The sequence below is a fragment of the Megachile rotundata genome, chromosome 1, assembly GCF_050947335.1.
Source record: "Megachile rotundata isolate GNS110a chromosome 1, iyMegRotu1, whole genome shotgun sequence".
NCBI classification, from domain to species: Eukaryota; Metazoa; Arthropoda; class Insecta; order Hymenoptera; family Megachilidae; genus Megachile; species Megachile rotundata.
The window spans coordinates 21,753,609-22,885,120 of record NC_134983.1 but is presented as its reverse complement, the minus strand read 5'-3'; the positions used below and the strand labels follow the sequence as shown (position 1 = coordinate 22,885,120).

The 1,131,512-nt window shown below is 37.5% G+C and overlaps 32 protein-coding genes, 5 long non-coding RNA genes and 1 other non-coding gene across 93 annotated transcripts; 19 read left to right on the top strand and 19 right to left on the bottom strand.

Annotated features, from left to right (window-relative positions):
• The first annotated feature begins 31,839 nt into the window (after nt 1-31,839).
• Nucleotides 31,840-56,108, top strand: LOC100877608 (uncharacterized). Of its 2 annotated transcripts, none has more exons than XM_076536393.1 (2): nt 31,840-33,341; nt 54,140-56,108. In XM_076536393.1, exons 1-2 carry the CDS (start codon nt 32,417-32,419, stop codon nt 54,625-54,627), a joined length of 1,413 nt encoding a protein of 470 aa, XP_076392508.1. In that variant the 5' UTR covers nt 31,840-32,416; the 3' UTR covers nt 54,628-56,108. The 2 variants fall into 2 exon arrangements, with proteins under 2 accessions (XP_076392508.1, XP_012154280.1); XM_012298890.2 differs by having other exon boundaries at nt 31,841-33,341; nt 54,137-56,108.
• Nucleotides 56,109-56,229: 121 nt separating this feature from the next.
• LOC100877721 (uncharacterized) lies at nt 56,230-57,771 on the top strand. Its single transcript, XM_003700392.3, has 4 exons — nt 56,230-56,390; nt 56,456-56,633; nt 56,701-56,879; nt 57,069-57,771. Exons 2-3 carry the CDS (start codon nt 56,499-56,501, stop codon nt 56,872-56,874), a joined length of 309 nt encoding a protein of 102 aa, XP_003700440.1. The 5' UTR covers nt 56,230-56,390; nt 56,456-56,498; the 3' UTR covers nt 56,875-56,879; nt 57,069-57,771.
• LOC100877831 (mitochondrial import inner membrane translocase subunit Tim17-B) lies at nt 57,092-57,755 on the bottom strand. Its single transcript, XM_012298899.2, has one exon. The coding sequence runs from the start codon at nt 57,753-57,755 to the stop codon at nt 57,267-57,269; it is 489 nt and encodes a 162-aa protein (XP_012154289.1). The 3' UTR covers nt 57,092-57,266.
• Nucleotides 57,094-61,799, top strand: LOC100876119 (uncharacterized). Of its 2 annotated transcripts, XM_076536454.1 has the most exons (6): nt 57,094-57,232; nt 59,157-59,409; nt 60,680-60,892; nt 61,025-61,336; nt 61,411-61,428; nt 61,503-61,799. In XM_076536454.1, exons 2-6 carry the CDS (start codon nt 59,164-59,166, stop codon nt 61,728-61,730), a joined length of 1,017 nt encoding a protein of 338 aa, XP_076392569.1. In that variant the 5' UTR covers nt 57,094-57,232; nt 59,157-59,163; the 3' UTR covers nt 61,731-61,799. The 2 variants fall into 2 exon arrangements, with proteins under 2 accessions (XP_076392569.1, XP_076392578.1); XM_076536463.1 differs by lacking the exons at nt 57,094-57,232; nt 61,411-61,428 and having other exon boundaries at nt 59,164-59,409.
• A 384-nt stretch (nt 61,800-62,183) lies between these two features.
• TRNAV-AAC (transfer RNA valine (anticodon AAC)) lies at nt 62,184-62,256 on the top strand. The gene has a single exon. It is a non-coding gene; the product is annotated as a tRNA-Val (tRNA).
• A 1,507-nt stretch (nt 62,257-63,763) lies between these two features.
• On the top strand, nt 63,764-66,342 carry Apid1 (apidaecin 1). 11 transcript variants are annotated; one of them, XM_076536405.1, is made up of 14 exons: nt 63,765-63,907; nt 64,021-64,144; nt 64,319-64,405; nt 64,479-64,565; nt 64,640-64,726; nt 64,801-64,887; nt 64,962-65,048; nt 65,123-65,209; nt 65,283-65,369; nt 65,447-65,578; nt 65,661-65,762; nt 65,845-65,958; nt 66,032-66,105; nt 66,182-66,342. In XM_076536405.1, exons 2-13 carry the CDS (start codon nt 64,058-64,060, stop codon nt 66,071-66,073), a joined length of 1,086 nt encoding a protein of 361 aa, XP_076392520.1. In that variant the 5' UTR covers nt 63,765-63,907; nt 64,021-64,057; the 3' UTR covers nt 66,074-66,105; nt 66,182-66,342. The 11 variants fall into 11 exon arrangements, with proteins under 11 accessions (XP_076392529.1, XP_076392533.1, XP_076392541.1 ...); XM_076536414.1 differs by lacking the exon at nt 64,479-64,565 and having other exon boundaries at nt 63,764-63,907; XM_076536418.1 differs by lacking the exon at nt 64,962-65,048 and having other exon boundaries at nt 63,764-63,907.
• A 16-nt stretch (nt 66,343-66,358) lies between these two features.
• Nucleotides 66,359-68,328, bottom strand: LOC100877945 (protein AAR2 homolog). 2 transcript variants are annotated; one of them, XM_012298907.2, is made up of 6 exons: nt 68,166-68,328; nt 67,780-68,000; nt 67,594-67,709; nt 67,326-67,479; nt 66,968-67,243; nt 66,359-66,895 (listed from the first exon to the last, which is right to left on the bottom strand). In XM_012298907.2, exons 2-6 carry the CDS (start codon nt 67,965-67,967, stop codon nt 66,487-66,489), a joined length of 1,143 nt encoding a protein of 380 aa, XP_012154297.1. In that variant the 5' UTR covers nt 67,968-68,000; nt 68,166-68,328; the 3' UTR covers nt 66,359-66,486. The 2 variants fall into 2 exon arrangements, with proteins under 2 accessions (XP_012154297.1, XP_012154298.1); XM_012298908.2 differs by having other exon boundaries at nt 67,780-67,954.
• Nucleotides 68,329-68,388: 60 nt separating this feature from the next.
• Nucleotides 68,389-75,003, top strand: LOC100876461 (uncharacterized). Of its 2 annotated transcripts, XM_012298905.2 has the most exons (14): nt 68,389-68,564; nt 68,855-68,925; nt 68,999-69,137; nt 69,220-69,397; nt 69,463-69,564; nt 69,648-69,977; nt 70,052-72,706; nt 72,781-72,895; nt 72,973-73,171; nt 73,244-73,427; nt 73,505-73,663; nt 73,731-73,883; nt 73,943-74,029; nt 74,177-75,003. In XM_012298905.2, exons 1-14 carry the CDS (start codon nt 68,520-68,522, stop codon nt 74,404-74,406), a joined length of 4,647 nt encoding a protein of 1,548 aa, XP_012154295.2. In that variant the 5' UTR covers nt 68,389-68,519; the 3' UTR covers nt 74,407-75,003. The 2 variants fall into 2 exon arrangements, 1 of the variants encoding a protein (XP_012154295.2); XR_013039627.1 differs by lacking the exons at nt 73,943-74,029; nt 74,177-75,003 and having other exon boundaries at nt 73,244-73,312; nt 73,380-73,427; nt 73,731-73,871.
• A 758-nt stretch (nt 75,004-75,761) lies between these two features.
• Nucleotides 75,762-153,761, bottom strand: LOC100878057 (uncharacterized). 2 transcript variants are annotated; one of them, XM_076536379.1, is made up of 7 exons: nt 152,629-153,761; nt 91,428-92,180; nt 87,900-88,071; nt 82,102-82,163; nt 81,616-81,748; nt 81,138-81,246; nt 75,762-80,846 (listed from the first exon to the last, which is right to left on the bottom strand). In XM_076536379.1, exons 1-7 carry the CDS (start codon nt 152,720-152,722, stop codon nt 80,748-80,750), a joined length of 1,422 nt encoding a protein of 473 aa, XP_076392494.1. In that variant the 5' UTR covers nt 152,723-153,761; the 3' UTR covers nt 75,762-80,747. The 2 variants fall into 2 exon arrangements, with proteins under 2 accessions (XP_076392494.1, XP_076392501.1); XM_076536386.1 differs by having other exon boundaries at nt 152,659-153,761.
• LOC143265264 (uncharacterized) lies at nt 153,546-155,453 on the top strand. Its single transcript, XR_013039639.1, has 2 exons — nt 153,546-153,681; nt 153,758-155,453. It is a non-coding gene; the product is annotated as an uncharacterized LOC143265264 (long non-coding RNA).
• Nucleotides 155,454-160,902: 5,449 nt separating this feature from the next.
• Ir8a (Ionotropic receptor 8a) lies at nt 160,903-169,167 on the top strand. Of its 2 annotated transcripts, XM_003700396.3 has the most exons (16): nt 160,904-161,031; nt 162,376-162,528; nt 163,671-163,874; nt 163,951-164,117; nt 164,298-164,489; nt 164,565-164,732; nt 164,845-165,042; nt 165,336-165,557; nt 165,712-165,811; nt 165,874-166,051; nt 166,679-166,862; nt 167,165-167,286; nt 167,678-167,825; nt 167,996-168,165; nt 168,220-168,341; nt 168,775-169,167. In XM_003700396.3, exons 1-16 carry the CDS (start codon nt 160,950-160,952, stop codon nt 169,050-169,052), a joined length of 2,688 nt encoding a protein of 895 aa, XP_003700444.2. In that variant the 5' UTR covers nt 160,904-160,949; the 3' UTR covers nt 169,053-169,167. The 2 variants fall into 2 exon arrangements, with proteins under 2 accessions (XP_076385539.1, XP_003700444.2); XM_076529424.1 differs by having other exon boundaries at nt 160,903-161,031; nt 167,996-168,341.
• A 950-nt stretch (nt 169,168-170,117) lies between these two features.
• Nucleotides 170,118-173,329, top strand: LOC105664376 (uncharacterized). Its single transcript, XM_076529433.1, has 2 exons — nt 170,118-170,294; nt 170,995-173,329. The coding sequence occupies exons 1-2, from the start codon at nt 170,247-170,249 to the stop codon at nt 173,101-173,103; spliced, it is 2,157 nt and encodes a 718-aa protein (XP_076385548.1). The 5' UTR covers nt 170,118-170,246; the 3' UTR covers nt 173,104-173,329.
• Nucleotides 173,330-175,238: 1,909 nt separating this feature from the next.
• On the top strand, nt 175,239-203,097 carry LOC100876569 (uncharacterized). 3 transcript variants are annotated; one of them, XM_012298911.2, is made up of 12 exons: nt 175,239-175,491; nt 189,676-189,698; nt 191,068-191,150; nt 193,047-193,524; nt 194,599-195,065; nt 195,372-195,676; nt 195,930-196,111; nt 196,181-196,306; nt 196,667-196,723; nt 197,007-197,132; nt 198,891-201,456; nt 202,708-203,097. In XM_012298911.2, exons 1-11 carry the CDS (start codon nt 175,469-175,471, stop codon nt 201,314-201,316), a joined length of 4,296 nt encoding a protein of 1,431 aa, XP_012154301.1. In that variant the 5' UTR covers nt 175,239-175,468; the 3' UTR covers nt 201,317-201,456; nt 202,708-203,097. The 3 variants fall into 3 exon arrangements, with proteins under 3 accessions (XP_012154301.1, XP_076394048.1, XP_012154303.1); XM_076537933.1 differs by lacking the exon at nt 175,239-175,491 and adding an exon at nt 187,880-187,994; XM_012298913.2 differs by lacking the exons at nt 175,239-175,491; nt 189,676-189,698 and having other exon boundaries at nt 191,149-191,290.
• Nucleotides 176,119-178,287, bottom strand: LOC105664366 (uncharacterized). Its single transcript, XR_001097569.2, has 3 exons — nt 177,520-178,287; nt 176,545-176,924; nt 176,119-176,429 (listed from the first exon to the last, which is right to left on the bottom strand). It is a non-coding gene; the product is annotated as an uncharacterized LOC105664366 (long non-coding RNA).
• LOC143265484 (uncharacterized) lies at nt 179,034-183,846 on the bottom strand. Its single transcript, XR_013040090.1, has 3 exons — nt 182,742-183,846; nt 181,534-182,582; nt 179,034-180,432 (listed from the first exon to the last, which is right to left on the bottom strand). It is a non-coding gene; the product is annotated as an uncharacterized LOC143265484 (long non-coding RNA).
• A 182-nt stretch (nt 203,098-203,279) lies between the features above and the next one.
• LOC100878398 (heparan-alpha-glucosaminide N-acetyltransferase) lies at nt 203,280-209,757 on the bottom strand. 3 transcript variants are annotated; one of them, XM_076537939.1, is made up of 12 exons: nt 209,537-209,757; nt 208,542-208,773; nt 207,657-207,790; nt 207,467-207,582; nt 206,932-207,094; nt 206,213-206,417; nt 205,601-205,768; nt 205,417-205,538; nt 205,188-205,348; nt 204,038-204,212; nt 203,861-203,973; nt 203,280-203,759 (listed from the first exon to the last, which is right to left on the bottom strand). In XM_076537939.1, exons 2-12 carry the CDS (start codon nt 208,659-208,661, stop codon nt 203,578-203,580), a joined length of 1,659 nt encoding a protein of 552 aa, XP_076394054.1. In that variant the 5' UTR covers nt 208,662-208,773; nt 209,537-209,757; the 3' UTR covers nt 203,280-203,577. The 3 variants fall into 3 exon arrangements, with proteins under 3 accessions (XP_076394054.1, XP_076394059.1, XP_076394063.1); XM_076537944.1 differs by having other exon boundaries at nt 208,542-208,669; XM_076537948.1 differs by having other exon boundaries at nt 205,607-205,768; nt 208,542-209,757.
• Nucleotides 209,758-211,333: 1,576 nt separating this feature from the next.
• On the bottom strand, nt 211,334-219,921 carry LOC100876679 (uncharacterized). Of its 4 annotated transcripts, none has more exons than XM_076532199.1 (8): nt 219,507-219,921; nt 219,380-219,457; nt 216,412-216,598; nt 215,085-215,205; nt 214,871-215,025; nt 214,167-214,368; nt 213,746-213,831; nt 211,334-211,726 (listed from the first exon to the last, which is right to left on the bottom strand). In XM_076532199.1, the coding sequence occupies exons 1-8, from the start codon at nt 219,622-219,624 to the stop codon at nt 211,492-211,494; spliced, it is 1,182 nt and encodes a 393-aa protein (XP_076388314.1). In that variant the 5' UTR covers nt 219,625-219,921; the 3' UTR covers nt 211,334-211,491. The 4 variants fall into 4 exon arrangements, with proteins under 4 accessions (XP_076388314.1, XP_076388311.1, XP_076388323.1 ...); XM_076532196.1 differs by having other exon boundaries at nt 216,412-216,604; nt 219,507-219,920; XM_076532208.1 differs by having other exon boundaries at nt 219,380-219,439; nt 219,507-219,919.
• Nucleotides 219,922-224,218: 4,297 nt separating this feature from the next.
• CCAP-R (Crustacean cardioactive peptide receptor) lies at nt 224,219-285,423 on the bottom strand. Of its 4 annotated transcripts, none has more exons than XM_076529370.1 (8): nt 285,212-285,423; nt 280,479-280,847; nt 239,901-240,036; nt 235,744-235,941; nt 233,518-233,612; nt 232,720-232,933; nt 228,520-228,700; nt 224,219-227,933 (listed from the first exon to the last, which is right to left on the bottom strand). In XM_076529370.1, exons 2-8 carry the CDS (start codon nt 280,641-280,643, stop codon nt 227,738-227,740), a joined length of 1,185 nt encoding a protein of 394 aa, XP_076385485.1. In that variant the 5' UTR covers nt 280,644-280,847; nt 285,212-285,423; the 3' UTR covers nt 224,219-227,737. The 4 variants fall into 4 exon arrangements, with proteins under 4 accessions (XP_076385485.1, XP_003700512.1, XP_076385476.1 ...); XM_003700464.3 differs by having other exon boundaries at nt 232,720-232,975; nt 285,212-285,422; XM_076529361.1 differs by having other exon boundaries at nt 232,720-232,975; nt 285,383-285,399.
• Nucleotides 285,424-287,525: 2,102 nt separating this feature from the next.
• Nucleotides 287,526-289,886, bottom strand: LOC100876900 (arylalkylamine N-acetyltransferase-like 2). Of its 2 annotated transcripts, XM_076534439.1 has the most exons (5): nt 289,748-289,886; nt 289,500-289,661; nt 288,430-288,602; nt 287,938-288,098; nt 287,526-287,864 (listed from the first exon to the last, which is right to left on the bottom strand). In XM_076534439.1, the coding sequence occupies exons 2-5, from the start codon at nt 289,543-289,545 to the stop codon at nt 287,663-287,665; spliced, it is 582 nt and encodes a 193-aa protein (XP_076390554.1). In that variant the 5' UTR covers nt 289,546-289,661; nt 289,748-289,886; the 3' UTR covers nt 287,526-287,662. The 2 variants fall into 2 exon arrangements, with proteins under 2 accessions (XP_076390554.1, XP_003700513.2); XM_003700465.3 differs by lacking the exon at nt 289,748-289,886 and having other exon boundaries at nt 289,500-289,710.
• LOC100877011 (arylalkylamine N-acetyltransferase-like 2) lies at nt 289,771-293,381 on the bottom strand. 2 transcript variants are annotated; one of them, XM_012298917.2, is made up of 5 exons: nt 292,504-293,381; nt 290,880-291,052; nt 290,355-290,515; nt 290,071-290,279; nt 289,771-289,910 (listed from the first exon to the last, which is right to left on the bottom strand). In XM_012298917.2, the coding sequence occupies exons 1-4, from the start codon at nt 292,718-292,720 to the stop codon at nt 290,078-290,080; spliced, it is 753 nt and encodes a 250-aa protein (XP_012154307.2). In that variant the 5' UTR covers nt 292,721-293,381; the 3' UTR covers nt 289,771-289,910; nt 290,071-290,077. The 2 variants fall into 2 exon arrangements, with proteins under 2 accessions (XP_012154307.2, XP_012154305.2); XM_012298915.2 differs by lacking the exon at nt 289,771-289,910 and adding an exon at nt 289,944-289,981.
• Nucleotides 293,382-293,827: 446 nt separating this feature from the next.
• Ns1 (Nucleostemin 1) lies at nt 293,828-296,356 on the bottom strand. Its single transcript, XM_003700399.3, has 8 exons — nt 296,198-296,356; nt 295,999-296,103; nt 295,545-295,912; nt 295,097-295,484; nt 294,660-295,014; nt 294,375-294,597; nt 294,115-294,286; nt 293,828-294,051 (listed from the first exon to the last, which is right to left on the bottom strand). Exons 1-8 carry the CDS (start codon nt 296,214-296,216, stop codon nt 293,957-293,959), a joined length of 1,725 nt encoding a protein of 574 aa, XP_003700447.1. The 5' UTR covers nt 296,217-296,356; the 3' UTR covers nt 293,828-293,956.
• Nucleotides 296,357-296,456: 100 nt separating this feature from the next.
• On the top strand, nt 296,457-341,901 carry cdi (serine/threonine kinase). Of its 3 annotated transcripts, none has more exons than XM_076534366.1 (6): nt 296,457-296,562; nt 302,710-304,743; nt 330,963-331,084; nt 335,385-335,931; nt 336,492-337,025; nt 337,434-341,901. In XM_076534366.1, the coding sequence occupies exons 2-6, from the start codon at nt 303,172-303,174 to the stop codon at nt 337,944-337,946; spliced, it is 3,288 nt and encodes a 1,095-aa protein (XP_076390481.1). In that variant the 5' UTR covers nt 296,457-296,562; nt 302,710-303,171; the 3' UTR covers nt 337,947-341,901. The 3 variants fall into 3 exon arrangements, with proteins under 3 accessions (XP_076390481.1, XP_012154309.2, XP_012154308.2); XM_012298919.2 differs by lacking the exon at nt 296,457-296,562 and adding an exon at nt 298,207-298,389; XM_012298918.2 differs by lacking the exon at nt 296,457-296,562 and adding an exon at nt 298,207-298,952.
• A 4,234-nt stretch (nt 341,902-346,135) lies between these two features.
• On the bottom strand, nt 346,136-378,492 carry LOC100878731 (uncharacterized). The gene is made up of 7 exons (XM_003700401.3): nt 377,706-378,492; nt 356,474-356,720; nt 354,149-354,348; nt 352,313-352,516; nt 351,250-351,477; nt 349,407-349,867; nt 346,136-348,716 (listed from the first exon to the last, which is right to left on the bottom strand). Exons 1-7 carry the CDS (start codon nt 377,758-377,760, stop codon nt 347,118-347,120), a joined length of 2,994 nt encoding a protein of 997 aa, XP_003700449.3. The 5' UTR covers nt 377,761-378,492; the 3' UTR covers nt 346,136-347,117.
• Nucleotides 378,493-381,921: 3,429 nt separating this feature from the next.
• Nucleotides 381,922-399,389, bottom strand: Ctns (lysosomal cystine transporter cystinosin). Of its 6 annotated transcripts, none has more exons than XM_076534410.1 (10): nt 398,955-399,388; nt 397,492-397,618; nt 386,126-386,169; nt 385,954-386,044; nt 385,477-385,662; nt 384,615-384,855; nt 384,425-384,544; nt 384,056-384,344; nt 383,876-383,978; nt 381,922-382,071 (listed from the first exon to the last, which is right to left on the bottom strand). In XM_076534410.1, the coding sequence occupies exons 3-10, from the start codon at nt 386,163-386,165 to the stop codon at nt 381,990-381,992; spliced, it is 1,152 nt and encodes a 383-aa protein (XP_076390525.1). In that variant the 5' UTR covers nt 386,166-386,169; nt 397,492-397,618; nt 398,955-399,388; the 3' UTR covers nt 381,922-381,989. The 6 variants fall into 6 exon arrangements, with proteins under 6 accessions (XP_076390525.1, XP_076390531.1, XP_012154311.2 ...); XM_076534416.1 differs by lacking the exon at nt 381,922-382,071 and adding an exon at nt 382,373-383,412 and having other exon boundaries at nt 398,955-399,389; XM_012298921.2 differs by lacking the exon at nt 381,922-382,071 and adding an exon at nt 382,373-383,274 and having other exon boundaries at nt 398,955-399,389.
• LOC143264984 (uncharacterized) lies at nt 381,946-818,261 on the top strand. Of its 6 annotated transcripts, none has more exons than XR_013039027.1 (4): nt 381,946-382,045; nt 390,508-390,604; nt 660,064-660,266; nt 817,390-818,261. It is a non-coding gene; the product is annotated as an uncharacterized LOC143264984 (long non-coding RNA). The 6 variants fall into 6 exon arrangements; XR_013039021.1 differs by lacking the exon at nt 817,390-818,261 and adding an exon at nt 709,745-710,666; XR_013039030.1 differs by lacking the exons at nt 660,064-660,266; nt 817,390-818,261 and adding an exon at nt 648,944-649,556.
• On the bottom strand, nt 414,287-754,504 carry LOC100877240 (uncharacterized). Of its 4 annotated transcripts, none has more exons than XM_012298927.2 (12): nt 753,628-754,504; nt 670,940-671,019; nt 585,829-585,986; nt 509,245-509,383; nt 507,517-507,581; nt 498,690-498,941; nt 491,651-491,968; nt 486,774-487,071; nt 486,338-486,483; nt 435,247-436,071; nt 433,494-433,739; nt 414,287-433,098 (listed from the first exon to the last, which is right to left on the bottom strand). In XM_012298927.2, the coding sequence occupies exons 3-12, from the start codon at nt 585,914-585,916 to the stop codon at nt 433,007-433,009; spliced, it is 2,469 nt and encodes an 822-aa protein (XP_012154317.1). In that variant the 5' UTR covers nt 585,917-585,986; nt 670,940-671,019; nt 753,628-754,504; the 3' UTR covers nt 414,287-433,006. The 4 variants fall into 4 exon arrangements, with proteins under 4 accessions (XP_012154317.1, XP_012154320.1, XP_012154323.1 ...); XM_012298930.2 differs by having other exon boundaries at nt 670,940-671,014; XM_012298933.2 differs by lacking the exon at nt 670,940-671,019.
• Drep4 (DNA fragmentation factor-related protein 4) lies at nt 796,786-814,360 on the bottom strand. The gene is made up of 6 exons (XM_076534388.1): nt 813,919-814,360; nt 808,067-808,168; nt 804,899-805,028; nt 804,574-804,785; nt 801,194-801,783; nt 796,786-800,207 (listed from the first exon to the last, which is right to left on the bottom strand). The coding sequence occupies exons 1-6, from the start codon at nt 813,973-813,975 to the stop codon at nt 800,048-800,050; spliced, it is 1,251 nt and encodes a 416-aa protein (XP_076390503.1). The 5' UTR covers nt 813,976-814,360; the 3' UTR covers nt 796,786-800,047.
• Nucleotides 818,262-821,615: 3,354 nt separating the features above from the next.
• LOC100877466 (very long chain fatty acid elongase AAEL008004) lies at nt 821,616-843,515 on the top strand. The gene is made up of 4 exons (XM_003700470.3): nt 821,616-822,066; nt 838,307-838,381; nt 838,806-839,077; nt 840,783-843,515. Exons 2-4 carry the CDS (start codon nt 838,333-838,335, stop codon nt 841,287-841,289), a joined length of 828 nt encoding a protein of 275 aa, XP_003700518.1. The 5' UTR covers nt 821,616-822,066; nt 838,307-838,332; the 3' UTR covers nt 841,290-843,515.
• Nucleotides 843,516-849,932: 6,417 nt separating this feature from the next.
• LOC100877574 (very long chain fatty acid elongase 7) lies at nt 849,933-857,444 on the top strand. The gene is made up of 5 exons (XM_003700471.3): nt 849,933-850,304; nt 850,604-850,794; nt 850,860-850,940; nt 851,008-851,191; nt 852,744-857,444. The coding sequence occupies exons 1-5, from the start codon at nt 850,244-850,246 to the stop codon at nt 853,064-853,066; spliced, it is 840 nt and encodes a 279-aa protein (XP_003700519.2). The 5' UTR covers nt 849,933-850,243; the 3' UTR covers nt 853,067-857,444.
• A 706-nt stretch (nt 857,445-858,150) lies between these two features.
• On the top strand, nt 858,151-866,120 carry bond (elongation of very long chain fatty acid james bond protein). 2 transcript variants are annotated; one of them, XM_076529994.1, is made up of 7 exons: nt 858,151-858,312; nt 859,048-859,114; nt 859,378-859,568; nt 860,416-860,508; nt 860,587-860,643; nt 861,967-862,209; nt 862,283-866,120. In XM_076529994.1, exons 2-7 carry the CDS (start codon nt 859,054-859,056, stop codon nt 862,439-862,441), a joined length of 804 nt encoding a protein of 267 aa, XP_076386109.1. In that variant the 5' UTR covers nt 858,151-858,312; nt 859,048-859,053; the 3' UTR covers nt 862,442-866,120. The 2 variants fall into 2 exon arrangements, with proteins under 2 accessions (XP_076386109.1, XP_076386110.1); XM_076529995.1 differs by having other exon boundaries at nt 859,036-859,114.
• An 867-nt stretch (nt 866,121-866,987) lies between these two features.
• sit (stuck in traffic) lies at nt 866,988-955,312 on the bottom strand. Of its 3 annotated transcripts, none has more exons than XM_012298940.2 (6): nt 955,171-955,312; nt 873,043-873,150; nt 870,679-870,950; nt 870,426-870,609; nt 869,477-869,592; nt 866,988-868,966 (listed from the first exon to the last, which is right to left on the bottom strand). In XM_012298940.2, exons 2-6 carry the CDS (start codon nt 873,137-873,139, stop codon nt 868,727-868,729), a joined length of 909 nt encoding a protein of 302 aa, XP_012154330.1. In that variant the 5' UTR covers nt 873,140-873,150; nt 955,171-955,312; the 3' UTR covers nt 866,988-868,726. The 3 variants fall into 3 exon arrangements, with proteins under 3 accessions (XP_012154330.1, XP_076386102.1, XP_003700520.1); XM_076529987.1 differs by lacking the exon at nt 955,171-955,312 and adding an exon at nt 948,113-948,202; XM_003700472.3 differs by lacking the exon at nt 955,171-955,312 and adding an exon at nt 892,327-892,589.
• Nucleotides 915,732-957,756, top strand: LOC100877799 (very long chain fatty acid elongase AAEL008004). Its single transcript, XM_003700473.3, has 5 exons — nt 915,732-916,132; nt 941,861-942,208; nt 948,139-948,276; nt 950,256-950,498; nt 955,209-957,756. The coding sequence occupies exons 2-5, from the start codon at nt 941,870-941,872 to the stop codon at nt 955,386-955,388; spliced, it is 900 nt and encodes a 299-aa protein (XP_003700521.2). The 5' UTR covers nt 915,732-916,132; nt 941,861-941,869; the 3' UTR covers nt 955,389-957,756.
• A 313-nt stretch (nt 957,757-958,069) lies between these two features.
• Nucleotides 958,070-959,116, bottom strand: ND-B18 (NADH dehydrogenase (ubiquinone) B18 subunit). Its single transcript, XM_003700405.3, has 3 exons — nt 958,866-959,116; nt 958,353-958,521; nt 958,070-958,275 (listed from the first exon to the last, which is right to left on the bottom strand). The coding sequence occupies exons 1-3, from the start codon at nt 958,972-958,974 to the stop codon at nt 958,185-958,187; spliced, it is 369 nt and encodes a 122-aa protein (XP_003700453.1). The 5' UTR covers nt 958,975-959,116; the 3' UTR covers nt 958,070-958,184.
• Nucleotides 959,117-959,258: 142 nt separating this feature from the next.
• On the bottom strand, nt 959,259-960,714 carry U2A (small nuclear ribonucleoprotein polypeptide A'-like U2A). Of its 2 annotated transcripts, XR_013037672.1 has the most exons (5): nt 960,491-960,714; nt 960,378-960,418; nt 959,704-960,280; nt 959,512-959,609; nt 959,259-959,288 (listed from the first exon to the last, which is right to left on the bottom strand). XR_013037672.1 is itself a non-coding variant. In XM_003700407.3 (4 exons), exons 1-4 carry the CDS (start codon nt 960,570-960,572, stop codon nt 959,569-959,571), a joined length of 741 nt encoding a protein of 246 aa, XP_003700455.1. In that variant the 5' UTR covers nt 960,573-960,714; the 3' UTR covers nt 959,259-959,568. The 2 variants fall into 2 exon arrangements, 1 of the variants encoding a protein (XP_003700455.1); XM_003700407.3 differs by having other exon boundaries at nt 959,259-959,609.
• Nucleotides 960,715-961,747: 1,033 nt separating this feature from the next.
• Nucleotides 961,748-962,413, top strand: LOC143264165 (uncharacterized). The gene is made up of 2 exons (XR_013037696.1): nt 961,748-962,108; nt 962,179-962,413. It is a non-coding gene; the product is annotated as an uncharacterized LOC143264165 (long non-coding RNA).
• Nucleotides 962,414-986,934: 24,521 nt separating this feature from the next.
• On the top strand, nt 986,935-1,000,680 carry LOC100877913 (very long chain fatty acid elongase AAEL008004). The gene is made up of 4 exons (XM_003700474.3): nt 986,935-987,179; nt 997,246-997,497; nt 997,571-997,814; nt 998,327-1,000,680. The coding sequence occupies exons 2-4, from the start codon at nt 997,246-997,248 to the stop codon at nt 998,806-998,808; spliced, it is 978 nt and encodes a 325-aa protein (XP_003700522.2). The 5' UTR covers nt 986,935-987,179; the 3' UTR covers nt 998,809-1,000,680.
• A 9,206-nt stretch (nt 1,000,681-1,009,886) lies between these two features.
• LOC100879514 (very long chain fatty acid elongase 7) lies at nt 1,009,887-1,077,755 on the top strand. 2 transcript variants are annotated; one of them, XM_012298953.2, is made up of 7 exons: nt 1,009,887-1,010,109; nt 1,010,692-1,010,948; nt 1,043,660-1,043,732; nt 1,062,107-1,062,297; nt 1,072,512-1,072,649; nt 1,072,710-1,072,952; nt 1,073,559-1,077,755. In XM_012298953.2, exons 3-7 carry the CDS (start codon nt 1,043,672-1,043,674, stop codon nt 1,073,904-1,073,906), a joined length of 981 nt encoding a protein of 326 aa, XP_012154343.1. In that variant the 5' UTR covers nt 1,009,887-1,010,109; nt 1,010,692-1,010,948; nt 1,043,660-1,043,671; the 3' UTR covers nt 1,073,907-1,077,755. The 2 variants fall into 2 exon arrangements, with proteins under 2 accessions (XP_012154343.1, XP_012154339.1); XM_012298949.2 differs by having other exon boundaries at nt 1,009,887-1,010,948.
• Nucleotides 1,076,314-1,097,982, bottom strand: LOC105664368 (uncharacterized). 8 transcript variants are annotated; one of them, XR_013037676.1, is made up of 13 exons: nt 1,093,440-1,093,925; nt 1,091,267-1,091,376; nt 1,089,866-1,091,149; nt 1,089,056-1,089,115; nt 1,088,624-1,088,986; nt 1,088,259-1,088,472; nt 1,087,461-1,087,954; nt 1,086,862-1,087,075; nt 1,082,583-1,086,768; nt 1,081,531-1,082,504; nt 1,081,052-1,081,153; nt 1,080,670-1,080,918; nt 1,076,314-1,080,585 (listed from the first exon to the last, which is right to left on the bottom strand). XR_013037676.1 is itself a non-coding variant. In XM_076530013.1 (12 exons), the coding sequence occupies exons 5-7, from the start codon at nt 1,088,728-1,088,730 to the stop codon at nt 1,087,065-1,087,067; spliced, it is 288 nt and encodes a 95-aa protein (XP_076386128.1). In that variant the 5' UTR covers nt 1,088,731-1,088,986; nt 1,089,056-1,089,115; nt 1,089,866-1,091,149; nt 1,091,267-1,091,376; nt 1,093,440-1,093,926; the 3' UTR covers nt 1,076,314-1,080,585; nt 1,080,670-1,080,918; nt 1,080,997-1,081,153; nt 1,081,531-1,082,504; nt 1,082,583-1,086,768; nt 1,086,862-1,087,064. The 8 variants fall into 8 exon arrangements, 1 of the variants encoding a protein (XP_076386128.1); XR_013037677.1 differs by lacking the exons at nt 1,089,866-1,091,149; nt 1,091,267-1,091,376; nt 1,093,440-1,093,925 and adding exons at nt 1,097,421-1,097,545; nt 1,097,675-1,097,982 and having other exon boundaries at nt 1,080,997-1,081,153; XR_013037692.1 differs by lacking the exons at nt 1,089,866-1,091,149; nt 1,091,267-1,091,376; nt 1,093,440-1,093,925 and adding exons at nt 1,097,464-1,097,545; nt 1,097,675-1,097,982 and having other exon boundaries at nt 1,080,997-1,081,153.
• Between the last annotated feature and the right edge of the window lie 33,530 nt (nt 1,097,983-1,131,512).

Below are 1,131,512 nucleotides of genomic sequence, written 5' to 3'. Positions count from 1 at the left end.
AAAATTTCTGACAAAACCCTGTTTGTTTATTATAGGATTTACATTATTTATCCTTTAGGAGCAATCTTTATAAATTCCGGTAAGGTAACCGCGTTCGACAGTTGAGGTATCAGTGACGCGAAAATGGAAACGTTGTTATACAACATCGAGAAATACGTCTGAATTTCGTAATAGAGGGCTGCACTGAAAGGGTGAGGGAGAGGGATGAAGAGAGAAGAGACTGAAATGTATGTATTTGGATCGGCGTTTTCTACGAGGCCCTTGTCGGCAAAGGAAGCGACGATGATGGATGACTCGAAATATCAGAGCAATCGAACTGAAATATTATTTTTAGCGCGGCCCTCTCGCGCCGTGCTGGATCCATATTTTACCGTCGCGATGCGCCGCATTTATCACCCTATTAAAATTGATTTTCGCACGCAAATTGCACGCTGTCGTTGGAAATCGCATCCTTTCTTTGTCCGATATCGCTAGACAAATACTCAAAGTACGCTTATGAAGATGTCTAACAACCTTTGACTATCGCAAAATGACGATCATGATGTATCTTTTTGAAGGTCGAAGTTCAATGAAAATCTACAAGAAGCTAATAATAAAATCGCCACTTGATCTTGAATGCCAGAGCTCAATATTAACCTAACCTCTTACGTATGTTTCAACAACCTCAATTTTATAACTGAAGCTTTCGATATTATAACAGACAGTGTTTGTCGAAATGAACAAATGTATGGACACTAAAATCATTTAATTAAAAAATGAAAAGGTGTGACTAAATTTCGAGGGTGTCTTATACATTTGCTTGCTCTAAAAAATATTTTAACATCCTTCACTATGTAATAATTTTTTTAAAATTATTTCAATTGACTTGATTTTATTTTTAAGATCAGTTAGTTTGCTAGACAACGTTCTTCTGCTGCTTTGAAAAAATCGTACTTCATCAAAGTATGAAACCTTGTGAAATATCTTTTGTAGGTACAAGAAAATTATACGTATGCTTTACAATTAAGTACCATAACTTCTTTAAGAATTTCATGAATACTTGTAGCGATATAAACGACTAGAATTATTAATTTAATTACTCTTTCCAAAAACGAAGTAAATCTTGCTACATATCTTTGCCTTAATTTTTCATCCACAAGTTTATAGTAGACTTACCTTATAGTACCGGCAGTAGAAATAAGAGCGTCGAAAAGTGGGCCTAGGGGCGCCCGTGAAGTAATTTACCCCCGAAGTAATAGCAGAACGGTGATCCAGAGGAGCTCGAAACGCATTTACCCCGAGGCGAGTTAAAAGGCGAGAAAAAGGAATAGCGCGGTGTAAACGTGAAGTCTCGCAGGTTCAGTTTCGCGGGAAATCAGAGCCTGTAGGTGAAGCAAGAGAGAAAGAGGGTTCGTATCGAGAGAGTCCCGTATGCGCGTAGACCGGACGAACGGCTGTGTCAGTGAAGAGACTGACAATGATGGATGACTGCGTGCGATGCGTGTGAGTCAAGCCCATACGATGCCGTGGCACCGAACCGAGCTCATATGTGGCCTCCTGTCCGAACGAACCGGCCGAACTGTTGCTATCGTTGCATCTGTGCAGAACACCCCAACGAAACGAAACGCGACCCACCCCTGATCAACGATCCTCCCCCACACCACTATCCTCTCCCTACGAGTGAACCGCCACCCTGGCCCACGGCTAATTTCTCCACGCTATTAACTTTTTCTACGATGGAAACGCCGCCCTTCCGGCGCGGTGTGTTGCCCAGCCGGCGAAAAAACTGGAAAACCAGTCGCGCTTTCGACCAATCCTTAGATCTTGCTTTTTATCGACCTTACCGCTCTCTTTGCTTCTGCTGGACTTTTATTCGTTTCTTTTGCTCGGCTGATTGTTTCAGGGATGATCACTGATATTTCGGGGCTACGGATTTTGAGGTTTAGTAGGATTATTTTTAGGTACTGATTATTGGAGATGTGGAGGAACAAGGATATTTCTGGGTTTTGGGTTTTTAGGTTAGGTTGAGTAATTTTTAGAGCGATTCTGAAAATTAGGGATGTCGAGGAGCAAGGATATTTCTGAGTTTTACATTTTGTGGTTAAGAGAATTTTAGGGTAATTTTTATAGTGTGTTGGGCGACTGGGGATGTTGAGAATGAGGAATATTTTGAGGTTTCGTATTTTGAGGTTAAGTGGAATAATTTTTAGAGCGGTTCTGATTATTGGAGATGTGGAGGAACAAGATTTCTGGGTTTTGCATTTTTAGCTTAGGTAGAGTAATTTTTAAAACGGTACTAATGATAGGGGATGTCGAGGACCAAGATACTTGTAGGTTTTGGTTTTTTGGTTAAGTTAAATAATTTTTACAGTGGTTTTGATAATTGCTGATGTTGAAAATGAAAGATATTTCGAGGCTTCAGAGTTTGAGGTTAAGTTGGATAATTTTTAAAGAGGTTCTCATGATTGGGGATGTCGAGTAGCAAGATATGTAATTGTTACAGTGGTTTCAATAATTGGTGATCTTGAAAATGAGATATATTTCGAGCCTTCTAAATTTGAGGTTAAGTTGAATAATTTTTACAGTGGGTCTGACGATTGGGGATGTTAAAAATCAGAGATATTCTGAAACTTTGAGTTGTGAGAACATATTGAATAATTTTTACAGTAGTTTTGATCATTGGAAATGTTGAGGGTGGTATAAATATTCTTATACATACTTAAAAATTGAGATTCGAAATTGTTGAAATATAAAGTTTAAAAAATTCAGGAAAAAATTTGTGAATACGTGAATTTGTTAGAAGACGAATGTTTTCAATAGAATTTGGGAAATAGGGGCAAAGCGAGCGTTCTTTCGTCGAAATATCGAGATTACAGCGCGAACGATAGAATTCGTCACGAGGTTTTTACGCTGTTGTGCTTTTTCGCGCTGGAGCTCGCATTATGTCTTTTACAGTTGAACTTTCTACATTACATGAAATCCTCGTCGTTTCATCACCGCGCGACTGCGCCGCGAGATTTCACCTTTAAAATGAGTTTCTCGTTATTTACGTTTTTGCACGAGCCACAATTACGCGACGCTAAACGTCGAACGAATGCGTTTTCACCGAGAACGGACATTTGCTTTTCGTGAATTCCATCGACCTTTCGCGTTTTTATCTCGAATCTCGAAAACTTACCTTTTAAATAAATCTAGTTCAAAATTCTCATTGTTCATTATTTCCTAAACATTCTTCAATTTTATTTCATTCCATAAATTATATATAAATATTTTAGTTTGAATTACTATTTCAAAGTTACATATCTTTCATACTTTATTTCATAATAAATTATAATAATTTCACAATAAATAATTTAATCAGGAGGATAAAAATGATAAGTTCTTCAATTTCAAAAGAACACTACTTCTCGTAACTTAAAAATTGGGATATTTAGTAAAAAAATTTGTTTAAGAGATCGAAGAGGGTTGCCACTGATCGAGCAGAAAGTCAGTGGAATTCAGGAGTTTTCCGGTGTTCGGAAAGCAAAGTGGCGTGAATGAGTCGTCCCTTGACGATCGTAAGATTTATGGTCGCGACGGTGGGACAGGGAAGGCCAAACATTGCACGACTCGGGGCTAGTAACCCTTGACTTCCTATGGTCCACCCCTGACGACCCCATGCGGTCTTGATAGTGGTTGCACACGGGTCGTGATAAAAATATGACTACCTCGTAAAACAGCGACATTTTTTCTTTCTTCTCTTCTTCTCCCGTTTCCTACTACGTACATTTATCAAATTATCAAATTTATATATTCTCAAACTCAAATTCATAGATGTAATACAGGGTGCTCGAAGAAAATGTACAGACACTTTATCTATTATACTTGTATTTAATTTTGCTTAAGGTGTTTGTTGATGTAGTTACAAGTTTGATCGAATAAATTAGTAAAGCATAAGATATTAAGCACGAGTTAAATGCAAAGGATACGATGTTTCAGAAGTTGTTTTTGCTTGTTCACAAATGTGCAAATGAGTATAGGATGCATCCAAAGAGATGTACTCACTTGAACAAGATGTTTATGTACATACGTATACGTGTACATATATGTACATATACGTGTTCATATGTATATGTGTACATATGTGTATATGTGTACATATATGTACATATACGTGTACATATGTATATGTGTACGTATGTGTATATGTATCCATACATGTCCATATACGTATACATATGTGTATATGTGTACATATATACGTATGCATATACGAAAGAGCACACTATCATAGACATAATTTTAGAGCCCATCTACAATCTCCCGAAGCACCATTTTGCCTAATTGCCGAAGTTTCTAAGCTGTTCGAAATGAAAGTAGATCAAAAGGTGAAGGGGTAAGAATAAAAGATTTCCTAAGAACAAAAGACACCGAAAATGATTGTCGAAGTGAGTCAAAGGCTGTCCTCCGAGACGAAAGGAATCCCGAATCGAGAGGCGAGGAAACGAAGGGAGAAGAAGAGTAGCGAGGACGGTTCCGGTTTCTTCGATGCCCCGTGAACTGGCAGAGAAATGTCGTTAACGCTTAAATGTTAATAAATGTGGAGGGAGCAGAAGAGAACGGAGCGGATCCCACGTAGCGGACAGGTAGAGGCTCACCTGAGAGACTAAGCGTAGAGAAGGCAAGAAGTTGCTGCCACGCTGGCGGCTGCTTTTGAGCCTCGGTTTGTCATGGTTCGCATGATAGATGAAGGAAGCGGCAGCAGCCTCCGCCAACCTCCACACGCGCTCTCTACACCCTCTACAGGATCTTTCAAAAATAAACTGCTCTTCTTACTTTATGGATTTCATTGTTTATGTCACTTTCATAGGATGTGGGCTCGAAGTTAGATTCATGGGGTTTGGCTGTTTTGGGTTCTGCAATTTTGGTGTACTGGTGGGGTTCTGCAATTTTAGTGCACTGATGGGCTTCTGCAATTTTAATGCACTGTTGGACTTCCGCAATTTTAGTGCACTGTTGGGCTTCTGCAATTTTAGTACACTGTTGGGCTTCTGCAATTTTAGTACACCTCGTGCTGTTCTTCGTACTTATGTCTTTCACACTTTAGGACACTTTGCTAGCTGATGCGGGTTGATGTGTTCTACTGCTAGATTTGTGGGACTCCACAAATATTTTAGTACATCTCATCCTGCTCTTCGTACTTTGTGACTTTCACACTTTAAGTCACTTTGCTAGGAGGAGTTGATATGGGGACGAAGTGTTCTACTGCTAGATTTGTGGGGCTCCACAAATATTTTAGTACACCTCGTCCTGCTCTTCGTACTTTGGGACTTTCACACTTTAAGTCACTTTGCTAAGAAGAGCTAATGTGGGACGAAGTGTTCTACTGCTAGATTAGTGAAGTTCTGCAGTTATGGACTTCTGCAATTTTAGTAAACCTTGTCCTGCTCTTCATACTTTGAGACTTCCACACTTTATGTCACTCCACTAGGAGCTGATGTGGAAGTGTTCTACTTCTAAATTAGTGGAGCCACCTAAATACTTCACTATACCTCCTCCTGCTCTTCATACTTTGTGTCCTTCCCATTTTACATCACTTCTCTGAGAATTGATGTGGGACCCTCATGTATTCTACTGCTAGATTCAGATAGCTGTTCAAATGTTTTACGAGATGTCCTTGCAGGTAAAGTAAGTACTGGACTCCAAAGAAGACAGTAAGACTATAACTTCATCATGTTCTTCAAGGTGGGAGAACTTTATTGAACCCACGATGTTATTTATCGAATCACAACATGAATTTGCAAAGCAGAATATTATAAATCTATGATCTAGTACATAAGGCATCCTCGCCTAGATTGAAGAATTTATTTAAACATTCAGGGTGGGACTCTTCATTGTTGTTCATTATGATTGTAGGCTATGTTTGAACATTCAAGGTGGGTATCTTCATCGTTGTTCATTATGAGTGTAGACTATATTTGAACATTCAAGGTGGATATCTTCATCGTTGTTCATTATGATTACAGACTCTAATGTTTCATAAACCATGCTAGCAGAATTCATAGAAGTGACGTAGACAGAAAATTATCTGCATTGTGCTTGGTGCAAAAGATGTTTATGATTCAAGTACTTTTTCGAGGAACTTCATTATTGCAGTAACTTGGGTTTAACTTGAGAATTGAATCCTTGAATTTCATAGAAGAGGATTCATTACATAAATGTGATTCGTTAGCAGCGTTCTTTATTTTTTTTATTGAACATAATCTTCTTTATTCGTGGTGTGCACGTATTTTGAGACAGCTTGTATATACATCGCGTTAAGTTTTCACCGCGGGGACACCTTGCGACGAACCTCTCTCGTTCGTTAATTCCTTCGGTTACGGCGAATATAATAGAATCTCACTCGCCACGTGCGCCCGTGCAAATTATGGAACGCTACTCTTTTTTTTCCTCTCACGAAAACGTGTTACACGATCGAATCATCGTGATTTCTATTCAACCAGCGAAACCTTCTTACGCCACGACTCTGATCTTTTAACCCCTTTGGCATTTAACTGACGTGTGCAGCTATTTAACTTGATTCCTAAATGTAAGGATACACTGTAATTGATTCTCTTCACAATCGTTAAGATACGATGTCGAAACGAATCTTGATAAAATGAAGCACGAACGATTACCCTCGTTGATGATTATAATTATACCTGCGATTACTTTCAATTAAAAGATATTCACGTTTTCCTATAAGATTCATTGCTTTGTGGCTGATATGCGGATGCAACTTAATTCAATGAGACCATAATCACCGCTGAATATTTCGACATTGAAGTACATTATTGATAATGTACTAATTAAATCATTAAATATTCGCAATGTCGTTAAGGACACAAAATATGGTCATTTAATCATGTGTGAATATACGTGAAGTAGAGTAGTAATTTATGAAATTGTATCTGAATAAGTCACTGTATTTTGTTAATAACTTGTTTAGTGTCGATCTTAAAATTTGGAAGAAAATATGTTTCGTGATGATATCTTAAAAAAGTTGGATCAAATACTACATACATACATACATATATGTATACACACATCCATACATACATACATACATACTCACACACATACATATATGTATACATACATACATACATACATACATACATACACATATACACACATACATACATACATACATACATACATACATACATACATACATACATACATACATACATACATACATACATACATACATACATACATACATACATACTCACACACATACATATATGTATACATACATACATACATACACACATACATGCACACACACATACATACATGCATACATACATACATACACACACACATACATACATACATACACACATACATACATACATACTCACACACACATACATACACACATACACTTTGCAATAATCCACTTTTGAAAATTTACACATCATCACCACAACAAAAATGTTAATAAAACATGTAATCACCCACCACAGTAAATAAATCATGAAATACCAACAAAGTGAATAAGTATAAAGAAAAGTGAGTATAAAGAAAAGAAAAATTAAGAGAAACAGAGATTCGAATACGAGTGTCGGACTTAACTAAGAACTCAAGGGTTAGCTATTCGATTTGACACGTCCCATAAATCTTTATAGGGTAGGAGAGTACTCGAGCCGAGGATGCTGGCCTAGGGTCTACCAGGAGGGTGATAGATCCGAAAATCAAGCGGTAAGCGTGCAAAACCGTTCGACGTTTCTTCGTCGTAGAGGGACCACGATTCACCACGTGTATGTGCATATACAAGGGGGAGGATCGTTATAATGATTAGTTGGCCCGTGTCACGACAGAATTCGAATATTAGTCGAGCATCTTCCATGGCGGACACTCCCTCGATCACGATTTATTAATTTATTACGAGACATATGCTTTTAGCTATCGATGTACAAGGGTGGGTTATTGATTTTTATCGTATTTATACTGGTATGTCTTTCTGATGCGAATAATTGTTTCATATTGTTGGTGTTGTCATAAGTCAGATGAGAGACTACCTAATTATATGAAGGGTTATGTTGAATATTTTTATTCAAGAATACATGTCAGTATTGTTCATGTAAATTTAAAATGTTAGGATATCAAAAAGATGGAGCTTGAAGAGACAGCTTAAACAAAGCAAAGTCACTTCTCAAGATCAAGAAATATTAAAAATATACATGCTCAAAGTCTACTTTTAAAAGTATGCAATCTAAAGTCACACTATCACAGAACCACCTTAGCTAAACATATTAAAATAAACATATTAAACATATTAAACATATTAAACATATTAAACATATTAAAATTCTATATTAACACAAATGCAATTTAAACACAATGACATGTAATACACTGTCTATAAAAATGAACAAGAAATAAAATCACCAAAGCAACTGTACAATCATTCTGATCAACGTAATCACTTGAATGGAATAATAATCGTGTTCACTAACCAGTAAAGAGAGTGATACGTATATTTTGAAAGCAATGGAATCGAAGGAGGTAACTGCACGGTTTTTAATAATCAAAGAGATAGAGGAGGAGTGTTAGGTTATGTAAAGAGGGCACACTGTATAACGGCCCTATAAAATGACTAATGATGCAAGGTGGGTGTAAAGTGAAGCGGCTATTGATTCGTAGACGCGTAAATGACACGTCTATCGGCTACCGAGGCCACCAGTCATGCTGAGGTTTTAACTCTTAGCACGGTGAACCCCCGAACCTCGCTCGACGACCTATAGAGACGATGATAAACGGTCCATGCCACCAGGAGGCTGTGCTTTACAATTACTCGACAATATTTTTACAACGAACCGCATTAAAAATATCATTGGTTCCTTGATTTCATCGTTGTCAAACCCTTTGTTGGCTCCTCATTATTTTTGCCTTGACAAGCTTGGCTTCAACAATAATTAATAAGGATATTTATAATATTTAGTACTTGTTATATAGCTGAAGATTTTGCAAGTTTAACCTGTTAATGATGTTTAGAAAATTTCATTTAATCTTTGTTATATAGTTAAAGGTTTAGCAAGTTTAACTTGTTAATGATTAATAAAAATATTTTTTAAAATTTCATTCAATCCTTGTTACACAGCTAAAGGTTTAGCAAGTTTAACTCATTAATGATTAATAAAAATATTTTTTAAAATTTCATTTAATCCTTGTTATACAGCTAAAGGTTTAACAAGTTTAACTCATTAGTGATTAATAAAAATATTTTTTTAAATTTCATTTAATCCTTGTTATACAGGTAAAGATTTATTTTAATGATCTTTTCGATGCATTAATTGTTTTTCACTCTAATTGAATTTTTAGATCAAATTTGAGTTATGATCTACAGGATCAGTGGTCGTTAAATGAAAAATTTACCTGACAGTTTTCTTTATTTGTCTACTCATTGTGGTAGATATTAACCTCACCTGACGCAACTGCCAAGGAAATTATAGGTTAAGAAATAGGTTAGGAAACAATATCTACGTTGCGACACAAACATGTTAATGAAACGACAGAATATTTATCAGACTTTTTCAAGCTCTCCTAAAAAATTTATTATAAATGTCCTATTTAAAAAACCTATTAAAGTATCTTTACAATGTGTCATCAATTTTCAAATTCATTTTTAATTTAAAAAAAAGGCGATGAACGAACAAACATGTCAATGAAACTAACAGAATATTTATCATTTTTCTAGCTCTTCTAAAAAATTCACTGTAAATGTCCTTTTTAAAGTTTGTTAATTTCCGAAATCTGTCATCAATTCATTCATAATTTTAAAAAAGGATAATGTACAAAATATTTGATAAGGAGACGGTCAAAAAAGAGATCCTTGACCATTTCGATAAAACATGGAACACTCGGAAAGAACGGAAAAGGTGTTTACTCGTGGGCTGACGTGGAATCCAATCAACGTCTCCATTGCGACTTGACCTTACGAAAATTGGGTCGAGGATCCACGGGGATGATTAATGCTCGCGCTGATTAGTCTCGGGGTCTTCGAGACGAAACCGGGTCTTTCGACCATTAGCCGTTCTATGATCTTTGTCCATCGGGTCGGGTAACATTAGATTGTTCATAAGACAGCCATGAAATCATTTTAGCTGGTGCCTCTTCCCACCGACACCTTCGATTCCACGGAACTCTGATTGACATTTATTAATTATTCGTCGGCGAGACCGTTTTTTTTTCCTTTCCGATACCTCGAACCAGCACACTTCATAAATTAGCGGATATTTCTCGATTTGCGGATAAGTGGGAATTACCGAGTTTTCTTATGCTTTGTGAATTAATGACATCGAGAGTTTTATATTCATCACTGATGTAGAATCTAGGGAAAACCTATGCACTCCCTCCATACATGTGCACTTCCTTTATCAGAAATTATTGAAGTGTAGGAGTGGGTTTGATAGAATGAGAGACAGGGCTGCTAAATTTAAATGTTTAAATGTTTGAATTTAAATGTTTTTTAAACTTAAATTTAAGCATTTGAATGCTTGGAAAATTGGAATTTTTACGTCTTGGGAATTTGAGAATTTGAGAACCTGGGAACTTGAGGAGCAGAACTTGCGAATTTAAAAATTGAAGAACTTGAAAGCCTAAAAATTTGAGAACCTAAGAACTTGAGAATTTACAAATTTCAAAATTTAGAGGCCTATAAATTGGGATTTTGACATCTTAGAAATTTGAGAATTTGAGAACCTGAGAACTTGAGAAGCAAGAACTTGCGAATTTAAAAATTGAAGAACCTGAGAACCTAAAAGCTTGAAAATCTAAAAACTTGAGAGCCTAAGAACTTGAAAATTTCATACAATTTACAATTTACAGATTAAAAAATTTAAAGGCCCAACAATTAAAAATTTGTAAACTTGAAAACTTGAATCCTCAGTAATTTTAACATTCATAAATTTGAAAATCAGAAAACTAGAAAATTTGAAAATGTTTTACAGCGTAAAACAATGGACCAAGCCAATGAACAGACAGGTCTTGGAGTACGAGCGCTTGTTGCACCATAGCGTTCGCCGTTTATCAGTTAGGGCGAGCGAGGTTTGTTTATGTATGTTAACATGGCGTCCGCTTGTCTGCCCCCATGAGCTCGCTTGATTTATAGGCGGAGCATCTGACAGTAGATACCACCCCCAAAACTCGGGACAACAACTGTTTCGTTCCCTGGTAGAGTGGAAAAGTAACCTCGGTTGACTTCCATCTGTGATCAGTATTTCAAACTATTTTCTAGTAATTTTAACTCTGTGGTTACGTGCTCTTTACCTTTTATCATTCATAAAATTTATTGGGAAGAAAATTCTACTTTTACGGTGGAAGGTAAAGCAATTCCTATTTCATCGACGATGATAAATGACAGCTGTGGGTAAAGCAGGTTGCCTTTTTGACGGTAGTTAGTAAATGAATATCTGGTGTTGATAAAACAGTGGAATTGAAATAGTACCTTCATGTGATAAATAAATTTTTACCTGCAGTTAATAATTATTTGTGAAATTATCTGAGAAATTTGAAAGAACGTTTTTATTTACAGATGAAGTATAGAAGAGTGCAATGGCAAGATACAGTATAGTGTGTTAATTGTACTGAACACATAATCACAATTTTTCTACCTAGGAAATATATTGTAAATAATATAAAATCAATATAAATGAATATACAATAAACATATATAGCACATTAATCAATAAAATCAATTTTAATTGTATTAAAAAAAAATTGAACAAGTGGCGCCATCTCTCCGGCGAACAGGGTGAACTACACACTTTTGAAACTCTACTTTCATTAGTTCCCTCACTCTGCCACTAGATGGCGCCACCCATATCATTTTACTCTCTTTGCAATGAATATAATTAATTTTATTAATTTAATTCACTATAATATGAATCGAATTACATCGGACAGCAAGAATAATCAACGTCGAACTATTTTAACTTTACCAAACTATTATAAATTGTTAACCATTCGTAGGTATATCCCGATAAGTATCACGTACCGCCATCTAGTGGTAGAACGTGAGAACTAATTAACCTCCTGTTTCAAAAGTGTGTAGTTCACCCCGTTTGCTGAAGAGATGGCGCCACTAGTTCCATTATTTTTTTAACTCAATTAACATTGATTTTATTGATTAATATGCTATATATATTTATTATATACTTATTAATATTGATTTTGTACTATTTGCAATATATTTCTTGGGTCTGAACATGCGGATTATATGTTCAGAATAATTCGCGTACTAGAATGTATCTGGTCGATCATATAGGGAATGACATAAAAATGACAACAAATTTTATTATCTTCTTTTGCAAAATCAGTTCGATATCGGAGCTTGACGGCTTTCCAAATTGCAAACCGAATAAAATTAGAATAATATTAGAATGATAGTCAAACTCAAAGAGACTGTCTCCTTCATATGTGGACATATTGTTAGTGATGAATCAACATAAATTTCAACAAGGCTTACTAGCTCGTAAGATCAAAAACCTTCACTTAATACGATTACCACATTTTTGCGTTAAGTCAAACACATAGCTATTGTAATTACTGAATTTCTACGTGAAAATGAAAAGAAAGTACAAATTCTTCTCTGCAGACATGCAACTCTCTATTGCTCTCAATAGAAAAGTGTTACCATCGATATTAAATAGAATTTTCGTAATATTCTTTCCTTTCCTTAGATTAATACCCCAAAAAAATTAAAATGGAAACTTTCAAGAATACAAACTCCATCGAAACGCACATACGTCCCCAGTTTTCTTTGCATTTCAACTCAGAATTTCGAAAGAAGGAACCATTGTACCCTACCGACGACGTTCGCGTTTAAGGGACACGTTTTCATTAAATGGAATTTCTTAATAGAAACTTTAGCCGGGATTGGCAGCATCTGCAAGAGAGTGACGGCACAGCCGACCTTAGTGGGGTTGAACAGGGGAACCAACGATCCCGTGTGTTGACGCCCGAAATGCTGTCCGATCGATCTTCGTCAGACTTGATTTCGCAGCGGTACAATCATCCAACAAATAGAATTGTACGTTACCCTATAGCCATGCCCACGTTCCCCGAAAAACTTCACAACTGCCGTTCGTTGTCAACAGCCCCTTTTCTCAACTTACACCTAAATCCTTCGACTTCCATCCCTTACTCCGCCTCTTCAACTAACCTCTCTATTCGACTGTGCCAACTTTTTTAATTTCTGTATCTATGAAATTTATCACCACGTCGTTTCGTATCTATCTGCGAAATTAAGCATTCTGGTGAATTATATTTGTGATGAGAGATAAAGACGTGGTTTTTATCAATTTTACAAGGGTTCTGAGATAAGATTATTTTTGTATACAAGCTATTTCATTTATAAATAATGTAAACGTTTGATGTATTACGTCGTATCCTACTTAAAATCGTTTATCTCTGTTAACCTCTTAAGACTCTTGTATAATTAAACACGTTAAGTTCGTATGAGAAGCTAACTAAAAAGAATTGTGAAATTTCGTTTAAGTTGTATGTCTGCACCGCCATTTTTTCGTCCTGGATCTTGAAGAACAACTGACTTGCAGATTCTGTCTCAAACACTCAACCACAAAACTAAATGTTACCCAAATTTTCTCTGTCTATTTGACTGAAATTAACTTACATAAAATTTGACTAATTTATTTCTTTACAAAATAAATTTTATTTACGATACTTCCAAAATTTTATGATACTTCAAAAAAAAGTAGATGAAAATATAATTTGCTTATTTTATTAAATTTATCAAAGATTTCACAATTTATCCAGTCAGAAATTAGGTCCACCTTCGATCAACATACACGAGCTCATAGAAATATCAGACAAGGTTATAATTAATTCCTATCAGCTGCACCTTTCATATGAATGTATAACAAGACACTTTTCGAACACGTTCCTATTTTTACCACAAAGTGTAAATTATAAGATAAGTAATTAAATCCATACATTACAGTCTGACAAACAAATAAAATTCCGACGACACGTAACGAATAAGAGTTTCCATTGCAGGCGCAGGGCATTTGTTACGAGTCTCGGGTTTTATCGCCTGGTGATCAGCCGACACGCGTAAGTGGCATGATTGATTCTCATTATCAGACACCGGTCGTTAACATATTTACTAACGGCCGCGTATGTCTTAATTAAAACCTTACCGTTCCTTAACCCTAGGCTAGGTAACTAACATGCGATTTGCAACAAATCGTACACATTTTATCGTGTTCTTTTCTGTCGTTTATTAAATACTTTAATTGGACCTGGGTTAAATACAATTAGCACTGCATTCAAAGTCGTTGAAGCTTTCGAGTGAAATTAATGTAAATTGACGCAGAAACAAGATGGATGCTAACCTTTAGGTTATAAAGTATTGGAGCTTGCGATACTTTTAGTTTGAGGAGATTTAGTATTGGAAATTTGTATTTTGAAGGACGATGTGGAAGATTTGTAGATTGAAGTGTGAGAGTGTTGAAAATTTGTAGTTGGAAGCTGGTACTCAAAGTTTTGAGTTTGGAGAGCGTTATTGTGTGGAATTTTTATTTTGGAATGCGTCAATGTAGAAAATTTGCAGTTTGAAGTGTGAGAGTGTAGAAAATTTGTATTTGGAAGGCGTTGCTACTGAAAGTTTTGAGTTTGGGAGTATTATTGTATGGAATTTTTATTTTGGAACGCGTCAATGTAGAAAATTTGCAGTTTGAAGTGTGAGAGTGTTGAAAAATTCTATTTGGAAGGCGTTGCTACTGAAAGTTTTGAGTTTGGGAGTATTATTGTGTGGAATTTTTATTTTGGAACGCGTCAATGTAGAAAATTTGTAGTTTGAAGTATGAGAGTGTTGAAAATTTGTATTTGGAAGGCGTTGCTACTGAAAGTTTTGAGTTTGGGAGTATTATTGTATGGAATTTTTACTTTGGTACGCGTCAATGTAGAAAATTTGCAGTTTGAAGTGTGAGAGTGTTGAAAATTTGTATTTGGAAGGCGTTGCTCTGAAAGTTTTGAGTTTGGTATTATTACTGTATGGAATTTTTACTTTGGAACGCGTCAATGTAGAAAATTTGCAGTTTGAAGTGTGAGAGTGTTGAAAATTTGTATTTGGAAGGCGTTGCTCTGAAAGTTCTGAGTTTGGGAGTATTATTGTACGGAATTTGTACTTTGGAACACGTCAATATAGAAAATTTATATTTTCCAAGCTTGAGTATTCACCATTTTGTCTTTGGTGAACGCCTCGACACTAAAAATTTGATTTCGAGCAACACTTATATTTTGTGAGACCATTTATATTTTGTAAGCGCCAATATTCGAAACTCTAACTTCCTTCAACATCAAAGCTTCAACTTTTCATTCCAAAAAAAATGTACCAAAAAAATCCCCAACCCCCAAAACAACTCACATTTAGCCAATTTCCAAAACTCCTCTGAAGCAAATTAAACAAAACATTCAATTGTCCCGATAACAGTAAACAAGTAAAGAATGATTTTCTTTAATCAGAGGTATCCGAAGTTTCAAGTTCTTCTTATCCGTTCTTCCGTAAAGAGGAAAAGCTCCTAGGAAAGATATCGAAGGAAAAAGGAGAATAAGAAAAAGGAACGGATAGACGGACGTACAGAATGGTAAAGGCAAAAAGGAAGCAGTGGCAGCGCGAAGAATGTCATAGCTAGTTGTTTCTGGCCGAGGAGGGAGGCTGACACCTTCGTGATGGATGATCGCCGACCGTCCGCAAAAGCTGCCGTTGCTGCTGCCGTCCCTGCCGACTGCCGACGGAATGGCTGTTGCTGCTATTGCTTCTGTTGCTCGATCCACCAACCACATCGCCGCAGAAACGCTTTATTCTCGAATGCTACTCTATTTCGATTCTATTTCTCCTAACGTCTACTTGCTACTTCATAAGTACTTCGTAATTTGATTAAGTTGTCTCTTTGGACTTCGCATTAATCATTCGTGATTTTACCCCAAAATTTAACAGACCATCTTTTATAATATAATTTATTTAGTACCATACTGTATTCAGCAAATATTACATGTTAGTACAGTTAGTTCTATTTTCAAGTATTTAATGTCACATCTGCAATGTAATACCCATGTTTCAGAAAATGGATGATGCCACCTAAAAATGTCAAATGGATAGGCCACCTAAATGTGGATGATGCAGAGGTTAAAATATTGATTTTCGAAAAATTGAATTTAATTTTAGGTCAGTCTAGTAATATATCTATGAATTTAATGTCACATGCAGCATCATGTAAAGTTAGATATGTAACGTCGTAAAATTTCATAAAATGGATGACAGATTCTTCAGAAAAATACCGTATTATGTAGTACTATACATGCTACCAGTTTTTAATATCATGTGTAGATAGATGTATAGTATTATATTTACTTGTCCACAGTTTTATTACTAAAAATAAGGATAGGTAGCTTTCAATGTGCTATCTTATGTGACCAGTTTTCTCCATTCTTGCATTTTGAGGGTTCAACACAGGGAGCTGTGAATATTAGTTTAACTTTGAGGTTAGGTCTCTTACACTTCAAAGTTCCAACACTCATCTTTCGATTTTTGAGATGGAAATTTTTAGAGTTCCAAACTTCCAAGGTTACAACATCTCTGAATTAAAAAAATTGCAAAGTTTCAACTCTTAAGAATTCCAAAAACATAGAATTCCAAGATATTGAAGTTCCAAGGTCTCCAAATTTCGAGAGTCCAAGCTTTAAATATTTTAATCCTAAATAATCTTGAATTACAAATTCCAAGTTTCCAACCCCAAAGTTTTAAAGTCCTACACTTTCCAAAATTCCGAAACTCCCCTTTGAAGACCTCCAGATTTAAATATTCCAAATATACCTAAATCCAAAAGAGGTCCAAAGCTCCAAATCTCAAAGTCCCAGCATTACAAGATATTTAAAAACCCCCAAACAGTGCGTACCAAATCACATACAAACGGTATCTTTTTAAAAGATACCATCCTAACTAAAGCAGTAGAGAGACATTCGGTCTCCTGCGGGGAAGCAAATTTTTTCGCGGGCAAGTAGGTGCAAAGTACAGTAAGCCCGGGAGCATTCAGCGGATCCAGGGTGTGTACAGCCGATGCTGCGCCGTTGGGAGCGTGCTAATGGCTACTGACACACAGTTTTGATGGATCGGCTACCACTCTTCTCCTCCTATCCCGGTCCGCGTGGCGGCGAAATATGCGAGTCTAGCGATACGACGCTCGGGAGAGAGGAAATGCACGGACAAACAGGAAGACGGGGAAACGTTATTACGGTTCGGGAACGCCGACGAATAATCCGACTCCGTTGATCAATAACTGGGCCAACTACTTTTATTCTATTTTCCATCTTGTGATTGTAGGTGGTTTGTGACAAAAATACATTGTTAAGCAAGAAATAGTTGGTCTTGTAAAGCAAGAAATACGGTTTTCAATTTATACAATCGTAGCTGGTAGTTTATCGCCTTCTATGGTAACTGTTCACATATGGTGGCGGAGGGTAGCTCATATGAACATATATGGCCACATAAGCATTGTGTGCAAAATATAATAGCATGGAGTTGGTCTAACTTCTAGGATTTCAATGTGAATGTGAATGTAATGCAAGATAATTATACATTGTATGCATACAGTTAACTGCAATGCTGTATATGTTGCTTTGAAAATGCAATGTGGAGAACTCAGCCTAGAAACACTTTTTATGAATCTCATAGCAGTTGATACTAATTAAACCCTTTCATTTGTGGACCTAAACTTTTCAAGTTGACAAAGTACACTATCAGTTAGTCTACTATACATATGCTATCTTTCTTCAAGAATCATGGACATCTATATCCACTCTTCCATAAAATAGTACTCCAAGAATGATTATGTAATGATATTAGAAAAAAGGAACAGTGTATTGGATTGCAGTATTTGACTAGGTGATAGCAATTGATAGTAACTAATTGCTAATTCTAATATCAGAAATATTCTTGAAAATCATATTATTTGCGAGTTAACTACTCTTGATGGCTGACACTCATGACACTTTAACCTAGTTTCCAAATAATTCTCTGCTATGTACATCTCCCAAATGAATTCTTGCTCACAATCTACTACTTTCACATACTACTCCATGCAAGAAATTGAATTTGTAAAATCTTTTCAAATCGGCGAAACTTAACCTTCTACCTAACCGTCAAACTTAACTTACCATCAAGAGCGTACCATCACCCACCATCAGCCTAGTTTTTTTCTCCAGCAAAAGTGTCAAAAGATAACTTCTCCGAAGTAGTTCGAACATCGATTCCCGGTCGAAAATGAACCGCAGCAACCATTACATGTCCTCAGCGTGCGAACATATCGAGGCTTTCCTCGCTAGACGTTGTCGCTTCGGTGACATCGAGAGGAGCCGGTGGCGGTGAACACACGTCGTCGAGCGAGTGGAGGTGAACAGGTTGTCAATGGGAATTTCTGGACGGTGGACGTCTGGTTCTGTAGGCCTCGAAATCAGGGGTGTATCCTTGGGGACAGATGCGTCACCGCGAACAACGCGAGCGGATACCCGTGTCGCCCGAGCGTCTGCCAGCGTCCGCTTCGTTCCTCCTTCTCCTCGTCCCGTTTCTCGCCCCTTTGCCCAATTAGCATCTATCCGTTTCCTCGCGTATCTACGTATCGCGATTCGTGCCCGTTGCTCTTTTTGTGCATCGAATCGATACCCTCCTCCTCGTTCATGCATCGGTTGATCCTCTTTTGCCGCTGCTTTAGACGGCTCTTACAGCTTTGGAATACGGTTATACACCGATGTCAAGTATCGTTTGCTATACTTTTTATGTTGGGGACACGAGTTTTGGACCTCTGTCAGATATTCGGAGACAAATCAAATGGTAATGCTAATTGGAGTAGTTGTGATTTATTCTGATTTGTGTTGCAATGTGTAACTGCTACTGTTACTGTTACTGTCATTGTTATTATAATTATCAAACTTCAATATCCACAAGAGTTTCAAATTTCGAAGAGTTTCAAACTAGCATAATCTTACAATCCTCATACCCTGACGTCTCTATACATATATCTCTTATACCCTTATCTCTAACTTTATATTCTTGGATCTCCATATTTCTTGTTCATATAAATGACATCACCTACCATAAATTGGGGTAACAACCCTAACATTAACCTAACGCTAGAACATAATAATTTTGTACCTCACATCCCTTTGAATTACTAAATTACTTCAATAGTGCTTACAGACAACAAACTCTAAAGTGATACCTTCAGGTGATCTTTCACATGATCTACTTTCAGATAGTTAATGTTACCTGTAACGCAATGTTACCTATAACGTTACCCTTTAACTTAATGTTACCCCAACTTATTAGTCTTGAAGTAATATCTAAAGCATCCCAAAAAGAAAATACCAGTGCGTGCACCTCGAGTTCCATCCGTTCTTTTTCTGTTACCTAGAATGTTGTCGATCACAGACGTCTGTTGTAGCTTTGGTCCCCAGCCTCAAAGGACTGCGAGTCGGTTGCATGTTTCGAGGGATTAAACGCGTGACTAGGAATACGAATCCTTAGGGACATGACAAGAGGTCACACAAAGTGTAGGATCATGTAGGAACCTCCGCTCGGAGGAAGTCTCAAGAGAGTTCCCCTCTACCTGGCCTAACGTGCCCACGGAACTGAAGAATTTCGGACAAGACTACGGCATTAAGCATCCATATTTCAAACGCAGAAATAACTTTTATCTACCACCAACTAACCTCAGGAAAAACATTCGTCTTTCAGCTACTTCCACTGTGTGACATCTTAAATTAATCTAATATAATAGAACCATTGAATCAATTAAATTAATTTCATTTCATTTCACTCAGATTTAATGTTCGAACCTTTGACGGTGATTTCATGTTGTCTATTTAGTTTCATAATTTTTTTATTTTTTTTTTATTCATGAAGAGTCGAATTGTCAAATTTGTCCAGGTAAGGTTCTCAAACTTAGTTTTACAATTTGTGTAATTAGTTTAGAATTACAATTAGAATTCTTAAACTTCAAGTCTTCCACATATTCTCTAACTTGAAATCTTTCAAAACATACGATTCTCAAATTACCCTATTACCGAGTTTATGGCATTTTCCATTTATGGTATTTTCCTATTCTCCGCAGTCAGATACACGAAACACCTGGTCGATTAGATTGGAACGTACGCGATAACATTTCGCGTCATCGTTTTTCGAAATCAGGAACCCGAGCATGTAAATTGTTGCCACACCTTTTTCCCTTATTAAAGTAGCGCGTTATCACGGAGACACCGCATGCATTAATTAAGAAGATGACAAGAATATTTGGAGAGCAACGACAGACACAGTAATGATCAGTGCTACCGCATTAATCTAAAATAATGCATCGAAGTTGGACGTTGATAGCTTTCGAAGAACGTCAGGCAGCTAGAAAACGAGCATGTACACCGATCACGAGGATGACTCTCAAAAAATGACCAAGTTTGAGGTCTAAAACCGGATCATTATCTGTCCTTGTGGCATGTGCACCTTCTCCGTGTATCTTCAAGTAGGATTAATTAACATCCTAGATAATTATCTGGAAACGAAACCGAGGTCAGTTCGCTGATCGAGACGTCGTCGACTTCTCGAAATGTCCCTTTCTCTATTCATCCCTCTCTTCATTTCGGACTCCGTCTACAGCGCTCTTCAAACGCGACGAGCGCCTATAATTTCTACCGGTTGCAAAAACAAGCTTGTACACCAGATAAACCGATAGCGTATCGTTTTCGATAAACGTCGAAATATGTGCAGCTCGAACTTATATCGACAGTTTGTCAATGTTTACTACGCAACTGACGCACAAAGACGACCACTGATTACAGATCTTGTTTTCGTATCGCGGAGATTTCTATCGTGCTTAACACTGACCTAACTTTGTAGCAAAGTAAAAATCGCTGACAAATTGCCAGATGTACAGCGATTCGCGGACGTTTATCGATCGCGATGGGGGTTCTTCGGATTCTGATACGAACCTAACCTATACTCGAGATCTGCTTGATTCAAAAATATCGTCTAAATTTTTTTATCTAATCTTTAGTCTTCGTATCTTAATTCCAAAGACTTTCTGCAAAAATAAAGGAACATTTTTTTTATGTTAGTGTTTATAGTCGTTGACCACTGTTTGGGTTATTAACGACTTAATAATTCAGTTTATAGTTTGGTGTCTTTCAAACAATTTAGTAGGTTCTGTGTTGTTTTATCATCCTTCAGATTGTCGTTAGAGGAACATATACTATTTGTACAACAGAGAGATTAATGTCAAAATTCTTCTTACATGTACAATTATTCTTACTCTACAGTACAACAATGTTATTTTTGATCTTATAAGGGAGTACGTGTTATTTTTGATTTTATAAGGGAGTACGTGTTATTTTTGATTTTATAAGGGAGTACGTGTTATTTTTGATTTTATAAGGGAGTACGTGTTATTTTCGATGTTATAAGAGAATCTAAGAAAGAGTGCATAGAATTCTCCACAACTTTGAGCTCGTGTGAAAAGTGACTACACAGGCAATTTGAGGATCGCAAAAGCGTCTTCGCGAGTCGAAAATATGATTCCGCTCGATTGTCCGGTCGATAAGAAGGTTCCCAAGAAAGGACGAGTCGGGTCGATCGTCGGGGACGGGGGTGGGTAAAGTTAGATTTCCGCGTCATTACACAGGCGTGGCGTTGGTCCCCGACTTAATTGAATGCAGCGTGTGTTGACAGGTAGGCATATTGGCAGGCAGACACGAGAGCCAAGAGAAGAAGAAGGAGACACAGAGTCGGAGAGCTTCGGAGACGACGAGGCCGGCTGACCAAGGTTTGTGTCAGATGCGGTTGCGATATCGGCCCCACGTCCGTGCCTCTTCGAAGCCGTGTACCTGTCATTTTCGGTGACCGTGTCATTCAGCCCGTTCGTTCTTCCTTTCACGGATCCCTTTCTTCTAACTAGCCACATAGCCGGCCACGGGATCGCCGATACGGGACGGGACGCATCCGGTCGACCCGACATATCGGACTAGACTCGCGTTCGAGATAACGTTCGGATACCTGAACTCGATCTATGAACCATATTCCTTCTTTGCCATCGCTTATGAACAAGTCAAATTTTTGTGAAATAGTTAAGAAGGAACTATCACTAATTTCAATTTGGATATAGACTTCAATGTTGCAGGTTTGACAATGATTGCAGATCTGGGTACTTGGGAATGAGTCTAAAGTTTGAGACATGTAGGACATTTTGTGATATGAACATTTTTTGATCGAGCTGTTGTGGAAAGTATTAATTTGTGGATGTAGGACATTCTGGTTCTAACGTTTTTTTTTTATGTAGTAAATTTAAGGTCTACATATTTGAGGATCCAGGTATTTGATGATCTAGGTGTTTCAGAATATAAATATTTAAAGATCTACCTCTTAACCTACAATTTTCCAGGCGTTAATCACGGCTGGCTATTTATTGCAACAACATTAAGGCAACTAAAGAAAGTTAAAATGTTAAAATGTAAAAAGAAAGTTGATTACACAAATTATAATTAAAGTTGAACCCAAAATTAAATTGCAGTGAAAGTACAAATCTAGTACATCACATTCCAACTATTAGAGTGCGTCACGAGTGCGTCATGATATTATAGAGCAAGTATTTAAAGACTTAGCGTTATAAGAATGTAAAGATCCTACTCGTGTAGGAAGTTTGAGTATCATATCAACTCACATATTAAAATCTACAGATACAAAAATGAACCAATTCAAATGACGATCATTTTAAACCAGACCATAAATTTCAAAATCCGTTTAACCCAATTCCTCCGCCCATTAATTACAATTTTTAAATTAAATTTAATACCGCGAATAAAAAGAATACACAATGCAGATAGGAACAGCGAGTATGCAATCTAAGGAACACGAAATCAAGGGATCAGCGAAGATTACAGGAAGATAGCGTTATCTGCGAACACTGCGGGATCTCAGCATCTATTATCGATCGAGGGAATTAAGAAAGCTTACCTTGGTTAGATTAAATTAAAATCGGTCTTTATCGGGAGCACTGCGCACTTGCCCTTATCTTGGAGCTGACCGATAATACGATTACCTTTCTACAGGAAACCGCGAACCTTTCGAAATATCGATACTTTGGACGCTAAGATTATTCGAGTTTCTTTAATTAATTTTTCGCATCTGCTTGATCTGCTTGTTCACAGGAAATGAAAGTTTGGTGATTCATTTTTGAGAGATTCTTTGTTTATTATCTTGCTTTTTCGAGCGGTTGTTTAAATAACAAAATTACGTCGATATTTATCAGATATGATTGGGTGAAAATGATCTTTGACCCTGCACAGAAATTTTGAGAAAATCAGCAAAGAACTTCAGTATTTGTACAAGGAAGAAACGGATTAAAAAATTGCTTAAGTGAAGAACCTTGATAATTTTTACGAGGTTAAGAACAATATCAAAAACCAAAAGAACACATGTCACTAAATTATCAAAATTTTATAAATATAGAACATATGATTTGGCAAAAATGATCTTTAACTCAGCACAGAAATTTTTAGAAAATCAGCAAAGAACTCCAGTATTTGTACAAGGAAGAAACGGATTAAAAAATTGCTTAAGTAAAGAACCTTGATAATTTTTACGAGGTTAAGAACAATATCAAAAACCAAAAGAACACATGTCACTAAATTATCAAAATTTTATAAATATAGAACATATGATTTGGCAAAAATGATCTTTAACTCAGCACAGAAATTTTTAGAAAATCAGCAAAGAATTCCAGTATTTGTACAAGGAAGAAACGGATTAAAAAATTGCTTAAGAACCTCGATAACTTTTACGAACTTAAGAAAAATACCAAGAACCAAAGAACGTATCACTAAATTATCAAGAACGTTTCTCAATTTCCATTCTCGGTAAATGATTACTTTTGAATGACCGAAAAAAGGAGGAAGAGGAAATGAGCGAAAAAAAGAGGAAGACCTCGGATATTTGTATTTATTAAGAGATCGAGTATACCGGTGCTTGTTTACAGGCGAACTAAAATTACTCGCCGCTCCGGTACCAGCCACCCCTTGGTTCGACGCGTCCATTCATTAACACTTCATATCCCGTTGCGACGTGCTGGTAACGAGCCTGTCATAATTATATACCGCGCTAACTTTATTACTGCGGATACACGCTCTCCTTGGCCAGGCTATGATACTCGTGCGTCATAGGGCAAATCGAGCGCGCACCCCTCGTGCCATGGAAAACAACCCTCCGTCATTGAATTTTAAAATATCACTACTTCTTCCGCTAACTAAATTCCCTTTTGTTCTTACGCTTCTTGCAAATCAAATTAATTACGAAGTCCTATTTGGCCTTTAGCAAACTTCTAACGACTGTGGATGTTGAAAACTTACCCTTATTTGGGTTATGTAGTATAGTTGAAAACTAACGTCTGTAAATGATGTGTGGATGCTGCAATTTTTTTTCTAGCTGAGTTATAATATTTAGATTGTCTTTTTTATTATTTTACTGTTTTGTTATTGTAGTTTATTGTTATATTATTTTTACTGTAATGTTTCATTATAGCTCTATTGCTATTTCATTGTTCTAGTCCACTGTTATTCTGCTTTTATATTATACTATTAATTTATTTTATTATTTAGCTACACCATTGTACTGTTATTCTTTTGTCTCGTTATTGTGCTTCCATTTTACTTTTCCATTATATCCCATGTTAACAGTTTATTATTTTTTACTTCACTTTTCCAGTACACTTGACATTATCAACCTACTCTTCTATTTTATTGTTCCACTGTTATTCTGCTTTTATATTATACTATTAATTTATTTTATTATTTTGTTACATCACTGTACTGTTATTCTTCTATTTCATTATTGTACTTCCATTTTACTTTTCCATTATATTCCATGTTAACAGTTTATCACTTCTTACTTCACTTTTCCAGTACACTTGACAGTATCAACCTATTCTCCTATTTTATTGTTCCACTGTTATTCTGCTTTAATATTATACTATTAATTTATTTGATTATTTTGTTACATCACTGTACTGTTATTCTTCTATTTCATTATTGTACTTCCATTTTAATTTTTCATTATATTCTATGTTAACAGGTTATCACTTCTTACTTCACTTTTCCAGTAGGTACACTTGACAGTATCAACTATTCTTCTATTTTATTGTCACAAAAGTAAATATTGATCAAGGTAAATTTTTAATATAACATCAACTTATTATATTGATGTTTCACTACACTACTCTGCAGCTATTAGGGTAACATACATCCATTCCATTACTGCCATTCAACTATTTGATTCTTCCATTAAGCTCCATTATATCAACCTATCCTATTTTCCAACAAAAGCCCAGTATAAAAATTACAGAAAGATATGGCACTAAAGCACAGAAGTGTTCCAGTCAGAAATCACCTCGTCATGTCTCTCTAAAAGTGAAATAAAAAGAAAAGCCCCGTTAGCTCAAGGTGTTAAAACCTGATAACGCGTGAGTGCACGCGTTTCTTCAACGGCACGCGAAAGTAATTCGAGTTCTTTTCAAGCTTCGCTGGAAAAAGTTACTCGCCACTGTTTATCTGCGATCTCGAAAAAGGCAATTTGCTATCGAAAAGCCGGGCACGAACGAAGAAATTGTAATCGGATTGGAATCGTGCTAGTCGAACATTGGCTACCGTTTGCACGCACCCTTTCCACCGCCGATGGCTAATTACATTTATTCAATATTTACAACGATACGATCGACGCGTACAACGAGCCAACCGTGAGTCAGGTTGAATGAAATGGCATATCGAGCATTGCCGAGTCATTCTCCGATCGAAATGTATTTCGTTCTTTAATTTCTCTCCCTTTGCGACACCATTTTCTTACAAGAATTTCAATTATGTAATTTCGTGTCTTCAATTACAGGGACTCCCCCTGATATTTCTTATATACTGCCAATATTTCTGATTTATATTTGTCAGGTTCATTTTAAAATTTTCATAAGTGCAACGTTATGTAGTTTAGAGATTTTGTGCAACTGTAAGGGGTGCAAAATTATAGTCACAGTAAGAGGAATATCTTGGTCCGAATATGTGCTAGAGTGTTTCAAAAAATACTCACTGCAAATGACATAAGAAATAACACTCAGAATTAACAAACTAATAGCTGGATCTATCAGTATGACCAGATAGCTCCACATAACACAATCTTCAAATCAATTGTAGATATAGCATCAATAACCGATGCACTTCGATCAATAACATACTTTAGACACACTTCAATAAGCGGCCATCAACTTTGAAATGAGACTACATTACATTACTTCAAACAGTAAATGTTTTGCAAACCACATCAATTAAATTTCATTTCGATTTTCATAAAATGTTCCGAATAAAAATTTGACATCTCTTTCATCACAGAATGAAAGTATACAAGAAGGTATTCATTCCGAAAAAGAATTAACGTGCGAACCTAATTCAAGAGTTTTTCAATTCGCCGTACAAAAAGGGAACATAGGTCGAATTCGAGATCCAACGAAGTATCGGCAAATACGCTCGATTACGCTGGCGTTCCCGCTCACTGGCAAGAGTCCGCGCAGTTAGAACAGCAATCGAGCAACTCTCATACCGAATGATCGATGACTCTATTGTGCTGGCTTTCCCATGTCCCCGCTACGATTTCGTGCGAGCGGCATACAAAAAGGACGGCGCCATTTCGAAAATGGGCGGAATTATGGAAAATTCGGGACGGAAGATCGATCAACCGATGTGCCATTCGCGCTGAGATTTCCCTGCTTGCAATCTGATAGCACTCGAATTCTGATCCCTGTCGCGCCGGTGGAAAAACGTTTTGAGTTTTCGATGACAGAAGCGAAGATTTTGTTTCGTCATATTTCGTGCGTTGATATGTACACTAACTAAAATTGAATTTATATAGACTGCTCTTAAATGATTTTCTAATATGAAGTTTCATGTAATGCATGTTCAAATGCACAATTAAAAATGAAGTTTATACAGACTGCTCTTAAATGATTTTTTAATATGAAGTTTCATGTAATGCATGTTCAAATGCACAACTAAAAATTAAGTTTATACAGACTGCTCTTAAATGATTTTCTAATATGAAGTTTCATGTAATGCATGTTCAAATGCACAATTAAAAATGAAGTTTATACAGACTGCTCTTAAATGATTTTCTAACATGAAGTTTCATGTAATGCATGTTCAAATGAACAACTAAAAATGAAGTTTATACAGACTGCTCTTAAATGATTTTCTAATATGAAGTTTCATGTAATGCATGTTCAAATGCACAATTAAAAATGAAGTTTATACAGACTGCTCTTAAATGATTTTCTAATATGAAGTTCCATGTACTGCATGTTCAAATGAACAACTAAAAATGAAGTTTATAGAGACTGCTATTAAACGATTTTCTAACATGAAGTTTCATGTAATGCATGTTCAAATAAACAATTAAAAATGAAGTTTATATAGACTGCACTTAAATGAATTTCATGTAAAGCATGTTTAAATGAACTAATCAAAATTGAAGCCACATGTACTGCAACTGAATGACTTGTTCATATGAAACTTCATACAATTCATGTTCAAGTATAATAATCAAAATTGAATTTATATAGACTGCACTTAAATGATTTGCTCGTATGAAGTATCATGTACTGCATGCTCAAATGAACTAATCAAAATTGAAGCCACATGTACTGCAACTGAATGACTTGTTCATATGAAACTTCATACAATTCATGTTCAAGTATAATAATCAAAATGAAATTTATATAGACTGCACTTAAATGATTTGCTCGTATGAAGTATCATGTACTGCATGCTCAAATGAACTGATCAAAATAGAAGCCACATGTACTGCAACTGAATGACTTGTTCATATGAAACTTCATACAATTCATGTTCAAGTATAATAATCAAAATTGAATTTATATAGACTGCACTTAAATGACCTGCTAATATGAAATTTCATATAATAGTTATTTAAATAAACTAATCAAATTTGGAGCTGCACATACTGCAACTGTGTGATTTGTTCATATGAAACTTCATATAATTCATGTCCAAGTGAACTAATCAAAATAAAATTGACATATACTGTAAGTAAGTGAGTTATTAATATGAAGCTTCATGTAATTAATATTCAAGTGATATAATAAAAATTGAAGCAATCTCAGTCTGTAGCAATAATGATAAATGTAGGAAATTATCAAATAAAATTATGTTAGCAAGAACTAGTAAGTTCGTCAAACTACGAACATCAACTCAATTGCTACCTCCACCTACAAAATGTAGACAATAACAAAAGATGCTATTTAAAAAATAAATAGAAAGAAATATTTCGATTTGAAAGCGTGGAAAAAAGAAACTGCATAGCTCACATTAATGAACAATCTAAATTAATAGTCCAAACAGTCAAAATAATCCATATATGAATTTGAGTCGAATAATGCAACATTTAAGTCAGCACCAAAATACAAACGAATAAAATTCCTATTATCACTTTCCTAATGAAACCAAGTTGCATCGATTGAACGATTCCATTGGACCTAGTAAGACGTTTCGTACCAAGCCCCACAAGTAATAATTGCGACGGATCGTTGAAGCGTCACGTTTGAAGCGTCGCGTCGCCTTCGGCGTCGATCCTCTTGTCAGTCAAAAAGCTGCAGTCACAACAATCCGGCGGGTGGTTGCTCGATGGACAGACAGCTGTCCATTGAGAGAAGAACTAGCTTTTCGTGAGAGGTTTGTCTTCATAAAAGCGAGATATCGAGGCATTATTCAGAGTCTAGTCTCTCTATTCTGTGTCACTAGCAGTCAGAAGCCGTAACAAAGAGGAAAGGCTAACTCGATGGGCGGAATTTTTCACGAAAAACTCGCTGTTCCCTCGAGAAAGATCTTCCTTTGCCACGCCCGCAAATTTTCCCGTTATTTGGTTCATGTTTTGGTTCATCGAAAGTGTTGCAAGGATTTCAGAAAATTCAATCGGAAAAGTCAATCGGAGTTATCCAATATTTTACCAGAAGTATAGATACAGAAGCACTCGGTTGTAATTGTTGGATCATTGTGTTCATGTTTCCGATCAGCCGTTATCAATCATTTTAATTGCTCGATGATTAAAAGAGTATTTTATGCTCCTGTTGATGTTGTGGAACGTTTCATTAAACACTAGTTATTCTGGGTTCTTTACATGGATGAAGTTGATCGATTAATATAGAAATGCAACCCCTCTTTGCTTCAGAAATAAGATACAGGGCGACACGAAAGGGTTTGGGAAATTACTTCATCAAATACAACTTTCTCCTTATTTTCTCAGTGCTAAAGTACGAAACAATGGATCGAAATTACAAGTATTTCGATTCAATGTTAGATGACGCGACATTCAATGTAAAATTAACCCCTTGCCGTACAATTTATTTGTTCGATGCGTCAGTCAAAACTACTATTCTCAGCTATAATGTTAAAGCAAACAAAATTAAAATGTTGCGAATATTTTATATGTAGCGATCCTTAATACGACTCCTGCAAATTGTAGTTCGTCTTAAATTTTACCTGAAGAGTATTTAAAATTTCAGTAAGATTTGTCAAAGTAACTTCAGTAACATTAAGTTCTAAATGCGTCATGTGTAAGACTCGTCAAAGTACAAGGGGTTAAAAGTCCTTCACAAAAGATATTTTATTGTCTGAGCAGTGATCGAACAAATAAAGGAGTCATAACGATTTCAAATCCCGTGACTCCACGTCGTATCACTTCGAAACTCGGCAAAATTCTCACGAGGAAAAATTTTGACTCGTGTTCGAGAAGTCTGAGATGGTAGAAGAAGAAAGAAGACGGGACGTGTTGTTGGTCGCAGATAAAAGGGAACTGCAGCAAGGCGACTGCGGCTTAGCATGACAATGCAGGTGCCTCATCCCACGTCAAAACTCAGCGTGGCGCCACGACAAGATAGGTACCAGACCGATCGACTGGTTTGTAATTGTTTAAGAGGATTAGCCGTCGCGAAGTTTACGCGTGTCCACGGTAGAAGGATGGAAGAAAAGCCTGCCGCTGATATTTATCCGGACATTAGACTCGGCTAAACTCGAATTTACCGTCTGATCCGGGAAAATTCCATTAAAACTCGCTCCGACCTCCAAATCACACGCCTCATCGAACAACAATCGAACCAACAGACGTAAGCTTAAAGCTGACCACTTTACTTTAAGCCACAACCACTTCAAGTTTCGTGTCAATTCACTTGATTACTAATGTTACGAAATGTTAAGTACAATCTGTTTCGTATTTTAAATAGAAGAAGATGGGTACCTAACCTCAACACAACAATCTTAATCTAAACTTCTGAAAACGTACTACTTTGATTAAGAACCCTATCATTTTAGATATTAAGCTTCATACAGTGTCCCAATAAAATATACACTCTGAAGTGCCAAAGATGAAGCTAACAACAAAACTGTTATAATACTTAATTTGTTATATTTTGAAGTCCCAAAGATAAAGCTAAGAACAAAACTGTTGTAAGCAATACTCAACTCGCACCATTAAGAGTAAATGACATACATAAGGATATGTAGCAAGGAAAGAAGCGAAAGGACGTGTGTACGGGGGCGTTCAGGTGAAAAAAATCGGCCGACAGTGAGAATCAGAACTATGAGACGTCATGGAAGTTCGATCAAGATGAAGATTTCCTGATCTGATGGCTTGGACAGAACGGATGTCGCGGGTGGCCGCAGGTGGCGCCCTCGATATAAGCTCTCTTGACTGAACTGCTGATACGGGACCGCTCTCCTAAAACTTTCACGGCGGAATGTGTCATCCTGTCACTGAACCCACATGGGGTACCAGACGTCCCATGGGCCCGTCACGCGTCTTCCATGCCTCCTCCCTCTGTGACGGTTCTTATGGATCCGGCTCTCCAAGATAATCGTCCGCCATTACGTAATATCAAAAATTTTCTACCAGCTCAACTGTAACGGAAGCGATTCTTTTCTGGGAATCGTCATTCATCGGTTCACTTTGTCAAACTTTATCAGAGTTAACGAGAGATGGACCTAAGTATGCAGAATCCACATCTAGGAGTATAGGGATTTAGAGGTATAGAGACACAGAGATTGAGGAGTATAACAAATGAGGATACAGAAACGTACTTAACAGTACATCGATCGATACCAAAAATTTCATCGGTACCAATAGCAAAATTATCTCTGAACATACAGAGTTAGATGTCATCACTTTGTAACAAGACGCGGAATTGAAATTTGATGAAAATGGAAGCTAGATTTGGAGCGACAAATAACGGGCGCAGCATAGAGCTCGTGGTCCCGTAATTAACCCATCAGCCGTCAGGCGTTAATAAAAGCGCAGGATGTCGGGACGCAGTGTCCAGAGACAGGTGGGACACGCGTGTACACAGGAGAAGAGTGACCGGTTGTAGAGGAGCGACGGAGACGAGGAAGCAGCAGCGGTGCCGGAGGAGGCAGATGAAAGAAGGAGCTGAGAGGAAGACGGGGTCGAGGGGCTGGTCGGGTATCCTGGAAGGTGGGCACCGAGATATAATACTCGACTACCTCTACCCGCCACGATAAGTGTCAACTGCAGCGTGCCAGATAAAAAGGAAGGAACGAAAAATAAAATTTACCTCGGTGATCCATCATGAGGCTACGGGCGCCGGACGCGCAGGCTCGACCACGATTGGCTGGCTCCGCCCATTCGCGTTCACGTGGTCAGCGTCGAGGACACGCCCAGTTTGGAAGAAGGCAGCACCTTCTCGTCGGCTAAGCGTACGAACAGCCAGGCTTTCGACGAAGAGAAAGAGAGAGAAGGATAAACTGGACACACCAGACCCCTGTGGCTCGGGTCTCACCTGCGTGCAGCCTTCGACCGTGCCGCCTTCCAGTCCACTCTACCTAGCCAGTCCACTTCTGCGACCCTCGTCGACCGGATCGACGACTACGCGTCCGCTCTTCTCGTTATTTCCGCGAACAACGGCGCGTTCCCGCGCGTCCACTGCCGCGCCGCGGACGTGCCTCGGGATCGCTCGCATCCGCGTCTACCTTCCTCTCGATTCGTCTTCGAACGTCATGCTAATCTTCTTCGACGAGTGAAGCACCTTTATCGCATCCTAGACCCAGATTTGACCGTTATCGAAGCATGAAACGTTTCAAGTGTGTCGGTCTGTGATATATCTGTGCTCCTGTGCTGGAGAGGTTACCGGAAGCTCGTCGAGAAGTGGTGACGAGTGATCACGATGTAAACCGTTTGCTCGATCGATCCCGACCTCAGACTTTGCCCTCCCGATAAAAACAGAGTGCGTACAGTGAAGGACACGGTGGTCAGCAGCAGGTGGCCAATTGATGTATTCGCCTCCCCGTTACAAGGATGATGATGATGGACATGGGCATGTACGGAACTTACGGCAAGCCTGACTCATACCCCAACTACGTGTGCACGGGTCAAGGGAATCATCATCATCAGCCCGTGTCCGTCGGAGGACACGTGCCGGTACCACCCTCGCCAGAACTCGCTCCGGCTCATTATTTCCCTCAGACGGCCGTCTCCCCTTATTCCTCCTCGTCCTCGGAGAGCTTTCTTGCCGCGGAATCCGCTACCTCCTCCGGTACTCCTCCCCAAGGATTCTACTCCCCGACGGCGGGCGTTCTACACGAGGACGGAAGCACCACCGCGATCATCTCCTCGGAGAATGGGTTGAGCTACACCAACCTGGACTACGCGTCCTCCTCCTACGCGGGTGCGTCGCAGCACCAGCACCCGAACGGGTCCCACGGATCCGTGGATCCACACCAGAGTTACCACGTCCAGCAGGCGGCTTACAGGGACGAACACCATCACCACCACCCTGGCTCGGCCAATCTCCATCAGGCCTCTATGGTCTCTGGACACAGGACGGAACACGAGCAACAGCTGCATCATCAGTCTTCTAGTCATCACCACCACCATCACCATCACCATGAGCCCGACTATCAGCTACCAGTCGCTGGCACCACCAACTATCTCCATCAGCTGCCAACCGCGGAGGACACTCTCCACTATCATCCTCAGATCCGGCAGAACGATTACACCGCGCACACGACTGCACACTACAAGGAGGAGAACCCTGACCCAACGACCTACCATGTCCTCCAGCAATCCGGACATCCGCAGCATCCGCATCAACACGCGCACGGACACCATCACCAGCAACACCATGCGCATCATCCACCTCTGCAGCAGCAGCAGCAGCAACAACCGCATGTGCCCACGTACAAGTGGATGCAAGTGAAGAGGAACGTGCCCAAACCCGTAGGTATGTAGATCGTTTATTCCAACAGCCGACTGGCGTGAAATTAGTATGCCGTGAGAGCGATCCGGTAGCAGCTCGTTAGCTCCTGGTTATCAGGAGGACTATTTTAGACCGAATTGACGGAGGAGTGCCTGTCCGCTCCTCGATCCCTATCTTCCACTGAATTAATGGTCGATCAGAACCGGGACAGCGTAGACCCTTTAGGTGAATCGATTGGCTGCTTCGACGAGTCAATCTCTGTTGGTTTCTTCTGTGCTGATTGGAACTCGGTGTCAATACCTCTGTAATCTTTGATGTGTCCTCAGTTGGACGATCCATAATGGAGTTATAAAGGGATTGCATAATTTAGTGTTTAGTTTGATCTTTGTGCTAATTTTGTTTTATGGATGTTTGAGGATAAGGGTAGTTCAAATTACAGATGTGTGTAGATGTGCATTTTGATATGTACTTAGATCTGTGGATTCTGACGTTTAGAGGACTACGTTCTTTTCATGAGTTTCTTGTACAGCTAGAACTTACATTTCTAGATACTTAGGTTCCTAGGTTACGACTTTACTCTACTTCGCTTGATCTTTAAGGTCCTAGATCTTTATGACCTTGAATTCCTATATCTCTTGATCTTTAGGGTCCGAGATCCCTACGTCCACAGATCCTTACGACTCCAAACACCTATGTCAGACTCTAACATTTCTAGATCCCTACATGTCCAAATCCGTATATCTCTAAACATTCACATCCTTAGATCTCCACGTCCCGTATATGTGAATGTACTTACACCATATTCCAAGTTAGCGAATGATTTATGAAACGAATTCTTTTTTATGGAAATCCGTAGTCGATTGATGTCAGTCAATGGCGAGTTCTTGGAAGAACAATTCGTCGTATTTAAGCGTCGCGACACGACCCAATTGTGGCTCGTTGAGCATGCTTTACATAAGTTGGTACATTGAATGCGCCACGTCGAGCAAGCGGTCAATCGAAGCTCTCGGTTAGTTTTCACTTGGGTGGTGAATTCAATTAAGATTGACGGCCAAGTAAAATGTGACGTACTTGTTGGCCGACGACCTAGTGCCTTTGAAACGCAAACTACGCGTAACAAGATTAATAAAACGTGACACGTAATTCCGGTTCGACGGACATCGTTAATCTTCCACGTGCTTTCCTAGCGATCTAACCCCTTCACTGTTTTTGCCAGCAGTCGTTTTTCTTTTTCTTTGCTATTGCTCTTATCGGGAATGGACTTCAAAGATTTCTAGATTCAAAGTTTCCGCGAACGTGTATACAAAAGAACTCTTTTCGAATTTTCATGGAAATTCAGGTTTTATTCGTGGAGAGTCAGGACAGTGGTTCTCTGGCCATTTTGTGACATTTTCAGGTCTCGTGGGATTTATAAAATGAGCGATTATCAAAATGTTAATTGTGTAAATTTGATGAGGATGGGAAGATTTTAATGCTGCACAGTTTTGATAAAAATTGAAATTACTAAATCGAGCAGACTTGAAGAATACAGTTTCCGTCGAATAGTAGTTCTACTCAACTGTTTCACGAGATAAGAAAAATGAGAAAACTTTCTGATAATTTTACATTGGCAATCTGTTATCACAAAAGGACTATAAAATGAAATAGTGACCACTTGTGATAAGAATATAGTTTAAGGTCTCCGATTGCCCTAAATTTTCGATCAACATCCGTACACTCAGATACAATTCAAGAACAAGTATAAAAGAAAGATCTCATAAAACAATCTTACGTACACATACAAAGCAATCAAAGAAAATCTTCAAAGTCACGATCGGTCGATCGATCATTTGCAATAAATTAATCGAGCCGGACATCTGAGCTTTTGCTAGAATGGCTATTAAAGAGGTGTCAAATTCGAGTGTAAGGAAAAGCAGTAGCATAGACACGGACGCGCAGTACAAATAGAGCTACACAGTTCAAATAATGTTCGCACGGAAAGAAGAACAGCCACACAGTGTTCGTTAAGCCGTGTACAAATCAAGATTCGATAGACTGGCTGATAACGAACTTTTCTCGAGATACAACGAAAATTTATCGTTATTTATACTGTTCCACCCGTGAGTTATTTAGACGGCTATTTACGCTTATGCGACAGTCGTAAACGAGCCTGATAAGATTATGCACACGAAACCAGCGTAACAGAAGATACCCCGAGGTTTTACGAGAATATCGTTGCCCCGCGACCATAAATCAACCGCTCGCAAACCGCCCGACGACTATCTTTCGCCTACAAACCGCTCACGGATTATTTCCCACCGGATACAGATCTATCGAGCCTCCATCGACAGCGAATTTCTGTTCTGTATTCTATCGTCTAGATAACGATCCCTTTTTTCTTAATTGTATTAAGCAATATATAGTATATATGTATAGCATGTATAGTAACATACATATAACATTAACAATTTTTATTTGTTCCCTCTGAGGAGACATTTTAAATGGTAAAATAAAATTTCACATCAGTATCAATGCAGAAGATTAATAAAAAGATTCAAAAAGATTTGAAGGAAAAAAGGTTATGAAAGAATAAAATTAATATTTCACAAAGTTAAAGTACTAGTTAAGCTATTTAATGACGCACCGGGTGCGTCGTATACTATTTAATGACGCACCAGATGCGTCGCATAAAAGAATTTTTGTTTGTTCCCTCTGAGGACGCATTTTAAATAGTAAAATAAAATCTCACATCAGTATCAATGCAGAAGGTTAATAATCACGAGATACAAACATAAAATAATTTGAAGGAAAAAAGGTTATGAAAGAACAAAATTAATATTTCATAAAGTTAAAGTACTAGTTAAGCTGTTTAATGACGCACCGGGTGCGTCGTATACTATTTAATGACGCACCATAAAATCGTAAAATAAAGTCTCATCTCTTATGAAAAGAAATTAATATTTCACAAAGCTGGTGTGTCATTAAACAGCAGATGACGCACCTGGTGCGTCATTAACTAGCATAAGACGCACCTGGTGCGTCATCAAATAGTATACGACACACAAGTAAAAGAAAATTTTGTAAAATACCCCATGTTTTGAGTAAAGTAATTATAAGAAAGAAAGTACATAGTAATTATTAGAAAGTGAAGTAGTACAAACTTAATTTTCAGTGTTACCGAATTTTATATAAAAGCAGATCTGCAGAAAAGTGAAAGTAGAGTAACAAATCTAACATTGTTGTTTAGTTACAAAAGATACGAAGGATTTGGTTTGCTTATCAGCACGACACGTTGTTAAATACTTAATCGCTGTTGCATTAATTTCTGCGATTGTTTACAAATACCTGTAAAAATTGTCCGTTCGCGAATCACTTATCGTGTACATTGGTAGTCGGAAAGATATCGGAGAGCCTCGATAAGATTCTGGATTAAACACGAAATTCTTGCACTCGAGTTATCTGATTAGTTCGAGAGACAAACGATAATTTATGATACGCCTTTACGGTTTTAATTAAAAACATTTGAAACTCGTGTAATCGTAAAAAAACATACGAGGAAAACTTCGCGTTTAAAATAAATAAATGTGTGATTCTGTAGTAATTAACCAGGATGTAAAGATAACGTTTATGTACCACTCGTTATGTATTAAACATTACTAGTTATGCAGCAATTAAATAAGACATGAAAAATACCTTCCTGAAGCTTGCGATTATAAATCTCGTAATATCATTCAACAAAGTTGTTGAACATTGATTAATTTACGTAACTGTGTATAATTACTCGCGTGAATGGAAGAAAAAGTACGGTAAAGAAATTAAATAATGATTCAGAAGTGTACTCTGTTTCTCGGTTTGGAAATTTTATGAATAAGCAGAAGTTGCTTATCGCTCTGTGATTAATTGAATTTCATTGACGCATAGAACCAATTGCACAAACATAAAGGCATTTTGCATATAAACATCGATGGCTGGTAAACATTGCATAAGGTATGAGGTTTTGTAGACATAGATTATGCTACTGTTTTGACAGTTGCAATATTTTATGGATTAAATACAAATTTTAAATGAACTGTCAATTAATTGTTTGTTGTGAAGTATAACATATAGTGTAATACAGTATGAAGTCAAAAATAATGTACATATAATGTAACATAATGTTCAGTTACAGTATAACATGTAACATTATGAAGTTCAAGTATAATGTATAATGAAATAATTTATAAAGATGCAATATATATCATGTGTTACAATCTTAAAGTGTAACATATAGCATTATGAAGTTCAAGTATAATTCAAAATGTAACATTTTATAAAGTTAAGATTCAATATTGAATATAACATGTTACAAAGTTAAAGTGTAACATATAGCATTATGAAGTTAAAGTATAATTCATAATGAAACATTTTATAAAGTTAAGGTTCAATATTTAATATAACATGTTACAAAGTTAAAGTGTAACATATAGCATTATGAAGTTAAAGTATAATTCATAATGTAACATTTTATAAAGTTAAGGTTCCATATGTAATAAGACATGTTACAAAGTTAAAGTTTACTGAATAATATAACAAGTTACAAAATTCAAATACAACATATAAAATTATAATATAACTTGTACCTGCACAAAGTTATCTTTGTCAGAGGCAAATGTGAACATAACCTATAAAACATAACAGTTCAAATTTTAGACAAGTGTACTTCTCCACAGAAGTGTACTTCACTTTCAAAAATGTAGAAAGAATTACAAACTATTATATCTTTAAAGAAAAATTTAATATAAAATTTTAATATAATTAATAACTTTGTCAGGGGTAGATAGCCATAATAAGTTTCATTTTCACACGAAATTATTAAAAAGAGATTCAGCACTAAATGAAGAAATATCGAAATATCAAATTCATTAATACAAAAAAATCAATGAAACGAGGTGTTCAAAGAATGAAAAGAAAAAGGGTTGAGGGTGGTACAGTTCCGTTTGCATGTCCCGAAGTAATAAGCGTCACCCCAGTGACTTCTCGGCCGTCGTTATTAATTCGATTATAATGAGCTATTAAACGAAACGCTGGTAATCCTGACAAGCTTCATTCAACGACTAGGCTTTACAGTCGCTCTCGGAACCCGGCGATTGCCTCGAGCTGTTAGGCAAATTAGCATGGAGTTAGGGGAAACCTTTCCTCCCGCTTTTCATCGTGCTCAGATACTTGTTTCATTCACTCTTTGAAACCACTCGACATTCCTTAATAAAACCTCGCTAGTTTTTACAACTTGTTATAAAAAATTAAAATTAAAATAATTTTTATGATGTTCTCGTTTAATATTACTATGTTGAAAATCTACCCCTTTGAGGCTGAATATTGATTCGAAATAAAAGCTGAATGAAAAGTGAAATTATCCTTTGAGGCTGAACATTGATTCAAAATAAAAGCTGAATGAAAAGTGAAATTATCCTTTGAGGCTGAATATTGATTCAAAATAAAAGCTGAATGAAAAGTGAAATTATCCTTTGAGGCTGAACATTGATTCAAAATAAAAGCTGAATGAAAAATGAAATTATCCTTTGAGGTTAGACATAGGTTTCAAATAAAAGCTACATGAAAAATAAAATTGTCTTGTATTTACTAATATAAGCAGAATAGTAACAATGAAACTTAACCTCACTTTTTAAAAAGATTTTTATTTAAACGTTTCAGTGATGATTATAAGGTTAACAAAATTGTTAGACGTAATATTGTCTTCATTCTAAATCTGTTTTACACAAACAAGTCTTGAAAGAATTTATCATACACAAAAACAATAATACTATCCACGTATGTATCTCTTGGTTGATGTATTTGAAACCAAACTAAATGTTCACATATGTTTAAATATCCTTAAAAAGATTATTTCTATAACGACAAAGTGAATTAAAATCTTGACTCACCCCTCAAAATATGTATTCACAGTAACACTTCAGTTAAATCAACACCAAAAACAACGAACTAATAAATATAAATAAAATTTGTACTAAATAAACAAATTAGTGAAAGTATAAACCAAAAAATAGTTCCAGTAAAACTATCCTTCTAAATCAATTATATAAATTAACTATGGAGTACATAGATACTTCTCTAGATAGATAAAATGTTAAAGCAACATAACACATAGAATGTTAAAGCAACATAACGCGTCAGACGAGCAGTTGCTCATTTGTTCCGCCCTTTTTTCCTCTCACAGCTCCACCAATCCCGCTATTGATTAGAAGAGAGAAGAAATCGAGTTCGGTATGATAAATCGGGAGGGTTGACAGTGTCGTGAAGCTTTTTTCTCTCCTCTCCTTGTCCCTTCTTTTCTATCGTGAAGGGTGGTCCGCATCCCCATAGAGACCCTCTCCTATTCTGAACCCCGTGGACCACATTATGGAGGCACCGAGGGAAAAAGCAGACCTATTGTACGCCCCTGACCAACCAAAAAACTTAACCAACCAAAATCTACTGAAATCTCCCCACTTCTTTGCTCCGCCCATCTTGTTATTTCGATTGAATCTGCCTCCATCGAAGGGTTGCTTGCGCAGCTTCTCTGACAATAGAATCAGCTTATTGAATAGTACTGTGATAGTTATGGCAGTTATGACAGTTATTTTAGGAGGATGCAAATTCTGATTAAAGATGTTAGAGTGGGAGTATATTTCAAATGTAAGTATTAGTTAGAGGTACTTTAGTTGTGTGATAGGGGTGTGATATGTTGGGTAAGGCAAATTTGAGAAGGGGTGGAAATTTGGAAGTTTGAAGATTTGGGAGTTTGGGGATTTGGGGATTAGAAATTTGGGGATGTGGGAATTCGGGAATGTGGAATTTGGGGATGTGGGGATTGGGGGATATGGGGATTTGGAGATGTGGAGATTTGGGGATGTGAGGATTTGAAATTTTAGAAATTCGGGGATGTAGGGATTCGGGAATTTTAGGATTTGAGGATGTAGAGATTCTGAAATTTAGGGATTCGGGAATATGGGAATTCGAAAATGTAGAATTTGGAAATTTAGGAATTTAGGGGCGTAGGTATTCGGGAATTTAGGAATTTCGGGGCGTAGGTATTCGGGGCGTAGGGATTCGGGAATTTAGGAATTTGGGGATATAGAAATTCGGGGGTGTAGGGATTCGGAAATTTTAGGATTTGGGGATGTAGAAATTCTGAAATTTAGGGATTCGGGAATATAGGAATTCGAAAATGTAGAATTTGGAAATTTAGGAATTTGGGGGCGTAGGGATTCGGAAATTTAGGAATTTGGGGATATAGAAATTTGGGGATGTAGGGATTCGGGAATTTTAGGATTCGGGGATGTAGAGATTCTGAAATTTAGGGATTCGGGAATACAGGAATTCGAAAATGTAGAATTTGGAAATTTTGAAATTTGGGGGCGTAGATATTCGGGGCGTAGGGATTCAGAAATTTAGGAATTTGGGGATACAGAAATTCGGGGATGCAGGGATTTGGGATTGTAGAGATTCTAAAATTTGGAAATTCGCGAATATAGAAATTCGAAAATGTGGAAATTAAAAATTTAGAAATTCGAGGGTGCAGATTCATCCACATAGAACCTCAAAAAATCCTCCTTGCTAAAATTTCGTTTCTACCAAAACTAAATTCCCAACTTTAGAACACCCAAATAACAATCTATAACTACTGATTCTCCACAAGAAAGTACCTAACTCAAAGAAATAATAATTTTCATTCTCTTCCTCCATCTTACTCCTATTTATCTTGAAATTCCCTCCAGTCCCGTTTCAAAAATATTTGCTCATCGTTTAGAAATAATACGAATCTTCTTCCTGCTTTCATTCCGTTCCTTCTTCCTTTTAATCGTCTATCCTTTCTATTTTATCTTCCACCATTTTAATTCCACTTGTTGTGTTCGCGTTTCCTGTTTCTCGATCTCTTCCTGTACATTTCTAATCTCGAGTTTATTTAATGTCGCTTAGACTTTCGACGTTGTCTAGACTTGTTGCACGCGAGAAACTTGTCAGTCGATGCCGTATCTGCACTGTTTTTTTGCTTCTCTTACATTCTGTCTAGTTCTTTGCTTCCGTTCTTCTCAACCGAACATTGCTTACATTACTCCTGCTCTTACGTTGCGTTCCTATAGATCGTTACTCTCATTGTTTCTATCACACTAGCAAATAATTGCTTTCTTAGAATATTTTTATACTAAAAATGAAAGCCCGAGTGATACAAGCAATAGGTGACTGATTAGACAGCAAGGGTAGTGCTCAAATTGCAATTTTTGGAATTAATTAATTTGGAATTAAACTTGCAATTATTTGGAATTTTTGATGTTTAGGATTATGAAAGTGTGGAAGTCTGTAATCATTTTATTGGGACTTTGAGACTTCGTAATTTTGGAGAGGTTTTTGGAATTATGGGACTATGAGATTTTGAGACTTTGCCATTTTATCTTGAGTGGAGCTTTTGGACAGCATTTTGGAAGTTTGAAAAATAATATTCTGTTCTGAAGAAAATATTGGAGGGAATTTATAGTGATTTGTCTGATGAGTCTAAAGAACTTCTCCTAGTGTAGAAGAGTAGCGTACCTAAATTCTTAGGTCACTGAATCCTACATTCCCAAATTCCTATACTCCCAAATTACTACACTTCCAAATTACTAAATCCCCAAATTCCCACGCTCCCAAATTACTAATCCCCAAATTTCTATGCTCCCAAATTACTAAGTCTCCAAATTCTCACGCTCCCAAATTACTAAACCCCCAAATTCCTACACTTCCAAATTACTAAACCCCCAAATTCTCACGCTCCCAAATTACTAAATCCCCAAATTTCTACGCTCCCAAATTACTAAGTCTCCAAATTCTCACGCTCCCAAATTACTAAACCCCCAAATTCTCACGCTCCCAAATTACTAAACCCCCAAATTCTCACGCTCCCAAATTACTAAACCCCCAAATTCCTACACTTCCAAATTACTAAATCCCCAAATTCCCACGCTCCCAAATTACTAAACCCCCAAATTCCTACACTCCCAAATTCCTATACTTCCAAATTACTAAATCCCCAAATTCCCACATTCCAAAATCACTAAGTCCCCAAATTTCTACACTCCCAAATTCCTATACTCCCAAATTACTAAATCCCCAAATTCTCAAGCTCCCAAATTACTAAACCCCCAAATTCCTACACTCCCAAATTATTAAACCCCCAAATTCCTACACTCCCAAATTACCAAATCCCCAAATTCCTAAACCTTCAAATCTCTAGACCCCCGAATACCTGGATTCCCTAATCAGTAGATTCCCACATCCACAGATCACCAACCTAGACCCCCAAATACATAGACCCTCCAATCACTGGACCCCAAAATCGCTAAACCCCAAATTCACAGATCTCCAAATCTCGAAACTCCCGAACCCCTCAACCTCCAAATCCTTGATCCCCAAATTCCCACAGTTCCCAAATTTCCAAACCCCCAAATCCCCAGAATTCCGAATCACCCTAATTCCAAATCCATAAATACGCAAAAAGAAATCAATACCAAAATAAACCCTTCAGTATTAACGCAGTATAACTTTCATTATTAACCCGCTTATCATGCACGCAAGAAATCAAAACGGTTCCCCATAAACCGTCGAGCGAAGAAGAAGAAGCAGAATCGAGGTGAAAATGAGCAGATCGCAAGAGAAACGAAAAGAAAGCAAGAGATTGAAGGGTCTCGGAGAAAAGAACGAAAGAGGTAGGTCGGTCAGTCGTTTCGCGAGCGTAGGTTGAGCTTCAGCAACTGGCCAAGCAAGCGAAGCAAAAGCAAGCAAGCAAGCAAGGAAAGCAAAGCAAGCAGGCAAAGCAGTCAGGCAGGGCAGCGTGTTACGACGCGGCTAGGGCCGTCGGCGGACGCGTGAGTGAGTGGCCGATATCTCGCGAGGGGATCAGAGGATCGTTCGCGTGTTTCCACCCGGGCTGCCACCCGCCGAACCTGGCAACCCCGGATCCCGCAACAACCCGGCTGCCTAAGTAACTGACTCTCCCTCTTCGCTCCGTGGCCGCGGCCTCGCCCTGCACCGCTACCACCGACAACCCCCGTATGCCTCTGACAATCACCAACCCTGTCCACGTGTCTCACTCACGGTGATTTTCATTTCCGCGCCACTTCACCGACCGAGTATAACTGTACCCGATACTTTCACGAACGAAAAAACCTCACGATCGCTGGCGACCGATTTTGGGGTAATTGCGATATGTGTCGAATTTTGGGGTAGAGATTCTGGGTCGGATTTTGGGATAATTGAGATTCTTTGTGGAATTTTGGTTTTTTATGAATTTACAGGAATGGGGTTGCAATAGTTTAGGTATATTACTCTACGGTTATACTCTGGATTGTAGATCTTAGAGATCTTTATATTAGGAAGTTTGGAAATGGTTCTACGTGGAATTTTTTTGACTACCTCTTCTGTACTGAAAATTACTTGTGAATGGTTTGGTGGTGTATGCTGAGATCTGTATTTTTTCCATACGATCGTATGGTATCGATTTCGGAGCTATTGCTTTGTAAACTGAGTTGAATTTCAGAATTTTCCCCACTATCTCCACCTTCGTTATTGAAGCACACTCGCGTTAATACACCTCGGAGGTCTAAGCCCTGCATTCTTTGCTATCGAGCGACGTAGAAGCACTTGAACTATGTCAATTTTTGAAAATTTAGCAAATCGATACGATCCCCACTTAATTTCTGTACTCAGGAAACAAACTAATACACACCCAGTTACAAAGAAGTTACAAGGATAAATAAAATGGTCTTGAGTTGAGCTTACTCCCAGATTTAACGTCACTAATGCCTAATATTTAAAGCATTCCGAGTGTAACTTGTGAAAGTTGCAAAATATTTTTATTTCCTAAGCATTGCACTTGCCTTCAGAATGCACTGAGTACCCAAGAGTTATTTTTCTATTCAATATCCAGAGGCTACTTAGACTAATATTGATTAATAGAATAATATTGACTGTTAACTATAACAGTAGAGAAAGTAACATAATGCAATTTTAACTTTATTCTATTAACTCTTATCAGAGTCTGTATATCATTCCTTTCTCTGCCAGTCATACCTTCAAAACCACGTTCTCTCAGTGTACGTATATGTAGTTTGCTATAATCGTACTCTGTCACGTTCGTACTTTGCCATATTCATGCTTTGTCATATTTATACTTTGCCATATTGGCTATAATTATACTTATTCATACTTTGCTATAATTATACTTAGGTTCATTCATACTCTGCTGTAATTATACTTAGGTTCATTCATATTCTGCTGTAATTATACTTAGCTTCATTCATACTTTGGTATAATACTTATAGCTGCATTCATACTTTTCTATATTCATACTGCACCACATTCATACTTTACTAAATTTATATTTTTCCATATTCATACTTTGTCATGTACATATTTTGTCATGTACATACATTGCTATATACTCTCCTTCAATTGCTTATATTCACTCTTATATTCACTCTTTTATTCACTCTTCGTCACAAGATACTTATAGGATACTAAAAGAAAATTCATCTGCAATGATTTTATATGAAAAGCATATTTCTAAATGAGTAAATAATTAGTCACAACAGTCACATATACCTGTCAGCTTAGAAAACAAGAAAAAGTAGACTTGCTTTTATAAATTCTTAAAGTTCATCTCACAGCAGACATACAGTATTATGAAGTGTCATAAAAATCAAAACTATTCTTTCTAAGTTAAATTTATAAAACCTTAAAAAAACAAGAAGAAGACTTTGATGCCTATTAATTAAACTACATAAGTACAGTAAAACTTCCTTTGAATTAACCCGCCAGAATTTTGCTTTGAAAGATTTTAAAAATGTGAAAGCTACATCCCTCATATTTACTCTGTAATCAAACTTGAATCACACAATTTGACTTTTAAAGACTAAAATGTGAAAGCAGTATTCAAATGAAGCTAATTTAGTTAGTTATTGAACGTGTGACATTAAAATGTTATAATCATCTCAAGAACGATTCGTGCAAAATGAAAAGGACTACGCGGCAAGGCCAATAAAAATGTTGCTCTTAATACTCCAAATCGACTGACCTCGGGCCATAAATAAAGCTGACTGCACGCAATCGTTCGGCAACGGATCGCGTTAAGAAATTCACATTCTGACCTTATCGAAAAATGACTCCTATTGAGAAATAGAATTAAGTGTTCGGTTTTTGGCTAATTTTAACCAAGTGAATGACCAAAAACGAATAACCAAATGACCAAAAAGACAAGTGAACCTATAAAACCCATAAATGAATGTTGTATGATAGAAACAGAGAAAGTAATTTTTAACGATGTTGGTAATAATCAGTTGTACATATATAATCGCTTAAATGGCCTCTATCGGAAGTTCTTCCTGGTCTGCTGTTTACAGGAGACTGTGACTCAGAATTTTGCTTATCGCCTTAGAATCAGCGTCGCTAATGTAGCACCTGATGACAAGGGATCGAACGGAAGGAAAACTGTTCGTAAAATAGTTTTATCGAGCAGTAATACCCTTAACAAAATTTTTCTTCAAACTCGTAAAATGAAGAATCTACTACACACTCAACTTTTAGCACTCAACATCTGTTAGGCTCTTAATGCTCAATGTTTCTGTCTTTCGATGTTAGAGACAGAGGAACGTATGTAATACGTGATTACAAGATGGCGGTCAATTAACTCTTTCAAGCTTTATAAATTTTACAAGGTGTATGATATTTATTTTGTCTTAGATATAAAAATATATAATGAGGTTTTAAGAGTAGGTTTTTGTAGCATTATATGCAACTGCACTTGCATTATTAAGAAATAATATTTATGTACTGTAATAACTTTAGTCTGAAATTCAATGTTGTTAATCTGCTTGTCATAGGAGCCTGACATGTTCAACTGTGAGAAAAATGGAGTCTGAAAAGATTCTGATAAGTACAGAATATTAAAGACAAATAACAAAGAGTACTTGAATATAACCCATCTTGAGAAAAATTTTCTACTGAATTTATATAACACTGAAATATTAAAAAGATCCTCGACTAAACATTGTTAAATGTCATACAAAATTCCTTTGTACCTTTAAAATTGATTCCCAAGTATAATTACACATCATCCTATTTGATTACTACAATACTTGAAAAATCTCAAAAGAGTGACTTGAATAAACGTCCCACGAAAATTCATTCAATGCTTGAACACCTATTCTCCTCCAAAAGAGTGTAAATCATAAATGAATCGATTTTTATCAAGTTATGCTTAATCATTGACCAAGCATTGACCAAATCAACTCGAAACGAGGAAATTCAACATTCGATAACCCCTGACGAAGAAAAAACAGGAATTCCCTTATCACGATCGAGCAACGTCAGAAAATATTTGTACACGTAGATATAAAAGGTACCACGTGTTTGTTCGTAACGGAACAGGTTCGATTCGCGTTCGATTCGTTTCAGGTGTAGCAGAATTTAGTTGGCAGGTAACGTCAACGGGCACGAGAACTTTATTACGAAGAACGCGTGTAACAGTAAAACACGATAGCGTTATTGACGCTGTTCGAGCAACAATAACGGTTTTACGAGGCTCGTTAAGAGTTTCGATACTGATTGGTAGCATTCAACAGAGACTTATCGGTAGTCGAAGCGTTTTAACCCTTTGGGTGACTCACATTCACTTTGGTACAATAATTTCAAATTATTTTCAAGGAATTTGACTAAATCGGAAATATTACATATGTGACTTATAAACATATACAAATATAAGCAATAGTGGAAATTAATAGTAGAGAAGAACTTCAAGAATAATTATAATATCTTGTCAAGTAATTTTAGCACCAACAGCAAAAGTACAGAATTTGCACCCTGCACAGGTTTATTACAATATTGTTTTTATGCCATGAATTTTCTACTGTAAAACAATAAAGTTTTACTAACTTCTTAATTTGTTCTTCACCAGCAGTAAGATACTTCAGTGAGAAATGGTTAATGGTTTCATTAACCATGATCAGAAATAAGGACTTATAGGATTTGTGAACGAAAGTCTGTCTATGCATTTGTGCATCAAATATTTATCTAAAAGAAGCTAGATAGGTTGGCGTTGTACCGTGTAATCGGATGTGGAAATCAGATAGCTTCAAATACAGCTGGATCCTGACTAGTTTTTTTCTGGACATGCCCTCCATTTTCTAGTTCAGGTGTCAAGGTCAGAAACCATTGTCTCCAATAATTTTCCAATTTTGAGTAACATCAACATAACATTTCAATTGAGTAACATAACCGAGAATAATTTATTCTTAAAATGGAACTTTCGTCTTTATATTAAATTTATTTAACATTTTAACTTGAAGTTAGAAATTTATTCTTTCTATTAAAACATTTAGGAATAAGGATTATCTCAAAAGCATTTTTATTTGAAGTGAGACTTTATTTCAAACGAAACTTGATTTCAATTTACAAGACCTACTAACCTAACCTAGAATTCTTATTTACTGACTTAATTATTTTTCTCATAAAAAAGGTCCATAAATCTGAAAGAACTAGAACAGAAAATTCTCATTTATTTTAACTAAATAATAAATAATTTATATATGCAATAATAATAAATAATTTATACTATACACTTTGCTCCATAATTCAAAAATAATGCAATTTATCTTCGAACTCCAAGAATATTTAAAATTTTGAATTTCAAATGAAAGTGTGATTACCTAGAACCCATCGAGGTTCCAGTAGCCAGTTCCTAGTTTCTGTGCAACAGAGTCGTTGACGATTAGGAAAATCGAAAGAGGAAGGAAGCCACTAGTAGCCCTATCAGGGTCCATCTTTCCGGTAACGTAATACCTACAGTAGCTCCTAGCTGATTCGCACGCACACACTCCAACCCCCTGTTTCCTTACGTCATCTGCACCCTACCTACACCCTGCACCCTGGCTTTTAGCCTTTGAATAATATTTGAATTGCGTAATGCTCCTCTAAAATAGGGGATCCGTACACAGCCTATAGGCAGATGATCTAACAAGACTGGTTAGATCCGATTAGTTTATTGGTGCTTACGATTATTACAGACTTGAAGAAAATGCAAGAAGAATTAGAGAATAGTGCTCACACTCGATAGAATGTGTTGGTATATATTTGTTAATAGAAGTGAAATTTTGTGGGGTTGTGATGCGTCATTTAAATGTGGAAGCTAACCTCAAAATTAGATGAATATTTGTAGCTGGGGTTTAGGGTTTGGAAAGTTGGAAATTTAGAAATTTAGAAATTTAGGAATTTGGGAGTTTGGGAATTTGAGAGTGTGGAAATTTGGGAGTTTGGAAATTTGAGAGAGTGGGAATTGGGAGCTTGGGGACTTGAGAGTTTTGGAATTTGAGAGATTGGAAATTTGGAAGATTGGAAATTTGAGAGTGTGGGAATTTGGGAGTTTGGGGACTTGAGAGTTTTGGAATTTGAGAGATTGGAAATTTGGAAGATTGGAAATTTGAGAGTGTGGGAATTTGGGAGTTTGGGGACTTGAGAGTTTTGGAATTTGAGAGATTGGAAATTTGGAAGATTGGAAATTTGAGAGCTTGGAAATTTGGGAGTATGAAAATTTGAGAGCTTGGAAATTTGGAAGAGTGGGAATTGGGTGCTTGAGTGCTTGAAAGTTATGGAATTTGAGAGATTGGAAATTTGGAAGATTGGAAATTTGAGAGTGTGGGAATTTGGAAGTTTGGGGACTTGAGAGTTTTGGAATTTGAGAGATTGGAAATTTGGAAGATTGGAAATTTGAGAGCTTAAAAATTTGGGAGTATGGAAATTTGAAAGCTTGGAAATTTGAGAACTTGGAAATTTTAAAACGTAAAAATTTGAAAATTTGTCAATTTGAGAGCTTAAGAACTGAGAACTTCAAAACCTTAAAACTTCATAAATTTAAAATCCTCTAAATCCCCAAACCTTAATCCACCTTACAACCTTACAAAAGACATTTCACTCCCTTCCCCTACCAAAATAAAAAATATCCAAACCAGATTTCCCCACAAAACTTATTAATCTTTAACACGACACCATTAACCTTGGTTAATCATGAACCCTTCCCCAAGAACTACTAACAAGTCCCATACAAAGAGCGTATTTTATCAATGAAAAGAGCCGTGAAGAGAACGCTTGACACGTTGAATTGTAGTCACTTTTATCCAGGAACATTATCTCCAGCAAGCTCTTTCCCTCCCTTTCCAATTTCCTCGACAAGTCAGTGTTCACTAGTTTCAGTCGTTTTCACTCGCAGGCGCCACGTAAAATAATAATATTAAGCCAGGTGAGATTTAATCGGGGGCCTTTGAACGTAGCCGGACTGGCATGCATGCATCGAAACCACGGTGGCTAGATGTTACCTGTGTGTTCGTACACACACTCGCGCACGTAATAACACTTTATTCGTGTTCGTATGCGTGGAACAGTGTGGGAGAATTACATTCATGTTTAGCAGCGTGCTCAACGGTTGGTCGATTGACTTTCTGAACAGTCTTTCAAAAATATCGAATGGTTCGAATTAAAATAACTTGGGACAACTTAGAATTATTTTTAACACTTTCATTGATATTTGCTGTTTATTATATATTTCTACAACAATTTTATTCTTTGCTGTATGGCTCTTTTAACTTGGTAAATAATACAGTAAAGATAATATTAGAATGATTATTATATTATAAGTTTATTCAAAGAGAACTTGTATACCATTCCATTATATTAAATATAAAATAGAAATTGTGATTATGAGATGTAATAGTAATAGTCATGCATGATTTCCACAGTTCAAGATATAAAATCACCAATTTTCAGATTAGAATTAATGCAGTAACTATAAATAAACCAAGGAATGCTGCTGGAAGCAGTTGCATATCAAACCCAATACGTGACACCGACTGCCAAAGTAATTAACATTGCTGTCCCTCGCCCACACTTTCACATTATGACACTTGGAACGAGTTACATTTTTACAAACTTTTAAATAATTCATTTACGAAACGTGGTCTGGACATTTATATTTATGCCTGCAAACATCACTTCTGACAATGCAACAAATAGTAGAACGGTGCGAGGCGATTAGTAGTTATCGTAGTAGTTCAATGTATGGGAGTGCGGGATGTGACAATGTATAGTGATATAACAAATAGTAATGACGTGTATAATAGTACAATGCGAAGTAGTACTATGCGTGATGAATTATCACTATAGTAGTTTAGTGCGTGGTGATTCGACGCGTGGTAATTCGACGCGCGGTAATTCGGCGCGTGGTATTTCAGTGCGTGGTAGCTCAACGCGTGGTAATTCGAGGCGTGGTAATTCGGGGCGTGGTAATTCGGTGCGTGGTAATCCGACGCGTGGTAATTCGACGCGTGGTAACTCGATTCGTGGTATCTCAACGCGTGGTAATTCAGCACGTAGTAATTCGACGCGTGGTAATTCGGTGCGTGGCATCTCGACGCGTGGTAATTCGACGCATGGTAATTCGATGCGTAGTAATTCGACGCGTGGTATCTCGACGCGTGGTAATTCGACGCATGGAACTTCGACGCGTCGTAATTCGGGGCGTGGTAATTCGGTGCGTGGTAATTCAACGCGTAGTAATTCGACGCGTGGTAATTCAGCGCGTAGTAATTCGATGCGTGGTAACTCAACGCGTGGTAATTCGACGCATGGTAATTCGACGCGTGGTAATTCGGGGCGTGGTAATTCGGTGCGTGGTAATTCAACGCGTAGTAATTCGACGCGTGGTAATTCAGCGCGTAGTAATTCGATACGTGGTAACTCAACGCGTGGTAATTCGACGCATGGTAATTCGACGCGTGGTAATTCGGGGCGTGGTAATTCGGGGCGTGGTAATTCGGTGCGTGGTAATTCAGCGCGTAGTAATTCGATGCGTGGTAACTCAACGCGTGGTAATTCGATGCGTGGTAACTCGATCCGTGGTATCTCAACGCGTGGTAACTCAACGCGTGGTAATTCGACGCGTGGTAACTCAACGCGTAGTAATTCGATGCGTGGTAACTCAACGCGTGGTAATTCGACGCGTGGTAACTCGATCCGTGGTAATTCAACGCGTAATAATTCGAGGCGTGGTAATTCAATGCGCCATAATTCGACGCTTGGTAGTTCAGTACATGGTAATTCCATACATCACACTTCAATGCGAGTTAATTCATCGCACAGTAATTTAATACATGGTAGTTCGACACGTACCACTTCAGCGCATGCTATTTCAACGCGTGATAATTCAGCATACACTTCAATGCATAATAGCCCCTACAATTTCAATGTGTGCTAACACAGTACATGCCGATACAACGCTCAGTATGTAGATCTATGCATCGCAATACCAACGCATAATAAAAAACCTCCGAACTAAATAAAATCACCTCCCCCCATTTTCCTACGAATTTCCAAGAATACCCTTAAAGTCTCAAACCTTAACTTCCAACGTTGAAATGTTTCTGCTACCCGAGATCTGGCGTATAGAAAATGAACAACAGACTCTGTCCCCGAGTTAAGGTATTAAATTGATGAATGAGTCACGAAAACGGAAAACATTTCATCGTATCACGTTGGCCAGTGACTAATAGAACTTGTCCAACTCGATTATTCGGCTTGAAGATGCGTAAGCTTAATGGCCGTTGGCCAAGTTCGAGACACGTTGCTTAAGTGACTGATGTTTACGGATTATTCGAAAAATCCTGTGACCTAAGGTTCGTTTTCTGTTCGAGATAAATCAGCCAGGACACACAGCTCGTGTATTAATATGGAACGCGATGTAATGAAAAAAATTACGTAACGAAGACGAAAAACGATACAGGCAAACAAGGGTAGAGAAGAAGAAAAAAGTTGAAGATGTGGCTCTAAGGCGGTGGCTTGACAGTTTCGTCCACCCTTCGCCATTAAGTAAATTGACTTCCACATACCGGTAGACTAAATAACAATCTAATTTCCATAATGCGTAAACGACGTCTTTTTTCAAACGCCCTGCTTATCCTTATTTCGTTACGTTGTGACCTCGAGTGGACTGTGTTAATGGACACGCGTAAACAATTTGATGCTCGAACACTCGTGTAGTGTTTCATCGTTAATTTCGTGAAATATGTGTTATGTAATATAAAGAATTATATTAATCGCATTAGCAAAGTTACTGTTGTGGTGATTCGACGCTTGGTAATTCCACGCGTGGTAACTCAAGCTTGGTAATTCGGCGCGTGGTAATTCGACGCGTAGTAATTCCACGCGTGGTAATTCCACGCGTGGTAATTGAACGCGTGGTAATTCGACGCGTGGTAATTCAGTGCGTGGTAATTCGGCGCGTGGTAATTTGACGCGTGGTAATTCCACGCGTGGTAATTCCACGCGTGGTAACTCAACGCATGGTAATTCAGTGCGTGGTAATTCGGCGCGTGGTAATTTGACGCGTGGTAATTCCACGCGTGGTAATTCCACGCGTAGTAATTCCACGCGTGGTAATTCCACGCGTGGTAATTGAACGCGTGGTAATTCGGCGCGTGGTAATTCAGTGCGTGGTAATTCGGCGCGTGGTAATTTGACGCGTGGTAATTCCACGCGTGGTAATTCCACGCGTGGTAACTCAACGCGTGGTAATTCAGTGCGTGGTAATTCGGCGCGTGGTAATTTGACGCGTGGTAACTCCACGCGTGGTAATTTGACGCGTGGTAACTCCACGCGTGGTAATTCGACGCGTGATAATTCCATCCATGGTAATTCGGCGCTTGGTAATTTGACGCGTGGTAACTCAACGCGTGGTAATTCGATGCGTAGTAATTTGACACGTGGTAATTCCATCCGTGGTAATTCGACGCGTGGTAATTCGACGCGTGGTAATTCGACGCGTGGTAACTCGACGCGTGGTAATTCGACGCGTGGTAACTCGACGCATGGTAATTCAACGCGTGGTAATTCGACGCGTGGTAATTCGACGCGTTGTGCAAAAATGGCGGTAAATTTGAATTACTTAAAAGAGATAAAGGGGTGTAATCAAGGTGTTCACAGTCCGAAGATAAATATCCATGTTAAAATTATAATTCAGTTGTTACCTACTATAATCAAAATTATTACTCAATATTTGTAGCAATGATCTAAACATTGCAAAGTCCTAAAAGGATGAAATGAAGACCATAGCGGTCAGATAAATACGGGCAAAATAGAATGACGTAATGGCGTCGACACCCGGCAACAGCTGATGCAATTTGATCCAGATTCGGGGGTTAACCCTATCGGTCTAGTGTGTACACTGGACAGGTTGATTTCTTAGGACACTGACCAGCTGTGTTGGACAACAAACGATTGTCGGTCGATGGATTAAACTTGAGCTTAACTCTCGTATATTGGCTTTAACTCTTCCGTGGACACGTTGGACACGTACGTTGGACACTGACGTTTGTAATTAAGATCGAGAAGAATAGAAGTCAAGCAGATGTCCCTCAGAGTGACATAGTATGTTACATTCATTTTGGATGTTACATTCATTAATCTTACTTCTTTAATTCTGTCTCAGTATCTCTGTTACTATTTATGAGAATAGAGATATAATTCGACTGTGTATAGACATGCCCTATTTAAAATAATTAAATACTTAGTTTCACTAATTTGTGACAAAGAAAATCAATTTTGTCCTAACTCCTGTTAATTCAGTCCGCCATATTGGATTTGAAAATATTTAATTATAAATTTTATATCTGATAATCAAGAAATGATCAAGTAATTTTGTGCATTATAACATCATTTTCTAACATTGTATGAATCTAAGAATGAAGTCGATAATTTTATAATAAAATGGAAATAAAAATTTGTTACAGCAGCGAAGTCCAATCCAAGTGTCGGAGAATACGGTGGCAGCAGCGTCGGCGGCGGGACCGCATCTGCATATGCGAACACAGCGAACGGTCCAGTGAGCTGCCTTACCGGCGGACCATTAGTCGGTATAGCGGGTGGCTTCAACAACACCGGAAGAACCAACTTCACGAACAAACAGCTCACCGAACTAGAGAAGGAATTCCATTTCAATAAGTACCTGACTCGAGCGAGACGCATCGAGATCGCGTCGGCGTTACAGCTGAACGAAACGCAAGTGAAAATTTGGTTCCAGAACAGAAGGATGAAGCAGAAGAAAAGGATGAAGGAAGGGTTGATACCGAGCGAGAACACGACTGTGACGCCACTCGGCGGCGCTAGGAGTAGCAGCAATTCGCCTACCAATTCTTCGACTCACGAAACCAACAATCTTGGTTTATCTAATTTTACCAGCGACAATAGCCGGGAGTCACCGCCTTCTTCGGCGAAAGATTGACGCGTTCCCTGCTGCAGCAACGAACGATTATATGGTTTGCGACTTAATGATGATTGGTGAACCGAAAGAGGCAAATATTATTTTAACCTTTTGCACTCGAATTTGACAGTTTGCAAACAGCAACTTCAAAACTACTATTTAAAAAGTTAAACAAATTCTTTTGAAGTTATTATTTCTCTACTAATAATTTCCACTATTGCTACACTATGTTTATACATCACACGTGTCATATAAAATCAGTTAAAAAATGCTTATTTCAAGTTATTGTATTAAACAAAGTGACTTAGAGTCATCTCTCAAGTGCAAAGGGTTAATGCGGATGATAATTGAAATCTTGCTGCTGCAGCAAACTGATTCCTACTCTAAATGTAAAAATTGAAGCTGATCGAGAGAGAATTATTGTAACGATATATTATGCAACATAATCTTCAGATGAATTATCAAAATTAATAGAAACTAGAATAGAGAAATTCGACTACACATGTACCGACTTAAGTAAACTATTTATTTTTGTTTTTTAACTTTATGTAAGTCGCAAAGTCAATATTTGTAGAATTGGTCTGAGAGTTGGTGAAAATAATTCTGGAGGGTTACCGTATACCTCAGTTTGTGTAAATGGTATAACGATATTTATATATATAATTATAAATACCAATGATTAATCAACGTATATTATGTACAAAGATTGTGAAAATACTACTTTAGGATGCTTCTTATTTGCATCTAGAGATTAATCTTCTTTTTGGCGAGGACAATTATTGTTTAATGTTATCATCCTTGTTATTCCATAATTTCTGACATGATTTGCTTCTTGTTTTTCTTTGTACCAAATTCAAAATTTAAGGAGTAATTAAAAAATTCTTAACTATGAATCAATGTGAATTTTATATTTTTGAGCTAATTAGATCTTAAAATACTATTTCAACTATAGTGTAACAAGGAATTCTTATAAATATATCTTGATAATAATAAATTTAGGTATAATGTAATGATAGCATGATAACAGTAGTTGTGCTCCCAATCTGTATGTATATGTACATAAAATCTAATATAAATCTTGCACCAACCATAGTGTACATCATTATGCAGTAAAATATTAAAGAAACGAAAGACGTAATAAAATAGTAAATATTTATAAACTTGATCTCTCGTCATGTAAAACACAGAAATGAAAAAATAAACTGTATAATGAAATCATTTCAAAATGGTAGCAAGACTTGTATAGATTCTATTTAATTTAATTTGACCACTTGAAAACTAACAAACCAATGTAATCTTACAGTTCCATGGATTATATCGATCCGTTAAAAAATTCTGTACCTAAATGAATTTAAATATAATAAATTGTGATTATCCTGTAGTACTACGTAAAATCTTGTAGAAAGAATAAAGTATTAGTACTTACTCTGCAAGGAGAACTTGTGAATCCCATAAAATTCCAAAATGAAATAATTTGAAAAAATAAAATTCAAATAAACGTACACTTTGTCTGTCATCAATTTCCCACATTCCTTGATCAATTACAATTTCCCGGTATGTTTGAAATAAGATCGAATACAGGCTGAGCAACCTTCTATTACTTGTAAATTGGTAGCACTGCAATGTCATAACAACGAACATCGAAGTTCAGGTGATCCAGTTACATCGTATTGTAAATGAGTTTCATGAATTTTTATGAATTACTCAATTCAGTGTATTGACACTGCGTATAATTTATAATTATAAACTCCATAACCTCCATGCGTCTTACTCATAAAAGAAAGGTACTTAAAAATATTGTAATAAAAAGATTTAATGTATTTTACAAATAGTTTTCGTTTCGGTTCAGTCGGAAAACAGAAATGATTATAATGAACATAAAAGATTAAGAAATGGAAAATATAGAAAAATACAGTGCAAGAGTAAATACCAATGAATTACTTGCATACCAACGAGATTTAAAAAAAGAAAAAGAGCTTCTTCAAAACATGTTAACAAAGATTGATGACCAAATACACAGATTACAGGTAAATATATTTGTAATTTGTTAGTTCTTTTCTATGTACAACAATGTTGTTTGACAAAAATTTTAAGGTGGAGCAGCTTCATTTATTGGGATTAGCGAATAAATCTTTGAAAGGTTCTGAACAGTCAGATAAATTGATAAGCGATGATGAAGAAGATCCTATAAACAAATCCTTAGATTTATCTGTAGCCCCAGCTTTCAAACAATATGAAGAAGAAATAGAAGATGAAGATGACATTTAAACATAGTTAAGTGAATGTTATAATCTGAAGGGAACATAAATTATATACAATATATATAACTCTTGATATTTTGTTAAGTCCACTTTTTTATAAAAAGTAAAACTAAACTTCATAAATTGTCAATTTATTTTTATAAATATGTCTCTTATCAATATAATTGCTATCTTTACGCTAACTGTCTTATCTTTTAACAGTTCAATAAAGTACAGAAACAACATTAAATAAAAACCAAACTATTATTATTTCTTAAATCAAGGAGTTGAATTGTCTATACAGATTTGATGCACTGGCAATACGATAGCTTTCAACTACTGTTGTTTCAAGCAATATGAAACGTTTTGTACTTAATTAGTTGAAGGTAATTTGAAATGTCTCTAAGTATTTATAATGTTTTATGATGGATGACCCTGTGATGTTTGTCCCAGATGCGTTGGGTCTTCCGTGAAAGATGGAGGTTTAAATTGATCCGCGGATAAACGTGTGACAAATATTCCAACACCTTCTATTAAAGCCAACAACACTCCTCCGATAATTGCACTACCAGCCATAGCTGGTAAACCGTTTCTGGCCGCTAATATTCCACCAGTAGCTGCCCCGCTAATAATGGAGTTCCAAGGATCTTCTTTTTTCCTTAGATGTACCAATGTACAATCTATCGTAGAGAACATTCCACCCCATAGTGCAAAATTTCCAGCAATAATTGGGGATCTCTGTTTGACAGCCATTAGACTTCCCATAAACCTCTTGTTTAGTCCACTGGGTGCATTGCGGAAACCTTTAATACTTTGAAATACAGCACCACCGATCGCACCCATCGTGAATGCACCACCACAGTCATCTACTATACGCCAAGGGCATGGTTCTCTCGCGTACTCTTCCATTCCTCAATCAATACTCTATAAATAAAACGCTAAACTGAAACAATATAACATTTCTTTAAGGGTCTATGCTGTTTTATGACTTACATTTATGTAACACGATTCTCGTTTAATTTTAAGAAAACAGGGTAAAGTGTTAATTATTTCTTAACTTATGAAACTTATAGTTTAAATTAGTAATTTTATCATATTTCGGATATTAGTCGATATAATATATACCGAAAAGAGTATGAAAAAATAACCTTTAACACCAGCTCTTTCGAATTTTATACCGGCAGTAGTATTTGTTTAACTTTGTTTTTGTATACAATTTATTCGCCCGAACGTGTTACGTAAAAATAACATTCATGTACATCTTCATGGGTCATATAAAAAACAGATATGAAAAATAATATATAATCACAGATTGAGGTTATGTACATTATTCTCGTGTACGCTTCGTTAACACGTGCATAACAATTCAAGAAACTGTAAAGCATGCGACACGGCAATAATTCTCATTATAAAAATTGGAGGTTCTTTTCGTATTTACCATAAAATTCGTTTTAAATACTTCCTCTGCCGAGGGAAAAAGATGCCCCGTGCACGACACTGTAGTGACTGTAACTACGTTAATGAACCTTCTTACAAGTACAGTTTTTTATAATCGTATAAAAACGAAACAGTCAATGTTAACGAGATATAATAAACGATTATTTTTTCAAGATAGTTTAAATAATTTTTATTCGACGATTTATTAATTTATTTCCCTTTAAAAATATTCATGATCACGTTTGAATTCCTTCGTATATACATATAAAATGATGTCTTAATTCCGTCCCACATTGCATGATGCTTCAAAATAGAAAATTACATACAATTACTCGAGTTACGAATAGCGCAATTTGACATATATATGAATACATAATCGATCGAATTTTTACGTCTTAAACGAATGGTCGATCGAACATTTTTATGTTAACTAACTCGATTCAAATGTGCGATACAACCTGCAACCGGTTGGACTATAGACTGGCGCACGTTTACGATAGTTTAAAATAGAATCAGCGGAGAATGTCCAAAAATACATCATACTTTTGGTTAGTCGTGGATATCCAGTCGTTTTGGGTGAAAGTAGCATTCGTGTTTGACGGAAACATCATATCCCGAGAAGCGTGTCGTAGCTTCTGTTAGATTTCGGTAATCTCAAAATTCTCCTCATGATCGATTAAAGTTCCAAACTGAAACGTTATTTGATAACGAGCTAAGCATAGTGTACAATATTAATCACTTCCTTCCACAAATTTTCACGTACAATATCGTATGCCAAATATTCGATCGATCGCATAGCGATCGTAGGTGAAAATGAGAAACAAATTCGCTTTTCCTCTGTTCTACAACATGTAAAAGTGACACTTCTTGCAGATAAAAAATGTCAAACAACGAGATTCTTGGATCAGATCACGAACTGACGACGTCTGATCAAAACGACACGAAAAATGCACCGTCGACTGAGGATGCAGCCCCTGCACTGGAGAACCGAAATACAGAACCTACTTCCAGTAACACGAACGATCAAACGGTAGCTGATGAGAAAGAAAGTTGCAGCGAAAATTTGAAAACCGAAGCTTCCGAATCTGCGGGAGAGACAGTCGAGAAGACTTCAAAAGTTCCTGAGGTGCTGCGATTCGTTGTAAAATTAACTGTTTAGGTGCCAGCTGTAGAATGTTCGATGAGTAGCAGTGTCTATACAGTAGACTCTATATTACCACTAGTTATATAGACGAAAGTAGAGAATTTTTGAAATTGACTATAATTATGTTAGTGAAAGAATGTTTTCATTCGATAATATGACGAATTCTTTAAATTATATGATAGTATGAGGCGATCTGTAAGGTGTGACGTAAAGATGGCAATATAACGGTGATTCGACGAGTGGTAATTCGACGCGTGGTAATTTGACGCGTAGTAATTCCACGCATGGTAATTCGGTGCGTGGTAATTCGGCGCATGGTAGCTCAACGCGTGGTAATTCCACGCGTGGTAATTCGGCGCATGGTAGCTCCACGCGTGGTAATTCGGCGCGTGGTAATTCCATCCGTGGTAATTCGACGCGTGGTAATTCGGCGCGTGGTAATTCGACGCGTGATAATTCGGTGCGTGGTAATTCGGTGCGTGGTAATTCGACGCGTGGTAGCTCAACGTGTGGTAATTCCATCCGTGGTAATTCGACGCTTGGTAATTCCACGCGTGGTAATTTGACGCGTGGTAATTCGGCGCGTGGTAGCTCAACGTGTGGTAATTCGACGCATGGTAATTCGGTGTGTGGTAATTCCACGCGTGGTAATTCAGCGCGTGGTAATTCGGCGCATGGTAGCTCCACGCGTGGTAATTCGGCGCGTGGTAATTCCATCCGTGGTAATTCGACGCTTGGTAATTCGGCGCGTGGTAATTCGACGCGTGATAATTCGGTGCGTGGTAATTCGGTGCGTGGTAATTCGACGCGTGGTAGCTCAACGTGTGGTAATTCCATCCGTGGTAATTCGACGCTTGGTAATTCCACGCGTGGTAATTTGACGCGTGGTAATTCGGCGCGTGGTAGCTCAACGCGTGGTAATTCGACGCATGGTAATTCGGTGTGTGGTAATTCCACGCGTGGTAATTCGGCGCATGATAGCTCAACGCGTGGTAATTCAGTGCGTCGCTGCATTGATATTATTTATACTTGTACCACTGTTTTCCTCCAGTAGCGATTGTATGAAATATTATTTTATTAACATTGATAGCAAAATATTTCCATAGATTCAATAGTATTAACTATTGAAAAAGCTAGTTAGGCAAGGTTCAACAGCAGTACCGAGTTTACTGAATTAATGTGTCGGAATCTCTGGTCCCAAAACATGTAGATTCGTCGAAGTACAATCTCCTCTTTCTCATATTTTTTACAGCCAGTTCCTGAAGTTCTACAGCAAACCATAGGTGCAGGAGACACTTGTGCTGTTCCAAGACCCGACGAGAATGCCAACGTTCAGAAAGCACAGGAGGAAATTACAGCCCCGCTTGTAAACAAGCAGATATCGTTATCGGAGGAGAAGCCATTAACGGAGGAAAAGAAAGACGACAATGAACTCGAGATATTGAAATGGAAGGAGGAGGTGCAGGTAAAAGTCGGTGAAAAAGTTTCGAAAATTTCGAAGTCCTCAATTTTTTAAATCTTGAAATTTTAATGTGACTACCTATGTCAAATCATTTAGAAGCGTTTTCAATTAATTTTAGTTAACGGATATTTGTAGAAAGTCCATAAGGAACGAGATGCTCTCCAGAAAAAGTTGGAAAGCACCGAGAAAAAGTTGGCCTTGTTGCAAGGTTCGTACGATGCTTTGTTGAAAGGCGAGGGAGATGAAGTGATGCTTCGACGAATGGTGGATCAGTTGAAAGCTAAACTGATACAAACCTCGTTGCAATTGGAAGATCGTATTCGCGTGGGTCTTAATCAGGAGAAACAAATTAGCGCTTTGAACAGTCAGGTGGCTTCGCTAAAGGAAGTGGAGTCTCTTACCAGGAGCCTGTTACAGATACGCAACATGGAAGTTAAACACTTACAGGTAAACTTTGAACATTTACATTGAAAATTTTGAGAGCTGCATTGATATTTAATGGAAATATTAAATACGTATAGGAAGTTAAACACTTACAGGTAAATTTTGAATATTTACTTTGAGAATTTTTAGAGTTACGTTGATATTCAATGAAAATATTAAATGTGTATAGGCAGAGGTAGACGATATGGAAGTTCGAATTTCCGAGGAACGAGAACGGTACAACACTATGATAAATAAAATGGATGCTGCGGTGAAATTGAACGCTGATCTGAAGAAGGAATACGAGACACAGTTATGTCTTTTCCGAGATTTACGAGAGAAGTACGAAGAGAAGGTCACGTTGTTATCTGAGGAGAAACGGGCCCTCGAAAACAACGCACAATCAGTTCCTAAATAATATTGCGTTTTAAGTTCAACTACTTTGTAATTATTTTAATTTTTACAAAATAAAAGATTATGAACCTGGCGAGTTTCTTCATTAATCTCCTTGAAATATGTTGTCAATCTAAATAATCGAAATAGAATAATTTTGCATTTGGTATTGAATTTAAGAATTTGTTAAAATTCAGTGTGTCAGTGTATTGTTAAAAAAATTAGAATGATATTGACAAAATTAATGTGAATGAGTATTAACTTGCACTAAGACATTTTGCATTAATATCTTGCATATTAAGTATGTAACATGACATATAATTAAAATTAATTGTATTAATATTTAAATGGAAAAGTATATTTGATAGATGTTGTTTTTTGAAAAGCTATCTACTTATGTACTTTTAATACAAAAATTGTACATACTTATATTACCAGATTTATTATAACTACGAATTGTAAGAAGGTTCTACCATCGGTTTCCGTGGTGTAGTGGTTATCACATCCGCCTAACACGCGGAAGGTCCCCGGTTCGATCCCGGGCGGAAACATTTTTTTTTTTCACTCACAAACTCAAAATTAATTAACTCCATAAAGTATCGCACAATTAAAGTGTCATTTTAATAATACTTTAATACTATTAAAACGAAGTACTTTAGTACTAAAGTACTATTAAAATGAATACAATTGAAGTATTTACAATCTACGATCTACAACATACGATCTTCCTAAAGAACGACGTACAAATGAATAAAACTGAACGAATTCGCAACTAATGAATAATGTTTATAAAAGTATTAACGTATGATGAATCGAATGAGGAAAACCTCGTGTTTATCTATTTGCATGAAGCTATCGTCGCGGTGATTCCCGATCAACCGATTTGAATTGAATACGCTGTCTATCTGGGTCATGAATTAATAATCTTTAGTTTCTCTCAGTGTATTAAAAATTATAAGAAAGTTATCGCGAAAGATTACTTTGCACGGAAATGTTTATTTATATAAAATAATAAAATGACAGATAATTTAATTGTGCATGTATATTGATATTATTGAAAACATCTACAGCAAACTCTAGTTATATTGCCAAGGATATCACCATTATATCACGATAGATTGCCACGCGTTTTATCACCATATACTACGCACTATATTAGCATACAAATTATAGAACGCATTATTACATGTTTTTAAAATTACTCATGTTTAATATAAAATCAAATGATCATTATATATAATGATTGTCGCATTTGTGTCAACATCCTCATTGAGGCGATCTCACGTGGATGAAACATAATTCACACATCTGATTATTGATTTATTCGACCAAATATTCAACTTCAAAATTATTCATTGTTTGAAAGCAGATAAAAATTTTGTTCATTTTTTCCTGTTAGTAAGCAAATCAACAAGAACAAGAAAAAAATGTGATCCGATTATCTGATTGACGCAATAATATTGTGTCTTTTTTCCTTGTAGACAATATGAGTATTGTTAGATTAATTGTGTAATTCTATAAAACAAATGTATACCACAAGATAAGATTGTCTTAAAAAACAGAATTCATTAATAGTGAATAATATAGGTAAAAAACTATTACTTTTAAGCAATCGTCATAGACTATAAATGCGTATACTGCTCACAAGATGCGCTCAAAATAAAAAAAAGATCGATATTATTGGAAATAATTACAAGATTGTGCTTGCTGCACATGCGTTATATCACCATGCATTGTATTGCCACATGCTGTATTATCATGCAATTAAATTACCACGCACTTAAATTACACGCAATTGTATCACAATACGTTGTATATGACCTACACAATATTTAATACCTGAATATGTCAAAAATTAATTTTTATGAATTTCAGATTCAGTTCATTTTGAAAATTCTGTCGAAAGCACGTGTCGATCGTCTCGTGTTAACAGAGTGCTGATTGCATATTATTGATTAAGAAATCTCAAAAAATAAATAATAATTCACTCAACAAAGAACGGATAGGGGAACCCTGGAGAAAAAAGAGATGTTGGTTATCAAACATGAGAGACGCGCAGCCGGTGATTCCCGAATACGATGCTTGCATCCTTGAACTTTCTCGCGTACGTTCGCGCTTTGTGCATTTCATATAAATACGATGCAGTTAAGTGCAACAGGCATCAGTTTTCTCTAATCCACCAAACTGTCCACAGCTTGACTGGTAAGATATAATCACACATTAAATTCTGTGATCTGAAACATAACGATATCTCAAGTTATACAATTTAAGATTCATTTAATTCTTAATATTCTAAATAACTAATTGTTCTACAGGTACGAATATTTATTACCGGTGTGCAGGAGACACATCATGAAGACTATTTTGGTCTTGACCATTCTGGGTGTTGCTTTTGCAACAACAGTACTTGGCGAAGAAGCGCTGGAATTATCGCAACAGGTACAAAAAACTCAAAGTTCAATGTAGATACGTATTTAATATCTTCGTTGTTGTTGCATATCAAATACTTGATTTCGAAACGTTGGGCGAAATTTGATAATATGAATGTAATCGGAAAATTATGCTGCGCACTTTGAAACTATTTAACAATAGCAGTTTATAATAATTTTGCAGCGTGTTGCTCGTGAAGCCAAACCGGAACCGGAGCCTGAACCCGCGAGTAGACCAGTATATGTTCCTCCGCCACGTCCTCCACACCCTGTAAGTATTAAGTAAATATTAATGAAATTGATTAAAATTCATGGTAACTAAATTTTGTATGGATCTTCTTCAGCGTCTGAGACGTGAGGCTGATCCGGAACCCGAACCTGAACCCGCGAACAGACCAGTATACGTTCCTCCGCCACGTCCTCCACACCCTGTAAGTATTAATTAAATATCAGTGAAATAAATTAAAATTAATGTCAACTAAATATCTGTATCGATTTTCTTTAGCGTCTGAGACGTGAGGCTGATCCGGAGCCCGAACCTGAACCCGCGAACAGACCAGTATACGTTCCTCCACCACGTCCTCCACATCCTGTAAGTATTAATTAAATATCAGTGAAATAAATTAAAATTGATGTCAACTAAATATCTGTATCGATTTTCTTTAGCGTCTGAGACGTGAGGCTGATCCGGAGCCCGAACCTGAACCCGCAAATAGACCAGTATATGTTCCTCCGCCACGTCCTCCACATCCTGTAAGTATTAATTAAATATCAGTGAAATAAATTAAAATTGATGTCAACTAAATATCTGTATCGATTTTCTTTAGCGTCTGAGACGTGAGGCTGATCCGGAGCCCGAACCTGAACCCGCAAATAGACCAGTATATGTTCCTCCGCCACGTCCTCCACACCCTGTAAGTATTAATTAAATATCAGTGAAATAAATTAAAATTGATGTCAACTAAATATCTGTACCGATTTTCTTTAGCGTCTGAGACGTGAGGCTGATCCGGAACCCGAACCTGAACCCGCGAACAGACCAGTATACGTTCCTCCGCCACGTCCTCCACACCCTGTAAGTATTAATTAAATATCAGCGAAATAAATTTAAATTGATATTAACTAACTATTGTGTCAATCTCCTCTAGCGTCTGAGGCGTGAGGCTGATCCGGAACCCGAACCCGAACCCGCGAACAGACCAGTATACGTTCCTCCACCACGTCCACCACACCCTGTAAGTATTAATCAGATATCAATGAAATCGTTTAAGAAAATCCTGTATAAATATTTGTTTACATTTATTTCATACAGCGTCTGAGGCGTGAGGCAGAACCTGAAGCAGACCCAGGTCGTGGCTCAAGACCTCGTCCAGTGAACCCTCGTCCAGTGAAACCTCGTCCAGTGAAACCTCGTCCAGTGAACCCCAAACCAAGACCACACCCTGTAAGTATTAATTAGATGTCAATGAAATAGATTAATGTAGTGAAATTCTATATAAATATTTGTTGACATTTATTTCGTACAGCGTCTGAGGCGTGAGGCAGAACCTGAAGCAGACCCAGGTCGTGGCTCAAGACCTCGTCCAGTGAAACCTCGTCCAGCGAACCCCAAACCAAGACCACACCCTGTAAGTATTAATTAGATGTCAATGAATTTGATTAATGTAGTGGAATTCTATATAAATATTTATTGATATTAATTTCGCACAGCGTCTGAGGCGTGAGGCAGAAGCTGAGGCAGATCCAGGCCGTGGTTCATTTCCTCGTCCGGTACAACCTCCCAAACCCCGCCCAGTGAACCCCATGCCTCGACCACCACATCCAGTAATTATTCATTTAATATCTATTATCGTAATTAAAATGACTATTAACTAAATGTTGTATTAACTTTTTCTAGCGTTTGAGGCGCGAAGCAGAAATCGAAGAAGTTGAAGTTTGAATCCAACTATTAGTTCTACCCACCCTTACTCGGTAAATATAAATATCCTTCGTTTTTAACACTATGTTAAGTATGAACTATGTACAATCTTCATTTTATCTGTTTCAGTACAACCGATGAAGACGATCAATGTCTGAGAGAAGAATATTTAAAGCCCCAATTGAAATTATAAATTAATTTAATTGAATACTCTTTAATTGTAACTATTGCTCTGATAAAGTAATTATATTCACTGATGTAATTTCCGAATAAAATTGATATTCCTGTTATTTTAAGTGTAACAAGTTATCTTTTACCACTCCTCTTTATTCAATATTAAAGTTACATTTATTTACACAAAACACCTACATACTTAGCGTTATTTATATTGTAATCATATATTATATAAATTAAGTTAAAAATATACATAGTTCTTATTCTAAAGATACAACTACTGGTGCATCATCTTCAGCCTCATCTTGCAAATTAGAAAAATCCCAAGAAAATTTGGTCTGCAATCGTTCACGGAATCGGGACGCATAACATTTGAGTCGTCCGTCTAGTTCAGGATTGATCTCAATATTCGCAAAAAGTGTACGAAGATTCTGATAAATGAAATTATTGTTGGCTACAATATCACACAGTATATCTTCGGGAACATGCGTTAACTGAATCTCCAATGCTTTCATAAATTCGATGTAAATAGAACGGCGTTGTGATATCGCGCAATCGGCGCCACAAATAAGGGAAACGAGCTTTTTCCAATGTTCAAATGCATCCAGGCTTTGTCCGACCAAAAAGCAAACAAATGCTAACTGCATTTCACCCATAATTTCCATTGGACTGAAAAAATTATTGTACAGAATAGAGCATTGTAAAAATATGAAATAAATCTGTAATTAAATGATTACTTACGGTGTTAATTTATTGAGGACACTGTCCAATGCATAGCTGGCATCAAGAGAGTACTTTGTGATTTCAGTTGGAGATGCTCCATCAGGATAATGTTTGTCAGGTATTTCTGATAATCGAAGTTCTGTACCTGGTCTGGGTTTCATATCAGGAAGTAATTCCTTTTCTTTCTCTTCCACACTAAGTCCACCAGTTCTCCGTCTTTTTGGAGTTGGTGTTCCACCTCTTGGTCTCAAGGCATCGCTACAGTATTCTAACTCTAAAGCTGACCTCACAAAACTGAAACACCAGATACAACATGACAAGAAATGAGATAAATATAAATAATGAACACTAGAAATGTATCTGATTGTTTACATACCCACATACAGGTGAACAACGTTCCACAATAGCAGGAGTAATATGATTCGTTAACTCCTTCCACTGTTTCCAAACATCATAAGGATAACATACCATAAATCTATCCAAGTCTTTCAAATTATCCTTTAACCTTTGAACTGTTTCTTCTGGTACAGCTTCAAGTAACAAAATATTTATAAACATGAAAAATCATTGTACAAATTTAATTGTGAATAGTAGTAAAGAATAAACAACGTAATAAACATAAATCTATCTAATAAATCTCATACATTCTGAACTCAGATCCTCTTCTGCTGCATCCCATTGTTTAACCAAGAATTCAGATTTTTTAAATATATGAAAAAAGCCAATTTTTGGTGCTGCTTCTCCAAATTCATTTACAGCACTTCAACAAAAATATATAAATCCAAATACTACAGCACTAATAATGAAAGTACGAGATACAATTAACTTACCTGTAATGTACATAGTGAAATCCAGGTGGAATCATTTTAATTCCTTTAAAATTATCTGTTGTATTCCATGATTTTAAATCAACTCCAAACTCTGTGCCGCTTGGTACATTCAATACAACAACAGTAGCACCTTCAACTAACAGTCGTTGTGCTAATGTCTGATCCATTTCTACTCCTTCATTTGCCATAATTTGTTAGTAAAACTTATATTTAATAGCTATCTTTATTTGCATAAAAATTTAATTATAAAAATGACATATTTTAAAAAATACTACACCATATTACTTTATCTGTTTCAGCTTATTTATTGTATAAAAATAAAAAAAGGTTAATCAAAATATGGAAAGGAATGTTATGACAAATTTATTAGTACAATTGCACTTAACTATTTTAACTTTCTGATATGTAACATTTCAGTAATATTGTTAAACCATTTGCAGTTTGAATTTTAGTATTCTTTTAAAGATGTATACGTAATGAAACGTCAAAATAATAAATAGTTTTCACTATTGTGATACGGTGTCCAACAGTGGTGGGGCACTAACTCTGAAGTCAGCTGCGTTGCAAAAGTCGAGTAGGATGTTTTCTTGAACGAATAATAGAGTTTTCTAACCAAACCTTATGTACCCAACCGGAACTGTAAACATCGAAATGAATGCCGCATAAACGTGTTTTACGTTCGGCATTCGATAATACAAACAAGTCTAAAATAAGTAATAGTACTTGTCATTTGAATCAACATGGATAATAATCTTCCAGATTTAAAAGCAAATGAAACCGTGCAGGTGAGTATTTTGTACTTAAAGTTTTTTATATGACTCTAATTTTATAACTCCAAAGGTTTAGGTTAGTTTAAGGTTATGCTACTTTTAAATACCATGCTAGATTTTAAAGAAATAACAATTTTAATGACTTAAGTAAAATATTATTTCACTGATATGTGATCATGCTTTACTGAATAACTTTTATCATTTGCTATCTCATCGATTAATTATCAATTAATTTTCATATTATGAATATAGGTTTCAACTGTCTTTTTAGGTTTTTATTTATATAAATATTTATTTCATTTTAGGAGGATCTTTCTAGCTTGGACAAATTAACACAGTCTTATTTGTTGTTAAAGAAAAAAATTTGTGGAACTAAGTAAGTTTTTTAAAATACGGATCTTGCATTTCTTATATTGATTGACTGATTTTGATAAAACATTTTATTTCAGTGAATTAATTAAACAGTATAATGATAAACTGAAAGAATGCGAACGTTTAAAAACAGATTTAGATGCAACAAGTAAAGAGGCAAAGAAAGTAACTTGCAATTATAATTCTACATTAGCAAAAGTTATTAAATTAGAACTTGTAAGTAGTAAAATATGTTATTTGTGTTTATTCATCTGTAATATTATTTTTATATTACTTTGAGTTATCATTTTTCTCTTAGCAAAATACAGAATATAAAAAAAATATTCATTCTCTGACACAACAAGCAGAAGAGCATAAAGTAAAAACAGCAGCAGATCAGCAACACATACAACAATTAATATGTAAAATAAAAGATTTAGAAAAAAATGAAGACAGTAAAATTATGCAGTATGATTTAGAAAAGTCTTCACTTCAAGGTAAATCATATAATATATAAATTCTCATAGGCAATTAAATTCTTTAATTCAATTTTTTATTGCAGTAAAAATCAAGGAATTAGAACAAGAATTAAAAGCTGTAAAGAAATCATATGATACAAAAATTAAGAAGATAGAAAAGAAAGTCCCTGTAGAACATGATAACAGTAAGTCTATACAATTATAAGAGGAAAGAATAATGAAATTCAGGTAATAATAGTTATATTAAATAATGTCATGCTTTTTGTAGAACCAAAATTAAAAGAAGCTGGGACAAATACAGTACTCACTAGTGATGAAATACAACAAAAACCAAAATTAAAAGAAGCCGGGACGAATACAGTACTAACTAGTGATGAAATACAACAAAAACCAAAAGTAGCAGAAAAATGTGTTATGACCCATGAACAGTACAGTGTTAAAGATGATGTGTATCCTGTATTCTGTGGTAAATGTGAAGTGCTTTTAGAACCACCACCGCTCGAAAAAATATGTAAAATTATGACTAATTCATGTCCAAAACTTATTGAAAAAATTTCATCTCCAAAGAAAGTATTGCCCCATCCACCAGCGCCACCTGGTAAGATATTAAATTATTTCTACACACACATATTTGTGCATAAGAAAATAAAATTTAATATTGTTTGTTTTCAGAAGTCAACTGCTATGAACCTAAAAATTCCACATTGCCAAATACTTCCTCCCCTTTAAAGACTCAAAATAATCATCCAAACTTTATTCCTACAAATTTATTATCCCCGCAAGTTACAGCAACGCCGAGCCGTTCTGAGTATTGCAATAACTTTGTGCCAGTATCCAATAATTTAATGAATCCAGGTGCTTATTATATTGGGCCAATGCCAGTGAATGCTGTACCGTTGCCAAATTTAAATACAGTTAATCAGAATTCTGATAGTATGGCAACAGTGGCATCTTCATTGTCAATTATTTCTTCTTTACAAAAGAAGATTGATAGTCTAGAAACAAAGATTGAGAAATTAAATAAGGCAAAATCAAGACAATCTAGTGATTGCTGTCAACATCACCCAAACACTTGCATGTATGATATGAATAGTTCCATGCAGTTTAATTTCATGGAAATGTGGAAAAGAATGGCAGATTTCTATGAGAATAGGAACAAGGAAAGAGAACCCTCTGATACGCATAAACGTCATAGTAAGAAATTAAATAATTATAAAGTACCTCGGTTAAAATCTAAAAAAAGGTTACAGAATGCGCACACTGACCGGTGGAAGGTCGAATCATTCTCAAGAAAAGTTGAACGAAGTCCTTCTAGAAAAAGGCCTAAAAAACGCAAGAGTAGGTATTCATCTCTTTTCGATGATGCTGATCATACATTAAATAATAGCGAAGATCTAGAAAATTCAAATAGTGACTCAGACACAAATTCATACGCTGAGGTGTTCCTCGATAATACCAATAGTAAAACAGACACTAGCATGGGATCTAAAAATTCATCCTGTACAGAAATGTCTAAATCACCTTCAAAATCTAACACCTCAAAAACACCCACCTGTTCTAATCACTCTACAGACATAGACGAAGTGGAGACTGTAGAAACCATTAGAAATTCAGTCGAATCTAATAAATCAGTGGGAGGAGAAACTGACTCAGGAATATTATCAGACTCTGTCGAATCTAATAAATTAACGCAGCTCGATGCTGACATAGATACATGTCAAGTACGTAAAAATATAATAAAAGTTAAGTCTTCCATAGTAAATAGGTCATTTATTAGAAATGTTAAGTCAGTAGTAAAACCTAAGCTACCGGAAAGGCCTCAGATAAAAACAGCGTTACATTTAACGGAGTTTAATAAACCAAAAGAAGCAGACACTGGCCCAAAAACACCAACACAGTCAAATGAGTGTAATGAAAAAGATAAAAATGTAACCAAAGTATTACAAGATGATAAAACAGTTGAGAACGCCGCTAGTACTTCTACTGCAAGTACCACTGGAAGAAAAAGAAAAATAGATGAACTTCAAGAGCAGAGAAACTTTAATAAAAGAGTAAATTTATTGAAAAAGATAAGGAATATAAGGAAATGTAATAGAACTATAAATAGTGTGAGCCAAAACACTTCTTATCATCAGGATATACAAAATTGTGAAACTGAAAATTCTCGAACTATTCCAGAACAAAAAAATTTAGGCGATGACACGAATTTAGTTAAAGTAGAGGATTATACACCTAAAAAAAGACCTCGTATTGCACATGTACCTAAAAGTACAGTAACTGATCATACGTATTCATCAAATAATTCGTTGCAAGTCAGAAAATCTGTGGAAAAGAATGTAGAAGATACAGAGTCAGAGTTGCAAACTATTTCTGCTAATAGTGAAAGTAATCAAAACACTATTACAGATAAAACAAAACTGCAGGATAATGACATCAATTTGAATAAATTGAAGAAAACTAATAATGAACTTGCAGAAGAAAACAGTGACAAAACAGAACAGTTGAAAGCAATTTCATTAAACAGAGTTGAACCTGCTACAGAAAAATCTGCAGAAAATAATAGTGAGGAAACTACTCCTGATATTACAAATGTACCAAATGGGCTAGAAACTAACAGTTTGTCAAATGTAGACCTAAATAGCTGTAGTTATTCTAATAGTATTATTGAATCTGATATTAATGATTCTGTAAAAGAGATAGTGAAAACAGAGCCTGAATTAAACAGTTCTGATTGTCTGGAACCAGTAAATGACTCTGATGGTATCCTTGAATCTGAGATCAACAAGTCTGTACAAGAACTTGTGGAAACAGTGACAGAACTAGAAAATCAATGTAAATCTTTGGATCAGGTAAATGAAAGCACATCTGTACCTATTCTGGAAAGTAAAACCCCAGTTAAAAAGGAACGTGTAGAGTCGGAACCATCTCAAAAAGATCATAATGTTCACGAAAACTTTATTGAAGAGTCGCGTGGTGAATCAGATTTTAGTGATAATAAAAGTAACGATTCAATGAATGTTTCAAATACTTCTACTCCTAAAAATAATGTTGTTACGCGTAATGCAGATATTGTACAAATTACAGAACCATGTAGTTCTAATAATCCAGTATTAAATGAGAAAAATGAAGATTGTACTAAGAATCAAGTAAAAAAAGACATTACCGTAAATACTAAAAAGCCAAAGAAACCTATATGGCTAAATTCAAAAGGTTCCAGTAAGTCACCTTATGCACTTCAGAAGTTAAAACAATATATCAATGAAAATAAATCTCCAAGGACTTATCAAAGTCAATATAAACAAATTTTACCTATCCGTTTGTTAACTGGTAAGATGAGTAATTAATTAATTGTTTAATCGGGACTGTAAAAGTTAGTTATAAATTGAATGTTTTTGCTTCAGATAAATATATTAGGAGACAATTGCAGAGGCTTATGGATAACGAGTGGCAAACTTCAGTGCACTGGGATGTAATAGAAAAATTAAAATGTGCATGCAGTCCACGCATCATAGCAAAGTCAGTATTAAAATTATTTGTAATAATACTTAATGTTATTGAAATAAATGTATAAATAATATGTGATATAATTTCAGAGGAATTGTGGAGTTCCTGTCTACAGAAACAGGGGAACAATTAGATAAAAGTCATACACCACCAGCGCCATTAATGACAAAAACACAGCAAAGAATAGTAGCATTATTAGTTGACTTAGGAGAATCAGAACCGACAATTTTCCAGTTTGTACAAGCTGGTATCGAGTACAAATTATTTAGACTTAATCAAACCATAATGGTAAAAATTTTACTTTGTATTTTAATGCATCTTATAAAATATGATAATTTATATTAATTATTTTTGTTCTAGAAACAAACTATAGAATCGCTCGCTAGGATGTATACGATTCTAGCCCGAATAAAAAAAGATAGAGAAAAAGTAAGGATATTTTGTTGCGATGCCTTGTATTGTTTGGGACTAAATGCTATAATTGTTTTATATACAGTACTCACATGTTGGCCAGAAGTATTTCCAAATAACGAAACAAGTAGCAGTACGTACCTTTTTCTACAGTTTATTAATCTAGTAAGAAATTAATAAAAGAAACTAAAAACTTTTACTTCACTACAGAATTGTTACCAAGATGCATGGCGCATATTATCACATCGCATCAGGCTGTAGGCCATTCCAAGCTCAATGCTTTAAAGAACTTGATCTCAATATTCTATAAATATCCAACGGGAACATTATCAAATGATTTGTTGAACGAATTGTTAACAGCATTTCAAAGTATGTAAACATTCATTCAATTTACTACTTTAATTTGGAAAGTTATTTAAACAAATTTATATTTTAGCAAAGTCCCATACGGAAGTTGAGACTTCTCTTATACTTCTCGCAAAAAAGGAAGGTACAACATGGACATATAAGAATATTATTCGAGGCGCATTGTTACCAATGATAATTAACAACAAAGTTCCAAGCATATATAGAGCATTCTGGTTGCTTGGTAAGTTTGTTACATTGTTTATTAATCTAAGTATATTTCTACTATATTTGTGGTTACAGGTAATCTTATGAGAGTATTTCCAATAGAAGACAAAGATAACTCAGTCGGCCAAATTGTAGAACAACTGTGTGACTTAATCAACTCTGGTGAGTGTACTTCTATATTCTACTTTGTTAAGTAATGGTAAGGTCACAGTTTCTACCGTGTTAAAATTCGCATTACCATTCAAGGATTAATTTATTATCATATCTTACTGCTGGAACTATAGGTTAATTTTGTTTTGTTCTAATTAGGATCAGACGAACAAAACGAGGGCGTCATCTCTGCATTGCTAAGCTTATCTAGGCACAAATTCGATGAGGTAGTGCAGAACACGTTGAAATGGGACCCAGCTGTGCCGCTTCGTGACCGAACTAAAGAGCAGTTCAATGGTTTATTCAATCAGCGTAACACAGACTTCTGGAAGAATTACTTAAGAAGAAACAGACACCTGTTTGAAACGCGTCAGGAAAGCAAAACGTAGTATGTATTCTTTTTAAATATAGGCAATATATTTGTGATATTTATTAATTTATGTTAGTTAACGATTCGAATATTTTTTGTTAACTTTCTTTGTTGAATCAAATGTTCGCGTTCGCCATTTGATAAAGTACTGCTGATCACTTTTAATGTTTCAGAGTGTTTTGTTCGTTATTTTTACTTACATAATTTAAACATTCTTGTAAACAATTGTTTTACTCGTAGTAATCATTTTAACGTTTAGTTCCTTTATTTTTTTTACATTTCTATAGTGTACAATAACACTATATAAAAAGATAATCTTCTCCGAAGATTGAAGAAACATTGTATTACGTGTGTAAATATAGTAATTATCAAAGCATCTTAATGTTAATCAAGTTAGTAACACTTAAGGTGTCGTGTATAGAAAACGAACAAAATCGATAAACCAAAGAGTGTATTTCGTATATGAAACATGCTTTGTAATGAATTTTCACGGGAACTTGATTTGCATCTAAATCCTTATGTAAATGTTTTTACTTTCAATTTGTATAAAAGAAGAATCGTAAAATGAAAAAAAATCATTTTGTTATATAATAAAATAAAAAAAATTGATTTTCTATTCTTCTGTCTATTTAACTCGCCCATTCTAAATTTTTCAAGTTATAACAATTAAATGCTTCTATTGTAATTTTAGTTCTATGATATTTGAATGCAAATTTGCTTGGTAAAAGATGCAGTGAAACGTAACATTGGTAAGACCAAGTATTCATGAGTCCATTGACCTGGACAGAGGAAACACTCATTATCGCAATAAGGAACATTAAATAATAATTAGAGGTGTACGGACTTATACAGTACAGCAATTTGCAACGTACATCGATGCGATATTTCCTTCGATCTCTATGACGTAAATGGATTTCTAATCGATGACACGCGTTTGCAATTGTCGCCATTTTGCAGAGCAAACGCGTTGATTGAAATTGAGAAACGTCGAATTGGATTACATTGGATTGAATCGTGTCGAGTTATATTACATGGGACAGAATCGCGTGGTATTGTGTGGAATTAAGAAGCGTCGAATTAGGTCGAACCGAATCGATTAGCAAGCTTATCGTTAGAGCATTCGTTCGCGTTGAAGGAAGAACCGGTAAGCATTTGTTCGCTTACAGTCTAAACGCATCCTAACACTATCCGAACGTGCAAGGAACGTTTAAATATTACAATTTTTTAGCAAAAAGTGTTATATGTAGGTTGAAAACTACATCGCTTTTCTTTCCAATTACCGAAGGAAAGGGACACGGAGAGTAGGTGGCCGAGTTAAATGTTATCGTAGGGTGCAATAACCTACACGATATCGATATATATGCTATTTAAACATTTCGGGAAACAAGATTACAAGTTTTTATTCCTTTCAATATAATAATAATAATAATAATAAAAATAATAATAGATAATAATAATAATAATAATAATAATAGATAATAATAATAATAATAATAAAAATAGATAATAATAGCAATAATAATAATCAACATACCGTAAGCTTCCATACGCAGAGCACGCTAAGTTAATACATGTACATGGTTTCTTTACAAAAATAATAACAATGTTTCGATGCAACATTGCGGATCCATTAATCAATCTCGTCTAGCTAAATGACACTTTAGCAGCTTCCTTTGGATAGATAAACTTTCGTACAATCCCGCGTTTATCGTTCGCGTTCCCTTTTTTTAGGGAATGAACGGTTGATACGCGCGCATGCGTACGCAGGCACGCGCGCCTCATTCAAACTCTGATATTCTCGTCCTTCCACCTTTGTTAAATAAACTACTTATTTGTCAGTTAATCGACATTGTCTTTGGTACATTTACAACGAACAGCATACCGCGACAGAGAGAGGAGTACGGATTTGGTATGTCGAACGGGGTACCTACCATCCGCCGTCACATATAAAGCGCACGCAATTCACGAGAAAATTTCGTTTTTTTGGAGACCATTCGCGTGTCTCCGGGCGCGATGGTTTCCGTCCAGAAATTAAAACGAAACGAAACATCATAAGAAGAAACAGACACGGAAAAACAAAAAAGAAGCAAACAAGAGAAAACAAACGGAAAGAAGAGAAAGGGAAAGCGAAGCCGATCGGAACGATTCTGAATTCCATCGGCGATTCGGTGTATTCGAATCGTTCCGATCGACTATGGCCAACTTGCATGGCGAGATCTTTCTTCAAGGATAGATCTCGACGAGTCGACCAAAATGAAAACATTATTCCAATTTCTTTCGTCTTTGCTCTTCCCTCATCGATGGAGCAACAAAACACGTCCTTCTCGTGTCTGCCTTTTCCTTGTTCTTTCCCTCTCTTCGGTTCTCTTCTTCGTCTTGGTCTTCGCGCGATACACGACCACGGCGCTGTCTGATGTACTAAAATGCCACCACTGTCTACGTTTAAACGGTCGTTTAAATCGCGGTTTCGAGTCATTGCTCTCGACTATTACGTTTAACAAAAAAAAATTTTCATTCGCTCGAGAAATTTCAAAGTTCACACTGCCCAGAGCAATCACTCGATCGCGCGGCGATGTTAACGTTACAAGCTGACACACTCGCAGTCCTACCTATGAATTTACTTACAATTTTTTCGTACGAAACTTTTGTTAAGGCCCTTTTTGTTCCTCAATCGGTCGTTCGTTGTTCGAGTAACTGCTCTCTAGACATAATCTTCTTTTCGATATGTTTTTGACTCGACTTGACTGCAAGAAAGTTCTGCGACGAGCAGTTACTTGAACTGGCTAAATTGTTCGCTAACAAACATAGCGATGGACAACTGCAGCGTGCACAAAAGTAATGATAGCCGATTACTCAATTTGAAAATTTGGAAATTTTCAAGTTTCTAAACTTCAGATTTCCCCATATAAATTTTCAAATTTCTAAATCATTTTGAAGTTTCGTAAAAGCTTAAATGTCTCTGTCTCCAAATTTTCAAATACGACAATTTGAAATTTTCGTGTGTCTGTAAAGCACCGTGCACACCGCTCGAGGATTCGGTATACTGTCCATCACCGAGCAAATTGAAATTTCTTAGCCGGACGAAAGAGGACTATTCAACCGACTGAAGAACAACGGAGGTGCCAGAATATGATGGCTCTGCGCGTAAGACATTGCGTGCTTCCTTTTTTCTCGTAAATAATAAATTGTGTGTCCTTAAATCGATATCGTTAACCAAAATAACGCGATAGCATTAGGAATAAACGCATTAATCTGTGATCGATAATAATAATTAAAAAAAGAAAGAATAATTAAATGACCGTAACTAATGATCATAATTAGTAATTAATAATTATATCGTGTGATAATTAATAATCAATGGAAATAAGAATAAATTAGGAACCAAGTACAAAGCATGTGAGAAGTATGATTCGAGGGGTGGTTGGGAGGGAGGGTTTTTTTGTAGGAAATAATTAAATTAGAATTAACGTTCTCCGCGTTAATTAGGACTATTTATAAATTATATACACGGTCACGATACCAACTCGTCCCCGTGATACACTTTTAGGCCACCTAGAGTTCCCTTTCACGTCGGAACCTGTCTTGCGTGTGTCTCGTTTTCTATTTCTACTCTTTCGATCTCCTTTTATCTGTTTTTATTTTCCCTCGCTTCGATTTCGATCTCCTTCGGTAGGCAGTGCCCGACAGAAACGACTTCGAAACGAAAGGAGAAAAACGCAAGTTTCCGACACGGCAAAGAAACCACGAAGCGTCGTTGTCGCCGGGTCACGACACGTTCGAGAGAAAGTAATATTATAGACGATTCTTTTTTTTCAAGCGTTTGGAAGCTTTCTCACTACTCCACGGTATCTACAAAATGTACAAATCGCCATCGGAATACGGGACAGATATCTTATAGAACGTTCACATGGTACCATGTAACTGATCTTACCAGAATTAAGCTGACTCCGTATGCAAAAATAATATGAACACATAGCATGTAACTTTTTCATACATCTTTTTTGAGGAAACTGACTTTGAAGATTTGTCAAACATATGTTGCAAACTGCAGATGTTTATGTAGATTTTAAAAATACTGTCTCACTGTTTCTGTATATTTTTCTTCTTTAAAGACAAAAAAATTTCATACTATATTATCAAGTTACCATTGCATAGAGAATGACCTCTTTTCTGCCTGTATGATTAATTACATAATACCTTGCATATATTTATACATACTGTTGAGTCATCCCATAAAATAATGTCGTTTCCTTAGTCAATCAATGAGGGTGAATTAACACTTACTGTTACTTTACATTATTTGTATGTAGATCATTTTCTGAGAAAATTCTATTCATCACTTTTTAATAGACTGCTATTTCTTGAAATATTGAAATAGTAAACTTTTCTCCAGTTAAATAATTTTGTAATTATCAGAATAGAATTGAAGAACGAGATACTGTAGACAAAGAAAGTAGTGGCACACCCAGTTCTGAGTATAACAATATTAATGGACTGAAGAAATATAGTTATGGAATCCTGCGATGCTTTAATAAATGCTATAATATAACGTGTAATAAATGCAATCTGACATTTTCCAAGTAAATGCAAGAATACAAAGGAATTACAATACTTTCTACATCCACGGTATATGGCAGTTGAAATGTTATATATTGAAAATGAACTGTATTCAAAAGTAACGACATTACTTCAAGGACAAGCTCATATATCTTTCTGCAGCATCGAGGGGCGTCGCGACGCGATGATGGATTCAGTAGGACCTGAACGTAATTTTCTGGAGTCGCGATCGATAACTCGGGTGATTTTCGCCGCGCTAGCAATCGACCCTGCCATTCCTGGCCGACTCGGGTCCCGATAAATTTATTTGTCAAATGTCACTGCGAGTGGCAAACGCGGTGTCACGCGGCTTAATTAAGCGTCGTCATGATTGTAGTTTGTCCGCTACAATTGTCGTAATTACTCTTCAGATAAATTTAACGGATGAACACGAATCGGCCGGCCCTGTACACGGATTAATTTACTATTTACAAACGAGACAGAGGGAGAGAAGTTTTCGCAGCGCGACGAAGAGCCAGAAAATTCGAATAATCGCATCGAGTCATCGACGCCGCCTTCTTCTTTTTTTGACGAACAATTAACGAACCGACTCTCACCGAGGCCTAACGACACGTTCGAATAAATTAAACGACGGTGTATTGTGCGAACGAAAACACATATGCTTAAACGAAATAAATAATTACGTCTGTATATTAAATAAACTATGTACGCGTTTTACATACATTTACAACGAAACACTTGGAAGGGCAAGTTGTGTCCTGCGAATTAACGAAACACGCGATAGAGATAGAAATTTGTATAACTGGCACGAAAGAAAAGTAATCAACAGAAACTGCGAGGAAGAACGAACGGTTTCTCTCGTCGAACGTGGACGCTTTTCGTTTTTTGACGGACGTCGAAAAGAAGAAGTTATCGCGAACGCATTCAACGATTCGGATTATTTTCGATACGCAAAATCGTTCTGTTTTTCGTAGTCGAGTGACGTCGAGGAACTCGAAACTTCCACGAATCGATCGGGTCGAAGGAAGGTGAAACAAAGAAGAAACGGAAAGAAAGAGAAACAGACATTTAGGAAAGCTCATCACGAAGATATCGTCGAATAACTTAACTCGTAGATTTGTCTTAACTCACGCTAACATCTGTAATTATTTTTCTCTCTGGTTATTATTGTCTGCTCTAAACTAGTCACCGATAGGAACAATTACTAAATGGTATTTTCTTTTTCTTCTTCCTTAAATCTCCTGTTACTTTCGCGCTAATGCTCTCTCTATCGAGCCACCTATTCAGCTGGGTTTTATTTTTAAGCATTCCCTTCTTTATTCTACTTTCTCGTCCTTTGTTCTTCGGCAAAGTCCAGCTATTTAAAGTTGCGCTACGTACTTCCTTTTTAATCCTGTACGTCTGATTTCTCGCGGATTCCTCGCTCTTGGGGATCCCAATCCACAATATCGATTCTTCTTTCTGGCTCGATAGCTCGGACTCTTTTCGTTCGGACGTAAATCGGGGCATTGCTGGGAATCGAAGCTTCAGGAACGGGCGACGTGTCTTATGTACAGGCACGAAATAAATAGATGCCGAAGAGGAGGAGATGTTGTCACGATCATCGAATGCGTTCACGGAATTATTCGTACGCCAACAGGGAGAACGGTGTCCCATGGACGGAGACAGAAAACAGCAAGCACGGTGAAAGTGATTCCTCCTTCCGTCGACGAGTCGAGGCCCGTCGCGTCGTGTCTCGGTGATCTACGGTGGACGCCTCGGGTTTCGTGTCGTAGGAATTAGGCACGAGAGAGAGATTGGCTATTATTGATTCGAACGCTTGCCTTCGCTGATGGACGCCATTCTCATAGACTCCACTTCCGGGCAGTTCCATCCGGGCATTCTCGTTTGCTCTATCGCAGCCTGTGAACATAGAGCAATGACCCTTTTATTTCCTTTACCCCGCCTGACTTAACCCTTTACGTATCTAAGAACGTAAAGCACTTCATGCACGATTCTTTTATAGAGACAGAATGATTCGATTATAATTTCAAGCTACGATGACGACATTGATGCATTTACTTTGAAGAGTGAACTGTTACTTTGAAGATGAAGGATTGTAAAGCGAGAAATACTGAGACAGATATACAGGAGACTTTAACGTTAATTTACAAGTATCACTATTATATATAATAGTGTGTAACTATTGCTTACCGAGCTATTAGGATTCTTGGTCATGAAGATCATGAGGGAGCGGTTGCGGTTGCTAAACGGCCTCAGCTCCGGATCTCGGCCAGGACCATCCACCGTGTCGACGCAGTTACTGTTGGCATAGAAATAACGTCGAATGTGAAATTTATATGTATCAAACACCATAAGAAGTCTTCAGACTGCTTTCATATTCCTAAATACATCACGATCAATCTACGTCATACTCATATTTTTAGAAACTCCTCAAACATTAAATATGCAATGAACTTTGCATCGTCTTAAAAATACAGAGATAAAATTGACTAAAGTCTGTAGTTAACACTTGTGAAATCTGCAAGTTAATAGATGAAGATAATATAGACAGCTGAATGGTTAATGAAGTTGAAGATGCTAGTTTGATAGATCGTAACTCCGCATTTCGTAGAATAATCTACAAAGTTTCACCGATCATAAAGCCAACGATAAGGAGCAGAATACACACCTCGACCGCAATTCCTTTTGCTTTCGCTTACAGTGGATGTAAGCCGCTATGCAAATGATAACGACAAGGAATACTGCTATCGTGGCACCGCCGGCGATGCTAGCTGTCTCCAACATTACACGCTGCCGGGAAGCTGTAACATAACGTTTCATTTTTAACTACTGAAATTGTTCAACATTTCTACTATTTCATAATTTAAAGTCAAAAACATTCAATCAATAAAAAGGGGAGAAGTTTTTCTAGATTCTCTGGTTCTTCCAAATTTATTTCGAAACGTAAGAAAAAGCGTGACAGGTTTCTTTCGTCAAAATGGCGGCCCTGTCGCGTCAGAGCTAATCGCGTTTCTGTCGCAAGTTGCTCTCGATTTTAGAAGAACCAGGTTTATAAACTCCATTACGTTTTCTTTTAATTAAAAGAAGCTTAGACTGCATCCACAAATGTTTAAAGAACAAAACGTAAACTAGTTTAAAAATGAGAAGTACTTACGTAAATAGGAACCATCTAAATCCTTAAACTCGCATCTTTGCCCGATATAACCATTGGCGCATCTGTAACAGAAAAAAGCCTGCGATCAGAAGGTGTCCATGGATAACTACTGCAGCGCACGTCGACTTTATAGTTCCTCCGCGGCACTTCCGTAAAACACGGCAAGATATCCAGGAAGCCATAAAACGTATTCTTTAACCACGAACCGCTTTTAGTATCGGACATTAATCAGATAGGTACGCTATCGTTCAAGCCACCCAATTAGTATGCTTAATTATTAACGAAGGAGGAGGAAGATGACGACGAAGAAAAGGAACGAGAAATTGCAATGAATTACTTATAAACATATCGATTTGCAGGGCTAATTACATGACGATTAAAAGAATTCTCACGGTCGATTTCATCGAACGGTACTTTGGATTCGCCCTTCGAGCAGAATAATTAGTCGAATGCATATTGTTAACCATGTTCCATTAATTCTAAACGAAAATTTCCATGTAAAATTTGTACGGAACTTGGTTTTATTAAATTACTGTAATTCTTTTCTGTAACGATCGGTATCTGCAATATTATTTCTGTAATTAACCTCTTTAAGGTTATCTTAGTTTGTGGTCTTTAAATTCATCAAACTGTATGAACATTACTATTGATTTTGTATATCATAAATTCTACAAAGATTTGATCTAATTGTAAAGAGATAGAGTTGTAAAATTTGTAGTCTTTCAAGTATAAAAGTTCAAGTATAAATTTTCAGTGATTGCACGAGTTCCACTTATATGGCCGTTTCCATAATTTTGTTTCTACAGCATCGACCAGAGTCAATATAGCGAGACGAGATCACCCCGATAGAGTTTGGTCATGGTCAATTGTCTTTCCCCGAAGCAGGGGGTCGTTTTTCGTTTCAGCTCGTTCGCTTCTTTTCCACCGCGGAACCGAGCACTTGAGCAACGCTTCCGTTACTCCCACGCAACGAGACGCTAATATCGTTGATCCTAGAAGACGTAATCTCTTTTCGCAACGCTGGCAAAACTGTCCGGAAAGCATTTATCATCGATATCGTTGCCTGTCGATCGATATTCGTCGCAAACTTGAAGGCAATGCGATCAAGGACTCACACGCTCACGCTTTTCTATTAACCTGACGCAGAAACTATTTGTCGTATGCGTACTATGTCCTGTTGCCAATAAGGTCGAATGCGATCAAACTTGGAAACTTCAAACCTCAAAATTAAACAATTTTTACACTTTGAACCTTGAAATTAAAAAATTTCGAAATCTAAAAATTTGAAACCAAAGACTTGAAAGTTCAGAAATTTAAAAATATGAAAATTGAAGATACGAAAATTTCCCCGTCGATGAAACGGGTTTTCCAATGATTTACAAAGACTCTTTCCGCAAGGATCTTGTCACGGTTTCACCTTTTAACAGGGCTTGGCTTATCGTACCATTTAAAATTCTACGATAGAGAATCGTTCAGGTCTAATATAACGACGATCGGTTTTATTCTTGAAAAGAAAATTATCTCATACGGCGTGGATCGATTGCGACACCTCCGTATAATGCTTGGAATTTCAGCGGTGTCGGAGAAGACGCTTGGAATGTTATGTAATGAGGCACACCCTTTGTAAATACGAGGTAAGTCACTCCTATATCGGAGAAAAATATCACCGCACAGGTTGAAACACGGTGATCGTACAAGGAAATAAATCTAATTAAACCTTTCGCTGCCGTGTTTTCTCGCGCGATCGTAAATTTCAATTATTTGGTACAAACTTTTAACAAATTTTGAATGATGCCTTCATAATACTTCATGCATGTTTCACAGGATAAATTATTTTTAATTCAGTAATTTTTTATTTTAAAATTTGCTTGTTTATATGACTTCATAAAAAAAAGGTGAAAGATGAGTAAAAAAAAAAAATGTGGAATAAGGAGATTTGATCCTTGGACCATTGTGGTACAAATCGAGAATGTTGCTCTGATGCTATAAGCACTTAAGTAATACTAATTTGTGTTCAAAGCTAGAAGTTGAAAAGAAGTAAAAAGTTTTGGGTATCACGAGTGAAGAGAAGAGAGTGCATTTATGAAAGTTTCGAAATCGACGAGTCCTTTCCTCGTTAGCGAGAGGGTTAACGCGTCGTATAAAGAGTGGAAGAACTCGAGGAGCGGAGAGATAATTTAGGGCCGCAAACGAGTTGCCGCGGAATCGTCGTCCTCGTTTCGAAGGTGAAACCGTTGATAAATTCGTCCAGGTGAGCAGGCTTGACCAGACACGATTTACCGCGTCCCTTTGCACCTGTGCGGTCGGTAGACTGCTCGAAACGACCGAGACGAATTCTCAGAATCTCGAAATGTTCCCGACGAATGCCCGGCCGCGTGTACAAGTGAAAAGGATTTCGTGGACTGGTAGGCGAGAAGGTTAACACCGGGACCGAGCCGAGTTTTTTTTCTTGCTCACGCGCACCCTTCGTCACCCCTATTTGCCCCTTGGGGTTGAATCGCTGACACCGTGGCCTGGAACAATCGTCAACGATTCCGAGCCGAGACGAGGTCGAAAAAAAGGGACCGTCTACCGGTGTCCTCCTTTCGATCCCGCCGACGTTAATCCTCGCTTGCGTGCCGACCACACGTAACACCGAATTCCTACGGGAATCCCATGCTGGACCACCTTCGGATCACGATCTCTTTTCTTCGAGCTGTGATCATGGACCGACACGTTTCTGCGTTTTACGAGACCTTCGCAACCTTCGTCATTCAGAGCTGGGACATTCTTGTCCAGAACGAGATAACAAGCTGAAGACTCTAGTTCCAATTGGTAACACATTCGACAGGTCATCTCGACGATGGACAAATAAGATCTCGACAGTGGACAACTGAGATCTCGAAGGTCTTAGTCCACGAGTAGACGTTGATATGTTCTGAGTACGATCTACTTATGTTCTCGACTTGAAAGTTTCCTTCTCACAAGGAAATTTCCTCTCGCTAAATTACCGAAGTCCAAGTACCAAATGTACAAGATAAATGTCCAACCCAGATTCTATATAGTTATGTGATGACAGTCTGATTTAGTAACATGCGAACGCTCCTGTCAGGTTTACGATTGCTCGGGAAAATAGGACGAGTTCAGATAGCGTGTTTTTAATCGTTGTAAGAGAAAAAGATTATGTTGCTGCACGAAACGGGAAATGGATATATTTTCGTGAGAGTGGACGAAATTTATGGTCGAGTGATAGCTATCAAGGTAGCGTTTACTCGTTTACCTTCGACGATCTTCGGGTTGATTTGAAAGTGGGCGATTCGCGATTGTTAGATTAAGTCTTAAGTAAGTCGTTATTCAGATGTCCGAATTTTGTAGGTTAATATACTGAAGATAGGGCTTGAAATATCTTCTAAATCTACTTTGTTCCATAATATAGGGTGCCTCTTAAGTATCAATCTTAGGACGAGATATTTTTCAAAACGTGCATTGAATACGTTCGGAGTACATGTATAGTCTTGAATCATTAATCTCGTGTTACGAAAATTTTTTTATAACTGATAATATTCCGGAAATGGGAGTGGAGATATTTTTGTATCAATTTTCGAGAATATAAATTGAAATACCAGACGATTAGTAATTTGGTATGTCGATATTTCTGAATATACAGAAAACGTTTATCTAATTGATAAGCAATCGATTTTCGAAAAAGAAGACTTTATATCGTGACTCGATCGAGTCTGAGAATTCAAAATATTTCGCAACGTGTCAGATTTCGATATTGACACAACGAACATGAGTCTTTGGCACCTAAAAAAATAAGTTAATTGCACAAACAATATAATGAGAGTGCATATTCCTATCTGTTCAATCCACCTAATCTCTCGATCTGAATTTAACGCACCCTTTTGCCTGGTTTCGTTGCTCGACAGAATTTGCGATGCAAGTCACCGTTAACCTTCGCGACAGTAACCTTGAAAGAAATAAAAATTCGTCGTGTCGATCTTTATGCTCGTGAAAGGAATTCGAAGGCGCATATCGAAGAGGAGACCGATTCTACAGAAGAGGAGATCGCGTGTGCCACTTTTTCCTCGTTCGCGCTCCCATAACTTCCGCGGAACGAATAAGGAGGATTCCGTGAAACGGACGGAGAAAATTCCAGCGGTGGAAAGTGCTGGATAATAAAACGTTTCCACTTTCTTGCGAGGACGATGTTTGCTAACGAGATCACCGAGCCGTCTAGACGATTAACGATTCGCCGACGATTTTACCTGCCGCTTTTAACGATCGACAGCCGCGAAAAGCATAATTTTAGAGCAGTGTTCCGCGCCATTTGCATCGACTCCGCAGTGTCGAGCGAATGACGTCAAATGTGAGAAACATCGAGGAAAAAGTAGATTTACGGGATCCGGACGTACGCAAATCTCTATTAATCGTTGATACACCGGTTGTAATTAAGCGCAGACTGCTTGGGAAATCTACTGGAAGGCCGTTGATTAGATCGATAGGTGCCCTGAATCTGCATTCATGTAAATTGGAAATCGTTGCAACATTACGAGTAATTGTCTGCTTCTTTGATCTCCTGTTTTTCATATTTCCGTCCTCTTTAACGAGGAACATAGGTATTGGAGAATATAGATACTTCAGAACATAGGTACCTGAGAATATGGCGATCTGATATAGGGACTCGGAAACATGGGCACTTGACAATATAATTTAGGAACATAGATATTTGAGAATATAGATATTTAAGAACATAGGTATCTGAAAATATGGCAATCTGATACAGGTACTCAGGAACATGGGCACTTGACAATATAATTTAGGAATATAGTTATTTGAGAATATAGATATTCAAGAACATAGGTACCTGAGAATATGGCGATCTGATATAGGGACTCAGGAACATGGGTACTTGACAATATAATTTAGGAACATAATTATTTGAGAATATAGATATTTAAGAACTTAGGTACCTGAAAATATGGCCATCTGATACAGGGACTCGGGAACATGGGTACTTGACAATATAATTTAGGAGCATAATTATTTGAGAATATAGATATTTAAGAACATAGGTACCTGAGAATATGGCGATCTGATACAGGGACTCAGGAACATGGGTACTTGACAATATAATTTAAGAACATATCTATTTGAGAATATAGATATTAGAGAACATAAGTATCTGTGAATGTACGAATTTAAGAACGTACAAATTTGAGAAAGAAGACATGTGACAATGTATGAATTCGAGAACGTAGATTTGAACCAGCAGAAATTTGCAAAAATTTAAAAACTTGAGGATGTAGAGATTTCAGAATGCAGTCATTTGAGAACGTAGGGATCTGAGTACGTAGAAATCTGGAATTGTAAGTTGATGTAGGAATTTAGGGATATGAGCATTCCGGAATGCACGTATAAGCATCTAGGAATCTAAGTACACAATCTACGGATCTATGAATACACACAGAATTTCAGGCAAAGTGAAAGTACGACAAAGATCCTCGAAGTTCAAAGTCAGCAAGCAATGTCACTAACGACCAAATTAATACAAATGGACGATTTTACGTGGTCATAAATCAAGTTGTAAAGAAATTAGACTCAAAACAGATATAAACAGACCTGGACGATCGAAAGGTTAGAAAATTCGATGGTTATCAAAGGTACATCGAAATGTACTCTATTTAATTGTTTGGTAAGTGTTTAACAAGGTTACACAGGGATCTCTATCTCTTTGACAAGGTTATTGACAGTGTAGATAGCTTCTGGAGATATGACATTTTCTTTCGAAAAGTTTATAGAATCATAATGGTACTTACAAACAATTGTAAAGGAGGGAATCAACGATTTTGACCGTGAAACATGTGGCACCGTTCAGACAGTACCATTCCGCATAATCCGGTGGACACGTGTACATGTGGAATGTGATATTTGGTCGAGGCGTCGGCGTCGGTGGCCGTGGTTTCGGCGTCGACCGCGATGAACAGGCGTCTGAAAGAAAGATCAGTTATAATTAAACCTCCGTACAAAAAACTCATAACATTTCATAACTAGTGCCATCTTTGCATCCTTCTTACATAAAAATACCTATCTACTTCATACTTCTACTCCTCCTAATGTACTCCTAATGAGTGGTTCATACTTCATACTAAAAAGTATGATTATTGTCGTATTGTATATCATTATTGTCGTAGTAGTACTTCATTATTGTCACTTAAAAAGATTACTAAATCTTCTGAAAAACGAATTGAATATTCAAGTAACAAATGGGTCTACAATCTCACAACGTATCCAATATGCTTCGACAGAAATGAACATCTAACGAGTATAAAATGGAAGTCGAGTCACCCGCCATTTTCCAATAAATTTGATTCCCGATTTTTGACGAGTCATTTACGAATGTGACAGCAAATATTTGGACATAATTGGAGAAAAATCGAACGACGCATAGAAAGAGTCCTTTGTGCACGTGAAAGGATGATTGTCCTGTTTAAGGGTGGATCGATAAAAAGCACGGCGAGAAAGCGGTCGAATGGCAAATTTGCTCGATTAAGCTGTGTAACGACTAAAGGCCAAGCATCATTTATCCCATTAAAGGGCCACGAGGGAGAATGGGTGCTTTAGAAATTCCGACGGCTTCCAGGTTTACCAAACACAAAGGACGCCCGTATTTTAGGGCTGGCCCTAAGTGCTCGTGCTCGATCCTCCCTTCTGCTCTAAAAACTTAACTCCGGAACCATTCTTTTCCTACCCTTTTGTTCCTTCGTCATCGTCTTACGTACTTTCGTTTATTTACATAACATGATTAATTACTCGGGATACTTTTCAAGTATAATACATTTCTGTTCAAACTTTAACACGTAAACTTTAATCTCCCCGTTCTTTCGGCACGCCATTTTGTGCTTGATTGATGGCTCGAGATACTTTCGGACGTTTCCAAATTAATTGCTGCATGATTTCAAGAAAATTTGATACCGTATTTCTATATCGTATGACTAATTGTTTCTTTTATTTTGAGAATTCATTTCTGTAGGGGTATTTAACACTAAACCTACCGGCATATAATAAAATGAAGTTAAAAAATAAATAAACAAACGACGAAACATAAATTAGTACACACATTTATTCTTTATCTTGATGAAAATCACTTCCGATTTCAAGGAATGTATTTTAACAAAATGTGTACCTTATAATAAGAAACTTGTGGAGCGGTCATTTGACCGGTTTGGTAGTTTTAGTGTTAATAGAGCACTATTTTTAGATAAACTTTAAAAATGTTACACTAAATGTCTTTGCTGGACAATTGCCCTTACTGAAATATCTTTTCCCCGACGCTTTAATACCCAGTGCTACATATTCATAACGAGGCAATTTTCTCTCCAGGTCATTTCCATTCGTAACCCCAAATTAAAGACCTTTAATTTTCTAGCATATAGAAACCGCCAAATATACCGTTATCGACAATCTGTTAAAAAATAGATCTAAAATTAAAGGCAGCATCGATCCAGAAAGCACGCAGCCATCAAAGTGTTAGGCGAAAAAATCAGCAAATTATTCGTGCAGGATTTGCATATTCGATCGTGCGTTCGTTGGGCTCGCGTGCAACAGGACTTGGCGTGTACGTGGGGCAAAAAGGGTCGAAAGAATTCCTGGCACTCGAAATCCGTCGCTTAATCCGACATTCCATCGATCAATTCTAAAACTTTGAAATATTTGCACATGCCACGCGAACGTGGCTGGCAAGAAAGAAGAGAACGAAGGGAGGAGAAAAAAGAGAGAGAGCTTCTCGAATGTTGTTGCGCACGAGAAGACCGCTGCACGTTGCATCCGCCCGTGCAAGCCACGCTCTATCTGTCACCTGTTATAATTTTGCAATCTGCCGTACGGCTCGAGGATGCAGACCGAGGCCAGACAATATTGCGCCTGTCTTGCGATTAACATTTTGACTGCCATGTTTAATCAACCTGAACATTCTGCAGTATGTTTTGTCTCCCCACTTTCACTTCTTTCTTCTACCATCTTCTATTCTTTGTTGATCAAACGTATTTACACAAGAGTTCTTTGAATAAGGACATGTGTGAGCTCGACAATTTTTAAATGTACTATATTAAATAAAATTGTAAATGGGTAGCAAGTTCCAGTGACAATTTGTACGTTACCCAAAAGAGCAACATGGCAGCCACCACATTACTGAAATCGATTCACAATTGATTCTTGATAAAACTCCACAAATACAAAAGAGCAAATGTCATTGTCCGAATATGAACCCTCAGTTAAAATTTCGTATCCGAACAGAAAGTGAAGCATAAAAAAAATGGCGTATCGTGCTCAACAAAGCAAAAAGTAACCGTTAATAACACAAGTTCTGCATTGTACATCTGACAAAAGGATATCGTTTTTTGTGCGAGAAAGAGTCCCGTTTAAAGTCTCGTAAACGCTGTTGCAATTTGTACGTAATACCCGCCAAATTGCCACTTTTTTAACGCCCTCCGAACGTACGCACAGTGCCATGTGTTCGAATTCGAGTAATTTGCTCCGTACATATATAATTGTTGAAGAACATCGGGGCTGCAGAGCGTGGCACGTGTTGCAATCTGTCGTCGCCCCCGTTCAATTGAGATGGTGTTTTTGTGAATACGGACAATGGATTGCTTTGAACAGAGAACCGAACTCGTGCCAATTTACGTTCTTTAGACACGCGTGTTGCAACAAATTTGCCCAGTGTTTACTTTGCACGCGAAAGGGTAGCTAAATACATCATATGGTCAATGCCACATTTTGCAACAACCTTCTTTTTTCCTTTAGATTGATGTTCTTTTCAATTCACTTTGTAAAATTCGTTGACTTGTTAGGGAAGTTGTGTGATTTGCAAATTTGGTCACTATTAGACTGATTATTATTAATAATTTTTAATTTTGCACACATTTAGGCAAGGATCTCTTTCTATGCTGTGAGTAGGTTAATTCACTATAATCGTCGGTGTATATTACATAATCTAACGTTATCTAATGGCAATTTTTGTCTACGACCCGCAAACTTCTAGCACTGCTAACATTTATGGATGCAACATTTATAGTCGAAGATCCACCCTGTGATATCGCGTGATCGAACACTTAGCACCATCGTCCTGTCAGTATTACATGATCGAAAAATATTTACATTGGCCCTACATTGTAAATAACATATCTATTGCATGGCAATTTAAAATTTGGCAAAAGTTCTAGCCAGAAGAAGGAATTTTGTTGCACTCTGACAATCACCGGCACATTTAGCACTGATCGAGCACTCGATATCGCGCGATGGATCTCGAAGGTAAAAAGAGGGGTAAAAATGAAATTTGCACTAACCTGCTATACCGAAGAGTGTGTAGGAGAGGATGAGTAGAGTGGCGAGGTAGGGTGGGATCCTGCATCCTCTCGTCATGGCAGTGACGGTGGCAGGGTTCTCGGCTTGGTTGCTACCATCCGAGTGGTGGTCGTCGGTCCGGACGATACGGTCGACGCTTTTCTCGGTCGCGTCCTCGCGATCGCGATGCGTCCTGTCGTCCTGTAACCGTTGGTGGAGGTCTCGCAGATGAGGATGATGATGCAGGTGATGGAACTCGTGGATGTCTCGATGAGGAGGTTGGGCGGCAACGGAAGCAGCGGCGGCATCGGCGGCAGTTTGCTCTTGGCAGTTAACCTCATCGTCGGCTTCCTCGTCGACGACGAGCTCGTTGCTAGCGACACTGTCCCTCCGTTGGTGACATCGGTGACGCTGCTGACACTGGTGATGACGATGATGACTATGGCGACGGTGGACGTGATGGAGGTGATGACGACGGTGGTGGTAGTTGGTACTGCTGTCGCCGCAGCAGACCTCGCCATCCGCCACCGGTGAACTAACCTCCTCGATCGGACTCGCTGCTCCGACAGCTTCGCATCCTCCTACTCCCCTTGCTTCGCCTCGTCCCTCGACGACCGAGTCGTCTCCCACCCCCGCTACTGCTGCTGCTGCTGCTGCTGCCGCTGCCGCCGCTGCTGCTGCTGCTTCTACTGTTTCTTCAACGGCACGAGCTCCACCACCTGGCCCAGAACTCCGGCGCACGTGCCGCCGCCTCCCTGTAACCAAATATCCGACCGGTCGCCCGTTTACAGTGTGTTTTATCTCGGCCGGTCTCTACTTGATCTAGCCGGCTGATCCACGCACACACGACCGACGCACACGGGGGTAGTTAAACACACGCGCGACCGTACGCGACCGAATAATACATCCTCGATCGAGCGAGCATGCCTTAGGCACGCGTGAAAGGGTACGGGATAAGGTGGTCAAAACTACCCTCGAACCGATTTTACATTAAATCATACCATTCGATAATTTGTCGAATTATCGTAGACCGAGTTTGGTACCTGTATCTCAATCGGGAGGGTAATTACAGCTGCTTAGCGACATGTAAAAATTCCGAAGATATTCGACACTGTAGGCTCGGTGAAGTATGTCGAGAATTTTTTCGTACGTTTGTTGCGAGAAGACAGAATAAAACTGGGATAATGTGAAGTAATTTGTACGATATCTGTGAAATCTGTGAGCAGCAGATTTAATACAAAGCAGTAATTACATTTAAGAGGTATACAGCAAGATTTTGATGTTAAGCCGCTGTTATGTTCCCTATTCATGTAACTCCCTGCCCTATATCTAGCACAAAAATACCCTCGGATAACCCTTCGTGACACCGAACGACATTAATTCGATGCGGATCTTTTGCGCTGAATATGTATATCTTTTTTGATATACATAATAAGCTACATTTGTTAACGTTTCTCGTGCACGCGATTTTCACAAATTTCCTCGACCTCGATACCCGTTCTATTTCCAACCAAATATCGTTCGCCGTTGGATACTATAGGGGGTCATCCGTCATAGGAACTACACATTTAATCTATCTTAACAACTGAACTAAATAAACCAAACTTAAGAACATCCTAAGTACTGGTAGCATTTTTATGATGTTAGGTGACATGTCGAAAATTTTGCAGAATGCTATGGAGTTGTTATTTACAATATCAGTATGTTTTACTACAGACAGCCATCTCCACCACCTCCGCCACCTCAGCCACCTTCCGTTCAATTTAACAGCGATTGCAACAAAAGACCTGCGCGAAGACAAAGCGATTAACCGGCAGATAAATCTGGAAAAGTGTCTAACAACGGATTTACACATCTCGAAGGGAGAGACATCTAAATGTCGGGGGGTAAATATTGTTCGAGGGCCCAGCTTCGAGGCTCGTCGCCTTTCTGTGTATACAGTGGTGGGTGGTATGTAAACCAGAATACGGCCACGCGAACGCGATACTTTTGTGTGCAAAGGACCAACGTTTCCACAAAATGCAAGCTTTTCCTTGTTAGGCCCGCAAAAGCATTGTGCGTGTCCCGACGCGTCCAGAGAAGCCGTGGCATTGTGTCCCGTTCTGTTTGGAGGTAAAATATTTGCCACGAAAAGAAATTGTTTTCAGCCACGGGTCCTTTAAAACCATCTGCCTACCGGCGTCGATTATTCCTGCTGATTGGATCAGGTTCCAGCTTGCCTCTATCGAGTGCTCGTTTCCGCTTTTCGCGATATTTTCCAACCCGATTCGACTTTAGAAATGGTGGACAACTGGGGGACCCGTTGAAAAACGGCCACGTGTCGTGGTGCTATTAGGTCGTTGAGTATGGCAACTTCTGAACACAAAGTTTACTTCCCCTTTGAAACTTTGATAGTAGGGTAGATTATTTTTTAAGGCTTTCGTGCTTACGTTTATTATAATATCTGTGTAATAGTAGATTAATCCATTTCTGTGGAAGTACAGAGAAGCTTCGGTTATAATTTTTGAAGCATGTTTCAAGAAATTTTTATATAGAAATATATTCATAAAAAATAAGCAAGCAAATGTATTACATAGAAATATTAAGTTAAAAATGAAATAACAACAATTTCATTTACAACCCCCTCTGTTTTTATTCTTCAATTATAAAGCTATTGATCTCCGAATTATCCGCAACTACCCTTCAGAATATTCTGCAAAGTATTCCAAGAAAACGACTCGCAAAGCTCTCCTTCACTTAAAGAGGATACACAGGTGTACTCGCAAAGCTTATTCTGCTTTAAGCACAATTAATCCGTGCGATTATTATCGCGCAGCAGGTGCCCCAGCGAAAGGGTTAAAAGCAAGGAAATTAAACGCCTATTCGCGTTGAAAGTGCGACCAACAGCGCCGACAACCATAACACAGCGTGGATTGCTCATAAAACACTGGTCACATAAAGATAACGAGACATGGTAGCTTACAATAAAAGATACCATTTTATCCGTACAAGATTCCACAAATTGGTCCCTCGGAAATCAAACTTCGACAAAATCTCAACACGTTGATTTAAAAATTAATTCCGAAGGGTTTCTTCGATCGAGTAAGATACAATCTCAACCGGAATTGTTTTTCAGAAGACATTCCAGATTTCGCAACGACCTTGTCCCACTAATAGCCGTGTCGTAAGCCGTGCACGATATCGCCGACGACAAGGATCGGGTTAATTGGCGTTGATTTTGCTCTCACGCTTTTCAGGAAAACATATCACATCGGTGATGCAACTAACCCCTTTACAGACTTTTTGAAAGTACTTTCAGAACGATGCTGTTCTGTCACGGTGATCACTTGAAGATCTCCTGAAAAATTTGTAACACATATGTAACACATGTGTAACACATATGAGTGCAACTTATCTACTGAAAATTTTGATGTTTATAAAAAATCATGCTGTATCATTAATATAAAAAAATCTGAATGACCATTTTCTGAATAATTTGTGAATGTCAGTAAGAGTGAAAATTAAAAGTGCGAATGTCATTCGTGTGAAAGGGTCAAGTCTCCGTGTAAGAACCGTATCAAAGGCGTGATTCATGGAATCGACGCGTACACGTTCTAGCGGGAAATTAGCAGCGTTAAGTACAGTAATTTTCACGGAACTGGAGTGTCGGTGATCTCGTTCGATTAGCATATTAGACGCGGGGCACAAAACCTCGACGCCTGCGTCAAATATGACGTCAATCGTCGCTGGAACATTCACACCTGTCGTATCTGGAGGAACAGGGGGAATTAACGACTGGGTCCTTTGACCACCGTGTCTCAAAGAAATCGTGTACCTTCGATTTGCATAATAAGGACCGGCCAGACTTTGATTATTCCGGTTTATATACAATTCTAGGACACAGAATGCGTCCCTCTATGGATCTATTCATTGCACGGTGTCTTTGAATCTGGAACTTTGATTGTTCTCGTATAAAAGTCAAAGGAATAGAAAGTATCGGAGATAAAGGAAACGCCTTACTCTTTGTTTCTATTTTCAATGGGATGGGGAGACGTTGAAAGGACTTTTAAACAGTAGTGTAATTAACCTCTTAACACGATCACGAGGACAACGGTGACTGAATCCCAATATAAAATAATATAAAATAACGCAAAATAAAAAGAATGAAACTGAGAACAGTTCATGATGTACTCTTTCGAGCAAATATTTTATTCATATTCAAAAGAGAGAACCAGACTAATATTGTGAAATTAATTTAAACAATATGATGTGCATGAAAACATGAGATACGTTAATAGAAATAGCTGTTCGGTGAAATGAAAAATCATATGGCGTTTTATACGAAGTAAAAAATTATGCTGACGAGGGATCATGAGCGGAAGTTACTGTAAAGTGTGTGCAATTAGAAAATAACCTAAATTCAAGGCGGTTCGCGATTCGTGTTGAAAAGGAACTCAGAAGAGCGAGCTGAAGCATTTAACGACGCGTCGACGAGGGAAATGATCAATTATAAAGAGCAGACCACGTGGGCCGCACTTTAAGTCGCCGGCCGCTGCAACGCAGCTGTCTTTGTCACCTAGTTACAAATTAATCTCTTCTCAACATTATTTTTATTTCTTTAAACACCGTTAACCACGATAGCTGCATTTGTCTATTAACCATTAACAATTTGCTTATTATGCGGGCTCTTCGCGGTGTTGGTTGAAAAGAGTGAACAGAGAAGGAATGTAAGGCTTTTTTAGAAACTTTTTGCTTATAAAGGCCAATGTCATATGGATGATAGTGATACAATTGACCTGAGTTTTTTTTAGAAGAAATAGAATACATTTTATCGGTGAGCACTGATAAAATTGTTTCTTACAGAAATATACTTTGTTACATCTATAGTGGTGTACAAACATATAGACAATATAAGAAATAACAGTTTAAGAAGAATTTAACTTTTGGCAGCAAGTTTTAGCAGTAAGTTATTCAAGTTTTTTTTTAAACTTTTTTACAAGAAAGTTTTAGAGTCAACAGCAAAAATTCTTTAATTTCTTGTATGGTAAAAATAATTATTTTAAAAGTACAGACAGTCAGAAAGTGTAACAGAAATTTACTAATATATAATATTTCTAAGTTGCGTGTAAAAAAGTTGTGCAACAATGCACGAAAGGTTTGATATCCATTTACAATTACAGAGTAATAAGAATAAATAAAAGAATGGTCCAACAAAGTATCACAGTGTGAATTTCGTGAAGTAATAAAAATGTAAAAGTGAGGAACGGCAGAGTAAGTAGTACACGTCACTAGTCAGACTCGTTACGCAGTCTCAATGGGTTAGTGACTTCAACGCCCGCAAAGGACACAGACTGACAAGGAATGTTTCCATCAAGCGACATTCTTGAACCGTTTGCAAAGGAACGCGATCGTACTCACCGAGTGCAACGTTTGACATTTACAAGCGTATTTGGAGACGAAAACACAGCAGAAGGTGGACTGATTTTCCTACGTCTTGGAGTATCTCAATTTGCTCGTTTTAAGTGGATTTATAGATTCATAATCTTATCGCGGTAAATAGTGGTATCTGCCTTGTGGAATTTGAGCTATTATGTTATCGCCTTTGTTATGATAGAAAAGTTATCTTGTGAATGTAAGAATTTTTACCCAAAATTAATATACGTATTGATATTGTTATTGGGAGATGAATGCAATCCTGTAGTTCACTTTTCAGTTGGTAACATTGCAAGTAATGTTTCAATGCTACTTCAAAGCATTTCACAGTAATATTGTTTCAATACCTCTTCACACCATACTCCACCTAACCTAACCATACTCCACAGCATGGTAAAGTAATACAATTGAAATTTTTTGAATTAACATCGAATTGATTCGTCTCATATTTGTTCTAAGGGATGAGGTCCTCAAGATCTGCGTTTTCTAGAACGCTGTAATACGTGCATATGTAAGATCGAAAGCGGATACGCGTTTACGCAATGAATATATCCTTGCAAACAATGCTCCACGCTGATTTTCCTTCTTTTTTGTACGCCTATGAATATGTCTGTCTATCTGATTTACGAGTAGCTCGTCGTCGCGACGCCAGGCTTGTTTATAAAAAGAACCGTAATTACGCGGTTTACATAACGACCGTGAGACATGAATCGATATTCCCTCGATATTTGAATTAAGTTGCAAGTGTTTGTTTAACTCCATTTTCATATTTGCTGAAATTCCTATGGTTCTGCTGAGCTCTAATCGAAATTCAATAGACGTTTGTACATGTGCTAATGTGTGAGATGTACATATGTGGAGGTGTGAGGACATATGTGGAAGTTACAGGAATATTGGGATATGTGGACATGAGGATGTAGGTATTATAAGAATATAAGGATGTAAGAATACAGAGATACAATGACATAGAAATTCAGAATTTTAAACATCTAGAAACACAAAACCAAAGATCTAAAAATTTAGGAACATTTCGATGTAACAAGTCCATGTTCCAACGTCAACTACCTAATTTAGGAATCAAATTTCCAGATTTCTAAATCTTGTAAATTTTCAAATGATAAGTTTACAGTTTCCCAAGTTTGAAAAAATCTTCAGTAAAGCTGAGTAATCCGTAATTCATGAGAAAACGTTTCAGTTGCTTCCACAGAATTTTTCTCGCTGGAACTGATTGCGAGTGCACGCGCACTCGACGCTGTCCTCGAGTCATCGGAGAGTTTGTGGTATTAACGCATTGCAGGCCGCTGACGCCACGATTTGTCACATTTATTGACACTTCATAATCTAACGTGGCAGAGTTCGAAATTTGACAATTAACCCCAATTCTCAATAAGGAAAATCTCATGCAAAAATAATCTAGTTCTATGTAAAAAATTTTGTAACGTTCTCATAAATTATATACATACATGCTCTAGATTTTCCCCGTAACAAATAAAAATATAATAATATAGACTTTGCCTTAACTTTTGCCTCGCAGCTAGGAATATTTGATATCCCCTCTAAAAAAGAAGTTTGTCGACCCTCCAGAACACGTTACGAATAAGAAAAAAAAAGCAGCCCTTACTTTACGAGCGAACACGTCTGCGACGAGCCCCTAATTTGTTAAGCGATTCATAGATTCAGAGGCGCGGCCTTCTGAAAGGAGAATCCGATCTGGCCGATCCAAAAGAAGACCAACCCTCTTGCAGGCCGGACAAAATGTATCGAGACCTCGACAACGATTCTCGAATTATAACACGAAATTTTGGGCGTGTCTCTGGTCACGTGTCTCTTAAAAGCTGCAACTTCAGAGGGGAGAAAAAGAGAGAGAGAATTTTTCTGACGAGAGATGCCTGCTGCTGGTCCTTCCGGGACCGGTCTGGTATCAGCTGCGCCTCGTTTAAACACGGAAATTCATAAGTCCGAGTATGTTGCGGCACCGTTCGAAAAAAAACCTCCTGTCTATGGTGGAACAAGGGGGAGAGATCGTGTCTGGGCCAGTTTCGAATCCCTAGTCCCCGGTAATCTCCACCCCCGAACAGACTGGATCGAGAAAACCGCTAGAACCTTCGATCGTTTTCTTTTTTCTGCTTTATCTGATGGGATGAATATTGCTGTCGATTAACCCCCCAAGTCGGGGGAATTGGGGTTTCAACGGAACGTTCTGACGTCGGTTGTAGGGGGATGGGGTGGAGAAGCTGGATGCGATTTTTATTCGAGAGCTGACACTTGGAATTTTATTGGAATCTGTTTCTTTAATTTTAAGCTTCTCTTCATTGTTAAATTATTGAATTATAATTTTCTACTGAATTTTAATGAAGTTGGAAATTTTTTAAATTGGGAAATTTCGAAGTTTCAACAATTTTAAGTTAAACGATTTGATCAGTTCTAAATGAATTTTAGTACAAAGCACAAATTTGTGCAAAAAGAACATGGATACCCTTGATTTGAAGTTCTTGCACCCTAGTACAAGAATTTCACCCTAATTCATCATTACGAATTTCTCTATATGAGTGAATTTCTCTATATGACTGCTGATAATTAATAGTTTAGATACTCGGTATTAACCCCGATCTCCAGAAAGTCTATTTATGTAACACGAACGGTCAGAATCCATTTTTAACTGTTTAGGGCAGCTGGCTAGGTACGAGGGTGGCAGCCATCCTTGGGTGGCATCTTTGAGAGTTGCTCTCGATCGATTCTCCTATCGAAGTATAAAGCAATCGAAATTGGGATCTCATGGATAACTGCTCCCCTGGGTGTTCCATTGTGAACGAATGTTTACTTGCGAGAGTGATACTGCCACGTCATTTTCCATCGAGTGTGGTACTTGTGTATATTACTCGGATCATTGAGGTTCCGGAATGTATTCCTATGATTTGAAAGGAAAATATGATCTCATGAGATCAGTTCGATTAAATAATATTAAGTTTTTTTTGTATTTTGAGCAAACATTTTAGATGGAGCTTTATGTATCTTCTAAATAGATTTATTTTTAATTGCTACAATAATGTAATTCATATTAAATTCTTTTTATACTTTGAGCAAATATTTTAGATGGAGCTTTATGTATCTTCTAAATAGATTTATTTTTAATTGCTACAAGAATGTGATTCGTATTAAATTCTTTTTATACTTTGAACAAATATTTTAGACGGAGTTTTAGGTGTCTTCTAACTACATTCCTTGTTAATTGCTACAATAATGTAATTCATAATTTCAACCCCCTATTACTTGAATTTTCTTTGGACATCTCTAAAAATTTACTGTTCATTGTCACTTGTGTTCTTAGAATATAATCAAGGTTATTTTAAACTCTCAAACCTTCAAACTTCTATATTTTCAATTTTTTAATTCCCAAGTCCCATACGTTCTCAACGTTCTTAAAAATTATTACATTTTCAAATGTCCACCTCTGAGATGGACCTCCCCTCTCTTTCCAAACCTTCCAAAAAGCAAATATCAGTTGACACATTTTCCCTAGGGAAGGCTTTGCCGCGGACTGTACGGTACAATGCACACCCGCAGAATCGAAAGGAGCGGACGGCGAAAGAGGAAGAGTAGAAAAGACAGAGAGAGACGGCGAAAGAAATCGTGTATATTTTCATAATCTTTCGTAGGATTTGGCCGTGGTGGCTCGAGCCACCGGTTCATACACGCATATGCCCCCGTAGAAAAGCGTGGATCGCACATGCTTGGGGCACGTCCCATTCAGACGGGCGCAGCTGCCGAACTCGTGGGACACGTCGGCAGGCACGCGCCTCTTGCCTCCATAACCTGTTTTCAAAATTTCCCTCCCCTTTCGAACGAGCCCTCAAGGAGACCCATTTCTCCCTTCTTTGCTCCCGTTCCCTCTTTCTTCCTTTTCCTTACGTTCTCCTTTTCACTTAACTTTCCTCCCTTCCTAATCATTTTTCCTCTCGTTTCTTCTTTGCTTTCTTTTGTACTTTCTGTTACTTCTACCTTGCAAAGATGGAGCATCTCCTAAATTGTGGAGCATCTTAGTGTGTATTACATTTTGGCTATTTGGGAGAATTTTTAATTTTTATCTTATAGGAATTGTCAGTTTGAATGTTTAGATAATAGGTAATAGTCTTTAGGTAATAGCTTATGTCAGCTTTTATCAATTCTTCTTTATGTTGCTATAACTCACTTATTATCCCTGTATTCATTTCGTGTGGAATGAAGTTACTACACAGAGTAAATGTTACGTCTGTTTCAATTTTTTCAAAGAAGCTAATATAAAGATAACTCAGAACAAATTTGAGAACCAACAAAATTATAAAGTGTCAAATGTATGTACTTGTAAAATTGTCAAATATATAAGCTTGTAAAATTCTCAAATATATAAGCTTGCAAAATTCTCAAATACATAAGCTTCTAAAATTGTCAAATACATAAGCTTGTAAAATTATAAAATATATAAACTCATAAAATTGTCAAACATATAAACCTGTAAGATCATCAAACATAGACTCGCAAACACAAAATGTCGAAATAGAAAAAAAAAATTGAAAAATGTAGGAAACGTGAAGTACATAAAATTGAAGTCTGTAGTAAGAAAGTAAGAAACAGAAGGAAGAAAAGGTCGGAGGGTGTAGGAGATTTGGAAGCAAAGCGACAACGGAGCAGCTGCTTGTCTGCTCACCCCCGAGGACGACGGACGCATGCAAATCGGGCCGCGATTCCGTTCAACGTTTCTACTACTACTACTCGTCCTTGCCACGTCCGTAAAGATAATGCAGTCGGCAAACAGCGAAAGAACGGACGTGGAACACACAGAGACCGAGAGAGGATAATTAAAAAGCACCACTCGAGGGTATTTAAGCATCGACGACGTTCCTCCTGGTCGACAGCTGAGGGCATCCCGAGACAAGAGGTGCTTGTACGCCCTCTTCAAACGCTCTTCTTGTAGTGCCGCATCATCGGGCTCGCCAATTCTAATTGCACGATTTCACTTTTCTTTATGAAATAGTTCACATTTTCCAATTCGAAAAAATTTTATAATTAAATATTTTTATATTCGTTACATTTCGAGATTTCGGAATTCGTACATTCTTTAATCTGATAATTTTCAAGACTTCTAATTCTTAATTGTTTCATTTTCAAATTTTTTCATTGTCAGTGTATTTAATGTGAGTTCAAGAAAATCTTGTTCTAAATTTTTAAGTTCAACAATTTTCAAGTTCGGAATTTTCATTCAGAGAATTTCAGAATTTCTAAATGTTCAAAAACCTGTGTTTCTAAATTTCTTAAGTATTGACAATTCTCAAGTATCAACATCCTCAAGTTAACAAATTCTCAAGTTAATAAATTCTCAAGTTTATAAATTCTTAAACTCTCAAGTTCTTAAAATCTGTCAACATATTCCACAAATTCATAAACATCCTAAGATCCAAATTATAATATTTCACTATCTTCCGATCGAAATACAAAAAGGAATCCAAGATTGCAATTTGCAGCATACAAAAGAGCAGACGCAATTAAGCAATCGAAACCGGGCATGATCAACTGGATATAACGATTGTTAATATACGAAAACGAGAAGGGAACAGCCGGTTCAGACAGATGGCGGATGGATCCGAGACGCGACGATACCATCGACAAAAATCGATGGTTGCTTCATCAGTATCGCCGTTTATTATCCTAATTTTCACGCCGTGGCACGAGCTTTCGACGCTTCGCTCATAATTTCTGTGCCGCGATTACGATCGCTCGGATACCTTACCCAATTTTAAAATCGATTTTCAACCTTCCTCCTCTGAACTTTCTTCTTTTTACGCAATTATCAGATCTTGCGATTTTAAATGACTTTATATCGAGAAGTTTGGGATCAGGTCTGAATTAGCTATACTATGTAAATAATATCGTGTAAACGATACTGTCGTATAAATAATATACATAGTATAAATGTAAGAGGTAGTAGATGTACATAGTATAAGTGCGAGAGGTAGAATAAATGTAAATGGCTGTTGTAGTTCAATTTTACTAACAATGTACTTTCGTGCTGTTATGATACTAAATATCTATGGAGACTTTAATATTAAAGACTTCTGATGTTAGCTATTAGATCATAATTCTTTAAAAATATTAATTTATACTAAAATGTGCAAAGATTGTCCAAATATGAAAATACTAGATCTGATTCTGCATACAAGGGTTCGAGACTTGATGAACTTATGTTTAATCTTTAAACAACTATCTTTGATGCATAATACCCTAAGAGACCATGTTTGGATTACTATGAAAAATTAGTTATACTAGTTGCAACCCAAGTTATACTTGTACTTGCACCCCAAGTAGATTTCATTGAAGATTAATAAGAGAAAATAAGATCAACTTCGAACCGAGATCGTTGGTAGTTTAAAATTTCTATACCTGCACGAAATCTGATGTAGCAGCATCGAAACGATATCGAAGCTGAACGGATATTGAAAACGATACTGCTCGAGCAACGACCACCAACCAAGGTGTCCTTATTCTTAAGGACCAACGAGGTGGCCCACTCAAGGAGATGTATCAGGTGATCTTCAATGACGAGACAGAATAAGTACTTCTTAGCCACTTGTATGGGTTGATCAAATTTATGAAATAATATTATACATACTTGCTATGGGGTGACTCATTTAAATCTTCCCTCTCAAATATGTTGGAAATCATTCATACTACTAAGGAATGTTTTATACTTTCTTCCACGTCGAAGAACACTATTTTGAATATTTTAATACCTTCTTAAATATCTTTGAAATCATTCATACTACTAAGGAATGTTTTATATCTTCTTCCAAGTCGAAGAACACTATTTTGAATATCTGAATACCCTCTTAAATATCTTTGAAATCATTCATACTATAAATGAATTTTTTATATTTTCTTCCACAGCGAAGAACACTATCTTAAATATTTTAATACCCTCTTAAATATCTTTGAAATCATTCATACTACAAAGGAATGTTTTATATCTTCCTCCAAGTCGAAGAACACCATCTTAAATATCTTAATACGAACGCTATCTTCCCCAGATAATTTATCCTCTGAAATCATATGTAACTCTGAATGTAACTTTGAATGTAATTTTGAATGTAACTCTGAAATCGTGACTCTGAACTATTTCCTTGCATTCTCAGTATTTTCAAAAAAGAGTGAGTTAAATGGAACACCCCATAGAGTAATAAGTATAATATTATGGTCACCCAGTATATGAAACAAAGATGGAATTAATCCATTTAAGATTCAATTAATATCGAAGAGAGTCTGATGCGCGTACCACGGACGATGATAGGATAAGCCTGATACATCACGCAGATTATCCCTAAGAGGGGATGCTTTACACGCCTCTTCACCGTAGGAAGATCAACGAGGTGGCCCACTAGAGAGATATAAAGAAGAAAAAGGGACGCGTCGAGAGAGGGTTGAAGAAGGGTCCGTAGCACGCTGATGTAGAGAGAAGAAAAAAAAAGAAAACATCGTTTGCGGCCAACGAACCACAGACGACATTTATCGTCCCATTAAGAACCGTCTCTGTTTTCCTAGCACCCTCTAATCAAATTCCAATGAAACATCGAACCCGTCCCATAAAAAAGAAAGGGTTTCTGAACCTGTCAAATTAACCTTCGGATATAATGAGCTAATGAAATCATTCGGATATTATGGCCCAATGAAATCATAGGAAAATTATGAGCTAATGAAGACGTTGAAAATTGAGGTGTTGAAAAAAACTGATGAAAAATGAACTAATAAAATGAATGGGTACTTAGATAATGTACAATGTGATAAACTCAACATCTTATTTTTAAAGACTTTGCGTTTTGTTAGAGGCTCTTGAATTTCTTTTTGTACATGTATGAACACCTATGTTGATCAATTTTTGTTTTGTATATTTATCTGTTTCTTGATCTCTGCATTTGAAAAAGCAAGTCTTAAAAAGTTTTGATAGTACCAAGTGAGTCAAAGTTACAAACTCATGAAGTTTCAAATTCGAAGGGAAAACTTCATAACCAAACTTCATGAGATCCCAAATGTCCAAATCTCTGTAACTCTAAATGTAAAAAAGTCTCTGCAAAAGTCTCTGTACGTCAAGTTACAAATCTGTAAGTCTCCAGCTTCCAAAATTACAACATTGTACCTTCCTAAATTCTCAAAATTTCAGATCCCCAATTTTCCAACTACTAAATGTGGAAACTACAAACAAAACCGAACTCGAATTTCCCAAATTACTCGATCATTTTCTCTAGAATTGGAGGAGTGGGTCTGGCAATTCGGAGGGATCCTCGTAACGAGGCATAACAACCAAAAAAAAAGGTTAATCAACTAAATGAAAATATGCCTCGTTACAGTACACGCCGTTATCCAATTGCTCTCTCGATCTCAAACATCGAAATCAAACGAGAAACCCAACTGCATATTCGAAAGTTAGCACAAAAGAGCAGGAAACATTATACGGCTGTTGAGCATACGAAGATCCAGCAGCTAGGTGGCTCGCCAGAAGGGATGAAGGGCCGCAGTTGACCAGAGAAAGAGAGAAGCAGAAGAGAGAGAAAGAGAGAGAGGCGTGTGTGCCGTAGGTCGATCGATGAAGAGATAAAAAACGTGGAGCTCTCGATAGCATAATACTGCGCCGGATAGACGAGCAGGACGTATCTTTTCCACTTGATAGGGCTCGAGGAGCCCTATGGCCAAGCCTGGGCCCGTTCGTGTGTGCGGGCATGGGTCCAAAGAAGACGGGCTCGCACATGTTCTTCACCTCGTGCACAGGGTATTCATGCCGGTATTCATGGCGTGCAGCTGCCGAATGCACTTCAACGCCATTACCTGTTTTTCGCAACGCTCGCTCGTTTGCGCCTGGGCACGCGCCCGACGTCGCTCGACGCTCGTCGTCGCGCGACTACGATATATGGATGTACAGTCAACAGCAAATCTGGCTACCCTTCGAAACCGATTCCACTGGAACATATCTTCCTTCGTTTTTCAAGGCTTTGCGATCTTATTTGCATTTGGAGTTTTGGACTTGGTTAAGTATTTATGGTAGTTGGATCTGTGGATGTGGAGCTAGTGGGGATTTTGAACGTTTTGAAGTAGATTTATGTTTGAAAGTATCAATTTAAAGATCTCAAACTTTCTGAAGTCTTATATTACTGAAGTTAGGAATCTTTAATTTAGAAATTCTGAGGTTTCTACGTTTCCAAGCTTGCAAATTACTAAGTTCTCCAATTTCTCAATTCACAGAGTTAGTAGATTCCAACTTCTCACGTTCCCAAATTCTCAAATTTTGAAATTTCCAAGCTTTCAAACTTCCAAGTTCCCCAATTTCTCAGTTCTCAAAGTCCCAAGCTTCCAACTTCTCACGTTCCCAAATTCTCAGATTTGAAATTCTCAAGCTTTCAAACTTCCAAGTTCCCCAATTTCTCAGTTCTCAAAGTCCCAAGCTTCCAACTTCTCACGTTCCCAAATTCTCAGATTTGAAATTCTCAAGCTTTCAAACTTCCAAGTTCCCCAATTTCTCAGTTCTCAAAGTCCCAAGTTTCCAACTTCTCACGTTTCCAAATTCTCAGATTTGAAATTCTCAAGCTTTCAAACTTCCAAGTTCCCGAATTTCTAAATTCCCTAATTCCTTAATTCTCGAAGTCCCAAGCTCCCAACTTCTCACGTTCCCAAATTCTCAAGATTTGATATTTCCAAGCTTTCAAACTTCCAAGTTCCCGAATTTCTAAGTTCCCGAATTTCTCAGTTCTCAAAGTCCCAAGCTCCCAACTTCTCACGTTCCCAAATTCTCAAGATTTGATATTTCCAAGCTTTCAAACTTCCAAGTTCCCGAATTTCTCAGTTCTCAAAGTCCCAAGCTCCCAACTTCTCACGTTCCCAAATTCTCAAGATTTGATATTTCCAAGCTTTCAAACTTCCAAGTTTCCGAATTTCTAAGTTCCCCAATTTCTCAGTTCTCAAAGTCCCAAGCTCCCAACTTCTCACATTCCCAAATTCTCAAATTTTTATATTTCCAAGCTTTCAAACTTCCAAGTTCCCGAATTTCTAAATTCCCCAATTCCTTAATTCTCAAAGTCCCAAGCTCCCAACTTCTCACGTTCCCAAATTCTTAAGATTTGAAATTCTCAAGCGTTCAAACTCCCAAATCTCCGAATTCCTAAGTTCCCCAATTCCTCAGTTCACAAAGTTCCAAGATCCCCACTTCTCACCTTCTCAAATCTCCAAAATTCCAACTTCTCACTTTCCCTAATTCCTAAAATCCCATCTACCTTCTCTAGTCCTCAAAATCCCATCCTCTCACCTTTCCAAATGCCTAACCTAACCTAACCTAACCTAAACTTCCACATTCCCACTTTCCCAAGTTCCCAAAATCCCACCTTCTTCAGATCCCAAAAATCCCAAAAGATCCCTCTTACAATTCCCAATTGCAAATTCCCAAACTTCCAAGTTCCTATCCAAATACCCAAATTGTGAAATGTACAAACTCCTCAAAGTTTGCAAAATCCCACCCTCCCGATTTCTCAGCCTTTCAGATTTAGAATCTTCCAAGTTTCTAAACTGCAAAAATTTCCTAGGTAAGTGAGATTTGCTGTTGACTGTATGTACGTAGCCCGAATTCGAGGCGGGGAACTAATGCGTGCCTGGCCTCGGCCACTCCAACGGAATAATAAGGCTTCCGGGTGTCCGTGCCTGTGGCCACCTTTTGGACGAATTTAACCCCTGATTTCGATTCGCTCGTTCTCGCGATACGATCGATCGATCATCTGTCTTATGACGGATTAATTGCCACGTTCTCTACTAAACGTTTTATCGATCATCTCAACTATTTCTTTCGCGATGAGTTACAATTTTTTTTTTTTTAAATTTGCTACACATCCTGTTTTATTATATTAGTTAGTCTTCTGGATATGGGTTATCAATTTTCTTTTATTTTGATCAGTACACTTTTAAATAATTCTGTGTATCCTGACATGTATGAAAATTTAGTTTATGAAATAGTTATGAAAGTTTATGAAAATTTCTGGATGCTGAAATATCTTGAAGTGACCTAACAACTAGGTAATCCTTACTAATATTGAATACATATATTATTAAAGAAATAATTCAGAGTAATCTTAGAAATTGCTATTCAAAGAATGAGACACACATTCAAAAATTCCCGAATGTCTTAATTTTTAAATTTCACCATAAATTAAAATTCTAAGTATAAATTTTCTAAGTATTAAAATTAATAAGTTTGAAGTCTTCGTGAATGTCTGTGTTCCCCTATCACATTAATCAAACGACCATTCATTTCACGTTTCCCCATAATTTATTCAAGAATTAGGTACCAAGACTCCAGGATGATTACCATGATTAATAAAAAATATATTGCATCATCACACTTGCACCATTTGTAGAAGCAAGGCCTCGATTGCTTCAGGCACAATGAACGAGTCCTTTTACTCTCATTGGACGTATAGCTGCGATACTGTACGCCTGGAAGCCTTATTGTTTCCCTTCAACTCGAGAAGGGCCATACGCGCATTAGTCTCGCTTCTATTTCACGGAACACTGTCGTTCTCTATCATCTTTTCATTCCCATCTGCAACGTGTGCAAATTACGTTGTGGCATTTTAATTGTAATTTACGTCGACTAATATTCGATGCATTCGTTTTCAAACTGTAATGTTCACAGAATTGTACAAAATGGTGAATTGTACTCAATGGTGATTTTGTAATAAAAATAAAGTGAAGAGGGAGGAATAATATTTCTTCATATGAGAGTTTATTTTAGATTAGATTTTTTATTATAGATTAACTGTTTATTTTAGATTCACTGTCCTATTAACACATTGACTTCACAGTGAAAAAGGTACGTGAAGCACGTTATGATCTACTCACGATATTACATTTCTTAAATTAAGCTTTCTACCAGCTGTAAATAATTTAATTTATCTACATCCGCACACATCGCGTGCTTACACCGACTGGATTTAATAATAAAATGAGGGCATGCATAATATGTCGCGTTTAATTAATTTTTGCATAAAATCTATCTGTCTCTGATAAGTTTTTTTAATGAAACAGTAAGATGAAGTCGATTGAAACCCCAGAATTCAGAAATAAAATAGTCAGCCCTATACTTCAGAAATAAAATAGTCAGCCCTATACTTCAGAAATAAAATAGTCAGCCCTGTAATTCAGAAATAAAATAGTCAGCCCTATACTTCAGAAATAAAATAGTCAGCCCTAAATTTCAGAAATAAAATAGTCAGCCCTATAATTCAGAAATAAAATAGTCAGCCCTATACTTCAGAAATAAAATAGTCAGCCCTAAATTTCAGAAATAAAATAGTCAGCCCTATAATTCAGAAATAAAATAGTCAGCCCTATACTTCAGAAATAAAATAGTCAGCCCTATACTTCAGAAATAAAATAGTCAGCCCTGTAATTCAGAAATAAAATAGTCAGCCCTATACTTCAGAAATAAAATAGTCAGCCCTAAATTTCAGAAATAAAATAGTCAGCCCTATAATTCAGAAATAAAATAGTCAGCCCTATACTTCAGAAATAAAATAGTCAGCCCTAAATTTCAGAAATAAAATAGTCAGCCCTATAATTCAGAAATAAAATAGTCAGCCCTATACTTCAGAAATAAAATAGTCAACCCTATAATTCAGAAATAAAATAGTCAGCCTTATAATTCAGAAATAAAATAGTCAGCCCTATACATCAGAAATAAAATAGTCAGCCCTATACTTCAGAAATAAAATAGTCAGCCCTATACTTCAGAAATAAAATAGTCAGCCCTATACTTCAGAAATAAAATAGTCAACCCTATAATTCAGAAATAAAATAGTCAGCCTTATAATTCAGAAATAAAATAGTCAGCCCTATACATCAGAAATAAAATAGTCAGCCCTATACTTCAGAAATAAAATAGTCAGCCCTATACTTCAGAAATAAAATAGTCAGCCCTATACTTTAGAAATAAAATGGTCAGCCCTATAATTCAGAAATAAAATACTCAATCCTATACATCAGAAATAAAATAGTCAGCCCTATAATTCAGAAATAAAATAGTCAGCCCTATACTTCAGAAATAAAATAGTCAGCCCTATACTTCAGAAATAAAATAGTCAGCCCTATACTTCAGAAATAAAATAGTCAGCCCTATAATTCAGAAATAAAATAGTCAGCCTTATACTTCAGAAATAAAATAGTCAGCCCTACAATTCAGAAATAAAATACTGAACCCTATAATTCAGAAATAAAATACTCAGGCGTGTAACTCAGAAATAAAACAGTCGCATTAGTTTGAACCGCTTGAACAGCTCGAGCAAAGTCGATGACAAATCGGAAGGAGGTCCACTTTAACTAGAAATCAGGATGACAAAGAGTCATCGTATCACCGATGACGTAAGTAGATTCGATGACACGTTAACATCGTTTCCGTGGTCACACGTCAGCCTACAAAAATAGAGAACCGACGATTTCGGCTGTTCGATTACAAAACGATCCAGGAAAGTAGGGCGACAAAACACGTTTCGTATTGTTTCCAGGTTTCGTGGAGCCTCGATTAGTATAGTCGTTTGCGGAATCCTTCCATCAATGGGTCGAACGTGTCGATGGCACGAGAAAAAAGCTACGGTTATTGTCCGTGGAAACGGATTCTCTGTTTCACTGTGGGACAATGAGTTTCTGAAAAACCGAAAGAATTCGTTTGCGGCACACACGAGAAACAATGGCGATGGTTTGTTGTAGGCGCCTCTCTTTTACGGCGTATTAATTTCTCTGGCCTCTTTCGTATTGCGACATAATGAACGGCTACGGTAACCAACCATCCTTAGGACTCTTATCTGCAGCCTGAAAAGGACTCGCGTTTTCCAAAGATGATCGCTGAAACTTTCTAACGGGTGTCAATTTCGGTGTACGATCGGCGATGTTACGCAAAACGTTTTGTATCTGTTTATCTTCTGTGTTGAAACGGATCGTGAGACTCTTCGTTTGCTGTAATTGACACGTTGGTAATAGTGAGATTAGCGATCAAATTGTTTCACATTACTTTTGGTCAAAATTACGAACTTCTTTTTTAGTTATTGCTTTTTCAGTAATATTCAGTATCTTCAGAAAGGTAATTCTGTGAGATGAGATTTGTTGTACACAATTTTTAATTTATTTTTACGTGTACGATTATTACACTTTGCGAGAAGTAACGATTTGAACCCTCACTGAACTTACTTGTTCTTAGTGCCATCACTACCGATCTGTATGTTTCCACATCATCAGGTACCATTGGATTAAACACTATATTACAGTAATATAAAATGTAAAGTAACACATTGAGAACGTATGCACGACAATTAAATCACGATATTTTTAACCGAAGATTATAAATGTGTCTTAATGACGTCTGTTTTCACTACAGCGCTCACCCGAAGGAGATTCGACTGAACGTCTGATTAACACGACTGCTCATTGTCAGTGAAAACGATCATACAAGACATTCAGTAAGAAATACCATTCAGAACGTACACATGTTTCGTTCATTATTTAATTTGTTCTTACTAGCTCTATTAAGTAGTGATGTATTAAAACTAGTCTATCAAACTGACCAAACAAACGATCCTCGAACTTTTACTTTAAACTACAAGGTTTATCAAAACGTCTTCCTTGAAACGTACATTGATCTCCAACTAGATAAAAAATATATTATTAAAAGTTTTTCAATATATATTATTAAAACTTCATTTCATTTATGTTTAACTTCACCATTCTATATTTATGTAAATACAAATTGTGTGTATGTAAATGTTCTTATTTTAATGTTCATACTACTTGCAACTTCCTTTCAATCATTTCTAATATTCATAATTTTACTCCATTTATTTTTAACATTTTTTAATTTGCTCCAATAATTTGTACATTGAATTTTCATTCAATGAATTTGAATTTTCATCATTACACATTGAATTTACATGCATAGATAAATGATTAAAAAATAAGAATTAATACAAGAAGCGTCTAAAGAATTTTGACCAATAATGAAGTCATTTGCCTTATCTCCTAAATTTCCGATAAAGCCAGAGTTCGTAGAAAGAAAATACTTGGAATTCCTGCAGTTCCTAACTATCCCTAGTTCCTAACTTAACATCGAAACGATGATCGTAAAGGTAATCTCGTAAAAAAATCGGAGCTTATCGTAACGGAGGGACTGGTTCTCGTGTCGAGGTTCGACTTCAATCGACTCATAATTAAGAGTATCAGCATGGCGACCATGTTCTCGGCGTAAAATGTGTACACTCTGTCGCGACTGAACTGTCCGGCGACACGAAATTCCGAGCACGGTCACCGACTCGACAATATCGTGCTCCCCTGGATTCCTTAATTAATGAAAAGGATGCAAATGGGTTAATTAGTAAGGATAACACGCTGTGCGAGAGTGCAACGGTACCGGATCGAAAGAACTCGGTTTTCACCAGTGGCGTAACTAGGTAGGTCAGGGTGCTTTTACGTGAAACACACTTATTTCCAGTCTTTCGAATTACAAAATAACTATAAGAATTATATAAAAATTAACACCGTTAAATATTCGATATATTCGGTGATGTAATAGAACTTTTGAAGAAAGTTTAAAGGAGAAAAATTCAGACTACGCCAATGGTTTTCGCGCGTAGGAAACGGCAATTTCGAGCAAACGCCGGTATTGTCCGCTTCGAAGAGCCATTCCGGTTATCTTGTTTGCTGTTTCTAGGCTGTATCCGTTGTGTAAAATCTCTACGACAAGTTATCGGCTTATCTCGCACCTCAAGGATATAGGAAAGCGCCACGTAACGCACCTGTCCCGTACAATTTGCCGTTGTACGCACAGTTTACGAGAAGCTGATACAACGAGAACACTGTTCTTTTGTCGCAACGGTCTTTGCAAATTATTAAGTACATCGAAGCTTTACAACTGTTAAATCTAAAAGGACATGAATCCTTGAAATTATCGAAAGTTTGGCTCGTTCGAATGATTAAATGCTTGAGTATAAATTGCAGGAGTATGCTTACGAGAAAGTTACACGGTTGAATTACAGTGAGAGTAGAAATTTTTGCAAGATGTAATCACCCTGTCGATTATGAATTATCAGAGTATCTTCGAGGAGAAAATTTAATTATCGAATATTGAATCCATTAGAATTAATAACGGGTTGCGGAGTTAATTTATACACGTTAAAGATCAAGACCCGTTTAAGTATACTGAACATTTAATTATCCTCAGAATGTTGGAATGCTTCTATTAAATCAACCCGATTGAATCAGCTATGAAGTACACCTAACGAGTAAAGTTCAATCCTCCGGTTCGACTAACCATATTTCAAAACATTCGATCTCCTGCAATGCACCGAAATTAGGTAATCGAAAATTGCCGAAGTTAAGTTCGAGAAGCGTTCGCCGTTTAAGCAGTCGAACGGTCAGTGGCAAAAAACGAAATAGGATTATCGGCAATTTTTCGTCGCGGTTTCAAAGGCATCGAAAGAGCTGACCCTCCTGGCCAGACCCGAGCGCGCACTCGTAAACGCGTACGTATATACACGCTCGTGCACGTAGGTGTAAGTACGTGTTCCACGGTGTGTCGAACGTATACGAGAGCAGCTAGGTTACGGAGGAGCCCTCGCGTTGAAAGGGTATCGTTGGCAGGCGGCACATGGTCCGCATCATGATTTTCGAAGCCGCAGATGGTTCCTCCTGTGGCACACGATTATGGTTTTTTGTCAAGCATACCGGGAGCAGGCGGTAGGGCACGTTGTATTCCTCGATCAATTTTCGCCGCAAAATTGACGAGCGAACCTACTCGATCTTACCTACACACCTTAAACGTGTGCACCGTTGCTAACAATTGTTTACTGGGAAATGCAGTATCTTTATAACAATGACGTAGTGACTTTTACTTCTTAAGGATAACTATTCTGTATGCCTTCAACTTACTCCTTCGTCTGAAATTTTTAAAAATTGAACTTCACTGTTTATTGTCAAGAATCACTATTCTGTCATTTACTCTGACAGAGTGACTTTTACTTCTGTTCTTTAAGGATAATTATTCTCTATGTCCTTCAGGACTTCGCCTTCAACTTACTTCTTCCTTTAAAACTTTTAAAAATTGAACTTCACTGTTTATTGTCAAGAATCACTATTCTGTACATGTACACTGACAGAGTGACTTTTATTTCTATTTTTAAGGATAATTATTTTCTATGTCTTCCAGGACTTTGCCTTCAACTTACTTCTTCCTTTAAAACTTTTAAAAATTGAACTTCACTGTTTATTGTCAAGAATCACTATTCTGTACATGTACACTGACAGAGTGACTTTTATTTCTATTTTTAAGGATAATTATTTTCTATGTCCTCCAGGACTTTGCCTTCAACTTACTTCTTCCTCTAAAACTGTTAAAAATTGAACATCACTGTTTATTGTCAAGAATCACTATTCTGTACATGTACACTGACAGAGTGACTTTTATTTTTGTTTTTAAGGATAATTATTTTCTATGTCCTCCAGGACTTTGCCTTCAACTTACTTCTTCCTCTAAAATTTTTAAAAATTGAACTTCACTGTTTATTGTCAAGAATCACTATTCTGTACATGTACACTGACAGAGTGACTTTTATTTTTGTTTTTAAGGATAATTATTTTCTATGTCCTCCAGGACTTTGCCTTCAACTTACTTCTTCCTCTAAAATTTTTAAAAACTGAACTTCACTGTTTGTTATCAAGAATCACTATTCTGTACATGTACTTTGACAGAGTGACTTTTACTTCCGTTCTTTAAGGATAATTATTTTCTATGTCCTCCAGGACTTTGCCTTCAACTTACTCCTTCCTCTAAAACTCTTACAAATTGAACTTCACTGTTTATTATCAAGAATCATTATTCTGTACATGTACTTTAACAGCTGTTCTAATAATTGAAACACGATGATATTTTATTTATGAATCAAGTGTGTATACAATATGTATATGTGTGTATCAAGTGTGTAATTGAAAAACGATTTTATTTCATTCGTGAGTAACATTGAATATCCTGCATGCAATTTTCAAAACCTGTCTACCTAAGAGCGTTTACTGACAAAGTAGTTCGACAAAGACACATATGCACCTTCTCCAAGCATGATTTTCTTCTACGTTTAATATCAATGAAAGAATCCATGTTTCCGCCATGAATAACATATACACGTTTCTGTAAAAATGATTTTCGCTAAAGGCAATTAAGCACTCACCATCAAAGCAGTCTCCGCGCGCAGAATCGATATTCGTCAAATTAAGATCGACAGAGATCAACGGTTCCCCGACAAAGGAGAAATCACAGTGACGTAAACGCGACGCGACGCGACTCAACATTAGCGAACATCGGTACAAAAGCGTGTTGAATGAAGGCAAGTGGGTTAAGGGTCACGTTATCCCATTGGAAAGGTCGTTCAAAGCGTCGATAAATAATTGGTCCGGGACAAAATCGCGTCCAAGGGCGGCGTTGTTTGCTCGACTCGGAGGTACAGCTAATCGCGCAAGCAAAGACGAACGGACCTAGCAAACTGACAAACGACCGCATTATGCTTCGCCATCCCGTTCTACGGTGGTGGGCTCGCGACAATGCCATACCAGCAGGACACACAGCTCGAAGAAGAAAGGGAACCGAGAGGGGGCACAAGAGAGAAGAGCAAGTTGGAAAAAGAAAGAGGGAGAGAGAGGAAGAAAGGAAAGCAATCTTCCTTATTTCTTCCCATCTCATCTCGTTTAGGGGCTACCCTTGTCCCCACTGGGCCACCCCCTACAGTCTGACCAATCTTGTTCGGGATGACTACCGGCCAGCCAATCCTCTTATTCCGTTTCATTTGCCGATTGCGAGAGTCCGGCCAGTTTTGTACCTCGTGGCCGCTTTATTATTCCTCATTGTGCGAGTAACCCAATTCAATAGCCTTAATCTACTTTTCGTGCTTTTCTCTTGCTAATCGTGGGGACCGATGCACCGATCGACTCTCCTCCTTTCTTTCCCCATTCACTTGCTCTTGTCGTTGTAATGCATGCATGGGGAAAGCCAAAGAATCGGATCCTCTCTTTTTTTGTTGTTGCCGAAAGAAGCGAATTCCAACGACATACTTGCTAGAGACGCTATAGCCTCATCGTAAATTAACTGTTCGAATACTGAATTATACCTGGTACTCTGGCATAGTTCGATAAGTTTCTAATAGTTTTACGTTTGCACTATTTCATCATATAGGACATAGAAGTCTAGTTGAGGTTCGCTCCAGGTTTTCCTATGTGTTTGATGTGTTTGATGTTCTCTAAGTTCTTCGTAGACTTCTTCACGGTTTCCAAATAATTAAACAACATTTTCTACATTTTTCTTTCAAGACAAGTCTATCGAGTCTAATCAAGAGATTGCATCCAAATGTAATAATTAGTAACAGCAACGTCCCGAAAGGTGGTCCAGCGCTAAAACAATTCTGTCGGCAATACCGATCTGTACTCGGGAGTTTAACGAGCAGCTTCTTCGAAAAACAAGACGGCGCCTCGAAACAAGCGGTCGAGGAAAGTAGGTTTCCACGATTCTCGTTGAAATAATTGTACCATAATAACGTAATCTGGGCAGGGCTTGTACCGGGCCCTCCTGTTCGTTGGAATCCAATTAATTGAAAACGGCCGACAAGGGGCCCGTACCCCAGAAAGAGCGGATTTAAAAGGGAGAGTAGTCGCACGGCGTATACTTAAGAACATACATAGATCCATCTTGATTTAAGCGTGGAAAAAGAGGCATCGAGAGAGAAGTCGTTGAAACTTTCGATCGGTCGATGGATATTACCACGAGGGGTGGCGGCCATGCCGAGATAATTGGACGGCGGGAAAATTAAAGGGAACCACCGCGACTCTTGACTCTTTGGAACGAGTGGAACGAGGCGGAATAATCTGCCTTGTCTTTAAGAGATTAGGGTCCTTAAGAGGCTTGCTCCCTTTTCTCCTTCTCTCTCGATCCTACGTTTTTTCGAAACGCTTTTCGTACCTACCGCGATCCTTGACCAAAGTTTTTTGCTCCTCCATAACCAAACGCGAATCTTTTCTGAACGAGATCAGTGAAAATTGCCGTGGATCCACAAGTCTATGAGGTACGCTTCTTGGAAGTCCAATAAAAAGTGCAGTCAACGTGGGCTTCCAAGGGTAGCGGGAGGCTCTCACTGTTTACTTTAGGTCTTACCTTTTATGCACCAATTTTTCTTGGTACTAGTTTTACTAGATACATATTTTTCTGAAGATCATCGAATTTTAATCACTAAATTTTTTTAGATCTACATTTTCTGCGATAATTTTCCTACCAGTCTATTTGATGATATTTTCTGAATTTGATCATATTTTTCATATTTTCACTGCACAAATATTGAATGGAAAAATCACGGTCGTAAAGAAGTTATAACGAAGACCGAACAAGTTTCCGCGACCATATAATCAACGAAACGAGGGTTAAAAAAGTTGGGAACAGATTCGAATAATTTATGATAAATCGATGCAGACCGAGTTGCTTTCGACTACACTAGCGACAATCGAAAAGCGAAACCATAATTTCCTCGACTATGTTATTAACATTATCGTGGGGTCGGTCATTGCGAAGGAATTATAAGATACACATCGATAAGGATTCTCTTCGGCTTATATGTACTTTCTTGGGGTTAATATTCATGAGGCCCGTCCACCCTGTACTATCGAGCTTAATCTTCCCTCGATCGATGATAAACCGGTCGATTCTGTCCAGGAGACAGGGTCTCGTCGTTCTGGACACGAAGGATGCTTTGTATGCCTTGACTGACAATGAGTCACCGAGGACGAGCTTGTTAAAGCCTGCCTTCTCGTGTCCGCGCGTGTGCCACCGATTAGTGTATTAATCCATGAACCTCGAGATTAATTCCATCGATAGATAATCGGATTTTTTGATGCTTATTTTATATTTAGGAAATTCGTGTGGTTTTGTAATTAACTTTGAACCTGTTGGATAGCATGGGAGTTCCTGATGAATAGGATACCTATGACATCTTAGGGGATTAAGGTATAATCATGGTATAGCTAAGTGGTCTTCAGAGATAAGGTATTTGATCTTATTGGAAAAATTCAATTTGAAAATTTTGTAATGTATTTGTATGGAAAATTGTGCAAAACTTGATGTTCGAAGCAATGCAACTTAAGAGGGTAGAAATTGTTTCAATTAGTATATTTAGACGAAAACTCGCCGCATGAAGGATAAGGAGCGCTTGATGACAGACATTGCTGAAGACGCTTGAAGCTTCGCAAGAAAGACAGGAAAGAAAATAATTTTCGTTATACTATTTGCATTATTATACAATTTTTGTTAGATCCACATAGTTGAGCACAATTTGTACATAAGAATATATATATTTTGCACCTCAGAATACACAATTAGGATTAAAAGACATCATCCAACTTAGCCAAAAGAAAGATGTATTTTATGGTAGAAGTCTAGGTGGAATGGAAAACATCGCCCGGAAACGGTCGTTGCAACGGCAATTTACCTACCAGCGGCGTTAGCAGTCTGCGATGTTTGTTTTGGCGTCTGGCGGTAAAAATGCGAGGATTTCGAGCAGCATCGATCGTGTCGGTGCGCGCTGTAGCTTCCACGAGGGCAGACTGCTGTTGCTCCTTCATCTCGTTACATTTATAGACTTACGGAGAAGACTTTCTGGTAGCCGGGGACACGCGAGTCGAGACGCGTCTCGTGCACGTTGCGACGCGACTTTACATATTAGTCATCCATATTTCCGATTAACGAAACACCGCCACGTAGACGAGACGGTGGCCGACGGTCCAGAACCGAGACGGTGCTAAAAATAGCCAGGGAAACACGAAATGCGCTAAAACCACCGGCGTGTCCCGCGACAGGTATCCACACCTATTAACGCGAACTGGGTCAATGGCGTTTCTGCCGGTTTGATTTATGAGCCTGCGGCTCCTGATCGGACGGGATACGTTTCTGACCATCCAACCGTGCGTCGGGGTGCGAACCCTTTTCGATAAATACGTTTACTGTTTACTGTTCTGCTGAACCATAGTTCATCCTACATGGATTTGAGGGAGGTTACGACATGTACGATATGAATGCGAATTTCAGTGCCAGGTAAACTTGATTGGAGTAACAGAGGATCATCAACCCTTTGGATTATAATGCAGAAAGTACACTGCAGGTTGAATGTAACCATTCTTGCATCAGTGGATTACTGGTTCAAATGTGACAAATCTAAATTGTATTTGTGCAAGGTTTAACAAAGAAAGATCGCTAATTAAATATACCTAACATTTCAATTTTCTTAGTTTATCTTAACACATGAATCTTGTATCTTAATACAGGAATAACTACCTAGTGTCTGATGTAGCTATCGACACAATCATGAGGGGTTAAATGTAATCATTAAGAGATTAAACATTATACTGCAAAATTATGCAGAATTAACAGTACGTGAAATATAACGTTCTACGAAAAAATCTGCATACATGAACTACCATAAAACTTAAACTACCATCAAAATTTAACTACCATAAAACCTGAACTACCCTACGATACTTGAACTACCATTCACTCGTATCGCGAGTGAGCATAACTTGCTCGAAACCGCCAAAGAAATTTATTAGCTCGAGGAAATATTTAATTCGATAGAGATACGCAAAGGCAATCGTCGATCTAATCTAAGGGCCCATAAATCCGATGCATTTTCATAGCTTTAACGCAGAGTACTTTCCTTTGAAATTCGGAATTATCGATCGCCAAAATCTATGCTATTCTACCGCTTCGACGTTCACGCAACCACCGTAAAACTACCTCGTCCTGCGACGTGGCTCACTGTGCATAATAAAAAAAATGTCTACATTAGCCATAGACACGACAGATTTTTGTCCATAGATAAGGGAAATGTACGAACTGCCTGACGTTACACGCACATCGTGGCGGAAAAAGGAAAGGAAGGAGGCAGAGGAAAAATGTTCTGAAAGAACGGAGCTTTTCATTGATAGCCGGTTTGAATGACTGTGATTATTAATATAGGAATGTATTAGTGTATCAATGATTAGTAATCAATAATTTGTATGATATTTCTCTTTTGGTTTGTGTTTTGGTTCGTTTCGAACTTAGCTGTATGATATGGCTAACTTAAGTTCAGAACTTAAGGTGCAGACAGAGGAAGAATACATTGGAAAAATTGAATGGTTTATTGTATAAATATTTTTATATTGAACGCGTGGGGTTATATCGCCATGTGTTAAATTATTACGCAAAGGAATTTCAATGCGTTGCATAGTCTCGCGTTATATGGCCACGCGTTAAATTATGTCACGTAGAAATTTCAGTGCGTTGTATGGTCTCGCGTTATATCGCCACGCGTTAAATTATTACGCGAAGGAATTCCAATGCGTTGCATAGTCTCGCGTTATATGGCCACGCGTTAAATTATTACGCGAAGGAATTCCCATGCGTTACATAATCTCGCGTTATATCGCCACGCGTTAAATTATTTCGCGTAAGAATTTCAATGCGTTATATGGTCTCGCGTTATATCGCCACACGTTAAATCTTCATGCGTAGAATTTTCATGCGTTACATAGTTTCGCGTTATATCGCCATGCGTTATATCACCATGCGTAGAAATTTCCATGCGTTGATCGTCTCGCGTTATATCGCCACACGTTAAATCATCATGCATAGAATTTCCATGCGTTACACTGTCTCGCATTATATCGCCACGTTCTATGTATCAGGCATATTAGGAGAAACTGTCTCCCAGACGCCTTCTTCATTTTTGAAGAGAATAAAATACAATACCTATGTATCTATCTCTCACAACTAAATATAGACCTATATATAATACTTATCTGGATCTTGTCGAAAAATAAAAGTGAAAACCGAGTCCATGTCAACTAAACGACACTAAATCAACGAACTAATCCGAACAAAGTAACAGATTAGTTAAATGCGTCCAGAGTACTTAATGTACACAATGTACAATAGTTCCAGCTGACGCAAATCGTAGAAGTATAAACGGAGGATTACTCGAAATTGAAAAACGAGAAAAGTCGATTAGCAGATCCCCAAGCAACGAGGCGTAGATACATAGCCAGTAAATTAATCCCCGCGTTTTACGACCGCGTCGGATACGAAGAAACAAAATCCAACGTGCACGAGAACGAAGAAGAGCGTAACCACACGCGTACCTACACCCTGGCCGGGCCACGAAGGCCACACGCCAAATATCGATTCTCGCTAAACTCGAAATGGATATGGAAGCCTGAAGAATGTTGGAATTTTCTAGCGGCCTCTCCGAAGGAACCGGCATCGATAGCTCTACGGACCTCGCCCTTTTTATCACCCCGCGATTTTCTCGCGATGGTGGACGAACTTTTGAAATGCTATTTTTTCACTTTTCGTTTGGTCTGCATCTATGTATCAAATGATTGATTCCAGCTTTTCTATTTTTATTCAATTATTATATCTTTTCAATTATACTCTCATTCTGTTTAAATATTTATTGCATTTTGTTCATATGATTCTATATTTCAGCTGATGCTTGCTTACTTATTCGTCTTTTTACTGAAAGTTAATTGAATTGTAACTTGAATTTTTTTACTGATTTGTAGGTTAGAAGAATTTTAAGTTTGAAAGATTTCAAACAAATTCTAAGTTACAAATTTTTTAATAAATTGTAAGTTTCAAGGTTCGTAAGGTACACATTTCAAAGACATTAAAACAAGTACATGTTTCAAAATTTTAAAACCAATTACACGTGCCAGAGATATGAAACCAATTACATGTTTCAAAATTTTTTAATCCAGCACATATTACAGAATTTTTGAACTAATTTCAAGTTTCAAGCTTCAACTTTCATGTTCCTGAACGACTTATATGTTAGAGAATATACTATAACTGATTCATAAAACATCCCTTATTAATATAACATTAAGAGGGTGAGACTAAAACCGCAAAGCGGACTAACTTTTGAAACACGATAATACTGTTCTTGTTTCGGCAATAAATGACGTTAACATTACTCGTCCAAGAATGTGGAATATACCGCTACAAATCCGATGTCTACGATTCATGTCGGAATCTCTGGCGGCAAAAGGGTTAAAGCCGCCCAGCGATGCGTTCTCGCTTCGAGTATAAATATCAGCCGGCTATTCCGGTTAACGCAAACTGCAATTGTGGCAACGGTCATTTACGGCCGTCGAATTCTTCCGTCTGCGGTAGAGGATATCCGTCGCGTCGTCGAAACAAGACAAGGTTTTCGACTCTAAAGCGGCGTTTGCATTAGGCTACGTTTCGGGTGGAAATCTCTGATTGGTGACTATTTAACGTGGAGCAATATAACGTGGGGCGAACGTTTGATAGGAGTGACACTTTGATGCGGAGAAATTTAATTTGAAAATTTAATGGCGATCGTACAAGTCGAAGTTTGATGTATGAAAATTTATTGGGTGGAAGGGCAAAATGTGATAATTCAGCGTGTGGTAATTTGGGAGATGGACATTGAACGCGTGGTGAGTTGATGGGTGGCAATCTGACACTTGGAAGTTGAATGCGTGGTGATCTAACGCGTGGAAATCTAACGCGTGAAAATCTAACGCGTGGTGATCTAATGCGTGAAAATCTAACGCGTAGTGATCTAACGCGTGAAAATCTAACGCATGGTGATCTAACGCGTGGTGATCCAACGCGTGGTGATCCAACGCGTGGTGATCCAACGCGTGGTGATCCAACGCGTGGTGATTTAACGCGTGAAAATCTAATACGTGGTGATCTGACGCGTGGTGATCTGACGCGTGAAAATCTAACGCGTGGTGAATTAACGCGTGAAAATCTAACGCGTGGTGATCTAACGCGTGGTAATCCAACGCGTGGCGATCCAACGCGTGAAAATCTAACGCGTGGTGATCCAACGCGTGAAAATCTAACGCGTGGTGATCCAACGCGTGAAAATCTAACGCGTAGTGATCTAACGCGTGAAAATCTAACGCATGGTGATCTAACGCGTGGTGATCCAACGCGTGGTGATCCAACGCGTGGTGATCCAACGCGTGGTGATCCAACGCGTGGTGATTTAACGCGTGAAAATCTAATACGTGGTGATCTGACGCGTGGTGATCTGACGCGTGAAAATCTAACGCGTGGTGAATTAACGCGTGAAAATCTAACGCGTGGTGATCTAACGCGTGGTAATCCAACGCGTGGTGATCCAACGCGTGAAAATCTAACGCGTGGTGATCCAACGCGTGAAAATCTAACGCGTGGTGATCTGACGCGTGAAAATCTAACGCGTGGTGAATTAACGCGTGAAAATCTAACGCGTGGTGATCTAACGCGTGGTAATCCAACGCGTGGTGATCCAACGCGTGAAAATCTAACGCGTGGTGATCCAACGCGTGAAAATCTAACGCGTGGTGATCTGACGCGTGAAAATCTAACGCGTGGTGAATTAACGCGTGAAAATCTAACGCGTGGTGATCTAACGCGTGGTAATCCAACGCGTGGTGATCCAACGCGTGAAAATCTAACGCGTGGTAATCTAACGCGTGGTGATCTAACGCGTGGTGATCTAACGCGTGAAAATCTAACGCGTGGAATTTTAATACGTGATAGTCTAATGTGTAAAGATACATCAAACAGAAATCGAACACATGGAAATTGAATGCATAGTGATCTAACAAATGGTAATCTACCAGAAGGCAATTTAACGCGTGCCGATCGAACACAGAAATCTAACAAATAAAAATATGATACAACGCTCGCTACATCGAACTAAGATAACTCGCAATTCCCTCAGAATCCAGCAAAGCATATCAACCCAATTTTTCTCTCCACTATCTAGTCATAAATCAACGACGATAAAATGCAGCACAAGACAGCATCATAAATTTCGTTAAATGTAAAGATATATTAGTAAATCGACAGGCGCCATTAGCGCTCGAAATAATCGATTTTCTAAGCTAATGGAAAATTATGCGACAAAAACTGTGCAGAGATAGTCAAAAGTGGGACATCGAACAGGTTCTAAGCGATAAGAGAACACGATCCATTATCGAATGTACACACGATCAATCTACACGGCGGTCGAACGATTCTCGTTCAAGAATGTTTCGCGACTTCTCGTCCTCGAATTGGCCTCGCTCGACTACGGATTTAAAGACACTCGATACGAGATAACGTTTATCTACGCTTCTGTAAGCCGCAGGAAAGCCCGAAATACCTTGTTCCCGAAGGGGACGCTGCGTTTGATGGGAAAGGTGTTAACTCGAAGGCATATGAATGGCTTCTTCGCGCTTGTGCGATGCAATAAAAGCTTATCTTCCTTGTAAACGACCATCTAATTCAATTCAATTCAGTCTGTCTTAAAATTAACGAGCCGCATTCCTTTCGCGGAAAAAAACTAAACACACAAATATTCATTTACACTTTCGTTGCGAACATGCGCGACCACCGAGATCTTTCTGATATATCTGCAAAATAATGCATATTAATATTTACGTTACTGCATTTTGTTATAATACTATTAATATTATTGCTTATAATTTTAGAGATTCCTGCTGGATATCTCGCGCGTTCCGACGTATGCAAATTTAGCGTGGGGGTATTTCACGCGTGAATACTTGGTACAGGAATATTCGACGCGTGAGTATTCGGCGCTTTTGAGTACTTGGCGCGTGAGGATTCGATGCGTGAATATTCGACGCGTAAGTATTCGATGCATGAGTGTTCGGCGCTTGGGTATTCGACGCGTGGGAATTCGGTGCGTGGATATTCGACGTGTGAGTATTCGGGGCGTGAGTACTCGACAAGTGAGTATTCGGCGCGTGAGGATTCGATGCGTGAATATTCGGCGCGTAAGAATTCGATGCGTGAGTGTTCGGCGCTTGGGTATTCGACGCGTGGGAATTCGGTGCGTGGATATTCGACGCGTGAGTATTCGGGGCGTGAGAATTCGATGCGTGAGTATTCGACGCGTGAGTATTCAGCGCGTCCGTACTCGACGCGTGACTATTCAGCGCGTGAGTACTCGACACATGAGAAATCGGCGCATGCGTACTCTACGCGTGAGTATTCGGCGCATGCGTACTCCATGCATGAGTATTCGGCGCATGCGTACTTCACGCGTGAATATTCGGCGCATGCGTACTCCACGCGTGAGTATTCGCCGCATGCATACTCCACGCGTGGGTATTCGGCGCATGCGTACTCCACGCGCGAGTATTCAGTGCGTGAGAATTCAACGCGTGGTACTCGATGCATAAGTATTCGACACGTGAATATTCCACGCATGAGTATTCGGCGCTTCAGTACTCGACGCATGAATATTCAACGCTTGAGTACCCAACGCATAGTGATCTAACGCACAAGAATTCCACGCGTAGAAATTTAGAGCACGAGAATTCGATGCGTGGTGATTCGACGCATAAAAATCCAGCGCACAAGAATTCCACGCATACTAACTCCACACGTGAAAATCTATGGCGTTAGAACTCTACGCACAGAAATCTCTATCGCATTAAAATTCGCCGCGTGATCCAACGCGTGAACACGTGGCGATTCAACTCGCAACACATGGAAATACAACGCTCTCCTTTCAAAGGGGATATTCTCTTTCCCCCATATCTTAATCCACCCAAAAACTGTAAACCCAATTACACTAAGACTCGAATAACCAGTAATAATTAATCCCCGAATCGCGTTTAATCGTCGTCAGAGTCGAAGCTTGCTAATCGGCTTACGCGTGTAACCGTCGTGTGCTCGATAATTACATTAGACTCGAATGAGCTCGGAAAGGCATCGACGTCTGATAATTGCCGGTGGATCAAAAGACAGCGTATGTCGCATTTGAAGGCGTAAAGGAGGTGCAAATTGCTCGGTTAAACGAGGTCCGGACAATAACGGCGCCGAGGTGCAATAGGTCAGGCGCTTGCAATAAAACAGGATGATATCATCGTTGATCGGACGTGTGCCGCTAGGCATGCTAATTTCACCGGCAATTTAACCAGCGCCGTTTGGTGTCGCCCGATGCCACGAGCCTCGTGTCTCCGGCGATCGAGTTTCGGAGCAGCCGGAGAGGATTCGAGACGAGGATCAAAAGTTGGATCGACACGAGCACCGATCGATTTCCCGAATATCGAACATCCTTTCGATATCGTTTCTTTTTCATATCGATTGCCTTCCGGATCAAAATTATGCCTTTGAGGAGGATAGGGAGGATTTTCAAGTTTGCTGTATTTGCTGTTTTATTTCTGTGCTGTGACTGTTGGGAGAATTGTATTTTTATCTGTTGATGAAATTAGGTGACGAGTAGAAAATATTTAGAAAATTGATAATTTGAACATTGGAGAAGTTGCGATATTTGAAGAACAGATATTTGGGGTATTTGAAGAAGTCTGGAGATTTGAAGAATACAAGATATTTGGGATATTTGAAGAAGTTTGGAGAGTTAAAGAATAGAAGATATTTGGGATATTGGAAGAAGTTAGGAGATTTGAAGAATAGAAGATATTTGGGATATTTGAAGAAGTTTGTAGATTTGAAGAATAGAAGATATTTGTAATATTTGAAGAAGTTAGAAGATTTGAGATATCTGAAGACTTAGGTAACATGTGAATTTGAAGACTTCAAGTTACCAAATTTATAAATTGAATATCCTTACATCCTTACATCCCTATATCCGTACCTTCAACTCCTCTCAGCTCTCCTTTCCTATAATCCCCATGGCAGGGTACAAAACATCGAAGTTCGACTACGATCTCTATTAGCGTTAGGAAGGATCGAAGAGTCGAGAGAGGAAGCTGGTCGACAAACGAGCTCGGAGACGAGCAGCGACGCGAACGAAGTCGAGGTCGACAACGAGGACGAGAACGACCACATTGGCGTGTTTTACGCACGCACGCAGAAACGCAAACCGGTGGTGCACATGGGAGTCCGCCGGTATAATATTACAGGGCTCGAGGCACTAGGACTCTCTACTCCTGGGTGTTCGCTCCGTTTCCTATACCGGGTGGCTTCGATCGATCGCGCGCCAACGCCACACGGCCGAATATCGATTTCGTCTTTGTCGCTTGTAGCGTGCTTGTTCCACGCTTCGATCCTCGCTGATCAATAACGGGCTCGGACTACCACGCGGCACCGGTTACGGAAAGACTTAGATGCTCGTACTGATTCTTTCTACAAAACATTCTGATGCGAAAAACGACAGATTATTTTTGAATAATCGGTTACTTGTATTCAAAAAATGGAATTCATGTTCGATTCCACAAAAATGATACTTTGCAGAGTAACATTCCGTGTTACGTTATAACAGAATTCTTTAATTTTCTATCAACTTCAGACATAAAAAATGAAAATTATGTCGTGACAAGATTAAATTTCGTGTCACGCGGATGTCGCGAAGATCCTTTGAAATTTGTATGAATGCAACATTGTCGCGTGACATCAAACTACGATAGTTAATGCTACAAGGCTAATATCATGGGTTTTATCAGCGAGAAAACTATCGTGACACGGCATCTGTCATTTTAATATCACAAAACAGAGTTCATTTAATATTTAGATGATACTAATGGTACACTGCCACGTGACATTAAGTGCAACAGTTACTGCTGCAATACAAATGTCATGATTTCTATCGCGACTGATAACGTAACATTGGATTTATATTAAAATCACATTCTTTTAATATTTACACGACATTGATGGTACACTGACAATTGCAATATGATTTTTATCTCTTTGGAAATTTCCGAAACAATTTCGTATCGCCACACTTCCGTATTTTTTGAAACTAGTTTTTCACACCGGCAATAAATCGCGACCTTTCCGAATATCGTTGCAAATACCAGAAGTCGTGTCGTGACATTAGATCCATATCGCCACCCCTGTTTAATCCCGTGGGAACAGTTACAGTTACTTCAAAGGACACGCAACTGTGTAATTAAACGAAGACCCCTGATAAAGTGGGTATAACGATTCGTTTTAATGCGAAATTCAAGAGATACGGTCATAGACTCATAAAGAAGGTCACTTAGCCGAGTCCGTCTCTGAATCGCTTCAGAAATTCGGATAACTTCAAAGGACACGTAGATACAAATTGATAATTGGACTCGAAATGAACATTGCTAGAACGAAAACTATAACTGTGAGCTCGTAAAGAAGGTTATTTAGTAGACACCCGTTTTATTCGTAGCAGTTATGGTCGCCTCAAAGGATGCATCGGTGTGGGTATCTGAAGGAGGATTTCGGCAAAGTACATCTTACTAGTAAGATACATCTTGCTGTAACAACAGCGAGACCGTAGATTCGCGGGACCATTTAGCAAAGCTCTGTCATGTTTGCTGTAACAGTTATGGTCATCGGTGGATATGCGTTAGGTCATTTCGAAAGTTTCTGTTGTAATGTTTGTCCATCTCGACACTTTTCATTCTTCTCACTTTCTCGATTCTTTGGACTGTTTTATCTGTAGGCACTTTAGCAAGTATTGGCACATTGCACCAACTCATCTGTTCATTATGAAGTTAACCTCTTTTCGTACTTTGACGAGTCTCACTCGTGACGCACCTACAGCAACAATATGACAAAGGTTGCTTAAATTTTGAATACTCTTCAACTTGAAATTTAGATGCAACTTTAAGTTGTATTATCAAAGATCCCTGAATATAAAATAGTTACATTTTGATTTTCTTTGTTCATTTTAATATTATAGCCCTAAGTAGTTAGTCTTGACTGACTATTCAGTTAAGCTAGTTTTTGCTAAACCAAGAGTTTACGAAACACTAATCTGTAATGAAACGGATATTGTCCCTTCAAGACCAGCAGACCAAAAGCATCGTCAGAAGGGCGGTCTCGAATCGCGAAAAATTAGGCAACAAGGGTCCTTTCGTCCCGCCAGTGTGGTCCATTGGCCCCTCCACAAAGGACATTCGACGATATTCAAGCGAGAAACAGGAGTTTAAAGATTTCACGATCTTCTCGGAAGTTAACCATTGAGGAGGTTGTACCTTGACTTCCCATAGAGTCTAGGAAGGTTCTCTCCCTTTTGAGCAAACCCGAATAAAAACGCGACCACCGAGATCGAGCAGCCTCGAGACGGAACGACGAGCAAATAGACCATTCTGTTCTGTTTACCGAGCAGAAGGGCGCGATTCGCCACGCGACACCCGGTATAACGAGCAGCAGTCGAAACTAGAGAGCGAGAGAGGGATACAGGGTGGGAGGTCGAACCAAAGGGGACAACAGGGTGCGGGAGAGAGACTCCCGAAGTAGGAAGAAGAACGGAAGAAGGGAGAAAGGAGGGAGAAAGGGTGCGTAGAGGAAGCAGAAGCAAGAGGTGTACAGAGTGACCCATGCAACTGGGACAGGCTATATTTCTATAAAGTACATTATTATAAATGTACCTTATAAATGTACCTTACAAATGTACCTTACAAATGTACCTTATAAATGTACCTTATAAATGTACCTTACAAATGTACCTTACAAATGTACCTTACAAATGTACCTTATAAATGTACCTTACAAATGTACTTTATAAATGTACCTTATAAATGTACCTTATAAATGTACCTTATAAATGTACCTTATAAATGTACCTTATAAATGTACCTTATAAATGTATGTTTCAAAAGCAACTGAAATGAAGCATCTCGTGATGTCGATCATCAAAGTACAAATGTCTCCAACACTTCAAACGTAGTCGATAAAATAGTACAGTAATAAAACAATATGGTCGTGATAAACCACAACGTTTTTTAAAAAGAAATATAGGTAAACACTTCATCAAAGCAAAATAGAACATTCATCGAAATAGAACAGAACATTCATAGCAATTTTAAGAACGACAATATGTACAATTTATAAAAATAAAGAAGGAAGTTAGTGCCAGCTATTGAATGTCTACCCCATTATGGACATGACATAAAGTGGCTGTTGCTACAAATACTCCTATACGCAAGTGGATGTTTTTAACATTTTGTCCACCACTGTTATCTTCAGTAGACATTAACCTCTTCAAGAACAATTTTCAAAGGTTATCAAGGACACAAGAAAATAAGATGATGTTCACATATGTGACCATTGACATCAAATAGAATTAAATATATGTACACAAGCGTTTGAGTCTAAAGTTAAACCATAAACCGACTTGCAAGTAGTTTTATGTCATAAAATGGAAATAGAGAGGTTTCAATAAAAATGACCAGTGCAGATGGGGCGAGTAATATGGGTGAGCCTGTAGAAACGCGGTCTCTTGGCGCGGAGAGAACATAGGCAGGGGGTGGTTCCGTTCTATGGTACCCCACGAAACACCTGGCTCCTCCTCAGGCTGTCCCGTGTTCTCCGTCTGCCTCATGCTACCGATCTTCGTCATGTTATCCTAAACTGCATTGGCATCCCTTTAGTCGAGCGCTAAGGGCCATCTTTGCACGTCAAGCGGCTCGTTATGCGCCGGACAAAATATCTATATCCGAACAGAGACGGTACCCATTGACCCAGGTGCTGCTGGGCTGTTTGCCTGCTCGAACGACGGACGCTATCGCCCTTTGGAATCGAATCGGAGCACCACCGTGGTAAAAACTCGACAACGAGCAGCCTTTGAGCTCGATAATAGACCGCTCCTTCGATTTTGCAAGCAGATTTAAACGCGTCGAACCAGAGTAGATCGTTCCAGTTGCGGGACGTAGGTGTCCAACGAATGGATCGTGGCAGACTTTGAGCGGAACGTAAAGATCCCAATGGACGTAGGTGTCCAACGGGTAAACCGTTCTGCTGTTTGGTACAGGGATCCGAGGACGTGGGTGTCACGGGAGCAGCTCGTTTCGTTCCGAATCTAAAGACTCGAAGCTTTCGATTTTTTATGACAGAGGATGATAGGAGGTGGACAATTGCGATCGCGGGAAATTAATTGAAGATTTTTCACTTCTGTGTTTATAAATATCCAAATTCTCACAGCATCGAATATCCAAATTCTCAGAATTTCAAGCCCCCAAATTTCGTACGTGTCATCGATGCATGCACGGTGCACATCGCCAGCCGCGGGCACTCTGATGATCGGTGCGCTAGATCCACTAATTACACGGTCGGCGTTGGCTCGTTACGATGCTTCGAGGAGGAACGCGAGCGTAGGAGTTCGCAGCGAACGTCAACCTCGTGCTCTCGAAGCTATCGATTCAATACCGGAGCAACGACCAATCCACAATAATTTGGTCAGAGTATCTCCTAAGACACGAGGATTTTCGGACCTCGAGGTCCACGCGTCGTTCGGTAATGTTCCTAAAATAGCGACCGGCAGGATGATCGCGAGACGCCGTCGAGTTTCAGGCATTGTTCATCGGTAAGCTACGTGGGTGAACGCAGTCATCGACGTCGAAAGCTTCGAGATCCTCCGCGAACGGCCGACCGGTCATTTGCGATGCAAAATCTTTTCTTGGAAGCTACTTTGTTTCGACCAACTTGCTCCATGTTGATTATTCTAATGGAAAATGTATGAGATCGTTTAGGGAGTTGCTTTATATCGCCACGCGTTATATTGCCGTATACTATATTACTCTGCGTTTTATTTATACACGTGCAGCAACGCGTTGCATTACTACGTGTTATGTTACCATGCGTTATATCACTGCCTGCTGTATTGCCACGCATTATATGGCCGCGTGTTATATTGCCATATTCTATATCGCTCTGCGTTTTATTTATACACGTGCAGCAACGCGTTGCATTGCTACGTGTTATGTTACCATGCGTTATATCGCTACGCGTTGTATTGCCACGCATTGTATCACCACGCGTTATATTGCCACGTTCTATATCGCTCTGGGTTTTATTTATATCTATTGCATAATAACGCGTTGCATCACTACGCGTTATGTTACCATGCGTTATATCGCTACGCGTTGTATTGCCACGCATTGTATCACCACGCGTTATATTGCCACGTTCTATATCGCTCTGGGTTTTATTTATATCTATTGCATAATAACGCGTTGCATCACTACGCGTTATGTTACCATGCGTTATATCGCTACGCGTTGTATTGCCACGTATTATATCACCACGCGTTATATTGCCAAAAACAGTACTACTACATATTGAATTGCCACATACTGTATAGTTGCGCGTTTATGTAGCCATGCATTGTGTAGCAGCACGTTTTATTGCCACGCGTTAGAATACCACGAATTATATCACTATGCGTTATATTGCCGTCGATTGAATAACTCTGTGCTATATAGCGAAGCGTTGTATCACTACCTGTTATACAACCACGCGTTGTGTTATACGTCATATAACAATGTTTTAAAACGCGTTATATCGCCGCGCAATATATTGCAACATCACCTGCCTTATACCCCTCCGTGGCAATATAACGAGAATGATTACTGCAAATAATCTAAACGTACAAATGTTTGTTCGCAATGACCATTTCGCAATATCAATTGAAATGACTCGTAAACGATAATTTAACAATTAGGAAATAGATGCAAAGTAGGAGAAAATAAAGGACGAGCGACAAAGTCGTAGATCTATCGGTACTATTCGACACGTATAAAAGCGTTTAGCAGCGTGCACCGTTTGCCGTGTAGGCGATATTAGGATTGCGCAACCGTAAGGATTAGGATCTGTACGCGGCCGAGACAGGGAGAAAGGGGTAGGTGGGAGGCTTGATTTCCGCAAATTAATTCATAAGAACGTCGTCGGCTGACGTCACTTCCTGGATACGCGCCGGCAAGGCGGGATACGCTCGTAGACGCGAGACGCTCGTAAGAGTTATCCGTCTCCTTTCTCTCTCTAGCTTTCTTGCTTTCGTTCTTTCAAAGCTGTTGCCTGTGTCTGTCTGTCTGTCCGTCTTCTCGCCTTATCCTTCTGTTTCACGCGCTTCACCTATACAGGGACACACGTGGCAACTAAAAACTGCCCGGCTGGGCGCAAATAGAATGCTACTTAAAACCACGGAAAATAAGGGCACTGACACTCTTCTCATCGGGGCGGCTTCACGACTGTGGTCCTATCTTCCGAATTTTTGTCGGAAGCTATTCCTTTGGTAATCGATTGAAGCACGTGGGGGATTGGGGCTTTGCAACTTTGGAGTATTTGGATATTGCAGTTTTCGGATTTTAGGACCTTGGGAGGAAGGGTCTTTGGGACGTCACAAGGTTTAAATCTTGGGTCATTGGAATATTGAAATTTTGGGGTAAAAGGGTCTTGAGACCTTCAGATTTTGGTAGGTTGGATCATCAGAGTTTAGGGATGCGGATTTACCAATTTTTGCGTTTTTGGTGTTTTGAGATTTTAAGAGCTCCAGAGTCCTTGATCTCTATATTCCCAGATCTCTGGATGTGTAGATTCCTAAATTCTTAGATCATTAAATGTCTCCTCCCTACACTCCTAGATCCAAGGTACCTTCATGTTTACACCTTGAGATTTCCACATGTCTTGTATCTCCATATCCCTAATCCTTATATCCCTCGAGTCCTCTATCAGTAAACCTCGATATCCCTATATCACCGATATCGACCTAGCATTGATTTCAGAAGCTTCAAAGTTCTTTGGCGTCTCGAAGAAAGCCATTAGCTCGCAGAGCAACTCAATCAAGTTATCCATCGAAAGAATAGGCGGTAGAGCGAATACACGAGGCTCCCAATTTTAAAAGTCAACAAAAGAAACCGCCGACGTAATTATCCCAAGCAGGCGGTCGAGGCCAGCCCTTTTTCCCTCGACCCTGCGAAATCCTCGATCTCGATCCTTGCGACCTTTCGCGTTGTAATCTCATTAAGCGCCGTAATCTCGGCAGAAACGTATCGATACTGGCTTATTAATTTTGCGCACGAAACGAACGTTGGGGTCGTTAGTAACTCATTAAACGTTCTGCTACGAACCGTGCAGCGTTATTACGCGCTCGTTCTTATCATTTCGACAGATAATTGCCTCTTATCGGGATCTTACATGTGCACTTAAGGTTCGAACACACGTTTACAGACCGTTTCTCGATGTCTACGTAATTGTACGCGCAATTTCGATGTTCGAATTCAATTATTTTCTGAAACATTGTGGAGGATTCTGTTACTAAGAGTATAGGAAATGTTTGAACAATTACTTCTTTTCGTGTTAAGTAAACCATTAATTTATTATCAAAAATTTAATATTATTCGTGTTATTAAAAATGAAGCACAATAAAACAGTGCTGTTACAAGTATTTTAGTTATTATTTTAAACATTATTCTCTCATTAATTGTAGCTGTTATTAATTATAATTACTGGTTTTAACGAGTAGATATACAAACACCTCTCAATTTATCAGTTTAGTTAAACGCATTTAAGCTATATGATAATTTCTCCAAATTAACGAGAAACGTGGTAAAATTCTAATATGCCAAATTACAATTTAAAAAGAGGCTTTTAATGAACATTAGTCGTTACAGAGGGTAAAATGTTTATGGAAGTAATTGCTTAGTGAAAATCGCCTTGCATTGTTTGTAAACTCTTCGGAACGAAATTTCGGGCACATTGGCTATCAGGTAAAGAACCGTCTCATTAACCAGCATGATGCAATTAGACCTCCTGGCAACCGCTTAATTAGCATGGTTCTCTCGGCTGCGACGCAACCTACTCTTCTGTACCTCGAAATTCAGTACAAAAATTCGAAAGGTAATTTAAATTATCCACTTTGATTTTAAGTGAGGATTGCTTAAACATTTTTAATTTGATGCAGTGATAAAATTACGTGTCACATATTTAAGACGGAACAGAAATAAAAGGAACTTAAGTAGAGATTGTTTAACGGGAGACACTTTCTTTTCCAATTTGATGTAGAGATAAAATTACATATCACATATTTGAGTTAAAACAGAAATAAAATAAACAGGAACACAAAAGAAATCCACGTTCTAAATTTGATGAAATTGCATCAATTAATTGTAGGAAGAATTTGTTACTAATTGTATGAAATTGATAAAATAATTTGTTCTGTCAAATCACGTATTAAAAATATAAACGCAGAATCGAGAAATGAAGAGAAACATCAGCTAGATAGAACACGCTGGTAAATTCTCGACTTCTGAAGGCCGTGTCAGTCAATTTTTCACAGACTGCGCATCTAGGACCCCACGATTCGACTGGCGAAAGCGAATGTACAGTCCATGCAAATTCATTTTGCGAACATTCCATCAGCGCCTATCGTGAATAACGATCGATTTGTCGCTCTCGCTCTAGCTATTACGTACCACTGCAATTAATCCTTCGTATCGAATTATTTTCTATTTTTAGAATACTAGTTAACACTACAGTGCTAATATTTATTTATGAACTGTAATAGACTCCTGCACAAACTTATACTTCATGTACAATCTATTATGCATATGTTCAATGTTCAAATTTCCAAACCAAAATAAAAAAGTCTCTATTTATTTATGAATTATAATAGGCTCCTACACATATTCAGACTTCATGTACAATCTATTATACATATGTTCAATGTTCAGATTCCTAAACCAAAATAAAAGAGTCTATTTATTTATGAATTATAATAGACTTCTACACATATTCAGACTTCATATACAATCTATTATGCATATGTTCAATGTTCAGATTCCTAAACCAAAATAAAAGAGTCTATTTATTTATGAATTATAATAAACTCCTACACGTATTCAGACTTCATGTACAATCTATTATGCATATGTTCAATGTTCAGATTCCTAAACCAAAATAAAAGAGTCTATTTATTTATGAATTATAATAGACTCCTACACATATTCAGACTTCACGTACAACGAGATAATTACGAATATTCTCAAAGTTCAGACTTCTGAACCAAAATAAGAGAGTTTCCATTTTTTATTACATTCTTCACTTTCTGAAATGCGGAAGGCGTTGCAATAATTAATAATTGCAGAATGAAGTAATACTTTGTAAGTGTTATAACGTATTTAATATAGTGGTATAAATAATTTAAACGAAGAAGTTATTTCGCGTGGCTCACTTGCAATCGACTTCATTCCAGCCAAATAAAATTAATTTTCTATACTTCAAGTCATACTTCCCAATCTCCGTTCACAATAAAAAACTACCATAAGTTTTATCTATCATAGCCATAATGTTCGTTGAGCACCAAAGCAACCTTCTGCTCCTAACAGCGCCATATTTCAATTTCATATCCATATAAGGTAATGAAATATCGAATAGAAATGTATCGTTAAATATTAAACGCTCCCACAGAAAGTTATAGATCCACCCTAAATCTAACACAAGTTTGACGCCGATTCGCGTGACCAAACCCCCAATCCCTTTCTGAAAAAGGTCCCACGCAACCAAGTCCTAGACTCGTTGAAAAGATCGATAATTCTCGAGAGAAAGAAAGAGTACTGTCCAGCCTCCAGGGTAAATTACGCCAAATTTTCACGTGCTCAAAGGCATAATTTTCTGGACAATTTATCACCTCGGTAATAACGGCTGGCCCACCCCGAGTAAAAGAGATCGTACGTAGTCGAAGAACGCTCGATAATGGCGTTGTGCAGAGCGGCATGGCCGTTCGGACACAGCACAGAGGCTTTCGTGATCGCGAAAGGTAATTTAGCATTAGCGGAGCCGTTTCGGTAAGGGGGAGAGCAAAAAAAATGCCCCGTGCTTCGGTGGACTGCCACTCGAACGGATCGGTCCACTGACATCGAGAGACACACCGACACCTTGCACACAAAACCACACGCGAATTTGCATAACTTCGCGCTGCAGGTGTTCGTATGCACGAGGACGCATAGAAGCGCCGTTATATACACCGTGTTGCTAAATTCTAGGCTTCGAAGAAACGATCTTTTTGCGTCTCTTATGTAACGATGAGGTGACTCAGTTTTCTCTTATCTTTACTGTCTAGGAATCTTAACTGGACTTAGATTTCTTAGGACTTGTACTAGGAAAGTATCTTAACAGGAGAAACGATATGACAATTATAAGAAAGACTAATAACGAGAAAGGTGAGCTGTGGAGTATTAACTCTAAACGCTTGTCAACTCTGAAAAATGATATATTATTTAAAAAGAAATTGTTGCATACTTTAATTATATCGTTTACATATACGATCTATTGTTATAATAACTAACTGTTCTATTACTATAATAATGATTGTAATAACGAACTGTATTGCTATAATAACTAAGGTTTGAGATTGATAATTTAGCAACACCCTGTAGAATCAATGTATACACACGCGATAGGTGGAAGGGGAGTGACAGAAAGAACAGAAGATTTCCTACCGAGAGGAAGCGGTCTGGCTTAGAAAACGGCAGTTTTCGTGCCGTGCTGAAATCAGGCCGCGACGATATATCGCCACTCTTAACCTCACCGATGCACTGCTGCACGAAACTTTATTTCCACGAAAGCCGACGCTTCCGCAACCACCCGCCGCTTTTATAACCCTCGAGGCGTTGCTGCAGTGGTCGCAGTGCAGCGGCCTACTGCTCCTGATGCGGTCAACTGTGATAACCCGCAACCCTTCAGGCTACCACATATTGAAAATTCCTTATTCAATAAATTTCTACGTTATCCACTTCGCAACTTCTGCATTACATTTTTATATTAGACATTCCTGAACTATATCATCAAATTTTGGAATTTTTACATTTGTGCATTTGGGGGTTTCATAGTTGTATGTCTTCAAATTTCGGAATTTTTATGTTTTTAAATTTTGGGGGTCTATAATTTATGTCATCTAAGTTCGGAATTTTTATGTTTGTTAATTTTAGGGTTTCATAGTTGTATGTCATCAATTTTAGACTTTTTATGTTTTTAAATTTTGGGGGTCTATAATTTATGTCATCAAATTTCGGAATTTTTATGTTTGTGCATTTTGGGATTTTATAGTTGTGTCATTACATTTCGGAATTTTTATATTTTAAATTTTGGGGGTCTATAATTTATGTCATCAAATTTCGGAATTTTTATGTTTGTGCATTTTGGGATTTTATAGTTGTATGTCATTACATTTCGGAATTTTTATATTTTAAATTTTGGGGGTCTATAATTTATGTCATCAAATTTCGGAATTTTTTTTGTTTGTTAATTTTGGGGTTCTATAATTGTGTCATCAATTTTAGACTTTTCATGTTTTTAGATTTTGGGGTTCTATAATTTATGTCATCTAATTTCAGAATTTTTGTGTTTGTTAATTTGGGGGTTCTATAATTTATGTCATCAATTTTAGACTTTTTATGTTTGTGAATTTTAGGCTTCTATAATTGTATCAATAATTGTATAGTTGTATCTATAATTGCATTAAATTTAAATTTAGTAGTTTGTGCATATTATAACTAGTTTGTAAATATATACATTAACACATTTGCACATCTGCACATTTATACATTTGTACATTTATATAGTTACACACACTTATTTATACTTCTTATGCATTTGTATATTTGTACAACATACATTTGCTTTGAAATAAATATTAAAAGAAATGATTACTCCTCATATTCAGAACGAAATCCAAATTCTTTCAGCACATTTCTACAGCAATTTTTTGTTACTACATCTAGGATATGCACTAAAAAAATTCCGCAAAGTATTTTGTCGTAAGCAACCTTGAATTCCCTTGAAATTTTTGCACGCAATTAAATATAGAAAATAAAACTCGATAACACGAATTTTGCTAGTCACTTCAGTTGCGATTGGAGCTTGATATACGATGTTACTTTTTGATATCGGAGGTACATTACAAGGTAAAAGCGGTTCAAGGCCAGTATCGACTATCTTATCCTACAGCATTTCCGTGACTGCAGATAATACGTGAAGATAAAAGACGTAATCAAAGACATGTCTATAAATTATTAAGAAAAAGAAATTTCGATAAAGATTACGTTTGTAAAATTTTATTTAAGTAACGATGGTGATAAGATGGCTGTACGTTATCGATGTTTAATCGATAATCATTAGCAGCACCTCGTGACTAGAGTCGAGTGATCGATCGTCCTTTCACCTGCTGTTGGAGATCGAATAGCTACCTCTATATTTTAGTTGCGTTAAAGTGAGCGTTTATTTTATCATTTACCAGAAAACTAGTCTCTGTAATTGTCGCTGTTTTAAATGTTAATCCTTAATTATTAAATGATGACCTTTAGGGATCTATTTGAGCATATATAAATCTAATCGAGTGTTATGGAGAATGTTTATTTGAGAAAGTTGTCGAAATATTTGAAATTATTGCGAAAGAGATGATGCTGTTTAATATGAAGCTTCTGATCTTTCAAGTGGCTTTAGGCAATAAGGAATATTTGGGAATATTTAGGAATAGCTGAAAAGGTCTTGATCGAAATAAGTTAGAAAATTGTTTTACAAGTTTCTGATGTGCGAAAGTCTAATTCGATAAAATTATAATTTACAGAATTCTAATTATAATTTGAAGAATTCTAATTTTAGGGAATTGTGGTGGGAGAGAATTCTGAGTTTAGAAAATTGTAATGTGAAAGAATTCTAATGTTAGAAAATTACAATGTGGAGGAATTCTGATTTTAGAAAATTACAATGTGTCAGAATTCTAATTTTAGAAAATTACAATGTGTCAGAATTCTAATGTTAGAAAATTACAACGTGGAGGAATTCTAATGTTAGAAAATTACAATGTGAAGGTATTCTAATTTTAGAAAATTGCAATGTGCAGAAATTCTAATTTTAGAAAATTGCAACATGGAAGAATTCTAATGTTACAAAATTACAATGTAAAGATAATCTAATGTTAGAAAATTACAATGTGAAGGTATTCTAATTTTAGAAAATTACATTGTGCAGAAATTCTAATTTTAGAGAATTGCAACATGGAAGAATTCTAATGTTACAAAATTACAATGTAAAGATAATCTAATGTTAGAAAATTACAATGTGGAAGAATTCTAATGTCAGAAAATTACAATGTTGCTGAACTCTAATCTTAAAAAATTACAATGTTGCTGAATTCTAATCTTAAAAAATTAAAATGTGTAAGAATTCTAATCTTAAAAAATTACAAAGTGCCAGAATTCCAATTTTACAAAATACCACACAAATATTCTAATCATAAAAAATTACATCATAAATTCTAATTTTAGAGAATCGTAACGTGTAAGAACAGCAACATCAAGTATACCTAATTAAAAAAAAATTACAATTTCAAATTTGATGTTAAGCCTGTATATTGAATGCAAGATCGAATCAAGAAGCAAAGAGAAATCGTATACACGAAGTGATCCTAATGAGCGATAGAAAATTCATGGATGTCCAGAAAAGATAATCTAGAAAAGAAGGAGCATGGTTAAACACAGGTGGTAAATTGCCACACGATGCACCGAATAACATTTGTGTCGCGCGCCCGAATAATTGATCGTCCTTTCACGTGCCACACCGGACGTAAATCGAAGAGCTGCGGCAAAATCGTCGAAGAGGATACGTTAATATTCATGGAAGACTGTACACGAAGAATGTTCTCTTCCGATTTGAACAACTTGACAAAATGTACGAAGTTAAAACATCCTCTTTGACTGTATAATAGAAGCGGAACAAGCTTCTTATTATTCAAGTAAAGCAAGCATAAATCATTACATTTTCCTGCCCATTATAAATGTAACGATTGTACTAGTTTCAGCTATTAACTTGCACTATTTTGACAAGTCTGACTCGTGACGCACTCGTACTTCGGTTATGACCAATTTTACTCGAATTTTGAATACATTTCAGTTTGGAGTTCAAGTCCAACTATAATTTGCATAGTCAACGACTGCATGATACCAAATTCACATAACATTTCACGTTTCTGTGTCTGTTTTCATGCTATGGCTGAAATTAGTCAGTTCTGACTGACGCACTCGACGGAAACATCATAGTGCAAGGGGTTAAGTGATTAGGTGATTGTTTAAGTGCTACTTTGATTTCAGGTGGAGTATTCATCGCAACCCTGTTCGGACTCGCCCTAGCCATGATCACCTTAGCCGGAGAGGTGCTATACTACCGCAAACGCACCACGCAAAAGGACAAACAGAAAGACAAGAAGAAAGTGAACACCATCGACAACGACAAAATCATGATCCAAAAGATAGCGTCGAAACTTCAGATGAAACCTGTCCCTAACACTATGCTATTCGAGAAGCAGCCAGGAGCTCCCCGAGTGTCTCACATTTCTGTCTATCCTCGAAATTTCTCTTTCAAAGAGTGAAACCTTTTTGTCAATAATAATTTCACTTATAGTACTATTGCATACAGACGATTCGTGACCAACAATTTGTTCATAATTCAGTGTAACGAGAATGGAAATAAAATTTATAGCGATTATTATTGCCACTGTCTTTTTACTTTTTATTCATATTGCAAGGGGCTAATTATGCTAGTTACTTCACTGTCAAGGGTAGTTTTGCGAAATTTTGAAAAATGATTTTCCTACGTGCTCAGGTTTGTTTTCTAAAATCAAGAAAAACAGTTGGCGATTCGGCAACAATGATTCTCTCTTGGAAGTCGGTGCACAATACCGACGTAACGCCTATTTCTAAATAGACGAACCGGGCGTGGGACTGTCGATACAACAATGAGTACCGTTATTATTAGGTTCCCTGGACAAACAACGGCCACCAGTCGAATCCTACCCTGAACCTCTTTCGCGTTAAATCGCTCGATTCGTTTGTGTTTGCGACAGGCTTATTGCACGCCGAACCTTCGCTTCTTGTTTGTCAGAGTTTGGGATCCTTTGCATCCAACGTTTTCGAAACAGGTGCTCGCCAGACCCCGAGATCAAACGCTTTAGGTAGAAAGCTATTGTGCTTCCCATTCCGTGTTGTCATAATTAACATTTTTTGCTCGTTCCGAAGCAACAAAATGTATTTTACGGTATTTTTACTGCTACTTGCCTGTTGTGCAACTCTTCACGACTTTACTGCTATTTCACTATTTTTTATTGTTTGAATTCATTTTTATATGCAACTGTACTAGTAATGCTACTGGTAGTAGTTCTACATTTTATAATTTCAGTATTTTGTTACTCAATTATTAAACTAATTTTGCTATGGAATTGTATTATATTATTTTCAGTGTTGTTATAGTATTTTTAATCACTTCAATACTTTATATAAGTAATAACTCTAGTGTGCAACTGCACTATTATTTTATTAAAAAAAATTAATTCTGTTCCATGATATCTATCATTATTCTGCTATGCAACTGTACTACTCTTTGGACTACCACATTTCATCAAATCACTACACAACTGTTCCATTAAGTCTCTCAGAAAATTGTATCATCATTGTATTATACCAGCAGTTACATTACCAGTATTGCTACCAATATTGCTAACAATGCTATTGTAATATATAATGTTGCTAACTTATACTGGCACTGCAGCTACCTACTGTAAGCAATATTTTAGTTCCTCATAATTTCATTATACAGACAGTTGCATTACAAGAATTGCTACCAAATATAATATATAATACTGAAGCTAACTTATACTGTCAGTGCAGCTACCAACTGCAAGCAATATCTTAGTTTCTCATAACTGATGTTGTTACATTATTTTTAATTATTTTAATACTTCAAATAAATACTAACTCTACTATGCAACTGTACTACTGTTTTATTAAAAAATTTTAATACTGTTCTATGATATGTATCATTAATCTGTTATGCAACTGTACTACTCTTTTGACTATCACATTTCACCAAATCACTATAGAACTGTTTCACTAATTCTCTCAGAAAATTGTATCATCATTCTGTTTCACCAGCAGTTACATTAGCAGTATTGCTACTAATATTGCTAACAATGCTATTGTAATATATAATGTTGCTAACTTATACTGGCACTGCAGCTACCAACTGCAAGCAATATCTCAGTTCCTCATAATTTCATTATACAGGCAGTTGCATTACAAGAATTGCTACCAAATATAATATACAATATTGAAGCTAACTTATACTGTCAGTATAGCTACAAGCTATAAGCAATATCTTAGTTCCTCATAATTCTATTACACCAGCAGTTGCATTACCAGTATTGCTACCAATATTGCTAACAATGCTATCAAAATATATAATGTTTGTAACTTATTGTATCAGCGCAGCTACCAACTGTAAGCAATATCTTAGTTGCTCATAATTTCATTATAAAGACAGTTGCATTACAAGTATTGCTACCAAATATAATATACAATATTGAAGCTAACTTATACTGTCAGTGCAGCTACCAATTATAAGCAATATCTTAGTTCCTCATAATTCTATTACACCAGCAGTTACATTACCAGTATTGCTACCAATATTGCTAACAATGTTCTCATAATATATAATGTTTGTAACTTATGTCTTCTCTTACAGTCTCTCATAATTCATAGAAACGATAGTCCAAAAAAATCAGAAGAAGAAACGATAACGAAAGCGTGAAAAATCTCATACCACGATTTTCCCAACAATTGAGCGTTATAATAGTTAAATATACCCACGAGTTTAGTTAAAAAAAAAGTGGGTATAATTTCGCTCGGCATGGAACGTTTTAATTGTTACACGGTTTCCGATCGCCAGTTTTCTACTCGTTCCCCATTGTTCTGGTATTCACGAGGTGAAAGGGCGATGATTTTGGCGTCCGTTAACGAGGATACTACTTCTATGACTATGCTGTCCATGCGTCCGGGTATATCGTGTCCGATCTCGGATAGTGAAAATCGTCGGTAGACTGTGTCGCATACGCGACTCTCTACCTGCTTGCCAAACACCAGCTCGTTAAATCTTGCTGGAAACCGCATTCGCTCGGATGAATTTCGTCAAATATTTTCTTGTAGTACCGTTTCTTTTCCGACATTTTTCTTGGACATCTTTCTAGGTTCTTGCCCGAGGATCTATGCAGATTTCTTTGGGATTCCTGTTACTTGTAACGAGGAGAAATTCGATGTTTGAAACTTGTTCTTGATAGGAAGGTTCGATAGTTTTTTGTGAAACTATGCAAGTTCTTGATAAACATCGTAGGTGAAAGTATTTGTAATGTAATTCTGTTACGATACAATAGCACTAATTTGGAGGTAATTCAGTATGGGTATCTTTAACTTATTGCATTTATTGCATTATAGTGACGGAGTATGCTTTTGATGCACTCATAGTTCGATCATGATAAGTTTTTAATACACCTGGATTTCTAGTTTGGATCTAATTATAACTTGTATAATCAAGGATCATTTAATACAAAAGCAGCATGGTATTTTAGCTTTCTTTACTTCTCCTAATATTGTGGGAATCAATAGTTTATCACATCTGACGCACCATTCGAATAAATCGTACTGCAAGAGGTTCTAAATCCATAACATTGCAAGGTTTGCAAAATTTCTAAACCTTCTCAATCTCTAATGGAAAAGTGTTCATCCCAAATAATGAAAATAAAATAAAATTTGAAATTTCATACATTATTAAGTCAAGTTGAAATTTTGCAATGGAAACGATTACTGGCAATGAAATTGTCTAACAAGGAAATTATTCATCTTCGCTACAGGAGTCAATGGTTCCAAAACAATCAGCCTAGATTAATCTGATTGGAAATTTTGCAAGAGTATTGAATGGGCATCGCTAGCCGTTCAGTCAACGACTGAACGCAGCACACCGTTGCCGGATACCAGCGCACAGGATGACTTTTATTAAACGGTGAAATTCCAACGACATAGCTGCACGATTCCCATGGATTTTTGCACGGGTACGTGGCAACCTACATGTTTGACACTCCATTTCTTATTTAACTGTCTATAACATGAAGTGTGAGCTGATCATGTCGATCAACATCTTAAAATTCGTTTATCAGATTCAACTTTTTCTTCGATTGCTAAAATTGGTTTGTTAGATTGAAACTGTTCTTCAATTGTTAAAATTGATTTGGAAGATTGAAACTGTTCTTCAATTGTTAAAATTGATTTTGAAGATTGACACTGTTCTTCAATTGTTAAAATTGATTTTGAAGATTGAAACTGTTCTTCAATTGTTAAAATTGATTTTGAAGATTGACACTGTTCTTCAATTGTTAAAATTGATTTTGAAGATTGAAACTGTTCTTCAATTGTTAATATTGATTTTGAAGATTGAAACTGTTCTTCAATTGTTAAAATTGATTTTGAAGATTGAAACTGTTCTTCAATTGTTAAAATTGATTTTGAAGATTGAAACTGTTCTTCAATTGTTAAAATTGATTTTGAAGATTGACACTGTTCTTCAATTGTCAAAATTGATTTTGCTATATATGATTTATTAGATTAAAACCGTTCTTCAATTGTTAAAATTGATTTTGCTATATTAAAACTATTCGTCAATTGTTAAAATTGATTTTGAAAATTGAAACTGTTCTTCAATTGTTAAAATTGATTTTGAAGATTGACACTGTTCTTCAATTGTCAAAATTAATTTTGCTATATATGATTTATTAGATTAAAACCGTTCTTCAATTGTTAAAATTGATTTTGCTATATTAAAACTATTCGTCAATTGTTAAAATTGATTTTGAAAATTAGAACTGTTCTTCAATTGTCAAAATTGATTTTGCTATATATGATTTATTAGATTAAAACTGTCCTTCAATTGTCAAAATTGGTTTATCAGATTGAAACTGTTCTTCAATTGTCAAAATTGGTTTATCAGATTGAAACTGTTTTTCAATTGATAAAATTGATTTATCAGATTGAAACTGTTGTTCAATTGCTAAAATTAATTTATCAGATTGAAACTGTTCTTCAATTATTAAAATTGATTTTTCAGATTAAAACTGTTCTTCAATTGTCAAAATTGATTTATTATATTAAAACTCTTCTCAACTCATTGGTTATAATTACTATAGTTAGACTTAGGATGTTGTGTGATATGTTGAGGGCTTTATAACGAAAATTATATAATTCATGAGATCCTCAATCTATAAATTGCATAATTCACTACTTTGCAGACCTTGATCATCATGATCAAATTTATTACTTTTGTTACCTACTTACTGAAATATTATTTTTATATCATCTGAAGTGAAAAAATAATCGTAATGTCAATCTATAATTTTGTGAATGTTCCACAAAGAAATATCTATTGTGTATGATACACTCCAACCCCCTACTCAGCTACCCAACCCAAACTGCAACCCAACCTAACACCTACAACCCAAAATGTCCAAAATATCGCAGTCCACGAATATCAAAATGCCTCAAAATTCATCCAAAACCATAAAAACAAGAGAAATATAAAATTTCGTGACGATGAGCGTGCATTTTTAGCGCGTTCGACGCTCGCAAATATGTAGAAGAGATCCGATGCAAATTGCGGCAAAAAGTGAGAGTGGCAATGAGTCAACATCCGCGTTTGCTATTTCCTAGCCTTCGATAGTATCCGAATGGTACCTCAGTATGATTTTTATTCACCGTTCGATCCTGTTTCGGTTATTTTTATCGAAATTCGAAAGGAAAGAAGAAAGTCGAATCGAACAAGTATCACAGGAGAGGAGATGCATAGGGACAGACTGATTTTCTTGTTAAATCGCTTGCAGAAGACGCTTTATCTTTAGAAACCACGGAGACAGACAGTGTCCCACCGGTTTTTTTCTCCTTAACGGAAATAGCTATCATTCTATGCGCCTTAGAATGAACCGGCAATACTCCGCAAAATTTATTTTCGTGGAGGTTTACGTATCCGCCGTCTGGACGGAATATCGAGCGTAGGATCATCAAAGAGCGACGGTCATTTTACAAATTCGCTGAATTTTCATCTTTCACCTTTCGAAATTTTCTCTTGTTTTATTTTTATCGTTTGTGTTTTAGAAACTTTAGATACGCGTGTGATAGGCAACCTTTTCGTTGTTGTAATCGAAAGGTGTCGATTATTTCGGGTTTATGGAGGATTTTATTTGGGGGCGGATCGATTCTGATGGCGGGTTTATTTCGATTCTGATGGCGGGATTATTTCGATTCTGATGGCGGGTTTATTTCGATTCTGATGGCGGGTTTATTTCGATTCTGATGGCGGAATGTTGCAAAGGAGTCAAAGAAGTAGAGTCATTTAATTTTTAGAATGCAGGGAAAGTTAGAAATACACGCGTTAGATTACCACGCTTTATATTGCCACTAGTGGCGCTGAATTGTCGTATATGGAGATTCTCGGAAATTCCAAATTTTTATATCTGCAAACTTTCAAATTTACAGACTTACAAAGTTATGAATTTACAAGGTGGTGAATTGTCTTCAAGTTCACATATTTTTAAATTTAGAAATTTACAAATTGTCATATTGTCAAATTTACAAATTTATGAAGTTGCTAATTGGCAAATTGTCAGGACTTCAAGTTCATAAATTTTTTAATTTACAAATTGTCAAATTGTCATATTGTCATATTGTCATATCGTCAAAATGTCTAATTGTTATATTGCAAAATTGTCAAATAATCAAAATGTCAAGTCATATTGTAAAATTGTCAAATTATCAAAATGTTATATTGTCATATTTAAAATTGTCATATTGTCACATTGTAAAATTGTCAAATTGTCAAAATGTTATATTGTCACATTGTAAGATTGTCATCTATTCAAAATGCCAAATTGTCACATTGTAAAATTGTCATCTATTCAAAATGCCAAATTGTCACATTGTAAAATTGACATATTGTCACATTGTAAGATTGTCATCCATTCAAAATGCCAAATTGTCACATTGTAAAATTGTCATCTATTCAAAATGTCAAATTGTCACATTGTCAAAATGATATATTGTCACATTGTAAATTTGTCATATAATAAAATGATAAAATTGTTAGATTATTAGTTTGTTATATTGTCAAACTATCATCCTGTCACATTGTAAAATTGTCAAATTATCACATTGTTAAATTGTGACTTTGTAAAATCATCAAACTGCTACATTATCAATTTGTTATATTATCAAACTATTATTTTGTCACATTGTAAAATTGTCAACCTGTTACATTGCTAAATTGTGACTTTGTAAAATCATCAAACTGTTACATTATCAATTTGTTATATTATCAAACAAATATCTGGTCACATAATAAAATTGTCAAACTGCCACCTCGTCAAATTGTGACATAGTAAAATCATCAAACTGTTACATTATCAATTTGTTACATTATTAAACCAACATCTAATCACATAATAAAATTGTCAAACTACCACATCAAGTCTAACTCAAAACCCCTTGCAGTTCATAACTCGCGTATCTCGGTAGCCCGAATCGAGTGGACGTTGAATCGAGAGTCGATTAGCGTGAAATCGCGGAAATGCTCGCGTCTCGTCGATATGATTCATGGTTTCGGTCGAATGGTTACATGCAGGTGAGCTTTTATTAAAACGACTCATAGAACACCGGCTGAAATTTCGTATAGCATAGAGCGATCCAATGTATTTCTGTCCCCATTAGCAAATAGCACATGAATTATACATGGCAGTTGGTTAATTAGTGACAATGTGTTATGTGTCGGGTTTATCGAGTTGGAAAATTAAATGGTTCGATAGGTGCGCGACTCGGCATGGAATAATTGTATTGAATTCGAACTATGTCGTTTTTCGTACTTTATTGCGATAACTATCTCACGTGGAAAGTGATTTTCTTCAAAGGTACAGTCAACCATAAAAATCTTCATATCTTTGGCAAATTTTATTTAAAATATTTGATCAATTTTATAATATTTTTGTAAATGTACTTTGGTGTATTCAGTGCAGTACAAGTTTTAATTTATTATACGTAATTAAAACTTGCACTGCACTGAATATACAAAAGTACATTTACAAATATATTATAATATTTAATAGTTATAATTTATTATACATAATAATTATAATTTATTATATAATTAAAACTTGTACTGCACTGAATGTACAAATGTTCATTTACAAATATATTATAATACTTAATAGTTATAATTTATTATACATAATTAAAACTTGTATTGCATTGAATATACAAATGTATATTTACTAACATATTATAATATTTAATAATTATAATTTATTATATATAATTAAAACTTGTACTGCACTGAATATACAAATATACATTTCCTGACAACGAACAAACCCTAACGAACATTATTACGTACACTCAATATCATGTAATACACTTATGAATACATTAATATGTAACATACTTAGAACACCTTATTTTGTTACGACTTTCTAAACATCTCATGTGATACGTTTCTAAACATATTTCTAACCACCTCTATTACCGTATGTGATAATACTGAATTGCTATTCAAACATAACTGTGAATAAAATCGTGAAAGTTAATTAATAGCTCATCGCGACCCTCCATATTCTATGAATGCTACACATTCGCGAACCCCAGAACGCCGTTGGTAAATTCAGTTATCCACGCGTGTTTGTGTGTACGTTTGTACACCGTGGAGTTTACACGCCGCTCTCTCAGACACTTCTATTTATATTTTGATGTGTTCGCGTCCGATTTTTGCGTAGAGGTTACTCATTCATTGGCCGATCAATTAATGTGCGGAGAATGGAGGCTCTCGTTTGTCGAATCGTTATGAAATTTTTGTTCATTTTTTTTTACTATTAATTGGAGTTTCTGAACTTCTGAGAGGCTTCTCTTCTGAGAGGGAAATGTACAAATATTTGAAGCAATTGTACATTTGATTTGGTAAACAATTATCATGGTTATTAAATATTTGAGGGTTGTACTGAAAACGAGTACACTTTTGAAAAGAGAGTCGAATTATAGAAATGATCATGAAGATCGTGTTAAATGAGAACGATTAATCGAACGACTCGAGCTGCAGAAACGATTAATGTTATTATCACTGTTAAGCATTGAAGCTTGAAAACTCGATAAACAAGGAATTACTGATTCTTAATTAAATCCTTCGATGCAAAAGTAATATCCATCTACATCCTAAACGATAAGATATATAAAATAGTTCAGAGTAAAAATGTAAATAACGTTAAGAGTTAATTTCATAGAAACAAAGCGATTTGATTCTGCTCGGACGAAGCTCGTTTCGCAGCGTTTGTTGCGAAAGCAACGACAATAGCGATCATTTGGACGTTAATTAACACCGGTGTGAGAAGAATCAGTGTTGCTGTGTCGCCACGACGTGTCAAGAATATACTGATTATCGCTACGTCGTTACGAATTGCCGTCATTTCAAATAATTACCATCACCGTTGCCTCAACCACGAAATTTCTTTCTTACCAAAGTTTCATTTTACATCTAACACCTCAAAGTGCAATGGGATCAAGGTTGAATCAGCCATTGTGAAAATTGTCGGCAATTATTATACATTAATATATTAATGTTAATAATGTCACATGATATAGAATATAGAGCAGTAATACTACATACAGTATTATATAATTATAGAATATTGTATAATTAATATATAGTTAATGTTATGTAGTTAATATTGAGGTAATTTTTAGTTGTAATTTTGCAGGTTTGACATAAAAAATATTTTATGATTTTTAAAAATAATATTATAGTATTATATAATACTTTATAATTATAATTATTAGCTACTAGCTATAATTATAATTATAAGCTAACAACTACAATTATAGTTATAAAATAATTATAAAATATAATTATAATTATAAGCTACTAACTATAATTATAATTATAAGCTAACAACTACAATTATAGTTATAAAATAATTATAAAATATAATTATAATTATAAGCTACTGACTATAATCATAATTATAAGCTAATAACTACAATTATAATTATAAAATAATTATGAAATACAATTATAATTATAAGCTATTATATAACACTATAACGTCATTCCTAAAAGCCATAAAATTGTATTATCTCAGAACTGCAAGTGCAGCTGAAAACTACTTCAATATGAAGTACCTCAAGATTACCTAAGATAATAAACCAAATTTCCCTGTATAAATCGTGACTAATTTTCATCGCGGAATAATCCCATGCGTAATCGATAGAGTGACTAATCGCCACGATAATCAGGAAACGTTAATACTTCCTTCCTGTTTGCCAAGAAGTCGAGATAAGGTTAACAAGAAGCGTAGCTCTTGACGCTATCGATTGCCAATAGAAAAATGGATACACGAGAAACGTGCATCTGTGACGGAGAAAATAACCTAACCTATTTCACGATCGCTTTCACCGTGTTTCCACGATGTCCACGTTAAAAGATCCGTTAAATGGAAAATTGATCGTTCTTGGATTTGAATTTCTGACATAACCTATAGATGACACGTCTATTTTCCGTCATAAAAAATAATCTCTCCATCAACATACTTTGGGAAGATTACGCACTCTTGCGCAACACTTCAAAGTTCTTTGTAGATCATAATACAGTTAGGAGTTCAAGATTGTCGATAAAAGTGGAATAATTAATAAGATGAATTTGCTTAAAAATAGCTGAGTACAAAATTGTTAACTGGATGCAACGATCAAGTGATAATTGTAACGGGAAAATGTTGCGAAGAGCGGTACGAGGATGCAGGTTAGCCGATGACAACGATCGAAGACACGGATTACGAGGGGATGTTAATTTTACGCGACACGATAGAAATCCGAGTCGATACGTCAATCCGCTGCACACGGAATACACGCGAACTCGTATAATACCCGCGTTAGAGGCCGTCTCCCGTTTTTGTTCCTCTTATTCTGTCTACGTCGTCCGCTGTACGCTTCCATTTAACAGCTAGCAGTAGCGGTGCACTGACTCGAAAGTCTGGGAATCGAAACCGCACGGATTCCCCGCCGGCGGATCCGACGACGAGACTACCCACCGAGGTAATAGCGAGCAAATTTTACGAGGACAGAACGAGAGAAAAAAATAAAGGTCAACGTCGCGCGTCCTCGATACTGCAAAACCCAGAACAACGAAAATCGACGAAAAAACGCGCCAGAACAATCGAGATGCGTTCGTTCCATACGTCAAATTTTCAACGGTTACGATTACCGCTCTTGCAAACAATATCGCGACCCGAACGAAGACCTAATTGTTTGCACTTCGTTAAACGAGTTGCAAAATTATTTTCCTTCTAATTAATTACTGAATAAATCAGTTTTGAATAAGTTAACCCATAGTTTTGTAAGTCACGTGATACTGCGGAGAGAAAAATTGCCCATAACAGTGAGCTAGCTAGAAACGAAACCAACTTGTAATTTTGACCAACATGGTATTTTAGGAATTCTCTAAATCCCCAGACTACTACATGCATTACGTACATGACCTTAGGAAAAGGCACATGAAGTTAACATCATTTCTTAATTCCCTGCTTTATATGCTAATAAGTTAGCATGTTTTTTAATGAATATTATAAATGATAGTTTAAGGAAAAGAATGACAAAACTGACGTAAATGCATATTATACATAAACCTGAATAATTTATACCGATATTGATGTCTACTGCATTTGACAAAAATTGTAAAGAAGGTTGTAAGTGCCATTTGGTGCAGAAGGCAATGTCAATAAATATGAATGTTATAACAATTATTCATAGGAAGTTTATAGAAGCTTGTCTTAAAAAATGTTCTCAAGAGTCTAGTTTCGTCACTTACAGCCTCGTGTATTACATCCGTTCGTTATCGACGAACGTACGGTAACTACGGAATCACCCTATATAAAGCAACCTATATTCGTTTGCTCGAACGACTCTGTCCATGACAGAACGCGATGTCACGCCGCTCGTTTCCTATTTCCCCCCGAAAAAAAAAGTAAAATCTCAAGAACGCGTCCGCGTCTCGTGACTTTCGTCTTCGTAGAAGAGATGATTTAGATTGATCGTGCTAACCTGAAAGTCTAGCGAGGAATCGAAGCATACCAGCGGCGGAAGACAGGCAATGAGCCGCGGTTCCAGCGACCAGAATTCCACCGGCGATCGGCATTCGTGTTTTCCTCTTTCCCCAATTGTCCTGCGCTGGTGTGCGTGTCTCTGCCTTTCGTGTTTGCCTTCCTCTTCCAGCTAGACAAGGACAAGAGAGTGGCGGGAGGGGGTTGACGCGAGTCCTAGCCTAACCTAACCTCTCTTCCTCTCTTCTTCGTTTGAGAACGAACACACACGAACACAGCGCACCGGCGGTAACGAAAACCGTGTTTTCTCAGTCCACGGCACACACTGTTCCCATGCCCGTGATTTTTCCCTCGGATCTTTGACACTCCCGATTCCCGTGTAGCTGGACGCACCGCGCCGGTTTCGTTTACGCGTCGTACGTGCGCGCGTGCCGTGTCGCGCCAGTGAAAACTCTGCCAGCTCGCAGACGGAACGGTAGACTGCGACAGACGTACGGCCGACGGGACAGATAAATTGCCCTTCAGGCTGAGAGAGGGAGAAAGAAACGGTCCTCGAGCGACGAGAGAGGGGCGAGAGCAGCGGGAGAGAAGCGTGTAAAGTCCGTCCACGGATCGGAGAAAGACAGATTCTCTCTCCGTACACTCCGACACGATGTTGTCACGATTCACGCACTCATTCGTTTCTCGACGTTCGAGTAGTACGCGACTCTCGAGGAAGAAAGACTCTCTCGACACACTGTTTAACCTCCAACGGAACTCTCTTTTCTCCCATCGGCTGTTTTTGCCGCGATACCGACTAACGCCCTATAGTTACGCGTGTCTCCAAGATACTCGTAACGATCGTTCTCGGACTTCTTCGATATGTCATCGTGACCGTGTTGGGGATCGTGGGCCCTGACGGGCCCTCGCGATTCTATGACAACCGACACTGCACTGTCAGACGCGAACTACGATAGAACGGCCGAGCGACGACTGACTCCTCCGCTCGCGAGCCACCAGCAACGTTGCCACATCGCTGCCTCGATCGGGCAAGTCTTCGGCCACCGACGGACAGGTACGACGGTCACTGCGTTCTTGGTGCTGGCGCGCGACCGACTGTTCCATTCGATTTATTCTCCTCTTCTCTCCAGTTCGAACAACCGAGGACAACTGTACTCTTTTGCTGCTCGATGCTCCGCAACGATTTTTCTTCCGTCGTTTATGCTTGTCAACGCGATTCCAGGCTTATCGAGCTATCGATGATCGTTGCCGCTGTAGACCGCGAGTTCGTTCTGTCGAAATTCACGGGACTCTGTGATCCGAACGAGAACACGGCACCGAGCTAACTGGCCACATCTGCTGCCGATTTACTTGGGAGTTGTTAACTATACAGCGCGACCGGCCAGTCTGCCTGCCATCCAATAAGCTCCCTCGCTTTCTTAGGGTGCGTTTCGACTGGCCGAGAGAACGCTCTGTTTCCCCCACTTCGGCCAACTTCGAGCCTGAACGAGCGCCGAGCGCTCGGGATTCTTCGCCGCCTCGAATGCTCCGAAGATAAGAATGGGAACTTGTTGAATCGATTTAACCTGACGCGGTTCGATTTAATGCGATTTGTCTGCGGTACAATTCGATTCAACACGTTTTCGTTTCCAACTACGCCCGATTCGATACAATGTTATTCATCTTGACGCGATTCGATACGTCGCGATTCAATTCAACGGGATTCAATTCGACACAATTCGGTTCCGGGTAATTCAATTTGACGAGTTTCAATTCGATGCGTTTCAATTCAACGTGATTCGATCCAACGCGATTCGATTCGACACAATCCGGTTCTGGATAATTCAATTTGACGAGTTTCAATTCGACGCGATTTAATTTTATGCGTTCCACGATTTAACTACGACTCAATTTTCAATTTCAAGTCTCAACACATTCTAATATGTTTTGAATTTCAATTGAACGCAGGTCATCGTGTTTTAATTCCGTATACATAATTCAGTTTGATTCGATTCGTATCGATTGTAAGCATTCATAAAACCAAGAAAATTCTCACGCATTCATCTACTCGATGAACGATTTGCAAGATTGCGGAGCAAAACGATTGGCTCGACGATCGTTCATAGGTTAAACGAGCACGAACGAACGCTCTTGTGCCTCGCTCGTTTAGTGTAAATGCACCTTAACAGCCAGCCTTTTCGAATCGGCCTAGCCTACCTCTCGTGTATTCTCCTCTTTTCCTCCCTCCCGAGCCACGACGCTTTCCTTCTCCTTTCCTCTGAAACTTCTCTCATTCACTCGCTTACTGGCTCGCGAGCTTTCTCCATCCTTTTTCCACAGAACTCTCGTTTGCACCTACCACCTTCCTATCACGGTCCTCGTCTGACTGCAACCTCTCGCTTCAGCGAATGAATGGTTTAGTTCGGGAGGGCGGCCGTGCCCGGAAACAACCGATTGCGTACGGAAATCACCGAGCCTCTACTTCCCGCATTAGAGCGCTTCTTGAATAAAATTCCATTCTCTCTTCCTTTCTTCCTTCAACGTACGATTTATCTTATGACTTTTTTTTCGTACGTGCATTTTCCGGAATTCATGGGGTACCTCGATAAAATCCAGAGCCTGGGAAAATTCTTAAATACGTTTAAATAAATAAGCAAAATTAAAATATGTACCCCTGCGAAAACTGCTTGAAATTATTATTTCAAATTTTATACAGTTCTTTGATGTTTATATACATGCACATTTATTTATGATATATTTATGATTTTGTTTGAATATCATAAGTCATTTATGAACATAAGACTGTTCTTTATATTTTGAACATGAATAAACAATAACTGTAAACAATATTGATACTTTGGAACTATTAATGTTTCGATCTTTGAGATTGTGGGGCGTCCGACATTTTTAAATTTCAGGACTTTGAGACTTAAAAATTTTCGCATTGTGGAGTTCAGAGTTTTTGAAAATAATCGAGTGAGTTACGGAAAATTGATGTCGAAATTGGGCCTTGGCTCATTAAAATTTGGGAAGTGCTGTATTGATTCTTACAGCGCATTTTTATTACAAAGATAACGAATCAAAGAATATTCCAATGTTTATAGTGCAGTGCATCGCGGTAAAGAAAGTAGAGAAAAGAAAGCCCATAAGCGAAATACCAAAACAAGTGTATTTGAGTCTCTAGAGCAAATAATGAATTACATTGTTTTTAACCAAAATTTCCTATTTATTTGCAATTTTCTAATGAAACATAAATTGACATAAAATTAATGTAGTCGTGTCTTTAATAAAAATGTAAAGTCCTTACAGTAACGCCACTTAGCGATTCTAATTCTTTCATTAATTTGATGAATTTTTAAAAGAGTTCTTTGAAGAGTTCTACAGCCATATTCGACCGGCATAAAAATTAATACATTAAACGTAACCAGTCTGATAAATTAAGGAAAGTCTGTTTATTTTACCGACGACTGGTTTTGCGAAGAAAATTTGTCCACGATACGTCTCGTCCCTTCGCGTTCCTCGAACCTTTTCATGTAACTTTTCGTGCGTGAAATTGTAATACGTTTTGACGCGTGCATTTCGTTTCTAGTGCATGCGCTTCTGCGCACGTTTTCCTTCCTCTTTCTTCGTTCTCGTTTGCTTCATTCAACCGACCGCACCGTGTGTCCCGTAACGGTAGTTAAACGGTGTATCAACCGCGTTCGCGTAAACGCATTCCCATCGTTGCACTATTTATGCAAATACGATTTCCTATTGTAATGGAGCCAACTCTTTCGTGCATATTTTAACTCGCCTTGTCCCAATTTCTTTTCTTTCGCGTTAGTTATGCATCGCGGTTACCTCGAAAATTTCGCGCTGTACCGTAAAAAATAACGACCTTGGTCCGATCTTTTATTTTCTATCTTTCGCGGTAAATCTTCATCCGAGACGAGAAGAGCGCGTTGCATGTTCCGTGTTACACGAAACTGGAACAGTATTTTAGGCTAAGAATTGGCGTCGATTGAAAAGAACTGCAGCGTCTGGTGAACTAAATTATGCAAGAAAAATATACCGATATCCCTTCGATGCGTCGGCGGGACTGTTGCCGCCTTAACTGCCATTCTGCGCGTATTTTTCAAACATCTCTTTACGACCCGTTCCTGCTACAAATGTTGAAAGCGCTCGAATTTGTGACGATTCCGATCAAACATCTCAAGGCTGCCTTCCTGTTTATCGATTCTTTATCCTCTCCTGTTATTATAACATACTTTTTCAATTTCAACACGTAACGATCATCGTTAAATCCGCTCTTTTCATTGAATCAATTATAAATGCGATGTTGTCATTTTCTATTTTATCGACTACCATACTTCCGCAACTGCGGTAATTATTTATTTATATGATTGAAAGCTGAAATTAAATTATGCAAGAATGTGTGCGACGTAATGATAGGCTGATTCATAATATGAAATAAATCCTCAAACGGAAGAACTCGCTTCCAGTGCAGGGCGCGACATCTGGCGCTCGTTTAAAAATGTTTGCAGCTACATAGTTCAACGCTCAGATAAAATGTGGCGCTTTGGTATTATTCTTTACTTTCAATTTTTTTTATTATTTATTGTTACGAATAAACAAGTCCCATTAGATTTTACTATAAAGTAAGATCAGTAAGTTATTAGGTTTATAATTATATAATTTATTTATTATTTTGTGAAATGTAATTCTCAGCGAGCTCGTTTGAGTTCAAGGTTTTAATAAATACATGCATTTTGTATAATTTATTCTTACAAATAAATAATATTTCTGTGTAGTCTCATTAGATTTTACTATAAATTTTGTAAGTCTAAATCAGTAAGTTATTATGTTCATAATTATACAATTTATTTATTATATTGTAAAATGTAATTCGGCCAAGGAACTCGTTTAAGTTCAAGGCTTTAATAAATACATACGTTTTGTATAATTTATTCTTACAAATAAACAAGTCTCATTAGATTTTACTACAAATTTTGTACATTTAGATCAGTAAGTTATTATAATTATAATTATGAAATTTATTTATTATTTTGTAAAATGTAATTCGGCCAAGGAGCTCATTTGAGTTCAAGGTTTTAATAAATACATACGTTTTGTATAATTTATTCTTACAAATAAATAATATTTCTGTGTACTCTCATTAGATTTTACCATAAATTTTGTACATCTAGATCAGTAAGTTATTATGTTCATAATTATATAATTTATTTATCATTTTGTGAAATGTAATTCTCAATGAGCTCCTTTGAATTCAAGGTTTTAATAAATACATACATTGTATAATTTATAAAATTCATAAACGCATGAATTTATAAAATTCTTAGAAATAAAGGAATATTTTTTATATTTGTTGTATATAAACGATACTTGTGTGATACATGTTGAGTCTTTTTTTCTGAATTTTAAGATCCTGAATTCTTCTCTGCATCCTCCATTATTTCTACATTATAATACAATGTACAAATTTAATTATTTTATATATGTTCTTATTTTATAATTATTTTTATACATGTTCTCTATATTTGCATACAATTATTCACATCCTTAGAGTCATTAATTAGTTAGTTTTTTAAAAATGATTGAGGACCAACTCTTTATTAAAAATATACCGATTCTACATGCAACAGCTTCACTATCGAAGCTCAACAGAAAAGAAACGAAAATAAGATGAAATCCATCGATGACCAATGTTCCTCGAGATTGCGCACGTATAAAGGACACTCGACTATATTTAAAAATAGTGCGAGATTATTGAAGCATTTCGCTTCAGCTGCCTCTGGAGAGGAACATCTGCAAGGCAATCTCGATCCTTGCGTGGCGATCCTTTGTGACCGCGCATCGTCGATTCACAGGTTTTCTCAACCATGGAAATTAATCAACCTTAGACCATGATCAGGTTTGATAATGGGAAAACGTGATGCCCGCCACGGTCGTTCGTCCTGGCTGGATTTAACGATCGTGAAACTGATTCTATCGTCTTCTTTTTCGTTATTCGATGAAGCGATTTGTCTGGACGCGGTCAAAGGGAACTTTATCGTCCAGCGATCGTGGAAATAGCGATTGAATGATGGAAAACTGATGCGTTCTTGCAATATTGCTGATCGAGTTTGTGAGACCCTCAATATAAATCGATATTATTTAAGATATAGATTCATATCACATTTATAGCAGAGTTCTTAAGGACATTTATGATAGATTCCCTTTAACAAATTTTTATTCTTTCATGTGTAACTAAAAGTATATGAAAGTATATCCAATTCAAAGTATATGAAATAAGATTTCATTTTTGATAACTCGTGAAATTTTTGACAGAGAGTATCAAACTTGGAAAGTGAATTTAAAAGTCTAGCAATTTACTGATTAAATGTTTGAAAAATTAGAATGTTAGAAATTTAAGAATCTCGTGTGGCAATGAAATTTGAAATTATTCTAAATTAAATTGGCTATAAATTTCAGAATTGCGAAGTGTACATTCCTTATCGAAAGTAAGCCGACAGTATGGTCGATATTACACCTAACTAAATTACCGCATAATGGAATAATGCGTGACAACATTGCAACGATACGACATGTGGCAAATCGTGATGAAATGCGACTGTGAATTAGCACCGCTATTACACATGAAATTTAAGTTAATTTGAAAGTCCTCAAGTATGAAACTTATATTTGCTCTGTCTGGCCGGTAGTATCGGTGGTACTTGTGTCCATGGCCAGCTGGAACGTCGATACAATCAATGATCGATTAGAAAATTGGTGTTTTCAGCAAACGATTCGTGATTACCAGTTTTACTTCCACGGATGGTTCTCGTCGAAACTTTGCGTCACGTGCAGTTAATCAATAGCATGCGTATCGATCATTTATTGTCACGAGAGAACAGTTAATACGCTCGGAAATTGACCTGTTCTACTGATACAGAAATTTTAGATACGATTTTCATATCGTTTTATTCTGAATATTTCATTCCTTAATGTAATTGAAAGTTTATGGATTTCACAATAAAAATTCATTCCATTTCATTATTTTGACAAATTGTTTTTAATATAAATTTTCAACAAATGTTCCATACTACAACTACTTTATCTTGAGTTACTCATTTTTAGTTTAAATTTAATAATCACGGAGAAGAAATATTTTGCTGTCTTTATTATATGATATACAACGATAAGAGTATTGTAGTATTTTATTTTAAAATGAGAGACTTGTAATATGACCTTTTTACAAGTCTTTCATTTTAACTTACAAAATTTGTTGAAACAATTTTTTAGAAACTCTATTAATCTTCATGAAGATGAAGATTTAATGTGTATATTAATTTATGTTTTATCATTTGTTTATTTATTTTTCAACTTCATTTTTAATTTCAGAGTAAGTGTGCATTTATGTTTTTTTACTTGTCTATTTATTTTTCAACCTCATTTTTAATTTCAGAGTAAGTGTGCATTTATGTTTTAACATTTGTTTGTTTATTTTTCAGCCTCATTTTTAATTTCAGAGTAAGTGTTCATTTATGATTTTTTACTTGTCTATTTATTTTTCAGTCTCATTTTTAATTTCAGAGTAAGTGTGCATTTATGTTTTAACATTTGTTTGTTTATTTTTCAGCCTCATTTTTAATTTCAGAGTAAGTGTTCATTTATGTTTTTTTACTTGTCTATTTATTTTTCAACCTCATTCTTAATTTCAGAGTAAGTGTGCATTTATGTTTTGACATCTGTTTATTTATTTTTCAGCCTCATTTTTAATTTCAGAGTAAGTGTTCATTTATGTTTTGTTACTTGTCTATTTATTTTTCAGCCTCATTTTTAATTTCAGAATAAGTGTTTATATCTATAGGTTTAGTTTTAAAGACACGTAAAAAACTGTTTGTTAATATTGAAAGCTTTTATAGGTCCAATTTGTTTCACGCTTAATTTTGAGTACATGTTTCATATACAAAACATAGTTTCACGCTAGTATAATTATTCGAAAAAATGTAACACTACACTACCCTCCTCGTACTCGAACTTCCACCAGCCACGTACATTCAGGTTGATAATCCTTGACAGTTGATAGGTTTAACGATAAATCGATGCCCAGTAGATAGAAACGAAAGGTAACGTAAGTTGTCAGGATGTCATATCGTTGGTCCCTATGTCCACGTAGCAAACCGAGTTATCCGGGCAAAAGGATCATGATTTGATAGACGACGGTGCAATATTCATAAGCAAACGTCGTATCCATCGGCGCAGGCGTCGTTAGCCGACGACGTCGACGATGTCCTCCGGGTTCTTCGTCTACGAATGAACAATTGTTGTTCGTTCATCCGGCACCGGACTCGGTTCTCCGCTATGTCGTCCCTGTTACTCGCGAGTGTCTTCTTGTTCGTCTCCTTCTTCGGATCTTCTTTTTCTCAAACCTCCATGACCATGCGTAAGTTTAGATTATAATACATTTGCATAATTTTGGACCCTGTAGCTAACATTATTTCATTTAAAAGTTAAATCGCTGCCTTAATAATAACCTTTTGTTTAATCGTCTTTTGAAATAAATAAAGTGGTTATCTTTATGATGTTCGTATGACTTTTAATCTACAACTGTGATCTTTTTAATTTACAAGAAGTACTTAGGTCTCAGTGTTTCATTATATGTTTCATTATAAAATAGGTCTTTATTATGTTTATATACAGTCGCAATTTGTATTTACATTAATTTGTATAATTCTTAAAAAAAGATTATATCTGTTGTCGACATAGTATTATTTATTTTAATTTCATTTTCTTTGATGCAATTTTACAAATAGTCGGTCAGCAGTGTTAATAAAAATGTTTCCTTAAATGCAAAATATTTCTCCAATGTATTCATATTTTTATAAATGTTACTATTAAAAATTTTCAAGAAAAACACTTCGTTGAGTCCACTGCAAAATACGTGTTCATACTCATGTACTTACACCAGCGCGACCAATTTTCAAGAAAAACACCCCCGTTGTAATCGTGCGTCCATTACAAAATTGAAGCCGTAAATTACAGAACGTCGACCAACATTCACAATCCTCTTTACCGTAATTATTAGAGAAGTAATTTGAAAAATGTATTACTTACAAATGCGATTAAAAATTCTGATCAAAATTGAATCGATCGTTAAGCTGAAACATTGATTGTTCCGCATGAAACATTTATCCGCTCCCAATACCCTGATACGAAAACTTGCCGTACTATTATTGAATAATTTACTCGACGTCAGTCTAAAACCTTCTGCATTTTCAGTGTCGATTGAAATACCATTTTCGGTCCTTGACATACAAAACAAGGGCTTTTTGACAAAAATGATCGAAGAAGAAAAATATGAAACGTATCATATAGAAAGAAATAATAATTATGAAAGTACGTAAATGGAATAATTAAGGGGAGAAATAGTTAAGGGTTTTACGACACAATCGAGACTTACGATTCACGTACATCCTCCCTTGGGCATTAGAAACTCGCCACGTATAATCACTTACGATTAGATCTAACGTTACTGTAACGAGGTCGCGTGTTCCATGAAACTATTCCGATAAAACCTGATATATGTAACACAAATGTCGATAGTACTATTACAACATTGGTAATCATATACAAACACAATATTTAATAAAAGAAGATAGACGTTGGAAATCAAACTGTGTCAACAAAAATTTACAAATATAAGTATTTCTTCAGCAGGTCGACTCTTTCATATTTCCCATTTTATATTAAATTAAAATATTGGGTGATTCAAATTTTTACTGTCTAGTGATAGTGATAGAGCAAGCAGACACGTCGATTCTGAGCCTGTTGAACGACGCTGTGCCCCAAGCAGAGAAGAACTTCGGGGATGATATGATCACTGTACAGATTGCCACTGTTCAAGTTGACCGATCAAACCTGGACGCCAGTTTCGAGAGAGGTTAAGAAAATTTTACAAGTATAATGGTCTGTGCAGAAATGAGTTAGATAGTGGGACAAGAGAGATACCACCCTCGATAATTTCTCGCTTTTGGGGCTCTAAGGGTGGGTCTTCAAATTAGAAATTATGAACTATCGGTATATACCTAATAGACAGAACAAATTTGGGATCTAAAATCTCAGAATTTATAGCTTTGAGTGTATTGAGTTTTGAGTGCACTGAGCTTTGTGTGTATTGAGCTTTGAGTGTACTGAGCTCTGAGTGTACTGAGCTTTGAGTGTATTGGGCTTTGAGTGTACTGAGCTTTGAGTGTATTAAGCTTTGGGTGTACTGAGCTTTGAGTGTATTGAGCTTAGAGTGTGCTGAGCTTTGAGTGTACTGAGCTTTGAGTGTATTGAGCTTGGAGTGTACTGAGCTTTGAGTGTACTGAGCTTTGAGTGTATTGAGCTTGGAGTGTACTGAGCTTTGAATGTACTGAGCTTTGAGTGTACTGAGCATTGAGTGTACTGAGTTTTGAGTATATTGGGCTTTGAGTGTACTGAGCTTTGAGTGTATTAAGCTTTGGGTGTACTGAGCTTTGAGTGTACTGAGCTTAGAGTGTGCTGAGCTTTGAGTGTATTGAGCTTTGAGTGTATTGAGCTTTGAGTGTACTGAGCTTTGAGTGTATTGAGCTTTGAGTGTACTGAGCTTTGTGTATATTAAGCTTTAAGTGTATTGAGCTTTGAGTGTATTGAGCTTTGAGTGTATTGAGCTTTGGGTATATTGAGCTTTGAGTATATTGAGCTTCTGAGTATATTGAATACATAAAATTTGAGCTTTGAGTATATTAAGCTTCTGAGTATATTGAATACATAAAATTTGAGCTTCTGAGTATATTGAATACATAAAATTTGAGCTTCTGAGTACATCGAATACATAAAATTTGAGCTTCTGAGTACATCGAATACATAAAATTTGAGCTTCCGAGTACAAACTAGAAAATATGAGAATTTCTAAATTATCTCCTGTACATTCTCTAACTCTTCATCTCTGTGCAGTACCTAACAAGCAAATCAAACTCAGCAAATAACTAACAAGCATCTCCCGAGCCAGTTGTAATTATACCTCGTTCTTATTCTTGTCTCGTTAAAATCAACTTGCAGTATGTGCTGCCTTATTTAAGGGAATCAGTATCGTACTCGACATGACTTGGACCGGCTGGGAAAAGCTACGAAGCCTAGCCGACCAGAATGGAATAATATACAAACGAGGCGATTGCAGTATAAATCCGTATGTGCAGGCGATCGATGATCTTTTGATGTTGAAGAATGCCACGGACGTGGGCTTGATCTTCGAAGATGAAAGGGGTACCTTGACATTAATCGCCAATGAACTTCTGGCGGAACGTTTTCTGACGAAACCGTGGTGTTTGATTTATTGCAGAATTGAATCAGAGTCTGTATTATTTGATCGGGAATTCGATCATCAGACTGGTGGTGATCGACGAGTTCACGGAGAAGACGGTGTCCAAGATTAAAAACATGAGACCGTCGCCATCTTATTACACGATTTACGCGAGCACGTCCAAAATGGAGGACCTCTTTCGCACGGTGAGCGAATTTCTTACACATTATTCATAAATTATTCTATGAGGACATGGTTTTATTGATTCATTTGTTGTATTAAAAAGTTTAATTCTATTCTATTGTGTTGAAATTTTTAATAGTTTTAATAATTGTAATAATTCTATTGTATTTAATTTCACTCATTTTGTTGTATTTATATGGCAGGCTATTCAGGGGAGCCTCGTAAAACGAGGAGGGATTTGGAACTTGGTATTCACGGACAATAATTACAAAGACTTCAAATATATCAATGGAGACTCACAATTGAATGTATCGATCACCATCTTGTCGATGAAGAAAAGTGTCTGCTGTCGTTTGATGGGTGATTCTTCCTGCAATTGTCCCTCTGATGTCCCGGTATAACTCTTTTATAACCTTTCCAGCTCTTAAATATCACAGTAACATTGAATATTTCTCTTGAAATCCATGCAGATATTTTCGTACTACTTTAAACGACTGATAGGCCTAATAGTGAATCTAATGAGCGAGCTGCAGAAATCAGGAGTCAGCGTGGAGCCGAAAAGTGGACGATGTTCTTCTTCGAATATTAGTCAGCCTTCGAATCTTACTTCTGAGGCTTTTAACAAAAACATACTGGCTGTGAGTTATAATAATCTCGTCTATGAAATTATTAATCGCTATAAAATTTTGTGCTGATACAAGAAGGTTGAGGAAGAAAAGAAACATTGTTAAATTAAAATGTTTGTGATAGAGGTTAGGAGGCAACGACACGTTCGAGTACTGGTCAGACAGGGGAATAATCACGTACAAAGCGGAAATAGAAATTGAAACGCTCGAGAATGGAGTCTTGGAGCCTTTAGCCAGCTGGACGAGACATGGAAAAATTAAGGAAGCTGAAGGGAAGAAGATAGAACCCGCTAGAAGATTTTTTCGAATCGGAACTTCTCCTGTAATATATCGTTCTAACTTTGTTGAAAAGTAGATGGTTGAAATAGTGTTTTTGATAACAATGTTATTATCAACATTTCAATTGTGTTAAGATATTTGTATGAAGACAGTAATCCTCTGAACTTAAAGTCAATGTTAATATCAAATGTTAAAATGGTTAAATCAATGATTAATCAATGATATAATATAAACCAATGAATAACAATTAAAGTATACCATAATTTTTATGAATAATGAAGTAAAGTAAATAAGTAAATAATTTTGATGAATAATGAGGTACTAAAATTGCATTAGTTAGTACCTTGGACGGTGCCTAAACTGGATCCGGTGACCAACCAAGTGATGAAAGACGAGAATGGGAACGAAATGTGGGACGGTTACTGCATCGATTTCGTGAAGAAGCTTTCCGAGGAAATGGAGTTCGATTATGAGTTAGTTGTTCCTCAAGATAAGCAGTTTGGAAAAAAATTACCCAATGGACAATGGGACGGGGTAATCGGTGATCTTGCAAGAGGGGTAAGACAATTAAACAACACAACAAATACATAGCAATTCATTAAAATCCACAGAAGAATTCTAGAGTCAAAATTTGTAAATGTCGGTGAAAGTGACAATGATTCATCTTTTCACCTGATACCAAGGAATATGAGTCATTGTGTCATGCTTGCAGGAAACTGACATCGTAATTGCCGCGCTGACAATGACCTCGGAACGCGAGGAAGTAATCGATTTCGTAGCACCCTACTTCGAGCAATCTGGTATACTAATCGGTAAGGAATTCATTTTGTAATATATAAGAATTATTAACTAACGCTACGTGATTGCTGCAAAGTGATGCGAAAGCCAGTTCGTAAACCATCCCTGTTCAAATTCATGACGGTGCTGAAGGTGGAGGTCTGGCTGAGCATCGTGGGTGCGTTAACGTTGACTGGTATCATGATTTGGATACTTGACAAGTACTCTCCTTACAGTGCGAGAAATAACAAACGCTTGTATCCTTATCCTTGTAGGTAAGAAGCAATAACTTTACATTACTCGAATATGTCAATAAAAGAATATAAGCGATTCTTCAAACCTAATTTCTTCACCAATCATTTCATATTATTTTCACTAAGGTGAAATCCCTCGCATGGCTGTAGATTTTACTTATGTTATACTCTGACTATTTTCCCAATTTTTCCCCAATTTCCCAATTTCCCCAATTTCCCAATTTTCCCAAATTTTTCATTTTTCCCCAATTTCCCAATTTTTCCATTTTCCCCCAATTTCCCAATTTTTCCATTTTCCCCAATTTCCCAAGTTTCCCAATTTCCCAATTTTTCCATTTTCCCCCAATTTCCCAATTTTTCCATTTTTCCCCAATTTCCCAATTTTCCCAATTTTTCCATTTTTCCCTAATTTCCCAAGTTTCCCAATTTCCCAATTTTTCCATTTTCCCCCAATTTCCCAATTACCCCAATTTTTCCATTTTCCCCCAATTTCCCAATTTTTCCATTTTCCCCCAATTTCCCAATTTTTCCATTTTCCCCAATTTTCCCAATTTTCCCAATTTCCCAATTTTCCTAATTAATCTGTGTTATCACAGTCCTCCCAATTAATTAATTCGACTTCTAAAGTAACTACTATTTTCCGTACAGAGAATTTACGCTGAAGGAAAGCTTCTGGTTCGCATTGACATCCTTTACTCCTCAGGGTGGAGGCGAAGCACCCAAAGCACTATCAAGCAGAACACTAGTGGCAGCCTATTGGTTATTCGTGGTTCTAATGCTTGCCACGTTCACTGCAAATTTGGCAGCTTTTCTTACCGTGGAACGAATGCAGGTTCTTTTATCCTCTTTCATTCTTATCTCCTAGACAGTTCAAATATCGTTGATTTCTTAATTGTCCTACTAACGTTTTATGCACCTTGCGGTTTACTTCTTTTGGGCTAACCTGAATGCAATACATTTGGTCCCATTAAATATTTTGTTGCTTAGAGTAGTTGCTTTCTTTAGAGTAGCTATTGACCTTTGTTGAATCGGTATCAAAAACCGACATGTTAAAAAGATTTCTTCAAAAACCAACATGTTAAAAAGTATTTCTTCAAATCGAATGTATATTGACGGTTGATAATCTTGTTCAAGTCCCCTGTACAATCGTTGGAGCAATTGGCCAGACAGTCGCGAATCAACTACACCGTTCTGGCTAACTCTAGCACGCATCAGTACTTCATGAACATGAAAAATGCCGAAGACAAGCTGTACACGTGAGTCTTTGATATTATACTAAAATCTTTTAGTGCTTTATGTTAAGTAGTAGATTCGTTTGAATGTCCTTATTACTCATGTCGTAAATGAATGATCTGATTTCGTTTCGTGAAAGAATGTTCTACTCTTATATTGTGAAAGAATGATCAGATCTCATGTTGTAAAAGAATGATTAGATCCCATGCGAAAGGATGATCTGTCAGTATTTATAAAAGGTTTCAGTACTGTTCTAAAATTGTCAGGAGGTTATTATACTGCTGCTGATGTATGAAGTATCGAAGGCAAATGAACTTTGTAGTCCACAAAATTCATAGCTTAGCTATTACATGATTTACACCTCGCAGACTTAATATAAATTTCCACATTAATGTTCTGCTAATTTTATCGTAGAGTGTGGAAGGAGATCACGTTGAACAGTACGAGTGACCAGGTGGAATATCGAGTGTGGGACTATCCGATCAAAGAACAGTACGGGCATATATTGCAAGCAATCACGCAGGTGGGCCCTGTGAAGAGTTCCGAGGAAGGCTTCCGCAAGGTACGAGCTCTGAACTACAGTTACTCCTCATATTTCCGACTATCCTTACACTTCCACGTTTCTTATACTTGCGTGTGAATTCTCTCGAGTCTTCAGGAATTAGACTTGCAAATTTCATAGTAAAAGTAGAGAGCTCGAACCGATGACCGATGACAGTCTTTTTGTCGCAGGTGATAGAAAGCGAGAACGCGGAATTCGCTTTTATCCACGATTCGTCGGAGATCCGGTATGAAGTAACGAGGAACTGCAATTTGACAGAGGTTGGTGAAGTGTTCGCGGAACAACCTTACGCAATTGCTGTGCAGCAAGGAAGTCACCTACAAGAGGAAATAAGCAGAAGGTACTCTTCTCTTGTCACATCCAGAAAAATATTACATTTTATCTTCTGTTGCAGAATCCTAGATCTGCAGAAGGATAGGTACTTCGAGACGTTGGCTTCTAAGTACTGGAACCAATCGCTGAAGGCACAGTGCATGAATTCTGATGACAACGAGGGTATCACTTTGGAAAGTTTGGGCAAGTGATGTCAATTCATGAAATTATTTATTACAAAATACTATAATATCCATTATCTAATATTCAGTGTTAATAGCACCCTAGTGAAAGCTTACTAATACTGATTCATTAGATGATTAGGTGATTGTTTAAGTGACTAGGTGATTATTTAACCCCTTACACTATTTTGACGAGTCTGACTCGTGACGTATACTTCGGTTATGACCAATTTTACTCGAATTTTGAATACATTTCAATTCGGAGTTCAAGTCCAACTATAATTTGCATAGTCAACGACTGCATGATACCAAATTCACATAACATTTCACGTTTCTGTGTCTGTTTTCATGCTATGGCTGAAATTAGTCAGTTCTGACTGACACACTCGACGGAAACATCATAGTGCAAGGGGTTAAGTGATTAGGTGATTGTTCAAGTGCTACTTTGATTTCAGGTGGAGTATTCATCGCAACCCTGTTCGGACTCGCCCTAGCCATGATCACCTTAGCCGGAGAGGTGCTATACTACCGCAAACGCACCACGCAAAAGGACAAACAGAAAGACAAGAAGAAAGTGAACACCATCGACAACGACAAAATCATGATCCAAAAGATAGCGTCGAAACTTCAGATGAAACCTGCCCCTAACACTATGCTATTCGAGAAGCAGCCAGGAGCTCCTCGAGTGTCTCACATTTCTGTCTATCCTCGAAATTTCTCTTTCAAAGAGTGAAACCTTTTTGTCAATAATAATTTCACTTATAGTATTATTGCATACAGACGATTCGTGACCAACAATTTGTTCATAATTCAGTGTAACGAGAATGGAAATAAAATTTATAGCGATTATTTACAGTTGCCACTGTCTTTTTACTTTTTCCACGATTTTCATCGCACGATTTGCCAATGTTTCACGCTTCGTGCGGACGCTGAAAGGAATCGTTATTTCAATCGGATCGAAACGGTCTTTCTTACTTTATCAGTGAAATTACTCTATTATGCATTTCTCTGCCTTGCGATTAAGAAAGGATCTTAAAGATTTCGGATATTTATTTCAACTTGCAAAGAAATGATTTTGAAGCACATTTTTAAAGCACATTGTTAAAAATAGTAAACTTCGTGAACTTGAAAATTTGGAACTCTGGTAGTTGAGAAATTTAGAAATAAATGAATGAATTCTTCTGGTGATCTAATGTCTTGCATGAATTGGCAGAGTTTCTGTTTCAAATCGAATTTCGGAAACACACTCGGTCAGACTGCATAAAAGATCGCTCGTGTCCACAGGTTATTGTCCTGCGTTTTTTCCGCGGATCGCGGTAACGGAGTTGCATAAATGAAAGTGAGCAGTTAGCAATCGTTCGGCTGTATCGTTCCAATTCGATCGTTCGGTTTCGTCGCAGTGACGGATCCAGAGATCACCTTTCCAATTGTTCTCCAGCGGACCACGAAACCCGTCTTATACCCACCTACCAAACTGTCCTCCAATTACGCGTGTCGAATAAGCCAAAGAATACTTTCTTTTGGAAAAAACAGTTACACGTTTCAGTGAGCAGACAAAGTACTGCCAAAAAAAGAAGATGAACGAGGAGGCGTTAGAGGTAGAATCTCCGCAATTTGTCATCGATCAAAGAAATCATCTTTGGGTGATCGAAATTGATATTTTCCTTTTTTGTCGTTAACGAGGTAAAAATTGAGGTTTCTTCGCAATGGCCACGGGCGAACAAACAACGTCCGGCACTGTTTTACGCTGACCGATTCGAAGCTTTTCTGATCGACTTCAGTCTGCGCTCGCTGGTGACAAAGGTGGGGCGGGTGTTTTCGAATCGACAAGTCGATATAAAGGCTATCCGAGAGACCAACAGATCATTTCGTGGGAAAGTGATGTCGCTCGTCGAACCGGAACCGGAAACGGAATAAGTGATCCATCATGCCTTCTTACGAGCTCGACGGTACTCGGTGCACCAAGCTGTTTCTGGTAATTCCTTTTCCGATTGATTCTCTTCACGCGTTTCTCATTCTCACCATTATTTCTATTTATATAGATACTTTTTTAACGGTATGGCCAGTGAAATTAATTCTTTTACGGTTCAATGATATTAAGATAGTTGCAAGGCTAACACCTATGAAATTTACTTTTAGTTAAATTATAGTAGATGCAAATGAATTCGTTTTCTATTCATTCTTGTTCCATTTCGACACTTTATGTTGACTTCTGTGAGCTTACTGATACACATGAATTTTACCTAGCTATTATTTTACCTAACATTAGTTGTCGATCTTCCAGTAATCTTCATTAATTTTTGTTAATTTATACTGCTGTTTATCAGATGTTCTTAATTTCCATTAAACTATATGACATTCATTAACTGTCTGCAAATGTCAGCGATTAAATTTGTTCTACATATGAGTCTGAGTTAAATTTTGATGCATTCAAATGTTGTTCATTCCTGATGACTTGAAAAACCATTAGTCAATAACATTTACCTAAATGCCAGAAGCCTTTGTTTATTTTGTAGTTGTATCTACAAGTACTTCCAATATTTTGATAGTAAAAATTCACTACTATTGGACTGTCTTCATCAATCAACTATCATACTCAATTTTTCTTGAGCGCAGTCTATTTCTATATTTATGTGTTTCATAACAAACTGCAACAACCTCCTTCCTTTTTACAGATCTACATATCACTAGCGATCCTCAGCGTGTCCGCCAACACCAAATTCTACGAAGATCGTTTCAAGTCCCTAGGTCAGCAGGAATGGAGTGGCAATCCAGACGCAGCGCACGACTCTTCAGAGTACTCGCCATCTTACGCTCAGTACCCGAAGAGCCGAGAAATATTCGAATCCTCCGAATCCTTCGACAGACCCAACAAGGAATGGTTTTCGGCCTCGGCCAGCAAGCGAGTACCTCTCGAGGACAAGCACTTCAAGAAGATAATCTCTCCGTTTTACACCATCACCGAGAAGGACTCCCAGAAGTATAGGGACATCGTGATGAAGTCGGGCATCCCCTACTGCCAGGAGATCAAGACGAAGAAGCCTGGTAAAGATGGAAGCACGAAGGACAGTATGACTTGTTACAAATGCAAGAATCCTAAGAACGGAGCCACGTACGAGCAATGTTCGTACGCTTCTCAGCCGACGGCGGAGTCTAGTAATCAGGAAGAAACCGATCCCTCAGGGTTCAGAAACAGGAGATCTAATTCGGACGAGTCCTCCTATGGTTATGGGGACTCTGGCTACAGGAGACACGATAGTCCTTACAGATTCAACGAGAAGATCTTCACGGACGCTTCGGAAGGCGTGCCAGCCGAGTACAAGAACAAGAACGAGAAGTGCGAGAAGGTCTTCAAGGACTCCATGGTCTGCATGGTCTGCAAGAACACCAAGAGCAACGCCAAGTACGAGCAGTGCTCCTACGTCCGCCAGCCCAACGAGAAAAGCTACGCCTTCAGCAAATCCAGCTCCTTCAAGAACCCTGAACGCAAGGAAGACGACGAACACGACGAAGAATCAGAGAGCAAGCCGGTTAGGGACTCTGTGTTCAAGAAGGAGTCGCAAAAGTCGGAAGAGTCACCCAGTAACTGTAAGGAGGTGCAAAGAGACTCGAAGACCTGTACCGTCTGCAAGGACCCTGATACCGGAGGAAACTACGAGAAGTGTTCCTATAGTTACCAGCCGAACGACAAGGTCTACAAGTTCAGCAGCTCCAAGAGCTTCGGGAGTCCCAGAAAATCGTCGACCGAGGAGGAGCCCGAATACAAAGACGATAAACCCGTAGAAAAAGCAGCGAGCGAGTCCGACGAGGAGTACAAGAGAGACTACTCGGTTCCAGAGAATTATGAGTACAAACCACTGTACAGTTACCACGCGGCAGCGTCGGAGAACAAGAAATCCACCGCGGAGGACGATGATTCGCTGTCAGGATACGCGAGGTCCAAGTCCGAATCCGAAAGGATCGCCCAAAGCATCGAGCCAACGCACTGCAAGAAGGTCCAGAAGGGTTCGCTGAGCTGCAAGGTGTGCAAGGACCCGAAAACAGGCAGCAATTCTGAGCAATGCTCGTATGAACAGCAACCATCCGACAAGAACTATTCTTACAGCAAGTCCAAGTCGTTTGGAAGCCCCACGAAGACGGAGAACCACGAAGACAAGACCTACGAGGGTTCGGAGACCGAGGAGTCAGAACCTCGCAAGGACAGTTTCGGTTTCTATGGGGATTCCGGGAAGGACAGAGATACTAGGGAGTCTTCTACGAGCGATGCCGAGACGAAAACCGAAGAGAAGACAGATCCGAAGAAGGTTGATGACTTTTCTGAAGCGTTCAAGAAGAAGGCGGAGATCAAAAAGTTCCTGCAGGAGTTCCAGAAGGAAGACCGCTCGAATTGTAAAAAAATGATGCGTGGTAAGATGACGTGTTATCAATGCGTGGACGACAAAGGATTCAGGAAAGAGGAGTGTGCTTTCATCACCGACGGCGAGTTAGCAGAAGACAAGGTGGACGAAGTCGAGGAACCTAGCAAGAAGATACCCAGATCTGTGAACGAGAAGGTGGAAGATGTCCCTGTGGAACCAGAAGCCTCTGCCAGTGAAAATATCGAAGTGAGGAAGAAAGAGGAGGTAGATTCTGGAGCTGGGAAGGAAGCTGAACCTTACGAATATGTTGCTGAAACTAGACCCGTGTACGATAAGGTCCTTGGAATCACGCTGCCAGCTTATATGCTGACCACTTCCGAGCACGAGGAGGAGTTTGATAGAATCGTAGCTTCTGATGCTAACTAGTTGGGGTTTGCGGAAGTTGGACTTCGTTTAGTTGTTAATGTTTGTTAACTGAAATATATCTAGCTTCTTTCCTTTATTAAAAAGATATATTTACAATAAAATGTAGTATTTTATACTCTCTGTAAGAAGGAATGCCAGTTAATCTTCCAAGGATATTTAAGGTTAGGAAAAATGTAACGATTGTAATAAATAAATTCTAAAAGAATCCTTGATGAATTTAAAGAAACTGGGTAAGAGTTTAAGAGGCTTTCTTTGGTTATCCGATGTCTGAATCCCTATTTTTATAAGAGAGGTTTAAACAGTACCTTTCACTTTAATCGCTTCCGATTACAAAGGGTTAATGATGCTTAATTGCTTGTAGCGCTAGAAGCTTGTTAGAGTACTATACTCGCATCAGAATAAATTACGTATCTCAATTGTAAAAACAGCGATCGTTATTTAGTGTTTAAGCAACGTTCAATTGTTCAATGATTTTTAATTAAATTCCTCTTTGGTTGAATGAAATCTTTCAATTTATCTTTATTTGCATTACAACTTATCTTCACTTGTGTTAGAAAAATTTATTTTTGTATTAGATCTGTCAGAAAGTCCATTTCGAATTAAAAGCAAATAAAATAGTTCCACTTATTAAAATTTAACGAGGCAATTTACCAATTTACCTAACCATTTCAGTGGAATCTTTGCATGCGAAAAAGCAGTACATCGAAATTTTCTCAACAAAAATTTTTCAGATACAGGTGTTTCAAACGAAATTAAATATTAAGAGTAATATAATTTCTCTTCGAGAGAGAAAGGTACCTCGTGAGAAGAAAACGACCACGTCTCGTCGTTTATTTCTGAAGCTAACCCGACGTAGCTTTTCGTCATGGTTGACTAACATCGAGCAAAGAAACGACACGATCCCGACGAAATTGTTAGATCCAGATCAGGAAACATCAGTTTTTATCGTAGCTTTGTTTGTCGGCTAAGAAACCACCTGCTGCGTTAACCGATTACATTATTCCCTCTGGATCATCCTTCAACTGGAACCGATCTTGCCTTCTATAATCGCGCTCGAATCGTTCGCTTTCATGTTGAAATGTAACTCCATTTCTGTACTCTCTTCGCGTTTTGTATTGTTTCTTCTAGTCGGGGAGGAAAGCGATGCAAATCGGTTAAATGAACGCAAATTATGGTTATGGAGTGTTGGTCGATAAGGTAAATAAATAAATAGATAGGTAGATAGGTAAGTAGGTAGATAGAAAGATAGATAGATAGGTAAGTAGGTAGATAGATAGATAGATAGATAGGTAAGTAGGTAGATAGATAAGTAGATAGGTAAGTAGGTAGATAGATAGATAGATAGATAGGTAAGTAGATAGATAGATAGGTAGACAGGTAGGTAGATTGATAAGTAGGTAGATAGATAGATAGGTAAGTAGGTGGATAGATAGATAGATAGATAGGTAAGTAGATAAATAGATAGATAGGTAAGTAGATAGATAGATAGGTAAGTAGGTGGATAGATAGATAGATAGATAGATAGATAGATAGATAAATGGATAGAATTTTACATAGCACACTCTAAAAGAAATTAACGTACTATAAGTAATTGTTACAGAAGAAGAATGTGGTGCATTCATATTAAATATAGTAAAATTAGAGCATTAAGATATTTGAACATATGTCAGATTATGTTTGATCACATATCTAATCTGTCCACATAAGTGGTTGCAAAGTACAAGCACCAGTTGAGGTCAGAAAACCCTCATTATAATTATTTACACCGTCATCCAACTTCATCACCAAATTTTCAAATTAGAGAAATTAAAATTTAAGAATTTGACAATGTGACAAGTTAACAATTATTTCTCTACACCTCTTAAAATCCAAATCCCACTGAAAGCTTCTACCCAACAGCATCACTCCTGACATCCCCAAACATCCCAGAATCCCATCTCCATCTCCCCATTTCTCCCATAATACAACACAACATCAAAAACTAAAAATTCAGTTCTAATTGCGGTAAATAAATAGCGTTAATTTGCAAATAAAAATGAGTGTAGATGAGTAGGTTTCGTCCGTACGCGCCATCCGCAAGGAAGCAGCGACAAAGAGGAATGGCGGCGAAATAGCGTGACCCGCGAGTCGGCGGATGGTTTGGCCGCAGTAGCAGCGGGCGCGCGCTAGTGTCGGCATCGGTGCTGCTCGTCCCTTTCCATATCCGTCACCTTCCACCTCCTGGTACGATCAGGGACCTCCGAGGAACAGGCACGACCAGAGAGAACCGGTTCCTATCGGCTGGTGGAAAGCGGCACGAGGCGGCGCGAGCTTACCCGGGACACCGGATTTCGTTGCGTCCAGCGGATACCAAACGTTATCCGACATGAGCACCTCGACGTTCGTGGGGTAAGATTGGATTTTCCTCTACCTATCGTACCTTGCAACCGGATGCTGCTAAACATCCTTCCTACCTTGAACTTGCTCTTTCGCAGCATTTGCTACTGGTTTCGAACTTGATAGGGACTTAGGCTAGGACTTTAGGTTCTTTTTAACATCTAGCTGATAATTTATTCTAGGTTATCTAGTCAGTTTAGGTTATCTAGTCGTTCTAGGTTATTGAGTAATTTTAGGTATAGTTAGATCATGGAGTGTTAAATCAGTGTTTAATTTCCTTTTCTGAAGTTTAGGTCTTGCAAGTGATCTTTGCAAGATGATGTACTGTGAGACGTTTGGATCATAGAATGTAGGATTGTAAGATTGACTTGTAGTTATGTGAGTTTTTGTTCTATAAGGATTTTATTTGAAAGATTGAAGCTTTGGGAGGTTTAACCCAGAATCTCGGAGTTGTGGAGTCAGGCGGTTGGGAATGTTGAAAGTCTCAACTGATTGTTTTTAGAATTTTGTCTTGAGAGATTGATGTTCAGCTTTTCTGGAACTTGAAGGCAGATTGTTTGCAAGACCACCTCGGTGGCTTCTGTAAAATGTTACCCGGGCTCATAGACTGTTAGCGATTGTAAGAGAAACTTATGTGTATTCCAATCTGTAAGGATTTTTATTTGGGAGACCATGATTAGGTTCCACAAGTTTTAATTAATATTTGATTCTCGAAAACCGAAGATAAATCTTTGCTTCAAATTTAAGTTGCTTGGAATTTAAAACATTATTTTAGTGTGTACATAATGTGGTTCTGTCCCAAACTAACTTAAGAAGAATATTTTCTGGGGTCTTAAGTTGCCAGTTTAAAAAGAAGGAGGTAATAATTTTTATTCAAGGAGTGAAGTTTTATTTTCTTTTTTTTAATAGTTGTAACTTCATGTTATATAGTATCCATTCAGATTTTTGACCTAGAAAGAAGATTTCTTAATCATTTCAAAGATATAAAGATTTTAACCCTACTTTCACTCGAAAAATCAAAATCTAATTCTTCTTTTTTAAACTTGAAGACAGATGAAGACTTACATTAGCTTATAATATAGAATCGTCGAAAGCGATTACAATGTTTGGTAGACAAACACGTTTTAATTCGAGAGTGAGCAGTGTGAGGGATCTTGGTGACCGAGGCAATCTGGGCATTCGAATTCCTTGCTTCCAGGTTGCACGAAAATAGCGTCAGCTTTTTGGATCACGTTTAGGGATTGAGAAAGGTCGGGATTCGCGTTCATGGTGTCGTTGTAATTCAACCTTATTTTCCCTGCTTCGATATTTTCTAATCAAGCAATGTAATGAAGCTCCTTCGATTTTTAAATCTCCCGCTGCGCCATTTTTGTGTATGGCAGAATAGTCACGAATCAAATATTCATCTACATATATTCTGGTACATCGTCTCAAATTATGATTCACTATGGGCAATTTTATTATTTGTATATTTTCTGTTAGTTTCATTATTTGCATATTTATTTTTAATTTCATTATTAGCATAGGCACTGTTAATTTCATTATTAGCATATTCATTGTTGATTTCATTATTAGTGTATTTATTATTAATTTTGTTATTAGTATATTTATTTTTAATTTCATTATTTGTATATTTTCTGTTAATTTTGTTATTTGCATATTCATGGTTAATTTCATTATTAGCATATTTATTGTTAATTTTATTACCAGCATATTTATTATTAATTTCACTATTAGTATATTTATTGTTAATTCCATTATTTGCATATTCATTGTTAATTCCGTCATTAGTATATTCATTGTTAACTTCATTTTTAATATATTCATTGTTAATTTCATTATTAGCATATTCATTGTTAATTCCATCATTAGTATATTCATTGTTAACTTCATTTTTAGTATATTCATTGTTAATTTCATTATTTACATATTCATTGTTAATTCCATCATTAGTATATTCATTGTTAACTTCATTTTTAATATATTCATTGTTAATTTCATTATTAGCATATTCATTGTTGCTTCCATTATTATAGTTACCAGAATTTTTTCAAGAATTAGTTACAAAACTTGTCCGTTGTTACAATTGTAGATCACGAATTTAACCGTGGATATAATTACCCAAAACTGTGAAATTTCTCGAAAATTGTTACGTTCAAAGTTGCTTCGTAATACGTTCACAATGGATCGTTCAGCTTCGCACGTTTATTTAAAGCCATTTGAAATTACATAAATAGTGAATCAGTAAACACGACCGAGTGCCAAGGATGATTATTTCGAAGCAATAAGACCAAGATGTCGTGATCCAAGTCTTCCGAGGAATAATTCATCTTTGACCCGCTCGTAAGCTGACGTTGAAGACCGCGGAGTCGATCGAGAATGGTAAAACGCGTGGAACTCGTTCTTTGAAGATGGCAGTTTTAACGACGGGCCTTGCGACGATTCCAAGAAACGACTCGACCTATATTTTGTCGTCGAAAAGGAAAACATCGACGAGTATTCATCGAACTGGCCAACAGAATGATTCTTCGTTCACTATAGATCGTTGCTTTCTGTATCGATTAATTCGTGTCTTGTTTATATTATCAATCGATGGCTGCTGCAATTGCTATTCTATGATGTAAAATGTTAAATGAGGTTAGGTTACGTTACTGAAAAGGTTAGGTTACTGAAGAAGTTACTTAAGAGGTTAGGTTATTGAAGAGCTTACTAAATGTGTTACTACAACGATGTTCGATATGAAATTTCATTTGAGGCAGACATATGAAATTATATTTTGTCTTTGAGTATCATAGCAGTAGGAAGTATCATAGAAGTAGGATAAAACCATAGTGGGATAAAATTGTAAGGTAAAATTGTTTGAGGGAAGAGTTTGGAGATAAACATTTTCTAAAAGTTAAATATGAGTATGTTAGCTACAACTGAAATTATATAAGCTACTTATACTAGATATTATTTTTAAATAACACTCTAATAATATTGTTTTAAAATGCACTACATAATTCTACATTATTAGCAGTACATTTAAGAATATTATATTTTTAAAACTACATATTTAATTAGCTATAACATAAACAATATCGGGTACAACTTATAGCTTGAGTACATTACATTCAAACAGAAATTGTATATTATTAAAACTACATATTTAATTGTCTATAATATAAACAATATCAGCTACAATTAATAGCTTGAGTACATTACATTCAAACAGAAATTGTATATTGATAAAAGTACATATTTAATTAATTATAATATAAACAATATCAGTTACAACTTATAGCTTGAGTACATTACATTCAAACAGAAATACTATATTGTTAAAACTACATATTTAATTGTCTATAATATAAACAATATCAGCTACAATTAATAGCTTCAATATATTACATTCAAACAGAAATTGTATATTGTTAAAACAACATATTAAATTGTCTATAATATAAACAATATCTGCTACAATTTACAGCTTGAGTACATTACATTCAAACAGAAATTGTATATTGTTAAAACAACATATTAAATTGTCTATAATATAAACAATACCAGCTACATTTAACAGCTTCAATGCATTACATTCAAACAGAAATGATTAAAAAAGAAAAATGTCTACTTTGTTGCTCCTTTAAAAAAAAATATAGAAGCCACCTATAACTACAAGGAATTTTCCAAAACGTCGAAGCAAATATACAATAGAGCAAACAAGCTATTTCAGAAAGAAACAAGAAAGTAAGTCGACGCATCGAAGCAGGGGAAGTTCAGAAGCGTGTTTATAGTCACCACCCACGACGGGTTTCTATATCCACGCGGATGAGTAATCTCGCTTAGTCGTTCGATGAAATAATCGATGCATCGAAACGCCGTTCGATTACCGCCCTTATTATTCATCTGTACCTGCAACTTCCTTGGTGGTTCGAGCGTTGATCTTCGATCACTTAATTGTTGGATTTTTATTGCGAGTTTAAAAATATCGTCTATTACGTTTTCGCGCGAAAATACGATCTCACGTTGGCCACGTTCCTCTCGAAACACGCCCACGCTAGATCCAGTCTTGGACGTTACCCTTGGAACGACCAGCGAATTTTCGAGTTTGAAAAAACATTGTCTTGGACGGCGATCAGACGTGTTTATAATTTTTGGTAGCACGGTGCAATTATGTTGTTTGTTAGGTAGATTATTTTTGAATCATATGTCATATTTAGTCAAATTTTTATTTAGACAGACTCTTTATTAGACAAACTTTTAATTTTTCAAAGTTTCATATATATTTTTACATCATAGAATTTACTTTAATAAGTGGTTTAACACAGTCAAAACATGTTGAATATTTTTAGGGAAACTATTTTAACTCACCGAAGTTTTTACGTGCAAGTTCCTGTGGAAGTACAGTGGTGTTCGAATATATGGCTGCAAATTATAAGTTCACTTATATCACTGCAAACTATACCCATAAATTTTTGGAACTGCTTTCTCATTGTATATAACCCAGTAACTATTTGTAGTTTTGTATATTATCGAAACAGAAAGAACACAGTTTTAAAACATTGTTTTAACTTGTTTATCAATTAAGTTAAATGACATAAATGGTATAATGTATATTTTAAATTAAAATGTACATATAAATTTGCGTTTAAAGAATTTACTTCTAATAATAGTAACAGAAACAGGAAGAATAAAAAATATTTCCATGAATTCGTTTCCCGAAAATTCGCCACAGTAGATCACAAATATCCACGTATTCATCAACAATGTTGTCACTGGACGTTTCTATCGCAATAAAATTCCCACTTCAGACGATCGTATTCGTCGATGCTTTTTCGAACGACACCGTCGCGATAGAAATACACCGATGTGTTTCTAGGTCTACGCCTACGAATTATCCAATTTTGAACGTCTCCGACTGTTGCTCTGGCTCCGCCATTAAATAGAGATCGGCACTGTGTCTAACCTATACTGTAATATTTATTCCATAGCATTTATAACGTTTTATAAAGTAAATTATTCCTTTGTACGTGTTATGAAGCATTAATACTATCTATCGATTTTATATACTATTGTTAGGTGGATATAAAAATAGATGATAGTTCATGAATTTGATTAGTGGAGAGAGGAGTCTGTGATCTTGGGATGCTATGGCGGGAAAATTAGTATTGAGGTAGGGAGGTAGACTTTGAAGGTTTTTATAGTTCTATATTTCTCAGATTACCAATTCCTAGATTTCCAAATTCTTAAGTTTTCAGATTCCGAAATTTTTCAATTTCCAAATCTTTCAACTTCCAAATCTCCCAATTTCCAAATTTTCCAACTTCCAAATCTCCCAATTTCCAAATCTCCCAATTTCCAAATCTCCTAATTTCCAAATTTCCTAATTCCCAAGTTCCCCAATTTCCAAATCATCCAATTCCCAAATCCCCGAATTCCCACATCCCCCAAATCCCAAATCTCCCAATTCCCAAATCCCCGAATTCCCAAATCCCCCGAATTCCCACATCCCCCAATTCCCACATCTTCCGAATTCCCACATCCCCCAATTCCCACATCCCCCAATTTCCATATTCCCCAAATCCCACATCCCCCAAATCCCAAATCTCCCAATTTCCAAATCTTCCAAATTCCCAAATCCCCGAATTCCCAAATCCCCGAATTCCCAAATCCCCGAATTCCCAAATTCCCCGAATTCCCACATCCCCCGAATTCCCACATCCCCCAAATCCCACATCCCCCAAATCCCAAATCTCCCAATTTCCAAATCTCTCAAATTCCCAAATCCCCGAATTCCCAAATCTCCGAATTCCCAAATCCCCGAATTCCCAAATCCCCGAATTCCCAAATCCCCCAATTCCCAAATCCCCCAATTCCCACATTCCCCGAATCCCAAATCCCCCAATTCTCAAATCCTTAAATTTCCAAATCCTTCAATTCTCAAATCCCTTACTCCCCAAATCCCCCAATTCCCAAATTCCCATCCATTACCAGAAACCCTACAAAACTCGCCAATAAAAGAGATATCTCTCACACTAAAACGCAACTAAAAACTAAAATTCCATCTCGTACACCGTAAGAAGCGTGAACTTCCGCGCGTACTTGTAGATTCCATTGTGGTCTGGCGCGATCGCTAGGTGACTGTATGCACCTCCGTGCCTAGTCATCAGGCAAATTCGCAGGTGTGAACGACCCTTCGATCGAGAAGGTACAAGAAAATTGTTCATTGCCACGTGTCGTGTCGGACTGGCCATGCGGTGTATTTTTAACGCTGCGTCTATCGTTGCGCATCGCGTTTTCGACGTCCAGCTCGAACAAACGTTCACAGACCCTGTTCACTCTATTAGCCATCAGGCTGTGCTGCCCGAGATTCGCTCGCGAGCTCCACAACCGGTCCATTCACCATTCGCGAACACGAGTGGACCCTTTTTGCGCATACATTGCTTTCTCCTTCGACGAGACGACAATCGAGTTTCTTTTTGCCAAACCGTCTGCGCGGATTCGTTCTGCATCTGAACCATTTCCACTCGATACGATTGTCTTCGATATTTCTTCTTCTATTTCTGTTTATTCTGAATCGTATTTTTGTTGAATTCATGTATTTTTATTTTTATGTCTATACGTTAGATATTGTGTTAGTAAATGTAGCACAATTGTGGTTAAGAAAATAAGTAAGGTACAAGTATTTGACAATGGGTGTTGAAAGATTAATGGGTTTGTAAAGTAAATGATTGTTGAACATATATGTGGTCGTCCAAAAGCAATCTTCTTTATTAACATGTCAAGATTTTTGGATAAAATAGTCATTATTGGATGATGGTTCCTTTGACTTCTAAATAAATAAATTTTCAAGTAAATCAATTTTAAAAAATAATTCTAATATCCACACGCGTGGTCTTTGGCTGATACATATAAAAACGTATCCACATGTGTGTCTTCTCGTCCACGTCCAATAGTTGTATCTTAATTTTTATGCATTTTAATCGAGGTTGCATATTCGAGTCTTATGGTTCATTTTAGACACTCGTATCATTTACACAAAATTTCATCAACAACCACATTGTTCTCTCAATAATTATACCTTTTACGTAAATTGATACCAGACTCCATCGCTGAATGCCCTGCTTGAAATCCACATAAAGGAACTATACATAAATTTCGTTCGTCATGGTTTGCAATTTTAAATCAAAAACAATGATCATACATTACAGATTATACAAGATTGAAGAATTTCATGAAATCTCATTTTGTAACTAGAACATCCTAATTATTTTTCTTACCGATATTGTTGACAATGTAGATATGCAGACATGTTCTAATGTAGGTACAGCATGATGTCAGACTTATACATAACATCATAAAGATTAATAATTATATGCAACAATTTATAACAACCACCAGTACTGCTGATTATAAGCAATACAAATTATTGGAATTGTCATGGAGTTTCCAGGATACTCCAATCATTTTGCAAATTCGCTCGTTTTATTCGGACACCGTCAGGTGTCTTCGTGATGCGAAACCGCGTCGAAGCCCTAAAAATAAAATAATCGGAAGCATTTTGTGCGGCGCGGTAACGCGCAGGTCGGCCCGCTCTAAATTTAACTATACCTCGCGTATCTACCTAAATACACTTGTACGCACCACGGCCTGTTGTTGGCTGGGTTCCGAGCTTCGCGACATCGCGCCATCGATTCGCCATGACCGAGCTTTTCCGAGAAAGTTCGCCTTTTGCCGGGGATCGGTTCCGTCTGCAAGCGATTTCTATAGAACTGCTTCCTCTTGATTGTCCGATGCTATATTAGGACCTCTCTTGCGATTAAAATTAACGTTCCTTACCGCCGTCACGTATCAAGTGTGACATCATCGACTTTCCATGCGAAATTACAGGATGCTTCAAAAATCGTGCTACGGCCGACATGCAAGATTAATCTCCTATCTTACTGGTGAAATTTTATTGGTTATTGGTAGAATTTTTATGGGTTGCAACTTTCTTGATTTTTTTTATTTGCTGACGCAGGGAGTATGGGTGGTTTAATGTGGGCACGTAGCAATTTTAGTTCGGAGTAATATAGCGCGTGGTGATAGGGCACGTAGCAATACTCACGCGTGGTGATACGGCGCGTAGTAATACTCACGCGTGGTAATACGGCGCGTAGCAATATTGACAGCGTGGTAATATGGCGCGTAGCAATACTCACGCGTGGTGGTAGGACGCGTAGTAATACTCACGCGTGGTAATACGGCGCGTAGCAATACTCACGCGTGGTGGTACGGCGCATAGCAAAACTCACACGTGGTAATACGGCGCGTAGCAATTCTCACGCGTGGTAATTTGGCGCGTAGCAATACCCACGCGTGGTGATACGGCGCGTAGCAATACTCACGCGTGGTGGTACGACGCGTAGTAATACTCACGCGTGGTAATACGGCGCGTAGCAATATTGACAGCGTGGTAATATGACGCGTAGCAATACTCACGCGTGGTGGTAGGACGCGTAGTAATACTCATGCGTGGTAATACGGTGCGTAGCAATACTCACGCGTGGTAATTTGGCGCGTAGCAATACCCACGCGTGGTGATACGGAGCGTAGTAGTACTCACGCGTGGTAATACGGCGCGTAGGAGTACTCACGCGTGGTAATTTGGCGCGTAGCAATACCCACGCGTGGTGATACGGCGCGTAGCAATACTCACGCGTGGTGGTACGACGCGTAGTAATACTCACGCGTGGTAGTACGGTGCGTAGCAATACTCACGCGTGGTAATTTGGCGCGTAGCAATACCCACGCGTGGTGATACGGCGCGTAGCAATACTCACGCGTGGTGGTACGACGCGTAGTAATACTCACGCGTGGTAGTACGGTGCGTAGCAATACTCACGCGTGGTAATTTGGCGCGTAGCAATACCCACGCGTGGTGATACGGCGCGTAGCAATACTCACGCGTGGTGGTACGACGCGTAGTAATACTCACGCGTGGTAGTACGGTGCGTAGCAATACTCACGCGTGGTAATTTGGCGCGTAGCAATACCCACGCGTGGTGATACGGAGCGTAGTAGTACTCACGCGTGGTAATACGGCGCGTAGGAGTACTCACGCGTGGTAATTTGGCGCGTAGCAATACCCACGCGTGGTGATACGGCGCGTAGCAATACTCACGCGTGGTGGTACGACGCGTAGTAATACTCACGCGTGGTAGTACGGTGCGTAGCAATACTCACGCGTGGTAATTTGGCGCGTAGCAATACCCACGCGTGGTGATACGGCGCGTAGCAATACTCACGCGTGGTGGTACGACGCGTAGTAATACTCACGCGTGGTAGTACGGTGCGTAGCAATACTCACGCGTGGTAATTTGGCGCGTAGCAATACCCACGCGTGGTGATACGGCGCGTAGCAATACTCACGCGTGGTGGTACGACGCGTAGTAATACTCACGCGTGGTAGTACGGTGCGTAGCAATACTCACGCGTGGTAATTTGGCGCGTAGCAATACCCACGCGTGGTGATACGGCGCGTAGCAATACTCACGCATGGTGGTACGACGCGTAGTAATACTCACGCGTGGTAGTACGGTGCGTAGCAATACTCACGCGTGGTAATTTAGCGCGTAGCAATACCCACGCGTGGTGATATGGCGCGTAGTAATATTCACGCGTGGTAATAGGGCGCGTAGTAATACTCACGCGTGGTAATACGGCGCGTAGGAATATTCACGCATGGTGATGCGACGCGTAGCATAGTTAACACCTGGTAATACATCACATAGCAATACCAACGCGTCGTAAATGATATAACTCATAGTGCTATCGTCTAAATCTGAAATTTCTAAGTTCCTACATCCTTAAACCTCCAAATTCCCAAACTGATGCTAAGATACCTAAGATCCGACGACAATGAATCGAACTTCTATAGTCTCATATAATAATAGAATTTTGGAGAACGCCTCGAAACAACGGCGCTTTTATTTTGGCACCGCAGTCGCGGCACGTGCCGATTCGATTTATATATCGCAACACTGTGCGAGTTTATTCGAGGAAAATTTGCGAGTTTCCCAAGTAAATGTCCATATTTATGGTTGGTAGTATTTTTATGAAGAAATACGACTATATACGCAGACGTATAACATCATGTTTCGTCACTAATTTTAACGTCGAATCGAGTGACATCATTGTTACCGATAAAGCAACGTTAATTCATAATGAATACTCGATTTTCCTGGTGAACACATCGAACATTTTCGCGGCGTGATTTTTAGCTGAACGATGATCGAACGACGAGATACCCTGCTGGAAAAAAAATAAACGCGTGATCAAATTGGATGCTCGGATCTGGCTCACATTTTTACACGTGTCACTGTGATGGTGATTTGGGGTTACTTGATGGTCGAGGACAAGTCTTTTTTATAACACTGACTACGGGGAAAATGGACGTGCAGTACCGGCGTTAGCTCTGAACAAATGGGGCACTTCTGGACTCTACTTTTAAAGGAACTGATGTTGGAATAGTTTGAATACTCAAATTTTCTAATTTCTCAATTCTCAAATTTGTTATATTTCAAATTTTTAAATTGTGAATCTTTCAAATGTTAGGAACTGCAATTTCTCTAACCTACAGGACAATAAATTTGAAATTTCCAAAATTCAGAATGGAATTCTTTACAGACAACTCCATGTTTAAAAAATCCTAAGTTAACACGTGTAACTTAGACAACAGGTATCCAACAATACAGTAATTTGTATACGTCAAAGTACTTCAAAGACGTAAGAATTATACTCAGTATTTCTGGCAAATATTCAATCTGTTATTCTTTTCAAACTATTTCGCGATCTCGCAGTTAAGTCCGGAAGTGTGTGACTTGTCAGTTGTTTTTTCGGTTAAAAGAGATCAATCTTCGTTTACTTCCAGGTTTCATAAGGTTCAGTCACCTTGTGAAACAAGCAATATAGTAATCTACCAGGACAGATCACCGACAGTGCTAATAGTAAAAATAGAGGAGTATCGATATTAGACAGATAGCTGACCGCTCCTTGAAACCGTTGTAAAAATATCGCATCTTTAAATAGAGGATCATCATAACCGCGACTACACGCAATTTCATCAGCGAAATGATTGCCGGCCATTTTTCGCCTAGCAAGCATATCGCCAGTCAGAAACGAGTGACTGAACGATCGTGTTACAATTTGTCGTCGTTTGAAAGCAGTTATCGTTTAACCTCTATTCACGATTATTCTGAATTGTGATGGAATATAGGCTGCACTCGTGATTTCTTTATTCCATAACCTATTAGGTGAAGAATTAGACGAAGAAAAATTAAATCAATAATATCTTTGTATATTGAGAAGCTTTTTATTCAGAAGCTTGTCAAAGTTATGATAAAAGTTGCTTGTTTTAGGAAGAACAAGTTGATGAAATGTAATTTTTAATATCCGAGAATATTTGCACATGTGGACGTTCACATATGTGACACACATATGTTACATGAGTATGTAACTCATCAACTAAAAATCACATATGTACATATTATTTTTATCTCTATGTACACAATTATTATATAGTACATAATTGTGACACATGAGTATGTAACTCATATGTGGACATATGTGGACGTTCATATGTGTATGACACATGAGTATGTAACTCATCAACTAAAAATCATATACGTACATATTATGTTTGTTTCCATGTTTATAATTATTACATAGCATACATATAATTGTACCAAGAAGGAATATTTACACACATGTGGACTTCCATATGTGTATGACACATGAGTATGTTTTTATCAACTAGATATCACATACGCACATATCATTCTTACTTCTATGTATACAATTATTACTTAGTACATAATTGCATCAACAACGAATATTTACACATATGTGGACATTCATATGTATATCACACATGAGTATCTTTTTATCAACTAAATATCACATATGCACATATCATTCTTGCTTCTATGTATACAATTATTACATAGTACATAATTGCATCAAGAATGAATATTTACATATGTGGACATTCATATGTATATCACACATGAGTATCTTTTTATCAACTAGATATCACATATGCACATATCATTCTTGCTTCAATGTACACAATTATTACATAGTACATAATTGTACCTAAAAATTAAATAATTTTTCTATCCTCTGAAATGAACAATGAAGTATGTATGAGTACGTAAATAAATCTTCCAACAAATCTAGTAAGATAGATGAAATTATCAGAACTCATTAACAGCGAGCAATTGGTTGGTAAGGTAATTAAGCGAGGCCTTCCGAGCGAAGATTTCCTTAAAAGGATTAGGTAATGAAGCAAGCCGAGTCATGGAAAGATAACTCGCGGTCGTGACAATACGTGTGTATGTGGGTTACCATTCATCGTTCCTTGATAATTCCAAAAGCAGTTCGGTAGAGCCGATCCATACGACAACGTGTCTCGCGAAAGCAAATAAATCGCGTTACTTCGTTCCCGAGTAGATCGCTCGCACGTGGAATTCAGAAAATACACTTCGATTCAGGTATTTTGGGACTCGGTGCTCTTTGTTGTGTCAGCTGGTGCAGTGAGATTCTTCGCTAGGGGATTCATCGATAAAAGACGCGTTGCTTTCTACTTTATTTTTGTGGTTCGGAGCAAATGAAACTTTCACATTATTTCACTGTTTTTTATTTTTAAAAGTTCAAGCTAGTTCTTTCTATCTTCATAGAAAATTACTATCATCATTGATATTGTGAATATTATAAATTGTTAAAATTGTGATGTTGATCTTTTTAATTATAAGGAAATTGTAATACAATATTTGTATCATAATTTTGACATTCAACATAATTTTAAAATATGTTAGTTGGAAAATTGTAACATTCTTTATTATAATATAAAATGATAGTGATATTAATATATATCAAATTATATTTGACTACTGAAATAATTTATGATAGTGATTGATGTAACCAAAAGATTTTTGGATATTACAAATCTTCTAATTTTGTTTATCAAAAATTTATTCTATTGATCTATCTCAAATAATTGATACAATCACATAGTTACTAATAATATACATTTGTCTTTTGAAATTTTATTTTCTATCAACTCAAGTGTCACCATATTATTGATATATTTAAAATGATATTAAAAGCGAGCCACCAAGACAAAATTTATGTTTTTAACAATGCAACTGCATCCAATACAATAACATTACGTCCTAATTGAAACAGCTGAATCTTAAATTGACCGAAATATGACAGTGGTCAGTGCCTTCGAAATTTCGATCTGACATACGTAGGTGCACTAAAATACCGATACCTATATTGCAACGTGACTCAACGTCCGAGCAATTGCGTTCTACGCAGATAACACAGGAATGTCTTGAACCTCGTATGAATCTCATTAAAAATCTTTGCCTTAGATTTTCACGAGCATCGGTATACTTCAACAGTATAAGAGTTCTTGGGGATCCTTGACGAACTTCTAATTCAAACGTAAAGTTTGTAAACTTTGAAAATACTGGATGATTCAAGAATTCAAGGACTTTTTACAGAATTAGAAATTATTGCTTAAGAGTTGTATCTAAAATTTTAATTCTTTGCAGACGAAAATTATTTATTAAATATTTTGTTGAATAGTAAGATGATCAAGTAATAAGTTTGTAAACTTTGGAGATAGTAGATGATTTAAGAATTCAAGGACTCGTTACAGATTTATAAATTATTGCTTAAGAGTTGTGTCTAAAATTTAATTCTTTGCAGATGAAAATTATTTATTAGATATTTTGTTGAATAGTATGATGATTGACTAATAAGCTTGTAAACTTTGGAGATAGTAGATGATTTAAAAATTCAAGGACTCTTTACAGAATTATAATTTATTGCTTAAAAGTTGTACCTAAAATTTTAATTCTTTGCAGATGAAAATTATTTATTAGATATTTTGTTGAATAGTATGATGATTGACTAATAAGCTTGTAAACTTTGGAGATAGTAGATGATTTAAAAATTCAAGGACTCTTTACAGAATTATAATTTATTGCTTAAAAGTTGTACCTAAAATTTTAATTCTTTGCAGATGAAAATTATTTACTAAATATTTTGTTGAATACCGATAATTAACTGGTACGATTATCGTTTGAAATTAGTGTTAAACTGCAAAGGGTTAATGACACCGTAACAGTATTTCCGTAAATGACCGAGTGTTTCTCTTTTCAGGAATTCGGATGGTCTGGTGACAGGTACGTAGATCAGTGCCAAAGCAAACAATTATTTATGGACTACATTGCGAACACACGTGAAACGTGACGTATGCAAATAACACTTGCTTCGTAATAATACGTAAATAAATATTTACCTATAACACTACAAGTATTTACTTAACCTAAGGAGATTCAGAATTAACTCTCGAACTGTTCTTTATTTCTAATAATTTACACTATTTCTTTAATGCTTTCTTTACTGATATTTTTCATTACGAAATTGTACTTGCAGTTGTACTTCCAATAGTATAAATTTCTACTTCAGTTATGATTACTAAAAGAAAAGTACAAATTTGTGAACTTACTATTAAAACTGCTACATTAAAATTACTATTGGAAACTGCAAAATTGTGGACCTTGTGAAGCTCTCGAAACGTGGAAACTTATTTGATCTTTGAATATTCTGAAGGATTTGGGTATTGGATGATTTGGGAATTGGAGGATTTTGGATTTTGAAGATTTGGGAATTGGGGAATGTGGGAATTGGGGGATGTGGGAATTGGGGGATGTGGGAATTGGGGGATGTGGGAATTGGGTGATGTGGGAATTGGGGGATGTGGGAATTGGGGGATGTGGAAATTGGAGGATTTGGGAATTGGGGGATTTGGGAATTGGATGATTTGGGAATTGGAGGATTTTTGATTTTGAAAATTTGGGAATTGGGGAATGTGGGAATTGGGGCATGTGGGAATTGGGGAATATGGGAATTGGGGAATGTGGGAATTGGGGGATGTGGGAATTGGGGGATGTGGGAATTGGGGGATGTGGGAATTGGGGGATGTGGAAATTGGAGGATTTGGGAATTGGGGGATTTGGGAATTGGAGGATTTTGGATTTTGAAAATTTGGGAATTGGGGGATTTGAGAATTGGAAAATTTGAAAATTGGGAGATTTGGGAATTTGGGAATTATGGAATCGGTGAATTATGGAATTAGTGAATTATGAAATCAGTGAATTATAAAATCAGTGAATTATGGGTTCTGTTCAAACATGGCCGATAAACGGATCCTTATTATCAACCTAGTGGTTTTAGTGGATCCTTCAGATCGATACGAATATACCTTCAAACATAACCTAAAAAAATGTCAAACTTGATCACGTTTATCTCTTACCAACATAATCGACAATACCTCGACAAACGGTCGCCAAGAGATTCTTTATATCTTTTATCGAAAGATTCTTTCCATCTTTTATCTTTCGATAAAAGATTCAAGGACGACGGTAAGTCTTCGGCAAACACCGGTTTCCGGTGAGGCACGCGTGAAAGTCTGCACGAAAAGGATGTGCAGAGTTCGCATAGTTTGCTGGCCCTCTCGTTAGCATTCCACTAAATAGCTAATCGTTCCAGGACTTTGTCCCGCGCCTCCACCTCCACCACCACCGCCTCCAGTACCTGGTCAGGTGCCGGCCATGAGGATCAACACCGTCGAGGTAAGCCTTGCTTCGTCAGTTTGCCTTCATAACTCGTCGAGCGAGTGTCGTTGCCTTCGGCCAAATCAATGGAATCTACGCTTCGAATCAAACGTGTTGTGTCTTTTTTTGGATGATCCTTTCTTGTGTGCCTCAATATGGTGAGATCTTTTATTTTATCAAGTTTTACATTAAATGTAAGTCGTTGCACACTGTAGACATATTTTTACGTCACTGTAGAAATGATGTGGACTTTTGTGACACGAGATCCAAACTCGTGAAAGTTTTAGCAGTAGGTTTCTTCAAATTCATTTAATCAGAAGGAACTTGAAAATTGATCTATCGCTGCAGAAATTTTCTATGTACATTTTTAGTGTGACTGACATAAAATTTGAACTAGTGAAAGTTTTAGTATGTCATTTAAAATTCTATCAGAATGAAGTTGAAAATTAATGTATCACTCTAGAAATTAATTATCGACGTTCATATTTGATGCAACTGACGTCTATTTTGATCTCGTGAAAGTTTTAGTATGTCATTTAAAATTCTATCAGAATGAAGTTAAAAATTAATGCATCACATTAGAAATTAATTGTCGGTGTTAATATTAGGTGTAACTGAGATCTATTTTGAACTAGTGAAAGTTTTAGCATGTCATTTAAAATTCTATCAGAATGAAGTTGAAAATTAATGCATCACACTAGGAATTAATTATCGACGTTCATATTTGATGTAACTGACGTCTATTTTGAACTAGTGAAAGTTTTAACAGTATGTTACTTCAAATTCATTTAAACAGAATGAACTTAAAATTAATCTATCGCTGCAGAAGTTGTCAATGTACATTTTTAGTGTAATTCACATCTATTTTGAACTGGTGAAAGTTTTAGCAGTAAGTTTCTTCAAATTCATTAAATAAAAACGAACTTGAAAATTGTCGCTATACAAATGATCAATCATCATTGTGCATATATAATGAAAATTTTATATTCATAAAAGTTTTAATATAACATACTTCACTTCATAAATACATTTTTGAAAAATATGTCCTAAATCTCTTTGTGCTCCCACAGTAAATAGAAGTGTTCAAACAATACATTAAAACCTGAGTACTCTTGTACTCAGCTTTCAAAACCTAATCTAAGTTACTTCAAACCCAGTCACTGATCATACCTCACTCGTTAACCAAGATCAGTCATAATGTTTTAAAATAACCTAGACTACATTTTGAAAGATACGTGACTCAAGTTTTGGAAGACTATACAATAATTTGAAGGATGTATATTTTTCTTACACGGTTTCACACTGTTACTGACGTATCGAATAAAGAATGTCGAGTGTGCAAAATTTATAATACGGATTATATGAAACTCTCCCGCAAGAATGTGAGCAAACAAATTTCATAAAACTCCATGACCTTCGTTACTTTTCGAGTAAACTTGATAATCGATTTGTACTGAAACTCAAGATCATTCTGATAGTCGTTACTTTGTTAAATAAGATGTTTTAAAGAAGTTTGAAGTACTTGAATTTCTTGTGCGACCTTCCTCTGGCAGGTAATAAAATTGCGAGGTAGATCAAGGTTAACTTCGTTCACTGGTCAAGAATTTGTTTAATTTCGATGAGTGGATCTGTTTGCTTCACGTATGTAGATGTTCAAATAAAACATAACGGAAATGTTTTGATGTATAAATCAATTTTACAAAAATGAGGAGTTTACGATATAAAAATTGTACATTATTGAAGCGTATATTCCTAAATCTCTACTCGCGAATATACCAGGTCATAACTTCAACTTTCCTAAGCCCGGCTGTTTAAATGATCCCCTAAGCATTCGGTATTTTTCCACCGTAAAACTTTATGATCCGACGAAACGAATGTCGTCGATGTAAGTTTAACAGCCGCGTTTAATTATAGACACCAACGATAAAACGGCCACAGATAGCCAGCAACGACGCTTACGAGCCACCAGCGGCCATCCAAAACGCGATGCTGACGAAGGATAAGAAGCCGTTCACGTACACCCCGGGAATGGGTGGCAAGCTGGACCTATCCCAGATTCGAAGTCCACGAATGGCACGCAGAGTGGCGAAGAACGCGAACGACGAAGGTATCGAAGGTCCACCGAAGTCAACACTCGAACCGAAGCCGACACCAGCGCCAAATACCGGGGCGAATCTGTTCGTTCAGCCCCAAGTCGCGATCCCTGTGTTCCCGACCAATGTTCCGGTACAACCGCCGAACAGGACACCTGTAACACCTCCTGCCAATAGGACACCTCCGACACCTCCTGCGAACAGGGCACCCACTACGCCGCCTGGGAACAGGACTCCTCCGACGCCGCCGGCGAATAGGACGCCTCCGACGCCTCCTGCGAACAGATCTCCTCCAATTAGTAAGTGGAATTTGGGGGAAAGATGGGGAGTTTGTAATTCAATGATTCCATAATTTCCCAATTTTGTAATTTACCGATTCCATAATTCATTGATTCCATAATTCGCGGATTCCATAATTCACCGATTCCATAATTCACCGATTCCATAATTCACCGATTTCATAATTCACCGATTCCATGATTCACTGATTCCATAATTCCCCGATTCCGTAATTCACCGATTCCATAATTCACTGATTTCATAATTCACCGATTCCATGATTCACTGATTCCATAATTCCCCGATTCCATAATTCACCGATTCCATGATTCCCCGATTCCATAATTCCCCAATTCCATAATTCCCCAATTCCCAAATCCCCCAATTCCCACATTCCCCGATTCCATAATTCCCCAATTCCATAATCCCCCAATTCCCAAATACCTCAATTCCCAAATCCCCCAATTCCCACATCCCCCAATTCCCACATCCCCTAATTCTCACATTCCCCAATTCCCACATCCTCCAATTCCCACATCCCCCAATTCCCACATCCCCCAATTCCCACATCCCCCAATTCCCACATCCCCCAATTCCCAAATCCCCCAATTCCCAAACCCCCAATTCCCAAATCCCCCAATTCCCAAATCCCCCAATTCCCAAATCCCCCAATTCCCAAATCCCCCAATTCCCAAATCCCCCAATTCCCAAATCCCCCAATTCCCAAATCCCCCAATTCCCAAATCCCCCAATTCCCAAATCCCCCAATTCCCAAATCCCCCAATTCCCACATTCCCCAATTCCCAAATCCCCCAATTCCCACATTCCCCAATTCCCAAATCCCCCAATTCCCAAATCCCCCAATTCCCAAATCCCCCAATTCCCAAATCTCCCACTTCCCAATCTCCTAAATTCCCAACTCCCCAACTCTACTCTCCAAATCCCTAATTCCCAATTTTCCAATTTCCCAATTCCCCAATTCCCAAATCTCCTTCTCCCCAAATTCCCCTACCTTTAACCCCAACAATAACCCCCAAAATGCTCCCCATCCTCAGTTCACCTTAACAAAAATTAATTATACCTCAAATTTCCAGTTCCAGAAAAGCAACCAGAGCCGATGAAAATCGTGACCAAAGTAGAGCCGAAAGTGGTACCGATTGCTATAAACTCGGTTCAGCCGAGTTCCCCCGAGAGTCCCAGCACGCCAACCCAGGTGACGCTGACTAAAGCGCCGACGCCCTGGCTCCAGAACAAGAACAAACCGCAGGAAGAGCTGCCCGAGTGGGCGAAACGTTCGAGCGTGAATAAGCAAAGCTCGTCGCCGGAGAGTCCGACGTCACCGCCGGTTTACGCGACGGTTCAGCAAACACAGCCCCAGCAGCAGCCAGTGCAATGGCAACAAACTCAACAGAAACAGCAGCCTATTCAGCAGAGGCCTCAATCGCAGCAGCCTCAACAGTTTAACCAGCAACAGCAACAGAGACGTCCTTATTCTAGTCCTCCAGTTACGCCGCAGAACAATACGCAAGCTTTTCCGCAGGAACGAGTGATACCCATTCGCGTAAGTCTGTGGATTTATTTATAGTTTATAGTGTAGATATAGTATGGTTTATAGGTGGATTTAGTGGTAGCTTTTTTGAAATGTGACCGAGTAGAATAAATGAATCAGTGGATAAAGTACATGAATGAAGTAGATGAAGTGAGGAGATGAATTAGTGGACGGAGTTTGTCGAATGTGACAAGGGTTGTTCCTTGTCGTTCTTTTCTATGTGTAGTATCAGAAAATGTCATTTTTATGTATTTATTTAGGCAAGAAATTGTGTGTATTGATTAGGCAAATTTGTAATTGTATATTTATTTTATCTAGATCGAGGATAGACCATCCGTGTTCGACGTGAAGCAGGAAGCAGGTCATCATCAGTTCAAACAACCGAGTCCTCATCATCAACAACGATGGGGTCAACCACCTGCTCAAGTTATGAATCAAAATCAAGTTGTAAATCAAGTGCAGCCACAGTCGCCTCAGCATCAACCATCGGGTGGTACCTTCATCATACCTATTATGGTCGAAGGCAATGACAGGAAACCCGCAGGAGGACCTGCGTCCAATACTCCGTACTCGCAACCGGTCAGGAATAACGTATCGAATGTTGAAAATCAAAGTGCAAAGGTGTAAGTTTCTCTTCACTTAATGCTACCGACTAACTTAAAAATTATTTTTATTAATTTATTCAAAATAGATGTGTACAGAGAGGACCACTGACAAGTTGTTAATTTAATTTCAGTTTTATAATATTTGTTGTTTGAAAATATTGTCACATTTGTATCTTAGGTCTCGCAAGCACTTCGCAAGTTTTATTTATCGATGGTTTTATCAAATATGCATTCAGCGAAGATTGTGTAACGCCTTATTTATTATCAACAGGATACCACAACGCGTGCCAGTACAGATCCAGCAGTCAGAGTCCGGTCCAGTTCAGTCTCGATCGTTCCGCGTCCTCCAGAAGATCACCGACACAGACTCCAACGATGTGGACTCAGAACAGATACGGAAACTCCAGCTGTCCGACGATGATAGAGTTTTGATGAACAAATTTAAGGAACAAGGTACGATTGTGCCCCACAAAGTTAAATGTATAGTATCAAATATGTTTTATACATTTTCTTCTTTTTTAGTCGACAATGAATCTTCTCTTCATCACGAAGAGGATCCCAGATATCGCGGAGCAGCGATACCGTCTCGTGCTTTCCGCTTCTTGCAAACCATGACGGATTCCGGTGACACCCCCGTTATGAACACTGGTACAGTTCGTTCACGAAAACTTTTTATTTTTGGATGAAGAAGAAACTTATTTGATGATAATAATTTAATTTGAAGATAAAATTAAACTTGTTCTTTCAGCAGAAAATAATCGATTTTCCTTGAATTTATCTTTGTTTTAAATATAGGGGCTGTTTTTCCGATGTCACAAATTTTTACCAGCAAAAGAAATGCGTACTAAACATTATTTTGACCACTAGACAATATTCAAACGTCATAAAAATTGTATGAAGCATGGTGTGAAGCAAGAAGCTTCTACTGACCTTTTAGCTAATTTTGTAATATAGGTCAAGAGATGTTAGAATGAATTAAATTGCTCTTACACCTGATATCTGTTACAGCACCGCGAGCGCAATCCGCCATAAACAAGAAGCAGAACAGAAATTCAAAGACTTTCGGTAAGCCCTTTGCCATGATATATAGATCCTTAACCCTTTGACTACTGTTGGCGCCTATTGGCATCCGAAACATGTTCCCGGAACTGTTGGCGCCAATAGGCGTCCAATGCATGTCTAACGTAAAATTTCGCCGTACCCAGTGGACGTCGCGAGTGAATTCGTACCATACCGTATGAACAGTGCGTGCCAAAGTCTGCCGTAGTCAAAGGATTAATAGATGATTTTGCGATTTAAGTTGAAATATCGATGCTAATATGCTGATGATATATTGGTGCATGCGCAGAAGAAACGCAAGCGAACCTACCACCGAGCGAGCAACAGGTACCAGAGCCAAAGAAGTACATGGGCAGCGCGATACCCTCGAGATCCTTCAGGATATTGCAAGCCATGACGGCACCGGAAAGCGTCGGTGAGTATCGACGAGCGATAAATCGGCTCACCGTGGAACATCGAGATCTCGTACAATCTCTTCAGCGTATACACACGTCATCATTCATGCAGGAACACGCTACTCGTTCATAAGATTAATCGCAAGAAGCTTCTATTGACCTTTTGTACATTAATGTTCAGTGACAAGCGTCTTACATTCTAATGGATGATTATTAAACCGAAGTAATCACAATTTATTGCGTGCCGTCGCTGGATACATTCCCGAATCCTGTGTTCACAGGAATAACGAAAATTCCTCGATCTCGCGACAGTTTCCCGTTCAAAATCTCATTCGAGCTGGTATTAAAATTATGATACGGTAGTGGACGATTTTTATCGAGCTACAGTTTCATTGGCGGTGAAAATCCGATACGAAAGTGTTGAACAGTGCATGGTAGGTGAATCGTCGATTTACGGTGGACTCTCGTTATATTGCCGTCACTGTACTTATTCGCGGTTGGGCACCAAAATTTTTGGAATTTTAATTTTTGGGGGATACTTTGGGACTTAGGGATTTTTGGCAATAAAATTTTCATTCTTCACAAATTTTGGGACTTTGGGATTTTAGCAATTTAGGATTCTAAAGTTTCTGAACTTTTAAAAATCTTGCAAGTTTTGCAACTTTGTAAATTTTAGATTGCAGGGTTTCGATGTTTCTTAAAGTCCAAAGCTTTAGAACTCTGGCTTGAATATTTAGAACTCTAAATTATCAGCACATGTGTAGGTACTTCGATCATACAGTGTCAATAAACGAGATCATGCCAGTTTCAAGAATGAACCGCTTCACAGCCCCGTCCGCGGGAATATAACGAGAGTCTACTTTTCGATCGTTGAAATGGTAAACGTATTACTGTTCCCTTCTCTACTTACGGATATGCCTTGTATAGAGCAACATCGTTTATATAGATACTAGAAATTAATAAAGTATGGCGAGTTATGGACTGGGTACTTTAACGGGAATGTTGCATGTATTAATTGATTTCACGTGTTACTCGCTGGGATTTACTGTAATTACAAGTGGTCACTTGCATGTATCTGGACACGAATATTTTGGACTCTGATACTGGGGGCCGATCGTCGAGGCGAAGATTTCTATCTTGACGAGATACTAGATGTCCTTTCCCTGATCACGAGATATTTTCTCGAGATTAAATAAACGATTCCTCGACGCGAGAACTCCGTCCAGAATATTACTAGCATGTTTTCCTTCTCGAACGTAATCGTCGCTTTACACGAACGCCGTTTTCGAGCCGACTTGATCGACGAGCTGGTTTTGCGTTCACGAAATTTTCGATGATTTCCTTTGAACACAGGATCACACGTTTTCTTTCTCGTAGCCGACCGAACACGCGTCAGATGCTTATCCTTGCCCTCAGATGCTCCGATTTCGTGCCATCTCGCTTGTCCGTCGATTGTTTCGACAGTCAAAGGAAGATCGTTCTCAGACATTTGCGAAGCTCGAGTTACGCGATAAACGGCGAATACGTCATCGACAAGGCGTTATCGCGTACACATTCTCTAAAAACTACATTTATCTTATCCGGAGCTTATCGACTCGCTTTCGTAGCGAAAGTTTAGAACATCAAGGGAAGAAGCAAATGTCTATCGCGCGTTCTTCCACCGCGAGAGGAGAGGAGCCATAATTTGGGAGAAAAGAGGGAGAAACGCAAGACCACACCACACCCCACTAGGAACAGTTGAACTTCTTTGTCTGAATGCATTGTGCTGTTTGTTGTAGCCACGCAAGAAAATCGTCAAGCAGATTACACCTGCCAAACAGAGAATAACGTGCCGGGCAATCAGCAGGGGGGTGTCATCCTTCCCCCATGTCCGCCTCCATTTTGGTCCCCAGACAGTGGTTGGTGGAGTTACTATCCTCTCCCTTATCCCGGTGTCACCAACGAGTCGTTCCCCTATCATTCGGACAACACCGCCTACGTGTACTTCCCCGTTTACAATCAAAACTACCCGGGTTACTACGACCCCGGCAAGAACGGGTACCCCAGTGTTTACGCGTCCTACGTAGTCCCAGGCTCTGCACCTATCGATAACTACTCTCAAGTCGATAACGGTGTAACGATGCCTAAAGAGAATCACGAAGGCTCGAGAGATACCGAGGACCCGACTCCTCGGTGGGACAGAGGGAGCCACGTGTCTAGAACCCCTAGCAGCAACAGCAAGGACAGTGATTGCACCACAGCCATGAACATTACCGACGAGGAAGAGATTCCTGAAGCGATGGTTGTTTCAGAACCGAACGGAGACCAGCCGGAGAAGAAAACCAACGGTAGCTTGAACGTTAACGTGCCTAACTATACCTACATCGACACCAGCGACTCCAGCGACTCCAGCGAGTCGGACAACGAGTCCATCGCCGACTCCGCTAAGAGCAGCAGCGACAACAACGCGGATGACACGTCTTCCGACAGCGACGACTCCGATTCTTACCTGGCGTACTCGACAGGGCTGAATCCTCACGGTAGGTTCGAGGACAGCGACAAGACTAGTCCTGGAAACGAGTGTGACATCCAAGAGTCTAGGAATAATACGGACTCCGACGAGGATGAGCAACTGGAGGACCCTGAAGAGGTCGACACCAACGCGTTTCCTCATAAGTTGAGCGTGATCTACGAGGACGTAGAGCGGTCTGATTCCGTGAGTCCTCGGCCGCAGGAGAACGTGGACGTCGAGGAGAATGTGACGCCTTTCGAGGCCACGGATGACCCGCCCGACGAAGCTGACACTACGACGGTGAGTGTCAGTCTACCGTTGCGGTTTAGGTTCTCGGTTTCGGAGAACAACGAGGACGTGACCACGGTGATCGTTGGAGACAGCACGATCAAACCCGAGAGATCCTGCAAGGATGAGGGTCGGGGTTCAAAGAGTCAGGAGCAGAAGAAGACCGAGGAGGTTTCTGCGAATTTTTTGGTGAACAACGACACCAGCGTGGACTTCACCGTGAAGAGGGATAGTTCCGAGAGTAAACGTAGATCTAAGAACGAAAGAAAGGTAGAGAAGAACGAGGATCCCGTGGTGCCTCACGTGAACTTCACTTTGAGGAAGATACCGACGAGGTTCAATAGAATCAACTGCGAGGAGACGGTGGAGACGGAGTTCACGATCAAGTCGAAGAAGACCGTAAAGAAGGAAGACGACAGGAACAAGGACGTAGAAGAGCGAACGAACTGCACAAACACGGACCTTGAAGAACTTGGGAGAACGAACTGTGCAAACAAGGACCTTGATGCTTCGCACGAGGAAGTAATCCTCGAAGAAACAACTGTAGAGACTCACGACATTAACAGAAACATCTTGAAACCCGAGGTGATAGTCTCCGACTGCAACTGGAAAGAAGCTTCGGACTGTCAGAGTACAGATTTGCAGAATGAAGTTCCTCCACAGAACTCCACCGTTCAAGACAATCACAAGAACGAAGAGGACGTCGAAGAGAAGACCAAAGAAGGCAAACATTTACTGAGCGTGCAGAACTCCAGAGACGAAACCGACGACGAAGACAGTGGCGTCACGTCGGACATGAGTCGCATGATCTCCGAGGTGGACACCGACTCAGAATGCACCTCCTCCAGGAACATGAGGAAGTACCAGAGAACTCAAACTCACTCGAGACTGTTCCGACTGTTGAACGACGACTCGATCCTCCCAGAGGGCACCGAGACGAACGACACACCCAACAGAAGAAAGTACCTGAGTCTACCTCTGAGCAACAACGCGTTCAGCTACGACGAGAACTATTGCTCCAACTATTCCAGCGGCGTCACGTCGCCCGAGTATTCGCCCATGTGCGAGCAATCGTGGCGAAGACTGCACGAGAGCGAAAACGCCAGGGTACCCGATCAGAACGGAGACTCGTTCCGCCAGGGTCACCCCTTGACCCGGCAGGAACGCGTTTCCTGCAAGGAGGATCCTTACTATCAGGCCTGGAAGACGTGCAAATCACCCGTGACCAGTGACCACGACGTGGTGCCCTCGTTGGCCTTCAAGGTCCTAGAGAGTAGAAGGCCGTTATGGTCGTACAGGGTGAACGTGCTATGTCCAAGAATCAAAAGTACCAAGAGCGTACCTCAGGCGTTACGAACGAATAACACTAGCGACAGTCCCGTACCCTCGAACCCATCCGTGAACCTTAAATCCGACCATTGCTGATGGCCCGGGGCAGAATGAGGCCGCGTTTGGCCGCGAGCAACCGGTCCACGGACGAGCCTCGCGCAACTTTTCTCTAGATTCGCAAGACTGGGCTGACTATGCCCGGGGGGCTACAGGCTACGTGGTTTTTTTTTCTATCGGTACATATCGTTTCCATATACTCATCTGTTCGCACTTTATTTTCTTTTTATATATATTGACGAAAATATTTTTTTCTCGTTCGTTATTATTTCTTCACTTCTTTTTTGTTTACTTTTTTTCTATACTTCTGTATGTTCCTGGAAGGGGGTCACTTGAGAGTTTCTCGAGCTGTCGAGAGCATTTGCAAATGGATACTGTAGAAAGTTAGGTTCTGAACATTTCTTCTGAGTTTAATGGACCTTTGCATGTTCGTGGATTGCGATGTTAAGAGTTCCGTTAGATTTAAGAGTGGGTCAGTTTGAAAGCATTAGCTGATCGTTATATCGCTGTGCATCTGCTATTTGCCGTATTGCTATTATCTTACATAGCAACAGGTGGTATAAGATCAAATCTTTCCTATAAGAGTAAGTAACCAAGGAAGAATCAAAAGAAGAAGTCTTCCCACTTGTAAATTTTTAGGGATTTATGATCTGAAACATTTGAAATAACTTCCTCGACAATATCCATTTGTAAAGAATGCTCTCGTCAGTCCTCGCAGTTTCACTCTCAACCGATCCACCTCCACTTTCTCCGCGTCTAAACGGGCCACCGCGATTTTTTTTCTCACTTCAAAATCTATACCGCAAAGTGTCGATCCTGTGACTCGAAATTCTATATTTTCTTCTCTTTTTTTGTTTACTTTTTTGTGCCTTTGCTGAGGTTTGTTACTAACCAACGTCGAACCGACGAGACACGAGTTTTTCTTCCTCGATTAATCAACGCTTGATGTGTCTGTTTTCGATTCGAGAGTTTGGAGAGCTTGAAGGTTTTTACTTCAGGAGAAGTTCGAAGGATAAACCCAAGAAATTTGAGTTTGCAGTGTGGTTTTACGTTGCTACTCGTTTCCTAATCAGAGAATCATTATCGAACCGATTGGTCCGTGCATGCTTCGATTAATCGTATCGTTATTTCCAGCAACCGAGGACTGCATGTACGATGCATCTGTACTAACGTTTCATTTATGCCAGTTCAACGGTAAATCGTGGTTCACCGTTAAATCGATATACACGCGATTGTTAATTTAAATATAAGATCATTTTTCGTTGAAGAATGAGATTGCTCGTTAGAGAAGTAGCGTAGCAGGATTTAAGCGTCTTGTCTTGCTCGCCAGTATTTTATTGTAGGAGCACCATTTTTCTTTCTTTTTTTTCACGAGAATTTCACGATTGTTTTTAAAAAACGTTAATAAAATGGTTTGTTTCGATTTTCAGGTCCCGATGCGACGGATTACTGAATGAACGCGGGTACCCCTTGAAACATGGCGTTGCTAGTGTGTTTTCTTCTCTCCCCTTTTTCTTTTCGTTTATTTTTTATTTTGTTTACGAACATCCGTAGCAAATTCAACCGATCGTATTTGTTGCCCCGGTAGATTTCACCCTCCTGTCCCCTCTTTTTTTCCGTTATTCCATTCTGATCCACGGTGTGTGCACATTTGTTGAGGGATGAAAATTGTAAAAATTCGAAGGTTGAGTCGACTGTCTTCGTTCGAGAGGAATCGATGTTAGTCGGTTCGAAAAGTGTACTTTTATCGATACTGTCACGTTACCTCTGTCATTGTGCTATTTATGTAAGTTGTGTACAATAAATTATTTGTAAAGTTACTTGCTATTTTTATTCATTATGTGCTCCTTTCAAAGTAAACCTGCAATGTGCATATCAACTGAACTGATTACATTAATTACACTATGGTGAAATATGTAAAAATATATTCTCTAATTTTTTTCGTTTCAAAATTCGGTATAACGTGTATAATTTTTTGGACAAATAATTTAACACCTTGGAATATAAAAAAGGAGTAAGAAATTTAATTTTTCATTTATACAATTCATTAGGACCATTTATTTTGAAAGTGGTGGTCCATTTGCATGAACAGACATTTCATTACCTAAAACCATTATTATATCACTTAAAACAAATTTGTATAATCAAATTGCATATTGAGCAATCAGTAAAAAATTGCTGAATTGTAATAGTCTTGAACCTACACTTTTTCCTTGACACATATGCTAATTTTTTTTATCTCAGAATAAATGAAAATGGACTTCCACCTCTCTCAAAATAAACCACCCATCTATAAACTTTCAAAGGCTGATATAGGTGCGTTTCTTGTGCATAATATAAGCGATAATCGCCCACAAAGCTGCACCCCAAATCGCTTCGCACAATCGAAGACCCCGGCTGTCCATATCCCCAATACTCCAATGGAAAGGGAAATTTCTATAGCACACCGAGTGACCAACATACAGCAACAATGCGTTCATACCTACCGACAATAAAAGAAATAATAATTTTCAAAGACACATTTTCTTTCATACAACGTCGTAAATATTCTCGTTACACAATCTTTGTGAAAGTTTTGCATACCAGGGATTCGGAAAGGACCGCCGTTCCACACCTTAACGACGTCCACGAGCAAATAACAGGCGGAGAGAAACGCGAGGGAGAAGGACGTTGTTACGAACACGAACGACAGTGACCTATTAAATAAAAAGATATAAATTGTGGGTAAACGAGGTATTCAATGTTATTTCGGAGACGAACCATAATTTTTTGTTGACGGGAATCACGTTGGTGAAGTGGAGGGCACAGCCGATGCAGCTGAAGAACGCGGCCCACGCCAGCCATCTTATCACGCGCTCTTTCCAGTCTTTGTATGTCATCATTATTATGCCGGCGTGCAGGCCGAGGAACACGTGGAACGTCGATGTCAGGCAACCTGCAGAGATATTTTATTGTGGAAGGTTGAGAAATTGGGGACTTGAGAATTTGGGGATTTGGGGGTTTGGGAGTCGGGGAATTTGGGGAGCTGAGAGGTCAGTAGATTGGGAATTTAATAGTTTAGAAATGTGTGAAATTGGGAATTTGGGAGTTTGGGAATTAGGAGATTTGAGAGTTTGGAAATTTGGGAATTTGGGAGCGTTGGAATTGGGGAGATTGAGAATTTAGGAGTGTGGGAATTGGGGAGATTGAGAATTTGGGAGAGTGAGAACTTGGGAATTTGGAAATTTCGGTGCTTGGAAATTTGGAGGATATGGAAATTTGGGAATATGAGAATTAGGGAGAGTGGTAATTTGGGAATTTGGAAATTTGGGTGCTTGGAAATTTGGAAGCTTAGAAATTTGGAGGATATGGAAATTCGGGAGCGTGGGAATTTGGGTGCTTGGAAATTTGAGAGCTTGGAAATTTGGGAATATGAGAATTAGGGAGAGTGGTAATTTGGGAATTTGGAAATTTGGGTGCTTGGAAATTTGGAAGCTTAGAAATTTGGAGGATATGGAAATTCGGGAGCGTGGGAATTTGGGTGCTTGGAAATTTGAGAGCTTGGAAATTTGGGAATATGAGAATTAGGGAGAGTGGTAATTTGGGAATTTGGAAATTTGGGTGCTTGGAAATTTGGAAGCTTAGAAATTTGGAGGATATGGAAATTCGGGAGCGTGGGAATTTGGGTGCTTGGAAATTTGAGAGCTTGGAAATTTGGGAATATGAGAATTAGGGAGAGTGGTAATTTGGGAATTTGAAAATTTAGGTACTTGGAAATTTGAGTGCTTGGAAATTTGGAAGCTTGGAAATTTGGGAGCTTGGAAACTTGAAAATAAGAGAATTCGGGAGCTTAGAAACTCAATATTTCCAAACTAGAAATATCTAAAAATTCATCAGTATCAATCAACAACATCATCAGCAATCTCCATACCCAAAATCCCTTCAGGATCGAACGGCGCCGACTTATAAACCGTCATCGAATGATGCAGATGTTGTTCCTTGAGCACCACTTTATCGATATATCCAGCCGCTCCTCCAACGCAGTCAAAATATTTAGCATCATCGTGCAAGCCTCCAGGACCCAGATATCCACTAAAAAACACGTTCTTCAACAACCTTGCCATAAAATCGAGATCATTCATTGAATCATACGTACATACGTGGGACATCCAGGAACAGGTAAACAGAATGTGATGATGCAGTGAGCAGCCACGATCGCTAACATCACGGTCCATTGAGGTAGCAGTAGAAGGAAATCTTGCACATCTCGTAGCATCGGGGACTATGAATGAATAATACGTTTGGTATCGATTTATGGAAGGTTAGAAAGGTACGTAGACTTACCTGTACCTTCGTTGGCCTTTTGGATATCAAGAAGAGATATATCACGGCGACTATGAAGTAAGTTACACCGAAACGTTGGAGGACTCCGAATATTCGGATGCTTTCGAGCTGGGGACCGGTGCCCACCGTGTTTAGGGATACTCCGATTAGAAATAGGAGCACGCTTCTCTGTTGGAAATTGTGTTATAAATGTGGAGACTGTGGGGGAGTAATGAAATGAAGGATTGAGAGATGTAGAGATGAAGATGTTGATCTTTGCAGTACCACTACATACTGTGGCTGATTAATAAAATGAAGGATTGATGTGGGGATGAATAACTAGATATTGTGGGTCAATGATAGAATAAACAGTTGAGAGATGTGGAGATGAAGATGTTCATCTTCACAGTACCACTAAATACTGTGGCTGATTAATAAAATGAACGATTGAGAGATGTGGAGATGAATCGCTAAATACTGTGACTGATTAATAAAATGAACGATTGAGAGATGTGGACATGCACCACTAGATACTGTGGCTGATTAATAAAATTAACTATTGAGAGATGTGAAGATGAACCACTAGAGATGACTAGAGGTTGTCAACTAGTACATTTATGTGCAAATAGTTACCTTAAGTATACCGTATAATATCACGTGTTTGGGTACCATTCGCTTCAACTGACTACCCAAGGCAATGGGGATGCACACCCCCATGATCCAAATGAAACAAGGGAATAATAAGTCTCCTGGGAGTAAACCGTTCCAAGTGGCATGCCCCAAGGTTTTGTAACCACCTGATCCGTCATTGACGAATATCATTAACAGTGTACTGGCCCTGCAACATCAAATTTTATGATATAATGTAAGTGTCTAAAATTTTGTCTCGAGAAGAATTCAGAGATTTGGAAGTGCTAATGGTGGCAGAAGTTGAGGATTTGATAGTTTGGAGATTTGGAAGTTTGGGAACTTGGGAATTCACAGATTTGAGAGTTTAGAAACTTTAGTTTTTGAGGATTTCAGAATTTGGAAATTTGAGAACTTGGGGGTTTGTGAATTTGAAGACTGGAGAACTTGAGGATTTGGGGATTTAAAGATTTGGGAATTTGGCAACTTCAGAGTTTATAATGTTGGAAATTTGAGAATTCAGGCGATCTTTGACATTTGAGAATACGGGAATTTAGAGATTTGAAGACTGGAAAATGGAATTGGAATTTTAGAATTTGAGAATGCAGGGATTTCAAGATACCATGCATGAAATGTCATCCAAAGAAAATTTCACAGAATCGTTAAGTGCAAATGGTGACACTATACCGAGAGTCTACTGTAGTCCACATTTCCAGAGATCTTACCCTCGAACCGTATCGATTGCTTTCACTCGACGTTTTACAGGTTGCCTCGCTGTGTCGTCCACCTGACGTTTCATGCACTTCTTCTTGCAAGCGTGCCATAATAACTTCAAACCAGACAGTCCAAATAGAACGAGCACCAAAACTCCGATAATAACAAAAAGTTCTAAAAATCACAAACACATTATACAACACATACTTCTAAATCCATGGAAAAATCTCGTAAACGTATCTGAATTTAAATCAAAATCGACATATTTGTATCTTGATAAAATTAATTGAAAGCACTGATTGCTCTGATATTCTTATCTCTAGTTGGTCAAGTAAATATTACTGGTATTATTAACCCACTGTCAATGTTTAGAATAAATTGTATTTATCGTTCATAATGTATGTTCTGAACATAATATATGTTCTGAGTGATTGTTTTTTTATCGAAACATAATTTTATCTTGTTTTTAACCTTTAGAGTAACAGATACTGAACAGAATTTCACACTTGAACAAAATTTTACACTCAAACAAAATTGTACAGTTACCTGTATAAGGATAAGTTGGCTCGTTCAAAACCTTTATATCGCAACTTCGATTTTGGACCGTGAAGTCGTACACACCAAATTGTCCCAAGTTCGGAGTTAGCTCGCAGATCACGTTACTGCAACGTGGAAAAATGCGAATGGAATGCGATCGAATATCCAACTAGAAACCCCCCTTCATAAATTACAGTACCTCGTATTTTTTGCTGATACAAACTCATCGGGGTCTTCAGCCTCCAATACCCTAAAAGTTGTTGGCCTGACGGTGTCAACTATTATGCTGGTATTTGCATTCGCTATTATTTGCTTGGCCCTGGCAAATGGACACTGCAATAAGTTAGTCAATATTCCTCTGATACTTAATTCAATCACTGATAATTTTGATGTTGATTAATAAATCTTGATAAGTGAGTTATTTTAAGGCTGTCTGAGAAATCAAACATCGAAAGTCAGCATCGAAATTCTTTAGCTTGATGTATAATTTTAATGTCTCCTGTTATTGGTGAATAGTTAATTCAGCAATTTTTCATATGTTGATTTTAGAGGAATAAAATAGAAAATTTATTAGAAAAGAATTTCTTTCAAGAATTTTATTTTGCGTAGAATTATAGGTAACGTTGCTAACAAGTTTCCGAACGATGTCTACATATGAATGATGTACACATGTACATGTATTCTTATTTTGGAAGTAGGAATATTTTCTGTGAGTACATCTATGAACTCATACACATATGTAGAACAGTCTAATTGTACATGAATGTCCATCACACATGTACCTACTGTCACACATGTATTACGTACATAATTGTACCCATACTAAACCAGTATAATATTATAATTTGTAGATAACAGCATTTTCTTGTATCTTCGAATCCCCCAAAAATCCCCTTTGAATCACCCAAAACAAAAATCGATAATTTTTAAAAAACTTGCCCACAGTGCAATGTAGAATATTATTAAACGAGCAGTCCATATGCAGACCGCGAAATTACTGGAAAGTCAATCGAACCGTGCCACGGAAAGGTAAAAGTATGCGAAACACGTGACAAGGTGCAAAAAGAGTAGTAGCGTGACTCACCAGCGCGCAGTCCGTGGAGAGCAAATAGAGCCAAACGTCTGAATTTTCGTGGTTCGTCCGCAGATTGACGCAGGCTTCGTCGTACTTGAGGGTCTCGCGATCGCAGAACCACTCGTCCATCGTCTCAGCTGCAGGCAAAGTGAACGCGAGGAGCAAAAAACAAGAAGCGGTTAGGTGGCACGCTTCGAAAGTCGCGCGAGGAGGAACCGCTCCGTGCAGCGTCGCTGAGAAACTTAACGAGCATCCTTAATTTCAGAGAAATGTTTACGAACGATGTGCAACGAGCTGGGAGAAAGTAGAACGCTAAAAATTCAATATACTGCATTTCGCCTTGCGAGTAATGAAAATTCCCGTCCCCCATTTTTTCTGACGAGTTTTCGGTAAATTGGTAAAAATACAATTACGACGGCGGGGATCGCGGAGTTATTTCGAGAATCCGAGGTCAGCCTCGGAACACGTCCTTCACCTAATGTTGCATCGTGCATTATGATGAGGCGACGTATCAAGGTCTCTCAAGGTCAACACTTGAAATATTGTTCTAATCGATTACGAATCTACGATAGAGATAGGTTAGTAATAATTTAATAAAGATACAAATATAAGCTTGAAGCTATAGAGCTAAGTTATCAAGGTGTAACCTTGCCTTCAAGGAACAATTTTAGTTCAAACATCAGTTGAAAGAAATTCGACAACACGAAGAAACTCTCAGTAAATAAAATACAGTAAGTAAGTTACAGATTACAGGAAGTTACAAAACTTATAAAATTTCTTGTCAAAAACACAGAATTTATAAATCCATAAGATTGTGTATTGCAAACTTGTGACTCGTAAACTTTTAATACTTATAAATTAATATGACTTTCCTCATAAGTTCATCAAAGGGTCAAAATTGGTAATAAAAAGTATGATACAAAGAGAAGCATCCGAAGGAAGAGAGAAGTCGAACAACCGTCACGGTACAAGAAGCAAAGAACAATCGCGTTTTCCGGAGGTACCTGGTGTTTCGTTCCTCGAACCTCTGGACGACTTTTGACGACGCGAACGTTTGGACGACGATCACGATCTAACGGTACTAATCGGTGTTTGCTCGATCGCGCGCGATCAAATATTGTTCGGCATCGTTTAATCGCCGCGACTGACAGATACGAATGCGCCAAGTGGCACGAACAGCTTTTTATTATCCAGTATCCGAGAACAGCCGGCTAGCCAAGTCGCAGCGCTGCGGAATCACGTGGGTGCATCGACTGACATTTCACCTGGCATTCAACAGGAATTTTTTACCTGCTAAGCCCCCCTTTGGTACTAGTGATGGCATGGTACAGTAGACTCGCGTTAAATTGCCGGTTCTTATCGGTATATTGCCATGGAGAGTCATGTTACTGTTTTGTATCGTTAGGCTGACACTGGTTATAGAGATGTTATATTTCTAGTGCGAGTTTTTGGATTTGCAAATACTTTTCTAGTTTTGTATTGGAAAATTTGGAAATTTTTAAGTGTCTACATCTCATAATTTCTTGGGTTCAATGTCTTGAATATATATATTTTTTGATTTTCTAATTTACAAATTTATAAATTCCATGATTTAGTAGCCTTCATTTTCAAATCTACAAATTTCCTAATTCTCAACTTTATGTATTTCTAAGTATCCACATTTTTAAATTTCCTAATTTTCAGCCTTTTAAATTTCCAAATCTCCAAATGCTTATATTTGTTCAGTTTCATAATCTTTCACGATGGAAAGTGTTTTGGTACATATTTTTAATTACACAACTTTCTGCTCTTATTTTGTAGAATTCTACATATCCGACAGTTGATTATATGATTCCAATGGTAAGAAAGTTTATGAAAAGAAAGATGAAACTTTGGAAAATCGTCATATTCCGATATCAACCAAATTTGGCCAATAAGCTCTTCTTTGTTCAAAATTTGTTGTAATTCTTATGTCATTCCCTATATTATCGACGAGGTACACTATAGTGTGCAACTTGTTCTAATCACATAATTTACATCCTCAGACCCGTGTAATATATATTGCAAATAGCACAAAGTCAATATTAATGAATACATAATAAATACATAGCATATTAATGTATAAAATCAATGTTAATTGAATTTAAAAAAAAAAAAATGGAATAAGTGGCGCCATCTCTCCGGCGAACGGGGTGAACTACACACTTTTGAAACTGCAATTTCGTTAGTTCCCTCAAACCACCACTAGACGGCGCTACGTGTCCAGTTCGTTTCGGTATAGTGGATTTTATTAGCTTAATTGAATATAATATAAATTGAATTGCATTGGAGTACAAGACCAATTAACTTTGAACTGCATTAACGTTACTAAAATATTATTAATTTTTAACCAATCTTAGGTTGATTCTAATTACCCTATTTTTTTTTTGTCTAATGTGCTGCCACCTGGTGGTAGAAGATGTGAACTAATTAAAGTGCAGTTTCAAAAGTGTGTAGTTCACCCTGTTCGCCGGAGAGATGGCGCCACATGTTCTATTTTTTTTTTAAAATTCAATTAAAATTGATTTTATTAGCTTAATTCACTATAATATGCATCAAATTGCATCAGAGTGCAAGTCTAATTAAGTTTAGACTCACTTCGACGTTACCAAATTATTATCAAACTTACACTGAAATTATGACCTTTGATAAAAAGGAATTCCCAAACTACCATATCGATTGAAGCTACTTTCGCAACTCCTACAAGTTGCGAATTCAGTTATAGAAATAATATACAAATTGTTTCATTTCTACAATTAGAATAGAAATAAAAATACTAACACTTGTTACATAGAACAATAAAATTTTTTTAACGTATATTTTAACAGCCCAGGTCCAAATCGACCTGCCTCCTTCGACACTTAAAACTATGGCACCCGTCAATTTTACATAGCGTTCGATATAAAATTTCACTGCTGCAAATTTCTATTAAAAATTGATCTTATCGTTTGGAATCTCTGGACGAAGTCTGATCCCTCATTGTCCTTGCACTTTTATCGCGTGGACTGATTATTTGGTGAACACCCGAATGCATGGACCTCTCGAAGCAAGCGCTCTTTGATTTTGGTTTTTGCTTTGACTTCGCGTTGGTCATTCGGCGGACTAATTCTTCCACGAACTTTATATCCTTCTCGTTCATCTCGTTTGCTATTGTAGCTTTGAACACTTCTTTTTCTCTGGAAAAAAGGAGTAAGGAATGTATTGGTTTTTGACTTTTTTAACTATGGCGCACCTCAGCTAAAAGTCTGAAAAAAATGAGGGATTCTTAATTAGGGAATAATTAACCTAATAATTGGGGAATGCTAATATGTAACTACCACATTAATATAAAAGTAGTACTCCAATATCTTCACTAAAAAATCTCAATTTTTCGGTTTTTGATTTTTAGCAACTACAATTTGCGATCAAAAAATCTGAAAAAATTCTGTAATATAGGCTACAAGTACCTCAATATCTCAGAATTTTTGCAGAATTTTTTATCGCAAATTGTAGTTGTAAAAAATAAAAAACTGGAATTTCGTTTTTTTCCTACCCCCACGGATGAGATAGGGGGCTGAAACTTGGTGTGAGACGTTTTTGAATATGCTACCGACTGGCAAATTGGGTTTCTCATTTGATTCAAGGGCACATTTGACCACCTTATCCGGCTATACCCTTTAAAAAGTTCCTTTCCTGCGTATTTTGTCCAACAAATAACAGGACATAAATCGACTAAAAGATACCGAAAGGAAACATAGAGACGAAATTTCCGGTGCATTTAACGCGATCCTTTATGCATCGGAAGATAAAGATGCGAGGAGAAAATAAAGAGAGTGAAAAGGGGAATCCCAGGGTGTCTGGCATGGAGGAAGCTCGCATCTCGTTACGTGAAATTTGAAGCGGCATTCTCCGTGGTACATTACGGCGGACATTTCGCTAATGAAACGACTAAAATGCGAAGAGTGTAGCTCGGTTTAAGCGATAGAGGGTTACGATGCGAGACCCTGACAAAAAGCGAGAAACTACGCTGCGATCTGACAATTTTGCCTACGCTTTTCCTTTTCGTTTCGCTACCCACTGTCCACCACTCTCTAATGTATTACCCACTCCGACTAATCTCTTTTGTTCTCCTTTAATTGTTACGTGCTTACGTTTATTGCGCTTTGCCTTACGTTGATTAGAACAGCTGTTAACCCTCTATTTCTGTCGTATTTTGCCCTGTAAATATCTTTGGAAATACAAACGTCTTTGAACTTTTAAGGGTTGCAGAATTGTCTGACAAATTATCAGAAGTTAGATTTATTTTGCACGTATGTCAAATTCTTTTTTTTTTAATGAATATGTATCTTTTAACACTGCAACTACCAATCAGTTTGACTCAAAGTTTCGACTCAAGATTCAATTTCTATATAAAAAAATTTGATGCTGTGTTCTCTTGTCGTAATTTTTAAATACAGAATAATTGCACATGTTTCTCCAGAATTTACTTTACTATTATTTTCCAGCAAATGTTTGATGCTAGTTTCTCTGTTGATGCAGCTCATCTTTTGAGATATGACATATGTTATCAAAGACAACATTTTAAATAATTGTCTAGTATGTATACTTTATGAGTTTAGTTTCACAGATGTTCCTAAGTTCAGCTAAAGTTACACTGTGATTGGCAAATTCTATTACCACTCCATTGGTATTTTTCCAAAAATATTTGTAGTATAACATACCGAAGGAAACTACCAACGAATTGCCGAACTGAGTAATTCTCTCGAACCATCTAACAGACTAGATAGAATGCTTGTGCATTCCTTGGAGCGAACATCTTAAGAATGTATAGCCTACGTCTAGTCCAAACTTTGACTAAGTAAAATTATTATACAATATCTCCAAGTTTCGCTGAATTTTAGAACTATTGGTCTTCGATCTTAAATAATTTTGAACAAATCTTGATTGATTGATAATTTCAAACAAGTCTTAATTGGTTGATAATTTTGAACAGATCTTGATTGGTTGATAATTTTGAACAGATCTTGATTGGTTGATAATTTTAAACAAGTCTTGATTGATTAATAATTTTGAACAGATCTTGATTGGTTGATAATTTTGAGCAAATCTTGATTGGTTAATTTTAAACAAATCTCGATTTCAGTAAAATAAGTCTATTTTAATAAAACGTGTTCTAATTTTATTTTCATTTTTGATTTCAAAAATAGGTGTCTTACCTAAGACAGCAACTGTACAGCTTTGTTATCAATTTGTCCAGGTAAAGATTTTCTTTCTGAAGACACTTCAATTCCGACTCCTTCTCCTGAAGAATTCAAATGGATTTAATTAAACTTCATCAAAAGAAATGTGTCAAGGAAGGCCGATAAGAATTAAGAGAAAAAGTGAGCAAATTATTATAAGGGAAGAAGCAATCGATTTTCTGTAATTAAGAAGATATTAACATTTAGGTAGATAATTTTACGTTTCGATATTTAGACATTGATTTCTATATTTGAATATTATATGTCCAGAGAAATGCAATGTTAACTAAAGTGTTTATCCAACAATATTAAGTACTCCACTTAATATTAAGTATTTAATATTGTAATTTTTTAACAATAATTAGTCAAACAATTCTGACTAATAGTTTCACATTACCGACAATACGTTCGACATCGTTTTGACCTCCTCGTGGCGCGTTTCGGAAAGATGGCGAGCCGTGATCGTTTCTGTAGTTAATCGCGTCAGTTGTTGTCGATAGTTCTGTTCCCGTTCCATAGCCTTGTCCCATGCTTCCTCCCTAGCGATTATGGTGTCCCGTAAAGTTTGCATGTCCTTTTCTAATACTTCCAACTCAGATCTGAAACAGAATGTTTCAAGAAATACAAACTCAAGTCTTGTCTGCACGGAAACAATATAATGTTTCAAATATACGGTCCGTGTAAGAAAAATATTTGAAAAATCAGAGTTGATCTCTGTAACGTTTCTTTCAAATAAAATATCATTCCTTTCACGCATGTTTCAGTCTTTCAGCTTTAGGGAACGATGTGTTTGTAAGAATCCTGTACATAATCCGCCATTTTGTGTTAATACGGAAGGATCTTATAATGGCGGTCAAACTTTCTAATAAAACTAAAAGTAAATCCAATATTTATTGACAAGCTAAAAGTATTGCTATCATGTAAACGACAGTAATGTAATCGAGCTAACCTAATTAATTTTTAATAACCTGAGTTCGTAAAATATAAAAACTTTGCGCAAAATATAATGGTATTAGTCTAATTAATTAGCTTATTGAATCAGTGTAATAAAAAAATTGATGAAAGAGAACGTTAGGTAAAAGATGGATTAAAAAAGTTTACTTGGTAATAGTAACAGTGGGGGGTTGTTTCTCGCAACTTTCCAACTTCCTCTGGCATCCCATGCACACCGCCCAAATTTGTATCCCTCGATCGATCCTGGATACGATGTTCGTAGTCGAGGTTCCGCTGGCTTTCAGCATGGATGCGTTCTTTTTCTACAATCAAAGTAAAATTTCAGTTTCGAGCGCGTTAAGGCACGCGTAAATATTTGTACACTGGCTTGTTCCGCTTGCTCCTTTATTTGCTCCACTTTCAATTTTTCATTGTCGAGTTCTTCTCGTAACGATGCAATCATTTTTTCAAGCTTTTTTATCTCGGTCTGTTCCTCTTTCAATCTTGCAACAAAATTTTTATATGAACATCGGAGACATTTCTAATCAAAGAATATTATTTTACAACATTTATTGTTTTCGGTATTTTAATATTATTTTATTTGTAACAGACTTTGAGTGTGTTGTTTCTGATGGTGCTGTGAAAATGCAAATATTTTATAAATTTTATAGATGAGTATATATTTTGATTGACTTTGTGACTCTCTGTGATATACAATTATTAGAAAAGTACTGAAATGGCCATATAACGAGAACGTGTTGTATCATTGCTATAATTAAGTAAATTTAACAAATGATTTTACATAGTTATTAATTTATGAACAATTTATTGCTGCATTTCAAAAGAAAAATACTTAAATATTAACAAAGAAAATTGCAGTGTATAACCCAGTCATAATAATGTTAGAAATTAAGCTCCTGAAATGAAAGAAGAAGTGGTCAGATAAAAATATTCCAAGCGAGATGAGGTCATTATCTTCTATATGCAGAAAATGTTATTTAATCCGCTACATGTACAAAGCACGTGTGGGTGGAAAGTTCAGTTACCAACGAAAACACCCTCTCGTTTAATACATTTCTGTTTCATAATTATGTAATGTTAATTATGAATGTTCATGAAAATAAGGTTCTCATATTGCACTGTCAAACGATACTTTGCAATGAAATATTAAATTTACCGTGCAATGAATTTTTGATTATAAATTAGCTTCTCAATTCTACAATTCTGTTTACAGTTCTTGCAAAGAAAGAACAAATACGGTAATTTCGAAATTAAAAAATTTGTCATTTCAAAATGCATCTCCAAACTCTGCAATTTTTGCTCACTTTCATAAAAATAGGCTTCACTCACGAATTTTTTTCTCAGCAACCACTTAACCGATTTACCTAAATTCTTTTTTGTTTCATTCACAAAGAATTGTGCCATTTTAAAATATTTTTTTTAATTCCATAAATTTGTCATAAAATATTGAAAAATTTAAACAAAGTTGACGTCCTGGCGTGGAAAGGCTCATAAGTCAAGTATGAACACATAACACTTTCAAGCATATATGAACGTATCGACCGAAAAGTTTAGAAATACAAAAAAGTTTGAAGCACGTTGAAATTGCCGATGCAACGAAAAGCATCCTTTTTCGACTGACCTATACGAATGCAAGTTGAAGAGAATATCGATTAAGCAAGCCCATTGTTCAGGCATTCAATACTCACTGGGATGCAAGGGCTTTGTTTTCGGTGATAAGATTCTGATTACGAGTTTGCATTACAATATTGCTGTTCTCGAGGAATTTCATTTTCGTTTGCATTTTATCGATGGCGATCTGGTCCCCGTGCAGTAACGTTTCCTGTTTGTACGTGCTTCTTCCGGTTTGACTTCGGATGTCGGAGTACGTGTCGCCTTTTGCTTGCAAGAAAACTTTGATTAATTTATGTAATTGTAATAGGCATATTTAGTGAGAAACTTGTGATAGGAAGGTTGCAAGTTTTTTTGGTCAGTGTCATATTGAGTACTTTTTGTTTGTTAATTTGGTTAATTTTGTTTGTTATTTGTTTAACTTAAATTTATAATTACTTTTAGTTGAGCTAAATTTATAGTAGTTGTTATTGCTGACTTTACAGTAACATAAAAATTATTCTGATGTGTTTGAAATTATTATTAGCATGATTTTAAGGATTTTTCTATTTATACTTATAACCTAAAAATACCATATTTATATTATAACTTGTGGCTTCACTCCAGTTATTATACAATAACCAACACTAATTTTCTAAAAATATCCTCTGAACGCAAGATAATAAAATAAATCGACCACCCTAAAATTTACAGCGAAATAAATTATACTTGAAGCAATAAATTGCAAGAATTTCACGAACTGCAGATACGGTAGCGTCAGCTCTTTTTGATCGAACATTACATAGCGAAAGGATTAGCTCTGAATCTCCAATATTCGAACCTGCGTTATTCGCATACTCTATTAGTCGGGTAGCAATTATACGCTTAATTAAGCGAACATACAGAGTAATGAAATTTTCGCCTGTTAAGCTCCTAATTAGTCATTATCAAATTGCTGTTAATATTGCGGTACAACGGTTCCTTTCGAATCTTATAAAATCAGTTTTATAAAATCAATCTTATAAAATCAGTCTTATAAAATCAGTCTTATAAAATCAATTTTATAAAATCAAGCTTATAAAATCAATCTTATAAAATAAATCTTATAAAATCAATCTTATAAAATCAATCTTATAAAATCAATCTTATAAAATCAAGCTTATAAAATCAAGCTTATAAAATCAATCTTATAAAATCAATCTTATAAAATCAAGCTTATAAAATCAAGCTTATAAAATCAAGCTTATAAAACCAATCTTATAATATCAATTTTATAAAATCAATCTTATAAAATCAAGCTTATAAAATCAAGCTTATAAAATCAATCTTATAAAATCAATCTTATAAAATCAAGCTTATAAAATCAAGCTTATAAAATCAAGCTTATAAAACCAATCTTATAATATCAATTTTATAAAATCAATCTTATAAAATCAAGCTTATAAAATCAAGCTTATAAAATCAAGCTTATAAAACCAATCTTATAAAATCAATTTTATAAAATCAATCTTATAAAATCAATCTTATAAAATAAATCTTATAAAATCAAGCTTATAAAATCAAGCTTATAAAATCAAGTTTATAAAATCAAGCTTATAGAATCAATTTTATAAAATCAATCTTATAAAATCAATCTTATAAAATCAATCTTATAAAATCAATCTTATAAAATCAATCTTATAAAATCAATCTTATAAAATCAAGCTTATAAAATAAATCTTATAAAATCAAGCTTATAAAATCAAGCTTATAAAATCAAGCTTATAAAACCAATCTTATAATATCAATTTTATAAAATCAATCTTATAAAATCAAGCTTATAAAATCAAGCTTATAAAATCAAGCTTATAAAACCAATCTTATAAAATCAATTTTATAAAATCAATCTTATAAAATCAATCTTATAAAATAAATCTTATAAAATCAAGCTTATAAAATCAAGCTTATAAAATCAAGTTTATAAAATCAAGCTTATAGAATCAATTTTATAAAATCAATCTTATAAAATCAATCTTATAAAATCAATCTTATAAAATCAATCTTATAAAATCAATCTTATAAAATCAATCTTATAAAATCAAGCTTATAAAATCAAGCTTATAAAATCAAGCTTATAAAATCAAGCTTATAAAATCAATCTTATAAAATCAAGCTTATAAAATCAAGCTTATAAAATCAAGCTTATAAAACCAATCTTATAATATCAATTTTATAAAATCAATCTTATAAAATAAATCTTATAAAATCAATCTTATAAAATCAATCTTATAAAATCAATCTTATAAAATCAATCTTATAAAATAAATCTTATAAGTTGAACCTAATTGACACAACATTTTATCTTTGTCTGTTTCAATATTGTAGCTGTGATTAGTTTTAACTGACTTAATAAATCATAGTGCAAAGGGTTAAATTAATCTCATAAAATAAGTCTAACCAAATAGACATAAAATTTTAACTTTGTCTATTTTAATATTGTAGCTGTGATTAGTTTTAACTGACTTAATAAATCATAATGCAAAGGGTTAAATCAATCTCATAAAATAAGTCTAATCAAATAGACATAAAATTTTAACTTTGTCTACTTTAATATAGTAGCTATGATTAGTTTTAACTGACCTAACAAACCATAGTGCAAATTGCTAAATCAATCTCATAAAACAAAAACCAAATTGACTAAACATTTCAATTTTCTTCATCTATTAATATTGCAACTCTGATTATTTCTACTTGACCTAGCAAATAAACCACACTGCAAATTAAATCAATTTCACAAAATAAAAAATACAAAATACCAAATCACCAACATTTACAGCCTATATTTCCTAACCTAATTTGACCTTTGCACAAGCTAACGTCAAACGTATCAGAGGTGCGAAACATGGTATCAAAAAGCAAACCAGTAGGAAAATGCCTTCTTTCCAATGTCGGATCGCAAACCATTGAAACGTATGTACCTTCCTTTCATGTTTCGAGTATTCATACGTGTAGGTATATTCGCAGGCAGTAAATCGCACGCCTCAAAGGATCGCATTGAAGACTCTTCCTTTGAGAATTTCATTTTACCTGCAGTGGGTGTTTCAAAGTTCCCTTGATGCTCGGCCATTCTCCAACTGGAGTAATATCCTGCGATTCGAAGCACATCTAATGGTCGTGATCGATATATTTTGAGCGAAGCTTATGATAAAAGTACCTCGATAAGTGTCCGGGGTTTGAGTCCGTGGAGTATAGGAAGAGTAACTGTTGTACTGGCCATCGTAGTAGGGTCTCTCCCTCGATGGATCCATCGATTGATAGTGCAAGCAGGACATTTTGCGATTTTTAAATTCTTCTGACGAGTTTCTTAAATTAGTCTGAGTTTCTTAAATTGGTATCTTTGCTCTTATTACGAGTGAGTCGAGATTTTTTAGGACGAAGTTGGGATCAGGTTTGTGATTCCACGAGATTCCTTCGGACATTTGGATCTTGAAATGGTGATTTTCTTCTTGTGTTAAAAGGAAATTTGTGAGGATTTTATTTTAGTGTGGAAAGGTTCTGTAGGTGACAGATGTGCCTTTATCACTCTGAAATTTTCTATTATGATTTTGGAACATCGATGATCTTTTGTTCGAACTTGGCAAAATGAATCTATCTGTTGAGACCTACTTCAAACGCAAAGTTAAGTTCATTCTTTGTGATTTCATGCGTCATCGTGAAGAGACGTATGGATTCACTGATCCATTGACTCTCGTTAATTATAAATTAATAATTGATTATCTATATCCTTCAGTACGTAGTTACTTTCAAACTCGTTAACCAAAAGATTTTGACGAACTTCAATATTAACTCCGATGTCCTACATGTATCTACTGTTTCAAAGATTCCTTTCAATTTCCGATTTCAATAGGATACTCAAGGCATTACAGAACTTATCAGAGAACAGCTCGAATAGCATTTAAATTGATTAGAATTCGCTGCAGGGCAGCAGGTACATCGGTATCGAGATTAATCGTGGTAATTCGAAGCTGATCGAAATCCAATTGGTGGATTCATTAGACTTGAAGAGATTCCGGATGAATTACAGTTGTCGATACTCGAAAAGCCATTTGAAGAGAATGGAATTTCTCACAGCAAAATTTTTCGTCAAGTACTAGGTATTTTAATAGCTTTGCAATCGATATTGAAACCGATCGACGACCCATCAAAAACCGATCAAAAATGAAAATATCTTCTGTAATAGACCCATACATTCTGTTCATTGTTTTTAGTAAAAGCAACTACGTATGAAGTTAATGTAAAGTTTGCATACATGTACAGAACATGAAGTTCACATAAAACTGATATGCATATATGAAATGTGAAGTTAAAGTTTGTATAAAAGTACAAAATATGAAGTTCACATAAAATTGATATCCATATATAACATATGAAGTTAATGCTTGCATACATGTATAAAATATAAAACTCACACAAAATTGATATGCATATATGAAATACGAAGTTAATGCTTGCATACATGTATAAAATATGAAGTTTCCATAAAATTGATATGCACATATGAAATACGAAGTTGATATAAAATTAATGTACACATACTAAATATGAAGTTAATACAAAGTTGATATACACACCCAAAACATGACGTTGATACAAGTCGATAAAAGTGAATGAAGTCATGAGTTAAGTTGGTATAAGTCGATATACAAAATCTGAAGTATACATCTGTCATCGAATATAATAAAGTATATTATATACGCGTGGTATTTTTAACGTGCCAAATTTCCACGCGTCGAATCTCTACGCTCCGAATTTCCACGCGTCGAATTCTCAACGCACCAAATTTCCACGCATCGAATTTTCAACGCGCCGAACTCTCAGCATGCCATGTCTCCACGCGTGGAATTCTCAGCGCGCCAAGTCTCCACGCGTGGAATTCTCAACGCGCCGAATTTCCACGCGTCGAATTCTCAACGCACCAAATTTCCACGCATCGAATTTTCAACGCGCCGAATTTCCACGCGTCGAATTCTCAACGCACCAAATTTCCACGCATCGAATTTTCAACGCGCCGAACTCTCAGCGTGTCAAGTCTCCACGCGTGGAATTCTCAGCGCGCCAAGTCTCCACGCGTGGAATTCTCAACGCGCCGAATTTCCACGCGTCGAATTTCTACGCGTAGAGTTTCTACGCATCGAATCTCTAAGCTCCGAATTACTACGCGTCGAATTCTCAACGCGCCAAATTTCTAAAATAGAAATAAAGTAAAATACTAAAAAATACTAAAACACTGAAATACTGAAATACTGAAACACTGAAGTACTGAAGCACTGAAGTACTAAAATACTAAAATACTATAATACTAAAATACTAAAAAATTGAACCTCATCTGTAAAGTTACACGTTAAAAATAAAGTATAGCGCGAAGCATACGATCACAGTAAACGAATTGTGTACAGTTAGCTGGTAAAAGTAAAACTTATGAAAGAGGCTGTACAGGTCATCGAGACCCGTGAGAAATTATTTGAGACGTCATACACAAATCATCCTTGACCCGGTCGCATAACGACGTTTTAGTTACGAGTGAAAATGAGCCAGCATCCGTGTCAGTTCCAGAGCATCCGTCTTCGAAGGGTTAATTGTGAGCCGGTTTATCGCCGGAGATCGTTCCAGCGAGGATACGAGTAAATAAGTGACAATGAGAAAGGCGAAACCATCGTTCCAGTGGCATCTCCGACTTATCATGGCGCCGCCTGGCCGTTGCATTTTACAGCCGGTACACAACGTAGGCCGTAAAAGGAAATGGAGGAACGCGAAGAAATTTTATTCTTCGGTAGCGTGGCGTGTGCCATCTTTTTACTTGCGATTCCGAGACCGTGTGTGTGGTATGGTGTCGTAAAGAATTTACGAGCTCGAGCGATGACCAGCCGAATTATGTAAAGCGGAAGGGAAAGCGGGTGGATCGACAATTTACTTCGACGGATTAATTGCGCGAATAGATAATGCCAAAGGTGAGATACTTCGGTTATGGGAAAAAATCAGGAAGACTATAATTCATATATCGATGGTTATTTGTTGTAAAAATACCTTCTTCTTCTGAATAATGATATTTGATTATTTGTAAAATGTGAATAATGAAGACTAAAGCTGTTTATACTTGTACACTTTCATTTTGTCATTACAATACTTATTCTATATGAGTCGAAACAGTCTACTGATGCTGCGAGTTGTCTTAAAAACAAGGAAAGTTAATTTTGTTTACACGTCAGCCATTTTCTCTCTCAAGAACCTTTGTCATAGCTGCCAAAGTGACTGGTTAGGAATACGAAGGTCTTGTTCAATTTTCGACAGTCTCCATTTTTCACGAATTTCTGAATAATTTACGACGAGGACCCCAAGGCGTCCTCCCACAAGGATCCAATCGTATCAAGACATCTTCGTTTGCTTCTGATTTACCGAAGTCTCCACGCGTGGAATTCTCAGCGAGTCAAATTTTTACGCATGGAATTCTCAGCGCGCCAAATTTCTACGCGTGGAATTCTCAGCGCGCCAAGTCTCCATGCGTGGAATTCTCAGCGCGCTAAATTTCCACGCGTGGAATTCTCGGCGCGCTAAATTTCCACGCGTGGAATTCTCAGCGCGTTAAATTTCCATGCGTGGAATTCTCAGCGCGCCAAGTTTCCACGCGTCGAATTCTCAGCGCGCTAAATTTCCACGCGTGGAATTCTCAGCGTGCCAAATTTCCATGCGTGGAATTCTCAGCGCGCCAAGTCTCCACGCGTCGAATTCTCAGCGCGCCAAATTTCTACGCAAGGAATTCTCAGCGCACCAAATTTCCACGCGTGGAATTCTCAGCCTGCCAAATTTCCATGCGTGGAATTCTCAGCGCGCCAAGTCTCCACGCGTGGAATTCTCAGAGCGCCAAATTTCCACGCGTGGAATTCTCAGCGCGTTAAATTTCCACGCGTGGAATTCTCAGTGTTCCAAATTTCCACGCGTGGAATTCTCAGCGCGCCAAGTCTCCACGCGTCGAATTCTCAGCGCGCCAAGTCTCCACGCGTGGAATTCTCAGCGCGCTAAATTTCCACACGTGGTATTCTCAGCGCGCCAAATTTCCACGCGTGGAATTCTCAGCGCGCCAAGTCTCCACGCGTCGAATTCTCAGCGCGCCAAATTTCTACGCATGGAATTCTCAGCGTGCCAAATTTCCGTGCGTGGAATTCTCAGCGCGCCAAGTCTCCACGCGTGAAATTCTCAGTGCGCCAAATTTCCACGCGCGGAATTCTCAGCGCGCCAAGTCTCCACGCGTGGAATTCTCAGCGTACCAAATTTCCACGCATTGATATCATCAATTCGTTCACTCCACCATAAAACAAGATTAAAACTAATTTCCGTCATGCATTATTAAAACACAAGACAATAAATCCGAAAGTGTAGTTAGAGTGAACCTTTGCCATAGCTGCCAAACTGGTTAGGAATACGAAGGTCTTGTTCAATTTTCGACAGTCTCCATTTTTCACGAATTTCTGAATAATTTACGACGAGATCCCCCAAGACGTCCTCCCTCAAGAATTTCCAATCGTATCAAGACATCTCCATCTTCGTTTGCTTCTGATTTACTTCCCTCGGTTCGACTTCTAATATCAAAGATTAATTTCCAAGATGACGTATGAACCTTCAGACCTCACCGTCTAACCGTTCCCGTGAATGACAAGACCTTTTATTTCTAGATGCGCTTCAAACTTTCAAAGTTTCATCGAAGTTCGCTGAATCTGTCAGCGAGGGTGCCCCAAGTAATTCAGGCAACTGCGGTTACTCAGGGAACCAATCGCTTGGAAAATTAGTCGGCTTAATTCAAAGTCTGACGATTCACGAAGAATCATTTCGTTATATGGGACGTGGGAAAAACTGTTGGAATAAAAAATAACATTTCACGCATCGTAGATAAGTTTATTGGACAGTATGTACAAATTATATCTTTCGCCAATGAAAATATGAACGTGGTAACAAGACATAGAGACTTCCTCGTTGTTAATATACAATACAATAAATAATAGACGAGTTACAAATACAGTGCCATCTATCGTTGCCTAAACACTTAACTCTTCGTCAATTTATTCTTACACAATTACACACTCTGTTCCGAATTTCAAGCAATGTAAAAATTAAAATTCGAGCATATAATCCCAAATGCACACTCGAGGTTGTGGATGCAAAACGGTGACGATAACGGCGAAGTTCTTTGTAAAAAATTTACATGGTGCAAGGTGAATGCGGAGGTAGGGGAAAGTTGGACCACATTTTAAATCAGACAGCTACAAAGAATTTTTTATAAAATTAACTTCAATTGTGATTAATATTCTACATATTGGACCACATTTTAAATGAGACAGCTACAAAGAATTTTTTATAAAACTTCCTTCAATTGTAACTAATACTCTACATATTATTTATACTTATATGTTTATAAAAAATATAATTGAAAATGCTGGACATCGAGTTGTGACCTTTTCTTGCAGCAGTGGGTGCGACAGTTGAAAACATGTGTGTCATACATGAAAACGGTGACTCCTACGACAGAAACTCATATGACGTTTTTTATAGAGAATTTCCTGATCTACAAATTCTGTAATAACTATTTTTGTCGTAATACTGATAGGTAAAGAGATATTAGCGATCTTGTGAAGTGAAGATTCTTATGAGAATATAACTTGAGAATTTTTGCCACACTGTCAATAATTTTCCTAAACTATGTATCGTACAAAATAGTAAAATGTGAGAGACGTTACTGAGAATATCAAAGGTGGTCGAAATTCGTAAACCCTCCCCTAAGTCCATGTTCACCTCGAAGGGTGCCTTTTGTCGAGAACCGACGATCGTTGATTTCAAAGACGTAGCTGTACAAAGTGGTGGGTATCGAGGAATCGTAACACGGTTAATGTCGATCGAGCAAAATTACCCGAGGCGTTTTCACGACGAACGCAACCAATGGAATACATGAATATATTACACATTTATGGTTGCACACGTAATGTATATATACACGAAGCTGTCGTTCATTCGTTATGTATATATGTACATACTTTTGAGCGTATCATTTTCCAACGTAGGCTGATCGATTGCCAGACTAATGTTCCTTTCATCCTCCTGAATCTTTGTGAACGTCTAACGCTTCGTTAACGGCTCTGCATTATTTAACGGGATCGTTAAATCGAATTTCGGTTATGGCTTTTACGATCTCGCCCTGAAAGTCTCGGAGTGCTTGTTAGCACTTTGACTGCAGCGTCAACCTAGTTCGATCATAAATTTTTATGATCGGCTACATATGGAGATTATAGAAAGGAGTTTACGAAATATAAATATTACGATGGCGGAGATTGTGAAAAATATCGGGCGTCGAATTCTCAGCGCGTCAAATTTCCACGCGTCGAATTCTCAACGCGCCAAATTTCCTTGCGTCGAATTCTCAGCGCATCAAATTTCCACGCGTCGAATTTCCACGCATGGAATTTTCAGCGCGCTCAATTTCCTTGCGTCGAATTCTCAGCGCGTCAAATTTCCACGCGTCGAGTTCTCAGCGCGCCAAATTTCCACGCATCGAATTTTCAACGCGTGGAATTCTCAGCGCGCCAAATCTCCATGCGTGGAATTCTCAACGCACCGAATTTCCACGCGTGGAATTCTCAACGTGCCAAATTTCCACGCGTCGAATTTCTACGCATCGAATCTCTACGCCCCGAATTCTCAACGCGCCAAATTTCCACGCATCGAATTTTCAACGCGCCGAACCCTCAGCGCGCCAAGTCTCCACACGTGGAATTCTCAACGCGCCGAATTTCCACGCGTGGAATTCTCAACGTGCCAAATTTCCACGCGTCGAATTTCTACGCATCGAATCTCTACGCCCCGAATTCCTACGCGTCGAATTCTCAACGCGCCAAATTTCCACGCATCGAATTTTCAACGCGCCGAACCCTCAGCGCGCCAAGTCTCCACGCGTGGAATTCTCAACGCGCCGAATTTCCACGCGTGGAATTCTCAACGCGCCAAATTTCCACGCGTCGAATTTTAACACGTCAAATTTTCACGCGTGGAATTCTCAGGGCACCAAATTTCCACGCGTCGAATTCTCAACGCGCCAAATTTCCACGCGAAGAATTCTCAGCGCGCCAAATTTCCACGCGTCGAATTCTCAACGTGTCAAATTTCCGCACATCAAATACTCAACGCGTCGAATTTCTACGCTTAGAATTTCTATATCCCGAATTTCCACGCATTAAATCTTTACGCCCTGAATTTCTGCACATTGATACATCAATTCGTTCATTTCATCATGTATGAGAAAACTGCTAAAATTATATAATTTAAAATTTCGAGTTTAAGAAATTAACATATTCTCGATTATTAACCTTGATGGTTATGAAATCTTCCAAAACTGTTCACAAGTGTGTTTCAAACTTTCTGATACTCCATTATCACCTTAACTTCTGAGGTTACTTAAATTTTATTTACGTACAACTTAAAAGCGCTCTAAGACTTTCGAGCGGTAAATCGTTAAAACTCTGCGAATTTTGTATAAAAATTTCGTAGATTAAAATCACAGTGCGATGGAAGATGAAAGACATTGGACGACACGTCAGGCCTGAAATACTGATTACGTAAATAAAAAATCTATTTTACATGTACGTGGTGTGCAGGAAAAGTAATGACACTGATATCTTTTGTCATGTGTGCCACAGTTTTCATTTGTTAAAATAAATTTCATTTTTTTTCCTTTCATCGAAAGAATATTAATGGATCATTCTATGGATGAACACAACATTAAGTACAATAGAATTATTAAATAAAAAAAAAATGAACAGAAATAGATGTCACAGTATGCAGAACTTCTATGTTTAAAAAATTCAGTCTCATTATTTTCGCAACAGACCACGTACTTATGTTCAACGTCGTCTTCTAAATTATGTTTTCGATGTGTCATACAACTGCTTCATACAGCAACGAAATATACCAATGTTCAATTGGTTCATTACGATAGAGAAGTAGAAATTACATTTCAGAAAAAGCGTTTCCATCAGTGCAAATTGTGGACATAATTTTGAAGACGCTAAGGTGAGTATACACTTGTCGCACAAGACGAGGTTTGTACATCAAAATTCGATACAAAAGAAATGACAAAAAATGTCCACCTTAAATGACAACTAAAAAAAATGACAATTAAAAAAAGTAAAAAGTCAAGCAAGTTTCTCTGAATGTATTAAAGTCTCCCCGATAAGAGAAACAAAGAAGTCATTAACATATCAGGGACGTAATGACGATACGCAGGGTACATGTAACAAGTGGATACCCACCTCGATACTCGTTGTCTCGTGGAGCTTCAGAGAGGCTCTCATTAGGCAGGAGACTTGATGTTATTGGACAGGAAACAGACTCGCGTCGTTCGTTTTTTTATACTAAAGATACCATGACTCGTTTTCTGGTGGTGGAGTGTAGCATCGCGATGTGACCGCTTCTTCGCGAAGAATGCGCTGTCAGCGATGTTGTCACCGTGGTTCTGCTGCTACTGTTAGGACCACCGGTGCCGAAACAGTGATGGGGATTCGTCGCGCACCATCCCGAGACCCATGAGATCGCCTGCATATTTCTGTGGAAGAAGATTCGGGATCGTTGCGGACTCTTTTTGTAATGCAATTTCGCATCGTTAGTATTGCAGTTAACGATAATATATTTTTTTTAAATAATCGCAATATTTGTGAAAAGATGACAATAATTGCTGTTGGTACTGGAATCTATTTAGGCTACAAATAAGTTAGCAATATTGCAACGTGTATTCAATTTTTTTTCGTTGTGTTGTACGCCTTTATTTATATTATTGTTATGAATTTGATTAAGTAACGTCTTCTGTTTTAATAAACTATTTAACTATTAATATGTGTAATTCTGTCAATTGCAACTAGATGGCAATATTTATTTGATATAAGACGATAATATTCGTTTGAACAAAGAGAGTAACATTTAGAAAAAAATGACAATATTTAATTGCAACTAAAAGGCAATATTTGTTTGAACTAAGAAGGTAATATTCATACTTGAAAAACCAGAAAAATATTCATTTAGAAAACAAATGTTAATATTAAAACATTGATGTAATTCTTCTCAAAGCCTCCACTTCATTGAAAACGCAGTACAGCACAATTTAAAGTTTGACAATCTCGATATTTCCTACTCACCGTACAGTTTTACAAAATGACGTGCTGAAAAGGCAATATATGATGGGGTTGGCGGCCGAGTTTAATGGCGTTAAACTCTGAATGAACGTGGCTACTGCGATGTTGGTTTGAGTTTCTGGCACGTAGCCGTAGACTTGTAACAGATCGAACACTATGTATGGACTCCAACATAGGATGAATACTGAAACAGACAAAATGGTAGAACAATTTTATATTTAATGATCTGGAAAGGGGTTTGAAAAAATTGTATAATCTTTGACGTTATTTGTCTCTTTCAATCCATGACGCACCGTATGAGTCATATAAAACACTTAATCTCTTTAGTATCATCAATGTGTCATTCTCAAATATTTCATGTTATCTTCCTGTCTGAATACATTTCTTTTTTGACTGACTTCTTTACTCACTAAACTGAGATTACTTAAATTGGTACTACTCTTAATGCTAAACCTATAATATGTATTTAGTTTGAAATTGGAAATGAATTCAAAAAATAAATAAACAAACGAAACATAAATTAGTACATTTATTCTTTATCTGACGAAAATCAATACTGATTTCAAGAAATAAGGAAATACCTCATAATAAGAAACTTGAGCAGTTATTTGGATTGGTAGTTTTAGTGTCAAGATTCAAAGACAAAAATATTTAAAAGAGCTTCCCAAAAATCAAACATCTAAACTACCAAAATGAATAAACAGTCGAGAACTGATCTCCACTAAAAATAATAGAAGAGGAATTAGAAATTTCAGACTGAAATTGTTTTATAACAAGATGCGAGATGATGAAAAGTTTAGGTTATGTTGTCTCAGCAAACAGGAATAAAGCGACTGATTAAGAAAGACATCGGAGAATGGATTAAAAGCTTAAATTAGATGATCCAATAGCAGATGCCGACGAAGGAATAATCGGAAGCAATTGCGGATAACGAGAATCCAACTTTTCGCGCAGAAAGACGAAGAAATTGTCGGAGAATGCTTCGGAACCTTACACCTAGCTTAGAGATCTTCTCAAGAGTCTCGACTCTATTTCGACGTCTAACGAGCTCGAATTCTTCATCGCAATTTGATCTCCAATTCTTCTCTCAATGCATATCTCATTTCAATTATTATGACACGTTATTTCGAATACGTATTCGATCTCCATGAGATCCAGGCGAAAGATAATTTAAACCAGACGCAAATCGGGTTCTTTAACGATCACTTCCAACGGGGCTGCATCGCTAATGGCCGATCGAAACGAGGTAAAAGCAGGGAATGAATCGTTTCATTGTACTAAACCTTCTGTGTAAACGATGAACGCGTACTGTGGTTTCGAATCGTTGACCATTGTTCAAGGGTTTGTGGGCCAGTGCTCGTCGCACGTGTTTCCACAATAACCACTTAATTCTGTTTCGGTACGTCGGTAGAAATTAGAACGTTTAAACAGTGCAACAAAAGTAACACAAATGTTAGGTTTCGACTATATTTATTCGGTGACATAAAGAAGCATTTTCTTCAGAAATTGTTTCAATGTTCACTGTGAACTCGACGCGTGGAAATTTGGCACGTTGAGAATTTGACACATAGAAATTCGGCGCGTAGGGATTCAACATGTAGAAATTTGGCGCGTTCAGAATTCGATGCGTGGAAATTTGATGCGCTGAGAATTAGGGGCGTTGAGAATTCCACACATGGAAATTCGGCGCGTTGAGAATTCCACGCGTAGAAATTTGGCGCGCTGAGAATTCCACGCATGGAAATTCGGCGCGTTGAGAATTCCACGCGTGGAAATTTGGCGCGTTGAGAATACCACGCGTGGAAATTTGGCGCATTGAGAATTCGATGCGTGGAAATTCTGCGCGTTGAGAATACCACGCGTGGAAATTTGGCGCGTTGAGAATTCGATGCGTGGAAATTTGATGCGCTGAGAATTAGGGGCGTTGAGAATTCCACACATGGAAATTCGGCGCGTTGAGAACTCCACGCGTAGAAATTTGGCGCGCTGAGAATTCCACGCATGGAAATTCGGCGCGTTGAGAATTCCACGCGTGGAAATTTGGCGCGTTGAGAATACCACGCGTGGAAATTTGGCGCGTTGAGAATTCGATGCGTGGAAATTCTGCGCGTTGAGAATACCACGCGTGGAAATTTGGCGCGTTGAGAATTCGATGCGTGGAAATTTGATGCGCTGAGAATTAGGGGCATTGAGAATTCCACGCATGGAAATTCGGCGCGTTGAGAATTCCACGCGTAGAAATTTGGCGCGCTGAAAATTCCACGCATGGAAATTCGGCGCGTTGAGAATTCGACGCGTGAAAATTTGGTGCCCTGAGAATGCCACGCGTGAAAATTTAGCGCGTTGAGAATACCACGCGTGGAAATTTGGCGCGTTGAGAATTCGATGCGTGGAAATTTGATGCGCTGAGAATTAGGGGCATTGAGAATTCCACGCATGGAAATTCGGCGCGTTGAGAATTCCACGCGTAGAAATTTGGCGCGCTGAAAATTCCACGCATGGAAATTCGGCGCGTTGAGAATTCGACGCGTGAAAATTTGGTGCCCTGAGAATGCCACGCGTGAAAATTTAGCGCGATGAGAATACCACGCGTGGAAATTTGGCGCGTTGAGAATTCGACGCGTGGGAATTTGGTGTGCTGAGATTTCGATGCGTGGAAATTTGACGCGCTGAGAATTCGACGCGTGAAAATTTGGTGCCTTGAGAATGCCACGCGTGAAAATTTAGCGCGTTGAAAATTCGACGCATGAAACTGTGAAAGTTTCACTATGAGCATTTCCCTCTGAAAGAGCATTGCATATAATAAACGTATAAATCCACAAAGCTAGTTATCTGAAACGTTTGCAAAGAAGATCGGCAGATTCCATCGGAGAAGATTATACGCAAGAGGTATTCATTTTTATAGTTTCCTCGGTTCCGAAGCGCGCCAAGGGGAGTCGTTTGAAACGCGCCGGCCATCGTCGTTTGATCCGTTTCTCTCGAAACGATCTCCGAGAACTGAAAAAGAAGAAATTTTCTGTCCAAGAATCGTCGGCAAGCGAATCTGATTAGTCCAGGCAATCCGTGGCACACGTAAACCCGTTCCCTCGAGGAATAAAGCGAGGAGACGATGGCGCTTTGAGCGACAAGAAACTCGAAACTTGTACACGGTGCTTGACAAATACAACTCGGATTCGTCATCTCTTCCTCGATGTCCCGAGGTTACTTACCGCGAGCAAATAAATCCCTTCGATCTCCTACGTTATTTGCTGCTCGTAAAATTCGCGGAGCCATTTCCCGCCGTTCGGACGGAAAGAAATTACCAAATTTTAAATTGGAAAGGGGAAACTGAAGTTTATTGAAAATTGTTCTAGATTTTGGAGTAATATTTGTTTCTAAGGATTTTACTTGCTCTATGTATCATGAATATACTTTCATATAATATTTTTCATATCAAGAGTCAATTTTGTAGTTTTAAAATTTTACAATTTCATGAGCTGTGTTTCAGTAGCTTTAATTTTACGTGTCATGGAAATACGTAAATTTTCATATAATATTTTTTATATAATTTAGAGGCAACTTTGCTAGTCCTAGAATTTTACAAGTTCATTAGCTTTGTTCTACTTGCTTTAGTTCTGTTATGGAAACCTTTTATATCATTTACAGTGAATTTTGCAGTCTTAGAATTTTACAAGCTCATGAGCTTTGTTTCACTAGCTTTAGTTTTACATATCATGGAAATACGTAAACTTTCATACAATATTTTAAATATAATTTACAGTCAAATTTTCAGCCTCAGAATTTTACAAGTTTATGATCGTACATTTGTGAAGATCACAACAAAAATTTTTATTTTTATGAATATTTAGGATTAAGAAATGTAGCTGCGTTAAAATTGAGGAGTTCTACTTTGTAACAGTCTAACACGGGCTTTAATTAAACTCGCAGCTATAAGTAAGCGAAGTTAAACAGTATTAGACGACTTTCAATTGCTCGACACTTTACAAGTATCGCAAAGTGGTGACTTCTCTCTTTGTTTCCTTCTACAGTTCAATAACAGTTAATTGCAGTTTGGAAATTAATAAGTTCATATTATGATCCCTCAACGAACTTGAAAAGTGTATTAAACTAGTAAGAGATATTCCATAATAAATGTATGAAACGTTCTGAGGAAAAAGTGATGATATTTGGATGATATTCTGGAAAAATGTGAGTGACCCTTACCGAATACTATGACGAGAGTCATTTTGACGGTCTTGACCTTCGCCCGAGGGATGAGTCCCCTAGAGGACGCCCTTCTAGTGTCCCTGGTAGGTCCCTGACGTAATGCTCCTCCTTGCGACCATATAGTAGCTACGATCACAGCGTAACACCCTCCTATGATCAGAGCAGGTGCTATAAAGAGGGTAAAGCTGACCAGGCTCATGTAGATCCTCCACTGCAACGGAGAGCCCAGGTCAATCCAGCACTGAGTCTTCCCCTGGTAAACGATCCTGCCGATTATGCTCGTAGTACGACCAATTTACAAAGAAAGATACACGTGTGGCGGGTCATTTAAGAAACGCTTCTATAGTGGGTTTATAATGCAGGGAAAATTGAGGCAAAAGATTTAACTAGTTAAATTGAACTCACAGTTCAAATGTGACAAACCCTGTTGAAATTTGTAATACTTTTCAACTTCTTAGGTCCAACTATAATATATAACTATGTATATAGTTAGAGCTAAATACTTTTGTATTTTAATTTTCAAACAACATTTTAATTTTATTTATTTATTTTAATATTATAGATATGATTAGTTAGTTTTGACTGACGTATCTGACAAATTGTACAATAGATGCGGCTTGTAGGGGTTAATCGCTATAGCGGAACGTGCTATAACAACGTTTCACGAACATCGTGTCAGCGTCAGGGAGTAAACAGTAATAATCGACTTCATTGTGTCACGACAATGACTCTGTTCACGGATGATTAACTCTTTGGTCTCAATTATAGTTTGCTGATAAGTGTGACGTTTGTTACCTGTATGCGTCTCTCCTCGTACAGGAAAATTATTGGAACACTGAACAATGCTGACAAACTCCAGGCAGCGATGACCAGAGCCCTGGCTCTCCACCCTGTTAACCAAAATTGAAAATTTCTAGATGATATGGCTTGAAAATGTTCTAGGTTCAAATATTATTAGATACGCGGTTCAACCACACACAGTATACAGGGTGTCTCACAACTAGTGTTCCACTAGTGTCTCACAACTTAGCCACTAGGCTCGAAGCTGTCGCTCTTGCATCTGCGCATGCGTAATCCTTGCGCTCTGATTGGTCCGTGTTTTTCCTTAATAATTCAAAAACGAAGCTTCACAGAACATTTTTGCAAAGGAAAATCTTATTCAGAATCAGCTTCCCCTCATTTTAGGGACCTAGTTGTGAGACACTCTGTAGAAGTAGAATGTCAGGGCTGATTTTACGACCTAAAGAGAATGAACAGATGCACATAAGTTTGGTGGAAAGTTCCGCGTCCCCAAGTTTCCTCGTTTCCTCAGCCGCGAAACTTCAGCGACAGCTGGCTATAGAGGAAAACGAGAAAAAGGTGTGCAAGTACGCGTTCCATGTAATAAAGAAAGTTCCCGAAATCGTACGTCACTTTGATACAACTACAAGTTACCCTCGTTGCTAATACGTCAAAGCTGTCCCGTTTACGTGGAAATCGAGCTGTTACATGAATACGTAATACCACGACGTACGTACATACGTATGTACATATATGCATAATATTATATGCCGTATCGTGGGTGTTAATCAAACTGTACGAAATCGCTGCTTTTGCCGTAGCTTCGTAAGATTAAGTTTAAATTATGCGGCAGTTCGCTGGGATGAGCACCTTGGAGCAAATTTCGAGCTAAGCGGAAGATATTAACCCTTTTAACTGTAAATGCCTTGGTAATGTATACGGAATATTGCCTGATGTGAATTGCGCGGCTATTATTTGATTCAGTGGTATGTTAAATTGGAGATGAAAATTAGTTTTGTATCCGCTACTTTGTGCTATGAATTTCACGTCGAATTTCTGCGCAAAGAATTCTTGTGCTACAAATTTCTATGCTAAGAATTCTTAGTGCGGCAAGTCTCCACGCGTGGAATTCTCAACGCACCGAATTTCCACGCGTCGAATTTTCTACGCGTCAAATTTCCACGCGTGGAATTCTCAATGCGTTGAATTTCCACGCGTGGAATTCTCAGCGCACCAAATTTCCACGCACCGAATTTCCACGCGTCGAATTTTCTACGCGTCAAATTTCCACGCATGGAATTCTCAATGCGTTGAATTTCCACGCGTGGAATTCTCAGCGCACCAAATTTCCACGCACCGAATTTCCACGCGTCGAATTTTCTACGCGTCAAATTTCCACGCATGGAATTCTCAATGCGTTGAATTTCCACGCGTGGAATTCTCAGCGCACCAAATTTCCACGCACCGAATTTCCACGCGTCGAATTTTCTACGCGTCAAATTTCCACGCATGGAATTTTCAATGCGTTGAATTTCCACGCGTGGAATTCTCAGCGCACCAAATTTCCACGCGCCGAATTTCCACGCATAGAATTCTCAACGCACCGAATTTTCAACGCGCCAAATTTCCACGCGTGGAATTCTCAACGCGTAGAATTCTCAACGCGCCAAATTTCCACGCGTGGAATTCTCAGCGCGCCAAATTTCCACGCGTGGAATTCTTAATGCGTCGAATTCTCAGCGCGCCAAATTTCCACGCGTGGAATTCTCAACGCGTAGAATTCTCAACACGCCAAATTTCCACGCGTGGAATTCTCAATGCGTAGAATTCTCAGCCCACCAAATTTCCACGCGTGGAATTCTCAACGCGTAGAATTTTCAACGCGCCAAATTTCCACGCGTGGAATTCTCAACGCGTAGATTTCTCAACGCTCCAAATTTCTACGCGAGAAATTCTCAACGCATCAAATTTCCACGCGTCAAATTCTCAGCGCGCCAAATCTCTACACCCCGAATTTCCACGCACAAATATCATCAATTCATTCACTCCCCCATAAAACAAGATTACAACTAATTTCCGTCATGCATTATTAAAACATATGTAAGGCAATAAATCCGAAAGTGGAGTTAAAGCGAAGGTATCAGATGTTCCTGATTGACAAGGTGTTTACCCGTCGAAAAGGAGTGCAAGAGTTATTTATGCGATTTCAATTTGACAGAATCTAGGTCATAATGTACTTACACCTGCCAGTGAAATTCATCGGTCTGGTGATGGCATCGTATCTGTCGATCGACAACGCGACGAGAACGTAGGTAGAGCTGTAGGTCACAACAGCTTGCATGAATCTTATCAGCTTGCAGGCGACGTTACCGGCGTGCCAAGTCACCGTCGTTCTCCAAATTATATCCGTCAACACGGAGATCAGGCCGACCAATAAATCTGCAACAAGATATGCAACTGAGCAACGTGATTCATTGGCTATTAAAGCAGTTTCTATTATTGTAACAGCTTTCCGACCAACGACCACTTAATTCACGAATGAATGAATGGTCTGGAAAAAGCACGGTTCGTTAACCCTCTTTCGGTGTTCGCTAATGATACGATTTATTCGGTGGTTGAGTGTTCTCGATCTGGGTGAAATTTTTATTTTATTTGTTGTGATGGCGGTGTTTTGGAAGTGAGATGTTTTTACAAGATTTATTTATTTTATTGGAAGATGTATTTGTAAGATGTATTTATTTTATTGTAAGATGTATTTACAAGATGTATTTATTTTATTATAGGATGCATTTACAAGATGTATTTATGTTGTTATAAGATGAACTTACAAGATTTACTTACTTTATTGTAAGATGTATTTGCAAGATGTATTTATCTTATTATAAGATGTATTGTCAGAAGCTGTCCTCTTATTTATTATAATAATATCGTGTACTATCCCCTTATTTTATGTTGAGTATCGACGTCAAATATAACGTCTATATCACATCTCGTGCCTTGGTAATTAACCCTCACTAGGGGTGCGGTTTGTAAACCACATGCTAAAATTATGACCAAAGGCATGTGGTACATGAACAAGCTAATTTTTCCTAATAAGGCTGTGGTTTACATACCACTAAAAATAAAATAAATACAAGAACATAATTTTTTATAGTAACAAGATTATATGCAAATTACATTGAAGCTTATTTTCATTTTATAAAAAGTACACATTGTTAAAGAGTTTAATGCTAATTAATTTAAAAATAATATGAGAAATATTTCCTGAAAGATTTTTGAGCAGTGAGGATGAAGGCAATATTGTCCCTAAACTTATGTTGAATGGCGGGTAGTTTAATTGCAACAAATCGCGATAGTTACCCACTTTGTACGAACGACAGCACCGAAAGCACGCATTTTACGAGGCGCGTGATATTCCGTGTGGCGAGAAGGCTCATAAAGAAGCAGTTTAAAGGGATATCGTATCGAGTCTAGATGCGCCATTCGGTCAGTCGTAAAAAAAAACCCTTCGTGATGAGATTTCATCTTTTACGGGTTCCCTTGCGATTCGAACGCTACCCTGACGGTACATTTCTCTAGATATTGAAACTCGATTTAGACTTATCGTCACCGATGGGTTGGTAATCACTTTCGCTATCTATTTCTTTTATAAATTAAACAACTTTGAAGATTTGTAGGTTCCTGGATTTTTAGATTCTTCAGTTCTGGGATTACTAGTAACTCATCGTTGAAGCAGTCTTAGAAGTTGTATAAAGAAGTCAAAAAAGAATAGCTCTTTGTTCGTCTATGATTAGCTAGCAATGAATGGCTCCCCATAAAATTGTAGGTTATGGAATTAATAAAAATCTGAGTTCAAACAAGGATCGAATCGATCGACAAAAGCAATTTCTAAAATGAAAGGTGGCTCGTAAAAAGTATTGGGAAAAATTCGTAAAAATACGAGGAAGATTTAGGTTGTAAGCATCGAACGTTAAAGTTCGCTTGTTCGTTCGACAACGACCCGCAAGCTCGTAAACGCTATCGATACAATACACTCGCGTCTATCGGAAGGAGGAAATCGAACAACGAATTCTTAGTCCCTGTAGAAGAAACAAAGCAAAAACTAGGGTGAAATCGTTTGCTATCTTTTACCCTCTATTCTTCACGGAATCGCTTTATCGTGACCACTCTTCTGTGGAAGGGAACTGGGTCGAGAAAAGTGCTGCGGAAAAAATGAAGCGGAAAAAGAAACGATTGCGGTGAACAGAGACAAAAGATTTGTCTTATTAGGGGATTTGTAGCATTTTCGTACTCTTTGGATCGAAATATACACCTTGGGAGTAATTTTTATAAGAAAAAATTTCGCGCGCTGAGAATTCCACGCGTGGAAATTTGGCGCGCTGAGAATTCCACGCATGGAAATTTGGCGCGCTGAGAATCCCACGCGAGGAGATTTGGCGCGCTGAGAATTCCACGCGTAGAAATTTGGCGCGCTGAGAATTCCACGCGTGGAAATTTAGCGTACTGAGAATTCCACGCGTAGAAATTGGGCGCGCTGAGTATTCGGCGCGTGGAAATTTGGAGCGCTGAGAATTCGGCGCGTGGAAATTTGGCGCGCTGAGAATTCCACGCGTGGAAATTTAGCGTACTGAGAATTCCACGCGTAGAAATTGGGCGCGCTGAGTATTCGGCGCGTGGAAATTTGGAGCGCTGAGAATTCGGCGCGTGGAAATTTGGCGCGCTGAGAATTCCACGCGTGGAAATTTGGCGCGCTGAGAATTCCACGCGTAGAAATTGGGCGCGCTGAGTATTCGGCACGTGGAAATTTAGCGCGTTGAGAATTCCACGCGTGGAAATTTAGCGTGATGAGAATTCCACGCGTGGAGACTTGGCGCGCTGAAAATTCCACGCGTGGAAATTAATGATTCCTAAAATTACTACTCTACCTGTTTAACGTAAATGAATACTATTTCAAAATTATAATATGTAAATATATAAATAATTCAAAATTACAATATGTAAATATATAAATTATAGTAAATTATTTTTTAAATTTTTCAGAAAGACGTAATTTATTAAAATTACCTGAGAATTTCTTACCCGAAAAATGACTTTTCAAATCGAAATTTTTAAAGTAAAACAAATTAACCTGCAAATTAATTTTCGAATTACACCTGGCGGAATAAAATTGTACGTGTCAGTGTCTCTCGTAACGTCGACGAAATACAGCAATTCTGGTACCCAGAAAGAAATAAAAGTTCGACATCGGCCCGAAAATGAAGACGTTTAACATACCGAAAGGCAGAAATAAGCGATCATTATAAAGAGATGAATAAAAAGGGAAAATTAAAACAATATCAAGAAACGTGTTTCCGTGTGAAATGAAAGACATCGGAGACACGATATTGTCGGTAATGTCTGTGCTTAAAGCCGGATGGGTCGTTTATATGCGAATACGTGGAACGTGCAATTAAACGGTGGAAACCGGTGGCCGAAAGCTGTCGAAATTCGCGATCCTTTACGAGCGAATAACGACGAAATCCGATTTGTCGTAAATGAAAAGCGAACAATCTTGTGAACATGCTGTAAAATTCCAATTTGTAAGCGGTCCGTGTTTCTGCTCCGGGGAGATTATATAAAATATAAAAAGAAGTGGAGCTGATATCGCGTTTCGACGGCGAGGATTTAATGTACAAAATGGCGCGCGTAGCGACACGAAATCCATTTTCTGATCGATTCAATTTCCATGTTTCTAAAGTATACTGCGCAGAGATAAAAATATTGATAAGAATAGAAATCTGAAATGTTACATTCTGATAGTATTTTCAATTCTGAAATGTTAGATTGGAATTGTTAGATTTAGGGTGTAATGTATGTCCTGAAATGGTTTGGAGGTTAGGTTAATTTACTGTCACTAGTGATTGTTTAATTAAGTACATATTTTGTTCATCTTCAAAAATGTCGTCACAGATGGACAATGAACTGTCACTTTATTAACTACAAAATGGAAATCCATTACTAAACTAGTTCCTACAGCACCAAAGAAGCCAAGTGTTTCTGAGCACCGGTTTTTAAAACTTTTACGAATAAGAGAATCGTTAGATCCACAGCACCCAGGAATGTGAAATATAGTTCTCAAGGTTTAAATGCATAAAAATCAATATCCTTCGGTTCTCACATTCTCTAGAAGCATAAGAATCAGCTCGTTCGCGAGACGCGTAGTTGCAAAGTACTTGGAAGAAGTAGTAAATTTAATGGTCTGGTACTTGAGAAACAACGGGGACGGAAATTGAAGTTAAAAGTATCCTATTCGATGTGCGACAAGTTTTACGTTCCGTTATCACGATGAAAGTAGAAAGTTTGCAGTTATCGAATCGACTTCTCGTCAGAATTTCCCGAGTATCGGTAAAACGACTTACCCGCGAACGCCAGTTGCTTGATGAAAAAGTCCATCCTCGTCTTTCGACGTTTGCCCCAGAGGAGGCCAATTAACACCGCTATGTTGCCCACGACTATCATCGCGAACAGCAACCATAACACCGTGAATTGTTCCGTCTGTAATGAAAGAAAATTCCATGTGAGTATAGGGTTGAAGTCGCATAACCTCAAACTTAAATGTTAACCTCAGATGTGACTATAATCATCTAACCTCAAAAGTGACTATTATCATTGAATATCAACAATGATTATAATCATTGAACCTCAACAATGACTATAATCATTGAATCTCAACAATGACTATAATCGTTGAACCTCAACAATGACTAGAATCATTGAATCTCAACAATGACAATAATCGTTGAACCTCAACAATGACCATAATCATTAAATCTCAACAATGACTATAATCGTTGAACCTCAACAATGACTATAACCATTGAATTTCAACAATGAATATAATCATTGAACCTTGACAATGACTATAATCGTTGAACCTCAACAATAACTATAATCATTTAACAATCTGAAATGATTATAATCATTGAACCTTAACAATAACTATAATTATTTAAAAATCTGAAATGATTATAATCATTTAACAATCTGAAGTGACTATAATCATTGAATCTCAACAATGACTATAATCATTTAACCATCTGAAATGACTATAATCATTGAATCTCAACAATGACCGTAATCATTGAACATCAACAATAACTATGATCATTTAACCATCTGAAATGACTATAATCATTGAACCTCAACAGTGACTGTAATCATTTTACCTCAAAGGTGACGATAATATCTTAATCACCTGAAATGATTATAATCACTGAACCTCAACAGTGACTATAATCATTTAACCTCAACAGTGATTATAACTGTTTAACCATGTGAAATAACTATAGTCACTGAACCTCAGCAGTGACTATAATCCTTTAACCTCAAAAGTGACTATAATCCTTTAACCCCAATATGTACCACATACGACCACAACTTCAGCGTACATTAAAAGTGACTGCACCTTAAACGTGAAATTATGAAAAATTTAAAGCTACAGTAGGGTAAAATAGTATAATTATAGCTTTCAGTGTTTGTCATTCATCAGATCAGAAACACGATCTTGCCGATAATTGGTTTGTTTGCGTGGGCACGCGACAAAGGCAGTGCGCTAACGCAGACATTTTTTAACGTCGAAAACGCTGTCAGGGCTGTCCGAACGGGCTACCGTCGTAAATCAACGCCTATTCGTCGAACATGGTATTTATTAGCGGGATAATTACGAGTAAGAGGAACGTCACCGAAGGCGACGTCAAAGTTTCGCAATATACCCGAAGGATCCATGGATCGATGGTCGTTAACGCGTTTATTACCACGGTGCTCGTCGAATGTAAATTTATCAAATAATTTATAAAATAACAAATTGAAAGCTTCGTACCGGAGATTAAACAGCCATATTTTCCAATTATCGGTCCTTTCCCATTACTCCCTTGCCGACTCTCACAACAGTTAATATATTAACGTGGACTTTTATTCGATTTCATTAATTAGCCAGAGGGATTTAAGCAATGAAGACGAAAAGGAATTCAATGATAGAAAAGAACGTTTTCAAGTATTCCGAATCGTCACATTAGAGTAATTACAGTGCACTGCTAGAAACGCTTGTTTCCGCGCCAATCAACGTTGTAAAAGTTCCCCGTTCCCAGGTGGGTCACTCTAGAAATCGTAACGATATATCCTGAGAAAGTTTCACCGTGACAGGATTATTAAAGCCAGCAAACAAATAATCTGCAACCGATCGGCAAAGCGAAACAAAAAACACGGTGAAATGGTAATTCGGATTCAACGACTGCAGGCAGTTCAATTGGTCCGCGAAGTTTTGTGATCCTTCAAAGGATACATTCTATGTATGCGTGCACGGAGTGGTTCGTTAAAGACGAGACGTTTCATTAGTTGCTTTCGGACGATAAAATCGCTGGAGAAAAAACCAAGTTGAATTGCTTCGGAACGGGATGCACTGCTTAAATGTGATTCGAAATTACAAAGACACGATCTGGACACTGGTTACGACCGTACAGTGCAATGCTTTGTTCATAAATTATCGAGACGTTCGTAGATGAATATGGGAATACACAAATTTTAATATTACTGTAGCACTGAAACTATCAAAGTGGTTAAATGAATGCTTTACTGGTGAATACATGGTGTAGTCTGTGTAACTATAAGTTAGATTACTACATGCTGGATTGTTACGCGTTGGATAACTACGCGTTAGATTACCACGCATCAGATTCCTGCGCTTAGAATTACCACGCGTTGTATTACTACGCGTTGAATATCCACGCGCTAGAATACTACGCGTTGGACTACTACGAGTGGAATATGCATGCGTTGGCTCACTACGCGTTGGATATCCACACGCTGGATTACTATGCGTTGGTTAACTACGCATTAGATTACCACGCGTTAGATTCCTACGCTTAGAATTACCACGCGTTGTATTACTACGCGTTGAATATCCACGCGCTAGAATACTACGCGTTGGACTACTACGCGTTGAATATCCACGCGTTGGACTACTACGCGTTGGATATCCACACGCTGGATTACTACGCGTTGGTTAACTACGCATTAGATTACCACGCGTTAGATTCCTACGCTTAGAATTACCACGCGTTGTATTACTACGCGTTGAATATCCACGCGCTAGAATACTACGCGTTGGACTACTACGCGTGGAATATCCACGCGTTGGATCACTACGCGTTGGATATCCACACGCTGGATTACTACGCGTTGGTTAGCCACGCGTTAGATTACCACGCGTTAGATTCCTACGCTTAGAATTACCACACGTTGTATTACTACGTGTTGGACTACTACGCGTTGGACTACTACGCGTTGAATATCCACGCGCTGGAATACTATGCGTTGGATATCCACACGCTGGATTACTATGCGTTGGTCTACTACGCGTTGAATATCCACGCGCTGGATCACTACGCGTTTGATATCCCCACGCTGGATTACTACGCGTGGGATTACCACACGTTGCATTACTACGCGTCGAATTACCACGCGTTGCATTACTACGCGTTGGATTACCACGCGTTGGATAACTACGCGTTATCCGAAGCTGTCGCTCTTGCGTCTGTGTATGCGCAATCGTCGCGCTCTAATTGGTCCGCGTTTTTCCTTAATAATTCAGAAACGAAGCTTCACACCCCATTTTTGCAAAGGGAAATTTTATTCAGAATCAGCTACTCCAAGAACCTACACTAGTTGTGAGATACCCTGTACACAATTTATGTGTTAACATTTGCTTATTTTTCAATTTCAAAGTAATTATATGTCATTAAGCTTAATATAAATATATTAAAAATAATTTTTCACTGTCAAAGCATTTCTTTCAAAGTTTCTTAATACTGAAATGAACTAATTTTTCATAATTAACGTTCAACGTTACCTCGTTAAAATGTAAAGTCCGTTTAGCGAAACTTCACAAAGGAATAACGACATAGAAACCGAACTACAGAACAAGAATCGAGTCCATTCCGAGAAGAAAAACTTCCGGTTTTTATTAAAACTTCTGAAAGGTAGCATAAATCTCGAAGTATGTCAGCCACAAAACAGGGAAATTGGAGTGTCGGTATATTTCGCCGCGGTTCGATGACATCCGTCATTTATGGAAAATCGATGTCGTTCGATCTGTGTCCTATTCCGAGGGCCAGATTCAGCAGATTATTAGTTTCATTTCGAAACACGCCCATACTGGAGTCCCGTTGCAAAAGTGGGTGGATCGTTAAGACAGCAATTTATGGTTGCAGATTCTACAGGGAACCACCTGCATCGATCGAACACGCACTTGCGTTATCTTGTACGAGATACCTTCGATTAAACTGTGGGATACTGCAGTGATTATCCTTTGTCGAAATCGGGTAGTCCGCCTAATTGGAACTGAAATAGCAAGGGTCACTAAATGGATACTGTTACTGGTCGTGTAACAAGGCGTTTGCTTAAGTAATTTATTCCTTCTGACTCTTGTATTATTTCTTCAGTACTCGATTTTAGTAGGATCTGTCCATTTATTACATTAGTTATTTTGTTGTAAGTTTTGAGGAGTTTTTATTACTTTAGAAGACTTGATTGATAAAGAGTTTAGGGTGGGATGAAAGAGGACATTGTTTAATTTGGATGATTGAGATGGTTGAGATGGTAGAGATGTTTTACTAGATTACATTAATTATTTTGTCTTAAGTTCTGAGGAATTTTTATTACTTTAGGAGACTTGATTAATTTAAGAAGTTTATAATGTGATGAAAGAGAACATTGTTTAGTTTGGATGATTGAGATGGTTGAGATGCTGAGTTGCTTTACTAGATTACATTAGTTATTTTGTCTTAAGTTTTGAGGACTTTTTATTACGTTAAGAGACTTGATTGATTTAAGGAGTTTATAAAGTGATGAAAGAGAACATTGTTTAATTTGGATGATTGAGAAGGTTGAGATGCTGAGTTGCTTTACTATATTACATTAGTTACTTTGTCTTAAGTTTTGAGGACTTTTTATTACTTTAAAGTGTTTGATTGATTTAAGGAGTTTATAATGTGATGAAAGAGAACATTGTTTAGATTGGATGATTGAGATGGTTGAGATGCTGAGTTGCTTTACTATATTACATTAGTTACTTTGTCTTAAGTTTTGAGGACTTTTTATTACTTTAAAGTGTTTGATTGATTTAAGAAGTTTATAATGCGATGAAAGCGAACATTGTTTAGTTTGGATGATTGAGATGGTTGAGATAGTAAAAATGCTTTACTAGATGGTACATTATTCTTCTAAGATTTACCACTTAATAACAATTGATTTTAAATAACCATGCAACATGTAGAAAGATCTGTGAATACATTAACATGTCCGGATGTTTGAACACAAAAAAATACAACGATAGGGTTTAAAACAAGAGGGTTTGAATTATAGTGCCTGCAGCCACCAGGGCATTTCGTGCCGGACTTAACAAAACTGAGCAAATTCTTCTGACCACACGAACCGTAGCGGAAGTTTCTTTCTCGAGTAATGGTTTTGTAATTGGGTTAATTGTATCGCTATACAGAAGGCAATTAGCGAATTTAAACGGTGCCAGGTGACTATTTTTACCTGCAACCATGTGCAAATCAATTACCTGGTATTACAAACGGATTAAGTGATTTAATCAATCGAATCGCGTTGTTTCGCTGATCCTAATCCAGTTTGTTTCGGCTATGAATCGTAAATCAGTTTCAATTGGAATTCGAGACGCGTTTGTGGGACGTGTCGATACAATAGCGTTCAATCAACTAAGCAAACTTTCGTCTCTCTATTAATACTAGTATGTTCATAAATACTGTACCTATAAATATTTTCACTAATACAAGAGTAACACGTATGTGCATATGTATAATGAACGATGTGGACAAATCTGTTTATATCAAAAACTAAGTAGAGTACCAAGTAATTGGTCACCTAATTATTAGAATACATAAAATTAATTCATAAATGCTATACTTAAAAATATTTTCACAAATGTACAAGAACATCTTCACACATATGTGCATATGTATAATGAACGATGTGGACAAATCTGGTTACATGAAAAGCTAAGTAGAGTATCAAGTAATTGGTCACCTAATTATCAGAATACATAAAATTAGTTCATAAATGTTACACCTATAAATATTTTGATAAATGTACAAGAACATCTTCACACATATGTGCATATGTATAATGAACGATGTGGACAAATCTGTTTATATCAAAAACCAAGTAGAGTATCAAGTAATTGGTCACCTAATTATTAGAATACATAAAATTAGTTCATAAATGCTGTACCTATAAATATTTTCACAAATGTACAAGACCATCTTCACACATATGTACACATGTATAATGAATGATGTCAACAAATTTATTTATATCAAAAACCAAGTAGAGTACCAAGTAGCTGGTCACCTAATTATCAGAATACATAAAATTAATTGATAAATGCTATACTTAAAAATATTTTCACAAATGTACAAGAATATCTTCACACATATGTACACATGTATAATGAATGATGTCAACAAATTTATTTATATCAAAAACCAAGTAGAGTACCAAGTAACTGATCACCTAATTATTAGAATACATATAATTAGTTCATAAATATTGTACCTATAAATATTTTCACAAATGTACAAGAACATCTTCACATGTATGTACACATATGTTATGAATTATGTCAACAAATCTCTCTACATTAGAAAACAAGTAGAGTACCAAACTGGTCACTTAATTACTAGAGTACCTAATAACTGATTTGAACGTAGTAAAAGGTTCGAAAAGTCCAAAGCAGAAACTTCTCACGTATGTACAAATGTGTAATAATGTGAACAAATCTGCCTACATCAAAAACCAAGAGCATTCGTATAGCACCAAATAATTGATCCCCTAATTACTAGAGTACCTAATAATTGATCTGACCGTAGTAAAAGGTTCGAAAAGTCCAAAGCAGAAACTTCTCACATGTATACAAATCTATAATGATGTCAACAAATCTGTCTACATAAAAAGCCAAGAGCACTAATTCGTATAGCAGCAAATAATTGATCCCCCAATTACTAGAATACCTAATAATTGATCTGACCGTAGTAAAAGTCCCAAAAAACCCCAGGCAGAAAATTAAAATCGAAACAATCATAACACGAACACGATATTCTGAGTAGGTAATTGAAACGATCATAGTTCGTTACCTAACCTACCCAAAACGCACATATTGCACATGTATCCAATGTTCCGCGAAACGCGTTAATTAGGTTAATTTCAACGAAGCAGCAGATTCAGGTTTCCGAACAGCACACATTAAAGCCAAGTTTCTGGCATACGATAAAAAATTGAAACAATCGATTAAAATATGGAGGAAAAGGAATTTCAACGTTATTCGATAACGCACTTTTGCGCGATAGAATTTATACGTCCCAAATGCAATTTACGACACGACCAGGTAATGCATATAAATGACTAATATTTAGGTAGCTAGTTTGTACGTCTGAAACATAGATGAGTGTTGACTATCCGCGGAACTAATTTAACTTTTTGCCGTTGCATTTAATTTCTCTATGCGGTGCGTGATCGAAATTTCGAATTAACTTCTTTCGAACATTTTTTTCATTTTAATTCAATGATGCGATCAATTCTCTAAAATGTTGCGTGATTCGCTAACAAGTTTATTCGTATTGATAGCTTGTCTCATTATTCTCGAGAGAAAAGCTCAATTCATTATTTGAAGTAATATGTGATTTTCTATTCCATTCTAATTAATATACTGATCCGTCAATTTTGATTTGCAACGAGGTAACACGTTTAATATTTTTAAAGCAGCAGAAGATAATTTTGGATGAAGTTCTCCGAGGATGCAATGTTTGTGCAGCTGTAGAGATACATATATGACTGTTGTAAGTTTATTTTATAACCATTTTGAACTTTTAGGTTAGTTCAAGAATAACATATTCGGAGCACAATTGTTAAAAACAATTATTAAAGACAATTTTACTCCTATATTAAATTGTTACTCTTATATTATTCACAGCAAACGTTCACCTTGATTTAACATCATAGAGGATATTTCAGACAAACATGGAGAAGTTGTGTCAAATATTTAATGAGGCAATATGTCCTGAAATTGGAGAGTTCATATGCACTTCTACCGATATTAATCGGAAACTGTCCAAACGTGGCCAATGCTGTCGATAGCGTTCGGCTGGATAATAGGAAAGTTTCTTGTTCAGAATGGCGGTGTTGCATTGCGTGAGCCAATCGGTTAAGAAAAGTCACCGGTGCAACGTCCACGCCTTTCACAGGAGGGGGCTTATCTGACAGCTTTAATATCTTCGATGTAACGATTTAATGTCTTCGATGCAACTTTCCATAGAGAATTATTCGGACTTCTTCAATTAAAATATTCTAGTTTGCTCCTTCAATTAAAATCTTCTAGTTTCCTCCTTCAATTAATATCTTCTAGTTTCCTCTTTCAATTAAAATCTTCTAGTTTCCTCTTTCAATTAATATCTTCTAGTTTCCTTCTCCTATTAAAATCTTCTAGTTTCTTCCTTCCTCTAGAAATCTCGAGATATTTAGAGTTCACTTTGTCTGCTGTTTCATTTTCGTTTAAATATGTACTCTACCTGATTTAAATAGAAGTTTCCCTTTTTCCTATCAATGTTTCTCCGTTTCGATGCAACTTCGTTTGTTAATAAAGACCTCGGGCAATGTTATTTATAGACTAAAATGTTGCGACAGGTGGAGCACTACCTGTCGATACGCTGTCAATAAATATTGAAAACACTGAAATATCGACGGGGACTGTATTTTTTAAAAATTGCTCTTTGATAACTTTGAAATATGATATTGGTGGAGAACAATTATGGAGAAAGTTCAATTTTTTTTGCATTAAATACAATGTCACTGAGAAGATAGACCTTGACCTAGAGGTTAAAATTTAAAGGTAGATGAAGATTAAATTTTTGAACAGCGAGCTTCATTTGTGACAGTGACTTCTAAATGAGTTTCAACCCCTTAAGCTACAATTGTCTGAACAGTTATTCACAGCTAATTATTCCCACAAGATTAAGGCAACTGAGGGAAGTCAAAATGTTTGGTATTATTCAGTGATCCTTGATTATGTAAATTATGATAGAAATTGACCATAAAATTCAATTGCAGTGAAAATACGAGTGCAATTGATCATATTCGAACTTTAGTGTGCGTCACGAGTGTGTCACGTCATTAACCCCTTGCTGTATAATTTATTTATCAGACGCGTCAGCCAAAACTACTGTTTTTAGCTATAATGTTAAAACCAACAAAGAAAATTAAAATGCGAGTATTTTATATTCAGCGATCCTTAATTATGCAAATTATAGTCCGACCTAAATTGAAGTGTATTAAAAATTTGAGTGAGGTAACAATTACGTTCTAAGTGCATCACTAAGTGCTTCTAACAGACTCGTCAAAGTACAGCAAGGGTTGAGAAGTTAAGGGTGAACTTGATTTAATCTCCTCAAAATATACCAAAATTCTAAAGGTCCAAATAGCAACATGTTTTACAGAAATATTCATTACAACACCCCATGTATTTCACCGAAGAGTACAATATGCATTGTATGTTTAATTATGTTCTGGACGAAAACACAGTTGGAAGACTTCGTGCCGCATTTTCTCTGGAACGGCAAATTACGTTCGTTCCATTGGAAGGAAAATATCGCCGAATCGACGAAAACCGAGGCCCGTGTAACTACCACTTTCGCCTTCCTTTATTTCCCTTCACTCGCTACGGCAGACGTATGGCTTCTTTCATGACAAAGAACGATAGGACAGTCGATCGAATCTCTTGATTCGCGTACATTGCCGCTCAAAAGTTTCAGAATATTTAATTGGCTGGCGTGTTGGCTTATCTCGTTAATATGTAATTTATAATGAGACCTGGCCCTTCGTTAAATCTGACCTGAATGCGATTTAACGGCGTTCGAAAATAATTAGACATCTTGTTGCATGTTACGCAATTTTGCGTTTCTGTCAGGGAATTTTTCCTTTTCATGCTTTTTCAAGGACCAAATTCTCGACGACTCAAGTTTTCAAAGTCCCAAATTTCTCAAGGACTAAATTCTCAAAGTCCCAAATTCTTCTAGTCTCAAATTTCTCAAGGACCAAATTCGCAAAGTCCCAAATTCTCCAAGGACCAAATTCTCAAAGTCCCAACTCCTCCAAGTTCCAAATTTCCAAAATTCCAACTTTTCTAAGTCCTAAATTTCCCAAGGACCAAATTCTCAAAGTTCCAAATTCGCAAAGTCCCAAATTTCCCAAGGACCAAATTCTCAAAGTTCCAACTCCTCCAAGTACCAAATTTCCAAAGTTCCAACTTCTCTAAGTCCCAACTCCTCCAAGTTCCAAATTCTCAAAGTTCTAACTTCTCTAAGTCCCAAATTTCCCAAGGACCAAATTCTCAAAGTTCCAACTCCTCCAAGTTCCAAATTTCCAAAGTTCCAAATTCTCAAAGTCCCAACTCCTCCAAGTTCCAAATTCTCAAAGTTCTAACTTCTCTAAGTCCCAAATTTCCCAAGGACCAAATTCTCAAAGTTCCAACTCCTCCAAGTTCCAAATTTCCAAAGTTCCAAATTCTCAAAGTCCCAACTCCTCCAAGTTCCAAATTTCCAAAGTTCCAACTTTTCCAAGTCCCAAATTTCCCAAGGACCAATTTCTCAAAGTCCCAACTCCTCCAAGTTCCAACTTTTCCAAGTCCCAAATTTCTCAAGGACCAAATTCTCAAAGTTCCAACTTCTCCAAGTCCCTCCAATCTCACCTGAATGCGCTTTAACAGCGCTCGAAAATAGTTAACGTCTTGTTCCATGTTACGCAATTTTGCGTTTCAACCAGGGAATTTTTTCTTTTCATGCTTCCAATATCAAAATATTGTCGCTGGTTATATGAACTTTCATTCCGCTGTGTGCAGTAAAATAAGGGTGAGTTTCGAAATGAATATTACTATACTTCAAAGCTGCCGAGTTATTTTCTGTAGAATATTTACCTCGTGTTGTGATTGAATATTATTGACATTTCAATTTTCTATATATGTATCAATCAAATTTAATCAACGTCGAGATCAATTGTCAGCTGGCGCATAAGCTTCAAATTAAAAAATTAAAAGATTTAAATTAATTCGCACGGTGTTCACTTTTTTCGAACACCCTCGAGTGGTTTTGTATATGGGTCATACACGTCAAATCTATCAATTTTGAACATCACCATTTGCAATTTATTTTTAATCAAAATATGTTATAGTCCATGTCAAACTAGGGGTGGTTTAAGTCATCATTTTGCCGATTTCGAATTTGTTAAAAAATAACAAGCTTCCAAAGTTTGCAATTTTTGCCCTACAAAAATAGGCTTCACTTATGAATTTTTTTCTCAGAAACTGCTCAACCGATTTATCTAAATTCTTTTTCGTTTTATTCATGAAGAATTGAGCCATTTTAAAATATTTTTTTTAATTTCCTCAATTTGTTATGAAATATCGAAAAATTTAAACAAATTGATACACCACACAACTTTTATATATTGACACCATATTGACACACCACATAACTTTTATATATGGTACACAAAATTTCAACATGAAATATAACAAAATAACCCGATAAAATTAGAAAAGAAGTACTCTGAATAGCCTCAGTATGATTTATAAGAAGAGGGTTACAATGATGTTTACTTTAAACGAGACTCTTCCATTATCCAGCATTGTGGAGTGGATACGAATGCTTTACGACACAGTTATTCGTATTATCGTGTAATTTCGCGGCTCGTAAAAAAATAGCCGCTGATTTAGTATCCTGTTTCGCAGCTGTACGTGATAGGGGACACTTACCCGGCAGTGAAAGAAAGCCCGACTGTAGTTTAAGGGTGACATTAATATCCTTAATCCACCGCGAACAGACGCGATCTATAACCTCAAAAATTCGTATACGATATTGCGTATATCGTAATTTTTACAGTTAACACGTTCTTTGAGTCATTTCTTTCAGTGAGGCTCATTTAATTAATTTATTCTGGTAATGAGAACATTCTCAAGTATTTTATATTTTATTTTTGTAGGTTGTTAAATGTTTTTTTGAAGAGGTTTGCAAGTTTCTGTTTGTTTTAACCTTGCACTGTTAGTTAGTTTGCAGGAAATATTTTGTAATGAAAGAATAAATTATATTTGTATTTTTAGTATGTTATGGACACTGTTAGTTAAATATTTTGCAAGAAATTTTTGTAATGAAAGAACAAATTAAATTTGTATTCTGAAATATGTACTTGTTAACAATGGTAGTTAAATATTTTTCAAATATAAATATACAAATAATTTTCAATAAGGGAATAAATTATAGTTTGCATTCTTAGTATATTATGGACACTGTTAGTTAAATATTTTGCAAGAAATTTTTGTAATGAAAGAACAAATTAAATTTGTATTCTGAAATATGTACTTATTAACAATGGTAGTTAAATATTTTTCAAGAAATTTTTATAATATAAAAATAAATTATATTTGCATTCTCAGTATATTCTGAACACTGTTAGTTAAATATTTTGCAAGAAATTTTTATAAAAACAACAAATTAATTTTCTATTCTTCAGCATATATTTATTAACATTGTCAGTTACAAATTTCACAAGAAACTTTTACAAAAAAAAAATAAATTGCTTGTCGATCCAAAAGGCCATGATCTGTTCATTAAAATTTATTTATTGTACACATATAACACTGCAACCAAACAACAGAAAATTTTATTACGTCATCGACAGAAAATGACCCGTTAATGTACTTTAATGGCACATACAATGCAGACATTAAAAGAAGAGAAAAGATTTAATAACAAACTATTTGGATTTTACAGCTGACTTTATATCAAATTACACTGAAACGAGAAGAATTGTTAATTAAATTTGCGAAAGCTGGTTTGCAGTTTTTCTTGTTTTTAAAACACCCGCTGAATCACATCCGTTGGAGTATCGATTATTACGAAGGAAACGGTAAAAATCATCGGAGATATAAAAAGGAACGTGCTCGATACCGGAGCTACAATATTAAGCATCCGCTGTCACCGGAATGAAAAAGAAATTATGCGACGGTCGTTCGATGGAATGGAAAGCAGGTGCGCGAAACGACGCTGAAAATATCGTGAAACGCTATTAAACTACGATATTCATATATCGAGTCGTTCATGGTTTTATATTAAACAATCAAATTATACACGCATGTGTGTGCAGATATTTAAATGATACGAGAAACGTTTTATATTATTAGAAGTTTCATTTCTTGTGACATGGAAACAGTATTTGTATTATATTTAATTGGATATGTTGTTGTCAGAAGATATTATTTATTCAGTTTATATGTTCAAATTTTCTTTTCCTTTTAACGTGTGAATCTGTAGCTTACATTTTTGAATATCGTAGTAAAATATTGTGGTAAGCAGAGCGAAGCTTTTTATGTTATAAATAATTGAGAATAAAGAAGCAAGAGTGATATTGATCGGAATATGTGATTACATTAAATTTTTGTAAAGGAAAGAACTCTGTTTCAACTCGAGAAAGGCATGAAAATGAAAAAGAAGCTATGAAAATATGAAAATTTGAGAATTGGAATATTGGGAAAGCTGAAAGTTGGATTCTTGAAAGAATAGAAAATTGGAAGGTTGAAACATTTGAAAAATGGAAAATTTGAAGGTTGAATTTTAGAAAAATAGAAAATTGAGAAACTGAAAAATTAAACATTGGAACAGTGGAAAATTAAAAAATTGAAAATTAGAATAATTGAAAATTTGAGAAACTGAAAATTGGAAAAATTGAAAAATGGGAAAACTGGAAAATTGGAAAATTGAACATTGGAACAGTGGAAAATTGAAAAATTGAAAATTTGAGAAACTGATAATTGGAGAAATTGGGACATTGGAAAATTGGAAAATTGGAAAATTGAAAAAGTGGATGTTGAAAAAATTAAAAAATAGAAAAACTGAGAAACTTAAAAACTGAAAAACTGAAAATTGGAAAAACTCAAAAATTGGAAAATTGAACATTGGAACAGTGGAAAATTGAAAAATTGAAAATGTGAGAAACTGAAAATTGGAAAAATTGGGAAATTGGAAAATTGGAAAACTGGAAATTTGGAAAATTGGAAAATTGAAAAAGTGGAAGTTGAAAAAATTGAAAAATAGAAAAACTGAGAAACTTAAAAACTGAAAAACTGAAAATTGGAAAAACTAAAAAATTGAAAACTTGAAAAATAGAATATTTAAAAAATAGAAAATTTGTAACTTACAAAAATCAAACAGTTTGTAAACTTACAAATCGTACCATTTCATTAAACTCTACATCGCAGTGAATAAATTTAACATAAAAACCTCTCTGTACGTCTAGAGGTATGTTAACTACAATCCCATTGTTATTTCGTTCACACAGACGTCTTGCTTTACAGGATTAACCCAGAGCAAAGTAACTGTCACCACACGGTTCCAGTTTTATTTCTGTTTTCTGCAGGTATTCCGTGGACGACTCAAGATTTTATTACGATCTCGGCATAAGAGTAGAGATTTTACTTCTCTCGTAGCTGCGACACTATTCAGCACGAAATATCCTTCGACTTTCGTACATTTGTCGAGGATCCTCTTACTGTGCAGACAATTTATGTTACGAGGTCGAGGGTTGCCGTGAGATGGCAAACCTCCTTCGAATTTCCTATTGGAATATTGTATGTATATTTTCTTTTCCTTAAAAATTCCGTGGTCTTCAAGTAACGAAGGAGAAAAATGATTTGATCTTATTGAAACACAATATTCGATCATTTGAAGCTTCAGGAAATATTTCTTCTTATTAAGAAGAAGACTTCAAAGACGACTTCAAAGACGACTTCAAAGAAACGAGGTTCTTTTTAGCAATGTATTCAATGAATATTTTATGCCATTGAAGAAAGATAAGTTAATAAAATAGATTAAATTAACATAGGCATTGAATGCACAATATTATAGAAAATAGTACAAGTGAAAAACATTTAATATTTTCAGATTTCAATTTCACGATACGAATGAAAGATGAAAGCATTCACGGTCCGTCTTGAACAAACAAGCCTCTCTATTTTTATAATGAATGTTCGTGATGTCACTATGTCCCAAATTTCGAAAGTCGATATCGCACTGAAATTTTGAAGCTAAGATAAACACACAGTTTCATAAAAATATCGAGCACCAAATATTTGCTTAAATCGTATCAAAAAACCAATCAAAATTGAACAGCAGAGATATTATAAATTCGAAGACAAGGTTCTATTAACATCCTGTCTCGAAAATGGTAAAAGAACACGAAGAATCGCCTCGAAAAATCTGATGAAACGAGGATGGCCCTAGCACGCCCTCGTCGACAGAAATTGAGATGAAAAGTCAGTCGTTGACCCGTACTTATGTACGTAGGAGGAAACTGTCGTCCTCTGCTCCCTTCGGTGATTTTCTGTAGCAAGGACTCGAATTACTTCGTTACTACCACCATCTCGATAGACTTCCATGTTTCAATCTCACAGACTTTCAGTTACGTCTACCTACGCTCCGAATCGTTTAGCAAGGAACGTCATATTGTTACGGCAATCATTTTCCGATGTGTCTTTTATGCCGAGTTATACTTTGTCGGTGATGTTTAACGAATGGCAAGGTAAGTAGGATAACTATTCACTATTGTAAGTTAAATTTAGTTAGGCTTGTTTAGCGTAATCAAGATTATATGCATGTATTTTGATATCGAGGTTTGAATTGCGCGCGCAAAATGACGGAGAAGCAGAGACACGTTCTAATTAACCATTTACGCTTTCGTGTACTGACGATGTAAAATGGCGGTTGTACTATTCACTATTGTAAGTTAAATTTAGTTAGGCTTGTTTAGCGTAATCAATATTATATGTATTTGAATATTGCGGCTTGAATTGCGCGCGCAAAATGGCGGAGAAGCAGTGACACGTTCTAATTAACCATTTACGCTTTCGTGAACTGACGATGTAAAATGGCGGTTGTACTATTCACTATTGTACTTTAAATTCAATTAGTCTTCTTTAGCGTAATCAATATTATAGGCATTTGGATATCGTGGTTTGAATTGCGCGCGCAAAATGGCGGCGTAACAAAGACACATTCTACTTATGCCATCAGCTCTCATGTACTGACGATGTAAAATGAGGAACTCTATTACCAGAAGTTAAAATATTTGTATTTTCCAAGTAATATTTGTCTTATCCATGCAATATTACATTAACAATTACCCAAATTGGTATAAAGAACTCTAACAAGACTAATTACTGAAAGTTTGATAAATCGTATAACAGATGTCTCAGTATTATCCTCTTAGGTTTCTAGATTAATTCTTCCCTCGTCAATTATACATTCACTTTGAAAATCGACCATTTTTCATTCTGAAGCCACTTGTCATTCACACCTCAAGTTATCTAGCCATTAATCTTGTTTCTTCACGCATAACCTTGAGGAGTCTGATAATTATTAAGGAAGAAGGCATCAACCATTAACTATGAAAGAAACTATAACTGTAACAGTGTCTCCACTATAATAAAATAACTGTATCGTACGATAAAATAACTGAACTGTATAATAAAATAACTGTACTGTATAATAAAATAACAGTGCCGTATAATAAAATAACAGTACCGTATAATAAAATATTACAAAACCTCCCTAAAAGTCTCCTTTAAACGAAACATTTTAATCACTCAGATTCCAAGCTCGTTCGATATAAGTTTGAAGCTGTGCAGAATATTTCAAACGGAGTTAATTGAACTTGTTCCCTTAAGAATCCATTTAAACCGCAAAAGGATAAAGCATGAAATATTCAGCGAACATTTCGTTTCGCAAAGTGGCCCTCGACTACCATTATCCTAAGATTCATGCGCTTCTCTCCCGATAAAAGGAATTTTGTTTAACAAATTATTACATGAGAAGATAGAACTTTGTCATCAAAGAATAGCCACACAACGGTATAAAGTATGCTCGCGTTTTAAGGTGTAAAAAATTACCTTATCAAAAAGTCCTTTGTGCGCGACATTTCACGTCATGTCTGAAAATTCATCGAGTTACAGCATAAAATTCCCTTTGTACGAAAGGGAAATTTGATTAACATTCATCACCTTCTGATGTTATATTCGAGACTACTTCTCTGATGTATTTTAGTGATTAGTAAAATTTTCGATGCATCGAATTCTGATTTTTATTATTTTGTTGGAGGCAGAGTTTATTTATCGGTGAACATTTTTTGCACTGTTAAGTGCAGAGGAACTGTTTGCTTTTCAGTTAATTTTTAGGTTGAGAAAGTTAGGTTAGATTTTAAGTTTTAATATAATAAAGTTAGGTATTTAGTGGGTGGATACCTAAAGAGTTGGAAATGTAGAAAATCAGAAGTCATCAAATAAAGAAATCTGCACAGCTAAAATATATACACACAGTTGATAAATACAAATAAATTCTGAAATTAAAAAATTCTATAAGTTAGTCATTCAATCCTCGAACATCTCGAAGATCATTTGGGACTTTGAGAACTTGGTCCTTGGGAAATTTGGGACTTGGAGGAGTTGGGACTTTGAAAATTTGAGACATGGAGAAGTTGGGACTTTGAGAATTTGGTCCTTGAGAAATTTGGGACTTGGAAATGTTGGAACTTGGAGGAGATGGGACTTTGAGAATTTGGTCCTTGGGAAATTTGGGACTTAGAGAAGTTGGAACTTTGGAAATTTGGAACTTGGAGGAGATGGAACTTTGAGAATTTGGTCCTTGGGGAATTTGGGACTTGAGAAATTTGGAATTTTGAGAGTTGGGTCCTTGGGAAATTTGGGATTTTGAGAATTTGGTTCTTGAGAAATTTGGAATTTTGAGAATTGAGTCCTTGGGAAATTTGGGACTTTGAGAATTTGATCCTTGGGAAATTTGGGACTTAGAGAAGTTGGAACTTTGAGAATTTGGTCCTTGGGAAATTTGGGACTTAAGAAATTTGGAATTTTGCGAATTTGGTCCTTGGGAAATTTGGGACTCTGAAACTTTGGTCCTTGAGAAATCTGGGATTTCGAAAATTTAGTCCTTGAGAAATTTGTCCCAAAAATCAAAGCGCACCAATTATATCTTCCAAATCTTCCCAAAAATTTCAACTCGATTCACTCTGCAGAGTACAATGCCTTTGTGAGGTTAGTTCGCGACTCGAGACAGTATTCGTTGATTTCAAATTCCACTCCCAGTCAATTTCGACGAGATTCTCCTTTGTCATTTCCAGCCAAAGGATCCCCTTTAAATAGCTCCAGTTTCATTCTTCGGATTTAAAAGAAAAGACCAACTCAGCTGCGTGGCCTTTTTTGCTAAACCGAAGATTGAAAGGTGCTTCGCTTTACGTCTTATTTCTTCGAAGAAAATTCCGCGGACGATAACGAAGCAATTATCATATTCTAACGCTATGGCTGCACGTTACTTCTACGTTCTAGAACAGCCGGTTGAGAAAGGTTTCCAAGCACCTTGTTAGATGTTACTTAACGTTCCACTGACACCGGGGGAAAATGGCAGCGTGTGGTAAGACACTGAACGTTTCAACCATTGACACGTGAATTCCCTGAAGGATCCGTCTTTCATTTTACGGGAAAACGACCTGATTTATTAGACTTCGTGTAATCTTACTAACGAATGGCTGTAAATATGCTGGATACTTGTTAGAGTCATCAGAAGAAATTACCTGAGGAAGTTTTGAATAAATTGTACTGGTTGCTGTGGGCATTTCTGAATGGAAATATCTTTGAACGTTTGTCAAATATTCTATTTTACTGTTTGAATAGAATTAGGACAATTTTCTATGTCGAATTTTTATGATCGCTTGCTTTTTTTAAGTTGTACACAAATGCTTTAATTCCATGAAAAACGTCGTTCAAAGTCGGGGTAGGATTTTAAATTTCCAATATAAGCTTTCAAAGGAAATTCAGTTTAAAGGAAGTTTTCAATATTCCACATTTTCAGGTCCTTAAATTTCGAAAGATCAAATTGTAGATAAATAAATTTTACAACCATGAATTTTTGAAAGAGCAAATTGAGAATTTAAAATTTCCAGGTCCCTAAATTATAGGAGCACAAATTTTCCAAGGACCAAATTCTTAATGTCCCAAATTTTTCAAGTCCCAAATTTCCCAAGGACCAAATTCTCGAAGTCCCAACTCCTCCAAGTTCCAAATTTCTCAGTCCCAAATTTCGCATAGACCAAATTCTCAAAGTTCCAAATTTTCCAAGGACCAAATTCTCGAAGTCCCAAATTTTCCAAGGACCAAATTCTCGGAGTTCCAAATTTCCCAAGGACCAAATTCTCGAAGTCCCAAATTTCCCAAGGACCAAATTCTCGAAGTCCCAACTCCTCCAAGTTCCAAATTTCTCAGTTCCAAATTTCCCAAGGACCAAATTCTCGAAGTCCCAAATTTCCCAAGGACCCAATTCTCAAAGTTCCAAATTTCCCAAGGACCAAATTCTCAAAATTCCAAATTTCTCAAGAACCAAATCCTCAAAATCCCAAATTTCTCAAGAACCAAATCCTCAAAATCCCAAATTTCCTAAGGACCCAACTCTCAAAATCCCAAATTTCTCAAGTCCCAAATTTCCCAAGGACCCAACTCTCAAAATCCCAAATTTCTCAAGCCCCAAATTTCCCAAGTCCCAACTTCTCCAAGTCCCAACTTCTCTAAGTCCCAAATTCCCAAACTCCCAACTTCTCTAAGTCCCAAAATCCCAAATTCCCAACTTCCCAAATCCCTAATTTGCAAAATTCCTTTCAAACTTCTACAATAAAAAAAATATTAATAAAAACCTCCCTCAATAAAAGAGTAATTGCCCTCAATTTCCTACCACAATTTCCCAGTAAATTATTAATTCCAAGAGCCTCTTATTCTTCCACCTCCACAACTTAATTAATTATTCCTTGATCCCCTTACCAATTCATCTACTCCCTTATACTTTCTTACCCGACTGTACATAATTTCCAAATTCCAAGAAACAATAAATTCCCACAAAAAGAACAATTCATGGAAGCTTTCATCCTTTCCTCCATCCGTAAGTTCGGCCATTTTTTCGTGGATCGTAAACGGTAAATTGAAGGAGGCACTTTTTGTTCAGCGAAGAGCTCGCAGAATTGCTCTTTAAAAATCGCGCTTCTAATGATCGAGAAGGCTGTAAGAAGTTCTGGTGATCTCTTTTGGCTCTCGCTCTGCCTCGTAAAGATTTTAAGAAGTTTTTTCAATAGCGACCGAACTTATTGTCTGGTTGCGGTAAAACGAACTTTGGAAACAAACCCTCGTTATATTTAGCAGATATATCACGTTTATCTTTTTCGTTAACTTCTTCCATTTTTCATTTTTATTGTATCTTTTTACTGGCGCAGTGGAAATGGCGATATTTAGTCAGACGTTTTGAAGAAATTTACAGATAAGCAATTTTAATTCAAACAATTTTAATTTAAGCAATTGTAGTGATGTATAAATATTAGGGGACTTGAAAAAATAAATGTGATATTAAGTCAGACATTTTAAACACTTTTGCAGACAAACAATTCAAACAATTTTAATTTAAACAATTTTAGTGATGTATAAAAATTAGGTGACTTTAAAAAATAAATATGATATTAAGTCTGACATTTTGAACACTTTTACAACCAAACAATTTAAACAATTTTAGTGATGTATAAAAATTAGGTGACTTGAAAAAATAAATGCAATATTTAGTCACACGTTTCAAACAATTTTAATTCCAACAAATTTACTGACATATAAAAATTAGGGGACTTGAAAAAATAAATGTGAAGGTAAATAATTTTAATGATTAACAAAACATAATTTTGCAAAAGATTAACGTAGAAATAAAAGACTTAATTTCATTTTAAGTTAAGAAGAAAGTCTATTACATTACAATTTTGTAGGAACATTTTCAAAAGTATAAAAATGATAGAATTTTATACCAGCGCGCATAACTTCAGAGATGAATTTAACGAACAAAAGAAAAATCCGGTTCCTACAAAGTCCCCGCTTAAATTTCACCGCCTTTCACATGCGAATGGCTCGGATTTGTAATTTTAATTAGACTAATCCTCGCAGACGATTTTTTACCGCTTTAACACCTAGCCTGGAACTAACGCGGCACTATAGTGAAAATTTTTTATTATTTTTACTGGAGAGAAAAATCACCGGTGGAGTTACATCCACAAATGACCTGAACTTTCTCTCTGTGAAGTTACTTCAAGGAAAAGTAACTGTCCGGAAACTTTTGTGGGATATTCAGCCTTGTGAAATATAAGGAGAGGTTATGGGATCATTCGGAGAACAATCTTTTCATTTTTTTAAGATTCTTTTACGTGCTTTTTGAGATTATTTTACTTTTAAGGGATACTTAAATGATGAACACAAATGTAAATATAAAATAAAATATATAAATGATGGACAAAAATATAAATATAAAATAAAACATATAATTGATGGATAAAAATGTAAATATAAAATAAAACATATAAATGATGGACAAAAATATAAATATAAAATAAAACATATAATTGATGGACACAAATGTAAATATAAAATAAAACATATAAATGATGGACAAAAATGTAAATATAAAATAAAACATATAAATGATAGACAAAAATGTAAATATAAAATAAAACATATAAATGATGGACAAAAATGTAAATATAAAATAAAACATATAAATGATGAACAAAAATATAATTATAAAATAAAACAAATAATTGATGGACAAAAATGTAAATATAAAATAAAACATATAAATGATGGACAAAAATGTAAATATAAAATAAAACATATAAATGATGGAGTAAAATGTAAATATAAAATAAAACATATAAATGATGGACAAAAATGTAAATATAAAATAAAACATATAAATGATGGACAAAAATGTAAATATAAAATAAAACATATAATTGATGGACAAAAATGTAAATATAAAATAAAACATATAAATGATGAACAAAAATATAATTATAAAATAAAACAAATAATTGATGGATAAAAATGTAAATATAAAATAAAACATATAAATGATGGACAAAAATATAAATATAAAATAAAACATATAATTGATGGACAAAAATGTAAATATTAAAATAAAACATATAAATGATGGACAAAAATGTAAATATAAAATAAAACATATAAATGATGGACAAAAATATAAATATAAAATAAAACATATAAATGATAGACAAAAATATAAATATAAAATAAAACATATAATTGATGGACAAAAATATAAATATAAAATAAAACATATAAATGATGGACGAAAATATAAATATAAAATGAAACATATAAATGATGGACAAAAATATAATTGTATCAAAGAATTAAATTATTTCTAACCTCAAAATTATGAAGAGGTTAAGAAGAGGTTAAGTAGAAGTACACATGTTTTTAACTTAATAAATCATTTAATTTTTTAATCCTCAAAATTTGTCTCCAAAAAGAGCATAAAATTACATCCATAAATATTTTCAAATGCTACAAAACTACATCCATAAACATTTTCTAATATCACAAAATAAAAATAGAATTAAAATAAAAGTAAAATAATATTTTCGCCTCGAAGTTAAGACCTTTATACGCACAAAAGTGTTTCAATCAGAGCCGTATTCAATATTGTTGCATTCAATGGAACAATATTCGAAGAACAGTCAGTCAGAGTGCAAAATTTAAACAATACACACAATGCAGCGTCAAACGCGGTCGTCCTTTCACGAGAATCGAAGTGCGATGTATCGAGAAACGTTTTACAAGAAAACCCTTTCAAAACTGCGGGAATACTTGGAAGAAGTTTCGGAAGACAAATTCGCTTTTGATTAACCCATTTGCTACAGCGATCTCCAAATGGGGATTTAAGTATGTGTATATTTCTTTTTATCACTTGCAGGAGGGTTGTGTTAAATAAATTCTGTAAACATTTACATATTGGTTTCTTTTTTCAATGTTGCCTGATTGGTACAAGTATTTAATGTATACGTAAAATAAGTCTGTAAGTATGTAAGAGTAGTAAGACTTTTAGTTGAAAACATAATTAGAAAATAATACATTAATTTCTTTTTTATATTTTTTCTTTAGAACGTTAAGAAATAATTTTATTTTTATATATGTACAATAGAGTAAAATTATACATTCGTTTCTTTTTTACATTTTTTCCTTAGAACGTTGAGAAATAATTTTATTTTAATATGTAGTAGAATAAATTTTATTATTTAATTTCGTTTTTAAACCTACACCAGAAAAATAAAAAATAAACATTTGTGAGTTAATGAGTTAAACAAACATTGAATATCTTATTCATCCCTCTCGTACATTTATATCAATTAATTAGATGTTAGCTAGTAGAAAGACAAAATGAACCTCGTAGTATCACCAAACAAACGACACTCCACCGAAATGTCACTCACTTTAATTTTCTTCGAGGATACTTTGAGGAAATTTCTATTTAGATTGAAGGGTAGATAAACTCGCGAGTCACTGTTCAAGAAAAGCAGCGTTTACGAGAAAATGTATACTGATCCGGAATAACAACGGAGAACGACCTTATAAATATTCTGACGGTAATAACCTGGCTGACTTTGTCCAGTTCGGTAAACAACCACCTTAGTTCCTATTCCTTCATTGAAATTACGAAAACATTGAATAACTTATGGGACTTCCAAGTGATTTGAGCGAGAGCATTTTCATCATTTATTATTCCGGAAATTTCTTACTATGACAACCATTTAATATGACTTCAATTTCGATTAATGATGAATGAGTCTGATAAATGATTCATAGAAAAAAAGACATGTCATTGAGGGCTCTTGTCGAGTAATGTCCTGACAGGAGATTCTTGTTTGTTCAACTGAAAGACATTATTTTAAAGTTAGTTTTTATTCAAAATTAATATTTGCATAATTATTACAGATACATATACAGGTACATTATTACAGATTCTTAACTCTTCTCAATTTAGCTGAATTCAATAGGTTCTTGATTTTTCGAATTTGGTTAAAATATAATACATGCGTTAGAAATTCGGGATTTTGAGAGTTGGGTCCTTGGGAAATTTGGGACTTGAGAAATTTGGGATTTTGAGAGTTGGGTCCTTGGGAAATTTGGGGCTTGAGAAATTTGGGATTTTGAGAGTTGGGTCCTTGGGAAATTTGGGATTTTGAGGATTTGGTTCTTGAGAAATTTGGAATTTTGAGAATTGGGTCCTTGGGAAATTTGGGACTCTGAGAATTTGGTCCTTGGGAAATTTGGGGCTTGAGAAATTTGGGATTTTGAGAGTTGGGTCCTTGGGAAATTTGGGATTTTGAGAAATTTGGAATTTTGAGAATTTGGTTCTTGGGAAATTTGAAATTTTGAGAATTGGGTCCTTGGGAAATTTGGGACTCTGAGAATTTGGTCCTTGGGAAATTTGGGGCTTGAGAAATTTGGGATTTTGAGAGTTGGGTCCTTGGGAAATTTGGGATTTTGAGGATTTGGTTCTTGAGAAATTTGGAATTTTGAGAATTGGGTCTTTGGGAAATTTGGGACTTGAGAAATTTGGAATTTTGAGAGTTGGGTCCTTGGGAAATTTGGGATTTTGAGAAATTTGGAATTTTGAGAATTTGGTTCTTGGGAAATTTGAAATTTTGAGAATTGGGTCCTTGGGAAATTTGGGACTCTGAGAATTTGGTCCTTGGGAAATTTGGGACTTGAGAAATTTGGGATTTTGAGAGTTGGGTCCTTGGGAAATTTGGGATTTTGAGGATTTGGTTCTTGAGAAATTTGGAATTTTGAGAATTGGGTCCTTGGGAAATTTGCAATTTTGAGAATTTGGTTAAAATATAATACATTCGTTAGAGTCTTCTCAGACGACTCTTATTACACGAATAAGTCTACAGACTCCTTCAGTAACTTTTACGGAAGTAACGGAGCTAATGGAATATTAACCTCAACTTTATCTTTCCACTCGATCTGTTTACTAATACCCTATCGTACTCCCATCTAAAACTTCAACAAATTCATTGTCGACGACTCGAATTAATCTCCAGGTTAATTGATAGATGTCATACGAACAGTGACCCAGTAAAGCATCGAGGAAAAGTTTCCCGACACGTGGAGCCCTGTATATCTGTTTTGCCCGCAAATCGAGCGAAAGTGGGCGGACAAAAAGCTGGAAAAACGAGCGTGACGCAATATCGAGGGCGAGTAGGCACTTTTCTAACGAAAAGGGTTTCCTATAACTATACGGACGGAGAAATATGACTCGACTTAGCCTCTAGGGTCGATCCACTCCACCTTATCCCTTCGGTTTTTCTTTCGCACGTGTATTCTCACCCTCTCGTTTTTGCTGCGGATTTATTAATGCCTCGATCAACGATTTACGGAGATAAAATGGTACTGGGAATTTCAGAATATATTTCCAGATTTGTGATTGATCTACAATATGACAATACAGTTGGATGACACTGCACTTGGTTATTAAGCAGAATTTTTAGTGCAATTTTAGGTTCAATTCTAATAATCTATACAATCAAGGATTTCCTAAAGCAAAATGTGCTGAACACTTGAATATTTTAGTTCTTGTGTTTGTAGCAGTATTTAGATAATTGTGAATGCAACTGAGCAACCTAACCTAGAAAATTGTAGGTTAAGGTACTATTATAAGTATATCGAATTATTGTGTATTATTAAATTCAAATCATATTACAATCGTTGACAGCGTTTTATAGACTAAGAACTATGTCCTTTATTTTAATAAAGAAATATTATATATGAACATGAAATATTGTATATGAAGAAATATTAATTTATCAGCTCCTAAAATTTTCAACCTCCCTTAAGTTACGCCCGAAGCGTACGTAAACACACGAAGCTTCGGTAAGCATTGTACCATTAACCAGCACTTCGATCAGCAATCACCAACGTTTACCGTATCAGTATATTATCTGATCGCGATTTAACAACATCCTCGAGTTTGGACATGTTACGAGCGATTGTTAGCGGTACTCTTCAATTATCTCGTGAATAGAACAATGCTCGTCTGCTTTTGAATCCTTAGTACTCTCAAGTTGTCTCGCTTTGTTAAAACAGCACAAGCAAACGGGAAATGGAAACATCAAAAATGCATTTATATGTCGAATCAATTTTTTCCTCTGCATTATTTAGCGGATGTCGTTTACAATTACTCGAGTGGGAGCTCGGGGCAAAAATTGATATTGGAAAGATACATATTCCCTACATATTGCATGCAAATCTGAATAGCAGTAAAAATATATTATTAAGTGAAATAAAATGAAGTGACCGAGTTATGGATAACAAAGGAAAATTTATATAAAGAATTTAATAAGGGTATATAGATGTACAAGACATTATTAATTTATTCGTAGGATTAACATTTTGCTGCCTCCATCATCAAGTGAAAAATTGCAAAATATTTTTGATCATGAAGTGTTATGGAGAAAAGGAAAATTTATTTAAAGAATTCAATAAGGCTAAATAAATATACAAAAGACATTATTAATTTATTCGTAGGATTAACATTTTGCTGTCTCCATCATCAAGTGAAATAAAAATTGTATTATATTGCAAAATATTTTTGATCAGGAAGTGTTATGGAGAAAAGGAAAATTTATTTAAAGAATTCAATAAGGATAAATAGATGTGCAAAAGACATTATTAATTTATTCGTAGGATTAACATTTTGCTGTCTCTCGCATCAAGTGAAATAAAAAGTGTATTATATTGCAAAATATTTTGGATCATGAAGTGTTATGGAGAAAAGGAAAATTTATTTAAAGAATTTAATAAGGATAAATAGATGTGCAAAGGACAATATTAATTTATTTGTAGGATTAACATTTTGCTGTCTCCAGCATCAAGTGAAAAATTGCAAAATATTTTTGATCATGAAGTGTTACAGAGAAAAAGATAATTTATATAAAGAATTTAATAAGGCTAAATAAATATACAAAAGACATTATTAATTTATTCGTAGGATTAGCATTTAGCTGTCTCCCGCACGATTTCGGTCATCCAATTACACGTACATTGAATTCGTAGTGGCAGACATTACTCGCGGCATTGAACGTATTAATTACAGTAGCTGTCCATTATCCTGATTGATATCCATCAAGAAACACTAGATTCGCTTAAATCCTGTTTAATAATTTCGTCCCAGGAATAAAGAATTCGTGTAACCAAATCCTTTAATTTGGAATAAACTCATGATCGTTACCCAATCGTGTCCGACATTTCGTTCGATCGGCAGCCTAAGAAAGTTAGAACGTTTAGGAAGTTCATAGACAGCGCGAGCAACGAGCCGCGGCAAACGTCCTAATTCACTCGGAAGTTAGGAGAAATTTCCAGGCTTATTACGTTCCGTCCCACTTTGAGTCTCATTAGGAGCAAGAGGAGGATTGTACACCGAAAATTCCCTCGAATCCGATGGTCTTATTCGTTAAAGTACCGCGACGAACCGGGAATACGTAATACATGTTTCCCGCGCTATCGCGGTAATTTTCAAGCGAGCCGATCGATGCGCGCGCCGTGTAATCTGAACAACCGACTGATATATGGGACCACATTTCAGCGAGGACAGGCTGGAATTTTCAAGATTACAGCATTTCTTATTTCGCCGCGACCGCCGGTGTATCTCAATAAGAGAACGTTAACCGTGCCCGGGGGCTGCTGGATGCGCGACCAAGAAAGTGATAAGGACCGTTTAATCTACTTACTTAATTGCGGGTTTGTGTTTACCCTGCAATTTGAATAACGTGTTTAATTTCATTGCCTGATCAGTGATTGCGAGTTGACGCTTCATTGTTGGTTCATTAACCTTTGAGGTGAAAATTCTTTTACGATATAAACTTTCTTGAAGAACTTGTAACTACGTTTTAAAAGAGATACGGAAGTTATGAGCTTGCTGAGAGTACAGTCGAGAGCAAATCCGACTAACCTGCTGGAAATGTGACAGGGGGGAAATTTCTTGTCTATTTTACATTTTTATTGATTTTCGGGATTTGGAGATGGGGTGAGAATTTGAGGGCGTAATTTATGCTCTTGGGGTTTCAAGATCGACGAATATCGAAATCTAAGAACTAGAGGTTCTAGGAATGTAATTCTGGAACTTGATCTAAGAATACCAGACTTTTACCAGAATACCAGGTAGGAACTTCAAGATGGACTTAAACATCTAGAATTGTATTTACAATTAAGAAATGTGGAAAAATTTTTAAATTATTAAATTCACATAACGTCGTCAACTACTCCATATTTCACTCGAATGTACACTCACCACGAAAAGCAAGTTTACCTTAAAAAAAAATAACTCTTACCCTTAAACCAAAGGTTCCTTCATGAAACTAAATATTCTACTAATTTTGAAAAAACCGAAAACTTCATAAGACCCTACACTATAAACATCCCTGTCGCTGTAAATATACCACGACTCATAATTAAGGCTCAGAATGAGTTTGTCCACGATGTTCCAATAATGTTTCTTCATCGACCATTCGTGAACTCGTCTCCATGATTTTTCCCCCGGGGTGTTCGGCTCTAATAAAATTCTTTCGTGTTTTTCTTGCTCGAACGATCGCCAACTCTGAACATACACATGGTACAAGAAACCGTGAGGAATCCCGTTTGCAATTTATTGCTCCCGTAGGAATCGTACGGTAGTCGATTTACGTTACACCTGAACCTTTTTTGATGGCAGACCATTCTACCTCTGTGCAACACCTTCCAGATTGCAGTACAGGGGTACTGAATCGAATCGTGAACGACCATGTTACTGCTTCTTTCGTAACTTTTATTATTGTTACGGTAATCTCGAATTGAAATAATGAAGTGGTCGAATCTTGATCGGAGGTTCTTCTTGCTACCGCCAGGTGGCTGCAACTTTCACCTACTTTCTCGCTGGTACTCGATTACTGATCCGCTACTTGTCGTGACAATTTCAAATTGTTATAACTTATGTGACATAATGTATGTAACATGCAATGTTTAATGTAATGTACATATCTATGCTACATTAAAATAAATTACATATCTATGTAATGTAATTAGTGACTGATCGAAAAGGAGGAATGTAAGTTAGAAAAAGTCTAATGTATTGCATGTAATGTGTTGCATGTAATGTGTTGCATGTAATATTTAATGTTATGTACATATCTACATTACATTACAATAAATTGCATATGTATGTAATGTAACAAGTAGCGACTGATCGAAAAGGAGAAATGAAAAATTTGTTTAACACCGAATCTATTAACACCGAGTTAATGACTCGATCATAAAATCGTGGGAGGACAATTGACAGCTCCACGGTGAAATTAGTGGGCGAACGTTAAGTGAGTTAAGAAAGTTATACGCCCGCGATAATGTACACACTATATCGGGAACTTTCTTAATTAAATGCAACTCCAACACGGCTTGGTAAGTGCATTGTTTTCTCAGCTACATTGTTCGTGTACTAACAACACGCCGAAATTTCTAGGAAACATCCGTCCCGAATGTCCCGTTCCCGTTCAATAAATACCGTTCGATGTTGTAATAATGCAAACAGGTGTTCGATTTATCATCTCTATTATGGCAGTCTGATGATAATTTGAAGTTATTAAGACATTAATTAAACGTTTTCAATTTTATTGTTAGACTTCGATGCTAATGTTGGTCAAATAAGAAAACTTAACAAATAATTGATAAGTATAAATGATGAGTAATTAAAGGTAATGGAGGAACAATTAAATGTCGAATGAAGTATTATGTGATGAGTCAACTCCTGACGTTCCTACGATTTCAAGGCTCATTTTCAAATTCCAGAAATACTTTGAAACACGAGTGTAATAAAGACATCATCTGACGTCGTTTAAATTTGACTAATGCAATTCTTTTCTATTTTCTGTCCTCAAGCTACCACTCATGAAACCATATCCCGATAAAAGTTAACACTTTCTGTATTTAAACTTATCTTTCTGTATTTAAATCTTAATTTCAGGTATTTTAACATTAGGACATTTCAACAGGTATTTCAAGGCTTTGAGTTAATAAATGAAAGTCTTCGAATATGTTTCAATCAAACGTGCCATGTATAACTAAAGTAAACTCGACCAGATAGAAATTCTGAGATCTGAGATTGAAACGGTCTAATAGCAATATTATCGAGTTAAGGGAGACTCGGTCTGAAAAACCCGCGACTCTCACGATATCCATCGAAGAAGATTGCAAAAGTATCTAATAAAGCTTGTCCCGTGATGTATTAAAACTAGGGAAACGAAGGACTGGAGTGGTTTTTACGTCTTTAGATCGCGTTCCCCTGTATCCCGGTGATCCAGAAGATAAAGGGCCGCGATGGAGTTGTTTACGGTCGCTCGGACAGAATGAACTTCCAAGCTCCCTGGCTCGTTTGAGGCACAAGGGAGAAAAAAGAGAAAAGAGGACGCTGCGTCTGGAATCTGGGCTCTGTATCATACATCTTCCCCTGATATCTTCTTCCTTATCAACCCACTCGATTATTCGAAGGATGACCTCCTCGACATGATTCAGCTGACAATCATTTCTTTACCTTATCTTGCTCTTTGAATTTTACGGGGAAACTTACGATGATTATATACTTTCTATTTTATGTAATAATCGAGTTTACCGGAACCTGTTTAACGTTGCCTCAACATAACAAATATAACTATATTTAACTCCTAAGGGATGGGTTAATGAATTTTTAGATTGTTATATCTCTTTGAGGTTAGGTTTGTCTATGTCGAATTATGTCTCTCTTTGAGGTTAGAATTAAAAACTGTACCTTCTTTGATTAGCTTTTTATGTGTAGCAGAATATATTTTCCATCTTGAAAAATTAAAAATGATACAGTTTAATAAAACTGTACTACATTAATTTATTTAGTTCAGGTCACAAGACAACTTTGTATTATTTAAAGCAACTTGGGTTTTCCAATTTCTTTAAAGTCGTGTGTCTCACAGGTACTCGTTCAAAATTCTAAAAGCACCTCTTTGTCAAAAAATAAAAATTGCAAGTTTTTAAACGAATTAACTAGGGTTGATTTTGTTAAAACTGAATGTGTTATAACTAACAGCGTCACATACCGCAACACGTGCATCTATCATTCGCGAGCGCGTACTTTCTTGTCAGACTGTCCGCGAGTATATTCGCTTAACGTTCGCATTATTTTTAATGCCACGACTAGAAGTCTAATTTTATGTCCGTCGAGGCGTGCGCGTGCGTGTCGGGTTGCTCATTTCAAGGAAATTTAAAATACGGTGTAAATACCGCGTTATGTCGCCATTTCTGTTACCGTTTGATCTCCCGCTTTATTTAAGAGCGTTATCATTCCGTGTAATACAAAGTGACGTAAATTTTCAGCGCGAACTAAGAAATCACGGAGGTATCAAAAGCTTGATGAAAAACACGTTCCTTCTGCGGTGGCAAATTTGTTTTCCTTTTGTAACAATCGAAACAAGATAAACGAAGCTTACATTAATCTCTCTGCATACAGGCATTCTTTTTCTGAAAGTTTTACTGTTTATTTTGTTTTCTAGCGGAGAGACGAATATTCTGATTGGCAGCGGAAAAAATATTGGACTGATGAATATGGATATTCGATCCATAGCGTTTTGAGTTTTTAACAAAAATATACAAAGTAAAAAAATACATAAAATTTATGAAATGCCTAAGTCAGAGTTGTAGTTGTAGCTGTCAGATGTCTCGATAATTAACTTCAACTTTTATATAACCTAACCTAACCTAACCACGCTCTGTCAAGCATTGAAACATGCACGTAATTGAAACACAACAAATTTCCTGCCAGCCCAAATTTTTCAAAGCACAGTTTTAAAATTGAACAGTAATTTTATGAGTACTGAAATATTCAGAGTCTGAGTTATACTTAAAACATTGCTAAAACGTAGGTAACATGACATGAATGTTCAAAAGTAGATACGCGTAATGTAAACGTAGCATTAACATGACAATTTCTGGTCGCTCATATATCAGCGACGATCGTCGACGGTATCTCCCGCATTTGTCAAGCTGTTCAGAAGTTTGGCAAATGACGCTGGATATATATCGACAACAATCGATCCCTTCGTTTCACACGACCGATAATTACGTGATAGGTCGTTGGAATTCACTCGACAGCAATCTGATCATTTCAGGATCAATATACTTCACCGGTATTAAAACCTTCCATGAATTATGCAACTTTCAATGTAACATTCTATTTGCAGCTTTTAATTGCATCGATGCTGATTGCAATTTTTAAATGAATTCTTAATAAATGTGAATGTTAATTATTAATAAAAATACAATATAAAATAACATTGCAGTATTGCAGTATTGTATGTAAAATAAATTGGAGTATAAACTAAAATTGCACAGTTTTTAATATGCAATGTATGAGATACATATGTGTTTTTCATAAGTGAGGCATTAAGTACAAAAAAGTCTAACTCCAAAGATTTATAAACCAGGTTGAAAATATATTCATACGAACACATGAAAGTGAAATATGTTCCTTTCAAGATACGAATGTGATTTGATGGTCTTGTATTTTTCAGAGAAGAATATTTCCAACACAAAGAAAGAACAAAAGAATAATTTAAAACACTACTGTGACCTCGAAAAAATGCAAAGTTGCAAAAGAGAAGACATGTGTCCAACAAAGACGAAGTTTCTTCCGCCATTAAAAATTGCCACCTGTTCCACCGTATTCTATTTACAAACAATTGTTCTCAAGGACGCTTTGATGCACGTGCATGCCTTATGCATTTAAGGTAAAAGTAGATAATGGAACTTAAACAATGATTACAATAAAATTGCAGTATGGACAAGTGAAACAAATTCTTCGCTTGATAATTTCTTGCTATCAGAAATTCATAAGACTAGCTAACTTTCAAACGAAAGGATCCTCGTGTTATACTTGGCAAATTTACTCGAATGAAAATTACTGCTACTCGACGGAGCGTGTTTATGGAGGATGGCAGGTATAAAGGGTCGAGTATCACGAACAAGAGCGTCCACATTTAACGTTTCTTGATAAAACAGTCTTTGTAAAACTAACAGAAGGTTGATTGAGTTTTATCATCTCGCTTGGAATCGCAACTTTTCGAGGCTTCTTCGCTAAATTTGTACAGGGTGCTTCATAACATGTTAATCCTTTGCGCTCGAGAGGTGCCTCTCACGCATCATTCGATTTAATACAATAATTTTATATAAGCTGTTTGCAAACAATAAAATTATCTTCGAGTGCAAAGGGTTAATAGCTAATTTCACAGACATAAGTTGTGAGGCGCCATTCGATTTAATACAATAATTTTACATTAATTGATTCTATAATATTGCTCATGAGATGTGTAAACATAGTGAAATAGGTAGTAGTGGAAATTATTAGTAGAGAAATAATAACCTCGAATTCATTTAACATTTTAAAGTTACTGTTAGGAAACAATACAATTATCTTTGAGTGCAAAGGATTAATAGCTAATTTCACAGACATAAGTTGTGAGGCGTCATTCGATTTAATACAATAGTTTGATATTAATTGATTCTATAATATTGCTCATGAGATGTGTAAACATAGTGAAATAGGTAGTAGTGGAAATTATTAGTAGAGAAATAATAACCTCGAATTCATTTAACATTTTAAAGTTGCTGTTTGCAAACAATAAAATTTCAAGTGCAAAGGGTTAATAGCTAATTTCGCAGACATAAGTTGTGTCTTGTAGGGGAAGTATACTGTTTTTAAGGCGCTAGTTTTCCTTAAATTTAAATAGTTACTTTTTCGACATACTATGTATACTTGATAAACGAAACACGTCATTTAAAATTTATCTACAGAAGCAATTAGCACATTTCTCTCGACTTTCATACGCGTCATCGATTATAATTATCTCCCAATCACCCGACTACTCGGTAGTAGTTAAATTTATTAAACATTCCGAACATTCCTCTACAAAATATCAGCTATAGTTTCTTTCCGTTCTCGTCTCCCCGAATTTCCATCAGAGTTTGCATCCGAGATTCCCCGGAAACTTCTCGGCTTTCCGAACTGCGTCGCACGAAGATTGAACCCGGTTGCAAGATCGCAGTAAAAAGAAAAAGCATCAAGAATGGTTGTAGATCGCGTGGATGTTGATTAAAGTTAATTGAAGCTCGCGTTGAACCGACGATTGATTCCACGGATTGCACGGTTCGTTGCACCGAGGAAAATGAAGGAAGGAAAAACAGCCCGCTTCCCGTGAATGGAATCGTAATCGCGATTTACGAGGAGCGTCGAAGAAAGCGAGACTCCGCAACGATGAAAGAGCGTCGCCATTTCTCGATCCTTTCACGAGACGCCTTTCTCGCCAGGCCAATCAAATAATTCTCATGTAAATGTAACGTTTACTGTTTGGTCAGCGTTTTATGGAAGATTTCTCTTTTAATTATTACCGCTGTAATTGCTGTTCGGCGAGGTTCTAAATTGTTACAATGCGAGAAAGGAGTAATCGCTTCGTGAAACGTTCAATTAAATATACATGTACCTCAAGGGGTCATATACGAGTCAAAAAGTACTAATTGGTTAAATTAAACACACGTGATTTGCTGCAAAAATAATTTTTATTGCTGCAAGATAGCGCAGGTTATTCGAGGAGGATAATTATTTGAAAAGATTGGATTTCGATAATTTAAAACGAATAAATGTCAAAACTAGATAGAAGTCGGTTATAGAAGGATTCAATTGAGCTACGTTAATTGCGTTTTTATCTCGCTTTTCCGATAAATTAATTTAAACTTTTCTCGTTCGGACAGACACTGCCGAAACGATGATGAACACTAATGATTTTGTTCGACATTTATTTCGCGCTATAAAAGAATTCTTATTACTTATGAATACAAGGGGTATTTTCCTCGAATCGAAATTATAAATTTATTAAAGACCGTTCGCCAACGGACGGTATCGGAAACGCGATCGGAAACAAATAACCGAGCTGGAGTATTTTCGTTCGGGCGTAAAAAAGTTCCGCGTACCATCGATTTTTACCGCAATAAGTTTAACGATCGATCGACCGCGTAACCAGACTACATCGCGAGGGAACTCTCCCAGAAAGTTTCAATATCGTCCAGCGAGTCGACAGAAAATTCCGTTCTAAATCAAAACGAGAAGTATCGACCCCCACGACGAGACATCGCAATCGAAAACATCGAGCAAAAAGCTGGAGCTTTTCCCATTTCACGAACGAATCTTGCGAGCTTAATTTTATCATACTCCAACGTCACGTCAACGACCCCCTTCTTCGTTCCTCTATTTTTTCCTTCTCTCTGTCTCTCTTTCCTCGCGGACCCGCATTCCTAGTAAAAATAATCGAGTTCCCGGGCTTTCTGCAACGAAGGGTTAAGGGACTCGGTTTCACGAACACCGCGATACACCTCGCTTAGAAAGGGGACAAGAAACGGCCAGGTGACAGCGGATCGCTGACAGGAAGCCATCGTCGATCCACCAGAGGATCGAGACGTTTCACAGATCCTCGTTGATCTCGCGATAACAGATCTTGCCAAGGAATTCTTCCTTCTCCCTTTTTATCGACGATTCAGTTTTTCCACGGAGTCATGAAAAAGTTGCTACAGAGATACCGCTTTGCAAACTGCTTCGCTTATTTCGAACATTTTTATAGACCCGCAGATCTCTGCTGTAATTTCGTTTCCCTTTTTAGACGCGGGATGAAATTACAACAGTTACGGTGTGTTTTGCGTAATTAGTTCTTTTGTTGTACTTATGATAAAATCAGAAATAATAACGTAGAAAGTTAAACATTTAAATCATGAATATGCGGTGACGACTTTAAAAATGTTCAATAGTCTAAGTTAGGTAAAAAAATGATAGGGTAAAGATACATCAAGATGAATAATTATGAACTTAACCTCTAAATGCATGATGGCAACACTGCAATAGTACAACATACATATTAATTTCCAACATGTCTCAGTGAAAATATGTATTGAAATCAGGTCTTATTTTGTAGGAATTTATTGATTATTATTTGTGTGACCTCTAAATGCATAATGACAACATTGCAATACTGCAACATACATTTTAATCTCCGACATGTCTCAGTGAAAATATGTATTGAAATCAGGTCTTATTTTGTAGGAATTTATTGATTATTATTTGTGTGACCCGTTAATGATTATATAGTTATTCCTTGAAGTGTGAACGAAGTGAAAGAGGGTTGCAAGAGATGTCGTCGTGTGTTCGTTGAAAAACGCATCATTGCTGAATGTTCGTTTAACATTCCCTCAGTCTTATGTTATTCTTGAACTGTTAAAAACATGCTTCCTTTAAAAATTTAATTAAATGTTTAAATATTCTTCTGTTAATAAAAGTGCATTCAGTTAAAAGTTTCTGCAATTTTTCTCTCGTAAAAATGATTTAATAGTTAAAGAGAAAATTGTATTTAGAAAATTTGTATTATAGAGAATTCAACTTCGATTGAAGGTTTGAGTGGTAAAAGAGTGGATACTGTTCTCTCTGGCTTTTCAAAAATACTCAACCATCAAGCTCCGCCACGTCGCATATTCCAGACTGTTTATTTCGCGCAATAAACATTTAAATGAAATATCAGCGATAATATACCGGAAACACGGGTTCATCGAACCCGATAAATGTCCTCTATCCAGCAACAAACGTTCGACCGGTATTTTTGGTAGTGGTCGAAGCAATTCACGAGGAAATTTACGAAGGTGGCGAGTTCTGAACGAAGATAATTGTGAATCTGCCGTTTGTTAGCCGTATTTCTCGTCGCTCTATTCCCAGCAGAATTTCGAAAGCTATAGCAATCGAGAGACGTGTGGCGTAGATCGAATATTAAATTTCGGCACGTAGAGAAGAGGGTTGCCTAGCCAAAACACCAAGGCGAAAATGTCGACGTTCGAATTAAAACAGGCGCCTGTCTGGTGTCTATGGTAATTCGTCAGACAGTGGACGCCATCGTTGTCTTGTCACCTGTTCCTTTTCTACCCGTTTCCCTGACACGTGTCTACGCTGCCGAAATTCCAATTCGCGCCATTTAACCGCCGAATGACAACCGACCGTTCCATACTGGCGATAAAATGAACGATTTACGGTTTTCGATGAGCCGATCGTTTCGAGTCACTTTCGGTGTAAACATTCGAACAAAATCAAATTTTGCTCTCTTACGCTTTGATCTGATCACGTATTTGACACTCGTGTTTCAGTTTTTATGTCGATTTTCTATTATATAGGTGCTAAGTATATCTGACCCAATATTTAAGTAATCTCTTGATAGAGATTATCTTCATGACGCATTCGTGGTTTTATACTTTAGCTTTTGTTACGGTTTTAGGTTAGGTTGAGTTCAGAGATTTTTATATTTTAAAATTGAAGATACATTGACGGACAAAAGATAGTTTAATGTATTTTACCCTAGTGTACTCATTTGAGTATACTGCATTCACTTTCATAAACACTGCATGCAGTTTTATAAAACATGAAATGTCCACATGTGTTCTCAGTGCACTCACATGAGTACAGTACTAAAATTTGTAGTATGAAGAGACGTATTATTATTTTTATTATAGCAAAAGGTGTCAGTTATTCCATAAAGTTGTATTGAATCTCTGTACTAGCATCATTGCTTCTTTTTAAAAAAAAATGCTTGTGGGAACAAATAGGTTAAGCCACATGCCTATATGAATATTTGTAACTTCTACGTCAGATATTTTATATCTTGATCATATTCGAGGTACCTTCCGCAACTTATACATTAATAAGATCTTCAAAATATATTCTTTCATTGAATTTTACATGATAAAACATTTCATGCAACAGGTATAATGAACAAGTTTAAAATCTACTATGCAGTCAAATTATAAAACAATGCCCTTCGATCTTCACTGTAAGACATTCATCGTGGCTTTCATGTTTCTTCAACTTCATTTGACAGACATACAGAAAATTGCAGTCATGCTTTATAAAACTGTCGAATTATAAAACAATGCCCTTCGATCTTCACTGTAAGACTTTCATCTAGGCTTTCATGTTTCTTCAACTTCATTTGACAGACATACAGAAAATTGCAGTCATGTTTTATAAAACTGTCGAATTATAAAACAATGCCCTTCGATCTTCACTGTAAGACTTTCATCTTGACCTTCATGTTTTATCAACTTCATTTGACAGATATACAGAAAATTGCAGTCCTGCTTTATAAAACTGTCTCTTTACATAATATGACTTTTTTGTATAATTCATTTTGAACATTTCTGTAGCTGTACTTCATCGTTTCAATTACGATTCGCAAAACTTGACTCGCGATCGGTTATCATAGTCGCAGCTTTGTCACCATGGTGAAATATCGTTCCTTTATCTTCGCCGACGCGACGGAAGAGACCCGCAAGGAAATTTATGTCGTCGGAGATCGCGATGAAACGAAAGAACGCGTATCCGACGTTATCACAGTTTTCCATTATGTCCCTACGAGAAGTACCATAAACATGCCTTGAACGGGATACATTTGAAACTTTCCGTTGTCGCAGTTACTTTTCCGCGTTGCTGCCGCTGTCACGGAAATATTTTCATGAAATATTTTTGTCAGCGAGTAATAACCTTGTTTCTATCTGATAACGGGGAAAATATTAACGAGCTTTATCGTTGTAAACGAGTAATTAATCATCGTCATAAGTAATGGACGCCATGTAGGTTACGTACCGTGTCTTCCGGTATTTATACTTTTAATTTCAATTTTTCATATCGTATCTTTTTGAGGCTGTTCGGGTGGTGATTAGCTGCTAATTTGGGGTAGTAAAGAAAATAAAATTATATACTAGATAAGTAGCAGATATTTTTTCAAGGGGGTGATCTACACAAATTTTTGTTTGATAAGGGGATGATTTACAAAATTTTTTGTTCGGTAAGATTTCTTTGCTTTTTGTTGTAAAATCAGATTTGAGGATCCTTAGAGATTTTCCAACCCCAGAAAAGATTGATATTTTTGATACAAAGGATCAGTTAGATCAATGATAGCCAATTATGTTCTCGAGGGTGTATACGGACATGCAAGCGACGTGCACTCAGCCACTGTCCAGTACAATTCATCTTTGTTATATTGTCACAAGCAGGGCTGTTACACTTGCTAATATAAAAATATCTTTCACATAGTCCTTGATGTAACTTTGAAAATTTCCCCTTAATTTTATAAATTAAAAAATCCTCAATTTTCTAATTTAAAAATGTCCAAGTTGGTAAAGAAGAAAAGTGAGATGTAAAAGTGACATCCTCTAATCACAAATGTTTGTAAATGCTTTGTTTAACACGATGTGCCATTCGCTGATACAAAATGCAGTACCACGAAAGCTGAGGCAACATTATGTCCTTTGAAACCTTGCCTTCAACATTGTTAACACATAAATGAAACGCACGAGGTGCTTTAAAGATAACATTATGAAAACTAGTGCAGACTTGGAAGGTATCAAAGGAACGCTATAGTGAAGTTATCCATCTTTTTATGAAAGATTAAACCTTCGATAAACGCTTTTAGAGGTGCACATATTAAAATTAACTTTGGGAGAATTCTAAAGGAAGCTCCTTGCACGAAAGTAGAGAAGGTATCAATTTAGGTGGTGCATCGAGGAGAATGCAATCAAATATTATTTATAAGTTTATAGAAAAAAATATAATGTAGACTTGCAACTTGTGAATTATATATATTTTCTGTTTTTAATTATTGATGGTTAAATTTATTTTCTATGACGAATTAGTGAAATAAAACTTGTACTTTAATATTTATTTTGTACACAGCTGTAAATTACATATATTTTGTATTTTCAATTGCTGATCCATTAAATTTATTTTCTATGAAGAATCAATGAAATAAAACTTGTACTTTAATATTTATTTTTAACACAGCTGTAAATTACATATATTTTGTATTTTCAATTGCTGATTCATTAAATTTATTTTCTATAGAGAATCAATGAAATAAAACTTGTACTTTAATATTTATTTTGAACACAGAATAAATTACTTGTAAATTACACATATTTTGTATTTTCAATTGCTGATCCATTAAATTTATTTTCTATGAAGAATCAATGAAATAAAACTTGTACTTTAATATTTATTTTTAACACAGCTGTAAATTACATATATTTTGTATTTTCAATTGCTGATTCATTAAATTTATTTTCTATGAAGAATCAATTAAATAAAACTTGTACTTTAATATTTATTTTGAACACAGAATAAATTACTTGTAAATTACACATATTTTGTATTTTCAATTGCTGATTCATTAAATTTATTTTCTATAGAGAATCAATGAAATAAAACTTGTACTTTAATATTTATTTTTAACACAGCTGTAAATTACATATATTTTGTATTTTCAATTGCTGATTCATTAAATTTATTTTCTATAGAGAATCAATGAAATAAAACTTGTACCTTAATATTTATTTTGAACACAGCTGTAAATTACTTGTAAATTACATATATTTTGTATTTTCAATTGCTGATCCACTAAATTTATTTTTTATAACAAATTAGTGAAATAAAGCCTGTATCTTAATATTTATTCTGATCACAGTTTTAAATTACTTGTAAATTACATATATTTTCTATGTTCAATTACTAATCGATTGAATTTATTTTCTATTATGAATCAACAAAATAAAACTTCATGAATTATTATTTATTCTGACCAATATTCAGACAATCAATATTTATTTACACCTTCATGCCTGAATTTTTTCCCCCAATATAAAGTTCACAACTTCATTTGATTGTATCTAGTACGTCAAAGTCAGAGCCTCTTGAAAAATGCATGAAACAGTCCCCAAAGGGTTCTTCACCCTTGAGGTCAATAATTAGCCCGTGTGGACGGTGTCGAAAGTTCAGTATTAATAGTGTGTCTTGTTTTCTTAAACTCACCTCGTAAAAGTAGAAAGAGTCGATCTCATTCGTCGCGTTGACATCCGGCAAAGTGGTGTTGAAGAATTCCGGAAGGCAGCTCGAGCGGTTCTCCGTGAGGTTGCCATTTTCTATCTCGAACGTTTGATTCCGATCGATCCGTTCACCATTTCGTTCCGCGGACATGTCGTTCGCGTCCTATAACGACGTCTCTTCTGTTTCGCCGTTTCAAATTGTCACTGCCACGAAAAATTCATGGCTTCGAAAGCCGGCTAAGCGTCCGACGACTTCATCCTCTCCGCTCGGGCAATCTCTCGATTGATTCGCGAACAAACGATTCTCTGCGATGTTACACTTTCATTGATTGTGCCTCGGTCATTCTTCTCGAATCTGGACAAACAAGCACTTTTTGTTAACTTCGTAATTACTTAGAATCAAAAATATGAAACTTTTCAAAAAAACTATGGAAAGTATAAAACTTCTGAAGAAAAACTTTTGCGCGAATTTCAAGAACTGAAATTTAAAAAATTTGAAGCTTGTTCCAATATTATTTTTAAAGAAGAAAATTTGCAGAAAAATGTTCCTTCTATTATCGAAAGTTTGTCAGAAATGGACAAACGATGCGGTGGGTCGAATAAATTGAAAAACCTAGTCGATAACAGTCATGATAACAGAATTTCGACAATGGAACAACCCCGCGTTAAAGATACCCGTGTCAATTTTCTTTCCCAATTTCCAGTGACATTTCCATGGAATCGACAAAGCAACCGAGCAGCTTCAGTGTGCGGTGATCCAGGTTTCAATCAGTTAATTCACGAAAGTATGCTTACAAAAGAAATGTCTTCCCCATTCGATTCGATGGATTTGTGTGTGAAAACAATGGAACAGGGTTGGAACGAACCTATTGAAGTCATGTGGGCTTAAAGCGTCGTGGTATATCGTGAATTCGGTTGTCAGCGTAAATTCAGTTGACATAATATGAAGAAGAGTTGTATACAATAAATGTTGTTAATATAATAATTAAATATACTTCAGGTAAATTCTGAAGAGAGAGAATGATGGTGAAAGGTCTTTGTTAATCTTTAATTAAGTTCAGATGATTTTGAGTAATTTGGTTTCCAGATGCACATGTGTGGTCTATGTACACATATGAGTACACATATCAGTGTCATATTCACTTATTATCAGTTACTTTTATTATAACCTTTTTTTGTTATCATTGATCAGAACTTGTTTCATTGTATTTAAATTTACATGTTCATATCGTTCGTACACGTACACATATCGCTCAGCTTCAGTTCAGTATTACACTGTCGCTTTATTTGCAATCGATATTTGTGCTTTTCCAAATGTCACAGTAAGTTCATGGATCACATATGAAACAAATAATATTTCCAGATCGTACAAGCATCGTACATTAACGTAAAAAGCAGAGAAACATTTATGATCAATGTCATTGAAAAATCATGCAATCAAGCAGACAAATAATTACATACGACAAATGCATATGACATATGTCTGTATGTGACAATTAACTACACACGAATGATAGTAACGTAAAATCATGCAGCTGAGCGGATACTGATACAGATACGTGTAAATAGACCTTTGTTCCCATCAGATTGAACTGCAAAGATTTGTCCTCACTGAATCGTTACTGAGTCGACTTGCTACAGAATTGTAGATGAATTAAAGTTTAGCGAGCTCGATTAAGAAGATGGTAAATATACTGGTGTAGAAAGGGTCGCGACGTGACCGCTTGCAAATGCGATTCTGAAAAATCAGGACTCGAGGAAGAAGAACCTGTTCCGGCAGAAATAACGTTTTCGTGCTACGTGGGAGCATTTCGTTACACCGGTTACACGTACGCCGAGGATAATCTTTTTGCGGTACGCGTTGGACAGCAACGCTAGTGCTCGAAATCTGTTGAGCAAATAATAAAGAAAGCAACCTCTTCAGAGATACACCTACATACCTCTTTTTATATTCATCAACCATTTTTCTATTCACTCAAAATTTATGGGGACACCATTTTTAATATTGGCAATTCTTTTAGGATCTATTTATATAATTCTTTATACTACAAAAATTAAATCACTCTTTCTAACCTGAAGGGGTGAAATGGTACAAGTGCTAGCAATTTATAAATTAATTTCTTTATAAAAATCTCTGAAATTGTAAAACCAGTATGCAGATTAAGGAAGCACAATCTGAAATACTCAACGATATTATTACCTGAATACAAGCCTATACAAACACTTTCTATGATATCATACTGTGTCTATTTACCTCGTATATCTAAGAAGCATCAAGTTATGGCACAGCTTCAAAAACAAACCTCGCAAAGAAAGCATCGGAAGTTTGGTTTACATCAGAATCCTTTTACAGCTAATTACGTTAGCATATTGAATTCAGTTCGAAAGAACCAAGATCGGTAAAAGTTCTGACAAAGTTATCATTATCCCCGGTGTAAAAAGTTTCCGCAAAAGTTCCGACGACGGAAGAAATAATATTCAGACCCGGCATGTTTTAAATTCTTTCATCATTTTCTCTTCATCATCTGGAAAATCTTTTCGCCTACGAGAGTAAGAAATTGACGTACGTAAATATACGGAGCGTTCGACTCGACGAGAGGCTAAATATTCGCGGCCGTTTTTCGAAGGAAACCAACGAACGGACGGCAGAGTAATATTCGTCGAATTTTTGGTCGTGTTTTTTATTAACAAACACCGGGGTTTTGACAACGTTTCCGGAAGTTTTGCCTATATTCTTTTTTACCGTGTTCGATTTTATTCACTCGATTTAAATAAAGGCACAGGCTTTTTGAAACCAATGCCGAATATTTTGCTCTCCCGGAAAATTTTTTTTTGTTTGTGTTCGCTCTTTTTGTTGAGCTTCGTTTATCTGCTCTGTGATAAATTATTAACGGAAAAATGATTTTGTTGGTGCGAATACGGTTTTCGGATTGAGGGCTTACAAAGTAGATAATTCTGGAATTATGTGTCATTAATAGGCGTCCATCTGTAGCTGTCCACGGTATTTCACTGCATATTTCAGCACAATACAAAATTGTTTTATTTTATTTAAAACAATTCGACAAAATTCATTTAAGAAGATTATAATTTCCCTCGCTAATCTACGTCATTTTTTTATTGCGTACTTAATGTTTCTTTCATGAAGGTTTGTAATAGAGTGTGCCAGAATCCGGAAGAACAAACTGAACGGAAATGTCAAAGGTTGCAGTGCTACTTTGATCTGCGCCATTTCATCAACGTTTTAACAAAAATAATCTCGATGTTATCAGGAAGTGTACAGAGCGTATGGACAATCCTGCAAAGTAAACAGTGAAAGCTTGTGCACAACTGAGCAAAAAACTGCGATGGCAAGATTATTCTCAAAAAGATGCTCCACGTTTGTGCTTTGACGATTAACGGAAAATATCATTAAAGCTCCGAGATTTGCAGAAATAAACATTTTTGCAATGAACGTTTTAATTGCAATTATGAAGCTGAAATTATTACATGCTGAGATATTTCCTTTCTTTTGATTTAATTAATTCTTTCGGTGGAAAAGAAGCAATTAATTTATCGTGTTGCGCGGAAAAGGTCAAGATTGAGAAAGGGCGTTGAAAATTTCATTTTGCTTTGAAAGCTCAGTTGAAATAGTGTTTTTTAATTACAACTGAAATGATATTCACACAAATATGTATAAAAGAAAATGGTTGTCAAGAAGTAATGTGTTGCTATAACTCCAAAAAACGAAGGGAGAATTGAAGGATTATAAACTGTTTTTTAAAACTAAAATTATTTATTAGTCCGCTAAAAAAGTGTATTGTCAGAGAAATATATTCTACCTTTGTTTGATCGAAAAATTGTTTCCGCACTGCACGAAGTGGAACAAAGTAACCAAAATTTCATTTCTTTTCTAAAAACGTGCCTGAAAGGTATGTATTGGTTTTTGGCCGATAAATTCGTTGGAAATCACAAAACATTATTAACACGTAGCAAAAAAATCGCAATTGCAAGAATTTCGTACAAAGTTTAGAATTGAAAGCACGATAGAAATGATATTATGTCCACGTTTCCCCGATAAATACGTTGACTATCAGAAAAGAGTCGCGTGGAACGTAGCCAACAGAAATCAATTAAAGCTACAATATGTTTTTTTTTAAATTCAATACTGTTGCGATTAAAATTTTAATTATTATTTGGGAGCGAAATATTTTGTTTAAACTGTACTAAATAAATAAATAATATTGAATGAAATATTTTTCTGCTGGTTTGTTTCGTTGTATTTGATCTCGAGAGTAAATGATCCTTGTGATGTATCCTTGTTAATTTAAATTTGTAATGTGGTTAATATTTGAACCCTATTTTGTACTTGAGCTATTGTAACATTAACGATATTTTTATAACAACGTACTTGTATTAAAAATTACTTAATTGCAGATGTTCCTACTCGTGGATAAAAATCAACTCGTTTCCTCTTAATTCCCTAATCTCAAGTCCCGATTTAACCCCGGTTCTCTATCAGAACATAAAAAGAAGCGAACGACTGTACTTTAATTACGAAGCAAACAGTGGTAAAAAGCTATTTCCGCATCAACGGGTATTTTCAAAAGCCTTTAGTTCGACTTCCATTCAATTAATTGGACTTTTCATCTACTATTAATAATAAAAAGAAGCGACAGATAGAAGAAGAAATATCAACAATAATTTCATACGAATGAATAAATATACGCCGCGGTTTATCACCTTCGTATCCTTGGGCCGCTTTTTAAGATGGGTTCATTTTTGATTATCCTTGTTAAGTCGCGAATCGCTGTGTCGACGTACAAAAGTCGCGGGAAAAGGAACGAAGTGCGAAAACAGGACGAGAACCAATCGTAAAGGAATCAGGATGAGAACGAGCGAGAACACACTTACTCGTACGACGCGCCGAACGCGACTGACGCGTCCGACCAATTCGCGCTAACTCTATAGCAAAATTTACGAATATCGCGCGCATGCGCGCTGACGCTAGTGACGTAGGAGAGCGGCTGAGATCTGACAATGTTCCAAACTTATTCTACGCTAATTTCTACATCCATATACTTATAGACTAACACTTTACACTTATTTTTATGACATTAACTTAATCAACAAGTTTTGTTATTTCTGTTAGATCTAATCGAACATATGTAACTATAATCTTATTATATGTATAAAATATTAATTTCAATACACAAAGTGAACTATTATTGACCGAGAGCTTTATTTAATCATTTAATCACTAACTATTTGTAACAGTGTGTGCTCTTCTGGAATCTAAATTATTACGTACTGCAATGATTTTTTATACAAAAATTTGCAAATACATGCAATCGTCTATTACCTCATTGTATGCCATATATGTATATTCAAGTTTAAACAAAGTTCTTTTGAAAATTTGTAGATAAAGGCAGTGTATAAAGTCATAATACAAATTAGAAACTATGCTACATCATTATACTACGTTTTAAAAATTTTAAAATATATAAACTTGCCCTTTTCACAACAATCGAAAGCACAGCGTCGTGACATTAACAAAGTCATGATTTGTAACGTCGCCCGAAAACGCAGCTATCTCTAATAACGCTGTCAGTTTGAATTATAGACGACACGTACGGTACAGAGCATCCCTAAAGGTTGAAATTCCGCCAACGAAACTCGACGTTCAGAAAACCCGTGTTTTTCACTGCCGCGCCACGAAGGACCATCCGTCAAGATCGCCCGCCTCCAGCTCCCGTTTCGAGAAGATCGATTCGAAAGAAGAATCATGCCGATAATAGCTACGGAAATACCGGTGTCAGGAAATTGTTATCCGTCCGACGCGATTATCGGACGGTACGTGGTCGCATGACTCGTTAATGAGCGTGCATCGAATTACTCGCCCATTGCCCGCATTTCGCCGGCGATGAAACGCGAACGCGCCACCCTGAATTTCGTAACGCGTGTATCTCGAATGCATTCGAATGTCGGTGCTTATCGGAACGAGCGGAAGTGCGTTCACCCGTATTTCGGCGTGCACCATACAACAGTTACATCGGTGGACAATTGAAATTCTATGGGTAGCATGGGGCGTACGTGGTTCCTGCAACCACGTTTTATTACTAGCTTAACGATGTATACTTTGCTATATTTATTCATAGAACCGGTATGTTGGCTAATCTTTTCATTAAGAGAAATTAGGAATCAATCACTATAACAAAATATAGGTGCATGTAGGGTCATATGCACACATGTGTAATAAAACATATGTGAATCTCGTTTAAATTAATTCACTCGGCTTGTAACTTCTACCTAAAATTTGCATTGTCAATATTTTTAAAGTTACAAGCTTCCAGAGATAAATATTAAATATTTCAGAGAGATGTCTGATGAAGAATTTTCCTACATATGTGTCCACATCCACATGTCCACATCCACATGTCCACATCCACATATCCATATCCACGTGTCCACATCCACATGTCCTCGTATAAAATATATGAAGAGCCAATTCTCTTGTTAAATAAAGTTATACATTATTTAACGCACGTGTCCAATTCAATTAATTCTGAATACGATGATTTAGAGTGCAGTAGAAAAGAATAGGGAATCTGATTACACGTATGCAAATAGAAGTATGCGAGTATCCTGAGGTTGTTTCCTGTATCCTATACAATTTCTTCGATAGAAACAGCAACGTGAAACCAGGAAATTGTATTCGTTTCTAGGAAACGATGTTCAAGTGCCAAACGACAGACCACGAGGATAAGGCTTTTCGCCGACGAGGCAAATTGGGACTGTTTGTTCCATTGTCGGGTGATTTACTCATCCTCTTCTGTGGACGAAAGCATTCATTGCCTCGTTACATGTATCATGTGCACTTTCGAAAATATGCTTTTCCTGAAAAAGATGGATAACACTACTGTGTCGTATGAATATGTAGTTCGATCATGGAATGATTGATGACTTGACATCCACTCAGAGTTACAGTTTAATTTTAAGTCTTTGGCTGTTTGGGTCTGTGTTCAACTATGTCTTAAGGTAATATAATTAGTTTGGATACTTTGGCAGAATTTTGTATTATATCAGAAGATCGGAGAGCTTCATACAGCGTTAAAATATAAGTTAGATACTTTACATCAAATTTATACAATAATGTTAATGTTATTATTGTTATTAATCTTAATGTTATTAGTCTTAATATAGTCTTCTCGCCATAATCTTTGCCGATTCCGATTTGATACCACGAAACAGAGGATTTCCCTTCTCGTCCACCATGTCTTCGTACTTTTGCTCTACCAGTGTTTCGAAACCGCATCGCTCAGCCAATTTCTGCGCGATCGGTGATGAAAATATTGTAGACGTCACTGGAATCTTGTATTCTCGACCTATGTCCACTCTATAAATATATTTAAAATTATAAGAGAATTAAATGTAATTACATATTTATCGAGTTGGATACGTAGATCAACCTGGTACGAAGAAGATGGCCGCCTAGCGCAACCCCTCGATACTCAGGGTGCACGGAAAGTCCAAAAGCACCGATGTATCGATCTACTCCGTATTTCTCATACACTTGGGCTTTCTTGGTCAAGTCTATTGTTATGTCCCACATAAGTTTCGGTGATGGAGGCTGAAGAGTTACACGTGTTTGAGTTAAACGTTTAACCTAACTGTTTAACATTACTTATTTAACCTAACCATCTAATATTACTATCTAACATTAGTGAAGACGCTGACTACTTTCATAATACACTCTCGTTATATCGTATGCTATAGACTGTTACAAACATTCTTCATTCGTCAAAGAAGGAAGCTTTCTAAGACGTATTACTAACAAGATTTCCATCGATGTTTCCATCTATGACAACATAATGAGAGTTTACTATAAAAGGGATAAAAAGAGCTCTCAGTAGACAGAGGTCTATCTCAAAGAGCCACTATTGTACTACAGTAAAAATCACCATAGATTCCGTAAAGACCATGTCGTCGTCTATCTGACAAAATTTTAGTACGTTAACGGCTGCCATTACTGGTTTACCGCCATCAGGATTCTCTGTGAACGCTCCGATGGCCAAACCGTGTTGCAGGTACTCTTTCCACTGGTGTTGATAAGTATCTACAAGCTCTTTTCTATCTGGAAAGACATGTTCGGTTATGTTACATTTCATACATTTTTATAGATGCATTTCAATATACATGAATGTATACATAATAATTATTTGAGACATTTCCCAATATTAGGATGGGTAAAATCATAATTGTATAAAGTGCAAATTGTAAACTGTTACAATTGCTGAAAAGATATTACTGCAGCACGATCTTGAGAATATATAGTGTTACGAAACTATTGTTGACGTTTACCAGCCTTGTTGATAACGTCAATCAAACAGTTCGTTTCATCCATACTCTCTTGACAAGTAATCATGATCTGCTTCGATAGTTTGCTATATTCTCAAGTTTCACGTATTTAGGTGTCATTTCTTGCGACCTCTTCTCTATACTTATAGAGTAGATCCATGAAAAAATTACTTCTAAATTCGAAGAAGTCTGATATTACTTTTCAAACTCAGCAGCTGTCGATTTTTTATTCGCATCTTTTGCTAAGTCATTCTGCACAAACACCGGAAGCAGAGAAATATAAACTTAGGGTACTCTGTAATTCAGATTACTGAAGATTATAGATGACTAAATCTGTGTAGTAACCTTGACGTATCAAAGATGTTAAGCGATAAATATTTCAAACAATCTCATTAGAAAAATAATACGTGAAACTTGGAAAACAAAAATGAAATTTAATTTTACGTCAATAGATAAGTTCTATCGAATATCACAGTTCGAGTAAAATAAAAATAAAAACTTCAAGTATTTACACGGTGATAGAAATCTTATGTAAGTGTATAAATTATCTTTTACAGAAAGTTAAAAATATTTTTTTATTAGACTATCAAAAGTACTTGAAAAGTCGTGAAAATTGTTACGTGAACAATCTCATATTTTTATCATAGACCGAAATGAAAATAAAGTAACTTACTCAAGCATTTGCACATGGGTTCATCAGCAACGAAAAAGGTACACATGTGTTTAACCGCGTCGTCATACCTGTCCTCGGGTATATCTTGAATGGTAAACTTTATCGGTTTGTCTCCCTTGCCTTTGATGACAGCTTCCACGGTACTCCACACTTTTGGTGGTCCTGGAGGTTTTATTGGAAAGGAAATAGGTTTCGGCTTATCGGCACTCATTTCCGATTTGATGAAATACCAAGGAAATTAAACGAACACTAATTTTTGTTTTTGCTCTCCGCTATTTGTCGCTCTTGTCTCTCGTCTTCTGATTGAATGACTAGATGAATTGTGCAATGCAGTGGTTGTCTGACATAGCTTGCATAGTTTTCCTGCTGCAAGAACTGCTCCGCTTTCATAGCAGTGACAGTCAAACTCCGCTTGAGAAGATTAATAGATAAGACAAAACACCATTTTCTATTTACAACATTTATATCTAATTTACACATTCCTAAATGTATGACAAAATATTTTATTGTATTCAGTAAGGTCAGAAGGCTTCATTGTACAAAGTTGGAATATAAGTTACATCAAACTTACACAAATGTTAATATAGTCTTCGCGCCATTACCTTCACCGATTTCGATTCGATTCCGGGAAACAGGGGATTTCCTTTCTCGTCCACCATGTCTTCGTACTTTTTCTCTATCAGTGTTTCGAAACCGCATCGTTCGGCCAGTTTCTGCGAAATCGGTGATGTGAACGCTGTGGACGTTAGCGGAATCTTGTACTCGCGCCCTATGTTCTCTCTGTAATGTAAATTTAACGTTATAAGGGACCTAAATGTAATTAGAGGTTTATTGAGAAGACTTGAATACGTGTACCTGGCGCGAAGAAGATGGCCGCCCAGAGCAGCCCCTCGATACGAAGGGTGCACGGAGAGTCCAAAAGCACCGATGTATCGATCTACTCCGTATTTCTCAAACACTTCAGCTTTCTTACACAAATCTATTATTTCATCCAGTATGGATTTTGGCACTGGAGGCTGTAAATTATTTTTATGTATTTAATTGGGGGCCATTCTTTATCGTAGATACACTAATCGCTTCTACAATAGACTTTCTTTATGTCGCATCTTTGTCACTAATGTTAGTTCATTATTTATCAAAAAAGAGAGCTTTCTAACTAACTTCCAACCGTACTACTAAATTCTAGAACGTCTAACTTCTTTTTCATCGGTACAGCTCTATTGATGGTAACGTAACGAAAGTCTATTATGCTTCAACTATGAAAGGGACATTAGAAAATACATTTTGTCAATATTAGTAACATGTATTCCTTAGAAGGTAGGAATCTCCTTCGAATAGGTATATAAATATTGTGTGAGATATGAGTACAACAAAAATCACCATAGATTCCGCAAAGTCCGTCGAGTCGTCTACGTGACAAAATATTAGTACGTTAACGCCTGCCATTATTGGTTTCCCGCCATCGGGGTTCTCTGTAAACGCTCCGACAGCCAAACCATGATTCAGAACATCTTTCCATAGATGTTTAAAAGTGTCTGCAAGCTCTTGTGTATCTGGAAAGACGATACATTTTGTTGCATTTCATTTAATACTTCTACAGATGGATTTTAATATGTGTTACAGTAAAAACTGCATAACTGCAAGAAAATTGGGAACCAAGCTTTCGATGTATCGAAAGAGAGAGGTTTCAAGAAAGAAAATCAGCAAAAAGATATACGTTCGAACAATACTAATGGAACTTTCACCGATGTTATTGTGAGATTCTCCCAATTAAAATTTACTTATGTGTAAAGCGTTTCACATATACCAAACACATCACTCCAATAAACATCGCAAATTACGTCATGTTTGGTCTCATTTTAATCGGGAGAATCTCACAAGTATATTCGTGAAAGTAACATTGAACAAAATTAGAAAATAAAATAGTTTTATTATTGTATTAGTATTGTCTCGCTGATATGGTATTTCGGATCGCATTACATACGCTGCTCGTCAAGCGTCAAGGTTCGTCAAGAGGGAACCTCTCGACTGGCGGGGATCACCTTATAGCTATTCTGTCAATTCTTGCAGTTATATAGTTTGTACTGTATATATAATAATTTGAAATATTTCACTAGAATGAGTATGATCCTAAACACGACAATGACACTTAATGCATTAAGTGGTAGCGTGCTCGTGCATTAAAGCCATAATTATATAAAGTGTTACAATTGCGCACGTGACATTCATTACTGCATGGCCTTACAAATATGTAGTGTGGCTTACATCGATGACCATTATCAAGGTTGTTTATATAGTGAATCAGGTGAACAGTTATCATACTTTCTTGATAAATGAAATTGTCCGCTATGGCAGTTTTTTATATTTTCAATTTTATATAGGTGTGTTTGCAACCTTTCCTTATATATTTATATAAATTTTCTTCTTAGATCAAGTCTGTTATTTTTTTAGATAGACTAAGTATCGATTTTATTGTTCGCATCTTTGCTACGTCAACTTCTGTACAAACAACCGGAAACACGAGGGAAATATTGATACGTGGGGTACTCGGTTATACGTAGCTTAATAAAGAACAATTTATGCATTAAAATGTTCTCACCTACAGAACATACTTCTCTATTTCAATTTCAAATTGCGCGAGACACATTTTCATGCTTATAACTAAGTAGTGACCTCTAACTGAAAGAGAATAGTAACCTTGACCCAGCACTTCTCAGAAATGTGAAATCATGTGCGGGTTAAAATTAGACACTCATTTTAAACAATCTTTCGTTTACAAGAAAAATAATATTCAAAACTTGGAAAATGAAAATGAAATTAAATTTAAATATTGGTAGATAAATTCTATAAGTTCATGTCAGAAATCGAGTAGAATAAAAATGAAGTGACAAGAACTTTGAGTATTTACAACATGGTAGAAATTTTATATAAAAATAAGAGGAAGATACTAAACCTAATTAGCATTATATTCGTCATAAACCAAATAACAACAATAAAAACTTACTGTGACATTTGCACATGGGCTCATCAGGGATGAAATAAGTACACATGTGTTCAACCACCTCGTCGTACCTGTCCTCAGGTACTTCCTGAATAGTAAACTTTATCGGTTTGTCTCCTTTCCCTTTGATGACAGTTTCCACGGTGCTCCAAACCTTTGGCGGTCCTGGAGGTTTTATCGGAAACGAAACAGGCGGTTTCTTCTGCTTGTCAGCACTCATATTTCCGTTTTGATGACACTAGCAGTTGCAACGAAATGTCCAGAGTAATTAAACGGTCGAATGTGCAGCTTAATATATAATCTTGCTATTTCCCACTATTTGCCGCTGTTGCTCCTCTAAAGTCTTTTAACTGAATGACTGGATGAATTGTGTAATGCAGTGGTTGTCTGTTATCATTTATACTTGTTATCGTTATCCGCCACACGCACTATTCGCCGCTTCTCAATAGTGCAGAGCAGTGATAGTCAAACTTCCTCGTGATAGAAATGCACGAAATAATCTTGATACAATTACAAATTAACCTTCACTTGAGAAGATAAATAAAAAATACAAAACTACATTTTCTATCGATATACATTTGTACTATTAATTTATAAACAATCTAAAGAAATTTAGAAGAGCCACAATGAATATGCGTATATTCTTTTCTTTATTGCACAAAAATGCAAATTGCCCTTTCTTTTTAAATTACCACACTTCGCACTCTTGTTTGTTCGCTATTTTCAAGTTTTCCTTGTTATTATGCATAGTAAACAATTAGTAACAATAACTTTTGCATAACTAATTTACACCGAATGTTTGTCGTGTTAAGCAACTCGTAAAAGCAAAGAGACGAGCGTGCAGAAATTTCGTTTGAGGTATTTGTGTTGTCAGTCAATGTTAGTCACTATTTCATAGGAAACTGACTTCTATCCAGAAGAAACAGACAAGTTATCTTCGTCGTAGTTGCTTGTCACAACAGCGAACGAAAATCATTGTTTATATTTTACGATTTTCTGACTCGAAGCAGAATGTCAACGGAGTTAAAATTAATTCGTAAGGCGAAGAAAATATATCGAGTTGTCCTATTTAAATCGATCACCGGAAACGTAAACAATATTATAATATTCCTAATAGTTTTCGATGTTATGTTTCAAAGATATTGAATTACAGGAAGGAAGGTCATATCTTGTACTCCAAGGACATTTCTAGGAAATTGTCATGTCAAGGTCATTCTTCCAGATTGAACTGATAGCGACATCTATTTTAGATGAACTAACCTATTTTTTCTAAAAACAACAACTTCTATTCTTAAATTCTGTGTTAAAATATTAGAAAACAAAGTCGTTATTACAAAATGGATGTTTATTAATACATAATATTACGTATTATTTACATTGAACAAACATTTGTACAAATAAAAATTCACCTATTGTATAAATTTATTTCTAGAAAATAAACAATTTTACAGTATATTTATTTTTCCACAAAATCGGTACTGAAGTCGTAGTCATCAGGAGCACTGATGTTGAATCCTTCAAATTTGCCAGCCAAACTTACTGCTAGTTTTTCTATAAAATTTAAATAATTTTTTTTTACAATATACTTCAAAAGGTAATGTTGTGAATGCTTACCTCTTCTTGCTCTGTTCTTCTTCTCTTTTTTAAATTGCAATTTATTAAGTTTATTTAATTTTTGATTGCCTTCGATCTCAAAAATTGGGTCTACTTTCTTCTTCCTTGTTTCATTTCTGTTCTTTTTCATATTTTCTGTTTTCTTCTTTATCTTGTTCTGTATCTTGATTTGCTGTACAAGTGAAATAACACATGATTACTAAATTAAAAAAGCTAGGTATACATAAGTTTAGGATCCGTGATCTAAGAATCTAACTTACTGTTTCTTTCTGCGCGTCAATTTCCATTACAGAGGTAACTGGCCCGGAGCTTTCGATTAACAACGGATCGACAAGTGGTTTGTCTTTAGATTCTTGTTCCAAATTATCAAGTATCATTTTTTCCTGTGTAATGACACTGTCAATATCAAATTCTTTACTCATCTGGCTGACAATTTCTGCAGATACATGACAAACCGATTGTTCAGGAGGAACAGTGTAGTACCTAAAGGAATAACACGGATTTATAATTATCTGATAAACAATAAAATATGATATTCTAAATACCTGATTTTTCCAGAATTCCAATCTTCCAAAACACTACGAGCTGCCGCTAACTTATCAGGTATACCTCCTCTCCTATACTTTCCCATTCTAGCAGCTTTCAAAGCAAAGAATTCGTCAGGCGTTGAAAATTCTGGTATATTATAAAGTTCCATTAATTGTGGCTTTGAAATTCTTTTTAAAATAGTAGATGCTGGTGTGTATGGATCTCTCAAAGATTGTATCTTTACTGCATTTTTCAGAGCCACTGACGCTTCATCGCCGTTTTCACCATAGTCTTTAGCAAAGACTATTCCTGGTGAATCTAGTAAATGTATTTTGGAATCCAGCTGTACTGCTTGCATAGCCTTTGTTACTCCTGAATATCAGAAATCACGTGATATAAAATAGGGAAAATATACATATACATATAAGTGAGAAAATAGTGCAATATAAAATACCTGGTGTACTTCCTACACTACAGGCTTTACGACGTTTCATAGAATTAATTATACTAGATTTTCCAACATTTGGAAGTCCAACAACTCCCACTCTAATACTAGTTTTAACATTTCCAGCATTTCTGCAGTAGTTTCCAAGTAACTCCATAAGTAATTCAGCACCAAAACAGGTACCACTTTGTATCATATCTTCTGACTTTTTTGCTAATTTCCTTCTACCTAACCTTTTTGCTTGATCTTGAGTTGAAGCCTTAAATGGAACAGTTGGAAAACTAGCACGCAAATATTTTAACCACTGATCTAAATTTTCTCTGGGTACTAAATCTGCCTTATTTAAAACAATTACTAATCTCTTGTTTCCCTTTGCAGACTGTACTGCTTCTTCAACCTATAATTGAAATAAATTATTTTGTATTGGTATTAATAATTATGGCATATTTGATAATACCTCTTTACATCTGGTTCCTAAAGGATCTCTGGCATCAACAACTTCAAGAATAATGTCTGCAGTGTCTAATACTTTTTTGAATTCTTTGTAGTAAGCTTTTAATGAATTTTCTTTTTGTGCCACAGCCTCTTTTATTTTTTCATGTACATTATCTGTTTCCATTTCTGTGTGTTCAGCTTGTTTACGCTGTGCTGATGACACCAATCCTTCCAGACCTCCTTTAGCAAGCTCCTCTTTCTTCTTTTCACGAGCAGCTTCACGTAATTTTCGCTTTTCTTCCTCACGCTGTTTCCTCATATCCTCTACCTCTTTCAGTATATCCTCTTTGAAAGGGCATTGATTTGGAACTTCAATGACTTTTGGTTTATCTATAAAATTGAAAGAAACAGTTAATTTTCTTTTAGTATAAATACTATACAAGTGCCTTATATAAATATATAACTGCAGTATTTACTTTTTGGATGTTTTTTAGCTGCTTTTCTTAATTTTCGATTGTGTTCGCGAACTTTTTTTTCGATTTTATATCTTTTTCGAGCGGGCATACGCTTGCTCTGCTTTTCTACAATAAACATAACAATTAATAACAATTCAAAATGTAACCTTTTTTTTACATTATATAAATTAAATTAAAATGATATAATTTATAAACTTACTTAAACAGAACTTTGCCATTTTTCTTTGATTTTATTCACTAACTTAGACACTTAACTACACTAAAAATGATTATGCTATTGCAGTAGCAAGAAACGTTTGAAGAAATATCACGTGTACACAACTGTGCCGTGAGCAAAAGATAGGTTAGAATCAGTCTGGTGAATATAAGAAAAAAATGTACCGAAATATAGGAACAAATTATGTCCTGGAGCTAGTAACCTGAATAAGAGATCTCTAGTGGCGAAGCTGAGAAGCTCATCGTACAAGAAGGATAAGGATAACAGAGATTGTGTTCGAACAGTTTGTGGCAAAGAAGAAATATTTTCTTATGTGTTCTTTTTCAAATTATTTAAAAAATTATACGGTATAGTATATAAATTAATTTTGGAAGTTGACCAGAGAATATTTCGGAAACTTTGAAATGGCAATTGGAAATGTAACTGCCAATTTAACTTAGAATTTCTCAGTTTTGCCGCTTGAGGTCCCTAATCCACTCTAAAACTAATGCTACTGTTTGAAAAATTAGGAACGAAATAAAGGAAACAGAGTTCTAAATCTGAATATAATAATTATAACTAAGTAAAAAGTAATTTAATATAATTGTAGACGTAATGATGTGATAAAAGAATTGGAACTACAGAAATGTTGGCATTTCTACAACGGTATGTAGAAACTTAGGTACCTTTCTGAGAAACTGAAATTTGTTGAAAGATAGTGAAAGGTATCTATGCTTGTATGCATATGAGAATTCTCACACTTTCATTCCGCGTAGCAAAAAGCGGTTGTTTAGCGGCGTAGAGACGAGATCGTGGCAGTAAGGTCGGATTGGAAATTCTCATAAATTATTTTGTCCCGTGAAATCGCTGTTTCGTACATTTTCATTGAACAAGTGATACAATTTCACCATTCTTATTCTCACGGTGTTACTTTCATGGCAATAACATTGTTCTTGTTTGGTGAACTAAAGGTAGTACCATTCATGGTTTAAGCTGCCAGGCTTCTTAAGGAAATGTATAAATAGTTTTTCGAGTGAAACCGATCATTCATTCAACGAAGAAAAAAAAGATTTATTAATTTAGTGCCTTCCTTTTGAACACATTAATAGACAATTCAATATTGAAAGTGCATCAATGAATCTACCTTTAAGACGTGTTCCAAAATTATTTACATTATGTATTTATAAGAAAATACTTGAGTGCAAGGGCCTTTTAAGCACAGGGCACTGATCGATGACGGCACTGCATGTTATTCAATCCACGTGTTGCGTGTTCCATTCAAATTGAAATGTTCGCGGAAGGTAGTAATATTTAGCGTTTAATCGAAGAATCTTAAAGTATCGTAAAAATTACGATTCGAGAATAAATATTTTTAATCAATTTCAATTTGTCATTCTCAGTTATCATTCAAAGCATATCTTATAAAATATTTATCTCTGCATTTAAAATTTTTATTTGTATCAGACGTGTATATGAACTTATAGGTTATAATGATCATCTGAACTTAATCTATCAAAGTTCAAAAGTTTAGACATTTTAAAGTCTCAAAGTTCCGAAATAAAATTCTGATAAAATCATGACATCAATGCAGTGCCAAATTGAGGGTATTTGGCACTTCTAAGAGAATGAAGTTTCGGCGCCTCTATGTATACACATATATATGTATGTACATATGTATAGACACATGCGGGTTTTGATACTCAGTTGCAACTTTTTCAAAGCAACGTAAGCACGTTATCCAGCGAACTAACTGTTCAATCTTTTCAAATAAGAAAATCAAATGATTTTCAATTGTTTAGATTCGCCTTATGCTAAAATCAGCCCTGTGTGAATACAATTCCAAAAAAGCTACTGTTTTTTATGATAATTTTTCAATTATTCCGACGCTTTAATAACATAGGGTTGAAAGAGGCGCATTCGAGAGACGTGCCATCGCATTCGATTCATTAGCAAAGAAGCGCGGTGGTGGGGGTAAGTTCGGAGAGCCTCGGGTGCCGCCGACAGACGGCGTGCGGTGGAGCAGTTCATTTCTGTAATGGCCGCCGTCTGGCGTTGTCGGTGAATCGGTCTCATTCAGCATTCTCGCGAAACGAACTGCACAAAGTTATCGTTAACAAAACTTTGGTGCACGAGAATCCACGTGACGAGAAAGGTGTGGTGTTCGCTCGTGCATTGTGTACGGTGGTGAATCAGCGGTGAGTCCGCAACGGACGTTCCGTCGAGAAAATTCAAATCGGATGTGCACTGTGTCCTCACTGTTTACTCGACTCATCGACCGTACAGAGTGCGACAGATCGAAGAATCGTGTTCGTTAATAAAAGAAAATGCAATCGCGATCGCAGAATGCGATCGAATTTTGGAGATTGTTGTTGGAGAGTCGGGGATAGCTTCGTCCGCAGACAGTAAACAAAAGTGACAGCGTGTGTAGTGGACGGGACACACGGTCATGCCTCCCGTCTCGAACGAGCCTGACGACGGTATTTGACGTGTGTTGTTCTTCGCGAGCCCGAATTCTCACTCACGTGGTTCAAGGTCTTCTAAAATCATCCTAACGTCACGCTGCCAACGAGTCCCAGAGAGTTTCACGCCACTTTCGCGATCGAATATCCCTCGACTGTTGTCATTGACAGTAGTGCCACGCTTTTTCCCGGTTGATCGCCTGTGTTCTTTTATGTTCTGCAAGAACTTTGCTAGCGGGATTGGGGAGATAATAACCGAACACGGGCAAATATTGGATACGTCGTTTTCATTTGCGCAGGTACTTGTTTCGATTTTTTTAAAGAGATAAGGTGCATCGAACTTTCTATCGAGGGTTTCGGCTACTTCTTAAGCCTAATTGCGGGGATCCTCCAAATTTTATGGGCCGAGATCCATTAGCTCGTAATGTATTATTATACGGTTCATAAATTCCAATATTTTAATGGTTTAAAGTTCCTTTGAACGTATACTTTCGAAGGAAGGGGTTAAATGAAAAGCGTTGTTTTTCAAATGTCTCACGTGACTCATCTAAAAATCAGTTCGCGGTCTACCAGTGGGTTGACTCCCACACTTTGGGAATCTTTGCTCTAATGAGAGGACCATTGAACTATGCCACGACAAACAAGCACTTTACCTTCTAGTAGCAACTTCACGATTGTTTCGCTTGTAGTCTAGTGTCAAGGCTATAGCGTTGTTTTATGTAATCCAATCATGGGTATCTTACTTCGCGTTTCAAGCTCCGACAAAGGTTCAACGAACTATTGTTTTGAGACAACAGTATTACTGGAGAACCAGGAAAAGCCACGACTGTGGCGTCTCTGATTTTTATCAAACTTTTCCGGTGAATTTAGATCGAAAATAAAATAACTCAAATGCGAGTTTTTACCAGTATACACTCATTTCAAAAATATTTAACATTGAATTTTGTGATGTCTGAAAATTATAAATAAAACGTGTGAATGTCAGAAAAATAAAGGTTGACGATTTTTTCAAATAATGTGTACCGAAATAGCTGCTCGCATATGGTCCGGTTATTTCTGTTCTAGATTCATCAGAAATAGTTTGATGAAAATGAACAACCCTACAGCTGACTTCTTGGTAGTCGACTTTTTGCTACAGTGGCACTTTATCGACGTTGTAAACAGACGTTTGTGATATTCAGGCCACTCTTACAAAACTAGGCCACGTGATATTCAATCTCGAGGTTCGATAAAAAAAAGCATCACGTTATAATTTCACCCTGTAAAAAAGCACGCCAGGCTGGCGCATCGCGTCGCCAATTAGACACAGTGGGTCTCGTAATTGCGGGTATGCAGTTTATCGTAAATTGCATTTCTCGCGTGTGAAAACGGTCATCTGCCGCGACCAGTGGAAGAAGTAGCGCTGCTTTGTAAATCAAATCAAAACTTGTAATGTATCACCGCTCTGCTACGTTCAGCCAACGTGCACACATGTATCCGCGTTATTTAACAAATCCGTCCGCATTCCCGGGCCCGACAACTTGGCATACGAGCAATGCCCGATACACGCTGCACGCGTGCCGCCAAAATTCCAAATATTTCTGTTATTATTAACGTTTGCGGCATGACACCTGCTTCGGACTTTTGCTATTGTACCTCCGACACTCGTTGCATTTTCGTTGGTCAATTTCTTACAAACATTCAAAATTAGAAATTTTATAATTTAGGAATTTTGAACTTAATAAATTTTGGAAGGTGAAAGTTTAAAAATTCGAAGATTTTTAGATTTAAAAATTCAGGGATTTAAACATTTTTAGATTCAAAATTTTTCTTAGAAATTTAAGATACATATGGGGTGTCAATTGTTTACAGTAGTGTGACAAGCGCGGACGCAGGTGGTGCGTCGTGGGTTGAGTGTAGTAAGACACACATGTTGCGTCATCAGTTTTGTTCTAGAATAGTTAAGACGCATACGGTGTGTCATTTGATTACATCAGGTAAATCAGGTAGGACGCATACGGTGCGTCATATGTTTCAAAGCATAAAACACATTTGATATATTCCTTTCTATTAGAACAGTTAAGACGCACATGGTGTGTCATGTGATTGCGTTAGGTAAATAGGATATGACGCATATGGTGCGTCATAGATTTTTATCAAATCACAAAACACACATGATGCGTCCATTTTTATTAGAACAATTAAGACGCACATGGTGTGTCATGTGAGTGCATCAGGTAGATGAGATATGACGCATATGGTCCGTCATAAATTTTCATCGAATCACAACTCGTACATGATGCATTCATTTCTTTAAGTACAATTAAGACGCACATGGTGTGTCATGTGATGCATCAGATAGACAGAATAGGACGCACATGGTGCGTCATATATTGTCGTGAAAGTATAAAATGTACAAGGGGTATTAATTTCTGTACGAACAATTAAGACGCACATGGTGTGTCATGTGATTGCTAGGTAGGCGGTACAGGACGCACACGGCGCGTCATTCAGGTCAGAACTTTCTTACAGATTTCTACGCGTAAATCGTATTCAAAGATTCCAGATCGTATTAATGCAATGTTCTCCGTATTAAAGAAAGCTACGATTCGTTTGCATGGGTATAATAAGAAAAAGTGGTAATAAAAAAATATTTAAAAGGAGTAAAAAAAATTTCTTCCATGTTATTTATGTTGAAAAAGTCATTGATACAGTTAATTCGAGGTTCCGTGAAAGAAATTTGATTTACGGTTGTTTGTTCGAGACATCTGTAAATCACAGAGCGGTATTGTAACCTTTCTCTGTTAAAGAAGCCGTGATGCCAAATGAAATCGTTCATCCGTTGAAATGTGTTTTTGGAAAGTATCCAGAGATTGTTTTACTAATGGGTTGATTGCTTTAACACGTTGGCTGTCACGTTATTATCTGTCGAAGTTTTCAATTATAATTCTCTTTGTGACATATGCCGACTCTTTTCACGTGTAATACCAATATTTGATAAGATTTGATCAGATAAATTTGCAGAACAGAGATAACTTCTGTGACGATTATACAATTTTCTAGGTATAATCGTAGCGTCGTCAGTTTGTTCCGGTGATAAATTCTTTAAAAATTGATTTAAGGTTCATGCATCATACGGCGGAACTTCGATATTTTCCTGCGCCAGGGGCTTGAGGGCGGAGCAGCGAACTTTAAAAATCAAACATAGCTTTGGGATAATAGTCTACAGATAACAAAGTTCTTGCGATAATTTGATTATCACTTCCCGTACATCTTGCAGATAAAATAGATTACTATCGCTTTATAAGTTGACAGACACTGAAAGCACTAGTTTATGTTATCCAGATTCTGTTGATTGTAGCACGTATCGGTCTCATTATTTTAATCAACGATCAAAGTTTTTTAGGAACTTTGCAGTCGACAAAGTATTAAATTATCGCCGCTAATTTTATGCAGTACAAAATTGTTAATGTCCAGAGAAAATAATTTAGAGTATTCTATCGAATACCACTTTAGTTAAATGTGTGCAAGCTGTTTTATTAGAAATATCCTGTCCGCGGTAAAATTTTAACGTTCGCTTCCAGAGCAACAGGTGTAAGTCTCCCTTGTGTAATGTTACACAGTCAAGTCTAAACGTGTTAAAAACAAAAATAGCTTTACAAGCGATACAAACTCTTGCATACCAACAGAAAAGTTTTATAAAATTTCTATAACATTGTAACTATAAAAAAAATCACACTTTCGCAAGAATTTCTTAGTTACAAAATAACAGCTAAATAATTGATAAGAAAGAACTTTTATGCTAGCCACAAGATCAGCAGTAAGATATCGAAGTTTACCTTCCTTGTTTTTCAACCCGATTGATGCATGTGGCAGCTGTATCTAATCGATCGATAATATTAAAAATGCGTGTAATGCAAGAAATACACAGTTCGCGTCGACCAATCATAATCGCACTTGCAGTACCGTACCAAAGTTCATCTTATGGCGAGTTTAGATCGAAACCGGTTCGAAGTCTAGAAATAGATCTCCCTGTAAAAAATGAGCGTTGATTACTAACGAACTCCATGTGCACAGATTTGTTCCAGGAAAGGCAAAATCACCAGGGTGTTCGAGGGAGGATCGAGAGAAGAGAGGCGGAGAGAGATGTGCCAAGTTTCGTCGTTGCGGATGTTCCGTGTGCTTCCGAGGTTGATCGACGCCAGCCGTTTGCCGCACTGCGTCCCCTGCTAGGACCATGTCCTAATCCGTCGTGATCTCGAAACCGTGATACCACTGCCAACCATAAGTCTCTTGGAAACGCGACCTTGAGATGCCGAGCTACCGTGTCGAGGTCGTAGCTCGTCGCCTCGCGAGTCTTCCGGATCGAGCATCGACGATCTCGTTCGTTTGAACGAGAAACGGTCGAGTCACGTTACGTCGCGTCACGTTACGTCCAGCGATAAGACTGATCAATTCGCGTGTAATGCAGGACGAGGAGGCGACGACCCTCCGTCCCGGTTCAACCCGCTCAATCTCCCGTTCGCAATAACGGCGAAAATGTTCGGCAAGGTGCCGCCGTCGAACACGCCAGGGCCACCTTGTAGCTGCGACTCGTCCAGCAAGTCCTGCGTCAGATCAACTGGCGCCACCACGTGTTTGCCGTGTTTCTCGGTGGACGAAACGTCGGCCATGCTGACGGAGGAGAAATCGAAAGCTTGGAGATCGAAGGACACCTGCGTCCACGTGGTCTCCGAGGCACCCTCCACGGGCTTGGAGGAGAAGCAGAAGATGTGGAGGTCGAAGGAGAACGTGGTCTTCGAGGCGCCCTGCATCATCGAGGACAAGTCGAAGAGCAAGAGGACAAAGGATGCCCCGTGTCCTCTGAACGAACTTTCCACTTTTGCGGAAGATAAATCAAGGTCGTCCTGGAGACTGAAGGAGAGCAGCACGGACGCGTCTCCCGCGGTCGAAGACAAGTCCAAGGCGAAGAGATGCAAGGAAACGTGTTCCGCGACCGACTGCGTCGACGACAAGAAGTCCTGGAGGTCTAAAGAGAGCATCGTAGAGAGCTCCGTCGAAGACAAGTCTAAGCCTCGCAGAGTCTCCAAGGACTCCGGTATCGCGGAGTCCTGTTGCGGTTCGCAAACCGTTCAGACGAATCTGACCCAGTCGTCGACCGTCGAGATCAACGGCAGATGTTGCAGAGCGGAATCGAGCATCGGTGCTAAGAACTCTTGTTCGAAGTACTCGAAGGAGGCTACCCATGGACGAAACCACGCGGGTCCGACAACGAAGTCGAACTCGGTCGTTCACAAGTGCTCATCTAACCCCAATTGCCCCAGCTTCGCGAAATCCCCGGGCTGTTCCGGTGCCAGCAAATCGCAAAGAGTGCTTTGTTCCGCCAGTCTGAGCAGCCTGAACGTTGACCCTGGCTCCAGGGAGTCCTCGAAGATCACCAAGAAGCTCTCTGGCCAGAGAGACTCGTTGACGGGCAAGGAGCAACACGTAACAGGTGGGAAGTGCATTGCCAGGGAGACTCCTCGGCAGGCTGCTTGTTTGGCGGGAAAATCTTCCAGCAGGTCTTCCGACGCGGTGTTTTCCGCTTCGAACGGCAAGAACAGAGCCGTTTCGGAGTCGAGCGACGAACCCGACTCCTCGATGGACTTCTCTGTGATCTCCGTGATTCAATCGACTGCGAACGAGTCTTGTTCCAAGTCGTCCGTGAAGTCTTACGGCGATAAGGACACGGTGGACTCGGCCACCGGTGGTAGCTGCAGAGATTTTACCACGTCCACGCCGGCTAAGGACTGGATGAAGAACAGTGGCGACGCGTTGCAGCAGAATTGCGTTTCCTGTCTGCCGCAACATCTACCGACCGAGTTACAGTTGTCTTCGCCGAAGAGCTACAGGGAACGAGAAAAGTGCCGTGATCCGTGGAGACCCACCGAAATGGAAAGCAATATTTGCAACCTGAACCCGTGTCCCAGTGATACGTATCAGGATACCGGTACCAAAAGGAGGACAGGTGCTTCCTGCCAGGCGTTGAGGCATGCCGTTGCGTCGTTGAATCGATTGGATGACTTTTATATGGAGAAGATTGGTGCTGGATTCTTTTCGGAAGTCTTTAAGGTAGGACCCCCCCTTTTTTTCTTTACTTCTTGTCTATCGATAAAAATTGTTTTCTTTGTCTGACGATGAAGATTAAGGCTCGAAATGTAGACGTTCAAATAGAGGCTAGTATTCAGATATGTGCTGGCAATATTTGGATTATGACTGGAAGTATTTTATTTATTTTATTTATTTTAAATAGTACACACTTAGTAAAACACTTGGACAATGTAAAGATCTATTATCTCTGTTTATATTGCATATGTAGCACATTGTAATTTTTTTATTAAATCGTTTAAGACGTGGAACAACTTTTTAGCGATTGAGTAAGTGTTTGTTTACTTAACGAATATTTTTAAAAAATAAAATGAACAATGTTTTATTACCGCGGTTTATTTGGAACGGTATTTTAATCCGCTCACGTTCAGGAATTTAAAGCCAGGATACGCACCGTAGTTCAATATGGTAATTAGTAGAAATGTTTTCTTCCTGATATAATAGCTTTTCACGTTTTTCCTACAGGCATTTTTGCTGTTTTAATACATTATTTATCGCGAGTATTAACCACGCAATATCCAGGCATCTTATCTTTTTAGATTAACATCAGAGAAGATTAGATACGAGTGCGTGCAGCTCGCTTCGCGTTCTCATGAAATTAATTCCAGCTGTAATCGTGTGATTACTCGCTGGTAACGAGCTAGGGTTTTTCTTCGTTGATTCTTTGCCCCATGAGCAGATTTCGTTTCTAATCCTCGAGTTACGTCCGTAAACTATTCTCCACTCTTAAAATGTGTTGATCGCACATTTCCATCAATTTTGTAACAAACTTTCACTTACTCATTCTTAACATTCCATCTATTATCGATAAGGAAGATAAATGGGTTTTATTCTCCTTTAACTTAGTGATAAATCGAAATTAAAAACGGGATTCCTTGTATCGACTTCCTCTTCTTGCAACACATTTCAGTTTTTAATTCTTTTATCCGAAGTTTCTGAAGATAAGATAATATCAAACCAATGTGCGTAATTTTTATTGTTTATGTTTCTAATTGTGTATAGTATTTTTGTTCTTTAATAGCAGTAAAAATAATTAAAATGTTCGTCATAAGTGTGTATAAAGGAGGATAAGCTTTTACTCCTCATTTTTTCAGAAGCAAAGTTTGAAAGTCTTTCACATATTTTAAAGAATATAGAGATAACGATGATTCAATGCATAGGCCTCATAGCGATCCATAACATCAACCCAGCCAGATTTTTCTTTATGACTTATCGGCTCTTTGTTGATCTTTCATCGGTGTCATCGCAAAGTATCGATTCCCAGAATTTTGATAACACTACTATTTCTCATCTGTCAGGTGTGATATAAATAGGTCAACAGAAAATTGAGCGTACAGGTCATGGTGATTCGTGGCTCAAATGTGTCTAAAAATATATTCGCTATGATTGATAACGCTCTGAATGGCTTCGCGATGTGGATCGTAGGTCAGTTTTTTCTGAACCCTCCACACTGGTTTGTGCTCTACAATTAGGTATCAAGGCTGGAATACTCTAGACCTACATAAATTCCTAAATTTAAGTGTAAGATATGGAAATACTGGAAATGGGGGTATAGGATTGTTGAAGAATGAGGATATCGGGATCTGGAAATAGGAGGACCTAGATGTGGCACAATTTAGGAATATCGGGAAATAAGGACATGGGTATTTAGGGATATTCGAGGTTAAGAATATTGGGTTCTGAGGATATGGGAGAATAAAAATAGTGGGACGTAGAGGTGTCAGAAGTTAAGGATATGAAGACTTTGAGATATTGAATGATGTCTTAAAAATACTGCAAAGGATTAATGTTGCCATGTCAGTTTATCTACCAGCAGTGTATAAAGCAGTGAAGCAGTCTGAAACTAGAGATTAAATAGGGACTAGGGTATTTCTCAGGACCCCTTGAAAATGGTCGATAGAGGTCGCGTCCTATTGGATCTTAAAAATGCTGCCAAGGGTTAATGTTGCTATGTCACTTTATCTACCAACAGTGTATAAAACAGTGAAGCAGTGTGAAACTAGAAAGTCAATAAAGATTAGGGTATTTCTTAGGACCGCTTGAAAATGATGGACAGAGGTCGCGTCCTATTGGATCTTAAAAATACTGCAAAGGGTTAATGTTGCTATGTCACTTTATCTACCAACAGTGTATAAAGCAGTGAAGCAGTGTGAAACTAGAGAGTAAATAGAGACTAGGGTATTTCTCAGGACCGCTTGAAAATGATGGCTAGAGGTCGCGTCCTATTGGATCTTGAAAATACTGCAAAGGGTTAATGTTGCTATGTCAGTTTATCCACCAACAGTGTATAAAGCAGTAAAGCAGTGTGAAACTAGAGAGTAAATAGAGACTAGGGTATTTCTCAGGACCGCTTGAAATGATGGATAGAGGTCGCGTCCTTGGAAGATCGTTATGCGAGAATGGATGCGAGTTAATTTACGCGAAAGTTTCAGTCGAGTGAAAGTCACGAAAGTCGATCGAAGAAATCGCGAAAATTTCGAAGATGTTTAACACTTTATCGCATGGGTCGATGGATCCATTACGTTCACTTTTAATACCACTAATGAATGGTATATCCGTTTCTCTTTTTTATTCTTCGACTGCAGTTCTCGTTGTGTAACGACTGGTTTAATTGTATTTATCGTACTTTGATTTCGAGATGAATTCAATGATGTACGTAACGAGCGTTCAGCCATTATTTATGAATGATATTAACATCGTTGAAAAACTGTGAGTTTGATTTGTATCTTTCGATGGTAAATAAGGAACTCGGTTGCAAGATTTAATTAAGTTTGATGGAAAGTTTTGCGAGGAACAGTAATGAAATGAGTTGATAGAATTCGCTTCGCCAACTGCTAATTGACTATCAATTAGGATCCACGATAGGAAAGATATTCATTTCCGGAAGATTTGGATTCTTGGCAGCGACATGGAATCGTTCGTCTGGCTTACGTTTTGGTGTGGTACTTCCTTCGAAGAATCTATCATCCTGCTCGAGTATCGTGTGCATTGCCAAGCGTTAGAACAGTGTCTCTTTCAAATACTGTCGACCCATCGTTTGCAGAGTCAATTATGCGTACATTGTTGCACTCTACTAATAAGATGAATTTGATTTAGACACTTATTGATCGTCGTTGGCAGCCGAATGCTGATCTCGATGATAAGTTAATAGTAATTATCGTACATGTTTTAGAAGCTGCACATTTTAGAATATATATAACAGAAATCTGCGTTGTTATATATATATCGTTTAGGACATCAACTTACATCAAATTAGCGACGTGTCATAAAGAAATTTATCAAGAAGTTGTATCTAAAGATCAGATGTCATAAAGGAAGTTATATCTAAACGTATACGTGAATCATTAGATCTCTCTTTTAAGCCCTAGATATCGACATTGTATACAAAAAATACCATAATATAAATGCTCTGACATGAGTCAATTATGACAAAAGATAAAGATCGCTACACGTAATAATCAGTGTGATTAATGTTATTGTATATGAGTGTGCCTTGATCTATGATTTCTTCGGCAGGGGCGTCGGAGCTAAGCCTTGATGTAATATTAAAATAAGTTAGGAATTTGTTAATTATTTCATTTTATGTACATATTAGAATTCCCCAATTCCATAATTTGCAGTTTCCTAATTCCCCGATTCCGTAATATCCTAATTTCTGAATTTCCTAATTCCATAATTCCTTGATTTCACAATTCCCAATTTTCTAATTCCCGATTCCATAATTCACCAATTCCATAATTTTCTAGTTCCATAATTTCCCGATTCCCTAATTCTCCATTTCCGTGATTCCCCGGTTCCCTAATTCACCGATTTCATAATTCCCCGGTTCCCTCATTCCCCGATTCCATAATTCACCGATTCCATAATTCCCCGGTTCCCTCATTCCCCGATTCCATAATTCACCGATTCCATAATTCACCGATTCCATAATTTACCGATTCCATAATTCACCGATTCCATAATTCCCCGATTCCATAATTCACCGATTCCATAATTCCCCGGTTTCCTAATTCCTCGATTCCATAATTCCCCAGTTTCTTCATTCCCCGATTCCATAATTCACCGATTCCATAATTCCCCGGTTCCCTCATTCCCCGATTCCATAATTCACCGATTCCATAATTCCCCGGTTTCCTCATTCCCCGATTCCATAATTCCCCGGTTCCCTCATTCCCCGATTCCATAATTCCCCTATTCCATAATTCACCGATTCCATGATTCCCCGATTCCATAATTCCTCGATTCCATAATTCACCGATTCCATAATTTCTCGGTTTCCTCATTCTCCGGTTCCCTAATTCCCCAATTCCATAACTCCCCACTTCCAAAATCCCCCAATTCCCAAAGTCCCCAAAGTCTAAATCTGTACACACATATTAATTACTATAAATTCTTCAGCGACCCCTTCATTGTTCCACTGTACTCAAATACTCACTAATTCCAAAAATAAATGAAATACTCTACATGTTTGTCTCAGATAATTTTTATGGTTGCAATTGTAACAACCTTGACACTCGAATATCGGTTGTTTTACGAGGACATCACGTACAGAAAATACATCGGTCGATAAAGGCGAGGAAATAAAATACGCTTTACGAGGCATTCATGCAGTCGTTAAGATAATGAAAGTATCAAGTCGTTCCATAAGTTTATGCGTATTTTACTTCGTATTGTTACAATGTTGCAGTAATTTCAATTCCCAAGGACAATTTCCCACTTACGTCATACCACCACATTCAGGAAAATAAAATCATTCCACAGAATCCGAGTTGTTTACCGAGAATCAGATCAATTAGCATACGTGGCATTTAATAAAAGAAGAATACAGAGATTCACAACGGAATTATTTCGTAACAGCTCTTAATTACAAGTACAATTTTGCTAAATCATTAATGTTTGTTCAATCAAGGACTGTCAACTATGAGAGACAGGTTTCGCAAGCAGCGTTCGTGAACCACTTCCAAGGAATTCTGCGACACGGTTGTCAATCATTCTTCAAGTCGTTTATCTCGTTTGTTCAACAACGATCCAGCGGGAAAACTAATTATAATAATCTTCAGTTTAATTATAACTGACATTTCATTTGGTCGCGTTGGAATCAAAATTTCATAGGCTGACGAAACAGATCGAAGATGAACCGGTGACAAAAATAGACTCGCATCTTCTCATTTTCTTTCTGTATACATTCTTTTCCTTGTTCACGGATTCCTCTGTTTCCATCGTTCAATTTCTAGTTCGGGAAAATTGAAATCTGTGTAGAAATTTCAAGTAACCGTGTATGAACACGTTGCAACTGAAGTTTTAAATCAGAATTCACTTTCGAGAACTTGCTTCATTTGACTGCGACTTGTTGCATTATGTTTTGTCCGACAGATCAGACATAACTATTTACTGCTACAATGAATGAAGAAAGTTCATGCGTATTTTATATTCAATAATCATTATTCAAATATTTATGTGACCTCTGTTTAATATTTTCAAAAAAATCAGAAAATCCAAACTAATTTTCCTGATCGGTAGAAAAATCAGTACATACTCTTGAAGAGTACGAAAAAGAAAGAGTTACGTATGACACTTCGGCTAAGGGTCCGCAGCCAGACACCGTGACGTTGAACGAACAAGAAGACCAAGAACAAAACATAATTATGATTAACGAGTAGCTCGTTCGCCAAAGACAAGGGACGAGTTCCGTGTTACTGTTCCTCCTTTTACGTTTCGTCGCGTTACCTGAAATGCCTTTCCCTTGTACTTTGCGCCATTGAAAAATTTCACCTCTCTCGACCTGTCTCCGCGAACACTTCGAACCATTAGTTCTCTCGCGCTAACAAAGTTTCGAAAGACTCTCCCGGGTATTTAATCCCGAAGAGGATCATCCACTTTTGCAACTTCGACATCGCCACTTTAGTTTCATTGCACTCCGTGTTATATTATCCATTTCGTGAACGGAATTACTTGTTGAGGCACGAAATTAATTATTAATTATCGTTAATTATTATTAATTTAGGAATTGGGGAATTATGGAATTGGGAAATTTGGAAATCGGGGAGTTATGGAATCGGAGAATTTTGGAATTGGAGGATTATGGAATCGGGGAACTATGGAATTGGGAAATTAGGAAATCGGGGAGTTATGGAATCGGAGAATTATGGAATTGGGGAATTATGGAATCGGGGAATTATGGAATTGGGAAATTTGGAAATTGGGGAGTTATGGAATCGGAGAATTATGGAATTGGGGAATCATGGAATCGAGGAATTATGGAATTGGGGAATTATGGAATCGGGGAATTATGGAATTGGGAAATTTGGAAATTGGGGAGTTATGGAATCGGAGAATTATGGAATTGGGGAATCATAGAATCGAGGAATTATGGAATTGGGGAATTATGGAATCGGGGAACTATGGAATCGGGGAATTATGGAATTGGGAAATTTGGAAATCGGGGAGTTATGGAATCGGAGAATTATGGAATTGGGGAATCATGGAATCGAGGAATTATGAAATTGGGAAATTTGGGAATTAGGAAATTATGGAATAGGAAATTTGACAATTCTAGAGTTTGAAACTCAGGAAGTCCAGCACTCTACACAATTATAAATCTATAAATATCAAAATTTGAAATTTCCTAAATTTCGAAAGCTACAGCCCCAAACTGTAAAACCTACAAACATGCAAATTATAAAATTCAATACTTCCAAGCATCTCTGCCCGATTATCATAAACCAAGTCATAAAAGAGAAAATTTTCTATGCAGATGTTTTACCAGAACGTTTAAGTTTTAAACATTATAACTTGCCACCTTGCAACCTTAATAAAACTAACCTCAATCCACTCGACTATAATTGTGCCACGACAATTACACATGGCAACAGTTATCAAAGTAGCCGCGAAACTTTAGAGAAGATTTCATTTGACACGTCTCATATCTTCGTCGCGATTCGTCTCGGTGGTACAAGCTGGCAGGCGCGTTTTCGTAATTCGTTACAGCGAGAAAATTAATAAGGAACGTGGTCGATTTTCTTCTGTAGCTTAGCCGCTTTCCTTATTTCTAATTCCGTCGACGGGAATGGAATGAAATTGACCGAGACGAGCACCGCTCGCGAAACTTATTTGAATTTTACGTAACCCGATAATTATGTAGCCTATGTTCGCTGGAATTCTCGTTCACGAACACCTTTCTGATTTCCGAGACGTTATCGGACGTTTTTATCGACCGTTTTGAATAACTCCTCGATGAATTTTAATTAGCCTATTATTTTCCTTCGCGTTCCTGCCCAGTGAATTTGCTTAATTTATTTGTTAGACGAAAGAAATCTCTGTACATAGACAAAATACGTATTGATCTTTTTTTTTAATTTCTCTATTCCAGAAATACCGATCGCGAGATTTGTGTTGGCCTCCTTACGCGTTGTTCGAACGATTACTAATTATGTTAATGATATATTTGCTCTCTATGCATGTAAATTATACTTTAGAATCAGCTCATTTCAGGGACCACTAATTATGAGACACCCTGTATACCTCTGTATTTCATCTTCAATTGATAACAGCCATTAACAATAATTAATTTATTTCCCAATTCCATAATTTCCCGATTCCATAATCTTTCAATTCCATAATTCCTCGATTCCATAATTCTCCGATTCCATAACTTCCCGATTTCCAAATTTCCCAATTCCATAATTCCCCGATTCCATAACTCCCCGATTTCCAAATTTCCCAATTCCATAATTCACCGATTCCATAGTTCACCGATTCCATAATTCCCCAATTTCCAAATTTCCCGATTCCATAGTTCACCGATTCCATAATTCCCCAATTTCCAAATTTCCCAATTCCATAATTCCCCGATTCCATAACTCCCCGATTTCCAAATTTCCCAATTCCATAATTCACCGATTCCATAGTTCACCGATTCCATAATTCCCCAATTTCCAAATTTCCCGATTCCATAGTTCACCGATTCCATAATTCCCCAATTTCCAAATTTCCCAATTCCATAATTCCCCGATTCCATAACTCCCCGATTTCCAAATTTCCCAATTCCATAATTCACCGATTCCATAGTTCCCCGATTCCATAATTCCCCGATTCCATAATTCCCCAATTCCATAATTCTCCGATTCCATAACTCCCCAATTTCCAAATTTCCCAATTCCTAAATTCCCACTTCCTGAACTCCCCAATTCCCAAATTCCCAATTCCTAAAAACCCCCATTTCAGATACCTACACTAGTCGTAACACCCTCTATAGATTAGTGGTTTCTAACAGTGGTATGATTATTGCAGTAAGGGGATATCAATACGCTACAATCGATAGCCGCTAACCGGAGACACGATCAGCTCGTAATTTCGCGGATTCACCCTAATTTAACTGATTGTATATCTATCAAGATTTGTATCTGCGAGGGTTATATTGAATCGAACAAAGAGGTTTTATTATCGATATAAATCATGGTGTCCTTGGAAACGCATCGCTTCGAATGGAATGCAATTATTGTACTTGTGGTAATTCGTACGTGCATTTATGGCTCGCGGATATCGTCGCGGTGAAAATGCCGTAAATTATCTACAATGACAGGTAATGTTATTATATATGCAGGTATTGAAATAAGGTCGTTTCACCGAGTGTCCTTTCGGTCAGCCGATTTCCTCCGACGTTTTCTCTCCTCGTTCTTCTTTTCTATTAAACCATAAACAGCACGAAGCCACTCTTTATTCTACAGTATATGTAATAGTGTAACTAATTCTTTATTATTTCATTTGTGCCTGGAATCACAGGTTACGAAACAGCAAAGAATAGCAGGTTACAAAATCTGCGGGCCAATCATCGATTTGCCTCGATGCGTTCAAATCGATTACCCGTTGAATATGAACGAATAGTTCAGGAAGGAAAGGTTCGAAACTTAATAGTTGCAAATACGATGCTCGACTCTATCTGCGATTGTGTATCTCTTTCGTTCAACTCGAAAACGGCGACCCACTTAAAAATTTCACCCAAGAACACTGAATCCAATTATTCGCTGATGTACAGTTTCCCAGAGAATTTCATTCCGGCTTGGAATGCAGTCCAACCGAAACGCATGTGAAACGCAAGGATTTGCAGATGCCTCGGAGAAAGTTCACGTAGTTGCTGTTCATGTAGGCGCTTTGACATCGGCCGATGAGTTGCAAACGACTCTGGCTGCTAGCAAATTCAAGCCAACGTTATTCGAGCAGATTTCATTAGCTTGTTCTGAATGGAACAATGGTCACAAATCTATTTTATGTCTTAAAGTACTGTTCGTTGCTGTTATATTCGGGTCTCTACAAGTTTTTTCTATTTTATATTATTTCTTATTGAGTATTATTTATATGCACTTCTTTGTCTATATATGATTTGACGCACCATGTGCGTCTTTCATGGATACATTTATTTTATTAATAATTAAGTTGAAAATGTATGACGCACCTTGTGCGTCTGATACTATATAACCAAGTTATTCTATTGACGCACCATGTGCGTCTTCCTCAAATGATATTTGATACTACAAAATATATGACGCACCTTGTGCGTCCAATGCTATATATACGTAACTTCTCATTGACGCAGCATGTGCGTCTTCTTCAAATGATACTTGACACTACAAAATGTATGACGCACCTTGTGCGTTCAATGCTATATATACATAACTTCTCATTGACGCAGCATGTGCGTCTTCTTCAAATGATACTTGACACTACAAAATGTATGACGCACCTTGTGCGTTCAATGCTATATATACATAACTTCTCATTGACGCAGCATGTGCGTCTTCTTCAAATGATACTTGACACTACAAAATGTATGACGCACCTTGTGCGTCTGATACTATATAACCAAGACATTCCATTGACGCACCATGTGCGTCTCCTATGTATATTAATATTTGACTAATAATTTAAAGTCACAAAGCATATGACGCACCCTGTGCGTCCAGCACTATTGGAGTATATTTCATTGACGCACCTTGTGCGTCCAGTACTATTGGAACATACTTCATTGACGCACCGTGTGCGTTTCCTATGTATATTAATATTTGACTAATAATTTAAAATCACAAAGCATGTGACGCACCCTGTGCGTCCAGTACTACTGGAGTATATTTCATTGACGCACCGTGTGTGTCCTCTATGGATATTAATATTTGACTAATGATTTAAAATTAAAAAAGCATATGACGCACCTTATGCGTCCAATCGAATCACATCTGACTGACGCACCATGTGCGTCTCCCCTACAAACTGATACAAAAGGACCAAAAAATAGATAGTTGCATTACAAGGAAAATAGGAAGAACAATAATCGTAAGTGTTGGGTCATTCCAACAAGTAGTAATAGCAATGTCGTGTGTATCACGGAATTTGCTCGAACAACGTATTTTTAGAACAAACAACACGCTTCCCTTTGATCGCAACGTCGGTATCGGTCACTTTGATACACAGACTCGAAGTTTGCTCAATTGGCGCACGAGTTACGCGGCAATTATATCACACAGCATATTAATACCACGAGCCGCGTCATTAAGGATCGATTAGCGTAACGTAACGACGCGAGCGTTATTAATTATGACGAGCAAACCACGCTCTAAACTCGTGTCGAACAGAGACTTTACGATACAGTTTTACTGCCGGCTGTAAAACAATGGTTTCGGTCGCTGCGGTATTCGAGACGGTTTCAATGTTAACTGCGAGTCGATTAATAATTTTTGACGAGAGAATGTGATTGATTGTTTACTTCGTCAGAAACAGGGACTTGGATCGTTCATTGGGGCTGAGATCTTTATTCGAGTCAAAGCGAGATGTTCGACCTTCGTATGATAGGTCATTGAGGAGCCATTTATCTCATAAGATTGTGCTATAATAATTACGTGCTAGGAAACACTCTTCTATATGGAGCCAGAAGAGTACAACAGACTAAGATTGACCTTTTGACACACTTGATACATCTTCCTGTATCTTTACCTTGTAAATGTTACCAGTAGCCATACCGTTATTTACCTTAGTTTTCACGCATCTGTAAGTTCATCCTCAAAAGGTCAAACTATAGAGCGTTTAGAACACCTAATTTCACAGTGTTTGCACCACTTCAATCGTCGGACGTATGAACACGTGCCAAACCTTTAGAACACTCAAGGGAATGAAAGTAGTAGGCGAAGAGACAATCTCCACTGGTGTCATCCATTTGCCTATAATTTTTTGGAAAAATTATAAATGTAACATATTGGAAAAACTCGATAACTGCAATTTGATAACTACCCTCTTGAAATAATATACAGGGTTGAAACTTAGTATACTATGTATACGATGATGCACCTCATGCGTCCAATGCTTATTGACGCAGCGTGTGCGTCTTCTCCAAATGATACTTAACACTACAAACATGTATGACGCACCCTATGCGTCCAATGCTATATAACCTAAGTATTGTATTGACGCACCCTGTGCGTCTTTATGATATAGTATTTAACATTGTAAACTTGTATGACGCACCTTGTGCGACAATGCTATATAAACATATCATCCCATTGACGCACCCTGTGCGTCTTCCTAATATAATATTTAACATTGTAAACATGTATGATGCACCTTGTGCGTCCAGTGCTATACGAACATAACATCTGATTGACGCAGCGTGTGCGTCTTCTTAATATAGTATTTAACATTGTAAACATATATGACGCACCTTGTGCGTCCAATGCTATGAACGTAATATCTCATTGACGCAGCGTGTGCGTCTTCCTCAAATGATATTTGACATTATAAAATGTATGACGCATCTTGTGCGTCCAATAATCAAAACATTGCATTGACGCAGCGTGTGCGTCTTCCCCAAATGATATTCCACTCTACAAAATATATGACACACCTGGTGCGTCAAATTCTTCATTCAAGAATATAAAAGTTCTCAAGTCGTGTTTAAACATTTGCAGTCCAATTATAGAACGCGAAGTATCCTCATGCACGTCACCATGAATCAGTGTCAACTCGAAACAACAAAAACTGAAGAATTAAAGTAACAGTACAGAAGTAAAGAAAATGGTAAAGAAATACAGTAAATAACGTTATTGGAAAGTCGGCCAGGTGTGGTTTACATGGTGGTAGTAAATAGAGACGAGCGAGTGATCGATCGCCGGGGGTCAAGAGGTCAAAAGTGGTTAGCGTCGCGACGCGACTCGGTGCTCGCGCGGAAGACCTTCGTAAGGCCGTATAGCTGGTGAACGATCTGTCGGAAGTGTACGTATACCGTCGGCCTCGTAGGATACAGAAAACAACGACCTTGGCTCGGCTACGAGGCGAAGAAGCACACCATGCGAGCATTTCCTTCCTGCGGCGAACTAAGAATGCTTGAAGCGGTCGAGAAAGCCGGTCACGCAGCGTTGGCCATGGAGTACGAACAACACTCTCTAATGAGCCTCTGTTACGGCTTCTCGTTCCTCGCTCAATTTCGTCCTACGATCGATTCATTAGCCGATACCACCTATAGGCTGTTTCATAATATCCTCATACTTAATCCGTTTTGGCGCAAACTGCGACCTTCGTTTTAGAATCGGTTAGAATACATTCTTTACTTTTACTCAACCGTCATTTACTTTTTACTGCATTATTTAAGGGGTAATTAACCCTTTTACAACACTTGGTATTCACTTGCTACCTCTCTATCTTTACGTTTATTTTGCAGTATGTTCCTTTTTGGATTTTGTAAATATTCTTATTTATTCTTAGACTAACAATTCTAAGACTATTCTTGTCTTGAACTTTACCTTCAGATTCGATAGCTAAATGCAATTTTTTCAGCTAAGAGGGTTAAACTTCACTTCCAAGGTACATTACGTCTTCATAGAAATTTTGTAGACGCTTCATTTTTCTTTTCAAAGAGCCAATGAGGTGTTCATGTCCTAGATTGCAATCCAACTGTTTTCTGAGGGGTATGTTTCTTAAGTAATTTTATAAGCTTCACATCCTTCTTTTCAAAGCCCCCAATCAAGTCAGGTATTCACTTCCTAAATGAACTATACTTTAATCAATCCATTAATTCATTATATTTTATAGAACCTACCCTTGTTCTTCGAGGTGCATTTTATTTTCGAACAATTTTTGTAGATGTTAAACTACTGAGGATTTTTTGTCCTAAAAAATCTGATGAAGTTGATATGTTCTTAAATTACAATGAAACTTAGCTTGTACCTTAAAGGTAAACTTTACCTTGTACTTTTTAAAAAATTATATAGATGTTATGATAAAGTAAAATTGCAATTCATAAGTTTATTTAATGAATAATTGAGAATGGAAGTTCTCAAAAGCTCCTAATCCTAGTTTCGAAGGAACCATATGTTATAAACAGCCTGTACATACAGGTTGCATAGTCGTAACCGTCTTCGTTACGCGGTTCGCTCATTCCCGATCCCGCGTTCCAAGAATCCTCTCTCTTTCCGCGGAAATCGGCGGAAATTCACGCGAAACATCGTGTTTCGAAAGTGATGGAGTTTCTTCACGTTCTCCGTCATACACGATCGCCAATTACGGGGAAGTAAGCGTTGCCAAAAGCGATTTGGAAACGCTTCCTTCTTCATTCTGAATTTCGATCGGGCATAATCGACTGTTACGGCTAATTATAACGTGCATTCGTTCTAATTATACATAGTTTCCCCGATTAGTGCTAGTACATTCGTTATACATTTCGAAACGTTTTATTATAATTTTACTGCTTTATGGTACAATAGAATTTTGTACGGACGTGAGGATATTAGAATGCAAGTATTTAGGCAATCAACCCTTCGTTGTATCATAAGCTACATAAATAAAAATAAAATAAAATAATATGAAATAATATGAATTTGTACTCTCAACATAAACAGCAAATTTCATCTTCGTTGTATCATAAGCTACATAAATAAAAAATAAAATAAATTAATATCAAATAATATGAAATTGTACTTTGTACATAAACAGCAAATTTCATCTTCGTTGTATCGCAAGCTACATAAATAAAAAATAAAATAAATTAATATGAAATAATATGAAATTGTACTTTCAACATAAACAGCAAATTTCATCTTCTTTGTATCATAAGCTACATAAATAAAAAATAAAATAAAATAATATGAAATAATATGAAATTGTACTTTCAACACAAGTAGCAAATTTCATCTTCGTTGTATCATAAGCTACATAAATAAAAAATAAAATAAATTAATATGAAATAATATGAAATTGTACTTTCAACGTAAACAGCAAATTTCATAATCAATGGAACTATCGAATATATTTTTTATTTTTGTAATTACAATTTTTAATCCCTCTTTAAAATGTTGTGAGTTTGTGCTGTATGAATTTTTTGAATTCTTGAAAGATCTTGTTTATTATCTTGTTTTCTCTGTCTCGTTAAAAGAAAAATGATGCAGCAAGCATTTAACATAAACGCTCACTTAAGTTTGTACTTTTATGTACCAAATATGTGGTAAAATGGAACAATTAGTGATCAAGTTTCTACCGCATTTAAATGTGTTCGTAGAGAAGTCCGTTGAAGAACATCTGTCGATCGATCAGTCAGAGAAATCTAGGATCTGGAGTGTCATTTCGATTCCTAGCATTTTCTCGAACACGCTTTCGTATCTAAGTTAATTACGGAGAGAATTTCCATATTCCGTAGGCGGTGAACTTTTCTTCGATCAACTTTTACTCGTCGAGTGTAAAAGCGAAACCAGAATTCGATCGATACGAAAAAAGAACGCCGACCTGATTAACTGACGCGTTATATTTTTCATTTTGTCGCCAGATAAGCCTGTTTCCATTTAGGTGAAAAGCGAAACGCCATTTTATTGCGATAACGAGACTAAAACGTGATATAAGTAGCTGGTAGTGCCAGTAGAAAGAGGGATGAGAAAATAAGTCCGAAATCTTTTCGAACTTTCTTCTTGTGGACTTTCTCATCTACTTTGCTAATCCTTATGTCTACAAGGTCTTTTTTATGGTTTGAGATTCAGATTTAGGAGATATCTTCAGATTTCTACATCTTCTAATGTAGTTATACTTTCAAATATTAGGTTACTATATTACTGAATCATTTGAAGTTTTACATATGTATATGAAGATTCTGATGTTCACATATGTGTGTATTACTTGTACACATATGTTCAAGTTCATGTGTCTTCAGATTCCTATATGTCCAAATTCTTGTATCTTCAAACTTCTATATTACTCTTTGTATTTCTATATTACTCAATCCTCAAGTATCTCAAGTTTTACATATCTTAAAAATCTGATATTCCAGATGTATATCATGTATACACATATGTTCATGTTCATGTGTCTTGAGATTCCTATATGTCCAAATTCTTGTATCTTCAAACTTCTATATTACTCTTTGTATTTCTATATTACTCAATCCTCAAGTATCTCAAGTTTTACATATCTTAAAAATCTGATATTCCAGATGTATATCACCAATCCACATATGTTCAAGTGCACGTATCTTCAGATTTCTATCAGTACAAATTCCTGTATATCCAAACTTCTGTATCAGTCAATCTTTATATTTCTAGAATCCTATGTCCTAAGATCCCAATATTCCTATATCTTTAAGTCCCTCAAGTTTGACATATCTCAAAATTTTGATGTTCCCACACGTGTATCACTAATCCACGTATGTCCAAGTGCATGTATCTTCAGATTCCTATATGTCCACATTCTTATATCTCCAAACTTCTATATTACTCAATCTTTATATTTCTAGAGTCCTTTATCCTAAGATCCCAATATTCCCATATACTCAAATCCTTCAAGTTTTACATGTCTCAAAATTCTTATGTTCCCACATGTGTATTCCTAATCCACATATGCTCAAGTCCATGTATCTTCAGATTGCAATAAGTACAAATTCCTGTGTATCCAAATTCCTGTACCTTAAAACTTCTATATCACTCAATCTTTATATTTCTAGAGTCCTATATCACAAGATCCCAATATTCCCATATGTCTGTATCCTCAAGTGTCCACACACCTAGACTCCAGTACCTCAAAGTTTCTTTACTTCCTGCATCCCAAGTCTCTATATCTAGATTCCTATACTCTTAAAGCCCTATATACCTAAATCTCTATATCTCGAGATCTATATCTTCAAATCCCTACAACCTTCCAATCCTTAGACTTCAGCACCCCCAAATATATCTCCAGACATACACCCCGAATCTCTATGTCTCTAAATCCTTGTAAGTTTAAATCTGTGTCTCGACATTTCTAATTCCGCAGACCCATAAATACCTATATCCACGTATCAGATCCCGCACAGATCCCGTACAATCACGTGTTTATGAATGATGAAAGGTCACAGTATCACGATGCAGAGGGTGTAAGAAACCTTACAGAGTAAACAACAGTCAGCTAATTCTGAAAGTTCCAAGCAAAACGAAGCGACAAATTGCATTAGAGCTTAACGATTAAAAGAGAAGATCCAAGAGAAACTTTTTGTTGAAAAAGCGATCGAAAAAATATTAATATAGAAACTCTTGCAGAGAAAGCGTGTGTAGAATGGCAGGCGAGAAAGAAATTTATCGTAGTGTCTCGCGATCGATCGTCAGTGAAATCCTCTTTGCTCTCGCGTCTCGTGAAAATATATGACGGTGTTCTTTTCTTCGATTTTTCCACGGAGCCAGTTGTGTTCTTGATAACTCATCGACGGTGTTGATTAATCACCGTTTCGGACCGTCTCCGAGGATGAAGAAGAAAAAACCTGTGAACTTGTAAAGCCTTTCAAGGCACGGCCTTCGAGGAACGCTCTTAATTGGTAAATCGCTCTTAATAGAACCGTGGCTTTCTTCGAACCGAGTTAAAACGAATCGCTCTGTTGGTTTTATACGAATTATGCTGTCTGCCGTGTGAAATTTAAGCTCCAGGGAAACATTTGAAACTGGGTCGAAAAATCATGTTACATTTTATATTCACGTAGTAAATGGGGATGTGTAGAACCGGAAAATTCTTGCAATTGGCAATATACGCTTGGCCAAATAACGAGATGACATACATTTTATTTTTAAACATTAATCTCCGGTGAACTTTGAGCTTTCGTTGTTCAAAAGTGTGGGTAGTATACAAAAATAATTCCAGTGTAAATTATGTAGCAAAGTACAAAAGTAGCCTCTCCAGGAAAAATATGCAAAGAGCTAACCCTAATACCCTCTCAACCCTGTTAACCCTCTGCGTTTTAAAATAAATTTACATTTGAACATTCGGCAATTTGAAAGTACAAAAATTTGCATACTGAAAAGGTTGCGAATACAAAAATTCAGAGGTGTCCAAGTTCACTTCTCGCACGAAGGAAGCCGTTGCACCCGCGGCTACGTGGACGAACCCCCTCGCAATTGACTTTTGCTGAAACCTCGTCTCGCGCATCGCTGACGTAAACTTTGAACTTTCAAAAGCCCACACTCGACTCCTCGTTTTAATTGGTGCGTGGATTTTAATTATCCCTGCGTTTCCTTCAAACGAACTCGAGCATTCGTCATTTTCTTCGGTAGCTATACCGTTTGCTGTTCGCGGAGCGTGAATGTTGACAAATCGTTATCTGCTGTTACAGAATGAAATTCTTGTAAAGAGTACGTTGAATTCGTGGCAATTCTTGATGGCAGGGAGAATATTTCACTCTGCATTTTAATTGTGAAATATTATGTGTAATAGTAGGACACATAATTTTGATAGCAAGACTATTAAATAGTAAGACTATTAAATAAGTAAAAATATACCAAGTAAAAGTTGTAATAGTAAGACACAATTTTGGAAGAATTAAATTATTAAATTGCGTTAATGTTAAAAATTAGTTGAAATTATTTCAACTACAATTTGTTGCATTTTCGTTAATAATTGTATGCGTAGAATAACTATAAGAGTTGTGAATCGTCGGTCTAATAAAGATTTACAATGCTTCCCGTTACAGTATCCAACTAATTAAGAAAGCTCGATCGCACGAAAGTGCACGAATTACTTGTAATTCATTCTTGATAATTGGAGCGATTAAGAGGTTGCAAAAATAACACCGCGTTTCGCGTAACCGCGAATAATTTGGTCCAGTTACAAATAGACGTTGACCTTTGCCGGTCTCTCGCGTTACAAGTCCGAATAAAACAAGCCTCGTAAAACGCTCGCCCTTTAATTACCGTGACGGCCTTAATTGCTCCGTAAACTCACGATCGGGTTATCTTATCAACGAGCGATTTCATCGAGACTTATTAAATCGCAATTAGGACGTTGAGCAGCGAATTCGACGACTGTTTTCACCCTGGCGTTAACCGCGCCGAACAAGAGGGTGTATCTCTCTGAAATCGTTCTCTTCTTTGACAAAGGCGTTAATGGAGCTCTGTGTCGCTTTATAGAGACTTTACAGAGAACTGCTTTTTTCCCTCGACAACGTTTGAATCGTCGAAATCTTAGCCACCCTATTCTAGCCTTTAATCTCTAGACTTCCTATTCTTTTTTCCTTGAAAAGCGAGGTTCACTGAACTCGCTTTTCTGTATTTCTCTTCTGTTCGATGTGCGACGGGGGACTATTCATTATTTTAAACACGATTCAATTTCTCGCCAGTTAGCTGTGATTCGTTTAGAGGATTGAATTGAAGCTGAGCAATTCGATCGACGTCACTTTGAATGAAGTCTAGGTGCAATTTCTTAACTGTGTGGAATTCAAGTGATAGGTAAATGTTTATTGAGTAAAACAAATAGCTAAATCAGGACAGAATAAAATCAGCTAATTTTAATAAAAAAATGAAAGCAGACTTACACAATCCACACCTAACACATATGAACATATATGAGCACACATATGAATATACATATGAACACACATATTAACATTCATATGAACACATATGAACACATGTGAACATACATATGAATACACATATAAATACATATATGAACATACGTATGAATACACATATGAACATACGTATGAATACACATATGAACATACATATGAACATACATATGAATACACATATAAATACACATATGAACATACATATGAACATACGTATGAATACACATATGAACATACATATGAATACACATATAAATACACATATGAACATACATATGAACATACATATGAATACACATATGAACATACATATGAATACACATATAAATACACATATGAACACACATATGAACACACATATGAACATACATATGAACACACATATGAACATACATATTAACATACATATGAACACACATATCAACATACATATGAACATGCATATGAATAATATTCCCAAGATTTCATCTCTTTATAAATTTCCACGTTGGAGATGTTCCATCAGTCCATTTAGAAACTCGCTTAAAATTGAATAGCATCAAAACAATTTGAAAATGCCTCGTTATACATTCATGGGAAAATTGTCCAGAAACTGCAGCTGGAAGGTAATAATCAAAAACCGAGTGGCACGTAAGAGACCGGTAAGAGGCCGTAAAATGGGTCAGTAGGAAAGCGATCGATCGATCGTCCCGGTTCCATCTCAGCATGCAAAAAATCGAAAGGTGAACGGAAGAGAGCAGGAATCGCGTTCAAAGGTTCACGGTGTTCGAGCGCGTGGAAAGGCCCGTTGCGATGCATTAATCACTCGATACAATATAATCATCGCGTGCTTTCTCCGTTAACAATGTGCTCGCATGCGTGCAGTACGCAATTCCACCTGCAGACAGTGAGAATTATTTAAATGAATCCGCGAGGCTAATTATTTTGGCCGACGACTTTCGCGGCTCCAGAGACAAGAGTTTCAGCAAAGAGATACAAAAGACTGTCTGGCATCCTTTTTGCATAACGGAATGCTTCGAGAATTGAATGTCGTGCCAAACTACGGAGCGGTTTAAATCATGCGGTAACGATTCGATTCGGTTTACTTCTAACTTTGTTGTTTTCTGGTCTAACGGGTGACTTTGTTCAAAGTGTTGAAGATGTAGGGAGGTTGTACTTGAGGTTGGGCATGTTTGAGAGCCAGATGTGGATGTAGTTATGTGGATGTAGAAATGTGGACATCTAGAGTACATGACATGGAGGACATGGAGATGTATGCAGTTTATGAATTTCAAGATATACATCTCAATGAAGGACACACCTTTTTGTAATAGATTTTAACTTCATGTCTAAGTGGATAGGTGAAGAGTTACCCTAAGTGAGTTTCATCAAGTACTATATATTCTCTGTTTTCCTTAAATGAGTTTCATCAAATAGTATGTATTTTATGTACTTCCTAAGTGAGTTTCATCAAGTACTGTATATTCTCTGTTTTCATTAAATGAGTTTCATCAAATAGTATGTATTCTATGTATTTCCTAAGTGAGTTTCATCAAATAGTATGTATTCTATGTACTTCCTAAGTGAGTTTCATCAAGTACTATGTATTCTCTGTTTTCTTTAAACGAGTTTCATCAAATAGCATATATTTTATGTATTTCCTAAGTGAGTTTCATCAAATAGTATGTATTCTATGTACTTCCTAAGTGAGTTTCATCAAATAGTATGTATTTCATGTATTTTCTAAGTGAGTTTCATCAAATAGTATGTACTCTATGTATTTCCTAAGTGAGTTTCATCAAGTACTATGTATTCTCTGTTTTCTTTAAACGAGTTTCATCAAATAGCATGTTTTTTTTTGTATTTCTTAAGTGAGTTTCATCAAGTACTATGTATTCTCTGTTTTCTTTAAACGAGTTTCATCAAATAGCATGTATTTTATGTATTTCCTAAGTGAGTTTCATTAAATAGTATGTATTCTATGTATTTCCTAAGTGAGTCTCATCAAACACTACGTTTCATAAAATACAATGTACTCTCTGACAAAATAACGTCAAGCTTTAAATGTTTAAAAGTCAAACTAAGAAGCGGATGTTTGTAATTAAAAGAAAGCAGTAACTCGCGTTCCAGTTTCAATTTTGTTTCTGGAGCATATAAAAAGACTTTACCGTATTTTTTCAGCACGTTGTACGACTCTTTTAGCACAGATCGTAACGTCCGATTCATTTAAATTTTCGGTTCTGCTACTTAAAATAGATTTAACAAGGCTTGACGTGTACGAAAAAGCTGGCGTAGACCACGTAAACCGGCGCTTGGTTTATCTGACATTAAAATATATTCGCGAATTAAAGCGGTAATCGGTAGACTGTGACACCGGTGAAGGGAACGAGGAGAAACATAAAAGTTGCTCTAAAATCGAGAACCGCGAATATTAATTAGTTTCCGCAACGAACATAACCGCTTCCTTTTCGACTATTTTTTAATCACAAGTTACATTTCGTATTCGTGTGCGCCAACTACCCGTGAATCATGCAATGTGTACGGAGAGAAAAGGAACTATTAATTTCGTAACGTGATTTGATACTTTAAATGTCGGGTATTAATTCGATACGAGTTTTAACAAAGTACTTTTTGCAAAACTGAATTAATTCGTTAATTAATGTGGAATTTCAAGTTCGAAGAAATTTTAACTTTCTACCTGTTTTGAAAACGATTTCATTTCGGTTTTTATTCATTCAGAATTTCATTTCTAATTACGTCTCGTAGACTTGTTACATAATTTGATGGTAATAGATGGTCATACTTTTTGGACGTAGCTCGTACATTTTCAAGTATAAATGTATTCAATGTAATAAAGAGTTCATGATTATAATAAAGTGGACATAGGAAGTCTGGACGTTAGTGAACATAAGAAAGTATACATGCTAAAAGATTTCGTGTATAAATATATTTAAATATAATAAAGCATACATCATAAAGTATAAGGAAGTACACATGCATACAGCTTTTGCCTATAAATATACTTAAATAAAATAAAATAAGAAAGTAAGTAAATATAATAACACAGTATTATAAATAAATGTAATAATAAGTAAATAAAATATACTAAGTACCAGTAAATATAAGAAAGTATATAAGAAAAATGTAAATATGTATACAACAGCAAATGCAAGAGGGTGAACCGCGTTAAAGTAAGAGGAGAAGGGTTGATCTCGGGGTCGAACGAGTGTAAAGTGCAACAGTCTCATTTTTTCCCGACGTAAACGTTACACGAGGGCTACTGATCGACTTAGCATCACTTTCTCCTTTCCTTCTTCCCCTTCTGTTATTTTTTTTTACGAAACGCTCGATTTGCAAGCGTTCTGTTTACCCGTCGACTCCGACGCGTATTCGTCATCGTTTGGCCGCGATCCAACTAAGCCAGCCACTGCCAAGGAATCCTGGCCAAATTCCTTTTGGATATTCTCGACTTTTTAACCCGTGGAATTTCCACCTCGCCACATCGTCGTATTCCTTTTCCCTTGATCGAATTTCTCCACGATTTTCGTCGATTATTTCTTTCGTTTTACCTCTGGGTTGGAAAACAAACTTGTCATTACTAGATTAGTTAAATAAAATGGTAGGATTCGATCGTTGTATTGGTTTTTTAGTTAAGGAGACTTTGGTAGTTTTTTGGAATTTTCAATGGAGATGATAACACATTAAATATTCATATTAAATTATATTAGATATATGATAAATGAAATGTTCGTCGTGATGATTTAAGATTTGATTTGTTTGAGCTCACACGCGGATTAAATCATCGCTACATGTCATATTACGTAGCAGTACGATATTGTTACTGGCAAACATTTTCCTTCACTGTTAAAGCACTGACAGAATTTACTAGTCTATTTGCTAATACATTCAGCACTCACTGACTGTAGTAAAATATTAACAGTATTTATTGGCTAACTTTCTACATACACTATTTTCTTCATCCAATATTTATTGCAAGCATTCAAAATATTGACTCTTTAAAGGTCACTGTAAAATTTGACCACATAGTTATCACCAAAAATGACTGAATATTTATCAGTTTACTTATGTTCAACATACACGAACAAAGCTAATACGAAGTCGCTTATACATTTATTCATTTATTCGTTTATTCACGGATACGAACCGTTCGATTCACACGAAGCGGATGGGAGTAAAGGATAATCAAGAAGTGAAAGAACATGAAAGTAAAAGTTTCTACAATGAAATTTCAAATATCAGTCGTCGGACTAAATGGCTTTACGTATCTGATCTTCTAATTATTACCTTGTTGCACATCTGATGAATTTTAAGATGCTTTGATAAAGCTACTAAATGATGCTTGTAGCATATCAGTTTGAAACTGCAAGTTTGACCAAAATGACTATGCAGATGGTCTCACTAATTTATATACTGTGTGATTATTTAATAATCAATTTTATATTAAGGACTTTAACAAAGTACTTCTATTTTCCTAATTATACTGGTATGTCATAAGTGTTATTGTGTGACATTTTTATGTCGTCAAAACATATCAGACATTTTGTGTTTCAACCTCGACCCTCTGTAATTCAGCCATTTTGTATCAGGAATATTAGTAAAGGATTTGTGCAGCAATTTTTATTAAACTTGAAATGTGAAAATAACATAAGTACAATTTTGCAAAACTTTCATGACATCAAATTACGATTTTATACTTTCAAAATTTTCTACTTGAGGTGTAATAACCTAATACATATTATTTTTGGTACACAAGGGAGAAACAGTTACATGATGTATACATTGCTACTTAACAATAAAAAATTCCATATCAAGAATATTAACGAGGTTCTGTAGTCTTTCTAATGAAACTTGTACATCACAAAAGCAACCTTCATGTCATCAAACCGTACCAGCCTTTTACAACCTAACCTACCCTCCGTAACTCCGCCATTTTGTATCAAGAGTCCACTAAAGCCTCGCTATTTACTTCAGTAGAGTCCATATAATCATTTTCGTCAAACTTGAAGTATAAAACCCATATTCTTTGCACCACGTGCATCCCACCAAATTATATTACCAAAATTATCCACTCAGTAACCCAATATGCATATTTAACGCAGAAAAAACAGTTAATTAAAACCGTAACGCTCAGCCCCGAGGTTATCCGCAACGCGACGCCGCATTCCGGTGTCATTGGACACGGCCTAAGAAACGTGGAAGCCCCAAATCCTCGAATCGGTTCGAACACGGGCGAATTCTCCGGTGGTTTCCATTTTTAATTTGGTCTGAGTCGCTCGCGTAACGGGACGGCCCATCGCATCGTCTCGCACTTTTACGAATTCTCGCGCGGCCGTGCTTCCGTAACGCGTAGAACACGCTCGTTGCATCTGCAACGGCGTGAAGCGGGTACCGTTACCAAAAGATTTAGGATTCTCGCGAGAACCCGATCGAGAACATAACCACGGCACCACGACGTTGCCCTGTAATTACAATTAGACCTACTCACCTCCTAACCACATCATCTTTATTCCTTCTACTTATTGCCAAGTCCTATATGTACAAATTCATCAATTAAAAGTTGTACAATTTAGAAGTGCATTTTTGAAGTTGAGGAAGTTTGTGAATTTTATAAATGTTTGAAATTTTAAACTTTTAAAATTTTGTGGTATTTTTAACTTTTCAGTGAAATTGTTTGTCGATATGTCTTTGAAAATTGATTGATATAATTGGCAGCTCAAGTTGATTTTCCTCTAACACTTTAACCACGACGTTGCCCTATAATTACAATTAGACTTACTCATCTCCTAACCACATCATCTTTATTCCTTCTACTTATGATCAAGTCTCATATGTGAAAATTCCTCAACTTAAAAGTTATATGATTTAGAAGTGCATTTTTGAAGTTGAGGAAGTTTATGAACTTCATAGATGTTTGAAATTTTAAGCTTTTAAAATTTTGTGATATTTTTAACTTTTAAGTGAAATTATTTGTCGATATGTCTTTGAAAATTGATTGATATAACTGGCAGCTCAAGTTGATTTTCCTCTAACACTTTAACCACGACGTTGCCCTATAATTACAATTAGACCTACTCACCTCCTAACCACATCATCTTTATTCCTTCTACTTATGATCAAGTCTCATATGTGAAAATTCATCGACTTAAAAATTATATGATTTAGAAGTGCATTTTTGAAGTTGAGGAAGTTTATGAACTTCACAGATGTTTGAAATTTAAATTTTTAGAATTTTGTGGTATTTTTAACCCTTCAGTGAAATTGATTGTCGATATGTCTTTGAAGCTGATGTCTTTGAAAATTGATTCATATAACAGGCAACACAAATTGATTTTTCTCCAACAAATTAACCACCGCGTCTCTCACACATGTGTGACATATGTACATCAAAATTATGAACACGAGTTTTTAATTTAATACATGAAGTTTAAATTCTAAATTAAATTTTCATACAGATCTGTTACCTATATGAAGAAGTTCCCTTATACAATTAAACACGTTCCCCTTAATTACATGCAGTCATATGTGAAGTTATATATAATATTATATACTTGAACTAATAATATACAACGAGTAATAACATATTACGAAAACATTTGGCGATTAGTTAAAAGGGAAAATGCGTGATAAAATTTGTACCTGAAGGCACGAGGGTTGGTAAGAATACGCAATAGCGATTCTAAAAGGACGTGTCGCGAATTAATACGTTCCTGTTTCGTGAGAATGGAGGCTTGTTCTCTCACGCGTCTTTCGAGCTGTGAAAACGCGAGTTCAGATATCGTTGTACGATCGAAACAACGAACAGGATGATGTCTCGCGTCGTCATTCAGGAGAACGCTTAATTACACAGTAATTTACATTGAGATAAGCTTCTCGATGTAGAAACGCCTGGCGGAGATTGTAACGCGAGAAAGTACGCTCAAAGAGCTCGAGCTTACTTGAAGCTTCATAAATTATGGCACCGCTTTGGGAAAACTGTTAATTAGTTCAATTATGCGTGACGAAAACGATGATCTTCGTAGAGTCTGATTGATTTCTTTTTACTGGGACTTTCTAAACTGATTTTTACGCAACGAGTCGTTTGACGTCTTCTTAATTCTATTTATCATTCGTCTCTGTAATTTTATTACTGGTAATTGATTTATATTAATTTGTGCTCCATTTAGAAAGCCAGAACATAAATCTGTTCTACTAATTTGAAGTCTGATAAAGACTAAATGGTTCATTACGATTTTTATACAGTCGCTATGAACTTCGATGTTCGAGAAACCGTGAGAGTAGAATGTGTAGCGATTTGTGAACAGCGTAGAAAATTTAAGAAATTGACGTTCTAACATCTGCTGTTTCTGTTTTCTAGGTTACTCACAAAGTGACGAGTCAGGTAATGGTTCTGAAGATGAACCAGCTGCCTGCGAATAGGCCGAACATGCTGAAAGAAGTTCAGTTGATGAATAAGCTCAGCCATCCAAACATTCTGAGGTAAGTGGATGCGGTGTTAGTCTTCCTGAAACCTAACTTCCACTTCGGTTTCAAAGTTGCAACCCGAAGTCAAAATAAAAGCCGTTCAAAGTATGTGAGTCTAATTATAAACTTGTGGAGACTGAAGCTGAAAGTCAACTTCAAGTTTGAGTCTAAACTCAAATAAAATCTAAGTCAAAATTAGATAAATTCAAATAAAATCTAAGTCTAACTCCAAATTGAAATGGAAGACCAAAGTGAAATCTAAATCTGAACCCATCTCGAAAACTCAATCTTTCCACTTCAAAGTTGAAACTATGATTGAACTATCGAAATGGAAGTTCAATGTACATTCTCAAGAAATTGAAAGATTCAATCACTTTCGTATCGCGATTTCCAACCTCGAATCTCCCAACGTAATTCCGATTAAATCGACCCTCGAAACGGTCTATCGAACGTGTTTTTCGTCACGTGTGTGTTCTCGTGTCGTCGACTTTTAATTTAAAAGCAGAACACCCGTTGTCACAGGCATCCCGATGAAAATAGAAACTGGCTCAATAATACATCGGGAGATGGAGGCAACCAGTACGTTTGCGTGTGGAAGCAATCTAGGGCTGGAACTTTTTTTATTGTCTCTTGACGGCCAGTTCGAATTCATTCGCGAATAAATGCATGTAGGCAGATATTCTCGAGTATCGACTTTCGAGGAGGACAAACGTATCAATAGTCCGGACAGTCGATTGGTTTAATAAACGAATGGCTTTCGATGCCCTACGAAATGTCGATTATTTAATTAATTCTATTTCTGACGTTGCTATCGTTGATCGACTTACCGGAGTCGACTAACAGATTGTTCATTATTTGCTACAAGCATTTTTATTAAAAATTCAGAAGTGTAGAATTTTTTGTAGGGGGCCATATAGCGAGACTAATGAACACTAAATAATTTCATGCTGTTCAATCTTGCAGACGTTGAAGATCGATATACCAGAATCGATTATCAGATCGTTTATTATTTAGTACAAGCATTTTTATTAAAAATTCAGAAGTGTAGAATTTTCTGTAGAGGACCATAAAACGAGACTAGTAAGTACGAAACGATTCAATCTTGCTGTCGCTGACGATTGACCTATCAGAGTCGATTAATAGATTGTTCATTGTTTACTATAAGCATTTTCATTAAAAATTCAAGAGCGTAGAATTTTCCGTAGAGGGTCATATAACGAGACTAGTGAGTGCTAACCGATTTCATGCTGTTCAATCTTGCAGTCGTTGAAGATCGACATACCAGAATCGATTACCAGATCGTTTATTATTTAGTACAAGCATTTTTATTAAAAATTCAGAAGTGTAGAATTTTCTGTAGAGAGCCATATAGCAAGACTAGTAAACACGAAATGATTTCATGCTGTTCAATCTTGCAGTCGTTGAAGATCGACATACCAGACTCGATTAACAGATCGTCCATTATTTAGTACAAGCATTTTTATTAAAAATTCAGAAATGTAGAATTTTCTGTAGAGGATCATATAATGAGATTATTGCGTGCGAAACGATTTCATGTTATTCAATCTTGCAATCATTGAAGATCGACATACCAGAATCGATTAACAGATCGTCCATTATTTAGTACAAGAATTTTTATTAAAAATTCAGTAGTGTAGAATTTTCCGTAGAGAGCCATATAGCGAGACTAGTAAGTGCGAAACGATTTCATTCATCAAGTACCCGGCATGGTCTATTGTTCCAACAGTTACGAAATTGGTCGTTCAGAATTGGCGTTACTCCACACCGATAACAGACGATATCCTGTTTCTTTCTCTCGAACTGACTCATTCGAAAAGAGTCGCGTCCTGTCCGCGGTTTTCGCAGCCTTCAACGAGAGAAATGCCAGAAATAAGATCCGCTGGCCACGCGGGATAAACACACACAGCCGAATCTGGGCCAAGCCGTTTATATCGTTGGAATGCGTTGTCGCCGCGGATGCAGCAGCGTCGCGGCGCACCGCGAACCGTCTACCCGCCGAGCATCGTCGCGACGCTGCGCGTGGTCATTATGTCATAACTCGTAACGTTGCGAACCGCGAAACGACTTTTGGCATTAACTCGACGACCAACTGGTTGCGACAGCCGAGAATACCCTAAGTTTCGAGGGAGATGCGTCTCTTCGAGAAAGTTACGATGCTGAGTATTCGCTCATTTATTATTGTACTCCCACATTTTCGTGAACGCTGTTCGCGCGTCACTGAAGACGATCGATTATCAAAGGCGTATTTCTAGCTGCGTACGCATTTTACACGGAATTATCAGTCATTGACACATGTTGCCACATGACGTTTGTGGATTATTAATAACAAGGATACTCATTCTTTTCATTTTTATCATTGTTTTGATATTAAGAACTCTCGAAAATTTCTTTCGTTTACTTTTTTTGCAAATAATTGACTTGGCTGAATTTGCTGCGCCGGTCACATATGTCACATGTGACGCAAGGACCATCATGAAGTCACATATGACGTAAGGACCTTCATGAAGTATATGAAGAGACTGATAAAATATTGAGAACCTCGTTAAAATCATAGAACCTCAAATTTTAGTTAAGGCTGAATTTTACAGCATTCGATTATTAAAAATTTCTATTATAATTATTAAATAAATGTGTCTTTTATAAATGAACTCATATTTCTTACAGTATATTGTTATTGTCCCTACTATTAACTTTACTGTCATACTACTTAAACTATAAGTATAGTGTTTTTCTGCTCTCAAATTATACCACAAAGAAGAAAGATAATAGTATTATTAATTCAAAGGCAAGCTAATTATAATTTTTATCAGCAGTCGAGAAAAAAGAAACGTCATTGTAAGAACCATTAAAAGTAATAGCAGCGATTAAATATAATCATTCGTTATTTACAAAACATTAAAATAATGCAAGGTTTATTGTCGGCGATTATTCGAATCTTTTCGGGGCGTTTATCTGCATGAACGAATCGCGATAACACCATAAGGCACTGTAAGGCGATCGTGCGAATCGAACCGTGTCGATGATCGCACGATGCTGTAAACGTTGTTGTAAAATTCTGATCCTCGAATCGAGGGTATTACGATAACGAGTGATAAGGGTAAATTGTCCGACAATTCATCGCTAAGACATTGAGGTCTCGGAATTGCTCGTTTCCGGAGGTTGTTACGACGAATTCAATACAGCTCATAACATTCTGGGAATTTTTCCTACGTAACAGAGTCTGGAAGTTTCCTTTTAACGTGTGAAATCGAACTTTTGTGGTAGATTATTTGCTGGATTGAAAAAGTCTTATAATAGACGCCTATGAGAAAATGATCATAATTAAATTAGAAACTAATACGTGACCTTTCTCATGTGCAATCTTTACAAATTTTACCGATGAAGTATATAAAAATTGCTACAAATTATTCTGGGGAACTTTGATACGTAATAAAAATCTGAAAGTAAATAAATTTCATACATGTCATTTATTATTCAGTTTCGTGTTCCTCTAATTTGATAATACTATAATTTTTATTTTGTTTGAAGTAGTTATTTGGTTTATATTAAAGTCCATGGCAACATAACTTACACTGAAAATCTACCATACTTAAATTAATTCGAGTAACGGCTATAACCGAGTCCGCCATTACTAGCCTTTTGAAAGCAGGGGTATTGAACGGCCATCACTAGTTACAACCTTTATAAGAAAAGATGAGTAACGACAGAAACAACTCATTGGTTCGTGCGTCGATTGATAAATGGAACCGAGTCCGCGACTTGCTTGGCAATTAAACCACGCTGTCCGTCAAACAGAAAACCTTCTCTCATCTTTGGTTTCCTCGGCAAGGACGTAAAGGTGGCACTCTAAAATCTGTTCTTCGAAAATCGAGAAGCGTGCCTTTAAAGGGGAACTTTAGCTCTTTCCTCAATTATTCAGCTGCAATTTGTTCCGCAGAAAGGTCTTGGGAACGTCTCTCGCAATCAGAATAACGTTAACGGTTGCTACACAGTTTCTGTTTGTTGGCTGAGACGTCAGAAATTATGTTTGACGAGATATGAATTTATGAAAATAGTCTCCTTTAACCTACAATGCCAAGTAAAGTCTCATGATCCTAAAGTTACATGATTCTGATAGGAACAGAAAAAGGCGATATGAATGAAGCTTTAAAGTTTCTAAAAATGTCTAAGTTCTCGTAGCTTCATTACAGCCTTTTGAAACTTCTCAACACGATGAGTCATGCGCGTATCTTAACTTCCTTTTTCCAAGCACAATTTCCTGCGAAACATTTCAGCAAGGTTCAATCGTTTGCAGGTTCATGGGCGTATGCGTGCACGAGGGTCAGCTGCACGCGTTAACAGAATACATAAACGGCGGTAGTCTGGAACAGCTGATCATGTCGAGGCATACGCCGCTTCCACATCTAATTAGGATGAACCTAGCCAGGGATGTGTCACGAGGGATGACGTATCTTCACAGTCGAGGTCTGTTTCATCGCGATCTCACCTCGAAGAACGTACTGATCAAGAAGGACGAGAACACTTCCGAGTTGACTGCGGTGGTGGGCGATTTTGGATTAGCAGCTAAGATTCCGGATCCCAGTTCGGGATACAGGCTGAGCACGGTAGGCAGTCCCTATTGGATGTCACCGGAATGCCTGAAGGGTCAATGGTACGATCACAGGTCGGACGTTTTCTCGTTCGGCATCGTGGTTTGCGAGCTGATCGGCCGCGTGCCGGCCGATCCGGACGTTCTGCCACGGTCAGATAACTTTGGCCTCGATTACCTGGCCGTGGCAGAGATCTGCGCGGCAGCTGATCCACCACCAGCCTTCCTGCAGCTTGCCTTCAATTGTTGCACGGTGAGTAAGGATTTATCGGAATCTTCATCGATTATTCTCAACTTCTTTCAATCACAAACTAAGAATTAGGAACTGAACTGTCCATCATTCGAACAACTTGTCCATTCGTCCATGTAATTTGCCTGAATCTTCTGTTACTGGAGGAAGAAAACAACTGTTACATTATAATACTAATATTTGATATGTTACTACCCATACATGTTAATCACTGTGGACAGTATGATATAAAATAAATTAGCAGTCCGTGAGACGCTGATACTTGCAAGAATCAGGTGTATACCTAGAACGGATACACTGTACACGTCATCCAATTCCACAAGTACAGTCGACAATTTAGGCTTTCCGCTTAGTTAACGCGTAACCATGATTACCAGCAATCATACTGAAAAAGAAAGAAAATTTCTACCGCGTTTAATATCAAGCTTATTGTTCGTTTCCCTCAAGGTCGCGTCTGATATTGCATAATAATAAAAATGAGTTCTTTAAACGATCACGTACTGTCTGTCGAACGAAATGACCGATAAACAGATGAACTAAAAATAAAAACCTTTTGGTTTCAGTACGAGCCAAAGTCGAGGCCAACCTTCCCGGAGATCACCGCGAACCTGGACAGCATGATCAGCAATTACGAGGAGGAATCGAAGACGAGTATCTGTAAACGTCAGTCCGTGGACCCGAGCCTGATGTCCAGCATGGACGAGATCACCCGGGAGGGACGTTCCATGAAACGTAAGACCGCTCGTCTCAGGAGTCAATCGGCGGACGCGAGAGGTTGCGATAACGCGACGCCGTCGGACAAGGCGAGATGTCATTCAGCGAGGAGGGTAGCGGAACTAGCGAGCAGAAGAGACCCGCATTACAGGCCAATGACGGCGAATCCGTTCCACGCGTTGGGTGGCGTGAAGAAGATCCTCGGTGACTTGTTCTCCAGCTGCTTGGAGCTACCGTCGCTGGAAGACGTCAGACCAAGTGTCACCGATGCTATCGCCAAGTTCAAACCTGCCCAGAACGACAGTATCGCCAAGATCTTGGACAGGAAGAAACCGAGCTCCGAGCCGAGCAGTCCAACTGCCAGGAAGAAGTGGGAGAGAAAGGTGCGACAGTTTTTACGAGACTCTGCGGGGAAAAAAGAGCGATCGGTATCGCGAGGTTTTGGGCTGTTTATTTCAACCGGACTAATTTATAATGATTCCCAAATTTGTACGCTGTGACACTTGTTTCAATCACGCTCTATATAAATTTAATCGCTCGTGAGTACCGGTAGACTCAAATGTATACTACCAGCAAAATTCAGCAGAGATTTGTAAACTTGTAAGATTTGTAAATTTGTCAATTAGAATATTTTATAGTTAATAAATTTAGAAGTTTGAATATATGGAAATTAATATGTCCAGATAACAGCGCAGTTCGGTCATGGAATTAATTAATCGCAGAGTTTATCTATCCTTAATTATAAATAGGACAAAGTACCAGAAGTTACAGCTGCTCTGTTACATTTTCAGGTGGCTACGAAGGTAGGCGCAGCCAGCTTGTTTACTCATCCGCTGTTCCGCGACGGTTGGGAGCCCAGAAGGCGCGGAAGCTGCGAGTCAGGGTTCTTCAGTTGCCTCGGCGAGGATCTCAGTCCAGAGCCTCCGAATCGCCGACACACGTCGACCCTGAGTAGTTCGGCAGCCAGTAGCCTGTTCCTGTTGGACGATCACAGGACCAGCTCCATATACACCGACTCGTCCGAGGATATAGCCAGTTTAGGTGGCGGCGACTCCTGCTGGGAGGACAGGTTAAGCGGCATAGGGTCTTCCAGTAAAACCATCTCAAAGATCGTCGAATACTTCGAGAGGAAGCAAGCTGGCAGCTTGCGATTCGCTGATCACGATGCCGGTTCCACTAGGTTAACGTTGTTGAAAGCGAGCTTAGAGGGGCCTGTTCCTCTGTGTAGCATCTCGGCCGCGCAGAGGTTAGTCGTTTGCGAGGGTGCCGTCAGGAGCAAATTACCCCTGTTCGACAAAAAGTGATATACGGTCACTTGGGCGTCGTAGAATTCGTTCCTCTAGAATTTCTTTGATTTTGTTGATCGCGTACAGGGTGTTTCAAAGTTTCAGCTTACCTCAACAAGAATTTCGTTACGACATATCATTCAACTATTATTTATCGATTAATGTGATTTTGTTTAATTAAACCCGCAGTGGTCATTTTATAGACAGAACACAGGATGTTTAAGTTAAAAGACTTTGAAAAAGAGTGGAGCGGGTTATATTTATTTTTAAATTTAAATTGCATTTAAAAGGAGTTAAAAATTGTCGAGGTTCGATAGAGTCAAATTGCTATTGCAAATTTGATTAACTTTGGAACACCTTGTGTGTATGGTTCGCGTGGAGGCGCCTACAGGAAGAACCGCTTCAAGTCGTTCCATGGGAAAACAAAGCTAATACGGATACTGTACTAGAATCCTACAGTCGAAAATCTTTATTCAGCTGCGTCGAACGATTCCGTCGCGTGCGGAAGAACTAAAAGTATCGAATAGTGACAATACTTTCATCGGACTTGAGAATCGGAAGAAAGCAGCTTCAGTGTTCGGTGAAAGTATAGCCAAGTACGAATTCAGCGGACGCTTCTCTAAAATCTAGTAACCCGACTGTGATGTTTTTTGATAATCTACATACATTATTGATCCAATAGGACTACGCTCGTCGAAGCTGTCAGCGTGACAGGAGTTCTTTTGCGCGCGACGATCGTTCGTTTTTTTAACGCTACGTTACTGCACCGTATTTAAAAACCATGTACCCGATGCGACGGGAAGCCCAATAAATTGTACAAGATCCTTTCTTTATAGATATTTCAGATACGTTAATAGTATTTCGCGAACAGGATGGAAAGTTTCTTGGATTAGTTCAGGATACTTGTCAAATTTTCCTACGCCGATGTATTTTTCTCTGATTTAACCCTTTCGATGCAGAAAGCGTAGTAGACACGATCAATACGCTGTTCAATAATTTGGCTATTATAGTAATCATTCAAAAGTCCGAATCAGTACGATGTACAAAAGATGTAGTAACCATTCGTAAAGATTATTACCTTGTACGAAAGGTTGCTGTACTTCATGAAAATTATTGCTTCGCATGGAAGACTATAGTAATCATCCGTCCAGGTGATTACTATTGTTCCGAGTTAAAGGCTACGAAGACAGTGCAGGAAGTTACTGTGGTAATCGTTCGTGAAGACTGTTGCTGCGTATGAACGATTACTATAGTAATTATTATTGAAGAATGTCAGCGTATGAAAGTACAGTAAGTCTATAGTAACCATCCATCGCGATTATCACTCGATGAATCGTGCTTGAAGATCACTTGTTAAATGCTATATATAGTTATAGTCTTACACTATGCATGGAAGGCTACTATAGTATTCACGCGTATAGAGCATCCGTACAAATTACCATTATAGTAACATTTGATATTACCGCTCAAGAAAGATTTTTAGACTATCGCTATGTACTAAAGAATACTACAGTAGAGTGCTTGGAGGCCATCGTTGCATATGAGAAGTACAATGAGGCTATCGCCAGACATGGATGGCTACTGTAATAAGCAAGACTTGCAGGGACTCAAAAACTATCGTTAACCAACCTTATTCTAGAACTAATTCGTTGAAATTTCATAACCGTTTAATCAAACTTTTGATGCCATTCTCAAGAAATGACTTCGCTGCAGCGAAAGGGTTAAAAGAGAAGAACATTAGAAAGAGATAGACAGAAGCAATAAAACACGTTTAATTTCGTGAGACTGCGGCAAACGAATGCCAGTAGAAAACGCTGCTCGTGTTCTTACCTTTTTGCAGTGCCTCGCAGTTCCTAGTTAGCCACCTCCGTCCTTATCCACGTCAACCGACATTTTACCGATCATTGTGACGACGATAGACATCGAGACACGATTTCGGTCACGTTGCGAAACGGTTTTTAGTACGTTGCATCCCTGAATCCGTCTTCTTTTATTCGGTTCGTCCTTAGACGCGTTCATTTGCGCGCTGATATCGGAGACGCGTTGCTCTTTGAGACGAGTACGTGGAAATACAAGTACGAGAGAAAACGGCACCTCTTTCGTTCAATTTTGCGACCAAAAGGATAATTTATTCATACGTTTTCTGCCCTGTTTTGATCGTTAACACATAGACTGCCATAACGTTTCGAGTTAGAGGAATTTTACCTTTCAAGATTGTCCCTCGACGAGAGCGAAGAACTTTCAAATATTAAGTTCTTCGAACGTAATTTAGCGAAATTGAAACTTTCAAATATTATTCTATAATTGCACTGTTAATTCGAGATACCAATTTGACAAGTTAGAAATTCATTTTTAAAATTCTTCAACTATATACAATGTATCGTATTAGACATTTCTGCTACGTTAAAAACAGTTGCTTTATGTAGTACATAATGCTACACGTTTTTGAAATAATGATCATTTTTGCAATCTTATGAATATTGTAAGGTATATATAACAAGCAAAAATTATTACTAATAACGTGATGTGTATTGAAATTCGGTCGGCAGGGAACGTGTTGAAGTTTTTCACGGTTTTAAGAATATGTTTTAAAATCATATCGTTGGAAAGACTGGATCGTTAGGCTCTCGATGTAATCTGTACCTTATAATTGTACGATTATGCTCGAGCGATATTGCCGTCTTCTTTTGTATAACATCGTGTACGTTCGCGAAATATGTACAGGGGCGTCAAAATTTGTGGCTCAAGCGAAACCTCGTGCGGACGTAACGTCCTTAAATTGTGAGCTGATGTTAGGAGATGTGACAGAGTGTACAGGTTAGGTTATTTTTGGGGTTCCTGAGAATTTTTTACATTTCTAAATTACTATTCTTAGATTTCCAGATTCTTAAGTTCCTAACTTTCTAAATTTTTAGATTGTTAAGTTCTTAGGTTATCAATTTTCAGATCTCCTAGTTTTCAGACCTTTGAATTCACAATTCTCAGAAGTTTCAGATTACTAAGTTCAAGGCTCTCAAATGTACTGACCCCTAAATTCCTACATCCCCAAATTCCAAGACAACCCATCTCAGACCCCCAAATTACTACCCCTAAGTACTTTCTAGATTCTCATACTGCGCTGCGAATTCACCTTGTAATTATAAATAATGTACTCAGGTTCCCTGAGAAGCCTAACGTTGCACTCGAGTGCATCCCTTAATCGAAATTGTTCCTCTAAAAAATTCCTAAATGAACGAACCGTTGTTAGTACTTGCGTTCTCGTACGAGATTTTCTTTGACCCACAAATTTCGTGTCCCGCGTAAACAGAGAATTCATCAGGGCCTATGCTGTGCTTATACGAGGTTTTTAATTACACTTCCGATCGAAGGATACTTCCCCAGCGTGTAACGTGGTCACGCGTGTCGTAGATTAGTGCTCAGGATACGAAAGGAGACACATAGTATATTTTGTTGACCAGAGAGATAACCGTGTCCTGAATATTTTTGTTGATATAGAAACACAGGGACGATGGTCTCGGATTTTTCGAAGAGAGAATGAGAGAAAGGAAGAGAGAGAGAGTAAATGAAACTGATCTAGTCAGTGTATTATCGTGGCGGCCTTATCTTTTGTATGTCGTAGCGCTAATAACTTAAGTGTTCCAAGGAAAGTGAACAAAGCGTGAGAAACGTGAAGATAGACATGGTCGTTGGAGAATACAAAACGATTGCGAACCTGAGCGAAACAAATGTTTCACGGACGCGTTTGTAATGTTCGTTAAAAGAAACGGAACTCAAAATGTACATGATTATCTATAGAATGAGCGAATGTTCGTATGAGTGTGTACCGAGGCGTGCTGAGAGAAAAGTAGCGTATGTTCTTTGACTGCTTCCTCGAGTTTGTTTCTCAAGGGTGCAAAACACGATACAAATGGGCACAGGGTGATTTTTCCTTAAGAAATAAATCGAAGTTGTACAATAAATTTTATACCATGTATCATTTTCTGTTAAAATGATTTTTAAGTTTTTATACGTACAGTGATGTGTGATTATATGGGGCTCATATGCGCGCGCAGCTTTATGCTCAAATTTCTGATTTTCAGAAGCTCAAATTAGTACATCTAGTTTTATGATTTTTCATATTTGCGGAGGCACAAATTTTTCATTCTTCGGGAACCTAAATTTGACAGGTTTTGAGTTCACGTTCTGGAAACTCTCAGATTCACAGATTCTTAAATTCCTAAATTCTTGCATCCCCAAATTGCCAATCTTCCGAATTCTCAAGCTTCCAAATTCTCAATCTTCCAAATTCTCAAACCCTCAAGTTCTCAAACCCCCAAGTTCTCAACCCCCCCAAATTCTCACATCCCCAAATTTCCAATCTTCCGAATTCTCAAGCTTCCAAATTCTCAATCACCCAAATTCCCAATCTCTCAAATTCTCAAGCTTCCAAATTCTCACATCCCCAAATTTCCAATCTTCCGAATTCTCAAGCTTCCAAATTCTCAATCTTCCAAATTCTCAAACCCTCAAGTTCTCAAACCCCCAAGTTCTCAAACCCCCAAGTTCTCAACCCCCCAAATTCTCACATCCCCAAATTTCCAATCTTCCGAATTCTCAAGCTTCCAAATTCTCACATCCCCAAATTTCCAATCTTCCGAATTCTCAAGCTTCCAAATTCTCAATCTCCCAAATTCCGAAACCCCCAAATTCTCAACCCTCCAAATTCTCACATCCCCAAATTTCCAATCTCCCAAATTCTCAATCTCCCAAATTCCCAATCTCCCAAATTCTCAAGCTTCCAAATTCCCAATTTCCCAAATTCTCAAACCCCCAAATTCTCACACCCCCAAATTCTCAATCTCTCAAATTCCTAATCTCCCAAATTTTCAAACCTCCAAATTCCCAATCTCCCAAATCCCTAATTTCCTAATTTTCCAACCCCCCAAATTCTCAAACCCCTAGCTTCACCCAAACATTTCAAATCATTCAAAACACATTAGAAGGCTAACGAAGGAGAACAGGAATAAGTCAGGTGAGTGGTGAAAGACACCTTTCTCTACAAGTTATTACATGTAACTGTACGTACAAAAACTTACCAAATAGTTACCGTTCCCCATTTTTAATTTCTCAAAAACAACCTCGCTCAACCCTAAAATTTTCCCAAAAGCGCTATGATTTATATATATATTTTTAACGAAGAATCATCCTGTAATGCTTCACTGTCGTGTTAGAAACACTTGCAACGTCGATTCCGAGCTTACAGTTAGAACACGAAGAAACAAACTCGATGCGGCAAGCAGTGCGTACTGCTTTTTAGTTATGCCGTGTTACACAAATACAGTATCTTGATAAGTCACCTGACAGAGGGTATAGAATCGTCTTCCTGATCTTGGATGTCCTATTTTAGTTCGTTTCTTAGGTCACGAGTACATTGGACGACATATTTTTAAGAATTTTACGGTTGCTTATTGCAGGCGTCATTGTTTGTAGCTCGACACTTGTCGGCCGATTGTATAATATTTTTACTAGTGAGAAAGCGATGGTTTTCAGTGTACTCCTAGCCTTTGATTAATTCAATCAAATTAGTTTATATTCTGTTATTGTCAGACTCCATTTGTTAACCCCTTGCGTTGGTTTTATTTGGTTTGAGAGATGTTACGTTAATTACTTATGACATAATTTTTGTTGTTTAAGACAAATTTTAATATTATTTATGTTAAGTGGACGAGTGGTCCAAAGGTAGAGAAGATCAACATTGGGTTCCATAGTTAATTTTTCTTATTTTGATCCATGTGAATAAGGAGAATGAGGGATGGGTCACTGCAACCCTGTTAATTTCCTTTCTAATATAAAATGTTCAATATTTGCTACTTGCCCTAATTATTGTCAACATTGGTAGAGTACCGTAGTTAATTTTTCTTATAATTGGACCCATGTGAATATGGTGAATAAGTGAATAAGGAATGGGTCACTCCAATTCTGTTAATTTCCTTTCTAACATAAAATGTTCAATATTTGCTACTTGCCCTAATTATTGTCAACATTGGTAGAGTACCGTAGTTAATTTTTCTTATAATTGGACCCATGTGAATATGGTGAATAAGATGAATAAGGAATGGGTCACAACCCTGTCACTTTCCTTTCTAACATAAAATATTCAATATTTGCTACTTGACCCAACTGTTGTCAACATTGAGTAGAGTTCCATAGTTAATTTTTCTTATAATTTTGACCCACAAGATAAATAAGTGGATAAATGGGTCACTCCAACCCTGTCAGTTTCCTTTCTAACATAAAATATTTGCTATTATCTCACCCCAACTGTTGTCCCAAGCATCATCGTTCATTTTTGGCTCAGGTTACCGACGCAAGGGGTTGAAAGTTTCATTTCCGTCAATGTTTGCTCGTAGAACGATACTGTGTATGTGTAGTAAATCACGTAAGAACTGTGGGTAACTATTAGTTTGAGTTTCAGCGTCAATCGTTTCGTCGCCCTGGTTGCGGGACAAGTCGAACCAAATTTCTACTAGAGTATATTATACGATAGGCTACTACTATACCTTTTTACTTGTCAGAGTTCGTTCACGGGTTCTACTTGATAAGACTGCGTGTTTGTTAAATATGTATGTAAGTAGTAAGTTTTTCATTATATTCGCAGTCCCTTCTTCCTTGCCTAACGGAATACACCGTCGACCAGAAACCAAGATTTTTCTTTCGTCCCGTCGAATCAATGCAAGATTGCTCTTTTTTAACTTCACTGCTAGGACATATTTTTTTATTCTGTTTTACGTGGACAACTCTTTGCTGTTCACTTATTGCAAATGCAAGGTTTACCATTTTTATTGGTTGTTACAAAGCGATGTATTGTATGAATTTTTTATTTCATTCAGATTAAGGAACAATGATATAAAATTTATTTTATGAAGAATTTCAAGCAACGCTAATTTTATTTTTACATTAATGAAAATTGATAGCAATGATGATTATGAAAAATTTCAAAGAAAATAAATTTTATTTTAACATTAATGAAAATTGATAATGATGACTATGAACAACTTCAAGAAAAACGAATTTTATTTTAAGATTAAAGAAAATTGATAGCAATGATGATTATGAACAACTTCAAGAAAAATGAATTTTATTTTAAGATTAAAGAAAATTGATAGCAATGATGATTATGAACAACTTCAAGAAAAATGAATTTTATTTTAAGATTAAAGAAAATTGATAGCAATGATGATTATGAACAACTTCAAGAAAAATGAATTTTATTTTAACATTAAAGAAAATTGATAGCAATGATGATTATGAACAACTTCAAAAAAATGAATTTTATTTTAACATTAAAGAAAATTGATAGCAATGATGATTATGAACAACTTCAAGAAAAATGAATTTTATTTTAAGATTAAAGAAAATTGATAGCAATGATGATTATGAACAACTTCAAGAAAAATGAATTTTATTTTAAGATTAAAGAAAATTGATAGCAATGATGATTATGAACAACTTCAAGAAAAATGAATTTTATTTTAAGATTAAAGAAAATTGGTAGCAATGATGATTATGAACAACTTCAAGAAAAATGAATTTTATTTTAAGATTAAAGAAAATTGATAGCAATGATGATTATGAACAACTTCAAGAAAAATGAATTTTATTTTAACATTAAAGAAAATTGATAGCAATGATGATTATAAACATGATGATTATGAACAATTTCAATGAAAATAAATTTTATTTTAACTTTAACAAAAATTGACAGCAATAAAGATTGTAAACATAGACTAAAGGCAATTGTTTGAGACAGAAGAAGTTAGAAGAAAGTAATTTCTTGTACCAACAAAGCATTGCTATTACGACTTGTCTTTATGAAATACGAAAGCGTAACAGTAGAGCACGTAATTGTAATAAGTGAATAGAAATAAAGAGTTTTGTCCGCGAAATGAAAATTACGTTTGCGTTTGCATCGAGTCGACCCCACGTGGAACGATGCGTTCTGTTTCGACGCGTCAATCGGTACCTGAAGAAACGTTGAAGCGAGGACTGCGAATCGAGTTATTTTTAATAGTCGAACATATCAGGAGTGGGCATATCCTGAAATAAGTTTGTTACTCGTGAAGGATCGAGAGAGAGAAGAGAAAGGCATAGAGCGTGTGAAAGAGTGTGAGTGATTAAAAAAAGAAAAAAGAACAAAAAAATGAGGTACATCGGACTTGTAAGGCGCATTTTTCTTCTTAAAAGAGGGTTATTTATTTTAAGTAAAAACAACAGGTATATTATAGATACACGATAGAAGTCCATTTAAAATCGTCTCTTCCATACGTTTTTGACTATCCGGTCCTCCGTGAGCCGCGAACAATTGCGGCTCGCGCGGACATTTTAGCTGTACATACATTAATTAACGAAGGGAAAAGTTATAATACTATTTCAGCGATTCTTCGCGATTCCTCGAGAATCATTGGGTCATTATATACAAAAGAAACAAAAATGTGGGATTTCGCACTTATGATCGTCCGTTCGGCATAAATAAAACGCGATGGGGAACCTATTACGAGATGATGATGATGATAATAACAATTCTAATAACTAAGAATTAATAACGGTAACGAATGTGAAAGATAACAGATTTCAGCGAAGCTATATACATATATATGTATGTATGTATATACATATATATGTGTATATTGTAAAAAAATTCCTATATACAAAAATAAAGTTAAGGCTCCAATTTTTACCAAACATTAAAGCTTTCTTCGTTGAAGCCGTTCTATTCCCCGATGTTACAGATGCGGACTGCACATACTGGCATTAAATTAATCAACGTTTCAACAAATGGTCTGTCTTCAAATTAGGGATCGTCAAATTATTCCCATTCGATTCAAGTGGGATCCATCTCTTAATTAAGTGTAACATGAGGGTCTTCAAATTTCCAAATTTCCAAACATGTAAATTATCAGATTTCAAGATTCTAAATTTTACAACATACAGACCCTCAAATTTAAGTACAACACGATTGCCATTACGATAATAAATTTTCGTGGTATCCTGATTAAATTAACGTCATGATGAATCCTTCGAATGCTGATAATGAGACATCAAAAGACAAAGAATCCACATCTCACTATTTCCAAACTTTCAAGAACACGACCCCCTTTTGACGACAGACCACATTTACCACGATCGCAAATTCTACGCAATAGTTTCAGTTCATCGTTCCCTATCAAATACGAAGCGAGACCTTCCCAGATCCTCCTCAGGTATCAGAGGAATGTACCTAGTCCTAGGATCCTTCTTCCTCTCGTACGCATACGGGAATACCATGCTCCTCGTCAAATTTCCACTAGCGTTCCTCCCCACAGGTCTCGGAATCTTCTGAATGTGAGAGTAAGTGCTCGAGCGAGTTTCAGAGTCGTCCGAAGTGGATGATTCATCTGGGTCAAACAGAGGTATGAACTTCCTCTCGTCCTTGTCTTCGTTCGTCTCGTTCCTAAGACTTTCCGTTACAGATTCTTGAACATCCCTGTCGTTGGCCGAAACTTCGTTGGAGTTATTCGAAGGTTCAGAATTGTCCTTCTTGGTGATGGGCACCCAGTCATCGATGTTGGTTTCGAAGCTGCTCTCTGAGTGAGTGGACCAGTTGTATTTCTCGTGGCCCCAGTTGAGGGACCTGGAGACGTTATGATCTTTCCTAGAAGACACCGGTTCTATGGGCACCCACTCGTTCTTCGAGGAGTTCGATCCGCCATTGTGAACTTCCTCGACAACCGCAGATACTCCTTCGTCGGAGTCCTCGTGTTTGGCTTCGTTGGAGTCGGTCTGCGAGTCGAACTCCTGATCCTTGTTCACGGTGGTTTCCTCCCTGTCCTCCGAAGCGATCTCGCCGAGGGGTGGAAAGTACTTGGGCTCCTCGTAGCGTGACCCGGTCACGAAGCTAGGGGTGTACTGCGAGATCAAAGGAAGAAGAGTCTGCCTGGCGTACCTCTCAGCCTGCGCCAGGATTCCAGCGAGCCTCTCCGGCAGGAACTGCACCGTGAACGCTCTGGAGGTCGAAGAGGTCTCCTGAATCTCGTCCTTCTGCTTCTCCCGGACGTGGACCTCGTTCCTCGTGTTCTGCCTAGCGGAGCGCGGCCTTAGAATCGGCTCCGTTATTTCGGGGAACTTCAAGGACCTCCCTGCTTCCTTCTTGTTCACCTGCAGCACCGGCTCGCGGATCTCCGGCAAGTACTCCGTGGTTGATTCGACGGAAGGATCGGAAGAGGGAGCTTTGGTGAAGAAGTTGGATCCAGAGAACCCTCTACCCTTCTCCGCATCAGAGTTCTCCAAAGAATTCGAGTCCCCGTCCGCAGATATGTCGACGATGTTCCAAGGATTCGAGGTGCTGCGGCGGTTACCGTTCTCCTCGAAGTTCTTGAAGCTCTCCTTCCGTTCGATTATCCGCAGATTCTGCTCCTTGGTGTACGGACCTAAACCCTTCGACGAGGACACCGACGAGGTACGCTCGTTTGAGAAGGTTTCTACCGAGAAGCTGTCTTTCGGATCGTAATTGTGCTCTTTGGTGAACGGACCGATGCCTCCCTGCTTCTCCTGTAGCAGTCGTCCTACAGGCGACGTCGAATTTTCGCTTTCGGTGGGTATGTTGCATTCCCCGGCGAACAGGGGGAGGAATATGGGCTTGCCGGACTCTAACGTCAAGCCCTTCCTGCAGACGGATAGCGTTTTGCCGAAGCTGTCGATTATGGCCACCTTGTCGATGCTCCAAGACACTAGGCCTGATGATATCCAACCGCTGTACGCTGTGTACTTGATCTGCGGCAGAAGATGATGAAAAATATAGTGAAACGAGTAGAAATTATGGATAGTGTAATTTATAGGATAAGGCACTTAAAGGCAGACATCTTGGAGTGCATCAGATATGGAAGGTCTGACATGATATTACTAGTTCCTTGATACTAAATAATTTTGGTCTAATGCATTTTTTTTCTGTCAGCAACAGCAACCATTCAGATTGTTTTAAATTGGTTTTCAAGTTGCTTTAAGTGCCTCGTTCTATATATTCACAGAGCGTCCATATGTTCATGACATATATACACATGGTATTTTATTTTTATACTGTCAGCTTATTTTATTATTAACCCCTTAGTCTGTAACCACGAGTCAGACTCGTGACGCACGTTACAGTTCAAATGTGACGAAACTATATCGTATTTGCAGAAAGATTGAGTTTTGAATATGATACTAATTGCAGTTTGCATAATTTAAGATTGCTAAATCCAAATTACACTTAACACTTCAACATTCTTTATTTGCTTTAATGCTGCAGTAATAATTAGGTAGCTCTGACTGACGAAAATCGTGTAGGCTAAGGGGTTAAAACAAAGAAGAGAGCCGTAAATCACACTATTATAAAAGCGTTAGATTATAAATGAGCAACCGAGTGAACCCCGATTCAAACGATGTATTCTTAAACTTGTAAAGTACTAAACTTTGAGTCCTCACCTCGATAGCCTCCAAACCCGATATCGCAGGGTGCGGAACAACGATCTTCTGAAGGACGGACCCCACCAGAAGTTCCTCGTCCTTGCGCGTCATCGCAAAGCTGTCGTTAAAAGAGCCATCTCCGACCAAAGTCACTTGCAACTTGCCATAACTTCTGGTGGGTCGTTCGCGACGGCTGTTGTACACCTTCACCTGGTACTGATGCGCGCAGAAGGGTTCCTCGTCCCTGGTCACCAGATACAGTTGACCCCTCGCCGGCGACTCATCACTGTAGTAACCCATGTCACCACACGGTTTCCCCATATTGTTCGCTCCGCAAGGGAAACAGTCGCCTCGTAGAAGACCATCGTAGCCATGCTCACATGGAAACGCCGGGAAGCGACATTTGGGGCTGACCGAGTCGGTGAAGAGCTTGTACGCTCGCCTGTGGTTGCACAGCGACCTGCCCTCGACGGCGCTCGCTTTAATGACAAAAATAATTGTTAACGCATATAAATGTTAGCTTTTAACTTGAATATTTAACGGTCTGACGAAGGGGACACCGGTGACCCGCTTTCTTTCGGATAAAGAATTCGATCCGCTGCGGAGAAGGTAACATTATCCGAACGAGTGTAGTATTGCCATCGTTGTGGCGGACTTTCTAATCTCTAGTCTGTACAGCTTCTTAGATCAAGGCTTTTTTAGACAACTATGATAACGTGTGACGTTTTATTATGATGGGTCAAGTTGCGAAAACCTTGAGATACTTTCTTTTTTGCTGGTTGTACAGGACGCTGCAAAATATGTGCTTCGTATGTTTTTCTGGAGTTCAGTTCTTCAAGAACGATCTCACGTTGTATTAGAAATATACATGCATCTTGTTGATACATGTACACATCTTGTTGATGCATATAAGCATCTTGTCCTTCGAATTTTTATTTTTGACAAAATTTCTGGAGTCTGATTGTCATATACACTAAATAATACACATGTGATACATACATGTATGCATCTTATTGATATATGTACACATCTTGTTGATGCATATATGCATCTTGTCGATACATGTACACATCTTGTTGATGCATGTATGCATCTTGTCTTTCAAATTTTTATTTTTGACAAAATTTCTGGAGTCTGATTGCCATATACACCAAATGATACACATGTGAAACATACATGTATGCATCTTATTGATACATGTGCACATCTTATTGATGCATGTATGCATCTTGTCCTTCGAATTTTTATTTTTGACAAAACTTCTGGAGTCTGATTGTCATATACACCAAATGATACACATGTGATACATACATGTATGCATCTTATTGATATATGTACACATCTTGTTGATGCATATAAGCATCTTGTTCTTCGAATTTTCATTTTTGAAAAAATTTCTTTGACGTCTTATTGTTATATACACTAAATGATACACATGTGATACATACATGTATGCATCTTATTGATATAGGTACACATCTTGTTGATGCATATAAGCATCTTGTCCTTCGAATTTTCATTTTTGAAAAAATTTCTTTGACGTCTTATTGTCATATACACTAAATGATACACATGTGATACATACATGTATGCATCTTATTGATACATATGCACATCTTATTGATGCATGTATGCATCTTGTCCTTCGAATTTTTATTTTTGAAAAAACTTCTGGAGTCTGATTGTCATATACACCAAATGATACACATGTGATACATACATGTATGCATCTTGTTGATACATGTACACATCTTGTTGATACATATAAGCATCTTGTCCTTCGAATTTTCACTTTTGACAAAATTTCTTTGATGTCTGATTGTCATGTAAACCTAATGATACACATGTGAGGTATACTTACACCAAATGATGTCTGAAACAGCGCCAAGGAACAAATTGGAGCACCCTGTCTGCATTCTGCCACCGTTGGGATAGAAGTCTACGTCGCCCATGGGTTGCCAGGAACCCAAACCACCCAGCAACAGTTGTTCACCGTTGCTGTGAATCACGTCGACGAAGTTGGCATCCGTCTGGTCTAATCGAGCCCTTGGGTCTTGGGATTCGAAGAGGGGTCCCGCAGGATCCAAACCTACAACATCCCATTTTCAGAAACCAACTGTTTGCAAAGAGTGTTTGCAACGAATGTTTGAACAAACTGAAAGTTTCGATAAAAAGTATGAGTTTATTGAAGGAGTGGATCAAGTATTGCATGGCATTCATACACCGTGACAGAAAGGAAAATTTCTCGAACCATGAATACTCAACCTCGGCACAAGTAGCCGTTGACGCGTAAAAAACGAAGGAAATGTAATTATAACTTGTGGTGAGCGGCCAATTAGCGATTCGATCGAGATATAATTATTGATAGTTATTCAACTTTGTGTCATAAATTTGTTGCACGTGAATAGGTAAAAAGTTGAAAAATGATAGATATTCATATTCGAGCAATTAACCCAATTTTCTTGCTATAACGTTCCACGATTTCGTAAAGCAAAGTTTTGTATCGAGAAGGACAGGAGAGAACGGTAGATTTAATCGATTCGACACCAACACTCGCAACAGACTTTTTCACTTAATTGGAAAAGCGTATCCTGACAGAGCGTCTACCCTTTTACTCGAAAGAGTGTGGGTTCCGAAGGACAACAACATTGCAGGTAACTGTAATACGTTATGCAATTCGAGTGCAGCGATTGCGCCACTGGAAGCAAATAAATAATCAAGTGCATGGGTACCCATAAATGAAAGTATTACATTCGAATAATGAAACGTAGCGTGAATCCAAGAGAATACAATTCAACGTATTTGCAAGTCGATGTCCTTGGGAAGTTATGACAATAATAAGAATACATTTGAAATACTTATGTATTTGTAATTTCGAACGCTTGGAAATTTGAAAGTTAAGTTGTGAAATAATTAATGAGTACCTGTGATCCTGGAGACGTTTCCCAATTCGGCACCAGCGAATCCAGCCACGTGGGCGCCCAAGCTGAACCCAATCAGATGAACCTTCTCCAAAGGTACGTTCAAACTTCTAATTAGTTTCGCTAATTGTCTGCCGACCAAACGAGTATTGGCCGCCGCTCTTACGTAGTTAGGAACTGCACTTCCTGGACCCCAATCGACGCACACTGAAATTACACCCTTAATTTAACTGGATTTAACCCTAATTTGACAGGAAATTAACGTAACTTTATTGAAACATAGACTAAAAAATTTTAGAGTTCTCTAACTTCTTGTTGATTTCTATGTATGCTCGTAGTTCAAACAATAGAAATAAACATAACGAATGTGAAAGTTGTGAATCATTCTCGAGAATGATCCACATTTGAACGCATTCGGTTTAACACGTTAACTACCTTAATTAAAAATCGTCGTGTATAATAGCAATTAGGGGACACAACAGTTTCTTGTTTTGATTTAAGGCTTTCCAGTCGCTAGCTTGCATAATTGCTGCCTTGCTTGGCTCGTCTGTCCTTACTGATTTATTATCGAGTTACGGAAAGAAAATTTATAGTAGCACTAATTTTGCAAAATTTTAAATAAAATGTCACTCTATCCTCTATCTTGTTCATATCCTAAAATAAAATATCGTCTATCAAATTCCTCTATGATTCTTGATCATAAGTGAACTCTAAATTCAAACAAAAATTTGCTCCATCAAATTCCTTGATCATTCTTGATCATAAGTGAACTCCAAATTCAAATAAAAATTTGCTCAATCATATTCCTTGATCATCTTTGATTATCCTTGATCACAAGTGAACTCTAAATTCAAACAAAAATTTGCTCAATCAAATTCCTTGATCATTCTTGATCACAAGTGAAATGTGAATTCAAATAAAAATTTGCTTAATCATATTCCTTGATCATCCTTGATCATCCTTGATCACAAGAGAACTCTAAATTCAAATAAAAATTTGATCAATCAAATTCCTCTATCATTCTTGATCACAAGTGAACTCCAAATTCAAATAAAAATTTGCTCAATCAAATTCCTTGATCATCTTTGATCATCTTTGATCACAAGTGAACTCTAAATTCAAATAAAAATTTGCTCCATCAAATTTCTCTATCATTCTTGATCACAAGTGAACTCCAAATTCAAATAAAAATTTGCTCAATCAAATTCCTTGATCATCTTTGATCATCTTTGATCATCTTTGATCACAAGTGAACTCTAAATTCAAACAAAAATTTGCTCCATCAAATTCCTCTATCATCCTTGATCACAAGTGAACTCCAAATTCAAACAAAAATTTGCTCAATCAAATTCCTTGATCATCTTTGATCATCTTTGATCACAAGTGAACTCTAAATTCAAACAAAAATTTGCTCCATCAAATTCCTCTATCATCCTTGATCACAAGTGAACTCCAAATTCAAACAAAAATTTGCTCAATCAAATTCCTTGATCATCCTTGATCATCTTTGATCACAAGTGAACTCTAAATTCAAATAAAAATTTGCTCCATCAAATTTCTCTATCATTCTTGATCACAAGTGAACTCCAAATTCAAACAAAAATTTGCTCAATCAAATTCCTTGATCATCTTTGATCATCTTTGCTCACAAGTGAACTCTAAATTCAAACAAAAATTTGTTCAATCAAATTCTTTGTTCCTTCTTGATCAAGAAGTGACTTCTCTGACAATGTACAAATTTACAAACTTAATATGGAATTCATAAGATTGTGTTAACTAGGATTAATCAGGTATAAACTTGATCTAACAGTTTCTTGAATATAAAGAATAATTACGAACCTATATTACACTCGTGCACGGTCATTAGCGCGGATCTCATTTCGTAAACCCATACGTGATCGCAGCTGGATCCAAAACCGTGTACAATCACTTTGGTAGGTAGATCAGGATCTATGGCACGATGCGCATTATCGTTTATATCATCGGCGGGAACTTCCATCGGAATCGACCTCGCTTTTCTGCTACCGTATACCAGAAATCTGTAATCGTACATATTACATCACGATTCAAATTTCCTAATGGATACTCATTAACAAAGGAAGATGCTATCTCTCCTATCATGCAACTATAGCATGCAACCGCTCTAATACCGTCAGTGAAATGTACAATTGTTAAGTAAGAAATCGATGAAATGAAAATACATTTATGACTTACGTATGAATATGGCTATTAAACTTAAAATGAATATCGTCAGTGAAATGCATAATTGTTAAACAAGAAATCAGTGAAATAAAAATACTCTTATGACTTACGTATGAATATGACCATTAAATTTAAAGTTTGAATAAAAAGTTACCAAAGGAAATGCACAATGGTTAAGTAAGAAATCAATGAAATAAAAATACTTTTATGACTTACGTATGAACATAACCATTAAATATAAAGTTTGAATAAAAAGTTACCAAAGAAAGTAAATAATGAAATGCACAATAGTTAAAGTAAAAAATCAATGAAATAAAAATACTCTTACGACTGGCATATGAACATAACCATTAAATATGAAGTTTGAATAAAAAGTTACTGAAGAAAGTAGATAATGAAATGCAACTACAGCAACACAATCATAAAAGAAATTAAGGTTTGTCGACTAAAAAATGATTTGAAGGAAAGTAAATGATCGATAGCATTTTAAAACAGCAAGATCATCAAAGAAATTACAGTTTCTCAAATAAGAAGATTCCTCAAAGTGGACTATCGGATGTAAATGTTTAGAACTGCATCGCTAGGATGATCAAAGAAATTGAAGTTTCAAATAAGAAGTTACCGAAGTAAACGATCGGATGCTTGAAACAGCAGCACTATCATCAAAGAAATTCAAGTTTTAAACAAGTTATCAAAGAAAGTAAACGAAGTGCAAGTGCACTTCACAGCTACCAGATCGAAGAAATTGAAGTTTCCGAACAAACAGTTAGCAATGAAAGTAAACGATGAAATGCAAGTGCAGCTTGTAACGGTGCAGAGTGATGGAGTATTACAGTGTAAAATGAATTGATTTGCATAATGAAGGATGTGTATAATGAAGGATGTAGTTAATGAAGGATAGATGAAGTATAGTGAATGATAGATGAAGAAAGAAGAGGACCTGGTGCCGATATGTTTGGGTGGCGACGATTTGTACAATGAAGGATGTGTAACATGAAAGATGTGAATAATGATGGATTTAGTAAATGATAGCTGAAGAAAGAAGAGGACCTCATGGCGACGACGCGTTGTAATTTCGACGCGTTGTAAGTTCGATGCGTAGTAATTTCGATGCGTTGCGATTTCGACGCGCTGTCATTTCGACGCATTGTAATTTCGATACGTTGTAATATTGACGCGTTGTGATTTCGACGCGTTGTAAACTTGACGCGTTGTAATTTCGACGCGTTGGAATTTCGATGCGTTGGAATTTCGACGCGTTGTAATTTCGACGCGTTGGAATTTCGATGCGTTGGAATTTCGATGCGTTGGAATTTCGACGCGTTGTAATTTCGACGCGTTGGAATTTCGATGCGTTGGAATTTCGACGCGTTGTAATTTTGATGCGTTGCAATTTCGACGCGTTGGAATTTCGACGCATTGTAATTTCGATGCGTTGGAATTTCGACGCGTTGTAATTTCGATGCGTTGCAATTTCGACGCGTTGGAATTTCGACGCATTGTAATTTCGATGCGTTGGAATTTCGATGCGTTGTAATTTCGACGCGTTGGAATTTCAACGCATTGCAATTTCGATACATTGTAATATTGACGCGTTGTGATTTCGACGCGTTAGAATTTCGATGCGTTGGAATTTCGGCGCGTTGTAATTTCGACGCGTTGGAATTTCGATGCGTTGGAATTTCGACGCGTTGCAATTTCGACGCGTTGCAATTTCGACGCGTTGCAATTTCGATGTGTTGGAATTTCGACGCGTTGTAATTTCGACGCATTGTAATTTCGATACGTTGTAATATTGATGCGTTGTGATTTCGATGCGTTGTAAACTTGACGCGTTAGAATTTCGATGCGTTGTAATTTCGACGCGTTGGAATTTCGATGCGTTGTACAATGAAGCACATGTAACACAAAAGATATGTATAATGAAGAATCTCGTGAATGATAAATAAATAAGAAGAGGACCTTGTGCCGACATCTTTGGGTGGCGACGGCAGCATCTCCAAGTAGCTGAAGGGTCCCGTGTCCTCGAAACAGCCGACATCTTCGTAGCAGACTTTCGACACCTCTCTCTTCGTCCTTTGATGCAATTTCTTGTGCAACGACCATTCTCTCATGGATTCGACGACCGCTCGAAAGATTTCAGCATCGTTCTTCTCATCCGCGGACTCGTCGAGAGGCGTTGGCCACTCTTGCGCCGCCGCGGGCTCTCCTGCGAAAACGAATCCTTTCAATTTCACGTTGCACACGCAATCGATGCATTCTGCAAATTATACCTTTTCGAACTTCGAGACAGTTGATCATACTAACATATATTGTTCTAAGCTATGTTATAACATACATGTTCTGAACTGTTTAAAGTAAGAATGTGTTCGGAGTTCGAACTAGTGCGAACAGGTTTGCATGATAGAATTATTGGATTAGATTCGAAGTTCGAAGATATTAGATTATACCTCTATGACTCTCAATAGCCATATTATTGATATGTCATTAACTCCTTGCCGTACAATTTATTTGCCAGATGCGTCAATCAAAACTAACTATTCATAGCTATAAAATTAAAACAAAGAAAAATAAAATGTTATGAATATTTTATATTCAGCGATGCTTGACTACACAAATTATACCTGGACCTAAATTTCAAGTTGAAGTGTATTAAAAATTTGGGTAAAGTTTGTCATATTTGAACTGTGAGTGCATAACGATTGAGACATGTCAAAGTACAGCAAGGGGTTAAGTATAGTAAATGAAAAAAGTGACTGATAGTTGCACCTTGCTCCTTAACAACAACAGTAGTCAACATCCACAACCCAAACAACCCGTACGAATACATTCTCCATAAATAATCGTCACATATTATCAGGAATTTCATCAAACATACTTCACGTGTTTAGCGATACAACAAAACAGTACAAGCGAAACCGATAATTTTCAACACTCTGATAACTTTATCGATCTCGAGAACGTAACGGTTACGGAACTGCCGAAGTAACTGCATCCCGGAACCGATAACTCCGTTACCCAGCCATCGACTTAAGATGAGAATTCGTCCAAAATAAATGCGACAATGTCACAACTGCACGCTCCGCAGAGCAGACTGATAGATTGCAGAAGCATCGCAACGGTATCCTCGGCTCGTTGCGCCGTGATTAGCATAACGCCTGAATAACAATCTGCTGGAACGCTTGGTTATATTTTTTCTAAAGGAAGACATCGATAGTTCCATCTCGGTAATGAAGAAAAAAATGGGTTCCTCGAACCAGAAACGTTAATGAGCCTCGTTTGAATAGGACACTCGATCGGAACCTGTTCGATCGATAGTCGTGAGAAGGGAAAGTTACGATCGATAAATCGATCTCGTTTAAGCAGTAGAAAATTAGAGGCAGATTACTTGATTTATACCGATGTTTTGAACACATGTCAAGTCTGTAGGTTGTAATTAGCGAGGAGATCAAATCGTGGGACCTTTGATCCGATTGAAGACATAGATAGTTTTCTAATTGCATGCTGCATCTGGATTATGGGGGACGAGCTATATTATTTATGAAACGTTCAAGAGATAGTTTAACAGCACTTTTGGGACAGACTCCCGTTATATTGCCATTTTTTTGCTGGATTTTAGACGCATTAGTGACGCTCTAGAAGATTGTAGGAGACGGGTTATCAGATTCGTGATAAGGTGTATAACCATGGGTTGTATTATTGGCGCGTTGCGCTGTCGGTAGGTTGCATTTCCGAGGCGTTGCAATTTCGACGCGTTGTGACTTCAACGCTTTGTAATTTTGACGTGTTGTAATTTCGATGCATTCTAATTTGGATGCGTTGTGATTTCCACGCGTTTTAATTTCCATGCGTAGCAATTTCGACACGTAGTAATTTCGACGCGTTCTAATTTGGATGCGTTGTGATTTCCACGCGTTGTAATTTCGACGCGTTTTAATTTCGATGCGTAGTAATTTCGACGCGTTCTAATTTGGATGCGTTGTGATTTCCACGCGTTGTAATTTCGACGCGCTTTAATTTCGATGCGTAGTAATTTCGACGCGTTGTGATTTCGACGCGTTCTAATTTGGATGCGTTGTGATTTCGACGCGTTGTGATTTCGACGCATTGTAATTTCGATACGTTGTAATATTGACGCGTTGTGATTTCCACGCGCTGTAAATTTGACGCGTTGGAATTTCGACGCATTGTAATTTCGATACGTTGTAATATTGACGCGTTGTGATTTCCACGCGTTGTAAATTTGACGCGTCGGAATTTCGATGCGTTGTAATTTCGACGCGTTGTAATTTCGACGCGTTGGAATTTCGATGCGTTGTAATTTCGACGCGTTGTGATTTCGACGCGTTGTAAATTTGACGCGTTGGAATTTCAATGCGTTGGAATTTCGACGCATTGTAATTTCGATACGTTGTAATATTGACGCGTTGTGATTTCCACGCGTTGTAAATTTGACGCGTCGGAATTTCGATGCGTTGTAATTTCGACGCGTTGTAATTTCGACGCGTTGGAATTTCGATGCGTTGTAATTTCGACGCGTTGGAATTTCGATGCGTAGTAATTTCGACGCGTTGTAAAATTGACGCGACGGAATTTCGATGTGTTGTAATTTCGACGCGTTGGAATTTCAATGCGTTGTAATTTCGACGCATTGTAATTTCGATATGTTGTAATATTGACGCGTTGTACTGTTTACGCGTTGAGTTATCAGAACATTATAATTTCTAATAATTGTATTATCAACACGCTGTGTTATCGACGCCTTGTTATCGGAGAGTTGTATATTCAATGCATTCTGTAATCATACAGTACATTATCATCGAGTTACGTTACCGTTGTGCATTTTTAACTCGTTATATCATCGACGGGTATTTTTGACACCTAAGGTTGTCAGTACATTACATCAAGCATATCTCTGAACCTTGTACAATGGTAACACATAGTGCTCCCAAATTTCACTAACACATACTACTAATATTATACCAATAATATAATAACCTAAAAAATTATATTAAAAGATTGAACATAAACTACTCAGTAATACTTGATAATTACTCGTTCGTAAGTACTCGTCCACGTCCTTGTTACAATCCGCCATATTAAATATTCTCCTTTTTGCTCAAGCATAAAAGGAAGGATACTCAAAGTTCAACTAAAATTCAAGGTATTCTTCACAAAGATGTAGACGCATATAAACGTCTCAATACAAACACCGTTATTCTCTGTTCATATATTTGTCATGAGCGTACATATTCGTTGAGAAAGACATGTGTGACATGTGTACGTTTAGCATAACAAGAAGATAAAAAGAAGCGAAAGAAACGAGCATTATAGTCTGGTAGATGGACAATGGAGAATTCTAGTAGAAGATATCGGTGGGAAAACGGAGACACCGGCCGTTTCAGATTACAGGTCGAGGAGTTACGGATCGTCTCCTGAACTTACGACCTAGATCTTCTACCGGAAAAATATTCGCAATGCGAAGATCGCATGTTATCTAGATAAACTAACGTCCAGAAGAGCTCTTGCAACGGTTTCTTGATGTCTTGCAGAATTTTAATAACACGAGATATTACGAATAAAAATTAATGAACTTTTATTAGTAAGTTTGAATTGAATGTAAGGTTGAAATTAGTATTCATGGAGGCCTCAAATTTTTTAATTCTAAATTTCTAAGTTGTGAAATCATTAAATTATCAGGTTCTAAATTTTTATATTAACAAACTTGTGAATTTCAAAGTCCCTACATTCTCAAATTAAGTTCTATATTTCTTAAGTCCTAAATTCTCAAGCTTCCACATTCTGAAATTCTTAAGTTCTTACATTTTTAAGTTTCTAAATTATTATATTCATAAAGTTCCAAACTCTCAAGTCATAAATTTCTAAATTGAGAAATTTCTAAGTTTTCCACTTTCCAAATCCCCAAACTTGAAAATTAGCCAATTCCCTAATCCTCCAATTCTTTAATCCCCCAATTCCCCAACTCCCCAATCCCCCAATTCCTTAATTTCTCAATTTCCAAATTCTCAAATGCTAACTTTCTCAATTTCTACAATTGTTCAATTCTCATATTCCTAAACCCACAAATCTCCAGGTGCTCAAATCCCACTATTCCCAAATTTCCAAATCCCCGTCTTTCTAAATTTCCATCTCCCCGAATCCCCATCTCCCCAAATCTCCATCTCCCCAAATCCCCATCTCCCCGAATCCCCATCTCCCCGAATCCCCATCTCCCCGAATCCCCATCTCCCCAAATCCCCATCTCCCAAATTCCCATTTCCCCGAATCCTCATCTCTCAAATTCCCATTTCCCCGAATCCCCATTTCCCCGAATCTCCATCTCCCCAAATCCCCATCTCCCCAAATCCCCATTTTCCCAAATCCCCGTCTTTCCAAATCCCCATCTCCCCGAATTCCCATCTCCCCGAATCCCCATCTCCCAAATCTCCATTTCCCTAAATCCCCATTTCCCCAAATACCCATCTCCCCAAATTCCCATCTCCCCAAATTCCCATCTCCCCGAATCCCCATCTCCCCGAATCCCCATTTCCCCGAATCCCCATCTCCCCAAATTCCCATCTCCCCGAATCCCCATCTTCCCAAATCCCCATCTCCCCAAATTCCCATCTCTCTAAATCCCCATTTCCCCAAATCCCCATCTCCCCAAATTCCCATCTCCCCAAAACCCCATCTCCCCAAATTCCCATCTCTCTAAATCCCCATTTCCCCAAATCCCCATCTCTCCAAATTCCCATCTTTCCAAATCCCCATCTCCCAAATCCCCATCTCCCCAAATTCCCATCTCCCCAAATTCTTATCTCTCCAAACCCCCATATCCCAAATCCCCATTTCCCCAAATTCCCATCTCCCCAAATCCCCATCTCCCCAAATCCCCATCTCCCCATCTCCCCATCTCCCAAATCCACCAATCACCCACCGCTCAACAAAAATTAAACGTATCATAAACAGCTATCGACAAGTCAAGTGAACCAGGTCCGATTTCAACCGTCTGATTTCCCTTTTCCCAGCCTCTCCCTCGACACCGCGCTCTTTTTTGCCACTCGACAAACGGAAAAACTCGAACCGCTCTCCTATCTAGCTGACCATTACCGGACGACCCCTCCAGTTTCTGGCTTTCTTTTTCCGAATTTCTCCCCGTACAGACTAGTCCGGCAAGTTCATCCGCGAGTAGACACTGCTTATCGTCAGCCAAATATTCCGCCTCCGCTCGTTTCCCATATACGAACTCTAAACGAGATAATTCACCCGCAATCAACCAATAGAAAACAGTTTCTCTTTCTTATCGTCACTGACCCGCTACTCTTGCGATACTCGACAATGGACTTTCTTCGGCCGATTTTCTTTGTTGTTTTACTTTTATCGACTTCTGTTCGGCAACATCGTATTTATAAAATCTGTTGGTGCATGTGATCTGTTACTTTCTAGTTTCTTGAGCTATGGTACTTTCCTTTGCTTTTGGATCTGAAGCTTTATCTTTGATCTGAAACATTGTCTGGTAATCTGAAGTATTATCTAGGAGATATTAATCTTTTGAACGTCAAGTAGAGATAAGAATTAGAAGTGTACAATGATATGTGGATAATCAAAGAACTTTCTTCAGGTTCACCTGAGTTAATGAAGATTTGAAGTACCAAATAGTTGAAGTATCAGAAACTCAGGTGTAGAGCGGGCTAATAGTAGTCGACGCCCACAACAATAATCAATCCATCAATCAATCAGATGTAGAGGTATCAGAAATAAGGTACTGGGTATTGAGTTCCGCTGGGTCAAGGTTGCTCCAGGTATGAGGATGGAGTCTGACCGTTTTACGCATCGTCAATTATAATTAGCGGATGACGCGTCACCGATGAATCAAATAGACCGTGTTCTATTATGATTGCTAGAGATGCAGGTCACTTTGCAACCTTAAACGATTTGGTGATGCATCCACACAACTTACATTTCAATTTAACTTTGTACACTCCTTCATTTCTTTTACCTGACTGTTCCTTAATTTACAAAATGGCTGAACAAAGGGGTTCTCAATGAAATGTGTTGCAGAAGTGCAGAGTATGTGACAAATACACTTTCATATATGTTTATACATTCTTATACATTTTTATACACTTCTAAAAAATTTTCATATATTTTTCATTTATTATAAGTAGTAAATAAATGAAAGTTGAAATGAAATTGAACTTAGCTACTTATTTGAATTGTTTGTAAGATGCAAAAGAAATATATCATGTTGAGCCTCACTAAAGGATTAACACAATTCATGTTTTTAATGAAATATCCTGTACATCTGTTCGAATAATCTGTCGAAAGCCAGTGATGAGACGATGCTCGATTCTAGAAAATTGCAGATGACCCAGGTAAATCATCGCTTGATTTCTTCAATGAGAACCGCAATTTTCTACTTCTCCGCAATTACCTTGCGAAAGGGTCTCGCGGAGAGTAACACGATAACAGCTATTATTCATTTGAACGGCTTAATAACATAGCTCGAATGGTTAGAAAGGTACTCGCGAGTGTGATTGTTAGAATTAACGGAGTCTTCGTGTTCTTGCCGTTGCAAAATCCATCAATTGCACACCTCGAGAATTCGTTAGATTGGTTGTTGGATAGTTTGCGGACCGTGCATCCTGCGTTGTCAGCACGCGTAAAAGATGCCTAAATAATAGTCGATTGTTCGGGAAGACTGGAAGCGTGAAATCGGTGAGATGGGGTCGACGATATGTTTCATTGGAAATTTCTCTATGGGTTAGAACCAAAATGCGCAACAATTACAGTGTTTGAAGTAAGGAAATAAGTCGTGAACAATGCATTTTAAGAGCTTTACGCAACCTAACCTAACAATTATTGCGCTTTATAAGCCGCTATAAACCTGGCAGCGTCACCAGATTTGTAGACCTGGTTTAGAAATTGAATTCCGTGTTGAAATCAATTTTATTGTTAGTTGTATAAGGTTTTCCTTTGTTATTTAGCAGTAGACCTAGCAGTGAATGATGCACACTTACAAAATTAAAAATGAAGCTACATAATAAGAAAACAACTGATGAAACTTAAATTAATATACACATCGATTCTTTATTTTAATAAAAATCAACAGAGATTTCAAGAGAGCCCCATTAACAAATTGTGCAAATTAAAATAAGAAACTTATAAGTTTCAGTCATCTGACTCCAGTAGGTCATCTTCAGAAAATTATCTGAACTTCTACAAAAATTATCGCAGTGACACAATAATTTAAAGAAGGCTGTTAAAAAATTCAACCTTGTTAAAAAGTCATCTTTGCACCCTTCTTCATTGAACACTTACAAACTGTCCTCCAAGAATTCCTCCTCCACAAAGATATTCAAAAGCATCCTAATAATTGTCCTAAATGAATAACAGTAAGTTATAATCCTAAATAATGGCCTATAAATGTAGCACATTCCTGACAGAATATTATCAAAGTTACGTAAAGAAAATTGCTAAAGAAAGCATCTAACAAAAAATAGCGTTATATATAATTGGCACATTGCGTGGCTCGTGCGTTTACTCTTTACAGGCATCATTTAAGAAGTATCTTTCTTAGATTGACAGCATTGCGTAATTCGCGAGATACACTATAAGCAGCAATAGATTTCACGAATCTTGTTGATCCTTTTTCTCATCAACATCCTCCTGCGGAGTCTGTGATGTAACTGGAAACGGATAAAAACTGATAAATTGTTTTCGTACTCCAGTTTTCTATTTCGTATTGAGTAATCATGGCTGTCGATTCTATGATTGAGGTGTTATATCTGGATAGAGTTTATATATCGACATGTCTATTGAAGCATTATATTTAGATAGAGTCTACATATGCAGTTATCAAAGTGTTGAGCTCGAAATTATAGTAAATTGTTTATATTTAATTCTATGCTTCATAACTTTGGTACGAGGTTATAACATGCTCCACAGAAGAACTAATATTAAACAAGTTGATAATTGCATGGTTGTAAAAATATATGAAATGTAAGGGTGATATAAGATTTAATACGACAGTCAAGATTAGACAAAGTATTTTGTAGTCTCGAGAATGTCACCCTTTCTCTATCGCAACCAGCTGCACCTTTTATTCCATGATTCTATAATCATGATTCTACGATTACCATAAATCTGGAACCTGTTTAAAGTAGATTTTCTATCGCGGTCGAGCTGCACCTTTCATTCTACGATTCCATGATTTCCACACTGAAAATGATTTCCATAACCAAATCATACTTCCATAATTTTAAAAGAAGGTTCAACATTAGAATAATCCATAAATTTATTCTAACATACTCTACATTATTCAGTCTTAATAAAAAGTCTGCTCTAACAGAATCAACCCCTTGCCGGATAATTTATTTGTCAGATGCGTCAGTCAAAACTATTCACAGATATAATGTTCAAACAAACAATAAAAATTAAAATATTATGAATACTTTATTATTTTAAAACTAATTTTATATTATAGTAATCCTTGATAATGCAAATTATATTTGAACCCAAATTCTTAATTGATTATTTGACTTAAGTCCTTTAGTTGAAGAGTGTTAAATTTTAGTAAGGTTATGTTTGAGCTGTGAGGTTAATAAAGACCTAACCTAAACGAAGGGTACGAGACGTAACAGCAATCAATTTTCTGTGAACGATTCCCGTATGACACGGTCGAAGCTTTCAAAATCGCTTTGGAACATTGCTTCACCTTCATTAACCGTAATGGAATACCTGCGTGTGCATTCGTGCTATCGTATGTGCGCCAATGATGTCGCAATCAAAGCGTTCGAGGAGCTAACGTTTCGACTAAATCGTATTTAGTAATCGTTTGATCTAACTTTCCATTTAATTTTGGTTCGATCGAGATGAGATCCTTCTGTAGCGGAAATTTCATTACCTTCGGTTTATGTCCCTAGTTAATGTCGCTTTTGAGCCAACGAAAGCGGCGAGTACGCATAATGTGCTCTAATTGTGGATCATGTTGTTTTCAAATTATCATTTTTCTTGTGTAATGAAAATATAATTCTTTCAGAGAAGCATTAATCATCAGTAATTAGACAAGCCAAAATTTTTTATTCATATAAACTTCACGTTGCTGACAATGCAACGTTGCTCACAATTTTATATAAATTCGAATTTATTTGATATCGCTTGCGTATCGCAGTTCATTCAATTTCCCAGATAAAACCACACAAAAACTCTTTGCCTAACTCTCTCATTGTGCTCGCATCCGGTTCCGCTACAGATCGTAATCCAATGTAGCTCTTCAAATGAATGTTACGTTGACAGACAACAATGTAACAAAAGGGGAATTTCCCGCAACGAACAATAATGTCGAATGTGGGTCAGACTGTTGGCTACAATTTTAGGTGAATGTAGCTCGAATGAATGACCGTAAATTTTCGTTGAAAATCATTCTTTTCTAAAAGGATGGATGTGCTTTTTATTGCTGTCTGTATTACTAATTTTTACATTACTTTAACACTAGATTTACGGACGTTTGATGGTCACTTTTATTTAAATTCACCTAAAGTAGAAAAATAAATAAATCGCAGATGATACGTGAACTGCCTAAAACATTGATTCTTTTGCTGAAAGTTAACATTTTTACAAAAATTTCTTAACAAATTCTGTCATCTAAAATAGACCTATTATCCTTCATTTTGACGGGTTCCGTAAATCTAGTGTTAACTTATTTTTCAAGACCTTGTCTGACCATACTTGTTTGACCGTTTCAGAGCCGAATTTTTAATAACAATTTCTTGTTCGTTCTATTAATGATTCGAGCTCATTTAACGCCACCTCTGATTTCAGAGACGTAACGGTTTCCATGGTGAATGCCACAGGCAAGAAGAATTCTGTTTTAAGGTCAAGCAACGTAGGGACACCAGCGACAGACTATCGGTGCCAGGTCGAATAAGAGAATAACGGTTCTACATTTTCGATCGGACGGTCAGGAGGCTAATAGAGCACTGCTTTTGATTCCGGGATGCAGAGCCAAAAAGGTGAGGTGAAAAAGAAATTATTGGGAATCGTGTAGTCACATAAGTTTATGTATGTTGTGGTTATTGCAGTATTTATGTATGTTATTGCAGTTTATTATGTTCTTGCAGTTTATTATGTTATTGCAGTTTATTATATTATTGCAGTTTACTATGTTATTGCAGTTTATTATATTATTGCAGTTTAGTCACATCGATTATTGCAAAAGATTTAGTCACTTAAGTATATGTATGTAGAAGTTATTGCAGTTTATTATGTTCTTGCAGTTTATTATATTATTGCAGTTTAGTCACATCGATTATTGCGAAAGATTTAGTCACATAAGTATATGTATGTAGAAGTTATTGCAGTTTATTATGTTCTTGCAGTTTACTATATTATTGCAGTTTATTATATTATTGCAGTTTAGTCACATCGATTATTGCAAAAGATTTAGTCACATAAGTATATGTATGTAGAAGTTATTGCAGTTTATTATGTTCTTGCAGTTTACTATGTTATTGCAGTTTATTATGTTATTACAGTTTAGTCACATCGATTTTTCAGAAACAGTGCCCCTATTTTACCCTTTCTTCAGAATATAGAAAAAAGTATTCATGTTTTTAACACGTTCGCCATTTAAAATTGATAGGAAATCGACACGCAAGGTGACACGTGAACGTCTGATGATTTTACGTTAGATAAAGCATCACGTGTCGATCTAACGTGTGACAATTTCACATCACGCAAGGATCTAATATAACGATCGACGACGATCTAACACGTGGCAAATGAAGGCAATTGCGTGCTGATATATAAAGATTAGAATACTAGTTGAACAAAATGAGGTCTCCAAGAAAAAAGTAGGTACTCGAAGACTCCCTCGAGCTGATTTCGTATCTGAAAGGATCTACGCAGAAAGTGGACATACCACGTGACGATAGTGACCGATGAAAGTTACCGATCCTTACTACACCTTTCTCGTTTCACCGTTGACGAGAATATAATAAATCGAGTCTCAAGGTTACTCTGGATACGTTCAGACTGTTCCTGTCTGGTGTCCTATTTACTATTCCTAGATTTAGACATGCTAAATTCTTTTTTGAATTAAAGTACATTCATTGGCTTAGGACATTAATAACTGTGTCTACGATTCATGTGTAGTCCTTCTTTGTATTTAAAAATTGTAGTATGTGGAACTTCACACTTCTATGCATGTAACTATTGAATTTTATTCAAACATAAATAATAATGTAGAGATCTTTTAATTTACAAATTGTGATATAACGAATTGCTACACTTCTATACGTCTAACTATTGAATTACTGAAACATAAATATTAATGTTTAAATCTTTCAATTTTAAAATGACAAAATATAGAATTGCTGCACTTCTACCCATCTAATTATTGAAGTACTGAAACATAAATATTAATGTATAGGTCTTTCAATTTAAAAATTGTGAAATATGCAATTGCTACACTTCTATACGTCTAACTATTGAATTACTGAAACATAAATATTAATGTTTAAATCTTTCAATTTTAAAATTATGAAATATGGAATTGCTACACTTCTATACATCTATCTATTGAAGTACTGAAACATAAATATTAATGTATAGGTCTTTCAATTTAAAAACTGTGAATTATAGATTTGCTACACCACTAAACATCTAACTATTGAATTACAAAAACATAAATATTAATGTATAGATCTTTCAAATTAAAAATTATGAAATATGGAATTGCTACACTTCTATACATCTATCTATTGAAGTACTGAAACATAAATATTAATGTATAGATCTTTCAAATTAAAAATTATGAAATATGCCATTGCTATACTTCTAAGTTTGCGACTATTGAATTACTGAAACATAAATATTAATGCATAAATCTTTCAATTTTAAAATGACAAAGTATAGAATTGCTGTACTTCTATACATCTATCTATTGAATTACTGAAACATAAATATTAATGTTTAAATCTTTCAATTTTAAAATGACAAAATATAGAATTGCTGCACTTCTACCCATCTAATTATTGAAGTACTGAAACATAAATATTAATGTATAGGTCTTTCAATTTAAAAACTATGTATTATAGAATTGCTACACCACTAAACATCTAACTATTGAATTACAAAAACATAAATATTAATGTATAGATCTTTCAAATTAAAAATTATGAAATATGGAATTGCTACACTTCTATACATCTATCTATTGAAGTACTGAAACATAAATATTAATGTATAGATCTTTCAAATTAAAAATTATGAAATATGCCATTGCTATACTTCTAAGTTTGTGACTATTGAATTACTGAAACATAAATATTAATGTATTGATTTTTCAAATTAAAAATTATGAAACATGGAATTGCTACACTTCTATACATCTATCTATTGAAGTACTGAAACATAAATATTAATGTATAGATCTTTCAAACTAAAAATTATGAAATATGGAATTGCTACACTTCTATACATCTAACTATTGAATTACTGAAACCTAAATATTGATGTATAAATCTTCCAATTTAAAAACTGTGAACTATAGAATTGCTACACTTCTACCCACCCAACTATTGAATTACTGAAACATACTTTGCCAACTTTGTAAACAAGAACCCATATAATTCTCCAATAATATAGTTCTCCATATAATTCTCCTCAATAATTTCTACAGTTAGTTATTTTATAGCACATCCAAACCCCATGCAGCATAAACATGTCTCTCGTAGAAACTGAAGTGAAACACCTTAAATATAAAATAAATAGCCGATTCGCGAAAAGAAAGTAGAGGTTATAATACATTGACAAGGTTACAGACAGTAATGTCTCGTATCTAAGTTTAGAGCAAATTGTTGTATTAAATTGTGCGGTTAAATGAAAGAAAGCAGGAAGTAGTGGTAAGCAAAGTCGTCTATGAATTGGAACGGCCACGGTCAGAAGAAGTCGGAAGATCGTGAACAGCTCTCACTGGTCGGACACGAGCTGCGATGAATTTCTAACCGGAAGGCAGTCGATTAAAGAGGAAGTCGACGATAACTACGTACCGCGACTCCTTCTTTCGTAATTTGTCCAGGCTCCGTATATGCTCGACTCGTTTCGAATGTTTGTCGCGTTTCCATTTTCTTTACGTTTCTGACCCGTTGCGTATCAACCTTTTGTCAATTTTTTTTCGTGGATACAATTCTAACTTAATTGAAATAAGTCCGGACTCACGCAATCTACTTACTTAACCGGTTTGTATGCACTGTGATTAAATATTTTTATGTAATGTAATATGAAAAAAGAGTTTGAGTATGATAAGCACTGTTATTTTATTTTAAGTTCTCGTTACGTGTGTTAATATTTTAATAGCTGAGATTATAAGATCCTTGTGAGGATAGACCGGAATTTAGGACGTCGTAACCTACATGGCAAAATCAGCTGTGTTTTCGGTGACTCATTCGAGAGTCAACGCTTGCTGAATATTTTATATTAATATTCATTTCTTGTTCTCGGGTTTCTGTACGTTTTTACCATTTCATAGGATCTATTAACTCTTTACACTGGAAGAGAGTTTTACTGCAAACAGCAACTTTAAAACTTACTAGTTAAAAAGTTAAATATACGAGTGTATACATCACACGTGTCATATTATAGACTCAGTTAAAAAATGCTTATTTTAAACTAATGTCTTAAATAAAATGGTGGCTGAGGCCTCTTAAGTGCAAAGGATTAAGAATTTATTAAAAATGATTTACATTTTCAAACTTCTATAATGTTAACCCTTTAAGATTTCGTTTTTAAGAATTTTTAAAGATGTTGACAGCAACTTAAAATTTTTTACTTGAAGAGTTTGATTAATTCTTTTAAAGTAACCTTATTGTTATTAAATGCTATTGTCTGTTTCGTCATGTTTATAACAATATAGATTCAGTTTAAAAATACCTGTTCTAAATTGTTGTATTAAACAGACCAGTTTAATTAAACAGAACAGTTTATTTCATTAAACAGAATGATTACTGAAAGTGAGACGACACTAAGATTGATGATTAGACCGCCATTAGAAAGTAAAAGTGAACGAAATATGGACACGATCGATATTCCATTCAAGTTCGATAAGTCAAGGTTTAACCATGAAGGAAACGATAATAAATAGAGAGAAAGTTAGCGGAGGAGGCGGAGAACGGCAATAAAAACACGTGAAAATAAAATTTTCAAATGAATTAGTGAGATAAGTGGAAGAGGGTGCGGTTTTAAGTATTACGCTTTCGAGAGTAACGTCTTCCGATCGTATAACGGTTAAATGTTTCTTCTGCCAGAGCAAATAGCATTCGATTTCAAAAGAATATACATGTCGAGAATGTTTACCGATATATTAAGCTTCGGAGGAATTAGTGAAAGTGCCAATTCGATTATTATTTGCTCTTCGAGAAGCTCTGTGTCATCGTACAACTTCGGAGACCTAGTTTGAACCCGGTATTTTCACTGTACTACTCTTCGCTATTTCAGAATGAAAGTTTAACACACGATTCTGAAGTTAACGTTCGAAGATTAAACCGTGAAATTCCGTAAACTTTTCTAAATTAATTAATTCGGATATTATTTATTTATTTTTGTTTTTAATGTATATTTTATGCAGTGTACACATAATGTAAATTTTATGCGGTGTACACATAATGTAAATTTTATACAGTGTACACATAATGTACATTTTATACAGTGTACACATAATGTACATTTTATACAGTGTACACATAATGTAAATATCATGCAGTGCACACATAATGTAAATTTTATGCAGTGTACACATAAAGTAAATTTTACACAGTGCACACATAATGTAAATTTTATGCAGTGCACACATAATGTAAATTTTATGCAGTGTACACATAATGTAAATTTTATGCAGTGTACACATAATGTAAATTTTATGCAGTGCACACATAATGTAAATTTTATACAGTGTACACATAATGTAAATTTTATGCACTGTACACATAATGTAAATTTTATACAGTGTACACATAATGTAAATTTCATGCAGTGTACACATAATGTACATTTTATACAGTGTACACATAATGTACATTTTATACAGTGTACACATAATGTACATTTTATACAGTGTACACATAATGTAAATTTTATGCAGTATACACATAATGTAAATTTTATACAGTGTACACATAATGTAAATTTTATGCACTGTACACATAATGTAAATTTTATACAGTGTACACATAATGTAAATTTTATGCACTGTACACATAATGTAAATTTTATGCAATGTACACATAATGTAAATTTTATACAGTGTACACATAATGTAATTATCATGCAGTGTCTACATATTATACAGATTGTACTATCGTATAAATTAAACAAAGAAATGCTTTATCGTTGAAATGAAGTATTTTAAAAATTCATATTTAAATAATGAAACTTTAATTTCACACAAATAGAAACAATTATTCAGATCCGGCAAAATATGCATGGACGTTCTCCAAAGACGATCCGAGGAGAGTGGAAAAAAGGAAATGGACTTCGTTTGCTGGAGAAAGTACCAGCTAACTTCGACTCTAGAAATTCTGTCTCTACCTACGCTCATCCAAACACGAGAACGTTACGCGATAAACACGTCGATTCCACTGTAATTTATCGATCTATGTTGCTCGAGTTCGCGCCCACTGCCATTTTGTTCGCCCTTCGGTCCGTGGAAAAGTATGTTAATCGCGAATGTTTCGATTTCTATTTTTCTTTTGAAAATGTCAGTGGATTGTCGAATTAGTCAGAAATTGAGAGACATTTTCGAGAGACAATTTCTTGAAATAAAAATTAGAAGTCTTAACCTTTAATGTATGGCAAAGATGTCTGACATATTAAGAAAAGTTTGGGCTCCATTTTCTTTGCCACTTCCCTTGTTTTTTTACTATGTATTAATATTTCAATAATACTTATGTATAATCCTTTAATAATCCTTAATGTATAATCCTTATTTTAGAATAAGTTCTGGATGATTTTGAAATAATTTAAACAGTGACACATGTAGGAAGTCTCGAAGTCATTACCCCACGTGTACCACGTGTCCTATCCACGTTACAACAAAGCTTAAATCTGCCTTATTAAATTAAACTAAACTCGACTAGAAATTATAATACAACACAGTAGCGTATCAGAATACTAATATAGTAATATAGTAAAATAGTAAGGTCGTAACTTAAGAACTTAATCGTTCGGAACTGCACGTAACTGACATAATTTTTCATGGCCGACTAACAGTCCTGTCATTGAACCTAAAAAAAGTCCAAGCTGAAACCTCATCAACAAACAAATTATGATTTTCTCGTAAGATTGCTCCCGCATCATTGCTCTCGTTCCGTTCTCATTCGTTTTGTAATCGCAATCTCTTTTCCTTGGTTCCTTTTTTCGTTGTCCGTCGTTGCAACGCGTCGCATTTCCGGCCCGCTGACTGCGATGACACCGAAATCATCCACAGAAAGAAACCGCGGTGTACAATTACGTGCAACGACGGAAAAGGGAAGTAATTCTTCTGGTTATTCCTGGAACGACGTTTCAAAATTTGCACTTCGGTTACAGTTGCTTTTTGCTGGTTTATGGTTTCCTTTTTGCTAGTTTATGGTGGGTGATACGAACGATGGAAACAGATATTAAGTAACGGGAAGTTAGATATTAATAACAGGATCCTGGGCATTAAGATGTTCACATTTTTTGAACCACTTCAAGGATCGTTAAATGCAAAGAATGCGTAACGCTTTAACTTTATTTGGCTGAAATTGCTGGAGCAATTTGCTCTGATGAAGTAACTGCCAAAAATTGTGAATTGAGGAATTAAGGATGTTACGAAATAACGTAGATCAAACTAAAACTGTAGACATCATTTGCAATTTTATTTTGTATCAATTTTTGGACGTTAGATATTTAGATGGATTAGATATTTAGGTTTTAGATATTTCATACGAACTTGAATTGTATTCAAATTAACCAAATATTTGCAGTTTGTGACGTGTGAAAAAGATATAAAGAAATTGAGCATGAAGCTAATGGAAATTTGTACAAATTTATTTTATATAAATCTTGTTTAGAATCACACCACCTCTTGTTCAATCCTCTACTTTTCACTACCACCCCATCACTAGTTTCAGTAACACTACTTACAAGACAACCCGTAGAGTACACTTATGAACAGGGTGCGAACCTTTCGTGTACGAAACACGAAAGAAGTAAAAAGTCTGTGTACAAATTTCGAAAGTAGGTAACTGAAAAAGAAAGCGTTTAGATATTCGCTCGGATCATTTTCATTGTTTTCATATGTAGCGTAGATTCTGCGTGAAAACGCGCGGAATTAATTACGAAGGTAGTTAATGAAAGAACCAACAAGCGATTACTCAAGATTTTCCTCGTTATTGCGAAAATTCTCTCGGCTAATTAATACGCAGAAATAAGCTATGAATATTCGAGACTCTCCTCGTTATCGCGAAAATTCTTCTTTCTGATTAACACGCGGATAATTATGGGTATCGGATTCCTGCAAACACTTCGTTCCTCGCGAAAAAGCATTGATGTTTTTTGAGAAACGTAATAGATGTAACAGTTTGATAGCCTTGGAGGTCTCGAAACTTTAATGGCTCTTGAAGGACGTCGGGTTTAATTTATTTATATTAGATGTTATGAAATATTTGAGAAATACATGTTAAGCGGGGAATAATGCAAAACAGCTTCTCACGCAGACAAATAGAAGTAACAGGTATGGTTAACATTGTGCTGTAATGTTTAATATTATGGTGTAATAACGTTATCAGTAGTTTGATGTTCATATTTCATGACTATGGATATACTCTTCAGAAAGATGCTACAGTTCATACATGAATATTTGTAGATTCTATTGTATGTTGATGTAATAAGATTTTCTTGTAACCTCAAATAAAAGACATCAAATCGTACAGATTTGGTAAGAAACATATGGACTGACCATTTCATACTTAAACAAACATATATGTGACATCTGGCAAACATTTTAAATATTGACATAATATCGTACGTCCATGTAGTAAGATTTTCTTGTAACCTCAAATAAAAGACATTAAATTGTGCAGATTTGGTAAGCAACATGTCGACTGACCATTTTATGCTCAAACAAACATATATGTGATCTGATAAACATTTCTAATATTGACATAATATCGTATGTCAATGTAATAAGATTTTCTTGTAACCTCAAATAAAAGACATCAAATCGTACAGATTTGGTAAGAAACATATGGACTGACCATTTCATACTTAAACACACATATATGTGACATGTGACAAACATTTAAAATATTGACATAATATCATACATCAATATAATAAGATTTTCTTGTAACTTCAAACAAAAGACACAAAATCGTACAGATTCGATCAGCAACAACTTAATAAGCATATCGACTAACAATTTCATGTTCAAACAAACATATATGTGACATCTGATAAACATTTTAAATATTGTCATAATATCATACATTAATATAACAAGATTTTCTTGTAACCTCAAACAAAAGACACAAAATCGTACAAATTCGATCAACAACTTAATAAGCATATCGACTAACAATTTCATGTTCAAACAAAAATATATGTAACATTTAACAAACATATATGTGACACATGACATACATTTCAAACACTGAAATAAAAATGCCTGACTGCTTCAAGAGAATTTAAGAGATGGTAAAAATGAAACTAATGAGGTAGTGATATTTTATGCAAGTCCCAGAGGCGGTAATTGAATATCGGTAGTGCGAAGAGTGTAATCGATAGAGTCGAACGGTAAAAGCACAGCCGCAACGAAGACGAAAACTCGGTCTAGGTATGAATTTCACGGACAACTCGCGAACATGTCGCCCCGTGTGTGCCGCCGGTTATTTCACCGTCAGTGAAAGCGACTCGCGGGACTGATATCATATGCACGCACCGTGCACGTTTCATGTAAATTGTCTCGAAAATCCAGCGATTCGAGCACGAAATTCGCAAATGAATTTACCTGGTCAGCGGACAATGGTTCGAAAGTGGATAGGCCACTTTCGACGAGGAAGTTTTTGCGAGGATTTTGTCATGCAACTCGGACCAACTATTTTAACGTAAAAAAGGTCGTGAAGTTAATTGTTGAAAGTTGAGAGATCAGCACTTTATTGAAAGATTGCTGAAGTTTGTAGAACCCTGGACAGAAGTCCACAGGTTATGGAAGTCCATTATGAAAATTACTATGGAAATACTGTACAAATAATAACAGTGTTATATATATTATATGTAACTTTATCGAAATGTAATGTGTTAAGAGTACAGGCGCAGTAATCTCATGCACGTACATAAATTTTTATCGTGACCGTGACCGTGAAACTGGATCCAGTCGCTTACCTCGTCTTTACCGGGTCGATCAGAAGTAATTTTTGCTGTAATTATTCACTGACAAACACCGTAATTTAAATTAAAAATTATAGATTTATTGAGTCAAATTTAGAAATCAGAAATACTGACAAGTAGTAATAGGTATGAACAAATGATCAACTTTCTGTAACTTCAATTTCTTATAAACTTTCTTGTAATTTTTGTAAATACTCTTTCCTTAAGTGGGAAGTTGACGTAAGATTCTCCGAAATATTTTACGGAAATTATTGGCGAAGTGACGAATTCAATTCGTGAGATTCTTTCACTTCGAAAGTGAGATTCTTCGTATCAAACCTTGACGTATTAAACCTTCGAGCGACGTATAAAGTTATTATATAAAAGAATGTAAAATATCCGTGAGGTATTCTGAGCGAAGGTAATATTTCACCTACAAAGTCCGAAACAGAAAATATTTCACGCTGTAACTCTGAAAAGTTTGCGAGATATTTCACATTCAAAAATGAAATATTTCACACAGAAAATTCGGAATATGAAATGTTTGCAATTCAAGTTTTCCGCTTATATTTTCTCGCTCACCGTTTTACAAAAAATAAAATTCTATATCAGACCAATAGATGGTGTAACTAACTAAAAAATGGTATCATTAACCACGATAAAAAGTTCTTCCAGATTGCAAACGGGTATTTCCAGACTTCCATCATTCGAAAGCAATAAAAATACTTCTACTCTTACTATTCTGAGTCACAGTATCGAACTGTAAATCATTTCGAACGAGAAATTCCTTTTTGTTCAACGAACCGAGTGAAAAGGGACGGGAATGGTCACCGGTTAAGAAACGCGCTTAAAATTTAAGACGTCGCCGTTGGTGACCTCAGTGTTGTATTACATGATTAAATAATTGTCCCAGATTCGTTAACGGTTCATAGAACGGAATTTACGAAGCGTACGCTTGGAGAATGAAAAAAACATTCTAATAAAAAAGAAGTAAATCAAACATTTTAAGTTTTATATATTTCTTGAATTAGATTTTAATCGTCGATGATGCTAATATTAGCTAAATCATACATGACCTAATTGCATAGAAGAATTCAAATGAAAATAATCATTCGGAAAACTGGAATATTAATATCTTATCTCGAGTTAATGAAGGTAGGTGCCATTTTTTACAGCTTAATAGTGCGTAAAGGTTACAAGAGTAAAATTTACGTGAAAAGATATGTTAGAGCTATAGTGACACTTTAGAAAGTCTTTTGAGTTAGGCTTTTATGTTTAAGTGAATAAATTGATTATTTTATACTTGGGGACAAATTGATACATTGTTATTATTTATTATAAAATATTGATCAGATGATTTGATAAAAACTTAAGTATTTTTAGTGTCCATGAACATAGTAATTGTCTCTCAAATTTTATTTTAATCAAACACAATATACTAGTGTCCATGAACATAGTAATTGTCTCTGAAATTTTATTTTAATCAAACATATTATACTATTAATATTGTACCTATAAGACTTATAAGAACCTATAAGACCTATAAGACCTGCAAGACCTACAAGAACCTATAAGATGCAGATTATCAATGAATATTGTTACGTTGTTTATTTATTTCGATTACGATTTAATGTAGGTTAGACTCTTATAACTAGAAACAGAATATTTATTGTACTCGACATCGTTTTTGAGAAGACTGCATACAGCAAATTAACAGATAAGTGTTATCGATTATTTACTCCCGATGACATTAATATATCAAGGTGCAATTAAAAGTGACATTAGCTAAAATAATAACTTGACGTACCGTCGAGGCTGATGCATCCGAGTATCCACAGGCTCAAAACAAGTTTGCCAATCATCTCACGTGTTCGTGAACCAGGCGGGAGTTCCTCTCAAAAATCCATCGTCCAAAAAATAGAGCACGTGTGTAAGAAACTCGACTGGGAAAATCAACGCGTTGTCATACTATCAGCTTTCAAGTACCGAAGAAAAGGAATAAACAAACGTTCAAAAGGATCGAAGTGACTCGCTCGATCGACACGATATAATCGATTTCTCTTCGTCATTCAATCCGTGTTAAACTTAGCGTAACTTCGATTGTCCGCGAGTTCAAAGAAATTTTGACGAATTCGAGGGTAAATCTCGATTATCGACCGAACACGTCTTATATTTTTTGCTTCTTCTCAGTTGACTGAACTCTTCAACTTCTCCTGCTTTCTCCTTCTAAAAGCCTCGGCGCACTTTAAACGCTCAGGCGGTCGGCACCGCTTCTTCAGGCTCTCGAAACTGTTACCAAACGGTTCATCGATCGATGATCCAAACACCATTCGATCACATCGGTTCGCGACCTCCTGACAACGTTCCTTCCATGTCGAGAAATTTGGAGAATTTCGAAACGGCTGGACTTTGAGAACGTTTTGATACTTCACGCAATTCCTCGCGAATTATTGTTCATTGTACGGATCGCTTTCGAGGCGATCTCGAGGCTCGATTGTCACGGAGCGGCGCACTCCGGCAAAACGAGAAGCCTGGAGCGCCAGCAGAAACTAAGAGAGAGTTCCAGTTGGTCGTGGTACACCTGCAGAAACACCAGAGCTGCTACCTCGTGGCCTACTATAACAGAACCTACTCCCACCACGGTCTTACCGTGTCTTTTTACCTGTGATAAACGAGCTGCGTTTTACTTCGCGATCAGATTGTTTCCTATGTTTTTGGTCTGGGAAATGCACCTGACAGGGTTTATCACCGGGACATTTCCTTTTAAAATCATTGCACGGGGTTTAACGATAGCCATGTCGCCCGAAGAAATCACGGACACGTGCAGATTGGAGGGGTGACGCGTTCAGGATTCACAGAAATCATTTAGAAATTTGCTAATTTAGCTTGTACGTTCGAATACTTGCTGTTTGTACGTTTAGAAATATTGAACTTTGGAAATCTGAGAAAGAGAACTTTGTCACTTTTGGAAATTGTACATTTGATCATTTAGGAATCTGAAAGCTTCAAGGTTTAGTTAGGGGTTTCGGAAGCTTGGAAGTTTGAAATTATAGAAATTGGTATCTTTTGATATTTGCAAGGATCGACACTTACAAGGATTCTATATTTTTATTCATAATCATATCTCCAGATAAAGAAAGAAAAGATTCGAACTCTTCACCCTTCAAGATCAGAAATCGTGTTGATAGTACAGATAATTTACGATGTGCTAAATTTCTTTAGAGAGACGTTCGAACTCGAGGGAACATTGTTCTCGAAAGGTATAAATAAAAACATTAACCGACGTGAAACGAATCACGCCTACCTAATTATTGATGCGTTCTGGCACCTTCTGCTTGTACGCTACATATCGTTGCCTAACAAAGGCCGCAAAATTTTCCTAGGTTGTCGCAATAGAGAAGTTTCACCAGCGACGAAAGCATCCGCACGGTCACAAGCGAAACACGACGTATCACCAAATATTATATCATCGTAACGAAACCGAAAATGGACAACCGTTTGCCCCTTCTCGCGGTAGAAAGGATCGTAACTTTCGCGAACAATCGTTAATTAAAATCGATTAATGCAATCAATGAACACTTTTCTTTTTCATTTATCGCTTCCTTTCTAATAGGTACTTATTTGGTGTGCGATATTTCTTTTCTGCAACGTCAAGGTCTTTTTTTTATTTTTAAATTTTGTAGTGACAAAATCATTTTTGTCCATAATTAGGTTGATGATGACCAACGCGGAAAATATTTATATATGTATATATTTGAGTGCAACGTTTTTAATTAAGAGCAATTTCATTGAGCAAATTTAGTTGTTTATCAAATTAAAAAATTGTTTAATTTTCAAATGTCTGAATTTCTAAGTCTCTACATCTTACGTGTGTTTATATTTGAAAAATACGAGTTACTTCTTTCCTCCACATCGCCGTTTTAGACTGAAGAAACCTACTGTGTCGACCAGTGCCGGTCGTAAATAACTGGAGAAAGTTCATCAATATCTAGATAATAATCGGTGTCTGTCAAAAGCAACATTCGATGCATAATTATCTTAGATGAATTGTATTTTCGCATACAATTGTAAAATACAACTTTTTCTAATTCTGACGTTTGGTCGTTTGTATCCAGTACAGTGAAAACGTATGCTTATGTTAATAGTCAATGCAAGACATTGGAGGTAAAACTATAATCGTTTACTTTCACTTTTTTACCATTAGTTGATACCTTCAGTGGTAAAATTGATACTAACAAAGTTATCAGGAAATTTACTCTAGCTTATATAAAATACCCTATTCATGGTAATTATAATTGGTATTAGGTAAGGTAAGGTTGGTGTATATTATAGTTTTTCTAAACTTTAAACTTCATAACATAATTTTAGACTACAAATGTTTTCTTTATTACACATTATTTTAATAAAAGAATTTCCTAAAACAACTGCTACATATTCCACATTAGTTAGCAAATGAGAGAAGTATAAAATGCATACAAATTAATTTAATAAACTTTGTTATTAAGAAAAGAATTATTACATGCATAAATATTTTTATTAACATACATTTTGTGTCACAATGTAATGTTTAATACTTCTTACATTACCATTACAGTTTTAATTGTTAGGACAGAATACAAATATCGCTATTTTGTACCTAACAACATCAATGGCATATAACATACATTTACAGAATGATACAATTACTTTTTCTGTTTGGGAGGTGCGAAAAACTGAGATTCGTCAAAGTCATCCACAAATTCATCAACAAGTTTAACCTTCACAAAGACTTTACGTTTTTCCATCCTTTGTTTACGGTCCTCTTCATTGAGAGTACTTATATCCAAAGGAAGACGTATTATCCGCCTTGGTACAGGATAATTGATACGGATACTACCACCATGTGGTAAAACCAGATACGTAATATAGTCATGTGGATACACTTTTCTATGTTTCTTTGTTATTGCTGCTGTCCAACAATTTAAATTTCTATGGGGGGTTAGTGCAATTTGTGTTGTTCGCAAAAGAGATGGTATATTCATTCTGAAATATGAACATACTGTCAAAATACTAGTATAACTGTCCGAAATATATTGATGAAAATACAAAAATAATTCAATATTTATTGCAATCAGTTTTAATGTAGAGGTTATATTTCTAGTCAAGTTAAGATGTTCATTTACACGATTATTCTATAACTGTTCATTAATTTTAATTTTACTAATACTTCTCAAACAATAATATCTTCTGATTTTCTATAAAAATGTTTAATATCAAGTCATAAAAAATAAACTTACCTCTCTTTTCAAATAAATAACATCGATAACCTATACAATGTGTTCTGCTACGACAGATCACGTGACTTGTGTATCTTGGCGCTACCACTAGATGGCTAAATATCGAATATCGAAACAGTATAACTCGTTCAATTTTGAAAATTACAGTGGTTTCATCAGTTTTGTTTAATCCTGTGCAGCCGTAACCAGGTAATACGCAATTGTGTTTGTAATTAGACCAAATTATTCGATTGTTTGAAGTGTTATATAAAAGCACTTAATTAAATATCTTCGCAATTTTTAACGATGGATTCTTTGACTGATAAAAATAATTATTTCTATATCAGTGTACAAAGTCCCCGCGTGTATATGTGCTAATTGTTCACCGCACTATAAACTTCATTCGTATGGTATCATTTAAGAAATCGTAGAATTTATCTATATAAAGTACACATAGGTGCAATATAGGCTTCCTGATAATTCGCATTACACGTTCTATACCTCCGTATAGTATAACACGTTGTGCAGACTCGTGTTATATTGCCATGCATTGTATAGCATTATTCTAGTTTCTCCCAAATGGAATGTTGAAAAGCTCTTCCTATTCTTATCGATAATTAAAGTAAGCCTATATTGTAATCGTGGGAATGTGAGTTTTAAGCGGCCAATATACACGTAACGGCTTTATCAATACATATTCAACATTTTAACCAAGCATCCTTGGCTCAGTAATGATATTAGCGCTCGCTTCTACGTTTGAGCGATAGATAAACGAATTATTCTTTATTGCAGTAAACAGAGTAAATAAATAATCAGTCAATGACAACGACGCTAGATCAAGCAAGTGTGCTAGTCGATGGAGTGTCTTGCGATCCTTCGTAATCGTTACCAGGTATTTTATCGTATTCTTTACGTTCCCTGTGAAAAGTATTTCTTGGTAATTTATTTTTGTTTTTAAACGAAAGGAAAAATAATAGGGATAACGTGGATATTTTTAACGATTAATGCTACTTTCGTGACATACATCCTTCGGCGATCAATTTTCACTCATTGCAAAATTGTTAGTTAAATTAGTATGGTTAGTAAATCGAATCAAATACACACATCTATACATACGCATACATACACATTCGCGCATACATGCAATTTTTCCTGAAAATTAATACAAGAATTGGGTCAAATAATTTTTGAGAAACCATATTCATACAAGGGGTGATACTTAATTAAAATCTGACATTTTATTGATTCATAGGAATTTAATCAGAGGTAGTGTAGAGCGTATAAAAATTTGCTATGGTGATTGAATATAAATACATGAACTATAACATATTTGTGTTTGATGCACAAATGAATACAATGATGTAAATTGTAATAGCTATGGCAAAATAATACAAAATCTTAATTATGAATAGATTTTCCCATGATGTAAAAAGTACTTCAATAACATGCTGCATGCATGACACAACAATAACAACACTTTTTGCACATTAATTGAAACGAAATTGTAAACCTGGTTTAAAATACTGTTTATACAATTATTGCATAAAATCTCATTTTACATTTAGATCGATCAAAATGCACAAAACCTAGCAAACTATTTTCATCATAACGCTAAGATTACAAAACTTTCTTCCTTAATTTTGCACATTTCTTATTCATATAAAAAAAATAGCAAACTATAAATACGCATGGCATAATAATCGTGCATTTCAAATCCATCACCATTTTCATTCAATGCCTAATTATTTATCTGCTCGTTAATAATGAAATTTAATATATATAATTTTAAATTATTCGATTTCCTACATAAAAAAATTCGTACTAATGCACTGAAATTTATTAATCTATTGTTCTTTATAAATTTCTTTGCTTTCCTTTAGTCGCAGTTAACAACCAACTGAGATTCTTTTAAATATTAAAAATTAATGTAATGAAATGCACTGAAATATTTTAAATATATAGAATACTGAAGCTGCATTTACAACAGAACAAAATTTTATAGAATATTTTTCAATGTAATCTTATTTCTGTATTATTAAACCGCAACACATCCTCGTCTCTTCGTCGTCTGAACTTTCTTGTTTATGAAGTATTTCGTTACTTCTTTCATTCGGGTTATCTCTGCAAAAATGTGTAATTTTGCAAACTTATGCAGGGTGGAAGAAAAAAGCATTTTGTGAGGTAAATTGAAAAGAAAAATTGATGATGTGAGATGCTTATATTCTGTTTTTGAGGTCAACCATCTTTTCACTGATAAATCTGTAAAATCAAAATGTTTTTCTATCTCGTATCCACAACTTGTAGTATAGAAAGCATGTACGTACAAATTACGGCGTTTAAGCAAATAGAAAGTAGTGTGAAATTTTATGTATGTACATATACAAAACCTTTGATTCTAATTACATTTTTAATTATATACAGCGAAGTACTGTAATGTTACAGATTTTAATTTGTTATCAATAACCAAACTGTGAATACAAAGTAAATAGAATACATATTTTTTTCATGCACTAGCGGTAACTACGCGTCTACATATAAAAAATGCGGAATTTATACTAATGCTTGAAAAGTGCAACAAGGCAAGCATGCATCTTTTAGTACTTTAGCTGTTAATGTCATTAACTACGAAAATATACGTGCTATTTATGATATGTCGTCACCAAAAACAAGCATTATTATCTCATAAATATTCAATGAGAAATAAAACTACAAATATACGTACCTGTAAAATACGTAATGTTGTAAAATGAAAAATATATCAAATGCAACTGAAAAGAATCCCAGACCAAATTTCGTTGGATCTCCAAAAATACTTTCCCAATCATCTAAAAAAAAAGTCATTAATTGAAGATCGTTTCGGAAAAAATATTTAAAAATTTGATATTTGTTTTAGATACGTTACCATAATTGTATGCATTCAGTATCATCTGCAGCATCGATAACATGCCGCCAGTAAAATCCAAGAATATATTGCCAATACTCCAGCCGTCGGTAGATTTTCTTTTATAATTATAAAACGCTTGAGGTACGTATTTAATTAGTGTTATACACAATTTAACGTAACTGCAATAATACAGGAAGTCCAGCCACGTGATTGTTGCTACTCCAGCTAGTATTATAGAGATTAATATAAAGACAGCAAATATTGCATGAATAATACGTGCTGTAATAGACACTGTCTGATTTCCTATCTGAAAGAAATAATTATGTCACTATAATTTGATCATTATTTCGTAGAGATAGTACTTGATTATATCTTTTGAATACTTACTTCATAAATAAAGCATTGAATAATAGTTATCACAGTAGCAAATGATGCATGTAAGGAAAAAAAAATATCATTCACTTGTACAGGATTTAATCCTTTAGGATACCGTCTGAAGTATTCAAGCTAAAAGATATAAGTATATATTAATATTCGTGGACGGAAAAATAGTAGTAATGTTTAGAATCAAACTTACCTCCACTTCAGGTATCCAGTATAATCCACAATTAAATAATGAGTACATAATAAAACCAATTAAATTTAATGATAAATAGTCGAAATTTAATCCGACGACGCTTTTACGTCTATAGTTGCTATATATTTGTGGATAGAAGCTAACGCTCCATGCTAAAAAGTATATCCATCCTACGACACTACTTATATGATACAGAACTTCAGACTTTTCCACTGTAACTCTAACGAATGCATCTGAAAAACTGCAAAAATATCAAAAGTAAACACCACAGAAATCTTGATACACTAAATTTGCAAAGTGTTTAATCTGTATCTTACTTTAAATTAATTTTGCCTAACTGATCCTGAGGTATTAAAATCACTTTAAACATTGTCATTCTAATGGTTTACTTAAAATAACACAAGCTTTAAACAATTGAAAAAAATTACACTAAATCACTTTTTATTGAATGTTAAATAAATTTGTATAATTTTGATTAGCTAATGTATCATATTCTAGTTAGAGCAGGAAGTAGTCTGCTCAAAATCTGAGTACAGACTGGCTGAATTGTAACTTAAAGACATGCTGACAACTACAGGTCAGGAGGCTATCTCTGCAAATAACTGCTAGTGACCACTCATGAATGTAATCCTAATCAAAATCTTCTGGAATTAAGTCATAAAAGTAAATATTGATGTTGACCCAGGCCACGACCCAATCGTGTTTGATATCAAACAAACAAAAGTGGGGAATGATATAATTAATTGCTTTCAACTTTTATTGATGCTTGTTAAATTAACATATTGAAACATTCATTATACAGATATATGATCTTCCCCGTACAAAGAGTATTTAATATAAAAATTAAAAATAAAATACTTACTCTGTAACATTATTAGGCGTAATATTAACAGCTACAACTGAATGTCCTGCACTTTTGCCTTCTACGATTATACTCCATTTGTCAATAATATCGCTTGCATTAATACTCAATGTATCAGGTAAAGTTTTAACCAAATCTGGATGCTGCACTTCTATCGTTACCAACACATTTTCTGATAGGTTCTTCCTGTACAAAATATTACGTGATAAATCATTTAATTATAAATCCGTAGTTAATTACAATGTTAAGTTAAAGAGCAAAAGAACACGAAAGAGATTTATCTTAATTAGCAGTTGCAAGATAGTGCTTGGAACATTACTTAAAGACTATCACCATGTAATGTTAACATTGTTATTCTACTAAAATTAAAGAAACAACCAAAAGTAATTGAAAGCAATGGAAGTTTAAAGATATTAGAATTAGAAACAAATGCAACAAACATATTAAAAAATCATTTAACTATGAAATGATACTTACGTCAGGTACAATTCAAATGACTGCTGACCATTTAAGAGGACCTTTAAATCTTGTGTGGAAACTTTGAAGTCTGCTTGTACTTGATGTGCAACTAAAATATTAATTGATAATTAGGAAATACTTTCTACTAAAAATATAATTCAGTTTATGGTATAAAAAATAATATCCTTACTTAGAAGCACGAAAATTCCAACATACTGTAACAGGGTCATTTTTCTGAAAGAAATCAAGCACAATATTAATCTCAAATTTCAACAGTCTTGCATTTAATCATATATTATTAAAACCAATGAACTACACTTATTTTAGAACTATAAACTATATACTTTTTGAATATTCTAGTGTTCTATATCAAAACACATAAGATAAAAACATATTGAATTTTCGAATTAAAACCAAATAAAACAGTGTCTACCATGCACATCCGTTCAGAAGAGAAATCCTCTAATTTCTAAAAGCTTTGACCGCTTAACACGCGGAACAAACAAGGAAGTCATATAAAGTACGAGCACTTTGTCGGGTGCATTTCATTGATGCGAGCTGAAATCTGCAATATACTATTTGCCGGTTGGCTGTCATTCACTGAATCGAAACATGATAATTATGCTTTTGTTGTCAGGCACCGGACACTGTAAGCTTAGGAACAATTAAGAGCCGTGTTGGCATGATTTCGAACAATGCGTGCGCTCGTACTAAGAACAAAAGTCTGTGGAAAGGCACAGAGAGTATCAGACGAACTTAACCTCGTAAGCGCGACGACCTCGATGAAACGTATGAGGAGGCGTTAGAGACGATAAGATTCGGTATTCAGTGAATATCTAGTATTTCGCCCGAATTTTTACCGACGTATCGTCTCGTTCATAAAGACTGACATCGCCGAATATTTTCCGGCGACGCGAGTAAAAAATCGATCGAGCCACCTCGAACCATTTCGAGCAAACGTAAATAAGAAACTATGGGGTGGTGCATTCAGTGATGGACGACTGCATCCGCAAGGGGGCGATAACGCGTAGTTAACTCTTGCTATATTGCCATGGATAAACTATAGAAAACTTTAAATTCTCAAACGTAGTCTAATTTCTTAATTTAAAAATTTATTTAGAATTTAATGAAGGATTTGCTGTAAGCACTTCTGGCGACAATTGAGTATTTGATCGCACAGACTCTCGTTATATTGCCGACCTGTATTTATAGATACTTTCTAATCGACGAATTCTTCGTTGAATGTAGAACGTTACAGGAAAGTAATTTGGGCCGTCTAAAACCATCAATCTGTCCATAAGATAAAATCGCTAAATTCGAGAAAAGTGTGATAGTGAAAAGACCCGACAATATTTATAATAATAATAGGTTGTGTATAAAATATAGACTGTTGGAAATTGTTGGATTTACGAGGATCGGACGGTCGGTCGAAAAGACACGAAATTAGTCTGATGTAAATTTCTCGTGGAATAATTCAGGTAGAAGAGTGAAAGAAGTTTCTCAGCCTCGTATCGAGATATTTGCATGCAAATTACGGTGCAACGCGACGTCATTAACGAGTTCCATAACGTGGTGGTTATCGTTTTGATACGCAATGTTTCATTACACCATGTCTTTTTTTTTTCTTCCTTCGTTTCATCGCATTATATCCTCTTTCCTCCTGTTAATTTTCATAATGCTCCCGGTAGACTTATGAGACGGCCTTTTTTTTTTTGGATGAATTATGAGGCTATTTCAAGCTACCGAACCGCGTATTTCTTTTTTCTACAACGAAACTTGATATTATACTTTCTACCGGTTTTCTTTCTTTCTCGTTCGCTTTTACTCTTTCCGATTAATCGCATTATCGAGGCAAACATTCTGTTTGTTGTGAGTTACTGATATAGCGTGGACTTCCTCGAACGAATGAGGAAATTTTTTTGTTCCGTTATTGACCTTTACCACGAAAATTTTTATTATTCATCGGTTATATTCACCTGTATTTAATTGACTAATAAATTCGCTGGAATATTTAAGCGCGATCTTGTATTCCTACAGTAAGACGCTGTTGGAAATCATCTCTGCAAAGAAGTTTGTAATAAAAGTTGCGAAAAAATCGATCTCATTAATTTTGAGACAGGTCACGTATTCTTCATGAATATTAATACCCACACTTTTTTAATTAAGGATGTTCTCAGTCTTAAACGCCTTTACACCCGATAAATTAATCGCGGTCTAAAAATAAAGCACGTAAAGGAAGTTGTAACTTCATTTCTGATTCACAATATTTTTATCGTTCGAAATAAATGCTACAAAAATTATTATAAAAGTTAGCATCTGATTGATATGAAAATTCATGCGAAAGAGAATTCTCTTGAGAACCTAATACTTTCACTTCAGCTGCATTGGAACGGAACGTCTAGAATTTTATACAAAACATTCCGTTCGTATCCGACGAGTACAGAATAATTCATGTAACAGGTTATGATAACAAGAACAAGAACAAGGTCAATCAGATTACTCAGCTTCGATATTCTTCCTCCAGATCAAATATTTGAAAAGTGTCTATGGCCAATGATATACGTTACATCGTACTATAACCCACTCTTGTAATAGAGTGATTACAAAGTTCTATGGATCGAGATTATCTCGAGCACAGCGAACTTTTCACTATTAATGAAATCGTGGTCACTAGATAAAACTAGTGTAACGGGTACCAGTTTAATATTCCACTTGGTACAGCAAATTTTGCGTTTATAAAATATACTGCAAATTATGGAGAAGATTATTTGAGAATGTAGGAACTCGAGGACTCTTTGGAAAATTTTGCGTTTATAAAATATATTGCAAATCATGATGAAGAAGATTATTTGAGAATGTAGGAACTTAAAGACTCTCTGGAAAATTTTGCGGCTATAAAATATATTGCAAAACGTGAAGAAGAAGATTATTTGGGAAAATAAAATTTATGAATTGAATTACTTAAAAATTTCAGACCTTGAACTCTAAAATTTCAAAAACTGCTAAAAAATGAAGTTTGCAAAATTCCTGAATTCGAAAGATTTAAAATTGAATACAGAGCGTAACACAGCAACCATTTTACCTTCTCCGAGTCACCGTGCAATCCTCAACGTCAGTCGATGCTCGAAGATATACTGATAGGTAACTGTTCTAGTGGAAAGTATTTCCCCGTTCTAATTACTGAGTAACTAGTTTTTGTTTGTCCTATAAAAGGACTATGCAACTCGCAAGGGTCCTCGTTGTCTGCAGTATGCCGTAAGTTCTCAGTTATTACACCTTGCGTGTGCGTTTACTGCGGTATAGCATACAAATTAAATTTAGCGAAGAAAGTGTGGCTTTTACTTACCACTGGGACAACTTCGGCTCGAGCTTGCTTTCTAACAAATCTTCTCTTAACTATCTGTTTGTGTACAGGTTGTATCACAATACGTGAGTGTTTAGTATGAACAAATTATCTTTGGTTATACACTCTTTCAGAACAAAAATTCACACCGTAGAAGACTTATGGCATAAATTCAAATTAATAATTTACTTAACTTAGGATATAAATGGGAACAGATGCAAAGTATCAAATTGCGATTCCTTTTGAAGCTGACATCTCTTGTAAAAAGATTGTTGAACTTAGTTACCACTGAATTACTTAAATTAATAATTTACTCAACTTGCGATATATGTATGTACAGAAAGATCCAAAGTATCAAATTGCAATTTCTTTTGAAGCTGACATCTCTTGTAAAAAGATTGTTGAACTTAGTTACCACTGAATTTCTTAAATTAATAATTTACTTAACGTAGAATATAAATAGAAAAAGATCAAAAGTTTGAAACAGCGATTTTGAAGCTGCCATTTCCTATAAAGAGTAGAGCTTAATCACCATCGCTCCGAAAAAAGGGATACCGCGAGTGAATGGAGACGTTTTCGAGGGTCTCGAAAATTTGCAGAATATCGACGGTTTCCCCGAAATCTGAAGGACTGGAATATTTCGTCGACCATTTCAGTCGGATGATTCGAGGGAATAATTTGAAGGTATATCGAGGTACGTCCGGTCAGGAACGATCTTGTTTATCCATATCGAAGGCGAATTGAAATTGATAGAAAGGAAAGAAAAGAGGCGGGGGAGGCTATCTTCGAGGATTAGGTCCGTTCGACTCGGTCAGCTAGGAAAAGCAAAGGAAAATATTGGCGGTGAGGAAGCCCTGTATACGTCAACAAAAGCGGCAGCAGACTGCCGATCGACTTTCAAAGCTGTTTCCGTGTAAGCTTCACGAAGACCCCTTTGGGACGAAGAGTGCACTCGAACCGTCGATCTCTCTTTCGATTTATTCCATCTAGAAATGTATACTGGGTGTTCAGAAAGTCATTCTAGCATAATCAATCCGCTACAACTTTCGGAATAGATCTCTTTGTTACAGGTCGATTCGTTCGTAGCTTTGTTTCAAATGACGCGAATTATTTTTTCTTTTTAGACCTATCATTTTATTCATAGACCTTGGAATTTCAGATAAAATTTCGAATTAATTTCTTACAAAGTTTTGAAAAATTTTAACAAATTTTTTTTGTGTTTTTTTCAGTGAGGGGCGTAAAGGGATTAAATTAAAAAAAAATATGGTGATGTTCTTCGAAGCTTCCCTTTTAAAATGAGCTCTTCAGAACGATGGAGACTTATGAGTAAGTACGTTCGAAACGTGAGTCAATAAATCATTTAAAATATTGCTATGCGTTCACGTAAAAATATATTCTTGACAGAATGCGATAAACAGTGCTGTTTTTTACTTTTCAAGAAAAATGACATACTGAAGAATAAGTTTGAGAAATTTTTCTTGAACAATTTTTAACGCATTAACGCGTTCTGTGTTGCGTGAAATTTAAAATTGATGACAAACGGAAACCAGAACCAAAAATGATATTATAATAGTTAGTGCTCGTTACGCTTTAGTCTCTTTTCCCTTGCTTGAGAGTTAAACGAAGTATCTTTCCTCGCTTAACTAAAGTTGTGTCTCTAATAAATACCATGGACCACGGTCAGAGATAGCAAATTTCACGAGACCTCGCTTGAAATATTATTAAAAAAACTGCACATAAAATTTGCATTATAAATGCGAGCGTGGCTGAATAGCTTTAAATGCGGGAAAAATATGAAATTTTCGATCGAGTCTATTTTAATTGGGAGTTAAGAAAATATTCAGTTCTCTTTCCGGAATTGATTCAGTTTCCCAACAGATTTGTATGCAAAATATTGTAGAAATATTGCAAACGTTCGTCTCCATTTTCTACTATCGCTTAGAACACCGATTGTTTGCTCCTTGATAAACCTAATACATTTTAACGGGTCAAGTGTCGGTGAAGTTCCATCGAGATTGCGAAAACTGCTACTCGTATTGAAAGGAACAGACGGATCGGTGATAAATGATATCAATACGCGGAATAAGACGGAAACGGAAAAACGGGGTTAGAATTAGATCGCGAAATTGATCGATTTATTGTACAAGTTTCCAAATTTACCAAATTTTAAACCGGTCTTCCATAAAAATCCACTTATACCATTTTTATGTAATAACTGTTAATGTTTAAATCGCAACAATTCCACAGCAAAATAGCTTGATGTAAAACTTGCAAAGTTTGAAAAAATCGATGATCGTAACAAATGTGTATGCATATATTAACACATGAACTGCCACATCTGAAAATTGCATTAGCATTTTCATTTTTAACAAATCTTAAAATATTTTTACAGCATCTTGTTATATTTATTTTTCATAGTTCCAGGCTATTAATACGAGTATTTTCAATTAGGTAAGAGGAAATATTTTTTATTGAAGTACCATCACATATGTGTAAAGTGTTAATCAAGTAAAGAAAAGGTTTAATAAACGATGCGAATAACCGATTGACTAATCAATTCATCACAGTCGATCTCATTCTTTATCTCCCAATTTTCGCGACTTTTTTCTGAACATCTTTCTGTCTGGCATTATCCTTTCATCCAGGAAACAATTTTACGAACAGAGTTTCGCGTGAGCGGTATTAAAGGCTGCCAGGTAATAACGGTTAGCATAAATTAAAGATTAACTTTGGATCGGGCAACGTAATGCCAGTTCCATGCTAATTCCTTATCGTCGGCAATTACTTAATCGAATGGCCGAATATGCGATGAAAACCTTGCCCTTCGTTAATTACAACTCGAAGTTCCCGCGAAATTTATCCGCGTGACACCGCGAAAATCGAAAGTGTTATCGACTCTCAGATAAAGTACGATAGTAGACTCGTAAGATTATAAAATAGTAAAATAGTTTGAACTTTAAATTGGTAACCCGTGCTGGGTATTTTCCGTCGCGTTAGACTTTATACGTTTCGAAATTGGCCATTTGATATAGGACGACGTATACATGTCAGCGGGAAATATGGTTCATTACGATGAAAGGAATTCTGAAGCGAGAAACGTTCGTTAAAAAATTACTAGGTAGTTGAAACGCTATCTCCGTGATTAATGAAATTAGGTATCTAGGGACAGGGAGTTCGGAACTTGATATAACGAAGAATAAATAAATTTCTTGGAAGTTTCTTCGTCCATCCAGTAATTAAATTCTCGAGCAATCGTCCCGGATACCGCTACGGTCAACAGAAATCCCATTTTCCTCATAGCAAATTTTCCTCCTATTTTTCCTGTAAAATTCGGAAGCAAATTCTGAGTCACTTCGATCGGTAACTGGGCCGACACGGGTCAAGCCTGTGTTTTGTTCTTGGTCTCGTAAAATCGGGTCTCAGAGCGGGTCAAAAGCACCCGCGGTCCGTGCATTAATATTCGATGGAGTCGTATCCGCAGACGGAGCCAAACTGTCGGAGCTTGTAAATTTACATTGGAAATCGGCCGGAGAAAGAAATTTCAGGCGACGCTCATCCGAATACAACTTTCATCTCGCAATCTTCTTCCGATAACATAGAATCTATCCCGTTATCTTTCGACATCGTGATTACCGATTATCGGTGATTAGAAGTACATGCCCCCAGGTGTGCGGGTGTTTCGAAACGTATTTCTACGAGTTTTTTCTTTATTTACAGACCGGACGAATTTATCAAGCCGTTCGAATTGACAGCGCAGGCGAAAGAAATAATTGGAAATTTGTTTTCGAGCGTGCGCGCGTGTTTATTGAATATTCGAAGTAATTTGTCTACCAATAGCAAAATATTACGTCCGTATCGTGATTTACGAATCGGCATATTTGTTTTCGTCGGTAATACGTCGGCGGTTTATTCCGACGGTTAAAATTCCCGGCTTTTTTTCTGGATTTTTTCGCGGCAAATTTTTCCATCCACAGTTTCAAAGGGTTCACGAATAATTATAAACACGTAGAAGGGAGCAAGCGTATAATCAAGCGAGCTTGCGAGCTCAACAACGTTTCGCCTTCAGTTTTCATTTCTCTTTCCTTTTTCCGTTTCTTTTTTCGAGTACGGAATTAAAAATGCAACATGCAAACGACGTATCATGCCTCAATTAAGGCGGATGCATCCGAAACTCCCCACGGTAGCACGAGTTATTTTAACATTACAAGTATTTCCTTGTGCGCCGGTTTTTTTGCAAAAGAGTTTGTTGACAACCGTCCCGTACCTCGCCTGACCGATTCAGAAGTTGTTGCCTTTAACGAGGCATGTCGCCTAATGAAATCGTGTAGAATAAATATATGTGGGTGTGTTCGAAAACGAGTTGCAAGGCGTTTACCGACGCTCAAAAACTTTCGAAACATGCTCGCTAGTTTGCGAACTTCTCAAATTTGCGAGCAACATGGTCCAGTTCTAATTAACCCTTTCGTTATTAAGGGTTATTACTCTAGTCCTTAAAAAGAAAACAGGATAAAAAAGATTAACAGATCATGTAACGATCGGCTATTTTTCTTCCGACGAATCGATCAAGATAAAAATTTCGATAAGAATAAGCCTCCTGCGGTGTTTTGCAATCGTGTAAATAATTAAAATTTCCACTCCAATTATCTGCAAACAACGAACAATCCGTTCTATTAAGTTAAAAACAACCATAATGAATTAAAATATGGAAGACTTATAGACATAGAGAACTTTTTGATAGTGATATATCTCAGGTAGTGAAGTAAAAGGTTTAAAGAGCATTTCAAGTAGAATCTTTTTATCGCGACTAACATCGACGCCGATAGCGCGACCATTTTATAGCCAAGATTAACATTTTCAAGAGTAATCGAGGAGGAATGTGTATCTTCTTCAACAACAATCGATAAAAACATTTTTCTCCTCTGATAATTAATTTCTAGTGCTTTATTGTTTTGTAGACATCGTCGTTAACTCGGATTAAATGATTTATGAGGATCACACTATCAGTTTGACGAGTAACGTAATGACTTCGAGTATCTCAGACTTTAAGACGCTCTTACTTTATTGGTCACGAGTTTCAATTTTTAATTGTACAAGGTCGAATTCAGATTTTTCATAGATTTTTTACCTAACTACATTTATTATCAATGCCTAATAATTTTTTCTCAAATAAAGTCTCTATTGGATACATTTTTTATTATGAACATTTTGTTTTCAGCAAATAAATAGACAAAACTTATGTACTTAGTTTGAAGAGTTTCCAGGAGGAGGTCTAAAAAACATTGACAATTTTGTTCCTCAAATAAAGTCTCCATTGAATAAATTTTTTATTATGAACATTTTTTTTTCCAGCAAATAAATAGACAAAACTTATGTACTTAGTTTGAAGAGTTTCCAGGAGGAGGTCTAAAAAACATTGACAATTTTGTTCCTCAAATAAAGTCTCCATTGAATAAATTTTTTATTATGAACATTTTTTTTTCCAGCAAATAAATAGACAAAACTTATGTACTTAGTTTGAAGAGTTTCCGGGAGGAGGTTTAAAAAACATTGATAATTTTGTTCCTCAAACAAAATCCCTATTAAATAAATTTTGAATTATGAACATTTTTTTTTGAGCAAATAAGTAGACAAAATGTATGTACTTAGTTTGAAGAGTTTCCAGGAGGAGGTTTAAAAAACATTGATAATTTTGTTTCTCAAACAAAATCTCTATTAAATAAATTTTGAATTATGAACATTTTTTTTTGAGCAAATAAGTAGACAAAATGTATGTACTTAGTTTGAAGAGTTTCCAGGAGGAGGTTTAAAAAACATTGATAATTTTGTTTCTCAAACAAAGTCCCTATTGGATAAACTTTTTATAGTGAGCATCTTTTTCAGCAAATAAGTAAGTATTCATTTTGAATCGTTCTGGGATTTGAAAAACAGCGATCCAAGATTTAAACGCTTTCAACCACAGCGATTTTGCGCTACTTCCTGCGACCTTGCCAATCGAGAACAATTTTCTATGACTTGCAGCGTTCCACGTAATATCACGATTTATCGTCACAGCGCGCTCACACGAACGATTGTCACAAGGTTTTCGCGGCACATTTTATTTCGACTTTCGTAACTCGAGCGCCATTTCATCGCCATTCCAATCGTGTAATCGGACGATCCTGCCTTCGTTTCATTTTTCGTTGTACGAGAACTCTGTTTGTCGCGAACAATTACTCGATCGTGTGTAATCATTCGACACACCGATTAACTAACCCGCCCCAGCCTACCATTAAACGGTCGATTTCATTTGGCTGCTGTTCATTAATGAGGATTTCTCGTGAAAGCATCGACAGATTGTTAATAAATAAATAAATAACTAATTCATCGACGTTACTGTAATCGATACGTGCCCATCGAAACAATTAATTACAAAGAATCAATAATGAGTTAAGCTTTTGATTAACCGATGTTGAATTATGAGGTCTGTTTCTTATCTAACGTTTGTAGAAAAATTAACTATTGTTACGAAACGGCGATAAGGCTTTTGATGTCTGTATGTATGGTAATCTACTCGATAAAAAATATGCATACTTGTTGCCTCGTATTCTGCTCACAATTGTAACGTTAGTCATTCTTCGTTGGAAGTTTTAATTTTTTACACTACTTTCATAACGTAATGGCAATTATTGTTGGATTATTTCTAAAATAATGTTGCTTTGTAGATTTGAAGAAATCTAGAATTTTATCACTTGCAATCTAGCCAACCTTATTAAAGTGGCGAATTTCATTTTCTCATTTTCCGATTTTTCTTCCCTTGCATCAAAAAGACCTGACCCAACCAAAACACAATTCCCCTTCTGCCATATTGTATTTTCATCACTTGGCGACTCTCGAGTCATCCTTCCCGCCAAAAATAAAGTTACAGCTATAAAAAGATACACACTCTATTTCTTGTATAACCAATTCGCAACAGATGTTGTAGTACGATGTGTCATTGCACGCGTTGCATAGCCATGTTAGACATACCTGGTGCGTCACCAGTTGCATCAGATGATTAATATTGAACAAGCATGATTGTCAATGTTACACAGTGATGCATCTTGTTTTTACACTCGTTTTATCTGGGTCGAGATATGAGAAACGAAAGGAAAGGTTACATATGACATACATGCTGCGTCACGGTATCGATAATAAATGTTCGTCATTAATTTTGACGATGCAATACGTGTCGATTATTCGATAAACGGTGCCGAATCGAAAATATGTCGTCCAAAGTTCAAGAAACTGCTGTCTCTCTGGCTGCAAAGTACTCCGTTTGCGAAAGCTGTCAGCGGCGTTTGGCAGCGTGTCACGTGTGTGCACAGAAACGTGTCAATGACTTACGTATTCGACGGCCTCGTTTCCCGGTTTCCATCAGCCGACGAGTGCCGCCGAATCGATTTCGATTTTACGGCCAGTTTCACGGAAATTATATTGTGTCAAAGCCGACGAAAGTGGCGGGCGAGCTGATTGCCAGTTTTTTTCTCGATTCGATCAATTTTCTGCCAATATGTCGCTACAGTCATAAAACCCTAAATTCAGGAATTCTTCAAATTATTTTCAAGGATTATTTTCGAGGATTATTTGCAAGGATTCTCTCGACATTACGCTATATTGCGAGAGTCAACTCGAGAGTAGTTCGCAAACATTTGGTTTGGGTCATTACTGACCCCGCGTTTAACGGTTAAATTAGGTATTCAAACTAGGTCCGTTAGACCCGAGCAAGTGTTAAAAGTTTCCTATTTAAAATTTGAGAGTCGTCGGTGAAACGTGGTAAGCGAGTCGCTAAGAGGTTAACTGTTTCTTGACAGTATCACTGCAAGATGACATGCGTTTTTAACATTATCAGTCGATGACACAGCGTATCTTAAAGAAACACTGTACAGTCGTACAAAACAATTAAATCCGGAAGAGGATAAAAAACGAAAATTGTCCAATAACAAGTTAAATCGAACGATAAATAATTTCAGCGTACTTTATATCAGTTTTAAATGGAAGTATCGTTTCATAGATGATCGCCATTAAATCTCGAACAATTCGGTATTAAAACGAGCCGTTCGCTCGCAATTTGCTTGCCGAATTACCGGTTCGATTGTAGCAACGCAAGCGGTCGATTTATTTCTCAAACGTGTCGCCCGAGTTTTATTAGATCTCACGATTCACGGATAAATTGTTCCGCGGCTACGTTCACTCACCTGTCGAATTTCGTTCGGCCACGAGAGATCAGGTGACAGTTAAAAGACTGCCGTAAGCGAATCCGATACAGAGACGTCCAATCTCTCTGCGCTTTGAAAATCTCTTTTTCACCCGGTTTCGAGCAACCTGCAAGAACGAGCTTTCCAGTAAAAACACGCCGGGATTGAAGCTTCTCTTTCGCGACAAACGCTGCCCAATTTAACCCTTGTCCCCTTCATACAATTTGTAAAGTGTGATGTGTCAATTGTGGTTTTTAAGTCTTTGCGGTTGATTGTACATATTTTTTGTGCATTCAAATTGCTATCGTGGAACGATCTTTTTATCGAGCTAACCTTGGCTACATGTGGGTATGCTTCCGTGATAATAATGCGGACGAATGGATATCAGTTTATGGCATAAATGGAATTTGTACGAACTTGGTCGACCAAACGATCAACGCGTGGATAGTGTCACAATCACGAGCGTTTAAAGTTATAGATTTGTTCGAATTAATGGTTAGTAAACGTGGAAAATATTTAGGAATGTTTGAAAGTGATAAAAGTTGTTTGGAAGAGACGAACCTACTTGATAAGGTAGTGAAAAAGAAGTAGAATCGAGTGTTCACTAAATTCGGAAGAGGTGAACTTACTTGCTAAGGTAATAAAAAAAAATACAATCGACTGTTCACTAAATTTGGGAGAGGTAAACTTGCAAAGGTATAAAAAGAGAAGTACAATTGACCATCACTAAATTTGGAAGAGGTGAATTTACTTGTTAAGAGTAGTAAAAAAGAAGTAGAATCGACTGTTCACTAAATTCGGAAGAGGTGAACTTACTTGTTAAGAGTAGTAAAAAAGAAGTAGAATCGACTGTTCACTAAATTCGGAAGAGGTGAACTTACTTGCTAAGAGTATTAAAAAAGAAGTAGAATCGACTGTTCACTAAATTCGGAAGAGGTGAACTTGCAAAGGTATAAAAAAAGAAGTACAATCGACCACCACTAAGTTTGGAAGAGGTGAATTTACTTGTTAAGGGTATTAAAAAAGAAGTGGAATCGACTGTTCACTAAATTCGGAAGAGGTGAACTTACTTACTAAGGTAATAAAAAAAGTACAATCGACTGTTCACTAAATTTGGAAAAGCTAAACTTGCAAAGGTATAAAAAAAGAAGTACAATCGACCACCGCTAAATTCGGAAGAGATGAACTTACTTGCTAAGAGTATTAAAAAAGAAGTACAATCGACCTCTCACTAAATTCGGAAGAGGTGAACTTCCTTGCTAACGTAGTAAAAAAAAAGTACACTCGACCGCCACTAAATTCGAAAGAGATAAACTTGCACAGGTAATAAAAAAGAAGTAGAATCGACCGCTCACTAAACTCGAAAGAAACTAACGTGCTAAGAGTAGTAAAAAAGAAGTAGAATCGAGCGCTCACTCACTTATGCAGTACCGAGCGACTCGAAGAACAACAAAAGATCATACCTGTCGATCGTGGTGTTGAATGGAACTAATTCCGCATCACCCAGTCATTTGTCTTCTTCATCCAGGCGAATAGCCTCTCAGTTTGTCCAGCTTCGACTCGCTCGAATCCAGCTTGGCGACCGTGAACTCTCTCACGGTTTCAGCCTTGAACTTACCACTAAACTACCGCTCGAACTTCCACGATGTTTCTTCCGGTTCTGTCCGGACATGGGGTTCCTCTTCACTGTCACGAAACTCTCGATTTCTTTTACCGAATCCGAAACACCCGGTTCTTTTCCCCGTTCAAAATTCACTGACTCGACATGAGTACTCGATAACGATTCAAGGTCAATTGAAAATAATCGTAGTGTCTTTTCTGGTGGAGTGTCTCGAGATATCGTCGAACGAGACTGGCGAACACGGTTCGCAGTGGCTGCCAGTCGCTTGTCGAACGTACATATAAATCTGTTGTAAGAGCCTCTCCCCTCTCTGCAAAAATATCCCTACCATTACCGTGCAACACAATTTTACGGTCGTTCAGCTGACTGGCTACTTTTGCACGTGGTTTCCTTCTTTTCATAGATTCGATTGATGATGGTGCGCCAACGTTTCTCAGAATGGTTACAAGACTAACTTGCAGCGTTGGGAAATACTCTACTTGTAGAAATGATAAGCTACTTTTTAGCTGGCTCATTGTCATGGTAACAATTGCAACGTGACAGTGCAAGAAAAACAATTTCGCAATTTTTACGTGAGCAATTACCGTATTTTTTGATAAAGTTTGAATCAATGTAACATATTTCTTAGGCTGGAAACTGGAAGTTAAATTAGTTATGGATTATTGCGACAGAAGTTGTAATCAATTTTTACTGCTTTACGTTTCATCCACAAACAGTTAGGTTTTCATGTTCTTCGTCGAGGGTTGTCAGTTCTTCTAACGACATGAGGTTTCGCAATTTTTACGTGGATAATTATTGTATTTTTTATGAAGTTTGAATCAATGTAACACACTTCTTAGGCTGGAAACTGGAAATTAAATTATTTGAGGATCGATTTTTACTTTTTTACCTTTCATCCACAAACAGTTAGGTTTTCATGTTCTTCACTGGGGTTGTCAGTTCTTCTAACGACATGAGGTTTCACAATTTTTACGTGGATAATTATTGTATTTTTTGATAAAGTTTGAATCAATGTAGTACACTTCTTAGGCTGGAAATTGGAAGTTAAATTAAGGATCAATTTTTACTTCTTTACGTTTCATCCACAAACAGTTAGGTTTTCATGTTCTTCACCGAGGGTTGTCAGTTCTTCTAATGACACGAGGTTTCGCAATTTTTACGTGGATAATTATTGTATTTTCTGATAAAGTTTGAATCAACGTAACACACTTCTTAGGCTGAAAACTAGAAATTAAATTATTTGAGGATCAATTTCTACTTCTTTATGTTTGATCCACAAACAGTTAGGTTTTCATGTTCTTCACAGGGGTTGCAATCAATTCTTCTAACAAAGTTTGCCATATTCTACCAATGGCTTATCGTGGAATAATTTTTATTCTCGTTACAAATCCAACGCCATACAAAATGGCTTCCTCATACAATTTTAGTGAAACTCTCATCCTGTAAACATTGATCAATAAAAAAAATTGATACAAAAATTATAATAATCCGTTTTATGATAGTATTACCAGATGTCTAAAGTTGAAACTCTTATTCTGTAAACGTTGATCAATAAAAAAAATGAATACAAAAATTATAATGATCCGTTTTATTATACTTCTGCCAGGTGTCTAAAGTTAGAATGAAATAAATTAAATATTTATTTTGTTCTCTCTAAAAATTCTAGCAAAGGCTATCAAGATCCCTGTATGTAATTTTCAGCGATTTTAATTAATATTTTATTTTAATTTACTGTTGCAACAAAGCGGCATTGTAGATCGATTGCACTCCATGATGTAGCAACTATTTCCGTTTTCATCGAAAAATGTCGCGATTAAATTTTTATTACACATTTTTGAAAGAAAGCCACGTGTAATTTCAATTTTTTGATCGTCGGTAAATTAAAACGCTCGCAACAAAAGAACAATAAGTTCCTGTTGAATAACCGATCAGAAAAGTGTTCAGTGTTGCGTAATAATAGCCAATACTGTACAAGCTATGGATATGTGTAGTGACAAAAATTTATCGTTATTGTTCGCACGGAACAATTCAATGCAGCCAATTCTGTAGATAAAAGAATGTAATATTCAAGCGAACGATTGAGAGACATTATTAACGTGCGTTATTCGCTGTATTGCAGTATTACTAAATTATATTAGCCCGGAGGTTATTGACTGGTATCGGGATATCTATTTTCATCTACATGTATATGCATATATACAATATATCTATACAATGCATATAATTTGCGGTTAGCTCGGCTCGAATCAAGAGACCAATGGCTTCTAATTGATGCTAAATTACTGCCATGATATTTGGAGCAAACGGTATCGCAAAAATTCTCGCTTAATTAACTTCGCTATTGGATTTTCAAATTCACCTTTGAATTCTTGCTCCCCGGTTTTCCGAGAACTCCGTCAAATTTCAATAACATTTCATTAGTTATTATTAAATACAACCGGTACCAATGAACACACGTGAAACAAGTAATATGTTTTATTTGATAACAAGTAATATTTTGCTTTGTCCGAATATTTGTAAAAACCGTCCGACAGAAAAGGTACGTAATTAATCATATTGAGGATCGATCTGTTTGCAATAACGTGTTATGGATTACTAACGAATAGAACAACAAGATATTTGAATTTGCTAAACACCCAATTGTTATCTCCACGAGATCTCTCTATCATTATCTCTAAATTCTAAAAATATGCCAATAATTTGCTCCTCCTATTTGTCTTCGGCGATCGAAGCCCCACCACATAAACTGCGAACTCATTTTTCGCGATAAGCATGATTTCAAGAAGACAATTACTTTCAATAAACGATTACATTGGCTACAAACTACATGACTCGGTAAAAAATTCAATTAAAACCATTTTTTGTAGCAATTGCCCGTAATTATCGCGCAGAGAATTCTTGTTTCTTAGCAATCACAAAGCTATTCGGTTAGTCGCCGACTATGCGTGGAATTACGGTGTACATTGACACACTGGTAGATCAATCGGTTTCGATTGAATTTAATTGACCGGGTCGCACGTTCGTTACGTCTACGCTAACAGAGAATCGTCGAAACTGGTTCACAGCCGTGATACTGTGATCTCTAGTTATCCCCAATCCCAAAAATACCGAGGAAACTAGACTGAGGGTTCAATGTTGTGTGTATAGAAATATTAAGGGACTGTAGTGTGTTGCATTGCGAGGTCTAACTTTAGGAATTTGGGAGGGTGGGAATTTGGGAAGGTGGGAATTTGGGAGGGTTGAGAATTCGGGGATGTGAGAATTTTGGGGTTCGAGAATTTGGGGGGTTGAAAATCTGGGGAGTTGAGAATTCGGGGGTTTGAGAATTTGGGAGATTGAGAACTCGGGGGTTTGAGAATTTGGGGGGTTGAGAATTCGGGGATGTGAGAATTTGGGAATGTGGGAATTCGGGGGTTTGAGAATTTGGGGATGTGAGAATTTGGGGGTTTGAGAATTTGGAAGCTTGAGAATTTGGGAGCGTGAGAATTTGGAAGCTTGAGAATTTGGAAGCTTGAGAATTTGGTAGCGTGAGAATTTGGGAGCGTGAGAATTTGAAAGCTTGAGAATTTGGGAGCGTGAGAATTTGGAAGCTTGAGAAGTTGGAAGCGTGAGAATTTGAAAGCTTGAGAATTCGGGAGCGTGAGAATTTGGATGCTTGAGAATTTGGTAGCGTGAGAATTTGGGAGCGTGAGAATTTGGAAGCTTGAGAATTTGGGGATGTGAGAATTTGGAAGTGTGAGAATTCGGGAGCGTGAGAATTTGAAAGCTTGAGAATTTGGGAGCGTGAGAATTTGCAAGCTTGAGAATTTGGGGATGTGAGAATTTGGAAGCGTGAGAATTCGGGAGCGTGAGAATTTGGAAGCTTGAGAATTTGAAAGCTTGAGAATTTGGGAGCGTGAAAATTTGAAAGCTTGAAAACTATAAAATTTGCTAACCAGCTGATTTCTAAAAATCACAGTGAACACCTAATTATAATTTCATTCGTTACCAACTAATTCTTGCTAGGTATCTTCCCTTAAAAATTTCAAGCCGAAACCTCAAACTTCATTTCCCCAACGAAACTACCAATATTTAGTATCACCCGAGCTCCCTGAGTCACACTAATGAGACACCCCGTATGTAAAGCACATGACAAGTGCCCCGATCGAACCGATTACTCTAAGCACAATTTGATCGTATCACCAAAATAGGACTTCCCCGTTTCCATCGAAAATTAAAAATATTCCCTTATCAAGTTAATGAAAATACGACGATAAGAAAGTAGTATGACAGTCTGTCAAATTCCGAAGCGAATACGTTGTCTCGATCTGGCACAAATTCCACGAACTCTGTAAATCTCTGCGGACAAAAATAGGGACACGTAGAAAAGATAAACGGGCGGCGACATCCCGGAATATAATAAAACTTGCTAGATTAAATTATGTCGAGTGCAAAAATTTCAGTGGCGAATATTATGCGTGAGAATATCTTTCGTAATCATTTTTTGAGAATATTGCGTTGAATGTAGGAATTGTATTGGCAATTAATAAATTGTTAAAGAATATTGCGATGAGGATGTTTGGAAAATATACACAGAGCGGCGGCGATTAAGTTATTATTTCCAATCGAATTTGCACTCGTTAATGTTCGATAGGTTTGAAGTAGTAGAATGTTAATTCGCTGGGACGTTGGCTGAAGATCGTTTCGAGTGGAATGAAATTGGCGGCCATGGTACAAAGAGCAGTTGTTCTCTTTTAAAATTGGATGCTTGATTAAGTAGCAATTAGCGGACTTTTAACACGTTGACAGGCACGGTCAGAGCGGATACCGTACAAAGATACTAAGGATCAGTGGTACTCAACTATTTTCTTATGGGGTATTTCTTTAGCAATACAAATCTATTTCTTAAGAGGAACTTAGGCTGGAACTTAGTTCTCAAATTTTCACTTTCACTTTCAATATCCACTTTCCAAATAGCTAAGTTCTCAAATTTTCCACTTTCCAAATAGCTAAGTTCTCAAATTGTTCACTTTCCAAATTTGCAAGTTCTCAAATTGTCCACTTTCCAAATTCCCAAGTTCTCAAATTGTCCAGCTTCCAAATTTTCAAATCCTCAAGTTCCCAAATTTCTAAATTTCTAAATATCCAAGTTTCCAAATATCCAAGTTTCCAAACATCCAAGTTTCCAAATAGCCAAGTTTTCAAATATCCAAGTTTCCAAACATCCAAGTTTCCAAATATCCAAGTTTTCAAATATCCAAGTTTCCAAATATCCAAGTTTCCAAATCTCCATCTCGAAATGGGATCCTCTCCAGATCCAAATTTCCAGATTCCCAAATCTCGAGATTCTCACATCTCTAAATTCTGAGCTTCCCAGCTTCCCAAACATCTATGTCCCTACATTCCTAGGTTCTAGTATTCCTACGTCTTTAAATCCCCAAATCCCCAACTTCCTAGGTCTTCAAATCCCTAAAGTTTTCAACGTCCCCAAGTCTCAAGGTCTCTAAATCTCAAGGTCTCCAAATGTCCACATCCCCAAATCCTAAAATCTGCAAACTTGTAATTCTCTAAATTTCCAACCCGTCAAAATTCAACCCACACAAACCCCTCTTAAAATTCTAATAATCTCCAGAAATCCCCAGAAACTCCCAGAAATCCCTAAAAACCCCTAAAAATCCCTTGCTCCACAAAACTTGTTCTCCTCCGCTCCAAAAAAGCTACCATTAAATATTCCTCGAAACCCAAAAGATAAATTTTGTGTGCAGTCACAGGATTTACTATTTACTGAATGTCCAGGCTCAGATTTAGAAGAACGGAGCGCTACTGTCAACAATTGTGCCAAAAGTATGCGCGCGCGTCCAGTTTAGTCGCGCGACCTATGAAAAATTGCGCCATCACACTGGCGCGCTATTTAATTTTGATAAAATGGCCGGTATTTATCAACGTTACGCAACCACCGTATTTTCGTCTCTAAAAATAAAGCTTCCTTGATCGTTCGTTCAGCTGTGCAGCAGACTGTTTTTTACGAACCGTCCGCTGTCTGTTCGCTTGGATAAACACGATTAACACGTTCGCGTTTACGGCTACCATCATTAACTGCTGCCATAAATTTAATTCAGTTTAATAATTAAACGAAGGTGGGAAATATCGCTGAAGTTGCGAAGGTAATTTAAAGAACGTATCAGTCTTCGATGACGAATTTAATTCGGTCGAAAGTGAATTGTTTTGTAAGGTTTAAATAAAGTTTGTAACTAAGAACAAAGGAAGGTGTATGTCTCATTATTCTTGTTAAACTTTGTACGTGGAAGTCTTACAAAAGACATAGTTTGTGACGATTGTTGGAGTGTGTGGTTTTTGGAATACTTTGTTAGGAATGTTTTGACTTTTCTCTTCAAAGTTTCATTTGGGAGATAGGCAGGAGAAAGATCAATAGCAATTCTTGAATATTAGAGGTAAGGGTTAAGTGTATGATTCAGGGCAAATGAATAACGGATCCAAGGGTCGCGTGTGTGATCGCGAAGATGAGACAGGATTTGCAGTTAACTTATCTTAACTATATAACGAGCAAACATTTACTAGTTCAGGACGATATCCAACAAAGGGACAAGAATTTATGTGTTCTATTTATGCAAGATATTCATGAGCCGCATTAGTCCCCTTATGTACCAGCGATGGACACATTGTGTACTCTAAGAAATCACAATTTTTAATTACTTCAGTTACAAACCATGAGTAAAAAATATATTTTGAAAGTTTGTATGGTTAAATATTAAATTTCAACTCTGGTTACATATTAAATTTTAGCTCTGTTTAAATATCTGGAAGCACAAAATAAGACCTTCAAAAGTGCGACGAAAAAATGCCTCAACAAAGATTGATTTTGCCAACAGACGAAGATCGTCGAAGTCAGTCAAAGATCGTCGAAGTCAGACGAAGATCATTGAAGTCAGATCGTCGAAGTCGAAGACGGAAATCGTCATGGAACGCAAAATTCCGGAGAAGCTTTAAATATCAGAGGTTCGCGTAAAGGACCGCAAGCCGCACGATTGCACGCGGTGGACCGCACGCGGCACGCGAGACCGCTCCGCGGGCTGTAACGAGCCACATTCCGTGCGTGAACCGCATAACAGGCCACACGTGGCCCGTTGGTTGCGCACCACTGTTCCTTGCACACCTGTGCACGACGCACGGCGAAAAACGTAGCGGTCACTCAGCTGACGATACTCCTTTCCACCCGATAAGTCGTTCCAGGAAGCTCGTCGATCGATCAGTTTCATCGAATCGGAGCGGAAATTGCAGATACGAGAACGACTGTTAATGGACGTGGTGTTTATGCGTGACTGCGAATTCGGTTAAATCATTTAGTTTGATCTGAATGATATCTATCAATTGTTAAGGTTGATAATTAATTTTGATAATGACTGTTAGGTAATATTGGTAGTCAAGATTGGTAGAGCAGGTAAACATGTTATAATCATATGTGATCATTGCTGCAAATTTTGTTAAATTAATCTTCACAAGAAAAATAAGTGAAAGAATCTTATGTGGACTTCAAATATTAAGGCAATGATATATACTGAGAGTTAACAATGATAATTAATTTTGATGTATGCTGTTAGATAGCATTGGTAGTCATGAGTAGATATATATGTAGTCATATGTGATCTATGCTGCAAATTTTGTTAAATTAATCTTCACAAGAAAAATAAATGAAAGAATCTTATGTGGACTTCAAATATTAAGGCAATGATATATAATGAGAGTTAACAATGATAATTAATTTTGACAATGATGTATGCTGTTAGATAGCATTGGTAGTCACGAGTAAATACACATGTAGTCATATGTGATCCATACTGCAAACATTGTTAAATTAATTTTCACAAGAAAAATAAATGAAAGAATCTTATGTGGACTTCAAATATTAAGGCAATGATATATACTGAGGGTTAACAATGATAATTAATTTTGACAATGATGTATGCTGTTAGATAGCATTGGTAGTCATGAGTAGATACACATGTAGTCATATGTGATCCATACTGCAAAGTTTGTTAAATTAATGTTCACAAGCAAAATGTAAATGAAAGATACTTCTGAGGACTTCAAATATTAAGGCAATGATATACACTGACATTTAACAATGATAATTAATTTTGACAATGATGTATGCTATTAGATAACATTGGTAGTCATGAGTAGACACATGTAGTCATATGTGATCCATATTACAAAGTTTGTTAAATTAATGTTTACAAGTAAAAAGTAAATGAAAGATACTTCTAAGAACTTCATATATTAGAATAATGATATACACTGACAGTTAACAATGATAATTAATATTGACAATAATATATGTTATTAGATTCACATGTTGATAGTCATGGCCATATGTGATCAGCACTACAAATTCAATTAAATTAATTATATACGAAAAACATAAATGAAGAAACATTTGAGGGGTCTCTATGTTGATAATGACATATGCTATTAGATTAACATATGTATACATGTTAATGTGATCGTATGTATACATGTTAATGTCATATGTATACATGTTAATGTCATATGTATACATGTTAACGTCATATGTATATATACAGAACTATCCAAAACACGTTACAATAATATATGCACCCACATAGAAATAAATATATAAAATTACCTAAAATCTAAAATGCATAGTGTGCATCGATCAAATAAAACCTGTAACATACGAAAAAAACTTTATCGAGTGTCCTCATCCTCCGTTCCTCCGCACGACGTATTAATCTCGAAGTCATTTATTTCTCAAACGTGTACAGCCAGCTAATTGTTGTCCCGCTGCGAACTAATCAACGTAATAGTTGGCTCGTTAAGGTGTATGTTCGAGCCCCGAACGAATTTCTTCCCCGTTTTTTTACCCGCTCGTTACCACTAGTTACCGCCATTTTTGTAATCGTTGTCCGAACATCCCCCGAACGAGATCGAATCGAGAGATATCGGAGTTTAAATTAGATTTCAACTAAGAAACGTTCGAATGAACTGGAACAAGAACGTTTTAAAGGAGTAATGCATACTGATAATTCGAGAAATATTACCGTGTTTGAGAATACGCTTTCAGATAATGGAAACGTTTGATCAAAAGTCGGAACAGATTATTTTGGAAAGAAACGTGATAGTGCAAGAATTCATTGAAGATTTCTTGGTTTATAAGTATGGCAGTTGTGCCATAAATTTTGTTGGAAACTTATGAAGGTCCTTGAGGACTCATGCGTGTTAATGTTTTGCATGTAGGCTCTTGTATTGCCTCTTAAGGTCACTTTTTTGCCACATGTGATTTTCAGAACTGACTCTTGTAGAATAAACACCATGCTTCTTATAATCATAATTTTCATTCACATTATGGTTGAGACAGTCAATTGTTATATGTTACCGTTTAAAATATATATTATCTGTTAACCTGTGTTAAATTCACATCACCTGTGATCCTAAAGCACCATAAAACCGAAGTTGAGTAAAAATGTCCAAGTCCAGCCCATATTAGGATTTTATACGATAATGGAGTCCCCGGTCCCACTCGAAAAAGTATCCATTTCGTATATTGTTTTCTTTATCGGTGATCGTCCACTTTGAAGAGGCAAAAACAGTCCTCGAAGCAAGAAAGTTCACCTGTCTTCAATATCGGCGAGCAGGTTGTTCGATTTGACCGAGGCAAGAGGAAATCCTGTGCTCATAAAAGTTTCCCTAGTTGCAGTAAAGTCTAATGATCGCCGGTGAAGATATCATTTCACGAAAGTTAAATCTACACAGTCAATGCAAAAGATTTCGTTTACGAATCGTCGAGTCGATGAGGAAAAGTTTCGTCGGCAAGAAGTCTGTCGGAGCTTCTTAACGAGCTTATAAATCTGTCCGCCCAAGACAGGATAATTTTATTAATAAAGCGAAAGGTTCATAGAATCGAATTCCCGTTCGATCTACTTTTAAGAACGCTACTATCTCGTCTCGAGGACATTACCTAAATTCGCCTCGAAAATCTCGCAAGAACGGCGACGGATAATTACTCGACTGTTTCGTTAATAAGCTTCCCCTCGTGAGCACCAGTTTTACAGAAATTAATGTCTCGTAGAAGTGCCTCTTTCTTTTTCGCAGAAACTTTCGGACTCTTCAAACTTTCTTCTTCGAGTCGACATTTATCGATTTCAAAATGCCACTTTTCTGCTAATTTGCTGGTAGTTTTTAGCGATTGAAATAGTTTTTTAGAGGGGAAACTTTTGGGTGGGAGAGATTTAGGGGATGTAGGTATTTGGGGAGCTGTGAAGTGGGTAGATAATTGGGGATCTGGGAATTTAGGGACTTTGGTATTCGCGGACATGAGGAATTTGGGGATTTGAGAATTTGGGAGATTGAGAATTTCGGGATGCGGGAATTTGGGAGTGTGGGAATTCAGGGGTTGAGAATTTGGGGGTTTGAGAATTTGGGAGCGTGAGAATTTGGGGATGTGGAAATTTGGAAGCTTGAGAATTTGGGAGCGTGACAATTCGGGGGGTTGAGAATTTGGGGGTTTGAGAATTTGGGAGCTTGAGAATTTGGGGGTTTGAGAATTTGGGAGCTTGAGAATTTGGGAGCGTGAGAATTTGGGGATGTGGGAATTTGGAAGCTTGAGAATTTGGGAGTGTGAGAATTCGGGGGGTTGAGAATTTGGGGGTTTGAGAATTTGGGAGCGTGAGAATTTGGGGATGTGGGAATTTGGAAGCTTGAGAATTTGGGAGCGTGAGAATTTGGAAGCTTGAGAATTTGGGAGCGTGAGAATTTGGGGATGTGAGAATTTGGGGGTTTGAGAATTTGGAAGCTTGAGAATTTGGAAGCGTGAGAATTTGGGGGTTTGGGAATTTGGGAGCTTGAGAATTTGGGAGCGTGAGAATTTGGGAGCTTGAGAATTTGGGGGCGTGAGAATTTGGGAGCTTGAGAATTTGGGAGCGTGAGAATTTGAAAGCTTGAGAATTTGGGAGCGTGAGAATTTGGGAGCTTGAGAATTTGGGAGCTTGAGAATTTGGGAGCGTGAAAATTTGGGGATGTGAGAATTTGGGGGTTTGAGAATTTGGGAGCTTGGGAATTTGGGAGATTAAGAATTTGGAAGCTTGAGAATTTGGGAGCTTGAGAATTCAGAAGCTATTTTATTGGGACGTTTGGTTGGAGGTTCAAGATGGCGGCGTAGGAGCATCATGGCAGACTACTGACAAGAGCAGTGTAGGTGTCGGGCAGCATTTTATTCGAATTTGGGGTTATGGAAAATTAATAATGTGAAAATTTAGAATTCAAGAAGTTGGAGATTTGGGAATTTGAGGATTTCAGAATTGGGATTTGGGATATTTATCAATTTGTAAATTTAGTAACGTGGGAGTTTGAGAATTTGTCTCCAAAAAACGTCTCTGAAAATAGTGGTTCTATTCAATGAACTTTATCTTTTCAGAAGCATGAATCTTTTCATAAAATCCTAAGTGTTTCAAAATGTATGTATAATAAAGAGCAACGATGTTATCTCTGTTGCGGTTTAATGTCAATTCGAGCCAAGTAGGTTAAATAGCGAACCGTCTAAGCAAGTTTCGTTATATACCAGCTTTCTTTTATCGACCATTTGCTGGCCAACTATTCGACGAATAAAATCGTGGGCATCTTTTGCAGCAACTCGAAGCTCGCTGAAAAGCTTCTTTAATATTGCGATAACGTGTTGCAGCCTGTACAAGCTCCTTTTAAGGGGCTGCCCATAAATTTCCGAAGTAGCCGTAAAATGATTATAAACGAGCAAAGTTATCCTGAACCGAGCGCCGACGTTGATTTAACGTAGACTTTACGTGCCTAACGGCCACGGAAGTGTATATTGTGGCCGGATACCGGGAGCTTCGAAGAAAGTCTATACCTAACCGATACTTCTTTCGGATCCCTAATTCTTCAACTAATTCCAACATTCTGGGCGAGTAGGAAAAATCGATCAGGCGAAGTGTGTGGGAAGTTGTTATATACTTTTTCAATTTTAGTCTTTGCGTATTAGTAAACCTGGAAGATGGATTGTGGAATGTGGAACGTGGAGGGGGATGCAGGAAAATTCGAAGGTTTTTGGGTTCTCAAAGTTATGAGTTTCTGAATGTTTCAAAATTTGGTACGTGGGCAAATTCGATAGACATCAAGTGTATCTAAAAGGTTTTCTCGGGAAAATTTGCTAAAATATTTTAACTTGCACTATGACTTATTAGGTACGTCAGAACTAATCACAACTAATATCAAAACAAAGAAATTTGAAATGTTATCTCAATTTGGAACTATGCAAATATTGTGGAATATGGAACGTGGAGGGGAATGCAGGAAAATTCGAAGGTTTTTGGATTTTTAAAGTTATGAGTTTCTGAATGTTTCAAAATTTGGTACGTGGTCAAATTCGATGGGACATCAAGTATATCTAAAAGGTTTTCTCGGGGAAATTTGCAAAAATATTTAACTTGCGCTATGACTTATTAGGTGCGTCAGAACTAATCACAGCTAATATTAAAACAAAGAAATTTGAAATGTCATCTCAATTTGGAACTATGCAAATTGAACTCCAACCTATTGATTTCCAAATAGAAGCGTACTCAAAATTGATGACGGAGTATGAATACGAATTAAAAATAGCGCAAAAATCGTATGTATTCTACCGTTATTTCTGAACGTCTCGAGACGTATGAAACATGGCAGCCGAAGAAACGCGCTTATCATCCGCGGCGATAAATCATCGTAGAATTTCGATCGCGGCACGTGCCAGCAAACGGAAAGGATTTATGTGTGCGTGCGTGTCGCTTAGCGTGGGAGACAGATTCGGTCAATCGCAAAGAGAGAAAGGAGCGACGTTAAATCAGAAAAAAGGAAGGAGATCGCGCGCCAGCAATTGACCGCGTCGGTCATAAATCGCGGTGGCTGGCGTCGTTCACCGAGAAAACCTTCGTATCCTTTAAAATCGAGCCAAGAAATCGACTCTCGAGGAAATACAGAAATTTTCACGACTGACCCGGGAAAGCTTCCGGTTATTCGACGTCTGCATCGCAATTTCGTATGTCATCTTTGAAAAACTTGTTACGTAAATCTTGCTTCGGGTCGGGGAACAAGAAAATCGTGCGAAAACTTGTTTCGAGGATGAGAGACAAACGACTATTTCGTTATCGGTTTTGTTTTCAAATAGGTAGGATTTTGATGTGCTTTGGAGAACTGGATTCTTTTAGCTATTTTTTCCTTTGGAGGCTATTATACACGTGATACAATACGGAGACATTCAATGCCTATTGATTCTAAGCATCGCAATACAATGCGTGATTGTTCGACATGTAATAATACAACGCTATACAACGGAATAATACTGCATGCTAGTTGTAATAGTTTGGTGGGAGGGAATGTTCAGTTATATTTGCAACAAAGGCTTTTCTCGATAAGGATCAAATTTCTAATTTTTAATGTCGCTTCAATTTTTAATTTTTCAATTGTCAAGGTATCAAATTATAGTTCTTGAATTGTCAAATATTCAAAGATCTAATTTTTCATATTTCGACATCGTAAATTACTGTACTTCTGTATTTACAAATTTCTATATTTTGCGATCTCCAAATATCGAAATTCCTTTTCTTCATCTTGAAGCCTCTTGGTCTTCACATTCCTATAACTTCAAATAGGTCTTCAATTGCTGAAATCCCTAGCCTCAAGCTTAATATAACCTAACCTAGACAAAGGACCTAGATATACTACAAACCCCATGTATCAGAAAATCCCTAAATCACGAAATTCTGGTTTTAAGTCTCTCATTCCAAATCTCCTAGACTCCAAAAGGAATGAATACCAAAATTTGTATATCTAAAAATTCCTGTCCTTAAAAACTTAGATTCTACCGTGATCCTCACACGTGATACAAGGGCGTTGAATTCCCAGATCCCTAAATTCCAAGATCGTTAAATTCTCAGAGCCCCAATTTCTCAAGCTTCCAAATTCTCAAGCTTCCAAATTCTCAAACTTCCAAATTCCCAAGCTTCCAAATTCTCAAGCTTCCAAATTTTCACATCCCCAAATTTTCACGCTCCCAAATTCTCAAGCTCCCAAATTCTCAAGCTTCCAAATTCCCAAGCTTCCAAATTCCCAAGCTCCCAAATTCTCAATCTCCCAAATTCCCAAGTTCCCAAATTCCCAAGCTCCCAAATTCTCAAACCCCCAAATTCTCAAACCCCTAAATTCTCTCATCCCCAAATTCTCACGCTCCCAAATTCTCACGCTCCCAAATTCTCACGCACCCAAATTCTCAAGCTTCCAAATTCCCAAGCTTCCAAATTCCCAAGCTTCCAAATTCCCAAGCTCCCAAATTCTCAATCTCCCAAATTCCCAAGTTCCCAAATTCCCAAGCTCCCAAATTCTCAAACCCCCAAATTCTCAAACCCCTAAATTCTCTCATCCCCAAATTCTCACGCTCCCAAATTCTCACGCTCCCAAATTCTCACGCTCCCAAATTCTCACGCACCCAAATTCTCACATCCCTAAATTCCCAAGCTCCCAAATTCTCAAACCCCCAAATTCTCAAGCTCCCAAATTCTCACGCTCCCAAATTCTCAATCTCCCAAATTCCCAAGCTCCCAAATTCTCAAACCCCCAAATTCTCAAGCTCCCAAATTCTCACGCTCCCAAATTCTCAATCTCCCAAATTCCCAAGCTCCCAAATTCTCAAACCCCCAAATTCTCAAGCTCCCAAATTCTCACGCTCCCAAATTCTCAATCTCCCAAATTCCCAAGCTCCCAAATTCTCAAACCCCCAAATTCTCAACCCCCCAAATTCTCAACCCCCCGAATTCTCACACTCCCAAATTCCCACATCCCGAAATTCTCAATCTCCCAAATTCTCAAATCCCCAAATTCCCCATGTCCCCCAATATCTACGTCCTCCAATTCCCAGATCCCCAAATATCTACGTCTCCCAATTCACAGGTCCCCAAATACCTACGTCCCCTAATCCCTGCACCCCCAAATTCACCCATCCCAAATGTCTACATCCCCTATCCCCAAACTCCGTTTCCTAAAATCTCCAAATTCTAAAAATCTAGACTCTACCGTAACCCTAACACGTTCTCCAGATCCTCCAGATCTGCAAATATCGCAACATACTTGAAAGGAAAATTAAAGGAAGAAGGGGTATAAATAAAACAATCCATATTCGAGCTTCGAGATTTTATTTTAATCTCCCCAATGTAGCAAGACACTGTGTAACAGTATTTATAATAATTAACACGCTCGCGCGTCGCTCGCCGCGACAACAAAGATTGCAGGTTGTTAATATTCGATTCTCTTTCACTTATTTCTCTCCCGTTTAATAATTCAGTCTGAGATTCGATTATTGCTATTTTCATCTTGTTTGTTATTTTTTTTGTTTCTGTTCCTATCAACAACTTTTATCCCGTTCTCTCTTTTGCTTCTGTGTGTTTTTTATTCGTTTTTGTTATCCTCGTTACACGTTTCGCATCTTCCCGTCATCTCGTTCGTGTCTTCATCCTCGAGCTTGTCGCTGAACGAAAATTCTGAGAGGGGTTTTCTCGATTTTCCTTGCCGCGTTCCAGAAGAGACGGCAACCTTTCGCTTTTTTAAATACAATAAGATTAACGTGAGAGTTTTTACGTGTTACATGTGTAGTATGCAATGTACTCTTTCGTCTTCCTCGTGTGACCATGTGTATATAATACGTATATACATACATAGTTTGTTACAAGGCACAGGTAGCTTACACACTTATCATTTGCAAAAAGTTTCTCTCCCTTTCGTTTTCTCCCGCCGACATTCTCCGTGTCTTTGCTTTCACATTCGATTACACACGCACACCCTTCACGCAATATTGCTTTTTCGTCACTCATCCAGACAAAGACTACAATTAATTCTTTTTCTTACGCTTTAATCTTCTCTCTTATCGGATAATGCGTTTACCTTTTTCTCGCAATGTGGCAATAGGAGCGATCGGGGCACGATCATAATTTGGCTTAGGTCCAAATTCGCAGGGAATTTTAGGAATTCAGGGATTTTGGAGGGAAGCTTATTTCTGAGACTTTCACCATTTTCTTGCAAGCGTTAGGTAGGTTAGATACTTTTAGGACTTGTAGGAACTTGAAGGCTTCGATATTTACAAAACTAAAATTCTTAAGCAATTATTTGCTTAGTTTCGCTTTGACCCCTCAAAAATTTTGGACTGTTTAAAACTTCAGACTCTAATACAATTTTAGATGTGGTGATAAGTAGGAACAGATTTGTTGAAGGTCAAAAATAAATTAAATTAACAGCTTGGCTATGTACTTCACATTTATAAACGAACGATATTCGAAACTATAGGATTGGTCAAAAAGTTATGTCGTTATGAAACCTTGAAGCTGACATTTTTTCTAAAATGTATTTCATTAAAAAGACAACATCATTGTACATAGTGAGACTGCATCATATGTGTGCAAATGTTAGGTTAGGTTTGAACAGTGTATTCAAAATATTTCTATTAATGATTCATCTTTTAGAAGAGCAAGTGTCATATATGGCCCGTGATGATTAAACAAAGATCTTGATTAATTATACACTGAAGAAATCTTTTCTTACAGTTGCTTTAGAAATATTATCTTTAACAGAGAGGTTACCTTATATGATCATATGTGACGTATCTTAATGGAGGTCCACCATTTTGTTCACATTGAATTTTACTTGAATTGTGTTTGTAATAATGATATTGTTGATGAGTCTTACATTTTTACAAACAAATCCTGTGTCATCAGTAAGTCATGTCATTTAAGCTGTTAATAAGTTGTACAATTGTTAAGTTGCTGAGTTGTTAAGTTATTTAGTCTGGTGAAAAAGGACACAGGTTTTTAACTAACCAGTTAATATGTTGTACAACGAGTTAAGTTATTTAGTGTAGCAAAAAAGAACATAGATTTTTAACCAACCAGTTAATATGTTGGACAACGAGTTAGGTTATTTAGTCCAGCAAAAAAGAACATAGATTTTTGAACAACCTCTTAATATATTGTACAACGAGTTAGGTTATTTAGTTTAGCAAAAAAGGACAGGTTTTTGACCAACCTCTTAATATGTTGGACAACGAGCTAGGTTATTTAGTTCAGCAAAAAAGAACATAGATTTTTGAACAACCTCTTAATATATTGGACAACGAGTTAGGTTGTTTAGTTCAGCAAAAAAGAACATAGATTTTGAACAACCTCTTAATATGTTGTACAACGAGTTAGGATATTTAGTCCAGCAAAAAAGGACTGGTTTTTGAACAACCTCTTAATATGTTGTACAACGAGTTAGGTTATTTAGTCCAGCAAAAAAGGACAGGTTTTTGACCAACCTGTTAATATGTTGGACAACGAGTTAGGTTGTTTAGTGCAGCAAAAAAGGACACATGTTTCTGGCCAACGAGGTTTCGATTTGTCGTTTCTGTTGGTTTTCCAACGAATTATCGTACCGAGAAGCGATCGCGTGTCGACCTTTAATCGTACTCGATTACAGAGCCGCGACGCATCGTTGATTCAATGCCATTGGCAACGCACAGTGCGTTGAAAAGTCGTAATAGAGCCAGGCCAGAAACGCGATTCCGAGCCGATCCATCTACTCCACACGCTCGACTCGTCAAATTGAATCGTTCGACGCGATTAAACCTCCTCCTCGTGTCGGCTAATGATCGATGGTTTATGCCCGCCGCTGAATTGCTCGCGACGTGCTCGCAAACGGAGATAAGTGCTAAATTAGCGGCTCGAACAATGATTTTCAACATCAAACGATCGCTTATCGGGGTCTTTATGCATTTTTGTTAATAGGTCATTAGTGCGGTTTTAGTGGCGGAGGATGCTAAGAGTACGCATTGATAGCGTCAGGTTAACAGTATTGATATAGCTTGTCGTTATGAAGCAGATATTGGATACTGACAATTAGTCTCTAAAAGTTTTATCTTCTTTTTATGAATGGAGCAGTTGTAGATAATTGAAATTAAAAAAATTAATACATATTATGTTAACAAATTATATTTCTTTAACAAAGTATGATATTTGTATGATGTACTTTTTTCATTCCACGGTCGTTAAATTTCCAGATCCCCAAATTCCAAGGTCGTAAAATTCTCAAATCCCCAAATTCTCACATCCACAGATTCTCAAGCTTCCAGATTTTCAAGCTTCCAAATTCCCAAGCGTCCAAATTCTCAAGCTTCCAAATTTTCAAATTCCCAAATACCTATGTCCCCCAATTCCCAGATCCCCAAATACCTATGTCCCTGAATCCCTGCACCCCTAAATTCTCAAGCTTCCAAATTCTCAAGCTCCGAAATTCTCAAGCCTCCAAATTCTCAAATCCCCAAATACCTACGCCCCCTAATCCCTACACCCCCAAATTCTCAAGCTTTCAAATTCTCAAGCTTCCAAATTCTCAAACCCCCAAATTCCCAGATCCCCAAATACCTACGTCTTCCAATTCCCAGATCCCCAAATACCTACACCCCCTAATCCCTACACCCCCAAATTCTCAAGCTCCCAAATTCTCAAGCTCCCAAATTCTCAAGCTCCCAAATTCTCAAGCTCCCAAATTCTCAAGCTCCCAAATTCTCAAGCTTTCAAATTCTCAAGCTTCCAAATTCTCAAACCCCCGAATTCCCAGATCCCCAAATACCTACGTCCCCCAATTCCCAGATCCCCAAATACCTACGCTCCCTAATCCCTACACCCCCAAATTCTCAAGTTCCTAAATTCTCAAGCTCCCAAATTCTCAAGCTCCCAAATTCTCAAGCTTCCAAATTCTCAAACCCTCAAATTCTCAAATCCCCAAATACCTACGTCCCCCAATTCCCAGATCCCCAAATACCTACGTCCCTCAATCCCTACACCCCTAAATTCACACGTCCCAAATTTCTACATCCCCATCCACAAATTCCCGAATCCCAAATTCCTCAAATTCTAAACTCCTTAAATTCCCAAATTCCCAAATTCCTTATATCTGATTTCAAATTTTCAAATTGTCCAAACCCCTGAAAATCAACAAATGGTTCTGCACCCTCAATTGCCATGTTACCTCTAGAGACCAGATTTGCTCTCCTCCTTTCTGATTGCATTCTCCATAACTGTCAACCAGTAAATCGACATTCTATTAAACCGTTTCAGTACTCTTCCCTCAAAGGCAAGTTTTTACGCTGCCTCAGAAAAATGATACGATCGATCGTGGATGCGAATTTACTGGCAGGAATGTCCTCAATCGGCTTGATCAGTTAAATAAGGAATGACACGCTTTTACCTCGTGGTCTGACTGTGACTTAAACGAACTCTTCATGAATCATTCTCGTGAAATACATCTACGATTAATCGATGAAGGCTCTTTTGTGAGTTTGATGGTCTACTGGGGTTCATGGATGTTGGAAAGGGATGATCGTGCACCTGTCGTCCCTCGATCACCGATCGCACGGATCGATTTAATTAACACTTAAACGACTGGTTGGATGTTATCCTTTGGACTCGTCATTTTTATAGATATTTTCGCGGGAGGAACTGTTTTTATGATACCGTCATTTTTTATACAAAATTATTTCGAATACAGTATCGTAATTATAGAATTACGAAGTTTGTACGAAGCGTAAGAAGAATAAAACTCTGCATAAACGAGTACTTTTAAAAATATATTATAATCGAAAGATTAGAAGGAACCACTTTTAGACAAATTTAATTACATTTTTCCTCTCTTTACGATTACCTTTTCTAGTCAGGAGATTTCTTATTCGAATATGACAGAGTCTCGATATATTCCTGCTGGATAATTTCCCAGATTGCGAACCTTTCACGTAGGTGCATTATTCATTTAATGATTGATCGAGTAATTTCATGTTTACAATTGACTCTTCGTAAATTGCTGTTATATTGCAGAGCCCCGAGCGCAGGAAAATATCGAGCTTCCATATGTACCTTTTCCATTCATTTCTGTAATGCATTCATTACTGTAAAGTTTTACCGAACGATAACTAGCTTGTGGATGTTTATGCACTTTCGATTCGAAATCTATGAAATAAATATAAATTTTGTGATCTTTAGTCTGTGAATTTTATACACCACGTGGTTTATACTTTGTAGACCTCAATAAATTGCACGAATATCAGCTCTCTTATTATTCCAGCATCTCCTTCTTCATCTTCACAGAGCTTCCGTGCTAATATAACACCTCGTATTATACTTAAATACCCAAAAGTACCTTCAAACATCATCAAAAATCCGCGACCTTCAATTAGAAAACATAGAAACACAGAAAATTCTGTTTGTCCAATCAACCAGCTGTTTAAATGTTAAAATCGAATCGAAACACGTAGTTTTCTTTCGTTTCGCCATTGCCCCGCGGTCTCGTCGTCCAAATAAACACGCAACTGCGTTTCACATGCGACACTTCTCACGAGTTCCAAAATTACACATACAGTACGCGACAATATATAATGTAGTATATAATATTATGTATATCTATATACATGCGTATCCTAATATGTGCGTAATCGTACAACAAGGGCCCGGTTCGGGGCACGTTACAGCAGATTGGAACCTTCGTCGCGCGAGGGTACATTCTGAGCGGGCATTCATTTCGCTTTTACAATTCGGACATGCTTCGCAAATTTCCTCTTCGTTCGAACCTTGTTGAAATTTTTCACAAACAAGACTTTGATTTTAAATAATTATTACGGTGATTTGATAATCTTCCAAGCTCTTTTATCGCTAATTTTTTGGGATTCTTATTTTTATTCTCAACGAAAGATTTCGACACTTTTGAAAATTTTTATGAGCTCAATTATTTTAAATAATTATTACGGTGATTCGATAATCTTCCAAGCTCTTTTATCGCTAATTTTTTGGGATTCTTATTTTTATTCTGAACGAAAGATTTCGACAATTTTGAAAATTTTTATGAGCTCCATTTTGTATTCATTAACTCCTTGTACTTTGATGAGTCTGTTAGATATAACAAATTTTACTAAAATTTTTAATACTCTTCAATTAAAAATTTCCAACTATATTGTATGCATTGTCAAAGATCATTAACCCCTTGTACTTTGACGAGTCTGTTAAATATATCAAATTTTACTAAAATTTTTAATACTCTTCAATTAAACATTTCCAACTATATTGTATGCATTGTCAAAGATCATTAACCCCTTGTACTTTGATGAGTCTGTTAAATATACCAAATTTTACTAAAATTTTTAATACTCTTCAATTAAAAATTTCCAACTATATTGTATGCATTGTCAAAGATCATTAACCCCTTGTACTTTGATGAGCCTGTTAGATATAACAGATTTTACTAAAATTTTTAATACTCTTCAATTAAAAATTTCCAACTATACATGCATTGTCAAAGATCGTTGAATATAAAATATTCAAATTTTAATTTTTACTGTTTGTTTAAAGATTATATCTATGTACAGTCAGTTTTGACTGACACATCAAATAAATTGAACAAAGGGTTAAATAAGTTCGTAATCTCGAAAGGGGTTGAAGTCCTTTGACATGTTCTAAATAAATGTTTCGAAAATTCTGACACCATAATTCATGCTTAAGAAGAAATTCAAAGTGGACCAAAGATTCTCAAACCTTCGAAGGATTTCAAGATAACATGCTTTCAATCGTTCGTGACTTTCACCGAAGAACAAAAAATATTTGCAATCATCGAACATTGCAATTATTGCGCCTCAAGGTTGCAACAGCGATAACAATTATTTATTAAGAATTCACGTAGCAAAGTATCGGAAAGATTGGTATGCTTTGTGTCCGCAGAAAATATTGCCTCCTTTGTCGCGGTATTCCAGCCCTCGAATTTCATCCCTTACATCTTTATCTCTCTCATACCCTCTCGCGCACACACTCTCAGTATATTGCTCCGTAGAAACCCCCGTCGCGATAAAGTATTCTCGTCGTTGTTCGATGATCGGCCATTGACGTTTCGCCCGAAGAAGGGAAACGACGACGGGCCGCTGATGATTTGATAAAAAGGTTCGATTGCTCGTCGAGGGATGATTGTCCCTTGATTGAAAACCTCCTCGATTCGCTGGAGCGTACACGGGGAATAGTCCGAACACAGGGTGGGCCAGGGTTCGTCCCCATATGCCTTTCTAATCTTTGAACGACGAATCGAACTGCATGCGTCACGTATCATTAAGGGTTGCGTTAGGGGATGGGTCGAATTTCGAGACAAGCCAGAATCACCCTCTTGATGTATCGACTAATAAACCCTTTCGTTATTATTCCTTACCGTAAGAGAAATTCTTCTTCGACACGTGTTAAAAATATACTGTTGTATTAGTGACTGTGGTGCACAGGTGCAAAATAAAATAAATACAAAATAATACTTGTATAACAATGTAGTTACACTACATAATAATACAGTTTCTTTCGGATGTCTAAAAGAATTTACAGATTATTTAATTTAACCTCTTCAAGGATGGTGAAGATCTTACTTGAAAGGTGCTTCTCCCTCTTTAATCAAGATGCAACCCCAAACTCAAACTGCATATAAATGTATAACAAACAATATACAGAAACACAAACCGTAACATTTGTAATGTCAAACAATTTGTAATTTCATATCTGTGACCATAAAACATTATACATATTTTGATCAAAGATGGCAGCAAAAGGGGTAGACAATCAAACCAGGTAAAATATGTCCTTCCAAATTAATCACCCTCCAATTAGACTCTCCGTCCGTAATCTAGGATTACATTTATATCAATTTCAGCCCCGAATATACGTAATTATTTCGCGTTTTGCCAAGTGTCCAATCCCGAAGTCCAGTGACAGCAGCGACAAAGAATATTCAAGAACTGCGCATAATTCACGAGAATAATAAACCGCGGCAGCCATAGTAATCCCGTAATCTCATTAGACGGGTCCCATAAAATCGTTAACCTCGCATTCTGTTTTTGACACAGGTTCAATAAATTTCACGATCCAAAGCTAACAAACGTCCACGTATTTTTCTGATCAAATTTCCTTCGTAATTCTGTCGACGATGTAGGATGAATTAAAAAGAAGAAAAACATAGGACACGCAATTTGCAAGCAGAACGATCATCAGGCTAGGCGGGACACGAAGAGTGATGATGATGGTGGTTGTGCAAGCAATTTTCTGTTTCTCATTATCGACTGCATTAGCGGAATATTCGCGTGCGATATTAGGACCCAATGTAAATTAACTGGATTAAATGCGTCGGCCGATTGCATCAATCTCATTAAGCGGAGCGCATAATGTTTGACGAGAGGCTGGCTGGCGCGAGCGTAGGCGGTCGGTCGGTAACGATGTTTGGGGATGCTCTGATAATTATCAAATCCCTCGGCGTTGTTTGTGTCGAACAAATCGAAAATAATAGAATACGGACGGCCCTTGCCACCATCCTTTTTCGGGATCATTATTGGGTGCTTTTCGTTGGGAGTTTTGGGAGCTTTCATTGGAAATTAGGATGCTTTGGTTGCTCTTCTCTTTCTTTGACAAATTTCAGTATTTAAAAATTTTCAACTTCTCAAATTTTCAAATTCGTAATTGTTGCATTCCCCGAGCTTTCTAATTTCCAAGTTTCTGATTTCTAAAATCCCAAATTCCAAATACCTCGGATCCCCACATTCCCAAATTTTCAACTCTCCAAATTTCCAAATTCACAAATTCTCAAATCTCCAATTCCTGCATTCCCCGAATTCTCCAATTTCCAAATCCCTCATTCTGAAATTTTCAAAACCCCAAATTTCCACCCTTCCAAATTTCCACCCTTCCAAATTTCCACCCCTCCAAATTTCCCAATCCCAAATTCCAAATATCCTCTGACTCCACGTTCCCAAACTTTCACTCCCCAAATTTCTAAATTCCCAAATTCTCAAATCCCCAATTCCTGCATTCCCCAAATTCTCAAATTTCCAAATCCCTAATTCCCAAAATTCCAACACCCCAAATCTCCACCCTCCCAAACTCCCGAATCCCAAATTCCAACTACCCTCCGACTCCACATTCCCAAAATTCCACTCCCCAAATTTCCAAATTCCCAAATTCTCAAATCCCCAATTCCTGCATTCCCCAAACTCTCCAATTTCCAAATCCCTAATTCCCAAAATTCCAACACCCCAAATCTCCACCCTCCCAAACTCCCGAATCCCAAATTCCAACTACCCTCCGACTCCACATTCCCCAAATTCCACTCCCCAAATTTCCAAATTCCCAAATTCTCAAATCCCCAATTCCTGCATTCCCCAAACTCTCCAATTTCCAACTCCCTAATTCCCAAAATTCCGGCACCCCAAATTTCCACCCTTTCAAACTCCCGAATCCCAAATTCTAACTACCCTCCATCCCCACATTCTCAAAACTCCCACTCCTCAAACTTTCAACCCCCCAAATTTCTGCACCCCAAAATCACCACCTTAATCTCCGAATACCCAAATCATCAACTTCCCAAATACCTTTCCGTTTCCTCAAAGAAAGAGCAGCGCAAAACGCCGTAATCGCACTAACAAGTAGTGAATTGGATTAAATTGAAAAATTGAATAATCGCGTGTGTGTCACTTGAGGTGACAGATGCGCAGAAATCCCGCACGATTTCGTCTAACAGATAAAATACTACGGAGAAAATGAAATCGATTATTCAACAATTTAACAAGCTGCTTAGCGACTTTCTTATCGGAAGGTTGTGGTTTGTGGAACATCGAACTTGTATAATTCTGCAAACCTGATTGGTCATTGAATCGGTAATTTGCGGTGATGGTGGGAAGCGACCGCCGAACTTCCAGAATTTCGATCTCTCGTACAGGTCGCTCTACGGGCTTTTCTATTGAAATCCTCAATCCGGATATTTGCACTTCTCTAATGTTTGACTTTTGCTACCGTAACCGTACTTCAAATGTTCGAAGAAATAAACTCTGCAACTTTACATGAAATATTGAGGGATAAGGTCATCTTGTGGTTTCTGAGGCGATAGCTTAATAGTGGCTTCAAAGATATAACAAATCTGAAAGATAATTTAGGTGTAAGGTAAAATTTTCTTTATAATTTTGGGGTATTAACCCTTTGCACTCCGAAAGTTTATCTTGCCATTTAAAATGTTCCCTCAAAGAGGACAGCAGAGTGCAAAGGGTTAAGATGTAAAAGCAGAGGCAATAATGACATAAAGAGGTATGATGTTACATTGTTATTCTGAGCTGCCATTTTGTCTCTTCTGTTGCCTCTTCTTCTGTTATATTAATACTTGAACCATAGTATCATTATGTTAACTTATGTTAATACTTGAAATTGTGAAAAAAATTTGATAGCATAGATACGTTTGAAAATGTTTTTTATGTTTGATAAAAAACATATGTCCGATACGTTTGATACTTTTATAAAAGACATTATGTTTGGTACTTTTGAAGAGAGCCACTTTTGAAGCAAGCTGTAGGTGATTTATCACGATGTATCATTGGTATCATGGAGACTGTGATATTAAACGTAGGGAACGTTCAAAGATTAATGCGTTTGTTCGATCGATGCAAATTCGTGTTCCATTTTTCCAAGTACGCTCCAAGGCAGAATCGAGGTTCATTTCGCAAGAAGAGATGGTCGATCGTGAAACGTGCTCGAAAGGAGAAAAGGATTCACGATTCGACCGCGGGGCATCTGATTGCTGTCACAATGAGCTTATCACCCCTATCAGGCTAGAGTAATCCTTAAGAGCTATGTTTCACCTTATGGTTACGCTAAATACGCTGCAATTTCACTTAGGTACAAGTTACGGCGTCTAAGGTGCTAATCGTTCAATGTCTCTAACCGCTAGGTGGCGACTACCGAGGAAACGAACGGAAAATAAAAAATGAAATTAAGAGAAGAGGAAAAAGAACGGTTCCGTGGCTCGTTAATTCGTCGATCTCGCGACGACGTTTACTCGTCGAGAAGCCTAACGAAAGTCGATCGATCGATCGGAACGATACCTCTTCTCCGAGAAGGTTGTTGAAAAGGAGCGTCTTTCGCTCGATTAAATGGACGCCTCTGAGAGAGGAGCCTTTGATCCACCGCATACCGCGCGGACATTTTCTCTACGCTTCGATATTTTCCTCTCGACGAAAAAAGGCCAAGCCTCTTTTCACTTTTCTCTTCCTTTTTTTCCTTTCTTACGCGAGCTTTTTCAAAGAGGGGTTTTTTGCGCGACGCTTTCGAGCGTGCAACGCCAGCTCTCCTTATATCCCACGATTTTAATGAGCTTTTCAACCATAATAAATTATACTATTATTAATGTCCCTGTATAATTCACATTGTACTCCATGCTGTTTTTCGCGGTTTACAAATTTTACGTTGACATAAGGAAATCAGGAACGTAAGGCTACAGGGACATTTTGTATAATTTTTTTCCAATTTTTCAATTCTCTAAAATTTCTTTCTTCATTCAACTCAATCATTTAAAAAATTAGCTTTCTGCGCTAACTTGTGTCTTTCATAAATTATAGTAATTTCAATTATTGAAAGTTTGCAACATCTTTGTGGCTTCTACTTTTATTTGCAAATTTATCAACATTTTGGAAATTTCAAATCAATAATTTCTACCCTAGATACCTCAAAGAAGTTCATCTATTTTTTATGAACTACGGTAATCTGAATTATTACATTGTCCATCTTGCACCATCTAGCGGTGACATTTCAAATCTACAAAGCGCGGGAAAATATTCAAGTTTGAAATGTTACAATCAAGAATTAACATACAGTCAATTAATGTACAGTTAATATTTCTTAAATTGTAATGATTGTTCATCACAAATTACAAGTAAATTACTTTTGTTCATTCGCATAATTTGTGTAAATAATTGTGAAACGTATTTGCAAATTTTGCTTTCAATTGCACAAGGAAATTGAATTGTTTACTTCATTTTCGACAATTATCTGTGTGAGCTGTAATTACAACTAAAACCATAATGTCATTATCTTCCAAATTACCATATTCACTGGGAGCCATGTTCATGAAACATGTCACGGTCAGGGCCGTACATATAGCTTTCCAGGCCCCGGACATATAAATTCACAATTTTAGGGTTGTATTATCATAGCTTGAAATTGCAAAATGTATGAAAATACTAGATCTATAGGCTCAATTATTTAAAAAAATTAAAAGCCACAGTAGTTGAGATTACTTTAACAGTTCTAGTAACTCTAGGGCAGTTCTAGAGATCCTAGAGATCTGTTCATCCCTGGTAAAAATGCAAAAGCTCATTAAAATGAAGGACATAATTTTGTACCTCTCCTTGTCAGAACCATCAAGGAATAGAAATTAGCAGAACCTTGAAAGTATAAAAATAGAGAGGGTAAAAACAGGAGGGTGGAGAAGAGAAGGGATCGATTTGGGATAAAGGAATCTGTGGCTACGAGGATTTTTCTTTGTTACGAGCGGAATTTCCAAGGATCACAGGCCCATCCTCGTCCGCGTCGTAAACTGAACACGAAGGAAAGCGTAACGGCGTAAAAACTACGTTGACCGCGATTGGAAAAGTGTTAAAATAGCGATTGGCTTCTTTTATGCTTCACTTCTCTATTCGCTTTCACGCTTTTCTTTCATTTTTTTATCTTTTTTTTCTCTTAGCGTCTCTTTCTTATTTCGCTTCGTTCGTCGTCTACTGTTGCGTACTCTTCTATCGCGTGCCTCATTGCTCTTTCATCCCCCATTTTTTTTCTCGTCTCCTCTCGTCACTCGGTTCGGGTTAATTATTACAAAGATGCGCTTGTACAATAATATAATATAGACTCTGTATTAGTTACAATAATATCGTAGCGTTCTATCTCGCGATCGATCGGTCCGTATCCACTTGTCTCGGTTTCTCTCTGTCCTTCCTCTTTTCGCTGTCACGAAAATCCCCGATTGGACAAACCAATATAATAGAACATCTCTGGTATACAACAGCTTCTCGTGACACGCAACATCCTTCGTACACGGTTGAGCCGTTGCGTGAGTTTATTGCTTACGTTAGCGCCTCGAAGGTCTGCGGAAAAATTCCTTCGGTCTCGGGTTCGCATCTTTCAAATTGACCACTCTCTTATTCGACTACTACCATCTTGATGGAAGAAATTCAATAGTCACTATTACTTTACTACATTTATTCTATGTCAAATTAACATGGTCGTTAACATTGTGTGTGTACAAGACACCCTTTCTGATCGACTCAAGTGACACTACAGAAAATATTTACGAATAGGTCGAATTCGTAATTTACCTTCCGTCAGAAGCTACTTCTGCAGTTTTTAAAATGTACTGACGCCATCTTTTGTGCTATAAACGCGTTGTAGTGTGAAAGCACCCGTAGATCTAAAGCGTCCATGCTCGTGGCGCCCTCACAGTCGCTGCTTTCACACTATGTACTCTATAGCTCGTCGCAGTGTGTAAACACCCATTCAATTCAATGTTTCAGTACCTGTATATACCTACATTTGTGGTACAGAAAGTGGCTAACTCGCAATAGGTTTTTTAACCCTTTCATTATGGCGTCCAAAAAATCTGTAACCTGTAATTTCAATCGTGTACACAACGAAAGGGTTAAACATACATGAAGCTCGTAATTCGTTAAAAATATTTTATTTCAATCGATAGGAATTTGCAAGGAATAAAATATCTGACACAACCCTTTTATTCTTCCGGTCGAACAAGTGGCCAATTTGTCTCTCAATATTCTCGATATAGCCTTTCAACTTCCCGCTGTTCCATCGATAAATCTACGTTCGAATAATCGTTTCCGAAGGAATCTTTCCTCGAGACTTCTCTTCGACGCGTGGTAAAGAAAAACGAAAACGACCAATATCATAGTAAGGAAGATTCAGAGCAAATCTGGAAGGAACGTAAAAAAGAAAGGGGAATTTGTGGCTCTGTTACGACGGCACGTGGAATCCATCACAGTTACAATTTTACACTTTACAGGTTCGGCCGTCTGGCCGTTAGTTCTTCCCCTTTCGATTTATTTATCGTCTCATGACAATTTATATTCATTACTTATTATGTCAACGATTTAAAGAAATTTATGATTCATAAAACCTGTGTATGTTTTAATAATTTGTTTGTAAAAATTGGAACTTGTTCAAGAATATTGAAACTGAAGGTATATGACGCTCCTCTCATGAAGACTTTGTCTATCAGATTATTATATGATAGTCGATATTTATTTATGAAATGAATTATAAGATGTGTCAAGTTCTTCAAAGAAAAAAATGTACCAAAGATTTGAAGAATAAAATTTTCTGTTAATATGATACAAGTCATGTGACGCTTCTCACATGAAGACTTTGTCTATCAGATAATTATGTGATAGTCGATATTTATTTATGAAATGAATTATAAGATGTATCAAGTTCTCCAGAGAAAAAAATGTACCAAAGATTTGAAGAATAAAATTTTCTGTTAATACGATACAAGTCATGTGACGCTTCTCACATGAAGACTTTGTCTATCGGATAATTATATGATAGTCGATATTCTGTTATGGAATGAATTATAAAATGTACCAAGTACTCCAAAGAAAAAAAATATACTAAGTTCTCCAGAGAAAAAAAGTACCAAGTTCTCCAGAGAAAAAAATGTACCAAGTCTTCCAGATAAAAAATGTACTCCAGAGATAAGTTCTCGAAAAATGTACCGAAGATGAGAAATGAAATATTCTGTAAATACGATAGAAACGAGAAGACCGAAAGCTATAATTGGTCGGTAGTTTTTCGAGCGTTGCCACGTATCAACAAAATATCACCTCATTTCCGGGCGATGTTATTCGTATCACAACTTGATTTTCCCGTCGCGGTGAAACCGTGGTGGCATTTATTGAAATCGATAAACGGGCTCGGGACTGTTAAAAGCGGAACGGGTCCGAGGAACACCGATATCCTGGAAGTGGCGATGAAAATAAATTTAGCTGCCGTTTGAAATTGCCCATCGTTGTCCGTTCCCTGGATGGAAGTTAATTGAATCGTTGAAACGGCCGGTGTATTGTTCTTGAAATACCAGAAATATTTGCATTAATATTTAGCCGTTTTCAGAATCTCTGGCAATCGATAGAACGTTTCATATCGAGAACACCGGATATAACTCAGAGGGTAATCTGCGATCGTGGCAACAAATTATTGTCGATATAATAATAAAACTAAAATCGGGGTGAGTCGCACTTGATATCTGAACGTTATCCATCGCTCAATTATTGCGTATCTCCTGTTTCCCTTAATCAGTCAATTGCTAGATACGTGTATTTATAACAAACTGAAAAAAAGCTTAGTGCCTATATTCAAACGTTTACGAAGCAAATATTTCTACCCACATATGAAAACATAAGCAAATGAAACTTCAAAGTGTCTCCTTTTTGCAAGAAATGTAAGCTGGAAAAAGTTTAATTTCTGAATTTATAACTCTATTAAACGAAACAGTTTTCTTGTTTATTTGAAAGGAAAACACACGTTGGAAAATGAAAAACATGATAGCATTCGTTTAAACGTTTTTAAATTTCAAACCCATGTTTACAAACAGTTTTTATATTGCTTTTACACAGCTTTTACTGGACTGAACGATATAGTCTTTTTGTATATCGAGTCTGACGTTCTGGTACAGAAGTAAAACCATAGGAATCGGATGTATGGAATTCGTGGATGAAACATTTTTCGATTAAAAAAGCAATATGGAATTTATGGGCTCTGAATCTTCCTTAATGTCTCTCTTCTCTCCCTTCTTCCAAATAATTCTACTACTCGAGTCGATTGTATTGCATTGAATTATCTCTCTAACACTTTGACACGCTCTTCTCCGTGTATACAGTTGGTGTCAATATGAAGACGAATTTAAACTCTTGGATAAGTACTGTAAAACACAGGGTCACAATTAGTGTAGGTCCTTGAAATGGTAGGTAGCTGACGTGATTCTGAATAATATTTCCCTTTGCAGAAATGGGGTGCGAAGCTTCGTTTTTGAATTATTAAGGAAAAACGCGGACCAATCAGAGCGCGATGCGCGCAGACGCGAGACAGCTTCGAATCTATTGGCTGAGACGCGTGCGCAGACGCGAGAGCGGCAGCTTTGAGCCTATTGGCTGAGACACGTGCGCAGACGCGAGAGCGGCAGCTTCGAGCCTATTGGCTGAGACGCATGCGCAGACGCGAGAGCGACAGCCTCAAATCTAATGGCTGCGCGGGTGTAATCCTCGCGCTCTGATTGGTCCGCGTTTTTCCTTAATAATTCAAATACGAAGCTTCGTATCCCATTTTTGCAAAGGGAAATTTTATTCAGAATCTCGTCAGCTACCCCCCATTTCAGGGACATACAGTTATGAGACTATATACTTGTATACTTCGATTTAATCCTTCAAAGAAACACTCTGTAAGAGTCGATAACACGTCAACATTCTTCATTTTCTTGAAGGAATTTCCTCGGTAAAGCAGGGCCAACTTATACTTTGATGTGTGAATGTATTCAAATTTATACGAAAGTTGCAGAAACTAGTTTACAGAAATTATCTAAGAATCTAAATTCATCTGTAGTCTCTCACCTTTCGCGATCGCTCTCAAAGAACGTTTTACCCGGCAGCAATTTTCACCTGTACAAGTGGAGATCATTCAATAATTTAAAAGGCAAACGGTCGTAGTTAGAGAACAGCCATTTCTAAAACATATATTGTTCTTGTTAAATATAGACAATTGTTTGATCAATGGATATTCGTGCTTTTTAATTAACTTCAAATATTAGATGAATAAAACACTGTTATTTTAATTTTGAAGATATCGACGCAGTCCGAAGTCATTTGCTGAGGTTAGATCTAGCTAATTTTTTTTCCAACTCCTCTGTTAAAAATTTCTGAATTCGAGAGTTCGGAAAATTTGTGAATATCCAAAAGTGATTGAAAAACCAATTAAGTAACGAAACAATAGTTTAGTTACGAGAAAGGGATTATACGAAAAGCTCACAAATTGTTACATTCATCGGAGAAAACCATTTGAAAGCTACTTTTGTTTGTCTCTATTTATTGAATGACCCTCGTATTTTGAATAAACCCAAACTATCGAGCATTTTTTATTTCGAACGCTCGAAACATCGCGAACGAGCGACGCCATTGTCCATTCCTTTTTTTGTTTGTAATCGTATACGATAGAAAAATAACACAAGCTTCGTTAGCCGGAAAAGCTTTGAAATACGTTTTCTCCTTCGCCTCTTATCGTCGGTTGGCTATTAAAACAGCCAACGGCTATTACAGCTATTATATAATAGTTACGGCATACATTCAGCTATAACACGGCTAACAGCCCTTTGTAGCTATTACATAACAGCTGCAGAGCAATCAACCTTTAATATGTTCGCTAATATTTTGCGTGGTAATTGAATTTCGCCTGGGGCTTGTCTGCGTTGCCCAAAAAACCCATTCGAGGCGAGTTTAGATCCAATCGGATGGAACTGCATCTGTTTGCTTATGGATTTAACATTCGACACTATGGCTTCCAATTACCACTCTGATGATGTTCGGATTAATTCGGACTTAAACCTGAAGTACTTTCTTTCTTCTGGTTCTGCGTCACTTTATCTTGTCTTAAATTAGCAAGAAATTAAAGGGTAAGGAACAATGTAACTGTTGAACATCCACGTAAAGAAGGTATATAAAAAGATTAACCCTTAAATATCTGCAGCCAAAGTGTCGATTAATTCGAGTCGATTAAATCGTTTTGAAAATGTACGAATTCAGTTTGGTTATGGAGTGAAAGCATCGCAAATGTTTCGAGCGTTCTCGAGCACACTACATCCCCTTTATCTAAACAGTGTTATAATTACAGCTTACAAAATACACGATACACTCGCTGAACAGTGTGCTCGACGCAAAGAAAGAAGGGAATCCGATGCAAAACATATTTGCCGTGTAAACCGTTCTCCTCGCTTTCCCTTATTAAAGCTTATTCCCTACGTAGTATCTACCTTAAAAGATATCGACCACCAGGGGGGTCGATCGTCTTACTAACTAAAAAACGAGACTCAACTGTTCTCGAGAGCCCGATCGATCGTGCGCCGTAATCTCGCTCGTGATATGGTCTAACCATACAATAAAAAAGGAAATAAAAATGAAAAGAAAACGAAACGTCGTGTAATGTACTTCGTTAGCTTTACCTGATTTTTAATTAGCTAGTGCCTACGAGCTACATCGGTAAAAAAACCTACTGGCCAGGGGAAATTCGCGCTCGAATCACGAGCCCCCGCTACTCTCGAACTTCGTCCAGGAACAAACAGTTCCTCCTACTACTTCCGGAACTTCCTTTCAACGGCATCCTTTCTTCCAACCTTTTTTCCTCCTATCCAGAAAACGTTCATCTTGATCGGATACACCGACGACCTTCCATCCTCTTATTTCTCCCGTGTGTCGGTGAGCCTGGACGAAGCGGGACCACCTCTTACACGGAAAGAATCAAGAGTTTCGTCTGTTGTCTCTTTATTACAGACGAGTACAGTCGCTGTAGCTGGGTGTCGAATCGGAATCACAGTGTATAACCTGTCCTCTGGAAGGAACGCCAATCTCGACTAGACCACTCTCTTTGTTTCTTCAGGGTTGTCCTCTGTTTTTCTTCCGCGCCCGTTCAATGAAATAATCTGCTACGAGCACGAATTTCACCCGACGGATCAGAGAGGCTAGCAAGAGCTACGGACACGAGCGTTCGATCCCAAGGAATCGATCTCAGCTTCTCTTCGAGCAGTCTCTTCCCTGCTGGCCCGCACGCTCGACCGATCCTCTTCGGTGACTCGCGACCAAGGCGATTGTATATATATAATATATATATAGATTTTTTTATACACGTGTACCACCTTGTTTCGTCACCCAAGCACGGTGTCCAGTAATGTAGATTACAAAGGTTGGTTTAACGGTCGCGAGATCGTTCCGTTCGATTAGAATCACCTGTATATCGCGACGACCGCCGTCAGGATGACGATCATCAGGTACGTCGATCGAGCAACGAAGCCCCTGTTCTCTTCCATGCATTGACCTGTAACAATTTTACGTTTCTTTATACCCGAACTTCACTTCAATAATAATTCAAGAATTCTATCTTCGAAATCTTTACGAAAGCATACTAAATGAAAATTCAACAGTGCATACTCTAACTCTAATGTTTAATTAGATACTTCAAAAGGTTGTTCATGATTTGCGAAACTAAGGTAATTTTATATAAAACAGTGAAGAGATGTTTGAAAATGTCTATCACGGTTTGTTAGCCAAAATTACAAAGTGTAAGTGGATGCACTGCGTCGTTTGGTAGAAACGTCTAGACTAGACAAAGTGGTCGAACACAAAACAGTTAGGTTCGCGAAGACTCGGTAAGGATGCTCGAGAACTCGAAGTGGTTGAGAAGGAAGAAGAGGGAGAAGACGAGGTACTCACCGGTGCTGGTAACGTTGAAGGCCAACATCGGAGGCGGCGGGGGTATCCCTCTTTGACAGGCCACCTCGCTGGCAGTCAAACTGACAACTCCGCCGCTTTCTTTGTACATGAAGCACAATCTACGGCTGTTCCTATAGGGTTGAGGTCTGTTGTTCTCGTTGGTCCAGGTGGTGCCTGGCGCCAGTTGGGTGGCGATCACGAACTGGGTGCCCTCGGCGTCGAACCATCTACCGTGGCACGAGTAAGCTGCGAAAGAGAAAGCGGCCGTCCTCCTTACCCGAACTCCAACGGAACGAACCAACTTTCAGGATAATGGTGGGAGGTATCTCGAGCCGCTCGTTACCCCCTCGAGTGCCATTATCCTTTAAATAAACTTTGACAAGCTTCGGGGCTGAATGCCGGCGAAATAAAAGCTCGACTGCTGTTACGATCAAACGGATCTACAGGGTGTCTCGCTGCGAAATGCTCGCTGACGGGACCGCGGCGATTCTGGACGCGAAAACCGAGCGAGCCATCGGGTAATGCACTTTTGCTGCGGGACCCTTTGCTCATTATAATACAGTAGCAGAAGAATAGTTTAATGGTTCTTTGCAGTGCTTTCAAGGAGTTGTTGGGGTCATTCAAATGTACTGGGTCGAAAACAAGTAGAGCCAAGAGCTTTTCACTACTTACTTTAGACCTTGAAGAATCAAACATGGACTCTTCAACATTTAAATCTCTTTCAATTTTTAAGTTACCGTGTTAGCTTATTAAACGGAGTTGCTGGAGTTTTTACTCGCATTTTGCGAGACACCCTGTACACTGCACGGCGCTCTATCGTTAATGCGATTTTAATTATCGACGAGTCTCGAGACTTCCTACTCTTGATAATTCAGACATTTCGGACGTCGTTGAATGGATTGCGATCCTTGAACGGATTTTAACCCTCGGATGGCACCGCCAAGGTCTATCGTGACCCAACCCTGCGATTCTCTCATCAGATATCAAACGGGGTTTGAATTATTGCGCCCTTAAATTCTCCGTGCAAGATACTGCGTCTTGTGAGGAAAATTCGAATTTAAACGATTGTGAAATGAAACTGGAATTCTAGAATATGTTATTTATAAGTATGTTAACACTGCAGAAGTGAAGGATACGACTCATTAAAATATACCTGCGAAGGAAAAAAGGGAACTGTTTTGCCTATCACACGGCGATAATTACTTATGCGTGTCAAGTACAGTAATGGTCGAACGCAGGCGATGGTCTAATTAAGGTAACTCCGTATAAATACCTTTCGCATTTACAAGATAACCGATAAAAGGTATCTTAGAAACCGCCATCCGAGGGTTAATATCATGTCAGACACCTTTACTGTTTTACCTTTTACTCCACGTATAGAAATTTGTTCGAACAACTGTCACATTTAATTTATCACATTACGTCTTAAAAAATGTCAAATATTCTTTAAACGTTTTAAAATAGAAGTTCTTAAAATTATAACTAGTAAAAGGAACGCGTAGAGATTAATGAGCTAGAGAAGATGAAGCCTGAACTTTCGATGGAGTTTGGTGTACAGTAAAGATTAAAAAACAATCCAACTTCTCGAATACAGTAAAATTCTATTAAACGTTCATTATCTAACCAGCAGAGCTAAATATTTAATACCACAAAGCAAATCAAAGTTTCGATCAGGCTATCGGATAAAATTTGAAACATTTCTAAGACGATCTTCAGATCAACCAGATAATTTTTTCCAAGAGATGTCACTCACCAATCGCGTTGTCTTCGACGCAGTCCGTCTGGAACTCCATTCTGTCTGCGGTAGAGCACCCAATGGTGATAGTAGTGACTTCGGAGCTGCATCTCGAAATATCCTCCTCCCTTTTCTCTCTCTTTTCAAAGGAACCATCGTCCAACTCCTCGACGTCTCTCCTCGTCCTACCGAGAACCTCGTACGTCATTTCCTGCAGGTCGGACCTCTTTTTGGGGAGGTCCGCAGTGTCCGGGTAATCGCCGAAGTAATCGTCCTGAACGTCCAGGATGCTCGATCCATCGTCGTCGAAATCGGTCGTCCAGAATTGCCTGATTATCGCGAAATCGTCCGCGTCCACCCGGAAATCCTCCATTTTCGGGCTTCTCTTCGTTTTCTTGCGCGTTCTTTCAAGGTCTCGCGTCTTCCTGACCTTCGACCTTGTAGCAATCTCGGTCGTTCGTTGTACGTCCGATCTTCTCACCTTCGACCACGAGCGCTCCAGTAAGAGGTCCTCGATGTCCAGACTACGCTTCGAGGACGCTTCTTCGAGGCTGTGATCTCGATGACTTCTGCTGTTGCGATTCGACCTGGCTCGTCTGCCCATTCGCTCGTGGACCAAGTACTCGTTGTTCGCGCGACGTTTCTCCGCCTCGAAATCCAGCTTCCGGCTTCGGCGGTCCTCCTGACTACGCTCTTGGGCGTGTCGAACCTTCTCCCTGTCGCGTCTCACCCCGTCTTGGTGCTGGTTTCTACGACTCTCACGGATGTTACGCTGGTTTCGGTTCACGCCGGTTACTGTGAACTTGCCGAGGTACGGGCAGTTGCGTGGCTCAGGGGAACTTGCTGAAATTTGGAAAGATTGTTGTCTTTATACACTTGGAAAAATATTGGAGCAAAGAGCTTATAATATAGTGGGGATAAATATGTGGGGTACAGTAAATGCATTTTACTGTATACGATGCTTTTGTATGGAATAGTTGTTCGACATAATACATATTACATATGAAATGAAACATTGGAGTAATTGTTCGATAATTTCTTATATTTGGGGCTCAGTAAGCAGACAATTCTATCGTACAATGATTGCTTTGCAATGAACGAAATTATTGTTATCGCTTCACTATGTATCTTGAACCTCTTCAAGATTTAACAGTAGCAATTTATTTTAACCAACATGGGTAGCTATTTAACGATCACACCTATCTAACCAACATGGGTACCTATTTAACGATCACATCTATTTAACCAACATGGGTACCTATTTAACAATCACACCTATTTAACCAACATGGGTACCTATTTAACGATCACACCTATCTAACCAACACGGGTACCTATTTAACAATCACACCTATTTAACCAACTTGAGTACCTATTTAATTTGATCCCAGCCTTATTAGAACGATTGAAATGTTCAACCTAAAGCAATAGCAGGATCTAAAGAATAAAAAGTCGATCCCAACAAACAATTTTTCCGTAAATCCCCCACGTTCAACGTGTTTGTTTAGCATTTTGGATACTTGCCCACCACGTCGTCTCATTAAGCCCGAAAATAATACCGTGGCGAGTAGTGTCGAAATGACGAAGATGGAAGACGGAAAGCCAGAATTCTGTCGGAGAGCTTCGGCAAGACAGCGAGGAAGAGGTTGTTGCCAAGCGGAGGAAGAAGAAGCGAGTGGCCCGAGGGTGCGACGTCAGATTTGTCTCGTTAGGCTTCGCATTGTGCCTGCCTATGGCCGATTTACGCTCTCTCGTTATAGTCATCCGTTTTCTTCTTCTGTGTATTGACAAATCTTTGCCTGTCTTTCTTTTCCTATTATCTTTTCTTAAAATCACAATGCGATTTTCAATGACTCTTGACGTATCTTGATATGATCGTTTCAGAAGACCAATATGGGTCTAAAGATATGTTATGCTATTTAATGGATAACAGTTATTGTTATGATGTTGAATGATGTTTAAATGACACTTTTAATACATGATTATTAACCCAACAGTAGAATTAAGATGCAATTTATGGAGTAAAAAATTAATTTGCAAAATATACATTTTTATTTCCATATGTCATATGTATTTCACGCTTCACATATGTGTACATATGTCCTGCATTGTGTAACTCGAATAAATTTTCACATCAGCAACCATATCTATTACTGTCCCTATAATGTATACCTTTAATTGTTTCTTTATTTGAAAAACGAACAGAACTTCATTGTTAATACGATAAATAAGTACCAGCAGTATTATACGTGTCCTCATATATTTTATACACATATTTCTCAACGTCCACAGTTTTGAATAGCAGCGATATCATTCACGATCAGAAAACAGAGAGAAACCGTTTTAGTTACCGTAGAAACAAAGTTACAGTAAAAGGCTTCTTTGGTCCCTGAAAAGGTCCATTCTCCTTTCAACGCGTGACACGATCGGGAAATCAATTTCGATGTTCGTTTCGATAAAGTTGCCCGCTAAAATCTCGTTATTTTTATGGTTAATTAGACATGTATTATCGGAGGGACGGGGCCAAAAAGCGGAGTTCGAGGCAGCCAAAGGAGACTTGATTTTTCCGACTCGTTAGGCGATTCCCGATACGAAGGTCCTGGCCAAAAGGGAACGGGAATAAGGGCCGAGGATCTCCGACCCACTCCTCCGCCCCTGTTTCGCCTCTTTGTGTTTCGATCGGGGCGAACAAATCGTGAATTTCGACGATCGTTAATTACGTTCGTCGAGCGAAACTTTCGACAATGTATTGCGGAATTGCTGCCGGGCCACGAATTTCAATGGCAAAGTAGCAAAGTTCCATGAGTGGTTGCGCTGTAACTTTCTACTTTTCGTTCAATTTCAGCGAGCTTTGTTACGCCCGTGTCGTAGAGAATGCCCTTCCATTTAATATACCCTCTCGTACGGTGCAGAATTAATAATTATAGCCGAGGAATTTTCAACGGTAATTGAACAGGGCGTTCGATTAATCGGCTTTTTATTTCAAATTAATATTACATTTTCGTACGGTTTTAGTATTAATACCCTCACGGTTCTTTTCGAGCTGTTGGAAATATTTTATATTTGAACCTTTTTATATTTGATTACTTTCATTAATGCCTACACAAAGATTCGTATATGGTATCGACACATGTTGAAGCAAAAATACGAAATATACGATAATTCTCACTCTGCTGAACGTTGGACCGGTGCAAACTCTTTTGAATTTCATAGACTTTTAAAGAAGTGAAAAAATATTTCTGTGTCGTTAAAAAGAAGACTGATGATTCGTAGAGAGGAAATAATTTATATCAGAGATGCAGATGAATTTCGCATCTCATCAACATCGAAAGAGGGGTACGGAATTAATTTGCACGTATAATGCGTTACGAAAGATATAGCAGGTGGCAGGGGCGTTTTGGATGACCTAATATTTCCACGACCATTAAAGTGTTAATTTTGTTTCGATCGTGCTCCCATACCGTTCCAATTTTACGATACCGCGCGTGCGAATAAATACTCGTACCGGAAACCGGGCCAAATATCCATCAGACGTCGAATTACAGGTTCGTGTTCAAGAGCCCTCCGACAGCTTCCACGGCAAAAGTTGCCGGAACAATTAAATTTAATTGACGGTCTCTTGGCGCGAATCGCGTGTCGATGCCGTTTTCGACGAAAAAAAAAAAACTACAGAAACGGATGCGTTATCAGCACCGTGAATCGAGTATCTACGTCCTTCTCGACATGAAATTTTGAACGCTTCAACTCAAATCGATCGATCCTCCAGAATTATTACTTTTGCTCGGATAAAAAAAATGTTCACGTGGAAAATCGTTCACTTTCCGCGGGTGCAATCTCGTTTCTTCTTAACGAATCGCTGAAAATTTAATTACACGATATTGGCTTTTCAGCAGAATACTCTACGCGACGATGTCCGAAGCGTGGAACAGAACGGAATGAAATTTTGCGTACCACAGACTGACTGCAATTTGTATTCAGGCAATAACGGAACAGGTATCTCGCAAGAGTCGAAATACTGACTATTAACTGGGCTGTTAATACCCAAAGTAATTTTAATTTTATTTGTTAACGAGTGTGTAATATGCTTTTGTATTAGATGAAACGAGTATAGTAACGCGGGGTTTGGTGTTCAAGTTGTAATGCAATACGTGGTAATTCAATGCGTGGATGTATAAAGAACAGAGATACAATTACTGGTAATGTAATATATGGAAATACAACGCGTTTCAGTGTATATTACCTGGTAATTCAATTCGTGATAATTTAACGAATAATAATTCAGCGTGTGGTAACCTAACGCGTGATAATCTAACGTGTAATAATCCAAGGTAGGCAAAGGCGTAGTAATCCAACGCGTGATAATTCAACGTGTTGAGGTGATCTACGCGAATGAATAAAAATATATTTGTGACGAAAGACTTTATTTATACAAAAGGCACGATGCCATAGCTTCGGCGGTTAGGTTAGAACCCCGTTGAGAAAAATACATTTTTAGAACGGGGCGAAACTATTTACAACTTAATGATTCGACGGATCAAAAGGTTCCAGACAAAATTCAGACCTCGCTTTCTACTCGGAACTTTCCTTGTCGCCACAGTGTAATGGTTTAGTGCGTAATAATTCGTTGAAAAATAATAGTAATGGTTCAGTGCGTAATAATTTGTTGGTTAAAGTAATGCATTGAGATATGGTACTTGGTAACCGTACGCATGGTAACTCTATGTATGGCAATATAACGCGGGGTAATTCTACGCATGCTAATCTTACATGTGGTAATCCAACACGTAGGAACCCAATATGTGGTAACCCAAAGCGTGATAATCCAACGCGTAGAAACCCAACGTGTGGTAACCCAATGCGTGATAATCCAACGCGTAGGAACCCAACGTGTGGTAACACAATGCGTGATAATCCAACGCGTAGGAATCCAACGTGTGGTAACTCAATGCGTGATGATCCAACGCGTAGTAACCCAATGTGTAGTAACTTAATGCGTGATAATCCAACGCGTGGTATTATAAGGCATAGTAATTCAACGGGTGGTAATCTAACGTGTGATAATCCAACGCGTGGTAACTCAACGCGTGGAAACCCAACGCGTAGTAACTCAACGCGTGGTAACGCAACGCGTAGTAATCTAACGGGTGGTAATCCCACGTGTGAGAATCCAACGCGTGGCAACGCAACGCGTAGTAACCTAGCGTGTGGTAACCCCATGCGTGATAATCCAACGCATGGTAATCTAACGCGTGGTAATCTAACACGTGGTAATCCGACGCGAATTAATTCAGCGGGTGGTAATCTCACGTGTGATAATCCAACGCGTGGCAACCCAACGCATGGTAACCCAACGCGTAGTAACCCACCGTGTGGTAACTCAACGCGTAGTAATCTAACGGGTGGTAATCTCACGTGTAATAATCTAACGCGTGGTAACGCAACGCGTAGTAACCTAGCGTGTGGTAATCCAATGCGTTATGATCCAACGCATGGTAATCTAACGCGTGGTAATCCAACGCGTGGTAATCCGACGCGTAGTAATTCAGCGGGTGGTAATCTAACGCGTGGTAATCCAACGCGTAGTAATCCAACGAGTGGTAACTCAACGCGTAGTAATCTAACGGGTGGTAATCTCACGTGTAATAATCTAACGCGTGGTAACGCAACGCGTAGTAACTTAGCATGTGGTAAACCCATGCGTGATAATCCAACGCACGGTAATCTAACGCGTGGTAATCCAACGCGTGGTAATCCAACGCGTGGTAATCCAACGCGTAGTAATTCAGCGGGTGGTAATCTAACGCGAGGTAATCCAACGCGTAGTAATCCAACGAGTGGTAACCTAACTTGCAATAATCCAACGCGTGACAAAATTCAACAGTAATTCAACGCATGCCTGATGCACACACCCCAACATTTATGTTCCATAACCTCCACATTTTTCACCCATATAATAACAATTAATCCCCACCAAATGTCTCTCAAAATCAATCACTCACCCACATAACAAACCCTTCCGATCATTAAAATCATTGTCCATAGCGCGATGGTCAATGAAATTGATTGAAAAAAAAATATAAAATTTTGAAATTGGATCGAATCGATCGGTAATAGGGTAATCATCGGATATTGGTCGATGGCGATTGGCCCGCTGAATTTGGTGGCGGCGCTGCTCGGTTGGCATCGGTCATTACACCTAATGGTTTAATATTCGCGATACAAAATTACGTAGGTGGCTATATTTGACAGAATCGGGTCGAAATGTTGGGCCGGGCAATAATAATCAAGCCGTCCCAAGCTCGATGTCGTTTAGCTGCACTCAGCTTTAATTACATCGCTTGTCATGCGTGTTTACCGCCGGAGATATGTGTATTTTGCCCTCTATAATGCATCCGCGAACGGTTCGTTCGTGTGCTTTTGATTTACGAAACACACTGAATTTCGTTGTCGTTTCGTTTATTTCTCGTTCAGTCGCTGGCAAAATATGAACCCAACTGTCATTATAAATTTACACCGTCCAATCTATATTTCACTGAATTTCAACTCTCTAATAATTAGTTCGCACTTCGGGAAATTCATTTATCGGTTAATTAATATTTTCTCGTGCATTTTTTATCTCTCCAAAATCGATTTATGCAGATATTCAAAGGTGTCTTAACGTTAATCACGTTAAGCCGTAGTGTCCACCAACGTTGTTATCCGAGAGTTACTATACATTATTCCTAGGCACGACACACGGTTAGTTGACAAACGAATGGCCAATCGAGTCTACTACATACATTGCTAATTAGTAAATGAATTAATCCCTTTGTAATGTATATTTACCCAAACATTAGTATCGCGTAAACTACACATAATGCACGATGGCCTATCGTGTTCCTTCGTATTTTGGAACAGCGCGAAATCTATAAAAGTAATTGAACGATCCAGCACCGTTTTAGCAGAAGACTTCATCGACGGATTATTACAATTTGCGCGACAAACCCCCGAGAAAAGTTTCTCGAGAGATAAAAAAGTAGGGGAAGAACAATGTTCGTTTAAAAATTATAATATTAAATGGCATTCATTCGCGAGCGAAATATTCTCCATTATCGTGGCGCGTAACAATCCATTAACTCGGAAAATAAGAGCGGATGACAAAGCTTTTCTTTTATCGAGGAGAGAGAAATTACCGAGCGAGGTCCCTCCTCTCGGTCGGTTATAAAAAAAGGGAAAAACGAAGAAAGAGGGAGGAACATCGGGAAAAAAGGAAGGAAGGGGGAAAAAAAGTGTAAGGAAAAGGTGAAAGAAAGCGAGAGAATAAAGAAGCTTGACGCGGAAGGCTAAGCGAAAATATTGCACTCGTTCGGGTAGAATCAAAGAGGAGAAAATCAAACCGTAGTCCACGGTGGGAAGTTAATGCGAATTAAAATCCAATTCCGTCGACGGGAGAACCCATTTCCAAACGTTGTGTCTTCGTAGCCGGGGTTCCAGGAGGGGGATAAAAAAAACAGGAAGTTCGCATTGCTGAGTGGCAACCGAGGGAGAGAGTTTAGAGAACGAATTTACACGGAGCAAAGGAAAAATGTTTCGCGCGGCGGGCATAAATATTTAATAAACACGCGCGCATTCAGCGACGATAAAATATTCTTGTTCGTGTCCCATAAATATTTTTATACGCCTTTATTCTCTGCAAAGTGTTTTTCCGATTCGAATACCGTCTACCATTGGCTGTTCTTCACTTTTAGACGCACCCCCTCTTATGCTCAATCTGACCCTTGCTACGGTTTTAGGAAGATGGACTCCTCCCGGCTATCGATATTCACTTCCTTTCAATAAACTTATACTGGACGTTGTTGCGAATGTATGTGCAAGATAGTTATCGATCCGGTTATTGACATTTTCTATTCTTCTTTTATGAACAAAGATTGTTTATTACTTTATGAGTTTGATATTAGAAAATTGTACTGCAATATTACCTGAAGAAAAAGGACTTCAAATTTTATAATACAGCTATAATTTCATAAAAAGAAAAAGGACTTCAAATTTTATAATATAGCTTTAATTTCATAAAAAGAAAAAGGACTTCAAATTTTATAATATAGCTATAATTTCATAAAAAGAAAAAGGACTTCAAATCTTATAATATAGCTATCATTTCATAAAAATTGTAAGGCGCGTAAGGCAACGGGTCGTAATCTAACATGTGGTAACCAAACACGTGATTACCCAACGTGTGTTAATCTAACATAGCAGGCCAACGTGTGGTATTCCAATGAGTTATGGTGCAGTGTATAATAATTCAATGTGTGATAATGCAACGCGTAACGTTGCAACGCATGGTAATGAATTATGTGGTGATATGGTGTTTGGTAATCTAATGCGTGGTAATCTTACGAATGGTAACTCCATACGTGGTAATTTAATGCGAGGTAAAACAACGCGTGATAATCTTACGTGTGGTAATTTAATACGTAGGAACCGAACGTGTGGTAATCCAATGCATGATAGTCCAACCCATAGAAACGCAACGTGTGGTAATCCAACGCGTGATAATTCAACGCATGGTAATCTAACACGTGGTAATGCAACGCGTGGTAATCCAACGCATAGTAATTCAGTGGGTGGTAATCTAGCGCGTGGTAGTCCAACGCGTGGTGATCCAACGCGTGGTAATCTAATGCGTGGTAATCCAACGCGTAGTAATTCAGAGGGTGGTAATCTAGCGCGTAGTAATCCAACGCGTGGTAATCTAATGCGTGGTATTCTAATGTGTGATAATCTAATGCGTGGTAATCCAACGCGTAGTAATTCAGTGGGTGGTAATCTAATGCGTGGTAATCCAACGCGTGGTAATCCAACGCGTGGTAGTCCAATGCGTGGTAATCCAACGCGCGATAATCCAACGCGTGGTAATCCAACGCGCGGTAATCCAACGCGTGGTAATCCAACGCGCGATAATCCAACGCGTGGTAATCCAACGCGTGGTAATCCAACGTGCGATAATCCAACGCGTGGTAATCCAACGCGTGGTAATCCAACGCGCGATAATCCAACGCGTGGTAATCCAACGCGCGATAATCCAACGCGTGGTAATCCAACGCGTGGTAATCCAACGCGCGGTAATCCAACGCGCGATAATCCAACGCGTGGTAATCCAACGCGTGGTAATCCAACGTGCGATAATCCAACGCGTAGTAATCCGGCGGGTGGTAATCTAACGTGTGATAATCCAACGTGTGGTAATCCAATGTGTAGTAACCTATCGTGTAACCTTCTTAGTGCCAATAATTATATTAATTATTGAACCAACAAAAAACTTATCGAAACCCTTGCAGTAAACATATCTCAAATATTTAAAAAAACCCTCCGAATTAAATTTTCACAAGAACGAAGCTGCGACAAAATTTTATTCCACATTTTTCACTTATTTTTTCGCGTACAATCCCGTATAAATTAAAAACGACACGCACTGGTAAAAATATACTTATTACATGTCCCGCGGATATTTTACATATGTTGTTACATTTCTGCATATATTAATATATTACATATTCATAATTGTGAAATATATTTATATATTCATATCCATGTATTAATATGTTTATTCATATTTGCATATCTCTACATATTTCAAGTATTCATAGCGGACATCCTCATAGGAAGCATATTTATACAACAAGCGTTTAATATATAATTAAATTAGAACATATCGATCGGTTTAAATAACGAAGTAAATAATTGCTGAAGTATCCACAAATACCCGCAATATAATTTTTATCAACAGCGAACGCTCCGAACAAAAGAAATGTTAGTTCTACACGAGCAAACACGCGAGTCGCAATAACTTGCAAGAAAATGGTAAAACATTTTCATGCTCTATTTCACCGTCGAAACACAACAACATTTTTCCAGAAACGAATAAAATGTATCTTCAAAAGTTTACACAGGTAACTGGATATCTTTACAATGAAAATGTCGAAAAGAAATAAAAAGAAAGGAGACGAGGAGAGAGAGAGAGAGAGAGTTAATGCCGTTCGGAAACAGACGAAACTTCGCTCGACGTTGTACACACGGAAAAATATCCTCCCGTTGCCGGCAAAAGCAGAAAGAGTCGTCTCCAGTTGGAAAGGCGGTCCACGCCCCCCCTTTCACTGCCGAAAGTTATTTCCGCTGGAAATTTATCGCTCTGCCGAGAATCGAGGCGTCATTTCCGGGCGAACGAAACAAAGAAAGCATTCGAGCCTCGAGTCGAGCAAAAGATAATTGGCGTGCCGCTCTATCGTGTCCTTTTTTCTGCAACAGCACCCCTGCGCCGCGACGCTCGCCACCCCTGCAGATTTCTTCTTCCCGGAAGAGAACTGTAGCCGGGACCGTTAGCTGACGATTGTTAAATGTACCTACTACGCTCCCAACTGATTTATTCCCGTTGGGTTTTCGAAGGAGAGAGAAACCTGGATATTTATCGTCCCCTTCCGACGCTGCGGTAAATAATGTGTTTGCTCTTTAACACGATTTATTTCGGGGCCAGCCGTGTTACGCCGTTGTATAACGTATTGTGGTTTTCCGAGACGTATATCGTGCTCGTGTAACAGAAAAACTGTATACATACTTGTTACATCCACGGATCGAGAAATACATCTCGGGTTAGGGAATCCTAATATCCCTTCGTGTTTCTGCAACTTCGTACTTCCGATTACAACCTTACATTATCGATTCTTTCCCTTTATATTTCTTATATTTCTGTAGAATAATATTTAATAATTAGAAAGATTAATGAAGTTTATTAACAAAGTATGATTAGTTATAATTAATTAAATACAGCACAAATGGAACTTCACGAATTACAAATTTCTCACATCTTTATCTCACAATCTCTCACGAAGCAATGCGCTCTTTGCTATGCTCCCAAAACATTCGATCTCACCAAAAAGACAGTCTTCTAGCAATATTCATTACATGCAAACTTCAATCATGATACGCAAGCTTCATTCATATTATGCACTCATGTCGATCATACAATTACATAGTACATACACACACACATACCACATTTCTTTATATTTCTTTATCCCTTTATATTTCCCTTTATCTATATTTTAACTCTAATCTAGCGCTTACTAATCCAACATGTGCGAATCCAATGCGTGGTAACCCGACACGTAGTAACCTAGTGTGTGGTAATCCGATGCGTGATGATTCAGCGCGTGGTAATCTAATGTGTAGTAATCTAACACCTGGTAATTCAACGCGTAGTAATCTAGCGCGAGGTAATTCAACGCGTGGTAATCCAACGCGTGGTAATCGAACGCGTAGCAACCTAGTGTGCGAGAATACAATGCGTGATGATCCAACGCGTGGTAATCTAATGTGTGGTAATCTCACGCGTGGTAATCCAACGCGTGGTAATCTAACGTGTGTTAATCCAACGTGTAGTAATTCAGCGGGTGGAAATCTAACGCGTGGTAGTCCAACGCGTGGTAGTCCAACGCGTAGTAATCCAACGCGTGGTAACTCAACGCGTGGTAACCCAACGCGTGGTAATCTAACATGTGTTAATCCAACCCGCAGTAATTCAGCGGATGGAAATCTAACGCGTGGTAATTCAACGCGTGGTGGTCCAACGTGTGGTAATCCAGCGGGTGGTAATCCAATGCGTGATGATCCAACGCGTGGTAATCTAACGTATGGTAATCTAACGCGTGGTAATCCAACGTGTAGTAATTCAGCGGGTGGAAATCTAACGCGTGGTAGTCCAACGCGTGGTAGTCCAACGCGTAGTAATCCAACGCGTGGTAACTCAACGCGTGGTAACCCAACGCGTGGTAATCTAACATGTGTTAATCCAACCCGCAGTAATTCAGCGGATGGAAATCTAACGCGTGGTAATTCAACGCGTGGTGGTCCAACGTGTGGTAATCCAGCGGGTGGTAATCCAATGCGTGATGATCCAACGCGTGGTAATCTAACGTATGGTAATCTAACGCGTGGTAATCCAACGTGTAGTAATTCAGCGGGTGGAAATCTAACGCGTGGTAGTCCAACGCGTGGTAGTCCAACGCGTAGTAATCCAACGCGTGGTAACTCAACGCGTGGTAACCCAACGCGTGGTAATCTAACATGTGTTAATCCAACCCGCAGTAATTCAGCGGATGGAAATCTAACGCGTGGTAATTCAACGCGTGGTGGTCCAACGTGTGGTAATCCAGCGGGTGGTAATCCAATGCGTGATGATCCAACGCGTGGTAATCTAACGTATGGTAATCTAACGCGTGGTAATCCAACGTGTAGTAATTCAGCGGGTGGAAATCTAACGCGTGGTAGTCCAACGCGTGGTAGTCCAACGCGTAGTAATCCAACGCGTGGTAACTCAACGCGTGGTAACCCAACGCGTGGTAATCTAACATGTGTTAATCCAACCCGCAGTAATTCAGCGGATGGAAATCTAACGCGTGGTAATTCAACGCGTGGTGGTCCAACGTGTGGTAATCCAGCGGGTGGTAATCCAATGCGTGATGATCCAACGCGTGGTAATCTAACGTATGGTAATCTAACGCGTGGTAATCCAACGTGTAGTAATTCAGCGGGTGGAAATCTAACGCGTGGTAGTCCAACGCGTGGTAGTCCAACGCGTAGTAATCCAACGCGTGGTAACTCAACGCGTGGTAACCCAACGCGTGGTAATCTAACATGTGTTAATCCAACCCGCAGTAATTCAGCGGATGGAAATCTAACGCGTGGTAATTCAACGCGTGGTGGTCCAACGTGTGGTAATCCAGCGGGTGGTAATCCAATGCGTGATGATCCAACGCGTGGTAATCTAACGTATGGTAATCTAACGCGTGGTAATCCAACGTGTAGTAATTCAGCGGGTGGAAATCTAACGCGTGGTAGTCCAACGCGTGGTAGTCCAACGCGTAGTAATCCAACGCGTGGTAACTCAACGCGTGGTAACCCAACGCGTGGTAATCTAACATGTGTTAATCCAACCCGCAGTAATTCAGCGGATGGAAATCTAACGCGTGGTAATTCAACGCGTGGTGGTCCAACGTGTGGTAATCCAGCGGGTGGTAATCCAATGCGTGATGATCCAACGCGTGGTAATCTAACGTATGGTAATCTAACGCGTGGTAATCCAACGTGTAGTAATTCAGCGGGTGGAAATCTAACGCGTGGTAGTCCAACGCGTGGTAGTCCAACGCGTAGTAATCCAACGCGTGGTAACTCAACGCGTGGTAACCCAACGCGTGGTAATCTAACATGTGTTAATCCAACCCGCAGTAATTCAGCGGATGGAAATCTAACGCGTGGTAATTCAACGCGTGGTGGTCCAACGTGTGGTAATCCAGCGGGTGGTAATCCAATGCGTGATGATCCAACGCGTGGTAATCTAACGTATGGTAATCTAACGCGTGGTAATCCAACGTGTAGTAATTCAGCGGGTGGAAATCTAACGCGTGGTAGTCCAACGCGTGGTAGTCCAACGCGTAGTAATCCAACGCGTGGTAACTCAACGCGTGGTAACCCAACGCGTGGTAATCTAACATGTGTTAATCCAACCCGCAGTAATTCAGCGGATGGAAATCTAACGCGTGGTAATTCAACGCGTGGTGGTCCAACGTGTGGTAATCCAGCGGGTGGTAATCCAATGCGTGATGATCCAACGCGTGGTAATCTAACGTATGGTAATCTAACGCGTGGTAATCCAACGTGTAGTAATTCAGCGGGTGGAAATCTAACGCGTGGTAGTCCAACGCGTGGTAGTCCAACGCGTAGTAATCCAACGCGTGGTAACTCAACGCGTGGTAACCCAACGCGTGGTAATCTAACATGTGTTAATCCAACCCGCAGTAATTCAGCGGATGGAAATCTAACGCGTGGTAATTCAACGCGTGGTGGTCCAACGTGTGGTAATCCAGCGGGTGGTAATCCAATGCGTGATGATCCAACGCGTGGTAATCTAACGTATGGTAATCTAACGCGTGGTAATCCAACGTGTAGTAATTCAGCGGGTGGAAATCTAACGCGTGGTAGTCCAACGCGTGGTAGTCCAACGCGTAGTAATCCAACGCGTGGTAACTCAACGCGTGGTAACCCAACGCGTGGTAATCTAACATGTGTTAATCCAACCCGCAGTAATTCAGCGGATGGAAATCTAACGCGTGGTAATTCAACGCGTGGTGGTCCAACGTGTGGTAATCCAGCGGGTGGTAATCCAATGCGTGATGATCCAACGCGTGGTAATCTAACGTATGGTAATCTAACGCGTGGTAATCCAACGTGTAGTAATTCAGCGGGTGGAAATCTAACGCGTGGTAGTCCAACGCGTGGTAGTCCAACGCGTAGTAATCCAACGCGTGGTAACTCAACGCGTGGTAACCCAACGCGTGGTAATCTAACATGTGTTAATCCAACCCGCAGTAATTCAGCGGATGGAAATCTAACGCGTGGTAATTCAACGCGTGGTGGTCCAACGTGTGGTAATCCAGCGGGTGGTAATCCAATGCGTGATGATCCAACGCGTGGTAATCTAACGTATGGTAATCTAACGCGTGGTAATCCAACGTGTAGTAATTCAGCGGGTGGAAATCTAACGCGTGGTAGTCCAACGCGTGGTAGTCCAACGCGTAGTAATCCAACGCGTGGTAACTCAACGCGTGGTAACCCAACGCGTGGTAATCTAACATGTGTTAATCCAACCCGCAGTAATTCAGCGGATGGAAATCTAACGCGTGGTAATTCAACGCGTGGTGGTCCAACGTGTGGTAATCCAGCGGGTGGTAATCCAATGCGTGATGATCCAACGCGTGGTAATCTAACGTATGGTAATCTAACGCGTGGTAATCCAACGTGTAGTAATTCAGCGGGTGGAAATCTAACGCGTGGTAGTCCAACGCGTGGTAGTCCAACGCGTAGTAATCCAACGCGTGGTAACTCAACGCGTGGTAACCCAACGCGTGGTAATCTAACATGTGTTAATCCAACCCGCAGTAATTCAGCGGATGGAAATCTAACGCGTGGTAATTCAACGCGTGGTGGTCCAACGTGTGGTAATCCAGCGGGTGGTAATCCAATGCGTGATGATCCAACGCGTGGTAATCTAACGTATGGTAATCTAACGCGTGGTAATCCAACGTGTAGTAATTCAGCGGGTGGAAATCTAACGCGTGGTAGTCCAACGCGTGGTAGTCCAACGCGTAGTAATCCAACGCGTGGTAACTCAACGCGTGGTAACCCAACGCGTGGTAATCTAACATGTGTTAATCCAACCCGCAGTAATTCAGCGGATGGAAATCTAACGCGTGGTAATTCAACGCGTGGTGGTCCAACGTGTGGTAATCCAGCGGGTGGTAATCCAATGCGTGATGATCCAACGCGTGGTAATCTAACGTATGGTAATCTAACGCGTGGTAATCCAACGTGTAGTAATTCAGCGGGTGGAAATCTAACGCGTGGTAGTCCAACGCGTGGTAGTCCAACGCGTAGTAATCCAACGCGTGGTAACTCAACGCGTGGTAACCCAACGCGTGGTAATCTAACATGTGTTAATCCAACCCGCAGTAATTCAGCGGATGGAAATCTAACGCGTGGTAATTCAACGCGTGGTGGTCCAACGCGTGGTAATCCAGCGGGTGGTAATCCAATGCGTGATGATCCAACGCGTGGTAATCTAACGTATGGTAATCTAACGCGTGGTAGTCCAACGCGTAGTAATCCAACGCGTAGTAACCCAACGGGTGGTAATCCAATGCGTGATGACCCAACGCGTGATAATCTAACACGTGGCTCACATTAGAAAGGTTTACATCCCCATTACATAGCAACCTTATCATGTCCATAAACTGCTACTTTACCAAGTCGCACTTATTTGTTCAGACATGAGTTTTAAATTTTAATTATAAAATTAAATTATAAGTTTCAAAGTTAAATTACAATTTTCTTAGATAAGAATTGATATTAAATTTGAACTTTCTTTATTTGTTTCAATACTTTGCTGGATTCTTACAAAGCTGACGCACCTGACAAATCGAATAAGAAGTTAAGGATGACACATGAATGTTTTAAGGAAAGCAAACATTTTTTGCTACAGACGAACCGATGGTAGCTGAAACTTCTAAAATATTCTGTATCTCTCCAAACTTTATTTTCCCTTATGGATTTCCTCTCTACTTCCAAGTTTTGTATTTTTCCAAAACAATTCAACATTCTTATTCTCATCATTTTCTCTCTTCACGATAAAAATGTTATTCGGTCTGAATGATGTAAACGCATATCAGTAATATCGATCTCTTTTATTTTCATACTCGACTCTTTCATTTCCGATGTCGTTCATTTTTTGAAACGTTCCAATATCTTATGGATTATAGTCAAGTTATTCATTTTATTATTTTTAAAAAAGTGTATACAAAAAGTAGTTAGAAGAAGTCTATGAAGTATACTGTTATTAAGAATTGTTATTTTTTTAAATGATATCAAGTAGAATACAAGACAACATTTAACTTTATGGATTACACAGTCAACTGTATCATTTTACTGTTTAAAAAAAAAATATACAAAGTATAGTTAGGAGTCCATGGAGTATAACATTGTTAAAAATTATTATTTTTGAAATGATATCAAATAGAATGCAAGACACGACTGCAGCAACAGACAATGTAAAAACATGTGATTTCTGTCTACAATTTCTCTCTGAACAATTCCGTCAATAAACTCCACACAGTTTATAAATATTTATCCGATGCACCTCCGCTTCCAGGTTAAGTATCCGAGTAAAGAAATCCTGGAACTTACTCCGAATAATTTTTCAGCAAAGAATAAAGTAATAATAACGGGCGTAGTTTCGAAACGATTCAGCGTCTTTCAGCGAGCAAATTGCTGTAGAGCAGCTGCGCTAGGGGGTGGTTCGAGCTCGCATCGCTAACCCCGATACACCGTGACAGGGTGTGTCGAGTGTCGACAAGACGCGGTAGAAAATTAAAGAGGAGAGGGCGGAGGAAATAACGCGACGAGTTGCGGTCGTCGTTCCGAACGGAAACTCCGTTCATAGAAACTCGAGAGAAGAAGCTGAAACGTCGCGAGAGGGTGGAAAACAAGGCTGAACGGGGTTCAGGGCGGCGGGAAGGAGGACAGAAGGAGCAAGGATCCGAAGAAGAGGATGAAGCCGCAGAGTCAGGTGACCCGTGTCAAGTTCAAAGACGCGAATCCTAACCCTAGCAACGTTTACTCCTACGTCTCTGAAAGGAGACCTTTAAGAGCCACTGCCACCCCCTTCGATGTTATATAAGGTGGCTCCGTGATCGATCCACCGTGAAAACGCGACTACCCTTTGACGCGGAAATTATTTTCTTCGCGACTTTGGGACACGTTTTCACGCGACATTAAAAGTCATGACTTTTACTCTGACACCGTGATTTTTGCATCTTTTAACGCCGTTTAATGTCATGCTTTTACGGAGCTTACTTTCTGCGATACTCTATCGTTACATCTATTTTAGAACCTCCCTTAATATCATTTCGGCTTCCTCTCCGAAATGAGGAGGGATTTTTATGTTTTCAGACACTTTTCGCTGTAAACATTTTCATTTGAATCAAATTTTAGACACAATACTGCTTGAGAATGTCACAGAAAGATGGAAGCTAATCTATTATATCGAACATAACCTAATTTATTCAAGAGTATTTACACACGTGGACGTTCAATTTTTAAATGCATCAACCTAAATAAATTTATCAATGCCTTTATGTAATGTAAATTCTTGTAGAAGGTAATTTATATAATTCTTACATATTTGATAGAGAAAATAAAATTATTTCTTTTCCCAACGAAACTTGTTTCCTCAAGAAAATTGTCCCTGTAGCAGCTATAACTAGAGACATGGTAATATGAAAGTAGCAGCTAATTTTGATGACAATACCGAAGTCATTACGACGAAAGCACATTATTCAGTATCGTAGAAATATCAGGATTCATTGTCACGTGTAAACATACCCTTAATCCTCGTTTACCTTTCCTTCTTCTTTGAGTTGTTGAATGCGAAAGGAACTCTGGTTTCAGTTGTGTCGTGGAAAACTGTGTCGAGAGGGCACTTGGCTTATTGTGCCGGCTCGAGTAACTTGTCTAGTGGTGTTGGTAGCATTAATTTCGAACTTGCTCCTTATGAAATGACAGAATGTATTTGGTATACAGGGTGTTCCACAGAGACACGTCTCATTTGTTTTGTATTCATTCATAAAATACGGGAAGCTTGGATACAATTTTAATCCATTGAGGGCATCCATCTGGTAAATAAGGTATTCTCGAACAAGAGAGAGCCTGGAGAGTTATCGCTATTCCATCAAGAATTTTTCAAAGAAATTTAAGACTTTCGATGAAGAAAATTCACGGCGGGCGTTTGTGCACGTCAGAAACACCTTTGTGACCCAGAAAATAATTTTCCCGTCGATTCGACGTCCGTGACTCGAGCGAATACTTGAGCGTTCCGACGCCTCTCGTGTGCTCCGAGGCGTTTCGAAACAGATTTCTCTTCGGCATCGATATAGCTGTTGGCAGACCTCTTGGACCGGCGGTTCTATCGATTGTAAATTAATTTCAATTACGGGATGGGGCCTCGAATGATCCACGTTTCAACGTTCGAATTGAAATTTATGCGCGAGTTTCGGCAACCGACCAGACACGTTTTCCAACCTTTAACCTCGGGCTTCTGGCACCGATATCCGCGGAGGCTCGTTTATTTTCTTCCTTTTTCCCCAGAAAATTACGATCCCCCATTTCCATATGAATAACGAAACGAATGTACTCGAATCAACGACAATGCACGGGAACAATTTCAATTTGAATATCGATCGCGCGCAATCTCGTTCGACTAGCCATTGATACGTACTACTTATTTCCGTGTTCAAACAGTGAATCGAAAATCATGCGAAACACCGTAGAATCCTGTGATATCATTCTTCGTTTATAACCGGAACGTGTAGAAGCTAAATCACGTTAACGATCGTCGAATTTAATAACACGGGAAAAATGGAGACGGTGTTTAAGCCATTAACACGTTACGCATCTGATAACAGAGACACGATGTGGACACATTTTCTTCGCATTTTATTATACATGTATTTCACATGTACATTTAAAGCGATTTCGTTGAGATTTTAAGTTGTCGAATTTTTATGACGAAAGATTTTGATCCAATATATTTTGCAAAATACAATATTGTATACAAAATATTGTATTCTGCAAAATATTATGTAATCATTGCATCGCGCGTTATAATCATAATGCTGTCAACGCGATGAGTCCCGCCTCCAGAGCCCCAAACGCGGTTAATTATCCAGCGTCAACTTCGAGTAACATTATTTGTTAGATTATGTTAGATTACCACGCGTTGGATCATCACGCATTGGATTACCACCCGCTGGATTACTACGCGTTGGATTAACACACGTTAGATTACCACGCGTTGGACTACCACGCGTTGAATTACCGCGCGTTAGATTTCCACCCGCTGGATTACTACGCGTTGGATTATCACGCGTTGAATTATTTCACGCTAGATTATTACGTGTCGGATTACCACGCGTTAGATTACCACACATTAAATTACCACGCGTTGGATCATCACGCATTGGATTACCACCCGCTGGATTACTATGCGTTGGATTAACACATGTTAGGTTAGCACGCGTTGGATTACCACGCGTTGGACTACCATGCCTTGGACTACCACGCGTTGAATTACCACGCGTTAGATTTCCACCCGCTGAATTACTACGCGTTGGATTAACACATGTTAGATTAGTACGCGTTGGATTACCACGCGTTGGATTACCACGCGTTGGGTTACCAAGCGTTGGATTACCACGCGTTGAACTACCACGCGTTAGATTTCCACCCGCTGAATTACTACACGTTGGATTAACACACGTTAGATTACCACGCGTTGGATTACCACACATTAGATTACCACGCGTTGGATCATCACGCACTGTATTATCACACACTAGGTTGCTACGCGTTCGATTACCACGCGTTGGATTATCACGCATTGAATTACCTCGCGTTAGATTACAACGCGTTGCATTACCAGGTGTTACATTAGCACACATAATGTTAAAAGTAACATTATTTTTAATTTTCTGTGACTAATTTCTAATTTATCTGTATCTACACCTAAAAATAATTTTATCTATTATCACCATTGCAATAAATAGCTTTAATGAAAGATATTGCTTCAATCGAATATAGAAATACTTAAACAATGAAATTGAAGCTTCAAAGCGACACAGAATTAGTACTGAAAAAAATCTACAAAGAAATCCTCTGTACTTCTCTGTTCAAAAGAATAATGTCGCAAAGTGGATTGACGATAATTGCATCAAGTTATTCATATTCGTAGATACCGCACGTGTTTTCACAGATTTGATTTCACTGTTTCTACAAAGGAAGCTTGTGTGCGCTTTGTATCGCGGTAGGCTTTGTTTTCTCAATTTCCGCAATTTAATATTTTCATTTAATAACCGAGAGAGGGTCAGTATTTTTCTTATCGAGAATTTTCCTGTTGGAAACAAATAGTACAATAAAACGGCGGTAAAGTGGTGTTACTTTTATCAAACGATAAATAATTACAGCGAGTGTTTTTACAGGTGTTTTATACAAAGGATAGTTTTCACTATGCAATCTCGTGGCAACAGGTGCACAGTTCATCGTCCCTTTGAGATACGTTGTATTACACGGTTGAGTTCGGAAACGTTGTTTATGAAAAAGGTACAATTATCGTCAAAGAACGTTTCTTTAACTCTTGACTGACTTCGTTAATGGTTCTCAGAAATAAAATATAAAGGCAATTCTCTTAGTATCGATTTCTTTCTGCTACTCCGTATTTCGACTGGCAAACCACCATAGTTGCATAAATCTCGTACGTGAACGGATGATAATCGAGTAGCAACAATGGTCTGAAAAAGGCAGCGGCGGACGTGAATGGCTATCAAAACGGTGAACAATTCGCAAAAACGACAGGCGGACAGAAATTCAATTTTCCAACTAGCTGGAATCGTCGATATGTAGATACGTAGGTCCGTATTTTTGAATGGTACGACGTTTAACAGCGACACGTTCGGTATCTGTTGAAATTTCATGGGTACTTTGTTTTGCAATGATCATTTTTTTGCGGCAGAGGTACGAGAATTTTCCATCGCACAGATTATATACTTTCAAACGTTACTACTTGCAAAATTCTATCTGAAGGAAAATTATATCTGAATGTCCTCGCGATTAAAATTTTATTCTAATTTTGTTTAACGAATGAGAAAGAAGCAGAACTTATACAGTCAGAAATGTACAGAACAGGATTTTATTTTAGTTTATTACTGCATTGTTTCCTTTATTCGTTTATCGATTTAGCATATCGAAGGCTGACCCTGAGAATCTACTTTTCTATTAAAAGAACCTATTTGCCTATTAAAAGAATCTGTTTATTTCAATCATATCGAAGGATGCCGGAAGATCGTCGCAGAGGAAAAAAGTATAAATAGTGTCTCGAAAGGGGAGTTTGAATAAATCGCAAATATAGCGTAGCTCGTGAACAGAATCGACTAGGAGTTCTATTTGTCTTTCACGTTATTCAACATTGTTTTCGGTATTCGACTCGCGTGCTCTATTCAACGTGATGGCTATACATGTCACGTGTTTGTACATCATTCTTCCTCTTATCTCTATGTATACCGGACAACTATACCCCCTAGAACAAATAACAATCCACCCCAGTCTACTTTGTGTACTTGCTTGGCCCCGTTCTTTTCTTCGTCTTTGAACGTTCGCCTTTCTCTCCCTACAACAACGAACGTTTACAGTTTACTCCTGTGCCAGACGCACGGTCAGCGTTCTTTCGCTTCTCTTCGATACTTATGGAAACAATGGAATTAACTTGAGGGATTAGGATGCCTTTCGAATTCTTCTCTTTAGCTTAATCGGTTAGTTTTGAAAATTATGGCGTTAATAGAAATTAATGTATGTAGGTACGAGTGTACAGGGTGTCTCACAATTAGTGTAGGTCCCTGAAATGATAGCTGACGCGATTCTGAATAAGATTTCCCTTTGTAAAAATGAGGTGTGAAGCTTCGTTTTTGAATTATTAAGGAAAAACGCGGACCAATCAGAGCGCGAGGCGCGCAGACGCCAGACAGCTTCGAGCCTATTGGTTGAGACGCATACGCAGACGCGAGAGCGACAGCTTCGAGCTTATTGGCTGAGACGCATGCGCAGACGCGAGAGCGACAGCCTCGAGCCTAATGGCCGCGACGCATGCGCAGACGCAAGAGCAATAGCTTCGAGCCCATTGGCTGAGACGCATGCGCAGACTCGAGGGCGACAGCTTCGAGCCTATTGGCTGAGCTCGGCCACTACACTAGTTGTGAGACGCCCTGTATATCATAAAGCCTTTCAAATATATTATTAATCTATCTTACTTAATAAAATTTTAATACACTTATCTTAATATTTCGTTCCCAAAAATTGTCTGTACTATAAGTTAATCTAAGTTATTAATATAACTAATACAAATTATTAATATATCTTATTACCCTACCAAAAATATCTGAATGTCACGCATATTTGAGATTAAAGTTAACCTGATTCCTATTTGACCGTTTATCCACGAAAAACAAAAGATTCTATGATATCCTTTCACCAATACACCACAGTTAATGCTTAATCGAGTGTCAATTCGAACCCTTTGAATATATTACCTTTAACGAATTGTATAAATGAACGAATCGATTCGTTTTAGTCCTTTGTGGATGTACAATTGAGTTGCGATAGCGGATGTTAGTATATAATGGAGTACTATAACTACTGTCGGGTGGTTTCGAAAATTAGTAGCGTTTGAGGAAATTCTCGACAACGAGATTCCCAACTATCCTTAATTTGATTTTCGAATGAAAATCTCTGCATTTACAGAGCATAGTTTTCACCGCGGAAAATTAGGTATAAAAATACGGTCATTTGGAAATTTGGAATTTGAAGGTTTTGAGAATTTATGAGTTGGACATTTGGGGGGTTGATGGTGGTGTGTTGGGGAATTTGGGGTTTGGGGATTTTTGGAATTTGGGAAATTTGGGATATTTGGAATTTGGGGAATTGGGAATTTAGGGAATTGGGAATTTGGGGAATTGGGAATTTGGGGAATTGGGAATTTGGGGAATTGGGAATTTGGGGAATTGGGAATTCGGGGAATTTGGAATTCGGGGAATTTGAAATTTGGGGGATTTGGAATTCGGGGGTTTTGGAATTCGGGGAATTTGGAATTCGGGGGTTTTGGAATTCGGGGAATTTGGAATTCGGTGGATTTGGAATTCGGGGCATTTGGAATTCGGGGAATTTGGAATTCGTTGGATTTGGAATTCGGGGCATTTGGAATTCGGGGGATTTGGAATTCGGGGAATTTGGAATTCGCGAAACTTGGAATCCGGGGAATTTGGAATTCGGGGAATTTGGAATTCGGGAAATTTGGAATTCGGGGAATTTGGAATTCGGGAAATTCAGAATTCGAGGGATTTGGAATTCGGGGAATTTGGAATTTGGGGAATTTGAAATTTGGGAATTTGAGAATTTGTTATTTGTAAATTTACGAGTTCCTAAATTCAGGATTTTGCCAATTTGAAAATTAGTGAATTAAACTTGTGGTCATCTACTGCTAACACCTCAACACAAAACATAGAAATCCCAAATCACGGTATGCACGTAATCCTCCAATCCCCACAACAATTCTGCTAGACAATTATAACTACAACAAAAGCAAAACGAAACAGCCATACGTTCGACCAGCAATCAAAGGGTTAATGACAGAAGAGCGAAACAACGAAATACGTTAAATTTTCGTTGAACGAATGAATGTGGTTTCCGTGGTAGAATGGTATGCCACAGGATCATCCCTCTCTTTCTCTCTGAAAAGTTATAATTGTGTCAAACTATTCATTCGACAGTAGCTTAATTTTAACGTTAGACAGCAATTACGTGTAGCAATTTCCCGGGTTATCCGGCCAACGCGCACTCGATATATTTCGCGCAGTTCGCTAATAAAATTTTGCATGTGCTACGCAACAAGCTTCTTCCGTTCACGGTCTAGTAAACTAAACGTGGCCACTAATGAAATTCTCTGGTAAATTTACCGCGTTCTTTTCTTCTCTGTTATGGCAAACAGTCGAGCACAAACGAGATACTCGATAACTGATACGGTAAGCTTCGCCAACACGAATCGTTCTCCATTATCAATTTCTAATAGCTTCGAAATTAATTTTCTGTTGTTGTTTGCACTGTCGATAAGTTTACGTTTCATGAATTACGTGCAAAACTAGTGTACGATCAAACTTTCAACTTGATACTCAAATTCATGCGTTTACTTCTTTAAATTATGGACGGGTCATTTCTAGTCGATTACTTTTAGACGTCTGCTCTAATTAAAATATGTTGTCCATGTGAAATTAGAGGGGGTTTAAGTCACCATTTTACTGGTTTCGAATTTGTTAAAAAATAACAAGTCTTCAAAGTTTGAAATTTTAACCCATTTTTGCAAAAATAGGCTTCATTTACGAATTTTTTTCTCAGAAACCACTGAACCGGTTTGGCTAAATTCTTTTTTGTTTTATTCATGAAGGAATGGGCTATTTCAAAATATTTTTTTTAATTCCCAGACTTAATGTCTTTTATATTAATTACTGTACTTCACAGAGTTCACCTATCTCATCCCAACCCTTCAAACTACAGCGAAATGAGTCTCCACTCTAAAAAGCTGAATCAACTATTCCGCTATAAATCTCTCGTATTTGATCGACTCTCGAGTAAATAATGAATAAACAAAAACCTAGACGACAGCTTATTTACCTCGCATCATGAAACTCAGTTAAGGGCCACAATTAAAACGGGTTGCTCCTCCAATCCGCAAACCGTCACAACGTAATAATTAGACTGCGTATTTGCTCAATTACGACATAAAAAAATACATGCAAAATATATTTGAAACATAGCTAACCCCTTGCTGTACAATTTATTAACTCTTCAATTTTAGTTCAGTTAAGTTTTAATATTAAAACAAACAGAGAAAGTTACAATGTGAGTATTTTATATTCAGCTACCCTTCACTACACAAATTATAGTTGCACCTAAATTTCAAGTTGATGAGCATCAAAATTAGAAGTCACATTTGAACTATGAGTAGCCACATCCATGCAAGATGACTCAGTCTGCTCTTATTTATTTTATAACTTGTATTACAAAATAATTTGTCCGTACATTTCGCAGTAAATTGTACCTTTCCGCCAGAATTAATTTGTCCGTCAAAAGTGTCCTTCGACACAACAGGACAGGTGTATTTTTTCCAATATCGTAACTCAATTTCGTCCGGTCCATCAATTGCACTTTTCAAAGCACCGTCAATTGTGTACAACCGAAGAGCGAAAATGAAAAATGAAACATTTTCGTTCGTTCGCAAATAACGTGGATATTCGAGCTATTTCGTCGGTACATTATCGATAAGAATTCCATTAATTAAACAGCCTATGTTCGAAAATAAGATCGCTGGTATTCCCATGTTGCGTAAAATTCGCAAAGTGAACTTCCTGCATGGCCCGCGGGCCGAAAATCATGCTGCGGGGCTGTTAATACACGCGCCAACCCTCCTAACACCATCCCCGCGCCTCTTCTCGTTTATCTATGGCACGGTGTTCACGGGGATGGTTGCGGTAGGTGTCGTGGTGCGCGTTAAAGGGATGTTTTTAGCGAGGGTAGTATATTCGGTCGCTTATGTAATCAATATGCGAGGGTGAGAACGAGAAGCAACGACGGGGGTTGGAAAATCGACGCGGAAGTCTGATACCGGCGTAAGATGATAAAAACCAATCCCTTCGACTCGCAAATATTTAATCGCCATACTTTTGGAAAGCACTGTCCCAACTTTAGGGATGCTTTGAATACAATTAAACACGCAAAGATTTAGGCTACTTTAAATTAGATTACTGGAGAAATAATTTTAAGCCTACGGAATGAAAAATAAGGTTCCATACGAGTTGCACATTATTTGGTCTTTGTTTTTTGAGAACAGGAGGTCCAATGTTGGTATTCAAAATTCAAAGCAAACAATGGAACCTTTAACTCTAGCTATATGAAGCCTCAGTCATAGAATGTACTATGTTTGGAGGATTTTTCGACTTCTCAAAGATCGTCATCTCTGTACTACATAACACTACAAGTGGGTCTGACAGTTTAACACTAAAACTGCCAAACCGGTCGAATGACCGCTCCACAATTTTTTTATTATAAGGTACATATTTTGTAAAAGTACATTCCTTAAAATCAACATTGATTTTCATCAAGATGAAGAATAGATGTGTGTACTATTTTATGTTTCGTCGTTTGCTTATTTATTTTTTTACTTCATTTTTAATTTCAAATTAAGTACACATTATATGTCGGTAGGTTTAGTGTTAAATAACAGAATGATAAGCGAAATTCTTTTACCATATTGTACTTCTTTTACAATCACAAGATTCATCTTCGACCAATTTATCTTTGTGACACTCGAGGACATTTCATGAAGCTATAATCGTGAAGCTATAATCATTAGTTTGAATGATTATAGCCGAGTATATCATTCGAAATTTTATTTCCTCGATCGCAATAAAATGATCATAAATTTTGATACCGATAAATACAGTTTTTCCACGGTATGGAAAATGGAGGGAACAGACGGTTGAGGGTGGAAAAAAGGGAATGTACAAAGGGTAGCGAGATGCGGTACAGAAGGAAGGGCAAAGGGGGATGAAGTAGAAGAAAACTCGCTGCGTTCCAGCATACGAGCGAAAGGGAGTGCAAAAAACCGAAACTGCAAGATGTGCAACTGCAAGCTCGGTTGGACGAACGCAGGGATTGCCAGCGACGTCAGCAGAAGGCTCTTTCACCCCTCTCCGCCGGCCTCCCTCCGCCGGCCCCTTCTTTTTCTTCCTGGATTTCTTCGAACTCTTCGAAACGGCTTACGAGACCGGTTTCTCTCCTCTCCTCTTGCCGAGACGCTCGTACGATCCTTTCAAGGATCGCGAAAGAGGATTTTACGTCGATTTCACTGCGAAATCTTCGGCGTCGTACACAAATGATACGATTGCGCCGCGATGCAATTATTGAAACGTCATTCCCAATGGAAAATAAAAATCTCTTTCCCTTTTGCGTCCTTCCTTTAACACTTTCGCCGCAACGGTTTCTCGGATCTAGCAATTCTTTGTATTTCTTTTTTTGTAGGACGGAGGACTGTAAATATGAGTGTCTTCTTAAAGGGTTGTTCAGGGAGATACTTTTTACAAGTTTGGACGTTTGAGGGTGTGAAATATGTTTGTTTTTATATGTGAAAAGTTAAGAATTTTAGGAATATCAGGATTTGGATTTATGTAGATTTTTGGCGTTGATTTTTGAATGTTATCGGGGGAGAAATTTTTTACAAATTTGGACATTGGAGGATGTCAAGTGTGCTTGTTTGTGTATATGCAAATTTATGAATTTTACGAATTTAGGGATTGTGATCCATATAGATTTTCGTGGTTGATTAATGATTGTACTATTAGGTGTTGTTGGGGTAGAAAATTTAAAAAAATTTTGACATTTGAGGACGTCAAGTGTGTTTGTTTGTGTATATGTAAATTTAAGAATTTTACAAATTTAAGGATTTGGATCCATATGAATTTTTGGGGTTGATTAAAGGGTGTCCTCTTAAGCATTGTTGACGTAGGAAGTTTTTAAAAATTTAGACATTTAAAGACGTCAAGTATGTTTGTTTATGTATGTGAAAATTTAAGAATTTTACAAATTTGGGGATTTCGATCCTTATGGATTTTTGGGATTGATTTATGATTGCCTTCTTAAGTGTTGTAGGAGGAGAAAGTTTTTAAAAATTTAAACACTTGAGGATGTCAAGTGTGTTTGTTTTTGTATATGAAAATTTAGGAATTTAAATCCATATACAAGATTTTTGGGGTTGATTTTTATTTTACATATTTTGACAGTGTAAAAACAAAGTCAAATATTCTTCCACATATGTATACATTGTTAGTGAAAATTGTAAACTCACTCCATTTTTAGCTAACCTACTACTATAATACATTTTCTACTACAATATTACAGAGTGCTTAAAAAATAATACAGAGAGAATTTCTATAGAAAATTTCATTTGCAGCTTGAACAAAGCTGATAAAAACCCCATTCACTCAGCAATTAATTACAACAGAAATTGTTTTTAATCAATTATTGCTCCACTGCGATTAATTAACTCAAAATTTAGGTTTCATTTTAACAAGGCACTCAATTAAATTTTTACCAATTCCTCCTCCTACTGGTTCTCCACATATAAGTATCACTGAAAATGTACATCGAATACCAGTGAATTGAATTTACAACGAGAACAATATTCTACGGTTCAGTAATTAAAAGTCGTCATTGTTAGAATATGGGAAATAATGTAGACAAATTAAATTCGAAATACTGTTAAAAACAACTGCGATTAATTGTAAAGGAATAACAATTGATTATTAAAAACAATTTATGTTGCGATTAATTACCGAATAAATGGCTTTTAAATGAGTTCTGTTCGATGTAGAAATTGAGCTGTCCATAAAATATGTAATAATTCATTGTACACAAACAAAGTATGGAATCTCATCTTGTATTTTGACGCAAATCACATTTTGTATTTTCAAAGGAAAAAATAACAGAGTATCTATTATTTTAGTTACAGTACTATGGTACAGTTATAATAGTATAGCTAAAGTACCAAAGGAAAGCTAGCTAAAATCGAACCAATAATTTCCAGTGTACGTCAGTAACAGATACTCTACCAGCTATTACAACAAACATGTACATAACAATATATTTGCAAACGATGAATGTTTGCGCAAAGATCCGTAATTCAGTAGAAGCAAGTCTGCACGCGAAAATATCGGAAAACTCGTCTAAAACAAAGGATTTACCGAAAGTGTAGGTAAGTTAATTGGCGCGATTTATAGAGGGAGGGAAATTTAAAAAAGTGGTAGTTCGACGGGCGGGTAAAATTTACGAGACAGCGAGGATGTTCCCTGATGGACGTTCTCGGCCGTGGCGGCAATTCGCGAAACTCGTTTCTGGCCATGGACCGTCACGAGATGGCCCTTGGGTATCCAGCCGCAGGTGCGGTTCCTACCTGGCGACCCCGTGAATCTATCCACGTTGCCCTCCCTATCTCTCCGCCACCTGAGAATTGCCAATTTGCTTGCAAATTTCGTGCCACGCTTCGTCCGTCCCTTTTCGACGCCCGCGGCCTTCCTCTTCGAGCATTCTTCCTGCAGGTCCTCCTGAGAAACGACCGTTGCTGCTCACACCATCTCGACTGCGAATCTGTTCCGATCTTCGCGCTGAACTTCGCGAATAAGGAACATGATTGTCTCCTATACCCTGTGTCCCCTAATCCGCTACCCGCACTTTTATCCTACCAATTTTACAAAATTCCTACTTTTCCTCCCTTATAATAGATTATTTTAACTTCTGAAATTACTATGTCGCGAACTTCTCGAGTACCAAACTTTCCAAGGTTCCCAAGTTTCTAACAACATTCTGAAGTTCGAAGGGTTCGAAGTTTCAACATTGAGAAATTGTAAGATTCTAAGGTTACCTTTTAAGGCTGTCGCATTAAAATATTCGAAAGTAAATTATCAAAGTCGTAAAGTTTGATCCGCTGGTTCAAAAATCACGGGGTTTGCATAATTCCAAAGCTGCGCCAATTCGGTATTCCGAAGTTCAGATGATTCAAAGTTTTAATCTGCCTAACTTCGAGATCTCAAGGTTTCTACAAGCCTCGAAGATTCTCAAGTTTTAACATTCCAAAATCCCGAGATTAAGAATCCACTAATCCGAAATCTAAGTAACGCATCTGAAATCTAATGTGTCGTCACTGATCTTAGAAAATAGTCACGTGTTCCCTCGCTTTGAAAAAGTTGCATCGCGCTATAGCCGCGTCTATGGCCGTTGTTTTCCCCTTTTGCCGTTATCGACGATCAACTATCTATTTATTCTTGGAACAAGGGCTGCGCGGCGACTTTGAAAGTCACTCGAGTGCACCTGCACTCGATTAGCAAGCGTGTTTAATGAATTACTGCAAGCTTCTGCTTATAGCTCTGCGCATACACTTTCAAGATCCTCCGTGTTCCTTCGGTACCTAAGTTCTTGTGCATCGAATGATCGATGTTCAAACTTCTACTGTTTGTATCATTTCTGGATACAAAAAAATTTAAGAATTTTACGAATTTGGGGATTTCGATCCTTACGGATTTTTGATTTATGATTGTTCTCTTATGTGTTATAGGGGTAGAGAGTTTTTAAAGATTAGGATATTTGAGCATGTCAAGTGTGTTTGATTGTGTATATGCAAATTTAAGAATTTAAATCCATATAGATTTTTGGGGTTGATTTTCTTTTTACATATTTTGACAGTATAAAAACAAAGTCAAATATGTATACATTGTTAGTGAAAATTGTAAGCTCACTCCATTTTTAGCTAGCCTACTATTATAATACCTTTTCTACTTCAATATTACAGAGTGCTTAAAAAATAATACAGAGAGAATTTCTAATAAAAAATTTTATTTACGATCTTAAACTTTGGATTTGATTGTAATTTACAGTGGATGTGTATTGTATTTGAGCTGGATGTCTGCTAGATTTGTGCTGGGGTTGCACTAGAGTTTATGCTAAATTTGTACTAGGTTTATATGTATGCTAAATTTGTACCAGATTTTTTTCTAGATTTGTGCTAGGGTTTTGCTAGACTTGTGCTAAATTTGTATTGGATGTGTACTACATGTGTGCTGGATTTAAATTAAATTTGTGCTAAATTTGTACTATATGTGTGCAGGATGTGAATTTACACCAAATTTGTACTAAATGTGTGCTGGATTTAAATTAAATTTGCGCTAAATTTGTACTATGCGTATGCAGGATGTGAATTTACACCAAATTTGTACTAAATGTGTGCTGGATTTGAATTTCCACTAAATTTGCACTACATGTAGATCTAAATTAAATTTGTACTAAAATACTAGATATGTCCTGAACGTATCTCAGGCTACGTATCTCACCAAATATATCTGACAGGCTCCAAAATATTTTGCAGTCCATTTAAGAAGTCTATTCGTAATCGCGATAGTTCGAATCGCGAAATCGAGTGAAATGTAGGTTGCGTATCTCATCGATTCCCAAGATCATCCAATTCAAAAGTAAAGTTTCCGTACGAGATCGAAGTTTTCCCAAAACAATCATTCTCGCGATTCTTCCCGAGCGCACATAAACGGAACGAGCTCTCGCTTACCGTGTTTTGTTCGGCGAGCAAACAGAATCTAGAATGGCAAGTTTGAAGAAGAAATAGAGCTAGTAACTGAACGTAACGCTCATGGAAACAGTGTGTTTCAGTGTGAACCGCTATGATTGTGGATGTAACGCAAGTAAGAAACGAGGTATCGCAACAGAGTCTGTGTAATTAATTAAACGTCTCGTGGACTGTCAAAACGTCGCAAATTCAAAGTTGCACGCTCCCGGATAGAAGGATGACTCTTAAACGTTCGTTATTCGTGCCATGGAACCTCTTACTTCTCGGAATACACTAAACGGTTCGAGGTTGTTTCGTAATTATTCACGTCAAACGATTGCTAATTGTGCGACGATAACGTGACCTCCGCTTTTTATCTTTCTCTTGAAATTTTGTTTTACTTCGCGTGATTCTTTTTAATATTCAAGCTGAATGATGGGGACTTTACCATTTTTTGGTTTGTGATGGCAATACTTTTTTCGTCGGAGCGAAGTAAATATAAGCGCGGCAAGAGATGATCAGAAATAAGAAATCAACGCAATGGGAGATCTACGTATAGAGAAATAATTGTATTGAGAATTCAACGCGACGAGGGATCAACGCGTAGGGAAATCAACGCAACGAGAGATCAGCGTGTGAAGAAATCAGTGCGCTGAGAAATTAACGCAATGCGAGATCAACGCGTAGAGAAATCAGTGCGCTGAGAAATTAACGCGATGCGAGATCAGCGCGTAGAGAAGTCAACGTGTGGAAATATCAGTGCGCTGAGAAGTCAACGCGTGGAAAAATCAGCGCGTAGAGAAGTCAACGCGTGGAAAAATCAGCGCGTAGGGAAGTCAACGCGTGGAGAAATCAGTGCGCTGAGAAGTCAACGCGTGGAGAAATCAGCGCGTAGAGAAGTCAACGCGTGCAGAAATCAGCGCGTAGAGAAGTCAACGCGTGGAGAAATCAGCGCGTAGAGAAGTCAACGCATGGAGAAATCAGCGCGTAGAGAAGTCAACGCATGGAGAAATCAGCGCGTAGAGAAGTCAACGCATGGAGAAATCAGCGCGTAGAGAAGTCAACGCGTGGAGAGATCAGCGCGTAGAGAAATTAATGCGATGCGAGATCAACGCGTAGAGAAGTCAACGCGTGGAGAAATCAGTGCGCTGAAAAGTCAACGCATGGAGATATCAGCGCGTAGAGAAGTCAACGCGTGCAGAAATCAGCGCGTAGAGAAGTCAACGCGTGGAGAAATCAGCGCGTAGAGAAGTCAACGCGTGGAGAAATCAGCGCGTAGAGAAATTAACGCGATGCGAGATCAGCGCGTAGAGAAGTCAACGCGTGGAGAAATCAACGCGTGGGGAAGTCAACGCGTGGAGAAATCAGTGCGTAGAGAAGTCAACGCATGGAGAAATCAGCGCGTAGGGAAGTCAACGCATGGAGAAATCAGCGCGTAGAGAAGTCAACGCGTGGAGAAATCAGTGCGCTAAGAAATTAACGCGATGCGAGATCCACGCGTAGAGAAGTCAACGTAAAGAGAAATCAGCGCGTGAAGAATTCAAAGCGCTGAGAAATTAACGGTATACCAGATCAGCGCGTCGAGAAGTTAACGCGTCGAAATCTAACGCAATGAAAAATCAGCGCAACGAGGAGTCAATGCAACAAGAGATCAATGCGCGGATAAGCGTGTTGCATCATCAAAGTATGAAGAAATCAGCGTACCGTTATAAAACCATTATGCAACGCTTATCTACTTAACGTGTCACAATTGAACGCATGGTGATATAATACTATAAAGCATGCAACACGTAACAATACAATATTCTGCATATTCAACGCTGTTAAGTAATCTTCCCATATTATCATCCAGCTCAGTATTCTCATCGAACAGAAACACCTACAGTCTACAAAACAACCTAGAAATATCATCTACAATCTAGAAAACCAAGTTTCCCCTTGTCATTTCTACTTTCCCAAGAAAGTAAATTCTATCGGTAATAAGTTCGATCGAAATTCGACGTGCACACCATGAAATTCTCCGTTCCATACACGCACTATTGACGTTTATTAGGTCGAAGGGAGACCGATTTCGTCTCCTAGCTTTTCGAGATTGAAACAGCCCTAAAGTGGATGGAGAAGCAAACCTGCCACGACACAATTGTTTTCCTTTAATTTACTTCTAGTTTCTCTCTATCAGCGAAAATGGTCAGTCACGTCGATCGTGTTTCACCTGACTGACCGATCGAAGACAAGGACGAATCTTTTCGTATTTTCCCAATTACGTTCTAGCTTCTGCCGGATTTCTGTCTGCCACTTTTTCTGCGATCCATCTTTCCACGGAAAAACAGTATATTTTGGCGCGGGGAATTTATTCGAGGGTTCCTTTCAGAATGTTATACGCATTTGTGTCTGGACCATAAATTATTCGTATGAAGATTATGCATTTATTATACTAAGACTGTAAAGTATGAACTATGAATCAAGTGTCAATCATAGACACACGTGAAACGTAGTTTAAGTCAATTTATTTCGTGGGTACAATAAACATTAGTAGTTTAATTATACCCTTAAGAGAAAAATTGCTCCGTTTGTTCTTTCTATAAGTTCCGTGAACCAGTTAAGTTTTTGCTGGCAACAAAAGGACACAATACTCGCAATTTCGCCCGTCCAACGAAATTATTTCCAAGCATAAAATGACGCGCTAAGTACCGGGGGATTATCACCGGTCGGCCGACATAATAATGCGCTTAGTATGCGCATAAATCAGTTCCATAAATCTCGTCGCAGATTAATTCCCGACAAGATCGTCGGTATATAAATACTTGGGCGATCGCGACATCGCGGCCAGACATCCGGGCGTAATCCTGATTATAATAAACTGTTCGTGCGCGTATCGACGATTAGCGAACAAGTTACGAGACGGGAGGAAATTATCCGGCGGAAATAAATGTTTTCGCATCGTACCGGAGGGGATGGATGCAGTTAACGGCTCGCTAATTAACCGACCCGAACAATTCTTTGTCGATGCGCACGGCTCGAGTAAATTCATTTTAATTTCAGCGAAATTGCAACACGGCCCGGTTGATAAATGAACAGTCGGCACTGAAAGATTCCTCGAATATCCAATCGTTTGACGTACGCGTTTCAGACGAAAATCATCCAAATGAAACTTTCCTCCCAAACGTTAAAATTGTTATCGCACGCCAATTTGTTAATGCTTTCTCGTAATTTGATTGGATTCTTCAAATATTCCTATGTTCATCGATCTTCCTCCTATCTTATGCCATCTGTAATTCATAAACACCGACGTGCTTTTATACATCGTTGTCCACGCACAATTAGCTGCACGAAACTGAAAAATGTTCCTCAAGCAAACGTAGATTAAAATTGTTATCGTACAAACAATTTGTTAATGCTTCCTATCCTGCTGGACAGAAAAAACGTCCAAGAAAATTGGATTCAATTTTGCATACATTTTTCTGTGTACATGGAATCTGCTTCTTATCTTGTGAGGTCTATTCATGAGGTCTATTCATGAGGTCTATTCATGAGGTCTATTCATGAGGTCTATATATGAGGTCTATATATGAGGTCTATTTATGAGGTCTATTTATGAAGTTTATCTGTGAGGTCTATTCATGAAGTTTATCTGCAAGGTCTATTCATGAGGTCTATTTGTGAAGTCTATTTATGAGGTCTATTTATGAAGTTTATCTGTGAGGTCGATTCATGAAGTTTATCTGCAAGGTCTATTTATGAAGTTTATCTGCAAGGTCTATTCATGAAGTCTATTTGTGAAGTCTATTTATGAGGTCTATTTATGAAGTTTATCTGTGAGGTTTATTTATGAAGTTCATCTGCAAGGTCTATTCATGAAGTCTATTTGTGAAGTCTATTTATGAGGTCTATTTATGAAGTTTATCTGTGAAGTCTATTCATGAAGTTTATCTGCAAGGTCTATTCATGAAGTCTATTTATGAAGTTTATTTGTGAGGTCTATTCATGAAGTTTATCTGTGAGGTCTATTCATGAAGTTTATCTGCAAGGTCTATTCATGAGGTCTATTTGTGAAGTCTATTTTTGAGGTCTATTAATGAAGTTTATCTGTGAGGTCTATTTATGAAGTTTATCTGTGAGGTCGATTCATGAAGTTTATCTTCAAGGTCTATTTATGAAGTTCATCTGCAAGGTTTATTCATGAAGTCTATTTGTGAAGTCTATTTATGAAGTTTATCTGTGAGGTTTATTTATGAAGTTCATCTGCAAGGTCTATTCATGAAGTCTATTTGTGAAGTCTATTTATGAGGTCTATTTATGAAGTTTATCTGTGAGGTTTATTTATAAAGTTTATCTGTGAGGTCTATTTATGAAGTTTATCTGTAAGGTCTATTCATGAAGTCTATCTATAACGTCTATTTAATTCATAAACAGCGACACGAAACATTCCAATCACGCAGTCGAGAATGGTACAAAAGAACCTCGAGCACCCGTCAATTTCGCAATGTCCCTTTGCCGGGTAGTTTAACGTGTCCAAGGAAATTTGTACAGGTCTATTATTCGCCGGTGTCCTCGTAAAAACGACGAACTCGATCGTGCGTACTGATTCGAGCGATTTCGACCTTGGCAAAGGCGAGTGCCCTTCCAGCTTGCTGAACTTTCCGGAAGGTTGAAGGTCAACTCTCGCTCGAAAATCGCGTTCATCGCGGAGGAAGAGGAGTACGGCAAGTTTCTCGAATGAAATGGCTTACCGGATGAAAGGACGTCGTCGTCGTCGTCGACGTCGTTGTTGTCGTCGAATGAAAGGGTTGCCACGGAAGATAGGAAGCCGGTTGTTCGAGGAGGGTGGAAAAAGGAACGTGTACGACAAGGGGACGTAAGTGACAAGTTGAGGGATTGCCGCGCCTACGCGGTTGCATTGTATGCAATCATCCTCGACCAACCTTCTTCGTCCTCGCAATTTTCAACGTTTTTGAATCCACCGCGCTTCTTGACAACCCTCAGACACGCGCCAAACATCTGGCTACCGTTTTTCTAAGTATTTTCGTCGACTTCTTTTGAGCAGAACTCGCGAGTTCGGTCACCTTTGTGCAAATCCTTTTTTCACGTGAATAGTGTACAAGGTATGTTTGACACAAGGTAATTTTATTTCTATAACGAGCTGAGTTGCTGAAACGCCAGATTCGTAGACTTAGATTGCAAATTTATAGAGGGTTGGTCAGTTCAAACAATAAGAAGTTTTAGCACGAAATGTGTAAAGTGAGTTTACAGTCCATCAAGTCTTAGGCGATACAGTAGCCAAATGGTAACAACCCCTCCGATCGCTCCAAGAATTCACCAGCGACTTATAATTCAACTTTCACTGCATCGATCCGATTCAATTGCGTACGAAATTCAATCGTATTAAATCTCTCCGAATTAAATCTTGCAGAAATTGAATCTCGCCGAATGAAATTGATTCGTACCGAATTAAAACTAGAACATCGCTAACAATTTAGAGAATACCAAAATGAAACACGGGAATGCAGGAATCTGTGTGTATAGTATATACCTGAATGAATCTTGGACATCCATCGCAGAGGAACGAGAGTAACGGGAAAAATATAAAATTGGCGGTGTCTGCGAGCAGGAAGATAAACGATAGACAGAGGCTGTTCATGCATGAAGTTTCTCGCAATAGGTATATCAGGCCGTTTTGTCTAGACAGGCTGAAACCGGTCGGTAGGTGTATGCAGGATAGAACAACGACAGGAAACCGTCTCGATAACACCGCAACTCGATCTCGAGCGTTACGGTGGCCGTGTTAGCCTGCATTTCCGGGTGTCTCTTCGTGCACATCCAGCCGTACAGGTACGCTGTCGATACACGTGCACAAGGATGAACGTGTCCTGGCGACGCGACGAGAGAGCGCATTCGTCATTGTTTTACCGGTAGAAGCGAGCTGGGCTGGCACGGTTCGCCTGTCTACCACCGCAATTCCCCGAAGGGAGCCACAGCTACAAGCCTGCCATAATCGAACTCGAAGCTCTGTCGTTTTCCAAAACGGCGAATTATTGCCCCTGTTTAGAACCCGCTCGGTCGGCTCAACTCTCGAAGGAACATTGTTGTCTGTCCTGGATGATCGAGGATAACGCTTTTCGAATATGTCCCTACGTGTTATTGCCGAGAGAATTCTGCCTATTTAACCGGGGCTTTATGCTGCCATCTGGGTCAACGTTTGTGCAAAAATTACTCATCTACTTCCCTGGTACCTTGAATTATTTTCAACTTTAACACTGATGGTATTAACCCTTTGCGCTCGAGAGGTGCCGCTTAGGCGCCATTCGATTTAATACAATAATTTAAAAGAAGCATTATTTAATTAATTCTATAATAGTGCTTATGTGATGTATAAACATAGTGAAATAGATAATAGTGGAAATTATTAGTAGAGAAATAATAACTTCAAAAGAAGTCATTTAACATTTTAATTAATATTTTAAAGTTGCTGTTTGCAAACAGTAAAATTATCTTCGAGTGCAAAGGGTTAACCCTTCTGTTATACTGCCAATGTTTTAGAAATTTGACCATATACATATAGTGTATAATTATAAATATTTAGTATAAATATAGATATAGATGTATAAGTACAGATATTTATGTATAAGTATATAGATATAAATGTATAAGTATAATAATTTATAAAGGAAACAAGAATCTGGGATTTCTAAACCCTGAGAACTATAAAATTAATATAACATTACCAAGAAGGTAGAAAATAGCTTTGCTCCTAATTTAGACCGAGTTCGACGGAAATACTAGACGACATTTTTCCGTGTAATTTGGCCCGATATTGACGAGTCTATAAATGGAACAACAAGTCACGTAGAGCGAAATGAACGTCCGTACACCAATTACTTGTCCTTTCAACCCTAAATCCGTGTTAAGCGTACCACGAAATCAATATTAAACGGCCGTCCGTAACTCGTGCTTTAATCAACGATTAATTTAATCTAATAATTCGCCAGCCTGGTAATTACATCCTTCAATTTCTGTATAATTGCATGGACGAGCGCCGAATAAACGCTATGAGAAAAATGTCATTCGAACATTTGATACGTGTAATTATTTTTGTTCCAGTTTTACTAACAATATACCGTATTACTGCATTCTCATCTACATCTCTCAAAGAAGAGAACATGCTTCCCTATAATTTAATTAAATTTCTTACTCATTAATTAATAAAGTTTTCAGTGTAAATGAGTATATAAGTATAATGAAACTTGCTATAATTAAAGAATCTATAATTCGATAACACGTAAGGTCCAGTTCGATAACAAGAAGAGGATGTTTTCACGAGCCAAGTATTTGGAGAAGGAATAGAGAAGGAGGAGGGGACGTTCAAAATTCCGCGCCACATGCTCAATGGCTCCTCCAGACTTCCTCTTTCCTTCGCCATCCCTCGAGGAACAGTGAAGGCGTCGGTGTGGGTGTGCTTTGCCGCAGCTACCAAGGAATTCAAATTTACGCACCGACTGCCCCGGGTGTGTTTTTCGAACTTATGAAAAATGAGTCTAGTCGAGGGTCCAGACTACCCCCGACTCCAACCCTCTAGCTATCCACCTCGGCTCCCGAGGTTTTACCTCCTTCGACCTCTACGTCTTTTCCTTCCTCCTGTCGCTTTAATTTCCACTTTTCCTGAGACGCGGGGTACGAGAATAAAACCGTTATACATTATATGGGCTCGCATTGCCATCGAGAGGTTCAAAAGCTTGATCACCGATATAACGAATAATTAATTTGTTCTTCGAGGAAAATATAGAGACGAAGGACCTTGAGGTTAATTTATCCATTAATATTTCGTAAACTTTTCACGTACTTCTTTCTTAATTAACTCGTACCGCTACTTCTGAAACTCGAGCTTGCTCGATGCTCGATCATCCGGCGGAAGCAAACAAAACCGTTAACCTTCTGACGAGTTTCCGGAATCAAGGCAGCCGTATGTAAACCCGGAAACAGCAGGAGAGCCTCTTCTTCTCCGGTATTACCATATCCTTCGCGTATCTCCTGCCATTTTTCTTCCTTTATTGCGACCGGTCCTTTAACTCGCTCCATTTTTCACTCATCCGTTGCGTTACTCTCCACGAGGGCCAGCTTGCATTCGCTCAATGTTGTCTACGAAATTTCACGAAAACTCTGGCTCGAAATTTACGTAAAACATTTCGTTGCTGTTCAACTCGCTTCGTGCTATTATTTTTTTTCCGGTCGTTATTGCTATCTTCTCTGCGCAATTAAGTAAATTTTTCGGTTATTTTTCCTCGAAACGCTGCTTTATATCCTCGAGGCATAGCTACTTCATATGAAGCATGACTAGCAGGAAATATAAATGCAATCACGTCACTCTTCGCGGTAAAATGAAAGTAAATAGCGACGTTACAACGAGCCAAGATAATCGAAGCGAAGCTCGGTACGTCGCGTGAATCAAGATGGCCGCCCAAGACGAGGAAGCATGCCGCTCGGCTCACGTTTTCACGAGGGTTTTTTGCGAGTTCCAGCGACCGTACCACGATGAATTATAGCGTATAACCTCGAGGGACACGGAGCCACGGTGCATATAACCTATATTTCAAGTTCTTACCACGAAAACGTGCACCGGTACAGTTCGCATCGTAGTAACCCGATCTAACCCTGAACCGAACTAACACCGTGTATACGAACAAGAGCCAACCGATATCTCCTCGCTATCCCTTTATGTTATCGTATTTCGACTCGTCCTTCTATACGTTCTCCATATTTCTTCTGCTCTATTTCTCCCGAAACATGCTCGTAAACATGAACGTACAGACTCAATGGAAATTGCCTTTACCTCAAATGTTTTCCGCATAATTTATCGTCGTAATACCTCCAGGCATTAATACACGACGTTCCCTCGTTTTAATCAAGGTCGTTAAGCATTTTACGAGTCATATTCGGTAATTAACTCTTTCGACAGATTACCATTTTACTTAGTATTTCGTGCAAGCTTTTCAACTTATTTTTTATAACAGCTACATTGTTCTTTTTATACAATATTCCGCTTAACTCTATCCTGAATTTTAAAGTGCTTTTCTATGTTGCCTCTGTCTGCTAGCCGTAACAGTAATACTCTTTTATGATAGCATTACTCGGCGAAAGAAATGCTCGAGCATTTTTGAGGGGCTCTTCATGCATTCTCTAACTTTATTATCGATGTATCGTAAACGCGAAAAACGCAGGGCACACGCGAAGCGTTTACGAGCGGTGCATACGATCGCGAGATTACAAACCGGTGCATCTACCAGCCACGTAATTGCCGACATAACGTTGTTCCGCGAACTAATTCGATTTCTTTTTCATTATTCAAATTTTCGGGCATCGCGCTCGATCGAGCCGAGCGCAAAAACGTCCGCGAATACGCCTCTCTTCCACCGCTTTTTTTTTCCCATCCTCTTCCCTCTCGGTTCTCCCCTCTTCGCGAGATTTTTCATCGTTCCAGCGATCAGTCCGATGCTGTCCGTTTGAGTGGATTTTGTGGTTCAATTTACCGAAACTCCGAGTTGGAGCTTGTCGTTTTCATATATTTTTGAGACTCATTTTTTATGACTAACGGGGACGTTTTCTACTATTTATAAACCGTTGTCGACGATTTGTATTCGGACGTTGCATGGACTAGGAATTACGAAGAGGACATTTTTTTATTTGCAATGTATTTTAGAGATTGCGAATTTTAATTTACCACAAAAATTTTATAATATAGAAAATCTTAGTTTTGATGACTTTTGTATTTGTAACAAATGTTCCATTAATTGATAAATGTTCCAAGAAGCATCGTAAATGAGAACTGTAAAAAATATCAGTCTTTGTGCCTTTAATTTAAGGTATAATTTTTAATCGAAGTCTACTATCTGTTGCACTTCTGCTTTTCTGTTACAAGATCACAAAAATTCTATTGTTTGATTAATCTTACATCGAGATCGTAAATTATTGCGGATAAAAAATACACCCAGTATATGGACCGTAGACGAACTCACGTAGAACCTGTACGTGCTCTCGTTCTCTCGATTAAATCGACGGCGTATGTGGAGGGGGTGGTTACACGATTTAACAGGGGGTGTACTATTGATTATTACAGCATTACAAAAATGTGAACGTAGCTGGGCGCCGCTTCGATAGACCCGTCGCTTTTTACAAACTGTCGTGGCTGATGGCTGGAAAACAAACGGTAAAAAAGCCAACGGGAGGAACACGAGAGGGAATCGAATTAATGTTGAAAGCTGCTGTTTTAAACGGCGAACCCTGCGGTTTCTCCCCGGCTTGCTTTAATAACCGGAGAATCGTAAATTTTTCGAAAGCAACCACCGCTCACACCCCCTGCGCCACCGCGTCGCACCGGTATTAAAGGCAAGAAAATTCGACGCGACTTTTTTGTTCTCCGACACACAAAAACGTTGGTCCTTTCCGGCTGATTATTTCGCCGATAATTGATCACCGATTATATTTAATCTCTCGCGCGAGTAGGTCGGGATATTGTTCGAGTTTAAATCGTTTAAAGATTTTTTTACTCCGCTGAATCCGACATTAAAACAGAATTATAGCGAAAGAATGTTTAATATATTCGACAATGTTTCGTAAAGAGACACGAAAGAATTTCTTGCGACGATCAAAGTCGAAAGCAGCTGAAAATTTGTAGAAAATACCAGAACACGATATTGGAGACCGTATCAAAAGAGGAGCAGAGTGAAAAAATAAATGAAAGCAAGGAGGAAGATACCGATCGATCGGTTATCAAAATCCTTTTACCACCGTATCCTTTTAATCGAAATCATTCCGCAGTCCCATATTTTCTTTTACGTTTATTACATTCTTTTATGTTGATCAGATTTTTCGCGAATTCTGGAAGAGCAGAAAGGGTGTTCGCATTAGCGAAATCCTCATAAATTCGAAAGAGTCACGTGGACAAGGGAGGGCAAGTTTTCGGCTGAAAAATGGCAGTCGGTGTGCTCTTTGCTCGGCAAACACGCGAAATTTCGATCGCGTTTCGTGCCGCTACTCCGTCGAAAGAACGAGACCGTGCGCCTCGATGAAGAGATACCGTTGACGGTTACACCGTGCTACCTCCAACTTTTGATGGTTAATAGGATTTTTCGCGAAACCTGGCGTTTATTCCGGTTAGACACAGCACGTTCGAACGTAAGGAGCGAACTTTTGATGATGTCATAAAAGTTAGTGAAAACTTATAGCATCAATTCCCACTCAATTATGTTAGAACATTGCAGCTTGATGTTATTCCTTATCGACTCAAAATAATAACATTTTTTTCATGCTGTCGTGCGATATGCGGATACAATCAACGTTATTCTAATACAGTAACTTTTCTACTCTTGCTGCAATCATTTTTTAGTATAGCAATTATATACATGCACAATTTTGCTGTATAGAGTGTCTTAGTAAACTTTTCAATTTTTACATGCGATGAATATAATCAAATATTTTTGAGACTAAAATTTTGTTCATGTCTTTTGTTGTCTTTTCTGTAAATTTCTTGCCAAGAATTGACTTCTTTCCTTCAGCTTCTATGTTTAGGAAAATAAGTCAAATTTATGGGTCCAAGATTTAAACTCTACGAAGATGCTACTTTTAGTTTGCAGGTATAACTTTTGAAGGTTTTCCAAGTAACCTAACCTAACCCTTGCAACTGTAACGACGGAATTTCTCCATGTAGGCTAAGCGGAGTTTGATAGTAATAACGCGAGGACGATTCGGGAAAAAGTTGCTTACACTTTGACGACGACAAGCGATCCATAATGGTTTCACAATGCCATTCTGTCGTGACACAGGTATCCGCGTGATTTTTTACATCGGTGCGCGGTGCCATAAATCAATTAAACAAAAAACTGCGGGGTCTGCGAGTGACAAATTCAGCTGCTACTCGGTCGAACCACCTGGAGCGAATTTGATTCGCGCACCAACGATTGTTGCCCTTTCCTCCTCGTTAAGCTCTTCCCGCGCTCGATGGAAAGCCCATTCTCTTTTATATCTTTTTTATACAAATATTTGCATAAATTTGCGATAATGAACCGGACGTCTCTGCAGCACCGTGATTCGACAATTTTGCAAATTTAAAGACAACGGCAGTTTTAATTAGCGGACTATTACGAACGTCGTTTAACATTATTTTTAAATACAATCAAAAGAGCTGTTCGCGTTTATTTTACTGCATCGATAATTAAATTTCGTTTACCTCGTTTGTCGCGAAAATAATGAGATGGAATCTTTGAAATCATTTCGAAAATATCCGGCTTCTTTTATTCGGCGCTTTCATGTACAAAATGGTATTGGCTGCAAAATAAATTACGTCGTTATAATTACGTTGGCTGTTTTGAATAATTTTAATTGAAGCTTTCAAAGGTATATTTGTAATTTATCTGGAAAATGACGTACAACAGAATTCATAATGTAACAGAAGTTAAAAAATGACTATATGTTTACAAGAAAAAGTTCAAAACTCTGAAAGAACATTAGCTAGTAATGTTTAGAAGAGGCCACGTGTGTTCGTCAAATAGTCTGAATGAAACTTTCTTCTCTATACAAAAGAAATCAGTATTCAAACCACGCTGATGCTCGTTGTTTGCCACTTTTTTGGTTCCTGGCAAAGACGCTGCTGGCTGGTTCTGTGTCCTCTGAGAAAGCGAAAACAACGTGTCGTTACAACAAAAGCTTAATTGCTCAGGGATTCGAGCTCGTTAGGTACAGTGCCCCAGGTACTCTTCCGTTTTTCCTCACGGTCATTTCGCTGCCCTTTCTCGATTTACGTAATTCGCGTTTGCTGCGATGAAAAATCGTACTCATACTCTTTGGCACTAGATCAAATTATTTATACATTTTTGAAGAAAGAAATTATTTATGTATTTTACTTTTTTGGCTGCGGAAAGGACTTATGCATGCACTGGCTGTTAATGTCACATATGACACATATGATGTTAATATGTGTATGAAGGACGTATGTATAAGTTTTTTTTTAATATAATACAGTTACTGGATGTTTGTTTTATTAAGCTGATTTAATATAGAATTTATTATTTCATGTAACATATGAGCTGTAATATCACATACGACACATATGACACGTATGATGTTAGTGTGCATGAAGGACATATATGTACAAGTTTTTCTTAATATAATACATTTACTGTATGTTTGTTTTATTAAGCTGATTTAATATAGAATTTATTATTTCATGTAACATATGAGCTGTAATGTCACATATGACATATATGATGTTAATGTACATGAAGGACATATATGTACAAGTTTTTCTTAATGTAATACATTTACTATATGTTTGTTTTCTTAAACTGATTTAATATAGAATTTATTATTTCATGTAACATACCAACTGCAATGTCACATATGACACATATGACACATATGATGTTAATGTATATGAAGGACATATATGTACAAGTTTTTCTTAATGTAATACATTTACTATATGTTTGTTTTTTTAAACTGATTTAACATAGAATTTATTATTTCATGTAACATACCAACTGCAATATCACATATGACACATATGATGTTAATATGTATATGAAGGACATATATGTATAAGTTTTTCTTTATACTACATGTTGATAAGTGTTTTAAATGTACAGTTTGCTGTAGCTTTCTGACATATTTAAGAGAGTATAAAAATGAAGGTAGTAATTGGTTCACGACGTTCCACATTCAAAAGCTTAAAGAAATTATTACAGGCATTCTGTCAGAATGATTTCATTTATAGCAGTATCAGACAGATACTTCTGTATTGATACCTAGCGATAAAACAGAATAAGAATTTACCAATTAAGAAGATTCCAATAAGAAAGATCTCGACAAAGAACTCGTCTTACAGAAAGGAATAACGCAGCTCGACGTTTCGCATTCTCGTTGTTAATAGTCGAATCCAAACGTTTCCATCGAGCGTATTTATTGTTGCTTGACTCTCCTGCCGGATCAAATTGTTTCGTTTTATTCTTCATTAAGTAGGATTTTTTTATTGCAGAATAGGCGGTGGGTGGAAGGGCACATAAGCGAGATGGGTTCGCTCTCGAAGAACATTACGTTTCCCAAGGGATTCATTTCTCTTCGCTTCTATTCCACTAGCTCTCGATCAATTCCAGACTTTGCTTCTTACCCTCCCTCCCTCTTGTAACTTCGAATTGGCCGGATTCGTGCTCGTTATATCCGATGTCGTGAGTGCACTTACACCGCCGCCCGCTTACAATCGTTTCACTCATCCGGTTGATGATTTTGCTTCCGGACCTCTTACAACTTCCACCAGCCATCCTGCTAGAATTCTCTGCCCGCCCACTTATTACGCTTACTGCGTCCCTATCAATCTAACTTCAAAATGGAATCATGCTATGTCCATCATTAGGGTCGCTACTTTCGCGCCAAATATTATCAGATCACCCACGTGGCTAACTCACTATTCTACTCATTGGAACGCAAACAAAACTCGTTTCGGATCGAGCGTGGTTCATGTGCAGTTAGACATTGCAATTCGTTGCAAGTTTCACTAAACCTTGGCACAAATTCCCTGTTTTGCAAATATCTAGGTTTATAAAGTTTCAATTAGACGAAATTTCAAATTATTCGATCCCTAATTAGTCAAACTTTTAAATAGTCAAGTTTCAAAATTTTTTAACATTTTAGTCCCAAATACCCTTCCTCCTCTGACGTCCTAAATCCATAAATTTCCAGATCAAGAAATTTGATCTTTCACAAGTTTTTAGCTTCCCTAACTCCCCTTTCTAAATCCCACTCTGTAAGAATTTAAGGACAAAGTATATTCTATTTTGGAAAATATTTGTTGCGTTGCATGATGTAATTTACATCAATTTGCGAAGCGAGTGTCTAACTATTTGAATACTTCCGTACACGTATAGATCTAGCCGGTGGTGCGGAGAGACGTCGAGAACAAATTTTTGGTCTGTCGGAGTTTCTATCCGGGAAATCGGCGCTCAAGCGAATTACTCTCACCGAACTTTTCGATCCCTGAACAACTTTAAACTTGAATTCTGCTCGATCGATTCGAACCGCGGCGCACTCGCTGCTAACTTTCCCGCCGATTTCGGGACGATTATAATTTTATAATCTAACAGTTTCGTGAAACTGAATCGCGAATCGTTCAGGTGACATCCACTCAAGCCTATCTTGTCGTATGTTCATGGTCTTACTTTTGTTAATTTTCTATTAGTATTATATGCAATAATTAGGAGCAAAATTAATATGAAATTATGTGTAGTTAGCACTAAATATTTTTGCAGTTTGTGTTTGTTATTTTTGATTAAAAAAAAAATAAATAAAGATGATCACTGTAGAGTGTCACACTTCTGACGTACACTACAGTTTGTACTTGATTAAATTATGCTTTCACTGAAATTGAATTTTGAGTTTATTTTTTAATATAATATTTGAAGTCAAGGATTATTGAATACAGAACGTACTTAACTTTTTTAACTTCTTTTATTTCGTTCTTACGTTGTAACAATAATTTGTACACGGCGTAGTTGTTTAAAAGATTGTAGGTTAAGAGGTTAACCTGTACTAAAAGTACAATTCATATGATCTTAAAAATTGATGGATTTTACTATTCATATCGGACTAACATAACGTAATGAACATATATCAACATTCCTTAAATCTGACACTTCAGTATTTATGAAAGAAGTATATCTCTCTACATCAAACCTAACCTATTCTCACCTCGACATCCCCATTCTTTCCGCTTCATTACTAATAGAAATCAATTAGTAGCCCCGAAGTGTATTCGATCTTAATAAAGGTCAAACAATTTCTCTTCGACCGCGTGTAATATGTATCTCAAGGATAAAAAGTCGGAAGACTGCCTTTCGATCGAACATTCCCAGGGTTGCCGAAGAAAGAAGCCGAAGACGAAGAGTCCGAGGAGAAGGAACGAACCACTGGATCAAACCGAATCCAATAATTCCCATGGGATTACAAGCTAGACCCTTGGGAACCAACCGTTTTCAAAAAGATGTGGCAGTTGTGGCACAGAGAAAACTTGGAGAAAATAAGAAAAGGGAAGAAGCAGGTGTTGAAATAAGATAAGGTGATTTACAAACGCGAGAACTGACCAAACGTGTGCACATTGGATGCGTTTTGTATCGTACAAAGGACAAATCTGGACTCGATATGTACTGATGGAGTTCTATTATTTTTTTGGACTATTTTAACCCGACAAATGATAAATTAGACGGAGTCGGTACAGAATACTGATGGAGTTCTATTATTTTTTTGGACAATTTTGACTCGACAATTGACAAATCAGGACCCGATATGTACTGATGGAGTTCTATTATTTTTTTGGACAATTTCGACTCGACAATTGACAAATCAAGACCCGATATCTACTGATAGAATTCTATTATTTTTTCGGACAATTTTGACCCAACAAATGACAAATCAGGTAGACCCGCTACAGAATAGTGATGGAGTTCTATTATTTTTTTGGACAATTTCGACTCGACAATTGACAAATCAGACAGACCCGATATAGAATACTGATGGAGTTCTATTATCTTTTGGATAATCCGACGTGTTGAATGTCTGTATTTGTACAAAAATTTATCACGGCTGATGGAAGTTGAATTAAGTACTTATTAGAGAAATTGACCGGTTAAATGTCAGGTGTCACTCGCGAATTATGAGTGAAAGAAGTGTATCAGAGCATTCCCGAATTTGCAAATGTAAAAATTTGGAAGCGATATATATGGAAGTTCTGCTCCTCCACTCGGAAAAGTGGCTGAAATCGGGTCGAAGAAACATGTCATATACAATTTTTCTCCTTCCTGACTTAGCCAGAGTTGTTCAGTCGACTGTGAATGACGTCTTAGCATTTGCCGCAAAATGTTTTACCTCTCATTCCAGCCACTGACCACCCGTCAGATTCAACAACGAACGATTTATCAATCTATGGCATCTATTTTTCTCCGGTTTTCATTAAAGGAATCTTGCAACGGAATTACACGAAACGTCGAATTCTCCCATTTTTAATAAAACAAAACGTTGCAGATCAACGAGGTTTTCTCACCGAGTTTTTTTTGCACGATTCAAAACGATAAAATGCTTTTGACACGAGAATCACAGGGCGAAACCGCAATGTTTCGGTTAAAAAAAAGGACAACCCTCGCGTGTCCGTGTGCCGTGGCCAGCATACACCTCGAATCGGCAACAAACAAAAAAACAAACGAAGAAAGAAGAGGTGATTGACAAACAGAGAACCGCGAGACCAAACCGCACGAGCCATCGTCGAAACTATGAAACAAAATATTTGTGCGGTTTCAACGATTTTCGTGACGCGCTTCATCGGCTCTCAACAAATTCAATTTCTCCAGGAAGATTCGTTTACCACCCTCGTTGCATAACGCCGATACGTGCACTGCGATACACCGCTGGTTCTTGCGTTACTGTACCAGGTAAACGTGTTCGTTTACCACCCAATAGGTTGTCTTAACCCACTATTTTCTAGGCACTTATTCATAACTTATTGCTACGGCAAGATAGAAAATTCAAATATAGTATATAGGAGAGATATGGAAAATTGAAAGGTTAGGCACCATGCATAACGTTATATTAGTGCAACGTTATTAGGATGATTAATAATAGAATTGAACGCAGAATTCAGTGAGGACTGGTTTGTCACATGTGAACTGTAAGGTGCGTCACGAGTGCGTCACGATATTATAACGCAAAGGGTTAACATAACGAAGAGGTTAGATTTCTCAGACATTCTGTAGACATTGTAAATTAATTCTGAGGAAATTGATTTTTGTTGAAAATTAAATTTGGTGAATATTTACAAATAGGTCCTTTATGATTTTGGTAAGTTTTCAAATGAAAATCTTCAAATCTGTATACTCAGATTTACAAGTTCTCAGATTCTCAAGTTCTACAGACTTTAAATTCGAAGATCTCCAAATTCTTGAATATCTAAATTCCTAATTCTGACCATCTTGTAAGTTCATAAATCAGATTCTCAAGCATGTAAGTGTCAAACTTGTATAACTTCAATATCCCTAAATTATTATCTTCTCAAACATCTGAATGTCTAGGAGCTAAAATTCATTCTTAAATTACCACATTGTCAAACACCTAAATTCTCAATGTTTACAATGTTCTATTTGAAAAATAGAAGTAAAGCAATTTCATAACCCAAATTCGTTGTACAAACAACCCTAATTCTATTTATAGTGCAAACTTCTAATATTAAAATTCGCTGACAATAACTTTGACAACAGATTTCTAAGAACAGCAAAGTTTATTTATCCAAGTTGTTTCAATAAAGCGAGAGGAATATTCTGCGTTCGAATTTATTGAAAATTATAGAAGGATCAAACATCAGACTAACAAGCTTCCTTTTCCAGTCAGGGTAACAATGTCACCGTACTAAATCCTTGAACTTCCCGCCACGAGAAACTTTTCCCGGGAGTTCGAGTTCTCTGTAAGAGTTTATCGACGTCGAAGGTAGTTTTCAGCGACCACATTCTTTTTTCTTCGTCCCCTTTCCTCGAGAGCTAGGACCCAATAAAATTCGAGGGTCACGCAAATCGAGCGTAACCGCCCAACCTCCTGTTCGATCGCTCCCGAATTCTTTGTTTGTCCAACGAATAACGATTACTGTGTGTTCTGCGACTATCGAGGTTTTTGAACGGTATGGTATCTTCTCGAGGAGATTCTACATTCGTGATTAAAGGCTTGGAACATTTTTCAAGACTAAATGTTCGATATTTTTAGTTAATTACGACAAATTAATAATTTTAAGGGATTTGGACTTCTTAAAGGGATTTATGGAAGCAGAAATTTCAAAGTTAAAGCTTGCTGAGTGTTTTCTATATTATAATTAGCTTTGATCTTACTATTTTTATTAGGTGTCTTTTGCTAATAATATTTTTTTTTTTTTTTTCGAGTGAGACTTTTGGGTAAATTGTTCTTTTCATTCTAGAATCAAGAGCTGATGCTGTCTGCATACTTTCTACATTATAATTAGCTTTAATTTTACTATTTTTATCAGTTGTGTGTTTTGCTAATAATATTATTTCTTTTCGAAAGAAACTTATTCATGAGTAAATTGTTCTTTTCACTGTGGAATCAAGAGCTGACGCTGTCTGCATACTTTCTACGTATTAATTAGCTTTAATTTTGTGTGCTAATTATTAGTTGTGTCTTTTCCTAATATTAATACTATTTTTTTTTGAGCGAAACTTATTCAGGGGTAAATTGTTTTTTCCACTCCAGAATCAAGAGTCTGGCGGACTTAAATATTTGTGTCCGCAAATGTGCAAACGAAGGTTCAAAAGCTGTTTGCATGTATGTAGGTTACGGTACGAATAACATGTTAACAAAATGTTTGCAGACAGTTTTTATGGCGTATTCAAACAGTTTTTGTAGCATATTTAAACAGGGTATACTGTTTTTAAACTTCGCTTTCGTGTTTGTGGAAAGTGATATAAGTTCTTTTTGACGGACATTTTATAATTGGACTAGTCGAACTCACTAAGTGATAATTATAAATTAATAGTAAATTAGAGTGACTTCAGAATCACTTTAGACATCAAAAACTAAATTAGGAATTCCGTGATAAAAGTTTATTTAATATTTAGTACCGAAAGATAATTGAGGCGAACAGAATGTCCATTTTTATCTTAATAACTCTTGTTTTTTGTCTAACCTTAACGATTGATTTCACAAACAGTAAGCAGAAAAATAAATAAAGACTGTACTCACTGACTAAGGTGAGGAAGGGTATGTTGTGCTGCTGAAAATGGGGAGGGCTGCAAGCCTCTTCTGGCCTCGAAACGGCACTTCCGGTTTGCACTTCTATCACATGGCCGTCCCTCCGGTAGAATGTCATGCACATAAAACCGCTCCGACTACAATCAAAACAACGCATATTCTCTTATACCCTAAACAATTCATCCCAAGATTTCAACCATGAGTTCAATCTTAAAATTCAACAGCTTCCTTCTACAAATAACATTGACAGCTCCTTTACTCCTTCCCTCAATTAATTTTTCAACACGAACAGTAACACACTCCGTCTATTTAATTATGCATCTCACAATATATTCAATGCACTCTACAATATTTTAATTTCTGAATGAAATAGTTTCCACGACAGGTCTTACACACGAAATCAATTAAGTAAATTCCATGTACTCACCAGCCAACGGTGAAATGCGCAACCAGCATGCTCATAGTGACCGGCTGTGCAGAACTGGATTGCTTTATGCTGTTGCAGAGGATCTTCACGTCCTGATCTTCCTGACCAGCAACGTACTGTCCATCCAAGGGTCCGCTTTCGAACCTCGAGGAGCTGCTGTTCGATCTGGTGACGTGCAGGGAAGCGTTCCGTGGATGGAACGTGTAAGACCTGGTCAGGTCCAGGGTGTGCCAAGTTAGTCCACCGCTGGAATGGCCGGTCAACCAATTGGGAAATCTGCACTGGCCAGGCGGTGAGACTGAAAATGTACGGAAGCAATTTATTTAATGCCGATTGAATTGCTTTTGAAAGCTCCTTCTTCGCTTTCTGACTTTGCTATTCCTGATTGAAATTACGCCGGTTTTTATTCGTGTTTCGTGGGGTCTTTGAAGAGCATTGGAACGTTAACTCTATTTAGAAGTCGCTGAATGCAGGGAGAAAAGGACTTTGTGATGGGATGATGTGGATGAAAGAGGATGTTTTGATAATTAGTTACATTAGTAACTTTAGTTGCATTAGATTTAGACATGTTTGTGATGTTCAATTTTTGGAATGTGCTCCTAGATGCTTACGTCTTACATTAGATTTAGACATGTTTGTGATGTTCAATTTTTGGAATGTGCTCCTAGATGCTTACGTCTTACATTAGATTTAGACACGTTTATGATGTTCAATTTTTGGAATGTGCTCCTAGATGCTTACGTCTTACATTAGATTTAGACACGTTTATGATGTTCAATTCTTAGAATGTGCTCCTAGATGCTTACGTCTTACATTGGATTTAGACATATTTATGATGTTCATTGTTTAAAATATGCTCCTAGATGCTTACGTCTTACATTAGATTTAGACGTGTTTATGATGTTCAATTCTTAGAATGTACTCCTAGATGCTTACGTCTTACATTAGATTTAGACATGTTTATGATATTCAATTCTTATAATGTACTCCTAGATGCTTACGTCTTAGATTTCTAAAAGATCTGCATACTCTAATTTTTATATTTTTATGTATCTTGAAGTTCTTATATCTGTACGTTTCTATAACTTCAAATCCTCATATCTGCATATTCCTATGTCCTGAAATCCACATATCTGCATATCCCTACGTCCTGAAATCCTTATATCTTCATATTCCTATTCTCTGAAGTCCTAAATCCTTATATCCTACAGTTCCTGTGTCTTTTACAACCCTATCTCCCCATATCCGAATGCTTATTTTCAGGTCTTTGTATTTGTACACTCCTATAATACTTCTGCCTATCTCTATCTTTCTACGCTCCTATCTTTCTACACACACATATGTATAACCCTAAACTAAATATTTCTAGAGCCCTATATGGTCGAGTTCTTGTCTCCGTAGATCTGTAGACCTCTACTTCTACACTTCCATATTCTTATACCCCTATGTCTACCAACCCTTAAACTCTCGTATTTGATGATCAAGAACTACCTTCCTGAAGTGTAGTGAAGTATACAGAGTTCTATAACAAAAATTATCAAGCTTCCAACAGGTTAAACTTTGAAAGGGTTAAAAATAACAAAGTAATGAGAAAAATGTATGAATACAAAGGTGCAGAAGGATGGTTTGGGCAGTTTTATAGCGCATAAAAGCGTCTCAGCAGCGGAAATAATTCAGCGTCTAAGTCCAGGAGATACAAATTCTGTGATCGTAAAAATCGAATAGCACTTCCCTTGTTTTACTTGTTGTCGTTCTTTATCTTTTCGCGGTATCAAATCGTACACCCCTTCTATGGTCCTCTCTGTTCGCATCGGAGTTTCTCTCTCTTCGATTTCGCACGTACCTTTCCGACCCTCGTTCTACGTTGTTATTTTTCCCCGATCGCAACCCGTGTATTGGCAATCTGCATTTTAACGATACCGATAAAATCTGGCGGAAAAGTTGAATTTCGCAACTCCGGGTTACTGTGTCGTATGTCAATGTTTTTAATGCATTCACGTATAAATCGATACTTGACTTCGGTTGGTTGATGATCGGTTACTTTAATTCGGTTACGTAAACTCGTGAAATTCGTATTAATTTGTGAAAAGGTAATCCGCTTCAAAGGTGTTCGATCGCAGTCAACACAAATGGAGGAAATAGAGAGGTCCTGCTACAAGGTTGTGCCTCGCAAGCATCCTCGTTAATATCTCGATCCTCGTAGAAACGTTGGGACGAGAAGAGAGCAACGTCGAGAATCAAGAGCTAGGAAAATGGAATAACATTAAATCTTTTCCGTTCTTTCTCTAACTCCGAGTTTCCCTCGAGACCGTCCTTGTTCGTTCTTCCCGTTACCCTTTTTTCCCCGGTGTTTCTTTTCTTTCTCTCTTATTGAGAGTGGCTTTAAACTGCACCCACAGGCCGGCTCGAAAGTTTGTTCAATTAGCCTGGACTCTTCTACCGCAAAGTCAATACCTCGGGAAAATTACTCGACTGCGTTTTCATAACTGCTCGAAACGTGCGGTTTAAACCGACCGGCAGGGAGGATGTCTTGGAACATCGACGAGCCCCTTAGAAACGTTTCAAGATCCCCCCACATCTCGAATAAGCAATTACTTGGACGATGGTTGGTCGTTAATCGAACGAACGCGTTCCGATATTTCTTGCCGCAACCTCTGCTCGATAACGTTTCGGTAATGAATCAGACCCTACTGCGTTAAGGACGTATTAATCGGAGACGAATTACATTCATTAATCCACCATACACGTACATCTACAGTCATGTAATTAATTGCAATTTCTTTCTAAATTATTCAAAAATCAAATTAGTAGATATCATTGATTTTGTTCTTTATGAACTTCTTCAGAATTCACTAATAGTTACAGAATTTAAAACATGTAAAATATAATTACATTGGAAAAATTGAATCAATTATTTTTCTAACTTGAAAAGATCATCGAGAAGGTTAAACTCTATTCATACTAAATATCATTTCATTAAAAGTTCCTATTTTTCCCATAGACCTTGCATGTAGCTCTCGAAATACTGACAGCATGCATCGAAACGTATTTACGGATGCAGTTTCAAAACAAAGTACAGGTTTCAATTCCAATAGACATTCATCTATTTCCAGCGATTTTACTCGACTAGCTACTTTAAAGAAGTAACTCATTTACGAGTCGAGACTAAAGTTTAACCATTAGGAGCGGAATAAGACACGGCAAACTCGTTGGAGCGAAAATAAGGTCAGGTTGCGCGAAGCTCGAGAACGCTGGAAAGAAAGGAAAGCAGCTCGTCTATCGTCCAAGGAATCACGGTGTGAAAAATTCACCTGTCTCGCAGTGTCATTAATGGAACGTGTCAAAATGGCGGTCCAGAGCGCGAAGGAGGAATATTTACACGCTACTCCACTTCTCCTGCACAGCTTTTTCTTTTTCTCCCTCTTTCTACATCTATTTCTTCTTCTTTCGCAGTTTGCCAGCCCGTATCTTACCGCGTACAGTTTCTCACGGCAAACTTCGTTAACGGATTTCGCTTCACTGGATTTCCAGGATCTCTGTCGCTTTAGATACGCTGTCGCATTTAAATCAGTGAAAAACAGTCGATCTTTGTCATTTTCTTTCTATGTGATACTAGAAAACATTGCTACGTTCATCGATGAAAGATCAAATCCTTCCTACTTTAACAAGTTTTCGTTCGTTTCTTTTCATATACTTTGTATATCATCTTTACGTAGACGGTTTAATAAGTTTTTTATTACGTTACTGCGCGGGGTTTTCAGATTTTATAATTTAATTGCGTATTTCAAGTTTTGAAATTTTAAGAATTTTATACACTTTGATATGATAATATAACATTGCAATAGTTGATCATTATTAATTATTTAACAGGTATTTAAACACTAAATGATTCATATTCATTTCTTTATGAAATGCATCTGATATCGAATAAGTTCATAGAACGCATAAGGTGCGTCATTGGTCTCGTAGAAGGATTCGAGTAAGTTAAATTACTCATCAATATAGGACGCAGAAGGTGCGTCATTTGTCTCATAGAAAGATTCGAGCAAGTTAAATTACTCATCAATATAGGACGCAGAAGGTGCGTTATTTGTCTCATAGAAAGATTCGAGTAAGTTAAATTACTCATCAATATAGTACGCAGAAGGTACGTCATTGGTCTAACAGAAAGATTCGAGCAAGTTAAATTACTCATTAATATAGGACGCACCAGGTGCGTCATTAGCCTAATAGAAAAATTCGAGCAAATTAAATTATCCATTAACGTAGGACCCACCAGGTGCGTCATTGGTCTAATAGGAAGATTCAAGCAAGTTAAATTATCCATTTACATAGGACGCACCGGGTGCGTCATTGGTCTAATAGAAAGATTCAAGCAAGTTAAATTGTCCATTAACATAGGACGCACCGGGTGCGTCATTGGTCTAATAGAAAGATTCAAGCAAGTTAAATTATCCATTTACATAGGACGCACCGGGTGCGTCATTGGTCTAATAGAAAGATTTAAGCAAGTTAAATTATCCATTAACATAGGACGCACAAGGTGCGTCATTGGTCTAATAGAAAGATTCAAGCAAGTTAAATTATCCATTAACATAGGACGCACCAAGTGCGTCATTGGTCTAATAGAAAGATTTAAGCAAGTTAAATTATCCATTAACATAGGACGCACCAGATGCGTCATTGGTCTAATAGAAAGATTCGAGCAAGTTAAATTACTCATTAACATAGGACGTATAAGGTGCGTCATTGGTCTAATAGATTTTTAAGATTCGACCAAGTTAAACTACTATCTGTTTCTCCGTGCTTCCACGTAAAGAAGTCTCGAACGATTAAAAGCGCGTATCGAAAGCAATGAACACATCAATAACACTTACCTTTCCTGAGAGTCATGGTACGAGATCCTTCCATGGGGCTGAACAGGCCGTTGCAAGTGGCATCCCCGCTCTGTGCCACCCGGTATATCTCGGCCGCGCCCTCGGGCACCGGTCCGCTCTGTAAACCGACATCGTGATCCATGGCTCCCATGCCCATGGCAGCTCTGTGCAGATTACCCTGCACTGTCTGCCCGGCCTTCTCGTAGACGAAGCATCGGTATCGATCTTCGTTACTGGACGCGTGTCCGTGATGTAAACGGCCGACCAGGTAGCGGCTACTGCCCTCCTTCCAAGTAGCCAGACATTCTAGCTCCTCCACTAGAACAAACAAAACGTTACTCAAATGCGACATCGTTCTTCACTTCTATGTTTAGCGCTTCACGGTGTATGCTGTTCGTTGCTTTCATTCATTGGCGATATTAATTCATGATACGATTTTAGAATTATAAACTTTATTGTGTAGGTACATGGTTGAGGTACGACAGAAGATTGATTGATTGATTGATTTTATAAGAGCCTCGACTGCTATGATCATTGGTCTAAACGGTACGACAGAAGGGTAAGATAAATGATGCTACATCCAGATACTGATTGGAGATTTCAAAGGTTTGATATATTTTAAGTAAAATGTAGTTAGGTGGGACAAATATGTACTGTGTTTGTGAACTGAAGTATTAGGAGAAATATTAGAAATATTCAAAATTCCATGGTTCAAGGAAGATCGATTCCATCGAGTGCATACTTGAGAACAACATAAACCTTCTGCTACTACAATTATCCAAAGTAAATCTACATTCTGAGTTATTTACAAATAAATTCCATATTGATATCCTCATTCATATCCTTAATAACCCAACATATTCTTATGAGACCATCAAAAAGTATTTATAGCAAAGAGTCTAACACGACCAAAACAAGTTCAGAGATAAAAATGTGAGAACATAATGAACACAGTAGCTGAGAACCAATGAGATGATCCAGGTGGCAGATCTGACTCTTGTTGCCCTAGTCCCCTAACTATAATGGATTCCTATAATTCACTTGGATGAATAGTCAGACGAGGACGTACGAGCTGGTGTTGCGGATGATTGACGAGTGTGTACCGACGCGGTGCACTGCAGAAGACTGTCAAATATAATCCTCTCAACGGTCTACTTGTAATCCTTATATCTAGTTTGCATTGGTACAGTAAACGTTAGGACGTACTAACGTTGCAACGAGTTTGCGAGCTTCACTATTTTTGTTAACTTTAATGCGGTTGAGCTTAAGCTTTTGCATCGGAAATGTCGCGTTATTTGTTTCATTTATTCACGTTGTGTTATTTGTTGAGGTTAAGGTTAGGTTAAGTTCTTAGTTCTTAGAACTTAAGGTTAAGTTCTAGGTTCTTAGTTAAGTTCTTAAGTTAATTTAATAAGATTAAGTTGTTAGGTTAAGTTGTGAAATTATATTGCTAGGCTAAGTTGTTAGGTTAATTTGTAAAGTTAAATTGTTAGGTTAAGTTGTGAAGTTAAGTTGTAAAGTTAAATTGTTAGGTTAAGTTGTGAAGTTAAATTGTTAGGCTAAGTTGTTGGGTTAAGTTGTAAAGTTAAATTATTAGGTTAAGTTGTGAAGTTAAATTGTTAGGCTAAGTTGTTAGGTTAAGTTGTAAAGTTAAATTGTTAGGTTAAGTTGTGAAGTTAAATTGTTAGGTTAAGTTGTTAGGTTAAGTTGTTAGGTTAAGTTGTTAGGTTAAGTTGTTAGGTTAAGTTGTTAGGTTAAGTTGTTAGGTTAAGTTGTTAGATTAATTTGTGAAGTTAAATTGTTAGGTTAAATTGTTCTTTCTTGATCAGAGGTTTCTAAAGTATAAAATTCGAAACATCAGAATTTCTTGAATTTTAGATAAGGGAAGCTTGATTTATATACTCAGCTTGATTTTATTTATGCTCTTCCTAAGTCCTCTTAAGGTGAATACTGACATATGTTTGTCTACACAAAACGTGGTCCAGTTCTAACCATAGCCCCGACTCCGGGAAATTAAGCAGTGAAATGTCTACTCCAATACGAACGCCAAATCGCAAAGATTCATTAATCTCGAAACGGTGGAGCATACGGAAGAACCTTAAGACCGCCATAAGAAAAGCGTTGATCGATCTCCCGGTTTTTGGACGTTAGTTTCCGAAGGAACACGAAAGATAGTTAGACGCGGAAAGACGACGCGATTCGCGGGATCCCCGCGTCTATCAGCGGGATCAAATTCGATGCGGTAACTCGGGGGAGGGAAACGAAGCTGGAATCTGCTGTAGGTGACGAGCAAAAGAGCGAGGGAACGAGCTTTTTCCTTCGAATCCTCGCAAATTGCTCGCGGCGTTCTCGCCTCGGAGGATCGAAAAAAGAAAGAAAAAAGATGAAACGGACGGGGAAGAAGGAAGAATAAGAGGAAGGAGAAACGGCAGGAAGGAAGACCGGGATAAAGAGAGAACTGCAGTCAGGACGAGAAAGAAACGACAGGAAAAAGAGGTAGCCGACTTTTCCGCGAGATGTGATTTAGATACGTGCCTCTGGGATCCCTGGCTGTTGCCTGTCTGGAAAGCTTCGCAGACGACGCTTAAGGAGGAGGACAGAAGCTGTCCGTCGAGGGAATCCGTCGATAACATCGAGCTCTCTTTACTTCTGCCCCTTTCGAAGGTTAGATCTCTCAGGTGCATCCGGCACACCGACCCGATAATTGTCGGTTTCTTCGTGGCGATGGTCATCCGCAAAGAACCACCATTCAAAAGAACTCAAGGTAAATCGAACTGTCGCTTCTCGCGCCGATATATTCGCGTTTGACGTTCTACATCCACATTTTTAAGCATTTGTCTCTTTTACAAGAATATGCAGCAATACTCTTTTACAAGAGATGTACAACATGTGTAAGGTCACTCGAACACGCAAGTGACAGTCAACATAGCAGTGTTTTGAAGCAATTTAACCACTTTGAACCTTCGCTAGCCCCTGAAGGTTCGCTAGCCAGATAGGTTTTAGGGAACGAAATTGTTATTATTCATATCGTTCTTTCACCTCGAACGATACAATGATTATGTACGTCGTACTAGTCACTGTAAAGTAATTGTCATTTCTGTCTGCTACGATCTTGCAAATTTCACGAACAAGTTCAGTGTTCAAATATAGTTACACTTGTGCTCCAGGCACTGTTGCTATTTCATCTGTTGCAACTTTTGGACCCAGACTTAGGTCAGAAGAATCATTTATGATTAGCATCATAATTCTTAAAAGGCAGTATTTAAATGCACACAAGTTTGTGGATGACTGGAGGTAGCACTTAACCAGACACAAGTTTGTGGACAACTAGAGGCTGCATTTAATTATGCACAAGTTTGTGGACAACTAGAGACAGCATTTAATTACGTACAAGTTTGTGGACAACTAGAGACAGCATCTAATTATGCACAAGTTTGTGGACAACTAGAGATTGCATTTAATTATACTCAAGTTTGTGAACAACTAGTGACAGCGTTTAATTATGCACAAGTTTGTGAACAACTAGTGACAGCGTTTAATTATGAACAAGTTTGTGAACAACTAGTGACAGCATTTAATTATGAACAAGTTTGTGAACAACTAGTGACAGCATTTAATTATGAACAAGTTTGTGAACAACTAGTGACAGCATTTAATTATGAACAAGTTTGTGAACAACTAGTGATAGCATTTAACTACACACAAGTTTGTGAACAACTAGAGAAAGCATTTAATCATGCACAAGTTTGAAGACAACTAGAGACATCATTTAATTATGCACAAGTTTGTGAACAACTAGTGACAGCGTTTAATTATGAACAAGTTTGTGAACAACTAGTGACAGCATTTAATTATGAACAAGTTTGTGAACAACTAGTGACAGCATTTAATTATGAACAAGTTTGTGAACAACTAGTGACAGCATTTAACTACACACAAGTTTGTGAACAACAAGAGAAAGCATTTAATCATGCACAAGTTTGAAGACAACTAGAAACAGCATCTAATTATGCACAAGTTTGTGAACAATTAAATAGAGCATTTAATCAGACACAAGTTTGTGTTCAACAATTAAGGTTATGGAGGTTTTGTGAAACATTTACGAGTTCTAATTTCGGTTTTAATTCGAAAACGCCCTGTATATCCCGTCGAGACGGTGCGATTACTAGAAAACGATCCGAACTGTTTTCCGGGTTTCATTTCGATTCCTTAGCTTTAACAGCCCGTGGCGTCGTCTCGCGAGATTCGGAGCGTCGGATCGTCGGAATTTCCTAGTAAGATCGCAGACTTTTTGGCCGAGTGCCGGCAAGAGACAGCGAACCGTGAAACTTTTCTTATTCGTTCGTTCGTCCATTAAGATTGCGCTCTCGTTCGGCTGTAAAAAGGGAGAGAAACCCTTCGGAAAATAAAGGAAACTGTTCGCGCCTCGGTATTCCGTAGCCGATCGAAACTCAACGTGCGTTCGCTACGGGACGGAAGTTTAACGAAGCCCAAATGGAGCAAAACGAGCCGGTGGTTTTGCGAGCTGGGAGACCTTCGTTAGGGAGCAAAAGGGGATGATTCTCGGGTCGTCGAACCATTTATCCCCACGCAACGCACTCGTTATACTTAAACGATCTACAGCTTCTTTCATAAATAATTATGTTGCCACATCCAACAGGTAAGACTCGAAATCGAATTTATTACTAAAGTCAAGCAAAGCAGATCTAAATAAAAAGCAGATATTGAGCAAGTTGGGTTAAATCATATTTGAATTTCTATTTGTACGATTAATCTGTCATGCAAATAAAAGCATACGGTTGTAACGTAACGAATTATAATCGCATTTCCGCAATTTTCGCCTTTATGAAAGGGTTGAAAACCTCTGCACGCGAATAAAATACATATTTATTATCGTCGAAATTAACGATTGTGTTCGATAATTCCACTCGAAATCAGTTTAGCTCGCAATTAACACGAATTCGTCCGATTCAGTTAGCCTTCAGGTTTTTGTCGCTCGCAATCTTTGCCCACGAAAGGGGTTGCCAGATTCGTAAAACCGCGAAATAAAAATTACAGAATCCGAAGAAGGTAAAAAGCTTAATGCTCGTAAACACTGGACGTTTACCTTTCTTTCTCTGTCAGCCTGTCTTCATCTAACGATCGTGAATAATTCTTTGCCACGAAATTGTCCCGTGTTTTTCTCGGGTTTCTTCGGTCCACGCGAAAAGGGCATTAAACCCCGAGATCGTTTTCGAGTCATTACGTACGAAACGCGACACGAAATCGTTAATCTCGAGGTCTTCGAGTTGAGCCAGCCTCGATAAGAGAAACGTGACATGTTCGACGTGGCGCTGATTTATCTTTTTACCAGCTACGTCCTTCCGTTTAATTTTCCACCGCAGAAATCGTTAGCCCCGCAAATCCCTTATCGGATGTGCGTCTAATGGCAAACGTCCGTTAACCCCTCCGGAAATCGAGCTCACCCTCTGGTCCCCGGCTACGACTAACGAAATGCGCGGACGAAAATCGCTCCTAATCGTGCAACGACCCCTAACCTTACTTTCGACCATTAATTGAGCGCACGGAATCAATGCCGTGTTCGTACGCTTGCCAAATTTTCTTTACTTTCTGAAGTTTGTTAATAAACTAGCGGGAGCTGAGCAACTGCGCGACTGTGTAAGATTGTCAATTTCTTCATTAATTTTATATTTGAAGTTCTATGTTTGATGAGATTTTTTGGTTTTATGAGATTGATGAATTTTTATGTTTTCAAATTACTTTTTGTATGTTTGTACTGTTTCTACTGACCAGATTAGTGAATTTGTGAATGTATTTGTAGGTAGATTTGTTGATTTGTTAATTTTGTACGAAGTAGATTAGAGAATTTGTAAATGTACCACTGTCTAGATTTGTAGATTTGTAAATTTTGATACAAACTAGACTAGAGAGTTTGTAAATGTACCACTGTCTAGATTTATAAATTTGTTAATTTTATACGAACTAGATTAGTGAATTTGTAAATGTATCAGTAGATAGATTTGTAGATTTGTAAATTTTGATACAAACTAAACTAGAGAATTTGTAAATGTACCACTGTCTAGATTTATAGATTTGTTAATTTTATACGAACTAGATTAGTGAATTTGTAAATGTATCAGTAGGTAGATTTGTAGATTTGTAAATTTTGATACAAACCAGATTAAAGAATTTGTAAATGTATCATTGTCTAGATTTGTAGATTTGTTGATTTTATACGAACTAGATTAGTGAATTTGTAAATGTACCAGTAGATAGATTTGTTGATTTGTAAATTTTGATAGAAACTAGACTAGAGAATTTGTAGATGTACTCCTATCTAGATTTGTAGATTTGCAAGTTTTCATACAAACCAGATTAGAGAATTTGTAAATGTACCCCTATCTAGATTTGTAGATTTGTAAATTTCATACAAACCAGATCAGAGAATTTGTAAATGTACCCCTATCTAGATTTGTAGATTTGTAAATTTCATATAAACCAAATCAGAGAATTTGTAAATGTACCCCTATCTAGATTTGTAGATTTGTAAATTTCATACAAACCAGATCGGAGAATTTGTAAATGCACCCCTATCTAGATTTGTAGATTTGTAAATTTCATACAAACCAGATTAGTGAATTTGTAAATGCACCCCTATCTAGATTTGTAGATTTATAAATTTCATACAAGCCAGATTAATGAATTTGTAAATGTACCCCTACTAGATTTGTAGATTTATAAATTTCATACGAACCAGATTAGTAAACTTGTAAATCACCACCCTTACATATTTTTAAATTTCAAACTTGCCAGATTAATAAATTATTCAATTGCCACCTTCCTAAATTTGTAAATTCTAAAATTTCCTACTACATTTCTTTTATAAATTCCCAACATCCCACGTTAATAAATTTCCCAATTGCCAACATTCTAAACACATAAAGCTGCAAAGTTCCATCTTCCCGAATACGCAAAAGCTTGACACCCAAAGAAATTGAGCCCGTATGAAATAGTATACGGGCGAAAGAATAGAGCTCACCTGCGCTTTCAGAGGCGGATATGTCAGGGCATGCCTGATATCTGAAGAGCAATCTGCTGTCGTCCGTGCAGGTGTCGACGTTGCTGACGGGTACAGAACAGGTTCCGTAACCCCGGTTATACGAAAAGGTCATAGGGCCTCGAAAAGGGCACGGCACAGGTGTTGCCTCTTCTCGGAACATCGAATATAGCAGAGCATCTCCGGTGATGTACGAGCACAGGGAGGCGAGGGAGTTTCTGCCGTGACAGTAAGCTGAAACAATAAATGAAAGCTCGTTAGTTATTCGTTTAAATGAACACAGACGTTACGGTGCGGACGGAGGGCGAGGCAGTGCCATCAGGCAACAACGATAAAACTTTCAAATGACACGAATAAATCTGCTACGTTCCATTTATCGTGAAAGATAATATTTTGTTATTTGAGGAATAAAAGGAACGATTAAAACTGAACTGTACTCTGTTCTGATTAAAATTTGTCAACTCAAGAGATTTAACGTTGTAGCATTGGACGCTGGGGAAATTGCCTTTATCTTATTTGTCTCGTAAATCGTACTTTGCTTTTAATAATACACGAAATTTCGTTGCAAAAATCCCATTATCGTAGGTTACGATTATCTACAACGTACATAATTCAAATTAATAACATATTGCTAAAATTATCTCCATAAAAATAAACCCACAGAATGCTGATTTCACGATATCAAAGATTATTATAATATCGAAGGACAAATTATAACTCGGTTCATAATTCATAACAATTATAATAACAGCGGACAAAATTCAAAAGAAATAACAATCATTTCAAGCTCTAACTTTGTCGAGAGCTAGTTTCCGAAGTAGTTGTTGCTAAAATTATTTCTATAAAAATAAACCCACAGAATGATGATTTCATCAAAGATTATTATAATATCAAAGGACAAATTACAACTCAGTTCATAATTCATAACAATTATAACAGTGGACAAAATCCAAAAGAAATAACAATCATTTCAAGCTCTAACTTTGTCGAGAGCCAGTTTCCGGAGTAGTTGTTGCGACACATTAACTTCCATCGAACAGCCATAAGTTCCGAGGCGCAGACCAAGCTTGACAGGAAGTGATGGCTGCGAGGGGAAGAAAGGCGAAGAAGGTAGAGGGGCAAGCAGACGATGACGAATTTTCTCTGAGTAGGAAGTTCATAGCCGAGAATAACTTTAACCGAGGATATTCTCCACGATTTCTTTCTTCCCGCTTGGAAAAGTGGCAAGACACTCGCACTGGGGACCTCGGAAACAACTTTTCTACGCACAGGTGTTGCCACTAACCCGGGAAAAGTCGACGGCCCATCGACTGCTGCTGTTTTTCTTCGACTTCGCCCCTATCGACCCTCCCTCCCCGTTATTGAACATTATTGAAATGCGTCATTGATTCCCACCCAATCTTTATTACTCCGCCGGGGAACATTCTTGTCCATCGGAAATTCGAAGTTGTTATTTTTGGGAGACCGTGAGAGAACTTGCTTATGTGGAGTAAATAGGATTGTGTAAATCAAGTGGCCCTTGATATTTCAGAATTAGAAATTTAGTTCAGTTTTAACCCTTTGCGATCGAGAGGTGTTTCAGTCACCATTTTATTTAATACAATAATTTGAAATAAACTGATTCTATAATATAACACGTGTGACGTATAAACACAGTGAAACAAATAATGGAAATTATTATAACCTCAGAAGAATTCATTTAACTTTCTAAGTTTTAAAGTTGCTGAAACAATTACCTTCGAGTGCAAAGGGTTAATTTGAAGATTTGAAAATATCTTTGGATATTTGAATATATTTAGAAGCTTGAGAATCTGAAAATTTAAGAATACAGATTTTGCGTAACATGCAATTTTTAAGATTAATTAAAAGTGATCGCGAAAGGTAATTAAGTAGGGCGAATTAACGGAGAGTGGAAAGACGGTCGATGCTAATAAAGAATAAATGGCGATGAAAATTTGAGAAGCCGGTGAGTTCATCGGAACGAAAGGGTGACACGGAGCTGGCATTCACGTGAGAATAAATAAATAAATGGTCGGACGACTGGGGAAAAACTTGGAAATAGAGGAAAGACACGACATTGCACTTTTTCCATTTCCAAGCTTTGAAAATTACATCTGCCTACGTTCTTCCGGGCGTTCTCTTTTTTTCAGCGACAGCTCGTTGCTTCACGGTTTATTGTTCGCCTAAATAAATATTCCTTTGCTTGAATAATTTCGGTTACGTGAAAATTTGATTGCGCGACGAACACGAAAATGTTCAACTCCGTGCTATTTATTCGGAGGACGTGCCAGAAGTCTGTCTATTAAAACGTACAAAAATTTACAATTCATTGGAATAATTAAATTGTACGGACTGTACGGGTGGAGTGGGATGTTATCAATTTTATAGAAACATTTGGTACGAGAGGTTGATGCTTCCCTCGAAGTCGTTGTAAACTGTAATAAAAGCGATATGCGATTTCAGGATAAATGTGAAATAGCAAAGAGAAGAGGCAATAAAATAGTCGTTGACATCGATTTAGTGGTTTCCAACTTTGTTACTCTTTTTTATTCGTTACTTTTAATCATTGGCCAATCGGTTACTGTGTCCAGTAACAGCTTTTAATAAAAATCACTACTCTACTCAAACTCGTTTATTTAAAAAAATTATACAACACTTGATGAACTGTTTCTTGAAAATTCCTTTATCATTTTGCGATTCGTAGTTTGACATGTAACTAGTTAAAAGTTTAATGGCGGACTTCCAGCACAGCCATGTTATGTCTGTAACTTAATCTTGAATTACTCTTATTTCAAGAACGAAGTCGCAGATTGAAAAATGGTTCAGTACTTTTCGATCCGACCCGCGGAGAATTTATGACAATATTTTTGAAACATCCTGTACAACGATTCCGGAAACGAAGAGCGTGTAAAGTGCAATTCCGTGTTCCGCTTTGGAACGGACACCAACTTGTCCGCGATATAAACACGCTCGCCGTCAGCCAATTAAATTTAAAACACGCTTTCTGTCCTGACAGCAATTTTGCCTGTTAAGCTTCTTGATGAACCGCTCCGACGCAACGACTGCCTGCTAAAATCTTCTTTTCCGCGGGGTGGAAGTCCGCGGAAGTCTCACGCGAAATTCGTCTGCGGGTTTTCGCTCGCGGAAGTAGCGGAGGATTAACGCTTAAAATTTTATACGATTTTTTATAAACCCACGCAGTCAGTTATAAACGTTGTGCACACAGGGAGACCAACAGTCGTGATCCTTTAGTTTACGGTGCTGACAAAAGGTTATTCTCGAGTTACAGCAGTTGAAATTATTTAAACTGGCTTTGTTTTTGGTACACTGATTAACTCTTTCAATTATTTTGAGGTGCAATCAGTGTATATGTATCTTTAAGACTTCTACTGCCAAAAATGTATATATATGTTCTCATGTGACTGTCTATATATATACATATGTATATGTCCTCATGTGATTATTAATATATACATATGCATATGTATATGCCCTCATATGACTATCAATATATACATATACACATGTATATGTCTTGATGTAACTATCAATACATACATATACACATGTATATGTCCTCATGTGACTATCAATATGTACATACACACATGTATATATCCTCATGTGACTATCAATATATACACATGCATATGTATATGTCCTCATGTGACTATCAATATATACATATACATATGTATATGCCCTCATATGACTATCAATATGTACATACACACATGTATATATCCTCATGTGACTATCAATATATACACATGCATATGTATATGTCCTCATGTGACTATCAATATATACATATACATATGTATATGCCCTCATATGACTATCAATATGTACATACACACATGTATATATCCTCATGTGACTATCAATATATGTACACATGCATGTATACGAAAGATACATAGACTGTACATTTTTCTTGGTACAACAAATACAACCAAACACACTACGATTTTATTAAACTAATCAAACATAAAATTCATCATTTCATCCTACATAGAAACTGCAGATAGTTGAACATCGATAAGTGTTTCAATATTTTGTAATTTTAAACATTTCAATGAAGATAGCAATTAATATAACGAGTAACATATGAACGTCACATATGCACACATGATGACACAAGTGGTTCGCAGTGAAAAGTTAGGTTATGTTGTGCTACATCGAAGAGTGTTGCATAAAATAAATAAAATAGTAAAAATATATTTGAAGCGTTAATAAACATAGAAAATAGTGGAAAGATAGAATCCTCTGACACACTTTAAACCGCCCCAATTTCGCAAACGATCGCAGCACAATCGTTCGCTTTTAAGCAGAGGAACGTATCCCCCGGGAACAAATGAACGATCGATAACGAACTGGGTCCGCGAATCGGATTTCATTCCAAACATCAGCCTTCAGAATGTATCACGAGTCACGAAGAAAGTCCTTGGTTTTTCCATTGGTTCGCCCGAAGCGTGACGAGACTTTTCTACGTTCGTTGTCACGCTTCTTCTACCCCGTTTTCCACCGAAACGACCCACATTTCCCCGCACGTTGACGGTCCGAACGGTAGCCTGCAGGCGAATGGTATCTGCGATGTGACACTATGCAGATTAAAATCCGATAAAAAAAGAGGGAGGGAGAGAGAGGTGGAAGAGAGACCCGAGGGACTTTGACAAATCGTCGAAAAATGCGGACGCTAGACAGGAGAGGGCTGCTGTGTACCAGAGGTCGGTGTCCCTCTTTTTCAGCCTATACTGCGCGTTTCATAACATGGCAACGGAGAAAATTTCAAGCCTATTTTACTTTGTTATTCACTGTATTTCACTGTGAGGTGTTTCTGTTAAAGATACGTGTTTGCACAGCATAGATGTGTATAATAAAAAATAGAGTTAATTAAGTCTTTGATCATCTTTTGAACAGATCAATATCTGAGAGTTAAATCAACTGTAAATGAACTCATGGCTGTTTCTGAATTTCTCAATTTGAGTATAGAAGAGTGTCAAATTCTTGAAGATTGAAAATTTGTAATATAAAAAAATTGTCAGATGCAGGTACTATTCCTGCAATCGTTATGACTGAATAAGTTAGCGAAATGTTAAAGTATACAAATATTAGAATATTCTAATTTCAAAAACCGTTAGATACGACTCGTGTAACAAGCACGATCATCAGCATAATGTACTGAAATAATGTTAGATAGCAACGCTCTAGAACAGCCTGTACGAATTCATCCTCTCCGTTGCTCCGCAACTTGGCTGTGGTGCCAAAGTCCATATGACTGACGTTGTTGCTCTCTCTGTGGCTTCATTTATCTCTCTACAGGTCGTTTCACTTCTCTACCATCTATCTTACTGTCAACCAGTGATGTATCCGTGTGTTTAACAATGAACATCTAAAAGCGGTCCGAGAAAATGTAACATTCTAGATGTCTAGCAAGTGTCACTCTTAAAATATGCGTATCTTTTCTCGTTACTTGGTGAAAATCATTTTTATATATTTTCTGAAATCCGTCGATCTACCACGATCGTTTATGGAGCGATCATGTGCCGTCAAAACAAGGCTGTTAAAAATGGATGGGCAATGGAGCTATCAAAGGTGATGAATCTCGATGGGAAAAGTTCTGGAGAGAAATCCATAATCTTTAGACAGATGATGAATCGAAGCAACTTCTGACGAATGAAAGTTAATTGCTCTATCGTTTCTTCGATATCAATGTTCAAGTGATATGGACAGGTTCCACAAAAAAGATTGCTGAATAGGATTAAATCTTGACATGTATTAAGCTGACAATTCTGAAGGTATTCTATACATTCATTCAACATAGCTCTTGTGTTGCAGAGGTATGAACATTCATTCAACATAGCTCTTGCTAAAAACAGTGTTGCAGAAGTTTTTGAATTAAGGTGGTGAAAAAGGCTTGAATATTGTCTCGGGTAGAGTCTCGATCAGTAGAATTATGGGGTGATAAAGCGTCGCGATATTATATGCTACATTAGCTCGCCGCTATATCAACGTACTGGAGCATCAACGTATGGGAATATCAAGGCACCAGGGTATCAACGTATCGGAATATTAACGCATCGCTATATTAACTGCGGAATATTATTGCGCTATACCAACATGTCAGAGCATTGACGCACTATGTCAATACTCTGCTAGATCAATGACTTGTTACATCGATACATCGCTATATCAACACGCTGCTACCAACGTGTTCCTATAGCTGCTATAATCTTAATGTTGCTATACCATCCTGTTGCGTTTCAACGCATTTTTACATGAACGCTGCTATAATCTACATGTTGCTATACCAATCTGTCGCTATTTCAACGCATTCTTACATGAACGCTGCTATAATCTACATGTTGCTATGCCATCCTGTCGCGTTTCAACGCATTCTTACATGAACGCTGCTATAATCTACATGTTGCTATACCAATCTGTCGCGTTTCAACGCATTCTTACATGAACGCTGCTATAATCTACATGTTGCTATGCCATCCTGCCGTGTTTCAACGCATTCTTACATGAACGCTGCTATAATCTACATGTTGCTATGCCATCCTGTCGCGTTTCAACGCATTCTTACATGAACGCTGCTATAATCTACATGTTGCTATACCAACCTGTCAGAGCATTAACGCACTATGTCAATACTCTGCTAGATCAATAATTTGTTACATCGATACATCGCTATATCAACACGCTGCTACCAACGTGTTCCTATAGCTGCTATAATCTACATGTTGCTACACCATCCTGTCGCGTTTCAACGCATTCTTACATGAACGCTGCTATAATCTACATGTTGCTATACCAACCTATCGCTACTTAAACGCATTCTTACATGAACACTGCTATATCAACGTTATATCAACACACCAAAACATTAACAGCTAAAAGACCAGACGTTAACCCGCCCCCATTACAGGAAATAAATTATGCTTCAGAATAATGAAATCGTATTACCATATCCGAAATTTCGTGCGAGTAAAAATATAACGAGTACCATTTCCCTCGAAATAAAATATTACTAAACCGCGTATCAGCGAAAGAAAATGTGCCATCGGACTAATGAAATAAACTATGAAAAGTAACGAAAGGATATTGATTAATAGCCGTTTAAAATTGACCATCGATCAATTGATTTGAACGAAGCTGTACGAACTGCAGCACACGTTTTTCGCCAGCACCTAACCCATTTTTTATCCGGATCCATATTTACCACCCTCTTTGCCGCTCGCTCGTTTCCCCTCGCCGCCAGTCGCGTCACTTACAACCACAGTTGGAGGATCAAAGTATCGTTAGCGGGTTTGAAAATAAAAAAAAAAGAGGCTTGTATCGTCTATGAGCTACGCTGAAGTGAATGGAATTATCAGGAAACCTCGTTGCGCGATTCTAGCAGGGTAAAAGCTTGCTTCGAACGAGCTAGTTTTAAAGCGGACGAAACTTTTACAGATCCGACGATTTTTATGAAAATCCACGTACAGGCGGATGCAGGTTTTGGCTTTCTGAATACGTAAACAGATGCTCTTCACTAACTTTGTACACTCTAAACTAACGAGGACACGTTCATATGAGAACGGACATCAAAGAGCTCTCAAACAGTCTTACCGTTTCTGCGGTATATTAACGAGCACTTTTAATTTTCGAATATACGCGGCTTAACTCCCGCAATTTAACCGTGCATTTTCGGAATACCTTGCGTTACGCGGATCGGATAATCCTTTATATGTAATATGTGCTGGAGCTTGTCTCGACAGGGAAGCATCCTGTGCTTCCAGTATGTGGACAATCTACAAGTGGACAGTCTACAAGTTCTTGATTTAAAATCTAAGTCACATGTTGGAGACGATATTGAGAATCACAGAGTGTAAGGAAGATGCATAAGGACCTGGACAATGGAAAAGATAGGTTAAAAGATGGGTACCGTAAGAGTGCAACGTCTACAAGAAGTAACTGGTGCCAGTCGACACAAGATGGAGATTCGAGACAATCTAAGGAGTCTTCGAAAAAAGTTTTCACTCTAAAATCTCAGTCAAATTTTAGAGACAATATCGAGGATCACAGAGTGCAGGGAACTCAAGATCCATGAAGATCAGGGCGATGGAAAAGATAGGTTCAGTGAGAGTGCAAGATCCGCAGGAAGATGAAGATAGGAAAAAATGTGGACGTAGAGCGTGTTAACGAAATATTTGCAAAACAAAGTCGGCAGCGATTTCTGATTAAGGAACAGAAGTCGCGCAATAATTTGCAGCGATCTGCATAACGATGCTCGATAAATATCCGGAACGGGAATCATTATCACGTCCCAGAAAGTTCGCTGTTGTCCGTGTATTAACGAGGCAGCCGGGTTGATTGCACGCTAGAATCCGGCAAAGTGCTCTCGATTTCTTTTCCGCTGTAAACGAGGTTCCCGGTGCCCGTCTGGAATTAGCAGTACCATTGCCTGTTTCGTTCGTTTCCGTGTCCTCTCCTCGTCATCCGGCCCATCCCATCGCGACCCATCCCCCGGGTTTGCACAACGAACGAAAGTCGTTAAGTTCTTCGCTGGGAATTATTCTGGCAGCCTCCTTCTCTCGGCCGTCTTCTCGTCATCTTCGAGCTTTTAATTACCGATCGGCATTCTAATTAATGAATGGATTTCCACGGGCCAACGGGAAATCGTTATCGATTTCGTACCGAAACAACGGCTATTACGGGTCGGTCGAAAGAAGACCAGGTCGAAGAAGGGCCAAGAAAGTAAGGAGAAAGGAACGAGAGAAGAAACGACATCTTTTCAATGTTCTTCCGGAATTGTACTTACTTTCTTTGTACTGGAGAACGTTTGAGTGCTTCTCGTGAATGACGACGCAACGGTAGCAGGATTTTCTGGAACAGAACAGAAACAGGGCTTTTTTATCTCATTCGAGTCTTTCATTCGATATCGTTTGCTGGAATTAGAATGCTTTCGCCTGTGCTTGATTCTTCTACTTCGTCTTCGTTCTTCACGCCTTTTTTCTTTTGCTCCTCGTTAGAGGACACGGATTGCTTCGGATTAACGGCCAACTCTAACGAGATTTCAGGCGACACAAATTTCTGAAATCGAGCTATGGCGTGGTTTTCTTCTATTGCTCTCTTTTATATTGAAGCAGCTTTATTTATTTAGTTCCTTCTACCTTTCTCTTCTACTTCTTTTAAACCAAATTTTATACATTCTGTCACGCTGCGCTTACAACAGCAATTTTATTGAAGTTTTACAGATTTTATATTAATGACCGTTTTAAGAAAATAAATTACCAAGTAACAATCATTCATGTTGTTATATTTACAATCACTGTGAATAATTTTACTAATTACACAATTATTTTTACTTTACTCTTTCAATTATTCTTTTAAACACAGATTGCGTTATTTTATATCGAGATAGTAAAATTTAATTTTTATTTTAATTGGATCATGGTTGTTGTTATATTTACAATCATTGTGAATATTTTTACTAATTACACAATTATTTTTACTTTACTTTTACAATTATTTTTTTAAACACAGATTGCGTTATTTTATATCGAGATAGTAAAATTTAATTTTAATTTTAGTTGGATCAACCATGTTGTTATATTTATAATCATTGCGAATATTTTTACTAATTATACAATTATTTTTACTTTACTTTTGCAATTATTTTTTAAAACATAGATTGCGTTATTTTATATCGAGATAGTAAAATTTAATTTTAATTTTAATTGGATCATGGTTGTTGTTATATTTACAATCATTACGAATATTTTTACTAATTACACAATTATTTTTACTTTACTTTTCAATTATTCTTTTAAACACAGATTGCGTTATTTTATATCGAGATAGTAAAATTTAATTTTAATTTCAGCTGGATCATGCATGTTGTTATATTTACAATCATTGTGAATATTTTTACTAATTACACAATTATTTTTACTTTACTTTTCAATTATTTTTTTAAACATAGATTGCGTTGTTTTATGCTAGGAAAACTTAACGTTGGATGTAGAACCAAGGGTTGACTTTTAATAGCGTATTAACAGAGTGAGTTTTTAATCTCTCGACAGCGCCAGTTATAAAAGGTTCTTATTAAAGAAAGTAAGTTTAACAAAAGAAATTTTCTTCGAGTTCAAACTTGCCTCTGAAAAATGTAGCTACTGTATTTATCCTCTTTACATCGTGCTGCAGTTTTTTCGAGATGTAAGAACTTTCATTAATCTTCTGTAGTACGTAATTGAGTTCCTTTATCGTTCATTACGTATGCATTTTATTATGAACAATTTTTATTCTTCATTTGGTATATTATAAAAACTTGAAAAGGAATTTCTACGTATTAAATTTCTGCATTGAAAATGTTGGAAAGGGAAATGTAAAGAAAGGACTCTTGTGAGTGTATTTAAATAGCAAAAGAATTTCACGAAGAAGATAAAGAATTGAAGATTCAAAGGCTCTTTTAATTTTACCTATTAATTAAATCGTACAACGTAACGAATAAATATATGTAAAAATTATATGTATAAAAAGAACTCACTGGTCCACCAGAAGAAATTTGTCGCCCTCGTTGTGCAGACACCTGCCCTTGCTGGACAGCTCGTTCTTGGAGATGACGATAGGTTGTCTGACTCCGCTCTGAAACCACGTCCCCTCCCATTTCAACGGAAACGTGCATTCTGCAACAGAAAGAACTCCGATTTAAAAGGTTCATCGTAGAAAATAAATTGTACGAAAGACACGAGTGTAATATCGTACGATTGCGAGAAAGATGCGACGCAATATTTTGGACAAAGTAATTTTGAAGAAATCGCGAAGCAACTCGAAGACAAAGGGACGAAGGGGACCAGGGCAAAAGTAAGGGTTGAACGACAGGCAGGAAGGGCGCATAACCATGGCGCCGAGATGGGAATCCCCCGGACGGGATAATCCCGGGGGCGAAGCGAATTTCCGGGAACTACAGGCATTGCACGGAAGGGATACACATCCAGCCGAGTTATTGACGATAATCGAAACCCGGGGATGTCCCTGGTGCGTCGTTCCTTTCTCCCGCTGCAGGTTCGCCGACCTGCGGACCCAAACACCTGACTGTGCACTTCGACTTTAAAACAACTACCTTTTTCAAGAAAACAATCGGATTGTCCAATAGAATTCTATCGTGCTAGTTTAAAAATGGAAGTGACAAGAGTCGCCCTAAATCGCTTTACTTCAAATAATTGAGCTAATTCTGAATTTGAAGCTGTGATTCATAATCGCGTCTGTAAAAGCTGCATTATAATTTATTTTTTTTTATGATTCAAGATTGTTGAATGTTGACGACGGTTCTTAAGTGACGGATCTGAATATGAGTCAGCTGCTTAACCTGAGTTCCCGCCATTTTTTATCGTCATGAGGTGTTGCGAGGTTATGTCATGTTGTCGATATATGGTGGTTTATTTTGTGCTGATTGTTTGAATGTCTTTTTGATTTTATATTTTCTCATCACTTTATATTTTACATATATATATGTACATATATATGTGTACATACATATTTTACATATATATATACATACATATGTATGTGTACATACATATTCTACATGTATATGTACATTTATATGTGTACATACATATTCTACATGTTATGTACATATATATGAGTACATACATATTTTATATGTATATGTACATATATATGTGTACACACATGTGTATATACATATACATACATGCACATATACTTATATGTAAAATTAAGAAATAACATGATTAGGTTTATTGTAAAATGGGAAACCTTGCCTCATTCCATAACCTATAAAAAACATTTTTATAGCAAGAGTAAAAATGATATCCTTAAATATACAATGGCACTAGAGCAAAATATTAAACCTCTCGTACGAAGGGTGAAAATAAAGTCGTTCCAGAATCGCGATAGACAGCTCTATTTCTGTGTCGTAATTCTATCAGCCCCGAGGCAATTTTTCCTCGCGTGGTAACTTCAATTCTACCTCCGATAACTGATTTCCAGTCACCAAGCTTGGTAGAAGCTTGTGTCGCGTGTCTGAACAACGTGTCGCAAAATGTAGACAAGCTCCGGCAGCTGATAAATAAATCAACCAGTCGGTCAAGCAACGTCCTCCCTTTTTCCCTTCTCTTTCTTTCGCGTTGCTTTGTTCGGATTCGATTCAGCTCGCTCGCGAAAGAAAAACGGGACGAACAACAATCGGCCGGCGGCAGAAAAAAGGAAAAGCAGCATGTAAAATAAATGAAAGGGTCGTTCGACGGAAGTACGCCGCCCCTAATTAGGGGTTAATTAGATTTCATCGTGGAAAGCGGCCACGAAGAGGTGGAAAAATATTATTCCACGGGGGATCGCGCGACACGAACGCAACGACGTTTTCGAGTCGTGTCTTTAAGTAAAAGCTCTATAAACAACGGCTGTTATCGCATCGTGTTGATTCATCTAATTGTGGCGTTCTCTAACGATGGAATGGACAGCTTTTAACAGAAAAATTCTAGGGATATCTATTTTTAAATTTTTAGATTCTATAATTGCTGGAGCCTCAGGTTTTCAGATTCATAGGTAGTCAAATGCTTAGACCTCTGGTTAGAAATCTTCAAATATCTGGATCTACATATTACTTCACCCAGGTCTCTAGATTCATAGATCTCAGAATTCTAGATTCTCAGATTTCTATTTATCGAAAACTAGATTAATAGATTTTCAGATCCCCAGGTCTCCAAAATTTCGAATTTCTAGATTAATAAATTTTCAGATTCCCAGGTTTTCAAATCTTCGAATTTCTAGATTAACAAATTTTCAGATCCCCAGCTCTCTAGATCTTCGAATGTCTAAATCAACAGATCCTTGAACCTCTAGGTTCCTAGATTCCTAGATCTCTAGATCCTCAGATTGTTAAAGATCTCTGAATACCTACATCTCAGATTCTTATATATTCAAATCTCTACATTTCTACATCTTCACATTTCCAAATTCATATATCTCTATATCAGACTCTTAAATCTCTATCAGTTAATACCTCCATAGATCCCATAATGTGTCCCTATCAAATTTCTAGATTCCCCTGCCACAGAACCACATCCCTATATTTCCACTCTTACATTTCTCATAATAACCGAATCCAATTTCTCCCAACAACGTCTTTGTTTCGTTTTAATAGAACATTCCGTGACGCGTCTCCGATCGATAAAACAGATGTCTCCGTTTAATGCGAGATAAAAAAGAAGTTATTTCATCCGCAGTAGCTCTCGCCAGAGGGGCTGTTAGAATAATAAAACGCGGAGGAAACGTTTTAAGAGTGCTCGGAGTTGCTTATCTCCAAGGGGAGCTGATATCGACGCATGTCATTTACGAAACTTTCGACAACATCCACGAACGAATTTCTAGATCTTCCATACGTCTATCACGCGTCGAATAGATGTTTATGTTGTTCGTTAATAATAAACTTTACGTGGTAAGAGTCTCGTGAAGAATATAATCCAATGGTGATGTAAAGTAGCTGCAGTGATAGCTGCATCACGAGATGCAGTTGTTTATTGCTACTTAGGCGCGGAGTACATGACTTTATATCCCGTGGGGAAATTTTACGCTTCAGGTCGATGTCATGCTGATAATGCAAAGGACAATATGCGGATCATGTTGGAGTAGTTTCTGGATTTTTTAAATTTGTACAAAGTAAAGTAGGATTTAACTATAAAACTACTAGACTAGTTAAATGATTGATTCACAAGTTTCTGATTAGGTACACATTTTGTTAAAGTACATTCCTTGAAATCAGCATTGAAGGATAAATGTATGTTCTAATTTATGAAGGATGAGTGTATGTATGTTCTAATTTATGTTTCGTCATTTGTTTATATATTTTTTACCTTCATTTTTAATTTCAAATCAAGTACACATTATATGGTAGGTTTAGTGTTACTTAGAAAACTGCATCACTCAACTGGTGTCAGTTCAAATAACAGTGCCACGCGGTAAAAAGAAGTTGAAGCATCTCGAAGAGAAGAAACGGTACAAGATGAAATCCGTCGCAATTCCCGTAGTCGCAAGAAAATCGGCGCAAAAGATTCGTCAGATCGGCACGGTTGAGTTTCAAGGGTGAAATCGATAGCAGGTGGGTCCTGAAGCGAAGCCAGCACCCCTGCCTCACCCCTTGGTACCCGTCTCGACACCGACCACCCCCAGGCATTTATTTATTTCCATGCGGTTCGTATGCCTCTCGCGTTCTCTCTTTCTCCCTTCCCGAGGAACGACAGAGAGAGAGGCGGAAAGGGTGTGAGTCGTGCGATTCACGGCGGGCTCGTAAAATCCGCGGGCGAGACTCGAAATCCGTAATCACAGTTCGCACCAACGGGCCAGCCTCGATGGAGAATCTCACCCCCGGGGCAAAAGGGGTGCCGCGAGGGCAACGGAACGAGACGGAGAGAGAGAAAAAAACACGGTCGAGTGTTTCGCGGTGGTCCACCCACTCTCCCTTCGCGAAATCGAATCTCTTCGGGATTTTCTGTCTCTCTTTTCTTTTTTTTTCGTCTTTGTTTTTTCGTGATGCTGTTAACGATAAGACCTCGGGATCGCGCGTAAATAAATGGTCGTCGTTTTTCTTCGCGGTTTAATTCCTTCTCGAAGAAGGGATGACAGCGTCGAGAAATAATCTAGAGCTTTTCTTTTCGCGTTTTTGTTGGAACCGCTCCGCGGTAAGGTAGATTAAGGCGCGAAGCGAAACGGGGGATGAAAAAACTTTCAACAACGCGAACTTCAGCGATAGATTTTCGATACTTTTTTTGCCGGTTTTAAAACGCTCCAATCATATTCCGGTTTTAAAGCTTCGTTTAGCGCTTAAGGCTAAAACAGCGTTAAATAAGGTTAGCACGTAATAAATGCAACTGAGAGAAATATTGAAACTGTGAGTTTAAGCCATTCTTGTTACATGCAAAAATGCGAAACTTCCGTTATATTAATTTGACGTTAATTGGGGCATTATCCTGCTCCTTTCTTACTGTTTGGAAGAGGACCTGATAACAGAGCGAACAATTTCTAAGTCCGGTGGATAACAGGGGATTGAAAGTCTGAGTGTGTCAAGGAAGATTGAAAGTACGAATCTTTAACTAAGATCACAGTAACAGTAACAGAACCTTATACAGGCTGTTCCAAAATCTGAACTTCCTCTAATAATTAACCTTTAAGGAAAACCTGTACTAAAATATCAGAGGCTTGTGACCTCGAAAACCAGCGATTTCAACGTAATATTCCTCAGTAACCTATTAGGTGATAAATTAGTAACCGACGTAAAGAGGATTATAATAGATGTTTGCAGATCGATAAGGGATCAATAAACATTTCATATATCTACGATTTAATCTATTGTAATCCGCTTTGCACTGATTACTTAGCACTTGGTAGTTCGACTTGAAAATTAATATTCGATTAAGTGCGTGTTAATCAGGATTAAAGACGAAAACGAATGAGTGTCCCTTCAGAGAAAGATGCTTTTTATTGCACGGATTTGTTAATTGGTCAATTTCCGTCGTTGGAAGAAGTTAAGAACGGAAGATTATAAGAGATCCAGCTGCATTACTATTTGTTAACGCAACGATTCTCGGTACATAGAATCGCGAGGATTTAAGAAACGTAGAATTACGCGGAGTTTATTCTCACGAACGAGTCGTTAGTTTTCTGCGACCTCCTTACCAGGGTATCCGGTTTCCCATGGCCCATTCTGCTAGCGAATAACGATCCCCGAGTGGCTGTATGTCTTCCCGGAAATGGGCCGCGTTCTCCAATTGGACAATGATAATAAGCATAATAGCGACAAGAATAATAACGGCGATGATTAGAAAAATTGCGTGCACGACCTGTAGCACTCTATTTACCCGGTGTTCTTTATTGGTCGTGTGTTCAATGACTATTAAGCTATCCATACACAACTCTGCATCATAAAATAAAAATTAAACCTAAACATCGAAGTAAAATTGAGTGCTTTCATTTCCATTTTATATTTCAAAAACTGTCGAGTTGTTAAATTTTGAGATAAAAGAATGAAACTATTAAACCACATATAAAATATCAAGTAACAATGTAAAATAAAATAGCTAACGATTAGATAGTTATCTATACAAAAAGGGATAAAGTACATACGAAGGATCGTTGCAAACCTAACCACAAGAAATAAATCAAGACAATGGAAAGTTTCGATAAATTTTAATTACACAGACAGCGTCAGACGGGCGTTAACGAAAAACGCAATTTTCCGTCATTTTTCTTCCATTTTTTCCCCCGTTTCTAGAAAACGTTCAAACAATACACGCGATACAACGGCGGCGGTAATTTTTCATTCTTTATCCCTGGCACAATCCATTTCACTGGTATTCAAGCAGCCGTAACGACTCCTGCGTGGTTGTAATTTACCCCAGAAATGGCCCACGACAAAATACACCCTGTTTCAACCCCGGCTTGCCGTTGGGGGCGCGGGTCACGTGGACGGCCCCGAAATTTCTTGATTAAGACGACGACACGCGATCTTTCGTGGTCGTGTGCACTCATTTTTCTTCCACTTTGTCGATCAATCTCTCCCCGTAATCGTCCCCTCTGTTACAATCGCGAAACGGCCAGAAAACAGCAATTTGCTAATACTGTCGAAAAATGAGGGACTCTTAGTCACCTTATTGTCTCCGAGATTAACTCCAATTCCCTCTAATTACAATATTTATACACGCCAATAATACATTCAATATTTGTACTCTTTATTTATAGGACAACTAAATTATTTTCTTTGCCTTTAAACGCAAAAGTATCCGATAAGAGTTTTTACGACTTTACAACGTACATTCCATAACTATAAAATAATTTGTCCTTCGAGGTTTAACATTTCAAGCTTGTTATTTTATCGTGAAAATAATTCAGACTTTAATCCCTTTATGTAGCTACTTATATTTAAATATTCATTTAAATGCACATTTCTCTACTGCAAACCTTTTTGACAAAGGTCTAAGCCTTAGACTCTAAAGTATTTATAGAAGCGATAAACGTTTGGTATTTGTCGATTGTTCGTATAAACACGTTTCTCAAGAACAAAGAGCGTTCGAAAAATGGCACTTAGAGTCCTCTTTATTTCCCGCGTTCGATTAACGGCAGATGCTTCCGAGGAGCATGAATGTGGCTCGCATCATTTCATCGATAAATTGTTTTCAATATCGGGAGACGGGCACGATATTATCGGGCTCCATCGTGCAAGCAATTATCAGCGGCAACATCGTTAGTCCGTAAGTTCGAGATCACAATGGAGGCTGGTCGCGTCCCGTGGGAGATTCGAGGCGAGCCGCGTCGATCTGAATAGTGCAGATCGAATCGTCAGATAGTATACAATCTCCCGGATGAATTCCTGTTTGTGGAAGGTATGACGGCTCGTTTCTGTTCACCCTTCTACCATTCTACGATTGAAACCGAATTAATGGCAGAAATTTAACGCGTGCCTGTGACGCGATATTCGCGTAATGACAGAGAACTTTTGCTATAATTAACACTCGATTCTACTTAAACATCGGTTCGACTATTACCTAGTTTATTTTCGATAAAAAGGTTCATTATTACCTAGTTTATTTTGAAAAAACAGCAAGAAGTCACTGCTCCAAATTTCAGAAATTAAGTACATAACCTGCAATTTTCAAAATGGCGTCCTTCATGGCTGGCTAATTATATGCGCAATCTGAGAACGATTTAAAATAGTTAAAATGTTAGGTATATTATACAGTCAAAGATCCTTGAGGACGCAGATTATTGAACACAAAATTGAATTGCAGTTAAGATAGAAGTCTAGTGTATGAACTATAGTGTGTATCACAAGTGTGACACATTAATGTAGGATAAGAGGTTAAGATGCTTTGATGAAGAATAATTGTATAAATTGTGCTTCATCCCTTATATATGTATCGTACTTTATTTATGATCTATAAGCAATGTCCATAAACCTGCAATTAAATATATAAATATGAACATAACCTCCAAATTACATCACGAAATGTTATACTATAATAAGACGCACCACTTAACTTTATACAATTACCGTATAAAGTGTGTGTATATATATTAAGTACATACAAGTGCGTGTACATATATTTTACACTGAAGTTTACATAAAAATATGGGTATTTGATGCCCACCGCCATTTTGTGGCACGCGGAGCTCCCCATATTGCACGATTTAGACGCATTGCGAACATAACGGATATGAATTCTAATGCTTCGGCTTAACATTTGCTTATACACAGATCAAGGTCTGCATCTGGCTGTCTGATAAACTCAGCAACATTGAAATCAACTTGTTGAAACTAACCGTGCGTAGGAAGCGAGCCGAATTACGCTAATTAGGAACAGCTAATTAGTAACATTGAATAGACCCTTTGCTACGCAAGAACTATTCAGATCCACGTATTTCGGTATCACAGACTGCGATTACGATGACCAGTTCATCCTCGGGAACGTATAATTAAGCTGCATTAAAGGTAATTTTTGTTCGTTATTAAAAATGTTTAATGACGTTTAAAAATGTTCCACGAGTTAGTTTCGATAAATCAGAAAAGTTATGTAATTAACGTTCGCGAGTGAATTTATACGATCTGGTAAGTATTTCTAGAGCTGTAGGCAGAACGGAAGTGTCGACTGGTCGCGCGTTTTCCGCTAGACCGAGCATCATCGAATTTGATCAGCGTCATCGAATTCACGATACTTGTCGAATCGGTGACTAGATAAATCGCATGTTTCGACAGCGCTCGTAACATGGCCCGTGCGATCCGCTGATAAGTACAAACGCCAGTCACGCGAACGACTTGAACCGATTATAAATTATTTAACGCGTTAACTTCCCTCCAACTCTGCACTTTACACGCTCGAATTAAACGCGATATTAAACGACCGGCAATAGACTTTTATTGCATTTTCAACCCAGATCCGTCGGGACTCCGAAAAAAATTGCGTTATTAAGCTAATTTAATTTGCTCTTTTTGAAACGTACGGGATACAAGTTTCGTTAAAATACGGGCGCAAAGGATCCACATTAACAGACCACCATCATCGTAATCGGTTCAGGTATCGATAACTCTCGCAACGATAAAGCATCAAGCCAAGAAAAAACATTTATGATCAGAAAGATTTACATTCTCCTATGACAGTTCATAGTATCCGTATTTCTCCGGTGAGTCACTGCAAATTGAATTAAAGAGAAACATCGTTCTCCAGAATCACAAATCTTGGGATCGTGATTCGATTTCGTAACGATACATCGCGTAATTACCGGCGGAATGCAAAACCACTTGGGAAAATACAAATAGCTATCGGCGAACGACGCGGGGGTAGAAAAGGGAGATTTAGCAGGCGCGAATGAAATATTCACCGATACGAATGGCCGTGCGAGATTAAGTAGCTGGATCTGCTCCCATCGGGAATAACCGTGTTGATACAGACGACCGAAAGTTTGCCTATAAACCGAGCCTAATACATACACGTCATTTATCAGAAGGAAAAGTAACGCGAGTCACGTTCCTAGGGGGACCGTTCTCTGACCAGTTTGTTCAAAGAGTTTTAACTTACATAAATCTAGGAGTACATGTAGCTTAATTCAGGTGTGGACCTTCAAGTTTGGGTTCGATTAAATTTCTTGGTGTGAAGAGCAAGTTTTTCTTTTAGAAAGATGATAGAGGTCTTGGATGAAATGAACGTTAATAGGGTGATTGTCATAGTTGAAACTGATGTTTGTGTTCAGACTGTGGGTTGTCAAGAACAAGTGTATTTAAGCTTTTTATCTGTTAGTGTATATTATAGTCTTTATACTAAGAATTCTCAAAAGTTTCTTTCATGTGATTTTCCTATAAATAAATTGATTTAATTGAAATTATGTTATGTTATGTTATGTTTGTGTTCAGACTGTAGGTTGTCAAGAACAAGTGTATTTAATTTTTTTATCTGCTAGTGTATATTATTGTCTTTATACTAAGAGTTCTCAAAAGTTTTCTTCATGTGATTTTCCTATAAATAAATTGATTTAATTGAAATTCTGTTATGTTATGTTATGTTTGTGTTCAGACTGTAGGTTGTCAAGAACAAGTGTATTTAAGCTTTTTATCTGTTAGTGTATATTATAGTCTTTATACTAAGAGTTCTCAAAAGTTTCTTTCATGTGATTTTCCTATAAATAAATTGATTTAATTGAACTTGCAGTGACAGTCACGTATGACCACAATGACAGTCAACATTTCACAATTCGTTAACATTAAGAATAATTTCAGTTGAAGAATTACTTAATATTGACAATGTTAAGTGTAAGTCAAGTAATCAGATCGATCAGTCACAAAAGATATACCCACAACATTGTACATATTCGATCTTCAAGATGTACAACAATTTAAAAATAACCTATTATAAGCACACATGAACTGAAATTAAAAGATCAAGTTATACTTTCAAAAGAAATAACAAAATGCCGTAACAAAATTGAATTTCACGTTCAATTATGCGCGACAAAATGTGAAAATGACTAGAATATTGATCGGAACGTAGTAAAAATAAAAGAACAATGTGATCCTCTATGAACGTTAACTACATCGGTTTTATAAAATTGGAAAAATTGAATTACAAGTTATATGAAATTCAATTAACGAGAATGAAGTTTTATTTCCGAAGCCGGCCTCGATATGAAAACAGAACAATATCTAGCAGTTCCCAATTTATTTTCGGTGCAGCCTATATTTTGTGGACAAATCTGCGCCCGTAAAAAATATATAATTGTATGAAGGTTATGTAATTTCTGTGTATAGGAATTCTGAGTAAGAACTGTATATCATTATAGTTGCGTAAGGAGATGACTTAATGTCTAAGGGTTGTGATGTCTGTGAAGGCTTGCGACAATGACGCGAGACAATCCTGACTTCCAGGACTGTTAAAAAATACATAGAAATCGACGAACGGTCGAAAACATGTCTTTTGTCATTGCACTTCCCCTTCCTAAGGGAAACTTCTTCAGGTCCAAGCGCCCTAAGCAACATCCACTTAACGGTGGTCCGTCTAACGGTGGTTAGCACCAAGATGAGGTTAACTCAAGATGAGATCGTGTCTACAAAGACACTCTTGTATCAGTATTTGCCGTGAGAAGTCAGTATTAAAGATCTTTCAGTATTTCCTAAAAACGTGCCTCGCAGTTATTAAAAACTACCCCTTTACCGTAAGCTTACAGGACCTCGAACGACTATGGAAAGTTCAGGGGTGGCGATGTAACACGAGAGAATTGTAGTTGGCAGATTACAAAATCCTCACACGGTCGAAATTAGCAGCGCGTTAAAAGCCCCGTGACAAGTTGCATCGAAATACACCCTTTCGGAAAAAAGCTTCTTGCCCCTCGGGCGAACATTTGTACAAGCGATCGTAAGAGTATTTATACAATCCCGATATTCGCGTTCGATCAAATACCGTGGAGGCTCGCCTTTGTCCGCCGGACAAAAGCTCTTTCCCGTGGAAAACGCGTCGCAACGAGGCCCGGATTCGAAGCCGGCTCGAAATACTCGGTACAAGTAACTATTAACCATTACAAGCGGCCGACTCGTCGGCACTTTTATTTCCGGCATCGACAACGACTCGACGAGAACAAGCCTGGAACGGGCCTGAAAAGCCGGGTGTGAGAGAAGAGCCGCGCCGACAACACACGGCAAACCTGCAACATTGTAGCGCGACGGTGTCGCATCCCTTTACTTCCTGTTTCCCTCCGCCGTCTCCCGTCTCCGTACCGTCCCCGAGCTTTTCAAAAGGGTTAACGAATTCGGCAATCAACGGGTATCGATTTCGATCGTCCGCCGATTTTACGCGCGTTTTTTCGCGGCTCTCTTTCCGCTTCGACGCTTGCGGCCTCCTTCTCTGTTTCCGGTGTTCGCTGCTGTGGTGCAAAAATCCCCGTTGATTTTGTAAAATCCCACGATATCTGACCTTTTTTTTCCCAGAGAGTTATGGCGATACAACGAGGTTTACTCGACAAGCTAGATTCAATTTGTCAAAAGATTCGATTTGTTTGCGACGAATCTAGGCCAATATAGGCTTTCCTGCACGCTGCGTGTGTGCGATTCCATGATCGATGGTAATGACAGATTATACGTATCATGATGGACAATCGAATTGCTGCCATTTTATTTGTATACGTATAGACAGAGAAGGAATATTTACAACTATGAACTTTTCTTGTCTTGTTGTTAATATTTCGTTCGATTTGGAATTTAGGGATTTGAGATGTAAGCATTTGGTGTCTAGGGGTTTGTGATTTATGAGTTTGAGGATTTAAGCATTCGAATTTTAGGGATTCTAATTAGTAGAATTTAGGGATATAGGGATTTGAAATTAAGGGATTTGGGGTCTAGGGATTTGAGAACGAAGTAATTTAGGGATGTAGGGATTTGGTAATTTAGAGATTTCGTAATCTAGGGATTTGGCAATTTAGGGATTTAGGAGCTAGGGATTTGGGATCTACGGATTTCGGAATCTAGGGATTTGGGAGTCTAGGAATTTGGAGATTTAGGGATTTGGAGGTTTAGGAATTTGGGAGCTAGGGATTTCGAAATCTAGGGATTTGGTAATTTGGGGATTTGGTAATTTAGAGATTTGGAAATCTAGGGATTTCAGATCTAGGTAATTTGAAATTAAGGGATTTGGCAATTTAGGGATTTGGCAATTTAGAGATTTAGGAGCTAGAAATTTGGGATCTGCGGATTTCGGAATCTAGGGATTTGGGGGTCTAGGGATTTGGAAATCTAGGGATTTGGAGGTCTAAGTATTTGGGAGCTAGAGATTTGGAAATCTAGGGATTTGATAATTTGGAGATTTGGTAATCTAGGGATTTGGAAATATAGGGATTTCAGATCTAGGTAATTTGAAGGGATTTGGGGGTCTAGGGATTTGGAGATCTGGGGATTTGGAGGTCTAGGGATTTGGTAATCTAGGAATTTCAGATCTAGGGATTTAAGAATTTACAAATTTGGGGGTTTAAAGATTTGGAGACGTAGAATATCGGAGTCTAGGCATTTGAAATTTAGGGATATGCGTACTTGAGAATTCAAAACTTAAGTATTCCTGGAAATCAAAAGACTCAGGATCTTTGGATTTGAACGTCTTCTAATTCGGAGGTAAAGAATTTTAAGAATATCGACCAATTAGTAATCTAGAAATTTGAACATATCGAAATTTGCAAATCTAAATAAAAATTCGAAAACTACATTTAGAGAGTTGAACGTAGAAAAATTTGAAAGGAAAGAAGGTAGGGAAGGATGTTTCCGGCATCGATTGCCGGAGCCGCGTTCTCACGAGGTTAAAACGAAGCGGGAGCAAACGGGCTCGTCTTTCTTCGAGACGCACAGCGTCACCAGTGATCCATTATCTTTTTATCAGCAGCCTAGCGACGCTGGCAGACGAACAGCGAAGAAAACGGAGCCTACGTCGAATCTTCGGGACGCCAAGTGAATTATTGTCAGTCTAGCCAAGAGAAGAATAGCGGCGTGGATCCTTGACACTTTGACAGTCGTCGGGACGCGACGCAGACTCGCAGGGAGCCGAACAGGAGGCTGGAGAAACCGCGACCACCCCTTTGCCCTCGTCTCGCCCTCGTCTATGCTCGTCATTGACAGCTGTCAGCCGTCAACGTTGGAAAGTTTTACGAGGACGAAAGTTGATATTGCTGCGCTTGCAGCTTTGCCCCTTTTCACCCTGTCCCACCCCCTTCCAACCTTCTTTTTCCCTCCATTTTCTTTCTTTTTTCAGCTTTTCTCTGCCCTTTCTTTCCGCCACTTTTTGCGCGTATTATACTCCCTACGCTTTGCTGCTCTCCTCTCTGTTCTCACTTAATCCACTTCCTTTTTTCTCCTCTCTATCTGTTTCGATGCTCTTTTGTGTCACGATTATTTCTCAATTTTCTATTGTTTCGTTACCTGTCCCTTTATCGATTGCCCCTAGCTGCGCAATCGTGTTTTCCGAGATCGATATTGTACATTTCGTTCCGTTTGCTACCGCTTTTTTGGTTAACTTCGTTCCCCTGTTTCTATAGTTTTTGATATATTTTGTTACTCGCGTTTCTATTCGGCTCCCGCTATATTTTAGAGCGGACAAAAGTTCCCGGGAATTCCGTTCTTATTTCCTTTAAGCGATCGTAAAACTGTAAGTCACGTAATCTTCTTTCTCTTATATTCTTTCCGGTACAAAGGTTACTTTTAGACTTTTCCACCACGAATTTTTAACGTTACACATTAAAGCGAAGACTGAAAGAAAAGTAAAAGGAGTAGCCTGAAATCTCCATTTCACCTTGGGATTCTTTCGAGAGCGTAAGCTAAAATCGACGAATAAATTGATCCTCTCGAAAGGGGTCGATAATCGACGCTTCAATTTCGACGGGGAGGAAAAAAACGAGCATGAAGATTGGAAGAACGGGCAGGGTTAGAGGGTGTGGAAAAAAAATCGAAAATGTTCCCAGCCGTTCAGTGGGGGTTGTTCGTTCTCTCGATGACGACGTCACGGATTGAAATGGCGCGTAAAATGGCCACTGTTCCCAAGGGCGAAATATTCCAAGTCTCCAATTTTATTCATTCCCAGTGTGTTTCTCTTCGCTCTCTCTCCCTCTCGCGGGTCCCATCACCCTTCTGATGTATTTTTTTCTCTCACGCGACCAGAGAGGAACGTCGATGAGAGAGAGAAGGGGAGGGTGAGAACGGTGTTGGCACCCCCTCCGAAAAAACATTTGTTATTCAAGGGAACAGGTTCCTGGCCGAATCACTGGGAACACGAAGCGGCAAAGTGGAGGGCGTATAAATGGACGGGAATAGGAAAATAATATCGATGAAGTGGTGCTACACTCACTTGCCGAGCAGACTTCGAATTTCTAGAGGAAATCGATCGGGGAAAAATTGCTGGGCAAACAGCGAGCTTTATTTCGTGTAACAACACTTCACCAAAGAATCGCCCGCAGACAGTTCGAGGGTGTTCTTTTGGAATTTAAAGCGGATCTCACTATTTTTTTCAAATTCTCCTCTCAAATTTTTAACCCTGAAATCTATCAAATGGTGAAAGGTCTCTCACCAACAGGTGCAAAAAATTATTTCTACCGCTATATCTTCTGAAATAGCATAACATTGGGTATTGAACGGAAGAAGAAAAAATATTTAACGAGCAACTGTGATAATTTTCCCGAAAGGTTTTCATGGTATCATAAATTTAACGCATGATTTAACCTAACGACACAAGCATAGCAAAGAAAAGAAGATAACAGAATCTGTCAAAAAAAGGGGCGGCACAAAAGAGAGCAACAGGAGGACGGAAAGAAGGAGGCGGTGAACAAAGGAAGCAAAAAAAGGAAAGGTCCCGGTGCTTCCATTCGCTGTGCATAATTGATTGGCGCTTCAAAGGGCCCGGGAATAATCCAGGGCACTGTATAACGTTGATACGGTACTTTCTCATCCTCGGGTCGACTCTCGTCTGTCTCGATAAAACCGACCCGTACGTTCGTATTGATCCGGATCACAATGGCCAGCGATCTGACATGCCGTGATATTCTTGCACTATTCCCTTCTTCGATGGCGCTCGAGAACAGAAACATGTCCTGACGTTTAATAATAAACTCGACCGTCAACGTGATCTCTGTTCACGGATTAAATGGATCGTTAATTTATTTATGATTGAGATGTTTATGGAAACACTTGGTCTATTTTAGAAGTGGAACTATGTTAGGCTTCTGTGGTTAGGTTAAGTTAGATGTTTGATGAAGATTGAGGTTATGGTTGGATATGGTAAGTTATTGTTAGTGTTAGGGTACGGCCTAATTTATGGCAGGGACTGAGGGTTTCAGGGAGTGACGAAAAGCAGTTTTCCTGGGACTCTTGGTTTCGCCTTGGGTCTAACTTTCGCCCACTCTGGTTTTCGTCTTCCCCTTCCACAGGGAAGCGCGCTAAGGGCGCACTGGAAGGGAAGGCGACCAGGAAACGAATATTTTTAAATCAGTTAGTTCAGCAAAAATCATTGACCAGATCAGTCGGTCAAAATTAGTCAGACAACAGAATCAGTCAGTCAACTGGATCAGTCAGTTGTAATTATTTAGTTCAGGGAGCACATACAAATTGTAGTTAATACTTCCGCATACACACACATTTACACACATTACTCGACACCACACACTACTATTGAATAAACTGTTATCTGAGGATCAGCTTGGATATCATTTGTTCCCAATTTAGCCATTGGGTGGTCCTTCGAGTTTTAGGAGGCACTATTGTGCATATAATTTTTAAGGGGTGATCAGCCCACCCCTTTACAGTTAGTTTGAGGTTAGGGTTGCGAGTTAAGGTTATAGTTAGGTCAGGTAAGGTTTAGGTAAGTTTAGTGTATGAAGCTAGTGGGGTATGTTTTTATATGTGTATTATGGTAAGGTTATGATTAATTTGAGGTTAGGGTTACAAGTTAATGTTACAGTTAGCTCAGGTAAGGTTTAGGTAAGGTTTAGTATATGTAGCTAGTGAGCTATATTTTTATAGGTGTACTATGGTAAGGTTATGATTAATTTGAGGTTAGGGTTACAAGTTAATGTTACAGTTAGCTCAGGTAAGGTTTAGGTAAGATTTAGTATATGTAGCTAATGAGCTATGTTTTTATATGTGTATTATGGTAAGGTTATGATTAATTTGAGGTTAGGGTTGCTAGTTAAGGTTACAGTTAGCTCAGGTAAGGTTTAGGTAAGATTTAGTATATGTAGCTAATGAGCTATGTTTTTATATGTGTATTATGGTAAGGTTATGATTAATTTGAGGTTGGGGTTGCTAGTTAAGGTTACAGTTAGCTCAGGTAAGGTTTAGGTAAGATTTAGTATATGTAGCTAATGAGCTATATTTTTATAGGTGTACTATAGTAAGGTTATGATGAATTTGAGGTTAGGATTACAAGTTAATGTTACAGTTAGCTCAGGTAAGGTTTAGGTAAGGTTTAGTATATGTAGCTAGTGAGCTATATTTTTATAGGTGTATTATGGTAAGGTTACGATTAATTTGAGGTTAGGGTTACAAGTTAAGGTTACAGTTAGCTCAGGTAAGGTTTAGGTAAGATTTAGTATATGTAGCTAATGAGCTATGTTTTTATATGTGTATTATGGTAAGGTTATGATTAATTTGAGGTTAGGGTTGCTAGTTAAGGTTACAGTTAGCTCAGGTAAGGTTTAGGTAAGGTTTAGTATATGTAGCTAATGAGCTATATTTTTATAAGTGTATTATGGTAAGGTTATGATTAGTTTGAGGTTAGGGTTACAAGTTAATGTTACAGTTAGCTCAGGTAATGTTTAGGTAAGGTTTAGTATATGAAGCTAGTGAGCTATATTTTTATAGGTGTATTATGGTAAGGTTATGATTAGTTTGAGGTTAGGGTTGCAAATTAATGTTACAGTTAGCTCAGGTAAGGTTTGGGTAACGTTTAATATATGAAGCTAGTGGATATTTTTATAGGTGAAGTTACAAGGCAAAAATTCAAGAAGAAAATTAACCCTTCAGACCGAAGTAAATATAGAGTGCAAAGATCCTCGAAAGGCACGTAAGCTATTCTTCAATTTCCATTCGCAAAGTTATTACTTCTCACAAATTCTCGCGTCTGTCGAATAAAAGGTTGATTACAAGAATCCTCGTCACGAAACTCACGAAACGGTGTAACGACTGGTCCGTGATTCTCGCGGGCGGTTCAATTTGCAAAAGGCCGATTCGAGTGGATCCACGCGGTTGTCGGGGCATTAACGGAAACAAGTTTCACGATTTAGCCGGCAAAGGGCACGAGAGGGTCGTCGGTGTTCCAGAGGAAAGAGACAGGGCGATCGGACTAGAGAGAGATCCTCTTTATTGACCCTCGAAACGAGTTTAAACCGAGGGTGAAGCGGCCTGATTGCCGCACCGATTGTATTTGGTGCGGCATAATGAAAATTCTTCTTGCGTCATCTGCCCCCGAGGATAGTTTAACGGCATACTGAAATCCTTTCCACCCTCATAGTTGCCCGCTAGTTGATCGCAGTTCCCTCGTTCCGTTCAACTTTTATCGGAACCTCCTTTGCAATCCTACTGGACGATCAAGAAATTAATTAACCCTTTGCCAGACGGGACACTTCCGTACTCCGTTTTTGGCTAGTATGGAATATTGGTATGCTATTGCTAAACTTTATAGATATGTAGATATACAGATAGGTAGATACACAGACATGTGGATATACAGATATGTAGATACACAGACATGTGGATATACAGATATGTAGATATACAGACATGTAGATATACAGATATGTAGATACACAGACATGTAGATATACAGACATGTAGATATACACATACGTAGATATACACATATGTAGATATGCACATATGTAGATATACAATGATATATAATATGATTCCTAATAGATGTGTAAGATAATGCATGGAAGTTCACTATCATTACAGAAGGTCCTCCATACAATAAGATACAGGGTGTTTTATAATAGTGAATATGGGACTGATAAGTAAGTGAAATAAAATGTACATGTGTGTACGATAACGATCTAAGTAGGTGTCGTAGACATATGTACTTTTTAAAGGTTTCTCTTCAACATATTTTTCTTCTGGGACTTCGAAGAGAAAGTGTTATAAACTAGCTATACGACCCCTATGTATAGTATGTAATATATCTATATGTCTAGTATGTGCTGTACAATAATATGAACTATGTCTGTTCACTGAACATACCCCTATGTGTATATCACATATATCGGTACATTCGAACACCTTCAGTACTGTGTTTTAAAACACGTTCACGGGACACGTGAAACAAGATACGATAAAGGTTTATTTACGTGTCCATAACATACCAGTGCCATATCCGTACCATGTCCATTCAGTTACACTTCGATTGTAACAAAGAAACAGTATACATGAACAAGGACGATATCAGCAAATATCCCAGGAAATCAATTAAACTTTATTTTAACTTCGTTCTACAATCAACCATGCACAATGCTATTTTCTAAAAAATTTCGAATAACATTGACAGCTGTTTTACTCGTCTATGTCACTGATTTTCACATGAAGAGTACCTGGTTTATTTAAGTATTACATCGCCAAACAAACCGTTCACGCTCTACATACAGTATACACACAGTCTTCTTTGTAAATACAGCACCAACCGATTCCAATGAACAGTGGATTCTGTTTAGAAGTAAACTCGGTGCGAAGGAGTCATCAAAGAGCAGCAGATGCAAACGACACGATTACAAGCGTCTAGTTTGTCCAGGCTCGTTCATTCGTTATTCATTCATCAAAATTACTGGCAGATTCGCGGCTTTCGAAATCACCATAAAACCCATGGAAATCCGCGACAAGAAGACACTGCACAATTCATAGACTTTTAGAATGAAGGTGTAACGAGAAAGTGGAGGCAGCATGGAAAGCCAGGACGGAGAAAATTGCGTTTCCGCGTCGACACGGCCGGAAACAGGATGGAAGCGGCCCGGTTCCGATGCTTCTTTTCTTTACCGAAACGATTCTTCGCGCTTCTTCGACCAGAACTGTTGCGAATATCTCCAAAGCTGTCTTAAGCTTACTGCAGCTCTCGCGCGAAAAATAACCTGACGTTTCAAATCATCGAACTCAGCCATTCTTTTATATGCATTTGTACACATGAATATATTTATACATGCTTTTACTTCAAAAAATATATTGATTTAACTTATGATGCATAACCTCAAAAAATATATTGATTTTGCTAAAAGCATGATTTAACTTATGATACATACATCTCAAAAAATATACTGATTTTGCTAAAAGCATGATTTAATTTGAATTTAAAAAAAATGTATGCAAGAATTGTATGTAGAACATAGAATATGTGCATTGTTAGATGAAACAATGTAGGTTGTATAGAACATAGAATATGTACATTTTTAAATGAAACAATAAATTGAAGGCACTTTTGCTGTTGACTGATGACTGCAAGATACTCTGGTTGAAAAGTTTGCTGAAGTTTTTGAGGTTATTTTTCGAGGATCATTAATTGCTGCTATTGTTTGTGTCAGTATGTGTATACATGAGTAACATGAGTTGCACGAGTAACATTACATGAGTAACACTGAAGATTGACTTAAAAAATATTTATTAGAAATTTTGTATTAAACTTTGAATAACCAACTGCGTCAACTTTCAACTATAGAAGGTGGACAGATAATAAAATTAAAATGAAGTGTCCGCATCCTTATATCATCAAAACGAACACCATGAACAATACACAATTCTCGACTCAAAAATGTCAATACCTAAAACGTCACAGAAATTAAATGAAAACATGAAATAAAGACACGTGAATTCCCAAATGTCGCTGTCTAGATATTAATCAAAACTCGAAACATCGAAACAAATACTTAACAAGTGTATTAACAATTGCATTGCTAACTTCCTGTGACAGTAGCGAAAGGTTGTCGAGACACCGGAACGATAAAACATTCGATACGTGCAACGATATCTTTACATTCTGTGTCTGGTTATATCGCTCATCGCAACAGACTTGTGCAGAACATTAGAGATAAGGAAGCACAAAAGATTGTATGTATTATAGAAGAAAGAGAGAAATTCGTGCAGTCGAAGATACGGGTAACGAGACTTGGCAGGTCTCCGATATTGCGACCCTGTCACACCAGACAATTCGAACCTATTGATTATACTCTACCTGACTTTAATCTGCTTCCTCTATTTTCTCGTAAATATGGCTTCTATCTTTTACTTAACTTTTCGGTACAGTTTTTTGTTATATTATAAATTAGTGGACAGAAGCAGGTTCTTTGTTCTTTGGCTTCTTTCTTCGTATTTTTGTAAATAATAGAAATACTGATGAAGTTTTTGTTGTACATAAAATGTCTGTACATAGAATGAATCTACTGCAATTATTTATTTAATACAGGCAGGTTATACAATACTGTCTTTGAAGCATGATATTTCTTCTCAATATTTAATTACTAACAATTCAATTAATTACAATTTAAATTTGAACAGTGGATCGAAATTCCTACACAGTTCATTATAGTTCCGCTTTTTCGTGTATAATTAATATCGCCCCGATAATTAATATCATTTTTATAATGTAGTAAAATAACCAATCAAATTAATCCACGCTCGAGAATCGAAAAACTGGCTCGCGGCTGAGGTGTTAATTAAACGAGATTTAATTAGGAATTAAACGTAACTGGTAATTAGTAACTAAGTTAAAACACAGAATTATTCGAAACTTTAATACATGTTCAACACTACCAGATAAAACGAAACATATTACAAATTGAATAATTAAAATATTCTTGCATGGAAGCTTGAAATGTACATTCACATTCTTAGTTCCTTTCATTTTCAATATTGCTGAACAGTCTTTCTATCACAAAGTTGCGGATTCTTCGAGCAAACGCGATTTAAGACTCTCGAGGTCGTCCTCCCGAAAGAGACTGGATTATAAGAGGCTGTACCGAAGTTGATACAAACAGGTGCACGCCGTCTATCCCATTCCCGTACGCAGCAAGTCCGACAAGAAGAAGAAAACTTTCCTGCGAATTCCGCGGAACCGAAGCCGCAAAAGCGTCCAATATTGTATTCATGAAACGACGAGCGTTCGAAGCGCCCTGAATAAATAAATAAATAATCGAACGCGCGGAGCTCGACGTGTGATGGCCCGTGGCTTTCAAACGCGCTTAACGGCCACTACAATTGTCATATTTTCTTTATTGAATTACTTTCTGAATTTGGGGGACGAGATAATACTAGGAAAATTCCGGTCTTTCAAATTTTTTCAATTTTTTAATTTTCCAATTTTCCGCTTTTCCAATTTTCAAATTCCCCGAATTTCAAATTCTCCGAATTCTAAATTCCCCGAATTCCAAATTGCCTGAATTCCAAATTTCCCAAATTCCAAATTCCTCGAATTCCAAATTCCTCGAATTCCATATTTCCCAAGTTCCAAATCCCCCGAATTCTAAATTCTCCGAATTCCACATTCCCCGAATTCCACATTCCCCGAATTCCAAACTCTCCAAATTCCACATTCCCCGAATTCCATATTTCCCAAATTCCACATTCCCCGAATTCCATATTTCCCAAATTCCACATTCCCCGAATTCCACATTCCCCGAATTCCAGATTCCCCGAATTCCACATTCCCCGAATTCCACATTCCCCGAATTCCACATTCCCCAAATTCCACATTCCCCGAATTCCACATTCCCCGAATTCCACATTTCCCGAATCCCACATTCCCCGAATTCCACATTCCCCGAATTCCAAATTCCCCCAATTCCAAATTCCCCAAATTCCAAATTTCCCAATTTCCCAATCTCCCAATTTCCCAATCTCCCAATTTCCCAATCTCCCAATTTCCCAATTTCCCAATTTCCCAATTTCCCAATTTCCCAAATTACCATACTACAAATATCCCACACTATCAATTTGTCAAATCTCCTTCCTGAAGTAAAAGCCGAAACTAAAACTCCACTGTGCATGCCACGCGTCTGACCATACACGCCACTTTCCCCTGTGGCAGTCAAAGACTTAAGTTTACGTATCAATAAACGATATTAAGAATTTCTACACATCCACCCCATCTCACCCTATCTCACCCTATTCAACACAGCAATTCACCCTATCATTCATCACAACATATCACTTACCACAATTGAAAATATCACACCCAAAATGTGAACACTCCACCAAAAGACCATTAAACTCTGAAAAAAATCACGGAAACATTAAAACGATGCAAGTTCTTTCGAGAATTTTTTTCTTCGATAGGATAAAATCAGTGAAGTAACGTCAACGCGGGTGTGTTTATACAGAGGAGAAAAAGAAGAAATGAAAAAGAGGGAAAAACGAGAAATAAAGAGCGAGATGAGGGCGGTAGAGGGTGACCAGCAGTGGAGGTTGACAACTTCGAGAGCTCTTTCAATTTATCTCATCCCCTGAAGCGTCCTCTCCTCTTCCAACCCCCTTTTCCAGCCGCGCATTTCTATTCTTCCTGTCGTTCTCCTCTTTGTCTTTGTATACTCCGGCCTCTTGCCGCGTTCTTACGACGATATTTATTAAAGCACTGTCACGTCGCATAAAGAGAGAACGGGCGAAAGCTGCCGCCAGCGCGTTTAAGCGACCGTATATCGAATCCGTCCATAAATCCGCGTCAGGTTTCTCGCGAGCCAAAAAACTGGATATCAACGACTTTTCACGCGTCTTCGCCATACCTTCTCAAATAGATAATAGATCACAATTTTGGTAGACGTGTGGCTCGAAATTATCTGCTGGGTGAACTTGTAATTTTCTCATCATCTGAAGATGATGCTGAGCTACTGCATCAGCTACTGTTGAGCAGTTTATATGTCTGACTATTATGAAAATGGTCTAAATGAATTTTAAAAGAAACTGGACTATTTAAGGACTTCATCATTGTTGAAGTAAATGTGGTTTGAACTTTGGTTGAGTTAGTATGAATTCAGCTTGTGAATATTTTGGAAAGGTTCCATAAGATAGCAAGTTAAATTTACTTGTTGGTGTTCATTATAATAAGAGGAGACATGGAGGTCAATTCTTTTAGAAGTGTATCGTACACCTGTCTTGTAATCATCAGCACATATGGTCATATATCGTACCACATTCATACCAAATGTGTATCACATGTTATAATAAAATGATGTGAGCTATGTTTTGTCTTATTGTAACACTTGTCACAAGGCTTATAGATGATTTCTCAATAAGACAAACATAGTTCACATCATCTAATAAGTCTTGTAACACTTGTTACAAAATTTAACGAACATATTGTTGCCTCTGATAAATATATCAGTCCATACTCGAACAAAATTAGTTAATTCTTACTTGAATCCTATTATTAAATAGATACTACTGTCGTACAAAAAATAGCCATGTTCCATAATTCACCAAATACCAACACAGACCAAAGACAACACACAACACAACAAAAGACCATACACAACAAAATTACATTAAATTATTTTGTAAGAAAGTGATTCATGAAATTGCAATCAAGAGTGTTAATGTGGTTGAAGTTCGAAACATGTTACACGTACAAGTGACAGTGGTGTTGGTTACAAACGAACAGTCGAATACGCCACAGCATTATTCGTAGAAGCTAGTGTATTCGAGAAACGCGACAGGAGGAATAGCTTCCGAGAGGAGCCGATGAAAATGCGACTCGCGTTGCCCCGAACACGAGCTAACCCAGGAAAATGGAACGCCTGGAGATGCGAACAATCGGCCTGGATACTCGGTCGTTCCGGTCCAGGCATTCGAATTTGCATCTCTGAGAGCGTTCGCCTTCGTGGTTGTCTTTCATATTTCTCTAGGACCCACACTTCTGGTCTTCGAGAATTCAACTAGATACAATTCGTACAGTGTGTTTCGAAAAATTTTGAATTGCTTTCGAAAGGCAAAGGATGTAAAGTTTAGAGGGCATTGGTGAGGTCAAAGTATCTTTCTATCGATTTCACCCTTGCGATGCAAGTTTCTACTTTGTAGGATTCTATACTTAGGCATTCGAAACGAAAGGAATATTCTTTGACAATTTTTTAAGGTTGCAATTTGCTACAGAAGGAAGTCTTCAAAATTTCTGTAACTTGCTTTATGGTGTTTGTGATGTAATTGAACTTTTACGTGTCATTAAATAGAGAAAATACAGTGAAACTAGTCAACCACAGTTTCGCTTGTAGCCACCCTTACGGTTAAGATGCAAGGTTGTTACACAAGATTATTAAACAATTTAGTACACAACGTTGTCTTTTAAACTATCTAACAATCCATCAAACAATAAAATAGTCTCGGTGAAAATCAGTTGAACTCCTTATGCGACAATGTTCAGAAACCTCGAACAAATAGAAAATGAGAATTTCAAATAAGACTATCGCGTAATAATCCATAAGATTATAGCGTGAAGTGGTTGGCACAACGAGGTCGTGTCGTCAAAGCCGCGGATTATAATTATTATTACGATTTGCGGCCCTGGAATCGCGTGATTATAGAGCCACGTCGCTCCGTGGCGTGGTTATAACACGCGTCGAGCCCCCGCGAAACAATCGCAACAACAATAATAATAATTATGATAATGATAACAATAATGATAACGGAAACAGAATTACGAAACGTCCAATTAAACCGGCAAAACGTTGACCACCGTACCAGGGTATTAATAATTATGCTGCTGCAACGATATTCCCGTAATAACAGCAACAATAATAATTAGACGAACGCACGTTCAGGTGAAATTACGGATACCTATTCAATTTCCTATGCTCTTCAGGATTTTCGATCTTATTCTTATTCATATATTTATTTAGGGTGAATTAGGTCTATTAGGTGAACTAGGTCTTTTATTAAAATAGAAGATAGTTTATCTTCGTTATTTCAGTAGTTTATTTTTTGTAATTTACTTTTGAAGGTTATGTTAAAGTAAGCTCTTCTTTAAAAATAGGATAAAATAGATCTGATGAAGGATTGATCTGAAGAAGAAACTTCTGATGATGTGTAACAAATAACAAGGATAGTGTCCACTAATTTATTTTTCGTTATTTATTTCTGAAAGTTAGGTTATGTTAAAAAGTAACCTTTTCTTCGTCTTCAAAAATAGGATAAAATATCATAAAGAAACATCTGATGACTCGTAACAAGTAACAAAGATAATGTCCACCAATTTGTTTCTCGTTATTTATTTCCGAAAGTGAGGTTATGTTAAAATAAATCCTTCTTCATCTTCGAAAATAGGCTAAAATATCATAAAGAAACATCTGATGACACGTAACAAGTAACAAAGATAATGTCCACCAATTTGTTTCTCGTTATTTATTTCTGAAAGTTAGATTATGTTAAAAAGTAACCTTTTCTTCGTCTTCAAAAATAGTATAAAATATCATAAAGAAACATCTGATGACACGTAACAAGTAACAAAGATAATGTCCACCAATTTGTTCCTCGTTATTTATTTCTGAAAGTGAGGTTATGTTAAAATAAATCCTTCTTCATCTTCGAAAATAGGCTAAAATATCATAAAGAAACATCTGATGACACGTAACAAGTAACAAAGATAACATCCCCCAATTTATTTCTCGTTCTTTCCGAAAGTTAGGTTACGTTAAAATAACCTTTCTTCATCCCCGACAATAGGAAGAAACATCGTGTCCGATGACGCGTAACAAACGAAACAGAACAACGGTGTTAACCCTCGCTTAAGGGTCCGATTAACCAATTAATTCTTGGTAACCACTCGATCTCGAATACCTACAGACCCTCGAACTCGACGCCAGGTTCTTCCAATCCTTCGAAGAATCCAGATATACTGCAAGGGTTCGCGAAAGGGCAATATAATCCGTCGAAGGGCTCGTACGGTATTTTATTACAAACCAGTCGATAGCAGAAGCGGGATAAACGCGGGGAAGCTGATGGAACAAGGAAGAGGAGGACGAGCTTTTCGGGATTCGGACAAAGGGACTGTCTGCTGGCAACCCTTGTATTGTTTCGTTAGCGGTAATCCGAAGCTTTCGATGTACCGGCATTTTGGATGGAAGGATCTCGCGAAAGACGTTCGAACGACGTATTTTGTGAACGAAAAAACGAGGGAGAATCGTATAGGGGCTCGAGATGGGGCGCAGCAGGTGATCTCGAGTGATTTGCGGTGCTGGCGATAAATCGGAAAACCACCCCAAATAGATCCTCCATTTAAATAACAAAGGGAAGATTTTCCGATATTTTTCTGTCATATCTGAAAACAGTGTTCCTACTTGAACATACATAGATCATTATATTATTTTGCCGGCCCTATTTTTGCGGTCTTTAATCATTATATTATAACATTATATTATTTTGCCGACCCTTAGTCATTATATTATAACATTATATTATTTTGGCGGCCTTCAATCATTATATTATAACATTTTATTATTTTGGCGGTCTTTAATCATTATTTTATGACATTATATTATTTTGGCGGTCTTTAATCATTATATTATAACGTTATATTATTTTGGCTGCCTTCAATCATTATATTATAACATTATATTATTTGTGTTGCCTTTAATCATTATATTATAATATTATATTATTTTGGCGGTCTTTAATCATTATATTATAACATTATATTATTTTGGCGGTCTTTAATCATTATATTATAACATTATATTATTTTGGTGGTCTTTAATCATTATATTATAACATTATATTATTTTGGCGGCCTTTAATCATTATATTATAATATTATATTATTTTGGCGGTCTTTAATCATTATATTATAACATTATATTATTTTGGCGGTCTTTAATCATTATATTATAACGTTATATTATTTTGCCGGCCTTTAATCATTATATTATAACATTATATTATTTTGGCGGCCTTCAATCATTATATTATAACATTATATTATTTTGCCGGCCTTCAATCATTATGTTATAACATTATATTATTTTGGCGGTCTTCAATCATTATATTATAACATTATATTACTTTGCCGGCCTTTAATCATTATATTATTTTAGCAACTATTAATCATTATATTATAACATTATATTATTATAACATGGCTTCACGAAATATGCGACAATGCAGCAATCTCGATCCAAACGAAACGGAATATTCAAAGGGTGTCATTCGCGTGAATTAAGAAAAGTTTCCGCTCGAATACGACGCAACGAGCTGTTAGAAAATGAAAGAAGGAAGCGAAAATCACGACGGTTTACCACTCCAAAGAAAGCTAAGGAACCGAGTAATACAACGGGCGCCAGATACCGTTGTCCAATATCGCGGAACGATTCCTCGCGGAATTTAAAGCCCCGCAAAACGCCACGACTCGAAAACTTGGGGAAAGACATCGTAACTCATAAACGCCGTTCCAGTATTTTACCGCCTACCCAGCTGGCAAGCAAAATAAAAAGCGAGCAGCTAGTATTCTTTATTTCGTGGCCACTACTCCGTGAAATATTTAAGGTTCTCGTAAAAGGGATACACCGGAGAAATAGGTGGTGCAATAACGAAGACGAGTGCTACTTCAAGCATCCAGCTCGTTTCGTAAACTGTTTACAACCCTCTGTTTAATGCTCAACCATGACTACCCGCCATTTTTGGTTACCGAAAGGTTTATGCACCCTGTATTCTGGGTCCTTTTAAGTTTTACTTTGCGAAATTTTCGGAGATATTAACGCAGAAGTCCTTGATTATGCAATTCGCTCAACAGCAAAATTTTTTATAGCAAAAATATGGTAATGAAGGAAGACGCCTATGTTTTTGGGTTGTTAGAAATTCTGAAATTTGTACACTTTTAGGATGTTAAGAATTGAAGATCTACGGATATGAAAATTTGAAGACTTACATGTTTGAGGATTTAAAAATCTATATCTCGTCAATGTAAATTAAATAGTATCATTAATTGTATATAAGATGCAATTAATTATAATATTTATAAGTGGTTAAATGACAATAGAGAAGTAGCATTATATCGAAAGGTGCTCGACGGGAATCTTTAAGGCGGCAATTTGTCAAGCGACGTGTCAGCCGCGTAAACCCTCTCGATATTGACCTTCAGCGTCGAGTGGGCAGCGCAGCGTCGCGTCGTCATGAAGTTCTTTAAGCCCGTTTTCACGGCCCGTAAAATTGCCTATCGACACCGGTATCCATCGACGCGAACCAACCCAACGTTATCCCTGGTGGCGGCCTTTAATTATTCCCAAACGGTTGCGTCGTATTTCATCGGGCGTCGAAGGTTGGCCCGTGGTCCGCCCTCGGGGCTCTTTCGTCCGGAATCGTTGGTTGCCCTTCGCAAAAATTCATCGAACCGTGCGATTTTCCACGGTAAAGGTCAACGCAACTGGCCTCCAAGCTTCAGTTTCTAACGCGTGTTAAGGGGACTCTCATTTCACACTTTTCGACGTTTGTATATCAAGTATATTTTACTTGTAGAATCAGCATGTACAACATGTAGAATCTAACTGAACATCAGTTAAAAATATTGTGGAGTTATATTGCAACTTTTTAAATGATGCTGAGAATAGAAACAAATTTAATTAGACAGATAAAACTTTACATGTAGAATCTAACTGAACATCAGTTGAAAATATTGTGGAGTTATATTGCAACTTTTTAAATGATGCTGAGAATAGAAACAAATTTATTAGACAGATAAAACTTTACATGTAGAATCTAACTGAACATCAGTTAAAAATATTGTGGAGTTGTATTGTAACTTTTAAAGTGATGCTGAGAATAGAAACAAATTTAATTAGACAGTTAAAACTTTACATGTAGAATCTAACTGAACATCAGTTGAAAATATTGTGGAGTTATAGTGTAACTTTTAAAATGATGCTGAGAATAGAAACAAATTTAATTAGACAGATAAAACTTTACATGTAGAATCTAACTGAACATCAGTTAAAAATATTGTGGAGTTGTATTGTAACTTTTAAAATGATACTGAGAAAGAAACAAATTTAATTAGACAGATAAAACTTTACATGTAGAGCAACATGTAGAGCAACGTGTAGAATCTAACTGAACATCAGTTGAAAATATTGTGGAGTTATATTGCAACTTTTAAATGACGCTGAGAATAAAAATAAATTTAATTAGACAGATAAAACTTTACATGTAGAATCAGCATGTAGAGCTACATGTAAAATCTAACTGAACATCAGTTGAAAATATTGTGGAGTTATACTGTAACTTTTAAAATGATGCTGAGAATAGAAACAAATTTAATTAGGCAAATAAAACATAATCGAAAATCTGTCTTAACGCTATAGTCTACGTTTTTTGCGTCAGTCAGACGTAACTAATTATTGTTGCAATGTTAAAACTAATAAGATGAAATGTTAAGTAACACCAAATTAAACACCAAGCACAATATGATTTTGAGTTGTATTTGAACTGCAATGTGCGTCACATGTGACACATTATTATAAGTGAAAGATATGAACGTATCCAAAAATCTCTGAACTCTGAAAAAGTTTAATGTATCCTTGAACGTACATTTTTCATTGGAGAATTAAGGATTACAGATTTCGCAAAAGTTGCTGAGCAATCTTGGTAGAAGTCGTAACAAAATATCCAAAGAAAATTGAAGGCGTCGTAGTCTCCGTAGCTCGGCAAGCGTTTCAGTTTCTCGCAGGACGTCGAATTAAACGGCAATCCCCACAAGGAAACCTAATTACGTAAGTTCGTGTATCGACTTCTCTTCCGCAACGGAACGAGGCAACGGTAAAAAAGGAAAAGAGCAGAGAGACCGCAGAAGGAAAAGACGGTGGTTGAACAACTGACGGATGTATTTCTAAATTCCATAGAGCTGGAAACGAAAATCTTTATTTCACCGTCGGCGTGGTCGTGTTCGCTCGCATAATTAGTCGCGAAGCGCGTTCCAATTACGGGAACGCGACATCGGCCCTAATGAGCCACTCGCAAGTAAGCTGGCAAGAGCTTTGACTAATTAAGTCCCAGCTGGCCTCGCCATCGGCGACCCCTCCTCTCAACCCACTCGTCGCCGTTTGTTTCATCCCAGCCTCTCTCTCTCTTCTCTTCTCTTTTTTCCAGCAGATCTGCTGGAAAAGCTTCTCCGGACGACGATGGTCGAGATAACAGCCTCCACTACGAGCACGCGTCAAGGCGACTTTTGTCCAGCTACGATCCGTGCGTGTCTATCGATCACGAAACGCAGCGAGCCAGCATTGTTTCTGGAAAGGGAGAAGGGTAAATAATGGGCCGTTGCATATCGCCAGCTAATAAGGTACGAGACGCGGTGCTCGGCCAATTTGTATACCCGGCCCGAGAGTCATCTTGTCGACGAGTGACGATCCAGAGAGGAACGGGGACAACAGGTAGCGGCTGAATAGACACCGCCTCGAGCTCGACCCTCCTGATCGAGAATTGCTCGTTACGCACCGCTCGATTCTCCGTGCGAGCGGAAATTCTGTTTGCTCGACCGTATATATCCCGCGTTGGTCACTTACGATTTCGATTATCATCCTAATTACCGACTCAAAACTCTTCCACTCTTGTCGACAATGTCTCTTCTATCAGATGATTACATTTCTTTGTACAACTCGATACTTCCTCGCTGGATAAGTTCCTTCACTCCCGAGTTTAGCTTAGCGTCTTGGGACGCTGAAGTTTCGATGTGGAGCGTTCTGCTTCACCGGTGCAGATTCAGGTGAAGAAAGCTCTCCGTTTGCTCGCAACGGAACAAGATAGAAAATTTTCAATTCTCGATTTCAAAAATTACGTAACATTGGGAATATGTAGAGTGTTAGAGAATATGTAGAGCAGTCCAATTAAAATCAGCTGTTCTTCGATTTTATTTTGCAACTCGTAAGAGACTAGTTCCAAGACAAAAGTTACGTTCCACAATCTACCTCTATCAGATGCATCCACCAGTTCTATTAATTAGTTAAACAACGAGAAACGTATTATAAAAATAATGTAAAAAAATATTAGTAATTTTAGTATATCGTGGAGAAAAATAATGTTCGTTTTACTTTAACGAAGTTACGAAGGCTCCCAAAAATTATGAACCCTTACAATAATTAGCGGAATATTAAAAGCATAAATTCATTATACTTCTAAAAGCAGAGCAAGCCTTCGCGTGTGTACACGTCATTTACAGCAGTTCCATAAAGCGTATAAACTGTGTCAAGTTCATCATCTTCCACGTGCAACACCACCCAAAGCTAAGCATAATGAAATTCTACGATAATGCACAGCATCAAAGGCTCCTTTCATTGCATTAAAAACCACTCGTGGCGGAGGAAAACACCGCGAACAAAATCAATTAAGACCTACTAAGACCGCATCGAACTTAATACAAAATTTCCAATTAATTTAAGGAGGTACACCTCAAGATTTTCAATAATGGACAGCTATAGAAATATACATCTATTCAATATATTTGATGAATGATAACAAAGCGCTTTTAATTGGTGCAATTAAAGTGGGTCTCGATTTAGAACATTGCAAGAAAAAATTTCGTAATTATTACAAGACTTGGAATTTCGTTGATGTGGCAGAAATTATAGTTAATTGTCGATGCTGACAAAAAATGTAAGTATATTTTGTTGCAATTAAAATGGGACTCGATTTAGAACATTGCAAGAAAAAAATTTTGTAAATATTACAAGACTTGAAATTTTATTGATGTGGCAGTAATTATAGTTAACTATCGATGCTGACAAATAATGTAAGTATATTTTGTTGCAATTAAAATGGGACTCGATTTAGAACATTGCAAGAAAAAATTTCGTAATTATTACAAGACTTGAAATTTTATTGATGTCCCAGAAATTATAGTCAACTATCGATGCTGACATAAAATATAAGTATACTTCGTTGCAATTAAAATGGGACCCAATTTAGAACATTGCAAGAAAAAAATTTCGTAATTATTACAAGACTTGATATTTTGTTGATGTGGCAGAAATTATAGTTAACTATCGATGCTGACAAAAAATAAAAATATATTTCGTTGCAATTAAAATATGACCCGATATAGAATACTACTAGAAAAAAATTCCATAATTATTACAAGACTTGAAATTTCGTCGACGTCAGAAATTATAGCATACCATATGCTACCAAAAAATATAAATATATTTTAGCGAGTGTCTACAATCTGTAATAAGTCGTCCTAATTTTTTACCATCCTCGAAGTTACGAAAGCACGTTCGAAGCAACTTCGTTTTCTTATTACCAGACCTAAATACGCGCAAAGCAAACGAATTTCTCGAACGTACTTCAGCAAGAACGGTAGAAATAAAACTAAATTGACTCGCAAAAAAGAATGCAACTCGTTTCGATTCGAATCTCGAAGCTGTGTTACCTCGCCCAGCTCGGTTTTGTTTGTTCAAGAATCGAAGGGCAAAGAATGATGAGAGGTTGGCGTTTTTGCTCGCGAAAGCTGAAACGGAAACGGACCGTTCTGGTAGAACAGAACGTCGAAGGGGTTAGAAATGCAACGAGGAGGAGGAACATTTGCATGCGAGACGCGGGAAGATGTTTGCAGAGCAATTTCGTGCGCACCGGCACTCGATCGCTTCGATACACGCGGTCGATCGGTTCGCGTCTACCCTCGGTTGCTTCTGATTAGCTAGAAAACACGAACGTCCCGTGTAACAAGACCCTGCGCCGAGTAAAATCGATAGATTGATTGGTATTCGATAGGGTGAAATTGAAAATCGAAGGTGGAATACGCCCTGGTAATCGAAACTCGATACAACGACCTCTGCGGTTCGATTTAATGAGCGTGCAAATTTTTCTGTTAAATTTCCGATTTTTTGCGCCTCGTTTTTCATACTCTACGCGTAAAATTGAAATAGAAATTGTGGTTTGACATTTTTCTATTTTGGTATGGTTATTGTTTCGTTCGATATCGACGCCATCTTGCGGAGTATTCGCTATTACGAAATTACGAAGTTTTTTAATAGAAATCGTAGATTGACATTTTCTGTTTTGGTGCAGTTACTTTTTAGGATTCAACGAAGTTCAATGCTGACCCCATCTTGTCGAATATTCACGTTGTTACGAAATTACAAAGCTTTTTAATACAAATTATAGATTGACATTTTCTGTGTTGGTAGAGTTACTTTTTAGGATTCAACGAAGTTCAATATGGACGCCATCTTGTGAATTCTTCGCGCACGCCATAACGAAATTAAAAAATTTGAAATCAATTTGTTTGCGTCGTTCTTTTGGATGTTTCATTTGGTGGTAGTAAAGGGATAACGAAGAAACGAAGCGAGGAGAACGCAACGATGTTCAGCAAAAATTCAACAGCCATTCGCTTAGCATCCCGACGCTCCGAGCTACAGAAACAACAACGAGACCCGTGCTCATTTCGCGGACGCACCAGCCGCGTTATTGTTCTCGCAATTACGCTTCGAAAATCCACCTTCTGCCCGGCTCTAACGAACTTTCGGCAAACGCGATTCCCCGGGTTCCGCAAATATTTGCACGACTCCCGGCGTCGCGACGCTCGCCCCATACCCTCTCCCCTCGCCCCCGTAAGTCTGCCACCGCGAAAAATTTCGCGCGATTATGATTTTTTCCAAGCCCCGCGAACGTGGCTCGGCGAAAAATGAAAACTCCGTTACCCCGCGTTTGCCAGACGATTCCGCTTGGAAATTCGTTTACTCGGAAACCATGGTACTCTCCCTTTGCGTTCTATGAATTTCCCTGGAACTTTGTTTTTGCTTTTGCACGGCTTTTCAATCTCAAAGAATCGTTAGAAACAACGTGATTAATTTCGACTCTTCTTGCATTTTATTCCTCTGCGTTTCATAAATATCATTTTTAACTATGCTGAAACACGAGTCGTACAGAATTTACATAAATATCGTGCTCATGTAGCATGCATGATTTCATTTACCTCGTTCAGTTGTTAACATATTTTTTTTTTATAATGGTGTTTATAGTTACATCAACCACTGATTGGGTTATTAGCGAGTTACTTTGGTTTATAGTTTATATAGTCTGGTATCTTGTGGAAAGTTGAGTAGGTTCTGTATTGAATTGTTCTTCAGGTTGTCGTTCCAAGTACGTTTTATGTCCTTCACATATTGTTAAGCATTCACTGTAAATCCTAGCTGCCACTTTATTTACATTCTTTATTCGAATTCTTTACACATGCTTTGATGAATTCTGATCTCGATCTCCGAACGTAATAAATTCATAATATTAGCGAGAGATTAGTCGTTTTGTAGTAAGATGTTTGAGCTAACCTAGAATGCCATTTTGTGGTAATTATATGAATGAAGGGTAAAGATAAGTATTCGTTTTCCGTAGAAAATATTTTCATGCCTCCCAACGAGCTGAACGTTCAACGTAATTCAGAATATGGCGTGTACATTGAATGGCCCCGAATTTTTGGTCGTTCCATTCTGAATGCTTTCCATTCATTTTTCAACCCTCGTGCACGGTAGCGCATCTTCCTCCTCCGTCCTTTCAACGACGATTCATCCTATCATTCCAACCCTCCCCACTACCCTCATTCGAGTCAAAATGAAGCTGTGAAATAGTTCCATTTGGAAAATGAGGTTCAGACAGGTTTTTAGCTGTGCGGTCTATGGAACGAGAGACGGGCGGAAATGTTAATTGACGCGTACAGCCTGCGTTCCCCGCGTGATCGATGAGCAAATATTTGCAAAATTACGCGAAACGATAACCCGTTTAGCGCGGTCATTCAAACCGTAGGGCGCTCAGCGTCAGAATTTATTTTTCACCGGTTCAGATTAAACATCGTAATAGCGACGGTTGCGGTGCCAATGTAGACGACTGCCTAATGCGAAATAACGTCACTCCGCGTTGAAACAGCCGGAAAATTTAGAAATAGGAAGCTGGAAATTTAAATATTTAAAAAATATGAAATTTCCGTAGAAAATTTGAAAAATAAACTGTGAACTCTTTCTTAGTTTGTGGGTCAAAATCAACCGGAAACAAAGCTTAACTGTTTAACGCGAAAAGAGGAAAGGAGGTGTTCAAAGCAGAATGCTAAAGGGATCGTTGAAATCGGCGCGAAAAGCGCGTGAAAACGGCATTTAAATTAGGTAGAAGACTCGAAGCATCCACTTCACGCCACGCGATCTCGAAAGGGTAATTAAATAGCATTGGACGACTATTTAGAGAGTACTCGCGATACATGTCCCCGCAAATCCATAAAGAGCTCGTTCATTTCCAGGAGGAAAAAAGAGCATCGGAGCATCAAAGGAACGGGAGAAAGACTCGATTGAAATTTCATTTAATGAAATACGCGTTTTGGCTTCACGCGTTATGGTAAGTATAACTTTGACGAACGCGTTCATACGGAACGATTCGAAATGGCTTTGATGGATTTTTAAAATTCACGTTTCAATCCTTAATGGTGGCAAAAGAACAATTTTTACTGAAAATGTGAAAGCGTACATTATTCGCAAAAGATCCATATAGCATTGCACTTTAAGTACTTTCAGTTACTTTTGTACTAAAATGTACAATTACTAAACTTTCCAATGATATAGATTTTCCTGATTCTTGAATATATTTTTTATAAAGATGCCAGCAATGAATTTTTATAATTTCTCTACGTGTATAATTGTTTTCCAACTTCAAATTATTTGAAAAATATTCAAGTATGATATTATACGATATATGAATGTCTTTAATTTTTTTGGAAAGTTTAAAAAAGTGAAACGATGAGAATTAATCAGTTTTGTAATTCGTAATACAGTTTCAAGTTTGCTTGTCCCTTCATTTGCCCTCTTGCGTTTCTCCGGGTGAGACAGCCCCGCATTTACCCCTTTCCTGGTGTCACTCATCCCCTGACATTTCCTCTTTAACCTCACCACTTCGAGAGGAGAAACTCGTAAACTACCGGAACTGATCTCTGGTCAGAGAACAGAACTCTAACCCTGTTGGCAGGCTGTAGCACCCTTTGGGTACACCCTTCAGCCCCGTTGTTCGAAATTGCAGCCACTTTCGTTGCTATTCGCATTTTGCTGCTCGTTGAAAAGGGAAGGGGTGATTTATTTTTTTTGTAACTCGACGTTTGTATTTTTCTCTATTCGGAATGAGGAAATTTAATTTTTACGTTTTAATCCTCTTGTCTACTATTTGTACAAAAGCTGGGACTTTGTAAATATTTATTTTAATTCGCGTGGTAATTTATGACACTTTGCGTTTTCGTTAGCAGCGTAGATATATGTTCATCTTCTGTTTCATAAAAATGATGGAGATAAATGAAAAAGATAGATTTTCTGATGTTTCAAAAGCAACAAGGGACGTTGAACATCATCGAGACGCATAAAAAACAATTTCCACTTTTGCAACAGGTACTCTACCTGTTACAGTTATTTTTCCGTGGTGCGAACAAATTTACGTTTTGTCGCCTCGACAAATGCGAAAAAATGCGAATCGGTTGTTTCGAGTCTCGGAACGAATGCTTTTCTGTCCGTGCGAAATTTCCAGATAAATGCGTTCGCAATTCGTACCAAAAAAACTCGCGGAAAAACATCCGTCAATGTTGAACGTCGAATGTTCCAAATGTCCGTGTTCGAAATTAAAAATTAACGAAATAATATTTAACGCACTCAAGCAATCGAAAATTGCACAATAGTGTTTTCATTTTTAATAAATCTTACCACATATTTTCATAATACCTTGCTATAATTATATATATTTAATTAATGCTACTATTTTTGATTAGGAAAATGCAAAAATTTTTAACAATACACATGTTAGATTAGTATAAACACTTAAGTCAACATGTTAAATGCTAAATATCTTTAAAGCTGATTTTACTTTGTGAAATCGGTAATGTAACGTGAAAGCAGTTTCTTTAAATTAAATTAATTTTATACAACTATATAAAGTTAGAACCAAACTAAATATCTGGAACAATTTATTTCGAATTAAGATAGATAAAAATATAACTTCAGACTAGGAGTTCAAATCACTTCATTTATGTCCAGTTAGGTTAAAAATCTAATTTATAATAGAGATAGAAGTTCGAACCTAAAATAGACTTGAATAATTAATTTTGACCAGAAATCGCAGAGTATCTGGAAGTTGGATAAAAGTATAAAATAAAGTTAAGCGAATTCGATGCGCTTCAATTACGCCAATTATCATTACAATATTATCGATATATCGATAGTCGATAGCAGCAGCTTAGATTGTCGGAGGGTATAACATTATCGAGGTCTATAGGGGATGCGTTAAAAATGCGGGCATTTTTCGTCCGAGAATAAAGAAAAAAAATAGTTTCCTTCCGGCGCGCTATTAATCCCCGCAGGCCGGAAACCGCAGTCACTTGCCGGTTATTCGTATGCTACCCAAGAGCGAATTCGTGTTTCGTCATTTCTGCGGTTCCGGGTGGTCGTGTGGGTGCCTCGGTGGGTGCACTCACGCGTCGACGGGTCTCCAGCCTGGAAATGGACTGTTTCGTTTTCGAAATATGACTCGTCTCGCCAAATGGATATGAATCACCGTGAACGACGAACCGTTCCGAGTAAACTTTGCGATTTATGCGAACGCACGAGCCCCTCAGACTTGGATTCATCCTCGAACCGCTACTCGATTCCCGTCAAGTTACGCCCTCGTTCGACCGGAAGTCAGACCACTCGCTGCAACGAGTTCTTCTTTGACATTTTGACAGCTGGTTATCGTTCATACCCGCGTATCGATCGAGCGGTAAGTCTTCGTACTTCTTGGAAACTCCGAAAGGTTAGCCGATGTGTTTTATCTGGAGTATCGCTTCCGATTCTTCGATATTTTTCCGCGTCCCTCCGCGTTTAGCATATCGAGTTTTTACCGCCGTTCTAATATCGGAAAGACGAAACAAAATTTCTCCGAACCAGGTCATCGTTCGCTTCGTTAACGAACCGCAAATTAAGCACAAGAGAAACTTAATTTGCAGTGCACGTTCGCGGCTATACAAATCACGAACCGCTCGAAAATTTCAAGAGATTCGCGAGAGTTCGAGAGCGCAGTAGTATAAACGAACGGTTTTTCAAACGAGCGAAACAATGCAGTTTCCGGAGGTTGAAAATTAATCCCCGTAGAATAACCCGTATCTCTCGAGGCCGGTCGAGAGAAATCGTTCGAGCGGGTTGTTCTTCCGATTTCGAAGAAGAAAACTCGGGAACATCGAACGCTTTTAATCCACCTCGATTAATATTCTCGTTTCGTTTAATGCGCCCCTGTTACGCTGCTAATAAAACTCGTTGGATATCGGTAATTACGATACTTTTTCACCTTCTCTTTCCCGCGTGAATAACAATGCGTCTCGATTAATTGTCCACCGCCCATGGCGACTTCGAGTTCTCCACATTTTTCACCTCGCACGCTCCAAATCCCCCAGCTTTTTCATTTTTCACGCTTTTTACTTCGAAAATCTTTATATCGCTAAATTCATAAATCACCCGACTGCAAAAATTCACCGCGTTTTAAACTTTTTCGTGAAAGATTTCATCGAATTTCGGTCGAAAGTTTGCAAACCGAATCAATCACTTAAGTCGTCGATGGAAAACTATCCAATTACCGAAACGTTTTCTTGAAACGCAGTTCGCTGGAGCAACTGTGTCACGATCGCCGGAGGCGCTAGAATTTAATTATCATTTCACACTGCAACATTGCTATAGTTTGTACGCGAATGTGTTTCATTCGGTCGTGACCCTTTCAATCAAGTGCAATTACCGGGCTCGTGACGATGATTAATTTGTTCGCGTTTTAATTCGAAGCCTCCTACGCTTTATTTCAGTCAAGCAATTAGCGGCGAAAATGAATTCGTTATTAATTGGAAGTTAACTTGATATCGCGATGAATATCGAGTGCCCGATATCGTTTCAAAAACTGTTTCCAACTTGTCGACTTGCAAATTTTCGAACACTGCTATCGATATTCGTAAGTGCTAACGTATTCAAATTAATATACGAGCATTAAAATATAAACTGTAGAAACTTTTGACTGAATAAACAGTAATTAACGGAACATTATTTTAAACATTTAACTGAATTACAAAGGTATATACGTTCTTATGTTAAGAGTAGCATAAGACTGACAAAAAATTAAATATTCAACGCAAAGAAAAAACATCTCTTGCAACCCCCATTCACTCTGTTGTCTTCAGAGAATATCTGCAACCATTAACGGGCCAAACATCTCTTACAACCCCCATTCACTCTGTTGTCTTCAAAGAATATCTACAATAATTAACGCGCCACACAAACAATATGGAACCAATAAATGTCTACAAAATTGCAAAACTGACTACCCTAGTATTAATATCTTTTTATTAAATTAATATAATACTTGATAGTATTAAATGCCAGTGACCCGTGTGCTAGAGAAGGTGTTAATAAGTTCCCGTTAAAATCCGCCTGATTACCAAACGCTTAGTTGCCCGTAAATCTGTTATAATCGCATAAGACTCGAATAAGAACAACTTCCTGGAAGGACTTAACCGATAGCGTTCATTATTCGCGTGCATTCTTCGAGCTTCGCAAATCCATAGTCGCAGCTACATAATCGTTCTATCGAGTTTATCGGAAACTTTCGAGTCGCGGTTTCGTATACAATATTCTTCAAGAGTAAAAGTTCCTTAATCCTTGTTCTTACTTAACCATTATACGCCACTTAAAGGGTTTCTAAAACGTCTAGATTCGAGATAATTTGGACAAACTTTATAGCAGATACAAGATGCAATTTACTTAAGTGGTAAATTACACTATGATTTACTTCGTAACTAAATTATGCAAGCAACTTTTCGTTACAGAGATTTTATGAGAGATTTACAAACGATTGCTTAACAACTTATATATAATTTGCTATTTTTTTTTTCAATTTTTGTGATATTTTGTGAAATCGTGTTCTTTTTTTCATTTTTATGAATCTTTGTGAAGTTGTGTGGTTCTTTTTTCATTTTTATGATGCTTTGTGAAGTTGTGTGGTTCTTTTTTCATTTTTATGATGCTTTGTGAAATTATGTATTTCTTTTTTCTTTTTTATGATGCTTTGTGAAGTTGTGTGTGTTTTTTTTTTATTTTTATGATGCTTTGTGAGATTATGTATTTTTTTTCATTTTTATGACACTTTGTAGAATTAAATGTTTCTTTTTCAATTTTATGGCACTTTGTAGAATTAAATGTTTTTTTTTCTTTTTTATGAAACATTGTGAAATTGTGTATCTTTTTTCATTTTTATGACACTTTGTGAAATTGTGTTTCCTTTCTCATTTTTATGACACTTTGTAAAACTATGTGATAATTAAAATATTTCAAAAGGAAGACTTTAACTAAACAAAAGATAGCAAGATAGATTTGCAGCAAAATATATCTCGTTCCCAACATAAGTTAGAGCATGAACTCGGTAACGAACGCACAAGTCTAATTCATTTAGCGTCCAAACGCGAAATAACAATATTTTGGAAAAGCGGAGTGGTCATGCATGTAGGTTGAGAATTTAGAGGATACCAAAACGTCAGTGAAATTTCTTTTCATAAAGTATCACGCTTCTTTGCGTTTTAAATCGAATAATAAATAATAAACACGTAGTCGCGAGTAGGAAACGCGCGAAGTGGGCCTGGGGTCATTATTCTCTGGCTCGCATTCCCACTGACACGAATTTACACATTTTGCACATTGTATCCACTTTTCTCCGCTCGTGTCACGGAAATATAAACCGTTGCAGTAAATTCACGGACGAATGCGGCAGACGGTAGTTCTGTGTTAAACTACTTGCAGAAACTATGAAATTTCAACGACCTCCATGAAATAATTAGAAGATTCGATTAAAGGGAAGAAAACTTATTTCTTCGATTACAAAAAAAAATTATGGACCACCGATTCGGAAAGAGAAACTTGGGTATTCAGGTCTCATATATTTATGAACATAAATAATTGCGAAAGAGCAATGGTCTAATACAGTACTCGTGAACGGGACTGTACGTGACATCCTCGATTTTCCGTATGAAAACGACGCGCGTGATTTAAAGTTATACGATTTTATATTTTATAAAAAAAGGGAAGTGGTCTGCGATGAACGAATTTCCAATTGAGCACCGGTAGCGAACGTTTTAACGATGATTTATTTCAACAGTATAATCGTTGACTAAACGATGATTTATCCGAAAAATGTAATCGTTCGCTAAACAGTGATTTATTTCGGAAATGTAGATCCCAATGATTCCAACGGAAGATCTAAAGTATTCTATTAACCACGGTTCTTGTCACATTCGACATAAAATCAGGGTAATAACGGAAAAATAAAATGTCACGCTTGACAGTTATATTTTTTATTTTTATTTCATGCATCCATTTTAATATTTTTTTTTTAGTTTTTTGAAGTGTAAAATTTGAAAAATCTAATAAAGTAAAACTCTTAAAAAAGAGTTTCAATATATTATTAAATACTTGCATGGAAGATAATGTATTATAACCTAAAAATATACAGGGCGTCTCACAACTGGTGTCCCAAAAAAGAGGAGGAGCTTAACGAGATCTGAGTACTTGATTAATTTGTTCCAATTATTGCAAGAATAATAAAATGTGTCTCTCATAAACATGTTAACCCCTTTCCCTGTTTTGACGAGTCTCATGACGCACTTATACCTCAAATGACGCACCTTACTCATATTTTGAATACTCTTAAAAAAATTGCAACTATAAAACTACTCGAACTTCCAACTATGAGTTGCATTATTAAGGATCTTTGAATAAAAAACACTCAGATTTTAATTTTCTTTGTTCCCTTTAATGTTATAATCCTGAACAATTAGACCTGAGAGATGCATCTGTTAAAATGGCACGGGAAGATGTTAGGTAGTAATCATAAATTATAGTCCTCAAATAAGTTTCAATAATTAAAATGAAATTATTAATTTCACTAATGTTCTACAATTTGTTGAATGTTTCCGTCGATGTTAGTTTTTGTTTTTGACGCATATAAATTTGTAGCGACACGTTTCGACGTAGAAGAGAAAAACTTGACACGATTTTTTCCGCGTTGAAGAGCCAGTCGTCGGATCACGACCAAAAGCTCGTTCTAGCAAGAGGACAGCCGGCGGAAATTTGTGGGATCGTTCCGCTTTAAATCGCTTTCGATCCTGGTGTGTACTTAGGCACTTGACCGGTCGAATCGACACGAAAGACCAGCAGCAACATTCGCCGAACGAATATTGCCGGATCGATCGGTACTTGCCAACTCGTAATTAATTGCGGGGTATCGGTTTCTATCTTCCATCCTTTCGAGTACTATCAACGAGACCTATAGCAGCCCAAAAATAGCCTTCCAATGGAATTTCTTCCGACCCTCCGTGAGTTTACGATGGCTTTAGGGTAACTTGAATTAATCTTTGTCTCGGTTACCGCTTTCAACTTTCGAGAAACTCAAACGAGCTAACGTCAAGATTTTTGGAAGAAAGGTATTTATTTTTTAACACTAAAACAACCAAATGACCGCTCCACAAGTTTCTTATTATAAGGTACACATTTTGTTAACCCTTTGCACTCTTTAATCCCTTCCCGTGCTTTGACGAGTCTCACTCGTGACGCACTCACAACTCGAATGTGATTAATATTACTCAAATTTTGAATACTCTTCAACTTGAATTTTAGATCCAACTATAATTTGCGTCGTCAAGGATCCCTGAATATAAAATACTTAGAACATTTTAATTTTCTTTGTTCGTTTTAATGTTATAGTGAATGGTTAGTCTTGACTGACGCACCTCATAAATAAATGGCACGGCAAGGGGTTAATTTCTATTATCTACCAACTTCATTTACAAAATAGATCAAAATGAGGTCCTCAATAAAATGACACACAGTGTGGTGTACGTGACAAATACATTTTTCATTCATTATAAATAGTAAATACATGAAAATATATATATTTAACCAATCTATTTATCTCAATTATTTATAAGATTCAAGAGAAATGTGATATCGAGTCTCACTCGACATAGGAATGCAAAAAGTTAAACATTTTTTGAAATCAGAATTGATTTCCATCAAGATGAAGAACAAATATGTGTGTTAATTTATGTTTCGTTTGTTTATTTATTCAAATGATCGCTCCACAAGTTTCTTATTATAAGTTACACATTTTGTTAAACATTTCTTGAAATCAGCATTGAATTTCATCAAGATGAAGAACAAATATGTGTATTAATTTATGTTTCGTTTGTTTATTTATTCAAATGATCGCTCCACAAGTTTCTTATTATAAGTTACACATTTTGTTAAACATTTCTTGAAATCAGCATTGAATTTCATCAAGATGAAGAACAAATATGTGTATTAATTTATGTTTCGTTTGTTTATTCATTCAAATGATCGCTCCACAAGTTTCTTATTATAAGTTACACATTTTGTTAAACATTTCTTGAAATCAGAATTGTGTTTCAAGATGAAGAATAAATGTGTGTACCATTTTATGTTTTGTCGTTTGATTATTTATTTAAATGATCGCTCTATAAGCTTCATATTATAAGTTACACATTTTGTTAAACATTTCTTGAAATCAGAATTGATTTTCATCAAGATGAAGAATAAATGTGTACCATTTTATGTTTTGTCGTTTGATTATTTATTTAAATGATCGCTCCATAAGCTTCATACTATAAGTTACACATTTTGTTAAACATTTTTTGAAATCAGAATTGATTTTCATCAAGATGAAGAATAAATGTGTGTACCATTTTATGTTTTGTCGTTTGGTTATTTATTCTTTAACTTCATTTTTAATTTCAAATTAAATATGCGGGTAGGTTTAGCGTTAAAGAAAAAAGCTGGAAATGTTTAACAGTAGAAATTTGAAATTTACACCATGCGAGAAACATGAAAATTCGTCGCGTGTCAAATTAAAAAGCAAATATTTGTCGGACACATTCGGAGCATCATGATTTCGGATCTCTTTTCGATTAATCTCCGTTTCAGGTTGGAAAAACGCGACAGGCCGCGGCTTGTAATTAATTGCGGAACACGGTGGTGTTCGCGAATGAAGCTCGATGCCGCGAATATTGCGCGGTCAAAAGCTGCGAAAGTCGCGAATATTGCGCGCAGAAAAAGCGTGGACGAGGAGGAAAAAAGGTAACCGGGAATTGCAATTATTGGCCCTTCCTCTGGCCAAAGTAGCAGAATTTCCCTGGGCAAATTTCGTCGCGTTAAGGCACTCTCGGAGTTCTCTCGAGTTCCAGAGAAAACGTTATTGCCTCGCGTAATCGCGAATCAACCTGGTTGCCCGCAAATTATCACCCGTCCCTCCTCATCTCCGCTCTCTTTTCCTTTTTCTCGTCAAAATTGGACAGACGTTCGAGCAGAACGCTTTCGTCGTTTCCGTTCATTGGAAAATGTTTTTTCTCTCGAAAGTTCCTCGACAGATTTCGCGTTAACGTCGTTCGCCACAGTTTTGCAATTAATTAGAACGTCTCTCGCGTTATTGCCGCCTACCCTCGAGGGACAAGTGACGCGATGCGACCACGCGATTGAAATATTTTCGCTGCTAGTTTCGCTTCGCTTCGTTTCACCGACGTTGTAATTTCTGTTATACCGAACGAGTCGGAAGTTCGTAACTGTTGAGAGAGCTAATATTATATGAATTTATTATTAGAGGTAGGAGAAAGTTTCCATCGCTCGTGTAAATGGCGGACCGAGGTATTTTGAGTTTGATGAACGCACGATAGCATACGATTTTTACGAACGAATAAAACGATGCCGTACCGATTCTACATTGTTGAGCGCGCATTTTACTGCTTAATTCGCGTACACGTATTTCGTTCGGTTCATAGGATATTCTTTTTATGTACACACTATTATTTTATGAACAAAACGAAAACTACTCTCTGTGGCGCTGATTTCGCTCGGGCGCTGCAATAATTCGTCTTCCTTTTTTAATGCTAACATCTCTTTCAAAAAAGGAATTTCTTTCAAAACATTTTTCAAAACGAGGAAGTAAAACCATTTCGAAAATCAACTTGTAATTTTTTGAATTAATTAAAATGTTCGTAAAAAATGTTTATGTTCATGAAAATCCAGAAGATGTTAATTAAACAGCGAATAAATACAAACGAAGAATTAAAACGAAGCAAATGAATGAAATCTATAAAATGCTAAACAATTTCTATACGAAAAAGCGAAGAAATAAAATCATTTCGAAATTTAACTTGAAATTTTTTGAATTAATTAAAATGTTCGTAAAAAATGTTTATGTTCATGAAAATCCAGAAGATGTTAATTAAACAGCGAATAAATACAAACGAAAAATTAAAACCAAGTGAATGAATGAAATCTATAAAATGCTAAATAATTTTTATACAAAGCAGCGAAGAAGTAAAACCATTTCGAAATTCAACTTGAAATTGCTTATTTTTCTAAATAAAGTAAAAAGTTGATGTTTATGAACACCCCAGAAGGTGTCATTGAAAAAGCGAATAAATACAAATGAAAAATTAAAAGCAAGTAGATAAGCAAAGCGTATAAAATGCTAAACAATTTTTATACGAAAAAGCGAGGAAGTAAAACTATTTCGAAATTCAATTTGAATTTGCTCATTTTTCTGAATAAAGTAAAAAGTTGATGTTGATAAAAATCCAGGAGGTGTCATTGAAAAAGCGAAAAACTACAAATGAAAAATTAAAACCAAGTATCTAAGCAAAATCTATAAAATGCTAAACGCTTTTTATACGAAAAAGCGTGGAAATAAAACTATCTTGAAATTTAACTTGAACTTGATTTTCTTGAATGAATTAAAAAGTGATGTTCATAAAAACCCAGAAGCTGTAACTAAAAAGCGACTAAGTAAACCATTTGAAAATTTAACTTGAACTCGACAGAACCAAAAAATGGCGCACATAAAAATCCGGAAAGAGAAAAAATACAAGAGGAGAATTAAAACCGAGTGAATAAATGAAATCTATAAAACGCGATTCTCAGCAGGTGGCTGAAGTTTTCTATTCAGAAGCAGAAATCTTTGCTGGAAGAATATTCCACGGAATTAGGGGTAGCAATTTTCTTAAAGAACGCGCCGCGATGTAAATTCGCGTTGCAGCTTCTCGCGCAGCGGCTATTAATCTTGGCCTTTTCTTTTTTTCCGTCTTCCTGAGGGAGAGAAATGGCTAAATACCTAGCGATTAAATCTCTCGATGCGGCGTCTTAGCGGCTGCCGGAAACCGCGCTTACCCACCCCGTTGGCTGCTGATAAAGTCATTAACAACCGCGTATTTTTCTCACTTAATGAGCTCGAACGTTATCTCGATGAGGGAGCGTAATATCAATTTCGAGCCTCGGATTACCAGTGTTTCGCTTCCGCGATTGTTTTGCATTAGAATTCCTCGTGTCAAATTTTCGCCCGTCATCTCCAGCTTAATAGAAAAACACTCGTCGGAAAATTTTCGTAGTGTGCTTCTCGATTCGTCGATCAACCGATTAATTGACTCGTTAACGTTTACGAGCTTTTCGTCCGATGTAAATATCGAGGTAGCGACGTTTATTTCGTTCCCTTTTGACAAGAAAGCTCCAGTAATATCCGGTCCTCTATTAAATTTCGGCCGACCTTCAATCTTCGCTACGTGACTTTATCAATATTCAATTAATTACTCCGCTATGCTGCCAGCTTCGTTATTCGCCCGTGATTTTACGAAGCTCGAACTTCCCTGTTGCCATTTTGTCCTTTGATTCGAGTTTCACATTGTATTCCTAACGAAAGCTATTAATTCTGATTAAACACTATGAAGTCCTTGCTGTCCCTTTCATATTTAACTCAAGATTAAAATTTACTGTCAATAAAAAATTCGATCCACGATTTAATTCGTGAACGAACACGAAAAGCAGAAGTCAACGGAAAACCTTGAGCGGAATTTTTATCGTGCATCGAAAAAATTGTAAACGAAGAGAAATTGTCGAACGATTTGAAAATATGTGCGCATAAGACAATTTGTCGGTCGAATAATCATCGAAAAATAATTTCATTGGTATAACGAGCAGGTCCAATTTTCTGTTACCCTCGAAAAGTGGATAGAGGGCGAGCCTAACGATTCCACTTCGGCCGTCGGGCCACGTAGGCAGATGGTCGAGTCGAGATAATTACCCGCTTTAATTATTTAATTAATCCCGACGACGTTTTCGGTGTTTTATCTGGAAGCTCGTTAAGCCTGGCCGAGCGTGCACCACTCTACGCTCGGCCGATACACGCTCGTCCGCTATGAAATCAACGTTCGTGTGTGCATGTGTGACGCTGCACGAGAAACGGGTCGTAAGTACGGGCGAACAAATGAAGTCGTTCATTTTCGAAACGGCATTTATCCATTCGATCAAATTGCACGCCGTTCACTATGACCCTTAATCTATCGCGCATTTATTTCTGTTTATTGAAGAGCCTTCGAAATTATTTGCGCCGGCCCATTGTGCGCCCGTCGTTAGTCCAACGGCTTGATTTTCAACCACGATAAACTATAAGGTTTTCCGATAACAGCTTTTCGCTGCTTTTTTCAGCGCGGAACGATATTTAATATGGAACTGCTTGTTTATTTTACCGGACTGTTATTACGGTGGATGATAGAGAAAAGTTTCAAAATAATTATTATTAAAATATCAATTTTTGTAGAAGAATTTTGGGAAGTTACAACCCTTTGAGTTCATTTGCTTTTTGTCCTAAAAGACTTACATTACATCAAAGTATATTTGGAACTCTTTAACATTGAGTCAGACTTGTGACGCTGCAGTTCAAATATGACAAACCTAACCTCCAAGTTCACCTGCTTTTTATCCTAGAAGACTCACATTACATCAAAGTCTACTTGGAGCTCTTTAACATTGAGTCAGACTCGTAACGCTGCAGTTTAAATATGACAAACCTAAACCAGATTTGCATAAAGTATTGCATCAAGTTTGGTGTTCGATGTCAATCGTAATGTGTAAGATAAAAGAACACGGAATCCAAAATACATCTAACATTTCAACGTCCTTTATTTATCTCAACCCTTCAATAAGTACACATCTTTGACACAACTATCGAAAAATTTGTAGGTTAGGTTAACGAAAGTTTCTAATGTAACTGCAACGATCAACCATAATAAATATGAATTATCCGAATACGTAAAATAATAAAAACTGAATCGGAAGTTAAAAACAGATGAGACACTCGAGTCACCCGATATAAACAGGCACTCAAGTCCCTTCTCTTGAACGATATATCAATTTCGTCGAACGTTAACCAGCCTCGAAGTTCTCCATAAACCCCTTGGGAATCGCGACGAGAGAGTCGACAAGTGAAAAGGGACGAAAGAAATGGCAACTCGAGCCGGACGTTAACGAGGTTATTACTGGTTTCGATTGCACCCTCTGCTTGCGTAACTGTAAATAAGGGAACATCGGGGCTGCGAAGGGATACTTGGCCCACCAGACACGACGCAACAAGGGCAATTACTTTAAATCTTGATATCAAGCTCTCCTGTTTTTCAGCAACTTGTACAATCAAATATATTGTTCTTATTGTGTGAGCATCCCTTGTCACTTTGATAAGTTCTACTCGTGATGCATAAGTTCACATGATGTATGATGTGTGTGTATATCATATGATGAGTATATAAGTTCATATGATGAAGCATACTTGAAATTTTTATTCGTTTTGAAGTTTAAATTCAATTGTAATATACTATATGGTCAAAGATACATTGTTCTGAATATGAAAAATAGATAATTTAATTTTCTGTGCTTGCTCGAATGTTATAGTGAATAATCAGCTTGATGTAGCTAAGTCAGTCATACAAAGTCAGTCATTAATATAATCTATGTTTTGTGGATATTACACTATTTTGTGGATGTAGAATTTTTACGATGTGACATTATATCACTTCATTACCTTCTGTCACCTCGTATTTGAAACAAAAAAAATATTATCAAACAGATATACAATTTTGTATAAAAATGATTGTCCATCAATTGCAGAAGTTTCACGACACTACCGAACGGTTTCGTGTAACCGAGATGAAACAAAGAGCCGATAGAATTCAATTAACGAGTAGGCGCGTCAGAATTCGGCAACACCCCATGGACAGATTTTCTCGACGCGTAGCGAAGCTGCACAGCTTTTTCCCACGGGATGTCGCGGCGACCAGCCACCCCCTCGAGGGAAACGAGAATTCCCTTCGTGTATGTACAGTCACTCCAATCACGAGCCATACATCAGTTTGCGTCGTTGACGAGAAGAAACGGGGAGGAACGGAGAAAAATGTCCCGATTGTGATGCTCCCGAGGGGTTGAAACAGGGACTGCTGTCTCGATCGCTCCCTCGGACTAACCGATAGATCGACGTTTCTTTCAATTCTGACAAATTTTTTACGTATTTTCTCTTCGAGCAAGGAACATTTTTATTCGTAAGTGCTAGTTTTTTTGAACGAAACTTATGTTGATAAATATATTTAATCATTTTAATGGTTCAAAAAAACTTCAAAGAATATGAAGTTCGATAATAATCATTCTAATGTTACAAAAACTTCTAAGAATATGAAGTTTAATAATAATCATTTTAATATTTCAAAAACTCCAAAGAATATGAAATTTGCTAATAATCATTCTAATATTAAAAAAATTTTAAAGAATATGAAGTTTGATAACAGTTATTCTAATGTTACAAAAACTTGAAAGAATATGGAGTTTGATAACAATCATTTTAATATTTCAAAAACTCCAAAGAATATGAAGTTTGATAATAATCATTCTAATATTAAAAAAATTTTAAAGAATATGAAGTTTGATAATAATTATTCTAATGTTACAAGAACTTCAAAGAATATGAAGTTTGATAATAATCATTCTAATATTAAAAAAATTTGAAAAAATATGAAGTTTCATAATAATTATTCTAATGTTACAAAAACTTCAGAGAATGTGAAGTTTGATAACAATCATTTTAATATTTCAAAAACTCCAAAGAATATGAAGTTTGATAATAATCATTCTAATATTAAAAAAATTTTAAAGAATATGAAGTGTGATAATAATTAAATTTGATAACAATCATTCTAATATTCCAAAAAATTCAAAGAATATGAAACTTGATAACAATGAAGTTCGACGACATCAAGCTGATGTATTAACTATATTAAGTTACTTAAAGTACTTGCAAATATTGAAGTTCATTATTAATTATTTAATTTTTACCTGCTAGTTGAGAAACAGTAATCGCACAAAAATTATAGTACATACAGTAATCTTAACTTGACAACTACATAACAACAAATAATTATACAACAATGGATTTTCAGTCTACTCCTCCCAATATACCTTGAAAAATAAATCGTTACATCAAATAAAAATAAATCGTTACATCAAATTTTAATATTGCAAAATAAAAACTAATAAGCCCAGCCCAAATATTTTCTATCAATCTGAGAGTAAACACGTCAATCAAATCGATCTTCATCGAAAAGAAGGCATCAGAAGAATTCTGCAGAGGGAAACTTTTGCGCAAAGAAGTGATTTGGATACAGTTGACAGAATGATCAACGAGGGTCAACCAAGATAGAATTAAAAAGTTAGGAGGACTTTCGAAGGACATCACCGACAGGCAAAGAGGGCATACACGAGAACTGTCCCCGTGTTTGAGTCTCGAGGGTAGCTCGCTAAGTGATAGATCACGAGGACTAATGCGGCCATCCTGTTCTATTATCCCCGAAGAAAGCTTGTAACAACAAAAAATCTCGTGACTTCGGGTCTCCGGTGTGTATTTTTTCATTTAGTAACGTTACGAAGATACATCTTTCCGCGGTGTCGATCGATGAAGCGAAAATTCGGCGAATCGAAATGCTTGTGGCGCACGGGAACCATTTTGCGGATAAATCGTAGCCGCGGAATGAAATATCTTTCCTTCCGCCGGGTCTTATTGCGATTCGCGTGCTAAAATAAACTGCCTGTTAGCCGAGATATCGTTTGGAAGGGAACTTTCTAATTGACACCGAAGAAACTAATTTTAACCGAATTTTAGACGAACCAGCTTCGATAATTTCGTAACTTCGAGTCAAGACTTCTCGACTTAGCTTCGCCAGGAATCAGAGAAATATGACATCCGCAGCCATGGTAATTTTGAATCTCTAGATTAAATTCTCATTTAGCTCGTTACCGTGACTTGGCTAGATTCTCTCTTTGCTTCGTTTCTGTCTTTATTAGTTATTCGCGGAAAATTCACTCGAAATTTTATTATTCTCGTTCATGATCAATAAATATTACTTAACCATCTATTCATTTAATTCACAGAGTATTATCAGAATATGGCAATGAAATATTTTTCAAAATTCGTGTCGAACTTTCCGAAAACACTGTATCCTCCCATGTATCAATGATTCGATGTTGCAATTAAGACTCAATAATAACATTTCCGGTAAGCAGCTCAGAACGCTGAGCTTTAGTCTTGTTTACCCCGTAGATACGATCGAACCCTTGTCACCGGGGGTAATCGCCTAGTACGGAGATCCAAACACAGAACCCGAGTCGTGTACCTTCGATTAAGGGTGGCAAAGGGGTGGGCGCTTACTGCCGGCGCGTTTTACAGGCGAAACGCGTTAACGGACGTTAAGTAATGGATGATCCGCTCGAGCAACGGTTTAGTTTCACTCGAGACTTTTGCTAAATAATTCACGCTACGCTGGATGTGTATCACCGTCTAATTGCTCTGAAATATTGAACAGGGGATCGGGAGAAACTGCCCGCCTTGCTCAAATTTAACCGAAATCGAAGAATTCAGGTTGTTACTTTTACGATTCTTACGAGATAACGTCCTTTGATACTGACACCGAGATTTAATGTACTTTTGCAAGCTAAAATTAATCAAATTCATAATTCTTTAAGGATACATTAGATCGGAGACAAATCTAGCAGAAAATTTAATTCTTAAACTTTAAATTTTAGTTTTAAAATTTAAAATTAAAATTAAAGAATAAAGTATTCATTAGGCAGGTTTTTTTTATACTTTCAATGTATTTTTTACTTAATATATAATAGAGAAAATGTACATTATTCAGTGTGCAGTCGATGCAGCTCACTAGAAATATCTCGTATGATAAATCTATTATGATTATGCTCAAGGAACAGGTTTCTTGATTACCTCAATTATTGTCAGTATTGTCATAAACAATACGAAAAATTTATATGTGCACTGCTATACTTTCAACAATTAATGCGTTGCTGATGCAGCTGGCTAGAAACATCTCGTATGATAAATCCATTATAATTATGCTCAAGGAACAGGTTCCTTAATTACCTCAATTATTGTCAGTATTGTCATAAACAATACGAAAAATATATATGTGCACTGTTATACTTTCATCAATTAATACGTAGCTGATGCAGCTGGCTAGAAGCATCTCATATAATAAATCCATTATAATTATTCTTAAAGAACAGATTCCTCAATTACCTCAATTATTGTCAGCATTTATCATAAACAATACCAAAAAATATATATGTGCACTGCTATCGTTTCAACAGTTAATACGTAGCTGGTGCAGCCGGCTAGAAACATCTCATATAATAAATCCATTATAATTATTCTTAAAGAAAAGATTCCTTAACTACCTCAATTATTGTCAGCATTTATCATAAACAATACGAAAAATATACATTTACAGTCATCGTCTGAAGATCCACAAAGCTACTATTTATCATAAACAACAAAAAACTACTCACGTTACTAATCATCAAAATTAATTTAACATCAGCAGATCTCAAATCGGTAAAAAGTGGCAGAATTTTAGTCAGCGAAGACTCGGAGGGGAAAGTAGGATGCCGCAAGGATCAGGTGTAGCGTCGAAGGGGATGAGGGTCGCGTGCTTCGTCGCTGCGGCGAGGAAATATTTTTCATTAATCTGATTATTTATCACCCGTCGAGCTTTCACGAGGGTTTCCAGCCACCCTCTTACACGCTGTAATCCTGTGTAGCGAGCAGGATGCGCCGCGGTTACCCGTTTAACCGAAGGAAGCATCAGCACGAAGGGCGAAATCTATCGTTACGAAACGACACGCGACGTCCCTCTTTTCTTTCTCACCCTCTTTTTTCATTTGCATATCGAACTGCTTGCATAGCGAATCGAACAATTTTGAAATGCGGAGTTTCGATTTATGACACGTTGGTTAAGGATTTTCCAAAAGCAGACTTACAAATATTTCTATTTATCTACCATAACTTAAAAGGGTAATAGCAGGTGAAAAGTTCCCCGTTTTTACCGCATGAGAAATATTTTATGTACAATTTAATTATTAATAAAGGTATTATTCATTTCGGAGCACTCTGCATAATTAAACCTTTGTACACGCAGCTAATTATCATTTATAAACTCCTTGGACCATTATTCGTTAAACTCCGGGGATTAAGGTGTGTACGTTCTGTTTGGAAACTGACGAGTTGTTAGCCGATTAGGAAAAGCCGTCTATACCGTCTCAGCCCTTTGAAATAACCGAAGACTTTTCACTGTCACGACTTAACCAGATGTGACTGCGTTTAAGAGCGGGCATTCGAAGTTTAAAGGCGATAAAAGCGGAGGAGCGGAAATCCGCGTGCAGTCTTAGCGGCTGAATTGAAGGAAAGCTGTCTGTTGGACGAAAGGTACTGCTCTATCTCATATAACTCGTTAGTAAAGTTATATTTAGCAAACTTTTGAACTTCCATCGCTCTTACATGGTAAGAGGGCAACGTCTGGGGATTCTGATATTTGGAAGAAGTAAACATCATTAACGAGAAACCATAAAGCGCCTTTCAAACTTCCCGTAATAGAATGAACGCTCCGGGAATCTCATCGCGAGACAATCTATAAGGCGTTACAAAAACGACGTTCTCACTTTTATTGCTTGAATCCACTGAAATGTATATTCGATGATCGTAATGTTTGCCTATTAGAAGATGAACTGTATACTCAAAGTGTTGCGATTGGATAAAGCAAAAAGTGTACTTGTCGTTTTACATGTATTTTCGGCATGAGCGAATAACTGATTATTGCAATCACACAATATGTCAATTGAATCACAAAAATGTCAATTGAATCAATATATAAGGAAAGTACTATTACACTGAATTTTTAGATTTCATCTTGCAGTGAGCATATAATAAGAAATAAATTAATAGAACTGTCAAGTTATCGACATACCTCTAATTAAAATATAAGGGTGGTTTCGACCGTTCGTGCTTGTGTAAAGTTTGAGAACCAATGTTCATTAGAAATGTAACCCCTCCATATTTATCGAAATAGACGCGTAAAGAGCCATATTTAGAAAAATTGCTGGTGAGAATATTTCCGTGTCCATTATTAAACTTGAAACAATAGGGGTAGATTGGAGTGAATTTGTGATTGTGAGCAGGCACGAAAGCGTGCGATTGAAGAGAAACGAGATTACGATAGTATCCGACGTGTTCGCAGCCCTCGTGCCGGTGATTCGTCATGGAAACGCTTCTTGAAGCTACGATAATTCGAAATCGTCGTTCGTTCCGCGTGGCGACGCCTAAGCGTATCGGTGGAGCGCGCGAGGCTAGCGGACGCGGCATCCGGCATTATCGTTGCATGATTTACGCGGTTCCGTTTCACCGTTCGCTTGGAAATTTAATGGGAGAATCGAGAGAGGGAGAGAGAGGACGCGAGTCCCGCACACGACCGCGGAAATGGAAGCGCGTACGCGCGAAAACGGCCACGAGCGTTCACGGAATCGCGAGGCGAATACTGATGGGGACACGCACACGCCGAATACATCGACCGATTACGCGGAATCCTGCGCTCCCCGAACGCTCGTATGTTGTGCACGCGGTGCTCGTTGCATCGTGATACCCGTTTGTTCGAGAATTGTCGGTTGTAAACGAGTCGACAACAACGGAATTGTGTTTGTTTCTGGTGAACTCGCGAGATTTACCTACAGCTACCCGAAAGTTACGGTCGACATCTTTTTCGGGGGTTCGTCGATAAGGAGTCTGGCAGAATTTTTACACAGATTTGTTTTTCCAATTTATTTTTATTTTTTGTCTTTATTATATTCTTTGTTATAGTCACGTCTTTATTATATTCACTGAGATAATGTATGACGATGAAACGACTTTTGCAGAGGGGGTGAAAATGGGGTACTGTGTGTCTGCAGGAGTCTAGGAACATTTTTACCGGGCTACTATTGATCAAGATCATTGACCATCTATAACTATGCTAGTACGTATGCTAGTATCTATGCATGTAACACCTCATGTGTGAAGATAAGGGCTATGATCTTGAACAGCGTTTCTCGGGTAACGACCTGAAATGCGGTCGTAAAGGAGTTACAAAAATTTAATTCAGACACTTGAACTTAAAGCACAAGCCACATTCACCTGACTTAAACGTGACTTTCATTAATTTTTGTGTACTTGAAACAAGCCCTCAAAATGTTCTCTATTGGTATATACATTGTTAACAAAAGAAATAAATTATTTATAAAAAAATATTCATCCTATATTTAAATTTGCAGTCAAGCAAAAAGAGTCGTGAACAAAAAAAATTAAAAAATGTTGCTGCTATAAGAGGTACTATAAGAGGTACTATTTCCATATAGTCTTAACGTTATTCAAATAATATATAGTAAAGTACAAAATGTATTTTAGAATTAATAAAGTTTGAACAGCGAGTGTAGCTTTCGAGGGAGTATAAATGTAACCGCAGTGAAATTTTGGAAACGTTTCCGGGCATTGTTGATCCGTCACCGGATCTAATTGTAAGAAAGGCAGCTGAATAATACCGGTTCACTTACTTAACACGGCCACTTATTAAGCTTGACATTTCTCGTTTCCACGATTTATAACCTTCATATCCGCTAATTAAATCAAATATAACTTCACGAAATCGGCCGGGGACGCGGCGTAACGTCGATCATCATTATGGGAATGGCTTCTACTTTATGCAAAGCACTTTCAAAGAACACCGAGAGACGCTTTAATGGAGTTAGGGACACGCTGAGAAACCTCGATCGACGTTAACGCGACACGGGATCCTTAACGAAGTACCTAGCCGTGTTTCGTCACCGGAAATCTGTTGTTATATACAATCAAAAATTCATGAAGCCGTCGAATATCGTTATTTCGGAACGTCGATATTTCTTCTCGCCGGACTAATACCTCTTACTATCGATTCCCTTCGCTTCTTGTTTGTCACTCAAAATTATACCGAATACTCGGCTCGTATTCTCGTCTAGACGCTTTTATGAACCACATCGTAAACGAAGGACGTCTTTTGTAATGTTGCAAAGCAAATGAGAGTAAACCAATGTCAACTCGTGCATTGTATTCGAAATTGAGGAATTTAGAGATTTAGGAAATTGAATAATTTCAGAAAATATAATGAAATACTTCTACATTTTTATTCTCTAGGGGTCATTTACGACCCACATCGTAAATGAAGGACGTCTTTTTGCAACGTTTAATATTGCAAAGCTAATAAGAGTAAATCAATGTCAACATGTACATCATACTGCAAATGGAGGAATTTAGAGATTTAGATAATTAAATAATTTCACAAAATATAACCAAATACTCCTACACTTTTATTTTTGTACAAGGGTCATTTACGACCCACATCATAAATGAAAGATGTCTTTTTGCAACGTTTAATATTGCAAAGCTAATAAGAGTAAATCAATGTCAACATGTACATCATACTGCAAATGGAGGAATTTAGAGATTTAGATAATTAAATAATTTCACAAAATATAACCAAATACTCCTACACTTTTATTTTTGTACAAGGGTCATTTACGACCCACATCATAAATGAAAGATGTCTTTTTGCAACGTTTAATATTGCAAAGCTAATAAGAGTAAATCAATGTCAACATGTACATCATACTGCAAATGGAGGAATTTAGAGATTTAGATAATTAAATAATTTCACAAAATATAACCAAATACTCCTACACTTTTATTTTTGTACAAGGGTCATTTACGACCCACATCATAAATGAAAGATGTCTTTTTGCAACGTTTAATATTGCAAAGCTAATAAGAGTAAATCAATGTTAACATACACATCATACTCCAAATGGAGGAATTTAAAGATTTAGATAATTAAATAATTTCAGAAAATATAACCAAATACTCCTACACCTTTATTCTCGTACAAGGGTCATTTACGACCCACATCATAAACGAGAGACGTCTTTTTGCAACGTTTAATATTGCAAAGCTAATAAGAGTAAACCAAAGTCATCTCATGTATTATACTCGAAGCTGAAGAATTTAGAGATTTGGAAAGTTAAATGACTTCAGAACGAAACGAAATACTCCTACATTTTTACAGGGGTCATTAGAACCCCCATTGTAACAGACTTTGTAACGTTTAATACTACAAAGCAGATAAGAGGGGATGGATCTTTAGTTTCGTCGGTATTTCACAAAGGATGATAATTTATTACGGGCCAAATCGTCGTTGTTTCTGTCTCGGTTGTGTTCTTAAAACGGTCCGTTGCGAACAAGAGGACGACGACGACCTCTTTCCCCTGACATATGGTCTATTAGGACTAATAATAGTGACTGGAAGAGGCGCGAACGCCCGTATCCTCTTGCTCGACCCGAGTCGTATGTCTTTTTAGCTCGTAACTTCGTGCGTGGACCACCGTGAGGAACGTGTCCCTAACGATCAACTATTTTTAATTCTTCACGAATTCTCACGTTTTCCACCCGTGAGGAAAAATATGAACGAGATTACCGACGTCTATTATTGTTTCAAACGTATACTCGAAATTCTCATTATACTCGAGAGATCTGGAAATTCGCCAAGAATTTTCCAAAAAGAGAGCTCGAATAACGAGACAAATCATTTTGTCCGGTTAACGCCTTAATCATTCTTGTCGACAAGATAGAAATAGAGATAAGTTGTTCGATCCATCTTTGTTTCTTCGGTGATGATCCCCGTATATGGTGACGATAAAATTGCCACGTTACGCAAGAAGTTAGATCTGAGCTTGAAACCTTAGCTTAACCCGGAGATTGCTCTAATCCCTTGATTTATGAGCCGCTTGCTGTGCTAGATTTTTTCCTCCGGGCCTAATAATCGAAGTGGTTTCCGTCTGCAATTAAACGAATCCCTCCGGTTTCTTTGGCCAAGATTTATCGAGTTGGCACACATTACGTTTATAAATACCCGTCAGCTTTCATCGGGACGAATACGAGCTTTTATGGGGTTTATTTATTTGGGTACTTACGCGAGATTATGTTTGATGAAACTTGGGCTATTTACTCTAACGTGTACGCTCAGAGATTACACGTTATTACTTCGAGTGTATGTCTTATATTAAATTTGTGCGGTGAAAAATTCACGATTTTATTTTGTAGACTTGTTCGAAGATTAAAGTTAATCCATTTAAACTTAATTGTACAGCAATTTGAGGTTAACCGGTAAGTAGTATACTCAGACATGGTCCTCAACTGATACGATTATTAAAATATAAAATATAGCTTTATGGAGAAATTTATGTAGATTCTAATGAATTATAAAAGCCGGTCAAGAGTTAATAAACGTTTTAACAGATCCATTTAATGAATCTATTAATTAAAACAGCGACCAGATGTCGTAAAACCCTCCTAAATTTTTGATAATTCGAACTCATAAATCTTGAAAAACGTCTAAAGCGACCATCAAGCTGATAGATCATCAAACACGTGTTCAGAGCGGTAGTTAAAATTTAATGGTCCAAGAAAATCAGCAAGTAATCGACGGCATTAGCTATTGACAGCGTTATTATGGGCATCCCTTAACGCGCACAGTAATAACTGCATTAGCTCGTCTTCTCCGGCGAATGAACAATTAACAGGAAACGACGTCGCAGGAGGATTGAAACATTCAGTCGCGTAAGTTGGAAGCCTTAGAAGCCGGCGTGAAAATCACAAGGCGTAGCTCATTATCGAGAGCCTATCTGGAAATTCGAACACGACCGGTGAATATTTCAATCGAGCACCGAATATATCCTTCTCCTCGATTTACCGTACGATCCGTGTACGCGTTCCTGAAGGAATTTAAAAAATTCAGTCCTGCCGGAGGTCGTCCCTTTCGAGCTGCCCTCTCGACCGGGCCTCGAGTATCGATTCGAGCTACGGCGAGAGAATGAGCGCTTTAATTAGGCTGTTACGTGATCGACGATCAAGAACATGCGAGGGCTACTCGAAACGTACTCTACTTTCATACGCTTTCTTCTGTTTTCAACCTTTTTTTATTTGCAGGATGTTCAAGTTTTTTGTGAGGTATTGTTGAAACGATTATTATTTTACTTGGACACATGTGACAATATTTGATGTGAAAGTATAATGGAGACTCTACATGTTAGATGATAGTCCACAGTCAAAGTTCTTGATATTTACTGACTGTACTTAAGATATTACATATTTAGTTATACATATGTTAAGATATGTTGAATAAAATTATTCAATAGTATACTGTAAATGTTATATGTTAAATGTAGTCATATAAAGTAAAGTATAAGGTAACATATGTTAATATGTTGCTGTTATATGTATGCTGTAATATAATATATTTAACATGTGTTAATTTATACCATACTTTATATGAATACATTTAACATATGTTAATTTGTATTATACTTTATATGACTACATTTAACATATGTTACTTTATACTATACTTTATATGATTGCATTTAACATATGTTAACTTATACTTTGCTTCACATGACTACATTTAACATATGTTAATTTATACGTTACTTCATATGAATACACTTAACATATGCTAATTTATACTGCACTTCATATGACTGCATTTAACATATGTTAATTTATACTATACTTTATATGACTACATTTAACATACGTCAACTTATACTTTATTTCATATGACTACATTTAACATACGTCAACTTATACTTTACTTCATATGACTACATTTAACATACGTCAACTTATACTTTACATTATATGAATACATTTAACATATGTTACTTTATACTATACTTTATATTACTACATTTAACATATATTAATTTATACCTTACTTCATATGACTACATATAACATATCACATTTACAGTACATATCTATTGAATAATTTAAAAATTAATGCATTTTGCAACTTGTCTACAACCAACACTAAAATACTCCTCTGAAAGTAACGTTCGAGCCAGCATAATAAAGTTATTGTACTAAAGCTATGCCTACACCTTCCCCAAAAAGTTGAACATGTGTCTGAGAATTTGAAACGAGTCTGAATCGTATTGTTTTTGTCCGCCAAAAATAGCGAAGAAGGTTCGGAACGCCGCAACGAGATATGACGACAAGGCGTCTCTTTCACCGAACGCATCCAAAAACAAGAAGTTAACTCCCTGTTAACCGGTTGAAACGTTCGAACATTTCGTATCTCGACTACTAGCGTGTACCGAGTCGGAGGATTTTATTCGCCCAGACGCCATCAGATCTTAATTTCCCGGCTAATGTCTCCAGTTCCGGAATTTACTGCTCTTCATAGCTGCCTCTATTATAACATGTACGAGTTGGGACTAGCATTCGCGTAAAATCCCAGAACTTTGAATTACTTGCTATAAAGCCTGTCAAACTACTATAAAATCGTGTCGTAATTTGGATTCGACTGACACTGTTCTGATTAACGATGTGTCTTCGATGGGTCATCAGAATTATTACGAAGACATGACCCATCGATTTGATGTCACATGTATGATTTCAAACGAGCATCCAAATTTCAAAATGTCCCCGATTTGATGTCACATGTATGATTTTAAACGAGCATCCAAATTTCAAAATGTCCCCGATTTGATGTAACATGTAGACGATTTCAAACGAGCATCCAAATTTGAAAATGTCCCCAAAATACAAGTCATTCGTTTCGAGATTAAAGGCAAATAATATCGTTTCACGAATCCTTTCGCTAAAACGATCCTTGTTTACATAAAATCAGCTCGGAGCGTTTGTCAGAGCCGGTGACAAAATCGCGCCAAGTGCGAAAAGGATAAAGGACGTAACTGAAGTCGACAGATGGAAAAAGAGAAGGAGGACGAAGCGACGAACGAAAATCTAAAATAAACCGAGAGCCGTTGTGCGGTTTTACTCGGGGCGTTTTCGTGTTATTCCAAGATGGAATAAAAGAGTCAGAATGTTGGAGCGTGGCAAATCTTGAACGATGCGTTGCGTGCTTCGGTTTCGGAAAAGAGGAGAAAACGATGCGCAAGATGGCCGGTTATCGTGGCCAAGTCGAGAAATATTAGGTGTCCGACGAAACGCGTTCGGAACCGGCGACGAACGATCGGTAAATTTAGTGTCGGGGAACTGGACGTTTACCGGCTGCTTGGGAAACGAAATTAATCGTGCCTCTCTGTCTTTATTTCGAGGGAACTCGATGACGGTTAAATATATCTCTACATCGAATTTCGCGCTCCAGATTTGCATAAACACTGCTTCTTCTGGATCGATTTCAAATCTAGCTGGGTAAACTGCTGTTATTTCTGTTAATCTTGTCATGGTTTGACTTTAATTGAAGCCACATTTTCAGCAAGTTGCGCTATGATTTAGGTACGTCAGAATTGATCACAGCTACAATATTAAAACAGACAAAGAATTTAAAATTAACCACACGAGTATGTTACGAGACTTGTAAAAATAAGGTGTTTCATAATACTGCTATCATAAAATTAAACTAACACATTAATAATAACAATCAGGATGTTAAGTTTTGATATATATACACATATGCATATATTTCATATGAAATATACACATTGTTAAACACGTGCAGTAAAATAAATCAGTGCGATTACGTTATCGTAAAAGCAACTTTGTCGAATAACTCGAGCAAAAGTTGAACAATCATTATAAATGGAGCGTTTTACAAATCGAATTACTTCATCTCCAGTTCGAATCGAGCAGATTTACGTAGGGCTCCGTGGAATCCTCCGTCAGCAACGTTGCAAGAAATCTGCACGTGTGTTTCTCGTTTCAAAGTAATTGCGAAATAGCAGGAACGGTGTTTAAGTTGTACTTTAACTTATTAAAGTGAAAAAGGAGCCGAGAAAATATGCTTTGCGTTACTCTGTGCCGGGGAGCTTCAAGGGAAAATTTAAAACTGTATTACTGTGCTTAATTATTATAAAAATTGTAATTATATTAAATTAGTTTCGCTCCGCTGAAGAACATTTTTCTTAGGTAATTAAAATTGTGCTGCAAAGAAGCGTAATGAAATATTAATAAACTACGGGACGCAAATACCTTGAAATCTGTAGTCGTACATAATGGAGTAGATAGACGTAGCTGGGTCATATATGTCGTCTATCACGTAGTACATAAAATATCAAAAATTCTATAATTATACTTCTCAAGTTTCGTAACAAAGTTAATTCGAATTTGACTCAACGTTTGGCAACGAGGAAGTGCTAATAAAATTAACATTCCGAGGAATTGTTGAAATATAAACGAATAAGCCTAGTCGGTAAACATACATACATTTAACCGTCGTTTAAACAGCGGCGGAACATTAATCCTACGGTATGAAAGCACTGGCTGCAGCTTTCGCTTCCTGGAAGCAATTTAGTCGAGCAAATTTGTTACAACCGCTCGCCAACACTCTTAAGGAACTCGAAATCGCGTTGCTCTCTTCACAGTCGGTTGGACTATGTTCGTTGCAATTTGTCGATTACGGCAGCCGGTGCTTTTACAGGGAAAAAATATTGCTCAATTTCCTGGTGAATGAAAATGCCCGATAACCTGAGGAATTTCGGTTGCTACGCTTTTGTGGACCCTCGAAAATTCGTCTTTGTCGAATAGTGAACTATTGCTGGCCAGAATATTTTAGCGAATGAACTAACAGTTTCAGGACGTCAATACATCTACTAACACGCTTTTGTAAAGTGATAAATAATTTTACGAATCTCTAGATCAGACAAATTTTTCATATTAAAAATATTTTTTATGTATGAACAATTTTTACAGGGGATGCATTAACAAGTTCTCGAGAGGAACTAAAGAACTAACATTTTTAGGACGTCCATACAAAAAAACACTGACTTTAACACGATTTTGTAAAGTGATAAATAATTTTACGAATCTCTAGTTCAGACAAATTTTTCATATTAAAAATATTTTTTATGTATGAACGATTTTTACAGGGGATGCATTAACAAGTTCTCGAGAGGAACTAAAGAACTAACAGTTTTAGGACGTCCATACAAAAAACCACTGACTTTAACACGATTTTGTAAATTGATAAATAATTTTACGAATCTGTAGTTCAGACAAATTTTTCATTTTAAAAATATTTTTTATGTATGAACGATTTTTACAGGGGATGCATTAACAAGTTCTCGAGAGGAACTAAAGAACTAACAGTTTTAGGACGTCCATACAAAAAAACACTGACTTTAACACGCTTTTGTAAATTGATAAATAATTTTACGAATCTGTAGTTCAGACAAATTTTTCATATTAAAAATATTTTTTATGTATAAACAATTTTTACAGAAGGTTACAACATTGATATCTGTATATTGTTTGTATGGTACTTTAAAAAGATCCTTGTTTTTTGAAGGCATATGACAGGGAACGTGTTAACAAGTTCTCGAGAGGAAAAAAGTAAAATTCGAAAGGTAAAAAAGGAGAAGAAAAGGGGGAGCCGGTGACGAGTCACTCTGTCATTTCGTTATGAGTAACCGAGAAGAAACGAGGCAGAAGGAGGAACGAGAGACGAGCAATTCCTTCTGGAATTTCGGGAACGCTCGAGGGCCTAAATCGTTCTGCTCTGTTGAAAGAAGAATGGATGTCGTCTCCGTTTCCGCGATCAAAGACTCCAACACGACTCGTTGCGCCTTCTACCGAAATTCAAAATCGTTTCTCGCGTTCAATCTATGATAAAATTATTACTCTTCGTGCTAACATTTTTTACTTCAAATATTACACTTTTATTCATTTGTAAATATTGTTGATTTAATAAAAACAAGAGGTGCAAGAATTTTTACTCTGATTCTTGGAATCAAGTAATAGAATTGTCTACTACAATAATTATTACTGTGTATTAATTTAGATAAGTTTCTAGCTCTTTTACACATGGTGTATATAATAGTTAATCCATAACCTACAATTTTTTAGGCAGTTGCATTATTCACAGAAAATTAAAAAGTTAGGTCTGTTTTGTAATATTAATATTGAGGATTCAACAAGCCTTGATTATGAAGATTACAATTAAACTCAAAATTCAATTGCAGTAAAAATACAAATTTAGCACATGTGAACTGTAGAGTGCGTCACGAGTGACATGATATCGCAGGGCAGAGGGTTAATTCTTTGAAGAAGGAATTTTTTTATTATTAACCCCTTGCCACATTTATTTGTTACGTACCTTAACCATACTATAGTATTAAAAGAGATGAAGAAACTTGGTTATGTCAGTTTTATATTCGGCAACCCTTAACTATTATAATTAAACTTGAACACCGAATTGCAGCTTACTAAAACTTGAGTAAGATTTGTCACAGTCGAAGTACAAATGTGTCAGACTCACGAAAGTACGGCGTCTAAAAATTACACGACCGTATACTTTATGAAATCGGTTTGAATGGAACTCTGAATTATATAGCATATATGGAAGTACAGAGAAGTATGGATAAATATATAAAATGGTTGAAAGATCCTCTTAAGGCATCAAAGGAGACTTTTTCCGCGTCGGGGTAGACGATGGCAACAGATTAAACGCGACACGTCGCGAAGTGGGACATTTCGCGCCTAATGGCGAATACATCAGGTGGTCTAAAGAGAGGAAGAGGAAAGCGTGTTTGCCAGGCGTTGGAAACTTGGCCAACTACCGGTGTCCCGTCGTGGAATCCGATTTGTCTCGGTTTCAAAAGGAACTTTCTCTGGCAGTGCGGTGAACGAAACGTGGCATCGTTTCGAACTGCTCTGGAACGGTCGAATAAAATGAAGTAAACCGGGCCAACGAGGTCGCGGAAGCGGAATCGATGAACGATCGCCGAGCGTTAGATAGAGCGAGACGGAGAGGGTGGAGGAGGCACTTGTTTGCGAACGATGGACACGAAGGTGCTCGGTTCCGAGCTAATAAGCCGGAAACCTAATGCGGTTCGGCCTAATAAACCGGAATTACCCGTATTAGGTGTTGGGATCGCAGAATGTATCGTGTTTAGCTTCTCGGCAATAATGCGAATTTAGATTGAAGCGAGCCGCGCGGAATAACGCGGATAATGATGAGTATTCGATATCATCTCTTGCAGATTTTCTGCTAAATCGATCACTGCTGAAATTTTGTTCAATTTACCGTACACTGATTTAAAAGAAAGAATATCGGTTAGACAGGAATTTTATTTGAATAGAGCAATGCTCCGAGGAGCGATAAATTATCACGCCCAGGGAAGAATCCATTAATTATTAAACGTGTCGCTGATCATAAAAGTGATCTAAGCCGAAATTTAAAAAGAATTTAACCTTCCACTGATCACGTTGGTTACATTAATCTGCCCTGAATTTTCAACCACCTAATTCCTTGCAAATTAGTTACCTATATTTTTAGAAGCTTAAAAGTTGCTACAGGATGAACAAGGAAAAAATTTAGTTCACTTCGAGCACTTTCATGATCACTGAAACAGAGATTGGAAACAAGAAAGTAAATTAGAGGGCGATATAATACGTATTTAGCCAGGAATATATAGATGTAAGCTTGAGTTATAGAGCGAGCTCTAATTGCAACCGATGCAGTTTGCATTTTATTACGATAAAAACCTTTAATATTAATAAATGTTATACATATTCCTTCCGCAAACTGAGCGATAAAATATGCATAAAATATTTATGATATGTGACCATCGAAAAAAGTCTGTATACAAAAATCGATTAAAACGTCTTCCAACCCTTCCGCCCACGTTGACCTAAGGCCATAAGTGAAAAACCGTACGCAGAAAAATTTCGTTGGGAAATTCTTTCGCTGGAGATAATCGAAAGCAGCCAGTGTTAAGTGAAAAAATGAATATTATATTGACGGGGCGCGGAGGTTAATTGGAAAGTCGATCCTTCCGGCGGAAAAATACGCTGCAGAGGCGCGAGCGAATTCCCGGTCCCGCTCTCGAAACAAGGGGAGCGAGAGGATCTCGCGCGTGTTTGCAAAAAAAGGAAAAAATGCAAAAAAAAGGAAAACGCACGAAAGAGGCGTACGGAAAGGAAAGGATAGAAGGGTGGAGCGGATCAGAGAGATTTTCGTGGTGCGAGCATCGCTGCCGGGACGATGGCGAAATAATCGAGAGCCGGCTGTCGCAACGGAGGACAAAAGAGATATTTCACCGTCCGACAAATTTCCTCGCTAAATGGCCGTACAGAGAAGGAGAAAAAAGCACGGCAAAGAGTGGCCCGAGGGGGTTCAGGGAAACAAAAATAAAAACGTGACCCCTGGCCCGCCTGCAATCCTGGCCAAATCGCGAAAGCGAATTAAAAACTCGTCGCCTGGCCAGCCTGTCCGATAAATATAATAGTAATTACCCATGATCGATGTCTTTCGAAAGGTTTGGCCTGACAATTATAATTTTACCAGAAACGCTCAGAATAAATAATTTTATTAAGTAGCTGAGAGTGTATGCATCAGAGCTAAGCATCGACAGGTCTGGTAAACATTATTCGTAATTATTTATACTTTGAATTCTGCCTAAGCTGACGTTGAGTTTTACTACTTCGTACACTGTAAGCTTCTTATGAACAAATTTTAATCCATATTTTTTGTTTAGAACTTCTAGCTCCAGTTTAGTGCAAGCACAGTACATTGTCTTAAGTTTGAATCATGATTATTTAACATATTCTTCTAACAAGTTACACATCATATTTGATCTATATAATTTGTTATGTATAATTCAAAGTGTACATCAATAAAAAACTGTGCGTTTCAAAATTAACCAATGACACCCTTGATAATTATAATTTTAATGTGTCTTATTGTCTATAATTAGAAATTTAACATGACTTGTTCTAGTTAAATGATCATCTTCCATATTTTACCGTACGAAGTAATTCATAAGGAAAGAAATATCCGTCAGTGGCTAAACAAAAGGTGTTTCGGGGAATACAATCGAGAGAAAAGGGAAAGTCGTTCGTTCGGTAAAGTGGCAAAGTTTGCCCGACAAATCCATCTGTACCCGGGACCCGTGTCTCGCTCGCGACAGACAAAATGTCGTATGAATAACGGAGCGAACGGGCCATCGAAAATTCCGTGAAACTCTCGAAACGACTGAGGAACGTTACCGAGAAAAACGACATCGCGCAAAGTTTTCATGGCTTTGACGATCGCGATACAACACGCGATACGAAAAGGTGACTGTTGAAGAGAAATTGGGAAAAAGGCGGAGTCGTGTTCGTCCATCTACGAAAATTTAGGGGTATCTACACATTTGAATGCACCTAAAAATTGCATTCAATGTTGCATTCAAAATTGCATTAAAAATTGCAAAATTTTAAAAGTTATGAAAATTTTAAAAGTCATTTGAAAATTCCTAAAGATGACCAGAAGTTCTAAAACTTAATTCCATGCTTGACCACATTACGTGTTATATTTGATATTCGTGAAGAAAATTATCAATCTCCCAAGTAATGATCAGTATTTCTCTGTCAAGAAGAGTGTTTCCCTCCAGTCCCTTAAATTATCCGTTGTTCTATTCGCGGGTGAAAGATGAGCCTAACGAACCGATAATAAACGAGAAATCAGGTATGTCTTTGGAGAATAGGCATGTAGTTTGGGCTCTTTCACTTCTGGCAACGTACCAAAGTACTTTGCCTCGATCGTTTGAAAAATGGCAGAGGATGAGAGGACGACCGAGTCCCGTGGAATATTCATGAAGCACCTCGATTTCCTTTTTTTTTAACTGGCTCTTCCATCGACGCTCGCGTAGCGGCGAGCAATTGTTTGCATTTAATTTGATCGTGATGTGTCGTTGCTCGTGTTCGCGAAACAGGTAGCATCGATTACCGCTACTAATCGAAATGCACGAATTCACGGGATATTTTTTTCGTTGCTATCTGATCTTCGAGAGATACGTTAAATTTACATGGCAGTGCTTTACATAGTGTTCCATTTTTCACTTATCATTTTTTCACTAATCGATGCTCGATAAACATTGCATATTTTTCAAGGACGAATAATTAAAAGAAACAATCTGTAAAATTTTCAAATGTAGAAATTCAGAAATATGCAAAAGATATCGAATTTGCAAATATTTAACTGGGAAATGCTTGTATAGCCCATACAGCGAGTGTGAATGTACTTAAAGCATTTTTATTTGCTCACATATTGCAGCAACGAATAGTCGGTTCTAACGGGAGCAATTGATGAGAAAATCATAAAGCAAAAAAGTTAAAAAACCCGAGTTCCCCGCCGAGAAAGAAGTTAGGAGTACGTTAAACGAGAGGGTGCTCCGTTGAATGTACCAGACGATGGAAAAAAAACGTAGACACGAAATTATTTATAGCGTCATATCGGGGATAAAACGATTTATGCGATGGTGATATAAAAAGAGCGTTGCTTTTACCGAAAATCCATTAATAACGATTCGGTCGGCAGCTCGGTAAATGATCACGCTTATTATTTATGCTCGCAGCCAGGGAAAGATGGATCTGGCCATTTTTAACAGCATCGAGGATCGTCTGCGTGAAAAATGTGCGAGAAATCGAGTCGACCAGTGTGTTGATCGCGTAACCATTTGTGTTTACCCTTTTTTCAAAAGCATACAACCCATGACCACACTTTTCAATGTACAGACGAACATCGTTGCACGTATTTCAAATAAATCAACAGCAAAGTTTGCCGATGGTCGTTGTAAAGTCTCTTCAAGACTGCCTACTTGTGTATCGACACGAGTGTTTACTTTCTTTTTCATTTAATATTGCGTTCAAAAATTAGTTCCTTGTGAAAATTGGAGAGGTTTAAACCTACTGACATATGTGTACTTTAGTTGAAATTAAAAATGAAGTTAAAACATAAATAAGCAAACGACGAAGCATAAATTAGTATTCACATTTATTCTTTATTTTAATGAAAATCAATTCTGATTTCAAGGAATGTAATTTAACAAAATGCGTATTTAAAAAGAACATGTATTAAAAAGAACCTTGTGGAGCGATCATTTGACTGGTTTGATAGTTTTAGTGTTAAAAAGAGTTTGGTATAATTAGTTTATTCAATCAACTTACATATTCTTCACCAGAGGATAAGCCAGATATCAAATATTGTTTGTGTACAAAACTTCAAGCCCATGTATCACGATTCTGAATACGATACAAAAAAATATGATGGATATTCATACAGAAAATACAACGACATGAAAAAGTTTCTCAGTCAAAGTGTACTGCATACAATAATAGATTGGCGCGTTTGAGAGATTGCACAGATTCTGGCAACTAGGAAATCGGCGCCGAAATTATCCTTCCCACCGACAGATTTTTATTAGAGAAAATTTATGCTGCGAGATGCACGACTGCCTCTCGTTATCTTTCATTCGCGGCAGCTCCTCTCGTGTGCTGGCGTAAAGCAAATGGATGCCCGACGTGCCGGGTAAAAGCTGGATCTCGAAATGCACTAGCTTTTAAGGAATTAAATCTGCTCTCGACCCGTCCGGGGCTCATGGTGCTGGCCGCTGCGTTATTGTTTTTCTACGTATGAAATATTAATTCCGTCGACCTGTATGTTTTACCCCGTTCAATATTTCGTTCACCGTCGCGATTGCTCCAACTATCTCTATTCCGCGCTGATCGTAAATTTTCTATCACGCTTCCGTGACTAACGAGTAATTGTTCCGAATTTATTTGTTTACACTCGATTTTCCTTTTGATTTCGATGTGGGTCAACAAGTTCTTCGGTTATTGATTTCTCGGGAAAAAGTTTTTATTTCGACGATGTACGACACATTCGGATGCAAATATTTTGCGTGAAATGTACTGCCTTTAGAAGTTTTCGAACGTTGGACAAATTGTTTTGTTTTCATATGATGGGTAGTGGATTTGATCATCTCTTAGATATGAAGCAACAATTTTTTCCTACCACTAAATCCATGATTAACCCCTTATACTATTTTGACGAGTCTGACTCGTGACGCACTCATACTTCGGCGGTGACCAATTTTACTCGAATTATGAATACATTTCAATTTGGAGTTCAAGTCCAACTATAATTTGCATAGCCAACGACTGCATGATACCAAATTCACGTAATATTTCAAGTTTCTGTGTCTGTTTTCATGTTACGGCTGAAATTAGTTAGTTCTGACTGACGCACTTGACAAAAACATCATAGTGTAAGGGGTTAATGCATGGAATAGATGGAAGAAGTGTAAGAATGCAAGAAATGCCACGTGGAGCAAAAGTCGACCCAGGTAAGAAGTCCAAGCGACCCAAATCCCATCGAATTTGAGTGAGGCGGCAGAAAAGGGTGCTTGCAAAAAAGAATGAGCAACAAGTCCGAAATTTAACGACATCAAAGTCGGAAGCGAAGCGTAGAATCGAAGAAACAGAAAAGGAGAAACAGAAGGCAGAAAAGTGTTGCTCGGTCTGGCTGTTCGCGACATTTCTCAAAGCGTGCGACCTCTGGCTGCCTGCTGGCCTTTTTCCGCCCGTTTCGTCCCCGACTTCTTGTCTCCAGCTTCTCGGCCCGTTTTCTTCCCAGGCACCACGAACTTGCTCGTGCAAGTGGCCGTCAGATAAAACTCGCCCCGAACTGAAGTCCCCGGACGCTCTCGCGTGAACTTTGCGCGAGTCTGCGAGCGATAAGAGTAAGGACGTCGTGAAAATTCCGAGCCTCCGAGGCGACACGAACGCGTTTCTCTCCCTTTATGTTTTACTTTCAGCCTGATAAATTGTTTACTCGTCCGGGCGAACTTTCAAAGAGACCTGCTCTGCCCTCCTTGTCCCTTAGCGATGTCATAATGACTGGCTCTGCTCTTTTTTCCCTCCTTTTTATTCTTTCTTCTCTTTGGGGAGACGGGTTTACTTGGTCGAGAAACTCAGTCGCAGTTTTGGCGGAAAAGGGAAAAACAAATTTACCGTGAAAGTTACAGTCCTGGGGTACTTTCGACGAATACCGCCCCAAAATTAGGTCATTTTCGGCCGGCTTTCAGCAATCGTCCCGTCCTTGGATTTTTTATTACATACTATTACTCTTCCTTAACACTACCAACCAGTCGAAATGACTGGTTTTAGATTTCTCATTTTATATTACAAAATTTTATTGTCGTGATTTTATGGAAATGTCTGTCATATTTTGTTAAGGTATTTATTTATTTTCCTTTTCATTTTATTTTTCATTCTTCGATAAACGAGCATTTAATGTCGGTAGTTCTAGTGTTAACTTACAACAATTCTAAAATCAAACTTCTTTTGCTCTAGTGAAAATATTTGTGCATCGTAAATTCCCACAAGTTCTGTCCTCCAATAATTAAAAATTCGAGACAGTCCTAAAAATTAGAAAGGTCTAAATGTTGACAGAGTCCCGTTAAGAGTTCAAGCCATTTATGATTTAAATATTTCGCCAGCTTAATAGACTCGTAAACACGGTTTTAAACGGCGAAACGACAATAAAGGCGAGCATGAATTACGATGACAAACGCGATCTTCCGACGGCTTGTGTTTTCCAAGTCGCGAGACGAGATCAAAGCGTGGCCAAGTATCTCTCTCTCTCTTCGTATTCAGCTTAATTACGAATCCTTTCGAAACGAAGCCACTTTTGACTGGACCCGTCGTCCTGTCCTCTCTGTAGGTTTACTCTTTCCACGGTGCGTCACGATTATAGTTTCGCTGTATTAAAGCGTGTACAGGCGTAAACGAGCATAGTAATTGGCCAGGGTCTGCCTCGTTTCGTGTGTCGCCTTTCGCGTCACGAGCTTGCAGCTTAACACTTTGACGACCGTTCTGTGATTCTTGCAATTTTACATTTCCATTTTTAACGATAGATTTCCTGTTAAAAACCTTACTCATAAAATGTTACTTCCAGTATAAAACTTTGAAAAGAATCATCTGATCATTTGTAATATAAAACTCGAGTAATTAGAATCGATATTTCCATACTTAATTTCTGAGATCAATTTGAAAAACTTTTATTTAATTTATTTTGAAAGAAGCTTTGCAAGAATAAAATCGACAATTTTATGAAAGGTAATACATAATTGCATGAAACTCTAAAATATTTCTCTGCATTCAGAATGAAAGTTTATTCACGTATTTAGTTATACAAGATTTGAAAATTGTGCTCGTTCATTGGGTGACGTTCGAGCAGCCATGTTGTCAAAAGCTACTTCATTAATGGAGCGAAAAAAAGAAACGGGGTGCAATAATGCCATCTTGCGGGAGAAAGTTGGAAACCGAGACTCGCTCGTACAGTGTCGCGAATTACGGTTAAATGGGAGGTAATGAATAAAGTTCACGTCTAAAGTTTAAATTGCGGTATAGCGAGATGTGGATTATCCGAACAGCTGGAGTGACAGCTCGCCCCGATAAATTGGTAATGCTACACTGTTCCAGTAAAACTATTCTTACCGTTGCAACAAATAATATAGTAAAAACTATTTTCGAAGGTGATCATACTAATGGAATCGCTAGAATAAATTCGCAACGAGTGCGACGGAAAATAGATTACCAAACAGCATCACTCTTTATCACTGCGACGATCTGATTTATTAAAATGTCAAAAAGTAAAGAACTTTTTAATTATGGCCTTGTACTTAATTAAAACGTGATGAATGGTTAACAAATAATTTGACAGATTGCCAAATAAGCAAATGTCTTTAAAACCACCCTTGAAAATTTTTAAAGTATTTGATCAAAAGGTATGTACAATGTCTTCAAAGACGGTGATTAAAGGGTAGTAAAGATAGTTCCTCGATTTTGCTCGTTCCCTTTTCACGAATCACGAAGTTCGTCGACCCCACCTTAATTAGGCGCCTAGTCCGATGCTCTTTCGAATTTTGTTCTTGTTCTCGCCGCAATGGCGCCCCGAAGAAGTTGGAGCTGTCTTTTTCGAACGGGAGCAACAACACGACTGGCTTTGTTAGCTGCTCGAGCGTTTTCGCATGCGAACGGGGCTGTCAACCCAATTTGAGCGACGCGACACGAGTGGATGTCGACGGGTCTGGTTGCGTAAAACGAAAACATTTCGAAGATATTCGGTGCTTTTGAAAACATTGTACCTAATTCTGAGCAGACAAATATAACATACACAAGCTGTTCCAAAGTTAAATCATCAGAGTGTTAACCGAAGATTAATTTATTAATAGAAGACAAATTTTTGAACTTTTACAATTACAAGGTTTATGTGCGTCATACGTAGACCATACGTAAATCGTACACACTGATTTGCCAGTACAAGAGAATGTAATATTATTATGTTATGAAACATTACCATATATAAAATTCTCGAATATATTAAGAAACATGTCGATCAATATCTTCAACTGCATTATGAGTCTTTGAACGTATTACAAAAATTAGATATGAAAAGAATGATCGAATAATTGCAAGTGAATGCTTGATTAAAAAATTGAAAGGGAAAAGTTCGTGCAAAGGGGGAAAAAGTAGAATGTAACCCACAGAACAAGAGACCCAGAAACAAATGAGATAGGGAGTATAGTTAACTGAAACGGCGTAAATTCGAGGAGTTCCAGATTAGCCGACGTCACACGTTGGCTACGTAGGCACGCGCAAACAACCCCCATGCGACAGGGGGTTGCAAGCGGTCGAATTTACTCGGGCATTAAGCGACAGAACAGCGCTCTTTACGATCGCTTTGAGCAGTGGAGGGTTGCTCGTCACGGAGGCCACGCGAGCTCGCCATTAAAATTCGATCAGATAATCTTATTTGCCCTGCGATTACAGCGATCGTTTCATCCCTTCCACCTTGAACCGACTGACTTTCCTTTTCGATATCGGACGGGAAAACTAATCAGTGTCGAAACGAGTGTGACTGAAAAAGGAAAAGAAAATGAAACCTTCGATGACCTTAATTTAAAAGGGGGTTGCGGGTCGAGGTCTTGCTCCGGCGAGTATCTTTCGTGGCTTGGTGAAATTCCAGTCTGGGATCTGGGTCAATGGGCGAGCGAAACTGCTATCCCCGAGTTTAAAGGGTTACACGATAGTGCGGTCGTTTTCGACCCGTTCTGGCGAACACCGCACGAAAATAAAATCTCGAGTGCGCCACTTCTTGCGGTCGCGGCTCTAATACGCTAACCGCATCGCGCAATTGAAACAAGTGGCGTTGACATTTTCGGATGGAAGAAAATTGTAATACCCCGACCGATGGGCTCGACAACCTTTGGCGACGATACCTCTTCTGCCACTGCACGGATTTACTTTTTTATTCGTCGCGTCTGTCGTCGAGCTACAAGGGGTTTGTTTACGAGAAAACGGGAGACGGGTAAAATATACTCTCAGCGAATTTAGGGGTTGGGCCATTCGATCACACAGCCGGAAGATCAACATATTTTTCTTTCGCCCTCGTTTTATAACACTAAATCTGAATACTATAAAATGTATTATTATTTAACAGAACATTGTGTTCTCTTAATAAAAGATTAGTTTATAAAACTCTATTCCTACAATACTATGTACAATGATAACTTTTGAAGTTGTCTGACTTGTATTTTAGATCTTAACACTAAACCTACCGGCATATAGCGTATACTTAATTTGAAATTAAAAATGAAGTTAAAAAATAAATAAACAAACGACAAAACATAAAATAGAACATACATTTATCCTTTATCCTGATGAAAATCAATGTAGATTTCAAGGAATGTTTAACAAAATGTATACCTTATAATCAGAAACTTGTGGAGGGGTCATTTAACTGGTTTAGTAGTTTTAGTGATAGCCAATCTTCAAATTAAAAATGAAGTTAAAAAATAAATAAACAAACGACAAAACATAAAATACAACATACATTTATCCTTTATCTTGATGAAAATCAATGTGGATTTCAAGGAATGTTTAACAAAATGTGTAACGTATAATCAGAAACTTGTGGAGCGGTCATTTAACTGGTTTGGTAGTTTTAGTGATAGTCAAACTTCTCAATAAATGCATAATTGATATCAAGTAGACAATCATGAATAGCAACGAGGGACTATAAACACGCGAACGCTACAACGTCTAAAATTGCAACATGTAGATAGCGTAATATACGAATGATATATGTTAGTGGTATAACGCAGAGCGATATAACTAGCGTTATCGACGTAGCACGCAATAAATATATAATGCACGGCAATACAATGCGTGTAACGCAGGGCGATCGTGACATCGAGACTATCGATGCAACGTAGTAATACGTGTTGTAACGCGTGGTGATATAACGTTTGGCGATGCAACGCGTGACAATATAACACTTGACCATACAAACAGGAGCCGCTATCGAGGTTTAATTTCCCCCAAGACTGAAATGAAACACAAACTAGCAGAACATTAAACACGTAACTCGCAAAACGTATCTGGCAAGGTTCGTTTCCAAGGATTCTAACGGTGGTAAAACAACGAGGTTTACGTGAAAATGAAGGAGAGGTCGCAGCAATTCTCTCTCGCCATCAGTAGCTCGTATCTCTCCGGTATTTCTGAAACGCGACGGGTGTTTCGCGCGCAAATAGTTTTCCAGAAACGTATACACCGGAAGTTCAAACTACGACAGAGAACGAGAGAGTGTTTCTCTTTCTACCCTCTAACAACTATTTGCTTTCCAGGTGACCTTAATCTAGGAAATGGCCACTGAGAGCTGTTCTCTACCGAGCAATGCGAAACACGGACAAACGGCTGGACAAATGGAGAATAACGTCGAGCATAGAAAGAAAGAATAAGGAGAAGAAGCTAGACGATGAAAGACCCAAAACTTTTTGAGCATTGCGTACACAGGCTTTTCCGAAACGAGGTCGCGTAAATTCAAAAGCTTAGAAATCCTGAAAAACGGCGCTTCCGTTGTTCGAATATGCTTATGAACGCGTTCAACCGATTTTCGCCCGCTTAGGATACTGAACTTAGCACGTTTGGAGACTGATTTGATAATTAGGAGAATTAATCAAATTTCTAAATTACGAGATCAGTAAATTTGCACGTTTGCTAAAAATTCCCAAAGAGTAGCAGAGTTTGCAAGAGTAATAAAAAGTGCAGGCAATTTGCTTCCTAAAAGAATTAGAAGGTTCTCGGGTAGAGTGGGCCTGAACGACCCAAGAATCTCCAAGTTCTCTGACCAAATATTTATCGCCGAGACTATTGCCTAGGGTTAACGCAACAGGAGGTCAGACGAGCATTGTTCCAGAAAGTTGACTCGAGTCGTCCTTTGGACTTGTACATAATTTAAAAACAGGACGAACTGGTCGTCCAACAGGTACTCGATCTTCGTCTCGAGTCGTTCGCTAAAAATGTTGAACAACACCGAAACTCGTAAGAAAACGAATAAGAATGGCGGCTGAGCATCGAGTAAAAGTCGGTCAACGACTTAACCAGATTTGCCGGGAGAAAAGTTTGAGAAAATTGATGAAGAACGGAACGAGGGAACGTCGTCGAAGTCGAGGCCGAGTCGTCGTTGTTGCCTCTCAGCAGGACAAAAACATCTCTCTTCGAGCGGAGCTTTCTTACCTCCTTGTCGGGAGCTGAAGGCACCGGTGCTTCCAGCAATGATTAGAAGCAGCAGCGAGCTTAATAAAGCTCTCGAGGAAGGCAGCATCTTTCCTGTACTCCTACCGGCGCCTGCGCGACACAGGGTCCTTTAACCGGCTTCCCTCATCACAGCCCCTCTGCAAAAAATAAAATGGGACAAACGTTATTAAATGGATCGCAAACAATTTATACCGAATTATACAGAATGGCCTGATAAAACGTGTACAAGCTTTACTGTCGTAATTTATGGACTAGAACGGATTGCATTGATATTACGCTATTTTAAAATTACATTAATGTTTAATACGATTGAATGAAGAACGTGAGAGCACGTGGTAGTTTCGTAGTATTAAGGTCGACAGGCGTTAATTTCTGCAACGACGACGCCACAATTGGCTCGAAGGGTCACTGTCGACCGCTCCTCCCTGTAGTTAGAGCTTAATAACCCCTAATGATGGGTTAAAAATACACGATCCCTGACGGAGATCGAGGGAGGTCGAGGCCGTCAACCACATCGAACATCGATATAGTGAAAAATTAACCTAACATCGAGTTATATTTAAATCTGATTCTTAACGGGTTGAATAATAGCTGCCACGAAAATTTAGTACGCAATAAATATACCTCGAAGGGCTATTTTTATAGCGGTTCTGTGTTATCGAATGTAAGTATCTATAAAAAAGTTCTCTCTTGTAAAATTGCTTCTTACAGGGATAAACTTGACCAAGAATTTATTAATTACTCTTTTAATTAGTATGCAAAAATAAATGTTGCTGCGTGGATAGTTGGTCAACTTTACGGTAAAAAATTTACGAAGGTCCTCGATACACTCGATCGAGGATAATGATCGCGTTTATTCCTTTGGCGAGGGTGAAGCTTCACTCTTATAGGGAGGTAACAAATTTTGACGCCTTAATGAACGCTGGATTAAACGTTCCAGGCTCATTAACTCGTATCGGCGTGAAAGGCGGAAAGAAAAGAGACCTGTTCGCCCTAGGATACTTCTAGCTGGAAAAGAATTACACGGGTAATCACCTTGCAGTTGCGATAATTGCAATTGACGAGCGGAACAAAGGCCGCTTTACCGTCGTTACCGCGAAAATTCGCGGCGAAATTTGTTTCGATAATTCTCGTTACAGGCAAAATAGCGAAACCGTTTCGAATTTCGATAAATTAGGCTTTGTAAAATGCATTTACATTCTATAAATAGCTTTGGTTAATGGAAGCGAAGCACGGTGCAAACCGTTTCTGTTGTAAAATTACTAAATGAATTTTGAGTATGTGGATGTACAATTATGTTTAAGTAGAAATTGTAAAATGATATCTTGTAGCATTTTTTTCATTCTCAAATAATATTGGAAAAGAGAATAGTAGTAATATATTAAAGTAGTTAAAAATGAATGGAACTTATACTTTTGAACACTAGAATATTAAAATACTTTCGAATGCAACCTATTCTTGAACAGTTAATGGAGGTCCGTTTGTCTTTGATTTTATCAAATAAGTAAATCTGAAAATTTCCCAAAATTCCAAAATAGACTCCAATATCTTGAACTCCGAGAATTTTACGATCCAATTATATTTCCCAGGGCAATTATAATGCTAGAGGAAGGTTAGACCAAGACCCGGAAGAACAATTTTCATCGTCGAAACAAGCGCGTTCGAAAATCTCTATTCTTTTCTATTCGGAGCGTCGGAGTGAAACGTCCTGTAGAGTGTGGAGGCAAGGGGGGTGGCAGGAATCGGACGACGGTTCGTGCCGGAGGCGAAGGCGGTCGGGAGAGTACGAGAGAATTTAATTTCTCGGTAACATTACACCTTAGGAGCCTTATTCCAGTGGCTTTGTGTGCCTCCGGGGGTGGTGCAGAGACACTCGATCGCAGGACTCCATTTGCGGTTTAGCATAATGGAAACCCAACGCGCCCCCAGGGCCAACTCGCTCCCCTTCTACTCTTCCTCCATTTCTTCTTTCCGCCTTGTCTCGCCACGCTTCACGGCCGCGTTCCTTCGCGGAAAAATAAGGAAGTTCGAGCAAACACTCGCTCTCCGTAGACGCTGGATCCGATCAACGACTCGACTGCCAAACAATCCGTGCAAGCTTTTGTGCCGCGGATCCTCCAAACCGTGAGTGGTTCGCTAAATTTCCCTACTGCATCTACATGCTTCTTGCTCGTTACGCGCTTCGATCCAGAACTTTCAAGCGTCGTTTACGTTTCGAACGACCCTTCAAGTGTCTACGATGGTGCTTCGCCAGATTTGCTGGACAATCTGTTCCTCTAATTCACACGTGTTACTTATGTACTACACTTTACTTATGTGCACAAATTTATTTTTATAAATTTTTACGCGGACTTATAGCATCAATTTTTATGAATATAAAATTGCATTTAAAAAATGAAACAGTCTTTTCAAACCACTGTATATGAAATTAAATAATCAGATAGTATTTGAGTGTCTATTTAACCGCTCACACTATGATTTTTCACGTGCGTCAATCATAACTAACTAATCATAACTGCAATATTAAAACAGACACAGAATGTTGAAATGTTATGTCAATTCGGTATCAATCGGACTGATGTCAAATAACAGTCAATCTGACTATGCAAATAATTGGACTGTAACTCTAAATTGAAGAGTATATATACTCGAGCAAAATTGATTGTAAAGTAGTGCGTCGCATCATCAAAATAGTGCAGGAGACCAAAGTTGCGCCTAAGCTAAACTGGTTAATATTACACATTTACAATTGATGGAAATGGGAGTATAGTTTTTATATAAGATATTGACAACTATATAATATAAATTAACACAACTAACACTATTTAAACACAGAACAAATTTATTTTAAAAATATGAAACAATAACTAGGAAGGAAGTTTTAAATATTACGCAAGATCTTTTAATGTGCGAGTACAATATCGTAATCGCTAAGAGAACACAGAAGAATGAATATTTTTAGATATTATTTTATTTTAACATTTGAGGATCTCATTTAAACGAGCGGTATCATATAGTTGGTAGATAAGTATACAAACTTTATTACCGACATACTTGTATATTTATTTTTGCTATTTTCAACAACAATTAATATCAAGTATGTCTTACTTTAATAAAATGTGAAATAAAATGTTTGAACAAAAAGTACATCATTTACAGTCAACACTCAGAAGAGCATCTTGTTTATTTTAAACGTTGCCAGAGAGAAATGTCTGAGTAGCTAGTAAACGTCGACGTTATCGAACAGCCTGTATTCTGCTCTTTTCTCGGCTTTTTTTGTCACGGCACAAATGAAGCCGCGGCACCGTGTTGCCGAGCCGTCGTGCGTCACTATCTGCTCACGTATGTGAACAAAAGGATTCGCCTGACATTCGAGCTTTTTGCGCCAAGAGCACGTCCTCGACGATGATTTTCTCAGGTTTTCCCTCGCGAACCGGTCTCCGAGTCGTCACCGTGAATTACGGTGAAGAGCTCCCAGTGAATTTTGATCGCAGCCGCACGACGCTCCACGATTTCACGTAGACGAACATCGAACGCCGGTTCCTGATCAACCAAATGTGAAGCGTTTTTGAATGTTTGAAAAGGTCGGGCTTCGGACAATGTAGATTACTCTTTTCAACTTTTAGCTGCCAGCTTTATGACTTTCAAAATTTCTACCCGGTTTTGTGTAATATTTTAATATATTACAGAGAGCACCATTGATAATTCAAATATTGGATCAAATTTTTTTATCATAGTAATAAGTCAGAGATGCAAGAATCCGTGGTCTTCGAAGATGAGAATATTGTGACCCATTTTCATGTTCGACACACGCTGTAATTTTGTTTGTCACCGAAATAAGTAAACGAAGGAGTATCTTGGAAGTTAGACTGTTGCACGGGCGCTTTATTTGACGGGTACAGGACGGTGTCAAAGCAGCTTGTAAAATTAACCGGGGAGCAGAAGTTTGGGATTACTGATAGAGATTCAATATTTATACTCGAGGAAGTTTTGAAGAGACACGGAACGTTGCAAGTATCGCTCGACGTAACAGCACGCTGAAGTTTCGTATTTCGCGTTTCGAGATCGAACCGAGCGTTTCCGCTACATTTCGCGGCGGAAAACTTCTGAAAACGTTCTCGAAAAGGCTGACGCGCTCCGAGACTACGTAAAAGCTGCCGATTAATTTACCTAAAATCTCTTGCCGTGTTGCCTGTCCAACTTTCTCCAAAGAGATGCGTTGCGCAGGTAAACTGTCCGTAATTGTAAAGTTCTACCCTAAAACTTCTGCCATTGACGAAAGACGTGAATGAATTAGGACATGGAAGTACATGTAATTGCTCAATTACGGACAATGATATGTAGGTTCGATAACTTTGAGATATCTTCTTTCAACGGTGGAGAAGTCATACAGAAAAGTATAAAAGTCTTGAAGTTTCCCATGTACAAAATTTCGAATATTTTTACGTGAAAGTCCTTTTGGATTAAAAGGGATGGAGATGTTAGAAATGTACAGAAAAATGTAAAAAAATTAGAAATTTAGTCTTTGATTTCAATGTATGAACTATGTCGATATAGTCGAGTTTATGAAATAGTCTGTGCATGATCTTTTTCTGTCTTACCCTCGAGGGCCATATAGCGAGAGTCCAGCGCGATTGCAGCAGTATGAGGAATCGAATGTCAGTTTTCAATTAAAGGGACAATTAATCGTAAGAGAATATAACGTAGCAATATCCATTCGTCAAAAGCGTTTAGCATTGAAAACGCGAAAGCTTAGGATAATTGACGCGAGTGGATAAAGGAACACTTTCAACGACGTCTCAATTGAAATATTATTCCAGCCAGTGTGGGATTAAAGGGTGTGCCGGTAGAATTGAAAGGCGATCTCTTTTTCTCGCCGTCGATGGAGAGCCCGAACAAAGAAAATGCTCGAATAACTTTGGAAATCCGACGAGTTCGAAGCGTCGCGGCGCGACAGAACGCCGGACTCATTACCATCCATCCATCCATCGTATTTCGAGGTCTTTCTCGGGCATTTTTTTTTCTTTTCCTCGACGTTTCCGTGCGGCGAACGAACGGTGAAAATTAAGGTACGCCTTTCATCGCAATACTGCGAACGCGGCACGAACGAGATTAGAGCCGCCTCAGGGGTGCAGCTCGTCTTTCGAATTAGCGCGAAACTCATCTCGCTTGTGTCTGCCGGAAACGAGAGGAACGGCCAGTAACGAATCACGGACTCGAATAAGAGCCACTTTCAAACCAAATTTTACTAACCTGTCTACGAATTAGTCTGGATTTTACAGATCCGTCAAGTGGCAAACATTCCATTAAATAAAGCAGACGGTTTCACCCTCGGGATATAACCACATACGTTTATATTTATGAGCACAAGGTTACCGTTCAAATTTTTGCGTTTTCTTACTGAAGGACATAAACGATATTTGTTATAAATAATATTTTAAACTTCTGCTCTGATATTAACCCTTTGGCTTGCAATGTGACATACTCGTGATGGACATTGCAGTTCAGATGCAAGAAACATAAATCGTATGTGCACGATAATTGAACTTGGAGTTTGAAACTAATCGGAATTTGCATAATCAAGAATCCTTAAATGAGAGATGTACTTAACATTTTAACTTTTTCTATTGATATTAATACTGTAACAATAATTAGTTAGCTACGACTGACATTATTGTCAAAATGATTGAGAAACTCGAACATATTCGAGTTTGAATCACTTCAAATTTTATCCACATATTAAAATCCTCGAAAATTTTGAACGTGTTGAGAATCGTGAGTTTTGATACAAATCCAGAAATCCTCGAAAAATTTGCAACCGTGAAAAGCCTTGAAAGTTTCGAAACTCGTGAAGGTCTTGAAAGTTAAACTCTTTAAAATCTTGGAACTCGGTGAGAGTCTTGCACCTCTCGAAATTCTTGAAAGTCTCAGAAATCTCGACGAACGAAAACCGTAATAATAGTAATTTATATATAATTGAAGCTCGTAAGAGATTTGCAGTACGAATTACAAGGAAATTTTTCATCGAGCATTCTGTCCTGCAGAAGTTACGCAAGGAAGCTAATTTATTATAAAAGACAACGAAGGTTCCCTTCCCTCGTTAAAGGTATCGGATGTCTGAAGAAACACGTCAGATATTTCCATTAAATAAAATCCATCGAGGAAAAAAAGTGACGGTTCTCTCTCGGAGTTTAAACCGGGAGAGAAACGAATAAAGCAGACGGTCAAACACGCAGAAGCATCGAACAATGCCGTTTAATTTTCGAAAAAATGTTCGCTCGCTATGCGAGTTATGAACGCCCATCCCTTGGTCGTAGGTGGCTGGGAATTTATCAAACGAGATCGTCAAGCCGAAACTCTGCGTGCTCTTGTCTCTGCTTACGTAAAAATGAATGGAAAAAAAGGAAGAAAAACGGGGGAAGCGGGGACGGAGTAGTTGGTCGTAGAAGAACAACGGGGACGCGGAATGCTCGCCGCAAACAATGGAATTCTACTCGGTGAAAAATTTTTACCGTGTCGTTGCTCGGTGATCCTGTCAAATTACACCTCGCCATCCCCACGCAAACGGTGTTCCCGTCATATTTCGTAATATCGCGGGATCTCCACGAGGATAAGGTCGGTCGGTAAATCGTTTTCGAATAGAAAGGAAAACTTCTTTCAACGACCTTGCACGAAAGAGGTTAGCTATGCTCCGGAATAAGTGAAATGTAACGGCGCGAGTAAGAAATACTGAGAGAAATCAAGAGTTACGGTGAGAAGTTGCAGAACTTTCCCAAATATGAATTCCTATTAGGGAAGAGGTCCATGCAATTATATAAGTAGAAAAGGGCTTTTAATTATCCTAAAATATATTGTCTACAAAAAACATTTGGACATGGAAAATGAAAAAATATACAAAATTCGCTCATTCAAATATTGGTGGCATATGTTTAACCCCTTCCTGTACTTTGACGAATCTGACTTGTGACGCACTCACAGCTCAAATGTGACAAATCATACTCAAACTTTGAACATTCTTCAACTTGAAATTCAGGTCCAACTATAAGTTGCATTATCAAGGACCCCTGAATATAAAATACTCACATTTTAATTTTCTTTGCTCGTTTTAATAGCTCTGAATAGTTAGTCTTGACGCATCTGTTAAATAAATGTCACGGGAAGGGGTTAAAACCTACATTGCTCGCATCTACATCTCCTGCTGTGTCTCTGCATCCCTATGTCTCTAACCTCCTGTCAACCACGTTGTATCACGACAGAACATTTGCTCGGTTATTTCCAGCGTACGTAGTAAGAATTCTTAAACGTATAAATAGATCAATATCGATTAGCGTAAGTCGGAAATGCAGGCTCGAGCGAAATAAAGCTTAGAGCGCGAATCGAGTGAGGTAAGAAGGAGCGTAAAAAAAGCGCGAGGGTAAGAAAGAGCATCGGTGGAAGAGGAAACGGCGAGCTGAGGAACAATGCGGCTGCACTGCGGGGGAGCGAACATTTCCACGGATTCGCGGCTAGGAACACACGTCGCAGCGACTTCTTTTGTCCCGGCTGGCAAACGTGCCTCGAGATCGGCCATTTGCCAAACGAGATTGAAGATTTGCGCTGCCGAGCAGGCAACGGTTCGTCGGTTATTATCGTCGACGCGTACAGATGACGGTGAACGGAAAAAAGGATAAAGAGAGGCGCCAGCGGATTCCTTCTTCGCGGAAAAAAGGGGTAAAGGAAACGAAAAGAGTTTACCGTCTGAACGTTTAACCTTTCGCTTCCCGAGGATCCTGTGCACCTACGGGTCAGAATTTTATGGAGTTCGAAAATCTGGGTCAACAGAGGAGTCGGTATTTTTCGGAAACCTGAAATGGCCAATCTTTTGTGCCATGGTTTTGCGAGCGTGTTCTCCGTTATGTCGTACACGGCGAGTCGCGCAATTAGGTCAAGCTGGAATTATACATAGTGTACAGCAGAGATTTCGCCTTCCATTAAAAGTATGAACTTCGAGACTCGGGAGTTGGCAATTCTGGAACTTTGGATCACTTGAACCCCATTAGATAACTACGTGCTCGAACGTGAAATTGTTTGCTCCGTTTCTGGCATGGGAAGTCTTCGTTTGAAATTTTCAAATTGACCTTGAAATTATTCCTGCATTTAACCGTCAGATCCAACTTCGAAATAACGAGCGTATTTATCTGAACAGAAGGGTGTTTGTATGTCTATTTAAACGTCCATGGTTATAAAGATATGAAAATAAGATGACAAGTATCAAAGTGGAAAAGACACGAACGAGCAGTTTCGCTGGAATCCAAGAAGATTGAACATCAGAATAAATCGAATTAATTCGCGCAGAATTTCGATTCGCGAGTGGAGCAAACCCCGGCATAGTCGCGAAATCAAGGAAGATTCGACCGAAGCCGGAGTGCGGGGTAAATCGAATTTCCATGGTGACGCGATCACGGAAAAGCGTTTTCGTCGTAGCTCGTAGCTCCGCTATCTGCCACCAATTATCCTGTCTCTCATCCTCGGTAGCAATTAACATCCCTCTTTGTTGTCTTTCCCAAAATTACCGGAATTCGCGGAGTAGAAGGTGGATGGTAGGGAACGACCGAGCGAATTCACGACAATTTGCCACACGCATCGAGAGTCAAACTCCCTTCAACGCTTTCCACGATTCCAGCAACCCCCTTAAGATTCCACGAATTGAATCGACGCGGTAACCGGTGTAACGCCAACAATATCATCCCCCTTTCCTCGGCTCGTATCCATTCTCATCCCCCTCTGCTCCTCTTCGCCGTTGTCGTCGACGGAGTCGAGGCTTGTACAATTCTCGGTGCCGTGTGGAGCCAATTACAACGTAAGAAACGTTAACTTAGTTTGTCAAGCAGTTAACACGAGAGAGTTCTCTTCCAAGGACGAGGGTGCGTGCACGCTGATGGCTTCACCTACCGAACAGATAACTAGTTGACGCTCCAGGCAAACCGTGATATCGTCCATATTGATAGCTGTACACTCTGCACACTGCCGAGGCTTCCGACACAAAATACCGACTGTGGGAAAAGGGGACCACTTGTTGATTTTTCGACAGCAAATTTTCGCGTTTCCAAATTTTTTTTCTCTTCGAAAGATTCGTTCGTGGATTAGTATGGGCAATTTGCAGATACGAAAATAAAAAAATTTGAGGATTTAGAGATAGAAAATTTAAAAACTTGAGTATTTGACAATTTGGAACGTATTTTACAAAAATTCATAAAATTTAAAAATTGGATATTAGAAAATTTTCAGCAAAGCGTTGTATTTCTATTCATTAAGTCACGAATTGTACACAACATCACGAGTGGTAAAAACGATTGACTGTTTTCGAAAAGGTTTCCGACATCATCGATTTCAAGAATCTCCCGCTGCACAGCTCTGTCCGTGGCAATATACGTCTACTGTACCTGTGACACAATTTGCGAAGGGGGTAAGACGTTTCTCTCCCCCTCGATATACACGCGCGTGCTATACACGAACGTAGACCACGTAGTCGCGTCGGAGTAGTCGACGGAGTGCTTCGGCAGCCTGAAATTCCAGAGCCGTCTGTTCAGCTTCCGACAGTTCGGCGCGAAACCAACCCCCGCAGCACGCGTAACTCGGATGTTTGGGTGCGTGCGTGTACCATGGCTTCTAGGAATTTCGCGTACACGACGAAAGAGACGATCGAACCTCGATTATTGCTCGTCGAGTTCGGTTTCGTCGTAACTAGGTCCTTCGGGGAACGATTTGCGTTCGTTATTTATCCCTGAACAATCCTCTCTCTAGGGTCTCAAATATATTCTATCGATTCTTTTATTCTGGGTGAGAATGCATCGAGATGTGTATTGTGACATGGTTCAATTTGAAGGTGTCAGAGTTAGTAGGGTACATAGAGAGGTAGACCTAACTTCCACATTGTAAATAACTTGTAAGGTAGATGATATAGTTCAAATTATATATAATACAAATTATATAAGGTACATGTTATAATACAAATTATATCAGGTACATGTTATAATACAAATTATACAAGGTACATGTTGTAATACAAATTATACAAGGTACATGTTGTAATACAAATTATATAAGGTACATGTTATAATACAAATTATACAAGGTACATGTTATAATACAAATTATATAAGGTACATGTTATAATACAAATTATATAAGGTACATGTTATAATACAAATTATATAAGGTACATGTTATAATACAAATTATATAAGGTACATGTTATAATACAAATTATATAAGGTACATGTTATAATACAAATTATATAAGGTACATGTTATAAAACAAATTATATCAGGTACATGTTATAATACAAATTATACAAGGTACATGTTATAATTCAAATTATATAAGGTACATGTTATAATATAAATGTCCTATGATTTTGAGAGACATATTGTGTAGTGTAGGTATTTGTCTTATTACTTTTTCTGCGCCGAAATGTACAAATATATTGAATTCGAGTTGCTTCGAGTATTAGCCTTGTCGATCTTGAAATCTTGAAAATGTCCCTATTTAAAGGAAAATACATATACTACATAATATTTCTCTAAGTCATGAAACTTTCACATAAAAAGACTTTTACCTAAACCACATATTTTAGAAGTTGTGTAAACCTGTTTATAACTTTATCAACCACCATTCGATCCAACAGTAACATACCCCTTCCCCCATTTCTTGCAAATTGTGTACAACTATAAAATACGAGCATGCGAGTTTGAAACTGCACTATAAAAAATATTAAAGAACGAGTTGTATTTTGTATACCAAGTTGGAGAAACTGCGGAAAATACAAGAGTCAGGCAATTACTCGAAGAGGAATTGCATTCTGTCGCGAGTGACGAGATGTTGAGGGTGTAGAGGCTACGGGGAATCTTGGTTACAAACTTATTCGAGTTATAACAGTTGCGAGCCACCTTGGGCATCGTAGCGGATATTATAGCGTTCCTGAAGGAACGGCCTAACCTTTCTCGACACAGGGGTTGTTGGCGCGTAACACGGGCTGCCCTAAAGTGCGCGAGAGCTGCGAAACACCGTCGCAAACTGCTACCGGTTTCCTGGGTGTCGCGTTACGACGGCATATCACCCTTTGAGCACGCACCTGCGGCAACTCGTGAATCTGCTTTCAATTAGCCGCGACGATGATATGGGTTTTGAAGTTACGAGGGTGACAACAGCCTCTTTCGCCTCCTCGCTGATCGATCGTAACCGGTGACGAGCAACCCCTCCGCTCGCGAGTTTTCGAGCAAATTAAGTCGCCGTAGAGAGAATCTTGAATCACTTTCATGCTTATTTGAAGTTAGAAATTCTTGAAACTCTTGGAAACTCGGGGGAACTTAATGGTCTTAATAAATGTGATAATGTGATAATAGTTTTGAAAGTTTCGAAACGTTATTGGTTCTTAAAATGAAATTGGAATGCCTCGGAAGATCTTTTAAGAAAAATTAACCGCTGGGGACAAGCTTGCCCGAAGAGGAACTCGTTCGAACATAAACACGATTTACCATTACATTATTTAAAAGTGTAATAATTATTACCCTACGACTAATTGCAACTTCACGGTGCACGTGCTTGTACATCAAAGCATACAATTAAAAGAACAAGCGATCCTCTGAAAATTATTCTCCCGTAAAAACTTCAAAGCAACAAATTTTCGATACATAATGACAGCAACAAATCGAAGTCATTCTGAACCTTCAAAAGGTACGGTCGGCGGGTTCGATCGAATTAACAAAGTCGACAAAGCTGGAAGCGCTTTCAAAAGAGGAAACGAGGACGGAAGAAAACGAAGGACAAGTTCGCGAAAGGACAAAGTAATCGTATTAATTTGCAAGACGGGTTCGCGATACAGGGAAGAGATGTAACGCACGTGCTGCAAATACTTTGTTATCGATGCATTCATATTCATAGCCCGTGAAGATTCATAGTTCGGGGAGGACGAAACATAGAAACGCGGCGGATGGAGAGAGAAAGAGACAGAAAGGGGTAGTTGCAGAGCTAACAAGTCGAAGTAGAGAGGCACGGGGGTCGGCGGTGGCGATGGTGGAAGGAGATGAACGAAGTCGTGCTAAGCAACTTAGATTAGTTGAATCGACTGGCCTCCGTTGGCGAACCGCCAGGCCAAATTGTCAAGAGAATTGCTCTCCAGTCCTGCCGCTACACCGCACCGCCATTCCTCACCATCCTTTTCTTCCCCCTTTTTCATCGTTCTGCTCTCTCGTGCGCGGTAAAACAAAATGAAGAACCGTGGAATCCCCCTTTCCGTCTTTCGCGCAGATCCTCAAGAAATCCGACGAATGAGCCTGTCGTTAGACCTGGCCAACCGCTATTTTTTCTCGATCGCTTGTACAAATTCGATCAATGGCTGGCTAGTCTCCACTACGCTCACGTGCAATACCTCTTAAATTACACGGATAATCCAACACTAATTGAAACCTACACATCTCTAAATACTTATCCTTATGGGGGTGGATACTCAATTTTTTAAAATTGAGAGAATTTTAAAATTCTTGACTGACGTCCTAGGTACAGTCTTTGCTAGTTAAGTTACTAATTAATTTCACTACCAACTCTTTTTACTTTGACATCTAAATGATGACATCTAAAAATTTGTAGACACATAAAAATGTCAGAGTTCGATTTCGAAATATCAGAATCTTAGAATTTACATATTTGAGAACTACAGAATTTCATAATTTAATAATCCGTATTAAATGTTATAATTTAAACCGTATATTCCGCAATATTTTTCAGAATAAATGGTTTGAACGTAAAAATATTTTTCCCAAAAATGCAAGAAAGAGACAGATGGATATTGAACGACAGACCGCTACAAAATAGATCTTTTGGACGAAATCGACTCTTTTCACGTAAGACTCGAAACGGAAACTGAAACTGTCAAAACGTCCTGCATCAGAGGTAAAAATAATTGGTCCAAGTTGGCCAAGAATACGTGTTGCCACGCGTCGAGGGTGGTTTTATCTGGATCCTTTATTTCCTCCGTGGCCGATCGAACTTGTATATAGGTACTGGCACACGAACTCGTTTTATTGGATTCCGTGCAAGGGCGGCGCCGTTTTTCCAGGTTTTCCACGAGGAGCAGTCGCGTCCTCATCTATCATCCGTCTGTACCGGCAGCCGGGTCATTTAACAAACGTCTCCTTCAGATTCCATATTGCGGCCTATGCGACTGCTCGCTTTTCCTTCGATTCTTTACAACTTTTTCCTCTTATTTCGCTTACGATTCTTGTCTCGATAACTTCTCGGCTCGTCGGATTTTTATAAACATTTTCTCGGCGTTTCTTGCATCTTCTCAGATCACCAGAACTCTCTCGCTGCGACGTACTTCAAATATGTTACACTTATTTTCTAGCCCATAAACTGTGAGACTGATTTATTATATTATACAGAAATATAATATTTTAAGTGTACGGAATGGAGTGTATTTTTAACTATCCAACTGTCACAGTTGACTTGCATCTTCGATATTTTATAATAGAATAAACGAATTAGAGCAGATGAGATTCAAACAACGTTGACGTATTATTAACAATGCAGCACGTTAAATTGCACTTTTCAGTTTCTAAATTAACTAATTTAGATTGACGTTTTAATGTCAGCTTAGACACTTCTAATTATAAATTCTCAAATGCTACTACATTTTTAGACCATTTATTCTTACAAAAGATTATTCGCATAGACTCTCCAAGAATTGTCAATCATACGTGTATTAATATCACGCTAATTACTAAATGGCTCTACATTTACCGAACTACAAACATTAATTATTCTCCACCTCTATATTCGAGTTTTCAATAGACTAGTTGGACAGAACTTCTATAATTAATGTGCTTTAAAACCGTGGCAAATTAATATCTGTGCCATACACCTTTGGACCTGGTATCTATATTATCGACAATCTATTGATATACGGAATTGGTCGAGTGAAGAATACCATAATTGCATATTTAATAAAAATTAAGATATGTCGTTCAATTAACACTCTTTGCTGATACAATTTTCTTTGAACCATACATTCTTATATTGTTAGATTTGTGCATCTCTAAATGTGTATCTAGATCTATATCCCTAGATCTAAATATCTATACTGGATCTTTTTGGCGTACTAGTAAAGTGACCAGAAAGAAGTAAAGAAGATTGTGTTCCTGAAAGAGTAGTCTGCGTTATTATACTGTCAGATTTCAGCATCTCTAAAGCTGTATCCAGATCTGCATCCCTAAGTCTAAATATCTCTATGGAATCATTATGGCGTACTAGTAAAATGACCAGAAAGAAGTAAAGAAGATTGTGTTCCATGTATCCCTGAAAGAGTAGACTGCGTCATTATACTGTCAGATTTCAGCATCTCTAAAGCTGTATCCAGATCTGCATCCCTAAGTCTAAATATCTCTGTGGAATCGTTATGGGGTACTAGTAAAATGACCAGAAAGAAGTAAAGAAGATTGTGTCCCATGTATCCCTGAAAAAGTATACTGCGTTATTATACTGTCAGATTTCAGCATCTCTAAAGCTGTATCCAGATCTGCATCCCTAAGTCTAAATATCTCTATGGAATCGTTATGGCGTACTAGTAAAGTGACCAGAAAGAAGTAAAGAAGATTGTGTCCCATGTATCCCTGAAAGAGTAGACTGCGGCATTATACTGTCAGATTTCAGCATCTCTAAAGCTGTATCCAGATCTGCATCCCTAAGTCTAAATATCTCTATGGAATCGTTATGGCGTACTAGTAAAATGACCAGAAGTAAAGATTATCCCATGTGTTTCCGAAAGAGCAGACTGCATTCCAGATTGTAGTAACAGTCTCGAATCATCCTTGTAATTAACCGTCCCTCTGTTTCCTTAACCCTGCGGTTACCATGGAACCACGATCGGCCGAACAAAAAGGCACGATACAGGGTCCCAGTCTGAGGAATACGTCCTTCTGTAATTAAGCGTGGCCGATATCTTTATTACCAGGGACGGCGATAAATCAAGGGTTATCGTGGTCGCCGAGGCGGTATTTACACCAAAAATCAAGATCAAACTCTCTCCTCGAGAAGAGTCAACGCGAAAATTGCTTCGGGCTGATAAATACCCGGGCGGGCAGCCGGTGATCGATAGCAAAAACTACTGGACAGGCTGTTAGTTCGTGGTACGATTCTCGTATCTGTTCCTGCTAACAAATCACGGCCTCCTTTTGTCCGTAACCTCCTTCCTTCTACTCCTGCCGCTGGACAATGTAGATATTGTTCAGCCTGAAGGTGCTGGGATTGTGGCTTTGTCTTCAAACTCCAGTCCTTCGAATAATTGGGAGAGCGAAGTTTGACGTGGCCCTCTGTAAACCTATATTTATAGGATTACACTCCACTAATCTGACGCGCAATTAACGCGAGGGCTTATTATCACTGCTGCTTATTAACGCGGAGCTAAGGGGTGACCATTCGAACGATGGGTTATTCGGATTTATGAGGCATTATCCGTGGCAGCTATTACTTTTGACCATTCAAGATGGGTTCAAACTTATGCGATGATACATCTGAGGTAGGCTCTTTTTTAACTTTAAGGCAAATTGTAAATTCGACAATTTTAAAACTGTCGAATTTCTGAAACTCTCAGATCCATCAATTTCTAAAGTATAGTTTTGATGGTCGATCGCGCAGAACTAACGCAATTTGAAGATTTCAAACTTCGTACATTTTTAAATTTCTAAATGTACAGACTCGTACACGAAAATTTGATACCGGTCAAATGTTTTGATATTTCCAACACTAGCACTTGATCATTAATATTCTTCTGGATGTTTTGTAAATAGAATAAAGAATAAACTGTCACTAAAGAGATCCCCCATAAAAGTGGATGGTATCGTCAGGCAGAGACTTCATAATGCAAAGAGTTAACCATGATTTAGCACGCACCGGTCCCAGCTGTTGAACCCCACGCGCAAAACCCCATTCCACGGATTCGCCAACTTTATCAAAGCACAAGTGTTCCCGGTCATATTCCCCGGTCATTTATCAGAGAAGTTCGCCAGGAAACGTATCGAGGGGATGTAGCGAGAGCGTTTCGTCGGTTCTTGCAGGACTCGTACGGTCCAGCTGTCGATTCGGACGATTCGAGTCATCGACACCCGTGGTTTCGAGCAGACTCCAGAAACTGATACAGAGACGTCCAAGAACCCGACGGACGTCGCTTCGAGCTGCTTTATCGTCGCTCGAAATCCTTATCTGTCCGGAGGGTTAATCTCGGGGAATCCCTTTCGCTCCGGTGTTATCTCGTTCGAGTCGCAACGTTTCTTCGGGAAGAGGGCGAAGGAAACGAAAACGACGCCACCGCAACTTTTTTTCCTCCGCCGTACTCGATAAATCTGCTCGTCTCTGCACGGCTCTTTGTCGATACTCTTTTTCTTTTAGCAGATTCTCTTTCTCTTTTTACAACGCCTTTCTCCTCTTGGCGAACGGTATTCCGTTTATTGTTTCTTTCTTCTTGGTGTTCTATAGAGGCGATCGGAAGACCGCTTCTCCCTTGGCATTGTCTCAAGCGTTTGCTGGTCAAGGGTTTGCGATATCGATTGGCACGGAAATTCAATAAGCTTTCGTGGAGGCTCGATGAACTACGTGGACAAATAGAGTGACGGCGAACGGCGAGAAATTTCTGTTGTCTCGATATGGGCCCTGTATCGCTGCCTTTTATTCGCTATTCTATTTTAAACCTTGCGTCGACCGGGGCTTTGTTACCCGATATTAAAAGTATGTCAAGTTTTTAGAAATTATTCTAGATCCAGATTTTCCGCGTTTCACCAACCCGTTCTATTTTAATTCTTCTATTCCCAACTCTCTGTTTACACGCCTCGTATAAAATGCACTCGCCACCGTTTGTAAAAGCTTTTTGATTGGCGTTAAATGTACAGCTCCGCAATCAGCTTGATGTTTATTCGAAGCGAAACTAGAAAGGGCTTTGGACTCTCGAAACTTTCGCACGGCGGATGTGGATTGTGTATTACTTCTTACGATTTTAAAGTTTCGAGTATTTAATACTCTCCGCTGCGAAAGCTTAATACTTGTTTGAAGTGAACGTTTCATGAGTCTCTCGAAACTTTTGAACAGGGGATACGAGTTCTTACTTATTTAGTACTTCGATGCAATAGCAACTCCGTCATTGTGTACTTTTGGAATCAGCTCAACGTTTATCCAACGGGAAACCTCCACAATTTTGGACAGTGGACAGTGGACTACTTACTTGATCTTCGATGTTTGACACTAAACATACTGACATATAATGTGTACTTACTTTGAAATTAAAAATGAAGTTAAAAAATAAATGAACAAACGACGAAACATAAATTAATACACATATTTGTTCTTCATCTTGATGAAACTCAATGCTGATTTCAAGAAATGATTAACAAAATGTGTACCTTATAATAAGAAACTTGTGGAGTGATCATTCGATCCGTTTAGTAGTTTCAGTGTTAATTATGTCAGCATCCGAAGGACAATAAAATATCTAAAATTTGAAACAGCATGAAATTTTCATTCGTTGAAAAATTTCCTATCACGGGTCATCCGACAAACAGAAAATACCCCGGAAGAAAGATTTTTCTTTCGCAGCACGCTTGCACAAACTTCTCCGTTCGTTGTTCTCGTTTTTAAAACCGCCGAAAGACGTAGTAAATGAAATTATTTTGCTCGTTCCTCTGTTTCTCCCTGCGGCTTTCGCAATGGTTCGTTTTCGCACCTTGCTTCCCGTTTATTCGATCCTTCTTGTTTCGTCCTTTTGTACTGCCACCGTCTCGTTGTCCGTTGTCCCACAAACCGGATCCTCTTTTTCCTTTCCACCCTCATCCTCCGGCGTCCCACACGCCTACCTTTCTTCTCCGTCGTTTTGTCCCCGGGCACTTTTTCATTTTATAATAACCCCCGGATATCGTTAAATTCTATTTCAACTTTAATTCATAGCAAATAAAATGAGCCACGTAAGGTCCAATTACGAATTCTCGCATTTCCTACCATTTCCTCCCTTTATTCCGTAATCTGGTTTTATAATGAGCGTCCCGTCCCGCTTGTGATTTAGTAACTTTACATGGCGCAGTAACACAGCGTGGTTTACCGTTTTCTGCCTGACCGATCGATTAATGCTTATTATTGGAAAATGGTCAAAAGTGAAGAAACTAAGTTCTCTGATTCATTGTTCATCAATTAAGAACCTATTGTAGGGTTTCTAAATAAAACTCTACTGATTCATTGTTCATCAATTAAGAATTTATTGTAGAGCTTCTAAATAGAAGTTCGTAATTGTTAGGACGTTGTATTATATTCGATGTGTTTATTATGAAGAACGGCAACTAATTCCCTTTCTGACCTAACAGTTTTCCTAAAAAGGAAAATTCCTCAGCTTAAGGACGTGACCCAGGTCAAAGTTACTTCCACTAATAAACTTAACAGGCCTTCCTCTCAGGCGGTGCCCTAAGATATAACAAAAGAGCAGTAACCTACAATACCCAACAAAAGAGCTGCCTCACTATAAATCTAAATATTTATGTAAAAATTGCGCAAACTACTCTGAAATCCTGATAATTAGCAAGTAGAGCAATCACGAGCCAACGAAGCAGTCGAAAATTAGAGTAGAAACGAAACGTTTGCGTTAACAGTTAGAGGGAGAGCGAGAGGAATGATTTATTATGTTCCGTGGCTCGATGCCACCGCGAGAATAGAGAAGAGGGGGAGGGCAGCGAGTGTGCCGCGCAAAATGGAAGAATAATTTGCAAAAATGGAATTCTGTCGGTGGTCGACGTTGACGAGCGAGTCGGATACGTGCGCCCGTCGGGATACATAAGGTTGGGAATAATTGTGATTCGTAGTACGGCGTGCTTGACGAATGAAATTCTGCGGTCGAAATAAAATTGCAACGTCGCATGGCACTCGTGGCAAAGCTTGCACGGTCAGCTCGTAATTTAATTATTGCGTTGCTCGCCATTCCGCTGGGTCGACCGATAATGCGCTCCGTGCTTGTTGATCGTTCGAATCTTTTCATCTCGCCAGGTTCCACGAACTACCAATTTATTCGCTACCGAATGCTGCGAAGGGAAACTTCCAAATTTCGAGGCATACTTCGATAAAAAGAGAGAGTCTGATCGATGCCGCGTTCATTTAAGGTTAAACGCATTAAAGTCAGCCGTAATTTCAGAAACTTCAAAGAAATTTCTCGAGTACAGTCGGAATTAGACAATCGGGATAATAGGATACCTTCAAAGAACAGACTCTTTCGCGGATTCCGTTCACATCGACTCTCATGAATTCTCGTCGTTGAATTCCCAGACAAGAGCCGGGAAAAAAGAGACAGAGCACAGGACGATTTCCGTAAGCGAATGATACGTGCGATCGCACACTGGTCCAGGTTTTTTGCGACCAACGAGCGAGTCAGCGTATCCGGCAAGGGTTCGATGCTTAACAAGGGATAACCTCGTTAAGGACCACGGAACTAGCTTGTGTGTTTTACAAGTTAGGAATTACGTTGATTAGTAGCAAGTCGAACGTCCAACCAGCGTGAACGAGCGTCTCGCCACTTGAATCTCGATCCACGGTGTCGACATACGACACACAAACGAGAACCGATTCCTTTTAACATCTTCCATGTAGCCTCTCCAAGCAGACACGGGACCCTAAGATTAATCACCGTCGGTACAGTAATGACCGGTTAGCGGTCACAAATTTCACTGGCTTAACGGCGACGAGTTTCTGGAATTTCACGTCTTTTCTTGCCCAACTTTGGATACAACTGTAATCAGCTTTAACACGTTGTTGACTGGCCGTTTTTATAAACGAATTTAAAGAAATGATCATGTGTAGACAAATGTACACAGCTTTATTGGGACGTGCTTTATTAATATCAACAAACATCAACCAATGCAATAAATGATGTTATATTGACAACTTACATAAACGAATTTAAAGAAATGATCGAATATAGACAAATGTCTGTAGCTTTACTGATATGTGCTTCATTAATATCAACAAACATCAACTAACTCAATAAATGATGTTATACTGACAACTTACATAAACGAATTTAAAGAAATGATCACATGTAGACAAATGTCTGTAGCTTTACTGATATGTGCTTTATTAATATCAACAAACATCAACCAACGCAATAAATGATGTTATATTGACAACTTACATAAACGAATTTAAAGAAATGATCGAATATAGACAAATGTCTGTAGCTTTACTGATATGTGCTTTATTAATATCAACAAACATCAACCAACTGAATAAATGATGTTATACTGACAACTTACATAAACGAATCAAAAGAAATGATCGAATATAGACAAATGTCTACAGCTTTATTGGTACGTGCTTTATTAATATCAACAAACATCAACCAACTGAATAAACGATGTTATACTGACATCTTACATAAACGAATTTAAAGAGATGATCACATGTAGACAAATGTCTGTAGCTCTATTGATATGTGATTTATTAATATTAACAGACATCAACCAACTCAATAAATGATATTATATGGACAAGTTACTTAATCTTTATATCGTCATTAATTGATAAATTAGTAGTCAGTAATGCATTAATAACAATGTTCTAATTTCTACATCCACAACCTACAGAAACTATGTATGATGTACTGAGACGTTGATGTCTGTACGTTTAGATCCTTCATCTCCCCACTTCAGTATCAGTATCATCAGCATATATCAACATCAGTAAAACAACTTTGAAAAAAATTATTTATAATTGTCAACGAAACAAAGCAAAATAAAAAAGAAACTGTGCATGATGAACTGAGATGTTGATATCTATACACCTAGATCCTTCATCTTCTGATGAAGTATCCTTCACCTCCTCATCACTATCATCAGAATATATCAACCTCAGTAAAACGACCTTGTAAAAAATTATTTATAATTGTCAACGAGACAAAGCAAAATAAAAAAGAAACTGTGCATGATGAACTGAGATGTTGATGTCTTTACACCTAGATCCTTCACCTCCTCATCAGTATCATCATTACATATCAACATCAGTAACCTTGTAAAAAATTATTAGTGATTGTCAACGAAACAGAGCAAAATAAAGCTTCTTCAGAAATCAATTGAAAGCCTGAACATAGCCACAGTAAGTTGAAATGTACCAACTGGTGAATATTTATGAGCAGTAGTGTATCCGGCTCTATAAATAAAGGTAGCCGGTAATAAAGTTGTTGCTCAGCGAGGTGGAGAGGTTTGCGTAGAAAAGAGTGTTTACACGCGGACCGACGACGTATCGATTATGACGTCTATTTAGAGAGGCGGAAGGCATTACTCTCGCGGCGCGAACTTTAAGGTCGAAAGTTTCGCGATAGCGACCGGGGAGAGAGCGTACGCTTGACAAACGAAGCCGGAAGCAGAAACAAATGGCGCCGTGAATCTCCGCCACCCTTCTTCTCTGTCTTTTTAATTCTTCGTACCACGTGTTCCAACGTTCGATCTCCAGAGACCTTATTCTTTCGCGGCACAAATCTTCCGGAACCTTTATCGTGCATGGCCACTTTATTTTATTCGCATGTAGAGTGTTCATCGTAATGGCTCGCACGATTTGTTACGCGTTTCCGATAATCTGCCAGAGAAAGATGTGACGCTGAAAATTATTTATTCGTTACATGATATTGACATTATTGACAACTTCATCTGTTTTTAATTTACTTTTAACTGCAATTAGGTTAGGGATGTTAATGCATTTATATTCCGCAGATGATACAATCTATGAAATGCATGATTTATGGTTTAATCTTTTGCGCTTAAAAGCTGACACGCAATCACCAGTATGTAGTTCGACATATGTAATTTGTACACTCTGTACAAATAGTAAAATTGTCTCAATAAAATAGTGACGATTAACAAGAGAGAAATGATAACTTCAAAAGAACTCGTCAAACTTTAAAACATTAATCGAGTTAAAAAGTTCTGGAGTTTGTACCTGTCGACAGCAAAGATACCTTCGAGCGTAAAGGGTTAAACGTCTACATTGTAGCCCTTCATACACCATTACTGCATAAATATCCGCAGACTAATAATAAGTTATCCAATACATGACATAACGTGATCTATGACTTTGATAATATTAAAACAGCAAATATTGAAGCTTTCGAAATCTGTTATTACGACCAAGCAAATAAGTGATCTTTGTAACACATGAAAATTGTCATAACCCTCGTGCAAACCGCAGTGATTTTGTGTCGCTAACCAGAGCAACAATAAGTGGGACACGCGTTCTTCGTGTCGAGTGTCGTCGTGGTGTCGCGTGCAGGAACGGAAGAAAAACATTCCTAGCGTGCCAAGTGAAGGGAACGACTCGTTCGAGGGTTGCTTTTTTTTCTTCCTGCCGCAGAAGAAACGTCGGTGATTTTTGTGTACGCGCCATGTGTTCCGTCGTGCATCGCGTCTGATTCATGAGGACCATTAATTTAAGAGAAACGAGAGTCGAGTCAACGCACCGGACGGATGTGCACACTCGACCGCTTAATAAGCTCGATACTTCACGAAAAAAAAGGGAACCAATCCAATCTCGAAATAAATGTAACGAGGAAAATTATTTGATAGCACGCAATGGACAAATTGTTAAAGCGATTACTTTCGCGATTCCACGTGCAAACTTTGTACGTATCCGAAAGCTTTGAACAGGTCGGTTAAAGATTCAGCAAATTTATTCACGTTTATCCAGCTTTCAGCAAACGCGGACCGTTTTTAATTTCCCTCGGTAGAAGGGTTGTTTTCAATCGAGAAATGTCCTAATTAAAGAGTTAATCGGTCTGACTCGTAGCCAATTAGCCCGAAACGACGTTGGCCGAGACTCGAGCGCAAAGGAACGGCAAAGAGAAAGAGGGAGAGCAGCGAGGAAGGAACGATTAGAGAGAAGCGAATTTCGCGCGACGCGTCGAATCGTTGAGAACGCACCTTTAGCCCTGGTGGCTCGGTTTTGCTGTCGCAGAAGAAGGGAAGGACGAGGGGTTCTCGAAGTTGCTTTACCAGCCAGGAAATTACACGTCCTTCCGTGCTATAAGTTCAACGAGAAGGGTGCTGCGCTCCTCGTGTCTTGGCTTGTGGGCCACGCTCGCGTTTAGCATCTTGCTCGTATCCTTTCATTGCGCCGGTTGGGGTCGGTATTAATTGCTATTCGTGTCTTCGACGCGTAATTAATTGTCGAAATTTGTCATGCGCCGGTATAATCGCGACCGAGCTGCCTTGAAATTTCCTTGCGGAACGGGCTGTGGGGGATTGGGGCGAACTGCGTCCCGGAAGGAACGTTTTATCTTGCTCACGCGAACCTTGCTTGTCAGCCGCGTGCAGGAACGAGCATATTTTACGTTTCCTTCCACTTAAGTGCCGTTTCATTCCGCTACACCTTCGCGTCTCTACCTCGAATTCCTTTCAAGGCAACACCGAACTATCGAGAGATCGTTCTAATAACTAGGCTTCGACGCGCTAATTTTGCTCAAAGTCACTTTTCGCTCGACAGCGCACTCAATCCTCTACATCTCTGCAAGCAAGATTTCATAAAAATTTCATTTTTATTAAATGGTATGGTATGAGGACTGATTTCAACCTGTGCATAATTCAATTAGTATTTAAAAGTCTGTCACGTTTCTTGGCGATTTCAAGCAGTAAAACGAAAAACTCGTCAAATGTGAAAAAGTATGATTGTCTCAATAAAGCATTTTACTTTCACGAATAAAATTTGTTCACAAGCTTTTTTTGATAATAAGGATGATCACGGTAAATTCCTTTCCTTTGTTCGTTTCTACTATCCGCTTAAATTGTTTGGCAGCCTTTGAGGATTAAAATGTACGCACAACTCAGAGCTTAAAATATTTTTTATAAGAATAGGATCATTTGAAAATAGTTATCTTTTACCAACATATACAGACTCTTGTATGAGATAATAATCCTTCAATGTTGGTCTTGTTAACTTTTTAAAGGAGTCAGTCCTTTAGTGCAACATTAAATGTTCACCAAAAATTAATTCATAAAAATTGTATTTAACTTGATGTACTTCTAATATACTGTTAATTACATGCTCTTTGTTCATTTTGACAAATTGAAACAGATTGGTACAAGCTCTTGATGAAGTTCATTTTAGAAATGTATACATATTATAAAATCTATACTCATGCTTGTTAACAAAGGCCATCTTCTAAATAGTGAACTTAAGCCAAAGAAAAGAACTGTAGATTTTCTGAAGCCTCAGAGATGGCCTAACCCCAGAAATACTTTATACGAAAGTAGTTTGTAAGAGTTGGAATATTAGAATGCGACGAAATATTTCGAAAGATGAATAGTTTCGATGCGAATGCGTTTTATTCACAAACTTATTAACAATAGAGTCAGTCGACGCGATTCGCATGGAAAATCGGTCGCGAAGCGTAACGGGAACACGAGGAAAGTTATTCGACGGGTGTCTGGGCAGGAAATGGCGACGCGAGTCGGGTAACGAGCAGTATTGGGATTTTCCTTGGCAAGTTAGTCAGAAAGAAGTAACTGACTGCCTCTGGTGACATTGTCGCGTCTGAGGATCTTGCAGGAAACTGCGGCTCTCGCGTTCGCTCTCGTCGAGATTAATTATTCCGGAAGCAAAGAGCCTCTCTCTCTTTCTCTCGCGCTTCCAACTTCTCGAGCCGTGGCTAGAGCCATCGTTGAACATGAAACACGTGCGTACGAGACACGTGTAACGCGTCGAAAGTTTCGGTTCATTAAAATTGAACTTTCGATATTTGCCGCAAACAGAAAAAGATGCTCTTCAAATAAAGATTCGCAGTTTGCAGTTTGCATTCGTGAATAAAAGCATCGAACCGATTTAGCTTGCGAAAGGTTGCGAATATCAAACGAGGTTAAAGAAAATTATCGACAGAATGTTCCCTTCGTGTCTTTCAACCCAGCGGGTTAAAAGAGTCGGTGACCTCTTCGAATCGAAGATCATCAAAGTTAATCGCGATCGATCGAAGACGGAAAATTTGTCATTTAAAGATTTTATCTCCGAGGAATCGGGGTCACCATTAGCGTAGGGGTGTCAATCGTGCAGCTTCTATTATTAAATCACGACCCACGAGAAGTCCGAAATTCAGCTTTAGCGATCGTCGGAACCGACAATCCGATAATTCGCTACCTTTTGCAATTTAAATTATATCGCGAGCCCGGTTTATTTTTATCTACTGGCATCGTGACACGGTTTCCGGAAAGCGTTCTAACCGTAGGCAAATTAAATGGTCGTTCGTGATAATTGTTAGCTTGCTTTGAAGCAAAAAGAAAATTATGCTATGAGCGGTAAACTAGTAACAGAAATATAACTTGATCGTAATTAAACATTTCGAACTTCATATTTAAGTTCCAAACTGTTAATGATAAGAAGAAAAGAGATACTACAATGAAGCATAAAAGCATCTTTATGTAACCTAACTTAAGTGTGAGTTAACTTAACTTACTCTAATTTAATATTAATTCTAAACTGCAGCCCTAAGCTAACCAAACTGTAATCGACACTCTGACAGTGATTTAACCCCAAACTTTATGTAACCTAACCTAAATGTAAGTGAACCTAACCTACCATAATTTAACATTAATTCTAAACTGCAGCCCTAAGCTAACCAAACTGTAATTGACACTCTGACACTAATTTAGCCCCAAACTTTATGTAGCCGAACCTAAATGTAAGTGAACCTAACCTACCATAATTTAACATTAATTCTGAACTCCAGCCCTAACCTAACCAAACTTTAATTGACACTCTGACACTAATTTAACCCCAACTAACCTTAATGTAACCTAACCTACCATAATTTAACATTAATTCTAAACTTCAGCCCAAACTTAGCCAAACTCTAATTGACACTGACACTAATTTAACCCCAACCTTAATGTAACCTAACCTACCATAATTTAACATTAATTCTAAACTTCAGCCCAAACTTAGCCAAACTCTAATTGACACTGACACTAATTTAACCCCAACCCTTATGAAACCTAACCTAAATGTAAGTTAACCTAATCTACCGTAATTTAAATTAATTCCAGCCCTAACTTAGGCAAACTCCGCAACCCTGACACTAATTTAACCATAAGCAAGCTTAACCTAACCTAAGCTTAACCTAATATAAGCTTAGCCTAAACCTAACCTCTTAACCTCAACGGCGTTAAACTCGTTATCCGACATCTGTATATGCAAGAAGTACGAAATAAAACGACGCGACGTGATTTTTATTAGCGCCAACTGTCCACGAGGATAACACGGCGGACCAGAAACGAGCGAAACGAAATGTCAATAGCAGAGATAGCCGCGTCTCACCTTCGTCGCGTGCAAACCGCAGAAACGTAATCGAATATCGGGAAGCCGGTGTGTCCTCTTCCTAGTCTTCGGTTATTAACGCTAATGATTTTACAAGCTTGATTATTATACCATCCCGCGTTCCCCGTTCTTTCGTCGCCCATTCGTCCCTATTTCCGAATTCGATTGCTTCGTTTTACGTATCTCCGGTTGGACGAGTCTAATTAACGTCCGTTATATTGTTTCTGTATTTTCAACTTTTTTTAACCATTTACACAGTTGTCATATTCCATCGTTGCGAATTCAGTTAAATTAAACCTTTGATATAACATGTCATGTTACAAATTCAAATATGACAAACCTTAATATCTGAATTCAGTTTTGAGTTCGATAATAATTGGAATAAACGAAAGGAAATTTAAGGCTTCAACTTTTATTTATCTCGAAATTGCGGTAATAATTAGTCAGCTCTGACGTATTCACTGAATAAATGATGGTTCAAGAAGTTAATTATATACAGAAAACGACAGGAATTTTTGAAGATTTTTGATATCAAAACTGTAGGGTTTCTAAACGAAACGAAGTTGCACTAAGAAACTTGACGACAGGCCTTCCTCTTAGGCCCAACGTACAACACCCAGCAAAACTGTCTGCAAAACAATATTCGTTAACTATATAAAGATAAAAGTGGAAGATTAAGTACCCTTCTGAATAATTTGTACTACAGAGTCTGACGAACCGTTAACTGTTGAGGATTTTTGATATCAAAACTGTAGGGTTTCTAAACGAAACGAAGTTGCACTAAGAAACTTGACGACAGGCCTTCCTCTTAGGCCCAACGTACAACACCCAGCAAAACTGTCTGCAAAACAATATTCGTTAACTATATAAAGATAAAAGTGGAACATTAAGTACCCTTCTGAATAATTTGTACTACAGAGTCTGACGAACCGTTAACTGTAATTGTAGAAAACCGCCTAATGGATACACACGCGAGAAAATAGGGGATGCAAGCTAATCCTAGGTTAAGAACAAAGTAACGAGACAACGGAAGAACGTGAGCGGAAGTATGACCGTGTGCAATTAGGTTTGCACCCCTGGGCACGATTTCTCCGAGCACTCGACAGTCCTCCCTACAGATTGCGCAGTTTTCTGGTAAAAGGGAAAAACCAGTCGCACGTTTATCCCTAGGGGCCGCGACCGGCGTTATATCGACTCGATTCGGCCGAGGAAGAGGTAAACCTGGACCTTCTTCCGTAACATCGAGGGAAGCAGGGCGAAAGGGGAGAGGCTCTCGCTATCCTGCATAATTGCAGCGAATTAAATTCGTCTCTGGTGGCTTCGCCGGAAATCACTTCTCCTCGCCACGTCTCTCCTACGTCATTATTTTCCACGGAGCTTCGCCTTGCGGAGTTTACGTACTCGTGGCTTCGTTAACGAACTTTGTCGAGTTCATCGGGTTTTTGTTAACGAGCCACGGAATGGATTCGCTTTTCGGGCAAAAAACTTATCTTCGCAGGACGAGAAGCGTGCCGCGAATTATTATTTTATTCCGTACGAACCTTCGTGGTAATTGAGACGTCTTCGAACGACCGCTTCGCGGCTAAACCACGGCAAATTGGAGACGATAGGGAGCTAATTTCGAAACGATACACTAAATGGCTTGCTCGTGTCTCGTTGGCCAAAACTTTCGCGATCTCCGCAACGATCTACCAGCGGTTCTCAACCTTTTCCTATATATCTACGTAATGTACACGGTTAGGTTAGATTGTGGGTTGTGGATGTAGAGATTACACGTTTGAATGGCCTCGGTTAGTTTGAATTCAACTGCGTTAACTCGAAAAGTAATCGGATAAAATTGTTATATCGTGCGAGTAGACATTCGATTGTCTCTCACACCAAAACGGTTCTACACCTAGAGCAAGTCGGCCAATCAATTTCTGCTCTTCTCGATTAACTTGCTCGCTAAATTGTTCGAACGATCGACTCTAACCGTACGTCGAGATAGGAATAAAAATTGCCTCGAATTTTTTTCAGATTTTTGTTATATCTCTTCCGGAGGAACTTGTGCAACGAGTCTCCTCGTTTAAAGGCAGCTACTTAAGCGTCTCTTCCGAGACGGCAATTTTACGGAGGCTCAATTATTTATGAGTATTTAATTGTTTAATTAACCGAAACTCAGGACGTTTCTCATTATGTTGATTTGCAGGCATTCGAACGATTAAACCGCAACCGGCGAAAACGGGAAACTGGGTCACTCGTTTCAGACGTTGCACGGAAACTCGAGGCACCGTCATTCGACGGCGTCTCGCAAAAACGTCGTTTGCATCGCGAGATCCGAAGTTTCTCGCTTCTCGAACAGCGGCTCGAATTATCAAGAATATTCCGGCCGCGAGACAACGCTGAAAATCTCTCGGCTAACGCGTTCGTCTGAAACGAGCACGCGTTTTCCACTACACTTCTCTTCTCGTTTAACTCGACAGCTAATCAAAATCGCGAGACTCGTTACCCCATTTCTAACAAATAATGTTGCCTGTTTCAGAAAATTCCTTATCTTAACGCTATTAACGTTTAGGTCATCGGTGGCCATTTGCTAGTAGTTTCTCCTCGAACATATTTTTTACCGCGTGCAATATAACTTTACGAGGGAAATATTGAGAGGAGTAATTAAAAATTTGAAGGGTGCGAACGAGGCATAAGTAGCTTCGCGTAGAGAGATATGAAGCCGGTTCTTTTTTCAAAGCGCTATATTCTATAGGTCTGGTTTCGCACAAAAAGGTAATAGAGTATATTCGGAAAAAAATATACTCAGTATTCTATATTTAAAAATGAATTCACGGAGAAAAAGCTTAACGAAATGTTGATTTTCAACATTGGGTTTTAATAGAAATTTTCATCCCCTATTATAATCTCGCATATTTTCAACGAGCGTAGGAATTTGTTTCACAGGAAATTTTATCCTCTTTGTTCCGTTCTCGGTGTTTTCGCAGTTTCGTCTCGTGTCGAGAATCACGCTGATGAAATTTTCACTTCGAAAAATCTTGCGACTCGAAGAACTTGTCTGCATCGTAACCGAGAGACAGAGGATGAGAAAGAGGAGGAAAGAGATCGTCTCGATTTTTCCCCGTGAGTCGTGCGCTAAGACTTTGCCAGACGCGAACTTTGCCTTCTCGGTTCGGAAACGAAGTTAGAGGTCTTATCACGCTCGACTAACGCCGGATTTCACTTTCCTTCCTTTTTTTTCGCCCGCTTCTTCCTCCCTTATGCGGCTTCGAAAGTTCACCGATAACTTCTGTTAAGTGCAGCTCGTTTATTGACCGTCGAGTTTGAGGCATGCTGTTCTCTTGACGATTAGGTTCACACCTTTCTCTATTGCCACTTTATCGATGTTGATCTCCCTTGGGAAACCCATCGATTAGAAACTTGATGCTGCAAGCATTTCGCTCTGAGATTCTTTTGCGATCCGTAACTTTCGATGCAGTCGTAATTATACAAATATTCGGTTATCTAAAAATCTTTCAAATTATGGCTGATTCTTTGTGACTCGAAGACTAAAATTTTTGTCATTCCTTCTTCTTTTGGTGTATCGAAAACGATGACTAAAATGGTACATCAAAACCGTAAGATACACAATGTTCAAAGGCATGAATCTCATAAAAAAAATCTCATTTTGAAATCTATTGTTAAAATGAACAAAAAGAGTCACAAGCAATATTTACAGAATATGATGACCACAGGGATATAAAATATAATCTTGATTAATGTCCTGCTTTAATTAGTGATATTACAGAATTCAATCCGTCAATTGAATAACACAGGCAACAGATCATTGCAGAAGACGGGGTTACGTGAGGTAATGGTTGAAGCTACAGCAAGATCGAGGGGCGAGTGAAATACGCGAGGAACGTGGCGGAGTTCTGTAAAGTGAAATTAAATTTAAAACGACGTAGGGATTTTAAAGTGCAACGAGGCTGCGGATAAAATTCGAAGTTTCATGGAGCGTAAGACGGGACAGTGTGATTGGAGGAGATGTAGTTGCGTTTCTACGGTGTCAGCGGGTCGTTCGGCGCGGACCAAGGTATTCCCCGCGAGAAAACCCCATAAAATCGGCTTACTTCGTCACCGACACACACGTACACAGATCGGGGAGGTTCGTACTGTGGAGTGCGCGCGCTGGCCTGGGTCAAAGTCCTGGGATTTCGTTTTGTAAAACAGTAGCATCGCGGTCGATAGCCTGGCGAGAAGTATAAGTCGACCCTGGAGGATCAGCGTTGCTGTTTTCCGGCTGCCACCGCGAGAATTTCAATCTCGATAATCTCCTGCCTCGATAATGGAACAACGCCGCGAGATCGTTGCCGTTGCTCCATTCGGAGATATTTTTTCCTGTTATACGATTCGATTAACCGTGGACCGACCTCTTCCTCTTGCCAACTGTACACCGTAGAAACGGTATTGTGTTCGTTGGCGAAGCTGTTGCTCGCTCAATTCCGGTTCACTGAGCCGTTCGCTTCGTTCCTTCTCTCTACAGTGTTTAAAAACAAAGGATTTACGTACTCGTTAAACTGAGTGCAAATACTCGGTGAACCTGTGTCGAGGAATCAACCCTTCTTGATTCCTAAGCAATTTTTTTATCTTCCATCAACTCCGCGGGGTTATTTTTCTACATTAACCCCTTTCGCTGATCGCGCGTTTCACGAATTTCGAACTTGGAATTTTCTATATCCTCTGCATGAACATTTAGGAATCTCAAGTCTCTTATAATTCATTATTTGAACATTTCTAAATTCACTAATTCATAAATTCATAAATTTAAAAATGAAGGCACTTGAGAATTTGAAAAATTCAACTATAAAAATAAAAAGATTTCAAACTTCCACCACGTTGAATCAAACGTCAGCTCTTCCATTTTGGTATTAAAAAGTTTTCGTTATAGCTGAGCATAACAAAATCACTTTGTACCTCCTCAGCATGAACATTTAGGAATTTCAAGTCTCTTATAATTCATTATTTAATAATTTCTAAATTCATAAATCCATAAATTCATAAATCTAAAAATGAAAACACTCGAAAATTTGAAAAGTTCAACTATAAAAATGAAAAAATTTCAAACTTCCACCACGTTGAATCAAACGTCAGGTCTTCCATTTTGGTATTAAAAAGTTTTCGTTATAACTGAGCATAACAAAATCACTTTGTACCTCTTCAGCATGTACATTTAAGAATTTCAAGTCTCTTATAATCCATTATTTAAAAATTTCTAAATTCACAAATCCATAAATTCATAAATCTAAAAATAAAGTCACTCAAAAATTTGAAAAGTTCAACTATAAAAATGAAAAAATTTCAAACTTCCACCACGTTGAATCAAACGTCAGGTCTTCCATTTTGGTATTAAAAAGTTTTTGTTATAACTGAGCATAATAAAATCACTTTGTACCTCCTCAGCATGAACATTTAAGAATTTCAAGTCTCTTATAATCCATTATTTAAAAATTTCTAAATTCATAAATCCATAAATTCATAAATCTAAAGATAAAGTCACTCAAAAATTTGAAAAGTTCAACCTAAAAAATGAAAAAATTTCAAACTTCCACCACGTTGAATCAAACGTCAGGTCTTCCATTTTGGTATTAAAAAGTTTTCGTTATAGCTGACCATAACAAAAACGCTTTGTACCGTTTCGACAAAGGGATAACCCATGGATGGATGGTTTCGAAAAATCGGCTTAGCTTTCTTTCCAAAGGGTCAGGTAAAGGTTCGTGATTTGGTGGATTGGCCGGTGCACGGGCAGAGACCGCAGACCTAACCGCGACTAAGGGCCGAAAAGTAAGGACTGCGTCGAAAGGATCGACACACGGTCGGGTTTGCGGGTCAGGATGAACCCGGTAAAGAATGTCCTCTGTGAATCGGATCGATGAAATAGCAGCGAAAAAGCTCGAGGTCCTCTCTAATGGAGGATCGAACTCATTTGTCATTCTGTTTATCGGGAATTTTGCCCGGAATTTCACGCATGACGGTCAATAATAGATTGATAATACTTTATTTCAAAGGGTGGTCATTATGAAATCATTTTATGATTAAATATTATTCGTATCCATTATCTCAATGCGTTTGAATCGTGTGACTGAATTAGGTATATTACAATGAAAGCTTTGAGAAGAGCTCGAATGTCGGGATAAATAATAAACTATGGTAATTTTATTGATTTTAATAGAGTATCTCCGTTGCAATATTTTGACGAGTCTCGTGAAGTTCTCGTACTTTGTTATCAATTTTATTAAAACTTTTTATAAATTTCAAGCTTGAATTTGGAGCTCAATTATATAGTTGATTTATTTCTTTGTGATTGACATTTTTTGTCTGTTTTAATATTGTATCTGTGATTCTGACAAATAAATCATGGAGCTGAGAGTTAACTGACAGTGAATAAATAAATCAGAAAATATTCTGACCGAGAGTATTTTTGGTAAATCTGAGACTTCAACGTTGAATGATTTAGTTTGAGTATTGAATAAAATAGGAGAAATATTCTGGAACCTCCGGCAATGTAAAATATGAAACGAGTTAGAAAATAAAATTGAGAATGTGGTATCATCTTTATTATACCAGCTAATTTTTAGATGAGTTCATAATTTGGCATAGCGTTAAAAAAGTGAGTCTAGCCGAGTGAAAAGAAGAGTAAAACAAAAGGAAACGGAAGCATAAATAAGACAGAACGGAATCGCGGCACCGTTGTTGACTCCTAATGTCGCTTCGACGTCTAATTAAGTCAACGCGTTGATTCTCTTTCGAGTGCTTCAGACTAGGGCGGAGACAAAAAGGTTAAAGGACAGTGGAAGGGAGGGAAAACTGGCTGAGGGGAACTGCCGTTGAACTCGTTACACTCCAACGTTAGTTATGCGAATACTGAGTGAAATCTTCCCCGATTCCCGCGTTTTTTCTACAGATTTCCGATTCTCCTCCGAGGTTGTTTTCGTTCGCTTCTGCTTCCCTTGTTTTTCCATTTGGGAGCTCATCTGCTGCGCTCATTCCACTCCAATAATCCGCTACATCGGTTACTATGGCCTAACCTAACTCTGAGCTAACCTAATTCAATCTAGGCGTCTAACCCTCCTTCCTTATTTAGTTGAGACCTTGAAAATGTTAAATGACTTAACATAACCTAGTAACCTAACTTAACCTAATTTAATTTAGACGTCTAACCCTCCTTCCTTATATTAGTTGAGACCTTGAAAATGTTAAATGACCTAACATAATCTAGTAACCTAACTTAACCTAATTTAATTTAGGCGTCTAACCCTCCTTCCTTATATTAGTGGAGACCTTAAAAATGTTAAATGACCTAACACAACCTAGTAACCTAACCTAACCTAATTTAATTTAGACGTCTAACCCTCCTTCCTTATATTAGTGGAGACCTTAAAAACGTTGAATAACCTAACATAATCTAGTAACCTAACTTAACCTAATTTAATTCAATTGAATCCCCTACTCGTCAAAACTTTCACACTTATTAACCTTGAATAACCCTCCTTCCTTACATAGTTGTGACCGTGAAAATGTTAAATAATCCAACCTAACCTAATAACCTAGCTAATCTAATTTAACCTAATTCAATCTCCTACCCGTCGAAACTTTCACAATTATTAATCTTGAATAAGACTTCCTTCCTTACATAGTTGTCACCATAAAAATATTAAGTAAACCAACCTAACCTAATAACTTAACCTAACCTAATTTAATTTAATTCAATCTCCTACGCGTCGAAACTTTCACAATTATTAATCTTGAATGACCCTCCTTCCTTACATAGTTGTCACCATAAAAATATTAAGTAAACCAACCTAACCCAATAACCTAACTTAACGTAATTTAATTTAATTCAATCTCCCACTTGTCAAAACTTTCACTAATTATTAACCTTGAATAACCCCCCTTCCTTCCATAGTTGTTACCATGAAAATGTTAAGAAAACCAACCTAACCTAATAACCTAACTTAACATAATTTAACTTAATTCAATCTTCTACCCATCGAAGCTTTCACACTTACTAACCTTGAATAACCCTCCTTCCTTACATAGTTGTGCCCTTAAAAATGTTAAATAAATCTGCATAAAAATCCGATTTACGCGTGTGAATGTTTCATACCGAAACCACGAGTCAAATAGCTTCTAACAGTCACGTTGACAAGTTTCACGAACAATGGACTTAAAAGAAGTCCTTCTGAGGTTCATCGGAAGAGTAGACTGTTCCATTACGGCCTACAGTTTAGGGAAATGGGCCACTCGACTGTTTGCAGTCCTGTGTCGGTACATAAGATTGTATACTTCCTGAATCAGTGACTATTCGAAACGACTTTGAAGGGAATCTTCTTGGCCGTTTATCGGCGGTACTTAGCGGGGCTATTAACGCCGATGAAACCGCGATAAACTCCTCCGGATTTGGCGGGGGCGGTAATTAATTTCCAACGGCACAGATACTCGCGATTCTCGCGGCTTAACGTCCTTAGAGTCCTCCTGTTCCTCCGTTTCTTTCCGTTATCCGGCTTTGTCGACCGCCTCGGGACACTCGTCGACTTAATTAAACGTCAGAGTGGAATCGTGAACCGCGGGTCAGGATCGGCTCCGCTGAACTCGGTTAAGAATACTCTTTGTTCAGTGTTTGGGGTTTACGTAATTAAAAGATACACTCTTTACCTCTGAATTTCGTGTATCGATCCACGCGTAACATGCTCGTACACGACATTCGTTTTGTCCCAATTTTCGGGACACAGTTTTGCGATATAATGTACAAATCGATACATGTCGGTTTGAATCTGCGTGTACAAACAGTTTGACATGTTCCTTTAATTACGGAAAAAGTCTGAGAGGGTGAAGTGGCAAATTTGGAAACGCAAAAACGTTCAAAGGGATTTCGAATATTTTGGAGTACAATTTCAGGAAGGTTAATTACTGTAACGACTGGCATGTGGCAGTAAGTAAGTTAAAGACTCCTCCACACAAATTATGCTGGAAGATCATGCTGTACCGATACCTGGCAATTCGATTTAGCCTCAATCGCAGTTCCGTAAACTCCAATCATGTTTTCAGGTAGTAATTGCAATTCCGAAGCTGAATGTTCCTTCAAAACGCTCGTTTAACCGTATACCCCCCGAAAACCATCCCATTTCATTAACCCTTCAAAATGTAATTAAATTTTCGAGAGGAACTTCGTTGAATACACAATTCACGGATTTGTATCCGATGTGTTTTATTTTAATTTAATTAACCGGCGCAAGTAAAGTTACCTTCACTATTAGCTCGTTGTATCGAAGCGAAATAAATTATCTCTGAAAGCAATTCCGGTGGATGTATATTTAATATAGTTAATTAACGAGGCTGTTTAAAATCCGCATTTTTGAAGTTTCCTTTGTTGCTCAATATTCCTGGGTCCAGGGTCAGAAGCGCCATTTTGTAAGATCAGTTTCGAGGGTTTGCAAGAATTTTCCTACCAAGTCACCCAAAATTTCAGAAGTAGAAATATTGTAGCACAGATACCTAAATTTAGCAGAAATGTTAGAGTTTACGTTTCGACATTTGCCGAGTGACTAGCTTTTCCCAGATGGCCAGCTTCCGGCAAATATCCGCGAAAAGTAGGCAGCCACTTGGGCGAATATTTGCTGTAAATCGGAGCATCAGCCGATGACGGAGGCCGCGCGATCTGTAAAGTCAGATTTGTTGCCATAGGCGTAAGCTGATTTCGGTGTCTGGATCGGTTCTCTCTTCTCTCCTCTCTTCGGCTCTTTCTCGATTCAGTCGCTCGTATTTCGAACGGATTGGAATACGGTAACCGGGAATGCTAGCGAATTACGATCGCAACGATTCGAGATCGAGCTCCACGACCCTCATCGTAAAACCGCCTCCAACCTCCCCGTTCTATCTACTTACGAGAGACGCCCTTCGCTAAAGGGAGCCGCTTCCAAATTAATGGATTTTTTATGACCGTTTGATGATACTTTGTCGAGACCCTTAACGCAACGATTTATCGTTTGCTCTATTTGTTTTTGCAGCTTGTTCGCCGGGGGTTATTCGAGTTTATGTTCACCGTTTAATGGCTCCGGAATTCACGCAATTGTAATTGCTGACGATAAACAGATTACTTAACACGTTGACTACCTTTTCAGGACGTGATAGTCCCTGACAGGGTAAAATATAACGTAGGACTAAAATTTACATCTACATTAACACTCCATTATATACTCAACACCTTGCTGTACAATTTATTTGTCAGATGTGTTTGTCAAAACTGTTCATGCTTGTAATATTAGAACAAACTTAAAATGAGTATTTTATATTCAATGATCATTGGACAAATTGTGGATAAATTTTAAGTTGAAGAGTATTCAAAAGTAAGGTCACATTTGAACTGTGATTAACCCTTTGCACTCGAGAGGTGACTTTCAGTCATCACTTTATTTAATACAATAATAAACAAGCATTTTTTAACTGATTCTTTAATATGACACATGTGATGTATGAACATAGTGAAACAAAGAATACTGGAAATTATTAGTAGAGAAATAATAAAACCTCAAAAGAATTCATTTAACTTTCTAAGTTTTAGAGTTGCTGTTTGCAAACAGTCAAATTACCTTCGAGTGCAAATGGTTAACCAATAATCGCAGCAAATATTTAGGTCAAACGACCTGAATTAACGACGGTCGTACAGAGAAGTCAATTTATGGCGGTCATCTGTCTGGCCATCATCGAACAGACAGTAATAAAGCGGTCAATACGTATTGCATCGTCATTATCGCGGTAATAATCGCCTTTAAGCTGTCCCAGGGTATTATCGTTGGGTGAAATTTCTGGAAAGCAGAATCTCACGAGAAAGTTCGAATCGAAATATTAATTGGTCCACGGGGTTGGATTTCTCGTGGTCCGCATGCATACTCGCGTTCGCAGTCAGCGCAAATTTATGTATGCATTTATGTATGCAGCCATCCGCTGACATGCGTATGCATTTATGTATGTAGCCACGTCTCGACGTACAAGGCGTGCCACTTATTCTGACCGTTGCAAATAACTTTGTCCGTTGTTTGCATAACCAAACTCTTTCCTGGCGAAATTGTTCCGCGCGTTGTAAACCGTACTCGTGTTGCGCGTACAACATCGTGTTACAGGATTACGAGTACAAACGTAACGACCCGAAGAGGACAGAAAAGATAGCGAACGTGGATTCGTGAGTTCGCGGAGAAAAATAACAGGGTCCGATGGTTGGCGGTCGTCCAACTATTGCCGCTTCTTTATGAATTGTATCTGTTTTCGTCTTTTTGCTTCTTATTTACGAGCGAACGATAACTGCGTATCGCAAGTATGCCAATAAATAAAACCGCGTGTCAATAACTGAAGCGTATGTTTTACTGGTATCTGCAATTTTTGAAGAATGTTTTATAAAAAGTTTTTACTTCTCTAATAAAACGAGGTATCTAGCGAGATTAGATAACGTTGAATTAATTTAGAATAATACACAAGCAAAAGCAGAAACGAGAATACGGAGAAGAAATAATATTTGATTCAGCGAAAATTTACCATTCTTCTGTTTAATCTCTCCGTTTAATTATTTGATTAGATGGAATCTAAATGAAACACAAACTCGAAAAAGCAGGTATAAAGAATTTGAAATTGAAATTGCGATCGGCGGAGCTCGAGAACGCTTTTATTTTCCAATATTTACGTATCTTTAATCTCCTGTAATCGATTTTGAGATTGTTCCAGCATTTACCGCTCGATCGAGCATAGCTAATTTTTGGTAAACACATTGTCGTTCGAATTACCGTGAATGCAGATGGAAACAACGGAAACACCCATTCACGAGGACAAACAGCCCCGGGCAACCGAGTTATTCCTTTTCCCGGGTCAAATGGGTACAGAGACGTGTAACTAGTGACGGCCATTCAATACTCTGTCTTGCAAATTGTACAACAGTTCAATCACTGAAAAATTTTCAATTGCTTCGTGTTGCTCGCGTTTCGGAATAAATCTCTTCCGTTTCATTGTTCAGATATTACACGGTTCCATCTCACCGAACACGCTATTAGTTACATCTTAACATGAACTGTTCGTAGGTTGATAAACACGCTGCTTCAATCTTACAGTATCTTACAGTCTTTTCGTTCCAAATTTTTATTCATAACTGTAGAATAATATTTAATAATTAGAAAGATTAATGAAGTTCATTAACAAAGTATGATTAGTTATAATTAATTAAATGCAACACAAATGGAACTTCACGAATTACAAATTTCTCACGTCTTTATCTCACAATCTCTCACAATCGCTCTTTGCTTTGCTCCCAAAACATTCGATCACACCAAAAAGACAATCTTACAATCTTCTAGCAACCTTCATTACATGCAAACTTCAATCATACCATACGCAAGCTTCATTCATATTATGCACCCATGTCGATCATACAATTACATAGTACATACACACACACATACCACATAACAAAATTACATTTTAGTCTCAAATGTTTGACCGGAATAAGAGTGTAGGTGTTTAATAATATTGCAACCGCTTCCTGCAACTCTGAAATGTAATTAGCTTTTAAAGTTTGACCCATTTGCAGTCTGTTTATAACGGATCAGAATCAATTTCCAGAAAGTGGCTGAAAGTGGCCGTTTAAAGAAGAGCAACTTTCTTTTAATGGAATTACCATAACGTTGATACTTTGAACGTCGAATCGGATAAAATCGGAAAGTCCGCGAAGCAAACAGGCAGGGAGACTTTTAAGCCGTGTTGGAGTACTTCTGCGGCTCGGTTCTTGAAACTGACCACGCTTGTTTTTCACCCTCGAGGAAACTTAACGAGCTCGAGAGGGAAAAGAGGATGACATCGAACGGGGGCAAGAAATTATTTTCGGCAGGTTTACCAGGATATTTGATCGATGACGAACGCTCGAAACTCTCGAAGCTTGCCGAGCTCCGTTGTATAGCGGGGAAGTTTTTTAAGTGGCCCGACGCGACGGCTGGTCGATGTAATTGACGGAAAAACTTATCGATACTTTCGATATCGGCCCTCTTACTTTTCATGCCGCTGTCGCTTCGAACGATTGCCTTAATTGCTTTGGCTCGTTGCTCCATTCAATCGCGATGCAATTAATCCTCGACGATTAATCAACGGGGCTGATTATCCTGTTAGAAATTCGCGTCGTTTTCGACATTGATGGTCATTGTTATGGAACCGTCCCTTCGATCTATCAATAATACACATTTCCATGCAATTTATGTTTCGGTAACTTCACCTTAGACTGCTATTTACATCCTTTTTCACTATCATTACTATATTTTCTAATTTCTGTTACTTGTATTATTTACTCGCACTTTGTATTTCAATCTTAACACTGGATTTACGGACGTTTGGTGGTCACTTTTATTTAAATTTACCTAAAGTAGAAAAATAAATAAATTGCAGATGATATGTGAATTGCCTAAAACATTGATTCTTTTGCTGAAAGTTGATGAAAGTTGACATTTTTACAAAAATTTCTTAACAAATTCTGTCATCTAAAATAGACCTATTATTCGTCATTTTGACGGGTTCCGTAAATCTAGTGTTAATGTCACGATTTCATGTCTTTGCAAGTTGATACATATTTTTATTATACATTTCTAATGGAAGCTATTTGGATTATTTTTGCATTTCGTATTTCAGCCCTGACGTTGTGATTTCATATGAATTTACCTTTGCACGTACTCTTTTTTATTTATACATCGAACAAGTCGAACTGTAAAAATTTCTAATAGAGAAACTTTGTTATTCGTAAAATTTTTATATTTTGTATTTCAACCTTGACGTCATGATTTCATATGTATTTACTTTGCAAATATTTTTTTTATTTATACATCGAATAAATTGGACAGTAAAAATTTCTAATAGAGAAACTTTGTTATTTATAAAATTTTTGTATTTTATATTTCAACATTGACGTTATGATTCCATATGTATTTGGCTTTGCAAGTATTTTTTTTTATTCATACATCGAACAAGTTGAATTGTAAAAATTTCTAATAGGAAAACTTTATTATTCATATTATTTTTGTATTTTGTGTTTGAACCTTGACGTCATGAATTCATATGTGTTTAACCTTATAACAATTTTTTTTTATTTATACATCGAACAAGTTGATCTATAAAAATTTCTAATGGAGATGCTTTATTGTCTTTGTTAATTGTATTTCGTATTTCAACCTTGACGTCATGAATTCATATGTGTTTAACCTTATAACAATTTTTTTTTATTTATACATCGAACAAGTTGAACTGTAAAAGTTTCTAATGGAGATGCTTTATTGTCTTTGTTAATTGTATTTCGTATTTGAACCCTGACGTCATGAATTCATATGAATTTAACCTTATAACAATTTTGTTTTGTATATACATTGAACAAGTTGATCTATAAAAATTTCTAACGGAGATGCTTTATTGTCTCTGTTAATTGTATTTCGTATTTGAACCTTGACGTCATGAATTCATATGAATTTAACCTTATAACAATTTCTTTTTATTTATACATCGAACAAGTTGAACTGTAAAAATTTCTAATGAAGATGTTTTATTGTCTTTGTTATTTGTGCTTTGTATTTGAACCTTGACATCATGAATTCATTTGTATTTAACTTTATAATAATTCTTTTTTATTTATACATTGAATATTATACGTCAAGTTGGCCTCTAAAACTGTCTGGCACAGAAGCTCCAATTTTTATATTTATTTAAAAATGACAACGTAGAAAAATGTTTATAGAAAATTGTATTAAACGGAATGGCGAGCGAAGAGTTAAAAAGTGTGGCATCAGGTCCCGACTTACTCTGTGTGATATAAAACTGTCTCGTGTCATTCGCGAGCGAAAATCGCTTACGCGAAAAATATCGGCTGGTGCGTTTTTTGCGGGCGTTTCCGTGCCAAAGCCTCCAATAAAATTGATTACGTCGAGCTTAAACGCCGTTAAACCGAAACCGTGCATAATAAAGAGGCAGCGTATATACAAACTGTTGCGCATTCTACGCGCGCGGTTACGCTGAAATTTGCTTATAAATTTGCATCGCATTAACGGTGTACAGGCGGAATTATATCTGTATCAAGCGCGTAGCACGTCCGCTCGCGAAACGGCGTCTCATCGAGCATGAAAATTATTCCGGGCCGATGGTAGCAAGTGAAAAATGCTGCTCGACTAATACTTTTCGCGATGCAGCCGAGCCACGATTAGATATTCCACGGTTCGTTTTTCTCTTTTTTGCATGAAATTTTCATTCATTCGGCCCGAGCGTGTCTTGCACGCTGCTTGTATTACCGCACGCGGATCCGCTCTAACGACCGCGGGACGATCTGTAATTTAAATGGAAAACCCGATAGCCGTGATCGTTACCGCGTTACTATTCCCTTTGTCATTCGTAACGGACTATAGTTACAATCGATGAAAGCTGTGCACAAAGCCGAAGAATCTTATTACTAGCTTCGATGTTATTGCTTTTATGGAGGACCCGATAACGCGACCTTACGCGTACACCCATCATCTGTTTTTATCGCTTTTTTAACTTTTTCCTTCTTTTACTTTCATACCCTTCAGTTATCCCACCTTTTTGTCATATACTACACGATATTTTGAGAACATTCTAACCAAAAATATAAATTATTGTACAGTTGAAACGAGCAGATTGAGTATCCATTCAAGAGCTCATGGACTTCAGGAGATATCGCACTAATTAATTATTCAAAGTTCTACAATCTTAAAATCTAAGATCTACAATCTTGAAATTTGCAATCTTAAAAGAACAAAAATTTCTAACGAAAGAATGCATAAGATTATAAATTTGGAGATACTAAAATAAGGTAGAAGAAAATTTATATAAAACAGCATTGAAAATTTAGCTGAATAGTACGATATTCTTCGGAACGAATCTGCAGTAGTATAACTCGATAACTTCTGCGACAATTGATTTGCGGGAGAACTATAGAGGTATCCGACATGAAAGGGGATATTGACCTTGATGTGACAGGTTCTAGATTTTCTCGTCCGATGTATTCTCGAATCTCTTCGTGTTTAACTCTAGTACAAGGACAGAGCAACTAGTCGGTACAAAATTCATAAGGAAGAAAGCTCTCTATGACAACCTGCCGTTCAACAGTCACGCCAATGTAGAAACTCAACGAAGTCCCATTTTAACCATTTTTTTCTGTTCGCGATATTTTTCCGCTTTGTACAGAGTACTCTGATATCCATGGTGCGATGATGGATCTTTTTGTTATGAATAAAGTATCTTTGCAATATTAAACATTGTTGTATAATTTAAATAGTGATCTACATAAATAAGTCTATTAATCTACATAATTACACCGTCAAAAATTCTACCATTTTAAAATAACCTTTTACCTAACCTAACCGTCAAAAGTTCTGAAATACCGAAATATTCGGATTTCCAAATTGAAAGTATTGAAACCGTGAAATTCGCCGAATTCAGCGATTAAATAAGCGAATAACGATAATAATTTCTGCTCAGATTGACAGAGGTCCTCGCGCAAACGCCTCCAGACCGAAAGAAATTACTTAGATCCCGTTAGTTTGAGCGTACCGCGGCGCTCGAGCACTCGCCGGTCGTCGACGTTGCACTCGACGCGCACACCTTAAAAACCAACCCTCCCGAAGTAATCGTTACTGCATTAGAACTCTCATTATCGTAGTGGTTGACGGCAACGGCTACGACGGCGTTGGAAAATGAAAGCATTCGCACGAGTGCTTACGAGTGCTTACGAGTGCGCGAACACTCGCACCGAGGCCGAGCACCCGCGTGGGTCGAGTGTTCGTCTCAAGCACCCATACCATCATCTCATGGTGATCCTCGAGTTCCGAAAACGCCTGGCCTACCCTGTGTATCCTAGGGGGATACTGTTGATACATGGCTCCTAAGGAGTACCGTAAATGGATCGCCAAGGGAAACTTGCTTTGAGATTTTCTTTGAAGTTTTTCCAAATTTCATCTGTGCTATGTAGTTATGTACTTTAACAACAATCTCGTTATCACTACTTAATTATAATTAAATGTTCTGATATCCGTGGTTTTTTTATATTACCTATTTTAAGTTTTGTTGCAAACGGAGCTATTTGGGGAATTCAACCTTTCGAGCGTATGTCTTTCATTGAACATGTTATGAGGTATATTATGTATGGGCTATTTTTATCGAGTCCACGATATGCAAGGAGTGACTTGCAAGCTTATTTTTGGAGACACGCATTGGTCGACGGAGGTCTGCTGGTGTCAAGAACATATGGTTACTGACCAACAGTAACTTCTGATTACACGTTAGGGAAGTAGATACACCTATACATAGACACCAGCAATCTTTGACGATGTAAGCCTGTTTATTATTATTTTAAGGTACTTCGCGTAAAAAGACACGTTGTAACCCCACGTCGTGCGTTAATAACGCGTTACCGAAGCTCCCGCCGCAAACAAGTTTAATACATCAGTCGATACGTGTATCGAGGCGCAAGGGAGGCACTCTAATATGATCGCAGGTTCCATTGTCGATAGGTTGGCAGGCGTTCGGGAAAGCAACGAGTGAAATCGGTAGCGTGAAGCATTAAGAAGAAGGTGCGGAAGACGCGACGAGGTGGCGGAGGGGTGGCGAGCAGGGTTGAAGGCAAATAGAGTCGTCTGACAGGGCTGCATCGAGGCCGTGGAATTATTAATTTTAATTACACAACTCGAGGCTGCGTTCAGCGCGTCGAGGAGGCCCGGCTTACGTAATAAACTTACAGCAACAGCATCGGTACCACCTGCACCACCACCGCTACCACCACCACCGCCGCCGCCACCATCACCATAACCACCGGCACAGACGCTCCACTTCCATCAACACCGTCTTTCCCGCACTCCACCATCGCCATCATCCATCCGCAGCAGCATTACGTGGGGGTATTGATTAAACGCAACGCATCCCACCCCTCGACCGACTCTCGACCGCGTCTATACGCGAGGGTGAGGAAGGTGCTTTTGGCACGGGAGTTGGCCGACAATTAATATTATTTATCGACGTCTTAATCGGCTGGCCGCATCTAACCACCATCTCCAACCCCTCTGGTTTGAAGGCGGCGGAGGTAGCGGAGCTGCCGGCGGGGGTGGAAAAGCCGACCGACCTTGCTGCACCGAACGAAGCCGACCCGATGACGAAACCGAGGGTGGAGGTCTGCTGCTCGTCTACCCACGGGGTCAACTTTTATCGAGAAATAAGCGACGAATCGGGAACGGTATTCCGTCGATTAGAGGAATCTTTTCGCCATTCGGGTAATTATCGTTTGGGGTCTTTTTGTCGTAGGGTGAACGTGTCGATACTCACGTATTTGCGGTGATAATTAATGTCCCGGAGGGTCGTGCTGCCATTAGACACTTACCTGAAACAGAACAAAACACAAAATCTATCATTCCAAATGGTCCTGTTAAAATTTTACTACTTTCGAATAATTTTTTGTCACAAATTACTGTCTCTAATTTCAGTAAACTCAAAAATAAAATGCAACGGTAAAAGTTAGAATAGAATAGAAATGTACATAGATTATGGCCAGCTTAAGGATTTAAAATGCTGGTGAAATAGAAAGAAAAGCAGGGAAGATAAGGGATTAACGCGCTAAGTTCTCGGCATCCGCGCCACCCTCGAGGAAGGAGGTGACACGAATAAGAAAAAGATACTCCACGCGACTCGTCGCGACGTTAAGATTCCTTGATAGCGCTTTCTAAATCCTTTTGTTCCGAAAATTGCTTTTTCCCGCGAAAATGTAAGAAAGGCAGATAGAAGAGCCAAAGAGCAACGATACGTTTGTAAAATGTACCCCGTCACCTTCGTGCTATGCCCATCGCGTGACCAAAGCTCTATCATCTACTTCCTTTCGCCCCTACGTTTCCCTTTCGACCGCTCCTTTTATTCGGTTTACTCGTTCTCCAACATTTTCCCTCGGTCATTTATGGAACGCTTCCATGACGTAGCTGTAAAGTCTATTACCGGGGACGGACACTCGGTTAGCTGGAATTTGTCTGTAACCGAAGCACGGAGAAGGGCGAAGTTACCGTGAAAAGCAAACAATGGCTGCCGACTGGAAAAGAGAAGCTCGTAACCGACTGATGCTCTCTTTCGACATCTCGCCGCCGTTCCTTTGCTTCCCGTTTTAGGAAACCATTATCGACGCTCCCTTGAGAATTATTCTTGCAATTATACAACGAACCATGCAGCCAAGGAAAATACGGCAAACTCTCGGTGCTTTGGGTCTTGCCGAGACCGTTCCGGCTTAATGAGATTACTACACTTGGAGAACCCTTTTTTCTGAACACGGTAGACACTCGTTACGTGAACTTTGTATTACCACTGTGCATCGCTCAGGATGCCGTGTTTTATCTGAACCCTCTTGAATCCGCGTGTTCACGCTTTTGAGTATTGTGGAAAAAGATAATTCATTAGACTGTGTTTCAGCAAAGATTCTTCGTTCGAAATACCTTAAGATGTCATAGAATTAATTCATGCAATATGCATGTAAGGACAATTATGGGTCACCGTGTATTTCGTATGTGTTCAGAAATATTTAGTGACGGAGTATCGAGGACGAATGTAGCACACGCGTCGTATACTCAAATGTATCGTGATATTATTAGTATTAAATACAAATGTTCAGAAGCGTTTATCTCGGCCGTCGCAATCGATCCGCAGCTGATACATTTGACAGAAATGTGACACACATCCGATGGAATCCGAGGGAAGGTAAATTGCGAGGAATAAATGGAAGGAATAGAGAAATCGATAGGTAGCGTGAATGGGGCGAAGGGGTTGTCGTGACAAAGTTGAAGCGGTCGCGCGTTGTAAAGTCGAACGTCAGGTCGCTTCATTGGAAGCTGGTGACGGGTCGACGCGTCGAATACGACAATTCCACTTGGTGGAGTGGTTGGCGGTCGTTCGGGTAGCTGCGCCCCTTTCGGCCCTGTTCGATAACAAATGGTCGCACCGCCCCTGAAGGACAACGCCGCTGCGCCGGCAGTTTCAGCGTAATTCTGCGCCCGGCCGACAGGCCCGTAAGTCACCGGCTCAAACGAAGCGTCGAGGTATTAATTAGAGTTTCAGACCGGAAACCGCGATCACTTATCACCGAAGCCAACCTAATCTGCTGGTTGGCCCGTTCCACGCTAGCCACCCAGCCAACCTAGCGAGCCCGCCTTTTAACCGTGCGACTTAAAGCTTCTGATCGATGTCTAGCCGATCGTCACCCCGACCGTTCTAACGAGTCGGGATATCAAGCTTTCTTAACCATTTCCTCCGACCCCCTTTTTCCCCGTCGACGTTGTTGCCCGGAGAAAACGGACGTCCAACTGCGGAGACTCGTGGAGCCGGTGTGAAAAGCGTTCATTGTGAACGCGAAGCGGTGACCTCGTTACCGCGTCAGGTCGTTAATAAAACCCGCGACACTCGAGCATTGGAAATTTTTCACGAGATCCTGTCGAGAACCTTGAAGCTGCCGGCGGGATTGAAACTGCGAGCTAAAGCACCGCTGCTTAGAGAACCTTCGAGAAATATATGAGCGCGTAAATTAAGGCGGGTATCGACAGAATTTCGCGTTATGCTCGACGTTATTGCGCGCAATATCGTTTGAGACCGCGTCACGCGAGTGTCCATTAGGAACTTTGAATATTTCAGTGCATCAATTATTCGAAATTATCCGAATTGCTCGGATACCAACGGAGTTCGGTACTCGCTATGTTCGAGTATCGGAAGATTCGAGGTTTCGTTATCGAATTCTTTGACCGATGTCCCACCGGTAAAGTAATATTAATAAATTACCAGCGTACGTTTGACAGAGTTATTGCAATTCTATTCGAAAACGCTGTAATTCATTTTCACAGGTCGGACAAAAGGAATGATCAAATTATCGATGAAAAGAATTTAATCAACGATTTTATTTAATACAGCATAGTTTTTGTTGGGGCGTTCCATTGAAACGTGATTGAAGCTTTTTAATTATACCCAGCAGCAACGTTTTTCAAAAACCGTTTTGTCGAATAAGCGGATATTCGATGCTGTCTGTACCTTCGTAGCATTTAATTGAACGTCACGCTGGGCTTTTATGCCCGTCCATCGGCCACAACGTCGACGCCAAATTTTTAACGAGTCGCAACGCAGCAAACTCATTAAACTTCTTTCGAACCGCCCTCCCTTTATGATTTTCCGATATCCTCTACCAACCTACAACAACTCACCGATTACAATTACAATCGCAGTAATTCGTATTGTATGTTATTTCGTATGTTATTTCCTGAATAGAAAATCACGCGTTCTGATTACGATTTAAATTATTCCTGTATATCGTTTGTTCTTCGCGTTAAAAATTCTTTCCAACTGCCGTGTTTTCGTCCGATTGATCGAAATAATGTATTTGGTGGTTTGTATTTTTGGCGCAGAATATTTGATTGATTCCCATGTTTTTCGCTGCGAGTCACCGACTGAACCGACGAAAAGGAGATTTATCGATAGCGTACATTTTGCCGTAGAATTTGAAAAGATAGGTGAAACGGAATGATTTACAACTCTCAGAGTGACTTCAATATTTGAAGTACTCGAAGCTACGGGACCATCCAACGGCAAATTTCAAACGACATCTAATACCGATCCCGAGCATTTATACAGAGCAAAAAGATTTCGATATTCGAAACGTTCGGTGTTTAAATATTCAAGCTTCAAATATTCAAATAACTCCAACTACGAATTTTTCCAAACTTTTACGATTATTTATCAAAGGTTGCTCTAATAAAATCAATCGTGAGTTTACTGGATTCAAATTAGTGCAGTCTCGAAAATTCATGTAAGCCATTCAGGCTAAAGTAAGCTAATAAAATAAGAAGACGGTACAGCAAAAAGGCAAGGAAGACAAATTATCTGTTTCGATATCTTCTCAAGACTGCTGTACTAACGTGTCCCTACATTAATTATGTCTGTCATCGGCAATGGCAAGCTGTCGTCCCGGTTTCTCCGGCAGATGCTATCTAGTTTATCACGTCCGAGATATCGGAGGGGGTCTGGGTCCCCTCAACTTTGGATATCGACGGCTGGCCAGGAACTTGCCGGGATGAACAGTCGGTCCTGATCTGCTGGACCAAGTCTCTCATTTCGAGAGTTTCGACTGTCGGATGGTTCACCGTTGACCCGACCACGTTTGCTCTTACGCGGAATTGCTCTGACCACTGTAACCCGCTATTAACTCGGCTGCGAATTGATTCCACGGTTTACTGCCATTTACAAAAGCTGACCTCCGGAACTCCTCCGAGATTACGTCTGCTCTCGCTGTTCCCCAAAACTTTCTTCGAACCAATAATTTGCTCGACAATTTCTGCTCAAAGATTTTGCGCTGTTATTACTTTCCGTACTTTCCAAAATCTGACAACTTTGTAGCTGCGAATTAGGACAATTCTAAAATCCAAAGACCTAAGGTAAATCGATATTTACACGGAAGTTTCGTATAAGTTAGAATCTCAAATTATAGAATCTAAGACCTGGATTATCGATACGAATACACGGAACAACAGACTTTGAGGTAATCCCGAAATTTAAGAATCCTAGGTAAGCGACACCCATCGTAATTTAGATCTCAGATTCCCTACTGCTCCCAGATTACACGGTCCACGGTCTAATCTACCGATATGAATCAAGGTACGTACTAAAATTTTATAACCTGGAACCTGGATCCCCGGCTATTCTCAGAATTCTAAAACCTAAGACCTATATATGTGATATGCATCGACACGGATACGAAAATTCTATACCTTATCTTGCGGAGTTCCGTCGTTTGCAGAATCCTGGCATCTCTATGCCCCAGATTCTTCATTCTTACAATCGTAGAATCTGGGTCTACGATTTCGGGGGTTACTTCTATACTTTCTAACTGACTTATCTGTTTCGATTGTTTCGACAGCTAATTGAAACCCAAGCCTTATCTTAGGAACAATTCAATGTTTTTTATTGTATTATTATTCAATGTCATTCTTTTTGATAATATTGGTTCATGTCAGCTAAAATGTTTTTTAGGATCCTCACGCTGTGGATGTACAATTCGTATCATTCTCAAGAATCATTTTATCATGAGAACAATTTATTGCTTTTTATTACATTATTATTCAGTGTCATTCTTTACGATGATATTGGCTCACGTCACCTAAAATGTTTTCTAAGATCCTCAAGCTGTGGATGTGCAATTCGTATCATTCTTAAGAATCATTTTATCTTGAGAACAATTTATTGTTTTTTATTACATTATTATTCAGTGTCCTCCTTTTCTACGATATTGAGTCACGTTATCTAAAATGCTTTTTACAATCCTCAGCTGCAGATGTAGAATTCGCATCATTTTACTTTGAGAACAATTTATTGTTTTTTATTACATTATTATTCAGTGTCATTTTTTTCTACGATATTGAGTCACGTTATCTAAAATGCTTTTTACAATCCTGAGTTGCAGATGTAGAATTCGCATCATTCTCAAAAATCATTTTTTCTCGAGAACAATTTATTGTTTTTTATTACATTATTATTCAGTGTCATTTTTTTCTATGATATTGAGTCACGTTATTTAAAATGCTTTCTACAATCCTCAGCTGCAGATATACAATTCGCATCATTCTCAAAAATCATTTTACCCTGAGAACAATTTACTGTTTTTTATTACATTATTATTCAGTGTCATTCTTTTCTACGATATTGAGTCACGTTATCTAAAATGCTTTCTACAATCCTCATCTGCAGACGTAGAATTTTTATAATTGTTGCACCATAAAGCAGCAGAAGCGGCAAGTTGTAAAATAGAGGAAAGGAAAAAATATAGGAAGTGGAATAATAGCAGGAAAAAGGAGCAAAGAATTGTACCGCGAGTCGAAGGAGCTGGATAGCTATATACATCACACCTCGTGGGACACTTGGACGGCGTGGGTGTTATACTCCCCAGAGAGAAAGAGTAAATGAGGGAACGAGGGAGAAACAGGCGGAGGACAGGGGATCGAACCGTTGGGTAGCGGTGGAGCCGGCCGTACACGAAACAGCACTTACACCCTCGCGAGTGGCAACCCTCGACCTCCGGTCTGCCTCTGGGTAACGGTCGGACTCCACGACTGTCAGAAGTGAGTCTAAACTGCACCTACCATGCCGCATACCAGTGGCTTTCAAGGTTCAACTACCCTCCTCGAGTTTATTAATATGTATACGCGTCGCGGAATATCTCTGCCGACACGGCTGACAAACGACCCTCATCATTTTTCCCACTGGCCAGTAATAGTTTCGATCAGCTATATATTCCAAACTTTGACTAGATTTCTATATTCATAGATTTCGGTATTTTTAGAGCTTCAGGACTTTTTAAATCCTGTGTGTTATTAATTAATTAGTTTTACTTTTAGAGATTTTTATTTTATATTCAATAACGCACGTTGTTACCTTAATGCCTTATTACAAGGACTGCTAGGGCAATATAGGAAACAATAGAATACATAATATATATACAGTTTACATATTTACATAAAGGTGTCGCTTACATATATGAAATGATAAGGTAGATTCCTTCTATGAATACAACTAGCTATTTACTCTCCCAACACTGTGCATCGTGATTTTTGACTTCATAAAAACATGCACGTTTTACATGGCATACTCGGTCGGAGAGAATTAAAAAATATTCGACGAATCACGATTAAACCACCCTCTAATCTTAATTTTTCTCTGCCTACGAATTCCTCCGGATGCGAATTTCCAGATTCCTGGGGTCGAATAATTCCGCAAATTACACGAACGATTTCAACTACTCACCGTCCATTAATACCCCCGTCGTATTAAATTATTAACTTCCCCCAAGTAATTCCAGGAGGAAAAAAGATTTCAGTAATTTCACCCGAACGTAGGAGGTTAATTCCCCAAACCGTGATAATAAATCCCAAGTAAGAGGGTTGCGTTTTTTACAAGCGGTGCGCACGTTCCAAGCATCCCCGAGTGTTCCCAGCAACCCCAACGATTTTCTGAACGATCGATTCCCGTCGACGATTCGAACGGACGGGAAATATGAAATCCACCGGCTGACACGATAATCCTCGACGGGGTAAACGGCAAGCATCCCCTCGTCTCGACGTCCGTCGAGACGCGGGCACACGCAGCTTCGTTGGAACTCGGTTGATACCTGCGGTTTGCATTCCTCTCGCACTTTCTTGCCAAGTGGAATTCTCTGGTGGACCGGGTCAGCTTCAGCGAACAAGCCAACCACCCCTCTCCGGAACAATCCGCACCCCCCGGGCTCGAACCGACTGAAACTTGCCGTACAGCTTCGCTAATGAAAACGAATCGTTCTTCTTCCAACGACCCAACCCCCTTTTCCCTTCTTTTTTTCCTTTTTTTTTTTGTAACCACGCTCGGATGAAGCGAGACACGAGGGGCTCGGTGCTCAGGTAGACAGCAACGTGTGCACACGGGTTTGGCTCGTCGAAGAGCTTCGTCGTGTTTTCGCCCCAAGGGTTTACACGTCGAGCAAGACAATTAGAGGGTCGCTTGTTCGGACGACTTTGTCGCTTGGCGAGCTGTTCGTTACGTATCGAGCGATCGTTATGTTATGCTTTGCGTGAACAAGGCTGTTCGGGGCGAAAAAAGTTTTATCGGGTTTACCGTGTTTTCGGGGATGTCAGACTCTTCTCCCGGCAAATTGGTTTTGTTTCGTTAGGCTTCTCCAATTCGAACAATTGTAAGTAATATCGCGTTTGTCACCGGTATTACGGTTCCTACAAACTTCGTGTACACCCAGGAACACAATTATTATATCTCGAAACCTCCACTTTTTTGCGAAACTTGAAGCGAGACTATTTATTCAAAATTCATGAATGTTTAAGATGTAGTTAGTTTTATTTTTATTAGACTGAAAATATGTCCGAGATGTTAGTTTTATTTTTATTAGACTGAAAATATGTCCGAGATGTTAGTTTTATTTTTATTAGACTGAAAATATGTCCAAGATGTTAGTTTTACTTCTATTAGACTGAAAATATGTCGATGTGTGTAAAATCGCGTAAACTATAAGACATACTTATAGGTTATGTGGTCTACATTTACCTTGCAGTTTTACTTGTTTACTCCTTTTAACCGTGATAGAAGGTAACATTAGGGAGACTGAAAAGTATTCAAAATTTTTTTGATGACTTCAAAGTTTTTCAATGATAAATCTTTTTTAAAAACAATTGTCTTTACGCTGGCAAAAAGCGTTAGAAAATGATGGAAATTATTTTGTTATATCATTTAAGATTTCTTTAATAAATAAATGTTTTTCGCCAGCAAACAATTTCCGGTACCCCTTTTCTAATGTCGTAAGAATTTCTGCTAATATTGAGCATATCGAATAAGAAATCGAAAATGAGAAGAGAAAGGAAAGAAATTCGTTCTCGTTCGTTAACCATGCCCGACGAATATCATGACTCGTTAACATCCAGATCGTAGAAAGAACGACGTCGAACTCGCCGGCAGCTGCTAATGAAAAGAAATTGCCCATTTCTTGCATCCCCTCGACCCACCTACTTCCCGCACCATCCATCTATCGCGGCAAAGCTACAGGACAAGATGAAGGATACCGTTGCGGTAGGATGATGTAAATTTGTGCGTTACGGCCAGCATCGAAGTTGTCGACTGGGATGGGTAATGAAAACGAATTACCCTCTTTCCTCCGCTTTTTCTTCGCCCTTCCTCCGTTGCTTCGGGTCTTCGTTGACGCCCCTGGACAGGTGGCCATGTTCCGCTGGAAAACGGATTCGATCCGTTCCTTTGGGATCCCTCCCTTTTTATCATCCATGAAAAGTATATACATCTGGTCGCTTTGTAGTTTGCCTTTTCAACGAAATTCAATCGTTTTGAAAAACCTCGTGTAAATAGAGCGTGCGAGTCGAAGGACGAGTTTACTTGTTGCTGCGTGACAGCATACGTTTGAAATCGCGAACCTTCGTTATTATGAGTCACTCCAAGAATTAATGGTGCTTTAGATCGTGGGGAGATTAAAAGCCCGAGAAAGAGTGTATTAAAGAGGGAACGTATTCTCGGACGTGGACTGTTCGCGAGAAAATGCTATTAACAAATTAAACGATGAAAACTGCCCGTTGAAAATACAGCGGACGTCCGATAAGTACTTGCTAATAATTCTAACTCTAGAGTCTAGGATCTAGATACTTAGATTCTTTTACAAGCTCTCACGAGTGCAAATAAGCTTTACGGTGATTACTCAATTTGTTCAACTACGGGTTTTCTAATTGTCATGGGTGGTACGATCATCTTAATCATCTCCGTTATTGGCCAAGGGACAAATTAGGGTGTGCTCGCATGCGAGAATAATACGTGCGAGCGGAGGGCGTTCTGAACTCCCACTTATTTGACACCCATTTATCTAATGACCACTGTAATATCTTCAATCACCTTGTACGAAGATATTCGTGTTTCTCTTTTGCTGCTGCACAGCATGTTCGTCTACTTCTATCAACTGCGTCAATATCATCCCTCTGACTATCATGTAGACTATCAGAATTGGCAATTATTTCCAACAGTCTAAAACAATGATATTCGCGTATCGATCCGTGTGCTCGAACTTTCCCCAGTAATCGAAAGGCAAATATATCTGAATTTTTTCGCGTATTGGAACGGGGCAAGTTGTACTTAACGACTGGCAGGCAAACTCACGAAAACACCCCGTGGCTCTCGAGGTGTCTACGAGGAGGGGTCTCTGCGACAGACGTCATCAACGAAGGGTGAAAAAAAAGGAAGTGGTGGCGGTTCCCTCGTAACCCCACACTTTTTCCAGCTGTCGGAGACAGTTCGAAAGTTGAGCAAAACGAGAGAAAGGTGAACCGGGAGGCTGTGTACGCGTGCCAGCACACAGCAGCCCGTGTGCGGCGAAGGTTTTGCGCGTTCACGTTTTAGGTCTCTTCTTCGTTTTCTTGTTTCTCCCTACGACCACCCTTCGTTTCACCCTCTTAGCGGCGGGTACCGCGTCTAATTAGGCGTCCTGGACCCTCTTCGTGTACTCTGCACGGTCTGAAGAGCTCTTCCGGCACCGCTGCGTTTTCTGCCCTGAGGGGGTCGTGGAAGAAATGCCATCGCCGAAGAAGGAAGAACAAGAAAAACCAAGGTTCCTCGGATGCTGGTCGAAATCAGTCGGATTAAAGTTCGTGATTGCGCTAACGAAGCTTCGTGTCGGTCTTTTCTCTTCGTTGATTCAAAACCGAAATCGGAAATCGACTCGGTACAACGGACCTTCTGTCCAGCCAATTTTCCTTCGCCCAGAGATTTTCCAGCTTCGGGAAACTTCGAATCGCGACGCTTCTTCGGAGATTCCAATCTTGTACACGTAGCCAGATTTTTATCGAATTTCCATTATCGGACGTGACCTCCAGCCAACGCGACAACCACGATAGATTGCTTTTCGTGATGGCAGCGCAAACTTTGAGAGAGCGTGACTGGCTGCGCTCTCGGGGCTGAATGATCGGCAAGAATAACGTGGTCGGTCATCGTGACTCGAAGAAACAGATTCGACCGACATGGAACGATTAGCGATCGCATAACGATGCCTGGGTCTTTCGGACCCGCTTTTCATCGACTATTACCTATTTACATTTTTATACACCGATGCACTAATTTATAAAACAAATACAATCATTTATTTTATCGATGAATCAACAATTAAGATTACTGTACATGTTTATTCAAATTTTAAATAAATTTTGTAAATTGATTTTTAGCAGATTAAACGAAGGAAGTGTAAACACATGCGTTAATATACCTGTCCTTAATTTATCTATCCTTAGCAACGTCATTTTATGTAAAGGAGAAATTAATTTCTCTTATTAACTGCATTAATAAGAAAAATTAAGAAAACAAAATATAACGAGAATAAATAGTTGAACTAATTTGCTACTAATTTAGATAGTTGCGAGGTTAAAAGTATGTGGGAACAGAGGACAGTTATCCCGGTACCGATATTAAGGACTCGAATCAATTAAATCTCGCGAGCCAGATGTAATTTATGCGGGAAAAATTAACAAGTCAGATGTCCCCTCTGGCCACGTGCGGTTAGGACGTCAGACGGATATTAAATTAACGGAAATAATGAAATGATAACGGGGAATCGTAGGTCCTTCGTCCAGGTCTTCTAAGCCATCGTAATCCCTCAAAAAGTCTGACCGAAACTAACTAATTATGCAGCCAGTGTCTGGTTGTATAAATCATATCTAAATTCATGAATTACATCGGCTTTAACGTTCTCGTTTTCATGGAATTTTTACATAAAGCAGTCTGCAAGCTTTATTAACCCATTTGCTTTATAATATCAAGTCACGCTTCGTGGCGTTGTTCCCAGTATATCGTAATTATACTTTTACTTCTAATTACGGTTTACATAATCGAGGATCATTGACGGTAGCCAAGTTTAATATTTTAATTTTCTTTTGTGGTGGTGAATTTGAAATGATTTGTAACTTATGATTTATTGCTGGGGAAGTAAGGTAGTTTTCAGATGATTTCGTGTAGGAGCTTGTTATACAAGTAAGCTTGTTATTTAAGGGATGATTTATTAGGTCATTTGTTGAGTTATCCTGTCTAAATTGTAAGTTAGGAGATATTAATTTTTGGGGATAATACTTTAGAAATACAGTGGACTATCATAGTGTTCGTTAATCAAATTCGTGTTATTTATAGGGGTGCACTCTATCCCTATGTTAGGGAGGTACGTAGATACATCTCTATTCTTCCGGATGGCCGGTAGATTTCAATATCTCCAAATATCAATATCCTCAAATTTCCATATCCACAAATTTCTAGCTCCGTTGCTATTTTCCCAAATATAGATTCCCCCATTCTGTATCCCCACATCTTTATGTATACACATCTCCATAGCGATCCCCGTATCCATAATCTCCATACTCCTCTATTTTTCCACCTCTATGATCTAACAAAACTTGTCCAAAAAAGTCCATGTAGGATCTGAAGGGTTAAAAAGTATTTAATAGAAGACTGATCCTTAAGATAGATTCGAGTTTGATTATCGATCGCGAAAGTTGAGGAAGGTAGCGGGTCATTGAACATTTGGAGGATACAAAACTTGAAGCAAGGTAACGATAATTAAAAGCAAGACGATGAAAGGGTAACGGGTAAAGGTGCAATTACCGGGACAGTATTGGCATGGCAAACTTAATCGTGACCGGGCAAAGTATACGAAGAACGTGAACTGGCCCGAATGGTCAGAGTAATTAATCAGTGCCATATGGTAAGCTCGTGGACGTCGACGGTTTCCGCGAGCGAAAGCAATTAATAACCGGCTTCGTTCTTAGTTATGCGTAACGATTACTAAGACTACTCTATAACGAGCCGCGCTTAGAATGTAAACTTCGAGAAAGAACGACTTCCGTTATTAATGGCCACGACACGCTGCACCTCGAAGAAAGATAAAACTTATCGTTAACTTTCTTCCTTTTTTTATTTCTTCATAGAAAGTAATACGAAATCCACTTACATCGTAATATCATCTCGAAGCGGAACATTTTTGCTTGTATTCAATTTTCAAACTTCCAAAGAATAAATTGCATCTCACCGAGGCTTTGTTCTTATTCTCGACCGAGTTATAAATCGCTTCGTGCTGGGCCACGATCGGTGCTGATAGAAATATCTGAAAGCGATAAAAGAGAAAGGAGCGCTGGAAAGAAATTTACAATATCCGTGGGGGGTGTGGCCGTTGTAAAAAATGTCCCATTAACTCTATAATAGTGTACCTAGTACTTCGTACACAATACCTGTAATTATTCATACACATCATCGATTCAGTTTGTACTATGAACTTGCTATTTCATTATACCGCGTGGTCTTGATAAGCAAATTCCTTTGCTGCTCAAACTTTTAAATATCAATCTGAACATTTTCCTACTTTCATTATTTACTGAAATAATAGATCGAATCTCTTTCCTGCTATTAACCCCTTCCCGTGCTTTGACGAGTCTCACTCGTGGCGCACTCACAACTCGAATGTGATTAATATTACTCAAATTTTGAATACTCTTCAACTTGAATTTTAGATCCAACTATAATTTGCGTTGTCAAGGATCCCTGAATATAAAATACTTAGAACATTTTAATTTTCTTTGTTCGTTTTAATGTTATAGTGAATGGTTAGTCTTGACTGACGCACCTCATAAATAAATGGCACGGCAAGGGGTTAAGGGAACATAACCTCACATAACATCAATAATACTCAACTTCGAATGGAGGATTATCGTATCAATATTTCCTGATTTCATAAATGGAACATATCGATACTAATGTCTTCCTAATACATTTGTAAATTTAAAACAAAATGTCACAAATATTATAAATGCATAGAGCTCGAGAGGTTAAAAGAAGTTACAGTTCCAATAAAGTTCTCGCGCTCCCCACTCCAAGTTTCAGCAACTTTTTCATTAAGCAACCAATAAATAATTACGCACAGAACGTTAAAATTCCCATCGCTTATTTTTATCCGTCTTAAAGGAACACGTTAAGAACGTTAACTCGAAGAAGCGAGGATGAATCGCCGGCCAGATTGCGCCCCATATTACACCCACGTGTTTTACATTATTTTTCCATGCCGCGACTAAATATTCGTCCCAGCTGCCGAGGGCCAATTCGTTACTAATTGTTTCTAGTCGCGCGTCTTGCAACCGCGAGAGGCACGTGCCGCTAATTACCTTTCACAGCGCAAGGCAACGATATTTCATACGGCTAATTCATCGCGTTCCATGGCAACGGCTGAATTTTTTACGCTAATTACACTCACGGAACTTTCACCTCGGATTCGGCACCGTTTTGCAATCTGGTCGTTTTTATAACGTTTAATGGCGCGCTCTTTATCTGATAATCTCTATCGTTTTCATTTCAAATAAAAATCAAGTAACTACTCTTAGGAAGCTTCCGTAGCTCCTGACGTATATTCTTAATATAATTCCGGATACATAGAATACCTCAACATATTAGTTCCATGTTCAAGCACCATGGTAATAGCTGTATGAGGTAACTTCTTAGCTTATGAGTCTACTGTTCAAATGCAGCAAAGATATTTGCCCTACAACCGAGTTTTCAGTTCATCAATTACAGTTTGTACAATCAACTAAAATATATCTAACATTTCAAGTACTTTTATTTATTTTGAACACTTGCACTATTTTGACTAGTCTGACTCGTGACGCACTCGTACCTCGGCTGTGATCAATTTTACTGAAATTTTTAATACGCTTCAATTTGGAGTTCGAGTCCAATTATTATTTGCATAGTCAACTATAGAGTAACAACATATTGACATAACATTTCAATTTTTTTGTCTATTATTTTTACACTCCATATTTTCTGTTATCTATTAACTCTTTCACTTACAAAATAGATAAAAAATGGGGTTCTGGGTAAAATGCATTGTAAGAAAGTGCAGTATGTGACAAATACATTTTTCATTTATTATAAAGAGTAAATAAATGAAAACATACAATTCAACCAATCTATTTATCTGAATTGTTCATAAGATCCAAAAGAAATGTGATGTCGAGCTACACTCGACACAGGAGTGCAAGGGGTTAATATTGCAATACTTGACTGATGCCAAAATCGTAGGTTAAAGACTTGATAATTTTAATAATAGAGTAACTTTGGTGTTAAAATAGTAGTAAAATTAATAACTATAAAGCAAAGTAGTAGAAAGGTTGATCTGTGAAAGCAGCGTTTGGAAGGAAAGGCGAAGCTGTATCGACATTTCCTCGCGGCAGAGGAGAAAGAGTAGCAGCCGTGGCAGCCCTCGTGGGTAGGGACAGAGAACGAATGAAATTCAGCAAGCTTCATATCGTGGTCGTTACTTTCCACCCTGGAATTTATTTTCCCTCGGCTCTCGTCTGTCGCACACGTTCCCGTCGCGCCACGCCGCGCCCCGAACGAGAAACAGCGGGCGAACGGGAAACGTTTTCAACCCCGGCGCGAAAGAAGGAGCAGAGATTTAAGTACATAGGAATTGGCTGCACGGAGAGCGGGACGGATGGTGAGTTAAAATCAGTGCTGCGAGGGATATCGAAGAAAGCGATATTTCAATCGACGTCAGATTTATCGAAGCTACGGCCACGCGAAATGGCCAACGCATCGAATCGGGTTACGTGCCATTTCGCGGACCGCTTTTCCTACCTTTCGCAAGCTGCTCGCTCGTATAACGGGTGACGTGATTCGTTCCGCTGATACCCACTTTACTCGTTGAATAATTCGTTGGACGACTCTGCGCTCTCTGCTTTATGCCGAATTATTCGAACGCGATCGATCAAATGTGCTGAGGGGAGAGGGTGAAGTCGATGGCTAGAATTATTGCGGCGATTGCTGTTTCATAACGAAATTTTACGATTCAAGGTATCGTTAAAAAGGATACACTAGATGCGAAAAGATTGTCTACTAAAGGAGCCTCGTGAACGATACCATCGTTAAAATGTTAGATGAATAGACACCACATTTAATTTCATCGTTGAAATCCATTTACTCTCGCCTGAACTTCTAAGTAAACTGGAAGGCTATACTACTTAAATTTAAGTATTCTATCTAACAGATAAGTTGAATTGTACCAAAAATGTAACCTAACGGTTAGACCTGTATGATAGAACGGGTCAAGTTAGTTTAGATGAGCTGACGTTATCCTAGGTTACACAATATCCTAATCCAGAACCTAACATCCACAATAATCAGCAGTATTCCTAAATCGAAGTGGGTCAATGTATAGGTTACGAACGATTGTCAGAGAGCCTCGAAAGGGGCGAATTTGACTGGGGAAGAACCACCAATAAAACGCAACAATGGAAAACATTGAAAGCCGAGTCGAAGACGAGCGAATCCACGGAATAGCTCGCGAGGAAAGCCAAGCGTGCAGATACGTCGGAATAGGTGGATTGGGTTGTTGCGTGTAAGGGGTTGCTCGAGGCGTTATAGCGCTCCATGGATGGAGAGGTAAAAGGGCGAAAGAGAGACAGGCGAACTTGCGAGAAGAAGAAATAGAAGAAGAAGAGGCTGAGAATGAGAAGGCGAGAGACGACGGGGAACGGCACGAAGGTTCGGGGGGTGGCTCTGCTTCGGCAACTTGCCGGGGCTCGACGAGGCATTGAAATTGCAAATGCGCATTATGGATATTTCCCTATAGAGGGTCGAATACCACTCGCTCTTCTCTCTTCTCCTTTCGCACGCACACAGTCGAATCTCTTCTCTTCGTTTTCCTTCGGTCGCGTTCGGCTCCTCGCTATATGCGTCACTCTGCTCCTTTCGCTCTTTATCTTCCTTAACCCTGCTTTCTTTCCCCTCCCTTTCTCCCTACCCCTTATGTCCCTTTCATCTTGCCTCTCGCGGGTACAAATACTCAACGCGATGTACTCACCCCGCAGCCACCCCCTACCGTTCTTTACACCAGAGTCATTTCTGCTACTCTCACAAATATTTTATTTATTTTTCCATTCTTATTCCACTACGATAGTGGATCAGGGTGAATTTATTTAACTTGTCGATTGTTTATTAAAAAATCGGTTATACTTTTCGTTGCATACATTATAAACAAATTACATGAAATAATGTTCTATGAGACTCTTTTATCTGTGAAACTATCTCATCTTCTTCAGACATTATTGACAGAATTGTTGCTATTTTTGCCTCGCTGTCAAATACAATTAGTACGGCTGTTTATGACAGTCAGGATTATCAAATGAAATATTATAAATGATTTTACCAACCAGTCAAACTCATGTTCAAATTTAAAGTCTACGTTGCATACAGCTGCAAAGTGAAACTCTTTTATCTATGATACTATTTCATCTTCTTCAGATATTATTAATAAAATTATTTATATTTTTACCTCGCTATTAAATACAGTTAGTGCGGCTGTTTATGACAGTCAGAATTATCAAATGAAATATTATAAATGATTTTACCAACCAGTCAAACTCATGTTCAAATTTAATGTCTACGTTGCATACAGCTGCAAAATGAAACTCTTTTATTTATGAAACAATTTCATCTTCTTCAGACATCATTGATAAAATTATTGCTATTTTTGCCTGGCTACCAAATTCAATTAGTACAGCTGTTTACGACAGTTTCAGGATTATCCAATGAACTGTTACAAATGAAATTACCACCCAGTCAAAATCATGTTTAAATTAAAGTCTACGTTGCATCCAATTGCAAAATTACATAAAGTAATATACTATGAAACTCATTTATCTATGAAACTATTTCACCTTCTTCAGACATTATCAATAGAATTATTGCTATTTTTGCCTGGCTACCAAATACAATTAATTAAAATCATGTTTAAATTTAAACTCTTGCATCGTAAAGCGAAACGAAGAAACATGTCGATCAACATGCGATACCTAAGGGATGACATCCGATAATTCAATTTGCGCTCACGTATCCAAAATACGAAAGAGAAGCGAGTTGGTCGCGAGTGACCTAGGAAATCCTTTTATCGCGCCTCGTCGAACAGCAGGCCTCCACGGAGGAGACCGCGAAAGGCGAAAACACGATAAAGACGTCGCGTCGCGTTGCGTCGTGTCGGCTCGCTTTCCAACCCTCGGATAACGCCGTGCTCGGGTGTTTTCGTATTCCGACGATGTTTGAAATATTGAAAAATCAAGAAAGAATAGCGGAAAAATCGAGGGAACGCGAGAGACCCGCCGGTTATGGGATCAAGAGAATTTTCCGAGGCAACTTGCGCACCACTGACGCAGACACGCGTCAAAAAGGATGATATGCACAGGGATGGAGCGAGGCGATGCCGGATGAGGGAGGGACGAGCAAGAGGGTGTTCGAGAGAGGGTGCAGGCGTCGGAGGACCTAACGTTCGCCGAAGTGCGCGATGGGGGGTGAAAGGGCTGAAACGAGACGGAAAACACTGGGAGAAAGTCGAAGAAGGAGGAAAGACGTCAAGTTTGTTGTGCACTAGTTTGCTGAGTAAAGGCCGCAGAAAAATATTTTGTACGTTTCGCTCGCGTTTACGGAAAAAGTACATGTATATTTTTCTATACTATTCAAATGTTGAAAAAGGTTAGAAAGAACAAACACTCGCTATGTAATATGTAAAATCTGTATAAAATACTAACTGTTTCATGGTACAGATCGATAGCGTTATTTGTCGTTTTTAACGAAAGAAGATAAATAGGTGGTCACTAACGGTACGTTTATCTTACGAACGTTTTTCATTTTGTTTACGATGATCGGCCTCAAACGCGTGGTCGCGAAGAGAGGGTGAGTCGGCCCGGCATGGATAAGCAAGCAAGGGGGATGTAACAGGGGGAGGCTGGTATCGAAGAAGGAGAGAATAGCCCAAAGCAATCGGAACCCCCGTCGAACCGATGTAGTAGATTCACTTACCTATTCGTCCCTTCGCCTCTCTCGGTCCCCTCGGTCTTTGCAACTCTCTGGAATCCCTGACAAGTTACGGCAGTCTCGCAGTGACGCTCAAATCGAGTTAACGTTGTTTTACGAGCCTCGGTTTCGTTCTACGCCGATTTCAACGGTTAAAAACAGCTTGCACGTGTCAAAGCAGATTTCTATCAACTTTCGAAATTGCTACACTTTGCGTATACGACAGCACGATTCTTTTACGGAAAAAACCAAGCTTCGTGTTCTCGGCGAATTTTCCAGGCAAATTTCCGAATTTTACAGATTGGAGAACTTCGGCAGTTTTCGGAATTTTGACGAGTTGGGAGAATTTCAGGACTTCGACAGCGAGGAATTTGGGAAATATGGAATTTTGGCGAAAATGAGCTGACACGTCGTGGTTTATTTGCGTTGCGATGCCTTCGCATTACTCCGGGAGATTGCCCCGATGCCCAGCAGTTATCACACCCCATAAACAAAACAATAACCTCCCCGGGGGTAACATCAGATGAAACCTTGATGGCGTGGTCTAAATGGGAACAGAATTCCAAAACTTGTCAATAAATTGAATAAACTTGTTGTCTCAAAGCTGTCATTTTTCTTCTTGTCATACTACATTCTCTTTTCTGTTAACAATCTTGTATTTAATTTCTATTAGCAATAATTAAAACGTATAATTGTATGTATAATTAATGTATGCATGTAAATATTGTACGTAAATGTATAATTACATGTATAATTGCGATATAGTTGTAACAAATACTCAAAATTAATCAATAATTTCTGGATCAATTAATCAACTGCTGAATTTAAGTATATTTTCTAAAACGTTAAAAATAATAATACAAAATTTGATATAAAATAAACGACATTTCGATTAGGAAGACTGACGTATCGATTTGAGATTACGTTACCCATAACCTCGAAGTTTCAGTAACATTAAACGTACATGCTCGCGTTAGTACATAAATGCGCAGCAACGTTAGAAAGAATATCGGAAGAAGGTAAAGTGGGTCAACAATCGCGAAAGTGGTGTTCCATAGTTTATACCAGGTTCGTAGTCGAGATTCTAGCGAGAAGAAACAAAATTCCTGATGCTTTCGCGCTCATTGGCCCGCCGTTAATTAGCACAGCGTTCGCCGCGTTTTTCCCAAGCCGAGTAATTACCAGGGAAAATTGGCGTCGTCGAAACACGCGATAAACCGGCTCGTCGCCGGACTTCAAATTAATATTTCAGCCGTTGCGTCGGTCTAATTTCGTGAAAAGCGATTATATCGCCGGAATGGAAAAAACATCTCGACTAATCAAGCTGCTCTCCCGACCCGCTCGCAGAGAAAAACATGCGCGCGACAGCTCGCTAGCCGAATTAATATCAATCACGAGCGAAAAATGCTCGCCGGATTGAAGCGGAGAATTCACGATAGCCATTTTCACGGTTGATCGATGCGCGTTGATGCTCCGAAATTTTCCAAGTGTGTACAATAAACGCATGCTCTAATGCCTCCAATGTTCCTATGAACATTGATCCTCCTAAATATTTTATATTTCTTTTCGAAAGTAAAATAAATGGTACTAAGGAATTCTACATATGGAGCAGTTTTATGGAATTATTATTAGAAATACGATTATGCAGAAAGAAAATGAACTTTTTTATTATTATTCTATAGAATAATTTCTTTTCGAAAATAAAATAAATAGTAGCTACTAAGGAATTCTACATACGGAGCTGTTTTATGGAATTATTATTAGAAATACAATTATGCAGAAAGAAAATGAACTTTTTTATTGTTATTCTATAGAATAATTTCTTTTCGAAAATAAAATAAATAGCAGCTACTAAGGAATTCTACATACGGAGCTGTTTTATGGAATTATTATTAGAAATATAATTATACAAAAAGAAAATGAACTTTTTTATTGTTATTCTATAGAATAATTTCTTTTCGGAAATAAAATAAATAGTAGCTACTAAGGAATTCTACGTACGGAGCTATTTTATGGAATTATTATTAGAAATACGATTATGCAGAAAGAAAATGAACTTTTTTATTGTTATTCTATAGAATGATTTCTTTTCGAAAATAAAATAAATAGTAGCTACTAAGGAATTCTACGTACGGAGCTGTTTTATGGAATTATTATTAGAAATACGATTATGCAGGAAGAAAATGAGCTTCTTTATTACTATTCTGTAGAATAATTATAATAGATAAAATAATTATTGGAATTTATTTAATGGAAGATAATTAAATGAAAGTAATACAACAAAACACGAATGGAACTTCATAATGTGCAATTAAAATTCTCGCCGTTTTAATACCTCAACTTCTGACAATGCAATGTGTACTTCGCTTTTCTTTAAATACAAACAGATTCTTTTTAGAACTTTCGGCATCGACATTGATCACAAAAAAAGACAATTTTGTTCGCTTTGCACCAATCTTCATTACAAGCAAGTTTCGTTACATTCAACATACAACATCTTTCACAGACACACCACAATTCTGAATATGAAAATACAAAAATTTTCTGATCTCCAAAGTCGAAGATAAATAAGAAACTCTCTTGGTTATCTAAGTAAAGGGTGTATTAGCATCTGGCACTAAAATCGAACCAAAAATTTGGCAGCGAGAAGATGCAGGCTCGAAGGAATGTAATCTTAAACTCGCGCGAATAAAGTCGGTGCAAACGCCACGAGGGTACTTTGGTTGTAACGCGCAGGCGGTTGAAGAACGTTTTAATAAGGCACGTAGGCGACGGACGAGTCGGTGTAAAAGAGGGAAGAAGTGTGCAGCGCCGTGAGCCGAAAGGGGAAAGGAAAGGAGAAAGGAAATTCGAGCGAGAAGAAGAGAGAACGCGCGCAAATACGAGCGCGAGTGCGTGCAGAGGGTTCGAAAGAATCGCGAGTGCATCTCGTTCGAAGAAGGGTAAATACTTAGGGGTGCGACGTGTGCCGGCAAAAGAGAGGGTGAGAAGCGAGAGTGGTTGTCGATCGACGACGCGGAACGATTCGATAATTTTACGATTGTCGGAAAATTCTGCTCGACCGATATCTCGATGCAGAAAATTCCTTTCCGACCGAACGAGAGAGACGGAGAGGTAGATTCCGAACGAGAGAAACAATTGGAAACTGTCTGTCTGTTCGTGTTTGCGCCGGGGAATATCGTGGAACGCGAGGAATTCAAAGAAACGGCAACGTTTCATGGACACAATAGATCTGGCAAACGGTAATTTAGTACAAGAGAACGGTTCATTTTTACCTGGGTACAACCGAATGATCGATTTGCTATCGAAAGTGATCCAAAGCGTATCGTACAACCTGTTTTCCAATTTTATTCTATTTCGGAAAGAATTTCATACAACTTGTTCTTCCATTACCTTAGCGATGGTTATCTGTCGTTACGAAATTTCAAAATTTCTATGCAGCTTAGCGTAAGGGTTGGTAACCGAGTTACTAAACACCTCCGCAGAAACTGTAACATTCATTGATCCCGCTGAGGATATGCCCATGCATTTTTAACGGTACGATCGTGAAATCGTGCCTGTTGGCGCCGTCTCCTCGCAAAAGTCAATACTACCTGAGGACACCGTTTTATTGCACCCCCGTGTCTCGATTCTTACCACCGTCTGACAGTAAACTCAGCTTTCTTACAATAAATACACATCTCGTTAATCGAACAATAAATATTCAGTATATCTTCGATTGGAACATCTCGATTCGGAAATTCAACAATGTTCGATTTGCTCGAAAATTTTCAGAAGAGGATATGGACGTCCATTACCATTGTCAGATAGAGTCGACTAATCAAGTGGCAGTCGAACAGGACGGTGAAAATAAAAAAAAACGAAGAGTGTCCGAGAGCGCGTTGATCGCAGATCAAACACGATATTCGCGTTTAAACGGTCCGCTCTGCGGCCGAGCGGATAATAAGCGGAGCGGTATTCTTCCCGGCGGATTTTCACGCGGCCGCGTCCAACGGTCGATCCCCGAGGTTCCGCGGAAAATTGAATTAGAGAGCTTAAGCCGCCTCTCTTCTCCCCTGTTGGTCGTTAGAACGGTCTCACGGTAATTGATAATCGAGCGACGGCTACAAACGAGCGCGACTAATTGGCTGATCGCATTGTGATTTAAATGTGCAGATTTCCGGCCGACTCGCGGATTAACGGGAATTATAGACGAACGACTAATTGGCGAAAGAGCGCGAGACTCCCTTCCTACGTCCGTTCGTGCGTGTATTAACAACGATACGATCAGATTGTAGATGCTCGACAAAATTAAAAAACAACCCATCAAATTCGGTGCCGCTACGTGTATCATTTCGTAACGTTTATTATAATTCTGTATATTGTTCGATACTTTTATAGGAAAATAGTTCTGTTGCGATACGTTCGAAACGCGGTCAATATTTGGAAACAGCGATTGCTTTCAGTTATTTATTATATTGTTGTTGTCGAGCTGCGATTATTTATTGCGTTGGGAAATTCAGAAAAAGTTTCGGTGTACAAAATTGCTCAATTGAAATCTGGACTTCTGATGAATTTTCCATGGATGCAACCCTTATTTACACCAATAAATTAATCTATTTGTATACGAAAGAAACGATAACTCTATAATTAAATAACTATCACATACATTGTATGTAAAGTACTCCCGATTTGAACCTCCAAAAAGAAGACACCAATATAATATTCTAAAACAACACTGAATTCTGACTAAAAGAAGGTTACAAAAGAAGCGTCTCAAAATGGCGACCAGTCCATCCATTTTATTTCTCAAACCGCTTAATAAAATTTATTCCCCAAACCCTCAATTATTCTACAAAAATGACGATAAAAAATGAAGAAGAAAGTTCTTGTTCGAAAGAATTACCGATTTCGCGCGAAACGTATTCGTTGAAATGAGTTGATTCGCACGACGACTAACATTTTTTCTTGTTTTTTTTTTTCAGTCCGATTTAGCCGTGGTTCGATGCCTGTGTAATAGCAGCTCGTTCGCGAACCGGACGCTTTCCATTTACATAGATCGTTCTGACGTATTAACCGACAGATCAGTGTCGAGAGCAGCGTCGAGCACCGGCCAACTCGCGATCAAATAAACGATGCTTCGCATTCGAACGCGGCCAGCGCTGAAACAACGCTTCTACCCCGAGTGGAATCGTTGATCGACAATTATGTTGGTAATGACCGAATAGAACTGCGATCGAATCGAATGGATCGATTGAAAAGTGGCAAACGACTTCACAGCCTCTTTTTTTCATCTTTCGTTTTAACAATAAGCATACAGTGCGCAGCTTTGTTGAGCAACGAATCAGTAGTTTTATAATAGGATTTTTTTTTTAGAAATTTATAATAAACTTACATCAAGCTCAAGATGACGAATAAAAAATTTCTGAAGTTTAATTTTTATAATATTGGGGATACCGAAAAGTAATCAAAATTTCTTCGATGACTTCAAAGTTTTTCAATGAAAAATTGAAGGACTTTTTTAAAAAGGGAATCGAGCAATTGCCTTTACGCTAACAAAAAGCGTTAGAAAATAATGGAAATTATTTTGTTGATTAGCATTTGAGATTTCTTTAATAAATAAATGTTTTTCGAGAGCAAACGAAATTTTGATTACTTTTCAGATGTGGTTTTATTAATTTCTTGATAAGAAACAGTCGAGTAAAGTAGGATTAGTTTCTAGAGCGTTATAATGACTGGAAATTGAAACTGTATATTCATAAAGCAGTGTCTACATGCGGCGCGTTATCATTACGTATCATTTTGGACAGAGTATGCGTATCAAAGTGTGTCAGAAACTAATATATGTCGCAACGACGATACGTAGCGGTGATACAAGCGTACATATATGCAGCTTAATATACGAGAGCGAGTCGGAGATGATCTCAAGCCGAAATCGCTATAAATATCAAAACGAAGAAAAGACTTGTCCCGAAGAAGAGGAACGAGCAAGAAAAGAGAAGTGGCTCGAAAGAACCGTCGAGTCGTTACTCGAGATGAAGCATCCCCGCAACTGGGGTGGTCTCGGATACTTCATAGAGAGCAGTAGAACATCGGTTCTATGTGTACGTGACTGGTTGGTTGCTTACCAGCCAGTGTCCGGCAAATAACCGTACACTCTCGAATACACAAACAGGCATTCGATTCGTGGCGTAGATAGGGGTAGTTACAGGAATCTATTGTGCTCTGGAGAGGTCGCAACGGTCGTAGGAACGGGGTAGTTGGGGCAGGAGGCAAACGGGCTGAAGGAAAAACGAGGAGGGTGAGAGTGGATGGAAAGCACCCCCATGGATGAATGGCGGCGGCGTTGCCGGTAGTAGTGGTGGCTTTTAGCTGGGCGCATTCAACCGCGAGGGTTAGCCGTGGGGGTTGGGATTAACGCATCCACACACGCGGCCTGCGTCAGGATGAACGAGGAACAGGAGCGAGGGATGCGCGTTTCGGAAAATCGTCCATAAAATGTATTACTCGCGGTGGCGGCATCATGGCCACAGAGACGGTGTTTGTTTAATTTACTTTGACGCATGAGCAGGCCCGACGTCGGACTCGGGGCCGCCCCTTCTTGATACTTTTCTCCCTTTCGAGCGGCGATCGCGGTGTCCTTTGACCGCTGATGAACAGCCACGCTTTTCCACCTACGTTCTGCTGCTTTTTTCACCTTTTTACTCAATGCTCTTTGAGTTTTTTTTTTCGAGGATAATACCCGCATTTCATTTGATACATTTTGTAAACTGCTATCATCGTGATTTAACTTCGAATGTACACCGGTGAAACTTCTTTAGATGAATTAGGGGAAGAGGCTTTTTCGTTTGTAAATTCTCAAATTTACAAACTTTCTACTTCGGAACTTCGGAGTTCGAGGTTTAGCAATTTAGGAATTTGAAGATTCGAAAGTTAGAAAGATTACATTGAGAAAAATCTTGATAACGCAACTGTTTAATATCTACTTTTTAATTTGTAACCTTTACGTTTACTAACTTTACATGCACGTTGAGATTTTATCTGAAATGCGCCGGTTTAAATTTAAACGTTTTCATTTCAGCGAATGCTGATTAAAAGAGTCGAAAGAACTCGCGGATAATTTTCGTAAAAACAATCGAGTCGTTCATCGGATGATCATTATATACGAGCTCGAAATCCGTTTACAAAACACGCGAACAAAGTGATATATCGCGTAACGTTTGTTTAAAAGTCAATTACACACGCGTCGACGCGTGCGGTTAATCCATACGTTAAATTCATTTTCTTGTTTATCGCTTAATGAGATTTTCGCGAATGTAATGCGGCCCCGGAACATTTATTCTATAATCATAATAAACGTACATCCGAAATATATATCATTTCAACGTGAATACATAACCGAGGAATTTTCATTTTCCCAAAATAATTATCTCTCGTTTGTAACTCAACCTATACGCACTCGTTTTTATGCAGGATATCTTATTATTGTAAAAAACAAAATCTAAATTACTTTGTGTTATTGTCTCTTTCGGAAGTCGTTTATGCGTATTCACATTGAAATGCTGCAAAATTTGTGGCAATGAGGTTAATAGTTCAGAGCAGTTCAAAATTATTTTTAATTTCTGTATTGTGAAACCAAAACGTTGAGACACGCATTCTTCGGGTACTCTCTTTGCAAACTATGGAATTTTGGATTGCTACGTCTTTGGATCCTTGAATCATTAGATAACTAGTAACCTATTTGGTTAGGTGAATATTTAGTTACCTACATACAGATTTCTAGGTCACCGAATACCTTTATTGCCAGATTACTATATCTCCAAACTTTTATGTACCCAAATCCCTGCATATTTGCATACTTTATATTCGGTCCTCAATTTATCTTGCATCCCCAGATCTTTTTTTAGATTCCTATTCCTACAGACCCAGATCGATGACACATCGCTGTATCCACAAGCAGCTACCATATTCCTATATCTTCCCCAGTACCTCCACATTTCTACATCCCTAGTAACGTAAATTATACATATCATTAATATCTTCCTACAAGGCTTTTTAAAAAGACCATATCCAAAGATCCACAGTAAAAGAAATTGAAACTTTGCGTTAGAATCTGACAATTTATATTTGTATCCCCGCTAAGTGGTTGAGCGATGATAAAGGTCCGAAGTTTCACTGATTCCGCTAAGCAGAAATCGGTGTTTCGTAGACAGGAAATAAAGCACGCATAGAAACAGTTAACGTTGGTGAAACGCGTTTTGCAAACTCGAGCATAAAACACAGTGGCGTACGTGTCGGTGGCAGCCATAGACGAAGCCTGGGGTTTGTTAAATTCGGTTTAACGCGGAGCGGGCAGGCGAGTATCGACCGGAGGGCAGCCCACTTTGCCTCCTCCTCTTCCTGCTCCTCCACCACCACCTCCTCTCAGTCTTCGTTTTCTTCGTCGAATGCCTTTAGACGGGACCAGACGCGTTCGCTGCTCACTGAAAGAGGGTTGCAATCTCCCCGATCTTCTGAATGGCCACGATAATCATGTGAAATGGATACGCCCCGGCAGACGCGAAATACGCTCGAAATATCTTTCGACTTTCAACCAAGACGTACGCGCGCTTCGAGCGTTCCGTGAAATTTTAAGCACTGGCCAAAGCGTCGACCGTGCTGTGCACCCAGCATGCAACAAACTTGTGTTTCCAAAAGCTTTTCAACTCCGTCCTCGAATAAAGGAAATTAGTTCCTTTAGCGGCTGCGTTTGGACCATATTAGTCCACGACATAGAAGTAATATAGTAACTCTAATTCGAAGAGTAGATGCTCAAACTCTTTCATAATATTCTTCCCATAAGACTGGGAAGACTGATTGGCTGGTGTTAGAATGTTGTTTGAAGATTTCTTTCAGTATTTAGAATTAATTAAATTATTTATGCAAGTCATGTATGAGAAATTTAAAAATTATTATAGGTATGAAAAAGCTTAGTGTCTAATTTCATGTGTACCTAATTCTTTATATTCAAATATAATTATAGAGATGTTAGAGAATGTTAGTCAACTTCCTTGACACCTGAATAATAAATCGACCAATTTACGGACTCTCGTTAATAGCTTTTCCCTACGTGATGTTACACTGTAACACGTAATGTTACATATAATCAGTTATATGCATCAATACCGAGAGTAATCCATCCTTCCTGGCAATATAATAAGAGCCTGCAGCTGTAATTTTGTGTCCTACATCGAATGATCGAATGAATTATCCAAGAAGTTAGAACGCTATACTTACTAGTAATTTATGTCGAAAATTGTACCGTTATTTTCTGTATTCATCTAATTGACCACTTGCTATTCGAGAAGCTAATACTTCCGGTTTAAGCACACGAATTCCTTCCGCGTTGCCGGCCAACGTCGTTAGTCCGTCCGTTCGACCAACGTCCAGACGATTTTAACCAATGAATTTTTCCACGTCGGGCTTCGTTGTTAAATAAATTACAGGGAAATTCCCTTCCGCTCGTTCGTCGTCGTTGGCTGCCTTCCAACAGGGCGGACGCAGTCTGCTCCGACAATGGCCGTCGAAATAGTGAACGAAACGTCGAAAACTGCTTTCCACGGGAACGAAACTTTCTGTCGGCGTTCAGTGAAAAAAATATCTAAACGGTGATCGACAAAGGGACCAGCGAAAAATCGCATCTGCTCCCGACTGCCACTGGAAATACCCTCCTGGTCTCCTCCTCCATGCTATTTCATATAACTCTCCGAAATACCCCCTCGACCAATCGAAAAACCATCGTACGCTTCAACGAGACTTTAAATGAATTTCCCGCCAGTTGTAAAACAATGTTCGCGTGATGTACAAAACGTTTTAAGAATTATTCTTCTGGTCATCTTTTTTCGCGTACGACTGTTGCAACCTTTTCTTACTCAAACTGTTTTGTAATCGCTATTTAATATAATAATTGTTCCAGTCTTTTGCACGTTGGATAACAGAAAGGAATTTTAGGGAAATTTTCATTCCTTTGAACATGTAAAGCATCTTTCACATAAATCAATTATGTAAACCCAGAGATTTCAAAACTTTCTCAATTTCTTTTCTAAGAATTCTCGAATTTCTTGAATATAAATAATTCATCGACCACTTATAGGTTTAAACCGCAAACCTTCATCGAAGCACTGAGGCAATAACCTCTTACTTATCCCGGCTCCTGACTAAACAACTTCCCTAATAATCGTTTTAATGATCCCCGACCGTAGGAAGCTGCAGCCGAAACCGACACGCCCGAACCCATAGGACTACCCGTAAGAGAGAAGGGAGGCAGAAAGGGATATGGGGGTGTATTTTATCGGGACTTAGAAATCAAATATTTGCACGACTGGTAGCTTCGCCTCAGTTTACACGACGAAACTCGCGAATCCTAAATACTCAGCATTTACCGACTCGTCAACGGAAAAGGAGGGTCGGTCCGGCAGACGGTAGACGGCAGACAGGGCGAAGAAGACAAGCGCAGAGAAGCGACGGCGCGAGGATGAACCCGGCGCAGTCGGCGTGGGCCGATGTCGAGGGTTAATTTGCTGACCGTCGGTGTTTATACAGATTGGAAAATCGCAAGCCACGCGATTATGGCCGTGGCGCGAGTCAAAATAGCGCTGAATCAGCGGCCATTATCGCCGCTAAGCGACCGTTATTATTGCGAGTTAACTCGTCCGGGCGTTTATCGTCCGTAAGGACTTTAACCGTGACTCCCTAATTGGCGCTTACGCAACGACGAGCGTGAGAATCAAAGCCATACCCAACTTTACCGTGGCTAAAGGGTGCACCATGTTCGGTCCATTTCGGATCTCAAAATCAAAAATATTTCTATGCACTCTGGTCGAATAAAATTATGACTAGTTTCCTAGCAGAGAGGCGTCTTCAACGCTGCTTTAACCAAAGGGTGCACTGCCTACCATCTTGTTCGGTCCATTTCGGATCTCAAAATCAAAAATATTTCTATGCACTCTGGTCGAATAAAATTATGACTAGTTTCCTAGCAGAGAGGCGTCTTCAACGCTGTTTTAATCAAAGGGTGCACTGCCTACCATTTTGTTCGATCCATTTCGGATCTCAAAATCAAAAATATTTCTGGTCGAATAGAATTATAGCTAGTTTCCTAGTAGAGAGGCTATAGCTGTTTTCTTTTATAAAACTTCCCCTATCCATAAGTCGGGGTGTCTGGTCATCATGCAAAGAATGTATTATACTTAACCCCTTGTACTCTGATTTATTTGTCGGATCAGTAAGAACCAATCACAGCTACAATATTAAAACAGACAAACAAAGTTGAAATATTCTGTCAATTTAGTATTATGTTATTTATGCAAATCATAATTGGACTTGTCTTGAAGGATATGTTAAAGATACATATATCTTGTTGCTATCAATTTATGAAGTATAATAATGTTAATATTTCTTAGTCCCTGAATGGACCTCCAACGTCGCAGCACGCACCGAGGGCCACGACGGGCACTTGATCTACCCACCCTCGTTCTACGCCCGTAGAGGAACGACTCGAAGTTAGCGACTCGTGCCCGTTGGTCGATTTCGATGTAATCAACCGACGAATCCACGGAACCAGAACCTCTCCGCTGATTGGAATCCTTCTTTGGACGTAAAGCATGTAAGTGAAATTACGGTAATAGCGCGACTACGCTTCCTCCGCCAACCCCACCCCTCCAAGCAATTCCTGCTTCAAACTAATTGCTTTCCGCCGTGTCCATTTTGCTGTTTAGAATACTTAACGCGCGTTGACTAGCGAATCAATTTTGTTTCTTCTAAGGTTAAAGAACGTTCTAAGGTTTTTACGGAATTTAAAAGTGGGTCAACGGCGTAATAGATTAATCACTCGATGTCGTTTTAAAAGTAAGAACTTTTATCACCGTGTAAAGTAACTGAAATTAAGTACGGCATGCAAGTTATAATCACTTTGATAATCGCAATAAAAATAAAGAATAATAAGGAATCTTATAAGCTACACAAGAGAGAACAAAGATTTGAACAGCGTGTTAGAGAATTCCCTGCGAATTACGTTCCTCCGAAGCGATGTTCGCTCTAGGTTAATATTTGCCGACTTATCCAACCTGTTCCATTCGCTTAGACTAATCTACGTGTTATCTACGCCACGATGAAGATTTTCTAGCGGAAGTTTCGCCGGCGAACAGCGTTGACGGCAAACGACACGCTCAGCCAGTTATCGACGCTATTCGAGCAGCTTACTTCCTGTAGTCGCGAACGTAATTGGCACGATGTTTCGCTACCGGTTACGGAACTAACGATTCCATGATTCCTACCAATTCTATAGCGATCATAGAGAAAGACGAAAAAAAAACACGGGCAATTCGAGAAAATCGTAGAAAAAAAAGCTCCACGCGCATCCCCGATATTCTAATCTCCAATCCGACTGAAACGCGCATATCGATTCTCCATTTCCGGAGGTAATAGTCTATAACTGGATATATCTGACTCCCCATAACCCGTTGGCCGCTTTTTCACCCCATCAATATTACACGCCAACCTTTCGAGAACTAATAAATGGCGCGGAAGGCTCCAGGGCTAATTCCCGGATATTAAGCGCGCCGGAAACGCAGCTACGTTCGATCGTCTTGACCGCGTGCCATCGATCTGTTCTCCTATCTTCGCAATTGCGAATGTGACATTGCGATTAGAGACCGAATACACATCTCGTTTATTTTTAAAGATTTTTGTGCATTTCACAGAGGTTAAGAATTTGGGGTTGTTCGAATTTGGGGTTGTTCGAATTTGAGGACTGTGTCTGGAGGTCTACGGATATGGGACTGACAAATATTGCAAGTTTTTAACTTTGTAAATATTCAATTCTTGAATTCATGTATTCCCGAAGCTCCAAACTCTCAAGTTTATATTTTAAAAATTTGTCAGACATATAGTACATTGTCTGCAAACTTGATTGAAACTGAAATTGCAAGTTTTCAACTTTGTAAATAATCAATTATTGAATTCATAAATTCCCAAAGTTCCTAATTCTCAAGTTTATATTTTTAAAATTGACAAACATATACCACATTGTCTGCAAACTTGATTGAAACTGAAATTCACAAACACCCGACGTTCTAAAGATATCAAAATGAGCGTTGACTGCACAGGACACGTAAAAGGCGTGACTCGTATCAATCTGAATTTGATATTTTATACCAACGAGTCTTTGCAACAGCAATTAACAGCGTTAGCTCGTTATTCGATAAATAATAACAGTATTATCTTCCCCGCTGATTTCGAATTCGCAGCATCGGTATTTATGTATGTCACACGTTTCCCTTATCTGGCATGCGAGCGCAACACAGCAGTTATTACGACGTTACGTAGGTAAATGTCACGGAGACAGATAGAACCGACCCAGAGAGATGTCGAATCGATACGCCGTGGTGTATACAGATTCGCAGCTGTATGGAGACATCGAGCCATCATCGATACGCAGATTACTCGAGTACATCCCATCCCCTTCGATGTTTCGGAAATCGGAGCGAGTAAGACCGTTCGAAAACGTTGTTGCACCCCCTCCGGAACGAGTTCCCTCGTCGTACCGCTCCTTATCGCCGCGAAGTTAACGCCAACTTTGGATATTCCAGCTGTACGCGACTGCCATTTCGAATATTAAGCTCCAGACTCCTGTCCTCCGACAAGTATTTTCAAAGGGACCCACAGATACCGTCTTTGATCTGCCGAAGACGGATCCTACTTGCCCGAGCAAATTTGATCACGATTTCCATTCCATGCATGTTTCTGCTCTCTTATTGCTGTATTATCACTGTGTTCTCTTTCTTTTCTTTTTGGTACTTTTCAAATTGCTGGTGATTGTCTGAAGCTTATACAATGACAATATGATGTAGGACCTCAATGTTGTAAGAATCAATGAACTTCACCCTGGTGTACATAATTATTCGGATGAAAGAATGAAGGTAGCTGACTGTCACATATGAAGCTCATACACAAACGATATGATCTAGAACCTCAAGTTTATAAAAGTCGTTGAACTTCACCCTGGTCCACATAATTATTTGGATGAAAAAATAAACGAGATGGTTGATTGTCACATCTGAAGCTCATATACAGACAATATGATCCAGAACCCCAAGGTTGTAAGAATCAATGAACTTCACCCTGGTCTACATAATTATTAAGATGAACAAATAAACGAGATGGTTCATTGTCACATGTGAAGCTCATATACAGACAATATGATCCAGTACCTCAAGGTTGTAAGAATCATTGAACTTCACCCAGGTCCACATAATTATTAAGATGAAAAAATAAACGAGATGGTTAATTGTCACATCTGAAGCTCACACCCTAACAATATGACCCAGTACCTCAAGGTTGTAAGAATCATTGAACTTCACCCTGGTCCACATAATTACTCGACTAAAAGAATAACCGAGATGGTTTATTGTCACACCAAAAGCTCATACCCCAACAACATAATCTACAACCCCAAGGTTGTAAGAATTATCGAACTTCACCCTGGACCACATAATTATTCGAACGAAAGAATAAACGAAGGTAAACTTCCGCAAATACATGGCAGTTGTAACGAAGAGATAAAAAATGATGGAAGATTGTTCATTCAGGACGAACCACTGGAATCTATATAGTTCATACGGTATTCTCTTTCGGACACCGGAGCCCGGAGCAAGTCGGAAAAGTTTCAAATTAACCTTAGACTGCTTGCCGCTTCCGTGACTTCCTCTCGAGACTGGATCTGCATAAAATGAAATCGAGATGGGTAGGAGTGCGAGGAACCGATTAAAATTTTCTTCATTCATTTTACAAGCTTAATCCTCTTTTAACTGCGATCGAGAATCGCGCGAAGGGAAAAAAGTTACCCTCTTGGTTAGTTACTTTCTTATTAACGATGCATAAAACGTGCTGATTTACAGATATTACAGGGTGCAAATATTTGACTATTTCCTTGCAGGAAATTTTCAGTTTCGATTGTTTATCGATTAAAAATCTTGTTAATTCACAACCCTCGGCTGCAGCCGAGTTTGTCGTATCTTGATCTCTAATTTCTACGCTATCTGTATGTACTTTTTCTTTCGTGGAGCAAATGGGGAGATGAAGAATCAGATGTGTACTCGCACGCAACGGGTTAATAAACTTTTAACCGGACGTCGCCGGTCGCATTAACGAGGCTAAGCGACACGTAAGACGCTTTGCATCCGTAGCAGGCGTCGAACGAGACCCGGGGGAAGGATCCTCTCGATACGGCTTCCTTTCCAAGATTTCCCCTCGAGCGGCCCGAGAAAGTTTCAAATTGACCCTGGCTCGGTTGCACGGAACCTCCATCCCTCTGCCCTTTCCACTCGGGACTCCTCGATCCGCATCGAATAAACTCTAAATAGAGAAGATCAGGACCACTGTTGGAGGATCGAGGAGCAAAGATTCGCGCAGACAAGGGACAGAAAGAGAATCGCGCGCTCGGAATTAGAGAGATAGAGAAAGAGAGATAACAGTTTCCGTTGCGGGCTGAATTTCTCCATTAGCCACCCCGTATCTCTGCACGGGTGCGCAGTTCTATGGCTGTATTCTGCAAATACGTGCCTATGAACGCGAATCCGTGTGTCCATGTATTCGCTGGAACCCGGTTGGAGTGGCGAGTGTACACCCGGCCTCAGACACCCGCAAAGATGAACGGGGACACAAATCACCGACGCAGAGAGGGATAACATCGGTGGGAGGTGCCTACCTCCCAGACACGTGCGTAATTGAATCGGTCATATTTCGAGGCCGGAGATTCAGTGCGTTGCTTGTACATGATCTATGTACGTGGATATGAGAGATGGACCCAAACTAAGATACCGTTTTTTCCAGTCCACGGAAAACGAATGGCAATTCCTCTTCGTACTTATCAAACGCTGACCTTTCGGATTACAGACCCTTTGTTATTTTGCTGTACTGCGGGACAACTTTCGAACGATGTTCCTTTTGTACGATAAATTTGTTGCGCGATAAATTTTATTAAATCTGTTGCACGATAATAAATATGACAAACGTTTAAAAACGGTATAAAACTCTGTTTGTGAACATTTGTTTCGAAATGTAACATGCATCAGACCTGCATGCCATAAACAGTTTTCATATATTTGTTCGCGTGTCCGCGGACATAAATATGTGCATAGGTCTGCACTGGGTTTTATGATTTATAATATCTTAAATTAAATCTTAAAAGGGTTAAAAGGTGGATAGGTTTCTTGACCTTGACCTTCAACGCAAAGTGGAAATTCACTCGCTAACTTATTCGATTTATTATAGGTAAACCACTCGGGAAAATTCGATTCTAAGATATCCACCCTCGGTCGTGGAGATCCATGCGACGAGCCACTTGACGTGAAAAAAATTACCATCATTTTGAGAAATATTTCCTTCCGAAAATACTGGGGTGAGGGGACCGTTCCGTGGATGTCCGACGATTAATAAAAATCCCCTCGCACTCGTACATCCATTCTTCAAACATGTGTGACTTGCCAACTTATGTATATTTTTGAAATTCTAGCGAAGAGTCGAAAGATTTAACTAAGAAAATTTAACTATTCAAATTCTTAATTATACACACTTAAATATTTAGCATAAAAGATCTCTGCGTTTGATTGTACAAAGAATTACTGAATTGTTCCACAAGTTTCACAACCGTCAAATGATCAATCTCATAGTTACCTCGGAAAGTTTCAAAATTATACGTTGACAGATTGTCAGGTAACAAAAGCTGATCTCTGCGTTTGACCTTACAAAGAATTACCGAATTGTTCCACAAGTTCCACAACCGTCAAATGATCAATCTCATAGTTACCTCGGAAAGTTTCAAAATTATACGTTGACAGATTGTCAGGTAACAAAAGCTGATCTCTGCGTTTGACTGTACAAAGAATTATCAAATTGTTCCACAAGTTCCACAACCGTCAAATGATCAATTACATAGTTACCTCGGAAAGTTTCAAACGAAAAATCGGTATGAACCTGTCAATCCTGAAACTACATCCACGATCGTTAAACCAAAAATCAAGGCCCTTGAACCCCGTGCAAAATCCCGTTTCGCGAGGAAAACGCTGCAAGCAGTTCGCGCCCGTCGTTTATTTTACAAACACCATCGCTGCGTTCGCTTAATTCTCGGTCAATCGAGATCCAGCTTTATCAAACGAATGTAAAGTCGAAAGGGTTGTAAAGCGACAGTCGAAGAACGCGTAAAAATCGTGACTCGTGGAGGAAGGAGAACGGAGGCGGGCTTCGTTCGCGGGCGAACGGAAGCGAAATATCGAAGAAATTTCGCGCGAGAGGGCCAGCCAGGCATTTTTGAAAGGTTCGCGTGACCAGGTTGGTCGATCGGAGTGGCGTAGGGGATGGAGGGAGAAACGCGAGGCAGAAGGCGAAGGACGAAGAAGGAACGCGAGTCGAGGAGGTCGAACGCGGGATGAAAAGAGGCAGAGTCACAGCCGGAGGTAGAGAAAGAGGGTTGCATGGGGTGTGCTGGAGGGGTGGGTGGTCGACGTTGGGTTCTGGGGCCGCAGAGAGCGTGCAGGGGAAGGCTCGCGGATCGATTCAGCCGCTCGAGTCGAGTTGAGACTATGCTTCGGGGCTGTACCGTGCTATGTGGCCTCTCTACGTATGCGCCGTATCTCCTCTCTTGCCCAAAGTCGTCTCTTTGCGAGCGCCTGTGTGCGTCGCTGGATACGGCCCTGTGCCCCTGCCCCTCCCCCTGCGCCATGCTGTGTGTACACCCTCGGCTACGTGCGTGATATCGCACGGAGGACGTGTGTACACACGCGTGCGGCGAAAGAGCAACGAAAGCTGGGACGGGGCGGCGGTACGACAAAAAATTGCAATTTTAATTCGTTCGATGATGGTACGGTCAACGATTCGCTGTAGAAACGATAAAGAACCAGATCTGGTTCGAAATAATACTTTTAGCAAAAATGTCTCCGATTGCGAACCTTACGGCGAGTTAATTATAATCGAACATTGTTTGTATAAGGAGTGGATGGTAATGAAGATAGGGATTATAGAAGAAGAGGGGTCCAAGTGGAACAGTATAAAAATCCTATTCTTTAGATTCGATTGGATTTAATCGGGTTTAATTGAGTTCCATCGGGTTCCAATTGCTTGCGTTTAACTTTTTAAACGGACCAGTCGTCTAACACCCTCTCGCTCGTTGTATCGTTCGCGATCTTACGGCGGTTCCGATTCGAAACGATCGGAAAAATTCCGTCGGTGTATCTAAATCCGCCAGCGTTTCCGTCGAAAAAAAAGACGGAGAAAACCAGAAAAGGGGCAAAACATAGTCGAGCACCGTGTGCTGGCGAACATTTATTCGAGGAGAGGAGGAAAAACGACCAAGAGGACCTGGTCCCGATAAAAAATCTCACCCTTCGGCTTTTATGGAGCTTAATTCGCCGCCATTAAGTTTTAATTGGCCACGTTCAATCGATCCACCGTTTTAATGTCCCTTGTAACCGTTTCGAATATATACGACTTCGTGGTGACCATAAACCGCTATATATCGTATGAATAACAATCCAGGATCACGATTTCAACGCTTTCAATTTGTATTCCTAGAAAAACGCCACGGAAATGCGCGACGCGTAATCAAGTTTCCTTAATTAACCACTTTCTGCTGCACTTCCGTGAACAATTTGTTTATTATTTAGTCCCGTGTTAGCAAGAAAAATCTGTATAATCTCGGAAACGAGGTTACTAAGAGCGCGTTTACTTTGAAAGGAACCAAGTACTCCTTGTTCAACCACTTTAATCAAATTTAAGTAAAACAAAGGAACGAGGAAATAACTTTTTGTAGTTCAAACTTACCCTGTAACTACCACTAATTTTGATATTGAATTAGTTTCTCGTAAATAATTCTTCGAAAGCTATAACAAGGTTTTGACTGTAACATGTAGGGTTAATGTCTTTTATTTTTAATAATCATTTCATATGAAATCTAATTAACTATAATAAATTATTTAAAAAAAAAAACTATGTACCAACAGTAAGATTTGAACCCTGGTCAGCGACGTACAAGTCTAAAACCTTACTCGTACGTTACCACATCATTCGAATTTCGGCTAAGTTAAAATAATACTTATTGTAATAATGTAGCTATAATCACAGATATGTAATCAAATATATAGTCGCAAACAGGAGAATAAAATATAAAAGTGTACAGAGACTCAACGACTTTGCTGTGTCCATGATAGAGAAAAATTTACTCCGCGATTTTCCCTCGTGTTCTACAGCTACCGATATCATAGTTTCAACAAAAGTTTGATATAGCACATTAGGTAGGTAGGTTTCACCCTTTCGCGCGAGTAGCTCTAAGAGATATTAGCAATGGCAGTTTGAGGGGGACCATTATACCCTTCACCGACAGTATCATCAAGCGAAGGATTAAAAACGCGTTGCCGGTAACACGCTGATGTTCCGCAAACGGTTGACAGAGAATCCTGACGCGTTGAGGGCGAAACTCGCCCGGTATTCGGCGTCAGCGTCTTGAATGGTGACAAATGGCATGTACCGCGAACACACAGTCGCGCGTCGTGGCTGTGACTGTAGGTATGAAGGGGTCCCTGCAGCGCGTGAGCAATGCGGATGCACCGTGAACATACAGTTGACAGAAACGCTTACAGAGGCGAGAGATCGTGTCTCTGTGTCTCTCTTCGTTCCCCGTTGCTTCTCCACTCGCCTAACTTTCTCTCCGTCTTGTCGCTTCGCGATCTCTCGCTGCTGGAAATCGTCTCCGATCGAGCTTCCGTCGCTCGCATTTCGCGCTATTGCCTCGCTGCAAACGTGACCGAACGCAGAGTCGATTTCAGGTTTCGCCCGATGTTCCACGTTGAAGACACATAGCTATCGAGCGTCATCGAGTGGTCCTTCGAGTTCGGACCGAACACCTGCTGCAGTACACGCTTTCAATCTGTGTGATTTGTAGACGGCCATTTCAGTCTTTACAACTACACAGAATATTCGACGATGGATAGTTTAATGGATAGAACAGGTGGCCGGCAAATTGAAAATTCGAATTTCGGTTCGGTCCAATGCCTTAATTCTTACGAGCGTCTGGAATCGCTTCTCCCATTTTCAACTCTCCAAGAATTAGAGACTTCGAAATTTAGTAATTTGAGAACGTAAAAACTTGCAAATGTCAGAAGTAGAAAATTTAATTTACATTCTTAGACAATGATGGCACCTAACGATCCACGTTCTAACAATGACTTCAACCATAAAAAACATCTCCATCATTTTATAAAAATTTCCCCCAAAAATTAAATTATCAGCCCCCGTAAAAAGCAAAATATCAACCCTCGTATATCGAGAATAGAATTTTTCATCCAGCGAAAGAAGAATCGAAAGGGGAGGGTGAAGTGCACCATTGTTTTGTAAAATCCATGTAGATCAAAGCGCACGAAATGTCTCGCGTTGGCCAGCAGCCCGAAAATCAGGATCACGCAGTAGCCTGAACAGAAGCTTCTTTGTTGGGCTGCAGCGACCACCCAATTCCCAGCTAAACTATTTAAAAACAGTAGCAGTTGGTACTCTGTCCCGAGGATATACTTGAAAGCGCGGCGAGACAAAGGGTGTATCGTTGATCCAATAGAGTCCTTCTGCCGGCCAGTATACGCGACTACTGCAAGGTATCTTGCAAAATCAACGAGATTATCCTTTAACGGGACTCGACCATCTGCGCACCATCCTGACCCAACGGATTCGCTCGTTCTTATCGAGATTTCTCTTCGAACTGTCAAACTATCCGACACCGCTTTGACTAAAACTACACCTATTTTATGGTACAATTGCGATAACTGTTTTGTGTCATTAATTGTTCCTTATCAAAGGAACAGCTACTGAATTTAAGCTTGATAAGTTGCATGAGATACGACTTTATTCTTAAATTTCCTTATTTTTTATTCGTAGCATGAATGAGGTTGGACGGGATTTAGGTCAAGTTAGATTGGCACTGTGTCGACGCTTAATTCGCGACACTCTGAAGATGCAAAAGAGGTTACGAAAAAGAAATCTCGATCTCTTTAGACACATTGCACTTTCTTAATTAAGAAACTGAATTCGGAGTGTTCATCTTTAGAAACGTCGCCACGTTTCTGTGCTTTTTTTAGTAGCGTGACAGCGAGTGTTAATCATCGATATCTTTGCAACGTAGCGACACGCGAAATCGATAATCTCGTTATCGCGATAATTATCGTATCCCGGCACGGTGGCCAAGTGATTCGTACCGGCGGGCAAAAATTCTCAGCAATTCTATCCGCGGAAAGGGGTTGGAAGTGGCGAGTAGTTTCGATAATTAAAATTTCCATGCGCCGTTTGACCGATCGCTCGTGATAATCGAATTTCTGGGTTGCAGAGCGTGCGATTTGCATCGTTCTCTGCTCGTTGATATTCCGATCGCTTGTTCCATCGGTCCACGTTGCTTCTAATAATGCGCCTCCATGAAAAATCTAGTTACGAAGAATAATGCAAACGCTCGGAATCGTTGATGCCCTCCCTCCTCTCTCGCCCTTCCTCTTCTCGCTCAAACCTCTTCCCCTAAGATTTTATATCAGGTTACTGGATCTTTTCAGGCTTACTTTGGAAAATCGATTTAAAACGTTTACCCCGAGTGTTACGGAACAGCAGTTTCAGAACTCGATGGATAAAACTGGACGCGTGCATGAACGTATATAAACAGTCTGTTTACTTGCGAGCTAGACGTAGACCACTGAATTTTAATCCTTTTGGTGGTGGTTTCGTTTTAAACGTTCTTTCGACATTTGTTTAACACTACAACTACCAAACCGCTTCATCTTTTCACATGTTTCTCCACAAGTTTCTTATTATAATGTACACATTTTGTTAAAATACATTCCTTAAAATCAACATTGATTTTCGTTAAGACAAAGAATAAACGTGTGTACCAATTTATGTTTCGTCGTTTGGTTATTTACTTTTTAACTTCAAATTAAGTACACATTATATGTCGATAGGTTTAGTGTTAAAATATGCACTACTTCACGATGCATCTTTGAATGCTTCATAATAAATCAACAACAGAAGGAGTTGTTGAAAAAAGTAACTGAGACAACTACAACAGAAAGATGTCCGACACGAAATTTGCAGGTGTCTCTTTAATCCGCTGAACAAATGTAAAATCACAAATAGTTACTATTTGTTCTACCGTAGGATCAAAATAAATACCTAGCGGTGCAAACGATCGTAGCACGAAAATTCGCAAAACTGATTCACCGAATGCTCGAAACACAATACATAAATAAATGTAAATACCTGTCCCACGATGCAACGATTTGCACTGCGGCTGATCCGCGTTCTCTCGTCTGCCTCTCGTACCGGAAGCCGCAACTACACTGCAACAGAAACCATCAGGAAGGACCACGTGAAAAACAATATACACCTTTATGAATTCTCTATACGTATCTTTCAACGTATCTTCGTATCGGACCTCGGAAACTGTTATAATATCGATTTCGGTTCTTCAAATGGTCACGAAGGGCGATTTTTATTTTGAATAACTGTTACGGCCGAACCTTTTCAGACTATAGGCATAAGTTACGCTTTCTATATCAGCTCCCGTATCGTAACCGTTACTTTTTAGCTTCTCTGTCAGTTCCGAAATGATTACGGAACCTTTTCTCACAACGACTACATAGAATTTTACGGTAAATCATTATTTATAAACGTGTTTCTTATGTTGTCATTAATTTGGTACATTAGAAATTTTTTAAATTGAAAAATGGAATAGTATTTCGAAACTAGTGTTTAAAGTTAACTTGTTCGCCTAACAGATACAGTAAACCCAAATTGTATTTGCACTATGATCAAGGTTGAAGTTTAATACCAATTATAATTTGCATAAGCAAATCTAAAATACACATATTTTCAATTAATCTATTTATCTGAATTATTTAAGAAATCCAAGAAAAATATGATGTCTTTCAGTGTCTACTTATGAGTCTCTAAATGTTGTTCATTCTTGACAATTAATACTCGTATTCATTTTCATTCATTTATCTTATAATAAATGAAAGAAATATTTGTCACACACTCCACATTGTTGTAATACATTTTACTACAAAATGAAGTCCCTTGATCTATTTTGTAAATTAAAGAATCTAGATAAAAGAAATTGAGTGCAAAGGTATAAAATTGCAAATGATCCGTAATAGAGGTTCGAAACGAAAGCGGCAAATGGTTGACGCACGAGGTGGCCGATCAAACTTCCGGATGAGAAGGACAAAGGATCGACGACACGCAAATCCTTGAAAGGAAATTCACCGAGGCGAGAAGGGTGTACAAATCCGTGCTTGGAAGATCCATTCTTCGCGAAAGCATCGTCTTGGCGTTTCTCCGCTGAGCGAGCACTGGATTCACCGGTAGAGATACGTTTAACGCGTCCCCTAATGGCTCGTTACTATCAATGCCACCGCAATCCGTATCGGAGACCAACTTGCCTGCCGCGTTTCCCTCATTGTGCCATCGGTAATGCGTCCTCCCTTCGCCCCGCCGCCCTACCTTTCCTGCTCGAACGAGCTTGAGACCTCTGCACCCTGATAAGGATGACGCTTGCAAGCGGAGACAGAATCGAAAGCCTAATAGCGCGTACGAACAATGGACAAGCCTCGTCATCAGCGTGACTGTTGCGGAAAGTAAATTGTTGGATGCGAACGATCGCGTCGCTACCAACTTATCGAATTAATATAGCGTGCAATTTCCTTCAAATTATCGCCCTCGGCACGAAACTTGGAATTTGGGAGAATATTGTGCGTGGTATTTGCTACGCGTTGTAATTTCACGCGTCGTAATTCCACGCGACGTGACACCACGTGTGGGATTTGCTACGCGTCATAACTCCACGCGTGATATTTTCTACACGCCACTACTCCACGCGTCGTAGTTCCACGTGTGGTATTCGCCATACGTCGTAATCCCATGCGTCATAACTCCACGCGTGATATTTGCTACGCGCCACCACTCCACGCGTCGTAGTTCCAAGCGCAGTAATTGCTATGCGTCGCAGTTCCACGCGTCGTAATTCCACGCGTTGTATTTCCACGCGTGGTATTCGCCATGCGTCGTAGATCCACGCGTCGTAACTCCACGCGTGATATGTGCTACGCGCCACCACTCTACGCGTCGTAATTTCACGCGTTGAAATTCCAAGCGTCGTATTTCCACGCGTGGTATTCGCCATGCGTCGTAGTCCCACGCGTCGTAACTCCACGCGTGATATTTGCTACGCGCCACCACTCCACGCGTCGTAGTTCCAAGCGTAGTAATTGCTATGCGTCGCAGTTCCACGCGTCGTAATTCCACGCGTTGTATTTCCACGCGTGGTATTCGCCATGCGTCGTAGATCCACGCGTCGTAACTCCACGCGTGATATTTGCTACGCGCCACCACTCCACGCCTCGTAATTCCACGCGTCGTAATTCCACGCGTCGTAATTCCACGCGTCGTATCTCCACGCGTGATATTTGCCATGCATCGTAGTCCCATGCGTGATATTTGCTACGCGCCGCAGCTCCATGCGTCGTATTCCCAAGCGTAGTACTTGCTACACGTCGAAGTTCCACGCACCATAACTCCACGCCTCGTATCCTCCACGCGTCATATTTCCACATGTGGTATTTGCCACGCATTGTATCCTTCACACGCTGAATTCGTCACGCGCCATATATCCACGCACCGCAGTACCACACGTTGTATTTCCCCGCGCTCTATTTCCACGACTTGTATTCGTTACGAGTTAAATTTGCCACTCACCAAACTCTCCTCCAGTTTCATATTTGTTCCTTATCACATGGCTAGTTCCAAAAACCTTCCTCCGCTATAAAGCCGTGCATGGCAATACACCGAGATAAAAGATAGGATTCTGGACATTTTCAAATTTCGAATCGTCGTGTTTGGCGTATTTTTCAAATATTTACGTTTCTATATCCTGAAATTTTCAAATGTTTATTCTGTCGCAATCAACGCACGTAAAAAAGTAATACGAAACGGGATATACGATTTCGCGTAACGTTCGAAGCTCGAATTGTTCTAAAAAATTTCCCGGGTTGTCCAATTACACAGAGATCGTTATTCGAGTAATCAGTACCAATATGTTATTAAACAACAAAATTTAAAAAGCACAAACTTTTTTCAATTTCTCTTCCTCAATTAACGAAACGCGATAGTTCTGGCCCGTGTTTAATTAACAACCTCAATTGAGTTGAAATACGAGCTCGAAATTCGATCATTCTATTGAAAGGGATATCGTTAAAATTTTTATCATTAAAATTTTCCGTATCGTTTTACCAGGACGATCGTTATTCGTCCAATTTTTATATTTCTTTTGATGTGCAAAATTTAAGCGATTCTGCCGTTAGTTCGAATATGTTGTCAACCGGATATTTTATGCAGGAACTAACGCGCACATATGCAGCAGTAATGGAAATGTGCCGTTTTTGAATAGTTAAAAAAGCTGAAATTGTTATTTGGTGCGTTTGGTGGACACTGTCTGTCGCTTACAAGCTTTCTATCGTCACGCATTGCAGTTCCACGCTTCGTAGTTCTACGCTTCGTAGTTCCACGCTTCGTAGTTCCACGCGCCATAGTTCCACGCGTCGTATTTCCACGCATCGTTCTTCCACGCGTCGTATTTCCACGCGTCGTTCTTCCACGCATCGTATTTCCACGCGTGGTATTCGCCATGCGTCGTAGTTCCACGCGTCGTAACTCCACGCGTGATATTTGCTACGCGCCACCACTCTACGCGTCGTACTTCCACGCGTCGTACTTCCACGCCTTGTATTTCTACGCTTCGTTCTTCCACGCATCGGAGTTCCACGCCTTGTATTTCCACGCTTCGTAGTCCCACGCGCCATAGTTCCACGCGTCGTATTTCCACGCGTCGTTCTTCCACGCGTCGTATTTCCACGCGTCGTTCTTCCACGCGTCGTATTTCCATGCGTCGTTCTTCCACGCGTCGGAGTTCCACGCATCGTACGTCCACGCCTCGTATTTCCACGCACCAGAGTTTTACGCGTCAAATTTCCACGCGTTGTATTTCCACGCGCCACAGTGCCACGTATCGTATTTCCACGCGTAGTATTTCCACACGTTGTAATTCCACGCGTCATAGTTCCGCGCGTTGTAGTTCTACGCGTCGTATCTCCACATATATTATTTGCCACGCGTCGTACTTTCTACGCATTGTAGTTCCACACGTCGTAATTCCATGCACCGTACTGTCACGCATGGTAATATCTTACTCTATTGTTCCACACGTTGTATTTTCACACATCGTACTCTCACGCATAGTAATTTCTTACTTCATAGTTCCACACGTGTTTCCACACGTTCTACTTTCTCAAGTTGTATTCATCACATTAAATTTGCCATACATCGCACTCTCCACACATTTCACATTTCTGTCCTATTATTGGGTTGTCCGGGAAGTTCGTACCGATTTTCGGTAGGCGGCATGAAATTTTATTTAGAATAATTTTTAGTTGCATAAAAGATGGAGAAAGGTTATAGAACAGAATGGTACCTATATAATTTAATAAATGTGTACCAAATTTAAATGAGCTGCGTTTCAATTCCCCTCAAAATCGGCACGAACTTTCCGGACAACCCAATACATCGCCAATTCCAAGAACCGTCCTATAACGCCGTCCATGGCAATACATCGAGACTGCAGCTATTAATAGCATAAATTGAAGACTCCCTTTCCAACACAGAATCTATCTTAACAAGAATATATGTTGCCGTACGCAGGAAGCAGATCATTAAGATCCAATATTCCTCGGCGAACTGTCTGAAAGGTAGCAAAGGATTCATCTCCATAAGCACCGTTCAATTTCCCAACAGCGGCCCATAACAATAAGTCAGATAGCGTGTGTTCCATGGACCGTCTACTTAATAACGTTAATAAATATAGTATGTACAACACAGCAACGTCGAATGGGCCACTGAACGCTCTTTTATGCGGCTGCGGCTTTGTACGGGGTGTCGTTTTGTCGCCGGCTCGCATTCAACGCGGTAACAAGCCGTTAAGCAGCAGTCGACTAAACTAGTCCTATTGAGATACTTGAAAAGTAATCTAGCAGGGATTGACCCTGTTGCTCGCTCGCTATTCGTAAGCTGGTTTTCAATGAGCGTACTCTCGCGCGATACCCGTTTCTCAGCCGAGCGTGTTGCCCTCGTGTCGCAAGTTTTTTTCGTGGGAACGATCGGTCACGGTTTATTTTCATTTTCATTCATTTTGTATGCACACGAAATTAAGCTATGTTTAATTAAGCTATAACTAAACTGTACAAGCTTAATAATAATTTATAGTTAAGCTATATAAGATAGTATTCAGCTGTACACTTTGTAGTGATAACTATGGTTATGTAACCTTTGTGTGCAATCTAAGTTACGTTACAATTCTGCGAGCAGAAGTGTATCTTCATTTAGCAGAGCCGAATATCTAAATTTGGAAATGTTCAAATCTCCTAATTCTCAAATGTTCAAATTCCTGAAGATCTTCATTTCAACAGGGCTTAATTAAACCCAAAGGGAAGTTTTAATTAAAGTCAAAAGATGAGCGTAGCATCGTAACAGTACAATAACGATAAAGCAGAAGTGTATAAAACTCGAATCGATTTTGAACGTTAAATCGTAAAATTTGTTAAGCCTGCAGCTTAACAGATCATCATGAACATCCGTTAAATTCAATAACGATTCAACGAGAATCAAAGGTTTATTTCCTTTGAGAGGCCTCTGATTCCTCGTCAAAGCGAGAGGCATTAAGAAGATGAAAACCGGTCAGCTATTCTGGCTAGAAAACGAAGAGACGTACTCGCGAGCAAAACAAACCCCCGTCAGGCGGAAGGGTGAAAGCACCCCTGCCGCCGGTAATAACAATTGTCGCGTGGCAAAAGGGGTGCCATGTGTTTCGACGACCAGCTTTTCGCCATTATTAATAGAGAACGAAACAATTTCGTAACGTGGCCCGGCTTATTATAATCCTGCTTTTATACACTTTACACGCAATACACGGATCTTCTCGGTCCGTTGCTGCAACCCCTATCCACCCCGTTCTCTTTTACCAACCCTCGCGACACCGAGGATTATCGTGCAGTCGAGGTCAACGAATTATTTTGGTCCCCACGGGAACCAGCAGCTTTTTCCCTTTTTTTATTCTTCGGGATAACAGGGATGCTCATTTCACGCGGCTCGATGCCTTCATTTTCTCGGATAAACGCGTTGTTTCCTAACCCTTCAACAAATTCCTAAATTCTCAAATTTTCAGTGACTCGAATTTTCTAATTTTTTTGTCATTTTATTTTGTTACATTTTGACTTATATGTTCAATACATTAATATTTCGATTGAGCAAGGATTGAGAATTTCATTTGAACAAGGGTTGAAGTCGTGATTCACCGTTTGAGAATCAATTCGAGAATTTCAAGCAGTTTCTGACGAGGTTTTTGTTTCGTCGATCGATACAGGCTTGCTAGAAGAAAATGAGTAAGGAAAGAAAATTTGGGGGGACGTTGATAAGATGGGGATGCAAAAAGTTTCTTATCGCCAGGATACTGCACCTCGTCGAGGGTGCTAGAAAATTGATGATTCTGGTAAATCGTAATCTTAATAAGATGAAATTCTTCGTGTGCTTAAATAAGTTAACTATTGAATAAACGCAGAAATGTGAATCGTACAAGTGCAAATCTCTCAACATTATAAAAACTTAAAAGTTAAAAATGTTCAGTATCTGGAATAGTAACCTTAGAATAACTGAAATAGACCTTGTAGCAAATAATAATTGAATAAACGCAGAAATTGCATGATGCAAGTGCAAATCTCTTACTATTACAAAAACTTAAAAGTTAAAAATGTTCAGTATCTGGAATAGTAACCTTGGAATAACTGGAATAGACCTTGTAGCAAATAATCAAATAATCCTTGATCGCAAATAACTTTACATTATACGTTTACCGATATCCCATTTTATAAAATTCGTTTTCCCTATAATCTTGCAAAATCTCAATTGCGGTCGGTCCAGCACGTTAAATGGATCAATTATTTTACCGAGCTACAGTTTCGAAACCGACCCGAACGTGGTTCTAGCTGTCGAACAGTTAATTAAATTATTTAATTATTAATCATCTATTAGCGTGACCGATCGACCGGTCGAACGGACTCGGGAATATCCAAAAACAGATTAAGTGGTTGATTGGTACTGTATAATTAACGATCTAATTAAACGATGGATTATAACGTGCCATCCATGGAAATTATTTTAGTTTCACGTAAACCTGAACTTCGATGAGAATTACGTTTATGCGTAGCTTTAAATTGTTCCTGTTTATCCTCGGTTTTAATAACCGAACATTTTCACACGTTTCGTTGTCGAATTCGATGAGTCACGTTTTACCTAAGACCGAATAAAAAATATAACTGTATGAGAAACATCTGGGGACAAACTGTAAGAAGGTTAGTTCTCTATGTCTTAACCTTTTGCCCTGCTATAATGTGTCACACTCGTGACGCACTATTGAATGTGACTACAATTGATTAACCATACTCGTATTTTCACTGCGATTGAATTTTGAGTTCAATTCTAATTATAATCAAGCACTGCTGGAAGCAAAATGTAGTTAACATTTGAACCTTCTTTAGTTGTCTTAATATTGTAACAATAATTATACATGACACAACACCTAGAAAATTATAAGTTAAGTTCAATTGAAAGTCAGTTGTTGGCATGAGTATATTCACACCAAGAACCTAATACGCTCCTATATACCTCAACCCTCTGAATCCAACCCTCTCAAACGTAACTGAACCTGCAGTCCTACCATAGTAATTAAAGAGTAATTAAATAGTAATTAAAAATATAAAAAGAATAAAACTGAAACACATAAATCGAACGACTCTACTAAGAAGGTTAGAAGAGGAATAAACGGCGGTCGAAGCAAAGGGAGCAAAGGTCGACCACGAAGTGACAGCGATTAATTCGATGAAAATCATCGTGATCGTAGGGCAATTTCGTCGTGGCTCGGACCGTCCAAGCCACTTGAATTTTCACGATACTTGTCGCTTATCTTCGTTCGCTTCATGGGGACCGTAGGTATCGGCTGGCAATCCATTAACGTAGATCCGACGCGTGACCACGGACGAGATCGTGTGGTTGCACCAGGAATCACGGCTTGATCCAGAATCCTGGACGTTCTGGTTTCTGGCCTGGTCAGTCATAGTCGTGCCATCGACTCTCTGATCAAATATTTAAGGCACGGTGTAAGAGGGATTAGTTAAAAGTCCATCTACCTTTTAATCCATGGACTGCTTAATGAAGCTTCCATTTCAGGGCGTTTTATTATTTTCATTTTTCGATATTCGCGATTATCATTTCTTTTATTCTGTTACTGCTTTGTGCTGCTTTTACTATTTCCTCTGTGCTACTACTTTCAAATCTCTTCCGTGAAATTTTTCATTAAACAAATTTTCTTATGTTTGACAAATAGAAATTCCAGTATAAGTACTGGATATAAGTATGACATAAGTGTTCATATAAGTATGAAGCATTACATGAAATGAATGATACAATATGTGCTTGCAATTGCTATCGATCAGCAGTTAAGAAGATCTATTTTAAAAAATTTTTTATATTTGACAAATAGAAATTCCAGTACTTATATGAAACATTACATGAAACGAATGATACAATATATGCTTGCAATTGCTATCGATCAGCAGTTAAGAACTATTTTACAAAATTTTTTATATTTGACTAATAAAAATTCCAGTACTTACATGAAACATTGCATGAAATGAATGATACAATATATGTTTGCAATTGCTATCGATCAGCGGTTATGAAGAACTATTTTACAAAATTTTTAATATTTGACACATAGGAATTGCAGTACTTATATGAAGCAGTAATACCAGTACATTAAATGATACAATATGATATGTTTGTAGTTGCTAGCGATTTTTAAGAAACTTTTTAAAAAAAAAAAAATGATAATAAAGAAAATATTTTCCGCAAAATGTAAAACCCTGGTGGAAAGAATGAAATACCCAAAAGCCGAACAGTAATTGAATATAAAAAAAGGGCGGAATGGAAGCGCACTCGTGACCCTTCAAAGGGTAAAAATACGTACTTGCAATGATTGAAACTACGCTAAATATCGACGCGAATACATCGAACGTCGGCCACGGGGGACTCGCGAAGCGTTTCCGGCGATTGCCAGAAAATTCAAAGCTTCAACTTGTAAAATCGATCGATTCGAAAACGAACGAACAGTCGTTGGTTTCCGCTAGTATTCGTCGTTCGTCACAGCGTTTCGAAATGGAGCGAGGGAGAAACAGAGAGGAGGAGTCGACAAGTTTCGCTGACCCCTGGAATTTTCCTAGACAGACCTAAAGCCATCAAGCTCGAATGCCTGGCTCCTTCCAGCAAAGAGCCTCGTACCATCGTCGAGCTTCCATGGATTTGCTCGAGAATGTTTACCTAGTAGACCGAAGTCGAAGGGAGATGAAGGATTAGAGACGGGTAGCAAGGTGTCGGTCGGTTAACCCGAGAAGTCGGTGTGAAACTCGAGATCGACGAACAGAGAAAGACGAGTTAACTCGCGTCAGAATGTGCGAGAAGCTCACCAATACTAAATTACGCGATGTTATGATAAGACGAAGGGAGTTGGTTGCCGTATCCGAATGCGCTCGTTGAAGCCCGATGCTTCGATGTAATTAACGTGGCGAGGCTTTCACAGCCGATTCTGATGACGAAACTCGATCAATTTGCCCGATTACTTTTCACGACGTTCATTTTACCTTCGATTCCTACCGATTCGTGGCTCTGTGGCTCGAGCACCGATAATTGGACCGATCAAACGCGGTTCGAACGATGACCTGTGTCAATACCGTGATCTTCTTACCGAGCTTTACGGGATTCGCCACTGCAAGTTTCGAAACTTTAATTTAGACTAATCTGTTCCATGAAATCTACTGACCGAGTGCTTCGTCAATATGTAACTCGAAGTTTCGAATTTCAGGGTCTTTGAGGATTGCTGAATCAACTTACATCCCTATTTACTATACACACTGTTATCTTCCATAATTGTCGACAGGCCACTTGCAGTAAATTCTACTTCAGGATCGTGGCAGATAAAAAATGTAACCACGTTAACATTCTGCAAAACTCGCTTCATTCAATCCACAAGTCCTCTCTGCACCTTTGTACAGCACACAAATATTTACACCGAAAAGCTCATTAACCATAACGATTCAGGCCCTCAAAGTGTTTTTGGAGCACCCATTTACCCAACATAAAGCTTCATTTCATCACACACTTATAGAACTCGGTTATAAGTGATTCCGTCTACATTAGCAAATTAACCGAAGATCCTACAAAGTAGAAGATACATATATAATGTGGATATTACTCGTTTCGTAGATTGCCTCTGAAGCTATCGTTCGTGTCTTCAATCTACTCCGCTACCTCCCTCTGTCAATACAGGGTGGTCTATTTTCTCGGAAATAACGTTATCTCTTTATACGGAAACCTCTCGTGCAGTTATAAGTCACCCCGTAGAACATCTCGAAATTGTACTTTACAATTACTCCTCGCACAGCCTGGTGACTCCATTCAGTTATTTCGCGGAGAGGAACAACCAACAGTTCACGAAGGTTAGTCCTGACCCGACAGCGCTCAAGATTTAACTACAGCCGGCGCGGCACTCGGATGCATTCGAGTGCGCGACACTGAATCGCATTCAGATATAATTACCGTCGCTTCAGGGAACATCGCGCGTCATTAGTTACAGATGCTGGGGCACGAGCAATAAATTACCATGATAAACAGCCGACTGATTCGTCATATTTATTCAGCACGGTATAGCACGGCCGTTAGCGTTAATTTACATCGACCAATATTAATCTTTTCGTACTGCGTCGCTTCTATATTTTAATTTTAAAAGCTTCCACGATTTTAATACCGCGTTCAATTTTTTCGAGCTAGAGTAAATTATTCGTATCTTTTATGGAACTGACTTTCTTAATTACTGACGCTGTTTCTTTGATGGTGTGTATAAATCTATATGCTAAAATTTAGCAGTACGTGTTAGTAGTCTTTATGGTTGTGTCAGAATGGATGAAGCTATGCTAGGATCAAGTGAACCGGCTTCGTTAGCGTAACAATTTTTCTGTTTGACAGTGTGTAGACATCAAGTCGAAGCAACCTAAGTCATTAAATAGGATCTTATCCTATATCAGGGGCACAAACTTCCAGATTTCTCAAATTCACAAACTATCATATTCCTTGCTCTGTATTTATTCTTGTACATTGGACTTGATGCGGATCTTACCTTGAAGAAGGCGTAAATCCTCTTCCAGAAAGGTTCCAAGATAAATTCTTGCGATTAGGAGGTAAAAAGCGTCGAAACAGGTGAGACAAGGTTGAACCTCGGACGAATCGATAAGAAGGCAAGGACCGATAACCCGAGAGGAGATAAAGAAACGGCGAAAAAGTTGCGCGTCCAGGAAGAGAACGGAATAATAAATTTCCCTTTGGACCGTAAAACAAAGCCACCCGGTGATCCGCTAAACCGTCGGGGATAAAGCAACGGGATTCGAAAGGGAAGGCCCAACAAGGGCGGTGGAACGCATCGATAATGAGTCGACAGTAAAAACAACCCCGGAAGAAAAATCGGGAAGAGAAGGCGTGCACCGTGGTTGGATACAGAGAGGGTGAAGGCGGAGTAGGAAGAGGACCAAGGAGCATCGATGATGAGGCACAACCGCGGAAGAAAGGCAGAAAAGGGGAGAAAGGGGTTGAAGCTGTGGGGTTTGAGGCAAAAAGGACGTCACCGTCGCGAGGAGACGCAACATCGGACGGAGTAAATAAAATATTCAGGAAGCTGGGACCCCGGGGCGTTTGTTGGTGGATTCTGGGGTGTCTGAGAGGCGGATGGGGATGATAGGAGGTCGGAAGGAGGTCGAGTAGGGTGAAGACGACTCGAGGAAGCTTCTGGTATGTGGTTACGTCCAGAAGTTCCTCGTTACTTTCTTCTACAATAACCTACCATTAATTATTTCGCGTGTGGTACACTCAATAAAATTTGTATATGCTTTCTTAGAGGGTGAAGTTATTTTTAATTTGTTAAAATGTATATGTACATTTCATGCTCAAATGTTTATGTATCATGTATAAATTTTTGTATGTAGCTGATTTTTTAATTCACTTGCAATGACAAACTACTATATCATACTTATTATTAACTATATCATACTTATAAAGACATCGATCACAGGTATACCTACAGGCAAGCTGACACGAAGCAGCAGAGGCAGGTATAATGAAATCTGGGGAGTGAGTATGTAGCCCGATAAGATATTTGAAGTTTATTATTTAATTACTAGAACATGTCTACGTAAATCGATATTAGCACATACGAGTAAAGAATTCATGTTTCTATGGAAAATAAGTAAACATTTGTACCGACTAATAAGATCATCTACATATATCTGCTGTTGAGTTATCTCCTCTATTCGTAGTGCTTAATCATTCTCATTGCTTAATCATTTGTTCCTAGCTTCAAAGTAACTGTGTCCCTTGTAACTGAACTTTTACGAAAGTAACTGAAATTTCATTAGACAAAATACAATATGTTTCATAATTTTTAATTTTCAATTTCAAGGAGGATTGAATTCAACGTCCCAGCAATTTATCATAAAATTGAAGTTCGAATAGTCGCTCGATCCGTAAAATGTCTATGTATATCGATATTAGCATCTACGAGTAAAGAATTCATGTTTCCATGGAAAACAAGTAAACATTTGTACCGACTAATAAGAACATCTACATATATCTGCTGTTGAGTTATCTCTTCTATTCGTAATGCTTAATCATTCTCATTGCTTAACCATTAATTTTTAGCTTCAAAGTAACTGTAGTAACTGAACTTTCATGAAACTAACTGAAATTTCATTGAACAAAATTTGTTTCATAATTTTTAATTTTCAATTTCAAGGAGGATTGAATTCAACGTCCCAGCAATTTATCATAAAATTGAAGTTCGAAATCCTCTCGTCTAATCGCTCGATCCGTAAAATAACAGCGGGAATAATTGTTCTCTCATAAATCAAAGTTAAGTTGGGAAGTTTTGTAGCCGGCACACAGAGAAGTCCGCGCAGACTATGGGGTTTTATCCCATGGGATTGAACGTGAACCGTAGAATGGTTTGCGTGGCAGGTCACAGAAGAGGTGTCGGTGTAAGCGTGCACACCTTTGTCGTGGTTCGCAAACCGAAATCCGCACCTGCTCGGTGAAACACCCTCGTAAGCCGTCGACCATAGTCTCGCAGCGATTTCTCGGCTAAAATCTAGCCAGGGTCACCCTCTCGAATTAGCCGCGTCCTCCTCGTCGCACATTCGCCGCCTCGAACAACGGCTTTGGTCCACGACGTGTATCGGTAAGCTTCGATCCTAAAGCGGTCTCTAAGTGCTGGGAAAACAGTGGAACAACAGATTTTCGATGGGGAAGTTAACTCTTTTCGTGGTCGTCTCGTAGATAAACCGAGTTTACTAGGGGATAGTCGACGACCGCCGGACTGCGGTACAATGTTTTCATGGGAGTTGTAAGCTATTTATCTTCGAATTATAGTACTTTGCGCGTGAAACAACTATTACCATGTTATATCAACTCCCCTCTTTCCCCTCGCTATTCCACTGGACACTACAGGCGTTGGAGATAAATATTAGAAATCTAAATTGTCAATTCGTTTAATCTAGTAATTCGAAAGTTGTGTTATTTCCTATTCATTCGTGTCTGACAAAGTACAAGAATATAATGCATTATAAAAAAAGTAATCGAGCGAAAAGATGATCAAAGTTTTACAATTTGGAAAAGCTAAAAGATCATCATAAATTAGAGCACAAGTCCGTGTTCAATAATTTCATGACCACTGACCAATTTAATCATATAATTTTATTTTAAATAATTTTTAAAAGTGAAGACAGATTTAAAAATTTGCTTTGTTCGATCCGGTGTGTCAAGAGATAAAAATACGTTGACTGGAAGCTATACAGTGACTGTTGACTTTGACCCCGTGTTGCATCCAGCCAAATTCATGGAACGTACATACACACTTTTCATACATATTGACGAACACGCGAGGTTTATAAATACGTCCACTATAAACATCGGGTTACTTTCCGAAACTGTATAAATAGTGTATTCACTTAACTGAAACATATCATATCTATTCTTCGATCGCGTAGAAAAAGAGTAGCTATATAAACGTACAAGAGACTGTAATAAAAAAATATAGGATACAGGTAAATGGTTCAAAGAGGATTACATTTTCAGAACCATATTTTTTTGCGAGCTCAACGATGCATGTGTGTATTTTACAGGTGAACTATTTTTTTAAATGGAAACGTGTACTTTTTCCCATCTCGCAATGCCGCGTAAAAAACTACCAGAGTCGAAATATTATTGGGTTAGCAAGTTACTTTAAACGAATGAATTTATCGAAAATAATTAAATATACGCAGTTTCTCTATCAGAGATATTTTTCCGCAGATAAACTACACTCGTTGCAAAATCATTCTTCCATTTTTATCTGAATACAAACTAGCATGTAAGTATAATGTAATTTTGTTAATAGCTTTACGTATAGAATGACAAGAATTAGCACGATAATTAGTGCTTAATTCACAGGCAAATAATATCGACGTAATATAGTTTTCCACTTGTTAAGAAACAAGGAAGTAAAATTCCCAACACCGCTGTAACCGATATCCCAATCAAACACAGAATTCAATTTTCAGTATAAAAATACACCAAGACCGGTTCAATCAATAACTCGAATGTTATCCACAGTGGACCAATCTATCACCGATTCTCAGACCACTATTTCAAATTACACACATCCAGCGGCAGAAATAATTCAAGCGTCCTCGCTCCTATTCCTGCCCGTTAACTATTTATCCCGAAGCCAGAAGTAAAATAATCAAATATGCAACCGTCAGACAGAACAGTTACGAGTAAAATAAATTCCCCGAGATCGTATATCAATTTTCCCTGCATACGTTTGTAACTTGATTACTTTTGTCGATTGGGAAATCGGAAGTCGGCCATTTTCGAAACTTGCAACTGTGAAGTTTCACGCTTCAGAAATTGAAAAATTAGGGAACTGAGAAATTAGAAAAGTAGAAGCTTGATGTATTTACAAACTGGAAAATTAAAAAATTAAGAAACTGAGAAATTAGAAAAGTAGAAGTTTGATGTATTTACAAACTGGAAAATTAAAAAATTAAGAAATTGAGAAATTAGAAAAGTAGAAGTTTGATGTATTTACAAACTGGAAAATTAAAAATTAAGAATTGAGAAATTAGAAAAGTAGAAGCTCAATATATTTACAAACTGGAAAATTAAAAAATTAAGAAATTGAGAAATTAGAAAAGTAGACGCTCAATATATTTACAAACTGGAAAATTAAAAAATTAAGAAATTGAGAAATTAGAAAAGTAGAAGCTCAATATATTTACAAACTGGAAAATTAAAAAATTGAGAAATTAGAAAAGTAGAAGCTTGATATATTCACAAACTGGAAAATTAAAAAATTAAGAAACTGAGGAATTGGAAAATTGAAAGACTAGAAAGTTCAAGAATAATGAAATGAAGAAACTTGCAGAAGTTAAAAAATAAAAAAATTTGAAAGATGGAATCAGAAATTCTGAAAAATAGAAAGTTAGTTTCTGTGTGAAATTTGCGGATTAAAGGTAATCGATATAGAGGATCCAGGGAGTTATGGGTAACATTAGCGATCATTTATGGATAACGAGATCGATAGCGACACCTCTAGCGGATAGCGAGTGGAAACGAGATTACGAGGGACGCGCGAGCGAAACGGGCTCGCGGGTGCCGTTCGCTTTTCGTGGCAGACTTCTTCGTTAATTTTGCATCGACGTTTCTGGTATGCATCGTGGAGCCGGTCGGTGAACGTCCCGTGTCCGACTACGTGCCAGAAACGCGACACGGTGTGCGTTGTACCGAACCTAATCCGCGACGAGGATAGCCGACGATTTCGTACGGGAATTAATCGATCGGGAGGGGCAAATTCGTGCGCGGGTATTAAAGGATTTCCCCATGGTTCCTGATAATTCGATTGTACTCCTCGTATATATACAAGGCTAACACACGGACAACCACACCCTACTCTACATCTATCTTGCTGCAGTTTCGACGGACAGAACAAAATGAATCAAAATCCACGGTTAAATTCCTGGTTACATCCGCGCGAAAAATTGATCCTCGTTTACTGAATCCATGCTGAGCTTTGTTCGGTGCTTGAAAACGTGACGAGTAATTTTTACGTATTCGTTTTAGGTTACTTGACGAGAAGGATGTTTGAAAGCTTAATGCCGGCTCCGGATATATGAGTTACATAATTAATTACGGTCACATTGGTTCTCCAAAATCCACCTGTCCGATGTCCGGTACTTTAGCCATATACAGGGAGGTACTTAAAATTGGCCACCTGAATTACTTGGCTGCTATTGCTGATAAGCAAAAATGCATCAGACCATCAATTCACCAAATTGATTTAGACCTGATCAGACTTTTGAAGCTGATCATACCATCATATCACCAAATTGATTTTGACCTGATCAGACTTTTCAAGCTGATTATACCATCATATTACCAAATTGATTTTGACCTGATCAGACTTTTCAAGCTGATTATACCATCATATTACCAAATTGATTTTGACCTGATCAGACTTTTGAAGCTGATTATATCTTCATATCAGCAAATTGATTTTAACCTGGTCAGACTTTTGAAGCTGATCAGACCATCATATCACCAAATTGATTTTGACCTGATCAGACTTTTGAAGCTGATTATACCTTCATATCAGCAAATTGATTTTGACCTGATCAGACTTTTGAAACTGATTATACCTTCATATCACCAAATTGATTTTGACCTGGTCAGACTTTTGAAGGTAATCAGACCATCATATCACCAAATTGATTTTGACCTGATCAGACTTTTGAAGCTGATTATACCTTCATATCAGCAAATTGATTTTGACCTGATCAGACTTTTGAAGCTGATTATATCTTCATATCACCAAATTGATTTTGACCTGGTCAGACTTTTGAAGCTGATTATACCATCATATTACCAAATTGATTTAGACCTGGTCAGACTTTTGAAATTGATCAGACTATCACATCACCAAATTGATTTTGACCTGATCAGACTTTTGACGCTGATCAGACCATCATATCACCAAATTGATTTTGACCTGATCAAACTTTTGAAGCTGATTATACCATCATATCACCATATTGATTTTGACCTGGTCAGACTTTTGAAGCTGATCAGACCATCATATACCAAATCATTTTATATCGAGGGGCTGATGAAAATTTACTCTGAGAAAATGGTCAAGTCTGATGAACTTTCTCAAGTTATTCAGTTAACCTCTTTTAAAAGCCTCTCCCTGTATACGAACATTACTATAATACTAGATCATTGACAACCGTGAACAAGCAATCATACCAAACATGTCATGACTGAGTGTAAAAATTCAGAGAAACCTTCCACATAAATATATAGATTGAGAAAATGGAAGAGCAAATTCCATAGAGTATAAACGTATAAAATAGGAACATTTCTATTGTTTGTATAGTAGGTGATCGTCGCATAACCAGCGAAAGGGTTAATGCTTGTACGGTCGATCACCCCTCGGTTATTTGATCCCAATTAGCGACGTGTTCACACAATCGTTCAAAGTTGCACGGTCCTGTCATTAAATATTCATTGGTCACGTTGCCCCGCGGGCATTATCATATATTTGGCTAGGTAAACAAAAACGACCGGCCGATCGGAAATTCTTGGCGTATTTCGCGCGAAAGCCAGGGACGTCGTCGCGTCTCCGGAGTTAAGGCGATTACCGTCTATTTTTTTAATGCTAAATTCATGCCGTCAACCGCACTTTGCCCGTCGACAGCGACAATATTTTCATTGTGCCCCGTGAGAAAGCAATTACCGCTTTCGTGCTTTCCCGATGCTTAAAGCGGATCAAGGTGTCTCCGATTTTCGTCACCCATCAACGATGACGTTTTGCCTTACAAATTGAGCTTCTTTTCTGAGTGTCGCTCTACATAACATCGATTATCGATCCGCGCGAGAAATCTGCTGCTCGACCAAGCACCGTCGTGTACCTTTACGCCCCAGCGATTTTACAACCTCTCCAAGATCGCCGTCTGCGGCGATGTGTAATACATGGCCGGGTGTGAGAGTGTCAAGGACAGAACAGAGGTAGATTATTCTTTTAGACTCGACGTGAAATTTTTGAGACTTTCGAAATCTTCAAATTTCTAAACTTAAATGGGAATTAGGAATTAAGTAGGAATACTTAAGGAATATGCAAATTAAGGTTTTAAATCTTGAAGTTTATATTATGACAGATATAAACGCAACAAGATCATTAAGTACGAAAATCGTGAAACGTTACTTGTCCGCTTTGTACACGTTAAATACAGCTTGCTGAAATTCAAGATACGTTTCCTTTGAATACATCATCGACGATAAAAAGTACATGTGCTACAAGCGACGTGATAGTACATTTATAACTATACACGCCGGGACATGGCATGCAAAATGACCGTCGCAATGACGAATTAATTATGCACTAGGTGTACACTGTATAATTAATAAGCTGGTAATATATCGTTTGTTATCGCGCGTTTACAATGCGCATACTATAGCAATATATTATCGTCCCTGATACGCTGCTGTACCGATGAAAATAAAATACAAATTGACGTTTAGTTTACCTGCAAATATACTTAATATTCTTGTGATTTTTGTTGTAAAGCACTTCGTTATTTTGTCTGATCTTTCAATCGAGGAAGAATCAGTAGAATAAGTCAAGCATAAGTTCATTTCTTTTAATGTACTATACAGTGTACTGCCTGTATTGTACTGCTTGTATATATTTACAATTTGTGTTAATAAAATTTATTTACTATTTGTATTAATAAAATGTATTTACTATTTGTACAAATAAAATACTTCACTTCAGGTAGTGAACTTAATTTTTTAATAGACACAAAATTTGATAAAATCAGTAGAATAACTCCTTCATTCAATAACTTCTTCATAATTAAGCATAACTTCGTTTCTTTTAATGTACCATATAGTGTACTGTTTGTATTCATTTACAATATGTGTTAATAAAATTTATGTACTATTTGTATTAATAAAATGTATTTACTATTTGTAGCAATAAAATGTACTTACTATTTGTAGCAATAAAATGTACTTACTATTTGTACTAATAAAATGTGCCTCACTTCAAGTAGTGGACTTAATCTTTTAATAGACACAGAATTTGATAAAATCAGTAGAACGAGTCAATCACTGTATCACTCAGACTGCAACTAACAATAAATTCTTATATGTCTAAATTCCTAAAGTCCTACATTCTTATGTCTTCAAATTCTCTCATCTTTATGTTGCCACATTTCTCCCAATATTTTTAAATCTCTGAATCATTATATTCCTACATCCCTGTATTTTTAGATTTCCGATACGAACAGCGTTAAAAATCTGAGCACAAAGTAGTAATGAGCATGAAGGAAAAATCTCTCCCCAATGTGTCTAGGTAAACTTCACCTCGCAAGATACCCGTTAAAAAAGGCAATAAGCAAAGTATCAAATCGAGCACCCGACAAAAGCAAACGAAAGTAGTTTCGCGTTGTTTGAAGCAGTTGTCGGCTACTTCGAAGCGAACTGACAAGAGCGGTCTGAAAATCTGGGGAAAATTAAAAATCGACGTCCTCGGCGCAGAAAGGGTTGAAAGAAGCCGACGAATAGGTGTACAAGGGTTGAAACGGTATGCGCGAAGGGTGAAAAGGCGGGATACGATATGAGTGGAATGCTTTACGACCCCATTTTTCAGAACATCACCTCCCGCGCCTCTATCCTGCCGTTTCCCTTTGCCCTTCCACCCTTATTTTCCCTATTCCTTGCTTCTTCCACTTCTTTATCCGCGTTCTTCCCTCTTTTTGCCCGTTACACGTTCTTTTACCGTACTTTCGCTACTCTCTCTCCATCTCGTTGATTCAACCGGCACGTTCCATTGGCCTTCTCCTTTTCTGTGCTACGTGTATTTGCATACTGCAGGATCACTCGCTTGATTTCACACATGCACGCACGCACACCAAAGCACCCTCGCTGAATGTTCGATCTGAAATTTAAAGGCGCGCGCTACTGAGCTTCTCTCCTTAAAAGCATCATATTTTACGCCTGTCCCGGTTACGGCATCCTTTTGTTAACCGAGAAACGGGACAAACATTCTCCAAGATTTGCTACGCTTCTGTTTGCCGCTTACAGCCCGCCACGTCGACACGCGTGCTTCTGAACACCTTTCAAATTTCAAATCGCTTAAACATCAATTTTTGCTTCCTTGGAGTTGCATTTCACAGAATCGCAGTTCAACAACTATTAAATTATTTTTATTCTATATTAAAAAACATCATTTGACCGGATTGGTATACGTGAAGTGTCATTATGATTATAAAAGAATAGGTTAAAACTAGCAATCACTCGATATGATAACGAAACCAGTATACACAGATGTAAGAATGCATCGCAACATAAGAAACGGATAATTTTGATGGAAGACATTCCCGTATCGATCACGAAAGCCGGTCGAAACGAATTAAGAGAAATTGGCACGCCATCGCAGAACCTTCCCGACCTTTTTCTGCTTCGAGGAGAGGTCAACTACTTGGAAAATTCGCTGGATTCGTTTTAGACCCGTTCCCGTCTCCCTCCGCTTCGTCGCTTCCTACCATTGCATTGGACAGAGAACGGAGGTCAACTCGCTGCTCTCGTATTTTCGTATTTCAATTTCAAGGGTGGAACGTTTGCCCGGGCTATTTTGAATAGCTCCGCTCTCGTACGCCCGAATACAATTTTTCCTCCTTGAAAAAACCCGCTAAATTCTATCGTTCAACGTTTCCAGCCAAAAAACCAATCGCGGCCTCCTACGTGCTGCGATAATTCTTGTAATCCTTCCATGGGGAGCCGGGTATCCAACGGCTCCCGATTTTAACACCTGGTTGACCGAATTTTGCGTCAACGCGCAAAGCTTGCAAATTTCAAACTTCGGATCGGAGAATTATAGAAATTATGTAGAAATTCTTGAATTGAAATATTTGTAAATATCGAGTGGTACGTTGGAAAAGATTTTCTGGGAATCGCTTGCAGTATACGTTGTAAAAAATGATCGGCGAAGGACTTTCCGGCTGCACATTATTCGTTCGTTTCTTTTATTTATCGAGAAAATTCATGCTCGAGATCGATTGTACCCGATCAAAATATCGAGTACAACAGAGTCGTTCGAGACGTTCCACCCTCCGGGCTGTTATTCAAGGTCCACGGTTCGAAGCTCGCAGAGTTTAAGAATGGGGAAACGAAGAGAAAAAAGTAAAAACTCGCCAGCTTCTCTATAATATTCCCGCGGACCCTTTTCTCTCGATCGACGTCCATCAGCAAAAACCGTTTGAAAGGCTGAAAGCAGCAGAAACGAGGCGAAAGGGTGGAAAGTGGCTGACTTTTTGGGCTGTGGACCCTTAGAGAGGACGGTCGAGGTATAAGAAATAATAAACGAGACCATTAAGTCCGTGAATTTTCCTCGTGCACGAGGGTGGAAGAAAACGAGGAGAAAGAACAAAAGCCCCTGAGCTTGCAGTCTTTACATCCCACGGTCTTTATATTTTCATACTACCCTCTCTATTTCTCTCTCTCTCTCGAGTGACGCGCGCGCGTACACACAGGTTGCTCTACCGTGAACATAGCGAACGCTAGACTCGGTAAATTTGTAAAAATATTCCGCAGTGTAATCTGCGCACGGTTTGTTTGCCGACCAAAGGGAATCGAAAGGACGCGAATTGAAATCAAATGGTCGGCTACGAACCGGCCACCGACCACCCCTTCCTCGCCCATCGACATTCCTTCGACCCCTCGTCCCGGATTACAATGTCAATGGAACCGTCGAAACAGTGTTTTCACAGCGAATAAAGAGATTCCTTTCCGTATCAAACGACGATCAAACGATTACGGGGAATCCTCTGTCGAATGTCGTGTCCGCTCCACGCCGTTTCTAAAGAATTACTCTGTTGCGTTCGCAGAAACTGATCAAACGAATTCTTCGTCTCGTTCATAGCTTTACTTTCAAAATCCTCTTGTCCCGTTTCAAAAATTAAGCTTCTCAAATTTTTCCTACTAACTCTTTTATTTCGGTGCCCTTGAACGGATTTCACCCCGCAATGTTCTCTAACTTACTGAAAACATATATGTACCACATTTCAATGTATTTCAACCGGGACGGTATAAGCGAAATCTGAATTATAGATGTTTGCTATTTCTTTATTCCGTGAGGTCGTTACTATATTAGACTACGAGTGAAGTTCATAGCTCCGCTAACGCCCTATTGACACCATAGAGCAGAAATATATCAAAGGTATAGTCTATCTAAAGCGGCAAACCCGAATCTTCCACATGACGGATTATTACACCGTCCCGAATACACCGACATTTACGCCAGCATTCCGCTCATCATTCCCGAAGACTCCAATGCCATTCTATCAAGGACACATAATTTTTCATCAGACAGGCCTGGTATCAGCGTGCATCGCTCGTGATTTACGACGCGACGCGTTTATCTAAAAAGAATCGATGAAGACAGAAAGTAGCCGCGCGGCGATGTTGCCTCTATTTTATCGTTGCAGCAGTGCGCCACAAAAGCCCGTAAATTATCGAATTCGTCGTCACGGTCGTTTCGTCCGCCCCGACCAGCCACGAACGACGCCCGACGATTGGACAATGACCACGAGAGAAATCAATTTGTGATTTACCGAGGGACAGCCTTTACAAAGTGCATTCTACGCCGTGTCACGTGCGAGCGACGCGACGGACGGACGTCGGATCCAGAGAAGGGCGCCTGCTCGCTCAACCTTCAACCGGGGGAAGATGGAACCGAAAGGGTGGTCACGCTTCTCCTCGACTCATGCACCGGAAAAAAAAATCATCCTAAACGAGGATCCTGCGCACCCTAATTCCGAGGGACTTTCAACGACGGAGCAACGGTGCGTATCCGATCTTGGCCTGATTTATTTCAGCGCCCTGTTACGCGCCAACTTTCCCGTTTGATCTTCCTCGCTGCTTCCGCTTTTAAATTCATTTACGTTCCATCCTGCTGTTTTCTGATCACGGAGATTGGAGAGTTGCTTAGTAAGGTACAACTTGGTACACAAAGACTCGCTTATTCATTAACTTTAATAAATGGGGCAATAATTGCTTAGGAACGATGTTTATAGTTATATGCAACTGTTTATAGATGTAACTAAGATCTGTATAGTCCTAGATCGCCGCAGTTGTAGATCTGTAAAGCTTTGAGTATATGAACTTACAATTAGTACACAAAAATGCTCGCTGATTCATTAACTTTAGTAAATGGGGCAATGAATGCTTAGGAACGATGTTTATAATTATATGCAACTGTTTATAGATGTAACTAAGATCTGTATAGTCCTAGATCGCCGCAGTTGTAGATCTGTAAAGCTTTGAGTATATGAACTTACAATTAGTACACAAAGATGCTCGCTGATTCATTAACTTTAGTAAATGGGGCAATGAATGTTTTGGAACGAGGTTTATAATTATATGCAACTATTATATAAATGACTAGGTACTCATTTCAGTACTTTCTTATTGCTATTAGACCACTATATTGCGGTAGCCTTAGATCTTTATAGTTCTGGGTCCCTGTAGCTGTAGATCTGTACAGCCTTGGATCTTTATGAACTTACAATTAGTACACAAAGATGCTCGCTGATTCATTAACTTTAGTAAATGGGGCAATGAATGTTTTGGAACGAGGTTTATAATTATATGCAACTATTATATAAATAACTAGGTACCCATTTCAGTACTTTCTTATTGTTACTACCACTATATTGCGGTAGTCTTAGATCTTTATAGTTCTAGGTCCCTGTAGATCTGTACAGCCTTTGATCTTTATGAACTTATGGTTAGATTATGATAGCCTTAGATCTCTATATCTTTATATCTGTAGATCCTCAAATCCCTTGATCACCCTGTACCTCATATTTCTACATCTCCAGATACCTTACTGTTTCGCTATTCCTATAACCCAACACTGTAGCCCTATATCTCGATATCCTAATATCCTAATATGCTTATATGTCTCTAACTATTTCGAAATCTAAGAAATGAGCTCTAAACTCTGAAGAGAGGGTCGAATATCTAGAAATACCTAAATCCTAAAACCTAATATCCTAATATCTATATATGTCTCTAACTGTTTCGAAATCTAAGAAATGAGCTCTAAACTCTGAAGAGAAGATCGAATATCTAGAAATATCGTTCGGAATGTTGGCAAGACACGAACGATTACCGGATCCCAGCGGTGTAAACGCTGAAAGCGAGCATCGATCATCTCGAGGAGCAATGTAATAATTTCAAAGCGTCTGCTGCTAGCTCGGGGAATTCGCGCAACGAGTGTCAGCCACTGTTCCTCTTTTTTTTTCTTCTTTCCTCGCGATTCGAGAGCACGAATCTCTTTCGTTCCGGGGACACCTGTCCGCTCGAGAAAGATGACTCTTCTTCCTCATTGTCCTTACGCTGCGAAATCGTGAAGAGGGATATTAACGCGGCATGGAACGCTGGAACGTTGAATTCTCGTTATTGTCACTAGGTTGGACGGAAGGGAATCGAATCGACGAGAGAACCGGAGGGTGCATTTGCACGTTCAACGGACAGGCTCCATTGATTTCGTACTTCAAATATTTTTCGATAATATTAGTCGTCGAACGAACGAACGGTTGGATAAAGGTCCTTTCTTCTTTCTACAACGATTCTCGCGTCGCTACGTTTACTCTTCCCTCTTCAACAACGAACAAACCGTTAAAATTGCTCGGATAATTTCTTGGATCCCTTGAGACCAACGATAACGAACCCTTTTTGTACTCCTGTACGATCAAGCGCTACGACGCGACTCAATAACAACTATTATCTAAAATAACTCGTCAACTTGGTTTCCTCATATCTATTTTCTGAAACATCGAGATGACCGCATTGGTCCAATTTTTTCCATGCAAAAGCTCTTCCTAATTGTACTAAAAACGGTCAAATAATACAACAGAAGAATGGTACAAAAATAGAACAGCAATATATGTAAATGAAACATGCAGTGCTACAACAGAATACCTACGGCAGGATTTAGAAACAGGGTCAAGTATCGATGACGAGGGTTTTCCTTCTAGAAATAAATTCCCGAAACGTTCCTTTCCGGTTCCAATACGTAATTGAAATACATCTGCACTTTTCAGCAATCTGGCCACGGAGGGATCGGTCCAGGGTAGGGAGTTTAAATTCCAGGCAAAATCGATGCACACCCCCGACAGCGTGTAATATTTTACGTTAATTGTACGCGGCGAACAATATCGACAATACAGTATTGCGTTACATCGGGTCGACTATAAATGAATACATAACGAGCAACCGATACTGCAGGTGGCAATAATTATATCCACGCCAGGACCGCGGTAACCGTTGTTCGATGATGATTCAGGACGTTTCTATTCAACTACCTTGGTAAAAAAATTGAAATAAAAGAACAGGAAGCAAATCGATACATATAGAGCGACATGTTAAATGTGCCTCCGCGAGAAGGATGTGTTTAATTAATTTAATACAGCCGTGCAACAAACGTCGCTGCAACGTAACAAAATACGGGAACACCACGGATACTGAAATATTAAACTTTTCAAACAAAAATGTAATTACGGAGAACCGGTTTGATCGTTGGTTTCAATTAACACCGCTTTTTTACAAGAAACTTTTCGATCCAAATTGTTTTTATACATACTTTGTTGGTATGGCTCGTTAATATAATCCGAACAAATATGTTTATTGATTCGAATAATCACTGTACTTTTAAGTACATTTATTATCGTAATTTTCAGTGATGGAGGAATCAAATATTGTTCGATCGTCATAAGAACCCTGAATGTATGTATGTAGCTGTAATTGGTTAAAAAGGTGTATACCTCGATTTTTATGTATTTTTGGTACGTGTGATTACAGCAGCCACATGCTTCTCTAACCCTCGAGTTCATCTCGTGTATACCTTAAGATTACGCGTGTAAAGCACCGTAAGTTAGGCTAACTTTGGCCAAGTTTAGCAACTTTGTCCCACAGGCAGAAAACAACCACCTTCGACTTTGTTTTGCAAACTGCTCGAACGTGGAGTAAGCGGTGACCGGAGGTACGAGGTCAAAAAGTATGGAGTAATTTAACAATTTAGAGCTGTAAGATCAAAATTCGCAGCTCTAAGCCAATGTTACGGTAACCTGGTCAAAGCGATAAACTTGCGGTACTTCGTACAGTTAACGTGCAAGTACAGGTCATTCACCCGAACCTCTCATTAAAAGACTACAGTAACTAAGAGCTACTGTAACTTTGCAAAGATTCGTTGTTTGAGAAGGTATAATGAATGTGGTCAACTATTTAGCTATCCATGTTAGATCGTTCTAAGAGGCTGACAAAACATTTCGAACATATATTATCGGGTTACAAGGTTGAAGGGCGAGTTCCCCACGATCTTAGATCAAGTCACCCCTGGTTATGCGCGCGTAAACACGCATAGAAATCGCGTAACACGCGAACAACACGCGAAAAGCGCGTGTCACCGATCTGACAGCCGGAAGCGAGGGCCCGGTTAGCGCGAAGGGCTGGTTCCTCGCGAGGACGGACGCTTTCACCGTTCATCTTCCTGGCAAATATTGATTCGTCGGATATTCTGAAGATTTTTGATATTGCTCGACGCTTCTTACGACCCTATCCTTTATTTTATTACTTAAGGGCGTTGAAAGCAAACCATAATTCCTTCTGACGTATGAATAATTTTGACGTGGTCATCGTCGCTAAGTACCATTCTAATCGCACGGTGAATATTAACTCGACGTGTTCATTACGCAATTACTTGCGAAAGTCAAGTGTACGATGGGTGAAGAACTTGAAGAACAAGGGCGAACTTAAATTCAGACTTCGTTTTGAAACTTTGAACGTAGAAAATTCAAAGTTTCCGAAATTTGGAGGGATGTGGAAGAGATTGGGGAAAAAATGGCGGGTAATATCTTGCAGGGAACAGTGGCTGCCGTTTCGAGTCAAAGGTCGATATCAGGGTCGAGGAGGACGCTTGATTTGCGACTGTCTTTCTACGATGCGATCGGGAAACGCTGAGCGAGGCAGCGAGAAAGTGGCTGCAATAGTTTGCTGGACAAATGACAGCTAATAAAACGGAACTGGGGCGGAAAAGGAATCGAAATAGCCGGAGAAGGTTACTGCGCTCCTGTTACGATGCATTGTTAGATGGAAAAGCGATAAAAGTGTAATTGATTCTAATGCAAACATTATTCACGTGGACCCATAAGTCTTCGCTGAAGAATGGTCGACAAGTCCAATGTTTCTTCGAGATAGTTCGACATTTTTGTAGACTTCCACTTGGATATTTAAATGGCTATTTAAATACATACATGGCAATTTAAATACATGCACGACAATTTCGGAACTAATCAAAAAAATACAGGATGTTTGTTACTGACGATGTGACATTTGGAAAATGATTCATTTTTGGAATTTGTTATGTGAATTTTATTTGCGAGTCAAAAGAATCGACTTAAGATATGAAGGTTTAAGAATGGTCATTTTTAACGTTCTCCTTTGTGGACAAAAATGGTGCAGTTGATGTATGAATAGCTTCTAGCATTATTTATTTCTAGCACCATCGTTTAAGTTACCTTAGATTCTACCCTTTTAACCTCCTGAAAACAACAGACCGATTATGGTGGATATTTAAATACAGCAATTTTAGAACCACGTTATGAAAAATTCTTACAGAATGTTACTGACTCTCAACCACATTTAGAAAATGATTAATTTTTGAAACTTGTTATGCGAACTTTATTTGCGACTCAAGATCTGAAGGTTGAAGAATGGTCATTTTTAACGTTCTCGTTTGTGGACAAAAATGGTGCAGTTGATGTATGAATAGCTTCTAGCATTATTTTTTTCTTGCACCATCATTTAAGTTACCTTAGCTTCTACCCTTTTAAACTCCTGAAAACAACAGACCGATTATGGTGGATATTTAAATACAGCAATTTTAGAACCACGTTATGAAAAATTCTTACAGAATGTTACTGACTCTCAACCACATTTAGAAAATGATTAATTTTTGGAACTTGTTATGCGAACATTATTTGCGACTCAAGATCTGAAGATTCAAGAACGATCATTTTTACCATTCTCCTTTGCGAACAAAAGTGGTGCAATTGATACATGAAAAGCTTCTAACATTATTGGCTAGAAAGTTATCGTAGAATTTCGAGATAGCAGCCATCGTAGCTCAGCTACCCTTTCGAGCTCCTGAAAACAACAGGCCGGTTATGCGACGCTAACGGGGATATTAGGCCGAATTCAATTCGCACTTACAAGCGTGTTAACAGTTACAAATGACCTTGTTGACCAAACCTGTCGACTGTTCCGTGCAAACCGTCTAATGACCTACCGCTAATAACTGTTACCGCTCTTGTAAGCACGTTCAGAATACGGACCATTAATCCCGTGCCGCTAAAGTGTATTAGCGCTGCTAATTTACCGCTTCGAGCCTGTTATTTACAATGCCAGGCGCCCATTGTGGCGATGGCTTCCTTTAGCCTACGATAACCTCCTCGAAACGTACGCTTTCCGACTTCGGTAATATAGATTGATAGGAGAGTAAACAATATGCTAATGCTTCGGACCCTTTGTACAGGATTTTCTATTATTAAATCGTGCTGAAGATTTTTCGCTTAGAGGAAAGTAGAACAATTTTATTTTCCGAAATGACCCCTTACCAGAATAAGAAAGGACTTAATACAAAATTTAATTCTTACACCGTGCAATCCTTATTTCGGATAAATCAAGGATTTTCCATTATTAAATCGTGGTGAAGATTTTTCGCGTACAATAATAGAACAATTTTATTTTCCGAAACGACCCCTTACCGAAGTGAAAAAAGACTTATCTTCCAAAATTTAATTCTTACACCGTGCAATCCTTATTTCGGATAAATCAAGCATTTTCCATTATTAAATCGTGGTGAAAATTTTTCACGTACAATAATAAAACAATTTTATTTTCCGAAATGACTCCTTACCGAAGTAAATCTTTCAAAATTTAATTCTTACACCGTGCAATCCTTATCCCGGATAAATCAAGAATTTTCCACTATTAAATCGTGGTGAAGATTTTTCACGCACAATAATAGAATAATTTTATTTTCCGAAATGACCCCTTACCGAAGTAAGTCTTTCACAATTTAATTCTTACACCGTACAATCCTTATCCCAGATAAATCAAGGATTTTCCATTATTAAATCGTGGTGAAGATTTTTCGCGTATAATAATAGAACAATTTTATTTTCCGAAACGACCCCTTATCGAAGTGAAAAAAGACTTATCTTTCAAAATTTAATTCTTACACCGTGCAGTCCTTATCCCAGATAAATCAAGAGTTATTACCATAAATCGTAGATCACCTCGCGAGAGTGTCACGGCAGAGAGAGTTTCCTTTTGTATTCTAAATAGATAATAAATATCGAGATGCCTCCGTAGAAAGTTTCTGGCATTATTGCCAGTGAAATAGATATCGTTCAATCGCGCACAATACCCGTTAGGATAAAGGATATCCATGAAAGACTGCCCTCTTTCCCCTCAAACTTACCCTCTTTCGTTATCCACTCGAAGCCCAGGGGTGGACACCAAGTATTAACATATTTACGAGCCCCATGAATTCACAAACCCCTACAACTTCAACTCCTCTTACCACACTTTCCATCTTTATTTCTACTCGATCGCATTTCCCTTTATTTGTTTGTTTAACGTCGCAACCCTTTGCACTTAATTTCTTTTATCCGCTCTTCAAAGGGGTTCTTAAATGCAACGGTGCGGGTAACGGATACATTTTTCTTTTATTAATATTCAATCAATCTATTTGAATCGAAGAGAAATGTGACGTTGATACTCGACGTAGAAGTACAAGGGTTAAATTCCAAAGAGCTGCACAAATATTGTATTAAAAGCCTTGGAAAGCTTGAAACCAGGACACTGATTTTAACACTAAACCTACCGACATATAATGTGTACCTCATTTGAAATTAAAAATGAAATTAAAAAATAAATAAACAAACGACAAAACATAAATTAGTACATACGTTTATTCTTTATCTTGATGAAAATCAATGCTGATTTCAAGGAATGTACTTTAACAAAATATGTATTTTACAATAAGAAACTTGTGGAGCGGTCATTTGATCGGTTTGGTAATTTTATTGTTAAACGTTCAATTTCTATATTACAGATTCCATGTGTGTGAAATTTTTATGCGACAAAAGAAATTAAATTTACTTTGAACAATCTGAAATCTACGAATAGAGTGAATTGCGAATTATGAATTTAATTAAGTTTAGGAATTATGAATTTAACATTAAACCTACCGGTGTATATTACGTACTTTGAGATGAAAAATGGAGTTAACCCTTTGCGCTCGAAAGGTGACTCACAGTCACCATTATATTTAATACAATAATTTTAAATGAGCATTTTTTATCTGATTCTATAACATGACACGTGTGATGTATAAACACAGTGAAACAAACAATAGTGGAAATTATTATTAACCTCAAGAAAATTCATTTAACTTTTTAACTAAGTTTTAAAGTTGCTGTTTGTAAACAGTCAAATTACCTTTGAGTGCAAAATGAACAAACGACAAAACACATTAATTCTTTATCTTGATGAAGATCAACACAGATACCAGAAGAATCAATTCAACAAATTGTGTCATTTATAATAAGAATCTTGTGGAACAATTTCGACCGGTTTGGTAATTTTAATGTTAAAAATTCTGGAGTAGAATCAAAGAAGGTTCAAAATTCAGGGCATGAATATTTGCGAGGATTGTATGCGCACGTATCCCGTATCGTAACAAGTGTACATTTAGGGAATAATAAATACACACATGGAACTCTTTTTGCGGAGGAGACAGAAAGACGAGAAAGGGTGGGCAGAATGGATTTGCTCTCGACTTGGCAAGGTTGGCGGAATTCCGATGAAGCCACCGGGAGCAAGGATGAAGAGAAGAAGCATAGAGGCATACGCGATAGAAACGAAGAAATCCTCGGCTTCTGTGGAACAGTGAATCCAAGGAAAGTCAACAAGTCGAAAGGAATCGTATTTTTGTCTACCCTCGACCGAGTGATCGATGGTTCGATCCTTCCAATGTCGGAACCATACTGTTCCTCTCTTCCTGAAAATTTCACGATCGTCGAGTACAAAAGGATTCGGCCCGAAATCTTCCAGAATACGGTAACTTTTCGCTGTCCAAGCGAAAACCTCCTTTTTCCGTTTCGAAATCGATCGCGAGAAATTCTAAGGTTCGTTTATGAAAGTGTGTCACTGTGATTCCAGTCTCGCGGGCTGCTTAGCATAACCGAGGCGAATAGAGGAACGTGTCACCGCGTGACGTCAGATCCGAGATCAGCTCGGGAAAGCGATTTTACAAATCGCGAGATTATCCGAAGGAACTTATAGAGCGAGGAGCAAATGCTACAGGCGATGTTTGCCGAGGAGATATAGCCTCCAATGGAGTGCTAGAGTCTAGAACCTCTGTTCGTGAGGCGGTAACTTATTTTCGTGCAATTTTAGAACTTTAGAATTATTCTAATTCGAGCAGCTGTGATCGAATTTCGAGTGCTATTGGAATTTGTTGGTTGTTTAAATAGAATAGAAACTGAGTAGCTTTTAAAATAAATTTATTGGAAGGGATTCGGAAGTTTGCAGGATTCAAGGATTATGTAGGAGCCTTTCTAAGGGAGTGACTACATTATGAAAGTAACTGCTTGTAGCTTAGGTAGTAGAATTTTTGTTTCTTGGTTTAACTGTGTTAGCTCTATTGCTGGATAGAGAAGGCTGATAAGAAGGGAATCAATTTTCTTTCTAAAATACCCAAATTGTTATATCTTCAAGTTTCTACACCCCCAAATTTTTGGACTACCAAGTAGCTAAATTCCCAAACCTCTAAATTCTGAAATTTCTACATCCACAAATTTCTGAACCCCCAAATAGCAAAGTTCTTAGATTTCCAGGTCCCCACATTCCTAAATCTTGAAATTCCTACATCCCTAATCTCTATATTCCCAAATCCCCACATCCCCAAATTTCTAGACCTCCAAATAGCTAAGTTCCCAAATTTCTACGTCCCCAAATTCCTAAATCTTGAAATTCCTACGTCCCTAATCTCTACGTCCCCAAATCCCCATATCCCCAAATTTCTGAACCCCCAAGTAGCTAAGTTCCCAAATTTCCAGATCCCCAAATTCCTAAATCTTGAAATTCCTACGTCCCTAATCTCTACATCCTCAAGTCCCCATATTCCCAGATTCCCACATTCCCAAATCCCCACATCCCCAAATTCCCACATCCCCAAATCCCCACATCCACAAATCCCCACATCCCCAAATCCCCACATCCCCAAATCCCCACATCCCCAAATCCCCACATCCCCAAATCCCCACATCCCCAAATCCCCACATCCCCAAATCCCCACATCCCCAAATCCCCACATCCCCAAATCCCCACATCCCCAAATCCCCACATCCCCAAATCCCCACATCCCCAAATCCCCACATCCCCAAATCCCCACATCCCCAAATCCCCACATCCCCAAATCCCCACATCCCCAAATCCCCACATCCCCAAATTCCCACATCCCCAAATCCCCACATCCCCAAATCCCCACATCCCCAAATCCCCACATACCCAAATCCCCACATACCCAAATCCCCACATCCCCAAATCCCCACATCCCCAAATCCCCACATCCCCAAATCCCCACATACCCAAATCCCCACATACCCAAATCCCCACATCCCCAAATCCCCACATCCCCAAATCCCCACATCCCCAAATCCCCACATCCCCGAATCCCCACATCCCCAAATCCCCACATCCCCGAATCCCCACATCCCCAAATCCCCACATCCCCGAATCCCCACATCCCCAAATCCCCACATACCCAAATCCCCACATCCCCAAATCCCCACATAGCCAAATCCCCACATCCCCAAATCCCCACATCCCCAAATAGCTAAGTTCCCAAATTTCCAGGTCCCCAAATTCCTAAATCTTGAAATTCCTACGTCCCTAATCTCTACATCCCCAAGTCCCCATATCCCCAGATTCCCACATCCCCAAATCCCCACATCCCCAAATCCCCACATCCCCAAATCCCCACATCCCCAAATCCCCACATCCCCAAATCCCCACATCCCCAAATCCCCACATCCCCAAATCCCCACATCCCCAAATTTCTAAACCCCCAAATAGCTAAACTCCCCAACTCCTAACTCCTCAAATTCCTATACCCTCATCCCTACACCCCAAACCCCCACATCTCCCAATAAAAAAATTCGTATTCGCCGAACGTAGAAAAAGAGACAAACCGATATTTATATCTGGCAGTTTAAAAGCTTCTGCATTAACCGTAGTTGTTCGTTTATAGAATGGCGAGATCCCCCGTCACGCAAGACTGCCGTAAGAGAGAGGCTTCGATGCTTTCAAATATTCAAGAAGCGTGAAAACAGTCTCTCGGTTAGCCAATTCCAGAATAGAGCCTGATTTGCAACGATCGAATAAGTCAGCTACGACGCCCGCAGGATCGATGGAAAAGAAAAATTCGTTAACGTTAACTGAGTTTCTTTTCAACGAACCGCTTAATTTAATCGAACACCGTTTTCCACGATCCTATCAACGCCACCGCGGATTCAAATTGACGCGGACTTTTATTACCGAAATATCCATCACGCTCCAGAATAGTCAACTAACTAATCCGATTATCTTAAACTCAATTTATCCACTGCATTTTTCAGACGATTCGACTCATTTCTTTGGGAGAAATCTCGACGTTGCGAGACAGCGATTAACTCGATTTATTGAGTTTAATGATCGCTTACGTTTCTAGTGGAAATGGACTGTAAAAATAAATAAGTAATGGTTTTAGGTAAATTATCTGACAGAATCATTTATTTAGAGAATAGCATACATTGCGACAGCAGCTTCTTAATAGCTTTTGCAAGTGAAAATGAGAAATCTATGATCAGTTATTTTCAAGCTTGATAACTCCTTGTGCTACTTTGAGTCTGACTCGCACTTCACCTGTAACAAACCTTACTTGAATTTTTAATACACTTCTGGTATTCAAATCCAACTATAATTTGCATAGTCAACGATTGCCACATGCAAAAGTAACATAACATTTCAACTTTCTTTACTTGTTTTAACATTGGAGCAGCTAGTTTTATCTGACCTGACAAATGAATTATAGGTTCAGGTATTAAACATGAAACAGATTAATCAAGCTATTCGTTTAAATGTCACAATTAAAGATGTTCTCCTTAGAAAATAATTATTGTAGATAAACTATTATATAAGACACAAAAGATGCAGAAGAGTTAAATAAACCGAAGCTATCTCGTTTGATGCGAGGGTGCAAATGATCGAAGGTCATCCTCTGGCACGCCAGACAGCGAAGGAAGAACGGACAAGGCGAACGTCGATCTTCAAGACAAATATTATTCGGAAAAATTGGATTACCGTTATCGCCGCCCGCCAAACGTCAGGAGCAAAGCCGAACCGAGTTTCGACACGCGTGCATCGCGTTTCGAACGCTTCGCCTTCACCTTCGCAGCCTTCGTTCCTACCTCGAACTCTTCCTATCTCTCTTCTGGCTTTTTATCAATTTTTGCTGTCTCTCATCAAATTTACTACTCTAACCATTTTTTGGTTTCAAGTTTCTAGTTTCAATTTTTTAGATCTAGTATAAACTAGAATGAAAGTGTTTTGAATGAAAGCTGTCCTGAATTATTATTAAAAATGAAGAAATAAATGAATAGATGAATGAATGAATTATTAAAGAGTAATAGTACAGTTAATAAATAAGTGATATTTTACACAGAAAATAATTTCCAAAAGTGCAAATGTACTGCATCTCAAAGGACACTAAGAAAACAATAATTCTGTCGAATTAAAAGGGGACATTTAGTTAAGAAAGTAATAGGAAACCGTGAGAGACAAAAAAAGGGTATGCGAAAGAGTCGAAGATCAAGGCAAGAGGAGATAAGAAGAAAAGGAGATCGAGAACTGGCTGTAATACTCCCTTTGATAAGTTTGCGCACAGCGACGGCCTCGTAATACCAGGGATTAATACACCCCTAAGAGCTTTAGCCCTATACCAGTTTATAGAAAGCTGCAGTGACACACCTGCTGACTTGTACGATCGACGCCTGCACTCCCGTGTCAAAGGGACAGGTCTTAACTTCTTCTGAATAACGGTGTAAATAAATTTCGAATTGAATGTGGTGCGGTTTTGCGCAACAGAGCGGTGGTCATCGGTAATACTTTACTAGGGGAGTTGGAATTTGGGAGATTTGGGATTTAAGAGAGTTGGGGTTTAGGAGAGTTGGGATTTGGGAGAGTTGGGATTTGGGAGATTTGGGATTTGGGAGAGTTGGAATTTGGGAGATTTGGGATTTAAGAGAGTTGGGGTTTGGGAGAGTTGGAATTTGGGAGATTTGGGATTTGGGAGATTTGGGATTTGGGAGAGTTGGGATTTGGGAGATTTGGGATTTGGGAGATTTGGGATTTGGGAGATTTGGGATTTGGGAGATTTGGGATTTGGGAGATTTGGGATTTGGGAGATTTGGGATTTGGGAGTGTTGGAATTTGGGAGATTTGGGATTTTGGGAGAGTTGGGATTTGGGAGATTTGGGATTTGGGAGTGTTGGAATTTGGGAGATTTGGGATTTGGGAGTGTTGGAATTTGGGAGTGTTGGAATTTGGGAGAGTTGGAATTTGGGAGATTTGGAATTTGGGAGATTTGGGATTTGGGAGTGTTGGGATTTGGGAGTGTTGGAATTTGGGAGAGTTGGAATTTGGGAGAGTTGGAATTTGGGAGAGTTGGAATTTGGGAGATTTGGGATTTGGGAGATTTGGGATTTGGGAGTGTTGGAATTTGGGAGAGTTGGAATTTGGGAGAGTTGGAATTTGGAAAAGTTGGAATTTGGGAGATTTGGAGATTTGAAGATTTGAGGAGTTGGAGATTCTCAGATTCCAAAAATTTCAATATTTCAAAACCCAGAAATTTAAAAATACCACAACCAAGCATTAGAACATACAAAACTTTAGAAATCCCAAATTTTGAAAAGTTAAAGACACAAAAATATTTGAAACGATCCTTATCTTCAAACACTGATCATCCAAAAAATTCTGTCCAATTACACAAATGCTCATGCGACAATAAATTGTTTGAACAGTTAATCGTAATATATTCAATCCCGCAGAAAGGTATCATGAATAGGGAACAGACTATAAGTTGGCCAGAATGTGCAGGAGTATATTCAATGCTGGGAGACGCGTTTCCCATTATTTGCAGATGTTGTGGCAGGGACGAAAGCAGCTTGAATATTTCAATTTTGCTGGCAAACAAAAATTTCCGATGCCTGGAACCTGATACTTGTTCAAATTTTATGCTTTTGTTGCCGCTCTTGCTGCTCCCGCGATTTTTAACTTGATCGAAACATTTTCGGAAGAATGGAGCGAAAGCATCATTTGACTGTTATTGTGTACGTATTACGTAAATAAACCCGTAGGATTTCATTCGATCTACGTCATTCTATATTAACACAAATTCGATGCACAGCGGTCTACATTTTTCCATTTAAATTTCAAATTTTCTCGTATTATCGGTGTTACGAATTTCTTTTAATCCCTAAATGCATTTTTGGGTAATTAAGGAAAAATATGGCGAGACATGATTTCAATATTTTTGGTTAGCAATGATACAATTCAGAAAAGTATATATTTCATGTGTGTACTAAAAATATGTTGCACTTATGTAACTTCATATGTGAATGTGTTATGAGGAATTTCTTTCATTTCTTAAATTCATTATTTTTGTAAAATTAAGAAAAATATGATGAGACATGATTTCAATATTTTGTTAGTAAGGATACAATTCAGAAAAGTACATATTTCACATATGTACTAAAAATAACATATGTGTACTTCTGTAACTTCATATGTGAATGTGTTATGAGGAATTTCTTTCAATTCTTAAATTCATTATTTTTGTAAAATTAAGGAAAAATATAAAGAGACATGATTTCAATATTTTGTTAGTAAGGATACAATTCAGAAAAGTACATATTTCACATATGTACTATAAATAACATATGTGTACTTCTGTAACTTCATATGTGAATGTGTTATGAGGAATTTCTTTCAATTCTTAAATTCATTATTTTTGTAAAATTAAGGAAAAATATAATGACACATGATTTCAATGTTTTGTTAATAAGGATACAATTCAGAAAAGTACATATTTCACATATGTACTACAAATAACATATGTGTACTTCTGTAACTTCATATGTGAATGTGTTATGAGGAATTTCTTTTAATTCTTAAATGCATTATTTTTGTAAAATTAAGGAAAAATATAAAGAGACATGATTTCAATATTTTGTTAAAAATATGTCACAAATTGTATACCGCCATCCACATATGACGACACCTTACATTTTTACGTATCCACATAACACCACACATCATCTCTCCAAGCATCCCTCGATTCGTACTCTAGTTTTCCCGTCTGTTGGAAGCTTGCCTTTATCGGATTCGAATTAAGTAGCTTTGACAGTACACGCATACATAAATGAAAAGTAGATCTGTACAGCATTTTATTTACCAAGTATAAATGAAAAGCAATGGATTATGGTATTCTAGCGTTAATAAATCCTTGTCGCGCACCGTGATCGATACACGGTCTCGTCTATGAATATTTAATCCAGGAAGGGTGCTACACCAGGAGTTTATCGCGATGAAATTTTTCCGCGAATTCGTTTTGCGAAGATTTAAAGTCGCGAACGAACTACGATGGTCGCCGGCGCCGCCGGTCCAGGCCGATACATTATTGATTTAACAGAAGAAGTGGAGCAGCGCGTTGTAAGCTATCGTGCATGGAATGTAATCTGCTCCCGACGTAATTCATCGTGCGAGAGTTTACGCGACGGAACGTTTTAATTTCGATGTGAATTCATGGTGAAATATACCATTGTTCTCAAACACGGAAATAAAATATACGTCCATTGTCAATAATATTGTTAACTGGTACTTCCAAAATTTATATTCATACTCTTTCAGAGGAATACTGTTTACTTTAATACGTTAACAGGAACTTTTGGGGTGATTTCGGTTCTCGAAAATGTAGTGATGGGTTTAAGCTAATTTGAGGACTGTTAGGACTCGGAGATGTATTGTGGAGGTATGTTAGAATGTGGACTGTTAGGATTTGGAGACATTAAGGATAGTCAGAAAATGTCAAAAGCATTGGAATTTGGTTATTAAGTTATTAAATTTGATGACGTAGAAATTTAGGGATGGGTAAATCCTAATGCAAGAATACTTGTTCACTTTTTATTTTCCTTTTCATGAAATTTTTACGAATATGTTTGAACCACTTTCCTGATTAAAATGAAACCAAACACGACGTAATACAGAACACATTTATTTGCAATTCTAAGTGTTTCTTTTGCATCAAAGACTTTATTGTAACAACAATTTTAGACTGTCACAATTTTATGGTAAAAATATAAAAGTCGTTAAGAGCAGTTTTTTTAACTTGAAGTTCGAAGTAATCAATATCCCGAAGAAATTTAGGCAACATTCTGGAGTATCCGGCGTTATACACACACGTATGAAGACAGATAGAGGCAAGTCAAGTACAAATGCAGAACAAGTGCATTTCACGGGCCACGGTATTTCAGAAATTTCCCGATAGCATCCCTCTCGATCGACGTTCCTTTACCACCCTCTTTCTTCGTTCCGCAGAAACTCGGGCCAGCCGTTTTCAAGCGTATCCGGTATCCAGGTCTCCAGCATTCGAGGTGGGAGGATTTCCACGGTTCTTCGCGTCGGCCGGCCTAGACGTATTTACGAAGAAAAAGGGAAACCCGGTCGATCTCTGGCTTTGTGTTTTCTTGGATAGACCGGTTACCGAGTCCACCGAGACAATAACCATCCCTCTTTTCTCGTGCGCTGAATTATGAATGCCGATTCCACTGAATACCATTCAGCCAATGGGATTCGTTAGAATCGCCGGTGCCGGAGCTTTTCTTGCGATTCGACACATAATTGCGATTACCCGACTCGCTAGTCTGTTCGTTTAACTATGAATGCCAACAGCTACGTTGTATGGACCAAAAGGGGTTCTATCGAAAGGAACTACGATCAATTGTATACCTTTTTATTTTCCGCTATTGTTTCGACGCTATTGCTCTCTCAAACTAATTCTTAACCACTTTCCTTCGCCACGTTACAATTTTATATTGCCCCTATACGTCTTTATATCTTCAAGCTTTTTCTCATTCATTCGTATGTGTTCATGTGGTGTTGATAAGTTAACAGAATGTGGTGTTAATAAATTGTTAAGACTGTATAAATACCAGATGGACCAACTGTAAATTTAAACAGTTAGATATAAAAATATATGTATAAAATTTGAGGAAGACATTTTATATTTCGTTTATGTTAAATTTATTATTTCCTTCGTGCAAGTAAAATAATATATTTTTGTAACAATGTTGTAACTGTAAGATTAAGTCATCGACTTTCATTTATATTTCGTATATGTTAAATTTAATATGAGACTCCTTCATGAAAGTAAAATAATATATTTTTGTAACAATGTTGTAACTGTAAGGTTAAGTTCGATTTATGTATATATTTCGTATATGTTAAATTTAATATGAGACTCCTTCATGAAAGTAAAATAATATATTCTTGTAACAATGTTGTAACTGTAAGGTTAAGTTCGATTTGCGTTTATATTTCATACATGTTAAATTTAATATGAGACTCCTTCATGAAAGTAAAATAATATATTTTTGTAACAATGTTGTAACTGTAAGGTTAAGTTCCATTTACGTTTACATTTCATACATGTTAAATTTAATATGAGACTCCTTCATGAAAGTAAAATAATATATTTTTGTAACAATGTTGTAACTGTAAGTTTAAGTTCCATTTACGTTTATATTTCATACATGTTAAATTTGATATAACACTCCTTCGTGAAAGTAAAATAATATATTTTTGTAACAATGTTGTAACTGTAAGGTTAAGTTCCATTTACGTTTATATTTCATACATGTTAAATTTGATATAACACTCCTTCATGAAAGTAAAATAATATATATTTGTAACGATAGTGTAACGATAAGGTCATGGACTGTAGCAGAACAATATTCTTTCCTCGATCCCTTTCACGGAACAACCACCATAGGGTAATTCGAGACAATATCAGTGTAATCGACCTCGTTAGTCGGTATACATTGATGTGCAATGGTGTGCGTTTCGCGTGAGTGGCACGCGAATAGCGTGCATCGTCACGGAGTTCGCGCTCGAGTCACGCGTCCGATCCTTTCGCATACATCTGCATTCGAAAGAGATTCGTATGTATCTTGCTCGTGACAATTGTGCCGTGTCCCCTAAACGCGAGACAACCGTTTCTCTACCCTCGTGATTACCGGGCGGAAATTAAAAATTCAAAAGCCGGCTAGGGTGAAACCGGAGGGACGCCACTCGTAATGAAGAGCCGCGTAAACGGTGCAAGACGTTTCAAACGTTTCGAATACGGTTCGGATACAAATTATTGAGCAGACTACTTACAAACCATTAACTTACCCTCTTTCGTTCTTCTTCGGAGAAATATATAAGTCTTTAAGAAACAGTTCGGTCGATCAAATATCGTTTGATTGTTGTCGTTTTTAAATATCATGAAAATTGATTCACGTGAACAACTTGCTATCACTACCTAAGTAATAATTTCCTTAAAAATATGTACAATAATCCTAACTAATAGTAATCTAATGCAATCGCAGTATAACTACATACAAATTGTCGCTTCAAATCCGGAAATTAATATCCGTAATCCAAAAGTAAACATACGCAGTCCAAATTATACCGCTGATTCATCTACTGGCACAGAAACGAGCTCCATAACAGAAATTACATTACGAAGGCAGAAAAAAAATACAAAAGGTTCCTATTGTACCAATTACAAGGTTCAGCAAGGAAAAAGCGGTCTCACGTTCCTTTTAACCAGCATCACCACCAAGAAGGGAGGTGAAACACAAGAGGGATTTTCAAGTCGGACGAGCCCGCGATATAATCGACCCGGTCTTAGAAGCTTCAAAGCACACTATTGCGTGTGCACACACGCGTGCGTCCGTGTGTGGGTCTCAGGTACGCCCTAGTGCAGGTTTCACGCTCGAACGACCACGTGAACGAACGTTTGTAACGCGCCAGGTAAAACGTGAACAGGAGTAGAAGAGCAGGTAACCTGTGCCTGACAGGTATGCGACCGAGCTTCGTGCGCTCTTTCCAGCTACGTTTTACGCGATCGTCCTACCAATTTCTACCTTGGCCCCTTGCGAGCGACACGCAAAAATAAATAAAAGTCCGGGGCAAAGAGTGCCGCGGAAAAATTGCGGAGCACGGTGCTAGAACTCGGGGAACAAATGATAAAACGAAACGCGAAATCCTGGATTATTGTTTGGAGGATGGAATTTTTTTTTTGGTGCGAAATTCGGAAATTTTTGGATTTGGAGATTTGGGGGTGAGTTGGGAGATTTGGGGTGAATTGGGAGATTTGGAGTTGAGGGATTGGGACGTTTGGAAATTTAGAAAATTTTGAACGTAGCGATTTAGAGGTTTGAGGTTTGAGGATTTGAGGTCTTGGGAATTTGGAGATTTAGCGATGGAAGAATTCGGGAATTCAAGGATTCGAGAACCTGGAGATTTGGGAAACTTGAGAAGGGAATTTATGGATTTGGTAATTTGAGAATTTGGGAATTTGGAAATTTAGGAGTTTCAGAACTTCGAAATTTAGATACTTAAGAGTTTGGGAATTTGAAGACATAGGAATTTGGAAATTTAGGTGTCTAGGAGCGTGGACATTTCCGAATTTTGTTTTTCGAGAATTTGGGAATTTAGGAATTTGAGACTTTGCAACCTTGAGAGTTTAAGAGTTTGAAAATTTGTAAATTTGTAAATTCAAGATTGTGGAAAATTAATAACCTCTAAATTCGGCGATCAAGAAGTTTGCTGTAAGAGTATGAAAATTCCATAAATTCGAAAATTAATTTAAAAATTAATAAATGTATACATTCAGAGATGTTAAAATTCAAGGTTCTACTAACTCAACTTAAAAATTGATCAGCAGCTATAATTGATAGCAGCTATATCGTCTTTTAATTTCTGTATTATATAAATTATTCGTATTAATTTCCCTAAAAAAGTATTAATTTCTGTAACTAGTTAAGAAAATTTTCCAGAGCGAAAATGTTCGATGAAGAGGACGTCGAAAGCACGAACCCTGTCTCGTGGATAGACTTCGGGATCTGGCGTTGTTGATCGAACCGTTCGTGCATAGTTCGCGGAGAGGGATTAATTCGACTGCGACTAATTCGAGAATTGCCTGACGACCAAGGCTGACACGGGATCAACCCTCGTGAACCTTCGTCTCTCTGTTTCTCTTTCTCTCTCTCTCCCTCATCGGTTAGCCGGAAGCTGGTCGAGCAACAATCAACTTGCGAATCTCCTGTTACCGCGAAACTCTTGGACAGCTGGTTTGATGTAGTTTATAACTTACGGTGGACTTAACCTTTGTTTCGTTGCTTGAGGTACGGCACGTCACGCCAAGTGTGTGGCAGCTACATGCCATTGCCATCACGTTCTTGGTCGCTTATTGGCTGCTGCAGTCAATAAAATTAAGATCGATACGTTAAGTTGCCTTTGCGTTCCTTAATCGTTAACCTATTAACCTACTATTTTCTTCGGGGGTTACTTCATGTGTTACTTCAAGTGTTTTCCTCAAGTTACATCGTGTGTTTATTGTTAGAAAGTGAAGACTTACTTCATGTGTTACTTCAAGTGTTTTCTTCAAGCTACGTCATGTGTTTATTGTTAGAAAGTGAAGACTTACTTCATGTGTTACTTCAAGTGTTTTCTTTAAGCTACATCATGTGTTTATTGTCAGAAAGTGAAGAGTAAAGGAAGTTAAAGGTTTTGTATCCAAAGATACGTGAGTCTGGAGATAGTAATTAGAAAAGAACTCAAAATTCAATAAGGATGTCGAGACTGATACGTCACATGTAGAGTGTGTCATAAGTGTGACATGACAGAGCAAGGGGTTAAGTAAAATTGAACGAGGTAGATCCAAACGATGTTTCGTCTCTTTAATCGTCTATCTAATTAAGAGTAAAATCGTACTCTTATATAATTGCTGTCATTGTTACTACGAACCATAAATATTCGGTTTGAAGACTTTTTAATAGTGAATCAGTCTACCAACTTTCCTAATATAACCCCCATGTGTTTTCTCCTTAAACCATGAAGACCCCACAGCATTCGTCTGTCTGCAATGTATGTCTACAAGTAACAGACTCGAACATTAAGCTTATATCTGGAGAAAGACACATGTATCGGAAACAAAACAGAAATCCGCGAAGCTATTCAACGCATCCGGTAAAAATTGCTGCGTCAGGAAATACCGTGGCAATCATCCCGGTAATTGCCGTTTGTTCGGAGACAACAGCGTCGAAATAAATAACAATAGAGGACTAAAGCAATCCCGTCTGGTCGTTACGGGTAAACAATGCGAGATATCTTATCCGTACACCGAGTATATAGGATACAAGAGCGGCGGCAACAACAACGGCAGAGGCGGCAGCAACAACAGCGAACGTCGCAGCTCGCAAGGAAACCATTTCCTGCATAAAACAAAAGGCGTGCAACACGATATCCTGTGAGTTTCATACGCTTACGTCTCGTACATATTTCAGGCACGTCCTGCGCTTCGAGATACGGAACCGTATCAGGATGCGCCCGACTCGCTGCATTTTGTTCAACGCAAGCGCGTTTCTTCCTCGACCGTCTCGCTCGCTGCTCTCTCGTATTTACAACGAAACCGCACTGTGCCACGGTTGTTTATAACCCTACCGGAACTTTCGTCTTTTTTTTACTTGGCCTCTTCTTTAATCCCTCAAACGACGCGATTTACAGCTACTTTTTGATGGGTGGATGTTTTGGAAGACTGGTCACATTAAATATAGGCTGGAAGGACTCATAGGTAATCAGCTTTCAGGGGGTTGAGAATTGGAGAACTTGGGAATTCAGGGATTTGAGAATTGGAACACTTGAGGATTTGAGAATATTGTGATTTATACTGGAAACTTGGGAATTTAGAAATTCGAGTATTTGCGAGTTTGGAATTTGCAAAATTTGGGGGAAGGTAATTTAATAGTTTGAGAAGTTGAGAATTTGGCAAATTGGGATTTAGGGAAGTTGGGAATTTGGCAAATTGGGATTTAGGGAAGTTGGGAATTTGAAAAGTTGGGTATTTGGTAAATTGGGATTTAGGGAAGTTGGGAATTTGAGAAGTTGGGATTAAGGGAAGTTGGAATTTAAAGAAGTTGGAAATTTATTAAATTGGGATTTAGAGAAATTGGGAATTTGGGAAGTTGGGAATTTGGCAAATTGGGATTTAGGGAAGTTGGGAATTTGAAAAGTTGGGTATTTGGTAAATTGGGATTTAGGGAAGTTGGGAATTTGAGAAGTTGGGATTAAGGGAAGTTGGGAATTTGAGAAGTTGGGAATTTGGCAAATTGGGATTTAGAGAAGTTGGAAATTTAGTAAATTGGGATTTAGAGAAGTTGGGAATTTGTGAAGTTGGGAATTTGGCAAATTGGAATTTAGGGAAGTTGGGAATTTGAAAAGTTGGGTATTTGGTAAATTGGGATTTAGGGAAGTTGGGAATTTGAGAAGTTGGGAATTTGAGAAGTTGGGAATTTGAGAAGTTGGGAATTTGTGAAGTTGGGAATTTGAGAAGTTGGGAATTTGGCAAATTGGGATTTAGAGAAGTTGGAAATTTAGTAAATTGGGATTTAGAGAAGTTGGGAACTTGAGAAGTTGGGAATTTCGCAAATTGGGATTTAAAGAAGTTAGGAATTTGGCAAATTGGGATTTAGGGAAGTTGGGTATTTTATAAATTGGGTTCTAACAACTTATAGACCTGAGAAACCCTCTGGTACAAATAAAGAACTACAAATTTGAAAATATACACCAGCACTATTGTACAAAATTATTAAAAATATACAATGAACATAAAATTTTGGAACAAAATAAATTTGTAAATTAGAAGAATGTCTCGTTAACGTTAGGAACGTTTTGTAACACCTTACAGAAACATGACAGTCGGAGTGAGCTATCTGTTCCATTAAAAACAGGGTTTGCAAGTTGGCGTTTAAAGCCAGAATAGTTTCGCTTTCATTGTGAGAGAACTGGACGGCCGTTGATAGAAGTACACATTGTCTGCAAAGGGCCGTGTAGCGATGCATTGCCAGCATGCAGCCAGCACTAACGCGCAGTTTCTATTAATATTTCGACTGTTAGCTTCGTGTGTCCGTGAGCCGGTGCACAACTCCGTATCAGGGTCTCCTTTGTATTTTCGAAGTATAACGATCATAATAGGCCTCTCTCGGCCCGCACGGGGAATACAATTGCCCGGGGTGGCCGACTCTATATACGAATGCCATTGATTGTACAAGTGGAGCAACTTGCATTCTCCCAGTGGTAATTGGTCAGGGTGTGCGGGCCCTGTGGCTAGTTGCACACGATGCATCTTGGGTTTATCGACCTCGTCAACCTTCCTAATTTCATCTCTTTTCTATATTCGTATATTATTATTTTGATCGTGGAGATTTTGTAAAGATAGAGGTTCAAGGAACTACGATTCTCGGGTTCTTGGATTCTGAAACTCTCGTTTGTTAGTTTGTTGAATTTTCGAGTTTCTGGGTTGCCAATCGTTAGTTTTCTAAATTCTCAAATTTCTAAATTCTCAGTCGTTAGTTTCCCAAATTTTCAAATTTCTAAATTACCACTCGTTATTTCTTTAACTTCTCAAATTCCTAAATTACTAGTTCATACTACTCTAAATTCTGAAACTTCCCAATTTGTACTTATTACCTTGCCAGTATCTCGACTTTCTAAATTCTCACTCGTCAATTTTCTAAAATTTGAAATTTCTAAATCACCATTCGTTACTTCTTTATATTCTCAAATTCTTAAACTACTATTCGTTGCTTCTTTAAGTCCTCAAACTTCCAATTGATCCATGTTACTGTACCAATTCCTCAACTTCCTAAATTCTAACTATTTGCTACATTAAATTGCAACTCCTTACTTATCTAATATTTTAAATTCTTAAATATTTCAAACCCTTCACTCGTGCCTAAAATAAAATCCTAAAGTTTGTACATCATAAAATTGTAAAATTTCAGAAACCCTTCCAATTTCCAATATCTGTGACAGCTGCAAAACGTATGTATCGAGGTATTAATATTTTTGAGATCGGTAAGTATTTTAGAAGGAATTTACGAGCCTTCGATGGATAGAGATATTTGGCGGAGTACGTGACCAAGGCGAGCGGAAGGTTCGTGTGGCGAGCAATTTTTTTTGTAAGGTATACGGTGTTTGTAAGGTGTACGAGCAAGTAGAGCTGTAACTACCCTAGCCCCGATATCGTATCTTTTATTTTGATAAAGCGTGTGGAAACGGCCGGTCGTATCTCGCGATTTAATCGTGAACTTACTGCACGCTCTCCTGCTCGCGAGCTAATAAAATGGAAGCCACAGTTCGTGCCACGACCTCCTGACTTAAAGGAACATTCTAGGCTGGGTGACCAATATTAAGGCCATCTTTAGTCATTTCAATACCTTAACATTTCGTATACAGATATATTCACTGTTCGACAAAACAAAAGTTACTTATTTTGGATTTCTTTATAAACAACTGTAAATGCAGGTCTAAATTCTAACCTCTTTCTTTCAAACTTGTCTTTCAACGTCTTTCAAACTTGTTTAAATATTTTATCATTTTGTTTGTCTTTCGAACTTGTTTAAATATTTTATCATTCCGTTTGTCTGTCGAACTTGTTTAAATATTTTATCATTTCGTTTGTCTTTCAAACTTGTTTAAATATTTTATCATTTCGTTTGTCTTTCAAACTTGTTTAAACATTTTATCATTTTGTTTGTCTTTCAAACTTGTTTAAATATTTTATCATTTCGTTTGTCTTTCAAACTTGTTTAAATATTTTGTCATTTAGTTTGTCTTTCAAACTTGTTTAAATATTTTATCATTTCGTTTGTCTTTCAAAATTGTTTAAATATTTTATCATTTCGTTTGTCTTTCAAACTTGTTTAAATATTTTATCATTTCGTTTGTCTTTCAAACTTGTTTAAATATTTTATCATTTTGTTTGTCTTTCAAACTTGTTTAAATATTTTATCATTTCGTTTGTCTTTCAAACTTGTTTAAATATTATATCATTTTGTTTGTGACTCATTTTGTTTGTGACTCACTTCTGTTTGGTTAAACTTGAATAACCTGCACTTCTAACAAAAAATAAAGAGTCCAATCCATATAAGAAGACCCATATAAAATTGTTCATAAACATTCTTCATTGCAGTTCAAACCTTGTCGAAATTGCAAGTCCAATACATTTGTCATATCAAATTTAATTTAGCAATTTAACAAAAATTACAAAAATTAAATTAAAAATTAAACAATTTAATTTAGTAATTTAACAAAATTTGTAAATGTGTATTGACGTTGTTCTTCCAAGCTTAAAGCAATTCAGAAGAATTAACCAAACGAAAAATTCGTAGACAATGTCACAACTATTTACAACATAGATCCATTCCAATAAAATTCACCGAATCGAGAATCGGATATTGCTTCCCGTTCGAAAGAATAACTGAAAAGGATATCGATAACAGTTCACCGCTAATGCAACCAAAAGATAAAAATAAAAAGGAATAAGTATCTTCACAGTCGGATGAAAATTTCGACAACTTCACTCCGTCACTACCGAAACGAGACATTTCGCGCAGCATTCTCGCGAAGAAATTTGTCTATTTACACGAAGGAATATTCGTACTCGACCTATTTCGCCGATGCATTTCGGCATCCTTTCGCGGTAACCGCATCCGCCAGAAGCGGTCGTACAAAGCACCACAATAAATTCACGCCAGTGGCCGAGTTTGCCTCGTTTGCATCCACCTTTCCGATCGAGGAACACGTTTAGATCTCGATCGAACCTGGGAACTGCCACGTAAGTGGCTCGAAACGACCCGGAAACTCTATGTACGGATACACAGGAACACCTAAGTCTATAACGACCTCCTTGTTACTCGTCTTCGCTTTAATGAATACGTTGCTGCGAGAATTTCTCTCCCTTTAGCCTTTGCGATGTTTGCAAATTAATATTATGGAACAATAGGGGATGACGCTTATTTCGAATTATATGGTACAACTACGTGAGGCATTTATTTAACTGAAGAGTGTATAGTGTATGTTGCATGTTAGTTTGGAATCTTGGGAATTTTTTGGGTATTTGCGAGTTTGGGATTTGCAAAATTGGGGGGGAAGAGAATTTAATTTTGGAAGGTGGGAATTTGAGAGGGTGGGAACTTGGGAGAGTGGAAATTTGAGAAGCGTGAATTTTGAGAAATTGGGAGTTTAGTAAGTTGGCATCTAGGGAAGCTGGGAACTTGGAAAATTGGAAATTTGAGAAATTAGGGATTTGGCAAGTTGGAAATTTGAGGAAGTGGAAAATTAGGAAGGTGGAAATTTGAGAAGGTGAAAATTTGAGAAATTGGGAACTTAAGAAATTGGGAATTTGAGAAGGTGGTAATTTGAGAAGGTGGAAATTTGAGAAGGTGGAAATTTGAGAGGTTGGAAATTTGAGAAGATGGAAAATTGGAGAGGGTGGAAATTTGAGAGGGTGGAAATTTGAGATGATGGAAATTTGAGAAGGTGGAAATTTGAGAGGGTGGAAATTTGAGAAGGTGAAAATTTGAGAGGGTGGAAATTTGAGGGGGTGGAAATTTGAAAGGGTGGAAATTTGAGAAGGTGGAAATTTGAGAGGGTGGAAATTTGAGAAGGTGGAAATTTGAGAGGGTGGAAATTTGTGAGAGTGGAAATTTGAGAAGGTGGAAATTTGAGAAGTTGGAAATTTGGTAAGTTAAGAACTTGGGAAATTGGAAATTTGAGAAGGTGGAAATTTGAGGGGGTGGAAATTTGAAAAGGTGGAAACTTGAGAAGTTGGAAATTTGGTAAGTTGGAAACCAGGGAAATTGGAAATCTAAGAAGGTGGAAATTTGCAAAGTCGTGAACTTGAGAAATTGGAAATTTGCAAACTTTGGAATACGCAAATTTAGGCACTCGTAATTTCAAAAAAATTGCTAAATATAAAAATGTGAATTACCACCTTAAAAGCTTCCAAAAATTGCACAACTGAGTGTCCACAGCAATAACTCCCTCTACAACGCATGACAAAATGGCCACACGCAGCGATCCACTCATGATCTAAACCTGAGTCGCAACCCTCATAACATCAAACGTGTAAATCATTATTTTTGATTTCGGAAAGTACCCGCGAAACAACCGCATTTATCTCCGAACAAAGGGAATTCGTGTAGCACAAGGTTAACGAAGAGGCAGAAAATAGTGAAAAATAACGTAAACAGGGTGTATCATACGAGGGATGTTAATCCTTTCTGAAATGTTACGCAAAACAAACGCAAACTAATGGGCGACCGTATTTACTTATTTACTGTTGTTGGTCTCTCGCGCGACCTAATTTCAACGGGGTTTATATTTTTGTTACACGACCGCGCAATTAGACTTCGCGGGAAATAAATTTCGGTTTGCATTCGTAGTTTTAAAGCGACGACGAGAGGATTATTCCCGTTCCTCTTCCTAAATGCGCTTAACGCTCGTAATTATTGTTCATTACCGGCGTGATCACAATCTTGTCGCGATCGTTGTTGACTTATGAACGTGGCTACCAGAAAATTACGTTGGGAAAAGAAAGCGAGATAAAACGAAACGAGTTTCTTGGTAGAAGGGTTAAATATAGCGGTTGTTACAGTCGTTATGAATGCCTGCACAGGAATATAGGTGACTGGGTGTTTAAGGAAAACCACGCGAACGATTTCTAGTCGTGCTTGAAGAAATTAACACTTTCGGTGTTATTAGACTAAAATATTTTTCAACGAGTACCTTAATGGTTGCTGTACATTATGGACGTTTAACTTGTTTTTAAATTCATACAAATTATTATGTACATTTTTTTATATTCCGCTTTTGTACATCATTAATTCTTTTACAGTTTATTTTTATTAAGTTAAAAATTAAAAACGAGTGACGTATAATTCCACCAAAGAGTTAAATCATTTATTTTCCTAACCTCAAAAGAAATCATCCCTGAAGAGGTTAAACCATTTCACTCAGGATGCATCAATTTATAGGTTAAGGTGTCATATGTGTAATTTTAAGCATATACTAGTACACATACTATACTAGGAAGTTTTTAAAAATATCTCATTAAATACAAATCTCCTATTAGACAGAAGTTAAGATTAATTTTAAGTCAGTACTCACGTATCACAAAACAGTCAACATCGAAAATGTACTTCACTGGAAAATGAACTTACCTGAAACAAAAGAAAAGTCAGTATGTAAAAGAAGCACAAATTTGTCGATTTTGTACTTTGCAAGTTTGAAGAGAATCGAACGGCGGTTTCGAGCCGTCGCTACCATCCGTTCAATGCAGACCAGAACGAAACGAACTTAATAATTCACGATGCGGCGAAATTATTTCATAATTTACACGTTCGTCATTGAAATTGTAATTTTCCTGGGGGTCGAACGGCGAGGAGGGATAATGTATGTATTCGACGGGACCATAAATATAGGACGAGCCATTTGAGCACACGAGGGCGCAGGACGTAATTTATTCATTTAAATTAGAGTGGAGCGTATACAAACGCGTGAAATTAATTGGAGGAAGCGTGCAATCATCGCCACTGGCGTTTCTTCCTTTTTTATTTTTATTCTAATTAGACGAACATCGAACTGATCTCGACGTTTCTACGCCGACATCAAAGCTTGTGAGGATCGATATCGAAAATAAATACGTTTGCAAAAATTAAATGCGGTTAAGCTGTGTCAGAGTTCATCTTCTGGTTCGAATGTGTATTAAGATACACTGTATAGATTTAGGTATCATGGGACAGAAACTGAGAACTTGGTATCTACAGATTTTGGAATACAGTTTGGGACATTGGGAATTTGGAAACTTTGTGATGTAGGACATGTGAGAAGTTGGAAATATGGGCATTTATGGATATGAAAATTTAGAAATATGGGAGTTCAAGTATACGTGTAATTTAGCAAAGTGTATGTATGTATGTAAGTGTATAAGTATGTATATGTATAAGTATGTGCATAAGTATGTGCATAAGTATGTGCATAAGTATGTGCATAAGTATGTGCATAAGTATGTGCATAAGTATGTGTATACGTATGTGTATAAGTATGTGCATAAGTATGTGCATAAGTATGTGCATAAGTATGTGTATACGTATGTGTATAAGTATGTGTATAAGTATGTGTATAAGTATATGCATAAGTATGTGCATAAGTATGTGCATAAGTGTGTGCATAAGTAAGTGTATAAGTATATGTATGTACATAAGCATGTGTATAAGTATGTATATAAGTATTTATATGTGTATGTATATGTATATGTGTATGTGTCTGTGTATGTGCATGTGTACATATATGTGTATATGTACGTGTATGTGTACGTGTATGCATATGCGTATCGCGTAAAGCACAAACTACACCACAAACCAAAAATAAAGCACAAAATAAAAGTACCAAAAGACCTAAAAAGCTTCATACATAATTTATATTTAAATATCGTGGTTAGAAGAACAGCGTGAACCGCAACGATCGCCTCAGAGGACACCACGGCAATTACTCGAAAATTTTCGATAACTTCGTTGGCGGTGCGAGTAACCCAATCCCCTCACGCGCTCCTTCACGAACAACTCACACGAACCCGAACATAAGCACACGTTGCAAACTGCTAGGTTGCAAGTGTATCACGCACACGTGCACGCTACTGTAAGCTGCAACTCGCGAGGAGGCGTTGCATGCACCGCGAGATTGCATAATGACATAATATTCATGGCGGTGCGCTTATGCTTGCGACCGAGCAGGTAATAAGGGTGTCGTGCCGAGAGAGAACGGGCGAATGTGCTTCTCGGAAGGAGGAGGATCGACGAGTTGAGAGGGTGAGGAAAGAGAGAGAGCTCCGTTTCTGATGGGAAGGAGAACGAGACACAGATTCGATACAGAACGTTTCATAATACGTATGACCCATTTCTGGTACATTCAACAACAAATTTGGCCACATTTGATTTTCTGTCAAATACTTCCAAATAAGTTTAGAGGGTAGTTAGATCCATCTAGATAGGTCTAATTCTACAATACGATTATACACTGTTTTTATACTCCACTGATCTACATTTTACTAACTCTATCTACCCTGTGCACATCCCTGCGTAGAAGACATCAAATGAAAAGAGTTGGAATCGCAGAACCTCTCACGGATTATGAAACAAGCCGTACACGAAAAGTAGGGGCACTCGCAAGGTGACGGTAGGTTATAAAGGTGGTAAGAGAAGGGGTGCGTTGGAGCGGGGCTGACGGGCGGCGGACACATTTTTAATTAAGACAGTTTCGAGGCGTAATTAATTTTACGACGGCGCTACCTAACGACCGGTCTTCTACCTCCCACCTTTGCTCCCTCGCCTCTTCTTTTACCCGAGCAACTCCACTTCAACCCCGGCCCGCCCCTTCTGCCCCTCGCTACGTCGTTTCCGTCGATTCTGCGCCACCGCCAGAATTTCCGCTCGGCCGTACCGCCTCGTTCTTCTCCGCTTTTTAATAATACTGTTTTCGTACCAGCTGGCTGCTCGATTTTTGTAACCTCTGCACCGATTTTTCTCATCTCACGGTGTCCCTCTTTTGTTGACCTCGTCTCATAATTTCGTAATCAATCATGGTAATCGCGAAATTGTGGCATGAAATAGACTAATCTAACTTTTACTTGTTTAATTTATTTTCTTGACAACCATTTTTTATTTAAATAGTCAAGTAACAAAAGTGGATTGAAGTCCTGTTTCTTGCAATGTACTTTTATTCATATCATTTCATAGTGTTTTCTACAAAAAATTTACTAATTTATATATTCTTTTTCAATGTTGTATCTCAATATTTTTCTACGGAATGAATGCTTGACTCTCTCGTTCATTTTACTTCACACAATGAATACGAAAAATTTGATAGGATATATCCGTCGTAGCCAGCTATTCCTAAATTCGTACAAAGTTGAAACTAAATATTTGGCAGCGTGCTTTTATTTCTCAAAGAGAATTTGAAGCACAAAAAACGTGTCTCGTATTTTTATATTCAAATAAATGTTTGTTTCGTAAACATTGTATATAGATATTCGTTTGAATATTTTTTCCACGAGTGTTGTACCTTGCTATTTTTCATTCGAATCGTAGAAACGTAAGTCTGCCTAAGCCGTTAACCGTGAAGGAATGGCGCGAGTCTGATAAAATTCGGGCGCGAAGGAAAGAGAAACTTTTTCTCGCAAAGTTTCGGACAGACAAGGAACGGTCCACGTATCACCGGGTTTATTTTTGACTTTTTATCTTGCGCCATCTTTTCCGTGTTACAAGAAACACGACGAGAAAGAACGGGGTTAAAAGCATAAATTACGAAGCGTCAGGCGATTTCTCTGCATCCTCCGGAGGACCCTGTCTTCTCTGCGCTATCTAACCCCTCCAACCTCGTCCCTATCTTCCAGCCGGAGCATCTCTCTGCCAAAAATCGAAGGAAACTTCTATCCCCCTCTCGCTGGAACGTTCCAGGATTTATGGCCACCACAAATTATGTGCTACGTCGGGGGAAAATGTTCCTGCGAGCGAGCGAAATGTTTGGGCTGCTGATGTTCCTCGGGAACTTTCTTTCTGGACTATTTAATTGGAACATGGATTGGAACTGCTCGAACAAATTGAGGGTCAAATGAACTTTCTCTTCCTCTTTTGCGGTTACGCTCGGATACCAATCTTACAGATTTGTTCTTTCTCTAAATAGAAAAGCACTGATTCTACTTCGATTTAAATGTTCACCACAATGAAACAGAAGCTCAGCTTTTTTGAAATTACAAGTGAAGTTGCGAAAACAAATTACACCTAAAAATTGAAATTCATTTTTGAACGTCCGATTACGGATCCCTAAGTTTCAGAAGCACCCTTAGCTGTATATTACGAGGGTAAAAGTCTGTTTACGAAGCAACAATATAAAGGGTTAATCAACTCGTCAAAAGTTGATTTAAAAATACATCGCACGGTGCAGGGTAAATATTTTTAAAAGATTCTTACGGACGCGCGAGCTCTCGTGTTCCTTAAATATCCCGGCTCATAATGGACGCGCGTCTCGTAAACAACCCCCGAGCGTCGTTCAAGAAAAAGGGAAAAAAACGAAGGAAGCTGAACGCTGTGTGGCTAGGTGTTTTTAACGATTCACCCTTTGTAGTCTTCTCACGACACTGTAACGGATTATCGTTCTTCCGGCGAAAATTCCAAGATAAAAAGGAGAGACGCAAAGAGAGAAAAAGAGTCCGTGACAACGAAGATAGAAAGGAAAACGGGACGAGTTCTATATTCGCGATGAAGTTACCGCATTATGAATAATAACCCGGCCACGCGATGAATTAAAAATATTAAAGGATCAGAGGTAACTGCCAAAGTTGTGTGAGTTATCGATGTACGCTGAGGATGTAAGCTATTATAAAGGAAATAAAAATGGAAGATCGAAGCATTCTCTTCTCTTGTTCAATTTACGAACATGCGAATTTAGGACTCCATAAATTAAAAAATTTAAAAACTCGAAAATTTGTGAATCTGTAAATTTACTTCATCCCCTAAAATCGAAAGCAAGCACGGAACAGCGTTGGATGGAGTGTGCGAGGCATATTAGGATCTCAAAAGATTAAAGCCATCCATAAGCGAGCTCAAAAGCCCCACTTTAACAATTTGAATGTGCAAACTGTTTCTCGGCCGAGTATTTATGCTTTTACCTGGCCACAATAACATTACACGGCTCGCCTTGATCCTCTCTCGGAACCCAATCGTTTTCACAGGTATTTTTTCACAACCCTTTCACGGCTGCACTCTAAAAGTTCTACGAGAGCGCAGTTTGTCTCGTAATAACCATTAAAAAAAGGAAAATGCTTCAACAGAATGTTTTTTTCCTACCTATCGTATTTCCTTCCCACCTTTGCGCGTACCATCCTAGCGTGTTTTCTTCAAAAGCGTTTTTTAAACGCGTTGCTTTTCAACAAACGAGCGAGCCTCGAGTCGAGAGTTAATTACGAGGTATGCGGTGAAAAAGAATCTATAGCACACGAGACCGACTCTAGCCTTTTTCTTTACGATGAACGCCGGCAATTCAGGTGAAATAACGACCGACGTTCGTCGGTTTATCTGGCTATTAAAGAAAACGACCTGTTAACGGACGGACACGCCGACGTTGACCGCTATCCAATAAATGTCCCGCTAAATACTCGGATCTTATGTGTCTCTATCCTGTCATACTTAGCGAAACTTACACGTAACGATACGGTGTGCTGCAATTTTTTAAGATACACCAAACTGTCGTATGGCCACGGTTGAAGTTCTTTTGTGAATATAACGCGTAATCCGTGATAACACAAAACGGAGTACTACAATCCCCGGTGATATAACGCGTGGCATTACAATCCGTTGTTATCTAATGTACAGTAATGCAATGCGTAGCGGCACAGAGCGAAGGAATACAATACGTTGCGATATAACGTGTGGTAATACAACGCGCAGTGATATCCCAACACACGGTAATACGACTCGTGGTGATACAATACGTTGCAATATAATATGTGGTAGATGACGTATACTGATATTACAACGAGTGCAACACCTGGTAATATAAAGCGCGGCAATGTAAAGCATGGCAGTGCAACGAGTGGTAATACAACGTTTAACGATATAAAACGTGGCGATATAACGCGTGGAGACAGCGCACCGATAGTGCCACGTATAGCGAAATCGCACGCGAGAAGTGCAACGCGTTGCAGAAAAAAATGGCGTCCGAAAGGGTTAAGTTTCTACTTAATCATTTACACACTTTGTATCGCGTCACAATAAACATCTAACCAATGGATCAACGTCCATGTAGGTCAGTAATCAAGTTTCCAAGCTGGCTTTTTACGTATCAAGCTAGTTTATCAGCGTGTTTCGCGGTGGGACGGAAATAGCCTGCAGGTTACTGGCAAGAGCGAAATGTAAGCGGCAACAGGAGCACCGAGTCACCGTGGAATCCTGCAGGATAATATTTAGTATTCCCGCGGCGTCGACTGTCGCGGCTTATAATATTTCGCGTCATATTAATATTCCAGAGGGATGCTAGCCGTGCAGACGACAGGGGAGCGGGTTTCCAGGACGAGCGGGACCAGCAGGACGACCGGTGCTGCCATTGCGGATGCACAGTACCGTATCTTGTCGACATTTGCATCGTTATATTCCTTCAAGAAATCCCACTTCATTGCTGTTGACATTTTCTAAATGTTTTCAGGTCTTTCTTTCCTCGCTGCTTGGCAAACTAGGTCAAATCTTTAAATTTCCAAATTCTTTCGATTTTACAAATTTCCATACTCTCAAACTTTCGAGTCTCGAATCGACTTCTCAAAAATTTCCAATTTTCAAGTCCTTAACTTGTAAAGCACCTTCAAATTTAAAAATTGGTAAATTGTAACTCCGGTAAACTTCAGATTTTTGAAATTTTGTAAGTTAGCTTGGAATATTGGGAATTTTTTGGGTATTTGCGAGTTTGGGATTTGCAAAAATTGGGGGAAGAGAATTTAATTTGGGAAGGTGGGAATTTAAGAGGGTGGGAACTTGGGAAAGTGGAAATTTGAGAAGGGTAAATTTTGATAAATTGGGAATTTAGGAAGTTGGATTCTAGGGAAGGTGGGAACTTGGGAAATTGAAAACTTGAGGAATTAGGGATTTGGCAAGTTGGAAATTTGAGGAAGTGGAAAATTGGGAAGGTGGAAATTTGAGAAGGTGGCAATTTGGGAAGGTGGAAAGTTGGGAAGTTGGGAACTTGGGAAATTGGAAATTTGAGAAGGTGGAAATTTGAGAGGGTGGAAATTTGAGAAGTTGGGAACTTGGGAAATTGGAAATTTGAGAAGGTGGAAATTTGAGAAGTTGGGAACTTGGGAAATTGGAAATTTGAGAAGGTGGAAATTTGAGAGGGTGGAAATTTGAGAAGTTGGAAATTTGAGAAGTTGGGAACTCGGGAAATTGGAAATTTGAGAAGGTGGAAATTTGAGAGGGTGGAAATTTGAGAAGTTGGAAATTTGAGAAGTTGGGAACTTGGGAAATTGGAAATTTGAGAAGGTGGAAATTTGAGAGGGTGGAAATTTGAGAAGGTGGAAATTTGAGAAGGTGGAAATTTGAGAAATTGGGAACTTGAAAAATTAGAAATTTGAGAAGGTGGGAATTTGAAAAATTGGGAACTTGAGAAATTAGAAATTTGAGAAGGTGGAAATTTGAGAAATTGGGAACTTGAAAAATTAGAAATTTGAGAAGGTGGAAATTTGAGGTGAAAATTTGAGAAGGTGAAAATTTGAGAAAATCCTTAAATTTCCAAATTCTTTCGATTTTACAAATTTCCATACTCTCAAACTTTCGAGTCTCGAATCGACTTCTCAAAAATTTCCAATTTTCAAGTCCTTAACTTGTAAAGCAGCTTCAAATTTAAAAATTGGTAAATTGTAACTCCGGTAAACTTCCAAATTTCAAAATTGGTAAACTCAGAGTTTGAAAAGATTTCCACGGAAACTTTTAATTATGTACATTAACCGCGGCAAAAAAGGAGCGACGATGTCTCTTTCCCCTACCACCATTTTCCCTAGGGAAGCGTATACGCGATACACCGCAAGGATTAATAAGGAGAATACAAAGAACGAGAGGGGGCTAAAACAGGAAGGACAAAGAGAAGGCGAATGGATGGAGAGATTTAAAGGGAGGGCAAGCAACGAACGGAAGGGACTGGCTCGCGGTAGACGAAGCCATTTACGGGCACGTAAGCGGTTTCCATTGTCTATGGAGGTATAATGGAGTAATCTCGCGGTGATGCGTCCCCGCCACCGAGGCCGATATTCAAATTACGCGCCTCTTACAAGTATATACACGGAACCGCTATAACCGAGCCTTCCGGTCAGAAGCGGCACAGCCAGCACCGGAATATTGTACATACAGTACATACAACCGTCGTTCTCGTCAGTGGCGTAACAGCAACGGTCCAGGGGCCTGTGTTATCGACCGGTAACGGGGTGACCGAGCTAATACACAATTAGCGATATCACGCTGTAATACGAACTGGCCGCGTTTCTACTCGGGCTTCTGGAGTTTCGGGATATATCAAGTTTCTGCTTGCGATTCGGTCACGAACGCCGGTAGCCGTTAGCGTGAGTACTCTATGTAGTTTTAGCTCTGCTCGACCGATATCTACCTCGTTCTGGCGACGTCACCTTCAAAACATTCATTTCTTCTTTGCAAACTTTGATGACAGAATTTCGATTCGTTCGAGTATTTCCATTTGTGTATTTAAACAAATTTTCAATAATTTGCACAAGCTTTAATATCATTGGGTATATATAATGATGGTATGCTCTCTTCTTGTAATAGCAGAAATTCCATTTCCAAAAACATTAATGCGCTGTCGTATTTTTGGTACATGCATATTATAACAAGAAATCCCTAAGAGCACTTCAGTGACGTAGTTATTGATTTATTGATTGATTTTATAAGGGCTTCGAATGCTATGATCATTGTAATGTAGTTATGTCTCTTAAGTGTATGAAGATATCTCTCTCAAATGCTATACAATATTAATGAAATGTATCAACTACTTTTTACATCCCCTAAATATTGAATAAAAACATTTGTTGCAGGGGTATCAGCTCTCTAAAACATTATATGCACATAATGAAGCACATGTAGAGTTATTAAAAAAAGAATATTGTTAGCGAAAAAGTGTTATTACACTTTGAGAATACTAAATGACGGAAATACGCCCCTCGTATACGTTTAATATTGCGCTCTATGTACAATCATGGCGGCACATGATGTCTCTAGCTGCGACGCTAACGCGTGCGCATTGTAGCGAGAAAAAATTCCACAGTAACCTAAAGGTATTTTAAACTTCAGCTAAGGTTTAAATAATTTTGAAAGTATTAATTTTGGAATATTTATGACGATCGAATTAGTAATTCGTTAGTTTAGCAGAGTTTGATTTGAAGCTTTTAATGTTTTAAATGAGAGATACCTGAATCGATGGTATTTACATCTGACGGGGCATCAACGATATTAAGTAAAAACTGAGCCTTTAAGGGTACGCGGAAAGAAATTACGAAATCCAATTTGAAGCATCAAGCAAGCCTGCGTTCAAGAACTTCTTCAAGAATCCGACTCTCAATTAATAAGATTAACTTTCGCGACGGTAGCCACGACTGTTTCCTTCCCCTTTTCTTTCTTGCGTATAACGGATATTGGATAACCCTGGATGGGGTACGTATCTCATGGATAACGTCCGACCCTCCTTTACGTTACAAGCTGCGCAAAAGGTAGAAAACGAAGGAAAAGAGAATATAAACGAGAAGTGTCTGAAGATCGAGGCGGTTCAGTGATAAATGCATAGTAAACGAAAATAAAGTAACGGAAAGAACGACTCTTCTCGACGATAATCTTAATTTTCGTTCGTAGACTGAATGTTATTCTTCCTAACAATAATGTTACAACTTTGCAATTAATTCCTTCCGGATAATAAAAGGTCATGACTCTGGGCACTTACGAGCATGCGGTTGACACGCTCTATTTTCATATCTCTATGCGTTTATTACGGCTGTCGGTCCAATCTGGTGTTGGCAAATTCGCGCCGGTTAAAATACTGTCGGTGATTTTAATATCACAGCTCGTATCCACAACAGCGTAGAACGGTGGACGCAGAAAATAGCGAGGGGTTACAAGGCGCGGAAACGCTGCAAGAGGAAGGAAGCAGATTCCATTTGCGGCTAAATGACTGATGCGGCCGCGTGTTACCCGTCAGGTTATGACTCTGGACGTGCGATGATATATCGCCGTAACCATCGCGGGCACATCGACTTCCACGTGTTCGTGTATCTTGCGCAAACACACTAGTTAACGATCGTGAGAAAAATGTACGTTTGTTGGCAGGTTATGTGCGGTCTGGTTCCGTGCTCTTTCCTCTTCGTCCACCTGCTGTGGTCACCGCGCCGGGATGTTTCGTTGCTTTTAACCGTCCCGGTCTTTCGAAGATTTCCTGCCAGAGGATAGATGAGGCCAATCTTTTTCTATTTCGGACAGAAGTCGGATGTGATTGATGATTACGCGAGGAAAAAGGATGACCAATCGTGGGATACTCGGTGGCGAAGAGTAAACGATTCGGTTCCCTCGGTTCTGGAATTAACGGTTTATCGAACTGTCCTTTTCGACGATGAATCTTTTTTTGATTGGCTGACGCGACGCGATTTGTCTCGTCTTGATTTGTTTGCGCTCCCGATAAAAGTCAATTTATACTGCACCGAAAAAGATGAGGAATGTTTTGCTGACCGAATTTAAATTATGCCATCAAATATGCACGGACAACAAAATTTCTCGACAACAAAACGCTCGATCGGTGAAGATTTGTGAGCGAAAAACACCGGAAAATAACCTCCAAACGATTTCAAATATTTAAGGTTCGATTTACCGTTGTGTTTTATGGAACTTAGAGGATAAAACGAGTTTAGCCGAAAAATGCCGTAATCGGTTTAGTCGCTCGAAATTATCCGAATTATCTCCATAATTCGGCAACTGAAATTTCAAATCCGATTTCCAGTTGTATTCGAACGCATCAAATATTTATTGGAGATTTTAGTAACGTTTGGAAAATAATCCATCGAGCTGTATAAATAGTTACCGAAACGTTAGTGCGACTATATTATCGGCGAACAACGAGCAATATTAATCACCGATAGCCAATGTAGGTTTCATTACGTTTACGTAAGCGCAGAAAGTGACGCGACTATACCCGGTGGTCATTAACGCGCCACGTTTAATACACTAATAACACCTGTCGAAACGAAACTGTATCGGCGAAATCTAATTCGCAATTTTCGCCGTGAATGAGAATCGTTTCGGTGACGCGTCAAAGTTAATGACATCGTTATCGTTGCCCTTTGTTTTCTTACGGACCATGCAAATTTCCCTCGATGGAGCCCGCGTTATCTCCGAATCCTGCACAATTAACGAGATTTATCACAATTTAATCCCGTCGAACTTCTACGCTTCTCAGTTCTGCTGCTCATTATACCGCAGCTAATTATATGTTTCAATCAACTTGTATTTTACATAATTTATAAGCTGTTTTAAAATTATTTATGTACACGGAATTGCAGGAGAACAATGAACTTATGTTACAGTTACAATAAAGCATTATAGTGTAGTCGGACAGTGAAATGAAAATTGGTGGAATAATAGGATGATGAAGTTCAGCAACAATAAGGGTGAGTTGATGAACTAAGAATTTTTAACTTGTGTCATATTGAAAATTAACATATTTGCCTTGGTATATAGACGTCATTTTGAAAAACATTTCAGCTGAACTTATTATAGTCACATGTTATGTAGCAGTTACAGTTGAAAGAATTTATGTTACACTTATAATCAATCATTATAGTGTAGTCAGACAGTGAAATGATAATTGGTGGAGTAACAGGATAATGAAGTTCAGCAACAATAAGGGTGAATTGATGAACTAAGAATTTTTAACTTGTGGCATATTGAAAATTGATATATTTACCTTGATATATAGACGTCATTTTGAAAAACAATTTAACTGAAGTTATTACAGTCACATGTTATGTATCAGTTACAGTTGAATGAACTTATGTTACAGTTACAGTAAAGCATTGTAGTATAGTCAGACAGTGAAATGAAAATACGTGGAGTAACAGGATAATGAAGTTCAGCAACAATAAGGGTGAGTTCATGAACTAAGGATTTTTAATTTGTTGCACATTGAAAATTAATATATTTACTCAAGTGTACAGACGTACTTTTGAAAAACACTTCAAGTGAAATTATTATAGTCATATGTTATGTTATGTTACAGTTACAGTTACATGTTATAGTTACATGTTATAGTTACATGTTACAGTTACATGTTACAGTTAAATGTTACAGTTACATGTTACAGTTCCATGTTATAGTTACATGCTGCAGTCAAATGTTACAGTTACATGTTATAGTTACATGTTACAGTTAAATGTTACAGTTACATGTTACAGTCACATGTTACAGTCACATGTTACAGCTACATGTTACAGTCACATGTTACAGTCACATGTTATAGTTACATGTTACAGTTAAATGTCACAGTTACATGTTACAGTCACATGTTACAGTCACATGTTACAGTTACATGTTACAGTCACATGTTATAGATACATGTTACAGTCACATGTTACAGTCACATGTTATAGATACATGTTACAGTCACATGTTACAGTCACATGTTACAGTCACATGTTACAGTTACATGTTACAGTCATATGTTACAGTTACATGTTACAGTCACATGTTACAGTCACATGTTACAGTCACATGTTACAGTCACATGCTACAGTCACATGTTACAGTTACATGCTACAGTCACATGTTACAGTCACATGTTACAGTCACATGCTACAGTCACATGTTACAGTTACATGCTACAGTCACATGTTACAGTCACATGTTACAGTCACATGTTACAGTCACATGCTACAGTCACATGTGACAGTTACATGCTACAGTCACATGTGACAGTCACATGTTACAGTCACATGTTACAGTTATGATCTATTTTCTAATAAAATCTATAATTGATGAAAATATCTTTGGTAACCAATAAAGGCTCTTTGCTACAAGGTGTGCGAAAGGTAAAAAAAGAGGAAAAACACGAGAAGGAGAGTCTGAAGATGAAGGAGGTTCAAGGGAACGGGGAGCATCTTACGCGATCAGACTTCATAAGCAAGCGGAGCCCTTCCAGTCTTCGAAGGCAAACAACCTTGCACTTCCCTTCGCCCCCCTCTCCGCCTCTTTGCTTCAACTCTCTCTCTTTTAACCTCTGCTTTCTCCAGCCCCCAGCGTTCACCCCCGGGACCCACGAATCCTTCGTCCTTAAATCCTCGAGCACAGATGCCGAGGGTGTACCATCCTACACCCTACACGTCGGATCCTCCCTCCACAGTATTTTATATTCACCTCAAATCATGCATATTTAATCGGAGAAACGGCTCGATCTACTTTCCCTAAGAGTTAATCGCACCGCTGCGGAGCACTGTAAATATCCTCCTTCGAGGACTCTCACACGTCTTCTGTATTTCTAGATTTTAAGATTTTCTGTGCAATTTTGACACTGGGATTTCGAGAGTCGAGTTCGGAGTTTTGTAGTTTGGGAAAGTGCGGAAATTTGAAACTTCGAAACCTTAGAATTTTGGGAGTTTGGAACTCTGAAGTTGAGAAGTTCGAATTTTGGCAGTTTACGAGACCTTATAAAACGATATTCCAGAACCAACGGTTGTCTTTTCTAGACACGATCGTTTGCATAAAACCATGATCGAATCGTGCACAATAAAATCAAGGATGATTCTGCTATTTCTAATGTTAAAAATTTTCCACGAAGAAAAATTGTGGATGTCAATCAGTTAGACTTTCTCCTCCGACGTTTTTGCTTTCGGTTAATGGACTTTAACGAGTGGAGACGAAGACCGGAAGGAGACAGAAGAATCGATAGAGGGATGGGGTGGTTAAATTAGAAAACTCTCCGGAGGCCAATACCGGGGGAATATTTAAATTAGGTGAACGCCCTGTACGCAGGGACCTAGCTTTAATGAGCTGGATGAGCGATCGAGAGTTTTCGGTGATCCTCTCGACAGGGGTTGCTTGTGCATTACCCGCCTCAGTCTGCTTCTTTCCTCGAAAGCAAGCGCGAAAACGACCACGCTTTTACCCTTCACCTTTCATCCCCTTGTACTTTAAATTGATTCAAAACAATTTTCGAGAGGGTCGATTGGTAAACAACTTGAAAACGATTCGTTCTAATTAAATATCGTAAATCCCGATAAAGTTCTCTTCGCGAAAAGGAACAAGCACTTCTACGAATAAATATTTTCCGGTTAAAAAGAATTGTAATTCAAAGCACGCAGCCACTGTACCATTCTCCACGAAAAATAAAGAGAAACTAAAATTTTTGTAAAAACTAAAAAACTGGAAACTCGAAAAAAACGTAAAAAGCGAATCATTTTTGTTTCCTTGAAAAATAAAAGCGTTATATTCTCGGTTTTTACGGCGCGCATCAACAGCGAATGCTCAGCGATGCAAGCGCATTTTATAGTACGAGTTCATGAAGCATTTGTTAATTAACGCGCGCAGTACAATATTGTGCACTAAATAACATCACCGTGGTAAAACACAAATGGAGTTTCGCTTGAAATTATGATGCTCTCGCTGTCTACTTAAAAATCTTCGTTACTAATATCCGCCCTTAATACAAGTACTGACATTAAATTTTCACGGGTGAATGTAGGGAAGTTTGCGAGGAAGAAACTGTTTAATACGCTATTCGTAGGTGTTAATTGGTTACTTGCTCCTTCAGCAACGATATCTGTTAGTACATCTACCATTATTGTGTACTATTTATGTATTATGTAGTCATTTACGAAAATCCCAAAATTCCTACGTCTTTAAATTCATCAAATCAAATTCCTATCGCCCCAAGTCCATACACCCTAAAATTCACCTAACTCCCCAAATTCCGTGGATCTCAAAACTCCCAGCTCCCCAAATTCGTACTCCACCAAATTCCTCGTCCCCGACCCCATATAAAACGGAAAAAGCTTGATAGAAAAACAAAAAAAGTAAGGAAACGAAAGTGGAAGGAGGTTAAAACGGAAGGAAGAAGGTGTCTAGAAGGGGTGATGGAGCTCGACAAGCGGCAGCTTGGCTCGCGTGGATGAAAAATTCACGCGAACGATAACTCGAACGTTGCATTTTTCATAGAGCCACGGAACTTTCTTATCCATTGCTTATATCCGGTGTAGTTTCCGAGCCAAAGCAACGAGCACGCGTCTCCAGAGGCTGATAAAGGTTTCTGCAACCGCTTGTTGTATGTAACGCGGCCGTTTATACCACGCCTCCATCGTTCGACTCTAATTCCGTTACCCTTTCGTTTCTCTCTGTTTGTTCTTCGGCAACTGCGTTTTCTTTGCTTCTTTTTGTGCTGTTAATACTTCAGGAGGATCTTAATTTCTTTTGTGTACTATTGTGTACTTTTGTGTACTTTTCTGTGCTTTATTAGTGGGGCGTTTAGTACGATAGTTCTTTTATGTACTTTATTAGTGGGGTGTTTAGTACTGTGGCGGTTTCACTCCCACGCTCATCGCCACTAGACGGCGCATAGAATCAAGACCTAGACTTTCTCGCTAGTACTCAAAGAGCCTTCCTGTTCATATATATAGTTCCTGTCCACCCCTTCCTTACATCTAAGGCAAGGGCCTGCTAGAACGCCTAACTGATGAGTCCACTAGCAGGCCCCGGACGAAACGTTCTCCCTCTCCTTTACTTTTCCTAGCCTCCCTACCATAGCTAGCCGAACCGCCAAAGTACAATAACTCTTTTATGTACTTTATTAGTGGGGGAGCTTGGAATTTGGTGGTATACGAATTTGGGGACCTGGGATCTTCGAATTTGGGGACGTGGGAATTTGGGAATATAGGGATTTGGGGAGGTGGGGGTTGCAAAACGTAGAAATTGGGGAATTTGGAAATTTGAGGACCTTTGGAGTCTTGGGATCTTCGAATTTGGGGACCTGGAATCTTGGGATCTTCGAATTTGGGGACGTGGGAATTTGGGAATATAGGGATTCGGGGAGATGGGGGTTGCAAAACGTAGAAATTGGGGAATTTGGAAATTTGGGGACCTGGAATCTTGGCATCTTCGAATTTGGGGACCTGGAATCTTGGGATCTTCGAATTTGGGGACGTGGGAATTTGGGAATATGTGGATTTAGGGAGGTGGAGGTTGCAAAACGTAGAAATTGGGGCCTGGAATCTTGGGATCTTCGAATTTGGGGACGTGGGAATTTGGGAATATATGGATTTGGGGAGGTGGGGGTTGCAAAACGTAGAAATTGGGGAATTTGGAAATTTGAGGACCTGGAATCTTGGCATCTTCGAATTCGGGGACCTGGAATCTTGGGATCTTCCAATTTGGGACGTGGGAATTTGGGAATATATGGATTTGGGGAGGTGGGAGTTGCAAAACGTAGAAATTGGGGAATTTGGAAATTTGGGGACCTGGAATCTTAGGATCGTCGAATTTGGGGACGTAGGAATTTGGGAATATATGGATTTGGGGAGATGGGGGTTGCAAAACGTAGAAATTGGGGAATCTGCAAATTTGGGGAACTGGAATCTTAGGATCGTCGAATTTGGGGACGTAGGAATTTGAGAATATACCGATTTAGGGAGATGGGGGTTGCAAAACGTAGAAATTGAGGGACCTAGAAATTTGGAGGTTTCAAGCTTTAGAGAGCTAGGAATTTGGAACTCTACGAATTTGCAGACCTTCGAATTTGCAAATATAAGAATTTAGAAAGGTAGAAATTACAAAACATAGAACCTGCAAAGTCTACAAAATTGAGAACAAAGGAATTTGCAAAGCTAGATCTTCCCAATTTACAAAAATACCAATTTAATACTCCAGAGAAATCCCCAAAAGTTAAATATTAGAAAATCCCACTTTCCTTTTTTCGTGTCCTCCCAATTTTAACCTGTTCCATCGCTGCAAAAGTTTGCAAGCGAAGTTCTCCGATACGTTGAGAAGCCCGATTTCGCGTATCTATGCACATGGGAACCTACTTTTCAAACTGCCGCGGCACATCGCGCGAAAATTCGACGAGGAACACGGAACTACGTTGTAAGAAAACTGGGCGAACGACGCTAAACTGTTGGACAAATGGACGAGATATGGCTCTCTTTCGGATTCTGAACGAAACATTTAACGTGGAGACTGTTTGCGGGGAATCGTAATACCGTGGTGTTATGAAGTTAGGGAAACTTTCGACGATTCACGCGTAAGGGAGCGTTGCCAGGATCGTATATCAGTGATGCTGTTATTGTTGAATATGAGAGCTTGGAGGGAGACGAGGAGTTAGTAATGAGCGGTGCACATGTCTTTCATAGGTTAACTTAAGAGAGAAAGCTTCGATTTATCAGGTTAATCAGAACTAACTAATTATAGCTACAATATTTAAACTGACTAAGAAAGTTGAAATTTTATTTCAATTTAGCATTATGATATCGTTGATTGTGCAAATTATAATTAATCTTCAACTCCAAATTCAAGTTTGAATTTATTAAAAATTTTAGTAAAATTGATCATGAAGTAGGAGTGCGTCATTTCTCAATTTAACCGAGCATGCCTCTGCAGATGAATCTTTAAAATATCTAAGGTGTTTGTTGTGAAGAGTAAAGAGTAATATGATCATTTTCTAATTTTGACATGCTCAGATGCTTCATAAGTTTATGTTTGTTATGAAGAGACTAGTAAAGAACAACATGGCTGATCACTTTCTAATTCTGAAGTGTCAGATGCTTCATAAATTTATATTTGTAGAGAACAGACTAGTAAAGAATGACATAGCTGATTACTTTCTAATTCTGAAGTGTCAGATGCTTCATATGTTTATATCTGTAAAGAAGAGACTAGTAAAGAACGACATAGCTTATCCGTTTCTAATTCTGAAGTGTCAGATGCTTCATATGCTTATATCTGTAAAGAAGAGACTAGTAAAGAACGACATAGCTGATCCCTTTCTAATTTCAAAATGTCAGATGCTTCATAAATTTATATTTGCAAAGAAGAGACTAGTAAAGAACATGGCTGATAATTTTCTAATTCCAAAATACCCAAATGCTTCATAAGTTCACGTCTTAATAATTCCTCAAGTGTTATACTCGGCAGCCATTGCTTCTCGCAACAATCCGTAGATCGAGTGTTCCTCATTTCGAAGTGTTCTGATGCTTCATAAATTTATATTTGTAAAGAAGAGACTAGTAAAGAGTATTGGTTGATAATTTCCTAATTTCGAAATGCCCTGATACTTCATAAGTTCACGTAACACTTCATACTTCATAAGTTTCACGTTAACAGCTCCTCAAGTGTTATACTCGGCAGCTATTGCTTCTCACAGTAATCCGTAGATCGAGTCTTCCTCATTTCGAAGTGTTGAGATGCTTCATAAATTTATATTTGTAGAGAACAGACTAGTAAAGAGCGTTGGTTGATAATTTTCTAATTCCGCAATGCCCAGATGCTTCATAAGTTCACGTCTTAACAGTTTCTCAAGTGTTATACTCCGTGCTATTGCTTCTTGCAACAATCCGTAGATCGAGTTCCATCGGAATTCGTGAATTCGAAGAAGCTCATGGCCCCGAGCAAGCAGAACCAACTAAGTACACGCTACATTCAACGACATTAGTCAACCATCCCAAGACCACGATAACGATGACTAAGCGAGTAAAGCTAGCTAAACGTAGCTCCACTAGTCCATGGAGAACAGACAAACATTAATTTCGTACCGAAGGAGTTAAAGTCTCTCCAGACGGAGCCACGATATTGGAACAGGTTTCCTAATCTGAGGAGAAACACGCGTGCAGTTGGATCCAGTCGAAAAGCATCCGGGTAGAGACGGTGTTGCAAGAAACAGGGAACGGAGAAAGGGGTTAAAAAAAGACGATAGAAAAGGAACGGCGACTAAGATAGATAAGAACTCGTTATGGATTCCGGCAGCGTGCGCGGCAGGACGTGCTCATTGCTCCAAGTGTCCTGCAAGATACGAAATAATGTCGGTGTGCATCCTGAGACGCGAGGATAACTTATCCCGTCCACGCCCCGTACAATTTCTCCCATCTTCCCCTTTCTTTCGAATTTCTTCCTATCTCTGCTTCCGTGACCTCGTCTCGTGCTTTCAATCTCCGATGCTCGCGACAAATCTCTCCCCTTCTTCTTTCTCTATTTCCTTCGATTCTCTACGTATTGAAGTCGCTGAATCTATAAAGCTAACTCTACAATTCATACACCCCCTTTTAGGTCTTTAAGTTTTACGTCTTTAACCCTTCTACTCTATTACTCACTACCGTAAACAGTTACTACTACATTTGGATAACTGGACACTTTGCTAACTTTCGAATTCACTTTCAAGGTTTGGAGTTTTTGAGCTTCTTCCCGAAAATATGAACTCTCAAACCTAGAAATTGCACTGCTTCTTGATTTCAAGGTTCTAGATTCAAGGCTCTAGATTCAAGACTCTAGGTTCAAGGTTCTAGATTCAAGACTCTTGTTCAAGGTTCTAGATTCAAGACACTAGGATCAAGATTCTAGATTCAAGACTCTGGGTTCAAGGTTCTAGATTCAAGACTCTATGTTCAAGGTTCTAGATTCAAGACTCTATATTCAAGGTTCTACGTTCAGTAGGTAATAAAATTCACCTGGTAAGTCAAAGCTGATCAAATTCAATGGCTGGCCAGAAAGTTATATTTCTATCATTACTCCTATCAACGTTCTATTTTATATTTACATGTCCTCATCCTCACGAGAAGTGCTCAATGTAGTCATACAAAATTTAAATTCGCGAATCAAATTGCTAAATTAAATTGCAAATGCAATCGATTTGATACGAGTATACTCATAAAGACTTAGTAATTTCTTGTCAACGTTTCATTTCTTATTTACATGTTGTCTTTCTAGAAGTGCACCAATAGCTAACACAAAATTGAAATCACGACTCAAGTTGCTAGATTAAATTGCAAAGGCAATTTTATACGTATGTTCATCAAATGCTGAATGTAGTCAAAATTTAAATCGTGACTCAAGTTGCTAAATTAAATTGCAAAGGCAATTTTATACGTATGTTCATCAAATGCTGAATGCAGTCAAAATTTAAATCGTGACTCAAGTTGCTAAATTAAATTGCAAAGGCATGCTTATCAAATGCTGAATTTGGTCAAAATTTAAATTCGTGAATGAAATCGGTAAATTAAATTGGAAAGACAATCGATTCGAAACGTACGCTCATCGAGATTTTGTAATCTCTTGATATAACATTTACGTTGACACAAAAGTGTTTCTAACGTTGGCCAAGATTCTGTTATCTGCAGAGACAGACGGAATAGTCTACTTAATTAACAGCTTGTCTCCTGATAACGGAGCACGGCAAGTGTTCTTTGACAGGGCGCTTTGGGTGGACGACTAATTACAGGGCCGAGAAATAATAGACGATTTAATTTATCCATTCCAGTGACTCCGTTTAATTATCTTACGCAATAATGTCTCCTTCTAAGGAGATATTTGAATACGAGAGTGAAGCACGGTTGTGCCATACAGAGGAAAATGTGGTAGAAGATTTCTTCGCGAGACTGAACTTCCGCGAATTCACGTAATTTCGTGCAAAAATTACTTTCTCTCCAATGCTAACAATCTATTAAATTTTCCCATTTTTAAATTCCTTCGATTGAAATTCAAAAACGAATACGATACAAAGAGGCATTATGCGACACAATTTCTGTGTTCGTTGATTTGAGAGATTTTATTTAAAAACAGTACATCCGCGGTTGGAGATAATAAAAGATGTAGTTGAGAGAAAGAATCGTGTCTTTTGTATTTACTCCACTGCCGGGAAAGCAAAACCAATCTTCTTTTTAAATGGAAACGATGTTATCTTTTATAATATGAGTCGATTGTGTCTGCAGATAAAATGGATTTGAATTCACATTTATTTGTTCAATGTTTATATTCAAAGCCGTCTCAACGTTTAAGAAGATGGATTTTATACAGATCCATTCAATTGCATGAAATATATACTAAAATATTTCGCAATAAAGTCTAGACTTGTTCTTATACCAAGATTATGAGGCTACAAATTACAAAAAGAAATAAATGTCTACAGTACACTCTACACGTGTCACAAGATCAATTCTAGGGTTTCAGGACAAATTTAATTTCAAACTGACTGGTGTAAATGACTGATGTAAACAATCGTTCACGCCTGTCGACGATACTCACGAAGCTTTTCGATTCGATCAATCGTATCTTTCTTCAATATTCGGAGTTCTTGTGGGCAAATGTAAAGAGCAGAGACATTTTTTTTAAGCTGATTTAAACCTCTGCGGATTTATGTAGTTTTATTATGATGCCACAAAAGATATTACAGCGTTTTATACATATATTCAATTTACATAGTAATTTAAATATAAAGATTGCAATCTTGAAGAGAAAAGAAAATGAACTTACAAACAATCAAGTTGAGTGTCGCTATGAACACATCAATATCTAACAGTAGTTATGACAATGATCATAACAGTCAAAGCCCCTATAAAATCAATCAATCAATCAATCAATTTAACGGTAATTGGTGTCCTACTCTAGATAACGAATTTATTAGTTTACGTCTTTTTGAGTTATAAGACCATAGACATTTCAAACAAACGAATTTATGAAACGTATATTTTTGAAGCCATTATGGAACCTTTAAGCTTACGCACGATACCATTGAAACGTAGAAAATCATCCCCGTCCGCAACGCGGATACCGATTTCAAAGTAGCAACAGCCAACACGGCGAAACGAGACACGTAACTAGAAACGATATTTGTAACGTGTCCCTTCGGGAAAATCCAGATCCGGCATTTAGCTTCTATCGATTAACGCAACACGCACGGTCACGTAGAGAAGCGAAGCGGAGCGGAGCGTAGCGCGGAGTAATTGCAGGATTCAGATGCAATCTGGCCGATACGCACGATTTACCCCCAATATTTCATCCCATCGGCTTTTCTCGCGGTCAGCTCCGATCGGTGAACAATTTTTCAAGACAAACGAGCCTCGATTACATCGACAATACGGCAAACATATTTCCGCACAAAAGAACCAGCCCCGTTACAGTATTTTTCCTACGTTCTGAAAATTATTTACAAAGTCCTAGCAATTTCTGTGACTGCTATCGATTTTTGGTTATACAAATATTAGTTTACGTTTTATACTTCTACTTCGTTTTCAATTTGATACATCGGTTCGAAAGCTTTATCCGAACAAAAAGTATTGGAAACTTTTGCAACCCATCCGTTTAGAGACCATAGCAGCAACCGACGGAACTCTTGCTAATAAAAAAAAGTACTCACGATTAATCGCACCGTGGCATTTGCAAGAAGTTGAAAATCGCGAGCGTACTTTACGCGGCGCGGACCGCTAATAACAAACCTCGCGGGGTGATTACACGGCGTGATTTCGCGCAGATTGGACGAGTGATTAATTCTTGCGGACAATCCGCGCTACCCATCGTTCCCCCGCCTCCCCTCTCTGATACAACCACCCTCGTCGACCAGAACCCTCCGGTTTCGTTCCGTTTTCCTCTGTTCGCCGCCCTCCCTCTGTGGATTTGTCGCCGGTACCGAACCCCGGCAAGGATATTTTAATTCCGAAACGGCGCGGTGTCGGCGGTTTCAAACGGTTATTAATTCGTGTGTCGAGAGTCCGTTCAATGAAAACGAGGACGGAAATATACAAGGTGTCATTTAGCTGCAAAATTTTCTCGCGCAATCATTCAAATTAATACTTTTGCTAGATAAACATTTATACACGACACATACTGTTTTGCTGTGTAAGTTCAGTGAACAACATAACCTGTCTTTTGCGAACTTGGTTTTAACCCCTTGCTTTATAATATCGTGTGACGTAACTGTTGAAATGCAACGAATGTGAGTCATATTTTCAGCATGATTGAAGTTCATGTTTAATTTCAATTCCTACCCCTGCATCAATGATTATCATATAGAAAATGTTCCTCACTTTTTAACATTCTTTGATTGTGGAGCTTGGTTATCAAATTCTCAAATGGTGAACAACATAACATGTCTTTTGCGAACTTGGTTTTAACCCCTTGCCTTACAATATCGTGTGACGTAACTGTTGAATCTGGCTCACATTTTCAGCATGATTCAAGTTCGTGTTTAATTTCAATTCCTACCCCTGCACCAATGATTATCATATAGAAAATGTTCCTCACTTTTTAACATTCTTTTATTGTAGAGCTTGGTTATCAAATTCTTAAATGGTGAACAACATAATCTGTCTTTTGCGAACTTGGTTTTAACCCCTTGCCTTACAATATCGTGTGACGTAACTGTTGAATCTGGCTCACATTTTCAGCATGATTCAAGTTCGTGTTTAATTTCAATTCCTACCCCTGCACCAATGATTATCATATAGAAAATGTTCCTCACTTTTTAACATTCTTTGATTGTGGAGCTTGGTTATCAAATTCTTAAATGGTGAACAACATAACCTGTCTTTTGCGAATTTGGTTTTAACCCCTTGCTTTATAATATCGTGTGACGTAACTGTTAAAATGCAACGAATGTGAGTCACATTTTCAGCATGATTCAAGTTCATGTTTAATTTCAATTCCTACCCCTGCACCAATGATTATCATATAGAAAATGTCCCTAACTTTTGAACATTCTTTGACTGTCTTTAATATTGCAATAATAAATAAGTCGCCCTGTGAAAAACATTTTTAAAGTTAAAGGGTTTTGGCTAGCTAGTAAATGGCTAGGAAAAATGAAGAAGAGGGAAAGAACATTTCGTTCAGGACCTGCTAGTGCACTCGTCCTAGCAGACCCTCATCTTAAACACAGTGATGTATGTAAGGGACAGGAACTATTTGTATGAACAGAAAAGCTCGTTGAGTACTATTAAGAAAGTCAAGTCTCTTATGCACCTAGTGTCGATGATCACAGAAGTGAAACTGCCTCAAAGTTAAAGTAGAATACATCAATAAAGTAGAATGCCTCAAAGTTAAAGTAGACTACATCCCCAAAATAATCCATCGAGTGATTACCATCCACTTCCTTCCAAAAGTCTAATCTCAAAGCCCATCTAATCTTTAATTTCCTGAAAACGTACGAAACAATTTCGCTGCACATTTGTTTGCAGGAGCATCTCCATTCGTGCAGCGTCAGTTATATGACACCCTGTATACGATGCTCGTAAAAACAACCCCATTGTTATCGCCGTCCCGTAGACTCGTTTCGCAGTGGGCGGCAGTGAAATCGACGGGGTGGCATAGGGAAAGAAACGAGGAAGCAGATATGTCGGGGTGCACGTGTGTGCTGGCGCCTACCCTTCTGTTATCGTGGAAAACGCGCGATCTCGACGTTTCAGATGTTTCTATGGAAGCGGACGGATTGATTTTTGGACTGGCCGTATTTTTTTTTTTTTTTTGACGGCGTGGCCGCTGCGTTTCTCTGGCCGAATGGCAGGGAAACACGGAAACGATTTTATGGCGTATGAGATGGACAGGCTCTGGTTGGCTGATGGTGCTTTTAGTCGGTCAGAAACGATTGGCAAGGAAAGATTGCCGGATGTCTGTGTTTCTGGTGATGAATGTTCCGACTGACTCGATTTTTTTGGGGACAACAGTCGAACACGGCCGCGAACGAAGCTTTAACGAATTAGCTACTGACTTCTTCGGGAGGAAGAATCCAACGGGAATCGTTTCACGAATTTACTGAATTTGTAATAAACTGTCCCACGCGTGGGCTGAACTGAAATTAAAGATTTAACCACCCTGTGAAATATTGTAACAAATTTCCCTTGCATAATTATTACGGTTAACGAGTATGTACATTTTACATTCAAGGTCATTCGAAGGTTACAAAAGTCGATACAACCCTTACCGAGTCATAAGTGCGGCTTTCTAACAGTCGCACACGTGTCATTCGACTCTCGTTTATTATTCGTTTTGCCTCGAGATGCACGTTTATCCCCGGTACGGATCAGCATATTTACCAACGACAATCTAATTGACCATACCCTTTCCCTCGTCATAAATATCCAAGGGTTGTTCCCTCTCCGCCCAGTTTTCCCCGAAAAAAGAAGCTCACTGAACTTGTCCCGTACGGTCATGGGACAAGGCTAGCGTACACGTCCGCTTATTTAAATACCAAATAGACCATTCCCCGCGTGCCTCGTGGTCTGTGATTTTCGTGACTGCGTGTTGCAACGAAAGCGAGGGGTCGCTGCTGAATGTGTCCTGGAAAGGGTGCGGAACCAAAGGAGCCAGGGGTGGTTAGATGGTGCGCTCTCAAACGAACCATAAAATCGGAGATGAGTCTGTCCTCGCGAAACTGGCCCCAGAGAGAAAAAGGGTTGCCAAATGGTTGCCATGGGTTTGCATTAATCAATCCCAAAAAAAAATTTACTCGCAATTTTAATTTTTGGGGCTTTCAAACTTTTAACAGATTTGAATGTTGCAAAGTTTCGTTCAAAAAATAGGTGGATTGTTTGGGTCCTCTATTTATTGGTTTTAACAGACTTTTATTTTTTATTTCATTATGTAATTATTTTACATATTTCACATATGTATATACACTGACATATTTTTAAGTAGTCATAGAATTAAATTATAATATTAGGAAATTAAATTATAACGATACCAAGAGGACTTGATATATTTGTATATAACATTAGGAAAATAAATTATAACGATAGCAAGTGAACTTGATATATGTACATAACATTAAGAAAATAAATTACAACGATACTAAGTGAACTTGATATATGTACATAACATTAGGAAAATAAATTATAACCATAGCAAGTGAACTTGATATATGTACATAACATTAAGAAAATAAATTATAACGATAACAAGTGAACTTGATATATGTACATAACATTAGGAAAATAAATTATAACGATAGCAAGTGGACTTGATATATTTGTACATAACATTAAGAAAATAAATTATAACGATAGCAAGTGAACTTGATATATGTACATAACATTAGGAAGATAAATTATAACGATACCAAGTGGATTTGATATATGTACATAACATTAGGAAAATAAATTATAATGACACCAAGTGAACTTGATATATGTACATAACACTAGGAAAATAAATTATAATGACACCAAGTGAACTTGATTTATGTACATAACATTAGAAAAATAAATTATGACGATAGCAAGTGAACTTGATATATGTACATGACATCAGTAAATTAAATTATAATGCTTGCAAGTTATTAAAAAAAAAATATACTGATCGAATTGAGTAACCTCCTCCTTTTTCGAAGTCGGTTAAAAAATTGTACATGTCTCCAGGGAAAAATAAGTGAGAGTATATTAAAAGTGATAACGAGTACAAAGGATCAGGATACAAATTGTCGTTGTCTAAGAAGAAAAAGTATCGTAAAATTTCCTCGGAGGCTTATGAAACTCGATGTTACCTACGTGGAATTCTCGTTCGTAGTGAACTCTTGCTACCAAAACTAGGGCGCAGATTCTGCACGACTAAAGAACGCAGCTTTGTTTTTCGCTTTTACTTCGAAACGAGTTCCTGTTTCCGCTATTATTACCAACAGAGCGAGGAAGTACCAAGGCTATAGCTAGATGAAACGACTCCCAAGGAGTTTGGCCGCGTTGCTCGTTAAAAACCAACCGATGAACAGATTACTAGGGTTCATGAAGTCCGACCAATCGATTCCTCGAGAGTCTTGAAAAGAAAATTCTTCGATTTCGAGGCAAAACTGAATTCGATCAATATTGCTCTACAGTGGACCAAACATTATTATTAAACGATCTTGTACAAATTGATGATTTCTTGGGTTTGTTATTTTGTTCGAGTATCGGTTTATCGGAAGTGGATGCGGTACTCGATAATAGGGAATTATGGGAGTTCACAATGTATAGAGCCATTAGTTTCTCGCCTCAGTCTTTCCTTATGTTAGACAACAAGTTAAATTTTCACATATTAAACTACGACATGCTCATAAATCTGTAGATTTAACTATTTAATATTCCTCGATTTATCCTAAATGATAAAGCTCGTAAGAATCTATTTCTTGCCATTAAGCAGCTAAAAATATTCGGAAATAAATTCTGACAACGTCAATGAGGTCGTCAAACTACCAATTAAAGTTCGAAACGCAGGCTGAAGCTTCCGTTTGAGTCCCTCGGAATATTTCCCGTATATTTAGAGACGCCATCATTTAAAATGACGCCGTCCGTCATGTCTGACGGAAAGAAGAACCCTCTTTTCACGGTGGATACGACCGATGAAGTCGCGACGTATTTATTTTTAGTTAGACGAAGGAAACAACGAAGCAAGGACGGAACTTTGCCTTATTGTTGGATTCCATCAAGTTTGTTCGCAACTACGCACCGTGATATATAAAGTTTCCTTGCACGGCACCGGTCTGACGGTGTACTTTAGCTGCGCTTAGCAAGAGAAGACAATATTGACTTGGTCGTGTTTCCCTGGAGAAGCTGGCAACTTTATTTTCAAGGGCTTCCGTTGATCGGGGAAATCGCTGAATTAAACACCTATGCAATCCCTTGCTTCTGTTCTTCCGCGTATTACGTACATATTTCTCTTCGACACGTTTTCTCGCGGCTTTCGTTAGTACGTGAAATTTCACGTTCACTATTCATTATTAATTTTATTATTATTTATTGCTAGGTTAGCTCTGGCGGTTTTCATTATCGCTTACTACATGAAATTTCACGTTTACTGTTCGTTATTAATTTTATTATTATTTATGGTTAGGTTGGGTTAGGTTAGGTGGCTTTCATTATCGTTTACTACACGACATTTCACGTTTACTATTCATTATTAATTTTATTATTATTTATGGTTAGGTTGGGTTAAGTTAGGTGGCTTTCATTATCGTTTACTACACGAAATTTCACGTTTAGTATTTATTATTAATTTTATTATTTATGGTTAGGTTGGGTTAAGTTAGGTGGCTTTCATTATCGTTTAATACACGAAATTTCACGTTTACTATTCATTATTCATTTTATTATTATTTATGGTTGGGATAAGTTAGGTTAGGTGGCTTTCATTATCGTTTACTACACGAAATTTCACGTTTAGTATTTATTATTAATTTTATTATTTATGGTTAGGTTGGGTTAAGTTAGGTGGCTCTCATTATCATTTACAACACGAAATTTCACGTTTAGTATTTATTATTAATTTTATTATTTATGGTTAGGTTAAGTTGGGTTAGATGGCTTTCATTATCATTTACTACATGAAATTTCACGTTTACTATTCATTATTAATTTTATTATTATTTATGGTTAGGTTAGGTTAGCTCAGGCGGTTTTCATTATCATTTATTACACGAAATTTCACGTTTACTATTCATTATTAATTTTATTATTATTTATGGTTAGGGTAAGTTAGCTCAGGCGGTTTTCATTATCATTTACTACACGAAATTTCACGTTTACTATTCATTATTAATTTTATTATTATTTATGGTTAGATTAGATTAAGTTAGATGGCTTTCATTATCATTTACTACACGAAATTTCAGGTTTACTATTCATTATCAATTTTATTATTATTTATGGTTAGATTAGATTAAGTTAGATGGCTTTCATTATCATTTACTACATGAAATTTCATGTTTACTATTCATTATCAATTTTATTATTATTTATGGTTAGATTAGGTTAATTTAGGTGGCGTTCATTATCATTTACTACATGAAATTTCACGTTTACTATTCATTATCAATTTTGTTATTATTTATGGTTAGATTAGGTTAAGTTAGATGGCTTTCATTATCATTTACTACATGAAATTTCACGTTTACTATTCATTATCAATTTTATTATTATATATGGTACCATGTAACATACGTACTGCTATTGTATACGAGTAGTATATTACAAATAAAGACTAATAATTATTCATTGCATGTTACAACACATAGCTCGTTTAAAAATCATCAAATTCCTTTATTGTAATACTCAGGAAGATTTTATATATTTCTTATATATGTACAGATGTTATAACATGCATCAGAAACAGTACACGTGAAGTACAAGAGGTTAGGTGCAACGTAGGATTTCATCCAACCAAATGTTTAAAAAAATCGTAATGCAAGGAACTCTATCGTGATTCTCTTAGGCAATAAATTTGTCGAACCATTTAATAACCGCAAGCCTATACAGTAAAGACGTGCCATTTTTATTCCGCGTTTCCTCGCAAAATGGAGGCTATTCACGGTTTTCTGTGGCGCATATCATTAAAAAGCAACGAACGGACAACAATGGAGACGCATTTTATGTAACGAGTTCATGAAGTATTTTGTTAATTAACATGCACAGTACGATATTGTGCACTAAATAACAACATCGCCGCGGTGAAACACAAATGAAGTTTCGCCCGGGAATTATGACGCTTTGCAGTCTATACTTAAAAATCTTCATCTTCGCTAATTTTCTTCCGCTCTTAATACAAGTACTTACATTAAATTTTCATGGATAAATGAAGGGAAGTTTGCGAGGAAGAAACCGTTCATTTAACTCGTTAATTATTTACTGTAGGATCTTTGCAATGTGAATTAATTATTCCTTCAGCATCGAAAAGCAGAAATTTGATGAATAATACCTAACTCGTTTTTAGTTATCCTCCGTTTGATGGAGACCGCAGACGACCGATATATCTTGTCAACGTTTCAGGGTATTGATCGACACTGCCAGGATATTGAGAATTTTTTATCGACAACCTACGTTTATCGACCGAGTGTGAAATATTGACGATGTAAGTTCGAAACTGAGAAGCTGGCAATTGCTGCTGATCGTAACACCGCAATTCTATGTTCTTAAACGGGCACATAAAATCGATTCGCGTGAATTTCTCCTAACAGGTTAAATAAACTGGTGTTGACTCGAAAGGGTGTCAAAGATGCGAACGTGTAATTCAGAGGTTAAATTGCCATCTTCTCAGCTTTCAAATCGATTACTTCAACTTTCTATGACCTTATTATCCCAGTAAAATAAAAATCATCCGAGCCTTTGAACTTGAAGTGTTCATGCAAATGGTTAAGTTTCTTTAACCCCTTAACCTACAATTTTATAGGCAATCACTCAGAGCTAATTATTGCTACAAAGACAACTAAAGAAAGTTGAGATGTTAAGCAAATTTTGCCTTGAGTGATCATTGATTACACAGATTAAAATTATTTAACCCAAAATTTAATTGCAATGGAAATACAAGTCCAGTTCGTGACATTCCAACTGTAGTGTGCGTCACGAGTGACACGACATTGTAGGGCAATGGGTTAATATCGATGGTCACGCATTTTGTGAAAACTTTTACTACATTTAGAAAAGCAATTTCGTTCCGCAAAACTGACGCAATGTTTTCATCTGGCAGAAAGTTCGAAAACGATCTGACGGATCTAAGAAGCAAATTAAACGTTCGATCGAAACAGCAATATCGTAGATTAACGTTTGTCGAAAAGGCGATTGCGTCACTCGGATTGCTCACTCGAGGCAAAATCGAAAAATCGATATCCAGCCAGGGCGTTAATAAAAGATTGAACGTCGAACGTTAGACGGAAAAAATATAGGGTAGAGAATCTGTAATTTCGTTCTTGGTGGGATTCTCGAGTTCTCCGACGTCTCATTAGATTTTATCGCAGAGCTAGCTTCCATAGACTTCATTCTTAGCCACGGTCTACTCACTGAAAGTTACATACTTTTCGAAAAGTCTCACCAGATTCTATTGCTTCCGAGAACGCGACAAAGTCCTCTCGTAACATTAGTATAAAATGCGCCAATTGTCCTCGATTATGGGGCAATTTAAATTCTACGAGATAAAAATCACTCTTGGAATATCGTTTAATCCGCATGCTAATCGCGAGATATCATTGTGGCGTTAAAGGTTTATAATTAAACTCGCGTCGTTATGCAGTCCTCTCAGAATACGTATCATCGATTTATAATCATACTAGAATACTAAAAACTCTTAATTTAACTCGTATTTTGTTCGTGTCGTAAGCTTTGAAAATTAAGAAATGCAATCATTTCGAGTATTCAAATATAGAAATAAGCTATCAGCGTTAGTTCCGGTGAATGTACGTTGTTTACCGCTGTTCCACATTCGCAAGTAATCCACGAAGCAGTATCCGCTAGCAAATTACCAAAACTTCGACTTCATCTTCGCGCATCCGAGTGGGAGCACAAAGAGAAGGTTAATTCGCTCGCGATCGAAACGGAGCAAAACGGATCGTGAAGGAATAACATTTACTCGAGGAGGAGGGAAGGTGCGGGGCGCGTCTTTTGAAAGGCGATAAGACACGGAGAGCACGTAGAATACGCCCGTATAGATACATGATCGTTCTCCTTTGTCAAATGTTCGTCGTTGCACGGCTGGCCGGCGTATCGTTCGCATTAGCCTCTTTACGATCGATTAATTGCTTGGTCGCGGAACAAAACATCTCGCCGTGTGAACGATCCTACAAAGTCGCCGGCGGCGCTCTGTCACGGCCTTTGTCGACTCGCTTAGACGGCAGAATGCGCGATAAAAATACCTTCATAAAAAACCGCGACAACCGATTAGCGAGATACCACCTCTACAGAGCCGGCCGCTTTCCACTTCAATTTTCCCCGTTCGCGAACTAACCGAACCGATGCTCCGATCAAACCGAATTACACGGCTGAACGTTCAAACGTTTTGTCCATACACCTCGAACGAACGGGAAAACGAGAAATAAAAAATATTTGGTTCAAGATGTCAACGAACGGACGAGACGGAAATTGTACCGCTGGAAACAGGGGTATACGGTCATTTTCGAATTCAAGTGTTCCCTTTGAAGTTGAAAATGGTCAAATTCTTTTATTTCTTTCGAACTTCAAATTAGAAAGATTTTTAAAATAATACTATTCAAGAAAAATATGACTTTAAACATATACATATATTCTTGAAGAAGTTAAACCCATCACTACATTTCTTTGAAGATCGATTTTGATTAATCTATGCACGTGAGTCGATGCAGTACTTCGAGCACAGTAGGTCACTATTTGCCTTTTAAAATCTAACAAAAATTTTGAAACTACTGATAAAAAATCATGTTTTACTCATGAATGCTTATCGTTCGTAATCGATGATGAAGTTTTGACCTGAAGTCCGATCAAGATGGTATCCGGTCAAGTCAAGTAGGGTAAGAAATTAATTACAACTATTTTTTTCTTGTAAATTATACTTGCTTTTGTCTTTTTACTTGCTTCTGAGAGACTGACAATATCAAATCGATAAATAAAACCACGTGTACATATCTGAATAATTATGATTAAAATGCCTTAATAAGAAGAACGAAATGAAACTTTATTTGTTTTCTATGAAAGTATTTGATACTAAATAAAATGTCTACGGTATAGAAATTTGCGCACAACCTTACAAGATTTCTCATTTGATACGAATGGTTTGACATTCGCCTAAAACACAGTTTTCGAATAGTATGTTTGAAAGTCGTTCTCTCATCCAGCGGTACAATTATGGAAGTTCTCATTCGACCTAACGAACCCATCCCGGTTCACGGCCTAATGAAAACGTACAGTCGTTGAATTAGCAGGGTGGACCGTTTTGGGCGATCGCCAAGCCGGTAATTTACAAGCAGCGAATAAGTCCCGAGTCCGGATTAGCGGAGGAACGTCGCGACAGGATTAACGAATCGTGTTTACGAAAGCAAGAAAATGGCTGAATATGTTTACTCACTTTTCGACGATCCGTGCAAACGTTCTTGTGTACAGGTACCACTTGGCCAGTCGGTCGAACGGACGAGCGAAAAGAACACCATGAAAGAAACGTTGACCGTCACGTGTCACACCAGAAGGATTACGCACTGGCCAGAAATCCATCCAAAGGAACAGAACAAAAACACTGACAACGTTCCCTTTTTCGAGGGGTTTTCGATCCACGCGCACTGCCAACACCGAACCACCTTTTCACGTCTTTTATCCTCGCGTGGTCGAAACGCGACGGGGATGCGGCGTTTTGGCGGGTTTCATCGATCCAGCCCCCGGAGCGGTTTCGATTCTCGATTCGGATCGAGGCCGAACGGCGGAGGAAACGTCGACGAGCGATTAAGCTCGTCCAGGAGGGAAAAAATCGACGGGGCGAGTGGTCGTACACTCGTGGCGGCGAAGAAGAGGTCGAGAGAGAGGAACGACCGACGCGGCGACGGTCGCGTGGTATCGATTCGTGGCCGTGGAAAGCCGGCAAGGCAGTCGAGATAGAGAGAGAGAAAGAGCGAGAGAGAGAGAGCTTTTTCTTCGCGTTTCCCTCCCTCTTTGTCCCGTGTTCTCTGTTCTCTGTCCTCTCTCTCTCTCCCCTGCCCTCTCACCCTCGTGCAACGCGGTCACCGTACGTGCCACACTTTCGGACTCGATCACTCTGCGTGCGTGTATGCCTTCTCTTTCGGATGATACGAGTGTGCGTCGACTGTTAACGATCGTCGGAATTATTTACAATAAGCGTGTTTGTTGTAAGACGACGCAACGTGCGGTACCGGTGTCGCGCATACGAGCCACGGAAGAGAGATGCGTCTCCCTCGAACGTCCGGGTCGGACTGAGCGCGGCGGGGAGATCCAGAGACCCACGGAGTCGTTCGAGGTACCGACTACCCCCACCCGGAGGAGCCACGCTTCAGCTTTCCCAACCCTCGGCGCAAGCCTTCTCCTCCCTTATACAGGGTGTACCATAATACCAGCGGCTCCGGATATATGACCGCGACTGTCCCTCGCTTCTTACCACTGCTCACACAATACACCCCGTTACCGATACAATTATATCACCTTTTTACATTTTTTATTTTATCAATGCAACGTTTAATGAATTTATTTCGATTTGTACGATGGAAGTACAGTTGAGAGTAAATGGTTTCACTAGAGAAAATGTGACAACATAGGGAGACGATTATTAGAGATATGGGTTAAGAATTTTGGAAAATTAGGATTTGAAAATGTATTTAGAAACATTCGATATTTAGAAACATTGGATTTAGAAATTCAAACCTGGGAATCTAGAAATATAGGTATATAAGGATCTTGAAGTATGTCTAGAAATTTGAACACGTGAGAAACTGTACATTTACATATTTCGCAGTTTTGGAATTTCGAAATCTACAAACAAAAGCACCTAGGAATTTGCAGGTATAGAAATTTAGAAAATTTGAAAATATAGCAATACGAAAATTTTCGTACTAATTTCTGTATTTTCGTATTAGCTGAACGAGTAATATTTAATTGAAAAAGTGGAGCAAAATATTTAACAGAATTAACAATATATTCACAAAGATTATACTACATTGATTTCAATGACCTTGAAATATATCAAGGACTTTCCTCATACTACCACCCCTTTACCTTAGTTCCTGAATTACACTCATGAAACTTCAGGTAAATTTATGTTACGAGCACATGTGCTTGAAACGTGATATCAGATTAATCGCTGATGACATCGAATTTGATAACCAGTTATGCTTTCTACTATTTGTATACATACATATGTAGCCATATGCTACATGGCCATATAACATATCATGCCTTACTATTTGTATACAATGACCATATAAATATTATGACTCACCCTGTACACCTGTACGTGGTTAGCGATGGCCATTCGATATTCTCTCTGTCACAAGTTCTTGAGCAATTTCCCAGTACGAACGGTCGAATCGCTCCGAGCGTTCGGCAAGTTTTAAAGTCCCTCGAAGAGGCTTGTCGATCCCCGTGTCTCGAACGTTCAGAAATCTTTGAGAAGTTTGTTCGAGAATCTTTCTGAGAGGGAAGATCTGTAGGAAAATTATTTACCTCGACAGCTTAAATATGTAGATCTTAATCATTTTTTAATATGTTTAATATTTCACAACTTGGATCTTTTTGTAGTTTGTTCAAGCTGATCTTTCGAACCCATCGCTAGTTATGCGATATTTCTCTCTATTACTGTTTTCTCTGTCTTGCGCTTCTCTTATCCTGCTCTTTCCATATCTCTACGTTGTTTCATCTGTCTCACTTTCTTATGCGTCTGCCTTTTTCTTTCATTACTACCCTTTTGAGTGGTACCGCACTCTTTGAAGCTTTCTTCTTCGGTGAACATATTCTCTTTTCCACATCTCCTTCGGCACTTTTTAATCTCATGATAATTTATCGAGGCAACGGGAGTTAAAAAATTCTGAAATTTTTAATGTTACGTAAGTGTAAGGACTCTAAAGGTAAGATCGAGCTGTTTGCTGGTAGCTTCTTTGTCCTCGAAAGAAAAGCAAGGACGAGTGGTGGGGTTCCCTACGGTTGAACAGAGTGAGAAAATAGGTATGGTAGCCGAATGTGGCTCGCGAGCCACCACTTGTTCATGCCTGGTTTAGAACACCTCTTTTCTTTCGACCTGTTCGAGCGCCGTGCAATCGATACCTTTTGTTTTGGAGCTCAAATGAAGAGGGACGATTTAGGGGATCTGTAAATCATACAAGTTGGGCCCACGTTTGACAAGAAAATACAACGTAAGAAGAAAAATAAATTTTGTTTTTGTCATAAAAGGTGATTACGGTAATAAGAACTATAGCAATGCAATGCTTACATAAAAAAATAACAAGCACACAAAATTTAAAAGCAAGCAAATATTACTCGTGATAAAATCTCGCGAATAATATTTGGCAAATTATTTTATTTATGCAGTCATGCTCATGATTTTGCTTTACGCTCACGTTATTTTAAAAGAAATATAATCCGAAAAGTGCAGACTCTGCACGAAATAACAAATCGAAAGTCCATTAAGCTAATGGAAAATATTACGGTGTAAATTGATTGATCCATTGTTCGTTCCAATAAAGTATCATTTATTTTGTATTATGAATATTGACAAAATGATTACGCACTCATTTTCATTAGAGTTTTAACTTGAAATTGGTGTAGCACGAGTGCCATTTTGCAATAACACTTACCCGCTCGCGTAACGCGCTCTCGCGAGCGCCATTATCCATCACCGGTTTGGGAGATAATTGTGTGGTTCAGTTCAAATGGGACATCCTATAATTGCATTTTAAATGGCTAATTAAATTATGCTATAAATTTTCATTTTCTCCGAAAACCATCGCGTTACTTATGTACCCGGCATCGTCGTTTAAATTCGATGGGTTTTTGGTACATTGCCATGGTACCTCTTTACTTCTTTTTTTATCCCGCATCCCCTGTCATTGATATATCGCTCGCATCCGAATCGCGCAAACGTGATTTATGCTGCTTATTGCGCAAGAAAGATAGCGAGGCAGTTCCCGAAACGACTTGGTACGCGAGCACGTCTCGCGAACGGGGTCATCACACGAACCTAAACTCTCCAATCGCATAATGGATTCCCTCGTACATCTTTGAGCTTAGTCGAACGTGAACGAACCAAGAACGAGACGAACTTATGCGAATTACTACCAGTACCATCGAATCCATCGTGCGCAAAAAGTAACTTACAGAAGTTCCACCCTTTTTTGCGTTCGCGTATGATAAATGATGGCCTACTTTCGGAAAAGCAATTAATGCATCGTCAATTTGATCGATATATGAAAAAGTAGAAATATATTGGCAAAATCAATACGTATGAAATTTAACTGTTATGCAGTGTCAAGCTTTCTTTTTTTCAGATAAAATTGTTTTTTAGGATCAGTTTATGATAAATGAATGATGGTCTACTTCCTAAAAATCAATTAGTACATCTGCGATTTAATCGATAAATAAGTGAAAATATTTTTGCAAAATGAAACTCGTGTGAAAAATTAATGTAATATTAAACTTTCTTTCTTTAGATAGCATTGTTTTTTAGGATCATTTTTCGATAAACAACTGATGACCCACTTTCTAAAAATCAATTAATACCTCTTCGATTTAATCGATAAATAAGTAAAGATATTTTTGCAAAATGAAATACGTATGAACAAGTTATGTAATATTAAGCTTTCTGTCCTCAAATAGTATTGTTTTCTCGGATCATTTTACGATAAACAACTGATGACCCACTTTCTAAAAATCAATTAATACCTCTTCGATTTAATCGATAAATAAGTAAAGATATTTTTGCAAAATGAAATACGTATGAACAAGTTATGTAATATTAAGCTTTCTATCCTCAAATAGTATTGTTTTCTCGGATCATTTTGCGATAAACAACTGATGACCCACTTTCTAAAAATCAATTAACACTTCTTCGATTTAATCGATAAATAAGTAAAAATATTTTTACAAAACGAAACATATGTGAACAAGTTATGTAATATTAAGCTTTCTTTCCTCAAATAGCATTGTTTTCCAGAATCATTTTGCGATAAACAACTGATGACCCACTTTCTAAAAATCAATTAACACCTCTTCGATTTAATCAATAAATAAGTAAAAATGTATCTGCAAAATGAATACATATGAAATTTAAAATGTTATACAATATTAACCTTCCTTTTCTCAGATAACGTTTTCTAGGATCGTTTTGCATAAAACAAAAGTCTCATTGATAATGAAAATAAAATAAAATATGTATAAGAAAAGTATTGTTCCATCTTGTATTTACGTATTTAATGCAACTGTAATACGAGTCATTTAAAATATTTAAATACAGAAATCTGATAAAACGAAAATGTACAAATTGAAGAATTCATGTATTCGTAAATGAAGAAATGTTGAACAGCATCCAACGCGAAATACAATGAAAGAGTTTCAAGAAAATTATCCCCGGTAAGAAAAGGGATATGATCACGAAATATCGTTTGTTCGTTTTGCTAATAAGCGTATCTTCGCACCGTAGCAGCGTATCGGTAAGAATCTCGTTGGAGGTCGAGTATTTTCTTAATAAAACGTGGTGGAATTTTTCCGAGGGAACCAAGGAAGGCAGGGGATATCGGTTCATTTTTCTATCACATTTCCTGGGATCAAGAACGAATTTCACGCGGGGATATAGCGAGAGAAGGTGGGGAGCCACTCTGGTGACGATGAAAGCCAAAAACGGTAATCCGGTCGTTCTCGTTGAAGGGCCAAAGGTTTCTCGCGAGTATCCGAGAACCCGGCCTAAAGCAACCGGGAACACGAGTTTCCTCGTTCCAGAACACCCTTCGACGCCTGCTATGCTTCACCTTTTATCAGCTCTTCCTATGGATTCGACGAAAGGTGATAAGGGTCCTCGAATGCCGACGTGTTGGCTTGCTTGCTCTATCTAATAAAGACGTATCACCGAAACCCTTTACAACACCTTTCAAACCTCAAATTTTCTATATTCTCAACCTTCAAAGACTCAAACGTAATTGTCATCTTCGCTGTTTCAATGTAATTGCAATTGTCATCGTTGCTGTTTCAATTTAATTGTAATTGTCATCTTTGCTGTTTTACTTTAAAACTGTTACGAATTTACATGATCGCACTGTGTCATCAAGTGTCATATTCTTATTTTATCAGCACGTTGCAGAGTATCGTTGAAGGTCATATTTGCTGTTTTACTTTAAAACTGTTACGAATTTACATGATCGCACTGTGTCATCAAGTGTCATATTCTTATTTTATCAGCACATTACAGAGTATCGTTGAAGGTAACCATTGAAAAGCATTATGAAGTATTTAATAATTTAGCGTCGGTTTATCCGTGACCGGTGAATAAACCGATGAAAAGATGCGAGTAAGGTGTTCGAGAGGTTAAGACGTTTTTCATCGGACATTATGAAATCTCGACAGAGGCAGAAAAAGGAATCGGTCGTGGAATGTCGGGAATGGTGTACATAGGGTTCGACCAGTGGCTCGGTAGCCGACATCTCGAGAGACAAGGGAACTGTCGCGAAGGATATTTGCGAGACCGTTTCAATCCTAGCCACTGTTGTTCGAGTTTTTATTTCGCGAACAAGGCCAAGCTGGAAAACGGTGTTGGTTACGGTGCACATAAGAACGTACAATGTATTTTCACCCTATCGGTTGCAGTCCTCTCACGCGGCGTGTCGATATCCTTCTGTCCAAGCCTTTGACCTCGGAATTGCCGTTCCCTTTTCAACTTCCTTCAACGCCCGTATACTTTTCCGAAGCTGTTTCGATTTTTCCAGCACGCCCTCGCGTGGCTACGCGCCGTATTTCCCGGGGCAAAACTTAATAAACATATTATGTAAAACATCTCGAACCGGTTCGCGAATTCCGACTTTTTTTGCATACTTAATAACAACGTAATCACCGCCATTTAATTGCGGGTTACGCGTATCAAGCGTGAAAACAACTCGGCTTATCCGTTTAGCTCGCCGTTAGTTGGATAGATTTATCTGGCAATTAAGCGATGCTGAGCGCGAGCTGAGCACGAAAGGAGATTAAGGCGGTGGCAGACGTAGCTGCTTCAATGAGAAACAATGTCGCTAACGTACCAATGACAATGACATAGTTTTCGACTCTCTTTTTTGTTTACCTCTTTCTGTGCTTTGGCAAGTCTCACTCGTGACGCGCTTACAGTTCAAACCTTACTCAAATTTTGAATGCTCTTCAACTTCAAATTTAGATCCAACTACAAGTTGTATTATCAAGGACCCCTGAGTATAAAATACTCAGAATATTTTAATTTTCTTTGTTCGTTTTAACCCTTTGCACTATTTTGACGAGTCTCACTTGTGACGCACTTACAGTTCAAATGTAACAAACCTTACTCAAATTTTGAATACTCTTCAACTTCAAATTTAGATCCAACTACAAGTTGTATTATCAAGGATCCCTGAATATAAAATACTCAGAACATTTTAATTTTTTTTGTTCGTTTTAACCCTTTGCACTACTTTGACGAGTCTGACGCACTCGTACTTCCGTGATCAATTTTACTCGAATTTTTAATATGCTTCAATTTGGAGTTCAAGTCCAACTATAATTTGCATAATCAACGATTGCATAATAACATATTGACATAACATTTCAAATTTTTTTGTCCGTTTTAATATTGTAGCTGTAATTAGTCAGATTTGACTGATACACCTGACAAATAAGTCGTAATGCAAGGGGTTAATAGTTGCGTCACGAGTCAGACTCGTCAAAATAGTGCAAAGGGTTAAAATGAACGAGGAAAATTAAAATGTTCTGAGTATCTTGACGCATCTGATAAATAAATGGCACCTGAAAGGGTCATCATGTTAAAATCAAAGGGGTTAACATGTTAAAATCGAACATGTTAAAATATAGACTGCCTTTAACAGTCTATATTTTATAGACTTTATCAAAGGTTAATTTTGTGTATTTTGAGCTGAAATATTTCGGTACCCGATCAGAGAATTAGAGAGTCTTTAAACCGGTTAATCAAATGGCGCCATCTATCGAGAAGCAGCACCTCGAACGATAAAATGGTGGTAAGAACGAAGGGTCGAAGCGTGTTTCACCGGTATAATCGGTTTTCAATAGTCCCGAAGCCGTTCAATATTAATGCTAGAAACGCTCGAGGGTTTCGCACGTATGCTGTTCCCATTGTAGTTTGGAAATGACACGATAACGCATTCCTGGAATGTTTTAAAAACTTTCCGCGTGGCACCGAGCAAACGCGGTATTCTCTGTCTGTGCCGTATAATCTATAAAATTCTTATTTCCGAAAGTTTCCGACGTACGTAGCCTACGCAAACTTTGAAATTTTCCACGGTGAACCGTGAAGGGGTTGGAGAGAATGCTCTTACCTCTGTTCCCGGGAATATTTAGATGCGAAAAGCGGCTTTTCGCGTGCCATTTCGACGAGATTTCCTCCCCGTACGGATTGTCATAAATGTCGATTCGCGCGGTTAACTATCCGTTTCGAGGGTTATGGACGGTAACGACAGGGCTCACTGGGTCGCCAGAACGTTTTCTTACCTCCACCTTTTCTAATTCAGGACACTAATCGCACGAATTAACTTTTTGGCAATGTGATTTTGGAAAGGGGGTATTAACGCCGTAGCGTCGTTCTTGTTCACAGCCATCTTGTTTACAAAATTCGACTTTGTTGAACATACGTACTGCTGTTCAAAAATACTTGATTACTCTGGTGAAGTCTGTCAAGGAGTGCTGTGCTTGTAACAACTTCATTCTTGTAATCATCGAGCCTCATAGTCAAATTTACTAAATCAACACATCTTTGAACAGTCTGTCGATGAGTGATGTACTTGTAACAACTTCATTCTTGCAATCATCGAGCCCCATAGTCAAATTTACTAAATCAACACATCTTCGAACAGTATGTCGATGAGTGATGTACTTGTAACAACTTCATTCTTGCAATCATCGAGCCTCATAGTCAAATTTACTAAATCAACACATCTTTGAACAGTCTGCCGATGAGTGATGTACTTGTAACAACTTCATTCTTGCAATCATCGAGCCTCACAGTCAAATTTACTAAATCAACACGTCTTTGAACAGTCTGTCGATGAGTGCTGTACTTGTAACAACTTCATTTTTCTTGTATATGATGTGTGACAGAGACAAGTTGTTTGTCATATGATATAATAATGAAGTATTTACTAGTAGACTTCACCAGTCTCACCAGTAGACCTCACTAAAGTAGTCAGGTATGTTTAGACAGCAATGTTTAATAAAGTCGAATTATAAAAGATATTTGCAACAGATACTAATGTAAAGATGTCCACAAACAAGTACAATACTACAACATTATCTTCGGCACTCGAGATTCGCGATGAAATAAAGTAGCTCGCCCTTACCGTTCTGCCTGAACATTTTTCAAATATTGTCTAAAAAGCATCGAAAGAAAATGAAAGACAGGAGTAATCGATTAACGGCAGCCACAGAAAGCTGGTCGAAGCGAGTGACAACGTTAACGATCTCTGCTGGACAGTGACGAATATTTCTTGGTTCCTGGGGTTATGGAAAGAGCTCGGACACAGGTTCGTCGAAAAGAGAACGAAGCCGACGATAGAGGCAACACAGGAAACGAAGGTTTTCGGCCACGTTTGTTCCGGGACTGCCGCAACACGAGTTACGGATAATAACGGCGGGCTATCCAACAGCCACCGGAGTCAAACCGCAACCCCATCAACATACGCCGCACGTACCGTTCGTGCACTTGCATACGTGCAGCTGCAACTGCACTTCGCCCGATCTACCTACAACCGGATACTCGAACGGTTCTGCTACACGTATACACCGTTGATCGAAACTTTCTGTGGAATAACCTGCACTGGAGCGGCGATTGTTCTTGATTACTTCTTAATTACAAATTATACTGAAAGAGAGCATGAAGACTCTCCTGATACAGTTGTGTTGTTTCTACAGATTTTTACTTGGATATGTTTGTGGTTCCTTTCGAGATAAAGTTGTTTTCACGTTATTTTAACCCCTTGCTATTTTTACGAGTCTCGTGACGCAGTCGTGCTTCATCACTCTATGCTTGGTCAATTTGACTGGACTTTTTAATAAATTTGCAGTTTGAATTTGGAGTTCAAGTCCAATTATATTTTGTATATCATAGATCGCACATTATTAAATTGACATAACCTTGCAACTTTCTTTGTTTTAATGTTGTAGCTGTGATGAGTTCTAACACATCTGACAATCCTGACTGAGCTTTAAAATTTGTGTCGATTCATATCTTGACATAAGCTTGCATTTAGCAGAAAAAAGAAAGGAAGAATACTTCTTAATTACAAATTATACTGAAAGAGAGCATGAAGACTACTGTTCTGCTGTTTCTACAAATTTTTACTTAGATAACCATGTGTATAGCTCATTTCGTAATAAAGCTGTTTCCATGTTATTTTGATATTATTTTAACCCTTGCTATTTTGACGAGTCTCGTAACGCAGTCATGCTTCATCACTCTATAAATGCTTGATCAATTTGACTGGACTTTTTAATAAATTTGCAGTCTGAATTTGGAGTTCAAGTCCAATTATATTTTGTACATCATCGATCGCAAAATACTAAATTGACACAACATTGCAATTTTCTTTGCCTGTTTTAACGTTGTAGCTGTGATGAGTTCTAACACACCTGACAATTCTGACTGAGCTTTAAAATGTGTGTCAATTCATATCTTAACATAAGAAAACAGAAAGGAAGAATGAAAGAAAAAGCTTCGAAAGGGGTCACTTTTGTAGAAGTTCAAAATTGGATCTCTTGAACATTGTTCCTTAACGACTAAACGTCATCGTAGATCCTTTCCGCGACATTCTTCCGGGCGATATCCATTTCCCTTCGGCGTCCAGATCGTTTCAGCTTGTCGATACGGTGGAACGTCGTTGAAAATACATCCTTTCGAATAAATCACGCGATAACAAATCTCCCGCACGAGTTGTTGATGCCTCGGTCCGACGGAAAATTGAAACCATCACGGACTCCTGCTGGTCCTGCGTTCGTGCAACCTTCGTATAATAGAAGGTTCGATATAACCTTGCGGGGGGCTGAATACGTCGATCAAGAAACGTATACGTGTCGCCGAGGACGACGGGACGGATTGTATCCCGGCGATTTCCTTCAGGAAGATCCCGTGGAAATTACGGATAATCGATCGTTTGGATCGTTGGAACGCGAACAGGAACGAAGGAAATAATATTATTTATCAATCGGTCTCTCGTGGGTCGGGCTTGGTCTCTGTTGGTATGTGCATCGGGAACACTGTGGATAGCTTGGTACATGTATAATGCATCCCACGGGAACGCGTTGTCCCCTTTGTTCGTGTCGATCGGTACGTACAGCTGCATCCAAGAAGCCTCGTTAGTGCCGCCGTGTTTGTGCTCGGTGCACCAATATTTATCGATAAATATATATTATACTCAGAACTGTTCTTTGATTTCGGGATTATGCATTTTATTCTGGAAGCTATTTTAGTAAACTGCACTGGATATTTTATTAGCCTGTCTTTATCCTCACAACGAATCGTGACATTTCTTTCCCAGCGGAAAATTTAATTAGAGCAAATTAACGTTTCCGTTCAGAAACATATGAAGCCATAACTCTTAATTCATATTTTAGGAAAGAGCAGAATTTGGAACTAGAAGTTTCCAATTTTGCCTCGGATAATTCACCGAGTTATTACCGATTGAGGTCGGTGACCACATACGCAGAGTCGCAGCATTGCACGCGATGCCCGGCGCTTAGCTTTTTCAAATTTGATTTCCTGTACAAATGTCGTAAAATAGTTGGTACGCTCCCATTTACTTTGTCCGGCGTTCATGAAAAAAGGAGAAAGAGCCGAGAATTTGAAATTAAAAAAAGCTCTCCGCTCGATAGCGGAACATTTATTCAGAATTAGATACGGAGCTCCGTGACCTCCTTACAGTTTCTCCGGGATGCATCTTTCAACTTGCCGGCATTTTATTTCGCGCATACGTATTCGCTGCATAAATGTCTGTGCACGTGCGTAAGAATTTGAATAAATTCGTAAATGCGAGAAAGTTCGTAGAAAGGTATCGATATAGGGATCTTTTAGGGTAAAGCTGTCGTCACCAGAAAAAATATTCACAGAGAAGAATTATTTCACTTTCGATAATATTATATTGACTTTATCGCTTTTAGAATACCTATATTGTGAGATCGAGAATTATTGTATTACGTGTCGTATTCCAAGAGATTACCCCAATAATTGCCCTTAGGGTGCACCGATACCTACTTCTGGCGTAGAATCGTAAATTACCAACTTAGGATGTAGTAAGGTAGAATCATGGTTCGCTTAAGCTTCTGCTTTTAACATTTATAGTGTGTCGCGACCTCTACCTTACAGCTGTTCGCATTGACAGCTAATATGTTCGTAATGCCCACTCTAGGTCAGTGATAACAGTGATTCTTGTAAATGGGGTTCCTTATGGCTCTGTAACAGATCTGGCCAATTCGGGTAGTTATTTTATTACCTGGAACGACCGTTTGCCACGGCCAGCTAAACCACGCCCTAAAGAGCTGCAGTAAGGCGCCAAACAACTAACGTCAAATGTCTTACACTCGAAAATTGTACACGTTTTGCGAATCGGTAAAGAGTGACAAATTCAGGAAGACTGATAAATTCTTCTCTTCTGTCTTTACGTTTCAAAACTTCCCTTTTTATCAAATATGATGTGACATGTTGATGTAATGAATTAATATTTTGTTTCAGAAATAGCACCAGTTAACACCGCTTCAAATGTACTAACTTTCAGCACAAATCTCCAGTTAAAAATTTTTAATCCGACAAATAATTCAAGGATTGTCTTCAGCCCTGTCGCAAAACACCCCTACCGTTTGAATATAAATTTTAATTCGTTTCCGTTCTTAAATTTCGAAAATGTTATTCTCTGCAGGGGAATGTCCCTCTGATTTCCAGCAAAACCGAACGATTGAAACGTAAATCCATTGTCTTGCATAAAATTACCCCCGCAATGGTATCTACGTTACACGTGTACATCGATCGGTCGCGATTTCAATTGTTTTCGCGTATAATTCGATTTCGTGTAACCGCCAGAAACGGGACGAGATATTTCGCTCGACACGATTCAGGAATTCTCTGTAACATTATAGAGAATATGTATTTACGAGATGAGGGGGTGCATTGTTTCACGCGGTTACACGTTTTCCACTTTTATTCGCTTTGAACGTAGCTGCAAAACGCCATTATCGATACAGCCGCAGGAAACGTGCCACGTTAACGCTACAAAACTGCACAAACGTCGACAATCTCGTGGCGGAAAATTATGTCACGTACGGGACGGGTCAAGATTTGCTAAATGTTTATTCGATCAATTTTTCACTAGCTAACTGCGCGGCGAATTGTTTCTGGTTCAGATACATGAAGCATTACCTGAACAATTTATAGATATCTTGGTATTTTCTGTTTAATCCGAGGGTTGTACCAAAATAAATTACATTAAGATTATTAGGTTAGGTTTTCAATATTTATGACTTTGAATCAACGTTTCTGTCTATTACTCTTCCCATTAATATTTGATAATTTATTAAATTAAAGAGGTCTCCAATATTTTCAGAAGTTATAAAATAATTATTTCTTGTATACCAAAGTATAAAACGCGAAGGGAGGTTAAACAAGACGCGTTTACAGCTCCATTCATTTTGTTTACCCATCGTGTACGGCGTATTATAAAACAGCCTATATAATGAAATTACGTTACGACGAAAAGAGACAGCTCGATGTTGGTTGAAAGTCCAGAGCCTGGGCGTTTTCGTTCGGTAGAACCGAACGAGCTCGCAGAGAACATCTTTCTCCGTGACATTGTGTGTACACACGAGGCAGTGGTGCACCAGCTATGTTTGTCCAGCGTGGATGAAGCAGGCGGCGGAGACGAGCTGAAAGCGGAAACCTTCTCCTGTTTCCCCGCACATAATAGCGAGTGTATCGTTCGCCGATTATGGGCGACGGAAGCGGAAAAGAGAGAACATCGTCAGCCCCTTCAGCCTGGGCAAACACGCGCGTATGTACACCTACGCGTAACGAGGTCGAGGATGAGGTCGTTCAGAAACTGGTGTATTCCATTAATGGCACTGTGGAGAGCCGGTCCACAGACGGGTCTTAACACTCGACTACAAGCCTCGTCTTCGTGATCTTACAGCGGCAACTTGCTTTTGGTAAACTTCTTTGATCCTCGAAGGCCCGACTGAAAACACCGGCAAGGCCATTGGCGTAACTAGAATTTTTCTAGTTACAACTTTATTAAGACCCGCACCTACAACTGCCTTCTCAAAATTTCCCTCTCTGGATACTTCAAATTTTCAGATTCAAATTTGTTCATTTTCTTTAATGGTCTAACAAGCAGCAATGTGTGGTGGTCTAACACGTTGCATGGTGCAATTTATTATTTAATTTTGTAAATATATATTTTTGTTTAGATAAACGCTTTAAGGCGCAACAATCTTACGTCTGATCATTTAACACGTCTGGTGTAATTTATTATTTAAGTTTGTAAATATATGTTTTTATTTAGATAAACATTTAAAGCCGCAGCAATTTTACGTCTGATCATTTAACACGTCTGGTGTAATTTATTATTTAAGTCTGTAAATATATGTTTTTGTTTAGATAAGCACTTTAAGGTGCAGCAATTTTATGTCTGATCCTCTAACACGTCTGGTGTAATTTGTTATTTAAGTTTGTAAATATATGTTTTTATTTAAATAAGCACTTTAAGGTGCAGCAATATTATGTCTGGTGATCCAGCACATCATATGGTGCAATTTATTATTTAATTTTGTAAATGTATACGTTTATTTAGATAAACGCTTAAACTGACGCTACATTAATTTCCGAAAAATTGCGGCAGAGTGCTTTATACTATTACTCGATCTGTCCATAATTGCTCTCCAATCTGACCGCGTATTTCGACCCGCCATAACTGGTATTTCGACATACGCATTCATAAAATGATTAACAAATCTCGGAGGAAGCAGAATATGCAAACAACAATGGCAGACTTTCCCGAAATCGTTGATGCAACGACGTTACGCTAACGAGGCTGCAAAACTAGAGCCTCTACTATCGCAATAACGTTGGGAAGCTTTTTACATAACAACGTTATAATAAATCAACCGATTGCCAACGAACGAACCGTCGCGAAACGGTTAATAGGATACAAACTAGACCGCGATACGCGAGCGGTCATGCTGAAAATTGCATCCGCCCGATTATCGTCCGTGCATTATCAGTGCATAAATGAAATACACGTTGGCCCGGGTGGTCGCGGTGAAAATTACTTTGAAATCCGTTTATCTTAATGTCAATTTTGCCGCGACGATGCTGTTTCTCGTGCCTCGGGGCGGAAAGAATTGCCTGCTGCCTTTTCTATGGTCCGGCTCCTCTGTCGACGCTGCGGGACGAGAAAAGCGTTATCCTGCTGAAATACATCAACGACCTTGAGTAGCGTGTTAATTCGCATCGTAATTCAACTCCCCCCATTTCGACTGTCCCTATCTTCTACGGGTCCCATTCAACCTCCCCCTCCTACTAAATTGCGAAACTTTCTTACGCTGGCGAGCGGAGAGAATTAGTTTCTCGTTAACGAACTTTAAGCTCGCGCTTAGGCCTGTTTCATACCCACCTCTTTTCCGATCGAATCGACTATTCCGCTTCGACGGTTATGTTACGAATATATTTCAATAGTTAATTATCTCTGATCGATAAATACATAATTAATCATTGATGCAACTGCCGAATAAATAGCTGCTTTAATTGTTAATTGCGACTATGGGCGGTTGCTGTTCAATGTAATTATTAGTTCTAGTTGATTATTAAACATTTGAATTGCAGTCAGTTGATTATTATCTGCAAATACGGTCCGTATTTTCTACTTTATTTATTTCATATTCTAACAAACAATACGTGTATAATTGTCTAAACATCATCCAGGAGGATGAACTTCATTACGAGCCTTGATGAGTTTCAGAAGGATGAGTGTCACATCAGAAGCTCACAAATATGTAAACTTAACCTAACCATGATTAAAATTGAAAATAAGTATTACAGTATGAAATATTATTTATTTGTCCAATTTCGTGTAACAGAGAAAAAGATTCAACACCTATTCGTGACGATCTATTCGCACCCTCCAATTCGCAAATCTATCAACACAAAGTATTTCGAAATGTCGAGGATGGTTATTTTCCAACATAACATTAAAGATAAAAAACGCGGCACCCATTGTCAACAAAGAGGGTGTCACGCGAACACCGTGGAATATTCGGTGGGTCGTCGAAGGGCGTCGGATAATTCCGACGGGATGGAGCAGGTGTTAACGACGCAGCGTGTTTAGCAGCACCGTCATATTTTCTCCGCTTATCCCTGTTGCTGCTTCAACTCTCGGGGGGAGAAAAAAAACCCGTTGGGGGAAACCCTCGACGAACCAGGAGAACCCTCGCCTATTTTTGGTCGAGGAAGACCAAACACGCGTGTCCTGCGTGTGCACCGTCATAAATACATCCTGCGAGGACCTCTTTGGCGAAAAACCTTACGTCTGGTTCACACTGGTTAACCTCTCATGATGCGGATTATTCTGAGAATTAGAAAAAACCTTCAAAATGGAGACCTTGATAATATATTAAAAAATTATCGAATTTTCAGAGAATATTCAGCAGTGTTTATTTTTGGTTAATATTATTTTATTGCTTAGAACATTATTTCTACATGAAACAATCTCTGTAAACAAACAGTCTCTCAAAATATTAAACGAGTTCCGTTTATTACAATCGATGTCCCATACGCAGCATGCGATTACAAAGTGCAGGATGATGAAAGGGTTGCGAGAAAAGACGAACGCTGAATGGTTAAAGTACCCTTCAGTCTCCACGTGCAGCCTTTTAATATTAAAGTGTATTGACCGTTCGATTTAAGGATTATCGAGGGTTCCCTAGGAGACAAGATACGCACATACCCGCAGGAGCTGAACGTAAAGGCGAGCCACCGTCCTAATTGTGCACAGGACGATCATGTTTCACAGTACACAGGGGTATTGGCTCTCTATGTCGCGTGGTTTGCCTCTACCGGTATGTACAGGTACAGGGCGTTACCAAACCTGTGTACTTTACGATGTCCATCATCAAAATCTCCTTTGATTAAAAATAAAAGCGAAATCCGAGCCGAATCGGCCGGATTAAAATATTCCAGCTTTGAAACTGCAAATTGTCCAAATTCAAATAAATCCCAGTTTTCATCCAAGTGTCAGCTTTAAAATACATTTTGTATCAATTCAATAATTAAATGTGTATTCACTCGAGTTTGAAACAAAATGACTCTTACAGGAGACAATATTGATTGATCGACGTGGAAGTAGTTTATGACTCTAAAGCAGAGGTTTTAAAAATCTCCGAGATAAAATCAATTGACGCGTCTTTCAAGACGAAGAACAAATGACTGGAGCGGATTCGCGTTGTACATTCAATATTCAACGGTGCAGCTGCGTTGTTAAATTACTGGCAAGCGAAAGAACGGCCAATTCGTTGGGACGGCAGCTAGGCGAATAATTTAACAGATCTCCAACGGAATTAGCATTCACGCTGGCGATCGTATTAATCCGACATCGATCCAGCCGGACGCGAGCATCCTCTCTCTATTGAGATATCCGTATTACCTTCGTCGCTTTCACGGGAAACGTTTATCTGGGCCGTGCACGGATTACCAGTTGCACAAATTATTACAGAAAATTAGAAGCGTATCCATTGAATTAACTACTGTTGTCCATTTACCATCCAACGTTAGAAAGACTCGAACAGCAGGACGTTTCAGGTACTTTAACCCTTTGCGCTCGAACGTAATTTGACTGTTTGCAAACAGCAACTTTAAAACTTAATTCAAAAATTAAATGAATTCTCTTGAGGTTATTATTTCTCTACTAATAATTTCCACTGTTGTTTGTTTCTCTATGTTTATACATCACACGTGTCATATTATAGAATCGGTTAAAAAATGCTTATATCAAATTATTGTCTTAAATAAAATGGTGACTGAGAGTGCAGAGGGTTAACCTACATTTCGATTTTGTTACTTAGGTACTTTAAATTTAACCTGCTCTAGCATCTTTAACTGTCCATCCTTGACAAAAGGAGAAGGAACATTGCAAGGAAGATTGCAACATTGATGTTGTTTAAATTTAACACGATTATAGGAGACTCAAAATAATTGACAAAGTCATAGCACACACTTTGGAGTAAATAAAAAATTTTTTAGCTCAATTTACGATGAAAATTTGCATATTTTGAAGTCGTCATTTTCGAATTTTCTTCCCTGCTATTTGCAGGAGCATAATGCACGCGGTGGGCACTTCGAAAATTAGACGAAATTGCTCGAAAACATGGAACACGTGAACACGCGAGCTCTATTGAAGAAAGGCATCGGATGATCGGAGAGAATTTGAGATGCAAAAGTTGCACACTGACACGATAGCGAAGGAGGCGCACGGTAGTTAAAAATTTCAAGCCGTTCGCAAGAATATAATGAGCGAGGTCGCGAGGAAAAATTCTCGTTGCCGTAACGAGCCGGTCTATACGTTTGTAAGTTCTGCGAGGCACAGTTTTTCACAGAGAAACCGTAGCGGAAAAGTGGGAGCAATTAAACGGTAGCGAAGGCAGCCGTGTGGTTGCCTTTCAGTCAACTAGCTCGACGATTATACGAACTCGTTACTTCGATATACTTTTTTTCCTTCCGTTTTTATTTTTGAACCGGCGGTGTCTACCGGTTGACAGCGATCTCCCGTGTAACCCTTCCTCTGTCTCTCGTCGCGATCTCATTAAACGCGTCTGGTTGCCTTCGAATTAAAAACATTCGCGAACGAAACGCAAGAATTGCCTTTGACGTTGGTGCTGCTTCAATTTTCCCGCTCGTGCCCCGACAATTTCCTTCCGGCGTCGAACGTCGTGCCAACGCTTCCGGAAGCTTCGAATGCTCGCCGCTTCACGCTTCACCCTCCTTCGCTCTCGGGAGAATGCCATCGCCAAGAAATTCTTGCACCGTCGCGGCCCGCCTCTCCCTCTCTGATAATTAATCGTCCCGAGAATTTTTTTCGTTCGTTCGTCGTACATATTTCATGATAATGACCGAGAGAAATGCAAGTAATAAACGACATTCGCCGAACTATCCGTTTTTCAAGCAGACAGTGACGTAGCTAGGGATGCGACCCGCAAACCCACTGATCTCACGTCAGTGTTCTTGCGTGTCTAATGTGTCGACTCTACTTAAATGGCATACATGAGACATGTACCATATCTGATAGTTATCACTGTACCTATAGTAATCCATAACGATCATAACGCCGAATAATCCATACCATTGCCATACTATGTAAATCGAACAACCTATACGCAATGTGATATAACAAAGCCAAGCCTTAACAACCTTATGACCTTAAGAACCCAAGCTTGACCTTATAGAGAAAAATCCTAGCTACGCCAATGCGAGCAGCCGAACTCTCGAGAATGGCGCGTTCTCTGTTGCTCTTCGTGTCTTTTCTCCTGTACGTTTGCAATTTCCATGAATTTAGTCGAAACTTGACGAGCGGGTCTCATTCTCTCTTATACAAAGGAAATTTATGGAAGCAATAAGAGCAATTTATTCGAGCTACTACGCTACCTGCAAAATTCATCAACTCTGCAATCTAACCCTTCTTCCGTTCGTTGTCCTTTCTTCCTTGCTTTCCGATGAAAATTATACGCTGGTCTGATATGCTTCCTTTCTTTTTTCTTATTTCGAAGAAGCGTCGAGGAATGCTTTGCTATCTCGTACATTAACACCTCGCTATGAGTATTTCTATCCATGTTTTACAATTTCGTGAATTTACTTGAAAAACGACTTTTGTACCATACATTATTCAGAGAGAGACATTATCGTCGGAGGACGAAGTACTTTCTCAGACACAGAATCAAATGTAGAATTTATTTTAAATATCATTTTAATTTTTATTCGAGTTTTATTTAAGTTACTTCATTTCATTTCGTATAATTCTGACGGATATTTAATTTCGTTGAAAAATGAAAATGGAGGTCAGGAAGAAACAACTCTCCTATCGCGCTTTAAATAACAAAGTAATTCGATAGAAACACGATTCGATTATTCCTGCTTCCATTTCGGATTACTCTCGCCCCATAAACGAATCCTCTCGACAATCGATCGTTCAATGGTCCAACGTTTACCCTCTGAACTCTACGAGAAACAAATCCGTAAATTTTTTCCCCTTAGCCCGGGGAAACCTATGGAATCGATGCAAACACAGCCTCTCCTTCCCAGGATGATTTATAGCGACAGGGCGAGAATTTCCGCATCCAACTCGATAATTAAGAATAATCATTGTCGAGTGCTCTCTGGACTCCGCTTCGACTGGATTTATCTCTTTGTAATCGTAACAATTCGCAGCTTGCGATCAATATATAATTATTCATCGTTTTTAGAAGGTTATTCATAGAGAACTTTATTTAAAATTTTACATATTATACTGTTTATAATCTTTCAGTAATATTATTTTGAAAGGTACAGTACTTCTTAGTCTACAATATGTCACTCTTGTGACGGACACTACAGTTCATGCATGTGTGTATATGACAAGGCTCATATTTTCATATTTTGCTATTTTTGATTCAATTCTAATTATATTCGTAATCAAGGGTGCAGACGTACTTAACTTTTTCTTTATTTATTTTAAGTTTCTTTATTTGTCATACTGCATCATCAGTGAGTTGCGGATGACACAACTGCCCAGAAAATTGTACCTTCAGGTCAATACCTCATAGAAATGTACATACATTACTAATTGGCAAATATATACTGCCAACTGCTGCATGTAATACAAACTATAATACAACTGTAGTATAAACTGTAGTATCTGCATCCCTGATCAAAAGTGCTGATCCAGATGAAGCTACCACTGCATTCAAACCCGTTCCTGTTCCATAAAATGCCTTTAAACCTGCCTTTAAAATGCTAAGATGGTGTAATTTATTATTTAAGTTTGTAAATATATGTTTTTATTTAGATAAACGTTTTAAGGCGCAGCAATCTTATGTCTGATCCTCTAACACGTCTGGTGTTATTTATTATTTAACTTTGTAAATATATGTTTTTATTTATATAAATTCTTTAAGGCGCAGCAATCTTATGTCTGATCCTCTAACACGTCTGGTGTAATTTATTATTTAAGTTTGTAAATATATGTTTTTATTTAGATAAACATTTAAAGCCGCAGCAATCTTACGTCTGATCATTTAACACGTCTGGTATAATTTATTATTTAAGTTTGTAAATATATGTTTTTATTTAGATAAACACTTTAAGGTGCAGCAATATTATGTCTAGTGATCTAGCACATAAAATGCCTTTAAACCTCCCGCCTTTAAAATGCTAAGATGGACCTTCTGCCAATTCTACAGTATCCCAGATGAGTCTAAACTGACATTCCACGCATAAAACACCCTGTATCCTCCGTTCCACACAGGCCGTACCCAGTTCTCCGCGTGCCAAAGAATCCATGACGGAGGCAGCCAAGAACGGCCATTGTAAACTGTCTGTCTATCCGTCTGTCTGTCTGCTGTGACGGTAGACAGAGCGACAGAAGTAAAAGTGCTTCTCCAGTGGTGCACCCCCAGCTGGGTTCATTAGTAAACTGAAGTACCGCGCGCTCTGCGCACTAAGGGTCTTTTGTGCGAGGGTGCGCCATTCGCCATAACTCTCGTCCCTTCCACTTTTCCATTCTCGTTCCCTGTTTTCCCGTCCTTCATCTTCCCCCTCGTCCTCCTCTGTAGCCGACTGCGGCTCCACTCTCACCTTCTTCAGCCAGGTATGAGCGCGCGTCTCCGAACCGTGTTCGCGAGGGTGCGTGTGTCCCCGCTCGCATTTCGGCTCGTGTTTCGCGGCGAGTTTACCTGCGGGTTCTATGTCTGACATTTAGGGAGCGCGGAATTTTATGCAACTGGCAAGGACACGCCAGTTTTTCATGTTTGGACTTTGAAGATGGCACTTCTGGGGGGTGGCACTTTGAAGTTCGAGGATTTTGGGGGTTCTGAATCTTGGAATTTTAGTTTTTGCTGGGGAATGTGGGGATTTGGAGGTTTAAAGATTGGAAGGTTGAAGGAGGTTAAGGGTTGTTTGAGATATTAAAGATTTGGGAATTTGGATCAGTGAGACTTTTGAAGATCAGAAGATGAGATGTTTGGGACTGTGTAACTTTGAGAATTTGAATACTTGCAAATTTGAAACTTTGGGACTTTACAACTTTGAGGTTAGGTGTTTGAATGCTTGGGATACTAGAAATTTGAGACTTTGAATCCATCGTGAGTTTAAGACCTTCAGATCTTGAAAGTTTAGATCTAACAATAAGTCCTAAAGTGTAACTTTGAAACTCTGAAATATTTCAAGTTTGATATTAACATTTAAACTACCAAACTAATCAAACGACCAGTTAACAAGTTTATCTTGAATTACAATATTTGTCAAGAATTAACCTACATTCAATTTCATTCTTTTGTTTATTTATCCCTCAAATATATAATATTACAGTATTGCAACATACATTTTACACTTTTCCTTTGCTACAATAAGAACAACTATCTCATATATCATACTGAGCAGCTGCAAAATTATATTTCTTCCTAGCTTTTACTACACTGAAGAAAGTAGAATCTTGAAAATTCGCCATACTTCAAAATAGTCAAATTTCCTAAGAATGCGGTATCTTCAGCAGCTGATTTCGTAATTTTGGAAGTTGAATATTTTAGTCCCTATTTCGCAGCGAGTTTATCTGCAGGTACGTCGACGTTGAATGTCTGGCAGATAGGGGGAGATGCACGAAATTTTGCAAGCTGCCTGGTCCGATTTTCCGCGGTTCCGAGCAGACTTAAAACCCGGGACGCAACGTTGGAACGTCCTTGAAGCGTGGCAAACTGCTTTGTAAGACGAGACACCCTGCACTCGTGAGCCACCAGTCGTGGCAAGCTTTTTTCTCGACATCTTTATCGCTCGTCAGTGCTAATTTCTGGTAAATATACTTGACAGTTGCGTGGCAGAGAGCTACGAGCCCTGATAACTCGTGAAGCTGTAACTCTTGCTTCGTTTAATTCAATTTTCTCTTCGGTCGCGGTTCGTTAAACCTTTTCGCCATTATGGCTGGACTGGCATTCATAATACCGGTACACGTTATAAAAACGATCTTTTGTCGGGGAAAACAGGCTTAGATAACAATTCCACTTCCAATAATCAGATTTTAGGATCATAACAATTTTTAAAGAATTAAAACTGTTGTTACAAATTTTAACGAAATCGCGTAATAAGATTTCGCGGTTATAAATTAAAAGTTGGATATTTTCCGTATTTTATTTTAAAACAGGAGCACTCGTAAATAAATTTACAATTCACATTTTTATGGTGCGGGATTATTGTACAGCCAAGCATTGCTCGAATTAACAATGTTTCGCCAGAATCGTAATAACATTATCTGTTTCAAAATTAATTAAAATATTATATGCATTTTATTGAAAATAAAAGCAGCCGCCGTGTTAAAGTCGACGAAAATATCTGTTTTTAAATAATTGAACGGAATAACATGTTAATAAAATTATTGAAAAATATTCGTTTAATCAAGAAACCTCTATCCACCGCGATAAAGAGCACTTTCGACTCTCTTATGCAAATCGTTACACCTTCGCTCGTGAAATCTCATAAAATATTCAAACGAGCAAAGTGCTCGAAAGTGATTCATTTTTTCAAGATGAGCGCGTTCATCTCGAATACCCGTCCCTTGGCAAAAATCCTACAATTCTCAATGCTCCGTAACGAACGACATATTCGAAAAACGCCGCGGATTACGCGCTCGATTGAAAGCGTCTGATTAAAATTTACGCCCCGTTGCGACAGAATTCGAACAAATTGCGAGATGTTTTTAATTATAATCGCCGTGTACTTCGATTAAACGCAATTATTTTCATGAAAGAGACGCGAAAATATCATTGAATATTTCAATCGCGTGTGTATAATAAATATTTTATTATAGAAACGATCTGTCCGTTTTAAGTACTCGTCGGATTATTTCTGCAAATGCAAGAAAATATTGGAACATAAGTTTGAAATCGATGAGTTTAATTATACTTTTTTTAAGTCGATTTTCTTTTGCATGTGTTGATTGTACAGAATATTCTACGAATATAAAACGATGTTAAAGAAATTCAATAATTCGTGAGATATTTTGGATTGAAAATGGTAGACGTTTTGTATGAGGAATTAAAATATTTCATAAATTGTTAATGAATTTTTTAATAATGTATCATCATACTTTTTTAAGTAGAATGCTTTGAAAAATTGATTCACATGAAAGAAGAAATGTCACCCTCTTTAAAAATGTGCACATGAAGATCTGTTGAAGGTCATCGCAAGGTCAAGTAGCTAAAAATATTATATTCCTCTGGGTACTCTATTTGTATCATTTTTATGCATTTCTGATACTCATAGATCTTCGTACACTGTTAAAGCAGACATACTGTACATCACGTGACCTACAACCCTAATATCTAAAACCCAGCCTAAATTTCAGACGATACGCACAAAGTACAATTATATGTATAAAGTATTTTTGCAAAACGAACAATAAAAATGAGTAAAATTAATAAACAGAAAAAATGAACCGTTGACGACAAATGTTAACGTAAGGGTTAAAAGAACGAAGATGGAATTGAGCAAAATGGAGGTATTTTTCCATGGTCGAAACAAGCTCGTAGCAGCAGTGTTAATCAGCGTGTGCTGGTCGAGCGTGTTAGCAATTATCAGGAGGAAGAACATCGAATCGTTGGAGAAGTGTAGGAGCATGCGAAACTCACGCTCGAGCGTTTGGCACGCTTTCCGCAGCGGGCGTAAATAATCACGCAGCGTTGGCCAGAAAACACGTGGCTTTTGTGTACGTGACTCTGCGTGTACCCGTGTTCGTCGATCCTTGCCCGAAAGGGCTTTTTCACCCTTTCAAACACGGCTCGTTATGGAATATTAATTGTTCGGCTTTATCGTAACGATGGAACAGCATTATACCGCGTGTACCATCGGCTCGTAATTTCGCGCCGATTGCGCCCAGTTTGTTCGACTGTGTTTACCGAGTCAAAAGCATCGAGAGCTGCTTTTTTATTTTTCTCGACAAAAATGCCGTTTTGTTTTTCTACTTTTTTCCGCCGATGTAGTTACCGCTGTTCAAACGCGCCAGACTCCTGTTATATTGCCGGACCGTAAAATTCTTCGAACTCGTATTTAACGCCATAGTGTTATATAATCTACGTGAACATGTGCTAATAATTATACATCTCGATACGAAACTCGATTTTGAAACACTGTATATGTATATGTGTGTATATTAAGGTGTATGATATGTATAATATGTGTATGTGTATTAAGGTGAATAATATGTATAATGTGTGTATGTATATTAAGGTGTATAATATGTATAACATGTGTATATATATTAAGGTGTATAATATGTATAACATGTGTATATATATTAAGGTGTATAATATGTATAATATGTGTATGTATACCAAGGTGTATAACATGTATAATATGTGTATGTATATTAAGGTGTATAATATGTGTAACATGTATCTGTATACCAAGGTGTATAATATGTATAATATGTGTATATGTATATATTAAGGTGTATAATATGTATAACATGTGTATGTATACCAAGGTGTATAATATGTATAACATGTGTATGTATACCAAGGTGTATAATATGTATAATATGTGTATGTATACCAAGGTGTATAACATGTATAACATGTGTATGTATACCAAGGTGTATAATATGTGTAATATGTATACATATATTAAGGTGTATAATATGTATAATATGTGTATATTGCACAGGTTTTGTTCGCGGTTTTTAAATGGTGCGTTTACGGCAAATCGTAAAATGATATTCGGGTTAAGTGTGCCTGCCACGTGTTCACTACTGATTATCCCTCTTGTTCGACTAATAATTACACGTACCGCGGCGTGTCGTTACATTTACTTCGCGTCGCGGCACGACCGCAACGTTAACGCAATTTTCCTCGAAAATTACAATCACGGCGTACGTAGAGGAACAATTACCATGCGGTGTTTCAGCCTCGAACGAATCGAGCTCGTAAACCATTGCCGCTAATGAGGGGAGCGCTAAATCTCCGGATACTTTGCAGTTCGTTTCGTCGTATTATTCCTGCAAGTTTACTGCTTTTTCAAACCTTCTTTTTCCTTTTATCTTCACTGTTACACTTACCTTAAGATACTGTCTATTTTGTTTTCCAATATTGAATTTACTCATTCGTCATAAATAATCTAGGAACTCGTCTCATCAAAAATAATCTACAAATTCGTGTCGTCAAAAATAATCTACAAATTTGTGTCATCAAAAATAATATACAAGTTCGTGTCATTAAAAATAATATACAAATTCGTGTCATCAAAAATATTGTACAAGTTTGTGTCGTCAAAAATAATCTACAAATTCGTGTCATCAAAAATAATCTACAAGTTTGTGTACAAACGAAAAGTTATCAAGATATAAGCAAAAATAGATGTTCTAAGAATTTTCTGAAGGAGAGGTAACATACTTTGAACATTTTCTAGTCGGAGGGCTTAACGAGACGCTCCTAACATTATCTTTAGGAAAAGCTCGGAGAGAACCTTGCAACTAAGTGCATAGAATTTAGGTTAGGTTCTTAATTCGTTCTTGACATCAGAGTCTCTTGTAACTCGGTGTATGTATATTTTAAAAGAAAATGTGTGTGTGTTACATTAAGATACATCAAGATGTATGTCGCGATTTATCCTAACCTCTACAAGAACATAACACTGTATGTCTACAAGGATCTACATATGTGTTCACATATGTGGACAATAAATTATTGGAATAAATAAATAAATGGACATCGCCATTCTCCCATACTACATAATTAATTCTTATAATCCTTCATAATTCTTCATAATCAATTTGCTATTATTTATTTCATTGCTAAGAATATAAAACGAGTAACATTTTCCTCTTCTTAATCTAAAAATTGCAGAAGTTTCCAATGAATTAATACAAGAACGAAGTACGAAATTATCCAGGTTCGAAAATTGGACTCGATACACAACGAGGCAATAATGTTCTGCATTTATTCGACTGAGTGATTTATGCAACGACGAAGAATCGCGGTATAAACGGAAATAGGTGAGATTCATCGGTCAGAACGTTGTTTAAAAGCCACGCGCGACCTCCGTTCCGCATACGAGATGCAGGGGACAATCGTGATTGCTTCGAAATCAGGTTAACGTGTTGCACGTCCGCCATGGTACGACGATACACACGACGAAATAATAAAATGGTCGCGAGACAATCAACGATTGTAACGATTAACGATGCGGCGGGGACGCGTCGTTATTTCCAATAATTATCGGCTGTCGATGCCGACCGTTTCCCAATCGGCTAATTCAACGTTAAACGAGCCGAACTACAATGGAGTTTCCGATGCGATTTCGTCCTTCGAAAATCCATCTCGTGGCCTCTAAAAAAAAGGGGTTCTTATCGACTGGCCTACTGGAACGTTGATCCAGAAATTTATTGCTTCGACGAAGGTCCGATCCCTTTTTTGCGAACGGGTTTTATGGCCATTTTGCTTTATGTACGAAGACGTTCGTGCATTTCGAGTGCGACCTCCTTCTTCGAATGTTATTACATATCTGGTTAAATAATAACGGAGGTCTCGCTGTTATTTAACCTTGTTAACCTTGTTATTAATGTGATCAATTTTATTAGCCCCCTGGATATTATTGTGTATGTTGTTTACATCGAACGAGACACGTGACGCACCTTAAAATCAAAATATGACAAGATATAAATAAGTATTTGCTTGAAGATGGAATTTTGACTTCGATACCAATTACAGTTTGTATACGAAGATTCCTAAATCTAAAACACACCTAACATTTCAATTTTTTATATTTATTGTAACACTGCAGTAATAATTAACTAGCTACAGCCATGCCACAGTCATTGACAAAATTGTAGGTTAAAGGGTTTAATATCTGTAAGTACCACGAACAGTGTACATTTCAAGATTATCAATAAATACCTAAAATGTATTCCGAGATCTCCTATACCTCCTAAACTAACTCATAGTGTTACCAGAAAAAATAAAAGAAATTAGTGAAAAGAAAAGTAGACCGACTAAAAACGCTCGCTTTACTTAAAAGACTAAAAATGAAGGGAACTGTCGATACGCATCGGGCAGGATAATAAAAAGGAGGAAAAAAATGTTTCATAAACGGCTGGGGGGTGATCGAAGCGATGAAAAACAGAAACGGGGTCAAGCCCGTCGGGTACACATAAAGTATACGGGCGCGTCGCGTTGCGCCGGTTTTCGCGGCTTTCGGACACCCGCTTTGTTACATAAACCAAAATTTACTGGTTCGGCCCGTGGAACGGCCACGCGACCGTTTCATGAATCTTTCATCCTGATCGGAATTTAAGATTTTTCCCTGTGCCGCGCGACCAAGTCGAGTGTGGCTCGCCGAAGGATCAAAGCGGTACGAAGAGGAAAAGCTGAAGCCTTGACCTCCTTCCTCGAGCGCCGGAACACGCTTAGTTTCCCCGTTGCTGAAATAGGGACGAAGAACGGAAAGGGTTCGCTCGCGAGACAAAGAGAAGTTGACCCACAGAGATTATGCAAATCGGCTCTGACGACCTTTCGACGATTATTACTAGCGTGATTTCTAATTGAACTGAAAAGCTTCTTTGGATGATTCTTTGAAAGGGGTGGAGAACGATTACGAACTGCTGGTTGAAGTTATATTTCCACTTTGGTTTTTGCTGATGTTCTTTCAGGAATAGTACTGTCACTTGGTGTAGCGTTAGGATACTTTAAATATGTGTAGAATGAATTATTGCTGATTTTATGCAAAATTTGCAGATTAGACTGTAGATGAGGGACTGTGAGTTCATGTATAAAAACCATTCAGTATGCTTCATTTTCAGTTAGCTCCTGCTATTAGCCCAAGCTCTCTGCACATTATGTTCATGAAATTTTGTTTCAAATTCAAAGATATACAAATAAGACTAGTTAGGACCCAGTGTACATTTCACTGCACTTATGTTCTCGGAAAATGACATTGTACATGCTATAACCTCTTTAATCCAAAATACGAAAGTATTGATCTGATACCAACATTTCCCTCCCCACAAAAAGTAGAAAGAGTATCTCACTTACTCTCCGTCTCTACGAAAAATCTACCGATAGCCTACTATTAAACCTAGAATTTCCAGAAAATGTAGAGAGAGCGAGAACTATAGCGGCGAATTTAGTATGCTATAAAGCGAATCTGAAAGAAATACACCGGTAGCAAACGTACTAGCGTACGTTTTAATAAGAATTTCCAGCTCGTAACGACGAACCCCGTCATAGAGCGAAAGCCGTTTGCGGAATGGAATTTACGTGTCCCGGTTTCTTCGTTAAACTCAAGATTTACGCGAATCAAAGGTACTCCATCGAGCGTTCCACCGCGTTCTCACGCGTGCCACTCGCACCCCTTTCTCCTCTTTTATTTTTTTTTCAGTAGCACGGACGATGGAGAGCCTTTCCGCGGCAGGAAATTTAATTCCCGCCACTTTACGCGGGCCAGAAATACGATGTCGAGTGGGTTCTTTTCCATACTGACGGTCTCAGTCACGGTTCCGCGATGAATTCATGTGTATACCAACGCGTGACCTAAAATGCGAGCCGTCATCTCTATTCTCATCGCTTCCCGATTTCCTTGTGGATAGACGTGGTTTGCTCTGAGGAAACGTGGGTAGTCTACGTTTAATTCTGGAGGATGGACAAGGGGTTAGATTCATGGGTGGAAGGCGGTTCAAGGGAGTGGAAGGTGATTCAAGGGGGTGCAAGGTGGTTCGAAGGGGTGCAAGGTGGTTCAAGGAGGTGCAAGGTGGTTCAAGGAGGTGCAAGGCGGTTCAAGGGGGTGCAAGGTGGTTCAATGGGGTGCAAGGTGGTTCAAGGTGGTACAAGGTGGTTCAAGGTGGTACAAGAGAGTGCAAAGTGGTTCAAGGGGGTACAAGGTGGTTCAAGGAGGTGCAAGGTGGTTCAAGAGGGTGCAAGGTGGTTCAAGGCAGTACAAGGTGGTTCAAGGGGATGCAAGGTGGTTCAAGGTGATACAAGGTGGTACAAGGTGTTTCAAGAGGGTGCAAAGGGGTGCATATGATCCCTTGTCGAAGACTCAATTTGCGAATTTTTGGTCACGAGAATTTTAGTGATACATGAATTGGATCTTGAAAATTTTATATCCAGCAATCTAGAGAATTTAGGAATTTAAAGCCTTGCGAAGTTTATGAATTAGAAGTCTCTTGAAATTTGATTCACAGGGATTTTAGCGACCTATGTATTTGAGGGCTCGTGAGTTTAAAATCTAAGAAATCTGTAAAATAAATAACTTGATCAAGAAACTTGTAAACCGAGAGAATTTGTGATCCTCAAAATTTGTGAAATTAATTTGCAAACTTGAAAGGTTAGGAATTTAATATCCTACAAATATACAAGCTAAGAAATATCTCACACCTCAGGTCATCAAAAAGCTTGCAGAAAATATAATAAATATCAACCACAAGATAAATATGAATGTCAGTAAAATATGAAGCGAACGGAAATGTTAGTTTTTCAATATTTACATGAACGTGAAACTGGCGGCGAACATTCGCAGGGGTTTACGCGACACCTGCAAAGTTTCCAGTATAATTTCTCGCGGCGGGATCCTGAACGGCGCCCCGTGAAACACCCTCTCGGAGCACTGAAAAAGGGTTGCTCCAGGCAACGTGTTTTCCAGAACGCGAAGAACGATCTGCCGGACGTTTGCATGTGGCCGTAAACGTATGTAGGTACGCGGATACTTTGATCGTGGTTGTGGTACGTGTGCCTGACCGCGGTAATATTGCTCCTCCCTCTGGTAATTTACGAGTCCCGGCTAAGTACACCGACGCGCACTTTTCTCGACGTCCTACTTTCCCGATGAATTTTCCTCGATCTCTTCCGAATTTTCACCTATTCTTTTAATTTTCTCAAAATCGTCTGTCCTCCGGAAATTATGACTGAAACAATGGTATTTTAATGTCCGCGCGAGGGAATCCTTTCCCGCGATTAATCCAGCTGGCAGAGAAAAAGTTTCCACGCTGGAAGAATAGGTATTTCAGGAATTTAGAAAGGCAAAAAAATTAGTGGTTCACGGATTTTTTGAACCCTCTGTTTTATCGTGTTTGTTCAGTTTTGCAACGTTTTCAAATTATTCGAATTCGCGTTCCGATAATCCATTCTCGAAATCAAGCACTACCACGCGCGCAACAGATTACAGCAAATACACTTTTCACAGGGCGCTTCATCGAATTCGTTCGAGTGCATGCTTTTGCACTTCGTAATATTCAATGAATCTGCCGAACGTTCAGAAATATCCACAATTCATTCTTCGTTTATATGTACAAAGCTATCTGGTATCGATCGTGTATCAATCATCATCGAGTGCTTGTCCGTTATAATCGCGTTTGTTATGCATCGTATTAGCGATACCATCGCGTGATAGATGTTTATAACGAAAATGAAATCCATCATGCTGATCAGTCCGTATACGTATTATTCTGTTGCGAATTCCGCTTTTTCTCTCTTGTTCCATTTGTTTTTCAATATGTCATGTTCAGCATATTGATCCGTTAAGATTACGGGACCAAAACGATATTAAACGATCTGTTTTTTAAAGATGCATATAACTGCATCTGGCTTTTTATATTTCATCCTCTTTTTATTTGGTAGACTCTGAGTTAGAGAATAATCTTTAGGGAGAAACTAGAAATAGTAAGATTGAGTATACTCTGGAAGTCGATTACGAAATGAATTATATCTTTTCTTAATTATTGAACACATATGATTTTGTTTAAGAAAATGAAGTTTAAGGAAGTTACTGATATTTTTGTATGTAGTTGTTCGAGTAATGGACATTTGATAAATGTGGTTGTAAGAAGTAATTTCTATCTGAAGAGTTTCTGTGAAGTTCACAGGTACAGAGGTATAAAATAAAATCAATAAGCAGCTGAGTCTTCAGGAGTGAATTTTAACTCTGTAGAGAATAGTTGCTATATATAATATTGCATGTGTGTATACATATGTATGTATGTATACATTCAATATGTATGTATGTATACATTCTTAGAGTTGCATAGTTGATGTTGCAGCAAGTAAAGAAAAACATATGAAACGTTTAACAAAAATTTTAACGAAAATTATTATTAAATATTACATGTGTGTGTACATGCGTAAATATGTATGTGTGTGTACATATGTGAATATGTACGTATGTATACATTCTTATAATTGCATAGTTGATGTTGTTAGTAAGTAAAGAAAAGCGTATGAAACATTTAGCAAACATTTTAACAGAAATTGTTATTAAATATTATATGTGTGTGTACATGTGTAAATATGTATGTGTGTATACATATGTGAATATGTACGTATGTATACATTCTTATAGTTGCATAGTTGATGTTGTAGTAAGTAAAGAAAAGCGTATGAAACGTTTAGCAAAAATTTTAACAGAAATTGTTATTGAATATCACATATGTGTGTACATGTGTAAATATGTATGTGTGTGTACATATGTAAATATGTATATATGTATACATATGTGAATATGTATGTATACATTCTTAGAGTTCATAGTTGTAAAGAAAAGGGTATGAAACGTTTAGCGGAAATTCGTATTCGAGTTAAAATCCAGGTTCAGCAATCCGATCGAGCGAATATTTGTCTCCATACAAAACGCGTGAAAAAGGGACCAGCAATTGGGATTCGAGCCGAGCGAATAAAACGCTGGTAGGTCGAATTCGCGTTGGTACGAGAATACACTTCCTCTATCAGAAATTTATTATTCTCCGTTCAGGATGTCGCTGAAGCCTGGTTGGTTCGGCCAGTTCGGTGAATTTTTCATCGTGCGAATCTGCAATCTCTCTCTCTCTCCTCGTCCCTGTCTCCCACTGCCCGTATCTCTGTCTCTGTCCGCGCGTTCCCGTTCGTGTCGTGTCGCTTTGAAGAATTAACGAGAATGACGGACAGCGTTCGCGGGTATTACCGCTTTTAAATAATCATCGAGGCATACGTAATAAAACCGAACCAGTCAAAGGCGCTCGTCTGGATGCAAATATGGCAGTTTGGTTATTAATCGAGGCTACGTGGCCAGAAGGGACAGGATTTTCTCATGACGGACGGAACAATCGAAGATTCATACGTTACGCTCGAAATATTGACAGCCGTTTCGATCCACCCTCTTTTTGTTCATTTTTTTCAAAGGATAAAACGATACTTTTGAAAATGCCTCAACACCGAACTCATTTTACGAATGGATCTTCCTATAAACGACACCTGAGGTACTGGCTTTCTCGACGAGATTATACTTCAAGCACGTAAAAGTTGTAAGAATGTTATGATGGAGGTTGTAAAAATCGGTGCTCCTCGGTCGATGGTTATGCATTTTATTGTTAAATTCACGGAGTTAGCGGTTCATGGTTAGTCGAAGAAGTTTCAGGGAATATATTAGAAAACGTTAAGTAGCGAAATTGCCAGGCAAGGTACACGCGATTCGGAAAGGAACAGAGCCACGGAAATTACTTCTGAATTATGCACCGAGACTAATGCGGTGCAATAAGACGTTTAAATTGTAATTGCGACCAGGTAAATCCCTTATAATTGACTATCCGTGTGATTTTGTATCGGTGCAACTGCGTGTTCAGACGGGAACAAAGCTGCCCCGGGACAAAGAGTAGAATCGGATGGAACGAAGGATAAAGGTTCGAAAGGGAAGAATGGAAAAGCTAGAGCAAAGAGAGGGAAGGAAAAAAGGAGTAAAAAGGGAATAGAGAGTCGGGAGCGAAGTTGCATTGGGATCGAGCGTTTACCTGCGAGTTCTAATCAGCAAAGCAGAATACTGGATAATGGTCAAACTCGTGGTTCTTTTGGCAAGTGAAGGATTTTAGAGGGTTTGGAATTAGGAAATTAGGAAATTCGGTAATTTAGGGAATTTGGGAATTTAGGAATTTAGCGATTTGGGATTTTCCGAATTTTGGAATGTAGGGATTTGAGAATTTAGGTTTTGGGAATCTAGGAACTTGGGAATTTAGGAATTTAGGGATTTGGAAATTTCGAGATTTGGGAATCTAGGGATATGGAGATCTAGGGATTTGGGAATCTAGGGATTTAGGAATCTAGGGATTTGGGGATCTAGGGATTTGGGGATCTAGGGATTTGGGGATCTAGGGATTTGGGGATCTAGGGATTTGGGGATCTAGGGATTTGGGGATCTAGGGATTTGGGGATCTAGGGATTTGGGGATCTAGGGATTTGGGGATCTAGGGATTTGGGGATCTAGGGATTTTGGGATCTAGGGATTTGGAAATCTAGGAAATTCGAAATTTAGAGAATTCGGCATCTAGGGAATTCGAAATCTTGGGAATTCGGAATCTTGGAATTCGGAATTTTGGGAATTCGGAATCTTGAGAATTCGGAATTTTGGGAATTCGGAATCTTGGGAATTCGGAAGCTAGGGAATTCGGAAGCTAGGGAAATCGGAATCTTGGAAATTCGGAAGCTAGAGAATTCGGAATCTTGGGAATTCGGAATCTTGGGAATTCGGAATCTTGGGAATTCGGAATCTTGGGAATTCGGAAGCTAGGGAATTCGGAAGCTAGGGAATTCGGAAGCTAGGGAATTCGGAATTTTGGGAATTCGGAAGCTAGGGAAATCGGAATCTTGGAAATTCGGAAGCTAGAGAATTCGGAATTTTGGGAATTCGGAATCTTGGGAATTCGGAATCTTGAGAATTCGGAATCTTGGGAATTCGGAATCTTGGGAATTCGGAATCTTGGGAATTCGGAATTTTGGGAATTCGGAAGCTAGGGAATTCGGAATCTTGAGAATTCGGAATCTTGGGAATTCGGAAGCTACGGAATTCGAAATCTAGGAAATTTGGAATCTAGGGAATTCGAAATCTTGGGAATTCGGAAGCTAGGGAATTCGGAATCTTGGAAATTCGGAAGCTAGAGAATTCGGAATCTTGGGAATTCGGAATCTTGGGAATTCGGAATTTTGGGAATTCGGAATCTTGGGAATTCGGAATCTTGAGAATTCGGAATCTTGGGAATTCGGAATCTTGGGAAATCGGAATCTTGGGAATTCGGAATTTTGGGAATTCGGAAGCTAGGGAATTCGGAATCTTGAGAATTCGGAATCTTGGGAATTCGGAAGCTACGGAATTCGAAATCTAGGAAATTTGGAATCTAGGGAATTCGAAATCTTGGGAATTCGGAAACTAGGGAATTCGGAATCTTGAGAATTCAAAATCTAGAGAATTCGGAATCTAGAAATTCAGGGATGTAGAAAAATGAAAAAATTTAAGCTTGAGTTTCATTTGAAAACATCTGTATATTCCTTATACGAAATTGTCAGACTTCCGGTCGACAAGGTGCGAACGTCCGTTTTCTCACAACATTAGTTCCATCGATGAAATTTGAAGAGACTTCACCGATTGTCCTCAAGTGCAACGCGATGACAAAAAATCTAGAAAGCTGATATTTTAGTGAAACGCGTGAATAACAGCGGATACAAATTTTCACCAACCCGGTCCACCTGATCGTAGGATCAGACAGACCGCTTTTGTATTCCCAGGCAAAGAGTGCGCCGTTTAGATCTCAGGGGAGAAACGAGTCTCCCTTTTGCACCCTGTGAATCGGACCGTCGATACTGTTGCCAGTTTTTTTCTGGGAGAAGCTTCTAAAAGGTATGCCGACGCTCAAGGTGTTGAATTATTGCTAGTTCAGGTATACCAGACCCAACGTGGCAAAACTTGCCTTATAAAACGTTGTATAGACACTGAAACTTTTGCAGTTTCACAGAAAAACAGTGATACAAATATTTACTTGCTAACACAAAATTATTTTGAACAGTGATACAAATATTTACTTGCTAACACAAAATTATTTTGAAGTGCATTATGGACGAAAAATTACCATGGATGAAAAATTACACCCTTTTATGTAGAATTACGTTTCTACACGTAACAGTAATTATTAGTAAATAAAGTTGCACCCTTCTGTGTGAAATTACGCTTCTCCATGTAACAGTAATTATTTTCCATCTTTCGACAAGAAAACGATCCATGTAAATTTCCTCCACGATGTAAACTTTAGTTCTTATTCGCCGTTACACTTAGTTAATTACAAAAAACCGGTTGATCGTTTATCGTCGGCGATAGAATTCGACAGAGTTCGTCCGAAGCTGCGGAACAATACCGAAACGACGGTGTTCCCGGGTCGATCGTTAATCCTGGGGGAAACGAAAATTCCTCTCTCGCTTGGCCCGTTCTGTGTCACTTCTTGCCGAGCGGATCTCGAATTTCGAAAGTTTTATGCATGTAGTAGTAGAAGTAGCGGTAACGCGCGCAGCGTGGTGCACGGTGCCCAGCCGAGGCATCGAGAGGCCATCGTCGCGAAATTAAACGATAAATCAGTAAATCGTTTCGCAGGGAAGTGATTAGTGCCGGCAGTAAAGTCACCGGGGGTGTTGAAGGTGAACGAGGGTGTTGGGAAACCGGGGCATTTCCGTTTCACCCTTCTTACACTTTCTTACCTTCTTTGATCAGCTGCTACTTTCTCTTACACACACATTTTTATATATTTCTTCATTAGAATGGTATATTTGTATATTTGTTTGTTGGAATGGTTTTTAGAGATTTAGGAGATTTGATTACAAATATTACAGGTTTTGGGTGAATTCTGTTACAAGACTCCTTATTCTTTTACTTTCTTTTTCTTCCCCTTTGACTGACACTCAACTGTTGTTGCTCACGACTTTCTGTTATGCCTGACTTATTATTAGCTGGTGATTTTTATGTGTATTGAACAGAAAGTTTTGTCGGAATTTACAGAAGTACGACATAATAAATATAATATGTGTAACAAAAATTATTATGAAGGAGAATTATTATGTATGAATATTTTCCTTCGTCGTCACTGATCATCTATAACTACTCCTTGAAGACATACATTATTATTCATATTCACTTATAATTTTGTATATTATTCATATGAATGCATATATGTTTGAACGTGTTATATCATATGTTATATCATGAAAAATACAAGCAAGCTATTAGTAATATAATGGTACATCAAGAAAGTCATCTTTGACAATATACTTCAAGGTCACTAAAGTTAATGTACCATGTGACTGCATATGTGCTTGAATATATCATATGTTATATCATGAAAAATACAAACTAGGTAATAATAATATAATGGTACATCGAGAAAGTCATCTTTGACAATATACTTCAAGGTCTCTAAAATCAATGTACCATGTGACTGCACATATGCTTGAATATATCACATATCATATCATGAAAAATACAAACTAGCTAATAATAATTAAATGGTACCAAGAATATCTTTGACAATATCCTTCAAGGTCTCTAAAATCAATATACCATGTGACTACACATATGCTTGAATATATCACATATCATATCAAGAAAAAGACAAACTAGCTAGTAATAATTTAATGGTACCAAGAATATCTTTGACAATATACTTCAAGGTCTCTAAAATGAATGTATCATGTGACTGCATATAAGCTTCCATACATCATATATTATATCACGAAAATATATCATATATTATATCATCAATCTAGCTAATAATATAACGGTACCAATATCTTTGACAATATACTTCAAAGTCCCTAAAATCAAAGTACCATGTCCCACGTATGTACCTAATTCCTGTAACTTCCTAATTACAGGAATTAAAGCAATGTATCATTGGAGAACATCGACAAAAACGTGTGAAAATATAGGGTTACGAGGTCAGTGACACAACAGGTTTATGGTGTCACTGTCGACGAATTAGTCGAGGATCATAGATGTATTTTTGGTGCACGGGTAGGTGGAACGGGCCGATATGCCGGTTGAATGTCAAAGTTTTGAAACGCGATTCACGCACTCTAGAGTTGCAACGGCACTCGAAAGCGAAATGTTTCGTTTTCGAAACAATGGAAGTCTTCGATAACGATACTCGCGTGAAATAATAACACGGACCGTGGAATAACGACTACTTTCGAATACCACTCCTCTATGCAATTCGTTTCTGCTAAATTTACAGGTGCTCTCTAAAATTCTTTGGACATTCTTATGTGTATTTTAATTATTTGAGCAACTGCAGGGGGAATAAGGACGCCATCTATGGGGAAGGAAGTGCTACTTCGTTCCCTGTTTGACTAGAATATCGGTCGTTGACTACTTATGTCTACTTTGACTAGAACACCGGTCCTTGTCCACTTATATTTAAATTAAATCCAAACTATAAAATAGATAAATGACACGTTAACTGACTTACAAGATAATAATTCTACATTTAGCTTATAAAATAATAATTCTATATTCAGCTTATAAAATAATAATTCTATATTCAGCTTATAAAATAATAATTCTATATTCAGCTTATAAAATAATAATTCTATATCCATCTCACAAAATAATAATTCCATATTTAGCTTCTATAAAAAGCTAATAGCCTTCATAATTAAAAATAAGAAATCTGAGATCCATTTTGATGAGTTCTTAAAGTGTTAATAGCATCGTAACAAGTGTAATGAATTTCCACGGGTCAATCGAGCAAAATACTCGTGTTCAATTACGTTACATTTAGGGTAAGTGAGCATCACGAGGGGTATTTTTCCACCTAGCGAGACGCGTGGCACTACGTTTAATAGAAGGGCGGTAAATCTGTAATTTTCGAAGGGCAAGCAATTCGAACCGGCCCTCCTTCTATCGATTTTCTACCAGTTACGATTGGCAACATATTGCGGGGTAATTTTCGCCCCCCAGGGTCAACCATGGAGGATCGCTCAGCCGCGAAAACTCAGCGACACGTGAAACGAAAATTTATTCTCGTTAGGATCGTTGAAACGAATACTGGGTGGTCCGGCGGTCATGGACGAATTCGACAGCTGACACTCACTCCAAATTCTACATTCCATAGTCGAATACCCTTCTTTGCTTTAGAACATCGTTTTCAGATAGATCAAGTATGAAATTCTATAAATTTTGAACTTCATTTTCATATTTGTTATCTTAGTCTCAATTTATCTGAATTTGACTATTATCTTAATTTCGAATGAGTGTGCTTGAAATTGATCTTTGATCTTCGTTTGTTTTGTGGGTATTTATTATTTGTTGATGTTTGGGGTACGCTGTAATGTATTTTACTTGGAAGTCAACTACTGATGGATCAGACTTGTCGATATTTATTATTGGCAGATTTTTGGGGAACTCTGTAATGTATTTTACTCGAAAGTCAACTACTGATGGGTCTGATCTGTCGGTATTTATTATTCGCAGATTTTTGGGGAACTCTGTAATGTATTTTACTTGAAAGTCAACTACTGATGGGTCAGACCTGTTGGTATTTATTATTGGCAGATTTTTGAGGAACTTTGTAATGTATTTTACACGAAAGTCAACTACTGATGGGTCAGACTTGTCAGTATTTATTATTCGCATATTTTTGAGGTACTCCATTTTATATTTTACTCTAAAATCAACTACTGATGTAGCAGTCTTGTCAGTATTTATTATTCGCATATGTTTGAGGTACTCTATTTTATATTTTACTCGAAAGTCAACTACTGATGTTGCAGTCTTGTCACTATTTATTATTGGCATATTTTTGAGGTACTCCATTGTATATTTTACTCTAAAGTCAACTACTGATGTTGCAGTCTTGTCTCTATTTATTATTTACAAATTTTTGAGGTACTCCATTTTATATTTTACTCTAAAATCAACTACTGATGTTGCAGTCTTGTCAGTATTTATTATTCGCATATTTTGAGCCACTCTATTCTATATTTTACTCAAAAATCAACTACCGATGGGTCAGTCTTTGCAGAGCATAAACCACAGGAAAAGAGAAGCTGAAAATAACCCCGATCGTCAGGGACGAAGAGAAGTGGAATCAGACGAAGTTCGAGCTTCATTCAGGTTGCTCAGTGAATTCGAAATTGACCCATTATCGTGCCGCTTCGTTGCGCAAAAGAACACGTCTGTCGTCGAAATGGCGTCGACGTGATTCGATTCTCCAAGAGTGGCCAGTGATCCGCAAAAGCTCGGATATTTCGGAAAAAAAGAAACAACGCTCGCGTTGCGCCATTTCCCGCCACCATTCAGACCGGGCCTCTAGCTAGAGGATATCGCGATGTAAACCGTAAAATCGTTTCTCTTTGAACCGGTGAACACTGTTCTTTTCGCTGTTACTTTCATTCGAACGTTCATCTACGGTTAAACTGGGACTTGTGGTTTATTTAGGTTTCCGTTTAAAAATTATTTATTATTGAGTAACGATATCTCTTGTAGGTCAAGGGTAAATTCTTTTTGGGAAAAATGTGAACTTCTGATCGATTTTAGAAATTGTGGAGGACAGGATTTTGGGATTTTCAGAATTTTATGGAAATTTTGGGGATTGGAGTAGTTTGAAATGGGTGGAATTGGAGTATTAGAATTTGGGGGTGTGTGGATTTAGGAAAGAAGGTATTTGGAAATCTAGGAATTTGGGGACGTGAATTTGAGGGTTTTGGAAATTTGGGGACGTGAATTTGAGAGTTTTGAAAATTTAGGGACGTGAATTTGAGGGTTTTGGAAATTTAGTATTTAGGAATGTATGGGAATTTTGGGGATTGGAGTAGTTTGGAATGGGTGGAACTGGGGTATTAGAATTTGGGGGTGTGTGGATTTAGGAAAGAAGGTATTTAGCAATCTAGGAATTTGGGGACGTGAATTTGAGGGTTTTGGAAATTTGGGGACGTGAATTTGAGAGTTTTGGAAATTTAGGGACGTGAATTTGAGGGTTTTGGAAATTTGGGGACGTGAATTTGAGGGTTTTGGAAATTTAGTATTTAGGAATGTATGGGAATTTTGGGGATTGGTGTAGTTTGGAATGGGTGGAATTGGGGTATTAGAATTTGGGGGTGTGTGGATTTAGGAAAGAAGGTATTTAGGAATATAGAAATTTGGGGACGTGAATTTGAGGGTTTTGGAAATTTGAGGACGTGAATTTGAGGGTTTTGGAAATTTAGTATTTAGGAATGTATGGGAATTTTGGGGATTGGAGTAGTTTGGAATGGGTGGAATTGGGGTATTAGAATTTGGGGGTGTGTGGATTTAGGAAAGTAGGTATTTTGCAATATAGGAATTTGTAAACGTGATTTTGGGGGCTTAGAAATTTAGTATTTAGGAATGGGTGAGAACTGGAATTGGGGTTCGGCAGTTATTGTCATTATTTCGAAATGTAACTGTAAGTGTTCACGGAGCTTCGCTTTGGGTCTATCAAGCGTTAATTTGGTTGACATCGATACGTAAACCGACTCGACTATTTATATCTTCACAAATTGCTAATACATGTTAGTACGAAATTTAACAAGACAGCAATGATTAAATAAGACTGATAGCCCAGTATAAATATCGAGTTCAAGCTAATTTGATGTATCGGAATGTTGCATCTACCTTAATGGCTGTAGATGAAAATCTGCCCCAATTTACGGTGAATTCGTACGAAATTAAGTCTTGATTCTCGCGGATAAGCTTGTTTAGACGAAATTAATGAAAGAAGCTTATCTCGATTGTGCAATCAACCTAGATTTGATGTTGGAAAGACACCTGTCACGATTTTTGCAAGACTTGTACACATCTGTAATTATGGTACAAACATTTGCAATTACTTTTGCAGGAAATATCGATTGAAATACATCACTGATTTTGTCACAGCTTGCATTTTAGAACACGAACTGTTTATTTTGAAAGTACTGTAAATCCATTTGCATGATTATACATTATTCCAGTTAAATCACCTAAAATTTGTATAATCAAATTACATATTCAATCAGTAAATAAATTGCAGAATTGCCAGTCTTGGTATAATTAACCTATATTTTGTCACTGACATACATGCTAACCTTTAATTTTCTCCAAATAAATGAAAATGGACTTTCAAAATAAACGATCTATATAACATAATATTAATAATCAGTCACCTCATAGATAGACATCTGTAGAAACTTTTTAAATCCTGCTACGACTAGTACTTTTCTTTCTATATTATTAACGTTAAAACAATCAAACCGCTTCGCAAGTTTCTTGTCATAGAGTACACATTTTGTTAAAGTATATTTCTTGAAATCAGAATTGATTTTCATCAAACTATGTACTATTTTATGTTTCATCGTTTGTATTTATTTTGCAACTTCATTTTTAATTTCAAATTAAGAACACATGCCGGTGTTAAGACTCGTAAGTAGCCGTCCATAACATAGACGGATGAAGTCCGCTAATTTTCGTGAACGCGGAATGCAATTACGATTAATTAACGGGTTAACGATGAGCGCAACGAATGGAAAAGTGCGCGAGCCGAGACGTTCGAGGCAGTAAAATAATAACGGCCGCTCGAAACTTGAACAATATCGTTGTTAATGGAGGCTTCGTGAAAAGTTTCCGCGACACGGCCAATGCCGATGAGGGCAGGGACGAAGAAAGGAGAGAAAGGACCCTGGAACCTTAGCAGCGCAATTAAATTAAACGACACCGGCCCGGACCGTTCTTACGTTGTAATCGCTCCTTTAATTGCGCTCGTAATTAACCGCCCGTAATTGATTTACGCCCCTGTCCGTATATATTTCGATGGGATAACGAGATCGAAGAGGAACGGTTATTTCGATTCGCGGAAGAAAAATATGAAATTCGGCTTCCATTTCGCCGCTGTATTTTCGTTCGCGTTAATGAAATTACATTGTTCCTCGAATTTGTTCGATTCGAAATATAAATTTCCCGCGGGACAATTGCTTGCCGTTTAATTATCGGTCGCATGGAAATTTCTGTGAACGTAATCGAACAAAAAACGGAGCATACGACCGTATGTTTTGTCTCTCAAATTCGGTTTTCCGTGCATTTTAATAATCGATCGCGTATTTTATTAACAGTTTTTTTGCTTCAAATTGGACGAAAAAGTTTGTATTCACTGAAGTGCATTGAACTCGAAAGTTTATACTGTTAATATTTTATCAAAATTAATACAGTGAAATTTATATTATTTTTTCACGCTTTACTGTCACTATAAAAATGTAAATTATACTTACGACAGGTAGATACATTCTCAAAGACTTTAAAAATAATTTATGAAAAGAAAGAGAAAGAATATGATCATCAAGGGTTGAAAGGCAGCAAAATTCTTTGGGTACAAGGATTGAATAAAGAGTTTAAAAATTTTGAGAAGGAGTTAAGAATTAGGGGATGCAATCTGAAGATCTACAAATTTAAGGACATAAATTTGCACCTAGAAATTTGCATAAAGAAAGGTTGCCTTACAGGGAACAGGAATGAAACAAAATTACAGAAGACACATTTTCTCTTCTCCCTCCTCCCCTCGTACCTAAAATAGATGTATATTTCCCTAGAATAGTGCTACACAGTCGTTTTACATTGAAAAATAGCTATGCTTACATGTAGCCTACGAGGAAGTATTGCACTTTTTTGTCACAGTTTCACTTTGCATGGCACGTCGATCGAGATACATTATCAGGTTCCTTTGGACGCGGTGTTTTTTCACAAAAATATTCTCCTCTGTTTTGGTTCGAGCTTATCACGATATGCAGGGTGCCTTTAAAGGGTTGCTACAACGTTCCTTCACAAACAGATTAAATGCACCACTTTGCCTGCAATTTTTCTTTTGTCGTTCGAAACCGTGACCGGTGTTCAATTTTAAGATGAAAGCGAAGGCAGTCGCAAAACTTTTAGCTCTCGGATATAAAATTTTATAAACGTTGTAGCGTCTCAAAGACACCCCTGTAGTATATGTTACGTTTCGAGACACGAATTTTATTTTCTCTTCGTGAAACGGATATGAGAGTTCGCTAATTTAATCCGATTAAACTTCTGCGAAACATTGCCTTTCAGCTTTTCTTCCTGGGTTACGCTGAAAGTTTTGAGAATTTACCCCTGTGTGCAAATAGGACGGGGTTGTAAACTGTGATCGTAAACTGTTCTTCGAACAAATTTATACCTCGCTTCTCAAAACTTTTAGAGTGACCGAATTTTGATTTTCTGCTCCTTTTCGATTCCATAAATCTCCACGATGTAGCTCCGGAAGTTTCGACAACTGTACACTGTTGAAAACGAATAAATCACCACCGTAAATTCGCTGCTTAGTTATGGAAACTTTCGGAATAACGATCGTTAAGAATCTTACAAACAAATTTTTCCGCCGATGCTCACGAAACGTCTATCGATCACTCTGTTTCGCTTGAACAATTTCGTGTTACCTTCTCGGTAAAACGCGAACCAAAGAACAAAGCTTGCACGAAAATCTTGCATAACTACTTTGTATACGAAATACCAGGGACTCGTCAAAGACGAGAAACGACTCGTTCGCGTGTACAAAGAAATCTACGGCCCAGCAATTTTCAACACGTTCGTGACGAAAGAGCCGCGGCAGTCGAACAGAAAATGGCGGTGTTTGAAATATACTAAATCATTAGCCGTAGTATTTATTCATCATTAATTAAACCTTGCAACTAGTAAAATCATTTAAAAAAATTAGCAAAAGACACTCTAGCCTTTAACCTTGATTTTCCCGCGCTTTTGATATCACACATGTCTCTAAAACATTCTTATAATTTCTCTTGTATAATACCTCTGTATATATTTATATTTCGTGTGTACACGTGTGTAGAATGGATGTCTCACAGTAGAATAGTTTGTTGAAAAGTAAATCATGAAATCATGGTAAATTATGAAAATATTTGTGGATACTTGTAACATCAATTTTGGTAATTGATTAAAATTTCTAAAAATTACCAACGTGGGTAAAAATCAATTTTGCGTGGTGAATTAATAGGACTGCAACTTTTAAGAATTTATTCAAAATAGCTGAAATGATTTTATATTTTTAGCACATTGTGTTAGCTGAATATTACCTTGTAAACAGAAAATCATTTTTAAAATTTTGTACACTACAAAAATATTTGCTATGTTAATATTTATCGTTACTCCGAGTGTACACAGAAAATAATTTTTAAGACTTTGTACACTACAAAAATATTTTTCTATGATAATATTTATCGTTACTCCGAGTGTACATAGAAAATAATTTTTTAAACTTTGTACACTACAAAAATATTTTTCTATGATAATATTTATCGTTACTTCCAATTGCTAATAATTAATCAATATAATTAATAAATGTGAGTAAGTGTGAGTACAAATAATCTGTGATGTACAAATCTTCTACACACGTGTACAAGTATCTCTCTTCTAAATTCCGTAACGAATATGTATATATGTATATATATATATATATATATGTATATCAGAACTTTGGTTTTGTCATTAATCGACCAGTCGAATGAAAAATATTCGAAAGATACTCAGAATCTAGAGAGTACACTTTCTAAAGATAATCTCTAACGTCCTAAAATTAGGACTGTCCTTCCGCTTCCTCGCGAAACTCGAAGAAATTAAGCAACAGTTCTTTAAACGAGCCTAATCGACTCGTCTCGATAAATTCTCTTTTGATCCGCGATTATTCCATTGCGCCCAACCCTGTACGATAAATCGAGGCTCTCCTTTATGAGATCCTCTTTTGTGCATGAAGGAGAATAAACATCGCCGGCTTCGACGAAGATAGAAAGTTTACAATAGTTATACATAAAGAAGTCTTTAAAAACGTGTTAAAAAAGTTTTCGTTTATGATTTTCTAAAAGTCTGTGTTTATCCACGGCTACCTTCCTTACCGAGCGAGTATCGGATCGAACATTTCGTGACAATTTTTATTTTATCGGTTTAACACGGTCTGCGAATTTTCGCATCTAACACTGGTAACATATCACGAGTGCAATACCGATAGTTCTTTCTATTTAACGTGTTCACTGTCATGAGCTAGATGGATGTTGATATAAACATTATTTTGGTAAATGATTGTTTCGTTTTGCAGATTACACTTTCAATTTGCTTATGTTGTTACTGTATTATTAATATTGTTGAACCTAATGTACTAACTCGTACTAACATTTTTCTAAGCTTGACTGATCTATTTTGAGTACATAAATTTTGACTCATGAAATTTCCTTAAAGTTTACTTCGCGACATTGGAAAGCAAGACGTACATTACAAAAATAATACAAATACACGACTATTACAAGAATGAGTACATAAAAAAATTTCTATTAACGTTAGAAAATGTCAAGAGGTGTCATGGCGTCATTGGTGCCCTCTACAACGATCGATATATCAATTTCCAACACCAACTCCCAAGTTAAACTAATAATATCAACAATATAAATTCATACACATCTTCAACCCACATCACGTCAGTGAACACATTAAACGAATAAATTCATTTGTGCACAGTACAATAAAAAATCACAACAATCGTTGTCTAGGAAAGACTTACAATCTACCAGCCAGAAGAAAATAGTTAGTCGGTATTGCTTATTTTTGCGGCGCAACGGAATCATGTTCGGATACGACATTAATAAACGTTTAAATCTATCAACTATCAACAGCAGTTTACAAGTAGGTACGTTTTCATACGAACAGTTAGATTCATGTTCAAAGGTTGTTCTACGTATCTTCTCACGTCCCCGATAAGTTAGTAAAGTAAATTAAATTATTTGTGCGAGCCCTTGTCGTGGCACACGATGTGCACCAGCCTCAAGTTCTTCATGGTGAAGAGATTGTCATAGATGTCCAGGATATCCGTCTCGCTGGCGATTCCTTGAGACGTTAGCTTTAGGAGGAGCGGGATCAACGTTCTGGATCTCTCGATTCTGAAAATTGCAGAAAACTTCGTCAAACTTTGTCAAACATCTCAATTCTTTAATGTAGATAGTTGGAGGTTAATAGTTGGAGGTCAATAGTTGGAGGTCAATAGTTAGAGGTTTGGGTATTCGGGGATTTAGGTGATTCGGAACTTGGGAGCTTGGGACATTGCGAATCTTTAATGAAGAGTTGGAGGTGGACATTTGGGGATTTAGGTGATTGGGAATTTGGGAGCTTGGGATATTGCGAATTTTGGAATTTGGCAAACTGGGAACTTGGGAGCGTAGGACCTTGAGAAATCAGGAACTTGCGAGAGTGGGACCTTGAGAAATTAGGAACTTGAGAGTGTGGGACCTTAAAAGTTTGGAAACTTGGGAGCGTGGGACCTTGAAGAATTTGAACCTAGAGAAAGTGGCAACTTAGGAGAGTGGGACCTTGAGAAATTGGGAACTTGAGAGCGTGGGACCTTGAGAATTTGGGAACTTGGGAGCGTGGAACCTTGAGAAATTGGGAACTTGAGAGCGTGGGACCTTGAGAATTTGGGAACTTGGGAGCGTGGAATCTTGAGAAATTAGGAACTTGGGAGAGTGGGACCTTGCAAGTTTTGGAATCTGAAAGCGTGAGACCTTGAGAAATTTGGACCTTGCAAATTTTGGAATTTGGGAGCGTGGAACCTTGAGAAATTGGGAACTGGGGAGCGTAGTACCTTGAGAAATATGGACCTTGCAAATTTTGGAATTTGAGAAAATGGAACCTGGAGAAATTGGGAACATGGGAGGCAAAGGACCTTGCAAAGTTTGAAATTTGAGAGCTTGGAACCTTGAGAAATTTAGACCTTGCGAATTTTGGAATTTGAGAGTTTAGGAAAAATTGCGAATTTTGGAATTTGAGAGCTTAGGAAAAATTGCAAATTTGGAAATTTGAGACCACGAAAGCTTAAAAATCTAAAAACCGAAACATCCTCAAATTCAAACACGAAGTAAACAATTCGTACTTATGATCAAAATTCCACGTAGAAAACAGTATAAGCTCCTCCCTCGATCTATAAGGGTTGATTCTGTGCCTCTCTCCATAAGAGCACTTCTCCGCGTTCCAAACACCACAGCACTTAAATTCACCCTTGTGATCGCACATCGCCACACAGGACACTCTCTCATTCCTCCTAACAGAATACGGACAAGAGTCCTCCGCATCTTCTTCCTCACTTTTCGTTTCCGTTTTCGAGATTTTGTCAGTGTCCTTCTTCCTTGGACCATCGACACAGGACTGGTTCATCGTCCCGAACAAACGGAAGTACGTGCTGCCGTCCAAAGTGTCGAGCCTACAGGGACAATGATCGTAGCAGACCGCGGAGTCATTTTCATCGACGTTTTCCAACGACTCGATTTTTGCTCGACTTCTGTCGAAATAGTGGCCGAAGTAGTGATCCTCTTTTAGCTGCATTTTGAAGAAGGCTATGGCGTACAGTAGTTGCTTCCTGGCTCGGGGGTCCTTCGCGAACGTCTCGGAGGATTTGATTTGGTCGATGGTTTTGTAGAGGTAGTTGCGTATCCTGTCTTGACATCTGCGATGCATGTATGCTTCCTGTCAAAAGAAAACCTTGTTAGTTTTTGTTAATTGTCTTTGTTAAGGATAATTGTAAATTTAGGGGTTTCTAGCTTTTTGTTAAAATATCGTGGGTGGGTAGCCTTTGTTGGGGAAGTTAAGGGTACAATGCGTTTTCTTATTGGGACCTTGAGAATTTGGGAATTTGGGAGCGTGGGTCCTTGAGAAATTGGGACCTTGGGAGATTGGGACTTCGGGATATTGGGATCTTGGGAGATTGGGACCTTGGGAGATTGGGACCTTGGAAAATTGGGACCTTGGGAGATTGGAACCTTGGAAGATTGGGACCTTGGGAGATTGGGACCTTGGGAGATTGGGACCTTGGGAGATTGGGACCTTGGGAGATTGGGACCTTGGGAGATTGGAACCTTGAGAGATTGGGACCTTGGGAGATTGGGACTTTGGGAGATTGGGACCTTCTGAGATTGGGACCTTGGGAGATTGGGACCTTGGGAGATTGGAACCTTGAGAGATTGGGACCTTGGGAGATTGGAATTTTGAGAGATTGGGACCTTCTGAGATTGGGACCTTGGGAGATTGGGACCTTGGGAGATTGGGACCTTGGGAGATTGGGACCTTGGGAGATTGGGACCTTGGGAGATTGGGACCTTGGGAGATTGGGACCTTGGGAGATTGGGACCTTGGAAAATTGGGACCTTGAGAGATTGGGACCTTGGGAGATTGGAATTTTGAGAGATTGGGACCTTCTGAGATTGGGACCTTGGGAGATTGGGACCTTGGGAGATTGGAACCTTGAGAAATTGGGACCTTGGGAGATTGGAACCTTGAGAGATTGGGACCTTGGGAGATTGGAACCTTGAGAGATTGGGACCTTGGGAGTTTGGGACCTTTGAAGATTGGAACCTTGGGAGATTGGGACCTTGAGCGATTGGGACCTTGGGAGATTGGGACCTTGGGAAATTGGAACCTTGCGAATTTGGGACCTTGGGAGATTGGGACCTTGGGAAATTGGGACCTTGGGAGATTGGGACCTTGGGAAATTGGAACCTTGCGAATTTGGGACCTTGCGAATTTTCAACCTCGGGTAATTGGGACCTTGCGAATTTTGGACCTTGCAAATTTAAAAACTTGAGAAATAGGAACCTTGCGAAGTCCCAACATTAATCATCCACCTTCCTAAAATTTTCTAACGTTGCAACTTTCCAAATGTTTGAAATCCTAAAGCATTTGCTGCAACCCTTCGACTTGATTATTAAACTCAGCTGAATGCACAGATTCGAATGAGGTTTAGAAGCAACAAGGTTTTTTCTATGGGTATATTTTTGGAAGAACCTTCACGTAACAAATATCGAGTATCGCCACCGATGCGAGTAGCCAATTGAAATGGGTCACCAGTTCGTATTGAGAATATAATTGGTTGGTAATCAGCGTGGAACAGGGCTATTGTTTTCGGCAAATCGCCAATGGAATTGTGGTTATTGTTCATTTCAATACGAAGTAGAATGTCAGTAGGTATATCGAATTGTTCGATGCTTATTCAAGCTACAGCTTGCGACGTTCAGGAGAGTTTAAACTGGAAACAGTGAATCGCACCTGTGCATTGGAAATAATTACCATTCTAGAAAAGCTTAATCCAAAGTTGAAGAGATCGATGAGGAAGTGAAGTGTAGAGAATACAGAGCGATGCAAAAATTATGTCACGAGCAGTTAAAGTAAAACAAATACTCTGAACAAACATGGATAAAGTCATTGGGACAAAGTCATCTCATAAATGTAGAAGTAAAACGGAGTTGAGCTAATTGAGGACGTTATCTGGTACGTACTTATGCAGATACTAATCTCGGTTTCCTAATTAAAGAAGATATCCGTCTGCACTTATGCTTATAGACGTCGAGTGTGCTGTTTGAGTTGCTAATTAGAAGAACACGGTTTCATGCACGTCTGAAAAATCGATATTTCTAACAGGACCGCTGTGTATGCAGTGTGTTCAGATTGACTGTTTCATTATTTCTGTAACCACATTTATTTTCATCGATTTGGTATCGATAGGTTTATTGTTTAACTTTATTATGACTAGTAGTTAGACTGCCTCATAATTGATAGTTTCATAAAGAAACTTCATTGTGACCGGTAGTTAGACTGCCTCATAAATGATAGTTTCATAATGAAACTTCACCATGACTGGTAGTTACACTGCATCATAATTGATAGTTCTATAATGAAACTTCATCATGACTGGTAGTCAGACTGCATCATAATTGATAGTTTCATAATGAAACTTCACCATGACTGGTAGTTAGACTGCATCATAATTGATAGTTTCATAATGAAATTTCATCATGACTGGTAGTGAGACTGCCTCATAATTGATAGTTCTATAATGAGACTTCATCGTGACTACTAGTTAAACTGCATCATAATTGATAGTTCTATAATGAGACTTCATCATGATTGGTAGTTAGACTGCCTCATGATTGATAGTTTCATAATGAAACTTCATCATGACTGATAGTTAGACTGCATCATAATTGATAGTTTCATAAAGAAACTTCATCATGACTGGTAGTTAGACTGCCTCATAATTGATAGTTTCATAATGAAGCTTCATCATGACTGGTAGTTAGACTGCCTCATAATTGATAGTTTCATAATGAAGCTTCATCATGACTGGTACATAGACTGCATCATCATTGAGTGTTCTACAGTTAAACCTCATCAAGACTGATCGTTAAACTTCATCATCATTAAGAGTCCTATAGTTAACCTTCATCATGATTGATTTATCTATCTCAAAAAAGAAAGACTCACCTTGGTAGTGCAGTTGGTTTCCAATCCCCGAAACCATTCCGGATGTTCCTCCCTGCTGCTGAACGCCGTCTTCGAATCGTCCTTGTTCAGCGCGTTATTCAGAATAGCGACCTTCGTCTTAAGGTGCTCCGTGAGGAACTTGGACGCCTTGTCGGCGGCAGTCAGGAAATCGATGTTGACTCGCCTCAAGGTATCGTACAGCAGGTCGGCGTCTGTAAACAAAGGCCGTCCCTCGAGAACCTACTGCAGCTTCCTTAAATGACTCCAAACAAGGATAAATGTCCGAAAAACAATCTCTCTCCTCAAGAAACCGAACAATGCTAACCTGTTAACACCTTTTCACCGGGCTTCTGTATAATGAGAGTAGACTGAGGTTCCAGCGTTGAAAAATACTCTTCGTCGATCAGCGAACCGTCCAGCAGGAAGACGTTGACTTCGGCAAGGTCATTTGTCACCTGAGAATACCAAAGACCTTTTCAGTCACTGGAACGAACACTTTCACGAAACGATGATGCAACGATGGTCAATGTTCAACGTTACGTCACCTGTAGGTTATTCGTTTCATCAAACAATATTGTTAACTAGTTAAGAATGTTTAACAAGTTTATTGAAGGCAAATAATGTAACCGGACGATAATTAATGGCAAATACGTGGGCAAATAGGAATGGAGTGAAAATTGATGCAGTAATTTGCATTCTTGAGATGTCATTTCATTTTTGAAATTTTCCAAAGTCAAACTTTGGAGGTTCCAATTTCCTACGCTCCCAAGTTCTCAATTTCTTAATGTCTCACACTCCCAAGTTTTCAAATTTGATAGGTCCCAATTTCCCAAATCCCCAAATTCACAAGGTTCAAATTTGTCAAGGTTCCATGCTTTCAAGTTCCCAAATTTGATAGGTCCCAATCTCCCAAATCCCAAAATTCGCAAGGTCCCACGCTCCCAAGTTCCCAAATTCTCAAGGTCCCAATCTCCCGAATCCCCAATCTTTCAAATTCCAAAATTCTCAAGGTCCCAATTTCCCAAGGTTCCAATCTCCCAAATCCCCAATCTCCCAAGTCCCCTATCCCCCAAATCCCCAATCTCCCAAATCCCAAAATTTTCAAGGTCCCACGCTCCCAAGTTCCCAAACTCTCAAGGTCCCAATTTCCCAAGTCCCCAATCTCCCAAATCCCCAATCTCCCAAGTTCCCAATCTTTCAAATCCCCAATCTCCCAAATCCCCAATCTCTCGAATCCCCAATCTCCAAAATCCCAAAATTCTCAAGATCCTACGCTCCCAAGTTCCCAAACTCTCAAGGTCCCAATCTCCCAAGTCCCCAATCTCCCAAATCCCCAATCCCCCAAATCCCCAATCCCTCTAATCTCCAATCCCCCAAATCCCAAAATTCCCAACTCCCCAAATCCCCAACCCCCCATCCCAAATTGCGATTCTTCATTTGCGCCAATCTTCACGCTCAATCAAAGTCCAAAGAAATTCCACAGAACCAGCTGATAGTCAGTCCCGTTAAAGAGATTAACCAAGGATCAAGGTTCAGAGGAACCGTCGCGAGCGTTTCGTGGCTAGGTTAATCCGGTTGCGGCTCGACCTTGTTGCTGGATCGCGTTCGCCTGCAGCGTGTAGCTCTATCGAACCAGCCGGGCCACGGGCAAGGAGCGTATTCAATGTCAAGGTCGTCCGTTTGCTGCTCCTAGAACCCACACCCCCATCGTTCGAGCCAACATCTTTTTTTACGATTTCCGCTTTACTAGTTCGCTGCTTGCCAGCTGGACGATCGGTGTCTTCGTGTAACTGGCGCAAAAGTGCAATTTCGAAGAATCGATTGCTCGTGATGCTGCGGTTTTTGTGTACCGAGGGTGACTCTGCGATCGAGGTCGCACGTGCCACTACCTTTTATCTTATGCAGTCAATGCAGATGCGCTTGCTGGGCGTTGAAGGAACCCGGGATGGATAATGACCCGGATTAACCTCGGTGCACGGGTATTTTCGACTAATCAGAGCGATTGACTTTAGTGGCGTTCATTAGGAAAGTTAGGTAAGTTTGCAATTTCTATTTGAATGGGGGAATTTGGTGATAGGGGTAGTTAAGAATGTGGGGATTTGGGAAATGGACATAGTTCTATAGTTTCGAATGAGTATGTGTCCAATGTAATATATTTTGAGATTCTTGTATTCGCAGATCCCTCCAGGTTTGGATCTTTAGATGAACAGATTCTTGCAACCCCAGATCCCTAGAACCCGAGATATGTACATTCTGAGATTTCTACATTGCCAAATCCATATGTTTCTAGATCCCTGCGTCCCCAGGTTCCTATGCCTTCACAGTCTCTACATCTCCAAATTTCTACATCAACAAATCCCCACATCCTCAAATTTCTACATTCCCAAATTTGTACAACCCCGAATCCCTACGTTCCCGAATCCCCACATATCCAAATCTCCACATCCCCAAATTTCTACATTCCCACATCCCTACATTCCCAAATCTCTACGTCCCCGAATCCCCACATATCTAAATCTCCACATCCCCGAATCCCCACATATCCAAATCTCCACATCCCCAAATCTTCACATCCCCAAATTTCCACATCCTCAAATCTCCACATCCCCAAATCTCTACGTCCCCAAATCCCCACATATCCAAATCTCCACATATCCAAATCCCCACATATCCAAATCCCCACATATCCAAATCTCCACATCCCCAAATCCCCACATCCCCGAATCCCCAAATATCCAAATCTCCACATCCCCAAATCTCTACGTCCCCAAATCCCCACATATCCAAATCTCCACATCCCCGAATCCCCACATATCCAAATCTCCACATCCCCGAATCCCCACATATCCAAATTTCCACATCTCCAAATCTCCACATCCCCAAATCCCCACACACTCAAATCTCCACATCCCCAGATCCCTATATCCCCAAATCCTCACATCCTCCAATCTCTACACCCCCAGCTCTCCACATCCCCAGCTTCCTATCTCCCCAAATCCCCACATTCCACATCTCTACATCCCCCTAACCCCCTATCCCCACACCACCAAACTCCCAAATCTCCAAATCTTGATATCCTCCTACCCTACCTCCATAAAACTCCCCAGTTAATATCCCCAGCAGTCAGTGCCATAAAAGAGAACACGAGTTACAACGGAGCGATTTTTCTAAAGCGATAAATCCAGCAGTTTTTTCAGCAATACCGTTGAAACGAGTTTGGCCCAGAGCTTTAAACAAGTCCATAACGAAATCCCGATCTCGCCAGGGGAAAAAGGACGTGTTACAATTTTCCACAAGCCGCTCTATGGATCAGCTGCGAGGCTTTTATGACCCAGTTTCGGCAAGCAACTTTTATTATGACATGTAGAAGCCTCATGGAGCTACGGTTTTCATCCAAAGACTTATCGCGCTCTCTCACACGATCGTCCCGCGAATCGGACGATAGCTCGATTAAATAAACGCCGCGGGCGTTAATCGCTGCAACAATACTCACGTTTAATTTCGCGCAAGCTTTCCGCTTCAGCTCCTGAAGGCTCCTGCAGGCGACGCCGAATTTCCGCGTGCGGTTCACGTCTGTTACTTTGTACCCCTTCAGCTGCGCAGAAAAGATAAGAATACAAAAATAATACTTTGGAGAATGTTATATGTATATTGTTGTGTATAATAATGTTGTGTAGTGCAGAAGTAATTGTTTTAATACTATGATTTATTTGGGGTGTTAGGTAGAATTACAGCTGCTATATTGTCAGAAAGAGAATTGAGTTGATTTGAGAGATTGGGGATTTGGGAATTTGGGGCCTTGCGAATTTTGGGATTTGGGAATTTGGGAAATTTGGACGTTAAGGAATTGGAACTTTGCGAATTTGGGAACTTGGAAGCGTGGGGCATTGAGAAGTTTGGGATTTGGAAGATTGGGACCTTAAGAATTTGGGACCTTGAGAACTTTGGACCTTGGGAGATTGGGACCTTGGGAGATTGGGACCTTGGGAGATTGGGACCTTGGGAGATTGGGACCTTGGGAGATTGGGACCTTGGGAGATTGGGACTTTGGGAGATTGGGACCTTGAGAAATTGGGACCTTTGGAGATTGGGACCTTGGGCGATTGGGACTTTGGGAGATTGGGACCTTGAGAAATTGGGACCTTTGGAGATTGGGACCTTGGGAGATTGGGACCTTGGGAGATTGGGACCTTGGGAGATTGGGACCTTGGGAGATTGGGACCTTGGGAGATTGGGACCTTGGGAGATTGGGACCTTGGGAGATTGGGACCTTGGGAGATTAGGACCTTGAGAGATTCGACCCTTGAGAAATTGGGACCTTGAGAGCGTGGGACCTTGCAAATTTTGGAATGTTGGAACGTGGGATCCTAAGAAATTTGGACCTTGCAAATTTGGGGATTTGGGAAATTGGGACCTTGCAAATTTGGAAACTTGGGAGCGTGGGACCTTGAGAAATTGGTAACTTGCGTGGATGGAACCTTGCGAATTTGGGAATTTATTAGCTTAGAACCTTGAGCGATTGAAACCTTGCGAATTTGGGGACTTAAATGCTTGGAACCTTCGAAATTCATTAAAAATTCAAATAAAATTGATCGCGAAGTACCACTAGTTCCGGAGACTCTAATACTCCAAAGGGTTGCATTTATCGATTCGTAACCTTGAGTATCGCTGCTCCCTGAATAATATATCGAACTAGAACTCTAAACCCTCGCACACGAGCGACTCCATGCGATTTCGCTATGACCATACATCTCCATTTTCACCGGAGAAAAGAAAGACGATCGCAGTGGAATCGCACGGTAAAATGTCATTCGTGTGCAACGGTGCTGTCCCGAGTACCGCCATATTGCTCCCTTTTCTCAATAAAACGCGTTTGATTTCAAAGCGAAAAATGATAGAGAAAAGACAAGGTAAGCTCATTGATGTCGCAGATCTCGCAAAGTGAATTATATTTTTAATCCCTTAAATAGAATCTATCGTGAAATTAGCTTTCTGGCAAATAAAAAGCCCGGCTTTTAGATCGACCGGAAAAGGGAAAGGTTAATGAATTTCATGGAAATTCAGCATGGATCTCGGGGTAATATCTCTCGCTTGAATCATTAAAGGGAATCGACGGGAACGTGATCGGGGATGATTAGCAGATTGTTACACGTACTAATATGTAAACGAGAGGTACGTGGAATATCGTGTAACAGCTAATGTAATCTATTCCGAAATAATTTTGGCTTATTAGGTGTATTAGAATGTGCTGTAATTATAGTAATTTGTCAGGTGATGCACATTTTCAAAAATTTACTTCTTAGCTTTTAATTTAGTATTAAGTTTAGTATTACTGGTAGCAAACCTCTGTTTTTAATTTTTAAGAAGATATTGTTTTTTGTGAAGTTCATGATAAGTTCAGTTATAATAATTTGTTAGGTGATGCACATTTTCAAAAATCCACTTCTTAACTTTTAATTTAGTATTACTAGTAGCAAACTTCTATTTTTAATTTTTAAAAGCATATTGTTTCTTATAAAGTTTATGACAAGTTCAATTATAATAATTTCTCAGATGAATCACATTTTCAAAAATCCACTTCCTATCCCTTAATTTAGTATTAAGTATTTAGTATTACTAGTAGCAAACTTCTATTTTTAATTTTTAAAAAAATATTGTTCCTTATAAACTTCATGATAAGTTTCAAGTATAAAGTAACACATGTATGGTAACCAATTTTGGGTTTTCTTATAAACTTCATATATGTTCAAATATAAAATAACATATGAAGATGTATGTAACGATATGTGGGTCTGCTTATAAACTCCATGTATGTTCAAATATAAAATAACATATGAAGATGTATGTAACGATATGTGGGTCTGCTTATAAACTCCATGTATGTTCAAATATAAAATTACACATGAAGATGTATGTAACGATATGTGGGTTTTCTTATGAACTTCATGTATGTTCATATGTAAAATAACATATGAAGATGTATGTAACGACATGTGAGTTTTCTTATAAACTTCATGTATGTTCATATGTAAAATAACACATGAAGATGTATGTAACGACATGTGAATTTTCTTATAAACTTCATATATGTTCATATGTAGAATAACATATGAAGATGTATGTAACGACATGTGAATTTTCTTATAAACTTCATATATGTTCATATGTAAAATAACACATGAAGATGTATGTAACGACATGTGAGTTTTCTTATAAACTTCATGTATGTTCATATGTAAAATAACATATGAAGATGTATGTAACGACATGTGAATTTTCTTATAAACTTCATATATGTTCATATGTAAAATAACACATGAAGATGTATGTAACGACATGTGAGTTTTCTTATAAACTTCATGTATGTTCATATGTAAAATAACACATGAAGATGTATGTAACGACATGTGAGTTTTCTTATAAACTTCATGTATGTTCATATGTAAAATAACACATGAAGATGTATGTAACGACATGTGAATTTTCTTATAAACTTCATATATGTTCATATGTAAAATAACATATGAAGATGTATGTAACGACATGTGAGTTTTCTTATAAACTTCATGTATGTTCATATGTAAAATAACACATGAAGATGTATGAAACGATATGTGAATTTTCTTATAAACTTCATGTATGTTCAAATGTAAAATAACACACGATGTATGTAACAAATTGTGGCTGTTCTTATAAAGTTCACAATAAGTTTCAAATATAAAATAACACATGAAGATGTATGTAACGAGTTATAAATTCTCTTCCTCATAAAAAAAGTAATCTTGGAACCCATCCTAAATTACAACATCAATTACAACGCAGACTAATTACAACGTCATATCCCTCCGTCTCCGTTATCTTTCCGTGTCTCATTATCTCGGAATAAGACGGAATTTGCCAGAGAAATTACGTTACTCGCACGAGCGCAAAGGGAGCAGACCGTGAAAGCCTCAGAAATCTCATTGTGGGCTGATAGCGTTCAAGGTCGCACGGAAGCGGATGGTGTCACAGTTTCTTTCGATGACCCACATCGCATTCAACGACGTTTAATCACGGTCAGTCGGCAAAGCAAACACCGATCGAAAGTCGCGACGCCTACGATTGCTCAAGTTCTATGGATAAAACCCTCTCGCGTGTCAGCCGGTATCCGCTCGTGTATGAATTCGACCCTGAGATTACACAAACACTCGACCACTCGATCAACGTTCGTTCAATTTTTTTTTTTCAAATATTCCGTTTGGCAAAATGTATAGGTCACGTTTGTTCAATTTCTCAATGCTTTCTTTTTATAGGATTCTTTGAACTACCTCATAAAAAGCAATACTAAAAATAATTCTATGGAGTTCTTTGCTTTTTGTACAAAGCTAAAAATAGAAAGATACGAAGATTTCGACAATGATTTATTACATAATTTTTGTAAAGCTCGAGAAAGACATGTGTGATGCTGTGTGTTTAAATTCATATGTGACATGCATTGTGTATAGTGAGGTTGCAAATGATTATAAGTGTCAGTTTTGCATTGCGAAATTTTGTGTTGAAGATATTTTTATGAATAATACTAACATAGTTATAGAACATTGAATGAAGATCTTGATCAACTATAATTCCCCTTATACATGCAATTAATGTGTCCAGCAGTTATTTTGCACAATATGTAAATCAATGTGTTACTTATATAATAGTTACATATAATAAGATTTTTAGAAAATTTTTTAGAAAAGATTAAAACATTTAGTCCATCTAATACAAACATCAAAATACTGCTGTCTATTATCGACATCTTACTGAAATTCTGAAACACAAGTTATTCAATGAATCCATGTAAAATCAGAGAGATAACACTGGAATCTGGAATATGATTTCCAGCATTCATATCTCATACCATTACATAAACAAATTAATCAACTTCGATTTTGAGAAAAAGCCGAAGTTCCGTATAATTAAATGTAACTTGTTGAACATCAAAATAGTTGAGAAAGCCGAAACCAGTTTCCGGGGAACATAATAGCTGTTCCCAACAATCGATTAGAAAGTTTAGACTTAATAATGAAGTGCGATCGAATGAAAACAGACCTCTCGTTAAAATCTCTGTTCCACAAATAACGCAAGTATTTCAATCTGGTGTTTCAAACATTAGTACAAAGAGCTGTTTTATCACATATTCAATGATGTTGATAATTTTATCTGGAGCATTACTAAATGGTTAATTAGCGATGTTAATTAAATGCACGGAACAAAGACAAGAACAAAGTTATCATTCGCTCGCACGTGACCGTTCTTCCGCAGACTGTGTTTTGACAGCTGTTTTACATAATCTCTTGATATCTGGTATTATCTGCTCATTCATTTGATACGATTAACGTGTGAATTGCTGTAATTAGATCGATCATTGGGAAAAGTGTTCTTGACGTTAATGATACGACTGATCCGATATGATATACTCATCGCGACTGGAAAAAAATTTCTTTATTCGCGGAATTAACCGTCATTTTCTCATTATATCGTGTATGAACACAAGATTTCTTTCTTGTGTGCAAGATTTCTACACAAGACTTCTACACAAGACTTCTACACAAGAATTCTACACAAGACTTCTACACAAGAATTCTACACAAAACTTCTACAATAGATTTCTTTCTAGAAGAAGATCTCTTTCTACAAGATTTCTTTGTAGAGACTAACTATGAAGTAGGTGGTTCGAATGTGTTATAATAAAAAATATATTGAGTGATTATCAAGTACGAGATCGAATATTTCATCCACTCGACATAAAACGAAATGTCAAAATAGCAAAACCATTTTGTAAAAATAAACCTCTAATTTTTGATGCACCTGGCTCGATGCAAATTCTGAAATTAGATTACAAATGGAGAGTATCTGAATACGCTCAAACGGAGGGTAGATAACTGAAGGGTACTGAGGCTACGAATCGATACCATCAGTCAATTTTCTAAAAAGCTACCATACTACCATAAACCATCAAGTACCATAAACCTGGAACTTCAAATAAAGATTTAAACCTACAAGTAATCCTTTACTAAACCCTCCTAAAATAAAATAAAATGCCCCATTTCAGCGCCCCATAAATAGTAAATCTTGCAAAAATCTCCCCCAGATAAAAGCGAATAACGAGACGTAATTTCAAAAATAAATCGTGTTCCCGGCTAAACTAACAAACAATGAAAATTCCGATACACTCAGTCACCAAATACGTCACGTTACCTCGAGCAACCGTTTCCTCCCACAGAGTTTTAACTTGAAAAAAATATCGATAAGCAGCCAAAGAAAAGTCGAAGAATCGCCCCCCATTTTATACGAACACCAAGGACATGTATCTTTGTTTACCTCGGTTCTGGTGGAAGCGTCCGTTAAACGTCGAAAGCAGCCGGTGATGATCGACATGGTCAGCACCAGGAAATCCCGTGTTCCAGACGGAGCACCGATGGGGCACCAAGGAGTCCAAAGATCGCGGGCTGAACAGCTGGCACGGACCCCGACCTTTTCTTTCTTCGACCCTGACAGTGGGACGCTTATCGGTCAACGGAAGGGGAACTCGAAGAGTGGGGAGAGAAAAAGAGGAGGAAACTAAAGCGAAGAAGAAGCTTGCCGCTGTTCGATGTTATGTATATAAGCACGCGTTTCACCCAGCGAGGAAGAAGGACGTGAAAGGGTGTGCGGAGAGAAGAAAGAGTGGTTCTACCTTTGGTGGATCGCGGGGAAGGAATGACGCTCCTCGGTCCGGCTAAAACGAGAGAATGCACCGGGAAATGCGCCTGCGAACTGCCAGCCAATGCTGCACCGACTTCCTCCGGGAGATGGCGCCACCTCACGGTGACAAGTTACCCGGCATTCCCTGCACTTTGCCCACCTACGCTCTTAGGGCATTTTTAGTGGAGATCTGGTAACGTATGCTTGATAGGAACAACTGTTGTGACGAGGCATGTTGAGGAACCTTGGATGGAGACTCTTCTTTATGCAAAGACTCTTCTTCGACACAAAGAAAATGTATGAAATCATTTCATCTGTTTATCATATCGTGAAAGAACGAGTAGTTTGTCTCGAAAATCTCCAATCTTTATAATATTAAAAATCGACACTTTCAAGTATGAAAAAGTTCTTAGAAATCCAAAATAATATATCGATGGTGCAATGACAATTTCCAGCTCCTGAAGAGTACAAGACCACTTTTGTATTTTTATACTTACTCTTCTTTTTCCATTTTATCGTTCTAACGTTTTTATGCTCGTCTAGATTACCGAAAAAGATTCTCATTGTCCTTTTGTTGGTGATTAATGATACTTGCATGAAGGTCTTGAACAATATTCTTCATAAATTAAAACGGCAATTAATATATCGCATAACATTTCACATATATATAATATGACTGAAAATCTACCTTTGTATACTATGACAGTAAAAGTGTAATAGAACTAATTGTACTCAGTGATGGCTTTAAGCGGTTTCGAGCATTTGTTCAGAAATTATATGGCAGTCTATAATTATTATTATAATGTAACTTTAGTATTTTGGTATTATAGTATACTAGTTTCTATGGTACATAAAACTTGTTAGACATTATGTTAAACTAATATTAAACACTATAACAATAATTATGGACTGCCACATAATTTCTGTACAAGAGCGCGAAATCGCTTAATGCCATCACTGACTGCTCGTTACACTTTCTTTCTATTTATGTTACCTTGATATCGTCCATTAATTTTACTGAATTCTAGTGATTTAATTTTCATACCGTCAGATGCATTACTCGATTGATAAACGACTTGATACGAACATTTTATTATACTCATAATATTTATTTTAGACATGAGCCCCAACGTAAAATGCACTCTTTCAACATATCATTTTAAGACCCCAAAATTTTGCGACTTTGGGCCATTTTGAAATTTCGAAACTCAAACTTGCCTCACACTTTCAAAACTCATAGAAGGTTTTCAACTTTGAGGCCCCATAATTTGATGACTTTGGGCCATGTTGGAATTTCGAAATTCAAACTTGCCTCAGACTTTCGAAACTCATAGACTGTCCTCAACTTTGAGACCCGAAAATTTGATGACTTTGGGCCATGTTGAAATTTCGAAACTCATAGAATGTTTTCAACTTTGAAGCCCCAAAATTTTGTGACTTTTGGCCATGTTGGAATTTCGAAATTCAAACTTGCCTCACACTTTCAAAACTCATAGACTGTCCTCAACTTTGAGACCCGAAAATTTGATGACTTTGGGCCATGTTGAAATTTCGAAACTCATAGAATGTTTTCAACTTTGAGGCCCCAAAATTGTATAACATTGGGCCATGTTGAAATTTCGAAATTCAAACTTGCCTTACACTTTCGAAACTCATAGAATGTTTTCAACTTTGAGACCCCAAAATTTGATGACTTTGGGCCATGTTGGAATTTCGAAACTCATAGACTGTCCTCAACTTTGAGACCCCAAAATTTGATGACTTTGGGCCATGTTGGAATATCGAAACTCAAACTTGCCTCACACTTTCGAAACTCGTAAACTGTCCTCAACTTTGAGATCCCAAAATATCTGAAGCTTGAAAGTTTGAGGTAATAGGATATTGAGACTAGACCAAGTTACCGAAAGTTGTTAAAAATAATCGACAGATATAAATTATTTATCGCTCTTCCTTACACGCGCCACTCAAAGTAAATTACACAGCTTCACGTTGTACGTCAACTTTAACCTTGCAGCATTTCAAGGCTACTCTACGGTTATTCTTAAGCCGTTATGAATCCTATCTAGGGCGGGCAATTAACCTATTCGTGCAGAAAAATTTCACGTTGCTGCTTCAAACGATCTCATCGAGAATATATAAAAAAGGAAGTGAAAAAGAAACACCTTCATTAATTTTCACTGTTAAAAACTTTTAAAGGCGAGAATAAATTCTTACGTTTAACGGAATTTCAGAGCATCTGAAAAGTTCTCTTTTCAAGGCAATCGATGTTCGAGAAACCTTTCCCGTCAAGTCGACAGCTTCGAGAAAAACGCGATGGAAGTTACAAAATTGCTTTTACTTATTATAACTGTCGAACTTTTCTACTTGTCAAGTGTTATAACTATATTCTTACAATAAGATCACACTGTGGAGCTTTAGTTAAAGTTACTACGTTATAGCTTCAGATGTTCTTTCTTTAATTTTCTGTTGTTTTAACTTGTGGCGGAGTGTTTTAGCTTCTTTTGGTTTTTTGTTTGTTTGTAAATATTTTTGATAGATGCTATATTTGTAAGTAGGATGTTTATCTTGGATATTTATCTTGGATGTTTATCTTAAATCACATAAGGGTGGTAACAGTGCATCAAGTAGCTTTTGGAAATGTGGGAATATGGATCTGGAAATTGAGACACTTGAAAATATAGAAAATCAATTTGGGAATTTTGAGTTTTGGGGGTTGGAGGAGTTTGAAGAAACCTCAAACGCATGTTTGAAAATTTAGAAACTGGAGAGTGTCCAACTTGTATAAATTACCTTTCACAAATTTATAAATCTGAGAATCTAGAAATTCGAATATTTGAAAATTTAAAAAACAAGAATTTAGAAAATCTGAAATTTAGAACTTGGAGGACTTCGAAGCATGTCTTTGAAATTTCCTAACTGACTAATATGTCCATCATGTCTAAGTGAATCCCTAGATCCTCCCCCTATCTACCTATCTAGATACTAGCCACACCTAACCTAACCTAACCAGTTGTAACTCGAATCCAGTATCTGAGCACATCAACAGTTTCTAACCTCATTTACAACGAAAAGTCTCACGCGACAGATTTATACCCCATTTCGTTTCAGGTGCAGAAAGCAGGTCTCCAAAGAAAATTGCAAGAAAGGAACGATTTTTTGCGGCTTCACATTCTCCCGCTAGCAAAAATCCGTCTCAAAGGAGGCGGCCGCGCAATAAAAGAAACGTACTCGAGACAGAAAGTCCTTCGGTTTGCGAAGGACTCGCACGACGAACTTTCAATCATGCCTCCGCTAAACTGATCCCTCGAAACGGATGTAATCGACGACCCGTAATTTACTGTAATTGCATAATCAATCGGGAATCACGTGTTGCGTCGTGACGAAATAACGGGACACTTCGAGAAGTTTCCTCCAAACGCAAACTTTTATTATTTTGATCTTTTTTTTCAAGAACTGTCACAATGAAATTCAGAAAACACCACTCGTAATCTTATGGTGTTATCAGGATTTTTTTAGTAACACTTTAAAGGTTTTAACTGAGTTTGTTTATTAAAGTGTTATTGATAAGGAAAGATAAAAAAAATGTGAGGTAAACTTTAATAGATGGTTTTAATAAATTAGCTATTAGTGCAATGGATTAATGTTGAATAGAAAAATAGATACAGTAAGTTCTTTTAAGATGTTGAAATAGATCTGTACATTTTACAAGATCAAGGATAATAAATATGAGAACTGCTAGCAATAATAAAGATGAGCAATTATTTACTACCCTCGACATCATTTCTTTAGTATCATAGCTTGGTAATATTTTCAGTAGGACAAAACTATAACATGGTCCAAAACTTCAATTAGTCTATAATATACCTTTACCTTATAATCGACATGACCTTGAACAGATCTAGGAAGGTCATGTTCTCTATGTACAAATTGTATCATATTCTCTGTGTACAAATTGTATCATATTCTCTGGTCATGTTCTCTGTGTACCTTGTAAAAATTTGCGAATTAAAAATTGTTAAACTTTGAAGGTTTTAAACAATAAAATAATCAAATTGCTTAATTCTCAAGTTAGCAAATTTTTGAATTTTGTAAACCTTCAAATCCATTCATAAATTCAAAAATGTTTAAATTCGTACAATTATTCGTCATCATCATCATCATTCATCATTTATTATCATCACAATTCATCCAAAATTATAACATAATTTTTATAATTCATCATAAATAAAGTTTGAAAAAATTCAAATTCCAATCTGTCCACACACGCCATTACACCTTGCAAGATATTATGACACAGTCGTATAATAAATACGACATTTCAAAGTCGTTCACCTATCGCATGCACCGTAATTGTAGCAGTGAACCATAGAATTTTTGAGTTAATACACGTAGCGCTCATCAACAACCTGTCAACAGTACTTGAGGGAACGAAGCGTTCAAGGTTCGACACGCCGCATTCGATCGAGATATTATACGCTACACTTCGAAAGTCTACTTTAATAATTAACATAACCCGCGCTGTAATTGTATTAACAAATGGCATTGTAAGTTAATCTAGTCCGATATGCAACGATTTACGCACAACAATAATCGGCAGTCAACACGAACTTTGCTTCTAAACCGCACACACATAATTACATGTCAAATCATCGTGATCGAGGCAGAAATCTTTGTAAACATGCGAATTAATACAAAAATTAATACAAAAATTAATACAAAAACGATTTACGCACAATAATCGGCAGTCAACGCGAACTTTGCTTCTAAACCGCACACACATAATTACATGTCAAATCATCGTGATCGAGGAAGAAATCTTTGTAAACATGCGAATTAATAGAAAAAGATATATTAATACGTATGTACGTTATCAATTGATGTTTTATGAATGTTTACAAGAACTATTTGTTTGCACGTGTCGGAAATTGAGCGGCGAAAAAAGTCTGCGACAAATCGCTCGCAAGTTAATCAACGTGCACACGAATATCGGATCTCTGTAATTAAAGCTTTCATCTACAAGTATAATCGAACGTTTTATGTTTATTAGGAGTGGAAATGTAATATTTCCGATTGACGTCGATAGTATTTCTACGTTTGCTTTTTAATAATTACTACTTATATGCGAGTATTTATGTTGCATGTTAAATAGTTTGTTAAATTGGTAGTTCGACTATCGAGTTCGCAGAGATTTATTTGTGGGACTGGTTTGACAGTAATCGCTGCAGTATAAGAAGCTTCTGTGGGATAATTAATCAAATATTACGATTCACCTTACTTTCTGCGCAACCTCGATCACCCAAGGAGAAAGATATTAGAAAGGAATTTTACCTCCCGGCAGAAGTTGCGGATAATTGTTTATATTCATAATAAATTCTTGTAAGCAATAATTACTGGGTGAGAATAATCACACGTTGACATAACTTGTTAAGTATTCTTGTTTAGAGAGTGATTTCAAGAATTTGGGGCGTCATTGTAATAGTCTGAAAAGGAGGACTGACTTTCTGCTAGGATTTTGTATAGGGTGTCACGTAGGGTGTTTATTTAGCACAGAGGGTGTTATTATTGCATAGAAAATTATACAAAAGTATACAATAATAGAATTTCTCCCCTGGTCAACGAAGTTCTGCAAAAGTAGAGAATGGATGCTTTGTACCACTGACGTCCACTGAAATAACCCTTCTGAGTTAGAAAATAACTTAGTCCACAAAAATAACTTGTCCACAAAAGATTCAAAAACGTTTACGCAACAGGGTCGATACAAATTAATCAAATTAAGCAAACGAAGCTGAGAAAGTTCTGAACAAATACAAAGTTGCACTAGTAACTATCAAAGTTGTTCATAATTTCCAGCCATCTTTGTTGCGATGTCTGCAACCGGTCACCTCTGACCACTATTACAAATTCAACTTGAATCAGGTGTCTAGTAAGCAATGTATGAAGTCAACAAAGTTGCAGATAATGAATGAACCGCAAATATTTACACGTTTGTAACACGTGTAGAAGACATGACATGTAACGTTACAAAGACATGTGAACATAGAAGTTGCAGAACAACTTTGAAACCTTTTTTGACAAGAAAATATTCAATCAGGAAAATTCAAAAAATTATGAGCATTGAAATTATGTAGAGCATGTATAGTAACACTTCAGGGTTAAAGTCACCCCTTCATATTTACCTATTCGAGCATATTTTATGAGTCGTAATTTTTAAGGGACAGTAAAGGAATAGAAGATTGGTTTTAAATAGAAGATTGGTACTTTCAATTAGATCTGTCAGATAGTTAAAGTGTTATTAATTGTGCGAAGAATTAAATGAAAATTATGAAGAAAAATTTGTATGACTTTCTCTAAAATTTTATCTTCTCAGTGCAATCTTAATTGATCCTCCATGTAGATGGATCTAAATTCGAACTCACTGAATTGGCACAATTCAATGTGTATTTCGATGTCATCAACATGACTGGTTCTACCCTAACCAGTCAAGAAATCTTCTCATATTAGCAAATTATTTGACTGGAAAGAAGAAAATAAAATTTTAATAATTTTCTCTAAAATTTGATTTTCCCAGTGAAATCTTAATCGATCCTCCATCTGGATGGATCTAAATTCGAACTCACAAATTGGTACAATTCAATGTGTATTTCGATGTCATCGACATGACTGGTTCTACCCTAACCAGTCAAGAAATCTTCTCATCAATTAGGAAATTATTTGACTGGAAAGGAGAAAATAAAATTTTAATAATTTTCTCTAAAACTTGATCTTCCCAGTGAAATCTTAATTGATCCTCCATCTGGATGGATCTAAATTCGAACTCTCTTGATACAATTTAATGTCTGATGTCATCATGACTGGTTCTACCCTAACCAGTCAAGAAATCTCCTCATATTAGCAAATTATTTGACTGGAAAGGAGAAAATAAAATTTTAATAATTTTCTCTAAAACTTGATCTTCCCAGTGAAATCTTAACAGATCCTCCATCTGGATGGATCTAAATCCGAACTCTCTTGATACAATTTAATGTCTGATGTCATCATGACTGGTTCTACCCTAACCAGTAATCTCCTCAGTTAGCAAGTTATTTAACCCAAAAAGAGAAACCAAAACTGTTAACTGAAAATAAAACTGCAGCAACGAAAGAATGTAAAGATGTAATTAAGGTAAATGAATTAACATCCGAAAACTGGGTGGTTGAAGAAAGCAGGAAAATGGTGGGTGGGAAAAAAGGTTGACCAACGAAATCGGTCGAAAATACTGACGCAGATGACGGGGAGTAGAGACGAGGAGGAGGAAGAGACAGCTTTGGTCTCGGTCGGAAATCATCTTACATCGGCTCCGTCGCCGAGCGTAATCGCGAGTCAGCCTACCTGGAAGGGATATAAGACTACGACTGCACGGCTTTGTATCGTCAGACCGTGCAGAATATCGTTCGTAGCCGAGTTAAAAGGGAAAGAGAGGAACCTTGTCGACTACTTATTTTACTTCACGTCGAATCGTTAGTCAGTGGAGTGTACCCGGTTAGTTGTTTCCTCTCGGTGGTCATCGCACGTTCTTCGGATCGCTCGCCTCGAACAACCCGCTGCGATCGTCTTCCAGACCTTGCCACGAGATTCCGACTTTTCTCCCTGGTTACGTCCGAAAAACCGGTATACGACCTTCGAACAACCTAAGGACTTGTCGTTAGGCACAGGTTCATCGACAGAAACCGCCAACCGAGGGTGATACTGAAATCGGAGGCATCGTCGACGAAGAAGGTTCTTCACTGGACAAGTTTCTCTACTGACGTGAGTACCTGTCTTTTTCGTTCGAATTTCATCGACCGGACGTTCGTACATTTTTTAACACCTGTTGCAATATTTTGTTGGAAACCTGTGCTAGGAAATAGGGGTTTCAGATTTGGGGAAGGATTTATGTCAAAGCGTTTAATTGTATAAATGTATTGGATGTTTTATTGAAGTTTTGATACAAAATACAATACGTATAAAATACATTTATTTATTATGACCAGTTATTATTAAGATTCGAATGAACAATGAAGTGAAATTATCACTGGTGTTCCTACGTGTTCTGAGGTTCTTTTGAATTTGTAATGAAACAAGGATTCTTACTCTCCGCAACAATTAAACATAAGGAATTTATTTTTGGAGAAAAATTATAAAATATGGAAGCTAAGGATTTAAATGCTGGTGATTATTGAAATTCAATAAAAATTGTGATTCTGTAAAGAAAGTCTATTTCCAGATAATTTATACAATATTTTAAGTGACCCACATTGAAATAAGGTGGAACGCCTGACAATTGTCATTGTTTGCAGATATATTAATAAAATGCATAGCCGCGTTATACGACCGTGTTATTCGAAAGTAATCTTATTGAAAATGAACGAGTTCAGACGCATTCAATTTGTAATTCAATTTAAATAAACTGCATTGTGTCACAACAGGATAAGTGAGTTTGTTAAAAGGTCTTAAAAATTTTGCACGGGCATGCGTGTTAAATCCGCCGTACTAATTAAGTTAAAATTACAAGTTGTCCAATCCATTTTAACTTCTTCGTGTTTTCAATGCTATCGAATGAACAAAATTATGATTTTCATAAGAACGAATCTTAAAATGAAAGACACCAAAAATGACGTATTCAATTTCAAACTTAGGTTGTGTATGTAGGATTTTTGGTATCTGGAAAATTAGGCATTTAGGGATACGGGGTAGGAATTTAGAAATTTAGGAATTTGGTTGTGCAAGGATTGAAGAATGTAGGGATTAAGAATTGGGGAATTAGGGATTTGTGAATTCAGGGATTTGGGAAATTAGGGATTGGGAGTTCTAGGGATTTGGAAATTTAGGGATTTCGGAATCTAGGAAATTTGAAATCTAGGGAATTCGGAATCTTGGGAATTCGAAATCTAGGGATTTGGGAATGTAGGGAATTCGGAATCTTGGAAATTCGAAATCTAAGGATTTGGGAATGTAGGGAATTCGGAATCTAGGAATTTGGAAATGTGGGGAATTCGGAATCTAGGGATTTGGGAATGTAAGGAATTCGGAATCTTGGAAATTCGAAATCTAAGGATTTGGGAATGTAGGGAATTCGGAATCTAGGGAATTCGGAATCTTGGGAATTCGGAATCTAGGGATTAGGGAACGTAGGGAATTCGGAATCTTGGAAATCCGAAATCTAAGGATTTGGGAATGTAGGGAATTCGGAATCTAGGGATTTGGGAATGTAGGGAATTCGGAATCTCGGGAATTCGGAAGCTTGGAAATTCGAAATCTAGGGAATTCGGAATCTTGGGAACTCGAAATCTAGGAATTTGGGAACGTAGGGAATTCGGAATCTTGGGAATTCGAAATCTAGGAATTTGGGAACGTATGGAATTCGGAATCTAGGGATTTGGGAATGTAGGGAATTCGGAATCTCGGGAATTCGGAAGCTTGGAAATTCGAAATCTTGAGAATTCGGAATCTTGGGAATTCGAAATCTAGGAATTTGGGAACGTAGGGAATTCGGAATCTTGGGAATTCGAAATCTAGTAATTTGGGAACGTAGGGAATTCAGAATCTAGGGAATTCGGTATCTTGGAAATTCGAAATCTGGGGATTTGGGAATCTAGGGAATTTGGATTCTTGGAAATTAGAAATCTAGGGATTGGGAAGTGTAGGAAATTCGAAATCTAGGGATTTGGGAATCTAGAGAATTCCGAATCTAAGAATTTTGAGATATAGGAATTTGAAAATCTAGAGACTTGGAAATCTAGGGATTTGGGAATCTAGAAATTTAGGAATTCGTGAATTTAAGAATTTAAGAGTTTAGTAAAATAAGAATTCCAAAGCATACACCGCACAAGTTTTCCTCATACTGTACGATTAATCAGGAAAATGCACTGCTTCAAAAAAGGAACGTTTTAACTCGCTTGGTCAATACAAGTCACAAGTACCTTATTAAGGAATAGTTTTTACGCCTGTTCATTCACTGATTGCCGCATATGAGCGATCGAGTGACAGAAGTTGATTTATGAAAATACAAATTCATTTTTTCGTTCATTGTACGCGCGTGGAAAGAGTTATTAACTTGAAGCAAGAACGAGTGTTGATCCGAGAAATAGATACGAGGAATGTTACATATGCATTACATATTTTTTTATGCTAAGCTACTCTCATTCAGTTTACACTACACGATATTTCACTCATTGAGTGTTTAATGATGCATTCAATATCTAATTGTGTGCAATTAAAAATCTGTATAAAATTGATAAACCTCGTTTTAGATCACATGCTGTTCACATATGACAGTCACATGATTTCGGAATTTGGATTTTCGATTGTTTGCTGACATGCCATTTTATGTTTCCATATTTTGCAAACGTCACACGACCCAAATACTGTTACCGATGTTAACGAGTGTGTAAATCGCGTTGAAATTTGATCAATCGTCAGCTCGAACCAACTTTCGAAATTCGACACATACGTTGCAAAATGGAAAGAATAGTGCAAGTAGTAATTACGTTCAAGCAGAAATACGAAACCTCTTGGCGATATTTGCTCAACTGTCGCTGCATTTAACTACTTGTCCCGAGGAAAATCAAGATACTGGATAATGAATCGGGTCTTGCTACACGTCCCTCGTCTCATCGGATGAGTGTCCTTTCAATGAAACGTCAGGCAGGATATTTTTCTGATTTAATCGTTAATGAACCGGCTACGCGTTTACAAAAGACTCAATCCGCGAATCGTTTGCTAGCAGAGAATATCTGAATGGTTGTCGCGTTAAAAGTAATGTACGTTGCACAAACGTTTTAATCGTCGAAATAAATTGGAACGAGGTCCGATCGAAACGCGAGCGGTGTTGAATACGCACAATTCGCATAATGTGCACGTTGCAAAAATGAGACAGAAACGCGTTTCAATAACGCAACAGGTGTAAAAGTGGGTGGCTCGTTATTTCGACATTAACATGAACCTTGCTAATTATTACCATCGGATAGGATCATGTGACTTGATGGATTGGGATTTTCAGCGATAGCTTCCTTGGAACAGTCATTGGGAATACCTTCGCTTCTGTCTGTTTTTTTTCTGTCTTGGTGACCACGCGATTTGTATAAGTAAGATGTTAACTTCTCTGAATTCAAATGGAGTAATGGGAAAATTAAAGAGTTGAAAAATTGCAAAATTGAATGGTAGAATGGTACACTGGAAAAATTGACGAATGGTAGTATCAAAGAGTTGAGGAATTGAGTAATGGAAAAATTGAAGAATTGAAAAATCAAAGAGTTGAAAAATTGCAAAATTGAAGAACTGTAGAATGGAGCACCGGGAGAATTAAGAAATGGTAAAATTGCAAAATTGTATAATTGAAGAATTGTAGAATTGAGCAATTGAAAAATTGAAGAATTGGCGAACTGAAAAATTGAAGAATTGAGAATTCAAAGAGTTGAAAAATTGCAACATTGAAGAACTGTAGAGTGGAGCACTGAGAGAATTGAAAAATTGTAAAATTGCAAAATTGAAAAATTAAGCAATTGAAGAATTGAAGAATTGAAAAACTGAAAAATTGAAAAATTGAGTCATAATTTACTTTAATTGAGTCATATTATTCCCAAAAATTTTTCCAATTTTTTTATAAGAAGTTTTTTGTATCCCTCGAGCTCAAGAAGTTGTAAATCAGTATCTGATATTAATATTCGCCGTCATAGAGCAGTTATCGTGCTAATTACTTTGTAGCTAACCTTTGAACCTGTGTTCACACCTTTATTTTTTTGCACTCATTTTTAATTATCATAAAATTATCGAAACGTTAGATCATAGTTATTGCTATTTCAATTACTTGACGTTATAACTTTCTTATAAAAAAATTTACGTCAAGTTCAATTAATTCAGCTTATGGATATTTAATCGATTACGCAATCTCTGATAACACTCCTTTCTTCAGCTACGTAATTGTATTTGTACTTAACTTTTTATCGTTTTATCTATTAAAGGATCGACCTGTTACGGTCCTTTATTTATTAAAATATTTTTTTTTATTTTATCATATTCCCTTTATGTGTAATATCAACGTAATGAGTAAAGATTGCCACAGGTGGAAAAATTTTACTTACAAGAATTTACAAATTTAAACACTTATAATCTTAGCGACTTCCGAATTCGCATAATTTCATATTCTATTATTTCCTGGTACTCAAATTTAGCAATCTATAAACAACCTTCAATGAATTATGTAACAATAGACTGCACAAGGCGCGTCATCAAATAAATGACACAGGACGTACAACATGCATAGTCATTTCCAAACACATAAAAATTTTTTCCGACAAACAAAACAACTTCTACCTTAACTACGTCAAACGAGCTTTTAAATCGAAACTCGTTCCATCTAAAAAACTCGAAAACCTCTCGGTCAAATACCTGAATCAACATAGTTAACAATTCCTTATAAAAAGAGGTAAAACAACGATTCTTTACGACCGTCAAAGAAATTCTGCCCACACTTTCCGAAAGGAAATAGATTAAAATAATATACCTGGTCCGATGCATTACTGTCAAGTGATTTCTATTTTCGTGTTCAAAAGCTTAAAATGTGGACAAACCAGATTAAATTGTTATTGCATGTTTTTTAAATTTGTCATTTTTTAGCAGACATTAAAGTTTCGGGAACTGGAATCCGCGTCGGTTTTAAAGTCTTTTGCCGCTCGAATTGCTTTCATTCACGGTCATGGCCGCGCCCTTCGGTCATAAAACCGGGGAAGAAAGTGAAATGCGGTTGAAAGGAAGAGCTCGGTTCTCCTTTCGCTATTGCGCCAACAGCGTTCGATATCTGCGCTACCAGCAGTGCCATCTTGTCCAAACTTCCAGTCACGATCAAATTTTTCATTTATTTTTTATTACCTTTCTGTTTCTGACACTGCTATTTTTAGTTATTTGGGGAACTTGAAGGTATCTGTGTAATTAAGTCACAATTATGAGTGTCACCATAATACGTAGGCATATTTTTATTTATTCCGAAGAACAAAATAAATCAGAAACATGAAGTTTTCCAACTGCGTTTCATATCTGCGCTACCAGCAGAGCTGTCTTACCGAAATAAATTTCTACTTTCAATCGCGATCAAATTTTTCGTTTACTTTTTGTTTTTATTCCATTTCTGTTTTTACTAGATACTGCTATTTTTAGTTATTTGGGGAATTTGAAGATATCTGTGTAATTAAGTCACAATTATGAGTGCCACCACAATATGTAGGCATATTTTTATTCATTCCAGCGAAGAACAAAATAAATCAGAAACATGAAGTTTTCCAACCGTGTTTCATATCTGCGCTACCAGCAGAGCTGTCTTACCGAAATAAATTTCTACTTTCAATCGCGATCAAATTTTTCGTTTACTTTTTGTTTTTATTCCATTTCTGTTTTTACTAGATACTGCTATTTTTAGTTATTTGGGGAATTTGAAGATATCTGTGTAATTAAGTCACAATTATGAGTGCCACCACAATATGTAGGCATATTTTTATTCATTCCAGCGAAGAACAAAATAAATCAGAAACATGAAGTTTTCCAACCGTGTTTCATATCTGCGCTACCAGCGGAGCTGTCTTGCCAAAATAAATTTCTACTTTCAATCGCGATCAAATTTTTCGTTTACTTTTTGTTTTTATTCCATTTCTGTCTTTACTAGATACTGCTATTTTTATTTATTTGGGGAATTTGAAGATATCTGTGATTAAGTCACAATTCTAAGTACCTCCAGAATATATAGGCATATTGTTACTTATTCCTGAGAACACCAGAATAAATCGGAAACAAGAAACGTCGATAATACCTAGAACGCATAACTCTTTCCTTAATAGACCTAACTTGGCGTAATCTGATGGTTCAATCATTCTCATAACTTGTCGATTGATTGCGCAAGCGTGAACGTTCCTTTTGAGACAAAAATTCAATAGAAATATGATTAGTATGCACTCGAGTAAAAATCATTTTTATTCATGAAGATATATTACATATTTTTACCATGAAAATTTTATTAGGTGCATAAGAATGTATTCTTTCTAATAGCCTATCATTTAGAACCGTTAAATAAATCTGTTACGAACAAATTTTAAGACCTGTTATTTTTATAGAAACTGTTAGCTTGAAGTACCAGTTGCATAGCTACATAAATTAATCTCTGTTTCATTCAACATTTCTATCATTTCTACATTCCATATGTATGACTCTATTAGAGTTATGGACTTATGATATTCAGTTTGCTTTGCGTATTTCATACATTTTTATATATACTGAAAAATTTAGGTATCTTAATGTACAAACTTCGGATAACAATTATTTGTGATAAATGATGCACCTCTGAATAGAATTAATAAACTATTGCTACATTGTACAAATTTAAATAACCAAATTCATTTATCAAAAATTCAAACTCAAATGACCTTATCGTTCTCAAAATTTAATCTTCAAAGAATCGTTACACACTTCCGGACTCAATTGTGATGTCACACATTTCAAAGGACCTACATTTGCTAAAACAGTTCCCAACGTGTTCTCAGCAGATTCTTAATTTTTTAAATAAATTAATACGTCAAATCAATGCATCAAAGCTGTCATAAACGAACCACTGATCAAATTGTCACCAGACTCAGCTACTCGTGGAAATTAATCTCTAACCTACAATCTTCTATATTCGTAATTTTTTAAATAAATTAATTCTTCAAATTATCAGTAAACGCAGCAGTCCTAAACGTTCTGCTGATGAAGTCCAAATCGTCATTAGACAAACCTACTCACGAAAATTAACCTCTAACCTACAATCTTCTATATTCATAATTTTTTAAATAAATTAATTCTTCAAATCAATGCATCAAATGTAGCAGTCACAGACGTACCACTGATCAAGTCCGAATTGTTACCAGACTCTTTCAGCTACTCACGAAAATTAACCTCTAACCTACAATCTTCTTACCAATCGTGTCATACAAAAACAACTAATTATTGCTACAGCATGAACGAGTAAAGGAAGTTAAAAATTAGGCACATTTTGTACTTCGATTGCGAGGATTATAATTAGAAGCGAATAATTCAGTTGCGATGAAAACACGAGACCGGTAGGTCGCATGTGAACTGTAATGTGCGTCACGAGTGTGACACGACGCCATGATGAATCCCAATCCGAGTACATTTTTATCAGTTATGAACAAAACTTATATTTACTACACCAAGAGTGAAATTTTGCTAAAATTAAAATGTTGCTACTAGATTCGATATTTCTCAATTCTAATCAGTTCAGAAATCTTGAAAGGAGGAAAATAAAAAAGTTTGACATCGCCGAAACGCTTCCGGCACTCCCGGTTCCATAAATCGTCACGGAAGCAGTTTCAAGGTGGATCAGCGATAAAACGCGTGCTCTTGCGCGATGTTAAAACAAAAAGCTTGCTTCCGTCTTTGTACGTTTCTCTTTTCTGCGGTACAAGACAAACCATTCGGAAGCGTTCCATTAGACACTTACAACGATTTTTGCCAGACAGGTCGTTTTCGATCATAAAATCCGATGCTAGAAAATCCAAGAAAAAATACGAAATTAAAAGAAAAGCGATTGAGTAACAGGAATTGATTCGTTTCATTTGTAATTCTAATCCGAGCGGGTTTCCGTTTTGCGTCACAAACATCGATTGCATTCCCACAAACACCTATCATTTTGTTTTCGTTGCGACCCGTTTGTTTGTAAAGTATTTTGTTGTCGAACCGGTTGTGATACACTTTCCTTCTACGGTCCTTTGCTCAAGGATAACCGTAGGATTAACCACCGCCGGTACCTATGCGCGTTATATTCATAGGCTACCTTGAACCCTGAAGAGCGAACTCTTTTAGTTAACGGTATGAACAAATGTGATTCACTTTGTCCCTTGTTCTCGTGTGACGCACTTTATTCAATAGGATCACTGATCTTTGTACGTGGTCGATTATGTCATGCATTTTTCTACGATGCCTTCGCTACTTTATTTTCATGCAAATTCAGGATGATTGTTTATTCGATGGTATAATGGATGCAGACTTCTAATAAACATGTGTTTCTAAGATTTTTCGAAAACAACGGAAGCTATGTGCATTGAGAAGTTAGGTTACTTGGTTAACAAAAAACAATAGAGTAAACGATGTTTGATAAATAAATTTATTAATTGTATAAATAGTTCTGTATGCAAAAAGAAATAGACATGGACTGTTTATTTTAAATGTGGCTTAAGTCTATTTGCATGAATATACATTTTAGTTAAATCACTTACAACAAATTTGTATAATCAAATTACATGTTGATTAGTCAGTAAAAAAATTGCTGAATTGCCAGTTTTAGTTAACCTTATAATTAATCTTATTATTAGCCTTATCATTAACCTTATTATTTATTATTATTAACCTTATTATTTATTTAGACATAATTTTTTCATTGACACATATGCCAACCTTTAATTTTCTCAAAATAAATGAAAATGGACTTACACAACTTTTCATATATTTCTATAAAAATTGAACCTCGTATTTAAATAAATTCTGTGTCTCAATTAATTAATTTTGATCTCCCTGCAGTGAGATTAATAATTTTAAATTGAATCAATTTAATAAATTATTTCTGTAACCCATATCCAATATAATCGAAGAAACCAGTTAAACTTTTTATTTTACCGAAATTGCCAATCGACGGAATTGGCGAAATTCATCGGAGAAGCGTGAAAAGTAATTAAGGCTTAGCTGCGGCAATTAGCACATCCTTGAAATATTGATTGCCTCGCTATACAGAAATTTAGTCAGTTCAGCAGTTTCCATCTCAAACTTCGAGATTTATTTATCGTTTATTATCGTACATTCCTATGATCAATATCCTGTTTCATGCTGCGATTTTAATTTCTAATTACTGATTTATAGCTAGTTATATAGTTGTATATTGCATAATGAGACGTTTATACTTCAGTATAATTTATACTTGTACAAAGTACTAATAACAAGGGACGTAGATGATAACGAAAGACGTAAAGTTGTAAAAATTAAAGTTATAAAGTATTGGAATTCGTGCACGAGTTTATGGGAGGTTAAATTGTCACACATATTCGCTAAGTCTTTGACGGGTTCGACACCTGACAAAAGTCCATGTTTCGGAAGTTCGGTCATTGGCTCCGAAATTCAGGGGTAAAGTCCACATCCTGTGGGTTCAGTCACTGACATAAAAATATGTTCAACACCACGTTTCGACAGTCATCGAATCTCAAATACTCTCAAATCTCATATACTCTCAACATACATGTATACATATATGTATACCCTCTTCATATACTCTCGACACCAGTCAAAATTATTATTAACCCACCTAGATGAGAATCTACCTCTTCAAACAATGCAACCCTTCCCTCTTGCAGTGTTCTAAGAAAAAGCTACGAAAGCAGAACTCTGAGAATTATCAACATTGTAACATAGAATAAAGCTAAAAAACTGAAAATACTTTCGTTGCGACACGAGGCTCATTGTACTCTGCAACCGCGATATTACTCGGGAATTCGCGTTGTCATGACTTTTACGAGCCTACTTTTACTCCTACCGATTCTCAGAAGTCGCTGTTAGGCGTTTAAAAAAAGTCTCTCGACTGACGGACAGTGATTGATACTCAAGATTAATCGCAAGTCAGATCAGTTACATTAATGTAATTTTTTCAAAATCAAGATCCACTTTTTTCCTGCAAATTAACTAAGACAGAATACAAACACAGTGTATGAATAATTTTAACGCCCAAGTAGCCGTGTCAAATTTCATTAACCCTTTTTATTTGTTTATCAAGACTAACTTGTATAACTTGAATAGTAAGTCAAGACTAAGTCTGTAACTAGGGCTAACTAGAGCTGTAACATTAAAACGAATGAACAAAATTAAAATGTTCTGAGTATTTTATATTCAAGTATCCTTGATAATGCAACTTATACTAAATTTCAAAGTTGAAGATTCAAAATTTGAGTAAGGTTTGAGCTGTAAGTCACGAGTGACTCCTCAAAGCACAAGAAGAGGTTAATGTCAAAGAAATTGTTTACGAACGTTACTGCTTAGTTTAGCGTAGTCCCAGAACCCGTTTCCAGAGGGCATCGTTCCCGCCATAAATGGTCCGGGGATTTTCGGGCAGGTTTTACCCATGAAGTCGACGAACCACCGCAGATATAATCAAAAGGGCCGCAGAAGAAACAGGCGGGCAGTAACGACCCAGTTCACCTTGGTTCGCTAGTATCCACTTCAGAGGTTCTTGGCCCTTTCTAATTATTCCAGCCACGATTCAGAATAGTTTCCTCTGATGCATCTTTCAAGATTCATTCAGTGTATTCTAGCGGTCACCGTTCGCCGCCACAGTAGAAATTGGCGTGTGTGGTCAGACACTCTAATTTCAATAGTTAAACGATGACAGGTTCTGATGCTGACAGGTTCTTTTGCATTATTAATTACCCGAATATGAATATGAATTTTTAGCAACCTGTTATTGAACGTATTAGGCAAGTATTATATGGTTTAACCTCTGAGTGCTTTGACGAGTCTCACTCGTGACGCACTCGCAACTCAAATGTGATTAATGTTACTCAAATTTTGAATACTCTTTAACTTGAAGTTTCGATCCAACTATAATTTACGTTGTCAAGGATCCCTGAATATAAAATACTTAGAACATTTTAATTTTCTTTGTTCGTTTTAATGTTGTAGTCCTGAATGGTTAGGCTTGACTGACGCACCTCATAAATAAATGGCAAGGGGTTAAATAACTGGGACTTGCCTAAACGTATTAGACATATGTTGTTTAAATAACCGGGACTTGCCTAAACGTATTAGACATATGTGGTTTAAATAACTGGGCTCCATATACCGGTTATGTTGCTGATCGTGGGAAAAGAAAATGTCGATACATTTTCCCTTGCCTTATGATTTATCTGCCGGGTCAGTCGGAATTAATTAATAACAGCTAGAATATTAAAAGCGGCTTTATGTAAATTTTGTGATCAGCGATCCTTGACTATGCAAATTATAGCTCGACTTGGGCTACGAATATTGCAAATTCGAGTGAGATTCGTCACGGTTTGAGTGCGTCACGTTTGGATGATATTGTGAGCCACGGAACTACTTGAAAAATCTGAATCATAGAAGACAGTAAAGAAATCTCTATAAATATTCTTTGTATCATTAAACCTAAATTAATTAATAACCTAATAACCATCTTGTACAAACCAATTACATGTCTCTGTAATAAAAAATCTCTATAAATATTCTTTGTATCATTAAACCTAAATTAATTAATAACCTAATAAGCATCTTGTACAAACCAATTACATGTCTCTGTAATAAAAAATCTCTATAAATATTCCTTGTATCAGCACCAATTACATCTTGTTCAAATCAATTACATGTCATACCAACATGCCTCTGTAACAAAAAAAGTCTATAAATATTCTTTGTATCATTAAACCTATTACATCTTGTACAAACCAATTACATGTTGCACCTGTCTCTACAAGCTGAACAGTGTAGCATAATTTACATTCTATTGTCCCTGATCCAGTTATGACTATAAACTATGAAAATGAAAATGTGAATATCTGAAATATTGCAACAAACGTCGATGGAACATTTCGAAAAGCATGACAAGACACTTAGGACTGTAAGCCACCATCAATCACTCGATCAGGGTGAACATGTTTTTATTTACAGTTTTCTTCCTTTGCTTCAGGGATTCTTTGTCTCCTACCTTCGATGTAATGTATGCTTCATTACGAAACGATTAGCATAACTTCAAAGGCGAGTTCGATCCAGTTTGGTTAACGGTGAACGCTGCGATAATTACATATCAGGTGCCGAAGAGAATGTACTTCCTACCCCACCCACGCAATCACACCGTGCAAAAATCAGTGGACTTATCGATAATTCCTACGGTGACTTCATCGATCTTTCTTTGTTTTTTAATGAATTCATTTATGAAGGTTAATTGCTTTTCATTGTCGGAATGTCGTTTCGCTCGGGTGAACATTATTTATGATCTTCGTTATTTTTACATTATGCAAAATACTGTTTGAATAGGTGAAAACTGATGTTTGTAGTCAGACTCACTATAGCAGATTATTAATAACAGGAGTACTTTCAAATTTATCTTTCAATTTGTATGTCACTGTCTCAACGATAAGAAAGCTTAAAAGATTCTTTTATTTGTTTATCCCATAAAATATTAATTTAAGTAAATTTATTGCCAGCCACACATGATTCATACCTTCAACATATGAAATTGGTAAATCAGTAATTTTTAAAATTGAGAACTGTGAACGTCGAAATTTGTGTACACCACAATCTTCAAATTTCTAAACCACACAAGAAGAAATAAAGACGTGTACATTTTTTCACAATAAAAATTTGAAACGTTACCCAAACGTTACACATATGATCAACATATGAAATTGGTAAATTAATAATTTTTTAAATTAACCCATTGTAAACGTCAAAATTTCTGTACACCACACTCTTCAAATTTCTAAACCACACAAGAAGAAATGAAGACGTGTACATTTTGTTTTCACGATAAAAATTTGAAACATTACCCAAACGTTCCACATATGATCAACATATGAAATTGGTAAATTAATAATTTTTTAAATTGACTCACTGTAAAGATCAAAATTTATGTACACCACACTCTTCAAATTTCTAAACCACACAAGAAGAAATAAAGACGTGTACATTTTTTCACAATAAAAATTTGAACCATTACCCAAACGTTACACATATGATCAACATATGAAATTCGTAAATTAGTAATTTTTAAAATTGACCCACTGTAAACATCAAAATTTCTGTACACCACACTCTTCAAATTTCTAAACCACACAAGAAGAAATAAAGACGTGTACATTTTTTCGCAGTAAAAATTTGAAACGTTACCCAAACGTTACACATATGATCAACATATAAAATTAATAAATCAGTAATTTTTAAAATTGATCCACTATAGACATCAAAATCTCTATACACCAAATTCTTCCAATTTCTAAATTTGAAAAAGAAAGAGTTTTTACACCAGAAGAAATAAAGATGTGGTCCGTTTTGTGTTTACAATAAAAATTTCAAATGTTACACAAGCGTACAAAAGGTCGATGGCGTGAAACATAGCCGTTGGTTCTGAAAAAGGAACAGGTGGCTTAAACTTGAAAAGCACAATCGATTAATTACCTTACGCGCGTGTGCACGTGCTTCGATCCGGAAGAAATCAATCGACTATGATACTTTGTGGCACCCAATTAATCTCTACAACTAGGAAGCGTAGTTCTTGGTTGGATCTCTGTCCTTCAAATTTACGCAACTATTTCTGCGTCTGAAGCGGGCTGAATCGATCTTGCGATAAATCATCGACTACCATGAACGTATCTTTTATTACAATCCAGGTGCAATCACGAGACTACCTTATTTGTAGTTGCAATTTGTGACACACGTACGAGTTATTTTTGCTATGATTGGAACAATATGCGATGATTGAAACTATTATTAATTATTAATATCTTGAAAACTTGTATTAAAGTGGTGATTGATTAACCTTGGTAGAAATACCTTTTAACTTAAGTGAAGAAAATAAAAAAAATTTTTGAAGACTTCTATTAGAGAAGTAATTGTTAAGTAACCTTGTTAGAAACACCTTCTAATCTGAATGAAGAAGATCAAAATAATTTTTGAAGACTTGTATCAGGGAAGTAATGATTAATTAACTTTGTGGTAGTAACACTTTTTAACTTAAATGAAGAAAATAAAAATAATTTTTGAGGACTTCTATCAGAAAAGTAATCATTCAGTAACCTTGTTAGAAACACCTTCTAATCTGAATGATGAAAGTCAAAATAATTTTTGAAGACTTCCATCAGGGAAGTAATGATTAATTAACTTTGTGGTAGTAACACCTTTTAACTCAAATGAAGAAAATAAAAATAATTTTTGAAGACTTGTATGAAAGAAGTAACGATTAAATAACCTTGTGGTAGAAACACCTCGCGACCTGAAGAAAATAAAAATAATTTCTGAAGATTTCAATCAGAGAAATAATAATTAAGTAACCTTGTTGGTAGCACCTTATAACCTCAATAAAATAAAATTATTTAAAAATATCAAGTCAGTTATATTTTGAGAAACTCGTCCTATTATCCATGCAAATAATGTGCGTCACAACCTACCCAGACAATGGATCGGTGAAAAAATTTTGATTCAGGAATTCGTCCAGGTTAATTGCACGTCGCGCAATTAGAAGGAAGTGGAGATTATTCGAATCTTCTTCTTTGTTCGGTATTTTCATCACGCACCCAAGGACACCTGATTTCTACTGAATCACCTTGATGCATTCTGTGAATGACGCAAATCCTGATGATTCGCCGTCGCCTTTCACGTGGAATCCCCTTTCAAATTTAAGAGCTTTAGACTTGTTTGGGAAGTTTGTCTCTGAAACATCTTGCGATCGTAAATTTTTTGTTTACTGAATGGGAAAAACGAATTTCGTGTATGGACGAATGCAAAATGTGTTCGAATATGACTCAGAGGGCGGTCTTTCTTATTGTCAGTCGGTGGATTCTTATTTCTATAGAAGAAAATAACTAGAAGAAAAATATGACTAACTACATAGAGAATGACTCTTCTATTTGTGGATCTGTGTGCCATAACATGGGAATATTAGTGTGTGCTGAAATTCTGGATTGTTTTATTTTTAGTACTAATAGCCTCAAATCCCAAGCAACCCAAATCCCAAGCAACCCAAATTCCAAGCACCCCAAATCCCAAGCAACCCAAATTCCAAGCACTCCAAATGCCAAGCACCCCAAATCCCAAGCACCCCAAATTTCAAGCACTCCAAATGCCAAGCGCCCCAAATCTCAAGCGCCCCAAATCCCAAGCACCCCAAATCCCAAGCACCCCAAATCCCAAGCGCTTCAAATCCCAAGCGCCCCAAATTCCATGCGCCCCAAATCCCAAGCGCCCCAAATCCAAAGCACCCCAAATCTCAAGCGCCCCAAATCCCAAGCACCCCAAATCCCAAGCACCCCAAATCCCAAGCACCCCAAATCCCAAGCACCCCAAATCCCAAGCGCTTCAAATCCCAAGCGCCCCAAATCCCAAGCGCTTCAAATCCCAAGCGCCCCAAATCCCAAGCGCTTCAAATCCCAAGCGCCCCAAATCCTAAGCGCTTCAAATCCCAAGCGCCCCAAATCCCAAGCGTCCCAAATCCCAAGCGCCCCAAATTCCATGCGCCCCAAATCCCAAGCGCCCCAAATCCAAAGCACCCCAAATCCCAAGCGCTTCAAATCCCAAGCGCCCCAAATCCCAAGCGCCTCAAATCCCAAGCGCCCCAAATTCCAAGCGCCCCAAATTCCAAGCGCCCCAAATCCCAAGCACCCCAAATCCCAAGCGCCCCAAATCCCAAGCACCCCAAATCCCAAGCGCCCCAAATCCCAAGCGCCCCAAATCCCAAGCGCCCCAAATTCCATGTGCCCCAAATCCCAAGCGCCCCAAATCCCAAGCGCCCCAAATCCCCAAATCCCTAAATCCCTAAATCCCTAAATCCCTGAATCCCTAAATCCCCAAATCCCTAAATTCCCAAATCCCTACGTCCCCAAATCCTTACATCCCCAAATCCCTACGTGAACAGAACCCTACTCTCCACATTCATCTACCACAATCTTAATACATCACATTTCCGTATGTCTCCAATATTAAATATAACATGCAGCAGATAATATATTTACGAGCTATTTCACCTTTCACTTCGTAGGAAGTTTTCTTCGATAACTGATCAACTTCATTGAACGTTGTTCGCTTCGAGAAGTCCTTCATTCTCGAACCAAAGCGATTCCATGCATGTAGTCAAGAATTCGCATTATTCTGTCATTAGTTTTTTACTGACCTATTCAGTGATTATACGCATTGATGATAATTCATGTTGTTGTGTGCATTTCTTTTTGCATGTAAGCGCATTGAAACATTGTATTCCTGTTTCCAGGTTCGTTGCGGAGACTGCCGAGGACAATGTCGGGTATCGTGGAGTGGTACAAAGACATCGTGTACAACACAACCGGTAATGTACATCATCTGTTACAGTCGTTACTCGAATATACGTAGTATTAAATTGCGTGACCCAATTTAATGATGCACTAACTGTACACAAGTGTAGTTTACACAGGTATAAAAAATAATTGTGAATATTAAAATTATACGCGTTAATACCTTTATACCAGCAAACGTGTCTTAATGTCTTCACACGTTATATCATGCGACTTTATATCACCACTCAGTACACTGTCAGTGCATTAAGAACGCCAACAAAACAAATTAAAATACCTCTTTGATTCAAACACATTTCACATACAAGGTTATAAATTTAAAAATGATAAAAACCGTCAGAGTAATTATGTAAACGATGTATTACTTGCATTACTCTCGTCTCGTAATATAATTTTTGAGTGCCCACAGTTACGTAATCGAGGACTATGCTCTTGCAGATCCGAGGACCCAGGATTGGTTTCTCGTGACGGGACCCGGGCCACTGTTAATGATCATCGTCACCTATATTTACTTCAGCGTTTCTGCCGGGCCGAGGTACATGAGGGACAAGAAACCATACCAATTGAGGAACGTTATGATCGCGTACAATTTCATACAAGTGCTGCTGAGCATATATCTCGTTAGGGAGGGGTTGCTGGGGGGATGGGGCGGACAGTACAGCTTCCGGTGTCAGCCTGTCGACTATTCGAACAGTCCACAGGCTCTTAGGGTACGTTTACTATAATTTTAGTATTAAAAATTAATTTAAACGTTAATCATTTAGCACGAATATTCCCTGTTAACAATGTTAACTATAGTCCACATCATGGTAGAATGCAATATTTATTTTATACATTCTTATCTTTACATTTTTGCAATATTTATTTTATACATTCTTATTTTATATTCTTGCCATATTTATTTTATACATTTTTATCTTTACATTCTTGCAATATTTATTTTATACATTCTTATTTTATATTCTTACCTATGTTTTCCTAGTAGATTGTTCTTTTACTAAAATGATTGTTTTTGACATATTCATAGAATTGACTAATAGATTTCACTAACAGAATTTACTAATAAATTTTATAATAGTTCTGCAAAAATCCACAGATAAAACTAATGAAGATATAATACAGCAAAGTCGATGGCAATTTAAATATTCAAATTTGGCGCCAAATTACTACAAGTAGTTTCGAACTTCAACTTCAATATTTTTTTCTAAGCTACTTTTCGCATCTCTTCTTTTATCGCCGTGTTTGGATATGATTACGATTGGTGCTGCCCTCTTCTTTATGTCTGTACCATTGACTATAGCTATACTACTAACCATGCCTTCGTTTTCGAGGACACAATGACTCAGGAACGAGCGCCATCTGCCCCAAGCTTTAGCACAAAATGAAACTTTGTACTACAGCAATTCAACTCACTTTAAACCGTTATTTACACTATTAAAGACTGCCTATGTAGAAAATTGTGTAGCACAATTTAGTATTTCACGTCCTACGAGAAAAGAAGACAAATCAGTAAATTGGAAAAAGATACACGGGTAAAACAGATACTGTCGATATTGCTGCTTTCTACTTACCCGGGGTCCTCGGACCCAGACGTGTCTTCGAGAACAAAGGTAGTGTCACCAAACTATTTCGTGTTCAATCCAAAAGGGGGCTCCTCTAGAGTCCTAAAATAGGAAGGTTAGGTCAATTACGCCATGTTGTCACAATTCATGGCGCGAAGTTTAAATGTTTATTAGCCAAAAGATACGTGTAAATAATTTTCATTCTTCTTTTTGTATTGTGTATTGTCATCGTTTTATTATCAAGATACTTGTTGTTATGTTATTTACAAGGTTATGCAGTCGTGTTATTTACAACAAAATTATGCGCTGTCCTGTTATTTACAACAGAGTTATATGCTGTCGTGTTATGTACAAAAAAATGATGTGCTGTCATGTTATTTACAAGAAGGTTATGCAGTCGTGTTATTTACGAAAAAATTATGCGCTGTCCTGTTATTTACAACAGAGTTATATGCTGTCGTGTTATGTACAAGAAAATGATGTGCTGTCATATTATTTACAAGAAGGTTATGCAGTCGCGTTATTCACAACAAAATTATGCGCTGTCCTGTAATTCATAACAGAGTTATATGCTGTCGTGTTATGTACAACAAAATGATGTGCTGTCATGTTATTTACAAGAAGGTTATGCAGTCGCGTTATTCACAACAAAATTATGCGCTGTCCTGATATTTACAACAGAGTTATATGCTGTCGTGTTATGTACAACAAAATGATGTGCTGTCATGTTATTTACATTCAAAAGCAACAAACCTTTCGAAATTTCTCACTTAAAAATTTGTAATAGGAAAATGAACATGAAATGCTCACATAAATACTTTCTTATCAGAAATTTTCTGTTTCAAAATTGCAGATGGCTCGAGCCGTGCATAGCTACTACCTGTGCAAGCTAGTCGAGCTGTTGGACACGGTGTTCTTCGTCCTCCGGAAGAAGCAGCGTCAGATCAGCTTCTTGCACGTGTACCACCACGCCCTAATGCCATTCTGCAGTTGGGTAGGCATCCGCTACGTACCGGGTGGTCATTCTACCCTGTTAGGTGTAATCAATTCTTTCATCCACATCATCATGTACTCCTACTACATGCTCACCTCGATCGGACCACACATGTACAAGTACGTCTGGTGGAAGAAGTACTTGACGACTCTGCAGCTGATCCAGTTCAGCATCATCTTAGTGCACAACCTTCAATTATTCTTCATCGACTGCAACTACCCGAAAATAATCGCGTTTCTACTAAGTCTGAACTCGATCATCTTCATTTACATGTTTGGCAAGTTCTACATCACCAACTATACCAAAAATCGAAGTATAAACGAGAAGTCGTGTACGAACGGCGCGATAAAGAACAAGAATGAATGAATACTGTATAGAAGAATGGTTCATCGTGGACTGTGCATGTTCATTTAGTTAATGTAAGCTGTTCAGAATGGAAGGTCTGTCGAGCGTTTGACGAATGTTCAGTTTGTGAGCACGATACCTACTGGAACACTTCGGGAGAAGGCGGATGCTAGGTTTTACATACAATTTTTTAGCTCTTTTACAGGTTTATATAGTAAGACACCAGAGTTGGTTCATTTTACGAATTGGGTCTCTCCGCGAGAGATGAATTAAAGTTTCCCAAGTTTAGGAACTTGGATACAAATGTGTAGTTAGCTTTCCAAGTGCAAGGTTATCCAAATTCTCTTATTTCTAAATGTACAAGTTCCCAGGTTTCCAAGTTCTCGAATGTCCAAGTTCCCAAATTTGTAAATAACCTAATTGCCAATTCTTAAATTCCCAAGTTCGAAAGGTCGTAAGTACCCAAGTTCCCGAATCTCCACATTTCTGAATTCCCGAATTCCGAGACATTAAAATCCCCAAATTTCTGAATTCTTGACTTCTGAGACCTTCAAATCTCCAAATACCCAGATACCCAAACTCCAAGGTATGCAAGTTACCAAATCCCTGGATTTCTGGATCTTCGGGTTCCTAAACCTTGAAATCCTAAAATCTCACAAATTCTCAAATTTCCAAATTCTGTAATCTCCAAATTCCTAAATCCTCAATTCCCTAAATCCCCAAATTACTAAATCCCCAAGTCCCTAAATCCCCAATCCCTAAATCCCCAATCCCTAAATCCCCAATCCCTAAATCCCCAATCCCTAAATCCCCGAATTTCTAAATTCCCAAATCACTAAATCCCCAAATCACTAAATCCCCAAGTCCCTAAATCCTCAATTCCCTAAATCCCCAAATTACTAAATCCCCAAATCCCTAAATCCCCAATCCCTAAATCCCCAATCCCTAAATCCCCAATCCCTAAATCCCCAATCCCTAAATCCCCGAATTTCTAAATCCTCAAATCACTAAATCCCCAAATCACTAAATCTCCAAGTCCCTAAATCCTCGATTCCCTAAATCCCCAAATTACTAAATCCCCAAATCACTAAATCCCCAAGTCCCCAAATCCCCAATCCCTAAATTCCCAATCCCTAAATCCCCAATCCCTAAATCCCCAATCCCTAAATCCCCAATCCCTAAATCCCCAATCCCTAAATCCCCAAATTTCTAAATCCCCAAATCACTAAATCCCCAACTTCCTAAACCTTCAAATCCCCAAATTCCCAAATTTTTGAACCTTAAATTCTGAAATCCCCAAACCCCAGTTTCCAAATTACGAAATAAGCATCCTAGATACACCAATGGTTCACGTTTTTTTTCGAACGTGAGCAGCTCTTCGCAGCCATAATACCATTTTTAAGTCGTACAACAAAGAAGATAAATTGACTCGTGACAACGTTAATTTATTCACAAAATATTAGTTCCGTTTCGCGCGCTTTTTATTGCAGGCTTGAAAGTGATATGATTGTTCATAAATCGAAATATCCCTCAGTTTATAGTTTTACTTCGATTCGAATGTTGTTTGTTAATTGAATTCCCCCATGTTTTACGTGTCGCTTTCAAAATTCCCGCCTTGCCTTGTCGGTAACGCAGGAATCGTTTGGCCGCAGAATAATCGAATTCTACGATCATTTTCACGCTCGATCTCATCGATAACTTTGTTCTTTAAGTTAAATCAATAAGACCGTTTTTATTAAAATAATTAATTGAGAATTTCTTTGGTGTGCAGTAATCGCTCGTTACTAAAATTTACGAACTGAAACTTGCAAATTTAGAAATTTGGAAATCTGACGTGTTTAAAATTAGAAGACTTCAGCGAAACTGCATCGTATGTATTCCTATAAAAAATGTTCTCGACATGTAACTTCCTTTCGTTCTGTTATTCATTCGAACATATCACTTAGGTTAATTTCTTCGTTACACGGTATAAAGCTTAAGGATTCTATTAAAGGTGTACTTACAAAAAGAACAACTAGATGGGATCCAAGCAATTGCGAATAATTCCGAACCTTACTAATTTTGACGTTTCCGAATATAAACCTCGATTGTACAAATTTTACCATTTTTTAATATTTCGACGGCCGTTATTTCGTACAAACTGTGCCTCTTGTTACCTTTCTTTTTATGTTTCATAGAAAATTATTGATAGAGCTGTAAGTTGTACATGTAACATTCAAATGTAAAAAATACACTTGATTTTGAATATACCTTGTTTACATCACTTCTAGTCATTCACTAATTACAAAATAGTTTATAATGTGTTGTAAGTGTGCGTACACTTGCTTGTAATACTATGAAATAAAAACTGCGTATCAGCAATTGTCGCGTGAATCGACACTTTGGTATTGAAATCAATACAGTGACGTTCAGAAGCAAATAATTTATATGATGGCATTGAAACAATTTCTTATCATTGCTAAATTATATTTTATTTATTTTTTATGATAACGAAACCTAATTTACGTTTTATGATAACGAAACCTAATTTACGTTTTATGATAACGAAACCTAACTTAATAATAATTAGTAACTTTCTACTTCTTCAAACATTCTTTTGTTCACAAACTTCTCTGACAAAAATGTTCGTAAAATAATATAAGGTAAAAAATAATTGAATAATTGAACTTTTGAATTGAAAATAAAAATGATGTGATTAAATTGAAAAACGTATCAACAAAACAGTACTCGTACATAAATAAAATATTTCTATTAAACAAGAAAATTTTAGGAACCCAACATTTGTATTAAATAAAACATTTTGACATAGTATTAAATAAAACAAATACTAACTACATTAGTATTAACAATACTAGATAAATGAAAAGGCTTCGTTGAAAAAATGGAGAGTGCACAATAATTTTGAACAGCACTGTACATATTGAAAACTTGATCTTGGTCCATCAGTTATATTTCAACAGTGATGTTTATAATTTTTATATCGTAAAACAAACATACTCTTGCTGAATATTTTTGTACGTGGAGAAACATACTCTTGCTGAATATTTTTGTACGTGGAGATACATACTCTTGCTGAATATTTTTGTGCATGGAAAAACATACTCTTACTGAATATTTTTGTACGTAGAGAAACATACTCTTGCTGAATATTTTTGTGCATGGAGAAACATACTTTTGCTGAATATTTTTGTACGTGGAGAAGCAATGTGGAATCTCGCTGGTGAAAATAATTGTTAAGAGATCGACATCGATCGGAAAGTTCGAGGTAAATAACGTGTCTATCAAAGGCCAGCGAATTCATCGATTATTCACTGGTCAGTGTCCTTTCATGGTTTAAGGGTCACAACCGTGGGACCTGTGGGACCCGTGGGACCTCTCCATCCGCTCCGAGCTAAAATTGTCATTCACTGATATTGACATTAACGTCCACAGAAATGATATGCGTTGCATGACACGCGTATTTATCGAAATTCCTCCATAATTATAAGATGCACGTAGATGTGAATATCGATTTCTCGTAACATAACTAAATAAATCGAACAAACTGTATAACTTTCGATCTTTTAAAGACAGGAAAGAACGAAGAAATACCTGTTTCAATATTCATACAATTCAAAATTATATAATACAGTAATTTTACAGTAACATTATTAAGTATTTTTTATAAATCAACTAGAGGAAAATGGAATCATGTTTTTCTTGAAAGTCAAACTGTAACGCACGATTTCTGCGGACGTGGCACGTTAATTGAATTCCATATATCATTGAAATTCTACTGCTTCATTTGTAAATATTAAACAGATAATTACGTAAGAGAGTTGTTACTTTTACCTCATTTCATTTATAACTTTTTATATGCATTTCAATATTCAATACGTATCAAATCGATTTAATTTATACGTCAAAGGGTTAATAATAAATACCGTACTTGATAAGGGTAACTGGGTCGAAAGGTCAAGCGAATAAAAATAGGAATAATAAAACCTTAAAAATAAAATTTAAAAAGTAAATTATTTCGAGAAAGTTATTGGTGTCAAAGGAATGCGAATCGATTTTCAATATGGCGGTTACATAAGGCCACGGTCGTTTTAGATACTGTGCACACGTAATTAACAAGTTAAACGAATTACGTATACTTTGGAATACTGCTTCTTTGACATTTTAACTGCTCTTTTAAAAATGAAAAAATAAAGGACTCAAGATTCGATGATTGATCAAGTTATGGATTTATTAAAAGTTTGATCGTTTAGTCGGAACATAATGAACCGAAAACTACTCCGGAAGTTAGGTTAACTGCATACGTACATTCTGTTAGAGCACTGTACTTGAGACATTCTCACTGTTCTTTTAAAAATGATATAAAAATAAAAATTTCAAGATACAAAAGTTTATTAAACTAGTTTTAGGATTTATTGAAAGTTTGATGTTTTGGACAGCACCGGAAGCTTATTTTGGAAGTGACATTACTTGCATGCCTACATTCTTGTTGGTTAGGGTACTGTATTTGAGATGTTGTCACTATTTTTTTAAGGATGATATAAAAAAAAAAAACTCAATATACGAAAATTTATTAAACTAGTTTTAGTAATAGATTTATCAAAAGTTTGATCGTTTGGAAAGTAGGAAAAGTTTACTCCGGAAGTGACGTTTCTTGCACACGTACATACATTCTGTTAGAACATTGAACCTGAGATATTCTCACTGTTCTTTTTAAAAATGATATCAAAATAATAATTTCAAGATTACGAAAATTGGTCGAACTAGTTTTAGTCATGGATTTATTGAAAGTTTGATTGTTTGGGAACCAAAACTTACTCCGGAAGTGAGGTTAATTGCATACGTACATTCTGTTAGAGCACTATACTTGGGATATTCTCACGGTCTTTTTAAAAATGATATCAAAATAATAATTTCAAGATTACGAAAATTGGTCAAACTAGTTTTAGTCATGGATTTATCGAAAGTTTGATTGTTTGGGAACCAAAACTTACTCCGGAAGTGAGGTTAATTGCATACGTACATCTGTTAGAGTACTTTACTTGAGGTATTCTCACTGTCTTTTCAAAAATGATATCAAAATAAAAATGTCAAGATACAAAAATTAATCAAACTAGTTTTAGTCATGGATTTATTGAAAGTTTGATTGTTTGGAAACCAAAACTTACTCCGGAAGTGAGGTTAATTGCATACGTACATTCTGTTAGAGTACTCTACTTGAGGTATTTTCACTATCTTTCCAAAAATGATACCAAAATAAAAAACTCAAGATACGAAAATTGATGAAACTAATTTTAGTCATGGATTTATTGAAAGTTTGATCATTTGGAAAGCAAGAAAAGGTTACTCCAAAAGTGACGTTACTTGAATACTTACATTGTGTCGGTCAGAGTACTTTACTTGAGGTATTCTCACTGTCTTTCCAAAAATGATACCAAAATAAAAAACTCAAGATACGAAAATTGATAAAACTAATTTTAGTCATGGATTTATCGAAAGTTTGATCGTTTTGAAAGCGACGAAAGGTTAATCCAAAAGTGACGTTACTTGAATACTTACATTGTGTCGGTCAGAGTACTCTACTTGAGGTATTTTCACTATCTTTCCAAAAATGATATCAAAATAAAAAACTCAAGATACGAAAATTGATGAAATTAATTTTAGTCATGAATGTATCGAAAGTTTGATTGTTTGTAAACGAAAGCTTACTCCGGAAGTGACGTCCCTTGCATACATGCATTCCGTTAGAACATTGTACTTGAGATATTCGAACTACGATAATTTTCCTCGCTGACGCAAAACGGTGGCTAACATTCCACGCCATTCAAATGCGCTCATTATAATCGAATTGGAAATTATACAATTATCGAGTTTCTATGAATATTTTTTCCAACGTTGCATACACAGTATATCATTAAAGTATTTTGTATTCGTAACTTATATTTTGCATTCAAATTATTATTGCTCCTAAAGTATTAAGCCATTAAGACTTTTAAAATATATTAAGTTGCTTCGCTTTCAAGGAGAAAATGTTTACAAGATCTTTGAACATGAAACTTTGAATAATACACGTTTAACTCGTAAAAGAGTCTATTTTAAATCGTATAATTGTCTTTCAATACCACCGCAACTGTTGATCAAATTAAAATTGCAAATCGAGGCTAGTTTTTCAGAAAACGATTCAAAAATCACGACACAATCGCTTGTTTGAGACATTGTATAATCGGCTTCCTCTGTAACGCCATTGTTGATTTCTTTTGCGGACATCAGATATTACTTGTAAATGCATCATACGGTCGTTGACATTGCGCTCATTATGTGCGAAAATTTTGCATGGGAACTCCAAAATAATTACAATATGACTCCGTTTAAACGATACCAGTTATAATTATATTCCCAAGATCACCGAACACAAATTTTATTTATTATTTTTTATTTCGTCGCTTTTAAACGTAAAATAAAATATTTCTAAAGAGTTTAAAGTGCCGCTAAGAAAATCTTCCACTTAAATCTTATCTTGTTAGGAATTAACTTTGATCTTGTTTTTACAGACCCAAAGAAACTGCATTTGCGGAGAATTTGCTTCGAAAGAATCACTTAAAGACAGAAGAGACAAATAAGAACATATTGCGAAGTAATTGCAAGCTTGCATAGTACGCCGGGAGTTTTGCATATTCTATTCCGGATGTCCCATACGATTGCAATAATTTGATGCTTACTACCTGCAGCAACCTGCTTCTGTCGGAACAGTTTTCAATGTACGATTACGTTTAGCCGAGCAGAACTATAACGATAAATCTTTGTCATGTGTCCAAGTGATTTTTGCAGTCATTAACATGCGTTGTGAAAGATTAATAACACGTATAACATAAGTATGAAACGAATAAACCTATTAACAAGAAAATTGTTACATAGTAACGGATTAATTAATTATACCACGTTTTCCTGCATTATTTACGACATACGTATGAGGACGTTATCGATTCTTCAAATGATCGATTCATTTAAACGATTTAAATGAAGGAAGTAATGAGATGTCGTTTTACACGGGCGGAAAAGAACAATATTTTTCTGCCGGAGTATTTGACAATGAAACGGAGAATACTTTGCTGCATCAAAATTGTCGAAGTAATTATACAAAATTGAAGATTTGGAAATTTGGAAACTTGGAGATTTAGGGATTTGGAAGTTTAAGGATTTAGGAATTTAGGGATTTGAGAATCTTGGGAACTAGAAATATAGGAATTTGGAAATTTACAAATTTCGAAATTTGGGAATTTGGGAATTTAGGGACTTGGAAATCTAGGGACTAAGGAATTTGGGAATCTAGGGAACAAAAATATACGAATTTGGGAATTTAGAAACTTGGGAATTTGGGGATTTGAGAGTCTAGGGATTTGGAGATCAAGGGATTTGGGGATTCTAGGGATTTCGGGATTCGAGGGATTTTGGATTCTAGGGATTTGGGGATTTTAGGGAATTGGGATTCTAAGGATTTGGAGATTCGAGGGATTTGGAATTCTAGGGATTTGGGGTTCAAGGAATTTGGGGATTCTAGGGAATTGGAATCTAGGGATTTAGGGCTCTAGGAATTTGGGGATTCTAGGAATTTGGGAATTCTAGGGATTTGGAATTCTAGGGAATTGGAATCTAGGGATTTGGGGCTCTAGGAATTTGGGGATTCTAGGGTTTTGGGATTCTAGAGATTTGGAATTCTAGGGATTTGGGATACTAGGGATTTGGAATTCTAGGGATTTGGAATTCTAGGGATTTGGAATTCTAGGAATTTGGGGATTCTAGGAATTTGGAGATTCTAGGGATTTGTGGAATCTAGGGATTTGAGGTTCTAGGAATTTGGGAATTCTAGATATTTGGAATTCTAGGGAATTGGAATCTAAGGATTTGGGGCTCTAGGAATTTGGGGATTCTAGAGATTTGGAACTCTAGGGACTTGGGCTTCTAGGGATTTGGGATTCTAGAGATTTGCAATTCTAGAAATTTGGGATTGTAGAGATTTGAGATTCTAAGGATTTGGAAATCTAAGAAATATAGGGAATCTAAGGATTCTATTTGGGAATCTAGGAAGTCTAGGAGATCTAGGGAATTTATTTGGGAATCTAGGGAATTAGGAAATTGAGTAATTGGGTGATTTAGGCATTTGTAAATAAACAAATTTAAAGATTTAATGCTTTATAAATTGCAAAATTCGTAAACTTAGAAATGAAGAAATCGGGAAAATCCAAGATTTAAACATCTGAAAACCCAAAAATTATAAACTTAAAAATAATGCAAATTAACTTATAAGTAATTAACAATTCTACCGTAGCTCCCATCACTCTAGCAAACAAAATATAATAATTCTTACACATATCTGAATCTTCTTCAGCCTTTACCCATTCTCCCAAAGAACAAGAGTAAATAAAAGTCCTCCAAAACGATATTTATCCACAATTAGCATACCACACTAAACTGACGAACCACTCGGAGCACAAAGATGTCCCATAGATACGATACAGGTCCCCGTTTAAGGTCGTATGCATATTTCTTCATGATAAGGGTCAAAGATGTTAGATGGTGTATCGAATCCCATCGGGGGACGATCGGATACTTCATATCGTATTAATTAAAATACAATGAGTCGCAACGGACATGTTGTTTGACGGGGGAAATGAATTCTATCAGTCTTTCTTGTTGTTTCTTGAAGGTTGTGTCGAAGTACAGGTCCGTCAAACTGGTCGGTCTGCGGATCTTAGGGCCACGGGAAAATCGAACGGTGCCAGCAATTTGTTTACTTATTTATTCGTTCGCGTGCAGCGTTGATGACAACCGTGGTTCGAACGAATGTTTCGAAGGTAGTTGTCTCCCGGGGAGTTTTTAAGAATACGTTTGCGCTCGAAGAGGAGACATTTGCCAAGTGGAATCACGATCGTATGACGATTCGAAGGCAACGACTCTATTGATCTTCTGCTCCAGCAAATATGACGACGTTGATACGACGTATATATCACGGATATCGCTACATCAACGAGGAACTGGCAGGTACTTTTTATTTGAGAAATACCGGAGTTTGATCGGAACCGAGTTAGGAAGTTGACGCCAATTAGGAAGTCGAGATGTACAAATTATTTTTGATGAAATTAAAACGAGTGTGAGCTTGATATCTTCCATAGTTTACCTTCGTTTAACTTAGTTGCCTAGTTACTGAGTTAGTGTATTTGACTGTGTCATTTCTGTGAGTGATATGAGAAAAATAATGGCAGTGAACATTAACTAACTAACTTAGACTTAACGAACACTAAACTAGAACAAACGAGTAATCGCCTTTCGCCTTGAAAAAGATCCTAGGACCCAGGATTTCTTCTTGATCGGATCACCATGGGTCTGCCTGGGCATCCTAGGATTTTACCTGTACTTCGTGCAAGATCTGGGCCCCAGCATCATGGCGAGAAGAAAACCCTTCAACTTAGACAGAGTCGTACAGGCATACAATGCGATGCAGATAGTAATATGTACATACGTATTCTATAAGGTAAATTCACATCCATTTCAATTCAGACTCTCCTTATAACACTAACGAAATATTTGAAATTGTAGGCACTGCAGCTGGCTTGGCTGGGCCACTACAGTTTCGTCTGCGAGCCAGTTGATTATTCATACAATCCGAGAGCACTCGAGGTAAATAAATAATAACCCAACAATAATTTAACGTGAAACAGATAGTAACGCAGTATGCGAAACATAGATAGCCAGGGTCGTATGGATGTACTTTATGGTGAAGCTTTTCGACCTCCTTGATACTATTTTCTTCATTCTGCGGAAGAAGCACAACCAGGTGTCGTTCCTTCATGTGTATCACCATACAGGGATGGCTTTCGGTACTTGGGCGGCCACTAAATTTCTTGCTGGAGGTCATATCACATTTTTAGGTAAGAAAATAGGGTTCTGGTACTGTTAAGTTGGAGGCATACGTTAAACGGAATACGTGGCGATATAAGGAAAATGTGCACCTAAATAAGATGCGTGATATTAGGACGCGTGACGGTAGGACACGTGACGATATGGAGTGGATTACACGATGCGTGGAAAAATGGCGTTTGATAATGTAAAGAGTGTAAATATAGCGCGTGGAAATACGATGGATGGAAATATGACGCGTGGCAATATAACGAGTGGAACTACGACGCGTGAAAAATTACGCGCAGCAATACGACGCATATAGGTACAGCGTGTGAAACTACGACGCCTAGCAAATACCATGCGTGGAAGTACGGCACGTGGAAGTACGGCACGTGGAAGTACGACACGTGGAACTATGACGCATGAAACTACAGCGCATGGTACTACGGTGCGTAGGGAATACTACGCGTGGAAGTACAACGCGTGGAATTACGGCACGTGGAACTACGGCGCGTGGAATTACGGCGCGTAGCAAATACCACGCGTGGAAATTCGACGCGTGGAACTACAGCACGTGGCACTATAACGCGTGGATCCACGGCGCGTAACAAATATCACGCGTGGAATTACGGCGCGTGGAATTACGGCGCGTAGCAAATACCACGCGTGGAAATTCGACGCGTGGAACTAAGGCACGTGGAACTATAACGCGTGGATCTACGGCGCGTAATAAATATCACGCGTGGAATTACGACACGTAGCAAATACCACGCGTAGAAATACGACGCGTGGAACTACAGCACGTGGCACTATAACGCATGGATCTGCGGCGCGTAACAAATATCACGCGTGGAATTACGGCACGTAGCATATACCACGCGTGGAACTACGACGCGTAGCAAATACCACGCGTGGAATTACGACGCGTAGCAAATACCACGCGTGGAATTACGACGCGTAGCAAATACCACGCATGGAAATACGACGCGTGAAACTACAACGCGTGGAAGTACGGTGCGTAGCAAATACCACGCGTGGAAGTACGGTGCGTAGCAAATACCACGCGTGGAAGTACGACGTGTGGGATTATGGCGCGTGGAACTACGGCGCGTAGAATTATGACGCGTAGATTTACCACGCATAGCAAATACCACGCGTGGAACTACGACACATGAAAATACGACGCGTAGCAAATACCAAGCGTGGAAAATTCAATGCGTAGCAAATACCATGCGTGGAAATACTGCGCAAATGTGGTCTGTGCCGATGTAACACATGACGATCTAACACATGAGGATCTACATAAGAACGTGGCGCGATGTAACGCGTAATAATCTATCATGTAATGTTCATTCTACCTACCGGATCATCTAAAAGTAACAATAAACCACGTGACTGTCTAACGTATGCTAATCCAACGCTAATTCAATGCATACACTCTCAAAAGCCACCTATCAACGAAAAATAATCATTGACATAATATCTCCTTATATGTCGAACATCACCTCCTGACAAAATCAACTTTTTACCCAATTAATTAATTTTGAATATTCCGTCAATTATAAAAGTTTCCGTTTACAGGTACAGTGAACAGCTTCGTCCACATAGTGATGTACAGTTACTATCTAGCGACCTCGCTGCGATTATATAAACCCTGGTGGAAAAAATACGTAACACAGTTGCAACTCACTCAGTTCTGTGTGCTCCTGCTGCACTTCGTGTTACTAGCCTGGACCGAGGACTGCGGTTTTCCAAAATGGACGGCTGCGGTGATGATCCCTCAGAACGTCTTCATGATCATATTGTTCGGGGACTTCTATTACAAAGCGTACATCAGGAAGCCGAAGGTCGCGCAGAACGGTGTCTCGCCGGAGGTCCCGAACGGGAAATTGAAGAGCCAATAAACGTTTTAAGATAGTGTTGTAAGTCTTGGTTCAGCGCGAATAACGATCCCTAGTTCATCTTTGAGTCATTCCGTTTCTACTTTTCGCAAAATGTAGCGCGTTTCATCATCATTTCAGACTACGCTTAAGATTTTGAACTTACTTAATGAACTTACTTAATGAACTTGCTTAATGAACTTACTTCATGAACTTACTTAATGAACTTACTTCATGAGCTTACTTAATGAACTTACTTCATGAACTTACTTAACGAACTTGCCTAATGAACTTACTTCATGAACTTACTCAATGAACTTACTTCATGAACTTACTTAATGAACTTACTTCATGAACTTACTTCATTAACTTACTTCATGAACTTATTTCATGAGCTTACTTAATGAACTTGCTTAATGAACTTAGTTAATGAACTTGCCTAATGAACTTACTTCATGAACTTACTCAATGAACTTACTTCATGAACTTACTTAATGAACTTACTTCATGAACTTACTTCATTAACTTACTTCATGAACTTACTTCATGAGCTTACTTAATGAACTTGCCTAATGAACTTACTTCATGAACTTACTCAATGAACTTACTTCATGAACTTACTTCATTAACTTACTTCATGAACTTACTTCATAAACTTACTTAATGAACTTGCTTAATGAACTTACTTAATGAACTTACTTAATGAACTTACTTAATGAACTTGCCTAATGAACTTACTTTATGAACTTACTCAATGAACTTACTTCATGAACTTACTTAATGAACTTACTTAATGAACTAACTTAAAAATGTAAAAGTAATAGCTTTACACCAAACAGAAGTTGGTAGATATTCTCCTTAAGGAAAGGTACTATTTTGAAGGTTTATGAGATGCTTCATTTCTCAGTTTTGGATGACAACTTTTTTCACGATTTTAAATGAAAGTTTTGTGTAATATGACCACATAGGCTATCTAGTTTTGAACATGAAATCATGGATGGTATAGTGCGAAGCTATTCTTCTTAAGGGAGAAAAGTAATATGAAAGAAAGTTTCTCCATGCACCTAACATTTTAATATCCGTGAGATCACATAGAAATTACAACTCTAATTTTATCTTTATACTTGAATATAACCTACTGAAGTTATATTTGAGAGAGTACTTTAAAATACGCTACAAAAATTAATTGTACATTTACTATTGTAAAATAAACGATTAATACTTGAAAATTACTGTACAACAAGTTTATTAACTTGCTATAAGTTTTGCAAGCTTATTTGTCTGACAATATACAAGTTTATTATCCCTTTGCGAGCGAGAGGCGCCTCTTAGGCGCCATTCGATTTAATGCAATAATTTAAAAGAAGCATTATTTAATTAATTCTATAATAGTGCTTATGTGATGTATAAACATAGTGAAATAGACAATAATGGAAATTATTAGTAGAGAAATAATAACTTCAAAAGAAGTCATATAAGATTTTAATTAATATTTTAAAGTTGCTGTTTACAAACAGTAAAATTATCTTCGAGTGCAAAGGGTTAAATGTGAATGTCATAAATATTTGACAGACGAGTGAAAATGACAGTCGAGTTTAATCACCATTTTATTTTTTTTATCGAACGAATCTGGCATTAAGATTAATGTCAAATCTTAAGTCTTGTATAAGTTCGATAGTGAGAACTATATCGCCATTTTGTTTAGGAAAACATGCATTCTTCATGCGCTATATTACTTTATTATTTGAAAATTCTCTGAAATGAATAAATTAATGATGACCATTAATTTGAGATCAATAAGTGATATTCTGTTCAAAATTATGGAACAATAAATGCATTATTGGAAGAGGTTAACACTTAACATTTAACCTTCACACTTAACCAAACTTATTTGTAATATACTTTCAGACCTAATTGTATGATAGTTTTATACATCTGTTAGTATTTTTTCAGAGACTTCCTTGACTACGATAAATGAAATTGTTTATAGTTGAAAAATAAAATTTCGACCCTTAAACATTTCGACCACCAAGACAATAAATATAATTTTAGAATTTTACTCAAACCGACATCTTTCAAAAAATATAACTTTCGTTAAAGAATACTAATCTTCAAATACCATTGCACATTTCACCAGTCCTCAATTGATTCACTCTGCCGTACAAGGGTTAACATCGAGGCATTCTTCGCTTCGTTTTATACCGCACCTTAACCTATTTCAGGAAATACAAAAATTTGATAAGGAACAAGAGCGAGGACGAGCTATTCGAAAAAATCGACCTACTTTTTTTAGAACGTTAGCGGATGGCCCAAGCGAAAGGCAAAATGGTGTACACAAAAGAAACATGAAAAAAGCACACATATACAAGAAGACAGCTTAACAGCAGGTGCCGTTACACGATCGGATGTCTAAATTTCGTGTTTCTTCCTGTGACCTCGAAATTATGTTCAACAATATTAATTTCTGCGTAATTGAGGAGCTACATTTTGGAAATTTAAGAACAGTGATATAACTAGATGTGTAAGAATTTAAGTAACAGTTCCACATTTCATTATTTTCTCACCTGATCATACGTTAACAACATATAATGTTGCTATTAAATGTTGACAACATATGAATATGTTATAATGATAAAATATAACATCTTCAGAAATATCTACACCGCTTCAGTTCTTTAAAAATACTTGAAAATTATATGAATTTATAATCTGACCTAATTTTATTGCACGAATGACTTCATCACCCGATTACTCCTCGTAAAATAGTTAACATAATGTACATGTGTTTCAAAGCGCGTATCACTGACGTGTTACATTAGAAAGTGACTGACCCAAAAGTTCCGTTACCACTCGAAACATTTCCTAGGAATCTGTAAAATATAATCAACGCAACATATCTAAATCATCTTCTGAATTGGGACCTCTTCATCTCACTGAAAAAGGACCTTGCGATATGAAGAATTTACGATTTCATAGCTGCATCTCAATTTCGCATTGAACTTGACGGTAAAATTTTATGAACGTTTGCAAAAACTCAGCGCCGCAAAAACTCTAGGATGTAAGCAGAGGAAACAAAACGTCTCATTGCATAGAGTCGACCCGTTTTGACCCCATTTCCAGCTCCTTCAATTTTACCTATAACCTGTTTCGTTGGAAATTGTAAATATGCGAAATACCGTACAGATATTTTTCTAACATTAAAAACCCAGAAACCTAGAAAATGAAAACCTTGAATCTAGAAAATTTACAATTGAAATTTAATGTACCAGAGAATTTTTAAATAAAAACTCAAGTTATAATTAACTTCGGTGTAACTTCAGACGTGAAGCTTGAAGTTGAATAGAACTTGTAGCACAAGTTCACAAAGGCTGTTAAAACTGCCATCGTGAACAACGTCGAAGAAGTCTGAGTGATTTACAACCGGTGTGCAGCTAATATTTTGTTAACTTAAAAATTACTTTACGACTGTACGGTTTCTAATAATAAAATCTGAATACAGTTAACTATCGTTCGTTCCACTTACAAATGTACTAGATAAAGGCTGCTCTGTTTTGTGCATTAAACACACGATTGATCTCTGAATATACGCGTATGTATACATGTGTACGTATGTGTGCATGCATGATGCGGATTGTAATTAATGGCCGCAACCGATCACGATTGTAATTAAAGAAATTTTGTTTTACGAGTATATTAATTCTTTAAGTTACTCGTCGATTAGGAACAGGTCTGTGGCCTGTTTTAGACGCCTCAATATACATTCAGATCCTCGACTTATAATTTATACTCTGTCGGATCTGATGAAAACCAGAAATATTTTGACTCTTGTTTGTTTGAAAAGTGTCGGACTATTTAAGATCAGAACCTTGTACAAGAGATCATTTTTGACGTCATCCCGAATTTACAACGAAGTCAACGATTTAACGATAGAATCACAAAGACGTGTTCTCACAATGAGAATATTTGCGAAATTTACGAACGCTTTATTTGACCGGAACAAAGAGACGATTAATAGAGGGAACAAATTCCAACGTAAGAACATTGTTTGACCTGTGTTAAACTCGTCTCTAAACGAAATCTTATAATTTACAGATTATTACTAATATTCAATATTTGCATCGAATCGTCTTCGATCAAACAGCGGAGCTAACATTGACGCAAATCCGAGAATTCTGCTTTGAACTCAAATTTATCTTTTACTCGATAGTTTATAGTTTACTAGGAACGGTAATATTTATTTATGAAGGTACAGAAGATTTGGGGAATTTTGAAGGATATTGAAGGAAATATGGATGAGACAGTGTGGATGAAGAAATATTTAAAAAATTTTGTATTGCTTGAATTGCAATAAGATACACCAAATAATCAGCTACTACTTTGACCTCATGCATTTACTACTTTCTTGTAATATTACATTTTTAATGCAAAATTGAATGTACTTCTCTAAATAAATCATCAATGGTTCCAAGTTCAGTTTGTCAAAAAATTTCAACTCCCATTATTCTTCCAAAAAGCCTCTTCATTAAACACTTCCTTATTAATACTGAAACTACCAAAAATGTCAAATGACCCTGTTACTAGTTTTTATCTTACAAAATTTATCAAGACAATTTCCTTAGAATCTCTGCTAAGTTTCATGAAGGTGAATGATATGTATATTAATTTATGTTTTACAATTTGTCTATTTATTTTGTAACTTCACTTTTAATTTCAGAGTAAGTGCATTGCAAACATGTAGGTTTAGTGTTACATCAAATACTTAATGCAGTTAAGCAAATTACTCGTACAAAAAATATGTAATGTACTGTAATGTAGATGCAATGTGAACGCGTGTACAGTGATTTACACGAAGACAAAAAATATATTAGTAAAGATTACCAGTAAAATACTAGCGTTTCGCGTTATAATTATTCAGCACATCGTACGATAATTTTTTATTTAAGCAAAAAAGTCGATCAATAGGTCAACTGTTATGTCGGCGACAACCTAGTCCAGCAACTTCATCCCTGCCTCTTTCACTGAACAACCTCCCATTCGAGCAACGGAAGTTATGATTTTACAGTATGTCGGGAGCATGTGGTGGGGCAGGTAAAGAAAAATGAGGTTGTGGTCCTCTTCGTGGCTGCTTACGTCGTCGACTGATCAGTTTTTGGTTCGCAGTTTCTCGCTCATCATCTCCTCTTCGCCCTTCGACTTTATCAACAAACGGAAGGTGCATCGAGGACTTCAAATTGCTTGGCGGAACTGTTTATATTGCTTCAGTAACTAAGGTGATTGGAAAATATATTCTCAAGATTTTTAGGATATATAATTATAAATTAGCTGGCAGGAGGTGACCTACTCTGTGGTATTGCTTACGGTTTAATTATTGAAATGTGCAGTGGGGAAATGGACTTGATAAAGGGCACTTGTTATAGCAGATTAAAATGAAAACTATTGTACTATTATATATAAAACTATAACTTACTAGTAACTGTGTATGCACTTAGTTATTTGTAATTTATACATTTAATTGTTGGATATCTAAATTTTGGAATTCTCAAGTTTTTAGCTTTACAAGGTCCTAGATGTTTAAGTTCCCACAGAGTGTACCTGAATAATGTGATCAAGTGTACTCTTCAGCTAAATGAAACTTTCAATAAGTCATTATGTAGCATATCTAAATTAATCTCACATCAAGTTTCAACCCCCTATCTCAACGTAGGGGTAGTAACATAAAATCAAAATTCCCCTTTCTGCCCTATTTTTGCTATCTACTGACATACAATAATTCTAAAATATCTAGAACCTCGGATAGCAAGAAAGAACCCCTAGAAAGCATCACAGATCACAGAATTTTAATAGCAGATGAAATGAAAATAAAACCGATTATTTTGTGTAAAGTATATTTTAATTTTAATTTAACTGAATGTCGGATAAGAAAAGAGCATCCATTGCATTTTACAAAATTGCATTTGCCACGAAATTAATTTAAGACTCCTTTTGTATCACAGTACACATTTCAGGTCAAGATGTCGAACATAATGCGGCTGGTGGTGAGCAACTACAACGAATTAACAGAAGTAAAAAGAGGTAATTGCGTGAAAAAATGAGCGACCTTCTAATTTGCATGGGTACAAAAAGAAATCTTCCACTAAATTCAAAGCACGTTCAATGATAATTTATGCAAATTTTGTTCAAAAACGAAAAAGTATCAGCATTTGTTGCGTATTCTAAAAATTTTTGCTTCGTTATCGGATATTATGCACGGTTCTTTTGAGGATCCGTGGAAAATTCATTTAGCAGAATTTTTGTCGAGTTTGCTGACGTAAGTAAGAGCGGACATGGTTTTATAGAAATTATGCTGGATTCGTGGCCAATGATGGGGTCACCTGGACCCATGCTGTGCATCGTGGGAACGTACTTGGCGTTCGTTTTGAAAGTTGGACCGAAGATGATGGAAAAGAGGCCGGCCATGCAATTGAATCCTTTGCTGATCGCTTATAATGCGTTTGTTGTTCTCTTCAGTCTTTGGTTGAGTGTTATGGTATTGAATCAAGATTATTTTTTAGTTTAAGTTACTTTCTTACTTCATTTGCTTACTTATTTCACTTACTTAACTTAACTTACTTAAGTTACTTCACTTATTTAACTTACTTAACTTAACTTACTTAACTTACTTAACTTACTTAACTTATTTAACTTACTTAACTTACTTAAGTTACTTCACTTATTTAACTTACTTACTTGACTTGACTTGCTTCACTTACTTAACTTACTTAACCTACTTAACTAACTTACTTTACTTAACTTACTTACTTAACTTACTTAACTCACTAAACCTACTTAATTAACTTAACTTACTGAACTTACTTTACTTAACTTACTTTACTGAACTTACTTTACTTAACTTACTTAACTTACTTACATAACTTACTTAACTTTAACCTTGTTAAAAGAGTAACGATTTTATTTACCACACTATATCACTATAGTGAACGTGGTACTTTGCCCTAATACTACATTTTTGCACAGTAATTTAATTTCCATCTCTATATGGTAAAATAATTTTTCAACTCATCAGGTTTGTTATATCAACTCGTTAAGCAGTTATATCAATAAAACAGCTCTCGTTATATTGATATTTCTATATCAAATTTCAGTAAACTGTGCAATGTCACAACGTTGAATATTGACCTCTTTTGTAATAACATTTCAAAACCAGTAAAATTGCAAATTTTATCGAATCGACGTTCATTGATACAGTACGCTACCTTGACATACTTAATTTCATTAGTTAGCATTTATTTTCATTAAACTGTATGTGATAGCTCAATCAAGTTAAATAATTCTTGAGAAAAACAATAATTCTTTGGAATTTTGTTAACTTTTAGCCACTACTAAACCCTGGTGTGAAATATATGCTGGTCCCATCGAAATGCAACAGTGCGAGTCGAGATCCCAAAGATATATTGATACAAACCGCAGTAAGTTGACAATTAAATCATAATTTAAATCTGAGTCAAGTAGAATCAATAATACTATTCTTATTTTGTGTTAAACAGTTTGCAAAATTGGGATGGTGGTACTTCGTCGGAAAGATCATCGAACTTCTCGATACGGTGAGTTACGCTTCAAAGTATATTTCATACAACACCAGTTGTGAGACACCCTGTATATGTACATATGTATACATCATACATACATTTTATACCATACGAAACTTCACTCTATGTCTTACTACATCGTGACGCACTCATGACGCACACATGACGCACACTGTAGCCAAACACTTCAAACTCATATTCACACTACAATCGAATCGAGACACCCTGTATATGTACATATGTATACATTATACATACATTTTGTACCATACGAACCTTCACCCTATGTCTTACTACATCGTGACGCACTCATGACGCACACATGACGCACACTGCAGCTAAACACTTCAAACTCATATTCACACTACAATCGAATCGAGACACCCTGTATATGTACATATGTATACATCATACATACATTTTGTACCATACGAACCTTCACCCTATGTCTTACTACATCGTGACGCACTCATGACGCACACATGACGCACACTGCAGCCAAACACATCAAACTCATATTCACGCTACAATCGAATCGAGACACCCTGTATATGTACATATGTATACATCATACATACATTTTGTACCATACGAACCTTCACCCTATGTTTTACTACATCGTGACGCACTCATGACGCACACATGACGCACACTGCAGCCAAACACTTCAAACTCATATTCACACTACAATCGAATCGAGACACCCTGTATATGTACATATGTATACATTATACATACATTTTGTACCATACGAACCTTCACCCTATGTCTTACTACATCGTGACGCACTCATGACGCACACATGACGCACACTGCAGCCAAACACATCAAACTCATATTCACGCTACAATCAAATCGAGACACCCTGTATACATATATATATATATATATAGCATATATACATTTTGTACCATATTGTACCTAAAGCATAACACATCATATTCACACTTCGTCTCATATTTACACTTCGATTGAATTTCGTATTTAATTCAAAGTATAATCTGCTTGAAGTTCCTTGAATACAAAATGTGCCCAACATATCAACTTTTTTTTTATTCGTCTTAACGTTGTAATTGAATCTGTTAATGTATATTTGTATATATTGTATTGTGTATATTTTGACTAGGGCCATATAGCGAGACTCTACCATAAAATCAAAGGTTATACAATTTTGTATTGTAATACAACAGCAGCTCCATTCCGTCACATTTCAAGCTTGTTGACTTTTAACAATTGGCCAATATGTTTATAGAAGTTGTCAGTCAGCACTGCAACTACCAGGAAAATTTGATTGCCAAACGAGGTCAATCGCAATTATTTCGACATTTGTTCTTCAAGGTGTTCTTCGTCCTCCGCAAGAAGCAGAATCAGGTGACCTTCCTGCACGTCTACCACCACACCATGACATCGGTGTTCTCGTGGTGCTACCTCAAGTTCCTGCCCGACGAACAGGGTGCCATGATCGCGTTCCTAAACAGCATCGTGCACATCGTCATGTACACGTATTACCTGATCGCGGCTCTCGGACCAAATTATCGGAAGTACCTGTGGTGGAAGAAGTACATGACCGCGATGCAACTGGTCAGCACGATACTTTAATAAACACGAAATTTCGATGATCCACCCTAATCTTTCTTTATGTTTTTTTTATTAGACACAGTTTGCTCTCATGCTTGGATACCTGCTGATGATTCTGGCGATGGATTGTAAATTACCGAGGGCGATCACCTATTTCTTCATGGCCAATGTGGTGATTTTTATTTATTTGTTCAGTGACTTTTACCGAAAGGCGTACAGCAAGAAGGAAGTTTAATATTCGACACTTCTGTCGCTGAAGCTCGATTGAACTTCGGAAGCTAAAATCACGAAGTTCTCTTTGAAGTTTTCGAATTTAATCAGTCATCGATAGAGACTTTTAATCTGGTGAATCTATCTGTTGGCTTTAAGGTCTTAAAATTAAGGTGTCAATACAGATTAAGAATCTAACTATATATGATTCATCAGATTAGACTCCATTCTGTCAGATAACTGATAACATCGTGATACTAGTATCATATCGAAGGAAGGCACATTTCTTGAAGACATACTACTTACAATATATTTTTTGAAGAAGACATCGCTGTCGACAGATCATACTATTTTATAAAAAGACAGCACAAACCAATTGAATCTCATGATCAGTGGAGTTAGTAACAATAACCTTCTGCAGAACGTATGAAGTACATGTTACAGAACATGTGAAGTGGATCTAGAAGCAGTTCTTCCAGATCAACCTTCAAGAACTCAATTGTAACGTCTACAGTTTGGATAATCTTACAAAGGATGTGAACTTCAAGATGGCGCGAAATAACTATTACTTATTTTACGTTCAGATATGATCAAGTGGTGTTTCATGAACTTATATCAAATTACGGAGTGATCCTCACCATGTTTAGCTGACCTTTGTGTTTTTTCAATTATGTGATCAGATTCTTAAGTTGGAGAATTTGTCACGTGATCGCGTTATCTAATTGACAGAATTTCACAAATTTCCAAATTCCCAAATTTCCGAATCCCTAGATTTCCAGATCTCAAAATTGCCAAATTCCTAAATTTTGAAGACCCTAAAATTCCAAATCCCTAGATCCTCAAATCTCTAGATTCCCAAATCTCTTGATCTCCAAATCCCTAAATCCCCAAATCCCTAAATCCTCAAATCCCTAAATCCTCAAATCCCTAGATTCCCAAATCTCTTGATCCCCAAATCCCTAAATCCCCAAAATTCCTTGATCCCCAAATCCCTAAATCCCCAAATCTCTAGATCCTCAAATCTCTAGATCCCCAAATCCCTAAATCCCCAAATCCCTAGATCCCCAAATCTCTAGATCCCCAAATCTCTAGATCCCCAAATCTATTGATCTCCAAAATTTCTAAATCCCCAAGTCCCTAAATCCCCAAATCCCTAAATCCCCAAATCCCTAAATCCCCAAATCCCTAAATCCCCAAATCCCTAGATCCCCAAATCTCTTGATCCTCAAATCCCTAAATCCCCAAATCCCTAAATCCCCAAATCCCTAAATCCCTAAATCCCTAAATACCTAAATCCCCAAATCCCCAAATCCCCAAATCCCTAAATCCCCAAATCCCCAAATCCCTAAATCCCCAAATTCCTTGATCCCCAAATCCATAGATCCCCAAATCCCTAGATCCTCAAATTCCTAGATTTCCGAATCCCGAAACTTCCAAATTCCAAAATCCCAAAATTCCCTAAATTTTCAAATCACCCAATTTCTCAAATTTCCGTCCCCTCAAATCCCCACCCTCCCAAATTCCCAAATCCAAAACCGTAGTCTCACAGCTGCAACCAAGTCCGTGCACCAGGCTCCAAATAAGAATCCCACGAAGCGAAAAGTGGCACGCGCAACCGGAAATCAAAGTAAGAAACAAAAGGATCGGCTCGAAGAACGTGTTATGGAAACAAGCTGATCGACCCAATTAGGAAAAGATCAAGTTTCAACTTCGAGGGAGACTCACCAGGTGAACTCGAAATCTGGGGAGTTAACGGGGTCTTTCGAAATGTGGGTCAATGGGTCCACCGGTTATTCGAAGAGCGATACCGTGAAACGGTAGAAAAAGAAGAACGAAAAAGATGTCTTGACCAGGCCCAAATCGCTCGAGGCTACGAACGCAGTGGCTGCGAGCGAAAAATAAAAGGCAAGAGAAACGAAATGTCTGCTCTCGGACGTTGCCACGTGATTCGAGCGATAAACTTCTAAACGGTAAAGCTTTTTCGACCGCGTTCAATTACCCTTGCGTACTCGCTCCAGAATTTCAGTAATGCTCTTCAAAGTTTCTTTAGTGCTCTTCAGAGGTTTAGTGCTCTTCAAAGTTTCTGCAATACTCTTCAGTATTTGTATGACGTTCTTCGGTATTTCTACTGCTTCCACGATTTTGTGTGTAACGAGTTCTGCGAGTTTGATGGTATTCAGGTTTCTGCGCTGTTTGTACCATGGAATGGTCAGATATTTTCTTGACCTTTCTTGTTAGAGATACTATGTACACGAGGACTTCTACAATATTCTTCAGTATTTCTGTGTTCTTCAAAATTTTTACTATTTCCACGTTTTTGTTTGAACAAGTTTTACGACTTTGATACTACATATAAACTCAAGGACCAATCAGAGCAATTAAGGCACTAATCAACAACTATAAACACAGAATATTATTCGTGTTGGTTCCACATTTTTTTTCCTTGTGAAAATACCATAAATGTAAGTGTTTGTAGTACGAACATCAATTAGTCTAAATTCGTTAAAAGGAGTATGCCATTACTGAACAAAAGACAGAATCTTAGTACCGTCCTACCTCTTCAGGAAGCTACTAAAACTTTCATTAGTTCTGCCATATTTCAAGCTTGTCTTTTTACAACTATAACTAGTTTCTGTTCAAGACAAATTTCTCACAACTGTCTTAAATCACGAATAACTTAAGTGACAGTTAATTTATTTTTTGTAAATAAACAAGATTTTTAGAGAGACTGAGTCTCTCAACATTATAGATAGGTTTATGAAATGAATGTTATTTTGTTATGTAAAATTTGAGGGTAGTATAAATTGCTCAAATGTTTTACATATTCACATAAACTCTTGGTTAATATATTTTAGGTACTTAGAAGAAGTATTTGTAATTTTTAAGTTTGGAGCAATGTCAGAGTTTCGCTTGAACAAATTTTCACTGACAAAAGCATATGTGATTTCAGAATTTTTGTGTTGCCACTAAATGTTCGTTCATATAAGTTTCCTTCAATTATTTTTGCGATTTCTGATAGTAATTAAATAATCGAAATGTTCAACTTAAACGAGAACCTTCATGAATGAGAGATCTTAAAAATTGCACAAAACAGTGGAACAAATTAAATTTTTGAATGGGAAAAGCGTGATCGTCAAATTTAATCGCTTGGACGATTGTCCACATGTAAATTTGTATATTGTTATTACCTTATTTTTATATATGTAGCGCGTAGAAGTTATATTTATTCTGAGAAGTGGTAATATGATGGCGATATAGAAGGGTCAATACCTCAGGAAGGAGGTTACAAATGAAATGTTTCGAAAAACGATTGAACGAATGTTAACCCCTCGTCCTACAATATCGTGTCACACTCGTGACGCACACTACAGTTCACATATGTCTTTTAACTGCAATTGAATTTTGGTTATAAACCGTATAATCAAAGATTACTGAATGCAAAATGTGCTGAACGTCTTAAATTTCTTTACTTAATCTTCTAGCAGTAATTAGCTGACTGTGAATGACGCAGCTGCCTATAAAATTGTAGGACAAGGGGTTAAAGCGAATTGTGCACTGTTCGCCACAAAATGAGCCCTCATCTTGTGACGCCTGAACTGTACTATATTTTCGACCGTGACGTTTTGTATATTTATAAATATCACGCGAAAATAATACACTGTTCGATCAAGATATGTAAATAAACGGAACATTTATTTATTGAAGCGTCTTTACCCCATTTCTTTACTCACTTTTTATTTTTTGCATGTGTAGTTTAAAACCGAAATTCATAGTAATATGAAATTGCACTGCGTTAGAGCACCACTCGCTAAATCACCACTCGTGAAATTATATACAATGCTTTAAATCACTAATTATTGAATCACCACTGATTCAATCGTCACCTGATTCAGATCGTCACGTATTGCATTACATTCATATGTAATATTCTTTTATATTCTGGTTTGTTATATCGCCACCTGTTGCATGACATCTCCATACTATGGCTCCGTTGTACTATCACAAGTTCCTTTAACGATAGACGTTTCCTGAACAAGTCTAATATTTCTTAGTAATTTAACTTTAGATAAGACTTACTTTTTGCCATGGCCGCCTACAGGTGGTCGAAGGAGTTTCACTAGAAACAAGTACTCTGCATAGGTAAAAGAAAGTTTAGAACTGTATTGCGTGATTATAAGAAACGATAACTTTCTATTTGATAATTATTAGTCTGATCGGATACAACTTTTACTGTATGGGAGAGAAATAGTTAAAAAGGATTATTCTTGAGTCAATTTTTTCCTGGTTCTTGAATCGAATTTTCTTAATTGATCCAGTAAATTGCATAACAAATTACATATACATTTTATGCGATACAAGACATTTTTCTTTAAGTATGTAGCTGTAACTATGTAGTTGTAATTAATAATTTTTAACAGTCTCTTATTAATGTTCTTGAAAGTTGATTCAATTTTGTACCTAATAATTTCAAATTAATTTAATAATTATTAATCAACGTTAAATAATTATTAATCAATATTAAATATAAACTATTCCTCATAGAAGGTTGAAGGTTTCAAAAGAAACTTAAATTAATTTTAAACTTCTTTATTGTCTAATCGGACTCAGTCCCATAACGCGAGAATATTTACAATAATTTCCAACGCATACTTCAATAAATTTACCGCAACAATTTCCATCTTATGGAAGAGCAAACACTCAAAAATTAACTCTCCGAAAATTTACAACTCAAATTTCGTTAAAATATCTAAAATTCTTGATCTCTCTATTTATTCATCTTGCAACCTTATAACACGACTTCCATTTTATCTACACTCGCTTAAAAGAAATAAAAAAATGAAAACTGCGACAGTTCGTCTTAAAACGATGTACAAAAACGAAATATATTTATAAACTATTTATCAAATTATTACTACTCTATGCCATAAAATACGCGAATAAAGTTCACACGCACGTTTCAGATTCTATTAACTTCTTAGGGTGCTTTTCATTCTTAATTACAGTCCTTAAACAGCTAGACAATTGACAGTTACAGTCAAAGCATCGACCTGCGGTTCTGATCACATAATTGATTTTCGTGACTTATCGCTGTAAGCATACGATGAGTGTTGATAAACTTTTATGGGGAAAATGGTACCTCAGGTTATTATTTACAATCTTCTATGTTTCTAAATCTTTAGATTTCTGAATTTTTAGTATTTTTGAATTCAAAGCTCAAAAATTCCAAATTCCACAATTCCCCAATTTCAAAGCTCCCCAATTCCAAAATTCACCAATTCCAAAGCTTCCCAATTCCAAAGCTCCCCAATTCCAGGGCTTCCCAATTCCAAAGCTCCCCAATTCCAAAATTCACCAATTCCAAAGCTTCCCAATTCCAAAGCTCCCCAATTCCAGGGCTTCCCAATTCCAAAGCTCCCCAATTCCAAAATTCCCCAATTCCAAAGTTTCCCAATTCCAAAATCCCCCAATTCCAAAGCTCCCCAATTCCAATGCTCCCCAATTCCAAAGCTCCCCAATTCCAAAGCTCCCCAATTCCAAAGCTCCCCAATTCTAAAGCTCCCCAATTCCAAAGCTCCCCAATTCCAAAATTCCCCAATTCCAAAGTTTCCCAATTCCAAAGCTCCCCAATTCCAAAGCTCCCCAATTCCAAAGCTCCCCAATTCCAAAGCTCCCAATTCCAAAATTCCCCAATTCCAAAGCTTCCGAATTCCAAAGCTCCCCAATTCCAAAATTCCCCAATTCCAAAGCTCCCAATTCCAAAATTCCCCAATTCCAAAGCTCCCCAATTCCAAAGCTCCCCAATTCCAAAGGTCCCCAATTCCAATGCTCCCAATTCCAAAATTCCCCAATTCCAAAGCTTTCCAATTCCAAAATTCCCCAATTCCAAAGCTTCCTAATTCCAAAGCTCCCTAATTCCAAAACTTCCAATTCCAAAATCCCCCCATTCCAAAATCCCCCAATTCCAAATTTCCTAATTCCAAAATTCCTCAATTCCAAAGCTCCCCAATTCTAAAATTCCCAATTTCTCAAATTCTCAAATTTCAATATTTACTCTTCCCATATTCCGAATTTCCCCCACTTCAAAACTACCATCTCCAAAGTCTCCACAAATCAATTTTCTCTAAACCTAACACCTAGAGATTCCATTTCCCCTAAAGAAAAAATCCAACCACGCTCACATTTGATTTCCCCAAAACGAAAATGTCCTTCAAACTGTCTCCACCGCACAAGTCGAACACACGATCACCAAGAACTTCGTGTAATCATTAATTAACCACAATATATTACACGGAGAATCAACGCTTTCAGACTAGTCCGTCTTTCCTTTTCCATTCTGCATATTTCCATTAACCATTTTCTTCTCGGTTCCATTCTTCTGTTCGATCGATTTCGTCCTCTTGCCGCTGCTGTACGCGTGGTTGTAGAAATCGGCGAACAGGAAGTAGAAGAACATTGCGTTTGGTAGAATCAAGATCAAAGACCACTTTGGATAATCGCAGTCGTAGATGAGCAGTTGACAGCTGTGTAAGAAGGCCAAGCAGAATTGTCCCTGTTGACAGAGAAAGAATAATAATTATTTTCGTATACTTTAATTTTTAATTGTATCGAAATGATTGATCATAGCTTAATGATGTTCAAGTTTTGACGACATGTAACAGATTTTGGGTAATTTAATTTTGAAAACATTTTAAGATGAGGACAATTCAATTTTGGAGACGTCTTAAGATAAGGACATTTCAATTTTGCAGATTGTCTTAAAATTCTTGTGATAGAGTTTTTTTTTATTTTCTTCAACACAGAATTATCTTTAAAAATTTGTTCATGAAGACCTACTTTCTGATGTTATTCATTTTCTGTCATATTTTTCTCTATCACTACTAACATCCATCAAGTTTAATTTCAATCAGTCTTTGATACTGTTTGAGAAAATAATTTTGAAATGATTCATAGCACAATACATACAGATTTCTACATATAGTTTTCTAGTGAGATAATTTACAAGCTGAAATGATGTGTATGCTACATATCAACATGAGCTTAAAATATAATAGTGTGTTACCATTTGAAGAGTTGTGATGTATTTCTTCCACCACAGGTACTTCTGATATTGAGGTACTAAAGCTGCCAGCAAGTAGTACGTGTACATAATGATGTGGACGAAGCTATTAATAACACCTGCAACACAACGACCATACAATTTCTATAAAAATCGAAGACCTACATTCAATAGAATACTATATAACAATCTGCTTATTAGTATACTACAGATGTTCATGCATTTATGATACATGAAAGTTTGCTGGTTAAACATAAATCCTGAAACCTGTAGCCTATGTCACAGACCACATGATTTATACTTGATTAAGACCACATGATTAATACATGATTTAGACCACGTGATTATAGTATAAATACTTCCTAGACCTTCATATATCATCATCAAACAGCTGCAGTCTACTGATGAGCAATGATCCTCTCGCAAGAACATGAAATAATTTTCGATCAAGTTAAACAACGTGTCAAGTTAAATATATTGCACCTCCATACATGGAGAAGTAGTTAATGAAACAAGGATTCAGTCAACAAACTAATGAAAGAAGGATTTTAGTATTTTCTTTTGTAGTTTAAACTCTCATGCATGAGGAGATTAATGAAGATAAAAAATTCCAATTCTTGCCATCTTTAATATTTTAATAAAATATTAAACATTCAGTAGATTTGCATTCTTAGGTGGTAGCAAACTGTTCATATGAAGGTGGTCTAACGGCCTAACCTTCATCCCCAACTCAAAGCCAGATATGAGAGATGTCTAACGTATCCCACATCTGAGGGAACCACAGCCCAGTAATGTTTCGACATTAAAAAAAAAGATTTGCATCATCTAACTTCAATTATTTGTACGAATAACAGCAGGTACCTCACATCTGAGGGTACCACAGCCCAGTAATATTCCAACATTAAAAAAAAAAGATTTGCATTCTCAATTATTTGTACGAATAAAACCATACCTATGAAAGTACCATGTCCCCCAGGATAGTACTTGGTGGCCCCCCATGAGACCATCGGCATCACAGTATGATGATACAGATGCAAAAACGTGATTTGATTCTCCTTCTTCCGCAGAACGAAGAACACCGTGTCCAGGAGTTCCGATATCTTAGCCAAGAAGTAAATGTATACCCCTCTGGCGATCTAAAGAGTACATATCTTGAAATCTGCCTTAACAGGAAATAGAAACGAAGGAACAAGAAATAGCAGTACCCTGAGAGCTTCCGGTGAATAGGAATAGTCGACTGACTGACATTTCCAGCTGTACTTTCGAAGCCAGGCGGCGTCCAGACCCTCGTAGAAGAGCCAACAGCTAAGCAGAACTTGAAGGAAGTTGTAGATGACTAGAGTGTTCTTTAGCTGGTATGCTTTCCTGTGCTCCATATGCCTGGGACCCCATGACAGAACGAAATACAAATAGCCGATTAGAATACTGGCACCAGGTACTGGCGATGTTATGAGGAACCAGTCTTTCGTCCTAGGATCTATAAAATTAACTTCGTTTTCATATAAAAGGAAGATGGACTAGTATTAGATCATTGCAGAAGTTCGCGCCACTTTTCAAATTGCTTGCATTGGAAATAGATACGGTATATGACCACCTGTTACATCGCCACGCGTACTAGTGTCATATGTGTCGGGTTACCATGTGTGGAGAACTTGTTGGATTACCGTGTGTATGGTAATAGCGTAACACCAGCTCGTGTGGACGGATGATACAGTTACGCATTGAATTACTACGGAAATGTTCACGCGACAAATTTGCGTGCGTGATATAATCACACGGTAGAGTGATGCCAGGATCATGAGTGGAATAACCACGCGATGGAACTCCACGTTTTAAATCAATGTGAATCAAATTATGATGCATGGAATAATCACGTCGTGGATCTTCACGCATGGTATAGTCATGCGTTTCATCTCCACGCGCTGGATTTCCACGTGTGGTATAGTCACGCACTGTATATTCACGCGTGGGATAGTCATGCGTTGGATCTCCACGCGTGGGATAGTTATGCGTTGGATCTCCACGCGTGGTATAGTCACGCGCTGAATCTCCACGCTTGGTATAGTCACGCGTTAGATCCCTACGTGTCAGATTACCACGCGTAGAATAATCACGCGCTGGATTTTCACGCGCGGTATAGTCATGCGTTGGATCTCCACGAGTGGTATAGTCAAGCGCTGAATTTCCACGCTTGGTATAGTCACGCGTTAGATCCCTACGTGTCAGATTACCACGCGTAGAATAATCACGCGCTGGATTGTCACGCGCGGTATAGTCATGCGTTGGATCTCCACGCGTGGTATAGTCACGCGCTGAATCTCCACGCGTGGTGTAGTCACGCGTTAGATCCCTACGTGTCAGATTACCACGCGTAGAATAATCACGCGCTGGATTTTCACGCGCGGTATAGTCATGCGTTGGATCTCCACGCGTGGTATAGTCACGCGCTGAATCTCCACGCGTGGTGTAGTCACGCGTTAGATCCCAACGTGTCAGATTACCACGCGTAGAATAATCACGCGCTGGATTTTCACGCGCGGTATAGTCATGCGTTGGATCTCCACGCGTGGTATAGTCACGCGCTGAATCTCCATGCGTGGTGAAGTCACGCATTAGATCCCTACGTGTCAGATTACCACGCGTAGAATAACCACGCACTGGAGCTCCATGCGTGGTATAGTGACACACCATATCTCCACGCGTGGTATAGTCACGCGCTGTATCTCCACGCGTGGTATAGTCACGCGCTGAATCTCCACGCGTGGTATATTCACGCGTTATATCCCCACGTGTCAGATTACCACGCGTGGAATAACTACGCGTTGGATCTCCACGCGTGGTATAGCCATGCGTTGGATTTCCACGCGTGGTATAGTCACGCGCTGATTCTCCACGCGTGGTATAGTCACGCGTTATATCCCCACGTGTCAGATTACCACGCGTGGAATTACTACGCGCTGGATCTCCACGCATAATATAGTCACGCTCTGTATCTCCACGCGTGATATAGTCACGCGTTGTATCTCCACACATGGTATAGTCACGCGCTGAACCTCCACGCGTGGTATAGTCACGCATCAGATCACTATTAGTCAAAACACCACGCGAAGAATAATCACGCGACAGATTTCCACAACGCGTAACATAGTCACGTGTTAAATTGCTACATTTCAGATTACCACGTGTAGACTAATCACATAATAGTCCTCTACGCGTAATACACTCATGATCTACTTAAACTACATGTCACATGGCACGATGTATCTTCACACATGGTATAGTTACATATTAAATTGCTACTTGTTAAATGTTCACGTGTTACTTTGTCACACGTGTTATAGTCACGCGTTATATGTGCTAAATCATCACACATTAGATCATCTCACATGGTGCATACTCATTTTTCTTCAAATTACTTCTTAACTACTACTTCTTCTCTATCTATTTCATTCTTGATCAACATGTGTATTACATTGGTTAACAATTTTCTTGATATATATATACTGTGAAGATCTTGTAGTGGTAGGAACTTCTGTAATGATCTAATAATTTGTCAGAGAAGGATTTACCGGATAAGTCATGGAACACTAGATTGTAGAATCGAACCATCGAGTTGTTGTAGATGTTCGACATCCTGTCGATTGGCGGTGTACTATTCATGTTCATTGGAAACGCAACTAGAACAATCAGAAATAGTGTATCATTTATTATGATGGAACGATGGAGATGACATAACATCACATAATTTTGTTAGATTTGTAACTCATATTTTCAAAACTGATCAAACTTATTTTCAGCTAGTCCACTCTCATAGATAATGCTATAACCTCTTTCTTTTAAAAAGGAGTAGCAATTGACTATCAAAAACAATTTCTGTTATAATAAATTGTTAAGTAATAATAAATTGATAAATCTTCAAATAAGTGAACCTACAGCTTCCATCTACAATTTGTCGTCAAATATGCAATAATTGTGCATATAAATCTTGTCGTTAGATAAATTTAGCATTTTGACCCCCATCTGATGGTATCACATGTGGCATCACACATCTTTCTCTTGAACCACGAACTCATCTTCCATAAAGTTGTCAATAAAAAATGTTAATGAAGTGAAACGTAGACAATGACAGGAATAATGTTTAATGGAAACGTCGATCAGAGTTTCCTCGACTGATTAGTTTCGTTGTGTGGCATTCGGTTGCGCAAGGTCCAGGATCGACCGATTGCTCAAATCCATTCCCTCTTGAAATCTGCGTGTCAACCGGTTCCGATTTCGAACAAAAACGGAAGAAAAAGGGAGAGGGGAAAACCGTGGTGTACTCGATTTCACACACTGTAATTACAGCATTTACGAGTTACTTTCCCAATGGCAATGTTACAGAAAAAAAGAAGCTTGTCAGTTTTTATTGCACCCTTCTTACCGATTTTCGCGAACACTGAATTTAGAGACTGTTATTACGAGCGAAACAGGAACAAGGTCGTCTAAACTATACTTTCGATCGTTTTATTTTTAAGACCCAAGTATTTGAACACCTTTGTTTTTTCTTGAGATGGTCTTGCAGAGAAAGGGTCTGTTACTGTGTCAGATGTTTTGCTGCAATTCAGAAATAATTTTCGAGATAGGATAATTCGCTTGGTTTAAGCAACTGTTTAAGTTTACGAGCACTCGTAAAACCACTCTCGAGACAAACCCCCATAAAATCAAAGATTTTGCCAAGGACACGGTTTCCGATAAATCATCAGCGGCAGTAAAGTTCGATCATTTTATTACCGATTGCGTTTACGTTAATTTTATTGATAGCTTAGAGCCTTCGACTATTGCATACTTCAAGTACTGTGAAAAGGAGAAAGAGGGACTAATATCGTGTCAAATTTAATTTGAGACTTCATATTCGGTGTTTAGATTCTTCATGTAAAAGTTATATACACTGAATAGAGATACACTGAATAGTGATGTGTCAATGAGAAATTGTTTAAGGATCATTACATGTCCCTACAAGTCCATGTTAATAAAAAAGTCTCCTTAAAATGAAAGAATTAATTCTGGCAAGAGTTTTCATAGCAGATGACGTTAAACCAATAAGCTTGTTTATAAACATAAAAATTGTGAATTTATAATTTGTGATAGTTTGAAGGGTCAGCTTCTTTTGAAGCACTCTGTACATATTACTTCGCCAGTCTTTTCAAATATCGTAATTACTAAGCAACCTACTTTCTAAATTCCACCTTCAACTTCAAAATCTGGTCGCAGAATTGCATCGATGAAGCACCGAGCTATTACCTGGTGCACCGTATCATTACACTTTACGTGGGTTTCTATCGTACTCGATCATGTTGACAGATAAGCCTTACAAACGTAAAGGAACGTTTCGCGTCGTAGTATCGGTAATGTTTCAGCTTTTAATCGCACCACGAATGTCAAGTACAAGCAATTTTGTGAAACAGAATTGTTCTTGTAACTATACTTGTAACTATACTTGTAACTATACTTGCAATTATATTTGTAACTATACTTGCAACTATACCTGCAACTATACTTGCTAACTATACTTGCAACTATACTTGTTAATTACACTTGCAACTATACTTGTAACTATACCTGATGACTGTACTTGTTGACTATACTTGTAACTATACCTGATGACTGTACTTGTTGACTATACTTGTAACTATACCTGATGACTGTACTTGTTGACTATACTTGATGGCTATACTTGATGGCTATACTTGATGGCTATACTTGATGGCTATACTTGATGACTATACTTGTAACTATACTTGATAACTATACTTGTTGACTATACTTGATGACTATACTTGATGACTATACTTGATAACTATACTTGTAACTATACTTGATGACTATACTTGATGGCTATACTTGATGACTATACTTGATGACTATACTTGTAACTATACTTGTTGACTATACTTGTTGACTATACTTGTTGACTATACTTGTTGACTATACTTGTTGACTATACTTGTTGACTATACTTGATGACTATACTTGATTACTATACTTGCTAACTACACTTGTAACTATACTTGTAACTGCACATGCAACTATACATGCTAACTACACTTGCTAACTACACTTGTAACTATACTTGTAACTGCACATGCAACTATACATGCTAACTACACTTGCTAACTATACTTGCAACTATACCTGTAACTATACTTGCTAACTACACTTGTAACTATACTTGTAACTGCACTTGCAACTATACATGCTAACTACACTTGCTAACTATACTTGCAACTATACCTGTAACTATACTTGCTAACTACACTTGTAACTATACTTGCACCTACACTTGGTAACTATACTTGCAACTATACTTCCCAACTATACTTGTCAACTATACCTGTAACTATACCTCTAACTACACTTGTAACTATACCTGCGTATATTTAATTATATAGTGAACAATATTACTGGTTAAGTGACCCAGCACAGGACAATATTACTGAATCCCACACTGATTACTCCTTTCCCGCAAAGTATCCTTAATATCTTTTCTTACAGCATCAAACAAGAACTAGAACAGGTGGAACCACTCGTTAACTGATTAATAATTTTTTGCGACCATTTTCATTAACCTAAATTTCCGTTTTTTCATCGGCCGCTCGAAACACCAAACGTTCAATTACATGTTGCAACTTCCCTTGTAACACTGGCCATTAGCGACCCGTCCTACTTCGTAACACCTAGAGCAACTCGCTTTTTTTATCGAAATTCGCCGGGTATTTCATAAACGGTTCAATATGTAAACCCGCGAGTTATCAAACCTGGTGATTCTGAAATAACCCTAGTTCAAAGTACACGTTGCCCCATCAGATCATAAATACTTGCTCGTAGTTAATATTTACAGAAGATACTTTCCAGTAGCCGCAAGACAGTTACGTCTGATGAACTCGGAGAAATCGGCAACCGGAGAGACCTTGTACCAAATTCTTATTATAAAATCGAGGAATCCGCGGGTCATCCATCGAACGTCATCTCGTGGCTCGTTTCTTCAGAGAATGGCATTTTGTGTTCACAATGAAACGTCGCTAATAAATTCCCGTTGCGAAACTATCTCTGTTCCTTTAAACCGCAACAAGCATTCTCTGCTTCGCAACAAATTTTCATTACCGCTTTTACGGCATATGTACGGAACGTCATAGTGTCAGTAGTATAATGCCAGAGAGTTTCAATTATGGCCACACGCATCGAATACTACGGAAGAGGTGCACAGGATTTATGGGAAACAATTAGATAGGGTTGGATAAATAGATGGTAATAGTCAATGTTAATAGTCGATGTTAATAGTCAATGTTGATTATCAATGTTAACAGACAATGTTAATAGTCAATGTTAATAGTTAATGTTGATAGTCAATGTTAATAGTCAATGTTGATAGTCAATGTTGATAGTCAATGTTGATAGTCAATGGTAATAGTCAAGGTTGATAGTCAGTGTTGATAGTCAGTGTTCATATTCAATGTGAATAGTCAATGTTAATAGACAGTATTAATAGGCAATGGTGTTAGTTAATGTTGATAGTCAATGTTCATATTTAATGTGAATAGTCAATGTTAATAGACAATATTAATAGGCAATGGTGTTAGTTAATGTTGATAGTCAATGTTCATATTTAATGTGAATAGTCAATGTTAATAGACAATATTAATAGTCAATGTTGTTAGTTAATGTTGATAGAAACGTATCAATAGTCAATGTTTATAGTCAATGTTAATAGTCAAGGTTGATAGTCAGTGTTAATAGACAATATTAATAGTCAATGTTGTTAGTTAATGTTCATAGGAACGTATCAATAGTCAATGTTTATAATCAATGTTGATAGTCAATGTTAATAGTCAAGGTTGATAGTCAGTGTTAATACTCAATCTTCGTATTCAATGTGAATAGTCAATGTTAATAAACGATATTAATAGTCAATGTTGTTAGTTAATGTTGATAGTCAATATCAATAGTCAATGTTTATAGTCAATGTTAATAGACAATATTAATAGTCAATGTTGTTAGTTAATGTTGATAGGAACGTATCAATAGTCAATGTTTATAGTCAATATTGATAGCCAATATTAATAGTCAAGGTTGATAGTCAGTGTTGATAGGCAATATTCATATTCAACGTGAATAGTCAATGTTAATAGACGATATTAACAGTCAATGCTGTTACTTAATGTTGATAGTCAATATCAATAGTGCATTTTTATAGTCAATGTTAATTTTAAATGTCAACAGTCAATGTCAACAGTCAATGCTAATAGTCAATGCTAATAGTCAATGCTAATAGTCAATGCTAATAGTCAATGCTAATAATCAATGCTAATAGCCAATGCTAATAATCAATGCTAATAGTCAATGCTAATAGTCAATGCTAATAGTCAATGCTAATAGTCAATGTTAATAGTCAATCCTAATAGTCACTGCTAATAGTCAATGCTAATAGTCAACGCTACTAGTCAATGTTAATAGTCAATGCTAATAATCAATGCTAATAGTCAATGTTAATAGTCAATCCTAATAGTCACTGCTAATAGTCACTGCTAATAGTCAATGCTAATAGTCAATGCTAATAGTCAAATCTAATAGTCAACGCTAATAGTCAATGTCAATACTTAATGTTAATATTAACAGTCAGTTAAATAACAAAGATCAACCTAAAATGACCAGTGACCCATTAACGTAGACATTTCATATTTTTTATAAGCAAAAAGAGTTGAAATAATTTTGCATATTTCTGAAGACTATGACCAGTGTATCTTGCATCGTCCTCATCAAAGAAGTCGATCGATTCCCAATTATTCTTGCAGCGATTCCACTGAATCCGCGAGTGATTTTCATCGGTATAACGGAATCGGAGTTACGCTCGGCAAATTCGCGGTCGTCAAGGCAAAGAGCGCGAAATTGAAACGCGTAACCGCGATGCATACGCTTCACCTTTCTCTCGCGCTTCATTTGCTCGTTTTTCGAGCGCCGACACGCGAGCGAAACTGTGCCACTCACGATCAGCTGATTCCCTTGCCTTATTAGTATATACCGTCACAACTGAAATTTTCAGCGAAAATCGCGACTTTGAGGGTCCGTCACTCGGTCACTCTTGTTTAACAAATTTTCCAAGTTGTTGTTTAGAAATTTAGTATTGCGAAGACTAGAAATCTGGAAAACTTAGAAAATACTTCTGTACACTGTATGGAGTCGATGACGCATGGAATTTAGGCACATTGATATAAATTATTAATTAATTTGTAGTACAAAACATTTGGAAACATATTCAAGTTGATTATGAATAAGAAATAGTACGTTTACTATAAATTACCATTTCATGCTACACTTTCTACGTTCCTACAATCTAATATAAGAAAGCCTGACTGTCATTGTCCAATTAGTTTGAAACTTTTCAGACACGTTTCAACGTCATGCTCATGTCGTCTGCCATACAGAAACAATTTAAAATTGTATTAAATAATTTTGTTTTTAACAAATCTTGATATTTTCACATTTGTTGCAATCATCCACAGTAACTAATACGAGCATTTTCAATTAAATAAATTCTTAATAATATACAGTTATGTATGTATACGACATTTGTACGAAAACAGCGTCACGTGACAAAGTGTTAAAAATCTTCTACAAACTTTGAAAGTCCTCACGTATTTTCCTGTAAATACCCAATAAATATTTCAACAAAAACAACAATTCACAGCTGCACAAATGGAATCGTTATCAGAGATTTATTCTTAAAATACATCAAGTACTTTGTTCGGACAAAACGTCCTTCGCTACTAAGAAGAAGTCCGATCGAATCGCATCGCAATGGTGATCTCGACCTTTTCTCGTAATTCGTCTCGACGAAATAAACGGGGACACTGTATATGCAAACGACCGATTTCCTGCGAATGGTCTTGCAACGCGGCTCGAAAGCAAACTAGAAGCTGCCTCTTACGACCATCTAGCAGAACATAAATTACTTCCAAGTACCCGGTAAAATGCAATAATTCAACGGCTGAATAGTTCGAATCGCCTTCTTACTTTTACCGAATGGATTACTCGAGACGATATTTTAAAATTACTTCATCGCTGAGGTTCGACGCGAGGAATACCGTATTAACTCCCTACGTGACGCAAAATGGAGTGGTGACAAGATGGAGGTCCATGGGACACTTAGGGAAAGATGTAGTCGTTTAGAATTTCATTTGTTCTTACAAGTTTCTAAGTTTCAGTGGTTCGTGTTGTTAAAGCTAGTTTGTAGATTTTTACTTAAAAGCTGAGCTTAGAGTTACAGATAGGGTTGGACCTAACCTAACCTAATTAGTTAGATTCAACTTAACTTTCGATTTTATTTATTTATTGCTCGGAATTCAATTTGTTCTTACAAGTTTTTCTGTACGAATGATCTGTGTTGTTTAAACTTGACTGAAGATTTTTATTTCAAAGCTGAGCTTAGAGTTAGTTGAACCTAACCTAACCTAATTAGTTAGATTCAATTTAACCTACGTTTCTATCTACTTTTTCTTTGGACTTCCATTTGTTCTTACAAGTTTTTTTGCACCAATGGTTTGTGTTGTTAAAACTTGTTTCAAGATTTTTACTTGAAGGCTGAGCTTAGAGTTAGTTGAACCTAACCTAACCTAATTAGTTAGATTCAATTTAACCTACGTTTTTATTTACTTTTTCTTTGGACTTCCATTTGTTCTTACAAGTTTCTTTGTACGAATGATTTGTGTTGTTTAAACTTGACTGAAGATTTTTACTTGAAGGCTGAGCTTAGAGTTAGTTGAACCTAACCTAACCTAATTAGTTAGATTCAATTTAACCTACGTTTCTATCTACTTTTTCTTTGGACTTCCATTTGTTCTTACAAGTTTTTTTGCACCAATAGTTTGTGTTGTTAAAACTTGTTTCAAGATTTTTACTTGAAGGCTGAGCTTAGAGTTAGTTGAACCTAACCTAACCTAATTAGTTAGCTTCAACTTAACCTTCATTTGTATCTACATTTTCCTTGAACTTCTATTTGTTCTTACAAGTTTTTATATGCCACTGGTTTGTGTTACTAAAACTTGTTTCAAGATTTGTACTTAAAAGTTGTGCTTAGAAAACTTAACCTAACCTAATCATAAAGTTACGTTCAACTTACCCTACTTTTTTTTTGACCCAACTTTAAATCGACTTTTACATTAAAAATGTAATTCTCCACACAATAAAAGAAAGTATAAATTTTCATTAATTTACAAAAAAGAATTTTTTACAAAAGTAATGAATTTTTCATATATACAGAAATAAATATCCGCATACGCAGTTTTACTTTCTTTCTCCCGCCACAGTAATAAAATCGAAAGAAAAGCGTGAAAGCTGCGGAAGAAACGGAAAGTAAGAGTCTGATAAAAGGTATCATCTCTTTTCTATTAGACATCTACTAAATACAATCTTCTCTAAGCGTGAAGGAAGTTACGTAGAGGAAAACTTGAGACAGTAATTTGTGCGGTATAGTAAAAAGATCTCGTTCGTGAGAGACTGGATCACGCGATCGTTCATCCACTGCCATTGGCAGTGAGGTAAGAACGCGGCACGAGTGTTCGCGCGAGTCGCGGGAAATCTAATTGTTACGTAACGATCCGGTATCGATCGATGCCCGATAACGATGACGATTGCTTCCACGAGAAAGCGGGAAGAGAATTGCGCGCGTGCCAGACGCAATTATATACAGGATGCTGGCGCTTTACGATAGTCAACAATGCTGTAAATCGTGGCTGTTTGCTCTCGTGGAGACTTGGTCAGAGTATTGTAGAATGTAACGATGGCGACCCATGAGATGGCACGTGGAGAGGATGATGTAGGGGATTAGAAGAGATATGGTTTTAATTGTACCAAAAAGTTACGGTAAGATATCTATGTTTAAAAATTACTAGGTTCACGAATTCCTATATTCCCAAATTTCCACGCCCCGCAATTCCTACGCTTTCAAATTTCCACGCCCCGAAATTCCTACGCTTCCAAATTTCCACGCCCCGAAATTTCTACGCTTCCAGATTTCCACGCCCCCAAATTCCTACGCTTCCAAATTTCCACGCCCCCAAATTTCTACGCTCCCAAATTTCCACGCCCTGAAATTTCTACGCTTCCAAATATCCACGCCCCCAAATTTCTACGCTTCCAAATTTCCACGTCCCCAAATTCCTACGCTCCGAAATTCCTACGCCCCCAAATTCCTACGCTTCCAAATTTCCACGCCCCGAAATTTCCACTCTTCCAAATTTCCACGCCCCCAAATTTCTACGCTCCCAAATTTCCACGCCCCGAAATTCCTACGATTACAAATTTCCACGCCCCCAAATTTCTATGCTCCCAAATTTCCACGCCCCGAAATTCCTACGCTTCCAAGTTTCCACGCCCCGAAATTCCTACGCTTCCAAATTTCGACGCCCCCAAATTTCTACGCCCCGAAATTTCCACGCCCTCAAATTCTTACTTCCCCAAATTTCTACGTCCCTATATCCTCACGTCCCCATATCTCTACATTCCCAAAATTCCTGCTCCCCCAAATTCCTACGTCCCCATATCCCTACACCCCTAATCATTACGTCGCTAAATCCCCAACAATTAGAATACTAAAATGGACCCCAACCCACATACTCTCTGCGGTACTATTACTAATTCCAACGCGCCAGCTCGTGGGTTGTCATCGATAGATCCATCTAGTATGGTCAACTCGAATATAAAAGGCTATTCACATCTTCAAAAATTGCTAATCCATGTTAGAGATAAACTAGTTAATACGAAATAGATTTAACAAGACAGCAATGATTAAATGAGACTGATAGTCCGTTATGGGTATAAACATCGAGTTTAAGCTAATTTGATGTATCGGAATGTTGCATCTCGTTACCTTAATAGCTGTAGATGAAAGCGAAGATCTTGCTCTAATTTACGGTGGATTCGTACGAAATTAAGTCTGATTCTCGTGGATAAGGTAGGCTTGTTCGGACGAAGTTGATGAATGAAGTTTATCTGGATTATGTAAGCAACCTGGATTTAATGGTGGAAGGACACCTGTCGCGATTTGTGCGAGATTTGTGCACATTTGCATTTGTGGTGCATACATTTGCAATTGTGGTACATACATTTGCAGTTACTTTTGTGTGAAATATTGATTGCAGTGTAATACTGATTTTATCACAGCTTGCAAATTATGTGAAATAATTTGTAATATTTGTAATATAACTATTGTAGAAATGTTGAATCCAGCGTGTGGATATCTAACGCATAGTAATCCAACGCGTAGATATTCAACGCGTAGAAGTCCAACGCGTAGTAATGCAACGCGTAGTAATTCTAAGCGTAGGAATCTAACGCGTGGTAATCTAACGCGTAGATATTCAACGCATAGAAGTCCAACGCGTAGTAATGCAACGCGTGGTAATTCTAAGCGTAGGAATCTAACGCGTGGTAATCTAACGCGTAGTTAACCAATGCGTAGTAATCCAGCGTGTGGATATCCAACGCGTAGTGATCCAACGCGTGGATATTCAACGCGTAGTAGTCCAACGCGTAGTAATGCAACGCGTGGTAATTCTAAGCGTAGGAATCTAACGCGTGGTAATCTAACGCGTAGTTAACCAACGCGTAGTAATCCAGCGTGTGGATATCCAACGCGTAGTGATCCAACGCGTGGATATTCAACGCGTAGTAGTCCAACGCGTAGTAATGCAACGCGTGGTAATTCTAAGCGTAGGAATCTAACGCGTGGTAATCTAACGCGTAGTTAACCAACGCGTACTAATCCAGCGTGTGGATATCCAACGCGTAGTGATCCAACACGTGGATATTCAACGCGTAGAAGTCCAACGCGTAGTAATGCAACGCGTGGTAATTCTAAGCGTAGGAATCTAACGCGTGGTAATATAACGCGTAGTTAACCAACGCGTAGTAATCCAGCGTGGGGATATCCAACGCGTAGTGATCCAACGCGTGAATATAAATCATATAATTTCTGTTTGTAGTGCAGTGACTTTTTTATAAAGTCCGTACTATGAGGTCTATGTCTAGTGACTTTTCATACATTTTCTAACAATGAGAATATAAGTTTTCCTTTTTTATGGTTATTGTTATGTGCACGCATACGCAAATTTATGCGCCGACATGGTTAGAGTATTTATTTCTTTCAGAATGAAATCACGAAATTATTTGTGATTTGGACGAAAGACTCCTAATGCTAATTCCGTATTTCTGCTTTCGCTCTCTTTCACTGTACTGGGAACCTTCACCTGTTCATTACGTTAACGACGAAGTGAAACCCAGCTGATTTATGAGCATACGTCCTTCGACCTTTTAACACTTACATACTTGTCTGACTCTGAAGTAACATGAACTTTTATATTAAATTTATAGCTCTGTTTATTTAACTGTATCTTCTGAAATAAACATTGCAAATTTAAAAATTATACATTGTTAACGAATAATAATTTTTTAATATTTATTTCAGAATTTATAAAGTGTTGTCAATTTCAATATCTATATTTTTTAATTTTTTTTTAAATTTGAGAATTTATAATCTAAGTGTAATTGATTACTTAAAAATTTATAAATAATTGCAGGTTTAAAGAAAAAATGTTTGTAATGAATGGCCATACGTGTTCTGTCAAACAGTTTTAAGACCATATTATAATTTGAATACTTCCGATATACTATAATTTATGATACTGTAACGAATCATTAACTTTCTGCTTTCGAGTTTCTCTTTAAATCACTTAGATTTCTTCTTTCCATGTGAAACTAACAAAAAGATATGCTATAAAAATTCACTGGAATTCTTCAAGAAGTTTAAGATGAAGCAACTCAATTACCTGAGCGTGAACACGTTATAGAGCGTACAATAATTACTGTTATTCGGCAAACGTATTCAGTATTCACTTACTTCCTCTAAACTCAAATATAGTAGACTCTAAATTACTAACCTCACTTTTAAATTAAAAAATTTGTAAATTTGGGAGTTTGAAAATTTTGCTTGTTTAACAAGACATGAACACAAGAAAGAATTAGTTGAAATACAAGTATAATATAAAATTACAAGAATAAAAATAATTGTGAGAATGATTTCTTTGTTTGACAAGACATGAGACTCCAAAGAGTTAGGTTAAAATGTAAATAAAATATAAAATTACAATTACAACAATAATTGTAAGAGTGATTTCTTTGTTTAACAAAACATGAGACCCCAAAGAGCTAGTTAAAATAAAAGTATAATAAAAGTTAAATAATAAAATGGATATTGAATCCACAAGGAAAATAAAAAGACAGTTAATCAAGGAAACGATTGCATCGATCCTTTTTTGCAATTCATCAGGGTTTGCCCCTCGAATAAATAAATTAATAATAATGTTTTGACTGCCGAATGTCACGTCAATGCTAACAGCGGATTACGCACTTGATACAAAAAAGACCATTCAATTAACGATCGAAGGAAAACTGGTCGAAAATCCCCTGAGTCATGGACCCAAAACATTCGAAACGATGGAAAGTTCCTTGCGAAATCGTCTCTAGCTTAAAAGACAAGAAAGTGGGTTGAAAATTGCACAAAAGATACGAGTACACTCCGCATAAAAATCTAAACGTGGAATGAACTTCACCTTCATGCGTACATTCTTTGACAGAGATTTCTTTTGGTAGGAAATACTCATAATACAGTTTATAGCCCTCGAATTTAGTTTCTAATTAGAGAAAGCGAATTACGTTGAAAGTAAAGCTCTGACACCGTTAAAATGCAGTGCATTACCTTCAGAACTACTGATAGAGTCATTATTTACATTCTCGTTGATCGATGTGCTAGGTTCACTCTTGTTATACAGGGTGTGTCATAACTAGTGTCTCTGAAATGAGGAGCTGATTCTGAATAAGATTTCCCTTTGCAAAAATGGGATGTGAAGCTTCGTTTTTGAATTATTAAGAAAAAACACCGGACCAGTCAGAACGTGAGGATTGCTACGCGCTGGATTATTGCGCGTTGGATTACTACGCGTTGGTTAACTGCACGTTAGATTACTACGCGTTGGTTAACTACGCGTTAGATTACCACGCGTTAGATTCCTACGCTTAGAATTACCACGCGTTGCATTACTACGCGTTGAATATCCACGCGTTGGATATCCACACGCCGGATTACTACGCGTTGGTTAACTACGCGTTAGATTCGCACGCTTAGAATTACCATGCGTTGCATTACTACGCGTTGGACTACCACGCGTTGAATATCCACGCGTGGGATTACTACGCGTCGAATTACCATGCGTTGCATTACTACGCGTTGGACTACCACGCGTTGAATATCCACGCGTGGGATTACAATGCGTTGGATATCCCCACGCTGGATTACTACGCGTCGAATTACCATGCGTTGCATTACTACGTTTTGGACTACCACGCGTTGAATATCCACGCGTGGGATTACTACGCGTCGAATTACCACGCGTTGAATATCCACGCGTGGGATTACTACGCGTTGGATATCCCCACGCTGGATTACTACGCGTCGAATTACCATGCGTTGCATTACTACGCGTTGGACTACCACGCGTTGAATATCCACGCGTGGGATTACTACGCGTTGGATATCCCCACGCTGGATTACTACGCGTCGAATTACCATGCGTTGCATTACTACGCGTCGAATTACCATGCGTTGCATTACTATGCGTTGAACTACCACGCGTTGAATATCCACGCGTGGGATTACTACGCGTTGGATATCCCCACGCTGGATTACTACGCGTCGAATTACCATACGTTGCATTACTACGCGTTGAACTACCACGCATTGGATTACAATGCGTTGGATATCCCCACGCTGGATTACTACGCGTCGAATTACCATACGTTGCATTACTACGCGTTGAACTACCACGCATTGGATTACAATGCGTTGGATATCCCCACGCTGGATTTCTACGCGTCGAATTACCATGCGTTGCATTACTACGCTTTGGATTACCATGCGTTGAATAACTACGCGTTATCCGTCAGCTACCTCCCATTTCAAGGGACCTGATTTCAAGATTTCAAGGACCTGCACTAGTTGTGAGGCACCCTATAAACACTCACTGCAGAGGAACAATGATGTAGAGATGATCGAATACTACAAAAACTGAAGATGACAAATACAGAGTGCACTTCAACTCTCACAACAGACTTTGTGTCTCCTTGACATTTATGCTGATTCAGCAATTTTAAATAAAAATGAACATCGTTTAATTTCTTCTGAAACTTGACTGAAGCTAAAAATAATTCAAAACGCTATTAAATAAATAAATTATCAAATCGTTCTCAGTGTTCGTTATATGAACTCGACAAAACACTTGCTTATTCGAGGATACACAGTAAACGGAAGAAGAACGAAAGCTTCATTATCAAAAGACTTCTCCCGTTAAAACTGCTATTAACTTTAATAACGAAGGATCTATTACAAGGCAAAAGGAAGTCTCGCGCCTAGAGTAAATGAAAGTTAAACGACAACTTGTTAACGCTGGTACACCGACCTTTTCTCGAGTTGCTCTAACGCTTTCCCGCTTACGTAATTCTGCGCGATTCTTCTACGATTCGCGACCTTGATCGATGCTAATCAATTTTTGTTCTCTACGCTTCTTTAACTTTTAATTGCACCGTTTGGTGGAAATTGTAATTCAGGAATGTAAGGAGTTTATTTACGTTGCTTGTGAACTGTGCTTTACTTGACCACGTGCTTGTTTATGTAAGTAAGCGGATTTTTCTAACTGGTCTCATTTACTCTATCGACGTAATTCTGGTTTCTATTACATTACATCGTTTAATTAGTTATGGGTAGGCAGATTTTTCTTATTGGTTTACTAAGTTTCAAGCTTTTATGTAATTTCTGAGGATTATGTATTACTTGCATATTTCATTTACATCTAGCTCTAAAATATTTGAGGTCCATAGAAGTGTCAAATTTTTAAATCTTGTTTCATAAATTTCTTAAGCAATTTTGTTCTAATATTTTTATGTTTTCAATAAAAATTTTGAAGTACAGAAATTCAGACATTTGACTACTACAAAATTTGGAGATTTACAAACTTAACAATTTAGAATATTTATTGATCAGCTCAGAGATATCAAACTACACTCAAATTGGGTTGTTAACCGAAGCAAAATTGTAACTGACCACTACGATAACCTTAATGATAAAGAAATACACGAAGTACAAAAAAATTCTACTGACTATATATCTCAATATGTATACAGGGTGTTCAGAGATTTACTAGCCAGCGTTTTTCTCGCAAACGACTGATACGAGACAAAAATAAAAGAGGAAAAAATGATAAACACGAAAAATTTATATACTTCGTTATGTTGATTATAAAAAACCTTTTCCTCTTTCATTTTTTTCTCGTACCAGTCGTTTACGACAAAAACGCTGGCTAGTAAATCTCTGAACACCCTGTATAGTCACCTGCATCTTGCATTACAATATCCTTTCTATAGTGCCATAATCACCTACATTTTGTTACCATAGTAACAAGACCATCCGAGTCCGACAACCGAGGCAGATCTAAAACTATGCAAAGACACCTCGACACCTGAAGAAGCCTCAGAAAACATTCAAATCGATCTAAAAACAAACCCGTTAGAACCGCTACATCGCATAACCACATAACCTCTCCTGAAGAGAAGAGGTTAAATAAGAAGAGGTTACGTTCGAAACATGAGTGGAAACGGAAAGTGGTATTTCAGCTACTCTTTCTTGTCGAGGTAGCAATGTAGACATTTTCCACGAAGAAGGAAATTCCTCAACTTGGTTTTATATCGAGTCGAAGGATCGAATGTACCAAAGGTAGCTACGCCTATGACGTTGCCCAGTACCGGTCAGAGTGAAATTGCAACGTACGACTCGCAATTAGATTTCTAGTTCAAATGGTGGTCGTTCACCCGTGGAATCGACTCGTTCTCGAAAGGGAACGAGTGTTCCGGGAAATGGACAACGGAAATCTCGACTTCGGATTGTCACGGAAATCTTGGACCTTCCATTTCTACATGAAAGGATGAGAGAGTGATGCTAATTACTGATGGCTAATGACACATTCCAGCTCTTTGCTTCTACCACTTCTAAACTAACTTAACGTTATAGAAAAACAAGCGAAAAAAAATGTCTTCATAAATCAACACAGGGTTGAGATTATATCACCTGACTTCAAAAGTCAAACTTAAGTTCTTGCTGTAATTTAATGATTAACCTAACTTAATCTTAATATAACTAACCTAACTTAACATTATCGAAAACAAGCAAAAGGAAATGACTTCATAAATCAACTCAGGGTTGAGAAAATAGCACTTGACTTCAAAAGTCAAACTAACTCCTTGCTGTAATTTAATGAGTAACCTAACTTAGCCTTAACATAACTAACCTTACTTAACGTTATAGGAAAACAAGCAGAAAGAAATGTCTTCATAAATCAACACACGATTGAGATAATTGCACTTGACTTCAGAAGTCAAACTAACCCCTTGCTGTTATTTAATGAGTAACCTAACTTGATCTTAATATAATTAACCTAACTTAACGTTATGGAAAAACAAGCGAAAAGAAACGTCTTCATAAATCAACACAGGGTTGAGATTATATCACTTGACTTCAGAAGTCAAACTAACCCCTTGCTGTTATTTAATGAGTAACCTAACTTAGCATTAACATAACTAACCTAACTTAACATTATTGAAAAACAAGCAAAAAGAAACGTCTTCATAAATCAACACACGATTCAAATAATAGCACTTGACTTCAGAAGTCAAACTAACCCCTTGCTGTAATTTAATGAGTAACCTAACTTAGCCTTAACATAACTAACCTAACTTAACGTTATGGAAAAACAAGCAAAAGGAAACGTCTTTATAAATCAACACAGGATTGAGATTATATCACTTGACTTCAGAAGTCAAACTAACCCCTTGCTGTTATTTAATGAGTAACCTAACTTAACCTTAACATAACTAACCTTACTTAACGTTATGGGAAAACAAGCAGAAAGAAATGTCTTCATAAATCAACACGCCATTGAGAAAATAGCACTTGACTTGAGAAGTCAAACTAACCCCTTGCTGTAATTTGACGAGTCACTCGTGACGCACTCACAGTTCAAATATGACAAACCCTATTGAAATTTGTGATATTCTTCTACCTTAAATTTAGATCCAACTATAATATATGTAGTCAGAGATTGCTAAATATAAAATACCACATTTTAATTTTCTGTATTTGTTTTAATATTGTAGCTATATTAATTTTTAATATTGTAGGCAAGGAGTTAATGTACCCAAGTGATCAAAGTCAGATTTAATTGCACTGAAACTAGTCCTTCAAAGTGAAGTTTAACCCACCCTATTTTGTCAAAGCAGAAATTAGTATTTCAAAGTGAAGTTTAACCAACCCTATTTTGTCAAAGCAGAAATTAGTATTTCAAAGTGAAGTTTAACCAACCCTATTTTGTCAAAGCAAAAGTAGTCCTCCTAAGTGAAGTTTAATTGTACCAACCCTATTCTGTCAAAGTATAATTATATTGGACTTAACTGAACAAAGTCAAGTTTAATTGTACTGAACCTTTGAAAGGTAAATTGAATGTCAGACTGAAAGTGAAATCGTAACGTTCGAAGCTAACCATTCAACATCAATTTTAGCCTAACCTAAAATCTACCCTTGCTTAAAAGGTTACTCTGAACAAACGTGAGATTGAATTTTAATCTAACCTTAGATCTAATCTATTTTTACTTCATTGAGATCTAATCGTGTCTTTACTTCATTGAGTTAATGTCATTTTCATCGAGTCAGATGAAGAAAAACAGTGAAAACGTATAAGAAAAAAAAATATTTCAGACCTCACAAGTGATACTATGAAACACTGAAGTCTCGCATGAGATTCACTGCTCCAGTTTAAAATAGAAAAAGAAAAAGTCCGAGCACAATAATAATTCCAGGCTTCCGTTACAAAATTACGTTCTCACTAGTACAACTGCTATCAATTTCGTAGTAACGGGATCGCAGAGAAGAGCACCAATGAAACGTACAGGGAACCGGTCAGCAGGATCGTAGGAAATCGTGTCATGCTGTCTTGCGTTAGAGAGAAAGACCGGTTAGAGAATTGTAGCAGGAAGTGAGTGTCTGAATGAAGAACCTTGCAAGGACATTTCCGTCAGGAATATCAGAACTAAAAAAAATAAAAAGGATCCTCTATCTAGACCTGTCATAAATCTCGTTGATCGATTAGCGTCTAGTTTCTAATTATCTGCGGAACTTATTACAACAATCTACTTCCTTCAGAAAGTAATTTGCTGTTGATAAAAATCGGCGGAACCTGCTGGAGAAAATTCGCTCTTTCACGTTCGTTGTATACAGGATGGCGAAACGAAACGATTTGTTATTATGCATATTTTATTTATTATGTAAGGTTCGATTTTTAAGTAATGTGCAAGTTTGAATTGCTTATGAAATTATTATTATTTTTTGTAAGTTAAGTTAGGTCATTATTATTAGCCAGGGCTGTTTAAATAATATTATTAATGTTATTAATGAATTAATATACACATATGCTGTTACTAACTTAATGTACACATGTGCTGTTACTAAGTTAATGTACACATATGCTGTTACTACATTAATGTACATATATGCTGTTACTAAATTAATGTACACATATGCTGTCACTAACTTAATGTACACATATGATGATACTAAATTAATGTACACATATGCTGTTACTAACTTAATGTACAGATATGCTGTTACTAAATTAATGTACACATGTGCTGTTACTAACTTAATGTACACATATGCTGTTACTAAATTAATGTACACATATGCTGTTACTAACTTAATGTACACATGTGCTGTTACTACATTAATGTACACATATGCTGTTACTAACTTAATGTACATATATGCTGTTACTAAGTTAATGTACACATATGCTGTTACTACATTAATGTACACATATGCTGTTACTAACTTAATGTACACATATGCTGTTACTACATTAATGTACACATATGCTGTTACTAACTTAATATACACATATGCTGTTACTAAATTAATGTACACATATACTGTTACTAAGTTAATGTACACATATGATGTCACTAACTTAATGTACACATATGCTGTTACTAAATTAATGTACACATATGCGATTACTAACTTAATGTACACAGTACTTTACTATAGTTAATAGTATACAATGTACTGTACATTATAGTATAGTCTATGAATACAGTACTAGCCTACATATACACATATGTACACATATATACACATACATGTATATACACATATATTATGCTATACAGCTGTTGCAGTCAATTTTTAAAAACAATATCAACTTCCTTACACATTACATAGTGTCATAATGCATGCATAATGATGCACATTGCATGTTCTTATCAGTGTAGACAGTTCAGAGATTTCAAGATCAACTCCACTGATTCCAACATAATTTTATATTTTTTGTACAGTGAATAAATAAGAATACCTTCATCAGTCCTACAGCTAATGATTAACACTAATAGTTAATAGTAAAGTTAGTAGAGTACTTCCACCCTGTTTCTCCACCTTGAAATCTCCAAAATGCCTCCATCTAAAAAGAAGAATATTTCACCCCTCTGACTCATAAAACTTTCCTACAAACTTCCTACTAACAATAAGTTTCCTACTTCTTTTCTACAACGTACACATTACAAGTTCCATATGTGTAAGATGAGCCACCCTATATATAATACATAAGAAAGTAAAATTGTACAACTCCATAAACCAGCAAAAGTGAAAGTAACTAAAGTCCAAAAATTCTTACCAACGATCAATCAGCTTCCGAACAATATCACGTCACACCATCATAATCGAAATTGTCCGTCGATCTGTCCCGATATTTTTTGTGTACAAAAATATTGAAATTGACGAAGGATCCACGAGAGTAGGTGTATGTAGCGAACGTTACTAGCGGAGATCAGTGTGCATGTGTATACGTGAATATGTACAGATGCAGGAAACACGTTTCTCGATCTTACGCGATCCGATGTTTCTGATGGACTGAGTTGCCGATTTGATCGAGCCACAACGCTGTTACTTTCTACCAAGCCGGAGTAGGAAAAGTTGCAAGAAGTGGGGTATTAAACGATAACCAAACTGTATATTAACGAGTCGTCGAATTTTTAACTTGATACCAATTTACCACATATTTACGTCATCGTACCCTGAATGCGTTTGATAAACAATAACCTGCTGCACGGAATGAGATGCTGTGACAATTTGCATAATCACTGTTTTAGTGACGAAGTGCAAACTTGTTTGTAATCGAAAATTTGGGATAATTTTTATGAAATTGGGATGATTGGGATTATTCCCTAATTGCCAGGTTCCATAATTCCCTAATTCTATAATTCCCCAATTCCATAATTTCCTGATTCCATAACACCCCAATTCCTTAATTCTCTAATTCCATAATTCCCAATTCCACAATTTCCTAATTCCATAACTCCCCAACTCCAAAATTTTCAATTCCCGAAATTCCCAATTCCCTAATTCCCCGATTCCATAATTCCCCAATTCCAAAGCTCCCCAATTCCAAAATTCCTCAATTCCAAAGCTCTCCAATTCCAAAGCTCCCCAATTCCAAAGCTCCCCAATTCTAAAGCTCCCCAATTCCAAAGCTCCCCAACTCCAAAGCTCCCCAATTCCAAAATTCCTCAATTCCAAAGTTCCCCAATTCCAAAATTCCCCAATTCCAAAATTCCTCAATTCCAAAGCTCCCCAATTCCAAAATTCCCCAATTCCAAAGCTCCCCAATTCCAAAATTCCTCAATTCCAAAGCTCTCCAATTCCAAAATTCCCCAATTCCAAAGCCCCCCAATTCCAAAATTCCCCAATTCCAAAGCTCCCCAATTCCAAAATTCCCCAATTCCAAAATTCCTCAATTCCAAAGCCTCCCCATTCCAAAATTCCCCAATTCCAAAGCTCCCCAATTCCAAAATTCCCCAATTCCAAAATTCCTCAATTCCAAAGCTCTCCAATTCCAAAATTCCCCAATTCCAAAGCTTCCCAATTCCAAAATTCCTCAATTCCAAAGCTCTCCAATTCCAAAGTTCCCCAATTCCAAAGCCTCCCCATTCCAAAATTCCCCAATTCCAAAGCTCCCCAATTCCAAAATTCCCCAATTCCAAAGCTTCCCAATTCCAAAGCGCCCCAATTCCAAAATTCCTCAATTCCAAAGCTCTCCAATTCCAAAATTCCCCAATTCCAAAGCTCCCCAATTCCAAAATTCCCCAATTCCAAAATTCCTCAATTCCAAAGCTCTCCAATTCCAAAATTCCCCAATTCCAAAGCTTCCCAATTCCAAAGCTCCCCAATTTCAAAATTCCCCAATTCCCTAATTCCCCCATTCCAAAATTTTCAATTCCCAAAATTCCCAATTCCCTAATTTCCCAATTCCATAATTCCCCGATTCTATAATTCCCCAATCCCCTAATTCCCTAATTCCTTAATTCCCTAATTCCTCCATTCCTAAATTCCCGAGAAAACTAAATTAAGATAATTAGAATAAATTATAGATAATTAAGGTTAGATAGTTAAGATATACGCTTGTTACATCGCCACTAGAAGTAAACTTTATAATTACAAGTTCCGAGAACTCTCTTCCATAATTCTATCGTGAACGACGTAGAAGCTATCAATGTATTAATCCACATTGACGTTTTACATCGTTGCTCAATAACAATAACTGGACACAGCAAATCATCTACTAAATCGACTTTATAGCATCGAATTTAGTTTCGAAATGGATTTGCCAATATTATGCACTGATGAGGTTACATAAACTTCACGTGTCTTCTTATTCCCACAAATTCCCTATATCCTAATGTTTCAATAACGTCGTAGTAACGAATTATGGTCGAATACCGTTGTAAAGGAATGTAAAATGGCATCGTAAAACTATGGAGTCATTTCGCATGGGTTAAGCGCGATTTAACACGATACCTGTATCGAAGATACTCTTCATTTCGTCTTATTTAAATCGTCTCTTTCAACAAGTTTGTTGAAGTATACACGTTATAGCAGCAAGAGTAAATATGCTCAAGGTCGCTGGAAGATCAGGTTGCTGTGAATCATTAAATTCTTGCTTCATGGTCAAACAGACGAAAAAGAGAAAACATTAAGGTTACCTAATTTCAATGATGACTTTCGTGGTGTTAGTGGCTTCCGCGTGTTGACAGTTTAAGAAAATTGCATTCGTCTTCGAGGTGACATGTTTACAACTACCAATGGAGACTGCTTACCTCAATATCGTGAAGCTGTACTTCGACTAGGACATATAGTCAAAGCCTATATTATTATTTAACACTAGAACTACCGACACTAAATACACGTTTATCGAAGAATGAAAAATGAAATGAAAAGGGAAATAAATAAATAGTAATCAAGTAATATATAGAACTAGTCTTTACTTCAACAAAATATGACAGACATTTCCATAAAATCACGACAATAAAATTTTGTAATATAAAATGAAAAATCTGAAACCAGTCATTTTGACTGGTTGCTTGTTCTAGTGTTCATCTAGCCTGTGTTCACTTACTCTTCGGATATTTTTCCAGAACCTTGATAGACGTGTCGCAGTTCGAGAGAAAGGGTGAGGGAAAGAACGGAACTCTGTAAGGCCAAGTGAAAAATCTTGAGAACATTGTCTTGGCACGTGTTCTCCTCTTTTGAAACACTTTCGCGTTTGTAATTAAAAATAATATGGAACAGGAGTTTTTTTGAAACTTTTGTAAGAATCTTGTAAATATTGACACCTGAATAGAGTGACAAGTATAGTGTCTTTTCTAAAGTAAAATGATGTAAGGGATGAAAGTCTGATGCATTCTCACCAACCACAATAGATAGACTTCCTCGCGACTAATAATTTAATCGACCACTTATGAAACGCATTATCTCCTTATTACAATTAGTCAACCGTTTACGACTTGAAAATTTCATCAATGTTTATATAACTAAAAATTCGCGATATCAGCTGTTCGCTTTTACCCTTTCACGATTGTTTGCGAAAGAAAAAGAAAACACATTGCAAAATGCACTTGCGCTCTACTTCTTTTAGGCTTACACATTTTTACGCCTGGTGCGCAACAAAATGAAATTAATTACGAATTTATCGCATCCCTTCACGTTGTGCACAGAAAAAATCCACCTCATCGATCAGCTTAGACAATTGATCATAAATGAATCAAACAATAAATAGATTCATTTAAGGAATTAATTAAATCATTGTCCTTTAAACATATTTAAGTTCAAGTTGTTGTTTGAAAATTTTGAAGTTGTCTAAATTGTTGTGAGACAATTTTGAAATTGTCTGAATTATTATTTAATAATTTTGAAATAGTCTGAATCGCTGTAAGACAATTTTGAAGTTGTCTCAATTGCTGTTTGACAATTTTGAAGTTGTCTAAATTATTGTTTAACAATTTTGAAGTTGTCTAACTTGCTGTTTAAAAATTTTGAAATTGTTTAAATCTTTATAAGACAATTTTGAAGTTGTCTTAATTACTGTTTGACAATTTTGAAATTGTCTAAATTATTATTTAATAATTTTGAAGTTGTCTAAGGTGCTGTTTGAAAATTTTGAAGTTGTCTCAATTGCTGTTTCACAATTTTGAAATTGTCTAAATTATTGTTTAACAATTTTGAAGTTGTCTAGCTTGCTGTTTAAAAATTTTGAAATTGTCTAAATCTTTATAAGACAATTTTGAAGTTGTCTTAATTACTGTTTGACAATTTTAAAATTGTCTAAATTATTGTTTAATAATTTTGAAGTTGTCTAAGGTGCTGTTTGAAAATTTTGAAGTTGTCTCAATTGCTGTTTCACAATTTTGAAATTGTCTAAATTATTGTTTAACAATTTTGAAGTTGTCTAACTTGCTGTTTAAAAATTTTGAAATTGTCTAAATCTTTATAAGACAATTTTGAAGTTGTCTTAATTACTGTTTGACAATTTTGAAATTGTCTAAATTATTGTTTAATAATTTTGAAGTTGTCTAAGGTGCTGTTTGAAAATTTTGAAGTTGTCTCAATTGCTGTTTCACAATTTTGAAATTGTCTAAATTATTGTTTAATAATTTTGAAGTTGTCTAACTTACTGTTTAAAAATTTTGAAATTGTCTAAATCTTTATAAGACAATTTTGAAGTTGTCTTAATTACTGTTTGACAATTTTAAAATTGTCTAAATTATTGTTTAACAATTTTGAAATAATCTAAATCTTTATAAGACAATTTTGAAGTTGTCTGAATTGCTGTCTGTCAATTTTGAAAATGTCCAAATTATTGTTTAACAATTTTGAAGTTCCGTAAATTGCTGTTTGATAATTTTTAAATTGTCCACACGACTATTTGACTATTGTAAAGTTGCCTAAACTACTCTTTAAAGATATTGAAGTTTAAATCTAGGTTGTCTAAATTGCTACCCAAAAATGTTAAAATCATTCAAATCGCAGTCACCATTTTAAAACGTATTAACCCTGTCCAAAACGTGTTAACATCGTCCTCCAAATAAACCATAAAGTTCGTAATCTTTTCTAATAGAAATCGCAGAGCGTTCATCTTTCGTCACACGCGATTACTAATATTAATTAGAGTTGGCACGGGCAGCGAGTATTCGCAACGTTCGATTGCAAAATCGAAGGGAGAGAGCCGATCTTCAGAAGCAGTTAGTCTGTTACCAAACACCTGTTCCCCCCATTCGCCATTTTCCTTCCATCTTCGAGTCCCCGAAGACGAAAACTCGACGACAACGGAATTGCGTCACAAAGTTCGAACGTTCAGAATCAGCGTGAAGCTGAGATCCGCTCGAACGATTCCACGCGTGACCAGCCGACCAGAAACTCGCTGACAAACGACGTTCTTAGCCAATCTCGATGTCGACCGTCGATCATGTCGACCGATTGTTTGACCGTTTAACGACTCTTGCGTATCCATTTATTCCGCTGATCCTAAAATACCGCAGTCGATGTAAATTTTCGAATGCTCAGTGTACTGCCATTTCACGAATGTCTTCGATAAAAATATACCACTTGATTGGCTATAAATTAACTCAAAAATATTCGGTGAGATATTCGACGTTTTAAAATGCCATATTTTTAAAACACCTGACATCCAGACGAATTAAATAACCTTGAATTTAATAATTTTGTCTGGCAGGTGTGGAAGATTTTATTTAAAACTCGTCAAATGTCCAAGCTTCTTGATATTTTAAAGTCAAACTTTTGACGTCAATACTTTTGACTTAAAGTCAAACTTTTGACTTAAAAATTATAAAGAATTTGAAGACAAAAAAAAATAGGTTGAAAGAAATAGAATCATTGGTATAAAACAATGTAAGCGACAATAAAGCGGTATGTTCGCGATGACCGCAATTGACTGCATCTTGCAATTCCTGGAAAGTAAACGACGATGTGTATCTGGTGAAAATGTCAAAAAGTCACCGTTTGTGGTGAGTTTGCGAGGATTCGAATACACGTACTTACGTTATTATGCTAACTACGAAACGAGATAGCCTTGCTTGGACTCCTATCTTTCGACAGTTCTACAGGGTGTCTCACAATTAGTGTGGGTGCATGAAATAGGGGTAGCTGATGTGATTTCGAGTAAGATTTCCCTTTGCGAAAGTGGTGTTTGAATTTAGAAATTTGGGAATTTGAGGACTTGAAAATTTAGAATTTGGGAATTTGGGAATTTGAGGACTTGGAAATTTGGAATTTGGGATCAAAGAATTTCGAGGTGTAGGAATTGGGGAAGTTTGGAATTGGTGAATTTTGGAATTGGGGAATTTTGGAATTGGGAAATTATGGAATTGGGGAATATAGTAATTTGGGAATTTGGGAATTGGAGAATTATGGAATTGGGAAATTACGGAATTGGAGAATTATCGAATTGGGGAATTATGGAATTGGGGAATTTTGGAATTGGGGAATTCTGGAATCGGGAAATTATGGAATTGGGGAATATAGAAATTTGGGAATTTGGGAATTGGAAAATTATGGAATTGGGGAATTATGAAATTGGGAAATTATGGAATTGGAGAATTATCGAATTGGGGAATTATGGAATTGGGGAATTTTGGAATTGGGGAATTCTGGAATCGGGAAATTATGGAATTGGGGAATATAGAAATTTGGGAATTTGGGAATTGGAAAATTATGGAATTGGGGAATTATGAAATTGGCGAGTTATGGAATTGGGGAATATAGAAATTTGGGAATTTAGGAATTGGAGAATTATGGAATTGGGAAATTACGGAATTGGAGAATTATCGAATTGGGAAATTATGGAATTGGCGAGTTATGGAATTGGGAAATTATGGAATTGGGGAATTATGGAACTGGAGAGTTATGGAATTGGGGAATTATGGAACTGGAGAGTTATAGAATTCGGGAATTTTGGATTTGGGGAAGTTTGGAATTGGAGAATTTTTGAATAGGGGAATTTTGGAATTGAGGAATTTGGAAATTTGGTAATTTGGGAATTTAGAAATTTGAAATTTGGGAATTTGGGAATTCGGGGGTTTGGAAATTTAGAATTTGGTAATTTAGTTTCAGAAATGTGTCATCTAGATTTGTCAGTAAACGGTGATACACAGTGCACCCGAAGAAAATTTAATGAAATACAAAAACATTCGTTAAGGTCAGATGTCATTGCACTCACCGAATAAATGTCGTTCTTTTTAATAAAAATAGCCAAGGTTTGCGTAATACTGGTAAGAATACTGAATCTGATTAATTTAAATAATGACCTCTCTTGCATTTCAGTGCAGTTGTCAGGTGAACCGGATAATAGGTGACACTGTTAATTAGACGTAAATTTCGGACAGTATTCAAGTTACTCGAATTAAGGTTAAACAAAAATCTTAATAGGAAGCAACAATCCGTAACCTGTTGCGAAAACTGTTATTGCAGTGAATTTTAAGTAGCACGTATCGCGATGATTCAAGATACGATCATTTTGAAATTGAACTCTTTTAGTAAACTGGTCTGTCATTGCAGAAACAATTGCGGATCTTCGATGCGATGCAATAGGGAGCAATAACGTATGAACGCGTGAAAGTGCAGTTGATGCACAACACGTAATTATACAGTGTGCGAATACGTGGTGATATAATGCATGACAACGCAACGTGTGGTCTACACGTGAGTGTATACTACACGTGATAATCTAACATTTAACAGTAATTAAGATATGTTCTAGTAGAAAAGTCACAGATAACATAGTAATATTCTCTAGGGTTTGTTGACGGAATTTTCAGTTATTTTAGTTTATTCATGGCTGATTTATACGTGATTATTTCTTATAAGAGACGATTAGTGTAAATTTTCTAAATTTCCACTTCCTGAATTCCCAAATTTCTAAATTTTCCGATTTCAAAATTCTCCAGTTCCAACATTCACCAATTCTAAAATTCAGCAATTCCACAATTCCCCAATTCCAAAATTCACCAATTCCAAAACTCACCAATTCCCAAATTCCCCAATTCCAACATTCACCAATTCCACAATTCACCAATTCCAAAATTCCTCAATTTCCAAATTCCAATTCCAAAATTCCCCAATTCCAAAACTCACCAATTCCCAAATTCCCCAATTCCAACATTCACCAATTCCACAATTCACCAATTCCAAAATTCCTCAATTTCCAAATTCCCAATTTCAAAATTCCCCAATACCAACATTCCCCAATTCCAAAATTCCCTAATTCCCAAATTCCCCAATTCCAACATTCACCAATTCCAAAATTCCCCAATTCCAAAATTCACCAATTTCCAAATTCCCTAATTCCAAATTTCCCAATTCCAAAATTCCCCAATTTCCAAATTCCCCAATTCCAAAATTCCCCAATTCCAAAATTCACTAATTCCAAAATTCCCCAATTCCAAAATTCACCAATTCCTACACCCCCAAATTCTGTCATCCCAAATTCCAAATCCCCAAATTCCTAAATTCCCAAATTCCCCAATTCCAAATTCAAATTTTCCAATTCCTTCATCTTAAGAATATAAATTACTATGATCGACAATTATCGATTTCGAACCTTAATCGATTCTCAATTATGATAACAAGCACTCCTATTAAACTATTATAATTACGTACCATATCCTAATTAGAGTATACACCTGCAAATGTATCGTACTTGCGAATAATTAATTGTGAATTGATATGCAATTCTAAATGCGGTTCTACTAGTTTTTCATCCTGCACTATGCAAATCCGTGGATGCAGTCCGTACAATTGACAAGAAGGTTAATTTATTCGTAGATAACACATGATACGACATGTTATTGTAAAAAAATTTTTAAGAGTGATGGACAGAAACGATAGGTCACCGCGTATCAAACACGTCGACGTATCAAGCATCGTAAAACCGAACAAAATTATTCATTTCTTCGTAAAAAGTAACCTTTCAGACTCGTGGTACATTAATCAAACTAAATTGTTTACTGATGATAGAAAATTTATTTATACTTCCACGTTTTCCTCGGCATAAAACGTAACATAACGTAATACACAAGAACGTAATGTATGACGCACCCTGTGTGTCGTGTAGAAATATGATTGAAGCATTATTTGTGCTTTGGTGGACTGCAAGGAAAGACGCAGCAGGTGTGTCATGTAAGAATTGGATTATGTTATAATTTAGAACGCAACGGATGCATCATATGTTATCTATATGGTACAGTCGACGACGCAACAGGTGTGTCACATGTTACATAGTGGACATTCGAGAGCAAATCTGACTTTCTCACGGAAGGTATGGCAAGTGAAGGGGCATAGGCTTCGCACTCGTTTGTTTTTAGACGTATCTCAGCACCGGGAATTTTCGGACCGATACATATTGAGGATTTAAGGATTTGGGAATTTGGGAATTCGAGGATTTAGGGATTTGGGGACTTAGGAATTTGGGAACTTAGGAATTTGGGGGCGTAGGAATTTGGGAATGTAGAGATTTGGGGACGCAGGAATTTGGGTGCGTGGAAATTTGAGAGCGTAGGAATTTGGGGGCGTGGAAATTTGGGAGCGTAGGAATTTGGGGGCGTGGAAATTTCAGAGCGTAGGAATTTGGGGGCGTGGAATTTTGGGCGCGTAGGAATTTGGGGGCGTGGAAATTTGGGCGCGTAGAAATTTGAGGGCGTGGAAATTTGGGAGCTTAGAAATTTGCGAGCGTAAATATTTAGCAACGTAAAAATTTGGAAATGCAGGAATATGAAAACGTAGAAATTTGGAAATATAAAGATTTAGGGACGTAGAAATTTAAGAATATAAGAATGTAGTCTTACGTTTTCTCCACCACAATCATTATATTACTTACGTACTTCTTAAAATAATTCTTAAAAACATCCTACAAAGTTAAAATATTGTAACAATAAGGAACTGAAGATTTCTTACGTACAAGAATATTTCTTGAATGAGTTAACCATGTTAGCATAAATATTTTTCTTCCATTTTCGTTCAGGAGCAACGAAGTGCGTTCGAATTTGTGAATGCACTTTACTACGCTCGACAAAAGCGAATTCCTGTTTTCATACGGCTCGATTGCACATTTCACATCGATTGCAAAATATCGTGTACTTTCCTCGCGCTCCGATTTCGATCAATCTCGAAGCGTGGTTCGACCGCTCCGCTCGAACGATCGATCGAATGCGTTATTGTCTAAAAACTACGTATACTTTCTCGAAAACAAATACACACTTTTGCTTTTAAATTCCTCACTAAAAGCGTTGATAATTATATCCACGACATATTTTAAGCATACTTTTAAGTATGACTTAAATTTTTGTATAATTAAAAATTTATTAACTCGTTATCAAATAACGAGTAGTCTGTTTCAATGCAAATTTTAATATTTTAACTAAATAATTTCCCGATTCCATAATTCCCCAATTCCAAAGCTTCCCAATTCCAAAGCTTCCCAATTCTAAAGCTCCCCAATTCCAAAGCTCTCCAATTCACTAATTCCCCCATTCCAAAGCTTCCCAATTCCAAAGCTCCCCAATTCCAAAGCTCCCCAATTCCAAAATTCCTCAATTCCAAAGCTCCCCAATTCCAGAGCTCCCCAATTCCAAAATTCCCCAATTCCAAAGCTTCCCAATTTCAAAGCTCCCCAATTCCAAAATTCCCCAATTCCAAAACTTCCCAATATCAAAGCTCCCCAATTCCAAAGCTTCCCAATTCCAAAGCTCCCCAATTCCAAAGCTCCCCAATTCCAAAGCTTCCCAATTTCAAAGCTCCCCAATTCCAAAGCTCCCCAATTCCCTAATACCCCCATTCCAAAGCTCCCCAATTCCAGAGCTCCCCAATTCCAAAATTCCCCAATTCCAAAGCTTCCCAATTTCAAAGCTCCCCAATTCCCTAATTCCCCCATTCCAAAGCTTCCCAATTCCAAAGCTCCCCAATTCCAAAGCTTCCCAATTCCAAAGCTCCCCAATTCCAAAGCTCCCCAATTCCAAAGCTTCCCAATTTCAAAGCTTCCCAATTCCAAAGCTCCCCAATTCCAAAGCTTCCCAATTCCAAAGCTCCCCAATTCTAAAGCTCCCCAATTCCCTAATTCCCCCATTCCAAAGCTTCCCAATTCCAAAGCTCCCCAATTCCAAAGCTTCCCAATTCCAAAGCTCCCCAATTCCAAATCTTCCCAATTCCAAAGCTTCCCAATTCCAAAGCTCCCCAATTCCAAAGCTTCCCAATTTCAAATCTCCCCAATTCTCTAATTCCCCCATTCCAAAGCTCCCCAATTCCAAAGCTCCCCAATTCCAAAGCTTCCCAATTCCAAAGCTCCCCAATTCCAAAGCTCCCAATTCCAAAGCTCCCCAATTCCAAAATTCCTCAATTCCAAAGCTCCCCAATTCCAGAGCTCCCCAATTCCAAAATTCCCCAATTCCAAAGCTTCCCAATTTCAAAGCTCCCCAATTCCAAAATTCCCCAATTCCAAAACTTCCCAATATCAAAGCTCCCCAATTCCAAAGCTTCCCAATTCCAAAGCTCCCCAATTCCAAAGCTCCCCAATTCCAAAGCTTCCCAATTTCAAAGCTCCCCAATTCCAAAGCTCCCCAATTCCCTAATACCCCCATTCCAAAGCTCCCCAATTCCAGAGCTCCCCAATTCCAAAATTCCCCAATTCCAAAGCTTCCCAATTTCAAAGCTCCCCAATTCCCTAATTCCCCCATTCCAAAGCTTCCCAATTCCAAAGCTCCCCAATTCCAAAGCTTCCCAATTCCAAAGCTCCCCAATTCCAAAGCTCCCCAATTCCAAAGCTTCCCAATTTCAAAGCTTCCCAATTCCAAAGCTCCCCAATTCCAAAGCTTCCCAATTCCAAAGCTCCCCAATTCTAAAGCTCCCCAATTCCCTAATTCCCCCATTCCAAAGCTTCCCAATTCCAAAGCTCCCCAATTCCAAAGCTTCCCAATTCCAAAGCTCCCCAATTCCAAATCTTCCCAATTCCAAAGCTTCCCAATTCCAAAGCTCCCCAATTCCAAAGCTTCCCAATTTCAAATCTCCCCAATTCTCTAATTCCCCCATTCCAAAGCTCCCCAATTCCAAAGCTCCCCAATTCCAAAGCTTCCCAATTCCAAAGCTCCCCAATTCCAAAGCTCCCAATTCCAAAGCTCCCCAATTCCCTAATTCCCCAATTCCAAAGCTCCCCAATTCTCTAATTCCTCCATTCCAAAGCTTCCCAATTCCAATTCACCGAATTTATATTCACCGAATGATTAGATAATACTATAACCAGAAAATATTTTAACCATGTACAATTTCGTTTTCTATAAATTACTCAATTCTGTAATATTTAAAATTTACAAATTAAAAATTTGTTTATTATCAAAGGACGAGTAATCTGTTCCAGCAAAAGATTTTAATATCCCGAACTATTTTATATGATTTTAATTATTTACATCCTTGTGACAAGCTATAATATTCAAAGAACTTATTTTGCAAAGATAAATCAACGTAAAAGTGCACAAGAAGTGAATGAATGACGTACTTGAAAATCGTATTCGCCTTCTGGCTTCGTCAAATTTATTGACAATCTAACACTGAAATTATGCGATTGTTTCATTGCGTCAGTATCTTTTTATTATATTACGTAAATGTTCATAACAAAAATTTTTTGTAAATAACAAGAAAAAAACGAACGAAGAGTGTTATAATTAATCATTGATTTACGCAGAGTCGATGACAGTAATGAAAGGCAAATATTAATGCAAATGATACTTTCAACTGTTTCATGTGTGAACAAACAACTTTTCTTTGCATTACTTTATCGTTGTGGTTTCATAAATAATTTTGAATGAAATAATTTTTCCTTTTACTTTTTTTTATGAAGTGTTAGTTTATTTATGTGGGCAGGCAACTTTTTTTACGTTATCATTCAGGTCTAATTATCTACTAGTTATCCACTAATTATCTACCTAATAAGTTATATACTAATTATCACTTTTACTGCCATGTCACCCTTATGTGGGTGGCACATCAATTACATTACAGATCTAACATCCACATTATTAAAAATATGTCCTCTTACCCAATTGAAAACGCTCGTACTAACTGCTTGTAACTATGAAAAATAAATATAACAAGGTACTGTAAAAAAATTTTGTAAGATTTGTTAAAAATAAAAATGCTACCTAATGCAATTTTCAACTGCTTCAGTTCATGTGTTATTGCTACAACTTGAAGACAAATAAAATTGAAAAGTCAAACACATATGTATTCAATGATTTATGTTATCTATAAAATACCAAATGTTTTAACCTAACTCAGCAGGGAAAATATACTGCGCAATGTCACCTGTAAAAAGTGTGCATCAAAGTTAATTGCAGGTGACATCTCAGCTGAATGTTCTTCTAGAAATTCAGTTTACGTCAATGACTTCTGCGCAGTAAATTACGAGATGATACCGGGTCTAACATCGTGCAATTTATTTATGGAAAGTACCGGTGGTAAATCACTTACATCGACACTTACTTTTTTGTACCCTCAAGTTCTAATAATGTAGAAAAAAGTAAAATGTGTCCATATAATTGTGCAATATACTAGGGTAATTATGTACAATTATAATTTCTTTCAGAGCTATTATTCTTGGGGAAAAAAGTGTCACACGTTGGAAGACGTTCGATGAAACTTCCTGATAATTATTTTTGTTTACTAACTTTTTGATTGACTGATTTGACTTTTTGATAGACTTTGATTTGACTGTTTGATGATTTTGTTGAGTTACAAAAATGTATTGGTGAATTTTCATAAGTGGTAATAGTGGTACATTTAATTATGACGAGAATTAAAGAAATGAGAGCAGTAAGAAGTGTACTGTATAAGAACAATAAGAAATATACATATAAGAACAGTAAATAGGAATAATATAAATAGGAAACAGTAAGTAGGAATAATATAAATAGGAAACAGTAAATAGGAATAATAAATAGGAATAATATAAATAATATAAATAATATAAATAGGAATATATAAATAGGAATAATAAGATAACTCTCAGAGCCCCAAACTCTCAGAGCCCCAAATTACCAAGGATTTGAACTCTCAGAGCCCCAAACTCTCAAAGTCCATAATTCTCAGAGCCCCAAACTCTCAAAGTCCATAATTCTCAGAGCCCCAAACTCTCAGAGCCCCAAACTCTCAAAGTTCCAAATTACCAACGATTTAAACTCTCAAAGTCCCAAACTACCAACAATTTAAACTCTCAGAGCCCCAAACTCTCAAAGTCCATAATTCTCAGAGCCCCAAACTCTCAAAGTCCCAAATTATCAAAGATTTAAACTTCCAGAGCTCCAAACTCTCAAAGTCCATAATTCTCAGAGCCCCAAACTCTCAAAGTTCCAAATTACCAAAGATTTGAACTCTCAGCGCCCCAAACTCTCAAAGTCCATAATTCTCAGAGCCCCAAACTCTCAGAGCCCCAAACTCTCAAAGTTCCAAATTACCAACGATTTAAACTCTCAAAGTCCCAAACTACCAACAATTTAAACTCTCAGAGCCCCAAACTCTCAAAGTCCATAATTCTCAGAGCCCCAAACTCTCAAAGTCCCAAATTATCAAAGATTTAAACTTCCAGAGCTCCAAACTCTCAAAGTCCACAACTCTCAGAGCCCCAAACTCTCAAAGTTCCAAATTACCAACGATTTAAACTCTCAAAGTCCCAAACTACCAACAATTTAAACTCTCAGAGCCCCAAACTCTCAAAGTCCATAATTCTCAGAGCCCCAAACTCTCAAAGTCCCAAATTACCAACGATTTAAACTCTCAGAGCCCCAAACTCTCAAAGTCCACAACTCTCAAAGCTCAACACTCTCAACTTCTCAAATTACCAATATTTTAAGATAATAGTAAATACATGAGATTTTAGTACTTTTTCGTTGATAATATGTAAGTGTCAGTAATATAAAAAATAATAACAATAAGTACTATTTTGTATAACATGTAGGTAACACGAGATGTTAACAGAGTTCACTAATTGCGAGACGAGCCGAGATGTTACCTTTCACGCCATCTTGAAGCGCAAGATGGTAGCTGTTCATTAGGCGCTCCTTCATCTTCATCTTATTAAAAAAAGAAATATAAGCTGTTTCCTCCATATAGGAAGCTTTTATATGTCACGAGAAATAATCCACTAGATAATGTTAAACATACAGTGGTTTTATATTGTTTAAAATATCAAATACATCTAAATTTGCAAAATTTGAAGATGTTACAAATTTATGACTTTTAAAAATTTGTAACTTTGAAAAACTCTCAATTTAAGAATTTAAAAGATGACCTGTCAAGATCAAAATGATCTGTTAAAATAAAATTCCTAAAATAAAAAAAGTGAGGGACTTCTAATTCGTCACTTAGAAAATGTCTAAATGAAATATTTCCTGCAAAAAATATAATAAACCATTATCTTCAGTATTACCATAAAATAAACAAGTCTTGTATTAAGTAACAAAAGCCTAGACAAACTCGAACAAACAGCGAATTCGGTTACATCAAGAACTGCAAGAAACTCGACCTTGATTCGTGAGTAGAATCGGAATTATTCTATTCTGTTGACACAAAATACTGGTACACCAGACATGTTAAATGGAGAAAGATCCCTATCTCCTCCATAAACACGTTCGAATAAATCCACCTGGGTTCGAGTCCACTCGCGCACTTGGTAAACATCTGAAAATTCCTAAAGTCTTTGAAATTTTTGGAAGAAAGTGTTCACTGATGCATTAGAGTTTGTGGTAGGTCGCAGTGTTCCCTTTCGTCGTGGATTGTCACAGAATTTACTGTCGTATACGAAAGGAAGAGTAATCGCGTATCGCGGGAATCTCCGCGTTTCTATTACCGGCAGAACGTGAGCAGCATGAAAATGGACTCCTGAGTAACGAAGCTTGGTTTCATTATCCTCGAGCTTGGGGAACTAGTTCCGCTAGTGTTTTCATTTTTAGATCCACGATTGTGTGAGCTGAGAATACATGGTCCTTCACAAAATTAACATACAGTTACATATTATGTAATAATATAAAATTATACAATTGAAGTATACATAGGACTTGTAATATTAGCTTGAAGCTTAAGGAACTGGTTCCGCTAATGTTTTCATTTTTAGATCCATTTTATGAGCTAAGAATAAACCCTTCCAAAAATTGTACGTATAATTTTAACACAGGACTTGTATTAGATGTACAAATTTTTTTATTCCGGAATGTGCGACCTGAAGATACGAAACCTAAACGTTCGAAATCTTACATATTTAGATTGCCAAATATCAAATGCTGTTAGAACTTGAAGAAATCTTAATGCATAAACGCATCATTTTTGTAAGAGCAAGGAAAAAAATAATGAGGCTTGATTGCAATATTTTAATAGTAGATAATGAAAAAATATGACTATGTTGCACTACTACAATTTCTACTATTTAGTTGATTTTTTAAGTTAATTTTGAAACTTATTTTTCTTATTGCAGCAGAGGAAGACTCTAAGTGTCCCCTAATTTGACCTACGCAACAAGGTAATCTAACTAAAATCATATACCAAACCTGGTGTGGAAATTTTGGAGCGTACGAATTTGGGGGCGTAGAAATTTGGGAGCGTACGAATTTGGGGGCGTAGAAATTTGGGAGCGTAGAAATTTGCAAGCGTAAAGATTTAGGGACGTAAGAATTTCGGGGCGTGGAAATTTGGGAGCGTAAGAATTTGGGGGCGTGGAAATTTGGGAGCGTAAGAATTTAAGGGCGTGGAAATTTGGGAGTGTAGGAATTTAGGGGCGTGAGAATTTCAGAGCGTAGGAATTTGGGGGCGTGGAAATTTGGGAGCGTAGGAATTTAGGGGCGTGGAAATTCGATAGCGTAAGAATTTGGGGGCGTGGAAATTTGAAGGCGTAGGAATTTGGGGGCATGGAAAATTGGGAGCGTAAAAATTTAGGGGCGTGGAAATTTGGGAGCGTAGGAATTTGGGGGCGTAGAAATTCGGGAGCGTAGAGATTTAGGAACGTAAGAATTTAAGAGCGTGGAAATTTGGGAGCGTAAGAATTTAAGAGCGTGGAAATTTAAGAGCGTAAGAATTTAAGAGCGTGGAAATTTGAGAGCGTAAGAATTAAGGGTCGTGGAAATTTGGGAATGTAGGAATTTAGGGGCGTGGAAATTTGGGAGCGTAGGAATTTGGGGGCGTGGAAATTCGATAGCGTAAGAATTTGGGGGCGTGGAAATTTGAAGGCGTAGGAATTTACCACAATCATTATATTACTTACGTACTTCTTAAAATAATTCTTAAAAACATCCTACAAAGTTAAAATATATAATCATAGCGTAAATATTCCCTTGAACCTGACCTCACTAATCGAACCTAACCTCACCGGTCGCAACTAACCTCACCGGTCGAACTTAACCTCACCGATCGAACTTAACCTCACCTAACAAATACGAATGAAATCGTGTATTAAGAAAGTTAATCTTCTTAAACAAAATAACGGATCCACGTTCCGCGATATCATTATCGATGACATCGATGTTCTCGACCTCGAAAAAAACGTCAAACTGGTTTCTGTCCGAAGTTACCGGTCCTCGCTGAACGAAGTTCACCGCGTATTCCCCGACGAAATTCATCTCTCGCAGTTAATGCGTCCGTGACACAGTTAACTAAATATTACATAACAATTCCCTAATCCACCTGTAAACGACAAGTTTCTCGGAATCTCGGTTTTATTAAGCTTAAACGTCCGCCACGGCTAATTGTGTTTCAACTCGAAAAAAGAAAAAGAAAGGTACAGGTTCACAGTCCACTTTTCTTGTCATCGATATTTCGATTGCAAAACGCGCTTCCACGGATTATGCATATTTGGTCACGTACCGTGTATGTGGATCGAATTTCGCCCCGGTAATTAACGTTAACGCGATTTCGGGAATAGTGAAAGTTGGGGTTTTCTTATCGGGGAGTGATGGAAGGATGGATGATGGCTTTGGGGCGACAGTATGGAGTCGATAATTGGGGGAACTATGTTAGAGGTATGTTGGGAGAACTATGTTAGAATGAAATGGTGTTTTGGGAGGATTTGAGGAAAATTTGAGAAGAGAGGGAAAATAGATTTATGTTATAGATTGAAATACTATTTTAGAATATAGAGAAACGAGGAACTCTTCCAAACTTAGGAAAAAAACTCTCAAAGCAAAAAACTCTCAGTGGCCTACAGTGCCAAACTTCTACAGTCATTTTCTCAATATCTAGCAATGTTCTATATTCCTAAATTCACACGAACTCAAGTGATAAACTTACAGAGTTACAAAATTTTAACGTCTGAACTGACCAAAATTCCAAACTCTCAAAGTCATAAATTGTCAAGGTACCAAGCTTCCAAAGACTTGAGCTCTCAAAGTCGCAAACTTCTAAAGTCCCTACTTAGGGAAATTCTAAACTGTCGAAGCACCTATCTCTCAAAGTAGGAAGCTTCCAAAGATTTAAACTCTCAGAGCTCCAAACTCTCAAAGTTCACAACTCTCAGAGCCCCAAACTCTCAAAGTCCCAAATTACCAAGGATTTAAACTCTCAGGATCCAAACTCTCAAAGTCCACAACTCTCAGAGCCCCAAACTCTCAAAGTCCGCAACTCTCAGAGCCCCAAACTCTCAAAGTCCCAAATTACCAAGGATTTAAACTCTCAGGATCCAAACTCTCAAAGTTCACAACTCTCACAGCTCCAAACTCTCAAAGTCCACAACTCTCAGAGCCCCAAACTCTCAAAGTCCGCAACTCTCACAGCTCCAAACTCTCAAAGTCCACAACTCTCAGAGCCCCAAACTCTCAACGTCCACAACTCTTACAGCTCCAAACTCTCAAAGTCCACAACTCTCAGAGCCCCAAATTCTCAAGGTCCCAAATTACCAAGGATTTAAACTCTCAGGATCCAAACTCTCAAAGTTCACAACTCTCACAGCTCCAAACTCTCAAAGTCCACAACTCTCAGAGCCCCAAACTCTCAAAGTCCGCAACTCTCACAGCTCCAAACTCTCAAAGTCCACAACTCTCAGAGCCCCAAACTCAAAGTCCCAAATTACCAACGATTTAAATTCTCAGAGCTCCAAACTCTCAACGTCCACAACTCTTACAGCTCCAAACTCTCAAAGTCCACAACTCTCAGAGCCCCAAACCCTCAAAGTCCCAAATTACCAAAGATTTAAACTCTCAAAGCCCCAAACTCTCAAAGTCCCAAATTACCAAAATTTTAAGCTCTCAAAGCCCGAAGCTCTTAACGTTCTAAATCATAAAAATTCTAAACTCTCAAAGCCCTAATATTTCACTAACGTTTCACACAATTACCTCTCAAATCATTTGTTATTCAGATAATTTTAAGTAACTGTTATCTTTCTTTTCGAAAAAGTTGCGTGATGGTTGCAATTCTCTTTTTCGATACAGGCACCGACAAAATAACACATTTCCTTAAAACTTGTAATCAGTACATCAAGGTACATAGTTTGTACATTACTTGGACTTATCAAATATTATTTAACGTCGAAAATAATACACGAAAGGTAGATAAACTTAACTACGGCATAAAGTAGTCACGTAAGAACTTATCTGAAATTTTGAAAATGTAAAAAATTATTACTGGAAAACTCACTTAAGTTATAATGGAAACCGAAATGCAAAGTAAGTTGCGCATATAAATTCTATAATATTATGTATGATCCTATACACAGGGTACACCCCTGTTCGAAGTGTGACGTAAAATAAAATATTAAAGAATTACACGTGACTGTTCTTCTTCATATCTTGATCTACCATGTAGAAGAAGCGACCTTAATCTACTGCACTGAATACGAGAGAAAGCTGCATGGCTCAATTCGATGTAGAATCAATGTGTTAATGATGGAATATCTGAGCATCATCGGAAATATTGATTTTGAGAAAAGTTATTTTCTCAGCGATTGATAGCACAGATAAATAACAATATTGTAGATAAATAGTTACTGATTACTGCTTTATTCATGTAGACACAGATACAGATATCCTAATTAAACAATAACTGGAAAGAATGTGGGATTCTTCGATAACTCCCCAATTCCATAATTTCCCAATTCCATAATTTCCCAATTCCACAATTTCCTAATTCCATAACTCCCCAATTCCATAATTTCCCAATTCCATAATTCCCCAATACCATAATTTCCCAATTCCATAATTTTCCAATTCCATAATCTCCCAATTCCATAATTTCCCAATTCCATAATTCCCCAATTCCAAAGCTCTCCAATTCCAAAGCTTCCCAATTCCAAAGCTCCCGAATTCCAAAGCTCCCCAATTCCAAAATTCCTCAATTCCAAAGCTCCCCAATTCCAAAATTTCCCAATTCCATAATTCCCCAATACCTTAATTCCCCAATTTCCTAATTTCCAAATTCCATATTTTTCCGTTTCCATAATTTCCCAATTCCATAATTCCCCAATTCCATAATTTCCCAATTCCATAATTCCCCAATTCCAAAGCTCTCCAATTCCAAAGCTTCCCAATTCCAAAGCTCCCGAATTCCAAAGCTCCCCAATTCCAAAATTCCTCAATTCCAAAGCTCCCCAATTCCAAAATTTCCCAATTCCATAATTCCCCAATACCTTAATTCCCCAATTTCCTAATTTCCAAATTCCATATTTTTCCGTTTCCATAATTTCCCAATTCCATAATTCCCCAATACCTTAATTCCCCAATTTCCTAATTTCCAAATTCCACATTTTTCCGTTTCCATAATTTCCCAATTCCATAATTCCCCAGTTCCATAAATTCCCAATTCCATAATTCTCCAATTTCCCAATTTCCCAATTTCTCAATTTCCCAATTTCCCAAGTATTATTGATATTTGAAAATCTAATTTGTGACTTAAACGAGAGAGAGACATGTATGATACATTTTACTAATTATTCAGAATAATATCCAGTACAGCCATTTTGCAATTAGTGATCAATTTTTTTCTTATTCAATTACTAGGAAGATCACGTTGCATTCGAGATGTCGCAACGCAAATTAATAGAATTAATATTAACATAGCAATTTTTTACTGACATCCAATTTTCCCTCATTTCCATAGAATGAAAACGAGATTCATGTTAAGTGCTTGTGATGTTTCTTAGAATACATACATATATAAATATACATATGTATATTTCTGGAGATCAAAGATCGAAACGTGGATAGTTATGACACTGTCCCAAACAAGTTCAAGGTGATCATTGATCGCCTCTTTTTATCTTCTTCTGCGAACTCATCGTTCCACTCACTGTCAACTCTCGTTTCTTTCTCTAATTGCTATATTTTTCTTATAAGAAATGATTATTCAAACGTAAAATAATTATACGAGTGATTATACAGCTGACGTGGACAACACTCGTATAACCCCTTGCGCTATGATTTATTTGTCAGATGCGTCACAACTGACTAATCTTTACAATATCAAAACAGACAAAGAAATGTTATGTCAACTTGATATTAAATGCTGTGTCAATTGTTGACTGTGTAAATTATAATCGGACTTGAAACTCAAATTGAACGTATTCAAAATTCGATTAAAATTAATCACAGCTGAAGTATAAGTCACGAACCACTATTCCCCAATTCCATAATACCCCAATATCTTAATTCCCCAATTTCCTAATTTCCAAATTCCATAATTCCCCGATTCCATAATTCCCAGATTCCACAATTTCCTAATTCCATAACTCCTCAATTCCATAATTTCCCAATTCCACAATTTCCAAATTCCATAACTCCCCAATTCCCTAATTCCCCAATTCCATAATTTCCCAATTCCATAATCTCCCAATTCCATAATTTCCCAATTCCATAATTCGCCAATTCCATAATTACCCAATTCCATAATTCCCCAATACCCTAATTCCCCAATTCCCAATTCTACCAATTCTAATTTCTCCAATTCCATAACTCTCCAATTCCATAATTCCCCAGTTCTATAATTTCCCAAGACTCGTGACGTACAAGAGGTACACAAATAGTCCAAGTTTAACTCTGCAACTCTATTAGCTTCGTCACATTACTTCATCAACACGTAACATCGATGCAAGAATTTTCGACTTCGAAACTCGATTTTGCATAGTCACAATTTTGTAGATTCAAAAAAATGAGATAACCAATAAAACTAATTAAGATGAATAAACAAAGATACATCAGACAAACTGACGTAATATAATATTAAAATTCGATTGGTCAAATTTAACGTAAAATTTGATTGGTCAAGTTGACGTAAACAGGAAATAATAAAAATTGACGTGTTCGACAAGTTCCAAAGTGAATAACACGTGTGATAATATCAAACAAACCGAATGAAAAGGATTTCTTTCAGCTTCCTGCGCAAATACAACGCTGATCGCCACCATGACAGCGCGAGGTCGTAAACTGAACTATTCGAGACAGCATACCGTGATCTTTTACTGCTTTCAATGTATTGCATGAAGTATATTAATATTCGATAAGACATTTCTTTGTACAATCCTGGCGTGACATTTCAAGTTTTTATTTTTGCGTACAATAAATGAATGAATGCATTCCATGGTTGAGAGGAGATACAGAAAAACTAGTGTGTCGGTGTTAAAGTAGCGTAATTAATAAAAAAAAGAGATTTAAATCATTCATAGACCTGTAGAATGATATCACTTGTGAGCAATTCATGTGCTGGTAAATTGACAGGTTACTTAGTTACGTTTGCACAATTTTAATTCTCTGATTCCCTAATTTGTTAATTTCCTAACTCCCTAATTCCCCGGTTCCATAGTTCCCCAATTCCCATTTTCCCAATTTCCCAATTTCCCAACTCCCCAATTTCTCAATTTTCCAATTCCATAATTTCCCAACTCCCCAATTTCTCAATTTTCCAATTCCATAATTTCCTAATTCCACAATTTCCTAATTCCATAACTCCCCAATTCCCTAATTCCCCAATTCCATAATTTCCCAATTCCATAATTCCTCAATTCCATAATTTCCTCATTCCATAACTCCCCAATTCCATAATTTCCCAATTCCACAATTTCCTAATTCCATAACTCCCCAATTCCCTAACTCCCCAATTCCCTAACTCCCCAATTCCATAATTTCCTAATTCCATAATCTCCCAATTCCATAATTTCCCAAGTCCATAATTCCCCAATACCCTAATTCCCCAATTTCCTAATTTCCAAATTCCATAATTCCCCAATTCCCTAATTCCCCAATTCCCCAATTCCCTAATTCACCAATTCCCTAATTCCCCACTTTCATAATTCCCCAATTCCCAAATTCCCAAATTCCCAAGTCCCAAGTTCCCAAATTCCCAAATCCCCATATTTCCTAATCCCCAAATCCCCAAATCCCCAAAATTCCACCATTAATATATCCCAAAAAAATGCCTCTCCTCAATCATCTGCCACAATGGGGTTACTATAAGTACAAAATAGGTTACGAAAGAAGGTCAAAGATCGGTGGAGAGGCACCATTCGGGCACAGGTGCGTACAGGAACGCGTTCGTAGCAGCCGAACGACCTTGGCCGGAGGGTGTACACAGGTGACCCCCTCTCTCGCGACCTACTCGGCAAGGAAGGGATACAGACCTTGACTCCCCGTGGCACAGGATTTTAGGCGATCACCTAAGGCCCACACGCTCCCACCCTACTCGCCGCTCTTACCCGAACCCCACTTGCTTAACCAATACTTAAGCCGTCAGTCCGCTCCGCCGCGGACTATTCACGCAGCATCGATCGTTCGACCCACACTTTGTACATGTGTATTCGCGTACACGCGTGCACACGCTCGCGAACAAACACACACACGCACGCATTGCCGAAAACGAGCGTGTGTCCTCGCGAACGCGTCCCATCGTAATTGTGATCTTGTGTTCGTCTCGAGTGTGACTATTTTATGTGAGGAACACTTTGTGATCGTCAACTTGATAAATAGCCGCAGTCAGTGAACTCTGTTCGGAGTGAGGACTTCGAATCAGATCTCCGGTTGGTGGAAAAAGTTTTTCGTGGGATATCTGCTCCTGGATTATCGAGGTCGGCGGAAACGGTGCAGTGATCGAACTTTTACTTTGGAACGCGACTTTTTACTTGCAACAAGGTAAATCGGATTTTGATACGCCTTTTATGAGTGGATGTGTAACTCTTTTCGGAGAAGTGTTTCAATTTTCTTTGTTCTGGAGTTCGAATGCTTTGTACGAATGTGGTCGGATGCATTGATATGTAGTGAGAAGTTTATGTTTGTTATTCGTACGTCCATGTATTTCTACAACCTGGAATATATAGATTTTATGTAGGCCCCAGAATCCTTAGAGTTTCATTGTTCAGGCACTCAGGTTCTAACTGAACAGGTAGACACAGGTAGACACTGGACCTCTAGAATCTCTTAATTGATATATTCTTAAAACCTATACATTTCTAACAAGCTTGGATCACCAGAACACCTATGTAGAACACATATTTAGTGCACCCGTCTGAAGCTTTGAATCCTGCAACTCTAAAGTTGCAAACTCCCACAATCTCTAAGCAGCTAGAACCTCTAGATACCTAACATCTTGTACATCTCAGAAATCCTTACATCGTTAAGAGTCAATAAAATTCATAAAACCTTCAGATTCATAAAATACTAAATGCTAAGAACCTTCAGATTCCTGAAACTCTGATTCAAGCTGTGAATCCTTTGAGCTACTGGATCCTTAAACTTCAAGATCCCTTAGATCTTATGACCTCCTACATTCTTAGGAGTTCATACTCAGAACTTTCGATTTATAGAATTTTATTCAGAACTTTGGATTTATAGAATTTTATTCAGAACTTTGGATTTATAGAATCTTCAGATCTCTGAAACTCTAAATGGTTAGGACCTTCTCTTGGAACGCTTGTGACTTTCTCTAAGTGCTTAGAAACAATGATCCAAACTCTGAGTCCCTCGATCCTTCAGATCCTTAAAATCAAAATCTCCTGGATTTCTAAAACTCCTGTATCACTACATCCCACAGATCTCTAAAACTCTTATATCACTACATCCCTCAGATCTCTAAATTGCTGCAGGTCCCTAAATTTCTAGAATCCAACATCCACAACATGCCTTGATAACCAAATATTTCAGAGTAGAAATATGCAGAGCAGAGTATCCCTACATTCCTGCATCCCTTAGATTTCCAAAACACTAATATCTCCAAATCCCTCAGATATCTAAATTTCTGCAGGTCCCTAAATTTCTAGAATCCAACATCCACAACATACCTTGATAATCAAACATTTCAGAGTAGATATATGCAGAGCAGAGTATCCCTACATTCCTCCATCCCTATATCACTACATCCCTTAGATCTTCAAAACTCTAATATCTCCACATCCCTCAGATCTCTAAATTTCTGCAGGTCCCTAAATTTCTAGAATCCAACATCCACAAAACACCTTGTTAGCCAACCACTTCAGAGTAGATACAAAGCAGAATATCCCTACATCCCTGCATCCCTATATCACTACATCCCTTAGATCTTCAAAACTCTAATATCTCCACATCCCTCAGATCTCTAAATTTCTGCAGGTCCCTAAATTTCTAGAATCCAACATCCACAACATGCCTTGATAATCAAACATTTCAGAGTAGATATATGCAGAGCAGAGTATCCGTACATCCCTGCATCCCTATATCACTACATCCCTTAGATCTCTAAAACACTAATATCTCCACATCCTTCAAATCTCCAAATTTCCGAATACCCCAAAACTTCCAGAATCCCAACATCCACAAAACACCTTGTTAGCCAACCACTTCAGAGTAGATATATACAGAGCAGAGTACCCCTACATCCCTGCATCCCTATATCACTACATACCTTAGATCTCTAAAACACTAATATCTCCACATTCCTCAAATCTCCAAATTTCCGAATATCCCAAAACTTTCAGAATCCCAACATCCACAAAACACCTTGTTAGCCAACCGCTTAAAAATACACATAGCTAATTTAAAAGCTAGCTAATATAAAAGCTAGCAAATTTAAAATAACGGTATCTAGAGCAACACGAAATCTGCAGGAATGACACATATTCTCTAACGCAGTAAATACCAGCTGTTAAAAGAAGAGTCGCAGTTAGGAAACCGGGTACCGATGACACATACCGATGTACTAACCGATTTGAAGACTCGAAAGCGGCAGTAACTTATTATTAAAGCGAGGTGAAAATAGACGTACTGAAAGTCTAATTATTGAGAGGAAGAGTACCGGCGGTGGTCCTCGTATCGCATGGACATAAACGGTCATTATGAGCCACATGTTTTCATTGATATCCTCGTTTATAATGTTATGTTGAACGAAAGATGCTGTCTTTGCGGTTATATTTATTGATGCTTTTATTTCGGTGTAATTTGCAGTTTCTTCGTGTGACTATTTCTCTTGTACCTTCATGTTTCCTATCCAAGGTTTATGGAGGGAAATTTATCTGGATGATAGGCAGAAAATGTGTATTGTTATTGTTCATTGGTACGTAAATGGAGCTGAACTGCTTATGTCACATTTGTTATGAAATTGCTGAGGTACTTCGAATTGAATTTATATTTTGTGCACTTTGTTGGCAAAGTTTTTATCAAAATTTTATGCACTTTGGTATCGAAGATCTTGATAAGAAATTTTTCTTACAATTACTTACAATTACTTACAATTATTTACAGTTACTTACAATTACTTGCATCCTCAAAATTCTTACAATTTTAAATCTTTAAAACTAATACACGTGTGTTTATACATTATATATCATAAGCGGAAATGTGATTCCATTCACAATTTGCATCACAGTCTATTAAAACCGACTTAATACGATCATTCTCAATATCATCGAAGCAAACATAGAAAAGTGAGAGTGGTTCAAATGAATCTGCAATATTCATCCATAAGGCAACGTAGGTCTCGCCCAACACTTTCGTCGTTTTTCATTTATCGATACGCTTCAACAGCGACTGTCATTATGCACGAAGATAGAAACTAAATCGCTATTTAATCGATTTCAAAGAAGTACCGGGTGCATTTTCATTCGATCCATTATCACTTCATCATAAACTGTCAGAGCCTCTCGATGTCCCAAACTGTAAAAATTTCACTCTCTGTCCCAAATGACAAAAATCCCAAATTCTTAAAAGTTCAAAAGAGACCTGAGGCTTTCTTAAAAGTTCGAAACTTCCAAAGTGCCTAACTCTAAAAATTTCAAAGTCCACAAATCCGAAGGATCATCAAACCTTCATAGATCGAATGTTTAAGAACTCCAACAGGCAAAAAACCGTCGGTAAAAACTTGCAGCTATCGATTTAATCCAAAAACCTGTGAATCATCATTGATATGGTACACTTAATACTGGTGCATTAAACAAGTAGAACGCAACGTGCTATGCCGTTGACGTGCTAACTTCGAAAGTAGAGACCGACTTATTAAGGACACTTATTTGATATTTAGAAAACATATATCTTACCAAATATTCGATAAAATTTACACAATGCACACCTTACGAGGTGTTATTTATGTCTTGTAAAGCTAATGATGCTTTTAGGAAAATTAGCAATTTTATAATTTTAATTTTATATTTGCATATAATCACATATTTGCAGTGCACTTATTTTAATACACGAGAAGTGCTTATTAAAATATTTCCATCCACATAAAAAATGTTATATAAGTGTCTTTATCTTCGATTTTAAAGTAGGTTTTAATATTAATTTTCTTGTTGAAGATGAAGCATTGATGACCAGAAGTTCATCTTAATCATTTTTCAATTAATCGCATCAAAAATCTATTAACGAATCATTAAGATGTTATGATGCTGCAATGGCACGTTACAAATAATTTAAAATTTAACTTAAAAGTAACAGAAAACACCACTTATGGTATATTAATTTGAGGCTTAGGTTTTAATTAATACTTCATTACTTTCACATGAACTCTGCTTGAAATTATTAATGGATCGTTCGTTAATAAACGAACGTGCAATTTTCGAATGATTATACCTCATCTGGAGCTCATTAAGAATATTGATTAAATTATAGAATTTTATGTGATCAATTTTAAACTTCAGTGTCATAAGTGCTGTTAGACAGTAATTTTATCTTATCAAATCGTATCAAGCTTTTATACTCGGCAGCGTGTCATTTGTAACATTCGCTTGATCACCGTTAAATTATGTATATTTATGCATGCGCATATTTCTAAAGAAAATTGTTCAAGAATAGGGACCTAGGTAATCATTTTTCATATTTTTTATCTTTCCTGCTTTGCATATTTTACTACTATCTCGTTATTCTTGCATATTTATCGCGCGTTTAAACGCGCTCCGAATGGCTTTTTCATGTATCTTTTTAATTTTCGAAATTAGGGATAAGTGTTATTTGTGTATCGATACCGACAATGGAAGCTCAATTTTGAATACAAAATTCAGAAGCAACGCTGCTCTTTTTGACAAAATTTTTTAACTCACTCAGAACGGCATTTTTCTTTTGAAGACAGTTTTCGTTATTTGACATTTTTCGTTATAAGACAGTTTTCGTTATATGACATTTTTCGTTATAAGACATTTTTCCTTATTTATAAAATATTTTTCATTATACGACATTTTTCGTTACAAGACGTTCTTCATTATAAGACATTTTTCATTACAAGACGTTCTTCATTATAAGACATTTTTCATTATAAAAAATATTTCATTATAAGACATTTTTCGTTATAAAACATTTTTTGTTATACGACATTTTTCATTAGAAGACATTCTTCATTCTAGCATAGCTTCATAATCCACACTCATCAAAGACACCCAGACATAATTTTTAAATAGTCATCTTTAATATAATGTAAATATATCAGAAGTTATACACATGACAAAAAAGTTTCATCTCAATTGACCTACAAAAAGCAAACAAGTGTTAAACGCATTAACAAACATATAAAAAAACCGCGTTTGATGGAAACGAAATAAACCGGTTTATGCAAATACACGCCTTAATTAATTAACTTCAATTTATGGTGTTTGGGAACACTTTCAAAAGTCATTTGCACAGTGATTAACAACGTGCAGCGGAATTATTATAACACAGCCCAATTTCATTCGATCGGAAACAGACACAGATTTATGGCCTCTTTTTCAGAAACACAATGTGCGAAAATAAGGAATGTAGGAAAAGTCGTAATTTCTGACAGAGAGAACACGTTATGCGCTAGTTGGTAAGAGAATTTATCAGCAATGACTCTCCTTTTCGCTTTCGCAAGTAGAATACTACCCTAACTGATCAGACGCTCGTACAAAACACCCTGCGTTGAATATCCACGCGTTGGATCACTACGTGTTGGATATCCACACGCTGGACTACTACGCGTTGGTTAACTACGCGTTAGATTCCTACGCTTGGAATTACCACGCGTTGCATTATTACGCGTTGGACTACTACGCGTTGAATACCCACGCGTTGGATCACTACGCGTTGGATATCCACACGCTGGATTACTACGCGTTGGTTAACTACGCGTTAGATTACCACGCGTTAGATTCCTACGCTTGGAATTACCACGCGTTGCATTACTACGCGTTGGACTACTACGCGTTGAATATCCACGCGCTGGATCACTACGCGTTGGATATCCACACGCTGGATTACTACGCGTTGGTTAACTACGCGTTAGATTCCTACGCTTAGAATTACCACGCGTTGCATTGCTACGCGTTGGACTACTACGCGTTGAATATCCACGCGTTGGATCACTATGCATTGGATATCCACACGCTGGATTACTACGCGTTGGTTAACTACGCGTTAGATTACCACGCGTTAGATTCCTACGCTTAGAATTACCACGCGTTGCATTACTACGCGTTGGATTACTACGCATTGAATATCCACGCGTTAGATCACCACGCGTTAGATATCCTCACGCTGGATTATTACGCGTTGGTTAACTACGCGTTAGATTACCACACGTTAGATTCCTACGCTTAGAATTACCACGTGTTGCATTACTACGCGTTGGACTACTACGCGTTGAATATCCATGCGCTGGATCACTACGCGTTGGATATCCACACGCTGGATTACTACGCGTTGGTTAACTACTCGTTAGATTACCACGCGTTAGATTCCTACGCTTGGAATTACCACGCGTTGCATTACTACGCGTTGGACTACTACGCGTTGAATATCCACGCGTTGGATCACTATGCATTGGATATCCACACGCTGGATTACTACGCGTTGGTTAACTACTCGTTAGATTACCACGCGTTAGATTCCTACGCTTGGAATTACCACGCGTTGCATTACTACACGTTGGACTACCACGCGTTAGATTCCTACCACTTTATAAGAACCCAAAAAGCTTCACAAATATTTTCGAACTAAATTACTAAACCTACAAACCATTTTACAACTTTATAAAATAGATAGACTGTATAAAATCGATCGAAGATGAAGCTGTATCATGGAAGTGGTTCGCTTTCACGTGATCCACGATCGATTTCATCGTCATCGAAAATTGCGCTCGAACGAAGAGTGAAGAAACAAAACGCACATCCCGCGGAAGCAGAAGTGGGTCGCCGTACCTCTGGGCTAGTAATCGTTTCGAATCGCTCGGAGTCACGTGCGCATGTCAATGATTTTCCTTTGTCGAGATGTTGGCTACTTCGTGTATTTCATCTTGTCGCATGCATAAACATGGTATAAATAATCTAAGCAGGATGAACATTCGAGTAAGAAGATCAGAGTAAGAGCTCAATATATTGGCAAGTTTCAAAGTTTGTTTTCATAGTGACAGATGAAAGTTTTGGAAAAATTGTTAAAGGAATGTGATCATTCTCAGTGGTCATTTATTCAAGTATATATTATTAGTATTTAGTAATTAATATATAAAATTTAATCACTTATGTCTAGTAAGCAAAGTTACAATTTTGACGTTGCACTTTATGATGTCACATAACGACTTATGATTTCGCATAACATTTTGTTAAAATATTTTGACAATTTTATTATCACGATCATTTAAATAGTTTTCAGTATATTTCTCATTTTTATAGTCTCTACTCTTTCCACCATTTTTAACATTTCAAATATTTCTAATACATTCTCATTATTTCTAACATACCTAACATGTCTTCCATTTCTCCCATCTACCATTTTATGATTTCGTTACTATTCCGCAAGCAGACACGTGCACTGAACAACAAACTTTACGACGCATCTTCCCAGATAATATTAACAGTATCGTTAAAGAACACGAAATAGAAAAAGAACGCATGTGACCTCCTTACCGTGAAATTTATAGAAACAAGTTATCATTTATCTGAAACAACGAACGTTATCAGGATTGCAGTGATACCGCTTCCTTATCACCTCTCTTTCACCAGGTGTTCAGAGTGAAATTAACCTATAAACAATGCGCTACACGGATGGAGGAATTTGACCCAGGTGATGAAACTTTCAATCTTCTCGCTTTTCCTTACCGCCGACATAGAAAACTCGTATATCTCAGATTTTCAATGATTCGAATAGAAAATATAGGATTCTGGTAACTGGGACAATATCTGTAAAACGGTTAGAGGTGGAAATAAATTGTAGGAAGAGGAAGAGAGTCAGAGCGCTCTGATAGCTACGCGCTGGGTTATTGCGCGTTAGTTAACTACGCGTTAGATTACCACGCGTTAGATTCGTACGCTTAGAATTACCACGCGTTGCATTACTACGCGTGGAACTACTACGCGTTGAATATCCACGCGCTGGATTACTACGCGTTGGATATCCACACGCTGGATTACTACGCGTTAGTTAACTACGCGTTAGATTACCACGCCTTAGATTCGTACGCTTAGAATTACCACGCGTTGCATTACTACGCGTGGAACTACTACGCGTTGAATATCCACGCGCTGGATTACTACGCGTTGGATATCCACACGCTGGATTACTACGCGTTAGATTACCACGCGTTAGATTACCACGCGTTAGATTCCTACTCCTAGAATTACCATGCGTTGCATTACTACGCGTTGAATATCCACGCGCTGGATTACTACGCGTTGGATATCCACACGCTGGATTACTACGCGTTAGATTACCACGCGTTAGATTACCACGCGTTAGATTCCTACTCCTAGAATTACCATGCGTTGCATTACTACGCGTTGGATATCCACACGCTGGATTACTACGCGTTGGATATCCACACGCTGGATTACTACGCGTTAGATTACCACGCGTTAGATTACCACGCGTTAGATTCCTACTCCTAGAATTACCATGCGTTGCATTACTACGCGTTGAATATCCACGCGCTGGATTACTACGCATTAGATATCCCCGCGCTGGATTTCTACGCGTTGGATATCCCCACGCTGGATTACTACACGCAGGATTACCACACGTTGCATTACAACGCATCGAATTCCCACGCATTGCATTACTACGCCTTGGATTACCAAATCCCCAAATACCCCAATTTCCAAACTTCCAAACGTTGTTAGATTCCCTAGTCTCTGAACTCCCAAGTGTTCACACGGAACCGCTACGCAGCTACGACTCTATTCTTTTTCAAGCTGCATGGTCATCTACCTGGCATCGTGTACCTCTGTAGAGAATGTCAGAGCGCGTAAAACGTGTCGCGTTGCATAACCAGCAGAACGAAACTCGTCTGAAATATTCGGCACAAGGTCGCTGGACCATTTTCGGTCCAGCTGGTCAGATTGGCACGCGTGCCTCGCGTCAAACAAAATATGGACGCCGAAACTTCGTTCGAGGATCAACAGTGTGCTGTACAAAGTTCAAATTGTTGACTTGCTACTTTCTTGTAGAGTACATATGTACATATGACACATTAGTATGACAACAAATATCTGTGTTTGCACATTCATCAGCTTTCAGAGTTAATACAAGTATGATGTGTGTAAATAATATTTACTGTGTTGATGTTATTTTACATGTAGAGATATGTGTACAAATGAAGCTGTAGAAGTTTTGTTCAGTTTCCTTTCCTTCGACTACCGATTGTAATCAGCCCACTTTAATGTTATTTAAATTAAGTTGCATGTAGTAGAGATATGTGTATCTACAAATGAAGATGTTGTAGTTGTGTCTGTTTCTTTTTATTCGATTGTAATCAGCCCACTTTTATGTTGTCATAACGATGTGTTAGTTAATCGTTGAAGCTTTACCAAGTTTTTCTGATATTACCTTCTGATATTACGAAAGAAAGATACGAGGATGAAGCAGAAATTCCACAATGATCGTCCAGCCTTAAATGAGCTTCAAGGCTGAGAGAAATTCTCGTGTAACAGGATTATAAGATGCTTGAAGAATAATACGATTAATGGAAAATAAAAGAGTCACGGCGTTGTGGAATGTGGAGTTCTTGTTTTAATCTGTTCGGGAATGTGCATACAGTAGCAGGTTGAAGAAACATAACATGTAGATGTACAACATTTGCATATGTGTAGATGTGTTACACTTGTACACATGTATGTTCACACATGTACACTTTCACACATGCACACGTGCATGTTCACACATGTACACTTTCACACATGCACACGTGTATGTTCACACATGTACACTTTTACACATGTACATATATGTATAACACTTGCACACATGTATATGTGTAACACTTGCATACATGTATGTGCATGACACTTCCACACATGATGTGTACAACACTTTCACACATGTATGTGTACAACACTTTCACACATGTATATGTACAACACTTTCACACATGTATATGTATAACACTTGCATACTTGTACATATCTAACACTTGCATACATGTACATGTATAAGACTTGCACACATGTACATGTGTATTTGTAGCTAGAGTAACTTTGAGTCTCTGTAACTTTATAACATGTCACTTGTACGATACATATATTTACATGGGAAATTAATTAATTTTATAAGAGAGACACGAACAAATATTTCAGACAAGTTAAATGATATCGATGGGTATATTTATCATATTGTACAAGAGTCTGTGAAAGTCACATACGAAGTGTCCTTGACATTACTGACAATTTTAAAAAGTCAATAAGCTGTAGCCTCGAAATTTGCCTAATTAGCAAATTCCCAAAAGTCCTAATTATCTAAACCATACATATTCAAGTTTCTGAATATGCAAACATTCTGAATATTCCTACAACTCCCAAATCTTCATATACCTGAAAAAATGTTCACATCCTAAAACTCCTGAAATGTCTACATCCTAGAATTCTTAAAAGAAATTTCCTCATCCTAAAATTCCGAAGACATCGAATTCTTCCTGAACTATAGACAAGTTTCTTTCAGCTTACTATTCATTGATGACGTCCATTTTCCCCCACGCAAGTTTCCCCGAGGCAAACTCCGACCGTCTAACCCACTCGACTATAAATACTCATTCATAAATAATTCACTTCATTTCCGTTTATTTTTAGTCGTTCATTGCTACTATCTATTAAATTAATATTCAAACGTAAACGAACTGATCCATAAATATTTATCAGATAACAAGGTCAATCCCAACTAGCAATTGAACTATTCTACAAACTCAGAAAGCTTCGACTTCGGGAAAGATACTTCCCCGTAAGTAGGATGAGAAAGAAGATTTTTAAAAACCGGGCATCCGTGGGGACAGGTAGAAACAAGAGTATCGAGTAGGAATCGTTGATAAACGATAGGCCAGCAACTTTCTTGAAATCGTACGGTATGCTTTCTTGGATGGTATTCGTAGAAGAAGAGGAGGTTCCACGGTTAATCGGGGACATTGTGAAGCTAATACCGTTTCTTCAAACCGGAAACCTCGAGATGAAAGTGAGAAGAATGGAGCCGGTGTCGCTATGCAAAGCAACTACCGATGGCAAACCATTACTTGGGGCGCGTGAAGGTTAGGTTTACTGGACTAGAAAAATGCCTCACAAGCATTTTCACGCATAATTAGTATTAGTATTATACCTAATTGGTATTAACGCATAATTGAGTGAAAGAATGAGGACAGTTGGTAAACGCGAGTAGTTACGTTTGAGGTTAGAATATTGGGACTTCAAGGTGGGGTAGGGTGGGGGGAGGTCTTTTGAATATGGGTGAGTCTCTCGCGCTAGGAACTGGGTTGTCTACGGTATATACCGTAGTAAAGTTGGAAATTGGTTTGTAGGAGACTGATCCAGGAGATTTAGAGGAGTAATGATTCGAATTGTTCGAAATACTTACGTTCCCAAATCCCTACGTGTATGAATTCCTATGTCCTCGAGTTCCTACGTCCCCGAGTTCATACGTCCCCAAATCTGTACGTCCCCAAATTCCTACGCACCCAAATCCCCATGCCTCCAAATTTCTACATTTCCAAATTCCTGGGTCCCCAAATCCCTACGCGCCCAAATCCCTACGCACCCAAATCCCTACGCTCCCAAATTTCTACGCCCCTAAATTCTTACGCGCTCAAATCCCTACGCTCCCAAATCCCTACGCTCCCAAATCCCTACGCTCCCAAATCCCTACGCACCCAAATCCCTACGCTCCCAAATCCCTACGCTCCCAAATCCCTACGCCCCCAAATTCCAACGCGCCCAAATCCCTACGCTCCCAAATCCCTACGCGCCCAAATCCCCACGCGCCTAAATCCCTACGTCCCCGAATCCCTACGTCCCCAAATTCCTACGCGCCCAAATCCCCACGCGCCCAAATCCCCACGCGCCCAAATCCCTACGCACCCAAATCCCTACGCTCCCAAATTTCTACGCTCCCAAATCCCTACGCTCCCAAATTCCTACGCTCCCAAATCCCTACGCCCCCAATTCTCTACACCCCCAAATCCCTACGCCCCCAAATTCCCACGCCCCTAAATTCTTATGTCCCCAAATCCCTACGCCCCCAAATTCCCACGCCCCTAAATTCCCACGTCCCCAAATTCCTACACCCCCAAATATCTCTCATTTGCCGAAACCGCTCACAGTGGAAATACAGCATCTACTTTGGTTTCCCGCGCCAGCTCATGGTTTGCCACCGGTACCCAGCACAAGGTTTTAAAGCAATACTGTTCCCGATACCGTTAAGTTTCTATTTACCTGTACCATGACAGCCACGTGCTCTTGAAACTCACGACGCTATCTGATCTTCGGGCAATTATCGTGACAAATCACGATAGCAATTAGGTTTATTAATGGCTGGTATGTCTACAGGCTAGACGATCTCACTTTGCACAAAAAGAAGTATTGTCAATGATTTAAAAGGAGTATAAATATCAAAAGTAGACCATGATCGATCAAGCTTCGTATCGGGTTAACCCAATTAAGTGCACACGTTTTAAAAACTGGGGAAGACAATGAGATAATATAGGCAGATTAATTGTTAATGATTAATGAGAACATTCCATTACGAGTGATCTGAAGCGTAATTGTCAGTCTGATTAATGACTTTGTGTTCCTATTCAAAGTAGGCACGTCGAAATAGTTGATGGTTTCACCTAATTACTGATGAACGCACTGACAGTCATTACTGTAACTAAAATAATAAAACGGTAATTGAAGGTTGGAGATGAGTTACGACTTCGGGTTTAATTACTGTTTAACCTACTGACAGCGTTACATTTGTTAGAGCAGTCAAGTGGCTGTCAAGTGATCGCTTGTATCGCCATATTACAGCAAGGAGATTTTAGAGACATTAACCGAACAATAAAACTTTCGTCCCATCACTAGTTACAATTGATTCGAGGAATGTGCAGTTTCGTCTGGCGGTTTTGGTAAGATCTCGCAATATTCAACGCTAGCAATTTGTTGCGCTTCTCCAATTCCAAAATTCCCAATTCCAAAATTCTCCAATTCTAAAATACCCCAATTCCATAACTCTAAAATTCCATAATTCTCCAATTTCATAATTTCCCAATTCCATAATTTCCCAACTCTATAATTTCCCTATTCCATAACTCTCCAATTCCATAGTTCTCCAATTTCATAATTTCTCAATTCCATAACTCTCCAGTTCCATAATTCCCCAATTCCATAACTCTCCAATCCCATAATTCCCCAATTCCATATTTCCCCATTTCCTTAATTCCCCAATACCCAATTTCCCCAATTTCCAATTCTGTCAATTCTAATTTCTCCAATTCCAGAATTTCCCAATTCCAAAATTCCCCAATTCCATAACTCTCCAATCTCATAATTCCCCAATTCCATATTTCCCAATTTCCTTAATTCCCCAATACCCAACTTCCCCAATTTCGACTTTCCCCAATTCCCAATTCTCCCAATTCTAATTTCTCCAATTCCAAAATTTCCCAATTCCATAATTCCCCAATTCCATAAGTCCCCAATTCCATATTTCCCCATTTCCTTAATTCCCTAATACCCAATTTCCCCAATTTCCACTTTCCCCAATTCCCAATTCTCCCAATTCTAATTTCTCCAATTCCAAAATTTCCCAATTTCAATATTCCCCAATTCCATAACTCTCCAATCCCATAATTCCCCCATTCCATATTTCCTCATTTCCTTAATTCCCCAATTTCCACTTTTCCCAATTCCCAATTCTCCCAATTCTAATTTCTCCAATGCCAAAATTCCCCAATTCCATAATTCTCCAATACCATAATTTCCCAATTCCATAACTCTCCAATCCCATAATTCCCAATTCTAAAATTCCCCAATTCCATAATTCTCCAATACCATAATTTCCCAATTCCATAACTCTCCAATCCCATAATTCCCCAATTCCAAAATGCCCCAATTTCAAACTTTCCCGAATTTCTAAATTTCCAAATTCCCATATCCCCAAATTTTTTAATCCCAAATTCCAAAATTCCTAATTCTTATATTTCCAAATTCCAAAATCCCCAAACCGCAATGATTTTGTGACACGGTGACGAAAGGTTCTTCCGCATCAAACGCTATAAGTTTACAATTCGTTGCTCGATTCCAACAACTGCTGTCGTGTTTTGTAGGGCCGGATTGTTTTCAAATAACATGTAAGATGGCGGTTTTAATAAATGACGCTAGTTTTCCCTAAATTTAAAAAGTTCGTCTATTTTTCAACATACTATGTACTACGACGCCACAGAATTTCTTTCCAAAAGAAAGTCCGAATTAGAGGAAGCAATTTCCTTCCACAGAAAAGAAATTATGTAGCACATCTATGAGAAGCAAAAAACCCGGAAGAAGAAAGAAACAAATAGGTTAGGTACTCGGAACGTTTTGTTCGGAAAGAACCGTAGAAATTTCACGAAAAACCGTTTAACTGGTTAATGAATATGCAGGCTGTTAAATTTCACGGACCATACGGCCGTAATGTTATAGGAACGACAGAAGTAGGAGGTTAAGGTTGTCGAAAAAACGAAGGAGAAACTTCGCGCAAACGGAACACGGCTCACAGCTTGGAAACTATACAACCGCTTGTTCCTAAGAAACGGTAGTACAGATGTCGATGATTATTTGCGACAGTCTGGCTGGCGTCTGTGCGTAGAAAGCGACTAAAGTTTGATCGTTTGATGATTCGGATTTTAACGTTCCGTTCAGGGATTTTAGGTTAAGGTTCGAAATCGGTCGACAGGTTTCTAATCTATACGTGAAATAATGGAGAGATTTGTGCATTTTCTTTTCTATTGTTACTGTTATTTTTTTATTTGTGTTATTGTTAGGTTAGATTAGATTCATTGTATTATTTATTCCTTATTAGAGGAGGAATAAATAGGAATGAATAATATAATGGAGTGTTGTGAAGTATAGTGAATTTCTTCTCTAATAAAAAATAAATAGGAATGAATAATATAATGGAAAATTGTGAAGTATAGTGAATTCCTCCTCTAGTAAGGAATAAATAGAGATAAATAATGTAATGAAATAGGCAGAGTTTGGGGGATTTAGCAAAGTTTAGGTTGGTCGAAGTATTGAACTCTTAATTCAGATACAGCCATTTTGTTTGGGATGATACATAGGAGATCTTGATGAACTTCTGAAGTGTGCTAAGTTTGAAAACATAATTGCTACAACAATTGTACGATTTAAAATGATGTAGTGGTGCATGTACTTTTTTTGGTGGCTAATGTTTCAGAAATTAGGTAATACCTAAAAAATTATTCAAGGAGTATGAGTCACATGAACCACCTTGCATGGTAGTCTACTAGCTTGAAATTTCAAAATTTCCAAAGTTGGAGAGTCACAAAATCTAGAAATATTAAACTCCCAAAATTCCCAAATTTCCAAATTCCCCAATTCCAACATTCCCCAATTCCAAAATTCCCCAATTCCAAAATCCCCCAATTCCAAAGCTCCCAATTCCAAAGCTCCCCAATTCCAAAATTCACCAATTCCAAAGTTCCTCAATTCCAAATTTCCCAATTCCAAAGTTCCCCAATTCCAAAGCTCCCAATTCCAAAATTCCCCAATTCCAAATTTTCCAATTCCAAAATTCCCAATTCCAAAATTCCCCAAATCCAAATTTCCGAATTCCAAAATTCCCCAATTCCAAATTTCCGAATTCCAAAGCTCCTCAATTTCAAAATTCCCCAATTCCAAAGCTCCCCAATTCCAAAATTCCCCAATTCCAAAGCTCCCCAATTCCAAAATTCCCCAATTCCAAAGCTCCCCAATTCCAAAGCTCCTCAATTCCAAATTTCTCAATTCCAAAATTCCCCAATTCCAAAATTCCCCAATTCCAGAATTCCCCAATTCCAAATTTCCCAATTCCAAAATTCCCTAATTCCAAAGCTCCCCAATTCCAAAGCTCCCAATTCCAAAATTCCCCAATTCAAAAGCTCCCCAATTCCAAAGCTCTCAATTCCAAAATTCCCCAATTCCAAAGCTCCCAATTCCAAAATCCCCAAATCCCCAAATCCCAAAATCCCCAAATCCCCAAATCCCCAAATCCCCAAATCCCCAAATCCCCAAATCCCCAAATCCCCAAATCCCAAAATCCCAAAATCCCAAACCCCCAAAATCTCCCTAGCCCACCATCACAAAGATCCCTCCAAAAAAACCAAATGCGAACTCCATCGCACACAAACTATAATAGCAAACTATAATCCGCAACTAAAAATTGCAAGCCGACACGGTTGCCGGTTATTAGATCATGATTTAGTATCCAGCAGAACCTTCTGCACTGAAACTGTTATAATAACCATATCCGTTGATCCACGTGCAGACGAAACCTGTTAACGAAACCCGTTTCACATAACTCGGTACGAGGTGCAACTGGGTCACGATAATGAAAGGACAGAAGAAAAAGATGAAGAAAGTACCTTGAGCTCGTATTAGAATATTGTTGATCAATTTTCGAAAAAACGTTATACAAAGTTACGGTAATATGAACGGTGTAGACAAATAAACGTTGAAAGTACATAACTGTTAAACGCAATACGGACGGAGAAACCGAAAAGAGAGTGAAAGAAGAAAATTTTGGGTTAGTCGAACGTCCCAATTGCAGAGGACAAGGTGAGTCAGAGAGAACACGTTTCGGACAGTGGAAGAAACTAGCCTCATCAGGCTTCATGGTTCATTCTGAAGATTTATTTTGTGTGGCTAATTACAGTAGATATTTGTATTGTTAATTTTGTGTGTAACAGAAAGTTTCACAGTTATGTAGTTTATAGAAGTTTGTATGGCTGTTTAATTTAACTTTGTAGTTACAGTTAAGTTTGTGTTTGGTGCATGTGTGTATACATGTGTGTAGAGAGATCGTATGTGGAGAGACAGTCTCTATACATATGTGCACTATTATACGAGAAATTAACTGTACATAGGTGTAGAGGTTTCATATGTGGACAGACAATCTTTATACATATATGCAAAATTATACTCTATACATATATGTAAAATTAACTGTGCATGTGTATAGAGACTTCATATGTGGAGAGACAGTCTCTATACATATGTGCACTATTATACGAGAAATGAACTGTACATATGTGTAGAGGTTTCGTATGTGGACAGACAATCTTTATACATATATGCAAAATTATACTCTATACATATATGTAAAATTAACTGTGCATGTGTATAGAGTCTTCATATGTGGAGAGACAATTTTTATACATATATGCAAAATTATACTCTATACATATATGTAAAATTAACTGTGCATGTGTATAGAGATTTCATATGTGGAGAGACAATCTTTATACATATATGCAAAATTATACTCTATACATATATGTAAAATTAACTGTGCATGTGTATAGAGACTTCATATGTGGAGAGACAATTTTTATACATATATGCAAAATTATACTCTATACATATATGTAAAATTAACTGTGCATGTGTATAGAGATTTCATATGTGGAGAGACAATCTTTATACATATATGCAAAATTATACTCTATACATATATGTAAAATTAACTGTGCATGTGTATAGAGACTTCATATGTGGAGAGACAGCCTCTATACATATGTGCACTATTATACATAAAATTAATTGTACATGTGTATAGAGATTTCATATGTGGAGAGACAGTCTCTATACATATATACAAAATTATACATAAAATTAACTGTATATGCAAGCTTCGTATGTAGAGAGAAAATGTACACATATGGTAGAACATGTGGCAGAAAATGTATATGGTAGACACTATTTTTATTATCGGATGAAGCTGTTAGAGTGGAAAATTCTTAAAACTATATCGAATTGATACAATCTGGTTTAACCTCATAACCTACAAATTCGGCAGTTGCGTCAGCCAGGGCTAGCTAAATATTACTGCAGTGTTAAGATAAATAAAGAATGCTAAAATGTTAGTATACCTTAAATTCAATTATCTTCAATTATACAAAAATACAATTGATATCAAAGTAAAAATTCAATCTTCATACAAATATAATTTAAGTCACATTTGAACTGTAACAGGTGTCACGAGTCTGTCTCGACATTATAAGCCAAGTTAATATTGCAAGATCATTTAATAACATATTGTCTAACATTTTCGTCCTATTCCTCCTCTTTGTTCAAGTTCGATACACACTCTCAAGCTAAATAAAAGCTGCCTTATTAATAATAATATACGTCTACAAACATGTTCGTGCATCTCGTTTACTACAAAATATAATTCGCAAGTAACGCAGATTACGTGAAAACACGCACGAGAAAACAACGACCTTTCAAAAAAGAAAGAACAAGTAGAAGAAAAGATGTCGGAAGAAAGTTGGCTACGATTATCCTCTCCCTTGTTCTTGTAAAGGTAATTTCCTCAGAATTCACCGGCGCGTTAAAAAGTGACAAATCAACAGGAGATCGGAAAGCATACGATTATAAAAAAAGATGGCGGCGAAGAGCGGAGCGCACAAAGTAGATATGGACCAAGGAAGAAAACGTACGGTCTATACCGCAAGAGATCGTGACGAGGCGGAAGAGACGCGTTATACAGGCTGATCGGTATTTAACCGGATGGTTGACACACTTACCCACTAAACTCTAAGCAAGCAACCGTGTTTTAGTAGGTGCCGTTCGAGCGAGCATCGCGCTCGTCATCGTCGTCATCGTCGATATGATTATCGCGTTCGAATTCTCTCTCGAGAGTGCTTTGCTACTTCATCGATCACCTTTCTCCTTTTCTCCTCTTCGTGTCATCACGATGCATAATGGATCGAAATCGAGAATCGAAATCGGAACTTTTTATGGGGGGGGATTTTGGAGGTTGGAAATTGGAACGTTCGGGAATTAATTGTAATACTTACATTTGGAAGATGAGTGTTGGAGATATGGGGAAGTGGTGAGAGAAATTGAGGAAGGGAGAATTTGGGGAAGTGAGATTTTGGGGGTTTCAGGATTTGGGAAAGTGGAAATTTGGGGGAGTGAGAATTTGGGAGAATGGAAATTTGGGGGTTTGAGAATTTGGGGGAGTGAGAATTTGGGAGAGTGGAAATTTGGGGGTTTGAGAATTTGGGGGAATGGGAATTTGGGGGAGTGAGAATTCGGGAGAGTGGAAATTTGGGAGAGTGAGAGTTTGGGAGAGTGGAAATTTGGGGGTTTGAGAATTTAGGGGAGTGAGAATTTGGGGGTTTGAAAATTTGGGGGAGTGAGAATTTCGGAGAGTGGAAATTTGGAAGCGTAGGAATTTGGGGGTTGTGGATATTTCGGGGCGTGGAAATTTGGGAGCGTGGAAATCTGGAGGCGTGGAAATTTGGGAGCGTAGGAATTTGGGGGCGTGGAAATTTGGGAGTGTAGAAATTTGGGGTCGTGGAAATTTGGGAGCGTAGGAATTTAGGGGCGTGGAAATTTGGGAGCGTAGGAATTTGGGGGCGTGGAAATTTGGAAGCGTAGGAATTTGGGGGTTGTGGATATTTCGGGGCGTGGAAATTTGGGAGCGTAGAAATTTGGAGGCGTGGAAATTTGGAAGTGTAGGAATTTGGAAGAGTGAAAATTTGGGAGAATGGAAATTGGGGGGTGTGAGAATTTGAGAGCTAGGGAATTTGGGAGCTTGAAAATTTGGAAGCGTGAGAATTCGAAAATTCTCAAATTTGAAATCTTGCGAATTTATAAATTCTCAAATTTAAAACACCTCGCATTCAAAACTCTTCAACTCTTTGAAAATCCACAACCAGAAACCTTCACACCTAAAAAATTTCAAAACCAGCCCCTTCAAAAATTCCTAACCTCAAACCTCCTCAAACTCTCAAACTTAAAAATAGCAATACATAAAATTCCCAAGGCCACTAATCCAACACTCTTAACATCAAGTAACAAAGAATATTGCAACTCATGACATGTATTAAGATTGACATACAGATTAAGTGATCGTTCAAAAAAGATCAAAACAGCTCATAAACATTTAATTATCGAACTATTAGCACGCGAGTTAATCAGAATGTTACCAGAACGTATGTAGTAATAATAAGCCCATCCTTCAGCGTTTTGCAGCTTCTCAAGATAATCGAGACTTTCTCTGTAACGAGTACCGTTCTTCGCTGACGGCGAGGAATCTCAGAAAATTGCGGCGTTGTATAAACACGCTTTACTACATTATCTACGACAGCTTTCTTCGGACTTGAACAAGGTCTAGTCCAACTATTCGATAAAGCATAATAGCGTTAACCTATTTACCCGAATTTACTTTTTAACAATTGCTTTCATAAATCAGATCCTTCGATGCCTGTCAATTAATTTTGTTCGCTCCATACTGTCTTACAGATACCAGAGATCGGACCAGGAAGTCAACGACACAAAGTTAAAATTAAAATTAAACTTTGGACTTTGGTACCTAATATTTCAAAATGTCAATTGCATCACTTAACTTTTGATGTCCTTGTCAGTTTTTTTTATTGCCCAAAATTAAGGAACTATAGGTGGTCATTCACGTTTAATTAAATTTGACCATGACTGGCCAAATGAACGCTTCGAAGGACAAAGACTTTCAGCATCGTTTCGTGAAGCCAAAAATCCAGTTCCTTTGGTGCGTAGTACCTCAAGGGAAACAAGTTTGATAGATTGTTCACCTTTTTCGAAACACAGTATTAATTTTATAGTTATGATTTTTCTTTTTGTGCAATGAGAATTTTTCGATGATACGATGAAAGGAATGCATTGTAATGCGTTGTATCGCCACGCGTTATATTGCAATTTGTGGAATTATCACGTCTTGTATTGCTACGCGTTATATTGCAATCCTCTGAATCGCCACGCGTTACATTACAATCCTCTGAATCGCTACGCGTTATATTGCTAGGCGTTGTATCACCACGCGTTATATCGCCACGCGTTATATTGCAATCCTCTGAATCGCCACGCGTTATATTGCTAGGCATTGTATCACCACGCGTTATATCGCCACGCGTTATATAGCAATCCTCTGAATTACCACGCGTTGTATCACCACGAGTTATATCGCCACGCGTTATATAGCAATCCTCTGAATTACCACGCGTTGTATCACCACGCGTTATATTGCCACGCGTTGTATTACCACGCGTTATGTCGCCACGCGTTGTAGTACCACGCGTTGTATTACCACGCGTTGTATCGCCACGCGTTGTATCGCCACGCGTTGTATTGCCACGCGTTGTAGTACCACGCGTTGTATTACCACGCGTTATATAGCAATCCTCTGAATTACCGCGCGTTGTATCACCACGCGTTATATTGCCACGCGTTGTATTACCACGCGTTATGTCGCCACGCGTTGTAGTACCACGCGTTGTATTACCACGCGTTGTATCGCCACGCGTTGTATCGCCACGCGTTGTATTGCCACGCGTTGTAGTACCACGCGTTGTATTACCACGCGTTGTATCGCCACGCGTTGTATCGCTACGCGTTGTATTACTACGCGTTGTATCGCCACGCGTTGTATTGCCACGCGTTGTATTACCACGCGTTGTATCGTCACGCGTTGTATCGTCACGCATTGTATTACCACGCGTTATATCGCCACGCGTTGTATCGCCACGCGTTGTATTGCCACGCGTTGTATTACCACGCGTTGTATCGTCACGCGTTGTATCGTCACGCATTGTATTACCACGCGTTATATCGCCACGCGTTGTATCGCCACGCGTTGTATTACCACGCGTTATATCGCCACGCGTTGTATTACCACGCGCCGTATCGCCACGCGTGGTGTTACCACGCGTCATATCTCTACGCGTTGTATCGCCACGCGTTGTATTACCACGCGTTATATCGCCACGCGTTGTATCGCCACGCGTTGTATTACTACGCGCCGTATCGCCACGCGTGGTATTATTACTCGTCATATTTCCACGCGTTGTATCGCCACGAGTTGTATTACCACGCGTTATATCGCCACGCACTATATGGCCACGCATTATATCGCCACGCGTCGTATTGCAATCCTTTGAATCGCCACGCATTGTACCACCACGTACTCTACTCCAACGCGTTGTATCGCCTCGTGTCACATTACATCGCATTGCATAGTATCTCGTCAAATGACCATGAATTAAATCGCCACTCATTATATCACCATAAGCAAACCAACATGCGTTATATCATCAAGCATATCATCTATACATTACAATGTATATCTAACCAAAATATCTACACGTGACATGTCCTCTAAAATTTTTAACCAATAACCAAGCTAATGTGTTTCAACCGAATAGTTCAGAATATATTCGCAGAGAAATATTCTGCTACAACAGCCTCTTCTATTCGTAATTCCGCGAAGAGAAAACAAGCGCGCAACATCGTATAACTCTCTACTGAAATTAAGCACACTTGATCATTATTGGAGTTTTTGTTGCTAAGAACTAGATCTGTTTTACAAAATAAAAAAAAAAAAACTCATCAACCAACAGTGGCCTTCGAACGATGACGTACACATGGTCTGACTTTCTGGTCTAGTTATGAGATCGGCTCGCCGTGTCCAACGAGATTCAGGATTGCGCTTTCATGATGCATTATTTCGTGATACGCGTGATAAATCGAACTGGTCCAACGAAGCGAAGAAGCGGGAATTAAGAATACAATGGAAAATTATTCATCGTGGGGAGATCATGATTCAATGTGTGGCCGATGAATACAAATTTGTGGGCGTGTTGTTGGAAGTAAAGAAGAGACGTTTTCGATAATGTGACCCGAGGAAAATTATTCCAAAAAATGTAGCTTATGTTGGATAAAAATATTGTAACGTTTCCTTCGCAAACACAAAACCACAGTGTTTTTCACCGAAAACATCCTTGGCAAAGGTCGTAAGATTAATCGAGGAAACTGAAGCGTTAAAAACATCCACAAACGTTATGTTCCCCGTAGAAGTCAGCGGGCGATCAAAAAATGAAAAGGAACGATGAACAAGAACAAGCGGACTGAGGAGACAAAAGAGAAAGGCGAATACCATCAGCGATTCAAAAGAAGGGTCGACCGAGTTTTATCAAACCGTCTCTGATGCATTTTGCGACTGCAATCGGTGGCCGTGTTGCATCTGTTGAAAGGTTGATTTATCGTGACAATCGGAAACAAGAAAAATGTCTTTTCTGGGTGATCGACGTTATACTCGAAGAAATATAGTGTTACACGACTACAATTTCAATTACGTCGTTTTATTATTTAAAATTATACGAAAGGACACTGCCTTGGTATTCGTTATTTATGGTGTTAAAAATATTGGCTTTGAGAAGAAACTTCCTTGGTAATTATTTTGGGTATTGTGGTTATAGGTAATTTTGGTGTCTTCAGATTTTCTTTGGGAATTATTATTCTTGGGCTTTTGTGATGGGACTATTTAACCGAAATAGTATAGTATAATTAAATGCAGTGTGAGCTGCATTTCCAAATTTCTACGTCACCAAATTCCTCCGTCCCTAAATTCCTACGTCACCAAATTCCTCCGTCCCTAAATTCCTACGTCCCCAAATTCCTACATTCCCAAATTTCTATATTACCGAGTTCCTACGCGCCCAAATCCCCACACCCCCAAATTTCTACATTTCCAAATTCCTAGGTCCCCAAATTCCTACGCGCCCAAATCCCTACGCGCCGAAATCCCTACGCACCCAAATCCCTACGCGCCGAAATCCCTACGCGCCCAAATCCCCACGCGCCTAAATCCCTACGTCCCCGAATCCCTACGTCCCCGAATCCCTACGTCCCCAAATTCCTACGCGCCCAAATCCTTACGCTCCCAAATCCCTACGCTACCAAATCCCTACGCGCCCAAATCCCTACGCGCCCAAATCCCTACGCGCCCAAATTCCTACATTCCCAAATCTCTACGCCTCCAAATTTCTACGACCCCAAATTTCTACGTTCCCTAAATTCCTACGCCCCCAAATTCCTACACCTCCAAATTCCTACATTTCCAAATTCTTACGTCCTCAAATTCCTGCGTCCCCAAATTCCTACATTCCCAAATTCCCACATTCCTCAATCTCTACATCTCCGAATTCCTACGCCCCCAAATTCCTACGCCCCAAATTCCTACGTCCCCGTTAGACCTTCGTGAGGAGTCACTTTAACCCCAATAGTATAGTATAATTAAATGCAGTATGAGTCCATAATTACATTCTACAGAATCAGTTGTAGCAAGTTCTTGTTTGCTGGTTTAACACCGCAACGGTTCATACCCATCAGTTTATAAATACAAGTGTTCACAAACTCAAATTTTTACTCCTTGGATTTCACCTAATTTTACATTTTACTTATTTTATGTCTACATAATATCATTTACATGGACTATATGAAAATTGTATCTGCAACGTTGCATACAAGTTCATCAGATCATCATATGTGATGATTTCTATGTAGATCTTTTACAACCTACCGAAGACATACCAAAGATATAGAGATAGTAGTCGATAACCCAAGAGTGCAATTCAAATATTAGATATTACTGCTGCAGCAACAACTGCGCTGCAACGAGATTCAAGGAGAGAATGACGTCCGTTCGAACTTTCTGACCTGTCGCGTTTTATGTATCTGCAACGTTTCCTCGCGTGAACGTGCCTAGAACGATAGAGTAGCTCTTTCAGGATCCGCCTGACTCGAATTTGACTAGAACATGGCTGTAAATCATGAAGAATCCTCTTCGTCTATCGACTACATTCTCTTTAACTCGTGAACCGGTCGCTAGAACAAGGACGATGTGGAATTGGTTTCTCAATTTTCAACGGTAGTAAACTCAGTCATACAGCCAACAGAAAATATAACATAAAATAATTAACATGTGATAATATACATAATAAACGTGTGATAATTTTAAATCATAGCAATTACCTTGCTTATTACACTACAGCTATGGTGGCCATATAACGAGCTATCTAACATCAATTTAATTATACCATATACAAATTTCAGCAAGTAACAAAAAAACACCCAGAGATTTGACCTTTAAATGAAATCTACCTACGATGACCAGCAAAGAATATGGAAAAATACGAATAAACCTACGAATCGCCCTTGAAATCAGGATGCAGACGTACTATTTCACATGTTCCGACGTTAATGATCATCGTTTACTTATATATTACCAACGTATCGTCGTTGACGTAATATATCGTGGGTTTCTCCAAAAGTATTATAGGATTCCATTCAGTTATCGTGAATGTTTATAAGGCGGGACTATAAAATAACCTCAACGAAATTTTGAACGTGTTGACGACCGGATCCAAGGAGACCCGGTTACGCGTCTCGACAGAGTTATTAATGCGAAATTTAAACCTTCAATTTATTGCGACTTTTTGGGTTGGGCTATTGTACTCTTCTTCGCACTGTAAATCCTGTCGGAATCATAGTCATAGATGAACTGTGGCTATGAAAGCTTATTTGAAAGCTTATGGCACTATGAAACTGTCGCTTCAGTGGTACCTGGTGTCATCTTTCGAGCATCGGATGATTATGAGTTCGACGGTTTGTCTAACACAGAGACACTAGATAAACCTTCTGACCTATCAGTATCATTCTTATTGTATTTATTAGATAGTTGTTTAGTTGGGATAATTAAAATTGCATGTGTGTTTCAATTACCTTACACTAGGTTTCTCAAGCTTTATTGGTACCCTAACATCCCTGAGTTTCCTATGCTTAGTTATCTGTGTGAATGAGATCCCAAATAATTATTAGTTAAACATACATATGAAAAAATAGACAGCTAAGTAATATATTATTATTGATGTGATAACTGTATACTAAATTTGAAATTTACTTTGCTCCATTGAACCTATTGCACGGAATGAATTAACCACATACAGAATTAACTACATACAGCCGAATAAACAAAAGAATATGAATGTCCAATAAAGTGAGTGATGCTCCAGAATAAAAATTAACGCACTCAGTATTACCAATATAACACAAAATGTCTTAGCAAGTAACTATCAAAGTTTCTTAAGCAAATTTCCCGTATTTCGCTGACTCAACAGAAAGTTGAAATTAAGGAAAAATGTTGTAGTTAAGAGAAATGGCGTCAGCAGCGGCGGAACTGGTTGCCGAGAGGGAGCCCGAGCTAAGGATCGAGATGGCGGACACGAATCGAACGTTCGTAGGTGCTCAAGGACTGGTCCGGATGGCCCTGGATCAGTACACGGAAATCCTCACAACAGTTTCAGACCCTCGTGTCAACGATTGGCCATTGATGGACTCGCCTATACCCACCTTCTTGATCGTCGTCTTGTATCTGTACGGGGTGACGATATTCGGACCGCGAGTGATGGCTAACCGGAAACCGTTCAAACTGAGGGAAGCTCTGCTTGCGTATAACGCGTTTCAGGTGGTCTTCTCGCTTGGAATGATGTACGAGGTAAATTATCTTCTTTTCATACGATCATTCTATAAGAATATTCTTTTTGAATGTATTCGAACGAATTTTCATTTTGAAGAAGTCTCAACCTGAACAAACATCATCAAACTTAAACGAACCCAAATATAAACACATTTATAAAGACGTTAATATAATGAGACTATATAAAAATTCATTTATAGATATCTTCATGAACATACTATTTAAAGATTTTTACTTTGAAGTCTCAACCTGAACAAACATCATCAAACTTAAACGAACCCAAATATAAACACATTTATAAAGATGTTCTCAATATAATGAGGCTATACAAAAATTCATTTATAGACATCTTCATGAACATACTATTTAAAGATTTTTACTTTGAAGTCCCAACCTGAACAAACATCATCAAACTTAAACGAACCCAAATATAAACACATTTATAAAGATGTTCTCAATATAATGAGGCTATACAAAAATTCATTTATAGACATCTTCATGAACATACTATTTAAAAATTTTTATTTTGAAGTCCCAACCTGAACAAACATCATCAAACTTAAGCAAACCCACATAATAGTCTCATTTATAAAGACGTTCTCAATATAATGAAACTTTACAAAAATTCATTTCTAAATGTCTTCATGGACATACTATTTAATGATTTTCAATTGGAGTAAGTCTCAACCTGAGCAAACGTCATCAAACCTAAATGAATCCACATAATTACATTTATAAGAACATTCTTTCTGAATAATCTTCTATAATTCTACAGCAAAAACTGATCATCTAAGGCAGTATAATGAGAACCTACTATACAAGAATTCACCTATAAACATCTTCATGAACGTACTATTTAATGATTTTCACTTAGAGTAAGTCTCAACCTGAACAAACATCGTCAAACCTAAATGAATCCACATAATTACATTTATAAGAACATTCTTTCTGAATAACCTTCTATAATTCTACAGCAAAAACTGATCATCTAAGGCAGTATAATGAGAACCTACTATACAAGAATTCACCTATAAACATCTTCATGAATGTACTATTTAATGATTTTCACTTAGAGTAAGTCTCAACCTGAACAAACGTCATCAAACTTAAATGAACCCATATAATAATCACATTTATGAAGACACTCTCAATATAATGAAACTATATAAAAATTCATTTCTAAATATCTTCATGGACATACTATTTAATGATTTTCACTTAGAGTAAGTCTCAACCTAAACAAACATCGTCAAACCTAAATGAATCTACATAATAATCACATTTATAAAGACGTTCTCAATACAATGAGATTATACAAATATTCATCTCTAAACATCTTCATGAACATACTACTTAAAGATTTTCATTTCGAGCAAGTCTCAACCTGAACAAACATCATCAAACTTAAATGAACCCACATAATAATCACATTTATAGACATTCTCAATATAAGAAGACTATAATGCATTTATAAACATTTTCATGAACATACTATTTCAAGATTTTCACTTTGAAGCCTCAACCTAACCAAACACCAAACCTAAACGAACCCTCATTCAACGAACCTAATTTATCTCATCACAAACCCCACTAAACGAGTGGGTGAACAACATCTCCACATACCGAGTGTCCCCAACAATTTTCCTTTAAGAATGCGGCGTTGTAGAAATAAATCCTAAGCAATTACACGATTATGTCCGCAAAAACACCTCCCGGGATTTACCCTAAAGAAGGAACCTAACTCGGTTCCAAGGTTTCGAGAACGTTTCGAAACGGCACAAGCTTTCTCTAAACACTGACGACCAGATGCACATGAAAGGTTTGCGAGAGATCGATGCGACTCTTCAATAAGATCCAAAGTTCATGGCTCTCGGACAACGATCACCTCTCTCCGCAAACGCAAGTAGGCCAACGGGCGAAAATGTCAGAGAATGACGAAAAAAATAGAGTCGCCGTCGGCGTCAAATACCTATGGGACGTAGCGTTTTTGGAACGAGAAGTATAACAGTGAAAGCAACTGGTACACGAGACAGTGTATCTTCATACTGGTAATTGGAATGTACGGAGCTATAAGGAGCAAGTGAATGAAGCAGGTGCACTTCGATGTAGGACTTCTTTTAACGGGACAGGTATAGGGGAGGAGTCAGCATGGAAGATATTAACTTGATATTTTAATTGAATGTGGGGCAATGATCATAGCAATCGGGGCCCATATAAAATCTATCGATCAATCGTTCAATTAAGTGAATGTTTAAAATGTTACGTTTTTAAACTTGCAAATATCTGAAACTTTAATCTGTGACTCGTAGAGTTTATAGATTGTGAAATCTTAAAATATGTAATTTTCTAAATCGTCAAATCATAGAATTTGCAGACCTGAAAATCTCTACGTGTTCAAATTTATAGATCCTTCAATCCTGAAACTTCTAAATCTTCCAATTCCAAAGTTCTTAAATTTTTACTTCATATAATCTGTACATCTCTACAATCTCCCAATCTGTAAATCTTCAGATCTTCAAATCTGGAAGTCGCTAAACTTTCAAATATCTAAATCTTCAAATTTTTGAAGCTACAAATCTCCCAACCTCCCAATATGCTAATCTCCTCGTCTCCCAATTTGCCAATTTCCCAATCTTGCAATCTCCTCGTCTCATTTGCCAATTTCCCAATTTGTCAATCTCCAAATCTTCAAATCCCTCAATCTCTAAATCTCCCAATCTCCCAAACTCCCAAACTCCCAATCTCCCAATCTCCCAACTTGCCAATCTCCTAACTTGCCAATCTCCCAAATTGCCAATCTCCCAAATTGCCAATCTCCCAACTTGCCAATCTCCTAACTTGCCAATCTCCTAACTTGCCAATCTCCTAACTTGCCAATCTCCCAAACTGCCAATCTCCCAAATTGCCAATCTCCCAACTTGCCAATCTCCCAACTTGCCAATCTCCCAATCTCCCAACTTGCCAATCTCCCAATCTCCCAATCTTCCAATCTCCCAATCTCCCAATCTCCCAATCTCTCAATCTCCCAATCTCCCAATCTCCCAATCTCCCAATCTCCCAATCTCCCAATCTCCAAATCTCCAAATCCCTAAACCCCCAAATCTCCAAATCCCCAAATCCCTAAACCCCCAAATCTCCAAACCCCCAAATCCCCAAATCCCCAAATCCCCAAATCTCCAAAATCTCCCAATCTCCAATCCCCACTTCTGAAATTTCTAAATCTCCCAAATCCCAAATCCCAAATTTCCAATTTCCCAAATCCCCAAATCTCCAAATGATCAAATCCCTAAACTTCCAACTCCACGCGTCTATCCTCCACAACAGCGACAAACATCTCCAATAAATTCCACAATAGCAGTTTCAAGCAGTCCGCTTGTAAAAGGGCAACTACTTGGCGCAGATAAAAAGGAAACTTCAACTTGCAGTCTTACCGGCGCTCATTTTTGCAAAGGCAAACGGAAAGAAGAGGAAATCGCGTTGCAACACTCGCGATTGCATTGTAAGCTGGTCTAACGAAACGACTTGAAATTTCGCGTCGATTTTGAAAGAGACAGAGCGAACGGAATTCGCGAATTTCCAACGCGATTACGAACGGCAGAGGGTGGGAAAGCGTGATTCGCGAAACTCGCGCGGTTGCAAAAACAAAATGAAAAAAAGAAACACAAACTGCGTAAACCCGATTCTCGGCGAGCGTTTCCATCAGATTTCTCAATCGATTTGTACACTTCAGCGCGCGGTTCGTTAAAGGCGAAGCATCCTGTTTTCGACTTTCCATCAGACGCTCGCTCTTAGATTCCGAAGAACAGTGCGCTTGTAAACAGTGCTTTAATCGAAAGGTCGATTGAGCGACCTAATTAGAGGTCAGCGGATGATGTGTGGAAAGAAATTATTGGACTCTCGTCATATTGCAATTTTTATGAATTAGAGATTTTTTGTGACGCATCGTGAAATATGGAGTTGTAAGAAACTTTCTATCAAAGCAGAAGACGCGTTATATCACCACGCGTTATACTGCCACGCGTTATATTGCCATGCGTCAAATCACCACGCGTTATCTTGCCACGTGTCGGATTGCCACGCGTGATATCGCCACGCGTCAAATCGCCACGCGTCAAATCGCCATGCGTCGAATTACCACGCGTTAAATCACCACGCGTGATATCGCCACGCGTCAAATCACCACGCGTCGAATTACCACGCGTTAAATCACCACGCGTGATATCGCCACGCGTCAAATCGCCACGCGTCGAATTACCACGCGTTATATCGCCACGCGTTGTATTCCCACGCGTTATATCGCCACGCGTCAAATCGCCACGCGTCGAATTACCACGCGTTAAATCACCACGCGTGATATCGCCACGCGTCAAATCGCCACGCGTCGAATTACCACGCGTTATATCGCCACGCGTTGTATTCCCACGCGTTATATCGCCACGCGTCAAATCGCCACGCGTCGAATTACCACGCGTTATATCGCCACGCGTCGAATTACCACGCGTTAAATCACCACGCGTGATATCGCCACGCGTGATATCGCCACGCGTCAAATCACCACGCGTTATATCGCCACGCGTCAAATCGCCACGCGTCGAATTACCACGCGTTATATCGCCACGCGTTGTATTCCCACGCGTTATATCGCCACGCGTCGAATTACCACGCGTTAAATCACCACGCGTGATATCGCCACACGTCAAATCGCCACGCGTCAAATCACCACGCGTTAAATCACCACGCGTGATATCGCCATGCGTTAAATCACCACGCGTGATATCGCCATGCGTCAAATCGCCACGCGTCAAATCGCCACGCGTCAAATCACCACGCGTGATATCGCCACGCGTCGAATCACGTGCCCTATTATCACATGTTAAATTACTACGTGTTGCATTCTCGCGCTCGACTACCACTCACTATATCGCCACTCATTATATTGCCAATCTTATCACGTGCAATAATCAACAGAGTCGAATGCTATATCACAAATCATTCCATACTACATCAAAAATTTTATTATTACAATAAGAAATTTCCACTATTGCTTCCTGGACCATATAGGACAAGGTAATATAACGAGAGTCTCCAGATAATAAAATGTTCTCAATTACAACCTGTACCATAATTTGAGAATTTAGTCTGAAACACTAAAAAGATGATTTTTGCAATAGTTTTTATGTGAATGACCCCTTTAAATCATTTAAAAGTAGAACAGCTAATCAGCGCATAATCTTTACGACGTCAAGTCAATAAATTTCAATCGAACGATACAAGTTTCTAGAGTGAACGTTTGAATCCGCATCCACGATTAAGCATTTTTCGTTAACAAAAACACACCGTGTGACGAATAAAAACGGTCGATGCAATGCCTTTCACGTTTTAATTCTTTGTTGCCGCAACGCTCCAGTTTCGTAACTGAAAAGAGTTACAGGCAAAATCGATTTTGTATTTTTTACAGAGAGGACCGATGGCTTAACTACTTAGGTATTATCTTAAAATTACTGCTTGCAATTATTGGTACATAGGTTTTAACCATTTTAAGTCTTTCGTAACTTTGGAAACATCCCTGAAGAGATTAAATATGACAAATCCATAAGGAGTGAACTAAAAACCATAGTAAGGACACGTTTCTGAAAAACACTATACAAAATAGTGAACAGAAAACCTAACTATAAAACACAATATAAAAATTGTGATAGTAATCGAAGTAATAACAAATACAAAAGACTATCTGCTTCCCTCCACGTCATTTCTAAACACTATATTTTAATTAACCCATATCCTGCATTTAGATCACTTGTGTACATGGCATTGAAAAACATTTGAGTTTGCATTATCTTGTAGATTAAAATAGAAGTATAAGTTGGTTTTATATCCCAACGGCAAGTAGCACAAAGCGTGAAAAAGCAATCAAGACTGTACCTTGACCGTGACCTCCTGTTTCACAGCACCTGATGTCCGGCTGGCTGTTGGATTACAGCTACAAGTGTCAACCCGTGGACTACTCTCATAACCCGTCCGCATTGCGAATGGCCAATCTGTGTTGGTGGTACTTCATCAGCAAATTCACGGAATTCGCTGACACGGTATGTAACGCGACAACAAATTCTTCACCGAACTTCAACAACCTACGCGAGTTATGCGAACTGCTGTAAAAAAGAATCGTGGAAATTCTAGCATCGGTCGATGACATGAAGTGGTCGCAAAATGACAGTTGATGTGTCAATTTACAGGTCTTCAAGAAATAGCTCGATGTTTTACTTTAGATTCGCGTTATATTGCAAATTCTTGAATTGTCACGCGTTGAGTTGCAGCGCGTTATATCGCCACGCGTTATATTGCAATTCGTTGAATCGCCACGCGTTGTATTTCTACGCGTTATATCGCCATGCGTTGTATTCCCACGCGTTATATCGCCACGGGTTGTATTCCCACGCGTTATATTGCAATCCTCTGAATCGCCACGCTTTGTATTCCCATGCGTTAAATTGCAATCCTCTGAATCGCCACGCGTTGTATTCCCACGCGTTGTACTTCCACGCGTTATATCGCCACCCGTTGTATTCCCACGCGTTATATCGCCACGTGTTGTACTTCCACGCGTTATATCGCCACGCGTTGTATTCCCACGCGTTATATCACCACGCGTTGCATTCCCACACGTTATATCGCCACGCGTTGTATTCCCACGCGTTCTATCACCACGCATTGTATTTCCACGCGTTATATCGCCACGCGTTGTATTCCCACGCATTGTATCCCCACGCGTTGTATTCCCACGCGTTATATCGCCACGGGTTGTATTCTCACGCGTTATATCGCCACGCGTTGTATTCGCACGCGTTATATCGCCACGTGTTGTACTTCCACGCGTTATATCGCCACGCGTTGTATTCCCACGCGTTATATCACCACGCTTTGCATTCCCACGCGTTATATCGCCACGCGTTGTATTCCCACGCGTTATATCACCACGCGTTGCATTCCCACACGATATATCGCCACGCGTTGTATTCCCACGCGTTATATCACCACGCATTGTATTTCCACGCGTTATATCGCCACGCGTTGTATTCCCACGCATTGTATCCCCACGCGTTGTATTCCCACGCGTTATATCGCCACGGGTTGTATTCTCACGCATTATATCGCCACGCGTTGTATTCCCACGCGTTATATCGCCACGCATTGTATACCCACGCGTTGTATTCCCACGCGTTATATTGCCACGCGTTGTATTCTCACGCGTTATATCGCCACGCATCGTATTTCCACGCGTTATATTGCCACGCGTTGTATTCTCACGCGTTATATCGCCACGCATTGTATTTCCACGCGTTATATCGCCACGCATTGTATTCCCACGAGTTGTATTCCCAGGCGTTATATCGCCACGGGTTGTATTCTCACGCGTTATATCGCCACGCGTTGTATTCGCACGCGTTATATCGCCACGCATTGTATACCCACGCGTTGTATTCCCACGCGTTATATTGCCACGCGTTGTATTCTCACGCGTTATATCGCCACGCATCGTATTTCCACGCGTTATATTGCCACGCGTTGTATTCTCACGCGTTATATCGCCACGCATTGTATTTCCACGCGTTATATCGCCACGCATTGTATTCCCACGAGTTGTATTCCCAGGCGTTATATCGCAACGCGTTATATTGCAATCCTTTGAATCGTCACGCGTTGCATTCCCACGCGTTATATTGCAATCTTCTGAATCACCTCGCGTTATATTGCAATCCTTTGAATCACCACGCGTTGCATTCCCACGCGTTATATTGCAATCTCCTGAATTGCCACGCGTTATATTACAATCCGCTAAATCGCCACCCGTTATATCGCAACCCGTTAAATAACTACGCGTTATATCACCATGCATTGTATTACTGTTGGATTACTCTAGATAGGATACATTATACCTAGATATATTTTACTGCAAATGAAATACATTATATCTACATAGGATATTAATTCGATGAAACATAAGATTGTTAATTATGCTTTTATCAAACTTTCAATGATTATGCGACTAATTCGTTCTACATTTCAGATATTCTTCATTCTGCGCAAGAAAGACAGTCAGGTGACGTTCTTGCATTTGTACCACCACTCGTTGACGCCTCTGGAGACGTGGATCTGCGTAAAATTTATCGCTGGAGGACATGGTACACTTGGAAACCTTATAAACAACGCTGTACACGTGATAATGTACTTGTACTACATGGTGTCCGCTATGGGACCCGAGTACCAGAAGTATCTGTGGTGGAAGAAACACCTGACCACTGTGCAACTGGTAACCATATTGCTTAATCGAAATCTTTCAAATTCCTTATGATACATGGTGAATGCGATCGACTATTCACAACTTGATACATTAATTACTATATTTTCTTTAAGCTCCACAGTACTACACCGATGGATTTCTTTATTTTTGAACCTTAATTTTTAACCTGTCGCTGCTAACAATACTCGACAAACATCAAACAGCAAAGTGTTCAAATTACTCAACATGTAGAATTAAATCAAACTTGTTTGAAACTTCCAAATATTTCAGACGTTCAGATCTCTCGTTCGAAAAGACTTGATGAAACTTCTCATTGAAAATGAGAAAACTCTCATCCTGTTTGAAAATGCATACCAACAGAAAAGTTTGATGAAACAAAGTAATAGAAACAGACAAAGTACTTGAATATAAAAAGTACTCGAGTATCAGAAGTTACAAGATTCGGAAGTTGAATCAACGGAATCAGATCTAGCATTTGTGCACCGTACACGTGACTCCAGATCGCGCAACGAGCAAATACTTCGCAGACCAAGATTCGCGATACCTTCTTCTTGCACAACTCGCCAAGCTGGATAATAATCCGCTTCGATGAAAGTGAGCGGACCTAAGCGGACGGGAACGCAGGGTGCATCGAATGCACGGCCGCTTTTGACAACACCGGTTCAACGGATAAACATTGCGACAATCGATGATCGAATAACGGGAGAAGGAAACGAATCCAACGTCTACTGGACCAAAACCTAGACTTTCGTCATTGTGTGCAAATTACGCTGAAGCGCTGATTGGCTACCATTGAGTAACTGCCGTAAAGTTAACACGTTTCACGCCACGTGCACTTTAAATTTAAGGTTTATGACTAACGTTTGAAACTTGGCTCAATCATTATATCGTTATGCTCCGTTAGGAAAAAATTGAATATTCGGTGCGATTTCGCTTTAGGTGGAGGTAATGATTAATATTTTTTTCAGACACTTTCAAAGATCAGTCATTGCTCGATGAATTACAAGATTCCTCGGAGTGAATGTTGCAGAATACAGTTGACTCTCGTTATATCGCGTCATCGAGATTATGGGAGCGGAAAATATTGGGATACGATGCTATTCTTGGTTTATAATTCTATGTAAGATTATGTGACAAACAATGGGGCATATTGGATAATATTTCAAATTATCTGAAACCAGTTTCGAGTAAATTGAGGGTGTTTATAAAACAAGAATAATTTTCTGTTTGATTAAAAGTTCAAGCCATGTCTTGCAATAAATGCAATAAGTCTTGCATTACATGAAATTAAATTTCAGTTAAAAAACACATATAGTTCTCGAATAATTCTCTGAATCTTTAGTTGTTTATTAAAATTACTCGAATCAGTTTTATTCGAAATTTGAGTCATAAAATATTTTGAAATATTTTCACCTAGAAGTTCATCCAAAAGTCTTACAATAAATACAATAAGTCTTGCATTACATGAAATTAAATTTCAGTTAAAAAACACATATAGTTCTCGAATAATTATCTGAATCTTTAGTTGTTTATTAAAATTACTCGAATCAGTTTTATTCAAAATTTGAGTCATAAGATGTTTTGAAATATTTTCAGAAGTTCATCCAAAAGTCTTACAACAAATACAATAAGTCTTGCATTACATGAAATTAAATTTCAGTTAAAAAACACATATAGTTCTCGAATAATTATCTGAATCTTTAGTTGTTTATTAAAATTGCTCGAATCAGTTTTACTCAAAATTTGTGTCATAAGATGTTTTGAAATATTTCCAACTGTACACACAAGTATAATTACACATAAGAAGATTATATACTGCAATATTTTATATGGAGTCATATTTTATATAAAAATCCGAGCATATGAAAGTCAAAATGACTGCAGCGCTGCGTGACCCACAAAAGATTTACGAAACTTTTGTTGTTCACTACCCACGGTTTGCCGACCTGCATACACCAGTGACTGGTAACTGCAGTCTCAAAGGCGCCGCACATCGCGCAAATATCAACTTTAAAATTCTTATATTTCTACACTACCAATTTCTGAATTTATTAATTCAAAAATTACTTTGAGAATTTCTAAATTCGTAAAGTTGAAAATTTTGTTGAAAGTAAACTTGAAAATTTTTAAATACTGTTTATGACATCAAGAGATTTTGCACTGTCGATTAGAAAAGAACCCTTAATATTGTGTCAGCTTTAAGAGCCGTATGCAGTATATCCAGAGGGCGCTGCTAAATCCGAGGGTGACAATAAAACAAGAGTCTACTGTAGCAAGAAAAACCGACCTCTCCAAACAAACGCAACTTTCTATTTTCAAACCCCGCTTATCAAAGTACCTAACCAGTCAAATTCGAACGACTTATAACAGATCTCCCGCTTCTAAACCTTTCTCTAACTCTAAACTATTTCGAAATCGATTAACTCTTCCACACTTTCGAGAACTTTGATCCAAGTAAAATGTCGCAACGTTAACCATCAAATAGTCGTTAGCCGCTCGTTATCCTGTATCAGCTCGATTCAAAGTCCAGCAACCCAGAAGATGTGACAATCGCATTCGCGAAACGCAAGGACGCGTAGGAAGAGGCGAGAAGAATCCAGAAGATCGGGTTTGTGGTCGCGGATTCTGGGCCAACGGTGCAAGTCTGTTGGACAAAATTTCACGTGTGCCCAGGAGTGAGGGAAAAGTGAAAAGTACAACGTTGGGCAACTAACTTGCTTTGGCCGGACTCGACCGACTACGGTGGCGCAACAATTTGGCATTCCGATATGCCATGTAGCACCGTACCACCACCATCGCCATCACCATCGTCGGCTCTGAGCTACCATGAACCGGCTGCATGCCTACGAAGCCTCACCTACATGCCCGCCTATTTACCTTTATCTCTCGATTCATGCTGCCCAAACCATACTTGCCAAACGATCACATTTAACCATATAATACCCACAAATTTTCTGCGGAACTGTGCAATCGTTTTGATTGGCAAAATTGAAACTTACGCTGTTTCAGACCGGGTGCTTGGGTCAGTATGAATACCATGTGCACGTTAATGTGTTGAATGTTCGAAGAATCTGGTAATTTGAGGTAGTCTAAGAAGTCGATTCGTCGGTGTGGAAATAGTGTGGAGACTTATTGATATTAGAATTGATGATCACAGGAAGTAGATGGCAGCGAGAGATTAAATTTGAATGATGGAGTTTGGGAATTGGATGAAAATGTTCTTCGTACTTAGGATGCGATTTCAAACTTTATGGACAGTAAGTTTTTAACTTTCTAAATAGAGAGTCTAACTTGGGAAATAGAACGTATTCGCTCGCTCCGAAACATCTTGTGACTGGTGCATGGTTGCGAACGGACTTATGGTCCTCGGTGTCGCGACATCGACCAACGTCCAATCGACCGACTGACCAGTTCTTAATCTTTTATATCACTTATGGGCAGATCGGTATAAAAGTTCATGTGAGAAAGAGAGCGGTACTTCCCCACTTCTGACAATTAAACATAATGTGGCTACAGCATATCGATGCTCGCGAGTGCACACTACCATAGCGCCCCTCGCGGACGTACTCCACAAAAACTTGAAACATTTGAAAATTTGAAGATCTCTACAGAAAACTCCAGATTTTGTCAATCAAAGAAGAACGATATACAAGATACCAATCTGCCAATCACCAAAGCTATTTGTACCGCATGCGTTACTAAGTGGCATAATTACTGACAAATAACTCCTATAAAAAACAATTTTGTCATTATTCCCCTTCACTTGACTCTGAAGAAAAGGTCAAGGTTCCTTTTAGCATCAACCGTCTATTTGCACGATAATTATTTTACGAGTGTCGGTAAAATTGTACGTTTTGTAATTACATGTTGAATGTACTTTCTATACGACTGAATTTTAAAGGACACCCGTTTGCCCAAACAGGACGAACGCAAAATGTTTTCCATTATTCCTGATCGTTTTCACCGTGGTAAATAACGCGGAGTCCATTAATTTGTACGAGTAAACTCGCGTATCCTCGTGGCACAATTTGGCTTGCGACACTTTGCACTTTTCATGCGAGGAGAAAGGCACGAACTGTTTCTAAGCTACATATCACCACCTCTAATGCCACTCAATTTTAAGATACTTAGCGGTCAAATTCAGCAATCGTGTCAGAGGAAACAATTATTGCTATAAATGGTCTTAATGCTAACTTGCGAGCTACCGTAGCAAGGTACTTAACGAGTAAACGTTTTAGCAATGAGGAGAAAAAGTACTGCAAACAACGTAGAACTAACGTTTATAAACTGCAGCGTGTTTACGTACTGACAAAATTTTGCAGCAATCATGTGACAGGATAAAGATCGTCGCTAAACAAGATGCGGGTCAATTCTTCAGAATAGCTTCAAAATTCTTCAAAAAATTCTTGAAGAAGTTTAACGACAATAATGTTTAAAAGGCTCATTAAAAAAGACAGAGTCTTAAAAATAAAATGACATCACTATCACTGAATTTTAAAATGATCCACAAAAAAAGAATTTCAAGAATCACAACAGCGAAGGAGATCCTCAAAGAAAAAGTAATAGAAACGCTTCTACGATGTTACTCGATTTCAGTTAAAGCGAAAATATTTCAGCAATCGGTGGAGAAAATAACATTTAGTTTCTAAGTTACCACAGACTAATAAAATATAAAACTCACCGAAAGTCTCACAGCTCAATCTTCCGTTTCATTTCCAGCTACAGTTCTTCCTGGTGTTCGTGCACAGTGCCCAGGCCTTGATCTTCGATTGCGGATATCCGAAGCTGGTCGCAGCTCTTCTTCTTCTTCACTCGACCATCTTCTTCGTCCTCTTCTCCGACTTCTACCGGCGGGCGTATAACACGAGCACAACGAAGAAACAACTGAAGGGCGAATAAAGGAAGCAACATTAACGAACACCGTGCCGAATTTGATATAATACTCGAAGTGAAATATTTGGGATGTTTTTCAGAATGGGTCATTAGTCTTTCAGAATTTGATCGGATTTTGAGGGGTAGTGATAATGAGTGCTGGTGAGCACTCAGGTTTTGAAAAACAGCCTTTTCTTCCGTTAGGGAGAGTTTCACTCGTTATATCTAGTACAGCTGCTGTTCGATAATTTCTCGTTTACAGGGCTGTAAAGAAACAAAATATTCCGAAGTGGACTTTTTTGAAAAGTAGAGAATTGAGGGTTTGAAGTTTTGAAGTTTTCAAAGATGTGAAATTTTCATACGAGTTAAATGTGATAGTCTCGATATTTCCTTGCGCTGAGGGCTCCAAAGGCGAACGATTTACAAAGAGTCAAAAAGTACAAATGAAAAGTGTTTCCAATTAAAATTTTATGTAAAAGAAAAATGTCGAGATACTAAACATTCACTGTCATGTGAAGAATATTAATCAGAAAATATGGAATTATCGAACGGTTGCTGTATCAATCAGAACATCTCAGGTCTCGCGAACAGCTCGGACCAGGGCTTCCGAAGCACTCGACTTTTCAAATTCGAAACAGTAATTTTAATAATAAATATGCTTTCAAATATTTGACCTTTCTCATAATTAAATAAGTTCAACCCTTAAGTAAATACAGTTTCTCTTTGCTTTTTGGCTCGGTTTGTCTGACCGCGAGAAAGTGCATCGAAACCCCAGTATCGACGTAGCTTCGTACATCGATCGGTCCTTGGTGTCGTTAATTTAATTACTTCTTTCGTATTCTAGATGCTTGTGCATCGCCAGGTCTGTAATTAAGGTTACTGTAAATATAGGGGTAGTATTAGCATGTTGGAATAATAACACCCAACGGATCTATTTAAAATATCGCGAGTTTCGAAAGGATTGCGCGTTTCTTATCGAAAAAATACGGTAGACTCTCGTTATGTAGCGATGCCACATAAAATCATAAAATCCACAAAAACTGTTACAAAATGTTACAATATATTGTACAACTGTTACAATATTATAATAGAATTTAATTTTATTTAGCGCTATAAAAAAATTTGCCTTATTCAAAGAATTTCTACTGCTACCCTCCATAGCAATATAACAAAAGTCTACTGAAAAAAAGGAAGAAGGTTATAAAAAACAAATATTTCACCAATAAGAAATCGCGCAATCTACGGATGAGTTGTTAGCCGAGGTGGCTCTCGCGAACGTCCAAGCTCAATCTTTTCTTGTATCTACAATAATTTATACGGTTCTTAATGTATTGTTGAAAGTACTTAAGCGATGAGTCGTAAATAGGTGACATTCGCGTTGCTGCACCCCAAGTCACTGACACGACAGATATTGAAAATGAATTCGCAAGAATTCAACATGAAAGAAATACCCTTTTGCTAAAATTAATTTGTACGATACTTCAATTCAGGATTGCGAATTTTATTTACTAAACAACCCCCGCAGTCCGCGCTAAAGATGCCAAAAGTCAATCTTCTACTCTGAAACTTCTATACCGAATTGCTATGATAACAATAGTGACAATGTCAGCATAAAGTGCAGAAACGTAAATAGACGACAAAGTCACGCACACGTGTACATACACACACACATACACACACTGCATACGATTTCAAAAGTACGGAATTCCTCTCATTTGAAGGAATAGCTGATGAAGTCAGTTAGCCGAAAGCTTTGCTTTGTCGTACGTGAACTGTTTGAGGAAAGCGTCACAAGGTCTTGTCTCTCCCGCTGCCGACTCCGCAATGCGGTAAACGTTCGATGGCCACGCGAATGTGTTTGACGATAAGCGAAGGGAGAGACAAGTCGCTTCTCGCTGAACATCTTCAAAGACCGAGTACAACGTAGGCTTCCTTCGGTTAGAACGGGGGGTGAAAACCACCCTCCTGGTAAAGATTAACCTCGAACCACCTGTCACGTAATAGACACTCTTTTAACTAAAGGAAGTCTACGCTGCGTACAACTTAAATAACACTTACTCGGTTGGTCGTGACACGACGAAATGTTAACCATAAGGAGCAGTCACTCGTAGACACGTGAGCTTCCAGCTAAAAGCTGGCAGAGCATAGACACTTTCTACCTTATCGATTCTCTTGATACACCCCATCTCAGAGGGATGAACAGGGATGCTCATTTTGGGGAGAGACTGCTCCGATTAGCGATACGTTTATTTTGTTAGGAGTTTATTTCGTTGGACCTGATCCCATGATTGTAATTTATTAAACAAGCGACGAAACCCTCTTGTAAATATGTAATTCCTTATATTTCTTTCTGCTTTTGTAATGACAAATAATAAATACTATTAAGTTACACGTATGTTCAGAAACCTGTCTTTTGATTGTGTTTGAAATAATAAAGCTTTATGAGAGAAATACCCTGGAGCTCTGATAGAAAAATAAATTGAACGAGTATTATTTTTTTAAGAATCTATCTGTAAAGTTGAAATCATTTTCAGATTAGTGTAGTTTGCATATGTGTTAGCACTTAGGTAGTCTAATTTCAAGAATTTAGGAGATATTAAAAGTAATAGCATTTCATTTATCTAGCATGTAATGAAAAAACAGTATATAACAGTAACAATAACAATGATAATACTAACAGCCATGATAATATTTACAATATTCACTGATTTATACCACTTAGCTTTTTATTAAGATTTATTTACAGTGATAAAAAGCTGAACTTTGTATACGTAAGTATTGAATATTTTCTAATGATAAATAATTTGTAAATAGAGTCAACTTCTAAGCAGCTGCTTGTAGAGCTTTCTGTTTCTTCTCTTGCCGAACAAGAAGCCTACGTTCTCTTTCATACTCTTTCATCCGCAAGACATAGCTGCAACACGTATTTGTTACAATTATAATATGTTAATACTTATATTAAATATATTTACAAAACTATAAACAACTTACTCTTCAAATTCGCAGTCTGCATACTTGTGCTGGTATTTCTCACAAGGAAGGTAGAATGGAAAATTAAGTCTCATACAACCAACAAAATCCAAATAGATATGAGCACAATAATCCCGTAGATCTAAAGGAACTTTTGCTGCAATCATTTCTTCTTCTGTCGCTTTCATAACTGTGAAATTTTTAAGTATCATAAATTAATAACTAATCTTAACTTTAAAAGACTTAAATTATTTAACAATTAATTTTCTCTTATTGTACAACTCTTATTTGTACAAAATTGAGAAAGATAAATTGAAAGTATTCTCAACATAGTTATGTCACTGATAGAGTATATATAATACAAAAATAAATATGACAATATAATAAAAAAAACAAAAAACAATAATGTAAAGTACCAAGTACACTGTTTAAACGATCGTTTAACGACATTTTAAACGACATTGTTTAAGTAAATATAAAACAATGGAAAGGAACGTACATTTATTGAAGGTTAAGTTAAAATGAAATACTTACCTCTCTGTTTACGACCTTTAGGAAATCCGAGCATGGGATCAAATTGTGGAGGTCCATCAGTTTCTGGGTATGGACCCGGATGAAAATAAGTCTGTACTGTATTTCCCATTTGTTTTACAGCAATTTAAAAAATTACAGAAATAATATACAGATCGAGGTGAGATGCTGACATCTAGGAATGGTACCTTACGTAACTCGTGTAAAGCTGGTGTATGCATGTATTTTCATACACAACATAAAAAAGGTATATGTAATTCTTTTTGCCACTAAAAATAATAACAATGTTACATAAATAATAAACTTTAGACATGATTATCATTTATTAATAAAAACACAAATAAAACTAAAAATCATTATGCTGAAAGATCGTTTATGTAAAGAAAAATCAATTCATTTTTGAATAAGTAATTTATTGTACTGCCACTGAAAGAAATATACACGTGTATTAAAATTTGTTTGAAAAATCGTTAATTTTATATGGCATAACATATCCTTACAAAATCGCTTCAGGCCAATTGGGTTTAATGGCTTTATTTTTACAAATATAAGTTATCTTCAGGTGAAATTGCATTTGTGTAGTATACAATTTCTTATTAGCTTAACAAACTGTTTTTAATTCCACTTATGGTACTAACCAAATACTTACAGAAATAAAAAAGATTAATCTTTTTTAATCTAAGTTCTCAAATAACATGTAAAATATTTAATCATCCTCTTCTTCCATTGCTTCAGGCATTGTATTTCCTAGAACAATAAAAGTACCAATATGTTAAATAATCACTGAAGTACAGCACAATATACATTAATTGCACTATCTTTCAAATATAACCTAGTGTACCATTTTGTAAACGTTCTTCACTAGGCATGTGTCCAGCTTGAAGTAATTTACTCAGGCGTTGTACTTCTTCCAAAGAAGTAGCATTTGTAATAGCTTCTCTAATTTTGTTACGTTCTTCTGGAGTGGTTAATGGTTTATCTACAGATGCACCAGAACTCTGTGTTTTCACCTTCTTAGCTATTTCACGAACCATTTCCTTTCCTCTTTTACTTCTGAAGTAAGCAATTGCAGCCTCCCGTTCTTTCATTTTAATCTTTCTAAAGTCTAGGAGTCTCAGTTGTGGAAACCTATATACAACATATTGTCTGTACTGAGGCTTCGCAGAGACTGGATTTTGAAGCAAACACAGGTTGGTTAAATTTTTCAGTTGTGTTAATGGCTCCAAATCTCCAAGCTCTTGAATCATGTTTCCCGTTAACATAAGAGTTTCCAAATTTGGTATACAGTGTTCTAAGCCTTCGCCAATTCTAACAATACGATTATTATTGAAGAAGAGGGTTTTGATTCGTTTCAAAAGAGGAAATCCATCCAGTTTTCTAATATCATTGTCAGAGAAATCAATAGTATCAAACTGATCCTAAAAATAATCATGTACAGACGATATAAATAACAAATATGATTTAAGTAAAAAGAAGTTGATATTAAATGCACTAACTGTCAAGAACAATACCAACCAATGTTGCACCCAAGTTTTCAATTGTAGGTATTTTGTATCCTGCAACGTTGATAAACGTAGAATTAATAAGAATTTTGTGGTTATATCCTATCACTATACTTTATTACAAACCTCTGAGATCCAATTCACGATCCTTTACAGGATTTATGTATTGCATAGACTGCTGTATTAGTTCTGGTGTTAGTTTAACCATTTTGTAATAATACTGTTATTTGTTATGACCTCGCAAACTAATCTAACACGAGTATCTCGTAGACAACAACAACAAGTGCATGAAATGGTACGCAAGTTTGATATTCTTTTGTTGGCGAGACTGGCTTTGAAACAGCGCGCAATGATACCAATATAAGTTCAAATTATTGTAATTGCAAGATCGCATAACTTTTATGCATACTCTATTACGAATTTGGAAATTCAAGAATCTGAATATTTAAAAATTTTTTAATTTGGCAACTTGAAAAATTTAAGTTAAACAAATAGCTGTATTATTCTTTAGAATCTTAACTTATGTTAAAAAACGAAGTAAACAGAAAGAACAACGATGACATAACCGAACAGAAAAAAACTGGAACGATGTTGCAAATTATTATTCGAGAAAATAGTTGGAAGACTTTAGCGAAACTATGGAGGTAATAATGTTTAACTTTTCCTTTCGCCAGTTACTTTTTTCCCACAGGCAAACCTAAAATATAAATCTTCCGGTTGTAAGACATAACGAGTTCGCAGTTAGCAAAAATATCTTAGCATTTTCCTTTCACTCAAAAAATGTTATTCAAGTTGAAAATCGTGTCGAAAAAAAGATGATCTTGAAATACAAATAAAGGGATCTTAAGTGATCCGATCGTTTAGGCATAAAATCTGGTCAACCAGATTGGCAAATAAGATTCATAAAAACAGAGTAAAACGTGCGAGCACAGAATTTAGAAAGGTCCAGTTACATTCTTTGCTAAACGACCGACCGTTAAGGCGAAAAAAGAAAAATCAGCGGAACACTAGGAACCGCTAAAAAAAGACATATTGCAGTATCGCCACCGGCACAGTTCGTCCTCCACCACTAATTTTCTAGCTCGTGTTTATAAAATTCTATTATCATTGATCTTCGTGGCCACTGTATATGTTAAAACGTGCATTATCCAAATATTTAATGTAACGTCAATATCGAAGTCCAAAAACTTTACGATGCACATTGAATATTCCGATTTCACCTCAAGGTCCTGTTTGACAATGAGTCACAGCGAAAGAAAGCACGAATGATACACCATCATCATGGAAATAATTGTAGCGATTATAACTCATGATCATAGTGCGTAACAATTACAACAGGTAGCGTTATAATGCGTGGCGACTGCAGCGCCTAAAGATGCAGCGCGTAGCGATTGCAGCGCATGATTGTCACGCGCGAAGATAATGTAATACATAATCATTGTAATAATTAAATACAATGTAACAGTGCGTTGCAATATAGAATAATGAAATAGTTCGAACACTGTTTAAAAAGACGTACGTTTAAATAAAATAAAATAATGTAAAATAGAAAGTTGTATAAAGTTTGAAAATATTTGAAAATATGTGAATACAAAGTCTGCATTGAAATCGAACTTGGTAATTGCAGTAGCATGTGGTAGTGGAATTTCACATTTCTAACCTTGAACGATCGGTAGTGCGTCGTCTCTAGAATGTTCGTGAGCGACCGGTATTCGCGTCAATGTGTCGAAACACTTTGCCCTAAGTAATTGGCGTTTTCCAATGCGGAAGCGAAGTAGGTGAAATCATTTACGTCCATATGTGTCCTGTTGCAGAAGGACCCACTCTCTCTGATCTAACGCTTCTGTGTAAACGACGGGGTCCACCTAAATTCTTGGCGCCAAAACGGTGCAGTGACAACAAAGTATTCGATAAAGCGATATTCATGCTATTTCGTAATCAGTTATGAAAACGAACGAAAAACCAAATAAATGTATACAGGTGACATAATGTGAAGGTTATTACGCTCATTAGAAATGAATATTGAAATACTAAATGTGTTTTAATTGACCTATGGTACAACCTTCTTTATTGTTCTCGAATCTGCGTAAAATAAGTTTAATACTAAACTAGCGGACATCTATTTTTAAATTAATCTAAATTTTATGATATAGATTTAGTTATGAGTCTAATATATTTTACAACTATTAATGACCTTTAAATTTCGTAAAATGTAAATGTGAAATTTCGTTGAATAGAATTAATTAATTGATGTGTAAATTTAAATAACTTGCAATATTTTTATTTCGAAAGAACACATGATGTCATTTTTCAGCGTCATTAGGCTCAGCGTTAGTAATTAATGTAAGTAAAAAATTTCCACCTGTGATTTACAGTAAATTTCAATAGCGACGAGCTTGTCTGTTTAACGTATCTGCAAATTGATTTACGAATAAATAAAACAAATTTCCATACGACATTGTCAATGACCGTCAACGTTTCATAATTCATAATAGTAAATTCGCGTTTTCTTCCATTTTTATTGAATTTTGTAGTCAGACGAATAAATAACGAGGTTAGAGTGGCATTGAACAAAGGAAAAGATTTACAAATCTTAGGCACATGGACTTGATTAATATAAATCTGCAATTTAACCCGAACGATTAAAAAGGTCACGCATTCCGGTAAATAGGTCAATATTAGCGATTCTAAGTTTTAGATTAAAAAACCATTAAGGGATAATCAATTGATTAATAATTAAAATATTAAACCTACGCGTTCTCATTTTCCTGTGTGCATTTGTAGTTCATGTTTTAATTATAGTTGTTATACAACGTAAATTCCGATTATGATTTACATTTGAAGCGACCTGGTAGTCAAACTACTAATAATTTCATGGTTATTTAGGTTATGTTATGGTTCACTAGCAAATAATAAAGGTCAACTAAATAAATAAGGTTATAAATTCCAGAAGTTTTTCATTCATCTGAATATTATTTATAGGAAAAAATATGTAAAGACTTGTATTTTATTAAACCAGAATGTCTCAGCAACATTTATATTCTATAAAATATCGTCTCATTACTCGCCATATTATTAGACAATAAAAAAACTGCTTGCCAACTTTTTCTCCGACATTTTACTCGTTACTGGAAAAATAATGTTACGCAACATTACCGGAAAAGAGAATATATAGTAGGAATTATAACTCAATTATTGTTGTTGCTACATATCAAGAGTAAAATTATGAACATTTTACAAGTAACCGTTGAATAATCATGAAGCAGTTTAACATCATCAAGACTGTTGATTACAAACATGTTCTGGCTTCTATAAAAAAGCTTGTCTAGTTCCTCGTCTATGATTACAAAATAAAAATGGTCGTGTACATAACTTTATTAACACTTAATTGTAACGTTTCATCAAACTGAATAAAATTTGTACACTTACAGTTATAAAGTGATAAACCTATTCTTTTTACAGAATTAATCATGTGTACATAATTTAATTTAAGAATACATGAGTATGTAAACATTTGCGATTTGTAAGTAAAATATGTTGTACACTATAAAAAAGATTCGATTAGTCTAGTTTTTTTTCTACTACTTTACGCAACGACACATTTTTTGCTACACGGTTGCTGTCATCAAGTTCGTTAAATCGAGAGCGAGATAATAATCCCATCTTGCGATCGTTATTATCACCATTGCAATAATTTAACACCGATTCAGAAATGACTCGTTTCTTCTAGAATTGGTACCGGAAATGGTCGATTCTTACCGGTTCTTTTACGATCGCTCTTGCAACCATTTCGTTCTCTATTCACGAAGATATTTCGTTGCTCAACAAACGATTCTCGTTTATGGGAGTATTGCGATAAATTTAATACTGACTTAACGTTAATTCGAAGGATATTCAAGAGTAATTTAAACATAACATAAAGGTAACTTACAGGTTACATAAAGGTAATTTTTTAGATGAAAGTTAACTCGGAGATAGATCGATCTCAGAGATAACCTAACTTGAAGACAGCTTGAAGATAACTTCAGATTAATATATAGTGATAGACTCACATACAAGGTGTCTCATAATTCGTGTAGGTTCCTAAAATGAGGGGTAGCTGATCTTGAATAAGATTTCCCTTTGTAGAAATAAGGTTTGAAGCTTCGTTTTTGAATTATTAAAAAAAACACGAACCACTCAGAGCGCGAAGATTGCGCGCGCTCAGCCGCTAGGCTCGAAACTGTCGTGACTGCGCATGCGCAATCCTCGCGCTCTGATTGGTCCGCGTTTTTCTTTAATAATTCAAAAACGAAGCTTCGTACCCAATTTTTGCAAAGGGAAATCTTATTCAGAATCACGTCAGCTACCATTTCAGGGACCTACACTAATCATGAGACACCCTGTATATTGTATAATATATACAGTATATATTAATAGATTCAAAAGTAACTTAATATTAACTAAGTCATAAAAAAGCTAATACACAAAATTGACTAAAAATTAACCCCAAACTGCTAATTGTAAATTGCAAACAAGAAGGAACATCCTCAATATTTTGACCTCGTAAAAACTTGATATCCCACGCAAAATAGAACTACATCAAGCTATTTTTAACGATGTGCTTTTTAAAATAATGAACATAATTGCACGTGATGCTAAACGCATAATAATGCTAATACGCGTTCCTCGTTTGACGCAAAAAGACCAATCTAGACGAAACAGAAATAATGTTTGCAGTAATTATTGTCAAGAAATGTAATCGATTGCGATGAAAGTTTAATGAGAGAAAAAAAATTCACGCCAGATGTTTGGTTAACACCTGATGACCTCAGTTTACCTTGTTTTGCATTCTCGACGTAAAAGCTTGGAAAATACCATTCTAGACAATACCAGGATGGTCATTGCATCCGCGTCGATGCACCGTTTACTCGTTTTAAAAAAACACAGTGCAAATCGATAAAAAAGAAGAACGGTTCTTTATGTTTTTTTCTTTTGTGGGACGTCAAACGAGTGCCATATAAAATAACATATTTTCCTTTTAGAATGATTTCTTTTATAAAGACGTAAGATTCTGTTTGTTGCATAGTAATTTGTAATTTCATAACAAGATATAGTTGAAATGCTCGATATTGACGTATTCGTTAGTTGCTGCGTAGTATCAATTTTCCATCTGAAAAAAATGAATGAAATTATTCCATCGAAGAAGTTGACCTTCGGATTTCTTTCATGCTTACGTCTAGGAAATTTTGTAAACATTTCGATTGCGTGCGCGTAACGTTTACAATTAAAATAGAATACTTTGTATGATCGAATATAGCGTTTTATTTGCGGATACTAATAATTTTCGTGATAAAAACTGGGAAAACAATATCGAATGACTTTCCTCGACCACGTCCCGTATTTCACTCATTTACGTCATTCGATAACAAAAAACGCGTCCGTGATTCGCTAATAAATTCGAATGGATTGCAACGAGTTCAGCTGTTTTTCATTCTGTTTTGTTAATTATCTATTAATTCCTTGCAGACAATAAATTGACGTAGTGTGAACTTCTTTGTATGTAATTAAGACATTTAAAAATAATCGTAACGAACCACCTGCTTGAAATTCATCAGCATAATTTTCATTTTAATTGGAAAGTAATGTGCTTAACCCTTGCAAGGTCAAAGAGAGTTGAATGGAGTCACGCGTACGTATTGTGTAATACGTTTAACTCATTAACGCGTACAAGGCGAATGCACGATGTTCAAAACATTCGATTCGTGTCGAATTGCTGGAAGTTTGAAGAAAATCGCACGGTATAAAATTAGGAGGTGCGAAGATTTATTTCATGCAAAGTACGAAATTTTATGAGGGCCACATTTTGGTAATTTGGAGGTCGAGTTTTAATTTTAAAATTTAGAAATTATTTCGAGTACATCTTTGTGTTTAAATGTATTTTTATCGTTGTCTTTGGGTTTTGATAACTTGCAGTTTGTAGAAGTTTCTTGCGAACTTCTTAGCGTTTCTGAAGTTCTGATACTTGTCCTGAACGTATGCTAAGAATATTAGATTTTATTCACTATTAAATGTTTAGTAATAATTTATTAAAAATTATGATACACGTACTTCATGATTTATCAAAAATGTTTGTACAACCAAAGTACATAATACAATTACCAAACGAACAAATTCCCGTACAAATTAAACTAACATTCGCAAAACCATGAGACGTAAATGCCACGTGCATCACCATAAAATTGGGAATATCATTGCACCATATTAAAATGACAAAACCTCATGAATTATGTAAAAGTTTTTTCATGTAAACAGTATAACACTTCCTTGCAGACAGTGACCAAGTTTATTAGTCAAAATATACGATATTCAAAAAACAGAGGCGGCCTTCAATGACTAGTGAGTCAAAACTAGTGAGTCAAAATCCTTCGACATTTAATAGAGACCTCAGTTGATCGACGCATATCGTCAACACAGTTAAAATCCTTCGAAATTTAATAAAGACCTCAGGTGATCAACGCATGTAACATAACAAGGTTGTATTAATACAAGGTTGTAAATATTTTTAATACTGTAAGTTAATATTGGGACCTTGTTAAGTTGACGATATGCGTTGATCACCTGAGGTCTTTATTAAATTTCGAAGGTCCCGATATTAATTGACAGGATTAACCCTTTGCGCTCGAGAGGTGGCTCACAGTCACCATTATATTTAATACAATAATTTTAAATAAGCTTTTTTAACTGATTCTATAACATGACACGTGTGATGTATAAACATAGTGAAATAAACAAAAGTGGAAATTATTAGTAACCTCAAGAAAATTCATTTAACTTTTTAACTAAGTTTTAAGGTTGCTGTTTGCAAATTACCTTCGAGTGCAAAGGGTTAAAAATATTTACAACCTTGCAATAATATCGAACGTAAATTGTGGAAATATACTAAAAAATTTTAGAATTAGAATATTTTGAGAATATTTCCTCTTCAGCTACACTGTATCACTAAGTGTAGCCTATAATTTGCATCTAATTTATAATGGAATACATTGATCTGTATGTACATCGATTTACATCGACGTAAAAATTACGTGCCGCAAAGCACGATTAGCACCCGTGAGATATGAAAATAAATGAAACTTCGACTCCAAGGATAGTCCAAAGAGAATTTTGCTTTCGCAGGATCATCCTGTGAATTAGCAGGTTGTCATCATGGCCAAGGTCGTCTACAAAATGGGACCAAACAAGAATCCTTATAGAAGCGTCTTTCTTCATCGTCTACCTATCTTGCTCTGACGATCGGGTCGAAAATGCATCATCATCATTAAAGTTAGTTTTATTCGCGAGTCAGATATTTCTTTCCTACGTTGTTTACGTGGAACTTTCCTTTCTGGTCGATCACACAATTCAATTTAATTTGAATAACAATATTATTCGGATGATAAATTCTTGAGCTTGACCGGATACACGTGGCCGGGTGAGGAAACGACTTTTTGTGGAACTGTTATGCGTTTTGGTTTCGTAATGATTTTTTTTTTTGGTGAATATTATGTGTGGAGAAGTTTGGAAATGTTAATTTTCAAATTTAGAAGTCTGTTTTTGGAGATGGGTTAGGGATGACGGCGTTTGGGAATTTTGGTGATTTGCTGATAGGGATTTGGGGATGTAGAGATATGGAAATACTAAGATTTGGGGTGTAGGGATGTGGGAATATTGGGTTTTGGGATTTGGGAGATTGGGGACTTGGGAGATTTGGGATTTAGGAGATTGGGGACTTAGGAGATTTGGAATTTGGGAGATTGGGGATTTGGGAGATTTGGGATTTGGGAGATTTGGAACTTGGGAGTTTGGAACTTGGAAGATTTGGAACTTGGGAGATTTGGAACTTGGGAGATTTGGAACTTGGGAGTTTGGAACTTGGGAGATTTGGAACTTGGGAGATTTGGAACTTGGGAGATTTGGAATTTGGGAGATTTGGAATTTTGGGAGTTTGGAACTTGGGAGAGTTGGAACTTGGGAGAGTTGGAACTTGGGAGAGTTGGAACTTGGGAGATTTGGAACTTGGGAGATTTGGAACTTGGGAGATTTGGAACTTGGGAGATTTGGAACTTGGGAGATTTGGAACTTGGGAGATTTGGAACTTGGGAGATTTGGAATTTGGGAGATTTGGAATTTTGGGAATTTGGAACTTGGGAGAGTTGGAATTTTGGGAGTTTGGAACTTGGGAGAGTTGGAACTTAGGAGATTTGGAACTTGAGAGATTTGGAACTTGGGAATTTGGAACTTGGGAGATTTGGAACTTGGGAGTTTGGAACTTGGGAGATTTGGAATTTTGGGAATTTGGAACTTGGGAGAGTTGGAATTTTGGGAGTTTGGAACTTGGGAGAGTTGGAACTTAGGAGATTTGGAACTTGAGAGATTTGGAACTTGGGAATTTGGAACTTGGGAGATTTGGAACTTGGGAGTTTGGAACTTGGGAGATTTGGAATTTTGGGAATTTGGAACTTGGGAGAGTTGGAATTTTGGGAGTTTGGAACTTGGGAGTGTTGGAACTTGAGAGAGTTGGAACTTGGGAGATTTGGAACTTAGGAGATTTGGAACTTGGGAATTTGGAACTTGGGAGATTTGGAATTTTGGGAATTTGGAACTTGGGAGAGTTGGAATTTTGGGAGTTTGGAACTTGGGAGTGTTGGAACTTAGGAGATTTGGAATTTTGGAATTTGGAACTTGAGAGATTTGAAATTTGAGAGATTTGGAATTTGGATGAGCTGGAATTTGGAAGATTTGAAATACATAAAAAATCGAGAAATTAAAGAATGTGCGTCACGCAATTAAAAATGTCCACTATTTCATAAAATTTTCACTACCCACGAACGAAACAATTTAATTTCTAATTATCACGATTACTCCACATATTAAAAGCCTCTTCTTACAGTCATCACCGATTCACGTCATACAACATGCAACGTAAATTGATATTTCTGACACTAATTGAATGTACCTATTCTACTACTAATTGCATTTTGTAGTAATCTCATGTAAACGTTTTACATATTGCCTATTAAGTACCTACTTCAACTTCTAATCACAGGTATTACGACTATCAATCATTTTATTCTTTCGTTTCATCTTTTTACCTTAAAATGGCTGCTCAGGAATATTTAAAAAGGCGTCAAAAACTGAAATACTCCCTCGTTATACATTTACCTACTTTTGCAAAATAACAGTCACTAATTTATTAAGTACACTTGTTGCTTTTCGATCGTTTCGCTCAAAGAAAAATCGATAAATAGATAGATCAACGTTACACAAGTTATCGCGTCAACTTCTGTTTGACCGATTCTACGGTCTGCAAAAAATTAACTATAGTCCGCTTTTCCAGGAACGGTTTGCGTAGTTCTCTTGCACCAACGCAGGTGAAGAAAATCTCTTTGACCAAGAAATTCTAGTGTCGTTAATTGGAAAAACTTGGAATACCAGGAGATGCAAATCGTAGGGCTAATATTGGTCCTGCAAATATCCTGCTCTGCTCCCGTGATTGACGCCATCGCACAATTGTTTCTTTGACAAATATTCGAGCTAATTTTCTGTACATGTAAAACTAGCCACGTGTTGTAATTATCGTGTTCTTTGAAACTTATAAACTTACAAAATAAAATGAGGACTCCGGACGCCATTGCATAATCATTTCTTTTACAAATATTCAAGCTAATTTTCCTTAAATGTAAAATTAGCCATACGTTCAAATTATCGGGTTCTTTGAAACCTTTGAACTTACAAAATAAAATGAGGATATCGGACGAAATTGCACAATCATTTCTTTTACAAATATTCAAGCTAATTTTCCTTAAATGTAAAATTAGCCATATGTTAAAATTATCGGGTTCTTTGAAACCTTTGAACTTACAAAATAAAATGAGGACTCCGGACGCCATTGCATAATCATTTCTTTTACAAATATTCAAGCTAATTTTCCTTAAATGTAAAATTAGCCACATCCATGTCATCGGTTTTTTATAAATCAGCAAGATAGAATGAGGATCGAACGACGTCATAATCGTTTTCTTTACAAATATTCAAGCTAATTTTCCGCAAATGTAAAATTAGATACATGATCAAGTCTTCGGGTTCTTTGATACCTGGAAAGTAAAATGAAGAAAAGAAATGTCCAATGAGGTAAAAGTTTCAGGTGTCTGCAACAGAATCCCCGATGAAATACTTCGTCGATGATGTTTCGATGACTGGTTCGATTTTGATTAATTTTGTTTATTTATCAAGATGACGATGATCTTTACCGATTTCGGGGTCTAAAATTGTATTTATTCTTTTTGAAAGTTATTTCAGAAATTAATTATTATTCTTGTAGAAAATTATATTAGAAATTAATTATTATTCTTGTAGAAAATTATGTCAGAAATTAATTATTATTCTTGTCAAAAATTATGTCAGAAATTAATTATTATTCTTGTCCAAAATTATATAAGAAATTAATTATTATTCTTGTAGAAAATTATATTAGAAATTGATTATTATTCTTGTCGAAAGTTATTTCAGAAATTAATTATTATTCTTGTAGAAAATTATATTAGAAATTAATTATTATTCTTGTAGAAAATTATGCTAGGAATTAATTATTATTCTTGTCGAAATTATGTCAGAAATTAATTATTATTCTTGTCGAAAATTATATCAGAAATTAATTATTATTCTTGTAGAAAATTATATTAGAAATTGATTATTATTCTTGTCCAAAATTATATCAGAAATTAATTATTATTCTTGTCGAAAATTATGCCAAAAATTAATTATTATTCTTGTCGAAAATTATGCCAAAAATTAATTATTATTCTTGTCGAAAATTATGCCAAAAATTAATTATTATTCTTGTTGAAAATTTTAGCACAAATTAATTATTATTCCTGTCGAAAATTATGCCAAAAATTAATTATTATTCTTGTCGAAAATTATGCCAAAAATTAATTATTATTCTTGTCGAAAATTTTAGCACAAATTAATAATTATTCTTGTCGAAAATTGTATCAGAAATTGATTATTATTCTTGTCCAAAATAATGTCACAAATTAACTATTATTTTTGTCTAAAATTATGTATAACTGTGAAAAAAAAATGTCACGTGTTCCTTCAATACCTTTTTCGTTTCTATAACCAATCAGTCGAATTATATTCAGTTATCTAGCAATTCTGTTATGGTAACCTCTCACAATATTCTCTTCCACACGCGACTTTAACACACGGATTTTGAATACCTTTCAATCTGAAATTTAAGACCTAGAGGTCCACAGTCCAAAGGTAGCTGAATACAAAATTAACATAATTGACTTGACAAATAAATTATAAGCCAAGATTAAGATTTAGAAATGTAGATGAAAAGAAGTGGAAGAATACCGCGTTATCGAGTTCATGTTTTAAGTAATTACGCGTAAGTAATTATCTAACAAACGAGCAAAAAAGTATTAATAGCAGAAAAAGCAGAAACGTAAAAAGTGCAACTGCTTATTAAGTGAAATTAAAACAGGATACGATTAATTCATTCTTGATAATAATTCCAGAACATTTCTGAACTCTCATAGATTTTGATCCTGAATGAAATAACTGATTATGTTGATGTCGTTCTTTTCAAGGTTCTGTTTAATCGGTTGGACCATGAACCGGTGAATGGAACTGTAAAAACACCTGGTAAGATATGCGTAAAATGTCGCGAGGACGAATGCCAGTATTTTTTACCGTTAATTGAATCGTTAACGATTTTGCTGGTTTCTCACATAATTCGTCGAAGCGTCACGCGAAGAAGCCTACATCTAATTATACAGTGTTACCTTTAAAAAATCGAGATAATTCTTGCAGACACTTTTTTCTATCGCTGCATTTACGCACACTCATTAATTACGTCTTCATTACTCCAGAGACGTCAATTCACTTTTTTATTTTGTGATTAACTTAATTGCCTATTTGTTTTCTGTTTCATTGCGCGGAAAGCATCGTAAATACTGCAACATCGATTCACTTTGCATTTTGCGTTATAGTTTGTTTGTTCATGCAATATGTGAATCGCAATATTTTGCGTTATAGTTTGTTTTCAAAGTGGTGTAAGCATGATTTTTTTTAGTTAAATCACGTAAAAGAAATTTGTATAATCAAATTACATATTGATCTATCAGTAAACAAATTGCTGAATTGCTGAAGTTAATTGCTGAATTGTTAAGTTCATATAATTAACCTGTATTTTTTCATTGACATATATGCTCATCTTTAATTTTCTCAAAATAAATGAAAATGGACTAAAACAAATTTATATAATCAAATTACATATTGATGAATCAGTAAAAAATTACTGAATTGCTGAAGTTAATTGCTGAATTGTTAACTTCGTATAATTAACATATATTTTTTTATTGACATATATGCTCATCTTTAATTTTCTCAAAATAAATGAAAATGGACTAAAACAAAATACAATCAAATTACATATTGATGAATCAATAAACAAATTACTGAATTGCTGAAGTTAATTGCTGAATTGTTAAGTTCGTATAATTAACCTGTATTTTTTCATTGACATATATGCTCACCTTTAATTTTCTCAAAATAAATGAAAATGGACTTTCAAAATAAACATCCAAATATACATCTGCAGTAACTAAAATTGATTGATTGATTCACTGATTTTATATGGGCCTCGACTGCTATGATCATTGACCCAAACTAAAGTTGAAGAATGAACTAAACTTTTATCATTCGAATCTACAAAGTTCAAATGCTTTTCTTCAATTTGCCCTTTCATTTAATAATATCGCGGTATTATTCCACAGGCAGCTTTGAAATAATTAATTTTTCCATTGACATTTAACTTTTAATTCTCTCAAAATAAATAAAAACTTACACCACATTCAAAATAATAAAATAATATCATAAATTACGTGACATCGACGTCTGATAAAAACAGCGATATTTATGATGCTACACAGAAGACCATCTAAAAAGAATTTCAGATTCCACAAATACAGAAAATGTTACTCCACAAAGAACACATGTATATGTACATAATCTAAGGACGTGTAATTATATCTAAGTACGTGTAATATTTTTGCGGCATGAATTATAACAAGGCTAGTCATACACTTTTTGTAGCGTGATGTTATCGCACTCGATTCACTCCTCCATTGACAAACGACCACCCAGCCACGGAAATCGAATTGCACAGGCGGTAAATTGCATAAAAAGCTAATGGCGGTCTTCTGCACGGTGGATGCGGGTGGCTCGCGCGTTCTTCGAATACGAATTTTTATCGCGAATGCAACATGACTAGCAATGGAATGAATAATTTTCGCGTGCCAGTCGCGTGGTGCAATTTGCACAGTGTAAAATAAAAACTAGTGTACTCTACAATTATCCTTGATCGATAATGCAACCGATTCTTGTTACAGAATATTCTTCAAACGATTTATACCTTACGAGGTTCAATGTTCTCACTAATTTTTGATCGAAGGACGTTGGAATCTTAATTATCTCTCGCAAAAAATATAATATATTAAACGTTAGCGAATATGACAATCTGAAAAATGGTTAGCATTTGAAAAGCAAATTCTGCCAATTCCTTCAGAATCTTCAACATTTTATGCCGTACATAAATTTTGTTTTATGAGCCTCTTCCTTGGAAATCATTTAGATGGACTTCGATCATTCACTTCCTGAATCTCGGGTTTCTTCCGCCCTTCATTTCTGTGAATTATGGCTGTATCCTTCGGAGGTCGTTGATAAAATATTTTATGTTTTATGAAATTTTCATTTAATTTGCGTATAATACTCTTTGATGTTGGTTTGATGCATTACATTTTTTTTTTGGTATAAATATTTGTTTTCAATTGATTCATTTGATAGATACTTGCTTACGTGAAGCACTCTTCACTTGTAATTATATTCTCAATCTCCCAAATTCTCTCTTTACAAAATTCTCAAAGTCCCAAATTCCCATTAGCCCAAATTCTCAAGGTCCCAAATTCTCAAGCTTCCAAATTCTCAAGCTTGCAAGTTCTCAAGTTTGCAAACTCTCAAGCTTGCAAATTCTCAAGCTTGCAAACTCTCAAGCTTGCAAATTCTCAAGCTTCCAAATTCTCAAGCTTGCAAATTCTCAAGCTTCCAAATTCTCAAGCTTCCAAATTCTCAAGCTCCCGAATTCTCAAGCTTGCAAACTCTCAAGCTTGCAAATTCTCAAGCTTGCAAATTCTCAAGCTTGCAAATTCTCAAGCTTGCAAATTCACAAGCTTGCAAGTTCTCAAGCTCCCAAGTTCTCAAGCTCTCAAGTTCTCAAGCTCCCAAGTTCTCAAGCTTTCAAATTCTCAAGCTTGCAAGTTCTCAAGCTTTCAAATTCTCAACTCCCCAAATTCTCAAGCTCCCAAATTCTTAAGCTTCCAAATTCTCAAGCTCCCAAATTCTCAAGCTTCCAAATTCCCAAGCTTGTAAATTCTCAAGCTCCCAAATTCTCAAGCTTGCAAATTCTTAAGCTCCCAAATTCCCAAGCTTCCAAATTCTTAAGCTCCCAAATTCTCAAGCTCTCAAATTCCCAAGCTTGCAAATTCTCAAGCTCCCAAATTCTCAAGCTCCCGAGTTCTCAAGCTTCCAAATTCTCAAGCTTGCAAGTTCTCAAGCTTCCAAATTCTCAACTCCCCAAAATTCTCAAGCTCCCAAATTCTCAAGCTCCCAAATTCCCAAGCTTGCAAATTCTCAAGCTTCCAAATTCTCGACCTCCCAAATTCTCAAGCTTCCAAATTCTCAAGCTTGCAAATTCTCAAGCTTGCAAATTCTCAAGCTCTGAAATTCTCAAGCTTCCAAATTCTCAACCCATCAAATTCTCAAACTCCCAAATTCTCAAGCTTCCAAATTCCCAATCTTCCAAATTCTCAATCCCCCCAATTCTCCACCCCCTCCCCCGAATTCTCAATTCTCCAAATTCTCAATCCCCCAAATTCTCCATCTCCCAAGTTCACTCATAACCTGAACTTTTCTCAATAATACAAATCCACGTGCGCCGTCCTCGTATCGTTCTTCTTTTCATTAGCATTCGTTTACATTTCTAAATTCGTCATACGTACTCTCGAATATTTTTATTCGAGTCAATTAAAACGCTTCATTTTGACAGGATGTCACGGAGTTCATGTTTCATGAACTTATTACAATTCCGTGAATTCGTTACAAATTTCGTCGTGCGTCATATTCTAGAAAGAGCATAAGGCACAAGGCTTCTCGAAAAACACACGGTGTCATTGGCATCTTGCATCGAAAACATTGCGACACAAAGTGCACATATGTAATACAGGTCGCATATGGTACAGTTAATGTATTCACAGTTTAAAATAGGACGCACCAGGTATATCACCTTGTCACAGGTATGTCAGACGCACAGGGTGTGTCATAATTAGCATATAATAGGTTCTATATTCGTATCGACATTTGCAATTCGAAAGAAAATTTGAATCTGTGTAAAATTAAACCGATTAACGAAGATTCGTATCTACTGCCGTTGTATATTCATGAGACTCGAAATGAAAGAATCCAGTGCATTTTTAATTGTCCGTATAACCAGTTAGCAATGTAGTATACTCTACGAGTACAGTCGCGAGGAAATAACAAGATGAAACGGCTAACTGGTTAATTGCGACTTTCGCAGCCACGAAGTCGGCTGTTTTGATAGTTCGAAAAGAAAAAAGGCGAACGAAGATCGGGAACTTCGTGGCTATAAAAACGAACGAGAGAGGCCATTGTACGGACCCGACCGCGGAAGGTTTCCAAGGTCGAACGTGGTCCACCTTGCAACATCATTTTTATTCCAGTTGTCTGGCCGCTTGGATCAACCTCCGCGCGATCTTTCTGCTCTAGTCAGGCTTCGTTAAATACGTGCATGTATGACGTACGAAAGAAATATTTTAGAGGAATATTTCTGTGATCGACATTTTGTATCGTTTTGATAACTTCATTTACTTATTGATATTTTAAAAACAATCTCATGTGATAGGAACATTTATACGTTGTACACAGTGCAACTTATGAGGGCTGTGACTAAGCCAGACTGAACAAAATTATTTCCTATATAAACGTATAACATCAAGTTTCAAAAGTAACAGTTTTAAATCCTTGAGTAATAGTTGTAAGCCTTGATCTTTAGTTTAATGTGGCCTTATTAAAAGGATGTACAGCTTCTACTGTTCCTTTGCATGTTACTTTGAATGTTACTGTGCTAGTTTGACGACAAGAAGATAGCAACTAGTAGTTTGAAGCACTTTGTATTATCAAAAATTGCAGCAAGGTTTAACTGACTTATGCATGTAACGAGATAATGAAGGAAAGACATATTCAAGTTTACAGTAGACAGAAGAGGATTTTACTAACAAGAAGAAAGTAACTGTTGATAGTCTGAAACACCCTGTATAACCAAAAATTGCAGCAAAGTTTAATCGTCTTGCAGATGTGTAAATGGACCTGTAATGATAAAGTGAAGTAAAAAGACAGTTCCAAGTTTGCATTGTAAAAAGAGTACTTCATCAGCAAAAAGAAAGTAAACGGACAACAGTCTGAAACACCCTGTATAACCAAAAATTGCAGCAAGGTCTAATCGACTTGTAGATGTGTAAATGGACCTGTAATGATAAAGTGAAGTAAAAAGACAGTTCCAAGTTTGCATTGGAAAAAGAGTACTTCACGAACAAAAAGAAAGCAAACGGACAACAGTCTGAAACACTCCGCATAACCAAAAATTGCAGCAAGGTTTAATTGACCTGTACCCATGTACGTCAACCTGTAACGATAAAATGAAGGAGACAGTCCCAAGTCAGCAGTGATACAAGAGGTCCTCGTCCTTTGTTCAAGCTGGAACAGCATCCGCCTGGTGCGTTACGATGGTCGTGAGAGGTCATTGAACGTACAACAAAACGCAATCGTCGTCAACCAAGGACACTCGAGATGATAGTAAGTCGGCAACGACCCGATGCGGAGAAGGAACGGATGAAAAAGGAAAGAAAAACAAGGAGAAACACCTACGTTATTAGATGAGTTTCGAGACCTTGGCTGCTTCCGTCTTCGAGTTACCCGCCAGTTACTTCAGGGCTTCGACTAATCATTTAAATTGACCGGTGACGTGTATTGCGTGTAAAACTCTTCCGAAACACATGTATGTTGTTACTTACATGGCAATTTATGCGATTTTTGCGTTTCTATACATATTTTTGATGTTATGCAAATAATATGGTCTTACTAACGGTCTTCTTTAATTTTGGCAAGTTCTGGGATGATTCATAATTGTTATTTGAGTTATTTTTGGTTTTGAGTACTTTTAATTGGTACAAAGGGATAAGGTAATAGAGAATTTGGGAATTTGGGGGATTGAGAATTTGGGAGAGTGGGAATTTGGGGGAATGAGAAGTTGGGAGAGTGGGAATTTGAGGGATTGAGAAGTTGGGAGAGTGGGAATTTAGGAGAGTGGGAATTTGGGGGATTGAGAAATTGGGAGAGTGAAAATTTGGGGGAGCGGGAATTTGAGAGAATGAGAATTTGGAAATTTGAGAATTTGGGAGATTCAGAACTTGGGAGAACAAAAATTTAGGGGAGCAGGAATTTGGAAGAGTGGGAATTTGGGAGCTTGAGAATTTGGGAGCTTGCGAATTTGGAAGCTTGAGAATTTGGAAGCTTGAGAATTTGCAAGCTTGAGAACTTGGAAGCTTGAGAATTTGGGAGCTTGAGAACTTGCAAGCTTGAGAATTTGCAAGCTTGAGAACTTGCAAGCTTGAGAATTTGGGAGCTTGAGAACTTGCAAGCTTGAGAATTTGCAAGCTTGAGAACTTGGAAGCTTGAGAATTTGGGAGCTTGAGAACTTGCAAGCTTGAGAATTTGCAAGCTTGAAAATTTGGGAGCTTGAGAATTTGCAAGCTTGAGAATTTGGGAGCTTGAGAACTTGGAAGCTTGAGAATTTGGGAGCTTGAGAACTTGCAAGCTTGAGAATTTGCAAGCTTGAAAATTTGGGAGCTTGAGAATTTGCAAGCTTGAGAATTTGGGAGCTTGAGAACTTGGAAGCTTGAGAATTTGGGAGCTTGAGAACTTGCAAGCTTGAGAATTTGCAAGCTTGAGAACTTGGAAGCTTGAGAATTTGGGAGCTTGAGAACTTGCAAGCTTGAGAATTTGCAAGCTTGAGAACTTGCAAGCTTGAGAACTTGGAAGCTTGAGAATTTGCAAGCTTGAGAATTTGCAAGCTTGAAAATTTGGGAGCTTGAGAATTTGCAAGCTTGAGAATTTGGGAGCTTGAGAACTTGGGAGCTTGAGAATTTGGAAGCTTGAAAATTTGGAAGAGTGGGAATTTGGGGGATTGAGAATTTGGACATTTCAAACTGTGGTCACTTGAGAATTTAATTAATAAATTAGCAAACTAAAAATTTGAAAACTTACTAATCTAAAAATTCAAGAATTATTAAACTTGTATATTCAACCTCTCCTCGGTCACAAAAATTAGAGTTTGAATGTTTAGTCCAAGAGCACCTCCCAGAGACACTCTCGCAATGTACAATTAATATCTACAGTTCCATCGTAATCACATCGGTGCACGAATGAGTAATAAATAAACAGTATTATCTAATCCCACTTCTATTTATCTTCTTCCCAACTTAGAACTTCAATTACCGTCTAAGTAAAGTTTATTCTGTTTATTCAGAAAATTATTCCAATAAAATTTATCGATTACACTGGTTCAAAGTGTCCTTTGTTCAAAATGAACAGAAGAGTATCATAACTCATGCCCGCACCAGAAGAACGTATTATTGCGATTAAACATGTTTCCGATCACTGATTTCGTCATCCGTCACCAACAAATTCCTACTTTATTTCGACGTAATCGTTTCTCGATAACAAGATCCTATGCAATTTTTTATCGCGCGTATTTGCGTTAGAAAATTCCATCCGTCAATTATTGACGCAAACGGCAGACAAACAAGAACAACAAATGTTCCTGCGTTCATCCTGCTCAGCCTTCGATTTACGCGATGTTCATTAACTCCTTTGTGTTTCGATAAACAGACCTCCAGACATTCATGGTCTACGTAGCAGTAAAAAGCGATATTCATAAATTCGTTTCCTACAAAAGATTTCGTGAAAAACAGTCAAAATGTTGACTCGTAGAGAATTTTAAATGAACGGGTTCCATTTTGAGATGAATTCATGTGACAGAGTACTTTGCATTATTTTATTACGGTCTGGGTTACTGACCGTATAAAATTCGTATCATGTACCGTTTCTGTATTATTTTAAGTATTCGACTCTGGTGAGTAACGGAAGATGATGATGTAAGGGTTAAGGTTCCTCTAGATAATATTTGGACAGTCCACGTGTGATTCATTTGTGTCTACAAATGACGTAGATGAATTTTCGTTACATGGCTGCTGAGAGTACTCGAGTATTTTGTGCTGTTGGAGTAATTAAAAGTACTCGAAATTGTAGACAAATGATGTGGGCGAGTTTTCGTTATATCACTGCTTAGAGAATAAGTCTTTCAAATCATCAAACTTTTAAGTTCTCAATTCCCCAAATTTTCAAGCTTGCAAATTGTCAGCTTGCAAATTCTCAAGCTTGCAAATTGTCAGCTTGCAAATTCTTAAGCTTGCAAATTCTCAAGCTTGCAAATTCTCAAGCTTGTACATTCTCAAGCTTGCAAATTCTCAAGCTTGCACATTCTTAAGTTTGCAAATTCTCAAGCTTGCAAATTCTCAAGCTTGCAAATTCTCAAGCTTGCAAATTCTCAAGCTTGCAAATTCTCAAGCTTGCAAATTCTCAAGCTTGCAAATTCTCAAGCTTGCAAATTCTCAAGCTTCCAAATTCTCAAGCTCCCAAATTCTCAAGCTCCCAAATTCTCAAGCTCCCAAATTCCCAAGCTCTGAAATTCTCAAGCTCCCAAATTCCCAAGCTCTGAAATTCTCAAGCTCCCAAATTCCCAAGCTCTGAAATTCTCAAGCTCCCAAATTCTTAAGCTCCCAAATTTTCAAGCTTCCAAATTCTCAAGCTCCCAAATTCCCAAGCTCTGAAATTCTCAAGCTCCCAAATTCCCAAGCTCTGAAATTCTCAAGCTCCCAAATTCCCAAGCTCTGAAATTCTCAAGCTCCCAAATTCTCAAGCTCCCAAATTTTCAAGCTTCCAAATTCTCAAGCTCCCAAATTCCCAAGCTCTGAAATTCTCAAGCTCCCAAATTCCTAAGCTCTGAAATTCTCAAGCTTCCAAATTCTCAAGCTCCCAAATTCCCAAGCTCTGAAATTCTCAAGCTCCCAAATTCCCAAGCTCTGAAATTCTCAAGCTCCCAAATTCCCAAGCTCTGAAATTCTCAAGCTCCCAAATTCCCAAGCTCTGAAATTCTCAAGCTCCCAAATTCTTAAGCTCCCAAATTTTCAAGCTTCCAAATTCTCAAGCTCCCAAATTCCCAAGCTCTGAAATTCTCAAGCTCCCAAATTCCCAAGCTCTGAAATTCTCAAGCTCCCAAATTCCCAAGCTCTGAAATTCTCAAGCTCCCAAATTCTCAAGCTCCCAAATTTTCAAGCTTCCAAATTCTCAAGCTCCCAAATTCCCAAGCTCTGAAATTCTCAAGCTCCCAAATTCCTAAGCTCTGAAATTCTCAAGCTTCCAAATTCTCAAGCTCCCAAATTCCCAAGCTCTGAAATTCTCAAGCTCCCAAATTCCCAAGCTCTGAAATTCTCAAGCTCCCAAATTCTCAAGCTTCCAAATTCTCAAGCTTCCAAATTCTCAAGCTTCCAAATTCTCAAGCTCCCAAATTCTCAAATTCCCAAATTCTCAATCCCCCAAATTCCCAATTCCACAAATTCCCAATCCCCCAAATTCCCAACTCCCCAAATTCTCAAATTCCCCATCCCCCAAATTCTCACTCTCCCAAATACCCAATCTCTCAATTCCTAATTTCCCAAATTTCCAAATTACCAAATTCTCAAATTCTCCATCTCCCAAATTCTCAAATTCTCCACTAATTCACTTCTCGTCCCTCAAAACGTCAACACAGTGTAGGTTTTGACGTAATTATACCAACACCAAAAAAATGTCAATAATTTCTAATAATAACCCAAATGAATCGAGTTTTCTGTAAGACACGCGTGCGTTCAATGCGATAACCAATCGCTTCCGTGAAGATAGTCGAAAGTATCGCACGTATTCGAACGGTAGATGGGTTTTTGCACGATTCGACTTATTTCCAGCACGCGCAGGCCCGTCACCAGATTACCGAGTTTATGTCACGATCTTTTTGATGCCTACAAGAACTCCACACTGCGATTGAAACAGGAGAACAGAAGTTTAGCATACCGTGAAATTTTCGCACGTCCAATTATCTTTGAATGTGAGGGATTTATAAACATGTCGTTGGTGATAGGAATGATTGTGACAATTTCTCTTTTGCAATTTCTTTTCTTTTTTATGAAATGTGTGGATATTTAGTGTATTGATATTTTAGCTTGATGGATAATTTATTTTCTGGGTGCGACAGAAATATTTGTTCTTAGATGTTATGGTAGGAGAAAGTGGGGAAATTGAAATTTGAGGATTTTGTATTTGAGGGTTGCATGGGAAGCTTAATAGGGTGCTGCAGGAGTCCTTAAGGCTATTTCGTTCAGTGTTTGAATTTTCAGTCGCTTAAGTTTTTCACTCTTTGAAATTCTCAAGCTTCCAAATTCTGGAGCTTGAAAATTCTCAAGCTTGCAAATTCTCAAGCTTCCAAATTCTCAAGCTCCCAAATTTTCAAGCTTGCAAATTCTCAAGCTTGCAAATTCTCAAGCTTGCAAATTCTCAAACCCCCAAATTCTCAAGCTCCCAAATTCTCAAGCTTCCAAATTCTCAAGCTCCCAAATTCTCAAGCTTTCAAATTCTCAAGCTCCCAAATTCTCAAGCTCCGAAATTCTCAAGCTTCCAAATTCTCAAGCTCCCAAATTCTCAAGCTTCCAAATTCTCAAGCTCCCAAATTCTCAAGCACCCAAATTCTCAAGCTCCCAAATTCTCAAGCTTTCAAATTCTCAAGCTCCCAAATTCTCAAGCTTCCAAATTCCCACTCTCCCAAATTCTCAAGCTCCCAAATTCTCACGCTTCCAAATACTCAAACCCCCAAATTCTCAAGCTTCCAAATTCTCAAGCTCCCAAATTCCCACTCTCCCAAATTCTCAAGCTCCCAAATTCTCACGCTTCCAAATTCTCAAGCTTCCAAATTCTCAAGCTCCCAAATTCTCAATCTCCCAAATTCTCAAGCTTGCAAATTCTCAAGCTTCCAAATACTCAACCCCCTAAATTCTCCACCCCCCAAATTCTCAAGCTTCCAAATTCCCAATCTCCCAGATTCCCACTCTTCCAAATTCTCAATCTCCCAAATTCTCAAACCCCCAAAATTCTCACATCCCGAAATTCTCACTCCCCCAAATTCACTCGTAAAACTTACCACCTTTAAATTCTAAATCCGTCACAAGACTCATCAAATTACCGCAAGGATTACCTAACAATTTTCCTTTTACTATACTCGAAATTATCTAGTAGACTTCATTACAGAAATAACCAAGTATATATCCAACACTATAGGTTAGGTTGCAACCTAAGGAGTCTTTGAACGTGATCGAGAGATGGGTCTCCTCGTTATTTGTCTAATTACGAGTTAGCGGTGATGGATGTGCCAGCAAATTACCATAAATCGATTAATATACGTATATGTCCGTATAAATGAATAATTCACTGTTGACACGTGGTCACCGAAGTATTTGCTGAACTATGGTACGCGTTGAAGACTACGTCATAAACAACGAATTCCAAAATTCGAAGAAGGAACTTTGCTCGTGAAGCACTTACATCTGAATTGCGTAATATTCTTTTGATATTTTGCGGACGTAGAAATATACTTCCTCTATTGGACGGAAATAGATAAACTCGTGACGAATGGATGGACAAATATTTTTGAATAAATATGTACGTCGGTTTTGTTCGTCAGACGGTAGTGTATTATCGTGGAAGATACAGTGTTTCGTTTAAAATCGTTGTCTTTAAGATTCTCTACATTGTTTTATAGCTGGATGAATTGTTTATGTCGTAGTTTGTTTCTTGTAACGATTTGTCAATTTGTTTTTTGTAACAATTTGTCAATTTGTTTTTTGTAACAATTTGTCAATTTGTTTTTTGTAATAATTTGTCAGTTTTTGTTAAGCTTCTGAGATGTTGTATCTTCTTATAAGATGCATCGTTTTCGATTTAAGACACCCTGTATCGCATACCATGGCATACCTGGCTCCTGGCCAATGCATATGCTTTACAGAAACTTTAAGACAAAATTTAAACGATTGTATCTTTTAAACGATTGTTCGTACATAACTTGAAATAAACCATTATAATAAATCTAGTAATAACATGATCGACCAACGTGCAATACCTGATTAGAATTTTAGGGGTTGCTTTTTCAACTTGTACCTAAAGCTGTGTACACTATATGCACCATATAATACATTATGTACATATCAAGGTTGCAAAACATGTTAAAAAAAACATAAAGAAAATGTTAAAAAAAAAACAATGTTATAAAAATATGCGTATGTTTTACAGAGACTTCAACACAAAATATCTTTGAAACGATTGTTCATGACTTCAAATAAACACCATAAGAATAAAACTAGTAATAACATGATTGATCGAAATGTAAAATGTGATCAGAATTTTAGGGGTTGCTTCCTCAACTTGTATCTAAAGCTGTGTACACTGTATGCACTATATGTATCACATTATAAGCGTACCAAGGTTGTAAAACATGTTTAAGAAACATAAACAAAATGTCATGATGTTATACAAATTGCAGTGAATAATTGTAGAAGCACAGTTACAAATAAATCCATTTGTCAGACATTTTTTTCCCTGAAAAAAGTTTATACAATAAGGTGTCTAATAAAAAAAAAGATTGCAAAGTGTACCGGTTTTATTGCACCTGCGAGGCGATCTACAATAAATATGTAGCTCACCTTGAACTTTTTTTAACATTTGTTACATTTTTGTACATCATTACAACGCAGTTTCTCCAAGCTTCATATAAAGTACAATAACACACAGCAGCAAATCTGTATTCATACCACAAAATTCACCTCTTAAAAAATATCCACTAATTGCAGCTTTGCACTTGAGATTCACCTCGAAAACCTTGAAGAACGAATCTAAATAAAAATCACAGCAGATTAACAAATGTATCACGTATACTACAATGAAAATAAATTCTTTGTCAGACACTTTACATCGATGTTGGACGCAGTTGAAAATAATATCAACCAAATTCTTATCGTTTGTTATTCAGTAGCACGTTGACGTCTTTTATCGAGACAAAGGTTAGGTTACTCTTTTCCATAAATTGTTGGCAGGACGTTGTTACTCTGTAGTAGGTTATTCAACCCCTTGCACTATTGTGATCGATTTTAGAATTTTTAATTTTGAGGAAGGATTTAATTTGGAGGACTCAATTGGACTTAGGACAACATTGTTACTATATAGAAGGTTATTCAACCCTTTGCACTATTTGACTCGTGTCGGACTTTGTGATCGATTTTAGAATTTTTAATTTTGGGGAAGGACTTAATTTGGAGGACTCAATTATTAGGAGGACTTAGGAGGATCCAATCATTGAGGATTCAATTATTCGCACAGTCTGTTCTATTAGTAGTGAACATAGTTCTAGTATTTAGTTCTGAGGAGTGAATTTGGAGGACTCAATTATTAGGTGGACTTAGGAGAACGTTGTTACTATATAGAAGGTTATTCAACCCCTTGATTCGTATTTTGTGATCAATTTCAGTACTTTTAATTTTGAGGAAGGACTTAATTTGGAGGACTCAATTATTAGGAGGACTTAGGAGGATCCAATCATAGAGGATTCAATTATTCACACAGTCTATTCTACTACTAGTGAACATAGTTCTAGTATTTAATTCTGAGGAGTGAATTTGGAGGACTCTATTAGGTGGACATAGGAGAACCAATCATAGAGGATTCAATTATTTTCACAGTCTGTTCTATTACTAGTGAACGAAGTTCTAGTATTTAGTTCTGAGGAGTGAATTTGGAGGACTCAATTATTAGGTGGACTTAGGAGGACCCAATTATTAAGGATTCAATTATTCACACAGTCTATCCTACTACTAGTGAACATAGTTTTAGTATTTAATTCTGAGGATTGAGTTTGGAGGACTCTATTAGGTGGACTTAGAAGACTCAATCATTGAGGATTCAATTATTCGCACAGTCTATTAGTAGTGAACATATGTTAGGTCTAGTAGAATAGAACTATTCTTTGTCAGTTTTAATATTGCATGTTTCTGACTTATGCACTTGATAAATAATGCAAGGGGGTCAACTAAACATCTGACTGAATACAAGCTAATTTAGAAATGTGGACATTTTCATTGAGCTACCACTACAGTATCTACAACAGTATCATTATTCGACTGTTTTGATACTTGAATTTGGAGTTCAATCATTTGCTAGTTATTACAAAATTGACATGAAATTTCAACTTTGAATATTGCATGATTCTGACGCTCCTCATAAATAGTACAAGAGCTTGAACTAAACATCTGACTGAATACAAGAAATTTTGAAACGTGGACATTTTCACTGAGCCACCATTACAGTATCTATAACAATATCATTATTCGACTGTTTTGATACTTGAATTTGGAGTTCAATCATTTGCTAGTTATTACAAAATTGACATGAAATTTCAACTTTGAATATTGCATGATTCTGACGCTCCTCATAAATAGTACAAGAGCTTGAACTAAACGTCTGAGTGAATACAAGCTAATTTAGAAATGTGGACATTTTCACTGAGCTACCATTACAGTATCTATAACAATATCATTGTACGACTGTTTTGATACTTGAATTTGGAGTTCAGTCATTTGCTAGTTATTACCAAATTGACATGAAATTTCAACTTTGTCTGAATATTGCATGATTCTGACTCCTCATAAATAGTACAACCTCTACCTCTGACTGGATACAAGAAATCTTGAAATGTTTTCACTGGATTATTACAGTATCTACAGTATCTTACAATATCTACAATATCTTCGACAATTTTGTTATACTGATCACACTGCTTTATTAGTCCAGATCCACCAAGCGCTCCTATTCTATCATCGTCGTATTTTATTACTCTTTCCACCACACCACAATTTTACTACTCTGTTACATTATCAAGCTTCTCTCCGACAATGAAAGTTCAAAACCATGAAAGTTCCATATTAATTAAAAATTCAAAAAGTTTCATTGAGACCTTGATCCACAGGCTCGTATTTCAGACACTTCCACTGACACTTGCACACACGAGTTCGAGCAAACGAATTTGAAGAATTTTGGTAGATCGGTGCTAAGCTGGAGGAACGACCACGCGCACGCGAACGACCCTTGGACAGTCGAGAACGATCGACAGAGATCGTAAGAAGGCAGAAATCGGCATGAGAAGGCTGGTGGGGTCGGTGTTGTTACCCCACGGTGTGACAGCGTGCTAGCACACCGGTATACACGCACAGGTGTTACCAGCTTATGCCGATATAAAACACGGTTTTGATGGCGGTAGCTCAGTTTCCTCGAAGGTGGTCAAGCACGAAGGTGCTCTCCTCGCCACGGAGGTTCGATCGAAATCTAAGTGATCCGAATCCCTGCGAACACTTATCGATTTATTGGCGATTAGATAGCGGAGATAGACAACGATTGTTTGGCAACTGTGAATAGAAAAGGATACGTGTTCTGCGATTTCGATAAGAGCACTTCATTTATCACAGTGAGTTGACTTTTGCATCTTTGCGAGTTGAATATGAAAATATTTTGACGGTATTATATATTGTACATGTGTGTTTGGTGTACTTATTCTTGTGTACTTTTTGCTGTTTTTATATTTTGTTGTACTTTAGACTAGTTTGTATATTAAGTACTTAAATATATTAAATATATTATTATTATATAAGTATTTGGGTGTGGGATTATAGTGATGTTATGGGTCAGAAGTGTACTTAAGTTTGATGAATAGGGTTAATTATTTAAGGATGAATAAGGTTTGTTTGTGACTAAGGGTTATTTTATAGGGTTTCGTTGTGACTAAGTTACATTGTACATAGATGTAACTTGAAGGGAATAATTGAAGTTTAACATTGAGAAATTGATTTTGGATATTAATCAACTTGTGACTCTGTTAACTGACATGTTAATAGACATATTAGTTTTTAGTATTAATACAAGTGCACTGGTAATTTGAAATGATTGATTGAAATGTTAATAGACATATTAGTTTTTAGTATTAATACAAATGCACTGGTAATTTGAAATGATTGATTGAAATGTTAATAGACATATTAGTTTTTAGTATTAATACAAGTGCACTGGTAATTTGAAATGATTGATTGAAATGTTAATAGACATATTAATTTTTAGTATTAATACAAGTGCACTGGTAATTTGAAATGATTGATTGAAATGTTAATAGACATATTAATTTTTAGAATTAATACAATTGCACTGGAAACTTGAAATGATTGTTTGAAACGTTAGTAAAGAAATTAATTTTTAGTGTTAATACAAGTGCACTGGTAACTTGAAATAATTGATTGAAACGTTAGTAAAGAAATTAATTTTTAGTGTTAATACAATTGCACTGGTAACTTGAAATGATTGTTTGAAACGTTAGTAAAGAAATTAATTTTTATTATTAATACAAGTGCACTAGTAACTTGAAATGATTGATTGAAATGTTAATAGACATATTAGTTTTTAGTATTAATACAATTGCACTGGAAACTTGAAATGATTGATTGAAACATTAGTAAAGAAATTCATTTTTAGTGTTAATACAATTGCACTGGTAACTTGAAATGATTGTTTGAAACGTTAGTAAAGAAATTAATTTTTATTATTAATACAAGTGCACTAGTAACTTGAAATGATTGATTGAAATGTTAATAGACATATTAGTTTTTAGTATTAATACAATTGCACTGGAAACTTGAAATGATTGATTGAAACATTAGTAAAGAAATTCATTTTTAGTGTTAATACAATTGCACTGGTAATTTAAAATGATTGTTTGAAACGTTGATAAAGAAATTAATTTTTAGTATTAATATAATTTTTCTGATAACTTGAAATGATTAACTGAAACGTTAGTAAGTAAATTAATTTTGAATCTTAGTAAAATTACATTGGTAACCCAAAATGACGAACTGACACTTTAATCAGCAACTTAATTGTAAATATTAAAGAATTTGCATTGATCAAAATATTTACCTGAAATATTAATTTATTAATGAAAAAAATAATTTAAATTTCTAAATTTTCAAGTGTAACATTTTAACATGAAAAGCTTCATCTATATGTGAACCACGATTGAGTTTAATTATTATTAAGATTGTGTAAGGGACTTAAGGTTACCATAATGGCGTCCCATAACCTAACCGGTACCGCGACAGAACTACATTGAAATACAATCGCAGAGCTTTTCAATTTCTTTCATTTATAATTCTAATTAAGTAAAAAATTAGTTTCACCGAACCAGATAATCCAGTGAAAGGGTTAAAGTTATTAAATTCGGGGATATCAAATGAATGAATGTTCGAAATAGTCGACGACGCGAGACGAGTTGCGTTATGCATGTTTAGAATTCTCTGCGTATTCCACACTGGATCGCGAAATTGAAATAAATTATCCACCTAGTAATTTTAACTCATAATTGCACGAAACGTGGAGAAAACTGTGGGAAATCGATTAGATGATTTTCATAATTTCAGCATTCATAATTATATCAAAGTTTATCAAACTAACATATTATTAAAGTAACAATTAAACTAACTATTGCATAATAAAATAAAAAAGAATTAAATAAGAATTATATATAGGAAAATATTAACATGACAACCGAGACGTTAATCATTGATTCAATTATTCAAAATATTTGACAAAATATATTTCTAAAAAATACGAAGTGTACAAGAGCCTCATGTTTTCGCAAACGCAGACGCAAAGATTTACACAAGATATTGCCGCTTCTTGCGCGGAATTATTCGAGGAGTAAGCAAAGTCAAATTTAGACGAAACGTATGTCTGCCAATAACGAATTCACGCTAGGTCTTCGTTTCGATACAAGTAGACACGGTGTTTTTTAACTTATTTGATTTTGCTCACGTTCTGCCGTAAATGTCCTGCTTGACTTGTATGTGGACACGCGTAATTATGGAACACCTTTTCGATAATTCACACAGAAACAACCTACTTAAAAATTACAGGGATCAAAATTTTGGGAACAAAAACAAAATTTAAACGATTCGAGTTCTGTAAAATTTCACATATTAGTTACTTTTTTATTAATTCATAAAGTTACTGATTTATTTAAGATTTACTGATCATTTGTATTTTTCAAAATTTGGACGACATTTGTAATTTTTTCAGTGGAAAGATTTCAGTAATGAACTGAATTTTTTTGTTGGCATCTGAACGTAGATCGTAGCGATTAAACGTAGTGATCAAATTAAAAATTTGTTGTTTTTTTGAAATATTTCAGTAGGTGTTTCGAAACACTCGTAGAATATTGCAATATAGAGATTTTGGTATTATTTACAAGGTTTATAACATCCAGAATAAATACAATTCGTAGATGTAGTTTACTCTGTCACGAGAATCATCATTGTGCAAAATTCAAACAATTGTCAGGAGATGGTATTATCGCAGTGAAACAGTTTCGTGCTGAGATTGCCCTAATTATAGTTAACTGCTTCACGCTGAAAAGCTCCACATTAACTTCTCTACAATTCACTTCTCTGTGGTTTACAAATTCTCCGACTAATCTACTACTTTTGTCAAAGAAAAAAATATAACATTTCCACATTTGACAATTTGCAAATATATTCTAAAACTCTGCACTCCAAAAATTTATTTTGTAATTTAAAATGTCTCCTCAGAAGGTACAGTGAAGTCTTAAAAAAAAATATATGTAACTTATTTCTAAATAAGTAAATTAAAAAAATGACAAAGAAGTATTTATATCTCGTCAAATATTACTGAACCACCAAATTACGCAACAGTGATCGTAAAAAGATGGATTGTCGATCGCTGACGTAAGCCAAAGGCAACGGAACAAATGACTTTTCCCGAAGATGACTGGACCGAAATGCGGTTGAATGATTTTTTATTCTATCTGAGTGGAATATTTATTCGTCATTCGACGAATTTGGTAATCGAGGCGATTACAAAGTGAGAGAGAGAGAGTCGTTCGATTTCGTTAGATGGGAACAAAAGGGAGAAGAATGCACCTGACCAGGCAGCAAATGGCGTTTAAGAAGCGACTCGCACGAAGAACAATCATTTCAGTTGCAACATATAATTTATGAGCTTGCGACTTTACATTAAAAAACTATTAGGTCGTTGTATTTTGAAATCGAATGGATGAACAGTAGAACGCGGTTTGATAACAAGTATCGTAAAATTCCACTTACACTTTATATTTGAAGCGTAAAATTCTGGGAAAGCGTTATTGTTTTAATGCAAAATGGATGAGGGATTATTGCATTCGTTAATGGATGTGAGAGAGAGTGGTATCATAAAATAGGAAGGTGATGTGATCGGTAAAATAGTAGGAAATAGTGAAATAGTATAAATGGTGCAAGTGATACAGATGGTAAAATAGTAAAATAATAAAGTAGGGAAATGATGGTGTAGTAAAATAGTGGAATAGGTGCAACGGTGTAAATGGTGAAATAATATCATAGTAAAATAATGAAATAGTGGAAATAGTAGAAGTAGTAGAAATAGTAAAAACAATAGAAATAGTAAAAATACAAAAAATACTAAAAATAGTAACAATACTAAAAATAGTATAAATAGTAAAAATAGTAAAAATACTGAATATAGTAAAAATAGTAAAAATAGTATAAATAGTATAAATACTAAAAATAGTAAAAAATACTAAATATAGTAAAAATACTAAAAATACTAAAAATACTAAAAATACTAAAAATACTAAAAATACTAAAAATACTAAAAATACCAAAAATACTAAAAACACTAAAAATACCTAAAATACCAAAACTACTAAAAAATACTAAAAATACCAAAAATATTAAAAACACTAAAAATACCTAAAATACCAAAACTACTAAAAAATACTAAAAATACCAAAAATATTAAAAACACTAAAAATACCTAAAATACCAAAACTACTAAAAAATACTAAAAATACCAAAAATACCAAAAATACCAAAAATACTAAAAATACCCAACATATCCAAAATACTAAAAATACCAAAAGTACTAAAAATACTACATTTCTTTAAAATGTCCCAAATTTTTTAAATATGTACCAAGTATTATTTCGAATGAACTTGTGAAAAATGACTGAATTAACCATCCCATTGACAGCAATTTAATACATTTCCCTCAAGACACGTGTAACGCTCACATCATTTGATCCATACTGATTTGAATGCGAATGATACAAGTTTCTCAGAACAAGGATAATAAAAATGAGAACAAAGGATGTACATAGTGTACAGTGAACGATCAGCGTTACACGGGAAAACCTTGGTCGCCGGAGATGCGACGAAATTTAAATACATTATTGATCGTTCGATTGTGATTTATAAAGCTGAATATCCTTCTCGTTGAAATAACTTCATGTTTTCCTTACGGCGAATATACAATGTCGTTAATCACGTTGCAATTAGCTACCATTATGTTAATTCGTGTTTAATAGTTACTTAAACATTCTTTGTCTCCGCGTAGAATTTTTTGTGTACTCTTCAAAGAAAGTTTGGTATAAAAATTAGTAGTGGTCCACAATTATTTATTAAATTTTAATAATTGATGATTTTTAATTAAAATTGTAAAATTGTTATTATATTTGCTGCACGATTTTGATGTGTTATTACATTTGTTGTAAGATTTTAATGTTTTGTTATATTTATTATTACTGTTTAGATACTCTACGGTAGAACACATGAGATTATCACCCGTTAGATTACCACGCGTTAGATTCCTACGCTTAGAATTACCACGCATTGCATTACTACGCGTTGGACTACTACACGTTGAATATCCACGCGTTGGATCACTACGCGTTGGATATCCACACGCTGGATTACTACGCGTTGGTTAACTACGCGTTAGATTTCCACGCGTTAGATTCCTACGCTTAGAATTACCACGCGTTGCATTACTACGCGTTGGACTACGACGCGTTGAATATCCACACGTTGGATCACTACGCGTTGGATATCCACACGCTGGATTACTACGCGTTGGTTAACTACGCGTTAGATTACCACGCGTTAGATTCCTACGCTTAGAATTACCACGCATTGCATTACTACGCGTTGAACTACTACGCGTTGGATATCCACGCGTTGAATCACTACGCGTTGGATATCCACGCGCTGGATTACTACGCGCGGGTTAATTACGCGTTAGATTACCACGCGTTAGATTCCTACGCTTAGAATTACCACGCGTTGCATTACTACGCGTTGGACTACTACGCGTCGAATATCCACGCGTTGAATCACTACGCGTTGGATATCCACACGCTGGATTACTACGCGTTGGTTAACTACGCGTTAGATTACCACGCGTTAGATTCCTACGCTTAGAATTACCACGCGTTGCATTACTACGCGTTGGACTACTACGCGTCGAATATCCACGCGTTGGATCACTACGCGTTGGATATCCACACGCTGGATTACTACGCGTTGGTTAACTACGCGTTAGATTCCTACGCTTAGAATTACCACGCGTTGCATTACTACGCGTTGAACTACTACGCGTTGAATATCCACGCGTTGAATATCCACGCGTTGGATCACTACGCGTTGGATATCCACACGCTGGATTACTACGCGTTGGTTAACTACGCGTTAGATTACCACGCGTTAGATTCCTACGTTTAGAATTACCACACATTGCATTACTACGCATTGAATATCCACGCGTTGAATCACTACGCGTTGGATATCCACCCGTTATATTACCACCCGTTAAATTAGCACCCGTTAGATTACCATCCGTTAAATTACCACCCGTTAGATAATCACGCGTTACTCGATAAAATACCACAGATCGCAGATTACTCCGCTCATTGACATTTTAAATAACCCGTCAATTTATACATTCCATTACCCGCGTATGATTATCACATTTTGTCATCGATGATTTATATTATCACGTTCGTGTCTTTGCGATAGTAAACATTTAGTCTCCTCGTCTTTGTAGTACCACACATCGTTGCTGATTAATTCATCGTACACATTCTTCCGCTGACTCGCTCAAACGATAAAAAATAATAATTGTTGCGCAAGATATTTCATTCTTTAAGATAAAAGATTACGTTGACAGTTAAATTCATGTTTCATTACGCAAATTCCAGAATTATTATAAATACGTCAGAAGATTATTATCACGAAATACGTTTATCTCGATTGATACATGTCGAATTTTAACAAATAATTCTGTAAGAAAAAAAGAATGCGAAGGCCGTGAATTTAATTACCAACAACTTCCGTTCACATTTCTGCATGTACGCGGCACAAATCTCTTGCGGACTTTAACAAAGAAAATCTCTTTGTGTAAATTCTCTTTACGGCGAATTTGATTCTGGGTAATCAAGTATATCTGATTACGGATATCCACTGACATTTTCAATTGCCTAAGATTTTCAAGTAAGATTAAATTTCACGATTAAACTGGAATTAAGATTAAACGGTGTTCGATTTTCATCGATATATTACCGGAAATTGAAAGTATTTACTCAAAATCATATTACTCTTTGAAATTTATCTGCATTTCTAATTAGCTACCAACGTCATCGACTAATTTATTGCATACATTTTGTACTTTCCCGCTAACTTACTAAAACAACGATAAATAGTTGAATCAACTTTGCATCAGCAATTTCTGTTTGACCAACGAGATACAAAAATTATGGTTTTCCAGGAACTTTACGCCAGTAGAACTCTTTGTCCAAGTAATTTTTAATGCTAGATTCCATTAGAAAATCCGTAGATGAAAATATGCAAACTGTAAAGTTAAAACTGTTCCAAAGTATAATATTATGGTACTCTTACCATAATACTATTACGTACGTCGTGGTCGTTTCCTTATTTCTTTCGCAAACAATCAAGCTTCTCATAAAAGCAAAGTCCTAATCTATTTTTGCAAGAATCTGGAAGAACAATTCTTGAGTGGATGTCGAAACGTCCTCCTTGCTACAGTTTCAGATGTTGCATTGAAATCTCCTACAGAACTCGTCCGCCATGTTTTCGAGCTACCGATCATCGACTTTGTCTGATACAGTGCATTCAACAGTATACAATTCAACAATAAAGTTCAATTCATTTTGCATGATTTCTATAAGTCATTAGCATTACATTTTCAAATTTTTGAAGCATTACATTTATACGAAATGTGATATTGATCAGATGTGGACACATCTATTTTGTTTAACGTAAAGACGCGTAAACACATCCTTTGTATGCATGCATACGTCATAACATCGAAATCATTTGTTAACATGTTTGTTGTTATTGCAACGTCGTATATTGCGTCTACGATAATAAATGTCAGATCTTGTGATATCGCATATGCGTTATGGCACTGCAGTGACCTGCTTTTGAAACGCAATAATGAGCATATCAATGAGGTTACCTAGAAATCTAAAACTTCATTTTCAAATTTTATTAGTATGATGTGATTGTGAATATGTCAGTTTATTGATAAAATAGTTTTACTTTGCTTTGAAAGAAATTGTGTCTCTTTGCTTTGAATGAAACTATATTTCTTTGCTTTGAATGAAACTATATTTCTTTGCTTTGAACGAAACTGTTTCTAAAGCGATGCAGGACATAACCTCATGCTTCTCCCTGGAATGTACAGTACCTAATCACACCGACTCTTTGACTTTGACTCTAAGCTTGCGTATTACATTACAAAAGAACGACAAATTATTTTTCGAATCACCCTATAAACATCAAATTTCATCCTCAACAAATTTATTTCAGACTTAAAATTCATACAGTGTCCTTGCAAGGCGCACTCAGGCGTAACCTTGCACTCGGGTCTCTCAAGAGAGGTAATTTTCTTGTATGCAACAGATACCCATATATTAGTATCAAAAGAAACCTTGATGAAATGTTTGTTCACTCATCCATCAATTTGCATATATTTCCTTTTCCATTTTTTTGTATTACGCGTCCAATCTTCCTCGTATTTTCATCGAGTTCCATATTCAAGGCAATAAAATTAAAGCAACGGAAAGAAATAAAATTAAGAATGTACCGCAATCATGATCAATAAGGAAGTGTCACATAATTAAAAATAATAATGAGTATTTTTAGTCCGATCAAGGATCTTCCTTGTTTAACTTTCGTCACGTAGTACGGTTCTCATTGATTCGATTATAATTATTCAACAACAACGCTTTAGATAAACTGTAAAAACTGTCCCGTTACTTTTTTTCCGAAGTCCACTTTAGATCGAGCGGTTCAACTGCCGCATAAATGGATAACGGTAGTTACATCATTCCGTGAATCTAGACGTAATTTTTTTAAGTCTATCGTTGATTCATGAATGTTAACAAATTATTTCGAATTAATTCAATATGACTATTAATCTAGACTAGTTAAATTATAGAAGACTAACACGCGTTTATTTTTGAATATCTATCGATTTACGACTTCAATGTTTATGAAACGCTGAAATTTTCAAGCTATTTTGGGGCATTTTATAAGGGCATAAAATTACTCGTGTAAACAGAATTACGAGAACTAGCGAGAGGATCTTTTTTCGTAGCGGAAACAGGTTCTTGCGGTGTTTGATGAGTTTACTTTTCCTTTCGAACCTGCGTTGAGATCGAATTACAAAATGGACGCTCGGTCGAGTCTGTCGCTAGCTTCCCTGTAAATGATACTTTCTTTGTTTCCCACATTTTACGTGTATCGTCAAAAATTTACCATACACATTATTTTTTTTACGAAACGAAAATGGTGAAGGATGTTAAAGAACATTATAACAGACAGTATACAGAAAAAGAATTTGTCTAACCATTCTTCTTATTTTTTAAATGACTGATGATTATTGAAGATCATTATATTCTTCGATTTTTACAAGTCTATAGTTCTGCAAGTCCACGAATGGACATTGTAAATGTCCATTTACAAGTTTACAAGTTTGCAAAGTTTACAAGTTTACAAGTTTACAAGTTTACAAGTTTACAAGTTTACAAGTTTACAAGTCTACAAGTTTACAAGTCTACAAGTTTAATTTACAAGTTCACAAAGTTTTCGAACTTTGGTATCGAAGATAATAACTAGTGAATCATACCCGTACATAGAGCTCATTAAAGTACTTATAAAGCGATTCTAATAAAAACCTGTAATCTCACGGTCGATGAATGTTGTCACGTGCAATATAGGTGCATAACTAGTGCATGTAGATAGACCTGTCATTCGGTCTGTTCGCTCTCGTTTCCAAACTAGAATCGCGGAAATTTTCTGACCCAATTCAGCAACCGCGTTCCTCGTTCCTCGAAGGTTCGAGAAAACCTCAGTGAAAGGGAACCATCATGTGAACCGAAACGATCTTCGAACTTTTTGCAATCCTGTCTATTTAATTATTCGTAGATAACGAGCGCGTTACCCTGAGGATATTCATAATCAATTTGTCAATTTAATGCCTCATAACGTCGGTAATCTTCGTGTAAATCAGTAATGTTAATAGGTATTAATGCTAATAACAGGTTAATGTCGTTGTGGATTATTAAGTTTATGAACGAACACTTGTCAGAATTGTAAAAAAGGATGTTATGTCGCTTTCAGATGGCGCAAGTTGTGCGAACGATTTACGATGGCTATCGGGACCTCATGGACAACAAGAGCGATCCTAGGGTCAACGACTGGATGCTGATGAGCAGTCCGTTCCCGACCCTAGCTATCTGTCTTAGTTACGTCTACTTCGTCAAGGTTTTAGGTCCTAAGCTCATGGAAAATCGCAAACCTTTCGATCTGAGGAGGGTTATGATATTCTACAATCTCTTCCAAGTCATCTTCTCTGCATGGTTGTTCTACGAGGTAAGCGCACTCGAAGGTTTTGAGAGAATATCTTCCCTTCACGAGCATCTTACTTATTTTTAAATGATTGCAGTCTGTGATGTCTGGATGGGGAGGCCACTACTCGTTCCGTTGCCAGCCGGTAGACTATTCCAACAGTCCTTTGGCGCTTCGAATGGCTCATGGCTGCTGGTGGTACTACTTCTCCAAATTCACAGAGTTCATGGACACGATATTCTTTGTCTTGAGGAAGAAGAATAACCACATATCGACCCTTCATGTGATACATCATGGGTGCATGCCGATGTCCGTTTGGTTTGGCGTCAAATTCACTCCAGGTAAGGCTATCTCCACTTCTTATCCTTCATCTTTATTCAGGTTTCACGTGTATTTAAATTTTCTTCGTAGACTTTTTAGTATCTTGTCAACATAAACTTGTCGATACTTCTCGTAATATAAAAGTCGAATTTTTTAAGACAGCATTTCAGTTTCAAGTTCCGTAACATTTTTAAAAACAGTAGAGAGAGATAGATACTCTGTACGTCTCTTAGGCTATTTTATTGCACTATGCATTTAATAATGAAGATAAAAAAAAACAGTAGAGAGATAAACACTCTGTACATCTCTTAGGCTATTTTATTGCACTATGCATTTAATAATGAAGATAAAGGAAAACAGTAGAGAGATAAACACTCTGTATGTCTCTTAGGCTATTTTATTGCACAGTGCATTTAATAATGAAGATAAAGAAAAACAGTAGAAAAAAATAAACACTCTGTACATCTCTTAGGCTATTTTATCGCACTGTAATAATGAAGATAACAAAAGAACCCTATTTTCTGACTCGCAGGTGGCCACAGCACGTTCTTCGGCCTGCTGAACACCTTCGTGCACATCGTAATGTACTCGTACTACCTGCTAGCCGCTTTAGGACCCCGAATCCAGCCCTACCTCTGGTGGAAGAAGTACCTGACCGCGTTACAGATGGTACAATTCGTCCTCGTAATGATCCACGCCTTCCAGCTCCTCTTCATCGACTGCAACTACCCGAAAGCCTTCGTCTGGTGGATCGGCATGCACGCCGTCATGTTCTACTTCCTCTTCCGCGACTTCTACATCCAGTCGTACAAGAAGAAGCAGTTCTCCGTGGAGAAGAAGAAGAGAGAGGCGGAGGAAAAGTTGCGGCGAGAACAGAACGGCTCGGTGCCGCGCAAAGATGCCAAAGAGAACGGCGAGATGTACGCGAACCAGTACAAGATGGCGACCGGTTACATCTCGGACAGCGGTCTCAGGAATCGAGTGTTCATCGACAACAGGGGGTTCAAGGAATAATTAACGCGATGGTGGTGAACTCGAGCCGATCGGCACGGACGATAACTTGAGCCGGTCGTCGAGACATCACGCGGTTTTTCATTCGCGAGGACATTTCGATGCAACCTTCTTCCGAGAAGGTGGACAATCACTCGGTTATATCTTTTACGCTTTCTGTGCGTGCGTGTCGCGTGTTTTAGTGCATGCTTACGTGGCCATGTGTAAGTTCTGACTGAGCAAATTATAGGGAAAGTCCGGGACGTAGTCCTCGAAAATCTTTGGAACGATTATGCTACGATTTTGTAGCAATCAAATGTTCTTGTTACTATTCTAGGTGTTCTTGTAATTCTAGGGTAGGTATTTTCTTGCGACAGGTGTTCAGAAGCTAACCTAGCTAATTAGATCTGAGGTTGTACAGCAGGATCCAAATCGACTATATTCGTTTAAGAAAAATTGAACATAGATATTATGGAATGTAAAGACAGTTGATCGAAGTAGCGTTCCAAGAGTTTCGAGCAATGGCGGATTCTGGGACCATCAAAAAATATTTGGGACCATCTAAAATCGGTACTTACAATTTCAGCAAAATATTCCTGAAAATTTGACATTGACCTAAACACGCAATCCGCCATTGATATTTAATACACCTAGCTGATATTTATTCGAGTTAGGAACACGATTGCCAAATTCAGTTCCCGTAAACAGAGGAACCTGACGAGTTCGTTGTCGGTCGGCAACGTTGTCATTGCTCAAATCGCCGAATACAACTCGCATTCGCGAGTTCGCAATTCCTTTATGTTCTTCCACGATTCGACAAGCCTGATTCGTGGCGGATTAATCGTAGGATAAGTGGTCGCGAGTTACTGAAAGATCGGGTCGATTGTTTTCGAATCTGAGGCACATTTGACAGACACCCACTTTCATGTTTCAATTTGTAAACAGCTGTACATATTATATATAGTTCTGCATTAGATTCAGATAGTAAAAATATCTTAAAATTGACGTACCTTCGACGAAAGGGCTATTCGTAAATGAGGAGCAATTAGCTCGTTAAATGTCATTAGAGGTACAAGAGACGTAAACTTGAAATGCAACTCAGGGAAATCACTTGATATTAACGGTCGATTGCTTGCAGTTTACTGTACTTACAGGGTGTTTCAAAGTTGTAGTTACTTTGTAGGTAGAAAGGAACAATGTAACATTTGTTGATTTTGTTGGGATTTCTCTGATCATTGGCTCACAATAATAATACTAGCAAAATTGTGTGACCAAGTGATTAGATTACAAAGTCATTGATTAGTTTAATTCCCTCGACATAACACGACAAAATTTTGCAACGAATTTCAATTCTTTCCCTTGTTATATCTTTTATATAATCAGAGAAACGTTTGCAGATTCGTTTAAGAAAATGTTTAAGTTTGTGTCATATAACTTTGGTGAATTAATTTTGGAGCGCCCTGTACAACGTAGCCTTAACGACCACGCTATTTTTAATTTTTTATAATACTATAGGCTTACTTCCTGGAGCAATTTATGAATGAACCCGTATAAACGTGCATGATAGTCAAAAGTTTTGACTCAAAAGTAATCGTTCGAACTTTGAACTTTAATTACGATGTTATAATTGGTAATCGTGGTAGTTTCCCGCAAGATTGCCATTCTCGTTAGAATATTATAACGAGAGTCTGTTATAGTTATAAGTTGACCTACGATCAATGTACAGTCCTTTGTATAAATTGTTTGTAATGCCTCAATTCGAAAAAGTCTCAATCCAATGTGATGCGAAATGACATTTTTAACGACGTAGGTGTAAGAAACTTTGTACAATACGACTCGATGTAAGTAAGAGAAATATTTATTTTACGACGATTAAATTGTACAATTTTTAATGAACATGTTCTTCTGCTTCCCAACAAAATTCTAGTACGTACAATAATGTTAAGAACAAAAATAGATCTCGTAATGAAAAATAGTGGAAGATTTATGAAAAATTTATTTTGTCTCGCACATATTAAAATAATTTTGAGGTCATATGTGTATGAATAAAAAATGACTAACTGTTGATTTAAATGATTTTGAATTTCATCTATCATTTTTTAAAATAGAGTCTCCACCGCCATCTGAGTATGACTGATGAAAGTAATAGCATAGAGGGATGTTTTTTTGTAATAACGATACTTTAGTATTGTAGTTTGATATGTTATTAACCATCGATTAACTAATACAGTTTTCTGTATTATTTCTCACTCGATAAAGTAGGTTCGATAAATCTTTCTTTGTTACAGTGGATAATTCAGATATCTTACGAGAATTTATTTGGTGGAAGTCAATGGGTAAGTCAAGTTTCTTATTTATCGATAAGGTTGTCTACAACAGGGGCTGGATAGAGTTTAATTTATTTAACACTAAAATTAACTAATCGATTAAATGATATTTCCACAAGTTCTTTACTATAAATTACACAATTTGTTGAAGCGATCCTCTTGAAATCTGCATTCATCAAGAATTAAGCCTTTGCACTCGAAAGGCACCTCAGGCGCCATTGGATTCAACCCTTTACAGTCCGAAAATTTATTTTACCATTTAAAATGCCCCCTCAGAGGTAAATATTTATGCAATGAGAATTAGCAACTACAATGCATAATCGCAGTTTTTACGAATTCATAATTAATTAGTTAATTATATGTCAGATTTTATATTCGTAATATGATTTTTTAATTAATCGTTCAAACGCTGTTTGCAATTTACTAAGTTGTTCGCTGTTTCATAAATTAGTCTTCTATGTTTATTGTAGTCTTATTATAGTGATTATATGTAATTTAATTTTATATGCAACACGTGTAGCATTTGTACAAAAAATCTAACAATAAGTTTAGGATTTTTATTACATGTAGGATTTTTACAAAAAACCAACAAGTAGGATTTTTATTACATGCAGGATTTTTATAAGAAGCCAACATATAGGATTTGTTTGATAATAATTACAGATACATAGCAAGAGTCACAAGCTTATTTATTTGAAGAGACCCATGAAGTATAAATTATTCGTAGTATCAAAGGTGCGGGAAGCGAAAAAACCGTAATCAACGACACGTGTGACGGTCTTTAGAGCACACTAGAGACGATTTAGTCGGTACAGATTTTCATCGGTGAAAGTGTCGAACGGGTGAAAGTCGGTGAACCACGCGACATAAACGAGGCTCCGTATAAAACTGCATACACCACGTTAATGCATGTGCTATACATGCTAATGTATTACGACAGATGTATCATACTTTTACCAGTCGATTACGATACATTGCGCTCGCATTTTCATCATATTTCGTCGAACGACATTGAGAATACGTCATCGAACGCTTGCTACAGGAGTAGCGTTAATAAACTATTATTCTCTTCAAAAATCATAAGAGACCTGCTGATGACTCGAGAAAATCTAAACAAGTCTTTTTTCTTAAACATCATAATTTTCACCTTCCTATAATTTACTAAATTGTTTCTGTTTCTTATCGATTCTTTAACATAACCGTGTTAACATATGCCACATATGTGAAGATACACTACCGTCCATAAGTATCCGGACACTTGGTTTCGTTACATAAAACATAGTTGAACTTTGTACGAAAGGTATTTAGGGTTATCATATCATTTGTAATAATTATTATTATCTTTTTTGAGGTGTCATAACGTAATAGAATTAATTTTTAAGTACAAATTATACAACGAAAGTGTGAAAGTAAAATTCATGTCCAGAAGTACAAAGTCCAAATTTGTGAATCTAATGAAACGCTTTCGATTCTAAAAAAAATTTTCATTTCTACTGTGTTTCATTTCTATGGTGCAGAACGTATTCAGAGGGTTCTTCGATATGTTTCAAGTGTTTGTGAACTGTTGGTAGGTGTTTAGGTTCCCTCAATGGAGATAAGAATGGAGGTAACGCTACGCACTCGACAGTTTCGGTTTAGTTCGTCTATAGCTTCTTTTCCATTGAGACATGAATTCCAAACGAGAATTATCAATGGAAAAACGTTCCAGTATTCTGACCTTCGCAGAAAAAAAATCGATTTTAGTTACTGTTGCAGATACTTGAATAACTTTCATGCAACGCGAATGCATATTTCGCTGGTGTCCGGGTACTTATGGACGGTAGTGTATGTCATATGCGAATATAACGTACGTTGACGTATTATGTTGTCATTGAATGTCGATTGCGATTATCTTTTCACTTACAGTAAAAAGCTTACAATATACGATTAAAGATACGATCGAGTAAGGACACCTTGCATTTTTTTATTGCAGTATCTACGCGATTGCAAGACAAAGTTGCACATTTGTGTTCAAAGTCCCGCAGCTACTTGTTAATCTTCTTACAGTAATCTTCGTTTCCTTATAGACAAGTGATTTATTACAAAACTCTATTTTAGTAGTGATTATTGTTGAAGTTCGAGAATATTCCGTAATCGTCTGAGAATGACGGTGGATTATCTTTTCCTCGAAGAGATATTTCAACGACTTATATTTTTTCGAGCGCCATTTTTGTTGAATAGTAATTTTGTTGAATAGTAACGAGCGTCTCGTTTTTGTTGAATAGTAAATTTAGGTGGTAGACCACTTAACAATGGTTCTACTTTCAAGGACAGAATTTATCAGTGTGCAGACTCCGGAAAAAGTTCATTGGGAAGTTGTGCAATTTTCAAAATGGCGGCTTGAGAAACACGATAGGTATTCTTAATTGGTATATTTCTGAATGACACTCACAAATTTGAGAGTTTATAGCACATCTAGTTACAATACAATAAAAAATAATAATTATTATTTTGTCTAAATAGTTTTATTTAAAAAATCATGCTGAAATTTCTACGTCGACGACGTTCTAGCAGAGCAAACACTTCTTCTTTAAATATGCAGTTAAGTAAAGTTCGTTTTGCAAAAACTATTTGAGAATTTCTTTATAACACATCTAGTTATAATACAATACAAAAAATAATTATTATTTTGTCTGAATAGTTTTGTTTAAAAAATTTAAATATGCAGTTAAGTTAGTTTTGCAAACTGTACTGATTAAAACACAGTTATTTACCACATTCTGGAATCGTTTTTTACGTTTATCTCAAACATTCAGTAAAGAACATTTCGCATAATTTTTCGAATTTCATTATGCAAAATGATCTTTCAATAATGGACAACCTTTGGTTTACTGCTTCTTTCCTACGTCTTTTAATGAATCGCACAGTCGAAGATTTATACATTCGTAAAAAATACGAGTACTGAAAAACAAAGCTTCTGGAAGGGAGAATACGCAAAATGAGAAAATTTAAATTTAAAATTCTATTAACATATAATAGATAAGTGTTGCTAGTATTCACGATAATTCGTATAAATTTTACTTGACTAATAATGACAAGTAAAAATTAGTATACCACGAGGTAACAATTTAGCTCTTGCAGTTTAAGTCCACAAGGTTACAATATGGCAAATAATAACAATGTTACAATAATGTTTCGTTATCTTTGAAAATGACCCGAACTCGAATGTTTATCGTAGATCGCCTTGCTGTATAAACTAGCCGCTTTTGCATTCGATTCAACTTCGCGAAATTTCGTCCGCGAATTCACGACTTCGTGCACAAATATTTGAACCCTTCTTCGAAGGACTGCGAAAATGTTCATAGAACAATTTCTATCTGACACTCGGAGTTGATCTACGGAGCGTCGCTGAATTACGAAAGAAGATACCTTCGTAATGAATCGTATGTGGGTCACACGTACCCACAAACGATGTAGGACGATCAAGACAGAAAAGTCGAGGGAAAATTAGGAGCATCGATTCAAGCGCGACGTGTTCCAAACTATCGTATAATCAAACTGAAATTTAGCCGGAAACCACGGATCGATCAAATTTCCCGCGATCAAATAGAACAAAGCTCTCACTGAGGAAGTTCGTCTTTCTTTTACGAGAAAGAAACTAGTGTTAGCGTTGGTGTCTGGCTTGTGACCTTAACCGAAAAACAAATAACGTTGGTTAAATGAACAAAGCGCTTTTGTATGAAAATGCAATTTTAAACGTGACGGCACAAATATATGCAATACCACGGAATCAGCAATTCATGAAACACGTGCTTCCTATGGACGAAAATTTCACACCAAATATTTAACTTTTTAATGAAAAAGTTACCTGTTCTAACAGAAGCCTTTAGCAACACTATTGCATGAACTTACAAATTTATTTTAATAGTTGTCTAATACTTTTCAGCAGTACCTGGACACATGCATAAAATGACAAGATTTGTCCTAACTGGAGTCTAATAGCTTTCAGTGGTACCTGGACATATGCATGAACTTATGAATTTATTTATTAACAGATTTATTTTAACAGTAGGCTAATACCTTTCAGCAGTACATGGACACATGCATGAACTTATGAATTTATTTATTAATAGATTTATTTTAACAGGTAGCCTAATACCTTTCAGCAGTACTATGGACATATGCATGAACTTACAAATTTATTTATTAACAGATTTATTTTAACAGATACCCTAATACCTTTCAGCAGTACTATGGACATATGCATAAGCTTATGAGTTTATTTATTAACATATTTATTTTAACAGTAGGCTAATACCTTTCAGCAGTGCGTGGACACATGCATGAACTTATGAATTTATTTATTAATAGATTTATTCTAACAGGTAGCTTAATATCTTTCAGCAGTACTATAGACATATGCATAAACTTACAAGTTTATTTATTAACAGATTTATTTTAACAGATACCCTAATACCTTTCAGCAGTACTATGGACATATGCATAAGCTTATGAGTTTATTTATTAACATATTTATTTTAACAGGTAGCTTAATACCTTTCAACAGTACTATGGACACTTGCATGAACTTACAAATTTATTTATTAATAGATTTATTCTAACAGGTAGCTTAATACCTTTCAGCAGTACTATAGACATATGCATAAACTTACAAGTTTATTTATTAACAAATTTATTTTAACAGGTAGTTTAATACCTTTCAGCAGTACATGGACACATGCATGAACTTATGAATTTATTTATTAACATCAGATTGATTCTAGTTGTAGCCTAATACCTTCCACCTAATACTGACCACCTGCATAAACTTACAAACTAATTTATTAACAAATTCAATCGATAACTTATTTTTAAATTGAAGCCAAAATAAAAAAAGAATAAATTACAACCATCTAAAAATTTCTCGATACTTTTGCAATTTAAAAAAAAAATGGGTCATTTTAACAGATTACGTAAAGTGTCAGTTTACGTCGTTATTCTTGTACCACCACATGTATCGCCAATCAAAGAGTATTTTATCAAATAATTATTAATAACAAATTTCATGACGGACATTCACCTTAATTAATGGTGTGGTTGAAAGAAGTGTACAGAAAAACACAAAGAACCCGTAAAAGTTTGAGACGCAAATGTCGTGGAAAGCAGTGTTTCGAGAGACGGAATGATTTGCAAGTATCTTTGCTGACCGTGCAAAGCAGGCAAGAATCACTTTCGCCGATCGTCGAGACTGGGCTACTCGTGACTTGCATAACCTCTCACAAGGCTGTTACATGGCATTACACTTTCTGCTCTTTTCTTTGCTAGCGGGAATCGCTCCCATTCCGGTCCAATTGCTTACTCCTTCCCGCCACTGTCCTTTAACGCGTCTTTAAAATCTCAACCGCGCGTAAAATCTTCGACGCGATAAACACACCTTCTCGCGGAAAAATTATTTTATAGAACTTTGCGAACATAATACACGAGCTTCTCGATTTGAATAAATTCTGAACAGTTTGTTTACGCGAAGCAATTTTAACCGTGTTTGAGGCGCGATTATAAAGAACGTGAAATTACGAGATATCGACGTGTAACCATTTTGATATTAAGGGTGTAAAAGCTGACCTACTTGACGAAACTAAAAAAAGATACATGGAAACTTTTTAGTGAAAAAATAATGAACTTTCGGCAACAAAATTTAAACAATTTTTGGTATTGCAAAAGTTATGGCCGAAAAAGTAGGAGTGCCGTTTGACCTCATCAAACATGTCCGCAGGCTTATTCGTTGTAAAAGTCTGGCGTAAAATGCAGGCTAAAAATGAGGTAATCCAGGCTCAAGGAACTTGAAAACGACGACCGAAGTCCTCGATTCAACTGCGTAAAAAGATGATGTATACAATGCATTAGTGCCACCGGGAAATATAAAATGTGCGAAGAGATATCAAGGTATCAAAGTTTGCGATGTGCAAATATACAGTAGAAACAGCTAGCAAATAATTTAATTCGCGATTTGCAAGATGTAAAACAGAAGCGTCATGTTCCGTAGAAGTGTGATTCAAAGAAGAAGAGAACGAAAGAAGGATTTTAAGGAACGTAATTCGGTTCCATTTAAAACAGATGATGCAATATTATTTTACAACAAAGGGTTACCACCATTTTAAATGGGCACGAAGTAGGTTAATCTGCGCGAATAAATATGGCTGGCAACCTACAATTGGCCACTTTCCCGCTCTTGCAATCGAGTATTTCATATCGACTGATCGTATTACGACGCGATAAACGTTGCTTTGCAAAGTGACTTGATCGATTAGTGTAACAAGTCCAAAAGCGTGTTTAAATAGTATAGCGAGGAGAAATATGGAAACAAAATGATTATAGTGGAACAGCAAGGTACAATAATAGAATAAGATTAGGAATTCGGGGATGGGAATTGCAGAAATATGAGATTATGGAAATTTGGAAATTGTGGTTTTGAATATTTGGGAATTTTGGAATTACAGACTTGGGGATTTGCAAATTTTGGAATTGCAGATTTTGGGATTTGGAAATTTTGGAATTACAGATTTGGGGATTTGCAAAATTTGGAATTGCGAATTTTGGAATTTGAAAATAAGGGAATTGCGAGTTCGGAAATTTGGAAATTTTGGAATTGTGAATTTGGGGATTTGGAAATTCTGGAATTGGGGGGTTTTGAAATTGGAAATTATGGAATTGCAGATTCGGGAATTTGGTAATTTTAGAATTGCAGATTTTGGATTTGGAAATTGTGGAATTGCCTATTTTTGGATTTGGAAATTTTGGAATTGCAGACTTGGGGATTTGGTAATTTTGGAATTGCGGGTTTTGGAATTTGGAAATATTGGAATTGCAGACTTGGGGATTTGGTAATTTTGGAATTTGGAAATATTGGAATTGCGGACTTTGGGATTTCGAAATTTTGGAATTGCGGATTTTGGAATTGGGAAATTGTGGAATTGCCTATTTTTGGATTTTGAAATTTTGGAATTGCCAATTTTGGGATTTGGAAATTGCGGAATTGCCTATTTTGGAATTTGGAAATATTGGAATTGCAGACTTGGGGATTTGGTATTTTTGGAATTTGGAAATATTGGAATTGCGGACTTGGGGATTTCGAAATTTTGGAATTGCGGATTTTGGAATTGGGAAATTGTGGAATTGCCTATTTTTGGATTTGGAAATTTTGGAATAGCCAAGTTTGGGATTTGGAAATTGCGGAATTTCCTATTTTGGAATTTGGAAATTTTGGAATTGCAGACTTGGGGATTTGGTAATTTTGGAATTGCAGATTTTGGAATTTGGAAATTTTGGAATTGCGGACTTGGGGATTTGGAAATTTTGGAATTGTCAATTTTGGGATTTGGAAATTGCGGAATTGCCTATTTTGGAATTTGGAAATTTTGGAATTGCAGCTTTGAAAATTTGGGAATTGTAGATTTGTCAATTTGAAAATTACAGAATTAAAGGTTTGTCAACTAAAAAATTAAAAAGTTTGACACCATGAAAATAAATATATGATAATACAATAATTAAAATATTTAGCAAAAATTAATTTTAGTGACACCAATAATGGCCACTTCCATTTCAAATGACTAAGTTCAAAACAGAACGCCGTCCTTCCTTATGCGTATGCGTATAGCATTTAACATAAATGAAATAATTTAAAAACTTAAGTCGAACTTCGTTTGCGATGCATGAATGCGAACATGACAATTCTTGTCATCAACCGTTGCCGCGAATTGTTTAACTTTATGCATTAGGTTAAAGTCGTGACACGAATCTACATATTGCCGATCCCTTTTGTTCGAAAAAATATATTCAGTTGTTAATGTAAATGTTGCATTTCCTGTTAAAGTAATAAACTTCCTCTTAATGGATAAGTATATACATAAAAGTATATGTGCATAAGTAATTATTGCTATAATGTATAATAATGTAGCTATAATTATATGTATATAATGTATATAATTATATGAACACTATATGTATATTAATGCATATGTACTCTTTCTCACAATTTTCTCGAAAACAATTTCCTCGCAATTTATCTCATCGTAAAAATACTGTAGTATCAGATATATCTTAGAATTTTCGCTTACGCGGGTGTTTATAACCACACGTTATTCGAGGGTTAACATAGGCAGTGCTTTCACTGGAACTCGTAAGAAAATCAATTTAGGGCGAGTTTAACTACATTTTCAACCTACTTCAACATTTACCACCATATCGACAATATCGAGTGCTTCTACAAGACAAGGAAAATGAGCAGATTATAAAGTTGATCGTATCATTTTATAACGAACTATTTATCGATGGAACATAATTTAATTTTTTGCAAGTATTTCTCGGATCTCTGACTACGCAAACGAATTCCTCGAATCCCTATATTTTCAAAAATATTTGAAAAAAAAAACGATTGTGTAATATAATTATAAAAACACTGATTTTGAAACGACAAAGGAATCCAGTTTGTATGCAGATTACGAAAGAGACGATTAACAATTTCCCCTTATTAATCGCCGAAAGTCGAATTTAAAACCGTTCAAAGGTACAAATTGTAAAATGTACGCAGTAAAAATGAGCGAGTGGAGCAGTCTGCGGTAAGTATGCAAAGCCGCCTCGCAATCATCGAATTTCATAATAATCTGTTGTCGAAACGAATCAATAGCGAATGAGAAACGTTTGTATCGAGAAGGGAGGAAATGCATGGGATCCTCGATATGAGAACCGTCGAGAGAACGTTTACGGTTTACAGTAACGTCCGCGAGATGGCAAGTTAGCGGCAGTGGTTTCCGTGGTCGGCACGGGCGGCCCTCGTTTTCTGTCGTCTTCATCGCGTCGTTCTCGTCGTCATCCTCGTCTTTGCCGCGATCGTTTTTTCCTTTTCCCCTTTTAAGACGAAAAAAAGACTGGTTTAATTCCCCGTTCGGTTCGACGACGCGTTGACACGAGTACGAAAAGGAGTTCAGAGTCGCTGGAGGATCCGCTAGGAAACGAGAGCCAGGTGGGAGATCCGTGACCGCGAGCGATGCGAAATAGTGACAGGTTACGAACAATTTGTTGAAAGTGGGAGAGGATTATCGAAGGAAGGAGAAAAAGGAAAAAGAAAAAGAGAAAAAGGAAAGAACGGAAGGAAGAGAGAGAAAAGAAAAAGGAGGGAGAGAAGTAGCGGTAGAATGAAGCACCGCGTACACGAGGAGTAGGGCGACGGCAAGAAACAACGAGGTGGGCAGACAGGGCAGGCAAAGGTGGGCAGGTAGCGTAAACGGAAAACGGCCGGCGGTTAAAGAGCTACGAAAAAGTAACCGGGATTCGGGATACCGTCACCGTCAGTCGAGTGCGACCGCGTGCACGGGAAACTGTCGTCGAGGTTTCAACGTTGTTTCTCCTTCCTCTTTTTTTCCTTTTCGCTCTTTCGCTCCCTCATTTCCCTCTTTCTCTCTTTTTTTTATCCATTCTGTGTTTTTTTCCCCTTTTTTCCTTCGCCTCCTTCCATCAGGGATACGCGCTCGCGACGGAGAGGAGGAAGACGCGTCGATGAACGAAGGCATATCTATCCTAATTCGCGTTTGCTTGCCTCTAATAGCAAACAGTGAGCCGAACAGCGTATTCCGACCATTTCGCGACACATCGAGGGAAAATAACGTAAACGAAGTCCCGTTAATCGCAGGCGGGCAACGTGCTCGTTTCTTTACATGTACCGTCGGTCGGTCGGGCGAGAGGAAAACGGGACCGGTGTGAAAATTTGAAAAGTCAAGTGAGAAGCCGGCAACTGTACGGTGTTCGTGAGCGAATACGCTGATAAGACGAGAAGATAAGAACGGGAACAACGAGGAAAACCAGGTGGGTGTTGTCCTTTGACGTACAGTCGAATTCGCTTCCCTTACAGAGTCAAATTTGTGCCTCCGTACGTTCGAGGCGTGCCGGCGCGCCTTTTGAGGTTAGGACACGGCCCGTGATCGATTTCGAGCTTCGTGAAAACGAAATGAGACGCGAACAACGTGACTCTCTCGTCGAAATCTCGTTTCTTTTATTGATCGACGAGGAGAGCATCGGTAAACCGTGATCGCGAGGAATTTCCCGGTGAAACTCCTCGAGAATAGAAATCTATCGTTTACACCGGGACTTTGTTTAACCTAACCTACAACCATAACGACGCGACTAGTGTCGATCGCGTTTTTACCATAGGTTAGTGACGCGACTGTTGTCAAACGTAATCCACTGTTTCGAAGATGGTAATCTCTGGTACGTGTTTACGGAACACGTAACATTCGCTCTACCATTTTTTATCTATAGATTACGGCCGATAAAGAGACAACGGTTTTTTAAAATGCATGCCGCGACGCTTCTTTGACGTTTCGTCGATCGCGTAGCGAGCACGTAACACGTGATCGCGGGTAAAAACAAGAGCGGAAGTAAATTAAGAACGAAACGTCGAATTTCATGATTCATCGACTATGTTTATGTTCCGCGGAAACTTATTGACAGCACGCGTGATTTTCCGATGTCTCGTAACGACGCATCGCGAGTAACGGTATCGCGAAACGATTTCGTTAACGTTATCTGCGAGCACTCTTTTCTCCGCTTGAAATTGTACGTGTGTTTCTAACGATTCGCTAGCACGAATGCCGTTAACATCCGCTTGGCGCGCGCACGCTTATGAGAAATTAATCATTCTTTCGCACGCGGACGACAAACGTGTCGGGTTTGAAAATGATAATACGGAAACATTATGTTCATTTCCTGTCACAATTGGCACTCGTTGCGAACGGCGGTTCGACGATTTCTCCCATCTTTTAACCTATTAACCCCTTAACTGTGGAGTTTAGTTTTAGAAATCCCTCGCGGTGTACGGAATTAAAATCAAGCAAGGTGTATACTCGTCGACCGGAATAGTTTTAGATTGACGCGTACATAAATCGATCACGGTAATACTCGAAATTGTGTACATTTTCTTACCTTGGTACAAATATTACCTTTACTGCTGTAGTATACTAGTATTTTTCGCGAGTGATTTACCTAATTACGGTGCTCGAGATCGATCCCTGTTCGATCACGCGATATCGCGTGAGCTGGATGTAGAGCACTGTATCGTTACTTACGGTACTATATATAACGTGCATTGCGCGGCGATATATGATCCGCAATATAATTCCCTGTATACATTTACGATTCGTAGCGATTTATTGCTCGATGATATATGACGCGGCGATATATCTCGCGATGTACGATGCACGTCATATCGTAAATTCTAAATATATTTATATATATCATATTCTGTAGGTATTCAATTACTAATTGTGTTCTTTGAATATTCGTTATATTGGAAATATTTCCTACTACACAATTGCGATTAAAATGGAATTAGGTTATGTTATGACGTCATTTGCAAATACTTTTAATTCTTCATAATTATAATTTATTAAATTGTATTTTTCTAGTACCAGATGCTAGGAAAAATTATATATAAGTCCATTACAAATTTAAGCACTTTTTTGCGTCATTGCATTTGTTGTATAAAGGTTAAACGCTTTCTTACGTCACATCCTATATTCGCGCCATTACGATAATGTAACTTATTCCACAAATATTTGCTACGAAGTTAACTAGCATTTTATCGCTTTGTATTCTTTTTAATAATTTCCACTTACCATGAATAACCTCACCATGAATATCCATCCAATTAATATCGTGTCATTGCATTATAAATATCGGTAAATTGTTTAAATTAAATATGTTTTCAAAATTGTCCACAACAGTTCACTCGATATAACACAGTTTCAGTTCCGAAGACAGAATAGTTCCTATTTATACGGTATGCAGTCTAATTTCAGTGTAAATATCGCGCGTAAATTGTACTCCGTTGAAAATCAAGGTATTGTTTCGATTGGCGGCTACAATGGCGCTCGGAGCGTGGCCGGAAGAGCGCTCTTTCCAATTTCGTTCCTCGAATGACGTCTGTCGATCGCGTTATTTACGAATTCAAATCTGGACGTTTCGGAACCATGTAGAGAAGATTAGAACACGGTGTATCACTTTCGAACGAGACTATATTCAATAACAGCTATTTTCAGTATTGGTCCTTTTAGCGCTAACAAATGTTATCGAAGCTTTTAACTTTTATCTATTTTCAAGTACGATATTTAATTACTGTTGCGTAGTTACGCTCGCAATTGTTTCGAAGAATAACTCGAATTTTTTCTGACAAATTTTTGTCGATAGTTGACAAAAATTAAAACGTCTCAGCAAATAACACGAGTTGTGAAACTGAACTCGAACGTCAGTTCTTTATTCGATTTTATGTTCGATGATTGTACAAGTTTAATATAAATGGAATAAAAATGAATAACCATAGTTAGATATAATAATGAAAGGAGATAATACAGAAACATGATGAACACAAAGTAGGTGAATAATATAAAGAAAAGAAGTATGTTTGGTACAAATCTTCAATAAGGGTCACGAAGTGAATGGAACAATAGAATAGGCAAAGACTTAAGAAACTAAAAATCCCTATACTCTGCTGCCAATCTAATATCTCGTAGTGAGGCGAATTCTCTTCAATTTTTAAAAATATTCCAAAAATACGACTGGGTCAAAATATAATCCTTGGCAAATAAGCATAACTCCATAACTCTACTTTTAAGTTTGACTTTACTCTTGAACCTAACTCTACTCTTGAGCTCTACTCGAGGATTATGGTACAAGTCCATAAAAGACTAAGTCCATTGTTAAACTTGAATAAGATTCTACTTCAACATATGGCTTCTACTTTTCAACAGTTGTCTGTTTACTTTATTGCCTTTCGTATTGACACCCGGTAACTCTGTAGGTCAGCGGTAATACTGTTTCTTACGGATAAGGTTCTTTTATTGCCTACATCAGTTACATGCAACCCTATTCCATCGCATGCTGGTGATTCAGGTCACCATGCTGGGCAGCGAGATAAACTTAAGGGCACCACTGATAGAAATTGTATTACAAGTACACCCTCGTTACATTATCGCACGGTATCGTACTAAATTCTGAGCTACGTGTGAATTCTTTAGTATTTTACCTTCTAGGTATTTTTAATCTGACTTTTACATTGTGTATTATGAATTATGGTTTGGGATATGTAGGTTATGTCTGAATTGTAATTAAAGATGTACTATTTACGTCTGAATTATAATAATTTATATTTTTAATTTACAATTGCAATTTAAGTAAATGTTTATACTCTTTTTGGATGTTCTAATGGGACAATAAATTGTATGTTATAAATTATGATTTAGGATATGTAGGTTATGTCTGAATTTTATTTTAGAATATACTATTTATGTTTGAATTATAATAATTTATATTTTTAATTTACAATTGCAATTTAACTAAATGTTTATACACTTTTTGTATATTTTGATGGGATAATAAATTATATGTTATAAATTATGATTTGGGATATGTAGTTTATGTCTGAATTTTATTTTAGAATATACTATTTATGTCTGAATTATAATAATTTATAATTATAATTTACAATTGCAATTTAAGTAAATGTGTATACATCTTTTGTATACTCTAATAAGATAATAAATTGTATGTTATAAATTATGATTTGGGATATGTAGTTTATGTCTGAATTTTATTTTAGAATATACTATTTATGTCTGACTTATAATTCAGTTAAATTGAAGTAATTTATAATTATAATTTACAAATATATTTTGGTCAAATTTTAATGTAACAAAATATGTATATACCTTTTGTATATTTTAGTAGGACCTCTAAATTGTATATTTTAAATTATAATTTAGGATATGTAGTTTATGTCTGAATTTTATTTTAGAATATACTATTTATGTCTGAATTGTAATTCAGTTAAATTGTAGTAATTTATAATTATAATTTACAAGTATATTTTGGTCAAATTTTAATGTAACAAAATATCTATACACCTGCTGTATATTTTAGTAAAACTTCTAAATTGTATATTATAAATTATAATTTAGGATATACTATTTATGTTTAAATTGTAATTCAGTTAAATTATGACAATTTATAATTATAATTTAACTAAATGTCTACACCTTTTGTATATTTTAATGTGACTTCTAAATCCTGGACTTCCACATCCTAAAATATAATTCAAGACATATATTTTATATCTAAATTACAATTTAGCATGTACAGTTCACAAACATATAATTCTAGACTATAATTTAACTGCACAACATCTACACACCTGTATATTCTAATCGAACAAGTAAAAAGTAAATTATAATGTACAACGCACAATATAAACGCCCGATTAAAATATAAAAAAGGTGTACGTCTATACCTAAAAAAAAGTTGAGTCATTAATCAATGCACCTCCAGTAATAAATTTCTTGAATCATAGTATCGTTGATGGAAACGTTATCGTTTGACCCAGTTACCAAATTCATTCACTCTGTATATTTTCCTCGTGCAGTGAATTCGAATGGTTGTTGCCTTCGAATCCGATTGTTATCGTGCAATATGTATTGAACAGCTACTTGTTTCGGCATCGATCGAACGATAATATCCTTATTTTTCCTCTCGCCACGACGGAAACGACCAAGGGAATAGGGTGGTTAAGAAGGAAAGTTAATTATCGCGACATTTCGACCGTGGTGTTCCATTCGAATACGATTCAAGATGGTCTCGAGAGTTTCGTCGATACATCTCGATTAGAGTCGATTCGGCTAAATATTCTTTTTTCAAAGGTGAACGACACCGGTGGAATGTCTCGACGAGAGAAAACGACGAATTCATCGAAACTTTCATTTGCCACTTCGAAATTGATATTTCGATAACGCTTCTTTTTTTTCGCTTTTAATTTACGTTCATATTAAATGGCTGGCAATATCCAGCCTTTTACAAGAATATAAAAGTACCAATTCAAATTGACAATATAAGTCATGAACATTTTTAATAATTATCGAAATCATCCACCCTTTTCAAGGGTTGAAAATCAACATCGATAATGTACATCTACTTTGAAATTAAAAATGAAGTCGAAAAATGAATAAACAAATGATAAAACATAAATGAACATACACATTCTTTATCTTCATGAAGATCCACAAACATTTTAAATCGTCTTAACATATTTTGTAATTTAAAAAAACCTTGTAAAAGTCATTTGACTTCTTTGATACTTTCAGTGTTAAAATATTGAAAATCACTCAAAGAGAAAAAATAAAAAATCAACACCAGTAATGCACATTTACCATGAAATTAAAAATGAAGTCGAAAAATAAATAAACAAATGACACAACATAAATGTACAATATACACATTCTACATCTTCATGAAGATCCACAAACATTTTAAGTTGCTTCAATAAATTTTGTAACTTAAAATTAAGGACTTGTAAAAGTCATTTGACCTCTTTGGTACTGTCAGTGTTAAAATATTGAAGATTATTCAAAGAGAAAAAATTAAAAGGCAATCACTAAATAATACAAAATAATAGTCTTGTAATTATAAACATAGTGCACACTTTTTTCTAAAAAAATTCCACAAACTTATCGACAAACCCCTTTGAAAATTACTCTCCTCAAAGTTGCCTTCGTCAAAGTTGCTCTCCTCAAAGTTACCCTTTTTAAAGTTAAAGTTGCTCTCCCCAAAATTACTCCCCTTAAAGTTGCTCTCCCCAAAATTACTCCCTTTGCTCTCCTCAAGGTTGCTCTCCTCAAAGTTATTCTCCTCAAAGCTATTCTCCTCAAAGTTGCCCTCCTCAAAGTTAAAGTTACTCTCCTCAAAATTACTCCCCTTAAAGTTGCTTTCCTCAATGTTGCTCTCCTCAAAGTTATTCTCCTCAAAGTTACCCTCCTCAAAGTTACCCTCCTCAAAGTTACATTTACTCTCTTCAAAATTACTCCCCTTAAAGTTGCTTTCCTCAATGTTGCTCTCCTCAAAATTATTTTCCTCAAAGCTATTCTCCTCAAAATTACAGTTACTCTCCTCAAATAACTCCCCTTAAAGTTACTCTCAAACTTACTCTTCTCAAACTTACTCTCCTCAAACTTACTCTCCTCAAACTTACTCTCCTCAAACTTACCCTCCTTAAACTTACTCTCCTCAAAGTTACCCTCCTCAAAGTTACCCTCCTCAAAATTACTCTTGTCAAAGAAACAGTCTTTTTCATTCGAAAGCCCGAACCGCAGGTGATTAAAAGAACAGTCCGTTACCGTTCGATGACGTAAAAGACAGGATCTTAAAAATCGACCTACCTGAACCTGGCACCCGACTTTCAAAAATTTTATTTCTTTCAATTGCATCGTATTTAGCATCGTTTGTACCCGTTTGTACCACCTTTGTTTTCGTTTGTACCCCAAGGGGTGAAAAGTTACTAGGGGGTGAAAAATACCCCAGCACCCCACTTTAACATTTTTTAATTCTTTCAAAGCCATCATAAAAAGGGACGTCCGTAGAGGTTTGTACCACCCTCACTTTCGTTTGTACCCCAAGGGGTGCGTTTATACCGCGTTTTGAAAGTACGTCCAAGGGGTAACTTCGCCATTTTTTGAGATATTCCAAATCTTCTTGCGGGTGCTGATTCCTAGTCGTTTGTACCCGTTTGTACCACCCTCACATTTGTTTGTACCCCAAGGGGTGCGTTTGTACCGCCTTTCGGAAGTACCCCCAAGGGGTAACTTCGCCATTTCTTGAGATATTCCAAATCTTCTTGCGGGTGCTGATTCCTAGTCGTTTGTACCCGTTTGTACCACCCTCACATTCGTTTGTACCTCAAAGGGTTCGTTTGTACCGCGTTTTGAAAAAAATCCCCTAGAGGTAACTTCGTCAATTTTGGGAATTTTTCAAATCTTCTTGGGGGTGCTGTTTCCTCTTCGTCTCTAGAGGTTTGTACCACCTTTACTTTCGTTTGTACCTCAAAGGGTTCGTTTGTACCGCGTTTTGAAAAAAATCCCCTAGAGGTAACTTCGTCAATTTTGGGAATTTTTCAAATCTTCTTGGGGGTGCTGTTTCCTATTCGTCTCTAGAGGTTTGTACCACCTTTACTTTCGTTTGTACCTCAAAGGGTTCGTTTGTACCGCGTTTTGAAAAAAATCCCCTAGAGGTAACTTCGTCAATTTTGGGAATTTTTCAAATCTTCTTGGGGGTGCTGTTTCCTCTTCGTCTCTAGAGGTTTGTACCACCTTTACTTTCGTTTGTACCTCAAAGGGTTCGTTTGTACCGCGTTTTGAAAAAAATCCCCTAGAGGTAACTTCGTCAATTTTGGGAATTTTTCAAATCTTCTTGGGGGTGCTGTTTCCTATTCGTCTCTAGAGGTTTGTACCACCTTTACTTTCGTTTGTACCTCAAAGGGTTCGTTTGTACCGCGTTTTGAAAAAAATCCCCTAGAGGTAACTTCGTCAATTTTGGGAATTTTTCAAATCTTCTTGGGGGTGCTGTTTCCTCTTCGTCTCTAGAGGTTTGTACCACCTTTACTTTCGTTTGTACCTCAAAGGGTTCGTTTGTACCGCGTTTTGAAAAAAATCCCCTAGAGGTAACTTCGTCAATTTTGGGAATTTTTCAAATCTTCTTGGGGGTGCTGTTTCCTCTTCGTCTCTAGAGGTTTGTACCACCTTTACTTTCGTTTGTACCTCAAAGGGTTCGTTTGTACCGCGTTTTGAAAAAAATCCCCTAGAGGTAACTTCGTCAATTTTGGGAATTTTTCAAATCTTCTTGGGGGTGCTGTTTCCTCTTCGTCTCTAGAGGTTTGTACCACCTTTACTTTCGTTTGTACCTCAAAGGGTTCGTTTGTACCGCGTTTTGAAAAAAATCCCCTAGAGGTAACTTCGTCAATTTTGGGAATTTTTCAAATCTTCTTGGGGGTGCTGTTTCCTATTCGTCTCTAGAGGTTTGTACCACCTTTACTTTCGTTTGTACCTCAAAGGGTTCGTTTGTACCGCGTTTTGAAAAAAATCCCCTAGAGGTAACTTCGTCAATTTTGGGAATTTTTCAAATCTTCTTGGGGGTGCTGTTTCCTCTTCGTCTCTAGAGGTTTGTACCACCTTTACTTTCGTTTGTACCTCAAAGGGTTCGTTTGTACCGCGTTTTGAAAAAAATCCCCTAGAGGTAACTTCGTCAATTTTGGGAATTTTTCAAATCTTCTTGGGGGTGCTGTTTCCTCTTCGTCTCTAGAGGTTTGTACCACCTTTACTTTCGTTTGTACCTCAAAGGGTTCGTTTGTACCGCGTTTTGAAAAAAATCCCCTAGAGGTAACTTCGTCAATTTTGGGAATTTTTCAAATCTTCTTGGGGGTGCTGTTTCCTCTTCGTCTCTAGAGGTTTGTACCACCTTTACTTTCGTTTGTACCTCAAAGGGTTCGTTTGTACCGCGTTTTGAAAAAAATCCCCTAGAGGTAACTTCGTCAATTTTGGGAATTTTTAAATCTTCTTGGGGGTGCTGTTTCCTCTTCGTCTCTAGAGGTTTGTACCACCTTTACTTTCGTTTGTACCTCAAAGGGTTCGTTTGTACCGCGTTTTGAAAAAAATCCCCTAGAGGTAACTTCGTCAATTTTGGGAATTTTTCAAATCTTCTTGGGGGTGCTGTTTCCTCTTCGTCTCTAGAGGTTTGTACCACCTTTACTTTCGTTTGTACCTCAAAGGGTTCGTTTGTACCGCGTTTTGAAAAAAATCCCCTAGAGGTAACTTCGTCAATTTTGGGAATTTTTCAAATCTTCTTGGGGGTGCTGTTTCCTCTTCGTCTCTAGAGGTTTGTACCACCTTTACTTTCGTTTGTACCTCAAAGGGTTCGTTTGTACCGCGTTTTGAAAAAAATCCCCTAGAGGTAACTTCGTCAATTTTGGGAATTTTTCAAATCTTCTTGGGGGTGCTGTTTCCTCTTCGTCTCTAGAGGTTTGTACCACCTTTACTTTCGTTTGTACCTCAAAGGGTTCGTTTGTACCGCGTTTTGAAAAAAATCCCCTAGAGGTAACTTCGTCAATTTTGGGAATTTTTCAAATCTTCTTGGGGGTGCTGTTTCCTATTCGTCTCTAGAGGTTTGTACCACCTTTACTTTCGTTTGTACCTCAAAGGGTTCGTTTGTACCGCGTTTTGAAAAAAATCCCCTAGAGGTAACTTCGTCAATTTTGGGAATTTTTCAAATCTTCTTGGGGGTGCTGTTTCCTCTTCGTCTCTAGAGGTTTGTACCACCTTTACTTTCGTTTGTACCTCAAAGGGTTCGTTTGTACCGCGTTTTGAAAAAAATCCCCTAGAGGTAACTTCGTCAATTTTGGGAATTTTTCAAATCTTCTTGGGGGTGCTGTTTCCTCTTCGTCTCTAGAGGTTTGTACCACCTTTACTTTCGTTTGTACCTCAAAGGGTTCGTTTGTACCGCGTTTTGAAAAAAATCCCCTAGAGGTAACTTCGTCAATTTTGGGAATTTTTCAAATCTTCTTGGGGGTGCTGTTTCCTCTTCGTCTCTAGAGGTTTGTACCACCTTTACTTTCGTTTGTACCTCAAAGGGTTCGTTTGTACCGCGTTTTGAAAAAAATCCCCTAGAGGTAACTTCGTCAATTTTGGGAATTTTTCAAATCTTCTTGGGGGTGCTGTTTCCTCTTCGTCTCTAGAGGTTTGTACCACCTTTACTTTCGTTTGTACCTCAAAGGGTTCGTTTGTACCGCGTTTTGAAAAAAATCCCCTAGAGGTAACTTCGTCAATTTTGGGAATTTTTCAAATCTTCTTGGGGGTGCTGTTTCCTCTTCGTCTCTAGAGGTTTGTACCACCTTTACTTTCGTTTGTACCTCAAAGGGTTCGTTTGTACCGCGTTTTGAAAAAAATCCCCTAGAGGTAACTTCGTCAATTTTGGGAATTTTTTAAATCTTCTTGGGGGTGCTGTTTCCTATTCGTCTCTAGAGGTTTGTACCACCTTTACTTTCGTTTGTACCTCAAAGGGTTCGTTTGTACCGCCTTTTGAAAAAAATTCCCCTAGAGGTAACTTCGTCAATTTTTGGAATTTTTCAAATCTTCTTGGGGGTGCTGTTTCCTCTTCGTCTCTAGAGGTTTGTACCACCTTTACTTTCGTTTGTACGTCAAAGGGTTCGTTTGTACCGCGTTTTGAAAAAAATCCCCTAGAGGTAACTTCGTCAATTTTGGGAATTTTTTAAATCTTCTTGGGGGTGCTGTTTCCTATTCGTCTCTAGAGGTTTGTACCACCTTTACTTTCGTTTGTACCTCAAAGGGTTCGTTTGTACCGCGTTTTGAAAAAAATCCCCTAGAGGTAACTTCGTCAATTTTGGGAATTTTTTAAATCTTCTTGGGGGTGCTGTTTCCTATTCGTCTCTAGAGGTTTGTACCACCTTTACTTTCGTTTGTACCTCAAAGGGTTCGTTTGTACCGCGTTTTGAAAAAAATCCCCTAGAGGTAACTTCGTCAATTTTGGGAATTTTTTAAATCTTCTTGGGGGTGCTGTTTCCTATTCGTCTCTAGAGGTTTGTACCACCTTTACTTTCGTTTGTACCTCAAAGGGTTCGTTTGTACCGCGTTTTGAAAAAAATCCCCTAGAGGTAACTTCGTCAATTTTGGGAATTTTTTAAATCTTCTTGGGGGTGCTGTTTCCTATTCGTCTCTAGAGGTTTGTACCACCTTTACTTTCGTTTGTACCTCAAAGGGTTCGTTTGTACCGCGTTTTGAAAAAAATCCCCTAGAGGTAACTTCGTCAATTTTGGGAATTTTTCAAATCTTGTTGGGGGTGCTGTTTCGTCTTCGCTTGCAGAGGTTTGTACCACTTTTACTATCATATATTTATTTGTAATTTCAATTGTTGAACGTACATCGATGACTTTACTACAATATGGTATTGCAAGTAAATATAACACAAATTACATCCTGCTTGGTGTCATTTTCATCAAAGATACGAGGCAAATACGATAGTAAAAGTTCCATTGACGGAAAACCAAAAATAAAGAATTTTGAGTTTTGAATTTAATTGTCAGAACACGCGTGAGTCTTTTAATTTTTGCCGGACGCTTCAACCGTCTGCCTCTCTTTCTTTTCCATTCGCTTTCCGTTTTTATGTTAAAAACTTTATTCACTCGTTACACATACAATTGTTAACGTAATTATATCATGTTTGGTGTCATGTTAATCAGGAAAGCTAGATAAATACGACAGTAAAAATTTTATGAAAAATTAGTAAGAAATAAGAAAATTGCGATCATTTCCTTTTCTTGCATTAGTATGTGTCACCGATATTTGATTCTCGTTGTTTCGGCGACTGAATGTGATTTATTCTTGACTGATTCCGAGGAGGATTCCACCAGTAGTGGGGATAAAATTTTTACTCTTACGTTAGAGATCTTTTTCACATTTACGGAGAGAATAGTGTATAGTATTAATTCGTAATAAGCAATTCGCTCGGGTCTGGCGAGTTGCTTGTTACGAATCACGTATACTATTCGGCTTGCCTGTGTTCCCAAGCGCGACGACGCGACGGTAGCGGTAAACTATAAAGTAATCGGTCGAGCAGAGATGTTATTCTTTAGACAAGGACAGAATATAACATTCTTTCCCTTTTTAATACAAGTAAGATTTTTTGAATGGAACATGTCTATGTATAATATACCGGATTCGTAACAAACAAATGGTCAGACCCGAGCAAGTGGCTTATTACGAATCAATGTAGAATTAGTTGAATGGACGACAGAATCGCTATGCATCAGAGTGAGAAAACAATATATATATTCTGTCCTCTTTCCACTAAACTGTTCGGTTGACCGTGAAAATTTATGACTTCTTCGGTTTCGCGGACCTCTCACTCTTTCTCGGATCTCTCACTCAGCAGCCGACTTTAAACAAACAAGAGGGGATAGAAATTTGCTTGTTACGAATCACAAAACTGTTGCTTGTTACGAATCAATACTGTATAATGATTAGAGGTCGATGCACTTTTTTTGAAAATCGTCAAAGTGCAGATCCATAAGATAATTATTGTAAAGTTAAGAAGGTTTGAAATATTGAACATTTTTTAAATAGTTTTTACTCGGGTGGTTTGCACGTTGAGCCCAAGGTTAACGTAGTTGTTATTTTCTGATTCCGAATGTAATTTAAAAAAGCCGAGGCGATTCTCAGATTTATTACTGCTACGGTAATTTATAGAAGGCCGAGTGCCGAACGGTCAACCCTGTAACGGTTTGGGCCTGATGACCGTTGGCGGAGATATTGAGGACTTCCCAGTTTCAGAAAGTCACCCCCTTTTCCATTCTTCGTTTTCTTCCCACTTTTTCGTTGTACCGAGAGAATATATATTTTGCATTCTATTCAATGACATTTGTTTTGCAACACTTCGCTTGTGAATAAAATATTGAACTTTATTATTTATTATTAAAAATTAGACACTGCCTCGCTCTCCACTTCACTACCTCCTATAGTTTTGAATGATTTAGTTTACAGAAAGTATTGTGCTTCGTAATCAATGACTTGTCATGGTGCTACGTAGCGCGTGAAAAGCGGTTAGGATATTCTAGAAGGATCTGGTCACAGAGTGGGGAGAATAAAGAGACCGCATGGCACTTAACCCAGAACCTTCACCGAATACCCATCGCTGATAATTAAAAAAATACAGAAGATAATTTATAAATTTTGTCCGCAATGCCCACATATGCAAAGTACTGTGCAGCGCGTTGATGCGTCATAAACAAAAGGTACCACTCATCGCAATAAAGATGTTATTTCATTTTTTAACCGACTTCGAAAAAGGGGGAGGTTACTCAATTCGATCAGTATATTTTTTTTTTTGTTTAAGTTAATGTAGTCAATGAAGAAGTATACAAAATATAAACGAAACGTGATGTGATTAGAAACGTTTTAATATTTTTAATTCGTTGTTAAATTAATAATATAATTTACGCGTTAATTTAATTGCTATATTTTATTGATTTATATGAACGGAGCGATCATGACCATCGCGCTAGCCACCTCTTTAATCTTCTTTATACAGTAATTTAATTCTCAGTGTAATGTAGGTCGGAACCTAAACCTTACACTGTGTAAACAGCAGACATGAAAATCGAAATTCGACAGCTCTTTATTACCCGCCGCGGCTTGTCTTTGCCGGCGTTAACAAAAGCGAGCCGCCGCGCCACCGACTCGCCAAACTAACAGAAAAAGCCGGCGAGACATTTAAATGCTTGTCGATGTTTTAACAGTCTTTCCAGAAGCAATACAGGAATTGATTCGGAAAGACGTCGGGGGGAAAGGGACACATTGCGAAGTGAAAATTCATTCGCTGTTTTCAAGCCGGTCTGTGGGGAATTTGTATTCTTCGTTGCAAAGTCAAAAATCACTTACGGATCCTGAATCGACATGTTAGAGCAATCCGTTCTTTAATGAATGATAAATATTATCCAAATTATGCCATGTTTGGTCTCAATTTAATTGAAAAACCCTCACAAAAATGTTACACAAGTTAGCAGTCCAAAAATGTAAAAATTAAAAAATTCTATTTCTATATTACGAACATTTATTTATATCAGAAACATTTATAATTTTTCTATACATTAGAAAAAATTATATTGCTATATCAGATTGCGTCAAAGGCAAAGCGGTGAATACAGTGTTGCATTTGATTGACTCGAGCGAGACTAACATAGGCGCAGCAATAACGCAAGGCATAGGCGCAGAAAGAGATGTTTTGCGTACTGTGAGAGGGAAACAAGAGCAGCACTCTGAGACGAATTACTGTATGTAGTACACTATTTTCTCCATAGGTATGAAAATTTCGAGTCTGAAATTTCACAATTATAGAATAGGTATTGCATTTTTTATAGTGTACTGAACGTAGAAAAGATTAACGATACAAAAAAAGTGTGCAGCCTTCTAAATTAAAAAGTTATAATTCTATGTCTTCGGTTTTTCGTAAATGACACTTTTACTATCGCATTTGTTTCGTTTCTCTCATGAAATAATACCACACACGATATAATTACAATCATAATTACTTGAGTAGCGAGTCGTTAGGAGCAATTCATAACTCTGTCGTATACGCGAATTTAGTCTTAAGTATAAAAGTCCGATTCATAGTTTACTAGAGAAGTAATTATGATTAGAATTTATTGTGTTTGGTGCCATTTCAAACAAGAAAGTTCCATAAAATTCCCATAAAATTTATAAAAATAAAAGTTCTATAATAAAATAATAAGAAATAAAATTGCGATATTTTCCCTTGCTTGCATTATTATGTGTCTCACCGATACTCGATGTTCGTCGGCTTTGTAAACGATCGGATATAGCCTTTGACTGTTTATTAACTTTTACTCTTACGACAAAGATGTTTTCCACATTTACGAACCCCATACTGTATATCTACAATGTCGCAGTTAACACTATGGTATTTTTTGAACAGTGGATATAGACGAACCCTTTGAGGTACAAACGAAAGTAAAGGTGGTACAAACCTCTAGAGACGAATAGGAAACAGCACCCCCAAGAAGATTTGAAAAATTCCCAAAATTGACGAAGTTACCTCTAGGGGATTTTTTTCAAAACGCGGTACAAACGAACCCTTTGAGGTACAAACGAAAGTAAAGGTGGTACAAACCTCTAGAGACGAAGAGGAAACAGCACCCCCAAGAAGATTTGAAAAATTCCCAAAATTGACGAAGTTACCTCTAGGGGATTTTTTTCAAAACGCGGTACAAACGAACCCTTTGAGGTACAAACGAAAGTAAAGGTGGTACAAACCTCTAGAGACGAATAGGAAACAGCACCCCCAAGAAGATTTGAAAAATTCCCAAAATTGACGAAGTTACCTCTAGGGGAATTTTTTTCAAAACGCGGTACAAACGAACCCTTTGAGGTACAAACGAAAGTAAAGGTGGTACAAACCTCTAGAGACGAAGAGGAAACAGCACCCCCAAGAAGATTTGAAAAATTCCCAAAATTGACGAAGTTACCTCTAGGGGATTTTTTTCAAAACGCGGTACAAACGAACCCTTTGAGGTACAAACGAAAGTAAAGGTGGTACAAACCTCTAGAGACGAAGAGGAAACAGCACCCCCAACAAGATTTGAAAAATTCCAAAAATTGACGAAGTTACCTCTAGGGGAATTTTTTTCAAAAGGCGGTACAAACGAACCCTTTGAGGTACAAACGAAAGTAAAGGTGGTACAAACCTCTAGAGACGAATAGGAAACAGCACCCCCAAGAAGATTTAAAAAATTCCCAAAATTGACGAAGTTACCTCTAGGGGATTTTTTTCAAAACGCGGTACAAACGAACCCTTTGAGGTACAAACGAAAGTAAAGGTGGTACAAACCTCTAGAGACGAAGAGGAAACAGCACCCCCAAGAAGATTTAAAAAATTCCCAAAATTGACGAAGTTACCTCTAGGGGATTTTTTTCAAAACGCGGTACAAACGAACCCTTTGAGGTACAAACGAAAGTAAAGGTGGTACAAACCTCTAGAGACGAAGAGGAAACAGCACCCCCAAGAAGATTTGAAAAATTCCAAAAATTGACGAAGTTACCTCTAGGGGAATTTTTTTCAAAAGGCGGTACAAACGAACCCTTTGAGGTACAAACGAAAGTAAAGGTGGTACAAACCTCTAGAGACGAATAGGAAACAGCACCCCCAAGAAGATTTAAAAAATTCCCAAAATTGACGAAGTTACCTCTAGGGGATTTTTTTCAAAACGCGGTACAAACGAACCCTTTGAGGTACAAACGAAAGTAAAGGTGGTACAAACCTCTAGAGACGAAGAGGAAACAGCACCCCCAACAAGATTTGAAAAATTCCAAAAATTGACGAAGTTACCTCTAGGGGAATTTTTTTCAAAAGGCGGTACAAACGAACCCTTTGAGGTACAAACGAAAGTAAAGGTGGTACAAACCTCTAGAGACGAATAGGAAACAGCACCCCCAAGAAGATTTAAAAAATTCCCAAAATTGACGAAGTTACCTCTAGGGGATTTTTTTCAAAACGCGGTACAAACGAACCCTTTGAGGTACAAACGAAAGTAAAGGTGGTACAAACCTCTAGAGACGAATAGGAAACAGCACCCCCAAGAAGATTTAAAAAATTCCCAAAATTGACGAAGTTACCTCTAGGGGATTTTTTTCAAAACGCGGTACAAACGAACCCTTTGAGGTACAAACGAAAGTAAAGGTGGTACAAACCTCTAGAGACGAATAGGAAACAGCACCCCCAAGAAGATTTAAAAAATTCCCAAAATTGACGAAGTTACCTCTAGGGGATTTTTTTCAAAACGCGGTACAAACGAACCCTTTGAGGTACAAACGAAAGTAAAGGTGGTACAAACCTCTAGAGACGAAGAGGAAACAGCACCCCCAAGAAGATTTGAAAAATTCCAAAAATTGACGAAGTTACCTCTAGGGGAATTTTTTTCAAAAGGCGGTACAAACGAACCCTTTGAGGTACAAACGAAAGTAAAGGTGGTACAAACCTCTAGAGACGAATAGGAAACAGCACCCCCAAGAAGATTTCAAAAATTCCCAAAATTGACGAAGTTACCTCTAGGGGATTTTTTTCAAAACGCGGTACAAACGAACCCTTTGAGGTACAAACGAAAGTAAAGGTGGTACAAACCTCTAGAGACGAAGAGGAAACAGCATCCCCAAGAAGATTTGAAAAATTCCAAAAATTGACGAAGTTACCTCTAGGGGATTTTTTTCAAAACGCGGTACAAACGAACCCTTTGAGGTACAAACGAAAGTAAAGGTGGTACAAACCTCTAGAGACGAAGAGGAAACAGCACCCCCAAGAAGATTTGAAAAATTCCCAAAATTGACGAAGTTACCTCTAGGGGATTTTTTTCAAAACGCGGTACAAACGAACCCTTTGAGGTACAAACGAATGTGAGGGTGGTACAAACGGGTACAAACGACTAGGAATCAGCACCCGCAAGAAGATTTGGAATATCTCAAGAAATGGCGAAGTTACCCCTTGGGGGTACTTCCGAAAGGCGGTACAAACGCACCCCTTGGGGTACAAACAAATGTGAGGGTGGTACAAACGGGTACAAACGACTAGGAATCAGCACGCGCAAGAAGATTTGGAATATCTCAAAAAATGGCGAAGTTACCCCTTGGACGTACTTTCAAAACGCGGTATAAACGCACCCCTTGGGGTACAAACGAAAGTGAGGGTGGTACAAACCTCTACGGACGTCCCTTTTTATGATGGCTTTGAAAGAATTAAAAAATGTTAAAGTGGGGTGCTGGGGTATTTTTCACCCCCTAGTAACTTTTCACCCCTTGGGGTACAAACGAAAACAAAGGTGGTACAAACGGGTACAAACGATGCTAAATACGATGCAATTGAAAGAAATAAAATTTTTGAAAGTCGGGTGCTAAGTTCAGGTAGGTTAAAAATCGTAAGGCAGAGCCTCGCCCGAAAGTAAATATCGTTTGAGCAACGCGGCGAGCCATCGTTACTTTCTCCGTCCTCGACAAAAATCGGCTACGTAATAGCTGTACGTCATCATCGAATCGAATAATTTCGACCAGCTTCATTCTTTCGTGCGATGACGAAATATTCGTCGAACAAGCTGGATGTTCTTTTTACATCGTAACCGGTACATTAACCAAAGTGGACAAGTGTAATACCTTATCGAAGCATTTTCGTAATGATACAACAGAAGATAATGTAATACATACTGTTGGAATATTGAGATTGTTCGGAATACATTGAGACTTAAAGAGATGGTACTATTTCAGTGACGTCTTGCAGATTTTTATGAGGACTTGCAATGGATACGTTTATTTTATAACATATTTGATATTTAGTGAAAATATAGTTGCTAATGTTCTTCTATTTGGTTACATAAGAAGACATCAGGAAATGTGACTATAAAAAGAGTTTGACCAATATTTGTTTGACTAAAATTTGTTTGACCAGAATATGATGTTGAAGATATGACACCCTTAACGAAAGAATATCACGAACACAATAAATAAATAGCAATAAATAAATAAATAAATAGTTTCTATCGAAGCATCAGTGTCGATGCTCTAAATTATGTACCAATGTAAATTACTAACCTAACCACCCTATTGATTTCTCTCAATCGTTAAATTATATTAAAGGATAGTCACCACAGGTCTCTGCGGTATTCGAGGAGTTAACGTCCTAAAGAATCGATCGACAATCGCGGAAACACAAGTTTCTTTGCAATCGCGGGTGTTCTAATCGATGACTCATGCAATCGTGAAAAAGTTTGATTACTATCGCGATAAGGTGTTATCTTTTTTCATCTGCCGTGTGACTGGTTCGCGACAGAAAGGGGCACGCGTACCCTCGGTTGGCCTTATAACGTAAGGGCTTTCGTTATAGAATAAAAGGGTGGTTGGCCGAACGGAAAGGAAGAGAAAAAAAATCAATAGCAAAACAACCGGGTTGGTCACGACATGTGCTGAAAATTACACACGCAATGGGCATTGGCGTAACTAAGTAGGAACTGTGGCGAGTCTCAAGAAGTAGGCAGTAATGGAACATGAGATACCTTGTGTTAGAAGTTCTGAAATTTGTGTAAGTACAAACTCGAATTATTCAATAATTTGTGTAAGCACAAACTCGAATTCAAAAATTTGAGAGAGAGCAAAGCGCTAGATCTGCAAATTCGATACTTTCTAAATTGTCAATATTCAAAATTTACAAATGGATAAATTTTCAAATTGCAACGCGTGGTAATTTGACGTGTAGTAATGCAACGTGTGGTAATCCTACGTGTAGTAATCCAGTGTGGGAATATCCAACGCGTACTAATTCAGCGCGTGGATATTCAACGCGTAGTAATCCAGCGCGTGGATATTCAACGCGTACTAATCCAGCGCGTGGATATTCAACGCGTAGTAATCCAGCGCGTGGATATCCAACGCGTAGTAGTCCAACGCGTAGTAATCCAGCGCGTGGATATTCAACGCGTACTAATCCAGCGCGTGGATATCCAACGCGTAGTAATCCAGCGCGTGGATATCCAACGCGTAGTAGTCCAACGCGTAGTAATCCCGCGCGTGGATATTCAACGCGTACTAATCCAGCGCGTGGATATTCAACGCGTAGTAATCCAGCGCGTGGATATTCAACGCGTAGTAGTCCAACGCGTGGATATCCAACGCGTACTAATCCAGCGCGTGGATATCCAACGCGTACTAATCCAGCGCGTGGATATTCAACGCGTAGTAATCCAGCGCGTGGATATCCAACGCGTAGTAATCCAACGCGTGGATATTCAACGCGTAGTAGTCCAACGCGTGGATATCCAACGCGTACTAATCCAGCGCGTGGATATCCAACGCGTAGTAATCCAGCGCGTGGATATCCAACACGTAGTAATCCAGCGCGTGGATATCCAACGCGTAGTAGTCCAATGCGTAGTAATCCAGCGCGTGGATATCCAACGCGTAGTAATCCAGCGCGTGGATATCCAACGCGTAGTAGTCCAATGCGTAGTAATCCAGCGCGTGGATATCCAACGCGTAGTAATCCAGCGCGTGGATATCCAACGCGTAGTAGTCCAGCGCGTAGTAATCCAGCGCGTGGATATCCATCGCGTAATAATCCAGCGTGTGAATATCCAACACGACAAATTTTCAGGTTCCAAAGCTTGCAAACAGCCAAAATTCCAAATTCTTTCCTAAGTTCCCAAGTTCGAAAGCAAGCGACCACAGTCTCAAGTAATGCAAATAATCTTCACATTGATGCTGTCTGCGAAGCAGACTGCGTTATGACTTATAAAAAAGTTACATTAATTGTGCATTTATCATTTTCATTTCCATACTTTTGCATAGTTACATAGTTTATTTATTTGCATAGTTTTATTACATGTTGCGTCAATCGTTTGCACACTAATTGATTATGTTCTAAAAAGTGCCGATAATCACGTGGCAGATTAATTTTCGACCTGTGACATTCTGACGTTTAATAACTGATGAACTTTTTACACATCATTTATAACTAGAATTGCGATTCTACTTCTTTGGGTTTTCAGAAGAATTCTACCGAGAATGATGTGCTACTTCTTTTAAAGCTGTGAAGTTCAATTTGGGAGATAGGATCAAGGTCCTATAGGAATTGTTCGGTGTTATTACTAGGACTGTTAGATTCAGAGTTGACCAACGTGTGGATATACAAAGCTTCGAACCTAGCAATGTGCAGCATTGTATAGATATTTTTAAATATAGAAGATATAGCAAATAATGCTTCCCCTTTGCCAGCATTAGTTATATTAAATGATATCGTTTGTTTCAGTAAAATGTTAAATAACCATGAGACAGCTCCTTAAACAAATCTTACAGAGTAGACATCGTAAAGACGTTTGAGCATTAGTTCATCGAGTGTTTCGCAACGAGCCAAGGATATATGGAGATTCATGGTTTCTTCGAAGAAGAGCGCCAGCTAATAAAATACTTTCTAAACGGTATTAAAAGTCCGCCGGAAGAGTTAACATTATTTCTGGCATCCGCTTTCCCCAGATATGTAATTCATCGACAAATTAAGCCGTTAGGAAACCGCCTGTTTGTTTCACGATTTTTGAATATCTACGCATATTTACCTACATTCCTGTAACGTTGCTATAATCGACTGTTGCTGTAAACGTGCTATAAGTCTACAAGAAAATAGTTGTTCAAGAAAATAAGCTTCTGATAGAATTGAATCTTCTCCCAGGCTGGTCGAATGTAAATGAATCATTCATTGAATGGCCACAAGTTACTTATTTATCATTGAAGTTATTTATGATGCATTGAGGAGCAACTGAATAAAATATAATGTAACTAATACGCGTGTATAGCGTGATTAGCATTCATTAATAACACACGACTGGCATTCATTAATAATAATAAAAGTAATTACAAAACGGACAGCTACCATTAAACTTTGACCGAAACCTAGATTGTCATAATCAATACGGACGCAGCGTGTCATAATCTTCATTTAAATACTTACCGATAACACTTTGTTTTATTATCACCGATTATTAGCTGACAGTAGCCACGTTAATTCTGTAATTGCGGTTCGAAAAATATTTTCAACGGATGCTCTGGGTTTTGCTGGATACTTCGATGTTGCTTTAAACGAGACGTTCTCTAACTTAGATTTCTACGCTTAGAATTACCACGCGTTGGACTACTACGTGTTGAATATCCACGCGTTGGATTACTAGGCGTTGGATATCCACACGCTGGATTACTACGCGTTGGTTAACTACGCGTCAGATTATCACGCGTTAGATTCCTACGCTTAGAATTACCACGCGTTGCATTACTACGCGTTGGACTACTACGTGTTAAATATCCACGCGTTGGATCACTACGCATTGGGTATCCACACGCTGGATTACTACGCGTTGGTTAACTACGCGTCAGATTACCACGCGTTAGATTTCTACGCTTAGAATTACCACGCGTTGCATTACTACGCGTTGGACTACTACGCCTTGAATATCCACGCGCTGGATCACTACGCGTTGGATATCCACACGCTGGATTACTACGCGTTGGTTAACTACGCGTTAGATTTCCACGCGTTAGATTCCTACGCTTAGAATTACCACGCGTTGCATTACTACGCGTTGGACTACTACGCGTCGAATATCCACGCGTTGGATCACTACGCGTTGGATATCCACACGCTGGATTACTACGCATTGGGTATCCACACGCTGGATTACTACGCGTTGGTTAACTACGCGTTAGATTACCACGCGTTAGATTCCTACGCTTGGAATTACCACGCGTTGCATTACTACGCGTTGGACTACTACACGTTAAATATCCACGCGCTGGATCGCTACGCGTTGGATATCCACACGCTGGATTACAACGCGTTGGTTAACTACGCGTTAGATTACCATGCGTTAGATTCCTACGCTTGGAATTACCACGCGTTGCATTACTACGCGTTGGATTATTACGCCTTGAATATCCACGCGCTGGATCACTACGCGTTGGATATCCACACGCTGGGTTACTACGCGTTGGTTAATTACGCGTCAGATTACCACGCGTTAGATTCCTACGTGTTGAATATCCACGCGTTGGATCACTACGCGTTGGATTATTACGCCTTGAATATCCACGCGCTGGATCACTACGCGTTGGATATCCACACACTGGATTACTACGCGTTGGTTAACTACGCGTTAGATTACCACGCGTTAGATTCCTACGCTTGGAATTACCACGCGTTGCATTACTACGCGTTGGACTACTACACGTTAAATATCCACGCGCTGGATCGCTACGCGTTGGATATCCACACGCTGGATTACAACGCGTTGGTTAACTACGCGTTAGATTACCATGCGTTAGATTCCTACGCTTGGAATTACCACGCGTTGCATTACTACGCGTTGGATTATTACGCCTTGAATATCCACGCGCTGGATCACTACGCGTTGGATATCCACACGCTGGGTTACTACGCGTTGGTTAATTACGCGTCAGATTACCACGCGTTAGATTCCTACGTGTTGAATATCCACGCGTTGGATCACTACGCGTTGGATTATTACGCCTTGAATATCCACGCGCTGGATCACTACGCGTTGGATATCCACACACTGGATTACTACGCGTTGGTTAACTACGCGTTAGATTACCCCGCGTTAGATTCCTACGCTTGGAATTACCACGCGTTGCATTACTACGCGTTGGATTATTACGCCTTGAATATCCACGCGCTGGATCACTACACGTTGGATATCCACACGCTGGATTACAACGCGTTAGTTAACTACGCGTTAGATTACCATGCGTTAGATTCCTACGCTTAGAATTACCACGCGTTGCATTACTACGCGTTGGACTACTACGCCTTGAATATCCACGCGCTGGATCACTACGCGTTGGATATCCACACGCTGGATTAATACGCGTTGGTTAACTACGCGTCAGATTACCCCGCGTTAGATTCCTACGCTTAGAATTACCACGTGTTGCATTACTACGCGTTGGACTACTACGCGTTGAATATCCACGCGCTGGATCACTACGCGTTGGATATCCACACGCTGGATTACTACGCGTTGGTTAACTACGCGTTAGATTACCATGCGTTAGATTCCTACGCTTGGAATTACCACGCGTTGCATTACTACGCGTTGGATTATTACGCCTTGAATATCCACGCGCTGGATCACTATGCGTTGGATATTCACACGCTGGATTACAACGCGTTGGTTAATTACGCATCAGATTACCACGCGTTAGATTCCTACGTGTTGAATATCCACGCGTTGGATCACTACGCGTTGGATATATGTATATATGTATATATTTATATATATATATGTGTGTGTTCATGGTCTCATTGGTCAGTGTTTCTTGCTAATATCTCGAAAATGAAGCTTCAACCAATATATATATATATATATATGTTCATGGTCTCATTGGTCAGTGTTTCTTGCTAATATCTCGAAAATGAAGCTTCAATCAATATATATATATATGTTCATGGTCTCATTGGTCAGTGTTTCTTGCTAATAATTCGAAACTGGAGCTTGAACCAATATTTTCGCAGAGGTAAAAGTTGTTCAGAATCGCCCCACCTGCCACCCCTTTTCGGTTCTTACAGTAATTGTGTGACACCCTGTATATATGTATATGTATGGTGCTTAAATATCTATCACCGTTCTACCGTTACCATGCGAATTCACAATAATCGACTTTGATCGTCCATAATGCAGTTACGACCAAATGCAACAAAGACGTGTACACATAATTTACATAAGCGTGAAACGAACACGTTGTCGGATTGCGTCACCGATTACTTTTCTCTTCGTAACCGCGTATTTGTTCTGTCAACAGAAGGCTTTTACTTTTCAGCGTTACCGCTGGTCTAACAATCTGACCATTTGCACGGGCAAACAAAATTGTTTTCAGTTTTCGCGGAAAACTGAACGTAAATTTCAGTTTCTGAATTGCTGACTTTGGGAATTTCGAAATTGAGCATCGGCCTCGTTGGTTCGGGATTCAGTCACCGTGAAAGTGTTAATTCGCGTTACTGTAACAGTATCCGTAAATAATTCCATAACAAGACCAAAGTGTTCAAACTCGTTAAATAAATAAGCAAATGTGGCACAGCTCCGTAATTATTCGGGAAAGAAGCTAGAGAAGGTCGTAACTTTGATCGAATGAATTAAAACCAGTCGAAAACCGTTGTAAACTCATGACAAAATCGTGCAAATTTCTCTCACGATGTTGTCTGTCGATTATGGACGTTACATAAATACACTACGATTTACTGGCATTCCGCAGGAAAAAACGAGTCGCGTTAACTAAAAAAAGAAGCAAAAAGCGAAAGAGAGGGAGACAGTGAAATAGAGGTAAAAAGAGAGAGACAATGATACAGGAACTCTAAATCAGGTACAAGGTGGTAGCGAGAAAGTTACTAAACACGTGGTTGCGTTCCTTCGAGATCGATTACACCAGATTGTTAACGTAACAGTCGCTCGGATCGAAAACTACGTTCCTCTATCACGCAAACGGTCGCCTACGAATTTGCATGCTCATTTTTCTTTTCCCCTTCGACCATTTTATGTCGGTCAACACTTCTTTCACTTGGATGGCTGTTTGATTACTTGGGTCGTTTGTCCATGCGAGTTTAAACACTTTCGGACATATGTTACAAAATTTAAACTTTGATTCCAAAGTCCAGTTTTCGACTGGTGTCAGGGTTTTCGCTGTCCTTGCTAATATTTTGCTGAGGAGGCGTTCTTGTGAAGGTTGACAGGAAGTTGGGATGTTGGCAGTTATATGGAATTAAGTCTTTAGAATCATTCTGTTAGGTTTTGAGGTGAAGTTGACTGCTTGAAGGTTGAGTAACCCTTGTATGAGAGGGTGCTATGATTTAGGGGTGAGGTATAAGGGGTGCTATGATTTGGTTACTGGGTGGTGAAAGTGAAAAGGAGAAAGTTTGGGACTTACGAAGGAGGTAATTGATGATTCACTGGACCCGGAGACCCAAAAGTCTATTTCGTTTTGATGAGGAAGGCTTGCAAAAGGACTGAATGATATAGATGCTTTATTTCTAAGGACGTGCCACGGTGTGTTGAAGGTTTAGTATCCGACTCTTGGACGTAGACTCTTTTGACTAGGGACGTGAACATATGTGACAGACTAAACGAAGTTATCGAGTTGACTTTAAGTTTTATATTCACAACCAATTGCTTTGACTTTCTTGAGTTTCTTATAAGTACAATAGTTATGCTTTCATGGTATGTTATACTTTATTGTAGGTTTTAGACATGTCTTTATACATAGTTTTTATACATAGTTTGTTTTTATATATATTTTATTTTTATACATATCTTGTTTTTACATATATTTTGTTTTGAAACATATCTTGTTTTTATATATATTTTTTTTTTATACATAGTTTGTTTTTATATATATTTTGTTTCTTAACATATTTTATTTTTATGCATAGTTTATTTGTATATATATTTTGTTTTTATACATATCTTGTTTTTATATATATATTTTTTTTATACATAGTTTGTTTTTATATATATTTTGTTTTTATATATATATATATTTTTTTTTATACATTGTTTTTATATATATTTTGTTTCTAAACATATTTTATTTTTATGCATAGTTTATTTGTATATATATTTTGTTTTTATACATATCTTGTTTTTATGCATAGTTTATTTGTATATATATTTTGTTTTTATACATATCTTGTTTTTATATATATTTTGTTTTTAAACATATTTTATTTTTATACATATCTTGCTTTTATATATATATTGTTTTTATAGATATTTTGTTTTTAAACATATTTTATTTTTATACATAGTTTGTTTGTATATATATATTTTATTTTTATACATATTTAGTTTTTATGCATAGTTTATTTGTATATATATTTTGTTTTTATACATATCTTGTTTCTAAACATATTTTATTTTTGAACGTATTTTCTTCTTAACCCTATTTTGTTTCTAAACACATTTCCCATACTTGCCATTTCAATTTGCTGTATTCTACATTGTCGGGAATGTAAAAGCGAAAAATTCGAGGATCGCAGGATACAATGGCAATACACACGCGTCGGCATATAATACGAGGAAACCAGCGCGTCGATTTTAAACGCTCAACGTACAATGCCCGATTGCGATATAATGTGACAATTTATAACGAGGACAAAATACGGTGCATCCGAATACAACGCAATGAAATATAACGCATTGTACAAGTGCGCTGCATGCGAGTGCGTCGACTTGCAATGTGTCGATGTACAACGTGACGAAATATGATGCGATGAAATACAGCGCGGCGAAATATGAGGCGTCTTACGATTTTGTGGCGAGAGGCTCTTTAGCTTCGATACTCGAAGAATTACTGAAGACAGTATAGCACTGGATATTCAATAATTATATTCTGTAACAGGGGTGGCCAAGCTATTTTTCAAAATTTGAAATGTTTCGCGAGCCGCAATTTTCGATGAGTCATATCATTCTTAACTTGAACGGAAATGAAATTTGTTACAACGTTGCACTTCTTTCATATTTGTCGTCAGTAATTTCAAAGACTTTTTGAAACACATACGGAACGATAATAATTTTTTAAAATATAATAGCACAAAAATGAAAAATTGGGTACATTTATCGAGAGCCACAAATAATCCTTCAAAGAGCCGCAGGTTGGCCCTCCTGTTCTATAATTATATTCTATAATTCTATACCAGAAAACAACGTAATACAGAATTATCCAAAGCACATTTTGGAGATAGTTTTAAAAATATTAAACAGGAATGTGTCTCATAATAAAAGCAGTTCAACCACTTTCTCTAATATTCAGACCTACTGTCTGAATATTTTCAAATCCAACTTCACGTTTGACAGAGGCTGCGACCCCTCGATTTCTTAATTATTTGACCGAATTCGTAGTGTGAGTTACCGGTTTTCTGGTAAACGTGTTTATTATGTAAGCATATCTGTGGAAAGGTACAATTATAAAATGAAATGGTCCGGTTTTAATTAATTACTCATCGTATAATATGCGCTCGTTTTGTTGCATGTTTTGAAGACTTGCAGAACTGAATTAATTAACGATATTGTCGGTAAATGTGAATAATATTGTAATATTAATAACTGTGGAACAATACCGTAATATTATTAAATGAAAGGAAAAATTGGAGGAAAGAATTTAAACTTAATAGAATGATAAAACTTTAGTTCATTCAACTTTAGTTACTGCTGGTTAGGTTTATAACTTTAGTTGATTTTAATTACAGCAGCTATTTGGATTTTAAGTCCATTTTCATTTATTTTGAGAAAATTAAAGGTTGATGTATATGTTAGTTAAAAAATATGGGTTAATTATATCAAGTTAACTATTCAATAATTTTTAACTTCAACAATTCAGTAATTTTTAATTTCAGCAATTCAGTAATTCAGCAATTTTTTTACTGATCGATCAATATGTAATTTGATCACAGAAATTTGTTTTAGGTGATTTAAGTAAAATAATACAATACTCAAATGGACTTACACCACATTCAAAGTCAACACTCCATTTATTAATTCAATATAATAATGAATTTTGCAATATCAACAGTGCAACATCAAAAGATGTTTAAAAACAAATTTTGAAATGAAAAACTGAAACCATACGATGTTCCGCCCTACGAAGATTAATCGATACGTACTTTTAGCATGCAATTACATATCACACACGTGGCGACTTGATTATTAAGTTACATCCCGCATAGTGTTTCCTGATAGTTGAAACACGTTTGTTGGCTTTTTAAACACGACTTTATTTTGTACAAATAATATTTTGCATTTGAAATATTGTTTAACTTCTTATGTTGCAATTGTTGACTAACCTCTGCTATATAAGTACCAGATGATTTTAACGCAATTACTACTTCGATTCCCAACTGGGGATTTCTATTAAATAACACGTGTATTGTGTAAACATTTACGTTGGAATTTCCGAAATTATTATTTGTTTCGCTGACTAACTTTATTGTTTGACATACTGATTTACAGTCTATGTAAATTTTAGTTAAAATGGAAGTAAAATTAAGATACAAATTGTTGGGTTAATGCTCTTTTGATATTTTGCGGAGGATGATGTTAAAGATTTCAATGCATAGTTCATAAAGTACTTTTGGTTTCTTACAATATTTAAAAAAAATGATAGATGCTATTGAATTCTAAGTATACTTACGTGTTTGTGGTGTTTTTATGGATTCATCTTAGGGGATGAAAAATTAATTCTTAGTACTTGAAGGTGTTTCTGCTGTTTTCAGAAAGGAACCTTAAAAGTCTGCTGAAAAATCTGCTCAAGTTAAAATGTCTGCTGAATTCATTTAAGTTTACTACTTCTCTATTATTAATTTCCATGATTGTCTTCTTTATTATGTTTATAGAACATATGTACACTGTAGATATTGTTAAAAAATATTTATTTAAAATTGAATGAATGAATGAATGTATTGATCTGACTGATCAGTGTCTCCTCTTCAGTACAGGAGATTAACATAAACAATAAACTGAATGCTGAATTACGTTCATCCTAGTGAACTTAGTGATCCGCGTCTGCATCAATCGTCAGCGGATTTCGATTCCGTTTGCGTAATTAATTGATTCACGCTTTTTCGTTGCATTTACGTTTTCACCAGGTCCGAATGAAAGTTTCTTACAAAAGAAAGTTAAATAACCGAGTCTGGTCGTTACATCAGCAGTCTTCTATAATACGATTATTTGATACAATTAACGCTTTGAGTGCCGACGTTAAATCAATCGAAACTCTTGCTAAGCAATAATTTTATCCATCGATATTTATTATTATTAATTACTTTCGAGTGGTTAATAAACGAATCTTGTATAATAAAAACGCTTTAATTTAACGATGTGCGTCAATTTACAGCGCTTTGATTTCTAGCGATGCAATTATCATAACGCAGAAGGCATATTCTATTTAACGCTGAACTATTCTGTTCATGCGCTGGATTACTACGCGTTGGATAACTGTGCGCTGGATTACCACGCGTTGAATTACTACGCGTTGCATTACTACGCGTTGGATAACTGTGCGCTGGATTACCACGCGTTGGATAACTACGCGTTCGTTAGATTCCTACGCTTAGAATTACCACGGGTTGCATTACTACGCGTTAGACTACTACGCGCTGGATTACTACGCGTTGGATATCCTCACGCTGGATTACTACGCGTAGAATTACCACGCGTAGAATTACTACGCGTTGCATTACTACGCGTTGGATTACCACGCGTTGGATTACCACGCGTTGGATTACCACGCGTTGGATTACCACGCGTTGGATAACTACGCGTTGGATAACTACGCGTTAGATTCCTACGCGTTAGATTCCTACGCGTAGAATTACTACGCGTTGAATATCCACGCGCTGGATATCCTCACACTGGATTACTACGCGTAGAATTACCACGCGTCGAATTACCACGCGTCGAAGTACTATGCGTTGCATTACTACGCGTTGGATTACCACGCATTGGATTACCACGCGTTAGATTCCTACGCGTAGAATTACTACGCGTTAGACTACTACGCGTTGAATATCCACGCGCTGCATTACTACGCGTTGGATATCCTCACACTGGATTACTACGCGTAGAATCACCACGCGTCGAATTACTACGCGTTGCATTACTACGCGTTGGATTACCACGCATTGGATTACCACGCGTTAGATTCCTACGCGTAGAATTACTACGCGTTAGACTACTACGCGTTGAATATCCACGCGCTGCATTACTACGCGTTGGATATCCTCACACTGGATTACTACGCGTAGAATCACCACGCGTCGAATTACTACGCGTTGCATTACTACGCGTTGGATTACCACGCGTTGGAAAACTACGCGTTAGATTCCTACGCTTAAAATTACCACGGGTTGCATTACTACGCGTTAGACTACTACGCGTTGAATATCCACGCGCTTGATTACTACGCGTTGGATATCCTCACGCCCGATTACTACGCGTAGAATTACCACGCCTCGAATTACTACGCGTTGCAATACAAAAGTTTCATAAAAATAGGTGAAAAGAAGATTTGCAATACCTAACCAAAGAATTAGGTCTACGAAAATGTGTGAAACACTGAAAATTTATAGCAGCCCTAATTCGACGGCCAAAGACAGTAAAACGTTGAAACCACTGTTCGAAAGCGACAAATGCGACCCGGAAGCACGGAAAAACGCGTTCTAAAGACAAAACGATCGATGCACGCTTTTATGCTTCCACGAAAACCAGTTTTCGCATAAACGAATGCATTTCGTGCCGCGGTTCACTTACGTATTTGTTCTCGTACTTTGCGACGCCGAGACGTGAATGGACTCTTCTAGTCGTCTCGAGAACCGATTATCCGGATCTCCCGCGATTTCTGTCCGTTCAACGCTCGCGCGAATCATCGCCGCATTATGGAACGATCGTTGCAAATTCTTTTCAAATTCTTCCCACATTTTCAAACTTTCACATTTTTATTTAAAATCAATTTGCCGCTGATGGCGTATTAAGGTTAATGGCTCTCCTATCGGGTACACGTGATCGAAACAGTAGGTTTCTATTTATCCGGAGGCATTCTTGGCAGATGGCAATTTTAAATAGATTATTTTTTTGTTGTTAGTTAATATTGTCTGTTATGTTATATTTGTACTATGCTTTTGTATCGCAAATGTAGGTAAAAGATACTGATTCCGAATGGTGTTGAACAGAATGTAGAGTGTGTCACCTGTCGAATGCAGAGAGTTGACATACAAAAATCCTAATGGTTACCTAACCTAACTTAGTCCTGACTCTTGTCAAGATTTTTTAGTAAAATATCGTTTACCTTCTTCTCTCAAAGTTTCTAATTAAATAAATTTTCAAACTTAATATTAAATGAAAATCAGACAATTGTCAATGAAAATTAAATTCGATAAGAATATATCTTTCATGACAATTATTATTTAACCTTCTTTAAGAACAGAAATCAAAATTTGTACCTTCTTATAATTTCATTGATAATCGCATATAACACATAGACATACATTGCTGTTTCATGAAACTGACTTTAGAAACGTATATGTACTCAATGACTCATCTCTTAAGATCTTTATCATGTTCGTTAGTGGACACATTGAAACACTATGTAAAATATTTCTAACTTCAGAGTTATGTTCGAGGAGTCTATGTTTGAAGAGTTTGATCAGTCTCCCTACTTGTAATTTATAATTAAAGTGGTCAGTAGTAGTCGCTAATAGTAATATTTATCTTGTGTTACGTCGATTAATACTATGACTTGATTGTACAGGGTGTCTCATAACTAATGCGCGCGCACAGCCTTTAGGATTACTACGTGTCGAATTACTACGCGTTGGTTAACTACGCGTTAGATTAACACGCGTTAGATTCCTACGCGTTAGATTACCACGCGTTGGATTCCTACGCGTTAGATTACCACGCGGTGGTTTCCTACGCGTTAGATTACCACGCGTTAGATTCCCATACGTTAGATTACCTCGCGTTAGATTTCTACGCGTTAGATTCCTACGCGTTAGATTACCACGCGTTAGATTACCACGCGTTAGATTCCTACGCTTAGAATTACCACGCGTTAGATTCTTACGCTTAGAATTACCGCGGGTTGCATCACTACGCGTTAGACTACTACGCGTTGAATATCCACGCGCTGGATTACTACGCGTTGGATATCCCCACGCTGGATTACTACGCGTTGGATATCCCCACGCTGGATTACTACGCGTTGGATTACCACGCGTCGAATTACTACGCGTTGCATTACTACGCGTTGGATTACCACGCGTCGAATTACTACGCGTTGCATTACTACGCGTTGGATTACCACGCGTCGAATTACTACGCGTTGGATTACCACGCGTTGGATAACTACGCGTTATCCGAAGCTGTCGCTCTCACGTCTGCGCATGCGCAATCCTCGCGCTCTGATTGGTCCGCGCTTTTCCTTAATAATTCAAAAACGAAGCTTCGCACCTCATTTTTGCTAAGGGAAATCTTATTCAGAATCACGTCAACTACCTCCCATTTCAAGGACTCTAGTTGTGAGACATCCTGTATTTATTAATAGTAGGTGTTAAACTTACGTAGTTCAAGAACCTCTTGAACCTATTTTTTATGAACCCTATCTATAATTAAATTTGTGTTATTCTTCAGTAATATTAATAACTAGTTCAGTTATATTAATACTATGCCTTGATATGTATTAAAGCCGAAATTAAACTTGTGTAGTTCAACCCCTCTTGAACCTATTTCCTTATAGACTCTATCCCACAATTAAATTTGTATTCTTCAGTTAATAACTAGTTAAGCAACAAATATAAGAGGTCTTGACCCTGTTCGAATTTTACAAAACCTATTTAAATAAAAACGAAAAGATGTATAGGTGATTTCAAAATTGTTTCACAAACCCCAATTTAAAACCGTATCTCCAAAGATATACAGTGTGATCAAAGACATATCGTGTACACGAAGTATCAAGTGTACCAAACAGTTTTTAATCAGCTAAAAAATTTTCTTCGTTAACCCGAGATAATAATAAGTAAATATTTATGGTTTGTTACAGACTCGAGGCAAGATGACGAGTATAGTAGCGAATCTGGTGCACGGGTACAGGGACCTGATGGATAACAAGTCCGGTAAGATGATTTTCTTTCGAGTCAATGAACATTTTCGATGAAAGGAAAAAGGGACAAAAGTTAGACGAGTTTCATAGAGGTCCACGACATTCAAGTGGGTCATTCGGGTGCGACTGTGCTAAAAATCGAAAACGAACAGACGCGACAGAGCGGAAGTTAAACTTTTACTATCGATCTTCTTTAGGCAACTCGGGAGACGAGCGGAAAATGAATTAACTACACGGATACAGCAAGATTATAGATATTTTTCTTTTCATACGACGGGTCGATCGATTTATTATGTTATTTAAACTTTCAAAATAACGTCGTTGAACGGTTCAATCTACTCAGAAAATAATATTACAATTTTAATTCAATTTTGCACCTGAGAATGCACTTGTCGATGCATGATTTATAAGCTTTCGGAATTATGAGATCTTCCGATAAACTGGGTAATTCAAGTGTCGACATGCGAAGGAAAGAATTATTTTTCCTGTGGTCTCTTTTGCTAATTTGCAACCGTAGTTTCTTATAATTTAATAACTGACAGAGTCAGGAAAAAGTTTGACATTTGGATTAAATTATTTACCACATTAACCACCACAGCAGTTGAAAATTATATCCAATATTTTTTTAACAAATCTCACCAAATATTTTCACAATATGTTTATTCTTTTCATGCTCAATATTTTTATTATTTACATCTGCAATATGTTCATTCTTCTCTCTCATGCATTATTAATTCACTCAATTCATTCTGAATAAAATGAACAAGTTCTTAGCAATGTAGCTGTTGAATCTATATGGAAATTTAAGCGTAAAACATATATGACGAGGCAGTAAAATATAAAGAGATACAAAAGAAAGGAATCCAGAGGTATTCCAATTGCCGTTGTTTATAGCTCCATAAATGATATTATTATCGCTTATGACCGTTCAGCTGCTTATATAGCAGCGTTTCCGTATATTAATGCTGTTATCGTGACCCTGAGGCTCCCGAAGAAAATATCCGATTAAAGTTCTCAGAAACACCCCAAGTGGCTGTCAAAAATACGTACATGCTTCTGATTTCGTTAATCTTATATTTATTTCATTAAGCCTATAATTCACTGAGTTTATTTCGTCGAGTTGATAATTATTTCATTGAGCTCATAATTATCTCGTTGACATATTATAAATTTTCAAGTCACAAATTCTCAGATTTAAATTGTGCAGAGTTCACTTACAAGCTTGTGAACTTACAAGCTTATGAACTCGTGAACTTACAAACTTGTGAAACCACAAATTCCCAAATTAAGAAATCAGAATTACATTTATTTTTAAACATAGTTTTGTAATCTTAAAAAATTCAGTTTTAGTTAAAAAAATGTTAAATATAAATTTCTCTTAATGTGTCCCAGACGTACATTGCGAAATTAATATTACTTCGTGGAATCTCGTGAACTTTGATCCCATACTCGTCAATCGTGTTTCCAGAAGTAAATAAATCCACCAAGAATGTGCAATTAGCTTCTCACCCTTCCACTTAATATTATCTTTTAATTCTTTCTTTGTAAACATCGATTTTACAAAATTTTAAAAGAGTAAACTTTCTGGAGCTTTAGCTACGTTCGGTAGAAAATAATTCTGAACCTATACACAAGTTCAGAATAAAACTTGCGGGCGTTTGAAAATATTTCAAGGTTTCTTTATTTTATCCTCTCGCGCAAGTCTTTGAACCCTGAGGAAACGTTATGGTCTAGGTACTTGGAAACTTCCCTTAGAAAGGGAGCGCTGATGAGAGACACATGGCCTTCTGTTCAATTTCTGCTTTCTAAGAATATCGGGTCACTTGAATTTTGGGGAAATTTGAACTTTGTATGTTGATGCTAGTACCAAATCGGTCACAAGTTTCACAAGTTACTTTAAATTACTCTATCTTGTAATTTAGATTACATTTAGATTACAGTTTTTATCTTGAAGTCTGCATTCATCAAAATACAGGATTAATGTATGTACTAATTTCTGTTTTGTCGTTTGTTTATTTTTTGACTTCAAACTTCAAATTAAAAATGTGTTGGATGACCAACGAAACCTTACAAATTATATCGGCAAATGTTACAGACTTATCCCTATACAAAAACATTAATTACGATTTTTAATCCTTAGTGAATCTCACATTGTAGGTCACACTGTTCCTTGATCTCTTACCTCTAATAGTATACAAAAATTTGCAATATAGAAAAATGATTAGAAACGTTCAGAAAGGGTTACTTAGTCGACCCAATATGAGCTGTACGAGTCTTACAATTAAATAAAGTGTGGCTCTCCTGCGCTCATCGCCGCTAGGCGGCGCATAAGAGACTCTACTTTCTCGCTAGTACTCGCGTCCTAGTCCTTCCACTACCTAGCGCAACCACCAAAAAATGAGTATACATCAAGTATACTTTAAGATGAGTATACATCAAGATATGGATCGTTTATTTTGAAAGTGGTGTAAATCCATTTTCATTTATTTTGAGAAAATTAAATGTTAACATATACATCAATGAAAAAATATAGGTTAATTATATCAAGACTGACAATTCAGCAATTTTTTACTAATTGATCAATATATAATTTGATTATACAAATTTCTTTTAGGTGATTTAACTAAAATAATGTATATTCATGCAAATGGACTTACACCACTTCCAAAATAAACGGTCCATATATTATATCTAATCAAGAAATGGAAATGAATATAATTATACGTTGGTAGTTTCGGTGTTAAAATATGAAGCTTGCAAAACTAGCGCTGTTAAGTAGGCAAATACTGGGGCATAGATTAATATCCGTACGGAATAACCCTGTACATTATTTACCGATCTTCCCGATCTAAAACGAGCGACATTACTTATGGAATGACCCGATGAATCGACCCAATTACCCGTTCGATTAACACGTGTATGGCGCGGCCGAGCGTTAAGGTCTTCGTACAAAGTGTTTTGTAGTTGGAAAGCGATGGAATGCGACAGGAGATCCTTTTGAGGAAGCTTTCGTAATAATCGTTGAACGGGGACACGTATACAACGATTCGACGAAAAGCACATCAGAGCCTGGTACTCGGTGTTTGTCGTGCATATTTTTCGAAGTGGCCTTCCGCGTGTGTCAATAAAGTGTCGTAACATTCCGTCTCGTTCCCGATTTCCCTGCGATCCCTGCCCGTTTCACAGAGTGAAATCTCCACGTTCCCAAATATTCACGCCCCCAAATCTCCACGTCCCCAAATCTCCACGTCCCCAAATTTCTACGTCTCCAAATCTCCACGCGCCGAAATCTCCACGCCCCCAAATCTCCACGTATCCAAATCTCCACGCTCCCAAATCTCCACGCTCCCAAATCTCCACGCTCCCAAATCTCCACGCTCCCAAATCTCCACGCTCCCAAATCTCCACGCTCCCAAATCTCCACGCTCCCAAATCTCCACGCTCCCAAATCTCCACGTCCCCAAATCTCCACGCCCCCAAATCTCCACGTCCCCAAATTCCAACATATCCAAATCTCCACATCCCCAAATCTCCACGCTCCCAAATCTCCACGCCCCCAAATTTCCACGCGCCCAAATCTCCACGCCCCCAAATTTCCACGCGCCCAAATCTCCACATATCCAAATCTCCACGTCCCCAAATATCTACGCCCCCAAATTTCCACGCGCCCAAATCTCCACATATCCAAATCTCCACGCCCCCAAATTTCCACGCGCCCAAATTTCCACGCCCCCAAATTTCCACGCGCCCAAATCTCCACGTCCCCAAATTCCAACATATCCAAATCTCCACATCCCCAAATCTCCACGCTCCCAAATCTCCACGCTCCCAAATCTCCACGTCCCCAAATCTCCACGCGCCGAAATCTCCACGCCCCCAAATCTCCACGTACCCAAATTCCCACATATCCAAATCTCCACGTCCCCAAATCTCCACGCCCCCAAATCTCCACGTCCCCAAATCCTGGAATGTCGAGTTTGTTATTCGACGCGAGGAAAAATCGAGCGCGTCAGCGGTTCTTTAATTCGGTCATCGCATACCTTTCGTAACCTGCTCGTTCCTCCGATTCAGAAATTCCTGACCCCGCATAAACACGTTTCTCCCTATGCTTCCTAGGGACCCTATTATTGCTGAGTACGTCGATGAAAATGCTATTTTTTAAGAGCCTCTTTAATTCTTTCTCGAGGAGCCTTTTAACCCGGTCACTCCCATTCTGCGGTGGTAGGAAGCATTTTTTAAATATGTAATAATTGAGTGCAACCGTGTGTTCAAATGAAAAGACTTTTACCTCCTTTTTTTTTGTTTAACATTAGATTTACTCGACTGAGAATGGAATTCGTATTTTAAATGTGTAATAACTTGTGACGTTGAAATGAGAAGGGTTTTTTATTTAACATTAGATTTATGGAACTCGTGAGAAGGGTCTTGGAATTCATATTTTAAATACGTTATAATTAGGTTGGGGAGAACTGTATGTGACGTTGAAATGAAAAGGGGTTTTTATTTTAGTACTTCTTTTTTCTTCTGGATTAGATTTACGGAACTCGTGAGAAGTTCTCTCGGAGTTCGTATTTTAAATATGTAATCTTTTTTCTTGAACAGTAGAACCCTTGAGAAGGGTCGTGCAGTTCGTATTTTAAATTATCAAGAAGAAATTTTTATTAAAATTTATATTAAATTTATAAATTTGTATTCTTCATTGTATTCTTGAGATAAAAAATGGAAGTTAAAATATAATTGAACATACACAAATTCATATCCATAAAAATCATAAACAGCCAAAAACGGAGAAAGACAAGAAAATCAATTTTGTAATTTAAAACGAGAAATTAGTGAACGAGTCATTTAGTTTTAACAATTAATGAATTTTCATCATAAAATAAAGCAAACCGTATGACTTTATAATATATGATGTACGTTGTAAATCCGAGAAGAGGCACGTGTACGTAACGTTCAAGTGTTGCCCATTAAACATCCATTACCGCATCCGACGCATTAAATACAATTAAACTGCGCTGGAGAAGGTAATAAATAACTGTTTGATTCAATGTTACGGGCGGTGGTGCAGTATTGGGTATTAATTGGAACGTAGAGCCGAAACTTGGGTTCTATTACTTGTGGGGTGTTTGATTCGAAGATAGCTTAAACTGTGAAGTATATCGTAGTATGTCTGGTACAAAGGCTGTGATATTCAATGGCTGATGAAGTTTAATTATCGGAGAATAATTAGTTGAGTAGTTGGGTTTGAATTGGAGATGTGTCTAGGTAGTAGAGATAAATAGAGTGATCTATAGATTACATGATTTATGTGATGTATGATTATTTGAAGGATAGGTGATGAAGTACAGATACATGTGGGAGCAATCTACAGATTGATAAGTATGAGAGCAATCTATGAATTACATGATCTATGCAGTGGATGATCATTTGCAACTTAGGTGATGAAGTATAAATAAGTATGAGAGCAATCTACAGACTACATGATCTATGCAGTGGATGATTATTTGCAAGATAGGTGCTGAAGTACAGATAAGTATGAGAGCAATCTACAGACTACATGATCTATGCAATGTATGATTATTTGCAACTTAGGTGATGAAATACAGATAAGTATGAGAGCAATCTATAGACTACATGATCTATGCAGTGTATGATTATTTGCAAGATAGGTGCTGAAGTACAGATGGATATGAGAGCAATCTACAGACTACATGATCTATGCAATGTATGATTATTTGCAAGATTTATGCTGAAGTACAGATGGATATGAGAGCAATCTACAGACTACATGATCTATGCAATGTATGATTATTTGCAAGATAGGTGCTGAAGTACAGATAAGTATGAGAGCAATCTACAGACTACATGATCTATGCAATGTATGATTATTTGCAACATATGTGCTGAAGTACGGATAAATATGAGAGCAATCTACAGAGTATGTAGACAGAGATCTATGCAACATATGATCATATGATATGTGCTGAAATTCTTGAAGAATTAGGTCTCACTCTGTACTGTACCAATTTATTGCACGATACTATGGACTAACTTTTGAAAAATATCTCTAAACCTAGTTGGTAATAACCTAGTCATGTTAGGTTAAGTTATAGCTATTAGCTATGTGAATCACTCTGTAACATATGATCATTTAGTCTATGCAACATATGATCATATGATATGTGCTGAAGTTTTTGAAGAATTAGGTTTCACTCTGTAGTGTACCAATTAATTGCACTATACTATGGACTAGCTTTTGAAAAATATTCCTGGACCTAGTCGTGTTAGATTAGGTTATAGCTATTAGCTATGTTAATCACTATGTAACATATGATCATTTTGCAAGATATGTGCTGAAGTTCTTAAAGAATTTCACTCATCTGTACTGTACCAGTTAATTGCATTATATTATAGACTAACTTTTGACAAATGTCCCTAAACCAAGTCATGTTAGGTTACATAGCTAATAGCTATGTTAAGCATTATATGGTTGAAATTTGAATCACCCTTGACAATATCGTAATTAATGCAATCCTTAAACTTTCGACTTCCACTGTCATCACACACAGTAAACATCTACAATCTAACCACTTGAAGTTACCTATAGTTGCCTATAGTTGCCTATACGTTGCCTATAGTTGTCTACACCTACAAAGGTATAGTGAGACTATGAATCAACCTGTAAAGGTTTCCCTGAAACCATGACTCGAATTTCTGTGCCTATTCGTGACCACGCTGTGGCGTAAACGTTGCAAGACGTAATAGCAGTTAAGGGGCTCGAATTGACCAGCCCTCTTTTCATGTTCCCGTGTTACACGGTACGTGGATTATCGATTTAATACCGGCAAACCAACAAGCCGTGTTTTCCGCTAATCGTGTATCGCGTACACCGTAGACCAAGAGGCGCCCTTGCCTGATTACACCGTACCTGCTGCACCGCTGGAATCTCTTCTCGTATTTATATATACGATCCTCGTTGGGTCAAACATTCTCGCCACAGTCGTGGTTACTCCACTGATAGCCTATTTAACCCTGTTGCTGTCTACAGGCTACTTCAAAACATATGCACGGATTTGCAATTCTCATTCTTTCAATTTTTATTTTATAACTCGAGAATTTGAGGTGAATGATCATAGCAGTGGAGGCTCTCATAAAATCAAACAATTAAGGGTTTGTTACATCAGATTGGAAATGTTCAAAATAATTCGGTATATAGTGGATTTTGTGAAACGTTCTTTTCTTGTGGCACAAGGAAGATCTAGGAAGGTCTTGGAAGGTTTTGATAATTGGTGTAAGGAGCTGTCTACACTATGCTAGTTACTGGTGTTAATAGTCTTGTTAGTAGGTAGTCAAATTTTTGCGATTTTTACTTGGTCTGTATCAGATCTGTCGTTTGGTAAGGAAGGTTAATAAGGAGGGGAACCATTTTCTTCCCAGAGCCATCAAATCCCTATATTTCCGGATCGCCACGCTCCCAAACCTCCGCATATCCAAATCTCCACATCCCCAAATTTCCACGCGCCCGAATCTCCACATATCCAAATCTCCACGTCCCCGAATCTCCACATACCCAAATCTCCACATATCCAAATCTCCACGCCCCCAAATTTCCACGCGCCCAAATCTCCACATATCCAAATCTCCACGCCCCCAAATCTCTACGCCCCCAAATTTCCACGCGCTCAAATCTCCACGCCCCCAAATTTCCACGCGCCCAAATCTCCACATATCCAAATCTCCACGTCCCCAAATTTCCACGCGCCCAAATCTCCACGCCCCCAAATTTCCACGCGCCCAAATCTCCACATATCCAAATCTCCATGCCCCCAAATTTCCACGCGCCCAAATCTCCACATATCCAAATCTCCACGTCCCCAAATCTCCACGTCCCCAAATCTCCACGCCCCCAAATCTCCACGCGTCCAAATCTCCACGTCCCCAAATCTCCACATATCCAAATCTCCACGTCCTCAAATTTCCACGCCCCCAAATCTCCACGCCTCCAAATCACGTCTCCAAATCTCCACGCTCCCAAATCTCCAAATCCCCACATTCCCAAGTCCCTACCTCCCCAAATCTCTATCCCTCCAAATCACTAATATTATTTAATATCACCCAACAAAGCAAGAAACGCGAAACTTCAAATACCATTGATGTCAATGAAACCAGAATTAATACAGTCAATCCTCCAGTGTCACTACGTGTTTTGACCCTTGACGAGGTAGATATTTGCAATGCCATCGGCGCCATTAGATAGCTGAAGATTAAACAGCGAAGCATTTACCGTCGAATAATTAACTCTTTGTAGTATACGTCCCTTGTAGACGTCCCAGTTACGAGTCCGGTCGAAATACAATGCCACGAAATTCACCGCGTGACAATATATCACGCCACTATGCTAACAATGACGATATAATAAAAGTCCTCGGTACCAATGCCTTTTTCGAAACGGACTTCGACTCTATCGATTGACCTCGCTTAAAACTATTGTCAATATTTTCGACGTTTCTGTTATGAGTAAAACTGCTTGAAATCATTCACCAACCGTTCGATTGTGTTTGCACAAAGTCGCCGTGTATTATCGAACTTTTCAAACATATCTACACACAACGAATACACATTGGGATAAAAACGTGGCAACGCCTAATCGTCGATGTAATGTTGATTCGGTATTCGCGTGCTTTTGGCATCGTTTTATCTAATTAATACGCCTTTGTTGCCGTGCTAAAATGTATTCCAAGAACGGAGTAATAAATTATTAATGAAAGGCTATCTGCTTTTACGTCATGTAGTCCAATTTCAAAGGTTAATTTCTGAAGGAACGTTTGCTAGAAGACAGTATGGTAGATGCTCACTGTTGTACGTTGCAAAAAATGTTGTTAAAAATATGAAACTTTGAAGGAAGTAGCAAGGTGTACGTATGTAATTGTTTATTTATGGTGAGGCTCTTAAAAATATCAAACTTGTGGCTGATAGAAACAGATGCATGAAAACTTATTTGGTGTCGAGGATCATCTGATGTTAGCACATTTACCAAATAATTTTGCCTGGTTTTTTCTGCAGCAACAACGACAGCTAAATTATTCAGGCTTTGTGTCAGGAGGTTTTAAATGTCTCACCCTGTATGTAAATGTAAGTGTAACATCCACTGCAACTGCACGTATAATATAATATAATATAATATCTAAAGTGAACACTAATATAATAATATCTAAAGGTAACACATTGTAATTAAATAATAAACTGCCTCAATGCTTTTTAATATCTAAAGGTAGCACACTGCAATTAAATAATTAAAAGTCTCAATGATTTTTAACATCTAAAGGTAGTACACTGCAATTAAATAATAAACAGCCTCAATGATTCTTAATATCCAAAAGTAACCCACTAAAATTAATAACAAGCAGCCTCAATGATTCTTAATATCCAAAAGTAACCCACTAAAATTAAATAATAAACAGCCTCAATGACCCTCAACATCCAAAAGTAACCTACTAAAATTAAATAACAAACAGCCTCAATAATTCTTAATATCCAAAAGTAACCAACTAAAATTAAATAACAAACAGCCTCAATAATTCTTAATATCCAAAAGTAACCCACTAAAATTAAATAACAAACAGCCTCAATAATTCTTAATATCCAAAAGTAACCCACTAAAATTAAATAACAAACAGCCTCAATAATTCTTAATATCCAAAAGTAACCCACTAAAATTAAATAACAAACAGCATCAATAATTCTTAATATCCAAAAGTAACCCACTAAAATTAAATAACAAACAGCATCAATAATTCTTAATATCCAAAAGTAACCCACTAAAATTAAATAACAAACAGCATCAATAATTCTTAATATCCAAAAGTAACCCACTAAAATTAAATAACAAGCAGCCTCAATAATTCTTAACATCCAAAAGTAACCCACTAAAATTAAATATCAAACAGCCTCAATAATTCTTAATATCCAAAAATAACCCACTAAAATTAAATAACAAACAGCCTCAATAATTCTTAATATCCAAAAGTAACCCACTAAAATTAAATATCAAACAGCCTCAATAATTCTTAATATCCAAAAGTAACCCACTAAAATTAAATATCAAACAGCCTCAATAATTCTTAACATCCAAAAGTAACCCACTAAAATTAAATAATAAACAGCCTCAATGATCCAGTTAAATGTGAATGAATCTTCGCAAAGTACAAGTAGTAAGACACTAAAAAACCGCGAGAAAGAAAGTTTGTTAAAAAAAAAGGAGGCAACGATGTCCAGCGATGTGCGGCGGAGCGGACGGCTAGCTGACAATGAGCGCCGTTGGCTCGGACCATCTGAGTGCAAAGGTAATTTACCGGAAGGCCTGGCGAGCACCTCCTGAACAAACTCTCGCGTCTTCTCGTACGAGGGCTGAATTAAAAAAAGAAGAAAGGAAAAAAGTGTGCTCGAGAAATTTATCCGAGCTGACGGACAGAGCCTTTCCACATTCGAGAATCCGCTCTTTCGAGCCGCTGCGTTGGGGCGTCCAGCTGATTGTCACGATTCATGGACTGAGAAACTATATAGACACTGTTGCACTTTATTTTTTAATACCTCTTTGCAACTTTGCAAACTTGGCTTTTTGTACTTAGAAGGATTGAGGATTTGAGAAGTGTGGGTATTTACCTACGCAATATAAATTCCTCCCATTGAAAATAACATACCATAGCAAAATATTATTCACTTGCAGCGTGTAATCACATGTATTTATCTTGAGGAGGGTCCAACAACCCCTACAAGGTTGAAATTTCTCTGTTTTCAACAATTGTCACCCACAGTGTCAATTATCACCTACAGTGTCAATTGTTTGGTAACCGAAGGTTCATAAATTTAAAAACATGACGCAAGTCGAAATTCCCAGACCTCTCGATAATGAAATTCGCAAATGGAGAACTGGACTGCATATTAATGTCTGACATAACAAAATAATAATCATATCCTCTGCGTATGAAATGAGGAAGCTAACCTTTTGCCTTGTGCGAAGTTGTCATTGTAGGCTTTTTGTCGGTGATATTTTGATTACTGCAATGGTCAAATTGAATGCGTTTTGCATATTTTCCTGATCGATCATGATCGTTCTGTTTGCGACAAGGATGTGGCGATTGACGTCAAGAGAAAACTCGTTTGAACGCAATTGAAAACATGGAAACTTTTTAGTAGTATGGTGTAAACATATGTTCTTTTTTTCGAGGAAATTGAAATATCAATTAATCATCAGATCTGATTACAAAGCACTTAACTTTAAAACCTCATTTCTGTGGAAAGTTTCGACTGAATAAACATTGATTTTCGGAACTTTTTAAATGTTTAAAATATTGGAAATGATTAGAAATATTAGGAAATTACACACATTCTTATCATTTCAAGTTTAACATTTTAAGACTAAACGAAAAGTTAGTCTCAGCAAAGACTGACGAGTATGAATATCATTTTTATTTGGCAATGTAAAACAATAATGAGTTCAAACCGATGTTAATAAATCTCGAATTTCATTACTACAACGATGCAACAGTGTGTCAGCTTCTCAGGCTGAGTTCTTCAGGCTTGCGATTCAAATGCGACAAATCTTGCTTGAATATTTAATACATTTCAATTTGAAGTTCAAGATCAATTATAATTTATATAGTAAAAGAAGGTTGAATACGAAACAGTCACAATAATATTGATTTTCTGCAATGATTTTTATACTATTATAATTAATAGTTACGTCTAGTTAATAGTTAATAGTTAATACATTTCAATTTGAAGTTCGAGATCAATTATAATTTATATAGTAAAAGAAGGTTGAATACGAAACAGTCACAATAATATTGATTTTCTTTCATGATTTTTATACTATTATAATTAATAGTTACGTCTAGTTAATAGTTAATAGTTAATACATTTCAATTTGAAGTTCGAGATCAATTATAATTTATATAGTAAAAGAAGGTTGAGTACGAAACAGTCACAATAATATTGATTTTCTTTAATGATTTTTATACTATTGTAATTAATAATTACGTCTAGTTAATAGTTAATAGTTAATACATTTCAATTTGAAGTTCGAGATCAATTATAATTTATATAGTAAAAGAAGGTTGAATACAAAATAGTCACAATAATATTGATTTTCTTTCATGATTTTTATACTATTATAATTAATAGTTACGTCTAGTTAATAGTTAATAGTTAATACATTTCAATTTGAAGTTCAAGATTTAATTATAATTTATATAGTAAAAGAAGGTTGAATACGAGATAGTCACAATAATATTGATTTTCTTTAATGATTTTTATATAAATTGTAGTTAATAGTTACATCTGACGCACCTGACAAGCTAATCACACTAATCATACGTGTTAAAAAGACAGAGTCAATTAATCCAACGAGTCGATAACTTTCTCAACACGCTGTAAGTATCCGTGAAAGGGGTTATTGTATGTGCGCTGAAAAGTGGAGCAATCAGCGAGTGATTTACAAGTTGGCCGAGCATTATGCAATTCCGCGATGGTGCATCGTGCACCTGCCTCGATACCGGAACTCTGGCTTTCCGGTCAGGAAGCCACTGCCTAGACGAATTTATTAACCCGCTCGATGAGCATTGATTTTGTAAGACGGCTCTCGCGAGATCCGTAAGAAAATCGAAGAAAAGTACGCAAGTATTAATCGCCATTGTGTTATCGCATGATAATCGCCGGATGAACTGACGATTGCATCGATCCGACCAACTTCCTGTCCATTGTTCCTGGTTTTGTTTGCAAATACCACTTCGGTATTGTTCGAACTACGTTTACTCTTTGGACGACGCATTAACTCGCACGATTAGGGATTCTATCGTGTTGCTGTATTATCGCGAAATATATTGATTGATTCGATAGTCAATATATTCGAATCGTTTGTTTAATTCTTTGAGGTATGTGATTTTAAGGAAAATATAGGAGCATAGAATTTTTCTTAATGTATACAAATGGAAATATAGGAAACATGTGTACAGGTGGTTCGTTTCAATTATTTAACATGAAGAGAATATCATATGTGTCATATATGTATATGCATATGTATATGTGGGTCTCTTCAATTATTTAACATGAAGACAACATCATACGTGTCATAACATATATACACATATGTACAAATGTGTCTTTTCAATTATTTAACATGAAGACAACATCATATGTGTCATAACATATATACACATATGTACAAGTGGGTCTCTTCAATTATTTAACATGAAGACAATATCATGTGTAGCATAATATCATAAGTACACATATGTTCATGTGGGTTTTTTCAATTATTTAACATGAAGACAATATCACATGTGTCATAATATGTATATACATATGTACAAGTGGGTCTTTTCAATTATTTAACATGAAGACAACATCATACGTGTCATAACATATATACACATATGTACAAATGTGTCTCTTCAATTATTTAACATGAAGACAACATCATATGTGTCACAACATATATACACATATGTACAAGTGGGTCTTTTCAATTATTGTTTAATATGAAGACAATATCATGTGTAGCATAATATCATATGTACACATATGTTCATGTGGGTTTTTTCAATTATTTAACACGAAGACAGTATCATTTTTTCAGAGTACATTCAAATATATCTCACCAGGCATAGAAAGCATAAGAGACAGTTAACCTAACAGTTAATCTAACTGCATAGAGTTAGGTCATACATCATATGATCATCAAAGTATAACTCTGCAAACATTCTCACCCAGCTACTTTAATGTAAATATAAATATTACATATACAATAAATATCTCATCAAATTTTATAATTTGGTTTTAAATTTACGAGTCTCCTATTATGTTGTGCTTCGAGCTGTGACAATTTTCTTCGAAGATACGAAAGTAAATTCAGTTGGTCTGATAAACACGAATATAGCTTTACTAGCAATTGAGTATCGAGAAATCGGAAAACCGAAAAACCAATAAGTGTAACGTGCTCGAGGTACGTGTATTCCGGAGAAAATTACCGAACAGTATTTGATCCAATCAGTCCGATCATTCAACCTCGTTTCGTTGTTAAAATTCTCAGCTCGGTTCAAAGTACACGTTGCATAAAAAACCTGCTGTTCGCAGTCGATTAAATCATTCGATGACGAAATAATTAATTTAAAGGAGGTGTCATCGACCTCTAGAAGTCGCAAGTTTTAACTTAAAAATTCTTCCCTTGAAATTTGAGTCTGTCGTAAAATTCGAAACCGACAGTAATTCATCCTATTGTTTGACAAACGCTGCTTTATACCGGATATTAATGTCACGAGTGAAAAAGCAAATTTTCAAATTTCCTGGATTCACAGGTCGCGATTGATTTCATTGTGGATATTTATATATTCATGATTGTATTGAAAATAGTGCTTTATGTTGGACATATGAGAACTCTATCGTACATGAAACGCTTCCGATTTCCAAAGTTTATCAATTTCGCTCATGTGTATGTATTAAAACTTCAAAGTTTTAACCTTTCCCTCGCTGATTTGTCAGTGCGTCAGCGTGAACGTAATGAATCAAATAATGGAAATTAAAATTTTATGCATCTTTGTATTCAGCTTGACTATGTAAATTACGATTTAAACTTCAAGTTGAACCTTATTAAAAATTCTAATATAGTGTGGGTCACGTGTGGATAATAAGTGTTTCGCATGTTGATTACGTGTGTGTCACGTGTTGACTGCGAATGTGTCTCATGTGAACTGCGAGTGCGTCACATGTGGGCAATGAGTGCGTCACATATTGACTGCGAATGCGTCTCATACGAACTGCGAATACGTCACATGTGGACAATGAGTGCGTCACATGTTGATTGCAAGTGCGTCACATATGGATTGAGAGTGCATCATATGTGGACTGCTAATGCGTCATATGTGGACTGCGAATACGTCACGTGTGGACAATGAGTGCGTCACATGTTGATTGCAAGTGCGTCTCATATGGATTGCAACTGCGTTACATATGGATTGAGAGTGCATCACATGTGGACTGCTAATGCGTCACATGTGGACTCTAAGTACGTCACATGTGGACTATGAGTGCGTCACATGAATGGATTGCGAGTGCATCACATATGGACCGAGAGTACGTCACATATGAACTGTAAGTGCATCACATGTGGACTGTGAGTGCGTCACATGTGGACTGCTAATGCGTCACATGTGGACTGCGAATACGTCACATGTGGACAATGAGTGCGTCACATGTTGATTGCAAGTGCGTCACATATGGATTGAGAGTGCATCATATGTGGACTGCTAATGCGTCACATGTGGATTGTGAGTGTGTCACGTGTCATACTTGTCAAACTTAATACCTTATCGAAGAGGTTACCACTATTAGGACAAAGTTTATCCTATGTGAGCTGTGAATGCACCTCGTCTGGACTGAGAGTGCGTCACATAGGGACTGCAAGTGTGTCATATGTGGACTAAGAGTGCATCACGTATGAACTGTGAATGCGTCATGTGGCAAACTTGTCACATCTAACCTAAGCTAATACCTTAAATTTCGAGTTGAAGCTTATTAAAAACTCTAATATATTTTTTCACATGTGGACTGAGAGTGCGTCACGTATGAATTGAGAGTGTGTCATGTGTGGACTAAGAGTGCGTCATATGTGGACTGCAAGTGCATCACCAGTCAGACTTGTCACATCTAACCTAACCTAATACCTTAAATTTCGAGTTGAATCTTATTAAAAATTCCAACACAGTTCCTCATATGTGAACAGAAAGTGTCACGTGTGGTCCTCGAGTACATCACGTGTGAACCACGACTGCGTCACGTGTCACTCAAACCTAACCTAATACCTTAACAAAACGATTAACCCTATCAGAACAAAGATATCCACACATCGATAGTCCAGAATCGGAATATTCATTAGTTGTTAATTATTATTGGGAAGTTTCCATCGGTGTATTGGAATAATTACCCTGTTTTCTTCTCCCCTCTCGTATTCGATACGCCACCCTTTCTCGACACGTTGGCCATTGTTCTACATCGTGGCCAATGTTCCTAATGACACCATTGTCGTCGAAATCTGGGTCAAAGAAAGTAAACAGTAAAGAGGGGTGATCGTAAAAGCATAATTGCACATTGTGCCAGAATCGTTTGTAATAGCGGCTAATTGCCGATTCGTTTTCAACGAAAACGACGAGTCTCGTTAACGCGCATCGATTTTCAATTGTTTTATTTGCAAAATTAAGTCTCCAGATTATTTCTTCGATAGGAGCTTTAATTAAGCGACGTATCGGGACTCGAAATTGAATCGCGCGAAAATTGATAACGTTAAGCGCTACGTTTCTATGGCAACTTTTGCGAAATACCACGTTTTCATCGTACGTACCCTTTCAATTTCAACCCCTGTTATTAGCAAAAATCAAAGCGGTAACCTCGCGGTCTCAATGGATCGTTACGTAGGCTTGAAATTAGTCTCGTGTTCAAAAGCCTGTAGAATTGAGAGTCCTTAAATTTTTATAACTTCTGTCTGACCTTTAGTGATCTTAGAAAAATAACTCTGGCACAAATCAATTCTCTTCTTTTCACTTCGGTGGCGTTCAGCCTTCATCAAAACTGTATTCTCTTTATTCCATGACATCAAAACTTTCACTAATTTAAACTTTCGATGTTCAAATATCTTTCACTCTGAAAATTACTTATATTTTTTATCACATTTCGCGAAGTATCATTTCTTGAATGAAATAGTCAACCATAACCTTGAAGTCTCTACGTCTCATCTCAGATTGAACGTATCAACTCAATAACCTAATCTAACCTAACGTAACCATCATCTGATGCAAAACTTACCCCAGAAAAATAAAAATATCCTCGAAAAAGATTCGATAGCGAATGGTTCGTGTTTGCAGTTAATTAAAAGCCTTCATGCAGCATAACTCGACGTCGAAATTCCGCGATTCGGTTAATTACCGAATGTTCAAGTCAGGATTCTTAACGACCAAGGAAATAGAAAGGCAAACAATTCCCTTCTCCTTTCTTCTTTCCCCATTTTTTTCCACAACTTTGTGCATCGTCATTACGGTACACTAAGCTTGGTCATGACAATTTTCCTGTCATTAAACGACAATAAAGTACAGCCTTCCCGGTTCGTTAACCTCTTTGCGATTATTTTTAGAATAAGAACAAAGTTATCAGGCAGTTTACTTTAACCCGTTAACCGAGTCACTTTTCAACCAGAAAAAGATCCCCTTGCTCGTTTAATAAAGAAGAGCTGATTTATCCCTACGTGTGATGCTGCTTTTTTATCAACTTCTTTTGGTATATGTACTTCTTGTGTTCTTTTGTGAACGAGGTAAAATGTAAAATTCAAATCAAAGTTTGACATTAAACCTGCTGGTGTGTGAGGACTTAATTTGAAATTAAAAATGAAGTTGAAAAATAAATAGACAACTACACATGCAATCATGTAAGTCATTAAACGTACCAGCATATGAGGACTTAATTTGAAATTAAAAATGAAGTTGAAAAATTAATAGACAACTACACATGCAATCATGTAAGTCACTAAACGTACCAGCATATGAGAACTTAATTTGAAATTGAAAATGAAGTTGAAAAATTAATAGACAACTACACATGCAATCATGTAAGTCACTAAACGTACCAGCATATGAGGACTTAATTTGAAATTAAAAATGAAGTTGAAAAATTAATAGACAGCTACACATGCAATCATGTAAGTCATTAAACGTACCAGCATATGAGGACTTAATTTGAAATTAAAAATGAAGTTGAAAAAAAAATAGACAACTACACATGCAATCATGTAAGTCATTAAACGTACCAGCATATGAGGACTTAATTTGAAATTAAAAATGAAGTTGAAAAATTAATAGACAACTACACATGCAATCATGTAAGTCATTAAACGTACCAGCATATGAGAACTTAATTTGAAATTGAAAATGAAGTTGAAAAATAAATAGACAACTACAAATACAATCATGTAAGTCACTAAACCTACTAGTGTAATGAGGACTTAATTTGAAATTAAAAATGAAGTTGAAAGACCTCCAGCAATTATAAAGTACAGACTGCGTATTAAAAGTTCTAGTAAGGTTTGTCATATGTGAAGATGGAGAACATCACATGTGGATACTGTAAGACAGAGATTAATCTTTCAGTTGCATCTTTAGCTTGTCAACGAAAAACAGTTCGATATTAATCGTCCCCAATTCCTTTCATCTATTTTCTCTATAAATAATCAATTTAACTAAATTTGTATCATAAGTCACATATGACAACTGATGTATTAAATTCACAAACGATTCAACTTTTCTAAACTGTTTTTTCCTTTTCTGACAAATTGTATTCTGATTGCAGATCCTCGGGTGAATACTTATATCATGATGGGCAGTCCATTTCCGACGATAGCGATATGCCTATTTTACGCTTATTTCAGCAAGGTTTTGGGACCGAGGCTAATGGAAAATAGAAAGCCTTTCAAACTTCGGAAGATCCTGATAGGGTACAACTTGTTTCAAACAATATTCTCCACATGGATCTTCTACGAGGTACGTTTTTCTTCATTTACCTGTAAATGACTCATCACTGAAAACAATCTACCTAAGATACGCGATTGAACGATAAACTATAGGTAATTACGTTTCCAAAACTTTGGCGATAAATATATGAGTCATGTTTTGCGTAAGTACAAGATTAACTAGTGTTCACATAATGGCGTCATTTCTTAATTTGAGTTTCATGATGGGAACCTTGGCCAATTAGTTCCCGCACAAAAATTTCACTTTCAAGGAAAATTGAATCATGCAAAATTATTACTAAACTGAAATACATTAAAAGCTAAATACGTTGATAGTAATCTGTGATTAGCTCTGACGCACCTGAGTCATAGTGCAAGTTTTAACGAAAGGGAACCTTTGAGCTCGTTGACTGCCACACTAAAGCAGTTTTCAATTGCATCCAGTAGTGTTTTAATTTTTAACACTAAACCTACCGGCGTATAATATGCACTTAATCTGAGTTGAAAAATGGAGTCAAAAAATAAATGAACAATCAACAAAACGTAAATTAGTGCACACTTTAATTCTTTATCTTGATGAAGATCAATACAGGTATTAGAAGAATCAATTCAACACATTGTGTCATTTATAACAAGGATCTTGTGGAACGGTCATTTGACCGGTTTGGTAGTTTCAGTGTTAATCAATTTTTTAAAATACTTTCACAATATCTTGTCACATTTATTTTCTATAGATCCATGTAATTAATGCGAGAATTTTCGATTAGGAAAGTGAATACATTTTTAATAATATATATGTTAAATCAGTATGGGCGACGTGGCAGTCAACCTGTGTTAGAGATACTTGATGTCCCAACGAATCATGTACCAAATCTCACTGTTATGGCTGTAATTATATCGTATGAAAAATTGTCTTGGATCATGCAAAATTATTGCCAAACTGAAATACATTGAAAACTAAATATAATAAAATACCGTGTTTGGTTTGCGTTTGGTATGACAGTAAAATAAGGAAGATATGAAGCATATGATCAATATGTACAGACCTAGGCAGAACCAAAGCAAACTATGAAAATACAAGATAACATATTAACATGTATTAATGTTATCTACACGTGTGTCATCTTAACCCCTTGCCTTACAATTTATTTGCCAAATGCGTCAGTCAAAACTAACTATTCATAGTTATAATATTAAAACAAACAAAGAAAATTAAAATATTTGGAGTATTTTCTATTCAGCGATCCTTGACTATACAAATTGTAGTTGGACCTAAATTTCAAGTTGAAGAGTATTCAAAATTTTGGAGAAGGTTATGTCACATTTGAGTTGTGAGTGTGTCACGTGTGAGACTCGTCAAAGTATGGCAAGGGGTTAATACCTAAATTATATCATTACAAATTTGAAAACCTTTTAATTCTACGGAAAACATAAAAAATGTTAAAGATGTATAGCGGTTCTGATGCGATGGGTGGGTCTAACTTAACCGTATTGCAAGGTCAAGTTTTGAAGTTGCTCGGCGAACAGAACCAGGCTGGACGTTCCAATTGGTCGCGGTGTCAGAGGGTCAAGAATGCGTATTCGATCAAATACCAACCGTATTTGGATTGCATTTAGTATGTTGTAGCTGCCACCGAGTACAGTTACCTCGCGAGACCAGTGCTCACGTAGCATTACGTCGTTACTTTCTACGCGGTTTTTCGTCGATCCAATTACGATTCGGCCATCGTTGAGAATCTGCATTCGTGGAGCTCGAATATTTACCTTCCCTTTGACAGACGATTCATTCCATTTCCGTGCGTTACATTCGCGTACGTATTGTTGGAAAATTGATCACAAGTGGGATGTTGCATGGAAGATGCAACTTTGTTGAACGATTCAATTTTGTCGATCGAAAATGCAACTTTGTTGAACAATCTGATTTTGTTGATCGAAGATGCAACTTTGTTGAACAATCTGATTTTGTTGATCGAAGATGCAACTTTGTTAAACAATCTGATTTTGTTGATCGAAGATGCAACTTTGTCGAACAGTCTGATTTTGTTGATCGAAGATGCAACTTTGTCGAACAATCTGATTTTGTTGATCGAAGATGCAACTTTGTTAAACAATCTGATTTTGTTGATCGAAGATGCAACTTTGTCGAACAGTCTGATTTTGTTGATCAAAGATGCAACTTTGTCGAACAATCTGATTTTGTTGATCGAAGATGCAACTTTGTCGAACAATTCAATTTTGTCGATCGAAGATACAACTTTGTCGAACGATTGAACTTTGTCGATCGAAGATGCAACTTTGTCGAACAATCTGATTTTGTTGATCGAAGATGCAACTTTGTCGAACAATTCAATTTTGTCGATCGAAGATACAACTTTGTCGAACGATTGAACTTTGTCGATCGAAGATGCAACTTTGTCGAACAATCTGATTTTGTTGATCGAAGATGCAACTTTGTCGAACAATTCAATTTTGTCGATCGAAGATACAACTTTGTCGAACGATTGAACTTTGTCGATCGAAGATGCAACTTTGTCGAACAATCTGATTTTGTTGATCGAAGATGCAACTTTGTCGAACAATTCAATTTTGTCGATCGAAGATACAACTTTGTCGAACGATTGAACTTTGTCGATCGAAGATGCAACTTTGTCGAACAATCTGATTTTGTTGATCGAAGATGCAACTTTGTCGAACAATTCAATTTTGTCGATCGAAGATACAACTTTGTCGAACGATTGAACTTTGTCGATCGAAGATGCAACTTTGTCGAACAATCTGATTTTGTTGATCGAAGATGCAACTTTGTCGAACAATTCAATTTTGTCGATCGAAGATACAACTTTGTCGAACGATTGAACTTTGTCGATCGAAGATGCAACTTTGTCGAACAATCTGATTTTGTTGATCGAAGATGCAACTTTGTCGAACAATTCAATTTTGTCGATCGAAGATACAACTTTGTCGAACGATTGAACTTTGTCGATCGAAGATGCAACTTTGTCGAACAATCTGATTTTGTTGATCGAAGATGCAACTTTGTCGAACAATTCAATTTTGTCGATCGAAGATACAACTTTGTCGAACGATTGAACTTTGTCGATCGAAGATGCAACTTTGTCGAACAATCTGATTTTGTTGATCGAAGATGCAACTTTGTCGAACAATTCAATTTTGTCGATCGAAGATACAACTTTGTCGAACGATTGAACTTTGTCGATCGAAGATGCAACTTTGTCGAACAATCTGATTTTGTTGATCGAAGATGCAACTTTGTCGAACAATTCAATTTTGTCGATCGAAGATACAACTTTGTCGAACGATTGAACTTTGTCGATCGAAGATGCAACTTTTTTGAACGATTCGATTTTGTAGTTACTTGTGCACAATTAATTGTACAGAGTTACTCAAATAATCATTAAATTGTAGGCATTTATTGGTTCTATATTATTTGTCCGACCCGTTATGTTTATAATTATTGAAGTGTGAATGGAGTGAATGGTTGCAAGTGATTAACTAAATATTCAAATAATGTTTCGTTAATGAATGATTTAATTAGTTAAAAGTACTACAAAATATAAATTTAAGTAAGAAATTTATTACTCTCATCTTTCCCTCATTAACCCTCTGCACGCAGTTGTTTCTTTTTAACAATTTGTGATTGCTTCCGTTTTTACCCCCGTTCCGTCGGAGTTACGATGCAGAGTTATTTAAAAACAGCTCTTCCAATTTCCTCGTTTTAATTACGAAGCTCCGAAGTTCGTCCGGAATCGGTAAACACAAAAGCGCGTTGATCACGCGAATGTGCTCTTATCAACGAAACCGGCATGTGCATTCGACTCTTATTTCCCGATCAATGACTCCGTGAAGTCGTACGATATTCTCGAGCGTAATGACTCACCGATAACATCGATTCCGATAACCTTGTCACATGGGCATTTTAATCGTGAACGAGCGTTTCGGTTTGTTGGTTAACCGCGTAAATATACTTCGAGTTGATAGACTGGCATTGAACGAGATGAAATGCATGCTGTTTCATTCGGATATTGGGCACTGTTCCAATTATGTTCGAATATACATTAACCCTTTGCATTTCTTTTCTTTTACCTACTTGTTTAATTACTGTCAAGAGACAACTAACAGACTGGTCTTATATGTACATACATGTATGTATATCTAACTTATATGTATAATATGTATATAATTTCTACATAATACACTCATACTAATAAGTATTGTTTCACCCAATTTATCAACCGATCAGTACTTAAAAAAGAATTTCCGTGTCAATCTAGACATCCCTGATTACATTGCAAACGATATTAAATTCTCGGATCGGACGTAAATTCTCAACAGGTCCATTCTGTTTGTCGAAGACAGAGGAGATTACACGAGGGACGCTCGTTCCGCAAGGAAAGTACATTTTTAGGGAAACGAGGAGCATATGGTATCGATCGAGTAACCATCGAACAATGTCGTGCTGTGTTTGCAAATTTCGTTTGAATTCTATTAGACTCGTTTACACGGCGAGCGGAAAGAATGTCGGATATGTCGCCTCGAGGTATCTAGCCTGCTTCATGAATAAGTCTGAGGATTCTTTATCGGGGAGGGCTTTCCAATCTCTATTATCGCCAGACCTTGCGAGCGATTATACGATAAATCGTTCGGGGAAGTCGGGTCTTCGATCGACGAAGTTGCATCTTTGATTGACAAATTTCGATCATTCGTTCGACAAAGTTGGATCGTTCGACAAAATTGCATCTTCGATCGACAAGGTTGAATCGTTCGACAAAGTTGCATCTTCGATCGACAAGGTTGAATCGTTCGACAAAGTTGCATCTTCAATCGACAAGGTTGAATTATTCAACAAAGTTGAATATCCCAACAATTCATATACAAGGTGTCTCATAAGTAGTGTAGTGTAGGTCCCTGAAATGGGAGGTAGTTGACGTGATTCCGAATAAGATTTCCCTTTGCAAAAATGGGGTTTGAAGCTTCGTTTTTGAATTATTAAGGAAAAACACGGACGCGTGGTAATTCAACGCATAGTAATGCAACGCGCGGTAATCCGACGCGTAGTAATCCAGCGTGGGGCTATCCAACGTGTAATAATTCAGCACGTGGATATTCAACGCGTGGTGGTCCAACGCGTAGTAATGCAACGCATGGTAATTCTAAGCGTAGTAATGCAACGCATGGTAATTCTAAGCGTAGTAATGCAACGCATGGTAATTCTGAGCGTACGAATCTAACGCATGGTAATCTAACGCGTAGTTAACCAACGCGTAGTAATGCAGCGTGTGGATATCCAACGCGTAGTGATCCAACGCGTGGATATTCAACGCGTGGTAGTCCAACGCGTAGTAATGCAACGCGTGGTAATTCTAAGCGTAGGAATCTAACGCGTGGTAATCTAACGCATAGTTAACCAACGCGTAGTAATCCAGCGTGTGGATATCCAACGCGTAGTGATCTAACGCGTGGATGTTCAACGCGTAGTAGTCCAACGCGTAGTAATGCAACGCGTAGTAATTCTAAGCGTAGGAATCTAACGCGTGGTAATCTAACGCGTAGTTAACCAACGCGTAGTAATCCAGCGCGTGGATATCCAACGCGTAGTGATCCAACGCGTGGTAGTCCAGCGCGTAGTAATGCAACGCGTGGTAATTCTAAGCGTAGGAATCTAACGCGTGGTAATCTAACGCGTAGTTAACCAACGCGTAGTAATCCAGCGTGTGGATATCCAACGCGTAGTAATCCAGCGTGTGGATATCCAACGCGTAGTGATCCAGCGCGTGGATATTCAACGCGTAGTAGTCCAACGCGTAGTAATGCAACGCGTGTTAATTCTAAGCGTAATAATCTAACGCGTAGTTAACCAACGCGTAGTAATCCAGCGTGTGAATATCCACCGCGTAGTGATTCACCGCTACGAGTACTTCCACAGAAGAGCTTGTATTCTAACGAAACAGTTCGACACAATAAACATCGACCACCCTGTATATTCCGGGTCCAATTTCGTGCAGGAAGCGCTCGTCCAGGTCGTTAGTTCTGGCGGTAAGAGTACGTAAGAACATCGATCGATTTTCATAGAAATTCTTCGAGATTGGCGTCTTTCACGGAGCCGAATAAGCAGTTTTAGGGTACGGGTCTAGGGTACCACGTTCGACGAATATCGGAAAAATTTTTCTCCTAGTCGGCCAGAAGAAGCTATTAGTAAGCCATGGAGGTTCAACTCGACCGTTCGATTATTTAGTCGCTTAATTAAATGAACGTCCTGAATGGGGACAAAATTATGATAATAATGCGGTGAAATTCGACAAGTTAACCCTTAACCTTTCCACCTCGAGAAACTTATATATTACAGATAAAATTCGACGATTATTAAAATAGCAGTTTTACATAATTTTTGTAGAATAAAAATGTAAAATTTTTTTTATATAAGTACATTCGTTTTGTACAATTATTAAACTCTCCAACGATTAATTTACTATTTTAAATAAATAAAAAATTGTAGCTCTGTCTACCTTTGTCAACATGTTTGTTACAAGTAGTTATTTTTATTTAATCAATTTCGAAGATATTTCCTCAAGTTACCATACGTTGACAATTTTATTGGGTTGCTTCCTGCTGTTTAGCCAATCTTATCTGTTATTTTCGAGACTTCGATGTCCCTATTATCTGTAACACCGAGGGATTCTTGTGGAAACTCGATATAAACACGTGCACGGATGACATGACAGTTAACGTGTTAATATCCTCTTCAGAGTACAAAAAAAAAGATCGATGAATTAGTTTCATCGGAAGCTGCGATGTACGGAAAATGGCGTCAAGTATCATATTAGTGCATATCAAACGTCGGTTATGAAAATAGGGTATCACTTGTGACTTATCGATTCAAAACTTCAAGTCTGACAGGTTACATTAAATTCAATTTACTGCGCTATAATTACCCACTTTTGTGTTATTAAATTGCATAAAATTTGTGTCAAATTGCTTTAATAAATTTGAATACGTTAAACTCTAATAACACATAATTAAGATACCATGTTAGCTATTTTACTAAAAAGTTTCATAGTTTTCTTTTAAGTTTCTTACTTTTCGTTATTATATTTGATATATTACGGTAAAGTATTAATTTAAAAGAAAGAAGAACACCAAGTTTTACAGTCGCGGAGTGCAACGGTACCAGATGTTACCACACGACTATTATCACCGTTATCACGTTTCTACTTACGTGAATCGTAAAATTTTTATCAATTTATAATTAATTTCACCGGGAACGGAAAATGTTATCTCGTACTAATCGATGATTACGTGTACCACGGATTTCGAAACAGCTGCTACGTTTTTCAGTATCTTCTATTCAATAACGATGCATTCTTATGAGCACTCGCGGTCAGATAAAATTAATCCTTGTACCTAATGAACGATTTAGCGGATCTATTTAGGAGCTTCCGTGACAATTTACAAAGTCAGAAACGTTAGCAGGTTCTAACCCTTTGTCATACATCGTGACATGCAATTTAAATATGGTCAATCTTTCTCATATGTATATTCCTGAATTTTTAGTTTAATAAATACAATCTAGGTTAATTATTATTTTTGTAGTTAAGGATCGTTGATCTGTATCTTAATTCTTTTTATTTCACATTAACAAACTACCAAACCGGTCAAATAACTCCACAAGTTTCTTACTATAAATTACACAATTTGTTAAAGTGATTCTCTTGAAATCTCAAGATAAAAAATCATTCATCATTTATTATTCTTCAACATGAAGAACTAACCCTTGCATTAATAGTACACATTTTAAGGTACACATTTTGTTAAAATACATTCCTTGAAATCAGAATTGATTTTCATTCAACATAATTAATGTTCATAATATTTGGACATGTTTAGTGATCATAATATTTCAACATGATTAGTGTTCATAACATTTGGACATGTTTAGTGTTCGTAATATTTTGAACATGTTTAGTCTTCATAATATTTCAACATAATTAGTGTTCATAATATTTGGACATGTTTAGTGTTCATAATATTTCAACATGATTAGTGTTCATAACATTTGGACATGTTTAGTGTTCGTAATATTTCAACATGATTAGTCTTCATAATATTTCAACATAATTAGTGTTCATAATATTTGGACATGTTTAGTGTTCATAATATTTCAACATGATTAGTGTTCATAACATTTGGACATGTTTAGTGTTCGTAATATTTCAACATGATTAGTGTTCATAATATTTGTACATGTTTAGTGTTCATAATATTTGGACATGTTTAGTGTTCATAATATTTGTACATGTTTAGTATTCATAATATTTGGACATGTTTAGTGTTCATAATATTTCAACATGATTAGTGTTCATAATATTTGGACATGTTTAGTGTTCATAATATTTCAACATGATTAGTCTTCATAATATTTCAACATAATTAGTGTTCATAATATTTGGACATGTTTAGTGTTCATAATATTTCAACATGATTAGTCTTCATAATATTTCAACATAATTAGTCTTCATAATATTTCAACATAATTAGTGTTCATAATATTTGGACATGTTTAGTGTTCATAATATTTCAACATGTTTAGTGTTCATAATATTTGGACATGTTTAGTGTTCATAATATTTCAACATGATTAGTGTTCATAACATTTGGACATGTTTAGTGTTCGTAATATTTCAACATGATTAGTCTTCATAATATTTCAACATAATTAGTGTTCATAATATTTGGACATGTTTAGTGTTCATAATATTTCAACATGATTAGTGTTCATAACATTTGGACATGTTTAGTGTTCGTAATATTTCAACATGATTAGTGTTCATAATATTTGTACATGTTTAGTGTTCATAATATTTGGACATGTTTAGTGTTCATAATATTTGAACATGTTTAGTGATCATAATATTTCAACATGATTAGTGTTCATAATATTTCGACATGTTAAGTGTTCATAATATATCGACATGTTTAGTGTTCATAACATTTCGACATGTTTAGTGTTCATAACATAGTTTGGTGCGTCTGACGCACATGTTAAACAGTACAAAGTATGAAGACATAGAAAAAAGAAGAAAGTAGACGCAGCTAAAAGATTCTCGAACCATCGATAACTCGAAGATACGGTGTAACCGCTTCAGCATTCCAGCAGCAGCAACCAACGTCGACCCATCAGCCTCATTACTTCCGGCTTTCAGACGAAAGGCACAATGGATTAGCGAGAAAACGGGGCGGAAAGTGGAGCAGCGTGGCTGGCGAAATTCTAATTAAGCGTTGATAAGCCGTTCGAAAATTGCTGCGGCTCACGTTATGTACGACAGCGTGTAACGCGAGATCTCACACTATGCGACCTTGACACACAACTCTCTCGGCCATACGTGCGTACTGTTCTCGTTAGCTGGCCAACCCACGCAATCACACTTGAGCTTTTCCGACTGCTTAACACGGTCAAGTTTAAATGGAATGTCGTCGTGTTACCGGCGTCGATGATACCAATCGGATGTCGTGCGTCACGCGATAACGGATAGCACGAGATCCCACCAAATGTTGGAGATTTTTCTTCCGCGATACGTCGATCGATCCGATTATGTTGGGTTAAAAACCTACCGCATAATTACGGCTCTTGAAATAAGTTTGATCGCGTTGCTCGGGCAACCGAGCGTTGGAAGATGTCGCGAACGTTCGAAACACGTCATTACCTTGCCTTTGTTCTCCCCGTTGTTTCGTTTTTAGCGGAGAACATTAGAATACGGTCTGAAACGTGTTAATCGTAGCCCAGTTTACCGGTGAATCGATCTGGACCGCTGTTTAGGGTCATGCTTAAGCAACCGACTGGCCTGGTTCTTTTCCGAAAAATTACAAACAAAAAGGAAGGAAAAACGAAACAGACTCACATATACACGGATGAAACGCGAAACAAACAGAGCGGTATTGTTCCGTAAATCTCGAAGGAGCGAGAGGGGGGTTGGCTTTTAGAATTTTAAATAGACCCGAAGTCATCTTGCGAGAGAAACGTAACGGTAGCCGAGGATTCTTTTGTTCCCCTCCCCCTTCACCCTCCTCGTCCAGCATCGCCAACCGGCTTCTTGATCGAACAAAGCGAGCGGGTACAGAGTTTCTCCGTGAAAAACGAGCGATCGCGCTTCTATACGCTGATTGTCGTTCTACCCCCGTTTGAATGCAACCCTTTTATTGTCCTCACTTTCCGGCATTTTCTTGTTTCAGTACTTGATGAGTGGCTGGGCGAAAGGATACAGCTTCCGGTGCCAACCGGTCGACTATTCGTACAGCCCGATAGCGCTACGAATGGTGAACACATGTTGGTGGTACTACATCAGTAAATTCACCGAGTTGTTCGATACCGTAAGTACACACTCGACTTTTTCGCCTAACGCGTAAATCATCCGATTAATTTTTTTCCAGCTCTTTTTCATACTGAGGAAGAAAACTCAACACGTGTCGACGCTGCACGTGATTCACCATGGAATAATGCCCTTCTCCGTTTGGCTGGGGGCAAAGTTCGCGCCAGGTGGCCACAGCACTTTCTTCGCCCTTCTGAACACTTTTGTTCACATCATTATGTACTTCTACTACATGGTGGCCGCGATGGGCCCGGAGTATCAAAAGTACATCTGGTGGAAGAAGTACCTGACTACCTTCCAAATGGTACATCGTCATCCTCTTAAGATAAACATGCTTCAGCACAGATATTAACCCCTTGCACTATGATGTTTCTGTCAAGTGCGTCAGTCAGAACTGACTAATTTCAGCCATAGCATGAAAACAGACACAGAAACTTGAAATGTTATGTGAATTTGGTATCATGCAGTCGTTGACTATGCAAATTATAGTTGGACTTGAACTCCGAATTGAAATGTATTCAAAATTCGAGTAAAATTGGTCATAACCGAAGTATGAGTGCGTCACGAGTCAGACTCGTCAAAATAGTGCAAGGGGTTAAGATAAACTTTAATACATGCTCAGCGCAGACTAACAATTTAAGCGTCACTTCGTATCCAGACCCTACTTGAACCTGAGTCTCTACCGTGATATACGTGTAGCTATGTACGATTTTGAAATATCTATCTAGACCTGTGTCCACAGGATTTGAAAACTTGTTAGTCACGCCAGATGTTCCATCCCTGTCACCCCGTCCACATCGTCCACTCGCCCGAGTGAACTTCCGAACAGACGTAGCCACTCTTAGAGCATAGCCATTTCTGTCACACTGCGATTAACAACGAAATAACATTAGCGTGTTGCTCGTTTCAGGTGCAATTCGTGTTGATCATGAGTCACCAGTTCCAGCTGTTCTTCACAGAGTGCGATTATCCTCGTACCTTTATGATCTGGATCGGTCTGCACGGCTTGCTATTCCTAGGACTGTTCTCGGACTTTTACAAAGCGAAGTACGGTGACAGATCGAAGTCGAAACAGAGTGCGCAAAACGGATCGTCGACGGGCGTGTGTATGCCGATCCTCGAGGACAAGTCGACGCCGCGGCAAAACGGCGTCTCGTCGTACGCGACGATCTACAACAAGGAATACAACAGTTGTTACAGCAACGGGACGAACAACGGCTACGTTGCCAACAACAACACGGAGAAGAAACACGCTTAAGACGGTCCCCTCCGTGTGTTTTATAATTGTAGAACAACAATAGCCGGGACAGGACAAACACGCGTAAACATGTACACACAAATACACACGAAATATTATTTAATTGTATCATTCAATCTCGCGTCCTCGACGTTTCTTCAAGGATCTTGCAACGGCTCCGCGTTCAACGGACCGACCGTTTGTTTGTTTTCTTCTTTTTTCCTCGTCGCGAGGATGCTACGCGCGCGAGAACAAACGATGCTAGTTAAGAATAATTGCGGATTCTGTGTTCATAATAAAAAACGCGCGCACAGTCGTCGACGAGAGATCTGCTGAACGCTTTAAATTATTTCGCGTTAACACTGTCAACGGGCTGACGATCACGGTTCTCCCTCTTCTTTATATGCTGGATCAATCGACAACAGCGAGGACCTACTTAACCCTTTCGTTATGACTATACTGTGCGTTGAAATTGATCGTATCAACGCCGCTAGTGTGATCGAGACAATATTTATGTACCTAACTAGCACTATTGTAATCTTCAAGGTTAAATTGCTCTCTGCGTGTTTCTTGGATTCAATTTTATTAGCGAGGTTTAGGGGATTTCTTTTCTTAGGTTATGCGGTGAAATTTTTCTTTAGCCACTATAGTGATCGAGACTGTTATTTGTTACGCTATAATGGTTGGAACTTTACAGTTAGATCTTTAATTAAATTCAAATAATTTGTCATCGCGTTCGGACTTATTTAGACCTGTGTCTTCAGAGACTAGTTAAAACTAGTGAATTATGTGTGGAGGTCTCTCCAACTATTATAGTGGATGTTGCAACTGATCTGTAATTCAGAGATTTATGGGTATAGCCAGACTTCCCCTTAAAAATAAAATATAGCTTTTCTTCTGTCCCAGAAGAAAACATCTTCTCTTTCCTAAATAAAAACTAAATTATAATTGCATTTATTAATGTTTTCAATACGATGAAATTTACGTTGAGTTAAATTTTGTCTATGCTGTGATAACCTGGCTATTACCCTGCGAGTTTCGTTTGTCTATAGTGGCTACATGCAGACACTTGAAAACAGTCAACTGATATATGAATTTAATACAATTGTAAAAATTGGACAATGAATCTTTTTTATATTGTATACTATTGTACCATGTGTCGAATTAAATTTCATGGTTGTATAGATTCGTTGACGAATAATTTTCTGTGTCTAATTGTTTACTATAAATGTGGAGAAACGTTACGCTTAATCTACCGATATTGTGGTCAAATTATTTCTGTAGAAAATTTTTGTGCGTGTGACGATTATAAACGTAAGAGAAAACTGAATTTTGCAAATACATTTTAGCAGAGTATGTAGCACTCGAATAATTGATAAACATTTTTATATTAAATATGTGATATGAAACTCGTTCTCGCACACATTTGAAAAACATAGTAAGTTAATTAAATTATTTCTATTCCTTTTTCCGTGCCATAAGTGGCAAAAAATTAAAATATGACTGGTTCCAAAATGGTCGCTGTTAATTTATGTAATTGTTATAAACAAATGAACTATCACTTTGACTTTGAATCAAATCGTCTACTGTAAATTTGAGGATAAAATAAAGGTTCCAGTCACCCATGGTGTCCAAACAAATAAGCAGATAAACTCAATTTGTTAACGTTAAGAGTTTAGACCAAACAAAATTCTGCTGACAAAATAAAGTAACAGTCTGAACAACAACGTCTCATATTATAGAACGATGTACGCTACATAAATGATTTACAAAATTATGTCTAAGCTTATTATACAAATCTTATATTAAATAAAACTTTGATAGTATCATAAGTTCTGCATAGTTGTATTAACAAAAATTTGTGGTCTAGTTTTCAAAATCTTTTTCTTTGAAAAAACATTCTTCATAATTTTGTCAATGCAAGTTTGTGGTGTTTATTGTACTATTTGGGAATATTTTTCTCTATGTCTTTTGTTCAAGAATTATTCATGACAAAATGATGTCCAAAGGTTTACGGATGCGTCACTATTTCTATTATACACTATTCTAATTCACAAAATTGTATTTAAAACAAACAAGAATGTTTCCTTGTCAAAAAATTTTAAATTACTGACACGTTTTTTATCTGCGTAGCGAAAGGGTTAACGAAATAACGGTCTTTTCTACATTGTTGTGTACACATTAATCTAACGATCGTTCGCAACAGGATTGCGAATGAGCAGCCGTGAAATATCGTCGGCTCGTGGATAGCTTTATTAAGCAACTAGCAAAGAGAAGAGCGATGGAAGGTTGCAAAAGGCGTCGTAAAGCGCACACGGTTCATTAAATGAATAATAATCGAAGTAATTGTATAGAACAAGGTCCACCACTTCATCGACTTCAATGACCTCGATGCATGTTACGGAGATTAAATAATTTATTTTATTAAAAAAGAAAAACAATAAAACGAAGATGTTATATACATTTTTTTTAATACTTCATTGGGTATCACCCTCTTCCTGCCTATAGATTTTATATGCATCATTGTATGTTTATATGTATGTACAAAATTGTTTGGGAAATTAATCTTCAAACGTGTATGAGGTCTCTGAAATTTGTGAAGTGGAACACATTTTATACAGGGTGTTTCAGATAATTCAGACAAATAGCTTTAAGACAGTTTGAGATGTTGTGAGAAGAATTTAAATGTCAAGTGATATTCTTAAAGTACACACATTTTGTTATCTTTAAATAATTGCAGTTCCTTCTGTTTTTGCTTATGAGTGAAAGGTGAAACAGTTGGATTAATTTTACACTAAACTTGCACCTTATTCTTTCCACATATTAAGAGCTAATTTAATAATTTCATTAAGAGCTAAGTATCGCTTGATGTCATGTAATATTTCTATCAACATGTGGGAACATCTTGAACCGTTTTAAGGATATTTATATGAATTGTTTGAAACGTCTTGCATACGTAATAATAATCTCGTCGAAAATGTTCTGTTTTCCGCACGCGATTCCTAGCCGTCTGTTCTTTTCCCCGATTTTGTTAATTGTCGCGTGCGTTGCGTGTGGATGAGGAACTGTGTGATCGGTTTGCTATTTTAGACGCGATTGCGAGGCATTTCTCTGATTGGGACCTCTCCCTCTACCCTTCATCCGTAATCCCTCCCCTATCGTCGTCCGACTCTGTCTCCCTAATGCCCCGATTGTGTTCAAAGCTTTGGTGTTCGTCGTAGAAAATAAGCGTGAGTCGATTCGCGTGCAAGGAGATATAATCGTGAGGCTCTTTCCTCTCGAAACGTATGGTTCTGGCCACCATGATACACGAGCGTTGTTGCTTCGGTAAATTGTTGTTAACACGGTGGCTGCTAAGGGAGGCATCTATGGCAGACGCCCATGAAAGTTTTTAGTGATAGCTGAACAACCGAAGCGTTCGAAGAAACTTTTCATACGACTTAGAATTAATTTTGATTATCAATAAAAAACGATCGATTAAATTCTACCTTTCAATTTTCTATCTTAGATTAATACTAACTATCTATTATTCAAAATGTATCTTTTATTCTCTTGTATTGGTGTCGGCCACCGGTGACCCCCAGGTGACAGTCAACCGCGGAACGTAGAAAATTGTCGGTGGTGAGATCGAAATTCCGAAAGAGAAAATAGAAAAATCTCTTATTCGCCGTTTGTTTTTGGCTTTGGATTTGACTGACCTTTGGACAGCGATCTGACTTGGCAAACTGGCAATTTTTAATCGCTTAAATTACAGAATCGCGATCTCAGCAGATCATACCTTGCGAGAATTTGTATTTGTATTTTATATATAATTATCAAATTATTTGTTATTCGAAAAAATATTTCAAATAAAATTTACCTGTTTCAGTATTTGACGAATGAACGATTGAGACATTTGAAATTTTACATGTCTGAAGTTTAAATATCTATTCCTTTCACATTATATCCTAATATATTTTGCGGACAATGTATTAAACTAAATGTAAACGAATACAGTAAGGGACAGTATCAGGTGAACCGAGTGTATCCGCTGTCCAAAGGTTAAACGAAAGAAATGGTAGAACTTGTACAATGTTGCGAATAGAAGAGAAAATGTTTACCCTAAGAGAAAACGTTTACCCTAAGAATCGTATACAAATCTCGTGTTAAGATTACAGACTTTTTGTACTCTTCCCGTAACGGGGAAAGAATTTGAAGAATTTTTATTTATGACCGCACAGAGAAATAAAAGAAAATCCGAGGTAAAAAAAATAGATAAAAATAAACGAAGAGGATGAAGACGAAGACGGAACGAATTCGATCCTGTAAAAATTTGATGTTGTATATTTTTACAAGGGAAATAGATCGGATCGCATAATAAATGAAACGTTGACGTTAAATGGGTGTCAAAAGACGTGCTTTCTTCTGAAAGTATTCGTATTATTGAAGTTTATTATGCCAAGATTTTAATAACGTATTAGAGAAGTATTTCAGAGCAATTTGTAATAAAAAAAAAAACGAAAGAAAAAACGATAAAGAAAAAAAAAACCGAAGTTACGCTGAAAGAGAAAACAACGTCGACAAGACTGTTAACGTAGACGTAATGTTGTACGAAGTTAATCTTCGAGTCTCGATAAACATTTCCTTCTTTTACTATTGTTTCTAGCTTTTAACTAGTTTATTGTTGTTGTTGTCATTTTCTTTTCTCTCTTATTTCCGATTCTTGTCGTCTCAACTTGTACAGGAATTGATCTTCGAACAATTTTTGTATCTTCAAAACTCGGAAGCGTTGTTTCTTAACCTGTTCAATCGAAGGAAATCGAGAAACTGGTAATATATGCGGAAAACTGTTGATTGTACATGAAAAACTAACTCGAAAGTAAGGAATAAAATGTTTTCGTATGCGATTTCTTTTTCGAGAAAATGATTCTTGAAAACGTAATAACGATACATATAGAATAAATAAATAAAACAAACACTTATTTTATAATAAGCATTATTTTATATTTTATTTCATACCAATTTTGTTGTATTAGTTAAAAGTAGGTGGAGATTCGAGTTAGGTTGGGTTAGGTTACCTAATCCGAGTCCCTTTCTTCAATACCTAATTTCATAGAAATTAGATACATTCAGTATTATTATTTCGATTATTGGCGGAATCTTTGACATATCTTGAGCAAAGAATTGACTCTCGTTATATCGCCGTGGGTCTGTAAGAGTGGAAGCTCTTGGAATTGGCAATATAGCAAGAGATATTTCCACGGAGGGTTTGACTATGGTATCTCTATAGCGAGTGGTGATATAAGACTTAATATGAAATATGGCAATATACTGTACTTCTACAGTTTACTATATTAGGATAAAGATTCGACAGAATTGCAAGATGCAATGCAAATATGAATACGTAATAATTACACTACATTTCGTTTATTATCGTCAATTAATTTTTACCAACGCATTAATCCATTTTAATAAGAATTAATAATAATTTAATTTTTACCCCGGGCCCTCAGAGTTTAGAGCCGACCCTGCTGCTATCGCTCACTCTATCTCGCGATTTCAAAATTGATTTTCTCGAAAAGAAAGCCTCATACGAATATAATACCGTTTCACATTTTTTCAATTTTTTACTTTATCGCATTTCCATGCTTTAACTTCAGTTAATCACAAATTCATATTGCTTATTCTTGAAATGCATCCACAATGGACACATAGCAATATATTTTCTTTTTACCATACACTGCAAGTTTTGTTACACGTATTCATAAGAATAGCTTGATAGTACAGCTGAAATCTTTGAGACATATTTCTGTGGTTACAATACCCATTGTGCGTATCGGAGAGCAATTCTGTCGATTCGTAAACTCGTGTCTGTCGATGACAATAAATCCATATAAATGTCGAGGCACGAGAATAAAACATTTCTACGAAATTATGTAACTGCTTCACTGATGCAGTTTAAGCATTCACGATTCTATTCAATTCGAAGATAATTATTATATTATTAATCTACATCTCCACATCGATTTTTACCAAAATTCATTCGTCGACGTATAGGGTGCTAAAACAGTAACAGAGATAAACTTCACAAATTTTATAGCAAGATTACAAATTCCTTATTACAAACCGTGTCGATTCTTTTGCAAATTAATTGGGTAACCACTCTATGATATATAGCAAATTAACAAAATTCCTATTTTTCTAAGTGATTCCTGTTTTCTGAGTATCATCGTTTCTTTACCATTCATCCAAAGGTACCTTTCGCTACCTCCTTGGTATCTAACTACCTTTTCCAGTTGTAACATTCATTCAAAGGAACCTTTCGCTATTTCCTTGGTGCCTAAATACCTTTCCCAATTGTACCGACTTTGCTTTAATATCTTCTTCTCCTGTTAAAACGTCTTCTCCTATTAAAACTTATTCTGTTAATATTATTAACATATCTTATTCTGTTAAAACCGCCCTTTCGCTAATTTACCGATTTTCCATTTCCTTCCCCTACCTTCAAAGAAAACTTAGTTCACGCGATCGTTTAGCTTTAACACATCTACTAAATCAAGGAAGAAAACATACGTGCATGAATGACTGACGATGAGTCCAAAGATGAAGTCTTTCGCTTTCGAAGAATGGAAAATTATTCGACCACGTGAAAAAGTGTCAAGACCGGTTCACACGTTTGCGAAAGAGACTCGCGTCATCGTCTCATTATCTAATACCAACTCTGTAATGATTACCAATTATCATTATATTTTTGTATATAATTGAGGAGAATTACAGGAGAATAAAGCAAATTTTAATTAGTTACTTTCAGTAGTGTGAGAATAGGGATATCAAAGTCCTTTTATTTTTAACGTGATTTTGTAGTCTGAAGATTTGTAGGATTTCATAATCTAATTCGATTAATATGCTGTGAGTTTAGAACAGGTTTGAGATTTGAATTAGATCGGTTTAGGGTGCCGGAGGCGAAAAGTTCAAGGAGAAGCCATCGGAAAAGGTACGTCTCATTCTTCATTTCTCACGGTCATGAAGGTTCCAAAGTTCAGGAATTCTGAAACTGCAAAGGTTCAAAGTTCTAAAGTACGGAACTTAAAAATATTTGTATTTCTAATGAGTTCTGTGTCTTGTTGCTTACCACGTATTAAATAATAATATTGAAACAGTAATAAAAATTCAAATAATATTTAAACCTCCAAAAATATTTAGACATTTCCCATCGCCCTTCAAAGCCATAGTTGATGAAATAAAAAATATTCTCCAAACTTAATTACACCGTTACAGAGTACACAAGTCTACAAAGTGACAAGTGAATCGCAGAGATAATAGATAGAATGATACTGAACAATTTTTTCCGTTACCAAAATCCTCGTTAAAGCTCAGTTTTCGAATTATTAAAGAAAAGTACCAATAGTGAGAGCGCGAGCTCAGTTGGTTATGCGTCGGTGTCATTTAATAAATCTGCCGACAAAGTTGATTCTATGGGTCAAAATAAAGTAAACACCGAGAGTAGAAATTTTACATTTTGTTTGTTCGCTGCTATAGTCAATAATGGCGCGTAACCAACACTTCCGTGGCTCGCGTTCTTATTGGTCAATGTTTTTCTAGTTATAATTCAAAAATTAAACTTTAACGAACTAATAAGTCCAAACACACTGTAGTATACACGCACTGCATTTGTCACTCTTGTAATCGACTAAAATGCAACTCTTCCATTGTTGCAAACAAGTGAAGTTTAAGAATTAAATAATTCCTGTGTACGATGATCAGGCACTTTTCAATAAAAGTATTCCTGCTTCTTCCTCTTCTTATTGGAACACAATGTGATATTAAATAAAACATTTCTGTAAAAAATTGCAAACTCATTTTACGACTTTTAACTTATATTAAAATCTTGCCTTGTAATTCTTTTTATTGCTACATTTGCACTTATCTTAATTCTCGATTCAATTTTAATTGCCAATAAATTGGGATGTAATTACCTCCGACCATTTATATGCTCACAAATTTGTACATATCCATTTAAATACCAACCGGTTTTTATCTTTCGAGATGTTTTAATTAAAGTTCTCAATTTAAAACACATAAGGAAATAATGTTTCCATGATTAATACAATTGACAAAATATTCTTTTTTATTAATACAGAGAATATTGTTAAAAATTAAATATTTCGTGATGTATGCGAAACGATTACTGGAACGGTTTCATACTTTTCCGACTGTCATCAGTGTTCCATTTACTAAATTTATATACCTGCTATATACCTTCTATTATCTTGAGCATATGCGATAAATACTCTTATCCGACGATTATATTTTATTCAAACTTATCATGAAACGTGAGGAAAGAAGGTTTTCTTCAAAAGACTTATTTTGGTGTAAAATAAGTTTTAACAAATATTATAAAAGTAGAGTTATAACAATTATATTACCGTTGAAATTTTAATCAAAACAAGATCCGTTATTTATACATGTATATATGTATAACCTTCTAATAGTCATTTTAGTTATTTCAGTCTTTTTAGGATATTCAGGTATGATTTAATTACACCACGTTCTTCATGGCATGCATTATTCTGTAGACACAAAAATTTTTATTCAAACAAGTTTACTTTATATTCCGAAGCTTCGACTCATTTATAAATTCTGCAAAAAAATATAAACTAGATAAAAATACATACTTGGTATTTAATACAATTATTTATAAACAAACTCATTACAAACCGACATGTCCGCAAACTTTTTCACTCCACGTTTCAATAAACATATCCTTACATTACATCGTATGACTTACATTTATAGCTTCTTACTCTAAAATCATTTGTATGCTATTTAATCGCTTTCAAAATTAAAAGAACAGTTTCTCGTCATACAAAAGTTCTATTCTTCCTAGGTTTTCTATACAATACCCTCTCAACGAACAATCTGTAAAAAGAAACATTTTACACAGGTACGGGTCCACGTTATCGATAGGTACGGTTATGTCACCGGTTGACGGCGCAATCTCGTAACGCATAGTGCACCATGGGACGTCACGAAAGCACGAGGAAGGTAGAGGAGAATTTCGCGGCATAACGGCAATGATATCGTGTGCCGGTGAATACGTAGAACGGAAGTAGCGTGTAATACACCGAGAACGCGAAACGGTGGTGCAAGGGTGCGAGTGGGATCGAGCATCACCGCTCGAGCCCCGCCCTGTATATATTTTTAACCGATTCTATCGAAAGTCCGGCCGGCGTGGCACACTGTTCTCTCGTGATACGAGTGCGTGGTTTCTAGCGAAGAACAGACAGAAAGGAAGGACGTGACAAGTCAAACTGGCGCAACAAGTGAAAAAGGAATCATCCTGTTGCAACCCGCAGCACGGTGAGTTACATTTTCCTCTTCATTTCACTTTGATCGCCGAATATACCGGCGTCGCTCGGACGTCGTTCGAGTCTCCTCGAACTGCTGCTGCGCGGCAGCACTATTTAAGGCGCATTTACACGCGACCGTACCGACAACTTACCTATCCCCACTTCTTTTTTCGCACTGGGTCGTGAAACCTGACCGTTCATTGGCCACTCATCTTTTATAATCATAGAATACTATTTACGTATGAATATTATAATTATAATTGTACGTATCGTAATTTTTAGTTATCTTATTGTATCGTATTGACAGGTCACGTGTATTTCAATCGAATCGGTGTTTCTCGAACTTCATGTACATTCGGATTCAACGAAGGTTTCTTTGTGTAAAGATTGTTTAAATAATTTATCATGAATACAATGCAGTCGATTAATATCTTATTAACTGTCTTAATTATGTTCAGTCATGATTCGCATAATTATTTTCAGTTCGCTGTAGTGAGCGTGTAGGTTTATAATCTACGTTTACGCACGAAGATGTACGAAGACGCACGAGCGATCATCTGCGAATTTACGAACTATTCAAATGTAGCTAGTACGATTTCAGTGGAATTCTTATATAATATATAATAACTGACAAGTGTGTACGTTTATAAAATAATTCTTTTATTTTAAGGATCATTTTATATGTGATTTGGAAATTGATTTTCAAAAAAGAAAAATGAAAATATAGCTCCTTGGCTCAAGGTATCTCTACGATCGTGACAGTTGTGGTTTAGGTTATGTAGGAGTACTTGACCTCTCGCCTATTAAAAGTATGAACTATTTTACATTAAAGTCTCGTCGAACGTAACTTGAATAAATCAAACAACTTGTAAATAGGCGGCAAAACTTATGAAACGTAATTTATCACGGATTAAACGTCATTAATGATTTGAATTTACGCCAGCATTCGCTAAGCAGCGAGTGTAAACAGTATTAGACATTTCCGATTAATCCATAATTTATTTTTCACACATTCTCGTTACATACGTAATTGAAATACGTAATAAATTGTTCGAAGAAAATAAGTACCTGTTCTAGAAAAATTCCGTTGACACTGATAGCAAATAATAGTTCGAAGCAAAAGATTTTCACTTGTAAAATAAACTTTCGTATGAAATACTTTATTGGGATAATTAAAATGATCCTTTCACTTTTTACGACACGTTCTATTAACGTACGCATAAAAGTTTGGCAATACAGTTTGTGCGGAATCAAAATTGACCCCGTAAATTGATAATTATTCCCTTGGTTTTCGTCGGTATCAAAGGTGTTTTACGCAATTGCACGGATGTTTGCGTTACGTTTCGTTAATTTAACTTTTCGCTCTATCGTGATTTAACGCGGCAGTAAACGCAATAATGATAATTTATAAGACGATACGATTGAAGTGTGTAAATAAATTGCATTTGAATTCTCTGTAAATTCAAATTTTATTTTATTGCTGATTGCAGCGATACAACGCGGGTCAGTACACAACACAATGCGTTTCGTTCCGAAACCATGTTCCTTCGCAAGAAATCTGAAAGTTCCGTATTTCAAAACATGGGTGAATTTAATTACTAAAAGAATCTACGCAGAATTTTAGTTGGAGTGTAACCTAGTTTTCAAAAAGAAAGGAAAAGAAAATTGTCGGTATTAAAGCAATGTCGCAATATATTCGCAACTTTTCAATCTAGTGGCTGAATAAATAAGACATTTAGCTTCGCCTAATTACAGGTACGAGTAACTTTTCTCATTTTTCGTTTCTTATCGATCGCTCCCTGAAAGGATAATAACCGGCACGGTTGATAGCAAAAAGTAAAAGTAAAACCAGTAAGAAGTAGAGTGTTACCACGCGTATAAATTTTCGAGTTAATATCCACCGTTCGAAATTCCTCGGCAATAAAAAGTTCACTTAGACTCGTAGACCCACTGCACTTCGGTGAGTCAATCGTGAACGTGACTCGTGTGTATGTGGTTATAAATGATGATCGTAAGTTTGTATACGCTTTTTTAAACATTCCAAACGCGTTGGTTAGAGACATTTCCTCATAGCAAGGCCTTCGGAGCTCGTAATCGATAAATAAATTAACCCTTTTTCGATATGTATGCAATTATCATCTTTTAGAGAGGTATTTGTCTATAGGTACTTTTAATTATTTGCAATATTTTTTTACAGAAACCGTGTCACTATTACAGTTGTACTGCTATTACAGTGCTTAGTGTAGCGTAACTGTTAAATGTAGGAAAGGTGAGGAGAGTGTTTAGACCTACTGGTAAGGCATTCTAGCAGGTCTGTAACGTGATATTTATTGGGATGGGTAGGAATGTGGGTGCTACGCATGTTGAGCACTTGCGAGAAAGCCGAAATTCGAGGTTCGTCTGCGTCTTCTAGCGGCAGCGAGCGGTACTAGGAGTAATTCTCCATATTCAACTACTTCACTATAACAGTTCTCATCCTATATTATTATTTATTGATATTATTATCATTACATTACTCTACTAATTTCTTATGAAGTTCAAGATTCAAAGATATCCTTAAAATAGCTTGTATCCCTTTACTTATTATATCTCTTTTGGATTTTATAAATAATTCAGATAAATACATTTGTTGAACATATACATTTACATGTATTTACTATTTATTTACATTACCCAATACATTTATTTTTCCGTTTATAATAAATGAAAAATTTGTCACATACTGTTGCAATATATTTTATTGAGAACCTCTCGATCCATTTTGCAAATTGAATAAGTAAGAGAATTTAAGGATTCTTGAAACAAATACCTTTTCTAGACACCTAGTCAGAAATCATTTTTCACGCATTCGAGTAAAAGGAACACACTTCCTGCAGTTTCGACACTAGACAGTTTCGACAGCGGTCGAAATTTTCGAGGATTACATGTTACGCCGCAATAATTAAGTGTCGATCGTTATCAAGTTTAATTATTCATCGCGATGTAATTCTGCTCGATTCGTCGTGGCGGTTAGACGAATATTGCACGGACTAGCGATCATTTTGATGCCGCGTTATTCACCTCTCGACGCCGAAACTTTCTCTCTCGGGCCGGGCTTCGTCTCGATCAGAAATTCCTTTTCTTCTTCTCTCTCTTTCTTCGACAACGTAATCGTCACGATCAACTGGAGGTTCGATCATCGAACCGACCAAACTATTTTATAGGCAGAGGTGTCCAGATGACTATGTCGATATTTTACTTCGTTTAACCCTTCTGGGGATTTGACACACCTTTGTCGAATCAATTGTAGATAACTTTGATGTCATTGTTATTGACAATCAGAAAAGCTTATTAGTCTCGGTATTGACAATTAGAAAAGTTTATAACTTGCATAAACAACTTGTAGATACTAATATAGATAGTCAGGTATCTTATGTCGATTCGATCACACCGCTTTTGTTCTAAAGTATCTTTGACATAGATAGTCTTTCGTTGATACAGCTGTATTGACATACACGTATGATAACACGTGTTATTCAATGAATCGGTGATAATCAATCAGTTCTATGCAATAGCTGTAAGGAATAAAAATACGTTTTTTATTATACAAAAATCACGTCTCTAAATAATAAACACATGAAGATATGAAAGACTGTAATTGAACTTACTTTTGCACAACTTGATACTGCTTTCTTTACCTATGTAACCTTTTGAATAAAATATATACTTCTTTACTGTGCTTCACTTTCTTATTTTTCCTGCTTGATGTTACATTTGTAACATTCAGTTCTGCTTTGTAAAGTAATGTTGATTTCTTGTATTATCAGCTGCTTTAGTATATTTTGTCCAACAAAGTAAATTTACCAATTTACTAACATTTTTCTGAAATCACAAAAAAATTAGTATCTAGAATTACAGCAAAGTTACGCCAACAACTAGTTGAGAAATATTACAATAGCTAGGTTTTCAATTATACATATACAGCATAAACTCCAGTGGAAAGTTGTTAAGCAAAGAAAAGAAGTGCTAATTGCAAATGCAGCATCGAATTTGCATTCAGAGTGATAATTTTATAGAGGAAGTTTAAATCTGCGGTTTGCCTTCCGCTTTCCGAAGCATGCGAGTTGACGATTCAACTCCGTGATCGCCAAAGCTCATCAAGTGACCCAATTGAATTTTTACATAACACTAGAGTTTATGCTAAATTTCAGTCGTTCAAATACGATTCGGTAACCAGATCATCAAGGTGAATCCCAAATGTGCTCACTTCAAGGTTGACTGTGTAACAATTCGAGAGTTATAGGATTTTCAACAATTTTTAGAATCAGATTTCTTAATTGGTCGCTCAGAAGAGTATTTAAAAATTCATTATTTTAAATTGAGATCATATATTCATCATCTCAAATTGACATATATTTTCAAAAATTGAGATGAAACTGTACAATCCTATCTCTTGGAGAACACCTTACAAAATGTGTCTCAACTTCTTTTATTTTTTGCTGTAATAAAACTATATTCTTCTACTTGTATTCTACATTTCAATCGAATAGCTTCGAGAATGTGGAAGCTCCTCTGCTTTCTTTGCGTATAAATATGAGCTAAAAAGTTTTTATCTTGGATTTGCTTGTTTCGAAAGCAGCTCACTTGCATTTGAAGCGTTTGAGAACTCGAAGAACCAACAACCGAAAAAGTAATTATGAAGCGCTTCAGTCTGGTAGTCACCGTGTCAGCAACCGGAAGTCCCTTTCCTCCACATTCTCCCTACATGAACAATAAATTTTTGAGTAAATTTGAAAGGAACCTAGTTCGCCTAGATGGGCATCGTTTACCGAAAAGGTGGGCCGTGTTGCGAAAAATAATGTGGGTCAGGAGGTCGCGAAGGCGAGGCGCGATCCATCAGCTGGCTGAGAAACGGGGCACAATGTCGAGCATACCGAATCGTGTTAATCACGATTCACAAACGGTACGAGCCGTTCCATTAAAAGCGAAACTGCCTGAACTGGGAAAGACGTTTCGGTGGGCACGTATCGAACCGTTGTGCAACACGGACTATCGGGACACTTACGCTCGATTTTTTTCTTCTGATCCTCGTGCCCGTATACACTTGGCTGAAACAGTGGGCCAAGGCCAAATTCTTCTACCGTCACTGTTATCGGTCGGACTCCACGATTGATCCTTCGAACATTATACATCCGTTTCATCTTCTTTCTTGAAACTTTCGCTCGTTTGTCTCTGCTGGAACGTGAATTGCCTGGATAAAATAATCAGGGCGGTTCTTGCTAAAAAATAGGTAAGATTAGGTAAGATTAGCTAAGGAATAATTGGCTACTTCAAATGAGATTGTGAGGATATACTATTACAAAGATACTATGATATTTTAGATAATAATATATAATAATAAAGATGGATATAACATACTAGTTGTCTTACTATTGTTCAACTATTCCATCTTCAACAATCATGATAATATTCCAAAGAACTTGAGAAGGAATTTTCGGCTTCAAATTGTAACCCCAGCATAGGAGATTATGAGGCATCCTCTAGACAGCGAAATAGTAAGCCATCAATTATTTTTAATGAAATTGTCAAGTTAACACGGATTAATTGCAACCGTGTATTGCGATCAGCTGAGCATGAATGACTCAATGTTGTCGGTTACATAAGATCTCGACGAATTGGGTCGTGCGCCATGTGGAAAACGACGTCTTCGATTCTTCTTTCAGCCATTCACTGGCCATGCCACACAAAGGTACCGTTCGAATTTCTCTAACACACTGCAGCTTTTGTGTCAACCTATAATTTCCACAAAATTTTATCTTCAATTTTTTTTAATTAATCTCATTGATATTTATTAATATTTACCTTATTTGTCAAATTTTTCAAACACGATATACTTGTATGTATATTAGACAAGTTTAATACCTGAAAAAAACAATAAAGTGCACATTAGAACTAAAAACGTGCAATTAAAATTAAAATTTATTCTTCGCAAAAAAATTAATCGTGCTCCACTTTATGATAAACAATTGCATAATATTTTAAGTGCTTAAAAAAATTAGTCGTAATTCATGACATAAGCTTATTTTCATTAAAACAGGTAATAAACTCGTATTAAGATTTATACATATGAATGCTATAATATTAACGAGTGTTAATTGAAGAGTTAAGTAATAATCTTCTGTCGATATTGCGAGCAATGCTGATGTTACTAATCTAATCTCGTTTTGTAATACCTAATAAAAAAATATTGTATAACTTCATATCTGTAGACTGTAGAATATCACATTATCTACATGCCACACCTTAAAAAGAAGTTTTGTCTGCTAGACTAAATATTAGATGTTAAACATTTCGTGTTAGATGAACAAACGTTATGGAAAGAAAATAAACTGTCTTTTTATTCTTGATGGCTTCTAGTTTTTTCGCCACTAAACTTGACAGTTACCGTAAACGTACGAAAGAATCCGGAAACTGCCGAAAGTCATGCGTACGGTTCCGAGTGCAATCGTAAATATATTAATTCAAGAATTTTCTAATTTCCTTAAGTCTGTACATTCTCGAACTTCAAATATCTCAATTTCTAAAATTGTTCAAGTTCACAAATTTCCAGAGTTCGAAATCTCAGAATGTCCTCGTTTCCGAATTCCGATAACCTCCAAGTTCATACAGTACCTTAGATCGTCAAATGTTAGGGCACGAAATTCTTAGATACACAAATTCCTTTGTAATCAAATAAGCTTCAAAATTACGAGACCATTAAACCCTAGATTTCCATATTTATAGGTCCCCAAAATGTTAACCTGTTCTACAATATTCAAATTCCTTAAATTTTGTAAAAATCGATGAGGAAGTCCTTCTCTAAATAAGCCGAGTGTATTCTTGCCATAATCGGAAGTGTTCGAAAACAATCGTGAGTGCACGATATTAATCGTGAATGCCGAAAGGTTCCGTAAACAGCCGAATGCAACCAGTGGCACCCATATGCACTAAAAATCAGTAGGTGCTCGAGAGCAAGCGTAAATTCCCGAAAACAACCGAAGACGTCCGCGGATCGAATGACACGAGCTATCCAGATCCGTTCTACAGAATAATAGCGAAACGAGTATAGTTAAGGCCGTTTTCGTTCGAGATAAGCTTCCGTTTTACCGTTCTCCGACAATTCAGTCGCACGCTATAATTTTCCGCTCGTTTTCTAGAATAAAGACCATTGGTTTTACAGCTCTTTACCGAACCCAATGACCACCGCTCTTTACAGAAGCTTTTAACTTGTCGTTCGATTTTAAGTGAACGATTTACGATCGCGATGTGTTTTATTCGAAAGTTACGTGTCTAAACTTCCAGTTTACTCGGCGCTACAATAATTTAGAAACGACTCAGAAGTTCGTCCTTCGTTTGTTAGAGTACTAAACGTCAATCCCACTATAGTCCCACGCGAACATAAGTTTAACATCGTTGAATGACACGAGGGCCATTAATGGCCAGTGCTGGACGAATAGTTAACCTATAATTAACACATCGTCATATAATTAACCTTGTATTCTACAACAATTTTTTATCGAAATATAATCATTTGATTTCGTGTAAAGGTAATGTTATACACGATTTATACATCATTTATATTTATTCAATATCCACGTACAAAAAGCAAACAATAGGGACTTGTACATAACCTTGATAGTTTTGAAACTGTTGCAACATTATTGGAAAAAGAATAGCAAGTCACAGTGTGCGATTTACCAATGTGGAATAAAATTATTCCAGAAAGACGTAACCTGAGCAGGTACATGTTTTTATCAACATTACGTGAACAATTAATTCGTAGAAACAACTAAGACTTTTTTCCCGCTTATTTGGAATATTTTACGTCTTCGGAACAAATTGCTTCATTTTCTAATACATTTAATGCGTGTTGTCACGTGCGTTGTATATTTACGACGTGTTACGAATTCACAAATTCTGAAATCAGGTTTCATGATCATTACAAGTGTCACGGATGTGTAACGTAAAAACAATATCAAGGTAGACGGAGAAATTTGAGGATATAGGGTTATAGGGATGCAGAAATTTACATACCATGCGTATATATTTTTGCAATTATAATTTTAGCCAAGGCGTCTCGAATCTGCGAAATTATCATTACGTATTATTCCATGTGAAAAGAACTATATGCAGAGCACTGAGACCTATAATTACGGAAGAAATTCGTAAATATTAATGAGATTTGATCAGAAATCAGGACACCCTCTCATGTATAATAATGAAATTACGATTATCGTTACATCCATTTCATGCGTATTATGGCTTTAATTTACCTTGCTAAACAGTAATTCACCTTTGCAACTCACAAGTAAACCTACCCAAGTGTCACTCTCCGATTTTCATGAAATTTGGATATGTTATAGTACATGGAAAATTAGGGGACACGTATTTTTTTTTAGCTGCGGTAAAACATATTTAGGGTATGAAACAACCCCCCAAAGTGTGAGGGTAAAATAGAAAAATTGCGATATTTTCGAGATCAGTGAAGCAATTTTGATGATTTTTGGTATGAAAGTATCTTTCGATAGAAGACAAAAATTGGCCTAGGTATGTTGGAAAGGGAGTGAAAATTAGGGGGTGAAATACCCTAAAGCGACCAATTTCTTGCTGTAAAAAAATCGGTTTTGATCTGATCGAAATAAAATCTATTAAAACTTCAAGAGGAAAGTTAATTAGGGAACACGTATTTTTTTTTTTTTTTTGTTACATAAATATTTGGGACGTAAATAACTCCTAAATTACCGCGCTCGTTTGGCACTACGCATGAAACACCTTGCAAAACTGTATCTCTTAACTGTTCGATCTTTTTAATATATCGGTTTTTTACGTTACTGAATGGAAATCTGAAATCAAAATTCAATATAACGGATCCATTATGGCGGACGAAAACTCGAAAACCTACTTAAATAGACTGTATCTGTAACATGCGATTTTCAAAATATAATACAATTTCTGACATTCATTGTTAGGTGTGTAAGGTGAATCAAGCGTGTTAAGAACATATTGTATATTGTTTATAACAAAATTGTTTGAACAAAGGAATTAATAAAATATGTGATCGATGTTTCCATAGACATTTTTTGCATACAATGAATGCTGTCATCAGATTTTAAAAAATTTCATTTTTAAGCTATATTGTTCAAACAATTTTGTTATAAACAATATACAATATGTTCTTAACACGCTTGATTCACCTTACACACCTAACAATGAATGTCAGAAATTGTATTATATTTTGAAAATCGCATGTTATAGATACAGTCTATTTAAGTAGGTTTTCGAGTTTTCGTCCGCCATAATGGATCCGTTATATTGAATTTTGATTTCAGATTTCCATTCAGTAACGTAAAAAACCGATATATTAAAAAGATCGAACAGTTAAGAGATACAGTTTTGCAAGGTGTTTCATGCGTAGTGCCAAACGAGCGCGGTAATTTAGGAGTTATTTACGTCCCAAATATTTATGTAACAAAAAAAAAAAAAAAATACGTGTTCCCTAATTAACTTTCCTCTTGAAGTTTTAATAGATTTTATTTCGATCAGATCAAAACCGATTTTTTTACAGCAAGAAATTGGTCGCTTTAGGGTATTTCACCCCCTAATTTTCACTCCCCTTCCAACATACCTAGGCCAATTTTTGTCTTCTATCGAAAGATACTTTCATACCAAAAATCATCAAAATTGCTTCACTGATCTCGAAAATATCGCAATTTTTCTATTTTACCCTCACACTTTGGGGGGTTGTTTCATACCCTAAATATGTTTTACCGCAGCTAAAAAAAAATACGTGTCCCCTAATTTTCCATGTACTATAACATATCCAAATTTCATGAAAATCGGAGAGTGACACTTGGGTAGGTTTACTTGTCAGTGTTTATTAACTTATTATCGTGATCGATATTTATGTAGTTTCCCGCGCGAACAGCCATTTTGCCATTTTTCGACTTCTCGCACCTGAACAAATTTTACTAAATTTTTTTTCAAACATAAAGTCATTCAATGACAAAGATTCTAAGATCAAATATTTCGAGGTCCAATAAGTTGGGATACGATCATTTCTAAAAATGATTTAAAAATCTTCGGCCACGGCCCATAAATTCTTGGAACCAACGAAGGTCATAGAGAAGTTCAAAGACAAGAATATAAAACGAATCGGAACTGCGTAGAAAGAAGGAATATCGAGATGGCTCGACGTTTATGTCCTTACCTTTTTTCATGATCTTGAACTTATCACGTCTCGTGTAAATTCTTGCCGCAATCTTTGTCCGAAAATATTTTCTATTTGAGGTACGATTACCCTTCGAGCATACGTTATTCACTATAATTCCTTTTCCTTCCGTGACCTTGAAAGAAGCGACGACCTCCGCTGTCTCCGACGATATTTCATTTGAAATATGGACGATTACCAGTGTAAACAAAGTCTAGAAATATTAGGCTATGATTTATGGACGGTGAGAAATAGATTCGTAAATCGAAACCTGTACAAATCGACGACTTGAAATTGAAGACAGCCTTCGATCGAAGGCTTGAAATTGAAGTCAACACAGAGTCGACACTGTCGGCACCTTTGATCTCTCGAAAGAGCGGGAAATTTAAATCGAACAAATCTACTTTCGTGTCATTCTCCAATAATTTATAATATATTTGTAACAAATTTTCTATACATTACTAATATTGTTTTGCGAGGTATTTTGATCAATTTTACGGCGTTGAAAAGTTGAAAAGAAAAGAATATACCTAATGATTGCTCTACAAAATATATTTGAAGAATATTACTTGAGATATAAATTAAACAGTCCCTATTAATCTATTAAATTTCGAAACGAATCTATTAATTTCTAATTTTTTAAAGAGAATCGATAAGAAATACAATACGAAATTGGTCAACGTACCCCGTGAGAATCCCATTAACGATGCATACAATATTTATCGCGATTAAGAATACATTGAACTTCGCGCGCAAAACAAACACGGCGGAAGTGAACGATCAAAGGTCGCTCGATAGATTTTCGTGTAAGTTCGCACGGATCACTGATCTTTGCTCTTACAAACGGTGCCGAAAGCCGGGTTTGCATCGGACTTGACGTAAGCGACATTGAAATTGCGTCACCGGCCAAAAATGTTTTTACCCATTTCGAAATTCACTGGACTTGGCGCGGGGACAATATTCGAGCCACCTCGTCGAGGCGTTCTTTCATATCTGGAGTATCTCGGATACTTTGAGGAAGCGCCTCTTGAGGTGGCGAGTTTACATGTGCAATATAACGCGTGATATAACCACTTGCTGTATGATACTTTAGCTGCTGTACAGCAAGTAAATATATGAATATATGAACAATATTTGCAGTTAAAATTATTTTTAGTAGCAACAGGTTGTGACTAAAATTTTTTGATTGAAGATTTGTTGAATTTTTTTGAAGTTATTATTTCTTTGTCGTTATCTATTATTGTCTGTTTTACTGTGTCTCATATCACTGTACACATCATATGTATAACATATTTAGTTAACAAATATTTTAGTGCAAAATGTATGATGAGTGTGAGCTACCTTTTGAGTAAGGTAAACTTGTAAACGATTAGTATACGAACATGAGTATATTCTTCACGTATAGTCAATACAGTAAACGGCAATATAACACGTGTCAATATAACGCACGGTGATGTCTCACATGAGTGACACAAAGTGTCTCTACAGCTATTAGATGATGATGAAGGTTTGTACAGACTGTATATTTTAAAACATTAAAGCAATAAATAGTATGAAAGCTCTGTTATCATCGAGGTCACCAATGAACAAGGTTACGATTTCTTGAAATAATCAAAGAAAAAACTTCTGCTAATCATCCTACAGTCTTTAAAAATTTCACGGTTTTAATATTTCCGTCCGATCGGTGCGTATCACGGAAGTAAACGACGCCCTTGACATTTCCAGAATCGCTAAACTCTAATTGCAGTAAAATTGCAAAAGTTGCCCGTGCGAAATATTGTCGTAACAGGGATAACGTAATTTTATAAATATTAATAAACTTCAGTCAATCGAAGATCACAAATAAACTTCGCGGATGTCGAAACTTCGAAAACATTGAAGATAAAGAGAATGATGAAAATTTTAATGGAACGACAAAATGATTAACTGCAGAATGAAAACTTCAATGGCAGGAATATTACATGGCACATTACGGAGGCTTTTTATGAATTATTGTCTCGCTGTGAACACTTTTCATATACTGCAAACATTTATGAATACTTTGTATGTTGGTACAGACAAATTTGTGTGAAGGTGTTTATTTTTACCACAAAAGGTTTTGCATATGTATATTAAAAACGTCTGTCAAAGTTCGTGAAAACATTCTTTCCTTGTATTATATTTTTTAAATAATTTATGAAGGTTCTTTTAAGTTCTTTCATTTTTAATTTGTAAATAGAGCATTTTGTAAATAGATTGACATTAAATTGCAAAATAACAGTTCGGTTTTTCAAAACTGATCGAATAAAAAATTATATCAATAATGTAAGAACTAATTTAAATAATTCTTCGATCAAAGATAGAATAAATACGGCATTAAAATTGTAACAAAAAATATATCACTTATCAGCAGACAATCACGGAAACTCTACGACTCAATTAATAAAAGAAGTTGCTGACTTACGGTAATAAAGTTAAACTTTAATCGTGTTTGTAAAACGGTGTTGACGTAAACATTTAATTCATCCGATGTGCTCCAATAAAACCATCAAATCAATGTTGAACCAACAAGAAGTGCGAAAATGAAATAATTATGATCTGCATATTTTGTGTTCTTCGTGACTTGTACAAATTTGATACATCCGATTGAAGAATTTGCAAACAATACAATTTACAAACAATCGTTTTTTTTATAGCGATATAATTTTAATGAACTATTGAATCGATTTTAATATTTCTGTTTCCTGACAATTTTCTGTTTGTACGATTTTATCGCTGATATAATGAGAGTCGATTTCATGAAACCGAATGACAAAATACCTGCATAAAAATGTCAATACGACAAGAAAAGCTATGACTGAATGTCGCATGAGTTCTTTAATTTACAATTTTATACTAATGGATCACATATTTTCTTTTTTCTTATGCCAAAGATGTTTCAAGCAGTACGTTTACGTAAAGGCGCATATATGCTCTTTTGGAATATAGCATCACCTGATGAATTCCTACAGTAAATAAATACAAAGCCTCTTAATGGATAAAACGTCTAAGAATTATCTAATAGGATTTCCATAAAGCATCGTCTCATTACCATAATTATTGCAAACTACATAATATACGTAAGAATGCAAAGTTGTTTAACATGTACGGATTACAGAGATTGTGACAGTTGATATGAATTGTATGTTTAATCATTTAAGAAGCGAACGCTTTTTATAAAAATCCGTATTTGCATGGAACATGATACTGTAATAAGGAGTTTATATCTTTTATGAAGTCCGCGATATTTGTTTACGTTACATGTGTTATAAAAAAGTAATTAAAAACAATAATATTGTATAATTCGCTCGAAAAAAAATACATTGACGCCGTCTTTTTTATATTACGTCGCATATGTGAGAAAAGAAACTGCCCCGGGCGTCAAATATGGCAGAGCTTCTTCCAGTCTGTACGCAAACTACGTGTAAGTACTTTGCAAAACATAAATCAAACGTATTTTCTTTCTTTTTGCTTCGTGAAAGACAGCTGAATATCGACACGAATAAAAATATTTGAAGAAAGTTTGGAGAAAATTTCGCTTTTGTTCGTCCTCCACGTAACGCAAGAAGCAAAGAAGTGCATAATCATTGTTCACGCAAGAATTTTGGTGACGTCATAGTCATCGATTTTTGACAAAAAATTTAGTGTGACGATTAGTATGGAAATTTAGTTTTAACGGCATGGAGGAAAAATATTTTGCATATATTTGGAAAGGAGATTGCATAAGTTATTGATTGTTATCACTAGATCTCTAAACGTCATCTTTATTGTATTTTTTTAAATAAATCAGTCACTGCCGAATTTAGAATAACGTTCCAACTCATTTGCTGTAAACTTTGAAAAACTCTTTTCAAAAAATTTGATTACTTGGAATTATGGTGACCTTGAAAGTCTAGACACATATTTGGTTTTTTCTCATTAAACTAATCGCAAGCAAATTTAAAATTTAAATTATATACTAACTAAAATTTTATGTCTTATTGCGGGAGTACACAATTGAATTTACGTCTTTTTCATGTAGAGACATCTACGTTTGTGCCATCAATTATGGGCCCTGCAAACATGTAATTTATCTTCTTTCTTCTAACCTATAATTCACATACAATAATTAAATATTTCTTTCTGTCGTTTATAATCATAAAATAATATTTAAAATTAGTAGTTATAGTATTATTAATCACTGTAAAAAATCTCGCTTGTTAAGCTTTTATTCGAACCTCGTGATAAGTCAAAATGTCCAACACAATGTTTTTCCTTCGCCGGTAGCAGCCTCCGCAGTCAGATAAAAACGGAGATAAAATTGGGTTTAAAGTTTGAAACGTAGGTATCTAAAAAAGAAAAAAGTAAGCGGATTAACTTACGGAAGGAGTACGCGAAGAAAACAATAAGAATCACAGATGGAATAATTGGTGAGAGGACTTGGCAGAAGGGCGGGAAGAGACGCGTCGCGACGTATCCACGCGAAAACGTCATTGTCCGTGAAGGCGAACGCGCATCGTGAACCATCGCGTCAAAGGATCGCAACAGGTAGAAGGGATGCGATACCAATATGGCGACTCGGTTAAAAGCAAACAACTGGCGTAACCGCAGTCAGTCCGCAACACGGCACGGCGGTGAACGCGTTCGTTTATAGAGTTGTTATCGGTGTCGTAACACGAGCGCGCGCATTTACCTTTCTTTTCTCCCTTTTTTTTTATATCTCCTTTTCGTTCGCATTCTTTATCTCCTGTTTTGCCGCCAAACGAAGGGACGTCACGTGACTCCGTCAAATCGTCGTGCCTGCTCATCGGTACCTGTTCGTCTTCCGTGATCAACGACCAGTTAAAATATTGAAATCAATTTCCTCTCTTGCTTCGTGTGATCGGAATAGTGTGTGTTCGATTGTTCGAAAAAGCGATTATCGAGAGATAATTGGCGCGACTGTCGCCCGGCTTCCACTGGTAAGCGTACACATCTTTTAATACTGGTTTTACGATCGTTTCTTTCTAGTTTTCTGACGTAATGGATATTGTAGTTTCACGGAAACGGGAATTTATGGACGCGTTAATTGAATCTCTCAACTCGAAAATCTGATTGCCTGTCGAAATTGTAAGCGAGACGGTTATACACATTTCGTATAGGTTATGTTTCTGTTTTATTTGAACCCCCGAACGCGTGCCTTTGATGACTTAACGTACAATATCAAGTTTATATAAGATTTACTTGTATTATATTTCTTTCTAGTTTTCCAATTTTTTAAAATTCCTTTCACCATTTAGGTGTATATTGTATAACATTAAGATTTGAATCACGATTAACTTTGCTGTCAGAGGAGTAAATGAAACATAGAAACGGGAACAGTTAAATAGTATTAACACTCTAGATACAAAATTAAAATAGTATAAAATAGAAAATTAGACCATCCTGTTCAAAAGTGTTGCCGTGTTTAATTTTTTTTCCCAAATAATTAAAATTTTAGACTCGATTTCTTTCATATACAAATATTTGTTTTGACTGCCTAATTTAATCGACGCATCCTTGTACACATATTGGTTCTGCATCTACTGTTATTTCCACAGTGGTGATCAACGTTTTCTAGGAAGTGTATCTTGGCCACAGTGATTGAATAAAACAAAACTTTCTCATACGATTACATAGTCGTATAAATACGTTATTACTCACACGTACTCTATATTCGTATTTTGATAAATAAGTTATTTTGACATGCTCTAAAATCATGTATTTTTAGATACTCAGGTAGTTACGTGACTCGATATTAATTCGCCATTTTCTTTTTTATATCGTGCAATATTCACGTTGCATTCAAATGGTTTCGTAAATTACGTTTTCGAAGATACAACCGTAAGTCAGCACTTTAATTTTTATTAATTATTCACAGTGTTAAAACATTTTTGACGAAGTTGAACCTTTCGTAGAAAAAGTAGCGACTTTCATTTATCAATTCACCGTCGTAAAATTAAGCAGCGAACCTCGTGTATTGTCCATATCTTGCGATTGCTTGTTAGTAACACGCGATCGGTCGTAAAGCAACGGTTCTATTTGCACGATACGCGTACAGATATAATTGTCCGTAGAAAAAAATGAATATGTACACGTTCTCGAGAGGAACGCGTGCGATATTATCTTTAATCATGTGTGCCTATATCAGTGCCTCTGTGTTTACCGTCGGCGGGTATGTAAATACTCTTCCATTAATTCCTCGAAACACGAAATTGTCAAACATAGATGTTGCATAGAAATATTCACAAAGCACGATTTTCATTATCGGATGTAGCATTTGTTCTTTTAAAGTACTTTTCAATACATCTGTGGTCGCCCAAACCAGATATCTATACCTTCAGGTAATTTTAATTAGCAAGACTGATAACCTGTACACTTTTATTAAGCGCATGTCATTTACAGCGGTAATGGACTTAGTTTATTTCAAGTTTTTGTGTAAACTCTTTAACTAAAAATTAATTTAACTGTATATTTATTTGAATATAGTAAAAATACAATAGCTGAATTTTTAAGGCAAGCGTTTCACTTCTAAGGCAATTAAAATAATAAAATATATTTAAAATTGAATTGAAGTTTTATTGTACTGAATAGACATTAGAGTTTGTACATATATGTATAAGTATAGAACGTAGTTTAGGACGCCATTTTGTTCTTCTTGTTCAAGCAAGTTTTTTTTACATTCTTCCTGTCATGGCCGCCACATGTGGACCTATAAAATTCTTTTACAAAATATAATCGTTAATAGAATCAGTCTAATAATTTAATTTAAGTAATTTATAATATGACACAGTCTTCCATTTATAAGGTTCATATGACAGTACAAGCATTACGCATACCTTAATATAGTTATTTGGTAATAATTGATAGTTGCTGTAACCGATGACACCGATTAAGTCACATCACGTTTACCCACCGCGTAAAAGTCTTTCTCTCTCCTGGTTATCTTTCTTTTTTCGTGATCGTCTAACCGTGAATCACCCATCCACGTGAACAGTCGATTCGAGCTTCGATCCACGTTCTACTCGATCGCGACTGCTTTATTCGACAAGCGTACACACCTACCTCTTCTTTGGACTTCGCCTCACATAAACGCTTTATTAAGAAGTTATTACAAAAATACCACACAACAATGTCGTTCAAGCACTCGTACTGAATTATTTATCGGACGGAGTCAGGTTCGAATTAGTCGTGGAGTTTTGAATTAGTTTAAAGTTTTGATTAGCAATGGCGGATCGGCTCTATTGCTACCCTGTGGTAGAATGATTAACTATAGTTCAATCTTGGTAACTCCTCAGGGAAAATCTTTAATCACTTCACATGTATAGGTATGACGCAAAGGGTGCGTCTTGTATTTAGTTCATACGTATGACACACCAGGTGCGTCGTCTATTAAAAATCTATATTAAAATAATTCTTATATAATATATACAATACATTGTATTTTATTTGATGCGTCATATATTCGACACCAAATATGACACACCCGGTGCGTCTCGTATTTAGTCACACTGATAAAATATATGATTCGGTTGACTTTGAACCGCAATATGCGTCACTGTATTATAAGTTTAAGAAAATATGCCACTTGAACAATTGGTCAAATTTTATCTCGATTGATAACATTTGAACAGAATTTGAATTTCAAGTTGCATACATGAAACTTGTAAAGTAATTTTTATACTTTTTTTCGTATCACGCCCCCCGATGGTCTCACCGTACAGCACACGAGATTAATTAAAAATGAAGTTTGTTGGAGTACGCTCAACTCTCAAATTTTCCAACTTCAATTTGCCTGAAAGTTCAGAAACGATATCAGTGTTTATCGTGGTTTCATAAAAATTCTGTCGATTAGATCTCGCCACTCCCTTTTAATTCGATTCTCTGAAATTTGTGGGTGTTAGAGGAAACGGTTTACGCAAAAGGTCTAGGAAAAAAAACACGAGGTTTTGAGACAAAGAAACGCTTCTTTTTTGTATTCCCTTGATTGTATGCACGATTCGAAACGCATATTAATCGTAGCTCGATCGTTGCTCGCGGAGGATCTGAGCCGGAAGAAACGAATCTCTAATTGCCGATTCGATCCTCGAAACTGCTCGTCCTTCGTTTGATCTGATACAGGATCCCGAGACTTCCGCAAAAATTCGCTCACTTGGAAATGTCAAGGTTCGTGCGGTTTTCGAGTACGCGTGCGACGATTTCGAATCGTCATGTTTCTCGAAATAGCGAAGTCTTCTTGGATTCCTGTTTCTCTAGCTCCTTTATTCCACGGGTAAATTTCTACGAATTAATCGAGTGGCACATGTTAATAAATCAAGGCTTAAAACTTTTTCGTAAAGTTTTATCGGCAAATAATCGTTCATTCGAGTGGACAGATTTCTATCTTTTATTCATAGTATAAGTGACGAACGTTGTTTACGATAAGTAAAAAAGATTGACCGATTAATAAAGTAGCATATTGTTAATCCTTCCTTCTGTGCTTTATTTTGATGAGTCATGCGATGCCAAGTCGAGTCAAAGTTCACCATAGTTACTTACAAATTACTAAGATGTTTGTAATTGCTAACAAGTTAACGACACTTTTTTATTCGAGTTCGAAGCTTGTATGACACGTGTCGCGTTTGATAAATGGCATCGCAGAAAAACGCAGCGCGTGCGTCATCCTTTTTATCGGATAAATACCGCAAGTTGCACGAGGCGCATCTTTTCTTAAAACATTTAGACTGGGTCTTGAACTGATACTCCTTTAGAGTATATAACATATTATAATAGCACAAGATACAACAAATATGTTATTAATCATGGGACATAGTATAAGACGCACCTGGTGCGTCAAATGTTATACACCATTTAGACTGGGTCTTGAACTGATACTCCTTTAGAGCATATAACATATTATAATAGCATAACATACAACAAATATGTTATCGATCATGGGACATAGTATAAGACGCACCTGGTGCGTCAAATGTTATACACCATTTAGATTGGGTCTTGAACTGATACTCCTTTAAAGTATATAACATATTATAATAGCATAACATACAACAAATATGTTATCGATCATGGGACATAGTATAAGACGCACCTGGTGCGTCAAATGTTATACAACATTTGGACTGGGTCTTGAACTGATACTCCTTTAGAGTATATAACATATTATAATAGCATAACATACAACAAATATGTTATCAATCATGGGATATAGTATAAGACGCACCTGGTGCGTCAAATGTTATACAACATTTAGACTGGGTCTTGAACTGATACTCCTTTAGAGTATATAACATATTATAATAGCATAACATACAACAAATATGTTATCGATCATGGGACATAGTATAAGACGCACCTGGTGCGTCAAACGTTATACAACTGTAGACATATCGATCGAACAGCATCAAACACTAGTCATTAATGGCACAAGAAACGTTTAATATTTTGACTGAAATAATACGACAAGCTGTGCGTGAGGTATTATAGATTATAGACAGAGACGCATGTGTTGTGTCACGATGTGTTCTGATCGCGTAACACCTATCCAATACGTTACATACGGTCGATGTGGCAGAAACTGTAACATGTGATGTATCATGTGGTGCGTATTAAGTAGATCGTATCAGACGCGTTGTCGTATCGTTTATTGAGCAGGTTATAAGATGTGTATTGAATATGTCATTATCGATAGGTCCTTAATAAATGACGCACCTCGTGTGTCACGCGTATAAACTAAATACGAGACGCACCGTGTGCGTCATATGCGGTGTCACATATGTGCCGAATAAAATAAATACTCTCACAGTTCGCCGTTTAATTTTGTAGCGATTAAAATATCAAAATTGCATCTGAATTGGTGAAAAATGTTCGTAAACTCCCTGATAAATAATCGTAGCCATACACAGTAATTAATCGACCTTGTTGGTGATTTCAAACCTATCGGCGTGTAATGTATTTTGAAATTAAATTCTTGTCACATTTTGACGACTGCATCTTATGACGCACGTACAGTTTAAATACGATAAATCTCACTGGAATTTTTGATACGTGTCAGCTTGAAGTTCAAGTTCAGTTATAATAGTTAAGGCTGACGCATTTTATTTGATGCGTCACATTCGAAACTACATATGACGCACACGGTGCGTCTCATATTTAGTCACTAGGTGCGTCGTCTATTAAGATACTATCTTGAATGAAGCGTCACATATGCAAAATCACATATGACGCAAAGGGTGCGTCTCGTATTTAGTCTATACATGTGACGCAGCAGGTGCGTCATCTATTGAGAATCTATCTTGAATAAAGCGTCACATGTTCGACACCATATATGACGCACATAGTGCGTCTCGTATTTAGTCTATACGTGTGACGCAGCAGGTGCGTCGTCTAGTAAGTTACTATCTTGAATGAAGCGTCACATATGCAAAACCATATATGACGCAAGGGGTGCGTCTCGTATTTAGACTATAAGTGTGACGCACCAGTTGCGTCGTCTATTAAGATACTATCTTGAATAAAGCGTCACATGTTCGACATCATATATGACGCAAAGGGTGCGTCTCGTATTTAGTCTGTAAGCATGACACACCAGGTGCGTCATCTGTTAAAGATCTGTATCGAATAAAATACAAAATTTTCATAACATTTCTAACAATATTTCTTACCATTTCATAACAGTATTAAATATTGTTGCAGTCAGTAGTTCTGACAAATGAATCAAGAAGCTGCGATAAAAAAATGAATAAGTAAGCAAACGTATACCTGGTTTGTTTACCTCGCGTAAAATGAAAAACTTGTAAAACATCGATTCGACAGCCGCGATATTTTCAGCGTGAACCGCAATCGCAAAGGTCAATTAGCCGTTTACACGTGAAGTGTCCTGTCGATTGACATTGTGAAAAATGTCAATACAGCGACTATTTGTAAATGATAGGAATGTAACGATGTGTACGTCTCGGAAACGTGTTCAATCAGTGACACTCTGTAATCTCGTATACATATTCATGATGTTTCGGTTAATAATGCATGCGTTTCTGTGAACGATATGACGTCGTGCGCGGAATGATGGCTTTGGTCAGATGCTGCGAAACAACGAATTCATCGTCCTCCTCGAATCGGAGCCTTGGGCACGCACGATACGGAAGCTTTCGGCTCGCGTAATTCGCGATGAATCCCTAATGAAGTGACGTTGAACTTGAATGCACGTCTCATGCTTGCATCGTGATTAAAGTCAACTTTTTTAATTATAGACGTATCGATATGCAAACTATCTTTTTGCTTTATGTTTTTCACGTATTAAACGATGCACTACTCAAGTCTTCTTTTTTACATTAGTCGAACGGACGTATTACCTTTTTTAGGCGAATAGGACGCAATAATCATATGCATTGAAGAAAACACATAATTACGTTATCGTGTACGTGCAATAACAATTCTCGCACTGTTAGATATCAAGAATCATTGCAAGAATCAGGCTAATTAGCATATAATTATTACATGCGTCCAATATATTGCACAAAACACGTACATCGAGTAAAAATGGAAATATATGTATAATTACACAATTGTATGTCGCACAGTTAGATCAGAAAACAATAATTATTGAGGAAATTATTGCACTTAGCATATAATCATCACCTGCGTTCAATACGTAACATAAAACAGACATGAACATCAAATAAAAATGGAAATATTTGTGTAATAACAATTGTACGTCATACAGTTAGATCAGAAATCAACGATCACTGTGAAAATCATTCTACTTAGCACATAATCACCACATTTGATATATTGCATAAAACATACAAGTACGAATGCAAGTATAATACAATTTTATTCATCGAATAAGAGTATCAAGAATATAAGATCGCACAGTTGGATCAGATCTCAAGAATCGTCGCAAGAAATGCTTAGCACATAATCATCATATTTGATATATTGCATAAAACACATAAGTACGAATGCAAGTATAATACAACTTTATTCATCGAATAAGAGTATCAAGAATATAAGATCGCACAGTTAGATCAGATCTCGAGAATCGTCGCAAGAAACGCTTAGCACGTAATCATCACATTTGATATATTGCATAAAACACATAAGTACGAATGCAAGTATAATACAATTTTACTCATAGAATAAAAGTATCAAGAATATAAGATCGCACAGTTAGATCAGATCTCAAGAATCGTCGCAAGAAACACTTAGCACGTAATCATCACATTTGATATATTGCATAAAACACATAAGTACGAATGCAAGTATAATACAATTTTACTCATAGAATAAGAGTATCAAGAATATAAGATCGCACAGTTAGATCAGATCTCAAGAATCGTCGCAAGAAACGCTTAGCACATAATCATCACATTTGATATATTGCATAAAACACACAAGTACGAATGCAAGTATAATACAATTTTATTCATCGAATAAGAGTATCAAGAATATAAGATCGCACAGTTAGATCAGATCTCGAGAATCGTCGCAAGAAACGCTTAGCACATAATCATCACATTTGATATATTGCATAAAACACACAAGTACGAATGCAAGTATAATACAATTTTATTCATCGAATAAGAGTATCAAGAATATAAGATCGCACAGTTAGATCAGATCTCGAGAATCGTCGCAAGAAACGCTTAGCACGTAATCATCACATTTGATATATTGCATAAAACACATAACTACAAATACCAGTATAATAATACAACTTTCTTCATCGAATAAAAGTGTCAAGTATACATACTTTGCACATTTAAGTCAGAAATGAAGAATCATTACAAAAACCACTTAGCACAAAATCACATTTGATATATTGCATAAAACACACAATTACAAATACAAGTATAATACAACTTTCTTCATCGATTAAAAGTGTCAAGTATACATACTTTGCACATTTAAGTCAGAAATGAAGAATCGTTGCAAAAACCGCTTAGCACATAATCACATTTCATATATTGCATAAAACACATAACTACAAATACCAGTATAATAATACAACTTTATTCATCGATTAAAAGTGTCAAGTATACATATTTTGCACAATTAAGTCAGAAATGAAGAATCGTTGCAAAAACCGCTTAGCACATAATCACATTTGATATATTGCATAAAACACATAACTACAAATACCAGTATAATAATACAACTTTATTCATCGATTAAAAGTGTCAAGTATACATATTTTGCACAATTAAGTCAGAAATGAAGAATCGTTGCAAAAACCGCTTAGCACAAAATCACATTTGATATATTGCATAAAACACATAACTACAAATACCAGTATAATAATACAACTTTATTCATCGAATAAAAGTGTCAAGTATACATACTTTGCACAATTAAATCTGAAATGAAGAATCGTTGCAAAAACCGCTTAGCACAAAATCACATTTGATATATTGCATAAAACACACAATTACAAATACAAGTATAATACAACTTTCTTCATCGAATAAAAGTGTCAAGTATACATACTTTGCACTATTAAGTCAGAAATGAAGAATCATTACAAAAACCACTTAGCACAAAATCACATTTGATATATTGCATAAAACAGACAATTACAAATACCAGTATAATAATACAACTTTATTCATCGAATAAAAGTGTCAAGTATACATACTTTGCACTATTAAGTCAGAAATGAAGAATCATTACAAAAACCACTTAGCACAAAATCACATTTGATATATTGCATAAAACACACAATTACAAATACAAGTATAATACAACTTTATTCATCGAAAAACAGTATCAAGCATGTACATATCGCACAGTTAGAAGTCAGCAATAAAAATCATTCCACTAAGAGTCCAATAACAAAGAATTTTAATCAACTTCAAGATATCTAATTCAGCTAACTTTATCATACTTTCTTCACCGGAACTCCGTAAAGAATTTTGACGTTGAGTATCGATAAGTATAGTCAAGCGATTAAAATCGATAAATCTACACCCTCTTACGATTTCACTTACTCATCATTTTTCACACCGTCTCACAATTGGCGATAAACAAATAGGTGATCGACGCGGAGTTAATCGTGCCGAAATCGACGAAAGATCGATGTTATCCGTGATAATATTCGATACACGCTCGGTGGTGTGAGTTGGAAACATATCTGTTTAGCTATTACGTGAGAGGACGTTGCGACACGGTAAATTTTCTGAAACACACCGAAACAAGTTTTGCTTTCTCTCTGTACTTTTTAAACTTGCCGTTGGATTGTCGATTAGTTTCGTACCTAGAATGGTACTGATTAGCGAAAAATGTCTGCAATTACTATGTTAATCGTTTCTTTGGTCGGGCGACGTTGACAGATTGCGTTTGATTTCGAAACGGAGGTTTCGTGTTAGAAGTTTCAAGAAAAGGAAAATTCACGTCCGTTTCACTTTGGGACAACGCTTTACCTCGCTAGTCGAACGATTCTGCGAGCAATATCGATGATTAAAAAATCTTAGTACCGATATTTAATGTTTTTCATTTGCTAATTTTGGAAATTTTTTACGTAGAAACACTAAGCTCTAAGCTTAGTCGATGTTTGATATTCTTTATCAATTTTAAGCTAATTCCAAGATTGCACATTTTGGAACTCGAAGCATTATTCATTTGCTACTTTTGGACTTTTTATCGAAACGCTAAGCTTTAAATACGATGTTTACCAACTTTAAATTAATTTCAAGATTGCACACTTCAGAACTGGACACATCATTTATTTGCTATTTCTGGACTTTTTGCTAAGCTTCAAATACAATGTTTTCTATCAACTTTAAGTTAATTCTATAACTGCACATTTTAGAATTCGAAACATTTCAAATAACTAAAGTAGTTAAGATCGTTTTCCACAAAATGGGTAACCGGTTGCTGTAGGTCACCCACATTTCCCTGACATGACTATCATACGTATGCTTCGCGTGACAGTACTTGAATCGATCAGTCTCTATGTGGAACGACAATCACGATGTTTGGAATTTGATAAATAACTTATTCAATATTTCTTTTAACATTGTTGGAAAATGTTTCTATTTCCTGTATCACGATTCACGTTTGTATTTTACATTACCACGATATTATACCTCCCATTAGGTCTCATGTCCACGTTAATAAATAATTACACTGCAAGGAATAAATTGTGCGATATTTCTCTTAATATTCTTATCAAATTCTTTTATTACTCTGTTACAAAGTACACATTCTGTAACATTTCTCGGTTGTGGATTAACTATGTAATTATTTCGGATTTAACTATCTGAACGGGTCTTTAGAAACGTTTGCATGTGTTATTTATTGTTATATTATTGTTCGTATATACGGGGTGTCTTATAATTAGTGTAAGTTCATCAAATGCTAGCTGACGTGATTTTGAATAAGATTTCCCTTTGCAAAAATGAGATACAAAGCTCCGTTTTTGAATTATTAAGGAATAACACCGGACCAATCAGAGCGCGAGGATTGCGCATGCGCAGACGCGAGAGCGGTAGCTTCGAGCCTAGTGGCTGAGCGCGTAAGCCTCGCGCTCTGATTAGTCCGGTGTTTTTCCTTAATAATTCGAAAACGAAGCTTCGAATCCTATTTTCGCAAAGGAAAATCTTATTCAGAATCACGTCAGCTACCATTTCAGGGACCTACTAATCCAATGTGTGGATATCCAACGCGTAGTGATCCAGCGCGTGGATATTTAACGCGTAGTAGTCCAACGCGTAGTAATGCAACGCGTGGTAATTCTAAGCGTAGGAATCTAGCGCGTGGTAATCTAACGCGTAGTAATGCAACGCGTGGTAATTCTAAGCGTACGAATCTAACGCGTGGTAATCTAACGCATTGTTAACCAACGCGTAGTAATCCAGCGTGTGGATATCCAACGCGTAGTGATCCAGCGCGTGGATATTTAACGCGTAGTAGTCCAACGCGTAGTAATGCAACGCGTGGTAATTCTAAGCGTAGGAATCTAACGCGTGGTAATCTAACGCGTAGTTAACCAACGCGTAGTAATTCAGCGTATGGATATCCAACGCGTAGTAATCCAGCGAGTGGATATTCAACGCGTAGTAATGCAACGCGTGGTAATTCTAAGCGTAGGAATCTAGCGCGTAGTAATCCAACGCGTAGTTAACCAACGCGTAGTAATCCAGCGTGTGGATATCCAGCGCGTGGATATTTAACGCGTAGTAATCCAACGCGTGGTAATTCTAAGCGTAGGAATCTAACGCGTGGTAATGTAACGCGTAGTTAACCAACGCGTAGTAATCCAGCGTGTGGATATCCAACGCGTAGTGATCCAGCGCGTGGATATTTAACGCGTAGTAATCCAACGCGTGGTAATTCTAAGCGTACGAATCTAACGCGTGGTAATGTAACGCGTAGTTAACCAACGCGTAGTAATCCAGCGTGTTGATATCCAGCGCGTGGATATTCAACGCGTAGTAATCCAACGCATAGTAATGCAACGCGTGGTAATTATATTAAAATTACTTTTACCATTCGTTTATTTATTCTTCAACTTCATTTTTAATTTCAAAGTAAGTATGCATCACACATCGCTTAATATTAATTCAGCAAAGTATAGTAGAAGGTTCTCTTATAAACCTCATTCTATATTGCCATTTAAGTGCAGTCGGAATGGATAAAGTTAGCACTCGATCTTGTAATAATTTCATGTTTGTCGGTAGCTGTTGTTCACCGTCGCCAAGAAAGAACTTTAATATGCCGTTACATAAGGGGATTCTCTCTCCCTCTCTGTGCAACATCCCGCCATGCAGTACCATTAAAGCCTTTATAACAGCTCTAGGCGACTTGCAACTTCATGCATGCAGCTATGCACTTTCCCTGTGGTTGCAAGTGCACCGGCTAATTCAATAGACAGCGAATTCCGATGATTCGAGTGGAGAAAAAAATTCATCGATCTCCTGGCTTTCGACACTGGCTTCCCCCGATTAAATTCCTCCGATAATTAGATGATTCTCTGGCGCAGACGCTAAGTGTTCGATATAGTTTTAAGTTTTTCAAGGTCCTTCATGTATAATTCATCGAATATCAACTTCCCTCTTCTTACTGTCTTACTTTTTATCGCCGGTAATGATCGTCTGTTGAAACAGTGATTATCGTAGATGTTTTTGCTTTGTATTGACGCGATTTCAGTGATTGATTGCTGTGAACGTATTAATTAGCGGGTATGACTAGTTTGTGAGTATAATTTACTGGAGTTGTAATTTTGTTTTCATTTTCAATTTAATCAGAGGTGGTAATTTAATTAGTTGTTGTAATTATTATTTAATTCAGTTTATTTTAAGTGTAATTTTCGGGTATTATAGGTACTTTTAGGTACTTTAGGTTAAACTACACCTACATTTTTAGATGTAGTTTCTGGTATACTACTACCAGCACAGCATGTTTTGATATACCGTTATGCAATTATAATACTCTTCTGATATACAGAATGATATTCTATTATTCTGTATGTATAATTTTTGTTGAAATGTTGCTCTCAGTAACTTCTCCCAGGAATGATCTATCGATCAAATATTTCAATTTACACTGCCGGTTACAAGACCGAGTAACAATTACAAATTACTACTAATATAGCATGCTCTGATATACTCTCATACAATTATAATACACTTCTGATATACAAAATGATATTCTAATATTCTGTATATATAATACTAATGAAATGTTACTCTCAGACCTTCTCTCAGAAATGATCCATTGACCAAATCCTTCAATTTACACTACCAGTTACAAGAGCAACTAACACTTACAAATTACGTCCAATTTCCTCTTACGAAATTCGCCAAATCACGTATAGAGAAGACAATTCGTAACAGTGGTCAGAGTGAAAGTACTATAATCTTCTTTCCTGGGGGTACGAACAGATTTATGAGACTGAGTGGCGTTTTTCTGGACGAAGAATCGTTTCTTTCTTTCTTCTTTTTGTTCGTCTATTTAGAAAGTATGTAACGCGTTATCTAATGGAGTACCAAACTAAAGTAATACATTTTTGGACGATTGGGACGATCTTAGGACGCATTTGAATTTGAAGGACAATTTTGGGGACCATTACAATTTTTGTGATGTAGCATCATACATTTGAAAGATTCAAATGGGAAGACAATTTTAAAGGACAATTTTAGGAACCATTTGGATTTTCATGATGTAGCATCATACATTTGAAAGACTCAAATGGGAAGACAATTTTGAAGGACAATTTTAGGAACCATTTCGATTTTCATGATGGAGCATCAAACATTTGAAAGATTCAAATGAGAGGACAATTTTGAATGACAATTTTTGAGGGACCATTTGGATTTTCATGATGTAGCATCAAAGATTTGAAACATTCAAATGAGAGGACAATTTTGAAGGACAATTTTAGGAACCATTTCGATTTTCATGATGTAGCATCAAAGATTTGAAACATTCAAATGAGAGGACAATTTTGAAGGACAATTTTAGGAACCATTTCGATTTTCATGATGGAGCATCAAACATTTGAAACATTCAAATGGGAAGACAATTTTGAAGGACAATTTTTGAGGGACCATTTGGATCTTCATGATGTAGCATCAAAGATTTGAAACATTCAAATGAGAGACTAATTTTGAATGACAATTTTAGGAACCATTTCGATTTTCATGGTGTAGCATCAAACATTTGAAAGATTCAAATGGGAAGACAATTTTGAAGGACAATTTTTGAGGGACCATTTGGATTTTCGTGATGTAGCATCAAACATTTGAAAGATTCAAATGAGAGAATAATTTTGAAGGACAATTTTAGGAACCATTTCGATTTTCATAATGTAGCATCAAACATGAAAGATTCAAATTTGAAGGACAATTTAGGGGACCATTACGATGTTCATGATGTGGCATCAAACATGAAAGATTCAAATTTGAAGGACAATTTAGAGGAACATTGCGAACTTCATGATGTAGCATCAAACATAAAAGATTCAAATTTGAAAGACAATTTTAGGGACCATTACAATATTCATAATGTAGCATCAAACATTTGGAACATCGAAATAAGAGGACAATTTTAGGAACCATTTTGTAAATAATTACGATAGACAGGACTAAGTGAATTAAACGATATTTGACACATAAAGTAAACATAATCAGTGTAATAAACAGGTGGTCAAATACTAGAAGACCTGTCGAAGCACCGAGTCGTTCGCTATGCAGAGGCGTATCTAGAAACCGGTTAATAGACGAGTTCGTTAAGTTTACGATTTTCTGCTCCACTAACTTTAACAACTTTTTCTCCTATCAGCAGCTGGACATTTAACAGGGTTAAAAATATCCAACAAGATTCTTGACGTGATCGAACAACATTCTTTTAGTTTCTGAATTATTGCAACATTCGTATGAAAGATAACGAATGATTGTTTTGGACTGAGCGTTCTGACGTTTCTTGGATCGTGAATTATAAAAATACATCACGTAACAGCCGAATTGAACGTGCTTCCACGCTACCGCACGATTAACCGATATCTTTAAAATTTTGCTAATCGTTCTTCTACGTACGTGAAAAATACACGGTTAATACTATCGAGGAGCGAATTATTTTATCTCGTTGCGAAACATGTGTTATCTTTATTGAAGTATAATTAAGGCGAGGAAAGATGTCACTGCGTAATCGGAATCTGAAAACCTTGGTTTATTTACATTTTTCTTTTGATTCTTTTGCTTTTGTTTCCTAAAAATACGAAATTCTCTTACATTAAATTACAGTAAATTACTTGTGTTATGCTTGTATTATTATAGATTTAAGAGAGTTTTGAATATCGAAGGTTTGCCATAGCAGCAATAAAAGGAGCTTGTCCATTTTTACCCGGTTTGCACTGAGACCTTTCAGAGTTGTACATATTTGCGTTCATTGCGGTAATTCCTTGCGTTGATTACGTTCATTGCTCAGAGTCTAACAGATCATATTTCTTAGAATGCCTTAAGTACAGTATACTGCTCAATTGTGTTGGTACATACAATGTATTTTTTTATCTTATCCGATTTATCTAATTGTGTTGTAAAAAGCGTGTGGGTCAGGTGTTCAGAATATTATCACTGTAAGATTCCTTTAGGAAAATGTCTGGAATACGTTCAATTCAGAAATATATTTATTAATTTATTTGGACTTTCTTCAGGTTTTGATCAGAATTGAAATTGTTCAGTATTCATAGACTTAGAAGGGTATTCTCTTCTCATGTTCACAGTTCATAGTGTTTTCCATCAGCATCCTAAGTACATTAGAGTAACATAGTAACAATGTTACAATATATTAATATTAGTAAGTTCACTGTAACTAAAAGAATCAAATCATTAGACATGTTCACCATAGTTCAAACAAACGAAACTTGAATCTTCATCGATCTGATTTATTGAATATCTTCGATATTAATCTTGGATAGTCTTCGATTCTCTTCTTCTCTATATTAATCCTTGTCAGATTTCATTATAAATAACATAAGAACATAGTGCGTGAACGGGATGGTTTTCGTTTAGCGAACGAAAGATTCATCGTACATTGCGAGACGATCGTTCTGAGTTCGAACGACCGTCGAACGCATAGCCAATGACTCGAATCATCCTTTTGCTTTCCGCGTACGACAAAATTACGCGTTTCATTAACGTACTGAATACAGAAACTAACCTGACCTCGACACAGTCTCGACGATTTCACGTATCGTCATTCGCATCGCACGAATGTAGTTTTCAAGCGGGGTACACTTTGGATTTTCTGCAAATTTGGAAATTTTAGGTGGAAGATTTGAGATTTGATGTTGAAGGTATACATAGGAAGTTTGTAGCAGAAGATGCTCAGAAGTGCTGTTGGATAAATACATTGTTTGATGGTTTACCTAAAATCAATTGTGTAATGAGGTTTAAACTTGAACATTAACTGGGAACTTCAATACTGTACCTCAACTAGCAATATCAACATTGTACCTCAACTGGCAATATCAACATTGTACCTCAACTGGCAATATCAACCTTGTACCTCAACTGGCAGTTTTAACCTTGTGCCACAACTGTGAGGTTCAACTATGTATTGCAATTGAGAAGTTCAACTCTGTATCTCAACTAGCAATTTCAACCTTGTACCATAACTGTTAAGTTCAACTATGTATTGCAATTGTGAAGTTCAACTCTGTATCTCAATTTAGAATTTCAATCTTGTACTTCAACTAGCAATATCAACTTTGTACTTCAACTAGCAATATCAACTTTGTACTTCAACTAGCAATATCAACATTGTACTTCAACTAGCAATATCAATATTGTACTTCAACTAGCAATATCAACTTTGTAATTCAACTAGCAATATCAACTTTGTACTTCAACTAGCAATATCAACATTGTACTTCAACTAGCAATATCAATATTGTACCTCAACTAGCAATATCAACTTTGTACTTCAACTAGCAATATCAACTTTGTACTTCAACTAGCAATATCAACTTTGTAATTCAACTAGCAATATCAACTTTGTACTTCAACTAGCAATATCAACATTGTACTTCAACTAGCAATATCAATATTGTACCTCAACTAGCAATATCAACTTTGTACTTCAACTAGCAATATCAACTTTGTACTTCAACTAGCAATATCAACTTTGTTCTTCAACTAGCAATATCAACTTTGTACTTCAACTAGCAATATCAACTTTGTACTTCAACTAGCAATATCAACATTGTACCTCAACTAGCAATATCAACATTGTACCTCAATTGTGAAGTTCAACTCTGTATCTCAATTTAGAATTTCAATCTTGTACTTCAACTAGTAATATCAACTTTGTACTTCAACTAGCAATATCAACATTGTACCTCAATTGTGAAGTTCAACTCTGTAGCTGAACTAGGAATTCCAACCTTGTACCTCAACTATGAAGTTCAACTCTGTAGCTCAACTAGGAATTCCAACATTGTACCTCAAATATGAAGTTCAACTCTGTATCTCAATTTAGAATTTCAATCTTGTACTTCAACTAGCAATATCAACTTTGTACTTCAACTAGCAATATCAACATTGTACCTCAATTGTGAAGTTCAACTCTGTAGCTGAACTAGGAATTCCAACCTTGTACCTCAACTATGAAGTTCAACTCTGTATTTCAATTAAGAAGTTCAACTATGTAGTTCAATTGTGTATTTCAACGAAGAAGTTCAACTGTGTATTTCAATTGTGTATTTCAACTAAGAAGTTCAACTATCGACTCACTCGGGAAAGTCGAGGGCGCGTGGCTGACGCTGCACCGGCACGAAAGTGCAAGTGTAACTGCTATAAACGACGCAACCGGCCGGTGTTCTTAAGTAATACATTGACTGTTGCACGTTCGAGTAATGAAACGTAGAAAGGAGCAAGAAAAACGTACACGCTGGCGCAGGGAGAGGGTGCGCCTTCAGAAGAGCGAGAGAAACAACTACTATGACCGTAGCCATCAGAGAAACCTCCTTGTTGACACTAAGCGAGAAATTGCGGCCAACTTGTTCGTAAAAAAGAAGAGAACGTGTTTTTCGCTTAACTAATCGTGTGAATACCTAGTGAGAATACCTATCATTTTGATTATATCATCGGGTTTTGTTTTGGTTGCTTTGTCGAAAAGCGTGAAGATGAATTATTGTTAAGTGCATTCGGATGGGACAGTTTTTTGTTTTTTAGTTTATTGTTTTATCAGATATATTACGTTCCTAGATTTCCAGAAACCCAAATTTCTAGATTTCCAAGATTTCTAGATTCCCAAATTTCTAGATTTCCAAGATTTCTAGATTCCCAAATTTCTAGGTTCCCAAATTTCTAGATTCTCAAATTTCTAGGTTCCCAAATTTCTAGATTCCCAACATTTCTAATTCCCAAATTTCTAGGTTCCCAAATTTCTAGATTCCCAACATTTCTAATTCCCAAATTTCTAGGTTCCCAAGATTTCTAGATTCCCAAATTTCTAGATTCCCAAATTTCTAGGTTCCCAAATTTCTAGGTTCCCAAATTTCTAGGTTCCCAAATTTCTAGATTCCCAAATTTCTAGGTTCCCAAATTTCTAGATTCCCAACATTTCTAATTCCCAAATTTCTAGGTTCCCAAATTTCTAGATTCCCAAATTTCTAGATTCCCAAATTTCTAGATTCCCAAATTTCTAGATTCCCAAATTTCTAATTCCCAAATGTACCAAACCCCAAAATATGGGATTTCCAGATATCAAAGTCCCCAGATCTGCAAATCTTCCCATTTCTAAATTTCCAAATTGCTAAGAGCCAAAATTTCCAATTCCCAAATTTCCAAAACCCAAATTCAGAATTTCCAGATTTTAAAATTCCTAAATTTGTAAATTTTACCTTCCTAAATTTTCAAATTCCCAAAAACCCAAATTTCTACATTTCCACTTCTCTCATCTTCAACGTTATTTCAAATCTTTCAAATCGCTCTATCTTCCATTTTCTTCGTGTTTAAGAACTCTGGCGATCGCCATTCTAATACCAGTGGTCTTAAAAGCGAGATGAACTGGTCATTATGCCACTACTAATTGCGATTCACGATACCACGGAAGGAGGAAAGTTTCTAGCAGAGAAACGTCTTGTAACTGACAACATTCATGCACTCTGTGTTCTAACGATGGTAGTGTCTACCTTGTGGTCACAAATATCGAGACGTAAACTTTGACATTCATTATCTCTTATTTGACAGTAAATAGTATCAGGTTAGATTAGTTTGAAAGATTTTTATTATCGTACTTTTCCATTACAGTGTCTTTATCGGTATTATCGTTTGACCCATTTTTGTAAAACTATGAAAAAATCTATAATTCGTGTAACGAGTGTAAATTCTACACGCGAAGACACGAAGACTCGAATCATTAAATCAAGGTTGCAATGTTTGACTACAATCATTAAATCAAAGTCTTAATGTTTGACTAAAATTATCAAATGAAGGTCATAATGTTTGACTAAAATCATCAAATGAGGGTCATAATGTTTGACTAAAATCATCAAGTGAAGGTCATAATGTTTGACTAAAATCATCAAATGAAAGTCATAATGTTTGACTAAAATCATAAAATGAAGGTCATAATGTTTGACTAAAATCATAAAATGAAGGTCATAATGTTTGACTAAAATCATAAAATGAAGGTCTTAATGTTTGACTAAAATCATCAAATGAAGGTCTTAATGTTTGACTAAAATCATCAAATGAAAGTCATAATGTTTGACTAAAATCATCAAATGAAGGTCATAATGTTTGACTAAAATCATCAAATGAAGGTCATAATGTTTGACTAAAATCATCAAATGAAGGTCATAATGTTTGACTAAAATCATAAAATGAAGGTCATAATGTTTGACTAAAATCATCAAGTGAAGGTCATAATGTTTGACTAAAATCATCAAGTGAAGGTCATAAGGTTTGATTAAAATCATCAAATGAAGGTCATAGTGTTTCACTAAAATCATCAAGTGAAGGTTATAATGTTTGACTAAAATCATCAAATCAAGGTCATAATGTTTGACTAAAATCATCAAATAAAGGTCATAATGTTTTACTAAAATCATCAAATAAATATCACGATGAATAATAGATTCAAAAAGAAAAAGTAATCGATCCAATAGAAAAATCATGTGAATGAAAATCTAGCAGTGCACAGATTTTGAGTTCAGCCATCGAAGTATTGGTTTAACATTCATATAACATGCAGATCAAGTTCGATAACATCATATGACGTTTACCTAAACATCTGACGTTTTCAAAAATATTAAGAGTAGTACAAGAAGCATAAATAATTTTGCACCGACAATTCTATTCAACATCGACATCAATAGTCTGCCCAGACATCTCGCATCTCTCAAACAAAAACTACCGTCTTAGAATTATGAAAATGAGTTACGAACAATTCTGCCAAGGTGTACAGATGACGCGTTTGATTTGAAGTGTGTATTTACCGTACTAATAATAACATACCCAGTAATAAAAATATCAAATATTGAAAATGTACTACAATGTCCGTCGGAAGATGTTTTCTAGGAACAGAAAACAGCTTTCCGTTTCAATTAACGAATGGTAGAATTCCGCATTCCAGAATGTATCTCAGAGATCTTGATTTAGTACATGTGTGATCGTAGTTAACACGTGAAGTGTCGCGATGATTTCACGTGACTTTCCATGCGCGGCATGTCGGCCATTAATAAATATTATATCGTGTTCAACACATGTTTATAAGGTACATGTAATATTTATAAGGTTACTGAGATAATTAGTATTCTAATGATTCTATTATGCTATTGTTCTATTATTCAACTATTTACTATACTATTGTCGTGCTGCTCAATTTTTTTATTGTATTACTGTAGCAGTACTTAATTATTTATTGTATTACTGTGGTATTATTCAATTTTTTACTGTACTACTGTTGCAGTATTTAATTGTTTACTATACTACTGCAGTACTATTCAACTCTTCTACTATACTGTTGCAGTACTATTCAGCACTTTTACAATACCACTGCATCACTAATCAACTCTTCTACTATACTGTTGCAGTACTATTCAACTCTTTTAATATAGTGCTGTATTACTATTCAACTCTTCTACTATACTGTTACAGTACTATTCAACTCTTTTACTATACCACCGCATCACTATTCAGCTCTTCTACTATACTGTTGCAGTACTATTCAGCTCTTTTACTATACTACTGCATCACTATTCAACTCTTCTACTATACTGTTGCAGTACTATTCAACTCTTTTACTATACCACTGCATCACTATTCAACTCTTCTACTATACTGTTGCAGTACTATTCAACTCTTTTAATATAGTGCTGTATTACTATTCAACTCTTCTACTATACTGTTACAGTACTATTCAACTCTTTTACTATACTACTGCATTACTATTTAATTCTTCTACTATACTGTTGCAGTACTATTCAACTCTTCTACTATACCACTGCATCACTATTCAACTCTTCTACTATACTGTTGCAGTACTAGTCAGCTCTTTTACTATACTACTACAGTACTATTCAACTCTTCTACTATACTGTTACAGTACTATTCAACTCTTCTAGTGTAGTACTGTAACACTACTCAACTGTTTTACTGTATTACTGATATACTATTCAAGTGTTTCATTATACCACTGTATTACTATTCAACTCTTTTGCTATACTACTACATTACTATTCAACTCTTCTACTATACTGTTGCAGTACTATTCAGCTCTTTTACTATACTACTACAGTACTATTCAGCTCTTGTACTATACTGTTGCAGTACTATTCACCTCTTTAACTATACCATTGCATTACTATTCAACTCTTCTACTATACTGTTGCAGTACTATTCAGCTCTTTTACTATACTACTGCATTACTATTCAACTCTTTTAGTGTAGTACTGTAACACTACTGAACTGTTTTACTGTATTACTGATATACTATTCAAGTGTTTCATTATACCACTGTATTACTATTCAACTCTTTTGCTATACTACTGCATTACTATTCAACTACTTACTACACTATCGTATCATTATACAACTCTTCTCCTATACTACCACACCTTTCCTGCACTATACCATTATTCCACTGTTCCATACATCTACACTGTATCATTATTATATCGTTCCACCAATGCCCACGCAATGTTAAGAGCCTTGGTATTACCCTGACCTAACTCAAACTCAAGAATAATACCTAATAAATCCATCACCTTACATGGTAAAACGAAGCAAATATTTGTAATTCCTAATTAAATTCAACGAAAAGTTCTCGTTTCGATGCTCATCAAGTATTCTTCCACATCCTCAATTAACGAATAACTGATTATATAACGCATAACAAATTATAATAGTTTGTTAGTCACGCAATCTTGTAATTCTGACAGATTTGTCGAAATCGTATCGATTATGCAAATGACGTTCCATCTCTAATGATCCTCCCCTTGTTTCGATCAGCGTGGAAGAAGCGGCGATATATTTAGACACGTCGTGGCGCGAATAGACTCGCTGGCTCCGGTTCGAGTTAAATAAAAACGTTACAGCTATCGTACGAACTACCCAGACTATCGAGTCATCGAAGTCATGGCCCTATTTATTGCACGAGGAATGGTAAATGAAGCATTATGACCTTATCAAATTGATTCTCAAGTTTGATCTCGTTACTGCATCCTTCAACAGATTTCTTCACATCGTCGATGTACTTGAATCCTCTTCGTACGATGAGATAGTATAACGAAATAGACATACAGTGAAATAGAACAATGTAGTACAATGAACGTATTCTAGTACAATAGTATAACAAACTATTAAAATTGTATCATTATATTAGAATTTATACATGCAGAATGGTATAAGGGTATGGCACTTGAACAGGTCTCTAGCATTGTGACTTGTCAGGTCAGTCAGAACTGATCAACTGCGATATTAAAACAAAGTTGAAACTTTATGTCAATTTGGTATCAATCATTGACTAGCAAACAATAAGACTTGAACTTTAAATTGATGCATATTAATTTGAGTAAATTTTTTAGACTTGTCAAAATTGTGCAAGGAATTGATGTTCATCCTATGAGTTACTCTAGACCTTACTTTACATCCACAAGTCCATACGAGAACATAGGTGTCCATCGTTGACCAGTCAGCTGTTGAAGAGTTAGCTCCATATTTATTCAAAATTGTATTAAAATTAATCTTGAAGTATGAGTGCGTCACGAGACTCGTCAAAATAGTGCAAGGAGTTAATGTTCATCCTATGAGTTACTCTAGACCTTACTTTACATCCACAAGTCCATACGAGAACATAGGTGTCCATCGTTGACCAGTCAGCTGTTGAAGAGTTAGCTCCATATTCGTTAAAAATTGTATTAAAATTAATCTTGAAGTATGAGTGCGTCACGAGACTCGTCAAAATAGTGCAAGGAGTTAGTGTTCATCCTATGAGTTACTCTAGACGTTACTTTACATCCACAAGTCCATACGAGAACATAGGTGTCCATCGAAGACCAGGTGTCAGCTGTTAACAAGTTAGCTCCAAATTTATTAAAAATTCTAATAAAATTGATCAAAATTGTCATAATTCTGTGTCGCAATCTCTCATCAAAATAGTACAAGAAGTCAAGTATCACTCACATATGTAACATAGTAATCAAAGTATTAACATGCACCATATATCTTACTTCCAGTACTTCCAGTACCCCAAATACACACCTGCAAAATAATTTCTACAAAAGTCCTTTCACCATTTCCGTTGCCGATCGGTCAAACGATTAACCTGAATTCAATCCGAATTCCCACAATTTATCGAAGGGAAAAGAAGAAGGAAAAAAACAAGTAACTGGTCTACTAGATTTGGCTGAGCATAGTCACCTAACCGGTTGTAACGCGTGAAATTCGGTCAGCAAAAAAAGTAGCTGAAACCACGTCGAAATCCACGAAGCGTCGTACGGGGAACGAGACTTTTGGAACAGTTCGAGGACTCTGAATCGCTACTGGAACATATCCAAACTGAGGCAGGGCAAAAAGATCGTGAAAGTGGTTTCACGTTTGCGTCTATCCTCGATACGCGTCGCGATTAGCGATGGATTTCGACAACGCTAGATTCCGAAGAGTCTTTTACTGCTTTGTGACCTAACCTTCAAATACTTACCGTGTTATTGGAAATCGGTCATGAAGCTTCTTACTTTCGATTGATGATGTTTAGAGGCAAGTAATGTAGTGTTGGGTATATTTGGGTTATAGAATTGATGTTCGTTTTATCTTTGATATCGTTTCATGTGCGTTGAGATCGTTTTGAGATTATTTTGAGATTATTATATAGAAATCTAAATTTCTAGTTGTTCAATTTGCAAATTTTTAGATGTACAGAAAACTAAATTTCTGTGCGTCCAATTTGCAAATTTCTAGATGTACAGAAACCTAAATTTCTATGCGTCCAATTTGCAAATTTTTAGATTTCCATAAACCCAAATTTCCATATATACAATTCCCAAATTTTTAGATTTCCATAAACCCAAATTTTCACATGTTCAAATCCCAAATTTTCTGATTTCCATAAATCCAAATTTCCACGTGTACAATTCCCAATTTTCTAGATTTCCATAAACCCAAATTTCCACACGTCCAATTCCCAAATTTTTAGATTTCCATAAACCTAAATTTCCACATACCCAATTCCCAATTTTTAGATTTCCATAAACCCAAATTTCCACATGTCCAATTCCCAAATTTTTAGATTTCCATAAACCCAAATTTCCACATATCCAATTCCCAAATTTTTAGATTTCCATAAACCCCAATTTCCACATATCCAATTCCCAAATTTTTAGATTCCCAGAAACCCCAATTTCCACATATCCAATTCCCAAATTTTTAGATTTCCATAAACCCCAATTTCCACATGTTCAATTCCCAATTTTCTAGATTTCCATAAACCCAAATTTCCACATGTCCAATTCCCAATTTTCTAGATTTCCATAAACCCAAATTTCCACGTGTACAATTCCCAATTTTCTAGATTTCCATAAACCCAAATTTCCACGTGTACAATTCCCAATTTTCTAGATTTCCATAAACCCAAATTTCCACATGTCCAATTCCCAAATTTTTTGATTTCCATAAACCCAAATTTCCACATATCCAATTCCCAATTTTTAGATTTCCATAAACCCAAATTTCCACATATCCAATTCCCAAATTTTTAGATTCCCAGAAACCCAAATTTCCACATGTCCAATTCTCATATTTCTAAATTCCCAGAAACCCAAATTTCCATATGTCCACTTCCCACATTTCTAAATTCTCAGAAACCCAAATTTCCACATGTCCACTTCCCACATTTCTAAATTCCCAGAAACCCAAATTTCCACATATCCAATTCTCATATTTCTAAATTCCCAGAAACCCAAATTTCCATATGTCCACTTCCCACATTTCTAAATTCCCAGAAACCCAAATTTCCACATGTCCACTTCCCACATTTCTAAATTCCCAGAAACCCAAATTTCCACATATCCAATTCTCACATTTCTAAATTCTCAGAAACCCAAATTTCTACACGTCCAAATCCCAATTTTCTATCTTCCCAAAAACCCAAATTTCCACATGTCCATTTCCCAAATTTATGAATTCCAATACCTCCAGCATAACAATCGCATTAACCGATGACGTTCACTGCGTATCACCTGCATAACGCCACCCAGCCATATTCATAAACATGCGGGTATTTACATCAGCGCTAAATAAAAAGTACATTACTACAAAATTCTATCGATACCTTTCGAAACGAGCCTCTTAACATTCCACAACCCACCGCCTCAAAAATATAATTTATTAATATTATCTTGCGTATAATTTATTCCAATATGTACAAAGCAGCAGCCTTGCGAACGATGAAGAAATAAAGAGGTAACAGTTAGAAACCTTGGTATTCGTTTGATTCAAGGTAAAACAATTAATTTTGTGCGAATGTTTTCGACATTCCTCGCGTATCTCACTTTGTTGCCTTTCCCTATCGGAAATATTGCAACATCCGTAAATCGTGTCACGCCGAGTACGAAATAGCGAATGTGGCTTAGGACACGCTCATTTAGTATGTAAAATCGATTAAATCATGGGATCGAGCACGGTTTATCCGCAGACGTGAATTTCACGAGTAGCGTGAAAGTGATCGTGTCATGTGTGGATTTATGTATGTGTACCTGTCTAGTTATATTCTCGACAAATTTTAATTTCGTTTTGCCTCAGAGGAAAATCATACTTCAGATCCCAGTGTATTGGCACGTTGACTGCCACATTGAAGCAGTTGAAAATTATGTTAGACAGTATTTTTGTTTCTAAGAATCATAGACAATAATGTCTCTAATGTCTTTAGTTATTAGTAGGGTTAATAATAAGAATTTTAAGAATAGGATTTTGAGAATTATCATTTTTTCATTTATTAATTCATGCTTTATTTAAATCATTAATATTTTTATGTGTTGGTAGATTTATTCATTATTTTAATTATTATAGACAATAATGTCGAAGAATGTGAAAGAATAATGGTTTCTCTGATTGACGATATTTAAAGTACAATTAACTTTTAGAGAAAGACTAGTGGGTTCAAGCTTCCCGGAAACTTTCAAGATCGCAATGAGATCATAGCTCATACCTTACGGTGACATAACCGTTATTTATACTTTCAAGAAATCTATCCTACGACCACTGCATAACTATAATATATTGCATACGGTCTATCGTTAAAATGGATAACTGTTATTCTACTATTTAGCATTTCTGTTTATGGTTCGCACGAATTTACGACCTGCTTTTTATCACTTCGTTCTTTACTTTTTCGGTTTACTTTTTTCAACGATTTGGATGAAACGTCTTTTCTGATTGCTATCACGGTCGGGGCAATATAACGAGACTGCTGTGTGTTTCTACATAACTGATCTCTACATACGTGATACAAACTCATAGACATGATCTAATTCATCATCGACTTTTGTTTTCAACTGACAAATTTTTGTCATGATTTTGCTTATGTGAAGTACAATTTGTCTATTTGCATTTTGACTGCCATGTCATCCACATATGGATGACATATGATAAATCTTCCTTACTAATGTATCGTCTGTATTATGTCCTGACACATTAAGAATGTGTCCGCTAACCTAACTGGAAATGTTCGAATTAACTATTTGAAACTGTAAGTAACAATTATAATTAAATATTGTGAGAATATTTGGTAAACTAAAGACATTATAGATATTATTGTCTATGATAATTAAGGACATTATAGACATTATTGTCTGTGATAATTAAGGACATTATAGACATTATTGTCTGTGATAATTAAGGACATTATAGACATTATTGTCTATGATAATTAAGGACATTATAGACATTATTGTCTACGATAATTAAAGCGTATTGCATACTTAAAGCGATCGAATAACCTCATGTAATGTAAGAATCTGAAGTCTAATTTCTGACAATAAGCCGCTTGAATCATTAAGATTCTCATGACTGCGATACGTCGTATCGATTCCATGTGGATACCAATACATACTGTAATCCTGTCTCTTCAAGTTTTCATAGCACCAATAAATATCTTAAGTGGTGATAAAGGAGAGGAATCAGATTGATATGTTGGGTTAGATGACATTAAAATAAGAAAAGTGTAAGATATGGAGACAGAGCTGTATTTAATTTTCTTTATTTATTTAAATTTGCAAACTAAATAAATATGTGACGTTTATTATTTTAGTGTGAGATGGAATTTTAGATATTTTAATGGAATCGAGTTGGGGATGTTTTGGAAAGGGGCGAATCGAGTTCGGGGTGTTTCGGATAGTGGCGGTACTAGTTCGGGATGTTTCGGGTAGTAGCGAGTCGAGTTCGGGGTATTTCGGATAGTAGCGAGTCGAGTTCGGGATAGTTCGGATAGTAGCGCATCGAGTTCGGGATATTTCGGATAGTAGCGCATCGAATTCGGGATATTTCGGATAGTAGCGCATCGAGTTCGGGATGTTCCGATTAGTAGCGCATCGAATTCGGGATATTTCGGATAGTAGCGCATCGAGTTCGGGATGTTCCGATTAGTAGCGCATCGAATTCGGGATATTTCGGATAGTAGCGCATCGAGTTCGGGATGTTTCGATTAGTAGCGCATCGAATTCGGGATATTTCGGATAGTAGCACATCGAGTTCGGGATATTTCGGATAGTAGCGCATCGAGTTCGGAATATTCCGAATAGTAGCGAGTGGAGTTCGGGATGTTCCGATTAGTAGCGAATGGAGTTCGGAATATTCCGAATAGTAACGAGTGGAGTTCGGGATGTTCCGATTAGTAACGAGTGGAGTTCGGGATGTTCCGATTAGTAACGAGTGGAGTTCGGGATGTTCCGATTAGTAACGCATCGAATTCGGGATATTTCGGATAGTAGCGCATCGAGTTCGGGATATTTCGGATAGTAGCGCATCGAGTTCGGGATGTTCCGATTAGTAGCGCATCGAATTCGGGATATTTCGGATAGTAGCGCATCGAGTTCGGGATATTTCGAATAGTAGCGCATCGAGTTCGGAATATTCCGATTAGTAGCGAGTGGAGTTCGAAATATTCCGAATAGTAACGAGTGGAGTTCGGGATGTTCCGATTAGTAACGAGTGGAGTTCGGGATGTTCCGATTAGTAACGAGCGGAGTTCGGAATATTCCGAATACTAACGAGTGGAATTCGGGATGTTCCGATTAGTAGCGAGTGGAGTTCGGAATATTCCGAATACTAACGAGTGGAATTCGGGATGTTCCGATTAGTAGCGAGTGGAGTTCGGAATCTTCCGAATAGTAACGAGTGAAGTTCGGGATGTTCCGATTAGTAACGAATGGAATTCGGAATATTCCGAATAGTAGCGAATGAAATTCGGAATATTCCGAATAGTAGCGAATGAAATTCGGAATATTCCGATTAGTAGCGAATGGAGTTTGGAATATTCCGATTAGTAGCGAATGGAATTCGGAATATTCCGAATAGTAGCGAGTGGAATTCGGGACATTCCGATTAGTAGCGAATCAAGTCCGGAATATTCCGAATAGTATCGAACCAAATTCCGTATATTCCAACTAATCTCAAATCAAGTTCGGTACATTCCAACTAACATTAAACCAAATTCAAAGTATTCCAACTACTATCGACTCCAAAACATCCCGAATACTACCTAATCGAATTAAAATGCTCGAATCAAGCCTAATTGCGTCTCTCACACCCTAATAGCCCCAACATCAAATTTGAAACACCCCAAATAGCACCAAAGCAAGTTTAAAATGCCACAATAAGAAATTCAAAGTAACATTCAAATTATTCCCCCACAAATAAAGTTGATCATAATTCCTTCAGTTTATTTGTCCAATGTCGCGAACGTCATTGTTTTCGTTTCATGTACCTTTTACTTATCTACAATCCTCAACCTTGACGAGACTAAACACCTTTCAGTAATTAACAGTCTAGCATAATGGGTCACGCGTGGTTGTGTAATTACTTTGTACCGGTGTCACAATATCCCTTGTATCGATCATTTTACATGACATGATTCCAAAAGTGACTATTTAAATGACACTACTACATAGATATATAGGTACAGTCCATTTGCTACACTTATCTTTCCACATACAAATTCAACTTCACAATTCACAACTTCTATACACAAATATGTCGCTATGATAAATCAATAAAGATCGATAAGTACTCAGAATTAAATCAGTAAATGCAAATTTTAAAAATCTTCTAAAATTTAGTAAAATGATTCCTGTAAAATTATTAGATAATATCAAATTCTGTTAACCCCTTTCACAATTTATTTGTCAGGTGCGTCAGTCAAAATGAACTATTCACAGCTATAATGTTTAAACAAATAAAAATTAAAATGTTGTAAATATTTTATACTCAGCGATTCTTGATAACGCAAATTGTAATTGAACCTAAATTTTAAATTGAAGAGTATTAAAAATTTGAGTACGATTTGTTATATTCGAGTTGTGAGTGCGTCACGAGTGCCTCGTCAAAGCACAACAAAGAGTTAATAGATAATTTCAATGTCATCTTATTTCACAATTATCTCGAAACATTGTCTCAAAGCACTATCTCGATTATCTTGAAAATCGTTCCCTCTGAAGAAGTCCAGATCCCAGCACAGTGATCAGAGTGAAACACCTTGTTTAGGTGTATCGTTATCGACCTAGCAAGCAACATTAATTTGCAACGTTGTGCGTAGCATGTCGCATCGTTTGTTGCCAATGAATCGAAACATTTAGCCCGTGCATATTGAGGTCAGTGGTTTGTTCATCCTATCGTTAATGACGATTCCAGCGTCGAGACACAGCTTCGACGCGGGCACGCGTATATACCAAGAGGCAACCGCTTCCTTGCGTAACTCGCGCGCACTGGCTACACGAGTGTTGTGGCCCGTTTTCTGCGCCCGGCCCATTATAATGTATACAGTTTTCGCAATATATTTCTCCAGGTATTTCGCTTGCTCGGCGCGTTTTCGACTTTTCGTTTTGCAAGCGACCACGATCAGAGTATCGCGATCTGTCGCGGATAAAACGATTTCCTAATTAAGTGTCTCGTAAGACCTCACGAAACTCGTAGCAGTCTACGCTCAATTTATGTGGGGGTTGAAATGGCGGTAAAATTAAAAGGGTTGGAGAAGTGGAAGTCACAGAATGTTATAGACTGTTGATACATTTTTAATCAAAATAATTTCTTCATATATGTGGATGTTTAGTTTGACTAAATCATATTAAAAATTTTTTTAGGATTTCTTATATAATTGTTACAGATTCTGAAGTGAGTTATACTAACTGTTGATACATTCTTCATCAAAATAATTTTTTCATGGGTTACATATATGTGGATATGTAGTTTTACATTCATTGACCAAATGCATACTAAAAATTCTTTTAGGATATGTGTATATAATTGTTACAGATTCTCAAATGAATTGCACCACATCAACTCGTTTGTTTTTCTAGGAAGATCATCCCTAAAGTCATATGTACTTATCTCGTCATATGTAGATATTTGTGGACACGGTAGGATAAAGTTAACATTCCATGATCCATAACGAACCATAACCTTCATATGCGTTATAATCAAACACTATGGACCAACAAGACACACCTGAGAATATAATAAACACTGTGTTTTAACGCATAACCCACATTCAAGTAGGGTGATGACCATAGTTAAAATTTCCTAAAACAACCGTAATCCTTCCAGCTAAAAGATCATCCAAAAGCTTCCAGTCTTACAAAAATACTCTTGTAAGGATATAAAAATTGTAGCCATCGTCTGTATACCCTTAATACCCTTCGATTGTAGATATTTTTGAGATGGTGAACAAGTGTTTTGGAAAAGGGTGTACACGGTAGAGCGACAGGAGCTAGACTCCGCGTCCGTGTACAAATCGGTGACCGGCTGGCCGATGATAAATGACGACATCCATTCAAGTCCGTTGTCGATTGGCCTTGGCGAGAATTCTCTCGTCGACCGAGTTGTATTGAAAGCGAAATTCAACGGGTTACCAAACCATCGTCTATCGAGTGAGCAGGGCCGGCGCTTCGCAGCTAATGCGCGGCGTAAGGGCGCTAGGTGCCGGTCACACCGTCGCCATCTGACCCGACAATTTTTTAGTGATAGAACTCCAGAAGAATTTATCAATTAAAAAGCAGCAAAAATACCTTTGAGTGCAATGTGTCAACCCTTTATTTTTGTGTTTTAAGTTTTAAGTTTAGGTGGGTTAAAAACTATCCACCTTTTGATTAGATTTTCATGTACATTTTATGTATATTTATTTTTTAATACATTTTGAAAAACGTTGTTTTTGTAAAACTACACAGATGAACGTCTTTTTCATTTGTCTATCAACGAGATAGACTAGGAATTATTAGCGAATGAAACTAATTATGATTATTCCTTTGTTTCTTTGGTTGTATTTGTAATATAACGAGGATATCTTTTCTCACACCATTCTGTACCTATTTCTGGCCAGTCGGCTTCAGGGACGTAATTAATTAGCGGTCGGCACTCGCGGCGTGGAACTAAGCAATTATCTAGTTTCGTCTTTTTTCTGCTTTTTATACCAGTCCTTGAAATCGTTAACTAATGGTGGTTATTGATGTAACTGGATCTGAGGACTACCTCTCGCTAAAAATTATTGCAAAAACCATTCGTTTGTTAATTAAAACAATTAATAGGAAACTTGTGGAGCAATCATTTGATCAATTTAGTAATTTTAGAGTTAGGGGTTACAGTTGATAGGGTGTCTGCTATGAGTTGATAGGGTCACTGCTACAAGGCTGAAAATGGAGGCAAAATTTTGTGTTATTATATTTTGAGAAAATAATATTGCCTAATAAAAAATTTATTAGGTGATTAAACAATTAATAATAAGCTTGCAGAGCAGTCATTTGACCAGCTTGGTAGTTTTAGAGTTAGAGGTTACAGTTGATAGGGTGTCTGCTATGAGTTGATAGGGTCATTGCTACAAGGCTGAAAATGGAGGCAAAATTTTGTGTTATTATATTTTGAGAAAATAATATTGCCTACCAAAAAATTTATTACGTGATTAAACAATTAATAATAAACTTGCAGAGCAGTCATTTGATCAATTTAGTAATTTTAGAGTTAGGAGTTACAGTTGGGTGTCATTGCTACAAGGCAGAAAATGGAAAATTTTATGTTATTATATTTTGAGAAAATAATATGGCCTAATAAAAAATTTATTAGGCGATTAAACAATTAATAATAAACTTGCAAAGCAGTCATTTGATCAATTTAGTAATTTTAGAGTTAGGAGTTACAGTTGGGTGTCATTGCTACAAGGCAGAAAATGGAAAATAATGTGTTGTTATATTTTAAGAAAAATTTCCTACAAAATAAGTTTCATCGCCTAGGGTTCGAAAGGGTTTGACAAGTGAAATTCGAACGCTGATCATTTGAAGGTAATAGTAGTCCGTGATGGTTCAAGGCCGTGACGATTCATGGTCGGCCCATAAGTTGCGCGAGTTTTGTCCGTGTAACCCATAACAAAAACTGTGTAGCCACTTTCGTAAGCGAAAGTACGAGGTGAATTTCGGATCGGACCGATTTTGGGTGGCGCGCGCGAAATCGCTTCTAATTCAATAGCCATACCGAAAATCATGACACGGATCGAACATATTTTATGTAACCGGTCGATCAGCTGGTGTTAGGTAATCTGCCCTCGTTCGAGGTAGCAAAAAGAAAAACTTGAAAAAACTGGCGGTTTAGAATGGTATTACAGCTACCTGGTCATCAAGTTAGGACTACTATACACTTTCAGAATTTTAGACTTTTTTTGTGGAAAGGCTTGTTCAAATTGTAATTAATTTATTAACTACACATGATACTACTAGTAATATTAATACATAATATTAACACATGTTAATATCTTGTATTTCAACCCTGTGATGTCTGCAGAAACTTTCAGTGAAATTCTCATCCCTGGACATCAAGTTAGGACCACATTTTCAGCACTTTACATATTTTCCATAAAATTAAAAGA

What these genes read in the sequence shown, in the direction of transcription:
- LOC100878398 (XM_076537939.1), bottom strand. Translation starts at nt 208,661, where the DNA reads ATGGACGAGTGGTTCTGCGATCGCGAGACCCTCAAGTACGACGAAGCC. An exon ending in GTATCAGCAAAAAATACGAG is followed by an intron (nt 207,583 to 207,656) that starts GTACTGTAATTT and finishes TCCACGTTGCAG; the next exon opens with TAACGTGATCTGCGAGCTAA. An exon ending in CGATCCTGAAGGGATTTTGG is followed by an intron (nt 204,213 to 205,187) that starts GTATGGAGATTG and finishes ATATCTCTGCAG; the next exon opens with GTTGCCTGACATCGACGTTC.
- LOC105664368 (XM_076530013.1), bottom strand. Translation starts at nt 1,088,730, where the DNA reads ATGCCTCATAATCTCCTATGCTGGGGTTACAATTTGAAGCCGAAAATT. An exon ending in GATGGAATAGTTGAACAATA is followed by an intron (nt 1,088,429 to 1,088,623) that starts GTAAGACAACTA and finishes TTCACGTTCCAG; the next exon opens with CAGAGACAAACGAGCGAAAG.
- Apid1 (XM_076536405.1), top strand. Translation starts at nt 64,058, where the DNA reads ATGAAGACTATTTTGGTCTTGACCATTCTGGGTGTTGCTTTTGCAACA. An exon ending in CACCACGTCCACCACACCCT is followed by an intron (nt 65,370 to 65,446) that starts GTAAGTATTAAT and finishes TATTTCATACAG; the next exon opens with CGTCTGAGGCGTGAGGCAGA. An exon ending in TGCCTCGACCACCACATCCA is followed by an intron (nt 65,959 to 66,031) that starts GTAATTATTCAT and finishes AACTTTTTCTAG; the next exon opens with CGTTTGAGGCGCGAAGCAGA.
- LOC105664376 (XM_076529433.1), top strand. Translation starts at nt 170,247, where the DNA reads ATGCCTTCTTACGAGCTCGACGGTACTCGGTGCACCAAGCTGTTTCTG. An exon ending in GGTGCACCAAGCTGTTTCTG is followed by an intron (nt 170,295 to 170,994) that starts GTAATTCCTTTT and finishes TCCTTTTTACAG; the next exon opens with ATCTACATATCACTAGCGAT.
- sit (XM_012298940.2), bottom strand. Translation starts at nt 873,139, where the DNA reads ATGAACATGAATAGTACACCGCCAATCGACAGGATGTCGAACATCTAC. An exon ending in AGTGTTCCATGACTTATCCG is followed by an intron (nt 870,951 to 873,042) that starts GTAAATCCTTCT and finishes TTAATTTTATAG; the next exon opens with ATCCTAGGACGAAAGACTGG. An exon ending in ATTCACCGGAAGCTCTCAGG is followed by an intron (nt 870,610 to 870,678) that starts GTACTGCTATTT and finishes TGTACTCTTTAG; the next exon opens with ATCGCCAGAGGGGTATACAT.
- LOC100876569 (XM_012298911.2), top strand. Translation starts at nt 175,469, where the DNA reads ATGAGCACCTCGACGTTCGTGGG. An exon ending in AGCACCTCGACGTTCGTGGG is followed by an intron (nt 175,492 to 189,675) that starts GTAAGATTGGAT and finishes TTCTCTTTTCAG; the next exon opens with GAATTCGGATGGTCTGGTGA. An exon ending in GAAAATCAAAGTGCAAAGGT is followed by an intron (nt 195,677 to 195,929) that starts GTAAGTTTCTCT and finishes TATTATCAACAG; the next exon opens with GATACCACAACGCGTGCCAG.
- LOC100877721 (XM_003700392.3), top strand. Translation starts at nt 56,499, where the DNA reads ATGGAAAATATAGAAAAATACAGTGCAAGAGTAAATACCAATGAATTA. An exon ending in ACCAAATACACAGATTACAG is followed by an intron (nt 56,634 to 56,700) that starts GTAAATATATTT and finishes AAAAATTTTAAG; the next exon opens with GTGGAGCAGCTTCATTTATT.
- CCAP-R (XM_003700464.3), bottom strand. Translation starts at nt 280,643, where the DNA reads ATGTCCGCGGAACGAAATGGTGAACGGATCGATCGGAATCAAACGTTC. An exon ending in ACTCTTTCTACTTTTACGAG is followed by an intron (nt 240,037 to 280,478) that starts GTGAGTTTAAGA and finishes CTTTCATTACAG; the next exon opens with ACGGAACAATTCACGGTGTT. An exon ending in CAAGCAACTGGCGTTCGCGG is followed by an intron (nt 235,942 to 239,900) that starts GTAAGTCGTTTT and finishes ATCTTGTTGCAG; the next exon opens with ATTTATTGGTCGGCCTGATC.
- LOC100877574 (XM_003700471.3), top strand. Translation starts at nt 850,244, where the DNA reads ATGACGACGTTGATACGACGTATATATCACGGATATCGCTACATCAAC. An exon ending in CATCAACGAGGAACTGGCAG is followed by an intron (nt 850,305 to 850,603) that starts GTACTTTTTATT and finishes GCCTTGAAAAAG; the next exon opens with ATCCTAGGACCCAGGATTTC. An exon ending in AGGTCATATCACATTTTTAG is followed by an intron (nt 851,192 to 852,743) that starts GTAAGAAAATAG and finishes TTCCGTTTACAG; the next exon opens with GTACAGTGAACAGCTTCGTC.
- U2A (XM_003700407.3), bottom strand. Translation starts at nt 960,572, where the DNA reads ATGGTTAAACTAACACCAGAACTAATACAGCAGTCTATGCAATACATA. An exon ending in TCGTGAATTGGATCTCAGAG is followed by an intron (nt 960,419 to 960,490) that starts GTTTGTAATAAA and finishes TCAACGTTGCAG; the next exon opens with GATACAAAATACCTACAATT. An exon ending in AAAACTTGGGTGCAACATTG is followed by an intron (nt 960,281 to 960,377) that starts GTTGGTATTGTT and finishes GATTATTTTTAG; the next exon opens with GATCAGTTTGATACTATTGA.
- Ctns (XM_012298921.2), bottom strand. Translation starts at nt 386,165, where the DNA reads ATGACCCTGTTACAGTATGTTGGAATTTTCGTGCTTCTAA. An exon ending in TCATTTGAATTGTACCTGAC is followed by an intron (nt 385,663 to 385,953) that starts GTAAGTATCATT and finishes TATTTTGTACAG; the next exon opens with GAAGAACCTATCAGAAAATG. An exon ending in ACTGGATACCTGAAGTGGAG is followed by an intron (nt 384,545 to 384,614) that starts GTAAGTTTGATT and finishes TATATCTTTTAG; the next exon opens with CTTGAATACTTCAGACGGTA.
- cdi (XM_076534366.1), top strand. Translation starts at nt 303,172, where the DNA reads ATGTTCGGCAAGGTGCCGCCGTCGAACACGCCAGGGCCACCTTGTAGC. An exon ending in TCTTTTCGGAAGTCTTTAAG is followed by an intron (nt 304,744 to 330,962) that starts GTAGGACCCCCC and finishes TCTGTTTTCTAG; the next exon opens with GTTACTCACAAAGTGACGAG. An exon ending in AGCCATCCAAACATTCTGAG is followed by an intron (nt 331,085 to 335,384) that starts GTAAGTGGATGC and finishes AATCGTTTGCAG; the next exon opens with GTTCATGGGCGTATGCGTGC.
- LOC100878731 (XM_003700401.3), bottom strand. Translation starts at nt 377,760, where the DNA reads ATGATTGGCAAACTTGTTTTGAGCCTGTGGATACTCGGATGCATCAGC. An exon ending in CGGATGCATCAGCCTCGACG is followed by an intron (nt 356,721 to 377,705) that starts GTACGTCAAGTT and finishes TCGTTTTCGCAG; the next exon opens with GAGAGCCCGCGGCGGCGCAA. An exon ending in TGTTTCAGACATCATTTGGT is followed by an intron (nt 349,868 to 351,249) that starts GTAAGTATACCT and finishes TTGTCATTAAAG; the next exon opens with CGAGCGCCGTCGAGGGCAGG.
- LOC100877011 (XM_012298917.2), bottom strand. Translation starts at nt 292,720, where the DNA reads ATGAGTGCTGACAAGCAGAAGAAACCGCCTGTTTCGTTTCCGATAAAA. An exon ending in CGGACTTTGCGGAATCTATG is followed by an intron (nt 290,516 to 290,879) that starts GTGATTTTTGTT and finishes AATAATTTACAG; the next exon opens with CCTCCAGTGCCAAAATCCAT. An exon ending in GGCCATCTTCTTCGCGCCAG is followed by an intron (nt 290,280 to 290,354) that starts GTACACGTATTC and finishes TTTACATTACAG; the next exon opens with AGAGAACATAGGGCGCGAGT.
- LOC100877945 (XM_012298907.2), bottom strand. Translation starts at nt 67,967, where the DNA reads ATGGCAAATGAAGGAGTAGAAATGGATCAGACATTAGCACAACGACTG. An exon ending in TTTCACTATGTACATTACAG is followed by an intron (nt 67,710 to 67,779) that starts GTAAGTTAATTG and finishes TTTTTGTTGAAG; the next exon opens with TGCTGTAAATGAATTTGGAG. An exon ending in CGTTGTTCACCTGTATGTGG is followed by an intron (nt 67,244 to 67,325) that starts GTATGTAAACAA and finishes CTGGTGTTTCAG; the next exon opens with TTTTGTGAGGTCAGCTTTAG.
- LOC100876900 (XM_003700465.3), bottom strand. Translation starts at nt 289,710, where the DNA reads ATGAGTGCCGATAAGCCGAAACCTATTTCCTTTCCAATAAAACCTCCA. An exon ending in TGGTCTTTACGGAATCTATG is followed by an intron (nt 288,099 to 288,429) that starts GTGATTTTTACT and finishes GTAACTCTTCAG; the next exon opens with CCTCCATCACCGAAACTTAT. An exon ending in GGCCATCTTCTTCGTACCAG is followed by an intron (nt 287,865 to 287,937) that starts GTTGATCTACGT and finishes ATATATTTATAG; the next exon opens with AGTGGACATAGGTCGAGAAT.
- LOC100876679 (XM_076532196.1), bottom strand. Translation starts at nt 219,624, where the DNA reads ATGTCCTGCTTGCACTATCAATCGATGGATCCATCGAGGGAGAGACCC. An exon ending in AACCCCGGACACTTATCGAG is followed by an intron (nt 219,458 to 219,506) that starts GTACTTTTATCA and finishes CACGACCATTAG; the next exon opens with ATGTGCTTCGAATCGCAGGA. An exon ending in AACAAAGCCCTTGCATCCCA is followed by an intron (nt 215,206 to 216,411) that starts GTGAGTATTGAA and finishes TTTTGTTGCAAG; the next exon opens with ATTGAAAGAGGAACAGACCG.
- Ns1 (XM_003700399.3), bottom strand. An exon ending in TAGTGTAGGAAGTACACCAG is followed by an intron (nt 295,015 to 295,096) that starts GTATTTTATATT and finishes TCTGATATTCAG; the next exon opens with GAGTAACAAAGGCTATGCAA. An exon ending in TTGACGCGCAGAAAGAAACA is followed by an intron (nt 294,287 to 294,374) that starts GTAAGTTAGATT and finishes TCACTTGTACAG; the next exon opens with CAAATCAAGATACAGAACAA.
- LOC100877240 (XM_012298927.2), bottom strand. Translation starts at nt 585,916, where the DNA reads ATGCTGCCTTCCTCGAGAGCTTTATTAAGCTCGCTGCTGCTTCTAATC. An exon ending in AAATTTCTTCTGGTGGACCA is followed by an intron (nt 507,582 to 509,244) that starts GTGAGTTCTTTT and finishes GTTCTGTTCCAG; the next exon opens with AAAATCCTGCTACCGTTGCG. An exon ending in ATCCGCCTCTGAAAGCGCAG is followed by an intron (nt 491,969 to 498,689) that starts GTGAGCTCTATT and finishes TGTTTGTTCTAG; the next exon opens with TGGAGGAGCTAGAATGTCTG.
- Drep4 (XM_076534388.1), bottom strand. Translation starts at nt 813,975, where the DNA reads ATGTCGATCATCACCGGCTGCTTTCGACGTTTAACGGACGCTTCCACC. An exon ending in AAACCAACTGCACTACCAAG is followed by an intron (nt 801,784 to 804,573) that starts GTGAGTCTTTCT and finishes TTCTTTTGACAG; the next exon opens with GAAGCATACATGCATCGCAG. An exon ending in ACGTGGAATTTTGATCATAA is followed by an intron (nt 800,208 to 801,193) that starts GTACGAATTGTT and finishes TGCAATTTTCAG; the next exon opens with AATCGAGAGATCCAGAACGT.
- LOC100879514 (XM_012298953.2), top strand. Translation starts at nt 1,043,672, where the DNA reads ATGACGAGTATAGTAGCGAATCTGGTGCACGGGTACAGGGACCTGATG. An exon ending in CCTGATGGATAACAAGTCCG is followed by an intron (nt 1,043,733 to 1,062,106) that starts GTAAGATGATTT and finishes TTCTGATTGCAG; the next exon opens with ATCCTCGGGTGAATACTTAT. An exon ending in CCACATGGATCTTCTACGAG is followed by an intron (nt 1,062,298 to 1,072,511) that starts GTACGTTTTTCT and finishes TTCTTGTTTCAG; the next exon opens with TACTTGATGAGTGGCTGGGC.
- Ir8a (XM_076529424.1), top strand. Translation starts at nt 160,950, where the DNA reads ATGTCGTCCCTGTTACTCGCGAGTGTCTTCTTGTTCGTCTCCTTCTTC. An exon ending in TTAACAAAAACATACTGGCT is followed by an intron (nt 164,733 to 164,844) that starts GTGAGTTATAAT and finishes TGTTTGTGATAG; the next exon opens with AGGTTAGGAGGCAACGACAC. An exon ending in GCAATCTGGTATACTAATCG is followed by an intron (nt 165,812 to 165,873) that starts GTAAGGAATTCA and finishes ATTGCTGCAAAG; the next exon opens with TGATGCGAAAGCCAGTTCGT.
- ND-B18 (XM_003700405.3), bottom strand. Translation starts at nt 958,974, where the DNA reads ATGGGAAATACAGTACAGACTTATTTTCATCCGGGTCCATACCCAGAA. An exon ending in TAAAGGTCGTAAACAGAGAG is followed by an intron (nt 958,522 to 958,865) that starts GTAAGTATTTCA and finishes AAAATTTCACAG; the next exon opens with TTATGAAAGCGACAGAAGAA. An exon ending in GCAGACTGCGAATTTGAAGA is followed by an intron (nt 958,276 to 958,352) that starts GTAAGTTGTTTA and finishes TACGTGTTGCAG; the next exon opens with CTATGTCTTGCGGATGAAAG.
- LOC100877466 (XM_003700470.3), top strand. Translation starts at nt 838,333, where the DNA reads ATGTCGGGTATCGTGGAGTGGTACAAAGACATCGTGTACAACACAACC. An exon ending in CATCGTGTACAACACAACCG is followed by an intron (nt 838,382 to 838,805) that starts GTAATGTACATC and finishes ATGCTCTTGCAG; the next exon opens with ATCCGAGGACCCAGGATTGG. An exon ending in ACAGTCCACAGGCTCTTAGG is followed by an intron (nt 839,078 to 840,782) that starts GTACGTTTACTA and finishes TCAAAATTGCAG; the next exon opens with ATGGCTCGAGCCGTGCATAG.
- LOC100877913 (XM_003700474.3), top strand. Translation starts at nt 997,246, where the DNA reads ATGGCGCAAGTTGTGCGAACGATTTACGATGGCTATCGGGACCTCATG. An exon ending in CTGCATGGTTGTTCTACGAG is followed by an intron (nt 997,498 to 997,570) that starts GTAAGCGCACTC and finishes AAATGATTGCAG; the next exon opens with TCTGTGATGTCTGGATGGGG. An exon ending in TGGCGTCAAATTCACTCCAG is followed by an intron (nt 997,815 to 998,326) that starts GTAAGGCTATCT and finishes TCTGACTCGCAG; the next exon opens with GTGGCCACAGCACGTTCTTC.
- LOC100876119 (XM_076536454.1), top strand. Translation starts at nt 59,164, where the DNA reads ATGTCAAACAACGAGATTCTTGGATCAGATCACGAACTGACGACGTCT. An exon ending in AGACTTCAAAAGTTCCTGAG is followed by an intron (nt 59,410 to 60,679) that starts GTGCTGCGATTC and finishes TATTTTTTACAG; the next exon opens with CCAGTTCCTGAAGTTCTACA. An exon ending in AATGGAAGGAGGAGGTGCAG is followed by an intron (nt 60,893 to 61,024) that starts GTAAAAGTCGGT and finishes GGATATTTGTAG; the next exon opens with AAAGTCCATAAGGAACGAGA.
- bond (XM_076529994.1), top strand. Translation starts at nt 859,054, where the DNA reads ATGTCGAACATAATGCGGCTGGTGGTGAGCAACTACAACGAATTAACA. An exon ending in TCATCGAACTTCTCGATACG is followed by an intron (nt 860,644 to 861,966) that starts GTGAGTTACGCT and finishes TTGTTCTTCAAG; the next exon opens with GTGTTCTTCGTCCTCCGCAA. An exon ending in ACATGACCGCGATGCAACTG is followed by an intron (nt 862,210 to 862,282) that starts GTCAGCACGATA and finishes TTTTTTTATTAG; the next exon opens with ACACAGTTTGCTCTCATGCT.
- LOC100876461 (XM_012298905.2), top strand. Translation starts at nt 68,520, where the DNA reads ATGGATAATAATCTTCCAGATTTAAAAGCAAATGAAACCGTGCAG. An exon ending in AAGCAAATGAAACCGTGCAG is followed by an intron (nt 68,565 to 68,854) that starts GTGAGTATTTTG and finishes ATTTCATTTTAG; the next exon opens with GAGGATCTTTCTAGCTTGGA. An exon ending in ATTGTTAACAGCATTTCAAA is followed by an intron (nt 73,664 to 73,730) that starts GTATGTAAACAT and finishes TTTATATTTTAG; the next exon opens with CAAAGTCCCATACGGAAGTT.
- LOC100878057 (XM_076536379.1), bottom strand. Translation starts at nt 152,722, where the DNA reads ATGCCGATCGCCGGTGGAATTCTGGTCGCTGGAACCGCGGCTCATTGC. An exon ending in TCCCTCCTTTACAATTGTTT is followed by an intron (nt 82,164 to 87,899) that starts GTAAGTACCATT and finishes TTTCTGTTACAG; the next exon opens with ATGCGCCAATGGTTATATCG. An exon ending in TTTAGATGGTTCCTATTTAC is followed by an intron (nt 81,749 to 82,101) that starts GTAAGTACTTCT and finishes GTTATGTTACAG; the next exon opens with CTTCCCGGCAGCGTGTAATG.
- LOC100877608 (XM_012298890.2), top strand. Translation starts at nt 32,417, where the DNA reads ATGATGATGATGGACATGGGCATGTACGGAACTTACGGCAAGCCTGAC. An exon ending in GAACGTGCCCAAACCCGTAG is followed by an intron (nt 33,342 to 54,136) that starts GTATGTAGATCG and finishes AATTTGTTACAG; the next exon opens with CAGCGAAGTCCAATCCAAGT.
- LOC100877831 (XM_012298899.2), bottom strand. Translation starts at nt 57,755, where the DNA reads ATGGAAGAGTACGCGAGAGAACCATGCCCTTGGCGTATAGTAGATGAC.
- LOC100877799 (XM_003700473.3), top strand. Translation starts at nt 941,870, where the DNA reads ATGGCGTCAGCAGCGGCGGAACTGGTTGCCGAGAGGGAGCCCGAGCTA. An exon ending in CGCTTGGAATGATGTACGAG is followed by an intron (nt 942,209 to 948,138) that starts GTAAATTATCTT and finishes CCTGTTTCACAG; the next exon opens with CACCTGATGTCCGGCTGGCT. An exon ending in ACCTGACCACTGTGCAACTG is followed by an intron (nt 950,499 to 955,208) that starts GTAACCATATTG and finishes TTTCATTTCCAG; the next exon opens with CTACAGTTCTTCCTGGTGTT.